Source organism: Microcaecilia unicolor, chromosome 2, assembly GCF_901765095.1.
Source record: "Microcaecilia unicolor chromosome 2, aMicUni1.1, whole genome shotgun sequence".
In the NCBI taxonomy this organism is placed as follows: domain Eukaryota; kingdom Metazoa; phylum Chordata; class Amphibia; order Gymnophiona; family Siphonopidae; genus Microcaecilia; species Microcaecilia unicolor.
Window position 1 is genome coordinate 268,940,381 of NC_044032.1, and position 1,153,433 is coordinate 270,093,813.

Consider the following 1,153,433-nt stretch of genomic DNA (forward strand, 5'->3'; position numbering starts at 1 on the left):
CACCCCCCCCCCCCCATATCTCCACAGCACCACCCATGTGCAAGCACCATATATAGGCAGGGTCATATACAGTGAGGGACCTTTGTTGTTGCAATATATGTTACTGATTTTTCCTAAGAAAGAATAAGAAAACATTGTTGAAATCTGAATGTACAGAATATCCAATGACAAGTAATTATGGGGTCTCCCCTGCACTACTCACTCAATACTAAAGAGGAGGTCCCATATATCTGGACCCCTTCCCCTGCCCAGCATCCTGCCCCATGCCTGCATGCTAACGGGGACCGACTCCATCCTGTTTATATCTTTTTGAAGGTCTGGAGTCCAAAATTGTAAACAGTAGACTAAATGAGGTCTCACCAGAGCCTTATACAGGGGCATCATTGCCTCTTTTTTCCTACTGGCCATTCCTCTCCCTATGAATCAAAGCATCTTGCTGATTTTTGCCCTCAGCTTTTCTACTTGTTTAGCTACCTTAAAATTATTAGATACAATCATTCACAATTCTGGCTCTTCTTTCAAACACAGAAGTACTTCACCCCCTATGTACTGCTCTCTCAATTTTTGCAGTCTAAATGAATGACCCTGCATTTTTTTAGCATTAAATCTTAGCTGTCAAAATTTTAGGCCATGCTTCACTAGATCTTTGCCTCATACAGCTCATTACACCACATGGACCCCAACTGGTGCTCAAATGATTCATTCCCTAAACAATTATCTAGTACATATAACTAACTGGTTACCAGAGAATAAACTTATTCTTACTCCTAAGAAATCAAAATGTATCCTCTTCACAAAATCTCAAAACGTTACTTTCCTACATTCCCTTCTCCCCAATTCCACACTTGTCTCTTAAGTACAAAGTACTAAAATCCTGGGCGTTCATCTAGATGAAACCCTTTCATTTCACAACCAGATTTCCACTGTGACCAATAGATGTTTTTATAGGCTTTGACAGATCCGCTCAATTCGTCCATTTGTACGCTCATCGGCAATTAATATTCTTGTACTCTCTTTTGTGATCAGTAGACTAGACTACTGTAACTCACTATACTTAGGTCTAAAGTATCATCGACATTAGATGCTTACAGATAATTCAGAATACTGCCAAAAAATGAATAACCAGAAAAAAGAAATTTGACCATGTCACCCCTCTTCTAAAAGCTGCCCACTGGCTTCCATTTCCCCATTGTATCATTTATAAAATTATGCAGCTGGTATACAAGACTCAATAATCTGGGGAACCACTCTACCTTTCATGACTCCTGATTCCATATACCAACCAAAGATGTTTTCGCTCATCATCTGAAAACCTTTTGGCAGGTGGATCCATCCTTCCATGACATTATACATGAACATACTCGGAAAGCAATTTTCTCTGTACAAGGCCCAGAACACTGGAATAAATTACCCACTTTGCCACCAAACCTCCCTTGAACAATTTGAAACTGAACTTAAAGCTTCTAACCCAGTCAGTCACTTTAGGGTCTATACTGAGGACACTCAGTTTTGTTAACTATATGGAACTGTGTCAAAGACTTTGCTAAAATCTAAACACGCCACATCTAGCACTTTGATCCAACTCTCTGGTCACCCAGTCAAATAATTTAATCAGATTTGTCTAGCAAGATCTAACTCTAGCAAATTCATGTCGCCTCAGGTCCTGCAGTCCACTGGATTCCAGAAACCTCATAATCCTCTGTTTTAAAAGTATTTCCATTTTCTCAACTCTAAGAACCCTTGAAAAGGTCAGAAAGCGGAGTTGCTAGAAATTCCTAAGTTTCTTCAGTACCCCCATATGTATGTCACCCAGCCCCATCACTATTGTCGATCTTTAGCTAGCTTCTCACAAACACAATCTTTTGAAAATCATTCAAAGTTTATCACACTTCCATTCCTATGTGTGTGTCTTCTGTGGTCCTACTCCCAGCCCTTCATCTGTGAATGCAGAACAAAAATATTTGTTAAGTAATTCCACTTTATCCTTATCAGCTTCTGCATATTCTCCCATTCACCCTTCAACCTCACAATGACATTTTTGTAGTTTCTCCTATTAACACAGAAACAGAGACAAATATAGGCAAATAAAAACTATATTGTCTATCCAGTCTGCCCATCCATGCCATTTACTCTCCCTATCACTCCCTTAGAGATCCTAGCAGGCTTATTTTCAAAAGAGAAGGGCGCCCATCTTCTGACAACAAATCGGGAGATGGGCATCCTTCTCTCAGGGGCACCCAAATCGGCATAATCGAAAGCTGATTTGGGCGCCCTTAACTGCTTTCCATCGCAGGGACAACCGAACTTCAAGTTTTTGCAGCACAAATGCATGACCCTGCATTTTTGAATCATCACTCTTAGCTGCTAAATTAGATACTATAATCTAAAAAATGTATTGTTCCTCCATTTTAATGATATATGACCATCTCTGGGAAAAGGTGACTAACATGTGCAGATCCAGATTGTTGAGAATGGCTGATTTTTCATGTCACGGGTATATAAGCAGTCTGAAAAAGTTATTTATTTAATTTATTAGTTGTTACTTGATATATACCACTGATTGCTACAGAAATGCTCCAGTCTCCATAAGTGGTGTAGAATCAATTATTAAAAAGAGAGTGGAAAGGAACAGCCAGATTAAAAATGATTCAAATAGAATAAAATTGGAAAAAGGTTAGAGCGGTAAAGATTTGAGTATTTTTGAAATCAAAGATAGACGTCTTATGTCTGAGTTCACAGGAGATCGAATTCCATAAATAAGGGCCTACATAATGAAGGCAGTGTCAAAAGTTGACATCCAGATGAAGAACTGAGGGAGGTGGAAGGAGAAAAGAGCATGCAGAGAGGAATGAAGGGAGCAAAGAAGGGACATAAGGAACCAGGAGTTGGAAATAAAGGAGTCCTTTTACCAAGCTGTGTAAAAGGGGGCCTGCACTGCCATCAGTGCAATTTTTGATGTGCACTGAGGCCCCCATTTACCGCAGCGGGTGAAAGGCTGTTTTTTTTTTTTTTTAAAGACATGGCCATGCAGCAAGTGAACTACTTGCTGCACAGCCATTTCGAGGGGGAGCATTTAACACCACCCATTGAGGGCAGTGATTACCGCCAGGGTAAACACTAGCACTACAAAATAAAAATATTTTTGTAGCACTGTAGGTGGCACACGCTGAGGGTGGGGAACTACCGCTAGGCTGCTGCGGTAGCTCAGCGGTACTTCTGGATTAGCGAGCGGTAAGCCCACGTTGGGCATACCGCCGCTTCAAAAGACCTCCATAATCAGGTGCGATCTGTAATCTTCCTTTGAAAACAAGGGTAAGTAACTTGAATTTAATATGGGCTGATACTGGGGGCCAGTGTTCTTTCATCAAAAGAGGAGTGACATGATCGAAATGGGAGGAGTTGTGAAGGCGTTTGACTTCTGTAAGTTGGATTAGTTGCAAACATTTTAAAGAGGAGAGAATAAAGAGAGTTACAGTAATTCAAACAAGTGATTACTGAAGAAAGAAGACCAGGAGCCAAGTTAGCAGAAAGAATAGGGTGACCTGATCTTAATCTGTGCAAGGCACTGAAAAGATTTCACAACAGCATTGATTTGGGAACTAAAGATCAATTTCTGATCAAAGAGGATGCCTAAGATTTTAGTTTGTTCACTATACTCCTGGAATCACTTTTCACTCAACGAATAGTTAAGCTCTGGAACTCTTTGCTGGAGGATGTGGTAACAGCAGTTAGTGTATCTGGGTTTTAAAAAGGTTTGGACAAATTCCTGGAGGAAAAGTCTATAGTCAGCTATTGAGACAGTCATGGGAAGCAACTGCTTGCCCTGGGATTTGTAGTATAGAGTGTTTCCACGATCTGAGTTTCTGCCAGGTACTTGTGGCCTGGTTTGGCCACTGTTTGGAAAACATGATACTGAGCTAGATGGATCATTGGTCGGACCCAGTAAGGCTACTCTTATGTTCTTATGATGGAAGGTGTTAGCACATAAGCATTAGGAAAGTGAATGGCTTCACATTTAAAGGTGTTCAAAAAAGGCTGGTTTTCTTTAAGATATGAGGAGACTGAAGATAAACAGTCATTGAGAGGCTGAATATTGAAAGCAAGGGTAGACAAGGTAAAGAGGATCTGAAAGTCATCTGCTTAGCAGTAGAGAACTACAGTCTTTTGATTGAATTATTGTTATTAGAGGAGAAATGAATACATTGAAAAGTGTAAGGAGCAAGAATGGAGCCCTAAGAGACACCACAGGCGACCATGAAAACTGAGGAAAGGGTATTTTTGTGGGAGATTTGAAAGGTGTGTGTAGAAATGTAAGATTCTGAACCAGGTGAGAACATGAGCAGAGATTTTTAAAGATTCAAGACAATGCAACAGAATTGAGTGATTGATCAGATCAAAACGCAGTTGACATATCAGAGAAACAATGACGACCTGAGTGACACTGATTTAAGAATGTCCTGATTTCACTGTGAAGAGCAGTCAGTAAAGTTTCAGTGCTATGACCCATTCTGAAACCTGCTTGCCAAGGATGTAAAGCTAAGGTTGTTATCTAGGAACTGTGGCAGTTACAGACAGTTGGCGATCCTAGGTCAGCTGCCACCCGGGGCGGATCGCCGCTGCGCACACCCCCCCCCCCGGGTGCAGTGGCGTCCGTCCCCCCAGGGTGCAGCACAACCCCCCCCCCCCCGGCACAATGACACCTCCTCCCCAGCGCATCAAGTCCCTCCCCGGTGCATTCTGGCTGCTTGAGGGTGCAGAGAGCAGCCGCGCACCTGTCGGCTCCACTGGCTCCCTCTGGCCCGGAAGAGGAAACAACCTGTTCTGGGGTAGAGGGAGCAGGGAACCAGTGGAGCCGACAGGCGTGCGGCTGCTCTCTGCACCCTCCAGCAGCGTGCACCCGGGGCGGACCGCCCCCACCGCCCCGTCCTTCCTATGCCACTGGTTGCAGATGAATCGTTTTCTCTAAATTTTTGGCAAAAAGGGAATTTGAACTTCTGTAACTTTCTTATTTTTTCACATAAAAGAATGGGGTTTGGACCGTTGTGTTACAAATTGTTTGCTCTAACAGAATACATTAAAACCTCATTTTTTGTTTCTGGGGGCTTTAGATACCTTTTCCCAGAGATGATAACATATTAGGTATTATTTCTTCCATTTGTATTGTTGCTTTCCTAGTGACTTTACCAGCTGCTTTAATCTTTTCCAGATATTGTTGCCTGTCTTCCTTGGTCTGTGATTTTTTTTGTACTTTATGAAGGCTACCTTCTTTTTCCTTAACCTATTCAGCTACTACTTTTGAGAACCAAAGCAGCCTTCTTTTCCTCTTACTACTATTATTTACTTTCTTAACAAAATTGTTTGTTGCCCTCAAAATAACTCAGTTTTGCCAACTTCTTTTCTACTTCCCCCTGGTGTTCCATGAAAGAGTATTTTCTTAGATTACTGCTGAGCCTATTTCTCTTAACCATCCTATACCCTTTCATTCCAGAGTTTTCCTTCATTTGAAAAGGTTTCACCTACTTTACATTACATAGTACATGACGGCAGATAAAGACCTGCATGGTCCCTTCAGTCTGCCCATGACAAACTCATATGTGTATACCTTACCTTGAATTTGTACCTGTCCTTTTCAGGTCACAGACCATATAAGTCTGCCCAGCAGTATTTCCCGCCTCCCAACCACCAGTCCCGCCTCCCATCACCGGCTCTGGTACAGACCGTATAAGTCTGCCCTCCCCTATCCTCGCCTTCCAACCACCACCCCCTCTTCCCCCCAACTGCTCCGCCACCCAATTTCAGCTAAGCTTCTGAGGATCCATTCCTTCTGCACAGGATTCCTCTATGCATATCCCACGCATGTTTGAACTCCGTTACCGTTTTCATCTCCACCACCTCCCGCGGGAGGGCATTCCAAGCGTCCACCACCCCCTCTCTGTGAAGAAATACTTCCTGACATCTTTCCTGAGTCTGCCCCCCCTTCAATCTCATTTCATGTCCTCTCGTTCTACCGCCTTCCCATCTCCGGAAAAGATTCGTTTGCGGATTAATACCTTTCAAATATTGAACGTCTGTATCATATCACCCCTGTTCCTCCTTTCCTCCAGGTGTACATGTTCAGGTCAGCAAGCCTCTCTTCATACGTCTTGGAACGTAAATCCCATACCATCCTCGTAGCTTTTCTTTGCACCGCTTCCATTTTTTTACATTTTTTTACATTAATGCCATTGAGTTATTTAAACATCTCTATCGTATCCCCTCTCTCCCACCTTTCTTCCAAAGTATACGTGTTGAGGTCTATAAGCCTGTCCCTATATGCTTTGTGACAGACCATTGACCAATTTTGTACCTGCTCTCTGGACTAACTCCATTCTGTAGATATGTTTTTGTAGGTGTGGTCTTCAGAAATGCACACAGTATTCTAAATAGAGCCTCACCAGAGACTTATACAAGGACACTTTTTCCTCCTGGTCATCCCTCTCCCTATGCACCCAAGCATCCTTCTGGTTCCTATGTGTGATAGGGGATATCATTATGATTATACCACCCTCTATCAGGGGGTTTGAGGTTTCAGTTATTTAAAATTTCACATTTTCAGGAAAAACTAACGTTGTGGCTCTGTTTGAATTTTTAACAAATGATGGTGTTCTTGTAATACCGAAAAGACAACATATTCTGTATTCTTTGTTATGTAGATGAAGAAACATACCCTTACAGGTTGGATCTGAAGCGGCCAACGTGACTGAACCTGGTCACGCATCTGGTGTGCTCCAAAACATTCTTGCCCTGGCCAGATCCAAAGGTCTCTTCTATCCTCATCCTTCTCGGTCTATCTGCTGCTTTTGACACTGTTGATCACAGCCTACTCCTTGATACGCTGTCCTCACTTGGATTTCAGGGCTCTGTCGTTCCTGGTTTCTTCTTATCTTTCCCAGTGTACCTTAGTGTATACTCTAGTGGATCCTCCTCTACTTCTATCCCACTGTCAGTTCAAGTACCTTAGGGATCTGTCCTGGGACCTCTTCTTTTCTCCATCTATACTTCTTCCTTTGGTACTCTGACCCTCACCCCATGGCTTTCAGTATCATCTTTACGCTGACTCCCCCCAGATCTACCTCTCCACACTAGAATCTCAGCTGAAATCCAGGCCAAAGTATCTGCCTGCCTGTCTGACATTGCTGCCTGGATGTCTCAGCGCCATCTGAAACTAAACATGACCAAGACTGAGCTTCTTATCTTTCCCCCTAAACCAACCTCTCCTCCTCCCCCATTTTCTATTTCTGTGGATAACACTCTCATCCTTCCTGTCTCATCAGCTCATAACCTTGGGGTCATCTTCAACTCCTCCCTCTCCTTCTCTGCACATATTCAGCAGACTGCTAAAACCTGTCGTTTCTCTATAATATCACCAAAATTCACCCTTTTCTTTGAGCACACTACCAGAACCCTCATCCACACTCACATCACCTCTCGCTTAGACTATTGCAACTTGCTTCTCACAGGTCTCCCACTTAGCCATCTATCTCCTCTTCAATCTGTTCAAAATTCTGCTGCATGACTAATATTCTGCCAGTGTCGTTAGGCTCATATTAGCCCTCTCCTCAAGCCACTTCACTGGCTTCCTATCTGTTTCCGCATACAGTTCAAACTCCTGTTATTGACCTATAAGTGCATTCACTCTGCAGCTCCTCAGTATCTCTCCACTCTCATCTCTCCCTACATTCCTCCCCGGGAACTCCGTTCACTGGGTAAATTTCTTTTAACTGCACCCTTTTCCTCCACTGCTAACTCCAGTCCTTTTATCTTGCTGCACCATATGCCTGGAATAGACTTCCTGAGCCGGTACGTCAAGCTTCATCTCTGGCCGTCTTCAAATCTAAGCTAAAAGCCCACCTTTTTGATGCTGCTTTTAACTCCTAACCCTTATTCACTTGTTCAGAACCCTTATTTTACCATCCTCACTTTAATATTCCCTTATCTCTTGTTTGTCCTGTTTGTCTGTCCTAATTAGATTGTAAGCTCTGTTGAGCAGGGACTGTCTTTTCCTGTTCAAGTGTACAGCGCTGTGTACGTCTAGTAGTGCTATAGAAATAAGTAGTAGTAGTATTTAAGTGACTATTATATGGTTGCAGGTTTTTACATTTGTGTCTTGTTATCCTCAATGCTCTTATGGATATTTCTTTCAGTTTCTTGTTAATCTCAAATTTGCCCATATAGCTCCAACATTCAGCTTATTAACAAATATTCCATGAAAAGTACATGATATGTATACCCCAGTTCACAGCCATTCTAACTCCTGATTTATCAGCTTTACTACACAACCAGAAGGGGGACAGTATTTTGCTTCCTGCTGAAAATTAGTTACAAGATGCATGCATACTAATGTGCATATCAACAATGCAACCTATTCAAAATTTCTCCTTATGTATATTTAGTTAATAAATTGCCATTTTATACTGTAGCCTCCATAGATTATATGAATAAGAATGACAGGAAAATAAAAGATCTTGAAAAAATTGCAATGATATCCTGCATTCAAATCCACAAAAACATACATTATGTTCATTCGTGGAAACTGCAATTTTTCTTGGATTGGAAGCTGTGGGATGTTATGATGTCTAACCTGGTTAAATGTAGTTTCAAGGATTCGGGAAATTGGCTATATTGTGGTTAGCATTCATGAGTTTTGTGCATGCATTTATGCTTTCCTTTTATTAATGGCTTACTCACTCCATTTACCTACAAATTTCATTGTGAGTGAAACACAAAAGTCCCCAGATATAGCAAAAGACAGGTCTGTTTACAAATCTGGAACCACCCACAGCTATCTATTGCTCAGCGCTGTATGGGCTAAAACCTGCACTTCAAGGCGCATTTACTTTGAATGTTATTATCTTGAATATTATATATATATATATATATATATATATATATATATATATATATATATAATGCATATCAGTAAAGTACCCAATTGTGAATTTAGGATAGGAATATTAGGGACTCTTTTATCAAGCCATATATTTAAATTAAATAACAAACAAATTAAGGGCCTCTTTATCAAGCCATGTTACAGGTTCCCACGCAGCAATGCTGACGAAACCCATTCAAAGTGAATGGGCTTTGTCGGCATTACCGCACCGGGACCACTAGCATGGTTTAATAAAAGAGGCCCTTAATTTGTTTGTTATTTAATTTAAATATATGGCCATTAGAATAAAGGATTAGCTTGTATGTGTATAATGGAGATGAACATAAATATTTTTTGTACAAATTCTCATTTAATGGTACAAATATAGGCCCCCTTTAATCAAGCTGTGCGGCAATGCCAACGAAGTTCATTCATAGTAACATAGTAGATGACGGCAGAGAAAGACCTGCACGGTCCATCCAGTCTGCCCAACAAGATAAACTCATATGTGCTACTTTTTGTGTATACCTTACCTTGATTTGTATCTGCCATTTTCAGGGCACAGACCGTAGAAGTCTGCCCAGCACTAGCCCCACCTCCCAACCACCAGCCCCGCCTCCCACCACCGGCTCCCACCACCTAATCTTGGCTAAGCTTCTGAGGATCGATTCCTTCTGAACAGGATTCCTTTATGTTTATCCCACGCATTTTTGAATTCAGTTTCCGTTTTCATCTCCACCACCTCCCGCAGGAGGGCATTCCAAGCATCCACCACTCTCTCCATGAAAAAATACTTCCTGACATTTTTCTTGAGTCTGCCCCCCTTCAATCTCATATAAATTACCATTAAGTCAAAAATTCCCTTTACCATCAAAAACTTCTTCAGTTGCTGCCTCTTATCCTATATAATAAAACGCACCTCCAACATTCTGAAGCTGGTTGCATGGCTGATGCATTCCTGCTCTCTGTATCCATCTCCTGAAATGACCAACCACACGAGGTTTCTCGGCTTCAGAATGTTGGAGGTGCATTCTATTAAATAGGATTGGCCAGCTCCTTGAAGCACAGCCAGAGCTCAGCATCCTGCACAGTAACGCTCAGCTGCCTCTCCGTGGGGTCTCCTTTTTCACTGGCCACCTGCAACTTGGGGGGGGGGGGCCCAAACTGGGAGGGGGCCAAACTGGGAGGGCCACCCTGGAACTGGGAGGTAGGGGGGAGGGCCACCCTGGAACTGGGAGGTAGGGAGGGGGGCCACTCTGGGACTGGGAGGCAGGGAGGGAGGGGGCCACCCTGAAACTGGGGGACACGGGGGGGGCGGCCACCCTGGAACTGGGAGGGGGGCACGGCCAACCTGGAACTGGGAGGGATGGGGGGCGGAATAACCCTGTAACAAGGAGGGAGGGAGGAAGGAGGGAGGGAGGAAGAAGGGATGAGGCCCCGTGGGGGCCCACCCTGGAACTGGAAGGGAGGGGGGCCCCTGGCACACACACTCATTCTTACACACACACTCTCTCTCACACAGACACACTCCCACCCAGTCTCACTCTCTCTGTCACACACACACACTCACACAGTCACTCTCACACACACTCTGTAAAACATACACACTCCGAGGAAAACCTTGCTTGCGCCCGTTTCATTTGTGACAGAAACAGGCCTTTTTTCCTAGTGGCTTGATAAAAGGGGGCTATAGATTTTAACCTTAGCAATATCAGCATGCCTTGTTTACTTGGGTTATGCAGATTTAATCCTGCTTTCAGTTCAATAAAAGTAAATGGGGATTCCCCCAGCAGTTCTTAAAAAAAATAAAAGCCTGTCAAGTCTTTCCCTTTGGATCTTGAGTAAAACTGGAAAAGAATTTGAAGACTCTAAGGAAATGTCTTCCTGTTTTGCTGCCTAAGAGGGAAGTGTTATCAAAATTTGGAAAGAGCTGTGTTTGGCATCTGATGTCATCTACTGGCATCATGAGAGGCAGATAAAAGTGAACTGCTGTTGCTGTCTTATTGACACTCTGAGGAGGAGCCTTCCTCTTTTGCCTCCTAAGAAGGAAGTGTAAGTGCTACCCGCAGTGTCTGATGTCATCTACTGATACCAAGAGGGGTGAGAAGGCTAAAAGTGAGCCACTACTGCACTGCATGCCCAAAGTAACACACCAGGGCCACTTGGAACCCATGAAGAGTCTGCAGGGATATTTTGCTTCTGGACGCATGAGTCATCTGAAGTGTTCAGAAGTACTGTTTCTTTGTATTTGTATTGGTATTTTTGGTGCTTCCATGATAGGCAAGCATAAAGACCTAAGTGCACTTTAAGTAGCACTCCTCAAGCTGTTGGCCAAATGGACAAACATCTGGTTCCTACTATTTCAGCTTCTCCTTGATGCCTATCGGATTGGAATGCTTCCCATAATTCTGGAAGTTGACCCACTCTACCCATAAAACCTGTTTATGAAGAGCTTTCTCCAGAATGTTTGCCCATAGAGGCAGATCTTTCTCAAATACATAAGGATGTTCAGTCTGCATTTCTTCAAGCCTTGGCTCCACTTCCTAAAAGTGTTTCTTGCCCTGTTTATTCTCAAATGGAGAAATTAACACCTTTGAAGGTTTCTCTCCTTAAGGTTTGGAAAGTCATATCCAACTCTGAGAGTAGACTGAAAAGTTCTATTTCTTACCTTTGTGATTTTTCTCATTCATTGATGGCAAACGTTTTCTGAAATGGATACAAGACTGACTGCTTAGTTGATTTACATTTGGGTTCCATTGATCCTCTACAAGGTGTAAGATCCTCCACCATCAAAGACACCTTGGTTATACACATGTATTTAGAATCTTTGGAAAATTGTTCATAGACAAAATTTTGCATTCTTGAATTTTCCTATTATTTATTATCTCTAGAAATTCTTTTGAGAAGGTGTCTTAGGAAGGTGCTACAAATAGAAGATTCTGATTAGATTATGATTTCTAATTGCTAATACTAGGTCCTTTTACTAAGGTGCACTAACAGATTTAGCACGTGCTAACAATTAGTGTGAGCTAAATGATAAGATGCCCAAAGAAATATAATGAGCATCTTATCATTTAGCAAGTGCTAAATCCATTAGTACAACTTAGTAAAAGGACCCCTGTGTGAATCAATCCGAAGTTGTGGAGAAGGCAGAGACTAAAGGAGTGGCAGATACAAATTCTATACATCTTACCTTCCTTTTAGAAGCATCTCAGAATGTAATTACCTCTCTCGCCTCCCTCTTAGTCTGTTTTGCTTCAAAGAGTGATAAGATGCTTAAATTGTATTTCAGTAAAAAGATTATTCCTTAGAGAGGAATACCACTCAATAGCTACCAGAACATTTTTTTTATTTAAGTGAGTTGGGGTGGGTTGGGGGGAGGGAGGGAGGAAGGAAAAAGGGGTGCCATTATTTGGTTCATGGCTCGAGATGGGAGGGAAGCTGGTCATGTCATGGGGTGCCAATAGACACCAAGGATTATTCGGAAGTCAAGAGGGAGAGGGGAAGGGGCAGTCATATTGGGGGGTACCACTAGACACCAGGGATTGTTCGAGGATCAGGACATGATAGGAGGGGCATAATGCTATGTATGCTTGCCTGCAGTTTTATTTTTAAATGTCAATCTTGTCAGTTCCTGAGGCAATCACCACTCAGGCACTGACAGGAAAGGTGACATTTATCAATGAGCTGCAGATTACTGCCATGATTGTAATGAGGCATTAACATTAACAATGTAACTTGTATTCCACTAATACCTCACGGTTCAAAGTGGATTCCAATATACAAGAAGCTGGACATTTCCAGGAATTACAAACTATAATCAGCAAAGTTTGCATACATATTTCTGTAAAAAAGCAAAAAATATTGAAAAGCTAATCCATACTAGTTATCAGATTTCAAAGCAAATTCCTGGAATAAGTAGGTTTTTATATATTTGCAAAATTGAAAATAACTTGAAGTAAGTAAGTAAAAGAGTCTGAACATCTTTACTAAGGTGGGCTGCTTGGAAGTAAAAAAAGACTATCTAGTAATCTAACCCTTCTGTCAGCATGGCATTGCTGACACAGCCCATTCAAAGTGAATGGGCTATGTCAGCAGTACTTCACCGCCAGCTGCTAGCGAAGCTTTGTAAATTTTTAGGGGTGGAAAAGTAAACAGAGTTGTTGATCTAGTAGCCCTAGATTTTTGAGAAAGAACAAAATAACCTAAAAATACAATGGGGTTAATCCATAAATTGTTTTATAAATAAGGCAATAGAATTTAAACTGAACTCTTGCATAGACCAGTAACCAATGACTCTTTATAAAATACTGAGACACATTATCAAACTTTTTCAAGGAATATATCAAGTGGAGTGCAATGTTCTGGATGGTCTGTAACTGCTTTTGTAGTTGTTTTAAGGATCCCAGGTAAATGACATTACAATAATCTAACATACTCAAGATCAGGGCTTGCACTATCAAGCGAAAGTGATCGTGATCAAAGTGCTTGGGTGCATGCCGAAGGCAGTAATTTGCATGCTCATTTGATTATAGCATGCCACGGTATTTGTTTGTGGTATTTTGCGGCAGAGCCTACCGTGATGCTTGCTGCATCTGCCCCTTGATGTTGTACTCAGTCTCATGGTCTTTTATGCACTTCTCTGCACCCAACTTTTTGAGGTTGCTTTTGTTTTTATACTATTAAATATAACTTCTATTTTGAAGATATTTTTGCCCCATCTTGATCATATGACTCTTTGTAAAGGTCAGTAAAGGATACAGCTTTTTGTCTGCCTTTTCTTAAAGCTGATTTTTCTTAGATTGGTTTCAAAACGTAACATTCACTTTTGGATTTTGATTTACAAGGATAATGTAATTAACTGAGATTTACTGTAAGGTTCCTGCCTGTATCTTTCTGTTATTTCTACATGCTTTATTGTTCTCATATGTTTACATTCTTATATCCCTGAGCAACCGGCTGTACTTTGCAAGTGAGATTCATCAACACAGGATTTACAACAGTCCTGTTGAAACTTTTTGTTTTGCTAACAATGCAAGGTAAGATTTGTTTTACTTAATGTGTTTTAGTTCATTAATATCTGTGTTACTTTACCTCAGGTAGCTGAGATTCTAGAGAAACTGCCTCACAGGAAAAGTAAATCTAGATGAATGTTTAGATTAAGAAGAAGTTAAGATGTTTTTTGTGCCTTAAAAGAAAATGTTTTGTACTGCCCCAGAAAATTGGTTTAAATTATTTTCTCTTTCACCATATTATTTCAGAAACAGAGGGATGCTTTAAAATAACATATATACAATTTTTGATGGTAATTGTAAATTTTTATTTTCCCTAATTTGTGTTTCTATTAATGACATATGCTTGTCTAATGATTTTAAAGCAGAGGCTTGTTTGTAGCAGACCTGATTACCCAGAAAACCACAATGGTAAAGATTTAAAATTATGTTTTGAATTGAATGGAGAAACCTTGTGAAGAAGTTGGAAGCAATTTCCCAATCAGCTTTGGAAACTTTTATGTACAAAGTTACAGAAATGTTTAAACAAATGAGAAGGTCTATTTGTAACATAGTAACATAGTAGATGACGGCAGAAAACAGACCTACACGGTCTTAAAATAGGCAAGTTGTGTGAAATGTTTAACACATACTGTGAATAGTCACATGGAAGGAGTGCATGCTAGAATAACAGCATATATAGAAAAGATATTGCAAGTTAGCTAGAAAGAATGAGTAACATGAATGAGCAGGGATATGTATATGAATTATGATATGCTCTTTTGGTTAAGACCAGAATAGCAATTGATTTTATTCTGAATTAACTATAACTAGAATTGCATAAAGTATAAAACCTGAAAACAGCATTGAGCTAATGGTATTTTGTTAAGGAACTGGGCAGACATTAAGTGCATTGCTCTGTTTAATTGTTTTCATTCAAAGCCCCCTTATTTACTCTAAAGTTGGCACCTTTCAGAAGCATCATGTTATCTTGTTTACAAATATCAGCCTGACCAGCTGGTATAAAAGAAGAATTTCACCCATAAAATGTGACAAGACCCAATCTATACGGGCTCGTATAGTATCCAAACAGTGACACCTACAGCTGTATTGCTGGAAGGAGACTTTTAGTTGGACTCATTTGTGTGATTTAAAGATGTACTCCATTTATTGGGTGAATTGTTAAACTTCAGCATTTAAACTGTTGGTTTGACTTGACGGAATATTACTCTTCTTTTGTACAATCTTTAATTAATTAAGTTACATTTTGTGTTATGATGATTTCTTTCTTTGGTTCTCTTCTTCTGATCCTAAGTCCTTTCTGCTTACTAGGTGTAAACTCGTATGTTAATTCCTTTATTCAGTTAACACAATTAGCTTTAATATTACTAAAGCAACTGATTGTTTCATGTTTGATAATGCTTCTGTTCACATAAGATTTTAATTATATTCTACATATACCTTGAACTGTGCAAAGAATGAAATCTGAGAACACCCTTAAGTTAATGACATGTTACTAATGAACTGAACAATTATTATATGGACTATTTAACTTGCTGGAAATCATGAGATGCTCTAAGTGGAAGTCTTCTGGATGCAACATGATGCCTGTCCGTGTGAGCCTTCCAACAGTATACAGACTGCTGTTTCACAATACCAGAACTTACACTGACTTATAAATTTCTCTGATGCCAAGATTATATACTTATCAGATCAACAAAATTTTAAATGACTTTGAATTACCTGATTTCTAAATCTTTTAACTCTTAATCTTTTATTCGCCTGTTCAATACACAAGAAACACTCTAATCCCTTATTTATCTTGTTTGTCTGTCTTGAATATAATTTGTAAACTCTGTCAAGCAGGGACTATTTCTTACATGTTTGTATACAGTGCTGTATGGAAACCTTTTACTAAAGGGTTGCCATGTGGCAATCTGGAACTACCGCCAGCCCAATGCAGCCACTGGCGGTAATTCTGCCTCCAGCATGCACTACTTCCGGCACTGCTGGATTTTAAGAAAATATATACCACTGGGGGTAACTCATTGGTAATCAGGCACTGCCTGGTTACTGCTGGGGTAGTGTGGGAACCCTTACCGCCAGCTCAATGGGTGGCAGTAACTGCTCCCCCCCCTAGGCATGGTCATACAGTAAGTGCAAGCTTAACACATAGCTATCTGTTTTTTTTTTCAGGCTTTTTACCTGTTTCACTAAAAAGGATCCTGGTGCATGACAAAAATTGCTGCTGCTACTGCAGGGCCCCTTTTACCACTATAGAAATGATAAGTAGTAGTACTGCTGAATAGCTAATAGCTTCATTAGAGTGGACTTAAATGTGCTGTGCACTGGTGTCTATGCAAGGCTCTGTACATAGTTTGTGTGCAACAACCAAACCCAATTTTTGTAGAGGGCACTAAAGCCTAGCACATTTAATTGCATGGACTCCTGAATCTATCAGAAAGTCTACATAACTGTTAATCTCTCTAGACCTCCAACAGATTTCACATTCCAGTGGCTAAACAGACCTTAGCCAATTGGCTAGCATCTTACATTCATTTCAGTTAAACCTTATCAGAACAGAACCACTGCAGCCACCATAGCTCTGGAAGTCTGCATTTCTGGAGAGTTTATGCAAAGTAGGTAGGTGGTCTTCGCTTCCTACTTTAACTTCTCACTACTGTTTGCATCAGTCTTCAATCAGGAAGGGTGGTTTTGATAGAGCTGTACTGCCCAATTTGTCTATATAACTTTAGCGACTCTCACATCATTATCTATGAATGGACCACTCCTGGACAATGGACAAACTGCCTATAACAATGAGTTGCCCTGAGCTTAGGAGACACTCACTTGTATGTCTAACTTATTTCTACTTGTCAACACAAAAAGCAATATTTCTCACCTGTAGCAGGCTATATCAGGTACATCATCCCTCACACCTTCCTAAGAATTGCCTTTCCTTCTTGAGTTATGGAACTAACTGAGGAAACTACCATTCAAGAGAAGGGTTACGCATGCTCAGAACTTTTCATCTTGGTCTGATCTCTAGGACAGATGTCTGCCCTGGTGCTGTGAAATGATGTTACTGTCTTGTGTATCTGACCAATCTTGCTGTCTATGGAAAAGATACGTTACAGAAACATTGCTTCCTCTGACCTTGTCTGGAACTAAATTTCCCTATTTTGGTTATCTGAGTCAGAAAGTTGATATTATACAATATGTTCATATTTGTCAGGTTCTCAATAGCTTCTGACAGAATAGGGACTTTTTCAAAGAAACTCTGTTCAAAAATTCCCCATTGAATTTATCCCCCCCCCCCCCCCCCCCCCCCAGAGACCACATTCAAATAAACTTTTCTTTAAAAAACAAAACAAAAAAATAAACTTTTCAATAGTCTCATCCACCCCCAACCCGCCCCTAACCTTTCTAGTTAGGAATTCACCGATTGGCGGTGGTTTTCAGTGGCATTAACCAGTTAAGTACCGATGAATTTTGTGTGCCAGCATCGCTCATCGGGGTTTAACCAGGCTTGAGTCTCTCCTGTCTGGTTAAACCCTTTTGAATATCGAGTGGATTATAAATAACAGCAGAAAAAGACCATCCAGTCCACCCAGATATCCTGTACACACTACTAAGACGTAATTCCCAGCTACCAGCCACAGAGTTCAGCTACCTGCAAGAGGTACGAGGATGGTATGGGATTTACGTTCCAAGACGTATGAAGAGAGGCTTGCTGACCTAAACATGTACACCCTGGAGGAAAGGAGGAACAAGGGTGATATGATACAGACGTTCAAATATTTGAAAGGTATTAATCCGCAAACAAATCTTTTCCGGAGATGGGAAGGCAGTAGAACGAGATGACATGAAATGAGATTGAAGGGGGGCAGACTCAGGAAAGATGTCAGGAAGTATTTCTTCACGGAGAGGGTGGTGGACACTTGGAATGCCCTCCCGCGGGAGGTGGTGGAAATGAAAACGGTAACGGAGTTCAAACATGCGTGGGATATGCATAGAGGAATCCTGTGCAGAAGGAATGGATCCTCAGAAGCTTAGCTGAAATTGGGTGGCGGAGCAGTTTGGGGGGAAGAGGGGGTGGTGGTTGGGAGGCAAGGATAGGGGAGGGCAGACTTATACGGTCTGTACCATAGCCGGTGATGGGAGGCGGGACTGGTGGTTGGGAGGCGGGAAATACTGCTGGGCAGACTTATATGGTCTGTGCCCTGAAAAGGACAGGTACAAATTCAAGGTAAGGTATACACTTATAGGTTTTTCGTTGGGCAGACTGGATGGACCATGCAGATCTTTTTATGCCGTCATCTACTATGTTACTATGTTACTATATTTCTCCTTAAACAGGACAATCTCCCTGTCTTCCTCCTTTCGACCTGTACCATCTTGGGTAGAGAAACATACCATGCCTATACATTTTTAAATAGGTTCAGCGCTTCATATTTGATTTCCAGTTGAAACTTTATACAGTTCTACTCCTCATTGTCATTCACATAGGTCTATCTTTGCTTCTGAGCAAACATTATTTCAAAAGGCAGGAAATAGATGGCACATCATGTTAAATATATAGCACCTTTGTGACAGTTTTTTGCACAAACTCCGTGAGATGGGGTTTGGTTTGTTTTTCTCCTTTGAAATTTCCACAAGTCAAAGGTAGCAATACTTTATCCTGTTCACTGAAGTTCAGGACACAAACAATTGCTTCTTCATCAAACAGTTAAAAGGAAAGGTTACAATTCTTACTTTAGGATTAAAACAACTTGCCTCCACAGCAGTTAGGGAGCACCAACCACAGCTGTCTCTATGATGCCTGAAGCTGCCTCTGTCAAAAGTAATTATTTGTTCCCTCCACAGATTGAATTCGGTACAACATAAGCTAAAATCAATGAGCTTGCAGCTATAATTATGAAATAAAATAGATGTGTGAGGTAGTGTGTGATAACACATTCTAGGGTATATATGAGGTATGGGGGTGCAGCTAAGTGCCAATAACAACCTTAAGAGGTGTTATCTTATATTAACACATGTCTCAAAGCATCTTCTTGCACTTCTATAATGTCTTCAATATCTGCAGAAATGTATGGAAAAAAAAAAAAGAAAATAGCTGTCAATAAGGTTTTGTAATATGACTTTCAGTCATCAGGACTTTGACCATCATATCTTAAAAAAGGTTGTGTTTAGTAATATTGTAAGTTCTGTTTTTTTCCTGTCCTTGAAAACAAATAATTAAAACTAGGCAATATACCATAATCCACATTTTCTTTTGTCAATATTTATGGGACAGAAGTCTCTGGGAGACTGAGGGAAAGAAAATCAAGAAAAGTATATATTTTTTTTAATGCTGCTGTGTATGTATGGTATGTAGGAGAACAATTTGAAAGCTGCTGTTGGAAATAGAACTAGACAACCCCGAAACCTGAATTAAATCAGAGAATAAAAGAATCTTTGTGGAACACTTATTTGCTTGCCTCCTTGATTTCTGTCATTCATTTCCAGAAGACCTGCACTGCAAACTTGTTGATGCACTCCATAATGTTACAGTTTAATTAGAGACTATGGGGACCTTTTATTAAAGCTTAGTGCGACCGCACCTTGAATATTGTGTGGAATTCTGGTCACTGCATCTCAAAAAAGATATAGTAGAATTAGAAAAAGTACAGAGAAGGGTGACAAAAATGATAAAGGGGATAGGACGACTTCCCGAAAAAGTACAGAGAAGGGTGACAAAAATGATAAAGGGGATAGGACGACTTCCCTATGAGGAAAGGCTAAAACGATTAGGGCTCTTCAGCTTGGAGAAAAGATGGCTGAGGGAAGATATAATAGAGGTGTATAAAATAATGAGTGGAGTAAGTGGCGTTCCTAGCCAGGATGGCACCCGGGGCGGATCGCCGATGCGCCCCCCCCCCCAGGTGCAGCACCCCCCCCCCCCGGTGAAATGACCCCCCCCCGGGTGCACGACGCTGGGGGGGTGCCGCGGCGCGTGCCTGTCAGCTCCGAAAACTTTGCTAACTTCGCTCGTTCGCTGCAGCTCCCTCTGCCCCAGAACAGGAAGTAACCTGTTCCGGGGCAGAGGGAGCTGCAGTGAACGAGTGAAGATAGCAAACTCGGAGCCAGGCACGTGCCGCGGCACCCCCCAGCGGCATACACCTGGGGCGGACCGCCCCCACTGCCCCCCCCTTGGTACGCCACTGAGTGGAGTGGAACGGGTAGATGTGAATCAATTGTTTACTCTTTCCAAAAATACTAGGACCAGGGAGCACGTAATGAAGCTGCAAAGTAGTAAATTTAAAATGAATTGGAGAAAATATTTCTTCACTCAATGTGTAATTAAACTCTGGAATCATTACCAGAGAATGTAGTAAACTCAGTTAGCTTAGCAGGGTTTAAAATGTTTGGATAGCTTACATAAGAACATAAGTTTTGCCATACTGGGACAGACCGAATATCCGTTTGGGAAGCTTGCCAGGTGCCCTTGGCCTGGATTGGCCGCTGTCGTGGACAGGATGCTGGGCTCGATGGACCCTTGGTCTTTTCCCAGTATGGCATTACTTATGTACTTATGTACTAAGCCCAGCATTCTGTTTCCAACAGTGGACAATCAAAGTCACAAGTACCTGGCAAGGTCCCAAAACAGTACAATACATTTTAATAATGGCTTACATACTTTTCTTTTAGGAAGATATCCAAACTTTTTTTTTTTTTTTTATTTATTATTTATTATTTTTCATTTAAACATCCATCTATTAAAACAATAAATGTTGGATACAGAAATATAGTAAAATAACAAACTTATTGGAAAATATTAGTTTCATTTAGACCACAACAACTTTGAGACATGATACAAGGTAAAAATAATAAAAAGAAAAAAGAACAAAAACTAATTAGAGCAGGATCAAAGAGGCAATCCGCAGCCAGACTTCAGCGAGTCCTTCTACCCTATTAGGTTACCTGGGTCGAACATGGTACACTTTCTTTTGAAATCAAAAATTCCTTCAATTTCTTGGGATCCATAAACATATATGTAACAGATTGTAATGTTATTATACAACGACAAGGAAAAACTAATTTAAACAATCCTCCCAAAGCCAAAATTTTGGATTTTAAACCGAGGAACTCTCGCCGACGGGCTTGAGTCTCTCTGTTTAAATCTGGAAAAATTCGAACGGTATGCCCAAGAAATTTGCTGTTCAAAAATTTAAAATAAAGCTTAAAGACATTTGTTTTATCCATTTCCAGTGCAAATGAAACAATAAGAGTAGTTCTTTCCGTAATTAGTTCCAATGAGTTTTCAAGAAACTCTGTAATATTAAGTTCTGGTTGCTGTGGCTGAGGATTCAGCGGATTCACTGTTCTCCCAGTTATGTACTGTGTTCGGGTAATAGGCGGAAAACCCTCTGCTGGTATGCCCAAAATTTCTCTAAAGTATTTTCTTAACATGTCCATAGCTGAGATTAATGGCGATTTGGGAAAATTAATAAACCTCAGATTGTTTTTTTTCCCCTGATTCTCAAGAAATTCTAGCTTACGTGCCAGAATCTCTCTGTCCTTCGCCACATTTCCCGCAAAATTTTTTAAAGTGGAAAGTTCAGTTCTCAAAGACTCAATTTGCACTGCTTGAGTTTGAAAATTGTCCACAAGTTGATTTTGCTGGTGCTTTAATGTATCAATATTTTGTGAAAAGTTACTCGTTACTTGAGAAAGCATAGCGTTCATTCCCTGGATAACATCCCATAGGGCATCTAAAGTTACTACTTTAGGTTTTTTTACCTCCAGTAAAACCAGGGTATTGCTCATCGGAGAAGGGGTAGAAGTCATCAAACCCTTTTGGTGTTCCGCTCCGATTGGGGAAAGACCACCGTCGAGGCCTCCTGAGGGCAGGGGAAAATCAGCCACTTCGGACGTCCCTTCCGCTCTCACCGTCGGGGTCTCTCTACTTCCTGGTTGTGGAGGATTGATGTTCCCAGGCGGACTAAGCGATAGCGCCTCCTCGCTGGTCTCCGGCGATGTTATTGCGGAGCATTCTGTGGCGGGTTGCCGCATGATCAGTGGCTGAACCCCGAATTGTTCCAGAACTGTTTGTCGCGAGGAGGGAACACTCCCAGGGAGTAAGGAGGCCGACTCCCTGGGTTTTCCTTTCCGCTTCCCCATGTCCTGCACAAGGAAACGAACCTCCTAACGTTCAACGGCCTGGTAAGTCAGGAGCTCAGACACATGCGTCTGCTCTGATCGGCCATCTTGCCTCCGATATCCAAACTTTTTTAAACCCCACTAAGCTAACTGCTTATACCACATTCTCTGGCAATAAATTCCAGAGTTTAATTACACATTGAGTTGAAGAAATATTTTGTCTAATTCATTTTAAATTTACTACTTTGTAGCTTCATTGCGTGCCTCCTAGTCCAAGCTTCCTAAAAGAAAAGTCCATAAGCCATTATCATAATGGACTTGGGGAAAATCCACTGCTTATTTCTAGGATAAGCAGCATAAAATATTTTGTACTGTTTTGGGATCTTAAGAAAAACAAAAAAGGCAACAGTCTACTTGCTACATAAAAGTCTATTATAAAAAGTAGACCGATACACATATATAAAAACAAAGAAATAATTTATTCAAACCAAGATAAAAGCAGTACCCGACGTGGCCACGTTTCGCTCTCAGGCTGCGTCAGGGGTAAAACTACAAATAAAAAATTTTGTTTTAGGCTTTTTTTGAAGGGGTATGTTGATCACTCCTGATTTTTAGGTATGTATTGATACATTATTGGATTTGATTAAATCCATTCAATGTTTTATACACTTTTATATGTTTGGAAAGTGGCTTGTCTTATCTCCTCCTCCATTTTACTTTTGAATGTGTAATGCATTTATTGTACTTTATTTTATCATTTGCTGTTATGACTTTTTATATATTTGAGAAGATTTATATATATATATATATATATATATATATATATATATCTACTATAATAAAACTCACCCTCAACGTTCTGAAGACAACGTTCTGAAGTCACTCAGTCACTCACTGAAGGGTTCATGGATTCATGGTGGTGAAGCCACAACACTGACCATGTCTCTCTGCCCCGCCCTCGCATGACGGACCAATCAGAAAAAACACCCTCAACATTCTGAAACACAAAGGACCATCACAACACCGTTCCCAGGCAACACTAGGCAACGTAAGACGGACCAATCAGAGGAAACTACGTGACAATAAGGGAGGAGCATTCCCCAGCAGAATGGCTCATTATCTGTGCAGCACAGAGAGCACAGAACCACTGCTGGAACGAGAGAAGAATATTCCTGCTGTGGGTATGTGCAAAAATAGACCGGGGGGGGGGGGGGGGGGGAATTATTAAATGCCTAATGCCAGTACTGAAGAGTGCCAGAGGGCCTATAGCACAGACTATATTTGGGATCGCTTGACATGGAGTCAGAGGAGCCGGAAAACAATGTGCCCGTCACCATCTGGGACGTGGGCGAACAGGACAAGCTGCGGCCCAGCTGGAAGGATTACCCGCGACCCAGCCAGCAGCAAACAGTGACCAAGGAAGGGGGAGGAGTACTCCTTCCCTGCCTAGGAATCGCTGGAGACTGGCTGCCAAACTAACGAAACAACCGCACACCGACGCACCACCTCCATCATTCGAAAGGCATCCACTCTTTCTTCAACAGAAATGCAAACTAATAATACAAAACAAAGAAAGAATACATGGTTTCTCAGGCGGCTGCAGGTAACTCCCCACCCCCTTCCTCTTCCCCTTTTGCCGAAGCGGCCAAGGACGTGCCCAACCATCCCCAGCCTCAGGCAAGCTGTCTCCCACCTCGGAGATTCCCCGAGCACCCAGAAAAAGACGGCGCTGATTCCTGCAGCGCATAAATGTTCCAGCATTCCCCTGCAGCCGGCCTGAAATGGACCAAACATACCGGATCACCCCCCGACGGCCCGAGACCGTGCTCTTCTCCCTTCCGCCAACTTAAAACAACCATCCCCATCCTCAGGCAAGCTGTCACCCACCTCCAGGATGCCCAGAACCCCAGCCCAATGGAAAAAGATGGCGCTGCTTCCAACAGCACATTTCTCTTCCAGCATTCCCCTACAGCAGCCCTGAAACGGCCAAAAAATACCGACAGACAAAGAACGTGCTCTTCTACCTTCCGCCCATCTAAAACAACACTGCTGCCTCAGCACAACACAAAAAAAAAAAAACATGGAAAAAAAAAAACAACACTCAACAAAGGCTGACCCCCCTACAACCACATTTACATTTCACCAACAGAAAGACCCCCCTCCACAAACCTCCTTGACAGACAAAACCACACACACACAATACAACAGAAACACACCCTCAAAGCCACACACCAATCCAACCCACTTTGCCAGCACAGCACAGCACATCCCCCAACCCCCAAGCAAAAAACAAAACAAAACAAAAAAAGACACACATCAACAACCTGCACACACACACACACAAAATAACTCTGTGACACATAAACACACACACAAAAAAAACCACATGCTAGCGCCCGTTTCATTGGTTTCGGAAACGGGCCTTTTTTACTAGTATATATATATATATTCTTCTTTTTTCAGTTTTTCTTTCTTATTTTTTCTTGTCTCGTTTTCTTATGTGTAGACTTTTTGCACATATCAGGTTGTCAGTTTATTTGAAGCTGGCAATATTTTTGGATACACTGCAACAGCCCATTCAGAATTCTTTCTTGGTCTAGTATGAAAAAAATAAATGTTCAGGGAACAAGAAAAAACCTTAACCTTGTTAAAACTAAATTTACACCTGCTGAAAAAAAAACCAAAACATATCTAACTAAAATGTGAGAATTATTTAGAAGACTTGACATTTTTCTTTTATATTTATTTTTTGGAAATACTTGCAAAACAGATGCTGTACCCCCACCAACTAGAACAAACAATTACATTTTATTTTTATCTGCTTCGTGTATCATTTTCTGAATGTTTTGCTCCCATATTAAATAGAAAAAAATACAATAATTATGCATCCAGCTGTAGTTAGAAATGATGCATCTATTTAATGTTAAATAAGAACAAAATAATACTTTTCAGCCCTCTAATTGAAACAACCATTCCTGAAGCACCCACTTCAGGCCTCCCCCACTGGCATTTGAAGGTAATTTCATAACAGACCACCTATCACAGCTAATAAGTGGATAAGTTACACCACTTTTCTAAGGAAAACAATATATATACTTTGCTTTCAAAATTACCTCATGGAAGCATGCATACATATTTATACCTTTTATTCAATATGCACAAATTTCTTGACTGCTTATATATGCACTAGCTGTTAAGCCCGTAACAGCGGGCAAGTTTTTTGTTTTCCTATGGCCTCCCCCCGTCCACCAACCCTGCTCTCTCCCCTGCCCTCCCCCATGTCCAGCAACCCTCCTCTCCCCCCTCCCATCCGCTCCATCCACCGGTGTCCATCAACTGTTCTCTCCCCTACCCTTCATCCTCAGGCTCCCATCCATGTCCACCCATCTCCTAAGTGTACCGCGATTGTGACCTCCTCTACCCTGTCGCCCCCCCCCCCTCTTTCCGCCGTCGTCATGTCCTCCTTCAACTGCTTTCGTTACCTCCCGTGAATCCTCCTGTCGTGTCGTCAGTTCTCATCCATCGCTGCGTCCGTTTCCCTCAGTTCCTTCCCTCCCTGCTCCCTCCTGCTCCGATTTCCACGCCCATGTCCAAGCCCTCCTCCCTATTGGGCTGTACTGCTGGTGGAGGCGGGGCTTGGACTTCTGCACTCTCAACGTTCGGTCTCTACTGCGCATTTGTGGGTGAGTCGGTCACTTGTCATTTATATGTTTGATAGCCACATTATATGAAGCATGCATACCCCTTCTCAAATCTACTTCTGGGTGCACCTCTGTCTAGATGAAGTTGTATGCATACATGCTGTATGTGGATACTTTTTCCTGCAATTTTAAGTCACTTATGTGCATAAACATCTCTTTTTTGTACATGTAAATGATCTTTAAAATTCCCCTGTGAGATCAGAATTGAGATGTCCATGTCAAGATGTGTCTAATTCCCTCTATAAAAGGCTCTGCTGAACATGGATCTTTCTGAAAAATATGTATAAAAATATGCAGGAGTACATGTGTAATTGTAGTGGGAGCAGCCATTTTGCAAATATACACAGGCAAACAAGAGCATCATCAACGTGGCAAATTTCAAATATAAGCACTATGTGCAGTGGGGCCCTTTACAAACTGATCTCTATAAGTGCCACCAATTAACTAATCACATGAAATAAAAACAGAGGAATATGGATAATTCCTTCTCCTACCCCTCATGTAAAGCTTTGGCAAAAATGAGCATGTTCTAAAACTCTGTACATGCCTCTTAGCAGGTATAAATTCAAATGGTGAAATTTGTTTGACTATAGTTGTATTCTGGAGGGAGAGGTTTGGAGGCTATGCTATGCTTTGGGAGGACTATTTGAAGTATCAACAACTGGTTTTGATATTATCCCCCAGCCCATTTCATCTGTTAACCAGAAGTGACATCATCAACCCCTCTTGAGCTTTTAAAAACTTGTACCTGTCATGGGGCATGACCAAAGGGGCATGACTTACCCCTTTGGAGCCCAAGGGTTATTGTGCATTGGCATTTAGAAGGCTGCAGCCAGGTTCAGTTTGAGCTGTAGGTTCTTGGTATGGGGAAAAGGCAAGCTAAAGATAAAGTAAATAACACTTCCATGTCCTTGGTAGAGCAGGGCTCTATGGGTAATTTTGTTAGTTCTGTTACAGTTAAAGTACATGAGTCTCCTACTGGTTCTTTTGAGGGGGCAAGCTGGTTTGTCTCCAGAAGAAGTCTCATTAAATGTCCAGCCCTCTGCTTATAACCTCTAATTTCAATTGTGCTAGGGGAATTACCTCCAGGATCCTGGGCTTCTCAGGTAGTTTCACCTGTACCTGGTGTCAAAAGTGATGGCTCTTTTATTCAGGGTATTTTGGTTCCAACTTATAAAAGTCAAATAATCCCACTCAACTCTAAGAATTGGAAGAAGGGCGTTAAATTCTTCTAGTGTTGATGTACTGCACCACTTGAGGTATCTTTAACGATTGGGGATATTAAACCTGTGCTATATTTGGTTGGCCCTTAATCTGAGGAGCTACATCTACAGGATCCTCCAGGGAGATTTCAAATTTAAAGATGGCATACAAGCTCTCAGGTGGAGGACAATTTGTATTATTGTTTATCACAGCTTTGTTCTTTCTCTAGGGAGGTAGCTAGGTTCAAAAAAGTGCATAATGAGTTAAATATAATATTTGACACAGTTAAGTCCCATGATCAGTCTTTGAAATGTTTCCAGTCACTTAATGGAGATTTTAAGTAATGCACTAACAGAAAACAAGCAGGATTATATGGAAAATGTTATGAGTTATAATAATGTTGCATTTTCTTAATTTTCCATATTCTAGATTGATTCCTTCCTCCCTGCCCCTGGAAATGTTGTTGCAGTATTTTTGTAAAGTCCTTGATTAGGATCCTCATCTCTTCCAGCTATCTTGAGGGCCCACTGGGACTGGGTGAGATTGTGGGTTCTCTGGATCAGGATTTTCTGAATTTAACTATATGTCTCACAGAGACAAACAATGGGGCCTCTGTTGTCATCCTGTTTGTTACTGTCTCTGCCAGAGATTGAGTCCTCAGACTTCTTTTTCCCTGTTAGGTTATCTTTGTTTCATGGTCATAGAATAGAGGTCTTTCCAGATGTGTCTGTTCAGACTCAGAAAATCAGAAAAGATTTTCTTCCAATATGTCCCAGAGGCACTGGAGATGAATTTCTTTTTGAAATTTCGTAGTAAATGTTTCATTAAGTTTTAGGATCATGAAGATGTCTACTGATCCTGTACAGTTGCAAGAGTTGGTTAATAGTGTTGAGCAGGGCCATGACAGGGCCTGTGGTGAGAGAGTGGTAGCGTTCCATTTTTTGAGATTTAAGAGAGGTATTATATATATATTTCATGCCTGAATATGCATATTTTATTCTTTCTCTGTTATTAATTTATGAGTATGTCCCTTTTTATTTCTTCTAGTTTGACTATATAGCAGTTTTTATTTAGTGTATAATGTTTTCCTTCTGTTTCATCTGTAAGCCAATTCTCTTATGAAATACCCAGGTTAGTCACTCCCATGGGAAATTAAACTGCGGTAAAGGCCTGACTTTTATCACACCTTAATAATTACCCCCTTACAAGTGTAAATGTTGCTATTTCCATGTGTAACATGTTTTAAGGAGTGTTGTGTTTTGGGAAAGATTTACTTATTTTGTAAAAGCTCACTGATCACTACTACCTCAGAATAATTTGGTGAGCTGAAACATGCATTGTGCTCAATCAGTGCAATGCTTTTCAACCCAGTCCTTGTTGCACACCCAGCCAGTCAGGTTTTCAGGATATGCACAATAAAGCATATTCATTGTGGATATCCTGAAAACCCAACTGGCTGGGTGTGCCCAAAGAACTGGGTTGAGAACCACTAAATTAGCAAACAATACTGATGAGCACAAAACTCAAAAAGAGGCCACAGGGTAGCTATTTTGAATGATTTCAAGGTAGTGAAATCATCCATGCCATTGTGTATGTTTGTTTGCCTCTGGCTTGGATTTGGAAAAGGCAAGTAATTTTTTTCCAACATCCAAATCCAAATAGGTTATTGATAAGACTCAAATGCAAAGAATTGTGCCCAGTTCTGGATGTCTTACCTCTGGAAAGACAGACTGAGATGTTTTAGAGAAGGCTAACAAATTTTAATCTAATTTTAATTTATTTTTTGCATTTATAGTCTGCTTAACCTTGTAATTTTAGGCAGATGCCAAATCCGAATAAGGAGAACAATTGTATCTTGAAACTCAATTAACCAAAATTTGTTACAATAAAAACAAAGGTAAATATTGTTACATAAAACATAGGGTAATAACATTACAATTAAGAAAAAGTGTATGTGTTTTCAATCAGGTAGCTAAACAGAGTTTTGAGGTTAATGCGGAGATTCATGTCATTACTTTGAGATGTTTGAGTTCTTTTATTGAGTCCCTTGGGAGGTCTTTGAGTGTGATTTCTACATCCATGTGGTTTCTAGGTTGTGATCATTTGTGGCCCATGGTGTTTGTGAAAGAGCCAGGTTTTCAATTCTCTATGGAAGGCCAGATAGTTTGGTATCTGTCTAAGTTTTATTGGAAGTGTATTCCATAATTCTGCTCCCTAGTCTATCAGAGTCGAATTGGATGTTCTTTTGAAGTGGCAAATTTATTTGTTTGGCGGTACCAGTCTAACGTCAGTTAAAGATCTGAGCATTCTTTTAGGTTGATAAGCTTGTATGAACTTTGGTAAGAAATTTGGGGTTATTCTATACAAGCATTTAAAGATTATAGTGAGTAATTTGAACTCTATCCTTGCTTTGCATGCAAGCCAGTGTAGTTTGTATGGAAACAGAGTGGCATGGTCTCTCCATTTTCCTCTTCTAGTTAGTTTGGCTGCTGAGTTTTGGATTATTTGTAACTTCCTCAATAGCTTGTCCGAAAGACCTCAGTACATTACATTGCAGTAGTCTAGGACCGTTATGACTAAAACTTGGATGATGATCCGAAAGTGCTTTGCATCCAGTAGGTATTTGAAATGGTGGAAAAGTTTGAGTTTATAGAAGCATTTTCGTATGACATTGTTTATTTGCACTGACATAGTTAGGTGTTAATCTATCCAGATCCCTAGTAGCTTTATTTTTGTTTTTATAGCAATCGTGGATCCTGATAACTTGGGAAGGAGGGTTGTGTTCCTTTTTTCCTAACCGTAGTATGTTGGTCTTGTCTGGGTTTATCTTTAGACTTCATTCGTAAAACCATGCAAACAATGCACTGAAGATCTCATTCACCAGTGAGTAAACTAATTGCAGGTCCAACCATGGGAAAACAAGAATGATGTCTTCGGCATAGGAGAAGTATTTGACCCTGAATGGTTCCAGCACTGCCCCTATGTCTCTCAGGTAGAAGCTGAAGAGAATCGGTGACAGAGGAGATCCTTGTGGGACTCCACACCTTGAAGTCCAGGGGCGAAATAATAAATGATGCCATTTTACTTGGACTGTTCTGTGTCGGAGGAATCCTGTGAACCACCTAAGGACTACGTCAGTGATTCCTATATCAGTTAACATCTCTAGTAGATAAGTGTGGTTCACCAAACTGAATACAGCCAATAAATCCAGCTGCATTATGAAGATTTGTTGATTTTTACCCAGTAATAGATGGGAATTTGATATAAGGCCAGCTATTACTGTATCTGTACTGTAGTTTGGGTGAAAGCCTGATTGTGAATGGTCTAAAAGGTTGCGCTGGTCTAGGAAGTCCTGGAATTGTGAGGCCACTGCTACCTCCATTATTTTCATTAGTGTGGGGATATTAGTTACAGGGTAAGAGTGGTTTAGTAGTAATATATCAAGGGACTCAGCCTTTAGGAGTGGAAATAGGACAATGCTTCCTATCTCTCAGGGGAATGAATCTGTAGTCATCATGTTATCTATCATCAATTTGATGTGCTCTGCTATTGATGGAGGGGCTTTCTTGAGCAGTTCTGCTTGACAAGGGTCTAGTGTACAGGAACCCTTGGGGAATTTGTGCAGTGCTGATCTAAATTCCTGGGGGTCTAAGGTGTCAAAGCAGAACCAGTAGCAGTGTGCTGGAACTTCATTCTCGGTGATTGGGAATTTCTTCTGTGTGGGAGTTGCCATCGGTGTGGAATTAAGCAGATTGTTTACTTTGGCCTGGAAGTAGTTTGTGAAAGCATCTGTGGAGGGAATTGTATTTTCTTCAGGCCTTGTAGGGTTTATAAGTGAGTTTGCTACTTGGAAATGTGCTCGGGAGGAGTTACTACTGTTGGAAATTCATTGGGAGAAGTGTCTTTGGAGTGGTGGTGTAGCTTAGTGGTTAGTGCAGTAGACTCTGATCCTGGGGAACTGGGTTCAATTCCCACTGCAGCTCCTTGTGACCTTGGGCAAGTCACTTAACCCTCCATTGTCCCAGGTACCAAAGCTTAGATTGTGTGCCCTGTAGGGACAGAGAAAGTACCTGTATATAATGTGTATAACACTGCATATGTTTAGTAGCATTATAGAAATGATTAGTATTCGTTTATTTATTTATTGCATTTGTATCCCACATTTCCCCACCTCTTTGCAGGCTCAATGTGGCTTACAATACATTATGAGTGGTGGAAATATAATAGAGAATAGAAAAGGATCATGGGTGACATGATAATGATAAAACATGATATTATTATAACAAGCAGATATTATAAGATAGTTCTGAATTTATGTGGAGGAGTTGTGTATATTCATATTGGTTGGTCTTTGTGGTATGCCTTGTTAAAGAGATGGGTCTTTAGTAGTTTGCGAAAGTTCGTTAGTTCGTAGATCGCTTTTAAGTTACGCGGCAGTGCGTTCCATAACTGTGTGCTCAAGTAGGTAAAGTTTGACGTGTGCATTAATTTGTATTAATTAATTAGTAGTAGTTAGATCTCCATTCAGATCATGTTTTTGCATTTCCTGATTTGCATTTTCCAGAGATCCCTATCCTGTGGCACTTAGGTGTTCATCCAGGACCATTCCAATTGCCTACAGGATTTTTTCATTGTTTTTAATTCTTGAGTGTACCATGGGTTTATAGCTAGTCTTGTTATCATTCTTTCTTTCCATGGTGCTATGTCTGGTGTTGATTGGATGGTCAGGTTCCAGTTTGCTACTTGTTCCTCTGTAGTAGGGCCTGGTTGTTGTTTCTATAGTTTTTCAGTTACATCTGTCGATAGTAACAATGCATCAATCTTAGCTCTGGATGTTATTATCCCTCTCAGATTCTTTCTTTGTTTGCTGTATGCGAGGTGGAGAAAGAATTATTATAGTTTTGTCATGTACCTGGAACATCAGACGTGGAGGCAGAAGCTAGCATACACTTCTCTCTTCAGTTCCGGTTTGACGCGCCTACACTTTGGGCACGCCTACTCTGACATCAGACGCCTTCACTTGAAAACTAGGAGTTTCCCTCCTCTCTTTGCCTCAGTTACTTTTTCCTGGTATCTGGTGCATTCCTGCTGTGATTATTCCTGTTTAGCTGGTTTTGACTGTGTGCTTATACCTGACCTTTGCTGGATTGCTGCCTGCCCTGACCCTGTGCCTGGACCTGACCTCTGCTAATTATTGTCTGCCTCTGTCATCTCCTGAGTCCTGCTGTTGTCCCAATTCCAAGTCCTGCTGGCCATCTGAACCCAGGGGTTCAACCGCTGGGGAACAGTGGTCGCCGCGGGTGAAGCATGGGGATTTCTGACTGCTGGTCTTCAGATCAGCACAAGGGCTCACTCCATTCCTGGACACTGTGACAAGTTTGTGATCTGACCAGATGATTGCCATGATTTATACGTTAGGTCATGTATAGGGGAGGGGACAAAGAATGTATCAATCAATGGCCATCTTTGTGTGGATCCATCACTAATTAGTTTTAAGTCAAGGTCGTGCATGAAGTTTGGAAGTGATTGAGCTTCAGTGTAAATTTAGGTCTCTTAAGATGGTGGTCTCCGGGTTAGATGATAGACATTGGATTATAAAGGTTTAGAGGTCATCTGTTACCTCGCTCCATGGCCCTGGAGGGTGGTAGAGTAGTATGATTCCATGAGCGGTTGTTGTACAGGTTGTGTGAATGTTTAGGAACATGCCTTCTAGACATTTTAGGATATGTACAAGAAATCCTATGAGATAAGACTTATGGATCAAAATATGTCTACACTAGAGGATAAGGGAAAAAAGAAATAAGATGCAGAATTAAACAAGCATAAAAAAGCATTCGTGATGCACAAAAGGAATACTTTTTCAATAGAATACAAAGGGACTGATGTAGGTGCCTAACTGTTAAAGGTGGTGATGTAATAAGAGGGTGCTGCTAATCTGCATGACACTTTCAGTGAAGATTGTTTTTACTTCCAAAAAGCAAGGAGAAAAACAATAATCTCACAGAAAAGTGCAAGCAAACGTCAGCAGCGGAAGGGGCAAAGCACCAAGATGATCCAAGGTGGTGAAAAACAATTTCTTTATTAATAGCTGTATACTCAGTCTTGATCAAAATTGAATTGCAGAGACACAGTCTCAGCCAGACTTGTGCTATGCTTTAGCCTTCCAGCCTTCACGAGGAGTAAACTCTATTTTTTAATTTTATGTATTTTTTAATATTTGCAGCTAGCTTGATTTCATAAGATTGTATTTGCTGTTACAAATTGTATTTTATGCACATTTATATGTTTTTACATGTTTGTAAATGATGTATCCTATATGTTTTACTATATCATAATATGTATTGCTGCATTGTGAGTTTTTGGCATGTTTTATTTTTCATATATGAGCCCATTTGGTGATTTGGGATGCATGTGTATATGTTATTTTCATGTTGTCTTTTTGTCATTCGCATAGAACGCACCTTTAAGTCATCTTAAAAAGGCATACCCTATCAACCCAACATAAAAACCTGACTGATACAACACAACAGAACCATAATACAGTTTGTACACAACAAAACCAAAACACAGTATGGACACAATAATAACAAAATGCATCATGGACACAACACAATTCTCCCGAGTACGATGCCCCTATGTGGCCATGCCACATGAACCTTATCCTATCTCATGTGGCTATACCACATGAACCTATCTTATATCTACATCACTCTGTATTTGTTTACACCAGAGTCTGCAATCGCATCTCCGGCACTATGTAAGCCACATTGAGCCTGCAAATAGGTGGGGAAATGTGGGATACAAATGTAACAAATAATAAAAATAAATAATTGGCTTCACGTCACTTAAATGGGGGGGAAATAAATGCCCAAAGCATAGAGTTGGAAGCAGCCACGTGGGTATCAAACTCTGTCAAACTCCAAAATAAAAATCTATGTTGCAGGAGATAAGTAAAACTAAGCAATAGAGTCACTGCTGGCTTTCTTCTCCTGTTGAAGGCTGGAAAGCTAAAACATGGCCTGTGTTGAGCGAGTCTATCTCGGACTATGTCTCTGATTCAATTTTGATCAGCTGTTAATAAATAAATTATTTTTCACTACCTTGGTGCTTTTTTCTTCCACTCCTGGAGTTTGATTGTTTTTACTTCTATATTATTTTGTTTTGTTTTTTTTAGTTTACTTGGATGTAATCCAGAAATGAGATATATAGAGCACAATAGTTAAACTTGTGTGCTAAATTTGAAGTAATATAAAAATTGTGCTAATTTGCAAGTATAGCAACACTTACTGTAACCTATTTTAACTTCTAGAAGATGGGGGAAGCTTCTCCCAGTGATGATTCATGTGACCTTGGGCAAGTCACTTCACCCTCCATTGCCTCAGGTACAACTTGGATTGTAAACCATCTTGGTTAGAATAATATCTTGTATGCCTGATTGTAACTCACCTTGAGCTTGGATCTCTAAAATACAGATAATACACGTGACCACTAAACTGGAGCCTGTCTAGTCCAATCCCAAATGACCTGGAACTCCTGAAGTAGGGAGAATCTTCCTTAGAACCAGAGAACCACACACTTACATCCCCCCCCCCCCCCCCCCACACAAACTAATATTCCTACTCAATAAGCCTCCATTCTCTGTCTACAATATTCCCTATCCATCTATCTTCAAACACATCTACTCCTCTCTCCTCTGCTCTTTCACTAACCTGCCTCCCACCCATCTGCAAACATCCATAGGTAGGTAGGTAGGTGGTGGGGGGGGGGGGGTTGGGTAGATGATTGGGGAATGGGTTAGTGAATGTATGGGTTTAGGAAGGTGAAAGGGTCGAATAGTGGCAGGGTAGGGGTGGATTAGCTGAGCTGGTGATATACTGTAGATAAAACAAAATATATATTTAAGTGTTCTTAAGAATGTTAGTGCAATTCAGCATCAACATGCCTAGATTTGGCACATCCATTTATGCCAGGTTTATATACTGACACAAATGGGTACATATAAATATGGGACTTAAGCATATAACTTAGAGTATTCTGCAAGTTATGCGTGGGTCTTGAAATGCCTAGCCACCCACCTGAGGTTACCCTGCAGCCACTTAGAGGCTCAGCTCAGGTCAGCACTCTCCTCCCACCAACTTCCACTCTCCAATTATCACCAGTGATTTCTAGGTTACTGGAGCCACAATCCCAGTGGCCCCTCAGTTTCCAGAAAGCACTCACAGACTCAATACACAAACCACCAGGATTCTTTATCAGTCCAGACAGAAAGGCAATAAACTAAATATTGTTTATTGTCTTTCAAAAAATTGAACAGTGGAACAAAATAGTGCAATTAGCAAACAATAACAGTTAAGTAAAATATGAATCAATTATAACACTAACTAAACATTTGCTTTCTTCCTAGAAAGTACCTGGGGAGGTCAGGACATATAGTTAACCGAGCCTCAGCAAAGAAATCTGTTTCTCTTTTCTCCCAGGCTAAGACTGAAGCAATAGCCAGTACTACTGGGTAATTTTTCAAACTCCAGGCCAATACCTAGTCAACAAGTTTTAAAAGTATACTGCTGCTTGCTTCCTGCTTGTGTTAAAGAAAAAGAACATTCAGTTCCCTATAACAGCTTTACACCTCCTGCTGGTCAAATAGGAGAAATACACTTCAGGACATAATTATAACAGGAAAATATCTTATATATTTTACAGGCTTAAAACACACTGTTTCTTCACTGCATGTAAATGTCAGTGTCACCCCTGCCTATGCCTAACCCATGCTCCTCTCTAGTGAATGTTTCCTTGCATTTATGCACTAAGGTATTTGTGCACATACAATATAGAGTATGACTGAGTGCTCCGCTGGCTTTTATGCGTGTAAATATACATTCATCCGCATAAGTGCTAGTATTCTACATATTTAAGCATGCAAATGGTGCTTAAATTTAGCCACCTTTTTATAGCGTGATGGGGGAAAATCTTTACCACATTTACTACTAAAACAAAAATAAGCTAGAAGTTATTATGTCAGCTAGAGCATTAGTTGCCTAACCTTTTGAAAACTGACCCCAAGAAATCATAGAAGAAATGCAGGCAATGGCATAGCCGTCAAGCTTCAATGACAAAATTAGCAAGCAGGTGAATCTTATATATTAATAACTATAAAGTACAATAATAACTAGAAACCTTAGTAACACAAACACTTACATAGCTGGGTCTGACTGGCAGGCTATGATGTGGACTAAGGAGAGCAGAATTTCAAGGCAGATATGCTAGCATCTGTAGCTATTTATATCAGGACGGGATCAAGGCAGTGGCATAGCCACGGGTGGGCCAGGGCCTACCCATTTATGGCTCAGGCCCACCCAACAATAGCACATGTTCAGTGGTAACTGGTGGGAATCCCAAGCTCCGCTAGCTAAAAATTTCCCCCTGATGGTAATGAAAATACTACTCTCCACAACACTGGCACCTGTGCATACTCAGTTTTCAGTGCATGCCTGCTGCCAAGGTGGAAAGAAGCGTTTTCCCACCAGCTGAGATAAAAAAAAAATTGGGGGAAGGGGGAGAACACTTGGTGCCCACCCAATTCTTGCCTAGGCCTACCCAAAATCTGTTGTCTGGCTATGCCCCTGGATCAAGGGCAGGGTTGTCTATGGCTAGTGGTAAGGTCTCAGACTCAAAATGGACGCACGGCAATTTTGATTTTGCGGCACGTCCATTTTTGGCAAAAAAGAGGCATTGTAACATGCCAGCACTGTCTCCTTTAGCATCTGCATCAAAATGGGCCATTTTGATGCAGATGCTAAAGGACACAGTGCAGGCGTGTTAATCTCTTGGAGCTGGTCACTTTGAATGAATTACCCTGACGCAGCCAGATATTGGTGAAACAGGGCTTCCCTGTCGGGTATCCGAAGGAAGGTGCAGACGAAAGTCAGGTACTGCACAGGTTTGTGGAAGAAGACCATGTTGATTCACCGTCCAAGATAAGTACTGGATGTTATGTTACATTGCATTGTACAGCAGTGTCTTACCCAGAAGTGTTTGAAAGGAAGTGATGCATGTGGAGTTTTTTTCAAAGACTAATGATTAAGGAGGTCCCCTCTCTATTTAAAAGGTGTGTCCTTTACAAAGAGGAGTGATCGGTATTCACTGAGGTCTTTTTTTTCTCCACAATCTTTCACCACAAAGTGTTTACCTTCACCCTTGAACACATGTGGTTGATTATTGTAGAATAGGTTTGAATATTCAGGAGATTATATTCTACACATTCCAAGTATTTACAGTGATTTCAATTACCCCAATATTGACTGGATAAATGTTACATCTCGGAGTGCCAGGGAGATAAAAATTTCTAGATGTAATAAACAACTGCTTGTTGGAGCAACAATCCTCCTGCAGGAGTTTCTTGACACCTCCAGCTCCCCCAACAGAGGCATCCCTAACCCAACTCCCCCGACAAAGGCAAACCCAACCCTCTAGACAGAGAGGGCTGGAGGTCTGGTGGACCTCCAGACCCCCCCCCCCCCAGTGGTCTAGCGCCCCTGTGTACCTCTAAATGAGAAGGAGGGTGTAGCACTCCCTCCTCCTTCCAGTGCTGCCTCCAAAATGGTGGCACCGTGACCTGTTCCAGTGCATCCTAGGATGTGCTAGGTGGGGTTTCCCTACCATACAAGAGAGACAGAGACACCCCCCTGATGGTCTAGTACCCCCCCAAACCCTCTACTTCCTCGACAGGGGCAAACCCAACCCCCCCCCCCCCGGACTCAACATGTAATTAAACTCTGGAAATCCTTGCCAGAGAATGTGGTAAAAGCAGTTAGCTTAGCAATGTTTAAGAAAGGGTTGGATAATTTCTTAAAAGAAAAGTCCATAAGCCATTATTAAGATGGACCTGGGGAAAATTTACTGCATATTCTAGGATAAGCAGCATAAAATCTGTCTTGCTGTTCTGGGATCTTGCCAAGCATTTGTGACCTGAATTGGCCACTGTTAGAAACAGGATACTGGGTTTGATGGACCTTTGGTCTATCCCAGTATAGCAATGCTTATGTTTTTATGTTGGGTTTGCCGTGGTAGCAGTACCCTTGTTTGGCGTGTTGCACTCTGAGTATTGGGGAGGAATAGTTAGTGCCCTGTTTAGTAAACATTTGCACGCTACTTGTGGTCAGAGCCCGCAAGCATGTTGTTTCACGCACCCGCCGGCTCTGATCATGGGGCAGGAGCATGCACGGGTGTTAGTATGGCGCTAATAGGCTCTAGCACCTGTGTTTGCTTCTAATTATCGGCCTATAAGTATTGGAGAGGAGAATGAGGGATAAAATCTAACTAGGTCTAAGGACCAGCAGTAGGTGTACTGGTACTCTATGGCCTCTATGGTATAATATTTATAGTGCTGTCTTTTGATAGGTAAGATTGTTTCAGTTTTAATGCTGGGAATTAGTGCTACAATAGTAAATTTTGCAGGGTTTTGTGTTCATTTGCAAAATATCTGGCAGCAGAAGGAGAGTTTTACTGTTCCTAAGTAGACAACACAATTTAATGGTTTTTTTTTTGTTTGTTTAGTGAATTGTTAGGGGAAATATCCTACTGCCATAGTTGGAGGAATATGGAGTGTGTTACAGACCTGGAGCTGCAGGCTTTGTAGAGATTCCTTCTAATTTGTTATAGAATTCAGACATTTATTCCCATATAGAATTATTAACTGAATCACTCCCAGTTATAATGGTAGTTTTACTGGGTGACTTTTACTGACTGGGGGTTTCTTTATGCATTAAAGGCCCTTAGGACTTTTTTTTGTCTTGTGTTATAATTAATTTAAAGGTGGGGATAGTGTATAATCTGGTGGTGAGTGTAAATCCATATTTTGCTAATATATTCTACCTCTGAGATGATGCACTGTCAGTAAGGATGGGCAGTCAATAACAAGAGAGGAAATGTCAATGACCTTTCTTCTGTCATTGGCAAATGAAAATGGGTATGGGTTTTGTTTGCAAGTGACAGGTTTGGCAAATGACAGAGCCCCCCTTTTGGCCCCAAACCCCACGATTTCTCCTACTTTTGGTAGGCCCTCCAGTGCCTACCTGCATCCCTGGTGGTCTAGCAAGGGTCTGTTGGGGCAGGAGTAATGCTGGTTCACTGTTGCCCATGGCTGCAGTCACATCCAAAATGGTGGCTGCAGCTCTTCATCCGAGGATGCAAGATGTAGTTGCTGCCGTGGGCAGGAACGAATCTGCATTGCTCCTGTTTTACCAAATCCCCACTAGACCACCAGGGATGTAAGTAGCCAGCAGGGGAGTATACCAAGAGTGGGGAGAGCTGTGGGGAGGGAGGCTATGGTGGGGAGGGGGGCTACAGGAAAGGGGCCCAGAACATTCTCATTTTGTGTTATCTCATATCAACAAAAGGGGGGTGGCTAAAAAATAAAACTCCTGTAAATGGCATGGGAACTGCTTACAATCCCCAAAATTAATTGAAAACTTTCCTTATTTTTTACTCCTGTTAAACATTTTTCTCTTATGTATTCCAGCTACCTAAATATTTATATTCTTTGATTTGTTCCAGTTTCATTCGTTCAGCAAATATTTCTGTTGCTATAGAATTCTTTTTGCTGATTATCACAGTTTTTGTCTTCCTAGTGCACAGAATCATTACATCAATCTTACATATTCCATATAATCTATTTATTGTATCCTGCAGATCTTCATTTCTAGCAGTCATTATTGCTGAATCAGCATATTTAATGTTCATCAGGTTTATGCCACTGATACATATGCCTTTTCCTGGCTCTCTGGAGCCTCTAACATTAGAGAGTCAATATATAAATTAGAGATGTGCTGTCACTTTAGTTCAAACATTTTATTGTGTTATTGTCAACAACACAAAACAGTAACATAGATCAATTGTATCCCAAAGGATATTCAACAGATACTGCTGGCTCTTACAGGTCTCTTTCACAATACCAGAGCAATAGTTATGCATCCAGTGACCCTTAATGCCATTGGGTCAATAGGATTCCAAATAAGAGTCATATTTTTAAAGCTGGCCAGTTTTTTTCTGCTGCTTTAAGCTCATATTTATAAGTTAGATAAGAAATATGCCATCAGTATTTAAATCCAAAAGGTCAGCCTATTTCCAATGAGTTAAAACCATTTGTATCACTTGTTTATCCAGGTCTGTTGTAATACTACTACTACTATAAATCATTTCTATAGCGCTACCAGTCGTACGCAGCACTTCACAATTGAACATGAAGAAAAGACAGTCCCTGCTCAAAAAAGCTTACAATCTAAATCAGGACAGACAGACAGGACAAATAAGGGATAAGAGTAGGACAGACAGATAGGACACATAGGGAAAAGGGACTATACAACAGGAAGGGAATATTCTACTGGTTAGTGCAGTGGCTTAAGAATCAGGTGACCCAGGTTTGATTCCCACTGCAGCTGCTTGTGACTCTGGGCAAGTCACTTAATTCTCCATAGCCCCAGGTATAAAAATAAGTACCTGTATATGATATGTAAACCACTTTGATGGTAACTTCAGAAAGGCAGTATATCAAATGTCGTCCCCTTTCCCTAATATCACAATCACTGGGGGTTAGTTCTGATTGGAAATACAGAATTTCTTGAATAAAGTTGGAAACATTTTTCCAAAATCCCCTTAATGCCTGACACTCACATACCTGGAGCTCCAGAACGCTACCAGCACACACATTACTATCTAAGAGGTCCTTTTACTGAGGCACTCTAGCATTTGTAGTGTGTACTAATGATTAGCGCGAGCTAAACGCTAGAGATACCCATGGAAATATATGGGTGTCTCTAATTCAGCGTCTTTGGATCACTAATTTTTCCAGAGACTCGATCCTGTTCATTTCTCATTTGCATATTTTCACAGTCCTCCTTCCAGTCACTATTATATACAGACTCCGAAACATGGTGCCGTGTCGAGTCCAACTCTAGGACTGAATAAAGACCATACTTCCATCATTACGCCATCTTGGATTTTTGGAAGAGTTTTGTTGATAACGCTACTTTTTGTTTTTTACACGTCTCTAAAATTTAGCATGTGCTTATTTTTAGTGTGTGTTAAAAATGCTATCGTGCCTTTGTTGAAGGACCCCTAACAATCCAACTCTCCATAATTTCCTGGGGTTCAGGCGACTTGATACATAAAGAAATCAAGGGAGTGGGTGAGGGCAGTAAATACTGTTAGAATTAACATCTCTACAAAAAGTTCCCCAGGTCACTAGATGATCTTCTATATTAGTGTCTTTTTCCCAATTTTTTCCAAATTACCCTTACCTGGATATAATTTATTGTATAGCATCTTGTAGAACTTAGAAACAGGTGGCCTATTAATGCAGCTATATATAATTGTTCCAAAACTGCCATTCACATTACTACTGTGCCATTATAAAAAAAGGCACCCAGAACCAGCCTCAACGGTGTGCAAATGCCCACACACAAATATACATCTGCTCCACAACTTGTGTAAACATTTGTATGCACTCTAAGCATGTACTTGTATATTTTATTACAGCTCTGATTCTGATCTGCCCACACTTTGCTCCCAGGAACACATCCACATAGATGGGAGGAGTGTCCTAATGGTTAGTGCACATCTGGGTAACAGGGTTCAATTCCCTCTGCAGCTCCGGGTGACCCTGGGCAAGTCACTTAGCCCTCCATTGTCCTCAGTACAATATATGCTACTTAGATTGTGAGCCTATTAGGGACAGTATGTTTCGGTTGGTGAGATCTTGTGCCGTGCTACGCACCGGCGGGGGAAGCCCGTGCTCAACTGGCGGCTGAACAATTCCCAAAAGCTTCACCTGTGGCAACTGCCGTTCCCCAAGGGTTGAGCCCCCAGGTGCAGGCGGCCGTCAGGACTTGCAGACGCAGCTGAAATCGGAGTTGGGCAGTGAGCAAGGAGTGGGCAGGAGACTGGCAGTGGATGAGGCAGGCAGCAAGCAGAGAAGGGTACAAAGTCAGGCAGCGGTCAAGGCAGGCGGCAAGCAGAGAAGAGTCTGAAGTCAGGCAGTGGTCTCACAGATAGGCTGCAGAGAATACCTTCTCCTGCTTTAGACTTAGCCTGGCCTCAGAATGACATCCTATAGTATATCTCCTATCAAACTGAGCTCTCTTTTTCATCAAGCACTGCCATTTCCTCCCCTCACCCTCCCCACTGACAGTTTGAACTTCGTGGGTGTGGCTTGGATCTCTTTCAGGGAGAGAAAACTAACAACTTATAGCAGCAGCTTCAGAGAGCATTTTCCATCTCACAGATAGGCTGCAGAGAATACCTTCTCCTGCTTTAGACTTAGCCTGGCCTCAGAATGACATCCTATAGTATATCTCCTATCAAACTGAGCTCTCTTTTTCATCAAGCACTGCCATTTCCTCCCCTCACCCTCCCCACTGACAGTTTGAACTTCGTGGGTGTGGCTTGGATCTCTTTCAGGGAGAGAAAACTAACAACTTATAGCAGCAGCAGTGTTGCCAGGTGGGCGGTTTTACCGCCCAATTGGGCGGTTTTCCGCGACCCGCCGCGGGAAATTTTTGCCCGCGGCGGGTTGCGGTTTTTTGGGCTGGTTTTTGTGCTTCGGGCGGTTTTTTCGGCCGCGGGGGGGCGGGGTTAGTGACGTTTTTGGGTGGGGTTAATGACGTTTTGGGCGGGGTTAGTGACGTGGGAGGCGGGGCCGATGACGTGGGAGGCGGGGCCGATGACGGGGAGGCGGGGCCGATGACGGGGAGGCGGGGCCGATGACGTAAGAGGCGGGGCCGATGACGGGGAGGCGGGGCCGGTGACGTGGGAGGCGGGGCCGGTGACGGCGGGGGCGGGGTTTATGACGGCGGGGGCGGGGGTGATGACGCGGGGGGGGGGGTGTCAGGGGCGGGGTTTGTGTTTGGGCGGTTTTTGGGCTGTTTTTTGGGCTCCAGTGGGCTGGAAAAAAATTTTCCACCTGGCAACCCTGAGCAGCAGCTTCAGAGAGCATTTTCCATCTCACAGATAGGCTGCAGAGAATACCTTCTCCTGCTTTAGACTTAGCCTGGCCTCAGAATGACATCCTATAGTATATCTCCTATCAAACTGAGCTCTCTTTTCATCAAGCACTGCCATTTCCTCCCCTCACCCTCCCCACTGACAGTTTGAACTTCGTGGGTGTGGCTTGGATCTCTTTCAGGGAGAGAAAACTAACAACTTATAGCAGCAGCTTCAGAGAGCATTTTCCATCTCACAGATAGGCTGCAGAGAATACCTTCTCCTGCTTTAGACTTAGCCTGGCCTCAGAATGACATCCTATAGTATATCTCCTATCAAACTGAGCTCTCTTTTTCATCAAGCACTGCCATTTCCTCCCCTCACCCTCCCCACTGACAGTTTGAACTTCGTGGGTGTGGCTTGGATCTCTTTCAGGGAGAGAAAACTAACAACTTATAGCAGCAGCTTCAGAGAGCATTTTCCATCTCACAGATAGGCTGCAGAGAATACCTTCTCCTGCTTTAGACTTAGCCTGGCCTCAGAATGACATCCTATAGTATATCTCCTATCAAACTGAGCTCTCTTTTTCATCAAGCACTGCCATTTCCTCCCCTCACCCTCCCCACTGACAGTTTGAACTTCGTGGGTGTGGCTTGGATCTCTTTCAGGGAGAGAAAACTAACAACTTATAGCAGCAGCAGTGTTGCCAGGTGGGCGGTTTTACCGCCCAATTGGGCGGTTTTCCGCGACCCGCCGCGGGAAATTTTTGCCCGCGGCGGGTTGCGGTTTTTTGGGCTGGTTTTTGTGCTTCGGGCGGTTTTTTCGGCCGCGGGGGGGGCGGGGTTAGTGACGTTTTTGGGTGGGGTTAATGACGTTTTGGGCGGGGTTAGTGACGTGGGAGGCGGGGCCGATGACGTGGGAGGCGGGGCCGATGACGTGGGAGGCGGGGCCGATGACGGGGAGGCGGGGCCGATGACGTAAGAGGCGGGGCCGATGACGGGGAGGCGGGGCCGGTGACGTGGGAGGCGGGGCCGGTGACGGCGGGGGCGGGGTTTATGACGGCGGGGGCGGGGGTGATGACGCGGGGGTGGGGGTGTCAGGGGCGGGGTTTGTGTTTGGGCGGTTTTTGGGCTGTTTTTTGGGCTCCAGTGGGCTGGAAAAAAATTTTCCACCTGGCAACCCTGCTTATAGCAGCAGCTTCAGAGAGCATTTTCCATCTCACAGATAGGCTGCAGAGAATACCTTCTCCTGCTTCCACCCACCCTACCCCTCTACCCACCCACCCCTAGAGTGACATGTCTTATATAACCTCCCTATCAACCCACTCATTACTTTACCTCACCCATTTCTATTCTTCTATCACCTTCTCCCACTACTCCAACCAGAGTTACACCTAATCACACTGACCACCCTTCAACATCTTCTGTCCTTCTGTGACTGTTCTCTTGTGCTTGACTGCTTAAATATTTTAAATTTAAATGCTTTACTTTTTGTCTATTAGATTGTAAGCTCTTTGAGCAGGGACTGTCTTTCTTCTGTGTTTGTACAGCGCTGCGTACACTTTGTAGCGCTCTAGAAATGTTAAATAGTAGTAGTAGTAGTAGTAAGGCAGGCGGCAAGCATAGAAGAGTCCGAAGTCAGGCAGTGGTCAAGGCAGGCGGCAAGCAGAGAAGAGTCAGGTTTCAGCAGAGGTCAGATCAGGTCGGGCCAGAGGATAAGCAGTAGTAGTTAACCACGCAGGAGCTGAAGTTGCTGTACCAAAGTAGAAGTCGAAGCAACTCATCTGGGGTTGACACATTCAACCCCAGATGACACATTCCTGCTCCTTAAATATCCCTCCAATTAGGGAAACGAAAGTCAGCTGGCAGAGGGCAGGGAAACATGGAGGCCCGGGGTCCAGAGTCATTGGCCAGGCTCACTAGGATTGGTCTGCTGGCGGACAGAGGCGGAGTTTGGCCAATCCGGGGGCCCCTAGACGTGGCAAGGATTCCCGGGCTCCACCCCCGGGAGTGAAGGTAATACTGAGACACCAGTGCGGCTCCAACATGGCCGATGCTCCCATTGCCAGAGGGGGGCAAGAGCACGCGCTGGTGTCACCGGCGAGACCAACCGGGAGAGGAGCGAGGCAGCGGAGCGTCGGTCCGGCCAGCATGGCCGATGCTTCCACACAGAAAAGCAGGACCGATGAGTGGCTCACCCGCGAACAACGCGCCACAGGTAAGGGGCATGAGGGATGCGACACAGTACTATTATCTATATAGGAAATAGTACTTGTTAACTGCTGTATGCCTATGTGAAGGCCACATCAGCATATAAATATATGTGGTCATACAATTGTATTAAGTATTTTCTGCATGTAAAACAGGCTTTGCAAATGGAAAATCTTTTATGAAACTGCTCCCCACATGAGATATTTGGCATTTCATTGTGAATTATTTTATTTATTTTGACATTTATACCCCACATTATCCTGAACATACTTGAGTTCAATGTGGCTAACAGTAAATAAACAACAGACAAGCCATAAACAAAATATCAGATATAGAACATTGATGGCCATTTGCAATCTAAGGTACTCAATCCATGGATAGAAACATCTCAAGGAGGAGAGTTTTCAGTCTTTTACGAAATATCAAGTAATCAGGCTGACCCTTGATTGTCATTGGCAGTAAATTCCACCACTTAGCACCCTGGTATCTAAAGTCAGCAGAGTGAACTGACTAATAACACACAGTCTTGCAATCTGGAAGATGACGTCTAAGGTAGTCCCTAGAACCCTAGAATGTAGGGGAATAGTTATTAAGGGCTGCATATAATCCAGTGTCATGACATACAATATTTGAAAGACAAAAACACATAATTTAAAAATAGTCCTGGCTTTAATGGGCAATCAGTGCAGCTTCCATAATAATGGAGTGGCTCTATCAAATGTGATACCTTGAGGACAAGTCTAGCTGAGGTATTTTGGGCTGTCTGTGGCCTTTTTAGGACACCCTCCTTACATCCAGCATAGATGGAATTGAAGTAACCAAACTGAGTTAAAACCAAAGATTAACGGCTGGCGAGAAATATGAACTGATTCTCCTCAGCTTCCAAAGAGACCTGAAGGATTTTTTTTACTACTGAGGAAACCTGAGGCTCAAACGTGAGGTTTATAAGCTAGCAGATCCAGCAGGTGACCCCTAATGTGGGAGGATTGGAATTGTAGCAGAAGAAATCACCAGGAGGCAAGAAAATCAAGTAAGCTCTTTGTCTTGACATCCCTAGGGTTATCAAGATGCAAGTTAATATCACCTTTTAAGAAAACATTAGCATATTTCACACAAATATTTGAGAGGAATTCAGCAAAATAGCTTTCCAATCCAGACCAGCTTCCTGGAGGGTGATACAATAGAATAAGGCATATGGGCTCCAGCAATGCAGGATCACTTAAACTGCAGGCAAAAATCTCGAGAGAAGAGTTCAGTTGGGACAATAGTTCTACTTTGAAGAAACCCCTCTCTGGTTAGCTCTAGTTTGATGAAAGACCTTGTAACCCGAGGGACATAAATCATTGAATTAAGGATCTTCTGTTGAATGAAACCACATTTCAGAAACCAGCAACAACCTGAATTATATCAATTTTATTAACCACTGATCTAGCATTTACATATCCAATTGGAATAGGGAGGTAGGAGGGAGGTAGGTAGGTAAGGTGATTAAATGGCATCTGGAGATGGAAATGCCTTGCCTTGTATAAGCACGAGAGAAGCTTGACCAGAACAAGGTTGTACAGGCAGGTACTGAGCAACTAATCTTACAAGAGATTACAGGGATCGAACATGGAACCTCCAGCGCAGCAGCATGGGGACAGAGCCACAGTGCACAGATCAACAAGCAGCAGAGCCAAGGAACAAAGGTCACTTGATATCTGTAAACTCACATTTACAGATTGTCTAGGGCAGATGAAGGACCAGGGAGCAGCCCCACTCTGAGAAGCCATGCCCGAAGCCACCCGAAGGGATGCACAAAGGGATGTGCCCCTTTGGTATGCCACTTTGGCGGGATGCCTCAGAGCAAGGTCTTCCTATGTTGTTAGAAAGTGCTGATGTCACGGCTAGCAGTTTGATTCAAATGACAACAATCTGTATGTTGGAAGGAGAGAAGCTTGTCCAGGCAGTGAGGACTCACAGTTGATAAGTGTCCTGTGGCTCAGAGCTGAACTAGACGCTGCAGAGTAAGGTCTTCCTATGTTAGAAAGTGCTGATGTCACTATCAAGCTTCTCTTCTGCCAGCATACAGACTGTTGTCATTTGAATCACACTGCTAGCGCTGATATCAGTACTTTCTAACATAGGGAGACTTTGCTCTGAGGTGTCTAATTCAACCTCTGAGTCACAAGTTCTGTTGCTACCACGGACCAACTCCCTGAGGAAGGATTGGAAACATAGGCCATGTTGGTGGCTGGTCTGAGCATTGTGGAATGAAATACGGAAAGGGTAAATCTAAGTAGTTAAACAAGCTTATGAGACAATCATTGAAACATTTAAGATTGAAAATAAATGCACAAACTTTGTTACACTGAACAGTTTTGAAGCACTTTGCACTTGGGGAAGACCGACAAGTTTGGTTGTGAATGGTAGTAAGTTACGTAATTGCTCACTTTGAATTTACCACCTCAGAGGGCTCCCCTATCATTATTATTATTTAAACACATGATGCTGCCTGTTTAAGACTATAGTTCCACATCTCAGGATGAGTGAGCCCTTGGACCACGGTGAAACAGTACTGCCTCCCTGCCCAGGGGACAGACAGACTGTAGCAAGCGGTGGGTGAGTCCCTGCAGAAGGAATTGCTCCACTAGAGGCATCAAAGGAAGCAGGAAGCGGTACCCAGAACTGGAAGCTGAAGCTGTGGCAGAAGTGGAAGCTGGAACCAGGACTGGAAGCAATTATATTTCGACTAGCCGTTAAGCCCATAACAGCGGACTAGTTTTTTGTTTTCCTATGGCCTTCCCCCGTCCACCAACCCTGCTCTCTCCCCTGCCCTCCCCCCATGTCCAGCAACCCTCCTCTCCCCCCTCCCATCCGCTCCATCCACCCGTGTCCATCAAATGTTCTTTCCCCTACCCTCCATCCTCGGGCTCCCATCCACTGTGATTGTGACCTCCTGTGCCCTGCTGTCCCCGCCGCCGCCATTTTGCCGTCCCCACTGCCACCGCCATTTCGCCGTCCCCACTGCCGCCACCACCTTTGACCCCCCCTGGCGGCGTCCCCCTCTTTCCGCCATCGTCGTGTTGTCAGTTCTCTATCGCTGCGTCTGTTTCCCTCAGTTCCGCCCCCTCCTCCCCTCCCTGCTCCCTCCTCCTCCGATTTCCACGCCCATGTCCAAGCCCTCCTCCCTATTGGGCTGTACTGCTGGTGGAGGCGGGGCTTGGACTTCTACACTCTCAGCGTTCCGACTCTACTGCGCATTTTCGGGTGAGTCGGTCACTTGCCAATTATATGTTTGATGATCAGATTAGAAAGGCTTGGAACAGCTCTTGTGAGAGCTTCCTACTATAAAATGTAGGAAAGGGAATGAGTCTCTCTCATGGGGGGGGGGGGGGGGTAAAGGAGTTTATGTGCCAAGTTGAATGAGATTATCTTTAAACACGGCGAAGGTACAGGCTTTTTAGTGTGACCATCCAACAATTTTTGCACATTCAAAAATGTTTGCACAGTAAAACTGAGAAGAAAGATCCAGTAGAAATCCACCGAAGTGGAGCACTCTGAAATCCCACAGGAAATAACAACAGCCAGATGCCTAGAAGACTTGGAAGATTTTGTCATCTATTTGTCAACAAGTCTCCTGAGGCAGGCCATTGGCCAAAACACGGAGCCATGTCAGTTTCCCTCTCGTTTCTGGAGTCCACGGTCAATTTCCCATTTGTTTTCTGCTGTTGTTGTTTCCCTGGGATTTTAGAGTTCTCCATTTTGGTGGATTTCTACTGCACTGGAAAACAACCATTAATAAAACAAAACAAAACAAAAAAACCAACAACAGGGTACCAGCTTACTGTTAATGTCACAGTGCTGTAGACCTTTGTAAACAATAATTTCAATAATTTTTATTTGATAATATGATAATTTACAGATTTCTTTAAAAGCTTTTCAGATCAGAATGGCAATCATGGGCAAGGTGTCGGTAGTGGACAAAGGGCCCTTTTACCAAATGGCAGTAAAAGGTGACCTGTGGTGGTAGCGGCATGCAGGATTGCCGTGCGCTGAGTCTACCTTATAACTCCATCGGTAAAAGGGCTTTTTTAAAAAAAATGGCCAGTAAATGGCACTGCAGTAATAAAAAAATTGCCGCATGGCCAATTACTCCTGGAGCTCTTACTGCCTCTTATCTAATAGGAGGCACTGAGTGCTCTAGCATTGCCCGATTACTGCCAGGCACTCTCCCAGGCAATAGAAAATTCAAAAGTATTTTCAGGCACTGGAAATGGAATGCAAGAAAGATGGAACTAGCACCAGGCTCCTGGGCGAGCCCAGGGGTAGGGCCGATTTACCGTGCACCAAGCGCTAGCCCTCCTGCCCTTTAGTAAAAGGGCCCCAAAATGAGAATCACAACACTGTGTGAACAAGGTTTCAAAGCAAAGGCGATAGTGGCTGTGTATCATCTCAAGAACTGGAAGCTCAGCACTGTGAAGAAAATTTGTCAGTGTGCCTGCAAAATTCTGACACATTGTTAATTGTACCGTTTGAATGATGTTATTTTACTGTGTTTTAGTTCAAACACTAGGCAGTAATGCTAAATATCAGTAACATCAACATAGCTTAAGAGAATTAAATGTTAAATATGTAGGTATGATGACTAAATAAGTAAGTTAAATTTCTCATTGAAATTCAAAGTGGTTGCTGAGCAAACTGCAAAAAACTGTAGGTGCTTACTTTTTTTTTTTGCCTCAACCTATATAGATTTGCCAAATCCAGAGCCAATCACCTATCGCTGTTCCATGAGTCTGTAAGGAGACTCTCCTTTCAAACCAGAAATAGTTTTTAGATAAAACTTAACATGCCAAAATCAACAATCAATAATTCTAATGATATTTTACAGTAACATGGCTTAGTGTAATGATCTAAAACTGAAAAAAAAAATTATCTCCAGAATGGTTTCTTGAGGGTTGCTGGCATTCAGGGAATTAGTATCCATAGAAACAACTGTGAAGACAAGCAAGTGATCTCATGCAGGGTAGCCTGTGGGTGATGGGATATAAGACCATGTGCAGAAACTGATTGTGGGGCCTCACTTGCATAAATCAATAGGACTTTATAAGTGGAGCCCATATGCAAAAAACAGTTGCTCAATGGTAGGGCAAGCCCTGATCTCATTGACTGATTGTATCGCATGAGAGACATCTAAGATGTGATTTAGCCAAAATAAGAAACAGAAGTTAAAAAAAATGGACAGGGGCTCGAATAAATATACCAGGTAAATTGAAAGTGATGAATGTATGTTTTTTAACATATAAATTACCATTAAGTCAAAAATTCTCCTTACCATCAAAAACTTCTTCAGTTGCTGCCTCTTCTATTCTATACAATGTGCACATACATTGCAACTTTGCTCCTTCTTTGCCCAAATTATGCCCCCAGTAATGCCTATGCACAGCACCCCATATATATGTCTGCACAATTTTATAAAAGCCCGATTCCATGTATAAAACAGCCTTTACATGTGGAAAAAGCATGACAAAATTTCTCATAACTACATAAGTACATAAATATTGCCACACTAGGACAGACCAAAGGTCCATCATGCCCAGTATCCTGTTTCCAACAGTGGCCAATCCAGGTAACAAATACCTGGCAAGATCCCAGAAAAGCTCAATACATTTTATGATGCTTGTCCCAGAAATAAGTAGTGGATTTTCTCAAATCAATTTAATAATGGTCAATGAACTTTTCCTTTATGATGCCGTCAGACCCTTTTTAAATCCCGCTAAGCTAACCACCTTTACCACATTCTCTGGCAACAAATTCCAGAGTTTAATTACGATTCATTTTAAATTTGCTACTTTGTAGATTCATTGCGTGCCCCCTAGTCCTAGTATTTTTGGAAAGAGTAAACAAACGGTTCACGTCTATCCGTTCCACTCCACTCATTATTTTATAGACCTCTATCATATTTCCCCTCAGTCGTCTCTTCTCCAAGCTGAATAGCCCTAGATGCTTCAGCCTTTCCTCATAAGGAAGTCATCCCATCCCCTTTATCATTTTTGTCGCCCTTCTCTATACCTTTTCTAAATCCACTATATCTTTTTTGAGATGCGGTGACCACAATTGAACACAATATTCGAGGTGCGGTCGCACCATGGACCGATACAAAGGCATTATAACATCCTCACTTTTGTTTTCTATTCCTTTCCTAATAATACCTAACATTCTATTTGATTTCTTAGCCGCCGCAGCACACTGAACAGAACATTTCAACGTATCATCAGCAACGACAGCGAGATCTCTTTCTTGGTCGGTGACTCCTAACATGGAAACTTGCATTATGTAGCTATAGTTCGGGTTCCTCTTTCCCACATGCATCAATCACTTTGCAATTACACACATTAAACATCATCTGCCAATTAGACACCCAGTCTCGTAAGGTCCTCTTGTAATTTTTTACAACAACTTTGTGTCGTCAGCAAATTTAATTACCTCACTAGTTACTTCCATCTCTAAATCATTTATAAATATGTTAAAAAGCAGCGGTCCTAGCACAGACCCCTGAGGAACCCCACTATCTACCCTTCTCCATTGAGAATACTGACCATTTAACCCTACTCTTGTTTTCTATCTTTTAAACAGTTTTTAATCCACAATAGAACACTACCTCCTATCCCATGACTCTCCAATTTCTTCTGGAGTCTTTCATGAGGTAGTTTGTCAAACGCCTTCTGAAAATCCAGCTACTCAGTATCAACCAGTTCACCTTTATCCACGTGTTTGTTCACCCCTTCAAAGAAATGTAATAGATTGGTGAGGCAAAATTTCCCTTCACTAAATCCATGTTGGCTTTGTCTCATTAATCCATGCTTTTGAGTATGCTCTGTAATTTTGTTTTTTATAATAGTATCTACCATTTTGCCTGGCTCCGATGTCAGGCTCACCAATCTATAATTTCCCCTCTAGAACCTTTTTTAAATATTGGCATTACATGGGCTACCCTCCAATCTTCCGGTACCACACACAATTTTAAAGATAATTTACATATTTCTAACAATAGTTCCGCCAGTTCATTTTTCAATTCTTTCAGTACTCTGGGTTGAATACCATCCAGTCCAGGAGATTTGCTACTCTTCGATTTGTCAAATTGCCCCATTACATCCTCTAGGTTTATAGAGATTTCATTCAGTTTCTCTCGTCAGCTTCTAATACCATTTCTGGCACCGGTATCACTCCCAAATCTTCCTCGGTGAAGACTGAAGCAAAGAATTCATTTAATCTCTTCACTATGGCTTTGACTTCCCTGATCTCCCCTTTTACCCCTCGGTCATCTAGCGGTCCAACCAATTCTTTTTCCAGCTTCTTGCTTTCAATATAGCTACAAAACTTCTTACTATGTGTTTTTGTTTCCAACGCAATCTTTTTTTTCAATGTCCCTCTTTGCCTTCCTTATCAGAGCTTTGCATTTGACTTGACATTCCTTATGCTGTTTCTTATTATTTTCAGTCAGTTCCTTCTTCCATTTTCTGAAGGATTTTCTTTTAGCTCTAATAGCTTCCTTCACCTCACTTTTTAACCATGCCGGCTGTCGTTTGGTCTTCGTCCCTTCTTTTTTAAAATATGGAATATGGAATATTTTATTTCCAAGAATTTTATTGGTTTTTGAAAAAGACAAACAATTTATCAAGCAATAACATCAACTGTAACACAGAATTCAAACAAGAAAAAATACCCACCTGCAAATCAAAATAATAAATCTTAAACTAGTTACCTAAAATTATAAGAATGGTATTTTTGAACAGCATCCACGCCTGATGTAAATTTTTGACCCTCGCAGCTGCTCCTCTAAGTTTTTTTTTCACCATTCTTCTCATTTTCTCATAGTCTCCCTTTTGAAAGTTAAATGCTAATATATTGGCTATCCTGTGTATACTTACTCCAAAGCTAATATCAAATCTGATGATATTATGATCACTATTATCAAGCGGACCCAGCACCATTACCTCCCGCACCAGATCATGCGATCCACTAAGGACTAGGTATAGAATTTTTCCTTCTCTTGTCAGCTCCTGTGCCAGCTGCTCCATAAAGCAATCCTTGATTTTGTCAAGGAATTTTACCTCCCTAGCATGCCCTGATGTTACATTTACCCAGTCAATATCAGGGTACTTGAAATCGCCCATTATTTTTGTGTTGCCCAGTTTGTTAGCCTCCTTAATTTCCGATAACATTTCTATATCCGTCTGTTCATCCTGGCCAGGTGGACGGTAGTACACTCCTATCACTATCATTTTCTCTTTTACACATGGAATTTCAATCCACAGGGATTCCAAGATGTATTTTGTTTCCTGTAGAATGTTCAATCTATTTGATTCAAGGCCCTCCTTAACATACAATGCTACCCCTTCACCAATTCGATCCACCCTATCACTATGATATAATTTGTACCCCGGTATGTCAGTGTCCCACTGGTTATCCTCCTTCCACCAGGTCTCAGAGATTCCTATTATATCTAGTTTTTCATTTAGTGCAATATATTCTAACTCTCCCATCTTATTTCTTAGTTTTCTGGCATTTGCATATAGACATTTCAAACTATGTTTGATGTTCCTATTTACATCATGCTTAGTACTTGTCTATTAAATTGCAATCTTTTGTCTGATTTTTATTTTTATTTAAGGACACCTGATCTACTGCAGTCTCTTCTGCAACCTATCGTGATACCCTATTTTCTCTGTTTTGGTGATATCTTTAAAAGATACCTTATTCCGAACCATGCACTTTTGAGCGACTGTCAGCCTTCCCCCAGTCTCTTGTTTAAAAGCTGCTCTATCTCCTTTTTAAACACCGATGCCAGCAGCCTGGTCCCACCCTGGTTAAGGTGGAGCCCATCCTTTCGGAATAGGCTCCCCCTTCCCCAGAATGTTTCCCAGTTCCTAACAAATCTAAAACCCTCCTCCCTGCACCATCGTCAGATCCACGGATTGAGACTCCAGAGCTCTGCCTGTCTCTTGGGCCCTGCGCGTGGAATGGGTAGCACTTCAGAAAATGCTACCCTAGAGGTTTTGGATTTGAGCTTTCTACCTAAGAGCCTAAATTTGGCTTCCAGAACCTCTCTCCCACATTTTCCTATGTCATTGGTACCCACATGTACCAAGACAGCTGACTCCTCCCCAGAATTATCTAAAATTCTATCTAGGAGGCGTGTGAGGTCCGCCACCTTCACACCACGCAGGCAAGTCACTAGGCGATCCTCTCACCCACCAGCCACCCAGCTATCTACATGCCTAATAATCAAACCACCCACTAAAACACCTGTCCTAACCCTTCCCACCTGGGCACTAGTTCCTAGAGACACATCCTTGGTGCAAGAGGATATTGCATCCCTTGGTATGCTGGTCCTGTCTACAGGATTACTTCCAGCCTCACCAGGGTGATGCTGTTCTTTTAGGAGGCCTCCCTCCTCCAAGGCAGCACAAGGGCTGCCAGATTGGCGATGGGAGTTCTCTACAATGTCCCTGTAGGCATCCTCTATGTACCTCTCTGTCTCCCTCAGCTCCTCCAAGTCTGCTACTCTAGCCTCAAGAGAACGGGCATGTTCTCTGAGAGCTAGGAGCTCTTTGCATCGAGCACACACATATGACATCTCACCAAATGGAAGATAATCATACATGTGGCACTCAATGCAAAAGACTGGATAGCACTCTTCTTGCTGCTGGACTACTATCTGCATCTTTTTTTTTTTTATTATTATTTATTTATACTTTTCAAACTTTACAATACAAGAGAAACTTGCTAAGTAAATCAGACATAATATTATAATGTTATCACATTCATCTTACGAAGATACATTAATGTCCTTTTTATATCACAAAATGAAAGCAAGGCGTTACTAAGAATAAATGGGGAAAAATTATAAGTAAATATAACAAAGAACAGACTTTGCACGTAACATTCTTCCTTAATTTCTTACAGCTTTAAACATTAGTTAGATTGTAGAAAAATCATAACTTCCTAGAGTCAATGAATACTCTTAACTGCTCTGGCTGGAAAAATATGTATTTTAAACCTTGATGTTTCACCACACATTTGCTTGGGTAGTTCAAGAAGAAAGAGGCTCCCAATTCCTGGGTCTCTTTCCTCATACTCAAAAAAGATTTCCTAATATCCTGCGTTTGTTTCGTTACATCCTGAAATATACGAACTGTTTTGCCATATAACAAGTCATTTATTTGACGAAAGTATAGTCTTTTTATAGCTTCAACATCTTGCAAGAAAACAAATTGAACCATTAAAGTCATTCTTTCTGATTGATCCGATATAGTAGCTTCCAACAGTTCAGATACATTTAAATTTGTTTGTTCCATTAAATTTACAGGCTTATCAATTAAGGATCCTGCTTCCAAGGAGAACTTATTCATTATATAATAAATTTTGTTAACTGGAGGTAAAGTTTCTGGGGTATATTTCAAAATTTCAGTTAAATATTTTTTAAAGGCATCCAACGGTGTTACTCCTTTCTCTCATAGAAAATTCAGAATCCTCAGATTGAATCTTCGATTATAGTTTTCAATTTGATCAATCTTTCTTGCTATTATAGTTTTGTCTTTTATCATTTCTGAAGATAGGTCTTGAAGTTTTTTAACATCTTGATTGAGCTTTAGAGTTTGAGCTGTAAACTCCTTTTTTATGCCAGTCAGAGATTCAGAAAAGACATTCATTGTACTTATAAGATAGTTCTTTCGTAGATTTATCCACATTCACCGCTAATTGTTGGAGAACGCTCCAAATGTTCTCCAACGACACCGACCCAGGTGCAGATTTCAAAAGCTTCCCTTCTAGGCTCAGGCCCTCAGGCCTTTGCGACCCGTCTGGTATCACCGCTCCAGCCCCTTCGATTAGGGGTTCACCATCGATACCCTCTTTGGATTCGAGGGAACCTCTCTGGTTCTGGCGTCCTTCTGGGTGGGGCGGTGGTCTAAGCGCTGGAGGAGAAAGAGTGACATCGAATCCCAAGTCCTCCATAGCTCCCCCGCTATGGGGAACAGCGGGAACACTCACGGCGTCTTGGGAAGAAGTTCGCGAGATGAACTGCTCGATCGAAAGCTGTTGCGGGGATGAGGTCCGGGGTATCGAAGCTTTACCCCGGACCGTACCCTTCCGTTTAGTATGAGGCATAAACAAAGGAATTTAATTTTCAAGACGCGATCAAATCGAGGAGATCAGAGCTCACTCAACTACGTGCCGCCATCTTGGAACGCCCCCTACTATCTGCATCTTAATATTATAGACTTGTTTAATTAAAACTCCTTAAGGCACTAGGGATATCAGATGAATATAATGATCTTTTGACTGTTGTAATTTGCAATTTATTTAGGGTTTGCTTTTTAGAAACTGATTAAATGTAATTCAGACTAATGAAAATTGAAAATTCTCCTCTTGTTGTCTTAATTAGAATAATTGACTATAAATGAAGAGTTGAGGTAGGGGTGAGTGGGAGTTGGAGAGGTTTGGCGGGAATGAGGATTGAACTGGGCCCTTCTGTGCCTTCTGTTAATGCTGTGGCAGAAACTTCAAGTTTTAAACCTATGGAGACTAGCTAATAAAGTTTGCTTGTTATTTTATTTTATTTTAAAATTCTAACTGCGTGTATCAGTATCTCACAATTCCTCTTTTAAACCCTTATCTTTAAGCTGTGGCAGAAACTTTAAGCTTTAAAACTAGGGAAAAGGTTATGGAGACTAGCTAATAAAGTTTGCTTGCTTTTTTTTAATGTTAAAACTCTGTGTTTATTAATATCCTACAATTCCTCTTTTAAACCCTAATCTTTACGTTACCAACCTCAGAATAGAATAATATCACTTACCCACAGAGATGTCTTCTTTTCTCAGAACATCTCCTCATAAGAACATGGTAAAAATATATATCTATATTGTGAGGAGCAAAGAAACTACAAAGCCCAGAAGGCAGTGAAGCACCAGAGAAATAAGGAACTAAGAAACTACAAAGCCCAGAAGGCAGTACAGCAACAGCCAGGGGATCAGGTGAAGGGAGAGGATTCTATACAAGAAAGGGAGGAGCTGGGGGTTGATTGGGAAATGGAATCAGATGTGGGAGGGGAGGAGAGAATCGAACTGGGGGAGGTAGAAGAAAGAGAATGAGGAGGAAGTGGAAGTACTGGTGGAGGGCTCGTAAAGTGAGTTATGAACTGATCATGGGAGAGTGAATGAAGACTTGGTGGGCTGACCCAGTGGGTGGATGTCAGGAGGATTTGTGCTAACAAATGAGGGAGGTGGGTCATTAGGTCTAAGAGTGAGAAAGGGATTTAGACCATATTGCTGTTGAATTGAACTGTGTTGAAAAGCAGTGCCAAGCTGAACTGTGTTGAAAAGCAGTGCTAAATTGAACTGTGTTGAAAAGTAGTGCTAATTGAACTGAGTTTGTGGAAGCAGTGTTCCTAAGGTGTGCTACATATGAAAACCTAATTGAACCAAGCTGGGTGGAGAGCTTGGTTGAATGTGAGCTATACTGAGCAGCTTAATTGGAGCGGGGCTGAAGGAGCTGCAGTTGGAATCCCACTTTCTCTGAACTGTGCAGGGAGATTTGGAAAAGGGAACTGCTGTGAAAAGGTGACTACTCTGAATGAGGTAAGAGCAGTGGTGTGCTGGAGCAGGCTCTCACAGGCTCGCAAGAGCCGATTGTTAAGTTTTTAAGAATTTTGGGAGCCGGTTGTTAAAGTAGAGCCCTCCATGGCTACTTTAACAACCGGCTCCCAAAATGTGGGCTTGGGCCCCCCGCTGAATTATCTTTTACTTTGCTGGTGGGGATGCTGAGCCCTGCCAGCCAAGTAAATAGACTAGTGCTGCTCCCCGCTCCTTGTTTCCAGCTCTGGGCAGCAGGCTGAGACTTCTCGAGCATGTGAGAGAAGTTCCAGCATGCTGCTCAGAGCAAGACGTTGGGAGTGGTGGCAGTCCATTTATTGGCTGCCAGCAAAGGTATGCCTAGCGTGTCTGCACGAAGGGAGGGAGGAGAGAGAGGCAAGTGTTGCTCCCCCCTGGCCACCCCTGGCCCTTCCAACTGCAGAGCTGGCTACGTCCGGAGAAAGAGCCTGTTGTTAAAATTTTACCAGCACACCCCTGGGTAAGAGAGTCTTATCAAAATTGAACTGTGTTTTAAAAGTTGGACTATATCGGGTAGAGGGGAAGGTCTGGGAAGATTTGAAAAAGAATAGATGTATTAAGGAGGTAATAAAGCACTTTTAGTGAATCTCCTGTTTTCCTGAGACACTGATTGCAGACCTTTAACCCTGAGAGTGGATGGTGTGCGGTGCGGAGAAGGAAGAGAGAGGATACAGCGAGTGATCCTGACATAATATATCTATTATTTATTTATTTATTACCAATCTTATTTCTTCTACGTTATTGTCATAGGGGACCTTTTTCTAAGCAGAGGTAAGTCTTACCGTGTGCCGATCTGGAGCTGCCGCCGGCCCAACACAGGTGCCAGCGGTAGTTCCACCCTAGCATGCAGCATTTCTGGTGCTAGAGGAAATATTCAACAAGGAGCTAACTGCCAGTAATCAGGCAGCGCTGCGTGTTATCCAGTTACTGTTGGGTTAGTGTGGGATCCCATACCGCCACCTCAATCGGTGGTGGGAAGTGCTCCCCTCACATGGGTATGTAGTAAGAGCAATCTTACCGCATGGTTATGTATTTTTTTTTTTTTTTTGCTTTTTTACCCGCTGCGGTATAAAGGGCCTCAGTGCGTGGCAGAAACGGCCCCTGCCGCTAGCACAGTTCCCTTGTTACCACATCTTAATAAAAGGGCCCCATAATGAATGACAACTTCATTGTGATTTTAGTATCAACTTTAGTTAATCAGCCCCTTAATGTACAATTTTACTGTGGTTAGTGCAATAACACGTAATGTTGTCCCCAAGAGGCCAATGTGTTAACCTATATAACATTTGTGGGTTTGTTGCTATTTTTTTTTTTTTACAAAGTTTATACACGGATGGAAATGACCTCCTTGTTAATCAGCATCTTCAGCTAAATTTCACAAGAAATTGCATGTTCCTGGCTCTGGGAACACATGAATAGCCCCTTTCACATGGGGACAGTCTTTACTAAAAAGATTAAATGGTCCCTAACAAGGCTTTCCATGGGAGCAAAAAATCTCTGGTGGGCTAGTGTACCCCTCACCCCCAAAGCCCTGTGCTATGCCTAATGTTGTAAAAATAGTGGCCGCCTCATGAAGCCCTGCTCCCTAAAATAAGCTCTGTCCCTCCCTAAATAATTGAAGTGACTATGACTTCAAAATGCTCTATACCATAGTATGCATACTCCTGAAGGGGGCAGAAATGATCCCCTGTCATTCCAAGCTTATTAATTATGGGGACCTTTTACTAAGCCCCATAGGTGCCTATGTGCGCCCAACGCGTATCGATTTGGAACTACCACCTGGCTACTATGTGGCCTGGGCGGTAATTTCATTTTTTACACACGTCCACTACGTGCGCCAGAAAATAATTATTTTCTGACGTGTGGCGCTAACTGGGCGATAAAAGGCATTGCACGTGCGTAGACCATTACTGCCTGGTTAATGCATGAGACCTTACCGTGCACATCCATTTTTGTCCAAAAAAGAGGCCTTTTTTGCAGGTGCGCCAAAACAAATGGACCTGCATGCGTCCAATACATGCGTATACACCAGTGCAGGGCACTTTTCGGCTCACCTTACTAAAAGGACTCCTATGTCTAAGTTTATTAACTATTTAATATACTGCTGGAGGCAGTTTTGAAAATGGTGCCAGCTGACCATTAGCAGAATGTGCAGCTGGTTATAGTTTGAGTAGATGGCAGAGGTCCTTGAATAGTCACCGATGTTTGACTATGTAGATGAAATGCTGACTTCCATAAACACTGCTTCACTGAAAAGAACAAAATTGAAATGCTCATAACTCTGTCACAATGCCCAGCACTCCAGGTGTCACCTGCAAATCGAAAAAAAAATGTAACATCTACAGTACTGTATTTCTTTCAAGTTTCCCTCACATATATATTCCTCAAATAGGATGCTTTTTCTTTCTCTCATTTTATTAATTTGTCACCTTGTCTTGTGTCATTAACAATGTTAGCAGAAGTATAAAGTTGATTGCCGTGTAATGCTTGGCAAAAAAGTTTCTGACTTCTGCCAGATTTCATATTATCAGTTACATGCATTCATTTTACTTGCCAAAGGCATGTACATGACTTATTTTGTTGGCCGTCACAGTTTTACTGATTTCTGAATTAGGCTAGCTGAAAATTGCTTTCACCTGTCTGGCTCAAATTGTGAGTGGTATCCATCCTGTTCTTAATTTGAGCTGGGCTAAGAGGCATTGCTGGAGGGTGTTTAGGTCAGGGAAGGCATACTACATAGATGCATTCCATTTTCAAATGCATTCCAGCTCTTTTACCCCCGACCGACTGCCCATACAAATAGCAGGTGCAAAATTTCAGCACATGCATTTTTACTAGAAAATCTGTGCATATACTTTGCATCTATTTAGACTTCGTTCCAGGACTACTGTTTCAAGATTTGAAAACATGTAGAACACTGAAGCCAACTCAGACATTCTATGTATCAGGATCCTCAGTAGGCGCCATTTTGTCAACAAAAGTTAGTCCTGCTACAGACTGTTCCTATTTTGTATTAAATAATAGAACTATAAGCAAAAAGAATAAACCATACCTTCTACAAATTAATCTCAAAATGGCTCTGCTCTTTGCCTGAGCACCTCTTATCAATTCCCCTGGCTGTTTGTGTATGACTTAAACCATCCCAGGCATAGGGCCTCTTTTACAAAGCCCCACTACCAATTCTCGGTGTGGCAAAATGAAAGGAAGCCCATTCATTTCCTATGGGCTTCCTCTCATTTGCCAGATGGGAATCACTAGCGTGGCTTTGTAAGACAAGCCCATACTGCGTTATTTATGATGCCTGCTTCTGGAATATACTGCCATGTTCACTTTGATTGGTGACCACATACATACAAAAAAGTAAAAAAAAAAAAATCAAGAGCTGGCCTTACGGCTTTCCTTTTTATGTTGACATTTGGTGGGTTCTAGATGGGGATTGGGGGATCCATGTAACAGGTCTGTATCAGTCTTCACTCTTTTTGTTTTTAGACTGTCCTGTAAGACACTGGAGTTCTGGTTTCTCTTGCTTTCTATTTTACTTTTGATTATGAACAGCTTTGTTGTTTAACTATGAAAAACAGTATAGCAAAGTCTCTAATAAACATCAATGTGTTCTAAGCATTCAACAGAGGTAGACAGCTGAGTGAGTGGTGGGTGAGGGGTGGTCCATGAGTGGGAGCTGAATGAATGGATGTAGGTGTTCAAAGTGGCAATGTAGGTAAGTGGTGGGAAGGTTATGATTAGAGGGACAGTCTGAGTAAGGGGTTGGGAGTTTCTGAGTTGCAGGAGGAGACCAAAGCTGATCTATTTCTAAAAAAAAAAACCAAAATGTGATCACTTTTGCAGAAAGTCACTATCTCCCATAACCTGCAGACTGAAGTTTCAAGATGCTTAATTCAGCTTTCATAATTTTGGGTGCTGGTCAATTCATTTATTTATTACAAAAAAATTAAAACTGCTCTATCATACAATTCTAGGTGGTTTCCAAGTCACATACATAATAAAATCATTACAAAAACCACACAGTTCTTCAAACATAATACAAAATTAGAACATACAGTATAATCCAGTTAAAAATACAGATATAACATCAGACCTTAATTATTGACAAAAGCTATTGTAAACATCTGAGCCTTCAAACATTTTTGGAATTGTAGTCCCAAAGAAATTTATTTATTTATTTATTGCATTTGTATCCCACATTATCCCACCTCTTTGCAGGCTCAATGTGGCTTACAACTCATCATGGATACTGGAAATAGAAGTGAATATATTTGGTTTACAGAGGATTTTGTGTTACATGGTGGTGAAATACATGATGGTGTTAAAGCAGAAAGACATTATAAGACAGTTCTGGAAGTTTTAAAGATTATACAGTTACACATGTTGATCTTTGTGATATATCTTGTCGAAGAGATAGGTTTTCAATAGTTTGCGGAAATTGGTCAATTCATAGACCGTTTTCAGGTTACGTGGCAGCGCATGCCAGAGCTGCGTGCTCGTATAGGAAAAGGTAGATGCATGCATTGATTTGTATTTCAGACCCTTGCACTTGGGAGGATGAAGATTAAGGAATGTGCGAGAGGATCTTTTTGCTTTCCTGGGTGGTAGTTCTATCAGGTCTGACATGTAGGCTGGAGCGTTACCATGAATGATTTTATGGACTAGGGTGCAAAGTTTGAACGTGATGCGTTCCTTTAGTGGGAGCCAGTGTAGTTTTTCCCGCACTGCCCCCCCCCCCCCCCCACTGCCATGTGCATAGCTAGACTGCACATGAAAGTCAATCTTTTCTATGCTAGCCCCTCTCCTATGGGACCCCCATTCCACAAAATCTTCACTTAGGGGCCCTTTTACTAAAACGCAGTAGGATTAATGTGTGGGTATCATGTGCTAAATTGACACTACTGCTGGGGAAGCGCAGGCGCCCTTTGGTAGTTTTGAAGTTATAGCGTGCTGTTTCCCATGCTAGAAAATAATTTTCCATGTCAGCCCTCTTCTGAAGTCACTTCACTGGCTCCCTATCCGTTTTCGTATACAGTTCAAGCTCCTCCTATTAACCTATAAGTGCATTCACTCTGCTGCCCCTCACTACCTCTCCACCCTTATCTCTCCCTACACTCCTTCCCAAGAACTCCGTTCACTAGGCAAATCTCTCCTAATTGCACCCTTCTCCTCCATCGCCAACTCCAGGCTCCGTTCCTTTTATCTTGCCGCACCTTATGCCTGGAATAGACTTCCTGAGCCATTACGTCAAGTTCCATCCCTGGCCGCATTCAAATCCGGGCTAAAGGCCTACCTGTTTGATGCTGCTTTTAATTCCTAACTTGTCACCTTATCTTGCTCATAACCTTATCTTGTCTTCCTCTCCATTAGTCCATTTTTCCCTATGTGTCCTATCTGTCTGTCCTACCCTTATCCTTTATTTATCCTGTCTGTCTGTCCTGATTTAGCTTGTAAGCTCTTTTGAGCAGGGACTGTCTTCTCTTCATGTTCAATTATGAAGCGCTGCGTACGACTGGTAGCGCTATAGTAAGGATTTGTAATAGTAGTAGTATTTTCTACCATGGAGGGTGATCCCGGTGTTAATCAGCAGTGCGGCCACATTAACGCACGCTGTCAATTCCCGCAGGAGTAGCGCGTTTAGCCTTACTGCCAAGTAAAGAGGTGGAGTTAAGGGCTCAGGCAGTAAATTGCTATGCACTACTTTTAATATTAGTGCAGAGCCATTTATCGCCCATTAAAAAAACTCTTTTTACCTGCTGTGGTAAAAGAATGACCCAGCATGCGCTAATTTTACCCAGCCAAACTCATGCAGGCCACTTTTTATCACAGTTTACTTAAAGGGCCCCTTAGAAAGGTCCCATGACTAGGTCATAAGCCTGCCTTTAGTCTGCCTTCTTTTAGGCTTATTGTCAACTGATTTGCAATATAGCAAGAATTGAAAGAAACATGGTAAAATTAAAAAGGGTTGTTTTTTTTTACATAATCCCTTTCATTCTTACCTAAGCATCATCATTACATGGGAGATGGAGCCTAAACTTCCTAGTGTCCACACCTCCATTATACTGCTGCCTATGTGTCCCACCATTAAATATGGGTGCTCCACACAAATTGAATGTAACAATGCATATTTCCCCTTTGGCCTCCTTTTTTTCCTCTTTCCTCTTTGAGGGCCCCTTTTATGAAGTGGCGGTAATCTGAACGCGGGCTTACTGCTCGCTACAAGGGAAGTACCACCGGGCTACCACAGCAGCCCAATGGTAGTTCCCTCACCCAGCATGCACCATTTCCAGTGCTGCAAAAATATTTTTATTTTTGTATCTCTGGTGTGTACCCGGCAGTAATCGGGCAGTGCCATATACTGCACGGTTACCGCTGGGTTAGTGTGGGAGTCATTACCGCTACCTCAATGGACGATGGTAAGTGCTCCCCCCCCCCTCCGAAATGGCCATGCGGCAAGTGCTAGAAAACATTTTCTATTTTCTACTGCAGGGGGCATTCCCGGCGGTAATTGGCATCATGGCCACATTAACGTGTGCTGTCTGATTACTGCAGGAGTAGCGCGTGACTCTACCACCAAGTAAAATAGATGGCATTAAGGGCTCAGATGGTAAATTGCCGCAAGTTACTTTTAATATTAGCAAATGACCATTTATCACCCCATTAAAAAAGGCTGTTTTCCTGCCATGGTAAAAATAAATGGCCCAGCATGCGCTAATTTCACATGTCCAAACTAGCGCAGGCCACTTTTGAACAGGGCTTAGTAAAAAAAAAAAGCCTCTATATGAATCAAAATTTAAAAAATCTTTGAAGTGGAAAATAAATAAAATAGGAGATTTTTAGCGGACGATTGATGGATGTCAGTAAGATTGGAAAGAAAATTGCTTGCAGCCAATGAGCATCTTGGGCAAAAACTGAGGCTTTTCCTCTTTGAAGATTAAAAAAAAGAAGAAAATAATAAAAAATATAAATAAAAAATACAAATCAAAAAATATATACTAGTTTGAGATACAAGATATACATTACACGGCGAAACTGGAGTTTCCATTATTGGATATTGGTATTGGTTGAGTAAAATTCTACAGAATAATTGAGAATATCTTTATTAGTTAGAATCTTTACAAATAGCTACGATGTGGGTGCTATTTTGGTTTTCTTTCAGCTACCGTTCTCCTTATTTAAACTGTATTTGATTTTTTTTTGTCTCACTACACCAAACACATATGTCCCACAACACAATATACATTCCATATTATGCACTTACTGTTTTTGTATTAAAGCACACTGCACTGTTCTTTTTAAATAGTTACACTTCTTGAGTGCATGTCCTATTTTAGTGGAGGAGTGGCCTAGTGGCTAGGGTGGTGGACTTAGGTCCTGGGGAACTGAGGAACTGACTTCAATTCCCACTTCAGGCACAGGCAGCTCCTTGTGACTCTGGGCAAGTCACTTAACCCTCCATTGCCCCAGGTACAAATCAGTACCTGTATACAATATATAAGCTGCATTGAGCCTGCCATGAGTGGGAAAGCGCAGGGTACAAATGTAACAAAAAAAATAATAAAATGTAATCACACCTGTACTTTCTACATTTGATAAGTAAGAGATGGCTTTGTTCTTGTTTTAAACTTTTGTACCTGAGGCAATGGAGGGTTAAGTGACTTGCCCAAGATCACAAGGAGCAGCAGTGGGATTTGAACTGGCCACTTCTGGATTGCAAGACCGGTGCTCTAACCACTAGGCCACTCCTCCACTCATAGAAGCTGAGTCTTTGTTTTAGCAGCAGAAAGAATATCCATAGCTTCTGGATAAGGGATACTTTTTCCAGATGATAGGCTGCAGGAATTTCTGCATGGTAGCAGCACTTACTGGGCACCCTGTGAGCCTGCTCTAACTGAAATGTACATTTGAAATGCAAAGATAAAAGGGATGGAATAAAAAAGTTTCCAGAAAGCTCACCATATTGTCCTGCTCCGATCCCTCTAGAACCCCCAATATTCTTAAGTTATTACAATGAGCATGATTACTTGCATCTTCCATTGCTTGTTGTAAGTCCAGCACAGATTTTTGAAGCTTGTGGCCTCGTGTCATGTCATCCTCCAAATGCTTGATTCTCATTTCTGCATCAGAAATGCAATTTTCCAAAGAGGTAAATCTCAAATCAAATTGGTTCATTTCACTTCGAAGATCTTTGATGGATGAGGTATTTTCAGGAAGTAGGGTGATTATTTCTTGTAGTCTCACAGTAACTTCTGATGCGGACCCAGCACCATCTTTCCTCTCCTCCATCTTGCATGGTTAAGAAAGTGGGTCCGGTTTTGCTCACTTGGCCGAACTCGCCACAAAAGCCAATTCCAACTTGCTCTGGCAATGAGAAGCCATTGTGGTGGTAGAAGATTTTAATTTTGTTGAACCTGGATTAATTTATTAAGTGGGTTTCTGTTGTCCAGCAGCATGTAGTGCTCGAGCACCCCCCCCCCCCCCTTTAAAATGAAAAAATATTTATTGCATGGCTTTTATTCTGCAATTGTTATTTCTGAATGAAGGTGCATTAACTTTGCCTTTTTTGTTGATTGAATGTGAATCAATTTACGTAAACTAAAGTTTAAAAATAATGTATCCATATAACTTGTGTAGAGTTCATGAGTATTCCAGGGCTGGGTCTTCAATTTATTCATATAGCAACCATATTCAACCTCTATGGGGGTTATTCTAGAAAGTGCACCAAACGTTCAACATAAAAATGCTCGGCGTTAAGTGCAAATTCTATTATGGGTTCTGGGTGCCCAGATTCTGTTATACAATACTAGCTTAAGTCAACATTTTATACATCAACAATTAGGTGCACACACACAATGTCTGTAGCTACCATAAATGTACGCCCTGAAATTTGACACTTTAACATGTAAATGACACTATTCTCTAATATATGAGCATAATTATGGAAGATGTCCATGTCCTGCCCATGCCTTACCCATATGAATAACCCTTTGCATTTGTGCGCTATACAAGTTTTGCACTGATTATAGAATATCGCTTAGGGCCAGATTCTATATCCATGTGGAAATAAAATACACCTAGGTGTATTCTCTAAAGTATGCCAAAATTTTATAGAGTAGAACTAAATTTCTGCACGGTATATAGAATACGCTGAGTGGCTCACCACATGACCAAATTTGGTCGCATCCATTTAGGCCACGTTTTACTTGGTGTAAATCCTGATAGAAACATAGAACATGAAAGCTGATAAGCGCCAAATGGCCCATCCAGTCTGTCCATCCTCAGTATCCACTAACTGTTCCTTTCCTAAGGGATCCCATATGCATGTCTCATGCTTTATTAAATTCTGACACAGTCCTCCAGTGGTGTACCAAGGGGGGGGGGGGGCTGGGGGCGGTCCACCCCGGGTGCACGCCGCTGGGGGGGGGAGTGCCGCGCGCCTGTCGGCTCCGCTCGTTCTGTGCTCCCTCTGCCCCAGAACAGGTTACTTCCTGCTCCGGGGCAGAGGGAGTATGGAACAAGTGAAGCCGACAGGCGCACGGCACCCCCACAGCAGGTAAAAATGCACCCGGGGGGTGTCCTTTCGCCAGGGGGGAGGGGGTGTCCTTTCGCCGGGGGTGGGGGGGTCGTGCTACACCCGGGGGGGGGGCACAATTGCAATCCGCCCCAGGTGTCAGCCACCCTAGGAACGTCACTGCAGTCCTCATCTCCACAACCTCCACCAGGCCATTTCATGCATCCACCACCCTTTTAGTGACATAGTATTTTCTTAGATTCCTCCTAAGTCTGTCTCCTCTTACCTTCATTGTATGCCCCCTCATTCCGGAGTTTTCCTTCATTTGAAAAAGGCCTGCCTCCTGTATATTGATGCCACTGAGGTATTTAAACGTCTCTATCATATCCCCTCTCTCCTGCCTCTCTTCCAGCGTATACATATTGAGGCTCCCAAGCCTGTTTCTATATGTTTTATGACAGAGACCACTTACTAATTTTGTAGGCACCATCTGGACCAACTCCATCCTGTTTACACCTCTCCATAGGTGTGGTCTCCAGAATTGCACATAGTACTCTAAATGGGGCCTCACCAGAGACTTATACAAGGGCACTATCACCCCTTTTTTCCTGCTGGTCATCCCTCTCCTTATGCACCCTAGCATCTTTCTGGCTTAGACCATCACCTTTTCTACCTGTTTGGCCACATTAAGGTCATTGGACACAAGTCTTGCTCTTCTTTCGTACACAGAGGCACTTCACCCCCTATACTGTACCATTCCCTTGGATTATTTTATCCCAAGTGCATGACTCTGTATTTCTTAGCATTAAGTCTTAGTTGCCAATTATCGGACCAAGCTTCGCTAGATCCTTCTTTATACCATCCACACTCACCGGGGTGTCCACCCTATTACAGAGTTTGGTATCATCTGCAAAGAGACAAACTTTACTAGATAGACCTTTTGCAATATCACTCACGAGGATTTTAAAGGGTACACCACTGATAACAGCCCTTTCCTCAGAGCAAGCTCCATTTACCACTACCCTCTGTCTTCTTCCATTTAACCAGTTTTTAACCCAGTCAGTCACATAATAAGACCACCAGCAGGCTACCACACGCTCCTGATGGTAATTTCAGATTTGCCGCGTGCCCATAACACCTGGATGATTTCTTTATTTATTTTCTCCCACACGTGACATTTCTGGCAGTAATCAGCACTTGGCATGCGCCGACCGGTCATCATGCATGTGGCATGTGAGCCCTTACCGCTAGATCAATGGGTGGCATTAAGGGCTCAGGATAGTTTTAGGCGCGTGGTGGTTTCAGTTTTACCACATGCCCTTTTCCCATCCCATTAAAAAAAAGCCCTTTTTTGCAAATGCGGTAAAAACTGGGCCGGCGTACGCCCAAAAAACATACCTACACTACTGCAGGCCACGTTTTACTGTGGCTTAGTAAAAGGACCCCTCGGTTATTTAAGAGATATTTGCTTCATTGAATGATACATTATACTGAAATATTTTAAAGATCTTGTATATAATGGAAAGGTCATCGCCAGGATTCTATATATTGTGTTGAGATTTCCACGTGGAAATTGAAGTATATTTCATAACAATGCGCATAACTTAATTAGTTAACAAGCTAATCAGTGCTGATAATTGGATGTTATCAAGTATCAGCACTAATTGGCATTAATGAGAATTTATGCGCACTACTTTCTAAGCATATACTGTAACATGGTGCGAGTAAATATAAGTGATTGAAAAGTGGGTGTGGTTATGGGCGTGGAATGGGTGGTTCATGGGTGTTTCTAAAATTTATGTGACAGAATGCATCCGTTCTACACCAGCACAGGCCATTTTTTGGCGCATTTTAGTAAAAGGACTCCAGTGTGATTAAAAAATACCTTCAGAGGAGGGAGGAAACTGCATAACATAGCGGCATATAAACTGTAATGAATCTTATACTCACGGATACCCTTTTCCATTAAGTTAGAAAATGATTACCTTCAGTGCCCAAAAATTGCCCCTGAGTAATGCTAAATATTTTGTAAATAAACCCAACCATCTATTATCAGATGACTGTGACTGGGGGAAAGCAGCATTCTGTTAATGCTTTATTTGCAATGACTTTATCCAGCATATAATGTTTAATTCAAGCATGATTTTGTCTGCAACCTGGAGCCATACTCTCAATCCACTCACCTTCAAAGCTCTCAGCTGCCTACTGTTAGCTGTTTTCAGAGAAGAATATTTACCAATCTTGTTTCTAACACAAGCTGTGATCGTAAGTCACAAAAAGGAAACCTGTGTAAGAAAAGATGGCACAGAGGAATTTTCTATTTTGATTACAGTTTGATAACACCCATAAAGGAAAATATCTTTATTTAAAATGCATGTGTCTAGAATGGAAAGCTGCAGTGCACAAAAAAACATGTTATTCCAAGACATTCTCTGCTACTACAGAGATACATTTTTCATATATATATCCATTGGTCATTTTAAATCCGCAAGAGTAAACTCAAAGCAAATTTTTGGAATGGATTTATGTAAAACTGAGAAGTCACTTTTTTGGTTCAGGTTCAGATTTGTCCAAACCTGCCCAATTTGGGTTTGTTGTGGTTTACACCTAGTTTTGCTGTTTCTCCTATTTCAGTAAAATGCAATTCCATATGAGGAGTGTATGGAAAGAGGCAAGCCTGCTGGGGGGGGGGGGGCAAGATTCCCCGGGCCTGACCTCGAAGAGGGACCTAACTGACCTGGTGGCATGGGGCCCCTCCACTTTGGGCTTGGGCCCGCCCATCTGTAGTACCTTGAATGGCTGGTGGTGATACTCAATCCTAGGCATCCAAAGAGCTTTGAAACCAAACCTCCCCTGGTGTAAGGAAGTCAGCAGCATGCTTTCTAGCAGCCAACATCAGCATTCTGCACATGCTCAGTTTGCACGTATGAACTGAGCATGCACGAGGAATGCCAGCATCAGTGGTTAGAAAGCATGCTGCCGACGTCCTTACACCGGGGGGAGGTTTAGGCCGCGGAGCTATTTGGCTGGTGGGGGTTGGGTATCCCTACCAGCAAAGATAAAATTTTTAATGGGGGGGGGGAGGGAGGGAATGGAGTTGGGGAGAGAGCAAGAAGGAATGGGTGGCCCCAGAGTCCCCCACCCCATGGGCTGCTGGCTATGCCTCTTTGTTTGTTGTGGCGGGGTGGGGGCCCCCCTAAGACTGTTTGTCCCGGGCCTGCTTTTATCTCTCAGCAGCCCTGGAAAGAGGTATTAGTCAGTTCTTTTCTGTTTCTGTAAAAGATATCACTTGATGCCTTATAGTAAACGCATATATTTCAGTTGCTTTTCTTTTATTCTTCATTGCCTTTTTGCTGCATTCATCATTGTCCTGGCTGTATTTGTGCCTTTGGTAAAGATAGCCCCCAATATGTATAGCTTAAACTTTAAATTATAGTCGACAAGTTTTTTAAAAAATCTGTTTGATTGTAACCTAGGCCTCCTATTGTGTGCTCTACTTTTATTGACTCCCCCTGTTCAGTTTACTTTATATGTGGTACACCACTTAGATAAACAATTCTATAGACGATGTTTGAAATAAAGGTGAACTATGACTGGGACAAACCTTCTACGTAAATCATTATTAAGGGCCCTATAACTAAGCTGCATTAGGGCAAGAATACATATTATTTGCCAATAACACAGCTTAATGCGTAATGTTTTGGGCTATGAAGCATGCAAAACAGTTCATTATTATGCAAAACAAATAATGCAGCTTGTGTTAAATCTCACAAGAACTATTATTTGTGGAAAGTTAACATCTCGAGAGGTGTTATTAACTTTCATCTTTGGAAACATCAGGATGCCAATGAACAGCTTGATCCTCAGAGAAAATAACTTAAAAGAGGCTAGTGACTGGAAAATTAAAATATCTTCCAATCCATTTTTAAAAGAAAGCCCCCTTCTGGAACCTACCACCAATACATTTTTAAAGAAAAGCTCCACCCAGAATCTACCTCCTGATCCATTGTCAGTGAACAGCCCCTCTGGAACTCATCTCTACCCACAGTTTATTTAGAAAGGTATCTCTTCACCCACTGCAACCATTCCAGGTACTGGGTGTAGGAGTGAACACCCCCCCCCCCCCCCCCCCCACCAGGATTATCATACATCTAAATGTCCTCAGGCATGTTCTCTTTTCGGGGGACTGTGTGGGGTCTAGGTGTTTTTTTTTCCCAGTCAGCCTGTTTGGGTTTCTGGGCAGGCAGGCAGATTTGCAGGTGGGCCTTAGGATGCCCTCCCCTCACATAGCTTAATGTGCCCTGGTGGTCTAGTGGCCTCTTTGGGGCAGGAAGGAATTCCTCTCTTTCCTGCCCAGCACTGCCTCTGACCTGCTCGCTGCCGACGCCACTTCAAAACAGGGACGTAGCCAGACTTTGCCGGGAGGGGGGGCCAGAGCCCGAGGTGGGGGGCACTGTTTAGCCACCCCCGAGCCGCCATCGCTGCCGCCGCCACCACATTGGACCCCCCTGCTGGCCTGCCGATGACCCCCTTGAACCCCCCTCCCACCACCAACCCTCCCCCTCGAGGAGAGGGGAAGGCAGGGCAGAGGAGAATCAATGGACATGGATGGGATGGGAGGAGAGGAGAGAATCATGGGACAAGGATGGGAGGGCAGGGCAAAGGAGAATTGATGGACATGGAGGGGATGGGAGGTGAGGGGAGAATCGCGGGACATGGATGGGAGGCCAGAATCGCAGGACACCGAGGGGAGGGTAGGGCAGAGGAGAATTGCTGGACACGGAGGGGAGGCCAGAATCATGGGATACAGAGGGGAGGGCAGGGCAGAGGAGAATCGCTGGACATGGAGGGAAGGCCAGAATCGCGGGATACAGAGGGGATGGCAGGGCAGAGGAGAATTAATGCACATGGAAGGGAGGTCAGAATCATGGGACATGGAGGGGAGGGAAGAATCGTTGGATATGGAGGGGAGGGCAAGGGAGAGAGGAGAAATCGCTTCGACGAGAGCCTTAAAAACAATCGCCATTACATGATAGCTTTGCTAGCGCCCGTTTCATTTTTGTAAGAAACGGGCCTTTTTAAATAGTTGTTAATAAGTCATTGATTGTCACATGCACCAGATTTCTAGAACTTATACTAGTGAGTGACCCTGACCAGTGCATTTAATTGGAACCTCACTGTTGACTGGTCTGACAGTCATATGACAGGATGTAATCACTATACTGGAATCAAAATTGATAAGGTACATCCCACTACTAAAATAGTTAAGCTCTGGAACTCTTTGCCGGAGGATATGGTAACAGCGGTTAGCGTATCTGGGTTTAAAAAAAGGTTTGGACAAATTCCTGGAAGAAAAGTCCATAGTCTGTTATTGAGACAGACATGGGAAGCAACTGCTTGCCCTGGGATTTGTAGTATGGAGTGTTGTCATAACTTGGGTTTCTGCCAGGTACTTGTGACCTGGCTTGGCCACTGTTTAGAAAACAGGATACTGGTCTAGATGGACCATTGGTCTGACCCAGTATGGCTACTCATGTTGTTGAGAGATGCTTAAGACATAGGGTGTGGCACAGAGGCTAACCCACTAACTGTGGGTTAGTGTTTCCTGTAACAGATCACAAGCTTTAAGCTTAAGAACAAAAGAATCATAAAGGCACTGGCTTGAACAGGCTTTGAGGAAACAGTTTGTACAGGATTCACCTATGCAGTAATAGGGATTGAGCATTGCTCCCAGATTCCTTGCTTTGTGAGTGCTTGTAATGCTCCCTTAAGAATGAAACTATTCCACCTTCTTAAGACCTGTTTAACCCTTTCATTCTCTTATGTAACACTTTATAAAGCCAGTTTAATTTGATGTACTACTACTTTGTAGATTCAATTTATTTCAGGTTATGAGGCCTCGGGTCCCCGAAGGCTTTACTTGCCTTGGACCCCGAACATTATGTTCTAATAGTAGATGACACACAACACAACTTGATTCTCTTTCAACCTATTTGCACTTGTATCTCTACAAGCAGTTGCTCATATACCATGCATTGTTTTGATGTATTTCAACTCAGTACACTGCAGTGAGTATAGCAAGAGAGATCTGTGGGTATTCCCCTAGGGCAGGAAAGCAACTTTGACAGAATGTCTTATCTATGGAAGGACAATTGGTGAAACCTCCCACTGTCTTTCTAATGGCATTTTAAGTAGCTGTTCAAATTAGCAGCTTTAGAGCATCCTCCATCTGTTTTGCCTGCACTGCTGCCTACAAAAGATAAAGGGAAATGGAAATGATATACTGCCTTTCTGAGGTTTTTGCAACTACATTCAAAGTAGGTTTACATATATCCAGGTACTTATTTTGTACCAGGGGCAATGGAGGGTTAAGTGACTTGCCCAGAGTCACAAGGAGCTGCAGGAGGAATTGAACTCAGTTCCCCAGGCTCAAAAGTCCACTGCACTAACCACTAGGCTACTCCTCAAACTGTGGATTAAAGAAGGCACACTGAGCAAATAGACATCTTTCAAAGAATCCAACATGAACAGAATACCTATCCAGTTGATTTAAAGAAAAGGGCATTGGCACCACAACCAGCTGTTAAAGAAACCTGTTCACCCAAGAGTTCTCTATTTTCCACAATGTGGCTAGATAGACAAAGGTAAAGACAGATATGAATGAGAAGTGACATATATTTATCTCAAAATTATTGCAGCTGTATTAGGGCATTTTGGTTATACGTATTAAAGGTAGCAACACAAGTCTAGGATGTGGAATGAAATTGGAAGAGAATTATGGTATGTAAAACTCTAGCTGGAGATTACACTGTACACCCAATATAACTGTCATTGATGTAGGCTGGTTCCAGAGACTGTGAAATTGCCCAATGGGATACTTTTACATTCCTCAGCCAGGGTTCTTCTGCTTGGAGAAAAGATTGCAGGGGAGATATGATAGAGATCTATAAAATAATGAGTGGAATGGGTAGACATGAATCGCTTCTTTACTCTTTCCGAAAATACTAGGACTAGAAGGCATGCAATGAAGCTACAAAGTAGAACATTTAAAACAAATCGGAGAGAAAATACTCCTTCATTCAACATGTAATAAAATTCTGGAATTTGTTATCAGAGAAAGTGGTAAAAAGCAGTTAGCTTGGTGGGGTTTAAAGAAAGGTTTGGATAACTTTCTAAAAGAAATGTCTATAAGCCACTATTAAGATGGACTCGGGGAAAATCCACTGCTTATTTCTAGGATAAGCAGCATAAAATGTATTGTACTGTTTTGGGATCTTGCCAGGTACTTGCAACCTGGATTGGTCACTGTTGGAAACAGGATAAGCACAATTGTACCCTCACTCACTCTTCATAACCTCAAGTCCAACTATTGACAGGAAGACCCTAAAGCACAAAGTGAAGCAGCACCAACATTGGTATTAATATCCTGAAGTACTAAGAGAGGGCTACATAGCATTGGCAAAAAACCCTAAAATCATGATTCGGAGAAGGTTTACATGTCAAGAAGAATAGTTTTTGAAATACACTTGTATTCCTTTTCTAAAATGGAAAGTACACATTAAAGGTCTGCCCCCGCCATGCCTACACAATATCCCTTTGGAATTTGTAAATGCAGCAAACCTACACATCTACATATTGGCTTTTCTAAAGAAATTGTATTAAAAAAAACTAATTTACATGAATAAGCACATGTAAATGCCTTCTAACCCCTCCAAAATTGCTTGCTATTTCCAAAGGATATTGCTCAGTCCCCTTTCCTTCCCTCTCTATTATCCCCATACATTCTTGTTCTGCCCCCATATTCATGGAGGCAGGGTATATTGTGGTGTATATTTAATATTAGTATTATTTATATTTAATTGCATTGTTTGTGTAATAGATAGCACTATGTATTAGGACTGCTTTTCCTATAATTTGCAGTTCCTGTGATTGACTCCTTGTGAGGTTTCCCTATTGGCTGTTAGCTCTGAGCTAGGGCCAGCATTGGGCTCTCTAACTGGGCTGTGTTAGAGAGCCCAGTTTTCTTAGCTTGCCTTTGTAATTCCATCAAGATTTTTCACCATCTCCCAAAGTCATTCCCTGAGACATCTTAGCCTAAGTCATTCCCCATTTATTTTCTCTGAATTCTCCCCCTTATTTTCCTTGAGTGTTACAGCTTTTCCTCTCAAACTGTGCTGAGGTTCTGGCCATCTACTTGCTTCTGAGGTGGCTAGATACAGACTCTATGAGCAGAAGGCCACAATTCTTTTATAAGCAACCGAACTGTAAGTTGGATTTTCTTTGTTTATTCTGAGTACTACAATGAAAAAAGATTTGTTTAAGAATTGAGAGTCTACTGGTAAAGCTTCTGCTTGGGGATGGTTTATGCTGGCTATTTAAACTGCACTATACTTTGCCTAAAACAGTACAATCCTCCTTTCCCCTTTTTCTTTCTCTTTCATTTCACTTTCCTACCATGCTTTCTCTGCCACCGTACTTCATCTTCAGCTGATGAGGCCTGGGAATCTTGCCATCCATGCCACTTTATCTGTGGCAGCAGTTCTTGCTCTTGAGCTGGTAGGATCTGGGATCCTTGCCAGTCTTTATGAAAAGCATGCCACCATACATCTCTGACTGCCTTACTCTTTTACCTACTGCCATTCGTCAACCTTGCTTGCTTGCAGGGCCTGGGAACTCTGCCAGCTATGTTCATTTATCCACCACTGTGTTTAAAAGTAAAAGAAATTAAATCTTATTTCATTGTTTCAGCTCCAACCTTCTCATTTGTGATAGTTCTTACCAATAAGGGGGAGGGGACCAGGAATAATTAGAAAGCAAGGTCTATTTTTCCATGGGATGTTGCAACCTGGATCAAGGGAAAGATAGAGCAGGGTCTTCCGCATGAAGTGGCCACTTTCCCTTTGATTGAACCCTCTGGTGCTGGCAGAGACAGGTCTTTGTTGTCTAAACCCAGTGCTTTTTTTGTGCCGGTACGCAACGGTACGGCGTACCGGCACCTTTTTCTCCTCCTCCCCTCCCCTCCCATTACTTCCAGCGATTCTCTGCCTCTCTCATGCCCTCCCATCGACGTGCAGCGATTTTTCCGTCCCTCCCCTACCCTCACCTCTCTCATATCCAGCGATTCTTCGTCCCTCAGCGTCCTCCTTCACTGCCTGCCAGCCAGTCGGACTCAGAAGCGAACGGTGCAGGCAGCGATTGGCTGGCAGCGTCGTAGCTTCCCTCTGCAAGTCCCGCCTATGCGTAAACAGGAAGTTGTAGGCGGGACTTGCAGAGGGAAGCTACGACGCTGCCAGCCAATCGCTGCCTGCACCGTTCGCTTCTGAGTCCGACTGGCTGGCAGGCAGTGAAGGAGGACGCTGGGGGACGAAGATAAGAATCGCTGGATATGAGAGAGGTGAGGGCAGGGGAGGGACGGAAAAATCGCTGCACGTCGATGGGAGGGCATGAGAGAGGCGGAGAATCGCTGGAAGTAATGGGAGGGGAGGGGAGGGGAGGGAGAATCGCTGGAAATCAATGGGAGGGAAGGGCAGGGGAGAGAGAATTGCTGGAAATCAATGGGATGGGAGGGAAGGGCAGGGGAGAGAGAATTGCTGGACATGGGAAGGGCAGGGGAGAGAGAATTGCTGGACATGGGATGGGAGGGAAGGGCAGGGGAGAGAGAATTGCTGGAAATCAATGGGATGGGAGGGAAGGGCAGGGGAGAGAATTGCTGGACATGGGAAGGGCAGGGGAGAGAGAATTGCTGGACATGGGAAGGGCAGGGGAGAGAGAATTGCTGGACGGGATGGGAGAGAAGGGCAGGGGAAAGAGAATTGCTGGAAATCAATGAGATGGGAGGGAAGGGCAGGGGAGAGAGAATTGCTGGACATGGGATGGGAGGGAAGGGCAAGGGAGAGAGAATTGCTGGACATGGGAAGGGCAGGGGAGAGAGAATTGCTGGACATGGGATGGGAGGGAAGGGCAGGGGAGAGAGAATTGCTGGAAATCAATGGGATGGGAGGGAAGGGCAGGGGAGAGAATTGCTGGACATGGGAAGGGCAGGGGAGAGAGAATTGCTGGACATGGGAAGGGCAGGGGAGAGAGAATTGCTGGACGGGATGGGAGAGAAGGGCAGGGGAAAGAGAATTGCTGGAAATCAATGGGATGGGAGGGAAGGGCAGGGGAGAGAGAATTGCTGGACATGGGATGGGAGGGAAGGGCAAGGGAGAGAGAATTGCTGGACATGGGAAGGGCAGGGGAGAGAGAATTGCTGGAAATCAATGGGATGGGAGGGAAGGGCAGGGGAGAGAATTGCTGGACATGGGAAGGGCAGGGGAGAGAGAATTGCTGGACATGGGAAGGGCAGGGGAGAGAGAATTGCTGGACGGGATGGGAGAGAAGGGCAGGGGAAAGAGAATTGCTGGAAATCAATGGGATGGGAGGGAAGGGCAGGGGAGAGAGAATTGCTGGACATGGGATGGGAGGGAAGGGCAAGGGAGAGAGAATTGCTGGACATGGGAAGGGCAGGGGAGAGAGAATTGCTGGACATGGGATGGGAGGGAAGGGCAGGGGAGAGAGAATTGCTGGAAATCAATGGGATGGGAGGGAAGGGTAGGGGAGAGAGAATTGCTGGACATGGGAAGGGCAGGGGAGAGAGAATTGCTGGAAATCAATGGGATGGGAGGGAAGGGCAGGAGAGAGAGAATTGCTGGAAATCAATGGGATGGGAGGGAAGGGCAGGGGAGAGAGAATTGCTGGAAATCAATGGGATGGGAGGGAAGGGCAGGGGAGAGAGAATTGCTGGACATGGGATGGGAGGGAAGGGCAGGGGAGAGAGAATTGCTAGAAATCAATGGGATGGGAGGGAAGGGCAGGGGAGAGAGAATTGCTGGACATGGGATGGGCTGGGAGGGAAGGGCAAGGGAGAGAGAATTGCTGGACATGGGAAGGGCAGGGGAGAGAGAATTGCTGGACGGGATGGGAGAGAAGGGCAGGGGAAAGAGTATTGCTGGAAATCAATGGGATGGGAGGGAAGGGCAGGGGAGAGAGAATTGCTGGACATGGGATGGGAGGGAAGGGCAAGGGAGAGAGAATTGCTGGACATGGGATGGGAGGGAAGGGCAGGGGAGAGAGAATTGCTGGAAATCAATGGGATGGGAGGGAAGGGCAGGGGAGAGAGAATTGCTGGACATGGGAAGGGCAGGGGAGAGAGAATTGCTGGAAATCAATGGGATGGGAGGGAAGGGCAGGAGAGAGAGAATTGCTGGAAATCAATGGGATGGGAGGGAAGGGCAGGGGAGAGAGAATTGCTGGAAATCAATGGGAGGGAAGGGCAGGGGAGAGAGAATTGCTGGACATGGGATGGGAGGGAAGGGCAGGGGAGAGAGAATTGCTGGACATGGGAAGGGCAGGGGAGAGAGAATTGCTAGAAATCAATGGGATGGGAGGGAAGGGCAGGGAAGAGAGAATTGCTGGACATGGGATGGGAGGGAAGGGCAGGGGAGAGAGAATTGCTGGACATGGGATGGGAGGGAAGGGCAGAGGTGAGAGAATTGCTGGACATGGGAAGGGCAGGGGAGAGAGAATTGCTGGACATGTGATGGGCTGGGAGGGAAGGGCAAGGGAGAGAGAATTGCTGGACATGGGAAGGGCAGGGGAGAGAGAATTGCTGGACGGGATGGGAGAGAAGGGCAGGGGAAAGAGAATTGCTGGAAATCAATGGGATGGGGGGGAAGGGCAGGGGAGAGAGAATTGCTGGACATGGGATGGGAGGGAAGGGCAAGGGAGAGAGAATTGCTGGACATAGGAAGGGCAGGGGAGAGAGAATTGCTGGACATGGGATGGGAGGGAAGGGCAGGGGAGAGAGAATTGCTGGACATGGGAAGGGCAGGGGAGAGAGAATTGCTGGACATGGGATGGGAGGGAAGGGCAGGGGAGAGAGAATTGCTGGACATGGGATGGGAGGGAAGGGCAGGGGAGAGAGAATTGCTGGACATTGATGGGAGGGCAGGGATGAGATAATTGCTGGACATGGAGGGGAGGGCAGGGAAGATAGAATTTCTGGACATGGAGGGGAGAGAGGAGTATCGCTGGACGGGGAGGGGAGGACAGGGAAGAGAGAATTTCTGGACATGGAGGGGAGAGAGGAGAATCGCTGGACGGGGAGGGGAGGACAGGGAAGAAAGAATTGCTGGACATGGATGAGAGGGGAGAGAGGAGAAATGCTAGAAATGGATGGAGAGGAGAGCAGGAGATAGAGGAGAATTGCTGGACATGGATGGATGGAGGAGTTGGCTAGGAGAGAGGAGAAATGCTGACTTGGATGGAGGAGAGGGGAGAGAGAATTATTGCTTTATATGGATACAGATGAGGGAAGAGAGATGAGAAATGCTGGACATGGATGGAGGGAAAGAGAGAGGAGAAGTGCTGGACATGAATGGAGGGGAGGAAAGAAAAAAGAAGATGCGCATGGATGGAGATGAGGGAAAGGGAAGAGAGGAGAAAAACTGCACATGGATGGAGAAAATAGGCAAAAGCTGGAACCATGTTATACCTCCTCCAGTCAATTCCATGGAGGAGGACCCAGCTTTTACTTATGGATGCAGGGCAACAAAAGAAGAAGAAAGGAGGAAAGTAAAGAAATAAATGGAAAGGAAGCCCTGGAAACGGAGTTAAGAGAACAGATAGAGAGCAGCAGAATCAGAGACTGGGACCAATATGGATAGAAAAACAAAGTCACCAGACAACAAAGGTAGAAAAAAATCATTTTATTTTCATTTTAGTATTTGGAATTTGTCTTATTTTGCACTGGATATACTGGAGCTGTAACAGCTTACAGAAATTATTTATAATGAAAAAAAATCACATTATTTTTTCTCCTATACTAGTATAATATTTTCAATGATGTCTGTTTATATGCGCTATGGCTGGTATAAGGGGTGTGGCTATAATAGGGGCGGTGCCATGTGTGGTGACCCCGCCCACAATGAGTACCGGCACCTTTTTTTCTACAAAAAAAGCACTGTCTAAACCTAGAACTCAAAGTGAGTACAGAAGCCAGGGGAATAAAGAAAGGAGACTGGAGACATGAGCGCAGGGCACTCACCATGAAGCTACAAAGGCCAAACAAGGTTGAGGCCCAGCAGGAACTGATACAAGATCAAGGAACTTCTAGTAAGAAGAATCAGGACTGAGGCATAGCAGGCAACCAAAGCACAAGCAGACACCAAAAAGGAAAGACCAACCTCAGTCAAAGAGGCTTGAGGGAAGGGTTTATATATCTATTCAGGCAGGAAGAAGATGGCCACCAAGGGGATAAGACAAGTGCAAAACAGACTAAGGTGGCCAGTCAGCCAAGCGAAGTACAGGTATACTGTCACCTGGTGACCCTTCTGGAAACTAAGCCACCTGCAGACTGGTGGTTTAACTTCACACTTATGACTGATTAGATCTTTCATAAGTTAAATCCTGTTTTCCTGAATATCTTTACACCAGTTAACAAGAGAGCTCAATATTCAAAAGTTTAATCTAGCTGACTTTGGGGCTCATTTTCGAAAGAGAAAAATGTCTAAAAATTGGCATAAAGCAGCATTTGGACGTTTTTCCTTCACAAAATCATCCAAATCAGTATTTTCAAAAACCTAGTTTTCAGACGTATTTCTATGTTGTTCTTCTGCAGTGCATCCAAATCTCATGGGGGCATGTCAGGGCGGGTTAAGGGTGGGAATTTGGGTGTTCCTTAGATGTTTTTCAGTCATAATGGAATAAAGCAAAACCATCCAGGACTAAAACTAAGACATTTTGAGATAGACCTGTTTTTATAATGAATAAGGCACAAAAAGGTGCCCTAAATTACCAGATGACCACTGGAGGGAACCAGGGATGAGCTTCCAATACCCCCCAGTAGTCACTGACCCCTACCACTCCCAAAAATGTGACTAAAAATATGACTTACCAGCCTCTGTGACAGCCTCAGTTGTTAAAGTCAGGTCTATTAGAGCAACATGCAGGTCTCTGGAATACTGTAGTAGTCTGTGCAGTGCATTATGGAATGGGGGACTTAGGTCCCTATCTCCCTCTACCTGTCACACTTGTGGTGGAAACTGTGACCCCTCCCACAGTCACCAAAACCCTACTGTAACTGTGGTCCCCCATCATCCATAAGGGCTATTGTAGTGGTGTGGGACAATGGGTTTTGGGTGGGTTTTGGAGGGCTCAGGGGATAAGATAAGGGAGCATAGGTGAGATGTGTACCTGGGAGCATTTTTATCACATGCGCAGAAGTGCCCTCTAGGGTGCCCCACTGCTTTCCTGGGATGTCTGGGGGACCAGTGTACTAAAAATGCTGACTTCTACATCTCAGTGGCATGAATCTCTACATTTTGCACTTATTTTTTTTTTTTTTTTAAATAGACTAAAAAACAAAACATCCTAAGTATAAAACCTTGTTCAAAACAGTATTTAAAAAAAAAAAAAGAGAGATTTTTTTTTTTTCTTTTTCGAAAATAACCTTCTTTCCTTTTTGGAATTTGGACGGTTTGTGCAAAACGTCCAAAGTCGGACTTAGATGTCATATCGAAAATGCCCCTCTTTGTGAGTTACTCAGAGAATGTTTGCACTGCTTATACTCCTCTTTTCTGCTCCTTCCCCAGAAATTGCTTTTATTGTGTCCAGTCCATTTGTTATAAAAGGAGAAAAAAGCATGCTAGAGGCACAGCTAAAAATCTTACCTGGACAGTGCTCATATTCAGCATTGTCAGTTATCTGGCTAGAAAAATCAGTATTCAGAACTTAACCAGACAAAGTTAAACGGTTAACTTTAGGGAAGTAAGTTCAGTTGCTTAACCAGAAAGTTAACTGAATATCTGATTAAAATTAATCAGTAAACATATCTGGTTACCTTTAATAGAATATCTTCTTAGCAAAAGTCAGCCTAAATGTTTTTAAAGGGAATGGTCCAGTTATAAAAGGATAGTAGACCGAATAGATGGGCATACTGAATAGGTCGTTTACAGGGGCATTTTCGAAAGAGAAGGGCGCCCATCTTCCGACACAAATCGGGAGATGGTCACCCAAATCGGCATAATCGAAAGCCAATTTTCGGCGTCCTCAACTGCTTTCCTTCGCGGGGATGACCAAAGTTCCCGGGGGCGTGTCGGCAGTGTACTAAAAGCGGGACGGGGGCATGTTTAACACATGGGCATCCTCGGCCGATAATGGAAAAAAGAAGGGCGTCCCTGACGAGCATTTGGCCGACTACTTGGTCCCTTTTTTTTCAGGACCAAGTCTCAAAAAGGTGCCCGAACTGACCAGATGACCACTAGAGGAAATCGGGGATAACCTCCCTTTACTTCCCCAGTGGTCACCAACCCCCTCCCACCCACCCCCAAAAAAATTAAACAACATTTTTTTCCAGCCTCTATGCCAGCCTCAAATGTCATACCCAGCTCCATCACAGCAGTATGCAGGTTCCTGGAGCAGATTTTAGTGGGTGCAGTGCACTTCAGGCAGGCGGACCCAGGCCCACCCTCCAACCTGTTACACTTGTGGTGGTAAATGTGAGCCCTCCAAAACCCATCCGAAACCCACTGTACCCCCATGTAGGTGCCCCCTTCATCCCTAAGGGCTATGGTAGTGGTGTGCAGTTGTGGGGAGTGGGGTTTTGGGGGTCTCAGCACCGAAGGTAAGGGAGCTATGCACCTGGGAGCAATTTCTGAAGTCCACTGCAGTGCCCCCTAGGGTGCCCGGTTGGTGTCCTGGCATGTCAGGGGACCAGTGCAATATGAGTGCTGGCTCCTCCCATGACCAAATGCCTTGGATTTGGTCATTTTTGAGATGGGCATCCTCTGTTTCCATTATCGCCGAAAACCGAGGTCGCCCATCTCTAAGGTCCACCATCTCTTACGTCGACCTGAATGTTGAGATTTGGGCATCCCCGACTGTATTATCGAAATGAAAGATGGACGTCCATCTTGTTTCGATAATATGGGATGCCCCGCCCCTTCGCGATGTCCTCAGAGATGGGTGCCCTTAGAGATGGTCGTCCCCGTTCGAAAATGCCCCTCATAGTCTTTATTTGTCATCATTTTCTATGTTGCTATGTAAAGGCCTCCCTTTTTTTTATTTTTACTGTTGCTTAATACCTTTCTTGCAATCCAAAGTCTTTTAGTTCTCCAAATAAAGTGGGATAGTACACAACTAAGTTACTGATAAAAAAAATATCTTTGGTAAACGTACAAATGTCATGTCATGCATTGCATTTTTACCATAACCAATATTTCAAACAATGATATGTGATAGGGGATCAGATTAAGTCTTGTTTTGATCTGCTTAATAATGGAGGGGGAATCCAGCGAGTATAGGCAATTTAACCTCAGAAGTGCATTCATACCTATATACTTTAGATAAGCAGAACACTATCAGAAATAGAATTCACCCTCAAACATCCACTTGCTTTCTATATTTATGTTTATTAATTAGGCTTGATATACCACCAAATCCTGAAAACAGTCAAGGCAGATTATATAATCAAAAGATAGAAAGGAATTTTTTAAGTTAAATTTGTATCCCGTGCTTTCCCACTCATGGCAGGCTCAATGCGGCTTACATATACAGGTACTTATTTGTACCTGGGGCAATGGAGGGTTAAGTGACTTGCCCAGAGTCACAAGGGGCAGTGCCTGAAGTGGGAATTGAATTCAGTTCCTCAGGACCAGAGTCTACCACCCTAACCACTAGGCCACTCCTGGAATGCCAATAAAACTAGACAGAAGCCACACTCAAAAGTTAAATGCAATGAAATCAAAAAGAATAACTGAATGGATTGAACTGGAATTCTTTATTGATGAGTTACATTAAAAGCTAACTCGAAATAATGTGTCTTTAGCAGCATTTTAAACCGGGGGAAAGAAGTTTCAGAACACAGAACAGGAGGAAGAACATTCCATAATTTGAGTGCTAGAAAGAAGAAAGCAGAATTGCGAGTGGATTCCTAGTGAGCCAACTTTGGGGAAGGAAGAACAAGACGATTAGCATATAAGAAACGAAGAGGCTGGTGAGCGGTGTAGAGAATAATAGGTGAAGATAGATAAGGTGGAGTCCCCCAGTGATAAGCTTTAAAAGTACTACTACTACTACTACTATTTAGCATTTCTATAGCGCTACAAAGCATACGCAGCGCTGCACAAACATAGAAGAAAGACAGTCCCTGCTCAAAGAGCTTACAATCTAATAGACAAAAAATAAATAAAGTAAGCAAATCAAATCAATTAATGTGAATGGGAAGGAAGAGAGGAGGGTAGGTGGAGGCGAGTGGTTACAAGTGGTTACGAGTCAAAAGCAATGTTAAAGAGGTGGGCTTTCAGTCTAGATTTAAAGGTGGCCAAGGATGGGGCAAGACGTAGGGGCTCAGGAAGTTTATTCCAGGCGTAGGGTGCAGCAAGACAAAAGGCGAAGTCTGGAGTTGGCAGTAGTGGAGAAGGGAACAGATAAGAAGGATTTATCCATGGAGCGGAGTGCACGGGAAAGGGTGTAGGGATGGACGAGTGTGGAGAGATACTGGGGAGCAGCAGAGTGAGTACATTTATAGGTTAGTAGAAGAAGTTTGAACAGGATGCGAAAACGGATAGGGAGCCAGTGAAGGGTCTTGAGGAGAGGGGCCTCCCACTTAGCCATCTATCCCCCCTTCAGTCTGTTCAGAACTCTGCTGCACGTCTCATATTCCGCCAGAACCGATATACTCATATCACCCCTCTCCTCAGGTCACTTCACTGGCTTCCGATCGGATACCGCATTCAATTCAAGCTTCTCCTTCTTACCTACAAATGCACTCAGTCTGCTGCCCCTCACTACCTCTCTACCCTCATCTCCCCTTACGTTCCCACCCGTAACCTCCGTTCACAGGATAAATCCCTCCTCTCAGTGCCCTTCTCCACCACCGCCAACTCCAGGCTCCGCTCATTCTGCCTTGCCTCACCCTATGCTTGGAACAACCTTCCTGAACCCTTACGCCAAGCCCCCTCCCTGCCCGTCTTCAAGTCTTTGCTTAAAGCCCACCTCTTCAATGCTGTGTTCGGCACCTAACCCTTACCGTTCAGTGAATCCAGACTGCCCCAATTTGACTGCCCCTATCGGACCGACCGTTCACTTGTCTATTAGATTGTAAGCTCTTTGAGCAGGGACTGTCTCTCTTTGTTAAATTGTACAGCGCTGCGTAACCCTAGTAGCGCTCTAGAAATGTTAAGTAGTAGTAGTAGTAGTAGTAGAATGAGTAAAGCGACCCTGGCGGAAGATGAGACGGGCAGCAGAGTTTTGAACCGACTGGAGAGGGGAGAGGTGACTAAGTGGGAGGCCAGCAAGAAGCAGATTGCAGTAGTCTAAACGAGAGGTGACAAGGGTGTGGATGAGGGTTTTGGTAGAGTGCTCGGAAAGAAAGGGGCGGATTTTACGGATGTTGTAAAGAAAGAAACGACAGGTCTTGGCAATCTGCTGGATATGAGCAGAGAAGGAGAGAGAAGAGTCAAAGATGTTTAAAGTGGGATGAATGAGAAACTGGTAGCCAATGTAAAGTACAGAGAAGTGGGGTTACATGATCTGTCTTACAAACGCTCTGCTCTAGAGCGTCTGTAGTCTCCTTACTTGATGTGTTGTGATACATGCATAGTCAGACTTGGCATCATTAGGCCTATGTTCAGAAGTTTCTCCAAACTTTCTAATGATTGCAGGACCGCACTGATGTACTCACATTTTGTTCACAACTATCTGCTCCATATGACCAAATTTTAGTGTATACGGGTGTAAATTACTACTCGCCCACACTTAGCAGTCTAAAATTTCAGTATGGCTAAAAGTGTGCATGTTTTGAGAGTATGGTCATACTTTGAGGGGAGGCATCTGGGTGTGATTGTTATGTCTTCATTGTATTCTCAAGTCAATGCATATAGATTTTCTTTGCAAAACAATTTACATAGGTTTAGACTGAAGAATCCAGCTACATTTTCCTAATATTGTAACCAATTGTCTCTATATTCTATTTGAGTATAAGACCTCTCACAAACAAAAAGAAAAAGGAGAGGTCAATTAGAGATGAGATGGAGGCAGCAGTAGGTCAGACAGAAAAGAGAAGGAAGGAGGGTTATTATGACTGCTGTTGATATGGGCCTGATTAGCAATCTACACTAGATTGAAACTTAAAGTTTTGGTACATCTACATACTCGCATGAATACTAAATCAAAATCCTGAATTTTCTATAATCCTTACTGAAAGTTGTATTATTACACTACTTTTCAAAGACTTATGAAAACAAAATGCATTCCTGCACTCAAGCTCTCCGCACTTTAGTGGGAATCACATGGAGCATCAGAGCCAAGATTAGAGAAACCTAATTATAAAATGTACATTAAATCGTATGCCACCTTAACAAAACATTTACCTAAGAATGCTTGGGTGCATAAAGAGAGGCATGATCAGCAGGAAAAAGGAGGTGACAGTGAAATTGTATAAGTCTCTAGTGAGGCCCCATTTGGAGTACTGCGTGCAGTTCTGGAGACCGCACATACAGAAAGATATAAACAGGATGGAGTTGGTCCAGAGGGCGGCTACAAAATTAGTAAGTGGTCTTGATCGCAAAAATTATAGGGACAGGCTTATGAACCTCAACATGTATACGCTGGGAGAGAGGAGACATGATAGAGATGTTTAAATATCTCAAGGGCATTTATGTACAGGAAGAGAGCCTTTTTCAACTGAAGGAGAGCTCTGGAATGAGGGGGCATATGATGAAGCTAAGAGGGAATAGGCTTAGGAATAATCTAAGGAAGTACTATTTCACAGAAAGTGTGGTGGAGGCGTGGAACGACCTCCTAGCAGTAGCGTAGCCAGCGATTAATTTTTGGGTGGACCTGGAGGTGGACTGGGTGGGCACAGACCTCTTTCCTCTCCACCATCCACCCCCCGCCCTCCGCTGCCCACCACCACCACATTTTGTGTCCACCCGCGACAGCCCCCTGCACTGACCTGAAGTGCGTTCTCCCTCCAATCCAGCACCGGCGATCATAGCCAGCCTTCTACCATGTCCAGCGCGCGTCGTCGGAGCTTCTTCTCAGGCGCATCCCAACTACTCTGCAACTTCCTGCTGGACGTGGTAGAAGGCTGGCTATGATCGCCGGTGCTGGATTGGAGGGAGAACGCGCTTCAGGTCAGTGCAGGGGGCTGTCGCGGGCGGGGCGGGCCTGTAGCAAAAGTGGGTGGGCCTGGGCCCATCCAGGCCCAGCCGTGGCTACGCCCCTGCCTCCTAGAGGAGGTTGTGGAGTTGAGGACTATTCCAGAATTTAAAAAGGCATGGGATAAGCATGTGGGATCGCTTAGTAAAAGGAAGAGTTAGGAATTACAGAGGATGGGCAGACTGGATGGGCCATATGGCCTTTATCTGCCATCATATTTCTATGTTTCTAACAATTTTTTGGCAAAGTGACCGGATTGTTTTATGCTAATATTTTTGTTACTACTAATATTAAATGATAGCACATACTGTGATTATAATTGTGTCTTATTTCCACAGCATATTCATGCATGCTAGAAAGGCAGATAGCTTGCCTATTGGTTGCATTGATCTCTTCTTTTGGAAAGAGAGAGAATCTGGATCTGAAACTCAAACTGGGCATAACTGCCTAACCTGCTTTCCTAAAATAAGCAGCTGGAGTGAAGCCCATAGTAAAATTCTTAAGTTTACACTTCTGGAACTGGCTTGATCATGATTAGTACTGAAAATGTTGGAAAGGGAGACAGGACTGGAAAGTCTATAGAACACAAGTTCATCATATGTGCACACACAAGCTGCAGATATCACTATATAATATTGTAATCATGGCACATGCACTATTTGCTGAAGCCCACCTCCTCAAAGCCAGAGCAAGTGGTTGCTAAATGCACCCAGGGCATTTGTTTCACTCAATTACTTTGTTATTACTGGTAAAAATATGTTCCAAGTCTCCTTGATTTGTTATGAATATTATAGCTCTTAATGTGTTGACACTAATTAGTATGAAGATTAAGGAGGTAGGCCCAGTAATTCAAGGGAATAATATCACGCTGGGTCATGCTATTCTTTATTTCTCCAAACTTTTGAAAAATAGAAGGTACGAAGCAAGGCCCAGGCTATTTTTTTTTTTTTTAAATGGACAGTTAGTAGGTAGTTGCAGACAGTAATTTTATATTAGCATTTGATTACAGGTTTGTTTATTTAGATTTAGCTTTTGCCTTTTCAGTAGTTGTTCAAGGTGAGTTCCATTGAGGTACAGTAGGTGTTGTTGACGTGGTGCTTGTACCATGCAATTAGAGAGATGGGCAACCATGGTTCTTGAGGGCCACAACCCAGTCGGGCGTTCAAGGTTTTCACAATGAATATACATAAGATCAATTTCCATGTACTTCTTCCATTAGATGTAAATAGATCTCATACATATTCATTGTGGGAATCCTGAAAACCCTACTGAGGTGTGGACCTTGAAGACCGTGGTTCCCACTCTGAATTAGGGGATACTTTTATAAAGGGTGGGGAGGGGCAAATGTCAATATGCATATGTAAAATGCTGCATATAAAGTTAACCCCCCCCCCCCCCCCCCCCCCCCCCCCCCCCCGTGCACATACAGTAACAAGAATGCATACTTGTACAGGTGTGGGTGGGTTTTAGGCAGAACATGGGTGAATTCTGATTTACGAAAACTTTATGAAATATGCAGGTCATCACATGCTTTGCGTACGTACATATTGTCATGTCTATGACATATGTTGAAGCAATAGTTTCTGGCTTTATTCTTTGGTCAGCAACAGCCTATGTCCCTCCCCAGCCTCAGCAGAAGGGCTATCCATATACACTTTTTCGGGGACTCCAAATAGGTATCCTTAGTCCATTAGTACCAGAACTATAGCACTGCTCTTCTAGTCATGGGCTCACAACAAAATAAAGTTCAAGTTAGTCGTTTAGAAAATACAAAATCTTATTTACAATGGCCCTCTAAAGTTCAATTATTCTCAACTTCAACACCAAAGTCCTTTTCCTTAGTCCAAATCTCTGTCTGTCTGTCTGTCTCTCTCTCTGTACTAGCCAATGTTTCTTTACCGCCCTGAAAGAAGTTCGTTCTTCCATTAAACTGCTAATGCTTTAGCAGTTCTTGAGTTTTCACTCATTCCATTCCTTTGCCACTTGCAATATTCTGCGACAAAGAAAAACAGATTTTTAAGTGCTTACAAGCTCAGCCAAAAGCAAAACATTCAAAGAAAGTTTGAAACAAACTTTTGTCCCTTAAAGGCAGTCTGTACCTTGCTCTAAGAATTCCATTGAGTCAGATTCCTGATACACAAGGCTGGAGAATTTCTGTTCTATTGCCATCTGTTCAGGGGCTGCTTTTTGGTTCAAACTGCTGCCACAGAGTCTCTTCAGCAGAAGACCACACCCTTCTTTTCTCTGGAACTCTAGACAGCAAATTATATCTCTCCAAGGGAATTGCTTTGCCTTTTCTTCCCAGCTGAATCAGCAGAACATATTTATTTATTTTTGTTAGATTTGTAACACACACTTTCCCACTCATGGCAGGCTCAATGCGGCTTACCTGGGGGCAATGGAGGGTTAAGTGACTTGCCCAGAGTCACAAGGAGCTGCCTGTGCCTGAAGTGAGAATCAAACTCAGTTCCTCAGGACCAAAGTCCACCACCCTAACCACTAGGCCACTCCTCCTTTTTCAGTAGTAGCTCAAGGTGCATTACATTCAGGCACACTGAATATTTCTCTGTCCCAGGAGGGCTCACAATCTAAGTTTGTACCTGAGGTAATGGAGGGTTAAGTGACTTGCCCAAGATCACAAGGAGCAGCAGCGGGATTTGAACCGGCCACCTCTGGATTGCAAGACCAGTGCTCTAACCACTAGGCCACTCCTCTACTGGTTAATGCCTTTGCCTAGTGCATCCCTGTGGAGTGGGAAACTGGGTATACATCCAAATTTACAGATTCTGGGACCAAGGGCTGAGGCTGGCTTATGCCAGAAGGCCAAACAAGCAGTTCAGACTTTTAATTCTCCACACTTAATAACTCAATCGACTCAGCAAGCTTATTTTGAACCAGAATTTTACAAAGATCTTTAGAGTTAATTACAGCTTCAACATGTAACAATTAGAACAGTAACTGGGGCACATCCTTTAACTCTTATTTCCTACCACAATTATCGGTGCTGCTATCAGTTAGTTATTACTTACAGTTGGCTGGCTCTCTTGATGGAAACACTGAGGCCTCCATGTTCAAAACCTAATGCCAGTGCTAAAGACGATTAGCACTGGACTAGAGCTGTCATTAGTATGTCCCAAATTCTCTAATGGTTTCAGTTCGGATGCTGAAACCATTAGTCTTTAACTACCCTGCTACAATATTTTTAAAAAGTTAGATATCTAAATCCCCTTTCCCCCCCCCCCTCTTCTCATTTTTTATTTAATTACTAATCATATAACTACTATTAAAGTGTATATAAGCTTAATTTATCTGTATACTCGTGTATTCACTCAGTTCAAGCTTTTGAACTACTACAACATTATTCAATTTTTTAATCTAGTTACATGTCTTATTGTTCTATATTGATATATTTATAAGTACTGTCTGTTACCATATAGTTTCTCTTATGGAATGGAAGTTATAAAACATTGCTATTTTGTATTGAATTTGGATGTTTGTTACCCTTAAAAATCGAATAAAATTTACTTAAAAAAAAAAAAAACAAGTTTCCCAAGTGTGTTTAGTGCAGAAAATTTTGCATCAGGTCTCAGGCAGCGTAGAAGGGTTGGTAGAGGAGCCCGACTACCCTGCCCCAGATTGCTCCTCCCACAAGCCGCGAGCCTGATTTGGCCCAACTTGATCCGGTCAAGACCCCCCATATTTAAAAAAATTCCAGGGTGGTCTAATAGCCCCTTGCATCCCTCCCTCCCACACAATAGTGGTCTCAACCCCTCCCCCCCCCCCCCGTCCCATAAACAAAAACCTCCCTGGTAGTCCCCCTTCACAATCCCAGTCCTGGTCCCATAAATAGATACCTCCCATGAAGTCTAGTGCTCCCCACCCACCCATGAGCCCAACCCAAGATCCCCCGTACCTGGAATAAGAGAGACAGGAGCCATGCCCACTCATTCCTATTTCTGGGCGACATCATCTTCAAAATGGCAGTGCCCAGCACCCAGAGACAAGAGTGAGCGGGCATCGCTCCTGTCTCAGTTCTTCCAGGTACAGGGGGGGGACTGGACTACTAGGGAAGTCTCTTTGTATGGGATAGGGAAGAGGGGAATTAGACTACAAGGATGGTTTTGGGTTATGGGATGGGGGGAAGGGTTAAGACTGGGATTGTGTGGGTGGAAGAGAGGAGGCAGGGGGCCATTATACCACCCAGAAATATATATTTTTTAATATGGGGGGGGGGGGGGGGGTGAGCCGACTGTTTTTTGGCACGTGTTTTTCTTTAAAAAAATTTTAATATCAAGTTTAATGCACTGACAGGAAACTTGACTTTTCGCGCTAAGCTGCAGATTTTTTTTTTTGTTCAATAATTTGCATGCCCATTAATTTGAGCATGCTGTGGCTATTTTCTTGTGCTAAGATCTGTGAGGACCCTACCGTCGACCTTTGCAGGGCCGCTGAGAAAGTGAGCTGGGCCCGGGGCAGGGCCGCCGCCCCCTCCCCCCAGAATCGTCATCACCACTGCCACCGCCCATCCTCCTGCCCTAAAGTACCTTGGCTGGGCAGCGCAGCTCCTTCCTCTGCCCAGCATTGCCTGCCCCTGCAGCTGCTTTCCTCAGGTCGCACATGCTTGGTTTCAAAACTGAGCAAGTGCGGCCTGAGGGCCCAGCAGCTGCTAGGCAGGCAATGCAAGAGGGGCCCGGCAACGAAGTTTTCTCTCTCCTGCTCCTGTTGGGTCATGATCACCCAGGTCCCATCAGGAGCAGGAGAGAGAGAGACCCCAGCGCCAGGCCCCCCTTGGAGGCCTGAGCCCGGGAAATTTTGCCTCTCCCCTCTTGGCAGCCCTGAACCTTTGAGCATCGACTCCTGAGAGACTGAACTCCAAATGCTGACTTTCTGATTATGACTCTTTTAGCTCTGCTTGAACACCCAGACTCTCCTGCAGAGGTGATAAACTCTTTAGACCTTCTGCCTTAAGATGTTTTATCTCTGAACCACAAGATTTGTGGTCCAGGGGGCCAATGCTAAGAATCTAATGTCGGCATTAGAGCTGATTAGTGCTGGACTAGTTCAGGTGTTAATCTGTGCAGAATTTTTAGAGGGCTTTAACGGAAACAACATGCATGCGAAAGATGACCACAAATTGTATTTCAAAATAGTCAAAAGGATTTTTAGGTAATTTGCTATACCCTCTCAATCAGGGGCGTAGCTACGGGGGCCTGGGCCCCCGCAAATTTCATCTGGGTCCCTGGTTTGGCTGGTGGGGATCCGCAACCCCCGCCAGCCGAAGCTTTCTTCAGCGCCGGTCTCCGGCGCAGCTGCGTTTGCTGCCCTGCTCTTCTTTCTTCTTGCTCCTCCTGTGCACGCTGACGCTCCTTTATGTGAGACTGAGACGGAGCGTCAGCATGCACAGGAGGAGCAAGAAGAAAGAAGATCAGGGCAGCAAACGCAGCTGCGCCGGAGACCGGCGCTGAAGAAGGCTTCGCCTGGCGGGGGTTGGGGACCCTCGACAGCAAAGGTATTTGCTTTTGCAGGGGAGGCGAGGAGGCAAGGCAAGGCGGGGGGGGGGGGGGGCGAGACGAGGCGGGGAGAGGCGAGGAGGCGAGGCGGTACTCAAAATGTGCCCCAACCTCGGGCTCTGGCCCCCTCCCACCGTGAGGTCTGACTACGCTCCTGCTCCCAATGCTCAGAGAATAACATACAAACAAACCCTGTTCTTACTGCTGGAAACCAACCACCAGCTCGAAACTGGCATTGAGGTGTTTAAAGAGATTCCTTTTGATTTTCTATTTAAAATCAGCCAGTTTTGATTTCTTTCAGAAGTGGATGGAAGCACATGCAAGCCTCTAAGCGCTGATACTGAGAAACAAATGTGTGTGAGTCCAAGCAAACCTGAAAGTGTTTCTGCGCTTAAATATAAGTCAAGTAAAATAAAAAATTGAGAAACTTATATTTAAAGGCACAAAAAAAATGGTGTTGTTATATGTGTTTCACTTCAGGGTTTGCCTGGCCATTTGCACAAGAGCTGCACATTCCTCCCCCTTACTTTCAGTCTCACAGTGCAGATGTAATTTGAATGTCATTAGCTTTGAGCATTGGAAGGCTATTTTTCTACGCTGTAGCTGTGATATGGGGCAGGCACTGTTCACTTTAGTGCCAGAGCTTTGAGCATCAGGGCCTAGGTGCCTTGTTGGAAATCACTGCAATAGGCCAGTCTCCTCTTCCTCTAGGGCAGGGGTAGGCAACTCCGGTCCTCGAGAGCCGCAGGCATGTCAGGTTTTCAGGATATCCACAATGAATATGCAGGAGATAGATTTGCATTCCAAGGAGGCAGTGCTTGCAAATCTATCTCCTGCATATTCATTGTGGATATCCTGAAAACCTGACCTGCCTGCGGCTCTTGAGGACTGGAATTGCCTACCTCTGCTCTAGGGTTACTATATGTCCGGTTTTACCTGGACATGTCCTCTTTTTGAGGACTTGGCTGGGCAACAGGGCGGGTTTTGCCAGCCTGCCAGCGGACAAATGGGCTGGCAGGTGGGCCTAATGGTGTCCTATCCCCTCCCCTTACCTTACTCTAGTGACCTATTTGGGGCAGGAAAGAGCCCCCTCTTTCCTGCCCAGAGCATTGCCATGCTTTCTCTCTCTTCCCCTTGCAATGCTGATGGTACTGGACTCCTGGCGCCGATTCAAAATGACCGCCGACAGTCAGCATTGCAAGGGGATGAGAGAGAATGCAGGGCAACGCTCTGGGCAGGAAAGAGGGGGCTCTTTTCTGCTCCAAAGAGGTCAGTAGACCGCCAGGGCAGTAGAGTAAGGTAAGGGGATAGGACACTCTTAGGGGGGTGTGGGGGTGCAAGGGGTGGGGCAATACGTGACGGGGTGGGGTGTGGCAGGGGCAGGACAGGGGTGGGGTGTGGCAGGGGGACGGGGCATGTGTCCTCTTTTTAGGGGGACCAAATATAGTAACCCTATCTTCCTCTTACGTTGGGAGTAGAATAACAGGGATGTATAGGGGTCCCCAATCCCTCAAGGGATCAAGACAGGGCAGTGAATCTGACACCTGCACACTTCAATCTATCTCCTTACATTTAACCTTTTACTGGTCTGAATGACACAGCTAACAGGCTTTCTAGCCCAGGCACTATGTTAGTAAGGTAGGCTGGAAGTTTCTTCCTAGTTGTGGTATGGTAAGAGGTGGAAGATTCAAACCTAAGACTCCCTTACAAGGAGGAGTCCCAGTTCTATAGTTAGGAGGAGTTGGCTGCCACCAGAGCCTCCCACTGATTATACTTGACAGTCTGGTGTGGAGGAGTGGCCTAGTGGCTAGTGCAGTGGACATTGATCCAGGAGACCTGCGTTTGATTCCCACTGCAGCTCCTTGTGACATTGGCCAAGTCAATACCCTCTATTGCCCCACATACAAAATAAATACCTGCATATAATATGTAACCTGCTTTGGTTGTAACCACTGAAAGGTGGTTATATCAAGTCCCAACACCTTTCTCCGCTACTTACATCGCTTGCTAGAAAATTCACCTAAAGGACACCAGTCTGCCTACCTAAGTGTCGTGTGAGGTCAGCCAGAGGGTTTTATTTTATTGCTGGAATACAGTAGCAGCACTGAGGATCCATTCAACACTCCTTACTGCTGAATTCCTCAGGCGCCTGTACATAGTAGGGGCAGTCCTAGTTCTGCTGCACTACATCTGTCCTCTCCCCTCTCTCAGTTTGTTAAAGGAGGAACTCTGGATCTCCCTTTAAAGCTGCAGTGAGCTCTCTTTTTTCTTTTTGTGACTGCTGTTCTATTATGTCCAATTCCATCCACAATATACACCAGCTCTTACAAATGTACATGACTTCAGAACTGATGCCAGGGTAGAGAGCAACTCAGTAAATTTTCAGCCTTATACCCTCACCTCAATTAACTTTCAGGTCCTAGACTTCTGCCCTGTCTCCCCCAAGTCTTGATTCCAACAGTGACCCATCCAGGTCTATTATAAAAAGTAGGCTGATACACATATATAAAAACAAAGAAATAATTTATTCAAACCAAGATAAAAGCAATACCCGAAGTGGCCACGTTTCGCCCTCAGGCTGTGTCAGGGGTAAAACTACAAATAAAAACATAAAAATAGTGATAACGTCATCTCAAGTTATGTATGTATGTGTATATATATACATACATATATATATACTAGTAAAAAAGGCCCGTTTCCGAAACCAATCAAACTAAATCCTTAAAAAACTACCGGTATATTGATGACATTTTAATGATTTGGACTGAGGGAGAAGAAACTCTCAAACAATTTTACAGTTCCTTTAATACATACTGTCCTACAATCAAATTGAAAGTTGACTATTTCCCAGAAAAAAGTCAGCTTTCTAGACACCACAGTTTCCATCAGCAATGGCTATATACAAACATTGATATACAGGAAATCTAGAGACAGATGCAGCTATTTCCACAACTCCAGCTTCCACCCTTCGCATGCAAAATAATCCATTATACGTGGAGGGGCATAATTGAACGAAAACGTCTATCTCCATGGGCGTTTATCTCCGAGAACAGGTCCGTGAAGGGGCGGACCGAACCGTATTTTCGAAAAAAATAGACGTCCATGTTTTATTCGACAATTTATGAGCTGGGTGTTTTTGTTTTTCAGTGATAATGGAAAATGAAAGCGCCCAGCTCAAAAACGAATAAATCCAAGGCATTTGTTTGTGGGAGGGGCCAGGATTCGTAGTGCACTGGTCCCCCTCTCATGCCAGGACACCAACCGGGCACCCTAGGGGGCACTTTTACAAAAACAAAAAAAAAGGTAAAAGAGCTCCCAGGTGCATAGCACCCTTCCCTTGTGTTTTGAGCCCTCCAAATCCCCCTCAAAACCCACTGCCCACAAGTCTACACCATTACTATAGCCCTAAGGGGTGAAGGGAGGCACCTACATGTGGGTACAGTGGGTTTGGGGGGGGTTGGACGACTAAGCATTAAGCAGCACAATTGTAACAGGTGGGGGGGTGGGCCTGGGTCCACCTGCCTGAAGTCCACTGCACCCCCTAACAACTGCTCCAGTGACCTGCATACTGCTGCCAGGGAGGTGGGTATGACATTTGAGGGTGAAAATAAAAAGTTGTGAAACATCATTTTTTGTGGTGGGAGGGGGTTAGTGACCACTGAGGGAGTCAGGGGAGGTCATCCCCGATTCCCTCTGGTGGTAATCTGGTCATTTAGGGCACTTTTTGGGGCCTTATTCGTGAAAAAACAGGGTCCAGGAAAAGTGCCCTAAATTCTAGCTACAAACGCATACTTTTTTTCCATTATCGGTGAAAGGCGCCAATGAGGCATATTTTCAAAGCACTTAGCCTCCCAAAGTTCCATAGAAACCTATGGAACTTAGCCTCTCAAAGTGCTTTGAAAATATGCCTCATCATCTCTCCTCAGCTGATAACCACGCCCCAGTTCCACCTCCGACACGCCCCCGACACGCCCCCGTCAACTTTGTACGCTTCCGCGATGGAGTGCAGTTGAAAACGTCCAAAATCGGCTTTCCATTATACCGATTTATTTGTTTTTGTGAGATAAACGTCTATCTCCAGATTTGGGTCGAAATCTAGGCGTTTTTCTCTTTCAATTATAAGGTGGTTGGAGTACTGTAACAGTCTATTTTTTGGCATTAAGTGTCAATATCAGAAAAAACTGCAAATCATACAGAATACAGCTGCTAGACTAATATACAGATTAAATAGATAAGCCAGTGTTTCAACTCATCTCAACAAATTGCACTGCCTTCCCATAGCAGAAAGCCTCAGGTTCAAAGCTGCTTGTTTAGTTTTTCGAATCTTACAGGGTTTCACCTCTGAACTGTTGACTAAGACCACTTTGCTATGCCTGGTCCAGTCTATGAGACAACTCGATATCAGAAGAGAACAGAAGACAGCTATCTTAGCTTCTTGAAGAGGCTAAAAACCGTTCTCTTCCCAAAGACTGCTTCATAATAACCCTAGTACCACCCATTATCCTTTCTTATAATATTTTTGATCTCATACATTGCATCAATGATGTCTAGTTTTCTCATATCTCACACTAACACTACCTGCTTTTATCTCACCTAGATGTAAACCACACTGAACCCTGGAAAGGGGATATTAGCAGTATATAAGAATTGATTTGAATGTGAATATTGGGATGCCATCCGGGTGCCCATAGCAATAGCCATGATTTGCAGGTAGATATCAATGTTAAAATGGAAATAGTTGTGAGTTAGAATGAATTTGATTAATTTTATAATAGTTTCCAGTGAGTACTGTTGGTTCAGGGTGGCGTTTTTAGGAATTTATCACATGCAGCTATGCCATCTGCATGGGGAATGTTGCTGTATATTGCTTCTACATCCTTTGTGACCAGAAGAGTATCCGCTGGTAGCTGCTTGATATTTTTTGGTTTGTTCAAAAAGTCTGTGTTGTCTTGAATGAAGCTGTTTGTCTTGTGCACAAAGTGTTTAAGAATCCTCTCTATAAGTCCAGATATTTCCTCTGTAAATGTGCCAATTCCAGAAATGATTGGTCTGCAGAGTTTCCAGATTTATGGATTTTAGGTAGCATATAGAACATGCCCATAGAAGGATGGTTTGGAATGAGTTTTTTTTTTTTTTTAGATGTAGGTGTACTTGTTTTGTAAGTCTTTTGATAAGTTTTTTCCAGCTGTTTTATATAATCCTGCATGGGTTCCTCGGTTAGTTTCCTGTAGTATGTGTTGTCTAACAGCTGCCTGTGTCCTTCTTCAAAGTATCTTTGTGTATCCATAATCACTACAGAGCCTCTTTTGTCTGCAGGTTTAATGTCAATGTTTTGGTTATTTTGTAGTTTTTTATGGCAACTCTTTCTGGCGGAGACAGGATTTTCCCCTCCCTCTTCCTGTGAGACTGTCATTGGAATGCTTTTTTGTTTCACTGATATATTCTGATATTTATCAACATTTGCTTATTTCTGACCTGAAGAAGGGTTACCTTCAAAAACTATATTTAGTCCAATAAAAAAGATATCATCTTATTTTCTTTTCTCTGTTTTGATTTATTTCTATTTATTACCTTTAAAAGTGGACTAACACAGCTACCACACCACTTTACTCTCATATGTAGAAAGGCTTAAGAGGTTAGGACTCCTCAACTTGGAAAAGAGATGGCTGAGGAGGGATATGATAGAGGTCTATAAAATACTAAGTGGCAAAGAATGGGTAAACCTAAAGCAATTTTTTACTCTTTCAAAACGTACAAAGACTAGGGGGGCACTCAAGGAAATTACATGGTACTACTTTGAAAACAAGGCAACAAGGAGAGGGTCCGAAGTACAGCACAAAGTCCAAGTAGCAAAAAGAAGAACCAGGAGCCTTCAAAATTGGGACATAATTTCTTCATACACCTTGAACATCAATTCTTTGCCTAAATGACCTGACATGAGCCATGTTTCGGCGTGCAGCACCTGTGTCAGGGGTTGTTTGGGTAGTGATTAATAAAGATCAGCTAGGGCTTTCTTCATTGGCGGTGACAAGTAAGATGGTTGTCCTGCTTCTCACAAATAAAATACGTTCTGGCTGTTTGAAAACGAACAGGAGGAAATATTTTTTCACTCAACGAATAGTGAAGCTCTAGAACTCATTGCCAGAGGATGTGGTATCAGTGATTAGTATATCTGGGTTTAAAAAAGGTTTGGGCAAGTTCCTAAAGAAAAAGTCCAAAGTCTGCTATTGAGATAGACATGGGAAAAGCCACTGCTTGTCCCTGGGATCAGTAGCATCAATCTTGCTACTATTTGGGATTCTGTCAGGTACTTGAGACCTGAATTGGCCACTGTGAGAAGCAGGATACTGGGCTAGACCAGTGGCGTACCAAGGGGGGGGCGGTCCGCCCCGGGTGCCAGTGGGTGGGGGGTGCTCCGCTCCCGCCGCCTCCCGTGGCCGTTTCCACGGTGCCGCACATTAAAAAAGCCGGCAAAGCAGCGTCGCAGGCAGCGCCTCGTGCCCTGCTTGTAAAAAAAAAATCAAATCTCCTTCCTTCTCCTCCTCGTCTTGACATCTTGACGTCGACTCGGGCCTTCCAATCAATTTGATTGGAAGGCCCGAGTCGACGTCAAGACGAGGAGAAGAAGGAAGGAGATTTGATTTTTTTTTTTACAAGCAGGGCACGAGGCGCTGCCTGCGACGCTGCTTCGCCGGTTTTAACGGGAATGAGGTGGGGAAGGAGAGGGGCGAAAGGGACTCGGGTGGGGGTGTTCAGAGGGGAGAAGGGGACTGGGATGGGGATCTCAGAGGGGAGAAGGGAAGGGGAGGGGAGAAGGGGACTGGGGTGGGGGTGTTCAGAGGGGAAAAGGGGAGGGGAGAAGGGGACTGGGGTGGGGGTGTTCAGAGGGGAGAAGGGGACTGGGGTAGGGATCTCAGACAGGGGAGGGGGAGGGGAGAAGGGGACTGGGGTGGGGGATCTCAGAGGGGAGAAGGGGACTGGGGTGGGGGTGTTCAGAGGGGAAAAGGGGAGGGGAGAAGGGGACTGGGGTGGGGATCTCAGACAGGGGAGGGGAGAAGGGGACTGGGGTGGGGATCTCAGAGGGGAGAAGGGGAGGGGAGAAGGGGACTGGGGTGGGGGTGTTCAGAGGAGAGAAGGGGACTGGGGTGGGGGTCTCAGACAGGGTAGGGGAGAAGGGGACTGTGGTGGGGGTCTCAGACAGGAGAAGGGGAGGGGAGAAGGGGACTGGGGTGGGGGTGTTCAGAGGGGAGAAGGGGGCTGGAACTGGGGGCTGAAAAAAGGCAGAGAGAGAGAGAGGGGACAGATCCTAGATGGAAGGGGGAGCGAGAGGGAGGGCTGACCCTGGATGGATGGGAGAGGGAGGGCAAATGGTGGATTGAAGGGGCAGAGAGAAAGGGCAGGCAGTGGATGGAAGGGACGGCAGAGAGGGCAGACACTGGATGGCAGAGAGAGAGAGTGAAGACAGATGCTGGATGGAAGGAAGACGGTGAAAAGAAGATGAGGAAAGCAGAAACCAGAGACAACAAACTGTAAATAAAATATATTTTTTTATTTTTTTTTGCTTTAGGATAAAGTATTGTATTTGTGTTAAATGTTTATAATAGAACATGTAAATAAGGTAATCTTTTTATTGGACTAATTTTAATACATTTTGACTAACTTTCGGAGAACAAAACCCCCTTCCTCAGGTCAGGATAGGATACTGTAACAGCACTATACTGTACTGACCCGAGGACGGAGGTTTTGGCCTCTGAAAGCTAAATGTATTAGTCCAATAAAATGGTATTATTTTACTTTCTATATTTGTTTTATTTCTATTTGTTAATTTGTAAAGTGGTGATTGGTACTTGTTAGTTTTTTTCAAATTTGCATCTGCTGTCTTTATATTTTGCACAGTACTAGGGGACAGTTTCTGTTTCTGTGGTGTTGCATTGTATGCAGAGTCTGGCATTGGGGGTTCAGTTTAATTTTTGTCTAAATAGAAAGTTTATGATTACTTATTCTATAGTGGATTAGGGTGTATCTGTGTTTGTGAAAAAGACATGGCTTTCAGTTGGCATTGACTGTGCAGGATCTACGATCTGTACTATTCTGTCTGGTTTCGTTTTACAATAGGTGAATTGATGTTCTAGTGCTCACTGTAGTGTTTAAGATGCTTTCCTTTTCCTTGTGTGACTCGTAGAAATGACTGCTTATGGTATGGTAGAATTGCTCTATAGGTCCTGAGTGTTTTGTATTCTCGGCATGCCTAGTACTGGATTTGGGGGGGGGGGTGTTAAAAAATGACCGGCCCCGGGTGTCAACTACCCTAGGTACGCCACTGGGCTAGACTGACCATTGGTCTGACCCAGTATGGCTGTTCTTATGTTTTTATGAGGTCCAAAGTGAAGGAATCCTCCCAAAGTGTTGGCTGGACTGAACTACCTGTGGGGCAGTCCCAGGGGAGCAGAGTGGCCCTAGCTCAGAGGTTTGCACCCAGGGTTACGAAGTAGATTCCCAGGGATTTCATGAGAAATGAAAGAATAAGAGAAAGAATAAATTCATCAGAGAAAGAATAAATTGTAAAGTTCACACTATGTTTCATAAGATTATGCATGGAGAATCCCCCAACTACATGAACAAACTTATCAACCTCCCAGCCAGAAATAGACCATCGTCATCGCGTACCTACCTCAATTTACACCTCCCCAATTGGAAAGGCATTAAATACAAGACCTTCTATGCATCCAGTTTCTCCTTCCTGGGCAGCCAGCTTTGGAACGTTTTGCCAAGATCCATCCGAACAATCAACAACCATCTACCATTCAGGAAAATGCTGAAGACCCACCTTTTCAAGACGGCTTACCCGAATAACCCTACTTAACTTTTAAACCCTTCCTCTTAACCCCGGTCCTGACGTTTATTATACCTCGGTCTATATATCCCAATCTCCTTATACCCTTATCTTTCCCTCTCTATCCTTTACCCTTTATCTTCTCCTCTCCATCCCTCCTCTCCTCACCTCTCCCAATCTCTTTTCCTTTTGATTATCCTTTCCTTTGTTTGCCTCTACATGTTTAACTTTTTTATCCTCAAAACCTCACTTACTGCTTATAATATTCTCCTTCAAGACTTTGTAATTGTAATTATATTTACTAGGTAAGCCGCATTGAGCCTGCAATGTGTGGGAAAGTGCGGGGTACAAATGTAATAAATAAGAAGAAACAGAAGATGCAAAAGTATTTATCTGTGAAGACCCAGATCCTGAGTGTCCCAGCTGAAGCCAGGCCTGGATTTTTGTGTGAGTAATTTGAACTGTGCTAGGCAAGCCTGACAAGATAGAACTGTTAAGAGATGAGGAAATAATTGTCTATCCAACTTATTTTCGGAGATCGCCGGCCATCTTCTGACACAAATCGGGAGATGGCCGGCCATCTCCTGAAGCCGGCGAAATCCGTATAATGGAAAGCCAATTTTGGCCAGCTCCAACTGCTTTCTGTCGCAGAGATGGCCAAAGTTAAAGGGGGTGTTTCGGAAGGGTAAGGGAGGCGGAGGGAGGCGGGACGGGGGCGTTGTTAAGACATGGCCGGCTTCAGCTGATAATGGAAAAAAGAAGGCTGGCTCTGAGGAGCATTTCGCCGGCTTCACTTGGTCCATTTGTTTTTAGTGTCCCAATTGACCAGATGACCAATGGACGGAATCAGGGATCACCTCCCCTTACTCCTCCAGTGGTCACCAACCCCCTCCCACCCCCCAAAAAACAAAACTTTTTTGCCAGCCTCTATGCCAGCCTGAAATGTCATACCCAGCTCCCAGACAGCAGTATGCAGGTCCCTGGAGCAGTTTTTAGTGGGTGCAGTGCACTTCAGGCAGGTGGACCCAGGCCCTTCTCCCCCTACCTGTTACACTTGTGGTGGTAAATGGGAGCCCTCCAACCCCCCCCAAACCCACTGTACCAACATGTAGGTGCCCCCCTTAACCCACAAGGGCTATGGTAATGGTGTAGAGTTGTGGAGAGTGGGTTTTGGGGGGGATTTGGGGGGCTCAGCACCCAAGGTAAGGGAGCTATGCACCTCGGAGCTATTTTTATTTTATTTTTTTAATTTTTAGAAGTGCCCCCTGGGGTGCCCGATTGGTGTCCTGGCATGTGAGTGGGACCAGTGCACTACAAATGCTGGCCCCTTCCACAACCAAATGCCTTGGATTTGTCCGGGTTTGAGATGGCCGGCCTCGGTTTCCATTATCGGCGAAAACCAAGGCCGGCCATCTCTGACATTTGGCTGGCCTCAACCGTATTATTGAAACGAAAGATGGCCGGCCATCTTTTTCGATAATACGGTTCGGGACCTCCTTTTGCAGCACCGGCCATATAGATGGCTGGTGCCGTTCGATTATGTCCCTCCACGTGGTTTTTGCCCATGTTTGAGCCTGAGTCTGTGACAGGAACAGTCTGTTCTACTTTGATTGTTGGTTCAGTAATAAAGTTTTTTGTTTTTGACTTACACTACACTCTGCCTGTGTCTGTGAGGGTTCCATTCCTGTTCATTAGCCACAATGCCACACTCCGATATGCTGATTTTTTGTTGTTGTTGTGACCTCAAATGATTCCTAATTAGATGGAAAATAAACACCTACATTTACAATTTATAAAGACCTAAGAAGAGAAACCCTAAATAAATTATCTTTTATTTTTTTTCAAAAATATTCCCATATAGATTAGTTTTAGATTTCTTCAGTCTGAATGTACACAGTAAAGAAGGCAAATATTTATAATAAAGACATTTCTGATCATGTCCAACAATATTGTTGGAGACTGGGCAGTCTGGACATTTTTCAGGTTAAGCAGTGTGGAGCTTAAATTCAGGACCAGGGGGAGGTCTAGAATTCATTGATATAATAAAATCAACAGTGTAGAAATTTAACAAATGTAGTTCTTCCCCAGTGATTTCTCATAATAGGATGCTATCAAAGCTACCTTAAGGGAGATTTTTATCAATTACAGTGAGATAAAACTAGGCTAGAAAAAAGCATTACAATCTTTATGTAAGGAAATTGGTGTTTTGGATCTATGACCCCAAGAAATGATATGCCAACTCTTTTAAAATTACAATAATTGAAGTATACCTATAATTCTATCTTAAGTCAATAGTCTGGCAGGATTGTTTTACAGCAAAATGCTAGATATTATACAGAACATAATAAAATGGTCCACTCCTTAACACAGTATCTTGAAGCTTGATCTTACAGGCAGAAAGTGCAAACTTTTTGTTGCAGTTGATGGGGATGTGTGTGTGTATATATATATGTATAGATAGATAGATAGATAGATAATTTATTTATATATATATAAGAATTCTTAAAATTCTGTCTCAATATAAAAACTTTACATCAAACTATAAACCTTCTGAGATATCTAGTAATCTAAATGCTACTCACTTTCTTCAGTTACTGAGGAAAATAGGACTTCAGAAAGGGAAATTACCGAGGGTGAAATTTAATCAACTATAAATTTGATCAAGTCACATAAATCACCTGACATGGACGGGCTACCAATTGAGTTTTAGCAAACATTTAATAAATAGCTTTGCCCTAGACTTAAAACAGCTCATAAGCACCTAGCAGCAGATAGCATCAAAAGGCAATTTCAAAGTCATCTCCTCACACACTTTCAATGTCACAGCCCACCCCTCACACTATCTCCCTGCATCTCATAAATATGCATACACTCATACAGCCTACAATACATACTACACAAGTACCTAAATCTACAAACTTCTATACCCCCACACTTGAGCCCTCATGGATGTTCATATACTCTAACCCAACATACATACCTATTCACCAAATATCCTCAGTCACTACTTCAGATATATCAAACACATAGACCACTGCATGCATGCATGCATGCATATCTCTCTCTCTCTCTCTCTCTCTCTCACACACACACACACACACACACACACACACACACACATTAGCGCACAACCATTAAGAACTCCAATTGGAAAAAAAAGGCTTTTTATGGCCACGGTAAAAAGTGGCCTTGATGCATGGCAATCTCATGTGACAACTATACCGCAGGCCACTTTTTAACATGGTTCTCTGAAAAGACCCCTTAATTTGTTTTATACCGCTTGCAAGCCCAAAAGATGTCGAAGTGATATGCATTCAGGTACAGTATATTTTTCTGTCCCTGGAGATCTCACAATCTAAGGTGTCTTTTTACAAAGTTGGTTCTTTCTATTAATGGCTGTGTGCTAATGTTGCCATTAGTGCGTAGCCACTTTTAAAAATTACAGCAGCAGCGCATACCGCCACCTATTTTGTAGGTGGTAAGAGTTCCTATTGTAACCCAAGGGGTTACTTACTGCCCAGCCTGGTCACCACACTTTCATCATATTACCAATGTGACAGACTGCTGAAACACTGTAGTTACCAGCAATCACCTCTTTCCTAAATCAGTCACCTTAAACACAGAACATATTTTCTTTAAAAATAAACTTTCTGTAACACACAGCTGTACTCAGTTAACAATCCTACTAGCTTCAACCTTACCTCCCAACTGCCCAGCAAGCCGTTTCCCAGACAACCAATTGCTCAGCTGAGTGATGTCTGAGAATGATGTCACTGAATAGAACCTTTATTCAGCCCAGTTGAGATTATTTAACCCCTTGGGTTACATTATGTTACCTGTGCACTATACTGTAAAAAGGGGGGGGGGGGCCATGTATCCACATATAATATTGACAGATGCTGTGTCAGTAGTACCCTAAGGTAAATGAAGCTGCGGCAACCGTGGAAATCGGCAGACCGTCTAATAGAAGCTAAGTTTTAACTTTTGTTAGAATCATGCAGATGAAGATGTTGTCTGGCATTTAAGCAGCAAATTTTCAGGAGTAATAGAATCAATGAGGAAGTTTTCCAATGACAATATCTCCTGTGCTGTTAATTAGTTACTCTGGGGAGGTTTTTGCCCGTGATGAAGAGTGGGTCCCTTTAATGATCGAGCGATTGGTCAAAAGGATCAGTATGTTGCCAATGGGAGCATTTTTGACCCTGGCATTTTGAGGCTTTTTTCCTTCCTTAGGGTACTACTGATACAGCATCTGCGAATATTATAAGTGGATACATCGCCCCCCCCCCTTTTTTTTTTTACAGTACAGTGGGAGCTCTGTGTTTGAGTATCAGCGTTTGAAGAGTTACTCCCACCACCACCATATACTGTGCACTCACCAGTTCATGCATCTACATTACCGTCCACTAACTGGTTAGAGCAGGAGCTCCCAACATTGACTCCCCCCCCCCCCCCCAAAAAAAAAAAAAAAAATTCCAAAAAACTATTTACCACACAGATAGCATGCTGCAATGTGAAAACTAAAGCTTGACAGTTAAATTCTAATGTGCACTGCTAAAAAGAATGTCATGGCTATGTGTGTGGAATGGGCAGGTCATGGGCATTCCAGAAAAATATGCACAGGGTTATAGAATATAACTGTTCTGTGTCTAACTTAGGTGTCAGTATTTACACCAAGTTTTACATGGTGTAAATGGCTACGCCTAGAGTTAGGCGCTGTCATGGCTGCTCGGTGTATTCTATATACTGCATGGAAATTTAGGCTTATTCTATAATGTCCACCTAAATTAAGGCACACATTATAGAATGTGTTTAGGCAAATTTCATTTCAGTGTCAAATTTTTAGGCGTGATATATAGAATCTAGTTCTAAATCAGCAGGCACTTTGTGATTTTTCATAATAAGGGTCATTATTATTTCTCCCAGCTCAGATGGAAAAGGCCCTTGTGGAAACAGGAAATGAGGGCAGGACCAGAGGCAAAGCTGAGAGCAACGAGAAGGGAAGGCAGGCTGAACTTAGCACCAACTCGCCGAGCCTGCTCGTGCTCGCCTTTCACTACTGTTGCCGCCGGGACCCAAGACTTTTAAGGTATGGGCGGCATGTAGGAAGGTGAGGGGCAGGCGAAGCAAGGGTGTAGCCAGGCACCCAATTTTGGGTGGGCCTGGGCCCAAGATGGGTGGGCAGAAGAATCCCGCCCCATCCCACAGGTGATTTGGTCTCTCACCTGCATGCTATATGGTCTCTCAAAACATCCCCCCCCCCCCCCTCTCCCGCATATCTTTTAAATAGCAGATCTTCACCGGCAGTGAACAGCAACTAATACATTCATGTTGGCCCCACAACCTTCCCACTGATACAACTTCCTGTTTCCGCATAGGCAGGAATACGTCAGAGGGAAGGCTATGGGGCTGGTGTGAGTAGTATGTATCAGCTGCTGCTCGCTGCAGGCGAAGATCTGCTATTTACAAGGTATGCAGGAGGGACAGTTGTTGGGAGTTTTCAACTGGTGAGACGGAAATCCCTGCAAGCCACATCATAGGTGTGCTGCTACTGGGTGGGCCTGGGCCCACCCAAGCCCACCCTTGACTCTGAGGAGAGGGAGGGGGGCCTGGAACTCTGAGGGGGGACCTGGAACTCTGAGGAGAGGGGGGCTGGAACTCTAAGGAGAGGGAGGGGGCCTGGAACTTTGAGGAGAGGGGGGGCTGGAACTCTGAGGAGAGGGAGGGGGCCTAGAACTCTGAGGAGAGGGAGGGGGTCCAGAACTTTGAGGAGGGGGGCTAGGGGAGAAGGGGGCAAGTTATCTAGCTAACTTCCCTAGAAAGAAATGTATAATTCTTAAGCCCTATATTTTTTCCCACCCACTGTTTATCAATTCAAAGAAATATTTGAAAAACTTTATTCCCAAAAATAGAACAAATTTAATACTAAGCTCAGCTGTTAATATAACTTTCAGCTATCTCCTATATACTCTGTAGCTTTATTTACTTCTCTTAAAGCAGAGTAAATATTTTTTTCCCCTAAATGAGCCTTTATTTAAAAGTTCTGCAAAGGATCTTTACTTTATAACTCCTTTCCAATGTTACTTAGTGGAAGGAATTTAGTGAACACCTCAGTCAGTGCTTTTGTTACCTAGTACTGAGAGGTGTCAATGGAGGACTTAACAAACTCCTCAGCTCACCAAACTAACAGTTATTTAGTTTGATTTATTAAGCTTTTAAGTTTCTAACATCCCAGCTTAACTAAGCAGCTGGAATTCAGTCACCATGACAGTCACTACTCTAAAGCCACTAAAATTGTGGATGGCTTTTGAAATTAGGTAATTAATTTTAGTTCACACTCCTCACACACAACAACAACATTAAAAGATACCCAAAATCCGTTCTTTAAACAGATTTTATACTATAGCTCAGTGATGGCGAACCTTTCAGAGACCGAGTGCCCAAACAGCAACCCAAAATCTAATTATTTATCGCGAAGTGCCGGTACTCATTATGGGCAGGGTCACCACATATGACTCCACCCCTATGATAGCCACACCCCCTTACACCAGCCATGGTGCATTTAAACAGACATCATTGAAAATATTATACTAGTATAGGAGAAAAAAATAACATGATTTTCTTTCATTATAAATCATTTCTGTAAGTTGTTACAGCTCCAGTATTCCCAGTGCAAAATAAGACAGCAGATGTAAATTCTCAAATTGGACATATTCCAAACACTAAAATGAAAATAAAATGATTTTTTTCCACCTTTGTTGTCTGGCGATTTTGTTTTTCTATCCATATTGGTCCTAGTCGCTGATTCTGCTGCTCTCTATCTGTTCTCTTAACTCCGTTTCCAGGGCTTCCTTTCCATTTATTTATTTACTTTCCTCCTTTCTTCTTCATTTCTTGCCCTCCATCCATGTCCAGCAACCCTCCTCCCCCCTCCAGCCACCCTCCTCTCCCCTCCAGCCGCACATGTCCAGCCACCCTCCTCTCCCCCTGCCCTCCCCTCCAGCCACCCATGTCCAGCCACCCTCCTCTCCCCCCTGCCCTCCCAGCGGCAGGCCTCCCTTCCATCCAGCACCAGGCAGGCAGGCCTCCCTCCCTCCCTCCCAGCACCAGCCCACCCAGCACTCCCACCCACCCATAGGTTCGCCATCACCGCTATAGCTGTTCACAGACCACTTACATACATCTGTACAGCTTCTCTCTTACCTCCCAACTGACAAATTACAACGTTTAGAATCTTAAGCATGTCATTCATGGCACAAGCCCAGCACGAGCCTCTGCACTAACATAGCACTCTGCAATCACCTATAAACATACATTTTACATTAATTTCTGACAGTTTCAGCAATATACAGCACTTCCAACTAACTTAAATAAACTTTCCATACCTCATTAAGCATCTGAAGGTGTTTATTTTTAAGTTTTCACTCTGCACATGACTGCTGCACTGCCCCAGCACAGGTACGTTTTTATTTTAGTTTTAAAACCCCTTCAGGGTTACATTTGCCTCAACTAAAAAATTAGACTGCACTCAACAGGGAAATGCCTGGTGTACTTTCAATGTAGCTACTACTGAAAAAAAGATTTGAGCAAAATCCAATTGAATAGATAAGCATGGGGTGGTGCACAATGAATGTGACAGTGCAAAACATATTCCACCCCAGAGCAGTGCTAAATATTTTGTATGCACTATGGGGTCCTTTTACTAAGCCACATAAGCATCTACGTGCGCCCAACATGTACCAAAATGGAATTACCAGTCGAGTACCATGTGGCTCTTGCGGTAATTTCATTTTTGGCATGCATCTGATACGCGCATGTAAAAAACATTTTTTATTTTCTGACACGTGTAATGAATGCGCGCCAAGTGGCATTTGGTACGCAAAGGTCATTTCTGCCCAGTTACCACGTGAGTCTTTACTGCTAGGTCAATGGCTGGTGGTAAGGTCTCAGACCCAAAATGGATGTGCAACAATTTTCATTTTGCCACACGTCCATTTTTGGCAAAAATTTTAAAAGGCCTTTTTCACAGGCATGCTAATATGGATCGTCATGTGCCCAAAACCCACAATCCATTTTTCAGCATGCCTTTATAAAAGGACCCCTATATGTTTTGTACTGCCACCATAAGTGGTATTAGATGTTTTTCCCTGCAGGCACTGAATGGACACCAGGAACACGGTAGGGACCTCACAGATGCTAAGTACTTGTTCTAAAGGGGCAGGGCGTGATGATTTGAGTTTGTGTGGGCTGTTTTCAGTTTCATAGACACCGCTGGGTACAGTTTTCTGGACATTTTACATTACCACAATTTGAGACTGCAATTGATGTACTATACATTTTTGAATGTATGTAGGGCACCTTGGTCAGGAGAAGCAGATATGTCAATTTTACATTAGGCTTCTATATTTAGCCCTGCATTTATAAAATACATCAGAGGTTCTAGACATTATGCCGACATCTAGGTTTTTTTCTAAAATGGCACTTTAAACGAACTTTGGAATGAAGTTACTTAGTTCTGAGAATTAAGTGTCTGTACTTCTGCAAGGATCAATTCTATTCCCAGTTCTTTTTAACCTTTATGTGCAACCATTTTTGAAAGAGCTCATATAAAATATACAATGTATATAGATGATATCCAGATTTATTGTGAGCTTGGAAAGAATTGAGGCAAATGTTTCTAATCTGAATCAATGTATGCATGAAATTTGCTACTGAAAGCAGATATAAATTGAATCAGTCTAAAACCTAGGTACTATGAATGTGTAGCCCCCATATGTGTTTTCAGTGGCCCAAGATTCATCTTGGCGATTTTACCTTAGTTCCTGCTGAGAGGAGTCTGGCTAAATTTGGGGATTCTGGTTAGAGTCTTTTATAACTATGAAAAAAATAGATTAGTTCCATTGTTAAGCCACATCTTTTCATTTATGGAACATCAAGAACCTACACTCTTATTTAGAGAAGAAAGAATTACTATTACTCATGCATTAATTACATCATGTCTAGACACTTGTAATTCCTTGCCTATTTGTACGCCTAAATCTCAACTTCAGAAGCCACACATGTACAGAACACAGCAGCCCAGGTAATTTTCAGTACTAAGGCAATCATTTTAAAAACCAGTACTTCATATCTTACATTGGCTACTGATTACCCAGTGAAGAACATTCAAGTTTATTTTCCTGAAGTTCAAGAATATTCTTTAAAAAAGCTCCTCCATACTTGTGTTTGCAAGCAGCCTGGTATGTACCCTTGCAACATTTAAGATCTGCTAGTATGGCATGGTCAAATCCTAGGAGATATTCAATTGCAGACTACTTTTCACAAAGCATTCTCTTGTAAAAGTCCAATCTTGTGGAATAAAATTCCATACAATTTTTATATGATGAATGATTCAGCTATGTTTTTTTCAAATATTATAAGGCCTTGTTGCTTGAATTGTCTTCTGTGATATGAATCTGTTATGTGTTTTATCTATTAAGCTGTTATAAATCAGCTTGTAATTCTAAGACATGTGTAATGCAAAATAATGTATAAGTAATTGGTGAGCATTGAGGGACTCCAGAATAACTATTTCTTCTACAGAAAGCATCTGTATGTTATCTTGCTTGAAGTTATATTTTCTATAGCTAGACTAAATCATGTTTTCAAGGATTCGTAAAAGTTAATTTTTATATAGCCTGTCACAGACTGGTCTCTTTAGGTTAGCTTTCTGGAAACTGGCATACTATTTATATGCTTTATTTACAAGTGTAGATGAATGCTAAATGATATGCTTCTAATAAGTCACTTTTACAAAAAGCATTCAGCTGTCTTGCACAACTTTATTGAAAGTTCAGTTTCAAAGACAAAGTTCCTCTTTCTCAGATGTTCTGATCTTTCATTGTGCAAACTACAGCCTACGGGCTTTAATATGCTCTCAACTTCTCAACTGCTGACTGCAGTTCCTAAATTCTTTGTCTCCACATAGATTAAAATCAAGAGGCTAAGATCTTTGCTATCAGGCAGACACTCCACTATCAGCTTCTGGTCAGAAACTTCCCAACTAACTTACAACTTTTTTTTAATACGTTTTCAAACAGTATACAATTAAAATGAAAAACTGTAAAGAGAAAATCACTGTTGATATAGGGAAGTACAATTAAGTGACAATATAGTACAATGAATCATAAGTCTATATATAGAAATCTGTAAATTGCAAGTATAAAAGGAGAGTGGGCATACATTCTGTGAAAGGGAAAAGGTACAGAGAGAAATCAAGGGAAAGAGGAAGGAGAACAATAAGAATCTAGAGGTGACCATGTTTTCTGAAAGGCAGATAGTGCTAGTATTTCTTCATACTTTCTAAATAAACAAATGTGGCCCCACAATTCATGAAAGGAGACGTTAAAATTATTTTTTCCAGTGAAGAACAATAATATGAATGGCAAGAGCAATCATCATATTAAACAGCTTAGCATTTTCAGAGGTGATAGAAATGCCAGGTGAGGAGGAACGTAAGATAATGATTTTATAGGTGAGAATGACATATATGGAAAAAATGGATTTAATTCTATCCCACACTTGTGACCAGTATGAGCCCAAATGTGTACAGTAAAAGAGCATGTGGGAAAGTGAACCAGTATCATTGTGGCATGACCAGTGTGATTTTGAGTCTTTTGACATTTTAGCAAGCCTAACTGGACTCCAGTATGAATTATGCATGATGAAGTATGAAGATTGGAGAAGTGCTGCAGAGAGAGAGGGTCTCATGGTTTTAGTCCAGAAAAATTTCCATTCTGATGGTGATAAGGAGATATTCAGTTCTTTTTCCCAGTCTGAGATAAGATGAGCACAATGTTGTTGTTTTATGGATTGCATAATTTTGTAAACCTTAGAGGAAGATTTAGGAGACACGAGTAAGATTTGACAAAAGGATGAGAACTTGGACAAGGTGCATTATCTCTCTTCTGGAAATGGGTAGAGTAGATCAATTGTTTTAGAAACTTGGTTCCAATAAACCTGGTGATGTGGAGGGATATCAAACTATTGATGTAATTCCTGAAAAGAAACTAGGTTAGTACTGATCATTAGTTGAGAAGGAGACCATATACCAGTTGAACATCAAATTTTACGAATTTTAGGATAGATGGAACATTTGATTGATGAGTTACACCATAGAAAGGTATCACAGGAATCAGACCAATAGAATTTAAACATATTCATAACTTGATGGATTGTGTGAGTTGCCCTTTAGAATATATAAATCAACAAATAATCGATATTTGTTCATAGATGGGAGAATATGGAGAGCCATGGGACAGACTTTTTGTCTTTCAAAATTAACCCAATTGGGAATATTATTAGTATGCTCAGAATGAAACCAGAATTTTCCTGTGAGACTTGATAGGCCAGGTGATAGTTTTTAAAGTCAGGAAGACTGACACCACCAAGTGAAAGGGGAAGTTTCAATTTTCTTACAAGGAGTGGAGGAATGCCAAATAAATTTTGTAATCACGATATCTAATTTTTTTTATAAAGTGATTTATTTATTTGCTGCATTTGTACCCCACATTTCCCACCTATTTGCAGGCTCAATGTGGCTTACACTATGTTGCAAAAGGTATAATCATAAACAGAGTAAGAGGTATGGTCTAATTTAACATATTACTGTGTAAGAAATTAGGTAGATAGGTCAGTAGAATTATTTACATAACACAAATAAAACAGGTAAGATATAATGACCAATAGTGATAATGTGATTAACATAATCAAATTAGAAGGGATCAGTATTATTTGGTTTAGATGTAGAATGGAATCAAGTCATTAAGGAGGATTTTTATTGTAAGTCTCTTCGAACAGGTGCGTCTTCAATAACTTCCGGAAGCTTGTCAAGTCATGCGTTGTTTTTATAGCATTCGGTAGTTTATTCCATGATTTTGTGCAGAGGTATGTGAAGGTAGATGCGTGTAGTGATTTGTATTTGAGTCCTCTACAGTTGGGGTAGTGGAGGTTTAAGAAGGTACGTGATGAACTTTTGATGTTTCGTGCAGGTAAGTCAATTAGGTCTGACGTGTATGATGGAGCTTCTCCATGGATAAATTTATGGGTTAAGGTGCAAACCTTGAATGCAATTCGATCTTTTAGTGGAAGCCAATGTAATTTTTCTCTGAGGGGTTTGGCGCTCTCATACTTCGCCTTTCCGAATATGAGTCTAGCTGTGGTATTTTGGGCAGTCTGGAGTTTCTTAATGTTTTTTTCTTTGCATCCTGTGAAAATGGAGTTACAGTAATCCAGGTGGCTCAGTACTAACGATTGCACTAGTTTGTGGAATACTTCCCTTGGGAAAAAAAGGTTTCACTCTTTTTAGCTTCCACATAGCAAAAAACATTTTCTTTGTCACATTCTTCGCATGGCAATCAAGCGTGAGATTTCGATCAATAGTAACACCCAGGAGTTTTAAGTTATTCACAATAGGGAGAGTGTGGCATGGTGTGTTAATATTGGCGTAATTAGTCTTGTTAAACTGCGATGATAAGATAAGACATTGAGTCTTTTCTGCATTGAGTTTAAGTAGGAAAGCATCAGCCCATGAGTTAATGATTTGGAAGCTGGTATTAATTTTATCTGTAACGAGTAAAAAAAGGCCCGTTTCCGAAACCAAAGAAACGGGCGCTAGCATGTGGCTTTTTTTTGTGTGTGTGTATGTGTCACAGAGTTTTTGTGCGTGTGTGTGTGTGAAGGTTGGGTGTGTGTGCAGGTTGTTGATGTGTGTTTTTTTTTAATTTGTTTTTTGGGTGGGGGGTTGGGGGATGTGCTGTGCTGTGCTGGCAAAGTGGGATGGATTGGTGTGTGGCTTTGAGGGTGTGTTTCTGTTGTATTGTGTGTGTGTGTGTGGTTTTGTCTGTCAAGGAGGTTTGTGGAGGGGGGTCTTTCTGTTGGTGAAATGTAAATGTGGTTGTAGGGGGGTCAGCCTTTGCTGAGTGGTGGATTGTTTTTTCCGGGTTTTTTTTTTTTGTGTTGTGCTGAGGCAGCAGGGTTGTTTTAGATGGGCGGAAGGTAGAGGAGCAGGTTCTTGGTCTGTCGGTATTTTTTGGCCGTTTCAGGGCTGCTATAGGGGAACGCTGGAAGTGAAATGTGCTGTTGGAAGCAGCGCCATCTTTTTCCGTTGGGCTGGGGTTCTGGGCATCCTGGAGGTGGGAGACGGCTTGCCTGAGGACGCGGATGGTTGTTTTAGGTTGGTGGAAGGGAGAGGAGCACGGTCTCGGGCCGTCGGGGGGTGATCCGGTATGTTCGGTCCATTTCAGGCCAGCTGCTGGGGAATGCTGGAACATTTATGCACTGCGGGAAGCAGCGCTGTCTTTTTCCGGGTGCTTGGGGAATCCCCGAGGTGGGAGATGGCTTGCCTGAGGCTGGGGATGGTTGGGCACGTTCTTGGCCGCTTCAGCAAAAGGGGAAGAGGAAGGGGGTAGGGAGTTACCTACAGCCGCGTGAGAAACCGGGTATTCTTTGTTTGTTTTGTATTATTAGTTTGCATTTCTGTTGTAGAAAGAGTGGATGCCTTTCGAATGATGGAGGTGGTGTGTCGGTGTGCGGTTGTTTCGTTAGTTTTGCAGCCAGTCTCCAGCGATTCCTAGGCAGGGAAGGAGTAGGGAAATTTGCTGCTGGCTGGGTCGCGGGTAATCCTTCCAGCTGGGCCACAGCTTGTCCTGTTCGCCCACGTCCCAGATGGTGAGGGGCACACTGTTCTCCGGCTCCACCGACTCCACGTCTAGCGAACCCAGTACCGGCATTAGGCATTTAAAAATTTCTTCCCCCCCCCCCCCCCCCTTCCGGTCTATTTTTGCACATACCCACAGCAGGAATATTCTTCTCTCGTTCAAGCGGTGGTTCTGTGCTCTCGGTTCTGCACAGATAATGAGCCATTCTGCTGTTGAATGCTCCTCCCTTATTGCCACGTAGTTTCCTCTGATAGGTCCGTCTTACGTTGCCTAGCATTCCCTGGGAACGGTTTTGTGATGGCCCTTTGTTTCAGAACATTGAGTGTGTTTTTTCTGATTGGTCCATCATGCAAGGGCGGGGCTGAGAGACATGGTCAGTGTTGTGGCTTCACCACCATGAATCCATGAACCCTTCAGGGAGTGACTGAGTGACTTCAGAACGTTGTCTTCAGAACGTTGAGGGTGAGTTTTATTATAGTAGATTTCTGATAAGTTGCTCTTGAATGGAATGTCTATTGTGATGTCGTCAGTGTAAATATATGGGTTTAGGCCTTGATTGGATAGTGATTTGGCTAGTGGCAACATCATTAAATTAAAGAGAATTGGTGAAAGTGGCGAGCCCTGAAGCACTCCACATCCAGGTCTCCATGGTGAGGAAATGGTCGACTTAGATATCACTTGATAAGATCTTTTGTAGAACCAGTTCAATACGTTTCCACCTAGTCCAAAGTATTCAAGGATGTTTAATAGAACTCCATGGTTAACCATGTCAAACGCACTAGACATGTCGAATTGGAGGAGTAGAACATTATTGCCAGCTGTGATAATTTGTTTGAATTTAGTTAGGAGAGTTATAAAAACTGTTTCAGTGCTGTGATTAGCACGAAATCCGGATTGGGACGCATGTAATACTGAGAATTAAGTCAAGTAATCATTAAGTTGTTTAGTTACTAAGCTTTCCATTAATTTGACTACAAGAGGGATGGATGCAACTGGGTGATAGTTATGTCATTTAACTTTTTCTTCTGGTCTTTGGGGATTGGAGTAAGTAATATATTACCTTTATCAGCAGGAAAGGATCCATGTTGGAACATATGGTTTAAATCGGAGGTGAGATCAATTAAAAACCGTCGAGAAGCAGATAAAAATGACTAGGGCAAGCATCTAGTTTACAATGGGATTTGGTAAATCTATTGATCATTTGGGTGACTGTATCCTCAGTTAGGGAGTTGAAATTTGTCCATATTCGGTCAGCTGGATATTCGTCAGTAATTGGGTCTAAGTAATCAATAAATGTTTCATAATTAGAAGAGTTAGTTGATAAGGTGGATCTTAATTTGATGATTTTTTGATTGAAATAAGTGGCTAGATCATTTGCTGATGGAGTATCAGAATTAGTTGAGGTGACCGGTGTAACATCTAGTAGGTTATGAACAGATTGGAATAACTTGTGTAAATATTTGTAATGTGGTCCAATTTTGGATTTATAGAATGACCTTTTAGTCTGTCTGATGGTGTATTTGTATTTCCTTAACATTAGTTTCCATGCGGTGAACACTTGTTCATTTTTCATTTTATTCCATGCATGTTCGAGTCTTGTTTGAGTTTTTTATTTTTTCAGCTCATTGTTGAACCAAGGAAGTGAGTTATGTCTTCGTGATGTTTTTATTTGTAATGGTGCGATTGCTTCATATATGTATTTGTATCTGTTATCCCAATTTAGAAGGTATTGGTTGGAATCAGTTTGAGTAGTCCAGTCATTCGCATAGAACTTCTGCCAAAAAAGTATCGGATCGATTTGACCCCTTGTGGTGAAAGTTTGTCGCTCCTTCTTCTGAATCAGATTTTTTACCCGTCAATGCATAGATACATTTAATTTAAAGTGATCTGACCATGGTACTTCAGACCAATTTGTATCTGTTATTGTAAAGGTATGGTCAGAAGAGAATTTGTATGTGAATAGGTCTAATGTGTGGCCTTTAACATGTGTTGCTTGAGTATTAGTCCAATTGAATTCCCATAGTTTGAAGAATTCCCTGCAATCTTGTGTGTGTTTTTGCATTGAGGTCTTCAAGATGCAAATTTATGTCTCCCAATATGAGGAGATTAGAATTAGACACGCAGACATTCAAGATGAAATCCGTGAGATAAGGCTGGCATTCTTGCCAGTTTCCTGGTGGTCTATAAAATAAGATGATGTTTAGATGATCGAACAAGGAAAGATGTTTAATAATAATTGAGGTAATTTCTAGCTGTGGTGTCATGGAATCAGATATAGTTGTTATAGTGAGTTGTGACTTGTAAATTATTGCAAATTATTATTGTAAATTATTGTTGAAAGAAATAGGTATCATACTGAAAATGTAATTTATTTTTGGTTCTAGAACCATTTTTAATACTTCAATTCTTCCCCACCAGGATAGGAAAAGAGGGGACCATGAATTTAGGAGATCTGTAGTTATTTGAATAATTTTGTCTGCGTTTATTTTAAGAGCATCTTCTGGAGAGGTACTGTATAGAATACCCAGATATTTAAGCATAGATGGTTCCCAAATAAAGAGGTATTGAGAAACTTGTGACTTGAATACATATTTAGATAAAGGCATTAATGCTGACTTTGTCCAATTTATTTTGTAACCAGATAGCTCAGAGTATGAGTTAATACAGGATAATAAGTGAGGTATAGAGTCTATGGATAAATAAAGCATTATGTCATCTGCATATATAGATACTTTATATTGATCTTTATGCTAAAATATCTTGATTAACACGAATTGAGATTGCTAAGGGTTTAAGAGCTAAGTTAAATAAGAGGGGAGAGGGGGCAGCCTTGTTTTGTTCCTCTATGCAGTGTGAATTTAGAAGAGGTGACATTATTAGTAAAGATAAAGGCTTGAGGGGAGTCATAGAGCAGTTTAATGATATTCAGAAAATTCTCACCAAAACCAAGCTAGTGAAGGGTTTTAAAAAGGAAAGGCCATTCAATTCTATTAAAAGTCTTTTCGGCGTCTAGAGAGAGAACTAGTAAAGGGGTATCAATGTCAGATTACTATGGAATATTCTATCTCACACCCATGACATTGATAGAGATAGAATATTCCATAGTAATCTGGAGTTATTGCTAGGCATTCTACCTGGAATAAACCCATTTTGATCACGATGGATGAGTGAATATATCACAGCTCTTAAAGTTGATGTTATGGAGAACTTGACTACTTTCTTAGAAACTACTGAGGATGATATTGCTCTACTCAGCTGGCCACCTTCTCTTCAGATGTAAAGTTGCAGTTTTGAAGAGTTAAGAAAAAGATTTCCTACTCAAGCCCAGATGTATACAATTTCTTCTTTTTAAGTCAAGAGTTTTGGCATTGGGTGCTACTTTTTTCTTGAAGTTTGCCTCCAAATGTTTGGTTTCTTTTTTGCTATGTCTTCTTTAAACCAGATCATTTATAAAGATTCTTGTTAGACAAGGAGGTGAAATTGTAAAGATTTGTTAGGTGGTGAATTGTTAGAACACCTCTTTTGATCAGGCAGGATTTTCTTCTTTAACTATTAGTAAGTTTTCTTTTTTTTTTCCCTTTGTCTCCTTTCTCCTCTTTCCTGTGTGCTATTATGTACTTATGTGATTAAAAATCTTAATAATAAAAAAAAAGACTAATCCACTGTGATACAGAAGACAGTACACAGAGGAAAGGTACAAAGAACCAGGGACCACCTAGAGGAGACGCCAAAGAAGAGAAAGGTTTTTAGAGTGTGCTTGGACCAAGGGGATCTAGGAATAGAACTGGAGAGAGGAACTTTTTTTCCCCCCGATAAATTTCTATTCCCAGATTTTGATGAGGAGCCCAGAGGAATGAAACTGGAGAACAGCGGGATGATGAGACCCATGTAAGCTGACTTGGCAGTGGGTGGGGAAAAGTAGCATCTTCCCAAAGGCTAAGCAGAGATCTATGAATAGAAATTGAGTGAACAAGTGTAAAAGATGGAGTGGAAATACTCTAGAGAGAAAGGAAGAGACTTATGGCCGGGAAAACATTTAACTTTTGTGGTGTCTGACATGCTGCAGCTGCACTTAGGACATTTTTATAACCTGGTGCTTCTAATTAGACATGCCAATGCCACATTCTGAAAGCCAAGTCTTTAACAGCATCTGTGCACCAAGAGACCATTATAGAATATTAGCATAGACTCGAATTGGTGTGCCTAAATTCAGGTATGACCATTTATGCGAGGTCAATGGCACACATATCTAGGCATGCCTAAGTGCACCATGTAAACTGTGTAGCTTACACGTGCAACTTATAGACTACTATAAGTTGGAGACATGCCCATCGCTGCCATTGTTTGCTCACATATACATCACTTTGCAGTTACATAATTTCCCTCCGATATTCAAGCGGTCAGGATCGGCGCCTGGCTTGTTAAATACCCCAAAACCAGCTATCCGTGAATTTTCAGCAGAACATGGCTGGCCATGACCTGCTGAAAATTCGCAGTTAGCAGCTAGCCGGTTATATCATGTGATATAACTGGCTATCTGCTGATTTTCAGCATGAGTTTAGCAGCCATATTTGGCCGCATGACTACCAGGCCTATCTTTGGCCGTTTCAAAGTTAACCAGCCAGCATTGAATATCGGCTTAGCAGGTTAAGTTTGAACCAGCCAAAAATAAACTGGGCTAACTCCTGTGGTCTGAATACCGGGCCCTGTAACATTTAGGCATGACTTGATAGCACAGGGCCTATTGTACTTACATGTATTAACTGACAATTTTGGCAACTCTGCTGTGTGTAAGTGGTGTGTCAGGGTAGATGTAAAGTTATAGAATTATCCTTTTAGTGACAGCAGTTACACCAGTGGCGTTCCTAGTGTGGATGGCACCCGGGGCGGATCGCCGATGCGCCCCCCCCCCCCCGGGTATAGTGTGCCCCCCTGCCTGCGAAATGACACCTTCCCCCCTCCCCGGCGAAATGACCCCCCCCCCGGGTGCACGCCGCTGGGGGGGGTGCCACGGCGCGCGCCTGTGGGCTCCGACTTAGCGAACTTCGCTCGTTCGCTGCAGCTCCCTCTGCCCCGGAACAGGAAGTAACCTGTTCCAGGGCAGAGGGAGCTGCAGCGAACGAGCGAAGTTTGCGAAGTCGGAGCCCACAGGCACGCACCGCGGCACCCCCCAGCGGTGTGCACCCGGGGCGGACCGCCCCCACCCCCCGGTACGCCACTGAGTTACACACTCATTTTTGCCCAATTCACCTCTATTTGGTCTCCCATAAAGGCTGTGCTTAAGGTTTGAATCCCATTTTCATCAGAGCTTTCTAAAGGATATTGGCCTTAGATGATTCTCATCTCTGTGTGATTTTCTGTCTCCCCATTAGCATGCCTTCTACAAATAACTTTTGAACCAATCTTCCAATTTCATTCACATGTCTGTCACAGATAATAGAGCACCCCTTGACTCACACTTCACACTTTTCATATGTCTTTGATACACATGGCGCATCAAATCCTTTCTTTTATTTTCTGTAAGAAAAGAGGCCAGTTCAGTTCAAATCTAGTGGAAATCAGAGCATGTTGTGATGTCACTGATCATTTTGAAAGCTACCTTGTCATTCTGGTGCCAAAAAAAAAAACAACAAATGAAAGATAAAGACAGAAATTATGTTCACACATCTACTTGTTTGTTTTTTTTTCTTTTCTTTTTCTTTTAGGCAGCCTGGTTTCTGACCTCAGATTGGGTGAAAAGCCTTAAAAGTTTATTTCCTTTTTTTTCCTACAGAAAGATAATAAATAGAAATAAAACAGAGAAAAAAATAATATGATACCGATTTTTACTGAACTAAATACATTTTTATTAGCTTTCCTTCAGATCAGAAATAAGCACCTGTTGACAAGTATCAGAATATATAAGTGAAACACAAAAGCATTTCAATGACAGTCTCACAGGAAGAGGGTAAGCTGCTAAATTGCAGACCTCAGCAAACACACACAAAAAGATTTTTTAAAAATGCTACAATCCAAATCCTTCTTCAGTACAGGATTTTTGTCTTGCTCCTCAGAGGAATTCTCTTGGTAGGAAAACAAAAGAAAAGCCAAACTAAAACTTTAAACAAGGTTGTGGTAAATCCATTTCCTTTTACCTGTCTGTAATGTTCTGAGAGTTGAAAACCCTTCTCCCGCATTAACTCTTTAGGAGGAATAATCTTTTGTAATCCACAGTGCTTGTATGCTGCACCATTTACAAGCACTGAAAGAAACAGGAAGGAGGGCACTTTACCCCTCCTCCATCAAGTAAAGGTCTCTTGTTAATCAGGGCCAGATGCACTAAACCTAACGAGCCAGCAACATGGTTCTAGCCGTTTTAGCGAGCAAGTAGTAAAACGAGACATGCACAAAAAGGTTTCCCGAGCCATTTTCCTGTCACAGTAGCAGCTAATGAAAATGGAATGCAAAGCTATTATAATGAGCTAATTACTATTATAATGTGCATGCAAGGTGATGCACAGCCATTTCCTACCCCATACACAAAAGCAATTCCTACCTTTACCATGGAAATTTTAACGGGAGGTCTGGAGCTGTCGGTTCTTCATTGTCGCAAGTAGGAGAAGGGGAGAAGCAAGGCAGGGAAGATGGAGCACAACAAAAAAGTAAATGTATAGTGAGATATTTGGGAGTTAAATATGTTTTTTTGTACCGAATCAGCTTAGAGCTTTCACAGACCTGAAGAGGGTAGCAGGGTAATAACATCTGTTTATCAGGCTGTATATGGAATAGATGTGAGCGGGCTTGGGCCATACTACTACTGTGATTTCCTTGATTTAAGCCACTCTCCCAATATTTGTGGTCTAAGGTAGGGATAAATACGAAGTTACAGTGTTTCAAAAAAAATCTTTTCTTCTTGTTTTGCGCTGTATAGGAGAATATATTTGTTTTGTATTTTTCCCTGAGTTACATGTAATAAGTTTATTACTTGTGTAATATAAATAAAAGAATAAAGTAAAAAAAAAAGTACACTGGCTTACATGCAGCTTCTTTGCATGTATAAAAGCCATGCCATGCTTCTTTTTGAAATGAGATTTTACTGGCAAGAAATGGGGGGGAGGCAGTACCGAAATGTAAAGCATAAAAGTAATGGTGATACCAAAAATGCAAGGAAGACAAGGGTCCATCAAACAGCATCTGCTGGGAAACAACATCCCCCATGCTAGAAGCACAACAGAGAGGGGCTTAACCAATCAGACAGTGTCAGCTTGGGATATCCTGCCCACTCACTACTGGAGGGGGACACCAGGAAGTTCAGATTCAATCAGCTCAGAGCTCTAGAGTGATGCCATCAGGGAAGCCCTGCAGGGAGGAGGAGTTGGGACAGCAGTCAGCCAATGAGAGTCCATCTTCAGGGAGATGGGCATTCTAGGATGTCAGTCAACCAATAGAAGGAAGCAGCAGGAACAGCTGGGGGCAGAACCAAGACCTGATGCTGATTCCTCACAGAGAATGAGAGCCGAGAGCAGCAGAGAGCATATTTAGGCTTTTCACACTTTTTCCCAGCAGCAGGGAGGCAGGGAGCCCCAACAGAGGTCTGCCTATCCAAAAGAAAAGGGCTACATCTACTGCTTTCATACACGCAGCTTGTCTGCATGTATGAGAGCTGTCTGTAGCATGCGCAGAGCAGCCACGCATAGCGATTGACTGTTCTGCGCATCCTCAGCTCACCGACTGGCTTCCCCCATATCACATGCAAATGAGCTAGGTAGCAAAAGCAACAAGCAGCTCATTTGCATGTGATTCTCTTTGTGAATCCCTCTGTGTTTCTGCATCGGTAAATTTTTACCGATTTGGAAATACAGACGGATTCTTAATGGGACCTTTGTGCATCTGATCCTTTTTTTCCTTTGTTTAGAAACGAAAAGGGGAGGTTTTAAACCTTCCCCACCCTTCACAGCTCAGGTTTGGGCTGCTCAAAAAAAAGTAAAACAAAAACTACCAATTTCAAGTTCACTGGAAAGTTCAAACTTTCCACAGTTTTTCACACTTTGTCTGACAGGCTTGGCAAGTCTTCTCAGAGGAACCTTGTCCCTCCCCCTCTCACTGGCAATTAACAACACCCAGTACCTCCCACAGGGACAGTGTGACAAGAAAAGGATTTTTCAGGTCATTAAAGCACTGACCTGCTAGTTCCATTCATTCCAGAGCAACCTCCATTTATTCCTGTTCTTCTAGCACAGGTATCTCAGAGGCAGTGTGCTATGTTCCCTGATCCTCCCAGTCCATCTCTCTCTCCAAGTTCTTATTAGCACCATGGGGGCCCCCCTCCCCTTCCCAGCTCCGGCAGCTGTCCTTATTATATTGCTTAGTAAGCCAGGAAGCTTGTGCTAAGAATGGATCTTGGTCTGCCTCTGCGGACCTGTTCTGCAGTTGCCAGGGACTGTCTAACAATGTGGATCCCCTCCCTTTCTCCAGCCAGACCAGGTTTTTAACCTCCCATTTTGATTCTGTGCTGGGGCAGTGGGGAGCAGAGATTTCTCCCTGATCTGCTGTCATTTCCTGGCTGAGGCACTGAATCATTACAATAGCCTTTGCTGATGGAAACTGTGGTGTACAAAAAATTGACTTTTTCAGGGGAGTAGTCAATTTTGAATTTGATTGTTGGATGGTATTTTATTTTATTTATTTATTTAGATTCTGCTTACACCTTTTCCAGTAGTAGCTCAAGGTGAGTTACATTCAGGTACTCTGGATATTTCTCTGTCCCAGGAGGGCTCACAATCTAAGTTTGTACCTGAGGCAATGGAGGGTTAAGTGACTTGCCCAAGATCACAAGGAGCAGCAGTGGGATTTGAACCGGTATGTATTGAAAGAACTGTGAAATTGATTGAGATTCTCTTCTCCCTCAGTATAAAAATGTCATCAATATACCGATAGTATTTTAGGGGTTTAGTCTGATATGTATTCAAAAATGACTCTTCCAGTTCTGCCATGAAGAGATTAGCATATTGGGATGCCATCCTGGTGCCCATCACAGTGCCCATGATTTGCAGATAGATATCATTGTTAAAGCGGAAATAGTTGTGAGTTAGAATACATTTAATTAATTTTGTAATAGCTTCCAATAAGTATTAGCGGTCCAGGGTGATTTTTTTTTTTTAGGAATTTATCACAGGCATCTGTGTACACATTTAGGAGGCAGTAAGGGCTCCCCTGGGAAATGGCTGTGCAGCATGTGGTTCACATACCACAGAGCCATTTCCCTTTTTAAAAATAAAGCGTTTTACCTGCTGCGGTAGAAGGGGTCCTCAGCGTGCGGTGAATTCACATGCTGATGCTACCGCAAGGCCCTTTTTACCACATATTCCAGGATGGTAATGCCCTATGGCATCGAGCAAAAGCAGTTGTTCATAGACAGAAATCCAAGAAGATCTCTATCTTTGACTGGCCAACCCAGTCAGCAGACTTGAATTAAATCAAGAATTTGTGTCATGAAATATCCAAGCAGCATCCTTCATTGGAAAGAGGTCTGACTCACTGCCAGTGGCGTACCAAGGGGGGGCGGTGGGGGCGGTCCGCCCTGGGTGCACGCTGATGGGGGGTGCCGCGGCGCGCGCCTGCTCCGAGTTTGCTAAACTTCTTTGCTCGTTCGCTGCAGCTCCCTGTGCCCCGGAACAGGTTACTTCCTGTTCCGGGGTAGAGGGAGCTGTAGCGAACGAGCAAAGAAGTTTAGTGAACTCGGAGCAGGCGCACGCCGCGGCACCCCCCCCCCCCCAGCGGCGTGCACCCGGGTGGGGTGTCATTTCGCCGGAGGGGAGAAGGTGTAATTTAGTGGGGGGGGGGGCGCATCGGTGCTCCGCCCCGGGTGCCATCCAGGCAAGGAACGCCACTGCTCACTGCATCCTGGAATCAAATGGTCACCAACCAGCATTTTCTAAAACTGATCCATTCAGTGCCAGGATGGTGCAAGGCCATTTGTGAGAGTAAGGGCTCTAGATTGACCAACCAAATACTAACATTAACACACCCCAAAATTGCCATTTGTCATATTTTTTAATATATACAACTAAACTTTATTTTAATTATACATCATGGAAACAATATCTGAATAGCAGCTGATCCACACTGAAATTGCAAAGGATGTGTTTATCATGTCCAGGTTCCAAAAAGGTGCTCTGATTGAGCAGCTGACCACTGGAGGGATTGAGCAGCTGACCACTGGTTGTTGTCCCCCTCTCTCTCCCCTGAAAGTGAAACCAGAAAGGAAAACCAGGCTCTGTGTCAGTTGCAGGTAATAAGGTCATTCTGATCAAAGCAGCAAGCAGGTCAGAGGAGTAGCCCACTGCTTAGTGCAGTAGACTGTAAATCAAGGAGTTAAACCAAGGATACAGGTTCAAATCTCACTATAACTCTATTAAACTTGCTCACATTAAACGTCATCTGCCATTTAGATGCCCAGTCTTATAAGGTCCTCTTGTAATTTTTCACAATCCTCCCGCGATTTAACGACTTTGAATAACTTTGTGTCATCAGCAAATTTAATTACCTCACTAGTTACTCCCATCTCTAGATCATTTATAAATATGTTAAAAAGCAGCGGTCCCAGCACAGACCCCTGAGGAACCCCACTATCTACCCTTCTCCATTAAGAATACTGACCATTTAACCCTACTCTCTAATTTCTATCCTTTAACCAGTTTTTAATCCACAATAGAACACTACCTCCTATCCCATGACTCTCCAATTTCCTCTGGAGTCTTTCATGAGGTAGTTTGTCAAACGCTTTCTGAAAATCCAGCTACACAGTATCAACCAGCTCATCTTTAGCCACATGTTTGTTCACCCCTTCAAAGAAATGTAGAAGATTGGTGAGGCATGATTTCCCTTCACTAAATCCATGTTGGTTTTGTCTCATTAATCCATGCTTTTGAATATGCTCTGTAATTTTGTTCTTTATAATAGTCTCTACCATTTTGCCCGGCACTGACATCATACTCACCAGTCTACAATTTCCCAGATCTCCCCTACTACTACTACTATTTAGCATTTCTATAGCGCTACAAGGCATACGCAGCGCTGTACAAACATAGAAGAAAGACAGTCCCTGCTCAAAGAGCTTACAATCTAATAGACAAAAAATAAATAAAGTAAGCAAACAATCTCCCCTGGAACCTTTTAAAAAAATTAGCATTACATTGGCCACCCTCCGATCTTCCGGTACCACGCTTGATTTGAAAGATAAATTACATATTACTAGCAATAGTTCCGCAAGTTCATTTTTCAATTCTATCAGTACTCTGGGATGAATACCATCTGGTTCAGGAGATTTGCTACTCTTCAATTTGGCAAACTGCCCCATTACATCCTCCAGGTATATAGAGATTTCATTAAGTTTCTCCAACTCATGAGCTTTGAATACCATTTCTGGAACCGGTATTTCTCCCAAATATTCCTCGGTGAAGACCGAAGCAAAGAATTAATTTAATCTCTCTGCTATGGCTTTGACTTCCCTGATCGCCCCTTTTGCCCCTCGGTCATCAAGTGGTCTAATCAATTCTTTTGCCGGCTTCTTGCTTTCAATATACCTAAAAAAAATTTTTACTATGTGTTTTTGCCTCCAATGTAATCTTTTTTTCGAAGTCCCACTTTGCCTTCCTTATCAGAGCTTTGCATTTGACTTGACATTCCTTATGCTGTTTCTTATTATTTTCAGTTGGTTCCTTCTTCCATTTTCTGAAGGATTTTCTTTTTTTGTTTTGTGTTGTATAAACGTGTGTGTCTCACATATGATTGTGTTTGTGTTTGTACATGTGTGTGTATCTGTAAGCAGGAGAGTAGAGAAGAGGACAGGCAGTTAAAATGGAACAACTGTTATGCTTCAATAAAGTTTCTATGCCGCAGAAGCTGGAGCTGCTTCTCCTATAGAAATGCACTGGGCTATTTTGTTGGGTGAGGTGGAGCTTATTTATGGCCAAGACAGCAATTGTGGCTAGAGCAAAGACTACATATTCCAACAGTTTCCTAAGTCCACATTGCTGTGTTCATGCTGCTGCCTATAAACTCCTTTCATGATGTTGGTTTGTTTTACTACTGTGATATATAAAATGAGAAAACTGCAAGCTTGATAGACAAACATATAAAATTAATGACATATGCAATGCAGAGCAATAAATTACTATTTTGATCTGCTAAAATGATGAGTGCAATAATTCAGGGGGAAAGAACCTTTATTAGCACATGAACTGGTTATCAGAAATTTAATTTTCAGTTTACAGGGCAGAATATATTCAGAGTATAAAGGTAAATTTGTCATAGTAAAACTGGTCATCCACAAACCTGCAAGATATGCTGAATATTTCAAATCAATTAGGAAACATCATTGAACCAGCAGTAAGGTATATTACTAGGTCAAGCAGCTAATATGTTGTTAAACTTTATGATTAATTCTAGATTAGCATACACGTCTATAAATATTCATGATTAAACTGTGCCACTTAATTGTCATTCATAGTCATGGTTACATACAAACAAGAATGATTTATAATTTCAGTGAACAAGTGCCCATACTATTACAGCAAAAATTCATGAATAATTATGAATAGCAAACGACTTACTGATTTTAAAGGGAGTAAGCTGAAAGGGTAATTAAATCATATCCCCTTGTCATTTAACCATTTCACTGGCTGCAATTGCTTCTCAGCCTTTTGGCTGAGATCAAATATAATGCCAAACATGAGGCTTTTGATCTACAAGCTGAGATTGATCCATTATGGTTAAGGTTGAATGCAAGTATGTAACACCCTGCTACCCTAAAGTGTTGCCAAAGCAATATCAGAGCTGACAAGGATTGAACCCGTGAACCTCAGGAGCTGAGGTTGCACATATAGAGCAGAACCACAGGAGCTAGCCAATCACAATGCTGGAAAAAAAGGGCAGCAAAAATGCAGATAGGCCTCTGGACAATCCCATTGGTCCTGCATTGAATGTGTTCTGATTAAGAACTGAATTTAAGTAAGACCTGGAAGACACACCTTTGCAGGTCTGACTGTCCATTTGGAGTTCACCCTGTGGATACGCTGTTATTCATCTGGCACTTCATCACTGCCTGGTTCCTGTTCAGTTGCTAGTGCTACCCAGTGGCTTCCTGGTTCTTTACCCATGTCTGTTTCTATGCCACTACCTTCTGGGTCTTAGCAACTGCAGGTATGCTGCCATTTTAGGGCATAAGTATCCCTTTGTTGGGGTGACCCTGATAGATAGGACCTACCCAAAGCAGATGCTAAGATGACATGGAGTGCATGACCAGGAGTTCTAATATACTGAATGTTTTAATGAATGTGGTTCAAGCAATTCAGGTCAAGCTCCATGCCCGTCAACATAAATTGGATTCCTTTCAAGTATCTAACCCTAATCAAGGCAAGTGCCATCCCATAATGGAGCTTTCTGTTCTCTAGATCCAGTCTGATTCCCTGAAGGGCTAAGCGAGGCATCTATAAATTGATTTGTTATTGAGGATTGGATTAATCTGCTCCAGCAGTGGAGTAAACCAGGACAGAGCTTTCTTAGGGGCCCTCTAGAGTACCTTACTACAGCATAAAAGGGCTTATCATGGGACATACTAATATGTCCTGCTGTAAAATTCCAATGGATGCATGCAAATGACACACTAAAAAATTCAGAATTTTTCTTGGGGCATGTCTGGGGGCAAAGATGGGGCATGGCATCACAATTCAGTTAACACAGTCACTTTACTGCACAAATGTGTTATGGTAAGGGCTCATGCGTAAATATTTGTTAATGGCTATGCGCTAATAGCAACATTAGTGCATGGCCATTAAACCAGAACTTGTACTGGTTTAGAAGCCCACTCAGTTCACCTCTAGCCCCATCAAACTTCCTTCTGGAGCAACAAATGCAGCCCATGGTAAGGTCAAAACATGGCCATGTCGAGCACTGGCTTTAAATCCTCCATCTTTATCTGGGCTGCTATTTTCACCTTCATCTTGGTGTTTGCAAAATGTTTGCCTTCTTGCTTTCTTGGACCTTCACTGCTAGGCATCATGTCCTTCTCCCTGTGGAAGGACATTTTAAGTTTTCATGAACCCTTAATTTTTAAGAACCCTTCTTTAAAGAATTACTTGGTCTACAGTACCTGGGTGTTGCAGACATCAAAAAAGAAAGTAGAAAAAGTCAGAGAACCAGATAGGGAGCTTCAATTTCTTAAATGTAGAAAAATGAAGACAGATAAAGACCACGTGACCTATACAGTCTGCCCATCCATGATATTTACAATCCCTTCCTCTCCCTTAGATTTCCTATGTACTCATCCCATGCTTTCTTGAATTATTTCCGTGAATAAGTACTTCTTCAGGTTACTTCAGAGTCTGTCCCATTTCACCTTCATTCTGTACCCCCTCATTCCAGACTTTCCTTTAAATTGAAAGAGACTCACTTCCTGTGCATTTATGCCATGTATTGTATTGTATTGTAACATTTATACCCCGCGCTTTCCCACCCATTAGCAGATTCAATGCGGCTTACAAATATAACAGGTTTACAAGAACACAAAATGGATAAAACAGTAGAATATAGTATATAAAAAGGTGGACAATAAAAAGTGGGTAAGTAAGATGGGTAAGGGAGGAAGGTGGTAGAGGTATGAAGTGGTTCCATTCGTACCTCTCAAATAGACTTGTAGGAATGATACATCACGACCTTATTTGACACAATCAGGAGTCCCACAGGGACCTGTTTTATCCCCCATGTTATTCAATATCTTTATGTAGGTATTTAAACATCTCTATCATATCTCCCTCTCCTACTTTTCTTCCAAAGTATACATACTGAGATCATTAAGTCTGTCCTTATACACTTTATGACAAAGACCCTTTTAGTATCTGCCCTCTGAACCAACGCCATCCTGTTTATATCTTTTTGAAGATGTAGTCTCCAGAATTGCAAATAATATTCTAAATGTGGTCTCACCAGAGTCTTATAGACAGGCATCAACAACTGCTTTTTCCTACTGGCCATTCCCTGTCGGGTTACCAAAAGTGAAGTGTCACCCAGAGAAGGACAACGAATGAAATATAAAGCTAAGTGATTCAATATAAAGCTAAGTGATTCGGGTTGACGCTTCTGGATTTTTCTGTTATGTTTGCATTCAGAGCAGTGGATTGGAACTTGTGTAGCTTTATTAGTTCCACCATTTTGGTACAGTACATTTATAGAAGAATTAGTGGACACATATAGTGATAATGAAAATTGAGATTGAGTTATCGAGGTAGATGTGGAGGTCTTTTGAAGCTAAATGATGGCACGCCGAACTCATGCCTTATAATTTCACTGAGAGGTGACAGGCTGGGCGGCGACTCTGAAGCTTTTTTTCTCCACTTATACATTTTTTTGCAGTTTATGCAGCTATCTCTATGTGATATCTATGACTTATATACCCAGGTAATGTGAACCTGGATTTGATTTGCTAATACTTATTACAAGAGCTCATGTGTATTTTTTCTCTACTTAGTCAGGGAGAAAAGAGAGAAGGATCTCTTTGCAGAGACCTTGTGAACAGTTATATTTGATAACATGTGAGCAGCTATATGTCCTGATCTCCCCAGGTAATATTTAGATAGTAAACAAATGTGTAGATAATGTTATAATTGATCCATAGTTCAGTTACTTGTTACTGTTTGCGGATTGCACCTTTTCTGTTCATTGTTCTAATTTTTCATGACAATAAACATTTGTAGTTTATTGCCTATGCTTGTCTGACTAAGAATCCTGGTGGTTTGTGTGTTGGGTCTGTAGGTGCTTACCACATGATAAGCACAAAGGATCTGATTCAGTACATGGTGCCCAGTGCTTTTCTATACAGGGCACTCCCGGTTGAGTGCCCTTTAGAGAATAACATGCAACGCCGATTCCCGCACCCACATTTGGGCACCAGGAATTACGCATGTTGAAACTAAGGCACACATCTGTGGCATTCTATAACACTGCGTGCAAATTTCTGGAACACCCCTGACCCACCCATATCTCCTTCTGGGTTGCATACTATGGGTTTTGAGTGTGTCATTTTATAGAATAGTACATAGCAAGATGCACATATGCAAATCCAAATTAGTGCCTAATTATTGATGTTAATTGGCTCATTACCCCATTTAATTGTGCAGGCATCTCAGGATGGCACCCAAATTTGAGTGCTCTTTATAGAATCCAGAGGAACGTTTCTGTGGTAACTTTTGGACATCCCCAGCATTTTCCCATACTTGCAAACAGAAGCATAATTTACTGCATGCTAAATGTACTTACAGATAGTGTAAATGTACAAATATTCTTTTGTAAATTATTAGTTTATTAGAAATATAAGATTATTATATTAGAAATATAAGTTTATTAGAAATATAAGATTAAAATACGTTTTCGCTATAGTCAAGCAAGCGTTTCCAATTCAACTGCATGATCAGTGGAGTTTTTTTGTTTGTTTGTTTGTTTGTTTTATACAATTTTAATTTAGGGATCCTTTTACTAATGCTACTATTTAGGAGGTAGTAAGTACATCCACGCTATACCCATTCCCTGATAACAACAGGGTATACAGATAAAGCATGATAATATGTGCTGTTATTCCAGTGAGGTAATGGTTATCTTGCCCATGCACTAACAATTATTGCTCACTAACAGACTAACTGCTTAATTATAAAAAAGGGACCTTAGTTTGAAATAGACAGCACTTTTACTAAAGGCTGCTAAGCCCTTAGGGGCTCTTTTACTAAGCGGCAGTAGTTCCACCCCCAGTGCGTGGCATTTCTGGCGCTAGCAGAAATATTCAAAAAATATTTCCACAGGGGGTTACCCGGTGGTAATTGGGCAGTGCCATGCGCTACTCTGTTACTGTCGGGTTAGCATGGAAGCCCTTACTGCCATCTCAATGGGGGAAAGTTTCCCCCCCCCCCCCCCCCAAGCATGGCCACATGGTAAGAGCAATCTTACCACATGGATATGTCTTTTTTTGGCCTTTTAACTCGCTGTGGTAAAAAGGGCTTCAGCATGTGGCAAAAAGGGCCCCCGCCATTAGCGCAGGGCCCTTTTTACCACAGCTTAGTAAAAGGGCCACTTAATGCATTAAAGTGCCTGTTAGCATGCTGTATCCTGCACATTATTTATTTTTCAAAACTATTTTTGTAATGGGCATTCCTACATTATCCAGCTAGTGTATTATGATTATGTGCTCACAGGTCTCCCACTTAGCCATCTCTCTCCTCTTCAATCTGTTCAAATTCTGCCGCACGACTTATATTCTGCCAGTGTAGCTATGCTCATATTAGCCCTCTCCTCAAGTCACTTCACTGGCTCCCTATCCGTTTCCACATACAGTTCAAACTCCGCTTATTGACTTATAAGTGCATTCACTCTGCAGCTCCTCAGTACCTCTCCACTCTTATCTCTCCCTAGTCTTCTCACCGGGAACTCCGTTCACTGGGTAAATCTCTCTTATCTGCACCCTTCTCCTCCACCGCTACGTCCAGACTCCGTTCCTTTTATCTTGCTGCACCATATGCCTGGAATAAATTTCCTGAGCCGGTCCATCAAGCTCCATCTCTGGCCATCTTCAAATCTAGGTTAAAAGCCCACCTTTTTGATGCTGCTTGTAACTCCTAACCCTTACTCACTTGTTCAGTACCCTTATTTTATCATCCCCACTTTAGTAATTCCCTTATCTCTTATTTGTCCTGTTTATCTGTCCTAATTAGATTGTAAGCTCTGTCGAGCAGGGACTGTCTCTTCATATTCAAGTGTACAGTGCTGCGTACATCTAGTAGCGCTATAGAAATGATAAGTAGTAGTAGTAGTACTAAGGCCCAGATTCTATGAATGCCACCTGAAGTTGTATGTGCCCATTTGGCAGTGCAGCCAAATTGAACATGCAACTTAATTGATTAACAAGCCAATCAGCACCGATAATTGGCCAATAGCAAGCAATTATTGGCACTAATTGGCACTATTTAGAATTTACCTGCACAACTTTCCACAAATATTCTGTAAAGTGGTACACATAAATTCTAATGCGTGGATCTGAAAGGGGGCATGGCTATGGGGGATATGGGTGGGTCATGGGCATTCCTAAAAATTCTGTGCACTGTTATAGAATATGCCTGATCCATGCCTAAGCTAGGTGCGGGCACTTACACGTTTTAGTTGGCATAAATAGTTGCACCATAGTCATGGGGACAAGTGCTATGCATATTCTGTAAACCATGTCTAACTTTAGTTGAGGTTTATAGAATAGTGCTAAGTGCATTTTTTCAATGCCATATATAGAACTGAATAATACAGAGTTAACATGGAGCACCTAAGGCCTCCTAAATAGGAGGCTGTGAGGGGTCCTTTTACTAAGGTGTGCTGAAAAGTGGCCTGCACTAGTGTAGGCGCGTGTTTCGGATGCACACAGATCCATTTTTCAGCGCACCTGCAAAAAAGGCCATTTTATTTTTTGCCGAGCATGGACGTGCGGCAAAATAAAAATTGGCGCGCATCCATTTTGGGTCTGAGACATTACCACCACCCATTGACTTAGTGGTAACTTCTCATGCATTAACCAAGCAGTAATGGTCAATGCGCATAAAATGTCTATTACCGCCAGTTAGCGCCGCACACCTGAAAATAAAAAATATTTTCCAGCGCACGTAGCACATGCGCATAAAAACTGAAATTACCATCTGGGCCACGTGGCAGCCAGGCGGTAACTTCAAATTGATGCATGTTGGGCAAACGTAGGCACTTACGCAGCTTAGTAAAAGGAGCCCTAAGTGTTCCTGCACTCTTGGGAACATTAGTACATGACCTGCAAATATTTCTTTTTAAACCCTAAAAAAAAGTGCTGTGTTAAATTTGGGCTCAGCAGGTGAGAAAGTTCCATGTTAAAATGTGTCAAATCCAGGTTTCACTATAAGTTAGTAAAAGACCCCTTAAAAACTTGTATAAAATATAGAACTGTTGACCATGCAATTGAATTGGCCATTTCTCTGAAAATGGTTGCTTGACGATTGCCAAGACTTACTGTGTTTTTAATCTTATACTTCTAATAATTTTTTGTACATTATTATTATTAGCATTTGTATAGCGCTACCAGATGCACGCAGCGCTGAACACCTGACACAGAGAGACAGTCCCTGCTCAATAGAGCTTACAATCTAAAAATACAGACAGACAAGACAATTAAGGATGAGGGAAGTACTGGGTGAGAAGGAACAAGGGGAGGGTAAATAAGTAGCGGTGGCTAGGAGCCAAAAGCAGTGGTGAAAAGGTGGGTTTTCAGCATAGATTTGATTAAGTGTGTACACATGCAATCAGTTAATAATGCAAAGACCTACAGCAGTAAAGCATGATGATTTATGACAAACATCTATTATTGTCCCTTTAATAAATAAGTTAAAGCATGGTGTGTCCCTTTATTATGTAATAGTCTTTCAAAAAAATTATGATAAACATAATAATATACCATCCCCAACTCCCACTAACTCACATATCCTCAATATGAAGAAAATAGAGGAAGAAGGGGGAGGGGGGAATGATCAATGAAACACTGACCAAAAGCATAAAATACATTATGGAAAACACCAGCAATTGAAGATAAATTGCTGCACTTATAAATCAATCTCATTCCACTTAAGAGCTACATTAGTAGCCATTCACACACAAAAAAATTGAAAAGAAGTTATTACTTTTAAAGGCTTAATTTTAATCTAGATCCTTCAACAACTAGTTCAATGGTCTCTGTCAATGATTGAGTTCAAGCTTTTTCTTACAATTTCAAATGCCCAGAAGCTCCTATAGTGTTTGCGCAATCATGACTTCAAAAGAACAGAAGTCAAGAAAAGATGTAATTTTTTTTTAAACACACTTTCAGAGATGATATCTTGCCTGTTTATAAAGGATAAGCTTACATAGATTTTTTTTTTGATGATATGATATACAACTGGCCTTAAATTTCAAGAGAACAAAATAAGTCGTGAGGAAGTCCTGATAAAGGTATGCTGACTGCCATATTGGGACTGTGCTTATCAGACACAGTTCTAGATAGGATTTAAGATACTGCTGGGGAGGAGCCAGCTGTCTTGATACATGTGGGTATCAATGACATAGGAAAATGTGGGAGGGAGGTTCTGGAAGCCAAACTTAGGCTCTTAAGTAGCAAGCTCAAATTCAGAACCTCTAGGGTAGCATTTTCAGAAGTGTTCCCCGTTCCATGTGTAGGGCCTAAAAGACAGGCAGAGCTCCAGTCTCAATGTGTGGATGAGGCGATGGTGCAGGGAGGAAGGTTTTAGATTTGTTAGAAACTGGGTAAAATTCTGGGGAAGGGGGAGCCTTTTCCAGAATGATGGGCTCCACCTTGTCACGCCCCTCACCTGCGCATCCTGCCCGCTCCTCGGCTTCGCCCCTGGGATAGAGAGCGTCGGTCGTGTTGCTTCAGCCGGCGCTCCAATGCCGCGCTCCTTCCGTTAGCGGCGTAGATGGTCGGGGCAGCGAGGCGCTCTTGCCCTCCTGCAGCTGCCATGGATTTGGGAGCGTCGGCCATCTTAGCGGCCCGGCGCTCCAAATTGAGGCGTTCTCTTCCGGGCGCAGGACCCAGGAACTCTGGCCATGCCCTCTGCGCCTGGATTGGCCAGTGCCTTTGTGGTTCTGCCTCCTCCTGTCAGCAGGCCAATCTGTCTCCCTCTAGCCAGCTGATTCCACTTCCCTGCCAGCTGATTCTTGGCGTTCAGGATGGGAGGGGTATTTAAGGAGCAACTCTTTCCCCTCAACTTTGCTTCAGCTTCTACTTCTGTAGACTTGCCTGTGCGTCTGAGTGACTTGCCTGTCGCTACCTTCTGCTTGACCTGATTGCTTTGAGACCTGACTACTGCTTTTGCTTGCCGCCAGCCTAGAGACTTTGCTTTGAACCTGAGTACTGCTTTTGCTTGCTGCCAGCCTAGAGACATTGCTTTGAACCTGACTACTGCTTTTGCTTGCCGCCTGCCTAGAGACTTTGCTTTGGGCCTGACTACTGCCTTTGCTTGCCGCCAGCCTAGAGACTTTGCTTTGAACCTGACTACTGCTTTTGCTTGCAGCCTGCTCAGACTTTTGCTGGTTTCCTGACTCTGCTCTGTGTGCTGCCTGCCCAGTCCTCTGAACCTCCGCACCACCTGTGGTCCACAGTTTTATTTTAGGGTGGGAGGGGGTTGGTGACCACTGGGGAGTAAGGGGAGGTCATCTCCGATTCCCTCTGGTGGTCATCTGGTCAGTTCGGGCACCTTTTTGAGGCTTGGTCGCAAGAAAAAATGGACCAAGTAAAGTCGGCCAAGTGCTCATCAGGGACGCGCTTCTTTTTTCCATTATCAGCCGAGGACGCCCATGTGTTAGGCACGCCCCCAGTCCCGCCTTCGCTACGCTGCTGACACGCCCCCATGAACTTTGGTCGTCCCCACGATGGAAAGCAGTTGAGGGCACCCAAAATCAGCTTTCGATTATGCCAATTTGGGCGCCCCTGAGAGAAGGACGCCCATCTCTCAATTTGTGTCAGACGATGGGCGCCCTTCTCTTTCGAAAATAAGCCTGATGACCTCAGGAAAAGAGAACCTTCTTCCACTCCCTTATCTAAAACCAACAAAAATTACTTCACAGCTTAAGCTAAACAGCTTTTGGTGGGAAGAAGAAAACTGTCACATCTGATACAGTTTTAACAAAAAAATGGCAATTGCCATCTGCTGGCCAATTAGGAGAAATACATGTCATCAGTAAAATAATACAGTTCATAGGCTTAGAAACCCACTGTTTCGTCACAACCGGCATTTAAGCCTGCTCAAAGCATGCCTAATTGCAGGTACCTACACTTAGGAGGCAGTTTATGCCTAAGCATGATTCTATAAAGGACGCATACTCTTTATAGAATTGCGCTAAGGGGGAGGTTCTACGTATGGTGCCTAAAAAGTCAGTGCAGAAATTAGTGCCAACTAAGTGTATTCTATAAGCAGCACCTAGAGCAGTGATGGGCAACCTTTTGAGCTTGGTGTGTCAAAATTCGCCAAAAAACCGAGCATAACTTGGGTGGTGTGTCACTTCGAGAAAAAAACCATAATTTCGCGATATTTATAGTTTAAATAACAAAAATGTATAATTGTAATATATAACTGTATTTAATAAACCAAAACCTATTTATTTAACTTACCTGCTTAGTGACTTCTTTGTTCATCTGTCAGTCGGTTTCTTTTGTTGGTCTTGATATTATTTAACTTGTGTGGGGTGCCGTGAACTAAGATAAGTGAGGGGGAGGGGGAATTCTTTAACTAATCTGCCTATTAGTGACTTTTTTGTTGCTGAATTTCATTGGCTAAATCTTCAATTGAAGGTTGGTATTTTGTACACTTCAAGCCCAAGCAAGCACTACTAACTTCATCTTTCAATCTGTTTCTTTTGTTGGTTTTGATATTATTTAACGCTGAGAATAAGGTTTCACAAAACTACGTAGAGGGAAAAATTGTGAGTAAAGCCATTGCTATATTTTTCAGGGTGCTAAAAGTGTCTGGTAATCGGATCCAGGCACTCCAAATTTCCTGGTAACTCAGATATTCTCTTAATAATTGCATCTTTATTCTGCATATCGTGAAATAGAACTGGTGCACATCTTAGGAGAGTTTCTTTAATAAATTCTCCCTCACTGAGTGCTTTTCCATGCTGAGCTATGGAGTGAGCAATGCTCAAACTTGCAGATGTTAAATTTGTAGAACCTTTTACAAATTTAAGGATGGACTTAGATTGGCTCTTATAAAAGTGTAGCTGCCTGGAAATGTATTCCTTCCTTTCATCCTCACTTTTTTTCAAGAGCTGGGAATGATTAGTTTCAAAATGTCTATTTATATTCCACGTTCTGCTTACTACCGTTTCAGTACATAGAACGCAAAATGATCTGCCATTTTTTTCTATAATGCCATACATCTCGGTCCATGTCTCTTGAAAGGGTCGGCTACTGCTACTACCACTTCCTTTACTTAACCTTGGTTTTTTATTTTTTGGGTTCTCCATCAGGGGGGCAGTGACAGAAGATAGAATTATAGATAGCCTGTTAGCCCTGCAGGCAATTAGGGGTTAACTAGCCTAACTGACCACCTTATGTAAATTAAGATGGCTGCCGCTATTTCTAATGGCGGGAAACGGCACCCATAGCACATGCCCTCGCCTCTCCCAGCCTCTCCCTCACCTATCTCAGCAATGATGGTCAATTAGAAATCCACGACACCCCAGAACAGTAGATTGGATGATGGTTGCTGTGGTTATGTGGTAATGGCGATCACAGGGCCCCCAGAGATGCGTCCCCCACGGCATTCCGCTGCTCTCTGCTCCGCCGGCCGGAAGTGAGGTCAAAGATCCCCAAACGGCCGTGCAGGAGCCGGGGCAGAGGGAGCAGCAGGGAGGGAACAAGCGGAGGACTCGGAGGGAGCCAATAGGAGCGCACACGGCACCCCCCCAGCGGGTAAACATGCACCGGGGGGGGGGTGATTTCGCCGGGGGGGGAGGTCGCGCTGCACCTGGGGGGGGGGGACGCATCGGCGATCCGCCCCGGGGAACGCCGCTGCTTCTCTGTATGCGGCCACATGCGGCCGCGTGTCACCGAAAATGGCTAAGCGTGTCAGTACTGACACGCGTGTCATAGGTTCGCCATCATGGACCTAGAGTTAAGCGCGGTATATAGAATATGTTCAGTTGGCATCCTAGCACCTAAAACGACGCACATCCATTTACAGCAACAAAAATGTGGCATAAATCCTGTTGCATAGATCCAGGCACTGAGCTTCATATTCTATAACTATGCACATACATTTTGGAATGCCCACAAAACACCCATTTCCCTGCCTATAACCATGTTCCTTTCTGCCTGCGCGCATTAGAAATTAAGCATTACAGAACGCACTTAGCAAGTTGTGCACATAAATTCTAATTGGTGCCAATTAGTGCTTATTATTGCTTGTTAAGAGATGTTATCAAGACAGATTAGCTTGCTAAGCCAATTAAATTATGAGCGCTTGGATTTCGGCACGGATCTCTGGGCACACTATATAGAATCCGGGGGGGGGGGTTAAATTTTCGATGCTGATTTTTAGGTACTACTTAAAGAATATACCCCTTAGCACATACATATAAGGTGACCTTTCACAAGGGAGGAGAATGGGCAGGGCCCAGGCTGAAACAACTTTCCAAGCATAATTTTACATAATATTTTCAGCTGCATGCTAAATTGCTGCATTTACACATAGAAAAGAACACAGCAAAGGTGACAAGATGGATGACGCCAAACAAACTTCTACTGGACTCAGAAAAAAGTTCACAGCAAGAGTTTATTCTTTAAAAACTGGACTCGACACGAGTCGTGTTTCGACCATTCAGGCCTGCCTCAGGAGTCCCTGTAAGGCAAAGTGCTATTGGTTCTCATAAGGAGAATCTTGTGCAAACACTGGATTTCTCTATCAACACCTTAAGAGAATGGAGAAAGAAAACTTCTGAGCTTCTTGATGAGAGTGTGAGCGTCACTGTTCTCGAAGCATGAAACTTTGACACACCCCCCCCAGCAGCGTGCACCCGGGGCGGACCGCCCCCACCGCCCTGCCCTTGCTATGCCACTGTTGCTGCCAATTAAGGTCATACTTTTAATATTATTAATTTGGATTTTGTCACACCCTTTTCAGTAGTAGCTGAAGGTGATTTACACTGAGGTACACTGGGTATTTCTCTGTCCTTGGAGGACTCACAATCTAATTTTGTACCCGAGGCAATGGAGGGTTAAGTGACTTGCCCAAGATCACAAGGAGCAACAGTGGGATTTGAACCAGCTGCCTCTGGATGTCAGGACTGGTGCTCTAACCACTAGACTACTCCTCCACTCCTATGACTTTATTTTGGAGGTGTGTATAAACACCATGGGATTAAGGAGAATGATTCCCTTAATTCCTTGTGTAAATGTGACTTGAAATTTTTTCCCCATACATGTGTATTTCCTTTGTGAAATAGCGAATACACATGTAGATTTTAGACACACCCAGACCACATACCCCTGAAATCTTTACATAGAATGGATCTCCACATGTAAATAACGGCTTTCTGAAATCAGCTTTTGTATATGTAATTATGTACAGTGGTGGAAATAAGTATTTGATCCCTTGCTGATTTTGTAAGTTTGCCCACTGACAAAGACATGAGCAGCCCATAATTGAAGGGTAGGTTATTGGTAACAGTGAGAGATAGCACATCACAAATTAAATCCGGAAAATCACATTGTGGAAAGTATATGAATTTATTTGCATTCTGCAGAGGGAAATAAGTATTTGATCCCCCACCAACCAGTAAGAGATCTGGCCCCTACAGACCAGGTAGATGCTCCAAATCAACTCGTTACCTGCATGACAGACAGCTGTCGGCAATGGTCACCTGTATGAAAGACACCTGTCCACAGACTCAGTGAATCAGTCAGACTCTAACCTCTACAAAATGGCCAAGAGCAAGGAGCTGTCTAAGGATGTCAGGGACAAGATCATACACCTGCACAAGGCTGGAATGGGCTACAAAACCATCAGTAAGACGCTGGGCGAGAAGGAGACAACTGTTGGTGCCATAGTAAGAAAATGGAAGAAGTACAAAATGACTGTCAATCGACAAAGATCTGGGGCTCCACGCAAAATCTCACCTCGTGGGGTATCCTTGATCATGAGGAAGGTTAGAAATCAGCCTACAACTACAAGGGGGGAACTTGTCAATGATCTCAAGGCAGCTGGGACCACTGTCACCACGAAAACCATTGGTAACACATTACGACATAACGGATTGCAATCCTGCAGTGCCCGCAAGGTCCCCCTGCTCCGGAAGGCACATGTGACGGCCCGTCTGAAGTTTGCCAGTGAACACCTGGATGATGCCGAGAGTGATTGGGAGAAGGTGCTGTGGTCAGATGAGACAAAAATTGAGCTCTTTGGCATGAACTCAACTCGCCGTGTTTGGAGGAAGAGAAATGCTGCCTATGACCCAAAGAACACCGTCCCCACTGTCAAGCATGGAGGTGGAAATGTTATGTTTTGGGGGTGTTTCTCTGCTAAGGGCACAGGACTACTTCACCGCATCAATGGGAGAATGGATGGGGCCATGTACCGTACAATTCTGAGTGACAACCTCCTTCCCTCCGCCAGGGCCTTAAAATGGGTCGTGGCTGGGTCTTCCAGCACGACAATGACCCAAAACATACAGCCAAGGCAACAAAGGAGTGGCTCAGGAAGAAGCACATTAGGGTCATGGAGTGGCCTAGCCAGTCACCAGACCTTAATCCCATTGAAAACTTATGGAGGGAGCTGAAGCTGCGAGTTGCCAAGCGACAGCCCAGAACTCTTAATGATTTAGAGATGATCTGCAAAGAGGAGTGGACCAAAATTCCTCCTGACATGTGTGCAAACCTCATCATCAACTACAGAAGACGTCTGACCGCTGTGCTTGCCAACAAGGGTTTTGCCACCAAGTATTAGGTCTTGTTTGCCAGAGGGATTAAATACTTATTTCCCTCTGCAGAATGCAAATAAATTCATATACTTTCCACAATGTGATTTTCCGGATTTAATTTGTGATGTGCTATCTCTCACTGTTACCAATAACCTACCCTTCAATTATGGGCTGCTCATGTCTTTGTCAGTGGGCAAACTTACAAAATCAGCAAGGGATCAAATACTTATTTCCACCACTGTATGTGCAAATGCTATTATTTCCACATGGAATTTGCAAACAAGACTTCTAAAATAACCCCCTTTGAAAAGGAATTATCAATGTGGCTTACCATTAAGATGTCTAGCTTTTCTTTTAACCCCCATTAGTAACGAGATCTCATTGCATAAAATAGGACCTGTACTAAAATAGCATGAGTTAGTGGTAAAATAACATGTCTTAATAGTAGTACACTCTAGTAACTATGCCCCTTAATATAGACCTACTGATTTACAGGCCTAAACAAAACAGACAGTGCCAACATGTTCACCACCCCTGGATTCTATATATGGCGCCTAGATTTGAATGGTCAAATTTGGGCATGTTTCTGAGATATGTGCACAAATTAATTGAATAATGAGGTCAGAACCATCAATAATTAGATGCTTACGACCAATTATTGAAGTTAATTGACATCCATCAGAATTCGCACAGGTATCTGGATGCACGCTATTCTATAAGGCAGTGCGCCTAACTCCCATAGGGCATATCTCAAAAGGGGTATGGTCACAGGAGGGGCAACAGCATATCAGAGGTGTTCTAAAAAGTAAATCTATGCACATTGTTATAGAATGCACCTGATCTGCGTCTAATTTAGACATCGTGATTTACACCAAGTAAAACATGGAGGCTTATTTTCAAAGCACTTAGGCTTACAAAGTTACATAGAGGGGCATTTTCGATATGACATCTAAGTCTGATTTTGGATGTTTTGCAAAAAAAAAAAAAAAAAACGTCCAAAATCTAAATAGGAAAGAAGGTCATTTTCGAAAAAGAAAAATGTCATCTTTTTTTTCGAAAATCCAGTTTTGTGATTAGGACGTTTTCTTTTTTTTGGATGTTTTGGGGGTTTTTGGTCCATTTTTGAAATAAAACGTCCAAGTGCAAAACATACAAAATCAAGTCATTGGGATGTAGGAGGAGCCAGCATTTTTAATATACTGGTCCCCCTGACATCCCAAGACAGCAATAGGGCACCCTAAGGGGCACTGCAGTGGAGTTCATAAAAAGCTCCCAGGTACACATCTCACCATTGCTCCCTTACCTTTTCTGCTGAGCCCCCCCCCCCCCCCCCCAAAGCCACTACCCCCAACTGTACACCACTACCATAGCCCTTATGGGTGAAGGGGGCACCTATATGTGGGTACAGTGCATTTCTGGTGAGTTTTGGAGGGCACACAGTTTTCTCCACAAGTGTAACAGGTAGGGGGAGGTAGGAGCCTGGGTCCACCTGTCTGCACTGCACTACACCACTACTAGATTACTCCAGGGACCTGCATGCCATTCTAATGGACCTGAGTATAACATCTGAGGTTGGCATAGAGGCTGGGAAGTAATGTTTTCATCACATTTTTTGGGGGTGGGAGGGGGTTAGTGACCACTGGGGGAATAAGGGGAGGTCGCCCCTGATTCCCTCCAGTGATCATCTGGTTATTTAGGGCACCTTTTTATTCATTATAAAAACAGGTCTAGCTCAAAATGTCTTAGTTTTAGTCCTGGACATTTTTGTTTTGTTCCATTATGGCTGAAAAACATCTAACTTTTAGGAACGCCCAAGTCCCGCCCTGAACATGCCCCTGATATACCCCCTTGAGATTTGGACGTACTTCTGACGGACGACATAGAAAAACATCTAAAAATATGTTTTGAAAATGCTGATTTGGAGGTTTTTGTGAGAAAAATGTCCAAATGCTGCTTTATGCCACTTTTTAGATGTTTTTTCTGTTTTGAAAATGAGCCCAATAGAAACCTATGGAACTTTGTAAGTCTAAGTGTTTTGAAAAAGAGCCCCATGGTATAATTGGCCACAACTACATTTGGTTGCATAGAGAGGCATTTGGTGTTATTCTATATTCCACATGACATTTTAAGCCTATTCTATAAAATTTAGGTGTACTTTATAGAATACGCCTAGTTGTCTTTTTTTTCCACACAGAATTTTCAGGCACCATATATAGAATCTAGCCCTTAGTGCCAATCTTTTCTGGTGCCTATTTTTGAGTGCAATTTATAGAATCCAGCCCTATCTTTATATTCAATGCTGCTACGATAGATAGATAGATAGATAGATAGATAGATAGATAGATAGATAGATAGATAGATAGATAGATAGATAGATAGATAGATAGATAGATAGATAGATAGAAAATTCACCAGTACTGACAACTTGATGATTGCACCAGCTGAATTTTGAGCTCAAAATTTATTATGAGTGATATATGTGAGAATGTTTTAAAAGGAAGGTCTACTTCTTTAACTTTGATTATGACAAAGTTCTCGATGCAATACAGCAGTCCATCAATAGACAGTACAGAGACATTTCTATTTCTGTTTATTGATTTTTAAACTGCTTCTCAAACAATTCTAAGCCATTTACAATGGTTCATACATAAGGTAAAACATTAAGTGTCCTGTTTACTAAGCTGTGCTGTAGGCGAGCAAATGTTTTAGTGCACACTAATGCTAGAGACACCCATTATATTCCTATGGGTGTCTCTATCATTAGCACCCGCTAAAAAGTTTGCACGTCTACAGAGCAGCTTAGTAAACTGGGCTGGGGCGGATCTGGGGCAGAGAGTGAGCGTATTCTACACTAATCGATTAGCATAGCTACATTGTCCTGTGCAAACCAATTAGTACATGCTTAGTACGTGAGCCCTTATTGCTTACATAATGGGTAGCAGTATGGGCTCACTTGCTAGTGGGAAAATTAGCACTTGGCCATTTTCAGCCATTTTACCCTGACAGGAAAAATGGCCTTAGCATATGGGAATGACCTGAGTGAGGACATGCTAAAGCCACTTTTTAACACAGTTTGATAAAAGGGCCTCTAAACATTTAAAGACAAAAATAATATACAGATAACTACATTGCAATAATATTAACAAAAACTTCTACAAATAAAAAAAAAATGTAAATGTTTGCAAAAGGTAAGGTACTCAGACTCAATGTAGAATGAGTGGCTATGACTCCACATTTTTGGAGCCATACTTCAGCTGAACAACTAAAACAACATGTAAAATTTTAAAAAACAATACATAAAATTTCAAAATATGTTTGCTTTTTCATAAAGAACTAGTGTAATTCCTTGAATACATTGGTAACAGGATCTATTCTTTGAGTCCAGTGACAATATATGCTACCAAATCCCCCCCCCCCCCCCCCCCCCAGGAATGCCAAAACAGCCCATTCACTTTGAATGAGCTGTGTCAGCAATACCGTGCGGTTTTGTAAAAGGGGGGTTTGCATTTACTGCAGAGTGTAAAGAACAATCCGAAAAAACAACATAAATTAAGTTAAAATAATCAAAATGCAGAATTGTAAGTTGAACTAAAACACTAAAGTGGGGAAAGCAGTAATTCCATGGTAATCACAGTAATTCCACTAGGACAGGGACGATCTGCATGGTGTTACCACGGTAATGTTAATAATGATCACAGTTTTACTGCACAGATAGGGAGTGTTAAATTGGTAATTTTTCCAAAGCATCAGCATACTGATTTGGCAGAACAGCTACTTAAACTTGGGGCCCTGTTTACTAAGCCACGCTGTAGGCACGCTAATGTTTTTAGCACGCGCTAATACTAGAGACACCATAGGAATATATGGGTGTCTCTAGTATTAGCTAGTGTGCGCTAATTTATAGCATGACCTAAAAACGCTAGTGTGCCTTAGTAAATAGGGCCTTTAGGAACTTGTGAGGAAGTTTTGTCATTTTGGCAGCATAAGGAAATGGTTTGGCCTAAACTAAGTCTCTTGCAAAGTACCTTCTAACTGTTCCAGCAACCAGTACTGCAAATAAACCACAGAGGTGGAAAGAAAACCAGAATCCCAAGGGAAAGAGTGGAGCAGGGAACAGGAGTGGGAAACGGATCCAGGAACTTCAAGCAGAAACCAAGGAACAGTGAATATAAAATTCAAACTTTAAATGATGACTCATCATCTAAAGTCATCAATTAACGTTTGAATTCTATATTCATTGTGCCTGGATCCATTTCCCATTCCTGTTCCCTGCTTCCAGCAAACAGTACCTCATCTGAAAGGACATTTTTACTCTCTGGACTAATCACAGACAACCAAAAAACACAGCTGAAGCCTGAAGTGGTTGATGGTAACATAGGAGCCAACTTTTCAAAATGATTGGGGGTGCTGAAACATTTTTTTTTTTTTTACAGGTGGTGCATTCCCCCACCCCCTTGTCCCCTCCCCCATCCCCCCCATTCCTTATTCCTGAGACATTACTACAGCTACACCATCAAAGTACTGTCACCTTGCTAAGACATCTTAAACAGTATACACCAAACCTGGGCAAAGATACACTCAGAACATCACCGTACCATAATAGCACTAACTGCCTGAGATCAATTATAAAGGCAAAAGAACTGAACTAGGAAATAAATGAATTAAAACAAAGTTTTTAAAGTAAATGCCCTGCCTGCCTTAATATGTAATACTTGGCAGTGGCACACTTAGACTGCCTCTGGACAGAAATTCTACAGGAAGATCCTACCTCATTATTCAATATCTCTCTGTGAAACAGCAGTAATAAAAAAAGGCAAGTGCATTTTTTATAATAACCATTGCATTCCATAAAACAACAAGGAGCAAGTTCCCATATGCAGCAGAGCACTGCATCAATAACGTTTTGGTCGGGATGTGATCTGATATGATACGGGTAACAAAGCAAATTAAAACAACTTAAAAGATTAAGACAAATCTTTAGATTCTTATGGAGAACTAACTGAAAGAACTGTGAAGTTCATAGGGAGAGATAGCCAAAAGTGAGGCAAGCCCAGGACTGGATGGATCAACCCTGTCGGACGAATCTGGATCCAGTTAACAGCCCTTCCCTACCTACCCCCACCACTCCCTGTAGCGCAGCGCAGCATCAGCTCTGTCCTACCCACCCCCCATAGTCTGGCATCAGCCCTCCCTTCCCAATCCCCCACCCAGAAACACATCAGCAGCATGAAACTTAAAACTTTTTTTTTTTTTAACCTGGGCACTGCTGCAGAGCCTACCCCCCCCCCCCCCCCCCCCATCCAGAAGCCCAACATGAAATTATAAAACTTTTTTTTTAAATCTGGGCTGTGCAGAGCCCATCAGCATTATACATAAACCTAACCAGTGCTAAGCCCTCCACCCCCCCCCCCTCAAACACTGCCCCCCTCCCTCAGAGTAATCCAATACCATACCAATTAACAATTATTGCACAAAATGTTTTTGTGGGTTGTTTTTTTTTTTTTTTTTTTACCTGGGCAGTTGGCTCCTATGATGAGGCCCTGAATCTGTGTGCCAGGTACAGCACTTCACTTTGGCGCTCCCGAGCTCTCCCCGATTCCCACCTACGCGGGACAGGAAAAACTGCTGCACACTGCTGCTGGTGGGCCCGCCCGGAAGTTGAAAAAATGAAGCTGTGTTTGTGTGCAGGGTGGGCCATGGGAGCATGCAGGAACTGGTCTGGAGCAGCTGCGCGGGACTGGATAGGAGGACGGACTGAGGGCATGCACTCACTGGCCCACCACTCAGGCTTCGGCGACAGCGGCTCTGGAAGCTCCTCTGTGCTCTGCTCTGCCTCTGTTTCAGGCTTTTGGTGATCATCCCCCGCCTATGCGGGAGCGGGAGCGGAAACAGAGCAGAGCCAGAGCAGGGAAAGCTTCCGATGGCATCGGCGAACTAGGCACGTCCGGACTCCGGATTCCGGAACATTTGAAGGAGGTAGGAGGCGAGGTAGGCCGGCGGACAGCACAGTGAGTGGTGCACTGACTGCAGCAGGGCAGGGAATCGCGTCGGGACGGTGCAGGGAGTGGGACCGGGCGGGACTTTATGCCCACGACGACATCACGTGACACTGCCAGATTATTGGGGGTGCTTGAGCATCCACAGCACCCACGGAGTCGGCGCCTATGGATGGTAATTTATTATTACATAGACTTTAGGAAATGGTGAGCTATATAATCAGTGTTTTTCTTGATGGTTAAACAGATTTTTTTCTTCAAGCTATGTGTGACTTCTTTCTATGTTTAAATTAGTGGGGTTGGGTGGAGTTGGGAACAAAATGGATAGGGAAAATATTTTAGGGATGGGTTACCATGTCACTCTCTACCTTCTAACTATAATGATGCCCAATTATTGAACCTCCTACTGAATAGGAAAGTCATGACCAGCAAGAACTTCAAAAAGAAGCAGCTGGATTAGTCTGGTCTAACAAAATTGATGGAGGCAGGTGGTGTCTTAAAGATTAACCAATTTATTGAGGCATGAGCATTCGAGGACTAGAATCTACTTTGTCAGATGAGTAGCAAGTTGTATCTGTTCAGAAGGGTCCTATGACTTATCCAAAGATATAACCAAGGCCGCTTTTTTTTCCATAACTAAACCATTTTCGGAACACCGGTTTATAATCTGACTACAATTGATAACTAAATTAAGAGCCTGGACATCATCATCATCATGCAGTTTTCCTCAAAGGGAGACCACGTAAATATTAACCAACGTGACAGAGAGTGCCAAATCTTATGGCACACCTGTCTATAGTAATGCTAACTAGTTGATATCCATAAATTAAATAGAATGCAAACTAACCCCCCTGTTTACTAAGCTGCGCGATAATGCCGACACAGTTCATACACTTTGAATGGGCTGTGTCAGCATTGCCATGCAGCTTAGAAACAGGGGGTCCGAGTGGGTGCCCAGCTGGGCAGCAGTGACCATCAAACAGTTTGGTTTGATATAACAGCTGAAGTTGAGGTTAGCCACTCAAAACTCAAAGTCCTGGATTTCAAACATGCTGACTTTTGTAAAATGAGGGAATGCCTGAAGAAAGAGCTGATGGGCTGGGAGGACATACAAGAAGTGGAAAGAAGCTAAAAATATGGCTACAAACATTTATGTAAGGAGTGTAAATAAAAGCAAGAGAAAAAGGAAATCGATATGGTTCTCCAAGCAAGTGACTGAGAAAATAAAGGCTCAAGAGTTGGCATTCATGAAATACAGAAAAACTCAAGAAGAGGAACACAGAGAGGAATACCAGATGAAACTGAAAGAAGCCAAGAGAGATATGCATCTGGTGAAAGCGCAAGCGGAAGAACAAATGGCTAGAAATGTAAGGAGGGGCGACAAACATTTTTTCAGGTATATTAGTGAAAGGAGGAAGAATAAAAATGGAATTGTGAGACTGAAAGATGCTGCGAACTGCTATATTGAAAATGAAGAAGAAAAAGCAAATGTGCTTTGTTCTAACTGCAGAAAATCCTGGAGAAGGACCATGATTGACTGGCAAAAGTACATACAAGAATGAAGCAGATAAAGCACCATTCACGGAAGAGATTGTTTATGAACAACTTGAAAATCTAAATGTGGACAAAGCCATGAGACCGGACAGGATCCATCCCAGGATAATGAGGGAGCTCAGTGAGGTTCTGGTGGGTCCTCAAAGATTTGTTTAATAAATCCTTGGAGATGGGGGGGAGTTTCCATGGGGTTGGAGAAGAGCGGATGTGGTCCCTCTTCACAAAAATGGTGACAGAGAAGAAGCTGGAAACTACAGGCTGGTAAGCCTCACGTCGGTTATTGGAAAAGTAATGGAAGTGATGCAGAAGGAAAGGATAGTGAATTTCCTGGAACCCAATAAGTTGCAAGATCCGAGACAACATGGTTTTACCAAAGGTAAATCGTGACGAATGAATCTGATTGAATTCTTTGACTGGGTGACCAGAGAATTGGATCAAGGACATACGCTAGATGTAATCTACTTAGATTTCAGTAAAGCCTATGACACGGTTCCTCATAGGAGGTTCTTGAATAAACTTGACAGGCTGAAGATAGGACCCAAAATGGTGAACTGGATTAGGAACTGGTTGACGGATAGATGCCAGGGTATGGTGGTTAATGGAATTCACTAGGAGGAGGGAAAGGTCAGTAGTGGAGTGCCTCAAGGATTGGTGCTGGGGCTGATTCTGTTCAATGTATTTGTGAGTGACATTGACGAAGGGTTAGAAGGTAAAGTTTGCCTTTTTGCGGATGATACCAAGATTTGTAACAGAGTAGAAATTCACGGGAGATGTATGTGTTAGGCAGTGAGAGTCTGATATGCACAGACAGGGAGAGGGATCTGAAGGCGACGAAACAGTGTGACAAGGTGGTGGCTGTAGCCAGAAGGATGCTAGGCTATATAGAGAGAGGTGTAACTAGCAGAAGAAGGGAGTTGTTGATGCCCCTGTACAAGTCGTTGGTGAGGCCCCACCTGGAGTACTGTGTTCAGTTTTGGAGGCTGTACTGTGTTCAGTTTTGGAAGCCGTATCTTGCTAAGGATGTAAAAGCGGTGTAAAGAAAAGCTACAAAAATGGTATGGGATTTTTGTTACAAGATGTACGAGGAGAGACGTGAGGGGCATAATCGAACGCCCATCTCCATGGGTGTCTATGTCCAAGAACAAGTACGTGAAGGGGCGGGTCAGACCGTATTTTCGAAAAAAATGGGCGTCCATCTTTTTTTCGATAATGCGGTTTGTGCCGGGCAAATGCATCGGATTTGTGCAGATTTGAGCTGGGCGGTTTCGTTTTTCAGTGATAATGGAAACCGAAGGCGCCGAGCTCAAAAACGAACAAATCCAAGGAATTTGGTCATGGGAGGGGCCAGGATTCGTAGTGCACTGGTCCCCCTCACATGCCAGGACACCAACCGGACCCCTAGGGGGCACTTGTAAAAAGTAAAAAAAAAAAAAAAATACCTCCCAAGTTCATAGCTCCCACCCCTTGGGTGCTGAGCCTCTCAAATCCCCCCCCAAAACCCACTGCCCACAACTCTACACCATTACCATAGCCCTTATGCCTGAAGGGGGGCACCTACATGTGGGTACAGTGGGTTTTGGGGGGCGGTTTAGAGGGCTCCCATTTACCAGCACAAGTGTAACAGGTAGGGGGGGATGGGCCTGGGTCCACCTGCCTGAAGTGCACTGCACCCACTAACAACTGCTCCAGGGACCTGCATACTGCTGTGATGGAGCTGGGTATGGCATTTGAGAGTGGCATACAGGCTGGAAAAAAAAGGTCTTAAAGTTTGTTATTTTATGGTGGGAGGGAGTTAGTGACCACTGGGGGAGTCAGGGGTGATCATCCCCGATTCCCTCCGGTGGTCATGTGGTCATTTAGGATACTTGTTCATGAAAAAAAAAGGATCAAAAAAATGACCCAAATTCGCGGTAAAAACGCCTTTCTTTTTTCGATTATCGGCTGAGGGCGCCCATCTCTCCTTGGCCGATAACCATGCCCCAGTCCCGCCTTCACCACGCCTCTGACATGCCCCCGTCAACTTTGCCCGTTTCCGTGACAGATTGCAGTTGAAGACGCCCAAAATCAGCTTTCGATTATACCGATTTGGGTGCCCACGGGAGAAAGGCGCCCATCTCCCGATTTGGATTGAAATCTGGGCGCCCATCACTTTCGAAAATAAGGCGGTTACTGACCTGAACATGTATACCCTGGAGGAAAAGAGAAATAGGCTGATATGCTACAGACGTTCAAATATTTGAAAGGTATTAGTCCTCAAACAAACCTTTTTCCGGAGATGGTAAGGCAGTAGAACATTTGGACATGAATTGAGGTTGAAGGGGGCAGACTCAGGAAAAATGTCAGGAAGTATTTTTTCACAGACAGGGTGGTGGATACTTGGAATGTCTTCCCGTGGGAGATGGTGGAGATGAAAATGATAACTGAATTCAAAAATGCATGGAATAAACGCAAAGGAATCCTGTTCAGAAGGAATGGATCCACAGAAGCTTTGTGGAGATTGAGTAGCAACACTGGTAATTGGAAAGCAAAGCTAGTACTGGGTAGACTTCTACAATCTGTGCCCTGAAAATGGCAAGGACAAATCAAGGTCAGGTATATATATAAAGTAGCACATACAATGAGTTTATCTTGTTGGGTAGACAGGATGGACCGTAGAGGTCTTTATCTGCCAGTTCTTTCAATACATACCATCCTATAATCAGATTCAAAATGGACTACTCCCCAGAAAGTCAATTTTTTGGACACCACAGTTTCAATCAGCAATGGCTATATACAACAAGAAACCCACAGACAAATTGAGCTACACATACAAAAAAATCCATTATTCACAGCCAAGCCACAAGATACCACCATATCTGCTCTGACCCAGAAGACAGAGATAGACACCTCAAAATCCTGACTGCATCCTTCAAACAAAAAGGCTACCACCCCAAAATAATCTCCAAGAATATTGCTTCCTCCCTCAAAACACCTAGAGAAAATCTGCTACAGTACAAGGAAAAGAAAGCCACAGACAGAATCCTCCTTGTAGTGACATACAACCCAGAGCTGGAAAAACTGAGGAAAATCATAAAAGATCTACAACCACTACTCCAGGAGAATGAATTACTGAAAGAGACATTCCCATCCCCACCAGTGCTGGCCTTCTGACAGCCACCCAACTTAAAACACAAGCTAGTGAGAAGTAAACTCCCAACAGAGACCCAAAAAGAAGAGAGTGGCACACATCCTTGCAATATATCCAGCTGCAAACTATGCCAAAACATTTCACAGGACCCCACAGTCATTCACAAAGGAAAAATATTCAACATAAAGGAATCCCTCACATGCTCATCTTCCAATGTGATATACATCATTCAGTGTAAAAAATGTGACGATGGGTGCTATATTAGAGAAACAAGCCAGATGCTAAAGAAGAGATTTAATTTACACAGACATCATATGAAAAATGCCAATACCAACCAGGATGTCACCTCTGTGGGGCAGCACTTTATAAAACCAGAAAATTGTACCAATGATTTTATGGTGAGAATTCTAAAAAGTAAAACAATACAGGAACGTAAGACCTTTGAAGTCAGAATGATTAAATATTTTGACACCCACCAGATAGGACTTAACAAAGATCTGGGTTTTCTAGCCCAATATAAACCATAAAATTATACTGCTTTGTCACCCTCTTATCACCGTGCATATCTCTCTGTCCCTCATCCACCCAGCTCTCATCTAACCCACCCCACCCTCATCCTGCTAGACTGTCACTGAAATGCTTGATGTTTCACTTATACAGTGGGGGAAATAAGTATTTGATCCCTTGCTGATTTTGTAAGTTTGCCCACTGACAAAGACATGAGCAGCCCATAATTGAAGGGTAGGTTATTGGTAACAGTGAGAGATAGCACATCACAAATTAAATCCGGAAAATCACATTGTGGAAAGTATATGAATTTATTTGCATTCTGCAGAGGGAAATAAGTATTTGATCCCCCACCAACCAGTAAGAGATCTGGCCCCTACAGACCAGGTAGATGCTCCAAATCAACTCGTTACCTGCATGACAGACAGCTGTCGGCAATGGTCACCTGTATGAAAGACACCTGTCCACAGACTCAGTGAATCAGTCAGACTCTAACCTCTACAAAATGGCCAAGAGCAAGGAGCTGTCTAAGGATGTCAGGGACAAGATCATACACCTGCACAAGGCTGGAATGGGCTACAAAACCATCAGTAAGACGCTGGGCGAGAAGGAGACAACTGTTGGTGCCATAGTAAGAAAATGGAAGAAGTACAAAATGACTGTCAATCGACAAAGATCTGGGGCTCCACGCAAAATCTCACCTCGTGGGGTATCCTTGATCATGAGGAAGGTTAGAAATCAGCCTACAACTACAAGGGGGGAACTTGTCAATGATCTCAAGGCAGCTGGGACCACTGTCACCACGAAAACCATTGGTAACACATTACGACATAACGGATTGCAATCCTGCAGTGCCCGCAAGGTCCCCCTGCTCCGGAAGGCACATGTGACGGCCCGTCTGAAGTTTGCCAGTGAACACCTGGATGATGCCGAGAGTGATTGGGAGAAGGTGCTGTGGTCAGATGAGACAAAAATTGAGCTCTTTGGCATGAACTCAACTCGCCGTGTTTGGAGGAAGAGAAATGCTGCCTATGACCCAAAGAACACCGTCCCCACTGTCAAGCATGGAGGTGGAAATGTTATGTTTTGGGGGTGTTTCTCTGCTAAGGGCACAGGACTACTTCACCGCATCAATGGGAGAATGGATGGGGCCATGTACCGTACAATTCTGAGTGACAACCTCCTTCCCTCCGCCAGGGCCTTAAAAATGGGTCGTGGCTGGGTCTTCCAGCACGACAATGACCCAAACATACAGCCAAGGCAACAAAGGAGTGGCTCAGGAAGAAGCACATTAGGGTCATGGAGTGGCCTAGCCAGTCACCAGACCTTAATCCCATTGAAAACTTATGGAGGGAGCTGAAGCTGCGAGTTGCCAAGCGACAGCCCAGAACTCTTAATGATTTAGAGATGATCTGCAAAGAGGAGTGGACCAAAATTCCTCCTGACATGTGTGCAAACCTCATCATCAACTACAGAAGACGTCTGACCGCTGTGCTTGCCAACAAGGGTTTTGCCACCAAGTATTAGGTCTTGTTTGCCAGAGGGATTAAATACTTATTTCCCTCTGCAGAATGCAAATAAATTCATATACTTTCCACAATGTGATTTTCCGGATTTAATTTGTGATGTGCTATCTCTCACTGTTACCAATAACCTACCCTTCAATTATGGGCTGCTCATGTCTTTGTCAGTGGGCAAACTTACAAAATCAGCAAGGGATCAAATACTTATTTCCCCCACTGTACATACTGTTAATTATCAACATTTGCTTATTTCTGATCTGACGAAGACGGGCTACCTTCAAAAGCTAATCAAAAATGTATTTAGTCCAATAAAAAAGGTATCTGATTTTCTTTCCTCTGTTTTCTTTTATTCTATTTCTATTGATTACCTTTAGCACCAGAGAAATTATGTGGCAAAATACAACCATATTAGACTCCCCTAGTACAACGATGTTAAAACAAGAAAAATATACGTTGGAATAATGCTGGTTAAAGTCAATTAGAAGGTGGTAAACTCTATTTTTTGGTATTAGGAACTATAATGAAAATATACTAAGAATGAAACTTCAGTATCAGGCTAAAACTGAGTAGGCTATAAGAAGTTCTAAAGCTCTTTTTTGTAGTGAAATATTTAATTGGTTCATCAGTCCTCCATTTCTATTTTCTTTTCTAATGTTTTGGCTCAGTATTTTTTTTAATAACAAAATGTATTTAATTTATGAAATGTTTTATGCTTTCCCTACTGTAGATGTTATGGAACTGTCTTAGCTCTTTAAGTTATTGGTCTACTTCTCCATCCTCTAGAGTCTGAAGGAAAAGCTGACTTAAGAAATTTCACCCTACAGCATGTTTTTAGACCCATGTCTATCAAATTTTATTAAATCTTCTAGAGATGTGTTATGTAAGTCTCTGAGAAATATTATTAATCTATCTTTAGCCAAGGCTGAATTTCCTGATATATTTAGGCATGTGATTATAAGATCTCTTTAGATCCCAGACTGGCAGAGAATTTCCATCCAGTAGCCAATCTCCTATTTCTCTCAAATTTGATTGATTGGGCTGTCCAGGCTCAGTCTAAGACTTTCCAGAGTATGATGTTTAGTTCTATTTTGGTTGGGATCATCACTGTAAAGAGGCTGTATTAGTCTCATTTGTCAATGATCTCCGAATAACTACGGACAGGAAAGATTCTGCTGTGTTGGTTTTGTTTGATTTAAGATCAGCCTTTGATACTGTGGACTGTACAGTCTTACTGTTGAAGTTTGTTTGATCTCAGTGACAGTAATGAAGTACTTAAGAGGTTTAGTTCACAAATGGTTTTGTGGAAACATAATTGATCAATGCCCACATATCCTAATTGTAGAGTTCCCCAATGAGTCATCGTATTTTTGAAACTGTTTATTTGTGCTCTCTCTAAAATTCTTAGATCTTTTGACATTAACATAGTTTTATGCCAATACTATGCCGATAATCTTTAAGCTTAGAGTTCACAATCCAGTGACCCTTCTTCTTCTTGTAGACATGTAAATGACAGTCTTAAGCAAATTTCATCTCAAATGGGGGACAATAAGTTAATATTACTGGTAACTGGATGCAGATCTACCAAGTGTAATGGATTATAGATGTTCAAAGTCTCATGAAAGTGGTTTGGACCCATATACCATAGAGCCTTAAAAGTGCATCTGGAAGTCAAAGGAATGTGGGCAGGGTGAAGAGAAAGAGTGGTTTGGATGGGCCTAAAATACAGAAATAGATTCCTTATTTCATATAAGGAATCCATGTCTGTATTGCAAAAGAATAGCCATTGGTATTTAGAGTTGCCCTGAGACAGGTGGAGTGGGTCTGTGGATCACTATTGTTGGTTGGGGGGGGGGGGGCCCAAGAGAGGGCACTATTGATGTTTGGAAGGCCCAAGAGGGGACATTGTTAGTGATCAAGGGGAGGGGGAGCCCAGGAGGGAGCACTGCTGGTGATTAGGGGGGCCATGAGGGAGCACTGTTGGTAATCAGGAGGAGGGGTTCTGAGGGGGGACATTGTCATTGGTTCAAGGGGCCAGGAGGGTACTGTTGTTAGTTGGAGGAGACAGAGGGAGCCCTGTTGTTGGTTGGGGGCATGAGAGGGCACTGTTGGTGATCAGGGGGCCAGGAGAAGGCACTTGATCGAGAGGGGAATCCATGAGAAAGGTAAACATATGTTATGGGGATAGGGAGGGAGGGGAGACCAGAAACATCTTCAGGCCACTACCCAGAGTTATGTGGTTACCAGTCAATATTCAGCACTGGGACCCACAAAGCTAGGCAACCAAAGATAAGATAGCCTTTTGTGCAGTCCTATCTAGTCACTTAGCTACACAGGCACTAAATATCGCCAGTACCCACATACCTCCCGACTCTTCACTGACTGCCCTCAAAACACCCCTCCTTTGTCTGATTGTAGTGTATGCAGTTAGAGTCAATATTCAGTGGCACTGCCAAGTTAAGAGCTCTTGAATATCAATGGTCAGCCTACTGAATATTGGCAGCCAGCCCCTCCTGTCCATTTAAATTGCTTTGAATATTGTCCCTACAGTTATTGAACTTGGCTTCCTAACTGATTCATCCTGGATGTGCAGTTTCTAAACATAAGAACATAAAAATAGTCATACTGGGTCAGACCATTTTCCTACTTCCAACAATGGCCAATCCAGGTCATAAGTATCTGGCAGAAACCCAATCAGTAGCAACATTCCATGCTACCAATCCCAGGGCAAGCAGTTGCTTCCCCCATATCCATCTCAATAACACACTATGGGCTTTTCCTCCAGGAGCTTGTCCAAACCATTTTTAAACCTTGATATACTTAACCATTGTTACCACATCCTCGAGCAGCAAGTTCCAGAGCTTAACTATTCTATGAGTGAAAAAATATTTCCATTTAATTTCATTGAGTAAACCCGTGTCGACGGTGCTACTCCTAAACCCTTAAGAGTTATCAGCTTGGAGTTTCTGGCTCCCGTGGAGGTTGCATTGAATGTCATCTGGAGGGTGCTCCAGGACCTGACTGTGGTAGAGAATGACTTTGCTTCAGATATAGTCTTGTTAATGAGCCACATGGATAATCTAATCGAATCCTTTGAGAATATACAGCAAATGAAGTTCTACTGAAGTAGGAAATGGTTAAGATTTGAAAATGATAAAAGACCAAAAAAAATTTGAACAAAATGAATATTGTTGTAGATGATTAATATCGAGATTGTTGTTTTCCCAGAGTTCCTGGTATGACTCCTAATGTGTTTTTTCCTCTGAAATGATTCCTCTTAATATATTAATTCAAAAGGAGTGAAGCCTGTGAAACTGGGATTACTTTAATCAGCGGGAATTGGATTAGAGATTCAAGGGTTTGTATTGTTAAACAATTTCTGGTTTTAAAAGGGAAAAAAAATGAAATCAGGTGTATTACTTTCACTAATATTGGACAATAAGTATGTTTCCAATGAAATCGATGGACTATGCACCATTATGGTCTTGAAGAAACCAACCAGATGATCAATGTGGAATAATGATTTAGATAAATAATAACTGGGGGTAATCGGGTTAATACCACGTTTTCTTTGTTTGTTGTTGCTTAAATTGATCTCCTTGTCTTGTTTCACTCTCCCTATTTATTTTGTGGTCTAAGAAAGAGAAAGATTGTATAAAATCCATTTATCTTGTTGAGATTGTTTTCTTCTAATATTGTTTTAATGTACAATCATCTCTGTTTTACTGTTTTGCAAGTGATCCTTGTAAAATGAAAAAAATTATAAATAAATGATTAATAATTTCATTGATCTCCTGGTCTTTGTGCTTTTTGAAAAAGTGAACAATTGATTCACTTTTACCCATTCTACACCACTCAGGATTTCATAGACCTCAATCATATCCCCCCTCAGCTATCTCTTTTCCAAGCTGAAGAGCCCTAACCTCTTTAGCCTTTCCTCATATGGGAGGAGTTCCAACCCCTTTATTATTCTGATCACTTGTCTTTGAACCTTTCCTAATTCCGCTATATCTTTTTCTGAGATACGATGACCAGAATTGAATGCAACACTCAAGGTGAGGTCACACCATGGAGCGATATAGAGGCAGCATAATAGTGTGGGTCTTATTTTGCATCTCTTTCCTAATAATTCCTAGCATCCTGTTTGCTTTTCTCACTGCCACCGCCACACACTGTGCAGAAGATTTCAGTGTATTGTCTACAAAGACATCTAGATCTTTTACTTGAGTGCTGACTCCTAAGATGGACCCTAGCATCAGGTGACTATCCAGCTTATAATCGAAAGACAAAAACGCCTATATTGCGACCTAAATCGGGAGATAGGCGTTTATCTCCCAAAAACGAATAACGCGGTATAATCGAAAGCCGAACTTGGACGTTTTCAACTGCACTCCATCGCGGAAGCGTACAAAGTTGACAGGGGCGTGTCGAAGGCGTGGTGAAGGTGGAACTGGGCACCTTTCGCCGATAATGGAAAAAAAATATGCGTTTTTAGCGAGAATTTAGGGCACTTTTCCTGGACCCTGTTTTTCCACGAATAAGGCCCCAAAAAGTGCCCTAAATGACCAGATAACCACTGGAGGGAACCGGGGATGACCTCCCCTGACTCCCCCAGTGGTCACAAACCCCCTCCCACCACAAAATATGCCGTTTCACAACTGTTTATTTTCACCCTCAAATGTCATACCCACCTCCCTGGCAGCAGTATGCAGGTCACTGGAGCAGTTATTAGGGGGTGCAGTGGACTTCAGGCAGGTGGACCCAGGCCCATCCCTCCCCTACCTGTTACAATTGTGCTGCTTAATGCTTATTAGTCGTCCAACCCCCCCCCCCCCAAACCCACTGTACCCACATGTAGGTGCCCCCCTTCACCCCTTAGGGCTATAGTAATTGTGTAGACTTGTGGGCAGTGGGTTTTGAGGGGGATTTGGGGGGCTCAACACACAAGGGAAGGGTGCTATGCACCTGGGAGCTGTTTTACCTTTTTTTTGTTTTTGTAAAAGTGCCCCCTAGGGTGCCCAGTTGATGTCCTGGCATGTGAGGGGGGACAGTGCACTATGAATCCTGGCCCCTCCCACGAACAAATGCCTTGGATTTATTCGTTTTTGAGCTGGGCGCTTTCATTTTCCATTATCGCTGAAAAACAAAAACGCCCAGCTCACAAATTGTCAAATAAAACATGGACGTCTATTTTTTTCGAAAATACGGTTCGGTCCGCCCCTTCACGGACCCCTTCTCGGAGATAAATGCCCATGGAGATAGACATTTTCATTCAATTATGCCCCTCTATGATTCAGAGTATTCTTCCTAATGTGCATCACTTTGCATTTGTCCACATTAAATTTCATCTGCTATTTGAATGTCCAGTCTTCTAATTTCCTAAGGTCTTCCTGCAATTTTTCACAATCCGCATGCATTTTGACAACTTTGAATAGTTTTGTGTCATCTGCAAATTTAATCACCTCATTCATTGTTCTGATTTCTATATCATTAATAAACATGTTAAACAGCACCAGTCCCAGTACAGATTCCTGCGGCACTCCACTATTCACCTTCCTCCATTGAAAAAAATGGCCATTTAACCCTGCTCTCTGTTTTCTGTCAAATAAACAATTCCTAATCCACAGAAGGACATTGCCTTCGATCCCATGACTGTTTAAGTTTCTCAGGAGTCTCTTATGAACAACTTTGTCCAAAGCTTTCTGAAAACCTAGATACACTACATCAACCGGCTCACCTTTATCCACATGTTTTATCATGCCTTCAATGAAATTTTCATGGCTGTCATCATATCCCAGCCCCTTAAACTGTGCATCAGCAGGGACTGCTGTCGAACTGCATGGCCATTCCAGAGCTGGGTTCGCTTGATCGCAAGCCTCATGGCAGCTCTAGTGTGCCAGGTCCTCTATGTTACTACTACTATTTATCATTTCTACAGTGCCATGTTGTGGGATGCCTTCTTTCCAGACAGTTCCCTAGACATATGTGCCTCTCCCCCCACATATGCCTTTTCTAGGGCAGGCTGCACCCGGTGTCCGATGGTGACATCAGTACTTTTGAATACTTAAGGCGGCCTTCCCTTCCCTCGTAGCCTTCAGAACATTTGCCCACCTTGCCTACCTGTGTGTTGCCTAGCCCCCATGAGTCCTGCTGTTCCTGCTCCTGTTCCATTCATGCCTGTCTTGGTTCCAGTACCAGCTCCTGCTGTTCCTGCTCTGTTTCCAGCGAAGGCCATCTTGGTCCCAGTACTAGTTCTTGCTGTTCCTGCTCCAGTCCCAGTCAAGTCTATCTAGGTTCCATAACCAGCTCCTGTTCGTCCTGCTGTAGTTCCAGCCAAGGCCACCTTCTCTCTAGTTCCCGCTGAGTTTGCCTTGTCTCCTTTGCCATCTCCAGTTCTGGCCTTCCACCTGATTCCCTGTGGTTACCTTTCATCCAGCCTTCCATCTGCCATGTCAGTGATTCATCTGCCATTGGCCTGGCCCTCCTGGTCTTCAGGTCAGGGACCCAACAAAAGGTTCAAGAGCATACCCTCCAGTCTTGTAACAGAAATGTAACAAATTGGTTAGGCAAGACTTCCCTTGGCTGAACCCATGCTGACTCTGTCCCATTAAACCATGTTTGTCAATGTGTTCAGTAATTTTCTTCTTTATAATTGTTTCCACAATTTTGCCAGGAACTGAAGTCAGGCTTACCTATCTGTAATTTCCTGGATCACTTACATATATAAGAGCCAACATCTACACATGTGGAGAGCAACCCTGTGCTATTGCATGCATCACTGCTATGAGTTCCTAACATATGCATCCTAACAGTACAACAATGTAACTACACAATGGCGATGTAAACTGTACCAAAATTCAAAATGTCAGGCATGAATAACAATGGATGGAGATAAAAATCGTTGGCAACACTGATCGAGAGCATACCCACAGTAGTAATAAGGATTGGTGTGAAAAGCTGTAGATTAAATGAAGTCAAAGATGAGTGAAGTCTCTGCAACAACAGCTGTAGTCGGGACTTTAAGCACACAACTTACTGATAAGGTTCTAATGGCCTTACGCAATGCAACTCTGAAGCGGACGTTGCAAACAACACCAAGGAGCTTTAGCGTCATGAAATTCCACAATAGTTTTTTTTTTTTTTTAACTTTCATCTTTCATATCTATTGAATTCCTTTAAAAAAAAAAAAACAATTCAGCAATGCCCAGCATTAAAAAAACAACTGTTATACAGCCATCATACCCTAAAATATAACAGAACATCAATGGCTGTATTCCTGCCCCTCCCCCCCACCTAGGAACAGAAAAGCAAATCAATCAATGGTGTTTATACCATCGTCTTTCAAATTTCTCCATCTGATCCCTTTTTAGAGCTGTGAGTTATTCTCAGTTATTGTCTCCATCGCTATGTGGTGTGGGATGTGATTTCCGTTGTTGCAATATTTCCCCTTTAGCCACAGTCAGACAACTAATGAGCGTATAATGTAGCTAGCTCCCCATGATCCCCAATCAAGCCAACAGACAAACAAATTTCGGGAAGAAGTTGCATCTCACTTCCAAAGATAGATCTTAGTTTCTTTTCAATCGAGACCCAAAATTCCGTTACCAAGAGACAGTTCCACCACATATGGATATAGGTACCTAATGTATCACAGCCTCTATAACAGTTAGGTGAGAGGGAGGGTAAGGATTGATTGTTTATAAATTTGCAATAAATTGGTATATGGATTCACACAAGAAGAGCTGTGATTAGTGGATAGTACATTTAAGGTCATGCAGTCCATCCTATTTAACTGTACACCATACATTTTGAACTTGTTCAGGGCATAACCACCACAACCTTGTACTACCTAACAAAAAACAAGCAATGTTTCTATGTATGACCGAATCTTTGCCAAAGTTAAAAGATCGATTCCAGGTGCTAATCCAGACTGGATTTTAAAAGCACTGCAATGAATGCTTTCCGCAGTATTTTCCCTGACACTACAGTAATGGGCTACTTTTTTCACCTGATTCAAAGTTTAATTCTTAAGACACATGAGCTTGGAATGAAAAACGATTACAAAACAAATGATGAGATGTGTTCGGCAGTCCCTTGTTTAACAGCCCTAGCAATAGTGCCTGAAAATGACATACAAGAAGCATTTGAAATATTAGCCAACAGCATGCTCCATCATGAGAAGATGGCTGAACTTTTATCATACTTAGAACACACATACATGAAGGACAGATAGTGACCAGGATGGTGTGTTGTTTACGATCTTGGTTTTTTTTTTCCCATCTCAACATGAAACCATTATCAATCTACAGCTGATGGGACTGTTCAAACAACAAACACTGTAAAGGGCTGGCACATTCATGAAAGGGGTGGAGAAGGAATACAGAAATCTCACTTCCAACAATTTAATAGAATAATTAGCCAAAAAATGCCAATAATTGTCTTAACAAGCAATTATTGGCACTAATTAGATTTAATTGGGACTTGCCTATGTAAAGTTATGCGTGGGATCCAGGCCTACAATTTTTGCATAGAAATGGGAGGGTCATGGGCATTTCCGGGTGGATCAGGGATGTGGTTTTGAGTTACATGCATAATTGCAGAATAACAGTGCACTGCACATAAATTTACATATGGACATTTGCGACATGTTTTCATTGGTGTAAATGGCTGCATCAAATTTACATGCGACCTCTCCATTTAAGCATTAATTCTATAAACCCTGCTGAATTTTAGGCACAGCTTAATGAATATCGCTTATGTGGGGTTCTTTCAGCGCCAGTTTTTTTCAGGCACCATATATTGAATCTAGCCCTATATGTCTTGCATAAGATATTCTAAATTGCATAAAATTATCTTGAAAACATGAAAAAGTTGGATTGTATTCTAAACAAAAATCCTGCATGCAAGGAAAAATGGGGGAAACAGCACATAAGAGAATGTGAGAAAAAACTTTATCTGGCTTGGAAAAACAGTGCATAACAATGGCATGAGAAAAAAATACCACATTCGTGATGATGAAGTGTCACAGTGATGAACTGTTGTGTGTTGAAGTGTCATGTGATGAAATGTCTGTACACCTCTTTTCTGTCCTAGACATTCTATACAAAATCTGCCTTCATGCACACATTAGTATGCTAAATTAATATCTCCAAATATATGGTAAATACAGTAGTAACAATTTTCCCTAGCAAGGCTTTGTTTTCCATAGCCCATTTTGTACTAAAATAATCTCAAAACATGAGATTAATCAGCTAATGCTGAATTTCCCATTTTTTTTAAATCTATGTTGCAAGTAGAAATATGCATGATCGGTTTCTATTGTTTTATTTTCATCAATCACATCTGTCATTTAGATATGCTTCTCTTTCTGTATCATTTGCTTTTTCTCTCTTCTTTACTGCCCTCTCACTGCCCTTTTTTGACATTGCTTTTTTCACTTCTTCTTTAGTCCTGGTTTATTTTTTTAAAGTGTTATTTGTATTTTAGACATGCATAAACCAGCATTTTATTTGGGGGGGGGGGGGTTGATAATAAGGTGTGTTACAACCATAACACATGTTTTTTGTCCCTCAATACATGCTAAATGACAGAAAAGCAAAATTACCGACCTTTAGCAGGTATTCTCGAGGACAGCAGTCTCAGGGGCCCTTTTACTAAGCAACGTAGGCGCCTACGTGCACCTAATGCACGTCAGTTTTGAGTTATTGCCCAGCTACCACGTGGCCATTGTGGTAATTTCATTTTTGAAACACGTCCGCTATTAACACTGGAAAATATTTTTATTTTCTTGCGTTTAGTCGGTAATCGGGTAGTAATTGGCATTTTACATGCATAGATCATTACTGCCCGGTTACCACATGAGACCTTACCACTAGGTCAATGGCTGGCGGTAAGGTCTCAGACCCAAAATGGACGCGCAACAATTTTCATTTTGCCGCAAGTCCATTTTTGGCAAAAATTTTAAAAAGGCATTTTTTACAGGTGCGCTGAAAAATGATTCTGTGCATGCCCAAAACACACATCTACACTACCACAGGCCATTTTTCAGCATGTCTTTGTAAAAAAGCCCCCACAGTATTCCTACAAGTGGCTAACATCATCCAACAGAGCCCTGTGCAGATGCTGACTAGTGAGTTCAAGAATATTCTAGTAGCATCCTACCTCACATGGGTTGGTATTTTCCCATCTGACGCACAAGCTCAGTTCCCTCAGTCATTGTAAAAAAACTAAAGAATGCAACTCCAAGAGGAGGTGGGAGAGTATGTGAGAATTCATGGCCTGCTGTCCTCGGAGAGCACCTGCTACAGGTGAGCAACTTTGCTTTCTCTGAGGACAAGCAGGCTGTCATATTCTCACATGTGGGAATCCCTAGCTACCAAGCTCACTGAAAACAACAATGCTAGGGACTTGAAACATTGAGGGCTCTACTCAACCAACCTGAAACAATTTTTGTACTAGTTGTGGAGGTGCAGCCTGGAACAGAACAAAACTGAGTCTAGGGGGGTGGAATTGGATTCTAGACACCAAACAAATTCTGCAGGATTGTCTGACTAAATTGCTCTCATGTCAGGTATCTTACTCAAGGCAGTAATGAGATGTGAATGTGTAGACAGATGACCATGTTACAGCTTTGCAAATCTCCTTTATGGAGGCTAAACTCAAGTGGGCTACCCATGTTACCATGGCTCTGACATTGTGAGCCTTGACATGAACCTCTAGAATTAGACTAATGGCTAACCCCAACTGTTTAGGTCCAACTAAATAAAAAGCTCGGTGGACTGTCTATGGGCTTTAGTTCACTCCAGATAGAAGGCTAAGGCTTGCTTGCATCCTAAGGTATGTAGTACACTTTCACTAAGATGAGCACATGATTTGGCGAAAAAGTTTTGTTGAATAAATCGAACAAATTTTGGTTGATAAAGATGGAACTCTGACACTACCTTAGGAAAGAACAGAGAATGCGTGAAGAGAACTACTCTATTATGGTGACATTTAGTGTAAGGTGGGTCAGCTTCTAGGGCTTGAAGCTCACTGACTCTATGAGCTGAAGTGATCACCATCAGAAATACAACTTTCTAGGCCCGATGACAGGAATCAAGTTGCTCAAAAGGAACTTTCATCAGCTAGGTGAGGACAACGTTGAGATCCCATGACACAGTTGGAGGTTTGACTGGGGGCTTTATCAATAGCAAACCTCTCATGAAGCGAACAACTAGAGGCTGTACAGAGCTGGGTTTACCTCCCACATGGTGATGGTAAGCACTACTCACATTGAGATGAACCCTTACAGAGTTGGTTTTCAAACCAGACTCAGAGAAGTGGAGGAGGAATTCAAGCAGTTTTTGTGTAGGACAAGTGAGGGGATCTAAGGCCTCGCCCTCACACCAGACAGCAAACCTCCTCCCTAACACCTCCAAGTGGAATCTTTTCTGAAAGCTAGCAAGACGTGAGAGACACTCTCCAGGAAGCCCAAGGTTTCAAGTTCTATGCTCTCAACATCTAAGCCATGAGAGCCAGGGATTAGAGATTAGGATACAGAAGAGACCCCTGATTCTGTGTGATGTGGGTCAGAAAACAGTCCAGTATACATGGATCTTCGGAGGATAACTTCAGAAGAAGAGGGAACCAGATCTGTCTTAGCCAGTGGATCATAGTTCCCTGGTCCTCGAGTTTCAGCAATGGCTCTATAAGTTTCAAGTTCAATAAAGACTTTCAATCTCACCCAACACAACAAGTCATCTGGGCAGTGTACAATCTGAAAAAAAAAGAGAGAGAAAAGAGGACATACACTATAACACAGAAACAAAAAGGAACTGGAGTAGAACTACAATATTGACAGGAAAGAGGGGAAAGGGAGAAAAACAGTATGGTGTGGGGAAACTATCTATCAGACAAGAATTGTTTCATCACATGGAACCTAAGTATAGGCATCTTGAAAGAGAAATGTCTTGAGCTCAGTTTTGAAGAGAGATAGTGAAGAGGTTTGTCTGAAGTAAGAAGGTAAGGAATTCCATAGTTTTGGACCTTGAAAAGAAAGCATGGAGAGTCTGCTGTGTTCATGATAAATTTCTCAGTGGGTAGGAATTGATAAGAGATTGTGTCATGACAACCACAGGGCTCGAGTTTGAGAATATGGGATAAGATATCTTAAAAGGTAAAAAGGTTCAGAAACAGCAAGGGTTTTAAAAATTAACAGAAGAATTTTATAAATTACCCGAAGGGAAATTAAGAGCCAATGAGAGGATTTAAGATAAGGAGTAATATGATCAAATTTCTTAAGATGGAAGAGAATTTTTATGATGGTGTTTTGGACTAATTGTAGGCAGTATTAGAAAATTCACAAACAGGAGACCTTTTTTGTAGCCAAAACATATAAGATAGTACTTTACAAAAGAGAAGGGCAAAATGTTTAAACCACTAAAATGTATAGACCTGGGGCTAAGCAGTGATTGAAAAGGAGGGCCTAGCTGTCAAGTGGGCTTGGAGACATTCTAGTATTATCTGTTGGGACATCACTTCTTGCTAGTCACAGGCCATAAACTCCTCAAATGGATGGTTCACCACAAGGAGACAAATGCCCACATCATGCAGTGGTGTCTCAACCTCCAGCCTTTTAGTTTTGAGGTTCAACCTTGGCCAGGCCGAGATCATGTCGAAGCTGATTTTTTTTGTCATGAGAGGTAGCGCCTGGCATGGTTGAGCTGAGGGGGAGGGTATGTGAGGGAGTCTATAGGACACTGCCCCTTCCCTTCAAAAGATATTCCCTCACAGTGTCAGAGCCACCTTAAAACCCATAGTCCTGCCCAAAGGAGAAGTGACATGGGAAGGATGGAGCCAGGAGGGCATGGTGCAGGAAATATAAAAGCCTGGGGCACAGTTAGGTTAAGGAGGCCCAGAGGGAAGCAGCGATGCTCAATTGCATTTTCCTCCACCACCTACATGTGAACTGCAACTGCTGCAGTCAAGTAGTCCAATTTCAACTTGGAGCCTTCAACTTTGCATTTTGACCCAAGTAACTGCTAGACACTACATTGGTAACTCTGAAGATCCAGGCCAGAGACAAGTAAAGGGTGCTGCCATGCTGAGAAACAGTAATGTATACCGTGGCCATGCTGGAGCAGGCCAATGGAGAACCTTGTTACATCTAAAGAACATTTTTATGTTTATTTTCTTTCTCTTACCTGTAAATGTAACAGGATGCCTAATAGCATTTTATTTTGCCTGCACCTATTGTGTGACTCCAGCTTGTCCTGGCTCCAGGCCCACCCTCACTCACGTTACCACAAGGGGCTACCATTAGACATGTTATTTTACTACTAGTGGAACCATGCCCGTTTCCTCAACAATGAAACGGGCCCTAAGAAGGCTGTCATGTAAGTTTTTTTTTCACTTTCCCCTGCCCTCCTCCATGTCCAGAAATTCTTCCCTCCCCTCCATGTCCTCTTCCCTGCCTTCCCATCCATGTCCCGCAATTCTCTCCTCTACTGTCCTCCCATCCCATCCCATCCATGTCCATGAATTCTCTTCTGCCCTGCCCTCCCCTTCCTCCCTCCCTCCCCTCGATGTCCCATGATTCTCTCCTCCCCTCGATTTGAACCTGAACGTTCTCTAGCTGGCTAGCGCTGGCTTCCGTTCCATTTGTAACATCCCTCCTGACGTCAGCTTGCCTCCAGCGTTCCCTTCCCTCTCATTGTTCCGTCTTCTGACATCGTTACATCTTGACGTGAGGGGAAATGGAATGTTGGAGGCTGCCTGGCATCAGAAGATGTTACGAACCCAGGCAGCCAGGAGATGTTACAAACCCAGGCAGCCAGACATGGAACATTGACGGTGCAAATTATTATATAGGATGTCTCACTGAACAAAATGGGATGAGTGCAAAAATGAGTTAGTGGTAAAATAACACATCTTAAAAGTAACCGACATTAATAACTATACTCCTACGTTTGTACCTGAGGCAATGGAGAGTTAAGTGGCATGTCTTCGGTCACAAAGTCAGTAAAAGAAACAGGATTTGAACCTAGACATGCCTAACCTGACATGCCGGGCAAAATGGTAGAGACTATTATTAAGAACAAAATTACAGAGCATATTCAAAAGCATGGATTAATGAGACAAAGTCAACATGGATTTAGTGAAGGGAAATCTTGCCTCACCAATCTACTACATTTCTTTGAAGGAGTGAAGAAACATGTGGATAAAGGTGAGCCAGTTGATATTGAGATGTATTTTCAAAGCACTTAGACTTATAAAGTTGTATAGAAACCTATGGAACTTTGTAAGCCTAAGTGCTTTGAAAATTATCCCCATTGTGTATCTGGATTTTCAGAAGACATTTGACAAAGTACCTCATGAAAGACTCCAGAGGAAATTGGAGAGTCATGGGATAGGAGGTAGTGTTCTATTGTGGATTAAAAACTGGTTAAAAGATAGAAAACAGAGAGTAGGGTTAAATGGTCAGTATTCTCAATGGAGAAGGGTAGTTAGTGGGGTTCCTCAGGGGTCTATGCTGGGACCACTGCTTTTTAACATATTTATAAATGACCTAGAGATGGGAGTAACTAGCGAGGTAATTAAATTTGCTGATGACACAAAGTTATTCAAAGTCGTTAAATTGCGGGAGGATTGTGAAAAATTACTAGAGGACCTTACGAGACTGGGCGTCTACATGGCAGATGACATTTAATGTGAGCAAGTGCAAAGTGATGCATATGGGAAAGAGGAACCCGAATTATAGCTACATCATGCAAGGTTCCACGTTAGGAGTCACCGACCAAGAAAGGGATCTAGGTGTCGTCGTTGATGATACCTTGAAACCTTTTGCTCAGTGTGCTGCTGTGGCTAAGAAAGCAAATAGAATGTTAAGTATTAATAGGAAAGGAATGGACAACAAAAATGAGGATGTTATAATTCCTTTGTATCGCTCCATGGTTCGACCGCACCTCGAATATTGTGTTCAATTCTGGTCGCCATATCTCAAAAAAGATATAGTGGAATTAGAAAAGGTGCAGAGAAGGGTGGCGAAAATGATAAAGGAGATGGGACGACTTCCCAATGAGGAAAGGCTAAAGCGGCTAGGGCTCTTCAGCTTGGAGAAAAGGTGGCTGAGGGGAGATATGATAGAGGTCTATAAAATAATGAGTGGAGTTGAACGGGTAGATGTGAAGTGTCTGTTTACGCTTTTCAAAAATATTAGGGCTAGGGTGCATGCGATGAAGCTACAATGTAGTAAATTTAAAATTAATCAGATAAAATTTTTCTTCACTCAATGTGTAATTAAACTCTGGAATTTGTTGCCAGAGAAGATGGTAAAGGCGGTTAGCTTAGCGGAGTTTAAAAAAGGTTTGGATGGCTTCCTAAAGGAAAAGTCCATAGACCATTATTAAATGGACTTGGAGAAAATCCACTATTTTGGAGATAAGCAGTATAAAATGTTTTGTACTTTTTTGGGATCTTGCCAGGTATTTGTGACCTGGATTGGCCACTGTTGGAAACAGGATGCTGGGCTTGATGGACCTTTGGTCTTTCCCAGTACGGCAATACTTATGTACTTACTTATGTAACCTTCAGCCAACTGCTGTAAAGACTAGTTTATTCTAAACTGATCAATCTGTAAAAATGATTTCTCCATGAGCAAAAAGTGTTTTTCTACCCCGGAAAATAGGTATTTTGGGAACAAAAAAATAAGGATGCTCCATTGGCTAACTCCAAGGCTAGTGACATAGTAAAGGACTAAAATGCTAAATGATAGTAGAAAAAGACCATTTGGATAGAAGGTCAATCCAGACAGTGAAATGGTCTTTTTCTGTTATCATGTACTGTCTTCCTTTTTCACTATGTTATCAACCTCAGAGTTAGCCCTAGTGTGTCAAGGTATCAAAAGCTCCATCTGTAAGAACCTTCTAAGGATCCAAGACTTTTGCAGAAAGATAGCTTATGGCCACATCTGTCTAGTTCTGCCTACATTTGTTGATAAAGTAGAACAGGTTATTTGGAGCAATACCTTCCAAATGATTGGGTGTAAATGTCATGGGCATCCTCAACGAATCCAAACAGACTGCTACCACATCACAACAGGGGTAAACTGGTGAGTTATCGTCAAAGATAAAACCACCAACTATGAGCACAAAGCCAGAGTGCTCTACCATTTCTCTTAGCTGACTTACGGATCACAACTTGTCTATCTAGGCTGTAGCAGGCTACAGTCCTACCTTAGGTTATGAGCCCATTAGGGACAGAAAAGCCCCTGCAAAAACAGTATATGTAAACCGCTTTGACGTTATCTACAGAAAGACAGTATATCAGAATAAACAGAAACATAGGCTGTAGAGGAATCATGGGCTTATTTGAAGTACGAGTCCAGTTGGGAGATCTAGCTGCAAATTTGGATCTCGATATCTGGGGAAGGGTAGGTACATTTAGGGGCACTCATCTATTTCAGTGCTCCAAAGCTGGAGAATACGAGTCATGCTGTAGACGAGCCAAACTTTTATTATAGAATCTGGAGTACCCGTTGTGGTGGCAAAGAGGTTGTTTTTGAGTCACAATGCTTGATAATGTGTCACTTTATAAAATTAAATGCAGGTCTGGAAAGCTACTGCTGTTTTTCTCATTCACTGGAAACTGTAATTGACAGCATTGTGCTTTCCCCACTTGCAAAATCGCAGGTGTAACTAACAGTTTAGATGGCTGCTGTTTATTAGACAATAGCTTTATATAAAAAAAATTTAAATGGCATACCTATTTTGCATATATATTACCATGTACATCAGAGCATCTGTGATTATGTTGGTTTAAAAGGAACATTGATGCAATAACAAATCTTTTGTTCCCTACAGACTTTTTTTTCCAGGGCAGAAATATTGCTTTGGCAGATATAAAAGCCATTCTTCTAGGGACTAAGCAGCGTGGAATGATATATGTGTGTGTGAGAGTATATATATATGCATTCAGAGCACAGGTTGAAACTTTGCTTAAATGAAAAAGGTAAATACCAATATATATTTGCAGAGATGTTTAATATAGTCTGATGTTGGCACAGTCATTCCTTTCTGACATAATTCTAACTATTCCCATTACTTCAGAGATTTCCTGTCATCTCCCCAGAATTGATATTAATAAAAACAAAAAAAGTTCCCTTCCTGTCCTAGTTATGCCCACTTTTAGAAAATCAAAACTGAAAACTTAGGGATTCTTTTGCTAAGCTATGGTAGGAAGTGGCCTATGGTAGCGTGGGCACATGGAATTGCTGTGTGCCACGGACACTTACTATCGCAGCAGTAAATATACTATTTTTTATATGGAGGTCGTAAATGGCCGTGTGCTAATAAAAAAAGAATTGGTTTGCAGCCATAGACTGCCTGAGCCCTTATCGCCTCCTATTTAGTAGACGATAAGGGCTCACGCACTAACCTAGTGCTAATCAGGCCTATTTACAATTCACATCTTTTATGTTATAATTTAAATACTACGATATATTTTTTTATATACAATTTGTTTTATTTGTCTTAAGTGTATATTGCCATATCCCTCATATACTTTGTGTTCTCATGGTTTTCACCACATTGTTTTACTGTATATTTATTATGGGTCTATATGTTTGGCACTAATTTATTATTTATTGCACATATATAACGTTTGACTATATACATTTATACATACATACAAATAATTTGCATTATGCAAACATTTTGGCAAATACTTCATATTCCTTGAGTTTTTATTATATTGCTCTTATGTTTTCTACCACATTATTTTACGTTTACTATGGGTCCATATGATTGGTGTTACCTTTGTTGAGACTTTATTTTATATATATATATATATATATATATATATATATATATATATATAATACTGCCTTATTATATGTACATCTTAATATTTTTATATACATAAATACTTTGCTTTATGCAAACATGCTGTTACATTCTTCATACACATTTATGTTTTTTCATCACATTGTTTTAATGTATATTTACAATTGGTACTTAAGATAGGTGCCCTCAACGATGTTACTTTGACATTTAACTATATATGCATATTAGTTTAAAATGTATCTAAACAATGTCATTATGAACAATGTCTTTTTTATGTATGTTTTATATTTCTTTATACATCAATACATTTTACTGTTAATTTTTTATATATGTACATTTCCTTGTAGACTCCTGATGCAGGCCTAGCAACCAAAACACAACGTTTGTGTTGAGTCTTTTTATCAATAAATGTTTTTACTTCAGGATTCATCTTTCCAGTCTTTGGTATCCATGGTCAACCTCCCACCTTTTCTCTTTACACTTTTGTGTTTTTTCGTGGGGCGTTTGAGTTCTCCGCTTAGGCGGATTCTCCTGGACACGTGCACTTTTTTCAGCCACCATCACTTCATTTAATTAACCAAGGAAGTTTTCTCTTCTATGTCCACGAAGGATTCCAAGTGGTTTTAAGTGCTGTACCCGGTGCAATCGGACAATCTCTGAGAAGGACACCCATTCTTGGTGTCTTCAGTGTCTTGGGCCCGACCATAGCCCCACTAACTGTGTTCTCTGTCTTTGCATGAAGAAGAGAACCCAGGTTTTCAGAGAGGCTCAACAAGAGAGGATTTTTGGATCCAAGTCTGTTTCCTCGGCATCAGCATTGGCATTGAGGTCGGAGACATCAGCATCAACGTTGAACATCGCACCGGCATCAGGAGCATTGGTAAGTATGGCTGCTGCTAGATCCTTAGACACTAGGAGCAATGAAGCATTGAGTGGGTCTCCACCTGCCTCGAGGCTTCCTGCTGTGCAGGGCCCTGGGACCATCCATTGTCGGACCTAACCCGAGGTGACGTGTGGATTCCACGTCATCCTTGTTGGCACTGAGGAGCCTCAGTGACACACTTTGTGCGAAGGTCAAGAAGCATCATCATCGATTGCCCTTGGCGCATGTTGCCAGGAGCTCTGGGGCATCGAAGGATTCGGCACCCTAGAAGCATAGATCCTGGGAGGACTGCTCCCCCTCCATACAGGAGGTGTCGATGTATCGGTCTCCTAGCAGACAAGAGCCAGCTCTTGCATCAACTCCGGTGGCTCTGTAAACTGAGCCTGAACCAGCACCCCAGCTATTCCTGGTGTCGGCCCTCAATGAGCACGCATCCGGGCCTTGCTCCCTGAGCTGCAGGATGGCCTAATGCAATGCTGTACATTGGCATCAGGGGTCCTTGCACATATCCTGCCTACCGTTGCGGCCTCACTTGGCCCTCAGCCTACGGTGTGACCTCCAACACCAATGCCGCATGTGGCTCCAGTGTCAACTGCCATCCAAGCTGGTACTCCCTCTACATCGGTGGAGGAAGCTTCACCAGAGGGGAGGCGGGAACCGACTTCTCAACATCGTTCATGAGGACATAGTTCCCCCACATCAATGCAGGTTCGGTCTAGACACTCCCATCAAGAGGTATTGTCTGACAATGAACAGGAGCACTCATGGGATTCAGAGGAGGATCCACAGTACTTTTCCTCGGATGAGTCCTATGGAATGCCCTCTGAACTCTCCCCTCCACTTGAAAGGAGAAAGTCTTCTCCAGAGAGCCTTTCATTCCCTTCTTTTGTCAAGGAAATGGTTGATACCATTCCATCTCCTTTGGAAGTGGAGGACGAGACCAGGGCTAAGATCCTCGAGGTCCTGGACTATAGGCTCCTGCTAGGGAGACTGTGACTGTCCCTCTCCATGAGGTACTCCAGAAAGTCCTCATTAGGAACTGGGAGTCCCCTCTGTCAGTCCCAGTCATGCCCAAGATCGACAACCAGTACTGGATCCACAGTGCACCTGGTTTTGATAAGTCTCAGTTGCCTCACAATTCCATAGTGGTGGAATCCGCTCTCAATACAGCCAGGAGTTCCAGGGACTATGCCTTGGCACCCCAGGTAGAGAAGCTAGAACCCTGGATTCTTTTGGGAGGAAGATGTACCAGGCTTCAATGCTCATCTCCTGAATACAGTCATACTAGCTCTTCACGAGCATCCACTTGCGAAACTCGGTGTGCAAGTTGTCAGACCTGACTGACATGCTTCCTTGGGAGCAGACCGAGTCAGTTCACAAGCTGGTCAAGCAGCAGAAGGCGTGTCAAAAGTTCTTGGCTAGGGGTACTTATGACACTTTTGATGTAGCATCCAGGATCTCTACTCAAGCTATAGCAATGCGCAGACTCTCATGGATGCGTGTTTCTGACTTGGAACATTCTGTTAAGCAGAGGTTGGCAGATGCCCCATACCGGGGGGACCAAATTAAAAAAAACACATGGATACCATCTCTTCTTTCTCCTTCCGGGCACCTTCTGCATCAGCCTCCTCAAATAGGAGGACTTTTGTAAAGCCGAGAAGTTCCTATTAGTACCCTAGGTGTAGGTACAACCCTTCGGCTAGCCAACCTACTCAGGATCAACCCCAGCATGCTTGTCCACATCAACAGTGTGCACCTAAGGCCCCTGCTGCTCCCCAGGTAAAGCAAGGGATGATCTAACAGCCACTGCAGGATCTAATTTAGTATTACCCCCACCCTCCCCAACACCCACCCACCCCTTGGACAACTCCTCATTTATAGTCAGTTATTGTAATTAGGGTAACAAGCAAGGAGTGCTCTTATAGAGTTTTAAATATATTTCATCACCATCTAAGAAGGAAATACTAAATAAATCATACAATATACTATATAAAGTAAAAGACACTTTTATATTAGGCTAATATCCTTAATACTGTAGCAAGTTTTAAATTATTGAAAAACTCAAAAACACTAAGATGGAGTCAGCAGTCCAGCAGCGAGAGGGGTGCTATCCAGTCTTTTGCATTGAGTGTCACATGTATGATTATCTCCCAGTTGGTGAGATGTCATATGTTTGTGCCCGATGCAAAGAGCTCCTAGCTCTTAGAGAACGTGTCCGTTCTCTTGAGGCTAGAGTAGCAGACTTGGTGGAGCTGAGGGAGACAGAGAGGTACATAGAGGAGACCTACAGGGATGTTATAGAGAAGTCCCACCTCCAGTCTAGTAGCCCTTGTGCCACCTTGGAGGAGGGAGGTCTCCTAGAAGGAGAGCATCACCCTGGTGAAGTAGGAAGTACTCCTGTAGCCAGGACCTGCCCACCAGGGGATGTACTATCCTCTCACACCGAGGATATGTCTCCAAGTGCTGTCCGGGAGGGAAAGGTTAGGACAGCTGTTGTAGTTGGTGATTCGATCATTAGGCATATAGATAGCTGGGTGGCTGGTGGACGTGAGGATCACCTGGTGACTTGCCTGCCTGGTGAGAAGGTGGCAGACCTCACGCGTCACCTAGATAGGATTTTAGATAGTGCTGGGGAGGAGTCCGCTGTCTTGGTACATGTGGGTACCAATGACATAGGAAAATGTGGGAGAGAGGTTCTGGAAGCCAAATTTAGGCTCTTAGGTAGAAAGCTCAAATCCAGATAGTCTAGGATAGCATTTTCTGAAATGCTACCTGTTCCACGTGCAGGGCCCAAGAGACAGGCAGAGCTCCAGAGTCTCAATGCGTGGATGAGACGATGGTGCAGGGAGCAGGGTTTTAGATTTGTTAGGAACTGGGCAACATTCTGTGGAAGGGGGAGCCTATTCCGAAAGGATGGGCTCCACCTTAACCAGGGTGGGACCAGGCTGCTGGCGTCGGCATTTAAAAAGGAGATAGAGCAGCTTTTAAACTAGAAATGGGGGGAAGGCCGACAGTCGCTCAAAAGCGCATGGTTCGGGAAAAGGTCTGTGCTAGGACCGCTGCTTTTTAATATATTTATAAATGATTTAGGGATGGGAGTAACTAGCGAGGTAATTAAATTTGCTGATGACACAAAGTTATTCAAAGTCGTTAACTCGCGACAGGATTGTGAAAAATTACAAGAGGACCTTACGAGACTGGGAGGCTAAATGGCAGATGACGTTTAATGTGAGCAAGTGCAAGGTGATGCATGTGAGAAAAAAGAACCCGAATTATAGCTACGTTATGCAAGGTTTCACGTTAGGAGTTACAGACCAAGAAAGGGATCTGGGTGTCGTCGTCGATAACACACTGAAACCTTCTGCTCAGTGTGCTGCTGCGGCTAGGAAAGCGAATAGAATGTTGGGTATTATAAGGAAAGGTATGGAAAACAGGTGTGAGGATGTTATAATGCCATTGTATCGCTCCATGGTGCGACCACACCTTGAGTATTGTGTTCAATTCTGGTCGCCGCATCTCAAGAAAGATATTGTAGAATTGGAAAAGGTGCAGCGAAGGGCGACTAAAATGATAGCGGGGATGGTACGACTTCCCTATGAAGAAAGACTAAGGAGGCTAGGGCTATTCAGCTTGGAGAAGAGACGGCTGAGGGGAGACATGATAGAGGTATATAAAATAATGAGTGGAGTGGAACAGGTGGATGTGAAGCGTCTGTTCACGCTTTCCAAAAATACTAGGACTAGGGGGCATGCGATGAAACTACAGTGTAGTAAATTTAAAACGAAGAAAATTTTTCTTCACCCAACGTGTAATTAAATTCTGGAATTCATTGCCGGAAAATATGGTGAAGGCGGTTAGCTTAGCAGAGTTTAAAAAGGGGTTGGACGGTTTCCTAAAGGACAAGTCCATAAACCGCTACTAAATGGACTTGGAAAAATCCAAAATTCCAGGAATAACATGTATAGAATGTTTGTACGTTTGGGAAGCTTGCCAGGTGCCCTTGGCCTGGATTGGCCGCTGTCGTGGACAAGATGCTGGGCTCGATGGACCCTTGGTCTTTTCCCAGTATGGCATTACTTATGTACTTATCTTTTGACTGGCTCCAGCACAGCATAGCCGCAGTAATAGTGTCTGTCTCGATGACTTGCTGGTCGAGGGGAGACTGAAATTTTTTCACCAAAGGTGGCCTCTTATAACCTCTGTCTAGGATACATCCTCAATTGCCATTTCAAACCTCCAAATTGCCCACCGAGAGCTCATTCCTTCAGCTCTCAGCACAGGCAGGTACTTGAAGAGGAACTCTGTCCTTCTGAAGGCCCATGTGGTTGAACCCGTACCACCAAGGGAGGAAGAGCAGGTATTCTATTCCAGACACTTCCTTGTGCAAAAGAAAACAGGGGGGATGCATCCCATTTTAGACTTAAGGACCCTGAACAAATTCCTAGTCCGAGAAAAGTTCAGGATGTTTTCCCTGGGCACCCTTCTCCCAATGATTCAGAAAAACGATTGGCTATGTTCTCTTTACTTAAAGGATGCATATACTCACATCCGGATACTTCCATCCCACCAGAAGTATCTTCGATTTCGGCTGAGAACACATCACTTTCAGTACTTCGTGTTGCCTTTTGGCCCAGCGTCAGGTCTCAGGGTCTTCACCAAATGTCTAGCAGTAGTTGCAGCATCGCTATACAGACTGGGAATCCATGTGTTCCCGTATCTTGATGATTGGATGATGAAGATAACCTCAGAGGAGGGTGTTCAGGAGTCCATGCGGATGACTATTTGGCTGTTCGAGCTACTAGGGTTAACTTTAAACTGCCTCAAGTCCCATCTCCCTCCTGTACAGTGATTGAAATTCATAGAAGCCCTGCTCGATACTCAAACAGTTCGAGCTTGCATCCCGGAGCCGAGAGCGGATAATCTTATCTCACTCACATCCAAGGTTCGTGCCTCTCAGCAGGTCACAGCTCGGTAGATGTTGAGATTGTTGGGCCACATTGAACACCCATGGTACAGGCTACAAAAGAGGTTCTCTGATTGAGCAGCTGACCACTGGAGGGATTAAGGTAAGACCCCCCTCCCTCTCCCCTGAAAGTGAAACCTGAAGGCTATTGAGATGATGTACATTCAGGTACAGTAGGTATTTCCCTGTTCCTGGAAGGCTCAGCATTTAAAATAAAAGAGTAATAGTGGGCTATGAACCTGGGTGTCCTGGTTTAAAGTCCTCTGCACTGACCAATAGGCTGCCCCTCTGCCCTGCAAGGACATCTGTGTGGCCCTTTCTGTAAAAATGCTGCCACACGGACATCTATGTCCCTGCATATTTGGAGATCATAATTTGGATGTTTCAGTTTGTAAAATGGCTGTTCATTTTGGACTTTCTCAAGTATTTTCAAACAGGAAACACCAATGTATTTCCTATTTGAAATTGGCTGTGAGATGGACTTTTTGTTCTGGACATTATTGGGCTCATTTTCAAAACAGAAAAACATCTAAAAAGTGGTATAAATCTGCAATTGGACGTTTTTCAAAACCTATTTTTAGATGTTTTTCTATGAAGTCCATCAGAAGTGCGTCCAAATCTCAAGGGGTCGTGTCAGGGGCATGTTCAGGCCAGGACTTGGGCATTCCTAAGACTTAGACGTTTTTTAGCCACAACGGAACAAAACAAAATTGTCCTGGACTAAAACTTAGTTTTGAACTAGAACTGTTTTTATTATGAATAAGACACAAAAAGGTACCCTAAATACCCAGATGACCACTGGAGGGAATCAGGGATGACCTCCTCTTATTCCCTCAGTGGTCACTAATCCCTTCCCACCCCCCAAATATGTGATGAAAAACATTACTTGCCAGTTTCTAATCCAGCCTCAGATATTATACTCATGTCCATTAGAATAGCATGCAGGTCCCTGGAGTAGTCTAGTGTTGGGTGCAGTGAACTGCAGACAGGTGGACCCAGGCTTCTACCTTCCCCTACCTGTTACACTTGTGGATGAAACTGTAATCCCTCCAAAACTCACCAGAAACCCACTGTACCCACATATAGGTACCCCCTTCACCCGTAAGGGCTATGGTAGTCTTGTACAGTTGGGGATAGTGGGTTTTGAGGAGTTCAGCAGACAAGGTAAGGGAGCAATGGTGAGATGTGTACCTGGGAACATTTTATTAAGTCCACTGCCATGCCCCCTAGGATGCTCTACTGCTTTCCTCAGGTGTCAGGGGGACCTGCCTACTAAAAATGCTGACTCCTCCTACATCCTAATGGCTTGATTTTGTGCATTTTGCACTTTGACTTTTTTTTTTTTAATGGGCCAAAAAAAACAAAATGTCCAATTCACAAAACCTTGTTCAAAACGGTATTTAAAAAAAAAACAGCAGCCGTTTTTCTTTTTTGAAAATGGCCTTCTTTCCTATTCAGATTTTGGACATTTTTTGTAAAACGTCCAAAGTTGGACTTAGATGTCATATCGAAAATGTCCCTCCACGTGTTGGACATCCCAAGTCTGACTTGGACTTCCTTTGAAAAATGCCCCTCTATGTGTTAAATGTACACATTCATCAAAAACAAAAATCTCCTTTCCACACAATCCTGTAATGGATTATTTATGATTTTATATCTTGTCTTTAAAACTGTTTTCCTATTCCTTCTAAGGAGGACAGATGGATGAGGCATAAATAATTTGACAGAAACACGTAGGTATCTCTTTACAAAGATAGTCAAAATATGTACATAAATTTGTATAAAGTATATACACTTCACACATGTGAAAGAAACATGCATACTGTATTATTTGAAAGGTTTTTCCTTTGCAAAATGGTTCCTAGAAGCTTTTTATCATCCAGAATTAAATCATTTCCACACTTACAAAACAGTGCAGATGTACTGTTTAGTCTCATTGTTTTTCAGAGAAATCAGTTCTACAAATGTGTAATGTTATGAATCAAGTAGAATTTATTTATTTATTTATGTAGTAAGAATTTACACCACCTTATCTATCAAACAAGGCAAGGTGGTTTACAGGCTAAAAAACATACAACGAAACGGAACTACAATAAGTATAGGAAAGAGAAAAAAATACACATAGACAATAAACCAAGAGACAGAACACAAAAGCTATTCTAAAATGGGTAGGGTATACATCATATAAATCCAAAGAGTTTGCACACTTAGTTTGCGGGTGTCTCCACACAATAGATTCAAACTAAGTAAAGGGTAAACAAATGGAACCTCAAATCCCCAGATAGGGAGAATTTCAATGTAGAGCTGCCACTACCATTATAGGGGTCCATTTTTATCATAGGTTCCGTAAGGGACCAAAGAAGAGGAAAACCAATCACATGCAAAAAACTCACTCTGAGTGAGAAAAACGAGTGATTTAAAAACCTCCTCCTGTCCCTTACCCAAAAGTAATGTGGAGCTCACCAATCACCAAACTAAAGAGAACTAGGTCCGGAGACAAAGAAAACTGCCTGTTACCACCACCCCTGAACCTTAAAGCTCCCAAGCTGCCCTTATTGAACTAAATCCTGCCATACCAATCAAGTCACTGCGTAGGACTCTTTTAAAAGCCAAGTCTTAACTGCTTTTTAAAAATTCTTAACAACCTGCTGCGAATGGTAAGTGGTAAGGAATTCCACAAGGCTGGTGCTGCAAAATAAAAGCCTTCTTCTCACCCGGCTGTGGTAGTGATTTCCACGTTCACATTTGTCATACACTGCATTCCATTCCCAGCTTTTCTAGCTCACATATTTCCAAAAGAAGCCAATGCGGGTTACAAAATGAATCAAAACAATTTGAATCTCATATTTCAAAATATTTTTCAAATAGAAAGGTTTTTAATGCCTTCCTAAACAATAGATAACCCGAAATACCACAAAGTTTTATTGGAAGCCAATTCCACAATTGAACTGCAGAACAGCCAAAGGAAATATCATAATAGCACTTATAATGAATCTTGTTTAGTGATGGAAGAGTTCAATTCAGTGAATAATTGTGCCAGGAGGGCCGATTTGATAATGGATAAGACACCAAAAAATGTGATCTACAGGACAGCAACCACAGTAAATCTTATAAGCCAGACATGCCATCTTGAAATCCACTCTGGCTCTAACCAACAACCAATGTAATTCCTTAAATAAGGGCGTAACATGATCATATTTCTTCCTACAAAATAATCAATCTAGCTGAACAATTCTATATTACAGTAACTGAAGCCTTTTCTGAAGATTTTGATTAATACCATCATAAAGAGAACTATGGTAGTCTAATATTTATTTTATTTATTGCATTTGTATCCCACATTTTCCCACCTCTTTGCAGGCTCAATATAGCTTACAATACATCATGAATGCTGATCATATAATAGAGAGTAGACTTTTAGTATTACAGGAGGATTTTGGGCAACGTGATAAAACATGATAATAGTATAACAAGCAGAAATTGTAACACAGTTCTGAATAGATTTGGAGGAATTGCACATATTCACATTGGTAGATCTTTGCGGTATGCCTTGTTGAAGAGATAGGTCTTCAGTAGTTTGTGGAAGTTCGTTAGTTCATAGATCTTTTTTAAGTTGCACGGCAATGTGTTCCATAACTGTGTGCTCATGTAGGTAAAGGTTGATGCGTACATTAGTTTGTATTTTAGACCTTTGAGGTTAGGGAAGTGCAGATTAAGGAATGTGCGGATGATTTTTTGGCATTTCTGGGTGGTAAGTCTATCAGGTCTGACATGTAGGCTGGTGCATCTCCGTGAATGATTTTGTGGACTAGGGAGCATATTTTGAACGTGATGCGTTCTTTAAGTGGAAGCCAGTGTATTTTTTCTCGTAGGGGTTTAGCACTTTCATATTTTGTTTTCCCAAATATGAGTCTAGCTGCAGTGTTCTGGGCTGTCTGAAGTTTTTTAATTATTTGCTCTTTGCAGCCAGCGTAAAGTGCGTTGAAGTAGTCTGGATGACTGAGCACCATTGATTGTACCAGGTTACGGAAAACAGTCCTTGGGAAGAAAGGTCTTACTCTTTTTAATTTCCACATTGAGTGGAACATCTTCTTGGTTATGTTTTTCACGTGGCTCTCGAGTGTTAGGTGTCGGTCAATGGTAACTCCAAGAATTTTTAGGGTGTCCGAGATTGGAAGGTTCAGATTTGGTGTGTTAATGGCAGTGAATTTGTTCTTGTTATGTTGAGAGGTGAGTATTAGGCATTGGGGTTTTTCCTGCGTTAAGTTTCAGTCGAAATGCATCCGCCCATGAATGCATGATCTGGAGACTTTGGTTGATGTCATTGGAAATTTCTTATAGGCCTTGTTTAAATGGGATGTAGATCGTTACGTTGTCTGCGTATATGTATGGGTTGAGGTTTTGGTTTGATAATAGTTTGGCCAAGGGGGTCATCATTAGGTTGAATAGAGTCAGCGAGAAGGGGGATCCTTGTGGGACTCCACATTCTGGTATCCATTTGGCTGAAGTAATCGAGTTAGATGTCACTTGGTATGATCGTGTGGTTAGGAATCCCTTGAACCAATTGAGTACGTTACCTCCAATTCCGAAGTACTCAAGGATATGTAGTAGTATTCCATGATCAACCATGTCGAAAGCGCTTGACATGTCAAATTGTAGAAGTAATATGTTATTTCCAGTTGAAATCAATTGTTTGAATTTGGTCATGAGAGTGACTAGTACTGTTTCAGTACTGTGATTGGACCGAAATCCTGACTGGGAGTCGTGAAGTATTGAGAATTTATTTAAGTAGTTTGTGAGTTGTTTGGTCACTAATCCTTCCGTTAGTTTGGTTATTAAGGGAATGGATGCTACTGGCCTGTAGTTGGTTAGTTCACTGGCACTTTTCTTTGCGTCTTTGGGTATGGGGTGAGTAGAATGTTACCTTTCTCCTTCGGGAAGAGTCCATTTTGTAATCTATAATTCAAGTGTTTCGTTATTTCTGTTATGAATTGTTGTGCAATAGTGTGCAAGATCATAGCCTTGACCAGTAGTCTAAGTTGATCAGGAAAAAACGTTGATCTAATTGCTCTTAACTGCCTCAACTTAAAGAACAACAGTCTACTTAAATTGTTAACCTGGTGTTCCAAAGTCAATTGGGAATCGAGTATACTATAAAGCCCCAGAACTTGGGAAGATATATCGAAAGTCAAACTCTCTTCAGTCCTCAGTACTATCTTCTGTGGAACATTGGATAAAGAAGTACTAAAATAAAGCAGCTTGGTCTTTGTTGTATTAAATTTTAACAAATTTTGCGATGCTCAGAGGTGGGTCCTATCAATACATCCTAAGATCGACTTCGCTATATTAGAAACTGTTTGTAATGATAAAAAAATAAAAATGGCAACATAACAGAGATGAATTCAGAAAGCTTCTCAGAGAACTCATAAAAATATTAAACAATACAGGTGATAACGGCGAGCCCTGAGGGACACCAAAGACCAGGCTCCAACTTTTTGAAAATGTCTTGTTCTTTTTAACACTATATTGTCTCTTGGTACGAAAACCTTTAAACCACTTCAAAACAGTTCCAGTAGATCCCAACCCACCTAACCGATCTAGCAATAAACCATGATCTACGGTGACAAAAGTACCAGATACATCAAACTAACTAAACAGAAAGAATATTTTGGCTCAACAACATCTTAACTTTAGTGACAATTGTTATTAACAAACTTTCCATACTGTGTATAGGTCTAAAACCATACTGAGAATAATGAAGACTACTATGTAGCCCGCTCTTGTGGGATAATGCGGGGTATAAATGTACCAAAATAAATAAATAGGACATTGAGATGCTACTTTAGATTCTGCTAACTTAGCAAGCTGGGGTATGCTCAATACTGGGCGAAAACTAGCCACCTCCAGCAGGTCAGCATCATTCGATTTTGGTATTGGGATCAGTATTTTTTTTCCCGATTTCTAGGGGAAGTTACTGTCTTCAAGCATTTTACTTACTAGTGATTTCAACCACTCAACTCAGCTGGTACATTAATTAATAGATGAGAATGGAAGTGGTAGTGAACAAAGTTTACCAGCTAGCTTTTTTCAATATAGAACTAACATCGCTTGCTGAAACTTGATCAAAATTAGACTATATTCAGTCTACCGCAATATCATTATCAATTTTAGTTAGTGCATTTTGAAACCCTTCTGTATGATTAAATCCTGCTTTCATTAATATAGGCCTTATTTTCTCAACCTTATCTTTAAAGTAATTTGTCAACTCCTCCACTGACAATTGCAATTCCTAAGGGGCCCTTTTACTAAGCCGCATAGGAACCTACACACGCCCAACGTATGCCAATTCGGAACTATTGGCGGGCTACTACATGGCCCGGGTGGTAATTACATTTTTTATGCACACCCACTACATGCGCTGGAAAATTTCTGGCAAGTGGCGCTAACCAGGCGGTAATTGGCATTCTACACACGCTGACAATTACCGCCCGGTTAACGCATGAAACCTTACCGCTAAGTCAATGGGTGGTGGTAAGGTCTCAGGCCCAAAATGAATGCACGACAATTTTCAGCCAAAAATAAGACCTTTTTTGCAGGTGCTCTGAAAAATGAACCTGCGCACATCCAATACACGCGTCTACACCAGCGCAGGCCACTTTTGGAGCACCTTAGTAAAAGGACACCCCTCAGTTTGTGAACAGTGCTGCCACCCTTGTTGTGGCGTAATTAGCTATTGCACCAGATATTATATATAGGGGCTCATTTTCAAAAGAAAAAATGGCATAAATCTGCATTTGGACATTTTTCTCACAAAAACAATTTGAAACCAAATTTTAGATGTTTTTCTACAAAGTTCGTCAGAAGTGCATTCAAATCACAAGGGGGCATTCCAGGGGCATGATAAGGGTGGGATCTGGGCATTCCTAACACTTGAACATTTTCTGCCATAATAAAACAAAACAAAGACATCCAGCACTATAAGTTGGACGATTTGGTCTATACCTGTTTTATCAACAAATAAGCCACAAAAAAGTGCCCTAAATGGCCAGATGACCACTGCAGGAATAAAGGAATGACACCCCTTTACTCCTTCAGTGGTCACTGACCCCTTCCCACCCCGCAAAGATGTAAATGAAACAGTACATACCAGCCTCTATGATGGCAACAGTCACTCAAAAGTGAATGGTTCGGAACAAGGTATCTTTAAAAGATATCAACAAAATAGGGGAGGTAGGGCATCCCGATACTGAGGTTTTAATAGAAAATATAGTAGATCGTATGTCTTTAAATAAAGAGTAAACAGATTTTCAAGATTGCAAATTTACAGTCAACTGCTGAGCAAAAGTTGTGAATAGGAACAACAAACATTGTTTGAAATGTTTATATGCAAATGCAAGAAGCCTTTGAAATAAGATCGAAGAGTTTGAATATATTACACTAAATGAAAAGATAGATAGGCATCTCTGAGACCTGGTGGAAGGATGATAAACAGTGGGACACTGTCATACCAAGGTATAAATTATATCGCAGTGATAAGGTGGATCGAATTGATGGAGGGGTAGCATTATATGTTAAAGAGGGCCTTCAATCAATTAGACTAAAAATTCTGCAGGACACAAAACACATCTTAAAATCCTTATGGATAGAAATTTCATGTGTAAAGCGGAAAAGGATAGTGATAGGAGTGTACTATCGTTCATCTGGCCAGAATGAACAGACTAATGTAGAAATATTATCAGAAATTAGGGAGGCTAACAAACTGGGCAACACAATAATAATGGGTGATTTCAATTACCTTGATAATGACTGGGTAAATGTAACATCAGTGCATACTAGGAAGGTAAAATTCATTGATGAAATCAACAACTGTTTTATAGAGTAGCTGGTCCAGGAACCAACAAGAGGGGGAACAATTCTAGACCTAGTTCTTAGTGGAGTGCATGATCTGGTACAGGAAGTAATGGAGTAAAAGATCAGGGGAGCCATCCCACAGTAAAAAAATATCATCAATGTATCGGGCCCAAAGACGAACTCTACTATACAGATGTATCTTTTCTAACATGTACACTTTTAATTCATATCTGGTCCGTGATTAGCTGGCATATCTTTTGGCATCTGACGTCATTTCCCCTTTAAATGACAGCCAATTTTGTGCATTTTTTATGCTTGTATGCTTTGGACGGCCCATTGTATGTGCCTACATTAAGTGTTTGCAAGAGGACCCTGTTTTTTCTTTTTACTATGAAATGCTAACTATATACCCTTCTGTTTATTTTTTAGATATACTTGCCATCTGGACCCTGTCGCAGTTTTAACGAAACGCTGGCCATCGTTGGCCCGGGGACAAGTCACTACTTCTGACATTTACTAAAAGTTGTCTTCATGCTACAAAGATGAGCCGTTTTACAAAATTTATTAAAATTGATAACATTCACAGAAAGCTTTTTTGAGCACTGTTTAGCACTGGATATTTCACTGATGAAAGGTTTTTGCTAATGATGAAGTTATGATCTGCTGAGATCATTACCGTTCTTTAAAACCCAGCAGAGTCTAAGTGTCTTTGAGGCTTTTCCTTCCTTTTTTTCACTATTTGTTGGAATTTCATAGTAATATTTGTGGATTGCTTTCGTGTCGTAAATTACATAAAAGACATTACAATATTTTGGATATCGGACAGATGAAACGGGGAATACGGAAAGAGGAAAGGAATTTCTTCATTCCCTCCAGCCACTTGAGTAATTACTAATGCATATATTAGACAGAGCATATAACATATCACATTACAACATTGATTCCCAAACCTGGATCCCCAGCAAGTCAGGTTTTTAGGATATCCACAATAGACATTCATGAAATTGATTTGCATACACTGCCTCCTTGGTATGCAAATCTATCTCATGCATATTCATTGTGGATATTCTCAAAATCTGACTGGCTAGGGTTCCCCCATGACAGGTCTGGGAATCATTGTCTTATACAATGGCAAACCTCAGTGTCAGTTGCACCAGCTCTGGCTAGTACAAAACAGAACTCTTATGTTAATTACTGGTTTCGGGAGTAGCATTGTACACTATTACTCCTTTTTGTTAAAGAGAATAATAGGGTCATATAATCAGGTGCCAGGCCATAAATGACCCAGAATATGAATGTACAGAGTTTGAATAGCAACCAAGGTTAAATTGGTAACCAGTGTAATAACATTACTCTTTCAAATCTCTGTTTTCTTTAAATCAAGCATGCAGCAATATTCTGAATGGTGTGCAAACTTATCAAAAGCATTTTTGAAAATCCTACATACACAATGTAATAGCAGTCAAGCTGCAATATAACTATCCCTTGTACTAACACCCTAATCTGATCGAATAGGAAGACTTTTCGTATTCATTGAAGAATCTTCATTTTAAAAAATGCTTTCTTAATCAATGAATTAATCTGAGGTTTCATTGTCAACTCTGAGTCCAGTATAATTCCTAGAATTTTCATCTTAGATCCCAGTTTAAAGCTCTCACTACCTAGTGTTAATGAGCCGGGTTCTATCTTACCAGGGACCCTGAGACCTGCCCAAAATGTGTCATGAAAGCACCTGGATATAATAAGATGCCCGTTCATTGTCCTAGTGTAGTCCAGCTTTATCAAAATTTCTCATCCAGGTGTTATACTCCTGACCAAATGCAACTATCCATTTGGAAAGAGCTATTTGGAGTGGAGGAGTGGCCTAGTGGTTAGAGCACCAGTCTTGCAATCCAGAGGTGGCCAGTTCAAATCCCACTGCTGCTCCTTGTGATCTTGGGCAAGTCACTTAACCCTCCATTGCCTCAGGTACAAACTTAGATTGTGAGCCCTCCTGGGCCAGAGAAATATCCAGTGTACCTGAATATAACTCACCTTGAGCTACTACTGAAAAAGGTGTGAGCAAAATCCAAATAAATATATAGTTTCTAAAAGTGAAATAGTTCTCTTCTATAGATGTTTGGAAGACTATTTCACAAGCTGGGTACCTCTACTGAAAAATCTCTTGCTTATTCTTGGGCATATTGAGCCTCTTTGATCATTGGTACCTCTAGCAAGAATGTCTGAGTGGAGTTTAGGTCCCAGCAAAGGATATACAAATTCAGTTTGGTCTGTAAATGAAGAGGATATTTCAGTTTACTCCATCCTCTGCATAATGGACTACTTTGATGCTTCCTTTCCTGAGCTTGTCACTGTCAGTGCCATCTATCTCCCATCAATATTATTTCATTCAGGACTTAACAACTCATTCTTCTTAAAGCCTATTCTCTGTTCTTTTCCATCCCCTCCGCCTTACTCCACTTTGGCTGACCTTATCCTTAAATCCTTTGATTTTATCTGCTCTCTTTTTTTCTCCCAACTCTACCATCCCAACCCTGAGCCTTGGATGAACACCATTCACAGGCCTCAGCAACCCTTTCCTCCTTTTATCATAAAATCTGTAGAAAATAAGAAAATCCACGCTATGAACCTCTCTTGTCTCAACTGTAGTCCTGGTAAAATAAACATAACATTAATAATTAATTTGTCCATCTAAAATGTCCTTTTCCCCCAGTCCAAATCTATCATCTCTATTTCTCTCCATCTTTTTCAAACACTTCCTTGAAAAGTTTTCAGCCATTCATTTAGTTATCCCTTCTTCCTATGATCTCTACCTTACGCCCCAAATTTTTTACCCTACTCTTACCCCCTCAGGTCACCATTGCGCACTTAAGTTCCAGAACTGTAACAAATCGGTCACAACAAGGGCGACGAAAAAAAAGGGAACAGCAGACGATGTACAAACTTGCACCTTTATTGAACATCCAGGACTCAACACAAGTCGTGTTTCGGCCTGTGAGGGTCTTCCTTTGGATTCTCTTGGATTGAATGTATGCTGATAATGAGATGAAACTCAAAATGATGTAGGTATGTTCAATATCTGAAACAAGGGATAGTCCTTGCTGTATGTCTTACAAAACACCACGTAAACTGCTTGTGCTCACTGGGGTACCAGCTGGATGTTCAATAAAGATGCAAGTTTGTACATCGAGTGCTGTTCCCTTTTTTTCATTGCCCTTGTTGTGACTGATTTGTCCATGTGGCTACAAGGGTTCTTGTTCTTCTGTTTTGCAGTTGTTCCTAGAACTGTAACAGTCACATGTGTAAGTGCTAGGCACACACACAGCAGTATTCTATAACTTTAACAAATAATTGACTCAGCAAAAATGTGGGGTCATTCACAGAGGGAGAAGCATGGGTAGGCTATGGGTATCTCTCCCACTCATGCATGTAAATTATAGAATACTGTAAGTTACATGCATTAAGAGCCACACTTAGGCATGCACATTTATGCCTGTAACATGGGGTAAATAGGCTCGCCTAAACGTAGGCACATAACTGTCAACTTATGTTAGCATTCTGTAACAGAAATTATGTGCCCAATTGCCATTATAGAATAGGCTCACAGCCTGCATAAACTGACCAGCTAAATATGGCACCCATTTATAGAATTGCCCCCCCCCCCCCCCTAGTGTTTTTGGTTAAAGCTGTTCAAAAGGTTTTAGAGATCATAATCTTGCCCAAGCCTTATACTTCTACTTTACATCTGATTCCCCTCTCAGTTCTCCTCGCAAATGTTATCACTGTTTTCCTTCATGCTCCATCTTTTCAACTTGTCTGTCTTCTAGCATTTGCTGTAACTTGTCAATTATTATTGTAAATGCAGTCTATCAAACGTAATAAATGAAATGAAATGGAAATCTCTCTGTCTAAATAAAGCTTCCCTTGATCATTCATTTCTTTCCAACTATCATTATATTTCTTTCTTTTCCTTCCCTTTCAAGGTTTTTGAACAGTTCACTTATCACTTCCTTTTGTCCACTAACGTGAATCTCTTTCAGTCTGATTTCTGACTGGCTTATGCCATTGATTTCCTGTCACCTTCATACAGCCATTCTGACCTTCTCTTTTTTTTTTTTTAATCCTTGTTTTATAGCCCCTACACTCCTTTCTACCCTAGATGCTTCAGGATTATCTGTCCTTTAAATGTCTTGCTAAAAATTCTCAGGTATTATTCTGTATAGTTCACTTCTGGGTTCTTTGCTCATCTCTGTCTTACTCACACAGTCTGAGTGCTCATTTTTTTTCTTTAGGGCGTTGTGATCATTCATTTATTTTCCCACTGCACCTATCAACATTTCTTCATGTCTTTTAGCAATCTTCTTCAGTTTGTATTCTCAGTTTCTTACATGGAACCCATGTAAGCGTATTGCTGTCCCTCTTCATACATTCTCTGCCCATCATCCTGTTTGCATTTTCTGGCTCTGCTAAGAATCTAAGTATTGCTCTTGACCCTTCATTTTCTCTACGTAGTCCTGATTGTGGAGTTCCTCAGGGTTTTAATATCTGTTTAATATCTTTATGAGCTCTTTGAATGAAGCTGGACAGGGGCAAGTACCTGCTTTTGTACACAGACAACATTTTTGTTTTACAAGAATTATATGATACTAGTAAAACATGCCCGTTTCTTGCGGCAATGAAACGGGCGCTAGCACGGTTTCCTTCCGGACCTCCCCCCCACCTCCCTCCCTACTCACCCCGTCTGTGTTCCTCCGCCATTGTTGGTGACCTCAGCTCATCACCTTTATTTTGCTGACGTTGCTCCGCCCTCGACGTCATCACGTTTGACGCGAGGGCGGGGCCCTAACACTGTGTTTTCGGTGGCTTCACCACCACGAAGGCTTCAAACTGGCAGGAAGTGCCCTGAGGACCTGACAGTGACGTCAGTGTCCTCAGAACGTTGAGGGTGAGTTTTATTATATAGGATAAATGATTCACACCTGAGATTACCCACCTGTATTGGTAAAATTGAGAACTGGTACAGTTGTAAATTGCTTAAAGTAAATCCTGCTAAAACAAAAGTTTTATGGTTGTCAGCTCAACAATAAAGTTAAATAACAATGATACACTTACAGTTTATACTACCTCCAAAGATTTAAAAGTCAGACTCCTTATTAACCTTTGAACCTCAAGTGAATAATGTTCTCAAGAAGTGAAACAATTAAGATCTATCCACTCCTTTTTCTATGAAAAGCATTTTGCGCTTCTGGCCCAGGCCATGATTCTGGTGCAACTTGATTACTGTAATTCCCTTTATGATGAAATTATTTATGCCATGTGAAAAAAAATTACACTTAGTACAGAACACAGCAGTTACACTAACATTTTAAAAAGAAGAAGTTTGAACACATATCACCTCTTTTTTTTCTGAACTTCATTGGCTTCAACTGCAGGTACAAACTGATTTTAAATTTAAAAAATTTAAATGGTATGGTTCCAGCTGGATTTTTGTCATTGGTTAAGTTTCCCACTGATATTAAAACTGAGAGGTTGAAGCAACTGCTCAATTTAGTTGTTCCATCTTTCAAGTTCACTTTAAGGGGTTTTTAGAAAAATCATTTTCCTATAATGCGGAGAGCTCTTCCTGTCTCTTTGAAGAAAAGCCCTTCAAATCATTGCTTCTGCAAACATCTGAAGACAGTTCTATTTTTTTTTATTTATCTTTAATAAATTCTAATTACACAAGTACATCACTTGTAGAAAGAAAAGTTCAGCTATTACAATTAAATCCTGCAAAAAATATTCAATACAAGAAATAAAACATTTCTATAGCTTCATACAGGTCCATAAATGGAGTCCAATATTCCTAATTACTGGAGAGTAAACAAAAAAAGGCAATGATCTATTTAATATAAATTTTAGATATAGACATGTTTCGATTCGATTATCTTTAAACAGAAGCTCTTTTAGCTGTTATAAAAGAGGACAGTTGAAGTGGATTGAAATACACATACTTCACAGATTGATAGGAAATCAAACATTTACACAGATACTTAAGGTAGAATGTTGCCCCCAAATGAAGTACCTCTTGCTTCATTTGCAAAAACGTTTGTCTTCGTTTTTGCGTTTCCCTCACTAGGTCTGGAAAAACACGAGTTTGTAAACCTCGAAAGGCTTTTGAAGACAGTTCTATTTTAAACGTTCTTTATCTAATGTTTGACTTAGGGCCCCTTTTACAAAGATGTGCTAGCATATTTAGGGTGCACTAAAAATTAGTGTGCGCTAACTCTGTAGATGCTCATGGGAATATTATTTATTTATTTTATTTTATTTATGCATTCTTGTATCCCACTGTTACCCAAAAACAAGTTTTGGTACAAAGTGGCTTACAGTTTACGTTTTAAATGAGAATTGCAGTAGTATTTTTCCTCTTCCATAGATAGGACATCGACAGTCTGTGTGTTTATCTGTCGGATCTTTGAATGTAGTCTGTGTGCTTATCTGTAGAGTTTTCGGAGAGGTAGTTTTGAAGCAGTAGGACCTTAATTTTGTTGTTGTCTGTAGGGTTTTGGTGGGGTAGATTAGGTGAGTTAGGACGTTGATAGTAGTGGGGCAATTATTTGTGTGGTTTTCTGAGGAGTTTTGGTGAGGTAGATTTGTAGAGGCGGTGTGTTGATATTTTGTGTTATAAATTTTTTTGAAAAGGTAGATTTTCATTTCTTTCCTGAATTGGAGATAGGTAGTGATGCTTCTTATGGCCTTTGGTATAGAATTCCACCATTTGGAGCCCAGATAGTTAAATCTTGCTGTATCGATGGTTTTATAGGTTATGTTGCTGCAGCTCGGTAGGTGCAGGAGTAGGTAGCCTCTGTATTCTGGACTTGCATTTCTCAGGGATAGGTCAAACATGTCTAACATATATTCAAGTGCCATTCCAAATAGTATTTTGAAAATAAGTTTCATTTGGAAATGTAGTCTTGCCTTGATTGGTAGCCATTGCAGTATTTTGAGTAGTGGAATTATTCTTTAGTATTTGATTTCCTGAATATTAGTGTTGCTGCCATGTTTTGGATGGTTTGCAATGATTTTAGTGTGGTTTCCTTGCACCCTATGTATTCTGCATTGCAGTAGTCTAGTTGTAATAGTATTGTTGATTGTACCATCATCCGAAATGATTGTCTGAGAAAATAATCTCTTATCCTCCTTAGTTTCCGTGGAGGGGCATAATCGAACGTGAATGCCCATCTCCATGGGCGTCTATCTCTGAGAACGGGTACGTGAAGGGGTGGGACAAACCGTATTTTTGAAAAAAAATGGGCGTCCATCTTTTTTCCGATAATATGGTTTGTGCCAGCCAAATGCATCGGATTTGTGTGGATTTGAGCTGGGCGGTTTCATTTTTCAGCGATAATGGAAACCAAAGGCACCCAGCTCAAAAATGACCAAATCCAAGGCATTGGGTTGTGGGAGGGGCCAGGATTCATAGTGCACTGGTCCCCCTGACATGCCAGGACACCAACCGGGCAACCTAGGGGGCACTTGTAACAATTAAAAAAACAAAGCAAACTATCTCTGAAGTCCATAGCTCCCTTCCCTTGGGTGCTAAGCCCCCCAAATCCCCCCCCCAAAACCCATGCCCCACAACTCTACACCATTACCATAGCACTTATGGCTGAAGGGTGGCACCTAGATATGGGTACAGTGGGTTTTGGGGGTGGTTTGGAGTGCTCCCATTTACCACCACAAGTGTAACAGGTAGGGGGGATGGGCCTGGGTCCACCTGGCTGAAGTCCACTGCACCCACTAACAACACTAACTAACAGCTCCAGGGACCTGCATACTGCTGTGATGGAGCTGGGTATGACATTTGAGTCTGGCATACAGGCTGGAAAAAAAAGGTTTTAAAGTTGTTTTTCTTGGGCGGGAGGAGGTTAGTGACCACTGAGGGAGTCAGGGGTGGTCATCCCTGATTCCCTCCGGTGGTCATCTGGTCATTTAGGGCACTTTTTTGGGACTTGTTCGTGAAAAAAAAAGGGTCCAAAAAAAGTGACCCAAATTCACGCTAAAAACGCCTTTCTTTTTTCGATCGGCCGAGAACGCTCAACTCTCCTCGGCCTATAAACACGGCCCAGTCCCACCTTCACCACACCTCCGACACGCCCCCGTCAACTTTGGCTGTTTCCACGACAGATTGCAGTTAAAGACGCCCACAATCGGCTTTCGATTATACCGATTTGGACGCCCATGGGAGAAAGACGCCCATCTCCCGATTTGGGTCGAAATATGGGCATCTTTCTCTTTCGAAAATAAGCTGGATATTGTTTTGAAGCATGGTGATGTTACTGCTGATACTTGACTGTCCAGTGATAGATGTTTATTGAGAATAATTCCTAATATATTTAACTGTGTTTCAATTTGGTATGTTTGATAATTTATTGTGAAGTTTTGATAAGATGTGGGGTTGTATGGGCTGGTTAGAACCAGGAATTTTGTTTTGTCTCTCTTTAGTTTTAGTTTGAAAGTTGTTACCCAGTTTTCAATAAGGTCCATGCCTCTTTTGATTTTCTCCATTATTTCTGTGATACTGTTGTGAAATGTAGAGGTGACATCATCTGCATATATGAATGGGTGCAAGCCCATTGATTTCAATTTTTTCCAAGTGCCGCCATCATTATATTGAACAGTATCGATGAAATTGGAGATCCCTGTGGCACCCCACACTCCAAAATCCATGCAGTTGATATCTGATTGGACATTTTTACTATGTAGGATCTGGTCCTTAGGAAACCATTGAACCATGCTGTAATAATAATATTTTTTGTCCTTTGCATATTAAGCTTCTGAATTTCGTTATCAGGGTGGTTATGACCATCTCGGTGCTGTGTTGTGGTCTGAAGCCTGATTGGGATCTGTGAAGGACTGAAAATTGTATCATGTATTCCATTAGTTTCTGTGTACAAGGCTTTCCGTCGTTTTGTCAGTGATGGTATTGAGGCCACTGGTCTGTAGTTTGTGATGTCGCTGATTTTCCTTTTTCTGTTTTTGGGGATTGGTGTTAGTGCTATGTCACCTTTGCCTGTTGGTAATTGTACTTTTGGAAACATATGATGGTGAAGCTTGGTGAAGCGTTCAATGAACCATTCTGGTGGATCTTTCATCATGTAGTTAGGGCGTGCAGTATGTTGTGCGTATTTTGTCAGTAGTTTCTTTGTGTGGTTTGTTCAGGGGATTTAAATGTGGACCAGGTTTTGCCTGATACGGTGTTGGATGTCATTTGTTTTGCAATCTTGTAGGAAGTCAGAGATGGATGTTTATGAATTTGCTAGGTTTGTCCTTGTTTTTGCTATTTTGTTTTTAAAGTGCTGTGCAAGCTCATCTGCAGTTTGTGGTGCTTCAGTTGATGCCAATATATCTTGGGTTTTCAGTAGTTTGAATATTTTTTCATATTTGTCTGTTCAAGGTTCGCATATGCTCTGTAGTGTTCTGCTTTCCCCTTTTTTATGTTATCCGTATACTTTCTTATAGCTTTTCTCCATGTGGTTTTGTTTGTGTCTCTTTTGTTTTTGATCCATGTTCTTTCAAGTTTCCAGCACAGTTTTTTCATGAGTAGTAGCTCGTCATTAAACCACAGGCGTGGTTGTTTTTTTATTTCTTATTTTCGTTGTGAGTGTTGCTATTTTGTTTAGTATGTTTTCACTGGCTTCATCTCAGTTTCTCATGAAGTATATATCCTTGGGTGTTAGATTGCTGTGTTCATTTATCGTTGGTGTCCAGAAAGTATGTGTGTCTACTTTTCCTCTGGTTGTGAATGTGTGTGGTGTTCTTGATTCTCTTTTCTTGCCGTTTTCTTTCCATTTTAGTGTGAAAGTTAATTTACTGTGGTCTGACCATATTACCTCTTCTCATTTGTGATTTTTTTTTAGTATGTAGTTGTTGTTTGCTGAAAATCTATGGGCTAGTATGTCTAGTAGGTGTCCTTTTGTGTGAACTGAGGCACCTTGTACTGTTTTAAAGTTCCACTGGTTTATGAAATTCATTAGGGTTCTTATGTTGGTGTCGTTTTGATTTTCGAGGTGTAGATTGATATCTCTTAGTAGTAGGACATTTTGCTGATTGGTGCAAATGTCTGATACTAAGTCCATGAAATCATCTTGAACATTTGATCAGCTTCCTGGGGGGCAGCAGTAGAACAGTGTGATACATAATTGGTCAAGCTAGTGTTGGGTCAGTGATTTTGCATGCCAAGATTTAAATTGCTGAGGATGTGTGTTTGGCGACAAGTTCTACTGTGAAGGAGGATTTATATATTATTGCGACTCCTCCTCCCTTTTTCTTTTGTTCTATTGATGTGAATTGTTTTATATCCTGATGAGCATAGGTCTAGTAGTGCAGGGTTGTCTGAGGCTAGCCATATTTCCGTTATGAGCAGTAATCTGAGTTGTTTGATTTCTATCCAGTCTCTTAGTAGTGCTGACTTATTAACTACCAATATCGTGTTTATATATCCTATGGGTATCTGGGGATATGTTTGATGTTGGTAAATTTTATAGTTTGTAGTTGCCTATGTGGCTTGTTCATTTTCAGATTGTGGACTTAGTTGTTTTTCAGGTTTGGTTTTATGTTAATGGTTGTTGGTTTGGTCTCTGTTTTGTTGTTGAAGTTGTGATAGGTCTCATCCAGTTGTTGGTGTGGGCGTCATCTCCCCATGATACGTATTGGAATTTTGTTCCAATCTTTGGGTATTGCGGCTGGTATTCCCATTTTCCCTATTATCCATATTGTTACTATATAGTAGCGGACCCATGTTCTTAGGTTGGCCATTTTGGGGGATGCTTATGGTTCAGGAAAGAGACTCTCTGTTCTTGTTCTCCATCTCTATTTCTCTTTATTGTGTATGTATGTATGTGTATGTGTATGTGTATGTATGTATGTGTATGTGTATGTGTATGTATGTATGTGTATGTGTATGTATGTATGTGTATGTGTATGTGTATGTGTATGTGTATGTATGTATGTGTGTGTGTGTGTGTGTGTATGTGTGTGTGTGTGTGTATGTGTGTGTGTGTGTGTGTGTGTGTGTGTGTGTGTGTGTGTGTGTGTTCTGGAGTGTTTATGTTTGTATATGGATTTACAGTTTTTCTGTCTTCTCAGCTACCCACACTGTAGGAATTAGTTGGGTGTTGTGGTTAAGTGCAAATTCAGTTTTCGTTCTGTGGCTCTGGCCTCAGAGGCTCTCCTGCCTGCTGTTGTCATCCTATCTACACCAGTCTTGTCGCGCCATGGGTTTTCTCCAGCTGAGGTTAACTTTTATCTGCTTCACCGCTGGTGGGGAGCTGGTCCTCTTGCCTGCTTCCTTTTTGCCTCTAGGGGTCATCTTCCTTGGCTGTGCCTCAGCTCCAGCTCTTTCCCAGGTAGTGATTCCTCTTCAGGGGAGTAGGTGATTGAATGTGAGCTGTGCTCTGCTGGAGACCTGGTCCTCTATTTTAAATCCTAATGGTATGGTCCTGATTCTGGTTTTAGGGCCATGGGGTGCAGTGAGGTGGTGTCTTGCAGCCACGGGGTACAGCGAGGTGGAGTCATGCATCCATGTGGGAACTCTCCCCTGGTGGGGCTCCACTCCCTCTTCAAGGTCTCTCCTGTGTATCAATGCTCCAATGCGGAAAGTGCCATAGAGCCTGCAGGATGTATTTGAGGGGGCCCCACTGTTGTTTTGGGTGCTGCCTTTTGCACACATGGTTCTCCCTCAGCCTGGAGTGGTCTTGGCGCTCACTCTCACTGGGCTGCCAAGGCATCTCGTCCTGGGAACTTTGGTGCTAGCTATGACCCGGCATCACTGTCCTCTGGTTTCTTCCCCACCTGTACAGCTAGCACTCTGGGCCAGTGAACGAGCTGGATGGGGTAATGGAGCATCGCTGGGCTGGGAACGTCCCTGCTCAATTGGCCATTTTCTGAGATAAGGCTCCAACAGTAGCCCCTCTGCAATGGTATATCTGATTCTCACTTCCATTTTTAGGTTCAGGTCCTCCAGCCTCCCTTAAGGGCTTGGGTATCCACTCGTTGCCCGTGAGTGGTAGTCCCGCTTGCACCCACCAGTGAATGGTGGTCCTGTGTCCTCCAGCATCCCTTACAGGCTTGGATATCTGGTCTCGGCTCATTAGTGGCAGTCCCATGTATGTTATCGGCTTCTCCACTTACCTTCTTGGGCCTATGGTTCACACGGGCCTGCCACAGCTCATATTGAAGGGCGCCTTCTCCTCTAACACTTTTTCTCCAGATCAGCTGCCCTCGTCTCCTCGTGGGTGATGGCTCAGAATCCGCTCATGGTCATGGTCTTGTGGCTTTCTTTTCTGGAGCTGCCGGTTCCACATGGGTGTTTGGGGTGGAAGGGTGCCATCTCCTCCAGTGCTATCCTCTCAGAGTTGGTATCCCTATGTTTTATTTCTTGTGCTCTGTCTCCAATTTTAGCTTTTTTGCTGGTCTCACTTCCTCCAGACTCGGCATCCGACCCTGGGAACAGGTTGGGACTGGGAGCTCTCTGTGGATCTGCCTCTCTAATCGACCATCGTGTTCAGGTTAGTGCGTGCTAATTTTTAGCATGTGTTAAAAACGCTAGTGCACCTTTATAAAAGACCCCCTTAGTTACTTATGTTCTTGATCTTACTGCTTTAGGACCACATTTTGAGGAAAAGGCAGTATATATATTTATTTGTTGCATTTGTATCCCACATTTTCCCACCTATTTGCAGGCTCAATGTGGCTTACATTATTCCGTAATGACGATCGCCATTTCCGGCATGAAGAAATACAAATTGGTATTGCATTAAAGTTCATAAGTGACAGAGTAGATTAAGTAGTCAAGTATAGAGAATTCATTTTCAGGATAAGAAATAAAGTGGTGTTGCATTAACGTTCATTCGTGACAAGTAGATGAGGCAGTCAGGTATAGAGAGTTCGGTTAGGTCCAGTTCTGGTATAAGTTTCTTTGTCTGGTATTTAGGATGGATCGTTGTGGTATGCCTTGTTGAACAGGTTGGTTTTTAGTGATTTTCGGAAATTTGTTAAGTCGTGCATTGTTTTTATGGCATATGGTAGCGCATTCCATAGTTGCGTACTTATGTAGGATAAGCTGGATGCATATGTTGATTTATATTTTAGTCCTTTGCAGCTGGGGTAATGGAGATTCAGGAATGTGCGTGTTGAACTTTTTGTATTCCTGTATAAATGTGAAGATTAGATTAGATTAGATTTTCTACTGCTCAATCATAAAATCCATTCATCATTGACATCTGATATCTGTTATTTTCTCTTTCACATCATTTTCCTCTTTTGATCTATTGTAATTGTTTACATAAAATATATTATACTTAACAATGTACCTGGTGCTTGCCACTGTTAGTAAAATATCTAAAGTCCACCATAGGCAAGTGAAACTCTCTGCTAAATCCTATTGTAGATTAAGAGGAAAAGACTTCAGACACTCGGTTCCAGCTGATATTAATCTCGTTAGTACAGTCTACCATCTTGCTCTGCGTATGCTTTGAACCAACGTTCATAAGGTAAGTACACTAGGAAGTATCGTCATCAGTCAGAAAAACCTCAAATTCTATTAACTGTGTTAGAATCTTAAACAAACTTTATGCTATTTTGTAAAGTTTTAAGAAACTAGTACTTAGCTGTGATCTGTGCTGAGACTACTGAGTATGCCCATGCCCAACAGTGAGCTCCTGTTTCACTCAATGCTTCATAAGGAGCTGGACCCCACGTCTTCTCACAGCAAACTGTAAAAATAAATACATAGTTTCATGCGAGAGTAGAAAATTCTGGGAACAATGAATCATGCTATTGTAATGCCTACCTTCAAGTACGTATGTTTTCCTGTTAGAAAGACTTTTCAAAATGGCGTTAGGAATTTAAAGATCTCTCTAGCTTTCCTTAGCCAATCAGGGAACACTTACTGTTAAAGGGACCTCCTCTAATAAAATGGACAAGCAAGGCCATTTAATGGAACAATTGAAACAAGAACCTAGACATAGGAGTGAGCTTTAGAAATGCAGCGGCATGAAGAACAGCACTGGAGGGAGGTTTCTTCTGTTGGAACCCCGCCAGCCAAAGAATGTAGAATTGCTGTGGGGGAGTGGTGGCGGCCCTGTCCCAGGCCTGACTCAGTCTCTCGGCGGCCCTGGGTGAGGGTCGAACTGTGTACTGTATGTAACCCATTTATAAATTGGGTTTTGAAAGAATACAGATGTGTATTAATGAAACTGGCATTTTGATCTGTGTGATTTTTCTGTCAGTTAATGATGATGTCATGTTTGAGAGACCAGAGTCGGTTGCCAGCAAATGTATCAATTTGACTTCTACATGGCAACTGAGGCTGTGAAGAAAGGGGAGACGTTTCTTAGGAGGGAGGTATCAGTGCGTGTTTCTTTTGTTCTAGGAGGTAGCTGTTGGAAACTGTCAGAGTGGACAGAGCTTAGTGATAAGGGAGAGCAGTGAGAGATTTGAGAAATTTGAATTCACTAAGGTTTTTGTAGTAACTCCTGAGAGAATGGGAGGGGAATCCACCCTTTAATACCCTTTATCCATGGGTGGAGGCATCTGGGGAACTGCAAAACTGATCCAAAATCTGAATTCAGGTTTTGGCCAAAAATGCAAGTGCATTTTTGGCTGAAACTGAACCCCTCCCCTCGCCCCACGATCACTCTCCGCCATCACTCAAAAGCCTTTCCTAAGCCTACCTTTAAACTTTCTGGTGCTCTAGTGGGTTTTCAGAGCAAGAGCGATCCCCAGTCTCTCTTGCCCCCACAGGTTCCGCAGCCATAATGGCCGTTGGGACGTCCCACGGCAGCCATACTGGAAATAGAAGCAGCATAAGCAATAGCAATCTCCAATCGCTCCTGATTAAGTTGTTTCCAATCTCAAAAAGGGCGTCGTAACCTCCAGTGGTAGTCTCGAGAGGCTGCCAAGGGAAGTCTCAGCAGCATTTTGGCTGCTGAACTGGTGAGTGTAAGAGTGACTGGGGATCGCTCTTGCCCTGAAGACACACTAGACCATCATGAGGTTTAAAGGTAGGCCCGGGTAGGGCCTTTCGGTATTGGGAAGGAGGGGGTGCTGAGAATGATGGCAGTAGTGAGAGTGGTCATGAGGGGGGTGGAGCCCACAAGAGTGATTGCGGGGGAGGGGGTTTGGTTTCAGTTTCACCAAAACCAAACTGCAATTCCAAACTGCTGGTTCGGTATTGGTTGAAACTAAGAATCCAGATTTTGGTTGCCCTGTATGACAGAGTTGGCCCTGTTAGGCAAGCTCCCCCCCCCCCCCCACCCCGAATCCATGGAACACTCCAAGGGGGTGTTAATTTTTTTTTTTTACCTATGTGAACAAGTAGTGACTAAACACTAGAGTCCTATGATGAGAACAAAAAAGTAGAAGAACAAAGTGGGAATTAGAAGAAGGCTCATAAGTACATAAGTAATGCCACACTGGGAAAAGACCAAGGGTCCATCGAGCCCAGCATCCTGTCCACGACAGCGGCCAATCCAGACCAAGGGCACCTGGCAAGCTTCCCAAACGTACAAACATTCTATACATGTTATTCTGGGAATTGTGGATTTTTCCCAAGTCCATTTAGTAGCGGTTTATGGACTTGTCCTTTAGGAAACCGTCTAACCCCTTTTTAAACTCTGCCAAGCTAACCGCCTTCACAACGTTCTCTGGCAACGAATTCCAGAGTTTAATTATGCGTTGGGTGAAGAAAAATTTACTACAGCAAGCAATGGGGCTTGTTAGGAGAAATCCTAAACTAAACACTGGATGGACTGCTACAGGTAAAAACATCTCAGGGTCTTGAAAAAGAATTGCATGGATAAGCTGTTATTTTCTTTGTGTATACCAAGATTGTCACAATACAGTTTGGACTTTCAGTTTGGCCTTTCTGTTGGTCTTTTTCAAGAGCCTGAGATGTTTTTACCTGTAGCAGTCCAATATTTGGTTTAGGATTTCTCCTAACAAGCCCCATTGTTTGCTGAACCTTCTTCCGCTTCCCAGTTTGTTCTTCTGCTTCAAAAAACAAAACAAAACTATACAAAGCTTGTTTTCTGCATATCATCCTGAATAAATTTGCACCTAAAAGATGTCACTTCACTACCTGGTTCTTCAACTGTTGCAATATTTTCTTTAGTGCAAACTGACGGGCCCTGCTGCTTCCTGACTGGTGATCAGATGAGCCCATTTCTCGCACTTTCTTCAAAACATATTCTACACTTACCCTCTTCCACCTTTTTCCTGGAAACACTTTTACCCGTCTATGAGAACTATAACTTTTCTCCAGACACAAATTTTTAATAAGAATCAGATCCTCCTGACGGAAAATCATGGTAACTGTTTACCTTTAATGCAAAATAGCATTTGCGTGTATCACGGTGATAATCACTAGGTGGTGGTGACGTCATTTGGGTGAGGTGTCCGGCACGAGTGTAGACATTGCAATTTTATTCAGGATGATATATCCCAAATTTTATTGAAATTTGTCAAGTTTTGACAGTTATGCAGAGAACAAGCTTTGTATAGTTTTTATTTTGTAACACAATTGTATATAAATAATATGAATTCTGAGGATGTAGTGTTGTTGAAGCTGGTGCAAAGGGGAAGGAATTGATCCACTTTGAGCATTACTATTTAGCAGTATGCTTGAATATATGGAATCTATTGATATTGAACAGGCTTTAGAAAAATTGAAGATATTGGGGAGAATAAAAGTCAGAACTAAATTTTATGATGAGGTTCAAGGTAATTTAAAAGTTCTGAGGAAATCATTCCTGAGAAGCTGCCCCTTACTGTATCTTTAAAGAAAGGAATTTCTGCTCCCACAATTGCTGTTGGGAGGGGGGGGGGGGGGGGGACACTGCCTCATATTTCTGTCAGTTGGCAGGATAACTTGCTGAATTGGTTGAATAGTGAGTAAAACAAACTTTGCAGGATTTAGCAATTTTTTTTACCCCAGGAGACCCGGCAGTTTATTCTTCTGACACATTGGTAGATGCAATGTGAAGGGTAATAGAAAAGTGTTTACAGCCACACTATGAAGAAACTTTTGAATTTTAGGGAACAATTTAATATCTTTATGCTTCAAACAGTCGCACCGAAGGGTTTGAATGCTGAGATTGAATGGACATCTCTTGTTTGAATAGGTTTCCCTCCCACCACCAGCAGCGATGTTGGATAGGTCATCTGCTGTCGGTGGAACGCCCTGAGGGGCGGGTTTACAAAACGTCATCCTAGAGTAGATATTTAAAGTGAACTAAAAAACACCAGCGCCATCTTGGCTCATTGCTTTTGCTGAGCTGAAGCTGTAAAGTCACGCAGGGTGAGATAGATTATTATTAAAGTATAACATCTTCTGGATACAGGTTTAATTCCGAAGCTCTGGGAGATTATTAATTTTATGATTTGTTTGGTTGCAGGGGAATGTCCTTGAGACAGCCCATGTGGGGTGAAACGTGCATGTCAGACAGATGATCCCCTGGGTCCAGGGCCGTGCCGACACGGTAAGCGAGGTAAGCATGGCAGGAGGGCGCCATCCTCTGGGGGGCGCCCCACCGCACCATGCTTACCTCGCCCTCTTCTCCCCAGATCCTTGTCCTTTTTTTTTTGTTTAAATTTACCTCTCCGGCGCGTGGCAGCGTAGCGTTAGTGAGGAGGTGGCGCTCCCCCGCCCCGACGTGTCAGTCTCTTCCCTTCGCTCGGTTCTGCCTTCTTCTGACGTCAGAAATGACGTCAGAAGAAGGCGGGACACTGAGCGAAGGGAAGAAGACACATTGGGGCGGGGGAGCGCCGCCTCCTTCTCACTAATGCTACGCTGCTGTGCGCCGGAGAGGTAAATTTAAACAAAAAGGAAAAGGATCTGGGGAGAAGAGGGCGGGTAGTGTAGTGATCGTTTTCGGGGGGGGGGGCGCGCCAGCGGGGCCAACTGCAGGGGGTGCCGGAGACCCTACGCACGGCCCTGCCTGGGTCCAACAAGTGCAACAAATTTAAAAGATTAAAAAGATAAGTTGAGCTAATTTATAATCTCTAAAAATATGAGAGGAGTCTTTATATAAAGAACCAGTGAAGAGTTTGATGTTATACAAATCGCTTTAATCTTTAAGAGATAGCGATTAACATCACTGAGGTTCCTGGGTAATGCCTAACTTGATTTAAATTTAAGCTATGTATGATGTGAGCTATATGGTCTGGAAAAGAATTACTGAAGGAAATTAAATCTGGACTGGATAACTGATATTTCTAATTGGTACAGCCACACTATGACATCAGTTCATATAAAAGACTAAGAATCTTCTCAAGGATGGAACCCATTTCTCTTGGTGAGGAAAAATTTGAACACTGGATAATTTTAGCTTTAGAGATTGTACAAGAATGGCAGTGCCAGGAGGGTGAAAAGAAAAAAAATGAGTAATAGAAAGTCTGAGGACTCCTGTCCTTGATGTGGTACCGTCACTAACTGCGTTAATTATTGGTCTAATCTGGATGCATCTGTGAAACAAATGTAGAAGTATATGTTTTAGACTTCACACCTCTGATGCCAGTTTGTCTGTGAAGGTGGTGGTAAATTTTAGAAAGATATTAATATAGAGATTGGAACAAAAAAAAATCACAACTGTCGTCCAAAACACTCTTTTGAATAATGTGAAAAAATACATTGTTTCACCTCCCCTTGGCAAAATTCCACCCTATGCCCATGGACATGAATTGTGAAGGGAGAAGGGAACTAAGAAAAAGGAACATAATCTTGGAGAGAGGGAGAAGAACAGACAGAGGGGCTGGGAGAGGGAACACAAGCTGCAGAGAGGAAAGGTGCTGTGGAAGTGGGAAAGGAGGGGGATGGAAAAAAAAGGTGAGAGAAACAAGAAGAGGCAAGAGAAGGAAGGAAGAGGCAGGAAGGGTGAGACTAGAAGGAACTGAGGTCCCGATGAGAAATTTCCCCATGTTGTTCCATACAGCTCTATAAAATTAGCACTGGAACAGCACAGGGAAATAATGCCCCTATGATAGAAGCTAATATCATGTAAAATTATACACGCTATTAGCTTCGATCATGGGGGTACATCTGTGGTAGGATTGTGCCTGGGTATGCGCCCAAGGCATAATCCTCCTGCAAAAGTTGTTTGACAGATCCAGGCTGTCAAAAAAAAAGACTAGACCTGTCAAACATTACCAAAGCAAGGGGCTGGAGGTCCAGTGGACCTCCAGATCCCCCAAACCCCCTCCCCCGGTTAGAGCATTAGAGGTCCAGTGGACCTCCAGCCCCCGAACCTTGAACTGATCTAAACTGACCCCAACAGAAGATCCCCCACCCCATCTCATTTCAAGGTATGGGGGTTCAGGGGCACTAGACCACCAGGGGGCTGGAGGTCCACTGGACCTCTAGCCCGCTCTTCTGTCAGGGTTGGGGGTTTTCTCTCAAGGGTGTTGGGTGTCTTCCATCGGAGGGGTCTGGTCTTCCCTGGGGGGGTGGTCAGGTTGGGTCTCTCCATCTGGGGTGAGATGGGGAGGCCTCCTTGCAAGCAGATGCATGTTGGACAGGGCTCCCCATTCTTCCCCAATGTTTTGAAAACCCTAATGCTAGCTCCGAGTTGGTGTAGGGTTTGCCACAGTAGCAGCACCCTTGTTTGGCACACTGCCCACTGAGCATTGGGGAGGAATAGTTCATGCTCTGTTTAGCATGCCTACACACAGGAGCAAATGCGGGTGCTAGTATGGCGCTAATAGCATCTAGCACCCACGTTTGCTTCTGATCATCGGCTCCTGAGAGAAAATGTTATTGAGACACAGGATACAGAGAAAGATACACACATGGAAGAAAGTGAAATTCTAAAAAATTTTAAAAAAATGAGAGTAAGATAGGAAAAGAATTCTTAAAAGAGATGGAATGTGAAGGCAGAGAGGAAACTTAAGATCAAGAACGAGCAGAGACAAAGGATTGATGTCAAACTACAGACCCAAAAGTTGTAAAATTGTTTACATTTAGTAAACATTTCTGTGCTAGCTGGTATTCTGCCCCTATCCTCCAGCCCTGTCATCACCAGGATGATTAAGTTATTGTACTGGGAGGACATGAGGGAGTTAGATGCCATTATCTGAAAAGCTCTTAAATATTGCTCTTCTTAGGCAGCTCTGTAACGGAGAGGACTTTCAAGTTTCAAATTGAGAGGAAAATGGGGATGAACACCATCTCCTTTTTTTCACAAAGATAAAACAATGTAACAATGTAAGAGAATATTTTGCAGAAAGAGGAAATCAAAAAAGGGTACTGTGTCAAACCTGCCACCACCAAAGGAGATGCCTTAGACCCAGCTCCAACTTAGCTCCCCATGCCAGTCAATCACTCTCTGAGTGAGTTCCACAAGTGCTGCATAAGATGAAAAAACAGGAAACGTCTCAGGGAACGGAAATGTGCTGGGGTTCTGGGAGAGGGAACAGGAAGTGATCCATGCCTGTGGGGAAGGAAGAATAATAAATTGAGATGTGAGCTGAATCTACTGAGGAGGGGTAAGGGATGGGTGAGCCTAATGTGCAGGGACAGGGCCACTGGCTGGAGAGTAGTGAGTGGAAACCTTATGAAGAGTGGAACTGGAAGGAGAGAGCAACGCAGGTCAGCAGGAACTAAGGAGCAACTGAGAGTTAAGTGACTTGCCCAGGGTCATAAGGAGCCACAGTGGGAACTGAACCTGGTTCTACCTGGTTCTCTGCCCACCGCACTAACCATTAGGCTACTCCCCATTAAAAGAAAGGCGGGGCTGGGAAAGAAATGGAAATGATCCGGGAGAAGAGAAAGTGTTTAGTGCGGACAGGTAGGGTAAGGAAGAGAAACTGTTGAGAACTAGCTGGGACGGGGAGAATGTGAGTTGTGTGGTCACGCCAGGTTAGACTGGAATACTCAATATCTTCAGCACCAAAATTTTTCTTTAAAGGAGGGGGTAAAGTATATATCAGTAGAGACACCCAGCTCCCATCACCATTTCTTCTTTTCAAAAACCTCTACTAGAATATTACTATTGGATCTGTCAGATGCGCATGCTACCACCACATTGGCAATTCACTTAAGCTAAACATTGATCAGGGTGGGCATGTAATCATCATCGATCTGGTATTACATTTTATATTTTTTGTGTGCTTTTTCTCATTACAGTTCATTTATATTATTGTGACCAATTTCCTAAATAGATATGTATAAAAAGTACTTAGCTTAATATAATTTTCATTAGGAGTTTTCCAATGATACACTCCATGATCATTAAGGAGACATATCATGCCGACATGAATCCATTTTCCCCATAGGCTGTGTCAAGGTCCGTCTCCAAACAAATTCTCTTCGTAGCAATTCTAGTAGAGGTTTTTGAAAAGAAGAAATAATGATGGGAGCTGGGTTTCTCTACTGATAGGTTAGACTGGAAGGTATAGAGAGAGTGAAGTGTAGATGGGATGAGGTTGAAAAGGAGTATGGTGAGGGGAAACTAGCGGGGAAGAGTTGAGGTTGGGATGGGAAAAGAGACCGCCTCCCTAGCTCTTCTTTTGGCCACATCATTCCTCTCTGTATGTACCATCCGTAGTGCTCTGTATTTAAATATGACCCATCATGCTTTGTTTTTCTTTTTCCAGCCATGGTAATGTGTGCTGATTTGAGCACCCCAAATCGTTATGAAAAGTTGTTTCTTATGCATGCAATCCAAACTCAAAGATGCACTTATGCTCATTTTATCACCATTAATTGATGTCTACTTCACATGAAAACTGCAGACCATTGCATTCTACTGTATAGTGTGAATTACCACATTGCATATCAGAATGAGATCACATCTGGATTTATCCCCTGGAGAATAAGCTGCAAAAACAACAGCTGGCAGTCATCCTCACTCTGCTGATTATGTTTGTGCTTCAGATCTCCTTAACACTCTGTTCTAGGTTGAAGGCAAGGGTGATGAATGAGAGCAAACACCACAGATAGAACTAGTGATGTCCTGTTTCAATGCATCTCCCTGTTACCATAAGGGTTCCTTTGTTCATTTGTCCCGGAGACAATCTAGCCTCTCCCCCACCCCTACAGTAACAGGGAGTATCGCATTTTGATAAAGTGCCTGTGGTGCCAGTTTAACCTAAGCTGACTGATGCACTAATGAAAGACTCATCAACCCAAAATTAGATATACTGCTGCTTGCAGAGAGCTGTGAGATCACCCTCTTCATGGGAGCTTACACCTGAGCCTGTAGTGTTTCCAAAGCAAAGCGGTACAGTCCAATGCAGCAGAGAAAAGTCCTGCAAGGTAGAGTCGATGGGGGAGAGGGAGGAAAAGAGTGCAAAACTGTGCTGTTAGCTTTTTTCCTCCTCCTATCCCTGCATATGGGGAGAGAGAGCTGTAAGCATGAATGACATACTTGTAGGCCTAAATTTAAACGTGGCTGCCACATCTGTTAGCACAGCATTTGGTAAGCCTACCCTTGTCAGTGCTCTGAAATGCTGACAAAGAAAGGCAGATCCTTTGGGCAAATGAAAAGAAGGTGCAAATTAGAATCACACCTTCGCTTCTCATTTGCTATCACTTCTACACTGGATAAACAACACTTAAGCCGTCTCTTTCTTCAGCGCTCATGGCAAGTAGCCCACCAACGCTTGCATTTCAAATTAGTCTGGAAAGTATAATGAGAGTTTCCTGTCACAAAATCTGAAGCAGCAGCTATATCCCAGGCAAAGGGGATCGGGAAAAAAGCAGGGTGGCAGAAGAGGAGGACCCTCGGTTGTGATTTATAGATTTGGGGTTAAAACATTCAATCGACATATTCGGCTTCCCTCTCTTCACCTCCAACAAACACTGCAACAAGGCAAATCCTTTAAAGCACACAGTTTCTGTTATTTTATTTTATGATTGCTATTCATCTTTCGTTTTGATGATCTGCGGTTTAAGAAAGGAACAAATACTTCAGAGCAAGAGTATTCAGAAGCCAAGAATTGGGTTGTCATTTTAACCAAAACTATGGCTATGTTTATAAAAATACATTTTGTCAAACAAAAGCATAGAATAAATACGTATGAGCTTTTGGATGTGGTCTCTTTTGCTTAAATATATAATGGGTTGAGCAAAGATATACCACATCCGCTCACTGTTATAGATTCATTCATATATTCCAGGCTAAGGGAATTTGTTCCTTATGTCAGGCATTAATAGGTCATTAGTTAACTAAAAAAAATCACTGTTATTATATTTGATCTGTCTTTCAAACACACTTTCAGAGCAATTTGAATAACTCATGGGGGGGGGGGGGGGTTCCCCCTGTTTTCAAGGGGAAACCATCCACATCATTTGTCTTTGAAAATTTAGCAGTCACTCAGTTCCGGGAGATAAAAGAGTGCATGCTATTTGTTTTAGTAATCTAAGGGGTAGGGCAACATGCACCATATATATTTCAAAATTGAACATGCATGGGCTGTTGCAGTCTTTGACCTAAAATCTCCTTCAAGGAATGCATCTTTATAAACTGAATAAAAGCATACACTTATAAAAACATATACATTTGTAGCTTAGGTGAGTTTTCAGTGGTGCAGCATATATAGCATATGCTACTGAAAATATGTACATACTGTATACATATAGGTACAGATAATGGGTACATGCATCTGGCATATACATTTGGGCCGTACACTCCAGGTTCTCACTCACAAAATCCACCACTGAGCACAACCGTTATACCTTTCCCATCTTTTGACCCCCTACACTCCCTCTCGGTCCCATAGGTCCTCACAACAAAATCGATTCACGATCCCCTCATTCCATGTCACAGCTTGAGAAACTATTGGAGCTCGACTTTTTAGTATAATAGCTCCCACTTTGTGGAATTCCTTGCCATCATCCTTAAGATGACAAACGTCTCATTTCTGTCCCTATCCTATCAAATTTGCAGTTCCTTTCTACATTTTAATATTACATTTATAGATAGTGCACTCATAGGCAGTATATCAAGAAATAAACTTGATACTTCTATCTCGTTTTGGCTCACCCAGCCCAAATAAATGTACTAGACATGAAGATGCACATTTTAGATAGAATGTCCAAATTGGAATTGAGGTACAAACTAAACCAACAAACAAGGGGGAGAACCCAATAAAAATAGTATGGATTTACACAAATATATAACGGGGGTTCTCCTAAGGAGCTCAACTTATAAACAGTGTGGAATTACAAGGAGGAAAATGCCTCAAGAAGCTCGCGGCTAAAATAAGCATCAGGAACAGGGCTGCTTCATCATTTGCACAAAAAAACCTCCTTGTAGAATTACAGCTCTTACAAAATGTCTTCAATAATATCACATCAATGCTATATCATAGGTTTATAAACATTATTGCTATTGTTCAAATAGTACTTAGCTTGTGTGGTTCTTCCTCTTCTTTCCTTTCTCAAAAAACAGACTCTGACCAACGGTGGCCAGCGTTTCGTTTGCCTGCATCACGGTCTAATGGTCAAAAATCTGTAAAAAAAAAATAAAGAAGGGAAATCAGCACAAAATGAAGTCTACACTGTATCAAAACAAACTCACACTCAATTGTCAATCTTCAAACCGCACATTTTGAAAACTCCGTTCCTCTCTTTTTTGTGCCAATGATGAAACAGCCCTGTTCCCGATGCTTATTTTAGCCAGGAGCTTCTTGAGGCATTTTCCTCCTTGTAATTCCACACTGCTTATAAGTTGAGCTCCATAGGAGAATAACCATGATATATTTGTGTAAATGCATACAAATTGGAATTGAGACATCGAGGTTGACATGTGTCAAGTTCCACTAGTATTTTGATTTGGCAGTGGAGTGGAGGATTAGCCTAGTAATCAGAGCATTGGGTTCAGGTACAAACCTAGGGGTCCTTTTACTAAGGCAGATTTAGGGGTATATTTACTAAGGTACATTAGCATTTTTAACACACCTGTAAATTTAAGGCGCATCAAACACTAACATGCCTATACATTTCTATGGGTGCATTAGCTTTTAATGCGTGTAAATGGTTTACGAGCGTTAAAAACAGTAACTCACCCATAGCGCCACTTAGTAAACATAGAGGGTCATAATCGAATGGGGGCACCCATCTCTAATGACGACCCCGTAAAGCGGCGCACTCGACCGTATTATCAAAACAAGATGGCCGGCCATCTTTCGTTTCGATAATATGGTCGGGGCCGGCCAAATCTCAACATTTGGACCACCCTTAGAGATGGCCAACATTGGTTTTCGCTGATAATGGAAACTAATGATGTCCATCTCAAAACTGGCCAAATCCAAGGCATTTGGTAGTGGGAGGAGCCAGTATTTGTAGTGCATTGGTCCCCCTCACATGCCAGGACACCAACCAGGCACCCTAGGGGGCACTGCAGTGGACTTCATAAATTGATCCCAGGTGCATAGCTACATTACCTTGGGTGCTAAGGCCCCAACCCTCTTCCCAAAACCCACTCCCCACAACTGTACACCACTACCATAGCCCTTAAAGGGTAACAGGGGGCACCTAGATGTGGGTACAATAGGTTTCGGGTGGGTTTTAGAGGGCTCCCATTTACCACCACAAGTGTAACAGGTAGGGGGGATGGGCCTGGGTCCTCCTGCCTGAAGTGCACTGCAATACCCACTAAAAACTGCTCCAGGGACCTGCATAGTGCTGTGATGGAGCTGGGTATGACATTTGAGGCTGGCATAGAGGCTGGCAAAAAAATGTTTTTTAATTTTTTCTTTGGGTGGGATGGTGTTGGTGACCACTGGGGGTGTAAGGGGAGGTGATCCCCGATTCCCTCCGGTGGTCATCTGGTCAGTTGGGCACCTTTTCAAGGCTTGGTCATGAAGAAAAAGGGACCAAGTAAAGTCGGCGAAATGCTCATCCTGGCTGGCCTTCTTTTTTCCATTATTGGCCGAGGATGGCCATCTCTTAACCACGCCCCCACCCCGCCTTCAGCACACTGCCGACACGCCCCCTTGAACTTTGGCCGGCCCTGCGACGGAAACAGTTGAAGCCGGCCAAAATCGGCTTTTGATTATACCGATTTGGCCGGCCTTAGGAGAAGGCCGGCCATCTCCTGATTAGTGTCGGAAGATAGCCGCCCTTCTCCTTTGAAAATAAGCAGGATAGGTGTTAGTGCTCGCTAATGAATACCATACGCTAAATGATGTCTCCCATAGGAATATAATGGGCATCTTAGCATTTAGCACACACTAAATCCATTAGCATGCTTTAGTAAAAAAAATCCCTTTTAGATGTAAGTCCTCTGGGGACAGGAAATTGTACCTGAATGTAACTTAGCTTGAGCTACTACTAAAAAGATATGAGCTAAATACAAATAAATACATTTCAGAAGAAGATGTGCCAACAAAGATATTGTGTGTCTGCATTTTCAAAAGGCCTTTGGCGAAATACCTCATGAAAGATTCCAGAAGAAATTGCAGAGTCATAGGATAGGATTAAAAACTGTGAATTAAAAACTGGTTAAAAGATAGAAAATGGAGAGTAGGGTTAAATGGTCAGTATTGTCAATAGAGAAGGGTAGATAGTTGGGTTCCCCAGGGGTCTGTGCTGGGACCGCTGCTTTCATAAATGATCTAGAGATGGGAGTAACTAGTGAGGTAATTAAATTTGCTGATGGCACAAAGTTATTCAAATTTTTTAAATCGCAAGAGGATTGTAAAAAATTACAAGAGGACCTTACGAGACTGGGCGTCTAAACAGCAGATGACGTTTAATGTGAGCAAGTGCAAAGTGATGCATGTGGGAAAGAGGAACCTGAATTATAGTTATGTAAAGCAAGGTTCCACATTAGGTGGCACTGACCAGGAAAGGGATCTAGGCGTCGTCATTGATGATAGCTTGAAACCCTCTGCTCAATGTGCAGCGGAAGCTAAGAAAGCAAATAGAATGTTAGGTATTATTAGGAAAGGAATGGAAAACAAAAATGAGGATGTTATAATGCCTTTGTATCACTCCATGGTGCGACCACACCTTGAATATTGTATTCAATTCTGGTCACTGAAAAGGTACAGAGAAGGGAACAAAAATGATAAAGGAGATGGGACGACTTCCCTTTGAGGAAAGGCTAAAGTGGCTAGGGCTCTTCAGCTTGGAGAAAAGACCGCTGAGGGAGAATATGATAGAGGTCTATAAAATAATGAGTAGAGTGGAACGGGTAGAAGTGAATCACTTGTTTACTCTTTCCAAAAATACTAGGACTAGGGGGCATGCAATGAAGCTACAAAGTAGTAAATTTAAAATGAATCAGATAAAATTTTTCTTTACTCAACATGTAATTAAACTCTGGAATTTGTTGCCAGAGAATGTGGTAAAGGCGGTTAGCTTAGCGGAGTTTAAAAAAGGTTTGGATGGCTTCCTAAAGGAAAAGGCCATAAACCATTATTAAAATGGCAGGGAATGGAAAACAATAAGCTGTATGTTTAAATATGCATTAACAAGATGTCTAGATAGGAGGACTCAAGATGTTAAGAACTGGCCATCGAGGTTTCTGAAATTAGTAGCAGCTGAAAACGTTAAGGGTGCAAAACAACCATGTCTGCCATTTTAGAATCAGCTGCTAAAAAACTTGATGTAATGCACCTTTCTAAACCAAATTTAACCTTTTTTTTTCCATTTTGAGGAGCCTAGCACATCTTTTTTCACTCAACACATGCTGAACCCCAATTTATTGGCCAATGAAGCTTTACTAAAACAATTGTGCACATCTGTGGAATGTGTTACGTGAAGGGGCATTTTCAAAAGAAACGTCTAAGTTGGAATTTGGACGTCTCTCTAAAACATCCAGATTTGGAGGCAGGGAAAAGGTCATTTTCAAAAAAAGATGGACATCCATCTTTCTGTTTGAAAATACCATGGACATCCTTGGATTTGGATGTCTTTGACTTTTGGCCATTTTCGAAACCAAAAACATTCAAGTCTAAAATGTCCAAATTCAAGCCATTTGGACATGGGAGGAGCCAGCATTTTTGTAGACTAGTCCCCCTGACATGCCAGGACAGCAATCCAGCACCCTAGGGGGCACTGCAGTGGACTTCATAAAATGCTACCAGGTACACAGCTCCCTTACCTTGTGTGTTGAGACCCCCAAACCCCCTACCCCCAACTGTATTCCACTACTGTAACCCTTACAGGTGAAGGGGGGCATCTATATGTGGGTACAGAGGGTTTCTGTTGGGTTTTGGATGGATTGCTGTTTCCTCCACAAATGTAACAGATAGGGGGGTATGGGCCTGGGTCCACCTGTCTGAAGTGCACTGCACCTACTACTAAACTACTCCAGAGACCTGCATGCACTGTCATGGACCTGAGTTTGACATCTGAGGTTGGCAAGTAATATTTTTAATCATGTTTTTGAGGGTGGGAGGGGGTTAGTGACCACTGGGGGAGTAACAGGAGGTCATCCCCATTCCCTCCGGTGGTCATCTGGTCATTTCAGGCACCTTTTTGTGTCTTATTCGTAATAAAAACAGGTCCAGGTGAAAATATTCAAGTTTTAGTCCTGGACGTCTTTGCTTTGTTCCATTATGGCTCAAAGACATCCAAGTCTTAGAAATGCCCAAGTCCCACTTTGGCCACGCCTCTGATACACCCCCTTGAGATTTGGACATCCTTGCGACGGACTTCTGAGAAAGACGTCCAAAATCGGGTTTGATTATACCGATTTAGACGTCTCTGTGAGAAGGGCGTCCAAGTGCTGATTTATGTCACTTTTTAGACATCCATCTCTTTCGAAATTGAGCCTGATAGTAACATAGTAGATGACAGCAGATAAAGACCTCCATGGTGTTGCCACCCAAACTCTGCTAAGCTTCTGTGAATCCATTACTTCTAAACAAGATTCCTTTGTGTTTTTCCCACGCATTTTTGAATTCTGTTACTGTTTTCATCTCCGAAAAGAAACAAGTGGAAAAACAACTTCAAGGGATCAATCCAAGACAAGAGATAAGATGCTCCAAAAAAACTTTATTGAGGACCCAATATGGTCCGTGTTTCGGTTTTTGAAAAAACCTTCATCAGGGGTCAATCAGTAGTTGCACAGAAGATATACTGACAGACAATGGAGCTCATAAAATGTGGTCTCTTGAATATATAGAAGAGTGTAGCCTAGTACCAACGTATTCAGTGTGAAATAATATCCCGTTAGGTGCAGAGCAGTGTATTCCATAACCCTGCAGGCCCACCCATTCCATGCCCATAGCCATGCTGCCTTTTTGGCAGAGTGCATTAGAATTTACGCATACCACTTTATAGAATAGGCCTAGCATGTTGTGCACAAAAATTCTAATTAATGCCAATTAGTGTCAATAATTGCTTAAGTAGCAATTATCAGCGCTGATTAGCCTGTTAAGTAATTAAATTGCACATGCAAATCTAGTATGTCCAGATTTGAGCGCATAATTTCGGTCACACTATATAGAATCTAGAGGAACGTGCATGAAGTTTATCTTTCACAGAGATATTAATATACTCATTCATTAATATCATTAATATCACAATCCACATTAAATGCATTTTTAAAATATAACATCTTCAATAAAATTTTAAACATTAAAATTTTCCTCTTGACAAACATACTTTGGAAGATGATTCCACAGCCAAGGAGCAAAATTTTAAAAAGCTCGGGACCTGGTTGAATTTAGCCTAGCCTAGCTCTTCATAAAGATGGGACTACTAATCTATGCTCGTAAAGATCTCAGAGCCCATGAAGGAGTATACCCTATTTAGGTATGAGCTTTATATCAGACCAATGTTGTCTTTTGTCTTTTTTATTGCTTATATTCTTTTGTTTTATTACTCATATTTCTGTGCACATATGTTGATTTTGATTATTTTAATCTTATAATATGTTCTACATATGTATGTTGATTTAATTATTTATTTTAAATCTTTTTATTTTTTATATACATTTTTTTATATATGTTATTACTGTTGATGAAAATATATGTGATTAACTCAGTTTCAGTTGCCCATTTTTGATCTTGCAATTTAATATTTATATGCTTTTTACTTATTTGCATTTTTTTTACTAGTTGTTTACCTTTACCCCTGATGCAGCCCTATTGGCGAAACGTAGCAACATCTTCTTTGAATAAAGACATTTTGGACTTCACAGTGTCTGCTTTGGTGTTGCTCTACAAAATAGTTAATAAATTTAAATACCCTGGCTGTAACATGTAAAAGGCCTGATGAGTTAATGTTAGTTCTTTAAATTTTATTCTACACATAACTGGAAACCAGTATTATTTCAAAGAAAGAGGCGTTATGTAACATAGTAGATGACGGCAGAAAAAGACCTGCACGGTCCATCCAGTCTGCCCAACAAGATAACTCATATTTGCTGCTTTTTGTGTATACCCTACTTTGATTTGTACCTGTGCTCTTCAGGGCACAGACCGTATAAGTCTGCCCCGCACTATCCCCGCCTCCCAACCACCAGCCCCACCTCCCAACCACCGGCTCTGGCACAGGCACAGACCGTATAAGTCTGCCCAGCACTATCCTCACCTCCCCACCACCAGCCCTGCCTCCCAACCACCGGCTCTGGCACAGACCGTACAAGTCTGCCCAGCCCTATCCCCGCCTCCCAACCACCAGCCCCGCCTCCCGATCTTGACTAAGCTCCTGAGGATCCATTCCTTCAGCACAGGATTCCTTTATGCTTATCCCACGCATGTTTGAATTCCGTTACCGTTTTCATTTCCACCACCTCCCGCAGGAGGGCATTCCAAGCATCCACTACTCTCTCCGTGAAAAAATACTTCCTGGCATTTTTCTTGAGTCTGCCCCCCTTCAATCTCATTTCATGTCCTCTCGTTCTACCACCTTCCCATCTCCGGAAAAGGTTCTTTTGTGGATTAATACCTTTCAAATATTTGAACGTCTGTTATGCGTTATGTGATCAAATTTCCTACTATTGCTCAAGAAGTCTAAGGGCCCTGTTTACTAAGCCATGCTATAGGTGTGCTAGCATTTTTATCGTTCACTAATGCTGAAGGCACCCATAGGAATCTATTGGTGTCTCTAGCATTTAGTGTGTGCTAGTTATAGTGCATCTACAAATGCTAGCGCACCTTTTTTTTTTTTGTTACATTTGTACCCCGTGCTTTCCCACTCATGACAGGCTCAATGTGGCTTACATGGGGCAATGGAGGGTTAAGTGACTTGCCCAGAGTCACAAGGAGCTGCCTGTGCCTGAAGTGGGAATCGAACTCAGTTCCTCAGGACCAAAGTCCACCACCCTAACCACTAGGCCACTCCTCCACTCCACTCCTTAATAAACAGGATCCTAAATGCAGTATTCTGAAGACACCTAATATTAGCACTGGAAATCCCTGCATATATTACATCCTAAGCAATATCAATTCTTATTTCCCTCTATACTATTAACATTCATACACTCATTCATACTATACCTATACACAATTCCACACTATATTTATTCATTCCATCTACAAGACCATAGCATAAATATGGCCTAGGAATGGTCTAGTGGGTGGAGAAGTGGCCTAGTGGTTAGGGTGGTGGACTCTGGTCCTGGGGAACTGAGTTCAATTCCCACTTCAGGCACAGGCAGCTCCTTGTGACTCTGGGCAAGTCACTTAACCCTCCATTGCTCCAGGTACAAATAAGTACCTGTATATGTAAGCTGCATTGAGCCTGCCATGAGTGGGAAAGCACAGGATACAAATGTAACAAACAAACAAAAAGAAATAACATTCTATTCATGTTATAACCAGATGATATGTAGTCTCTTTATCAAAGATGAACGTTCTTCCCTTCAGACAGTTATATCTTCAAGCTTTCACATTAAATCTTTGTTGCTTAATATGTAAGGCTTTACACCTTTACTGCTTTAAAGTCCTTCAGCAGATAAAATGTGTTAATAGCATATGAAAAATTAATAAAATAACAGAATGTTTTGATTATAAGGTTGAAATAGTGGTTACTTGAAGGGGTATTTAGTAAATATTTGGTAGCCTCTAAAATTTAGTCGATCTCATTTAGAAGGATATTATGCATATATTACATTAAATAATCCAATACTCTCCTCTGTATAAATTTTTATTTTGTATAATTTTTGTACAACTTCTGTACTGTTCACCGTATTATATTTAAAAAATCAATACAATTTCTGGGGAAAAAAAAACAATGCATGAAGTAAAGTATGCAATGTCTCCCCCATAAAATTAGGGTAACATTAGGTACCTCACTCTTACTAGTGACCCAACAGGTAAAAGTTTTATTAATATTCAAAACTAATCAAAGTTCTTGTAACCACATGGATACTACTAGTAAACAATTTTGGATGAATGTTAAATCAGGTTTCAATGGATCAATTTTTGCAGCTATTAATATATCATCAGTATAACAATATATTTTAACACCAAATTCATGTATTATGGTAAGTAATGGAGCAATGAAAACATAAAAAAAAGTATTGGTAATAGTGAGGAACCCTGTGGGACTCCATTATTCAGATGAAATAATTTAGAACATGATTGTGCTATCAAAACAGAATATGTTCTGTACTTTAAAAATGAAGCAAACCAAGCAAATGCTGTTGAACAAATTCCAGTTGACTGTAATCTTCGTAATAATAAATCATGGTCAACAAGATTGAATGCTGAAGCTAAATCTAAAAAAAAGTATCAATGCCATAGATCCCTGGTCCAAAATTTCATGAGTTTCACTCGATGGTGTTAGCATTTGAAAAGATAGTTTTACAAGAACTTGAGCAAATTGATATCATAAGAGACAAAACAACAGTACAGTTTAATGGAAGAACAACAGCAAGCATTAAGTACTTTACAACAAGATTCATCTTTGATAAACAAGAGGGCAGATAAGGGAGGGGAATGGTCATTCAAGATCAGGTATCATATGAAGACGAGGCTAATAGTCAACATTTTTATATAGAATTATCAGGGGATCCTACATCACAATTCCAAAAGGAAATAAGAAAGGTATTATATAAAGCATCGCAGGATGGAGCACTTCGGCCAAAGAATTGAAATATTTAGATAATCATTTTCCAAAAATTCCAAACATCTATTTTGTACCCAAGAGTCACAAATCTTTGAATAATCCTCCTGGTCAACATATAGTGGCATGAGTTCATTCTTTATTAGAACCTTTATCAAGATATATGGATTCATTTGTATAGCCATTGATACATAAAATTAGGTCTTATGTTCATGACTCTTCACAACTAATAACCATATTACAAGATTTTGAGTTAGCTGAAGGTACACCAGTAATTTTAGTCACTATGGATGTTTCGGCATTATATACTAATACATCTCATGTAGAAGCTTTGGAAGTGGTAGAAGAACATCTTAATCAGTTAAATATATCAGCAGATAAGATTAGTTCCTTGATGGCTTTAATGACATTTGTGTTGCAGAAGAACTATTTTCAGTTTAAGGAACAGTATTTTTACAAGAAAAAGGAACCGTGATGGGATCCATTGTAGCTCCATCACTAGCCTATCTATTTCCGGATCATTTTGAATGCAATTTTGTATATGAGACTGAATATTATCATGTTATGTTAGTCTGGAAACAGTTTATAGATAGTGAATCCAGCATTTTTCCACTTTTGTGAATTTTTACCCTGACAATGGTTTATAGATGACATCTTTTTTTGTCTGGACTGGAGACATGGGAAGATTGCAAGCCTTCTTAAAATGGATCAACAGTTGTGACCCTCATGTATAGTTTACAGTTAATTATCATTCACATGCTACTGCTTTTTTAGATATCATGATCGATTATCAGTTTGGAAGATCTGAAACTACCATCTTGAGAAAGAAGACAAATTGCAATGCTCTCCTTCATTATGGGAGTTATCATCCAAACATTTACGGGATAATATCCCAGCAGGGCAATTTTTACGTTTAAGAAGATTATGTACTTCTAGAGAAGAGTATGAAAACCAGGCTATTTCAATGATTCAGTGGTTTTAGATAGGGATTATCCCAAAGCAGTAGTTTAAAAAAGCATATAAAAGAGCTTTTTATGCACAGAGACAATGGTTACTTGTTTCTAAGGAACGGACTCCTGTAATTAATTTGACATGTGTATTACCATATTCACCTTTACCTTTTGATGTTAAATGAATAATACTGAAACATTGGCAAATGTTGCATTTTCATCCTCAATTAAGAAAACCTGGACAGTTTGCTTACCGGCGAAGTAAAAATTTGTCTGATTTACTAACCAGTTCCAGTTTACAAACTTTTTCATATGAAATGAATGATCAAGAACATGGAAATTCAGCTTGTGGTCATTGTGTGTACTACCTTATACATTGGAAGCAACTCAAGTACCTATATCTCATTCTAGGAGTGGCCTAGTGGTTAGGGTGGTGGACTTTGGTTCTGGGGAACTGAGGAACTGAGTTCGATTCCCACTTCAGGCACAGGCAGCTCCTTGTGACTCTGGGCAAGTCACTTAACCCTCCATTGCCCCATGTAAGCTGCATTGAGCCTGCCATGAGTGGGAAAGCGCGGGTTACAAATGTAACAAAAAAAAATAAAATATGATTTGAGACAACACCCTGATTGTGAAACAGCACGAGCAGTATATTGATCAACTGAAGAGAAAGATCAAGCATCAAGTAACTCAGCATTTGAGCAATATAAGATTGGGATGTTTTGAAACTCTGTTGGTTCAGCACTAACAGGAAAATAATCATACATTAAGGGGTCCTTTTATTAAGGTGCACTGAAAAATTACCTGTGGTAGTGTAGATGCATGTTTTGAGTGCGCACAGAATTATTTTTCAGCGCACCAACAAAAACTACCTTTTTTAATTTTTGCTGAAAATGGATGTACGGCAAAATGAAAATTGCCGTGCATCCATTTTGGGTCTGAGGCCTTACCGCAAGCCATTGACCTAGTGGTAAGGTCTCACACGGTAACCGGGTGGTAATGATCTACACGCATCAAATGCCACTTGACACACGTAGCTGCCACATGTCAGAAAATAAAAGATATTTTTCAGATGTACGTAGCAGATGTGCGCCAAAATTGAAATTACCACAAGGGCCATGCAGTAACCGGGAAGTAACTCCAATTCGGCATGCATTGGGCACACGTGGGCGCCTACACGACTTAGTAAAAGGGCCCCTAGAGGATTTAAAATTTGTGGTTTTACAGCAAATACAACTTTATAGAGGAAGGAATGTTTCACAATTGTTACTTTATAGGGAAGAGAATGATATTTCAATGGGAAACTGTTTTTCCACAAGGTTTAAATAAAGAAGTAGATTGGACTGCAATGGTATGAACTGCACAGGTATGAGTTCAATAGGAGGCTCGGCGTCTCCAGCAGATTATGCACAATTTTGTAGAAACAAGCATATTCCTGCCTCGTCAATGAGTCTGTTATATAATTTTCAATTTTGGATTTGATTTTTCAGTTAATTCTTGTTTAAGATATATATTTTGTGTTGTAGGAAACCCCTTGAAGAAACCATCATAGGTGAAACTAGGATCCAAGTTGTGGAATGTTTATTCTGGCACTGTATCTATCATCTAGTATTCTTTGTGGCACTGGAAGCACTTCAGCAGTGGATATAAGGAATGACCAACCAGGTTGTCTATTTTCTGCTCATACTCCTTGGCCAGCTTGTGTAACTTTTGCAGCACCCCGCAAGTATTGTTCATCGAGACTTCCATTTCTCCAGCTCTCTGCTCCAGCTCAGATATTCACCCTGTAAAATTAGCTACTGATTGCGATAATGTTTGGAGATTGTCATTAATTATGATAAGTTTCTGATCCAGAGCAAACACAGCCTCTGTGGGTTTCTTGATGGGTTCCTCTTTTACCACAAGTACCTTAGCTGCTGGTTTACCATCTTGGACTCTGTACCAGAGTCTTCAGCTTATCCTTAACCTTTTTTGCCATTTTAGATGCCATATCCACAGAGAAATTTGTCCATATACACTTCCCCACTAGCAAGGGTTCCCCCGGGGGTCTGAAAGAGCAGAAATTAGACCAGCAGGACTGTGTTGACAGCACTTCAGAGCTCAGGATAAATGCTGCCTCCTGGCTCACTATGACCTCCTGGGATGTATTGTTTATCAGGAAAGGAGCATGCATATGGGCATGTATAAGTGAAAATTATATGGCAGTGGTCTATCCAAAGAAGAAGATAGTATTGGGAAGAATTTACTGAAGTTAAAGACTGGGATTGAGTGAATGTAGCATTTAAGGTATGTCCTGCTACATGTGTTAAGTTAAAGACAGCAAACTGTTTATTCAGCTTGCCGATAGAGCTGAGAAAGTCTTCTGAAAGGGGTGTAGATTTATTCTCCAAATGAATATTGAAATCAATAGCCTATATACAAATGTTTCTGTCCCCATAGTTTTGTGTAAATAGGTTATACCTTGCATGTGACCCCTATTCCTCCAGTGACTGTGAGTCCTGCCTGGTCCAAGCTTCAGCCCAAGTATATGCATTGACCCTATTTCTTCTGCCCTCAAATCTTATGGGTATTCTCTGCACTTTTTCCGGCAAAGCAGAATTCTTCATCATGGGATCAAGAGTAAGCCATCCAGCCTCTCTTCCTGCTGGAAATAGTGTCCTCTTTTTCACCAATACCCAGCATCCTTCTTTCAACAAACCCTGTATCTATCCATTCGACAGACAAATATTCTTTCCTATGAGATGACTAAGTGCTTGCTTGAAGAATGAATTTAAGATAATATAATTGGAATATGTCTATATTTTATGAAAATGTGTAATTATCATTGTCTAGCATTGTCTTATTTGGTTCATTGTGTTATGTCTTATTGTTACCCACACAGAAAGCTGGATAGTGCAGGCTATAAATATTTTAAATAAATAAATAAAGTAAATTTAAGATCCACATCTTCAATAAGTTAGAATCTATTAGTTTAGACATTCAATGTCCACCCCTTCAATTTGGCAGCCAATGGATCAGTATCCAGTTTTAAGGACGCAATCTACCTGAGCAGAACTCTTATTTCAACTACTTGCCTGCAGTATATTATCTATTTCACTTATTTGCAATAAGTAGTTGGAAATTAAGAAATTGAGTCTTCCTTTCATGTTGGGCTCATTTAGGTCAGCAGAAAACAAGGAAGACACACTCCCCCAAACACTGAGGCTTACACAAAGAACAGCGAAGTGGGCGATGGGTGGCAGAAGATCCTTTATTCAAAGCTTTGAGAGTTTTGACGGGAGAATTTCTTTGCGGTTCTTCAGTTTTGGATCTTTCATGATTGAACCCAGCTTTCATTTTTGATTAGTTATTTCTTTTCACAGAGGTTTTGCTACATGTGAGTTGCAATACTGTCTTGTGCTGTATGAGCTACACTTTGTATTGTTGTATATTCAGATACTTCTAGATCACTGACACATGCCTTACAGATGAAACACGGTCCGTGTGGGGTCATTTGTATTTTGAATAAAGGATCTTCTGCCACCCATCGTTTACTTCGCTGCTCTTTGTGTTGGCCCATTTAGTTAGCTGTTTAGTAATGCATGAATACGTATTAGAAGATCAGCATATAGGCACATAAAAATATTCATGCATCATTGTGGAGCAATAGATGAAAACTTCCATCATTTATGTTTAGACTAGAGCTATAGAATGAATTCAGAAGGCTTATATTATTATGGAGGAAACATCATTGTATCTGGGAAGAGGAGACTGGGTACAGTAAACAAGTTTCAGAATAAATTTATGTCAAAATGCTTCAAAGATATGGATGATATCTGTTCATCATAGACACATACACAAAAAGAAAATCATCTATCCATAATGTAAATCTGAGCTCTGTCTTGTTTTTAAAGTATGCAGGAAGAACTATTTAAAAACTTATGAGGTTCACAGGAGGACATGTCTGGGTCTATTTTGCTATCTGCATTCTCGGAGATCTCCTGGGGGAAGCATTAAAAACCACTTGTGCTGTCATATTTAGAATAATTTTCATTTTTCTATATTCTATTTTTACTTTATCCCCAGTGGACATATATATCTATGGTTTGCAAAATAAAAATGGAAATTGGGCTGTGATGCTTAAGATAGAAATAATGCATTATAGGCCTGATTTCATAACAGGCTGCCTATATAAGAAGTCCAGAACGTTGCTCATTTTAAGTCTATTTGATAAAGGCAACACAGGCAGAAATGTTTTCAGAAATTAGGGAAGCTAAGAAACTGGGTCACATAATAATAATGGTGATTTCAATTACCCCAATATTGATTGCATAATAGGGAAGTCAATTCCTTGATGAAATTAAGGATTGCTTTATGGAGCAGCAGGTTCAGGAACCAAAAAAGGGGGGAAATTCTAGACCTAGTTCTTAGAGGAGCACATGATCTGGTGCAGGAGGTAATGATGCTGGGACTACTTGATAACACTGATCATAACATGATCTGATCTGATATTATCTCTGGAGTAAGTACATATAGGAAATCCATATGTTAGCATCTAACTTTCAAAAAGGAGACTATGATAAAATGCAGAGAATGGTTTAAAAAAACAAAACAAAACAGTGGAGTAGCTTCAAAGGTCAAAAATTTCTATCAGGCATGGATGCTATTCAAAAAAAACTATCCTGGAAGCCCAGACCAGATATATTCCATGTATTAAAAAAGGAGGAAGGAAGACCAAACAACAGCTGGTTAAAAAGTGAGGTGGAGGAAGCTATTCGAGCTAAATAAAAATCCTTCAGAAAATGGAAGAAGGATCTGACTGGAAATAATAGGAAACAGCATAAGGAATGGCAAGTCAAATTCAAAACACTGATAAGGAAGGCAAAGAGAGACTTTGAAAAGAAGATTGAGTTGGAGGCAAAAACACATAGTCAAAACTTTCTTAGGTATATTAGAAGCACGAAGCTGGCAGAAGAATGAGTTGGACTATTAGATTATCAAGGGGTAAAAGGGGCACTCAGGGAAGACAAGGCCATAGCAGAGAGATTAAATGAATTCTTTGCTTCAATGTTCACCAAGGAAGATGTGGGAGAGATACCAGTGCCGGAAATGGTATTCAATGCTGATGAGTCAGAGAAGCTGAAACAAATCTCTGTAAACCTGGAAGATGTAATAGGGCAATTTGCCAAACTGAAGAGTAGCAAATCACCTGGACCAGATAGTATACATCCCAGAATACTGATAGAATTGAAAAATGAACTTGCAGAGCTATTGTTAGTAATATGTATTTTATCTTTAAAATCAAGCATGGTACTGAAAGATTAGAGGGTGCTCAATGCAGTGCCAATTTTTAAAAAGGGTTCCAGGGGTGATCCAGGAAATTATAGACCAATGAGCCTGATGTTGGAGCAGGGCAAAATGGTAGAGAATATTATAAAGAACAAAATTACAGCACATATACATAAACATGGATTAAGTCAAGGGAAATCTTGCCTCATTGATCTAATACATTTATTTGAAGGAGTGAATAAACATATGAATAAAGGTGAGATGGTCAATACTGAGCATCTGAATTTTCAAAGGGCATTTGACAAGGTGCCTCATGCAAGGCCCATGAGGAAATTCGAAAGTCAAGGGATAGGAGGTAATGTCCTATTGTGGATTAAAAACTGGTTAAAACAGAGAAAACAGAGTAGGGTTAAATGGTCAGTATTCTCAATGGAGAAGGGTAGATAGTGGGGTTACCTAGGGGTCTGTGCTGAGACCGCTGCTTTTTAACATATCTATAAATGATCTAGAGATGGGAATAACTAGTGAAGTAATTAAAGTTGCTGATGATACAAAGCTATTCAAAGTTGTTAAATCACAAGAGGATTGTGAGAAATTGCAAGAGGACCTTACAAGACTGGGAGACTGGGCATCTAAATGGTAGATGGTATCTAATTTGAGCAAGTGCAAAGTGATGCATGTTGGAAAGAGGAACCCAAACTATAGCTACGTGATGCAAGGTTCCACATTAGGAGTCACCACCTAGGAAAAGGATCTTGGTGTCATCATTGATACGTTTAAACTCTTTGCTCAGTGTGCTGCAGCAGCAGCAGCTAAGAAAGCAAATAGAATATTAGGAATTATTAGGAAAGGAATGGAAAACAAAAATGAGAATGCTATAATGCCTTTGTATTGCTCCATGATGTGACTGCTCCTCAAATACTGTGTGCAATTCTGGTCACCACATCTCAAAAGAGATATAGTGGTATTAGAAAAGGTACAGAAAATGGCGACAAAAATGATAAATAGGATGGGACAACTTCCCTATGAGGAAAGGCTAAAGCAGCTAGTGCTCTTCAGGTTGGAGAAGAGACAGCTGAGGGGAGATATTATAGAGGTCTCTAAAATACTGCATGGAGTGGAATGGATAAATATGAATTGTTTACTATTTCCAAAAATACAAGGACCAGGGAGCATGCAATAAAGCTACTAAGTAGTAAATTTAAAACAAACCATAGAAAACATTTCTTCACTCAATGTGTAATTAAACTCTGGAATTCGTTGCCAGAGAATATGGTAAAAACAGTTAGCTTAGCAGGGTTTAAAAAAGGTTTGGATAATTTCCTAAAAGAAAAGCCCATAAAGCCATTATTAAAATGAACTTGGGAAAATCCACTACTTGTTTCTAGGATAAGCTACATAAAATCTGTTTTACTCTTTTGACATCTTGCCAAGTACTTGTGACCTGGATTGGCCACTATGGGAAACAGGATACTGGGCTTGATGGACCTTCAGTCTGTCCCAGTATGGCAATACTTATGTTCTTATGGACACCTATTTGCTTTTATAAAATAGACTTCCAGATCCAGCTGCAATAGCACAGAGATTCCAACACACAAATTTATACCTGCTCCAATGAAGGTATAAATGTGTGTATATATTCTAGGTGTGCATACATATTTTAGAAAATATGCATGTACATTGCTACTCTACCTCTGCCCCACCCACTGTCCCTGGGATTGCCTATACACCAGTCACACAAAATTTGGTGCATACTTTTCATGAGTCTACTTTTTATGCATGTATGTGGCCATACAGTTTTATAAATACCTTTTCTCCATGCAAAGCAGGTTTTAAGCATAGAAAATGCATTATAAACCTACCCCCTAAAAATAATTTTAATCCCAGTTTGAACAAAAATTTCATATAGAGAATTCAGAAAAAAAAGTTTTAAATAGAACCATAAAAATAATCCTTTATCTTGTGTTAAATAATCTTACAAATCTAAATACTATGTTTTGTCCTTTTAGGTCGCCGTCATCTACTATGTTACTATGATACTATGTTACCTGTCAGTTTCTCCCTGCTACTTTGGACTTTCAACTCAGTCAGAGCCAGGGCTGGGATCGGCACCATGGTCCTACATTCGCAACTTCCCAAGGATATTACCTCTATTCTATTATATATACTCTCCCATCTTATTTTATACCACAGCAACAGCTTTGCCTGAGAGCCATATCAGAACTCCCTCCCGACCACTGTCATTGGAGGTCCAAAGTCCAGCCACTAGATGTCACCATTGCACAAAGACTGTGACTCCCTCTCCCCGGAGGAGCATAGATTCCATTTGAATAGTAATGTGGATTCCTCATTCTTAAACTGGTAAGAGATGACACGAACAGCCATTGTCTCATGCCCCAGCATCTGCAGGCATGGTTTAACTGAGTGATGACTGAATGGTGCAAACAAGTATCATTATAGCCTGAAATTTATTTTCTGGAAGAAAGGCTTTGGATTTAAATTGTTTAAGCCTACTATTAGAAAGGAAATAAAATTAGTTGGATGTAGGATTGGGTTTTGAAAATTGACAAGAAACCATAGAGACTGAATAAAAGCAATGGTTTCCTTCAGGAAAGATAACACCTGTTACTGACTGTATAGCTAGAAGCTAGTCATCCAGGCACAGTAATTGGAAAAGACCTTGTTTGTGGGGTTGTGAATCTACCACCACAAGGCATGTTAAAAAAATACCCTAGGAATCAACAACAAACTGAAGGGGAGGATTTTAACCTGGAAATAGCTGGATTAAAGGGAAATTCTGAGGTATATTTGCAATGAGAATATAGTGGAATATCTGTATATTCATCCTTGAGATCCAGAGTACATATTTAGAGGAGAATTCTAAATAGGGCACCATAAGTTAGGTGCAGAAACAGGGGGAAATGGCAGGTGACCACCAAAATGGGGGTACAATGGCAATTCTGTGCAGAAGTGTAGAAGGCCATATTCTATAAATGGGTGTGTTCTTGAGTGTAACTGCAAAAGGGGCATTCCCATGGGAGGAGCATGGGTAGATTGCGGGCAGGACCAGACATTGAGCACATGTTATAAAATACTATAAATTGTGCACCCAACTGCCTATATATAGGAGTGTCACATAGACTGGCCAAATTCAATTTATAACTATGCAGGGACCATCAAACATTAATAAATCACAAACCTTCCCAAGCAGGAAGCCCAGACCAGATGTATTCCATATATTAATAAAGGTGGAAAGAAGAGCAAACGACAGCCAGCACAGTTAAAGAGAGAAGTGAAAGAGGCTATTAGAGCCAAAAGAACATCTTTCAGAATATGGAAAAAAGATCCAAACGCAGAAAACAAGAAGCAACATAAGCACTGCCAAGTTAGATGCAAAGCATTGATAAAGAAGGTTAAAAGAGAATACAAAGAGAAACTTGCCTCAGAGGCAAAAACTCATATTAATAACTTTTTCAGGTATATCAGAAGCAGAAAGCCTGTGAGGGAATCTGTAGGACCATTAGATCATCAAGGAGTAAAAGGGGCACTTACAGAGGACAGGGCCATAGCAGAGAAGCTAAATGAACTCTTTGTCTCAGTCTTTGCTGAAGAAGATGTAAGAGATTTACCTGTACCAGAGATGGTTTTCAAGGGTGATGATGTGGAGGAACTGAAAGAAATGTTAGTGAACCTAGAAGAATGTACTGAGCCAAATTGACAAATTAAAAAGTAGTAAATCACCTGAACCAGATGGTATACACCCTAGGGTACTGAAAGAACTCAAATATGACATTGCAGATCTGCTGTTAGTGATCTGTAACCAGCCATTAAAATCATCCAAAGTACCTGAAGATTGGAGGGTGGCCAATGTAACCCTATTTTTAAAAAGGGATGCAGGGGTGATGTTTTTTTTTGTTACATTTGTACCCCTCGCTTTCCCACTCATGGCAGGCTCAATGCAGCTTACATGGGGCAATGGAGGGTTAAGTGACTTGCCCAAAGTCACAAGGAACTGCCTGTGCCTGAGGTGGGAATCGAACTCAGTTCCTCAGTTCCCCAGGACCAAAGTCCACCACCCTAACCACTACTGACCGGTAGGCATCATATCAGTGCTGGACAAAATAGTGAAAACTATTATAAAGAATAAAATCACTGAACTTATAGACAAACACGGTTTAATGGGACAGAGCCAACATGGATTCAGCCAAGGGGTCTGTCAGCGCCTGTTCTGTATTGATCGGACAATAAACTTTTTCTTGATCCATTGGAGATTGTGTTTGACATCTTCCAGTCTTCTGGTATTGTTGTGCTTCTTTGTGGATGACTTTTCTTGCCTCTTCTTGGTTCATTCAGCCAAGGGAAGTCTTGTCCCACCAATTTGCTTCATTTCATTGAATGCATGAATACACATGTGAGAAAAGGTGAGCCGGTCAATGTAGTGTATCTAGATTTTCAGAAAGCATTTGACAAAGTCCCTCAAGAGAGATTCCTGAGAAAATTAAAGAGTCATGGGATAAGAGGCAATGCTCTTTGTGGATTGGAATTGGTTGATGGAAAGAAGACAAAGGGTAGGGTTAAGTGGCCAATTCTCTCAGTGGAGGAAGGTCAGTAATGGAGTGCCCCATGGATCTGTACTGGCACCGGTGCTATTTAAAATATTTATTAATGATCTGGAAATGGGAATAACATAAAACTATTCAAAGTTGTTAGAACGCATGCAGATTGTGAAAAATTGCAGGAAGATCTTAGGAAACTGGAAGGCTGGGCATCCAAATGGCAGATGAAATTTAATGTGGACAAATACAAAGTAATGCACATTGGGAAGAATAATCCAAATCATAGTTACTTGATGTTAAGGTCCACCTTAGGAGTCAGCTCAGCACCCAAGAAACAGGTGTCATTGTAGACAATACACTGCTCTGTCCTATCTGGCACTGGGGGTTTCCAGCACATTGTTGAGGTTAGCACAGGCATCACACAGTCTGACACCTGCCATTGTATAGACTCCAACCTATGTGGCTATGGGGCTCATTTTCAAAGCACTTAGGGGCAGATGCATCAACAAAAACGTTAAAGCCCTTCCCTCACCGATTCCTTAGCGAATCAGTAAGAAATGGGCATACATCAAGGAAATGCCAGATCGGTGGTTAACAAAACAACTATTATCTCTGACTGGATTACAGTGGAACACCTAGATATGCTTTTTATCAGTGAAACATGGATTCCTATTCAACAAGATCCTCTTCTTCTTGATTTATGCCCTCCTGGATACAAAATAATGCATTGGTCCCGCAAGAAAAGACGAGGAGGTGGCATTGCCTTGATCTACAGCTCTTATTTCACTATTGATGTTTCTGCGGAGTCCCTAACTCCTCACCTTGAAATTGCCTCCCTTAAAATCACCACTAAATCGCTACATGGCTATTTAACCTGCATTCTATTTTATAGACCTCCTGGTAATTGGAATCAATCGCGAACTATCTTTACTGACTTTATCTCCAATGTATGTTTAGCCAATTCCAGCATTATTATTGTAGGTGATATCAACCTCCTCCTTGAAGATACCGCATCGACCAGTGTGCGGGATTGCATTGATTTCCTCCTCTCATGGGACTTTTCTTTCACACCCTTAGAGGTGACCCATACCAAAGGGCATTCCCTCGATCTTTTTTCCTACCGGCTGGCCTTTGATAAAAATTTTTGCCTTAAGAAATCCAAGTGGTCAGAAATCCCATGGTCCGATCATTACAAGCTAAACATAACCTTCTTTGGGCGAAAAAAGGGTCCCCGATGCTCATCAGGACGTATACCTTGCAGCTTTAGAGACAAGATTGACCCTAGAGACTAGGAGACTGATTTATGACACCCACTGGACAGCTACTATGGATACTACCTCCTTCCACTTCGACTGGAACACTAGGTGCAGTACCATCCTAGACGCTTTAGCCCCAGTCCGCGCTCATACTACACACCAGCAGAACTTGACACCTTGGTATAATGAAGATCTCCGAACTCTCAAAATACTTACTCGACGTGCGGAGCAGGCCTGGAGAGGAAACAAAACTGAGCATACTCTTCACACGTGGAAATTATAAATATTCCATCCGCCAATCCAAATGACAGTATTACAAAACAAAACTAGGTCCAGCCTTCAGAGACTTATGGAAACTATTTTACTTTGTCAATAAATTAACAGATTGTAACTCATTAACCACCACTTGTTCAACTATACCACCTGTTGATGATCTTGCAACCTACTTCCAAGAAAAAATTGCAAACCTACACAAAACGATCCCACAGACAAATGTTGATATTGATTCCTTTCTGCAGTCTCTCACGCCTATCCCCAGAGAGCATGCAGCGGACCATTTCTTGTCTACCTTTGCCCCACTCACCTTGGAGGATGTCACCAAGGGGTTTCACCAATTTTCGAAGAAATATTGTCGGCTTGACCCCTGTCCTAACTACCTGCTCAAGTCTGCACCTCCATGCTTTCTTGTGGACCTTACAACCTATCTCAACTTTATGCTGGAGCGTGGTCTATTCCCTGCAGCGCATGGCAATATATTACTCACTCCAGTCCCAAAGGACCCCAAGAAAAAGAATAGTGATCTTACTAATTATCGCCCTATTGCCTCAATACCTCTTTTTGTAAAAAATAATGGAAAGCATGGTGAAACAACTTACAGACTTCCTTGACCAGTTTTCCGTATTCCATGAATCTCAGTCTGGGTTTCGTTCGTGCCACAGCACCGAAACCGTGCTCATTACTTTACTCAACAGCTTTCGGCAAGAGATAGCGCGCGGGGAAAGTCTTCTGTTATTACAGTTCGATATGTCAAGTGCTTTTGACATGGTTGATCATGACATACTGCTGAACCTCCTCAATAGCTTAGGAATTTATGGACATGTTCATAACTGGATCAAGGGCTTCCTTTCTGCCAGAACCTACCAGGTAATCGCCAACTCAGTTCTCTCAAAATCGTGGATAGCTACCTGTGGTGTCCCTCAAGGCTCTCCACTGTCACCTACTCTCTTCAATATAATGATGATTCCACTGGCCAAGACCTTAAGTAACCTAGGATTTAACCCGCATATTTATGCTGATGACATTACTATCTACATTCCCTTCAAAACTGACTTGTCAGAGATCTCAAGAGAAGTGGACCGTTGTTTAACTACAATGTACTTTTGGGCATCTTCTTTCAAGCTCAAACTGAATACTGACAAAACCCACTGCCTACTATTAACCTCTCAGCACAACAAGTATAGGCCTCCCACACTAGTTACCGCCACCTTAAGCTTCCCCATATTAGATAGCCTCAAAATTTTGGGAGTCACCCTTGACCGCTCACTGTCTCTCGAGCAACATGTTCACGCCACCACAAAGAAGATGTTCTTCTCACTGTGGAAACTAAAAAGAATAAAACCATTTTTCCCTCGAGAGGTCTTCAGGAGCCTTATACAATCCATCGTACTATGCCACCTAGACTACTGTAACGGAGTGTATGCCGGATGCAAATGGTAACTGCTTAAGACGCTGCAGATTGCCCAAAACACAGCGGCAAGATTGGTTTGTGGTACTTCCAAGTTCAAGCCTGCCACGCCCCTTCGACAAAAGTTACATTGGCTCCCTGTCACAGAACGTATCACCTTCAAACTTTGCTCTCTAGTACACCAAATCCTTTACGGCATAGTATCTGGCTATATGATGGCTCTCATCTCCCTACCGCTCCGGAATGCGTCCCGTCTCACCCGCTTGTATCTTACCCTCCACTATCCAAACTGCACTGGAGTCAAGTACAAAACTGCATACGCCACCTCCTTCTCTTTCCTTGGGACTCAGTTTTGGAACTCTTTACCAAGGTCCATCAAAACCATTGCAGATCATCCGACATTCCGGAAATCACTGAAGACCATGTTATTCCGAAAAGCCTACTCTGCTGGCTCTCCCAGTGACTCCACTGCTGGAAGCCAACCAATCTGAAGACATTTGGACATATTCCCTTCCCTAACAGCTTGCCCTCTATCACCCTGCCTACCTATTTATTTGGTTTAAGATTGTATTTATATTCCCTTCCTTTATCTCTCTGTTCCTTCTACCCTCTCAGTTCTCATTGCATTTATTTTAATGGTTCATTGTAAGCCGCTTTGAGGCTGCAAAACTGCGGCAAAAAGCGGGGTATAAATGATCAAAATAAATAAATAAATTGCATGCAAATGAGCTGGTTGCTGCTAGCTCATTTGAATGGGATTTCCTTCCAAGCTAGTTGGCCAGCTGAGCATGCGCAGAGCAGCCAAGCGTTATGCTGGCTGCTCTGCGCATGCCAAGGACGTCCTTTATGGACGTCCTTCCCCCTTCACAACAAGAAGTGCCGAGCGGAAACTGTGGTTTCTGCCAAGAATGGCTGCTGCAAAGTCAGCAAAGCTTCCCGGAGAAGCCACGCTCCCTTCCTCCCTCCCTCCCTCCACACCTGGCTGCTCCCTACCTTCCATGTGGCAGCTGGAAGCAGTGAGCCACATACGATTAATCTTTTTTTTAAATCATTTTACTTAATTACATTCACATTTATCACATAAATGTAAGGAAAAACAGAAATTAATATAAAGGAAAAAGAAAGAAAACATTTTCTCTCATCAATATATATTATATAATTGTCCACAATTGGGAGATCCAATATCAGGAAAACAATCTCAAAGAAAATAAGAAAAACTCAAAATGGTTAATCTTACAATTCACATTTTCTGAGGGAGGAAGGTTAATCAGTAATTGCAGCCGGTACAGTAGTAACTAAAAAGAAAGTTGCTGCAGAGGGTTCTTCATCTGTTCTTTCAACTCCACAAATTCTTGTAATTTCTTAGGTTCAAGAAATAAGTAATAAGGAAATAAAACACTTACAAGGGAATCGCACTAGGAAGGTCCCACCTAGGAACATACGATTAATCTGACTTCTCGAAACTGACTGCAACTTCGAGGATATGCACCCCGTTTAAAGCATGTAGCCCTTCCCTCGGAGAAAGCTGCAAACGTCCAAGTGCTCGTCAGTGACGTCCTTTTTTGTTTTAGTGAAGGACGTCCCTGACGAGCAGGACGGGCTTTTCTTCAAACACAAGGGTGCTCGATTATGCCCCTCCTCTAGGTCTCTCTCAACCAATCACAGCGCGTTTAGCTGTCACTGGTGTCAGCTAAATGCGCTGTAATTGGCTGAGAGGCCATGGGGGGGGGGGGCCCTTACAATCGTCTAGTAGCAAAACATCCAGCGAAGGTAGAGGAAGTAAGAAGGACATTTAACGAAACCACTTCCTAATTTCTGGCGCTGATCCACATTCTGCGAGGTCAGAATCTGGTTCTGATTTTCCTCTCTCCATATACGATCCCCATCCTCTCCTCTCCCCCCCCCCCCCCTTTTCAGCCTTTGCCTTAACACAAGGGGAGCCTTTAGGCAATGGGGTAGCAGTGCTCTGCTTATAGTGAGCAGGCAAGAGGTGCTAGTACGACATCAACCTCATTATCAACCCTTTGCCAGGGGGGTCACAAAGGCAGAAATCGCATTATTAACACTTTTCCAAGCAGGATCTCAGCATTAGCAAAAGTTAGAGACGCACAAGTGACTCACCCGAGTTGGAACCCGAGGAAATGAATTGCACAACATCCAGGTATTATTGAGACTACTGCAAATGTCCAAGTGCTCGTCAGGGACGTCCTTTTTTGGTTTTGTGAATGAAGGACATCCATGTTAGGCACTTTAGAAGGACGTCCCTGATGAGCACTTGGACATTTTTTTTTCCAGATTGTCGTCCGTTTTTGGAGCTTCTTGTTCAGCTCTGCAAGAATTTTTTTTCCTTCCGATTCTCACACAGCAGCCCCAACGAGAGGTGCAGACCTCCCGTTAGGTTTTCCACGGTAAGGGGATCGGAAAATGGTAGTGCATCTCATTACAATACGAATTTTACTCATTATAATACTAATTTGCTCATCTGCATTCTGTGTTCGTTAGCTGCTACCATGACAGGACAATGCCCTTTTGTGCATGTCCTGGTTTACTACTTGCACGTTAAACTGGCAAGAACCAGTTTAAAACCCAAGTTGCTGGCTCGTTAACTTTAGTGCATCTGGCCCTCAGACTTACAAAGTTCCATACCGTACTATGAAACTTTGTAAGTCTAAGTGCTTTGAAAATACACCTCCACATCACTTTTCCACGCACACCTGAGCAAAGGAAGCAGACTATGATGGAGTTTTATGCCATCAATGAGTTTCTCTCAGTGTTTGGGGTGATAGACTGCACGCATGTCACCCTAAAACCACCTGGGCAGCATGAGCGAGTCTACTGGAACAGAAAGATATTCCTCATAACAGATATATGTGCTAGATTCCCTGGTTCATACCGCAGTGCCTTCATTCTGGACCAGTCCAGGCTAGGGCAGGACTATGCCAATGGTCACTCTGCACTTCTTTGCATTGAATTTTAATTACCAAACATTAGGCCATTCTTCTAACTTTTGCATATCCTTTTTCATGTTTTCCACTCCCTCCGGGGTATCCACTCTGTTACAAATCTTGGTATCATCTGCAAAAAGACAAACCTTACCTTCTCACCCTTCGGCAATGTCCCTCACAAATATATTGAACAGAATTTGCCCCAGCACTAATCCTTGAGGCACTCCACTACTCACCTTTTCTTCCTCCTATGAGGAACTGTGCAAAGGCTTTGCTGAAATCTAAGTAGATTGCATCTAGTGTGTGTCCTTGATCCAATTCTTTGGTCACCCAGTCAAAGAATTCAATCAGATTTGTTTGGCATGATTTATCTTTGGTAAAACCATGTTGTCTTGGATCTTGTATCCTATTGGATTCTAGGAATTTCACATGCAAAGTGAGAATCATCTAGAATAAGGGGATATAAAATTTACAGTGAAAATGGAGAGCATCCCCTTGCAGGGCTGGCCCAACTCTTAGGCAGGACCAGGCAGTTGCCTAGGGCAGTAGCTTCAGAGTGGTACCAAAGAGCAGCTGCAGTCAGTATTATATGAATGTTCTTCCATGCTGCCTATTATGGTATCATTCTTACTCTGATGAACATCTACTATAATAAAACTCACCCTCAACGTTCTGAAGACAACGTTCTGAAGACAACGTTCTGAAGTCACTCAGTCACTCCCTGAAGGGTTCATGGATTCCTGGTGGTGAAGCCACAACACTGACCATGTCTCTCTGCCCCGCCCTCGCATGACGGACCAATCAGAAAAAACACCCTCAACATTCTGAAACACAAAGGACCATCACAACACCATTCCCAGGCAACACTAGGCAACATACGACGGACCAATCAGAGGAAACTACGTGACAATAAGGGAGGAGCATTCCCCAGCAGAATGACTCATTATCTGTGCAGCACGGAGAGCACAGAACCACCGCTGGAATGAGAGAAGAATATTCCTGCTGTGGGTATGTGCAAAAATAGACCCGGGGGAGGGGGGAAATTTTAAATGCCTAATGCCAGTACTGAAGAGTGCCAGAGGGCCCATAGCAAAGACTATATTTGGGATCGCTTGACATGGAGTCAGAGGAGCCATCTGGGACGTGGGCGAACAGGACAAGCTGCGGCCCAGCTGGAAGGATTACCCGCGACCCAGCCAGCAGCAAACAGCGACCAAGGAATGGGGAGGAGTAGGGAAACACGCGGAGCATGTTTCCCTACTCCTTCTCTGCCTAGGAATCGCTGGAGACTGGCTGCCAAACTAACGAAACAACCGCACACCGACGCACCACCTCCATCATTCAAAAGGCATCCACTCTTTCAACAGAAATGCAAACTAATAATACAAAACAAAGAATACCCGTTTTCTCATGCAGCTACAGGTAACTCCCCACCCCCTTCCTCTTCCCCTTTTGCCAAAGCGGCCGTGCCCAACCATCCCCAGCCTCAGGCAAGCCGTCTCCCACCTTGGGGATTCCCCGAGCACCCGGAAAAAGACGGTGCAGCTTCCTGCAGCGCATGTTCCAGCATTCCCCTGCAGCCGGCCTGAAATGGACCGAACATACCGAATCACCACCTGATGGCCCGAGACCGTGCTCCTCTCCCTTCCGCCAACTTAAAACAACCATCCCCGTCCTCAGGCAAGCCGTCTCCCACCTCCAGGATGCCCAGAACCCCAGCCCAACGGAAAAAGACGGCGCTGCTTCCCACAGCACATTTCTCTTCAAGTGTTCCCCTGAAACGGCCAAAAAAACTGACAGACCAAGAACGTGCTCCTCTACCTTCCGCCCATTTAAAACAACACTTCTGCCTCAGCACAACCCAAAAAAAAAACGGAAAAAACAATCCACCACTCAGAAAAGGCTGACCCCCCTCCAACCACATTTACATTTCACCAACAGAAAGACCCCCCTCCACAAACCTCCTTGACAGACAAAACCACACACACACAATACAACAGACACACACCCTCAAAGCCAAACACCAATCCATCCCACTTTGCCAGCATAGCACAGCACATCCCCCAAACCCCCAAGCAAAAAAAACAAAACAAAAAAAAAAGACACACATCAACAACCTGCACACACACCCCACCCTCATACACACACAAAATAACTCTGTGGCACATACACACACAAAAGAAAAACCACATGCTAGCGCCCGTTTCTTTGGTTTCGGAAACGGGCCTTTTTTACTAGTCCTATATAATAATTCTCAACTCCAATGTTCTAAAGTAGCTGCCTGTGTTCATGGCTCCTGGAGTTGCTGAGCTAGGCTCCATAGCCAGGCTGACATCACTCACAGCTGATTCCCAGGAAGGGGGAGGAGTAGGGAAGGAATAGAATCTGCCGGTCATCGTGCCTCCCTTCCCCCCTCCTTACGAATTTTTGAAGCCTCAGTTACCCAGTCGGGGTTACGGCGGACGACGGCGGCAGCATCGGTAAACGGCATACAGGCTCGGCCCGTCTGTCTCTGAGCTCTGGTCCCGCCCTTACGGAAACAGGAAATGAGAGCGGGGACTAGAACTGAGAGACAGAGACGGGCCGAGCTTGTACGCCGTTTAACAATGCTGCTGCTGCCGCCACTGTCGTCATCGTCCACCGTAACCCCCGACTAGGTGAGACTTCAAATATTCATAAGCAGGGGGGCTGGCAGTGGACGGGAGGGAGGGAGGAAGGGAGGCACGATGACTGGCAGATTCTATTCCTTCTCAGAATTAACAGCACAGGCTTTCTTTAACCCAGAAAAATTATTTTGCTTATTTGCAGTTGTTTCACTATCGTGCCAGATTAGATCAGGCAGCCTTGAAAACAGTATTGGATCAAAAGCTAAGGGAATTTTACAAGGGGATGCTTTTGGACAGGTCTTTATTTCTGGGCTACATAAGACTTTGATTTCTCTTCTTCCTCCACGGGAGTATGGTCCTCTCAAGGCAGCATGGAGTAGAAACCTTGGATATGACTTGGAGGGGCTGGACTTTCCCAAATTCATTAGGGCTATCCCACAGCAGGTTTTCAACACACAACACACACACTCTGTCACAGTCTATCTCTCTCTCACTCACACACATACACTCTGTCACACACACACTCGCACATTCATTCTCTCTCTCTCTCTCTCTCACACACAGTCACTGTCAAACACACTCAAAGGAAAACCTTGCTAGCGCCCGTTTCATTTCTTACAGAAACGGGCCTTTTTTACTAGTTTATAATATTTCTATTATATGATTGTTTTACAGCACTGTTAAATGTTTTTCTTTCTGATACTGCATCATGTTAGTCCTATTACCAGGATGTCCTCATTGATTATATTTATGCTTATATTTGGTCATTTTGCTGTTGTTTATTACTGTTAACAAAATTGTAAGTGTTATGTCAAAGTGTACAGCACCTTAAGTGAATAAAAACAGTTAATAAATAAATAATATAAAATGCAAAATAATAAGTCCTGACAATCACACAACCCCAAAGAAACAACAGGAGGTTCTTCCACTAGTAAGGAGGGTGGGTAGTTTTCAAACAGCCTATTTACCCAGATTATTCTGGGAGGGATGGTCATGATTGTTGGGGGGTGGGGGCATGAGGTCTAAAAGGTTAATGGGGGCGTAAGGATGAAGGTTTGCCTAGAGTGTCTAATATCCTTGCACTAGCCCTCTCTGCTTGAGAGTTATTTGTTAAGTGATGCCTTTCAGTCCATGGTGGCCTAGCAATTGCAGTGATTTTATTCTACAAGCTGCTGAATAATGCTTTGAAATCATGGTTTTCTAACAAACTCTGAATTCCGAGGTTTTCTATGAACTGTTGAAGGTGTAGGCACTCCAAGTGGCGTTTTCTTTTTCATACAGCTGCTTTGTGTGTGTGTATACATGTGTGATAATTTAAAAAGAAATAAAAAAAAACCCGATTGTGCTGCCAATTTCTTATTAAGGGATTGTTGTCAGTCGTGCTCCACTCAGTGAGTCATTCTCTGTGTTCCATTAAACAAAAACAAGGGGCTTTCAAGAACACCCAAAAGACCTTTCTAGCACATCAGTGATAATAAGAGTTCAGTGTTTCTTGTATGATTCACACACACCATTCCTGCAAGAGCAAAATGTAAACTGGCTCCCCTTTCCTGAAACATGGTCAGCCATTTTTGGCTTCATGCCCAGTGATTTGGGGGATGGATGCCCATTCAAAGAAGAAGAATAAGGGGAAGAGAAAGAAACAGGTAAGATAACGCATTCCTTGGCTACGAGTGGAACAGTCCCTACAAATCAAGCAAACTCCAGTTATACAAAGTGCTGAGCTCCACAGTAGCCTCCAAACCTTCATATAAACATCAGCACCCGAATATACCTCTGTCTTATTTCATACGCAGTTCTTAAATGCCAAAAACTGAGCTCATCTTGCATATGCAGCGGAAGTAAACACATTAGCATTTGCTTGTATCATTACAAATGTGTGCAAGCCTCTGCTTGGAATAAGGGCTTTGAAGAAGGTGAAGGCATGATCATGATTTATAATTGGTACATCCAGAAACAGTTCCTATTGTAGCAGCCATTTATCAAAATTGTCCCGTTGCCAACAGCATCTTAACACATTACGTATTCAAACAATCACCAGCTCTGGTCAGAAATCACCATAGAAATAGCAGCCCACAAGCAACGTTAGAGTAAAATGACACTTCTGCAAGCCTAAAGGAAGAGAAAGTGTGGGGCACTGAGCACTGTTCCTAGGAATATGTCAGCTAAAGGGAGCTACCCATGCTAACTTTCACCTTAATCTATCTGATTTGAGGACAGCTCTAAGGATGAGGTTCTCTACTCACTGAGATTCATTAGCATTTATTAAAGCAGTTAATAAGCATGTCACACACTGACATATTTATTGTAGGGAATAACACATCTTAGGTGCAAAGAGGTAGTGTTAAGGGTTCCAATCTGTGAAATACAGAGAGGCCTGCACAACAAGGCCAAGAGATAACCAGACGGTCGTAAAAAAATATCTTGAATAAAGAGTTTAATCAGGGCAACATAGATCTCAGCAGCTCTTTGTAACTGGGGTTTATATGATTTGTAAGCCCTGCCGTTGCTCTCGGCTCTGAAATGCATTTTGTTCCTTCATTTTAATAGTTTTCTATGCTGGTTAACCATTTTGGAGAGGTCTCCTGAAGTGGCACTGTGCACCTCTGACAAAAAAGGATAGCGGGATGGGCTGAGCAGACCCCCAACTGCTAATGTGACATTTGACAGTGGATGTTAAGGGGTCCTTTTACCAATTATTTTATTGCATTTGTATCCCACATTTTCCCACCTATTTGCAGGCTCAATGTGGCTTACAATGTATCGTTATGGCATTTGCTTTACCAGATTAGAGAACATGTCTTGCATAGTAAGATTAAGCAAACAAATATGAAAGAAAAACAATTTCAAGTATACATAAAGTGATAAGTGTTACATTTACAGTTGTGCGTTCTTTGAGTGGGAGCCAGTGTAGGTTTTATCTTAGGGGTTTTGCACTTTCATATTTTGTTTTTCCGAATACGAGTCTGGTAAAATATTAGTGGTAAAAGGTGGCCTGCAGTGACATCAGCGCATGGGAATGCCGTGCGCCGAGACCACCTTTTACGCCACCGGTAAAAGTGGCTTTTTCTAAAGGAGGAAGTAAATGGCCGTGCGGTAATAAAAAAAATTGCCACACAGCCATTTCCTGCTGGGGCCCTTACCGCCTCCTATTTAAGAGGCAGTGAGGGCTCCGGCGGTGCGCTGCCAGATTACCGCTGGGCATGCCCCTCCGGTGCTAGACTCCTGACTTGTCACTTTTATCTTATCCTTGTGTTCTTCTGTCTGTCCTTCCCTTATCCTTATTGATCCTGTCTGTTTGTCCTGATTTAGATTGTAAGCTCTTTTGAGCAGGGACTGTCTTTCTTCATGTTCAATTGTAAAGCGCTGCGTACGACTGGTAGCGCTATAGAAGTGATTTATAGTAGTAGTAGTAGAAAATAAAAAGGTATTTTCTAGTGCTGGAAATGGTGAATGGGAGACCTGGAACTACAGTCAGGCTCCTGGGCGAGCCCGGCAGTAACCCTACCACCCTTTATTAAAAGGGACCATAAGTGAAAAAAATAATTGTCTGTGTGTTAAAGGGGGAAAATATTTTTTCTTCCAACTGACTGACAAAAAGACAAGTGCATAAATCACAGAACTGAGAAATTCAAGACATTTCATCTTATTATGTAAATCTATCTCACAGGAAATCCTACTTGAGTCCTGCATAGCCCTCATTTCTTTAAAACATAATAATGTACGGTTTGGATGTGTTGAAATATGAAATGACAATAAATGTTGTTTGCTTTCCAGGCACACTCAAAACATCCACTCATGATGAAGATTCTTGGGTTCAATGCATATTTAAATACACTTGGGCGTTACCAAAGAGCATTGTGTTATTAGTCCTGCCCTCCAAGAGAAGACAGCATTAGTTCTGGGCTGGATGAAAGGACCAGAAGCAGGATTTTAAATTTGTTACTTGCCCTTTCCAATTCTGCCTTGAGATCGGATCTGAAAAAGGCAAGTAAGAAATTTGAATTTCAGACCCAGATATGGCTTCCTGTGAACTTCCATGGTGGTGATACTATATAATTGTGGAGAACAAAAAAGCATGAGCCACTGTAAATGTTGAAAGAATTTAGAGATTGTGAAAAGTATACACAAATGACAAATCTGTGGGGTAGATGTGGAAATGAAAATAAACTGTATTCAAAATTTTAACATGGAAATTATAAAAATTAAAATAAAATTTAATTTTTCAGTATTGCTCTTATATCTTTGAATAAAAATAATGTTTAGATTTCTTTTTTAATTTATTACTACATTTGTAAAAAATTACAGGAAAACACAGATTAAACAAAAAAGGAAACCAATACAGTAAAGCACTGTACTACAAGGAAAACAGAACAATATAGACCACATCATGGAGAATTTGCTATTGTGCCTGGGGTCAAAACATAGTTGACTAAGAGGGGCATTTTCGATATGACGTCTAAATCTGATTTTGGATGTTTTGCGCAAAATGTTCAAAAATCCAATAGTGAGTATGGCCATTTTCAAACCAGAAAAACATCTAACTTTTTGTTTCGAATATGGTCATTTGCTAGATGTTTTTGTGCTCAGTGTGTCTATCTTTTCTAACCATTTCAAAAAAAAAAAAAACGTCCAAGGGAAAAACATACAAAAACAAGCCATTGGGATATATGGGGGGGCTAGCATTCTTAGTAGACTGGCCACAAAGACATCCCCCAGCAGAGCAGTGGGGCACCCTAGGGGTGAGATAGATGTACTGAATATATAAAAGATCCTAGGTACACATCTCATTGTTACCCCCTTATATTACATAAGTACATAAGTATTGCCATACTGGGAAAGACCAAAGGTCCATCAAGCCCAGCATCCTGTTTCCAACAGTGGCTAATCCAGGACACAAATACCTAGCAAGATCCCCAAAAAAGTACAGAAAAAATCCCAGAAATAGTTGATTTTCCCCAAGTCCATTTAATAATAGTCTATGGACTTTTCCTTTAGGAAGCCATCCAAACCTTTTTTAAACTCCGCTAAGCTAACCGTCTTTACTACATTATCTGGCAACAAATTCCAGAGTTTAATTACATGTTGAGTGAAGAAATATTTTCTCTAATTTGTTTTAAATTTACTACATTGTAGCTTCATCGCATGTCCCCTAGTCCTAGTATTTTTGGAAAGCGTAAACAGACGCTTCACATCTACCCACTCCACTCCACTCATTATTTTATAGACTTCTATCATATCTCCCCTCAGCCGCCTTTTCTCCAAGCTGGTGAACCCTCCAAAATCCACCAAAAACCTACTGTATCTAACTGTACACCACTACAATAGCTGTTATGTCTGCAGGTGTCACTTATATGTGGGTACAGTAGATTTTTGGGTGAGTTTGAAGGGCTCACACTTTCCACCACAAGGGTAGCAGAGTGGGATATGGGCACTGCACTGACCATTAGGCTACTCCAGGGACCTGCTTTCTGCCCTAATAGGACTGACCATAACATCTGAAGCTGTCATAGAGGCTGGTATGTACTGTTTCTTTCACATCTTTGGGGGGTGGGAGGGGATAATGCCTTAATCCCTCCAGTGGACATCTGGTCATTTAGGGCACCTTTTTGTGACTTAGGTGTGATTGAAACCATCTAACTTTTAGCCCTGGACGTTTTTGCTTTGTTCCATTATAGCAGAAAAACATCCAAGTTTTGGGAATGCCCAAATCCCACCCCAACATGCCCCCTTGTGATTTGGACACACTGCATACGAACTGCATAAAAAACTGTCTTAAAAATGGGTTTCAAAAATATCGATTTGGAGTTTTTGACAAACAAATATCCATCTGCCACTTTTTGGATATTTTTCCGTTTCAAAAATGAGCCCCTAAATATGAGAACTTTAGTTCCACCTAAGAAAAATAAAATACTAAGCAAATAAAGAAATGGCAACTGAGAAAATCCTACAGGCACTATTTATTAAGGATAAAGGCTCCTTACTGTGAAGATTCAAGAAACACATAGGGGTCCCTTTTACTAAAGCTTAGTGCACACTTTTACTAAACTGTGGTAGCGATTTCTGGCATGCAAATGGAGAATAGCTAATACATCGTTTAGTTTTTTTAACAGTGAAGATCACAGTATAGCCCCTGACGCAGCCCCTTTGGGCGAAACATGGCCTGTGTCAGGAATTGTACTAGTTTACAACTTTACAATAAACGTTTTCTGTGTATCTATCAGTAATCTGCTCTGTTTGTTTCCAGAAATGAGAGGAAGCCCTTTAAATTCCTATGGGCTTTCTCTAATTTGCCATGCAGGAATCGCTATTGCGGCTTTGTAAAAGAAGCCCTAAGTCCTAAGAAGCCCCATTAGCACACACTAGGATTTAGTAAAAGGGCCCGTAATTGGCTCCTTTGTATGAAATTAAGCACTTACAAGGAAAATGCAAGGAAGATCCCACCTAGAGCCAAAACACGATTTTTAAGTTGTAAAAATTGTTTCCTCCTAAGTTGTGTAGCCCTGGAAACGTCAGGAAAAATATTATCTTTTGACCATAATAAGGAACTTCTCTTTTAGGGAAAAAAAAAAAACTAAGGTGACCTTTTACTGAAGCTTAGTGTGTGTTAACAGACATTAGCGTGTGCTAAATGCTTCATGTCCTATTTTATACCTATGTGTCACGTGGCACTTAGCACTTGCTAATATCTGTTAGCACTTACTAAGCTGCAGTAAAAAGGCCTCCGAAGCACTGAACTTTTATCCACATCGATTCCAAAAGTAGCTACCAGGGTAGATCTAGTAGATATGAGATTTTACTAAGCTACGGTAAGCACTAATGCATGCTTACCACAGATTAAAAAGCACTATTTCAGGGTGTGCTCAGGCTTTCTGCGGTAGCTTTGGGATCTACGCACGCTACCCAAGTGCTAAAAAAAATGGAATTTATTTTTTAGAACTGGGGGTGGGCCTGGGGGCAGAAAGTAGGCATGTTCTATGCTAATTGGTTAGCACAGCTACATCGCTGTGCACTAACCAATTAGCGCATGAGCCCTTACCACCTACAAAATAGGTGGCAGTAAGGGCTCGCGTGCTAATGGGGAAATTAGCGCATGGCCATTAATAGGGAAAATGGAGCCATTTTACCCCCACGATAAAAGTGGTCTAAGCGCTCGGGAAAGACCCAAGCTGGGGATAGCAGATGCCACTTTTTGGCACTGCTTGATAAAAGGTTCCCCGTGAAATCTGTTAAGTTAGCAACAGAAGGATTCTCACCCTGCCTGGCCTCACCTGGTTGGCCAATATGTAAATTAGTAACAGAGAATGCATAATTGGCTAAATGCTATAAATGGCACCTAAAAAATTAGCACCAAAAAATAGCACTTAGTACTAATTTATAAACAGTGCTTAAAGTAAAGGGGGGCAGACTCAAGAAAAATGTCAGGAAGTATTTTTCACGAAGAGTGTGGTGGATGCTTGGAATGCCCTCCCGCGGGAGGTGGTTGAAACGGAAATGGTAACGGAATTCAAACATGCGTGGGATAAACATAAAGGAATTCTGCTCAGAAAGAATGGATCCTAAGGAGCTTAGACGAGATTGGGTGGCAAAGCTGGTGGCGGGAGACGGAGATGGTGCTGGGCAGACTTATACGGTCTGTGCCAGAGCCGATGGTGGGAGGCAGGACTGGTGGTTTGGAGGCGGGGATAGTGCTGGGCAGACTTATACGGTCTGTGCCAGAACCGGTGGTGGGAGGCGGGGCTGGTGGTTGGGAGGTGGGGATAGTGCTTGGCAGACTTATACGGTCTGTGCCCGGAAAAGGACAGGTACAAATCAAGGTAAGGTATACACAAAAAGTAGTACATGTGAGTTTATCTTGTTGGGCAGACTGGATGGACCGCGCAGGTCTTTTTCTGCCGTCATCTACTATGTTACTATTTATAGAATAGTGCTTAACAACTACATTTAGGTGCGACCATTTACACTAAGAAAACCTTGGTGCAAATCTGGTGCAGATCCTTTTTGTTCTAAATAAAGGTCCTAAATTAGGCGCAGATCTCCTTTATTCTATAACAATGCACATAAATTAAAGGAATGCCCCTGATCCACCCATGACCCGCCCTTGGCCATGCCCCCCTTTTGAACCCACACATAATACATGCAAAAGTTTTAATTAATGCCAATTAGACTGATAATTGATTGTTAGGACCCAATTATCAGTACTAATTGTCTTATTTGGGCAGTGTCACGAAATGCCTAGCCACCCACCTGGGGTTACCCCTGCACCTGATGCTTGTGTTCTACACTAGCACTTTCCTCCCACCGACTAGGTCACAACCGCCTCTGGGTGAGTGTCCCGCTCTCCAATTATCCCCAGTGATTTCTAGGTTACTGGAGCCACACTCCCAATGGTCCCACAGTTCCCAGAAAGCACTCACAGACCCAACATACAAACCACCAGGATTCTTTATCAGTCCAGACAGAGAGGCAATAAACTAAATATTCCTTATTGTCTTTTAAAAATCAAACAGTGGAACAAAATAGTGCAAGCAGCAAACAATAACAGGTAACTGAAATATGGACCAATTATAACACTAACTAAACATTTGCATACTATCTCAACAGTATCTGGGACGATCAGGTCATATAATTCACCTAGCCTCAACAAAGAAATCTGTCTCTCTTTTCTCCCAGGGTAAGACTGAAGCAACAGCCAGCAACAACTGCTGGGTAATTTCAAACTCCAGGCCAATCAGAGCCCAGTCAACAAGTTTGAAAAGTATACTGCTCATAGTACTGTAGATTCACTTCTTCACTAAGTGAAACTAAAAGAGGGCATGCATTTTTCTATTACAGCTTTAACATAAAACATGCACAACCTGCTGGCCAAACTAGAGAAATGAACTTCAAGAGTTAAGAAAGGCATTTTTACAGATTTAAAACACATTGTTCTGTCACAGGCATGTACCGAAATTTGCACACAACGTATAGCGCCATATATAGAATTTGGGGGAATACATTTAGATATAACCACAGTATCAGAATTAACTAAGATCAACACATACCTCAAATAAGACCTCAACAAACTCATAGGTGACAGAAGATAAGTCTTTGGAAAAATCAAAAATCTCAAATTTTGTAGCCTATATAGATTTTGCAAGTTTTCCACCTGCTTATGTATAAAGTTTCTTTAATAAGGGCCATTCACACAGATTGCACTGCTTGCACTTGGGCATCTAATTTCTGAATTTTCCACATCTGGCTTGGCCACTGTGTGGAAAACAGGATACTGGGCTAGATGGACCATTGGTCTGACCTAGTATGGCTACTCTTATTATCTTCTAACCTAGAGTCCCGTTCCTGCAGTTTAACACATCTTGTGAAAAGTTCGCTCTGTTTTACATTACCAATCAAAATCAAATTGGACTTTTGAAGCAAAATCCACAATAAAGTAAAACCATTCACATGTCCTAAGTATGGTAAAAGCTTTAGTTATAATATAAATTTCAAAGTGCATCAGAAAGTCCACACAGGAGAGAAACCATTTGCATGTATAGAGTATGGTAAAAGCTTTGGTCAGAAGGTAAACCTCACAATGCACCAGAGAATCCAAACAGGAGTGAAACCATTTACATGTCCTGAGTGTGGTAAAAGCTTTGGTTGGAAAGAAAGCCTCACATGGCATCAGAGAATCCACACAGGGATGAAACCATTTACATGCACTGAGAAGGTAAAAGCTTCAGTTGCATTGGGACAGGTAATTAAGGAATGTACACTCATGCTATGAGGTATGGAAAAATAGCACTCTGGTATATATATATATATATATATATGTATCGAGACCTCCTTTTCATCTATAGATCTGAATTCAAAGCCCAAATCTAATGATAAACAATAGACACAAGGCTCAGATGCTATAAAAAAAAATAGAAAGCTTGGTGGAGGGGCTTCCGTGTTTCAATAGAGGGCTATGCTGAAGGGTTACCCATATCAGACAGGCCTCTGAGGAGAAACCAGACAAAGAGTGTCCCAAACTAGGGAGAGTGGAAAGATGGTGACCTGAAGCTCGTACGCTCAACAGCCCAGCTGTCCTCTGAAGTTCTGTCTTTGTTTACTTGAAATTTCCTCTTTGCATCTGCAGTTACCTTAACTGAGAGGAAGGGACAATGGGGGGTCAGCCACCGATGGCCAGCGTTTTGTCCCCTGTGCAAGTGTGGGACCGCTGTGCGACGAGCTGCCCACAGATGACTGGGTTGATGAGTCCTTTGATTAGCATTGGTGAAGGAGCGTCGATGCTCTTGGACCTAGAAACAACTTCATCGCTGTCAAATCGTTTAACCACCATGTCCAAAGGAGTGGAGGAGTGAGTTAGGAGTGTATGCTGAAACGGAAGTCGTTTACAGCTGAACCCATGTCAGCGGTGCCACTCCTAAACCCAAAAGAGCTATCAGCTTGGAGTTTTTGGTTCCCTTGGAGGTTACATTGAATATCATCTGGAAGGCGCGCCAGGACCTAACGATGTTAGCTTCAGATATAATCTTATTTATGAGCCAAATGGATAATCTAATCGATTCCTTTGAGAATGAAAAATTGATACAGCAAATGAAGTTCTACAGGAATAGGAAACAGTTAAGATTTTGAAAAAGTTAATAGACCAGAAAGATTTGAACAAAATGAATATTATTACAGATGATTAATATCGAGATTGTTGTTTTCCCAGAGTTCCGGGTATGACTCCTAAAGTTTTTTTTCCTCTGAAATGATTCCTCTTAGTATATTAATTCAAAAGGAATGAAGCCTGTGAAACTGGGATTACTTTAATCAGCGGGAATTAGATCAGAGATTCAAGTGTTTGTATTGTTAAATAATTTCTGGTTTTAAAAGGGGGAGAAATGAAATCAGGTGTATTATTTCCACTAATATTGGACAATAAGTATGTTTCCAACGAAATTAATTGACTATACACCATCTTGGGTTTGAAGAAGCCAACCAGATGATCAACGTGGAATAATGATTCAGATAAATAATAACTGGGGATAATCAGGTTAATATCACGTTTTCTTGGTTTAGTGTTGTTTAATTGATCTCCTTGTCTTGTTTCACTCTCCCTATTTATTTTGTGGTCTAAGAAAGAGAAAGATTGTATATAATCTATTTATTTAGTTGAGATTGTTTTCTTCTAATATTGTATTAATGTACAGTCATCTCTGTATTACTGTTTGCAAGTGATCCTTGTAAAATGAAAAATCATAAATAAATTATTTAAAAAAAAAATAGAAAGCTTGACATCAGGTAGAATAGTGGCAAAGTGACATCCTGGGAAAGCAAACGATACCCTATTGCTTTACTGGGGGCACTGCAGTGAACTTTATAAAATGCCCCCAGGTATACGACTCACCATTGCTCCCTTACCTTGTCTGCTGAGTCCCCCCCCCCCCCTAAAACCCACCACCTCCAACTATACACCACTCCCATAGCCCTTACAGGTGAGCGGAGCACCAATATGTGGTTACAGTGGGTTCTGGTGGGTTTTGGAGGGCACACAGTTTCCTCCACAAGTGTAACAAGTAGGGGGAAGTAGAAGCCTGGGTCCACCTGTCTGCAGTGCACTGCACCACTACTAGATTACTCCATGGACCTGCATGCTATTCTAATTGACCTGAGTATAAAATCTGAGGCTGGCAAGTAATATTTTTAATCACATTTTTTGGAGTGGGAGGGGAATAGTGACCACTGGGAGTAAGGGGAAGTGATCCCCGAGTCCCTCCAGTGGTCATCCGGTCATTTGGGGCATCTCTTGTGTGGAGTAGAGGAGTAGTCTAGTGGTTTGTGCAGCAGACTTTGATCCTGGGGAAGTGGGTTCATCTCCCACTGCAGCTATTCGCTATAAAAACAGGCCTAGCTCAAAACGTCCAAGTTTTAGTCTTGGATGTCTTTGTTTTGTTACATTATTGCTGAAAGACGTCCATGTCTTAGGAATGCCCAAGTCCCGCCTTGAATACGCCCTTGGCATGCCCCCCTTGAGATTTGGACATCCTTCTGATGGACTTCAGAGAAAGACATCCAAAAAGAGATTTTGATAATACTGATTTAGATGTTTCTGTGAGATAAACGCCCAAATTCTGACTTATGTCACTTTTTGGATGTCTGTCTCTTTTGAAAATGAGCCTGATTGTGACATTGCGTACTTGGATAGAAAAAATGTTACCTGATCCAATATGGGAGGGAAAAATTCAGACTATGTCCTGTCTGCTGGGTGGTATACAGCAGAATTGACAGAAGAATATATTTGTCGATATTGGTGATGGAGCCTTTCATTTCTTGTCTAATTTTATTAATTTTCTCCTCAAAGTAATTTGCTAGTTGGTCTGTGGAGGGAATAGATCCATTGGTTATGGTCAGGGATTACATGTTAAGTAGATTATTAACCAAAGCATAGAGCTTTCTGGTATTTAGCTTAATAGTTAGTTTTGGCATTTTTAATTTTATATTTGTATTCCATTGATTATTTAAATTTTTTTGTGATTATATACGCACCAGATGGAGGGAAGGTGACGTGAATGTGCTCTGTCAGCATTGACGCATGGAAACTGCTAGAATGGCTTGATAAAAGGCCATTAATTAGTTATTTTATTTATATTATTTATGTTAACATGTTTAAGATTGTTTTTTAGCTTGTTACTTTTTATATATGTTAGTTATCAATTCTTGTTGTAGAGTCCTGATAGGCCAAAACACAGCCCATGTTGAGTCGTGCCTTTTTATTAAACGTTTTTTACACCATTACACAGTGTCATTTGTGACTTTGGTGTTTTCACTGTTCTTCTGAGTTACCATCACATTGGTTGCAAAGATCTGTTTTTCTGTTGCTGTGTCTGTCCACAATTCAGCACAAATCCATACCCCGACAAGGGCCAGTTGTTTCACTGATAGCTGCATCAGGAGGGGAAACTCAATCCACATTGCTAATTGGACAAGATGGCGACTAGCATGAAAAAGACGCCAACAGGGAAATGCACCAATCAGAACCTATTCATCATTTAAAGGGAAACAGTACCTACTTAACATTTAAAGGGAAACTGCACCGAAGAAACTAGTGCAATATTTCAACAAAAAATAAAAATAGAAAAAAAGCAAGAAAAAAGAAATAAAAAATGCAAACAAAATATCAGAAAAATGCTTCCCATTCTAGGGGCCATTAAGGCCATCTAGTTCCATTCTGTAAATCCACCATTGCTCACATTGATGTAATACCTTCTGCATATCACCTGTTCTAACAGTAGCTGGTATTTGGTCGATCACCATACACGAAAATGTTGAAACTGATGTTGTATTGCACTGCAATGTTTTACAATCAAAGCTTCTGTTTTACCTGTAGTTACACAAGATTTTTGTTCTGACATTCTAGTTTTAAACTTTCATGAAGTCTGACAATGCATAACTGAAGTGCATGTAATCGAAAAATGCAACTTACTCATTTGTAGGCCTTTAGCCCACCAAAACTCGGTCCCTGTCTTAGAAACCTCACTGATGAAAAATTACCACATTTATATTATGTCCCGTAATGGTTTATGTGACAGATGACCAAACATTTGAACACCACAGCTGATCTGCTAGGTTCCAGTTCCTAGAACAGAAAATCATGCATTGAATATTGTCAAATAAATGATGAACTTATCATCCAGTGTGTCTTGATAATAGCCACAATTTGAAGAGATCAATGTACTTCAAAAAGCAGACTACAACAGATTCAGATGCAGTCACAGTATTCAGTTGTAACAATAAGTCTTGGTTATGAAAGAAAGCTCATTTATAAGCATTCTAGGATAATCCCTTGCCAGAAAGATTTTCTCCAGCTCAGTAGCTGAAAGTTTATACTGAGCTGAAAGGTCATAAGAATATAAGAACATAAGAGTAGCCATACTGGGTCAGACCAATGGTCCATCTAGCCTAGTATCCTGTTTCCAACAGTGGCCAAGCCAGGTCACAAGTACCTGGCAGAAACCCAAATCGTGGCAACATTCCATGCTACAAATCCCAGGGCAAGCAGTTGCTTCCCCATGTCTGTCTCAATAGCAGACTATGGACTTGTCCTCCAAGAACTTGTCAAAAACGTTTTAAAACACAGATACGCTAACCACTGTTACCACATCGTCCGGCAAAGAGTTCCAGTGCTTAACTATTCATTGAGTGAAAAAAATATTTTCTCCTATTTGTTTTTAAAGTATTTCCATGTAACTTCGTTGAGTGTCCCCTAGTCTTTGTACTTTTGGAACGAGTAAAAAATCGATTTACTTCCACTCGTTCTACACCACTCAGGATTTTGTAGACCTCAATCATATCTCTCCTAAGCCATCTCTTTTCCAAGCTGAAGAGCCCTAACCTCTTTAGCCTTTACTCATACGAGAGGAGTTCCATCCCCTTTATCATTTTTGTCGCTCTTCTTTAAACATTTTCTAATTCTGCTATACCTTTTTTGAGATATGATGACCAGAATTGAGCACAATGCTCAAGGTGAGGTCACACCATGGAGGGATACAGAAGCATTATAATATTCATGATCTTATTTACCATTCCTTTCCTAATAATTCCTAGCATCCTGTTTGCTTTTACTGCCACCACCAAACACTGGGCAGATTTCAGCATATCTACAATCATACTTAGATTTTTTTTCTTGAATGCTGACTTCCAAGGTGGACCCTAGCATCAGGTAACTATGATTTGGTTTATTCTTCCCAATGTGCATCGCTTTGCATTTGTCTATTTTAAATTTCATCTGACATTTGGATGCTCAGTCTTCTAGTTTCCTAAGGGCTTCCTGCAATTTTTCACAATCCGCATTTGTTTTGACAACTTTGAATAGTTTTGTGTCATCTGCAAATTTAATCATCTCACTCGTTGTTCAGATTTCAATATGTTAAATAGCACAGGTCCCAGTACAGGACCCCGTGGCACTCCACTATTCACCCTCCTCCAGTGAGAAAACTGGCCATTTAACTCTACCTTCTGTTTTCTGTACAATAACCCATTCCTAATCCACAGAAGGATATTACCTCCTATTCCAAGACTTCTAGATTTTCTCAGGAGTCTTTCATGAGGAACTTTGTCAACCGACTCTTCTTTATCCACATATTTATTCATGCCTGCAAAGAAATGTAGCAAAATGGTGAAGCAGGATACTGAGCTAGATGGACCATTGGTCTGACCTAGTATGGCTATTCTTACGTTCTTATCCTGTTAAGTGCTCTGGTACAAACCTGCTAATTGGTGAGTGGATCTATTTAGCAAGATTAGAAGATGGAGCAGGTGGAAGTTGGGGGAGAGGGGGAACTAACACCTCAGAAATGCTGAGAGTTCAGAGCAGCAAGAAAAAAATAACCCAATACATATCCCAAGAATAAAAAAATATAAAAAAAAACCTTCTTAAAAGATAACATGCAGAGCTCCTGCCTGGTTAAATTGTATATGTGTGTGGGTGGGGGGGGGGGGGGGCTATCTGCTGATATTCAGTGGCATATAAATTAACCACCTTAGTGAAAACCAGCTGTTCAGTGGGCAGTCAAGAGGTAGATTGGGAAGACTGAGCACTTTACTGGTTAAGTACCATTTATTCAGCCCTTAACCAGTTAAGTTAGCCAGCCAAATAAGATCAAATAAATAGCAGTACTATCTTTGGCCTGTTGAACTTACCCGGTTAAGGCTAAATGTTGGCACTTAATCAATTAAGTCCCAATCAGCCACAGATACCTAGATAGTCAATGCTGGTACCTGGGCACAGCCTGGCATTGAACATCCAGGCATAAAGTCAGTAGCAGCAAAAAAAAAAATCATTGACCACTGCTAGCTGAATATTTACCCCATAGAAAATAATGGTAGATAAAGGTTATATGGCCTATCCAGTCTGCCCATCCATCCCTTCCTCTCCCTTAGAGATCCAAAGTGCATGTACCTTGCTTTTTTGAATTCAGATTCAGTCTTTGCCTTCACCAGTTCCACTAGGGGGCTGTTCCATGCATCTGCACCCTTAACATAAAGATATATTTTCTTAGATTACTCTTGAATCTATCCCCTTTCACCTTCATCCTATGCCTCCTCATTACAGAGTTTCCTTTCAGTTGAAAGACTACTACTACTACTTATTTCTAAAGCGCTACTAGACGTATGCAGTGCTGTACACTTGAACATGAAGAGACAGTCCCTGCTCGACAGAGCTTACAATCTAATTAGGACAGACAGACAGAACAAACAAGAGAAGAGAATATTTAAAGTGAGGATGATAAAATAAGGGTTCTGAACAAGAGAATAAGAGTTAGGAGTTAAAAGCAGCATCAAAAAGGTGGGCTTTTAGCTTAGATTTGAAAACGGCCAGCGATGGAGCTTACCTTCTGTGTATCTATGCCTTAGAAGTATTTAAATGTCTCTATTATATGCCCCCTCTCACACCTTTCTTCCAATGTATACATTTTGAGATCTTTAAGTCTGTCCCTATACATTTTATGATGAAGACCTACTCCATCCTATTTATATCTTTTTGAAGGTACGGTTACGGTATCCAGAATTATACACAATATACTTAATGGCATCTCACCAGACACTTACACAGAGGATCTATGACCTAAGCCATCCTGTTTATATCTTTTTGAAGGTGCAGTCTGCAGAATCGTACACAATATTCTAAACTGCATCTCACCAGACACTTATACAAAGAATCTATGACCTTGTTTTCCTGTTGGCTATTCTTTTCCATATACACCCAAGCATCCTTCTAGCTTTTGATGTCACCTTAAGATCATCAGATATGATCACCCAGTCACCTACTGCAGATGAAGTAATACTTTACCAGTACATTGGGTAGATCTTGCTACTGAGTAGAAAAGGAAATCTCCTTATGTTTAAAGAACATAGTCCTAGCACCAAGGATAGGACTCCTGGCTGAAGAAGGCAACTAGAGTATCCTGCATAGCAAGTCCATACTGAGAGCTCTCCCAACAGGCTGATATAGCCAGTCTAATTTTACAGTGTCCAAGCCTTCCTACACTGAATTGATATCTCGTTTACCAGATGGCACATAAAACAAATTTGCTATCCCGAGCATATGTTCTTTTGAAATCTTTAACACCTCCTTCAAGTATTTCTTGAGCAGTTCCTGGGGAGCTAGCAGCTTGATTTTGGGAACAATTAATCAAACATACGTTTCTAGTCCTTGACTTCTCTGAATTTTCCATTTTCTTATTCATAGCCAAGTTATATACATTGGAAGCCTGTAGGCCAGAAATATGACCTCCAATGTTATTCACTTTCACCTCTCTCACTCTGCCAATGGTCCTGATCACTTAAATGGCATCTGTGTTTTTAGTAAATATATACATATTTGTAAAGGATTTTAAAAAGAACTTGAATTTTTTTTTATTTGAATAAATATATATTGATTAGGTCTTACATGTTAAATGATTATTTGATTTTTATTTTCATTATACTGTATGCTTTCATTTTTAATGTTTCTATATCATATTGTAAACTGCAGAGAATTTTAAGATCTATGGTATATAAGAATTTTTAAACATTAATCAGATTTAGAAAAGGTACCTTGTATTCTTACACCAGTTCGGGCATCCTTCAATGTAATATACTCTCCTTGTCCAGTCTCAGGAGAAGACAATTACACCAGTGCTGAAAATACTGTTAGTGCTCTTATCCCACATTGGAGAAAAATTAAAGATTCCTTTCTCTGGTCCTCCAAGCTAGGGAAACAGTTGCCAACTGTGGCAAGTTCCTATTGGGAAAATAATCCTCCCCCACCCCTCCCAGATATAAATAATGATGGTATAGGTCCAGAGAGTGGCTACTAAAATAATCAGTGGTCTTCGTCATAAAGTGTATGTGAATAGTCTTAAAGATCTCAATATGTATACTTTGGAAGAAAGGTATGAGAGGGAAGATGTGATAAAGACAACAGTTGCCTCCCAAAGCACCAGAAACTTGCTTCAATCCTATTGAAGCAGATAGCTGAAACTCATACATCCATGGATGTGGAATAGCAGCCTTGTCACTGGAGCTAAGTGTTATACCCAGTTCAACTGGCAAGTTTGCTCCAATCCTGAATGGTGGGATTTGCAAAGCGCTAAGGCTCCAGAATGATAAAAGTATCTATTGGCCCACAAACCAATTTATGAAGTTCAATCAGATAGATCTTTTGTTTAGCCTTCTTCTTTCCCATCACAAATGTTGCTCTTATTTCAGCATTCTACATCACGGACCATCTTGTACCCTTCCCTCCCAAGAATATTTTGGATGGTATTCAGTCCACGGTGGTCAGCAGTATTTAACTCGTTGACAGCCATAGGCTAAATTAAACCCAAATATTCAAAGCCAGGCTATGACCAGGCTCTGAAACTGACCATCTGATATTCAGCGTTATTTAACCAGCCAGGAATGGCTCCTGGGTGGTCAAAGAGCACTTTACTGGTGATCCACAAATATTCACTGGGAGATAACCAGTTATCTCCTACTGAATATTTGCAGTCAGCGCTTAGTGAATAACCAGCTATATCACTCGATATAGCCAGCTATCCATGAATATTTGCCGCATCACCAGCTAAGTTTGACAGCCAAGTTGGGCCAACAAAATAGCTGGCCTATCTTTGGGTGGTTTCAACTTGGCCGGTTAAGTTTAAACCAGCCAAAAATAAACTGGATAAAATGGCCCTGCATTGAATATCCGGACTCAGTGCCAACTGTGGGAGGTAACCCGGATAACTCCCGCACTCTGAATATCAGCCCCTGAATGTCTGGGTCAGTGCCGTCACCCAGAAGTTAACCAGGCACCGGCTGATATTCAGACTGGTTTCCAGTTAGCTTGGTGGAAAAAGTTTTGCTGTCTTAACTTTATGTGCTTACTTAATCAATCAGCAGGATGAATATTGCTGCAATCAGTTAAATACCAACTCCACTCAAGCTCTGCCCTGCACAAACTGACAGTGCTGTGGTGGTCAGAGGTGATATTAAGCAGCGATGTCTAGGTAAGTGCAGTTGAATATTGGTGGCCAGACTGCTTAGCATGGTTTAAGCTGGAGTAATTGCGCAGAAGGAGTAATTGTCTGCCAGACAGAACAGCCCACCCACCCCAAGGGTGGCAATTCCTATATAGTCTCATTAATCCACTACCTATTTCCTTCAGTTGTCTACCTGTATTGCAGCCTATCTTGAGAGGAAATCATTGCTAATTGAGGGGTCCTTTTACTAAGGTGCACTGAAAAACGGTCTGCGGTAGTGTAGGTGCGGGTTTTGGGTGGGCACAGGTCCATTTTTCAGCATGCCTGTAAAAAAATACCTTTTTTAATTTTTGCCGAAAATGGACATGCAGTAATATCAAAATTGGTGCACGTCTATTTTGGGTCTGAGACCTTACCGCCAGCCATTGGCCTAGTGTTAAAGTCTCATGCGGTAATGACCTACGTGCGTCAAATGCCATTTAGTGCGTGTCCGATAAACACATCCAAAAATAAAAATTATTTTTCAGATACATCTATCAGACATGCACCAAAATTGAAATTATCACAAGAGCCACAAGGTAGCCGGGCAGTAACTCCATTTTGGCGCATAATGGGCATACGAGATGCTTATGCAGCTTAGTAAAAGGGCCCCTGGGGTTACGTTTGAGCAGCTGTGCAATCTGACAGTACTGGAACAACTCTGGTGGGACAACTCGGGGGGGGGGGGGGCAAAAATATCAGTCAGCGTTAGGACTGGAGGCTCCTGAAGAAGGTGAGCGCTCAATGGTTGGATATGAGAGGAGGCAACTCAACAATGGAAGCTTCAGCTACCAACATGGAGAGTGTAACTCAAGAGATCCTTGCTATCCCAGATATGTCACCACCTTTGCTAGGTGCAGAGATCTCTTTGCAGACAATATGGCATATGTTGGCTAAGATGGATTCTTTGCTTTCTAAGTGCTCTTTGGATTTATCTTCAATAGTAAACAAGGTGGGACAATTGGCTCAGAAACAAGAGACTACTACCCAAACGTTCAGCAGGAAATCCAGGTAGTTGAGAAGAAGATTGAAGAGATCAAGTCTGCTATTAGTGCATTGGTTAAGGATAAAATGTTAATACATTGGAAGATGGAGCAAGTTGAAAATCATTTCAGACATTTGAATTTAAGGGTACTGAATTTCCCAAAAGTGTATGAACAAACTCCAGTAACCACTTGGAAGAGCTTTCTGATACAAGCTTTTTGGATAGGAGAAACAGCTTTTCCTCCTATCAATAAGAATTATAATATCCCTCAAAGAGACAGAAATGTTGTTAATAACAAGTTCTGGATATTTTAGCAATTCTAGAGTCTTCTACCTAGGAAATATAAGTGCGAGCCACTTTGTTAGTGAGCTTTGTCTTTGAACAGGATTTGAATGCTATTCTAAGACTTTACTTTAGAAATCCAAATAATGAGTTCTTGGGTCAAAGTATATGGGTATATCTTGATGTGGCGAGAGTCACTCAGGAAAGATGTAAGTTATCCTTAGCCATGCATCTAGAAACTATTTCCTTAGCTGCCTATTTCTTCCTTCGATATCTGTGTAAATGCTTGCTGAAATATATGAATGTTCAATATATGTTCTTTCTCCCAGAACAATTTTGTTCTTTTTTGAATATTAAGAAGGTATCTGGACAAACCACTCTGCCTATTGTTGATAGTTAGTGAGATTATAATGTTAAGGAAGTAGAGATACCATTAAACCAAATTCATTAATAGTTTTGTTACTTTTTCTATTGATCTCCAACAACCAGGGGACACTCAATGTAATTACATGGAAATATTTTTAAAACAAATAGGAGGAAATATTTTTTCACTCAATGAATAATTAAGCTCTGGAACTCTTTGCCAGAAGATATAGTAACAGTGGTTAGCATATCTGGGTTTAAAAAAGGTTTAGATAAGTTCCTGGAGGAAAAGTCCATAGTCTGCTATTGAGACAGACATGGGGAGGCCACTGCTTGCCCCAGGATTGGTAGCATGGAATGCTGTTATTATTTGGGTTTCTGCCAGGTACTTGTGCCCTAGATTGGCCACAGTTGGCAGTAGGATACTGGGCTAGATGGATCATTGGTCTGACCCAGTATGGCTAATCTTATGTTCTTATGGGTGGGTCAGGGCGTTCACTAGAGATGCATGTAATATTATTTCCTGAATAATTGAGAGATTTGATCTCTTAAGGAAGTCCACCTATGGTGATCCTACACAAATCAAAACCAAAATAAGCAGAGTAATACTGTCTATATATCAAAAAAATGAAGCGTGTTATTAGTTCCCCTTTGTTCCGCGTTTTGGCTCCCTGAAGAAGAATCTCGAAATGGGACCGTCGGATTCCAAACGCGAGCAGGAACAGATTGGGACATATACCACATAAAGAAGATAAGTGGTTTTTTGTTGTTTTTACACGCAAGTTGGCTGATTAGTTTTGCACTAGAATGTTTTGGGTTATTAAAGCAGCATTTGAAAAAAAATTTTTTTTAATGATTTTTGCTGATTGGGGTTTTTTTTCAGTCTTTGATGACTTGTTGTGCGTGCAATAGGTTTCACGCTTAAACAATTGCTGCACTTATTGAGACTTTTTCCCCCTATCATTTTTTTTTATATATAGACAGTATTACTCTGCTTATTTTGGTTTTGATTTTTCAATAGTATTAGCAGTAGTGTGGATCAGATCCTACACAAATCAAAATGGTTTGAACTGGATGAAACTACAGAAGAGGTATATTAGCATTATTACATAAATATACCTGTAATAGATTAGTTGCATATTAAGCATGATGTTTGAATACTTTTATTTGTACTCACCATCTGTCTAGCAGTTGATAGGTTAAATTGGAATCATTTATATCTGTCAACTCCTTTTTTAAAATGCACCTTGGCAACTTCAGCCTATATGATAGCTTTGATATTATGATACTCTAACTTCCCAATTTTACCAGCATCCTTTGAAGCTATCTCAGTCCAAAACATGCACTTTTAAGCAGCAATTGTTTTTTGTCCATGTTCAAGTTCAAAAGCTGCTATCTCTCTCTCTTTAAATATTAGCACCCACAGCCTACCTGTATTCAATAGCATAAGGCTGCTCGTGAACTTGAAATATGCAATCACATTGTTACAGAGGGTAGAGTATCTTTCTGAGTAATTACTGTACAAAATTATTTTTTGTGACTGCCCAGAATATGTTTTAAAAGACATTATTTATGTGAAATTTAGAGTTACAAAAACAGGGCTGAACTAACTGAAGAAAGCTTAGGCCTTAAGGGAATAACAGCCAAATGATATTAACCTAACATTAAAAATAGATCTAGCTTTAAATATAATTTCCCATCAGGCTCCTTAGAGGAATGTAATGAGTACCTTTCCTGATGGCATTAAATGCACCAATAATCACAATGCTCCTTGGCAGCCACATGGGCATTCTGTAGTATGTGTTTATAACGTACCCTACAAATGAACTGCAGGTCACTGACTGAGCAACTTGAGACTGCAGGAGTAAGGTTTTGAAGCAGAGCCGTCTCAGCTTATCAAGAGCCCAAGAGATATCAAAAGACTAATAATGTAGTTTTAGGGTACTCAAAGGCACATTATAAAACAATGCAAACTTTATGGATAAAAATGTCCTTACAGTTAGCAATGGCCTGGCTACTAGTAGCCATTCCATTAAATGTATGCTTTGTAGAATTAATGTAAGGCAGTGTATATTATAGCACTCTCCCTTCGCCCTTTGATTACCTAAGAAATATTCCATGCATTATGAAACAAACCAACTGTTCTTTAAACTATCTACTATTAACTATAGTGAGTCGTGGCATATGTTTGTCAAGGGAATGGAAAGGCCACAGAGAGGGCTTATTAACATAAGTATATTAGCATTTTCTAGTTTAAAGATACAAGGGTTATTTGAGAAGGCTTATTTATGACTTACATATGTAAATATGGGGATTTACATATAATTACACACATATATCACATGCCCACATAAAACCCAATTGCAGAAAAATGATATTTACACGTGCAAATCTACACTAGAGATGTCAAGGGGTATGGTTTGGGAATAATGTGAACAGAGATTGCGTGAGATTATAATCTCTGCGTGTATCACTGTTTTAGAAAGGAAATACATATGCATGTGGGAAAATTCACCCACCAGGATTTACACCTGATCAAAAGCACATAATGCTGGATTCTATATAGCGTGCCTAGAGATCCACGCCGAAATCCAAGTGTATTCTATAACAATGCGCATAACTTAATTGGCTTAACAAGCTAATCAGCATTGATCATAGCACCTAACCAGCAATAATGAGCACTAATTGGCAATAATTAGAATTTACTCACACAACTCGCTAAGCGTATGCTGTAATGAACTGTGTCTACATTCTCATGTGCACAGTTCAAAAGGGGCATGGCTATGGGCATTCCCAAATTTATATGCATAGTTATAGAATACAGCCCAGTGCACATACATCTACATGCAGGGATTTATGCCATGTTTTCGTTGGTGTAAATGGAGGCATGTAGTTTTAGGCGCTGGGATATCAACTAAGCATATTCTAGGCACCACTTATAGAATATGCTTAGGTGGAAATCATTTCCGCATGGATTCTTCAGGTGGCCCATAATGGGCAGCCCTTTGATTCTTTCCCTTCCAATAAAAATTTGTTTTTTAAATTACAGATTTCACAGTTAATTAGCTGCAATCACCTTCTGCAAAATGGCTGACATATACCTATAAGTGCTGATATTTATATATGTAGATCAGTAATTCACAGCTTACATGTGTACATTAGCATGTTTCCACACTACAGTTGTAAAATGGATTTTCACGCAGCATGTATCAGCATGCACACCTGAAGGTACTATAGAAAAGGCTTTACATTAGCAGATCCTTTTCTAAATACTATCAGAACTGAGCACATCTCGAGCAGGGCATCTCAATTCTGATCTCCACGTTCTATTTAAAATGGGTCTCAAAGCATTTTCTAAACCTATTGGAGAAAGGTGAAAATAAAACACAAGTCAATCATGCATAGAAAGCTTATAACTTCCTGACACTTTCATCAAAATTTCCAAGAAAATTGCACAAATTATCATTTCTTTATACTTAACTAGTTTTACAGCCTGAGAAATGTGTTTTCATTTAAGGAGAATAGGCTGCACGTGAAAATATTGTAGTTTAACTTAATAGTAGTTTAATTGCCATGGTAATGTGTGCTGTCACTTATATTGTATTCTCTCTGGAATTTTTTTTTTTTTTTTTTTATTACATCTACATAATTTCTGGCAAAGAAATTCTCCTGATGATCCAGTCACTCTGTATGTATAATTGTTAATGTCTTTTCTCCAGTCTTCCCACACTAACACTAGCTTTAAACGTGCTTCTATTTCAAAGGCAAATCGCTTCTTGCTGTGAGCTTCGTCTTTCTGCATATTAATGCAACCCTGGTTTAGTGAAGTTTAGTTTCATTGAATTAAAAAGAAACAATGCATAAATTCCTGAACAATAAAGCCCCAAATGTAAAGGGTTTTGTACGATGACAAGTTGAAGCATTTGGGGGGTTTTACCCAGCACTCTTTGAGCTCAGAGACTCAAGTTTAAGAGGTCCATTTACTAAGGCACACTAAAAGGTGGCCTGCGCTAACCTTTGATGCATGGGTTTACCACATGCTGCAGCCACCTTTAGCATGCCAGTAAAATGGCTGCATCTTTTTTTTATTTTTTGTAATGGTAATGTGCTAATTTCCCCATTAGTGCGTGAGCCCTTCCTGCCACCTATTTAGGATCCGGTAATGGCTCCTGCGCTACACCTCTGCACTAATTGGGTAGTGCAGGCACACCTACTATTTCGCCTATGGGTATTTTTCCCACACTGGAAAATAAAAAATATTTTCCAGCATGGGATTAGCGTGCGCTGAGCAGGAAACTACCATGAGATGCCTCAGCGCATCCTGCATTAGGCCTACCATGCCTTAGTAAAGGGGCCCCTAAATGAATTAATGGGGAGTCCTATTTCACATAGAAGATAGAGATTGGAAATGAGATGCCCAGTTTGGGACGTGTTCAGCTCCAGTGGTATTTTACAAAAGGATCTGCCAATGCAGAGCCTTTCTAAAATACAAGTGCAACTCTGAACGTATTTGGTAGCGTATACTGCTGAAGCAGCTATTTTACAAATGTACACCTTAAAATATAAATAGCATGGACCCAGCAGCTTCCACATGTAGCTGCCCCATTTTACAAACCTAGGGCCCTGTTTACTACATCGCGCTGGTTAATTCCTAGCATGCACTAAAAATTAGAGCACGCTAATGCTAGAGACACCCATAGGAATGAGTGTCCCTAGCATTAGTGCACCTTAGTACACAGGGCCCCTACACATGTAAGTGCTGCCAATTAACTAGTTAGGCCACAATTTAATTTAGTTTTATTCTGGAGGTGCGCCAAATAAACAATAAGGGGCCCATTTACTAAATCGCGTAAGCATCTACGCGCATCCAATGTGCGCCAAAATGGACTTACTGCCCAGCTACCACGTGGCTCTTGCAGTAATTTCATTTTTGACGCATGTCTTATACGCGCGGCAGAAAAATCATTTTTACTTTTGGGCACGCGCCAAGTGGCACTTGACACGTGTAGGTCATTACCGCCCAGTTACCACGTGAGGCTTTACCATTAGGTCAATTGCTGACGGTAAGGTCGCAGACACAAAATGGACGCGCAGCAATTTTGATTTTGCCACACGTCCATTTTTGGCCAAAATTTTAAAAAGGCCTTTTTTTATAGGCGCACTGAAAAATGGACCGGCGAGCACCCAAAACCCGTGCCTACACTACCACAAGCCATTTTTCAGCACACCTTAGTAAAGGGACACCTAAGAGATTAAGGAAAATGACATCCTTAATCCCTCATATATAAGCCTGGCAGAAACAAGCACTTTTATAAAGCCTCTGCATGCCTTTGAGCTGATGTAAAACCCCATGTAGACATTTTTTTCTCATATACGTGTTCTGCTTTTATAAAATATGGAATAGACGTATATTTTAGTAATGGCCAAACCACACACCCATCAAATTTCTGTATGATGTAGATCTTCACCTGTATATAGTAGCATTCTAGATTTAAAAAAAGGTTTGGACAAGTTGCTAAAATAAAAGTTCATAAGCCCTTTTTAAGATTGACTTGGGAAAATCCACTGCTTAATCCTGGGATAAGCAGCACAGAATCTGTTTTACTCTTTTGGGATCTTGCCAGATACTTGTGACCTGGATTGGCTACTGAAAGAAACAGAACACTGGGCTTGATGGACCTTCGGTCTGTCCCAGTATAGCAATGCTTGCGTTCATGTATATGATATACAGTACATGTGAAAATGTGATTATTTACATGTGGCTATGTTTCTAAAATAACGATCATATTGACCACTTCCTTTGAGATCTACTTGCATTTTTCTCAAGGAAGAGAAGAATAGATTCTGTTTTAATTGTACTTCAACAGACAGCCCTTTAATTTGTGTGTCCAGAAGTAATAATATTTATACCAAAAACACCAACCTCATCCCCCAAACAAGTGAGGTGGACCACCATATTTGAAAAGAATTAGCCAAAAACGTAAGCTTTCACAAAGTTTCAGCTATGTGGTATTTCATTCCAAATGAATTCATAATGTGTTTGATTGAACTGGTATATTATTCATAGTCACCCTGGAGAAAATAATTGAACACGCTCATTTAAAATTCAGCTTTTTCCTCATCACTCTCCACATATCGGTTCTCAACAGCTTTCAGCCTCACAATTCCTTTCTTCTTTCTCCAATATACCTGAAAAGGTCTTGTCACCTCTCTTTATAGCTCTAGCCATTTTTCATTCAACCTGCACTTATGACAACCATATTTCTCTCCACTTCTTTGAGTTTTATGTGGTATTCTTTTCTGTGTTCTTCTTTTTGCATTCATCTGTACTTCATAAACTCCCTGTTTTGCCTTTATTCCTTCAGAGACCCATGTTTGGTGAACCACATCGGGTTCCTTTTCCTCTTGCATTTTACTTTCCTTGCATAAAGATCCAATGCCATTTTTATAGCTTCTTTCAGCATGGACCACTGTTTTCCACTTCTCTTATATCCTCCAAACCTGCTTGTTTTTTTTTCATTACTATTTTATTTTGCTAAAGTCATCGTCTTTGATATCCAGGACTTGAGTTTTGTGTGTCTACATTTTGCTTTATATCGAACCAGGAGGGCACCCACCCGGACATTAGACACATTTTCCCCATTTGCCTGCACAAGATCCGGCGTCACCCCTTTTCTTGTGGGTTCTGTCACCATTTACCTGAGCAGAGAACTTTGAAAGGCATCACTATCTATCTACTTTTTTCTGATTCTGCAGATGAAACACTCCAATCCACATTTGGGAGGTTGAAATCTCCCAGCAACAGCACCTTGCTTTTCATTGTGTTGGAGGTATGTAAACGACACCCGTACTGTAAAAGACAATCCATATTGCTTCCTCCTTTCCCCAACTGCCTTAATTTTCAACTGCATTCATATTGTTTTTTCCCTACAGCTCTACACCTCCACCTTTTCAGCCATCTCTATCCTTCCTAAAAAGAGTACAGCCTGAATAAAGTACAATAGAGGGAAAATATTATTTCTCACATATGCAGGATTTAGCATAATGCACACCATAACTAGAGGTCTTGGTCTTTATCGAGGAAAGGTTGGAGCAGCTAATACTGGCTGTAACATTGACAGCAGTTTCACAAGGTCACAGAGATAGACATGGTTTAATGGGATGTCAATATGGATTAGGTAGGGGAAGTCTTGCCTCACCAATCTGCTACATTTTTTTAAAGACATGAATAAGCATGTTCATATAGGCAAGCCAGTAGATGTGTATATCTAGATTGTCAGAAAACTTTTGAAAAGGTTCCCCATGAGAGATTCTCAAAGAAACTAAAAAGCCATGGGAAAGAAGGCAATATCCAGTTATGGGCTGGGAATTGGTTGAAAGAAAACAGAAAGTAGGATTAAGTGATCAATTTTCTCAGTATGGGATGGTAAATGGTGGAGTATAACAAAGTTCTATACTGGGACCAATGTCTTTTTAAAATAGATATAAATGATCTGGAAATGGGAACAAAAAGTGATCAAATTTGTTGGATGGGATGAGGGGCACCTCTGAAGCATTTACATAATCAGTTTGTAGGGTCTGTGGCCAAAACTTCTCTCCCCTCTAAACATTTAAACCTAGAAACACAGACTGTAAAGGGTTTCCTGCTAGTTAGTGAGCTTCCTGTAACAACTGTAAAGGGTTAAGTTCAAAAATATTAAAAACAAAAGAGCACTAGAGACCTGAGTGGCTTTAAGCTTTTTTTTTTTTAAAGGTCCCTTTTTGGGTTCTCCAGTATTCAACAATTATGTACAAGATACAAGAAATAAAAATCGTAAGACAAATAGTTTAGAATATCAAAGTAAATTGATGACAACATTGGTTATAACACTTCATCTAAGAAACATTATAAGGTCTTCTTGAAGGAACTTCATCTACTTCCAATTCCAACATCTCTCATATAGGAGTCCTTTTACTAGGCTACAGGGGAAAAGGGCCCTGCGGTAGCAGCAGGGGCCATTTTTCCTGTGTTCCAGGGCCCTTTTTCCATAGCCGGTAAAATGACCATGCAGTGGGAAGCACTTATCACCACCCATTAAGGTGGCAATAAGGGCTCCTGCGGTAACCAGGCAGTGCATGGTGGTGGCTTACTGCCAGGTTAGCGCCACGCTAGGGAAAAACATTCCTGAGGCAACGGAAATGGTGCACGCTCCAGTCAGAATTACCACCGGTGGCTGCATTGGGCTGGTGGCAGCTCTGTTTTAGCGGGAGAGAGACCACACCAAGTGTGGAGGTGCACTTGATCCCCACAAGAAAAGTACAGTGCAAAGTAGAGAAGGAGTGGAGAAGGTAGGCTCTTTCCAAACAGAGAGAAAGATTTTTTGTTACTTTATTATTGTGTGTCTTATTTTTCTCTCTCTTGTTTATGCTTACCTTTATATTTAATTTTGTAGACTCCTGAAGAAGGCGCTCCAGCGCCAAAACACGGCTGTGTTGAGTCATACTTTTTTTGATGTTACCAATAAACTTTTTTTTAATCATACGTCTTTCTCTCTGTTTGGAAAGAACCTACCTTCCCCACTCCTTCTCTAAGCACTTTGAGCAGGGACTGTCCTTCTATGTTAAATTGTACAGCACTGCGTAAGCCTAGTAGCGCTCTAGAAATGTTAAATAGTAGTAGTAGTAGTAGTACTTTGCACAGTTCTGTTTTACCGTATAGTAGGCCTGCATTGGGCTTACTGCCACTATGTAAATGACCCCCATACTATGTAGGTGGTAAATATACTTTTTTTTTTAAATTTCTTTATTTACGATTTAAGCACTTTTCAACAAGCATTAACACTTGGTAAAGAAATATGGAACAATTATTGCAAGAAAACCAAGGGCCCTGTTTACAAAGGCACGCTAGTGTTTTTAGCGTGTGCTAAAAATTAGCATGCGCTAACCATGTAGGTGCCCATATTTATTAATTTAGATTTTGCTCACACCTTTTTCAGTAGTAGCTCAAGGTGAGTTACATTCAGGTACACTGGATATTTCTTTGTCCCAGGAGGGCTCACAATCTAAGTTTGTACCTAAGGCAATGGAGGGTTAAGTGACTTGCCCAAGATCACAAGGAGCAGTAGTGGGATTTGAACTGGCCACCTCTGGATTTCAAGCCCGGTGCTCTGGCCACTCCTCATCTCAGCAGAATGTAACAGAAGTGTCACTAATTGGGGCATAGAAAGTAATATTGCTTTTGCCTTCAGAGTGTAAATGTCAGAACACCCACGAAATGCCCATTTCTCCATCCATAACCATGCATCTTTTTATCTGCACATTAGAAGTTCAGTGTACTTTGCTACAGAATACGCTTAGCAAGTTGTGCGTGTAAATTATAATCAGTGCCAATTAGTGCTCATTATTGCTTAAGAGCTGTTATCAACACTGATTAACATGTTAAGCCAATTAAGTTGCGCACCTTGTTCTAGAATCGGTGCTGATTTCAGCGTGGATCTCTAAGGGTGCTCTGTATAATCCAGGGGAATATTCCTATGGGTGTCTACGTGGTTAGTTCGCACTAATTTTTAGTATACAATAAAAATGTTAGCGCGCTTTTGCAAGCAGGGCTAAGAAATAAAAAGGAAAAAAAACAGTCTAACATCCTTCTTGAACCACAAAAATTGGAAGGGAAAGAATGAAAATGGGAGGAAAATTAAAAGAAACTAACAACTTAGGCTTGACAACGTGAAACCAGTGCATTATTAAATTACACACACAAAGACTCAAGATTCTCTAGCTGAGATCTTCTTTAAGTCAATGAAAGTCTTCAATTGTTCAGGAAGAAAGAAAGTGTACTTTACCCCAAGATATTTAACTAAACATTTACAGGGACATGCCAATAAAAAGGAAGCACCTTAAGATACTACATCTTGTCGCGAAGCCAAAAATAATTTTCTACGATCTGATGTAGACTTAGGGCCCTGTTTTCCTATGGCTGACTCTAGCATTAGCACGTGCTAAAAACGCTAGGCGCACCTGTAGTGCAGCTTAGTAAACAGGGTCCTTAGTCACATCTAGATATGAAGAATGGCTAAAGAGGCTAAGTGCTGTTCAGCTTGGAGAAGAAACGGCTGAGTGGAGATATGATAGAGGTCTACAAAATTATGAGTGGCGTGTTTATACAGATTTCTGGAGGAAAGGTTTATAGACCATTATTAAGACAGAGCTGGAGAATCCACTACTAATCTCTAGGGGTAAGTAGCATTGAATCTTGCTACTTTTTGGGATCCTGCAAGGTACTTGTGGCCTGGATTGACTATTGTTGGTACTTATCCACACACCCCCAATCTGTACCATCCTTTAAGTGACAAACCCTGCCTCTGATTCATTTTCCCCTTGACTTCCACCCACCCTCCCCAACCCCTCTTTGGACCTACTAGGGGTCAGCAGTGGTCGTCCAATGGTCCTGGGCAGAAGCAATGCCCCTCCACACCTGCCTGATACTATGCCAGGATCCAAAATCACACCAATGACCTCTAGCAGTGCTGTCAAAATCAGAATACAAGTACTTCTTGTATTATAGAGAAATTATATACTCTCTGATATTAACTCCTGCTGGTGCCAGCAGCCAGTGCCACTACAGGACAAGCAAAGTAGCAGAAATGAAGATGAAAACTCCTGCAGCTTAGTTAAAGGTGCTGAAACAGTGTAGAAGGGAACTGATGCTGTGAGTAGGGCAGGGAGAAGAGACTGATGCTGATGCTGGGACTTGGAGCTCACATGGGGGCTAAGGGTGGGAGATGAGAGAAGGGTTCTGGGGTGGATTCATGGTTGGGGATGACAGAAGAGGTCTCATATTGGCAGATGATGGGGATAACAGAAAGGGGTACATACTAGGGCTGAGAAAAGTGCAGATCCTGGGGCTGGAGCAAGAGACTTTCAGCTAACACAGGGGCTAGGGATGGGATAAAGAGCAGATGCCAAAAGATGAATCTATCAGAAGGGTTCTATACTGGGCCCTGAGGGAAGGAGGTTGAGGGCAGAAGGCTGACTGAGGTAGGGGCTGACAGGGAGGTGGGTGAGAGAAGGGGGTTAGGGCTAACAGATGAGCCTGATGCTAGGGCTGGGAAGAGGGGGCTAGGGGCTGATGAAGGGAATGGAAAGGGGGATGTGGCGGGCAAAGGGTAAGAAGGGGCTCAGGATGCAGGTTGGGAAGGAGAGGAGAGTGCAGTGGACCAGAGGGAAGGGATCAGAATGGAAAGGAAGGAGGGAAAGTGTGAAAAGAGGGAGAGGTGTGAAGGGGAAATACTGAAGGGAGGGAGAGGGTGAGAAAGGGAATGGGGTGAAGGGATATGAAGGGGTGGGAAAGGTTTGATAGGTTCTGGAAAGGAGCAGACAAAAGGGACAGATTTGAGAAGGGAATGAGGAAACTGGGTAGCAGGTAAGAGGAAGTAAAAAGGGGCTAGATTTCAGAAGGGCTTGAATGATAGGTAAACAGCTGGGGCTGGTGGGGAAATAAGAATTGGAGGAAGATAAATGAGAGCTAGGAAATGGAAATGGGACTTGATATACCGCCTTTCTGAGGTTTTTGCAACTACAGTCAAAGAGGTTTACATATATTCAGGTACTTATTTTGTACCAGAGGTGAAAGTGGAAGGTGGAAAGCTCATAGGTAGTCAGGATGTGAAAAGAGGGAAACTGAGGACTATAGAAGGAAAAGAAAGGGAGAGTGAGGGGTATAATCCAGCTACTGAGTAGAGATGAACAGAAGCGAGAAACAGAGAAAAATGGATGGATGGAAAATCAATATCAGAGACAGAGGTAGAGAGGAAAAGAAAAAAGGAGAAGGAAGAAATAAAAATGAGACCCTGGTGTTCAACAGTAGTTGTCAGTTCAAATTTGATAGATTGTTCCAGATCTATGCAACAGGAGATAATCTCTAACATTGGAAGGAGAAAGGAAAAGGGGACTAAGACTTTAAATTGTAAAAGGAACAGTTCTAATTTGAAGAGAGTGCCTTTACAAACTTATGATTCTGATTCATTCACTCCCATTCCATGTTTTTATATAAAAATAAGATCAGTATTTAATAAAATAGAAATAGTTAAAGATTTGCTGGATGAACATCAAGTAGGACTTTTATTTATAACAGAATCCTGGCTGACTGTAAAGGACAATCCTAGGTTAAATGAGTTATGTCCTTTGGGTTATAAAATAGTTAATGCACCAAGACCACATAAACATGGAGGGGGATTACTCATTATTTACAAGATGTTTTTTGACTTAATGATTAGAGAGATAATTAGTCTCCCTGAATTGGAAATTTTGGTTTGTGAAGTTAAGGTTGAAGTTTTAAAGATAAAATCTGCTGTATATTAACCTATTGTCTGCCAGGAAAATGGTCAGCAGTGAGAGATATTTCTAGGAATATGGTAAATTAAAGCTCAGTTTTAATATTAGGAGATATTAATTTACATTTGGATCAGACAGATGATGCAAAGACATTAGATTTTTTTTTAATATTCTGGATTGGTTGGGATTAACATTTTCTTCTTTGGGGAAATCACACAAGGAAGGGCATCTATTGGATTTTTTTAGTTTACCTTAATTCTCCTGATTGTAATTTTTCTGTTACATCCTGTAAGTCAGTACCTTGGTCAGATCATTATTTGGTAGAATTTGTAATCAGATGGAGGGAGATTGAGAAAAGGAGAGCAAATGAGTCAATTATATGGGTGAAAATAACTAGGAGTGAGACTGAACAAATTAAATTTTGGAACAAAATCGATGATCTGATTTTCTCAGGATATTTGAAGCAAGATCATTTTTTTTTCTGAATGAAATGTGAATAGTAAGTTAGTGTTGAATGATATTGCCCCATTGATAACTAGGAGAGTTAGGAGGAGAGAATCAGATAAGTGGTTTGATGAGAGTTGAAGTTACTGAAATGGGATGTTAGAAACCGGAATGGAGCTGGACGAAAAACCTTATGAAAAACAAGGCAATTTGGAGGCAAGAGATTCATAAATATAAAAAGACTATCCTGCTTATAATCGAACGAGAATAACGCCCAAGTTCCGACCTAAATCGGGAGATGGGCGTTCTTCTCACAAAAACAAATAAAGCGGCATAATCGAAAGCCGAACTTTGGACGCTTTCAACTGCACTCCGTCGCGGATGCGGACAAAGTTGACGGGGGAGTGTCGGAGGCGTGGTGAAGGCGGAACTGGGGCGTGGTTATCACCCGAACAGAGATGGGCGCCCTTCGCCGATAATGGATGCGTTTGTAGCTAGAATTTAGGGCACTTTTCCTGGACCCTGTTTTTTGACGAATAAGGCCCCAAAAAGTGCCCTAAATGACCAGATGACCCCCAGAGGGAGTCGGGGATGACCTCCCCTGACTCCCCCAGTGGTCACTAACCCCCTCCCACCACAACAAATGATGTTTCACAACTTTTTACTTTCACCCTCAAATGTCATACCCTCCTCCCAAGCAGCAGTATGCAGGTCCCTGGAACAGTTGTTAGGGGGTGCAGTGGACGTCAGGCAGGTGGACCCAGGCCCATCCCCCCCCTACCTGTTACAATTGTGCTGCTTAATGCTACTAGTCGTCCAACCCCCCCCCAAACCCCCTGTACCCACATGTAGGTGCCCCCCTTCACCGCTTAGGGCTATAGTACTGGTGTAGACTTGTGGGCAGTGGGTTTTGAGGGGGATTTGGGGGGCTCAACACCCAAGGGAAGGGTGCTATGCACCTGGGAGCTCTTTTACCTTTTTTTTTGTTTTTGTAAAAGTGCCCCCTAGGGTGCCCGGTTGGTGTCCTGGCATGTGAGGGGGACCAGTGCACTATGAATCCTGGCCCCTCCCACGAACAAATGCCTTGCATTTATTCGTTTTTGAGCTGGGCGATTTCATTTTCCATTATCGGTGAAAAGCAAAAACGCCCAGCTCACACCTTGGCGAATAAAGCATGGGCGTCTATTTTTTTTAAAAAATACGGTTCACTCCGCCCCTTCACGGACCCGTTCTCGGAGATTAACGCCCATGGAGATAGGCGTTTCTGGTCGATTATGCCCCTCTATTTCATCTAAGAGGAAGAATTTTATTCAAAGATCATAGGAAGAGAAAAACTAGATACCAAAAGGATTTTTGGCATAGTTAGCTAATTGTTAGAAGTAGATCAGCTAACTAGATCTGACAATTTTTCTTATCTATCGCCTAATTCATTGGCTAATTTCTTCAAAGGGAAAGTTTTATCTTTAAGAACACAAGTAAATGCTCGGGATTATTTCTGAACTAGCTATAGACTATGAAGAAGGTGCAGTGGACAGAAGTTGAAGTAGTTTTGAAAATATAGATTGCTGTATAACTAAACGGTTGATGAAACAATATTTAAAATCTTTTTGTTGCTTGGATGTTTGCCCTCAGTTTAATGAATAGTGCCTCCCTTGTTTTTTATCTACTTTTAGCAGAGTGGCTAAATTACTATCTCAGTAAGGTCTTGTTTCCAGAAACAGGTGGTAGTATAGTTCTAACACCCCTCCTTAAAAACTCTAGGGGAGATTTGATCACAAATAAAGCATCTTTTTTTAAGTATGATTTTGATATGCTCAACTTATCCATTTCCTCTGCAAATGAAACTAAGAGGGTTTCTGTTTCAGGAAAATTATCTTGTAATAACTCAAGGAAGTCTGTTAAACCTGGGTTATCAGGAGTTGCTACAAAATCAAATTCACACTCATATGCATCAGCCAAATTCACATTCTTGTAAACATAATAGCATATTGATAAAGCAATAAATTCAGCATTTATAATATTCAAGACCTTCCTAAAATATCTCATCACTAAGAATTTGGCAGACAAAATCTAATTATAGGAAAGTAAAAAAAAAAATCAAGATTCCCCATTCTCAATAAATTTTCAATGGCCTCTATCTTATGATAAATCAGAAGGCTGTCCTTAATTTCTGAAACCCCAGTAGCCTGAATGACCTGCAGCTGGGATTCTACAACTTTAAGACTAGCATCAGCTGAGGTCAGTTTGTTGTCAAGATTTTCAAATTTAGTCACAGAATCTTGTGAGTTACACCGTTGGGTAATAGTCCCTTGAAGCAATTGTTCAGTTCTGGAAACCACTTGCCTGATATCAATAAGAAAAATATCTTGACTGGACTCCTACGAATCCAATACCAGGGAGGCCAATAGGAGGGGAAGCCACCATACACAGCAATAATGAACCAGAAACTGAACTTATATTAGAGATAGTAGACAAAGCAGCTGTATTTACTGCCCCACAGAGAGCTATTTGAGAGTCATTCACTTAAATCCTAGGTGGCAGGGGCAGGGTAAGCTCACCAGTGCTTAAAAACACTACCAATACCAAAGTTGACATAGAGATATTACCAGCAACCTCACTCTAGCCAAAAGTAATATTAGCCATGCTGGTCCACTGGGACCAACATCTTGGGGCTGAACCACTTCTTTTTGCACTGGGATGAAAACTGCAAGGGTGTGTTGGACGCAATGGCACCAATTCAAACACACACGTCTAGGCGGCAAAAGGTGTCACCGTGGTTTTCTGAGGACCTCAAAGAGCTCAAAGTCATCTCTAGGCGGCGTGAAAGAGTTTGGAGAAAGCAGAAGGATGACCTTAACCTCATTGCCTGGAAAAACTCTCAGCGAGTATACAAATATGCAATCAGAAAAGCTAAAACTTTGTACTACAAAACGAAAATAGGGCCTGATTACAAGGACATCAGAAAACCTTACTTCTATGTCAACAAATTACTAGATTTCACAGTGCTCACCTCCTCATCCACCGTCATCCCATCTGCTGATCAGCTTGCCACATTCTTTAAAGATAAAATACTTCGTCTCCGGAGATCACTGCCACAGCTCTGTTCTGGAATACTACTACTACTATTTAACATTTCTAGAGCGCTACAAAGTGTACGCAGCGCTGTACAAACACAGAAGAAAGACAGTCCCTGCTCAAAGAGCTTACAATCTAATAGACAAAAAGTAAAGCATTTAAATTTAAAATATTTAAGCAGTCAAGCACAAGAGAACAGTCACAGAAGGACAGAAGATGTTGAAGGGTGGTCAGTGTGATTAGGTGTAACTCTGGTTGGAGTAGTGGGAGAAGGTGATAGAAGAATAGAAATGGGTGAGGTAAAGTAATGAGTGGGTTGATAGGGAGGTTATATAAGACATGTCACTCTAGGGGTGGGTGGGTAGAGGGGTAAGTCTAAAGCAGGAGAAGGTATTCTCTGCAGCCTATCTGTGAGATGGAAAATGCTCTCTGAAGCTGCTGCTATAAGTTGTTAGTTTTCTCTCCCTGAAAGAGATCCAAGCCACACCCACGAAGTTCAAACTGTCAGTGGGGAGGGTGAGGGGAGGAAATGGCAGTGCTTGATGAAAAAGAGAGCTCAGTTTGATAGGAGATATACTATAGGATGTCATTCTGAGGCCAGGCTAAGTCTAAAGCAGGAGAAGGTATTCTCTGCAGCCTATCTGTGAGATGGAAAATGCTCTCTGAAGCTGCTGCTATAAGTTGTTAGTTTTCTCTCCCTGAAAGAGATCCAAGCCACACCCACGAAGTTCAAACTGTCAGTGGGGAGGGTGAGGGGAGGAAATGGCAGTGCTTGATGAAAAAGAGAGCTCAGTTTGATAGGAGATATACTATAGGATGTCATTCTGAGGCCAGGCTAAGTCTAAAGCAGGAGAAGGTATTCTCTGCAGCCTATCTGTGAGATGGAAAATGCTCTCTGAAGCTGCTGCTATAAGTTGTTAGTTTTCTCTCCCTGAAAGAGATCCAAGCCACACCCACGAAGTTCAAACTGTCAGTGGGGAGGGTGAGGGGAGGAAATGGCAGTGCTTGATGAAAAAGAGAGCTCAGTTTGATAGGAGATATACTATAGGATGTCATTCTGAGGCCAGGCTAAGTCTAAAGCAGGAGAAGGTATTCTCTGCAGCCTATCTGTGAGATGGAAAATGCTCTCTGAAGCTGCTGCTATAAGTTGTTAGTTTTCTCTCCCTGAAAGAGATCCAAGCCACACCCACGAAGTTCAAACTGTCAGTGGGGAGGGTGAGGGGAGGAAATGGCAGTGCTTGATGAAAAAGAGAGCTCAGTTTGATAGGAGATATACTATAGGATGTCATTCTGAGGCCAGGCTAAGTCTAAAGCAGGAGAAGGTATTCTCTGCAGCCTATCTGTGAGATGGAAAATGCTCTCTGAAGCTGCTGCTATAAGTTGTTAGTTTTCTCTCCCTGAAAGAGATCCAAGCCACACCCACGAAGTTCAAACTGTCAGTGGGGAGGGTGAGGGGAGGAAATGGCAGTGCTTGATGAAAAAGAGAGCTCAGTTTGATAGGAGATATACTATAGGATGTCATTCTGAGGCCAGGCTAAGTCTAAAGCAGGAGAAGGTATTCTCTGCAGCCTATCTGTGAGATGGAAAATGCTCTCTGAAGCTGCTGCTATAAGAATAGATCAGTTCATCGATGATCTAGCTCCGGATCCAGAAGGGTGCCCAGTAGATAGAACATTTTTGCGCTTTTCTACACTTACTGTCGATTCCATTATGCAAGAGATCCACAGATTTTCCAGTAAGTTTTGCTACTTGGACGCCTGCCCAAACTATTTACTTAAAAGTGCACCTACTTGCTTCGTTGCAGATCTAACACAGCACCTGAACTTCATGCTAGGCAACGGATTCTTCCCTGACACTCGTGGAAACATACTACTCACCCCAGTTCCAAAAGATGCCAAAAAAGATAGTACTGATCTAACTAACTTGCTTGTTACTCTACTATCATGTCTCATCATTATCATAGTACCCAAGATCCTTATGTTATACTAAATGTATATTCTCCTATACATTTCCATCATTCATGATGTATTGTAAGCCACATTGAACCTGCAAAGAGGTGGGAAAATGTGGGATACAAATGCAATAAATAATAATAATAAAAACTATTGCCCCATTGCATCAATACCGTTATTTGTAAAGCTAATGGAGAGCATGGTGAACAAACAGCTCACTGGACAGGTTCTCCATATTCAATGAATCGCAGTCTGGATTTCATACCCTTCACAGCACTAAAACTGTGCTTGTCACACTTCTATCAAGCTTCAAGCAAGAAATAGCATTAGGGAGAAGCATCCTTTTACTGCAATTTGACTTGTCAAGTGCTTTTGACATGGTGGACCACGCCATCCTAAGACTACTCGACTACTTTGGTGTCAGTGGGCATGTCCGAGCCTGGCTAGCCAGTTTCTTAACCACCAGGACCTACCAAGTGAAGTCCAACTCAAGGTTATCCTCTCCGTGGCACCAGGTCTGTGGAGTGCCCCAAGGCTCACCGCTCTCCCCTACTCTCGCCAACGTAATGCTGATTTCCCTGGCTGCAGCCCTTTCAAACTTGGTCTTCACCCATTTATCTATGCAGGCGATGTCACTATTTACATCCCATTTCGGACAAGCTTTGTCGAAATCACTAATGACATCAGCCTTGGAATAAACACCCAACTCCTTCAAATTAAAGCTTAACACCAAGAAAACACATTGCCTTATTCTTACCTCACCCTTTAATAAATTCAGACCCTCTACCTTAACCGTACCAGGCTTTACTTTACCCATCTCTGAAAGCCTACGTATACTAGGTGTCATTGTGGACCGGAACTTAATGCTGCTGGATCATACCATCTCCACCACCAAGAAAGCATTCTCCTCTCTCTGGAAGCTAAAACGACTGAAACCTTATTTCCCAAGAGGAGTATTTAGCAATTTAGTCAGATCATTAGTCTTAAGTCGACTTGATTACTGCAATGGCATATACGCAGGGTGCACAGGTGTACTCCTAAAAAAAGCTACAAACCGTCCAAAACACAGCAGCCCGACTTATCTATGGAGCGTCGAAGTTCACCAGTTCCAGGCCACTTCGTGAGAAGCTACACTGGCTTCCCGTACAGGAGCGTATTACTTTTAAACTCTGTACCCTAATCCACAAGATTCTCTATGGAGCAGCCCCAGCGTACATGGATGCCCTTGTCAACCTACCACCAAGAAACTCACTCAGAACTGCCCGTTCTTACTTAAACCTCCATTACCCTGCGTGTTCTAGACTCAAGTATAAAACTGCATATGCTTCCACCTTTTCCTATGTCAGCACTCACTTGTGGAATGTACTGCCTAAATCAGTGAAAACGGTCCAGGATCATCTGACTTTCAGGAAGTCACTCAAGACCTGCTTATTTGGGCAAGCGTACCCTAAACATCCTGTCCTGCCTTACTGACCTCAGGACGCTGCCCAATGGACTGACCCATTTTTATCTTAACCTCTCCACCCCGCTTATCCCTTCCATTTATTGTACTCGCCTATTTGTTATTTAAATGTTGTAAGCCACACTGAGCCTGCCAGCGGTGGGAAATTGAGGGGTATAAGTGCTGTAAAGTAAATAATAATAAATAAAAGTTAAACTTTTGTTCTCCCTCTTACCCATTATGCTGTCATTCCAGCAAGCCAGCTCTGTAGTTCCTCTACCGATACTCCGAAGGAGCTCTAAAGGTGTAGCCCTTTGGGCACATGCCTGAAACCACAAGCTGCAGAAGTGGTGTGTTTTTAAAGATTCCAGCAAGGATAGAAGACTACTAGAGTCAACATGCCCCTTTCTCAGGGTAACATCAGTTTCTTGTTCTTAGGTCACATAGATAGCTCTCTTCCCTCTCTCTTACTTCACCACAGAAGTGGTGCATTTTCAAAGATCCTTGGCAGTGGCAGAAGGTAAAAGGACATATCTGCCCCTTCCCTGGGGCTGCCTCAGTTCAAATATTATCCTCCACGTCTCCATTATGCATCTATTTCTTTCTAATAGCTTTCCTATGAGTGTTAACCTGGCCATTTTCTCCCATCCTTTGCAGAACACAGACACATTTTCTATTGACACATATGCTCAAATGAACACTTCGTCAAGGTCCCAATTTCTCTCTGACAGCCTAAAGGGAGGACTCTTCAAAAGGGAAAATAGAATTCTTTAGTTTGACTTCCCTGAACTTTAATTTGTTATAATTATGTCTTTCTCTCTAGGCCACCTATACTCCAGTTTCAGCATTTTTTATATACTTTTATTAATTACGCTGCATATTTATGCACTGTGCTGCAATTTAGTATTAGTACTGTTTATTTATTTGTATTGTATTCTATACCCCTCATGAATACCAGAATTGATTATCTGTTTATTAAAGCTATTGATTGTTAAAAGGGTTTTAGATAAGCTCCTTTGAGCAGGGACTGTCCTTCTTTGTTAATTGTACAGTGCTGCGCAACCCTGGTAGTGCTTTAGAAATGTTAAATAGTAGTAGTAGTAGATTTATTTTTGTATTTTTAAAATGTCTTTGAAATGTCTTTTTCGGAGACGGGAAGGAGGTAGAACTAGAGGACAATAATTGAGGTTGTAGGGGGGCAGACTAAGGAGTAATGTCAGGAAGTATTTTTTCACAGTCAGGGTGGTGGATATGTGGAATGCCCTCCTGCGGGAGGTGGTGGAGATGAAAACGGTAATGGAATTTAAATTTGCATGGGATAAACACAAAGGAATCCTGTTTAGAAGTAATAGATCCACGGAATCTTAGCGGATATTAGGTGGCAACGCCAGTAATTGGGAAGCGAAACCAGTGCTGGGCAGACTTCTACAATCTATGCCCTGATCGTGACTGAATAGATATGGATGGGCTAGAGTGTAAATTTTAAGGGGTTTTGACGTTAGCTTCAGAACTTAGTATAAGAACAGTGCTGGGCAGACTTCTACGGTCTGTGCCCTGAGAATGTCAAGGACAAATCAAGCTCGGGTATAAAGTATCACATACCATGTAAAATGAGTTTATCTTGTTGGGCAGACTGGATGGACCTTACAGATCTTTATCTGCTGTCATATACTATGTCACTATGAAAGTGGCCATGTATTTATTTGTTGATAACCTCCTTTATTCCTTCTGCTCTTGTTCTGCTGGCTCTTTTCTGCAGAGGCTTCACCTCTGTCTTTTTCTACAGTTGTTTTTAATAACATCACAGAACAGAATGATTCTGTAAATACGCTTTAATGCTAGAAATAGAGCATGACTCAGCTCATTAGTGAGAGTGGATTTGCAAATGACAAATGTTAAGTGCCTCTGACCTTCAGTATGCATTTCAGATGTGCTGAAAACAAAAGAAACCCAAGGGAAACATTTCTGTCACATCAAAAATAAGGTCAAATGCTAAAATGAAAATTCATATGAATAAATAAAATCACTGTGATATAAAACTCTGCATGCTCTTCACCCCTCCCCCAGTGCTTCCTCAGCAGTAGCCTTTCTAATAAGCTTCCATAGCTTGCAGTAGAATCTTGTAGGCCATAAGCATTTTGAGTGCCTAAGCTTGAACAGATCTATATCTTTCCCTACTGTGCAACCTTCAAGAAACAAATTTGTGTCCATGAGTCTAATCCATGTTAAGTCACTACAAAATAGACAAACTAAGCTTTTACAAGTCATGCCGAATAAAAGGAGTTTGAACATGGAGGTTAATTTTAGGATTTGAAGGGCCTGTCTAGTGATATTTTTTAAAGTTGTATTCATAGATAGATTGATCCACTCAAAAAAAGGAAGAGGAGCTTGATGAGTAAAAATGGCAAAGCTGTTTATGATTGCTATTTAAAAATAAATTAAGCTCTCTGTAATTTAAAGTGGTATATAAGTGGATGTGGATGGTCTCCTATACTTTCAGCATTTTTCTCAATATGATATGAAATCAGATATCATGCTTCAGTAATTGGTACATGAATGCCTTCTGGCAAAAGCAAACCATTCAGCATTAGGCATTCTGGTTATTTAAAAAAGATTATTAAACACTCTGTCACTGTGTTGACTCCATGTAGAAAATGTATGAAGGCAGGTTTAAGATAGAACTTACAAATCGGAATTGAGGCATCCAGGTCAGGATGTTTCAAATTCTAGTGGTATTTTAGAAAAGGATCTGCCGACATAGAGCCTTTTGTAAAATACATGGAGAGATGGACACGTATATGCCAAATGTGTGACAGGAGCAGCCATTTTGCAGCTATCAATGTCTGAAACATCAATGAGGGCTACGTGACAACATACATATCTACGTGTCAGCCCTTACACAGCGGCAAATGTTGGATGCCTTCAATGGCATAGTTCTGTATTTTGGGGGGGGGGGGGCATTAGTGAATAGATCAGCTTTCTTCATATGCAAACAGCAATTCATGTTAAAACTCACAATACATTAGAACAGGGGTGTCCATCCTCAGCCCTCGCCATATCTGGTTTTCAGGATTTCCCCAATCAATATGTATGAGATCTGTTTGCATACGATGGAGACAGTGCTTGTAAATAGATCTCATGCATATTCATTGGGGAAATCCTGAAAACCTGACTGGATTGTGGCCCTCGAGGACCGAGGTTGGACAACCCTGCATTAGAACATTGGACTCCTGATGCCGAAACACAGCCGTGTCAAGAGCTTCTTCATTTGTGAGTTTGGTTTGATAGATAAACCATGTACTTCTCGTGTTTTCAATAAATAAGTGATTTTTATACATTTTGGGGCGCTTTGGCTCTCCTTTTTTGACCTCACTGTAGTCTTATTGATGGTATTTCACAACATAGACATGTGTCAACAAACACAAATGTATATCTGCAGTTTTGGAAACCTACACATCCAGCAGTTCTCCCAATTAGGTACAGAGCTAGCAATCATTTGGCATAGTTGATTTTGGGGGCGTGGGAAAGCCACTGGGTTATTAAGCTGGTAACTTCTCCAATCCTTCCAGTATAGCACTGTCCAAAATGAGCATTTTCCCAAAACCTAGACGTGCCTAGGGCAGCTGTAAATCCCAATGTTGATCTCAACATGCATTGACATGTATTCCCCTTCTGAAATAGGGAATACATGTGTATTAGTTCTGACCTTATCGCACTTCCTTGCCATATGCATGTATTGCAAATTTACACAAGTACATCCCAGATTTCAAAATTTGGCTTTTCTACATGTAATCCTGGTCCCACTCACATCGTTCAGAGGTACTGGCTAAGTTCCTCAGCTCAGGCACCCCAGGACCAAGATATACAAACACAGAGTTCAAGGGGTTGAGCTGGACTCAAGCCACAGCCAGGCTAAATCCCAAGAGGCCAAAATATACTTTTTCTGGGCACTCTATTTTATTCACACAAAAATCAGGCAGCAGTCTCCGTATTTCAACTTTAACTTGCTTTACTATCAGTAACTTGAAAAACAGTTCATAAACTTGTCAACTTGGTCTGTACATTTCAGAGGTTTTCAGATAGTCAGAACAGCATCAAACTTAATCTGGACATTCAAAATCACAATTCAGTTCTATCTCAAATCCCCTCTATTTGCAAATCAGAACTAAGTATTTGGTAATCTCCCTGTAGACTTCTTAAAGTTTCTCAGTCATCTCCACATAATTACCTCAGTTCACTTTCTCCCATCCCATGTTGCCTCGGAATCCTGCAACCTGTTGGATTCTAGAAAGCTAACTACCTTTTCCTTCATTATTTTTCTTATTACCAACTTGAGGTTTACTGGCCTGTAGTTTCCCACTTCTTCCCTTCCCCCACTTTTGTGGAATCCTGTGGAATCTCTCCCATCTCTAAAAATCTATTAAATAAATCCTTAAGCGGTTGCGCCAGGATTTCTCCGAGCTCCTTGAGTATCCTGGGATGTATCCCCATCTGGCACCATAACTTTGTCCACTTTCAGATTCTTAAGTTGTTTATAGAGGTGTGGTAGCCGTGTTAGTCCACTTTTAAAGGTAATCAATAGAAATAAAACAAAATAAAACATGGAAAAGAAAATAAGATGATACCTTTTTTATTGGACATAACTTAATACATTTCTTGATTAGCTTGTTTATAAATGTTTTCTTCTGTGAACAGTGAAATATCCACTCCATTCTCAGGTATATCATCTCCAGCCAACGGCAGTCCTTCTCCAGGATTTTCATCTGTGAACACCAAAGAGAAGTATTTGTTTAGCACATTCGCTTTATCCTCATCACTCTCCACATAGGTGTTCTCAGCATCTTTCAGTCTTACAAGTTCATTCCTAGTTTTTCTCCATTCTGACTGTGAAAATGGGTGTGTACTGGGATCTCTCAGCTCTTCATTATATTCATCAGTGGTTTATAGAGAAAGGTGAAAAGTATAGACGACACTAAACTTAATTATGTAACAAATAATTCAGCAAATGCTAAAAAGCTGTAAGTGAGCTATAATACGCTAGGGGAATGGAAAAATAAGTGAAAATGTAATTCTCTATGGCTAAGTGAAAGCTTGTGTACTTGGAAAACAAAGATAGCCATGTTATTTATACATTAGGATGGAATTCTTTTAGGTACAATTTAGTGGAAAAAAAGAACACAGAAACTGAGAATATGATTGATGAAAGCCCCTGAGGCTTATATAATCAGCTCAATTTGCTTCATGTTGGAAAAATATATATTCACTACTACTCCTCATCTCTCTCTCTCTCACACACACACACATATATATATATATATATATATATATATATATATATATATATATATATATATATATATATATATATATATATATATATATTATTTGTAACTGCTTTATTTGGGGAAAAGCAAAGAAAAATAAGAAGCCTAGATGTGGCAGCCAATCGGTCAGAGGCAAGATGGGGTCACAGTAAGATGTTCTGAAAGTCGCTCCATCTGATCTTTTTATTTGCTATGCTAATTTCTTAGCACTATTATATTCCTCATGCCAAAAAGAGGGGTCATGACTCAGTCTGTTGCCCGCTGGGTTGTTCCTCCTACCTTGATTCAGGTGAAGGTTTCCAGCTACATGCAGGCCCTTGTAAAGGTTGAACAGGATGCACCGGACTTGAGGAGAAGTCCGGTACTTAGGGGTGAAATTTCACTTAGCCCTTCTGGGCTTGGAGCCTCTTGCATACCAGCAGGTAATGTCGGAGTGTGCAATGCGTTCAGCTATGGAAGCAGCATTCCTGGGTCCGGTTGGAGGCAGTCTTCCCTCTGCATCTTCCCAAAAAGTTGGATTGCCAACTCTGGCATCTTCTGTGATAATGACAGATTTTGGAAGAATACAGAGTGTTCAGGAGCTGAGATTTATAGCCCCTCTTGTAAAGCTGTCTGTGATTACCTTGGAAGTCATTTGGTCTGCCTTGGAGGCCCCCTGTTCTGGGACATTTCCTCTTGTTCAATAGAACTCTGCTAAATTGCAGAAGTTAGAGGCAGAGCACTCTGTCTCCAAATTTAAATTTTAGAACTTGGGGACTCAAATGCAGCAATTGAGACAACAAACTGCTTTATTGTATAACATTAGGAGATATTCAGCAGGGTAAATCTGCTTAAATTCAAACTGCTGTTCCCTAAAAGTCGATTTGGTGGCAGTGTTCTCACTGCTGGAGGTGGTAGTAAGGAGAGATCAGTCAGCCAATAGGAAAGAGGTGCCTGCAAGTTATTCCAGCACTGTTCCTGAGGCCCCTTCTGACTGTGGCCTTGTACATCTTACACCTGCTAGAAATGGCTCTAGCTAGTCTAAGGAAGGTTCCAGTATAGGAAATCTCTGGAACTGACAGTTCAGAAGGTGCTGGAAATTGGTAGAAGCACAGAAGGACCTTGCCATATTCAGAGAGAAAGTCTAATGGTAGTGAGCACTCCCTCTAAGAATTTAAACCCACTCCCTGCCATCCCACTTTGTCTCAGGTCCATCTCCCCACCTTTTTGACCTTGCAACTACAGGGATGCCCCCTTCACATATGCCTGAAGCAGCAGCCTAACTAAACGAATCAGCCGGTTCATTCCTTCACAGGTTGGCCATTAAAGGCACTTGCTAGAGATTCAAGGATTCAAGAAGGATCAGGGACAAGAAACAGAACTAAGACAGTTGCTGCCTTGTTTTAGTCTACAGGAATGGAGAACCTGTCTACCTCTAATAAATCCTAAAGGAAAGGAGCAGGAGGTAAGTTTGTGTTTTCTGCTACAACAACCAGGGTACCCTTTTCCATCTGTACAGGGCTGAACGAGATAATCTATCATTTATTACCATCTTGTCTACTGGAGCTACCTGCCAACAACTGAAGATTAGGAAACCTATAAGTGAATAATTACTGAGCACTGATATGCGTTTAACATCTGTCAATATGAACAGCAGATAATCTAAACTGTATGCTTGAAACAGTGGCGTAGGAAGGGGGGCGGTTGGGCGGTCCGCCCCGGGTGCACGCCGCTGGGGGGGGGGGGGTGTCGGCTCCGCTGGTTCCCTGCTCTCTCTGCCCCGGAACAGGTTACTTCCTGTTCCAGGGCAGAGAGAGCAGGGAACCAGCGGAGCTGACGCAGCTCCCAGCGAAGACGTGCACTTGGGGCGGAGCGCCACTGGTAAGAATGCGCTCTGAGAGGGGGGGGCACCGTGCTGCACCCGGGGGGGATGTGCAGCTGCGACCCGCCCTGGGTGTCAGCCGCCCTCGCTACGCCACTGGCTTGAAAGACCCTCACCAATCTGGTGAGTAGGTTAAACCATCTAAGGGAAATAAAGTAACCATTAATTGTATTTTTATCTATATCTGGAGAAAGGAGGAAAGAACTGTGAATAGCTACTACTTCATCAGTGAAGATTAAATGATTTAGGCACAGTACACTTTAAGGACAGTAAAGTTTGGTTCAGACAGAAAGACTGTGTGTAGAGTGAATTAAGGAGTAAAAGTCTAGTACAGCTTGCAGTGGCCTCCCCAGATATACCTGGGTCCTGCCCCTCGTCCCAAACCAACAAATTTGTTGTGTGCCCTTTCCACCTAGCTTTCCAGGCTTACACCAGGCAGCTGCCTAGGTGTGCAGACAAGAGAGTTACAATTGCAAGAAAAATTGGTATTACATTGGAAGGTGGAGAAATTTGATAACTTTACCAGGCATTTGAATTTGCACATATTGAATTTTCCCCAAAATGATGACTGTTACAACTAAGGATCAGTTTTACAGGTTCTTATTAGAGGTGTTTCAGCATTGTGATGCTGCTCTTCCCTCTTTACATAAACTTTGTTATGTGCCTGGAGTAGTGCAGAAACAACCGCCTGGCGCCTACTAAAGATGAACCCTAGGTGTCTTCTAACAGTTTAAAATTTAACTGATTTTTTAGAGAGTTCAGTAGATGACGTATCATTTTATTTATTTATTTATTTGCATTTGTATCCCACATTTTCCCACCTATTTGCGGGCTCAGTGTGGTTTACAATACATTATGAGTGATGGTAATACAATTAGTTGCAGTAAGATTATGGGTTACATTGTGAAGAGTTATGGGAAGACAGAGTAGATTCAGGATGTCATATGGGGATAGAACAGTGGAAAGTAACGGTAGGGGAATTGAGAGGGGGAAAGACAATATCAAAGGAATATAAAGGTCTACCCTGACAGATACACTTGTATTTCAGCAGGATAAGGATACTTTGTTGAATATATTCTTTTGTAAGTCTGAATGTGTATTTTCTGGAAGAAAAATATCTCTTTTCCCTGATGTTTCGTGTTGAATGCAAATTAGAAGGAAGATATTCCTCCTGTTGTGTCCACAAGTTCTGTCACTAGGTGCCAAATTATACCCTTTCAAGTGTATGATTTGCTTGGATAATACCTCATATGTCTTTTATGAACCAGCACAGTTACAAGTTTTCTTGGAGTGTAAGGGGAGGGGTGGATCATTCAAAAGCTTTTTCTGTAATTTTTCTGGCCTTTAAAGGAAGAGCTTGTGCTGATTGCATTCCTTATCGTATTTCCTGATTATGATCTGTTTTTCTATATTTACCTTGCCTCTCTCACTATGTGGACTAATAGGTGAAATAACCTTTTTTTCTTGACATTTCTTTTTGTAAAAATTTAATGTTTTTCCTTTGTGATACTTTCCTTTGGTATTTCATTGTACTTTCCTGTTCAAGGTATTTTCTTTGATTGTAAATTGAAAACATTAAAATTAAAAAAGCCTAGATTTGAAAGCCACCTCCCCAAAACTTCCAAATCATCAAACTACACACTACCCTCACACACACAAACCCACAGCCCACACACAGGGCTGCAACAAGAGATTTACAAGTGGGAGGGTTGGGCATCAAACCACTTTTTGAGTCCATGAGTCAACGAGCAGAAAAGGAAAAAGGGGCATTTGGTAGCATGAGAAAAATGTTTTGAGTCTGGGGCCTCTATGTAAGCAACCAATCCAAGGCTCAAAAGCAAAGGAAGTCTTTTTTGGTAAAGTGTAGATTCACACACATACATACCCGGTCTTTCTTCTCAAGCTGTCAAATTCAAGTTCAACATAAAGACTATACAGGGCAGAAAACACAAGAGGCATTGTTTCTCAATGGGCCAATGTCAGTCTCAAAAAGGTTCTCTAAGCCAATGGTTCTCAACCCTGCCCTGGAGGACCACCAACCAGTCAGGTTTTCAAGATATCCCTAATGAACATGCATGAGGCAGATTACCATGCCTGTCTCTTTCATTATATGCAAATCTCTCATGCATATTCAGTAGGTACATCCTGAAAACCCAACTGGCTTGTGGCCCACAGAACCACTGCTCTAAGCAGTCTCTGGCACCACATAAAAAAGCCTGGTCTACCTTCTTGTAAAACTGTAACGTTTTCAACTTCTCCTTAGCAGTCCCAGGCTATTTCCTCTTCCTTCTAGTCCTTCATGATTTTTCCTAACCCAAAGCTTCTTATACTTCCTAGTTTGAATGTCACCCTCCTGGCTAGGCCATCTTATACAGTTCCTCATATGCCCTCCCCATCAGCTCAACTTTATCTAGTTGACTGCTTAATAGGGAATGACGTGGGGACAAAGTTTGTCCCTGTTCCCACCCCATCCCCAAGAGCTCTGCCCCCATCCCCATGAACTCTGTTAGATCTCATAGCCTCAAACGGTTGCTGGAGGATGTGAAAGACTGAAAAGGAACAGAAGGGCACACGTCCCTGTAATTTATCCAGTTGCAAACTATGCCAAAATATTTCACAGGACCCCACAGTTACCCACAAAGGAAAGATATTCAACATAAAGGGATCTTTCACTTGCTCATCTTCCAATGTGGTATATATCACTCAGTGTAAAAAATGTAACGAAGGATGCTATATTGGAGAAACAGGCCAGATGCTTAAGACAAGATTCAATTTACATAGACATCACATGAACAATACAGCCAGTAGGGCCCCCACCCCGGTGGGACAGCACTTCACAGAACCAGGACACTGTACCAGTGATTTCACAGTGAGAATACTGAAAGGTAACTTTAAAACCATACAAGAACGTAAGACCTTTGAAGTCAGAATGATTGAATATTTTAACACCCAACAGAAAGGACTTAACAAGGACCTGGGGTTCCTAGCCCATTATAAATCATAAAGCTGTATGTCTCTGTTGATCACCCCACCCCTCACCTATCCACACCCATCCTGTTAGAATATCAATGATATGCTTTGATGTCCCCATGCATACCTCCGACCCACCCCCATCCTCCCACCCTGTCAGACTGTCATAGTAATGCTTGAATGTTTTCACTTATATACACTGTCAGCTAGCACATTTACTTATTTCCGATCTGAGGAAGAAGGGCAACCTTCGAAAGCTAATCAAGAAATGTATTAAGTTATGTCCAATAAAAAAGGTATCATCTTATTTTCTTTTCCATGTTTTATTTTGTTTGATTTCTATTGATAACCGGAGGATGTGGTAACAGCTGTTAGAGTATCTGGGTTTAAAAATTGTTTGGACAAGTTCCTGGAGGAAACGTCCATAGTCTGCTATTGAGACAGACATGGGGAACCAACTGCTTGCCCTGCGATTTGTACCATGGAATGTTGCCACGATTTGGGTTTCTGTCAAGTACATGTGACCTGGCTTGGCCACTGTTGGAAACAGGATATTGGGGTAGATGGACCATTTGTCGGATCCAGTATAGTTACTCTTATGTTTTTATGAAATATGTTTAAGGAAGACTGGGGTTCTCTTATACAATCATCAGAGGGATTTATGAAAGACTAAATAATCTTGAAACTTGGAGTGAGGTATTTTGTCTAACGACTGTACTTGCCGCAGAGCATACACCTATCCCACAGAAAGTTGGCACTTATACATATATTCAATGGCAGTATTAAACTAGATAATACCACTGAATAATGATACGGTTAAGTGTTAGTACTAATGCTTAACATTATCTGCTGGTCAGCCCCAGTGAAAATCATCCCTGTATATATAGATAGATAGATAGATAGATAGATAGATAGATAGATAGATAGGTAGGTATATGACTAGATCTTGCAGCATAAATTGAAATTGATTTAATATATTTGCTTCAATATCTTTTGCCTTCGAATTTAATGAAGACATATGTTTGTACAGATTCTTTAGCATAAGCAGCATGTATCTTAACTGCTGAAGTATCAAACCGAACAGGGATTTTTAAACAGCAAAGAGTCAAAGTCACATAGAAGGCAGCCAAATATAATGAAGAAATATTTTATTGGGTGTAAGCATTTTACTTTAAGAAGAAGAGATTCATGATGGGGTTGATGTAGTGTCAATATGCAAGGAACCACACAGATAAAGCTAGGCAGTGTTTTCATCACAGCTTATTGTTCTGATGCTCATACTGTCATCTTAGGGTTAGCTATGGATTTCTTTTCAGCTCCAACTTAATGCAGAATATGCCTGGAAATTCACCCATTTGAACAAGCCAGAGTTTATGTCTAAATGAACACAAGACCTCTTGTGAGCGCTGTTGGAGCTTATTGTGCCTAACAGCTGTGACTGTTCTAGCTAATTGCTCTCAACAACAAAATGGATAAACACAATCACGACAGGAAGAAAACTCTTTGGCAGCTGTAGATTGGCAGCTGTAGAAGAGTGGATTTTTTTCTTAACAGCCAGCTTGCATCAGAGCGCTAGTTTGTTAAATATAGTTAATGTTGTATTGGTTTTGTTTTCTTCATGACAATTGGGGTATTTGAAAAGTTGCAATAATTTAATGCTAAATGCTTAAATCTTCCATATCCTGACAAGCCAGCTGAAAGTTATAATTTAAAAAGAACTTGAATGTCTTTTATGTTGTTCCATATATTTTTTCTTTCAGTTGTGAATTTTGTAATTTAAAGCAGTACTCTTTATACATTTTTGTGGACAGTTAGGAACATGTGAAATAGCACAGGATGTGAGCAAGTGCAAGGTGATGCATGTGGGAAAAAAGAACCCGAATTATAGCTACGTCATGCAAGGTTCCACGTTAGGAGTTACGGACCAAGAAAGGGATCTGGGTGTCGTCGTCGATAATATACTGAAACTTTCTGCTCAGTGTGCTGCTGCGGCTAGGAAAGCGAATAGAATGCTGGGTATTATTAGGAAAGGTATGGAAAACAGGTGTGAGGATGTTATAATGCCGTTGTATCACTCCATGGTGCGACCGCACCTTGAGTATTGTGTTCAATTCTGGTCGCCGCATCTCAAGAAAGATATAATAGAATTGGAAAAGGTGCAGCGAAGGACGACTAAAATGATAGCGGAGATGGGACGATTTCCCTATGAAGAAAGACTAAAGAGGCTAGGGCTTTTCAGCTTAGAGAAGAGACGGCTGAGGGGAGATATGATAGAGGTATATAAAATAATGAGTGGAGTGAAACAGGTGGATGTGAAGCATCTGTTCACGCTTTCCAAAAATACTAGGACTAGGGGTCATGCGATGAAACTACAGTGTAGTAAATTTAAAACAAATCGGAGAAACTTTTTCTTCACCCAACGCATAATTAAACTCTGGAATTCGTTGCTGGAGAACGTGGTGAAGGTGGTTAGCTTGGCAGAGTTTAAAAAGGGGTTAGACGGTTTCCTAAAGGACAAGTCCATAAACCACTGCTAAATGGACTTGGGAAAAATCCACAATTCCATGAATAACATGTATAGAATGTTTGTACGTTTGGGAAGCTTGCCAGGTGCTCTTGGCCTGGATTGGCTGCTGTCGTGGACAGGATGCTGGGCTCGATGGACCCTTGGTCTGTTCCCAGTGTGGCATTACTTATGCACTTATGTACAGATCTCTGGGGACCTCCACTACTGAGCAGGGCCAGGCAAAACTTCAGCTATGCCCCCACCCCCATCAAGGGGTAGCTCAAGGCCCTAACCACCCATATCTATTATCCCCCCTTCCCTTCCTTACCATTCCATAATCCAGCATCTCTTTCCTTCCCCATCTCTTCTCATCCCTCACCCCTCCCCACCATGGTGTCTCTCTCCTTCCCTACTTTTACCTCCCTCCCCCCACTATGGTGTTCAGTATCTTTCCATTTCCCATTCTGCCCTCACAAGGTATTTAGCGACATCCCTTTCTTCCTTGCCCCTCTGAAATGGCACAGATATGGATGTTAGCATGTCTACAGAAGACTCATCACATCTGGCATGGGGGCTTGAGCATCCACATATGCTTAAAACTTCCTGTTTTGGAGGGGATGCAACCTACCCAGCTTTGAGCAAGTGCAGATGCTCAAGGCCTCAAGACGGCCAAGGCAAGTTTTCAGTAGACACCATGACTGCCATGTCCATGATGCTCACAGTAAATGCCTGGTCCATCTAGTGGTCAGGCTGACTCTGTTACTAACAAATTTCTGTCCCCCTAATATTCAGCCAGCAGTAGGCAGCAACCCAGAATATTCAATGCTGAGCCATTCCAGCGGCCAGCATTGAATATCTGGTTTCAGTTTTGTCCACGGCAACTTAACCAGTTAAGCCAATATTCAGTGCTAATTGTTAAGTGCTTAGCAGTAAAGATAGACCTGCTGTTTACGTAGCTGATCTTAAATGTTAAACTTAGCCGGTTAGCACTGAATATTAGCACGTAACCAGCTAAGTCAGCACTAATATTCAGCAGAGATAACCTGCACTTCTGAGGGTTAATCTTTACACAAAAGATGACAGTTGCTTACAGTTTATTCACACTTTCAAAGAAATGAAGCAAATTGGTGAGGCAAGACTTCCCTTGGCTGAACCCATGCTGACTCTGTCCCTAAAATCGAGTGTAGTACCGGAAGACTGGAGGGTAGCCAATGTTACTCCGATTTTTAAGAAGGGTTCCAGAGGAGATCCGGGAAATTATAGACCGGTGAGTCTGACGTCGGTGCCGGGCAAGATGGTGGAGGCTATTATTAAGAATAAAATTGCAGAGCATATACAAAAACATGGACTGATGAGACAAAGTCAGCACGGATTTAGTGAAGGGAAGTCTTGCCTCACCAATCTAATGCATTTTTTTGAGGGGGTAAGCAAACATGTGGACAATGGGGAGCCGGTTGATATTGTATATCTGGATTTTCAGAAGGCGTTTGACAAAGTGCCGCACGAAAGACTCCTGAAGAAATTGCAGAGTCATGGAATCGGAGGTAGGGTATTATTATGGATTAAGAACTGGTTGAAAGATAGGAAGCAGAGAGTAGGATTGCGTGGCCAGTATTCTCAGTGGAGGAGGGTAGTTAGTGGGGTCCCGCAGGGGTCTGTGCTGGGTCCGTTGCTTTTTAATGTATTTATAAATGACCTAGAGATGGGAATAACTAGTGAGGTAATTAAATTCGCCGATGACACAAAATTATTCAGGGTCGTCAAGTCGCAGGAGGAATGTGAACGATTACAGGAGGACCTTGCGAGACTGGGAGAATGGGCGTGCAAGTGGCAGATGAAGTTCAATGTTGACAAGTGCAAAGTGATGCATGTGGGTAAGAGGAACCCGAATTATAGCTACGTCTTGCAAGGTTCCGCGTTAGGAGTTACGGATCAAGAAAGGGATCTGGGTGTCGTCGTCGATGATACGCTGAAACCTTCTGCTCAGTGTGCTGCTGCGGCTAGGAAAGCGAATAGAATGTTGGGTGTTATTAGGAAGGGTATGGAGTCCAGGTGTGCGGATGTTATAATGCCGTTGTATCGCTCCATGGTGCGACCGCACCTGGAGTATTGTGTTCAGTACTGGTCTCCGTATCTCAAAAAAGATATAGTAGAATTGGAAAAGGTACAGCGAAGGGCGACGAAAATGATAGTGGGGATGGGACGACTTTCCTATGAAGAGAGGCTGAGAAGGCTAGGGCTTTTCAGCTTGGAGAAGAGACGGCTGAGGGGAGATATGATAGAAGTGTATAAAATAATGAGTGGAATGGATCGGGTGGATGTGAAGCGACTGTTCACGCTATCCAAAAATACTAGGACTAGAGGGCATGAGTTGAAGCTACAGTGTGGTAAATTTAAAACGAATCGGAGAAAAGTTTTCTTCACCCAACGTGTAATTAGACTCTGGAATTCGTTGCCGGAGAACGTGGTACAGGCGGTTAGCTTGACGGAGTTTAAAAAGGGGTTAGATAGATTCCTAAAGGACAAGTCCATAGACCGCTATTAAATGGACTTGGAAAAATTCCGCATTTTTAGGTATAACTTGTCTGGAATGTTTTTACGTTTGGGGAGCGTGCCAGGTGCCCTTGACCTGGATTGGCCACTGTCGGTGACAGGATGCTGGGCTAGATGGACCTTTGGTCTTTCCCAGTATGGCACTACTTATGTACTTATGTACTTATGTACTTATGTACTTATGACTCTGTCCCAGTAATCCATGTTTGTCTATGTGTTCTGTAATTTTATTCTTTATAATAGTTTCTATTATTTTGCCCAGCGCTGGTGTCAGGCTTACTGGTCTGTAATTTCCCGGATCACCCCTGGAACCCTTTTTAAAAATCAGCGTTAGACTGGCCACCCTCCAATCTTCAGGTACTATGGACGATTTTAATGACAGGTTACATATTACTAACAGCAGAAAAACAATTCCATGCTTGAGTTCTTGGATGTTTGCTGTCCTGTTCAGGTGATTTACTACTCTTTAATTTGTTAATTTGGCTCAGTACTTTTAGCCTACAGGGCAGCTGAGGAATAGTTAGGGTCTTTGGTAGGGCTTTTTCTATTTTCTTTCTACAGGTGAAAATACTAGTGCAACTACAGTATGACTGGGAAACATTGTGCCACCAAAGCTGTTGCTCCAGTTACAGCTTCTGCCCAGTGTTGTTTAAAGTACTAGGTCAAAATACTTAAGTAAAAGTCAAGATAAATGCTTATTTTGATACTTAAGTAAAAGATAAAAGTACAATGAAAATCACATTAAAAATTTACTCAAGTAAAAGTTAAAAAGTGCCTAATAGAATTCTTTTTGAGTAAAAGTAAAAAATACTGTGATTACAAAATGTGTGTTTATTAAATTTGATATACTGCTAATGGCAGTTGTATCACAGCAGTAAACACAGTAAATTAGGATCAATTAAAAATTAAAATCAAGGATGATCAAGATGGCGTCCGTGTGAGGGAGCGTAGCTTGCAGTCTCCCGAACACCAGACTCTGCTCCAGTAGCATTAGCTTTCCTTCACCTATAATATGGTGAAAAGAAAGGGGAAAGTCGGGGCAAAAGCCGCTGCTGGCCCTGGCGGTTCTTTAACGCTCCGGCAGCCGACCCTGGAAAGTTTTGGCCTCCAAGCTTCAGGAGCCCAGGTCCCTGCCCTGGTTGGATCCCCGGACCAGCTAGGGGATCTTAGCACGGAGGCGGTGTCTTTAAGTCCGCCACACCAGACTGCCCCGCCGAGACCAAGTGGAGAATCGGGAGCGATGGGAGAACCCCAAGCGGAGGCTTTGGAGGTTAGCCGTGGCCCTGTCGAGCACTCGACCCCGGAAGGAATGGCATCAGGTCGTAGGACAGGACGTACTGATCCTTCGCCCTCCCCTATCCAGGAGGCTCCACAGATTGGACTCGACGGGAGGCCTAGACCGGCAGTCGTTACTCTTGAGACCCTCTGGGATGCAATCCAGACCCTTAATTCGTCGCTACTTCAGACAACCAATTCCTTCAAATCTGAACTAAAGGATTTAAAAACATCTTATCAAACCTTGGAAGCGAAAGTTGAGCAGCAGGAGGAAAAATGTGAGTTGAACTTGCTTGAAATTAAAAAGCTACAGACAGTTGTAAGTAATATAGTAACAGAAAAAGAACTGACTCAAAGGAAACTTGAATTTATGGACAATCAACTCAGGCGTAATAACCTGAGATTTTTGAATTTTCCGAAGTCTCCTTTGATATCACCTTTGGAGATGTTGAGAAAATATTTCCTCGAAATACTTCAAATTCCTAAAGAAGCTTTACCTCCAATTATAAAGGCTTACTATATTACAGGAATTAAAACTACTCAAGCCACAGCTTCTGATTTAAACTTGACACAATTTTTGGAATCTTCCTTAGAAACAATTACGGAACGCACAACTCTTCTTGCTTCCTTTGCTTTTGAATCCGATAGAAACCATGTTTTCAGACTATATTTTAAATTTATCTTAGCCCAATTTCTGGGTTCGAAGATACAAATTTTTCCAGATTTTAGTAAATCTACTCAAAGAAGGAGCAGAGAATTTCTGGGACTTCGGTCCCGGGTTCTCTCTCTGGGTGGTACATACAAGTTGAAATTTGCCTGTAGATGTATTATTTCCTTGGAAAATGTATATTTTGTATTCTTTGAACCAGAAAAATTGAGACAATTTATAATTGCTAGAGAAAGTGGTGGTGAATTGGTTATGGATGCCCCGGTAGGAAGCTGAAACCGCTGACAGGGAATGGACTCTACCCTCACAATTGTTTGTTTAAAGATTTTCTGCAAAAGATTGCCTTGTGTCTTGATCAATATAATGTGGACTAAGTAACAATATCATTACATATTTGTTTTTTCTTTTAATGGACAAGGATTTGTCATATATAATTTCCTGTATTTCCTACATTTATTATATGTAAATGTATATTTTGAAAATTGATAAATAAAATAATAAAAAAAAAAAAATTAAAATCAAACACTTAAAATAAAAGGAACGCTGATCAAGAATCTGTGGCACAAGTTGCCAGTGAAAATATCCAAATCACTGCCAATGATAAAGCTCAGAGTCAATGGAACATCACTGTATGTTAGGCTGGTTCAGTAAGAAAATGTCAAGCTCATGTGATTGTGTATGCTGAAGCGGAACTGTTGTATTTTGTCACATTCCACTCTTAGCTGAACGTTACTGCCAGTCTAAGGACACCTGTTCTTTAGGCCCTTATATGAGGCTTTTGAGGTCATATGCTATTTGTGGATCAATCTTCTAGACTCCTGATTCAGACTATTTAGGCTGAATCATGAGCTGTGTCTTGACAACAGCTGAAACTTGTTTTGAAAAAGACAACTGATTGTTTATCTGGACACCCAGATACTTATTAAAGGTGTCTACCAAAACAATTGGAACCCCTTTAACTGAAGGAGAAAGAGAACATCTACACCAGACTAATCCCACCTTTTTCAACTGGGGGCCACATTTAATCTTTCGTAACATTTAGAGGGCCAAAATACGCACCATTATATTTTGCCACATTATGTCAAATAGTGGCAAAATATAACAGTACATCATCCCCTCTCCAGCTTTCACCAAGTCTCACTCTCATTTATGTAACCCCCACAGCCTTCACCCAGTCTCACTCTCGCTTATGTAAACCACCCCCTCCGTCTTCACCCAGTCTTACTCTCACTCGTGGAAGTCCTCCAGCCTTCACCCAGTCTCACTCTCTCTTGTGTTACCCTCCCAGCCTTTATCCAGTCTCACACTTGCTCATATAACCCCTACAGCCTTTACCCAGTCTCTTTCACTCATGTAACCCCCTCAGCCTTTACCCAGTCTCACTCTTGCTCATGTAACTGCCCAGCCTTTACCCAGTCTCTCTCACTCATGTAACCCCCCTCCCCCCAGCCTTTCCCCAGTCTTTCTCACTCATGTAACCCTGAGGAATCATATTATACTTCCAATTAATAAATTCAAAACAAAACATTTTGTATTTTTGCTATCTGAACACTTTTTTCCCATTCGCTTTGGTCCCAGTATCTCTTTCCTACTTTGCAATGGTTTTTCCTAATACTGCCCTTCCCTATCCCCTATTCCTCCTTGTAGCCCAGCATCAACCCTGTCCTTCCCTACCCCCCACCCCCAGCATCAGCCTTGCCCTGCCCTTTCCCTCCCCCATAGTCTGGCATCTCCCCACTCTTCTCAGTCCAGCAATTCCCCACCCAGAAGCCCACCAGTATTTTTTTTTTACTTTGGCTGAACCCACTCCCATGGTGGATTCTGGGTGGGAATCCCACCAGCATTATACAGAAAACTTTTTTGTTTTTTTACATGGGCTTTCCTGCCTCCGATGAGGCCCTGTTTGTTTGGGGTGGAGGAATCAATTCTAAGGAATCTGCAGCGTTAGTGGAGAAGGGTGGTAGCTGGGGAAAGGTACAGTGTAGTTGTAGAATTTTTTTATAGACACAGTCGGCTAATGATTATGCTTATAGGGATGGTTGTGTCAAGCTTGGTTGAGAATAGTAGTTAAGGATTTTAGAATTTTATATAGAACAGGGGAATTGGAAGCGTGTGTAATCTTATTTGAGTAATAAGTGTTTAGCTTGAAGGATTTGTAGTTTGTATGAGAAGGCAGTGGCCTTACTATTATGCATTGTGAAAGAAGAGGGGTATTTATGCCAGTGGCGTTCAGCTTGGCATAGTTCACATTTATAATTAAGCAAGTCTTCTATAAACCATGGTTCAGATTGTAAATGAGCTGAGGACACAGTGTGCGTAATCAGGGCGGCAAGAGAATCAAAGGCAGCTCTAAGGGAAGTATCCCAGATGTTGATTTGTACCTCAAGTGGGTGATTTTGGAAAGAGTCTAAAGTGAGATTGGAAGTCTCAATCAGATTTGAAGCAGTCAGGTTTGTAAGATCACGAGAAGAGTAGGAATGGTTAAGACTCTTAGTTTGAATTTTTGGGCTGTGATAAGAGATCTGGAAAGCAGTATATACTAATGCCCGAAGTATGGGAAATAAGGTTTTAGATCTTGAGGCTGTGATGGAAGAGGCTGATTTGGATTCAGTGGCGATCACAGAGACATGATTCACAAAGAACCATAACTGAGATATATTTATACCAGACTATAATTTGTTCAGTAAAGACAGGTTAGTAAGAAAGGGAGGGGTGGCATTATATGTTAAAGATAATATTAAAGCCACACAATTGCAGAACCTACAGGGTAAGAAAGAGGCACTGTGAGTCAATATGGAAAGAGGGAATGGCAACTATATTTACAATGGTGTGATATAAAGGTCTCCTTCACAGACAGAATTAGTGGACAGAGATTTAATTGAAGACATTCAAACTATAGCTGTGAAAAGGAAGTACTACTAATAGGTGATTTTAATAAGCCAGATGTTGATTGGGGTAGCCCTACTGTGGCGTCTTTTAGAAGCATGGAAATCCTGGACTCTCTACAGGGGTGAAGTATTCTAGCAGTTGGTAATAATAAATATAATCCTAATACTTTAAATACCCCCAATCTATCCCTACCCATCTTGGACAGTTTAAAACTTCTAGGGGTCACAATTGATCGGCACATAACCCTGGAAACCCAAATAAATCACACCACTAAGAAAATGTTTTACTCTATGTGGCGACTCAAACGAATAAAACCTTACTTTCCCCATGATGTTTTCCGTAATCTGATACAATCAATGGTATTAAGCCAGTTAAATTATTGTAACGGTATCTATGCAGGCTGCAAAGAACATCTACTCAAAAATCTTCAGATTGCTCAGAACATTGCTGCAAGACTGATTTTCAGAAAATCTAAATTCGAATCTGCAAAGCCCCTTCGTGAAAAACTACATTGGCTTCCCATTAGAGAACGAGTTGCCTTCAAGATTTGCACCATAATTCACAGGATCAATTATGGAGAAGTTCCAGAATATATGCTTGAATTGGTTGACCTACCACCCAGAAATAGATCCAGTCTCTCACGTTCCTATCTAAATTTACACTATCCAGATTGTAGTGGCCTTAAGTACAAATCCACCTATGCCTCCAATTTCACCTACATAGGCACACAACTGTGGAATGCTTTACCCAAATCAGTAAAATCTACTCAGAACTACCTAAATTTCAGAAAATTGTTGAAGTCCGTCCTGTTCAAGAAGGCTTATTCTCCTGGTTCAACATAATCTGATTAATTCCTGGTTTAACAAGGTTCATGGACACTAATTATCTCTATTATTATCTACGTATAGTTGTTTAAATGATGTCTATTTGCTCAATATCTTACTTTTACACTGTTTAATTGTACTTTTATGTACTGTAGCCTTTTCTACAGTTTTCTGTAAGCCACATTGAGCCTGCAACTAGCAGGAAATGTGGGGTATAAATGTATTAAATAAATAAACAAACAAACAAACCTACATGGGATGGGGCTATACTGGGCTTAGTACTTACTAATGGACAGAGTGTTTCCGATGTTATAGTAGGTGATCTCTCAGGTGCTCCAGGAACTTACCTAGAAACATTGGGCACAAAACCATATGCCAATTCAAAATAGTATGTTTTAAGTTGAGATTTAGGGGACCAATGCAGGAGCAGCCTGGGAGAAAACTTTCAAAGATTCTTTGGCGTTCCATGGAAGGTTTGTCCTGCTTCCTTTTTTCACTAGAGTTGAGATTTAAATAGAGAATGACTGTTCTTACCTAATATAAGGAGGTAGGTCATTCCAAAGATGCGGGGCCAAGAAGGAGGAGGCTGAAGTCCTAGTTGACTCATAATATGCTTTCTTCAAGGCGATGGGTTTCAAGGGAACGTAAAGTCCAAGTGAGTATATATGGTATGGTAAGTGTCAACAGGAAGGAGGGAGTGTCTAAATGATAGGCTTTAAAAGTAAGACATAGAATCTTAAATTGTATCTGATATTAGATAGCGAGCCAATGTAGAGAATGCAACAGTGGGGTCACATGATTGTTTCTACAAGTGTGGTACAGCATCCAAGCAGCAGTGTTTCGTAATGATTGCAAGTGATGTAGTTGATATTTAGGGATCCATGCATAAACTGAATTACAGTAGACAAGTTGTGAAATAATAAATGCTTGCATGAGTTGGCTTTTTAGTAGAACTTACTACTCTGTCAAAATATTGGTTTTGAGCCAATTTTATTTGATGGTTATAGTTTTTAGCTCCAGCTCTGTTGTAATCTTGGAACATAATACCACAGATACTATTGCTTTCAACCCTAAGAATGTCTTCCCTTCCCCCACTATTAACTAGAATCAATTATTTGCTAATATCAACTTTTTTATTCTACACCCCTCCCCCCAGTATAGATATGCAGCAACTACAATCATAGCACATACTTTGAATGTGATAGAATATATTTATATTTTGGGGGCACAGATCGTAGGCCTGGCACTGATCCTACTTCCCAACTGCTGAAGTTGCTGTCAAAGCCCACTTCAGTCTTGATCCTGATCTGTCTTTGCAATTTAGGAGACCCAGACTATAGAAGTCTGTTCAGCAGTGGTCTTACTTCACAATCTCTGGAGCAGACCAGCATTAGGGGTGGGCAAACTGGGCAATTTCTCTTGGCCGCTAAATTACAGGGGGTCTCAAATCTGCCTGAAGTTGAAAGAGGAATGGACTTGCAATCAAGCTTTGGGACCCCCTCCCTAGCATCAGCCCTGGGCCCCATCATGTCTAGCACCAGCCCTGCTCTGGAGTTGCCATCAAAGCTCACTCCAGCTATGAGGTCATTTAAATTTGTTTTGATTCCATCCTTTTTCTATATGTTTATCCCATGCATTCTTGAATTCCATTACCATTTTTGTCTTCACAACCTGCACCACCCTATTTGTTGAAAGATATTTCCTGATGTTGCTCCTAAGTCCACCACCCTGCAAACTCAGCTTATGACTTCTACTTCTACCCATTTCTGAAAAATATTAGTTTGCATAAGAACAGCCATACTGGGTCAGACCAATGGTCCATCTAACCCAGTATCCTGCTTTCAATAGTGGTCAATCCAGGTCACAAGTACCTGGCAGAAACCCAATTAGTAGCACTATTCCATGTTATTAATCCCAGGGCAAGTAGTGGCTTCCCCCATGTATTAATACTTTTTAAGTATTTAAACATCTGTATCATGTCCTCTCTATCCCTCCTTTCCTCTAGGGGCCAAAAAAGTGTTGGAATTCAGGACAGCATGGAAGATCATCTGTTGTAGGAAAAATATAAAGATGGAGACCAAGTACGATCTATATTATTGAAACAAGAAGAGGAAATAACAAATTTAATGGGCTGAATTTAGAATCCAAAGTGAGGAACTGGACTAGAAACTGGTTGATTGAGAGTGGTAGTGAATGAAATTCACTTGGACGAAAGAAAGGTGAATAGTGGAGTGCCTCAAGGATCGGATCGGTATTTAAGGCTGATTCTATTCAAAATTATTGTGAGCCAAGTAGTTCTCATGTCTGCCCTGGGGAACTACAAGCCAATCGTGTTTTCAGGACATTCTTTAATGAATATGCTTGAGAGAGATTTGTATATAAAGGAGGTGACCGGCATGCAAATATCTTCATGCATATTCATTAGGACAGGTTTGAGAAACACTGCTCTAAGGTATACATTTTCAGGTCGTCTTCTCATATGTCTTTTAATGCAAACCCCATATAATTTTTGTCGCCTTTCTCTGAACAGCTTCAAGTCTTTTGAGGTCCTTAGTGATATGGGCCTCATCAATGACTTGTGCAAGGGCATTAACACCTTCCTTCTTCTATTGGATATGCCTCTATCTATGCAGCCTAGCATCTTTCTGGCTATGGCCAGTGGCGTAGCTAGAGTAGTTGACACCTGGGGCCGGTCATTTTTTAACCCCCCCCCCCCCAAATCCAGTACTAGGCATACCGAGAATACAAAACATTCAGGACCTATAGAGCAATTATACCATACCATAAGCAGTCATTTCTATGAGTCACACAAGGAAAAGGAAAGCATCTTAAACACTACAGTGAGCACTAGAACATCAATTCACCTATTGTAAAATGAAACCAGACAGAATAGTACAGATCGTCAATCCTGCACAGTCAATGCCAATTGAAAGCCATGTCTTTTTCACAAACACAGATACACCCTAATCCACTATAGAATAAGTAATCATAAACTTTCTATTTAGACAAAAATTAAACTGAACCCCCGATGCCAGACTCTGCATACAATGCAACACCACAGAAACAGAAAATGTCCCCTAGTACTGTGCAAAATATAAAGACAGCAGATGTAAATTTGAAAAAACTAACAAATACCAATCATCACTTTACAAATTAATAAATAGAAATAAAACAAATACAGAAAATAAAATAATACCATTTTATTGGACTAATACATTTAGCTTCCAGAGGCCAAAATCTCCTTCCTCAGGTCAATACAGTATAGTGCTGTTACAGTATCCTATCCTGACCTGAGGAAGGGGGTTTTGTTCTCTGAAAGTTAAGTCAAAATGTATTAAAATTAGTCCAATAAAAAGATTACCTTATTTACATGTTCTATTTATATACATTTATTAACACATAAACACAGATACAATACTATACCCTAAAACAAAAAAATAAAAAAAATATATTTTATTTACAGTTTGTTGTCTCTGGTTTCTGCTTTCCTCATCTTCTTTTCACTGTCTTCCTTCCATCCAGCATCTGTCTTCGGTCTCTCTCTGCCATCCAGTGTCTGCCCTCTCTAATGTCCCTTCCACCCACTGTCTGCCCTCTCTCTGTGCCCCTTCCATCCACTGTATGCCCTCTCTCTCCCTTCCATCCACATCTGCCCTCTACTTCTGCCCCTTCCATCCACCACCTGCCCCAGTCTGCCATTTCTCTCTCCCCCTTCCATCAACATCTGCCCTCTCTCTCTCTCTCCCTCCCACATCTGCCCTCTATCTCTGCCCCTTCCATCCACCATTTGCCCCAGTCTGCCCTCTTTCTCTCTCCCCCTTCCACCCACCATCTGCCCTTTCTCTCTGCCCCTTCAATCCGTCTGCCCTCCCTCTCCCATCTATCTAGGGTCTGCCCTCCCTCACGCTCCCCCCTTCCCATCCAGGGTCTGTCCCTACCCTCCCCAATCCCCTTCTCCCCTCTGGGCAGCTCTCTGGGCTCCCCCACCCTCCCCAATCCCCTTCTCCCCTCTGGGCACCCACCTGGGCTCCCCCACCCTCCCCAATCCCTTCTCCCCTCTAGGCGCCCCCACCCTCCCCAATCCCCTTCTCCCCTCTGAGCATCCCTCTGGGCTCCCCCACCCTCCCCAATCCCCTTCTCCCCTCTGGGCACCTATCTGGGCTCCCCCACCCTCCCCAATCCCCCTCTCCCCTCTGAACACCCATCTGGGCTCCCCCACCCTCCCCAACTCCCTTCTCCCCTCTGGGCACTCATCTGGGCTCCCCCACCCTCCCCAATCCCCTTATTCCCTCTGGGCACCCATCTGGGCTCCCTCCCCCACCCTCCCCAATCCCCTACTCCCCTTTGAGCACCCCCTCCCACCCGACCCAACCCACCTACCAGCTCCGTTCTCCTGCTCCCACTCTGTCCTGCCTTTAAAACTTTTTTGAAGCGCCGGAGTGGCAGGCAGCGCCTCGCGTCTGCCCTGCTAGTAAAAGTCTCCTCGATGTTGTCATCGGGCCTTCCCACATTGAGTCCTGCCCACCCTTGCGGTAATAGGAAATTACCTCAGAGGAGGGCGGGATTCAATGTGGGAAGACCCGACGACGACGTCGAAGAGATTTTTACTAGCAGGACAGACGCGAGGCGCTGCCTGCCACTCCGGCGCTTCGAAAAAATTTTTTTAAGGCAGGACAGGGTGGGAGCAGCAGGAAGGAGCATCGCCCCACCCGCTGACACCCGGGGTGGACCGCCCCCACCGCCCCGCCCTTACTACGCCACTGCCTATGGCCACTGCCTTTTCACATTGTTTTGATCCTTAAACACTATTATCCCAAGATCTCTCCCCTGGTCTAGGCTTATCAGGCTCTCACTCCCTAGCAAATATAGCTCCTTTGGGTTTCTGTAACCCATGTGCATTGCTCTTCATGTCATCTGCAGAAAGACAAACATTTTCTTCCAACAGTTCAGTAATGTGGCTCACAAAAATATTGAATAATAAGCCTTAAATATTGGTCCTTGAGGCACTCTACTGTTCACCTTTCTTTCATCCAACTTGAGTAGAGAGGTGTGGTAGCTGTGTTAGTCCACTTTTAAAGGTAATCAATAGAAATAAAACAAAATAAAACATGGAAAAGAAAATAAGATGATATCTTTTTTATTGGACATAACTTAATACATTTCTTGATTAGCTTTGAAGATTGCCCTTCTTCGTCAGATCGGAAATAAGCAAATGTGGTAGATGACAGTATATATAAGTGAAACATCAAAGCATAACAGTGACAGTCTAACAGGGTGGGGGTGGATAGGAGATATGCATGGGAACATCAAAGCATTTCAGTGATAGTCTAACAGGATGGGGTGGATAGGTGAGAGGAGGGTGACAAACAGAGCAATACAACTTTATGGTTTATAATGGGCTAGAAAACCCAGATCCTTGTTAAGTCCTGTCTGTTGGGTGTCAAAATATTCAATCATTCTGACTTCAAAGGTCTTACGTTCCTATATTGTTTTAAAGTTTCCTTTCAGGATTCTTACTATGAAATCACTGGTACAGTGTTCTGGTTTTGTAAAGTGCTGCCCCACAGGGGTGGAATCCTGGCTGGCACTGGCATTCTTCATGTGATGTCTATGTAAATTACATCTTGTCTTTAGCATCTAGCTTGTTTCTCCAATATAGCATCCTTTGTTACATTTTTTACACTTAATGATGTATACCACATTGGAAGATGAGCATGTAAAAGATTCCTTTATATTGAATATTTTTCCTTTGTGAATGACTGTGGGGTCCTGTGAAATGTTTTGGCATAGCTTGCAGCTGGATATATTACAGGGAAGTGTGCCCTTCTGTTCCTTTTCAGTCTGTGTTGGGAGTTTACTTCTGATTAGCTTGTGTTTTAAGTTGGGTGGCTATTGGAAAGCAAGCACTGGTGGGGATGGGAATATCTCTTTCAGTAATTCATCCTCCTGGAGTAGAGGCTGAAGATCTTTTATGATTTTTCTTAATTTTTCCAGCTCTGGGTTGTATGTCACTATAAGGGGGATTCTGTCTGTGGCTTTTTTTTCTTTGTACTGTAGCAGATTTTCCCTGGGTGTTTTGAGGGAGGAGGCAATATTTTTGGAGATTATTTTGGGGTTGTAGCCTTTTCGTTCTAAGGATGCAGTCAGGATTTCAAGGTGTTTGTCTCTGTTCCCTGGGTCAGAGCAGATATGGTGGTATCTTGTGGCTTGGCTGTAAATAATGAATCTCTTTGTATGTGATGGGTGGAAGCTGGAGTTGTGGTGGTAGCTGCATCTGTCTGTGGGTTTCTTGTATATAGATGTTTGTATATAGCCATCACTGATTGAAACCGTGGTGTCCAAAAATTGACTTTTTCTGGGGAGTAGTCAATTTTGAATCTGATTATAGGATGGTATGTATTGAAGGAACAGTAACATTGTTTCAGAGTTTCTTCCCCCTCCGTCCAAATCATAAAAATGTCATCGATGTACCGGTGCGGCCATAAGAACTCTACAAACTAACGTTTTTATTACTTTCCTTATTACTATATCGACATTGTTCTTAAGTGCTTCAATGGCCATTCCAGGGGCGTAGCCACGGGTGGGTCTGGATGGGCCCAGGCCCACCCCACATCCCTCGCATGTCCCTCGCTGCCTTTTCTTCTGCCACAACGGAAATTCTTGTCCTCCCCGCCGCGCTGCCTCAGTCTCTGCATGCTACCCAGTACCTTCGGTCCCTGCATTCTTTTCTTCGATCGTCGCCAGCAGCCATTCACACAGGCAGCTCTGCTCCCCTCTGTCACGTCCATCTGGCCCTACATAAACAGGAATTGCATCAGAGAGGGCTGGATGGACGTGGCAGAGGGGAGCGGAGCTGCCTGTGTGAATGGCAGCGCTGCCGGCGATGATCGAAGAAAAGAATGCAGGGACCGAAGGTACTGAGTAGCATGCAGGAACTGAGGCAGCGCCGGCGGGGAGGACAAGAATTTCCGTTGCAGCCGCGGTGGGACGCAGGGGTGGAGTGAGAGGCAGGGAAGGGCATGAAAGTTTGCAGCGATTCCTCAAGGCCACCACACTATAATGTCCTTGCCCTGGGCCTGCTCCGTGAGAGGGGGTGGGGTGGAGAGAGTGAGTGAGTGAGAAAGTCAGGTAATGCTAGGTGGGGTGGAGAAATAATTGTTTGACATGGGGGAGGGAGAGATGTAGGAGGAAAAGAGAGAGAATTGTTTGATATGGGTGTGGTGGGGAGAGGAAGGGAAAGGCTGCAGAGGAGTGGCAAAGGACAATAGAGGAAAAAAGTGTTGGACATGGCAGTGGAGGGAAGGGAGTGAGAGATGAGAGGGGGAAATATTGAACATGGCTGGAGGGGAGAGAAAAAGATGTTAGACCAGGGGCTCAAGGCAGGGAGAGAGAGGGAGAGAAAGAGATAGTGGACAATATGGGAGAGATGTTGGACATAGATGTGGAGCAAAGGGAAGGAGAGATGCTGAACAAGAGAGGGGGAAGAGGGAGATATTGGATCCAGGGGCAGAAGGGAGATATGCTGGACAATGGGTAAGAGAGAAAAATGCAGGACAATGGAGGGAGGGGACAGGCATATGCTGGTGGGGGGAAGGGGTAAAAGGGAGATGTCAGCCTATGAGAGTGAAGAGAGGACAAAGAGAGAGGGGAGATGGTAATGAAATGAATGAGAGGATAGTGATTACAGGTGGTAGAAATATGGTAATGGTGCGTAGATTGAAGATGGAAGGGAATGGAAGGCTGGGAAGGAGTGAGTTTGGATATGGGTGAGCTAGTGGGTGAAAGGAGATGGAAATTTGATAAATATCTGAAAGGTAAAAAGAAGGAAAAAGTTTAGAAAGAGGGTTAAATTTGAGTGGACAGAGGCAGAAAAGAACAAAAAACAGAAAGGAAAGAGCTAAAATGGAAAGATGAATATTTCAGAAGCAGTTGTAGTGAGGAAATGGAACGAGAAGAGAGAAAAGACAAATGGACAACAGTTGCTTGAAGAATTAGCAGAAGATGATAGGAAAGTGGGAAGGAGAAACTGAAACCAACATGATAGAAAAATAAAATGTCCAGACAACAAAAGGTAGAAAAATAATTTTATTTTGAACGTTTTAAATGGAATATGTTAGCTTTGGGAAATGTTCATAATAGTGGATGTCTTTTTATTGTGTTCAGTAGAAAAGGAAATGCATTTTTGTTTTTATTTCTCCAGTGTTGCAGTAAATGTTGAGGTTCTCAGTTCAATTTTTGTCTACATATTTTTATTTTTAATTTGTAATCCCTTGTTCTGTATTTGGTGATGGTCTGTCAGTGTGAGACTGTAATGGCAGATGTGGAGATTAAAGAGGAGAGGGCTTCTTTATTTTCTGCCCTGGGCCCCAGCATGGCTAACAGCAGCCCTGACCCTTGCTGTAGCTGGTGGGGATCCCCAAGCCCTGCTAGCTGAGGACCTCCACTGAAGGTGGCCAGAACTCCCTTCTGCTGAGCTTGGCAGATGGGGGCAGCATCCTTGAGCCACTGACAACTAAGCATGCATGGGGTGCCGCTATCAGTGGCTCAAGGAGTTGCTGCTTCTGACCAAGCTTGGTAAAAGTGAATTCTGGCCATCTTTGGTGGAAGTTTTCAGGTGACAGAGCTTGGGGATCTTCATCAGCTAAAGTATTTATCTTTTGAGTTGGGAAATGCTGGGGAAGGGGGTTAGAGAGAAAATTTTGTGCCCACCCACTGTGGGTTCAGGCCCACCCAAAATTGGCTGTCTGGCTACGCCACTGGGCCATTCTTTCATCTCTCGTACAGTTCAAATATTTACTTTGCATGTTAACTTCCATATGTTCCAACTCCTTAATCATTAACTGTCTAAAAATCGCTATTGCAGGTTCTGTGGTGTAGGAGGTACCCATTTTGATTTCAATTTAACTCTAGATATATCATCTCTAATCTCCTTATTGTCAGAAAAATAAGATTCGATGTGAATTGTTCTGAGAAATCTCTCTAAGTAAATCCTGCTCTGAAATGAATCGTGTGTTACTGTGGGCACAAATGTTAATCCTTTTGCTAATACCTCATGTTCCAATGTTAAAAGGGGGTGTCTAGATAAGTTAATGACCACCGATTCTCTTACTGTTGTGACCATGTAAGCGGCCGCTCGAGCCTCTCTTGTCCGTAATTCCGGTCTTACCTGCCCCCCCCCCCCCCCCCCCCCCGTCTCGGGGCTCTGCCTCTCCCTCTGCATCTTCCTCTCTTGCCTCAGCCTGATTTTAAAAAAAGGTTGGTCAGTCCCTGAACCCATTGAATCTGTGTCTCCAGAATCACTTCCTTCCTCAAAAGCTGGTCTGTGTATCTCACTGTCTCTATTAAGCCAAGCATATACTGCCTTATTGGCATAGTCCTTCTCATCGCGGGGGAATTTTTTAATCTTCATACGTTGCAGATCGAATCTCACCTGGTCCATCTTTCTCCTTAATTCTTGTTGCTTAGTAAATGTGTCTATTGTTTCTTTTTGTTTCAGTAGTGTTTCTGTTGTCTCTATATCATTCTTTATCTGGACAACAGTTTCCTTGGTTTTGTCTATGATCAACACCATGAGGTCCAGGGAACACTTGTTCAATACCCCTGCCCATCTTTCTAGAAATACCTTATCCTCTAGAAATAACTTCGGTTCTTTCACAATACGTAGCCCTCTCGGGATGAGCTCTTTCTTGCAATATTCTATCATTGTGGCCCCGTGTAGTTCAGCTTTTATTAATTGGCATAACAAATTCTGAAGAAGGTTCCATGATGCCGAGGGAGATGTGCCATCTTCCAATTGTAGTAGAGAAAAGCCCTGCAAGGAGTCCTCCACATGTTCTGAGGAGAAGCTGTGTTCTGATTTCCACTTTTAGGGTTGTGAGGTCATGTTATTGCTCTAAATGTAATAGGAATTAATCTAAATATGTAACTAGAGCTTGTAGAATATCACTCTGTTCACCAAACTAATCACATTGCATAGATATCTACTTTTGAATAAGTCATCATTTTGGGTCTGAAACCTTACCGCCAGTCACTGACCTAGCGGTAAGGTCTTACGTGGTAACTGGGCAGTAATGGTCTATGCATGTAGAATGACAATTACCGCCCGCGCACCAGAAAATGAAAATATTTTCTGGCACGCCTAGCGGACGCACGTCAAAGATGAAATTACCTCAAGGGCCACATGGTAGCTGGGCGGTAACTCAAAATTGATGCGCATTGAGCACGCATAGGTGCCTACTCGGTTTAGTAAAAGGGCTTGTGCTCCAACAAACACAAGTGTGCATTTCAGGTTCTCCCAACTCTCCAGGAAGCAGCCCTTCCCTTAAAGACACAAACACTGCTAGGCACCAGGTACAATGAGAGCCAAATTAATTAAATTAAACTTCATTAAACTCTCCAGTAGGAAGATTCTTATCACAACAAACATCTCTACTGATCACTCATGAAGAATTTGGGGTAAATCAACGGATTGCTGTATGCACGCTTCAAGAGAGAGCTTAATTACAGATCCCTAATCAATTGTTCTCTGAAGAGAACATCAGTCAAGAAGTCCATGTGTGTGATACTATTTCTGGAGAAAAATTATCGCAGGAAATTATCCCATGCTCTCTTAATTCACAAAGAAAAGAGAAATCAGAGCTCAGGATGCTTCTTTCTTTTTTTCCCCCTCTCTCCAGTGTCTGACATAAGCAAATAGGAGATCTGTTTAATGACGTCAACAAAGGGAGAACACAGCTGGAGCTTCATATTCAATTTTCTCTGTGCAATTATTGGGTATGTAAAAAAGCAACAAAAAGCGAGCAAACTGAGCAGATGTAAGCTGAAAGTGACAGAGCAGCTGCACACAGGCATCCCATAGCTCTCATTTTTACATTGCACAGTCTTTTATTGCCAGAGAAACACTTTTGAGAAATCTTATTTTCCTTACTAAGCCTACCCAGAGTCTTTTTCACAGAATTTTTGCATACATAGGTACCGCAGCAAAAAGCCAGTTAAAACAGTTTTCATTAGTCACAGATTCATTGTGCTGGAGACTAAAGACTGCCTGAATTACATAATTTGGTAAACAGTTGAAGCCCCCTTGACTACTTTTTCCAAAGGCTCAGTATCTACCCAGGAATTTCACGCCTATAGGATTTGCAGCTAATACAATAATACTTTATGGAAATAAGGAAGTTGGTATAGATGACATTCTTTAACAATAATCTAAAACCAGTTATTGATGGTAGAGTGGAAATTCTATGTCTGTTTACCGGACTTCTTAGAACGGTGGTCACGTTGATGCTGTAATGGGCTGTGCTCGAGTTAAAACAGTTTATGGGATAGGAAATTAGTAAACCTTTCCTTCTGTTGTTATTGTGGTCACATTTTTTAGATGGATGATATTTGGGAAAATAATCCATAGGTGTACATACCTCCTTTTAATCCAAACCTTGGACAAAGAGTTAAGTCCAACACAAATATATTGGTGGTTTCAAATGAACAAAGCTACACTACAATGTAGTCTGCAGCACCTACCCAGTCTTTTTAGGAAAACCTATAACACAACCTTCAGGAAGCAAAGGCAAGGAGGAAGAGCTTTTCCAGCAACTGGTAACAGAACCCACATGAGAAGGAGAATACTGGACCTTGTGCTTACAAGTATGTGTTTATGATGTCATGGTGGGTGATCACCTGGTATCCAGTGATAGTGTGACTCAGTATTAGAGTAAGACAGTGTCTCAGGCTTCAGGAACTGTAAAATGGAGGAATATTTCAATGGATTGTTAGCTGGGTGGGAAAATCTTGGGCCTTGGTCTTTACCCCAGTCTTTGAGAGCTACCATTGGACTAACTTTTTACTTCCATTGATTGCAAAACTCTCATGCATATTCATTAGGTTTATCCTGAAAACCTGACCTGTTGCTATCCTTGAAGACTGGACATGAAGACCAATGATCAAGGGAAAGTAGAAGAATAGTGAACAAAACTGAAAGGCGATATTGAAGGCAAACAAAACTTTTTTCTAGGAAAGTAAATAAAGATAAGAGTCAAAAGAGGCCACTGCTTTTCTAAAGTAGCAGCTGAAATGACAACAAAAATAAAGTTTGCTTTTATAAACCAAGAGAGAATGCAAAAAGCAGAAGTCAGGCAACAATATCTGGAAAAACTGAGAGTATGAGAGTGAAGAGGCACATGGAATAACAATAGCCATTACGGTAAAACAGGAGGATACTTGTAATGATATATTAGTGACAAGGAAGTACAAAAGTGGTACTGTAAGACTCGGGATGGAAAGGAGGAATTTGTAGAAGTTTGAGAAAAAAGCAGAACTGCTTAACAACTATTTTTCTGTTTGCTGTTCAGTGAGGAAGAGCCTGGAGTAGGACCACAGAAAACTGCTACAGCTAGGAATGGGATTAAGCTAGACCTCAAATGATTTTCAGAAGACTATGTTCATGAGACGTTAGGGAAACAAAAATAAATAAAGCACTGGATTCAGATGGAGTATATCTGAGGACTACCAAGGATATGATTTTCAGAAGACTGTGTTCATAAGTACCTGTATATGTAAGCCGCATTGAGCCTGCCATGAGTGGGAAAGCACGGGGGTACACATGTAACTAAAAAAAAAATATATATATATATATATATATATATATATATATATATATATATATATATATATATATATATATATATTAAAGCAAGCTAGGAAAGTTCTGGCAGCTTCAGTGGCTAAACATTTCAATGCTTTTTTTAGTCAGGAAAGATTTCATAGAACTAGAGATTAGCAGATGTGGTTCCTCTTCATTGCAGTAGAAGTAAGCAGGAAGCTGGGAGCTATACTAGCTAGTATGATCTCAATGCTGAAAGTTAATCACTGCTAAAACAGAAGATAATGTGGTTTCTAAATTCTGACAGATGACAGGATCCAAGGAGATATGATTTTACCAGAGTTGGATCTTTTCAGATCAATCTTAACACCTTCTTTGGGTTAGATTGGAGAGAACAGTGGATGTGGTGTACTTGGATTTCAGCAAGGCCTTTTGACACACTTCCATGTAAGCAAAGTATAAATTGAATGCCCTAGGTATGGTATGCTTCTATTATAAATGTATAGAAGGCAAGCTTCTTTCAATAATAAGGACACTCTGGAAAGTGAAAGGAGGCAGACTCAGAAGTGATATTTTTCTTTATAGAAAGGGTGGTGAATTGGAAAGGGAAATGGGACTTGATACACCACCTTTCCATGGTTTTTGCAACTACATTCAAAGCAGTTTACATAGTATATACAGGTACTTATTTGTACCTGGGGCAATGGAGGGTTAAGCGACATTCAAAAAAAACCTTTGTCTGAACAGGTTCAAGAAAAATATACTTATTAGATAGATCAGGGTCTCAAACTCAGGTGCTTAGGCCAGATATCATTTTTTTTCAGGATATCCATAATGAATACAGTCATGGACAAACGTTTATGACCATCACTATTTTAATTTTTTATGACTGCTATTTAAAAACATACACATGAAATAAATCAGATTTTAAAGCTTCAAATTGTCTATGTTCTTTTTAGCACCTAAGGTCATTGACTGCAGAAATATGTCTTTTGTTCTTAATAACGGACTGTATGTATTCCAGCAATGATCTGGCCAGTTTTTTTTGTAGAATTCTGGAGTTATCTCCTGAGTCCACACAGCTTTGATCCAGTGTATAAAGTCTGCTTCAGATGTTGGATTGTGTATGGCCACTTTCTGCTTCATCATGGTCCACACATTTTCAATCATCTTCAAATCTGGGCTGTTGCTCAGCCAAGGTTCTATCAATTGTATCTGTTCACGAGCCAGTCATGCCATAACAGCTTTTGTTCCATAGCACAGTGCACTAACCTGTTAGAAATGGGTTATGTTGTGAATTAGCATAAAGTTTGGCAGTTTCTCCTTCAAAACACTCGAACAGTTCTGTTGATTGTGGTATCCTTTGACATAATCCACAGCCCTTCTCGACCAGATCCTGATACTGCATCCTAAACCATATCCTTTGGCGCTTGTTTCACTGTAGGTATACTGTACCTCAAGCTATGTCTCTGATTTAAAGGTCTCCTTATGTGTGTACAGAAGCTGTAGAACTAAGTGAAAGTGTTTTCATCTGTAAACATAATTCACTCCCATTGATCAGCTGTCCACTGCTTGTATTTGTGAAAAAAAGCAAGCCAATCTTTCATATTTTTGGCAGACAATTTCAGTTTTCGGCAGGCTGAGAAGATTTAAGTCTAACTTCAAATAATCTCCTACATATTGTCCTGTTGCTTGGTTTCTTCAGTGGACTACCTGCAGTTCTGGCTCTGATAACATTTGATGATGCTCTTGGGGAATGTTTAGTTGCTTTTATGATTTCATTTTCCACTTGTGCATCCGTAGCTTTTGGGTCGACCTGAGCGTGCCCGAGTCTGAAAACTGTTCAGCTCTTCATTTCATCAGACTGTTACTATGACAGTTGAATGAGCAACTTTCAGCTTTTTTGTAATTGCTCATATTGGCGTGTTTTCTTTGTACATAATTACCAGGGCCAGATTCTATACATGGCACTGAAAAATCATCATGGAAAAATACAAGCGCTCTTCCGTAGAGGCCAAGCACCTTTAACAGAATTGTGCTCAGCATCGAATTCCACAGAATCTACTTAAATTTCTGCAGGGTTTTACAGAATACGCCTAACTAGTTTGTACGCCATTTAGAGACTCCACCTAAGTATCTGCAACCTTTATAAAATCCTACCAGATTGGCACTGATTTATCGGCGCAAAACAGATGTGGCATCAGCCTGTATGCGCAGGGACACAGGAAAACATGGTGTCCAGATGATGACAGCCCAATTTTTCTGACCAGGTCACCTGGATCCTGGCAAGGCTTTTTCTCTGAAAACAAGAAAAAGATATTTTATCCTCCAGACCACAGATGATCATACCTGCATTATAGGAGGGACTGGGAGAGGTTGATTGTAGCTTACAGTTCCTAAGCGTCTTTCCCTAGAGATGTAAATACAAAACCTATGCAAAGTACTGTGCACAAGTTATGTCCTGATTGTACTGGTCAGCTGCCCCTAGGACAGTACAGGGAGAGGTAAACAGCTTAGGAATCAGTGCAGGGGTCTGAACTAACCCCTGAACAGTGGCGTACCAAGGGGGGGCGGTGGGGGCGGTCCGCCCCGGGTGCACACCACTGGGGGGTGCCGCGGTGCGTGCCTGTGGGCTCCGACTTCGTTAACTTCGCTCGTTTGCTGCAGCTCCCTCTGCCCCGGAACAGGTTACTTCCTGTTCTGGGGCAGAGGGAGCTGCAGCGAACGAGCGAAGTTAGCAAAGTCGGAGCCCACAGGCGTGAGCCGCGGCACCCCCCCCCCCCCCCAGTGGCGTGCACCCGGGGGGGGTCATTTCGCCAGGGGGGGTGCATCGGCGATCCGGCCTGGGTGCCATCCAGGCTAGGAATGCCACTGCCCCTGAATAATAAGTCAGCTGTTCTAACAACTAGGCAACCTGCTCCCCAGCAAAGCTATGCCTCTTACAAGAAGGAAGCCTTTCTCACTGGGGAGGCAAGTGCAACATGCAGGCACTTCATGTCAAACAGCTGTATGAAACCTCCGTCACATGTACCCATCACTCAATATCCCTCTCCCTTCCCACCCCTTGTCTCCCATACAGATGAAGGACCAGCGGAAATGCAGCAGGTACCTGCAGCACTGCAGCAGGGACTACCTCCAGGGGGTGCATGAGGAACTGTTTTCCAAGGCAGGTGAGTAATACTTTAGTATCACATGACCCTCTCCACTTCTCATCTCTATGGCAGCCACTAGATGCCAATGCATAACCAATAGGCAACGGTTGGTCCCTAACCCTCATGGTCAACTCCCACCTTTGAACCTGCTCGAGCAACTTCCATTATGCACCACTTCTAAAAAGATAAGTGCAATAGTGTATAGTGGATATCGCATAGAAGTGATTTACACCTGCATGATAAATACATAAGTATGCAAGTCGCTTCGTATATTTTTTGACCACTGATATTGTAAGAAGTTTGTATCTGTGTCATTAGAAGGTTTTTTTGGCCTATGATGAAGAGAAGACCTTAAAGGTCTATTTAAGCTCCATAAGATTACATCTGGTCTTGGAGCTCTTTGAGGCCTTTTTCCTTCAAACTAAGTCATTTGTGAATAAGTGGATCTTTGAGTATTTGGTTGATGTTTCTGTAACTCCACTCCACGATCATAGTCTTTTTTTATAAAAACCATCCTATACCACAAGTACATGAGGTGCAGTCAGGGGAATAACTGTTAGGGGGCCTCAGCCCCTCCACTTTGAGCGTAAGCCCACTCCAAAATTATGCCAATGGTTGATGCCCAAGCCACGCTAGCTGAGGAGGTCCACTGCATGATCCCCCAACATACACCTTGCTGTTTGAGCAGTGCAATAGTCAGCAGTGTGCTTCAGTCACCAATTCTGGCCCTCCCACATCTGCTGAGTTCAGGCACTTGAAAATGGAAAATATGATGATGCCTTTTTGTTGGACTAGCCTAATACCTTTTTCATTTGGCTTTCAGAGGCCAAAACCTCCTGCCTCAGGTCAGGACAGTATACTGCTGTTATGGTATCGTCTCCTGACCTGAGGAAGGAAGTGTTGGTCTCTGTAGGCTAGTCAAAAATGTATTAAAATTAGTCCAATATAAAGGTATCACCATTCAGGGGACATTCTGATTACCCCTTCCAGCTTATTAAGAACACCCTGCCAAAACTCTTGTAGTATGGGATACTCCAAAAGTAATGCACCAAGGAACCAGGGGCACTTCGGCAGCACAAGCATCAACTTGCCCCTGCAACTAATAATGTAAGCCTTATACACAAGTTTCAGCTGAATTTCATGCAAGCCCACTTTAGGGGATCACATGAACCAGTATAGTGAGTGAAACTGCACAAAAGCTCTTCATCTAACACTCCCTCTCCCCCAGCTGCTCTCCCCAAGAGGTCACCAACTGGGAAAAAAAAGGCACTGATCTATGATCTCTCCCCTAATTGATACCACGTGGCAAGCCTATTACCATTGGGGGGTATAGCCAAAAAGATGCAGTCAAGTTTGGAAAAAGGAGAAGGGCCTGCTCCTCTCTACAGGGAACAACAGTAACTCTGAAATTGAAGGCATGCAAAGAAACTAGCATTGGCCCAATCCCACTTCTTCCTACAAGCTGCAAAAGAGGGGACCTCCCCATCCCCCCAAACCAAAGACCTGATCCACATATCTATAACTCTGTTTGCTCCAATAAAGAAAAGGTGTGTTGCCCGGAAATCAGGATTATTCACAAATTTCAGAAAGGGCGAGGGACCACCCGAGCCTCCCAACTGAGCCTGCTACCAGAGCCACACGAGTCATAAAGGGCATTACAAAGCAGGCACAGGCATCCCTCCGCCCCCAGCATGCAAGACATTGAAAACAGAGTATGGCAAAGTCACATCTGCCCAAAGATAATCAGGGGCAAACTTATAGGAACCAATGTGGATCTCACATGATTGCCTATGACCCCACCGGAACATACGCCACTAATTTTATATTTATATATTTATATAAATATATATCAAAGGCCTTTGGGAGAGAGTTTGGGTCCGACGCAATGACAGTGAGCTTACCCAGAACTGTCTCAACTCCCTTAGGTCTTCTGTTCTGTTTTATTGGGAAAAAGTACGTCAACAGGTTTACATCATAAATCGCAAGATACAAACAATAAATACTTATTGGGTAAGATTATATTCAGTTTCTATAAGCATTCTAAAGGGATTCAAGAGTGGAAGTCAGACCACTGCTATACTATTCCAGTAAACATCCTCACCATATTAGGAATAAGGAACTCTTAAGCAATAAGCATGCTTATTTTCAGCCTTCATCTGCGTTCTAAAATATGCAAGCTACAAGGGTATGTAATTTTCGGTTCCCGTTCTTGCTAAAACATGCGTGTTCTTAGTGACACTAGTCAGCATCTGAACAGGATATTCATTACTTAAGCAAGCTTAAATTGTCAGCTCAGCAATGTCAAGTATTCTGTAAATAGTTTAAATGTATCTGTCCTGCTCTGTCTTCAAATTATTTTGATTTTTTACATTTTAAGTGCTTAACTCTTGATATCCCCCTCTGAGCTGGGGGGGGGGGGGGTCGTATTATTTTGATAATGCATCCTTAATTTCACTAGTTCCCCACTTTGATCATATACATGATCACAAATTTATGCCAAGTGACCCAATTCTTTTCAGCTCTTTCATATATATTTCCATATTCAAATTTATTTCAAGATTTCATCTTGTCAAGAGCTTACTGCTCCTAAGAGATGAGGAGCCCAGCTTAGGCAAAACTACAATGAGTCAGCCTTCCTGTTACACTTCCGGAGAATACAGAAATTGGTAGAAAGCCTGAAAAGGTCCCACTGCCTGAGCCCCCAGCATTTTGTAGTACTCTGAGCCAAGCACATCTGGTCCAGGTGCCTTCCCTAACTGTAAATGCTGTTTCACCCGCTAGATTTTTCCTGTCCTGATATGGGCAAATTAAGCCCTTTCCTCTGTACCTGAGTAAGACTGGGGAGCTCCAGATCACTGAAAAATTCTTCTTGCTTTTGCACATCACTGAGCTCCTTGCAATATAAAGATTGATAAATGCGCACAAAACCCTCCTGGACTTTTGTGGCCCTGGTGACAAGCCTACCATTGGCGGTCTTAATGTGTGTTATAGTTTGCCTGGCATCCCTCTGTCCGACTAAAGTAGCCAGCAGTTTGATGGTCTTATTGCCCTAGTGATGCAAATTATATTTATTCATTTGTATAGCCCTTACTGTCCTATGTCAGAGCAAATCATTTATTTGCTTCCTAAGGGCAGTGTACTCTTATCGGGAGCTTTCATCAGCCCTACGTATCAGGGCATATATAGCAGACTTCAATTGCTGCACCAAATCTAAAAGCAACTTGTTCCTCTCCCTCCTCGTTCGAGCCTTATATTTCATGCACTTGCTTCACCTGTACCTGTATATAAATCTAAACACAATAAAGAGCAATCTTTTGTGCAGTATTTGAGCGTATCAGTCATACCACTGTCAAAATTAAGAGGTTTTTTGCCTATGATGATTTAGAGAACCTCCTTTATGTTGATGTTATCAACAATAGAGTTCTTCTCTGGACTTTGAGGCTTTTCCTCTTTCTAAACAAATATATACATCACAGATTCACGGATATTCATTATAGCTAGATTTTCACCTGTACCTGTGCCAAGCTTTGGGAAAGGTGGATCCATTGCTCCACTACCTCCAACAAATCCACATCTTTCAGGGAGGCCCACTATCATAATGTTCTTCCACCTCCCCCTATTTCCCTGGTCCTCCACTCTATCCAGTGATACTTTCACTTGTATTTGACTGACTGTACATTTGTCCTTTAGATTGTAAGCTCCTTTGAGCAGGGACTGTCCTTCTATGTTAAATTGTACAGCGCTGCGTAACCCTAGTAGCGCTTTAGAAATGTGAAGTAGTAGTAGTAGTAGTAGTAGTATTACTCAGCTTTGTCTCCAGAGCCGCCATACGATCTTCTTGATCAGATACATGAGTCTCCACCTGCTGCAAGTGAACCATATGCCCCGCCACACAATCTTTAACTTAATCCATCGCAGTGTGCAATTTTGCATGTTTATCATCGAGCAGTTGAGACAGGTGACCCATGGAGACCTGCAATTTGTCCTCCTGTGCTGCCAGCAAGGGCTCTTCAGTCTGGGATGCTGCCATCATTTTTAGAATTTTTGCCACTTTATCTTTTCTCAGCTGTGAGGCTTTAAGCAGCATAACTTTGTCAATTGTGCAGAGAGAGCACCAGAAATATCCAAGATGATGCTGCAAGGCAAGTATTCCGTACTATTGTAAGTTTGAGGTTATTGCATCCCTGTTATACACAGAATTTCAGGGTTTAAGAGGGAGTAGAAGTGAAGCTGAGGCACAAGATATCTGACAGGCAGTGACCATCCTGTGAACCCCCCCCCCAAGGTCAGGTGTTCTAAAAAAAATTATGCCATTGGTGCTGATGCTGTCTACATAATTCATTTTTTTATTTGCCCTGTTCTGTTCATATTTTTATATGCAGACCCCACCATGTCTGTAATTTAGCTCTGATATCTTTCATTTTTTCATTCTCTCACTGCTCACGACCCGGTTAGACTATTGCAAGATAGTTTACTTCAGCTGTACCCAGGCTAACATTAAATGTCTGCAAGCCTTACAGAATATGGCCATCCAGTGATTATGCCATGCTCAATGAAATGACCATGTCACTCCATTACTTAAGAAATATTATATATATATATATATATATATATATATATATATATATATATATATATATATATATATACATACACACACACACACACACACACACACACACATAAATATATACACACAATGTGATATATTGGCCAAATGTGATGTATTGGTCAAGAACTCTGTTGGGATACCATATGAACATTCTCTATTTTCAAGTACTTCTTGAATCACCCCAATAGCCTCATCCTGTGGTATTGAGGTGTACAGTGAATTCACATCATATGTTGCTATAATGTATTGTGAATCAACAATCTCAATCTCAGACAAAATACTGACAAAATGAGAAGTATCTCTTATATCAGACTTTTCTTTAACCACCTGTGTTTTTAAAAACTTATCTACAAAGCAAGATAATGGTTCAAGAAGTGAACCCACAGATGGGGTGATTCAAGAAGTACTTGAAAATAGAGAACATCCACATGGTATCTCTACAGAGTTCTTGACCAATATATCATGTTTGGCTATAAAAGAAAAATGTTTTGTATATAATGGTCATTTCGTTTTACAATGTAAAGGGGTAGCGATGGGAGCAACCTTTGCTCCATCCATCGCCAACTTGTACATGGTTAAGTTTGAAGAAAAATGGATATACTGTTCACCACTTGTTGAGAAGATTGTTAAATGGGTACGTTATATAGACAATATTTTTGTCTTTTAGAGTGGTACACAAGATAAACTGGCCATGTTTACTGAATGGTTGGATACTTGTGATAATAATCTTAAATTTACAATAACTGGCCATTGATAAAATTGATTTTCTTGATGTTGAAATCACACAACGTAGGACAAGTTTTTTTAAACTAAGATCTTTAACAAACCCACTGATAAAAATACATTTTTATCATATGAAAGTTGTCATCCAAGATGTCTTAGAAATAGTTTACCTTTGTCACCATTTCTAAGGATTAAGAGGAATTGTTCAGAATTCAATGATTTTAAACAACAAAGTTCAGCATTAATGGTGAAGCTGAAACAGAGAGGTTATCCTAAGAAGATTCTAAAAACATGCTATAAGAGAGCAAGATTTTATAATAGAGAGTTTTTGCTGCAACCTAAGAATAGAGGTACAGTGATATTCAGACTTGTGTGTTGACATTGTTTTCTAACTGTGCAGGGGCAGTGAATAATGTGAGAAAGAACTGGAACATTGCAAAACTTCATCCTGCTTTTGCAGATGTTGATTTATTTAAGAGTGGCTTTTACACGTAATAAAAATCTTAAGATCTTAAGCCCAGCAGAGTATAAGAAAAACAACATTTCTCAAAATGGCATTTTTGGGCATTTTAAATGTATGCAATGTTCAGTTTGTGACATGTTGCAAATTAGAGAATTTTGTAACCCCTTTGATGGTAAGGTCTATTGTTTACAAAAATGTTCTACTTGTATAAGTGAATTTGTTGTTTATGTTATCATATGCTCTTGTCAAAAACTATGTGTGGGTATGACCAGTCGATGTTTAAGACTACGTCTCTGTGAACATAAATCCAATTTGAAAATGGGTCGCATAAGTGCCCCTCTTGTAGAACAGTGTATGGATATGATGCACCAGTTTAAAGATTTAAGATCGGGAACCCCCATGGCATCATGGTGGCAACAGAGGTTATGAAGATGTGAAGCACAATGGATTTTTAGACTTAACTCTTTACAACCAGTAGGTTTGAATGAAGTAACTGATTGGGCAGCGTTTCTTTGAAGGATATTTTCATGTTTCTTTGTTGAACACTGGAGAGCAGCATTACTGGCTGCAATATATCATGCTATATAGACACATTTTTATATGATTTTGTAAGATATTTAAAATTTTATAGTTTGCACTTTTGTAAGTTTGTATTGGGAATAAGTTTGTAAAAATATTTTTTTTGTAACGGTGGGTCACATTTCAAGTATCCGTTATTAAAGCACAAGTCTTTGGCGTCTGATGTCAGCAGCACCAGGCCTAGATTTAAGTTTGTCTTCGCCACATACACAGCAACTACAAAGTAAGTGGTGCAAATTTTTTAATTATTCTTTAAATATGGTTTATTTATGTAGATTTTTTTTTAGATTGTTTGCCTGTATAGTTTAAGAGCCTGATGAAGCCATATATTTTGCAGTGAAACAGGTCTCATTGGTCCTTCACACAGCAGATGTTTTCTGTTTGTGCTGATAATTTTACTACACCACAGGTGCTTTAAAAATTGGTGTTGGATTGAATATGGAAGAAGTACTGTTTACCACTGCATTTTTTCTTCTCTTGTGTGGATGAGTACTGAATAAATCTGGACACTTTCTTTGTATTTGACTGGGAGATATTTTTGTCTGTCAGAAGTTGCAGTGATCTCCTACTTCTCCTGTGCTTGCTGGTAAGGTTGTCCAAGATTAACCCAACTAGAATTGACAAGACATCATGCATTCTTTTTCGCTGCCCCTTCATTTTGAAACTCCCACCCCCTTTACCTCCATGTAGAACTTTCATTTAAAAACTTTAAAGCAGGGCTTAAGGCTTGGCTTTTTACCCAAACATTTGGTACTACCGGGGAATAGCCACTGAGCTATCCACCACTGTCCTGTATGCTTTTATCCATTTTCTCCAGTCCTTCCCCCTCCTCCCCAGCCTATATACTGTTTCCCCTCTTTCTACTCTACCCTATCTTTACTTTTTGAGTATGTTGTGTGTGTGAATTCCTTTCCTATCAATATATTGTAGTTCTTTTCCTTTTCTATGCTTTTTTCAAATTTTGTTCACCTCTGCGATCTGCGAGTTAGTCTTAGTGGTATATAATGACCTATAAACTAAACTATAAGAGAATATGTAGAGGGGGAGATGGGATTTGGGATGTGCTGGAAAGCAGAGAGTAAAATTATACATGTGAAATTGTGCCACTCTGCATATAACGTCTACGCACAATTTGAGCCAACTAAAAAACAGGCTTATGTATAGATGTCACTGCTTACATACATATTCAGCGATTCTGTTTAAATGGCCAGGGACATAGAATATAGAAATAAAGTGTTGGCACTTTATCTGGTGGTCACTGAAAATCAGAACCTTAGTTTATAAAGTAATACCATTAAAATACAATTATAAAAAATAGCTTATGCCACCATCATAAACAGGAACTTAAAATACACAAGTCATGAATAGGGAGCCTTTTTTCTTATATGAAGTTAGATAAACTGCTAAACTTATTAAAATTTCCATGGGAAGTGTTAAATTTAGGAAACAATATACTAAGCTGCATTAAATTTGGCAGTTTTGATTCCTAATGAAGATACAAAAAATTTTGTTAAATGTTATTTGCCTAAGAAATTTCTGAGGCAGGGTCAGGATGAATTGGCATCTGATATATTGTCTTCAAAAAATAATCTTATGGAGAATTTAACTGCCTTTTTAGAGTCTTCTCAAGATGATATCTCAGAGGGCCACTCTCCTGATTTCCCAGACTTCAGAGCTGGATATGGGTATAATTATGAATGGGATTGCTAACTAGATTTAGATTCGCCCAACAAGGTTGATCCAATCCTGGGCTTACCCCATTGCATGCAGGGACTTGTGGTTCTGATTTCCCCATTGGATTCCCTAAGAAAAGCAAGGCTACAAGTCCCTGCCTGCATTGAGGTAATCCCAGGGCTGGATCAACCCTGTCGGGTGAATCTGGATCCAGTTGGCAACCCTAATTATGAAGAATTACTTCAGAAAAAAAAAGATTTTCTGTACTTTGGAAGGAAAATACAGATATTCCCCGATGTTTCTAAGTCCACCCAGTTAAGGCGAAAACAATTCCTTCAGTTAAAATCTAGAACTTTGGCCTTAGGGGCTACTTTTTTCTTGAAATTTCCCTCTATGTGTTTGATTACTTTAACTGGTGTTGATTACGTCTTCTTTGAACCAGATCACCTAAAAAGACTGCTGTTAGATAGGGAAGCTAGGCAAATATTATGAGTGGCTTATTTTTTTATCATCGCCATAGGTATATCTCCAGATAGGTAGGGATGCATTTGTTATTGCTCTCTTGATTTCTTTTAGTTTAATTATATGATGTAACTGTTCTCTTCTTTCTCCTGTGATGTGGGCTATTGGTTACTTGTAAATAATGCTATGCATGTATTTTGTGCAAATTTCAAATTAAAAAAAAAATTTGGCAGTTAATGTATGTTAATGACCACATGTAACACTGGCGTTAACTCCTGCAAATACCCACATTAAGAACCCAGTACACTAAAGAACATTAAATGGAGCTTTGTAGTTTCTGGTAACGCACTGTTGGTGTTCTCTGAAGGCCTAATTTAGTCTACTTGGATCACCCTTCATACCCCCCCCTTCCAAATAAGTCAAAGACCCCCTTCAACTCCCAGTCTCCATCAGTGCCCTTCCAGCCCATCATCTATTCCATGCAACATTGCTAAGAAAAGGCAGCAACAGGAGACAGTAGTAGTTGCCATGCGCAATGTCATCAGATGACCTGGCACAGGGATCTGAATACACAATTCAGAAGCATTCCATCATCAATATTTTAAAAAATCCTTAATAATTCTGCAATTGGCCACTGTCAGTACAGGCAAACTGGCCCAGCCTGCCACTAGGATATATAGAGGGGCATAATTGAACGAAAACGCCTATCTCCATGGGCGTTTATCTCCGAGAACGGGTCAGTGAAGGGGCGGACCGAACCGTATTTTCGAAAAAAATAGACGCCCATGTTTTATTCAACAATGTGTGAGCTGGGCGTTTTTGTTTTTCAGCGATAATAGAAAATGAAAGCGCCCAGCTCAAAAACGAATAAATCCAAGACATTTATTCGTGGGAGGGGCCAGGATTCGTAGTGCACTGGTCCCCCTCACATGCCAGGACATCAACCGGGCACCCTAGGGGGCACTTTTACAAAAACAAAAAAAAAGGTCAAAGAGCTCCCAGGTGCATAGCAACCCTTCCCTTGTGTGTTGAGCCCCCCAAATCCCCCTCAAAACCCACTGCCCACAAGTCTACACCATTACTATAGCCCTAAGGGGTGAAGGGGGGCACCTACATGTGGGTACAGTGGGTTTGGGGGGGTTGGACGACTAATAAGCATTAAGCAGCACAATTGTAACAGGTAGGGGGGGATGGGCCTGGGTCCACCTGCCTGAAGTCCACTGCACCCCCTAACAACTCCTCCAGTGACCTGCATACTGCTGCCAGGGAGCTGGGTATGACATTTGAGGGTGAAAATAAAAATGTGTGAAACATCATTTTTTTGTGGTGGGAGGGGGTTAGGTACCACTGGGGGAGTCAGGGGAGGTCATCCCCGATTCCCTCCAGTGGTCATCTGGTCATTTAGGGCACTTTTTGGGGCCTTATTTGTGAAAAAACAGGGTCCAGGAAAAGTGTCCTAAATTCTAGCTAAAAACGCATACTTTCTTCTCATTATCGCTGAAATGCGCCCATCTTTGTTCGGCAGATAACCACGCCCCAGTTCCGCCTTCGCCACACCTCTGGCACGCCCCCATCAACTTTGTCCGCATCCGCGACGGAGTGCAGTTGAAAACGCCCAAAAATCGGCGTTCGATTATACCGCTTTATTCGTTTTTGTGAGATAAACGTCCATCTCCCGATTTAGGTCGGAACTTGGGCGTTTTTCTCGTTCGATTATAAGCTGGATAGTCTGTATTTGCACAAGTGTTGACTTAGGGTCACAAGGGCAGCTCTAGCTCAGCAGCCCTTTAACTGAGACTATAAATGGCATGCATGAAGCTAATTCCCAAGTCTAAGAGCAAATAATAGGGTTAGATTTATGCTTTAACAGGATCTTGGTGCTCTTTGCATTAGGACACTCCAGGAACAAAAAATGTAACTATCTCCGAGTTGAATAATCTGGCAGTGCATTTTTTATGCTTGGCTGAACAAAAAGCTTTGAACTAGAAAAAGAAAAACAGGACCTTTTTAAAAAAGAAAAACAATCTATAATCCTAGTTTGGCAAACTCTAAGGTACAAGCAAATTACTTCCTATAGAAAAACCACTTAAGGGCAGCTGACCTCCACCTTTTTGCACTTTTACTACCAAGTTATGCACCATGACATGTATCATAGAGCTCTGGAACAAACTGTGCCTTAAGCCAGTTGTATTCTACCAATGAAATATGCATATCAGAGCTTTTTAATGCTATAGAAGAGTTCTCTGTCAAAGCCAGAAGGATGCTTGGGTGCATAAAAGGAGGAATGACCAGCAGGAAAAAGGAGGTGATAGTGCCATTGTATAAGTCTCTGGTGAGGCCCCATTTAGAGTACTGTGTGCAGTTCTGGAGACTGCACCTACGAAAAGATATAAACAGGATGGAGTCGGTCCAGATGGCAGCTACAAAATTAGTAAGCGGTCTTGAACACAAAAAATATAGGGACGGATTTATGAACCTCAACATGTGTACGCTGGAAGAGAGAAGGGAGAGAGGAGATATGATAGAGACGTTTAAATATCTCAAGGGCATTAATGTACAGGAAGTGAGCTTTTTCAAATGAAGGGAAGCTCTGGATCGAGGGGGCATACAATGAAGTTAAGAGGGAATAGGCTTAGGAGTAATCTATGAAACTATTATTTCACAGAAAGGGTGGTGGAGGCATTGAATGGCCTCCCGGTGGAGGTTGTGGAGTTGAGGACTATGCCAGAATTTTAAAAAGCATGGGATAAGCAAGTGGGATCGTTTAGGAAAAGGAAGAGTTAGGGGTTACAGAGGATGGGCAGACTGGATGGGGCCATCATGTTTCTATGAGACAAGGATATAATTCCTCTGCATATCTCTTCAGTAAATTCTGACAAGCAAAACACTGTCTTCAATTACATACAGTGCTAGCCTTTACAAGGTTGGGAGTCTATGGCATCCCTAGCTATACTGGAAATTACAACCTGGATCCATTTTTGTACTTCCCTCAAACAAAAATTAATGCACACAGAAAAATTAAAGTACAGAATTACAATTTTGTATCTAAGAAATCACTATTTTATCCTGAAATTTTCCTAAGGCACGCCCTCTTCCATCCAGAACACACAGTGCCTCTGACAGTTTCACAACATAATTTTAAAGGTAATGAAGCACTGTGTTGTAGGAATATTAGTTGTAAAACCAATCCCTTGTAATATTCTCAGATGGGCATGGTTGCCAAAGCTAAATACCCCACCATTGCCCTACAATACAATTATTATTGCCAAATCCTCTCCAGATGATGATCTGTTCAGGTTAAAAATTTGGAAAGTAGCAGACTCCTTGAGGCAACGTAATAGCAGAAGGTCATCATGCATGTTTATCTGTCTTATGTTTGCAAATACAAATAGTCAATCTTTTGCTAAGGTGTATGTCTCAGAATCAAGTGATGAATCATGTGTGTCATGCCAGGTCAGATCAGTGGTCCATTGAGGCCAAACATCCTGTCTTTAATGACTTGTAAATACCCCAGCATATCCTAATGGGGTAATCCATTTCCTGTAGTTCCTTTTGTCAGAAATGGTGACCTCCAAGTCTGCTGCCTATGGTCATGTCTTCTAGAAGGATGTCCAACCCTTTTCTCAAACCCAATTATACCACCAGTCTTTTTTTTTCCTATGCAATCAAATGATATATTATTGGTCTTGACTGCATCTTCTGGCAATGTGTTCCACAGCTTATCTATGGGTTGACTGAAAGTATATATATATATATATTCTTAAATTTGTTTCAAATCTACTACTAGTTAGTTTTACAGAGTTTCTCTTCTAGTACTGTTTGAACTGGTTAAAAAAATTCTATATTTACTTGTTTCAGACCATATTGAAGCAAGGACTAGCTCATTTAGTCTAAGCATGATAAATAATGCAAACGAAAAATACAATAGAGACATTGAATCAAATGTATATGTTCAAACATATATTGCACTATTTTGTCAGATAATTTAACCTTAATAACCAAAAATTAATCAATAACAATCAATTTTTATGTTTAAGTTCTGTTTATTAAATGTCAAAACTGTCAAACAGTACAAGGTAATAAACACATCAATTCCAAATGTAAATACTCACCCACCAAGGTTCCCCTCTCTCCCCCCACCCCCCCACACAAAACCCACAACAGAAGACCACCCTTATAGAAAGGTCCAAAGTTAAATACTACTAAAAGCTTTAAATGTTTAACAGGCGACTACGAGCTTGAGAAAATGTTAAGCAGAAGGGCTCCCATGTAACTTAGAACAAGTATCCCTGGGAGCTAGAAAAATCATCCACTTGTAATCACTCCATGCGCAAATGCTCTAGTAGATAACAAGGCTGCCGAGAGGGGGGTGGGGAGGCAAAATTTCCCGGGCCCGGGCCTCCAAGAAGGGCCTAGAGCCAGATCATATCCTGACAAGAGCAGGAGTAAGAAAACTCCGGCGCTGGGCCCCCCTTGGAGGCTGGGGAGGACCCAGAGAAGACACAGCAGGCTGGTGGGGGTCCCCACCAAGGCCCTGCTGGCAGGAGAGATCTTCTTCCAGCGCTACTCTTCCTCACTCTGCCGCTTTGCCTAGGCTGCTTTTCCCCTCAGGCCGTGTGTCACTCGTACCCAGCTCGTGAGCCCTTGAGCCCAGGCCCCAGACAGAAAGGAAATCTAGGAGAGGCCTGAGGTAGACCGAACCACAACTAATAAAAGAAATAGCCCACAGGGTACTCACCCAGGACTCCAGCTCCTGAGAAGTGCAGAACTCCTCAAAGGTAGAGAACTTTAGGACACGTACGGCCTGCACCAACAGGCTAGGTTGCACCCAGATAGCGGAAGCGGGGCCAAAGGAACTGACTGGCAACAACAGGTACTCCCCGGGGAAAAGCAGGAAGAAAGATACCGGAACAGCTTCACCAGACTTCACCTGCACTTGGCCACCATTCCCCAGGAGTTGAGCCCCTGGGTGCAAGCGGCCGGCAGGACTTAGGGCCAACAGGAAGCAGCAGTAGTATCAGGTAAAGCTGAATCAAACTGACAGGCAGGACAGAGCAGCCAGAACCCAGCACTATGAGCAAAAGAAGTACTGGCCAGAGCCAAGACTTCTGGGCACAAAACTCACACAGCCAGACACAGAGACCAAAGAGTTAACACAGCACACTAACCCCAGAGAAAGAGGTGGAACCACAACAGACAGAACTTAAAAATAAACAAGTTGACACTTCACAGAAGACACACACTGACCCATCAACCAGAGCACACAGCCCAGCTGCAGGGGGAAGCCAATTAACCACATGCTGAGAAAACAAACACAAACCTGGACACAGAACAAATGCTGACAACTAGCATTAGAGAACACAAAGAGAGAGAGGCAACAGAGTCCTCCCCCCCACAGAGCAACAGCTCTCCAAGCAGAGATAAGATTAGAGGCTTACAGCAGGAAACACCTATAACACTAAAGCAACGCTTACCAGAAGCTGCAGGTAAAAATAGAACCTGGCTACTGACGTCTGAGCTGCAGGCGTCAGCTACTACTCAGCTGACCAATAGCAAGGAAGTCCCACCCAGCTACCCTAGCAGAGAGGTTTCCAGCCCCTCCCCAGCCCATAGCAGAGTGGGTTCCAGCCTCTCCTCAACCTGCTAGCAGAAACATAACACCGTGCATGCTCGGTTTTGAAACAGAGCAAGCGTGACATGAGAGAAAAAGCAGCTGCAGGGGCAGGCCCTGCCATAGAGTGAAGAACAGCAGCACTGGAGGAAGACTCACCTGCTGGTGGGAGCTTGGGATGCCCGCCAGCCAAGGTATTTACAGTTGCGGCGGGGGGGGGGGACAGCGGCAACGATCCTGGGAGGTGGTGGCAGCAGCGGTGGTGACAATCCTGGGGTGGGGGGGGCCTGGCTCAGTCTCTCGGCGGCCCTGGTAGATAAGTCCACAATCTTTGGAGAGGGCTTTCAGCATGCATCCAGGTCAACAAAATCATTTTAAATCCAAACAAGATTGCTTTCTGAAGAAAGTGTTTAAAGCTTACATCATGCATACGTCTCACCATGTGAAACCTTCAAAATAGTCTAAGGCACATTCTGTACCAATTGTGGACGTCCTTATATTAAAAAAACATGCGCTAATATGAAAAAATAATTAAGCAACCTAAAGGTGCCAATGGTCCAAAATCGCATACCTTATTTAGGGGTCTTTTTACCAAACTGCGGTAAAAAGGACACTGTGGTAGCGGCAGGGACCGCTTACCAGGGCCCTTTTTATCACAGCGGATAAAAAGACCCTAAAAGAGACAATAAAGTGGTGGGTAAGGGCTCCCGTGATTACTGCCAGGTTAGTGCTGTATTAGAAAATACAGAATTATGTTCCGTAGCTCCGGAAATGGCATGTGCTCGAGGCAGAACTACCACCAGCGGCTGCGTTGGGTCAGCAGTAGTTCTGGGTTGCCACACAACAACCCTTTAGTAAAAGGGCTCCTTAAAAAGAGTTTTAGATTGAAAATTATCAATATTTTCTATAATTGCTGCCATAAAATGCCCTTTTAAACTCATATAAAAAAAAAGCACATGCATGCATAAATAGCAAATATAATAGTTTTACACACATCACCATACTAGTAATAAAAATGTTTTTCAAAAAGATTGATGATTCTACAGAAAAACTGTCAAATCCAACTCTTGATTTAAGTCAGTAGAGAAAACTGTATTCACTTCATAGATTACGTCGTTCCTTTTGAAGAAGGATATTATCCACAGCCTTCCTTTTTGCTATTTTAACAACACAATATTTTAACTGCTCATATGATTATGCTATACTAGGATCCCTTGTTTTCTTGACATCTTTGAGTAATTCTTTATCTGATCATTTGGATTTAATATAGCCTTCATGATACTCATGTTCCTCCATCTGCAGAGGTATATATGCACATTTTGCATGTGGATGGAACATCCTGACGTTGCCATGGACATTTTCTTGACTCCAGGAACCAGTACCACCTTTGCACGTTTTCCGTAGTGTATTTTAGATTGGCAGAAACGTTTATCTCCAAATGTCTATGATATTTTTGGTACGTCTTCTTCCAAACCTTTTTTTTTCAGTGTATCCATACTGACCCTCTGCATACATACCTTACTTAGATAAATCTAGAGCCAGAACTACACAACCAGCCACATACCCATGTCTCCAACTTCTACGCCTACATCCTCACACTTCCCAGTCATATAAAATTGGTGTGTAGACTTTAAAAACATTTATGCTTAGAGAATTTTTGGATGGTAAACCTTCTTTGATACCACCTTATATTAACTATTGTAACAGTATTTATCTTGGGCTTCCTAACACTTCGCTTCAACTTTTGCAAATATGGCAAAATGCAGCTGCTCATGTGATTTTTAGTTTTAAAATAATGGAGCTAATTTCTATGAAACTGAGAGAAATTCACTGATTACCAATTAAGTGACACTCACAGAACTGTGTACTTTCAGTGTTACGAGCCAGTATGCTCATTATGCTCTACCCAAATAACATTATTAAATCTTCCTTCAGTAAATGCACATAAGGCCATAACACAAGCCCATGATCTATCTATTGCAGGTGTTTTATTATGAAATGTGCCTCCCTTGGTGGTGTGCTTAAAAAAGATATTTTACATTTTTGAAAGGAGTTTGACATTTCAAGCTATTTGTATAATTATACAAATAATTTAACATGTCAAAGTTATTTAATGTTTTGATTTATAGTCATATACTTCTGTGTATGTTATTTTGTAATCCACCTAGTAGTCTTCCAATAGATGGACTATAAATCTGAAATGAAAATGAAATACATTGACTCTCCCCATATGTCCGTATTCATATGCACATATCTTCTGAAAAGCATACTCCTTTGCCCAACCTCCCAAAATCCTCATTTAAGATCTGAATCCCTTCCTACACCCATGTCATACTTTCACTCACACATCAGCCATATCCATACCCTCACAAGCTGCCCAACCTCCACCCTGCATACCCCCTCTACACATACAAACCTTAGTTTCCACATTTAACATATCCCATTTACATATCCTTCCACCCTCACATGGACACAAATCTACACCTCATGTACCCCCCCCCCCCCCAACACACCATTTACCCATACTCCCATGGATCCTATATAGTGCAATTTGAGTTGTGCATGCAAATCTGAGCGCATTCTGATTTGTGCATGGTTAACAAGCCAATCAGCGCTAATAATTGGATGTTAACAAGCAATTATTGGCACTAATTGGCACTAACTAGAATTTACATACACTACTCACTAAGTGCATTCTACAAAGTAACCCATGTAAATTCTACTGCATGGATTTCAAAAGTTGGTGTGGCCATGGGAGGAGCATGGGCGTTCCTAAAATGTACATGCAGTGTTATAACCCATTCCGCGCCTAAAGTCAGGCATGGGTCTTTACACCAGGTTTTCATTGGTATGAATGACTGTGCCGAAATTTTAGTCATGTGGACAGCATTACACGTATTCTATAAACCACACCTAACTTTGGTCATGTTTTATAAAATATGCGCAGTTGTGTTTTCCATCTGCATCAATTTTTTTGCGCCAAATATAGAATCTGACCCATTTTATATATTCACACCCCACACAGACATAAACCTCATGTTCTCACACACCATTTACCCATATTCTCACACCACACTTACTACATCCACACACTCTAACAATGTCCATACTGCCCCACACATATACTTCTACCCATACATCCACCCCTATGTATACATTACCCCACCCCATATTTTTCTGCAAATCCATGTTAGAAAGCATGCCTGAAAACATTCCTCTGCAAGCTTTCCTTTCCTTTTATTCAAGAAATTACCACTAAGAATGTTATGAAATGCTGTTCATAAAATTCCAAGGCTGCACATCAAATCACAGTTATATTGTTTCGACTCAACTGGTTGTAATCATCGTTTCTTAAAAGACACTTACTCACATTACAGTTGCCTGATCAGGTCTTGATGTTTTTATTTAAACTGAGCAGTTTGAGTTAACTGAACAAATGAAACAGAAGTTACAACTGAGATACAGTTTATTAAAATTGTTTTTGCTCCAATGCAATTGCCCAAAATACGGTTCATCTAAGGCTTTGGATCTGTGGTGTACATTGCTAATTTGTCTGTCTACATAAATGAAGGAACCTGACTGAGAAATGTGTTTGCACAAATAAACAGACACAATGGATCTCCTGTAGGATTTGGTGGTAGCATAAATAACAATTCAGCAATTCCATGATAGCATAGAACTACCAAATTAAACAAAGTAACAAGAGGCATAACCTCAATTAACTAAACCCCATATAAAATAAAAAGAAAAAAACAATAAGTAAACCCTAAGATAGAATTACAGAAAATATATAGTCTATCAAATAAATAATTAGAGCAATGTAGAAAACCAAACTAGAAAGCCAGAAAGAAAAACAAGTTTCCTTAAAAATAAAAAAACCCACACATTTGTAAATTAAAGGCCATGTCTTCAATTGGCTCCTGAGGGGTCCTTTTACTAAAGGGTTGGTGGCTACCGCAGCAGCCCAGCGGTACTTCTCACCCAAGCGTGCGCCATTATCATCACTACAAAAATATTTTCTATTATTGTAGTGCCAGTGCTTACTCAGTGATAACTGGGCAGCGTTTACTGCCAGGATAACACAGGAGCCCTTACTGCCACTCCCTTCCCCCCCACAATGGCCACATGGTAAGTGGTTCACTTACCGCACGGATGAGAGAAATGCCAGCACTGAAGACGACAGTCGCCGGGCACCACAGACCATGAGGCAGACATCGAAACTCGGGCCGAAGCCGGGTCGTGGACGGTGAAACGTGACTGAACTGCTGGAGAGATAAGTGAACCTTAGAACCTTAAAGCACAACAGAGTATGGTTCGGGGATTGTATGCTTAATATTAAGGAGGTTTTTGAGCCTATGATGAATGGATGGGACTCCCTAAAGTTGAACGAAAAATCATTAGCATTTGAGGCTTTTCCTCCCTTAAATAAAAAAGAACAGCACATCATGGTTAAGATAATTGGATGGATATCTTTTGATAGTTGATCTTATACTGATATATTATGATATTCCACAAGCTCTGATTTTGTGTTTAGATTCACTTACCGCACAGCCATTTCTTGTTAAGAGAAAAAAAAAACAGCCTTTTACCCGCTGCGGTAAAAAGGGGCCTCAGTGCACGTCAAGAACACGCACTGATGCTAGCGCAGGCCCCTTTTTACTGCAGCTTAGTAAAAGGACCCGTAAAATTTGTAAATAAATTAAGAGACAGAGAATAACTTTGTATAGGTCATGTAGGTGGAGATATTGGCAACAGAAATCCAAGTCTGGCCGATTAAAACTATGCTTGTATTTTACAAAACACAGTGTGTGTTGAGCCTTTTACAAAATACATAGAGCACTACAGAAGATGCATCCATACTTGGTGCTATGTACAAGAAAGAGAACTTCTTTATAAACATACATTCCATGAGAATGGTATCGCAGTGGGATCTAGGAGGCCTTATGTAAATGTATTTGCTGCCTACCATCATGCAACAATGGGAATTGAACCCAGTTTCCTAGGTCTGTAACCCTCTGCACTAACCCATTAGGCCACTCTTCCAAAGACAAGTTAGTCAGGGATTTCTGTAGGACCTCGAACAAGTGTAAATGCTGACTGGTGTGCCATGGCAGAGGTATACTGCAGTTACAAAATACAGAATATATACAGAAAAAGCATTAAGTACTTGATAAAAGCAAATAAATTGCCAATTTCGTAAATAAAAGAGGACCAAACACATCAGATGAGTAATTAATGTTTTACAAAAATAAACCATTACCATATCAAGGGAGTTGTAATAAAACAATCTTACCAGAAAGTTCTTATAGGTATAGTCATGGAAATTTGGAAAAAAAACAATCAGGCCATTTTGCCTCAGTTTCATGTTCCATGACTATACCTATAAGAACTTTCTGGTAAGATTGTTTTATTTATGAAACTGGCAATTTATTTGCTTTTATCAAGTACTACACTACCACAAGCCATTTTTCAGCGCACCTTAGTAAAAGAACCCCTAAGACAGAGGTGTGCTGGAACAAAGAAAGTGCTGGACTGTGGGAAAGTGCTTTGCATGCACAAGTCTGAGCAAACAAAACTGTATTGGTGTGTGGAGCTGCAGGCGGGCTGGAATGTTATTCTGCGTGTAAATATGAGTCTTACAAGGAACAAACCCGATGTAATCCACGCAATATCAACATATGTAACTCTATTATGACAAACTTGTAGTGAAAAAGGAAGGAAAAGCCTCAAAGTAGCTCAAAATCAAAAATAAGATTGTTAGAGCTAAATCGATCTAAATAGATTCTCATCGGCAGAAACCTTCCCAAATGTTGTGTGACTTCATTTGATGATTTAAAGTAAAAATAATAAAGTCTTTGTGTTATATCAATGCTAAAAAAAATAGTGAAAACCACTTATCTCATGGCTCACATGAAGCGCAGGAAAGGCATCTGGTGAGTATTTCCAATTTCTAACTTGCCCCAAGGCCTACAATGGCCAGCGTTTTGCTAAGCTGCTTCAGGGTCCAAGATGACAAAATAATTCTGAAAAGAAACAAAAAAAAAAGTGCTGAAAAAATTCCATAGTACAAAAAACAAGGAAGATCCACACACAATCACATACTTCAAAGAGCAGCACTCAAAAGCCATGAAAACCTTCGCATCCACATTGATGTTTACAAAATGGCTCCTATTTGAAGAAATGAAGTCAGATGCCAACAATGCTGCAGACAATCACAAAAGTGCAATATGCAAAATGGCATAACATTAGAAAAAAATGACACCAATCCAAGCGCGAGTTAAGTCTTACAAACAACGACACCAATCCAAGCGCGAGTTAAGTCTTACACACATTTTATCTAATGAATAGAATTTTCCAGCACATGCATAGATGTGCGAGTGTACAAGTCCAAGCATCAATTTGTACACAAGATATAGCTTCCGCTGGTGCAGACCAAAGTGTACCTGCGCCCGGTGGATTCTCCCATGTTACTACAGGTTGTTTGCACAGGGCCAGTTTGTATATAATTAGGTTACTGCATTGAGAAAAACTTTGGTGTCACTCTTGCATTAGTAGCCTTGCACTAAGTATTGGCATCTGCTCTAATGCAAGGTTTCTGCATCGGCCTCAGAGGGACTGGATTGCTGCTTATTTTTAATGCATTCTGGGGCCCTTTTATTAAAGGCTTGATGTGCGCCAATCTGGAACTACAGCCAGGCTGCCGCAGGAGCCCGGCAGTAGTTCCCAATATAGGCGCTGACTCCGTGGGTGCTCGAGCACCCCCAATATTTCACCCGCCGGAACCAGAAGTTCCCTTCACCAGCCCAACCTGCCCAGTGCCCGTCCTCTTCTCTCTCAGTCCTCCGCTGGTCCGCCTTCGCCTTCCTGCGTACCACCCAGAATTTTAAAAGTCATCTTACCTCGGGGTCCCGGCGGCAGCAGTGAAAGGCGTGCAGGCTTGGCGCTTCAGCCTTCTCTTCTCTCTCTCAGCTCTGGTCCCGCCCTCATTTCCTGTTTCCGCAAGGGCGGGACCAGAGCTGAGAGAGAGTGAAGGGAAGGCTGAAGCGCCAAGCCTGCACGCCTTTCACTGCTGCCGCCGGGACCCCGAGGTAAGATGACTTTTAAAATTCTGGGTGGTACGCAGGAAGGCGAAGGCGGACCAGCGGAGGACTGAGAGAGAAGAGGACGGGCACTGGGCAGGTTGGGCTGGTGAAGGGAACTTCTGGTTCCGGCGGGTGAAATATTGGGGGTGCTCGAGCACCCACGGAGTCAGCGCCTATATTGGTAAGATGACTTTTAAAATTCTGAACTCGGAGGGAGGGAGGGGGCCTGGAACTCGGAGGAGGGGAGGGGGAGGGGGGATGGGGAAGGAGCACCCCCAATCATTTTGAAAAGTTGACTCCTATGGTTCCCACCCCCAGCATTCGCCATTTATGGTGCTACAAAAATATTTTCAATTTTTATAGCACCGGTGCTTACCCAGTGGTAATCAGTTACCACTAGGTTAGCACAGGGTGGTGGTTAAGTTCATTTATCACACAGCCGTTTCTGAGATAGCCTTTTACCCGCTGCAGTAAAAGGGGGCATCAGCGTGCGTCAAAAACACGCACTGACACTTGCGCAGGCCCCCTTTTACCACAGCTTAGTAAAAATGACCCCTCTATGTAGTCAGGCTTTAAAACACAGGTAAAGAGAAAACTTGTTTTCTTTTACAGTCAAAGTTTTAAAAGTGTTTGTAAAACAAAAATTAGAATTACATTTATACAGAAACAACCCCCTGGGAATAGGTGGTATTTGCTGATGGCATCCAGATGGTATGTAAAAACAGGTCCATTTACTTGCTTATAGCTGGTTTAACAATTTGTTTGATTTAGTTTAGTCAATTGTTTAAATTGGCAATTAAACATTTTATACTTCATTGGTGCTTTATTTTACTTCCTTGATAATTGTGGCCACAGCCCATATGTTGTGGGTTTGATTATCTTCCAATAAATAGTATTGCAGGGATCATAAAATCTCTCTCTCTCTGTCTTCTGATAGTTGGCATAATCATACATATATTTTTTTATTTTAATAAAGTTTGTACGATTTTTTAATATCATTTTGATAGGATGAAAATTAACTTTGCACACAAATTGCCCAGGGAATGGTAACAGCAAAGAAAAACAGTTTAATTTATAAGGGGGGGGGAGTGCTTTTATTAAGCTGTGTTAAGCAGCTAGCATGGATTTCACCATACAGTAGAAGTCAGTGTGGACCGCACTAACCTTACCACACATTAAAACCAGCAGTGTGGTAGAAAAACCCACATTAGCTGCTTAACGCAGGTAGGGGTGGTAACTGAGCACATGACTTTGGGCAAGTTGGAGAAGTGGCCACGTGGGTCAGTACTGTATACTAGCTATGACGATGGCCAATAGCATGGCTGCACTTAGCACCACACTGAAAGGAGACACTAACTGCAGCCACGCTGCCAACAGTCCAGTAGGGCAGCAGATGTCAAAACTAGTGCCATGGCACGACTCCCCACATCTCTGATGCCCCCTCCCAACACTCACTTGCGCCAATCCCTCCCCCACCCATAGTCAAAACCCCATCCCTTGATCATATCCATTCAAGTCCCACACTTCATTCCTGAGGTAAAAACTGCAACCCCTGTGGATCAGCTCCTTACCTGAGATGGGGGGGGGGGAGTGCCAATGCTCCTTCTAATAGGCCAGGGCAGGGGCTGTGCCCTTTTGCTCCTGCCTGTGACTGCACCTAAATCCAAAATGGTGCCAGTGACCCCTAGTAATATATGAAATACTACCATTAGGGGCATCTTTTTATACAAAGTTCTCCTTATATGCAAAGATACCCCCTAGCAGTAGTACCACAAAACCACCACTAGGAGGTCATTGCCACCATTTTAGATCCAGGCACAGTCTCAGGTGGAAGTGGAGAGGCACTGCCCCTGCCCTGGCCGAAATAGAACTACTACTGTTGAGAGGTTAAGGAAGGGGGAGAGGAGATGATTCTCAGAGGGCAGGGTTTGTTTGTTTTTTAATCTCAGAAGTGGGGCTTGGGACTTTGGGGGGAGATTGGAATGAGGGGGTATCAGGGGTATGGGGTTTTAACTGTGGAGTGAGGGTGTGTTGGGGATCAGAGCGAGGGGATGAGATGTCAGACAGGGATGCATCATCTCAGCATTGCTTGCTTGTGGGCCAGCATGATTATATGCAGCGTGGGAACACCGGTGCTATCTAGAACTGTATGTAATGCCGTGCCATGCTTGTACATGCTTGCTTTGTGCAGTAAATGCAGAGCAGATGTGGATATGTTCCCTGCATTTACTGCACAGACTTTGCACTTACCATGTGCTAATGCATAGTAAGTGCAAACACTTACTGTGCTTTAGTGAAAGCCCCCTCCCCCCCCCCCCCCAAATCTTCTTGAAATTTATGGAATTTTTTTTTTCTAAACATACACATTTTAGAAATGTAAAGAACATTGTTATTACATGAAATGATAGATGTGGTAGAGATTTATTAAAAAAAAATAATAATGAAATTCAAAAGCCTGAAGGGAAGAGGGCAGTAATGAGGCACCGAGCTAATCTATACAAAGTGGCCATTCAGCCCGTAACAGCAATGGTGTGATCCCTTTGTGCTTTCCAAAATGCATTGAAGTAACCAGCACATAATGGTGGTTACAGTCCTAAATAGTAGTGGTAGGGGTGAACTGGACATCTGAGAAAGACATACAAACATGATGGCAGAGAAGGGCCAAATGGTCCATACAGTCTGCCCATCCTCAGTAACCACTATCTCCTCCTTTCTCTGAGAGATCCCACGTGCCTATCCCACATTTTCTTAAGTTCAGAAACAGCCCTCGTCTCCACACCTCCACTGGGAGGCTACTCCATGCATCCACCAACCTTTCCGTGAAAAAGCATTTCTTAGATTACTCCCGAGTGGTATAACCTCTTAACTTCAGCCTATGCCCTCTCATTCCAGAGTTTTCCTTCATTTGAAAAAGGCTCACCTCCTGTACATTAATGCCATGGAGGTATTTATATGTCTCTATCATATCTCCTTCTCTCTTGCCTTTCTTCCAGAGTATACATATTGAGGTCTATAAGTCTGTCCCCATATGCTTTATGACCGAGACCACTGACCAATTTTGGAGTCACCCTTTGGACAGACTCCATCCTGTTTTATATCTTTTCATAGGTGCGGTCTCCAGAATTGCACTCAGTATTCTAAATGGGGCTTCACCATATACAAGGGCACTATCACCTCTTTTTTCTTGCTGTCATCCCTCTCCCTATGCACCCAAGCATCCTTCTGGCTTTGCCCATCACCTTTTCTACCTCTTTGGCCACCTTAAGATCATCAGGTACAATCACCCCCCAAGTCCCGCTCTACTTTTGTACACAAAAGTACTTCATACCCCCTATACTATACCGTTCCCTTGGATTTTTGTAACCCAAATGCATGACCCTGCATTTTTTTAGCATTAAATCTTAATTGCAATTTCTAGACTATTCTTCAAGCTTCGCTAGATCTCTCCTCATGACATCCACACCCTCTGGGGTGTCCACTCTGTTACTGAGTTTGGCATCATCTGCAAAGAAACAACCCTTACCAGACAGTCCTTCTGCAACATCATTCATTAAGATGTTAAAAAGAGCTGGCCCTTTTTTTGTTTAGAAAGTGGTACTCAACAAGGGTGCCCCTTATCTCCCTTACTATTTCTTCTCTTTGAAACCCTTACTGATTCAACTTAGGTAAGATGCAGGGCTACGAGGGGTGTTGCTTGGGTGGGAACAGGTTTGTTGTTTAGCCTTTGCTGATGATATTTTGTTGATGCTCACCCAGCCATGGCTTTCCTTTCCTAGGATTTTACATATTACACATTCTGCAGATTCTGGTTTTGTTCTTTACAAAAATCTGGTTAAACCTGAAGCTATTTTAACTTGCTGAAATGGCCAAATGTAATCTGGCTATGGTTGTCAACGTTATTGGAGGAAAAAGCCTCTGTATTCCCGATTCAGAGTATGTTTTAAATCTGATAAAACGGGATGGAATCTTCATTGGCTAAAAAACCTCCATTAACATTATGCACAGATGATTTCAATGACTATGTCAAAACAACACTTATCTGGGTGCTGTCGCTGCAGTGTGGTTTCACTTTTGCGTGCCCGATGGGGTCCCGTTCCGCCATCTCAGGCTTTTTCAAGGAAACAACCTCATACTGCAATGTGAAATCTATGAATGAAAATATCCAAAACAGCCCTTATAACATGCCACTCTCACTTATGCTGTTTCTGGTTTACACCCATTGGTTCTTCTCACTTACTTGTCGTACTCTTCGGTTGTACTTTGTAAACCATTAGTGACTACAAAATGGCGTCTTAAATACTTGCGTCTTATGATGTCATTATGTTCTTATAGGTTGACACATTTAAAGGAAAAACCTCAATATATTTTAAAGGGCCCGCCTTACAAAAAGGTGGCCCATTGTATGGTAGTATTTAAGCCATTGGGTTCCAGAGATTTTAATCTGAAAATCCACCGTTGTTCGGCTTGGAGGAGGTATTTAGCTCTATCCCCTCCTCTCACATTGGCTTTAATGTGATCAATTACAAAACATCGAAATTGAGCAAAATCGTGGTTAACAGTGTTGCAATGGGCCATTAAGGGTGATCCCAGTTGTTTCCGTTTTACACATGATTTGTATTCTAACAGACATGTGTGGAGCTATCGTGTAGTTTTTACAAAATAAATTTTGCAGCATGGGCACTGTAATGCATAAATAACATGATCGGGCTTGCAGTTGGTGTAGGAATTGATGTAGTATTTCTTCGAATATACAGGATTGAAAAATTCATTGCATTTGATCATAATATTACAAGAACTGCATCCACTGCATTTGTAATGGCCCCTTGGACCTGTTAATTTTGGTTTGTCTGGCAATCTCGCTGGGCTAAGACATTCTTTTAAATTCCTTCCCCTTGAGTATGCAATGCGTAAATTGCAGTTAGTAAACAACGGGTGGGATTGTACTATTTCCCAATTTACGTGGTTGCCTAATGCTGTCCCCATGGAGTGGGAATTAGGTACACAACCAAAATTTATAGATTTCAGGTGCAAGGCTGGGGTTGGCTTATGGCAGAAGGCCAAATAAGCACGTCAGACTTTTGTAACTCTCCACACTCAGTAACTCGGTCAACTCAGCAAGCTTGTACTGAAACAGAATTTTAGAGTCAATTATAATGTCAACTTAGCTCTAAGGATAGTAACTGAATATTGCCCCTATCCACTTAGCTGGGCAAAACTCACTTTCCCCAGCTTTGCGCTATACAGATAGTGTCACTGAAAATTTCCTCTATCTGTATAGTACAGCTGAGATTATACAGATAAGGGACTTATCCATATAGCAGCAGCCACTATATTTGATACGTGCTTTTTGAATATTGAATCCAGTATTTTTAAATCTCTAAACAATTCAACAAAAATTGCTGAGAGTCAAAATTCCATTTTTAAATATCTCATTTTGGGCCCACGCGCTAAAAACACTAGTGCATCTATGTAAACGGAGTCCTTTAACAACAAGAGCAAAATAGAGCTGAAGAAGCAGAATAAAATGAGTTCAGAATGAGCTGAATTTCCAGTTGACCATTGTTCCAGACTTTTACTTAAGCTGGCTCAGAGTGCTGTATTTTATTTGAGAACAGATGTCTGTTTCCAGCAGTACATTTTAACTTTTCTACATGCCTCCCGACTGCTATTTTCCTTGCCTGTTTAGCCCTTTGTCAATGTATATTTCTCAGCTTCATTATCAATATTTTCTCGTACTTTACATTTATTAAACCATAAATGAAGCTTTTCAGAGCTTCAGCATTTTGATGCTGTTCTCAGTCACCCCAGCACCAGAGATTATAAAACCAGGCAATTAAAACTCAGTCCACCTGTGCAAAGTGTTTTGCTGTTTGAGGTTTGCTTTAAAGCCATTTGTAAGTGTCTGATTGCCAAACAATAACCACACACACCATAATTATCAGGTGAAAATGACCTCTCAAAGAACTGGCATGCCACATACTCATATCCCTGTCCAGATGCAGATGGAAATAGTTGCATATTTCCAGCTGGAAGACCAGCTCATTGCATCCACCCAAAATTCCAATTAATCGAACGATTGTTAACAGTCTGGCCAATTTAGATTTTGTAAAATTATTATTGGGGTTTTTTTTTTTGTTTTGTTTTAGTCTACCTATTTTCTTCCTCCAGGCTTCCATCTGAGCTACAATGCCCTGAGTTTTCAGTTGCAGCTGCGTGGGGATGTTTCCCCTATTTTGTATTTCATAGTAGCATGGTAAACTAGTAAACGACAGCAGATAAAGACCTTACATGGTCCATCCAGTCTGCCCATCAAGGTGGCTAGATCTGCACCCCCAACTCTGTGCAGGTAACATTCCTTCATGATTAAACACTGGCATCACAAACAGGGCAATTGGTAATTCACCACCGTGACAACCGCATACTTTCAGTCATATGTAATGCAATCTATGAAGCATGGTTTTGTAATATCCTTGCATTGCCCCTCCAGGGCATTGGGCCCTGGGTCCTGCCCCCCCCCCCCCCCCCAAAAAAAAAAGATTTTAACAATAAAATTCAACAATCATGATCACACCAATATCATCCTTCTCAAAATAATTCTGTAAAAGTGTATAACCAAACATCATGCTTTTCTCAATATTAAACTTTTTGTGTATATAGGTAAATAATGAGGGCAAAATCCATAATCTGCCTACCCTTCCTGCAGGTCAGAGTGCACACTGATAGTTCATCAAAGTCTGAAAAGCTATAAGAGACCAAGGGGTCCTTTTACTAAGGTGCGCCGATAAATGGCCTACACTGGTGTAGACACGTGTATTGGACGCGTGCAGTTCTAATTTTCAGTGCACCTGTAAAAGGCCTTTATTTTGGGATGAAAATGGATGAGTGGCAAAATAAAAATTGGTGCACGTCCATTTTGGGCACGAGACCTTACCACCACCCATTGAGTTAGCAGTAAAGTCTCAAGCGTTAACTGGGCAGTAATAGGTAACGCGCGTACACTGCCAATTACATAGTAACATAGTAAATGACAGCAGATAAAGACCTGTACAGTCCATCCAGTCTGCCCAACAAGATAAACTCATTTTACATGGTATGTGATACTTTATATATATACCCGAGTTTGATTTGTCCTTGCCTTTCTCAGGGCACAGACTGTAGAAGTCTGCCCAGTACTGATCTTGTACTAAGTTCTGAAGCTAACATCAAAGCCCCTTAAAATTTACACTCCAGCCCATCCCTATCTATTCAGTCACGATCGGGGCGTAGACCGTAGAAGTCTGCCCAGCTCCCATTTTGTTTCCAATTACCAGCGTCACCACCCAATCTCCGCTAAGATTCCACGGAACCATTCCTTCTAAACAGGATTCCTTTGTGTTTATCCCACGCATGTTTGAATTCCATTACCATTTTCATCTCCACCATCTCCCGCGGGAGGGCATTCCACATATTCACCACCCTCTCCATGAAAAACTACTTCCTGACATTAGTCCTGAATCTGCCCCCCTTCAACCTCAATTCATGTCGTCTAGTTCTACCACCTTCCCGTCTCCGGAAAAGGTTTGTTTGCGGATTAATACCTTTCAAATATTTGAACATCTGTATCATATCACCACTGTTTCTCCTTTCCTCCAAGGTATACATGTTCAGGTCAGCAAGTCTCTCCTCGTACGGTTTGCAACGCAAATCCCACATCATTTTTGTAGCTTTTCTTTGCACCACTTCCAGTCTTTTTACATCTTTAGCAAAGGGCCTCACCAACGACTTGTAGAGGGGCATCAACACCTCCTTTCTTCTGCTGGTTATGCCCCTCTCTACACAGCCTAGCATCCTTCTGGCCACGGCTATCGCCTTGTTTCTTCACCATCAGATCCTCCAACACCAACACCCCAAGGTCTCTCTCCTGAGTCGAGCTTACTAATCTCTCCCCTCCAATCCAGTATCTCTCTTTTGGGTTTCTGCACCCCAAGTGTATCACTCTACACTTCTTGGCATTAAATTTTAACTCAAATACTATAACTCGGACCGTACCCAATTACAAAATTACTAAAATTTGCCACACAAAGTGATAATAATAATGTGCTCAGTCCGTACCCATTCCAACCATTATATCCCCAAAAGGAATATGTGGCAGTGTCACAGATGGAACCATCATAGCACATTAAATGTTCCGCCTCCTTAAATTGTGTATGTACATACAACAATACCTACCACGGCTGTGCTGTCGGTTATTGGTTGTTATTAGTTTTATCCCAAACCCTGTGTGCCAACATATATACTTAAATATGCATAGAAAATTACTTTTCATGTACTCATTTATGACAATACCTCCTCGGTATACATAGCACACTGCATACTACAATGCTAAAGAATCAGGAGATACAGCTGTACTGTTTTGAAACCATAAGGAGATTTACTAAACCATGTGCTCAAATAACTGCAAAGCAGGTAAGTAACAGCCCTACCTAAATATGTCATTTCACATATATAATACCATTAATATCTGAATAGCAGTATTTTGAAATAATTCAGAAAACATATATAAGGTTTACTTCCCTTGAGGATAACTTGTGCTCGTGTTCAAACTCTACATACTATCCATTCATCCTGAACAATTCTCACAGCTTCAAATCTATTTTTACTATGTGTTTTTGCCTCCAACGCAATCTTTTTTTCAAAGTTCCTCTTAGCTTTCCTTATCAGTGCTTTGCATTTGACTTGACATTCCTTATGCTGTTTCTTATTATTTTCAGTCGGTTCCTTCTTCCATTTTCTGAAGGATTTTCTTTCACCTCCTTCACCTCACTTTTTAACCATGCTGGCTGTCATTTGGTCTTCCATCCTTAATATGCAGAATATATTTGGCCTGGGCTTCCAGGATGGTGTTTTTGAACAGCACCCACGCCTGATGTAAATTTTTTACCCTCGCAGTCGCTCCTCTAATTTTTTTTTCTCACCTTTCTTCTCATTTTATCATAGTCTCCTTTTTTAAAGTTAAATGCTAACGTATTTGATTTCCTATGTATACTTACTTCAAAGCTAATATCAAATCCGATCATATTATGATCACTGTTATCAAGCAGCCCCAGCACCATTACCTCCCGCACCAGATCATGCGCTCCACTAAGAACTAGGTCTAGAAGTTTTCCTTCTCTCATTGGCTCCTATACCAGCTGCTCCATAAAGCTGTCCTTGATTTCATCAAGGAATTTTACCTCCCTAGCGTGCCCCGATGTTACATTTACCCAGTCAATATTGGGGTAATTGAAATCACCCATTATTATCGTGTTGCCCAATTTGTTTGTGTCCCTAATTTCCTTCAAGATTTCTGCATTAGTCTGTTCATCCTGGCCAGGCAGACGGTAGTACATTCCTATCCTTTTCCACTTTACACATGGAATTTCAATCCAAGAAGTGTTTTGTTTCGTGCAGAATTTTCAATCTATTTGATTCAAGGCTCTCCTTAATATACAATGCTACCCCTCCACCAATTCGATCCACCCTATCACTATGATATAATTTGTACCCCAGTATGACAGTGTCCCACTGGTTATCCTCCTTCCACCAGGTCTCAGAGATGCCTGTTACATCTAATTTTTCATTTAGTGCAATATATTCTAACCATCTTATTTCTTAGGCTCCTGGTATTCGCATATAGACATTTCAAACTATATTTGTTCTTCCTATTTACATGATGCTTAGTACATAATACTTAGTACAGTATTAATTTGCAATCTTTTGATTTTTATTTTTATTTAAGAACACCTGATCTACAACGATCTCTTTTGCAATCTCACTATCAGGATACCCTATCTTCCCTGTTTTGGTGATATCTTTGAAAGATACCTTATCCCGAACCATGCACTTTTGAGCGACTGTTGGCCTTCCCCCTGTTTCTAGTTTAAAAGCTGCTCTATCTCCTTTTTAAATGCTGACACCAGCAGCCTGGTCCCACCCTGGTTAAGGTGGAGCCCATCCTTTCAGAATAGGCTCCCCCTTCCCCAGAATGTTGCCTAGTTCCTAACAAATCTAAAACCCTCCTCCATGCACCATCGTCTCATCCACGCATTGAGACTCCGGAGCTCTGCCTGTCTCTTGGGCCCTGCGCATGGAATGGGTAGCATTTCAGAAAATGCTACCCTAGAGGATCTGGATTTGAGCTTTCTACCTAAGAGCCTAAATTTGGCCTCTCTCCCACGTTTTCCTGTGTCATTGGTACCCATATGTACCAAGACAACCGGCTCCTCCCCAGCACTATCTAAAATCCTATCTAGGTGACGCGTGAGGTCCGCCACCTTCGCACCAGGCAGGCAAGTCACCAGGCGATCCTCACATCCACCAGCCACCCAGCTATCTATATGCCTAATGATCGAATCACCAACTACAACAGCTGTCCTAACCTTTCCCTCCCGGGCAGCACTTGGACACATATCCTCAGTGCGAGAGGATAGTACATCCCCTGGTGGGCAGGTCCTGGCTACAGGAGTACTTCCTACTTCACCAGGGTGATGCTCTCCTTCCAGGAGACCTCCCTCCTCCAAGGTAGCACAGGGGCTACCAGACTGGAGGTGGGACTTCTCTACAACATCCCTGTAGGTCTCCTCTATGTACCTCTCTGTCTCCCCTCAGCTCCACCAAGTCTGCTACTCTAACCTCAAGAGAACGGACATGCTCTCTGAGAGCTAGGAGCTCTTTGCATCGGGCACACACATGACATCTCACCAACTGGGAGATAATCATACATGTGACACTCAATGCAAAAGACTGGATAGCACCCCTCTCGCTGCTGGACTGCTGACTCCATCTTAGTGTTCTTCAATAATTTAAAACTTGCTACAGTATTAAGGATATTAGCCTAATATAAAAGTGTCTTTTAGTTCACGTGGAGGGGCATAATCGAATGGAAACGCCTATCTCCATGGGTGTTTATCTCCGAGAACGGGTCCGTGAAGGGGCGGGCCGAACCGTATTTTCGAAAAAATGGACGTTTTTGAGCTGGGCATTTGGTTTTTTTAGCGATAATGGAAACTAAAAATGCCCACCTCAAAAACGTCCTAATCCGAGCCATTTGGTCGTGGGAGGGGCTACGATTCATAGTACACTCGCCCCCTTGATATGCCAGGACACCAACTGGGCACCCTAGATCAGTGCGGTGGACTTCAGAAAAAGCTCCCACATGCATAGCTCCCTTACCATGGGTGCAGAGCTCCCAACCCCCCTCCCCAAAACCCACTACCCACAAATGTACAACACTACCATAGCTCTTAGGGGTGAAGGGGGCACCTACATGTGGGTACAGTGGGTCTTGGAGGCCTCCCATTTACCAGCACAAGTGTTACAGGTGGGGGGGGGGTGGGCCTGGGTCCACCGCTGAAGTGCACGGCGGTACCCACTAAAAGTGCTCCAGGGACCTGCATACACGCAGGCCTCTAGGACTTGTTACTGCTGTATAACATTGGCACACCAGTTTACACCTGAAGACTAATCTCTCCAAAAACGTCCTTTATTGGAATAAGCACGCTTACTCACAAGTTAACTGCAGATCAGAGGTTGTACCCCACCACTGGCAATGAGTCTCCCTGGTAGTGAGATTAGCAGTAGGTCAGAGCTGGCAGACTGTTGTACAATGCCCTCTTTCAGCCACATTCAAGGTAAGAACTAAGTTCTCTAACGTGGCTAACACATGGAAGGGATCTAAAACTGGCTTACAAAAATGGCCACTACCTCATGGACTACCGGAAACACAACAGGGCAAACTCTGACCCAGTACGCAGGGGGAAAAGCACCATGGGAGAAGAGCCTACCAACTACCAACATCGTGAGACTGTAACAGAAGCTAATGAAATCACAGAGCCCAATACCCTACACCCACCACAATGCAATGCTGATGTGACCCTGTAGTGCACCCGAGAGCCACATCTGACCCAGGGAAAGGCTGTGACAGGATCGAACATATTCTGCTGTCATGGAGGTGGGTACGGCATTTGAGGCTGGCATAGAGGCTGGAAAAAAAGTTTTTAAAGTGGGTTTCTTTTTGGTGGGAGGGGGTTAGTGACCACTGGGGGAGTCTAGGGAGGTCATCCTCGATTCCCTCCAGTGGTCATCTGGGCAGTTGGGGCACTTTTTTGGGACTTGTTCGTGAAAAAAAAGGGTCCAAAAAAGTGACCCAAAATCGCGGTAAAAACACCTTTTTTTTCGATTATCAGCTAAAGACGCCCATCTCTCCTCAGCTGATAACCACGCCCCAGTCCCGCCTCCACCACACCTCTGACATGCCCCCGTCAACTTTATTCATTTCTGCAACGGATTGCAGTTGGAAACGCCCAAAATCGGCTTTTGATTATACCGATTTGGGCGCCTTTGCGAGAAAAACGCCCATCTCCCGATTTGGGTCGAAATATAGGCGTTTTTCTCTTTCGATTATAAGCTGGATTGTATATTGTATGATTTATTTAGTGTTTCCTTCTTAGATGGTAATGAAATGTATTTTAAACTCTGTAAGAGCACTCCTTGCTTATTACCCTAATTACAGAGACAGAGACAAGACTAACACAGAAACAAACAGAAGCCAGCACAGATGCTGACCCCCAGAAACAAGGTAAGTCTGAGGGTGGTCACGACCACAGACGTGACACTGGACTTGTCGTCTGCATAAGTCTTTTATCATCGAAATCTCCAGGCTGGTTTGGAGGCACACCTGTCTTTTGTGTTAGGAGCGTAGCTGGAGTCAGGATCAAAGGCAACTCTGAATCAGAGGAAACTGGGATCAGAGGTCTTGCGCTGATGATGGTAGACACTTCTGCCAGGAGTGTGGTTAGAACTTCATGGGTGAGGCGATTAACCAGTCTCTGATAACATGGAATCAAGGATGCGGTGAGCAAACCCAATCATGCAAACTCCCCCCATATGTGAAGCATGGGGAGGGTTGAATATCCACGTGCAGTGGTGGTCGTTCAAGTATCTGTTAATGGCAGGTGTGCCATTCTTCCCTGAGTTTATTTTCAGTTCTTTGAATGCACTCATGAAGTTGGACCCACAATCAGAGCGGATCTACTTGGCTGGACCATGGATTTAGAAAAACCTTCTAAGAGCGTTTATGAAGCTTGACGTGTCCATCAACTCTACATCTTCGATGGAGACTGCTCGTATGCTCATACATGTGAACATAACGGCCCATCGTTTGCTGTTCGCACTTCCTCCTCTGGTCCGTCTCGAGATAACTGACCATGGCCCAAAGATGTCTAGCCCCACATAAGTGAATGGTGGGTGAATACTCAGTCTTTCAGGTGGTAAATCTGCCATTGTTTGGTCTTGATATTTGCCACGCAGTTTACGGCACTTGACACATCTATGGATGGTTGCAGTAATACAACGCTTTGCTCCGACGATCCACACCCCTGCAGCCCTGATTGCTCCTTTGGTAAAGTGTCGACTTGGTGCTTAACTTGCTCATGGGTAATGGCGCACGAGTAGGGAGGATACCAGATGTCGACCTTGGCATGGGTGAGACAGCCGCCTACTCTCAACATACCATCCTCATCCTTAAAGGGGTTTAGCTTCCAAAGGGGGCTTGTTTTCAGAATGTTCTTCCCTTTGTTGATGCACTGAAACTCTGTAACATACAGTGGGGGAAATAAGTATTTGATCCCTTGCTGATTTTGTAAGTTTGCCCACTGACAAAGACATGAGCAGCCCATAATTGAAGGGTAGGTTATTGGTAACAGTGAGAGATAGCACATCACAAATTAAATCCGGAAAATCACATTGTGGAAAGTATATGAATTTATTTGCATTCTGCAGAGGGAAATAAGTATTTGATCCCCCACCAACCAGTAAGAGATCTGGCCCCTACAGACCAGGTAGATGCTCCAAATCAACTCGTTACCTGCATGACAGACAGCTGTCGGCAATGGTCACCTGTATGAAAGACACCTGTCCACAGACTCAGTGAATCAGTCAGACTCTAACCTCTACAAAATGGCCAAGAGCAAGGAGCTGTCTAAGGATGTCAGGGACAAGATCATACACCTGCACAAGGCTGGAATGGGCTACAAAACCATCAGTAAGACGCTGGGCGAGAAGGAGACAACTGTTGGTGCCATAGTAAGAAAATGGAAGAAGTACAAAATGACTGTCAATCGACAAAGATCTGGGGCTCCACGCAAAATCTCACCTCGTGGGGTATCCTTGATCATGAGGAAGGTTAGAAATCAGCCTACAACTACAAGGGGGGAACTTGTCAATGATTTCAAGGCAGCTGGGACCACTGTCACCACGAAAACCATTGGTAACACATTACGACATAACGGATTGCAATCCTGCAGTGCCCGCAAGGTCCCCCTGCTCCGGAAGGCACATGTGACGGCCCGTCTGAAGTTTGCCAGTGAACACCTGGATGATGCCGAGAGTGATTGGGAGAAGGTGCTGTGGTCAGATGAGACAAAAATTGAGCTCTTTGGCATGAACTCAACTCGCCGTGTTTGGAGGAAGAGAAATGCTGCCTATGACCCAAAGAACACCGTCCCCACTGTCAAGCATGGAGGTGGAAATGTTATGTTTTGGGGGTGTTTCTCTGCTAAGGGCACAGGACTACTTCACCGCATCAATGGGAGAATGGATGGGGCCATGTACCGTACAATTCTGAGTGACAACCTCCTTCCCTCCGCCAGGGCCTTAAAAATGGGTCGTGGCTGGGTCTTCCAGCACGACAATGACCCAAAACATACAGCCAAGGCAACAAAGGAGTGGCTCAGGAAGAAGCACATTAGGGTCATGGAGTGGCCTAGCCAGTCACCAGACCTTAATCCCATTGAAAACTTATGGAGGGAGCTGAAGCTGCGAGTTGCCAAGCGACAGCCCAGAACTCTTAATGATTTAGAGATGATCTGCAAAGAGGAGTGGACCAAAATTCCTCCTGACATGTGTGCAAACCTCATCATCAACTACAGAAGACGTCTGACCGCTGTGCTTGCCAACAAGGGTTTTGCCACCAAGTATTAGGTCTTGTTTGCCAGAGGGATTAAATACTTATTTCCCTCTGCAGAATGCAAATAAATTCATATACTTTCCACAATGTGATTTTCCGGATTTAATTTGTGATGTGCTATCTCTCACTGTTACCAATAACCTACCCTTCAATTATGGGCTGCTCATGTCTTTGTCAGTGGGCAAACTTACAAAATCAGCAAGGGATCAAATACTTATTTCCCCCACTGTATGTTTCTCGTTGCACACAAAGCAGGACTACCTTCTCTGCACATAACTCCTCCTCCACTGCTATTAGATTTTTGCTGGAAAGAACGTATGAGGTGGATAAGGTGGGCTATGGCTCTTCTAAGTGTCACCCACCTTGAAAATCGATTAAAACGGTGTGTCCCCAGATTAACATTAGCTGAGACAATTGTGGTGAGGGCCTTCACTACTGCACGAACTTCGACATCGACTTCTGGATTCACCAGTTCAAAGGATCTTGCAGTAGTTAAAGGATTGCTTACTGGTTGTGTGAGAAACTTCGATCCTGTTAGCCAAGTCATTTGCACTAGGTGCATTGCAGAGACTACTCTGGTGGCATGATATGCTGGGTTCTGATCAGTTGACACGTAGTGCCACTGCTCAGGTTTGGTAGACTTCCAGATGCGTTCTACTCGATTATTGACATATACATAGAATCTTCTACTCTGGTTGTATATGTAACCTAGCACGACCCTGCTGTCTGTATAGAACTTAACTGAGTCTAAGCAGGTGTCCATCTCGCTTACAATCAGTTCAGCTATTTCTACTGCCAGAACTGCTCCACATAGGTCCAAGCGTGGTACTGTCTGACTAGGCCGCGGGGCTAACTTTGCTTTGCCAAAGATGAATCCCACATGGACACTGCTGATGGCATCTGTGGTTTTCAGGTATGCCACTGCAGCTATAGCTTTCTCTGAAGCATCCTAGAAGACACAAACCTCCTTCGTGAGGGACATGGAGACGTATGTCCGTGGGACATGTATTTCTTCTAGTGATTTTAGGGAGTTTCTCCATGTATTCCACACTTGTTTTTCCTTTTGTGGCAATGGGGCATCCCATTCTTTTGAATTTAAAGAGCTCACGAAGCAACAATCTCCCTTGGATAGTGACTGGCGCCACAATTCCTAGTGGGTCATACAGGCTGTTCACTGTAGACAAGACGCCTCTTTCTTTTCTGATATTTTCTTTATTGAATAACACAACAAAGTACTCACAGTCAGTAGTTCAGAAGTGCTGCCCCAGGGCAGAGAGACTTCGTGATTCTGACAGTTGCTTCAGTGGATGGAGACAGAAATCTGAGAAACCCAGCTTTGCTGAACAGGTGAAAAAACACAGCTGGGTTACTTGGTCCCCTGAGGAAGCTAATTGTAATAGTGAAACGGTGAGCCCCGTTGAGCAAAATTGTTAAAGCTAAGTAACTTTACTATTCAAGCAATTGATTATCTTAATGGGTTACATATAATTCCCATTTAGAGCCCTTACCTGCACACAAGTGGAGTTTTCAGACCAATGATAAGAAGGGAATCAAGTTATTTCTGGCATTTGAATATAAGAATTATATGGTTGCTATGCTCTGATTACTGAGGTTGTTCTCGCCACTTTTAATAAGATTAAAAAGTGCAGTTTATTTTCTTGATATCGCTTTTGAATAAGACTGCGATAGTTAAGCATTCTTTTCAGCTTATTACTAGTATTTTGCCTATTACATTGCTGAAAATTGGATCTAGTACTTTCTGAAGTAAAATGGAGCCAGAATCATAGAGAGAGAAAGAGAGAGGGCCAGAAAGTAGGGCACACACAAACCCAGAGGAGAAAAAGAAGGTAAAGACCAATAGAAACAGAGCCCGTCAATGAGGTGGCAAGATAGGTTGCATTAACGTAAACTACACTACACACAATACCTAGCTCATATGACCTAGCAGTGAAATAATAACAAACATTAACCCATTCCAGGGTTCCACTGTAACTTAGGCAAGGCTGTCAAAAAACAGAACAGGATCAGAGTTGAGACCTGGTTGATGGCTGCAGAATTTTACCAAGAGCAAACAGAAGAGCAAGGATTCAGCAATTAAACAGGAGGAACACCAGGGAGCCAAACCAAGAAACACACAAGTTTGTAAGACTATCATGTCTCTTCTCCCTCCAATTTGGCTATGGTCTCCTGCTACCAATTCCTGCTGTTGCTGTGCTACTTCTTTAGGCGCACATAGCCCAGTGCCTCCATCATTTCTACCTCCTGTGGGATATAATTGGGGAATAATATTTTTAATTTTTGTTAGGAATTGGAACAGTGCTACTCTCCATTCCCCCTCAGTTTAATCCTTGACCATAACCCCTTTCAATATCAGAGCTGCCAAAAGAAAGTAAGTTTTAAAAGAGAGGTTTAAAATTCATGGTATTCCATGCTTCCATAACCCCCTTCTCCATTTTCCCATCATTCTAATGAAATACCTTATTTACCCCCAGGACTGCAAGGTTAGAACAAAAGAGCAGATACCAGCAGATACCCAAAACTGACCCAGTTCAATTAGCAATATTATACATTCCCACCCTGTGATTCTTGGGCTCGCTCAGCTGCCTGCTATGTGAATATTCCATCACCGTTTCATTATTTGCTACCAAGCATTGCATATTATGGGTATTTGCTTTTAAATGTTGTTTGTTTTAATTTATTTATCCAGACCTTACATTCACATGGCATTGCTTTTTAATCTCAAAGACAAATCCTAAGGGTGGTTGAACAATTAGTTATAAACTGTGTTGTTTCTGACTTTACTTGTTTTGGACTGCTTTGGGTCCTACTGATTTGTACATCTGTTGTCTAGAATTTTGGAAGATGGAAATGAGGAAATAAAAATTACAGTTTTGGATCTACCCTGTAGAAATTGTTGTTTACTTTTGCAATGTGTGTATGAATTGCTTGTGTGCACGTGAAAAAGTTTGAACTGTCTATACTGTGGAAGATTTCAGGGTCCCCTGAGTCAGCAGAGGTTGTCCCTAATCTCACCCACACTCACTTTAGTGGAGGATAACCTCCCCCACACTCACCCTTGTGGGGGGATAACCTTGCAATATACTTACACACTCTGGAGGTTTCCTCATAATTCTTCTCAAGTTTATTTAGCAAGCAGAGAAACACAAGACAGCTTCTGTAATTACAAAGGACAGGGTTAGGAGATGGAGAGGATGAAACTGGCTAAACTCCTCAGACAGATGCATCTACTCCTCACGCACTTGGCAAGTGTGTGTGTGTGTGTGTGTTTGTATATCACACACCCCCCTTGCTAGAATGTTCTTGGACACAGACTAGAAAGTCCAAGTCTCTGAAATTCCACCCTCTGAGCTACCACCCTCTAAGCAGTGATCAGGTGGTTTTTAGAAGAAATGGCCAAGCAAAAAGGGGGAACTGAAGCAGGCTGTGCATTCAGCCATTGCCCCATACCCAACTGTCAGAAACTGTATCTGATAAAAATGTGCAGTCCTCTAGCCAAGAAAAAAAAAATAAAAAACTCCTATGCCTTTAGGCTCTGGTGCTTCATTATATATATATATATATATAATATTTTATTAATGCTGTTGCCCTCCATAACAATACTTTTGTCTATGATTTCTGAACATGTGGGATCATTACGGGACAGACTTTTAAATGCCCAGCTGGTATATATGCATATTCATTGTGGGTATCCTGTAGACTTGGGTGTCTTGCTGTATCCTGAGGACTGGATTGAAAACCTCTATTTTAGAAGCATGCATGGTATTTACATATGCAAATAGCAGCATCTGCATGTGTAAATGATGACATAGCAACAGGCACTATATATCTTGTGCCAGATGTCTGCAGGATAAATGTGCAGTACATATCTCACAAAGCTCATGGACACAGAGGGTGACATTTTTGATTGTTGGCATTTGCATCAGCCATAAATCGCAAACAAGCTCCAACTTCATTGTCTTTTGGGACCTGGTGCATGCTGTGCTGATGGCTGGAAGAGAATTGCTTAAGATTCATTTGCCTGATTCTGTCTTTTACAATGCTGCTTTATTTTTCTCTCCCTTTAACTATTCCTGCTCTTTACAGCCCTTCCTACCTTCCTCTTGTTTCTTTCTCTCTCTTCCCCCGCAGCACTAGGCTCTCTCTGTTTTTCCTTTGCAGTCCTTCATCCCTACTCTCTTTCCCAATCTTTATCAGGGTCTTTTTTTCTGGGTGTTTTTTTGTTTTGTTCTGAAAAGAATTTTGTGGAGCATGCACTCAGTGCAAAGAAGTGTGCACTATTTATTTATTACATTTGTACTGTGTGTAAAGATGGTGCATTTTTTTTAAAGAACTCACACTTTGAGAAAGAGGGCTACCTCTTTGCACATAGTGCACATGCAAAGAAAAATGTGCCTTGTTTCTTTATACATAGAGTGACTCTTTAAGAACAGTGAGCACTGTTATTAGCAAACAACATTTTGTCACAAATGACAGCCCATCCCTAATATGTGGCTGTCTATTTTGTGGCCTCTGTGTGTGGGTCTCACACAGGTGAAGGGCTTGAGGGATCAGCATGAATGAACCTGAACAATTGTTTTTTTTTTAATGCATTTGTGCTACAGAGCCACATTCCAGATGAGGGGCAGGAGGCTGCCGTCTTATCAAAGATACATAACCCAGGTCTCAGTACCTCATTTATGAAAATTATCAGAATGACATCCTATAGCATATCTCCTAGCAAACTGAGCTCTCTCTTTTATCAAGCACTGCCATTTCCTCCCTTCCCCCTCCCCACAGACAGTTTGAACTTCGTGGGTTTGGCTTGTATCTCTTTCAGGGAGAGAAAACTAACAGTTTATAGCAGCAGCTTCAGAGACATAGGCGTAGACTGGGGGGGGCGAGGGGGGGCAATGCCCCCCCAAACGACGCGAGGCGCCGCCGCGCCATTAGTTTAAAAAAAAAAAAACCACATGCAGGCAGGCCAGGCAGGCACGCGCTCCTCTCGGTCCGCTTGGCTTTCCTGCCCTCTCTATCTGCGTCCCGCCTTCCTCTGACGTCATTTCCTTTCGGGCGGGACGCAGACAGAGAGGGCAGGAAAGCCAAGCGGACCGAGAGGAGCGTGTCCGTCTACCCCTCTCTCTTCCTCCCTCCCTCCGGCGCAGGCAGCAGTCTTCCAGCGTTCCTGGCAGCGGTAGCGTTGTACACGCTGCCTTTGGCTCTGCCCCGAAGCCTTCTCTTCAAGTTCCTGTTCCCGCATAGGTGGGAACAGGAACTTGAAAAGAAGGCTTCCGGGGCAGACCGAAGGCAGCGTGTACAACGCTACCGCTGCCAGGAACGCTGAAAAAGCTGAAGACTGTTGCCTGCGCCGGAGGGAGGGAGGGAGGAAGAGAGGGGGTAAACGGAGTCACGATCTTGGACCTCGCGGGGGGGGGGGGCAGCAGTAGAAGATGGATGGGACTGGGAGGGGTGGGAAGCAGAGGGAAGGAGCAAGAGATGGATGGGACTGGGTGGGGTGGGAAGCAGAGGGAAGGAGCAAGAGATGAATGGGACTGGGAGGGGTGGGAAGCAGAGGGAAGGAGCAGGAGATGAATGGGACTGGGAGGGGTGGGAAGCAGAGGGAAGGAGCAAGAGATGGATGGGACTGGGAGGGGTGGGAAGCAGAGGGAAGGAGCAGGAGATGAATGGGACTGGGAGGGGTGGGAAGCAGAGGGAAGGAGCAAGAAATGAATGGGACTGGGAGGGGTGGGAAGCAGAGGGAAGGAGCAAGAGATGGATGGGACTGGGAGGGGTGGGAAGCAGAGGGAAGGAGCAAGAGATGGATGGGACTGGGAGGGGTGGGAAGCAGAGGGAAGGAGCAGGAGATGAATGGGTGGGGTGGGAAGCAGAGGGAAGGAGCAAGAGATGGATGGGACTGGGAGGGGTGGGAAGCAGAGGGAAGGAGCAGGAGATGAATGGGCCTGGGAGGGGTGGGAAGCAGAGGGAAGGAGCAAGAGATGGATGGGACTGCGAGGGGTGGGGAGCAGAGGGATGAACCAGGAGATGGATGGGATTGGGAGGGTGGGGAGCAGAGGGAAGCCTACTGGAAGGAAGACACTGCATAAAACAGAAGACACTGGGATCAAAGTGAATAGAAAAACTAAATGATCAGACAACAAAGGTAAATAAAAGTATTTTATTCATAATTTATTAATTGAAATGTCAGCTTTTTGAAATATGCATCTGTGATATTTTGCCTGTAAATTTCATTTCCTTCCTCCATATTAGCATATTCATTTGCATATTTATATATGCAAATGATATGCTAATATGCTCCGCCCATTCTTTGCCCCCCCAAATGAAACAGTCAAACTACGCCTATGTTCAGAGAGCATTTTCCATCTCACAGATAGGCTGCAGAGAATACCTTCTCCTGCTTTAGACTTAGTCCCGCCCACCCTAACCCTCTACCCACCCACCCACCCCTAGAGTGGCATGTCTTATATAACCTCCCTATCAACCCAATCATTACTTTTACCTCACCCAAGTACACCTATTTCTATTCTTCTATCACCTTCTCCCACTACGCCAACCAGAGTTACACCTGATCACACTGACCACCCTTCAACATCTTCGGTCCTTCTGTGACTGTTCTCTTGTGCTTGACTGCTTAAATACTTTAAATTTAAATGCTTTACTTTTTGTCTATTAGATTGAGCAGGGACTGTCTTTCTTCTGTGTTTGTACAGCGCTGCGTACACTTTGTAGCACTCTAGAAATGTTAAATAGTAGTAGTAGTAGTAGTAGTACCACCTTTGCCAGCTAGAGTCTCAGCTCCCATCATATAGCAGGGAAAACTCACACTAGCATACCTGAAGATTACCACAGGCCATAGCCATTTTATGCACTGGCACCATCCAGTACACTCAGGTTCTCACTACTGACCTCAGCCAATTCACCACCCCTATCTGTAACATTATTTTCTATGGACCTTTCTCACTCACACCGCCGACTGTATACTTGTCTTTCTTCTGGAGGTAGTGCAGAAACAATTCTATGAAATGGCTCATTTCCTGTTAGTGCTAGAGGCAATTTGTCACACACATCTGCCCCTCAGGCAATTTGTCACACACATCTGCCCCTCAGAAGATGAGAGTAAGGTTAGCTACTACAACAAAAAAAACTTTCAATCCCTTGTCATGCAGGTGGATCCGTAATTGCTATAACAGATGAAAGGCCAAGGCACGCTTCATGTTCTAGCTGAAGTACCTGTGGAATGCTCTTGGCCTTGCCAGTATCACTTCTTACTTTTTCTAATTTAACATGCCAACTACTAGATTATCCAGATTTTAAAACCTACCAACTACTAGATTATCCTGATTTTTCACCTACCAACTACTAGATTATCCAGAGTTATCACCTACAACACTACCAATACCTGATGCAAGCACTAAAATCACTCCTGTGATGATTCAAAGATTATTTCTCTGTCAAAATCTGCTCAATACACTTCTCAGTAGAGAACAGGGTACACTTTTGCTCTGTTAGCTTTACCTGCTTTTAGTCTCCTCTTCCCCCACCTTGCATTGCTGCTGCCATTTTTTCCCCACTGTGGAGATGGAAGCACAAAAATAGTCTTTCACAACTGCACTGGAAGCTGCAGCTGTTTGGTACTTTCATCTTAATAGTCATTTAGCTAGACTACTAGTGGCTGAAGACCATCCCCTATCTGTTCCTCCCTGCTAGTGCTGCTGCTGCTGGCCTTAGATGTCTCAAGAGCATCATCTGGATTCATACCTGTGCTCCTACTACCATTTCCATACCTAACCCTCACAAGCAATACGATTCAATCAAAATGGATTGTAACCTCTATGCAGCCAAGTCCATCTCTCTTTTGTGTGTCTATATGGTACTCTGGTAGCTCTATAGAAATGATAAGCAGTGGTAATAGTAGTAAATGGAGGAGTAGCCTAATGGTTAGTGCAGCGGGCTTTGATCCTGGCAACCTGGGTTCAATTCCCACTGCAGCTCCTTGTGACTTTGGGCAAGTTACTTAACCCTCCATTGCCCCAGGTACAAAAACTTAGATTGTGAGCCCTCTAGGGACAGAAAAAGTACCTGCATATAACATGTACAGAACTGCGTATATCTAGTAGCGCTATTGAAATGATTAGTAGTAAATGACTGCTTACCTGTCTGTGTCCTGTCTGTACACTCTTTGGGTTCCTTTTGTCAATGTAGAGCCCTGGAACCAGACATGCAGAGAGATTGCCACCTGTCTGTGTCTGAATTCTCTCTCTACTTAATGTCTATAGGATTAATTCTATACAAGATAGGTGCCAAGTGACTTTAGACAGTTTTGTCCATTTTTGAGTATCAGATCCAGTGTCGACATTCCCCTAGTGGGTTCCACCACTATGTGCCTGAGCAAAGCCCTTTGTAAAACATCAATGATATCTCTACTTTTTTCTCCAAATTTCAGATGGAATACTCCAAATCCACTTCTGGAAGATTCAAGTTGCCCAGTATTACCACCTCACCCTTAATTCCCACTTTGATGAGATCCTTGTCTTGTTCTTCTGTTTTAGTTAGAGGTCTGCAGACTACACTTCTAAGGATTGAAGTGCCTTTCTCTTTTTCAAAGATGATCCACAGTGCCTTCTCTTTTCCCCACACCCAATTCATTCAAATGCTTTACTATTGTTTTTATGTAGAGAGCCACTCATAAGCACGTGGTATAAATACAGATGACCTCTAGCAAGAGGATGGGATCAACATAAAACATATGACTTTCACAGTTCAAAAAAGACTACTTGGAGTAGCAGGTACAATCCTAAACAAAGGCATGGAGGAGGTAACCTCACATTTGAACAGAACAGCAAGTATGACTCTAGCCACTTTGCTGGGCAGACAAGATGGACCATACTGGCCTCTATCTGCCACCTGTAACTGTAATACTATGTAAATGTATGCTGAGATTGTGCAGACAGGCTTCTATACAGACAGCAGGGATCATGCTAAGTATGATTCTATAAAGGAAGAAAATAGATGCGCATATACACCATGGTAGCACCCACAAGTATGCAACAAAAGCAAAAGAAAGGGGTAGACCAATGTGGTTCCAAAGCAAAGACGCTGACACAATATTTCACTCTGTCTATCAGCATTTTGGATGCTGTATTAGTTGGATGTTTTCAGTCTTTTATCATCTGCAATCCATTATTTGTGGCTGAAGTTATTGACTCTTAAGGCAGGCACATGTGGCACCAAAACGCAGGGCTACATCGAGTCATTTTAGCCATTAAATAAACCACGTGCTTTGGAACCACACTGGTCTATCCCCTTCTTTTGTTTTTGCTGTGGTGTTGTTTGCTATGAGGGGGATACTTCTGCTCTTCTTTTGTTGTACCCACAAGTATGCACCATGAAAAGGGTGTGTTTGGGCCACAGAGCATGTGCTGGGTGGAACCAGAAAGTATAAGAACATGATATATGCCATAAGTGTCAATGGATAGGCATGGAAACCTCACAGGCAGAGTTCAGTATAAAGTCAAAATAAAACTTTATTGGTGGAAAATAATTAAAGCAAGACAGTTTATTCTTCTCAAAGGCTCACTTTCTCTTTGGTAACAGTCACCTTTACTCCCTCCTCTAACATTTCTAGCTTCTTCAATACAGTTCAGTTACTCATAAATCCAGGCTGCCTCCAACTAGGACATGGGTTTTCACAGATAAATAAAGGCTCTCTTTTACCTTTGCCATCTTCTGTTCCTTCTCATGCAGTCCCTGGGCATCTACAGGGTTCAAACCTCTGCGCTAGGGTCACGCCTCACTTCCCTGGGACACTCCCCCCAATAGGTACTACAGCCCAGCCACACTTTAGGTAGGGGTTCCTTCTCTTGGAACATCCCTCCAAGAAATCTCTGCTCTCGGGATCTCTCTCTCCTGAAGATCTCTTGCCTTGGGGCCTCTCTGATCCACTCTGCTCTAGGACCAAGCACCACCCTCTGACATAGCAGGCTTAGCATCACCTTCCTTAATGTAGCTAACCTGCAACCTCTGGGAGTGTTCTTAGTAACATCTGCTGCTATACCATTCACTCCTTCATATACCCTTACCTCAGCTCAACCATACAAGGTGCAGCACTTGCCACTACCTGGGCTATGCTGCATAGGGGTCAAGAACTATCTCTCACTAGGGCACCTAGGGCCCCCACAACCATCCCCATCATGCCATGCTTTCCACACCAATGGTCACAAACTGTCCAAATCCCCATCATAGGAACATTCAAGTCCAGTAGAAAACAGCTGGACTAGAACGCCATCCATATGCTGCACTGCAATCCTCCTATCCAGCAGGCACCAACAATCTTCATCTCGGAACTAAATATCTCCAAAAGACAGCATTTCCTCCAACAAAGGTGCCAGCCATCTCCATTCCAACACTGGATCAGTCTTTATCACTTGAGCTTTTCTCCTCTGCAATAGGCTGATACTCTTTCCTCTGGGGTCTCTGAGAATCCCCACAACCAGGTCCTCACAAGCAACCAGGCTTAACTCCAGAAACCCCTGATCCCTTGACACATCTACAACTGGGAATAGGAAGAATGTAAACCTCCAGGATCTTCTTGGACAGCCCCACTTCCCTTTGAGGCATCCCTGCCTTTTGACATCTTCCACATCCACCTGACTCTACTCCTGGCTTTAGGCTTCCTCCTTCGATTGACCTTTCTACATGCCGGGCCTCCCTAACTTAAGGTACTATCCAAGTTCACAAGGGAAAGAACTTGGTGGGTCAGCTGACTTTTGCCTCTGACGTTACCATCTCCCTGACACAGGGACCAAGCTCGATAGCTCTTCCAAAGGCTGGCAGATGAGTTACCATTTCCTCATCCTTGTACCCCATTCCATCTCCAGTTTCTTCTTTCAAGCTACTTGCTTCTCCATTCCTCCGGCCAGGAATTATTTGTTTTCCCTAGACATAGACTCCTCACCTTTGTCCAGTGTACATGCACCCTGGTTCCTAGGTGCAGGGCAAAACTGAACCACAAAACACAGTGGGCAGCCATTCCTTTAGAATTCCACTGTGGTGCTCTTCACCACTCTCTCAGTGGCAGCATTGTATTATTGTATCAAATCCTACCACAACTCTGGGGTGTCACCCTCTTTGGTATTGGCCAGGCTTTTCCCCTCACAGCCTGCCTCCTTCAGCCACACCAGGGCATCCTTAAACTGCTTCTCTAAAGCTGAGATTTGTTCCTACGTGGAACTGCTGAGCCAGCTAGCAAATTCCTCCCTCCTAGCATCTTTCAATTAGTCCTCCAGTGTGTGCCTATAGTTCACCAGGGTAGTTTCTGCTGGAGACTCTTTCCTGAGGTGGGCAGCCAGATTCTTCAACTCCTCCTGGATACTTCTGAGTCAGTGGTGTATCTCCCCCCGCCAGCTGGCCTTGCCATGCACATCTGTGTCCAGCTCTGACAATTTCTCCTAGTGTTCCTGAACTACAGCAAACTTAGTGTTGAGCTGATACTGTGTATCTGCAATATTCTGTGTTCAACACTTGGGAAGAACAATCAAATCACAGCTACCTGATGCTAGGGTCCACATTGGGGGTCAGCGCCAAAGAAAAAGATCTAGGTGTTGTAGATGATACACTGAAATCTTTTGCCCAGTGTGTGCTAGGAATTATTAGGAAATAGATGATAAATAACACCGAGAATACTATAATGCCTCTGTAACACTCTATAATGCAACCTCACCTTGAATATTATGTTCAATTCTGGACACCCTATCTGAATAAAAAATATAGCAGAATTAGAAAAGATTCGAAGAAGAGCAACCAAATAATAAAGGGGATGGAACTCTTCTCATATGAGGAAAGGCTAAAGAGGTAAGGGCTCTTCAGCTTGGAAAACAGATAGCTAAGGGGAGATATGATTGAGGTCTACAAAATCTCGAGTGGTGTTAACAAGTAAAAGTGAATCAAATTTTTACTCTTTCAAAAAGTACAAAGACTAGGGGACACTCAAAGAAGTTACATGGAAATACTTTTAAAACAAATAGGAGGAAATATTTTTTTCACTTAACAAATAGTTAATCTCTGGAACTCTGCTGGAAGATGTAGTAACAGCAGTTAGTGTTTCTGGGTTTAAAAAAAAAATGTTTGGGCAAGTTCCTGGAGGAAAAGTTCATAGTCTGCTATTGAGATAGACACGGGGAAACCACTGCTTTCCCTGGGATTGGTAGCATGTAATGTTGCTACTATTTGGGTTTCTGCCAGGTACTTGTGACCAGAGGCACATTTCTTGGGCTTGCTGCTGAAATTCAGCGTTCTTGCCCTCTGACCATCGCTTGCTCCTCCTGACTCCTGCAGGAGTTTAGACAGCTGTTCCTGCAGCTTGCAATACTTTTCCTCTGGTACTGCTCTGGCCAGTTCTTGTTGCAGTCTCATTCTATGTTTGCTTGAGTATCTTCCACTTGGGTCCGATAGATCTGGTTCTGATCTGTCAGTTGGCAGATCTGATACACCTCAAACCCACGGCAATTTCAGAAAATATTTTATTTAATAGCCTAATATCCTTTTCAATTAGCTTTCAGAGGTCAAAACCTCCTGCCTCAGGTAAGTATAATGCATCAAAAATGTTTTAAAATCAGTGAATGTATTGCCTTATTTTCTATTTTGTGTTTGATTTGCATTTATTAAACTTTATTAACACAGCTAACACATTACTTTATCCTAAATTAAAAATAAAATTATTTTCTTTACCTTTGTTGTCTGGCCATTAACATTTTCTAATTGTGTTGCTCCCAGTCTCTTGATCCTGCTTTCCTTCGTCTTTCTCTTGCCAGGGTTTCCTGTCCATTCATCATTTTTCTCTCCTTTTTCTTTGTTTTCTTCAATATTTTTCTGCCTCTCTCTGTCCAGATTTAATTCATCCTTACTATCCATTCTTTAATTTCCTTCTTTTTACTTCTTCTACCTATGGTTTTTCATTTTTTCCTCACCCTTGTTCTCCACATGCCCCGTCCTCTTATTCTCCAGTCTTTCACTACTCTGTCCTCCCCTCCTTTCCATCCAGCAGCTCCCCTCTTTCTCTCCCCATCCTTCCAGTGTCTCCCCTCTTTCTTTCTGCATCCTTCCATCCAGCGTCTCCTTTTTCTCCCTAAACTTCTACCCAGCATCTTTCCTTTCTCTCCCCATCCTTCCACCCATCTACCCTCTCTCCTGATCCTTCCATCTAGTGTCTCTCTCTCTCTCCCCCTCCTTCTATCCAATGTCTCTATCTCTCTACCCTTTTCTGTTCAGTGTCCCCTCTCTCTCTCTCTCTCTCTCTCTCCACATCCTTCGTCTCTCCCCTTTTTCGCTGCATCCTTTCATCCATCTCCCCTTTCTCCCCCTATCCTTCCATCCAGCATATTTCTCTCTCCATCCTTCCATCCATTTTCACTCTCTCTCCCGATCCTTCCATCCAGTGTCTCTCTCTCCCCTTCTTTCCATCCAGTGTCTCTATCTCTACCCTTTTCCATTCATGTCCCCCCCTCTGTTCCCATCCTTCAATGTCTCTCATTTCTCTCCCTACCCTTCCTTCCTACTACTACTACTAAACATTTCTAGAGCGCTACTAGGGTTGCGCAGCGCTGTACAAATTAACACTAAGGACGGTCCCTGCTCAGAAGAGCTTCCAGCGTCTTCCCTCTTTCTGCTCTCAGCCAGGATCCCCCCTTTCTCCCCATCTTCAGCAGCTTCTCTTTCTCCAGCCCTTCTCTCCATGTCCTCTCCTTCTCTCCCTATCTTCCCACTCTCTCCATTCTAACTGCCTCCCGCTCCCCCTTCCACCCGATAATCATTTCCTGGCCACTGATGCTTCTCCTCTTCAGCAGCAGCGGCCGTGACAAAAAAAAAGAGCTAACAAAAAATTTTTAAAAAGCAAGCATGGGCTGTCGGCACTGCAGCCGCTCCTCTGTCCCCGGAGCAGAGCAGGAAGTCGATGTCAACTTCCTGCTCCTCCAGGGGCAGAGAAGAGAAAGGAGCGGCTGCAGAGTCGACAGCCCATGCTTGAAGGCTGCTACGGCCCCGCGCTTATTTTTATTTTTGGTCACGGCCGCTGCTGCTGAAAAGGAGAAGCAGCAGTGGCCAGGAAATTATTACCAGGTGGAAGGAGGAACTGCCGACGCCGTGTCTCAGTGGGAGACTTTCCTGCTTTGGTGGGAGATGACCCGACAAAGCGGGAGTCTCCCGCTGAATGCGGGAGACTTGGCAGGTCTGCTCCTGGCCTGAGCCCCACTCTTCTGACTCAGCAGGTACAGCGCCACCTGCCATGTGGGTAACCTGCAACCCCATGCCCTGATTATCAGAAACAAACATGGGCGCTAGAAGCTATTAGCACCATTCTAGCACCCATATTTTCTCCCGCCCCATGATCAGGGCCAGCTTTGACTGCAAGTAGCATGCAAATGCATGCTAAAGAGGGCATTAACTATTCCTCCCCAATGCTCAGTGGGCAGCATGCCAAACCAAGGCACTACTGCCACTGCAAACCCTATGCCAGCTTGGAGCTTTCATTAGAGTTTGCATATCATTGGGGAGGAATGGAGAACCCTGTCCAGCATGCATCTGCATGCTGGCAAGTCCCCCACCCCACCCTGGACAGATAGGGCTAGAGGGCTGAACCTCCAAACTCCCCCCCCAAATGGTCTAGTGCCATCCCCAATACCCATGGACAGAAGCCCCCCCCCCAACCTACCCAGTGGTATAGAGGTCTGGTGGATCTCCAGCCCCTGCCCCCAGTCTAGCTCCCCCAAACCCCTCCCATACTTTGAAGACAGAGTAGCAGCACTCCCTCCTCCTTCCAGCGCTGCCTCCAAAACAGCAGTGCCCTGGGATGCACTGGGTGGAGCTTCCCAGGAGATGGTTTGGGGGGGGGGGGGTGCTAGAGGGCCACTGGACCTCCAGCCATCTGTCTGGGTGGGAGGTTGGGGGGTCCACTGGACCTCCAAGCCCCTTGCATTCATATGTTTGACAGGTCCGGGCTTTTTTTTGTTGACAACCCAAACCTGTCAAACAACTTCTGTTGGAAGGATTGTGTCTTGGGCGCATGTACAGGTACAATCCTCCTGCAGAAGTACCCCCATGATCAATGCTAATAGCATGCATAAATTTGCTTGATATTAGCTTTGATCATAGTGGCGTTATTTCCCTGTGCTGTTCCGGAACTAATTTTACAGTGCTGTTTGGAACAGCGAGGGGAAATTGATCATCGGGGCCTCAGTTAGGGAGGGACACCTGCCGCTATACCACTCCCTCTCCTCGGTCACCAAAAGTACATGCCTAGAATTACACCTGCTATACAAACCAAGCAGAATGGAAAGATGTCTCTCTTGTCCTGGAGCATTGGTTGGTGCTTGTTGATGCTGTTTGGCATTTCAGTGGGTGGTCAGTCTTCCTTATCTTCATACTATCCACTCCTCTGACCTCCCTAAATCTCTCTGAAGCCTCTACTGCCTATTCTCACCCACTCTGCTTCATTCTTGCATTATTCTTTCAGCCCGCATCTCTGCTGCCCCTTCTCATCTCAGAGGAATCCTCAAGCTCAGATAAGGGGGTTACATGGGAAAAATTGCACATGTTTAGGAGAAGAGCAAAAAGCCTTGGCAGATTGCCATCACCATCCAGCAAGAAAATGGCAGCCTGACATGGAACTGGCCAATCATAGGATCTGTCACCCCACAATTGCCCATTATAAATGTGTGAAAATAAAAACTACTAAAGATTTCTCTTGTGTCTACAGGGATTCATGAGTAAGATTTACACTATATTCTTGGACTGTGGGTGAAGTATTTTTATACATTTGATCGGCAGAGTGATATTTGTAGCATGCCCTAAATCTGCCATGTCCTGATGACTCACATCTAGCCACTTGTAAAGACTGTGTTCAAGATATTCACAAGAATGGAAAAACATCTTTAACCTTCAGAGATAAATCTATAGTTTCAAGCCAATGTGGCAAAGCTGCAGCTACCTTTTGGTACAGAGGTTTATTTCCAATTTTGCCATTGTAATTGTACTTCTGATTTGGGAGCAGTAAAACTATCATGCTAAAGGGTAGCAAGTTAAGATATGTAAAACCCTGAATTTCAATGGCTCCTGATGTTTAAAAAAAAACCCTCTCTTTTACTGTAGCTCAAGGCTCTAATAAAGATGCAGTGTAGGAGCTAAAGGGTCACTCACATCACCCAAGATCCCTGCTGGCACAGTTGGACTCCCAGACCCCCCTTACCATACAACAATATCACTTGGAACTCCCACCCTGGTGACCACCTTGTACCTCCAACCCTCTCCCTCCAACCCAACAAAATAAACACCTAGAGGCCAGGAATGGACATGATGACCCTCCCACCCCACTACTTTAGGAGGTAGGAGTGATGTCCTTTTGCCCCTGGCACACAGCACTGCATCAGGATGCATCGCTAGGTGTTGGTCTGCCAAAAAAGGCAATTTTCTGATGCATCACTAGGGCTCAGACACTATCATTGTTAAAGATAGTAGTGTTAAGAGGGACACTGCTGAATGTCTCCTTGGACTAAGTATTATTGGGGGTTTTTTTTTGGGGGGGGGGGGGAGTTGCTTTGAAGGAAAGCCCTTGACCAGAGTGCCTGTGCCACCTGCCTAGGTCATGGAGTCTACGACGAATGCTGTGGACAAAGAACCCTGAGAGGGTCGGGGGGGGGGGGCAGGGGTATGAGGAAGGTGGGGTCTCTTGCAACACCAGGGAATTTTTGTGCTGGGAGTCTGACCAGCTTTTTAAAAAAATGTCTGCCTTCCTGTCAGTGCCTGAGCCAATTCCTGCTCTCACACTGACAAGGCCTACCTAAGCAGTAAACCATTGTAAATTACCATGGCGGAATGTGATGTACTTTGTCAGCACACATTATAATGCCGCTGTAATATACATCTTTTTATTTTAGTATATGTTAGAATGATTTGTGCTGAAGCTTAGTGCACTGTGCTCATACACACCTTACCAGCATTGAGCTTTGAGTTTGTAGTTAAGCCAGCTATTAAGGGGAGAGAGCAGTGGTGGTCCAGCATCCTAACCATGACATGAACTCCTCCTAAAATCACAAGTCAGGAACCTTGGAATACAGCTAGATTCAACACTTACTCTGATTCCCCAAATCAAAGCAACCTTTAAGAGCTGCTTCTATTATTTGCGACAGCTACGCTGCCTCTCTCCTTACATTGAGAAGATGAATCCTATCCCAATTGTGCATGCCATGGTAACATCAAGACTGGATTACTGCAATGCACTATACAATGGTCTGACTACAAAGGCCCTGCACCAGCTCTAGTTGATTCAGAATGCAGCCGCAAGACTCGTAGAAGGTTGCAAGTAATGTGACCACATCACACCATTTTTGCAAAAACTTCATTGGCTACCAGTACAATACAGGGCTAAATTTAAAACTCTATGTCTGATCTTCAAGGCCCTGAAAGGAAATGACCCTGAGTATCTAAAGAATAGAATGATCCTCCACACACCGCCTCCCAAGGACTTTCACTAACTACACCTTTTCCAAAAGACATTACACGATGTGATACCCGCAAGCGAGTCTTCTCCGGAGTAGCCCCCACACTCTGGAATGCATTGCCTGAAAGGCTCCCCTTAACATAAGACTCTCTCTACTTCAGGAAGCAGGTGAAAGCTTGGCTTTTCAACCAAGCCTTTAATGGAAGAAGTAACTAACTTGTTAGTGTCACTCACACACACAAGGAGTGACTCGGGCTGCACATACTGCAGTGGGACATGTTTATCCACTCCATATGCAACTTTCTTCAAATCAGTCACCTTACTTTCTAATTCTTCCTATTTTCTTACCCATCTATGTGTTACAACTTTGCCTTACCCTTCACTACCAATTATAATGTTCTATTACGTATTGTGTTGACATTGCTAGTATACTATGCTATACTTTGTATTGTTTTTGAATATTTTTACTGCTGTAATTGCCTATTGCTCATGTTTGATCTATTCTTACTGTACACTGCCTTGAGTGAACTCCTTCAAAAAGGCGCTAAATAAATCCTAATAAATAAATAAAATACTGAAATACAGCACCAGCTGAACAATTCACAATCTCGCTCAGCGTTGTCACAAGACCCTACTTCATCTCCAAAGACAGACTCAGAACAAAACTGTAGAGGGTACCTAAAAATAGCTGCCTTTTTGACGGTCACATATCCTAAAGTTCCTGTTATTTATGGGGACTTTAGCTGCATAAAACTATTGAAAATCTACCAGGAAAACTATAACTTTGAATCAAGGTTCTTTATTTAAACTTGTATATTTATGGATCAATTTGTTAAGCAGTTCATAGGATCAAGCTGTTCATACATGCAAGATTCTGCACAAGTACATGTATTGAGAGAAATGGGAATGTTTTATGTTAATGTTTGCAAATTCCAGCATAAGAGGGTCTAGGCAGTTTGCAATAGATTAAAAATAAAAAACAGAAAATCAGAAAAGTGCAGAGGACAATAATTCATTCAAGAGCAACCAAAACAAACAGAACTATACAAGTATACAGAACTATACATCCAAGTGGAGGAGTGGCCTAGTGGTTAGAGCACTGGTCTTGCAATCCAGAGGTGGCTGGTTCAATTCCTACTGCTTCTCCTTGTGATCTTGGCAAATCACTTCTCGCCATTTCCTCAGGTACAAACTTAGATTGTGAGCCCTCCTGGGACAGAGAAATATCCAGTGTACCTGAATGCAACACCTTCAGGCAGATGATCAAAAGCCCCGCGCTGTTCCAAACAGCGCTCTAAAATAGTGCTGGAACAGCACGGGGCTTTACTGCACCGATGATCAGAGATAATGCATGCAAATTTAAGCAGCGCAGTTATCTCTGATCATGGGGTAGAAGTGCGGGTGAATTGTGGTTGAGCATGCGCTCAGCACAATCCTCCCGCACTTGTTTGACAGGTCTGGGCTGTCAAAAGCCCAAATCTGTCAACCAAACCTGTCAAACACAGGGCTGCAGGTCCATGGGACCACCAGGCCCTGACTACCCCTGCCCCGAGCAACGGGGGCTGGAGGTCCGGCGGACCTCCTGTCCCTCCCCCCAGGTTGTGAGGGCTGGAGATCCAGTGGGTCTCCAGCCCCCCCAACCCCCAGAAAATGGTCCCTGGTGGTCTAGTGGCCACCGGCCAAACACCCCTCCCACCCAGCGAGCGACGGGGGGGGGGGGGGGGGGGGGGGGGCTGGAGGTACGGTGGACCTCCAGCCCCTCCCCCCCCCAGCGAGTGTAGCTACCTTAAAATGTTGATGGTATTTTATAGGAGATGCGCTGCAAGGAGATGTACATACATGTGTCTCATTTTACAGCACAGGAAGATCATGATTATGCATAACAAAATTTATACAACAATTAAAATAACGATAAGGTGAATAAGAACATTAAAGACAGGTTAAAAGTCTCTTCTCCCATGCCAAGAGGTAAAAGATGTACAGCACATGGGATAAAGTCTGGAATGTCAATAGAGTTATGATGTCAGCATTACCTTATGTTGTGCAAAGCCTAAAGACCTCTGGGAGAGCAGCTGACATCCTTCCTCCCCTCCACCCTCCCCCCCCACCTAGTCTGATCCCTGGGAATGTCAGACAGGATGTTTCCTGCTTCTGGATGTTTCAACACCTGTGCTTCAGAGCAATAAAACAGACCACTGTCTCCATAAACAGAAATTCACACCTCCTTGGTAAAACTAACCAAATTATATCACAGGCTAGTGCTGGGAAAAGAATTCAGTTATTTAAACCCAGAGGGGGACAAAGAAAAGGACACACACACCCCTTTAGACCCACATCCCCCCCTCCTAGCTGCAGCCGTTATACATCTCCCTGCTCAGCACAAACATTCACTAACATACATCAGGCCCCTAAGACACACAGAAGCAATGCTGTATTATCTTTCTGCTCTAAGTGCTATAAGTGTATTTCTAGATAAAATACCTTTTGCCAAGCCACCCTTGTATATTGAATTATTGTGCTACAAAATCCACTGCCCCCCCCCCCCCCCCCCCCCAAGAAGTGGACCCGGGACCAAAAGAAGGGAACTCATAATCAGAAAAGTCAAAGCTGACTTTTGACCTCTGGGGCCACAACAGACATGTGGGACATATTAGCATTCTTTGATTCAATTGATAGATCATATTTTATTATACACACAGTTACAGTGCCTATAGTACACAATTGTTTACAAGCAACTCATGCTGTCACTGATCTTAAATGGTACATTACTGAGCAAATAACTGTACCCTAGAGGGTTGGTGATGTCAAATCTAAGCTAAACAGATGTGAATAACATTGGATTTTTGAACTGAGGGGATAAATGACATTGACTGGAGCTGTTTAAGCCTAAACTGCTTCTGCTTTAATTTTACTTGTGAATTTTCTATTCCACAGAGAGGAGTGAATGATAATATTGGTTTGTATAGCTTAATATAATGACAAATAGTTGCTATTTTTGGTTTTCCCAAGACATGTAATTTTGGTATTCTATTTCTGATTTTCCATGTCATACAGACAAATACAAACTACATATGCAAGTGAGCTCAGCAAAGCTGCTGTTACAGAAAGGATGGACATTGCAAAGACATGAATAGTGATATACATGCAAAACATATAAGCATGAGAAGTAAATGAATATAATTTGCTTTTCAACTTTACAGCGTGTTTTAATTTACTGATACATTACGGAGTGAACAGGTGCTCAATCAAGTTGTTGGATTGATATTGGAAGCTCTTGATAAAAGGCTTTTTTTCACCACAGTGGTGCGGTGACCTGTAATGGTAACAAGGTATACAGTGCCCACTCATTCATGAGCAGCAGAAATTCCCCTGAAGCATAAGTTTTCAAAACTTAAGACTGAGTTGGAAAATAAGTAGCTGCAATTTAAATATGTCATGTCCCAAAAACTTCTACAGTTTATGAATTGGACCAATTATAAAAAGACTAGTAAAACAGGCCCGTTTCTCACACAAATGAAATGGGCGCTAGCAAGGTTTTCCTCTGAGTGTGTATGTTTGAGAGAGTATGTGTGAGATTGACTGTGTCTGAGAGAGAGTGAATGTGCGAGTGTGTGTGTGTGTGACAGAGAGTGAGACTGCTGGGTGCGAGGGTGTCTCCTCTGTCCCCCCCCTTCAGCCACTCAGCGATTCTCCTCTCTCCTCTGCCCCCCCCTCCAGCCACCCAGCAAGTCTCCTCTGTCCCCTGCTCCCCCTCCAGCCACCCAGTGAGTCTCCTCTGTTCCCTGCCCCCATCCAGCCACCCAGCAATTGTCCTCTCTCCCCTGCCCCCCCTCCAGCCACCCAGCAATTCGCCTGTGTCCCCTGCCCCCCCTCCAGCCACCCAGCAATTATCCTTTTTCCCTTGCCCCCCTCCAGCCACCCAGCGAATCTCCTCTCTCCCCTGCCCCACCTCCAGCCACCCAGCGAGTCTCCTCTGTCCCTTGACCCCTCCAGCCACCCAGCGAGTCTCCTCTGTCTTCTGCTCCCCCTCCAGCCACCCAGCGAGTCTCCTCTGTCCCCTGCTCCCCCTCCAGCCACCCAGTGAGTCTCCTCTGTTCCCTGCCCCCCCTCCAGCCAAGGCCGTGCCTAGGGTCTCTGGCGCCCCCCTGCAGACTATCAGTTAGCACCCCCCCCCTGCAGACTATCAGTTGGCGGCGGCGGTGGCCCTCCCCCCCCGTGAAAATGATCGCTCACCACTTGCCACACTGACAGGAATTGTCAGCAATATTCTTAGAAACAAATTGCTATACATTGCAAAATAAGATAGCAGATGTAAATTCTCAAAGTGGACATATTCCAAACACTAAAATGAAAATAAAATGATTTTTTTTCTACCTTTGTTGTCTGGTGACTTTCTTTTCTGATCATGCTGGCCCAGTATCTGATTCTGCTGCTATCTGTCCTCTTAACTCCGTTTCCAGGGCTTCCTTTCCATTTATTTCTTTCCTTTCTTCTTCATTTCTGGTCCTCAGCTTCTGCCTATTTTCTTCATCCATGTGCAGTTTTTCTCCTCTCTTCCTTTTCCCTCATTTCATCTCCTTCATCTCTCTTCCCTCCCCTCTATGTCCAGCAATTTCTCCTCTCTCCCTGAGCCCTGCCCTCCCCATCCATGCTCCTCTGTCCCCTGCCCCCTCCATTCATCCTTTTCCAGCAATTCCCCTCTCTCCCTGAGCCCTGCCCTCCCAATCCATGCCCATCCATGCTCCTCTGTCCCCTGCCCCCTCCATTCATCCTTTTCCAGCAATTCCCCTCTCTCCCTGAGCCCTGCCCTCCCAATCCATGCCCATCCATGCTCCTCTGTCCCCTGCCCCTCCATTCATCCTTTTCCAGCAATTCCCCTCTCTCCCTGAGCCCTGCCCTCCCATCCATGCTCCTCTGTCCCCTGCCCCCTCCATTCATCCTTTTCCAGCAATTCCCCTCTCTCCCTGAGCCCTGCCCTCCCAAGCTCCTCTGTCCCCTGCCCCCTCCATTCATCCTTTTCCAGCAATTCCCCTCTCTCCCTGAGCCCTGCCCTCCCAGTCCATGCCCATCCATGCTCCTCTGTCCCCTGCCCCTCCATTCATCCTTTTCCAGCAATTCCCCTCTCTCCCTGAGCCCTGCCCTCCCAATCCATGCCCATCCATGCTCCTCTGTCCCCTGCCCCCTCCATTCATCCTTTTCCAGCAATTCCCCTCTCTCCCTGAGCCCTGCCCCTCCCATCCATGCTCTGTCACCCTCCATTAATCCCTATCCAGCAATTCCCCTCTCTCCCTTCCATGACCCCCCCACCTCGCATCCATGCTTCTCTCTCCTCCCGCTCCCATCATGTCCCAGTTGGCCTGGCCCGCCCTCTTCTCCCCTCCCCCTTCGCATCCATGCTCGTCTCTCCCCTGCCCTCCCGCTCCCATTGTTCAACTACTGCCCTCTTCTTTCCCCACAACATCCCTTTTCTTTTCTTTTTAAATTTACCTCCGTGGCGGTTCCGGCAGCGCAGCGTCAGTGAAGGAGGCGGCGCTCCCGACGTCTCTAGCCTTCCCTTCGCTGTGTTCCGCCTTCTTCTGACGTCAAGGAAATGACGTCAGAAGAAGGCGGAACACATTGAAGGGAAGGCTAGAGACGTCGGGAGCGCCGCCTCCTTCACTGACGCTGCGCTGCCGGAACCGCCACGGAGGTAAATTTAAAAAGGAAAAAAGAAAAGGGATGTTGTGGGGGGGGGGGGGAGAAGAGGGCGGGCAGTTGAACAATGGGAGCGGGAGGGCGAGCGAGGTGAGCATGGTGCGGTGGCGCCCCCCAGAGGGAAGTGCCCCCCCTGCCATGCTTACCTCGCTTACCGTGTTGGCACGGCCCTGCCTCCAGCCACCCAGCAATTATCCTTTTTCCCTTGCCCCCCTCCAGCCACCCAGCGAGTCTCCTCTGTCCCTTGCCCCCCTCCAGCCACCCAGCGAGTCTCCTGTCTTCTGCTCCCCCTCCAGCCACCCAGTGAATCTCCTTTGTCCCCTGCTCTCCCTCCAGCCACCCAGTGAGTCTCCTCTGTTCCCTGCCCCCATCCAGCCACCCAGCAATTGTCCTCTCTCCCCTGCCCCCCCTCCAGCCACCCAACAATTCTCCTGTGTCCCCTGCCCCCCCTCCAGCCACCCAACAATTATCCTTTTTCCCTTGCCCCCCTCCAGCCACCCAGCGAATCTCCTCTCTCCCCTGCCCCCCTCCAGCCACCCAGCAATTCTCCTGTGTCCCTGCCCCCCCTCCAGCCACCCTGCGATTGTCCTATCTCCCCTGCCCCCTCCAGCTACTCCTCCACTTTAATCAACATATATTAAATTCCCCCCATGTGCTACAGAAAAGCACTGAGCACATCCTATATAATGAAACGCACCTCCAACGTTCTGAAGCCGAGAAAGTGAAGCCTTCAAGCCTTGAAGAATTTGTGCGCTCTGTAAGGCTCCATCTCCTCAATTGACGACACGTAGTTCTGGAACGTTGCAGGAATGCTTCAAGGCTTGAAGGCTTCACTTTCTCGGCTTCAGAATGTTGGAGGTGCGTTTTATTATATAGGATGTGTTGATGACAATTACTTGCATATTTCAACCGGGGGCTCAGGCAACCCTACAATTTTGAGGGGTGCCTGGGGTGGACTGGGGGGGAGGGGCAATATATTCATCCCTCCTCCTCTTCCCCACCCATGCATTAAACATACCTTTGATGGCAGGGATGCCGAGGTCCCGCCAGCCAAATAAATATAGTACTTGAACCACTCCCCTCCTCCTCACATTGCTTCCTTAATGCAGAAGTTAGTGATGTGTCTTCAGCCACCAATGCTGGGACTTCTTGTGCAGGCTCATGCTGCTTGGTATAAAGACTGTTTGGTTCCACAAGGTGACTCCATCTCCTCACTGATCACTCTGTTTAGTGTTTATAGCCATGCTGATGGGAATCCCTAGCTATCAGGCTGTCTGAAACAAAGGGGATAAAAGACCTGCAACAAAGCCTAATGAATAACCAGAAAACAAATTAATCCCTTTTTTAAATTTGTTTGTGGGGGGGGGGGGGCACTGAAAAACAAACAGAAGGGGCTAGGGGGATGGATTCTAGACCCCAAATAAATTCTGAAGGACTGTCTGACCAAACTAGCTGCTGCCTTGGGAGCTTGTCTTAGACAATAGTGAGATGTGAATGTATGGACTGATGACCAGATTGCAGCTCTACAAATTTCACTCTATGGAGGCTGACCTCACAAGCGCTACCAATGCAGCCATGAAATGACTTTCCAAAGACAATCCAGTGATGGAAATGCTGTCTGCTAGCTAACTGGATAGCAGTGGCGTTCCTAGGGGCGCTGACACCTGGGGCGGATCGCCAATGCACCCCCCGCTGGAACAGCGAGACGCCCCCCAGGTGCACGCCGCTGGGGGGGGGGGGGGGCCGCGCGCCTGTCGGCTCTTTGTTTCCATGCTCCCTCTGCCCCGGAACAGGAAGTAACCTGTTCCGGGGCAGAGGGAGCATGAAAACGAAGAGCCGATACACTGCCTTTATGGTAAGCAAATCTCTCTCATGCATGTTCAATGTGAATATTCTGAAAACCTGACTGGCTGGGGTTCCCCCAGGACAGTTTGGGAATCACTGTATTGCAGGATAAGTGAACAGAAGGCTCCCTCCCCCAATCGAGAAGCATCATCTGAGGCTAGTCTGCTATGTGATTCCAGTCTGAAGCAGTACTGGGGGGGACTTTGTTATTCAGGTGAGTACAAAGAGGTCTACCAAGGTGGTGCCCTACTCTTGGAAGATCTTGTGGGTTATGCCCATGTTAGGTGGCCACTCGTGAGGTTGCATGACCCGACAGTCTGCCAGACAGTTCTTTCCTGCTAGAAAAGTGAATCTGAGAATAATCCAGTGGGAAAAGGCCCGTCACCACATTCATCTTTTTAATGTATTTTATAATGAACATTACCCCCCCCCCCCCCACAAAAAAAAAAAAAAGAAGAAGAAGAAAAAAGCATGAATTACTATACATTCCAATTCTAAAGGAAATTAAACTACCTAACTCAGGATCCACAACGCCCTCCACCCAAACCAGCGAGCTCACCTCTGGGCATTACCGAAGCACCAGGGAAGTACTCAACAATTGTAGTCTGATGAGTAATGCTGATTAAGGGGATGGGAAAAACACCTCTAGTTTTCAAAGATAACTCTTGTTTACAGAAAACCAAGAAAAATTAGTCAGAGAGGCTCAGTACGAGACACATATACACTCCTTTCATTAAGATGCCATCTTGCCCTCTCATTACCACATTCTGATTCCTTCATGACACAGGAGGTAGAAACCTGTGCCTCCCTGCTGTTAACATAATATATTGCAACCTGATTACATGTTTAAATGAGGGCAATTTGATGTAGCAGCTGATCTCTGAGTATTCCATATGGCCCTTAACTTGAGGAGATTGATATGGAGGTATCACTAATCCTGGGTGTGAAGTCCACCTACATGAACCCCCCCCCCCCCCCCAATCCAGACTGCATGCATTGTGGGGTCCATTTGTGGTCCGGTAGCCCAATTTGTGTATCCTCAGCTCTTGCATCTTAGAGCCTGAGGTCTATGCAAGAGGAAAGAATAAACCAGACACCAAAAAATACATGGCTAAAGCTTTATGGAAACCTTAAAATTATTTTTACTGGTAATATCAAAATATTCATAATTACAAAAGGAGTAGCGATAGGGGCCACAGTGGCCCCTTCAAATTGCTTGTCTCTATATGACAGAATTTGAGAAGAAATTTGTTTGTCATCTTATGCTAAGTTGTTTGGAACAGATTCAAAGAGGATGCTGTCTTGGAGGGTCATGGAAGGGGATTATTTGAATGAAGTGGATTTGAATATCAAATTCACATATCAATGGAATAAAGGAAATATACATTTATTGGATATTAATATTAGTTTATCACAGTTTAATTAATTTTACGCAAAAGTCTCTACGAAAGAAACAGAAATAACCTACTAAAATACTCTAGCCATCAGAGCCTTAAAAGATGGCATCCCTATGGGCCAGTTCCTCCGCTTAAGAAGTTTATGTTGCTCTACGGAGGATTTTAAGGAACATGCCATTTTATTAACGGAGATTTACCCAGAGAGATTACCTTGGTTGAGTAGTAAAAAATGCATATGAACGTGCTTTGCAGCACAGAAATTGTTGTTGCTTTTGCCCATGACTCAGGAATTGGATAATACATTGGTGTGTGTTCTCTCATGTTTTCAAAACTCCTATTTAGTTGGGAAATTAATTTTGAAATATTGGCATGTATTGAATGTTCATCTGGTTCTCAGTTGTATATTGTGTTATTTGGCCATGTGGTCTCTCCTACATTGGTCAAATCTGCAGAGCCATTAAATATAGGATTGCTGAACATATTAGTATTATCATATTGCAGAAAAAAGAAGCACCTTTAGTTGATCATTAGGTGACTTGCAATTTGATGTATTGATTCAGGTATTGTTAAAAAGAGGAGGTGATGTATCTAAAAGTTTGTTACAAAAGGGAATGGAGGTTTATTTATTCTTGGAATACTGCAGAGTAGCTGATTTGAGTACACTTAACTTTAGGTGACAGTTTTTGGATAAGCCTATTGGGGAGTTTGTTGTTCTGGGGGTGGGGGTTTAAGAATAGCACCACTGGTGTGTTAGTAGCGGTTGGAACGAATAGTAGGGGATAATCGAATGGCGCCGGCCATCTCTGAGGACGTCGCCACGAAGAGGCAGAGCCAACTGTATTTTCGAAAAAGATGGACGGCCATCTTTTTTTCAATAATACGGTTGGAGCGCCCAAATGTCAGAGATGGCCAAGTTTGAGATGGTCGGCCTCGGTTTTTGCCCATAATGGAAACCGAAGCCGGCGATCTCAAACCCGACCAAATCCAAGGCATTTGGTCGTGGGAGGGGCCAGGATTGGTAGTGCACTGGTCCCCCTCACATGCCAGGACACCAACCGGGCACCCTAGGGGGCACTTCTAAAAAGTAAAAAAATAAATAAAAATAGCTCCCAGGTGCATAGCTCCCTTATCTTGGGTGCTTATCCCCCCAAACCCACTCCCCAGAACTATACACCACTACCATAGCCCTAAGGGGTGAAGGGGGGGCACCTACATGTGGGTACAGTGGGTTTGGAGGGCTCCCATTTACCACCACAAGTGTAAAAGGTAGGGGGGGATGGGCCTGGGTCCGCCTGCCTGAAGTCCACTGCACCCACTAAAATTGCTCCAGGGACCTGTATACTGCTGCGATGGACCCGAGTATGACATTTAAGGCTAGCATAGAGGCTGGCAAAAAATGTTTTGAAAGTTGTTTTTTTGAGGGTGGGAGGGGGTTAGTGACCACTGGGGGAGTCAGGGGAGGTGATCCCCAATTCCCTCCAATGGTCATCTGGTCAGTTCGGGCACTTTTTTGGGACTTGGACCTGAAAAATTCTCGTGAAGGCCAGCTTTCTTTATTCCATTATTGGGCGAAGCCGGCCATCTCAATGCACGCCCACCCATCCCGCCTTCGCTACCATGCCGACATGCCCCCTTGAACTTTCGCCAGCCCCGCGATGGAACGCAGTTGAAGCTGGCTAAAATCGGCTTTCGATTATACCGATTTGGCCGACTTCAGGAGATCACCTGCCATCTCCCGATTTGTGTCGGAAGATGGCCAGCGATCTCTTTCGAAAATCAGGCGGTTAGCATCTGAGGTGAAGGGTTGTGCCACTGAACAGAAAGGTGGCCAAAGAAGTTTTCTTCGGCAAGTCTGATTTGGGCACTGTGTAAACCGAGCGCAAAGTTTCTATAGTTATCTGTCTACAATGTGCTATATGTTATTAATAATAGTGGTGTCTATGTTATTTAATGCCTTGGGGGTATTATGGGATACCTTGGTATTTATATATGTTTGCAGGGGTTCAGGCCTCCTGAAGATGCTTCAACAAAATATAGTCTGTATGGGAACTGCTGGAAGAGAATACAAGGGGTTGAGATGTGTACCTCTGAGGTGATCAGTAGGGCCTTGCTCATCCCATCAGTAGAAGAATAATTAGATGGAAGTAATAGATAATCACAAGTATGCTCAGTGACGTGAATGGTCATTGTATGACCACCATAGGAAATTACATGTGGTGCCTTTCAAATGGAGGAAATATCTTGAGGTCATAAGGACTTTCTATTTATGAACTGCCTGACATTTGGACTGAAAGCCAGTGTTCAGAAGGGTGTCACCTATAAAGGCATTTTGTCACTATAAGCTGGAGATAGGTTGCTTTTATTTGGTGATGTTTTGGTTAAAGGCTGAATGGGTGACTAAGACTTTGCTGTTTTAATATTGTGTGCTTTATTAATAATAAAATTGTTTTGTAATTATATTTTGATATCAGTAAAAATAAGGTTTATATAATTTGGTATATATTTTGATATAAGAAATAGGAACCTGGTATATACTGCTTAGCTTTTTTAAAGTTTTATGGAAGCAGTCTCACAGTTGCAAAGTCCAGTAGCCTTGGCTTTTATTAGCAATAATCAAGCATGACTGCACATTCCATACATGATTACAAATTTGGTGAATATACGTCTCTGTTTCTCACATATTGCTTGCAACATTTATAGCCCACCTTATCTTCTTTGACTAGACTACATGCACATTTCCTCCCTTATTCTTTGTTTCTCAAAGTCCTGTATAGTATATTCTGGTTCAGCAATTACAGATAACAGATAAATATTCACAGCTTGTTCCCTCCAAGGTTACAGCTCTCATCAAAAGAAGAATTTAATAATTCTTCTTTATATCACTGACACACATTCTCTATTTCTCCTTGGTCTCCTACTAGAGCTTCTGACATAAATTCTCCACTTTTCCTAGGTTTCCCTACTGGACCTATTACACAGTCTTCCCTTTGATTCTGCTGTAGAGTGCTAAATGCTAGAAGATAAATTTATAAGATCTAAGTTTCTGTTCGATAAGGATACTATTATCAGTCAGATTAAAACACATTCCCTTAAATTTCTTGCACACATGATTGGCCCTAAGGAGCAAATAATCAATGATCAGGGAGGGTTTGGATAATCTAAAAGGGTTTCCTGGGTCAAGGCTATAATGAGTGGAGTAAGGTTAATAGTCTTAGCTAAGGAACAAGCGAGATTGGTTAATTCTATATGTGCATGAAGTACTAACCCAGGTACACTGACCAAAGATGTGGCCAAGGCAAGAGCTTAAACTTCAGAAAACAAATATACTTCAAAGTGAGGAAAATTAGGTGGTGAGTGATCTAGGGGGGCGGTTATGAGCATGACTGGAAGGAGGCCACTTCAAAAGGTCCCGTGTTAAGTCTTCCATGGTGCAAGGACCTCCTGAAGCATTAGCAGGAACGTACAAGAAAGTCATTCTTCTACACAAAAGGAACCAACCAGTGGGTAAGTACATAGGAGAATAAGCAAAAGACACTAAAGAAATTGTATTGCACAGGAGACCAGGATAGGTTACTTTAGTAATATACTTAGATGCATTTATAAAAAGAAAGCAATCAACTGCAGTGGTAACACTAATGAGAGATATGGAATAGCTGATCATTAGTATAAACAGAGGGCGTATTAATAGGCCCTAGATTAGAGAGTACTCTAGAGAATATTAAATCCTCACAATTTAAACAACCCATTAAGACTGGTAACTTTATGAATAGTACAGAAGATTATATCCCAATGAAACCAGTTGCCAGGATTCCACTTGAAGCGTGCTCCAAATACAAAAGCAGAGGTATTTTGGGAGGATGCGGACCCTTTGACATCCGATATCTCAATTTACAATTCAGCATTGTTCTAGTTAATAACAGATATATATTACCTAATTCAGTAGTTTCTTGCAGTTCAAGAACAGAAATAAGTAGTTATTTTCTTTAAGCTTGGGGCACAATGCACAAAATATATTTATAACACTCAGATAAGCCTTTTTCTTAATACAATTTTTTGTTAACCTTTGATATTCATACTAGACCTCCAGTGCCAGGCTTTCAATTTCATATAGTCTTTCTCTTTCATCAGTTCCCTCCTTTGATCCCAGGAGGGATCACTTCATTCATCCCAAACATGCCAATTCCACCTGAGAGGGAGTGAGGATGACAGCCCTGCAATGAAGGACTGCATTAGAAAGGTGAAAATTTCTTATTCAAACATATTAACCTCATAAAATACTGCTTTCTTTATTTAAAAATACTTTATTTCAGACAAATGTACCTTTTCTGTTTCAAGTGTAATACTTGTTTAAAAGTTGAAATTAATAAATATAAAATGAAAAAAAAAATACTGCTTTCTGAAGTGTACATTCAAATATATTTAAGGTTTCATCCTGTCAAGAACATACCGCACCTAAGGGAACATGTCAAACTCTTCATTTACAAGAAAGAATTGCTATCCACATGCTCTCCTAAAAAGGCTTTGACCAGTGCAGACTGGGTTATTCTCGACATCTGCAGATTATGCTTACAAGTAGTAGTGTTAAATTCTGGGTGACCATGCTAGAATCTCTTATGCTGTCATGTTCAGCATGCCACTCCCTAATCCAGAAATTTCCACCTCTGGATGAGGAACGTGGTTAAGATTCAGTCATGGGGCAGCATCTGTTGCAGTAATCATGGCCCCCATCTCTTATCAGCAGGTGTACCTTCTCTTCACTGCACTCATGCCAGGTCTCACTTTGGATGGGCAGCTAGAAGAACATGGAAAGAAACTCTGAGTGAGTAAAAATAAGGAACACACATAAGAGTCAAGACAAGATAAATAGACATAGAACATTTTAGATTTTAAAACTAATCACTTTTTTCACAAATTTTGTAATAATCTTATTACACATAGGACATTTAATAGGTGCTAAACAAAAATAAACTTCTAAAACAATGAAAATAAGTCCTTTAGTTGCAAGAAAAACAAAAATAAGCTATGAAGCTTTACTGTTCAGTCTGATAAAATTTTGTTATAATTGCAGATAGTGAGCCTGATAGTAAGATGAACCCGCCACAGTCATTCAGTTCCTTGTGGTAGCTGATGAGGAGAAGGTCCTGATGCTGCAAATTATGTGGATCCTTGTTGGGCCATGATATTTGGCTATTGGCCATCTTTCACACAGCCTGGTCTTTCGGGGGTAATTCTCCATGACAAGAATGAACCTCACTCCTTGGTCATCTAAGTGGGGGAGGTCATCCTTTCTCTGGAAAGGCTGTGAATGGAAGGCTTCATCAAATGGTAGGAAGTTGTCCAAACCTTTTTAAAACTCTGCTAAGCTAACTGCCTTTACCACATTCTCTGGCAACGAATTCCAGAGTTTAATTACATGCTGAGTGAAGAATTTTCTCCGATTTCATTTTAAATTTACTACTTTGTAACTTTAACACATGCCCCCTAGTCCTAGTATTTTTGGAAAAAGTAAACAGACGCTTCACATCTACCCGTTCAACTCCACTCATTACTTTATAGACCTCTATCATATCTCCCCCCCCTCAGTCGCCTTTTCTCCAAGCTGAAGAGCCCTAGCTGCTTTAGCCTTTCCTCATAGGGAAGTCGTCCCATCCCCACTATCATTTTCGTTGCCCTTCTCTGCACCTTTCTAATTCCACTATCTTTTTTGAGATGCGGCAACCAGAATTGAACACAATATTTGAGGTGTGGTCGCACCCTGGAGCGATACAAAGGCATTATAACATCCTCATTTTTGTTTTCCATTCCTTTCCTAATAATACCTAACATTCTATTTGCTATCTTAGCTGCAGCAGCACACTGAGCAGAAGGTTTCAATGTATCATCAACGATGACGCCTAGATCCCTTTCTTGGTCTGTGACTCCTAACGTGAAACCTTGCATGACATAGCTATAATTCGGGTTCCTCTTCCCACATGTATCATTTCGCACTTGCTCACATTAAATGTCATCTGCCATTTAGATGCCCAGTTTCCCAGTCTCATAAGGTCCTCTTGTAATTTTTCACAATCCTCCTGTGATTTAACGACTTTGAATAACTTTGTGTCATCAGCAAATTTAATTACCTCACTAGTTACTCCCATCTCTAGGTCATTTATAAATATGTGGTCCAAGCACAGACCCCTGGGGAACCCCACTAACTACCCTTCTCCATTCAGAATACTGACCATTGAACCCTACTCTCTGTTTTCTATCTTTTAACCAGTTTTAAATCCACAATAGAACACTACACCTCCTATCCCATGACTCTCCAATTTCCTCTGGAGTCTTTCATGAGGTACTTTGTCAAACGCCTTCTGAAAATCCAGATACACAATATCAACTGGCTCACCTTTAACCCGTTTACCCCTTCAAAGAAATGTAGTAGATTGGTGAGGCAAGATTTCCCTTCACAAAATCCATGTTGACTGTCTCATTAATTCATGCTTTTGAATATGCTCTGTAATTTTGTTCTTTATAATAGTCTCTTACCATTTTGCCCGGCACCAATGTCAGACTCACCGGTCTATAATTTCCTGGATCTCCTCTGGAATCTTTTTAAAAAATCAGCATTACATTGGCCACCCTCCAATCTCCCAGTACCACGCTCGATTTTAAGGATAAATTACATATTACTAACAATAGCTCTGCAAGTTCATTTCTTAGTTCTATCAGACATCACCCATCTTCATTATTATTTGCAATGTGGGCCTCATACTTGTTCAGGCCACAGGTCAGTCAACCTCCACATAACTTCTAGCAAGCTTTTTTATTAGCATCCTTCATCTTTCCCAATCTGTGTAGCGTCCATCTTATGCTTGTCATGGGACTGTTCATAGTGTTCACATTTTTAATACAATAATAAATGTGTTTCTCATGTGTATATTTTCTCATTTACTTGAACATCTATTTAACCCTTAAATTTTAACATGCAATAAGATGTTGCGCCATCATAGCAAACAGACACTGAAGCTGCTTGCCAGCTGGCACTCTATGACTACTGTAAGACTGCTTTGCAGTTTCCGTTAGGGGGTCACTTTTGTCCCAGATAAGTTTATGCCACATGGCATTCTCCGATTTAGGATAGCCACACACTAGTCACAATAGGATCATATTGTCTTGGTGGAACATTATGGCCCTTGAAGAGAATGTGAAAACAGAGTGGAATAATATGCAAGAGTTAAGAGATATTGTTCCTAAGCTTGAAAAACAAATGTATCAAGGCTGCACAGCTGCAGAGTCTATTCAGAGACGCTCTCAGTACCCACTGCTTCGCCTGCTTATGAGGATGAGGTGTGTATTTTGGCAATGGGACTCTGTCAGCCCAACCTGTGCTGCCTCCTCCTTTATACTCAGGTAGGACCATGGGTTCTTGTTATTCAAAAGAACATAATAAGGAATTGTTACAGGATAATAGGGTAAAGGTGGCCACCCGACTGGTGCAAGGGAGCACTCTTTTCCATCCCTCGATGGTGTTGAATTGCAGAGAGTAACGGATCGGAAAATTCATGACTAGCAGATCTTGTGCTGGTGGCAAGAGACCATATAGGAAAGGTATAGGATGATGTCTAAGTTCAAGTCTGAGGAAGGAACTAAAAAGTTAGAATGTTGGAAGATAAAAGCTAATAGCTTACTATGTCATTGAGTGAAAAGAGAAAGTCAGTCCTGGGGCAAACTTTCCTCCCACCCTTTTTGGCACAGACTGCTCCTCCCACTAATGAGGAGGAAGTCCAGCTATTTAGTCAGTGCTGTTGTTCTGTCTGATGCTACAATAGTGGGACTAAAACAAAAAGAAGACTGTGAATTTGAATAAACACACAATCCCAAACAGGTAGATATGAATCAGTTGTTGAATGATTTGCTTTGCAGATAAATTCAGTTATAGTGAGAGATAGAAAGAGAAAAATTGTTTATTTCTATGAATGCTTATGCCAATTTGTATAGAAAAGAACTCATATTGCATTAAAAAAGTTTACAAATTTAAGCTGGTTCTAATGAACTGCTGAGTGGGAGACCATCTGGTTTATGGATGATGTAAAATTCTTCTGTCTAATAAAACCCCTGTTTCTACTGTAGTAACATAGGATACATCTTAGAACCTCATAATTTAGAATATTTTATTTGCGTGTGAGTGGTAACTTGAGTTGCAAATATTGTGTATAGTTCATTGAATATGCTTGTCTCTGACAAATAGGGGCGTTTTGTTTTGTTTCCCGGGTTGATAAGAGCCAAAGAGATATTTGTAAAATTGCAGATTGATCTAACAGGGAATTGCTTGAAAAGAAAAAAATTTGTTAGCCACATTGAACCAACTCATTTTGGATAATTGTGAGATAAATATATTGTCAAATAAAAATTTTTAAAAAAATCTATTGTCATTTAAAGCTTCAATAATTGGGATTATGCAACCTGTAATTGTTTTTTTCATTTATTTACTGAGTGAAAGTACTAACCTGATGACATTTTAATTGTTATAGAATTGCCTAATTTGTGACCTTTCCCCCTAGTTTTAAATCTGCTAATGGAGTGTATGCTACTATGATGTGAAAAAAAAAAAAAAAAAAGATAAAAACAAGAAGAAAAAGGGACTGGTGGCATCTGATATTAACCAGTGGCCAGGCTATTAGGTCTCCTATAGTGCTCAGCTATTTCAAACCCTTGAGCCTACTGCGTGACATCGATCACTTGCCAAACCAGAACCAAAACCACTAAGGGCATACCAACTTTATTAATTTCTTTAAGTAATTTTATTAAGGCAGTTTTATCGCTCTATTAAAATCCCATATATTGACATGTACTCTGAACAATTGAAAAACAAAAGAATAACTATGGCATTTGCTAGGTATGGCATACTACCAAACTCTTAAACAAACAACCCATAATGGGGAAAATGTATGGTGACTACTTATCTGCATTAGCAGTTTTAGCACTGAACGAAAAACTTATTACTGCCTGTTGCTGGTACCCCTATTGAAGACAGTGTTTCAGTCAAAAGACCTGCTTCCAGGGACTGTAGAACGTTGTAACAAACTGTGAAACAAAAAAATGCATTAAAAAAAAAGCAAAATATCTTCACATCACTGCAAAACAAAGACAACACAAAAACTACTATACTAATGTGTAGTTTCTCATACTTACAGCTGGTTCTCTGGCTCAACTCAAATGAAATGAACAGGCTCAGGAGGGCAGGACTGTCAAACCAAATTTAAAGAGTTCTACATGCTGACATAAGGCATCTATCTGATTATGTATATACATATGCAAATATATGACTATGAATGTATCCACTGGACAGATGTAGAACCAAAGAGTCTTCTTCAATCCTGAAAAATTCTCCCCAAGACTGAAAGCTTTAAATATCTGTAGTGCGATTCAAGCCTTGTGGAGTAATGGTGTTCAAAAAATAGATCCATTGTCGTTCTTCCATCCGTAATCTAGCATTAGTGTCACCTCCACAAGGTGATTGATGTACTCGCTCCAAACCCACAAAGCATAAGTCTGTGAACTCATGTCCTGCTGCTATCCAATGTTCCACCAAAGGGGCGGCAGGATCTTTGCATTTCAACAGACTCTTGTGTTCCAAAATGCTCGTTTTAAGGACCCTCATAGTTTTGCCTATATAAACAAGGGAACAGGGGCACCAAATAGCATATATTACTTGTGTAGTGACACAAGTGGTGAACGACTTCAGTGTTATATGATGGCCGTTCAGATCTAAAACAGTGCCAGAAAAGAACTATTGCAAATACTACACTGTTCTCATGGAAAATGTCCCTGTTCCTCTGCAATTGAGTATTTTGAAGTGGCAAATAAGAGGGTACCAACATATCCTGGAGGTTACTGCCTCTTTTACTTGCAAACAGAGGAGTGGTCCATAGTACTGGATGCAGAGACAATACATGCCAATGTTTTAGAACAATGGACCATACTCTATTAGCCCCCGGGGAATATGGGAGAACAGGTTACACGCTCAATGTTTTCATGTCTCGACAGTAACAATAAATGTTCCTTAGCAGCCCATCTTGCCTGTTTATAGGCTCTTCTTATCACCTTCGATGGATATCCAATTTGAAGAACTCTTAGAGACATATCTTTTGCTTGTCTCAAATTCAGATGTAGTACAGCAAATTCACTTTAAACATAAAAATTGTCCTACTGGAATGCTTTCATGGAGTTTCCGTGGATAGGAACTCTGAAAATGCAGCAGGGTATTACGATCAGTAGGCTTGCGGAACACTGTATAAGAAAATCTGGTAGAGGTTCTAGAAATCCATAGATCTAAAAAAGAAATTTGATCTGTGTGGACCTGGTAAGAGAACTTTAAATGTAGATCACATCCATTTAACCAATCAAAAAACTGTGTTAAACTGTGTCACCATGTGTCACCAGCCCACAACAGAAAGACATCAATGAAAGGCTTCCAAAACCGGATCTGTTGAAAAACCGTGTTTGATAAATATTTACGTTCAAACACAGATTGGGTACATCAGGTGCAACTATTGCACCCATAGCTGTGTCCTTAAATTGGAAAAAGTATTTTTCTTGAAACATGAAATTATTTTTTGTAAGCACCAATTCCAATAATGTAATAAGAAAATCTGTAGAAGGGTGCATCTGTTGTCTCTGAGTATTCAAAACATGTTCTACCACAAGTAAACTCTCTCCTTGAGGGATGTTTGTGTATAAAGCCTCAATATCAGCTGTCACTAGAAGGAGGTCTTCATTATGTTCAATGGGACAAGCATCCAACTGTAACATGAAATCTGTAGAATTGCGAAGGTATGAAGGAATCAAACCAGCCGGAGGTCTCAAAAAAGTATCAATTAGATTGAAAAAGGTTCTAGTAAAGAGCCCTTACTAGAAATAATCGGTTGTCCAGGGGGATGTAGATTCTTGTGAATTTTTGGAAGTGTATAAAGAACCAGCATCACTGGAAACGGAACACTAAGGAACTTTCACGTAATGTAATATATATTGATGTTCCAATCCTCCTTGTACAAGGGTATCAACTAAAGCTTTTACTTGATTTGTTGGGTCATGATCGACTCTTAAATAAAAGTAGTGTGGGCTAGTTGAGTTTCAATTCCATCTATATATAGTTGACGATCCATCACCATAATGGAGCCCCCTTTATCGGCTGGTTTGATAATCAAAGAAGAATGATTCCTTAGTTCATGTATGGCTAAAACTTCAGATCGGGTCAAATTATGATGAGGAAACTGAAAAGGAAATTCTTTGCCCAAATCCTGAATGACCAGTCATTGAAAAATTTCAATGACCAGGCCTACCGGTCCTGGAGGTAGCCAAGTGGATGGAGGTTTAACCCGTGATTTGTCACTGTTACCGATGTTTGATTAGCAAAAAAGACTTTAAGTCTTAAAACTCGAAAAAAGGTTTTTAATTGCTCTTGTATTGCAAATAAATCAAACCTGGGTGTCGGGATGAAAGAAAGTCTTTTGCCCAATAAGGTTAATAGAGATTCCGTTAATTTCACTGATGAAATATTAATCACTGCTTGTGCTTCTGTGTTTGCTGAAGAGTGATTGGTCTGAGATCCTTGTATACGTTGTGATATCCTGTTGCCTCTGAGCCGGGAGGATTTTGTCCTCTGTATTGTTCCCTGGGACAACCTTGGTGTTCCAAAAAAGAAAAGGAAGAACACGGGTAAAGAAGCACTATGTGCAGGAAAGTCTCGAACAGGTGATTCTTCACCTGAGCTGCTAGAACTGCTGTCAAAAGTGACTTTGATTTAGACTGTAAAGGCAGCTGACGATTCCAAGTATAAATTCTGTCCTGTTTGTCTCAGAAATGTAGTTAATTTCATTTTAACTGATTCCCTAAATTCCTGCAACTGGTTATTAAGAACTTCTATCTTGGATGGAACATCGGGGGCAGGAAGCGATTCAGATACCGTGACCAATAATTGGTCAATCTCTGTTTTTAACTGAGTTGACATCTTCTGAGCTTGTTCAATAATAAGAATCATCAGATCAAACATTTGTTCAATATTTTATGCTATTTTTGTACAAAACAAGAATCTTCTTGATAAAGACATGGTTCTTTAAGAATCCTTAGTCCTCTATGGATATGTTTGACCCGCAAATATTCAATGAGAGTCACAGCATGTAATTCAGTACGCATTGCCCATTTTTGTAATCTCTCTAAATTTGTCCTGAAATCTGTTGTTTCTTTGGTCATGTTATCTACAAAAAAAGGAGGTGCTTCTAAAAATTTAAATGAGCATAAGTAAAACTGAGCATAAAGTCATCCTCGCCCTGCTGAGCCATACTATACACGTTCTCAAAACTATATAAAAAATAACACACAAATCCCTCAATCAATAATCAATTAGAGAAGGGTGAACAATCATGAAGCATGAACTAATGTTCCTCAATAAATCATCTAACCCTTAGAGGTTTTGGTTCCGGTTTAGCAAGTGACTGTCACGCAGTAGGCTCAAGGGTTTGAAATAGTTGAGCACTATAGGAGACCTAATAGCCTGGCCACTAGTTAATATCAACTGCCACCAGTCCCTTTTTCCTCTTGTTCCTTTTTTACTAGATTTAAATGCTTGGCTCTAGAAAGGATGCCATCTTTATATTCTGATTCTAGATTCAGTGCTTTGTTTTATTTTTGCTAAAAAAAAAGTTATTTACTGTATTGCATGCTTGTTACACTTCCTGTGTACAGTTGCTTAGTTCAGGAAGCCACAATGTCAGAGGATTAAAGTTATGTTTTGAGTTTTATGCAGTAAAGCTATTAAGGGGCTGAAGGATTTGGAAGTAAAATTCATGCATGTTAAATGTTAAGGGTTAGAGATGTTTGAGTAAACGAGAAAACATACACAAAGAGAAATATTTATTGTGTTAAAAATGCTAACACTGAACAGTCCCGTGACAAGCATAAGATGGACACTACACAGATTGGGAAAGATGAGGGATACTAATAACATTACTAATAAAAAGCTTGCTAGAAGTTATGAGGAGGTTGACTGACCTGTGGCCTGAACAAGTATGAGGCCCACATTTGATTTATTGGCAATATAATCTATTTTCTTTTGCCACTCTTCATATTGCATCTGACACTCTCTGCTAACACATTTTCTCATGAAATTCCCCAAAGTCTTTACTTACCCCAATGGTGGTTCTTTCGGACAGACACTGGGCTCCAAAATCCTCATCGTGGCACCAATTTCTGTGGTTCAGTTCTGGCCTGGGTACCCAATATGTGTATCCTTGGCTTTTGTGTCTCGGAGTCTGAGGTCTGTGTGAGAGGAAAGAATAAACCAGACACCAAAAAATATATATGGCTAAAGCTGCAAAGTTCAGTAGCCTTGCTCAACTGACTTCTGACTTCCTTTCTAAGCTCTGGCTTTTTATTAGCAATTATCAAGCATGACTGTACATTCCATACATGATTACAAATTTGGTAAATATACTTCTTTGTTTTTCACATAATGCTTTTACATGTACAGCTCACCTTATATTCTTTGGCTAGACTACACACACATTTCCTCCCTTATGTCTTGTTTCTCAAGGTTCTTTATCGTACACTAGTAAAAAAGCCCCATTTCTGATGCAAATGAAACAGGGGCTAGCAAGGTTTTCTTCTGTGTGCATGTGGGAGTGTGTGTGTCCCTGCCCTCTGCCCTCTCTCCCCTCCCCCCTCTGAGTCCTTCACTGTTACAGAGAGAGCGATTTGATTTCGTGCTTTGCTGTGTTTTCCTTCACTGTTTGTGTTACAGAGAGAGCGAGGACGGGGCAGACACTCATGGGGAAACCGGATATCTCTGTCCCTGCCCTCTGCCCTCTCTCCCCTCCCCCCTCTGAGTCCTTCACTGTTACAGAGAGAGCGATTTGATTTCGTGCTTTGCTGTGTTTTCCTTCACTGTTTGTGTTACAGAGAGAGCGAGGGCGGGGCAGACACTCATGGGGAAACCGGATATCTCTCCCCCTTCACACTTCCAGCTGGAGGCTTCATAGAACGTTGGTGGTGCCTTTTATATAGAGAGATACCAATTACAGATCTCATCAAAAGAAGAATTTAATAATTCTTTATATGAATGACACTATTTCTCCTTGGTCTCCTACAGGTCTTCTGACATAAATTCTCCACTTTTCCTTGGTCCCCTACTGGACCTCTTCCAAAGAATCTGTGGCATACGTCTTGTGGGGTGGGGAAATTTGGAATGGTAGTCCCCTGGACAAATTGTGAACAATCCATCAAGACAAAGACCTCTTGAGGGAGGAAATGACAGTGATGACATCCGCTAGGTTCCTCGTGCATTGGGACCACTGGGAAGCTAGATTCCATGGGTCTTCATCAAATTGAAGCATGCCATGAGTGTTACATGCACTATTGAAGCCATGTGCGCTAGTCATCTCAATATTTGTCGGGCTGATACCTGCTGGCAGACTTGGAGCACTACAGAAGTCAGGGTTTCTATATGTCAAACTTTGAGAAAAGCCTTGGCCTGGAGCGGTGTCTGGCAGGGCTTCTTTAAATTCCAATTGTTGGACTGGTTCTAGGTGGGGCTTGGGGTAATTCATGACAAATCTTAGTTAACTCCAGCACCCAAATAGTCCTGCATCTGGTGTCTTGTGCTTCTTTCCTTTGATGTGCTCCTGACCAGCCAAAGTTTCTAGATAGATAAATATGTACACTCCCAGTCTGCATTACAATGCTGCAACTTTGGCCAAACATTTTGTGAAAACCCTGGGAGTGGATATGAGAATAAAGGGTAAAACGTGGTACTGACAGTGTGTTTCCATATGCAAAATTTCCTGCGACTGGAATGTATCTGTATCCTTTAATTCCAGAGAACACAGTCAACCTTGTTCCTCAATCATAGGAGTAGGGTGTCAAGGGAGACCATCCTGAACTTCTGCTTTGCTAGATATTTGATCAGACCTGATGGGATGGAATCCTCCTGTTTTCTTTGTGACAGAAGTACTTGGAATAAAATCTCCTCCCTTTTTCCACTGGTGGCAGAGGTTCAACTGTTTGGCCTGCAAAAGGGAGGAGAGTTCCTTTGTAAGCAATTCCTGGTTCCGAGAGCTTAACCTTGAAGCTCTCAGTGGACAATTTGGTGGTACTGATTCTAATTGTAGGGTGTAATCTATCTAGAGTATGTTGAGAACTCACAGGTCTGAGGTTACAATGTACCACCATTTAAAAAAAAAAAAAAAAAATCAGCATCCCTCCTGACATTGGGTTATCCAGAATGGATACTCTTATGTCTGTAATGTTGTCTTGGAGCTAGTCAAAGCTCATCCCCTGCTTTAAATGGGGAGTCAGGGACTTGTAAGGCCTCTGCTGCTATAGATGGAAGCAGGAGCTCTGGGCATTCTGGGGTGGAGGGAATCTACACCTTTGAGAGAAACAGAACCTTTATTGCCCTCCACCAGAGTACCTTCTGGAAGAGGAGGCTGAGCCAGGAGTGGGCTAGGACAGAGACTTGATGGTGTCTGTAGGTTTCTTGATGAGGTCAGCTACCTCTTCTACCTTGTCACCAAAAAGGTTATCTTCCTGGCATAGAACATCCGTCAGGTTCTCCTGAATTGCTGGTTCTAGGTCTGAGGCATGCATTCAGGCAAGTCTGTGCATCCCAGTACCCATTATAGAGGCCCTGGATGCCAGATTGAAAGCATCATAGGTTGCCTGAGTCATGTGCTTTCTACACTCCTGATGCTTGGCAACTGATGGAGTTCTGCAGCCTTCTTTGGGCACACTGCTCACCAAGTTCTGCAAGTCCATGCTCATTAACAGCTGGTAAGAATATATGCAGGAGACGAGCATAGCAATCTGAAAAAGAATTTTCCCATAGGAATCAAAAGTCTGAGCCACCCTCCCAGGGGAAAAGTAAGTCTTGGAGATTTTGGATTGATTTGCATATAATGCTACCATTATAAGCAAATCTCTGTCATGCATATTCATTGTGGATAGCCTAAAAACCTGACTGACAAGGGAGTACTCCAGGGCCAACTTGGGAAACACAGGCGTACATTACTCTATTATGAATGTTTTGATGTGAACCACCTAGAATTGGAGATAGTGCAGGACAAAATAATTTAAATAAACAACATGTCCAACATCTTGGCCCTGGGCTCATCCTCTGTTACCACATCAAATGGAATGGACTTATTCATGAATCAGTAGAGGAGAGAGCTCCTCAGGTGGAAATTATCTCTTTTCATGTGGTGGGGAGGGGTCTGAAGGAAGACCAAGTGGACTGCTCTTCTGAGAAGACCTCTGGTTCTTCTTCAGACTCTCAGAATTGGTCTGAATTAGATTTATAAAAATACTCCTCCTTGGATGCTTGAATCTGTACCTATCTCAGACTGTTAACAGGTTGGTCAAGCCCTGGGTATGGGTGCGAGGAATGGGTGATCTCCAGTGCCCCAAGGAAACTTCCATCTCTGAGGGACTAGACAGTGACAGTCTCAATGGGCATCACACCTCTGATGCTCTGTAGGGCACCAGCATTGATGAGCATGTGACAGGCAGGGCATGAGCTTCCAGGATGGTTTGAAGCTCTGTCAGGCCCAATGTTGAAGCTCTCAACACCTCAGCTTTACATCTAGTAAGGAAGCACTTCATCTCCTCCTGGAAAATTGCTTGGATCCACTCCTCAAGGGGGTAAAGGCCGGGGTTCGACCGGTGTAATCACTTCCCTTGAAGTCACTGGGACCAATTGATGGCCTAGTCCTGCTTGATAAAAGTTGTTGCACCTGATCTGGGTCTTTACAGGGTGAGTGGCCCTCACAATATCATGCCGACGCACAGCATTGGAGTCCCTCAATATTGACAAGGATCAAGTTGAATCCTTCCTTGTCCTTGGGATGGGATTGGACAATGCTCAATCCTGATGCTCAGTGTTTCAGCAGGTGGAGGCCACCTTGATGTCGATGAATCCCCAGTGACTGATGCACATTTGGGAGCCATAGGGATCGATGCCTCAGAAGCCAAACTTCTAGGCACCAATAGTATATTTGCATTGCTTCTCACGAACTGTACTTCTACTTGACATTTGCAGATAGAGTTTACAAGGAGGAGGATTATGGGCAGGCCCCAGAAACTGCAGGCATCAGTTATGGGTGTCCGTAACGAACTGGCCTGTAGTACTGAAAACTCTTTTTAAAATCACTGGGAGTTTTAAGGAACATCTCTGGAAAAATAGACAAGGCGAAATCAACAACTCAATGTTTATGAAAATCTACCCCACCTGAGATACTAAAGGTCTAAGGGGGCCTAGTGAGCCATGGTAACAGAAAGGAAAGGGAAAGGGGATGGGATATGACATACTGCCTTTCTCTGGTTACAGTGAAAGTAGTTTACTTATTATATAAAGGTATATATGCTGTACTTGGGGCAAACTTTAAAAGTGCCAAAAACATAACTAGGATAACAAGAAGGAGTAGAAGGTACTGAACAAAAAAACAGAAACAAGACATGGCAAAAACTCAACAAAATGCTGAGATGACAAAGTAGCTTACTTATTATATACAGGTACTTATTTTGTACACTGGGAAAACTTTAAAAGTGCTGAAAACCTAACTAGGACAATAAGGAGTAGAAGGTACTGACCCTGCATGAATACTTAGATAAGTGAATAAAAAACAGAAAGAAGAAATGGCAAAAACTTGACAAAATATTAATATGTGAGCTGAAGTGAGAGCTTGTTAAAAGTGACCTCTCTGCTTCACAGAAAGGATAAGGACTGGCTTGGTTCTGCACGGCTCCAGAGGGTGAGAATGCATGCGCATGCGTAGCATTCCACACTCAAATACTTCCAGAAAGATATTGGGGAGAAGTTCCCTTACAGAAGTTCCATCAGATGACATCACCCACCATTATGGTGATTTTATCATTCTTCTCCTCTGAGAACAAACCTCACTTCTAAGCCAGTTGATACATCAAAGAGATCTTCTTTCTGAAAGTCAAAGGATGTAATAAGCATACACAACATGTCAATGTGTGTTTGGAAATTGTAGCATGCAACCTGATGGGAGAATATGATGGGCAAAATTTTCTTGGTACCTGACTGCATTGCTTGGTACTTGAAGATTTTATCTTTCTCCACATGATGTACAGAATAATCACTTGGCACCAACACCTCTTATCAATGCCATGCCTGTGGTTTACTCATTTACCACGGTGTCCAGTTTTCATGCATCAAGCTCTTTATTGGTCAGAATGGGAATATCCCAGGCAATCACCACCTCTTAATGCTATACTGACATTTCTACTTCTCTTATGATTGGCCATGATGGCTTTATTCACCATCAACTGGTGTTTGGTTCTATATACTGTGCTCTTATTGCTGTTACTGCTCTTTAAAAAAAACAAAAACGGGATTTAACAACTGTTTTTTAAGAAGAGATTCACCAAAATGGTGTACAGCAAGATTGCCATGATGCAAGTGAAAACAGTATGATTGTGTATACTGTAAGCATCTATTGCAGCAAACAGCGTATATAGATAAACAAGTTATTGGTCTGTAAATTTTGTAAACATTACTTTAGAAGTAGGCTTTTTTCTGTTCTTATTTGTTGTGGTGTTAACACTGGCTATCTGATGAATTCATTTTTACAGTTTGTCAGGTCTTGGTTGAAGGATGTTACTATCTGAGCCAGGGTTCCTCCATTTTGGGTCCCTTTTTATCTTATCTTCCAACTGTTATAAGTCTAAGTGGCATTTGATTCATGATTTATTTTTTTATGGACAGGGTGACTTGGTTTTGAATTTTTTCTTTTTTATGGTCATGTTTTATGAATAAAAAGATATTTTGTGCGCTTCTTGAAAAGAAGTTTCCAAGAACAGAACAATCAAGTTTTCCAGTTAGGTTACAGTCTTCCTCCTACAATCAAATTGCTTCTCTTTATCCAGTTAGAAATATATGACTATACATCTTCCCTATTCTGAAAACTTTATCCTCCCATGTCTCTCATTTCTCTATGGGCTTTTATCACCACCACCCACTGAATCTTGTTTAAAGCTTCCTTCAAAAGGCTAGTAAGCAAAAATATCTTACAGGGAAAGGTAAGGACAGGGACCACAACCTCCAATGATTCTGCGGCCACAAGATAATTGAGGTCTACAAAATCCTGAGTGGTGTAGAAAGAGTAGAAGTGAATCAATGTTTTACTCTTTCAAAAAGTACAAAGACTAGGGGACACTCAATGAAGTTACATGGAAACACTTAAAACATATAGGAGGAAATATTTTTTCACTCAACGAATAGTTAAGCTCTGGAACTCTTTGCCAAAAGATGTAGTAACAGCAATTAACATATCTGGGTTTTAAAAAGGTTTGGACAAGTTCCTGGAGGAAAAGTTCATAGTCTGCTATTAAGACAGACATGGGGAAGCCACTCCATGCCCTGGGATTTGTTGAATGTTGCTACTATTTGGGCTTCTACCTGGTACTTGTGACCTGGATTGTTGGAAACGGGATACTGGGCTAGATGGACCATTGGTCTGACCCAGTATGGCTAGTCAAGAAAACAGCCACTACTTTTGTAACCCCTCATGCCCTTAGAAATTACACAAGAGACTAAGGGACACTCAAAACATCCACCTTATAAGTCTACTTTTTGGCTACAGAGGGAGGACTTCCCTATGAGGAAAGGCTAAAGCAGCTAGGGCCAGGGCCGTGCGGACACGGTAAGCGAGGTAAGCAACACAGGGGGGCACCGACCTCTAGAGGGCGCCACTCACTTGCAAAATCTTTTACCTGAAGTTGTGATTCTCCTCTCTCCCCTGCCCTTCCCGCATCAGGAAGTGAAGATAGCCCAGCAGTGCTGAGACAGACACGCTGCTCTGCTAAAGCTGCTTCAAAGAGTACAACCAGCAGCTATTTATGGCTTTGGTGTGTGAACAACTTTCATTCAGGGTGAGCTGGAACAACATTCAAATTAAAGAGAACAGGTTTGGAGGCAGGTGTGCAAGTGAGACTGGGGAGAAATAAAAAATATATAGTGTAATTGTTATCTGTAAGTGGTTCAAAGTTTTTGTTTTTTGAGCATGTACACTGAGAGGAGGGCATGACTGCAATGATGTGTACATAATTATCATAGCTACAGCTAAAATCCATTTAATTGGCTGAGGTTCAAAGTGGAAGTTTAGCTGACGTATAGTGTAGAATAGCTGGTAAGTAAAAATCTGATTGCTTTTTTGTGTGTTTGTTTTTATATAAAACATTCTGCTTGGATAGGGAGAGTTTGTGATATTTGAAAATACATTTTGCTTTAATGAAATTGCTAAACTTTAGAGTCAGAGACTTATCAATGAGGGATACATACAGTGGAAAGGAAGCCCTGGAAACAGAGTTAAGAGGACAGATACCAGCAACAGAATCAGATACTGGGCCAGCATGTTCAGAAAAAGAAAGTCACCAGCCAACAAAGGTAGAAAAAAATCATTTTATTTTCATTTTAGTGTTTGGAAAAAGGCCACTTTGAGAATTTACATCTGCTATCTTATTTTGCAATGTATAGCAGTCTCCAAGAGACTGGGCTCCCAGTGAGCCAGGGAGGTCAGACTGTGTAAATGAGATGAAGAGACCCCCCCCTCCCCCACTGTAACAAAGACAGGAACATGCATTATCAAAGCTTAGGTCTCCTGCAGTTACAAGGGCTGGCCATTCCTAATTATGCTAATAGTTTTTAATAGGCTAAGTCCCACTGAAAAGCCTCTTTATAAAGGCAGTGCTTTCTCTGGAGAGCAGTGTTAAGAAACAGCAGGAATTGTGTTTATTTTTTTAAACTGCTTTCCTGTGTAAGCTAATTTACAGTTTTCTAGTATATGCTTGACATTGAAGGGTGTGGTAGACCCTTTTGTCAGGTCTGGCTGGGCCTGTAGTTTTCAGTCTAAAGGAAAGACAGGTAGCAAGGGAGAAACATCTAATGAAGAAGCGAGACGGGGGGGGGGGGGGGGGGGGGGGCACCAACTGATAGTCTGCAGGGGGCACCAGAGACCCTTAGCACAGCCCTGGCTAGGGCTCTTCAGCTTGGAGAAGAGATGGGTGGGGGGAGATGATAGATGTCTATAAAATGAGTGTAATGGAATGGGTGGACATGAATTGCTTATTGTTTACTCTTTCCAAAATTACTAGGACCAGGGGACACGCAATGAAGCTATTAAGTAGTAAATTTAAAACAAATCAGAGAAAATGTTTCTTCACTCAGCAAGTAATTAAACTTTGAAATTAGTTGCCAGAGAATGTGGTAAAAGCAGTTAGCTTAGGCAGCTTTAAAAAAGGTTTGGATATCTTAAAAAGAAAAGTCCATAAGCCATTATTAAGATGGAGCTGGGGAAAATCCACTGCTTATTTCTAGTATAAGTAGCATAAAATCTATTTTACTGTTTGGGGATCTTGCCAGGTACTTGTAACCTGGATAGGCCACTGTTGGAAACAGGATACTGGGCATGATGGACCTTCAGTCTGTCCCAGTATGGCAACACTTATATTCTTATGACTGATGTTTCTAAAAGCAACGTTTGTAATAAAATCTTTAGGGTTCATTTTCAGTAGCAGTAATAAAATAATATGCAACTATCTGTCTTAGAACTCCATGATATACACACAAAAAAACCTGAGGTGTTCTTTCGCAGAAGGAAAAACCTTCTGCGTTTCCATTAGAAATATTTTTGTACTTCTGAGGTTTGGCTTTATTTTCCAGTCTGATGATGGGTACTTTCAATGTATCTACCAAGGATAAGTATTTCTCTATAGAATATTTTCAATCTCAAACCAAATAAGGGCAGATGTGAAACTGCAACTTGTATTGTATTATAATATTTATAACCCACGCTTTCCCACTTATCAGCAGGCTCAATGCGGCTTACATAATATAGCAAATTTACAAGATAAAGCAAAATGAATAAAACATCTAAACATAGTATATAAAGAGGTGGACAATAAAAAGGATAAGGGAGGAAGGTGGTAGAGGTAGGGAACAGGGAGATGGTGTAAGTTGGGGTAATGTATTGTGAGTAAGGAAGAATGTATAATAATGGAAGTCCTCCCTCTGTAGCCAAAAAGTAGACTTATAAGGTGGATGTTTTGAGTGTCCCTTAGTCTCGTGTGTAATTTTTAAGGACATGAGGGGTTACAAAAGTAGTGGCTGTTTTCTTGACTGGTCACTGACACAGAACTTGTATGACTTAGAGATCCAGGGAAATCGGAAAGAGGATAAAATTCTCCTTCATCTTCTGCCGCAATATTAAAAACAGGGCCCTGTTTACAAAGGCATACTATGTAGGCATTCATAGGAATACTGTGGGCATCTACACAATTAGCGCATGGTAATTTTTAGCAGGCGCTAAACAATGCTAGCATGCCTTTGTAAACAGGGCCCCTAATTCTGACATTTCAACCAGATCTTGGTTTCAGGGAAGCCTAAAATAGGTCATATAGGGTCATACAGGCAATATAATTTCAAAAGCTGAACTGAGACTTGTTGCATAAAATAAGTTATGCATGTAGCTCAGCCATGTATCCTTAAAGTGATTCTGCGCCACCTGAAATCCTTTATCTATAGCAAAGGACATTCGGAAAGGGAGAAGGGTAATGGCAGCTTATTCAAGATTTACACGGCTAGCCTGAATTAAAAAAAAAGTTGTATGTATTAAGTCTGCAGTTAGGGACACACCTGAAAATTTGTTATGTATGAAAACTGCTGTTAACGTTAACTTGAGCTTTGTTGAAAGAACATCAGACCTGTAGGGACTTCATGTCTTCTAGTCCCACCCTCTGAGTGTCCACAAAAGCTGACTTGTGACAGGGTCGAGCAAGATTAGTGTTCACTAGTTTTGTGTTATTTAAAGGATTTATTTAACCAATGGACCGCTCAAAACAGTGTAAAAATTGTAAACAGTAATCTCTCCTATACTTGAAAGACATATGACCTATTATGTAGGGAGGAAATACATCACATTATTTAAAGATAAGAACATATGTAAAGAAAATCTTTGTTCGAAGAATTTTGACTAGGAGACAAATTTAAGGGATTCAGTTTAAGAGGTCCTTCGTTTCATTTATTAAAATGTATGTACTGCCAGTTTGGCTAAAAGTCAGTCAAAATGGTTTACAATATATAAAATTTAAAAACTCACCCAGTAACAGAATTCCTAACACATCCATAAACTCAAGCACAGAGTTAAACCAGGCCTATCCAGAACAGTTTTAACAACTATAAACTATCTTAGTTAGTAAATATAAATATCACCCTCCAAGCTCGCTTGGAGAAAAGCATTTCTAAGCAGTTTCAGAAAATGCTAGAAGATTTTCCTCCAGGCACAATTAATCTGGCAGTTTACTTCAGACATTAAGTTTTGTCACTGAAAAAGCTCTATCCCTCCAAAACCAACAAGGAGACAAACAGGAATGTAATGCTGCAAGCACCGAGAATTTAGGTTGCTGACAATTCAAGGCTTAAAAAAAAAAAAATCAAGATTAACACTTAAACCTTATTCTCTCCTGGATTGACAACCAATGCAAATTTACTGAGGCAGGATGTATACTTTCTCTATTCCTAGTACCCATAATACAGGGTGCAGTGCCCAGGTTTCATTATAGAACAGGCTGGATAGAATAGAATAGGATGTAACCCCTAATAGGAATAACTCAAATCACCAGTCATAGTTTGTGAATAATCTCAATCTAATCTCTCCCACAAAACAGTCTGGGCCAAATTTTAAAAAACAAGCTGCACGCCTAATTTTGGGGCCCTTTTTACTAATCTGTGTTAGGTGCCAACATGCACCTAATATAAAATGATGTGCTGCAGGGCACGCTCGGGAGCTCTGCGATGGGTGCCAGTTTGAGCACTAATCCACGTGCTGAACATTTTTACTATTTTTTTTTTTTAAGGAGTGTGTCGGGGAGGGGGGGGGGGGGGGTGTTCTCTGTGTTAATCAGTTACATTACCGCACACTAATTCATGTGTAAATGATATATACTGGATGCCAACTCTCATAATACACCCCAACAAATGTTTTTGGAATTGACAGTTATAGAAATGGAAATGGTACTGAAAATGCATACAATCACTGCCCTAGGTAACTGACCCAATAAACTCAAACATTTTCGTATTGCTTGATGATTGTCAAAGAAAAGTATATCACTTAGACCAGTAGAACTTACTTTGAGCATGTTTATCGTTTATTTATTTACTATACTGTTTCTAATTGTATTCACAAAACAGAACGGTTTACATCTTAAAATAAAATATCACTTTTTAAAAACATATAAGAAATCCATTGATTTGATAGAAAAGCACAGCAAAAACTAAAGCAACCATTCTAAAAGATACTAACACCAGTAGACAATGGACAACCATTCATAAAGCGAATGCTACATACCTGTAGAAGGTATTCTCCGAGGACAGCAGGCTGATTGTTCTCACTGATGGGTGACGTCCACGGCAGCCCCTCCAATCGGAATCTTCACTAGCAAAGTCCTTTGCTAGTCCTCGCGCGCACCGCGCATGCGCGGCCGTCTTCCCGCCCGAAACCGGCTCGAGCCGGCCAGTCTCGTATGTAGCAAAAGAGAAACAAGGGAAGACTCAACTCCAAAGGGGAGGCGGGCGGGTTTGTGAGAACAATCAGCCTGCTGTCCTCGGAGAATACCTTCTACAGGTATGTAGCATTCGCTTTCTCAGAGGACAAGCAGGCTGCTTGTTCTCACTGATGGGGTATCCCTAGCCCCCAGGCTCACTCAAAACAACAACCATGGTCAATTGGGCCTCGCAACGGCGAGGACATAACTGAGATTGACCTAAAAAATTTACCAACTAACTGAGAGTGCAGCCTGGAACAGAACAAACAGGGCCCTCGGGGGGTGGAGTTGGATCCTAAAGCCCAAACAGGTTCTGAAGAACTGACTGCCCGAACCGACTGTCGCGTCGGGTATCCTGCTGCAGGCAGTAATGAGATGTGAATGTGTGGACAGATGACCACGTCGCAGCTTTGCAAATTTCTTCAATGGAGGCTGACTTCAAGTGGGCTACCGACGCAGCCATGGCTCTAACATTATGAGCCGTGACATGACCCTCAAGAGCCAGCCCCGCCTGGGCGTAAGTGAAGGAAATGCAATCTGCTAGCCAACTGGATATGGTGCGTTTCCCTACAGCCACTCCCCTCCTATTGGGATCAAAAGAAACAATTGGGCGGACTGTCTGTGGGGCTGTGTCCGCTCCAGATAGAAGGCCAATGCTCTCTTGCAGTCCAATGTGTGCAGCTGACGTTCAGCAGGGCAGGAATGAGGACGGGGAAAGAATGTTGGCAAGACAATTGACTGGTTCAGATGGAACTCCGACACGACCTTTGGCAAGAACTTAGGGTGAGTGCGGAGGACTACTCTGTTATGATGAAATTTGGTGTAAGGGGCCTGAGCTACCAGGGCCTGAAGCTCACTGACTCTACGAGCTGAAGTAACTGCCACCAAGAAAATGACCTTCCAGGTCAAGTACTTCAGATGGCAGGAATTCAGTGGCTCAAAAGGAGGTTTCATCAGCTGGGTGAGAACGACATTGAGATCCCATGACACTGTAGGAGGCTTGACAGGGGGCTTTGACAAAAGCAAACCTCTCATGAAGCGAACAACTAAAGGCTGTCCTGAGATCGGCTTACCTTCCACATGGTAATGGTATGCACTGATTGCACTAAGGTGAACTCTTACAGAGTTGGTCTTAAGACCAGACTCAGACAAGTGCAGAAGGTATTCAAGCAGGGTCTGTGTAGGACAAGAGCTAGGAGCTAGGGCCTTGCTGTCACACCAGACGGCAAACCTCCTCCATAGAAAGAAGTAACTCCTCTTAGTGGAATCTTTCCTGGAAGCAAGCAAGATACGGGAGACACCCTCTGACAGGCCCAAAGAGGCAAAGTCTATGCTCTCAACATCCAGGCCGTGAGAGCCAGGGACCGGAGGCCGGGATGCAGAAGAGCCCTTTCGTCCTGAGTGATGAGGGTCGGAAAACACTCCAATCTCCACGGTTCTTCGGAGGATAACTCCAGAAGAAGAGGGAACCAGATCTGACGCGGCCAAAAGGAGCAATCAGAATCATGGTGCCTCGGTCTTGCTTGAGTTTCAACAAAGTCTTCCCCACCAGAGGAATGGGAGGATAAGCATACAGCAGGCCCTCCCCCCAATCCAGGAGGAAGGCATCCGATGCCAGTCTGCCGTGGGCCTGAAGCCTGGAACAGAACTGAGGGACTTTGTGGTTCGCTCGAGATGCGAAGAGATCCACCAAGGGGGTGCCCCACGCTTGGAAGATCTGGCGCACCACTCGGGAGTTTAGCGACCACTCGTGAGGTTGCATAATCCTGCTCAGTCTGTCGGCCAGACTGTTGTTTACGCCTGCCAGATAAGTGGCTTGGAGCCCCATGCCGTGACGGCGAGCCCAGAGCCACATGCTGACGGCTTCCTGACACAGGGGGCGAGATCCGGTGCCCCCCTGCTTGTTGACATAGTACATGGCAACCTGGTTGTCTGTCTGAATTTGGATAATTTGGTGGGACAGCCGATCTCTGAAAGCCTTCAGAGCGTTCCAGATCGCTCGCAACTCCAGGAGATTGATCTGTAGACCGCGTTCCTGGAGGGACCAGCTTCCTTGGGTGTGAAGCCCATCGACATGAGCTCCCCATCCCAGGAGAGACGCATCCGTGGTCAGCACTTTTTGTGGCTGAGGAATTTGGAAAGGACATCCCAGAGTCAAATTGGACCAAATCGTCCACCAATACAGGGATTCGAGAAAACTCGTGGACAGGTGGATCACGTCTTCTAGATCCCCAGCAGCCTGAAACCACTGAGAAGCTAGGGTCCATTGAGCAGATCTCATGTGAAGGCGGGCCATGGGAGTCACATGAACTGTGGAGGCCATGTGGCCCAGCAATCTCAACATCTGCCGAGCTGTGATCTGCTGGGACGTTCGCACCCGCGAGACGAGGGACAACAAGTTGTTGGCTCTCGTCTCTGGGAGATAGGCGCGAGCCGTCCGAGAATCCAGCAAAGCTCCTATGAATTCGAGTCTCTGTGCTGGGAGAAGATGGGACTTTGGGTAATTTATCACAAACCCCAGTAGCTCCAGGAGGCGAATAGTCATCTGCATGGACTGCAGGGCTCCTGCCTCGGACGTGTTCTTCACCAGCCAATCGTCGAGATATGGGAACACGTGCACCCCCAGCCTGCGAAGTGCCGCTGCTACTACAGCCAGGCACTTTGTGAACACCCTGGGCGCAGAGGCGAGCCCAAAGAGTAGCACACAGTACTGGAAGTGACGTGTGCCCAGCTGAAATCGCAGATACTGTCTGTGAGCTGGCAGTATCGGGATGTGTGTGTAGGCATCCTTCAAGTCCAGAGAGCATAGCCAATCGTTTTCCTGAATCATGGGAAGTAGGGTGCCCAGGGAAAGCATCCTGAACTTTTCTTTGACCAGATATTTGTTCAGGGCCCTTAGGTCTAGGATGGGACGCATCCCCCCTGTTTTCTTTTCCACAAGGAAGTACCTGGAATAGAATCCCAGCCCTTCTTGCCCGGATGGCACGGGCTCGACCGCATTGGCGCTGAGAAGGGCGGAGAGTTCCTCTGCAAGTACCTGCTTGTGCTGGAAGCTGTAAGACTGAGCTCCCGGTGGACAATTTGGAGGTTTTGAGGCCAAATTGAGGGTGTATCCTTGCCGGACTATTTGGAGAACCCACTGATTGGAGGTTATGAGAGGCCACCTTTGGTGAAAAGCTTTCAACCTCCCCCCGACCGGCAGGTCGCCCGGCACTGACACTTGTATGTCGGCTATGCTCTGCTGGAGCCAGTCAAAAGCTCGCCCCTTGCTTTTGCTGGGGAGCCGCGGGGCCTTGCTGAGGCGCACGTTGCTGACGAGAGCGAGCGCGCTGGGGCTTAGCCTGGGCCGCCGGCTGTCGAGAAGGAGGATTGTACCTACGCTTGCCAGAAGAGTAGGGAACAGTCCTCCTTCCCCCAAAAAATCTTCTACCTGTAGAGGTAGATGCTGAAGGCGGCCGGCAGGAGAACTTGTCGAATGCGGTATCCCGCTGGTGGAGATTCTCTACCACCTGTTCGACCTTCTCTCCAAAAATATTGTCCGCACGGCAAGGCGAGTCCGCAATCCGCTGCTGGAGTCTATTCTCCAGGTCGGAGGCACGCAGCCATGAGAGCCTGCGCATCACCACACCTTGAGCAGCGGCCGTGGACGCAACATCAAAGGTGTCATACACCCCTCTGGCCAGGAATTTTCTGCACGCCTTCAGCTGCCTGACCACCTCCTGAAAAGGCTTGGCTTGCTCAGGGGGGAGCGCATCAACCAAGCCCGCCAACTGCCGCACATTGTTCCGCATGTGTATGCTCGTGTAGAGCTGGTAAGACTGGATTTTGGCCACGAGCATAGAGGAATGGTAGGCCTTCCTCCCAAAGGAGTCTAAGGTTCTAGAGTCTTTGCCCGGGGGCGCCGAAGCATGCTCCCTAGAACTCAGCCTTCTTTAGGGCCAGATCCACAACTCCAGAGTCGTGAGGCAACTGGGTGCGCATCAGCTCTGGGTCCCCATGGATCCGGTACTGGGACTCGATCTTCTTGGGGATGTGGGGATTACTTAATGGCTTGGTCCAGTTTGCAAGCAATGTCTTTTTCAGGACATGGTGCAAGGGAACAGTGGACGCTTCCTTAGGTGGAGAAGGATAGTCCAGGAGCTCAAACATTTCAGCCCTGGGCTCGTCCTCCACAACCACCGGGAAGGGGATGGCCGTAGACATCTCCCGGACAAAGGAAGCGAAAGACAGACTCTCAGGAGGAGAAAGCTGTCTTTCAGGGGAGGGAGTGGGATCAGAAGGAAGACCCTCAGACTCCTTGTCAGAGAAATATCTGGGGTCTTCCTCTTCTTCCCACGAGGCCTCACCTTCGGTGTCAGACACAAGCTCACGAACCTGTGTCTGCAACCTCGCCCGGCTCGACTCAGTGGAGCCACGTCCACGATGGGGGCGTCGAGAGGTAGACTCCCTCGCCCGCATCGGCGAAGCTCCCTCCGCCGACGTAGTCAGGGAGCCTTCCTGGGAGGTGGCCGCAGCCGGCACCGCATATTATTTTTACTGCATATTCATTCTGCCTATTTGTCCCCTTTTTTATCCCAGATTATCATCAAAAGTATTTTGAAACAGATACGTTTTCAAAAGGTTACAAAACTGGACGTAGGACTCTTCTAATCTAATAATTTTAGGAAGACAACTCCAATGAGAGGGAGCTAGAAAGAAAAAAGCTGAGTTCCTAGTAGATTCCCATCTAGCCTTTTGTGGTGGTGGAATTACTAATCTATTATCTGTAAGCAATTGAAGTGTTTGTGTAGGTGAGTATGGCATGTCTATGTGCTTCCTTTAATACTTGGCTAGGATAGCTTGGGAGTAGACAGACATCCCCTCATTTTCTGGCCAAGTATTCCTTTTCCGACATCATATTTTTAGCAGAACTACTGGTTGTAACTTTCAGTTTCACACCTCTTAGTGAATGACAAACTTGAAAACTAACCTCATAGGAAGGTCTACAAAAAAGCTAACCTTTTTATTGGACTAAATATACTTTTCACTAGTTTTCAAGAGCTACACTTCCTTCATTAGGCCAAAAACAAACTCAGAAGTTTTACATAAAAGGTTGATGTTGTCTGAATATACCAAGATGTTGTAGGTACCATTGCTCTTGATAGAGTGCCAAACCATTACCGCTCTCTAGTGCTGAAGAATTTGGACTTGAATATTGGCTTGCTGGACAATTTTGTCTTAAAATTTGGAAAAAAGAGAGGTTATAGGTTTAATGACCTTATCAATAGATTAATGTAGATGTTTTGCAGGTCATAGAAACCTAACAAACATCATACACAATTTCATCAGCCCTACTTGCTTAGCAACTTTACATAATACTAGCATGCAGAGCTGTGAAATGGGGGCTATCAAGTCTTTTTCACTGAATGATTATCTCCCAGTTCAAGAAAGATTATATGTGCAATTGATACAAGGATCCCCTGGTGAGAATGAGTCCAATTTCTGCAGCTGAGAATGGCACATAGAGGAGAGCTTGATGAACACAATACAGCAGCTCCTCCTCCATTCTTGGCAGCTTCTGTATTGCCTTGGAGGAGAAAAGCTTACCTAGAAAGAAAGGATCACCTTGGTGTGGTGAAAGTGATCCTATATATAGCTGGATCCTGGCCTCTACATGATGCAGTTTCCTTTCACATGCCCAGGAGGATAGGGATTAGGATGGCTGTTGTAGCTAGAAATTTGATCATCAGGAACGTAGACATCTGGATGACTGGTGGGTGTGAAGATTGCTTGATAACTTTCCTGGTACATCGTGGTGAAGCTTGTAGAATACCGGTTTTGTTCTAATAACCAATCAAATACGAGATATCTATATATGCAAAGATAAGTGTTAAACGGAGGGAAAAGCCTCAAATGAACCGCTATGGCACTCCTTTGTTAATAAAGCAACTTTAGGGAGGCCTGCGGACTCATCACTGGCAAAAAACCTCCTGGCTAATTAATTATAGCTCTTCAAATCACTTTTTAAGTACTTTTGAAAAACTTAGCTTTCCAGCTGTTCGTTGAGACTATCAACTATCCACGGCCCGACTTTGGCAAAGGTTTCGGTTACTGCTTCAGGGTTACCGTGGACTCTAACTGGTATATTTTGCTGGATCTGTGCTCTTGCATCTTTGCAATCACCCAGACAGGATTTTAGAAAGGGCTGGGAAGGGTACCAATGGCATAGAAAAGTGCACCAGCAAACCAAACTTAGACTTAATAGAAATACTTATTAGAATTCTACCCCTTCAAGGTTGTATTCTCATTTAAATCTTTGTTTTTACTCTTGGTTTTTCTTTTTGGGTACAAAACACACCAGTGGAAATGAATGGCAGGGTAGCAGCAGCCATAGTGGCTCTAGCAGCAATACAGTAGACACTGAACCAAGAAAGCAGGCTGGCCAGAGACAGAGGAGGAAGATAAGATAATACATATTAAGAAACAAAATCAGGCATATACCCATACTGGGATCAAGGAAAACTTGATTATACATTGGGAGCTGAAAAACAATGGAGAATGTAGTTGTTATCCAAGAATTTGAAAAGCAATTGGTATTTTATGTTATTTTGCCTTTTCATTTTGCTACCTAGGTGTCTTATTAAAAGAATCCCTGGGCATGGACTGAGATTTGTTTTAGAGCTTTTGAGATATAGAATCTTACTTTTAAGGTGTATTTATTATTAATTTTATTATATTTGATATACTGCCAAGCACCATAAGGCAGCTAGGTGGTTAATAATTAAAAGCTCAGAGGAGCAAAGAGCAATGAGACTGGGACTAAGAAAGGGAAAGACACAGGAACTGAGGCAGAGAAGGGGAGAGAGAAAACTAAACAGAGCAGCAGAGTTAGCATAGAAAAGCCTGGTTAAAGTGCCATATCCATTTAAACTTGTGTTTTGTTAACTATTTTTTTATGTATCTTCTGTACTGAATCCTAAACTCCACCAAGAGAGCAATATATGTTTCTGATCTGGAGTCCTAAATTAAATACTTGTGCAAGAGCCCAAGTGATTATTGCTTTCTCAATAAATGCTACTGAAGTTATGCTGGACCTATTGCTTAAGCAGTTTGGGGGTACTCCCCACTGACTTGTGGGAATCATGAGACCATTTTATGGCCCAAAACCATCCCAAGAAGGAAAATTGTTTTTTCAGAACCTTTTTCTATAGTTGGTTCATGTCTTGCCAGTAATCTGTAGCCCCTCTACATTCCTAAGGTTCTTATAGCCCAAGTCCTGATTGAGATACTAACTGCTGGATGCTACAAGTCACTCTTGAGACTGCAAACTCTTGCTAGAAGTGGGTCTTCACTATCAACAGCTATATCACCTGTTTGCAGACATTTCACAGTAGGTGTGAGGTAAGTGCAGTATCTTTCATATTTAGCCAGCATCTGCTGAGTCAATAAAATTCCGGGTGACGTCTAAATGAGGCCTGTGAGGATGTGCTCGTGCACTGCATGCTATTTTATATTTCTTTTGTAGTGCTGTTCCTTGATTAGTCTTTCACAGATGCTTGAATGGTTTCCATCTATAGTTCTATATAGAGACGTTAAAGATATTCCTTTCCAGTTGCTTTTCTCTCTTTCATTTCCAATTAGGTTTTGATTTTTTTTTTCAAGTTCACATTTAACAAACTAAATTGTAGGCCTGGTAACGTGTTTGTAGGGTTTTACAATAGTGACTCAAAAATGCCAGGCTTTCCTTTTACTATGGATTGGGGCCATAAAAGCATAGAAAAAGCCATAACACGAGTGTCATTTTCCCCTTCCTTCCTCTACCCATATACCCAGAGGGCCTTCCCAATATACTCCTTAGACCATCTGCTGCAAGCAAGCATGCAGCCAGAGCACAGCAAAAGAACCTAGAGACCAGAGTTGAACAAATTCCTTATTTATTTATTATTTTTTTAGAAGACCAATTCTCTTAATTGGTACCACCTCTCAAAAGTCTAACACTTCAAGCTCACTGTAAAAAAAAAAAAAAATCGGCCTTAAAACTTAAGCCCTGGTGATGTGGACAAGCCACAGATCCCATTCCATGGCCAATGAAAGGCCAGGTTCAGTGTTCACAACCCAACCAACCCCAAGGACTGAATATGGGCCCTTCATAAGCCAGGATGACCCAAGTCTACCAACCCCTTCTATTCCCAGGCAACTGCCTCTCTTGCTTAGCTTCTGAGATCTGATGCAGTCCAAGCAGTGAGGCTGTAAGACTGCATCTCCCAAGGCCCCAAGAGATCCATGCTATACTATTGGAGCCACTCACATTACTAAAGAAATTCAGGAATCTGACATCTACAACACAAGACTGACAGCCAGACAACCCTAAGTGCCTAAGACCTCCCCCAGGAGTGACAAAAATCTAAGTACAAAAGAATGGACTCCCAATTTTGACAGACATTCAACCCCCTTGCCTCATTGTATATCACAAGCAGAATGGTGACCAAGGGTTCTCAAATGTTGACCGACAGTGGTCAAAGTGGCCAATCTTGACATACAGTAAACCTCCCATATTGTTTGAAGGGATGATCTTCCACCAGAAGCTTATCTCATTTTTATTTCTGACAGATAAACCAAAATCCGGTTGTGCACCAAATCCCAGAAGTAACATGAAACAACAGTTCCACCACATATATAGAAAATAACCAAGCTCTTCACACTATCTCCAATACCAATTGGACAGGGTGGGTAAGGCATGGTCTAACTTTACTAGGGTGCAATTCCACTGGAAGAAGGGCTTATAACCATTCTCCACCAGACTGGTTCTTATAAGTTTATAAATCTGCAACCACTAGGCCATATCTAAACCTTTTCCAAGATCCTCCTCCCATGCTCTCATGTACCAAAGCTTGATCTGTTCCTTGGAGATCAGCATTAAAGAACTGCAATGCTACCCTTGTTTGTATGCAACTATAGCAGCTTTCACACACAGAAAATTTCTGCTTCATTATCTGTTTAAATCCCTGCTCGCTGACACAGTACTTTAATTGTATTTACATATAAACAGTGTTTTTTTCATGTAGTATTGTTCTTCCAAATCTTGAAATGAGAGAAAAGCACTCTGATGAAAGAACTGCCTCAGACAATATAGGCCTTTAGGTTCCCAATTACTACCAATACACTGAAGAGCCCAGCTGTTCGACAAAGGAGCTACTCTGGAGAATACCTTCCCTCCCAGGAGCTGAGTTCTAAAATTCTTCCAAAGTTAACTAATCACTCATAAAGGGGGTGTTCCCCATCCTTGTGCTTTACCTATATTCATATCCCACATACCCTTTCCATTGTGTCTAATTTGGACCCACGGTTTGGAGCCTGGTCAATGCAACTCTAATGCTCTTAGAGGGGCAGCTTCCATAAAAGCCTTTAAAATTTGGCATCACCATACCTCCTTCCTCTAGAACACAGCTGCTATTCTATTCTTGTGATTTGAAATGAAGACCTATCTCAGACTACCTCACCTTTCCACTTCAAATCAACCCTTCAAAAACAAAACTCCAAAACATAAATGACAAAAACCACAGAGGCCTTCTCCTCATAAAGTCTTGAATAAGCACATAACTAAACATGTCATCCCACAATACAAAGCAAGATTGTAACTCCACCAAAATGTAAGTTGCAAGCCACTTTGAACCAATATTTGTTTTTGGATATTAGTGGGATACAAGAATGCATAAATAAATAAATTTATAGTCCGCACTAACCTCATCAATAGATTCTAGGAGGATAACAAACCATAGTCCTCTATTTATTTTTATTAGGATTTATTAACTGCCTTTATGAAGAGGTTCACACAAGGCTCTGTACAAAGGTACAGTTTAACATAAAACCTACAATTTAGTAAACAGCATATCAATAGTACAAGAAAAAACAACCCCCCCCCTTGAAAACAGTAAATTGAAACCTAATAGAACTACTGTGAAACAGTATCAGAAATATACACATTTAACAGAACTGGAATTAAAATACCAGAGATATAATACAATGTTAGCATAATACTAATGATACTATTAAAATAGTAAAAACAATGTATGACCACCTAAATTTCCGGAAAGAACTGAAAACAAACCTGTTCAGAAAGGCATATTCCACCAACCCAATATAAAAACATGAGCACCTGCAACACAACAAAACCAAAAATCGTAATGGACATACCCCAACTCCCCTCTTCCTCCCTAAGTTCCCTAATTTACCTACCTTACATGAACCTATTCTACTACACTAACACCTTTATTGGTTATTATGGAACTGGTGAATGCCACTACGGTCCTATGTAAGCCACATTGAGCCTGCAAATAGGTGGGAAAATGTGGGATACAAATGTAACAAATAAATAAATATACCTAATAAGCATGCATTAGAACATTCAACAGATATAATGCTAAAGATTTTCTACAATACAGCTTACCATACAGTTGAGGGACCAAGAGCAGATATATGATGGAAACAAGATATGTGGTACAGAGTCAGTTGGGGTAATTTGATGTTAGTTAAACTCAAGGCAAGTTTTGTATAGTTACGCAAGAGATAAGGAACTGATCTAAGTTACAGTGTGTGTAGCACGGTAGTCCAGGTGCAGAATGAGTGTACAGTCAGTCATCCTATATACTAAAGGGTTGGGAGAAAACCCAGGCTTTCACTTGGTTCCTGAAGTAGAGATAGTCAAGTAGCCCCTCTAGGAGTAAATTCCAGAGCGTGAGGGCTACTCCAGAGAAGGCTCGCTAGTGGGTATCACATCGTACAATTTATATTGACAAGGGTACAGATTGTGATGATCCTTGAGAGGACCTTAGCAGTCTCAAAGGTGTGTGAAGGGCTAACGTATTCTTTAATTACTAAAGTTTGAGGATGTGGCTTCCTTGATAGAAAGACAAGTAAGAGGGTTTATTCTTCACCTTGTTTCAATGATGAATTATTGACTCTTAAGAGAGCTTGCAGAAGGTCAGAGAGGAAGTGGAGGACATTAAAAAATTATCAGTCTTTCTTGGATTGGAAGAAACAAATTATACAAGTTAGTAACTAATAAGGCAAACAGATTGTTTTTGAGCACAGAAAACTAAACAGATAATTCAGTGAAATCAATTTTTAAGTTTTTTTTCCAACTAAATTCTCTATAACCTTCAGCTGATAATTTGGCTGGCTTCAATCCAAGGTAGATAAGATACAACAAACCTTCAGTACACATGTACCAAAGATGTTGTCAAGGCATAATGTGGATGGAGTTCAAGGTAATAGGTACTGGGAGGTATTTTCACCAGTCTCTAATAAATGGGTTTCCAGAATGTTACAAAGACTTTCCCATAAATCTTGTCAGTCCATCTTGTCTGATAAAACAATTACCAAGTGACTTTTTCCATTGGCTAACTAATTTCATTAATACAACATTGCAAGAAAGTTCATATCCTAGTAATATTCCAATTTCCAAAGCAATAGGATTAGGTCTTACCAATGCAGAAAATTATCATCTAGAATCCAGCATTCCCTGGTAAGCTAAACTCTTAGAATTTGCAGTTTTTCAGCAGCTCTAATATATATTCACTAAGGGTTGTTTGCATTTTACACAACATGATTTCTGCCCATTGCATAGCACACAGACATTACTGCTGGTATTAACGTCTGATATCAGAAAAATCATATGCCATGGTAAACAAACAATGTTGCTTCAGTTTGATGCCATTGATTCATATCAATTGTTAAGTAAACTTAGTGCTTTGGGCATGGGAGGTCATGTGCTGGGTTTGCAGAATTTTTTGAAGGAAAGGAAATATTGTGTTAAGGGTCAAAATTCCATTTCAGCAACATGGGAGGCTCATTGTGGAGTTCTGCAGGGTTCCCCCTCTTTTGCCTTTGCTGTTTAGTGTCTATTTGAGTTCTCTGGGGAAATGCTGTCTAATCTGTGAATTTTTATGTTATCTCATGCTGATGATATTTTTAAGTCCTGTATATGTACATTTTAAAGTAATGAATGGGTTTGCCCAGCATGCTATTCAATTGATTGGACATGGACATAACGTTTTGAAGTTAAATAAGCAAAAAAACCCAAATTGGTTTATTTTGGGAATTCAAATGGGGTTATCGGAAGAAGACTCTGATGCACTCTGGGGAAGTGCTCGATATAGAAGCCCAAAGTTTTGGGCGTATTTCTTGATTTTAAATTGTCTTTTGAGGTACTGCTAAGTGAACTAGTAATGAAAACTTTCTTTGTGCAATATGTTCATATTTAACTTCCGAAAGTTTTTGGGTAATAGTTCAGGCAATCATTGTACCTCAATTAGATTATTGCAATTCTTTGTACGGTGGGATTACAGCAAAAACTATGGGGCTAGACTGCAGCCGCTCCAAAGTGCGGCAGCTTGTCTAATTTTTGGAGCTAAAAAATATGATTGAGTTATTCTACTTTTGCGAAATTTACATTGGCTCCCTATTAAGGAGAGCATTGATTTTAAATTGGTAACATTAGTATATAAGGTTTGGTTCATTATCTCTTATTTCCAATAAACCATACAAATTCCCAGTACCAATCTTTGCTGAAACTTGGTTTTTCTTTAGTAAAATCTGTTCATTTAAAATTGCTAACTGATAATTCATTTGGATATCAGGGAACTAAGCAGCGGAATAATCTTTTGGTGGATTTAAGATGAATTTCATCTTATTTTAATTATTATGATGCAATTGCCAAAACTGTAATCTATGATTGTTGTAAATGTCTGTACCTGACCTGCCTAACTGCAACTCCGGAATGGGTGAACAAACTTTGCCTGAACCCAAATAAAACAGAGTTTCTTTGAATACCAAACACAAGTGGACAAATATCCGACTTCAAAATACCTTTTGGGAAGTATGAACTCCCCCTAAAATCACAGGTCAGGAATCTTGGGATACTGCTAGACTCATCACTCACTCTGATACCACAAATTCAAACAACCTCCAAAAATTGTCTATCACATACAGCAGCTACAAAATCTCTCTCCAAATGTTGAAAGGACAAGTCTGACCACAGTGGTCCATGCCATAACATTATGACTAGACTACTGTAATGCCTTGTACACTGGCCAACTAAAAATAGTTTGTACCAGCTCCAATTCAGAATACTGCAGCACAACTAATAGAAGGCTGCAAGTGGCATGACCACATCATACCCTTCCTGTGAAAGCTACACTGGCTACCAATATCTTACAGGGCTAAATTTCAAACTCTATATTTGAAGGTTACTGAAACAGGATCTTTAGGGTCATTAGTGGAATTCAGGGCATAGTTCAAGAGGTAACAGTGTTGGGTACGCTGGGAAACTAATAACATGATCAAATTTCAGCTGATATCTGGAAGTCATTATGGAAATCTACTGTAGCCATATTTTCAAATAAAATGAGGGAAATGGTTAAAAAGAAGCTAAACAAAATCAGCCACAAACATTAGGACTTTAAATCAAGAATGGAAATTGTATAAAAATGCCATCAAGGAAGCCCAGACCAGATGTATTCCACATATTAAAGGTGGAAAGAAGAACACACGATAGCCAGCATGGTTAAAAGTGACGCAAAAGAGGTCAGAGTCAAAAGAACATTCTTTGAAGTATGGAAAAAAGATCCAAATGAAGGAAATAAGAAGCAACATAAGCCCTGGCAAGCTAGGATAATGAAGGCAAGAGAATATGAAGAGAAAACTTGCCAAAGAGAAAATAACTTTCAGGTACATCAGCAGCAGAAAGCCTGTGCTGAAATCAGTGGGACCGTTAAATCATGAAAGAGCAAAAGGGGCACTGAAGGAGGATAAGGACATAGCAGACAGATTGAATTAACTATTTGCTTAGGTCTTTACAAAATTAGATGCAAGAGATCTATCTGTACCAGAAATGATTTTCAAGGGTGTCAATGTAGAGGAACTGAAAGAAATTTCAGTGAACCTGGAAGATGTACTGTGCTAAATCAATGTTAAAGGTTCATAAATCACATGGACCAGATGGTATACACCCCAGGGGTAGTGAAAAAACTCAAACATGGAATTGCTGATTAACTATTAGTGATCTGTAACCTGTTAAAACCAAAGTACCTGAAGATTGGAGGTTGGCCAATTAACACTTTTTTAAAAGGTGTTCTGGGGTGATCCAGGAAATTATAGACTAGTAAGCCTGACTTCAGTGCCAGACAAAATAGCGGAAACTATTTTAAAACATAAAATTGCAGAACACAGACAAACATGCTTTAATGGGACAAAGTCAGCACAGGTTCAGCCGAGGGAAGTCTTGCCTCAGCAATTTGCGTCATTTCTTTGAAGGCGTAAATAAAAATGTGGCTAAAGATGATCCAGTTGATGTAGTGCATCTAGATTTTCAGAAAGCTTTTGACAAAGTTCCTCATAGAGACTCCTGAGAAAATTAAATAGATATGGGATAGGAGACAATTATTATTATTATTAAAACTTATATTCTGCATTATCCTTCATTCTAAGCAGAATACGGGGGGAACATTCATAGTAAGACAGAGGTCGTGATACAGTATAAGTAATTTAGTGTCTAGTCATCGTAGGAGAGTCACTGGGATGTATTAGTGCAAAATGTTGATCCATGTATTGTATACTGAACATCTGGTGATAGATGTTCCGGTTCAACCCCCTGCAGACATGTAGAAAAAGGAGCGTTTTAAGTTCTCTTTTGAATTCTTTTTATTTATTGCATTTGTATCCCACATTTTTCCCACCTATTTGCAGGCTCAAAGTGGCTTATGTTTCTGATTCTCAACGGTAGCTTGTTCCATAATGTAGGACTGGCAATATGAAAGATCCAGAGTCTAAATTCCTCTTGCCTGATAAGAAGATAAGATAGAGTTGTTATGAGACCACTGGTTTCAGATCAAAGTGGTCTTTTTGGCTGGTAGACTTGTAGTTTGATGTTGTAGAATACTGCCAGACAACAAAAAACTTATAGTGGGACAGGAGCTGTTTCCCACACGTCCATACTAGGCGCCATCTTGGATCTCGTCAGATTTGTTCATTTCTGTTTTGAGTTATTTGTTTTCTGTGTTTGATTTTGATTGTGAGCTCAGTTTCCTAATATTCTTTTGAGGGTATGTATCAGGAGGCAGTCAGGAAGTGGACCCAGGTCACCAGTTATGGCATGGTGCTCCAGGCAACATATCTTGCAAGAAAACAGAACAGTCTGGCAGACAGGCTGAGCAGGGTCATGCAACCTCACAAGCTGTCACAACATGGGCGTTGCCAGCAGGATCTTCTGAGTGGGGCACCTCTCGGTGGAACATTTTCCCACTCATCTCAACAACAAAGTCCCTCAGTACTGCTCCAGACTCAGATTGCATAGCAGTATAGCGGCAGATGCCTTCTCCTCCATTGGGGAACATGTCTTCTGTATGAGTATCCTCCCATTCCTCTAATAGGGAGAATTCTCCTGAAACTCAAAACAAGGGCTACATGATTCTCATGACCCCATTCTGGCCAAGGCAGGTATGGTTCCCTTTTCTTCTGGAGTTACTCTCCGAAGAACTGTTGAGATTGGAGTGTTTTCTGACCCTCATCACTCAGAACGGGTTTCTCTTTCATCCCAAACTCCAGTCCCTGGCTCTCACAGCCTGGATGTTGAGAACCTAGAATTTGCTTCCTCAAACCTGCCAGAGGGTGTCTCCAGAGTTTTGCTGGATTCCAGGAAAGATTCCACCAAAAGGAGTTACTCCTTTAAATGGCACAGATTTGCTGTATGGTGCAAGAGCAAGGCCTTAGATCCTATTGCTCTACACACAAAAACTGCTTGAGTACCTCCTGCACCTCTCAGAGTCTGGTTTGAAAACTAACTCTGTAAGGGTTCACCTCAGTGCAATTGGTGTTTTTCATCACTGTGTGGGAGGTAAGCCCATCTCTGGACAGTCTCTAGTTGTTCACTTCATGCAAGGTTTGCTGTTGAGAAAGCCCGTCAAACCTACGACTGTGTGTCTTGGGAGGTCAACATCATCCTCACCTGATGAAAGCTCCTATTGAGCCACTTGATTCCTGTTATCTGAAGTACCTAACCTGGAAGGTCATATTTTTGGTGGTGGTCACTTCAGCTCACAGAGTCAGTGAGCTCCAGGCCCCAATAGCAGATCCACTTTACGTAAAGTTTAATCATAACAGAGTAGTTCTCTGAACTCACCTTAAGGTAGCATCAGAGTTCCATCTTAACCAATCATTCTGCCAACATTCTTCCCCAAGCCGCATGCTCATCCTGGTAAAAGTGCACCTCATACTTCTGACTGCAAGCTAGCCTTAATCTTCAATCTGGAATGGACTAAAGCCCACAGTCCAACCAGCTTTTTACTTTCTTTTGATCCCAACAGGAGGATGGGGGTAGCCTTTGGCAAATGCACTTTATCCAGCTGGCTGGCAGACTGCATCTCTTTCGCTTAAGCCCAAGCTTGGATGACACTAGAGTGTTATGTTATGGCTCATCCTGTCAGAGCCATGGTTGTGGCAGTAGCCCATCGGAGGTCAGCTTCTTTCAAAGACATATGTAAGGCTGCAACGTGGTCTTCAGTCCACACATTTACATCCCACTACTGCCTCGAGTAGGGTTCCCATATGGCTCCAGAAAAAGGAGAACACTGATCCAGTCCAGGTTTTCCTTCCATTAAAAGCAATGACAGTAAAACCCAGACTGGCTCAATCTGTCCTCCATTTTCTGGAGCCATATGGTAACCCTAGCCTCGAGCAGAATACCCAACATGACAACTGATTTGGTCAGACAGTATTGCAGATTCTGTTTGGTGTCTGGAAATAACTCCACCCTCCTAGGCGCATTATTTGTTTCAGGTTACACCTTTACAACCTGTGTATTTTGGTTTTAGGTTGTTTAGACCTTGCCATTGTAAGTCCCTGTTGTCCTAACATTGTTGTTTGATGGGTCTGGTAGCTAACAATTCCCAATTGCTAGAAGGCATGGCTGCCTGTCCTTGGGAGAAAGCAAAGTTGCTTACTTGTAGCAGGTGTTCTCCAAGGACAGCAGGCCAATCATGCTCACAAACTCTCCCTCCTCCCTTTGGAGTTGTCTTTTTCAGCTATGTTACTAGATTGCTGGTCCCGCACTTGCACGCCAGGCGGGAAAGCGCATATGCAGTGAGACACTGCCGAAGGCCTCTTCAAGAAAGAACACTTGGCAGCATCTGCACTGCGCTCCATCTGATGACATCAACTCAGTTGAGAGAATGATTGTCCTGCTGTCCTTGGAGAACACCTGCTATAGGTAAGTGTGAAACAAGGGATTTTCAAGAATCAGCCAGGTTATGGGTAATCAGTATAGTCTTATTTTGTATTTCTTTGGGTAATTGCCTTTTTGGTTCTTTCTTCCAGTTTTTCCCTTAGTCTTTGGCATGATTAATTAAATTACCTTAATGATATTTTCTGACAGTTTGATATACTGCCACTTGGTAACATAGCAATTTAGCCTCTCTTGCCTTTGCCAAACTACTAACTTATGCTATGTTTCCTCAGACAAGTTTATGGACCTCAACATGCAAACGTTGGAATGGTGGAAAGAGATCAGTTTTTTTTTTCTTTGTTCAGAAGTCCTAGGATCACCCCATCCATGTATGAATACCAAATTCTATCTAGGAAATGGGAGGTATGCTCAAGAACTGAGGAGATCCAATACCCATACTGGATCTTTATACACAATTCTCTCACTGCTTAAGGTGGAAGACTGCTTATGTTCTCAGACACTTAAACTTCATTCTCACCCATTTCATGGGAGGTGTCTGTGATCCATGTTGAATGGTGCCCACTATTGGTATCGTACTGCTACTCAAATCAGATGGTACCCCAAGAGTGATTACAAAATGCTTGGTGGCAGTGTCATCCCATCTCTGGGTAGTTGGGAATATTTGTGTTTCCATACCTAGACAACTGGCTATACGTCAGAGGAAGCAAAACATTTACATGGACGATTTTGTCTACTGGGAGCACACCAGTGTTTGTTACAAGTGACCAGAAGCCAAGCTTAGTTGTTGTCAGAGCCCTAATTGCCAAGCAGGGAGGGAAGGTTATGTTCCTAGAGGAGAGAGTGGACAGTCTGAAGACCATTAGGAGCCTTCAAGAGAAAGGAAAACCCTACAGCTAACTCTGCCATGTTACTAGGTGATATAGCAGCCTCGATGCAGGTCACTGGCATGTGTGTCTCTCCATATGCACCATCTTCAATGGCTTTAACGTTCCATTGGGACTAATGAAGTCAGCCCCTACTGTACACTAACGATGTGCAACTGGATTTTATGCGCCTTGTATTGGAACAATCATAGTGACATAATGTCAGGGCCTCAGTTTCAGCAACCACATCAGAAAGTGCAAACTACAGATTCTACAAGATTTTTCTTTAGATAGTACAGCCCATGACCACGTAAGGCACAGAAAACCAATGACAGGATCTTACATTGAGAACGTACCTTAATAAGGAGCTAATAATGCAGGAACCACAACAAAGGAAAATAGGAAGCTGAACGTATAGTTTCAACAACTCCTGCAGACATTCAGCATTTTTATGTGAACACAGGCCACAAGGCCAAAACACGAAGAGAAAGCAAGTTGAAGAAAAATGCAGGAGCCAGAGTGTGTGTTGTATCCAGAGAAAAAGAATGGGCAGAGGCCTTTGGAGTTATGGAGGTTCTGTGGTGAAGTTAGACGAGTTGGTATTCACACAGAAAGCACATGAAGAGTGCATTGAAGACCCATGTGAAGACTTCTCTAACCACATAGCTAAGCAAAAACTTAAGGCCCCTGTTTACAAAGTCAGGCTAGCGGCTGGCGGTATGCTACTGCTGACAGTCGGCAATGCCGCATGGCTTTGTAAACAGGAGTAAATGTTTTGGAGCAGTGGTTTAAGCCTACTGGAGGGTGTGCAGTGTCTAGGGAATTATTTATGCTGGTCCCTGGTTCACTAGCAATAAGGACTGACAAAAAAAAACCCCATTCCTATGCAAGTAAAAATGTATTATGTAATTGGCAAACAGGAAATAAGCCAAGTTAGTAATGTTTCTCTTGGCAGTAATTTATTCATAACTTTTCCTACAACTATTAAGTAAATTATTCCTAATGAAACAAAAGATCCAAGTATCAGTTGGCTCTTGCTTGCAAAAACACAGGAAAAAAATTTCTAGCTGACCCTTGCCCTAAGAAAATGAAATAGCCATACACCCTTTTGTAGCAGATAAAACTATATGTTGCTGAATTGATTCTCCCAGTGCTGTATGCAATCAATTTTCAGATGGCGAAAAGCCACATGTGGCATACAGAAGGATAAGGGTAATGCATTTGACATGCTGCCTTTCTGTGGCACAACCAAAATGGTTTACAAGGAAGTCAAATGTCAGTTGGTAAATCTTATTGGTCTTGCCTGGGACAGCAGTACAGGGACTTGGGCAAACCTGTAGAATACAAGTGTCAGAGAAAATGGCAAAAGACAAGTAAAAACAATGGCAAAAGCGCAAAATAGTTGTCTCTGCAGGCAATTAGATTTTCCAGTATCAGTATGCAGACCATGCCTGAACTCTGAATGCAGTTTCTATGATTGGTTGAACTGAACCTCCCCCAGTGTTGGCAGAACAAATGAAATATTTGCTATTCCATAGAAATCAAGTCTGTACAGTACTGTGTTAGTGAGGAGACAGAATGCAACCCCCCCCTCCCCCCCCCCAAAAAAAAAGCTGGTTGAAAATGTCACTGTTTCAAGGTTTTCTTAGATAAATCCAGGCTGGAAGCCTTAGGGTATCGGTTTCAGCAAGTATCAGGAACACAACCCCCCCCCCCCCCCCCCCCAATATTCAGAACAATTTAAGCAGGCAAGAGAAGTTTCAGGCTGCTTAAACTGCTCTGAGCTGCCTAACCAATGATATTCAGCTAAACTGGGCACCCATGTCAAAAGTGGGTAGGTCAGGGGCGGAACTGGGATGGCCAGTAATAAAAAGGAGGCTGTGATGCCACAGTATAAGACTCTGGTGAGACCTCATTTAGAATATTGTGCTCAATTCTGGAGACTGCACCTTCAAAAAGATATAAACAGGATGGAGTCACTCCAGAGGGCGACTACTAAAATGGTGAGTGGTTTTCGTCATAAAGTGTATGGGGGCAGACAAAGATCTCAACATGGAATAAAGGTGGGAGAGGAAAGATATGATGCAGACATTTAAATACCTATGTGGCATAAATGAACAGGAGATGAGTCTCTTTCAAACTATGTATTTTAAGTTGAGAATGTTGAGTTAAATGGAGACCTATCTTGCAATGGGCTGATTTTAAGAAAGTGATGCAAACGATGGTATTCAGCGGTATGGATTACTGCAACATTGTTTCTTGGATTGCCAGATTTTTGTTTTCAGGCACTTCAGGTGGCTATGAATTCAGCTGTGCAGATCTTATTGGGACTTTCAAGGTCCGAACACATACACCCCCTCCACAGATATGAAGTGTTTGAAATGGCTACTTGAAGGCCAGCATGCCTAGAGAATACCTTAAAGGCAGATGACGTTTAATGTGAGCAAGTGCAAAGTGATGCATAAGGGGAACAGGAACCTAAACTACAGCCATGTAATGCAAGGTTCCATATTAGGGGTCACCGACCAGGAAAGGGATCTAGGCATCATCGCTCATGATACAATGAAACCCTCTGCTCAGTGTGTGGCAGCGGCTAAGAAAGCAAATTGAATGTTAGGTATTAGGAAAGGAATGGAAAACAAAAATGAGGATGTTATATAATGCCTTTGTACGGCTCCATAGTGCGACTGCACCTCGAATAGTGTGTTCAATTCTGGTCACTGCATCTCAAAACAGAAATAGTGGAATTAGAAAAGGTACAGAGAACAGCGATGAAAATGATAAAGGGGATGGGACAACTTCCCTCTGAGGAAAGGCTAAAGCGGCTAGAGCTTTTCAGCTTGGAGAAAAGACAGCTGAGGGGAGATACGATAGAGGTCTATAAAATAATGAGTGGATCGAGTAGATGTGAATCGCTTGTTTACTCTTTCCAGAAATACTAGGACTAGGGGTCATGCAATGAAGCTACAATGTAGTAAATTTAATACTAATCGGAGAAAAAGTTTCTTCACTCAACGTGTAATTAAACTCTGGAATTCACTGCCAGAGAATGTAGTAAAAGCAGTTAGCTTAGCAGGGGGTTTAAAAAAGGTTTGGATGACTTCATGAAGAAAAAGTCTATAGATCATTATTAAAATGACTTGGGAAAAACCCACTGCTTATTTCTAGGATAAGCAGCATAAAATATATTGTACCGTTTTGGGATCTTGCCAGGTACTTGTAACCTGGTTTAGCCACAGTTGGAAACAGGATGATGGGTTTCATGTATCTTCGGTCTGTCCCAGTATGGCAATACTTATGTACTAGAGGGAGGTGGGAATTGGTCCTTGAGGACCTTCAAAACTGGTGGAAATGTCTTACAGGGACAGAGGTGTGGCACATCTTGAAAGTACTTTAGAAATTACTAGGAACATTCACGGTCTGGTAAGGCGTTAGCTGGTTCCAGGGTGGGCATCTGGCTTCAAATGTTCACTCTGTTTATATCAATTTCCATGTAGAAGCTGATAAGGATACAGACGAACTACTTAAATACTTCTGCTCTGTATTCATGGATGAAAGGCTAGAAGGAGGACCACAGAAAAACTAATGGGAATGAATGTGTGGTAGACCTGGGCTGATTCTCATAAGAGTGGACTCCTGAGGAACTAGCTAAACTAAAAGTAGACAAAGTGAAAGAGCCTGATGGCATACATCTGAGGGTACTCAAGCAGCTCAGGTTCTGGTGGCTCCACTGTCTGACCTTTTCAATGTTTCTTAAAGAAATATTTTGAGATTCTGGAGTGGTCCTGGAGAAGAGCGGATGTGGCTCCTCCTCACAAAAATGGAAGTAAAGAGGAGGTCGGGAATTACAGACCTGGTAGTCTGTAGTAAGTAAATTAATGAAAATGCTCCAAAAGGCAGAGGACTGAGGTTTCTAGAACTGAGTGGATTGCAGGACCCATGGCAGATTTTGTCAGACAAATCTAATTCCTTTGACTGGGTGACCGAACTGCTGGATTTAGGGGGAGCGCTAGACGTGTTGTACATAAATTTTAGGAGAACCTTTTGACATTTCTGTATAGGCGACTGATGCAGGCCCTAAAGTAACTGACTGGATTAGCAACTAGTTAAGTGGAAGGAAACAGAAGGCAGTGGTAAATAACGTCCTTTTCCTTGGAGCGAATTGTATCAGTGGTGTGCTGCAGAAGCTCTGAGAGAAGAGAACATTTCTCTGGTAAGTGAATGCTATTTTGCTTTGTGCTATGGGAACTTAAGATTGTGGTTTAAAGGAGGAATTGCAGGTTAGTGTTAGGCAAAATAAAAATATAAAAAGCAAATTTTATCAACTAAATTCCATAGTCTTTTCCACTTAGTTTTAAAAACTTTGTACCACAGCATTAACAGAATCTAGCAGGCACTGCAGGATCTAGTTTAGTCTCCCAAGTGCTGACCAGGAAGGAAAGGTTAGGACAGCTGTTGTAGTTGGTGATTCGATCATTAGGCATATAGATAGCTGGGTGATTGGTGGATGTGAGGATTTCCTGGTGAATTGCCTGCCTGGTGCGAAGGTGGCGGACCTCACGCGTCACCTAGATAAGATTTTAGATAGTGCTGGGGAGGAGATGGCTGTCTTGGTACATGTGGGTACCAATGACATAGGAAAATGTTGGAGAGAAGTTCTGGAAGCCAAATTTAGGATCTTAGGTAGAAAGCTCAAATCCAGATCCTCTAGGGTAGCATCTTCTGAAATGCTACCCGTTCCACACGCAGGGCCCAAGAGACAGGCAGAGCTCTGGAGTCTCAATGCGTGGATGAGACCATCGTGCAGGGAGGAGGGTTTTAGATTTGTTAGGAACTGGGCAACATTCTGGGGAAGAGGGAGCCTATTCCGAAAGGATGGGACCAGGCTGCTGGCATCGGCATTTAAAAAGGAGATAGAGCAGCTTTTAAACTAGAAACCTGGGGGGGGGGGGGGGGGGGGGGGAAGCCCGACAGTTGCTCAAAAGCGCATGGTTCGGGATAAGGTATCTTTCAAAGATATCACCAAAACAGGGAAGATAGGGTATCCTGATAGTGAGGTTGCAAAAGAGACCGTAGTACATCAGGGGCTTATTTTCAAAGCACTTAGCCTCCCAAAGTTCCATAGAAACGTATGGAACTTTGGGAAGCTAAGTGCTTTGAAAATATGCCTCCAGGTGTCCTTAAATAAAAAAATCAGACAAAAGATTGCAAATTAATACGGTCAAGTACTAAGCATCAAGTAAATAGGAACAAACATACTTTGAAATGTCTATATGCAAATGCCAGGAGCCTAAGAAATAAGTTGGGACAGTTAGAATATATTGCACTAAATGAAAAATTAGATATAATAGGCATCTCTGAGACCTGGTGGAAGGAGGATAACCAGTGGGACACTGTCACACTGGGGTACAAATATCGTAGTGATAGGGTGGATCGAATTGGTGGAGGGATAGCATTGTATATTAACGAGAGCCTTGAATCAAATAGATTGAAAATTCTGCAGGAAACAAAACACTTCTTGGAATCACTGTGGATTGAAATTCCATGTGTAAAGGGGAAAGGGATAGTGATAGGAGTGTACTACCGTCCGCCTGGCCAGGATGAACAGATGCATTTAGAAATGTTAAAGGAAATTAGGGACACAAACAAACTGGGCAACACAATAATAATGGGTGATTTCAACTACCCCGATATTCATAGGAGCCAACTTTTCAAAATTATTGGGGGTGCTAAGCCCAATGAAAATAACCCCTCCCTGGACACATACAAGGAAGTTTCTCAATATTGGGGGTGCTCAAGCACCCACAGAGTCGGCTCCAATGCCGATATTGACTGGATAAATGTAACATTGGGGCATGCTAGGGAGGTAAAATTCCTTGATGAAATGAAGGACAGCTTTATGGAGCAGCTGGTACAGGAGCCGACGAGAGAAGGAAAAATTCTAGACCTAGTTCTTAGAGGAGCGCATGATCTGGTGCAGGAAGTAATGGTGCTGGGGCCGCTTGATAACAGTGATCATAATATGATCGGAATTGATATTAGCTTTGAAGTATACCTAGGAAATCCAATACGTTAGCGTTTAACTTTAAAAAAGGAGACTATGATAAAATGAGAAGAACAGTGAAAAAAAGAAAAAAAAAAACAAAAAACAAAGGAGCGACTGCAAGGGTCAAAAATTTACATCAGGTGTGGATGCTGTTCAAAAACACCATCCTGGAAGCCCAGGCCAAATATATTCCACGTATTAAAAAAGGAAGACGTTAGACCAAACGACCAAAAAGTGAGGTGAAGGAAGCTATTAGAAAATGGAAGAAGGAACAGACTGAAAATAATACGAAACGGCATAAGGAATGTCAAGTCAAATGCAAAGCGCTGATAAGGAAAGCTAAGAGGGACTTCGAAAAAAAGATTGCGTTGTAGGCAAAAACGTAATGTGTTTATGTATATTAAATGCAGGAAGCCGGCAAAAGAATTGGTTGGACCGCTAGATGACTGAGGAGTAAAAGGGGCGATCAGGGAAGACAAACCCACAGCGGAGAGATTAAATGAATTCTTTGCTTCGGTCTTCACCGAGGAAGATTTGGGTGGATACCGGTGCCAGAAATGATATTTGAAGCTGACGAGTCAGAGAAACTTAATGAATTCTCTGTAAACCTTGAGGACGTAATGGGGCAGTTCTACAAACTGATGAGTAGCAAATCTCCTGGTCCGGATAGAACTGAAAAATGAGTTTGCGGAGCTATTGTTAGTATTATGTTAATTTATCCTTAAAATCGAGCGTGGTACCGGAAGATTGGAGGGTGGCCAATGTAACGCCGATTTTTAAAAAAGGTTCCAGAGGACATCTGGGAAATTATAGACTGGTGAGTCTGATGTCAGTGCCGGGCAAAATGGTACAGACTATTATTAAGAACAAAATTACAGAGCATATTTAAAAGCATGGATTAATGAGACAATGAGGGGAATAATCGAACAGCGCTGGCGAAATAGATTGCTGGCGATCTATTTTGGCAGCGCCGCAAACAGCTGGCCAAACCGTATTAGCGAAAAAGATGGCCGGCCATCTTTTCTTTCAATAATACGGTTTGGCCCAAACGCCAGAGTTCGCCGGGTTTGAGATGGCCGTTTTTCTTTTTCAGTGATAATGGAAAAAAAATGCCAGCAATCTCAAACCCGGCGAAATCCAATGCATTTGGTCCTGGGAGGAGCCAGCATTTGTAGTGCACTGGTCCCCCTGACATGCCAGGACACCAACCGGGCACTTTTACAAATTAAAAAAAATATATACAAATATCTCCCAGGTGCATAGCCCCCCAAATCAACCCCCAAAACCCACTTCCTCACAACTGTACACCACTACCATAGTCCTTATGGGTGAAGGGGGGCACAACACTTACCACCACAAGTGTAACAGGTAGGGGAGGGATGGGCCTGGGTCCACCTGCCTGAAGTCCACTGCAACCAACAAAAACTGTTCCAGGAACCTGCATACAGCTGTCAGGGAGCTGGGTATGACATTTGAGGCTGGCATACAGGCTGGCAAAAAAGGTTTTTATTTTTTTTTAGTGTGGGAGGGGGTTGGTGACCACTGGGGGAGTATGGGGAGGTCATCCAGTGAGTTGGGGCACCTTTTTGAAGCTTGGTCGTGAAAATAAAAAGGACCAAGTAAACCCGGCAAAATACTGATTAACGCCGCTTTTTTTTTTCTATTATCCGTGAAAGCTGGCCATCTGGTAGCCACGCCCATGTCCCGCCTTCACTATGCCACCGACACGCCCCCTTGAACTTTCGCTGGCTCGGCGACGGGAAAGCGGCGATGGTGTCAAAAAAGCAGCTTTCAATTATACCGATTTCACCGCCTTTGAGAGATCACCGGCCATCTCCCGATTTATGTCGGAAGATGGCCGGCGATCACTTTCGAAAATAAGCCCGAAAGTCAACATTGCCTCACCAATCTACTACATTTCTTTGAAGGGGTGAACAAACATGTGGATAAAGGTGAGCCGGTTGATAGTGTCTGGATTTTCAGAAGGCGTTTGACAAAGTACCTCATGAAAGACTCCAGAGGAAATTGGAGAGTCATGGGATAGGAGGTAGTGCTCTATTGTGGATTAAAAACTGGTTAAAAAATAGAAAACAGAGTAGGGTTAAATGGTCAGTATTCTCAATGGAGAAGGGTAGTTAGTGGGGTTCCCCAGGGCTCTATGCTGGGACCGCTGCTTTTTAACATTTATAAATGACCTAGAGAAGGAAGTAACTAGTGAGGTAATTAAATTTGCTGATGACACAGTTATTCGCGGGAGGATTGTGAAAAATTACAAGAGGAGATTGGGAGACTGGGCATCTAAATGGCAGATGACGTTTAATGTGAGCAAGCGCAAAGTGATGCATGTGGGAAAGAGGAACCCGAATGATAGCTACGTCATGCAAGGTTCCACGGACCAAGAAAGGGATCTAGGTGTCGTTGTTGATACGTTGAAACCTTCTGCTCAGTGTGCTGCTGCGGCTAAGAAAGCAAATAGAATGTTAGGTATTATTAGGAAAGGAATAGAAAACAAAAATGAGGATGTTATAATGCCTTTGTATTGCTCCATGGTGCAACCGCACCTTGAATATTGTGTTCAATTCTGGTCGCCGCATCTTAAAAAATATATAGTGGAATTAGAAAAGGTGCAGAGAAGGGCGACGAAAATGGTAAAGGGGATGGGACGATTTCCCTACAAGGAAAGGCTAAAGCGGCTAGGGTTCTTCAGCTTGGAGAAAAGGCGGCTGAGGGGAGATATATGATAGAGTAAATAATGAGTGGTGTTGAACGGGTAGATGTGAAGCGTCTGTTTATGCTTTCCAAAAATACTAGGACTAGGGGGCATGCGATGAAGCTCTGGAATTCGTTGCCAGAGAATGTGGTAAAGGCAGATTGCTTAGCGGAGTTTTAAAAAAAGGTTTGGACTTGGGGAAAATCCACTATTCCTGGGATAAGCAGTATAAAATGTTTGTACTTTTTTGGGATATTGCCAGGTGTTTGTGACCTGGATTGGCCACTGTTGGAAACAGGATGCTGGGCTTGATGGACCTTTGGTTTTTCCCAGTATGGCAATACTTACGTACTTATGATTGGTCCTTGGGCCAGCTTTTTGACATTTTTGTGAGTGACATTATGGAAAGGCTGTATGGTTGGTAAGGTTTTCCTCTTTGCAGTTGATACCAAACTATGTCATAGGGTAGACACCCCAGAGGGTGGCTAGCATGAGGAGGGCTCTATTGAAGATTGAAGGAAGGCCCAAAAACTGGCAGCTAAGATTCGGTGCTAAAAAATGCTGAGTCATGCATTTGGCCTGCAAAAATCCAAGGAGCAGTATAGTATAGAAGGTGAAGTACTTAAGAGCAGGACTTGGGGGTGATATCTGATGATCTTAAGGTGGCCAAACAGGTAGAAAAGGCTATGACCAAAGACAGAAGGATGTTAGTAGGATGCATAGGGGAGAGAATGACCAGCAAAGGCGGGTGGGGGGGGGGGGGGGGGGGGAGAGAGAAGAGAACAGGTGATAGTGCTTTTGTATAAGTCTCTGGTGATTTTTTTTCCCCAATTGATATTTTCACATTACTTGTCCAATCTCGTCTTGACCCAATTTGATTATTGTAATTCTATGCAGGATGTAAAGAATGTGTCTTAAGCAAACTGCTGAGAATACTGCGGCTAGACTTGTAATGCTTGTACTATGTTTTGAGAGGGCTACTCATTTGCAGATAGAACTGCATTGGCTTCTCATTAGGGCCAGGATTGTTTTCAAACTCTGTGTTCTCATATTTTGCATGATATTGCCCCCTGACTATATGTTGCCCTTTGTTACTTTGCCTTCTCAAAACTCAGTCTTTGATGTAAGACTACCTGGGTCTTCTTTTTTCTACCTGTAAGAAAGTAATTAACTTTTTCATAACAAGGAGCTAAGTGGTGGAATTCCTTGCTGAAAAATATAAGATCACAACATGATTACTTGGTTTTTCATAAGTTTTTGAAATCTTTCCTTTTCAAAAACTTGTCAGTTGATCCTAGTGCCTACTCCCCTCCTTCCATTCTCTCCAGTATGCTTTATTATTGATATTCTGTATTTATGGTTCTTTTCTTATTGACAAGTTTATGAATTTTATTTCATATTTTGTAATGACTTTTTAGCTTGTTAGCCACATTGAACTCAAAATTGTGTGGAAAAATGAGGGGTATAAATGTCATAAATTAATGATTTTGAGTACTGTGTGCAAAAAGATGTAATCAGGGTGGAGACAGTCCAGAAGACAGATACAAAATTGATCAGTGGTCTCTGTGAACAGACTTATAAACCTCACTCAAAGACAGGAGATGGGGGATATTATATAGACAGTTAAATCTCTATGGCACTAATGAACATCTCTATGGCACTAATGTACAAGAGGCAAGACTATTTCAATTGAAAGAAAACTCCAGAATGAGAGGGCAAAAGATGAAGGTAAAATACTGTAGTCTCAGGTGCAATTAAGATTTTTTTTTTACATTTAGGGTGGTGGTTATGTAGAACGGCCTTCCAGAGGAGGCCCAGACTATCTGAATCCAAGAAAGCTTGGGACAAGCATGTGGGATCTCTTAGGGAGAGGAGGAGACAGTGGCTGGTGTGGATGGACAGACTGGATGAATTATTTGGTCTTCCTGTTTTTATGTTACCAAGTGCATTGAAGACATTTATACCTTTTTCCTGGACACCAATCCTGACACCTCAGCACAGTCTGTTATGGCACTGGATAACACTGTGCTACAGTATAGTCTTTGGCACCAATCTACATTTAGGCTGTGGTTCAGAAGAATCCCACATCTCTAGGAGGGCTTCTCCTTGTGGAAGTGCTTCTTGAGGCACCCCCAGCTCCATCATCCCACTGAAGGATTCATTTAGAGCTAGGGGTAGCCTGTGGTGCCCCTAACTGATGTGGCCTACTCTAAGGTTCTTAACTTACCTGTCCTGCATTTGGATGCTGATGCACTTCCAAAGAGGACCATAGCTCCAACTTGAAGGCTTTGAATCACCAATTCCTTGGGGGCATCTCAGTACGAGACCTGTTCTACACAACATAAAGTCTTGGGTACCTGTGAAATCAAATATGTTGGTGACCGATCCCCTCCTCTGCACGGCCAATTCTGGAACCATTCACAGCATTCATCTTGGTTAAAAAAAAAAAAAAAGCCTATAGGCTGAAATAAATGGCAGACTTGAGGAAGATCAAATGACTGGCAGATTTAAAAACTTCTAACAGGCAGAAGCACAGCACAATTGCAGAGTAAGACAACACAAAAGCATCTGTGCAGTAAACTGAAGAGAAAAACTGTGGGCGGTCACAGGAGAACAGATGTGGAATCCCCATGCATGCTTTAAAAACCTATTTGGTTTTCGAAGCATGCTTCCAATAGTGTGGCTGATTCATTCAGCATGTCAAGGAGAAAAATTATTATATCATCAGCAGTTTTAACTATGTTGTGTGTTCAAATACAAAGCAGAACACATTATAAATGATGTATTTACTTGATTTCCAGTGGCCTGACATTTACTCCTGGTGGGACACTTATTGCATTGCTTTGTTTACTATTACAACGATAAAGTGATATAGTATTAATATGTAACAAAAAGACATTTAATTTATATCATTGTACTTGTGCCCATTAATCTTACCAAATTGTTTTCCTGTGCTTGACTGCATATGCTATAGGGGATTTGCTTACCTGACATACTTTATGTAGTAGTGCCATGTATGATGTTTTTAGCACTGCTTCTAGAATGAACACCTACCACTTCAATTTGGCTTTGGGTCTACAGGTACAACTCATCACACTAAAAAATGATAGCATAGGGCTGAATCATTCTGGGGTCCTCATTTAATTCACTAGAGACAACAAATTATAAAATTACTATACTAAAGATAGTTAAGTTACTTACCCATAACAGGAGTGCTCCATGGACAGCAGGATAAATCAGCCACAAACATACAGACACTTCCTAGAGCCCAGAAGCCTGTGATATTTGAGAATGTTCCCTCAAGTGTGATCATCATTCTTCCCCCTCAAGTCTATTACAAAGCTTAGTCCAGTGTTTCTCAACTTCAAGCCCAAGTACCTCCTAAGTTTAACACATTTCTGAGTAATCCTCCTCCACCCCTCAGAGCTGCAATCAGCTCTGGCTGAAATTACTTTTTCTACCTTTGCTGTCTGGTAATTTTATTTTTCTAATCAAGTTGTCCCCAGTATCTGATTTCTGCTTTCCTCTGTTTTAACTCTTGACAGGGTCCCATATCCATTTGACATTTCTCCTCTCACACCTACATCAGCTCATCTTTTTCTGTCTCTTTCCCCCATTCAGCACTGCCTCCTTTCACTGTTGATCACCTTTTTGCAGCTTTCTTAGATCAGTTCTAGGCTAGCAGAAGTAGCAGCAGTAAAATTACCTTGTAGATGTACAAGACCATTTTTCTGCATGTACCACTGCCAGCTCTGCCAGTCATGTGTCTCCAATGTAGGAAGTTAGGTCGGGGTGGGGGGCTGACTAGCACAGCTTGCAGTAGAGCATGCAGAAAAGTGGTGTGTCTTCATATTTCTGCCACTGAAGTTGACCTGGGAAGGTAGTGGGAGAGGGATAGGTCACAGTTCACCCTCTTATGAAACTGCAGGAACAGGGAGTGACAAGCATTAGCAGAAAACTAGCACTTACACTGGCCAGTTTTCTGTATTGCTGGGTGCAGTGCACATCTTAGAGTACACATACCCTGTGTATTAAGAACCTATGGCTTAGTCATCTTCAGCTGAAAGGGGAAGTGAGAGGGGTTGTGTGGCTTATTTATCCTGCTGTCTACAGAGACTTTCTGTTACAGGTAAGCAACCTAACTTTCTCCATTGCCAAAGAGAAGATAATTAGTCACAAACTTGTATGGTGCTGAATAAAGTTGATTTTATTGACCTCTGGCTGTGAAATTTTCTTGGTCCACCCCTACTTCTTGGATTTCTGATAGTCACATACATATGGGTGACTCAATCCAAGGATGCAATAGCATTGGATTTTGAGTGTGAACAGGAGACCCTTGCAACTGGGATATAGTGGCTACAGTGGTAGACGGCAGTTGATAAGGAAAACAATGGGACAGTTAAAGAGATAGCTAAAGCTAATTGGAGAAATCCAAGAGGGTATGCCAAGATGTAAAGACCTTTTTTCAGTACAAGAAGCAGCTTAAGACATTTTTTTCACCGAGGTTTTGATGAAAGAAGTATTTTTTTTTTTGCTTACACTTGTTTTGGGTGGAATCTTTGTATTTTTCTCTGTTTTTATGTTTATTATACATTGCCTAAGTTAGAAAAGTTTAAATAAATGCCACGCTTTCCTAATGAATAGGATTATGAATTAGGATGTACAAGCCTCTAATATGAAGCTTAAAGAGTTGTCTAGGACAAAAGGCTAACTCACCTAAGTGTTGCCTGGGAACAGACAGATTGATTGATATCTTAAAGATAGGCCCCTGCCACCCCAGCTCATGGGTACAGAGATTCCAGTATAAAATTGTGACTGAAGCTCAAGTGAGGCTTCCAATGACAGACACAATAGGGGGGGGGGGGCACAAAATATGGCTGGGAAGGATTTGAATTTTGTGTATTTGACATGAGGGAGATAAGGTAGCACAATCTGTTGAGAAGACATTGTGATGAGGCCTGAGAGCAGAACTAATAGAAAGAATTCATTAGGGGGTAGGAGGGCTACCATGAAAGGAGGAAAAGAAGGGTGGGAACATTGGGAGCTAGATTTCTTTGTGGGAGAGGAGGGGAAAGGGAAGGGGTAGGAACTGAGCTTCAGTTGTATATTAAATCAGGAGAGATCATGTCAGGTCTCCAATGGATACTTACTGGAAAAGGAGTTCATTAGAATAGTTTGAGGTTGCCATGGACAGGAGTCACATAGCACTGAAAATTCATTGTACAGTTGTATCTGAAAGATTTAAAACAAAGAGGGGATATATACATTGGTCTAAATACAAGAATGAATATATTAAATATTGTCTATTTACTTTTGTGGTTTTGGTAGCTTCCTTGGTGTATGAAGCTCTGAGCTTTTTCTCAGTTGACAATTTTTGAGGGGGGAGGCGGGGGGGCAAGAGAACCAGTATGTACATTGATGGTACAGTGCTTCAGATATCTATGCCATTTTGGGGCACACTGGGTTGAGGACTTGCAGTCTGACCATTGTAGTTAACATAAGAATAGTTATATACTGGGTCAGGCTGATAATCCATCAGTATCCTGCTTCCTACAGTGGCTGAATCCATGGTTGCTCTGTCCCATTAACCCATTATTTGTCTGTGTTCAATAATTTTATTCTTTATAATAAATAAATGTCATGCTGTCCCCCAATGAATAGGATCATGAATTAGGATGTGCAGGCCTCTAATATGAAGTGAAAAAAGTTCTCAGACAAAAGGATAACTTACTTGAGATGGATCAGTCCCTAGAGGGTTGGCCCAGACACCCCCGTGTTCAGTAATTTTATTCTTTATAACAGTTTTACTATTTTGCCCAGTACTGAAGTTAGGCTTACCTGTTAAATTTTCTGATCACTTCTAGAAACCTTTTTAAAAAGTAGAATTAAATTGGCCACCCTCCAATCTTCAGATACTATAGACAATTTTAACGATAGGTTACAGATCACTAACAGCAGATCAACAAATTTCATGTCTGAGTTCTTTCCTCTGTGGCAAGTTTCTCTTCTTATCATCTTTTAGCCTTATTAATGCTTTACATCTAACTTGCGTGTTTATGTTTATTTTTTTCACTTGTATCCGATTTTTTTTTTTTGCTCCAATACCCTTTCACTTCACCTTTTAACCATGCTGGCTATTATTCTTTCCTCATTTTTTAATACATGGAATACATCTGCTCTGGGATTCCAAGATTGCATTTTTTAAAATACGTCCATGTCTGATTTAAAGTCCTAACCTTTGCGGCTGATCCTTTTAGCATATTTTACTATTCTATCAAATATGAATAATGAAAAAATAAAAAATGAAAATGAATGAAAATGGACAAATAATGAAAAAATTAATAATGGACTCAGAAATGGGTTCCCACTTCCATGTTAGGAAACAATAAAAAAGGCTGTTTAGTATTCACAGGGCTGAGAAATGAATCCAGATCTCTCAGTCAATGCAGTTAGCTACCGAGACTTTTTTATTATTCTAAGAGGTGTGAGAAATATTGGCCAACAAACAAGAGAATGGAGACCTCAACTTAAATGTCAGGGCTACGAATATAAGAAAACACCACCCATGATACTGACACAGGGTGGCTTGAGTAAAGAACGGTGGATCCCTTTTATCTGGACTACCTGAGTGGAAAGGAGAAAAAGACCTCTATGGTAAATGTTATTTTGTTGTTTTAGATATTATTTTGGGGGTGCGGTGAATAATGTTCAACATTCCAGGCCTTCAGAGGCTACACTTCTTGTTGAAATACCTTAGATGGGGATAGATACAAGCCTTTGTGATGCACACTAGTGCTTACTCTGAGAGTTGGTATTCAAGATGGGAACCACCTACGATCCATGAGCTTAGAATAAAGTAGCAGGTTCTATGGGCATTAGCCCAGTTCAGCATGGGGCAAGAGCTGTAGTACTTTTATTTAAGCACTAATTAATTTCGTGTAACTATCATTAATATGAGTAACTACTGTAGTGGGTGTTCCCCTGTTATAACAATGGGGGCTGGGCAATGAAGCTCTGCTGCCTGAGCAGTGCAGAAACATTTATGCCTTGGAGTAGTGCATCAGAAGTAAACCAGGAGGAGATTAGTTTCAAGGTGGCAGTACACCAGAATATACAGAGTCTCAGGGTAGCACATTGGGAAGACCTCTTAGCCACCAGGTAGCCTACACTTAAGGTGTGGAACCAGCCTTGAGGAAACCTGAATTTCTTCTACCTTTGTCTGCTGGGAGTGGTCCTCTTTACAGGGTGTAGGCAGTTTCCATGCATGGTGCACTTTTTTATGGGTTACCCATGTGGGGAACTTGCACTGAAACAGCAGGTGCATTACTGGAGTAGTACCTGACTGCATCAGAAGACAAATGGTTATTCTTATCAAATAGCTATTCCTATCTTTCCTCTGTCTGCATTACCAGCGCTGTCAACAACAGTGTAAGGATCTAAGACACGGATTACAAAGGACCAATTAAGTAGTGCAGGAATCGCATTCTGGCACAGCAGGCTCACTAGTATAATACTGCATGCATGCAAAACAGGTGAAGCATCACAGTAGGGGTTCTTGTCAATGTTCCATTACTTTATCATGAAGCTACAGTTGGTGGAAGGATACCGGAACATCAAAAAGGAATATTAGAAGTTCTTGTGTTTTTTTCCTCCCTGTAAAACACGTTGTCCATTCATACCTTAGGTAAACTGCAATTTTAAGATACAGAAAGGATAAAGGCAAAGGCCCAATGAGAGCTCTCTGGGTGTGCCGGAACATCAAAAAGGAATATTAGAAGTTCTTGTGTTTTTTCCTCCCTGTAAGACACATTGTCCATTCATGCCTTAGGTAAACTGCAATTTTAAGATACAGAAAGGATAAAGGCAGTGGCCCAATGAAAGCTCTCTGGGTGTGTGTGTATGGGGTTAAGAAGCTATTACATAAGAGAGGAGAGAGGTGCATACTAGCAAGAAATGCCTTACCAGTTTGTAGGTGAGGGACTAACCTCGTCCAAAAGCCCCTGGATACTACTCAGAGCTATAGGGATTCTCCTTTAGGTGACTACTGCTGGCACCAAGTGTAGGAAATCGGGGTTCTGAAACAAGTTAATCTCACAAGAGGGGAAAAACACTGTGCTCACATTTGAGGCAGGAACCAGTTCCACAAGCTGTAACTGTCATTTGGATGTGACAACTAATATGGAAGCACATGGGACTTCAAAGTTTTAAGACCCACAGACCCCTGGAAGCAGTTGCAATACACTTTCACCCACTTAGGCAGAGAAAAAGTGTTTTTATCGAGCCTCTTGGGCATAAAATAGTGTTATTTGAAGTACATTCTAGCTTCCTGAAATCAAATTCATCCTCCAGGCACAAACTCACAGTTGCTGTGTAAGGGTCCTTTGGGTCTACTAGCTGCATGGGCATACTTGAAATTCTCTGCAGGTACTAGTATCTGGCCCTTTGGAGAGTGCCTTCCATTTCATCTTTAAAGATGACTACTTCCCGTTTCTTGGTTCTTCAGTTCCTCTAGATCTCTTTTTCCTCCCCAAAAGAGAAAGAAATTTTGGGATGCTTTGCTGGGCATATGAAGACAGAGGGAGGGGCACTTATATGCTGAAAGAGTTTTAGACTTTGGGACTCTAGGAGAGTGGATCCAACCTGGAGCCATCAGGGATGACATCCCTGTGTAGCTGATATATTATCTTGCTTGTAGAAAACATCCCTCAACAGAAGTGGGATCAATACCAAGCAGATTTTAGAGTGTGGCCCCTTAGTGCAAACATTATATAAAAAATACTGAATATACAATTGTCCCCATTCAATGCCCATTTTCCAAGACATCACACACCTGTATATCTGCTGTAGCCTTTCACAACTCTATATGTATTTCATCACCCAGTCAAAAACAAAAGTTCAGACTAGAGCTGTATCAAATAGCATATTTTACTATTTGGTCAAATATGAATAATTATTTGGCCAAATACAAATAATGGGCATTGAGCTTTAACATAATAAAAGCAATGTGAAATCTGAGATCAAGTGTATTTCAGTAGGACTTAGCACAGTCCAGCCCCAGATTATTCATATTCAAATTTAAAATCACTATTCGACCAAATACAAATAATGCATTTGGGGCACTATTTGGGGCCCAACTGAACTGAATACAAATATTGGGTACAGCCCTAGTTCAGAGATCAATATCATACAGTATAAGTCTGGTTCAGAAATTTGTGTGCCTTTATACATAAACCCCGACACCTATTCAGGTGGAAAAGAAGAAACTGACTTGCTTGCAGACATTACTAGACAGTCTTCAAATTGGATCTTCATGTATCACTTTGAAAGTCATACTATCCTAGCAATTGAGCTCTGCTTCCTAGTAGAAAAGGAAAGGGAAGGAGAGAGAAGGAGTACCAACCCCCCACCCAATCTATAGAAGCACTGGTCGAAGAAAACCTGTTTTATACTGTGCTCTTAGCAGGTGAGCTCCTGATTTTTTTTCTTCAGCTGTCATAAGACTGACTAGACACTTCAGTGCTGCTTCTTGAGAAAAAGCTCTGAGAAAAAAAAAAAGATTACTTTTATAATTTACAAGAGGAGCCGTGACCCTCTGCTCTTTAGATCCCCTTTTTCATACAAATGGAAGTAGAATAGTCATGTTTAGAGCACTAACCTAGAAACTGATTGCCAAAGTAAATGTCATGCTTGCTCTGCTCAGCAGAACAAGGCATAAATGAAGACAACATACCCTACCACACTGTCAAATATATGTTGCATGAAAAACAAAGCAGATTCAGGCACATCAGCTTTCACTATTTTCTCTTGCTTGTAAATGTATTTTAGCTACACTTAAGTGCATTAGATAAGGGAATTTAATAAGAATATACATATATTTATAAACATAACCGGGTAAATATGGCTTGACAAATAAACACACACACACTTAAAGACCCAAGTACACCACTGCTCTTTCCCTTCAACTTTTGTTTATTGATGTACTGAACATGAAAATGTACAAAGGATCCAAACACAAAAGAAAACAATGTACAGCTTCTTAAATATTCAACAGAAGATCTACTCTATTTCAACAGATGCGAATAAAGTCATACTGTACAACTTCAAATAAATACCAGCCGTATATTTTATTAAGTGCTCAGATAGTCACTGTAAAGTGACGCTCAGTTTACATGCCTTCTCAATGCATTTGCAACAGTAATAATCATGGTGTAATAAAGCCATGTGAATATTGAAGCTATTGTTCATATTGTAAAAGTCATTTAGAATTATGTCTGTGAAGCAAGATGGTTAGCTTTAAAATAATCTACAGATGCACCCAAGAATTAAGATAGGTGCCTGATTGAGGAAGTCAATTGATCTTTAATTTTTTTTTCCGTTAATTGCACTGAGTGGGGTTCAGCATGAAAATTTGCTTGTTCACTTCAGCACACGCTTTTTCACAGTATATGTACTGTACAGGAAAAAAAAATGTATAAGCTACCATTTTACAAAGTAAAACAAAACCAAAAGCAACGGCAGAGATCATATACAACTATGTTATGCATAGCACATTGCTCGTTTAAGGGGAAGCATATGAGCATTGTCGTTTAATACAAAAAAGCAGGACGTAATTAAATAGTTGCCAGTGCATCCTGGTGAAGGCATGAAGCCTCCGGCCATTTTTTTTTCTTTTAAGTTTATAATAAGCAAGATGCTAACCAGAAAATATTTTTTAATTTCCTCCATATATGGTAAAGACTTATTTTATTATCTCCCAATAGTTATTTAAGCATCATACAAAGTTAAATTTCAATAGCATACAGTTTTTTTTTAAATATTTTTCTATTTTAAACCAGAAAAAAAAAAACCTAAGGAAATTTGTTCAAAAACCTATGGATATACTCATTTTGTACCACAAACATATTCATAAACAAAAATGCTGCATCACTGTAAAGAGCTGAAGCTACACTATCTACAGACAAAAAAAAAAAAGAAAAGAAAAAATAAATCAGCAACAAATCTGATGCACTAAATTCAAGTCCTCAGGACAACAAATAAGCAGACCTCAAGTAACAATGTTAATGCCATTTACAAAGAAAAAAACTCATACAAAAACACTCAAGGTTTGAACATCACTTGGCATGTTAAATCAAACAAATCAAAGCAAAAAAACAAACTATAGCTGAAAGGTTCATAAACACAAGGTCTTATTTACACTACACAAAGCTCAGGTGTTAGCCTTGAACGTAACTTTCAAAATACCTCCTTAAAATATCCAACTCTGATACTGCTTGGCAGATCCACAGTGCAAACTGACGTGCAACTTCTTGTCTGGCAAAAAATTCTTCAAACAATATTGCAAGTACATCACTAAACACCATGAGCTCTATCTGAAGGGAATTCTTTAGGAAGAACAGATTTTTCCCCCATCTCTTGGTAATTTAATTTTTTTTCCTCGTCTGCTCTTACTATAGTATTTTATATATATATATATATATATATATATATATATATATATATATATATATATATATATATATATATATAGTTTCAAAACCATAAACCAAAGTGAGCTGCTCATCACATCATAACCAGGATGATCAGACATTCCACACTGATTGCACAGATGAGACCAGTTATCCCCCTCCCCTACCACTCCCCCACCCACTGATTCAACTTTGTAATACAAAGATCTCGAAAGTATTTCTATGTCTCAAAACTTTCTGAAATTTCCTTCAGCCATTTGTGAACCTCCTGGTAAGATTTAAAAGCCCACTAGTTGTCATATGAAGAGTTCTCAAAGTATTTCAAGTCAAAATATTTGTTCCAGGACCAGTAAAAAGTTTCTCCAAATTTTTTTTCTTTTTTTTCTACTTTTTTATAAAAATAGAGGCTTTTTTAAACCCACATCAAAGAGGCTCTTATCTCTTTGGCAAGGTACTGCTTTATGAAAAGTTATCCAGTACACTTACAATTTTGTTTTGTTACAGATATACAGATGGAATAAAGCATACCCAACGAATTCAAATTACAAAATAAATACGATTCATAAGCATAAATAAAAGTGTAACTTAAATACTATCACTTCTCAAACAATGTATCATGTAAAGTTAACAATGTATCATGTAAAGTTAACAATAAATCAAGAGGAAATATACATTAACTTAAATTTTAACAAAGCCTCAAATATTTACTCACAGGTTTCAAGGCAGTCAATAACAAAAAAGAAAAATAAAAAAAAAACCCACAAAACAAAAACCCTTCCCTCCCAAAAAACCTTCCCTTATCTGAAACATTTTTAAAAGGTCCACCTTCTCCAAAGAAGGTATTAGAATGCAACATGACAGGTAAAAATCCTGTATCTCTTGTCCATATATTCAAACATAAAAGGTATTTAAGAAGTTTAATTCAAAGCTAGCAATAAAAAACTCATGTATATCTTAGGATGTCAAGTTTTTTTTATCCTCATCTCACTCGACTTACAAAGACTTTTACCAATGTATAAAGTTATTGTTTTTTTTTCCCTTTAACTTGCCTTTATTATTATTTTTAATATATAAATGAACCCAGAATGGCTCTTTATGCTTTGTGAGTTTTGTTTGTTTTAAAGGAAACTTGCAAGACTCTGTCCCCCAAGCGGTATCCATTTAGGCTGGCAATCGCCATGGCAGCCTCATCGTAGTTCGTCATAGTCACAAATCCAAAACCTTTGCACTTGTTTGTATTGAAGTCACGGATGACCTTCACATTTGTCACTGCTCCAAAGGGTCCAAACATTTGCCAAAGGATGCTTTCATCTGCATCAGGGGCCAGGTTGTACACAAATATGCACCACCCAGTGCCTGCATGTCCAGGGATATTGATTCCAGCCAAACTGGTCATCCCGTCAATGGTCATCGGGGAGAACCTACTAAGCAAAGATGAAAATAAGAAGATGGTGTCAGTTGCCTCCTCCTCCCTACCAATCCTAAACAACAGTGAAGAACATTCTTAAATGAAAAGAAAATGTTGAGATATTAGGGCTTGTGCATGTTCCAAAAGGAAGGAAGCAAGCTCTACATTATGGGAGCTGTATACGATGACAGATGTTTTAACACCAGAAAACTACAGAACATGCCCGCATACAACCGCTCCCCTCCCTGCCCCTTCTCCCAAAATACATAATCAAATGCATTTTGAGACTTCTCATAGCCTGGTGATAACGTTCCGTTATCTGCATATCAGATGAGGTGGTAGCATTAAAGGTCTGCTTGGGGGAGGATCTTTAAAGAAAAGAGGTTCAAGTAGAATCTTCCACAGAGTGGGACAACTATGATGGAGAAACCAGCCTCTGCATGCAGTCAAGCAACATACCCACAGTGCAAGCCATTCCAGAATGCATAAATGAGAAAACACAATGATGTGTGCTAGTGAAATACATCAAAATCAGTTAACAGGCATGCTGTAAATATCCGACATGACAACATGTGGCAAAAGCAACTCTGAAGAGCAATAAACTGATTTTATACCAGTTTTACTACTCAATCCTACTTAGGATTCCATTGTTTCTTGGATAAAATGTCAAAGGATTTTAGTTTTTAAATATCTGAAAGGCTGCCTTTTTTTAACAGCTACTTTAAGGTGAGAAAATCTAACTGTGGCAAAAGTGGAACTAAAATCCAACTGTTGGCTCTAAGCAACACCTCCCCCCCCCCCCTTTATCAAAAATAGCTGAAAATTAGTAAGCACTAAACAATTTGTTTTTGAAGTGCAGAACGTAAAAAACTGCAACCAACTCAAATTCATGAGCACAATGAAGGGCCTTCAACGTGCCAGGAAGCACTCCATAAAGCTCCTCATTAACTCTACAACTAAAATTACATTTCTATACTGTGGAAAAAGAGGAGGGAAGTCATGTCTGATTACATATCCTGTGTGCTAGTGGATTAAAAAAAAAAAACACTACATGTACTGTCTTGCTAGAAAAGGCATGATAACTCCAAAACAGTTACCTCTTTACTCCATAAGCCATATTGAGCAGATTGTCCAACCTGCAAAACATACATTTAAACAAACTGTTCAGTCTTGATGTTTATTCTTTTTAGTTTCCACTAACAAGCTTGATGTACTTTTACTATCTTTCATAAGCATATTTAATTTGCTCTGTTCTCAAACTAATTCTGACTACAGAATATTCCTTTGTCAATCAACAACAAAAAAAGTATGTAGAATAAAATTATTTTCTTGTCAAAATCTCTGGCACTGAGATTAACCGTATTATGACCCACCGCCCTCTTTCTGTAGTATTGGAATTTTCATTCAAGGGAAGGGCACATCCTGCCCAAGCTTGACAGTATCGATATGGCCATTTCCACAACATAAAATGGCTAAAAATGATTTTCTAATTCTCCCACACAAAAAGGTTCTATTATTTTAAGCAGTGGAAGCATCAAGGCTTCAAAATAAGCAGAGATATTTAATGCTGAAATAATGCACATTTATGAAAATTTAAGATCAGACATTCACTTACCCTTATGCACATTATAGCATGTCATTTTTGAAGGCATCGCTTGAAGTGCAGGAAAAATTCAGGACGTTCTAGTTTAACATTAAGGGCTACAGAAGCATTGCTATTGTCACACAAGTCATTTAACCAATTTTCTTTGCTATATGTTAAGTGAGTGGGCATGGATGTGTGTAACTCTTTCCTTCATGAAATCTGGAACAAGGCTATCCACAGTTCTGCCTCTAGATTTCCTCTAGGACAGCATACACTGGGTGCATCACCAAAAAGCTGGTTCCCCATCAAAAATAAGTCAGGAAGCCCATGTCTTCCTTAATCACATGTGCACGCAAGCTGGGGAAGGCGCAAAATTGGAATCAGGTACTTGAAATTTCCATTAACTGCTTTCAGTTTCTGCTTCACACTATTCAATAATCACTATTGCTGTGAGCCCAAGCTGGATATGTTTCAAGATCTGATTTCCTGACCAGCAATTACCTGTACTGCTACCAGTTTGGGCTGGAAATGCTGCTCTCTCCTCTGAGCACAATCACTGCTGCCAGCCTGGCCCAGAAATAGGGGTGTAGTATTACCTCTCCTGTGGCTATGAGCGCTGATGGCTATACAGGAGAAGCAACTCCAAGAAAGCTCCCCTGCTCTCCTTCTGCCAACTGCTATTGGGAAAAGTGGGTGAGGGATGCTGAAAGGGGAAAGAGGGTGTAAGTGAGAAAGAGTTTGGTGCAGTAATATTGCTAAAGGAAGGGGAACCCAGTAGCAGCAAGTGCCACAAAAAATGGCTCTCAGTTTGAGATTAAGTAGGGATTTGGAAAGCCGGAATAACGGGGACACAAGGATTAGGTAAGGCAACTGGTGGGGAATATGTATACATGTATGTTAAATGGGCTGAGGTATTTGAAACAGGATATAGAAAGGTGGGTGGGGAAGAAATAGAGATAGTGTGAAATGTAGTAAGTGTTGGGGAATTTCTCAGACTGAAGATAGTGTTTGAAGGTATGAGAAGATAAATGTTAAAAGAGATGAAAAGGCTGGAGGATAGGGACTGGAAGAGTGACAGGGAAGGAACTGAGATACAGATGGAAGAGATAAGGTGGGATGGAGGATATTCTAGAGATTGAAAAACATGGCACAGAAGGCTGAGAGGAAGACAAGAGGGAATACCTTGACTGTGCATTACTGATTGTAAGATGGAACTCTAGTATGTTGGTAAGAGAAGGGGAGGACTGAGGACTGGAGGGTGGCAAGTAGTGAAGAGGAACGGTGAAATCTAGAGTGAAATGTTAAAGGGAACAAAAAAGGAAATATATCTAGGCCTTTTATATTCAGCCAAATGTTGTAGTGTTGAGTGTACCACACATGGATGTGTCAAGTTTTTCTCAACAGACTGAGAACCACTGCTCTTAAGATTTATAAAACAACTTAATGGGCATTTCTTCAGGTCCCCTCTACTTTTAACCAAAGGCCCTTGTCATGGCAGCTACCCATCTCGACAAACGAGATCTACTCCCCGCCCTTCTTTGATTACAGTTCCAGGCAATTTGCTTATAAAGCCTAGGTCTAGCCTTCAAGGATGAAACCATTCACTTCCTTTGGAATTCAGACTATCACCAATTTCCAGAAACCAGCATTGCATCCTGCACACAGCGTTTCAGTCACCGAGGTGGTCGTGGACACTGCAAACCAAAGTTTTTTTTTGCCAATGGACAGACTGCCATTGTTATGCTTCATATCTGCAATATTCAAACTTCCATGACAGTCATGGTAGCTTATGTAAGACAACTCAGCCTCACTTCATACCTTCACCTCATACTAGGACGAGTAAACAAGGACAGTGTATTTGGTCAAGCCATACTGGTAAATCTGTCTCTAATGTTGCATCTCCTGCACTGTTTTGTGTGTGGAATGCTCCTGAAAAATGGACAATACAGAAAAAGAAGAGCAATCCTTAGTTTCAGAGAGCCCCACTTCTGTGCTCGACTCAGTCCTGCTTGCCGACAGGAAAAGCATGACTGCTACTTTAACAGGAGTTTCCATACTAATAGGAATGATCAAGCACACAGTCCCTCCCACCTTGAGAGTTAACATTACTTCTTAAGCTGAGAAGCCTGCTGCACACAGAATGGGCCACGTGTACTCAGAACTTTACAAAAGTTCCAAATTCTGAGAGCTGTTCTCTCCAATGATGACATGATGCACTTGCATGACTGATCAATCCTGTTTATAGAAAATACTTGCTAGGGGTGAGCAACTGTACTTTCTGGTATGCAAAGAGGCTGAATAAAATTTCAACAAAAAAAATCAAATCAGGGACTATTTTGGACATGTTACAGCCATGAAAAATTAATTTCAAAATTTTAGTTCAGAAAATTTAAAGCTTGACGCATGTATTTGTAAATCTGTCCCTTATAGGTATCATTTGGGTCTATTATTCTAATATGGTAAAGGACGATCTGATTGCAAGCCAAGGAAATGGTGAAAACATTATTTAGCAGAAGTTTGGACGATTAATGATGCAGAGCTGCATATCTCACCAGCAGGTTGATCATTAGAATCACGGCCAAAAATCAGTTGCATGTAACAGATATGCTGCTTGTTGAATCAAAGATAGCTCCCCCATTTCATAGTTGCTGCAGCTTCAAAACAAGCAAGCTCTCACATTAAGCTTTGCCCCACTCTTATGAAAGTTTTAGTGCACTGAATTTGCTTCCTAGTGAACTAGAATAGTGATTTTGAAATTATCCTGATTAAATTTTCAGGGCTGCTTACATTGATTTAAATACATATTATAAGTAGGGTGGGAGTTCATGAGTTATATATATATATATATATATATATATATATATAAAGAGGATGAGAAAACTAAGAACTTCCAATAATGAACAAGCATGGCTACTTTAAAAAGTCTCATATCTGGTGAGGTCATACATATTCCTTGGGGAAAAGAATCTCAACCATACCATGGCTATAAAACCCAATGGTTAGACTTCTCTGTAATGCTTATATGTTATGCCTTCATTTATATTACAGCAGCACCTGCAAGAGTCTTGCTGGCCAGTTGCAGCTTTAGCAATAACACTTATGAGACACCTAAACTGGATTCCATTTATCAAACATTTTAAAAGCTTTATATTTAACTTGAGGCCTTTAGTAGACTAGGCCCAGTTTATCATCATGACAGATTGGCATATTCTAGATCCCCTCTGTAAAGCAGGTGACATTATCCTTGGACCCCTAACAGCACTTTATCCTGCTTCATTTCATTTTTATGGAATAAGCTGCCACAGAAAATTCTTGTTGGAAAGGATTTGCTTGGTTACTCTAGCATTTGAGCCCTAGCCATGATATTTACAAATACCAAGGGTTTGTATGAGAAAATAAGTTATTGAAACAAATAAATCCTAAGAGCCATTCTATTAATTTATGATAAGTCATGAGGATTTTGGTTTATGTCTGGATAAAGTGAAGTTTCTTATCTGTAGCAGGCATTTTCCTGAGGACATTTGTTCTAATATGTGATTTCATCCACAAAGCCCCAGTACAGACACTGTCAGCATCTATCCTCTAGAAGCTTTTGGCAAGCCCGACCACACAAGTGTGTGTGCCTTCCCGTCCACCCACATCACGCAGGACTTGCAGCTGGATAAAATGCAGAGAGAATTCAACTCCTAAGGGAGGTTATGCTATTAACAATCAGTTTAAGGCAGGATACAAAACTAAGAAAACCAGATCCATTTTGGGGGAATTACAATATCAAATACAAACTCACCACATCTCAAAAAAGATATAGTGGAATTAGAAAACGTACAGAGAAGGGCGCTGAAAATGATAAGAAGGATGGGGCGACTTCCCTATGAGGAAAGGCTGAAGAGGCTAGGGCTCTTCAGCTTGGAGAAAAGACAGCTGAAGGGAGGTATGATAGAGATATATATATATATATATAAAACAACGAGCAGAGTGGAACGGGTAAAATTGAATCGCTCGTTTCTCTTTCCAAAAATACTAGGACTAGGGGACATGCAATGAAGCTACAAAGTAGTAAATTTAATACTACATCGGAGAAAACTTTTCTTCACTCAACGTATAAACAAACTCTGGAATTCACTGCAAGAGAATGTAGTAAAACAGTTTGCTTAGTAGGGTTTAAAAAAGGGTTGGACAGCTTCCTAAAAGAAAAGTCCATAAGACATTATTAACATGGACTTGGAGAAAATCCACTGCTTAATTTTAGAATAAGCAGTATAGCGACTGATACATACCTGTAGCAGGTGTTCTCCGAGGACAGCAGGCTGATTGTTCTCACGACTGGGTTGACGTCCACGGCAGCCCCCACCAACCGGAAGAAAAACTTCGCGGGCGGTCCCATACGCAGGGCACACCCACCGCGCATGCACGGCCGTCTTCCCACCCGTGCGCGACCGTTCCCGCTCAGTTGAATGACAAGCAAAGGAATGAGTAAAACGCAACTCCAAAGGGGAGGAGAGAGAGTAGGTGAGAACAATCAGCCTGCTGTCCTCGGAGAACACCTGCTACAGGTATGTATCATTCGCTTTCTCCGAGGACAAGCAGGCTGCTTGTTCTCACAACTGGGGTATCCCTAGCTCTCTGGCTCACTCAAAACAAGAACCCAGGTCAATTGAACCTCGCAACGGCGAGGGCATAACAGAAATTGACCTACGAAGAACAACAGAGTGCAGCCTGAACAGAATAAATCGGGTCCTGGAGGGTGGAGTTGAATTCAAACCCCAAACAGATTCTGCAGCACCGACTGCCCGAACCGACTGTCGCGTCAGGTATCCTGCTGGAGGCAGTAATATGATGTGAATGTGTGGACTGATGACCACGTCGCAGCCTTGCAAATCTCTTCAATAGTGGCTGACTTCAAGAGGGCCACCGACGCTGCCATGGCTCTAACACTATGAGCTGTGGCATGACCCTCAAGAGCCAGCCCAGCCTGGGCGTAAGTGAAGGAAATGCAATCTGCTAGCCAATTGGAGATGGTGCGTTTCCCGACAGCGACCCCCTTCCTATTGGGGTCGAAAGAAAAACACAACTGGACGGACTGTCTGTGGGGCTGTGTCCGCTCCAGATAGAAGGCCAACGCTCGCTTGCAGTCCAATGTGTGCAACTGATGTTCAGCAGGGCGGGTATGCGGTCTGGGAAAGAATGTTGGCAAGACAAGTGACTGGTTAAGATGGCACTCCGACATCACCTTTGGCAAGAACTTAGGGTGAGTGCGGAGTACTACTCTGTTATGATGAAATTCGGTATAAGGAGCATGAGCAACCAGGGCTTGAAGCTCACTGACTCTTCGAGCTGAAGTAACTGCCACCAAGAAAATGACCTTCCAGGTCAAGTACTTCAGATGGCAAGAATTCAGTGGCTCAAAAGGAGGCTTCATCACCTGGGTGAGGACGACGTTGAGATCCCATGACACTCCAGGAGGCTTGACAGGGGGCCTTGATAAAAGCAAGCCTCTCATGAATTGAACGACTAAAGGCTCTCCAGAGATGGCTTTACCCTCTACACGATAATGGTAAGCACTAATCGCACTAAGGTGATTCCTTATTGAATTGGTCTTGAGACCAGACTCTGATAAGTGCAGAAGGTATTCAAGCAGGTTCTGTGCAGGACAAGAACGATGTTCTAGGGCCTTGCTCTCACACCAAACGACAAACCTCCTCCACTTGAAAAAGTAACTCTTCTTAGTGGAATCCTTTCTAGAGGCAAGCAAGACATGGGAGACACCCTCAGACAGACCCAACGAAGCAAAATCTACACGCCCTCAACATCCAGGCCGTGAGAGCCAGAGACTGAAGGTTGGGGTGCAGAAGCGCTCCGTTGTTCTGCGAAATGAGAGTCGGAAAACACTCCAATCTCCACGGTTCTTCGGAGGACAACTCCAGAAGTAGAGGGAACCAGATCTGACGGGGCTAAAAAGGCGCTATCAGAATCATGGTGCCGTGATCTTGCTTGAGCTTCAGCAAGGTCTTCTCCACCAAAGGTATGGGAGGATAAGTATACAGGAGGCCACTCCCCCAATGGAGGAGAAAGGCATCCAACGCCAGTCTGCCGTGTGCCTGTAGTCTGGAACAGAACAGGCAGCTTGTGGTTGGTCTGAGAGGCGAAAAGGTCCACCGAGGGGGTGCCCCACTCTCGGAAGATCTTGCGTACCACTCTGGAATGGAACGACCACTCGTGCGGTTGCATGATTCTACTCAACCTGTCGGCCAGACTTTTTTACGCCTGCCAGGTATGTGGCTTGGAGACGCATGCCAAACTGGCAGGCCCAACGCCACATCCTGATGGCTTCCTGACACAGGGGGCGAGATCAGGTGCCCCCTTGCTTGTTGATGTAATACATTGCAACCTGATTGTCTGTCCGAATTTGGATGATTTGGTAGGACAGCCGATCCCTGAAGGCCTTCAGTGCGTTCCAGACCGCTCGGAGCTCCATGAGGTTGATCTGAAGATCTTGTTCATGAGCTCCCCACCCCAGGTGAGATGCATCCGTCAGCACCTTCGTGGGCTGCGGAATTTGGAATGGACGTCCCAGGATCAAATTGGTCCGAATTGTCCACCAGTGCAGCGAATTGCGGCAACTGACGGACAGGCGGATGACATCTTCTAGAATCCCAGTGGCTTGGCACCACTGGGAAGCTAGAGTCCATTGAGCAGATTTCATGTGAAGACGAGCCATGGGAGTCACATGGACCGTGGAGGCCCTATGGCCCAGGAGTCTCAACATCTGCCGAGCTGTGATCTGCTGAGACGCTCTGGTCTGGGAAGCGAGGGACAGGAGGTTCTGAGCCCTCGCCTCGGGAAGAAAGGCCTGAGCCGTCAGAATTCAGTAGAGCTCCTATGAATTCCAGAGATTGGACTGGCTGGAGATGGGACTTCTGGAGCTGCTAGGGTTTGTGATAAATTACCCGAAGTTTAATAGTACACTGCATGGACCGAAGAGCTCCTGCCTCTGAGGTGCTCTTCACCAGCCAATCGTCGAGATATGGGAACACGTGGACCCCCAGCTTGCGTAGGTACGCCGCAACCACCACAAGACACTTCGTGAACACCTGTGGTGCAGAGGCGAGCCCAAAGGGCAGCACACAATACTGAAAGTGACGTGTCCCCAGGCGGAATCGGAGATACTGTCTGTGAGCTGGCAGTATCGGGATGTGAGTGTAAGCGTCCTTTAAATCCAGGGAACATAGCCAATCGTCCTTCTGAATCATGGGTAGAAGGGTGCCCAAGGAAAGCATCCTGAACTTTTCTCGGACCAGATATTTGTTCAGGCCTCTCAGGTCTAGGATGGGGCGCATCCCCCCTGTTTTCTTTTCCACAAGGAAGTACCTGGAATAGAATCCCTGCCCTTCCTGCCCGGGCTCGACCGCATTGGCGCTGAGAAGGGTGGAGAGTTCCTCTGCAAGTACCTGCTTGTGATGGGAGCTGAAGGACTGGGCTCCTGGTGGGCAATTTGGTGGAGTGGAGACCAAATTCAGGGTGTATCCGCACCGCACTATTTGGAGAACCCACTGGTCGGAGGTTATGAGGGGCCACCTTTGGTGAAAAACTTTCAACCTCCCCCCGACCGGCAGGTCGTCCGGCACGGATACTTTGATGGCGGCTATGTTCCCATGGATCCAGTCAAAAGCCCGTCCCCTGCTTTTGCTGTGGAGGCGCAGGGGGCTGCTTAGGCGCACGCTGTTGACGGGAACGAGCGCGCTGGGACTGTCCCTGAGGAGGCCGTTGGGCTGGCTGGGTGTACCTACGCTTGCTGTAGGCGTAGGGTGCAGCCTGCTGGGCCGGAAAAACGTCCACCTGCAGAGGTGGATGCTGAAGGCGCCCGGTGGGAGAGCTTGTCGAGAGCGGTTATTTATTTATTGCATTTGTATCCCACATTTTCCCACCTTTTTGCGGGTTCAGTGTGGCTTACAATACGTTATGAAAGCTGGAAGTACAGTTTGTTACAACTCAGTTATGGATTACATTATGAGGTGTTATGCGAGACAAAGTCTAGTATCATTAAGGAATATAACAATGGAAAAGATCATTGAGACATTGGAAAGGAAAGAACGGGAAATTAAAAGGGGCGATACATTGGAAGGAACCAGCGGGAAACTAAAAGGGGCAGTATATAATAACAGAAAAGCATTTGGTATACATTTTCTGTGAGTAAGGTATGAGTGTGGTGAGATTACGGGAGATGAGAAGGTGAGGTTAGGGGGATGGGGATTCAGAGTGGCTGTAATGGTGCATTATTGAACAGTGAGTGCGGCTTTATGTGTTTTGGTTCTTTCCATAAATTTTCTCAAAAAGATGGGTCTTCAGTAGTTTGCGGAAGGTGGTTTGCTCGTAGATCGTTTTCAGGTTGCGCGGCAGTGAATTCCAGAACTGCGTGCTCATGTAGGAAAAGGTTGACGCGTGCAGTGTCTTGTATTTCAAGCCCTTGCAATTAGGGAAGTGGAGGTTGAGGAAAGTTCGGGATGATCTTTTGGCGTTTCTTGGTGGTAAGTCTATTAAATCAGACATGTAGGCTGGGGCTTCACCGTGAATGATTTTGTGGACTAATGTGCATACTTTAAAAGTAATGCGTTCCTTGAGTGGGAGCCAGTGTAGCTTCTCCCGTAAGGGTTTTGCACTTTCATATTTTGGTTTTCCGAAGATGAGTCTGGCTGCTGTACTCTGGGCTGTTTGGAGTTCTCAGTATTTGTTCTTTGCAACCTGCGTATAGTGAGTTGCAGTAATCCAGATGGCTGAGAACGAGGGATTGCACTAGGCTGCGAAAGATGGATCTTGGGAAGAATTGTCTTATTCTTTTCAGTTTCCACATGCAGTAGAACATCTTTTTGGTTGTGTTGTTTGCATGAGTTTCGAATGCTAGGTGGCGGTCGATAGTGACTCCAAGGATTTTTAACGTTTCTGAGATTGGAAGGTTTAGTTTTGGTGTGTTTAAAGCGGTGAATTCATTCGTATTGTACTGGGAAGTGAGTATCAGGCATTGAGTTTTTTCTGCATTTAGTTTCAAGCGAAAAGCATCTGCCCAGGTGTTCATGATGTTTCCCGCTGGTGTAGTTGGTCCACCAACTGTTCGACCTTCTCGCCGAAAATGTTATCCCCCCGGCAAGGGACACCAGCCAGCCGCTGCTGGGTGCAGTTATCCAGGTCAGAGGCACGCAGCCAGGACAGTCTGTGCATCACTATACCTTGGGCCACAGCACGAGATGCCACATCACAGGTGGACAGGAACTTTCTGCACACCTTCAGCTGCCTGACCACCTCCTGAAAAGGCCTGGACTGCTCCGGAGGGAGCTTGTTGACCAGGTCCGCCAGTTGCCGCACATTGTTCCGCATGTGGATGCTCGTGTAGAGCTGGTATGATTGGATGCGGGACACGAGCATGGAAGATTGGTAGGCCTTCCTCCCAAACGAGTCCAGAGTGCGAGACTCCCGCCCGGGGGCGCCGAGGCGGTATCTCTCGAACTCTGTGCCCTCTTGAGAGCTGAGTCCACAAGCACCGAGTCATGAGGCAATTGAGGCCGCATTAACTCTGGGTCTGAGTGGATCCTGTATTGGGACTCCGCTTTCTTGGGGATGGTGGGATTAGACAGTGGCTTCAAGCAGTTCCAAAGCAGTGTCTCCTTAAGGACATTGTGCAACGGCACCGTGGAAGACACACTAGGTGGTGATGGATAGTCGAGGACTTCGAGCATCTCCGCCCTCGGCTCATCCACAGTAACCACGGGAAAGGTGGACATATCCCTGACAAAAGAGGCAAAGGAGAGGCTCTCAGGAGGCGAGAGCTTCCTCTCCGGTAAAGGAGTGGGGTCGGAGGGAAGGCCCACAGACTCCTCTAAGGAAAAATATCTGGAGTCCTCCTCCTCCCCCCACGAGGCCTCCTCCTCGGTGTCGGACATGAGCTCTCTCAGCTCAGACCTCAACCGGGCCTGTCTCGACTGCGAGAAACCACGTCCTCGATGATAGCATCGAGTGGTGGACTCCCGCGCCGGCGGGGACGAAGCTCCCTCCATCGATGGGGACTCCACCTGCGTGGCGGTCGACACCGGTGCCACAAGCGGCGTCGGAGGCCTCAGCATCAGGCCAGAGCCCACTGGTGCCTCCGTCAACGGCGCCAGGGCGCAAGCACCCCCGGTGCCGGCAGAGCCTGGCGCATCAGCCCTTCCAGGATCCCGGGAAGGATGGCTTGGAGGCACTCGTCAAGGCCCGCTGTCGGGAAAGGCAGAGGGGCCTGTGTGGGTGCTGGTGCCGGAAGCTGCTCGGGTCCAGGAGACGGTACCAAGATACCTGCGAACTCACGCGACACCTCTTCGACCGAGGGGGAACGCTCCTCCCGGCACTGCCGCTTCCTGGGTGTCGAGTCGTCCCTCGATGTCCCGGAGCTGCCAGTCCTGTGCGCCGTGGGCGACCGATGACTGTGCTTCTTGGCTTTCTTGTGATGTCCGTTATCGGCGCTCCGCGGAAGAGACGAGGAGGAGGTGGGGTCCCCCCGGCCTCGAGGTATCAGATCCGACAGGGTTCAGTCCCGATGGCCCTGAGCAGCAGGATTGGCCGGGGCAGACTGCCCGTGCGGCCGCAGGCCGGTGGGCCAAAGGTACCTGTACTCCTGGGGTCGATGCCATAGTCGGCGCCGACGCCGTCGACATCGGTACCGGCACCGAAGACCCGGCCGTTGACACCGATGCCGTCAAGGTCAACGTCGAAGGGCCGGCGCAAGTTCCAAAAAGACAGTCCCGTAGAACTTGCCTCGCCACCTGCGTCCGCTTCCTTAAGCCGAGACACAAGGTGCACCTCTTGGAATTATGCTCTGGGCAGAGGCACTGGAGGCACCAAGCGTGAGTATCGGTCTGCGAGACCTGCTGGCCACACCGACCACACTTCTTGACTCCGCTCGGGACCTTCGAGGACATCGACGGAAAAATTGCGTCGGCGAAGTCAAAATCATCGATGGTGGCGGTGAAAAGCACACCCGAAAAAAGAAACGACCGCGCGGCCACAAGGCCGCGACGACGTGCCCTCGCGACTAAGAACAATGAGGAAAACTTTTTCGGTTTTTTTTGAAAGAAAATAAATGCGAACGCATACCGAACAAGAAAAAAAACCGTGGGCTAGGCCGCAATCCGGTTTCTGGGGCTGACTAAGAGAGAGACGGGAACACATCTCTCTCCAGCGCAGAATGGAAAAAAACTGAGCGGGAATGGTTGCGCACGGGAAGACGGTCGCACATGCGCGGTGGGCGTGCCCTGCGTGCGGGACCGCCCGCGAAGTTTCTTCCGGTTGGTGAGGGCTGCCGTGGACGTCAACCCAGTCGTGAGAACAAGCAGCCTGCTTGTCCTCAGAGAAAAAATGTAATTGTACTGTTTTGTGATTTTGACAGGTACATGTGACAGATTGGTCACTGTTGAAAACAGGATGCTTGGCTTGATGGACCTTTGGTCTGTCCCAGTACAACAACGCTTATGTTTTAAGTTAACATAAATCCAGAGAATACAACCATTAAGGCATGATTTGTGGAAACCAAACATTTTCAAATTCTTTCTAAACAATGTATAATGTAAAAAGCATCGTAAGTGAATTCCAAAAAGAGAGGCCATCTGGTAAGAAAGCGATGTGGAGAAATGTCTAATCAATTTCAAAGCAGTAACACTAGGAGATTGTAAAAGGTATTGATTTGGCGTCTGAGATCTAGGAAAGTTACTAAGCCCATCATATACCAAGGAGTTGCTCCTGACAAGATCTTAAATATTGTGCAAACTTTAAAATTTAGTGTGTTCTTTGACTGATAACCAATGCAGTTTCAGATAGTATTCTTTTACTGAATCATGTTAGACCATAAATTAATGTATGCCATATTTTGCATAACTACAAGTAAATAAAACTTTGCTTTCTTCGAGGACAAACAGGGCATACATACCAACATATAGGAATCCCTAGGTACCAGGCTCACCAAAAAAACAAATGTTCAATAGGGACTTGCAACAGCAAGGCCAACCAGAACCATAAAAATAGCTGTTGTGAAAGTGCAGCCTGGAACAGAAATGAATGGGCCTAGGAGGATGGAGCTGGATTCTAAACTACAAGTTCTGCAGAAGTGATGTGATCACATCACTATTTATTAGCATTTATTTATGACCTTTTAAAAGGAATTCACTCAAGTGATGTACAGCAAGAATACATAAGCAGTAGACAATTACAGCAGTAAAAATACCCAAATACAAAGTAAATGTCAACACAATATGCAAAAAATTTTTTAACAGGGCAGTGGTTCTCAACCTAGTCCTCAGGACACACCCAGCCAGCCAGGTTTTCAGGCTATCCATAATGAATATGCATGAGATAATCTGCAAAGAACGGAAGCAGCATCTCTCTCTCTCTCATGCACTGCCTTACAGAAGGAATTTAGGATGTTTGTGGAGAACTAGTCTGTTATAATGAAACTTTCTGTCAGTCGGAGCCACTACCAGGGCCTGAAGCTCACTAATCCTGCAAACTAAAGTAACCGCCATCAAAAAAGACTTTCCAAGGTTAAGTAGTTCAGATGACAGGAATCAAGCAGCTCAAAAAGAGCTTCCATCAGCTGGGTGAGGATGACTGAGGACTATGACAGTCAAGACATTTGATTTTTTTTTGTGGGAGGGGGGAGAGGGGGTGGTGGTGTCTGAAGCAAACCTCGCATGAAAGATGGGATCACTAATTGATTGAGCTGGAAAGACCTCAAGGCTGTAAGAGGAAAAGGGAATCAGGATCCTAGCAAGATAAGAGATGGCCCCCAGAATAATAAACGAGACACTGAAGAAAAGAACATTACATGTACAAAGAGAGGTGGCATGGTTAAACCTTTCTGAACCTGTCACCAGTCGCGCAGCCATATTGTGAACCAACTGGAGTCTGTGAATATCTTTACCCCTAATACCACAGAGAAGGCAGTTACAGTAATCTAGAGTAGAAATCATAAAGAGTGGACCAGAATATGTAGCGCTGAACCAAATAGATCAGCCTCAGTTTATAGAAACATTATTGAACTACCTGAGAAACAAGGTTGGAAGCAGTGTTGTATAGTAAGTAAATGTAACTAGTTACTATACTAAGTTACTTTTACTTAAGTACAGGATAACATTTGTTACTTTTATTGTAGTAATTTTGCCAATTTTTACTACTTTTGATCAGTTACATCTGATGCTTACAGTTAAAAGGAAAAAGTAAAAACCAGGAATGATGTAAACAACAGCAAATCAAATGGAACAACAAAGCCAGGAATAAGATTTTGCTATTGCAAACCTCATCACGCAAACAGAGGATCAACTCATCTCAAAATGTTGTTCGGTGAATATAGCCTATAAGAACAGTTGAATTGCCTATGGCTTTTGAACTGGTTACTGGTCTCCAGCCAAACTGAACAGTGATGAGTTGGGTCACCTTGAAGCAGAGATCAAGCTGGTAGCAATTCTTGGTGAACATATGCCTCTATCACAACAGACTACAGGTCATCTCATGGAAAATTTTACATTGGGGTGCCCATCCACTGGATTGACAGAGTCTTTAGAGAAGAAGTCTGCTTGTCTGGCATTAAAACTAAAGGGTTCCCACACATTTGACATTCTTGCATCTGTTCTCAAAGATGTTCAGTTTGCATTCAAATGAAAAATTGTTAGGACTATTATTCCAATTTGTAAAAGCTTTCTTTGTAATTGGATAGCATGACAATAATAACGAAGATAAAGATGACGATGCAAGTGATGAATTAGACAGTACTACTTCTAATACAGATAATGACAATGATGATATTCTTTGTATTACGGAAGTCAAATGTTTCAGATAGAGATTTCCTTGATTAATAAATGCAGACCAAGTCAGAAGACATCAGTAATGTTGCAGTCTGGCCTGATCTGAAGGAATTTCTTTTTTATCAGACAGAACAATCCACTTTTGCTAGTGCAGTTGTTGATCATCTTTTTAGCTGTGCTGGATTAATGATTCACAAACACACGAGTGGCAGTCATTTTCAACAATTTAAGTAACATGCATTAATTGTATAGCAGTAAAGTTATTGGGATAAAAACGTTAATAGTTTAATTCACTGTAGTTGTGGTACTTTTACTTTTTACTCAAAAAGTATATTAGGTAACATTTTTACTTTCACATAAGTAAATATTTTAATGTGTTTTTCATTGTACTTTTACTTTAGTATTAAAATCAGGGTTTTTTTGTGCTGGTACAGTGTACAGGCACCTTGTTTTAAAGGCTCCCCATGAGAAAGCCTCTGTCCTGACCTGGTTTCATCTCTCTTCCCCCCCCACCCCCCCCCCCCTTGTACCTTTCAAAGCGCTTTTCCTCTTTGGAGCACTAACAGTGGCAGCATTTCACATTCAGCTGCGAGCTTCGACCCAGAGTCCTCTCTGCCGTGCCCTGTCACCTTTGATGTTAACTTCCAGTTTCCACAGGAGGACTCTGGGGACGACGCTTACAGCTGAATGTGAAATGCTGCCACTGTTAGCGGTCCAAAGAGGAAAACTGTGTTGAAAGGTACACGGGGAGGAAGGGGGGGGGGGGATGTGCAGGGGGAACTGTTTACTTGATCCAGGCGGAGGACAGCAAGAGACAGACATGCTAGACAGTGGGGGGGGGGGGGGGGGGGGGGGGGGAGGGGGAAAGAATAGGGAGAGATACTGGACCTAGGGTACAGGTGGAGGAGAAGGTGAGATACTGGAAAAGGGGAGGGACGAAAGAGAGGGAAACATGCTGGATCATGGGGTGAAGGTGAGGGATAAACCAAACTAGCAAAATTTAGACACTGAACCTGAACCAACTCATGGTATTACCCAGATTTGGAGCTTCTTGTGAAACTTATAGGCATCGCTACAGGAAGAGGGGGAGGCAAGGGGCAAATACCTCCCCAAAAATCTTAGTTGCTCCCCCTTTGCACCCTCAATGAAAGTTAGTGCCAAAGCTGTACATCTTTCTTCCCTCCCTCCGGGCCCTACAAACAGAGTCTGCCGGCCGGGCAGTGATTACCACAGGCACTCTCCGGTCAGCCCAGGGGTCCTCTGTCACAACTTCCTGTTGCCACATGGGAAACATGCAGCAGAAGGAAAACCTTGGAGCCTCTGGAGTCTGTTGTAATTACTGCTGGCAATGCCTGTGAACTCTAAGTCTATAGAGCCCATAGGAAGGGAGGAGAGGGTTGCCAGACCCACAGGGGGAGGGGAGAAGCTGCACTTGCGTGAAAGGAATTGAAAGGAGAGGGGAAAAGCTGCACATGGAAGGGAAGGGAGACATGCTGCACATAGAAGGGTGAAGACAGGAAACATGCTGCACCTGGATGGAAGGGAAGTAAGGAAGGGGAACATGTTCTTCATGCATCCTTTTTTGCTCTTCGTAGTCTCTGGTCTGTCCGCTCCGTACTTTCTGCCTCAATTTTATATCCACTTATTCATGAACTAGTTATATCCCATTTGGTCTATTGTTACTCTTTTTGCAGGTCTACCTTTACAGAGTATAAAGTGTCTACAACTCATTCAAGGTAAAATTATGTATAATCATACCTGATAATTTTCTTTCCATTAATCATAGCTGATCAATCCATAGACTGGTGGGTTGTGTGGTCATGTGGTCATGTGCTGCCGGAAACTCCTCAGTATGTCGATATCAAAGCTCCATCCGCAGGACTCAGCACTTAGAGAATTACACCCACAAAGGGACACTCTGCCCAGCTCACCACCGCCGAAACGGGGGAGGGGAATTAACCCAGCTCATCCCCACACAAGTGGGGGAGGGGAATCCGTCCAGCTCATCCCCGCGGAGCGGGGGAGGGACACCACACCCGCCGATGCGGGGGGATCTGGCTTATCCTGCAACCGCAACCGCGGGAGGAGCTGACTGACCCTAACACCGCCGAAGCGGGAGGGGTACAAAGCTGCCCTACAGCCGCACGAAGCGGGAGGGAGTGCCGGCAGAATTTAAATCTCAATCCAGCCCCGTAAAACGGAGGGGAGAGGAATGCAGCAGCTCACTGTAACACAAACTCGTCTCAACTCTTGAAGAATCCAAGTGAAGGAAGAACTTGAACACGAAGTCTTTCTGAAGTAACTGAAGACTAAACTTGAACCTGAAATGCAACCAGAATAAAAACAGTACAGATATCTGGGAGGGGCTATGGATTGATCAGCTATGATTAATGGAAAGAAAATTATCAGGTATGATTATACATAATTTTACCTTCCATATCATCAAGCTGATCAATCCATAGACTGGTGGGATGTACCGAAGCAGTACTCACCCAGGGCGGGACATAGAAATCCCTGACCTCAACACTGAAGCTCCAAACCAGGCCTCCGCCCGTGCAGCCACAGTCAACCGGTAATGCTTGGAGAATGTATGAGCCGAAGCCCAAGTTGCCGCCTTGCATATCTCTTCCAAGGAGACGGATCCGGCCTCCGCCATCGAGGCCGCCTGAGCTCTCGTGGAATGTGCATTCAGCTGGATAGGCGGCACCTTCCCCGCGGCCACATAAGCCGCTGCAATGGCTTCCTTGACCCATCTTGCCACTGTAGGCTTAGCAGCCTGCAGACCCTTACGAGGACCTGCAAACAGGACAAACAGATGATCCGATTTCCGGAAATCATTGGTCACTTCCAAGTATCTGATGATGACTCGTCTCACATCCAGATATTTAAGAGCAGAGTACTCCTCTGGGTAGTCCTCCCTACGAAAGGAAGGGAGACAGAGCTGCTGATTCACATGGAAGCGAGAAACAATCTTGGGCAGGAAGGAAGGCACTGTGCGAATAGTCACTCCTGCCTCAGTGAACTGCAGAAAAGGCTCTCGACATGAGAGCGCCTGGAGCTTGGAAACTCTTCTGGCTGAAGTGATAGCCACCAAAAAGACTGCTTTCAATGTCAGGTCTTTCAGAGATGCCCTCGACAAGGGTTCAAAAGGCGGCTTCTGCAATGCTCTTAGCACCAGGTTGAGATTCCACGCAGGCACCACTGAGCGCAGAGGAGGGCGCAGGTGATTAACTCCCTTGAGAAAGCGCACCACATCTGGCTGTGAAGCCAGGGAAGCACCCATCAGGCGGCCCCTGAAGCAAGCCAGAGCCGCTACCTGGACTTTAAGGGAACTGAGCGACAGGCCTTTCTCCAGACCTTCTTGCAGGAACGCCAACACTGAAGAAATTGGAGCAGTGAAGGGAGAAAGAGAGCCTGCTTCACACCACGCTGCAAAGATACGCCAAACCCTGGCGTAAGCAGTAGAAGTAGAGCGCTTCCTCGCTCTCAGCATAGTGGCGATGACCTTGTCTGAGAAGCCCTTCTTCCTCAGACGCTGCCGCTCAATAGCCAGGCCGTAAGACCAAAGGGGGAGGGATCCTCCATCACCACGGGACCCTGATGTAACAGGCCCTGTTCCACTGGCAGTCGCAGAGGATCGTCCACTGAGAGCCTGATCAAGTCCGCATACCAGGGACGCCTGGGCCAATCCGGACCCACCAGGATTACCCTGCCGGGATGCTTTGCCACCCGGTCTAGCACCCTGCCCAACATGGGCCAGGGCGGGAACACATAGAGGAGCTCTTGTGTCGGCCACTGTTGGAGAACAGCATCTACTCCCAGGGATCGAGGGTCCCGTCCTCTGCTGAAGAAGCGCGGCACTTGGCAATTGGCCGATGACGCCATCAGATCTAGGCTCGGCTGGCCCCAGCGCTTCGTGATGTCCAAGAACGCCTGAGCAGATAGCTGCCACTCTCCGGGCTCCAAGGTATGGCGACTGAGAAAGTCCGCCTTGACATTCATGACTCCGGCAATGTGGGCCTTGGCTAGAGGGGCGCTCTTGGTACCTCCCTGGCGGTTGACATAGGCCACAGCCGTGGCATTGTCCGACAGGACCCGTACAGGCTTCCACACCAGTACCGGGATGAACTCCAAAAGCGCCAACCAAATGGCTCTGAGTTCCAGGAGGTTGATAGACCACTTTGCCTCTGCAGGAGACCAGAGCCCCTGCGCTGTCCTTCCCAAGCAGTGGGCTCCCCAGCCCGACAAAGAGGCGTCCGTCGTGACGACAATCCACTCTGGGGTCACCAGAGGCATTCCCGCAGACAATTTGTCTGTCTGCATCCACCAGCTCAGCGCCTTGCGCACTGCTGGGTCCAAGGGAAGTCGCACAGCATAATCCTCCGACATCGGAGTCCAGCGCTGCAGCAAGGAGTGTTGAAGTGGTCTCATATGAGCCCTGGCCCAGGGCACTACTTCCATCGTGGCCGTCATAGAGCCCAACAGCTGCACATAGTCCCAAGCCCGAAGAGGAGAGGCTCCCAGGAACTGGTCCACCTGAGCCGGAAGTTTGACAATCCGATTGTCTGGCAGGAACACTCTGCCCACTTGGGTGTCGAATCGAACTCCCAGGTACTCCAGGGACTGAGTCGGGCGCAGCTGGCTCTTCTCCCAGTTGATGATCCATCCCAGGGAGCTCAAAAGAGCAACTACCCGGTCCACAGCTTTGCCGCACTCTGCATAAGAGGGGGCTCGGATCAACCAGTCGTCCAGATAAGGATGGACTTGTATCCCTTCCTTTCGTAGGAAGGCCGCGATGACCACCATTACTTTGGAAAAGGTCCGCGGAGCAGTAGCCAACCCGAATGGGAGGGCTCTGAACTGGAAGTGTCGTCCCAGGAGGCCAGATGGGAATATGCAGGTACGCTTCCTTGATGTCCAAGGAAGCCAAGAACTCTCCTGCCTTCACTGCCGCTATAACAGAGCGGAGAGTCTCCATACGAAAGTGCCGCTCTTTCAAGGCCCGATTGACCCCTTTGAGGTCGAGGATAGGCCGGACAGAACCTCCTTTCTTTGGTACCACAAAGTAAATGGAGTAATGTCCCTTGCCAAGCTGACTTTCTGGCACAGGAACGACCGCGCCCAGGCGGATCAGATTGTCCAAGGTCTGCTGCACTGCCACAGCTTTGACCGGAGACTTGCAGGGAGAGAGTACAAACCCGTCTTTTAAGGGTCGGCAGAACTCTAGCTTGTAGCCGTCTCTGATGACTTCCAGCACCCACGCGTCTGAAGTTATTGTGGTCCACTCGCCCAGAAACGAGGACAGCCGTCCTCCAATCTGCACTGGGGCGTGGACCAAGGCCCCGTCATTGGGTACGAGACCCTGGGGGAGGACCGGAGGAAGCACCTCCGGGACGGCGGTCTCTGCGAAAGGAATGCTGCTTGGGGGAGAAATTCCTCTTGAAGGAAGAGGGGGCAGAGGAACCCGACTTGCCCGGGCGGTACCGACGGGCTTCCTGCAACCGTCCTCTGGAGGTACCGGGACGAGTACTAGCCCGAGCCCTGACCTCTGGTAATTTCTTGCCCTTAGACGTGCCGAGATCGGTCACGATTTTGTCCAGCTCGACCCCAAAGAGCAGCTTGCCTTTAAAAGGCAATCTAGCCAGGCGGGATTTAGAGGCGTGGTCAGCAGACCAATGTTTCAGCCAAAGCCACCGCCGCGCAGAGATTGTCTGAGCCATGCCTTTAGCTGAGGCCCTCAAGACATCATACAGCAAGTCTGCCAAATAGGCTAAGCCCGATTCCAGGGCCGGCCAATCAGCCCTCAAGGAATGATCCGAGGGGGAAGCCCGCTGCACCATAGTCAGGCACGCCCTGGCCACATAGGAGCCGCAAACTGAGGCCTGCAAACTTAAAGCAGCCGCCTCAAAGGACGACCTTAAGGCCGCCTCCAATCTTCTGTCTTGGGCGTCCTTTAGGGCCGTGCCACCTTCCACCGGCAACGCCGTTTTCTTAGTCACCGCAGTGATTAAAGAATCCACGGTAGGCCACAGATAGGCCTCACGTTCACTCACAGCCAAAGGATAGAGGCGGGACATAGCCCTAGCCACTTTAAGGCTCGCTTCCGGGACATCCCATTGAGCCGAAATTAAGGTGTGCATGGCATCATGCACGTGGAAGGTTCTAGGCGGGCGCTTCGTCCCCAGCATAATGGCAGAGCCAACAGGGGCTGAGGGAGAGACGTCCTCCGGAGAGGAAATCTTCAAAGTGTCCATGGCCTGTAACAACAGGTTGGGCAAATCCTCTGGGCTAAAAAGCCGCGCTGCAGAGGGGTCATCCGCTCCATCCGAGCGGGGATCCGTCTCCTCCAAGGAATCCGCAAAGGACCGTTGGGAGACCTCAGACACGCTGCCCTCATCTACATCGGAGGAGACAAAGTCCTCCAAGGCCTGGGAATCAACCCGAGGGCGTTTACCTCTGGGAACCTCAACCTCTTTACCAGACGAGGGAGCAGGGGCAGCGTTTTGCATGAGGAAAGCCTGATGCAGCAGCAAAACAAACTCGGGGGAGAAACCCCCCAGACTGTGCACTTCCGCAGCCTGGGCAACAGCCCTAGACGCACCCTCAACTGGCGCTCGCAAGAGCGGGGGAGAGACATGCTGCGCATCCAAAATGGCGTCCGGCGCGACACTCTGCGAAGGAGCCGCGCGGGAAGAACGGCGCTTAACTTTAGCCGCTTTTGTGCCGTCGCCCAAATTAAGGGCGTTCATGGCATTAATGTCTCCAACCTCAAGGGCGGCCCACGAAGAAGCCGTCCGAGCCGCGTGGCCGGCCAAGATGGCGGAGGCGAGGAGCGGGGGATGGGCGTTTATGGTGGGAAAAACCGCCACGCCGGAGGAAGGACCGGGACATTCATCGGTCACGAAACTGTCACCCAACAAGGGCGAATCAGGCTGTAAGACCCCCGCATCCCCTCTAGAAGCGCTCAAGCGATCCGGGGAGCGACCCTTTGCGCCCTCGCCCTCCGACGCCATATGCCACGAGGAGAAGAATCGGGGAACCCCCTGCCCGCTATAAAAAGGTAAAAATTACCTGCTGTCCGCTCCGAGCTGTAACGAACTGGTGTCCCAGTGAGTAGCTGCAATGAACGTTTAAATAAACGTCGAAATAAACGCCTTTAAGGACGTTTAAATTTTTTTTTTTTTTTTTTAACGGAGCCAGCGGGAGGGGGGAGAAAAGGAGGGACCTGGCACCACCAGGTTTGCACTTGCTCAAAAGAGCCCTCAACCCCAGGCACTCAACAAAACCTAAAAATTAGGCTTGGAGGCCTAGCCAGAGCTGCTGCTGTGTGTGACCACCACCTGCTGAGATTGAGAACATACTGAGGAGTTTCCGGCAGCACATGACCACATATAGGGAGGCAAAAGTTTGCTCTCTATTCTCCACCTGCTGGTAGATGGACACAACCCACCAGTCTATGGATTGATCAGCTTGATGATATGGAATAGACAGTTAACTCCACAACGATTTGATGTCACTCCTCTTCTGATATCTGAACACTGGCTTCCTATTTCAACCTGTATAAAGATTTTCTACTGTTGGTCTATAAATTTAGGTTCCCTTCTACCTCCCTATCTTAATGTCCTTATTCTCCTTTGCATTGTCTTAGATCAGTTGATAATCTTCATTACCACTTTCTCTCATCCATTTTACTAGTATTTATTCATTTATGACATTTATATGTGTTAGGCGGCGAGAGTCTGATAGGTACGGATGGGGAGAGGGATCTTGGGGTGATAGTATCTGAGGATTTGAAGGTGACTAAACAGTGTGACAAGGCGGTGGCCGTAGCTAGAAGGTTGTTAGGCTGTATAGAGAGAGGTGTGACCAGCAGAAGAAAGGGGGTGTTGATGCCCCTGTATAAGTCGTTGGTGAGGCCCCACCTGGAGTATTGTGTTCAGTTTTGGAGGCTGCATCTTGTGAAGGATAAAAAGAATTGAAGCAGTGCAAAGAAAAGCTACGAGAATGGTATGGGATTTGCGTTACAAGACGTATGAGGAGAGACTTGTAGAACTAAACATGTATACTCTGGAGGAAAGGAGAAACAGGGGTGATATGATACAGACGTTCAAATATTTGAAAGGTATTAATCCGCAAACGAACCTTTTTCCGGAGATGTGAAGGCGGTAAAACAAGAGGACATGAAATGAGATTGAAGGGGGGCAGACAAGAAAAATGTCAGGAAGTATTTTTTCACGGAGAGAATAGTGGATGCTTGGAATGCCCTCCCACGAGAGGTGGTGGAAATGAAAAAGGTTACAGAATTCAAACATTTGTGGGATAAGCATAAAGGAATCCTGTGCAGAAGGAATGGATCCTCAGGAGCTTAGTTGAGATCGGGTGGCAGAGCCGGTGGTGGGAGGCGGGGATAGTGCTGGGCAGACTTATACGGTCTGTGCCAGAGCCGGTGGTGGGAGGCAGGGATAGTGCTGGGCAGACTTATACGGTCTGTGCCAGAGCCAGTGGCGGAAGGCGGGGACAGTGCTGGGCAGACTTCTACGGTCTGTGCCAGAGCCGGTGGTTGGGAGGCGTGGCTGGGAGGTGGGGATAGTGCTGGGCAGACTTATACGGTCTGTGCCCTGAAGAGCACAGGTACAAATCAAAGTAGGGTATACACAAAAAGTAGCACATATGAGTTATCTTGTTGGGCAGACTGGATGGACCGTGCAGGTCTTTTTCTGCCGTCATCTACTATGTTACTATGTTATATACCACATTATCTCAAATAGGAGTCAAGTTCAAAAGGTGTTATGAATCGCCTGTGTGTGTAAGCGGAACACCTTTTAACTTGACTCCTATTTGAGATAATGTGGTATATAAATGTCAAATAAAATGGATGAAAGTGGTAATGAAAGAAGATTATCGACTAATCTAAGACAATACAAAGGAGAATAATGAATAAGAACCTTGTTAAGAGGGGGGCAGAAGGGAACTTAGATTTATAGACCAACAGTAGAAAATCTTGAACTTTATACGGGTTGAAAGAGGAAGCCAATTTTCAGATATCAGAAGAGGAGTAACATCAAATCATTGTGGAGTAGTTTAACTATCGACAATGCGTTGTAGACACTTTATACTCTGTAAAGGTAGACCTGCAAAGAGTAACAGACCAAACGGGACATAACTGGTGCATACACACAGAATTACTAACATCGGCATAACATGAAATCCTGATCATATAACATGTCTAATACATATGATAGAATGTGAATATAGACAGTTGTTATTGCAAGTTTAGTTAGAGGGCTAGTTATTTCTATTGTTATAGGTCAATCAAGGGAGTTTAATAGTTTCCAAAATATGAGATCGTCAATTGACGGAGTTGTTTGGGCAAAAAAGCTCCATCTGGTTGTACTTTGGTATGAAAATCCAGCATTGTGGATAGTTTTATATTTTATTACATCGAGGAAAGTGAAATACAAGGAAGTCTCCAGATGATTTTTTAGCATTGCATAGTGATAGCTCTATAAGATTCTGCATGTAAGATGGGGATGAACTATAAATTATTTGGTGGGTGAATGCACATAATTTGAAAGTAATGCATGAACTAATTTGAAAGTAATGCATGAATAGGTAGCCAGTATAGTTTGAGTAGAAGCGGGTCACTTTAGAATATTGAATAGCTTTAAGTACAAAAACTGCTGTTTTAAGCAGTTTGTGAGGACTTAAGTCCTACATAAACAGCATTGCAGTAATCAAATTTTGATAGTACCAAGGATTCAGTTAATGATCTGAAAATTGTGTTGAAAATAAAGTCTTAATCTTTTTAGTTTCCATAATGAATGGAATATATTAGACACTAATTTGAATATTTGTGGTTCAAATGAGATGTTTATCAATTATTATTATAAAAACCATCAGTTTGAATAAATACACAAGCACGCCTTCATGGTTTCCAAGAACAACAAAAATGACACCTCAAAATCTCCCAGTGAGGAAAGTCAATTAGATAAATAGCATCACACAGCAATACTCACTCAGTTGATAATGGTGTAAGTTATATTTTTCAGTTTGTTTCCTATTTTGTATTTCTGAGGATCAATTATTATTCCAATGATTTTCAAATTATGCTCCAGTGGATAAATTTAGTTATTAATAGTAGAAGTAGTAAACAGTTGGAGGGTTTGCTAGTATTAAGAATTTGGTTTTTTTCTCTGTTAAGGTTCAGTTTGAAATTGTTTTGCCCATAATTCCATTAGGCCTGATTTTATATTGGTTAACATTTCTTCGATATCTTTGTCAAAAGTGACAATGTAACATTGGCATACGTGAAACAGTTGAAACCATTTGATTCAAGTAGATAACCTAGAGGTGCCATCATTATAGTAAACAGCATGGGGAAGAGAGAACAACCTTGTGGAACTCCATAATTAGGGGGCCAGGGAGCTGAGATGAGGCCAGATTGTTTTACTTGGTAGAATCTAGAGGTGAGAAAGCCCTTAAACCATTGAAAAACATTGCCGGATATACTAATACAATCTAACAGATTGAGTAGAATGTCATGGCCCACTGTATGAAAAGCACTGGACATATCAAATTGTAACATGATCTTTCTGCCTTTACCTAGCTCTTTTCTGAAGTTTGCAATAAGCATTGTTAGGACTGTTTCAGTGCTAAGAGGACCAGAAACCTGATTGGAAGACATAATATCGAGGAAGTTAAGATAGTCCATGAGTTGTTGGGTAACTGTCCTCTTCTCTGTTAAATATTCTTCAGAACAACCTAGACAGTCCAGGAACAGAACAAACCATAGACCTGCGCGACGGAAAAAGAAATGAGGGATCCTGGATTCATCTGCTGCGGCTGAAGGAAAGAAAGTTATCAGGTAAGACCTAATTTTAGCTTCCTTAGCGCATGCAGCAGATGAATCCAGTAACTGGTAGGATGTACCACAGCAATCCCTAACTAGGGAGGGAAACGGTGCCCCCCCCCCTCCACGCTAACACAGCTGCTCCAAAAATCACATCTGATCTAGCAGCCACATCCACTCTATAATGCCGTGAAAAGAGTGCAATCATGCCCAAGTAGCTGCCCGACAGATTTCATCCAGGGATAACACCGACATCTCGGCCCAAGAAGCGGACTGAGTCCTAGTAGAGTGGGCTCGCAACGCCACCAGAGGCACCCAACCAGCCAACACACAGAGGAAATTGCGTCCTTAATCCACCAGGCGATAGCCTTAGAAGCGGCATCACCTCACCGAGAACCAGAGAGGAGAACAAGTGATCCGACCGTCAAAACTCATTAGACATCTGAAGGTATCGGAGCAGAACGCACGGACATCCAAGAGTCGGAGCATCTTAAACTCTGCAGGATAGTCCTCTTTCTGAAAATAAAAAACAAGGGCTGATTGATATGAAATACTGAGAATCTTTGGCAAAAAGGAAGGCACCATCCGCAGAGTGATGCCACACAGAAAATTGCAAGAACGATAGTAGAAAAGGACTGACTCCGGCCGCAGTAGCGCGTCCAGGCCGGCGGACCCAGCAAACCTGACACCTTGGCATTGGTCCGGGTCACCATCAGGACCATTTCCGTAACGCCCCATCTTTGACAAATCATGTAAAACGCCTCTTTGAATTCCCATGCCTCTGGATCCAGCAGGTGGCAGCTAAGAAAATCCGCCTGCACGTTGAACTGCCCCACCACGTGAGCTGCCGAGAGGCACTGCAGATGGGCTTCCGCCCACTCCAGGTGGTCTGCCTCGGAAGACAAAGCCCTGCTTTGTGTGCCACCCTGATTGATGTAGCCACCGCCATTGTGTTGTCCTAAACAAAATCAGACCACCTTGTCTGACAGCAGATTATGAAACTCCCATAAAGGATACCTCACCGCCCGCAGTTCCAGCTGATTGAGTCTGCCATGTTACCTCCAGCGTGGTGCAAGAACCCTGTGCGCACCGATGGAGACAGAGCACCTCAGCTGGAAAGGCTGGCATCTGTCACCATGACTACCCACTGTGGAGACACCCGCGGCATCCCCCCTTCATTAAACTGGTTGTGGAGCCACCAGGACTGTGGCAGGCCTGAGGAAGCCACAGAAACTGGAACTGAGAGTTGAGAAACCGGCAACCACCAGCTCAGCAGCAACAGCTGTAAAGGCCACACGTGGGCTGCCATGGAGCCCAACTGCACATAGTCCCAGGCTTGAGGGCTTGACAAGCAGAGGATATTGTGAATCTGAGCATGCAGCTTGATCCTCCTGTCCTCTGGCAAAAATACCCAGACCTGTGCAGTGACGAAGTGAGCCCTGAGAAAAAACAAGGTATGAGACGGAACCAGATGACTCTTGGAAAGGTTGATAACTAAAGACTGTAACCGAGCTATGACTTGATCAGTTGCCTGCCAACTCAGAGCATCTGCTGGAATCAACCAGTCGTCCAAGTAGGGATGAACTCTGATTCCCTCCCGTCTGAGGGCCGCCACAATCACCATGACCTTTCAAAAGGTACATGGAGTCGTTGCTAGGCCAAAGGGGAGGGCCCGAAACTGAAAATGGTGTCCCGAACAACAAAAAGCATGAAACGCTGAAGCGGAGCCCAAATGGGAATATGCAGGTAGGCCTCCTTGAGGTCCAATGCCTTTAGAAATTCTCCCAGCTGCACCGCTGCTACCACTGAGTGAAGCTTTTCCATTTGAAAATGTTGAACTCGTAAGGACTGATTGACCTTGTGGAGGTTGAAAATAGGATGAAAGTCTCCCTCTTTCCGGGGAACCAAAAAAGTAAATGGAATAACGCCTCGTGCGTACCTCTGAAGGAACCAGAACCCCACAGCCCCTAGATACAAAAGGGAACGCAGAGTAGCTTCGACCACCACCTGTTTGGTGACAGTTGCACAAAGAAACTCCAAAAATGCCTTGCTGACAGGTGCATCAAGTTCAAGCCTGTAACCATCTCTGACAATATCCAAGAACCATTGATCTGAAGTAAGTTTGGCCCACTTTGTAGAAAAGGGTCAGCTGAGCCCCTATGCTCTGAAACAAAGAGTGAACTGGCGCCCCATCATTGGGAAGAACATCCAGGGGTTCCTGGATGAGCTGCTGCCACAGCTGGCTTCAGGTCCAACAGGAAACGCAGAGTGGCTTCGACCGCTGCCTGTTTGATGATACTTGCGCACAAACTCCAAAAATGCATTACCGACAGGTGCAACAATTCAAGCCTGTAACCATCTCTGACAATATCCAAGACCCATTGGTTTGACATTTGGCCCACTCTTCGAAGAAAAGGGTCAGCCGACCCTTATGCTCCAGAACGAAGAGTGAACTGGCACCCCATCATTGGGAAGAACACATGAGCCCGGTCGCAGCCAGATTTAGGTACCCTCAAAACCGTTAAAATCTAGGGCGCTGAAAAGGTGCCACGGGAGGACCCGGGTACTACCGACGAGCCTCCCGAAGACGAGGCCAGGAGGTCCCGGCCCAAGGGGTGGACTTGAATCTATCCTCCAAAATCCACTGTCCCTTGGAGTCCCCCAGATCCTTCACGATCTTTTCCAGGTCATCATCAAATAGGAGGTTGCCCTGAAAGTAAGCTAGTGAGGCGCTGCTTCAAGGCCAAATTCACTGCCCAATAGTGGAGGATGCCGAGAGGATGCCTTCAGACCAGATCACAATCAGCCAAATAGGCCAACCCCCAATTTCAAATGGGATCTCACAGAGCTCAAGGCCAAGCAGGATTCACATCCTACTCCAAAGCCTGCTGGACCAGCTAAGGTACAACCTTGCCGCGTATGAACTATAGGAAGCCTCAAGATGCCCGTCCTGCATATCCTTGAGAGCTACACCCCCCCCCCCCCCAAGGGGCAGAGTAGTCTTCTTGGTAACCTGTGTCACCAGCACGTCCATGATAGGAAGACCACACTTTTCGGTCTGATCAGCAATGACAGGGTAAAGATGGGCTATAGCATTTGCACCAAGGAGACCCCCCCCATCAGGATCTGACCACTGAGCTTTAATGAGTTCCTGAATGCCTTTATGCACAGGGAATGCCTTTATGCACAGGGAATGCCTTTGCATTCCTGGTGCTGGCAATCCTAGGATTGACCGCAAGTCGTAGTTGCATCAGGGTCAAGCTATATTCAAGGTCACCAAGGCATTGGAAATCAGAGAAGGCAACTGATCTCTATAGAAAATGCAAACAGCCATGTGATCATCCAGTTCCTCCTGGATCAATTTGCCTCCTCCAGTTCAAGACACAAGGAGCAGAGAGAATCCCCAGATAGGGAAGCAATAGAAGGCAGGTGGGTAAATGGGGCCACCGACCCTGCTTCAGACTCCACATCCACCCGGTCTTCTCTTCTGAGCAGGATGGTCAAGGAGTTTCTGGGAAGGAGATCCCAAATCCTATAAAGAGCACCCCAGGTTGGAGGAGTCAGTCAGGAGCTACGACTGAGGGAGGGCCCTCTTAATAAGTAGGCCTGATGAAGCAGCAGGATAAATTCGGGCGAAAATCCCTCCCCCACCCCACCAGTTCCACTAGAGGGGCCGGGGCAGGCACAAAGAAGGAAGGGAAGCCCCAGAAGAGGAGGCCAAATTTGCAGGACTCCACAAAGGATCTGACACCACCGCCAGCTGATTGGCGGGAACCACAGTAGCATCTGAAGGATCAGCAAGGGAAATCAATGATCCTGAAGTCGCAGTCCCATCCTTTGCGACGAGCTCTGAGCAACCACTAAGCAGATGTATACTGCAGATCTCTTTTTCCTGCAGTTGGAACATCGCTTTACCACGTCTGCTGCCATGCTGTTAATGTGATTGGAACAACCTGTCACCAAAAGAGAAAAAAAAATCAGGTACTCGCTGAAAACGTGGCTTAGGAGCACGGCAGCACCACCCAGTGCAGGCCCACTGCCAAAGAGGCTCCGCGGGCCAAGGGAAACACCGTTCCGGTCAGCAGCTGTTCGTCTGTGCCTTTTATTTATTTTTTTACGTTGGCGAGGAACAATCGGACCCAAGGCTGGGATGCAAAGTAAGACAGGGTGAAACAGGGACCCAACTGAACAGGTATGCTTCCCAATAGGACCAACAGTGGCCAAACTCTCAACTGGCCAGCAGCCCAGAAGAAAACTCCAGAACAGAATACAGGAACTGATGAAAGTTGTCTACCACCTGCTCGAGACAGATAACGGCTACTGAAGGGACTGGTCATCCATTATCACTCCAGTTTAAGTTATCTCTATCTCCACCTGATGGTAGACGGAGACAACCCACCAGTTACTGCTGCATGAGATAAGGAATGCAGCACTGCTCTTGGACCAAGCAGGTCATCCTGGTAGATGCGGGGGACTTTGTGGCCTGGCTCGGTGGGCAGCTTCGGTAGATGACATACCGACTCACTGAGTACCTAGCCATGCTAAATCCCTAATTGAAAGTCAGTGATTTCCATCTCCACCTGCTGGTAGACAGACACAACCCACTTATTCCTGGATTCAACTGCTGCTACTTTCATATAATAAACCTAGACCATAACTTCTCTTACTCCAACTTTGATATACTAACAATTGCATCCACAAAATTACAGATAGTAGTAATGCCAAGACAGAAAGGAAAATACAGCTCATCAAGCCTGCCACCCTGACAGTGGCTAGCCTAAGTCACTTAAAAAGTACCAAGCAATCCAAAAAAGGACAAAGGTATACAGAATAATACAGATTTGGAGAAGTTTCTAAACAAAACTTAATTACAGCCTATATCAAATTCGCTGGCAGTCAACACAGTATTTTCTAACAACTTTCTAGATTTGTTTTATAATCTGCTACTAGTTAGCATACTGGTCTCCTAGTCCTAGTACAAATTGTTCCACAATCCTCTTGATTTTGAACCTGTCTCCTTTTTTCTAGACAATGACCTAACCCTTCCATCCCCTTCATCATTTGTTGCCACTCTGCAACATTTCTAGTTCTGCTATATCTGAGATATGATGACCAGTGCAATAAAACTCCAGGCACCGTTGCATCATGGACCATTATGGTGCATTATGATGTTCTATATTCCTTTCTGAGTAATTCTATTTTCTTTTATAGACAGTTGTACACTGAACTAAGAATTTAATTAATTTGACCACAAATAAGTCCAAGATCTGTTTGCTGAGTGGTGACTCTCAGTATGGAATACAATATGTGCTTACAGTTAGTGTTTTAAACCTTTGCACTCATCTATGTTAACCTTCACCTGACATTCAGACACCCAGCTCTCTAAGGCTCTCCAGTAATTCCTCAGTTCACTTGCATTTTGACCATTTTGAGAAATTAGCTGTAAATTTCACTACTTTGCACATTGCTGCTGTTCCTGGTCAGAATATATTTAACTGGTCCCAGTATGGATCCTTGGGGTACTTCACTAACTATATCCATTGAGAATTGCTGTTTCATAACATTTAACCAGTTTCCAAGCAACAAAGTGCTGCCGCCCTCCAATTCATTTTTTCATCATCAAACATCTTATAGAAATCCAGATACTATATCAATATCATCCCCTCCATCTAAATGGTAGTTTACACCTTCAAAAAAATCTAATATTTTAAAGCACAACTTCCCAAGGCTAAAATTATGCTAAATGGTTATCTTTTCCATGACTTCAACATCTTCTTAAAGATGGAAAGCACCATCTTCATGATTTGCAGACTCTTACTTCATGTGAAAGAATTAACTTTATAAACTAAGTTTAAAACAACCCTAGCACATCTAGAAAATAAAAAACTTGGCACTGGATAATTCTCATGGCAGAGCATACTTCAAGCAAATTACAAGCTCAATGGCCAGAAAATGAAGGTGAACACAGGTTCAGATACAGTTCCCAAAAGATTATGTGGCATAACAAAATTTGAAGTACTACTCTTAGCATTCTAAGCACCTAAAAATTCAAACTTTAGGTCAACCTCCAAATGAGGAAAACACCCCAATACCACCAAAAAGTCACACCATTCAGTGCATAAAATAAGTCATCTCAAAACAGACCAAGGTTAATCAAGCCCAGCATTCTCTCCCAACAGTTACTATGTCTGGTCACAAGTATCCTGCAGCTCCCAAAAATGAATCAAGATCTCATTCAAGGGATAAGTAAAAGCTTCATCAGTCTATCAGGCTAATAATTTAACTCTTCCTCCAGAAATGTATCCAATTCTCTTTTGAACCCTATTTTATCACTTTGGCCATATTCTTCAATAACAGATTAATAGTTTAACTATGAGCTGCAAAATTACATTTTTAATCTTGTGTTAGTTTCATGGTGCTTCCTCTATTTTTGTTTTATTTACTTTTATGGTGTTTAAAAAAAAAAAAAAAAGAACAGAACCAAAATACAAAAAAACAAAACATATTCCTCAGCGTTTTTCAAGCTAAGGAACCTTAACCTGTTTGTACTTTCATAAGGGATTTTACCACCACCCTTCTGAGCCTTTTCTGCTATTTTGTTTTGAGATGGGGCAACCAGAACCACCCACAACCAAAGTGTGGAGACAACAAAGACCTATATAAAGTAATGGCAATATTGTCAAGTTTGTTCTCTGTCCCTTTTCCTTCACATAATTTCTGTTAGCTCCCCCCCCCCCCCCCCAATGCTTTTTTTTTTTTTTTTAAATTGTCTGGTAACTTCAAACTTAGAACCCAATATTTTGTACACGTAGCTGGAATTATTCTGCCTTTTGTGCACCACAGAACTAATTTTTAAGACTATTCATTTAATGCATCATAACGCAATTAATCTAATAATTTTAACTTGAATAATCGCATAACGCTGCTCTCTCTCTCCTACCGCTGCCCCCTCCCTCCCCGGTGCTCCTGGGGGGTTATTCTCTCCTACCCACCACCATACACTGGCAGCCTTTTCTCTTCTGCCACCCCGCTCTCTGGCATCTCATCCCGCCTGCCACCCTCCAAACTTGCCTTGTACACAGCAGCATTAAGCACACGCTGCTCCACTCCTCTCTGTAACCGGAGTCCTCCCTCTCTAGCGTCCCACCTTCTCTGATAAACTTCCTGTTTCCTGCTGCAGGTGTCGGACGCTAGAGAGAAGAGAGGAGATTGTGCCCACGAGGTGGGAGGTGAGACCGGAGATTGTGTCCATGGAGGGGAGGAGAGACAGAAGAAGAGAGGATGTGGTGCCCATGGGTGAGGGTGAAGGGGAAGGTAAGGGAAAGAAACAAGACAGATATAAGGAGGAAGAAAAATGGCAGAAAGTTAAACCTGAAAGATGTTATAGGGGGAAGAAGTGAAGGAGGAGGAGAGAAAAAATAGTGAGGAGAGAGGAGGCCCTGAAAATAGAGTTCAGAGCACAGAGGAACAGAACCAGAGACAGGGAATAAAATGATTAGAAAAATAAAATCACCTGACAAAGTTAAGAAAAATTATTTTATTTTCAGTTTAGTAACTGACGTACAATATGTCAGTTTTGAGAATTGGCATCTGCAGTCTATATTTTGCACTATACAGGTGAAAATGTGAGGGGGACACTTTATGCAATTAATGATAAAATTAAAAATTTCAATTTCAATTAATCATGTGATTAACCCTTTTAATCAGTGTACAGCCATACTAATTTTACATGGACAAGTATGGAGTCTTGCATATGGAACAGAAAACATTTCTGAAAATGCTACCTAAAGCTAGAATTGGCTTCTAGAACCTCCCTTCCACAGCTTTCTAAGTTGCTGGTACCCATATCAACCAGGACAGCCAGTTCAACACATTTTAAAAGTATCTAGGTCATGTGAAGCAGTTACTAGGCAATCCTTAGGCCCAATAGCCACACTAGCTCCAATACTAATGGGTGGATTGCGAACTCCAAATACTACATAACCCTTCCTTCCTAGGCATGTACCCCTGCAGACATCCATGGTGTGCGACAACAGTGCATTACCTGGAGGGCAGGTCCTTGCTATGGCTCATTTTCTGCTACATCAAATTAGTGCTTTCCTTTCAGATGCCTTTTTTCCTCCAAGGCAACACAGAGGTTGACTGAAGATAATACCTTACCCATGTCTCTAGCATAGCTCATTTAAATCTGCCATGTTAGTCTCCAGAGATCAGCTGGTTTCAAAAGCTAAAAGCTCTTAGCACCAAGTGCACATATGCAACATCTTACCAACTAGAAGCAAGCTAAGCAACTGGTACTCATTGCCCAAAAGACTGAACAACCTCCATCTCACTAATGGACTGAGGGCCATGTTTAATTATTGTTAGGTAGCTATTTAAAAATACTTAAAAGTATTTTTTTTTAATTTATGGTGCTTTATATTTGCCATCAATGATCAACAAGGAAGGGAAAATTAGGTTCTTACCTTGGTAATTTTCTTTCCTTTAGTCATAGCAGATGAATCCATTATGAATGGGTTGTGTCCATCAACCAGCAGGGGGAGATAGAGAGCACTGAAAAACCATAGTGCCTCATGGCCAGCTAGCTCCATCTGCCTCTTCAGTACTTGAAGCTTCCAAAGCTGTGTTACACCACAAAGTAGCATAACATGAACTTTCCTCACAGCAGATGAATGCCCCAGAACAGGTGCAGTAACACAAAGGAGGGACGAACTCAACCTCCTGTAACAGAACAGAAATCCTGAAGACTGTTTTCCCACTTCTCCAAATAAGGGTACATATCTACAGGAAGAACTGAACATAAAACAACATCACACAATGAATCACTGAGGGAGGGCTCATGGATTCACCTGCTATGACTAAAGGAAAGAAAATTACCAAGGTAAGAACCTAATTTTCCCTTCCTTGTCATCAAGCAGATGAATCCATTACGAATGGGATGTATTCAAAGCAATCCCTAGATAGGGTGGGAACAAGCCACACCACGCGCCAGCACTTGTGTTCCAAAATGCGCGTCTCTCCTGGCAGCCACATCCAGCCTGTAATGTCAGGCAAAAGAGCCCATGTCGTTGCACTGCACATCTCTTGCAGAGAGAGTGCTCCAGTTTCAGCCCAAGAAGAGGAAATCGCTCTTGTGGAATGTGCCTTGAAGGCTTCAGGCGGAGGCTGGCCGGCAGCAGATAGGCTAAAATAGCTTCCTTGAGCCAACGGCCTATAGTGGCTTTAGACGCTGGAGACCCTCTGCGTGGACCAGATAACAGGACAAAAAGATGATCAGAGGTCCTAAAAGCATTTGACATGCGCAGATACTGCAACAGAGCCCTTTGCACATCTAGAAGGTGCAATTGCCCAAAGGCTTCTGGAAACTCTTCTCTGGAAAAGGAAGGCAGGAAAATAGGCTGGTTTAGGTGAAATGCTGAAACCACCTTAGGCAGGAAGGAAGGCACCATATGTACCATTCTAGACTCAGAATTGCAGAAAAGGGTCTCGACAGAACAGCGTCTGGAGCTCAGACACCCGCCTCGCCGAAGTAATGGCCACCAAAAAGACCGTCTTTAGGGTCACATCCTTCTCTGAAGCTCGCCTTAGCGGCTCGAAGGGCGAACACTGGAAAACCCTCACCGCGGAAGGATAATCTGGATCCGGTGGCAATCCAGCTCCTTCCTCTGGCTCTTCAAAACGCGAGACTGCCAGACCCCTCAGAATCCTCACATCCCGACCATGGGGGGGGGGGGGGGGGGGGGGAGAAGGTGGGTGCACCACTCTCTGAAGGGGAATTAACCCTTCCGCGCTTGTCTTGCGGCCAGCTGTCAGGGGAAAACGCGACTGACGGCAATCCGACCCCGCGCTCCACTGGAGGTAGAACAGTTAGCAGGGCAGAATGAGACCCCTGTGGGAGAGCTTTTTTTAACATGAACGCTTTATGCAGCAGCAACACAATCTCAGGGGAGAAGGGCTCACCCTGGCCTCCCGGTTCCAGTCCGGGGATAGAAGCTCCCCTGTTAGCCTCCACACGAGGCTCCCCTCCAGTTTCAAACCCCTCCGTTTCTGCGGGGGTCGCGCCATGCGGCGCGTCCAAAATGGCACCCGCTGCTAGCTCCACTGAGCGGGAAGAAACATCGCTCGCCATGCTCGTGCCAGCCCTGACGTCTGAAGAGCAAGACTTACAGGGCCCCGCTGCTGATCTGCACTTGCCACAACGGGAACAGCGCTTAACTTTTTTTTTGTTACATTTGTACCCCGCGCTTTTTCCCACTCATGGCAGGCTCAATGCGGCAGGCAATGGAGGGTTAAGTGACTTGCCCAGAGTCACAAGGAGTTGCCTGTGCTGGGAATTGAACTCAGTTCCTCAGTTCCCCAGGACCAAAGTCCACCACCCTAACCACTAGGCCACTCCTCCACAAAGCCATCGCCAAAAACGGCGGATTCGCGCCAAAACCATCCCGATTGCGGGCCCTCCCCGGAGGAGCTACAAAACGCATTTACCTCACCAGACCGAGTCCCTGAGCTCCGGTCACGCTGCACAATCAGAAGAAAACCTCTTTTCTGGAATCTCAGCACCAAAGCGGAACGCGACTTTTTTTTTTTTTTTTTAAACACTGTGAGGAAAGTTAGAGGCAACTGCAATACAGGCAAATTTCCAACTCCGGAGAATCAGTAGAGTGGGAAAGGCAGGGAAAGGACGAACCAATGTGCCTGCATCCACAAAGGAGAGTGTGGGAAAAGACAGGGACAGGGCAAACCTATGTGTCTACATCCACATTGGAGGCCGGGTAAGGCAGGGAAAGGGCGAACCTATGTGCCTTTAAAGTGTAGCTGCAATAGAACCCAACACCCCTGCTACCTACTGGCCAAAGCACAGGAGCCACCCCAGGCAGATTTTTTGAAGGAGCTGAATAAGCTGCGACCACCCTGCTGGGGAGACCGAGAATACAGAAAAGGCAGATGGAGCTAGCTGGCCATGAGGCACTATGGTTTTTCAGTGCTCTCTATCTCCCCCTGCTGGTTGATGGACACAACCCATTTGTAATGGATTCATCTGCTTGATAAAGAAATTACAATTTATCTCTTGCTAAGGTCAGGATTCCTCAGGCAATTAAAAGCATTGTTGCTTACATGAACAGGTAATTTCACAGAGACAAGATTAATCAGGCACAGAAGTAGGCAATGTCACATAGCACCAGGACAGTTCTAAGAGCTCAGATTTTTAAAGTCTACTACTACTACTAAACATTTCTAGAGCGCTACTAGGGTTACGCAGCGCTGTACAGTTTAACAAAAGGACGGTCCCTGCTCAAAAGAGCTTACAATTTAATAGGCAAAATGTCAGGTTTCAAGTGGGAGAGTCTAGATTTCCTGAATAGAGGTATGGTGCCGAAGGCGACATTGAAGAGGTGGGCTTTGAGCAAGGCTTTGAAGATGGGCAGGGAGGGGGCCTGGCGTATGGGCTCAGGGGGTTTATTCCAAGCATGGGGTGAGGCGAAGCAGAAAGGGCGGAGCCTGGAGTTGGCAGAGAAGGGTACTGAAAGGAGGGCTTTGACTTGAGAGTGGAGGTTATGGGTAGGAACGTAAGGGGAGATGATGGTAGAGAGGTAAGGAGGGGCTGCAGATCAAGTGCATTTGTAGGTTAATAGAAGCTTGAACTGTATGCGGTACCTGATCGGAAGCCAGTGAAGTGACTTGAGGAGAGGGGTGATATGAGTATATCGGTCCAGGCGGAAGATAAGACGTGCAGCAGAGTTCTGAATGGACTGAAGGGGGGATATATGGCAAAGTGGAAGGCCAGTGAGGAGTAGGTTGCAGTAGTCAAGGCGAGAGGTAATGACAGAGTGGATGAGAGTTCGGGTGATGTGCTCAGAAAGAAAAGGGTGAATTTTGCTAATGTTATAGAGGAAGAAGCGACAGGTCTTGGCAATCTGCTGGATATGCGCAGAGGAGGAGAGGGAGGTGTCGAAAATGACTCCAAGATTGCGGGCAGATGAGACGGGAATGATGAGGGTGTTGTCAACTGAGATAGAGAGTGGAGGGAGAGGAGAAGTGGGTTTGGGAGGGAAGACAATAAGCTCAGTTTCAAGTGGCGGTAGGACATCCAGGCATCAATGTCGGATAAGCAGGCCGATATTTTGGTCTGGGTTTCTGCAGTGATGTCTGGTGTGGAGAGATAAAGCTGGGTGTCATCGGCATAAAGATGATATTGGAAACCATGAGAGGAGATTAGGGAGCCTCTGTAAAGCATCTCTTACAGGTAAGCAACAATGTTTTTTTCATTAACAAGCCTGACAATCAAAACACCCAGCTCAGGGCTGTTTGATTTAGTAGAAGTTGTCCATTGTTGAGGATTAGCCCGATTATAACATTAGCAACTTGCTAATGTTATAATCGGGCTACTTTACAAACAGAATTTCAGAAAAGCAGATTTCAGTAGCTGCAATAGCTCTCATCTAATGAAATTTATTTTACTGATAAACACAACACTAACTTGCTCCTAACAGATTTATGGTAAGAGGATGGCATAAAAGTACAAAGTATTTCCACACATGGAGTAACAGGTACTACCCTGGCCACCTTTCAGTACAGTCTGGTTGGTCTTATCTGTCACTACCTCAATGAAATTGAGTATATGGCTCAGATAACTACGGTTGAAGCTGACTTGTTCTTCAAGCTTAAGTTACCACAGAGTACCTTCCAGGTAACATGCTTGGAGGAAGCAGATTCTACTGGATCCTAACAGTGGCTTTTGTCATATTACAGCAATACTGAGGTTGCACGATACAGGAGGTATTTGTAATGGTAATTTGACATGAAGAATACCTCTAAACTGGGACATTAGAGCACAGCTATCAACTGTAAGCCTATCACTCAGGGCACGATCAGCTGCACTCTTATGAAAACGTGAGACCTAGATAATGCAATATGTGTCAGAACATCAGAGTCATGCCTATTTGTAAAACATATGTAAGACCTCTTCCATTCGAACGGGTAGGTACAACTGATAGATGGTTTCCAATAACTACTATGATGTCTTGGATAGACATTGAAGTCCCAGACTAGAGACTTAACTGCTGCTCAATTTTCATGTTGTAAGGGTTGGCAATTAGAGATTAGAATAAAAAGCTCACATTCTGAGTGACCAACAATGGAAAACATTTGGAACCTGCACAAAGGTAGAACTCTGAACCCGTTGAGCAAGGGAAACTAGTTCTGAGGAGGTCAGCAGTGTGCCTTAAGTATCTTGGATGTCCAACTGCTTCTGGAATTTGTGCAGGTTGGGAGGAAGATGTTCTTATACCGTTCATAGCAAAGATTGGTAAGTAAAGAGGTACCAAGTCTAAGTAGCCAGAGCATCTGTTGCCAGTCCATGCAAGACACAAGTATTGCCATACTGGGAAAGGCCAAAGGTCCATCAAGCCCAGCATCCTGTTTCCAAAAGTGGCCAATCCAGGTCACAAATACCTGGCAAGATCCTAAAAATGTACAAAACATTTTATACTGCTTATCCCAGAAATAGTGGATTTTCCCCAAGTCCATTTAATACCGGTCTATGGACTTTTCCTTTAGGAAGCCATCCAAACCTTTTTTAAACTCTGCTAAGCTAACCGCCTTTACCACATTCTCTGGCAACGAATTCCAGAGTTTAATTACACATTGAGTGAAGAAAAATGTTCTCCGATTTGTTTTAAATTTACTACATTGTAGCTTCATTGCATGTCCCCTAGTCCTAGTATTTTTGGAAAGGTAAACAGACGCTTCACATCTACCCATTCAACTCCACTCATTTTATAGACCTCTATCATATCTCCCATCAGCCGCCTTTTCTCCAAGCTGAACAGCCCTAGCCGCTTTAGCCTTTCCTCATAGGGAAGTCAAGTCGTCCCACCCCCTTTTTCATTTTCGTCGCCCTTCTCTGCACCTTTTCTAATTCCACTATATCTTTTTTTAGATGCGGCAACCAGAATTGAACACACTATTCGAGGTGCAGTCGCACCATGGAGCGATACAAAGGCATTATAACATCCTCATTTTTGTTTTTCATTCCTTTCCTAATAATACCTAACATTCTATTTGCTTTCATAGCTGCAGCAGCAGCACACTGAGCAGAAGGTTTCAACGTATCAATGACGACACCTAGATCCCTTTCTTGGTCCGTGACTCCTAACGTGGAACCTTGCATGACGTAGCTATCATTCGGGTTCCTCTTTCCCACATGCACTTTGCGTTTGCTCACATTAAATATCATCTGCCATTTAGACGCCCAGTCTCCCAAGTCTCGTAAGGTCCGCTTGCAATTTTTCACAATCCTCCCATGACTTAACGACTTTGAATAGCTTTGTCTCATCAGCAAATATAACTACCTTACTAGTTACTCCCATCTCTAGGTCATTTATAAATATGTTAAAAAGCAGCAGTCCCAGCACAGACCCCTGGAGAACCCCACTAACTACCCTTCTCCATTGAGAATACTGTCCATTTAACCCTACGCTCTGTTTTCTATCTTTTAACCAGTTTTTAATCCACAATAAAACACTACCTCCTATCCCATGACTCCCCAATTTCCTCTGGAGTCTTTCATGAGGTACTTTGTCAAACGCCTTCTGAAAATCCAGATACACAATATCAACCAGCTCCCCTTTATCCACATGTTTGCTCACCCCTTCAAAGAAATGTAGTAGATTGGTGAGGCAAGATTTCCCTTCACTAAATCCATGCTGTCTCATTAATCCATGCTTTTGAATATGCTCTGTAATTTTGTTCTTTATAATAGTCTCTACCATTTTGCCCGGCACGGACGTCAGACTCACCGGTCTATAATTTCCCGGATCTCCTCTGGAACCTTTCTTAAAAATCGGCATTACATTGGCCACCATCCAATCTTCCGGTACCACGCTCGATTTTAAGGATAAATGACATATTTCTAATAGCTCCGCAAGCTCATTTTTCAGTTCTATCAGTACTCTGGGATGAATATCATCCGGTCCAGGAGATTTGCTACTTTTCAGTTTGTAGAACTGCCCCATTACATCCTCCAGGTTTACAGAAAATTCATTAAGTTTCTCCGACTCGTCAGCTTCTAATACCAATTTCTAGCACCGGTATCCCACCCAAATCTTCCTCGTTGAAGACCGAAGCAAAGAATTCATTTAATCTCTCCGCTACGGCTTTGTCTTCCCTGATCGCCCCTTTTACTCCTCTGTCATCTAGTGGTCCAACTGATTCTTTTGCCAGCTTCCTGCTTTTAATATACCTAAAAAAAAATTTTTACTGTGTGTTTTTGCCTCCAATGCAATCTTTTTTTTCAAAGTCGCCCTTAGCTTTCCTTATTATTTTCAGTCTGTTCCTTCTTCCATTTTCTGAAGGATTTTCTTTTAGCTCTAATAGCTTCCTTCACCTAATTTTTTAACCATGCCGGCTGTGTCTTCCGTCCTCCTTTTTTTAATAAGCGGAATATATTTGGCCTCGGCTTCCAGGATGGTGTTTTTGAACAGCATCCATGCCTGATGCAAATTTTAGACCCTTCCAGTCGCTCCTCTAAGTTTTCTTTCCACCGTTCTCCTCATTTTATCATAGTCTCCTTTTTTAAAGTTAAACGCTAACGTATTTGATTTCCTATGTATACTTACTTCAAAGCTAATATCAAATCCGATCATATGATGATCACTGTTATCAAGTGGCCCTAGCACCATTACCTCCCGCACTAGATCATCAGACTAGGTGTACTAAGCAGAACAAGGGGTAGCTTTGCATTTTCACTGCTGGCAGATGTCTACTTAAGGGGTTCCATAAGGCTGCAAGATACTGTGCAACATTTTGTTATTGCAAGTCATTCATGAGCCCTGCTGAACCTGTCTGGTACAATTCTGAGTGTGGGAGAGGAAATTGGCTTGATTTGGATGCAATTAAAAATTGTGAAGTCCCAAATCTTCCCAGAGGGATCGTCTTGTTCTTGATACAAAACAGAGCAACTTGGTTGACAGTTTGAACTAATTCTTGAGAAAACACTCAGTAAAATATTGCATGAAGCTGAATATGGGGCAGTTTTATCATTCAGTGGCACATACAGAACACCTATGGTCAGGTTGTGTTTAGCCATGTTTCAGTGCCACTACTTTAAAAAAAAAAAAAAAAAAGTATGAAGTAAAGAAAAGTGTACACACTGGTTCCACAACATGAAACCCATTCAGGTCCTCACGTTTAGGCAGACAAAACAGGTCCATATGTACCTCAGCAGCCCTACATCCTGACAACAGAAAACTCAAGCGGTGTATTTTGGTCTGCAATGCTACAGCTGTGACAGCTATAGAATGCAGTGCTACTTCATTTAGAAAAACTCACTTACAGTGAGTCTTGAACAGCCCCCTAGGAAGGGAATCTTGTTTGTGGGTACTAGGACGTTTCAGCTCTGAAATTTAGATATAAATGGAGGTGGCTGCCATAAGCCAGTCTGCAAAGTATGGAAGAAAAAAAAAAGATAATGCCACTTGCATCGATTTGCTGAGATTACTTGATTAATGTTAGAAATGATAGCCTGAAAGGGAGGACCTTGTATCAATAACGGTTCATACAGGACAATAAGTCAGATATCTTTTCCAATGCAAGCACCTCTGACTACCGTCTTTGGTTCTCATAAGTCGCTCAGGGATTGTAACTTGGGCTGATTCTATTCAATAAATGAAGGAAAAGTTTGTCATTTTATAGATGACATCAAGATTTGCAAGAGAGTGGGCACCTTGAAGAGAACACATGCGAAGTGATCTACAACTGGAATTGTTTAATGTTTGGCTATTACAATTTCATAAGAAGTGCAGACTGATGCACCTGGGGTGTAAAAGCTAAAGCAGCTGTATGTAATAAGGGGTGATAGGCTGATATACATGGGAGAGGTGATGTCTGAAGATCTTGAGGTGGCAAAACAATACTACTACTAACTTCCATAGTGCTACTAGATGTATGCCGCGCTGTACGCTGAACATGTTAAGAGACAGTCTATGCTCTACAAACAGGACAAATATGGGATAAGGGAATTACGTAAAGTGGGAATTATAACATATGGGTAGGAGGGGTTAGGAGTTTCAAGCAGCCTTAAAAAGGTGGGCTTTTAGCTTAGATTTGAAGATGGCCAGAGTTGGAGCTTGACATACTGATTCAGCAAGATAAAAGAAAGTCTGGAGAACGCAGTGGAGGAGAAGGTCACAGATAAGAGATTTACCTGATGAACGGAGTTCCCAGGGAGGAGTGTAGGGGGAGAAAGAGTGGAAACGTACCCAGGAGCTGCAGAGTGAATGCATATGTAAGTCAATAAAATGAGTTTGAATTGTATGCAGAAACAGATAGGGAGCCAATGAAGTAACTTGAGGAGAGGGCTAATATGAACACAGCAACACTGGCGGAACATAAGTCGTGCAACAGAGTTTTGAACAGATTGAAGGGGAGAGGGATGGTTTAGTGGGAGACCAGTGAGAAGCAAGTGCAGTAGTATAAGTGAGAGGCGGTAAGTGTGGTTAAGGGTTTTAGTAGGGTGCTCAGAACAGAAGGGATGAATTGTGGTGATGTTATATAGAAAGAAATGACAGGGACAAGGCATTGGCCAAAGCCCATATGATTCTAGGCTGCATAGAGGCATAACCAGCAGGACAAAGGAAATGTTAATGCCCCTTTATAAGTTGTTTGTGAGGCCTTACTTGCATTTCTTCATCTGGCAGGGCTTCATCCACATCAGTAAAAGTATGATATCTAATGTGGGGGCGGGGGAGGGGAACATGTGCCCTCCCCTCCCCCCTCTCCAAAATAGACTGCTGGCTTTATTCATGTGATTAAAAATGTAAATTTAAATGCAGCCCTAACAAGAATTAAAATTTTAAACATAATGCAATAAAACAAAATGCGATAAACTGGAAGCTAGTGTTCTTTAATCAGGTCGGATACTATGACTTATTTCTTGACTCTGTATAATAATTTAACCACAGTATTTTGAATAGCTTGTAACTTGTGCAGTTGACATTGCGGTAGGCCTTGCAGTAAGGAATTGCAATAATCAAGCCTCGAAATAACTATAGCATGAGTAAGAAGGGGAACAGAATGGTAATCAAGGAGAGTATAGTATGTATTTGACGAACTGCATAGAATGGTTTCTGTGACAAATACATACCAAATATACCATGTAAACCAAAAATCTCTCATTAACAGTGAGAAAAGGCTGAAACAGTGATATGCAGTACAAACCTGTCTCCTGTAATAATTTCCTGAAGGTTTGCAAATGACTGCATTCAGGCTGCCCAGACAAAGCAAGGATGGCATGTACTAAAAACTGGGTGATTTAAAATCTAAAATCAGTACCAATCATTACAGGAAAAAGACTGCTTCTGGTTCAATAATATGACAGTTTATTTAATGATCTCACATTTCCAGCTTAGCATAGTTTGGGGGGGGGGGGGGGGGGCAGAAGCAACAAGGGACAAATATAAAAATACTCCCTTACCCCTAAATCCTTGACAGTGAGATTTTAAAAATGATAAAACTTCAAATGCCAGAGGAACCGCAAGGAGACTGATGAGGAAAGGAAAATACATTTGCAACATATTTTGTACCCTACACATACCTAAAACGCTGGGCTTGCTGTGCCAGAGGTCCTGGATACCTCCTATTTGGAGACTGGTACAGCTGGGACAAGATAGCCTGGTTTGTTTTTTGGCTTGGATTATTTGCAAACTTAACGGTGATTGGTTCTGTGGCAGCTGGTGGTTTCTGCCCATTCAGGCCCTTAATAGCTTCTTCTGCTTCAATCCTCTTATCAAACCTGATGAACCCGACACCCCTGGATACTCCTGGGACACAAGGATGAGAGAGAATACAAAAGCACATATTGTAATCAAGGGAAGAAAAGAAAAAGTGATGAGTCCTGATTCCCACAAACATTTGTGTACTAAGAATCATTCTTTAGATGCAAGACAAACCAGAAGTTGTCATCAAGAACATCTGCCAGTACAGATTGAAACCTTATCGCTCTGCCAGATAATATCACATTCTGAACCAGGCTGCAAATGTCAATTCAAGATCTGTAGCATTCTAACCATTAGAATAGTGTTTTTTTTTTGTTTTGTTTTTTTTTTTTTTGGGGGGGGGGGGGGGGGGGAGAATGCTGCAGGTCATTTTCATATGTTAGCTCTGCTTTTGGTGCCACAGTAATTTAAGAGCCATAGTGTCACCATAACAGGACAGCGAGGCAACCAAATTTCTAACCAGCTAGAGCAGCAGAACCCCTCTCTCTATCATTTCGCCTCAGCCAATGACTTTTCAGCAGCTGGAACTTCCTCCTTCACTCCCCACCACTGTCTCAAATGAGCACATTTCAAATGCAAGAAAATATGCTTGCTCAAGACAACCTGGCTAAAACAGAAGTACAGAGGTGGTCAGAAATTTGCAATGAAATGGGTCATGAGAAAAATGGGTAAACAACCATTACACCCCTTCTCATATTTCTCTACTTGACTTACAAAGTGTTCTGTATTTTTCATCAATTCAGATTATGTTTAAACATACAACTTGAAAATTCCACTAATTTGTGTTGGAGGATACTAAACTTTCTTATACAGTGTTACATATATATTGTTAAAAAATATATAGAAAAACCAACACACACCAACCCCCTCATTCTATAACTAGGGGGTGCTCAATGTTGGTCCCCGAGGTCCGAAACCCAGTCAGGGTTTCATGGTTTTCCCAATATGCCTGAGATCCATTTGCATACAATGGTGGTAGTACATGCAAATAGATCTCATGCATATTCCAAATTTGCTATAGTTTTGCTATCTTGCCCTATGGGAGGCAGTTTACAATCTAAAAATAAAGGAGACAGAAAATCAAAGTAGAAGACATGACCCACTAGGGTATAGGGTAGAACTACAATATTAGAAAGGACTGGGGGGGGGGGGGGGGGGGGGTGAAAGAACAAAAAAGGGTGTTACAAATATCTCCAGGACTGTACCTGGAGGGTAGACATCTTTGAACAGGTGGGTGTTAAAGGTCAGTCTTAAATTTGTCAAGAGATGTTTGCAGGCAGAGGGGGCGGCGCTCCAAAGTTGGAAGACCCTGAACACAAAAGGTAGTGCTTCTGGTGTGCTTGTGGATTATTTCTCGGTGACCAGGCAAGTGGACCTAAGTGTACATGCTGGGCTATAAGGGATGAGGTGACAGAGAGCTTAGTGTCTTGAATACAAGCAGCACTATTTTAAAGATGATCCGATAATAGGAAGCCAGTGAGCGTCTTTAAGATGGGGTTGGGGGTGATGATGTGAATTAGAAATCAGATAGTGGTATTTTGGATAGTCTGTAAACGGCGCACATCCTTGATATGAAGGCATTTGTAGAAGTTGCTGTAGTCCCTGTGAAATGACCAAAGAGTGAATCAATACATTAAGAGCTACCAGATTCAACACCGAACAAATGAGTCGAAGTTTATAAAGAGCATCCTGGATAATCTGAGAAATTAGGGGAGGAACGCGAGGCTAGAATCCAAAAGTACTCCAAGAATGCATACAGTTTCAACCTGAGGCACGGGGGTGTCAGAGAGGAAGATAGGTGAAGGTAAAGGACTCCTTTTGTTCTGAAATAAGGGTTTTGACTTATCTGGATTCATTAGGGAAATCCTGAAACCCAACTGGGTTGTGAACCTCGAGGACCAACACTTAGCATCCTGTTCTATAATTTGGTACTGTGGAGAAACAGTTTTGTGTTTTAAGCCTGTAAAATGTATTGGATATTTCCCTGCCTTAATCAATTCATGAAGTGTATTTCTTCAAATGGCAGGCAGGTGGTGCATGTTTTATGTTAAAGTTGTTATAGAAAGTGAATGCTCCCTCTTAAGTTTCACTCAGTGAAGAAGTGATCTACATTACTGTGAGCAGTGTACTTTAAAAACTTGACTGGGCTCTGGTCCAGGAGCACATTTTCATTAGGATTTAATGGGTTTTTCCCCTGCAGTCTTAGGCAGGAAGAGCAGGATCAGTGAACAGTTATTTGTCCTGATCCTCCCAGGTACTTTTCAGAAAGTAAACAAATGTTTAAGTAGTGTTATAATTGATCCATATTTCAGTTACCTGTTATTGTGTGCTGATTGCACATTTTTTGTTCACTGTTCAATTTTTAAGACAGTAAACAATTTTCAGTTTATTGCTTCTGTCTGGACTGAAAGAATCCTGGTGGTTTGTGTGTTGAGTCTGAGTGCTTTCTGGGACCTGTGGGACCACTGGGAGTGTGGCTCCAGGAATCTAGAAATCACTGGGGATAATTTGAGAGTGGGAGACTCACCCAGTTGTGACTCAGTCGGTGAAAGGAGGGTGCTAGTGTAGAGCACAAGCAGCAGGTGCAGGTGAACCCGAGCTGTGCTGGGGATAGACCCTCTAAGTGGTCGCAAGAGTAACCCCAGGTGGGTCGCTGGGCATTTCATGAGGCACTAATATTTTAGCACATTTACACACTTATATTATACAATGTACATTTGCATGTTAAGTGCTAGACGCAAACAACTCACTTAGCAAATAAATACAAGGGGACATTCACATGGGAGAAGCATGGACAAGACCAACATTTACATGTGCAACTTATAGAATACTGTAAGTTATGCACTAAAGTGCCATATTTAGGTGCACTAATTTATGCCTGGTATAAGTGGCATACCTAAATGTAGAATGCAGATGCTGAGTATTCTATAACTGTGCCCAGATGCCACTACAAAACTAGCACTTAGCCACTGCATCTAGGCATCTAACTTGTGCTGCCCAGTTATTGAACTGCCCCCCTACATGTATGTAGGTTCTGTAGCTGGATCCTCCCAGAACTGTGAAATAAATTCTGGTCCCATGACTGTGCCAAAGCACATTTAAAACACAATATATGTAAGAGATCAGCTCAGCCTCTCTTTCTCAAACCTTGCTTTATTTTAAGCCTTTCAGAATGTTTCATTGGTCTGTTTTCATTTCCAAACACTAGATCTTTAAGGGCTAATGAATCTCGTACTATTCATTTTCCCTCAACAACGAGTATGTTACAAAAGGTTACTGGAAGGTTCTGTCCCTTATCGAGCAGTTCAGGTCTGGAGTTCCTTGCAGCATTCCTTGAACACATTTTACAATTATTCTCTCTAATATTTATTTTTTTTTAAAGAAAATTTTCATTGTTAGTTTTTATTAACACAATGTTCAGAACTATTTTCAGTGCTCCAAGGAAATTATCCTGGTCATTTCTTTGTTACAACTTGTAATCTACTTTGTGCCTATCTGGGAGTTGTTGGAATATAAATGATGGATTATCGTAGACTTCCCATATAGGGCATTATTTCCTCTCAATAGCTGTAATACACTATATACTGAAAATCATTCTGAAAAGCACCTCCTCTACTCACTCTCCAGACTCACTTATTCTAGGAATACGTCTGCATTTTTACTTTCATCCCTTTGAGCATTTATCCTTCCCATTTAATCCCATGCATCCATTTTAACAAATTCAACATAAAACCACTTCCTATACCCATATTCATAAACTGACCACCACTCTTCAGAATGCCAGCCTTCTCAAAAACCAGCATTTCCACACATCTAAACATTAAGATCAGAACATTTTTGAAATTCATGTATAAACCACTTTAAAAAAAAAAAAATCACTTAATCTACAGCAGTATACAGAGTTCCTCCAAGGCTAAACTTGCGGAGTCCCAATGACACCCCCCAACATACACTGGTGTGCTCATAAGACCCAAACAAACATATTTACAGTTTCTAATGCTGAGCGTATGTATGATCCCTAGTGCACAGTTATTTTAAGCCTTCACCTCCACAGCCAATGACATCAATAAAGCTCAACGCATCACACGTAAAGTCAGGAGACCTGGTGATTAGTGTCTCATGAAGTGTTCACACTCCACATTTGCAGCAATTTCTAGTAGACCAGATGGGTCTTTTCTTTGTTTACTCATTTTAACTCACATTGATAGCATTTATCTGCTGGGCTGATTCATGTATTGAGTGGCACACAGGACTAACCATGTACTGTTTGTCCAGTGACTGCACAGGTCTCTTTGCCACTCTGGAATTCTTTTCATTTTCCGTGTGTATAAATAGTTTCTATAAAGAGTGCCATTCAGAAGGGACAGGCGATGGCCTCCATCGCCCTCAGAGAACTGGAGGAACATTGAATCTATTAAGATTTTGTATTTGTGAAGACAATAGCCTGGTGCATGTTATGGATATCTTGGGTGACTGTGGTTAGGAGTTTGTTTCTAATTGACTGTTACAATTTTATTGTATACCAAGTTGTTTTAACAAACAAACCCTTCTCCCCCCATGCACAGAGACTTAAGTATTGACTGAGCACATTAAAGAGTAGTAGATTATGGACACAGACTATCTCCATGTTTTTATTAAGCCTTACTCTACTACTACTACTTATTTCTAAGGCGTTACTAGACGTATGCAGCGCTGTACACTGAACATGAAGAGACAGTCCCTGGTCAGAGCTTACAATCTAATTAGGACAAACAGGACAAACAAGAGAAGGGAATATTGAAGGATGATAGAATAAGGGTTCTGAACAAGTGAATAAGGGTTAAGACATTAAAAGCAGCATAAAAAAGGTGGGCTTTTAGCATAGATTTGAAGACGGCCAGAGATGGAGCTTGACGTACCGGCTCAGGAAGTCTATTCCAGGCATATGGTGCAGCAGGATAAAAGGAACGGAGTCTGGAGTTAGCAGTGGAGGAGAAGGGTGCAGATAAGAGAGATTTACCCAGTGAACAGAGTTCCTGGGGAGGAATGTAGGGAGAGATGAGAGTGGAGAGGTACTGAGGAGCTACAGAGTAAATGCACTTACAGGTCAATAAGAAGAGATTTACCCAGTGAACAGAGTTCCCGGGGATGAATGTAGGGAGAGATGAGAGTGGAGAGGTACTGAGGAGCTGCAGAGTAAATGCACTTACAGGTCAATAAGAAGAGTTTGAACTGTATGCGGAAACGGATAGGAAGCCAGTGAAGTGACTTGAGGGCTAATATGAGCATAATGACACTGGCGGAATATTAGTCGTGCAGCAGAATTTTGAACAGATTGAAGAGGAGAGAGATGGCTAAGTGGGAGACCTGTGAGAACCAAGTTGCAATAGTCTAAACGAGAGGTGATAAGAGTGTGGATGAGGGTTCTAGTAGTGTGCTCAGAAAGGAAAGGGCGAATTTTGGTGATATTATAGAGAAAGAAACGACATTTTAGCAGTCTGCTGAATATGTGCAGAGAAAAAGAGGGAGGAGTCGAAGATGACCCCAAGGTTACGAGCTGATGAGACAGGAAGGATGAGAGTGTTATCTACAGAAATAGAGAATGGGGGAGGAGGAGGGGTTGGTTTAGGGGGAAAGATCAGCTCAGTCTTGATCATGTTTAGTTTCAGACGGCGCTGAGACATCCAGGCAGCAATGTCAGACAGGCAGGCTGATACTTTGGCCTGGATTTCGGCTGAGATTTCTGGTGTGGAGAGGTAGATCTGGGAGTCATCAGCGTAAAGATACTGAAAACCATGGGATGAGATCAGAGAACCAAGGGAAGACGTATAGATGGAGAAAAGAAGAGGTCCCATGAGAGATCCCCGAGGTACACCAACTGACAGTGGGATAGAAGTAGAGGAGGATCCACTAGAGTATACACTAAAGGTACGCTGGGAGAGAAGAAAATCAAGAAAGAACAGAGCCCTAAAATCCAAGTGAGGACAGCGTATCAAGGAGTAGGCTGTGATCAACAGTGTCAAAAGCAGCAGACAGATCAAAAAGATGAGGATAGAATAGAGACCACTGGATCTGGCCAGGAACAGATCATTGGAGACTTTAGCAAGCGTTGTTTCAGTTGAATGAAGGGGGTGAAAGCCAGATTGAAGTGGATCAAGAACAACGTGAGATGAAAAAGTCAAGGCAACGGTGGTGAACAGCACATTCAAGTATCTTGGATAGGAGGGAGCTGGGGTGATAGTTGGAAGGACAGGTAGGGTCCAATGAAGGTTTGTTAAGGAGTGGTTTGACTACGGCATGTTTGAAGGCATCAGGAACAGTCGCAGTGGACAGTGAAAGATTGAGGATATGATAGATAGAAGGGATGACAGCAGGAGAGATAGTGTTAAGTAGACGGGTAGGAATAGGATCTGAGGAACAGGTAGTTAGTTTCGAGGAGGAAATAAGATGTGTAGTTTCCTCTTCAGTGATTTCAGAAAAGGGAGAAAAGGAGGCAGGGGTTGGAGGGTTGAGAGAATGGACTAAGGGAAGGAGAGGTGGAAGTGACCTGGTTGAGAATTCAAGTTTAATCTTGTGAACCTTATCAAGAAAGAACTCAGCCAGAGTCTGGGGGGAAAGTGAAGGGGGAGAGGGGTTGAAGGTGAAGGCACTTTGAGGAGAGTTCAGTGTGGTCTCTTCAACAGTCCTTTTTCCCCATGTGTCCTGTCTGTCCTTCCCTTATCCCTTATTTGTCCTGTCTGTCCTGATTTAGATTGTAAGCTCTTTTGAGCAGGGACTGTCTTTTCTTCATGTTCAATTGTGAAGCGCTGTGTACGACTGGTAGCGCTATAGAAATGATCTGTAGTAGTAGTAATAGTAGTAGAAAGAGACGTCGAGGGTTTGAGCCAAGAGAATTTGTCAACTGGATGTAATGATAGTCCTGTTTGGCAAGTAAAAGAGCAAACTGAAAGGAGGTCAGCAAGAATTTGAAATGTATGAAGTCAGCATGGGCACGGGATTTCAGCCAAAGGCGTTTGGCAGAGTGGGCACAGGAACATAGGTAGCGGATTCTAGAGGTCAGCCAAGGCTGGGGTTTGGTATGTTTTACAGAACGGGGAATGGGAGGAGCAAGAGTATCCAGAGCAAAGGAGAGAATAGTATTATAGGACGAGACAGCCTCATTGACAGACTTGGATAACAGTGGTAGAGAAGAGATTTGAAACACTGGAGGACAGAGTAGAAGGCCATAGCCAGAAGATTCCTAAATGTATTGGTCAAGATTAGACAGGACTGGGGAGGAGGGTGTTTAAGTATGAAAGTTATCAGATGATGGTCAGAGAGGGGAAGAGTTGAGGCACAGAAACTGGAGTGAGCAGGTTGAGAAGAGGATAAGATCAAGACAGTGGCCTTCTGGTGAGTGGGGGCAGTGAAGCACAGTTGAAGATTGAAAGAAGATGTTAAAGCAAGAAAATAAGAAGCATAAGAGTCAGAGGGATCATTAGCATGAATGTTAAAATCCCCAAGAATGAGGAAAGGAGATGAAGGCTCAAGAAAGAAGGAAAGCCAGGCATCAAAGTCAGTGAGAAAGGAAGAAGGACTTATCAAGGGGTCGATAAATGACTGCTACTCGGAGAGGCAGAGAAGCAAATAGACGGATGGCATGGACTTCGAAGGAAGAAAAACAGTGAGACTGAGGTGGAAGAAGAGGTTGAAATCTACAAGAGGGTGAAAGTAATAGCCCGACACCACCTCCGCAGCCAACCGGGCGAGGAGTATGGGAGAAAAGATAACCTCCATGGCATAGGGCCGCGACTGAAGCAGAGTCTTCAGGGTAAAGCCAAGTTTCAGTTAGGGCAAGCAGATGGAGAGTATGAGAGATAAAGAGGTCATGGATGTAGGAAAGTTTGTTACAGAGAGTGGGCATTCCACAGAGCGCAAGAGAAAGACAGGGAAGAAGGGGGGAGGAGAGGAACAGAAATTAGATTGGAGATATCATGGTGTGACCTGCACAGATAGGATGAGAGCTGATGTGGAGGACCAGGATTGGGATTAATGTCCCCAGCGGAGAGCAGGAGAGGGAGCAAGAGAGTACGGAGAAGAGTAGGAGAGGTATGACGACAGCGACAAATGCGAGATGTACTCAGAAAGGAGATGGATGAATGGAAGGAAGGAAATGTTGAAGGTTGAGAGCTGAGAAAAAGGAAGATGGTGAGATGATGAATACAGAGGGTGGACAATGTGTTCCTGTAGTGTACAGTGGTTTCATATGTAGAAAGATTCGGAAGGGACAGTACCAAGAAGAAAAGTGTACTGGAGCCATAAGTATTAACTAGGAGAAAAATAAATGTAAAGAGAAAAATGCCCCTAGAGCGGAGGCCCTAAGTGGATCGGAGTGGACCTGGGAGTCACCCCGGAGAAGGCTGTAAAGGATATGCAGATGAGCTGCAAGTCCTCCACAGCACCTGAAAGGCAGCTGGTGGTAGAGCTGGGCACCTCTCAGCCGAGGAAAGGCTTACCAGGGGTTTGGCCGAAGCCAGCATTCCTCCCCCTGAGGGTCGCCTGATCCTAGTCAAAAAGCACCTGGAAACCCTGGGCACCTGGAGCGAGGGCCCTGGGAAGATCGGGGTGGACCTGGGAGTCACCTCGGATACAACTGTGGGAATATGAAGGGCTGCAAGTCCTCCACAGCACCTGGTAGGAGCGCTGGGCACCTAGAGTGGAGGCCCTGAGTGGATCGGAGTGGAACTGGGAGTCACCCCGGAGAAGACTATAAAGAATATGCAGATGAGCTGCAAGTCTTCCACAGCACCTGAAAGGCAGCCGGTGGTAGAGCTGGGCACCTCTGAGCCGAGGAAAGGCTTACCAGGGATTAGGCCGAAGCCAGCATTCCTCCCCTGTGCTCCACTGCCCCCACTCACCAGAATGGCCACTGTCTTGATCTTATCCTCTTCTCAAACTGCTCACTCTCCAGTTTCTGTGCCTCAACTCTTCCCCTCTCTAACCATCATCTGATAACTTTCACCCTTAAACACCCTCCTCCCCAGTCCCTTAACCAATACATTTAGGAATCTTCAGGCTATTGACCCTTCTACTCTGTCCTCCAATGTTTCAAATCTCTTCTCTACCACTATGTTATCAAAGTCTGTCAATGAGGCTGTCTCTTCCTATACTACTATTCTCTCCTCTGCTCTGGATACTCTCGCTTCTCCCATTCCCCGTTCTGAACTAAACAAGGGACTTGCCTTTCCTGTCATATCGAGCACAACTTGCTTTGAATCTATACGGATTGTTATCCAACTTGATAGGAAAGACGTTTCAGTCTTGAAAAACACCAGACTCCTGACGCAGGCGCTAGGCGCCGAAACACAGCCCATGTCGGGTCTATCTTGGAATATCAACAGTTGCTAATAAAGAATAGTGTCCCATTTTCCTAAGACTCTTGGTGCTTCTGTGGTTTTCTCTCACTTCTGTATACAAAACATGTTGGCCAGGTGAGGGTTAAATAGATTTCAAAATCCTCAGTCAAAAAAAATAAAAAGTTGCCTGCAAACCTGAAAATCTCAAATACCACAGTCTATCTCAGAATTTCCACAGTTCAAGTGTAATCCATAATCCTTTTTCAGGCCAAGTCATCTTGCCTCTTTTGAGCTTCTAGCTTCAGACGAGTAGACTATTGAGCTATGGTATCATAAGCCTTCACATGAATATTTCACGTATTTCATATCCTCTCCTCTAGCCCAAACCCAGCCCTCTTATTGTGACAGTCTTCCTTACAAAACCTGGCTAAGCAGTCCTAGGTTTGGCCTACTGGTCATTTGAGCATTGGAGACTTCTGCAGTTACAAGGGTAATTCTATAAAGAGGCACCTATTTTTAGGTACCAACATTGTGCCCATTTGAAGTCTATTTCTAGAAAAGATACTAATGTATAAACAGGTTACACACTTATATTTCAAGCATAAGCACTTATTCCAGCTATAGAGCTGGTATAAATGCGTGTACATATAATTATAAAATATGCTCTAAAACCTATGTAAATGTATACTCCAAATTCTGCCCATATGAATGCCCACCTACAAAGTACGTGCCATCAGCTATTAGATTACACTTACAGAATTGCATGTAGCTAGAAAATGGTGTATTCACATATTCACTCACATATGCATGTAAATGACTAATATTAGCATTTGAGTGTTCTTGTCAACTAACTCTAGGCAGCTCTTTATAATTACCCTCCATGTGCATATCCTGAAAACCAGACTGACTGGGTGTATTGAGAACTCCAGATCCAATGGGCCCAATGAGAAAACTGACTTAAGAAACAACTCAGGCCCTAGACATAACTCAGCACTGCCACTGAATGGGCCTCTACTTAGGAATCTAGAACTTGAACACCCACAGACATGTTTGTAATAGTATAAATTGTATACACAGGTACTTAGTAGACACTTGGGCAGGATTATAGTGCCTTTGGGATTGCGGGGATCCTGCAGAACCTATAGAATTCCCACAAGTATGCAAGACGTTGCCATGGTATTCCTGCGGGAGTGTAATCAAGATCTTTGTTAACTCCAGAATGAGGCTTGGAAAGCACCGAGAGGCACCTGGAGTGCCATAAAGAGGCTTGAAATGTACTGTGAGGCAACTGGAACACTAGACTGAGGCTTGAACACATTGGTTGAATAGTGAATGCCATCCAAATAGCCATGGAAGGCTGTTGGGGGTTGGAGGAAGGAGGGCTGTGAGCAAGTAAATAGTGTTGACTCCTGTGGGTACGGGTGGGGACGGGATCTTAGCAAGGTACATGTTAGATTTCATTGGGGATGGGTGAAATTTCTGTTCCCAAGCAACTTTACTGTAATCACATCCTTGCACATGTTTTCAAATACTGCAATTTACAAAATAAATTAAAAGCAAGATTTTGCTTCACTGATCTGTAGACACTACATATGCAACACTTAAAATAAAAATTAGATCAAAAAGCTTAAGTCTTCACACGCTATCAGCAAGCCAAAATTAGCTCCATTTTCAAGTGCCTTAACAAGATCCATATTCAGTTAAACAGGAAGTGAGCCGTTTCTGTTCTATGCCAAACAGAGCTGGCAAGAGAACTCCAGTTAACATTATTCAAAAATATGGAGGGGAAGGGTATGAAAAAAAATCAAAACCTTTGCTAAAACGTTCAGTCTCTGATGAACTATCAGGTCCATCAGTGTGAAGTAGAAAGTATGGCACCATAACTAGACAGGATTACTACAAGGCACTGTATAATGGGCAGTCACCATCAATGCTCAAACAACTATAAACACCCCAAACTACTACTACAAATCATTGCCGCAATAAGTCTTATTTTTCCCCAAATGTCTGACTGTATAACCTCCACCTCACCCCCTGGAGAACCAGGCTCCAACTAGCATCAAGAACATTTAAGATTTTTTACATTGGGTTTCAAAATCTTTTCTTCCGAATAACCTTTATGACACTCTAAAACCATATGTTCCTGCCTGTATGCTACACTCCCAAGAAAATACTCACTATGCTTCCTTTCTTGTGCACATGACTAGATCATATATGCAACTCGGCTTGTCTTTGCTCTATGCTGAATTACCTCCACTTAGAAACATTTTCAGAAATTTTAAGCTGGTCTCACTGCTTTAGCCTGGACTAGACTAGGAAATGGAGGAGACATGACTGGCCTGTAACTGTTTGCTCTTTTCCTTCTATAAAATATTGTGTGTGACTGTCTCTGGGAAAACAGCTGATTTTTCATATCATGGGTCCATAAAGTCTGCAAAAATTGCATGGTTGAACTTCGTACATTAAAAAAAAAAAACAACTTAAAAGGCTGGGGTTTGGACTGTGGTATTACAAATTATTTGCTCTAACAGAATTCACTAGAATTGTTTCTAGAGACTTTAGTCACCTTTTCCCAGAGTTGGTTATGTATGCCAAGATATTATAAACCACTCTGCTGTGACAACAAAGGACGGTAAAGCAAGTGTTGAAATATAAATATAATAAAAACCTTGCCAAGTCAGACCAAGTTGCATCAAATCAGTCTGGGTTACAAGTACCCAGCAGATGCTAAAACGTAGATCTAGGTCTCATAGGGTTCCTTTTACAAAGCGGTGCTAGCGATTTTGGTACGGCAAAAGCGGAATTCCTATGGGCTTCGTCAAATCAGCCATGCCAGAATCACTAGTGAAGCTTTGTAAAAGGAGCCCACAGTTCACTTCCAGAGATCAGCAAGTCTACTTGTTTAATAATTTTCTATGAACATTTTCTCTAGGAACATGTTCAAACCTATCTTGAACCCTACTATACAGGTTGCCTTGAACATGTACTTTGCAACAAATTCCACAGCTTATGTGCTTTGTGAAAAACTCTACAATTTGACCATCCTCTATTTTGTTTGTTTGATTGGTTGAATAAACTTTCACCCTACTCTATTTTATAAACTTCTGTCCTCTCTCCTAATGGGAAGTATTCTATCCCCTTTATCACCCGTCACCCATCTATTGAACCTTTTCTAGGCACTGCCATGACAGCCTTACCATCAGTCACTATATGTGGAGGAACTGCCAAGGAAAGTCCTTTGAGCCTTAAAATCACTCTTTTAAAATATCTTCATTGGAAGATCAACAGAGTAACCAAAGAGCAGTTTACATGACACCAACCCACAATATCCACCACCCCCCTTCCCTGCACATCAACTACAATCCCAAACCAGACCTAGTGTACTCTTATCCAGGCCTGGAGTACCTGTAAAACAAAAACGGGTGTTAGAAAATAGTCAATTCAACTAAGCATTCTGTGAAGTATAACAGTCCAAAATGATTCCCATATATTCCGAAATTGTCTCCAATGACCAGTTTGATCCCAACCGGGATAAGATATCTTTCAAAAATATCACCAAAACAGGGAAGATAGGGTATCCTGATTGAGGTTGCAAAAGAAACCATAGAAGATCAACTGTCCTTAAATAATTTTAAAAAAATCAGACAAAAGATTGCAAATTAATACTCTCAAGTACTGAGCATGATGTAAATGCTATGAATGCCAGGAGCTTAAGAAATAAGATGGGAGAATATATTGCACTAAATGAAAAATTAGATATAATAGGCATCTCTGAGACCTGGTGGAAGGAGGATAACCAGTGGAGACTGTCATACGGGAGTACAAATTGTATCGTAATGATAGGGTGGACGAATTGGTGGAGGGGTAGCATTGTATATTAAGGAGAGCCTTGAATCAAATAGATTGAAAATTCTGCAGGAAACAAAACACTTCTTGCAATCACTGTGTATTGAAATCCCATGTGTAAAGGGGAAAAGGATAGTGATAAGAGTGTACTACCGTCCGCCTGGCCAGGATGAATAGACGGATATAGAAATGTTAGCGGAAATTAGGGCAGCAAATAAACTTGGCAACACAATAATAATGGGTGATTTCAATTACCCAAAAATACAGGAATAGTAGAAACTATATCAAAAATTATTCCCAATTTTCTACTATGAAAAATACTTTGTATTGCAGGTGCCAATGCACATGTATATATGAAAAAATACGTGGAGAAAAAAAAGACTTCAGAACCCTCAGGACCATTCTCTTTAAAATGATATTTTTCAAACCAAGAGAACTCCTTACTTCAATCATTAGTCTTCACAAAAAAAACTCCACACTTCTTATTCACAAAATACTGGTGCTTGCACTTTAAACAATACAAAAGGGTAGAGGCTATTTCAATTACCCCAATATTGACTGGGTAAATGTAACAGGGCACGCTAGGGAGGCAAAATTCTTTGATGAAATCAAAGACTGCGTTATGGAGCAGCTGGTACAGGAGCCGACGATCAGGGAAGACAAACCCACAGCGGAGAGATTAAATGAATTCTTTTGCTTCGGTCTTAACCGAAGAAGATTTGGGTGGGAAACCAGTGCCAACGAGAAAGAAAAATTCTAGACCTAGTCCTTAGTGGAGAGCATGATCTGGTGCAGGGGGTAATGGTGCTGGGGCCACCTTTTAACAGTGATCATAATATGATCAGATTTGATATTAGCTTTGAAGTATACATAGGAAATCAAATACATTAGCGTTTAACTTTAAAAACGGAGACTATGATAAAATGAGAAGAACTGTAAAAAAACAAAACAAAAACACCTTAGAGGAGTGGCTGCGAGGGTCAAAAATTTACATCAGATGAGGATGCTGTTCAAAAACACCATCCTGGAAGCCCAGGCCAAATATATTCCGCGTATTAAAAAGGAGGACGGAAGACTGAACGACAGCCGGCATGGTTTAAAATTGAGGTGAAGGAAGCTATTAGAGCTAAAAGAAAATCCTTCAGAAAATGGAAGAAGGAACAGACTGAAAATAATAAGAAACAGCATAAGGAATGTCAAGTCAAATGCAAAGCGCTGACAAGGAAGGCTAAGAGGGACTTCGAAAAAAAAAGATTACGTTGGAGGCAAAAACACAGTAAAAATTTTTTTTTAGGTATATTAAAAGCAGGAAGCCGGCAAAAGAATTGGTTGGACCGCTAGATGACCGAGGAGTAAAAGGGGCGGTCAGGGAAAACAAAGCCGTAGCAGAGAGATTAAATGAATTCATTGCTTCGGTTTTCACCGAGGAAGATTTGGGTGGGAAACCGGTGCCAGAAATGGTATTTGAAACTGAGTCAGCGAAACTTAATGAGTTCTCTGCAAACCTTGAGGATGTAATGGAGCAGTTCTACAAACTGAAAAGTAGCAAATCTCCTGGACCGGATGGTATTCATCCCAGAGTACTGTTAGAACTGAAAAATGAACTTGCGGAGCTATTGTTAGTAATATATAATTTATCCTTAAAATCAAGCGTGGTACCGGAAGATTGGAGGGTGACCAATATAGCACCGATTTAAAAAAAAAAAAAAGGTTCCAGAGGAGATCCGGGAAATTATAGACCGGCGAGTGACGTCGGTGCCGGGCAAAATGGTAGAGACTATCATAAAGAACAAAATTACAGAACATATTCAAAAAGCATGGATTAATGAGACAAAGTCAACATGGATTTAGTGAAGGGAAATCTTGCCTCACCAATCTACATTTCTTTGAAGGGGTGAACAAACGCGGATAAAAGTGAGCCAGTTGATACTGTGTATCTGGATTTTCAGAAGATGTTTGACAAAGTACCTCAAAGACTCCAGAGGAAATTGGAGAGTCATGGGATAGGAGGAAGTGTTCTATTGTGGATTAAAAACTGGGGTCTCTGCTGGGACTGCTGCTTTTTAACATATTTATAAAATGACAGAGTAACTAGTGCGGTAATTACATTTGCTGATGACACAAAGTTATTCAAAGTCGTTAAATCGCTGGAGGATTGTGAAAAATTACAGAAGGACCTTACGAGACTGGGAGTCTAAATGGGAGATGTTTAATGTGAGCAAGTGCAAAGTGATGCACGTGGGAAAGAGGAACCCGAATTATAGCTACGCCACGTAAGGTTCCATGTTAGGAGTCACCGACCAAGAAAGGGATCTAGGTGTCGTCAAAGATATGTTGAAACCTTCTTCTCAATGTGCTGCTGCAGCTAAGAAAGCAAATAGAATGTTAGGTATATTAGGAAAGGAATGGAAAGCAAAAATGAGAATGTTATAATGCCTTTGTATTGCTCCATGATGCGACCACACCTCGAATATTGTGTTCAATTCTGGTCACCGTATCTAAAAAAAAAGATATAATGGAATTAGAAAAGGTACAGAGAAGGGTGACAAAAATGATAAAGGGGATGGGACGACTTTCCTATGAGGAAAGGCTAAAGTGGCTAGGGCTCTTCAGCTTGGAGAAAAGGCGGCTGAGGGGAGATATGATAAAGGTCTATAAAATAATGAGTGGTGTTGAACCGATAGATGTGAAGCGTCTGTTTACGCTTTCCAAAAATACTAGGACTAGGGGGCATGCGATGAAGCTACAATGTAGCAAATTTAAAACGAATCAGAGAAAATGTTTCTTCACTCAACGTGTAATTAAACTCTGGAATTCATTGCCAGAGAATGTGGTAAAGACGGTTAGCTTAGCAGAGTTTAAAACAGGTTCGGACGGCTTCCTAAAGGAAAAGTCCACAGACCATTATTAAATGGACTTGGGGGAAATTCACTATTTCTGGGATAAGCAGTATAGAATGTTCTGTGCTTTTTTGAGATCCTGCCAGGTATTTGTGATCTGGAGTTGGCCACTGTTGGAAACAGGATGCAGGGTTTGGTGGGCCTTTGGTCTTTTCCAGTATGGCAATACTTATGTACTTATGCTTTATGGCACTCCAAGATCATAAAAGCATATAAAATTCAGGTATTGTGTCGCACTGGGTGGCACTTCTGTCAACCACTATGGAAGAATGACACGCTGGACTAGCAAAAACAAATAATTTAAAGGAGTCCACTTTTTTTTGTTGGGTTTAATAGCGAGTCCAGCAAAAATCAAATAAACTTGGGGGTTAGTGGCAAACAAAATTGAAAGATATGCTGTACCTGTGACTGTACAGCAGTCTAAAACTGTGCAATATGCCTGCAAGCCTAAAACATGGGTCCAATAGTGGCCTCCAACTGCGAGCATTTTGGGCATCTGCTACGTTGTGCAATGCCCATGCGATAAGCTCACTTGGGCAAAATATATACCCTCTACTAACATTTATATTGCTGTTCTTGATGCACCATAGCGGTAAGTTTAAACAAAGGCTTACAGACCAGATTTTAAGATCCCCCCCCCCTCGATTTCCACATCCAGATCTGAAACCCATGCTGTTGCCCCTTTTAGAAAGTTCAGTGGAGGCAACTCTGCTCTCAACATCTTACAAAGATGAGTAGTGTCTCCACTCAACAAGACAGTTTGAGAGCAAGAGCCTGGTCCTGTATACAAAGTATGAATAGCTTGTAGGGAAAAAAAAAAAACCACCCCAAGCACCACATTTTACTAAAACAGGAGAAAGAAAATGGCAACAGATTATGCCAAAGACTTTTTCAGCATGTCAACTTCAGTCTTTTGCAAGATACAATACTCCCATGCTGATATCTTACGCATATTAAATATGGAATGTCTGTGGCGCAGAAAGTCTACTTGATCCGGATGCACCAAGCGGGTCAAATTATTACTAAGTCGCAATGCCAAAATCTGCTAAATATTACATTCTACATTTAATATCAAACCATTTAAATAGCAAGTATTTATTCCTGTGTCATTTATTTAATTTTCTGACATCATAATTAGAGGAAAAGACTTCAGGTGCTCAGCTTTCACTTATTCAGCATGAATGCCGGGTAAGCTTCCTCAGTCAGAAAAACCTCTGAATATCCGATAATTTTTATTATGTTATTTATTACATTTTTTTTGTCTATATCTGCCTTTTTTAAAAAAATAGTGTTCATTAAATTTTGATGGGCACTTATCTTGAATGTGGCTCATATATCGCGGTTTGCTCTGCAGACAGCTTCTATTTCACATCTAGCTTCTTCAGGAGACAAACCAGTTGTCCTTTTGATATCTTGCCCTGAAACAAATCATAACTTAGAGGAACATATTCAAAGCTACATGGAACGCATTTAAAAAAAAAAATCACAGGAATTTCAGCTTTACTCCAATCTTATTAACGCTGTGCTTTCATCTTTGAAATAAGGATTCAATATGATGCCCGAAACGTAAAGGGATGCTTACTAAATACTTCAATTAGAAGTTACCGGAACCTCCCTACGTTTGAACTTCAAAGGATTTAAAGGGGGCATTGCTCCGGATAAGAACCAAAGTGGTTTATAAAAGAAAAAAAAAAACCCTTTCCATTCAATTCTATTATTTAATCCATTAGAAATGATCGACTAATTTGTAGAGCCATCTTTGTTTTAATTGGACTAGTTTACGGTCATGGTTCCCCCCTCTTTCGGACTATGGGACACTGATCTATGACAACACTGATATTCCTCGAATTTATGCTGAGCTGCTACATTGTGTGCTACTATAGAAGTCTCTAGTTTCTCATATGTTAAATTGTGTTTACTGAGGCATTTCTTTCAATGCCTGGGTAGTTTGACCTATAAAAAAATTTGTTACATTTGCAAATCAGTATATACACATGTGTACTGTTCCAATCTGTTGTATATTTCAGTCTATACTGTTATCTAACTACTACTAACTAACTAACATTTCTAAAGCGCTACTAGGGTTATGCAGCGCTGTACAATTTAAACATAGGACAGTCCCTGCTCAAAGAGCTTACAATCTAAAAGACAAGAGAACAATTTAAAGACAAGTGAAGAATCTAGAGGACAAGTGAACAGTTAATCTGATAGGGTGGATAGATTGGGCCATTTCATATTTCTAGAGCGGTTAGGCGCCGAAGGCAGCATTGAAAAGGTGAGTTTTAAGCAGAGATTTGAAGATGGGTAGGGAGGGGGCATGGCGTATGGGTAAAGGAAGATTGTTCCAGGCATAGGGTGAGGCAAGGCAGAATGAGTGGAGCCTGGAGTTGGCAGTAGTGGAGAAGGGTACTGAGAGAAGGGCTTTGTCCTGTGAGCGGAGGTTGCGGGCGGGAACATAGGGGGAGATGAGGGTGGAGAGGTAGTGAGGAGCCGCAGACTGAGTGCATTTGTAGGTAAGGAGGAGGAGCTTGAATTGTATGCGATATCTGATCGGAAGCCAATGAAGTGATTTGAGGAGAGGGGTGATATGAGTGTATCGGTTTTGGCGGAATATAAGATGTGCAGCAGCGTTCTGAACGGATTGAAGGGGGGATAGGTGGCCGAGTGGGATGCCGGTGAGGAGTAAGTTGCAGTAATCAAGGCGAGAGGTAATGAGAGCGTGGACGAGAGTTCTGGTGGTATGCTCAGAGAGGAAAGGGCGAATTTTGCTGATGTTGAAGAGGAAGAAGCGACAGGTCTTGGCAGTCTGTTGGATATGCGCAGAGGAGAGGGAGGAGTCGAAGATGACTCCGAGGTTGCGGGCAGATGGGACGGGGAGGATGAGGGTGTTAATAGAGATAGAGAGTGGAGGAAGAGGAGAGGTGGGTTTAGGAGGAAAGACAAGGAGCTCGGTCTTGGACATGATCAGCTTCAGGTGGCGGTTGGACATCCATGCCGCAATGTCGGATAAACAGGCCGATACCTTGGCCTGGGTCTCCGCGGTGATGTCAGGTGTGGAGAGGTATAGCTGGGTGTCATCAGCATAAAGATTATACTGAAAACCATGAGACGAGGTCAGCGAGCCCAGGGAAGAGGTGTAGATTGAGAAGAGAAGGGGTCCAAGGACAGATCCCTGGGGAACTCCAACGGATAGTGGGATGGGAGTGGAGGAAGATCCATGGGAGTGTACCCTGAAGGTGCGGTGGGAGAGAAGAGGAGAACCAGGAGAGGACAGGGCCTTGGAACCCAAAAGAGGACAGCGTGGCAAGAAGTAAATCATGATTGACAGTGTCAAACGCGGCGGAAAGATCGAGGATGAGGATGGAGTAGTGACCTCTGGATTTGGCCAGGAGCAGGTCATTGCAAACTTTAGAGAGTGCCGTTTCAGTCGAGTGCAGGGGGCGAAAACCGGATTGAAGTGGATCGAGGATGGCATGAGAGGAGAGAAAATCAAGGCAGCGGCTATGAACGGCACGCTCAAGTAATTTGGAAAGGAAGGGTAAAAGAGAGATGGGGCGGTAGTTGGAGGGGCAGGTAGGGTCAAGTGAAGGTTTTTTGAGGAGAGGTGTGAAAACGGCGTGCTTGAAGGTGTCAGGGACAGTTGCAATGGAGAGAGAGAGGTTGAGGATGCGACAGATGGCGGGGGTGACAGTATGGGAGATGGTGTTGAGTAGGTTGGTGGGGATGGGATCAGAGGAGCATGTGGTGCATTTCGAGGAGGAAAGAAGGCGGGAAGTTTCATCCTCGGTAATCTCAGGAAAAGAGGAGAAAGAGACCTGGGTAGGTTGGTTGAGGGAGAGGGTTAAAGGGTGAGGAGGTGGTGGTGGCTTGGTCGTGAACTCAAGGTTGATCTTATGCACTTTGTCGCGGAAATAGTCGGCCAGTGATTGAGGAGAGAGAGAAGGGGGAGTAGGAGCGGGGGGCACTTTTAAGAGGGAGTTAAGGGTGGTGAAGAGACGACGAGGGTTGGAGCTGAGAGAATTGGTCAATTGGGTGTAATAGTCCTGTTTTGCACGGAATAGGGAGGAGTGGAGGGAGGATAGCATGAATTTGTAGTGGAGGAAGTCTGAAAGGGTACGAGATTTCCTCCAGAGGCGCTCAGCGGATCGGGTGCAGGAGCGAAGGTAACGGATGCAAGGAGTCAGCCAGGGCTGGGGATTGGTGCGTTTTGTGGGACGGGAGATGGATGGCGCGAGGGTGTCCAAAGCAGAGGAGAGAGTGGTATTGTAAGCGGAGACCGCTTTGTCGACAGTTGCGGAGGACGTGATGGAGGGGAGGAGATTAGAGATAGTAGATAAGGTGGAGGGGTCAATAGCCTGGAGGTTCCTGGAGGTGGTGGTTAAAGTTGGACGGGGTGGGGGAGGGGGGGGTGAAGAAGTGTGAATGTGATCAGGTGATGGTCGGAGAGAGGAAGAGCTCAGATGTGGAAATTGGAGGGTGAGCCGGAGGAGGAGAGGACGAGGTCAAGACAATGGCCGTCACGGTGAGTAGGGGTGGTGGAGCACAGCTGGAGGTTGAAGGAGGATGTTAGGGTGAGGAACTTAGAAGCATGGGGGTCGGATAGGTCATCAGCATGTACGTTAAAGTCTCCGAGAATGAGGGGTCAAGAAAGACAGAGAGCCAAGCATCAAAGTCGGTAAGGAAGGAAGGGAAGGATTTATCAGGGGGGCGGTAAATGACTGCCACTCTGAGTGGTAGCGGGTAGAATAGCCGGATGGAATGGGCTTCAAAGGATGAGAAGCAGTGAGACTGCGGAAGGTGGAGGGGTTGGAAACTACAGGAGGGTGAGAGTAGTAGCCCAACGCCTCCGCCGCGGCCAACTGGGCGGAGCGTGTGGGAGAAGAGATAGCCTCCATGGCAGAGGGCTGCAACTGAGGCAGAGTCTTCCGGGGAGATCCAGGTTTCGGTTAGGGCGAGCAGATGAAGGGAGCGAGAGATAAAGAGATCGTGGGTGAGAGGCAGTTTGTTGCAGACTGAGTGGGCATTCCACAAGGCGCATGAGAAGGGGAGGGAGGAGGGGGGAAGGAGGGGAATAGAGACGAGATTGGAGACATCCCGGGATCGTTCGCAGGGATAGGATGGGGACAAGTGAGGGGGATCTGGATTAGGGTTAATGTCTCCCGCGGATAGCAGGAGGAGGAGCAGGAGAGTGCGGAGGAGGGTGGGGGAGGTCGGGCGACGAAGACGGGGTGTACTTAGGAGGAAAGGGGATGGGTTAATGGCAGGAAGGAAGTGCCGAAGGTTGAGAGCTAGGAAGGAGGAGGGGGACAAGAGGGATGGTGAGGTGAGGGATGGAAGTGAATAGGGTATTGCGGTGGCAGGCAGGGTGGGAGGGCAGCGGGTAGTTCTAATGGTAGACAGTGGGAGTGGGGGGGGGGGAAGAAGATTAGGAAGGGACAGGGCAAGGAAGAGAACATGGACAGGGGCCATAGGTGGTGACTGTGGTGTAACAGGTGACTGTATAGTGACTGAGGTGTTAAGCAGTTAACAGGTGTTAATGGGTGACTATGTAATGACTGAGGTGTTAAGCAGATAGATAGGGCTTGAAGCTAGGTTTTGGTTTGGCGATTAGGTAAGTCAATGGCTGATAAGCTAGCAGGCAGGTAGGTAAGTCAATGGCTGAGAGGCTCGCAAGCAAGCAGGCAGGTTACTCGATTTGTTAACAGGCAGATGGATTGGAGCAAGCCGGAACAAGCTGAAGCAAGCAGGAACAAGCCGGAACAGGCAGGAACAGATGGACAAGCTGGAACAAGCAGGAACAGATGAACTGTGTCAGGATGAGCAGACGGACAAGCTGGGATCAGGAAGACTGGAACGAGCTGCGATCAGGAAGACTGGAACGAGCTGGAACACGCTGGAGCAGAAGAATCAGAGTAAGCAAGGAGAGGCTAGGTCAGGCAGGCTGGAACACACTGGAGCCGATGGACAGCAGGGGGAAGGCTGGATCGGTGGCTGGAACTAGCTGGACACGCTGGATCCGGTGGACTGGGGCAAGTCGGAAGAAGCTGAATCAGGCGGACTGGAACACACTGGAGCCGATAGACTGGAAGGATCAGGCGGGCTGGAACAAGCTGGGCTCAGGAGAACTGGAAGAGCTAGAATACGCTGGCTGGGTCAGGCGGGCTGGAACACGCTGGAGCCAATGGACTGGAACAAGCGGGCTGGAACACGCTGAAGCCGATGGACTGGAACAAGCGGGGGAAGCTGGGTCAGGCGAACTGGAACAAACTGGGATCAGGAGGACTGGAACAAGCTTGAACACGCTGGAGCGGATTGACTGGAGCAAGCAGGGAGAAGCTGGATCAGGCGGTCCGGGACACACTGGAGCCGATGGACTGGAACAGGCAGGGGGAAGGCTGGAACACTGGAGCCGATGGACGAACAGGCAGGGGGAAGGCTGGAACGGCGGACTGGAACAAGGTGGATCAGGAGCACTGGAACGAGCTGGATCATGCTGGAGCCAGTAGACTGGAGCAAACACGGAGAAGCTGGATCAGGCGGACTGGAACGAGTTGGAACATGCTGGAGCCAGTGGACTGGAGCAAACAGTGAGAAGCTGGATCAGGCGGACTGGAACACAGTGGAGCCAATAGACTGGAACAAGCAGGGGGAAAACTGGATCAGGCGGACTGGAACAAGCTGGAACACGTTGGAGCCGATGGATTGGAGCAAGCAGGGAGACGCTGGATCAGCGGTCTGGAGCAAGCAGGGAGAAGCTGGATCGGCGGACTGGGGCAAGCAGGGAGAAGCTGGATCAGCGGTCTGGAGCAAGCAGGGAGAAGCTGGATCGGCGGACTGGGGCAAGCAGGGAGAAGCTGGATCAGCGGTCTGGAGCAAGCAGGGAGAAGCTGGATCGGCGGACTGGGGCAAGCAGGGAGAAGCTGGATCAGCGGACTGCTTGCCTGGGATCAGGAGGACTGGAACACACAGGAGCCGATAGACTGGAACAGGCAGGTGGGAAGCTGGATAAGGCGGACTGGAACAAGCTGGGATCTGGAGATCTGGAACGAGCTGGAACAGGCTGGAGCAGGCAAGCAGGGAGAAGCTGGAGCAGGCAAGCAGGGAGAAGCTGGAGCAAGGGAGAGGCTGGAGAGAGTGGACCGAATAGTTGGGCAGCTACACACTGCCTTCAGAGCAGCGAAGCACCGCAGAAGTCTGCCCCGCTGGGATCCACAATGCCCCACTACGACTGCCCTGGTCCCGAGGACTCAGGATGGGGAGGGGGGGGGGGGGGAGGCCGCAGCAGGATGAGCAGCGTGGGCGCCACGATCTGTGGCCAGCGAGGCCGTGCCCGGGCCGTTCCGGCGGGGAATGCGGCGGCAGTGCTGAACACGCTGGAGGTCTGCCCGGCCGGCCCTTCTCGTATCGGGCCGCTAGGAGGGCTCGGGCTGCGGCAGAGAGGTAGTTGGGACGGGCTGCGACCACGAGGCAGGCCACCACGAGGCAGAGAGGCAGTCGGGACACGCCGCGTCAGCCCTGCAGAGCAGAGATCCACAGCCTCTCCAGCCGGCTGCCCCTGCCTGGCGCCGGGGACTGCTCCACGAGGCGGCAGACCACCAGTCTCGGACTCGCTCGCCTGTACTATGCCTCGGCGAGGCCGTCGCAGCTCTGCAGACCTCTTTTCAGCTCTGGGTCTGCTCCGGTCCCTTTCGGTCCAGCAGGGAATGGCGCATGATGGTCTAGGTAAGTCCAACTCTTATTGGTCTCGGGAGCTCACTTCGGAGCTCCTTACCTGTCGGCCATCTTTTTCCATACGTTTTTCTTTCCCAGTCCTTCCCTGCTCTCTCCAGTGGGTTTATAAATTTATCTGTAATGAACATCGATGAACACCACACACAGGAATAAACTAGAGCTCCTCCTTTATCGGCTCAACAAATCACTATAGATTCATCTGCTTTTAATTTAAAGCTTGCATCTCTTCTGCATCTAGCATTAAGAGCACCATATAAGAATAGCATATACTTGTGGGAAAAATCTTAAAATCCTACAGGACCAATTTCTGTCTATACCTCAAGAGGAAACAAAAGGTCATAAAAGATGTGGTTCCTGTGTATATTGTTCATAGATGTTAATTACAGATAAATTTATAAGCCCACTGGATGACAGTATAGACAAATATACAACTGATTGCAACTGTATACATGTAGTGTATATACTGATTTGCAAATGTAGCAAATTATATGTAGGTAAAATTATCTGGGCATTGACACGCCACCTCAGTTAACACAAACACAATTTAACATATGAGAAATTAGAAGCTCCCATAGTAGCACACAATATGACAGCTCAGCATAAATTCTAGGAATATCAATATGTGTCATGGATCACATCCCATAGGCCATTAAATGGGGGAACCATGACTGTAAACTAGTCCAATTAGAACAAAGATGGATCTACAAATGATCATTCCTAATGGATTAAATAATAGAATTGAATGGAAAGCTTTTTTTTTGTGAACTATTTCGGTTCTCAACCGGAGCAATGGCCCCTTTAAATCCTCTGAAGTTCAACTGTAGGGAGGTTCTGGTAACTTCTAATTAGACCATTTAGTAAGCGTCCTTTTACATTTCGGGCGCTATATTGACTATTTCAAAGATGAAAGTACAGCATTAACAACAAGGTAAAGCTGGAATTCCTGTGATTTTTAAATGCATTCCATGTAGCTTTGAATATATTCCTCTAAGTTGATTTGTTTCAGGGCAAGATATCAAAGGCCAACTGGTTTGTCTCCTGAAGACAGATGTGAAATGGAGGCCCTCTGTAGAGCAAACCACGTTATACGAGCCACATTCAAGATTAAATGCCCAACAAAATTTAATGAACATTATTAAAAAAGAAAATGTCACAGAAAAAAATTTCAAAAAATTTCATAAATAAAAATTATCAGATATTCAGAGGTTTTTCTGACTAATGAGGAAGCTCACCCGGAATTCATATTGAATAAATGAAAGCCGGGTACCTAGTCTTTTCCTCTGATTAATATATGTCAGAAAATTAAATAAATTAAATGACAGAAAAATATTTGCTATTTAAGTGATTTGAAACTATATTCGTCAGCAAGTAATATAGTTAGTTATTGATTCCACATTTAATAGAAATATTGGCCTGTAGGAAGTGACTTGATTCAAATCTTTACCAGGTTTTGGAATAAGGGTAACCAATGGCCGATTCGTTCCCAAGGGAAAGGTGCCCAAAGCTAGAACATGAGTAAAATAAGATTCTAAAACAGACAATACCTATAAAATCTAGCAACCTAAAAAATTTGCTCGAGTGTATCAGGGCTTGCGGACTTTTGAAAGACCAATGTATGTATAAACAATTTAATTTTGTCAGCCAAGATGCATTTAAAGCTTCTAATTTTGCATCTGTTAAGAAAGGGCAAGCTCACGGCCTCCAAAGAAAACCCAGCAGGAGCAGCCCCTGACAGAGCAGACTATAGTTGCTGGAAAAGATCATAAGAACATTGAGCAACTTCATTTGGCACAGTGTGGAGACCCCCCATTCATCACAGATACAATACACTATTCTAGTACCCAATCAGGGTTTAATGAGTCTAGAGAGTAATGGTCCCATCTTATTTAACTGAACATGTAATTTATAAAGCGAAGATACTTACCTGTAGAAGGTATTCTCCGAGGTCAGCAGGCTGATTGTTCTCACATGTAAGTCGGTGTCCACGGCGGCCCCAGGAATGGAGATTTTCCCAGTAAAATCCAGAAAACTTTGCGACAGCCAGCAGAGTGCGGGACGGACGCACTGCGCATGAACTGTAATCTTCCCGCCCACGTGTGTCCGCTCCCGCCTCAGTTATATCAAATGCAAATAAAGAATAAAAACAACAACTCCAAAGGGGAGGTGGGCGGATTGGTGAGAACAATCAGCCTGCTGTCCTCAGAGAATACCTGCTACAGGCAGTGCTGTTTTTGTGCCGGTACAGCGTACACCTTTTTTTTTTTAAGGTCTGGCAGCTCCCCGACGTTCCGTTCTGTCCCCTACAAGTATTTACCAAAATCGCAGCGGTGAACTGGCGGGTGGCGGTAGTAAAAGCAGCAAGCAGGCAGGCTCGACTCTGTCCTTCACTTCCCTACCCTTGCTGCCTCCCACCTTCCTCTGTCATCATTTCCTTTCCGTGAGGCGGGCGGAACGCTTAGAGGGCAGGGAAGCGAAGGACGGAGTAGAGCCTGCCTGCTTGCTGCTTTTATTAGCGCCACCCGCCAGTTCACCGCTGCGACTTCGGTAGAGAGGCGAAACGCTGGAAAGCGGAGAGGGGCAAATCGCTGGACATGGAGGGGAGCGGAGGGCAGGGAAGAGAGGAAGAAGATGCACATGGATGGGAGGGCAGGGAAGAGAAAAATTGCTGGACATGGATGGATGGAGGGGTTGGTGGAGAGAGAGGAGAAATGCTGGACATGGATGGAGGAGAGGGAAGAGAGGAGAAATGTTGGACATGGATGGAGGGAAGGAAAGAAAGAAAGAAGATACACATGGATGGAGATGAGGGAAAGGGAAGAGAGAAGAAAAACTGCACATGGATGGAGAAAATAGGCAAAAGCTGGATCCACATTATACCTCCTCCAGTCAATTCCATAGAGGAGGACACAGCTTTTACTTATGGATGTATGGCAAGAAATGAAGAAGAAAGAAGGAAAGCAAAGAAATAAATGGAAAGGAAGCTCTGGAAACGGAGTTAAGGGAACAGATAGAGAGCAGCACAATCAGAGACTGGGACTAATATGGATAGAAAAACAAAGTCACCAGACAACGAAGGTAGAAAAAAAATCATTTTATTTTCATTTTAGCGTTTGAGATATGTCTAATTTGAGAATTTACATCTGCTGTCTTATTTTGCACTGGGTATACTGGAGCAGTAACAGCTTACAGAAATTATTTATGAGGAAAAAAAAAATCACATTATTTTTTTCTCCTATACTAGTATATTTTCAATGATGTCTGTTTATATGCGCCATGGCTGGTATAAGGGGTGTGGCTAATGTAGGTGTGGCTATCATAGGGGTGGAGCCATATGTGGTGACCCCATCCATGAGTACCGGCACCTTTTTTTCTACAAAAAAAAGCACTGGCTACAGGTAAGTATCTTCGCTTTCTCTGAGGACAAGCAGACTGCTTGTTCTCACATGTGGGGTATCCCTAGCCCCTAGGCTCACTCAAAACAATGAACAATGGTGAATTGGGCCTTACAACGGTGAGGACATAAAGACTGACCTACGAAGAAACAGCTGAGAGTGCAGCCTGGAACAGAACAAAAAAATGGGCCTAGAGGGGTGGAGTTGGATTCTAGACCCCGAACAGATTCTGCAGCACCGACTGCCCAAACTGACTGTCGCGTCGGGAATCCTGCTGAAGGCAGTAATGACAGGTGAATGTGTGGACTGATGACCACGGCGCAGCCTTGCAAATCTCTTCTATAGTGGCTGACTTCAAGTGGGCCACTGACGCTGCCATGGCTCGAACACTATGAGCAGTGACATGACCCTCAAGAGTCAGCCCAGCCTGGGCATAAGTGAAGGAAATGCAATCTGCTAGCCAATTGGAAATGGTACGTTTCCCGACAGCAACTCCCCTTCTGTTAGGATCAAGAGAAACAAACATTTGGGCGGACTGTCTGAAGGGGCTTGTCCGTTCCACATAGAAGGCCAATGCTCTCTTGCAGTTCAATGTATGCAACTGTCGTTCAGCAGGGTGGGTATGACGACGGCAAGAACTTAGGGATCGTACGGAGGACTACTCTGTTATGATGAAATTTAGTATAGGGAGCATGGGCTACTAAGGCTTGAATCTCACTGACTGTACGAGCTGAAGTAACAGCCACCAAGAAAATGACCTTCCAAGTCAAATACTTCAGATGGCAGGAATCTAGTGGCTCAAAAGGAGGTTTCATCAGCTGGGTGAGGATGACGTTGAAATCCCATGACACTGGTGGAGGTCTGACATGGGGCTTTGACAAAAGCAAACCTCTCATGAATTGAACTAAAGACTGTCCAGAGATAGGCTTACCCTCTACACGATAATGAAAAGCACTAATTGCACTAAGATGAACTCTTACAGACTTAGTCTTGAGACCAGACTCTGACGTGTAGAAGGTTACTCAAGCAGGGTCTGTGTAGGACAAGAAAGAGGATCTAGGGCCTTGCTGTCACACCAGACAGCAAACCTCCTCCATTTAAAAGAGTAACACCTCTTCGTGGAATCTTTTCTGGAAGCAAGACTCAGGAGACACCCTCAGAAAGATCCAAAAAGGAAAAGTCTACGCTCTCAACATCCAGGCTGTGAGAGCCAGAGACTGGAGGTTGGGATGCAGAAGCGCCCCTTTGTTCTGAGTTGAGTGATGAGGGTTGGAAAACACTCCAATCTCCACGGTTCTTGGGAGGACAACTCCAGAAGAGGAGGGAACCAAATCTGACATGGCCAAAAGGGCGCAAACAGAATCATAGTTCCGCGGTCTTGCTTGAGTTTCAGCAAAGTCTTCCCCACCAGAGGTACGAGAGGATACGCATACAGAAGGCCTGTTCTCCAATGTAGGAGAAAGACATCTGACGCTAGTCTGTCATGGGCCTGAAGCCTGGAACAGAACTGAGGGACCTTGTGATTGATCTGAGTGGCAAAAAGATCCACCGAGGGGGTGCCCCATTCCCGGAAGATCTTGTGTACCACGCCCGAGTTGAGCGACCACTCGTGAGGTTGCATTATCCTGCTCAACCTGTCGGCCAGACTGTTTACGCCTGCCAGATACGTGGCTTGGAGAAACATGCTGTGACAGCGAGCCCAAAGCCCATACAGACGTTCAAATACTTGAAAGGTATTAATCCGCAAAAAAATCTTTTCCGGAGATGGGAAGGCGGTAGAACGAGAGGACATGAAATGAGATTGAAGGGGGGCAGACTCAAAAAAGATGTCAGGAAGTATTTTTTCACGGAGAGGGTGGTGGAAGCTTGGAATGCCCTCCCGCGGGAGGTGGTGGAGATGAAAATGGTAACGGAATTCAAACATGCGTGGGATATGCATAAAGGAATCCTGTGCAGCAGGAATGGATCCTCAGAAGCTTAGCCGAAATTGGGTGGCAGAGCAGGTGGGGGAAGAGAGGTTGGTGGTTGGGAGGCGAGGATAGTGGAGGGCAGACTTATACGGTCCGTGCCAGAGCCAGTAATGGGAGGCGGGACTGGTGGTTGGGAGGCGGGAAATACTGCTGGGCAGACTTGTACGGTCTGTGCCCTGAAAAAGGCAAGTACAAATCAAGGTAAGGTATACACATGAGTTTATCTTGTTGGGCAGACTGGATGGACCATGCAGGTCTTTTTCTGCGGTCATCTACTATGTTACTATGAATGACTTCCCGCCACAGGGGGCGAGATCCGGTGCCCCCTTGCATGTTGATATAGTACATGGCAATCTGGTTGTCTGTCTGAATTTGAATAATTTGAATGGACAGCCGATCTCTGAAAGCCTTTAGAGAGTTCCAGGTCGCTCGCATCTCCAGACTGATTGATCTAAAGACCTGATTCTTGGAGGGACCAAGTTCCCTGAGTGTGGAGCCCATCTACATGCGCTCCCCACCCCAGGAGAGATGCATCCGTGGTCAGCACTTTTTGAGGCTGAGGAATTTGGAAAGGACGTCCCAAGGTCAAATTGGATTGAATTGTCCACCACTGAAGGGAACTGTGAAAAGCGGTGGGCAGCTGGATCACATCCTCTAGATTCCCCGCAGCTTGATAACACTGGGAAGCTAGAGTCCATTGAGCACATCTCATGTGAAGGCGTGCCATGGGCGTCACATGAACTGTGGAGGCCATATGGCCTAGCAGTCTCAACATCTGCTGAGACGCTCTGGCCATGGAAACAAGAGACAGAAGGTTGTCTGCCCTCATCTCGGGAAGATAGGCCCAAGCTGTCAGAGTCCAGCAGAGCTCCTATGAATTCTAGTTGTTGAACTGGAAGAAGGTGGGACTTTGGGTAATTTATGACAAACCCTAGGTTATCAAAAGAAATCAAACAAAAAACATGGAAAAGAAAATAAGATGATACCTTTTTTATTGGACATAACTTAATACATTTCTTGATTAGCTTTCGAAGGTTGCCCTTCTTCGTCAGATCTGATGAAGAAGGGCAACCTTCGAAAGCTAATCAAGAAATGTATTAAGTTATGTCCAATAAAAAAGGTATATTTTCTTTTCCATGTTTTATTTTGTTTGATTTCTTTTGATAACCTTAAGAGTGGACTAACATGGCTACCACACTCCTCTACTGACAAACCCTAGTAACTCCAAGAGTCGAATAGTCATCTGAATGGACTGTAGAGCTCCTGCCTCTGAGGTGTTCTTCACCAGCCAATCGTCGAGATAAGGGAACACGTCTGCGTAGCGACGCTAAAACTACTGCTAGGCATTTTATAAAAACCCTGGGCGCAGACTCGAGACCAAACAGTAGCACACAATACTGGAAGTGCTGTGTTCCCAGACTGAATCGAAGATACTTCCTGTGAGCTGGAAGTATCGGAATGAGAGTGTAAGTATCCTTTAAGTCCAGAGAGCATAGCCAATCGTTTTTCTGAATCATGGGAAGAAGGGTGCCCAGGGAAAGGGTATGATACATACCTGTAGCAGTTCTCCGAGGACAGCAGGCTGATTGTTCTCACGACTGGGTTGACGTCCGCGGCAGCCCCCACCAACCGGAAGAAGCTTCGCGGGACGGTCGGCACGCAGGCCACGCCCACCGCGCATGCGCGGCCGCCTTCCTGCCCGTGCGCGACCGCTCCCGCCAGTTGAATGACAAGCAATAAAATATGAAACACACAACTCCAAAGGGGAGGAGGGAGGGTAGGTGAGAACAATCAGCCTGCTGTCCTCGGAGAACAACTGCTACAAGTATGTATCATACCCTTTCTCCGAGGACAAGCAGGCTGCTTGTTCTCACGACTGGGGTATCCCTAGCTCTCAGGCTCACTCAAAACAATAACCCAGGTCAATTAAACCTCGCAACGGCGAGGGTACAACAGAAATTGACCTACGAAGAACAACTAACTGAGAGTGCAGCCTGACCAGAATAAATTCGGGTCCTGGAGGGTGGAGTTGGATTTACACCCCAAACAGATTCTGCAACACCGACTGCCCGAACCGACTGTCGCGTCTGGTATCCTGCTGGAGGCAGTAATGTGATGTGAATGTGTGGACAGATGACCACGTCGCAGCCTTGCAGATCTCTTCAATAGTGGCTGACTTCAAGTGGGCCACCGACGCTGCCATGGCTCTGACACTATGAGCCGTGACATGACCCTCAAGAGCCAGCCCAGCCTGGGCGTAAGTGAAGGAAATGCAATCTGCTAGCCAATTGGAGATGGTGCGTTTCCCGACAGCGACCCCTAGCCTGTTAGGGTCGAAAGAAATAAACAATTGGGCGGACTGTCTGTTGGGCTGTGTCCGCTCCAAGTAGAAGGCCAATGCTCTCTTGCAGTCCAATGTGTGCAACTGACGTTCAGCAGGGCGGGTATGCGGCCTGGGGAAGAATGTTGGCAAGACAATTGACTGGTTAAGATGGAACTCCGACACCACCTTCGGCAGAAACTTTGGGTGAGTGCGGAGCACTACTCTGTTGTGATGAAATTTAGTATATGGAGCATGAGCTACTAGGGCTTGAAGCTCACTGACCCTACGAGCTGAAGTAACTGCCACCAAGAAAATGACCTTCCAGGTCAAGTACTTCAGATGGCAGGTATTCAGTGGCTCAAAAGGAGGTTTCATCTGCTGGGTGAGGACGACGTTGAGATCCCATGACACAGTAGGAGGCTTGATAGGGGGCTTTGACAAAAGCAAGCCTCTCATGAATCGAACGACTAAAGGCTCTCCAGAGATGGCTTTACCTTCCACACGATAATGGTAAGCACTAATCGCACTAAGGTGATTCCTTACTGAGTTGGTCTTGAGGCCAGACTCTGATAAGTGCAGAAGGTATTCAAGCAGGTTCTGTGCAGGGCAAGAACGAGGTTCTAGGGCCTTGCTCTCACACCAAACGACAAACCTCCTCCACTTGAAAAAGTAACTCTTTTTAGTGGAATCCTTCCTAGAGGCAAGCAAGACCCGGGAGACACCCTCAGACAGACCCAACGCAGCGAAGTCTACGCCCTCAACATCCAGGCCGTGAGAGCCAGGGATTGAAGGTTGGGGTGCAGCAACGCTCCGTCGTTCTGCGAAATGAGAGTCGGAAAACACTCCAATCTCCACGGTTCTTCGGAGGACAACTCCAGAAGAAGAGGGAACCAGATCTGACGGGGCCAAAACGGCGCTATCAGAATCATGGTGCCGCGGTCTTGCTTGAGCTTCAGTAAGGTCTTCCCCACCAAAGGTATGGGAGGATAAGCATACAGGAGGCCGGTCCCCCAATGAAGGAGAAAGGCATCTGACGCTAGCCTGCCGTGTGTCTGAAGTCTGGAACAGAACAGAGGCAGCTTGTGGTTGGTCTGAGAGGCGAAAAGATCCATCGAGGGGGTGCCCCACTCTCGGAAGATCTTGCGTACCACTCTGGAATGGAGCGACCACTCGTGCGGTTGCATGACTCTGCTCAGTCTGTCGGCCAGACTGTTGTTTACGCCTGCCAGGTACGTGGCTTGGAGAAGCATGCCGAACCGACACGCCCAACGCCACATACCGACGGCTTCCTGACACAGGGGGCGAGATCCGGTGCCCCCCTGCTTGTTGACGTAATACATTGCAACCTGATTGTCTGTCCGAATTTGGATAATTTGGCAGGACAGCCGATCTCTGAAAGCCTTCAGTGCGTTCCAGATCGCTCGGAGCTCCAGGAGGTTGATCTGCAGATCCTTTTCCTGGAGGGACCACAGACCCTGGGTGTGAAGCCCATCGACATGGGCTCCCCACCCCAGGCGAGATGCATCCGTCGTCAGCACTTTCGTGGGCTGCGGAATTTGGAATGGACGTCCCAGGGTCAAATTGGTCCGTATGGTCCACCAGAGCAGTGAAGTGCGGCAACTGGTGGAGAGGCGGATGACATCCTCTAGATTCCCGGTGGCTTGGAACCACTGGGAAGCTAGGGTCCATTGAGCAGATCTCATGTGAAGACGAGCCATGGGAGTCACATGAACTGTGGAGGCCATATGACCCAGAAGTCTCAACATCTGCCGAGCTGTGATCTGCTGAGACGCTCTGGTCTGCGAAGCCAGGGCCAAGAGATTGGTGGCCCTCGCTTCGGGAAGGTAGGCCTGAGCCGTCTGGGAATTCAGCAGCGCTCCTATGAATTCCAGAGACTGAGTTGGCTGGAGATGGGACTTTGGGTAATTTATCACAAACCCCAGCAGCTCCAGAAGTTGAATAGTGCACTGCATGGACCGGAGGGCTCCGGCCTCCGAGGTGTTCTTGACCAGCCAATCGTCGAGATATGGGAACACGTGCACTCCCAGCTTGCGTAGGTAGGCCGCTACCACCACGAGGCACTTTGTAAACACTCGTGGGGCAGAGGCGAGCCCAAAGGGCAGCACACAATCCTGAAAGTGCCGTGCGCCCAGGCGGAATCTGAGATACTGTCTGTGAGCTGGCAGTATCGGGATGTGAGTGTATGCGTCCTTTAAATCCAGGGAACATAGCCAATCGTTTTTCTGAATCATTGGCAGAAGGGTGCCCAAGGAAAGCATCCTGAACTTTTCTTTGACCAGGAATTTGTTCAGGCCTCTCAGGTCTAGGATGGGACGCATCCCCCCTGTTTTCTTTTCCACAAGGAAGTACCTGGAATAGAATCCCTGCCCTTCCTGCCCGGGTGCTACGGGCTCGACCGCATTGGCGCTGAGAAGGGCGGAGAGTTCCTCTGCAAGTACCTGCTTGTGATGGGAGCTGAAAGACTGAGCTCCCGGAGGACAATTTGGAGGCAGGGAGGCCAAATTCAGGGCGTATCCGTACCGCACTATTTGGAGAACCCACTGGTCGGAGGTTATGAGAGGCCACCTTTTGTAGGGCGGCTATGTTCCCATGGATCCAGTCAAAAGCCCGTCCCCGGCTTTTGCTGTGGAGGCGCAGGGGGCTGCTTAGGCGCACGCTGTTGACGGGAACGAGCGCGCTGGGGCTGTCCCTGTGCCTGACGAGGCCTTCGGGCCGGCTGGTTGTACCTACGCTTCGCAAAAGAATAGGGTGCAGCCTGCCGAGCCCGGGAAAAAAACGCCCGCCCGCGGGGGCGGGTGCTGAAGGCGCCCGGTGGGAGAGCTTGTCGAGAGCGGTTTCCCGCTGATGCAGTTGGTCAACCATCTGCTCGACCTTCTCGCCAAAAATATTATCCCCCCGGCAAGGGACGTCAGCCAGTCTCTGCTGGGTGCGGTTGTCCAGGTCAGAGGCACGCAGCCATGAGAGCCTGCGCATCACTATACCTTGGGCCGCAGCACGAGATGCCACGTCACAGGTGTCAAAAATCCCCCTGGACAGGAACTTTCTGCACGCCTTCAGCTGCCTGACCACCTCCTGATAAGGCCTGGACTGCTCCGGCGGGAGCTTATCGACCAGGTCCGCCAGCTGTTGCACATTGGTCCGCATGTGGATGCTCATATAGAGCAGGTAAGATTGGATGCGGGTCACGAGCATGGAGGATTGGTAGGCCTTCCTCCCAAATGAGTCCAGAGTGCGAGACTCCCGCCCCGGGGGCGCCGAGGCGGTATCCCTCGAACTCCGTGCCCTCTTGAGAGCAGAATCCACGACCGCTGAGTCATGGGGCAACTGGGGCCGCATGAGCTCTGGGTCAGAGTGGATCCTGTACTGGGACTCTGCTTTCTTGGGAATGGTGGGGTTAGTTAGTGGTCGCACCCAGTTCCGAAGCAGCGTCTCCTTCAGGACATTGTGCAGCGGTACCGTGGAGGACTCTCTAGGTGGTGATGGATAGTCGAGGACCTCGAGCATCTCGGCCCTCGCTCTTCCACAGAGACCACGGGAAAGGGAATGCTTATAGACATATCCCGCACAAAGGAGGCAAAGGAGAGACTCTCAGGAGGTGAGAGCTTCCTCTCCGGTGACGGCGTGGGGTCCGAGGGAAGGCCCGTAGACTCCTCTGAGGAGAAATATCTCGGGTCCTCCTCTTCCCCCCACGAGTCCTCATCCTCGGTATCGGACATTAGCTCATGTAGCTGAGTCCGGTACCGGGCCCGGCTCGACGTCGAGGCACCAAGGTCTCGGTGTCGTCGAGCGGTGGACTCCCGCGCCGGCGGGGACGGAGCTCCCTCCATCGACGTCGACTCCACCTGCGTGGCGGTCGAGACCGGCACCGCAAGCGGCGGCGGTGTCGACAGCCCCGGCGCCGGGCTAGAGCTTGCCGGCGCCACAGTCATCGGCGCCGGCCGGCACAGCCTGGCGCATCAGCCCTTCCAGGATCCCCGGAAGGATGGCTCTGAGGCACTCGTCCAGGCCCGCTGCCGGGAAAGGCGGTGGGGCCGGTAAGGGTGTCGGTGCCAGAAGCTGCTGGGGGCCAGGAGACGGCACCGAGGTGCCGGAACCCCGACGCGTCGGTACCTCCACCACCGACGGAGATCTCTCCTCTCTGCGATGACGCTTCGGCGTCGACTCCTCTTCAGGGTGCACCGAGGGCTCCCGGTGACGGCGCTTCTTATCTTTTTTCCGGTGCACGTCACCGGTGCCGGAGGGCATGGAGGAGGAGGAGGTCGATCCCCCTCGGTCTCGAGGTACCGGGTCCGACAGGGTTCGGTCCCGTGGCTCACGAGTTGAGGGAGTGACCGGGGCCGACTGCCCACGCGGCCTCTCAACCCCACTCTCACCGGCGGACCGGCGGGCCAACGGGACCTGTTCTCCTGGGGTCGCTGCCATCGGTGCCGATGTCTCGGGCATCGATACCGGTACCGAAGAACCGGCCTTCGATACCGATGCCGTCGAGGTCCACGTCGAGGGGCCGGCGCAAGTTCCAAAAGGACGGTCCCGCAGAACTTTCCTCGCAACCTGAGTCCGTTTCCGGAGACCGAGACACAAAGCGCACGACTTGAGATTGTGCTCCGGCCCGAGGCACTGGAGGCACCAAGCGTGGGTGTCGGTCTGCGAGATCGGCCGGCCGCAGCGACCACACTTCTTAAATCCACTCGGGACCTTCGAGGACATCGACGGAAAAATCGCGTCGGCGAAGTCAAAGTCGGCAATGGTGGCTAAAATCACACCACGAAAAATCAACCGACCGAGCGGCCACTAGGCCGCAACGTGGCGTCCCCGCTAGAAAGCGAGGGAAAAAGGGGAGCGTGTGCTCCACACGCGCAAAAAAAATTTTTTTTTTTTTTTTTTAAACAATACAAACAAAAAACAGAGGGAACCGAACGGTCCAAGCGACGATCCGCGTAAACGCGGTCGAAAATCCGGCGGCTGAACAGAGAGAGAGGCAAACGCACCACTCTCTCAGTCGCGGGAAAAAAGTAACTGGCGGGAGCGGTCGCGCACGGGCGGGAAGGCGGCCGCGCATGCGCGGTGGGCGTGGCCTGCGTGCCGACCGTCCCGCGAAGCTTCTTCCGGTTGGTGGGGGCTGCCGCGGACGTCAACCCAGTCGTGAGAACAAGCAGCCTGCTTGTCCTCGGAGAAACCATCCTGAACTTTTCTCGGACCAGATATTTGTTCAGGGCCCTTAGGTCTAGGATGGGACGCATCCCCCCCTCCCCATTTTCTTTTGCACAAAAGTACCTGGAATAGAATCCCAGCCCTTCTTGTCCTGGTGGAACGGACTCAACTGCACTGGCACTGAGAAGGGCGGAGAGTTCCTCTGCAAGTACCTGCTTGTGCTGGAAGCTGAAGGACTGAGCTCCCGGTGGACAATTTGGAGGTATGGAGATCAAATTGAGGGAGTACCCTAACCGGACTATTTGAAGAACCCAACGGTCGGAGATTATGAGAAGCCACCTTTGGTGAAAACATTTTAACCTCCCCCGACAGGCAGATCGTCCGGCACAGGTACTTTTATGGCGGCTATGTTCAACTGGAGCCAGTCAAAACTACTACTACTATTTAGCATTTCTATAGTGCTACAAGGTGTACGCAGCGCTGCACAAACATAGAAGCAAGACAGTCCCTGCTCAAAGAGCTTACAATCTAATAGACAAAAAATAAAGTAAGCAAATCAAATCAATTAATGTGTACAGGAAGGAGGAGAGGAGGGTAGGTGGAGGAAAAGTGGTTACAAGTGGTTATGAGTCAAAAGCAATGCTAACAGGTGGGCTTTCAGTCTAGATTTAAAGGTGGCCAAGGATGGGGCAAGACGTAGGGGCTCAGGAAGTTTATTCCAGGCGTAGGGTGCAGTGAGACAGAAGGCGTCCCTTGCTTTTGCTGGGGAGCTGCAGGGGCCTGTCTGGGCGCACGCTGTTGGTGAATCAGTGCACTTGGGCTGCGCCTGGGAAGGCTGTCGGGAAGAAGGATTGTACCTACACTTATTGTAAGCATAGGAAGCATTCCTCCTTCCCCTGAAAAAATGTCTACCTGTTGAGGTAGATGCTCTGAAGGCGCCCGGTGAGAGAGTTTGTCGAAGGCGGTTTCCCGCTGGTGGAGCTGCTCTACCACCTGCTCGACCTTCTCGACAAAAATATTATCCCCCCCGCAAGGAACATCCGCAAGCCACTGCTGGGTCCAATTGTCCAGGTCAGAGGCACACAGTCACGAGAGTCTGCACATCACTATACCTTGAGCAGCAGATCTGGATGCAACATCTAAAGTGTCTTAAGCACCCCTGGACAGGAATTTACGACACCTTCAGCTGCCTGACCTCCTCCTGGAAAGGCCTGGCGTGCTCCGGAGGGAGCTTGTCCACCAAGTCCGCTAGTTGCTTTACATTGTTCCACATGTGGATGCTCGTGTAGAGCTGGTAAGATTGAATTTTGGACACGAGCATAGAGGGCTGATAGGCCTTCCTCCCAAAAGAGTAAAGTTCTAGCTTCTTGTACCAGGGGCGCCGAGGCAAAATCTCGAACTCCTGGTTTTCTTGAGAGCGGAATCCACAACCATAGAGTCGTGAGGTAACTGCGACTTCATCAACTCAGGTTCTCCGTGGATTCGATACTGGGACTCTGCTTTCTTGGGAATGGTGGGATTAGTTAATGGCTTCATCCAGTTCCTCAGCAATGTCTCCTTAAGGACATTAAGCAGAGGGACAGTGGATGACTCCTTAGGGGGTGAAGGATAATCAAGGACCTCGAGCATCTCAGTCCTGGGCTTATCCTCAGTTACCACAGGGAAGGGAATGCCCACAGACATTTCCCGGACAAATGACGAGAAGGAGAGACTCTCCGGCGGAGAAAGCTTCCTGTGAGGTGAAGGAGTGGGATCAGAAGGAAGACCACAAGACTCCTCGGAAGAGAAATATCTGGGATCCTCCCCTTCATCCCAGGAGGCATCCTCCTCGGTATCGGAAAGAGTTCTCGAACTACAGTCTGAAACCGGGCCCGTCTCGACGCCGAGGAACCATGCCCTCGATGGCGATGCCGAAAAGTAGACTCCCATGCCGGCGGCGATGAAGCTCCCTCTAACAATGTCGACCTGGGTGGCAGCCGAGGCCGATGCCGCAAGCGGTACTGGCGTAGGGGACCTCACCACAGGCACGGAGCCAGCAGCCTCTTCCATCGACGGTACCGAGGGCGCAAGCACCCCCGGTACCGAGGCAGGCTGACGCAGCAGTCCTTCCAGAAGGCCTCGAAGAATGGCTCTGATGCTCTCCTCCAGAGTCGATGTCAGAATCTGTGGAGGCCTGGGAGGCGGTACCAGGCTGTCCGAAGATCAACGCACCAACACCTCTTGTGTATGGAGGGTGAGCGGTCCTCCCGGCGTTGACACTTTCCGGGTGCCGAATCCTTTGACGCCCCAGAGCTCCCGGTACCGTGCCTCTGAGGAGACTGGTGCCGATGCTTCTTCGCCTTCGCTCGAAGCACGTCACCGGTACTCCTCGGTACCGAGAACGTGGAATCCACACGCCTCCTCGGGGTCGGGTCCGACAGAGGTCGGTCCCGGTGGGCCTGCACAGCAGGAGCCTTCGAGACAGGTGGAGACCCACTCGACGGCTCGCTACTCCCAGCTAGTGGTGATGTCCGCACAGCCATTACTTGCGCTCCCGATGTGTATCGACGCCGCCGACCTCGGTACCGATGTCAACGCCGAGGAATCAGTCGGAGCTCCGAAAAGACGGTCCCGAAGAGCTCTTTTCGGCGCCTGTGTCCGTTTTTTCAAACTCAGACACAACTTCCAAGCGTCTGGGTGATGGTCGGGCCCCAAGGCACTGGATGCACCAGGAGTGCGGGTCAGTGCCCGAGATCGACCGCTGGTACCAAGCATACTTCTTGAAGCCGCTGGGAGGCTTCGATGGCATCAGCGGAAAAATTGCGGCGGCGAAATCAAAAGGCTCAATTGTGCCGACCGAGGGCACAAAAAGGGAGCACCGTGGACGTGCGGACCAAGAAAGCCGCGACAGAAGTGAAAGAAAACTTAACAGGGGAAAAAGCTAAGAGAAAAGAGGGTTTCCTCTTTTTTGTATACTGGAAAAAAAGAAAACAAAAAAGGCAACGTAAAACAAAAAAAAAAGCGCTAAATAAGAACGCTTAAGTCTTTCCTAGGGCCTGAGGAAGAGACACCGACATGCAGCCACTCTCCACTATGGAAAAAGAAAAACTGAGGCGGGCATGGACGCGTGGGCGGGAGGATGTCTGCGCATGCGCAGTGCGTCCGTCCCGCGCTCTGCTGGCTGTCGCAAAGGTTTCTGGATTTTACTGGGAAAATCTCTGTTCCTGGGGCCGCCGTGGACGCTGACCCACATGTGAGAACAAGCAGCCTGCTTGCCCTCGGAGAATAGGTATTCATTTTTGCTCGCTCATGCAATTTGGCATTAAGCAAAGAGTGAATAACTAATATACTCTCCTTGTTAAGCCCAGTGGGTAGCATGTGCTGGCCTGCCAGACTGGCCTAACTTGGCCCAGGGCACCAGCATCTCTGCTGTCCCTAGCTCTCTGGGTGCGCCAAGAGAAACTCCTTACTTAGAACTTTACAATAGCATTAGCCCCTGACAAAAGGGCATGAAGCTAGCCAAGTCAACTGAAATTTTTTTGGGGGGATGGTATACAGTGGGGGAAATAAGTATTTGATCCCTTGCTGATTTTGTAAGTTTGCCCACTGACAAAGACATGAGCAGCCCATAATTGAAGGGTAGGTTATTGGTAACAGTGAGAGATAGCACATCACAAATTAAATCCGGAAAATCACATTGTGGAAAGTATATGAATTATTTGCATTCTGCAGAGGGAAATAAGTATTTGATCCCTCTGGCAAACAAGACCTAATACTTGGTGGCAAAACCCTTGTTGGCAAGCACAGCGGTCAGACGTCTTCTGTAGTTGATGATGAGGTTTGCACACATGTCAGGAGGAATTTTGGTCCACTCCTCTTTGCAGATCATCTCTAAATCATTAAGAGTTCTGGGCTGTCGCTTGGCAACTCGCAGCTTCAGCTCCCTCCATAAGTTTTCAATGGGATTAAGGTCTGGTGACTGGCTTGGCCACTCCATGACCCTAATGTGCTTCTTCCTGAGCCACTCCTTTGTTGCCTTGGCTGTATGTTTTGGGTCATTGTCGTGCTGGAAGACCCAGCCACGACCCATTTTTAAGGCCCTGGCGGAGGGAAGGAGGTTGTCACTCAGAATTGTACGGTACATGGCCCCATCCATTCTCCCATTGATGCGGTGAAGTAGTCCTGTGCCCTTAGCAGAGAAACACCCCCAAAACATAACATTTCCACCTCCATGCTTGACAGTGGGGACGGTGTTCTTTGGGTCATAGGCAGCATTTCTCTTCCTCCAAACACGGCGAGTTGAGTTCATGCCAAAGAGCTCAATTTTTGTCTCATCTGACCACAGCACCTTCTCCCAATCACTCTCGGCATCATCCAGGTGTTCACTGGCAAACTTCAGACGGGCCGTCACATGTGCCTTCCGGAGCAGGGGGACCTTGCGGGCACTGCAGGATTGCAATCCGTTATGTCGTAATGTGTTACCAATGGTTTTCGTGGTGACAGTGGTCCCAGCTGCCTTGAGATCATTGACAAGTTCCCCCCTTGTAGTTGTAGGCTGATTTCTAACCTTCCTCATGATCAAGGATACCCCACGAGGTGAGATTTTGCGTGGAGCCCCAGATCTTTGTCGATTGACAGTCATTTTGTACTTCTTCCATTTTCTTACTATGGCACCAACAGTTGTCTCCTTCTCGCCCAGCGTCTTACTGATGGTTTTGTAGCCCATTCCAGCCTTGTGCAGGTGTATGATCTTGTCCCTGACATCCTTAGACAGCTCCTTGCTCTTGGCCATTTTGTAGAGGTTAGAGTCTGACTGATTCACTGAGTCTGTGGACAGGTGTCTTTCATACAGGTGACCATTGCCGACAGCTGTCTGTCATGCAGGTAACGAGTTGATTTGGAGCATCTACCTGGTCTGTAGGGGCCAGATCTCTTACTGGTTGGTGGGGGATCAAATACTTATTTCCCTCTGCAGAATGCAAATAAATTCATATACTTTCCACAATGTGATTTTCCGGATTTAATTTGTGATGTGCTATCTCTCACTGTTACCAATAACCTACCCTTCAATTATGGGCTGCTCATGTCTTTGTCAGTGGGCAAACTTACAAAATCAGCAAGGGATCAAATACTTATTTCCCCCACTGTATGTGATGCCAAAATGAGCACTTTGGTAAAGCCTGGGAGCAGCAGGGGGAGCATGTGGGGAATACACCTAAACAGGGTGAAAAGACAAGAGGGGTGAGGGATGGGGACCGAGCCAAAGCCTCACACAGTGACAATAAGTGCAACTGAGGGCTGCAAGGCCAAGCTTCGAGCTCAATCAGATGTGGCTGTGAAACTAAAATGGGAGCACCCATTAGGCTTGAACATGCTGTGCGGCAAAGGACCGCAGAGCAGGGAGGTAAGCCAGGGACAGGAGCACTGTCACTGCAACCTACCACCTGCTAAGTTACTTATTAAAACTGATATATAGTCAAAATTCTAAAGCCAATTACAATTATAATAAAAATAGATACATATGCATAAAACCACTAGGCATGATCTTAAGTAATTCTTGGCTGTTACTGCAGTAAAAGGCTTCCACCAAGTACTGACACGTCATTAAGACTAAGAATGCAGTCTTTCTGGATTATTATTATTTTTATAATTTTAGAATACTTCTGTAAGTTTTACATTAAAAGCATCAAATATGTTCCATAAATTACTAAAGCGAAGATACATACATGTAGCAGGTATTCTCCGAGGACAGCAAGCTCATTGTTCTCACTGATGGGTGACGTCCACGGCAGCCCTAAGATCTGGAAATCTACCTATCAACAAAAGTTTGCTAGAGCCTTCGGGCACGCGCACCGCGTATGTGTGGCCATCTTCCCGCCCATTGCGCGGGGACATCAGTTAGATCAAAAAGCAAAGATGAAAAGAAGGAACAACTCCAAAGGGGAGGAGGGCGGGTTTGTGAGAACAATCAGCCTCCTGTCCTCGGAGAATACCTTCTACAGGTATGTATCTTCGCTTTCTCCAAGGACAAGCAGGCTGCTTGTTCTCACTGATGGGGTATCCATAGCCCCCAGGCTCACTCAAAATAAAGAAAGGTCAATAGGGCCTTGCAACGGCGAGGACATAAGGATTGACGTACGAAGAAAACAACTAACAGAGTTGGTACCAATCTTCCTGAGATGCTTTGTTTGGTTGTAGCTATGTGTAGGTTTTGTGAGGTTTTAAATTGCCAGTGAAATTGCCAGCTTAATCCAAGCAAAATATACTTAACAGAAAAAAAAAAATCAATACTACATTTGAGAAAACAGAAAACAAAACATATTAAGAAATTTCAATCATCCAATCTAGACCACTACTAAGGGTGGACAAGAGAATCGAAAAAGGAAACCGAATTCAAAGAAATATTCCCTACAGAAAATACAATTGCTTTCCAAGAATAGATAACCTATCACTGTTGGGGTTCTTCTATCCCAGTAGAAACATCTTGGCCTGTAGCCACAATCTTATCACTCAGAAATGTTAACTGTGAAGGATAAAAATAAAATAAAAAATAAAATAAATATATATATATATATATATATATATATATATATATATATAACTGATATTTCACTACACATTTACAAGGAGACTAACAAAAACAGCCCTCCTAGGGGCAAATCCTAGGGCGCATCAAAAGAAACTGTCATCTTCATTTTTGTGTAACTTTAGCATCAGGGAAAATGTGGACTTTCATAGTACAAAAAGTAGACAAAATATAGCTTCAATTACCGTAGTCTAAATTCATTATGACCAGCAGTGTAGAGGGTATTGCTATGCCTTCTTTAGAAGATTCAAGGGAAGCTGTTAAGTCCAAGCTATCCTGTGATATTGGAGAAAAAGCATCTACTCCTCCTTCTCCAGTCTCCTTTTTCTTAACAGAAGGCAAAGAAAAGAAAAACTGTATAGCAAAGGCCATGAAAAGGTGCAAACCATACATATTTCTAGTTTTTATTATAAGCTGTTTTGCTCTCCCTTGAGCTGAGAGACATGAGAGAATTATAAATGTGCTTTTTCTGGTAAATACCTTTCTGAGGCTGTAGAAATTTGTGGTTTGACATTTTGGCCTGTGCTAACTTGTGATAAGTTGCTGGTCAGAAGCTAAGAGCCAGAGACTCCTATGACTAAGGATGCCTGCTGTATCCAGATAATCAGAGGAGAAGTAAGGGTGTGGGTAACACTGTAGGTTAAACTAAAGGGTGGAGGGGGCTGGCATGATGACTGGGCATACCAAGGACATTAGGTCAACAAATCAAATAAAAACTTATGCTTATATGAATGATAGGCCCTAACTGCCAAATATAAGGGAATAAATGATATCATCTGATACATGTTGGAACATGATACGTCACAACAAGAAACAGACTATTCTGTAAAGATGCATATTCATTAGGTAGGAAGGGAAGCAAGGAAGAAAAAAGTATTTAACAGGAAACAGAACGAAGGATGACGAGCCTCAATGTGCCTACACTAGCAGGTGGACATATTGACAGCTCTCAGAGAAAACTCTTGTTTTTATTTGCTACATATTATACTGTTTTGGGAGTTTATTTGTTACTATTTCAATAATTACTGATCGGCTTGACAATTTGAATAAATATTTATGTCTAATATTTAGCAGCCAGAGATTTTCTTGCCTGGATTTCTGCCTGGGGGAGTAATGATTTACTCGAGAATCCAACCCCCCCCAGGAGACCTTCAGAAGGTTGCTTCTGTCCCAGAGGCAAGTCAAAAGTATACAAAACCCACACAATTCTTGATACTGGAGGTACTGATTGTAGTGGCACTTTCAATACTTCTAACATATGTCTCAAACATCCCTTCAGCTGCAACCCAAGGGATCTTAGGAAAATTAAATGCAAGTTCCTCCTACGAACTATATTCTCCAAAGTTTTCTAATTTTAAATCTACAGACGTCAAACCTTTGACCAAGCAGGCTGTAAGTGCAGAGGTAGATTTTATCTCAGTATCTATAGTTTGAAGAATATTCTGTACGACATATTTGTGATTGTGAATCCTTTGTTTCAAAATAGTTAATTTAGTATGGTCAAAAGACTTGAGCTGTGAGTGATTTACCTATTCCCACTATGGTATTCCAAATTCCCTCATGTGAACACAGCTATTTTTAGCACTGAAAACAGCACTCCTACGCTGGTACTAAGCCCTGGGAACACTAGAAAGAGATTCAACCCATCTGGAATTGGAGTAGTTTGTAGTTGTAATCCAATGCCAACAGAAAGGCTTCCTGCTTTCCTCGCACCCTTGCATTCCTGCAAGGTAACTCATGCAGGAGCCTCAGCTGCTGGTTGGCAGATCAATGAACAAGGATTCCTCAGCGGCCTCCCTCAGACCAGTTGGATCCATTGGTAGTTCTCAATCATCGGCGAAATCAAACGTTGCTATTCAGGAGTGTGTTGGGGAGGGGGCAGACGCTCCTGCCTCCTGAATTCGCAGATCTCCAGTAGGTGTCAATGCTGCAAAACCCTCGTGTAATTTGAACTAATCTTGGAATTGATGCAGAAGCCTCTGAAGCCGCAGGGAAAACTCTCCCGCAATGCTTCTTGGGTATTGAAGCAATACAAGAGGAACGGACAAAGGATCTTCTCTCTATAGGGTGCCATCTTGTCCCACCATGTCCTTTACTATTTTTATTGTAGTTCTTTTCCCTTTTATGATCTTTCAGATTGTAAACCACTTAAGCCCTGCCTCTGAAAGTTCAAGCAGTATAGAAATTCTGAAATAAATAAAATGAATAAAAAGCGGGGTAACACTCAAAATACTTCCAGTAAACTTCAAGGTGCCAAAAGATTTCATAAAGTTGATCTTAATTGAACCTAAGACAAACCTGGACATAGGCTTACTCAAAAGCCAACTGGTGTGTGTGTGGGTGTGTGGGGGGGAGGGGGAGGGGAGGGAGAAGGCATTACAATGAGGAGAGAACAGCAACAGATGTGGAAAGTTATTGAGGAGGTTGTTTGTTTTGTTACATTTGTACCCCGCGCTTTCCCACTCATGGCAGGCTCAATGCGGCTTACATGGGGCAATGGAGGGTTAAGTGACTTGCCCAGAGTCACAAGGAGCTGCCTGTGCCTGAAGTGGGAATTGAACTCAGTTCCTCAGTGACAGACGTGCACTGCTTTTTAGAATGTATTTATATTATGCCTATTGAGTCCTATACTATTTGACTGTGTGATTGGTTAGGAACTTGCTGCTTCCACCAGTCTCACTCAAGTCAACTGTCCAAACTTGGGCTTTCTGCATTTAATCTCTTAGATAAAGCGAAGATACATACCTGTAGCAGGTATTCTCCGAGGACAGCAGGCTGATTGTTCTCACATGTGGGTCGCCGTCCGCATTGGTCCGGGAACCAGCGTTTTGCAAGCAAAATATTAAAAAAAGTCTTGCCAGTCTTCTGGTGTGTGTGTAGCGCACATGTGCGGACCAATTTCCCGCCTGTCACGTGAACACGTTCCTCAGTTAAATCAAAAGCATAAAAAGAAACAACTCCTCCAAAGGGTAGGTGGGCAGGTTTGTGAGATCAGCCTGCAATCCTCAGAGAATACCTGCTTGTACTCACATGTGGGGTATCCCTAGCAACCAGGCTCACTCAAAACAATGAACATTGATCAATTGGGCCTCGCAACGGCGAGGACATAACAGAGATTGACCTGAAACCATAAACAACTAACAGATTGCAGCCTGGGACAGAACAAAAATGGGTCTGGGGGGTGGAGTTGGATTCTAAACCCCGAACAGATTCTGCAGCACCGACTGCCCAAACCGACTACGTTGGGTATCCTGCTGAAGGCAGTAGTGAGATGTGAATATGTGGACTGATGACCACGTTGCAGCCTTGCAAATCTCCTCAATGGAGGCTAAGTGAGCCACTGACACAGCCATGTCTCTAACATTATGAGCCGTGACATGGCCCTCTAAAGACAACCCAGCTTGGGCAAAAGTGAAGGAAACGCAATCTGCTAGCCAATTGGAGATTGTGCGTTCTCCGTTTTCTGATGGAGACGCCTGCTAGGATCAAAATAAACAAACAACTGGGCGGACTGTCTAAAGGGCTTTGTCCGTTCCACGTAAAAGGCCAATGCTCTCTTGCAGTCCAAGGTTTACAAACTGCTTTCGCCAGGGTGGGTATGAGGATGGGGAAAGAGGGCTGGCAAGACAATTGACTGGTTCAGATGAAACTCCAAAACCACCTTTGGCAGGAACTTAGGGTGCGTGCGGAGGACTACTCTATTGTGATGGAACTTGATATAAGGTGCATGCACTACTGTATAATTATGGTACAGCCAGAGACCCCCCCACTGGAATGGTGGCGGGCCCAGTCATAGAGCTCAGGCCATTACAGACCTTGGCTGAGTCAGAAATCTGATGGCTGACATAACTGGGAGCTTACTGGAAAAGTATGGCCTAGTTTGTAGCCCGGATTGAGGCCTAAATAAGCTAAATTAGGAAAAGTTAGGTCAATAGATATGGAAACAAAATGGAGGATTTCAGCACAAAATAGAAGCCGTATCTGTTGCAAAGTGGAATTTTCTCTAATGTAAGTTAGAAAAACAAGTTGAGAAATGAGACTTTCCTGTGAGCAGGATTGTGGTCAGCCATGGTGTGAGAAAGGAAAGGTGTAGCTGGATGCAGGGTCTTGCTTAATATTTGTGGTCAAGCGAGCTAAAGACAAAACCATGTTAGCAAGATAGAAGCTACTCATTAGCATGAGCCAATCAGTGGTAACCATGACATTAGCATAGATCCAATCAGGTATATCTACTGTCATATTATCCATATCCTGAGGGCACCTATAAAAATCAGGGTATTTCCTGGTTTAAGTTAGAGAGAGAAAAGGGTTGCCACTCTCTCTCTCCAAGGGAAACCAATGTGTCCAGCAGAATTGACAAATTACCTAATTGCTTTCCCTTGTAAAACCTTTAATTGGTAAAAGAAATTATAAAAGATTAGGAACTAATTAACACTTGTTTGCAGCTGGATTATTATATTCCTATAACTAATTGATTGTACGTGCCTGTTGTCAATCACTGATTTGACTTGTATCTTGGCAAATAAACTCCTCATCCCAAATGATGTTCTGTGGACTTCACTTTATGATCAGAGGCTGTAAGTATAAATGCTTTTGCTATATCAGGCTATCTTTCGCTGCATTGTATAACTTGTAATCTAAATCCAGTTTGTCATAAGGCTGGTATCTTTTCCTTAGACCTAACATCTCTCTTAGTGGCAATTCCTTTTAGAACTTCACAACTCCTTGATTACCCCAGTACTAGTGCTATTTAGAGATGGAGTCAGATTTAAGGTTACTCCAGACTTCTTGGGGGGCTCTGGACCCCTAAATTTAGAACACTACCAAGGCCTGAAGCTCACCGACTCTACGAGCTGAAGTAACAGCCACCAAGGAAACGACCTTCCAGGTCAAGTACTTCAGATGGCAGGAATTCAGAGGCTCAAAAGGAGCTTTCATGTCCCAGAGGCATGGGTGAGAACGACGTTGAGATCCTATGACACTGGTGGAGGTTTGACAGGGGGCTTTGACAAAAGCAAACCTACTACTAATCATTTCTAAAGCGCTAATCATTTCTAGACGTACGCAGCGCTGTACACTTGAACATGAAGAGACAGTCCCTGCTCGACAGAGCTTACAATCTAAATTAGGACAGAAACAGGACAAACAAGAGATAAGGGAATATTAAAGTGAGGATGATAAAATAAGGGTTCTGAACAAGAGAATAAGGGTTAGGCGTTAAAAGTAGCATCAAAAAGGTGGGCTTTTAGCTTAGATTTGAAGACGGCCAGAGATGGAGCCTGATGTACCGGCTCAGGAAGTCTATTCCAGGCATATGGTGCAGCAAGCTAAAAGGAATGGAGTCTGGAGTTAGAAGTGGAGAAGGGTGCAGATAAGAGATTTACCCAGTGAACGGAGTTCTCGGGGAGGAATGTAGGGAGAGATGAGAGTGGAGAGGTACTGAGGAGCTGCAGAGTGAATGCACTTATAGGTCAATAAGAGGAATTTGAACTGTATGCGGAAACGGATAGGAAGCCAGTGAAGTGACTTGAGGTGAGGGCTAATAGGAGCATAACGACACTGGTGGAATATTAGTTGTGCAGCAGAAACCTCTCATGAAGCGAACCACCAAAGGTTGTCCAGAGATAGGCTTACTATCTACACGGCGATAAGCACTAATCACACTAAGGTGAACTCTTATAGAGTTGGTCTTGAGACCAGACTGACAAGTGTAGAAGGTATTCAAGCAGGATCCGTTTAAGACAAGAAAGAGGATCTAGGGCCTTGCTGTCACACCAGACGGCAAACCTCCTCCATTTGAAAAAGTAACACCTCTTCGTGGAATCTTTCCTGGAAGCAAGACTTGGGAGGCCACATCTGGACGGCTTCCTGACACAGAAGGCGAGATCTGGTGCCCCCTGCTTGTTGGTGTAATACATGGCAACCTGATTGTCTGAATTAAAATGATTTGGTTGGACAGCCGATATCTGAAAGCCTTTAGAGTGTTCCAGATCAATCTTAATTCCAGGAGATTGATCTGCAGACTCTTTCTTGAAAGGACCAGGCTCCCTAAGTGTGGAGCCCATCTACATGAGCTCCCCACCCCAGGAGAGATGCATCCGTCAGCACTTTTTGTGGCCGAGGAACTTGGAATGGTCATCCCATGGTCAAATTGGATCGAATCGTCCACCAGTGGAGAGAATTTTGAAAGCTGGTGGACAGTTGGATGACATCCTCTAGATCCCCCGCAGCTTGAAACCACTGGGAAGCTAGGGTCCATTGAGCTGATCTCATATGTACACGTGCCATGGGTGTGACATGAACTGTGGAGGCCATTTGCCCCAGAAGTCTCAACATCTGCCGAGCCGTGACCTGGTGAGATGCTCGAACCATGGACACCAGGGACAGAAGATTGTCCGCCCTTGTCTTGGAAAGATAAGCTCGAGCTGTTGAGTGTTCTACAGGGCTCCTATGAATTCCAATGCTTGGACTGGGGTGAGATGGGACTTGGGATAACTTATGACAAACCCCAGTAGCTCCAGCAACCAAATAGTCATTCGTATGGAATCCAGAGCACCCTCCTTCAAGGTGCTCTTCACCAGCTAATCGTCGAAATAAGGAAACACATGCACTCCCAGTCTGCGTAGCGATGCTGCGACTACAGCTAGGCATTTGGTAAACACCCTGGGCGCAGAAGCCAGGCCAAAAGGCAGTACACGGTACTGAAAGTGCTGTGTTCCCAGCCGAAATCGAAGATACTTCCTGTGAGCTGGAAGTATCAAGGTATGTGTAAGCATCCTTTAAGGCCAGAGAGCATAGCCAATCGTTTTCCTGAATCATGGGAAGAAGGGTGCCTAGGGAAACCACCCTTAACTTTTCTCAGACTATAAATCTGTTCAGGACCTTTAGGTCTAGGATGGGACGCATCCCCCGTTCTCTTTTGCACAGGGAAGTACCAGGAATAGAATCCCAGCCCTTCTTCCCCTGGTGGAATGGGTTCGACCGCTTGGGCCTTCAGAAGGGCGGAGTGTTCCTCTGCAAGTACTAGTTTGTGCTGGGAACTGTAAGAATGATCTCCCTGAGGACAATTTGGAGTTTTGGATTCCAGATAGAGGAGGGAGTATCCTGACCGGACTATTTGAAGAACCCACCGATCAGAGGTTATGAGAGGCCACCTCTGGTGAAAAAATATCAGCCTCCCCCCGACTGGCAAGTCGTCCGGCACGGACACTTTTACTGAGGCTATGCTGAACTGGAGCCAGTCAAAAGCCCGTCCCTTGCTTTTGCTGGGGAGCCGCAGAGGCCTTAGGCGCACGCTGTTGATGAGAACGAGCGCACTGGGACTGAGCCTGGACAGGCTGCCAAGAAGCAGGAGTGTACCTACGCCTAGCATAGGAATAGGGAGCACTCTCTTCCTTCCAAAAAACCTCCTATATGAGAAGCAAGTAGCAGAAGGCGCCCGGTGGGAGAGAGAATCCATAGCATCATTGTGCTACTTGAGCTGGTCAACCAGATCCTCTACTTTCTCACCAAAAAGGTTATCCCCCTGGCAAGGAACATCCGCCATCCGCTGCTGGACCGAATGTTCCAGGTCAGAGATGCGCAGCCATGAGAGTATGCGCATCACTACACCTTGGGCAGTGATCCTGGATGCTACATCAAAAGTGTCGAACGTACCCCTGGCCAAGAATTTTCAACACGCCTTTAGCTGCCTGACCACCTGGTGAAAAGGCTCGGCTTGCTCCGGAGGGAGTGCAACAACCAAGCTAGACAATTGCCTCACCAAGTTCTGCAAGTGGATGCTCGTGAAGAGCTGGTATGTTTGTATCTTGGCAGCGAGCATAGTGGCCTGATACGCCTTCCTCCCGAGAGTCCAAGGTTCTAGATTCTCTGTCTAGGGGTGCTGAGGCATAGTCCCTAGTACTCTTGGCTCTTTTGAGAGCGGAGTCCACCACCATGGAATTGTGAGGTAGCTGAGACTTCATCAATCCAGGCTCCCTGTGGATCAGATATTGGGATTCAGTCCTTTCCGGGGTCACGGGATTAGACAGAGGGAACGACCAATTTCGCATAAAGACTTCCTTCAGTACATTATGCAAAGGAGCCGCTGCAGCCTCTCCAGGTGGAGAAGGATAATTCAGGACCTCGAGCATCTCAGCCCTGGGGCTCATCCTCAACCTCCATAGGGAAGGGAATAGCCTCAGCCATTTCCCGGACAAAGGAGGTAAAGGATAGACTCTCTCCGGTGGAGAAAGTCTCCTTTCTGATGGAGGGGCAGGTTCAGAAGGAATCCCATAGGACTCATCAGAAGAAAAGTACCTGGGATCCTTCTCATCCTCCCAAGAACGCTCATCTTCAGTATTGGACAAGACATCTCAGAGCAGTCGGAAACTGAGCCTGCCTCGACGCCGAGGAAGGACGTCCTTGATGGTGGTGCCGAGAAGTCGATACCCGCCTGGACTCTGGTGAAGCTTCCTCCACCGACGTCAAAGAGCAGTCGACCTGGGTGGCAGGTGGCACCGAGGTCGGGACCTCACCACAGGCGAAGGGCCAGATACCGCTGATGTAGACAGTACGGAAGGCGTAAGCACCTCTGACACCGAAGCAGACTGGCACAGCAACCCTTCCAGAAGCTCTGGAAGCAGGGCCCTGATGCGCTCGAGAGCCGCAGTCAGACAAGGCTGCGGGGTCGGTAAAGGAGGCGGTGGCAGTATCTGTTGAGGCTCGGGATCAGGTACCGGGCTGCTAGACCGATGCATTGGCACCGCCTCAATAGAGGCGAGAGCGATCCTCTCGGTGCCGACGCTTCTCGGGTGCCAAATTCCTCAACACCCTGGAGCTCCCAGCACTGTGTGTCGAAGGAGAACGATGACGGTGCTTCTTTGCCGTCGCTCAACGCCCATCGAGACTCCTCAGTACCGATGAGGAAGACGTGGAATCCTCACGTCTCCTCGGGGCAGAGTCCGACAAAGGTTGGTCCCGGGGGGCCTGCATAACGGGAGGCCTCGAAACAGGTGGAGACCCACTCGATGCCTCACTGCACCCAGAATGAGTTGGTCATTCCACAGCCATTACCTTCGCTCCCGACATTGATGTGTCCCTTGATGTCGACGCCGCCGACCTCAGTACCGATGTCGAAGGACTGAACCGAGTCCCAAAAAGCTTCTCTCGTTGGGCTTCTCGAGACGCTTGAGTCCATTTCTTCATGCGAAGACACAGACTACAAGCAGCTGGGCTATGGTCGGGCCCAAGGCACTGGATACACCAGGTGTGGGTATCTGTACCTGAGATGGTCCGGTTGCATCGAGTACATTTGAAGCTGCTGGGTGTCTTCGATGACATGGAAGAAAAAACTGCTTCGGCGAAATTAAGAGACATGATTGTGCCTGTTAAAAGAAAAAAGGGCACGAAAAGAAGGGAACAATCAGACCGTGCGGCCTAAGCTGGCCGCATCGAAAAACAAAGGAAACTTTAAAAGGGCAAAAAATAAAGAAAACTATGGGAAGTTTTTTTTTTTTTTAAATGTCAATTTCTATTTAAAAAAGAAAAGAAAGAAGGGAAAAGCCACAAAATGGATGAGACTCTTTCCCAGGCCTGAAAGGAGCAGAGAAAAAACGACCGCACCTCAACATGGAGAAAAAAAAAACTGAGGAACGCTTTTTATATTTTGCTTGCAAAATGCCGGTTCCTTGACTGACACGGACGTCGACCCACATGTGAGAATAAGCAGCCTGCTTGTCCTTGGAGAAGTACATGTTTTGACAAAAGATAATTATATAAATTTTTTTTTTTTTTAATTCAGAGGTGGTGGTGAATGGGAAGGGGGTGATTTCTTCACATGTAGAAACACTAACAAACCTATCATTCCAATTTGTTTTCAAATTCACATTTCAGGAACTCAGTTCTGCTATTAATACACTAAGTATCAGTCACCTCCAAATAAAGGTGACAACATAACATCTGGACAACAGCAAAGACATGAGCTTATTTAATATGCAACCTTGAAAAACCATCTTAGCAGTAATTATCAGACGCAGCCACGTGCACAATCAGAGCCAAAGAGAACCAGATGTGCAATTATGCATGAAATTTCACTTTTCATAAAGACTGTTTATTAGCATTTTATCAGTAGCACGGGAACTATTTTCACACAGCAGCTCGGAAATAAAGATTATAGATTTTTTTGTTTTGTTTTTTTTTTTAAATACAAGCCACAAAACAGGCTTCAGAACTTGCACCTTCAGGGTGGAAATGACTCAGGCTGGCTCACCACACACTATTTTTGCACATGTATATTTATGAGTAATTTCAGTAAAAAAACGAAATTGCATTTTCTGGCCCACATATCACCATCTTCGATATATTCAAGAGCAAGACTACTTCCCTTTTCAAATGTAGCAAATCTACCAAAGAAGTAACACTACATACTTACCAGTAACTTGGTCTACTAGAATACGTGAGGTAATGATGCGTCCATACTGGGAGAAGAGCTGCTCCAGTTCCTTCTGGGTCATTGTCTTTGGAAGACCGCTGACATATAAATTTGCATCTCTTATGGAAGCTGAGCTTGGGCGCGCATAGGAAACCTTAGTAAGGAAACACACAATGGTGGTTATCCTAATAAACTTGTTCAATAATATATGAAAAACAAAACCAAATGAATAGATATAGTCAGTGTGTTATTGATTTAAAAATTAAAAAAAAAAATCAATATGTAACCTGAGCATGGAAGCCTGTTCTAATACAACCCTTTTATTAAAAAAACAAAATTGAACTGCATAGTTCCAAAACCCTGTGTGTAAAAAGCTATTCTAGTATAAACATTTTCAAGAATTCTAGTAAACAAAATTTTTTGTCGTCATTATTATACAACTTATGAATGCCTTTTAGTGCCAATTTCACACATCCTATAGCTATTTATGAAAGCAGTCTGTTTCTGGTATAACTACATTTTTTGTTTGCCCTAAAAATGAGTTTAACAGCTTTTGGAACCAAGTTCTTCAACTGGTACTTAAAATGCAGATATTAAAAGCAAGCATTACACTACAGCATAGCTCTTTCATGGCTTGGCTTGTTGGTACCACAGTTCACTAGGTGACAGGTTGTCATGCACTGCATTAAAATAGCTTGCCCCACAAAAGCTCTTTTGAGAGGAATGTGAATATTGATATCCAAAAAGGGTACATTCAAATTATTTCTAAACTCTTATGCTACCTTTCAAAAGTTCTATTTTTAATCAAGCCAAACTGTCCCCTACAAACTACATCTAAATGAGCAGACTGCAACATGTAGTCTTGTAATATGGGGACATACTACAAGACTGATGAAAACCCAGATCCACTGACATTGAAGCCCCAATTAAAAATTTCTATTGATGGCTCACTGTATGACTTGACAACTCAAATCATCCTATGGTCAGAATGTATTTTAAGGCTTTCAGTGAAGGGACACAAGGAATTTCTACAGTGCAATGCATGATAGTGGTATTACTACACATTTGTGAAAGGCAGATCTCTCCTTCTGATTCACTCCATGTACATAATATAGTGAAGCAGTGGCCTAATGGTTAGTGTAGTGGGTTGTGGACCTAGGGAACCGGGTTCAATTCCCACCGAGGCCTAATGGTCGGAAGTGGGTTGAGACCCGGGGGAACCAGTTTCAATTTTCTCTGCTGCTCCGTGTAACCCTGGATAAGTCACTTTGCCCTCTAGAACCTGTAATGAAATTATAAACCGCTTAGGTCTAGGCGGAATATAAACAAATAAAACCCAAACTACACATTTATGGACAATTATGAAATTGCCATGCTTTCAGTTCCAGGACACAGTTTCACCAAAAAGCTCATATCAAACTTGTCTAAAAATTAAACATTCTGTTGGATAAAGTGAATATTTTGTAGAAACTAATTCATATGCCATTTGTAAAGACTACTAGAGAGGTGTTGCGCATTAGATACATGGAAGTCCTTACACTGCAGAGCTATATCAGATATAGACATGTACACAAAAGCAGCTCCAGGAAGCTTATTACAGTAAAACATGGTTAAAATTAACATACAAACCAGGAAGAGTTACAGTTTTAGGTTAGAAGTTTCTTAGAGAAAACTTGGTTGTGACTACAGGCAGTATGAAAACTGGTCTAGGCAGAAAGCTGGGAAGCAGCTGTGAGACAGGCACAGTTAGAATGGATTGCCAGATGAACAGGGATCATATGGGGAGGGGAAGGATAAGAGGGGCATATTGAGAAACTGCCATTATCAGGCAGTTACTGCCTAAGTTAGCAATCAAATGCACAACAAGTAACCAAACAGCTATCTCCACGTTATCAAAATAGATGCGGTGCTCATCTCCACAGAAAACTACCTGACCTCCACACTCTCTCAACTTCCTCGTAAGCTAAGAGTGTGCCATAAGCATGGCACTTTTACAAAATCAAGGCAGAATTATGAATATAGCAATATACCAGGGATGAGGTCATGGTGGAAGATGGAATCTGGACAATGTTGCAGCAACTCAGTTTCATAATGCATCCTTATTCTAAAACTTGCAACCCACCCACATATCTAGACAGGTTCCAAATAAACATTCACAATCATAAAATCACTCTTAGTCACAAGAATCTCAGTATTAATTGTGGATCTCAAACCCAACTGGCTGGGTGTGCCCCGAGGACTGGGTTTGAGAGCCACACTGAACTAGGTTGACAGGAGCACCTCACAAACAAAATCACAAACACCTTTCTTAGAATTCAGAAGGGCACAGTACTATACAAGGATACCGATGCTGACTTAAGGGTGCAAGGCATATGGTGAAATTTGTTCTTACCTGTTAACTTCCTTTCCTTGAGACCTGCTAGGCCAGTGCAAACTGGTGGATTGTGCCCCCACCCCTCACCTCAACCAGCATGGAGCAGGAAAACAGCCAGCCATTTTACTATTTGTTAGGAGATTTACAAGGGTGTTTTGATTGCTTTTGTTACAAATGATTACTCTTGTATGCTAAATTAAAATTTTCCACTTTAGTACTCTGTTTGGAGTTGACATTTTGTCTGTTGGATTACTAAAAAAAAAAAAAAAACTACCACCACTGACCATCAAAATAAGAATTGATACAGTCCTGGAGCTTGCCAATATATCTTCACCAAAACTGAACTTATCAAGCATATTCTGAACTACTCCAAACAAGTCAACAAGTAACTGACAGACTTAGGCCTTCAACCTCTATCAGCGTAACTCAAGAATAGTAAATGCCCACTAAAGCCCTAAAACTGTTGGGTCTTCCAGGGCAACCATCATACTTCTATTCCCAGGATGTCATATGAACCCTTTGCAGATGCTCTGGAGTGAAGTCTAGAGGTCATCAGAGCTTTGGTAGTAGAAGTAGCTCAAACTTCAAAAGACTTGATTGTACTGGTTAGGGCAATACCAGTCTGATCATAAAAGAAGTGAATAGAGGATGCCAAACAATTAGATAATATGTGCTATGTTACTGGAATATTGATCGGTTGAGGTTGAAGCACAGTTGTATGGATCTGCTGATGGGACTCTCTCAGGTTATAAAGCAAGAGCTTGCATATAGTCCAGAATTATGGCACTGTCTTCTACCAGTATTAATGACATTTAGGAGAGAAGATAGGAAGTACTATTTCTTCAATGTGGAAAAAAGGGAAACCCGAGGGCAGTGCAGCCATAAAAGACACAAGGGAGATGAGGATGCAAAAATCATTCCCTGTCCATCATCTTTCCTGCAGTGTTTGTGGCGGGGGTGTGCCCAGGGTGTGATTCAAGCTTGGGATGCTCCTGGATGAAACTACCTTTGGCAGAAATTTCAGATGCATTTGTAGGACTACATTAAGATGAACAGTGTGTACAGCTCAAATGTAACTAATGCCTGAAGTTCACCAATTTGTAGCCAAAGTGGCTGCCACCATAAAGTACTTTCCATGCTGGAATCTTCGTCTTTCACGAACCAGTGCAAATGCCAGCTTAATGAGAGAAACCAGTATTACATTCAGATTCTACATGGATTTGGTTACAACAGAACACCAGGAAACTGGCACTAGATCTAACAGGACCTGATGAAATGATAGAACACCAACATGAACTTTCATACAAAACATCTCAATTTCTAGCTAGCAAAAATAGTACTGACTTTGGAGTACATTACCTGCAAACACTGAAAGGGGCCCTGGCCATTAGCATTACCAGCTAAACACCTTTAATTTCAAAGCATATGAGCATCTTGTGGAAGGCTTTCTTCTTGCCACTAAATATCTTGCATTGGAGTCCCAAGGAGGGAACTAGGCATTGCTCAATGTTTGCACATTTAGAGCTAGGGATTTGACACTGGAATGCAAGAAGATGTTCCAGTCCTGCAAAATATTTTGAGCCTGCACAGATTGCTGAGAGAAAATTAGTTCTGTTGAGATCAGTATGATGCTATGAGATTCACTGAACACTGCTTCCTTTGGACTCCTTCCTAACGGCATTTTTGTCTATGAACTCAAAATCACTCCATTTTCAATATGAGGCTTGAATTGCGTGCCAATCATGTGTGTCCTCCATTTATTTGAGCACTCTCACGCATGCTCGTAATGCTTGTCTGAATAGACATGCTTTTTAGCTGGTTGGCACAATTGTTAGCTGATTCTTTCGGTAAGTCACCATCTCTCTTTATTTATGCTTCTCGGTGATTTTGTCTTATACAGACATTGTTGTACTGGATTGCTCAGCTCCAGTGTATGTGCTTTCCCATTGTTTGTATGTACTATATACACATACACACACATATATAAATGTTAAATATCCCTTGTTAGATGTGAAAACTTACTGTTTGTTCATTATACATTTAACCTATATTCTGCCTTAGTAGCAAGTATATTTATATCACTCTATATTTATATATGGGAATAATTTATTTTCTATTTATATTTGTATATTAATTATTGTATATATTATCAAACATATAAACGGCGAGTGACCGACTCACTCGCAAATGCGCAGTAGAGACTTCCCTCTCTGTCCTGCCCCCGCGTCAATACGTGATGACGGGGGGGGGGGGGTGCGGGACAGAGAGGGAAACTGCGCCGGCGAGGTTGCTACCGCTCCCCCCCCCCACCCGGCCCGTGCCCTTTCTTGCCTTCTGAACTTACACATCCATTTGCCGAACGCAGCAACGCACATCAGCTGAGCTGCCCCTTCCTTCTCTGCCTGTGTCCCGCCCTCGCTGACGTTACGTCACAGGAGGGCGGGGCCACAGGCAGAGAAGGAAGGGCCCATGGCAGCTCAGCTGATGTGCCTTGCTGTGTTTGGCAAATGGATGTGTAAGTTCAGAAGGGAAGAGAGGGCCCGGGCCGGGTGGAGGGGTGGCGGAAGGAAAACCCCAACACCAGCCTGTTTTTACGGGCTCAACGGCTAGTATTTATATATTGGAATAATTTCTTTATTATTTTCTAGTTATACTTGTATGTTTTTAACTTCCTAGTCAGTGTAATTTCTCATTTTTGTTATTCATTTATATATTAACTGTTAATGTTTTATACATAATCTATATCATTTTTAATTACTACATTTTTGATTTGCATGTTTATATATATATTTTTTATTATAATTGACTCCTGAGGCAAGCACATTGTGCGCCAAAACATGAATTGCACAGAGACCTTTTTTTTGACCGCTTTTAATAAACCAATGGTTTGGAATTTCATTGGTCTACTCTACCCCATTTTGATTTTATTTCTCTGTTGTGACTGGGGTTTCTCCTCTTTTTCTTGCAATGTCTTGGTCCTGAGCAGAAAAAAATAGTATACTTCTGAGTTCAGTTCAGCGTTGTAAAGAGATTTATTTCCTTCGACATTCCCTACTATGTACAATTGTTATCTAAGTTAAAAAATTTATCATAAAGTTGAAAATATTCTTAAATTGAATGAGAATATTTTGAAGAACATGCAGTGAGAGAAGAGGCTCGACATCCAGCGGCCGATGAAGGCCTAACTTCCCCAAGACAGTGTCAGACTCTATGTCTATAGTCAGGGTAAGGGTCTATGTCCAGAGAAGTCATAGGGCTGGTAGAGTCAAGTGCAAAGGGGAGGAGCCCGAGACAAAGTTTGGCACCCAGTGACGAAGCAAGGCCTGACGCCCGGAGATTTTCTTCAGGAACCAGATACTTAAAAAAAAAAAAAAAAAAAAAAGCAGCTTGCCAAATGAGACATGGAAGCCAACTCAGCTGTCTGTTGCCCAAGCCAGATCTAACTGCTTTGCAGGGAGTGTCAAGAATTGGCTGGTGTGGCAGTACCCTAGAACTGGCTGAGCACAGGAGCTAAAAACTGTGGATGAGAACCAGAGCTAAATGGTGTAGCAGAATATGGATGGTGTGGCTGTACCCTATAACTGGCTGAGCACTGGAGCTAAAAAGTGTGGATGAGAACCAGAGCCAAATGTAGTAGAATATGGCTGTTTGCAGGATTGTGCACTACAGATAGCAAGCTGCAGAGTGGGGTGACCCAGTGACCTCTACATCTCTGCGGTCACTTTCAGCTGGTTGCTTAAACCAAAATCTGTTCGCCCCAAGCGCCTGGCAAAGGGGCGACATTAGATGTGTACAATATTTCTTCAAAATCTTTAACTGCTGCTCAAGTGTCAGTACTAAGGTTGGGTTTGTCGTTTGTACCACATGCAAATTACGATGCATTTGAGGCTCGTAGGGGTCTCTATAGATTTTTTCGCCTTCTTAGATTGAGGCTCTTTTTCCAGGATCAATCTACTACTGTTCCTGATGGGGAATTCCCTCTTCAGGGGAAGTTGCAGTCCTCATGGGTTCCTGGGGGTGTCCCAGATGCCTCGATTGTGGCCTTTGAACGGGTCGTGCTACGGGAACTTCAGCACCAGGAACGCATGATGCACCAGAGGATGGAGGGGTCCAATTTGAATAAGGCACAGAGAAAGGCACTGGCTGATTTGCGGGCAGACACCACCCTTGTCATCAAGCGTGCTGACAAGGGTGGTGCTGTTGTTGTGCAGGATAGATGTCTATACCTTCAGGAGGCATTTGAGCAGTTATCTAACACATCTCATTATCAACTACTGCCCAGTGATCCTACTCTACAAATAAAATCTAAAATTGCGAGACTGTTAGTTGAAGCTAATACAACTGGGACCATTTCTCATAAGGAATATAGGTATTTGTATAGGGAGCACTCTCGTGTTCCCTATATTTATTTCCTCCCGAAGATACATAAGTCCCTGACACGACCGCCTGGCCGTCCAATTGTTTCTGGGTATGGATCCTTGTTGGAGCCGCTGTCTGAATATGTGGATCACTATATAAAACCATGGGTGGAGGAAACTAGCTCATATGTTAAAGATACTACCCATTTGTTGAAGATTTTAGAGGATGTTAGCATTCCATCGGATAGACCAATACTTCTCGCCACCCTAGATGTGGTGGCGTTATATACTAATATCCCTCAGGATGAAGCATTGAAGATCATTGCTGAGTATTTGTCTCCACTATGTATCTCAGGAGAAAAAATACAGTTGCTTAACCACATGAGTGAGTTGGTCATCAAGAACAATTATTTCATGTTCGAAGGTCGGTATTTTCATCAGATTAAAGGGGTAGCGATGGGGGAAACTGTTGCCCCCTCTGTGGCGTGTCTTTACATGACCAGATTTGAAAATAGGTTCATCTATCCTTCCCCTTGGATGAGTAAAACTCTTATGTGGAAGAGATACATTGACGACATTCTCCTTATCTGGGATGGTACAGTTGAGGAGTTACAACAATTTGTAGCATATATTAATAATGCAGCTGGACATATGAGCTTTACTGTATCCTGGAATTATAACATCATAAATTTTTTGGATGTCTCCATCAAGATAGGAGGAGGAAGGATTGGCACTTCGATCTATAGAAAAGAAACAGATTGTAACATGATGCTCCATTATTCTAGTTTCCACCCTAGACATTTGCGCAATAATATTCCGGCAGGTCAAATGTTGCGGTTGAAGCGGATATGCTCTGAGAAAGTGGATTTCAGAAGGCAAGCGGCGGATATGTGTCAGCGGTTTAATCGACGTGGGTATCCTGACCGAGTTGTCCGCACAGCATATAACAGAGCATCTAATGCCGTCAGTGGCTTCTTCGTCCTAGTGTTCAGGAGAAAAAATCCTTAGTATGTGTTTTACCTTTTTCTAGGATGTCTAATAACATTAGGAAATTGATTTATAGACACTGGCACATTCTACAAGTGCATGCACCCTTTCAAGAATTTCCCTGTTTTGCATACAGCAGGGCACAAAATTTGGGGGAAATCCTCTCCAGACCTAGGGAGGAATCTCTGGAACATCCAGGACATTATAAATGTGGGGGGTGTTTGTACTGTAGATATGTGCAGGAGGGGGATACAATTAAGCCCCCCCACAATAAACAGGTATTTCACATGCATAAGAGAACAGATTGTAATTCTCAGGGAGTTGTATACTGCATATGGTGTCCGTGTGGGTTTTTTTATATTGGTCATACAACTAGAAAAATCAAGATTCGGATTGGGGAACATGTCAGTAACATTCATACATGTAAGCCTGAGGCTCCTTTATCTGGACACTGGCAGGAGTATAATCATCACATTCAGGATTTACGTTATACAGTGCTGCTTCATATTGAATTGACCAGAGGGGACAATTTAAGTGAAATTCTAGCCCAAAAGGAGCAGCGTCTGATATTTTCCTGGAACACTGTTCACCCTTCGGGATTGAACAGGGAGGTGGAGTGGCTTTGACTGGTGTTAAATTGACCCCCTGTGGTTTTACAATTGTCTCTGAGCTTTGATACTTATGTTTAAGGGCTGTAGGCTCGGGAGGGTTTAAGAAAGTTCTAAGAAAGTTGCTGTCACTTTAAGGGACGTTTTCAGCTGGTAAATGCTAAGGTCAGAGCTGCACTAATTCAGGTACTTAAGGAGCACGGGAGCGTGACGTCAGACACTCTCCGTGGAGTGAGGAAGGGTTCCAGAGGCGATCCTACCCGGGGGATTTATGATGCCTGTAAATTGGTTTAAAAGATTAGTATTGTGAGTTATTTTGTTCTAATACAGTGAGTTTGTTTGAAGCTTTGTGAGTGTATACTTCACCCTGTAAGTGTGGTATGTTTGTAAAAGAGTGTTTTCCTATTTTTAGTTTCCCTTTCTGATGAAGACTTTTGAAACTCGGCCAGAGTTAAAGGGAGCAGTTATTTTGATGGCAAGATTGGAATGGATGAATGATATGTGATTTTAATGAAGCACAAGCACGAGCACAATATACCCCAAGGGAAGTGAAATAATTATGTGAATATGGGTGTATATCGCATTGTGGGTTGGTTTTTGTAAGATATGTGGGGGAAGTGAGATCAGGGTGTCATGAATTAACATTTACCTCCTTTAGGTTCAAACAAATGTTGAATGGTATGTTTTATTATCCATGTATTAGATGGTAATAAGGAAAGCACCATAATCTATGGGTGGAGGTTTGAGCTCAAGTCTAGCAATATTTAATGTGAATAGTTTATGACCTATACATATGTATTATAAATATACGCATACACCGGTGATTAAGATCTACTTGGGCTCAGCTGTATGTACATACACAAATATCAGGAGGTGGAACATCATATGTGCAATGATGGTTCCATTGTGACACCACCACATATTCCTCTTGGGGATATAATGGGTGTAAACGGTATGGTCTGAGCACATTTAAAATAAATTAAAATAAAATAATTTAAAACACTTTATAGTATTTTTTTTAAAGTGCATACATAAAAATAAAAAAAGATAAATTATTTTGAACCCAAGTTTAATATAGTGAGTTTAAGGTTTAACTTGGTTTGTAGATTTGTTCTTCCTGATTTTTTGTGTGCTTAAACCATTAGCCTACCTCTACACTGAAGGAGCTCCATGAACAAAACTAGCTGCCCCATACAATGAAAAGGTACAAAAAAGCAATAGAAGCAAACTGACCCACAGATGCCACTGCAGATACCGTGGAGACTGGAGCTAGCAAGCACAAAGAGAGAGGAAAGCTAGCCCTTAGTACTGCAGTATAGGGATAACTTAGAAGATTAAATAGGAATGCCACTGTTGGGCAGACTTCTACAGTCTGTGCCCTGATCAAGGCTGAATATATTTGGATGGGCTAGAGTGGAGCTATTTTCTTAAATGACTTCAGAAATTTTAGAACATGGCTAGTGCCAGGCAGACTTCTATGGTCTATGCCGTAAAAATGGCAAGGATAAATCAAGATCAGGTATACACATCACTTCATACCATATGCAATGAGTTTATCTTATTGGGCAGAATGGGTAGACCATACAGGTATTTACCTGCCATCATCTACTATGCATGCTAAACAGAATCCTCCCATCTTTCTGGCTGAGTTCTTATATTTCCTCTCTAGTAATTGCTGCTCTGGATCTCAGAGGTGTGGCCAATCTCCTTTTCTTTCTCCAACCCTCCTTGTTATATCCATTGCCTGGCTAAGGCTTTAACAGCCCCACTGATGAGCTCTTCCTCACCTGTAGGCTAAGGGCCCTGAGACTACATGCTCCATGAGTCTCGGGCTCCTCCCCTTTGCACTTGACTCTACCAGCCCTATGACTTCTCATGCTGCCCATCTCCCCCCCACCCCCCAAAAAAAGAAACAGGCCTATGACACCTAGAAAAAGATCTAGGTGTCAGACAATACACTGAAATCTTTTGCCCCCTTTGCAGCGGCAGCCAAAAAAGCAAACAGGGTGCCAGGAATTATTAGGAAAGGGATGGTGAATAAGACCAAGAATACTATAAGCCTCTATAGTATGACCTCACCTTGAGTACTGCATTCAATTCTGGTCACCATATCGCAAAAAAATATATAGTGGAATTAAAAAAGGTACAAAGAGCGATCAAAATGATAAATGGAATGCCTCTCATATGAGGAAAGGCTCTTAGGCTTGGAAAAGACGGCTGAGGGGAGATATGATTGAGATCTACAAAATCCTGAATGGTGTAAGTGAATCGATTTTTTACTATTTCAGAAAGTACAAAGACTAGGAGACAATGAAGTTACATGGAAATTTTTAAAACAAATAGGAGGAAATATTTTTTCATTCAACGAATAAAGATGTGGTAACAGTAGTTAGGACATCTGGGTTTAACTTAGGTTTGGACAAGTACATGGAGGATTGATAGCATAGAATCTTGCTATTTGGATTTCTGCCTGGATTGTGACCTGGATTGGCCACTGTTGGAAACAGGATATTGGGCTGGATGGACCACTGGTTTGACCCAGTATGGCAATTATGTTCTCTCTCTTTATGTCAGTCGGGACTTTCCCCAGACAGCACTGCCAGTATTCTAGATGAGCATGTGTTTTCACATTTTCTTCTGTCTTTCCTTTAATTCTGGGTTCCTTGTACCCCTCTTCAGCAACCCTGACCAGCTGTGGCAGTCACAATTCAGTTAATTTTCTCGCCTGTTTAACAAAACATAGGATATTGAAAGTGCTGTGGAAGCTATGAACAGGTGCTGCTGTCTCTTAGCACATATTTCACCCCCCCCCCCCACCACCCTTATGTTTCTGTTTTGTAAAAGGAAGCCACCAGTATTGAGAGAAGAGGGCTGGGGGAATCGGCAGCATTGTGTGCATGGAGTTAAAGTGCCCACTATAGCTTCTTGTGTGCAAGTCACTTAACCCCTCAATCGTCCCTCAACTGCCCCAAGTACAGAAACTTTGAGAAAGTACCTGCATATAATAAAAATGTAACCTGCTTTGGTTGTACTACAGAAAGGAAGTATATTAAAATCCGTGACTGAGTCACTGCAGCCAATGCTGCTGGCTGGAAGATCCAGAAATGATTAGCGTGGAGCATTACCACTCCTGCCTGATCACCTACAGTAAAACAGCTTCTTTTTCTTGCTACTTTGTTATGTCTTAGGGCTTATGCTGCTCCTTCTTCTTGTAGGTGGGTGATGGGAGAAAGAGGAAGAGGGGGAGAGAAATGGGGATAAGTGAGAAATAGAAAATAAGCAAAGGAGAGGAAGATATTTGTAGACAAGAGCAATGAAAAAAATGGGGAACAACGATAAAGAGGTTATAGAAAGGAGAGAAAAAGGATAGAAGTGCCATCATTGACATCTTGACCACTCCCCTCAAGCACACAAGGCTCACGATATACTACTTGCTTCATTGATGTCAGTGGAAGACAATAAGAGGAAGGAGACTTATCAAGCTGTCTATACCTGCTGAGAAAGGGAAATTTGGGGAAGAAGGAGATATAGTGAATGGGAGTGTGTTGGTTTTGGGAAGGGTGAATGGGATGAGTTTCAGAAACAAAAAGGAAAAGTAGGGGGTGGCTGAGGCAAGTGCAACAGATGAGTGCTGCGGTAAGAAAAACAGGGTGTGGAGGCAAGAGGAGAGAGAACTAGGGCAAAGATATGGGGATTTGAGGACAAGGGGAGCATGGCAGAGGAGTGAGAGCCAATAGGTGGGGCAGGAGAAACAGGAAGTCATAAGAGGATGACTGGCAGGGGTAAGAGGATAGCATCAATTCTCAGGGGCGAGAACTGCCTACTTGGGGGACAGTGTAGTGATGAGAGAAGAGAATAAGATATTGCTGTGTTAGAATGGTCCAAGATCCTGTTTTATGAAAAGGATCTTACGTTGGAGGGAGACAGAAGGTACGAATCTCCCTGAACAATGTACAGAATGAAAAAAAAGTGTGTAGTATGGGGGAAAATAGTGGCAGTATGTATATATATATATATATATATATATACACACACACACATACTACCACTAGTTTCCCCATAGTACACATTTTTTTTCATTCTTGATATATATATATATACTTTTTTTGGGGGGGGGGGGGGGCGGGCGGAATTATATGTTGTGGCCATTGAGCCTTTGTTTTTTATGAGGGAGGGAGGATGATGTTAGGTTCATCGTTCCTACAAAAAGAGGGGGACGTATAAAATTTTAGTTCAGGGATACTACCTAAAAAGTTGAAACACTGATTTGGTGGAAATATCCAAGATGTGTCTAACACACTGCACACTGATAGTGAATGATACATACCTGTAGCAGGTGTTCTCCGAGGACAGCAGGCTGATTGTTCTCACGACTGGGTGACGTCCGCGGCAGCCCCCACCAACCGGAAGAAGCTTCGTGGGCGGTCCGCACGCAGGGCACGCCCACCGCGCATGCGCGGCAGTCTTCCCGCCCGTGCGCGACCGTTCCCGCCAGTTGAATGACAAGCAAAAATGATGAAAACGCAACTCCAAAGGGGAGGAGGGAGGGTAGGTGAGAACAATCAGCCTGCTGTCCTCGGAGAACACCTGCTACAGATATGTATCATTCACTTTCTCCGAGGACAAGCAGGCTGCTTGTTCTCACGACTGGGGTATCCCTAGCTCTCAGGCTCACTCAAAACAAGAACCCAGGTCAATTGAACCTCGCAACGGCGAGGATACAACAGAAAATTGACCTACGAAGAACAACTGAGAGTGCAGCCTGACCAGAATAAATGCGGGTCCTGGAGGGTGGAGTTGGATTTACACCCCAAACAGATTCTGCAGCACCGACTGCCCGAACCGACTGTCGCGTCGGGTATCCTGCTGGAGGCAGTAATGTGATGTGAATGTGTGGACAGATGACCACGTCGCAGCCTTGCAAATCTCTTCAATAGTGGCTGACTTCAAGTGGGCCACTGACGCTGCCATGGCTCTAACACTATGAGCCGTGACATGACCCTCAAGAGCCAGCCCAGCCTGGGCGTAAGTGAACGAAATGCAATCTGCTAGCCAATTGGAGATGGTGCGTTTCCCGACAGCGACCCCTAGCCTGTTAGGGTCGAAAGAAACAAACAATTGGGCGGACTGTCTGTGGGGCTGTGTCCGCTCCAAGTAGAAGGCCAATGCTCTCTTGCAGTCCAATGTGTGCAACTGACGTTCAGCAGGGCGGGTATGAGGCCTGGGGAAGAATGTTGGCAAGACAATTGACTGGTTAAGATGGAACTCCGACACCACCTTCGGCAGGAACTTTGGGTGGGTGCGGAGCACTACTCTGTTGTGATGAAATTTGGTATACGGAGCATGAGCTACCAGGGCTTGAAGCTCACTGACCCTACGAGCTGAAGTAACTGCCACCAAGAAAATGACCTTCCAGGTCAAGTACTTCAGATGGCAGGTATTCAGTGGCTCAAAAGGAGGTTTCATCAGCTGGGTGAGGACGACGTTGAGATCCCATGACACTGTAGGAGGCTTGACAGGGGGCTTTGACAAAAGCAAGCCTCTCATGAATCGAACGACTAAAGGCTCTCCAGAGATGGCTTTACCTTCCACACGATAATGGTAAGCACTAATCGCACTAAGGTGATTCCTTACTGAGTTGGTCTTGAGGCCAGACTCTGATAAGTGCAGAAGGTATTCAAGCAGGTTCTGTGCAGGGCAAGAACGAGGTTCTAGGGCCTTGCTCTCACACCAAACGACAAACCTCCTCCACTTGAAAAAGTAACTCTTTTTAGTGGAATCCTTTCTAGAGGCAAGCAAGACACGGGAGACACCCTCAGACAGACCCAATGCAGTGAAGTCTACGCCCTCAACATCCAGGCCGTGAGAGCCAGGGACTGAAGGTTGGGGTGCAGCAACGCTCCGTCGTTCTGCGAAATGAGAGTCGGAAAACACTCCAATCTTCACGGTTCTTCGGAGGACAACTCCAGAAGAAGAGGGAACCAGATCTGACGGGGCCAAAAGGGCGCTATCAGAATCATGGTGCCATGGTCTTGCTTGAGCTTCAGTAAGGTCTTCCCCACCAAAGGTATGGGAGGATAAGCATACAGGAGGCCGGTCCCCCAATGAAGGAGAAAGGCGTCCGACGCTAGCCTGCCATGTGCCTGAAGTCTGGAACAGAACAGAGGCAGCTTGTGGTTGGTCTGAGAAGCGAAAAGGTCCACCGAGGGGGTGCCCCACTCTCGGAAGATCTTGCGTACCACTCTGGAATGAAGCGACTACTCGTGCGGTTGCATGACTCTGCTCAGCCTGTCGGCCAGACTGTTGTTTACACCTGCCAGGTATGTGGCTTGGAGGAGCATGCCGAACTGGCAAGCCCAACGCCACATCCCGACGGCTTCCTGACACAAGGGGCGAGATCTGGTGCCCCCCTGGTTGTTGGTGTAATACATTGCAACCTAATTGTCTGTCCGAATTTGGATAATTTGGCAGGACAGCCGATCTCTGAAAGCCTTCAGTGCGTTCCAGATCGCTCGGAGCTCCAGGAGGTTGATCTGCAGATCCTTTTCCTGGAGGGACCACAGACCCTGGGTGTGGAGCCCATCGACATGAGCTCCCCCACCCCAGGCGAGATGCATCAGTCAGCACTTTCGTGGGCTGTGGAATTTGGAATGGACGTCCCAGGGTCAAATTGGTCCGAATGGCCCACCAGAGCAGTGAAGTGTGGCAACTGGTGGAGAGGCGGATGACATCCTCTAGATTCCCGGTGGCTTGGAACCACTGGGAAGCTAGGGTCCATTAAGCAGATCTCATGTGAAGACGAGCCATGGGAGTCACATGGACTGTGGAGGCCATATGACCCAGAAGTCTCAACATCTGCCGAGCTGTGATCTGCTGAGACGCTCTGGTCCGTGAAGCCAGGGACAGGAGGTTGGTGGCCCTCGCTTCGGGAAGGAAGGCCTGAGCCGTCTGGGTATTCAGCAGAGCTCCTATGAATTCCAGAGACTGGGTTGGCTGGAGATGGGACTTTGGGTAATTTATCACAAACCCCAGCAGCTCCAGGAGTTGAATAGTGCACTGCATGGACCGGAGGGCTCCTGCCTCCGAGGTGTTCTTGACCAGCCAATCGTCGAGATATGGGAACACGTGCACTCCCAGCTTGCGTAGATACGCCGCCACCACCACGAGGCACTTTGTAAACACCCGTGGGGCAGAGGCGAGCCCAAAGGGCAGCACACAATCCTGAAAGTGCCGTGCGCCCAGGCGGAATCTGAGATACTGTCTGTGAGCTGGCAGTATCGGGATGTGAGTGTATGCGTCCTTTAAATCCAGGGAACATAGCCAATCGTTTTTCTGAATCATTGGCAGAAGGGTGCCCAAGGAAAGCATCCTGAACTTTTCTTTGACCAGGAATTTGTTCAGGCCTCTCAGGTCTAGGATGGGGCGCATCCCCCCTGTTTTCTTTTCCACAAGGAAGTACCTGGAATAGAATCCCTGCCCTTCCTGCCCGGGTGATACGGGCTCGACCGCATTGGCGCTGAGAAGGGCGGAGAGTTCCTCTGCAAGTACCTGCTTGTGATGGGAGCTGAAGGATTGAGGTCCCGGAGGACAATTTGGTGGAAGGGAGGCCAAATTTAGGGCGTATCCGCACCACACTATTTGGAGAACCCACTGGTCGGAGGTTATGAGAGGCCACCTTTGGTGAAAAAATTTTAACCTCCCTCCGACCGGCAGATCGTCCGGCACGGACACTTTGAGGGCGGCTATGTTCCCGTGGATCCAGTCAAAAGCCCGTCCCCGGCTTTTGCTGTGGAGGCGCAGGGGGCTGCTTAAGCGCACGCTGTTGACGAGAACGAGCGCGCTGGGGCTGTCCCTGTGCCTGTCGAGGCCTTCGGGCCGGCTGGGTGTACCTACGCTTTGCAAAAGCATAGGGCGCAGCCTGCCGGGCCCGGGAAAAACGTCCACCTGCTGAGGTGGATGCTGAAGGCGCCCGGTGGGAGAGCTTCTCGAGGGCGGTTTCCCGCTGATGCAGTTGGTCCACCAGCTGCTCGACCTTCTCGCCAAAAATATTATCCCCCCGGCAAGAGACGTCGGCCAGTCTCTGCTGGGTGCGGTTGTCCAGGTCAGAGGCACGCAGCCATGAGAGCCTGCGCATCACTATACCTTGGGCCGCAGCACAGGTGTCAGATACCTCTGGACAGGAACTTTCTGCACGCCTTCAGCTGCCTGACCACCTCCTGATAAGGCCTGGACTGCTCCGGCGGGAGCTTATCAACCAGGTCCGCCAGTTGCTTCACAGTGTTCCGCATGTGGATGCTCATGTACAGCTGGTAAGATTGGATGCGGGTCACGAGCATGGAAGATTAGTAGGCCTTCCTCCCAAACGAGTCCAGAGTGCGAGACTCCCACCCCGGGGGCGCCGAGGCGGTATCCCTCGAACTCTGTGCCCTCTTGAGAGCAGAATCCACGACCGCCGAGTCATGGGGCAATTGGGGCCGCATTAACTGGGTCCGAGTGGATTCTGTACTGGGACTCTGCTTTCTTGGGAATGGTGGGATTAGATAATGGTCTCATCCAGTTCCGAAGCACTGTCTCTTTGAGGACATTGTGCAACGGCACCGTGGAGGACTCTCTAGGTGGTGATGGATAGTCGAGGACCTCGAGCATCTCACCTCTCGGCTCATCCACAGAGATCACGGGGAAGGGAATGCAAATGGACATGTCCCTTACAAAGGAGGCAAAGGAGAGGCTCTCAGGAGGCGAGAGCTTCCTCTCTGGTGAAGGCGTGGGGTCAGAGGGAAGGCCCACAGACTCCTCTGAGGAGAAATATCTGGGATCCTCGTCTTCCCCCCACGAGGTCTCTTCCTCGGTATCGGACATAAGCTCATGTAGCTGAGTCCTTAACCGGGCCCGGCGGGGACGAAGCTCCCTCCATCGACGTCGACGGGGACTCCACCTGCGTGGCGGTCGAGACTGGTGCAGCAAGCGGCGGCGGTGTAGAAGGCCTCGGCACCGGGCTAGAGCTTGCCGGCGCCACAGTCAACGGCGCTGAGGGCGCAAACACCCCCGGCGCCGGCACAGCCTGGCGCATCAGCCCTTCCAGGATCCCCGGAAGGATGGCTCGGAGGCACTCGTCCAGGCCCGCTCTCGGGAAAGACGGGGGGGGGGGGGGGGGGGGGGGGCAGTAGAGGTGTCGGTGCCGGAAGCTGCTCGGGTCCAGGAGACTGCACCGAAGTGCCGGGACCCTGACGCGTCGGTACCTCCACTACCGAAGGGGACCTCTCCTCTCGACGCTGACGCTTCGGCGTCGACTCCTCGCCGGCACCGAGAGCCAGATGCATCGAAGGCGACCGATGACGGTGCTTCTTTGATTTTTTGCGGTGCCCGTCATCGGCGCCAGGTGGAATGGAGAAGGTCGATCCCCCTCGGTCCCGGGTCAGACAGGGTTCGGTCCCGAGGGCCATGGGCAGAGGGAGTGACCGGGGCCGATTACCCACGCGGCCTCTCACCCCTACCCTCACCGGAGGACCAGCGGGCCGACGGGACCTGTGCTCCTGGGGTCGATGCCATCGGTGCCGATTTCGCGGACATCGATACCGAAGAACCGGCCGTCGATACCGATGCCGTCGTCGAGGGGCCGGCGCAAGTTCCAAAAAGACGGTCCCGTAGAACTTGCCTCGCAACCTGAGTCCGTTTCCGGAGACCAAGACACAAAGAACACGACTTGATATTGTGCTCCGGCCCGAGGCACTGGAGGCACCAAGCGTGGGTGTCGGTCTACGAGATAGGCCGGCCGCACAGACCACACTTCTTAAATCCACTCGGGACCTTCGAGGACATCGACGGAAAAATCGCGTCGGTGAAATTAAAGTCGTCGATGGTGGCGGTAAATCACACCTCGAAAAATAAATCGACCGCACTGCCACAAGGCCGCAACGCGACGCCCCCGCTAGAAAACGAGGGAAAAACAAGCGCGTTCACCTTTTTTTTTTTTACACAAGAAAAAGAAAAGGGTCCGGAACGCGCGGGAACCAGAAACAAAAAAATAAGAAATTCGCGAAAACGCAACGGTTTTCCAGGGCTGACAAGAGAGAGCGGCGACGCACGACTCTCTCCAGCGCGGAAAAAACAAGACTGGCGGGAACGGTCGCGCACGGGCGGGAACGGTCGCGCACGGGCGGGAAGACGGCCGCGCATGCGCGGTGGGCGTGCCCTGCGTGCGGACCGCCCGCGAAGCTTCTTCCGGTTGGTGGGGGCTGATGTGGACGTCACCCAGTCATGAGAACAAGCAGCCTGCTTGTCCTCGGAGAATGACCTCTATACTGCAGAAGAACTATTCTGCAAGAACCATTCCCTTCCAAATGAAAACAATCTCAGGCATTCACCATTACAGCAAGTACTACAAGCTGCACAGCAAACTGAAGAGCACTATTACATAATCAAGAAACCATGCCATTTATGTTGACCGACAGAGAATTTCCAGTTCATACGGCACTGTAGAAATGACTTAATGAAAGTTCATTTGAGCCTTCAGTATTTTCTGTATACTATTACAGAAATACTCAATATACTGTAGCAATATAAATAATCAGGCAGTCAACAAAGCTTTGATCATCCTGAACACAGGCTGGCTGGCTGCTGTCACCTGTGTTTTGTAAACCTTTCAAAAGGACTTAAAAACACCTCTCATGCCAGTCAGTTCAAGATTAGACAAAAAAAAAAAAAGTCACTTACTAAAGGCTTTGGCTCCCTCCGTGAGCAGATCACCAGTTCACTAGTCAAATTGGCACCCCAGGTATCCAGTATGGAAGTTGGGTACATAGTCCATCTTGGTCAAGATGGCCTTGTCATAAGTGCCAAGATCTTGAGGATACCAGGGGATGCTGAGAGCCGAGGCTGGCCCTTGTTCTCTTTTGATGCACCAGTGTCTGGACCATGCGAAAGATACCTCAACTTTAATCAACCAGTCCTGGCCTCTAGTGTGCTGATGGACTAGGAATCGCCATGCTAAAAAGCACTGCTTAACTGCAGTCCACTCAGACCATGGAAGCATTAAACTGTATTCCCAGAAGAGGCTTCTGCAGACCTGGAGCGAGGGAAGCACCTCCAGGAATGCTTTTTAGAAAATGAAGAAACCTAACTCTTTGGGGCTTGACAAAACCCAGGCCCCAAAGCTGCAAGAGCTGCAAGTTCAACCCATCTCATTCTACAGAAAAACAGTCCATTCCTATTGTGATGGGAACACAAGTCTGGGTTTAAAGGCAGGGGAAAAGAGTCCTCTCTTTCTCCAAAACTCTGGGACCCAGGTGAAAGCTGGGGCTCAATAGTAGAAGCACGAGAAATAGCTACCCTTATTAGAGGATAAGGTCAATAATTTCCTAGGAAGCTGAGAAGATTTGTCTATACCTTGGGAGAAAAGTTCCTGCTGAACTCAGTGTACCTGTCACAAACAGGGAGTTCCCAAGGAACCAAGAAACGTTAAGTCCCTGGCCCTTTCACTCAAAGATAAGAGGAAGCTAGGCAGTGGGGCAGGGCTTTTAACCATCCCTTCCCCAGAGTGAAGCAGGAGAGTAAGGAGCTTCCAGAAGACTCACATGCTTTCATAGTCAGAAGAAATGGAAGCCAAAAGGAGATTGAAACAGAGAAGCAAGCAGCTGGATGATGAGCCAATGTCAACATACTTGATAACTTGAAAGGTTTTCGGGGGGGGGGGGGGGGGGACATAGCTTGTAGCTATAGGGCTCAGAGAAGCATCAGATGCTGAGGAAGGCAGAAATATCAAGAGGCAAGGATGTAAACATTTAACAAATACAAAATAATGTAGCTGTTCCATATTTGAGCCTGCCGTTCCTCTTCCCATACTGGTTGTGGCTTCAACTGGAAATTCTAGGCAAAAGGCTTATATTCCTTTGCCTACTTCACTGCAAGTTTCTGTAGTTAGGGCATTTCAGAATATTCTAAGCAAATGAACACCAACTGACATTTCTTTGAAATATCTGTGGGCTTTATTATTTAGACCAAATCTATGATATAGTGTTTTCCTCCTCAAATTGAGCTGTAAGAGCACAGGGATAGTATTTTGGCTTGGCCCTTTAATATGAAAATGTAGGACCTGAAATAGTTTTACCGTGTTGAAAGCCCAAGTAATAAAATCTTAGAGTACTAGGCTTTTTTGCTTCCCATACTACTTCCTTATGTAGTCAGCGCATGTTTGCAGGACAGATCATGAGAGGGATGCGCTTTCCACTTCCTCTCTCCAGGTCACAGCTGGTTACCTGGTATTGGAGACGGGCTTTGTTAGAAGCACAGGTGTGGTTATTCAGACTATTAGACTTAGCTTCCAACACTTGCTTTCAGAACAGCTGGAATCTCTGTCTCATCTAAAGATAAGACGAACAACTGCATTCTATCATCTTATTTATCTATCTACAACTTCTCCTGCCCCCTCCCCATTTTCTCTAAAAGCAGTCAACCTGGCCCTGGAGGCAAGCTTTTGTTGCAAAACAGCAGTGTAGTAAGGTACAGTAGTTTAATACAGAAGTGGAGATAGGTTTCACAGGTAACACATTCTACAGTTCCTTGGTTGTTTAGGCCCCTCATACCCCGTCCCTCAGCCCCACACCCCAAGGGGTACCACTTCCTTTATCGCTCGCCTAATCCACTATCTTCAAAATTAACTATATTTTTTATTTATTTTTATTACATTTGTACCCCGTGCTTTCCCACTCATGGCAGGCTCAATGCGGCGGGCAACGGAGGGTTAAAGTGACTTGCCCAGAGTCATACAAGGAGCTGCCTGTGCCGGGAATCAAACTCAGTTCCTCAGTTCCCCAGGAGGAAAGTCCACCACCCTAACCACTAGGCCACTCCTCCACTCCAAATTGAAGGTATTTTTTGAAAAGCCAATCATCTCCCACTGCAGTAGCTCTCCAGCTATCTGTTTTGTACCAGGTGCTCTTCCTATTTTAGATTTTAAAAAAAAATCTCACACACACACAGGTTACTCTTTATATACCTTTAATAGAAGGATATAAATTTACATTCTTACCCTTAAACTTACTACAGGCTTTTACTTTTGACAAATTTAAAAGGGAGTAACAAATCATCCTCTTTTCTATACTCTAGAGTTTACAATTAAACTACCTGCTTCCAATAGCTTACAGAACAGGTGAGGGAAAGAAATAGGGTGGGGACTTTGGTAGGCCTCTTCACTTTTTATCCAGAGGTACAAATAGCTCCTACAATTGTAGTATGGCAAAGAAACACCAAGCCCTTAAAGCTGCAGCTGTCATTACAGTCCCCTGCCTCTGTCCAGACTGAATGATTGGCCCAAGACAAGATTCTGGTTTCATGTGATAGATCCCTCATGAATGAAGTATATGAACTAAGAGAGGATGTGACAAGCAGAAAACCATCCTGGAGACACATGATGGAACACTGAGGATCACTAGTAACAGATTTTGTACAGAAAGGACAGCTGGACACAGGCCAGCAAATCCTGCAAAAATCAACCCCCCCCCCCCCCACCCCCGAGGTAGTGAGGCGTCCATCTGCCTGGTGCCAAGATTCAAGATGTAGCTGAAATATTGCCTGGACTCATCAAGACTACAGACTACTATCCTATGCTGCTAATCCATGTGGGCACAAATGATAGTGCTAGATATCCTACTGAACATATTTAACGTGACATCATGGCTCTGGGTCAGGAGGTAAAGCATCTAAGTGCACAAATGTACAGGCAGTGCTCATCAATTCTTCCTGCTGAAGGGAAATGCCAAATGAGGGAAGCTCGCATCCTAGAGCTAAATGTGTGGCTGCATGGATGATGCAGATGCGAGCTGGGTGAAGTACTAAAGACAGCTTTAAACTAAATCTGCTGGGGATGGGTGAGAAAAGCCCCAAAGTCATTACCAATAATCCTCAAGAAGGTAAGACATCAAATGCCCCTACAGAAAGAGAAAAAAAAAAGGGTATGGGCAACAAATGACTAGATCTAGAGGCTGAAATGATGTAAGTCAACTTATAGTGGCTGTCACGGAGATGTGGTTCACAAAGAACCATGACTGGAATATATTATACCTGGCTATAGTCTATTCAGGAAGGACAGGGTAGGAAAAAAAAAAAGAGTGGAGTGGCATTATATGTTAAGAATAATATCAAAGTGACAGAACTGCAGGACATATGGGGTAAAGAAGCAGCGCTGTAGGTTAAACTGGTAAGAGGGAAAGGAAAATGTATTTATACTGGTGTAATATACAGGTCCCTTCACAGTAAGAAGTGGACAGACTTAATTGAAGATATCCACAATATAGCTAGGAAAGGGAGAAGTACTATCGATAGGTGATTTTATTTATTTGCTGCACTTGAATCCCACATTTTCCCACCTATTTGTAGGCGCAATGTGGCTTACAAAATGTTATAGCAACATGTACACATTATAGGATAAAAATGTCAAAATATAGATACAGATGGGTACATAGAATATCAATCATATTAACGGAATAATAATTTTACAATTGTTACAAATAAGAGTGCATAAGTAAATCATATTGGATTGGAAGTGGATTGAAAGATCAACATATGTTGGATGTCTATTGGGGTGTCCCTGCTGCGGGGTCGACCAGAAGTAAAGGTATCTTGGACTCTACAGTTAGAATTGTTTCAGCAGTGGGTGAGTGAACAGACGTGGGATGGAGCTATTCTAGACCTCGTACTTACAAACGAGGACATTGTTTCTGATGTTACGATGGGAGATCATCTGGCATCTAGTGATCACTGAATGGTATGGTTCAACATTAAGACAAAGGGGAAGTGCTTATTCGAGATGGAAGGTCCTAGATTTCAAAAGAACTAACTTTGCGAGATGGGGGAATTTTTCAAGGAAGAGTTGGTTGGATGGGAACAGCTGAAGGAAGTAGAACGGCAATGGAAAACTGAAAGGAGGTATTTTAAAGGTGACTATCTTAATGTTAATTAGCCTTCAAAAGTTTCAAGAGGACTCAAAGAGGAAGACAGGCAAAAGTATCTGGAAAAGCTGTCAGGAAAGAAGAGAGACAAATGGAAGAAAAGAGCTGATATAGTAAAACTGGGGGACAAGGTGTTTTTCAGATATATAAGTAAAAGGCGGGAGTGGGGCTCAAAGCTGAGGGGGGACATATGTAGAAGCCGATAAGGATAAAGCTGAACTGCTTAATTATTTCTGTTTTGTGTTCATGATGAAAGGCCAGGGGTAGGACTGCAGAAAACAAATGCTAAGGTGGATGGATGGTAGATCAGGACCGATTCTCAAAAGACTGTGCTCATGAGGAGCTAGCTAAACTAAAAGTAGACAAAGCGATGGGGCCTGATGGGATACACCTAAGGGGGCTCAAGGAACTTGGAGATGTACTGGTGGCTCCAGTCTGACCTCTTCAATGCTTCCTTAGAGTCTGGAGTGGTTCCGGAGGACTGGAGAAGGGCATATATGGTCCCTCTGAAGAGCGGAAGGAGGAGGTTGGGAATTACAGACCTGTTTGACCTCTGCAGTGAGTAAACTAATGGAAATGCTTCTAAAGTGGAGGACTGAGTTCTCAAACCAAATGGACTGCAGGACACGAGGCAGCATGGCTTCACTAGAGGCAGGTAGTGTCAGATGAATCCGATTGACTTCTTTGACTGGGTGACCAAACAGTTGGATGTAGAAGGGCGCTAGATGTGGTGTACTTGGGTGTTAGCAAAGCCTCTGACATGGTTCCACACAGGTGACAAATAAATTACTTTTGGTATAGGACTTAAAGTCACTGACTGGGTTAAAAACTGGTTAAATGGGAGGAGACCGAGGGTAGTGGTAAATGAAGCTTGCGCCGAGGAAAGGGATGTCATCAGTGGTGTGCTTCAGGATCGGTCCTCAGGCCGGCACTTGTTAACATCTTTGTGAGTGATATTGCAGAAGAGCTGTTTGGTAAGGTTTGTCTCTTTGCAGATGATACAAAACTCAGTAACAGGGTGGACAACTCGGAGGGTGTGAATGGCACGAGGAAGGATCTAGTGACGGTTTAAGAATGGTCTGAAAATTGGTTACTAAGATTTAATGCTAAGAAATGTAGGATTCTGCACTTGGGTTACAATAATCCAAGGGAATGGTACAGTAAAGGGTGTGAAGTGCTTCTGTGTATGAAAAAAAAAAGCAGGACTTGGGGGTGACTGTTTCCGAAGACCTTAAGGTGGCCAAGCAGGTAGAAAAGGCGATGGTGAAAGCCAGAAGGATACTTGGGTGCATAAGGAAAGGGATGACCAGGAGAAAAAAAAAAAAAAGGAGGCAATAGTACTCCAAATGGGGCCTCACCAGAGACTGTGCACTGTGAGCAATCCTGAAGACCGCACCTATGGAAAGATATAAACAAGATGGATTTGGTCCAGAGGGCAGCTACAAACTGGTAAAGGGTCTCTGTCATAAAACATATAGAGATAGGCTTACGGACCCTAATATGTATGTGCTGGAAGAGAGGCGGGAGAGAGGAGATATGACAAAGATGTTTAAATACCTCAGTGGCATTAATGTACAATGGTGAGCTTTTTCCACATGAAGGATGAGTCTGGAATAGGAAAGGCTTAGGAGGAATCTAAGAAAATACTATTTCATGGAAAGGGTGGAGGGTGTGTGGAATGGCCTCCTGATGGAGGTCATGGACTGTGGCTGAATTTAAGAGTTCAATAATATAGGTTGTTATACTAGGGTTCTCTTTTCTTGAATGTACACCGCATAATGCAAACAGGTGATACCTTATCAATGACTGAAATCAAAGCTTTATTCCAGTGTGGAAGAGAAGTCTAGTGGAAGAGAAGTCATCAAGGTTGATGGTCAGATTTTCCAAAAGAATAGTGATTAATGAATGTGTCTCATATGATGCGTGGTCCAAAGATGACTGATGTAGGACTAAGGGTAAAAGTAATAAGGGCATGATCAATACAAGGAAAATTAGTAGTACAAAAGTCAATAGTAGGGGGTTGTGTTACATCTGAGACTACAAGATCCGCAGTTCTGACATTGTTTTACAGACACTAATACTGAGTTTTAACTGCTTTGAAAGTCAACTAGCCCAGTGGTGGGCTAACTTTTCCTCATATTTGAAGGTATTGTGTCTCATGACCCCTGACGTAGGCACTGTGTGCTGAAACACGACCCATGTCAGTCACTGATACACATCATTTCTACTTCTATGAATTAAAGGACGTTCCAGTCTTGAAGGCTCCTGGTGCTATTTCTTTTGCAATGTGCAGTTATCCATTTCTTCAAGAAGAGGCATAGCCTTTAGTGAGAGAGCAAAGATTTTTCCTTATGTCTTTAGGTCAGTGAAGACTAGGAGGAGACAACTTTTGTCACTAAAGACTAAAGTTGTGCACCTTGAAGCAATGTTTTTCTATTACCTTGTAAATTTTTGTTATGTACGGGTATATATGTTTTCTTAGATTCTACTCAAATTTTTTACTTGGAAAATGAAGTATTAGGGATTATGATTAATTTACCTTAATTTTTTTAAAAGCTTTTGGATATAACCTACTAGTCTTATTTTTTTAGACTATATAATTTGAATCCTCCCTTTACTTTATGGACTATTTTCTATTCATTAATTTTTCTTATGAAATTTTTAACATTTTCTCTTATTCTGGTTCACTATTTAACAAAAGTAAAAAAAAAAAAAAAAAAAAAACTAGAGTGACACAAATATTCTTTATTTGGGATTTATGGCAACACAAAAAGGGCTGGCTTCAATTCATCCAAGGGTTATCAAAGTGGTAGACCCAGACTATGGTGCCCTCAAGCTGCCAAAGACAACCACCAATTACTCCTATTACAGAAGCAGAAAGCACAGTTGCTCACCTGTACTGGGTGTTCTCCATAGTACTTAGGATAATGCAGACAACACATGACTGCAGTCTCCGAGCTGCTTGTTTGGACGTGCTCCTCTAGCTTGATAGTACAAAAATTCAGCCAATTAGGTGCCTTCTTGCCTCACCGACATCAGCAGCCTATCAGTTTAGTAAATAGCTCCCAACGTAAAGGTAGGAACCAGGGAGTTCAACTGGATCCTTCTAATGATGAAGTTGTACAGACTTGAAACTGTCTGTGATGAAACTTAATATAGGGGTTGGAGGGCAGGGAGTGTCTGCATTATCTTGAGTACTACGGAGAACACCTGCAACAGGTGAGCAGCTATGCTTTCTCTGACTCAGGACAATGCAGACAAAACGTGGCAACTTCCAAGCTGAGGGCTGCAGTAGTATAAAAAGAGTTGGGGTAACCCAGAAAAAAAAAGGGTGGTAGAGACACTGTTTAGGAGAGTAAGGACTAGAATAGCTTGTTCAAAACTTGCATCATTATCAGTGTCAATGCAATAATGTTGAGTAAAAGTATGAAGTGTGAACCATGTTGCAGCTTTGCAAATATACAGAGGTATACCATGAAAGTTTGCAGTAGAAGTAGCAACCGCACATACGGAGTGAGGTCCAAGATGACTTGAGGATCAAGACGAACTTGTTTATAACAAAAGGTAAACCAGTCAGCTACCCACCCACGAGGATAAGGTTGTTTTGAATGCAGGTAAACAGAAAACGAGTGATTGGAAAGGAAAAACTGCAATGATTTTCTTAAAGTTTTTGTTCTGTCCAGATAAATAAATAATGCTCTTTTGCAATCTAAGTTATGTAGCTGTTCTGCTGGCTGAGAGTGAGGATTTGGAAAGAATACACAAGTACAATGTCTAGATTAAGATAAAATACAGTCACTACTTTAGGGAAAAATTTGGGATTCGTACGGAGTACAGCCTTATAAGGGAAGAAGTGAAGATAAGGAGGGTAATGGACTAAGGCCTGAAATCCACTAATTCTTTGAACAGAAGTGATGGCCGCTAGAAAAAGTGTCTTCCATGAAAGAAATTGTAGGGAAGCAGATAACAGTTTATTTTCTGCATTTATATCCCCCATTTTCTCACCTCTTTGCAGGCTCAATGTGGCTTACATTATACCGTAGTGGCGACTGCCATTTCCGGAATGAGAAGTACGGAGTATTATTACAAGTATAGAAAATATAAAGTAAATTAGAAGAAAATAGATATACAATTCATTTCAGGTACTTGAAATCATGGATAATGTATAACATTCTGTAATGACAATGTGATTAAAGTAACCAAATAAAAAATAGTTCAATGTTAACTTATTCTGGTACAGTTTTGATGTCAAGTCTTTTATGAAGGATCCTTCTGATAAGTCTCTTTGAACAGGTTAGTCTTTAGTAATTTCCGGAAGGCTGCCAGATCGTGTGTTTTTATGGCATTCGGTAGTGCGTTCCAAAGTTGCGTGCAGATGTAGGAGAAGCTAGATGCAGATACTGATTTATATTTAAGTCCTTTACAATTGGGGTAGTGGAGGTTCAAGAATGTGCGTGATGAACTTTTTGTGTTCCTTGCTGGTAGATCTATGAGGTCTAACATATATTCAAAATCTGTACCCTGGTTCATAAAATTATTCATGGTGAGGCCCCGATGTATAATTCTTTTAGTGGGAGCCAGTGTAATTTTTTTCTGAGCGTTTTGACGCTTTCGTATTTCGCTTTTCCAAATATAAGTTTGGCTGCAGTATTTTGGGCTGTTTGAAGTTTCTTAATAATTTGTGCTTTACATCCGGCATCGATGGAATTGCAATAGTCCAAATGGCTTAACACCATAGATTGCACCAGGTTGCAGAATACCTCCCTTGCGAAGAAAGGTTTTATTCTTTTAAGTTTCCACATTGCATGGAACATTTTGTTACATTTTTCGCGTGACTTTCTAGAGTAAGATTTCGATCAAGGTATCCGAAACAGGAAGAATGTGGTTTGGGGTATTTATATTAGTATTATTGATCTTGTTATATTGCGATGAAAGGGTAAGGCATTGTGTCTTTTCTGCATTAAGCTTTAGCTGGAAAGCATCCGCCTATAAGTTCATTATTTGGAAGCTATGATTGATTTTATTTGTGATTTCTGTTAAATCATTTTTAAACGGAATATATATCGTGACATCAGTGTAGATGTATGGATAGTGATTTGGCCAGTGGTGTCATCAAGTTGAAAAGTTGGTGAAAGCGGTGATCCCTGAGGCACTCCACATTCAGGTTTCCATGGAGATGATGTAATCGAATTTGATAACACTTGGTAAGTTCTTGTGGTTAGGAAGCCCTTAATCCAATTCAGTACATTTCCTCCAATCCCGAAATATTCTAGGATGTTCAATAGAATCTTATGGCTAACCATGTCAAACGCAATGGACATGTCAAATTGTAAGAGGAGAACATTGTTTCCAGCTGCAATAATTTGTTTAAATTTAGTTAAGAGTGCTATTAGCACTGTTTCGGTGCTATGATTAGCTCGAAATCCTGATTGAGATACATGTAATACTGAAAAATTGTTTAGCAATCAGTAAGTTATTAACTAGACTTTCCATAACAAGAGGGATGGATGCAACCAGGCGGTAATTAGTTATATCATTTAATTGTTTCTTTTAAGTCTTTAGGAATTGTGGTAATACGTTACCTTTGTCCATAGGGAAGATTCCATGTTGGAGCATGTAATTTAAGTAGGTGAGATCTGTTATGAAACGTTGAGGGACAGATTTTATTAGGTAACTGGGGCACGAGTCCAATTTGCAGTGGGATTTGGCGAATTTGTTGATTGCTTGGGTGACTGTTTCCTCGATCAGTAAATCAAAATTTGTCCAGATTCGGTCTGCTGGATATTCATCGATGGCTGGGTCCAAAATTATTTTTCATAGTCTGTGGCGTTAAGTGGTAGGGTGGATTGTAGTTTTATAATTTTCTCATTAGCCAGATCATCTGCTGATGGGGTATCTGTATTAGTTGTGGTAACCGGTGAGGTGTCAAGAAGTTTGTATACGAGTTGGAATAGTTTGTGTGTGTCCTTGTAATCTAGGCCTATTTTGGATTTGTAACATGACCTTTTGGTTTGTCTGATTGTATATTTATATTTTCTTTGCATTTGCTTCCATGCATTGAATGTGCGTTCATCTTTCATTTTATTCCATGCTCATTCAAGTCTCCTTGCTTGAGATTTTTGATTTTTCAATTCTTCATTAAACCATGGTAATGAACTATGTCTTCGCGAGGTTATTGTATATTCTTGCATCTATTGTCCCAATTTAGGAGGTATTGTTTGGAATCTATTTGCATTGATCATTAGTTCATGTAGAACTGTTGCAAGAATAGTGCTGGATCAATTTGGTCTCTTGTGGTATAAGTTGTACGTTCTGGTTTCTGGACAGTCTTTTTTCCGCCATTGAAGGGATATATTTAGATTATAGGGGTCTGACCATGGAATATCTGTCCATTTTGTATCTGTTAGTATAAGGGTTTGATCTGAAGAGAATTTGTGTGTGATGAGGTCAAGTGTGTATCCTTTGGCATGAGTTGCTTGAGTATTAGTCCAGGTAAATTCCCATAGTTGAAGAAAATCCTTGCATTCTCATGCATTAGGGTCTTCTAGATGCAAGTTTATGTCCCCTAATATGAGAAGATTGGAATTAGATACGCAGGTATTCGAAATGAAGTCCATGAAGTGTGGTTGGCATTCTTGACAGTTACCTGGTGGTCTATAAAACAAAATAATGCTCAGATGGTCAAACAAGGTAGTGTGGTTAATTCTGAGGCAACTTCCAGTTGTGGTGTTATGGATTCAGCTGTAATTACTGTGAGATAGGATTTATAGATCAACGCAATGCCTCCTCCTCTTTCCCTTTCTTGTCTAGTGAATAATTTTGTAGCCTGGAGGGCAAAGATCCAGTACGACTGGGTCATCATCATCATGAATCCAGGTTTCATGTTCAAATGAAGGTTGCAAATAGCGAGATAAGACCAAATTAAGATCCCATAAAGGAGGAGAAGTCTGTAGGGAGGTCTGAGGTGAAGCATTCCTTTGGGGAAATGAACTATAGGATGGGATGAAAAAGACGTCCTTTGCTGGTTTTCATGTTAGAAGGAAATTCCTGCAGGGTGAACCCTGAAAGATGTGGATTTACTGCCTAAGTCTGATAGATTTAATAAATAGTCGAGTACCGCTTGTATTGAGATAAAGGACAGAAATGATTTAAGTACACTAAATGGTAAACCATTTGTGTAATGGAAATCAAGATGGTTGTGCTTACTTTGTTATAGAGTTTACATGCTGTAGAATAATAGAATTGTATCGGACCTTACTGCAGAATAAAAATAATCACTGAAAAGAAAGGTCAAATATGTCATGCTTATAATTAACTAGCTTGTTAAGAAGTAGGCCGGAATCATCTTAGGAGTTTGGAATGTTTTCATTAACAGAGAATGAAGGAGGTGTATGTGCCTTATCTAAAAAAGGTAGCTGGAAGGGCAAGGAAGGGGAATCATTTTCTCTCTTATTACTTGTTAACCAGAACTATAGCACCTGGTGATTGTGAGAACAGTATTCCTGGCTATTTAAGGTTACATTGAATCAGGACTGACAGACTGCTGCCTGAGTTTCCTTATGTTTGGTAGTCTCCCTGCATGCATGTTTGATTTACAAATAAAGATCTTTATATGATTGAACCCAAAGTTCTGCGAGTTTCTTCGGTAAAGGGAAATTTTGCATAACATTTTGGTCCTTCGAGCCAGAAACCAATACCCTTCCCTGGCTACAGGGTCAAGACAAACCGCACATGGACACAGATCGTCCCTACAGAAAGTCCTCCGGTGGTAATACCAAAAGAGGCCGATCTTTCTGTGGCCTGGGAAGGTGACAGTTCCAATCCAAATTTAGATCGGAGACAACTCACAGGATTCTGGGTAAGTCTGTGGGTTTTTGTTGGTTTTTTTTTCTTGTCGGTTTTGATTTGTGTGAGATGAATCAGGGATTCATCTAAGACCACAGCCTGTGCGAGACAGCTACTGGAATAAATAACTCAGTGTACACTTTAAAGCTGTAATAGGAGTCCAGACTGGAGTTCAGGGAGCCCGAGGTTCTGGGAATCTTCCTTCATAGGAGTCTGGACCTGGCTCAGGGAGCCCGAGGTCCTGGGAATTTTCCTTACAGTAGTCTAGACAGAGTTCTGGGAACTCACCGGTGTAATTTTTAATTAAAAAAAAAAAAGGGGGGGGGGGGGGGAATTAACAGAATTTTGTTGATTGTCCGGACAAATGGGAAATTTGTGTTGTAAATTAAGGTTTCGTAATTGTTTGTGCTGTTGTTCTGACTGATTACATAAGTACTGCCATACTGGGAAAGACCAAAGGTCCATCAAGCCCAGGATCCTGTTTCCAACAGTGGCCAATCCAGGTCACAAATACCTGGCAAGATCCTAAAAAAGTACAACACATTTTATACTACTTACCCTAGAAATAGTGGATTTTCCCCCAAGTCCATTTAATAACGGTCTATGGACTTTTCCTTTAGGAAGCCGGCCAAACCTTTTTAAAACTCCGCTAAGCTAACCGCCTTTACCACATTCTCTGGCAATGAATTCCAGAGTTTAATTATACGTTGAGTGAAGAAAAAACTGTCTACGATTCGTTTTAAATTTACTACTTTGTAGCTTCATCGCATGCCCCCTAGTCCTAGTATTTTTGGAAAGCGTAAACAGATGCTTCACATCTACCCGTTCAACTCCACTCATTATTTTATAGACCTCTATCTCCCCTCAGCCGCCTTTTCTCCAAGCTGAAGAGCCCTAGCCACTTTAGCCTTTCCTTATAGGGAAGTCGTCCCACCCCCTTAATTATTTTCGTCGCCTTTTTCTGCACCTTTTCTAATTCCACTATATCTTTTTTGAGATGCGGTGACCAGAATTGAACACAATATTCGGGGTGCGGTGGCACCATGGAGTGATACAAAGGCATTATAACATCCTCATTTTTGTTTTCCATTCCTTTCCTAATACCACCTAACATTTTATTTGCTTTCATAGCCGCACCAGCACACTGAGCAGAAGGTTTCAACGTATCGACGACGACACTTAGATCCCTTTCTTGGTCCGTGACTCCTAATGTGGAACCTTGCATGATGCAGCTATCATTCGGGTTCCTCTTTCCCACATGCATCACTTTGCACTTGCTCACATTAAACGTCATCTGCCATTTAGATGCCCAGTCTCCCAGTCTCGTAAGGTCCGCTTGTAATTTTTCACAATCCTCCACCTATTTAATGACTGAATAACTGTCATCAGCAAATTTAATTACCTCACTAGTTACTCCCATCTCTAGGTCATTTATAAATATGTTAAAAAGCAGTGGTCTGAGCACAGACCCCTGGGGAACCCCACTAACTACCCTTCTCCATTGAGAATACTGACCATTTAACCCTACTCTCTGTTTTCTATCTTTTAACCAGTTTTTAATCCACAATAGAACACTACCTCCTATCCCATGACTCTTCAATTTCCTCTGGAGTCTTTCATGAGGTACTCTGTCAAACGCCTTCTGAAAATCCAGATACACAATATCACCTGGCTCACCTTTATCCACATGATTATAGCAGAACATTAACCGGTGATGCTAAATTCATGCATAAGTTGCATTCAGAAAATGTAAAATTTGAGGAAATGGGAAAAGATTTGGATTTGATGGAAAATTAACGGTGAATTCTTCTGATGAATTGCTTAGGAACCTTGAAGCATATGAAAATAGTCACAATGCAGAGTCAAGAATGCAGCCTTTGTCTGCCTCATTAGGATTTTTCTTTTTATAGCTGATTTTGTTGCATTACATTTGAATTTTAATTGTGCGATTTACTGAAAGGTGCATGACAGCATTTTGTGAGGTTTATATGAAAACAAAAACTGGCACTATTTAGCGGAGCTTTTGGATTGTGTAGTTGTTGCGATTTTCATATACCCTTGTATGTCAGGATTTTGTGCTGTTCCAGTGCCTTTCTAGGCAACTGCCTGGTTTGCCTCACTTTGTTTAAATTGCTTTCTCTTTCATCACATCAGATTCGAATTTGTACTTTTTACAGCTCACTTTTCTGAGCTTGGGTTCAAAGCATGTTGCATGTGCTGTAACTTGACTGAGGTTTATAACAAAACAGGATTTCACGGTCCTGCTGGACTGTTGCCCTAATAAGATTGTGTGCAACTGATTCTACCTTTAAATTTAGTTACAAGAAAAGTTTGTCTACTGAAATATTAGATATGTTTAATTCTTAGGTCTCATGATATATATATATATATATTCTGTACCCCAAATAACAGATTTTGTAGAAGAACTCTCAGGAACAGTGTATCTAGATAAGCTTTTAGATTATGTGCCTTGCCTGAAACTGTTGTGTGCAGCTCTAGAAAAAAAGTGCCTTTTTAGGAAACTGCCCTAATCTTCTTTGTTAATTAGTTTTCTTAGGACAAGTACTTAGGATTTTATTTTCCTTACTCTGCATTGTCCACCCTAGGCTGCTTTTGTCGTTTTCATTTTTTTTCCTAATATGTTTTTTTTATAACTGAAATGTGCTTCTCATGATTTTAAGTAGACACACACACCTGGTTATTCAGAAAAGAAAAATCTACCATGATGAAGGTTTACATTTATGTTTTGAATTGTAGGGAGTCAAATTGAGAAGCAGTTGGATGAAATCTCCTAGTCATTCTTGGGTAATTCTATGTGAAAGGTTACAGAGATGTTCAACTAAATGATTTGTAATGAGACATTGTAAAAGTTGTTAGCTGTTGGTGTGTAAGTTGGGTGCACTGTTTGACAGTACATCTTGTGAAAAGTCACATGACAGGACTGCATGCTACTTTACTAATCAGCCTATCTAGAAAGTACACTGTACGTCGGTCAGATGGTATGTGTAAGTCAATATATGTGGAAGTGTTTGACAGGAAAATGGATATGAATTATGATATACTCTTGTGATAGGCTAGAATAGAAATTGTTTTTGTTCTAAATTAACTAACTAGAATTGCATAAAGTATAAACCTGAGAACAGTATTGAGCTGATGAACTGGCCAGATTGTTTCACTTGTTAGAAACTGTGACCTAATGACCGCAGGCCTATAAACAACTATGAAGTCTTCATTGCTCTGCTCACTTGATTTATTGTTTTCATTCAAAGCACCCTTATTTACTCTAGTTGGCACCTTTCAGAAGCATGATATCTCCTATGTGACACCCTAACTACAAATTTACAAATAGCCTGACCAGCTGGTATACAAGCAGAATTTCACCCATAAAAAGTGACAAGACCCAATCTATACGGGACCATATAGGATCCAAACAGTGATATCTCCAGCTGCATCACTGGAAGGAGACAGTTGGACTTGTGTGATTTCCATTTACTAGATGAACTGTTAAATTCTACTCCAGCATTTAAACTGTTGGTCTGATTGCAGGAATATTGCTTTTTTTGTATAATCTTAAATTATGTTACATTTTGAATTATGATCTCTTTCTGCTTGTTAGGGGTAAACTCATATGTTAATTCCTTTAATCAGTTCATCAACCTTACTAAAGCAACTGATTGTTTCCTGTTTCATAATGTTTCTGTTCACATAATAAGCTATGTGCTGTTTTATTTTAACTGTTAATGGTCTGTTTATAGAAAAGAAATTATAAGACCTGTATAAATTAGCACAGAATTTAAAAAAATGTTATCAATGCTTTTGTTTCTAATCTTCTGAATGTGTCCTCTTATCCTTCAATTACTGGACGCTGTCTTCCTTCCTAGGCAGATAGCTATTTGTAAGTATGCAGCCCATACTAGATGTACAGATCCCATTTCTTTAGGAAATGCCTTTGCAGACAAAACAGCAAGAGAAGCTGCACTTTCTGCTCCTTTACATGATGATATTATGCTGCAATAGTGAGCCATGGGCTAAGCCATGTCTCAACAGGAGGGATGGTAACAAGAATATTCACAGCATACGGGTTTTCACAATATTCTAAAATTTTCTGTTCACAATGTATGCTCTGTGCTAAGCACAATTTTCAGGGAAAACTCAGACCCCGAGTGGGCACCTTCCCTCACCCAAAGTACCCATTTCAGTACTTATGTATGGATTTTATTAAATTGAATACATGGAAGGAGTCACGTGACGCTATGGTGAAGAGAGGTCGCAGGTGAATCTCTCTCCGGAGCCTGCCTGATAATCCCCATATTTGAAGGAGAATCAAACCCTTCTAACTTGCAATACTCGCTAGAAAAGGACCCAGGGCAACAATCTGGTCAAGCAGAACGAGAGAAAAACTAGACATGGCGACGAAAGCAGCCCAAAAAGAAAGACAGAGGGGAAGGACGGCCGAAGACAAAATGGCGACGGCCTTCCCCGAGACAAACCCATCGGTGTCTTCGGCGTGGGTGGCTGAGATCACCTCCGAATTAACGGGGGTGATGGAAGATCTATTAGATCGTCGGCTGATTCCACTTGACCAAAAGTTGGATACTAAACTGGAACAGTTGAACACGAAAATAGAGGATTTGACCAAGGAATGCATAGCGTTCCAAACTACAGTCAGTGAAGTGGAAAACAGACTGACGGGAGTGGAAGACTCTCAAAAAACTTTGCAGAAAACGATATCTGACCTGGAATTTAAAATTGAAGATCTGGAAAACCGTTCCAGACGGAATAACATTCGCTTGGTTGGCTTACCTGAAGCGCTCGGGGGAAAACAGTTGGAGAGGATTCTAGAACAATGGCTGACCAAAAGTATTGAATTTCCAGCAGAGCTTGGTCCCTTAAGAATTGAACGTGCGCATCGGCTGGGAGTTCGCCAGATGAACGCTGTTAAGCCACGAGTAATTATCTGCAAAGTTCTCAATTTTATGCACAAGCAATATATATTACAGGCAGCAAGATCGAATAACTCTCTGACTTATGAAAAAGCAAAAATACTCTGCTTTCAAGACTACTCAGCAGGTATTGCAGCCAAGAGAAAAGCGTTTTCTCCCATATGTTCAAAATTATTTGATTTGAAGATTCGTTTTAGCCTACAATATCCGGCTACATTGAAAATAACACATAAGGGCAAACTACGTTCATTCACATCTGAAAGGGAGGCAAAAGATTTTGTTGCGCAGATAGAACACTCCGATAAGGCTGCTTCTGAGGACACAGAACCTGCGTGAGCCCAAAAAGAACGGCAGCTATGAGGCTGGGCAAAATCTAGCTCTGGATGAGATTAATTATATCAATAAACTTGAAGCAGGAGAACTCTTAAGGGGAAGATACCAGTGAGAGACTCTGGAACAGATGGTGGTAGAACTGCTACTCGTTTTTGTTGGTATTTCATTCTCTATGTTAATACTGTTATGATGGTTATGCTCAACATAAAGGGGGGGAGGTTCAGAAGGGGATTATACTTAGAAGTTGAAAGGTTGGGAAAAGTTAAAATGTAAAAAACGAAATAAGAAGGTTCTAGAAGAACTGAGAACTTACAGTAATAAGGGGAGAAGGTGGGTTAGCGTTAAAAAGTGACGGCTTCATATAAGGAAGCACATGGTAAAGGGAGACGGGGAAAGAGAGGGAGGGATCTGGGAGGGGGGGATGGGTTGGCGGGGAATTGGCAGCGGAGAGAATTGATGCGGAGGGTTAAACATGTCAAGGAAGTGGAAGAAAAGACACGGTGTACCATAAAATACATTAACATCAGGCCAAGAGAACAGCTAACGTGTGAAGTGATGGGGAGCCATAGGCTGGGATGGCTTCTCATGAATTTAAATATGAATTTGTCAATTAAGGATAATGTGAACTTATACTATGCAAGATGATTAAAATTGTCACTTGGAATATAGGTGGTATACACTCCCCTATTAAAAGATCTAAAATCTTACAGCATCTGCAAAGACTAAGGGTAGACATAGCGATACTGCAAGAAACCCATTTATCTGATGAAGAACACGCAAAGTTGGTTAAATGGTGGGTGGGAGACTGCATTGCTTCCCCAGCGGTGGGCAATAAGGGGGGTGTGGCCATCCTTATTAGGAAAGGGGTGGCGACCCAAATTCATAATCAGCATAAAGATACAACGGGTCGCTTTGTGTTTTGTAAGGTTACTATCGCCAGAAAACAAATAATATTAGGTAGTGTGTACGCCCCAAATACATTGGACCTTAAATTCTATAAAAAAGTAACTACAACCATTGCCAACATGGAGGCCCTACCGGTGATAATGGGTGGGGACTTTAATATGCCATGGAATCCACAAATTGATAAATCCCATCCATCAGTGGCGCGAAGGGAAAGGAACACTAGAGGTTTACCTGACATGTGCAATACACTAGACCTTTTAGATGTGTGGCGCACGTTACATCCAACAGAGAGAGAATATACACACCAATCAAGGGCTCATCAAACCCATTCTAGAATTGATTACCTGTTAGTGTCACGCAAGATTTTTAACAATATAAATGAAGTGGAAATAGGTCCTTGTGTGATTTCAGACCATGCCACAGTTTGGATGACTTGGCAATTGGGGGACAATAATTCCCAAGGAGGGGGAAATTGGTCATTTCCTAGTTACCTTTATAAAAGCGGGAAATTTAGAGAATATTTAATAGCTAAATGGGAGGAGTACAAACATTTCAATGAAGGATCAGTACTAGAGGCGCCCACTTATTGGGAGGCAGCAACGGCAGTCATCCGAGGGGAGATTATCAGCTATGTTAGCAATTACAAAAAACAACGTGATAGAGAATTATTGAGATTGGAAAAACAACTTTTACGTTTGAATACTCAATATGGACATAACCCGGCTCCAAGGGTACATAAAGAAATAATCTCAGTCCAAACAGAGATAAATGCACTGCTGCATGAGAGGGCAATAAAGTCCCAAAGTTATTATCGTTTCCAACTTTACAAGCATGGGAACAAAAGTGGTAAATTCCTGGCTAAACTGATTGCACCACAATCAACATCAAGACACATAGGTGCTATTAAAGGCAAAGACGGAAAGCTATTAAACAAGGATAAAGAAATCAATAAAATTTTTCAGGATTATTACCAACAGCTATATAGTGCTGGGGAGAATCAGGGTTTACAGAATGATCTTTATTTGCAAAATATTGAAACCCCTTTACTGAGACAGACAGAACTCCAACAATTGAACGAACCCATAAGTTGTGATGAAATTGTTTGGGCAATTGCCCAAAGTAAATTGGGAAAGGCACCCGGACCTGATGGATTAAAATCTGAATTTTACAAATTGCTGGGAGACAACATAGTTCCCATATTAGCTGAGGTATTCAATGAATGGGTGGTGAAGGGGAAACTACCGGAAAATCTTAATTTGGCTCAAATTAGTGCTGCCAAAGCCTAAGCGCGATGTGCAACAAGTATCCTCTTACAGACCTATTTCCCTACTGAACTGTGAAGTCAAATTATTTGCAAAAATATTAGCTAAGAGATTAGGGACGGTACTACCAAGCTTGATACATGAAGCACAGGTGGGGTTTGTGCAGGGTCGCTCTGTCACTAAGAACCTGCAAAGTATTTTACTATCCTTAGAACATCTTAAAGGGACCGCAGAAAGCGCTTTATTGGTCAGTTTTGATGCCGAAAAGGCATTTGATCGTGTGGAATGGCCTTTTTTATTTTCAGTTTTAAGTAGATATGGGTTTTCGGGATGGTTTGTACAAGCAATTAAAGCACTATATACCACACCTAGAGCAAGGGTCATGGTAAATGGAATAATATCGGCAAATTTTGAGATCACGAGAGGGACACGCCAGGGATGTCCACTCTCCCCGTTACTGTTTGCATTATATTTAGACCCGTTGATACGAGACATAATTTCAGTAAGATCCATTAGAGGAGTGGAGATTGGACTGATGAAATTTAAAATTGCAGCATTTGCGGATGATTTGCTGGTAGCACTTACTAGCCCAAAGACATCACTTGCAGACCTTTTAGAAATAATTAAGGAATTTGGAGATTATTCAGGATTCAAATTAAATTTGGATAAGTCAGAAGCCCTGGCGATACCAGTTAATACCAAATCTCTTTGGAGAGAAGAATTCCCGCTGAGATGGGTAGAGGGTTCTTTTAGGTACCTGGGAGTTTTGCTTGCTTCTCAGACAGAAGATATATACAGCCTAAATGTCAATAGATTGTTCAAGTCAAACAGAACAGCAGCTGGCAATCTGGAGGATGTTGCCGGTGCCACTAATAGGCCGAGTTTGTCTCATACGAATGGTAATATTACCCAGATGGCTATACGTATTACAAGTTCTGCCATTGAGATTATTACAGAAAGACATCAAGCGATTCTATCGAATGGTAGGACAGTTCTGTTGGGCAAAGAGAAAGGCTAAACTGAAGTTGCAGTTGATGCTGGGGACCTGGCAGCAGAGTGGATTGGGATTGCCTAATCTACAATACTATAATCTGGCAAGTCTGCTGCGGTTAGTGAGAGATTGGATTTTTTTCTGCAAACACACACACGCCGCTAGAATTAGAAAAAATATACTTTAGTCCCTATAATATAGTGACCTTGCTGCATCTCAATAATACCTCAGTGCCAAAGAAATTTAAGGGTAGTATACTACTGACTCCTTTACAAGAGGCATGGAAATACCTGGGGGCAAAACTGGGGGGGACAATCGAATATGACAGAACTGCTGACTATAAGGGGGAACCCGATGTTTACACCAGGATTGGAAAATCAGGTTTTTCGGAGGTGGGCAAGGAGAGGGCTCACATGTCTAAAAACGATAATATATTTAGAAGGGAAAATTAAACCTCTAAGTCAACTAATACCCGCTGATGCTGCAAACTGGGAGGATGTATTTGGGTATGGTCAGATAAAACACTATATACAAACACTTGATGCAGAAGGGCTTAAGTTTCAATTGGGGGAAAAAATTAAACAGTTTTATGATGAAATATCAGAGGAAGCCCCCACAATTTCGCAGCTCCAAAAACAACTGTGGACTTTGAGGTCAGATAGAGATTGGTCATTGCTTCGCCGCAGGTGGGAAGCAGATACAAAAGTAGATTTATCTAATTGGGACATAGCAGCCTACATTCAGAGCATCCCTAAACTGATTAATGGAGCAAATTATAGAGAATGTGCATTTAGAATACACAGAGCATACTTCACACAACGCCAGTTCTATAGAGTAGGAGGGATTGACACACCAACCTGTATGAAATGCACACTGGAGGAAAACTCGTTCTATCACGCATTTTGGGAATGCATAAAAATACAGTTTTTTTGGAAAAAGATAATGGCATTTATGAATACAATCATTTCGCGTACTATAGTGGGCACCCCGGTGCAATTACTATTGGACTGCCCAGGGGCATTCCGTGGCCTTACGGCAGATGAAATATTGCTAAGTCGCAAGTTATGTTTGGTAGCAAAAAAGTGTATTTTGCAATGCTAGACTTCGGATAAACCCCCAGAATACTGGCATTGGCGAAACCAGGTGCATCTTTTAATGACATGGGAAGCAAGAAATGCAAAAGGATCATGTCGTGGGAAAAAATGCTTCCTTAAAGTTTGGGGGCCTATGTTGGATACCTTATCGCAGAGAGGCCGGAGTCTTATACTCAATACGCTTTGATAATACTATAGAATAATGGTACACATACATGAACCCATAAATACAACGTAACTATTAGTGAATATCAGGAGGGGAGAGGGTGGGGGGGTGGATAGGAAGGGGAGAAAGGAGGGGGGAATGTATAAGATGACTGTGATGTATACTTAACAAAACACCCCCCTTAAATGTATGTTTGGCTGTTAATGAGCATGTTTGGGAGGGTAGGTAAGGGGACAAGGGGAAGATGCATAAAAATATTGATGATGGAATTTATTGATGTATGCAAGTTCATATGCTGTATTACTTACAATACCCAATGATAGATATACTGGCAATGTTAAAATGTTTATAATGTTGAATCATCAATAAAAACAGTTGAAACAAATTGAATACATGCGAAAACAAGAAATATTGCTTAATAATCATTGATATGTTTTCCAAATGGGTAGAAACACTCCCAAGTAAAACAGCTGACGCCCTGACAGTAGCTAAGGCCTTGGTAAAAGAAGTCATACCACGTTATGGCATTCCAGAGAGAATTTATAGTGACAATGGCCCCCATTTTGTAAACTCCATCATTAACAATTGGCCATTGACCTGAGGAACCATTGTGCCTACCACCCCCAAGTTGGCAGGACTGGTAGAAAGACACAATGGAATCTTCAAAAGCAGATTGAGAAAGATAATGGCAGAAACCGGAAAGAATTGGATATACTGCCTATGCACACCACCAGCAGGGAGGACAGGATTGACTCCCTTTGAAATTTTGTTTGGAAGGCAGTATATGATCCCTCAGTTTGCCTCATTGGAAAAAAGAGATGAGGAGGCTGAGGAATCACTGGCAACATATATGAAGAAAATGTTAATAAAAAAGTGTTTCTATCTAATGTTATTCCTGATCAGTCTGAAGATCCTGCACACACAAAACTTGGAAGGATCCTATTTACTTTGGACCTTTCCGAATTGAGGCCTTATCAGCTGCTGCTGTAAAGCTGCAAAACTATACTACCTGCTTCAGATATCTGAAGTCTGCTACCTGTAAGTCATTTAACAAAACTTGAAGCAGCCATACTTCATACGGAATGTTGTGATATTGAACATGCCCCCTTCATATTGATCGTTGTAACATTGACGATTGGGGACTTACGGTTCTAGAGTTTTCATTTATTTCACTTTTCTCATTATTCTCACTGCCTTGCTAGCAACAGTTTTGTTAAAAAGAGGATTTAACATTTTGTGATACTCCAACATTTGTGAAAGAACTGCTGTAACATTTTAACCCCTTCATGTCTGTTTTGAGTTGGGATCCTGGTCCTGATGATAACACTGCCTGGAGTCCTTACATCAGGTTTCGTACATTGTGTGAACCTTTACTTGACAGTTGGACCACAGGCCCCGGGACTCTTACTTTAGAAACAACTGACTTCTATGGAATTGATCTACTTAAACTTGAACAGGGAAGCATACCATTACCTAGACCTAACACTGGAGAATTGGTACACTTTTGGCTGATCTCATAAGATACTAGATAGAGATTGGAACCCTCGGTTCTTCTATAGGCAAAGGGGAGATCGTTTTGAGCTGTTTGAAATTGTTTACACACGAACCCACTGGGGGGCCATCCCTTTACAGCTTCCAATCTGACTTTTTCATTTTCTGTTGGTCAGTAATGCTTTTCGGTCCACAGACTACAGTGAGTATGATGACCAAGATAGCACCTATGCCAACACTCCCTACCCAGCTGTTACTGCAATAAGACAATTTGACTAAGGACAATTTGACATTTGTAGTACCCCAAGCTCCTGAAAAAGTAAAAATTCCTTCAAGGTTCTTAATGTGACTGATCTCAAAGACACCTTTTTTTTATTAGACAGGCTAAATACATGGCTAAATTGGGTTAAAACATATCACAAATAGCTTGTATGTGCCCAATTGTTATGTGTGTGCCACTGCTCGTCTGTGCCCTTCCCATTAACTTTTGCAATTACTCCAAGGCACCAAAAATGGTTAATCCAACTTGCCACACTCTGGGCTTGCTCTTCCCAGTTTTGCCAAAAGGAATCAGGACCCCTCATGTTCAAAACTCCACCTCCTGGGTCCTAATTAAGGTCATCAACAGAAAAACTGAAATTAGGCAACCAGAGTAGACCAACTTCTCGCAAGGGTAAGTCCGGCTGCAAAGGGGAGGTGCTTCAATAGGAACCCTTGTCTCAAACCTGGTGAAGAAAACAACCCTCCAAGCAAGAATTTAGGGTCGAAACGGAGGCCTTAACATCTGACCCAAACAACCCACATGAACAACTGACGGAGACAACAGTTTGGAGTCCCTTTGGATGACTGGAAAGGAGGAGAGCAATCAGGATCTTGACTGACAAGACAGAACAATCAGGTGAATCCTTGAAGCCAGGAGATTGGGTACTAGTGAAAGTGATCAAGAAGAAGCACTGGTACAGCAATAGGTGGGCAGGCCCCTTCCAGGACCTCCTGACTACACCGACAGCAATCAAAATTTCAGAAAGGAACTCCTGGATTCATCAAACTCACTGTAAACTGATTCCTAACCCGACAGAGAACTCAGGTCTGCCCTAAACTACATTCTCTCGAGGCCAGAGTCTGGTTACAAAAGGGAACCCATCCAATAGGGAGGGTTTGTCTCAACCCCGGTGAAGAAACCAACAGGCCAAAAGAGATATAGGGTACTTTGGCAGGCCTGAACTCTGAAAAAGAGATTGAAATGAAGCATACTATATTTGGGCTGGTAAAAAGGGAGATACCCCGAGAAAAAGTCCAGAGATATTTCAGACCGGAATGGAACTGTCGATTAATTCTTGGAGGCATAGTGGGAGTCCTAATCATTGTATTAATCTTCTTCCTGACAGATGGAATTAAGTACAGTAGAGCCTTTCAGGTTCTGAGAGGAAAAAGACATTATGGCTCAGCGAGAAATACACAAGACTAAACAGATTGGCAAAATACTGGGCTACAGGTTAAACCTTTCAACCTCACCTTTTTTCTAGGAGAGACCTCCACAATAGAGGTAGATTTCTGCACCCTGATAGAAAATAAATGTGACAACCAAGAATCTGCCTCCAAGCTAACAAAGGCAGATAAATATATCTGTTATATCCCTGTAAATACGGCTAGAGGCAATCAATGCATAGCCTGGAAGTTTGTAGTATTTAATACTGGACCCTCATGGGGAAACAATTTGCCTAAATACCTGGACTCCACGGATCTACAAAAGAGACTTAAAATGATTAAGAAAGCAGCCTCCAAGTGCACCTCTAGAGAAACATGTAACAAGCTGCTAATCACCCTTGAGGAGTCAAAGATAACGGATCAGCGGCTTTTTGCTATAGGAGCATATGTATCCGGAACACACCCTGTGGGATATTTTTTCATCCAGGTAAAATCACGGATGGCAAATGAAACCAGAAAGAGGTGTCTCCTGAGGTATGATATTTTTTTTTACATTACTTATGAAGAGAAACTGGCTATGGAAACTGGTTATGCAGATAAGAATGAGTGGCTTGAATGGATTAAATATACTGCCCTCAAAACTAACAAATCAAATTGCATCGCTTGTGCAAAAGCAAGACCCTCACTGGGGACCACACCTTTTCGCCTAACCCACAACAATGAACCAGAAGGCCTCCAATGTATCATCCAATTGTTCTATGGAAACTATGACCCAAAAGGCAGAAATGCACTATGCTGGCCTTGTTTCCACCAGTGAAAGGAACAGAGGTACCACCTTCATTTAGTGCATATCAGGGAAACTATACCTGTTTTTTTTCAGGAAAGGACCAGCAGGAAGAAATTTAAAGGAAATGGACAAGGACTATTGTCAGACTACTATTAGCGTTGAAAAAGACAACTTAAACTACTCCACCCACTGGTTACTGAATCAAAACCAAAGAAGAACAGATATATGGTGCATGTGTGGGAATAAGAAAATTCGAGCCATGTTACCCATCTTGTGGCACAGGACTTGTACCCTGATTCAATTACTTATGCCATTCCATCTGTGTCAAAAAAAGAAAGAGGATCTTGAAATAGGCCATGAATTTAGAAAGCGATCAACACCACCAAAAGGATCCTTTGTCACCAAAATATACATTGATGAAATAGGAGTTCCTCGTGGAATTCCTAATGAATTCAAAGCCAGAAACCAGATTGCAGCAGGATTTGAACCAGTATTTTACTGGTGGGCCACACTCAACAAAATATTGTTTGGATCAACTACATCTATTACAATCAGAGGTTTGTGAAATATACTTGAGATGCTATAAAAGGCATTGCAGAACAGTTGGGCCCCACACCACTTATGGCCTGGCAAAACAGAATGCCACTGGATATGATGTTGGCAGAGAAAGATGGAGTCTACAAAATGTTTGGAGACTTCTGTTGCACGTACATACCCAACACCACCTCACCAGATGGCAGCATCACCAAGGCCCTTGATGGATTGACTGCGTTATCCGAAGAACCACATGGATGGAGAACTGGTTTGGAAAATGAAGTGGACTCATGTCTTCAACATTAGTATCAATCGCTGTAGCTGCAGCCATCTTGGTTACTTGTGGATGTTGCTGCATTCCCTGCCTCCGAGGATTGGTTCAAAGATGGATTGATGCATCAATGACAAAGCCCATGTATCAACAGATCGAAGATATTCCTGAACCTCTCAATGATAAATATCAAGTGATAAATAAAATTCACACTAGATTAAAGCTTGAGAAGATACAGGAGTCTCCATGAATCTGTTGAACTGAAACCAAAGGGTTTAACAGAAGATAAATGACTCCAGGACATAGTGTGTCATGACTATATGCAGTAACATCACACTTTTGATTGCAAACCAATATTAGAAAGAAAGTTAGCCTTTGGAAAAGGTGGAGAATTTTCCTTGGAAAGTCAGATACTGGGAATAATGTGCTGACTAGATTATTCCATCCCATTGTGGTGGTATTGATTGGTCAGTTGCTCACTGTGATACTAATGATTTGGCTAGTATGCTGGGCTAAGAGAAAATTTCACCAAGATCTAGAAGAGGCTATAGTGTTTTATTCTAAATATACCATATGGCATTAATTTGGGAACAACCTATGTTCCTGAGTAGTTGGAGATGGAGCTGGTCTCTAGGGGTGGTGCATATCATGCTTGCATGATTGAAGGCATGCGAGTGTGATTGCAAGCCTAACTAGAGCAAGCCAGACAATGCCCAAAGCCACCAGAAGCCTAATGGAACACATGCCCAATGACCACATAAACTTGATGAAAGAGTGAATACCTAGCAACTATATGCAAGATATGAGTAGGAGCAAACAAATTAAAAGAGATGAGTTCTCTGTTTATAAGAGTCAATTCCTATTTATCAAGCATCTGTGTATCCAATCCTAACATCCTAATACTAGGTGACAAATCTTCACCTAGAAGACATCAATTCTACCAATACACGAGATTGCATGGATTTCCTCTACACTTGGGATCTCTTACTCCCACAATTGTATGCTACCCATATTAAAGGGTACACACTGGACCTCTTCTCTCACAAATTATCCAATGTAATCACAACAAATTTTGTGTGGTCAGAAATTCCTTGGTCTGGACATCATAAATTAAACCTCTCATTAAATTGGCGGAAGAAGGGATTATGTCTTACACCAGTACAAAGTACTTACAGCACAAGAGGCCAAACTGACCAGATAGAATTTTGGCAACAGATTTATGACAATGAATGGAAAACTCGAACAGATTCCATACATTACCTCTCTGACTGGGATGATTGATGTAGTAGGGTATTAGACGAAATTGCTCCCCTTAGTACAAGAATTTCACCAAGACATAAATCCATTGGTTCAATGATGGACAAAAAAAAACCTCAAAACACTAAACAAAAAACTCGAACAAGCATGGAAAAAATCTAAGGACAAGCATACACAATGCATGGAAACAAACACAAAGAAAATACAAATATACAAGACGACAAACTAAAAGATCCTATTACAAATCTAAAATAGGACCAGACTACAAAGATATGAAGAAATTTCATTCAGTAAACAAGTTACTAGATACCACCCAAATCACAAAAAATAACAGACATCCCATGTGCAGATGAAATTGCCAACTATTTCAGGGATAAAATAATAAATTTACGTAATATACTTCAACACACCATTGATTTTGTTAACTCATCAATGTTCTGAATCCAAACTATGAAGAACACCCAGCTGACCGTTACTGGACTAAATTTGCTCTGATCACTGTTGAATCTGTTACCCAAGTGATTCGGAAATTCTCCAATAATCATTGTAAATTGGATGCTTGCCCCAGCTACCTACTTAAATCTGCCACCAATTGCTTCATTGAAGACCTTACATCTTATCTAAATTACATGCTCCAACAGGGTCTCTTCCCCGAAGAACATGGCAACATCCTACTTACCCTAGTACCTAAAGACACAAAGAAAAAATTGAACCTTACCAATTATCACCCAGTTGCATCCATTCCACTAGTAGTAAAATTGATGGAGAGCATGGTGTCCAAACAACTAATGGAATATATGGATAAGTTCTCATTATTACATGAATCACAATCGGGAGCCCACCCCTAGTACGGAAACTGTACTAGTCACTCTTGTAGCTAAATTCAAACATGAAATTGCCATAGGTAAAAGTTTATTCCTCCTCCAATTCGACATGTCGAGTGCATTCGACATGATAAACCACAGTATACTTTTGGGTTTACTTGATCAGCTCGGGATTGGAGGTAATATACTTAATTGGATCAAGTGTTTCATAACCACCAGAACATACTACTAATCACTTCTATAGCGCTACAAGGCATACGCAGCGCTGTACAACATACATGAAAAGAGAGTCCCTGCTCTAAGAGATCATAATCTAAATAGGACAAACAGAACAACTAAGAGGTAAGGGAATTAAAGAGGTGGGGATAAAAGAGGTAGAGGGCAAGTGAGCAGTGGTTAGTAGTACATAAGTAATGCCACACTGGGAAAAGACCAAGGGTTCATAGAGCCCAGCATCCTGTCCACGAAAGCGGCCAATCCAGGCCAAGGGCACCTGGCAAGCTTCCCAAACGTACAAACATTCTATACATGTTATTCCTGGAATTGTGGATTTTTCCCCAAGTCCATTTAGTAGCGGTTTATGGACTTATCCTTTAGGAAACCATCTAACCCCTTTTTAAACTCTGCCAAGCTAACCGGCTTCACCACATTCTCCGGCAACGAATTCCAGAGTTTAATTACATGTTGGGTGAAGAAAAATTTTCTCCGATTTGTTTTAAATTTACTACACTGTAGTTTCATCACATGCCCCCTAGTCCTAGTATTTTTGCAAAGCGTGAACAGACGCTTCACATCCACCTGTTCCACTCCACTCATTATTTTATATACCTCTATCTCATCTCCCCTCAGCCGTCTTCTCCAAGCTGAAAAGCACTAGCCTCCTTAGTCTTTCATAGGGAAGTCGTCCCATCCCCGCTATCATTTTAGTTGCCCTTCGCTGCACCTTTTCCAATTCCACTATATCTTTCTTGAGATGCGGCGACCAGAATTGGACACAATACTCAATGTGCGGTCGCACCATGGAGCGATATAACGGCATTATAACATCCTCATACCTGTTTTCCATACTTTTCCTAATAATATCCAACATTCTATTTGCTTTCCGAGCCGCAGCAGCACACTGAGCAGGTTTCAGTGTATTATCGACGACGACACCCAGATCCCTTTCTTGGTCCATAACTCCTAACGTAGAACCTTGCATGACGTAGCTATAATTCGGGTTCTTTTTTCCCACATGCATCACTTTGCACTTGCTCACATTAAAGGTCATCTGCCATTTAGCCGCCCAGTCTCCCAGTCTCGTAAGGTCCTTTTGTAATTTTTCACAATCCTGTCGCGAGCTAACGACATTGAATAACTACCATCAGCAAATTTAAATTACCTCGCTAGTTACTGCCATCTCTAAATCATTTATAAATATATTAAAAAGCAGCGGTCCTAGCACAGACCCCTGAGGAACCCCACTAACTACCCTTCTCCATTGTGAATACTGCCCATTTAACCCCACTCTAGTCAAAGGCAGCGTTAAAGAGGTGGGCTTTTAGCCTGGATTTGAAAACGGCCAAAGACGGGGCTAGACGTACAAACTCGGGAAGTCTATTCCAGGCGTTAAGGTGCAGCGAGATAAAAGGAACGGAGTCTAGAATTAGCAGTAGATGGGGACAGACGAGAGATTTATCAACAGAACGGAGTATCCGAGGGGGGGGGGGGGGGGTAGGGAGAGACAAGAGTGGAGAGGTACAGGGGAGTGGTAGTGAATGCATTTATAGGTTAGTAAGAGAAGTTTGAATTGAATGCAGAAACGGATAGGGAGCCAGTAAAGTGACTAGAGGAGAGGGCTAATGTGAGTACAGCGACTGGCGGAAAATGAGTCGCACAGCAGAGTTTTGGACTGATTGAAGAGGAGAGAGATGGCTAATAGGGAGGCCAGTGAGAAGCAGGTTGCAGTAATCTAAGCGAGAGGTGGTAAGAGTGTGGATAAGGGTTCTGGTAGAGTGCTCAGAGACGAAGGGACGGATTTTGCTGATGTTATAGAGAACGAAACGACAAGTTCTGGCAATCTTCTGAATGTAAGCAGAGAAGGAGAGAGAGGAGTCGATGACCCCAAGGTTACGAACTGATGAGACAGGAAGAATGCGAGTGCCATCCACAGAAATAGAGAAAGGGGGGAGAGGAGAGGTGGGTTTAGGGGGAAAGATGAGAAGCTCGGTTTTGGCCATGTTAAGTTTCTGATGATGTTGAGACATCCAGGCAGCGATATCAGATAGACAGGCTGATACACTGGTCTGGATGCTGGTTGAGATTTCGGGGGCAGAGAGGTAGATCTGGGAGTCATCAGCGTAGAGATGGTATTGAAAGCCATGGGATGATATCAGAGAGCCAAGGGAAGAAGTGTAGATGGAGAACAGGAGAGGACCGAGAACAGAACCCTGGGGCACACCAATTGGTAGTGGGACAGAAGTGGAAGAGGATCCACCAGTGTACACTAAAGGTGCGAAGCAAGAGGTAGGAGGAGAACCAGGAAAGAACAGAGCCCTGGAATCCAAGTGAAGACAACGTATCAAGGAGTAAACTGTGCTCAACAGTGTCAAAAGCGGCAGCTAGATCGCGAAGGATGGGGATAGAATAGAGACCTTTGGATTTGGCCAGTAACAGGTCGTTGGAAACATTTGTAAGTGCAGTTTCAGTTGAATGAAGAGGGCAAAAGCCAGATTGGAGTGGGTCAAGAATAGATTGAGATGAAAAAGTCAAGACAGCGGCGGTGAACGGCACATTCAATTATCTTGGAGAGAAAGGGGAGGAGGGAAATGTGTAGATAGTTGGAAGGACAGGTAGGGTCAAGTGAAGGCTTCTTAAGGAGTGGTGTGACCACGGCATGTTTGAAGGCATCAGGAACAGTCACAGTGGAAAGTGAAAGATTGAGGATATGACAGATAAAAGGGGTGAGAGTAGGAGAGATGGTTAAGAAGGTAGGTAGAAATGGGATCAGAGGAACAGGTAGTTCATTTTGAGGAGGAGAGAAGATGTGTAGTTTCTTCATCAGTGATTTCGGGAAAGGAGGAAAAGAACAGAGGGGTTGGGGAGTTAGGGGAATGGACAATGGGAGGGAGAGGTGGGGGTGGTTTGGTTGAGAATTCGAGGTTTATCTTCTGAACCTTGTCGTGGAAGAACTCAGCTAGGGTCTGAGGAGATAGTGAGGGGGGGGGGGGGGAGTTGGAGGTGGAGGCACCTTGAGGAGAGAGTTCAGTGTGGCGAAGAGAAGTCGAGGGTTAGAGCCGAGAGAATTAGTCAGCTGGATGTAATAGTCCTGTTTGGCAAGCAAAAGAGCAGTTAAATCAAAGTAAACTAAGTTAAATCAAAAACAAACATTTCATCCCCATGGAATGCACATTGTGGAGTACCTCCAGGTTCCCCATTATCACCAATACTCTTCAATATAATGTCCCCTTTGGTCAACTTCTTATCCAAAGACTTCACTCGTTCATTTATGCAATGTCACAATTTATATCCCCTTCAGACATGACCTTTCTGAAATCTCCAATGAAATTACGTGCTGAATATCAAGGATTCATGGGCTAACTCATTTCAACTGAAACTGAACACCAAAAAAAACACTGTCTTATCCTTTCATCCCCATACAATAATTATAAACCCACAACCCTAAGCACTCCTGTTTATTCTATTCCTATTTCTGATAGCCTCAAAATCTTAGATATTATTGATAGCCATCTTACACTTGCGAGCCAAGTTAACTCCAAGTTCTGAGCCACGCAGATTATTGCAATGGATTATATGCGGGATGTAAAGTACAGCTTATGAAGAAACTCCAGACAGCCCAAAACATAGCTGCCAGGCTGATATTCGATAAAACACGATTAGATAGTGCTAAACCTCTCCAATTAAAACTGCACTGGCTCCCAATCAAGGAACGCATTACCTTCAAAATCTGCTCTTTGGTCCACAAGATTGTCTACGGTGATGCCCCAGGATATATTGACTTGATAGATCTTCCGACCAGAAATAGAACCAGAGCGTCACATACTTATTTGAACCTCCACTATCCAAGCTGCATTGGACTCGCACACAAATCAACCTATGCATCCAATTTTTGTCACTTAAGTACACAAATGTGGAATGCACTACCAAAGAGTGTGAAAGCGATTCACAACCATCAAAACTTCAGGTGATCATTAAAGACCTGTTTTGCAAGGCCTACCCTACCGGCCCTACTTAAATGCCTCAACTCTGCAATGCATCTATACCTTACATTGCATTGGACATTATATATTCCTTTATTTCCTTGTCCCTTTTTGTACCCGCTTAACCTTATTTTAAATTGTATTTAACATCTACCGGACTTGGCGATCACCTTTACGGTATTATGTAAGCCACATTGAGCCTAATGGGTGGGAAAATGTGGGATATAAATGTTACATGCTTGTTTGAATTCCACTTCATATCAATGTTCAGATTGTATGTTTTACTTCTAACATACAAGATCATATAGAATGAAAAGGGAGGAAATGTAATGGAAATCAAGATTAGATAGATAGATATAGATATAAAATGGTTATGCTTACTTTGTTATAGAGTTTACATGCTGTAGAATAATAGAATTGTATCAGACCTTACTGCAGAATATAATCATCACTGGAAAGAAAGGTCAAATATATGTCATGCTTATAATTAACTAACTTGTTAGTAAGACGTAGGCCGGAATCATCTCAGGAGTTTGGAATGTTTTAATTAGCTGAGAGAACGAAGGAGGTGTATGTGCCTTATCTTAAAAAGGTAGCTGGAAGGGCAAGGAAGGGAATCATTTTCTTTCTTATTACTTGTTAACCAGAACTATAGCACCTGGTGATTGTGAGATAACAGTATTCCTGGATATTTAAGGTTACATTGAATCAGTACTGACTGCTGAGTTTCCTTATGTTTGGTAGTCTCCCTGCATGCAGGTTTGATTTACAAATAAAGATCTTTATATGGGTTCAAAGGGAAAATTTCTGTAACAACTTCCACTTTGAAGAATAGGGTTTTTGAGATGCTGAGAGAATGTTCTGTATATGGGAAGGAAAGGCTACAGATGACTACCTTGGAGCCTCCATGCTGTGACAGCTTCTGCTGACTTTGGGATATAAACTGTCTTGTTCTGAAAGGCGGTGAGGATAAGAACCTATAATGTAGAAAAATGTAGAGGGTTTTATATCACCGGTTTGTGGAGCCAGAGTGCCTGACAGGGCCAATTCGGAGCAGCTAAGATTTGTTATATCTTGTATTGGTTTTTTTTTTTTTAATGACTGAGATTAGTGGAGTTGGAAGGAATGTGTAGAAAAGATGAGCAGTCCATGGTATTGTGAATGCATCACTGGACAGAATGTGGTGTGTTGGAATTCTGGAGCAGAACAGGAGACACTTCTTGTTGCTGTCCGTCTCAAAAATATCTATAACAGGAGCACCCCAGGTATGAAACATTTGCCATATTGCTGAGAGTCAGAAACCATTCAAGAGGATGAAGGACACTGCTGAGTTTTTCAGCTAAGGTGTTCTGAATGCCTGGAATGCATGATGCTATAAGCCATGAGTTAACTGAGAGGAGAGCACTGAAGAGGCACAAGTCTCAAAACAAAGAATGAGGGACCCATGCCTCCTGGTATGTTGAGGTAAAACATCGCTACCTGGCTGTTTGTATGTATGAAGGATGGTTTTCCCTGGAGAAGCTGTTGGAAGGGTTTGACTGCACAGAAGACTGCAGTAAATTCCAGGACACTGATGAAGCATTTGTTCTGTAATAGACCAAGTTCCTTCAGTGGAATGGTTTTGTAGATGAGCTCAACCAATGTATGGGAGAGGCATCTGTTGCAAATATATCAGGAGGAAAAGGATTGAATTGAGTTCCATGAAAGAGATTGGTGGGTGAATCCACTAAAGAGGAGAGGATGATGTGTCATAGGTCCTGTCTAAACTGATACCACTGTTTTAGGCACCACTGAATGGGTCTCATCTTCAAACATGCAACCATAATAACCGCTGTTGCTGACATGTGGCCTATAAGATGAAGTGTTCTCGCTGTACATCTGTGCTGGCAGGAGTTGTGAAGCTAGCTGATGAATTGCTTCAGCACGGGCAGAAGATAGAAATGCTTGAGCTTGTGTTAAGACCAATTTTTCTTCATTGATTATCAATAGAGTAAAAATGGTTAGACAGATGTAACAGATACACTTTGGAGCTTCAGCAATAAGCCAGTCATCTAAGTAAGGAAAGAAATGCTTTGTTCTTTCTGAAGAAAGCTGTTACCACTGCCATGCATTTGGTGAACACTCTGGGTGGGGATGAGAGTATGAATGGAAGCACCTTGTACTGGAAGGGTAAATTAGACCTTACCTGCTAATTTGCTTTCCTTTAGTCCCTCCGGACCGGCCCAGAATGTGACTGATGGGTTGTGCACGCCTTCCAGCAGGTGGAGACTGAGAAAAAAAACTGTGACTCTAGCCAGCCAATAAGAGCCCTTGCCAGTTAGAGAAAGATCCAGTAATAAAGTACCAAAGCAGAAGGAAAGTCATAGAAGAAATACAGAAACTGTGCATCCAAAAACCTGAGCAGCCACCGGCACATTGCCAACAACGGGTGCGTGCCTTCAAACATATCATGGTCCTTCATACCGGACCTTTCAGAAAATTCTTTTTTTTTTTTTTTAAACTATATAGATCAAGAAACTAACAACACAGCTCCGAACAAACACAGATATCTGAAGGGAGGGATCTGGGCCGGTCCGGAGGGACTAAAGGAAAGCAAATTAGCAGGTAAGGTCTAATTTACCCTTCCTTAGCGTCCCTCCGGACCGGCCCAGAATGTGACTGATGGGAAGTAACAAAGCAGTGAAAATATGGGATGGGACCCTAGAAGCCCCGCCGATAAAACGCGTTCTCTAAACAACTTGATGACGACTGAGAACGTCTAAACTGTAGTGGTTAGAAAAAAGAAACAATCAGATCACCGGATGTCATCAGTAGACCTAATATTGTGCTACAACACCGCTTGACATCCAAATACTTCAAAAACTACTGCTCTTCTGAACCAGAAAGCGAACCGAAGACAGGCAATAGCACCGGCTCAGAAATATAACACCGAGACACTACCTTAGGAAGAAAGAAAGGGACGGTTCATAACACTAGCCAATCGGGCCAGAACTCTGAAAACGGAGAACTACACGACAGCGCCTGCAACTGCGAAACTCGTCTAGCCGAAACAACAGCCACCAAAAATACTGTCTTCAGAGACAAGTCCGCCAAAGTAGAGGATAACAAAAGCTCCAAGGGAGTCTTCGTAAGAACCTTAAACACAAAAAGTCAGATCCCAACGAGGAAAAGAAATTTGTGAGGAAGGGCAAAGGACAATAACCGTCCTCATAAAACGGACCCCATCCGGAAGACTAACTAGAGACCTCCTTCGGATACGACCACGGAACTGTAACAAAACCGGAAACTGCACCTTAAGAGAAACCAAAAGAAGGCCTATATCACAGCCCTGCTGCGAAAAAAACAAAAGATGCGAAACCAAAGCACAGAAAAGCGATAGGCCCAAAGCCTTTACCTCTGTACTCCAATATCCTCCAAGTGCGCATCTCCATCAATGACGTAGAACGTTGACAAGAGCAAAGCATAAACGCAAGGACCTGAGCAGAATAACCTTACTTAACCAGGATAGCACTAACAAGATGCAGGTCATAAGACAGAATCGATCCGACTCCAGATGCAAGACAGGACTCTGCGACCAGAGAACTCGCTGGACCGGAAGTCTAAAGAAAAAGCCATCCCAACAACGTCGAAGATCGGCGCACCACGTCCTCTGAGGCCAATCCGGTACCACGAAAACCAGACTTCCCCTGTGCGTCTCTACCTTCTGAAGAAAGCGACATATCAGAAGCATACCTTAGACCGGCTGAGCAGGATTGTAGAAGATTGTCCATTCCTTGCGCTAAGGGAGCCTTTTGACGACTGAAGAACAGAGGAAGTTTTGCATTGCTGGCAGAAGCAAACCGAAGCATTCCGGGCACCCCCAACAAACGAGTAACGGCCGAAAGGCAACTTCGCTTAGCGACCACTCTCTCGAATGGAGCAGAAGACAACTGAGAAAGTTTGCGTGAACATTTAGGACCCCTGCTACTTAAGCCGCTGAAAGAACCATCAGATGGACCTCCGCCCAATGAAGCAGGAGTGCCGTCAGCAACGGCAGACTCCCCGTACCTTATGATCTATTGAAAATTGCGACCACTGTGGCATTGCCTGACCATAGTGGAACTGCTCGGCTTCTCAGAAGAAAAACACATCTGGAGCCCCAGAAGAAATTGCTCTGGTCCCTAATGCCTTCTGAAGAGACCAGAGACCCTGAGGAAACTGCCCCTGACAGCGATCTCCCCAGCCGAGGAAACTAACATCTGTCGTCACTACAGACCATCTGGCCTGATCTAGAAGCATACCTTCGAACAAATTGGACTCCCAAAACCACCAATATAAACATGTCTGCACTTAGAGTGAGAGAGGCAAAGTTTGATGAAGCGAAACTTTCTGAAATGACCATCTCGACAACCACTAGGTCTGAAGAGATCTCTTGTGAGTCCTGGCCGGGCCACCACCTTGATAACTGCCGGACTGGTTCCCAAGGCTGTAGAGAACATCCCACCGAAGGAGTAAAATCTGCCCGAAGCGACGAAATCTGAGTCTGCAACTTGAGGACCCGAGTCGATGGAAGAACACGCGACCGTGGCTTGTGTCGAACCTGACCCGCAGATACATAATTAACAGAGAAGGCAGAAGACTGCTCTGCTGCACATTAACTACCCAATCTAGGACCTGCAAGAATGGTACCACCCAAGCTGCCAACTGAAGATACTTGTGGGAAGACCTTGCCCGGATCAACAAATCATCCAAAGCAGGATGCACTAAAATGCCCTCCATTGTGAGAGCCTCTACCACAACTACCCTGACTGTGGTAAACTTACGAAAAGTAGATGCCAACCCGAAGGGAAGAGGCTGAAACTGAAAATGGTGGACTAGCACTGCAAAAGAAAACAAAGGAAACGTTGATGTGCAGAACGAATAGGAATGTGAAAATAGGCTTCTGTAAAATCGAGAGAAGTCAGAAAACTCCCCTGACCGCACAGCCATAAAGGAGAGCACTTAAAGGACTTGACTGAGCGCCTTGAAATCTAAAATTGGATGGAAAAAACTCTCTCTTTCTTGAAACCAGAAAGTAAATGGAGTAACGATCAATTGCCACTGATCCACCCGAGGGACAGGAGAAAATTGCTCAAAGGAGCAGAAATCTGCAGAGTAGCTCTGACGGCCCCGGCAAGTGATGCGGAAACGGCAACGAGATTCTAGGAAAACATCTGACAAAGGATGAACAAACCTGAATGCATATCCTTCTCATCTGGGCCCACCTCTCTTGAAATGTTACAAATTGAGCGCTACGAGCAAGGAGAGCCTGAACCCGCACCACTTCATTACTGAGAGCGGGAGAACTAACCGTTATGTTTGAGACAGCAGAAAGACACATAACAGCAGACTTATGCCAAAATTGTAAACTAGGTATAACTCCTGTAACTGCAACATTACAGTACCTAGGTGACCTGTTGAGGATAACCCCAAAGGAAACAGTATACAAAGAGATTAAAACTGGATAGTGGTGATGAACATCTGCACTAAACTGGGCAACCCAAGACCATTCAGTGGAGAATCAGTGGAGAGCCTGGAAACAGAGGTGGCTACTGTTAGAGATGGGACGCTGAGCGTGACAAACCTTCGGCCTGTCCCAGAATGACAACACTGATGTTCTTATAGTCTCATTCAGCCTTGATCGGATGAGTGTGCCCCGACAAATGAGACAACAAGCTCTACCCATGGCTGAATTGAACAGTCTAGTTTGGACGGAGAGGAGAAACGAATACCGGTAGAAAACAGCAGTCCACTCATACCTAAGCAATGCTGCTGCTGCCTTCTGGACATGGTCCAGCATTGGAGTAAAATCATAAGAAAAATTGTAAACAAATTTGAAAACTACATTAAGAGCTTCTTATTCCAGACCTTCGCACCCTCAGGCAAGGTGGCAAAGGGAGGGTGGGAGAGGATAGGAAAGATGTGCTTGAGACAAGCTGATTATATACTGCTCTCCACCAGGTAATCCCTGCCAGTCTACAACCTAACTGGCCCAATCTGTAAAGCTGCATGACCTCGCGTACCTCAGCACCATAAAAGTAACCTAGACACAGCATTGAGAAGAAAATAGAAGAAAACATGGCTGAAAACAGTGAGAAACCATTTTGTTTATTTATTTATTCTATTTATGTATTTATTATTATTCTTATTTTTATTTTTTTTTATTAACTGAGGATGCCATGCAAAACATGCTTCAGAGCAAATGTTGGCTGACATAGCATAAAACAAATGGGCATCAGAAATATTTTGGTTAGGAAGCTAGAAACATTACCTTAGCCTACCCTGCTGAGATGTTATCTCGCCATAGTTCCCAGAGAGGGCAAAAATAGAAGCTGAATCACCTAATGCCGAGAGTGCTATGCCCAGAGCTGAACCTGTAAGGTCCTGAGCACTGCTGCCCACTTGATTATATGCCTCATAAGTGTCCCACATAAGAGGCTTAGGAAGGGTAAAACTGCCCCAGCTAGCAGCTCCCTTATTAAACAACAAGCATGAGGCTTTCTGCCACAGACAGCTCTCTCTCACTAGGTTCAGCTCTTAGCCTTTCCAACATAAACAGATTAAAAATGGCGGCGTTTCCCGCCGAAATCGGCACCGAAGAAAAGACGCGACCGGCGGTAAAACGAAATCGGCACCGAAGAAAAGACGTGACCGGCGGTAAAACAACGAACTCGCGACCGGCGGTAAAACAACGAACTCAGACACCCCTCCGATGGCGCTGCCGAAACATCGATACCAGCAGCCTGGTACTGGTTGTAGAGGTGAAGGAACATCAGCCCATACAGCTGCCCCTAAATCCCGTAGCTGAGACCTAAAAGACACGGAGCTCCCCGACATTGCGAAAAACAATTAAAATAGAAAACAGCTGATCAGCCAACAGCTGATCGCTACGGAGCTGCCCTGCTCGTTTTTACAGCCCAGAAACGGCTCTGCCAAGACAGCAGACCGGAAGGCTTTTTTTTTTTTTTTTTTTTTTAACTGAGTAGCTGCCTCTCCCTGCCTCCACAGTTCTTACAACTAAGATCTGGAGGAAAACTCACATCAGTCAGACTGTTCCTGACAACAGTCTGCTATGGAAAGCATCAGAAGTTACCAAAGAATGCTTTTACTTCAGTCAGACTGTTCCTGACAACAATCTGCTATGGAAAGCATCAGAATTTAGCAAAGAATGCTTTTACTTCAGGGAGGAACAGGGGGGAGGGACTCGACTACCCGAGTGTGGCACCCCCGGGGCAAACAGAGGCCCCCACGGACCTCAGCCCCTACCAAGCAGGTTTTTTTTTTTTTTTTTTTTAAGATGCACAGAAATAACCTGAACCTTTCAGCAGAAAATAACTAATAAGAATTAACAAGAAAGAATAGACAAAAAGGAATGAGACTGAAGGACTCACCACCTTCCACCTGCTGGAGACAGATTACTGGATCTTTCTCTAACTGGCAAGGGCTCTTATTGGCTGGCTAGAGTCACAGTTTTTTTTCTCAGTCTCCACCTGCTGGAAGGCGTGCACAACCCATCAGTCACATTCTGGGCCGGTCCGGAGGGACGCTAAGGAAATGTTAGCTGTCAAAAATAAAGTGAAGGTACTTCCAGTGGCTGCAATTTATTGGGATATGAGCATAAGTATCCTTGAGATCCAAAGTCACCAGCCAAGCATTTGGAGGAAGAAGCTATAGTATTGACTAACAAGTGCATTTGAAATTTCTCTTTTTTGAGAAAGTTTCAAGTCTCTGAGACTGAGAATGGGATGGAAGCCACCTGATTTTCTGGGTTTTAGAAAATATGGGAGTAAAAAAAAAAACCTTGTGAAACATCAGGGGATGAAAGCAGCTCTTTTGCTTGAATTGCAGAGTGAGGATGACAGATTGGTGAGAGGAGTGATGGGTGATGGTCTGAAGAGGAGGAGAAGGAGAAATGAAATTCAGATGGTAGCCCTGAGAATTTGTAATACCCAGTTGTCTGTGGTGATGTTGTGAAACCTTTTGGAATAATTGCGGGAGACTGAAGGAGACTGGCGAGGCGGAGGATGTTGTGAAACCTTTTGGAATAATTGCGGGAGACTGAAGGGGACTGGCGAGGCGGAGGATGTTGTAAAACATTTTGGAATAATTATAGAAGAAAAGCTGCAACTTGTATAGCCTGCAGAACTGGCACTGAAGTATGAAGAGATATCTGCAGGTCAACAGAAGGAGACAAATGTTTAGACTTCGGGTTGTAATTTTTTTTCCACTGCCAGCTGAGTGGGGTCAAGTGATATAGCGATGGAGTGATTTCTTTGTTGACTGATTTGTTTGTTGTGGTGAATGAGCAGTACCCAGTGAAATTACTTGGGGGTAGCTGACAGATGTATTGGCACCAGAACAACACTTCTCAGAAAGAGGTAGTTTCGGCACAGTTGCAGCATCCGATGAAGTCAGCTTTGAAGACGACCTCTGAGGGGCTATAACGGAGGTGTCGGAACCCTTTGGGTACTTGCAATGAGCCCACAGGGTTTATAATTAAAAGTGAGCTGGCACTACCCGCCAGTACCTCTATTAGGCCCTCTGGGATGGCACTGAATATTTTCACATATATCTCAGCTGTATTTCTTCTGGCTCTATAGCCCTGAACTACCTGGAAACCATACTGCATCCATCAGACCTATTACTGTAAAAGTATCACTTATTCCTGGGTTACAGGATCTTGGCATGTAATGAAATTATTAAGATACAGTAGATTTGCTTCTATGTTTATGATCTAATGATTTTTAAATTTTAAGTTTTGTTGACATTTAATTGTATATGTAAATTGCCGTTCTATTTTTGAGTGGTTTTAGTTTTTGATTTTATTCCCAAGTAGCCTAACGGTGAAATGTGGCACCATTTAAAGTTATTTTCTTGAATGTCAGAGGTTTTCATTACTGGTGCAGCTTGCTATTGGTTTCTCTCACCAAAACTGAATTCATATTTGCTTGATTTGATCTTAAAAAGTTATCGATTCAAGATAGATATTTTCACTATGTAGCCAGATTAGCCTTCTAGAAGATTGACTTTCTGCAAGGACTAACAAAGCTGTCTCCATCTTTTGATACTTCTACTCCTAGTGATCAGACCCCACCCAAAGGGTATTTTGTCCAGATTTATTCTTAAGTGACCTAACCAAGGATTCCTTGACATTAGGATCATCGGGTCATAAAGCCATCTTAATCACCAAGGTTATGAGCCACAGGATGCAAAAATCTGTACAGTACTAAACTACCAAATCTAGCACAAGCAAGGTAAAATTTGTTCTTACCTGCTAATGTCCTTTCTTTGAGTCTTGCTAGACCAATCTTGATGAGTGGTTGTATCCTTGATCAGCAAATGGAGACAAGAGTACTGACATTTCAGTGGCATCATAACCTGTACAAAGAGTGGTGCAGCCCTGGAACCAGGCAGTATACTATTAGCAAAGCAGATCTGAAACACTCAAAGAACAGATTAACCCTGCAAGCTGCAGACCATAGATTATTCAAGCTCATGGAATCATAACAGAACCATAACTCACTTAACACAAGGAAAACAAGGGGCACAAATACTCATAGCCTATGTAAAAAGGTTCAAGATCTGCAAGCCCCGATATCTGAGGAAGACTTGGATATTGTTGCCATTACAGAGACATGGTTCAATGAGTCCCAAAAATGGGATGCAACCATACCGAGCTATAATCTTTTAAGAAAGGATAGAGGGGGCCAAAAAATGTGGAGTGGCGGCACTGTATATGAAAAAAATAGAGCGGCAGAAATTTAGGGAACCTGGGGAAAGGAAGCAGCTATATGGATCATCTTGGAAAGAAGATGGATCGTGTATCTATACAGGTGTTATCTACAGACCATCACAAATGGAGAAGTTGGACAAGGATCTGATCGAAGATACATAAGCTTGGAATGAAAAGTGGTGCTGTTGCTGGGAGATTTCAACTTGCCTGATGTGCACTGGAACGTCCCATCAGTAGCATCAGAAAGTGGAGAGATCATGGATGCCTGTCAAAGTGCTTTGCTTAGACAAATGGTGATGGAACCCATGAGGGAAGGGGCAACTCTGGATCCAGCACTCACAAATGGAAGTATTTCCAATATCTGGGTGGATGCCCACCTAGGCAATAGTGATCTCACAATATGGTCCGATATAGGAGCAAAAGAGGAGTACAGATGCACAAAACTCAAAGTACTGGATTTCAGACATGTTGATTAGGCACAGGACAATTGGAAGGGCAGTGGTCCAAGCTGAACGTTGATATAAATATGGCAACAGACCTTTATAGAAGAAAAGTGAACAAAACAGGAAGCCCATATAGTTCTCCAAACAAGTGACTAAAAAAATAAAGAGAAAGAGGTTGCATTCAAGAAATACAGAGGGAAATAAAAGAATCAAGGAAAAGATTACTGGATTTAAAAGAAACAAAGAGAGAAAAAAAGGCTAGTGAAAGCACAGTCAGAAGATAAAATGAAGATACATACCTGTAGCAGGTATTCTCCGAGGACAGCAGGCTGGACATCATCACGCATGGGTCGTCGTCCGCGACGGCCCAGGAGCTCCGGAAGTTAAAATAGAAAACTTAAAAAATTCTAGAAGCGACGAGGCGAGCGCGAAGACAACGCACTGCGCATGCGCGACTGACTTCCTGTCCGCGACACCCGCACGCTTCCCTCAGTTATATAAAAAGCAAACGAGAAGAACAACTCCAAAGGGGAGGAGGGAGGGTTATGATGATGTCCAGCCTGCTGTCCTCGGAGAATACCTGCTACAGGTATGCATCTTCATTTCCTCCGAGGACAAGCAGGCTGGACATCATCACGCATGGGGTATTCCTAGCAACCAGGCTCACTCAAAACAATGAACAATGGTCAACTGGGGCCTCGCAACGGCGAGGACATAGTTGTTTATTTTTAGGTCAATTTCATTTAAGTGAAAGTGCAGCCTGGAACAGAACAGAAAATAGGCATAGGAGGGTGGAGTTGGATTCTAAACCCCAAACAGATTCTGTAACACCGACTGCCCAAACCGACTGTCGTGTCGGGTATCCTGCTGAAGGCAGTAGTGAGATGTGAATGTGTGAACAGATGACCACGTTGCAGCCTTGCAAATCTCTTCAACGGAAGCTGACTTTAAGTGAGCCACTGACGCAGCCGTGGCCCAAACATTATGAGCCCTGACATGGCCCTCCAAAGTCAACCCAGCTTGGGCATAAGTGAAGGCAATGAAATCTGCTAACCAATTGGAAATGGTGTGTTTTCCAATGGCAACCCCCATCCTGTTGGGGTCAAAAGAAACAAACAACTGGACAGACTGTCTATAGGGCTTTGTCTGCTCCTCGTAAAAGGCCAATGCTTTCTTACAGTCCAAGGTGTGCAACCTGTCCTCACCAGGGCGGGTATGTGGAAAAAACGTTGGCAAGACAATTGACTGGTTCAGATGGAACTCTGACACCACCTTCGGCAAGAACTTAGGATGAGTGCGGAGGACTACTCTGTTATAAAATTTAATATAAGGAGCATGAACTACCAGGGCTTGGAGATCACTGACCCTACGAGCTGAAGTTAACAGCCACCAAGACAATGACCTTCTAGGTCAAGTACTTCAGATGGCAGGAATTCAGTGGCTCAAAAGGAAGCTTCATCAGCTGGGTGAGAACGACGTTGAGATCCCATGACACTGGCGGAAGTTTGACCAGGGACTTTGACAAAAGCAAACCTCTCATAAAACGAACAACTAAATTGCTGTCCAGAGACAGGCTGACCTCTACACGCTGATGGTAAGCACTGATTGCACTAAGATGAACTCTTACTGAGTTAGTGTTGAATACCTTCTACACTTAGAGTCTGGTCTTAAGCAGGGTCCGTATAGGGCAAGAGAAAGGATCTAGGGCCTTGCTGTCACACCAGACAGCAAACCTCCTCCATTTAAAAGAATAACTATTTTCTGTGAAATCTTTCCTGGAAGTAAGCAAGACTGGGGAGACACCCTCTGAGAGGCCTAAAGAGGCAACTTCTAAGCTCTCAACATCCAGGCCATGAGAGCCAGAGACTGGAGGTTGGGATGTAGAAGCACCCCCTCGTTCTGAGTGATGAGGGTCGGAACACAGTCCAATCTCCATGGTTCTTCGGAGGACAAGTCCAGAAGAAGAGGGAACCAGATCTGATGGGGCCAGAAAGGTGCAATCAGAATCATGGTTCCACGGTCTTGCCTGAGTTTCAGCAGAGTTTTCCCTACTAAAGGTATAGGAAAATACGCATACAGGAGACCTGTCCCCCAATGAAGAAGAAAGGCATCTGATGCCTGAAGTCTGGAACAGAATCGAGGGACCTTGTGATTGTCCTGAGTGGCAAAAAGATCCACCGAGGGGGTGCCCCACGCTCAGAAGATCTTGCGGACAACGTCCATGTTGAGTGACCACTCGTGAAGTTGCATTATCCTGCTCAACCTGTCGGCCAGACTGTTTACGCCTGCCAGATACGTAGCCTGGAGAAGCATGCCGTGCTGGCGTGCCCAAAGCCACATCCTGACACAGAGGACAAGATCCGGTGCCCCCCCCCCCGCTTGTTTGTGTAATACATCGCAACCTGATTGTCTGTCTGAATTAGGGTAATTTGGTTGGACAGCCAATCTCCGAAAGCCTTTAGCGCATTCCAGATTGCTCGTAATTCCAAGAGGTTGATCTGAAGACACGTTTCCTGAAAAGACCAAACTCCTTGAGTGTGGAGCCCATCCACATGAGCTCCCACCCCAGGAGCATCCGTCAGCATTTTTTGTGATTGAGGAATTTGGAATGGATGTCCCAAAGTCAAGATTGTAGCGAATGGTCCACCACTGAAGGGAATGGCAAAAATCGGTGGAGAGATAGATGACATCCTCTAAATCCCCCGTAGCCTGACACCACTGGGAAGCCAGGGACCATTGAGCCATGTGTAGACGTGCCACGGGAGTCACATGAACTGTGGAGGCCATGTGGCCCAGAAGCCTCAACATCTGCCAAGCTGTGATCTGTTGGGATGCTCGAGCTGAGGACACTAGGGCTAGAAGGTTGTCTGCCCTTGCCTGGGGAAGATAAGCTCGCGATGTCCGTGTGTTCAACACAGCTCCTATGAATTCCAACTTTTGTACAGGAATCATATGGGACTTGGGTTAATTTATTACAAACCCCAGCAGTTCGAGAAGTTGAATGGTAATCTGCTTGGATCGTAGAACTGCCTCTGAGGTGTTCTTCACCAGCCAATCGTCGAGATAAGGGAACACATGCACTCCCAGTCTGCGTAGCAATGCTGCGACTACCACCAAGCACTTTGTGAAAACCCTGGGCGCAGATGCGAGACCAAAGGGTAGTACGCAGTACCGAAAGTGCTGAGTTCCCAGTTGAAATTGGAGGTACTTCCTGTGATTTGGAAGCACCGAGATGTGAGTGTAGGCATCCTTTAAGTCCAGAGAGCATAGCCAGTCGTTTTCCTGAATCATGGGAAGAAGGGTGCCCAGGGAAAGCATCCTGAACTTTTCTCTGACTAGGAATTTGTTCAGGGCCCTTTGGTCTAGGATGGGACGCATCCCCCGTTTTCTTTCGCACAAGGAAGTACCTGGAATAGAATACTAGCCCTTCTTCCCCTGGTGGAACGGGTTCGACCGCATTGGCCTTTAGAAGGGTGGAGAGTTCCTCTGCAAGTACCTGCTTGTGCTGGGAACTGAAGGATTGAGCTCCCTGTGGGCAATTTGGAGGTTTTGATTCCAGATTAAGAGCGTACCTGGACTGGACTATTTGAAGAACCCACCTGTCGGAGGTTATAAGAAGCCACCTTTGGTGAAAAAACACCAACCTCCCCCCAACAGGCAGATCGTCCGGTACGGACACTTTGATCTCGGCTATGCTGCTCTGGAGCCAGTCAAAAACCTGTCCCTTGCTTTTGCTGGGAAGCCAGAGGGGCCTTCGGCGCACGCCGCTGACGACAGCGAGCCTGTTGGGAGCGAGCTTGGACAGGCTGTTGAGAGGCAGGAGTGTACCTATGCCTATTATAGGAATAGGGAGCACTCCTCCTCCCTCCAAAAAACCTCCTAGAAGAGGAAGTAGTAGCAGAAGACGTCCGGGCGGGAGAGAGAATCCATAGCATCATGATGATGCTTGAGGGTATCAACCATATCCTCAACCTTCTCTCCAAAAAGATTATCCCCCCCAGCAAGGAACATCCGCCATTCGCTGCTGGGTCTTCTGATCCAGGTCCGAGACACGCAGCCATGAGAGTCTGCGCATCATGATACCCTAAGCAGCTACTCAGGATGCGGCATCAAAAGTGTTGTAAGCCCCCTGGCCAGGAATTTGCGACATGCCTTCTGCTGCCTGACCACCTGGTGAAAAGGTTCAGCAAGCTCCGGAGGGAGAGCTTCAACTAAACTGGACAGTTGCTTGACAGAGTTCCGTAACAGAATGCTGGTGTACAGCTGGTATGTTTGAATCTTGGCAGCGAGCATTCCAGCCTGATATGTATGCCTCCCAAAAGAATCCAAGGTCCTAGACTCTCTGCCCGGGGGCGCCGAGGTATAGCCTCTAGTACTCTTGGCTCTTCTGAGAGCAGAGTCCACCACCATGGAATCGTGAGGAAGTTGGGCCTTCACCATCACAGGCTCAGCATGGACTCTGTACTAGGACTCAAACTTCTTGTTGACAACTGAATTAGAGAGAGGGCAAGACCAATTCCGCAGCATCACTTCCCTGAGTGTATTGTGCAAGGGGGCCGTTGCAACCTCTGCAGGCAGAGAAGGATAATCCAGGACCTCGAACATCTCAGCCCTGGGCTCATCCACAGCCTCCATGGGAAATGGAATGTCCCTAGACATTTTCCGCACAAGACTCTCAGGTGGAGATTGTCTAACTGGCTGAACTGGAGGAGCTATCATTGCACATGCAAGACGCAGCGCTGAATGAAATGCACGCTTGACTCGATTTTCCTTCAAAAGTGTGTTAGTTTGATGTAGTATTTCCTTCTAATGAAGCGATATAGCGAAACTCAGCCAGTGTCTAGAAGATGTGAGAAGTTTAAAAGTCACTTTTCACATAGGGGAACTGCAACAACAGAAGCACATTGGCTTGGACAGGAGTGGATTGGATATGACTGGTGTATTGCTGGTCCCTTACAACAACTTTCTGCAAGGGTGGCCACTCATCTGGACATTGCAGACATTGTTAACAGGTAAGTACTGAGCTTTACGTATAATTCTATGTGATGATTCTATCATCATGTTCAATTAGTCTAATACCCAGTGTGATGTCCTGCTCTGCTAATACTGGAACACTGCATGTGCAGTGATGGTTCCACCAGTTCAACCAATGATCACGTGATTAACTGTACAAACTGAGAACATTTGCATCACATTTGTACATATTAACATTTTATGTTATAATAAGATGTACTGGTTAGTATCTGGCACATTAGGATCACAGGGGTTGAATTTGTGTTTCCCAGTTATTACTGAATAGTTAAAATTTAAAGCCAAAAAGTGCAGAGTAATGCATTTGGGCTACAGAAATCCAAAGGAAATATATGAGATAGGAAAGAGATTAAGTACAGCTCAGGAGAGGGACCCTTTGAGTGATGGTGTCTGAGGACCTCAAGGTGACAAAATAATGTGACAAGGTGGTGGCCACAGCTAGAAAGATACTAGGCTGCATTGAGAGGGGTATAACCAGCAGAAGAAAGGAGGTGTTAATGCCCCTGTACAAGTCATTGGTGAGGCCCCACTTGGAGTACTGTGTTCAGTTTTGGAGACTACATGATGCTACAGACTTAAAAAGTTTAAGCAGTTCAGAGAAAAGCGACAAAAATGGTATGGGGGTTTGCACCACATGGCATACGAGGAAACACTTGACCTGAAGGTGTACACCCTGGAAGAAAGGAGAGAGGGGTGATGTGATACAAACATTCAAATATTTGAAAGGTATTAATATATAAACCTTTTCCAGAGGAAGGAAGGTGGTAAGAACTAGAGGACAGAAATTTAGATTGCAGGGGGGGCCGACTCAGGAACATCAGGAAGTACTTTTTCACGGAGAGGGTGATAGATGCCTGGAATGCCTTCCCGCAGAAGCTGAAGGCAGTAAGAATTCAAAAATGTATAGGATAAACACAAAGGAATCCTGTATAGAAGGCATGGAACCAATCAAGTTTAGAGGTGATTAGATAGCAACACCAGTAATTGAGAAGCAAAGCCAGTGTGGGACAGATTTCTAGTCTGTCTTGATCGTGGCTGGACAGAGCTTCAACAACAGCTTCAGCAGTTAGAGAGCAAGGCCAGTGCCAGACAGACTTCTACGGTCTGTGCCTCAATCGTGGCTGGAGAGGGCTTCGATGACTGCTTCAGTAGTTGGAGTATAAGGCTAGTGCCGGGCAGACTTCTACTGTCTGTGCCCTGAAAATGGCAGAGACATTAAGCTCAAGTACGCATATATAGTATCACATCATACTTTATGTAACAGGTTCATCTTGTTGAGCAAACTGGATGGACTGGACTATACAGGTCTGACATCTACTGTATGGATTCCTAGCACTCAAAATCCTGCACCAGCATAGTACAACCATGCCAGGTAATATGCAGCCCGATTACTCAAATTAATTGAAGCCAGTAAATATCTTCACGGAGCCACTGAATGCATCTACCATCATGTATCAACAGCACAGAAGTACACTGTGCATCCCATATTATGGATTACTAACATGGAGGAAACAAGTACCAGACTCAATAACCTGGGTCAAGCCAAAGAACCAGTTCCCAGGATCCCCCATGGTACTAGAGTACAAATCCAGCTTCTAGTCCCAGCCCACTACCTCAATTCTAGCTCCTGAAACTGGGAGATCCTAACTACAAAGCAACCACCAGACGCCACATGATGGCAACACTTCCTTTGAAGAAGCCCCACCAAAGAAATCTGAAAGAGCCTCACAGCCCCTCAACACCAAGAAAAAAACTCCAGCTGCTGTCATTCTAAATGGATGCAGATCTGGTCTAACAGGACTTAAGGAAAGGAATTTAGCAGGTAAGAACAAATTTTACCATCTTTATCATCCTGATAGACCTATCCAGGCAAGCAAGACATACAAAAGCATTAAGGACCTTGGGATGGAAGAAGACCTTAGTTTCATCACACACACACACACACAAAAAAAAAACCTCAAGGGGGTAAAATTGTGCTATCATTTATAAAACACAATAAAAATATTGGAACTAAAATTGTGTTCCTAAACCACCACCAGCTAAGAAATCTAAAATTGCGAGGCTCTTGCATCCTTGTACTTATGAACTCTGGAGGGGGAAGCCCTTAAGACCCCTGGGGGGGGGGGGGGGGGGGGGGGCGCCTTGGGGCATAAAATCATAACAAAACCTATGCATAGACTGCTCCAGGGCTGTCCTAGTCTAGCATGCCCAATGAAATTGGCACAGAAATGATTTGACAGATACTAAGCTACAAACCTAAGAAATTCCACGGAAAGAATGAAAGGAAATTACTTTAAGGTGGCCATTTACTGCTGAGTACTATGGAAGTACAAGAACAAAGAATACAACCCTGATACTACAGGCCAAGAAACCACATCATAAAATGCTCTCCATGAAGAGAGCCCATTACAGATGTAGAATCCCAGCTGAAGTCGGGGATTCCATTAGGAACCACTCAGGGGGAGCTAAACAGAATGAAGATGTGACCTTGCCTATTTTTCTAGTGCCTCACCTTTGACCATTGCAAAAGGGACAAGAATATAAAACAAATTATGACAGCTAACCCAGTTCTCCCTCTTAAAACTTCTGCTACCGAAGGGGAGAACCCAAAGACACCTACTGCAATCCCCATTTGACACTGGGAGAGCCACCACCAGGGTAAAAGCCCCAGGACTAAGATCTGACCAAGAACTCGATTATTACCAAGGAATTTTTGAAGAGAGGAACCCCTACCAAGCAGGAGGGAGACAGAGCATGAGTGAGCTTGCAGCCACCAGGACATAAGGGGAATGGTCTCAACCTCAAGGACATACTCTACAAGCCCAGGCTCTAGGCTATGAATGAACCAGGGACTCTAATAAATCCCTGATCAATGCGTACCATCTTAATGCAAAGGATTAGATACCAGACCCTCCACAGATGGTACCACAGGTAGCACCCAGATCTCCTAATACTTTTAACCCTGAAAGGACTGAATTGTAAGATGCCAAAGAAACCTACAAACTACCATATACCATTACGGCAACTTGCTCCACTTGCTCCTAAGAGAGAGAGAGGAGACCCAGGAGGCCCCAACCAAGGGTGAAAATATGACTAACACTAGAGGTCCATTGAAAATTTTTTTTTTTTTTTTTTTTGGGGGGGGGGGGGGGGGGGAGATTAGAGGAGAACTCCTCCATCTGAAACAAGGCTACTGCTGAGAGACTTCCTAAGCAGTCTAGACCTGACAAGGGATTGGGAAGGTTTTTTTTGTTTGCTTTTTTAGTTCATACATTTTTGGTATTGGCACAATGCCAGGTATCCATCAAGTAGTGCAAGAATTTTCATGTTCCTGGAAGACTTACAAACCAAGCTTGTACCTGAGGAAAGGACCTGTTATATGACTGCCAAGATGCAGAGGGGTTTGAACTTGGCCTTCCTGATTAGGCTCTCTCTGATTCTAAGCCTGTCAACCCAGCTAAGAGGCCTTTCCTCCACTCCCAGGAAGTGCGCATAAAACCAGCAGGCCAGTACTACCAAAGGATGGAAAATGTCTTGACAGTGCTCCAAGCTCGGAACAATACATAGCCCACCTTGGAGTGCAAACTTTGAAAATTAAAATCCACCCAACCCAGTCTCCTGGGCCTAAGAAAGGAAAAGGAGTCTCTCTTAGCACTCCAGCCTACAAGAATGCCAAGATGTGGCCAATGGAAGAAGCAAAAAGATCCAAACCCTTCTCGTCACACCAGCACTCAAAAGTATGCCACAGCCAGGCATATATCAAGGAAGTAGAACGCTTCCTGGCCTGAAGCAGAATCATAATAACTGAGCTAGAGTAACCCTTTTTTCTCAGCCTAGCCCACTCAAGGGCCAAGCCGTAAGACCAAAGGGGAAGGCATCCTCCACGACCACCAGAAGACCTCAAAAACCTGAAGAAACCACAACGGCTCCCATTCCAGCAGCCGCACAAGGTCCAGATACCACGGGTGGTGCAGCCAGTCCAGGGCTACCAGAACCACCCAGACCCGATGGCTCACCACTTTTCAACAGGCGGCCGGTCATTGGTCATGAAGGAAAAAAAGCATACAGGAGCCCTTCACTTGGCCAAGGCTGCACCAGGGGCTCCAGACCCAGAGAATCCCTATCCCCTCTATGGCTGAAAAACTGTAGAACCTTGACATTAGCCTTCATAACCATGAGGTCCACGAGTGGAATACCCAAATGCCTCACCAGGAACAAATGCTTCATCCAAAAACTCCCATTCACCGGGATCCAGAGTGTGCCGACTGAGGAAGTCAGCATCTACGTTGAGGGACCCCGCAATGTGAGCCACCGAGAGGCCTCTCCACCCAGGCCATCAACTGCCAGCTAACTGCTGCGATTTGCCCCTTGTTTACTGATATAGGCTACCGTTGTCGCATTGTCAGAGAACACCCACACTGAGTCCTCTCCAATAGTGGGGCAAAAGCCTCCAGCATCCACTGTACCACTGAAGCTCAAGCGGTTGACAGGCCACTTCACCTCCACTGGAGACCAAGAGCCCTGAGCAGGTGATACCGGCAATGGGTCTCCCGACCCAACAAATTGGCATCCGTGGTGACCTGGAGAACAGCCACCACCTCACGCTCTGTCTGGCTGGCAGAGTCCAATGAAACCGGACACTTATCCTCCGACACTGGAAACCAGCGACTGAGCAGAGCGCGCTGAAGCAGCCGAATGCGTGCCCTCTCTCCTGCACATAGTCCCATGGCTGGGAGTGAAGCAGGAGCAAGCGAACCTGATGCACCAACTTCATGCGCCGCCTGTCCATCACGAACACCTGAGCACACTGGGTATCAAATAAGACACCCAAATACTCCAGCTGTTGTGACAGAATCAGCCTGCTCTTCTCAATATTGACCACCCAACCAAAGACTGAAGGTGACGAACCATCATGGCAGTCGCCTCCACACTAGATAAGGATGTGGAGGTAACGCCTCTTTGAGGTTGAGTGTGGTGAGAAATTCCCCATCCCAAACCAATGTGATCACCGACCTTAGGGTTTCAATGCGAAAACAGGTAACATGTAGGCACTTGTCAACTCCTTTGAGGTCCAGAATCGGTCTCACGGTTCCCTCTTTCTTGGAAACCAGGAAATAGATTAGCTACAGACCTAGACCATGTTCAGAAGAACAGGAACAATGGCCTGAAGACCCAGCAAGACATCTACTGTGCCCCTGAGCAGGAGACCATAAGAAAAGAGGAGTGACCCTAGGAGATCAGCACCCACTGTTCTGTGGTGATAGTGGCCCACACATCCAGAAACATCCGAAGATGTTCCCCAATCGGCCTGGACTGGTGGACCGGCCTGGCATCATTGTGATGGACAAGAGGCAGCAACAGCTCACCCCAACTGGCCAGGTTTCCTGTCCCTCCAAAAGGAAAAATGGTAGGGTTGGAACTGTGTCTTCTGGTTCTTCACTTTTTACTGTCCCTAAAACCAGGCACACATCAAGTACGACAAGCGAACAGAGAAACGAGGTTTGTCCTCTGGAAGCCGCTGTGGCTTAGACTCACCCAGCATCCTAACCAGATTGCAGAGATCCTCTCCAAATAAGCTTGCCTCAAAAAAGGCAATTTGACCAGCCTTGGAGGCAGCATTCACCACCCAAGCCTGCAGCCAAAGCCGGCACCTTGTGGTGACCGCAAACATACCCTTGGCTGAGTACTGAAGCATGTCATACACAGTATCCTGCCACAGACTCAACCTGCTTCCAGATGGACCGCCTAAGAACCACCCAAAGAGGCAGATTGCTGGTGCCACTGAAAACAGGCATCAGCAACAAAGGAGCTGCAAATGAATGCCTGGAGTCCCAAGGCAGTCTCCTCAAAGGCCTGCTTAAGAGCCTGTTCCAATTTCCTATTCTACAAGTCATTCAGGGCAATACCACACCTTCAACTGGTAATCTTCTTGGTGACCGCTATCACAACAGAGTCCACCTAAGGCAAACCAAATCGATCTGTCTCCTCCAGAACCCAAAGGATGGGACATGGCCCTCCCTACCTTAAGGCCCGAATCTGGTACCGCCCACTCCATGGTAATCAGGTCCTGAATATCCGGATACATGGGGAAGGCCTTAGACATACCCCGAAATTCCTTCATGAGGCTTGTATATCAGCCTCTGAAATGAGAGACCATGTCTGCACCGGATCCTCTGGCAACTCTGGCCAAGATCTCTAATGAGCCGGAGGGGCCGCTCCAGCATCTGTAGGCACAGGAGCCGCAGATGCCGCCTGCAGGGGAGAACCCTGCCTCAAGGATAAGCTTGGTGGGAAAGGAGAACAAACTCCAGGAAGAAAGGCAGTCCTCTGCCCCAGAGCACCCCTCCCCCTCCCCACTGCAGCATCCAAAATGGCCGCTGTTCCTGTCTCTGGCTGAGGTGAGGCACCAAGATGCTGCACTGGGGATCTAGAGCCTTAAGACTCCATTTCCTACTACAAGCGCCCTAATGTGCTCCCCTAATTACCCCCTCCACCCAGCGCCATCAGCCTGCACACTGTGCACATTGGCCCCAACATGACACGAAGAGTTTCATGCCCTCTGTGAGACTGCCATGAATATGTGTTGCTCGGGAAGCTCTCGGTGTGGTGAAGTCGCGGCTTATTCTATTTTTTGTTTTTGACTTGGGAGCGCTGGAGTTCTTTTTACACCACCACTGCCCGGCATCAACGACATCCCAAGTCTAGACACCCAGAAACCACCACTGACCTTCTCCACCCCCCCCCCCCCCAGGCAGAGCACAATAAGACAACCGGACCGCAAAAAGCTCTCTGTGGTCTGTCTTTTTTTTTTTTTTTTTTTAAATCGGCTGCTGAGCAAGCTCCCACAGCAAAGCACCACAGAAGAGACCCGGGGGAGGAGGGAAGCACAGGACACCCCAGGGACCCAGCACCACCAGGTATGTACTACTGCCCCCCCCCCCCCCCCCCACTTGACTGGAGACAAGCTGACCAACTGGACCAGGAGCCTAGGTCTCGGGACCAGAGAGACTGTCCATCCACCTGCTGGAGATAGAAGATATTGAGGAACTGGGCTGGTAGCAGAGGGCTATCTAGTGCTCAGTTGTGTGTTTTATATCTCCACCTGCTGGACAATGGACATGACTACTCACACATTTTGGAATAGTGGGAAGTACAGAATGTCCTCTTTTTCATGGTATTGGTGAGGAGAGCACATGCATTGGATTCTACAGAAGAAAAAAAAAGTAGGAGAGATGTTTGGATTATTGCATAGGCATCCCCACACCCCCCCATAAAACTCCAGAGAGCTTTCCCCTTAGCTAGGGGATAACTGGTCTGGAAGTGAGCTGTCAGAAGACATCATTTAGGGTGTTTGCATTCCTCCTACTTGACTTGAAGATAAAGAAAATTTATCCTCCAACAAGACTGAACAATATACACTGCATAAAAAAGGTTTTAATATAGGTAGTCAAATCTTTTAGTACAACCTCATTCCCATAAGCCATTCCTTACTGCATTTCCAATACTAGACTATGGGTGAATGCACTGATTTATAGGTCACAGCATTAATTATCAAAATAACTGGCAATGCAATTTATATAAATCTCTATTTTGATAGCTGCCCTTTTAGTATAATTTGCAAGACAGATTTCATATTCTGCTGCAATCTGTTTATAATGTGCTCTTTTTCTTCGTGACAGCAGTCCAGTGCTTGCTATTACACACCACATTAAGTTTCTCGACTGATACAAAAAGGGTTTTGTATCAAGAATTTGAAGTGGATAGGTTTTTCTGAGCCACACTAGAAAACATGTAAATTCTGATTTAGGTGTGCAATCGTATTATTAGTCAGGCTGGTGTTTGCTGATCGGTTGGCTGTTCCTTTGTTCTCTCTGTGGATTAACTTGCACACATAAAGGAATTCAAGCCTATCAGCTTCTCCTCAGAGAAAGTTGATTGTGACCCCTGAGGCAGGCGCTTTGGCGCCGAAACACAGACCGTGTCGGGTCCTTGATATTGATATGAATATTCTGAATAAACTGTTTTTTTGAGATTATCTCCCTATTGGTTTGCGTATTTGTCAGCCTCTACATTTGATGTTTTGCTTTGACTTTCCGTGGAGGCTCCTCATGTCTTCTTGGGTTTGAACCTGTAGCCATGTCTTCTAAGTATGGCTGCATAGCATACCTTTCTTCACCAATTCTGCTGTCAGAACAGCTTCTACTCCATATTGCTTCGATCCCCAGACCCACTCCTGCCGGGTTTGGAGTCTGGCGCAAGGGACAGAACAGAGCCCAGTATATGTGGTGCCCATTGAACTGGGCATGCACACAAGAGCTGTGCCTACTGCACAGCTCTTGAAGGCATAGACCAGAACTTTCCTCCCATTTTAACATCCAATGCTCAACAATAAGTGCAAATAATGAACCCAAGCACTTATCCGTCAGTACCAAGACCCTTTCTTATTTTGAGAGCCAGCAGTGTCAGAAGTGCATACAGCACTAGACATTTGTAAGCCCACTGGTACTCAAGAGACCCTCTGGTTTGGCATGAGTATGCTCCGACATTTTAAAAGTTTTTAGGTAATTTTGAGGAAGTGGTCAGCTTTTCCTGATTGCTAAGAGGGCAAAGGTCTGCTATGTAGAATGGGAAAAAAATGCTGATATCAAAAGTAGGAGACCCAAGCAACTTGCTAGCTGAAGACTATCAAGTTAGAGTGTGGTTTCAAGTCAGGCAGCCTACGGAGGTTTACCTAAGTGCGTTTGCATTATTTTGCTACATATCCAGGCTCCGCTCATTCTGCCTTGCCTCACCCTATGCCTGGAATAATCTTCCTCAACCCCTACGCCAAGCCCCCTCCCTACCCATCTTCAAATCTCTGCTTAAAACTTACCTCTTCAATGCTGCTTTCGGCACCTAACCTTTCGAGAAATATAGTATTTCTCTACACTTGTCTTTTGATTGTAAGCTCCTTGAGCAGGGACTGTCCTTCCATGTTAAATTGTACAGCGCTGCGTAACCCTAGTAGCGCTTTATTAATGTTAAGTAGTAGTAGTAATATCTGCTTTCATAAAACCGTAGGAAGAGCCATGAGAGAACAAAGGCTATACGAGATCATGAAAGGGGCTAGGACTAACTTGGGATTAGTGTGGCATGTTGCAGATTACTGAACAGATACCAGCAGCAACTTCTAAAACATAGCTACCAAAGTAAATGTCGGTATGGAATGAGGTAAGGAGAAGGGGAACCCTTTTTAAATTTAGGTAGCAACAAGAGGTAAAAATAAAACCCGTGAAGAGGAAAACAGCTGCAGAGAATCAGCCTGTCTTAATCACCTCAGAGGTGGCGGCAAAGCATTTGACAATTTATCCTCCAAAATTGCCATGACAAACTACTTTCCAATGTTAGATAAAACAATGAACACATTTGTGGTACACAAAACAAGAGCACACACAATGCATTCTGTTGGAAGAAATGACTGACAGCATGGCATCCTAAACAGAACAGCTGCAAAAGAAAAAGTATGCTCATATAAAACAGCTGGGCCAAACAAAAGTTCCTGAAAATTTGGTAATTATGCATATACTAGAGGAATATAAAAGATATTTGTTTGCTTATGTGAACATATTTTAACAGAGAAGCTGGAGATTCAAACTAAGCAGGTCCCTTTCAAATGCGGCATTCTCCACTGCCTCCGATTCCATGTGGATAACAAACCTTGGCCACGTAGAGTCACACAAAGCAGTACTCTTGTGGCTTTTTGCCAAGACTTCAAGGTCAGTTTACAATGCCCAATTAAGTATTTTAAGACGTAATATTAAAATTTTTCAAGTACGGGAAACAATTAAGTGTTGATGCAGTGCTGAAGTCATTGAGTGTAGGATTCTGGGAGAACAAACCCATGGGAAAGATGATGTACTAACTCAGCCTATACTGTTTATAGAAAAGTAGTTCACTAGAAACAACTAGTACGAGTACAATACATCTGAAGAACCCAATTATGCTTTCAAAAGGAAATGGACTAGTAGCTAGAATGTGTATCCAGCAAACATGGTCTTGGGCACCATATTCTTATTCTAAGGATGCCAGAGCGAGACTCACTTTACTATGCTATCACTGCTCTGCTACAGAATACTAGGGAATTTAACTTGGTTCTACGTCAGAGCTTCCTAAACTGTGGGTTGAGATCTGAAATGGGATCACAAAACCAATCTCTGGGTCATGACCTGGGTGGACTCTCCTTAGATCCATTTTCTACCTCAGGGAGGGGGGGGGGAGGGGGAGAGTTATCATGGAGTCACTCAAAAAAGATTAACAAGCACTGATCTAGGTTCTTACTGCACAGATGTGCACTTGATCAGCATGAGGATGGCAATTAAGCAGTGGACATCAGCTTTACAAGCTGCAGCCGACAGCAATTTTTTTTTAATCATTGATTACTTTTCTGAACAGGCATATTATTGAAATTTATGTGCACCAGAATAGCCCGTGACATTGTATTTCTCACCACCTAAGCACTGGGTCCCAGACTGAACATGTACTACTTGATAAATGGTGTAGAAGGTAAAACTAAATCACTCAAAGTTTAAGAAGAAGAAATGTGTTTTAATACAATGGTAACTAGACAAGATGGGGGAAGAGAGGAGGGAGGGAATATGCAGTTCATTCCTATCTTAACAGCAGATGAGGATGCCTCTAAGTGAGCATTACTTTCCTGGGAGATTACTTGAAGCTTGGGATATAAGAAGGAGTTTATTGATAAAAAATTAAACTTTCATTTAAAAAAACAGTTATTAGCTTGTTTAAAGAATCTAAGACAAAAGAACATTAAGCTTAGTTGTTACAGCTCTAGAAAATTAAAACAGGTATTACAAGCTGTCTTAAATTACATAGTAAATGACAGCAGGTACCTGTACGGTCCATCCAGTCTGCCCAACAAGTACATATAAGTACATAAGTAGTGCCATACTGGGAAAGACCAAAGGTCCATCTAGCCCAGCATCCTGTCACCGACAGTGGCCAATCCAGGTCAAGGGCACCTGGCACGCTCCCCAAACGTAAAAACATTCCAGACAAGTTATACCTAAAAATGAGGAATTTTTCCAGTCCATTTAATAGCGGTCTATGGACTTGTCCTTTAGGAATCTATCTAACCCCTTTTTAAACTCCGTCAAGCTAACCGCCCGTACCACGTTCTCCGGCAATGAATTCCAGAGTCTAATTACACGTTGGGTGAAGAAAAATTTTCTCCGATTCGTTTTAAATTTACCACACTGTAGCTTCAACTCATGCCCTCTAGTCCTAGTATTTTTGGATAGCGTGAACAGTCGCTTCACATCCACCCGATCCATTCCACTCATTATTTTATACACTTCTATCATATCTCCCCTCAGCCGTCTCTTCTCCAAGCTGAAAAGCCCTAGCCTTCTCAGCCTCTCTTCATAGGAAAGTCGTCCCATCCCCACTATCATTTTCGTCGCCCTTCGCTGTACCTTTTCCAATTCTACTATATCTTTTTTGAGATACGGAGACCAGTACTGAACACAATACTCCAGGTGCGGTCGCACCATGGAGCGATACAACGGCATTATAACATCCGCACACCTGGACTCCATACCCTTCTTAATAACACCCAACATTCTATTCGCTTTCCTAGCCGCAGCAGCACACTGAGCAGAAGGTTTCAGCGTATCATCGACGACGACACCCAGATCCCTTTCTTGATCCGTAACTCCTAACGCGGAACCTTGCAAGATGTAGCTATAATTCGGGTTCCTCTTACCCACATGCATCACTTTGCACTTGTCAACATTGAACTTCATCTGCCACTTGCACGCCCATTCTCCCAGTCTCGCAAGGTCCTCCTGTAATCGTTCACATTCCTCCTGCGACTTGACGACCCTGAATAATTTTGTGTCATCGGCGAATTTAATTACCTCACTAGTTATTCCCATCTCTAGGTCATTTATAAATACATTAAAAAGCAACGGACCCAGCACAGACCCCTGCGGGACCCCACTAACTACCCTCCTCCACTGAGAATACTGGCCACGCAATCCTACTCTCTGCTTCCTATCTTTCAACCAGTTCTTAATCCATAATAATACCCTACCTCCGATTCCATGACTCTGCAATTTCTTCAGGAGTCTTTCGTGCGGCACTTTGTCAAACGCCTTCTGAAAATCCAGATATACAATATCAACCGGCTCCCCATTGTCCACATGTTTGCTTACCCCCTCAAAAAAATGCATTAGATTGGTGAGGCAAGACTTCCCTTCACTAAATCCGTGCTGACTTTGTCTCATCAGTCCATGTTTTTGTATATGCTCTGCAATTTTATTCTTAATAATAGCCTCCACCATCTTGCCGGCACCGATGTCAGACTCACCGGTCTATAATTTCCCGGATCTCCTCTGGAACCTTTCTTAAAAAATCGGAGTAACATTGGCTACCCTCCAGTCTTCCGGTATTACACTCGATTTTAGGGACAGATTGCATATTTCTAACAGTAGCTCCGCAAGTTCATTTTTTAGTTCTATTAATACTCTGGGATGAATACCATCAGGTCCCGGTGATTTACTACTCTTCAGCTTGCTGAACTGACCCATTACATCCTCCAAGGTTACAGAGAATTTGTTTAGTTTCTCCGACTCCCCCGCTTCAAATATTCTTTCCGGCACCGGTGTCCCCCCAAATCCTCCTCGGTGAAGACCGAAGCAAAGAATTCATTTAATTTCTCCGCTACGGCTTTGTCCTCCTTGATCGCCCCTTTAACACCATTTTCGTCCAGCGGCCCCAACCGACTCTTTGGCCGGTTTCCTGCTTTTAATGTATCTAAAAAAGTTTTTACTATGTATTTTTGCTTCCAACGCTAATTTCTTCTCAAAGTCCTTTTTTGCCCTCCTTATCTCCGCTTTGCATTTGGCTTGGCATTCCTTATGATCTATCCTGTTACTTTCAGTTGGTTCTCTTCTCCACTTTCTGAAGGATTGTTTTTTGGCTCTAATGATTTCCTTTATCTTACTGTTTAGCCACGCCGGCTGACGTTTAGTCTTTTTTCCCTTTTTTCTAATACGTGGAATATATTTGTCCTGAACCTCCAGGATGGTGTTTTTAAACAGCATCCACGCCTGATGCAAGTTTTTTACTCTGCGAGCTGCTCCTTTCAGTCTTTTTTTCACCATTTTTCTCATTTTGTCGTAATCACCTTTTCTATAGTTAAACGCTAGCGTACTTGATTTCCTAGTTTCACTTCCTTCAATGCCAATATCAAAACCGATCATATTATGATCACTGTTATCAAGCGGCCCTCGTATCGTTACCCCCTGCACTAGATCATGAGCACCACTAAGGACTAAGTCTAGTATTTTTCCTTCTCTTGTCGGCTCCTGAACTAGCTGTTCCATGAAGCTGTCCTTGATTTCATCAAGAAATCTTATGTCCCTTGCGTGTACAGATGTTACATTACCCCAGTCTATATGCGGGTAATTGAAATCCCCCATTATTATTGTGTTGCCCAGTTTGTTTGCGTCCCTGATTTCCTTTAACATTTCCGCATCCGTCTGTTCGTCCTGGCCAGGCGGACGGTAGTACACTCCTATCACTATCCTTTTCCCCTTTGCACATGGAATTTCAATCCACAGTGATTCCAAGGAGTGTTTTGCTTCCTGCAGAATTTTCAATCTATTTGATTCAAGGCTCTCGTTAATATACAATGCTACCCCTCCACCAATCCGATTCACCCTATCACTACGATATAATTTGTACCCCGGTATGACAGTGTCCCACTGGTTATCCTCCTTCCACCAGGTCTCAGAGATGCCTATTATATCTAATTTTTCATTTAGTGCAATATATTCTAACTCCCCCATCTTATTTCTTAGGCTCCTGGCATTCGCATATAGACATTTCAAACTATGTTTGTTGTTCCTAAGTACATCATGCTTAGTACTTGACAGTATTAATTGGCAATCTTTTGTCTGATTTTTATTGTTATTTAAAGATACCCGATCTACTACAATCTCTTTTGCAACCTCACTATCAGGATACTCTATCTTCCCTGTTATGGTGATATCTTTGAAAGATACCTTATCCCGAACCATGCTCTTTTGAGCGACTGTCGGCCTTCCCCCCATTTCTAGTTTAAAAGCTGCTCTATCTCCTTCTTAAACGCCGATGCCAGCAGCCTGGTCCCACTCTGGTTAAGATGGAGCCCATCCTTTCGGAATAGGCTCCCCCTTCCCCAGAATGTTGCCCAGTTCCTAACAAATCTAAAGCCCTCCTCCCTGCACCATCGTCTCATCCACGCATTGAGACTCTGGAGCTCTGCCTGTCTCTTGGGCCCTGCGCGTGGCACAGGTAGCATTTTAGAAAATGCTACCCTGGAGGATCTGGATTTCAGCTTTCTACCTAAGAGCCTAAATTTTGCTTCCAGAACCTCTCTCCCACATTTTCCTATGTCATTGGTACCCACATGTACCAAGACAGCGGACTCCTCCCCAGCACTATCTAGAATCCTATCTAGGTGACACGTGAGGTCCGCCACCTTCGCACCAGGCAGGCAAGTCACCAGGCGATCCTCACGTCCACCAGCACCCAGCTATCTATATGCCTAATGATCGAATCACCAAGTACAACAGCTGTCCTAACCTTTCCCTCCCGGGCAACATTTGGAGATATATCCTCGGTGCGAAAGGATAATACATCCCCTGGTGGGCAGGTCCTGGCTACAGGAGTACTTCCTACTTCACCAGGGTGATGCTCTCCTTCTAGGAGACCTCCCTCCTCCAAGGTAGCACAGGGGCTACCTGACTGGAGGTGGGACTTCTCTACAACATCCCTGTAGGTCTCCTCTATGTACCTCTCTGTCTCCCTCAGCTCCATCAAGTCTGCTACTCTAGCCTCAAGGGAACGGACACGTTCTCTGAGAGCTAGGAGCTCTTTGCATCGGGCACACACATATGACACCTCACCAATTGGGAGATAATCATACATGTGACACTCAATGCAAAAGACTGGATAGCACCCAGAGTTTGATTTGTCCTTGCCTTTCTCAGGGCACAGACTAGAAGTCTGCCCAGCAATTATTTTGACTTACATTAAGTTTTGTTGTTACAGCCCTTGAACATTAAGTTTATTCAGCCTGACCTTTTAAGATGGTATCCATGCCTAGTTTACAATCCACACATTAAAGTGATGGAAGGAAAGCCAAACAGCACCCGGCATAATTAAAATGGTTTTATTGAGAGGCTACTAGAACCAAACCACCATCTTAAAAAAAAAAAAAATACAAAAAAGGATCCAAATGAAAACGGGAAGCAGCATAAGCATTAGCCGGATAGATGCAAAGGACTTAAGTAAAAACAAAAGCAGCTTTTTTTGCAAAGATTTGTTGTAGAGGTAAAACCTCAAAAACTTTCAGGTACATTAGAAACAGGAAGCCATGAAGGAGTCAATTAGACCATTAGAACACTGGAGCAAAAGGGGGCACTTGGAAGCAAGTGCATAGCAAGAAGCTAAATTGATTCTTTGCTTTAGTGTTTACTGTGGAAAATTTAAGGGAGCTACTTATTTTAAAGTGATAATTTGGAGGAACTGAAACATCAGTGATCCTGAAAGACGTAGACAAGCTCAAAATTAAAAAACGAAGTTGAAGATCTATTACCAATAAAATTGTCCAGTGAGCCTGACCCTTTCAGGAAAAATGGTAGACACAAATAAAATTATTCAGACAGCTTAAAGGGACAGAGTTAACATGGATTTATTAGCTCAGAAATTCTTGTCATCTGCTACTATTTTTTTTTTTTTTGAAGGTGTGGATAAAAGATGGGCCAGTTGATATGGTATATCTAGATTTTCAGAAAGATTCTGACAAAGCCTCCGTGAAAGACTTCTTTGAAAAATCATGGGATAGGAGGCAATGTCGTCTTGTGTATTGGAAGCTGGTTAAAAGCTTGAAAACAGTAGGTTATATGGACAATTTCCTCAAATGAGGAAAGTGAATAGTAGAATACTACAGGTATCTGTACTGGGCCTTTTTTTTAAACATTTATAAATGATCTGGAAATGGGAACATTGTGTCTGCAAATTTGATCAACCCACTCAATCATTCAAAGTTATTAAATCACAAGAACAGTGAAAAATTGGAGGAGCACCTTGGGACACTGGAAACAAGTACGAAGTGATGCACATAGGGCAGAATAACCCAAGTTATAAGCTACAGAATGCTAGTTCCACAATAGAAGTTACCAGCCATGAAAAGGATCTAGGAGTCATCATGGGCAATATGTCAAAATCTACTCAGTGTGCCAGTGTCCAAAAAAAGCAAAGCAGTAGGAGAATTAGAAAAGGAAGAAAATAAAATGCCTTTAACATTCCATGGTGCAAGCTAACTCTGGTTGCTACATCTTGAGATATACCAGAATCATTAGGGTGACCAAAATGATTAAAGAGAAGGAATAACTCACAGGAGAAAAAGCTAAAGAAGTTAGAGGCTGGAGAAGAGAAGATAGAGGGAGAGAGCTCTATAAAGTCTGTGGAATGGGTAAGGAAAACTTAGTTATTAACTGATCATTTTCTTTCCATTAGTCCCAACAGATCAATCCAGAGATGAGTGGGTTATGTCCCCCTACCAGCAGGTGGAGATATACGAAGACTCTGAAGTTCTCTCTATGTAGACTACTACTATTACTACAATGCTACAAGGCATACGCAGCGCTGTACACCATACACAAAAGACAGTCCCTGCTCAAAGAGCTTACAATCTAGATAAGACAGGTAGACAGATTAAGGGTAAGGGAACACAGACAGAACAATTAAGGGTAAGGGAATAAAGAGGTGAGGATAAAGGACAGGGCAAGTGAGTTAGGAGTCAAAAGCAGTGGTAAAGAGGTGGGTTTTGAGTTTGGACTTGAAAACGGCTAAAGACGGGGCTAGACGTACAGGCTCAGGAAGTCTATTCCAGGCGTGAGGTACAGCGAGATAAAAGGAACGGAGTCTTGAATTAGCAGAGAAGGAGAAAGGGACAGATAGAGGTTTATCTACAGAACAAAGTACTCGAGGGGGGACGTAGGGAGAGAAGAGTGGAGAGGTACTGGGGAGTGGCAGAGTGAATGCACTTATAGGTTAATAGAAGTCTGAATTGAATATGGAAACGGATAGGGAAGCCAGTGAAGTGACTTAAGGAGAGGGCTAATGTGGGCATAGCGACTTTGGCGGAAGATGAGTCACGTAGCAGAGTTTTGGACTGATTGAAGAGGAGAGAGATGGCTAAGAGGGAGGTCGGTGAAAAGTAGGTTACAATAATCAAGACGAGAGGTGAAAGTGTGGATAAGGGTTCTGGTAGAGTGCTCAGAGATGAAGGGACGGATTTTGCTAATGTTGTAGAGAAAAACGACAGGTTTTGGCAATCTGCTGAACGTGATCAGAGAAGGAGAGAGGAGTCAGAGATGACCCCAAGGTTACGAGCAGATGAGACAGGGAGAATAAGAGTGCCATCGACCGAAATAGAGAAAGGGGGGAGAGGGGAGGTAGGTTTAGGGAGAAAGGAAAAGCTCGGTTTTGGCCATGTTGAGCTTCAGATGACGTCGAGACATCCATGCAGCGATGTCAGAAAGGCAGGCTGAAACTTTGGTCTGGATGCCGGTTGAGACAACAGGGGTAGAGAGGTAGATCTGGGAGTCGTCAGCGTAGAGATGGTATTGAAAGCCATGGGATGATAGAGAGCCAAGGGAAGAAGTGTAGATGGAAAACAGGAGAGGACCGAGAACAGAACCTTGAGGTACACCGACTGGTAGTGGAAGAGGATCCACCAGAGTGTACAGTAAAGGTGTGAAGCAAGAGGCAGGAGGAGAACCAGGAAAGAACAGAGCCCTGGAATCCAAATGAAGACAGCGTATCAAGGAGTAGGCTGTGATTAACAGTGTCAAAAACGGCGGATAAGTCGAGAAGGATGAGGACAGAATAGAGACCTTTGGATTTGGTCAGAAACAGGTCGTTGGAAACTTTTGTAAGTGCAGTTTCAGTTGAATGAAGAGGGCAAAAGCCAGATTGGAGTGGGTCAAGAACAGCATGAGATGAGAGGAAGTCAAGGCAGCGGCGGTGAATGGCGTGTTCAAGTAACTTGGAAAGGAAGGGGAGGAGGGAGATGGGTCGATAGTTGGAAGGACAGGTAGGGTCAAGTGAAGGCTTCTTAAGGAGTGGTGTGACCACAGCATGTTTGAAGGCATCAGGAACAGTCGCAGTGGAAACAGAGAGGATATGACAGATAAAAGGAGTGAGAGTAGGAGAGATGGTGTTAAGAAGGTGGGTAGGAATAGGATCAGAGGAACAGGTAGTTCGTTTTCAGGAGGAGAGAAGACGTGTTGTTTCTTCATCAGTGACCTCAGGAAAGGAGGAAAAGGACGGAGGAGTTGAGGAAATAGAGGAACGGACAAGGGAAGCGACAAGGGGAGGAAGAGGTGGGAGTGGCTTGGATGAGAATGAGGTTTATTTTCTGAACCTTTTCGTGGAAGAACTAGGCTAGGATGTGAGGAGATAGTGAGGGGGGAGTTGGAGATGGAGGCACCTTGAGGAGAGAATTCAACGTGGCAAAGAGAAGTTGAGGGTTAGAGCCTAGAGAATTAGTGAGTTGGATGTAATAGGCCTGCTTGGAAAGCAGAAGAGCAGATTGAAAGGAGGTCAGCATGAACTTGAAGTGTATGAAGTCAGCAAGGGCACAAGATTTCAGCCAGAAGCGTTCGGCGGAGTGGGCACAGGAACGTAGATAGCGTATTTTAGAGGTCAGCCATGGCTGGGGTTTGGTAAGCCTTATAGGATGGGGCATGAGAGGTGCAAGAGTGTCTAAAGCAGAGGATAGGATAGTATTGTAGGAAGAGACGGCTTCATTGACAGATTTGGATGGTGTAGTGGTAGAGAAGAGGTTCGAGACATTGGAGGACAGGGTAGTAAGGTCAATGGCCTGGAGATTCCTAGATAAATTGGTTAAGATTGGACGGGAATGGGCAGGAGGAAGTTTAAGTGTGAAGGTTATTAGATGATGGTCAGAGAGGGGAAGATCTGAGGCAAAGTAATTGGAGGGAGAGCAGTTATATGAGGAGAAGATCAAGACAGTGACCATTTTGGTGAGTAGGGGAAGTAGAACATAGTTGGAGATTGAAGGAGGATGTTAAGGCGAGGAACTGGGAGACATAAGAGTTGGAGGGATCATTAGCATGAATGTTGAAGTCGCCAAGGATGAGGGAGGGGGAAGAAGGATCATGAAAGAAGGAAAGCCAAGCGTCACTGAGGAAGGATAAGAGGGACAATAAATAACTGCTATTTGAAGAGGCAAAGGAGTGAATAGGCGGACAGAGTGGACTTCAAAGGAAGAAAAGCAGAGAGTCTGAGGTGGCAGAAGAGATTGAAATTTGGAAGAGGGTGAGAGTAATAGTCCAATACCATCACCGTGGCCAGTAGGGTGAGGAGTATGGGAGAAGAGATAACCACCGTGACAGCGGGCTGCAACTGAAGCAGAGTCATCAGGACAGAGCCGTTATGGCAAGCAGATGGAGGCTGCGAGAGATAAGGTCATGGATATAAGAAATTTTGTTGCAGATGGAGTGTGCATTCCACAGGGCACATGAGAAGGGCAGAGAGGAGGGGGGGAGGAGAGGAAAAGATGAGATTGGAAAGGTCACCGTGCGACCTGCACAAATAAGATGAGGGTTGGTGAGGAGGACCAGGATTGGGATTGATGTCACCAGCGGAAAGGAGAAGGCGTAAGAGTGCGGAGGAGAGTAGGAGAGGAGTGGCAACGAAGGCGAGAGGGACACAGATAGAAAGGGGAAGGTATAATGGAAGGGATGAAATGTTGAAGGCAGAAAGCAAGGAGGGAGGAAGAAAACAAGAGAGATGGTGAGGTAATGAAATCAACAAAAGGGAATTGTATAACTGTAGTGCACAGTGGCTTCGGGTGGAGGAGTAGATTGGGAAGGGACAATACTAGGAGGAGAATGTGAAATGGAGCCATAGGTAGTAGTGACTCAAGCAGTCCCAAGCAATAGGCAACAGTCACGAATAAAGGTGAGCCAGTGGGCAGGAGCTGAGGCTGAAGGCTGGAACAGAGAAGCAGAGGTTGCAGGACTGGAGTTCAAATTGCAGGCTGGAGCGGAGTGTGCAGGCTGGAAAGGATGGATAGCCTACATTGATTTTGGTGTTCTTTTCCTTTTTATCAGTGTAGTCTGTAAGCCATTTTGGCCTGTTCTTCAGAGATAGCAGTATAGTAACATCCCTGGTGGTCCAGCAGAGTGTCCTGGGTATGAGCGATCCCTACGTGCACCTACTGTTAGCGACTCCATATGTTAAAAAGACCAGTGCAGCCAGCTTACTCTCAGTATTGTCAATACCAAAGCAGCTGAAGAAAAACAATCCAATATTAAATTCCACTCCTGCCTCCAGAGAACCCTTGCAGGCTCTTGCTCTACCGCAACAGCGGGAGAGAAATCACTTAAGTGAGAATTGCAATCATGCAAGTACTCCATCCTCTGTAGATTATTGTTAGCTCCCAGTGATCCCTAAGAAAAGCGCAGACCCCCAAGAGCCATGCCACCTGATTAGAAGGGAAATTATGTGAACAAACAGTAAAGGGTGGGCCTCTGGATTGATCTGTTGGGACTAATGGAAATAAAATCAGGTAATAACTAATTTTTCCTTCCATAGCGTCCCACAGATCAATCCAGAGACGAATGGGATATACAAAAGCAGTCCCCAGAATAGGGAAGGATCCCCAAATAGTCGAAGACCCGAAAACATACTCGCCCAAACTCCCAAGACGGAGATCGGATCAGACACAAACTCCAAGAGAATTCACCAGCCCCAGATGAAATGAAAGATATGCCCCAGAACTTGAAAAAAAGAACCGAAACGTTTGTCCTGTGCAAGAACCTAGGCTTCTACAACAGACAAACTTGAACATAAGAAGCCTGAGGCGAAATTCGGCAAGAAAGGGAAGAAAGCCCCCCAACGCTGGAAAGAATAGAGCTAAAGTGAACCTGGAACCAAGGAACTACGCCCATAATGCAGTGATGGAACTGTGCCCAACGTGGACCGGCAGAACCGCATGGAACAACAAAGCTGTGCCCAAGATGCAGCGCAGGGGCAGCATAACACATGCAGCAGAGGTGTGCTCAACATACAAAGATGGAGCTGAGCCCAACCCACAAAGGCCCTGCACCCAACATGCGAAGGAGCTGCGCCCAACACGCAGTGAGGGAGTTGCGTTAACCTGCGGTGACGGACCTGCGGTCAACACGCAGGCGTGGAGTGCTCAACCAGCCAAACGCAAAGAGAGCAAGAAATAGCCACAGAAGCAGGAGTTGCCAGGAGGCCAACAGGAAAGGAGCCCAACTTGTGGAAATGCAATCCTGGTGCTGCCCTCCACTGGCCCAAAGGGACTAAAAACTACAAAAAGAGAAAGCTCCATGCCCCAAGAGACAGTCTTGGCTCTCAGAAGGACCCTGAGCCACAAAAACCGCCCTCCTAGGCAACCGAAACGGAGCAACAGTCAACATAGAAAAAGAACCCCCGCCAAGAGGGAGGTAAGCATAATGGAGCTGCAATCCTCAAATCATAGAGAGCAAAATACAACCGAACGGCAGTGAGGGAGACACCACTCTCGGCAGACCAGGAACAAAGCGAAAGCTGACCCCTAACATCAAAGCTCCAGACCTAGATCCGATCCACTGCTCTGCAAAAAGTAGAGCAAAACCCACAGCCAAGAGGCGATACTCCAAATGCACAGCAGATGATGTGCCAACCCGGAAAGAACTGTATCCCTTACAGAGGAAGGAACAATTGCGGAATGTGCCAGGATAGAAGCGCCTGAAACTAAAAAAAGCAAAATCCGCCTGAGCCAGGCTGAAAACTCCCGCCCAAAAGCAAGGGAAGAAAGGAAGAGCTGAGGCAAACTAACCCTCCAAAGGCACATTCCCGAAAAGTGAAAAATGAAAGTGCAAAACCCCTAAGAGAGAAACTTCACTGGCTCCCACTCAAGGAACGCATCGCGTTCAAGATATGCACGATTGTACACAAAATCATCCACGCAGACGCCCCAACTTACATGCTAAATCCTCGTGGACCTGCCTCCCAGAAACGCCAAAAAATCAGCCCGCAAATTCCTCAATCTGCACTTCCCCAGCTGTAAAGGACTAAAATACAAGCTGCTACATGCCACTACCTTCTCCTACATGAGTACGCAACTGTGGAATGCACTACCTAATGATTTGAAAACAATCGACGAAATAACCAATTTTTGCAAATCTCTGAAGACTTATCTCTTCAACAAGGCCTAATAAGAAAACACATAGCCTCAATAAACCACTTCAGCAACCCAACCCAGTTAAGAATGTCTACCTTCTATACTCACCCACCTAACTTTTCTTTTCCCTACTTAATCTTGATACATCACTAAGTGCATCTGATATCCTGGAATGACAATGTCATTACAAGTCTCTGTAAGCCACATTGAGCCTGCAAATAGGTGGAAAAATGTGGGATACAAATGCAATAAATAAGCAATAGACTGGCAATAATGAGCTCCCGAGGGTACTCAGAAAAGGGATTGAGCTAACAGATGCCTACCAAGGGCAACTCAGATCCCTACCAGAAGAAAAGTACCCTGCAGACAATCCAGAGCAAACAGGAGAGATACACGGGGTCGAGAGAACTAGAACCTCCCTAGGCATCCAAAATCTGCGATCAGCAGCTACGTTACTCCGTAGAAGCATACAAGCTGCAGATACAAACTCCAGCGAAAGAGAACTGAAATATCAGCACAAATCACACCAGGATACCAAGTGGGAAGAAGGACCCCTTGCAGCAATCTGATAGGGGCTAATAACCAAGACGGAACGTCCATGAAACAGCTCCTTGCTCCCATAACTGACCGTATTCCCAAGCCATAGACCTGGCAGGAAAAATAATACGTGACCTGAGCTGGCATCCAATGCTGCGTAACAAAAGAAAGGATTTCCCAAGCCTACATGGAACCGCAGCCCTGAAAAGACAAGATTAGTGAGGGAAACCACTGACTCTTGAAAAAGTTTGCAGAGGAGAGAGGAGAGAGAGAGACAAAGGTTGAAAGCACCTGCCCGTCATATCACGAAGGAAAGCTGCCATTGCCACCATGACTTGTAAAAATGTCCTCAGCAACATGGAAAAGCTGAATGACATGGTCATAAATCACTAAGATCCCTCCACAATAAGCTCTGGAACCAAGAAGGCATGACCAAAAACCTCCTAGAGGACCAGAGAGGCTATAACTCGCTCCACCAGACAGAACTATTCCAATAGGAAGGAAGTTCCCTGAATGCAACTACCAAGCCAAGGAAATAACTTCACACTCCCCAATCCAACTGGAGACAGACTGGCTGGCAAGGTGGCAAGAACTGCCTGACCGTGTTACAGCTAGCATGCGAACTCCAAGAAAAATGTGAACTGAAGTCCAGGTTGCAACCGCACCATAGAAAAATTAAACCACATTGACCTGCTAGCAGAGGGCTCTGAACCGACATCTGGATTGCAAGACCAGTGTTCGAACCACTAGGCCCAACCGCCACTCCAGCAGGCATGGAATGACCTGAAGTAGAGAAAGAGCTCAACCAGCAGCCAGGTGGGTTGTCGAAAGAAAAGAAACCCCCGAAGAGAATTTCCTGTCCACCCAAACCTAAAGCAAAACCAAACAAGAACAATCATCCCCTGGCAATCTCAGAGACTCGGAGAACCCTCTTCTTTACTAGTGCCAAGATTACTACAAAAGGAAGGATAACAAATGCCCAAGCCAATGCCAACTACTACCAGAGAGAGAGAAGAATTGGCTGGAGTGACTGAACACTAAAACACCCTGAAGCCGTAAAGACCTAGTAGGGCTTGGTGCTTGTAGAAGAAGCAGACTTCCAGAAACATCCATACTAGGATACCAGTAGTGATCGCTGAGAAAATAGATATGCTCATGGCAGCCATGAACACCATAGCCAGCAGGAGAACTGTGAACGAAAAGGCTAGCTGGTGCTGCCATCCCCCATGGGAAAAGACTTGATTATCCACCAGGCCAGCTAAAAACAGCAGTCTGGACAAACAACCATGTGCTGTCCCAGAAAGATACTAATTAAGCACAAAGCAGCTAAACATGTCAGAAACGCTAGCAAGCTACCCAGAGAGGAAGGCTGAGGGAAATCATACCTCACCCCCTCCAACAGGCATGCAGCTGAAAGGAAACAACTGTCCTATACCCAGCCAGTAACTTGCCTAATACCGAAGAGCCCGGAGCAGACAAGCCAGACAGCCGCAAAAAATCTCCCAACAGCAGAGGAGGACCATGAATTACGTGCACTTGCGGCTACTCATGCTGTCCAAACCATGTAAGTCACCAGAGCCACAAGCATCTCTCACCGCAAGTGACACACAGCAGCAGAAAGCACTCAAAGTCCCCCTCTTAGCCAGGAACAGCGATGAGAAAATTTGGACCGGTAAAGATACTACCGCCACGAACCCACACATATCCTAAGTGCACTACCTAAATAAGGACCATAAGCCCCCGCACAACATGGCGCCCATGACGGCGAGATCCCGCCAAAACGACAGCCCAGTATGGCCATCCATCATGCTCCCCTGCCAGTGCCAAACAGAAAAATAACACACCCGTGCGGAGCACCACGCGAAGGCAAGTTTCCCTTCCATAAAACTGACGAATCGCTCTCAACGGCAAAAAAAATAACCTAACACTCACCTCAATAGGAAGAAGAAAGCAGAGCCCCAAAGGAATGAAATTACCAATCAGCGTGGTGTTAGAGCTGAAACCCCTTATCCCCTCCAGCTCTGGTTTTTTTCTTTTTCTTCTCTCCGTTTTTTTTTTTAAGGCAGGTGTTGCAGAAACAATCAGAAGCTGAGTGTGCCAAGCCTGGCGACAGAAGGGGGGTACGGGGGGACCTGGCACCACCAGGTGCACCCCTTTACCAGCTCAACAAGGGAACGAACCCCTAGCTCAACTAATCCTGAGGGAACAGGCTAGGAGCAAATTTCAATCCAGAGAGCTGCACAGGATATGTCCATCCACCTGCTGAGATAGAGAGACTGTTATGGTATAAGCTAATTGTCAGAATTAAATGTGTAAGCAGAGTTATTGATTTTACTGAATCAGTTATACCAATATAAAAATACAGCTTTAAAAGACATTGAAAATGCAGCAGAAACTGGCTTTCATTTCAAGCCCATCCTCTTTCCCCATCCCTTTTTCTGGGAACTTCTGATAGCAGGGCTAGGCAATTACAAACACTTAACAGAGACAAAAGGTACTGGGATATAGCTTTCTTCTCCTCCCATCTGAAACAAAGCGTGACTAGGTGGATACCTGAAGGCTCATCAGGACGTCTCCGAAAACCAAAGACCCAAGAGACAGAAAGTCTGGAGAACCCATTGAAGACAAAGACTTCAGAGGAAAAGCATAAACAAGGCATTTGCTTGTTGCCTCAGATATGTATATCTGCCCCCTCCCATCAGCTATTAGGGAGGACATGTGCAGTAAGGAAAGACTTGTAATGTGATCATATGAACAGAATGAAACCTGTGCAAAAGCCCTCAAGCTATAGAAAAGCCATTTGCCAGCAGATATCCAGGAAACATGTGACCATGCTTTCCTGCAAACTACAATACCCAAGATCCCCTGCAAACTACAATATCCAGGACTCAGGGAACATTATAAAAGCCTGGGAGCAGCCCAGCTAGCCAGTTTTTTTTTTCCTCTTCTATCCTGCATCTTCCTGGGACCTGCAGCTCACCTGCCTGCCTGCTATGAGGACCTCTTCTGCAACCATGTGCTTATCTCATGCTGTTCATACTATGTAACAAGGACTTGTAAGTAACATAACTTTTGATCTAGACCTGCTACCTTACTTTACTTAAGTACAGATTCTCTGTAAAGATCTGCAAGACCTACCTCTCGTTTGGTTTGCAATATTATTTACATGATTTGTACCTTAAATAAACCTTTTCTGAAGCTAAATAGATGGCCTTTGTGTCCTGGGTGCATGACTTTAAATCTGGAAACGCAGGACACTGCATTTCAACAGAGATAATATTTAATTCATTGCAATTGTGATTATTGTTGCTTTAATCGGCAACTGGTGGAGATATATATATATATATATATATATATATATATAAAATTATAAACATTAGTGAGTGCTCTAGAGCTCTTCCCCCAAGATAAATCATTTCTTGTAACAAGACTACTGAGAGTAAGCTGGCTGCACAGGTCTACATATACGAATACTCTGAAGTTCTATCTCCACCTGCTGGTAGGGGGACATAACCCACTCGTCTCTGGATTGATCTGTGGGACACTATGAAAATGTGAATTGACTGTTCTTTTAAAAACTACAGGGACTAGAGGAATACAGAATAGTGTGAATTTGAGCAGGATGAAAAATGTTCACTACTGAAAAGTGAACTGGAACCAGAGACAAAAAAGGTTGAACTACCTAAAGGAAATATTAACATTCTCCATTATAAATAAGCCCCTCAAAAACACAGGAAAGAGATCATACCTGAGGAAGAGTTCACTGTGCATGTGTGGTGTTCAGTTTCAATAAGTATGGGTAATGTAACCGGTATCACCAAATGTAGGCGTATCTACTCAAATGCTAGCTTATCTTTTAAAAAAATGAAAGCATTTGCAAGACATTTAAATTTAGAACAGATGAAAGACTTGGGTAGGCCAGTGTTTCTCAAGCTATTCTTGAATACCCCTAGCCAGTTTTGTCGTTCATTTATGCCGATGTCATCACCATTTATATCCCATTCTCTAAAAAATTATGAAATAACGAACTGAAATTAATAGAATCTTGGGCATTAATTTCAAATTAAAACGCAATACTGAAAAAATAGTAACTAACCCTCACCCCCCTATAAATCTTAATTTTCTCACCACCCTATAAATCTTAACTTTACATTACAGATCACGTATCCCCTTGACTCATCAATGCAAATATTAGGAATCACGATTGATCAATTCCTTACCCTTGAAACTCAAGTTTCTAAAGTCATCTCAAGCATCTAATTCACTTCAGAAACTAAAGAGATTAAGACCTTTTTTCACTAAATCAGTCTTTCATACTTTGGTTCAATCCTGAGTACTAACAAAATTCGACTACTGCAGCTCCATTTACACAGGAATTAAAGGCAGCCTTATCAAAAAATTACAACCTACTCAAAATACCGCTGCACACCTCGTTATGTAGATCACCTCACTTTGCCAAAGCAACTCCTCTTCTACATAACCTACACTGGTTATGAATAGAAGACAGAATATCTTTCAAGTTGTTTTCATTCACCAAATTCTATATGGTTATACTCCATCGTATATGAACATCTCACTGAATTACCCCCACATAATGCCGTATCATCATCCAAAGAATATCTCATTCTGCATTTCCCTATTTGTAAGAATGTAATCTGTAAAACAATTCACGACAGTTTCTCAAGGTATTAAATTTGGAATTCTCTACCCAAAAACAATTAAATGCACAGATGATTACCTGCCCTTCAGAAACCTACTGAAAACTCATTTTTTCAATTTAACCTTTCAGAAAATTATCCATTCATACAATTTCACTTCTTTCCTCCCTAATCCTATCTAGCCCTAATTGTACCCATATTTATTCATCTTCACTTCGTTCACAAACTTATGATTTAATCATCTCTACCCATCTACCCTTAACAGTTGCATCCAGGTTAATTCACCACGTTATATTTGTTTTACAAAGCCAATGTTATAGCATTATTTTACTTTATAATCTGTTTATGTATCATTTGTTTGTTTGTTAAGTAAGCTAAATTGAACCCAAGTCATTCTCGGGCTAATGTGGGGTAAAAATGATAAACTGACCTTCTCTATAGCCAGGAAAGTAGTACTACCATTATTAATACAATATATATATATGGAATTAGCTGAGGGCCCTCTTTTCTAGACTGGATGACCATACAGTGGTGGCGTAGCTACATGGGGCCTGGGCCCCCGTAGATTTGGCCCTGGACCCCCCCCCCCCCCCCCCCGCCGACAACCCTCTCGACCCCCCGCCCCCACCAACCCGCCGTCGCCTACCTTTGCTGGCGGGGAACCCCAAACCCCCCCCCCCCCCCCCGAAGTCCTCTTCTATAAAAAAGGCTTCCTTCTGTTTCTGACATCCTGCACGTACAATGTGCAGCACGTCAGAAACAGAAGGAAGCCTTTTGCGAACCTTGGCTGGTGGGGGGGGGGGAGTCTGCTGCCAGCAAAGGTAGGCGGGGGGGGGGGGGGGGATGTCGAGAGGGTCGTCAGCAGGGGAGGAAGGCAAAGTTGGTGGTGGTGGGGTCGGCTGGGGGAGGGCTACATTGTGCCCCCTCACCTCGTGCTCTGGACCCCCTTCCTGCTGAAGTCTGGCTACGCCCCTGCCGTACAGGTCGTTATTCATTCATTCTCTCTCTCTCTCATGCGTGCCCTCACCTATTTCCACACCCACGTAGTAGTATAATACAACCACTGATGGGTGGTATAGCACTTCGTTCATCGGGCCACTCTTCAAATGTGCAACTGGTGCAAAATGTGCTATTTCTGTGCTCTTTGTGTTTGTCGAATACAGATCAACACTCAAACATAGACTGGCTGGTAATGAGAAGTATAAGACAAGCAATAATGGATGCAAATTAAAAAAAAAAATTATAAGCCCTGCATCCTAACGATTAGACACCCAGGGCTCCTTGCATATTCTTACAGGAAGTCCTTCAAGAAGACTGCTCTCCCCTGTACACGCCCTCCACCGCAGGTTTCATTCAACTTTCATCAGGGATTTTTGTTTTGTTTAGTTTTGGTGTACCACATTTTATCACTCATAGGGATTTGTTTTGTTTAGTTTTGATAAATAAATGGCATTTAATTGTATAATCCCAAGTAGAGGTGAAAGTCTAAGATTCTATTTGCCAATACAAGCAACAACACTACTAGTTAGGATATAGTATAAGTTGTAAGGTGTGATAGCATAAGTGTACACGCTAGAACATTGTGCCAACACTACAAAAAGTTAAGAACCGTTTGGGTATTCAAAACTTCACATTTGCTTGGCTTTTGATAGCGTTAAGTCATATGATATCCTTATCTGATAATGCTTTTAAATAAAACCCTATTCTTTGATAACCTTGATGATCAGAACATAAGTGTTGCTATACTGTGACAGATCTAAAGTCCATCAAGCCCAGTATCCTGTTTCCAACAGTGGCCAATCCAGATCACAAGTACCTGGCAAGATCCCAGAACAGTAAAACAGATTTTTTTGCTGCTTATCCTAGAAATAAGCAGTGGATTTTCCGAAGTCCATCTTAATAATGGCTTATGGACTTTTCTTTTAGGAAATTATCCAAACCGGTTTAAAACCCTTCTGTGCTCTTCTATGCTACCTGCTTTTACCACATTCTCTGGCAACGAATTCCAGAGTTTAAGGCTTACACTCTATTCAGCGATTTAAGCCTTTCCTAAGCGTATTTGTACAGAGCTGTGTGATAAAAATATTCTTATTCCAAATACTATAGAACATGTACGAGAGCATCCTAAAATAAGCGGATGAAGCAACTGCAGAAAATATGACACTGAAGACAGACGTTAATTTGTTAGAAGGTTTTCACTCTGTCACTAACACCTACAATCTAATACCCAATACACTTAAACTGGAAGTAGAACTGCACAGCTTAAATAGTTCAAATACATCAATCTCCTTTAGTTTTAGCAACTTCTCACAGGGGAGAAATCAAAGTAGTGTCATCAAACTCTGATGAAGTGTAAACTGGTGGGACTATACAATCTCATATCAATCCCTGAAAACAAACATAGGAGGGTGTCAATCTGGCCTCTATAGCTGAACTTCAGCCTGTAGATTGAACATATTTTCAAAGAAAAAGTAAAACAGGGTGAGGCAAAACAAAAACAACACCCTAGTTTGCCATTTTCTCAGCTACAACTTTCAATAAGAATTTTTATATAGTCATGCTTAGATGTTACTATTAAACATTTAATTTTTAACACTAGGTTGATGTTACTGACAATTTAGCATTACTACCTAGCAATTTCTGCACATTAAAAGTGTTTGAATACTAAAATAACGTCATTCAAATGATACAATTAAGAATGTGTCAGAATTTTGGAGTCACTGAATGCTCAAAGTGTCCACCCCCAGCTTTAATACAGGCTTTCAGTCGCTTTGAAAAGTTCTTAACACCTTTGTCCATCAGTCCCTGTGGCAGGCTGTCCCAGATCATCTGCAGCAATTCCTTGAGTTTGGCGATTGTTTGTGGATTTGGGTAGAGCTTGAGACAGGCTGCCAACTTTGCTCCCCAAACAAAAGTCTACATCACTGAGACATTAACAGTAAGCTGGCACTCTCCCCCCCCCCCCCCAAAAAAAAATAATGGTAATTTTACAATGCAAACATTTTTGAAAGCATGAAAATTGCTGGGTGGGCATACTTAAGAGTCTAACTTCACCATGTTTAAAGAATCTCATTCTACTTGGCACATAAATGTATATAGTAACAAAGCTGTAAAATTTCATGTTGCAATTCCAAGCAGTCGCTGAGAAAATAGCAAAAAAAACCCCCAAAAACAAACAAAAAAAAAAACCTCTAGGGGTTACTTTTTTGTTTTTTTGCCTCACTTTGTATTTTGTACACCAGGGCCGGCATTAGGGGGTAGTGAACAGGTCAACTGCCCTAGGCCCCCATGCCACAGGAGACGCCAACCTGCCTCAAGCAGGAGGTAACTTGCAGGAAGTATTGGGAGGCCCATTCCTAGTTTCTGCCCTGGGCCCCTACATGTCTAAAACCGGCCCTGTTGTACACAGATTCATAGTGCCTCCGGCAGGGCACTACTAACAATGTCCATTTAATGAAACCAATCTTTTCCTGGTTTTGCATAATAGTGCATTGTTTTCCACAGAATTTTTGCTAGCTGGGCGGTATGAAGGAATAGACAGATGGGGTCAGGGGAATACTGTAAAGTACTGATGTTAGCTCAGTGGTCAGTAATATCAGCAATGTGACTTGCACATTCAATAGGTCCGGGGAGAACACAGTGTGCAATACCCGAATGTCAAGAGTCCCATAACTATCCTCAATAGCTCATTTCAGTTTAAGGAAGCTTCCATACCTGAAACCTCACCATGGTTGCCAGATAATAGTAACTATTTTAGGTTTCTTTTATTTTATTCTCTAATTAGAAGGTTCCTCACTGGGTTTTCAGCTGGCCATTATTTGATATCCTTTAGTTTTCAGATACTGTACAAAATGCTCTTGTAAGCTAAGATTACCAGCTCCAGTAACATTTCCTGTTTAATATTCATCATAGAAAATCTAGCCACTCAATACACAACCAAAATCCTGACGAAAAAGCTCAATTGTGCACTGAAAACTCTGCATAAAATTTACTTTTCTGTAATTTTTGTCCAGTACTAATTAAAGCAATATGAAAATGTTAATACAAAGTACAGAAATTTTTCACCTGGAATGTCTTACACCTCTATTGGGAACTGTTGTTCTCTGGACTTAACCTAGTTGTGCCATAAAAGAATCATATTTGTAAATCATGCAACTTAAGATATATGTAGAGATTCAGTAGTGGGCAATGTCTATCTACATTTCCCCAAATTCCTTTCACCCTACTTTTTTTTTTTTTTTTTTTTTTTTTTTTTTTTAATTCAAAGATTTTCATATGGTTCCTCTTAGACTAAAGAAACATTGGGAGGAAGTGCTTGTGAAAGATACACAAGTATTCATAGTGGCATACAGAAAACTTGATGAATTTTGGAACTCAGAGTCAACACTTAAAAGTGACTCATCAGTGTGTGAAAGAAGTACAGTCAGCCTTTACTAAAATTTAATCAGCAACAAGTACAAGCTTGATTTGAACTCAATTATGTACTATCTCCCATATGTACCAACATCCCCCTTCACATACAAAATGAAGGGTACCACTAGCATATCTACAATCTCTAGCAGCAATATAAATAAGTAGCATTCTACTAGGACAACGTTAGGTAAAAACGCTTTCTTACCAAGCCTCACTTTCCCTGAATTGATCAGTAAAAAGAACAAAACACATACTTTTATTGTTTTGGTTTGCAGTCTCAATCCATTCAGTGTGTTGATGGCTTTTTCAGCATCCTTGGGGTCTATGTAGTTCACAAAGCCATAACCCAAGCTCTGTCCTAGTCAGAAAGAAAGAGGTATTAGGAGAAGATAACTTCTCGATGTATGTATAAAACCAAGTATAGTACTGAACTGGAAACAAAGCATACACATTTAATGTGCTTGAACACTTTCCTATTAATGGCTCTGTTTCCACATCACCATTAACTACAAGTTTCCCCGATTAGTACTGGACACTCTAGGAACAAATATGCAATAGTTACAGAAAATGGGCCTAATCAAAGTAACAGCTGTAGTTTAATAAGCCATCAACATTTTTATTTTATCTAACAATTTACAGTTAAAGAAACTTGTCTGCTCCTAAAAATCAGTTAACCTAGGTCTCATCTGCAAGACCGATATCTAACTTCCACAATAAAAGGAAAAAAAATCTCCTGCCAGATTGCCCAACTCAGATTTTTGGTGTATTCCATTAAAGCACAGGTAAGTTTATTTGCTTTCTAATTCCTCAGCAGTCATCATGGCAAAAGAAACAGTCCAGTATGGAGAAATTGGGTCTTACCTGCTAATTTGCTTTCCTTTAGTCCCTCTGGACCGACTCAGCAAAGGACTAATGGGTTATGCAAGCCTACCAGCAGGTGGAGACTGAGAACAGACTCTTGAGATAGCCAATAAGATCCATATTCAGCGCCAGTGAATTCAGTATCATAAAGCCAAAGTAGGAGAAAAAACAAAAAAACAAAAAACATGTGCATCTGTGCAGCCGAACCTCCAACAGCCAAGAACAAAATATACCAAACGAGTCCTGCCCTTTATGGACCCTTGTTATGTTTTGTTGTTTTAATAAAGGAAACAAAAACCAAACCATGAACGAGCGAAGCACGTCTCCAAGTAATCTACACAGAGTAAAAAGGAGGGTTCTGGGCCTGTCCAGAGGGACTAAAGGAAGGCAAATTAACAGGTAAGACCTAATTTCTCCTTCCTTAGCGTCCCTCTGAACTGGCCCAGCAAAGGACTGATGGGAAGTAACAGAGCAGTACATTCAAGGGATCCAAGCAACCCTGCTGTAAAAACCCTGTCACCAAAAACATCATCATGATAAGCATGTAATGACGGGAAAAGAAATGCAAAGACAACCAAGTTGCCACCTTACAAATCTCCAATGGAGGAACCGGAGAAGGCTGAGTCCAAGAAAAGGCCTGACCTCTCGTAGAATGCACTCTCACCCCCTGCGAACTTTACCTGAAAGAAGGTAAGCAGACCCAATTGCTTTAATCCATTGCACAATGGTAGCTTTTGAAGCTGCCAATCCCTTGAGACAGCTGTTAAGAATGAAAAGGCGGGCCAAGCGCTGAAACTCTTCTGTCCTGAGCGAATACTGCTTAAGAACTCTTAATGTCCAGCTTCCATAGACAACGCTGCTCCTCTGAGCCAGAGAACGACCACAAAACCAGCAAATTCACTGACTGGTTTAAGTGAAAGACCAACAGGACTTTAGGCAAGAAGGGAGGCACAGGATGAAGCACATGCTCTCACAAAAACTCCAAAAAGGGAGGCCTGCAAGACAGAGCCTGCAAATGACATCTTGCCAACGCAATGGCCACAACAGTCTTCAGCGTCAGATCATTCAGGGGACAAGACGCCAAAGACTCAAAGGGAGGGCGAATAAGCGCAGAGAACCAAATTGAGATCCCAAGCAGAAAATGGGGCACATTATGGGGGCTGAAGACCTACTCCGCTGAGAAAGTGCATGACATCTGAATGACTCACCAAAGACTTGCCTTTGATCCGACACCAAAAGCAAGCTAATGCCACAATCTGAACCTTGAGGGACACAAGGGCCAGTCCCTTTTCAAAATCATCTTGCAAAAACTCTGAAACCTGTGCTACTGAAGCATGCAAGGGCGCCACCCCATGATTCAAGCACAAGGCCTAGAAAATCCTCCACCATAAGCCAGTGAGGTAAACTGACAAGAGTGAATCATCGTGCCAATCACTTTCTCCAAGTAACCTCTGTCTCAGCTGAGCCCTCTCAAGAGCCAAACTAAGAAAATACAGCTGGATCTGGAAGCGATACAGGGCCCCAAGTCAGAAGGCATTCTGAATTTAGCAGCCTCAACACCAATCCCACCACCAAGATCACCAGGCCCCTGTGAGCTTCTACTCTCTGGATTGATGCAACCCAGAAGTGGCCATGGCTGAAGTAGAGCATTGATGCCCTCTGAGGTGAGATCCTTCTTGAGGCTGAAGAACTGCGGTGTCTTGGAATTGAAATACGTTGTCACAATAATGTAAATTGCCCCCCAAAAGCGACTGAGAATGCTGTTGTATACCTTGGGATAGAGTCCATTCTACAAGGTCTATCATCCGATGACAGAAAATCTGCCTGAGCTTTCCATGTCCTTGCTACATGCGCCACTGATAGGTTCAAGAGGTGACTCCGCCCAGCTCATGAGAAAAGCCGCCTTCTCATTCCTCCCTGCCAATTGACGTAGGCCACCACTGTCACATTGTTGGACAGAACTCAACCTGGCTTTTCTTCGAGGCGCAGAACGGTGAGCGAGCGCTAAACAAATCGCTCTGGTCTCTAGAAGGTTGATGGACAAGCATGCTTTTTCCTGAGATCAAAGACCCTGCACTAGCTGACCCTGACAGAGCACTCCCCAGCCTCAGAGACTGGACTAGCATCGGTGATCACCACCATCCAATGAGAAAAGGATCCAAGCGAACTCTCTTGGAAAAGCTGGACCTCTAAAACAATCACCGGAGATTCTTGCATACCATCACCCTGGGCAACAACTGGACCCCCAAGGAGTCTGACTAAGGAGACCAACGGGACAACAGAGTGCTGAAGAGGACACACATGTACTCTGGCCCAATGCACTACTTCTGTGGATGCTGCCATGGTTTCAAAGACTTGGAGGTACTCTCACACACACTTTGAAGAAGTCCTCATATCTGCATCTTGTGAATCCAGCACTCAGAAACTCCCGACACTGAAGAGTGTCGAACACTCCCAGATAGCCGAGAGTCTGGGATGGCACCAAGTGGCTCTTGAGGGGGTTTATCACCCACTCCAGGGACTCCAGAAAATGAACCACCCAACTTGTGACCAGGGTACTCTCCCAGTACGACTTCACTCTGATGAGCCAGTTGTTCAAATATGGATGGACAAAGATTGTGTGTTTGTGGATAGCAGCCGCTGCCACCACAAATTGGGTGAATGTCCGAGCAGTCCCAGACCAAAAGGCAGTGCACAAAAGTGATAATGCTTCCTCAAAACAGCGAAGTGAAGGAATGTTTGAGGCATCTGATGGATGGGGATGTGAAGATATACCTCCATCAAGTCCAGGGCTTTCAAAAAATTGCCAGAGTGAACTGCAATCATGACCGAGTAAAGAGTTTCCATGCGAAAAATTGACACCTTGAGTGACCGATTTACACCTCTGAGATACAAAATAGAGTGGAAGGAAACCTCTTTTGGCACGAATAGTGACCCATACCGATCCATGACGAAGGTACTGGACAAACTGACTGAAGACAGAAGCCCATTTAGAGTGTTCCTGACTGCAACTGCCTTGACTCAAGACCGACAGGGAGACTCTACGAGCAAGGTTGCAAAACATCGGGCACCCATTGATCCGAGGTAATCTGGTCCCACCTCCAATAACTGCTCAACTGAGCCCAAATACCTTAATTGAGAACTGTGACCTTGAGACTAGGAAAAGAATCCCCCAACCCTGCTGCCTCACAGGGAACCTCAAAGGGCTAAGGCTGGGACCATGAAAAATAGAGATCTCTGCGCAGTAGCTAATCTCCCTGATTGGAAACACTGATCACGTCTGCAGCCTCTACTGGATGAAAAAAAAAACACGTTACCTGCAGAGGACAACCCTCCAGATGCTGGAGCACTTTGGACTCCCTCCCCCCTACCAAGACTTCACCAAATTATCCAGCTCTTCTCCAACGAGCCACGAAAGGGAAATTTACTTAGCTTGGTTTTTAGAGGCGGCATCCGCTGGCCAGCTTCGAACCTAAAGACAGTGTACGGGAAGCCACAGATTCTGCGGAAGCACAAAGCAAATCGTACAAAGTATCTGACAGGAAAGCAGACCCCATCTCTATCTTGGCGTCCTCTCAGTCCACCAGGGCCAAGTCATTAGAGAACAACAACAATAATAATAAAACAAAAGATTCAGATGACTTCAGATGGATAAAGTTCTCTATTTGGTGCTCTGTATAAGCCAGGATTCCTTTGTAACCTCCAAGTGCCATACTCAAAATATCTTGAATTGGGAGGTGGCAGTCCTAAGTGGCAACAAGGCACTTCTACTTCCATGTCATCAGAGCTACAGAATTATTAGAAAGATTTTGAGTCTGCACATTGGGGATAACAGACAATCTTGAGAATGGTGAAGTAGTTTTGATAAGGTCAGTAAGGATCTGAGAATAACTGTCTCAAAATTTGGGCAGGGTTTTTAATTATGGCATGGGTGGATAAGCACTGAAGGACTAAGTCAAAGCATGGCTAGAGCATCCTATGGACAGACCACTCTCAAAATGAAGCACAGAATCCAGCTCTGTGGGCACTACATACCCCCAATATTGAGCAAGATCCTTCACTGTCTGGGGAGGAGTACTTTGTATTGAAATTTGAAATGCTGGAACCTATACAATGAGAAGTTAGTACAGAACTTTGTTGCTAGAAAATAAGTATTTGAGAAGCCATTCCTGGATCTTACAACTGTGGCTCTCTGCATAACAGTAATTCATGTGAATTCCAAGGCTTGTGGCACAATAAGATCCAGAGCTCCACTCCTGGAATACCTTGTAGTAGCCCAGTCATTGAACATTTTCTTAAAACGTGAATGGGGTTCTTCTGGTAGAGACAAGGAAACTGGCACAACATACTCATCTACCATGGTAACTAGGATATGGGGTTGAGGTTCACAAGTACGACACCAAGAAGAAAGCAAAGTTGTGCAGATAGGTAAAGAGGTCATCTACACACGTTTCATACTTGGAGACTCCAGTGAACATCTGAGCAGGGAAGGGCCTACATAGGAGAAGCACAAACAATGGCACTAGAATATTTAAACAACCTGTGCTCTGGTGTGGCACCCTTATGGTCTTCCATGTCAAAAGTTTGCTTTGTAATTGCTTAAAGCCATGCCATTCAGAAGACTGATCCTTTGGTTTCAGTCATGAAGTCTCAGTTGAGATTGATGCCACCTCCAAAGAGATTCAGTGTTCCCCTTTTTTCATGCCAAAATTTTGAAAGCCACTTGTGAGAAAATGGATGTATCATCATGGAGAGAACAGTGACAAGTTGGACTACAAGAAGGCAGGTGATTTCTGTGCCCCGGTTTTCTAAATTCCCAGGAGCCACTCTTCTACTTCAGTGCTTGCGGAACCAGTGGAGATCATTCTCTGGAGACATCTTTCTACACTCAGTCCTCCTGGTTATGTGTTGAACTGGAACAAATTACACTGGCTAGAGATGACATTGTTGTCTCTCAAGCCAGGCTTTATCTGTGCCATTGTCTCCACAGCATAACTGGAAATAATTTAACAAAACAGCAACAAGAGACTTCAATAAAAATGGTCAGGGAACTTTGTCTCAATATCCATTTGGCAAAGTGGGAGGAAAAAAAAAATGCCACATGGTAGGATAACTTCCCATGCTCAAACCTTTACACTTGTCTAAGCTCTAGGACTACTTGGCATCCCAGTGCTGCTATCACCCACTTGCTGTGCCCAATTCAATCCTACTTACTACTTGTGAGGAATTTGAATTTTACACATCAACCTCTCAGCTAGCAAAATCCAAAGTTAACAAAAAAAAGTAAATAAAAAAGGTACTTCATTAACCATCTAAGTTATATATAGATTTTCAGGTGCCTAATATCTGGGCAAACCGGTCCTCTTTCAACCCAAACCAGATAAAGGGTATGATACATACCTGTAGCAGTTGTTCTCCGAGGACAGCAGGCTGATTGTTCTCACGACTGGGTTGACGTCCGCGGCAGCCCCCACCAACCGGAAAAAGCTTCGCGGGACGGTCGGCACGCAGGGCACGCCCACCGCGCATGCGCGGCCGTCTTCCCGCCCGTGCGCGACCGCTCCCGCCAGTTGAATGACAAGCAATAAAGTATAAAACACAACTCCAAAGGGGAGGAGGGAGGGTAGGTGAGAACAATCAGCCTGCTGTCCTCGGAGAACAACTGCTACAGGTATGTATCATACCCTTTCTCCGAGGACAAGCAGGCTGCTTGTTCTCACGACTGGGGTATCCCTAGCTCTCAGGCTCACTCAAAACAAGAACCCAGGTCAATGGAACCTCGCAACGGCGAGGAAACAACAGAAATTGACCTACGAAGAACAACTAACTGAGAGTGCAGCCTGACCAGAATAAATTCGGGTCCTGGAGGGTGGAGTTGGATTACACCCCAAACAGATTCTGCAGCACCGACTGCCCGAACCGACTATCGCGTCGGGTATCCTGCTGGAGGCAGTAATGAGATGTGAATGTGTGGACAGATGACCACGTCGCAGCCTTGCAGATCTCTTCAATAGTGGCTGACTTCAAGTGGGCCACCGACGCTGCCATGGCTCTGACACTATGAGCCGTGACATGACCCTCAAGAGTCAGCCCAGCCTGGGCGTAAGTGAAGGAAATGCAATCTGCTAGCCAATTAGAGATGGTGCGTTTCCCGACAGCGACCCCTAGCCTGTTAGGGTCGAAAGAAATAAACAATTGGGCGGACTGTCTGTTGGGCTGTGTCCGCTCCAAGTAGAAGGCCAATGCTCTCTTGCAGTCCAATGTGTGCAACTGACGTTCAGCAGGGCGGGTATGCGGCCTGGGGAAGAATGTTGGCAAGACAATTGACTGGTTAAGATGGAACTCCGACACCACCTTCGGCAGGAACTTTGGGTGAGTGCGGAGCACTACTCTGTTGTGATGAAATTTAGTATATGGAGCATGAGCTACTAGGGCTTGAAGCTCACTGACCCTACGAGCTGAAGTAACTGCCACCAAGAAAATGACCTTCCAGGTCAAGTACTTCAGATGACAGGTATTCAGTGGCTCAAAAGGAGGTTTCATCAGCTGGGTGAGGACGACGTTGAGATCCCATGACACAGTAGGAGGCTTGATAGGGGGCTTTGACAAAAGCAAGCCTCTCATGAATCGAACGACTAAAGGCTCTCCAGAGATGGCTTTACCTTCCACACGATAATGGTAAGCACTAATCGCACTAAGGTGATTCCTTACTGAGTTGGTCTTGAGGCCAGACTCTGATAAGTGCAGAAGGTATTCAAGCAGGTTCTGTGCAGGGCAAGAACGAGGTTCTAGGGCCATGCTCTCACACCACACGACAAACCTCCTCCACTTGAAAAAGTAACTCTTTTTAGTGGAATCCTTCCTAGAGGCAAGCAAGACCCGGGAGACACCCTCAGACAGACCCAACGCAGTGAAGTCTACGCCCTCAACATCCAGGCCGTGAGAGCCAGAGACTGAAGGTTGGGGTGCAGCAACGCTCCGTCGTTCTGCGAAATGAGAGTCGGAAAACACTCCAATCTCCACGGTTCTTCGGAGGACAACTCCAGAAGAAGAGGGAACCAGATCTGACGGGGCCAAAAGGGCGCTATCAGAATCATGGTGCCGCGGTCTTGCTTGAGCTTCAGTAAGGTCTTCCCCACCAAAGGTATGGGAGGATAAGCATACAGGAGGCCGGTCCCCCAATGGAGGAGAAAGGCATCCGACGCTAGCCTGCCGTGTGCCTGAAGTCTGGAACAGAACAGAGGCAGCTTGTGGTTGGTCTGAGAGGCGAAAAGGTCCACCGAGGGGGTGCCCCACGCTCGGAAGATCTTGCGTACCACACTGGCATGGAGCGACCACTCGTGCGGTTGCATGACTCTGCTCAGTCTGTCGGCCAGACTGTTGTTTACGCCTGCCAGGTATGTGGCTTGGAGGAGCATGCCGAACCGACACGCCCAACGCCACATCCCGACGGCCTCCTGGCACAGGGGGCGAGATCCGGTGCCCCCCTGCTTGTTGACGTAATACATTGCAACCTGATTGTCTGTCCGAATTTGGATAATTTGACAGGACAGCCGATCTCTGAAAGCCTTCAGTGCGTTCCAGATCGCTCGGAGCTCCAGGAGGTTGATCTGCAGATCCTTTCCCTGGAGGGACCACAGACCCTGAGTGTGGAGCCCATCGACATGGGCTCCCCACCCCAGGCGAGATGCATCCGTCGTCAGCACTTTCGTGGGCTGCGGAATTTGGAATGGACGTCCCAGGGTCAAATTGGTCCGGATGGTCCACCAGAGCAGTGAAGTGCGACAACTGGTGGAGAGGCGGATGACATCTTCTAGATTCCCGGTGGCTTGGAACCACTGGGAAGCTAGGGTCCATTGAGCAGATCTCATGTGAAGACGAGCCATGGGAGTCACATGAACTGTGGAGGCCATATGACCCAGAAGTCTCAACATCTGCCGAGCTGTGATCTGCTGAGACGCTCTGGTCTGCGAAGCCAGGGCCAAGAGATTGGTGGCCCTCGCTTCGGGAAGGTAGGCCTGAGCTGTCTGGGAATTCAGCAGCGCTCCTATGAATTCCAGAGATTGAGTTGGCTGGAGATGGGACTTTGGGTAATTTATCACAAACCCCAGCAGCTCCAGAAGTTGAATAGTGCACTGCATGGACCGGAGGGCTCCTGCCTCCGAGGTGTTCTTGACCAGCCAATCGTCGAGATATGGGAACACGTGCACTCCCAGCTTGCGTAGGTAGGCCGCTACCACCACGAGGCACTTTGTAAACACTCGTGGGGCAGAGGCGAGCCCAAAGGGCAGCACACAATACTGAGAGTGCCGTGCGCCCAGGCGGAATCTGAGATACTGTCTGTGAGCTGGCAGTATCGGGATGTGAGTGTATGCGTCCTTTAAATCCAGGGAACATAGCCAATCGTTTTTCTGAATCATTGGCAGAATGGTGCCCAAGGAAAGCATCCTGAACTTTTCTTTGACCAGGAATTTGTTCAGGCCTCTCAGGTCTAGGATGGGACGCATCCCCCCTGTTTTCTTTTCCACAAGGAAGTACCTGGAATAGAATCCCTGCCCTTCCTGCCCGGGTGGTACGGGCTCGACCGCATTGGCGCTGAGAAGGGCGGAGAGTTCCTCTGCAAGTACCTGCTTGTGATGGGAGCTGAAAGACTGAGCTCCTGGAGGACAATTTGGAGGCAGGGAGGCCAAATTCAGGGCGTATCCGCACCGCACTATTTGGAGAACCCACTGGTCGGAGGTTATGAGAGGCCACCTTTGGTGAAAAAATTTTAACCTCCCTCCGACCGGCAGATCGTCCGGTACGGACACTTGTAGGGCGGCTATGTTCCCGTGGATCCAGTCAAAAGCCCGTCCCCGGCTTTTGCTGTGGAGGCGCAGGGGGCTGCTTAGGCGCACGCTGTTGACGAGAACGAGCGCGCTGGGGCTGTCCCTGTGCCTGACGAGGCCTTCGGGCCGGCTGGTTGTACCTACGCTTTGCAAAAGAATAGGGTGCAGCCTGCCGTGCCCGGGAAAAACGCCCACCCGTGGGGGCGGGTGCTGAAGGCGCCCGGTGGGAGAGCTTGTCGAGAGCGGTTTCCCGCTGATGCAGTTGGTCCACCATCTGCTCGACCTTCTCACCGAAAATGTTATCCCCCCGGCAAGGGACGTCAGCCAGTCTCTGCTGGGTGCGGTTGTCCAGGTCAGAGGCACGCAGCCATGAGAGCCTGCGCATCACTATACCTTGGGCCGCAGCACGAGATGCCACGTCACAGGTGTCAAAAATCCCCCTGGACAGGAACTTTCTGCACGCCTTCAGCTGCCTGACCACCTCCTGATAAGGCCTGGACTGCTCCGGCGGGAGCTTATCGACCAGGTCCGCCAGCTGTTGCACATTGGTCCGCATGTGGATGCTCATATAGAGCAGGTAAGATTGGATGCGGGTCACGAGCATGGAGGACTGGTAGGCCTTCCTCCCAAATGAGTCCAGAGTGCGAGACTCCCGCCCCGGGGGCGCCGAGGCGGTATCCCTCGAACTCCGTGCCCTCTTGAGAGCAGAATCCACGACCGCTGAGTCATGGGGCAACTGGGGCCGCATGAGCTCTGGGTCAGAGTGGATCCTGTACTGGGACTCTGCTTTCTTGGGAATGGTGGGATTAGTTAATGGTCGCACCCAGTTCCGGAGCAGCGTCTCCTTCAGGACATTGTGCAGCGGTACCGTGGAGGACTCTCTAGGTGGTGATGGATAGTCGAGGACCTCGAGCATCTCGGCCCTCGGCTCTTCCACAGAGACCACGGGAAAGGGAATGCTTATAGACATATCCCGCACAAAGGAGGCAAAGGAGAGACTCTCAGGAGGTGAGAGCTTCCTCTCCGGTGACGGCGTGGGGTCCGAGGGAAGGCCCGTAGACTCCTCTGAGGAGAAATATCTCGGGTCCTCCTCTTCCCCCCACGAGTCCTCATCCTCGGTATCGGACATTAGCTCATGTAGCTGAGTCCGGTACCGGGCCCGGCTCGACGTCGAGGCACCGAGGCCTCGGTGTCGTCGAGCGGTGGACTCCCGCGCCGGCGGGGACGGAGCTCCCTCCATCGACGTCGACGGGGACTCCACCTGCGTGGCTGTCGAGACCGGCACCGCAAGCGGCGGCGGTGTCGACTGCCCCGGCGCCGGGCTAGAGCTCGCCGGCGCCACAGTCATCGGCGCCGAGGGCGCAAGCACCCCCGGCGCCGGCACAGCCTGGCGCATCAGCCCTTCCAGGAGCCCCGGAAGGATGGCTCTGAGGCACTCGTCCAGGCCCGCTGCCGAGAAAGGCGGTGGGGCCGGTAAGGGTGTCGGTGCCAGAAGCTGCTGGGGGCCAGGAGACGGCACCGAGGTGCCGGAACCCCGACGCGTCGGTACCTCCACCACCGACGGAGATCTCTCCTCTCTGTGATGACGCTTCGGCGTCGACTCCTCTTCAGGCACCGAGGGCTCCCGGTGACGGCGCTTCTTGTCCTTCTTCCGGTGCACGTCACCGGTGCCGGAGGGCATGGAGGAGGAGGAGGTCGATCCCCCTCGGTCTCGAGGTACCGGGTCCGACAGGGTTCGGTCCCGTGGCTCACGAGTTGAGGGAGTGACCGGGGCCGACTGCCCACGCGGTCTCTCTACCCCACTCTCGCCGGCGGACCGGCGGGCCGACGGGACCTGTTCTCCTGGGGTCGCTGCCATCGGTGCCGATGTCTCGGGCATCGATACCGGTACCGAAGAACCGGCCTTCGATACCGATGCCGTCGAGGTCGACGTCGAGGGGCCGGCGCAAGTTCCAAAAAGACGGTCCCGCAGAACTTGCCTCGCAACCTGAGTCCGTTTCCGGAGACCGAGACACAAAGCACACGACTTGAGATTGTGCTCCGGCCCGAGGCACTGGAGGCACCAAGCGTGGGTGTCGGTCTGCGAGATCGGCCGGCCGCAGCGACCACACTTTTTAAATCCACTCGGGACCTTCGAGGACATCGACGGAAAAATCGCGTCGGCGAAGTCAAAGTCGGCAATGGTGGCTAAAATCACACCACGAAAATTGAAACCGACCGAGCGGCCACTAGGCCGCAACGAGGCGTCCCCGCTAGAAAGCGAGGGAAAAGGGAGGAGCGCGTGCTCCACACGCGCAAAATTCTTTTTTTTTTTTTTTTTTTTTTTTTGGATAACAAAACGAAACGAAAGAAGAAGAGGCCGAAAAGGCCAAGAGCGACGACCCGCGTAAACGCGGTCGAAAATTCCGGCGGCTGAAACGAGAGAGTTGCAAAAACACGACTCTCTCAGTCGCGGAAAAAAAGTAACTGGCGGGAGCGGTCGCGCACGGGCGGGAAGACGGCCGCGCATGCGCGGTGGGCGTGCCCTGCGTGCCGACCGTCCCGCGAAGCTTTTTCCGGTTGGTGGGGGCTGCCGCGGACGTCAACCCAGTCGTGAGAACAAGCAGCCTGCTTGTCCTCGGAGAACAGTGCAACACACACACGTTACAAGTTTATTGCTATGTTCAATTTGATTTTGTTCTCTAACAGACCATCAATTACATGTCAAAAAAAAAGTTAAGTTAGAATATATGCAATTTACTGCACTACTCATTTAAGTGCAAGGAAAAAAATGAGGAATGACACAATGGTTATTTACACATCTAAGTAAAGCATTTGTGATTAGAGCCAAGCCATGCAAACCTAGCATATTTATTCACAAATGTCTTTACTTAATTTCCATACTGCTAAACCACTGAAAATATATCACAAGGATAAATGTATAGAATACTGCTCCAGATATTGACATGAATGGCTAAAAAGGAAAACAGAACAGTCATTTGTCCTATTTTAATATACAAAGCTACTGAAGACACAATAGGCTGGTACCACTGTAGCTCTCCTGCTTATGATTACCACCAGTGTTCCTATAATTTCATGGACATGCAGATGTATCTTGTTGAGCACAAGTTTTCAAATGAGCGGTAAAGAGGGGGATGGGTCCCTACTCCCCAAGCATCTCATCCCTGGACTCTTACCCCTCAATCCCAAACATGTGCTCAAGACCAAATACCAAGATATATACTCCATCCCATCTACTACTTACTCACATACCACTTCTACCAGTTTACTCAGTAATATTTTTAAATATTCACTAACCTTTTTCTCTTCTTTTCCTGATTGCGCCTCAATTTTTATGTGCTCACTTTTCTTTAATTCTTTTCTAGCCTTCCTCGTTTTCCATTTTCCTGCATGCATCCCCACTGATTTCTACATTTTCTTTACCTGTTTTCTCACTTTCTTCCAGAGATTTCCATGCTGCTGCCACTCGTCTTCCAATACCTTCTCCTATACATACCTGCCCAACTCTACACAGAAATTAAACTATTTCACACAGCTCCCCTCACACATATCCCTCTTCCATTTCTCATCTCCACCACCCCATCTCATCCACCCTTCCATCATGTTTATTCTCTGTCCTTCCCTCTTTCAATTCTCATTTCTACCTATTCAGTTAACCCCCTTCCCCAGCATCTCTCCCATCTCTTACCTTACTCCTTTATCATGTGCCCTACTCACCTCATCTCCCCTGCCCCTTTCCCCACCTCCAGTCTGTGGCTGCTCCTTTCACTCCTTTCTAGTATCCTCTCCTCTGCCTCCTACTTCTGCCTTCCATTGCCTGCCATCCTATAACCAACTCAATGCTGCTGTCCCCACAGCTCCTCTTATGTCAGCACTGCAAAATTGTAGGTAGCACTTCCTGTATGTTGATATTATACATAGTCTACAGAAGTTCTGCCTACAAGTTTTCAGCTTGTCGACATCAACATAAAGTGGAATGGTCAGCAAGGACAACAGTGCAGACTGGCTCTTCCTCATTAAGGTTGTGTTTTTGTACTGCCAGAGATGCATGTGCAACCTCCACATGGAACTGTGTGGCCACATACATAACTGGGAATCTAGGATTTTACATCTTCACAAAAGATATTACATGCAGGCCATACTAGCCAGAAAAAGTACAACTAGTGCTTTGTACTAATGAAGCAAAAATGTGCACGAAACATTTTGAAAATAGTGCAGGTTTTAACAGAAAATGACTTGAAAATGTTGAGATCTTTACTACAGGAAAAATGTACAAATTAAAGCATTAGAGCAATAAATACCTAGCAACACTTCATGACATGCTCAACAATTTTCAGCTCAAGCAACCGTATACTACACTTCTCAGAAGTCAGGGCTCCCTTTGTGTAGCTGTTCAGGATCTATCCAAACTGCAATCTGCCATTAATCTGTTATGTTAGTATTCATGCAACATGGTTAGATATGTAATAGGTGGCATGGTTTTATTACCACACCCCTCTAGTCAGTCGTCATTCTGAAGTGAGACCTTCCGGCTGACTACGTAAGACGCCTCTCTTACACATCAGAAATGTCCTGTTAATTGGTTAGTCACTTGACAAATTACTCAGAGCACTGCACTACAGAGAGCTACTTTAAAAGCTCTAAGATGCTGATAGAAATCAATTCTAGCATCCTATTTTCTGGCTGTTAACACTAAATTCTCAAAGAGCTGCCATCTCTGTTCCCTTCTCTTTAGGTTTCATGAATAGGTCTCTAATACATAGCTACCTTAAACAACAACTCCAAGACTACGCCACCAAACATACAAGATCAACTTTCGCTCTCGTTTGTTTTCTATGGATACTTTCCATTGAATTAATGCCTATTAGAAATGCACAGCCCAAATTAAAAAACAAACTTTGTTTTGGTTTCCCATCTTATTTACAGGACTTCTCATTTTGTTATGATTTAGTCTTTAATGTGTTCTTCTAGGCATAAGGTTGTGACAATCTAATGTTCTTAACAGCAAGAAAAAATAGGAAGGGGAGGAAGTGACGTCATCAACCGAGATGGCTGCTTGAGCTGTGAGCTCTGACCAGTCCCAAGTAAATCAGTGAAACCAGAGCTGTCATTTTAGGCAATCAGAATTATCTGCTGGAAGCAATCTACGCAGCACTGGTAGTAGAGCTGATTCTAAATGGAGTTCCCAAGCCTCCGTGATTATCTAGCAGAATTTGCCTACTTGGGCCCAGCCGCGTGCATGTGCACAGATGTCCCTGAGGCCCAGCTGCCCGACCCTCAAATTGACACGTCCGTCAATGCTCGCCGCCCTTGTTTGCGTCAGGGGATGTTTTGGCACAATAAGAAACGCCATTACAAGAGATCTGACTATGGATGATGGAAATAAAGTCAGACAAAGCAGTGCACACAGAAATTGCTACGCTGGGCGCGGACCTGAGGGGAGAAATTGGCATACTGGGCAATTGCGTAGTGGAGGCAGAGGAGCGCCTGGATGATCAGGCTGCAACTTTACTAAATTTATCCACGCAGACTGATGCACAACAGGAAACTCTGCAGCTATGGGACAAGCTGGAAGATTTGGAGAATCGGAGTCGACAGTGCAATGTATGGTTTCGCGGTCTCCCGGATTCGCCTTTATATGCAGACTGCGAGACGGCTGTGCAAAAAAATAGCATGCGCCTTACTTGCTGAAATACAGAGCCTTCTGAGATCCAGTTGGTGCAAGTTCATCGGGGCTGCCCAGTATTGGTAACATACAAACTCACCCTAGAACATGGTCTGACCATGCCCCAGTCATGCTGGAAACGGAACTTTGACATGCTGTCTCTGCCAGCTCCTCAGTGGCTTTTTTTTAATGATGGTTGTTTCTCGATTAGAGACTGATATTAAAGAATATATAAATACAAATGACAACGGGAGAAGTTTCCTCAGGAATATTGTAGGAGGGCTTTAAGGCAGTCATTACAGGGAAGGTAATAGCGCTACAGGTATACACTCTGCGACAAGTGAGAGCTCAGACTCCGAAAATACATGCTGAACTTTCAGCTCTTAACACACAGGCCAATCAGCTACCTGGCTCACCCCACATCCGGCATCGCATGCATACACTTCAACTGGAGCTACGGGAGCTACAATTGGCAGAGATAGCCAAGCATTTACAATGGGTTAGGCAAACGTATTTTGAATTTGGGAATAAAGCCTCAAGGCTTTTAGCACATAAATTAAAAAAGCGATCCATTAGTACTTGCATCCATTTAATCCAGGATGCTGAGGGGAAGTGATGTACAAAACTGGAAGATATTAAGTTAGCTTTACTCAACTTTTATAAAACATCAGGTAGACGAATTATCGCAGATATATGAGATCCAGTATTATCTCACACAAACTGCATTACCTAGGCTATCCCAAGCAGAGGGGAACGCGTTGTCAGCCCCAATTACTTTAGATGAGGTGGCATAGGCTATAAAAGACTTGCTAATGGGAAAGCTCCAGGGACGGATGGGTTCACTAAAATTTTACAAATGTTATAGCAAGTTAATAGAGCCACTCTTGGTCCGAGTCTTCAACGACAGAGTTTCAAACAGAGTTGTCTTACTCCTGGCGTTTGGCAAATATTGTAGTGTAATTGAAACCAGGAAAGGATCCCCAACACTGTGGATCTTACCGTCCGATATTACTGTGAACAGATAAAATATTTACAAAAATTCTAGCTAGGTGACTACAGAAGGTGATGCCAAAATTAGTACACATAGACCAAGCGGGTTTCATAGTGAGGTGACAACCATTTAATATACGTACAGCGCTTCACTTGATCCATGAGGCGGGGACCATATGAGAACCTACATTATATTGCTTTCTCTTGATGAAGAGAAAGCATTTGATCGAGTTCATTGGTCTTATGTTCTCGGTTTTAGCTCATATGGGCTTTTCAGGGCGCTTTGTCTCATGGCTCAAACTTCTCTATGCATTCCTGCTAGCCTCTTTGCATATCAATGGTGCCAGCTCAGACTTGTTCCCTTTGGGGTGAGGGACCCGGCAGGGATGTGTGCTATCCCCACTGTTCACGTTAACCATTGAACCGCTGGCTCAAACTATATGAGCTCACCCAAATATACATGGCCTCTACATGGGGACGGATGTCCATAAGATAATGCTATTTGCAGAGCTTCTTACACTGACAGATCCCCAGGACTCTCTGCCACTGGTGATACAGGGCCTACACTAGTATGGACAGGTTTCCGGTTTTCAGGTGAACATGGATAAGTCAGATTATGGGCCTTGCGTTATCGAGTGAAGCTGTGGCCTCACTTAGACAGCAATATCCCTTTCGATGGAACGCTCATCACTCCCTCCGATACCTGGGCATCAATCTTACACCGAAGTTATCAGATCTATATAAGGCTAATTTTCCTCCTAAAATTTGGGAATTATTCCATGAATTAGACCAGTGGGAAGAACTAGAACTTTAATGATTGGGAAGAGTGTCTGACATAAAAATCATGATTTTGCCAAAGATATATTTGTTTCTGGCGCTGCCACTGCTCAAACAATTTTTTCACCGCCTCAACCAAAAAGGGGTAGGATCACCGTGCGATTCTGCTCCAAACGACAGACACATTTGAAGGTGACAAGGTATCTGAATATTAATTTTTAACAACATTTTTTAAAACTTTTTTTGCCCTATTTCCTACAAACGTTTCACAATTGATCAAGTTTCATATCCGTTGGATCTAACATAAAATATTAGAATTATAGATCAACATTTAGCATTTGAATTACAAGTATCTGTAGTTATAACTAAGCTTTTATTAATGGGTAGCCAGCAGCCATGATCCTGTTTCCAATAGATATATTTGACTTTTTATTTTCTTTTCTACTTGCGTGGATTTTACTTTAAAATTTATTGTATTTTTCTCCCTCATTAAACTGATATTGCATCAGATAACGTAGGATATAAGTGCTAATAAATGAAATTAAACATGGGAGACCATTGTAAAAGGCCGTGTGAAAACAATTAGTACTTTAATTTTGGAATAGTTCAGAAGTTAATAAGCATTAAGGAGAGAAGTAACATGACCAAACTTGCAAGTGTTAGTGATAAAATTAAGTGCTATATTTGGTGATACAAAAACAGGGAATTACACAACAAATTACAATAACTCAGTCTTCTGATTATCAAAGTGAAAACCAGCACAAAAATGGCAGCGATTTCAAATCATTCAGAACTAACATCAGAAAACAAATTTTATGTCATTGATTCAATTTGTGGCTTGAAAGTTTGGGGGGAGGGTCATAAAAAGCACGGGTTAATGTTGACATGTATACTAAGTGCCAGTATATGTTGCGAGGTATGAGACACTATTGGGAATTGTGTGGCAATATCTCATGTTATCAATAAAGACAAAATTAAAAAAAAAATCTGAAGAGATAGTTCTAGAGACCGTGAATTGCCATAAGAACATAAGGAACCCCAGTATCCTGCTTCCAGCAGAGGCCAATCCACGTCACAAGTACCATCCAGCCCAGTATCCTGCTTCCACCAGAGGCCAATCCACATCACAAGTACCTGGCAGAAACAACCAGCAGCACCATTCCATGCTACAAATACAAGGGAAAGCAGTGGCTTCTCCCATGTCCATCTCAACAGGCCATTTCCTCCAGAACTTGTCCAAACCTTTTCCAAACATCCTTCAGCAACAAGCTCCAAAGCTTAACCACTCTGTATGAAATATTTCTTCCTATTTGTTTTAAAAGTATTTCCATGCAATTTCACCGGGTGTCCCTCTGTTTTTGTACTCTCTGAGAGAAAAACGGATTCACTTCCATCCATTGCACTCAGGATTTGGTAGATCAAGCATATTCCCCACCCCAGCTCTTTTCCAAGTTGAACAGCCCCAACCTCCTTTTGTCATACAGAAGCAGTTCCAGATCCTCTTTTCCTTGAACCTTTTCCAATTCCATCATTATCTCCTTTGAGATACGACCAGAACTGAACACAACACTCAAAGCGAGGTTGCACCATGGAGCGATACAGCAGCAGTACAACATTCTTAGTCTTATTTTGCACCCCTCTCCCAACAATCCCCAGGATCCTGTTTGCTTCCCTGAGCGGAAAACCTCAGTGCAATGTCCACAATGACACCTAGGTCTCCCTTCTGAATGCAAACTCCTATAGTGGACCGGAACATTAAATAACTATGATTTGGACCATTCCTCCCAACATGCATTACTTTGCATCTGTCCACATTAAATTTCATCTGTCATTTGGACACTCAGTCTTCTAGTTCCCTAAGGTCCTCCTGCAATTCTTCATAATCCACATGTGTTTTTACAACTTTGAATAGTTTTGTGTCATCCGCAAAATTAATCTCCTCACTTGTTCTGATTTCCAGATCATTTATAAAAGTTAAATAGCACCGGTCCCAGTACAGATCCCTGCAGCACTCCACCATTCATCCTCCTCTACTGAGAAAAATGGCCTTCAACCCTACCCTCTGCCTTCTGTAAAACACCACTTGGAAAGAACATGCTATATCGGGGGTTGGGGGGGGGGGGGGGGGGAGGGAGGACTGGCTCAAGCTACCGCCTCAAATTTCAATGGATACCAACTCTATCTCTACTGTTCTCTTGAAAAAGTACTGGTAGGCTGTATTTAAAGTCCATTTCCACTTCATTAATTTCAACTTATCTTTCAGTGCTGCTCATGGGAAAATTAGGTTCTTACCTTGGTAATTTTCTTTCCTTTAGTCACAGCAGATGCCTCCATTAACTGATGGGTTGTATCCGCCTACCAGCAGGTGGAGATAGAGGAGCACTGAAAAACCATAGTGCCTCTTGGACGGTTAGCCCCAACTGCCTTCAGTATTTGAGATTTCCAAAGCAGAGTGAACCATAAAGGTATAACAAACTTTCCTCACAGCGAACAAACGCCCCAGAACAGGAGCAATAACCATACAAAAGAGGGATGAACTCAACCTCCTATAGTAGAACATCATGTAGAAATTTTGAGAACTGGTATCCAACTTCTCAAAATGAGATCTATATCTGCATGAAAGATCTGAACAAAAAACAAGTCAGACAGTGAGGGATCATGGATTCATCTGCTGTGACTAAAGGAAAGAAAATTACCAAGGTAAGAACCTAATTTTCCCTTTCTTGTCATCAGCAGCAGATGAATCCATTAACTGACGGGATGTACAAAAGCAATCTCTACTTAGGGTGGGAACAGGCCACACCGCGAGCAAGCACTTGTGCTCCAAAAATAGCGTCCTGCTTCGCTGCAACATCCAGCCTATAATGCTGGACAAATGAGAGCTGAGAAGCCGAAGTAGCAGCACTACAGATCTCTTGAAGAGAGTGCACCCGTTTCAGCCCACGAGGAAGAAATTGCTCTCGTGGAATGCGCCTTAAACGCTTCAGGCGGAGACCGACCCTGAAAGCAGATATGCAGAAAAAAATGACTTCCTTGAGCCAACGGGCTATAGTGGCCTTAGACGCCGGGCCTCCACGCCAAGGACCTGACAACAAGACAAAAAGGTGATCAGAAGTCCTGAAGTCATTTGACATCTGTAGATACTGCAACAGCGCCCTGTGGACATCCAGAAGATGTAACTGCCCAAAGGAGTCCAGGAACTCTTCCCTAGAAAAGGAAGGAAGAAAAATGGGCTGATTCAGGTGAAACGCTGAAACCACCTTAGGCAGGAAGGAAGGCACCATACGTACCGTTACTCCGGACTCAGAGAATTGCAGAAAAGGGTCCCGACAGGACAACGCCTGCAGCTGAGACACGCGTCTAGCCAATGTAATAAGACACCAAAAAGACTGTCTTGAGAGTCACATCTTTCTCCGAAGCTCACTTAAGCGGCTCGAAGGGCGAACACTGAAGAGCCTTCAACACCAGCCCCAGGTTCCAGGCCAGAGAGGGCAACCGGACGGGACGGAGCCTAAGCACCCCTCTGAGAAATCAGGCAATGTCTGGATGAGCAAGGGACCAGCCAGCGACTTTCCCTCAATAGCATGATAATGCTACCACTTGCACCCACAGGGAATTGTAAGCCAGGCCTTTTTGTAAGCCCTCCTGCAAAAAGTTCAGCACTGTCAAGGCCGTAGCTCGTGTGGGTGTAATCGCCTTTGAAACACCCCACGCCTCAAATTTGTGCCAGATCCGAGCATAAGCTGCGGAGGTGGACCGCTTGCGGGCCTGCAAGAGAGTGGAGATGACCTTGTTAGAGTAGCCCTTGTCTCAATTGTGCCCTCTCAATAGCCAGGCCGTAAGACCAAATCGGCAAGGATCCTTCATAGACACCGGACCCTGAACCAACAGGTTCGGCACCAAGGGCAAAAGCACCGGAGCATCCACCAACATCCGGCAGAGATCCGCATACCACGGGCGCCTTGACCAATCTGGAGCGAAGGGAACCAGATCTCGGTGCTGTCGAATCCGCAGTAGGACTCGCCCTATCAAGGGCCAAGGAGGGAACACATACAGGAGCTCCGAGGGCCAGGATTGAGCCAGAGCATCCAACCCTGCCAAGGATCTCTTCTTCGGCTGAAAAAGCGAGGTACTTTGGCCTTTGCACCTGACGCCATTAGATCCATTCCAGGAGTCCCCCATTTGGCACAAATCTAAGAAAAACTTGTTCTGCCAGTTCCCATTCCGCCGAGTCGATTTGATGCCTGCTGAGAAAATCGGCTTGCACATTGCTCTGACCTGCTATGTGAGCTGCCGACAGAAGCTGCAGGTGTAGCTCGGACCACTGCCAAATCTGAGCAGCGTCCGCGGCCAGGGCCCTGCACTGAGTGCCTCCCTGACGATTTATGTATGCCACCGCTGTCGTGTTGTCTGACAGAACCCGGACAGCAAGCCCCTTCAGAGTCTTTTGAAAGGCCATAAGAGCCTGGAATATCGCTCTCAGTTCCAAGCGATTGGACCACCCCTCATCCACAGACCCTGAGCATAGCTTCCCTGGCAATGCGCTCCCCAACCTAAAAGGCTGGCATCGGTTATCACCAGGCACCAAGAAGGAAACGCAAGAGGCATTCCTTGGTGCAGCATCCTGTCGGAGAGCCACCACTCCATACTGAGCCGGGTCGCAGGGAGCAACGTTAGACTGCGTTGATATTCCTGGGACATCAGAGACCATTGTTGAAGCAGGGAAATTTGCAGAGACCTCATATGCGCTCTCGCCCAAGGCACCACCTCCAAGGTGGCCGTCATCGACCCCAGCAGCTGGACAAAGTCCCAAGCTCGCAGGCGAGACATCCGCAGGAGCAGACGGACCTGATTCTGAAGCTTGCACCGCCTTTAGTCGGGGGAAAGACAAACCCCGATGCCGTGTCGAACCGGACCCCCCAAATACTTGAGACAGAGGGGGTCAGGTGACTTGGGTATATTGACCACCCAGCCTAGCGCCTGCAAGACAGCCACCACTCTGGCTGTGGCAAGACGACTCTCGGTTGCCAAATCCGCTCTGATGCGCCAGTCGTCGACATAAGGGTGAACTCTGATACCCTCTTGCCTGAGACAGGCAGCTACGACCACCATTACCTTGGAAAAGGTACGGGAGCTGTGGCTAGGCCGAAAGGCAAGGCCTGAAACTGGAAATGCTTTCCCAACACCGCAAAGCGGAGGAACCGCTGGTGTGGAGGCCAGATAGGAATGTGCAAATAAGCTTCTTTTAGGTCCAGAGACGTGAGAAACTCTCCTGGCTGAACCGCCGCAATGACAGAGCGCAGGGTTTCCATGCGAAAATGTCGTACTCAGAGCCTCGTTGACTTAAGTTGAGGATCGGTCTGAAAGACCCGCCTTTTCGAGGCACGACAAAATAAATGGAATAGCGGCCGCAGCCACGTTCGGCGGGAGGCACCGGGATCACTGCTCCTAAGTGCAGCAAGACTTGTAAGGTCTCCTCTACCGCCGCCCGTTTTACGGCAGTGCCGCATTGGGATTCCACAAACACGTCTCTCACCGGGGCACCGAATTCCAGTCGGTAACCTTCTCTGATCAGGTCCAGGACCCACTGATCTGAGGTAATCTTGGTCCACTCCTCTAGAAAGAGGGAAAGACATCCTCCTATTACAGGCAAGAAGGAGTGGACCCGTGTCCCATCATTGTGGAGGACGCCCCTGAACTCCTGGCCTTGAACCGGCCCTGTGGAATGTTTGTCCAAGCGAAAGGAGTTCCACTGCTGAAAACGGGCACGTTGAGAAAACTCAGCAGAGCGCCCCGGTCGATACCTGCGAGCTTCACGAAAGCGAGGTCTGGAAGAGGAGGGAAACAGAACCCTTGGAAGGCCTCGGCCTATCCTCAGGTAACCGCTGGGATTTAGATTCCCCCAGGTCTTTCACAATCTTCTCCAATTCCTCTCCGAATAACAGGAGGCCCCGAAAGGGAAGCCTCACCAGCCTTTGCTTAGAAGCCATGTCAGCCGCCCAATGCCGCAGCCAAAGAAGGCGGCGGGTGGACACCGCCACAGACATCTGTTTAGCCGAAGTTCTGAACAGATCATAAAGGGCGTTAGCCAAAAATGACAGGGCCGACTCCATCCGCGGGCCAACCTCAGAAAGGAGGCCCACACCATCGACGGGCTGTTCCACCGCCTGCTGTAGCCAAGACAGACATGCCCGGGCTGCATAGGAACTGCAAATAGACGCCTTCAAAGGCAAGGCCCACAATTTCAAAGGACCGCTTCAGCACGAACTCAAGCCACCAGTCCTGCATGTCTTTCAAAGCGACCCCTCCTTCTACTGGGAGAGTAGTCTTTTTTTGTCACTGCCGTGACCAATGCATTCACTTTAGGCATCCCCAAAGGGGCCAAGTGCTCCTCACTCAGAGGGTAAAGCTGACCCATAGCCCTGGCCCACCGGGGTCAGACCGAGTTGAAATAAGCTCTTGGATGGAGTCATGCACCGGAAAGGCCTGAGTAGGCTTCTTAGTACTCGCCATCCTAAGATTAACAGAGGAGGCCTCGCCTTCAGCAGGATCAATCGAGAGGGCCTGCAAGGCGTCAGTAATGAGAACTGGCAGCTCATCGCGGTGGAAAATCCAGACAGCACTGGTATCATCCAAATCCAGTGGCAAACAGGCACCCTCCTCGGAATCATCTGTCCTTGAGGGCCTGCCAGATCCCTCAGACTCTCCACAGCCCGACCACGGGGACGGGGGGGGGGGGGGGGGGGGGGGGGGGGGGGGGGGGGGGGGTGGGAGGGGGGGGGGGGGTAAGGGGATATGCGCCACTTTCAGACGGGGAATTTACCCGTCTATGTTTAGCGTGTTTCCAACGCTCGGGGGAGGAAAAAACCTCTGAAGCCATCCCCGGGGCATCAACACCTGGAGGGAAGCCAGGATGCAACGCAGTGTCAGACACCCGCGGCAGAGCTCTTTTCAGCATGAAAGCCTTATGCATTAAAAGTACAAACTCAGGGGAGAAAAACTTACCCTGACCCTCTGCCTCTGAATTAGGATAAACAGATGTAGGAGCTCCTCTGGCAGCCTCTAAACGAGGCGTCTCCCTGCACTCAGACTCCTCCGCAGCCGCGAGGGTCGAGACATGCGGCGCTTCCAAACTGGCGCCCGCTGCCAGCTCCATCGAACGGGAAGAAACATTGCTCATCATGCTCATACTAGCATGCGCATCTAAGGAGCACGTTTTACACAGCCCCGCTGCGGATCTGCATTTACCACAACAGGAGCAGCGCTAAACTCCTTCAGCAGCCATCACCTGCAAGGATGGGAAAGCGAATGATACATATCTGTAGCAAGTGTTCTCCGAGGACAGTAGGCTGATTGTTCTCACGACTGGGTTGACGTCCACGGCAGCCCCCACCAACCGGAAGAAAAACTTTGCGGGCGGTCCCGCACGCACGGTACGCCCACCGCGCGACCGTTCCCGCTCAGTTGAATGACAAGCAAAAGCATGAGTAAAACGCAACTCCAAAGAGGAGGAGGGAGGGTTGGTGAGAACAATCAGCCTGCTGTCCTCGGAGAACACCTGCTACAGGTATGTATCATTCGCTTTCTCCGAGGACAAGCAGGCTGCTTGTTCTCACGACTGGGGTCTCTCTAGCTCTCAGGCTCACTCAAACAAGAACCCAGGTCAATTTAACCTCGCAACGGCGAGGGCATAACAGAAATTGACCTACGAAGAACAACTAACTGAGAGTGCAGCCTGAACAGAATAAAATCGGGTCCTGGAGGGTGGAGTTGGATTCAAACCCCAAACAGATTCTGCAGCACCGACTGCCCGAACCGACTGTCGCGTCGGGTATCCTGCTGGAGGCAGTAATGTGATGTGAATGTGTGGACCGATGACCACGTCGCAGCCTTGCAAATCTCTTCAATAGTGGCTGACTTCAAGTGGGCCACTGACGCTGCCATGGCTCTAACACTATGAGCCGTGACATGACCCTCAAGAGCCAGCCCAGCCTGGGCGTAAGTGAAGGAAATGCAGTCTGCTAGCCAATTTGATAAGGTGCGTTTCCCCACAGCGATCCCTTTCCTATTGGAGTCGAAAGAAACAAACAATTGGGCGGACTGTCTGTAGGGCTGTATCTGCTCCAGATAGAAGGCCAACGCTCGCTTGCAGTCCAATGTGTGCAACTGACGTTCAGCAGGGCGGGTATGTGGTCTAGAAAAGAATGTTGGGAAGACAATTAACTGGTTAAGATGGAACTCCGACACCACCTTTGGCAGAAACTTAGGGTGAGTGCGGAGGACTACTCTGTTATGATGAAATTTGGTATATGGAGCATGAGCTACCAGGGCCTGCAGCTCACTGACTCTACGAGCTGAAGTAACTGCCACCAAGAAAATGATCTTCCAGGTCAAGTACTTCAGATGGCATGAATTCAGTGGCTCAAAAGGAGGTTTCATCAGCTGGGTGAGGACAACGTTGAGATCCCATGACACTGAAGGAGGCTTGACAGGGGGCCTTGACAAAAGCAAGCCTCTCATGAATCGAGGCTCTCCAGAGATGGCTTTACCCTCTACATGATGATGGTAAGCACTAATCGCACTAAGGTGATTCCTTACTGAGTTGGTCTTGAGGCCAGAGTCTGATAAGTGCAGAAGGTATTCAAGCAGGTTCTTTGCAGGGCAAGAACGAGGTTCTAGGGCCTTGCTCTCACACCAGACGACAAACCTCCACTTGAAAAAGTAACTCTTTTTAGTGGAATCCTTTCTAGAGGCAAGCAAGACCCGGGAGACACCCTCAGACAAACCCAAAGAAGCAAAATCTACGCCCTCAACATCCAGGCCGTGAGAGCCAGAGACTGAAGGTTGGGGTGCCGTCGTTCTGCGAAATGAAAGTTGGAAAACAATCCAATCTCCACAGTTCTTCGGAGGACAACTCCAGAAGTAGAGGGAACCAGATCTGATGGGGCCAAAAAGGCGCTATCAGAATCATGGTGCCGTGGTCTTGCTTGCGCTTCAGTAAGGTCTTCCCCACCAAAGGTATGGGAGGATAAACATACAGGAGGCCGGTCCCCCAATGGAGGAGAAAGGCATCCGACGCCAGTCTGCCGTGTGCCTGTAGTCTGGAACAGAACAGAGGCAGCTTGTGGTTGGTCTGAGAGGCAAAAAGGTCCACCGAGGGAGTGCCCCACTCTCGGAAGATCTTGCGTACCACTCTGGAATGGAGCGACCACTCGTGCGGTTGCATGACTCTGCTCAGTCTGTCGGCCGGACTGTTTATGCCTGCCAGGTATGTGGCTTGGAGAAGCATGCCGAACTGGCAGGCCCAACGCCACATCCCGACGGCTTCCTTACACAGGGGGCGAGATCCGGTGCCCCCCTGCTTGTTGATATAATACATTGCAACCTGATTGTCTGTCCGAATTTGGATAATTTGGTAGGACAGCCGATCTCTGAAGGCCTTCAGTGCGTTCCAGACCGCTCGGAGCTCCAGGAGGTTGATCTGAAGATCCTGTTCCTGGAGGGACCACAGACCCTGGGTGTGAAGCCCATCGACATGAGCTCCCCACCCCAGGCGAGATGCATCCGTCGTCAGCACCTTCGTGGGCTGCGGAATTTGGAATGGACGTCCCAGGGTCAAATTGGTCCGAAGTGTCCACCAGTGCAGCGAATTGCGGCAACTGAGGGACAGACGGATGACATCTTCTAGATTCCCGGTGGCTTGGCACCACTGGGAAGCTAGGGTCCATTGAGCAGATCTCATGTGAAGACGAGCCATGAGAGTCACATGAACTGTAGAGGCCATATGACCCAGGAGTCTTAACATCTGCCGAGCTGTGACCTGCTGAGACGCTCTGGTCTGGGAAGCGAGGGACAGGAGGTTGTGGGCCTTCGCTTCGGGAAGAAAGGCCTGAGTCGTCTGTGAATTCAGCAGAGCTCCTATGAATTCCACAGATTGGACTGGCTGGAGATGGGACTTTGGGTAATTTATCACAAACCCCAGCAGCTCCAGGAGGTGAATAGTGCACTGCATGGACCGGAGAGCCCCTGCCTCTGAGGTGTTCTTGACCAGCCAATCGTCAAGATACGGGAACACGAGCACTCCCAGCTTGCGTAGATACGCTGCAACCACCACGAGGCACTTAGTGAACACCTGTGGGGCAGAGGCAAGCCCAAAGGGCAGCACACAATACTGAAAGTGCCGTGTCCCCAGGCAGAATCTGAGATACTGCCTGTGGGCTGGCAGTATCGGGATGCGAGTGTAAGCATTCTTTAAATCCAGGGAACATAGCCAATCGTCTTTCTGAATCATTGGTAGAAGGGTGCCCAAGGAAAGCATCCTGAACTTTTCTTTGACCAGGTATTTGTTCAGGCCTCTCAGGTCTAGGATGGGACGCATCCCCTCCCCCCCCCCCCCCCCCCCCCCGTTTTCTTTTCCACAAGGAAGTACCTGGAATAGAATCCCTGCCCTTCCTGCCCGGCTGGTACGGGCTCGACCGCATTGGCGCTGAGAAGGGCGGAGAGTTCCTCTGCAAGTACCTGCTTGTGATGGGAACTGAAGGATTGGGCTCCCGGCGGGCAATTTGGTGGAGTGGAGGCCAAATTCAGGGTGTATCCGCACCGCACTATTTGGAGAACCCACTGGTCGGAGGTTATCAGAGGCCACCTTTGGTGAAAAACTTTCAACCTCCCCCCGACCGGCAGGTTGTCCAGTACGGACACTTTGATGGCGGCTATGTTCCCATGGATCCAGTCAAAAACCCGTCCCCGGCTTTTGCTGTGGAGGCGCTGGGGGCTGCTTAGGCGCACGCTGTTGACTGGAATGAGCGCGCTGGGACTGTCCCTGTGCCTGAGGAGGCTTTCGGGCCAGCTGGGTGTACCTACGCTTGTTGTATGCGTAGGGCGCAGCCTGCCTGGCCCGGGAAAAACGTCCATCTGCTGAGGTGGATGCTGAAGGCGCCCGGTGGGAGAGCTTGTCGAGGGCGGTTTCCCGCTGGTGTAGTTGGTCCACCAACTGCTCGACCTCGCCGAAAATATCATCCCCCCCCCCCCGGCAAGGGACATCCGCCAGCCGTTGCTGGGTGCGGTTGTCCAGATCAGAGGCACGCAGCCATGAGAGTCTGAACATCGCTATACCTTGGGCTGCAGCTCGAGATGCCACATCACAGGTGTCAGATACCCCTGGACAGGAACTTTCTGCACGTCTTCAGCTGCCTGACCACCTCCTGAAAGGGCCTGGACTGCTCCGGAGGGAGCTTGTCAACCAGGTCCGCCAGTTGCCTCACATTGTGCCGCATGTGAATGCTCGTGTAGAGCTGGTATGACTGAATGCGGGTCACGAGCATGGAAAATTGGTAGGCCTTCCTCCCAAACGAGTCCAGAGTGCGAGACTCCCGCCCCGGGGGCGCAGAGGCGGTATCCCTTGAACTCCGTGCTCTCTTGAGAGCAGAGTCCACGACCACCGAGTCATGAGGCAATTCAGGCCGCATCAACTCTGGGTCAGAGTGGATCCTGTATTGGGACTCCGCTTTCTTGGGTATGGTGGGGTTAGATAATGGCTTCAGCCAGTTCCGAAGCAGTGTCTTTGAGGACATTGTGCAACGGCACCGTGGAAGACTCTCTAGGTGGTGATGGATAGTCGAGGACCTCGAGCATCTCAGCCCTCGGCTCATCCACAGAGACCACAGGAAAGGGAATGCATATAGACATACCCCTGATGAAGGAGGCAAAAGAGAGGCTCTCAGGGGGCGAGAGCTTCATCTCCGGTGAAGGAGTGGGGTCGGAGGGAAGGCCCACAGACTCCTCTGAGGAGAAATATCTGGGGTCCTCCTCCTCCCCCCACGAGGCCTCTTCCTCGGTGTCGGACATGAGCTCTTCCAGCTCAGACCTCAACCGGGCCCATCTCAACTGCGAGGAACCAAGTCCCCGGTGATGGCGTCGAGCGGTGGACTCCCACGCCAGCGGGGATGAAGCTCCCTCCATCGACGTCGACTCCACCTGCGTGGCGGTCGACACCAGTGCCGCAAGCGGCGTCGGGGGCCGTGGCATCGGGCTAGAGCACACCGGCGCCTCCATCAACGGCGCCGGGGGCGCAAGCACCCCCGGTGCCGGCAGAGCCTGGCGCATCAGCCCTTCCAGAATCCCCGGAAGGATGGCTCGGAGGCACTGGTCAAGGCCCGCTGTCGGGAAAGGCAAGGGGGCCAGTGTGAGTGTCGGAAGCTGCTCGGGTCCAGGAGACGGTACCAAAGCACCCACGGACTGACGCAGTGACACCTCTTCAACCAAGGGGGAACGCTCCCTCTCAGCACTGCCGCTTCCTCGGCGTTGAATCCTCTCTCAAGGCGCCGGAGCTGGTAGTCCCGTGCGCCGTGGGCGACCGATGACTGTGCTTTTTGGTTTTCTTTCGGTGCCCATCATCGGCGCTCGGCGGCAGAGATGACGAGGAGGTAGAACCCCCCCCCCCCGGTCTCGAGGGATCGGGTCTGACAGGGTTCGGTCCCGATGGCCCTGGGTAGAGGGAGTGGCCGGGGCCGATTGCCCGCACGGCCGCTCACCCCCGTCGGTACCTGTACTCCTGGGGTCGGTGCCATCGTCGGTGCCGATTTCGTCGACATCAGTACCGGTACCGAAGATCCGGCCGTCAACACCGATGCCGTCAACGTCGAGGGGCCGGCGCAAGTTCCAAAAAGACGGTCCCGAAGAACTTGCCTCGCCACCTGTGTCCGCTTCCGCAAGCCGAGACACAAGGTGCACGTCTTGGTATTATGCTCCGGCCCAAGGCACTGGAGGCACCAAGCGTGGGTATCGGTTTGCGAGATCTGCCGGCCGCACCGACCACACTTCTTGAATCCGCTCGGGACCTTCGAGGACATCGACGGAAAAATCGCATCGGAGAAGTCAAAGTCGTCGATGGTGGTGGTGAAAAGCACACCCGAAAAAAGAAAACGACCGTGCGGCCACAAGGCCGCAACGAGGCGCCCCCGCGGCTAAAGACGACGAGGGGACAAACTTCTCTCTTTTTTTTTTAACAGAAGGAAAGAAGTGCGAACGTGTACGAAAAAATCCGGTTTCCGGGGCTGACAGACGATAACACGTCTCTCTCCAGCGTGGAATCAAAAAAACTGAGCGGGAACGGTCGCGCACGGGCGGGAAGACGGCCGCGCATGCGCGGTGGGCGTACCCTGCGTGCGGGACCGCCCGCGACGTTTTTGTTCCGGTTGGTGGGGGCTGCCGTGGACGTCAACCCAGTCGTGAGAACAAGCAGCCTGCTTGTCCTCTGAGAATATAGCAATACAATGGCAGCTTCGCACCAAAACTTACCCCGATTGGAATGGCGTCCGCGGGACCTCCCTGGAGGAGCTGGGCACCACTCATGTCACAGGACCAACAAGCTCCAGTCAAGCTGCACAGAACCAGAATCACTGGAAAAAGCCTCAGAACAGCCAAGCAGTAAAAGCAAGCTTTTTTTTTTTTAATGCTGGGAGGAAAGTTGGAGGCAGGCAGCAACAGAGGGACTTCGGGAGGCGGGGGGAATGGGTAAGGCAGGGGAAGGGCGAACCTATTTGCCTTCAAAGTGGGCACCACCAGCCACAACACCCCTGCTCAACTAGCAAAGAACAGGAACTACCCCAGGCAGTCTGAAATCCAGGAGCTGATCAAGCTACGTCCACACCTGCTGGGAGATAGAGTAATACTGAAGGCAGTTGGGGCTAGCCGTCCAAGAGGCACTATGTTTTTTCAGTGTTCTCTATCTCCACCTGCTGGTGGGCGGATACAACTCAACTGTTAATGGATTCATCTGCTGCTGATGACAAGGAAAAAAGTAATTGTTTTATCAATTCCAATGCCAGTGTGCTACAACTGCCTTATTTCCTCTGACCTGCACTCCAAGTCAAACTCATGACAACTTCTACATAATGTTTTTACTCCTACCCCAAACCAGCATTCATTTCCAGGTAATGTGGACCATTTCCCTCAAGAGATTCATTTCAATTTTCATTCTTCTGAACTCTTCCCATTCTTAACTGTGCTGATCTTATTGTATTCTTTATTGAAAATTGCCCTATTTTGATCTCTACTTTCCTTGTGTCATGAACTAATGGTTCACTGCCAGTTCCTAAATACAACGACTAATTGGCTCTGGCACTAAAGTCTCATCCAATTCATTCTATCGGATCTGCTAATTCTATCTTCAACCATATTCCCACATTCCAGCTTACGTTATTCACTGCTTTTCTGAGCATTTCTATTCCACTCCTAATTCTCTGTTTCTCTATCTGCTCTATGCCTGCCTTCTCAGAATATCCCCTCCCTACTATTATGTTTTCCACAACTGTCTTGGGTTCTCTCCTTTTTCAGCATCACTGCTCTGGTTCATTAGTCTCTTCCTATTGTTACCAGTTTCACTGATGTTATCTACATTTCTTAATCTCTTCCTGCCTCTCCAGCACTGCTGTTCAGTACCTCCAAGTAGTGAACCTCCCCCTCCCAATAACCATTTAACCTCTCAGATTTTCATTGATCAATTCTTTCCTTCTCAAGCAGCCAGAAATCTTTGAAGACCCTTCCCTCTGCCCCCATTTCTATCCTGTTTTCTACGTTTCCTGCAGTATTCAAAATCTATTCCTCTTGACTGGTTACATCAAAGCTTTGTCTACTTCAGAAAATAGAAATAGGCTAGCAGTATCCCAGAAACTTGCATATCTTATGCAATTTCTCAAAACCAGGTACTCGAAGAACTGCCATTATTCATTTATAGAAAAACTATAACTGGTTTAAAAAGTTTTTTTTATTAAACTGTCCACAGCTTTGTTTGGTATATGACAAGTAGATTAAATGTAAGACTTCCTCTAAAGCTACAACATATGAATGTACTGCCCCCATGGCCTATGTCCAACAACTGAAATATATTAGAACTTTACAAAGAATGCACAGTAAAACTCAGAACACGCATTCGTTGCACATCTTAAATTTTGTATGCACAAAATCATTTCACACACATTAACTTATGAATTCATGCATTAAGGGGCTCATGTTTGAAACAGAAAAATGCTTAAAAGTGGCAAAGCAGCATTTGGATGTTTTGTTTCCCAAAACTTTCAAATCACTATTTTCGAAACCTATTCTTTCAGATAGGTATCTATACAGTTCATCTGCAGTGCGTCCAAATCACAAGGGGGCGTGTCGGGGCAAGTTTAGGTCATGCCTAACACTTGGATGTTTTTCTGCCATAATGGAACAAATCCAAAATGTCCAGGGCTACAATTTAAATGTTTTGGTCTAGACTTATTTTTAATCACAACTAAGTCAGAAATAGGTGTCCTAAATGACCACTGGAGGCATTAAAGCTTAACCCCCCTTTACTCCCCCAGCTGTCACTGATCCCTCCCACCCCCCAAAGATGTAAAAAAAAAAAAACCCAGTACATAAAAAGCCTCTATGACAGCCTCAAATGTTATAGTCATATAGCCAGTCCTACTGGAGCATCAAAGCTACTCCCTGGAGTAGCCTAGTGGTCCATACAGTGCACGGTAGAAAAGGAGACCCAGGCCCATATCCCAACTCTGTTACACTTGTGGTGGAAAATATGAACCTTTCAAATCTCACCAAAAACCTACTGAACCCACAATACAGGCGACACCTGCAGCCATAAGGGCTATTATAGTGGTGTACAGTTGGATATAGTGTGTTTTAAGGAACTCACCATACAATATAAGGGGGTAACAGCAAGATGTGTACCTGAGAATGTGTACCTTTTCTGTGAAGCCCACTGCAGTGCCCCCCCTAGGGTGCCCCAATGCCCTGCAGGGTCGTTTTGTGTAGCCAGTTTATTAAGAATTCTGGCTCCTCCTACATCCCAATGGCTTGATTTTATCCATTTTTCAGTTGATTTTTATTTTTAAATGAACCAAACACACACACAACACAAACATCTAGCTAGCGGCCATTTTGGGAGGGGGGGGGGGAGGAGAGAGCAAAAAAAGATTTGCCGTTTCAAAAATCACTATATTTGCCACTTTTGGATTCTGGATGTTTGAAGCAAAACGTCCAAGTCAGACTTGCGTCATATTAAAAATGCCCTGCCACATCAATTAGTGCACATGAAAAAGTTCTAAGGCGAGTAGAAAACAAAATCAGATAAAGTTCCCAAATGACCCCCCCCCCCCCCAAAAAAAAAAAAAAAAGCTCTGTGCATTGGTGTGTTGGAATTCATTCAGGAGGGCGTTCCATTCTTGCATTAAGACTGGAAAAATTTGGAGTCTACAGAAGAGAGCAGAGATCCTTTCAAGAAGGGAAAAGTCAACTATTACAAGGTCAGTAGGGTGCTTAGAGTGTTCACTATACTCTGGGCCAGATGCACCAACCAAACGTTAAAAAATAAGAAACGTAAAAGTGCTTAACGATTTTTTAAAAACGAGGAATGCACTACAAAAACACTCCAGAAATGTTCGGAGCGGTATTGCAAAGTAGGATGTATCACAGCATCGTTAAACCCGTCGTTAATCAGCGCCTAAAGCATGCGCAGAGCAGCCAAGCGTTATGCTGGCTGCCCTGCGCATGCCACAAAGGCCCAGCTGTCAAAACAAAAAAACCCCCACAAACACGTGTGTTTCGGGAGGGGGCAAAGGCGCTCGTCATGAGCGTCCTGTATGGACGCCTTGCCCCCCCCCCCCCCCGCACGAAAAAACTCCAATTTTAGCAGCCCCAGCCCGGCCCTCCTCCTTTCCTGTGTATTTTCCCACACTAGCTCCACCTCCTGCCATGCTCCGGTCCCGTGCCCCGCCCCTGGTCATGGCTGCCGCTCCCCCCCTCCAACGACCCCCCCCCCCTCTGCCTTACCGGCCCGTGCAGCACCTCTCACCTCTGCTGCACGGGCAAGAACAGCTGATCGGCGATTCAGAAGACCTCCTCAGACGTCACTTCTTTCTTCCTGGGCCCGCCCTCCTCTGACGTACCTACGACCAAAGGGGGGGGGCGGCGGGGCACGGGACCGGAGCATGGCAGGAGGCGGAGCCACTGTGGGAGAATACACAGGAAGGGAGGCGGGCCGGTCCGGGGCTGCTAAAATTGGGGATTTTTCGTGCTGGGGGGGGGGGGGGGGGGGCAAGGCTTCCATACAGGACGCTCATGACAAGCGCCCTTGCCCCCTCCCAATCCTTTTTTTTTTTTTTCCTTTTTTGGTGCTGAGGGAGAGGGGAGCAGCGGTAACCTGGGGCGTCAATAAAGGACGCCCCTGACGCGTTTTCACCCCCCAGTTATTTTTTTTTAATGGATTTTATAAACTTCTAGCAGACAGCCCTAACGAGAGGTACAGACTCTCGTTAGATTTCACGGTGTTTTCCTGCGTTAAACGAATCGGAAAAGGTTAGTGCATGTAATTTCAATGGGATTTGTAGAAGAATTGCTCATCTGCATTCAGTTTTCGTTAGCTGCTGTCGTCGGAAAATAGGCTTTAGTGCATGTAAAGGATAGGAAATTCTTCCTTAAGGGCTCATTTAAGGATCAAAAACATTCAGTGCATCTGGGCCTCTGTCTCTTGAAATATCAGCAGTGTTTTGGCTACAAGGATGAAGATACACTACTTATCAGCACCCCAAAAGAAATACAATTTCACACTTTCATTATCTTGCAGTTTGCAAGCCATTGTTGTCCTCTACTGCTGCTCTTTGTAGATAAAAGAGCAGCAATTAGAGGGCAATGGCTCACAAAATAAGATTTAAGCAGACATCTAGCAAAATGTGGAGCTATGATCTATGTCACCTCAAGTAATCTTGCAATACGCTCGTTTGTAATGCAGAAAGGCTTGCTGATAGGAGTATTGCATTGCTACTGTTGTCATTCTCACCTTACCAGACAAGCAACCTTTCATTTTGCAGAAAGGAACTCTCCATTCAAATGAGAAACAATGGCTGGCCCTGTTCAATAATCTACCTCCAATGTGGTCACCTCCAGAACCTGTTATACCCCACTCCCATATGTTACCCTGGTAAAAAGTTGTGCAACTCAAAAATCACATTGCTAAATCCACAATTAATTTTAGAAATCTTTTTAAAAAATGCTAGAGATGCCAGAAACAAATGACTGTTGTAACCAAGGGCAAGAATCACTGTTGTGTGGCTCTCAAAATTAGTGTATTAGGAAAAAGTTAAAATTCTAACCTTCACCCTTCACTACCGGTCAGCATCTCAACAGGACATGTATACAGAGGTACAAGAACTGCAATTCATTTTTCTATTTGAATCTTTTCTTGACACTTAAGTGCAAGGGAAGACAATAGCCCCCCCACCCCTGGGGGCAGTGGCAAACTTCCAGAAGCTTTGTGTTCCCTCCCCAGTGGGCATTTCTGCCTCTGGAGCTAAGGGCTCTAAGCTGGAGAGAAAGGTGTTGGCATTATCTGGACAAACTGGGCTTCCAGGATCCGATGTAAGCAGTAGTGCCAACATTAGTGTTGACACCATACCTGGATGGGAACAGTGTACTGTGGGAACCAGAATCAGCATTTGTCAAAGAAGGCATCTTGGTGCAGAGGTGATATCTGCGGAATATCGATCTGCATTCCCAGCAAATGGATCTTTGTTCGTACAGCCCCTTGTTTGGACGATACCACCTTTGAGTCAATATGGTCCATGGCAGAATCACTGTACAAAGTTTAATCCACATCGAGAGTTTACTCGATAGGATTCTAGATAGTGCTGGGGAGGAGTCCGCTGTCTTGGTACATGTGGGTACCAATGACATAGGAAAATGTGGGAGAGAGGTTCTGGAAGCAAAATTTAGGCTCTTAGGTAGAAAGCTGAAATCCAGATCCTCCAGGGTAGCATTTTCTGAAATGCTACCTGTGCCACGCGCAGGGCCCAAGAGACAGGCAGAGCTCCAGAGTCTCAATGCGTGGATGAGACGATGGTGCAGGGAGGAGGGCTTTAGATTTGTTAGGAACTGGGCAACATTCTGGGGAAGGGGGAGCCTATTCCGAAAGGATGGGCTCCATCTTAACCAGAGTGGGACCAGGCTGCTGGCATCGGCGTTTAAGAAGGAGATAGAGCAGCTTTTAAACTAGAAATGGGGGGAAGGCCGACAGTCGCTCAAAAGAGCATGGTTCGGGATAAGGTATCTTTCAAAGATATCACCATAACAGGGAAGATAGAGTATCCTGATAGTGAGGTTGCAAAAGAGATTGTAGTAGATCGGGTATCTTTAAATAACAATAAAAATCAGACAAAAGATTGCCAATTAATACTGTCAAGTACTAAGCATGATGTACTTAGGAACAACAAACATAGTTTGAAATGTCTATATGCGAATGCCAGGAGCCTAAGAAATAAGATGGGGGAGTTAGAATATATTGCACTAAATGAAAAATTAGATATAATAGGCATCTCTGAGACCTGGTGGAAGGAGGATAACCAGTGGGACACTGTCATACCGGGGTACAAATTATATCGTAGTGATAGGGTGAATCGGATTGGTGGAGGGGTAGCATTGTATATTAACGAGAGCCTTGAATCAAATAGATTGAAAATTCTGCAGGAAGCAAAACACTCCTTGGAATCACTGTGGATTGAAATTCCATGTGCAAAGGGGAAAAGGATAGTGATAGGAGTGTACTACCGTCCGCCTGGCCAGGACGAACAGACGGATGCGGAAATGTTAAAGGAAATCAGGGACGCAAACAAACTGGGCAACACAATAATAATGGGGGATTTCAATTACCCGCATATAGACTGGGTTAATGTAACATCTGTACACGCAAGGGACATAAGATTTCTTGATGAAATCAAGGACAGCTTCATGGAACAGCTAGTTCAGGAGCCGACAAGAGAAGGAAAAATACTAGACTTAGTCCTTAGTGGTGCTCATGATCTAGTGCAGGGGGTAACGATACGAGGGCCGCTTGATAACAGTGATCATAATATGATCGGTTTTGATATTGGCATTGAAGGAAGTGAAACTAGGAAATCAAGTACGCTAGCGTTTAACTATAGAAAAGGTGATTACGACAAAATGAGAAAAATGGTGAAAAAAAGACTGAAAGGAGCAGCTCGCAGAGTAAAAAACTTGCATCAGGCGTGGATGCTGTTTAAAAACACCATCCTGGAGGTTCAGGACAAATATATTCCACGTATTAGAAAAAAGGGAAAAAAGACTAAACGTCAGCCGGCGTGGCTAAACAGTAAGATAAAGGAAATCATTAGAGCCAAAAAACAATCCTTCAGAAAGTGGAGAAGAGAACCAACTGAAAGTAACAGGATAGATCATAAGGAATGCCAAGCCAAATGCAAAGCGGAGATAAGGAGGGCAAAAAAGGACTTTGAGAAGAAATTAGCGTTGGAAGCAAAAATACATAGTAAAAACTTTTTAGATACATTAAAAGCAGGAAACCGGCCAAAGAGTCGGTTGGGCCGCTGGACGAAAATGGTGTTAAAGGGGCGATCAAGGAGGACAAAGCCGTAGCGGAGAAATTAAATGAATTCTTTGCTTCGGTCTTCACCGAGGAGGATTTGGGGGGGGGACACCGGTGCCGGAAAGAATATTTGAAGCGGGGGAGTCAGAGAAACTAAACAAATTCTCTGTAACCTTGGAGGATGTAATGGGTCAGTTCAGCAAGCTGAAGAGTAGTAAATCACCGGGACCTGATGGTATTCATCCCAGAGTATTAATAGAACTAAAAAATGAACTTGCGGAGCTACTGTTAGAAATATGCAATCTGTCCCTAAAATCGAGTGTAATACCGGAAGACTGGAGGGTAGCCAATGTTACTCCGATTTTTAAGAAAGGTTCCAGAGGAGATCCGGGAAATTATAGACCGGTGAGTCTGACGTCGGTGCCGGGCAAGATGGTGGAGGCTATTATTAAGAATAAATTTGCAGAGCATATACAAAAACATGGACTGATGAGACAAAGTCAGCACGGATTTAGTGAAGGGAAGTCTTGCCTCACCAATCTAATGCATTTTTTTGAGGGGGTAAGCAAACATGTGGACAATGGGGAGCCGGTTGATATTGTATATCTGGATTTTCAGAAGGAGTTTGACAAAGTGCCGCACGAAAGACTCCTGAAGAAATTGCAGAGTCATGGAATCGGAGGTAGGGTATTATTATGGATTAAGAACTGGTTGAAAGATAGGAAGCAGAGAGTAGGATTGCGTGGCCAGTATTCTCAGTGGAGGAGGGTAGTTAGTGGGGTCCCGCAGGGGTCTGTGCTGGGTCCGTTGCTTTTTAATGTATTTATAAATGACCTAGAGATGGGAATAACTAGTGAGGTAATTAAATTCGCCGATGACACAAAATTATTCAGGGTCGTCAAGTCGCAGGAGGAATGTGAACGATTACAGGAGGACCTTGCGAGACTGGGAGAATGGGCGTGCAAGTGGCAGATGAAGTTCAATGTTGACAAGTGCAAAGTGATGCATGTGGGTAAGAGGAACCCGAATTATAGCTACGTCTTGCAAGGTTCCGCGTTAGGAGTTACGGATCAAGAAAGGGATCTGGGTGTCGTCGTCGATGATACGCTGAAACCTTCTGCTCAGTGTGCTGCTGCGGCTAGGAAAGCGAATAGAATGTTGGGTGTTATTAGGAAGGGTATGGAGTCCAGGTGTGCGGATGTTATAATGCCGTTGTATCGCTCCATGGTGCGACCGCACCTGGAGTATTGTGTTCAGTACTGGTCTCCGTATCTCAAAAAAGATATAGTAGAATTGGAAAAGGTACAGCGAAGGGCGACGAAAATGATAGTGGGGATGGGACGACTTTCCTATGAAGAGAGGCTGAGAAGGCTAGGGCTTTTCAGCTTGGAGAAGAGACGGCTGAGGGGAGATATGATAGAAGTGTATAAAATAATGAGTGGAATGGATCGGGTGGATGTGAAGCGACTGTTCACGCTATCCAAAAATACTAGGACTAGAGGGCATGAGTTGAAGCTACAGTGTGGTAAATTTAAAACGAATCGGAGAAAATTTTTCTTCACCCAACGTGTAATTAGACTCTGGAATTCATTGCCGGAGAACGTGGTACGGGCGGTTAGCTTGACGGAGTTTAAAAAGGGGTTAGATAGATTCCTAAAGGACAAGTCCATAGACCGCTATTAAATGGACTGGAAAAATTCCTCATTTTTAGGTATAACTTGTCTGGAATGTTTTTACGTTTGGGGAGCGTGCCAGGTGCCCTTGACCTGGATTGGCCACTGTCGGTGACAGGATGCTGGGCTAGATGGACCTTTGGTCTTTCCCAGTATGGCACTACTTATGTACTTATGTACTTAAATACCCCGATTGTGATTCAAATAAAAACTCAGGCAATTAATCTGGCAATCTCCGTTGCTGAAATAAAGTCCGTTCAAGCTATGTCTCAAGATAAAATGTTATAGAAAGATTGATAAACTTAAAGGTTGCTCACTTTTCCACAAGTAAATTGGTTGTTTGACTTCTCGGATTTGAGAGACATTAATACTACCCCAAGACTGGCTTTCTGCTTCTGCAAAAATGTGCCATTAAGGGAGTGGCTAAGACAGGGGACAAGGAGAATCAACTACATACAGTTTCCTCTTGATCTGACAAATGTCTTGGGGAAAAAAAAGTCAGTGAGGTCAAGGAGGCAATCAGACTATTTAGAGTGACGGAATAGTCTAACCATTTCATGACAGGTGATGATCTCCAGTGGAGCAAGTTTTCATAACACAATTGTAGTGAAATTGCAATTCACTTTGAAAATACAACATTTTGAACCCTCCAAAACTAATAAAAAAAAATAATATATATATATATATATATATATATATATATATATATACATATACATACAGTGGGGGAAATAAGTATTTGATCCCTTGCTGATTTTGTAAGTTTGCCCACTGACAAAGACATGAGCAGCCCATAATTGAAGGGTAGGTTATTGGTAACAGTGAGAGATAGCACATCACAAATTAAATCCGGAAAATCACATTGTGGAAAGTATATGAATTTATTTGCATTCTGCAGAGGGAAATAAGTATTTGATCCCTCTGGCAAACAAGACCTAATACTTGGTGGCAAAACCCTTGTTGGCAAGCACAGCGGTCAGACGTCTTCTGTAGTTGATGATGAGGTTTGCACACATGTCAGGAGGAATTTTGGTCCACTCCTCTTTGCAGATCATCTCTAAATCATTAAGAGTTCTGGGCTGTCGCTTGGCAACTCGCAGCTTCAGCTCCCTCCATAAGTTTTCAATGGGATTAAGGTCTGGTGACTGGCTAGGCCACTCCATGACCCTAATGTGCTTCTTCCTGAGCCACTCCTTTGTTGCCTTGGCTGTATGTTTTGGGTCATTGTCATGCTGGAAGACCCAGCCACGACCCATTTTTAAGGCCCTGGCGGAGGGAAGGAGGTTGTCACTCAGAATTGTACGGTACATGGCCCCATCCATTCTCCCATTGATGCGGTGAAGTAGTCCTGTGCCCTTAGCAGAGAAACACCCCCAAACATAACATTTCCGCCTCCATGCTTGACAGTGGGGACGGTGTTCTTTGGGTCATAGGCAGCATTTCTCTTCCTCCAAACACGGCGAGTTGAGTTCATGCCAAAGAGCTCAATTTTTGTCTAATCTGACCACAGCACCTTCTCCCAATCACTCTCGGCATCATCCAGGTGTTCACTGGCAAACTTCAGACGGGCCGTCACATGTGCCTTCCGGAGCAGGGGGACCTTGCGGGCACTGCAGGATTGCAATCCGTTATGTCGTAATGTGTTACCAATGGTTTTCGTGGTGACAGTGGTCCCAGCTGCCTTGAGATCATTGACAAGTTTCCCCCTTGTAGTTGTAGGCTGATTTCTAACCTTCCTCATGATCAAGGATACCCCACGAGGTGAGATTTTGCGTGGAGCCCCAGATCTTTGTCGATTGACAGTCATTTTGTACTTCTTCCATTTTCTTACTATGGCACCAACAGTTGTCTCCTTCTCGCCCAGCGTCTTACTGATGGTTTTGTAGCCCATTCCAGCCTTGTGCAGGTGTATGATCTTGTCCCTGACATCCTTAGACAGCTCCTTGCTCTTGGCCATTTTGTAGAGGTTAGAGTCTGACTGATTCACTGAGTCTGTGGACAGGTGTCTTTCATACAGGTGACCATTGCCGACAGCTGTCTGTCATGCAGGTAACGAGTTGATTTGGAGCATCTACCTGGTTTGTAGGGGCCAGATCTCTTACTGGTTGGTGGGGGATCAAATACTTATTTCCCTCTGCAGAATGCAAATAAATTCATATACTTTCCACAATGTGATTTTCCGGATTTAATTTGTGATGTGCTATCTCTCACTGTTACCAATAACCTACCCTTCAATTATGGGCTGCTCATGTCTTTGTCAGTGGGCAAACTTACAAAATCAGCAAGGGATCAAATACTTATTTCCCCCACTGTATACACACACACAGGCAATTTCAGACTATTTTAAACACTTCTTCCTTTGGTTGTGGCTTCTTAGCCTCTGTGGACTATGAATTTTTTTTTTTTTTAAATCAAGACCAACATGCTTACTGGTGGCTTTTGCTGTTTTCCCCCAGAAAAATATTGTTTTTTTGTTTTTCTTTTAAAATCCAAATTCTGTGCTTTTACAGAAGCAGCAAAAGCATGGAAGACGGTATATCAAATCATGTTTCACCACATACAATGCTTAAAATACCTATACACAAAGGTCAAAATAAAGTTTACATGTTACAGAAATGTTTGGCAAGGAAACAAGACCACCATAAACTTTCTACCGTTTCTGGAGGAAGGTAACCAGAATAACTAATTCAATTTCTGCCTTTGGTTCTTTTTCCCAGGGACTTCTACCATGCTGTACAAACATATGTGAAAACTGGTGTTCTTCTAAAAGGAGAGAGAAACTTTTGAAGAAATCTCTAAACTTACTCTAGAAATGGGGCCAACTGTTCCAAAGTAGTTGGACAGCAATATGGTTCCTCAACAGATTAATAGGTTTAACTTAAAGCTGTATGCCCCTTCAATATGTTAGGTAGAAGTATATAGCACAAGTTAAATACATATTTGTTCATACTTTTCTATAAACATCCCCCAAAATGGAGTCTTGTGTATTTTGGAGAGCTAACCACTCCTAAAATGAAGAAAACTGGTTTTCCTGCACATGACATGCTAACCATGAACAGGCAAACATCTCCAGCCAGGGAATATTAAGCATAATTTCCATAAAGCAAAATAAAATAAAAAAACATATCAATACTACCTGAAAGAAAATGAAATTAGAGTATTGAGTGTTTGGGGGAAGTGTTAATTGTGTAACACAATTTAATACATTATAAATTTGACAGGAAAACTATACTATAGAGGTGGTATAATTGCATGGGAGTGGCCTAGTGGTTAGAGCAATGAGACCCAGGAAAGCTAGGGTTCAAAGCCAACTTTGCCACTGATACTGACTGGTTAAGTATCTCCCACTGTCTCAGGTACCCATTCAGATTGCAAGCTCCTTGGAGCAGAGATACTGCACTTAAATACTTCACATTAAACAACACTGAATGCATCCAATACTACTATAAAAATAACAGTTACCACACAAGCAGGGAGCAACACTCACAATCATGTCTTCATACTGGGAATTTTGTCAATTTGTAATCAGCCTAACACTAATGAAAAATTAAGGGGACAAATGCTATGAAATAAGGTGTTTCTTGGTGAATTCCAACATCCCTGGGCACACTTCCAAATACAGCTACTCCTTGCAGCAATAAACCTGTGTGCCTAGTTTGAAGACAGAAGGGAAATGAGAAAAGAGGGAGTAGATAGGGCAGGAAGGATACGTAGAATATGCATAATCAATCTCCACATACCTTCTATTTTATCTTTTGCCAGAATTGGTAGTCCGCAAAGCATGGTAGAAAAGAAAAAGTGCAGGTGAATCAGCAGAAGTGGACAAATGGAAAAAAAAATACTGTTCTCAAGCAAGACACGTGCATGTTAGATTTCTCTCATGAGAAACCAGCTGTATTTCAATGCACAGACCCCCTATTTCCACCCCTTCAGATTTTCAGTTTCACATGTCTACATTTTTAGAATGTCTTTTCAAAGCAGCGGTGCTTGCAACTGAAAATGAGAAAGTAATAGAAGGAATCTGACATGACCAATCAGACTTGGCATGATGATTATGGAGATTCCCTTCTGATACAGAAACTGGGTCTTGGATCAAAAATATCAGATACTGGGTTGAAGCATCTTAGATTGACTACTGCTGAGAGATCACAGGCAGGACTAAAATCAATTCTGCTTCAAAACCACGGCTTAGTTTGTATGGCCTCTAAGGCTAATAAGTTACATGATAGACATCACTAGAGGATAAAAATTTTCAATTTCATTTTACATTGTGTCTTCCATGACAATGCACATCTTTTTGTTTCCAGGTCAAATCACTAGGACCAATACCAGAGGACTTTAATTCACACATCAGATGTTTGAGCTTAAAATGAAGGGTCTCTCCTTTATATGGTACCCCTTGACTGGCTGGGAGGCAAGTATCACTCAAATTCAAAGCAGTACATTATCGAATGAACAGATTCTTCTTTTGTAGCATGTCTCAATTCCCCCTCCCCCTAGCCTTCCCTTTACCATGGATGTCCACATCAACATCCCCAGCCCTTACCAAAGAGAATGGTAACAGGGTTCATAAATCAGACTAGGTTTCCCACAGAGCTGCACACACTGAAAAGCTTCAAGCCAGCACATCTTTTGGTCACTTAAGCCTCCTATACACTATGAAATTTCACTATTACCTAGAGGCCCAAATCCTTTACACTAGGCTACAAGCATGACATTGAGACATGCCAACTGCAACCCACAGATATTAAACAAAATATAATAGCTCTGCAATGTGGAGGTTAATGCTAGGAGTGCAAATCACTTCAATTAAAAAGGGTAAACAGATTATTTCAAGAACCTTTATCTACAAATCTCTTCATATCCATCCACATGACATTCCCTGAGTTCCAGCAACCAATTCTATTGTAAGGCATATAAACTGTGTATGGGGATTTCAATCTTCTTTTCACTTTTCAATCATATGCCTGCAGGGGCTGCTACAGCAGTAGCCCTGGTCTTCAAAATGTAACCAACATTTTCATTACAACACATGTAGGAATGCAAGAATGGCTTTAATACATTCTGCAAGGAAAAATTGAAGACAGCACTGTAACCCTAACTTTCATAGTAGCATACTAAAAAGTTGGTCACTCAAAGCGATTTAGAACACATGCAGCTGATCCCCTTCTTGCAGTAAAATCATGTAAATATTTACTTTAGAGGATATCTAGAACAGAAAAACCACCATCTCTCAATAAAATATCACTTTAAAAAGATGTCAAAATCACACTCCAAACACGCTTCAATAATGGAGGTGGGGGGATGTTTCTATATGGTTTCAAATAGGAAAACCTGCAAACCATGCTCTCCATGTCCAGTTTAAGGCTTTATACAGTACAGTGAAATTAAACCCTTTAAGCCTGCCAGTTGTGCTATGTTTTTTTTTTTTTTTTAGCCTGTGTTAATATTTGTTTTGTACTCCCCACCTTCCTTATGAGGACCCATCTTATCTGGCCAGTTTTTGGATGGGCTGTCATGTTATTATGACTTCTGAAACTACTTGAATTCTCATGTTAGTACAAGAAAAACTTTATGTTCAATCCTTTTTAATACAGTTTAAAGATGTGGTAACATGAATACCTGTCCATGAGTATCCTCATAACTAGTGATTTAAATGGATTTAAATACCTGCATGTGTGTGGATGTGTCGAGAGATGCTTAGATGGCGACTCCGGCAGATCTGTACTAGGGCCAGTGCTGTATATGGCAATCTGGTTAGGATAGGCTGGAGTGGGCTTCGACAGCAACTTCAGTAGTTGGAACACAAGAACACAACCAGGTGGATTTCTATGGTCTATGTCCCAGAAATGCCAAAGAAAAATCATGATCAATTATTTTACATCACCTTCATTGACCATGAATTGATAGAATGTGACAGGAAGACTGGACGGACCGTTCAAGTCTTTATCTGCCATCACTTACTATGTACTTCACCTAACAGGAGATTCATACTGGAGTTCAAGTGCCACAGAGCACGGATCAACAAATACAGCTAGCCCTAAATTTTAAGCCTCCTGAAGTAAAAGTTATATAGAAAAGGGAGAAACACAAGAGTTATGTTCCCTACTTTAAGAAGCCATTTCCAAAGAAATTCACTTATTTTTTCAACTAAACAAGATGTTTGGGGGGTTTTTTGGGGGGTGGGGTGGGAATGGGTGTTCCACATAAGATTTAGAAGTTTCACACCATACATTTTTGCCCCTTAATGTGTTAAAACAGCTCTAACGCAGGTTTTGTTGCCATAACGTTTTTTTTCAGGTCATTACATCCTATATAATAAAACTCACCTCCAACGTTCTGTGTTTGGGACCGTGGCTCCCTCAGCACGGAGGTGGTCTGCTAGGCAGCATCGAACCCAATGACGTCACCAAACCCAGCTGATCACAGGAACTGGCTTCTGGCACGCGCAAAAAAAAAAAAAAAAAGAAGAAAAAAAGAAAAAGGCTCGAGAAGCACTCCTGAACCTGCCGTGCTCTAACGAGATCAACAACTGCCATCAGAACGCTCACACCGCACGAGACCGCCGCCCAGCTGAGAATACCGCCGCCCCGACACTGCTATCCTCCCGAACCTGCCGCACACCATACTGCCGCCCCGAACCGCCCTCCGGACCCGCAATAACAAAAAAGACAAGGTGAACACACTGCCTCCAGCCGCCTCAACAGGGGACGTCAAACAACGCAAAAAGACTTCAGCAGGCTGCGCAAGAAGATACAACGAACTGCAGCCTTCTCTGGACGAGGTTCAACCCGTCCTGAACCGCCCTCCCAATACTGCAGCACTAACAACAGGGCAAGGTTCACAGACACCGATCCTGCAGACAGCAGTGCAACGTCTAAACGAGCAGGTACAATTAAGGGGGCAGAAACTTGAAGGGGAGACAAACACATGGAGAGGGGGGTGAGAGAACAGAACGGGAGGGAAGGGGAGAGGACAAATGTTGCAGATGGATGGATGGAGGGCATGGGAAAGAGCACAATCACTGGAAAAAAGAAGGAAAAGGAATTCAAAAACGAAACACGGGGGGGGGGGGCACCCATACATTGCCACTCACAGGAGGGGGGGGGGGCAAACTTCTAACAGAAAGGGGGGGACTGCACTTCACACAGGAGCGGGACATGCACACACACACACAGACTTTCACTCTCTGTGTGTCACTGTGACACACTCTTTCGAACACACACACACACTCTGTCTCACTGTCACACCCACACTCTCACACAGGCATACACTCTGTTTCAATGCCCGCCCCTGGGGTCCTGCAACAGCTTAACGGAAGGATATGGAGACACACACACGCGCTCTCTCTCACACAGAATCAGTCTACAAATCTCTGTTTCTCACTGTCACACACACTCTCACACACACACAGTCACACACACATACACGCTCTCTCTCACACGCAGGGAGGGAGGAGGCAGGAACTTGAGGGGGGGAGAAAGGGGCCTGGAACTTCAAGGGGAGACAAACACACATGGAGAGGGGGGAGAGAACAGAACGGGAGGGAAGGGGAGAGGACAAATGTTGCACATGGATGGATGGAGGGCATGGGAAAAAGAGCACAATCGCTGGATTAGGAAAAAGAACTGGAAATCCAAACACAGGGGGGGGGGGGGGACCCTGCACCTCGGACAGAAGGAAGGGGTCATGCACACACACAGTCTTTCACTCTGTGTGACACTGACACACACTCTGTCAGACACACACTCACACACACATACCCGCTCTCTCACATGCAACCAGTCTTTCACTCTCTGTGTCTCACTGTCACACACACTCACACATACACTCAGATTCACTGCTCGCTGCTATGGTCCCAGAACTTAAAACACTTTTCTAACAACTCTATAGTTACCAAAAACAAACAAAAAAAAAAACATTGCTAGCGCCCGTTTCCTTTCAAACAGAAACGGGCCTTTTTTACTAGTAGTACATAATATTGATATACAAATGCATACCAATACTTCATTACTGTGTAAAATCTATTATAGTTTCCAGTGAACATGGCAAGCTGCATTAAAGATGAAAACTATCCCTGCAAAAAGCTAGGTCATTTTACCATCCAGGTACATTGGGGCTGCAAAGTCACAGCCCGATGCTCCCAGGTCACAGTTTAAAGGAGCCCGCCTGAGTTACAGTCCCAATATCATGCCCTCCATGCAATCAAACCCCTTCTCCCGACACACCACCCAATGTAAGGGTCCCTTCTGAAGGCCCTCCCCAAGTCAATGTCCCCTGACAGGTGCCCGCCTCCCATCGAAACTACTCTGAGGTCCAGCCTCCTCCAGAATCTTCTCTTTCCATAGCGCCCCCCCCCCCCCCCAAAAAAAAAAAAAGTCACCCTATAAAGCCCTCCCCTGTGCCTACCTTCCATATTCCCTATGTCTCGTGGGGACTGGGCAGGAGCAACCTCGAATCCTTGCTGGGTTCAAAATAGCAGCAACTTCTATTTATTTATTTAGATTTTGCTCACACCTTTTTCAGTAGTAGCTCAAGGTGAGTTACATTCAGGCACTCTGGATATTTCTCTGTCCCAGGAGGCCTCAAAATCTAAGTTTGTACCTGAGGCAATGGAGGGTTAAGTGACTTGCCCAAGGTCACAAGGAGCAGTAGTGGGATTTGAACCGGCCACCTCTGGATTACAAGACCAGTGCTCTAACCACTAGGCCACTCCTATTCTAGGCAGTAGTCTCGTAGTACTACTACTAGGGATTCACTGATGCCATTGAGGCATATTTTCAAAGCACTTAGCCTCCCAAAGTTCCATAGAAACCTATGGAACTTAGCCTCCCAAAGTGCTTTGAAAATATGCCTCATTGTGAACTAAACGCTGGCAAGGAGAAACTCAGGATTGCTCCTGCCCAGATCCCCCAATAAACTCTAGTAACATAGAAAGTAGGTGGGAGGAGGAAGTGATGTCACCAAGAGCACCGGCTAAGTCACAGTGGTTTCCCCTTCCCCCGTGTTTTCAATAGCTCTATAGTAGAGGGTAGTTACCTGTTGGGGACACAGAAGCATGTGGATTTCAGATGGCACCCAAACCTCATAGCAGAGAGGTACAACAGTGAAAGCGGGAAGCTAGCAGTCCATGGGATGAATGGCTCCGGTGCTCAAAATGATCAGAAGGCAGAGGGAGATACGGTCCCTCATGAGGTCATGGAGGTGGCCCTCTACACTTGGTTTGGGGACTAGAAAATTGAAATTGCTTCCGTAAAAAACAGATTAAGGAGGCACTGTAGGAGATTAAATCATGACGCCAACACTGCCTCCTCCTCTCCCACGTTGCTGACCATGCACTCAAGTCCCCAACGTTAACACTGCCGCCTCCTCTCCGGCGCTGCTGGCCATGAGTTCAAATCCCCAAAGCTCATGCCGTCTCCTCCCTATGTGCTGCCCTCGCTACATGACACCTCAGTCAGTGACATCACCTCAAACCTTCTCCTATTGGAGCCCCTGAGGCCTGAAAGTTGTAAGAGATGCTATTGGAGCACCAGAAAGAGGCTTGAAATGCAGAGAAACTGCCAGTACTGCTGCCAAGACTGAAGATGAGATAAAACGTGGGAGGGAGAGGAGAGAGGAAGGGCAACATTAAAAATGCTGGCCAGTGTTAAACAATATTTGTTAAAATTGTAATGTGTTGCATCGTGTTAACGCATTGCTTACCATATATAACTACAATATATCCTGAGAACACAAACTTAGCAGCTAAAGTAGGCTAATGACCATGTACCTGAGCAAGCCTGTCTTTTACATGCAAAACCATAAACTAGCTAAACCATGAACCATAACAGGAAAAACTGATTCGTAGCTTCAGAGTCCAGATGTGGTGATGAACTGGCTCCTCTTCAGGCTCTAGCAGAATTCCCTTGCGAGCCCCTCCTTATCAGGATTCAAATAAGAGGTCCCTGCTCTGTGGAATTGGTTAATCTTGTATGTAGAAAGCCACAGAACTAATTTGGAACTCAGCTTTAGGCTGCACTTAGCACAAGGAATTACATTTCACAGGTGTCTGGGCAAAGCATTCTCTTTCCTCAGAGATGCATACACCATGAGATCATCTCTTCTCTTGTTCTTCTCTCTCTCATACCCAGCATCAGCACTGCCCTCCAGGTCCATGGACAACAATCCCGGACCATTCACGGTCTTGTCCATCTGTACAGATCATCACAATGAGGGGACCTTGTAGGCATCCAGGAAGAAGAGCTTTTACCAAATTCCCCTCAATGGTTCACAGATGTTCCTGAGACAGTGTCTCTGTGAAGCATGCTCCTACACACCCATCCCAGAAGATAAACTGGAAGGCTAGTACAAGTAAACAGAATGTCCTTGAAGTTACTAGCACAGATGTGCCAAAAAGTAGTTTTGCAAAACAGCTGGTTCACGTTGTATTCAGGCCTCAGGCTGCAAAATCCATATTGGTTCGGCAAAGATGGTTCAGGCCTAACCAGGCCTCAGACCAGCAAAGGTGAGATAGAAGGAAAACCCCCTACAGTGTATCTGCTGAGGGTAGAAGATGTACTCATCACTATAAATAGTGAGGCAACAAAAAAAGTAATCCCCTCAATTATTTTTGCTGTTTTCTCAGCAACCACTTAAACTTGTAAAATTTCAGGTTGAAATTCCATTAGTATCTACGTTTAGCATAGTAAATGATGGCAGATAAAGAAAGACCTGTACAGTCCATCCAGTCTGTCCACCAAGTGCCAAGCGGAATGAGAGTGTACTGGAGACCTATCAAAAACTCTACCCAACGCCACAATCGTTGAACTCAAGTGCTGCAGATGATCTGGAACAGCTTGCCACAGAGACCCATCGACAAAGTAAAAAACTTCCTTACGACTGAAGGCCTATGTTAAAGCTGAGGGTGGACACTGAGTATTCACAGTGATTGCAAAATTCCGACATTGTTAATTGTATCCTTGAATGAAGTTATTTTACTGTGTTTTAGCGCAAACATTTATAACTCCCACAAATTACTAAGCTGTAATGTTACAATGTAACATAGCTTAAGATAATTGTTGTTTAACAGTAAAATGTTAAGTATGATTAAATAGGTATGTATAATTTCCCATTGAAATTCAAATTGCTAAGAAATCAGCAAAAACACACGGGGGGGGGTTACTTTTTTTTTTGCCTAATCCTGTAGTTTTATCAAACCTTTTTAGATGGCACAGGTAGCAGAAGAGATATGAACCTATTTGCACTTCGAAGCTACATCTCAAGATAGTCTTTGTTGAGTTGCTAATTCTTCTCTAGTGCTTTAGTGGGTAACGGGTAGGTTAAATAGTACCTTAAATTCAGGTGTGCATGTGAGAACAACCATGCTTTTAAAGTATCAGGTAAAGATTTGCGCCATTCTGAAAATCCCAGGAGCTGTTCATTTGCAGTTGGACTCATAGCGACAGCACATGGAGAATATCAGCAATATTCAGAGAAGGGGATCTACCAGTTAGCCTTTTCCCATATAGAATGCTTTCTTTTTCTGTACAATCAAGCAGCTCTACATCAGTGACTGTGGAACTGAAGCAGTACTTTTTCAGCTCAGACATCTCTAGGCGGGATGTAAGCACTGTAGAAACACAGAATGTGTCCCAAGGTTCTGGGATCTTGTACTGCACTAAGAACAGGACTGGAACCCCAACTTCATCTGCAGTACATTAGATAAAGATAAATATTTTATTTTTATCTGTATCTATATATCTAGTGTTGTTCACAGTACTAGATCAAAGTACAGTGAAAAACATTAAAAAATGTACCTCTTCCCACCTGCATCTCATTCCTTTCTCAGCCTCCTAGTTCCTTAACATCTTACCCCCTTACCCAGGTTCCCATTCCTCACCCATTTTCCCATGTCTATCTTCTCTGCCTTCAAATACAGTGGGGGAAATAAGTATTTGATCCCTTGCTGATTTTGTAAGTTTGCCCACTGACAAAGACATGAGCAGCCCATAATTGAAGGGTAGGTTATTGGTAACAGTGAGAGATAGCACATCACAAATTAAATCCGGAAAATCACATTGTGGAAAGTATATGAATTTATTTGCATTCTGCAGAGGGAAATAAGTATTTAATCCCTCTGGCAAACAAGACCTAATACTTGGTGGCAAAACCCTTGTTGGCAAGCACAGCGGTCAGACGTCTTCTGTAGTTGATGATGAGGTTTGCACACATGTCAGGAGGAATTTTGGTCCACTCCTCTTTGCAGATCATCTCTAAGTCATTAAGAGTTCTGGGCTGTCGCTTGGCAACTCGCAGCTTCTGCTCCCTCCATAAGTTTTCAATGGGATTAAGGTCTGGTGACTGGCTAGGCCACTCCATGACCCTAATGTGCTTCTTCCTGAGCCACTCCTTTGTTGCCTTGGCTGTATGTTTTGGGTCATTGTCGTGCTGGAAGACCCAGCCACGACCCATTTTTAAGGCCCTGGCGGAGGGAAGGAGGTTGTCACTCAGAATTGTACGGTACATGGCCCCATCCATTCTCCCATTGATGCGGTAAAGTAGTCCTGTGCCCTTAGCAGAGAAACACCCCCCAAACATAACATTTCCACCTCCATGCTTGACAGTGGGGACGGTGTTCTTTGGGTCATAGGCAGCATTTCTCTTCCTCCAAACACGGCGAGTTGAGTTCATGCCAAAGAGCTCAATTTTTGTCTCATCTGACCACAGCACCTTCTCCCAATCACTCTCGGCATCATCCAGGTGTTCAATGGCAAACTTCAGACGGGCCGTCACATGTGCCTTCCGGAGCAGGGGGACCTTGCGGGCACTGCAGGATTGCAATCCGTTATGTCGTAATGTGTTACCAATGGTTTTCGTGGTGACAGTGGTCCCAGCTGCCTTGAGATCATTGACAAGTTCCCCCCTTGTAGTTGTAGGCTGATTTCTAACCTTCCTCATGATCAAGGATACCCCACGAGATGAGATTTTGCGTGGAGCCCCAGATCTTTGTCGATTGACAGTCATTTTGTACTTCTTCCATTTTCTTACTATGGCACCAACAGTTGTCTCCTTCTCGCCCAGCGTCTTACTGATGGTTTTGTAGCCCATTCCAGCCTTGTGCAGGTGTATGATCTTGTCCCTGACATCCTTAGACAGCTCCTTGCTCTTGGCCATTTTGTAGAGGTTAGAGTCTGACTGATTCACTGAGTCTGTGGACAGGTGTCTTTCATACAGGTGACCATTGCCGACAGCTGTCTGTCATGCAGGTAACGAGTTGATTTGGAGCATCTACCTGGTCTGTAGGGGCCAGATCTCTTACTGGTTGGTGGGGGATCAAATACTTATTTCCCTCTGCAGAATGCAAATAAATTCATATACTTTCCACAATGTGATTTTCCGGATTTAATTTGTGATGTGCTATCTCTCACTGTTACCAATAACCTACCCTTCAATTATGGGCTGCTCATGTCTTTGTCAGTGGGCAAACTTACAAAATCAGCAAGGGATCAAATACTTATTTCCCCCACTGTATCTCTCTTCATAGCACTCAACTCCTTTCCCCGTTTCTCCCATATCCCTAGCACCCATTCTCTGCCTGTTCCTCATACCCCCATCCTCAGCATCCGTCTACCCCTTTCTCTCATATTAACCCTATCCTCCTTCCTTCCTGCAGCATTCAATCATATTCCTGCATGTCCGACCATCTGTATATGCCTTTGCTTCTCCCTCCACAGTCTTCCTTTTCACTCCTCGACACCTATCAGCATCTACACCCTTCTTCCAGCCAGTGTCAGCTCCTGGCCTCCTTTCATTTTCTTGCCCTCCATTCACCCATCCTACCATATTCTAACATCAACCTCCTAGCCCCCCTCACCAATCCAGCATCTGTCACCTTTTCTCTTCCTTTCTATGTCCAGCATCTCCTCTTCCCAGACCTCCCCCCCCCCCCACAGTCCAGCATCTCCTCTTCCCAGTCCCCCCCCCCCCCCAACACAGTCCAGCATCTCTCCTCTTCATCCTCAACTATCAGCAGTGAAAAGCAGAGAACAGGCCATGGAGCTTTGCACACAAGTGCTCTGAAGGGCTCTACCATTCCCACCCCTACAGCAGCAGAAGTGTGAGTTAGAGGGAGCAAGACTAGCAGAGCTTTGCAAAGCACTTACATGTGAAGCTCAGTGGCCCAGTCTCTTCTGCTCACAGTTGGAACAGCAATGTAAAACAAAGGTCCAGGTGGAAGGGTTTTTTTTTTTGGGGGGGGGGGGGGGAGAGGGGGGAAGAGACTGGAGGCAGGAAGGTGGTGAAGAGATAAAATGAAAATCTGAACCCAATTTGGGGGGGGGGCACATGCCCCTCTGTGCCTAAGGTCCTGCAGCATTGGGGGGGGGGGGGGCGTAATGCTCCCCCCTCACCTCCCCATCCTATACCTATAATGATAATCACCTTGTTACAGATCTGTGTTCTCATATCTAGTCAGCGCAACATACAACACAAGACTAAGGTGATTTATCACATAGTAAGGGCCACAGCTGCTAAGATTTTTATACTTAGTTCCAAGCTCTAGGAGAGTTCTATTCTGGTCACCTTGTACCACCACCCATTTTATTGGAAAATTAAACAAAACAAGCCAGACAGCTACAGATCCCTTCTCAAAACTTTAGTAGATTCTCCCAGTCATAAGTGCAGTAACAGATAACTCTTGCCTATTACAAATAAAGCCTGCAAATTAGATACAAACATGCAGATGAAAACTGAACAGGAAACCCTAAGAAATCAGGCTTAGCATGCAACCCAACACCAGAGAAAAGTGAAATACATTTCCTCCTATACTGATAACACACAGATAAGAAAAGCACTTTCGCAAAAGCTAATGCTGAACTGAAAACAGAATTCTTTCTATATTTTAATCAAGGTGGGTTTTTTTTTAAACTTTCCTCTTGTTCTCATTCTTTTCCAGGGTTGGTTTTTTTTTTTTCTTTCCCTATTTCTCCTCTCGTTCTCTGTAATTGCCTCTGCCATTACCTCCCCCTTTCAACTTTGGTCTTATTTCTCTCTGCTTTTCTTCCATTCACATCTAGAGTACACCTGTCACCCTCAAGGTTTCTATTTCTCCTTTCTACTTCCTTCATCCTTCCACTTACCCTTTCCCCTCTACAGCCTAGTCTATTTCTACCCTCTATACCTACCCCTCTCTTTCTAGACCTTTATCTTCCTCTGTGCTCAACCATTCATCAGACCCAGCTCCTACCTTCTCTAGTTTAATATTTATTTGAAGCCTTTGGCAAAGTACCACAAAATGCAATGTTTCAGATATTTAGAGATATGCAACTATGTCCCACTGATTTTGTGATGACGCCCCAGAGTGCTCTTACAGAGTTTTAAATACATTTCATTACCATCTAAGAAGGAAACACTAAATAAATCATACAATATACTACATAAACTAAAAGACACTTTTATATTAGGCTAATATCCTTAATACTATATCAAGTGTTATATTATTGAAAAACTCAAAAACACTAAGATGGAGTCAGCAGTTCAGCAGCGAGAGGGGTGCTATCTAGTCTTTTGCGTTGAGTGTTGCATGTATGATTATCTCCCAGTTGGTGAGATGTCATGTGTGTGTGCCCGATGCAAAGAGCTCCTAGCTCTTAGAGAACGTGTCCGTTCTCTCGAGGCTAGAGTAGCAGACTTGGTGGAGCTGAGGGAGACAGAGAGGTACATAGAGGAGACCTACAGGGATGTTGTAGAGAAGTCTCACCTCCAGTCTGGTAGCCCCTGTGCTACCTTGGAGGAGGGATGTCTCCTAGAAGGAGAGCATCACCCTGAAGTAGGAAGTACTCCTGTAGCCAGGACCTGCCCACCATGGGATGTACTATCCTCTCACACCGAGGATATGTCTCCAAGTGCTGCCCAGGAGGAAAAGGTTAGGACAGCCATTGTAGTTGGTGATTCGATCATTAGGCATATAGATAGCTGGGTGGCTGGTGGACGTGAGGATCACCTGGTGACTTGCCTGTCTGGTGCAAAGGTGGCAGACCTCATGCGTCACCTAGATAGGATTTTAGATAGTGCTGGGGAGGAGTCGGCTGTCTTGGTACATGTGGGTACCAATGACGTAGGAAAACGTGGGAGAGAGGTTCTGGAAACCAAATTTAGGCTCTTAGGTAGAAAGCTCAAATCCAGATCCTCTAGGGTAGCATTTCCTGAAATGCTACCTGTTCCACGCGAAGGGCCCAAGAGACAGGCAGAGCTCAAGAGTCTCAATGCGTGGATGAGACAATGGTGCAGGGAGGAGGGTTTTAGATTTGTTAGGAACTGGGCAACATTCTGGGGAAGGGGGAGCCTATTCCGAAAGGATGGGCTCCACCTTAACCAGGGTGCGACCAGGCTGCTGGCGTTGGCATTTAAAAAGGAGATAGAGCAGCTTTTAAACTAGAAATGGGGGGGAAGGCCGACAGTCGCTCAAAAGCGCATGGTTCGGGATAAGGTATCTTCCAAGGATACCTCACAAACAGAGAAGATAGGGTTTCTGGATAGTGAGGTTGCACAACAGACCGTGGTAGGCCAGGTGCCCTTAAACATAACCAAAAATCAGACAACAGATGGCAAATCAGTGTCAAGTACTAAGCAACATGCAAATAGGAACAAACACACACTCTGAAATGTCGAAATGTCTATATGCAAATGCTAGGAGTCTAAGAAATAAGATGGGAGAGTTGGAATATATTGCACTAAATGAAAAATTGGATATAATAGGCATTACTGAGACCTGGTGGAAGGAGGATAACCAGTGGGTCACTGTCATACCGGGGTACAAAGTATATCGTAGTGATAGGGTGGACCGGACTGGTGGAGGAGTAGCATTGTATATTAACGAGAGCCTTGACTCAGATTACAAATTTAGCAGAACACAAATCACACCTTTGAATCATTGTGGGTTGAAATTCCATGTAGAAAAGGGAAAAGGACGGTGATAGGCGTGCACTACCATCCGCCTCGCCAGGATGAGCAGGTAGATGCAGAAATGATAAAAGAAATCAGACGCAAACAAAATGGGCAATGTGATAAAGACAAGTCAGAAGACTTGAACGTGCATGGAACAAGAAAAAAAAGTCTCTACACAACGCATGGAAGCAACTACAGAGAAAATAATACAAAAACTATCAGACTAAAAGATCATATTATAAAACTAAAATCAGTCCAGGCTACAAGGATACACAAACTCTTCCAACTCGTAAACAATCTACTAAATACCACACCGGTTACCCCATCAGCAAACAACCTGGCCAACTACTTCAAAGAGAAATTCATAAAGCTGCGAACCACTATACCCAGCAACACAATTGATTATGCAAACCTCCTAGAATGCCTAGACACAATACATGGAGAATATCCAGCAGACCGATCATGGACCAACTTTGAAGCGCTATCGATCGAAAATGTCTCTCAATTACTCAAAAGATACGCCAAATCGCACTGCAGTTTAGACATTTGTCCCAGTAACCTGATAAGAAACGCCCCCCCCCCCCCCCCCCAACAATTTATAGCAGACCTCACGAGACACTTGAACTACATGCTACAAAATGGTCTTTTCGCAAAGGATAAAGGAAATATTCTACTCACTCCACTACCTAAAGATGCAAAGAAAAGTACAAATGACCTAACCAACTACCGCCCAGTAGCATCTATCCCTCTAATAACCAAACTGATCGAAGGTGCAGTGACGAAACTCAATAACCACCTAAACAAACACTCAATCTTGCACGAATCTCAATCAGGATTTCGATCGAACCATAGCACAGAAACAGTACTAGTAACCCTAATGAATTTAAACAAACAACTGCAATTGGCAATAATATACTTCTACAATTCGACATGTCTAGTGCCTTTGACATGGTCAACCAAGGAATATTACTACATATCCTAGAATACTTTGGAGTTGGAGGTAATGTTCTCAATTGGTTTAGAGGATTCCTGACAGCTAGATCATACCAAGTAACAACTAAAACAGCGATATCAGACCCATGGATACCTGAATGCGGAGTTCCCCAAGGATCCCCCCCTCTCACCAACCCTCTTTAACCTAATGATGATACCACTACCCAAGCTATTAGACAACCAAAACCTTAACCCATACATATATGCAGATGATGTCATGATCTATATCCCATTCAAACAGGACCTAAAGGAAATTACCAACGAAATCAACCAAAGCTTCCAAATCATGCACTCCTGGGCGGATGCATTCCAGCTAAAACTCAATGCAGAAAAAACACAATGTCTTATACTAACCTCACAACATAACACAAATAAATTCACCACCATAACCACCCCAAACATTTCCCTCCCCATCTCAAACAGCATGAAAATTCTGGGAGTCACCATTGACCGAAATCTCACACTTGAAAACCACGTGAAGAATACAACGAAGAAAATGTTCCACTCCATATGGAAACTCAAAATGAGTAAAACCTTTCTTCCCTAGGGCCATCTTTCGAAACCTGGTACAATCCCTGGTACTAAGTCACCTGGACTATTGCAACTCACTCTACGCTGGCTGTAAAGAACAGACCATCAAGAAACTCCAGACGGCCCAGAATACCGCAGCCAGACATATTTGGAAAAACAAAATATGAAAGTGCAAAACCCCTAAGAAAGAACTGGCTCCCACTGAAAGAACGTACCATGTTCAAGATATGCACGATTGTTCATAAAATCATTCATGGAGAAGCCCCGAAATACATGCTAGACCTAGTGGACCATCCACCCAGAAATGCTAAATGATCTTCCCGCACCTTTCTCAACCTACACTTCCCCAGCTGTAAAGGGGTCAAATACAAACTAACACATGCGTCCAGCTTTTCCTACACAAGTACAAAGATGTGGAATGCACTACCAACTCACTTGAAAATGATCAACGAATTAAACAGCTTCCGCAAAACTCTGAAAACCTCTCTAACAAAGCCTACCACGATAACCCGTAACTACTCGAACACAACCCTTACACTCCTTTATTTAAAATGTCTCACTGTACAGCTGCATAACCAGATCCTCTTTTCTTCTATCTCTTTGCTACACCAATTATATTTCTTCCCTGTTATGGCGCTGCCATAACAGATCTTTGTAAGCCACACTGAGCCTGCAAATAGGTGGGAAAATGTGGGATACCAGTGCAATAAATAAAATAAATAAATAATGGGTGACTTCAATTATCCAAATATAGACTGGGTAAATGTAACTTCGGGACACGCTAGAGGTACAATTCCTTGATGAAATCAAGGACAGCTTTATGGAGCAGCTGGTGCAGGAGCCGAGAGAAGGAAAAATTCTAGACTTGGTCCTTAGTGGAGCGCATAATCTGGTGAGGGACGTTATGGTACTGAGGCCACTTGATAACAGTGATCATAATATGATCAGTTTTGATATCAACCTTGAAGTAACTATACATAGGAAGTCAAATACTTAGCGTTTAACTTTAAAAAAAGGATACTATGATACAATGAGAACGGTTTTAAAAAAAAAACTTGGGGGGGGGGGCAACTTAGAGGGTTAAAAACTGTACAACAGGCATGGACGCTGTTCAAAAATACCATCCTGGAGGCCCAGGCCAAACATATTCCGCGAATTAGAAAAGAAAGACGGAAGTCCAAAAGACAGCCAGCGTGGTTGAAAAGTGAGGTGAAGGAAGCTATTAGGGCTAAAAGAAACGCCTTCAGAAAATGGAAGAAGGAACCGTCTGAAAATAAGCAGCAGCATAAGGAGTGTCAAAGCAAATGCAAGGTGCAGATAAAGAAGGCCAAGAGGATTACGAAAAAAGATAGCAAAAAATTTTTTCGGTATATTAAAAGCAGGAAGCCTGCAAAAGAATCGGTTGGCCCGCTGGATGACAGAGGGGTAAAAGGGGCGATCAAGGAAGATAAAGATGTAATGGGCAGATTGAATTCTTTGCTTCGGTCTTCACCGAGGAAGATTTGGGTGGGATATCGGTGCCGGAAATGATATTTCAAGCGGACGAGTCGGAGAAACTTACTAACTTCACGGTAAACCTGGAGGACGTAATGGGGCAGTTCAGCAAACTAAGAGTAGTAAATATCCTGGACCGGATGGTATCAATCATAGAGTACTGATAGAACTGAAAAATGAGCTTGCAGAGCTACTGTTAGTGATATGCAATTTATCCTTAAAATAGAGTGTGGTACCAGAAGATTGGAGGGTGGCCAACATAACGCCGATTTTTAAAAAAAGGTTCCAGGGGAGATCCAGGAAATTATAGACTTGCGAGTCTGACGTCGGTGCCAGAGAAAATGGTTGAAGCTATCAAAAACAAAATTACAGAGCACATCCGAGGACATGGATTACTGAGACCAAGGGGCAGATGCACTAAAGCTAAATGAGCCTTTAATGACTCTCCAACGAGGAAATTTGATCCGTTGCATGCATCAAAGGGCTTTTACCGAGGAAGCCAGCAGCTAACGAAAACGGAATGGAGATGAGCAATTAGTGTGAAAACCCCATTGAAACGACATGCACTAACCTTTTCCGATTGCCTTTACGCAGGAAAAAGGCAGGAAAACTAACGACAGGTCTGGACCACTCGTTAGGACAGCTCTGTGCCAGGAAAAATCATTAAGAGAAAAAATAAACAAACTGAGCCAATCCCAGCGCATTAGCAGAGCTAAAAGCGCTGTGATTGGTCCAAAGGACGTCAGAAAAACATAAATAAATAAAAATAAAAAAAAAGGGTCGGGAGGGGGCAAGGGCGCTCATCAGGAGCCTCCTGTACGGAAGGCCTTGCCCCCCCCCCCCGCTCCCCACTTTCCGCCGCTCCCCCCACCCCGAAAAAGCAAAATTCGAGCAGCCCCTGCCCCCCGCCCTTCCTCACTACTCTCTCACCTCAGCTCCGCCTCCCCACATCCTCCGTCCTGTGCCCCGCCCCCTTTTGGGGTCGTCGCCGCCATTCCCCTCCTCCATCAGGCCCCCTCCCTCTTACCGGGCCCGTGCAGCGCCTCTCTCCTCTGTCCGAAGGCGCTGCACGGGCAAGAAGAAAGCCTGATGCCTGCCTTCGCCCAGCTTCGATGGCGCGTCTTTCTCCTGCTGGGCCCGCCCGTCTGACGTCAGTAACCTACGTAGGTTACTGACGTCAGACAGGGGCGGGCCCAGCAGGAGAAAGACGCGCCATCGAAGGTGGGCGAAGGCAGGCATCAGCTGTCTTCTTGCCCGTGCAGCGCCTTCGGACAGAGGAGAGAGGCGCTGCACGGGCCCGGTAAGAGGGAGGGGGGCCCGATGGAGGAGGGGAATGGCGGCGACGACCCCAAAAGGGGGCGGGGCACAGGACGGAGGATGTCGGGAGGCGGAGCTGAGCTGAGAGAGTAGTGAGGAAGGGAGGGGGCAGGGGCTGCTCGAATTTTGCTTTTTCGGGGTGGGGGAGCGGCGGAAAGTGGGGAGCAGCGGGGGGGGGGGGCAAGGCCGTCCGTACAGGACGCTCCTGATGAGCGCCCTTGCCCCCTCCCGACCCTTTTTTTTTCTTTTTGTTTTGATTTGGGAGCCATGTGCTTTTGATTTGACTGTGTTTTGACTGTTTGTGGCATGCGCAGAGCAGCTAACAACGCTTGGCTGCTCTGCGCATGATTTGGGGGCCGATTAACGATGTGTATTGTGATTCTTTGATACATTGTACGTTTCTATACCGATCTGAGCATGTGTGACTTTTTTTTGGTGCATTCTTCGTTTTTTAAAAATTGTTAGGGCCTTTAACGATTTTGATTTTTTTACGTTTGCTTGATGCATCTACCCCCAAGTCAGCACAGCTTTTGTGTGGGGAAATCTTGCCTGACCAATTTACTTCAATTCTTTGAAGGAGTAAACAAACATGTGGACAAAGGGGAGCCGGTTGATATCTTGTTATCTGGATTTTCAAAAGGCGTTTTGACAAGGTACCTCATGAAAGGCTACAGAGGAAATTGGAGGGTCATGGGATAGGAGGAAAAGTCCTATTGTGGATTAAAAACTGGTTGAAGGATAAGAAACAGAGAGCAGGGTTAAATGGCCAGTATTCACAATGGAGAAGGGTAGCTAGTGGGGTTCCTCTCAGGGGTCTGTGCTAGGACCGCTGCTTTTTAATATATTTATAAATGAGTTAGAGATGGGAGTAACTAGCAAGGTAATTGAATAACTTTGTGTCATCAGCAAATTTAAAGTCTTTAACTCGCAACAGGATTGTCAAAAATTACAGAAGGACTACGAGACTGGGAGACTGGGCGGCTAAATGGCAGATGACGTTTAATGTGAGCAAGTGCAAGGTGATGCATGTGGGAAAAAAGAACCCGAATTATAGCTACGTCATGCAACGTTCCACGTTAGGAGTTACAGACCAAGAAAGGGATCTGGGTGTTGTCGTCGATAATACACTGAAACCTTCTGCTCAGTGTGCTGCTGCGGCTAAGAAAGCGAGTAGAATGTTGATTATCAGGAAAGGTATGGAAAACAGGTGTGAGGATGTTATGCTGTTGTATTGCTCCATGGTGCGACCGCACCTTGAGTAGTGTGTTCAATTCTGGTCGCCACATCTCAAAAAATATGTAGTAGAATTGGAAAAGGTGCAGCGAAGGGCAACAAATGATAGCGGGGATGGGACGACTTCCCTATGAAAAAAGACTAAGGAGGCTAGGGCTTTTCAGCTTGGAGAAGAGATGGCTGAGGGGAGACATGATAGAGGTATATAAAATGAGTGGAGTGGAACAGGTGGATGTGAAGCGTCTGTTCACGTTTTCCAAAAATACTAGGACTAGGTAGGGGGCATGCGAAGAAACTACAGTGTAGTAAATTTAAAACAAATCAGAGAAAATGTTTCTTCACCCAACGCATAATTAAATTCTGGAATTCGTTGCCGGAGAATGTGGTGAAAGCAGTTAGCTTAGCAGAGTTTAAAAAGGAGTTAGACAGTTTCCTAAAGGACAAGTCCATAAACCACTACTAAATGGACTTGGGAAAAATCCACAATTCCAGGAACAACATGTATAGAATGTTTGTACGTTTGGGAAGCTTGCCAGGTGTCCTTGGCCTGGATTGGTCGCTGTCGTGGACAGGATGCTGGGCTCGATGGACCCTTGGTCTTTTCCCAGTGTGGCATTATGTACAGAGCATGAGTGGGCAACCTTTATATAGAGGGCCACAAAGTTCTTACTCTACACCATCTTGAGTGAATTCCTTCAAAAAGGCGGTAAATAAAGCCTAATAAATATCAGTACTATCCCTACCAGATCACATTATATAATGTCAGAACCAGAAATGCACGGAATTCCAGAGACCACCTATGAAAGTAAAAACAATTAAAAATAAAGGAAATAACAGTGATTATTCTGCAAATAGCTGTGAACACTGTGTGTTTATAATTGCCAACACACTGGTTAATGATGCTCTCTGTGTACTTCCGATTGTCTCGCAGGCTACAAAATTCAATGACAGGTTGCAGCCTGAGGGCTGAAGGTAGCCCACCCCTGCACTATAAGATAAGTTAGTGTTACAAGATAAAGTTGTGGATGGATATAAATACTAAAAAGTCATCTCTGGGAGGCAGAAGTGCTGGGGGGGGGGGGGGGGGGGGGGGGGGGGGGGGAATGCAGTAACATTTCTCTGTGAGCTGGGATGCCATCGAAAGCCTACATGAGGTTAAAAGGTTTTAAATCTAATCCAGCCTTTGCTACTCAAACCAATCTCCTCAGAGATACTTAGTTACCCAGCTCCAGGCTGGAGATTTAGGGACAGTCCTGATTTCTGCCAACCCTACCTTGGTGCACACTACTTTGAAATATTAAGTTCAAAATCTGCTGGAGACATTTCTCAAGCTCATATCAGGAGCGTAAACCTTCATGGAACTTTGGGGGGGGGGGGGGGGGGGGGGGGGAGGAGCTTCTTGTACTGCTCCATTATAAAAATACTTGCAGGCTAAGCAAGCCAACGCCGAAGGGATTCACAGACTTTGTAAAAAGAGCTACAGTAGTGGCGAAAAAAGCAATCCTGCAGGAGTGGCTGGGGAACAAACCACCATCACTGCAATATTGGCAAACTCAAATGCTTATACTTTTACGTACAGAACATCTGGCAATCCGGAACCAGCCACGGATAAGACGACAACAATTTGAATGCAGATGGGCACCCTTTTGGGAAACCTTGACCCCAATGGTCCGGAGCCAGATATTGAACCTATAATCCCAGTTGCTGCTGCTCCTGTAACCTCTGCTTGTTATATAAGGGAAAAAACGGGGGGAGGCTTTGGGGAGGGAAGGCGGGTAGGGAACAGGGAGGGGAGGGGGAGTAGTTTGGGGGGGGGGGGGGGGGGGGGGGGGAGAAATACTAAATATCAATAAAAATACAAAATGTGAAGATATGCCAATTGCTGTTATGGAACTTGCTTAAGTAATGTGAAATGTTACAGCTGATTATGTTCACTTAATAAAAATGATTGAAATATAAAAATACTTGCTTTAAAAAAATCCCCTGGGTTTGCAATGCTTGTTAGAGCAGAAATGAAGCAGCAAAGGGTCCGTTTGCTCTTTCAAGGCCTCAGACTACAATCTAACCTGTGTTTTAGGCTCCTTTTAGTGACAGCACTTTGGATCAGAGGAGCAATGAGACAGCAACCATGCTGCAGTAACCTCTGTCCCGTGCTCATCTTATCACCTGTTCCCGACAAGTTCTGGACCAAAAAAAATATTACATACGCCACACGTTTAAAATTCTGCATACAATGGAGGTCATTTTAGAAAGGCTTTGTCCAGATGTGGTCTGAATACACAAAAGAGGCTTTTCTAAAGCCATGCCACAAAGGTGCTCCTGGCAGTGGTGTTGGATGGAGTTTATTTTTTAAAGTACATAAGTACTCTGCATATATAGGGCATTATCAACCATTGCCCTGCGGCTTCATTCCTCCAACCAGAAGCCAGTCCACAGTCCGTTGTACTAATCCAGCAAAAAGTCATTCCACAAAGTCAGTACTCTCCAACTCTTTAGGATCACCAGCAGTAGGGTCTTTATTTGGGTCTCCATTTACAATGAGAGTCTAACTATAAGCAATCAACCCTCTTTTAGCTCTTTCAGTTCTGAGGAAAACAGGCATTCTATCTCCTGCCCACCCACCCCAGGGGATAGCAAGGTCCCTTTTTCTCCCTTCCCAGGTTTTATCAGCCCACACTGTCCACAGCTCCTATGCAAATTATGCACTAATATACCTTCAGTTCCAGAGCAGGGAATTATGTCGCTCGCTCGCAGCACACAGGGAATTGTATAAATAAAATCCAGAAGGGTTCCTTCCCCCCCCCCCGTCTTGCCCGACAGGCTACAGCCTCCCACACAGGGTCCCAATCCCTTCAACTCTAACTGTATGAGTGGGCCACAAGACTAACCTCATACTCAAGATGTCATTCTGTAAGTCCAAATCTCCCCCCCCCCCCCCCCCCCCCACAACAAATCAGCTATTTTGAATTGTAGTTTTTAAATGGCGTTTTTTAGTTTCATTTTTGTTTAACTGACATGTGCTAGACAAGATGTCCCCCCTCAGACTATGAGGCTTTGGGGTTTTTTTTTTTACAATTTTTTTTGAACAGTTTTAATGGGTTTTATTCACTTTAAGTCACCATTTTGTATTAGCAGACAGTGCTAATAAAGTATTTTGTTATGTGACCCAGTCAAGGTTTAAAGCCAACTCTTCCAAAGCCAAGCATAGCATAAGCATGTGAATGAGTGGAGATTTTGAAGCTCTGGTAAGTTCTGTTTTCCCACTTTTTTTTTGCTGCACATACACCTCTCAACTTTACTAATACTGATGATTTTTTTGTGGCTATTTCACTATTAACTAGCAGGTGGTTATACCACACTCGTTCTCGTACCTTGGGGAATTGTAACTACTTGAAGGTATGCAAGACCACCATAACAGATCCCCTTATGCACTTTTTCTTTGCATTATGTTTCTATTTACATGTTAGTAAGTACATACAAGCTTTTTTGTTTTGATGTTTTCAGTCTGTTTTTACATAGTAACATAGTAGATGACGGCAGAAAAAGACCTGCACAGTCCATCCAGTCTGCCCAACAAGATAAACTCATATGTGCTACTTTGTGTGTATACCTTACCTTGATTTGTATCTGCCATTTTCCGGGCACAGACCATTATACAGTTTTATGTATGATCATAACTTGTTTCCAGACTTTTACATGTATTTATATTTATGTTAGTACGTACTTATTGACCAGTTTAAGTATTCATTTTATTTAGATTTTATGTTATGATTTTGTTTATAATTGATTTCTTTGGTTTGCAATTTGGTTTAACTTATGTTTTTATATCGCACCTGAAGTAGCCCTGCTGGGCAAAACAGCCGTGTCAGGCATCCTTTTACCTGCACTCTACAATGAAGACAAGTTCATCTTCTACCTTGTCTGCTTCTTCATCTTACGTTTTACAGGTATGTACATACATCTATGCCTGCTTTGAAGTATAAATTTGTGAATCTGAAATACTACTGAGCCATCTTTCAGGGTCTTATTTTAGGAGGCAAATGCTTAGGTTGCATTTATACAAAATACATTGTTTAAACATTCAAAAACTTGCAGCATTCCTCTCCTTCACATTTATCAATATGTAACTACTGGGTAGTATTTCAAACACTGGTTTACTCAAATATGTAAGAATTTAAGCTGTTGATCCAGATTTTCCCCATGAATACCTAACAGTGTACCACAGCCTGAGCCTCTGGAATTCTGAAATTTTAGCAATCCATTTTAGTCCAAAGTAAGCTCTGAGCTGCACAGTGCTAACATCTTGAAGCTGCTAATACTTATGGCCAAAACAGCAGTATTCTTGGTCGTTGCTAGAAGTGTTAGCAGCTGAAAATAGTTCTATCTGCAACACTACTTGGGCTCTACAAAAGCAAATGAAAATTTCCAAAATACAGAAGCACTAACAGATCATTCCCTCCTTACACAGTTCACTCAAAACTCTTCCCTTCAATTCAATACCACCGACACTGCTCATCTCCATCAGTAGTATGCTGCTACCTCACATATGTCCCCCCCCCCCCCCCCCCCCAGGTCATCTTTACCAACTCCACATATACATTCCCTTATCTACCATATTCAACTCATCTTCAGACATCACATAACTCATCTCCTGTCCTCTTACCCCCTTCCCTTCTGGTTCCCCGACTCATTTCTCAAAGAGACTCTCTCCAAATTCTGCTTCTCTGGCCTGCTCCTCTTTACCACATCCTGAACCCTGTCACTGTCTTCCATATACCAGGAGGCTCTCAAAGTACGAGCTGTGAAGTGCCCGAAATCCTGTGTTCTTAAAGCCTGGAAAAAACAGCATGTTTTGGCACCCTACAGAACACACACTGCCAGGCTTGCACTGTGCAGGAAAATGGCAACAGATGCATGTCAACCATTGGTCCAAATCCTACTAGCCAGAGAAAAATTTCTCTTAGCTTCTGTACCTTGTATGAGTTCTGCATAAAATTTTGCACTATACAGAATTTCCCCATGCCACCCTTGCTAGGGAGGTACAGCTGCTTGATGAATTAAAGGACTGCTTTATAGAACAGCTGGTTCAGGAACCGGGGGGGGGGGGGGGGGGCAATTCTAGACCTAGTCCTTAGTGAGCACATAATCTGGTGCAGGTAATGGTGCTGGGATCACTTGATAAGCAAACATATGATCTGATTTGATATAATCTCTAAAGTACACAGGAAATTTAATACATTAGCATTTAATTTTCAAAAAGAAGACTATGGTAAAATGAGGAGAATGGTCAAAAGAGAGGAGCTACAAAAGTCAAAAATTTATATCATGTGTGGATTTTATTCAAATATACCATCCTGGATGCTCTGACCAAATATATTCAATGTATTAAAAAAAGGAGGAAGGCAGGCCAAACAACAGCCAGTATGGTTAAAAATGAGGTGAAGGAAACTATTAGAGCTAAAAGCAAATCCCTCTGAAAATGGAAGACCCTGACTGAAAATTGTAAACAGTATAATGAATAGCAAGTCAAATACAGAGCACTGAAAAGGAAGGCAAAGAGACTGTTGTAAGCAAAAGCACAAAAACATTTTTAAGTATATCAGAAGCAAGAACAAAGTAAAAGAATCAGACTGTTAGATGACCAAGGGGTAAAAGGGGCACTCAGAAGGACAAGGCCATAGTGGAGAAATTAAATGAATTCTTTGCTTCTGTCTTCACTGAGATAGATATGGGAGATACTGGTGCCAGAAATAGTATTCATTGCTGAGTCAGAGAAATACAAAATCCCTGTAAATCTGGGTGATGTAATTGGGCAATTTAACAAAACTGAAGAGTAGCGGAGGAAGTGACGTCACCGTCAGAGATGGCTGCTTGATGTTTGAGCTCCGTCGGGGCAGCAGTGAAAACAGCGATTTTCCCCCAGCGAAACCGCGATCGCGAATTTAGGCGGTCAGAGTCCGGAGATCGATGGCGACCCGAAAGCGCCTGGAGAAATTTAAATATAGCGCTGATCAGCGGGACGGAGCGGCAGCATCGAGTCGCACCCCGCGCAAGGCGCGAGACAAAATGGCGGACGCGGACTCGGGCTCTGATACGGAGGGGCTGATGGAGCAGCAAGAAAGCGATACTGAACTCACGAAGCAGGAGGTAACGCGCTGGTTTAAAGCGCTTAAAGCGGAAATGGCAGCAGTGAGGAAAACAATCAAGGATGCAGTGGTGGACATCCAGAAAGAGGTGAGGGAAATTGGCAGCAGGGTGGAACAAGCTGAGGAAGCACTGGAGCACGTGGAGGGAGACATCTTGGAGTTGAAAAATGAGATTGGCTCTCTGCGTGCAAAGATAAAATGCAGCTGGATCTTGAGGACTTAGAAAATAGATCCAGAAGAAATAATTTAAGATTCAAGGGGGTCCCAGAAATGGATCAAAATATGGACTGCACTAAGGTGGTAAAAGCAATTTGTGCCTTTATCCTGGCATCTGAAGGAGACGAGCACATGCTTGGAGACAGGACAGATACAATTTGATAGGATACACAGAAGCCTGGGACCCCAAAGAGATAAGCAACCCAGAGATATAGTGGCATGCTTTAAGGATTATAAGATTAAAGATCTGGTCTGGCGTAAGGCACAATTGATGGGTGAAATTCCCTGGGACAACCAAACAGTGCTAGTATTTCAAGACCTGGCCCTGGGCACGCTGCAACGAAGACGAGAGTTTCGGGACTTGACCAAGTTTCTTCAACAGGCTAATTACAGGTACAGATGGGTTTTCCCGTTTGGCTTGCAGCTTACAGTAGAGGGCCAAACGAGGCGGGTGACCTCGCTGGTTGAAGCGTGGAAAGTGCTGAAGGAGCTAGGCTGTAAAAATTTGCCTCCTGAAGGAGATACAGGAAAACCAGGAAAAGCAGCAACCGAGAGGAGAGGATCGTCGTGGCAAAAGGCGGGTTCTCGCAAGGGGCCGGGCTCCCACAGGCCAGAAGTGGACAGAGTGCCCTGATGGAAAGTATGAGAGACTGCTGGTTTCAGTTCACCACAGTTATGGGTTGTTGAGTGGCCCTGGAGGGTTGCCAGACAGGGTTTGCAATAGTTTTCTTCTGTTATGAGTTCAGAAAATGGATGTCTATTACACTGTTATAATGTAATGAGTTTGGGAAAGGTGGAGCGGAGGGAGAGGGAATACGAATTTGGGGGGAGGGGGGAAAACAGAGGGGGAGAAGGGGGAGCCAGCTCTGGCAAGGGGTTATTTCCTTACAGTATTAGGCTGGCGGCAAATGGTACCGCTCAGCAACAGGGGGGCAGGAGGGGGGTACAGGGAGGGAAAGGGTTGAGGGTGGGAACTTGGAATGTGAATGGGTTAAATTCGCAGAGGAAGAGAAATTTGGTATATCGGGAGTTACAGAGGAGTAGATGGGATATAGTCTTGCTGCAGGAGACACACAGACGCCGAGAGGCACATTTATTACATCAGAGGGCTTACAGTGAATGTATTGCACACTGATAAAAGAGGGGGAAAGGTGGGCGGTTTAGTCATTTATATTCGGAAAGGGATTCCATTTGTAACTGATGACATTTATAGAGATGAATTGGGGCGCTGTTTAGCAGTCAGAGGGCTCTTATATGGGAAATCTGTGACAATTGTGAATATCTATGCACCTAATTCAGGTCAGGGAGAGTTTTTTGAGCATATAAGGGAGGAGCTTCTTCAATTTCAAAGAGGTGGGATGATTATGGGGGGAGATTTTAATTTATGGAATACATCTATGGATCACTCTAAGGGACACATTACAGTACACAAGCCTTATACTCGGAGTTTGAGGGCACTGGCCTCAAGATTAGATCTCCTAGAGGTTTGGAGACTTAAACATCCGACCCAGAAGGCATATACATTTTTTTCTCACTCTCAGAACTCATATACACGTATTGATATGATTTGGTGTAGCCGGGTCTTATGGGAACACGTTGTGGATGCAGATGTGGGGTCTATCTCAGTCTCTGACCATGCCCCAGTAGAACTTGACTTGAAGGGGTTGGGAGAAGAGGATAAACAGAGATTTTGGAGGCTTAATGAGGGAATTTTGGGCGATAAACAGGTATGTGAGGACTTGCACAAGGTAATTCAAGATTACTGTAGTATGAATGACATGGGGGTGGTGTCGGAGGGCACACTCTGGGATGCTTTAAAGGCGGTGGTACGGGGTCACCTAATTAAATGGGGCGCCAGGAAAAAACGAGAACGGGAGGCGAAAGAACTGGAAGCCAGGGAGAGGTTGGCCTACTGGGAGCGTAAGCATCAGGAAGGGGGGTTAGGAGAGGAGTTGCGGGAGGTACGTAAATGGAGGGCGGCCTTGGATCAAATACAAGTTGAACGAGTGGAGTTCCTGAGGAAACGTCTCCAGCATAAGTTTTTTGAATTTGGCAATAAGTCAGGGAGGATGCTGGCTAACTGTTTGAGACACCATCAACGGGACACACTGATTACCAAAATTAAAGGGCAGGGGGATCAGATCCTTTATAAGGATAGAGATATTAGGGATCAATTTTTGAGATTTTATAGTACACTATATACTAGCACTATTGGGGTGGAGGGAGGTGAAATTAGAAAGGAATTGTGCTCTCTTAGGTTGCCCAAATTATCTCGTGAGGATTGTGAAAAGCTAGAGGCCCCCTTTCATTTGGAGGAAATTAGGCAGGTTATAAAAGGACTTAAAGGTGGGAAGGCCCCAGGAGTAGATGGATACTCTGCAAAGTTTTATAAACTCTTTGCTGGGTAGGTAGGGCCGTTGTTGGTAAGGGTGGGCAATGCTTGTTTTCAGGGCAGCTCCCTCCCACCTAGTATGCATGAAGCTGGTATATCGCTCATACTGAAACCAGGCAAATTCCCTTCCGCATGTGGGTCCTATAGACCAATTTCACTAATTAATTTGGATGTTAAGATTCTCTCCAAGGTCCTTGCGAACAGATTAGGGGGGATATTGCCCAAATTAATCCACCCAGATCAATCAGGGTTTGTGGCGGGGAGACAAGTAGCCGATAATATACGTCGTACACTGCATATTATTTGGGAGGCTCAACAGAAGGGTCGACCTATGGCTTTGCTAAGCACAGATGCTGAAAAAGCCTTTGACAGGATGGAGTGGCCCTATCTATGGGAGGTATTGAGGCATCTAGGTTTTGGAGAGGGGTTGATAGGATGGTTGCAAAGGTTATATGAAGGACCCTCGGCGAGGATCAAGGTAAACGGGGGGTATTCTAATGCATTTAAGATAGGGAGAGGTACGAGGCAAGGCTGCCCACTATCTCCCTTGTTATTTGCGATATCGATTGAACCGCTGGAGCAGAGGATAAGGGAGATGGGTGACATAAAAGGGATGGTAGTAGCGGGCAGGGAACATAAGCTGGCATTATTTGCTGACGATATTCTGTTTTTTGTCACGAGTCCCCTGACGACTTTGCCAAACTTGGTGAAAGAGCTCAATCAATTTGGTAGAATTTCAGGTTTTAAGATAAACTATGACAAGTCTGAAGTTCTGGGGGTGTCTATCCCACAGGGTCAACTGGTAGAAATGCTCCAGGGGTTCTCATTTCGACTAAAGAAGGGCAATATCAAATACTTAGGGGTCCAGATACCCTCTGAGTTGAATCAGCTATATTCACTAAATTATGGACCGTTGTTTCAACAAGTACATAGAGATATGGCGGGATGGCAGGGTAAATGGCTATCCTGGTGGGGGAGAATAGCTACAGTACGAATGAATATCTTACCCCGGATTTTGTTCCTGTTCCAGACTGCCTGTGCAGGTACCTAAAAAGGGAAATAAATAAGCTTCAGGGGGAGATTATGAAATTTATATGGGGGGGGGGGGGGGGGGGGGGGGGTAAAGCTCCGAGAATACATAGGAAATTGATGTGGAAGTCGGTAGACTTGGGGGAAGGGGGGTGCCCAATTTGGAATGGTACTTTTGGGCTGCACAGGTAAAGTTTGTAGTGGCATGGAGTCAGGAGGCACCATCGGTGGTGGCTAGTTTAGACCAAGAGATGGTGCAGGGTTATAAGTTGAAGTCGGTTATATGGGCTTCAATAGAACCGAGGGTATATGGTCAAATGACAACAAACCCATTTGTGAACCATCTGTTGACCTTGTGGGCCTCTTTCAGAACCAGGTTCTGGCTAAAGAGGAAAACTTCCACAATGGCAGGTATAGGTTGGGAACCGGCTTTTCAAGTGGGAATGGGTCACCAGTTTGCAGGGTGGTGGGAAGAGGAGGGGTTGACTTGTTTCAGGGATCTCCTGGATGATGGGGAGTTAAGACCCTTAGAGGAGATCCGGGAACAGTGTGGGGGAGGTGCGGGAGATACTTATTTTTATATACAAGTCAAGCATTATATCAGCCAACAAGGGTGGTTGAGGAGGGACCCGGAAGAATATGAGGAACTTGAAAATTTGTGGGGATCATTGGGGAAAATGAGAAGAGTTATATCTATGTTGTACAAATTGATTAGAGGTAGATCTTTTGAGAAATGTGCTTATATGATAAAATGGGAACAGGATCTGCAACGGGAGTTTACAGTAAATGAGTGGAAGGCTATAGTAGTAGAAGTCAAAAAAGCTTCGAATTGTGTGTTAAAAGAAAATGCCTTTAAGATATTGTCGCGGTGGTATTATACCCCGCATCGATTACATGCTATGTTCTCCTCGGCATCCTTACTGTGTTGGAGGTGTGGAGATGAGGAGGGGACTTTCTTGCATATTTGGTGGTCGTGCCGGACTTTACAACCATTTTGGAAGACAGTAACGACAAAAATTTCAGAAAGCACGAATAAGCCATTTCAATGCACGCCGCACTGGTGTCTTTTGGGTCTCGGTAACAGAAGAGGAACTAAATGGCAAAGACGCCTTAAGAGGATTTGTTTAACAGCGGCTAAGAGTGTCATTGCAATGCACTGGAAGAAACAGATGGCTCCCTCAGAGCTGGACTGGACTCTGAAACTTTCCCTGGTCGGGGAATTGGAGCAACTAACGGACAAAAGAATGGGAAGGTACAACCCATCTTCTGAACTGTGGTCTCGATTTCAGCGATTAACCCAATAAGGACAGTTGAAATAGAGCTGGGAGGGGGAGGAAGGAGGGGGGGGGGGGAAACGTGGGGGAAAAATGAATATGTTTACATTGTTGTATGGTAATGATGCTTAATAAAAATATTCAAACATTAAAAAAAAAAACTGAAGAGTAGCAAATAGCCTGGACCAGATGGTATGCATCCCAGAGTACTGACAGAATTGAAAAATGAACTTGCAGAGGCCAATGCAACACCAATTTGTTCCAGAGATAATCTGGAAAATTATAGCCCAGTGAACCTGACATAGGTGCCAAGCAAAATGGTAGTGATTAAGAACAAAATTACAGAACGTATACAAATGTATGGATTAATAAAACAAAGCCAACATGGATTTAGTCAAGTGAAACCTTGCCTCACCAATCTACCAAATTTCTTTGAAGGGATGAATAAAACATGTGGATAAAAGTGAGTATGTAGCTATTGTGTATATGGATTTTCAAAAGGCATTTGACAAAGTGCTTCATGACTCCTGAGGAAGTTAAAAGATATGGTATAGGAGGTAATATCTATTGTGGATTAAGAACTGGTTAAAAGAAAAAGAGTAGGGATAAATGGTCAGTATTCTCAATGTAGAAGGGTAGATAGTGGTGTTCCCCAGGGGTCTGTGCTAGGACCGCTGCTTTTTAACATTTATAATAAATGATCTAGATATAGCAATAAACTAGTGAGGTAATTCAATTTGCAGAAGACAATGTTTTTTTTAAAGTTGTTAAATTGCAATAGGAATGTGAAAAATTACAAGGGGACCTTGAGACAGAGATTAGACATTCCAATGGCAGATGTTTAATGTGAGCAAGTGCAAGCGATGTGAGAAAGGGGAACCCAAATCACCACTATGTGTTGCAAGGTTCCATATTAGGAGTCACTACCTAGGAAAAGGATTTAGGTGTCATTCTTAATTACGTTGAAACCGTCTGCTCAGTGTGCAGCGGCACCTAAGAAAGCAAATAGAATGTTAGAAATTATTAGGAAAGGAATGTAAAACAAAAATGAGAATGTTATAATGCCTTTGTATCATCTATCCATGGTGCGACTGTACCTTGAAATACTTTGTGCAATTCTGGTCACTGCATCTCAAAAAAAGATATAGCGGAATTAGAAAAGGTACAGAGAAGGGTGACGTCCCTATGCGGAAAAGCTAAAGCGGCTAGGGCTCTTCTGCTTGGAGATGAAATGGCTGTTTACCTTTTCCAAAAATACTAGGACCAGGGGCACGCAATGAAGCTACTAAGTAGTACATTTAAAACAAACCAGAGAAAACATTTCTTCACTTAAAGTGTAATTGAACTCGAATTCATTGCCAGATAATGTGGTAAAAGCAGTTAGTTTTGCAGGGTTTAAAATGGGTTGGATAGGTTCCTAAAAGAAAAGTCCACAAACCATTAAGATGAACTTGGAAAAAGCCACTGCTTATTTCTAGGATAAGTAGCACAAAATCTGTTTTACTCTGCTGGGCCCTTGCCAAGTTCTTGTGACCTAGATAGGCCACTGTTGGAAACAGGATATTGGGCTTGGTCCTTCAGTCTGTCCCAGTATGGCAAATGCTTGTGTTCTTATAGGGATGTTATTAAAGGGAGAGGAGTGAGCGCTTATCACGGTCCCAATGCGAGACTGGAAAAATCACGGAAGGTTCAGCAAATTCTTTTCCCTGTACCATGAAGGGCAGTATCTTGTCCTAAAGATAAATGCCAATAAGGGCCTGAGGAAAAGTTAACCATGGGCCATAGTTTGCATAACCCTGGATTAAAGAGCATGATAATTCTAACAATGGTTTTTCAAATGACTAGTCAACCAACTGATGTCAGATGGATGGACTAATATACAAGGAAACCATTCACTGATCATTTGCGACACCTGAACTAGTATTTCTGAAGACAACCATTAACAAGGCAGATTCAAAAAGCTTTTGTAAGCCCTCTAGGATGTAGACCACTGATCAACATTTCTCTTGCCACAAATTGTCATGCAGAGGGAGAGAGAAAAAAAAAGGAAAAAAAAAGGGGTATCAGCTTCTGAGCAAACAAGACAAATTACCAAATATTCAGCTCCCTCAGAGAGAAATGCTTCCTGTCCTCTGGGGAAGTTTTCTAGAAGGGAGGCCACTTTGCTCTTCCTCCTCAGGTAATTCTCACTTCTCTTTTGATGAAAAGGTTGGTTGGGGCTGCCCAAGTCCCTTCCTCCAGGGCTGGGAAGCTGACCTACTAACACCAGGCCCTCAATGCATACTGACTGTCCAAGCTGAGGTCACAAACACAAAATTGCCTGTACTTATCAAGGCACACAGAGGACAGCTTAAAATGCCTGCTCCCACTGGTAGAGCACAGCTCCATTCAGTGAGATCTCCCTGGTCCAGCTACAGTTTTGCCCCACACAACAGGAAGCCCTGAAGCTTCACCATCACATGCAGAGCAGAAGCCCTCTGTGCCATCCTTTTCTGAGCCCAGCCCAAGGCTGACGACAGAAGCCCTTTGCTCCCTGCAAGAAACTAGGGAAAATACTAGTGCTTTCTAGGAAACTCAAGCTTTTTTCCCCTCTTCAAGTAGTGAAGAGCAATGACCCAGTAGAGAACACACACTAGAGGGGAGGCAGGAAAGGGTGGGGAAGGAGGGAGGGAGGAAAGTATACCCCAGGTCTCCTTAGGGGTTGCTACTTACCACCTCATCCTAGGTGGAAGCCACGCAGGACCACTACCTATAAGGACACAAAGCAAATCAGGAGTGGGACCCACAGGTCAGAGTCCTATGCAAAAAACACAATCAGGTTCAATAAGGGCAAAGATGGCTGAGGAGGGATATGACAGGTCTACAAAATTCTGAGTGGTGTAGGACAGGAAACAAATCTATTTTTTTTTACTTTCAGAAAAGTGCAAAGACTTGGGGACACACAAGGAAGTAACATGGTACTAGCTTTAAAACTAATAGGAGGAAATATTTTTTCACTCAATAGTTAAGCTTTGGAGCTCGTTGCCAGAGGATGTGGTATCAGCAGTTAGTGCATCCGGATTTAAAAAAAAAAAAAAAAGGTCTGCACAAAGTCCTGGAGGAAAAGTCCAGTCTGCTATTCAGACACACATAGGGAAAGCCGCTGCTTGTCCCTAGCATCAGTAGCATGAGTCTTGCTAGTATTTGGAATACTTGTGACCTGAACTGGCCACTGTTGGAAGCAGGATACTGGGCCAGATAGACCATTGGTCTGACCCTGTATGACTATTTTTTACTGTTCTAAAGATCCACAGACTAATCTCAAAGAGCACACACCATGCACTGGATCATCAGGGGCAACAGGCCTGCAAAGCATATGGAAATCCCACTGCACTAGTCCAACTGCAACTATCTGCTGGAAGCACAGAATACTGGCAAGTTCCTGGGCTACAGTGGTGAGGTCACTGGAAATCAATGTTCTCTGCTTCCATCTGCTGGTTGGGAAGCACAACCCAGTCTGGATTGGTCTAGAAGAGTAAGGAATAATTCCTTATTTATGAACCTGAGGTCTCCTTTGCATGAAAAGGACCAAGAAAACACTTGTGGGCTCTGTACTGATCTTTAGCAAAAAGTAACCATGGGTTATTCTGCATAAGCCACTGGTAGCAAGCAGCATCAGTGTCAGCAAGGATCATATTCAACTTTTTTGAGCAGCGAGGTTTGCTTTGTTATGGTCCCTCCTTGTCGAGATGATGAAATCCTGGTTGTGGGGGATAGGACAAGGAGGATGATGGATGGAAAAAAAGTCACTACTGTATTCCCCAAGTCCATGATTTTCTAGTGTTGACATGTACTTCCCTAGACATAGTACACATCGATACTGACGGCATACTGAACAGTATACAGTAAGCTGAAGTTCATTAAAGCAGCAAGACACTAAAGCCTAGAGATGTACATTTTATAGCTACAGAAACGCTAAGTATTAATTCTCTTCAGTTTTATTCAAATACTTTTTGGCAAGTTTGTTCTAAGCAGAAGAAAAGTTTGTTCTAAGCAGTTTTGGCAAATAATGAATTTATAAATGGCATCAAAATTTGAAAAACCTAGGATGTAAACATGCATAAAAAATTATAATACTTTCATTTCAATGAAGCTACTGCCAAATGAAGTTTTGCGCCTCATATTTTAAGTAAATGAGCTTTACAAGCTCTTTTGTAAAAGACTAGCAATTGTTCTATTTCTGGCAGCTGAATCTTTACTGAAAAAGGCACCAGTAATTTGTGCCATTTGTTTTGTTACCTATGATTGCTGATCTTGTCAATCTCAAAAGATAAGCTCTCTAGGCTTGTTTGCTACACAAACATCATTTAAATGCTCTCATCTTCCCAGAGACACAAATTACTTTTGATTGCGAGAACATCCTTGACAAGGGCCAGTTTAAAATGGCTTGGAATGTTCTGGGACAGAAATAGGGGTCCCCAAAATTTCAATCAGCCCCCTTGGATATAAACAAAAAGTGAACAGTAATCTACAGAGAAAGCTTTTACTTTGCTATTAAGATGACATTCCAAGATGGGAAATAAGAATTTTCTCTATTGTCAACTGCCTATATTGTGCGATTAATCTAAACAGCTGTTAAAACACAAAGGTTTTATTTATTCTACGATATATCAATAAGGAATTTGTGGCATCAGAACCAGATCCCAAATCTGTGAAGACAAATGCTTAAATGCCTGTTGTCCATTTTATTAATTTAGTCATACACTCTTGGTGGCTCCGTAAACCCAAAAAGGCAAGATGTATTTTACTACTACAAAGGAATAAAATGTCATACAATACTGTAGTAAAAAAAAAAATATATATATATATATTCACACTGATTATAGGAATGGGGAAGGATAGCTTGAAGTCCAATTAGGACTTTCTGGTACTTATACTAGTGACATACTACCATGAAGGTAGTAGTTCTGCCTTCCTAAGAGATAGGAAGTTAGGCACCACAATTCTAAGAGGAAGAAAACTACAGGCAACCTAGCTTCTTGATGTTACTTGCATGTTAAGAACTTCCAGTCAGCTCATTTCATAGAAAAACCAGGGTACTGGCTTATTGCCTCTATCCAAGCTACTTCTTCCCCTCTTCATACTTTCTACCACCATTGCCCTCCCATCCTTATATCAGGAGTTACATGTTGCTTCCCCACATGAAGCAAGTCATTTGTTCTACGTTTTTAGAACTCTTCCTCCCAGCCTCACTTTCCTCTCCTCTAGCCTATCCCCCTACCCATTCCCCTAGTTCTGTCAGTCTTTTAGCTTCCGTTCAGTTTTCTCTCCTCTTTCATACCCTCCTGCTTCTTTTTCTTTTGTCACAATAGTGACACCCGGACCTGTCCCAAGCTGAAGCTGCAGTGCTGCCAACCTGTCCAAGTCACAAATCCATCGAAAGCATGGAGTAGCTGTCTAGTGGTTAAAGCACTGGGCTGACAATAGAAGACAGGTTCAAATCCTGCTGCTTCTCCTTGTGACCTTGGGCAACTCCCTTAACCCTCCACTGTCTCAGGTGGATGCCCTCTACGGACAGGGCAATATCTAGTATAGTTAACTCCCCTAGGCTACCCCTCTGAGCAGAGAAGCGTTGAGTAGACCGAAAATGGCTTGGCAACCTCGCTAGTGTGCTCCTTAGGAGCAGAGGAGCACTGCACTCTCTTCTACTTCAGATCCGGTAGCCTCAGAGGCTGTGCCTCCCCCATGTCTTTCACTTGCTGCTTCAGGTTCTCTCCAAAAAGCACATGCCTCTAAAGGGCAGCTGACTTAAAAGCTTCTTGGAAGCTGAATCAACCACCCAGTGTCAGAGACTATTGGCAACCAACCACAGAAGCAGTCACTGAGCAGGAAGCCAGGCAATCTAGATCATAAGAGACATCTGCCAAAATGTCTGTCCCAGATTCCAGGCAAGCCACCTCTGGAGAGACTGGCAACTAGCATAGCTCTCACCACATAACGACTATAGATAGTAGCCTGACTGCTGGAAACCCCCTACAGAGAAGGCAAGGCACAGCAGCTGCTCCATCATGGAGCTCTTTATAGGCTGAATACCCCTGGACAAGCAGTCGCCACTTTGGCTTTATAGAATCATTTTAATTCCTCTGCTATTGCACTCACATTTCATTACCACATATGGCTGTCTTTGTTCTCCATTTTTTGTGTTATTTTCAATGTCATTTTTTTTATTTTTATTTGAAAAAATGATGTTCAGATGTTGACAGACAGTATTCTCAATGAAGAAGGGTAGACAGTGGGATTTCCCAGGGGTCTGTGCTGGGACTTCTGCTTTTTAACATTTAAAAATGATCTAGAAATGGGAATAACTAGTGAGATAATTAAATTTGCTGACAAAATAAAGTTTTTAAAGTTGTTAAATCAAAAGGACCTTATGAGACTGGGCAACCAAATGGCAGACATTTAATGTGAGTAAGTGCAAAATGATGCATGTCAGAAAGAAGAACCCGAACTATAGTTACATGGTGCACGGTTCCACAGGCCAGGAAAGGGATCTAGGTGTCATTTATATGCCGAAAACCTTTGTTCAGTGTGCGGCGGCAACAGCTAAGAAAGCAAACAGAATGTTAGGTATCAGAAAAGGAATGGAAAACAAAAATGAGGATGTTATAATCGCTCCATGATGCGACTGCACCTATAATACTGTGTGCAATTCTGGTCACACACAAAAAAAAGATATAGTGGAATTAGAAAAAGTACAGAGGAGGATGAAAGTGATAAAGGGGATGGGATGACTTCCTTATGAGGAAAGGCTAAAGTGGTTAGAACTCTTCAGCTTAGAGAAAAGACGGCTGAGGAAAGATATGGTAGAGGTCTATAAAATGAGTGGAGTGGAATGGGTAGATGTGAATTGTTTGTTTAAAACAGCATAAAATGTATTGTACTGTTTTGGGATCTTGCCAGGTATTTGTAACCTGGATTGGCCACTGTTGGAAACAGGATACTGGGCTTGATGGACCTTCGGTTTCTCCCAGTATGGCAACACTTATTATGTACTTAAGACCCCTGAAGGCGGCTTTCTGCCAAAACACAGCCTGTGTAGGGTCATGCCTGTACATACATTTGGCTTATTGTTGAATTTTTTTTTTTTTTACGCTATAGACATTTTTGGGGGGCTCACATCCTGGAACACTGTTGTGCTCACATCCTGGAACACTGTTGGGTCAGTTCATCCACCCTTTTCTGCTTTTATTTGATCACTGTGGAAGTACTGTGTTCCTCCTGTTTGTTGCCGCTTTCATGACCACCATAATTAGGGTGTCCACCTTAGGTAACATCCAGTACCTTTCAAACTTCCCTAGAGTAAAAGTATAAAGGCACCCCAACTGCCAGGGTTCTTCCACTCTGCCTATGGACGAGAGCCTTGTGTAGGGGAAGTGGGGGGGGGGGGGGGGGGTCCTGCAAGGTCCTCCAGCAGCGGATCCCCAAAGTATTAAGTATGAAAAGGGTCCTAGTAATATTGTCAAGCTCTTCTCTCTGGAAGAGACAAGACCAGATAGGACCGTTGTTCAAATTCCTGAGGTGGGATGTCCTCCAAATTAGAATCCGAGAGGACCTCTATATCCTCCCCTGTGGGAAGCAGTACCTCCTGTGTCCTCATCTCGGTCCTACACCTTTTCAAATCTCCCAGGGCCTTAAGTAGCCCCGAGACCCCCACCTACAAACCGACCCGAGAGGGTAGAAGAGACCCCCCTCCACCCCCTGAACACCCAAAGAGGGAGAAAAAAATCCCTTACTGCTCAACAGCAAACATGACGACAAAATGGTCACTGTTCAACAGCACTGGAAACGCAGATCTAGATGCTGCAGCGGGGGGGGGGGGGGGGGGGGGGGGGGGGGGGAGGAAGTCACATCAAAATGGCCCCAAGTGGGGGGATTGCCACAGTTTAAGTCAGAAATGGCCCACCTGCTCAATCCTGGGCTCTCTCATAGTGCTTAGAGAAATCTCAACCACAAGAAAGTGATTTCCCTGCTCTAGGCTGCTCTTCTATTTAAACACAGCCTTATAGCTACAGTAGCGAATAAGGCTTACCAAGGAAATTTGGGCCAAATTTAGCAACTGGGAGCTGAAGATGGAGCTCATGGAGACACACCGGAGCAAGATGAACAAGGCAAGAAGAGTGGGGAATGGGGACCCCGCACTCAGGTGATATCCAGCGACACTAAGCCAGAGCTTCACCCAGTGTCAGGGCTGCAGAGCCAAACTCCACACTCGACCAGGTACAGACCCATTCTACAAGCTTCGCTAGATCTTTCTTTATGCCATCCACACCCTCCGGGGTGTCCACCCTATTGTTTAGCATCATCTGCATGGACAAACCTTACCAAACAGCCCTTCCACAATATCAGTCACAAAGGTGTTAAAAAGAGCTAGCCTTTCAAACTCTCCCAGTGGGGATCCCCAAGAGTGAATTAAACAGATTGCAATCGGACATAATAAATTTTACCTGGTGTGGGAAGCGGGCAAGGATAGCCAAAAAGATTTTGTGGGGAGCGATCGAACAGGGAGGGAGAGGAATGCCAAATTTAATATGGTACTATCAAGCAGCTCAATTAAAACAAATAGCGGAGTGGGCTAAGGGTGACAAGTCACCAGTGACGAGGCTGGAACAGGAATTTACACCAGGGCGAACCCTAGGAGGGAGCTTATGGGTGTCCAGATTAAAGGGCAACTCCAAGCAAAAAGAGGATAATCCATTTGTGGCCCATTTAATAAATATATGGGATACAATGAAGAAAAAACTCAGGAGAGGTAGGGCGATATCAACTCTTGCTCAGATTACACAAGAACCGGAGTTTGCAGCAGGGGAGGAAGGGGGGAGTATTTAAGGGATGGAAACAAAAAAGACTGCAGAAGTTTCGGGACCTATTGGATGAAGGGAAAATAAGGGAGTTTGGGGAACTTCAGAGGACATTTGGGCTACCAGAAACAGATCAGTTTGCATATTTACAGATTAGAACATTCATAAGAGGGCAAGGATGGCTTAAGGCCGACCCTCTTGAAAAAGAAACGATGGAAAATCTATGGGAAACTCTTGAAACAGGGAGAAAAGGCACTTCAAGGTTATACCAGCATATAAGAGGGAAATTCACAAATAAACTAGCATTTATGAGGGCGTGGGAAAGGGATTTACATCAAGAAATAAGTATGAAAGAATGGGAAAAGTTATGTATGAAAGTGAAAAAGGCGTCATTGTGCGCTTATCAAAGAAAATGCCTAAAAGGTGTTAAGTAGGTGGTATTATACCCCTAACAAGGTGAAAAAAATGTTTCCTACTGCTTCTGATAATTGGAGATGTGGATCCGAACAAGGTAGTTACTTCCATATATGGTGATCATGTGGATCTCACGGCCTTCTGGGAATAAATATCCAGCAAATTAATGTCAATGTTGGGTAAGAAATTCCCCAAAGACCCAAAATGGTTTTTATTGGGCTGGGGAAATAAAAGCGGTCAGAAGTGGCAATGTAGACTTAAAAGACTGGGTCTGGCAGCAGCAAAAACTGTAATTGCTGCACATTGGAAACAAAGAGTAGGTCCATCGGTGCAGATTTGGATAATGAAGCTTAAAACACTGGCAGAACTTGAAAAGCTAACAGAAAAAATGGACGTTATAGCCCAAGTGCGAAAGAATGGACAGCTGTGGACAAATTATTGCATACAGGGAATGAAGGAACACTGGGGGAAAAGTCATAAAAGGAAAGGATGGGGGGGGGGGGGACAGAAGGGGAGGGGGGAAATAGGGGTTAATGATGTAACGGTATGATACACGAGGGTAAACACACAGAGCTTGTAAAATTGTAGTTCTTCAGGTTATTTTCGAAAATAGTAGTGTTATTGTTGATTCTGTTGAGTAACATGTACTGTTATTGAAAAACTGAATAAAAACATTTAGATATAAAAAAAATGGCTGGCTTGAGGATGATCCTGCAGACCACCACTAACATCCCTTTCCACAGAGCATGCTCCATTTACCACTACACTGACACCTCCCATTTAACCAGCTTTTAACCCAGTCACTTTAGGTCTCACATCAAAGGCACTCAGTTTATCAGTTGCCTGTGCGGAACAGTGTCAAAGGCTTTGCTAAATTCCAAGTCCAACTGTTTGGTCACCCAGTAAAAAAAAAAAATCAGCTTCACCTGACACGGCCTGCTCTATACAAAGAGCTCCTAGTTTTCAGAGAACGAATCCATTCTCTTGATGCTAGAGTAGCAGACTTGGAGGAGCTGGGGGAGACACAGATACATACAAGAGGTCTACAAGGACATTGTAGAGAAGTCCCACCTTCAGTCTGGCAGCACCTGTGCTGCTATGGAGGAGGGAGGTCTTCTAAAAGGAAAGCATCACCCTGGTGCAGCTGGAAGTAATCCTGTAGACAGGACCAGCACACCAGGGAATGCAATATCCTCTCGCACCGAGGATGTATCTCCAGGAGTTTCTGCCCAGGAGAGAAGAGTTAGGATGGCTGTTGTAGTTAGCGAATTGATTAGGCATGTAGATAACTTGGTGGCTGGTAGACGTGAGGATTGCCTGGTCACTTGCATGCCTGGTGCAAAGGTGGCAGGCCTCACACATCACCAAAGTAGGATTTTAGATAGTGGTGGGGGAGGAGTTGGCCGTCTTGGTAGATGTGGGTACCAATGACAAAGAAAAATGTAGGACAGAGGTTCTGGAAGCCAAATTTAGGCTCTTAGGTAGAAAGCTCAAATCCAGAACCTCAAGGGTAGCAGTGCTACCCGTTCCACACGCAGGGCAGCCAGAGCTCCGGAGTCTCTATGGGTGGATGAGGCAATGGTGCAGGGAGGAGGGCTTCTAGATTTGTAAAGAACTAGGCAACATTCTGGGGAAGGGGTAGCCTATTCCAGAAGGATGGGCTCCACCTTAACCAGGGTGGGACCAGACTGCTGGCATCGGCACTTAAAAATAAAAGATACAGCAGCTTTTAAATTAGAACCTGGGGGAAGGCTGACAGTCATTCCAAAACACATGGTATTTAGAACAATGTATCTTTCAAAGGTATCACCAAAACAGGTAAGAGGGGTGGTCCCAAAATAAAAATCAGACAAAAGATTGGAAATTAACAATTTTAACCGAACAGCAAGATGTATAAAGGAACAAACAGTCTGAAGTGTCCATATGGGAATGCCAGAAGCCTAAGAAATAAGATGGAAGTGTTAGAATACATTGCACTAAATGAAAACTTAAATAGGCATCGGAGACCTGGTGAAGGCAGATAAATAGTAGCACACTGTCATAACAGGGTACAAATTATATCATAGTGATACAGTGGATCAAATTGGTGGAGGGTAGCATTGTATATTAAGGAGGGCCTTGGATCAAACAGACTGAAAATTCCACAGGATACAAAACACATCTTGGAATCCCTGTGGATTGAAATGCCAAGTGTAAAGGGGAAAAGGATAGTGATAGGAGTGTACTACCGTCCGCCTGGCCAGGATGAACAGATGTAGAAATGTTAAAAGGACTTAGGGAGACTAACAAATTGGGCAACACAATAATGGATGATTTCAATTACACTGATATTGACTGGGTAAATGTAACATCAGGGCATGCTAGGGAAGTGAAATTCCTTGACGAAGCCAAGGACTGCTTTACTGAGCAGCTGGTACAGGAGCCAACAGAAGAAGAAATTCTAGATCTGGTCCTCAGTGGAGCGCATGATCTAGTGCGGGAGGTAATGGTGCTGGGGCCGCTTGATAACAGTGATCATAATATGATCAGATTTGATATCGGCTTTGGAGTAAATACACACAGGAACTCAAATAGGTTAGCATTTAACTTTCAAAAAGGAGACTGATCAAATGAGAACGGGGAAAAAAAGTAGAGCAGCTGCAAAGGTCAAAAATTTACATCAGGCAATAATGCAGTTCAAAAATACCATCTTGGAAGCCCAGGACAAATATATTCTGTGGAGGAAAGGAGGAACAGGGGTGATATGATACAGACGTTCAAATATTTGAAAGGTATTAATCCGCAAACGAACCTTTTCCGGAGATGGGAAGGCGGTAGAACGAGAGGGCATGAAATGAGATTGAAGGGGGGCAGACTCAAGAAGAATGTCAGGAAGTATTTTTTCACGGAGAGGGTGGTGGATGCTTGGAATGCCCTCCCGCGGGAGGTGGTGGAGATGAAAACGGTAACGGAATTCAAACATGCGTGGGATAAACAAAGGAATCCTGTGCAGAAGAAAGGGATCCTCAGGAGCTTGGCCTAGAATGGGTGGCAGAGCTGGTGGTTGGGAGGCGGGGCTAGTGTGGGCAGACATATACGGTCTGTGCCGGGGCTGGTGGTTGGGCGGCGGGGATAGTGCTGGGCAGACTTATACGGTCTGTGCCAGAGCCGGTGGTGGGTGGCAGGGATAGTGCTGGGCAGACTTATACGGTCTGTGCCAGAGCTGGTGGTTGGGAGGCGGGGTTGGTGGTTGGGAGGCGGGGATAGTGCTGGGCAGACTTATACGGTCTGTGCCAGAGCCGGTGGTGGGTGGCAGGTATAGTGCTGGGCAGACTTATACGGTCTGTGCCAGAGCTGGTGGTTGGGAGGCAGGGATAGGGCTGGCCAGACTTGTACGGTCTATGCACTGAAGAGGACAGTACAAATAAAAAAAGTAGCACATATGAATTTATCTTCTTGGGCAATCTGGATGGACCGTGCAGGTCTTTTTCTGCCGTCATCTACTATGTTACTATGTATTAAAAAAGGAGGAAGGAAGACCAAATAGCCAGCATGGTTAAAAAGTGAGATGAAGGAAGCTATTAGAGCTAAAAGAAAAATCCTTCAGAAAAATGGAAGAAACAACCGACTGAAAATAAGAGCCAGGCAGCAAAAAAAAAAAAAAAAGAGGGTCCAAAAGTACACAGAGTAAAGCAGCACAAAAACGCACAAATGTATTTTAAATATATTTTATTAATACATTATTCTATATATCACATCACTTTTGTACAATGTTGTACAAATTTTATACTTTTATTTTGTTAGACCCGAGGCAGGTGCAGTTGAGCACCGAAACACAGCCCATGTCAGGTCTTCTCTATTAAAGATTGTACCATTGTTCCAGCTCTGGAGGACCTATATTAAAAAGCAGAAGCCAACAAAAGAATTGATTGGACCGCTAGATGACAGAGGTAAGGGGGCACACTCAGGGAAGATGAAGCCATTGTTGAAAGATTAAACAAATTCTTTGCTTCGGTCTTCAGAGGAAGATTTGGGAGAGATACTGGTGCCAGAAATGGTATTCAAAGCTGAGTCAGAGGAACTGAAATGAAATCTCTATAAACCTGGAGGATGTAATGGAGCATTTGACAAAAATGAAAAGCAAAATCTCCTAGACTGGATGGGTATTCATCCCAGAGTACTCATAGAATTGAAAAATGAACTTGGAGCTATTGTTAGTAATAGGTAATTTATCTTTTCAAACACGGTACTGGAGATTGGAGGGTGGCCAATGTAACACCGATTTTTAAAAAAGGTTCCAGAGCAGATCCAAAGAATTATAGACTGGTGAGCCTGACGTCTATGCCGGGAAAAATCGTAGAGACTATTATAAAGAACAAAATTACAGAGCATATTCAAAAGCAATGAGAAAGCAAACATGGATTTAGTGAAGGGAAATCTTGCCTCACCAATCTATTACATTTCTTTGAAGGGGTGAACAAACGTGGATAAAGGCGAGCATGTTGATATTGTGTATCTGGATTTTCAAAAGGCATTTGACAAAGTACCTCATGAAAGACTCCAGAGGAAATTGAAGAGTCATGGGATAGGAGGTAGTGTCCTATTGTCGATTAAAAACCGGTTAAAAGATAGAAAACAGAATAGGGTTAAATGGTCAGTATTCTCAATGGAGAAGGGTAGATAGTGGGGTTCCCCAGGGGTCTGTGCTGGGACTACTGCGTTTTAACATATTTATAAATGATCTAGAGATGAGAGTAACTAGCGAGGTAATTAAACTTTTTTGACGACACAAAGTTATTCAAAGTTGTTAAATCGCAGGAAGATTGTGAAAAATTGCAAGAGGACCTTACGAGACTGGAAGGCTGGGCATCTAAATGGCAGATGACCTTTAATATGAGCAAGTGCAAAGTGATGCATGTAGGAAAGAGGAATCCAAATTACAGCTACGTAATCCAAAGTTCCATGTTAGGAGTCACCAACCAGGAAAGGAATTTAGGTGTCATCAATGATAGGTTGAAACCCACTGCTTAGCGTGAGGCTAAGCAAGCAAATAGAATGTTAGGGTATTATTAGGAAAGGAATGGAAAACAAAAATGAGGACATTATAATGCCTTTGTATCGCTGCATGGTGCGACCGCACCTCGAATAGCGTGTTCAATTCTGGTCACCGCATCTCAAAAAATATACAGTGGAATTAGAAAAGGTACAGAGAAAGGTGACAAAAATGGTAAAGGGGATGGGACGACTTCCCTATGAGGAAAGGCTAAAGTGGCAAGGGCTATTCAGCTTTGAGAAAAGACGGCTGAGGGGAGGTATGATGGTCTATAAAATGAGTGGAGTAGAATGGGTAGATGTGAATTGCTTGTTTACTCTTTCAAAAAAATACTAGGACTAGAGGGCATGCAATGAAGCTACAAGGTAGTAAATTTAATATGAATCAAAGAAAGTTTTTCTTCACTCAATGTGTAATTAGACTCTGGAATTCATTGTCAGAGTGTATTAAAAGCAGGTAGCTTAGCAGGGTTTAAAAAAAGTTTGGATGGCTTCCTAAAGGAAACGTCCATAGACCATTATTAAAATGACTTGGGGAAAGTCCACTGCTTATTTCTAGGATAAGCAGTATAAAATTTATTGTACTTTTTGGGGATCTTGAAAGGTACTTGTGACCTGGATTGGCCACTATTGGAAATAGGATGCTGGGCTTGATGGAACTTCGGTCTGTCCCAGTATGGCTATACTTAAAGTACTCTAGTGAAGCCATGCTGCCTCAGGTACTGCAGTCCATTTGATTTGGGAGACAGTTTACTTAACATAGAGGTCAGACTGACAGGTCTAATTCCCAACCTACTCCTTACTTCCACTCTTGTGCAGAGGGACCACATACGCCTTTCTCCAGGCCAGGCCCACTCCAGACTCTAAAGGAGGCATTAAAGAGAGCTGACAGCAGAAACATCTCCAAGTTCCTTGAGTACCCTTGGATGTATCCCATTTGTCTAATTTTAGTTCAGCTAGACAAGACCAAGAGAAAATATTAAGCCAAGGTCCTTTTTTCAACAGGACAGTGGGTGGGGGGTTGGAAGGGGGAGAGACAGACAGATATACTGGCTTTCTGGGGAGCTGTCCGTCCTATATCGCACTGTTTCAAATCCGTGATCTCTATCTCCACCTGCTGGTAGACGGACACAACCCACTAGTTGCTCGATTCATTTGCAGCTGATGCTATGAAAGTATAAGTTCAATGCCTAGTACAGCAAAAGCTCGTTTCTCTCCAGGAAAATAGCATTAAAAGTGACACTGGGTGGAAAATGAAGACATGGCATCAGCAAAATGCTTCTCTAAAATGGTCTCAACCGATGTTACAGCCCCTGGGGTCCAGTCTAGGGTAACACTCAAACACTGTCACTCTTTTTAATACTTCAGAATTACATTTGTGATCCAGTGTGACAGCAATGTTTTACCTTGACTGTGACAGAAAGTTGCCTTGATTTTCTGATGTGCCTTTTATCTAGCTCTTTAAAACTTGAAAATTTCTTATAGTGCATTGGGGGGGGGGGGGGGGGGGGGGGGGGAGAAGAGATCATACAGTCAACAGGCTACAGATCACCATAATTGATCCTGAAATTCCTCTGACAGTAACATTTTGCCAGCATTTTTCCTCGCAAAGAAACTAGGCTGCATGACATTTTGCTGGAGTTAACAGAACTTCACATTATTGCAGGAAATTAAGCATGTGAGCTCCAAGGTTACAGCAAACTATATGCAATAAAGTTGGTCACTCGTTCATGAAATTGGACTAATTTAAACACTCTGCAATGGGATACATTTTTAGATTGTGCTTTCACTGGATAAGCAACAGTTGTACAGCTTAGTTTCCTATGCAACAATGATGCATCAAGCCACATCACATACAAAATAGTGAGATTAATTTATAACCATCTTTTCTATGATGGTTCCAAAAATCTCTCTTGAACACGCTAACTCAATATTTATAAAAATATAAATATAGAGTGTGGTATCAATTCTTTTTTCAATTTAAAGTGGAGAAAAATAGATCTCAGCAGTCATTGCATGGCGATACTGTGCTCAATGCGCTCAAACGCCAGCATTCCTTGGACTCCGTTTTTATCACTGGTCTCAAAAAAACTCCACTTGTATATAATAAAAATATGTATGAAATACTAAATCGTGATACTCAATTCTTCTAACAGTACTGCTAATGTTACTTAGCTTTCAATCATGCCCAACGGGGCTCTCCGTTTCACTATGTAATATAAGCTTCTTCAGGGGGCCAACTGTTGGCAAATCACGATACCTACAATCAAAATAATAGCACACAACTTATTTTTAAACTTCTTATAAGTAATAACTACATAAACTATATAGAAATACTGAAAGCAAAACTACTAATCTTACAAAATGGCGTCTCATACTCCTGTGACACCGGCAGTGAAAGCAACAACCGGGAGTAGTACGATATTTATAGCCTCAATTGGGTTAATGATGCTTAATTAAACACAGATTGAAACAATCATAAGTGTATTCAAAAAACTATTTAAAAAAATGCAGACCATTCAATTTGTGAATTTAAACCTCATGGTTCTAAAGACTGTAAGGTATAAATCCACTTCTGTTCCTTTCTAATCAAGATTTTATTTCTATTCCCTCCACGAACGTTATATGGAACATGATCAATAGCAAAACATCTCAAGGAATCAAAAGTATGTCCTTTTTCCTGGCAATGCGCTACTACCGGAGCACCTTTCTTATTCAATTTAATACATGAACGGTGTTCTGTAATGCGATGATGTAGCCGGCGTTTAGTCTTGCCCACATAGAATTTTTGACAAGGACAGTTTTGGAAGCAGTTTCTTCATTTATCAATATAATTTTGAAACCTTTTGTTAGCAGCTGTCCCTCATGTGAAAGACAGTACCCATTTTTTTGAATGTACTAGATGAACACAATCATTTGATTAAGGAGGACGTGCTTCTAGCAACGTTAGATATAACAGCATTATACACGTCAATCCCTCAAACTGAAGCATTGGACACTATTTTTGAGATCTTAGAAATGAGAACCAGACCACATAGAATCCCAACAGAATTTTTGTTACAATTAGCAGAACTTGCACTTACTAACAACTATTTCCTATTTAATGTGGAATTGTATTTACAAATTTCAGGCATTGCTATGGGGGCAACTTTTGCCCCCCTCAATTGCCAATTTGTTTATGGCACGATATGAAAAGACATGGCTTAATAATTCTCCTTTCGACCAACATATAGCCATATGGAAACACTATATTGATGACGTTTTCTTACTCTGGTATGGGGACCAGACTGTTAACTCAATTTATGCCGTGGCTTAATTCCCGTCATCTGAACATCAAATTTACACATGAATGTTCTACTAGGAATGTGCATTTTTTAGATATTGATGTTACTATAGTAAATCAAATTCAATACCAAGATTTATAAGTCCACCGAAACACCTTTCTTCAATAACAAAGTTGCCATCCTATAAAACTGAATAGCCTGCCTTTTTCGCAGTTTTTAAGATTCAAAAAGAGTCTGTGAAAATCAGGAGGATTTTAAGACATGTGCCAGGAATTTTCAGAAAGATCTAAATAGACGGGGTTATCCTGACAGAGTGATTAAAACAACATACAAAAGAGCAAAACATAAGAGAATTGTTGCTGCAAGGATCCTCTAGACCACAGGCAGATTGCAGTAATACTAACACCTTTGTAATACAATTCTTTAAAGGTGGAGATGAGATGAGGAACATCATTAAACGAAACTGGTCTATTATGCAATCCCACCCGATTTTGCATGATCAACAAGTTAGGATTGCCTTTTGTAGGACACGAAATTTAAAGGAGATTGTTAGTCCTGCTAATTTGCCTTCTTCAATTCAATATAGCAAAGTGGGAGGACATAAATGTCAACACTGCAAAACATATAGTATTACAGATGAAGTGACTGAATTTAGAAATCCTGTAGATGGCAAAGTGTATAAATTGCGTTTCCATACGGACTGCCAATCAACATGTTATATATATTCTTACCTGTCCTTGTCAAAAATTCTATGTGGACAAGACTAAACGCCGGCTACATCATCGCATTACAGAACACCGTTCATGTATTAAATTGAATAAGAAAGGTGCTCCGGTAGTAGGCGCATTGCCAGGAAAAAGGACATACTTTTGATTCCTTGAGATGTTTTGCTATTGATCATGTTCCATGTAATGTTCGTGGAGGGGATAGAAATAAAATCTTGATTAGAAAGGAACAGAAGTGGATTTATACCTTAGTCTTTAGAAACACGAGGTTTAAATTCACAAATTGAATGGTCTGCATTTTTTAAAATATTTTTTTGAATACACTTATGATTGTTTCAATCTGTTTAATTAAGCATCATTAACCCAATTGGGGCTATAAATATAGTAATACTCCTTCCGGTTGTTGCTTTCACTGCTGGTGTCACAGGAATATGAGATGCCATTTTGTAAGGTTAGTAGTCTTGCATTCAGTATTTCTATATAGTTTATGTAGTTATTACTTATAAGTTTAAAAATAAGTTCAGTGTGGTATTTTGCTCGTAGGTATCGTGATTTGCCAACAGCTACTTGGCCCCCTGAAGAAGCTTATATTACATAGTGAAACGGAGAGCCCCGTTGGGCATGATTGAAAGCCAAGTAACATTAGTAGTACTGTTAGAAGAATTGAGTATCACGATTTAGTATTTCATACATATTTTTATTATATACAAGTGGAGTTTTTTTGAGACCAGTGATAAAAATGGAGTCCAAGGAATGCTGGCGTTTGAGCGCATTGAGCACAGTATCGCCATGCAATGACTGCTGAGGTCTATTTTTCTCCACTTTAAATTGAAAAAAAGAATTGATACCACACACTATATATTTTTATAAATATTGAGTCATCGTGTTTAATCCCGTTCAGCTCATCATTAATGTTCTAGTTCAATTTTCTTGCTGAAATATTGTCCAGCATTATCTGTGTTTACATTCAAAAATCTCTGACCAGCAAGATCAGGCACACACAAGTGGGGAGAGGAACTATATGATATAGCTCTCCCAGAGCCCAGAAACTAGTGCACAAGTCTTGAAAATGCATGCAGCAATCACAATCCCCTACCCTAACTCTGGAGGAGGCAGGAGGGCATGTATGGCTGGCTAATCCGGTTATGTTTTGTTAAACCCATTACTGGCTAGCTTGTTTTTCTTCTTTTCATCAAAAATCAGGTGGGCAATTCCCAAGCTGAGGTTGGCTCAACTTTTATAGGCAACTTGTTCGTTCTTAAGTAGCAGCCTGATCCAATTTTGAAGCACAAGTTGTATAGATCACAAAACAGGTTGGTCAATAATTCTCAACCAAATCCAACATGTACCTGATGGTAACGAGACAGAGGTATAAAATGAGGACCAAGCAGCTATTTTACAAATGCCACCCAGCAAAGCATATTTTAAAAGCTACGGTAGTTGAAGTGGCTCTTGTTTAATTAGGAATGAGAGATCCTGGTTAGAGAGATTAGTCTCCTTGAAACAGAACCAAATACAGGAATCTGGTCAATTCGCCAGGGTCTGCTTAGCCACTGGAATGCCAAGTCTGTGGGGTCTGAGAAGATGAACCGCTGCAGAGACTGATTCTGGCTAACTGTGGAGGGTCTCACATTACTGCTTGTGCAAGATAAATAAAATCACCTTTGGTAGGAGGTTGGGGTGTTCCTATGTAATTATCTTAATATGATGGAAAGTGAATAAGGTTCATACACTTCCACAGATAAGGAAGGTTGTAGAACTAGAGGACTTGAATTGAAGTTGCATTGGGATTGACCCACAAATGTCAGAAGTACTTTTTCAAGGAGAGGGTGACAGATACCTGAAATGCCCTCCCTCGGGACGTGGAGTTGATAAAAACGGTAATGGAATTTAAAAATGCGTGGTAGAAACACAAAGGATGCCTGTATAGAAGGCATGGAACCAAAGAAGCTTAGCGGTGATTCGATGGCAATACCAGTAATCGGGAAGCAAAGCCAGTGCTGGGTAGACTTCTAGAATCTGGGCTCTGAAAATGGCAAGGACAAATCAAGATCAAGTATACACACATACCTTATGAGTTTATCTTGTTCAGCAGACTGGATGGACCGTACAGGTCTTTTATCTGCCGTCTACTATGCTACTAAGAATTGAAGCTCACTGATTGTAGTGGCAATTATCTTCAGTAGGAAGAAAGCACTTTTTCAGTCCTGACTCAGGCACAGGCCACATGTCAATAGTTCGCAGAGTTGGATTCACTGAAATTTAAAGTTCAGACTTTGGAAAATTTTGAGGCAGCTTCTGTTAAAGACACGAACTTCACACAGACATTTGGAGTACCTAGAAAATCAATCTAGGAGACAATTTGAGACGTCATAATTTTTCCAAGTCTCCTCTTCTTTCTCTGCCTGAAATGTTTGAGAGATATGGTGGACATTCCTTAAGTTATCTTCAGAATCTTTGCCCCCAATTACCAGAGCCTATTACATCACGGGAGCCAAGGGTGTTAAGGCTCCCTGTGAAAGGCCTCAGGATGAGGGTGCTATGAATTTAACATATTTTTTGGAGTCATCTTTGGATGTTATTACCCAGAGAACCAGTTAGTGACCTTTGCTCTGGAAATGGAGCAAAATAATATACTAAGGCTTTCCTTTAGAAAATTTGAAACATTGTTTATGGGATCAAAAATTTGTGTTTTTCCTGATTTAGCTAGAGACAGTAAAATTTTGCCTTACCTGATAATTTTTATTTCATTCTCTCTTATTGCTTACCTGACCAAGTAGTTCTTGCATGACTGGAACAGTTATCACAACTCTACAGTATTAAAGATTGCCCTTCTCTCTCTCTCTCTCTGCACACTGATACTTGCCACACCTTTGCATACTAGTCTCGGCTACCCAGTATCTGCAGCTTACCCGGTACCTCTAATTGCTTCTATGGTATTTTTGGCATCTTTTCATGGTATGGGGTACCTAAATTTCATGAGCTACTTCAGTGTAGCAGTAGCTTAATAGCTGTTGCAATCAGCTGAGAGTAAGCACAGAGTTCTAGGGGTGCTGCTTCACAACCCACTGCAGCTCGCTATCTGTAGTGCGCAATGGTGCAGCCGCCATATTCTGCTACACCATCTGTCTCTGGTTCTCAGCCACACTTGTTAGCTCCAATGCGCAGCAGTTATAGTGCACAGTCACACCAGCCAATTCTTGTCCCTATATGCAAGAAGGTCTGGCTGTTGATCCAAAATGTCAGGAGACAAAAGCTCAGAAAGGAGGGTTAAAACTCCAGAGAGCAGAGGACTAGCAAGAAGACTGCATGGTAATCTGAGCTTGGAGAAGCTGCAAGAGAAAAAAAAAATCCTTTGAAGTGCTCTGGAGCTCTACCTACCTTCCTCTCCTCTGCAGCTTCCGCTTCCTTGCCAGCAATGAGCATCCACTCTGGGGCAGTGCAGCAGCAGCAGCACAAGTACTCCTCCTTGCAAACCACAACACTGCGAGAGCTGAAACCTTCCCTTTATAAGGAAACAAAATTTTCCTCTAGAACTTTACGCTGCTCTTCGCTCTACACACAACTTGTGTTTATGAAAGCCATGTGTAGCATACGCTGTTCTGAGCATGCACAGGGCAACCACGCTTAGCGGGTGGATGCTCTGCATATGCCGTGGTGTTTTCCCTACCGAGCTGCATGGTAAAAGTCCATGCAGCTCATTTGCATGCGATTTGTTTTGAGAATTGCTGGCCATATCCACCATGGTAATTTTTACCATGGTGGAAATAACATATGGTTCTTTCCAGGGGCTTTAGTGCGTCTGGCCCTAAGGGGAAGACTGCTCTCCATGATTGTGCCTGTTATACAGAACCTTTTACCTGACATTGAGACGTACTGAGCATTTTAGTTTCAGGGAATTAGTTAAGGCTTGGCTTTTTGGGCAAGTGTTTAGACAGATTATGCATACTGATTAAGCTACCAGTGTTGAGTTGGGCAGGGGGAAAGAGTGGGAACGAAAGGGCTTGTGATTTTTTTTTTTTTAATACACAGGCAACAAGCAATGGAAAATTGTACATGTGTATGAGATATGGTTAAGTTGGATTCTGAACTATAAATTGCCCCTAAGCAACCTGAAGCTTTGTATACATCAAATTGGGTAACCATATGGTGACAGTACCTTCCATACATGACTTACCGAAGAGGATGCCACTGGCTCAGAACTGTTTATGGGAAGGCAACACAAGGTTCAGGTTCCACCGAGCCAATGGCTTTTGGAGGTCCAGTGTAAAGAACTTTCATGAATTTAGATACGGTCGTCTAAGACAGGGGTAGGCAACTCCGGTCCTCGAGATCCACAGGGTCAGGTTTTCAGGATATCCACAATGACTATGCAGGAGATAGATTTGCAAGCACTGCCTCCTTGGTATACAAATCTCCTGCATATTCATTGTGGATATCCTGAAAACCTGACCTGCCTGCGGCTCTAGAGGACTGGAATTGCCTACCTCTGGTCTAAGACATTGAGCACTGCAGATATGTAAGCCAGGAATCAAGGTAATCTCTGGTCTGAGTTTCACCTTTAAATCTACCCTAGCCATTTCTAAAGCTGCCCAGCTCTGTGGCTATATAACATGTTAATGGCTGTTCCAAAAAAGCTCCTGCTATGTTGTGCTCCAAAAGTCTGGCTCCATCTTCTTGCTGACCACACCGGTCAATAGTGGCTTAAAAAGGTTAAGTCCCCAAATTGCTGAATCCTGCTTTAAAACTTGCCCCATGCACCCGAAGACCCCAAGCAAAGAACTGTGCACTGCCTGGTGAATTTATTACAGAGGTGCTCATCTTTTTGAGGCAGCTATTGCCGTTTTTTTGTTCATCATAACCTGGCACTTAGAAATTTATTTTTGAGGGAGCCTATAAAGCTGGGTTTGTCCTCTGACAACTTAAGTTATCAAATTTAAAAGAAAATTATTATTTTTTTTTTTTTCAAATAGTGGAAAAGCTGTGTTTTCACATCCATTTGACTGAGTAAAAAACCAAAACTGGAAAAAAAATTAAAAGCAACACCGGAAAGACTGTGCATGCACAGAGTTCTCAGTTCTGAGCTGTTCAGCCCAGTTCTTGATAATAACAGCCATAATGGGTCAGACCAATGGTCCATCTAGCCCAGTATTCTGTTTACAACAGTGGCCAATCCAGGTCTAATTTAAGAGAGCACATAATGTAGACAAGATGGTTGACGATAGGAAGGGAATAGAACCATGTCCACCTGAATAACGATTATGGTCTTTTCCTCCAGAAACTTGTCCAAGCCTTTTTTTAAATCCAGATATGCTAACCGCTGTTACCACATCCTCCAGCAACAGTTCCAGAGCTTAACTTTTGAGTGAAAAAAATAGCGCCTCCCATTTGTTTTAAAAGCATTTCCATGTAATTTCATCAAGTGTTCCCTGGTCTTTGTACTTTTTGAAGAAGTGTAAAACAATTTTCACTTTCAACCCATTCTACACCACTCAGGACTTTATAGACCTCAATCATATCCCGCCCTCCCCCCCCCCCCCCCAAACACCTTTTCCAAGCTGAAGAGCCCTAACTCTTTAGTCTTGCCTCATATGGGAGGAGTTCCATCCCCTTTATCATTTTGGTCGCTCGTTGAACCTTTACTGCTATATCTGAGATACAGCAACCAAAATATGCAATACTCATCGTGAGGTTGCACCATGGAGCAATAGAGGCATAATATCTTATTTTCCATCCCTTTCAAATAACTGCTAGCATCCTGTTTGCTTTTTGGCCACTGCAGCACACTGGGCAGATTTTAGAGTACTATCTACAATAATACCTAAATCTTTTTCTTGAGTGCTGACTCCTAAGTTGGACCCCAACATCATGTAACTATGATTTGGATTCTTCTTCCCAACGTGCATGACACTATTTGCCACATTAAATTTCATCTGCCATTTGGATGCCCAGTCTTTCACTTTAAGGTCTTTCTGCAATTTTTCATAATCCGCATGCTTTTGACAACTTTGAATAGTTTTGTCTCATCTGCAAATTTCATCACCGCATTCATTGTTCCATTTTCCAGATCATTTGTTAATGTTAAATAGCACAGGTCCCAGTATAGATCCCCTGTGGTACTCCACTATTCACCCTCCTCCACTGAGAAAAATCACCACTAACAGCAGATCTGCAATTTCATGTTTGAATTCTTTCAACCCTGGGGTGTATACCATCTGGTCCTGGTGATTTCTCACTCTAACATATCGATTTGGCTCAGTACATCTTCCAGATTCACTGAGCTTTTTTAGTTCCTCCACATTGTTTGTCCTTGAAAACCATTTTCTAAATCGGTAGATCTTACATCTTCCGTATAAACCAAAGCAAAAAAATTAATTTAATCTCTCCACTATGGCATTGTCCTTCCTGAGTGCCCCTTTTGCTCCTTCATGATCTAATGGTCCTACGGATTCTCTCACAGGCTTTCTGCTTCTGATGTACCCGAATAAGGTGTTACTATAAGTTTTTGTCTACACAGCAAGATTTTCTTCATATTCCTCTTGCCTTCTATCAATGTTTTGCATCTAGCATTACAGTGCTTATGTTGCTTATTTTCTTCATGCAGATCCTTTTTCCATTCTTTGAAGGGTGCTCTTTTGGGTCTAATAGCTTCTTAGACCATCATTTAACCATGCTGGCTGTCATTTGCTCTTTTTTCCATCTTTGTTAATATGTGGAATACATCTGGTCTGGGCTACCACAATAGTATTTTTAAACAAATGTTCATGGCTGATTTTAAAGTCCTAAACTTTTGTGGCAAATCCTTGTAGCTTTAGCCATTTCGTCCTTTCAAAAATTAAGTGCTGCTACGGTTGATCTCCTTCGTGACTTTACTCCAGATATTAGCTCAAATTTGTTCATATTATGATCACTGTTTCACAAAGGATCCAACACATCTCTCGCACCATGCCCTGCAATGCCTTAAGAATTAGATCTAAAATAGATTACCCTCTTGTCAATTCTTACACCAGTTGCTCCAAGATTTTTTCAAGAAAACACAGAGGTGAACCTGTTCTACATTGAACTTTGACACTAGTTTTTGTGATGTTTATATAGAGTGGGCAGTTTGACTGCTAATTTTCTGTACCTGTATTTGTGATGCAGCAGTGTGTTTTTTTCTGTTCGTCTGACAAAGATATTTAAAAAAAAAAAAAAAAAAAAAAAAAAAAAGAACACTATCCCATTGATTGTCCTTCCACCAGGTCTCAGATGCCTATTATATCTACCTCTGTATAGTGCTATATACTCCAACTCTCCCATTTTTTTAAGCTCCTTGCCTCTACAAGCCGCTTAAAGTTGACGGGGATAATTTGGATCCTCTCCAGCACTATCTAAAATCCTATCTAGGAGACGCATCAGGTCCGTCATCTTCGCACCAAGCAGGCAAGTGACCAGGCGATACTTAAATGCCTGATTCAATTCTGCTTGTTAACAGAAAATCCTCTGCTTGTCTACTTACATTTGTTTTCTTCCAGCTTCTACGTGGCCCCTAATAGAAAATCTGCTACAAAATCATATTCTCAAACCTCTTATCGCTGAGGCGTTAAGAGCTACAACTTGAACCCATATTTTAAATGTTTTAAAATTTCAGATTAGCTAGTGTAGTAACTCTCCAACCTGAAACATTCATCTTGAAGTTAGGACTTCCTCTGACAGACTTACACTATGCACTTTTGCTAAATATTGGGGCTACTGCAGCATCTTATGCAGATCTAGTGTAATAGTTGTGGCAAGGCAAGGATCTGTTTAGCTACATAAACTGCTCAGATGTCATATTTCCCTTTTGTACATCATTTTGGGTTGAACTGTGCCCTCTAAAGACGTACAGAAAACACTGCATTACTTCTACAAAGTTTGCATTGAGATGTAGAGAAGTAATGAACTATTTCTCATTCAGTTTTAAGTGCAACTTTCAGAACAGTATTCCAATTTAATTTTATGAGCAAAATGACATCCAAGCAATTGCTCTATGTATGCAAATAGAAGCCAAATTTAGAAAGGTGGGTCTTACAAATCATTGTTGATTTCTCATACAAAGTTATTTACTTTTTCACTTAACCTTACCCCATTTTGTTTCAGCTACAAGGCAAAAGCCACTGACCCTACTGCACCTGTGTTTAATCTGCTGCCAGACCTAGAATGTACCAACGCTGGCCCACACTATGCTGTACTATAGCCCTGTATAAACTACCTCATCACATAACGCAGCCTGTTTCACATACCCTACTTCAAAACTCAGGATGGGTCAAAGCTTTCCAACAGGACAAAGTAAAGGCAGTGGGTTCCTGAAGGCACCTTTCCTTTTACATTTTAAGGTTTTTCTGGAGCAGCAGCATATTGGTATAACATTTAAGTAGTTTGGGGGGGTGGGGTAGGCATTCTAACCTCCCACCTCCTGAACACTTTTAAATGTATGTTACATATTGTGAAATAGAGCCTCTACTGGATGGGAAAAAGCACCCATACAAAATACCCCAACTCCAACTGGACTGATGCACTATTCAGACCAACTTCAAGGCCATCTCTGTTAACAAGCTGTTTCACCAGGAAACGTACCTGTTATTTTGTCTCTCACTAGCTTACAGGATTCTATTTCACCGATGCTCCCAAACAAACTCTTCAGCTCCTCCTGGGTCATGTTCTGGGGAAGGTAGTTGACTATCAAGTTTGTCTTGCTGTCCTCTGTATTCCCAGAATCAACGGGTGATGAGCAGTTTATGGTGCTCGGACCATTGGCTGTGTTATTGCATGTTGGCCCATTAGACAGCTGTGTTTCCATGGCAGCAATTACCTGCTAAAATACAAAACAAAAATGAAAAAAGCAAAGCTGTCAGAATTCATCTCTCACACAGCTTACTAGCTGCCCTGCTAGGATTTTATGCTTTCATTTATATGCACTGCGAGTACTGTAAACTTGTTACAGGTCTCTAAAATTAGTTTAGAAAATTTGCTAAGCCACAACAGTATATTTTAATTCATTTCAATTTGCACCTATCTGAAACCTAAAATTTTCTGAAATATTTACATCTGAACAGTATGATTTAGTCATATATTTTAACTAACCTTAATTTTAACTTTGGCCCTGACCATTCTGCCACGAAAAAAATCCAGGCTTATTACAGACAGATTCTTCAACATTTCAATGAATAGTTATTAGGATACAAACCTATGGTTATGAAAGATGACAAAATGAAGATACATACCTGTAGCAGGTATTCTCAGAGGACAGCAGGCTGATTGTTCTCACGACTGGGTGATGTCCACGGCAGCCCCGAGGAACGGAAATCTTCCTAGCAACAAACGTTTGCTAGAGCCTTCGAGCGCGCTCAGGCGTGCGCACCACGCATGCGTAGCCATCTTCCCACCCGTCGCACGAGAGTCCCGATCAGTTCGATAACAAGCAAAGAGGAAAAGGACAACTCCAAAGGGGAGGTGGGCGGGTATGTGAAAACAATCAGCCTGCTATCCTTGGAGAATACCTGCTACAGGTATGTATCTATTTTCTCCAAGGACAAGCAGGCTGCTTGTTCTCACGACTGGGATATCCCTAGCCCCCAGGCTCACTCAAAACAACAAAGGAAGGTCAATTGGACCTCGTAACGGCGAGGACATAACAAGGATTGACCTACAAACAAACATCTGAGTGCAGCCTGGAACAGAACAGAAATGTGCCTGGGGGGGGGGGGGGGGGGGGGGGGGGGTGGAGTTGGATTCTAAACCCCAAACAGATTCTGCAGCACCGACTGCCCAGACTGTCGCGTCGGGTATCCTGCTGAAGGCAGTAGTGAGATGTGAATGTGTGGATTGATGACCACGTCGCAGCCTTACAAATCTCTTCTATAGTGGCTGACTTCAAGTGGGCCACTGACGCTGCCATGGCTCTACACTATGAGCCGTGACATGACCCTCAAGAGTCAGCCCAGCTTGGGCATGTGAAGGAAATGCAATCTGCTAGTCAATTGGAAATGATGCGTTTCCCGACAGGAACGCCCCTTCTGTTGAGATCGAAAGAAAAACATTTGGGCAGACTGACGGGGCTTGTCCGCTCTACATAGGCCAATGCTCTCTTGTAGTCCAATGTGTGCAACTGACGTTCAGCAGGGTGGGTATGAGGACGGGGAAAAAAATTACGGCAAGACAATTAACTGGTTAAGATGGAATTCCGAAACCACCTTCGGCAAGAACTTCGGGTGCGTGCAGAGGACTACTCTATTATGATGAAACTTAAGCAAACCTCTCATGAATTGAATAACTAAAGGCTGTCCAGAGATAGGCTTACCCTCTACACGATAATGAAAAGCACTAATTGCACTAAGATGAACTCTTACGGAGTTGGTCTTGAGACCAGACTTAAGTGTAGAAATTATTCAAGCAGGGCCTGTGTAAGACAAGAGCGAGGATCTAGGGCCTTGCTATCACACCAGACGGCAAACCTTCTCCATTTGAAAGAATAACACCTCTTTGTGGAATCTTTCCTGGAAGCAACACTCGGGAGACACCCTCAGAAAGACCCAAGGAAGTGAAATCTATGCTCTCAACATCCAGGCCGTGACAGCCAGAGACTGGAGGATGGTATGTAGAAACGTCCCCTGGTTGAGTGATGAGGGTTGGAAAACACTCCAATCTACACGGTTCTTCGGAGGAGAACTCCAGAAGAGGGAACCAAATCTGGCGCGGCCAAAAAGGCGCAACCAGAATTATGGATCCGCGGTCTTGCTTGAGTTTCAGCAAAGTCTTCCCCACCAGAGGTATGGGAGGATACGCATACAGAAGGCCCTTCTGCCAATGCAGGAGAAAGGCATCCGACGCTAGTCTGTCGTGGGCCTGAAGTCTGGAACAGAACTGAGACACCTTGTGATTAAGCTGAGTGGCAAAAAGATCCACCGAGGGGGTGCCCCATGCTCGGAAGATCTTGCGTACTACACCAGAGTTGAGCAACCACTCGTGAGGTTGCATTATCCTGCTCAATCTGTCGGCCAGACTGTTTACACCTGCCAGATACGTGGCTTGGAGAAGCATGCCGTGCTCGCGCGCCCAAAGCCACATCTGGACAGCTTCCTGACACAGAGAGCGAGATCCGATGCCCCCCTGCTTGTTGATGTAGTACATGGCAACCTGATTGTCCGAATTTGAAAAATTTGATTGGACAGCCGATCTCTGAAAGCCTTTAGAGCATTCCAGACCGCTCGCAACTCCAGGAGATTGATCTGAAGACCTATTTCCTGGAGGGACCAAAGTCCTTGTGTGGAGCCCATCGACATGCGCTCCACACCCCAGGAGGGATGCATCCGTTGTCAGCAGTTTTTGTGGCTGAGGAATTTGAAAAGAACGTCCCAAGGTCAAACTGGATCGACTCGTCCACCACTGAAGGGAATTGTGAAAGTCGGTGGACAGCTGGATCACATCCTCTAGATTCCCTGTAGCTTGACACCACTGGGAAGCTAGGGTCCATTCAGCCAATCTCATATGAAGGTGAGCCATGGGAGTTACATGAACTGTGGAGACCATATGGCCTAGAAGCCTCAACATCTACCGAGCTGTGACCTGCTGAGACGCTCTGGCCATGGAAACAAGGTTGTCTGCCCTCGCCTCGGGGAGATAGGCATGAGCCACCTGTCAGTCCAGCAGAGCTCCTATGAATTCTAGTTTTTGAACTGGAAGAAGATGGGACTTTGGATAATTTAGAACAAACCCTAGTAGCTCCAGGAGTTGAATAGTCATCCGCATGGACTGTAGAGCTCCTGCCTCTGAGGTGTTCTTCACCAGCCAATCTTCGAGATAAGGGAACACATGCACCCCCAGTCTGCGTAGCGACGCTGCAACCACCGCCAGGCATTTTGTAAACACCCTGGGCGCAGACGCGAGACCAAAGGGCAGCAGACAATACAGGAAGTGCTGTGTCCCCAGATGGAATCGAAGATACTTCCTGTGAGTTGGAAGTATTGGAATGTGTGTATAAGCATCCTTCAAGTCCAGAGAGCATAGCCAATCGTTTTCCTGAATCATAGGAAGAAGGGTGCCCAGGGAAAGCATCCTGAACTTCTCTAGAACCAGGAATTTGTTTAGGGCCCTTAGGTCTATGATGGGACGCTTTCCCCCCCCCCCCGTTTTCTTTTGCACAAGTACCTGGAATAGAATAGCAGCCCTTCTTGCCCTGGTGAAACGGGCTCGACCGCACTGGTGCTGAGAAGGGCGGAGAGTTCCTCTGCAAGTATCTGCCTGTGCTGGAAGCTGAAGGACTGAGCTCCCTGTGGGCAATTTGGAGGTCTGGAGATCAAATTGAGGGAGTATCCGAGCCAGACTATTTGGAGAACCCACTGATTGGAGGTTATAAGAGGCCACCTTTGGTGAAAAAATCTAAGTCTCCCCCTGACCGGTAGATCATCCAGCACAGGTACTTTTAGAACGGCTATGCTCATCTGGAGCCAGTCAAAAGCCCATCCCTTGCTTTTGCTGGGGAGCTGCAGGGGCCTGTCTGGGCACATGCTGTTGATGCGAACGAGCGCGCTGGGGCTGAGCCTAAGAAGGCTGTCTGGAAGGTGGATTGTACCTACGCTTATTGTAAGCATAGGGAGCAGTCCTCCTTCCCCGGAAAAATTGTCTACCTGTTGAGGTAGATGCTGAAGGTGCCTGGTGGGAGAGCTTGTCGAGGGCATTTTCCCGCTGGTGGAGCTGCTCTACCACCTACTCGACTCTCACCAAAAATATTATCCCCCCGGCAAGGAACATCCGCAAGCCGCTGCTGGGTTCGATTATCCAGGTCAGTGGCACGCAGTCATGAGAGTCTGCGCACCACTATACCCTGGGCAGCGGATCAGGATGCAACATCAAAAGTGTCGTAAGCACCACTGGACAGGAATTTACGACACGTCTTCAGCTGCCTGACCACCTCCTGAAAAGGCCTGGCGTGCTCCACAGGGAGGTTGTCCACCAAGTCCGCCAGTTGCTTCACATTGTTCCACATGTGGATGCTCGTGTAGAGCTGGTAAGACTGAATTTTTGACACGAGCATAGAGGGCTGATAGGCCTTCCTCCCAAAAGAGTCTAGGGTTCTAGATTCTCGTCCCGGGGGTGCCGAGGCAAAATCTCTAGAACTCCTTGCTCTTTTGAGAGCGGAATCCACAACCATAGAATCGTGAGGTAACTGTCATCATCAACTCCGGTTCTCCCTGAATCCGATATTGGGACTCTTTTGGGAATGGTGGGATTAGATAGTGGTTTCATCCAGTTCCTAAACAATGTCTCCTTAAGGACATTATGCAAAGGGACAGTGGATGAGTCCTTAGGTGGCGAAGGATAGTCAAGGACCACATCTCAGTCCTGGGCTCATCCACAGACACCGCAGGGAAGGGAATGCCCACAGACATTTCCGGACAAATGAAGAGAAAGCTTTCTTTCTAGTGAAGGAGTAGGATCAGAGACCACAAGACTCCTCAAAAGAGAAATACCTGGGATCATCTTCATCCCACGAGGCATCCTCCTCGGTGTCGGACAAGAGTTCTCTGACTGCAGTCCGAAACCTGGCCCGTCTCAACGCCGAGGAAGCCCGTCCTCGATGGTGATGCCGAGAAGTCGACTCCCGTGCCGGTGGCAATGAAGCTCCCTCCAGCGATGTTGGAGAGTTGACCTGGGTGGCAGCCGAGGCTGATACCGCAAGCGGTACCGGCGTCGGGGACCGCACTACAGGCACAGAGCCAGCTGCTGCTTCCATCAATGGTACCGAGGGCAAGCAACCCAGGTACCGGAACAGACTGACGCAGCAGCCCTTCCAGAATACCTGAGAGAATGGCTCAGAGGCGCTCGTCCTGAGTGTCTGTTGGGGAAAGGCTGTGGGGCCGGTGCAGAAGAATCTTCAAAGGGCGAGGAGGCGGTACCGGGCTGTCCAAAGACAGACACCTCTTGAATGGAGGGGGAGCGGTCTTCCCAGCATCGACACTTCACGGGTGCGAATCCTTTGACGCCCCGGAGCTCCCTGTACTGTGTCTAGAAGGAGACCAATGGTGATGCTTCTTAGCCTTCGCTCGAGGTACGTCATCAGTACCCCCTCGGTACCGACGTGGAATCCACACACCTCCTCGGGGTCAGGTCTGAAAATGGTCGGTCCCGGTGGCCTGCACAGCAGGAGCCTTCAAGGCAGGTGGGAGACCCACTCGATGGCTCACTGCTCCCAGAGTGTGGTGGTCTCCAGACAGCCATTACCTGCGCTCCCGATGTCGATGCCATCTCCGGTGCAGACCGACATCGACCTCGGTACTGATGTCGACGTCGAAGTCCCAGGCAAAGCTCCAAACAGATGGTCCCGCTGAGCTTGTCTCGATGCTTATGTCCACTTTTTAAGCCTGAGACACAACAAACTCGTCTGGGCGATGGTTGGGCCCAAGGCACTGAATACACCACGAGTGGGGGTCGGTACCCGAGATTGCCCGGTTGCATCGAGCGCACTTCTTGAAGCTGCTGGGAATCCTCAATGTCATGGATGGAAAAATAGCGGCGGCGAAGTCGAAGTTCTCAATGGTGCCAAAAAGAAGGGCACAAAAACGAGAAAATGCATACACGCGGGCTAAAGAGAACCGCGACGGAAACAAAAAGAAACTTAAGAGGGGACAAAACCTAAGACAAAGGATTTGTTTTTTTTTGTATGAAGAAAACAGCTCGACCGAGTGAAAACGAAAGAAAAAAAAGCGGAAGAGACCGCGAAAATGAAGGCTCTTTTCAGGGGCACACAGAGAGGGACCACAAGCAGTCTCTCCCTTACCGTGGAAAGAAAAGAACTGATTAGGACTCTCACGCGACAGGCGGGAAGATGGCCGCGCGCGCTTGAAGGCTCTAGCAAACTTTTGTTGCTAGGAAGATTTCCGTTCCTCGGGGCTGCCGTGGATGTCACCAAGTCGTGAGAACAAGCAGCCTGCTTGTCCTCGGAGAATATCATTAAGATGAAAAGTCTTGTCGACGCTGGCTTGAAGCCAGTTTCTAAGGTCTGTATCAGGGGAGTCCAACCTTAGCCTTTGTCTGGTTTTCAGGATTTCCCCCAATATGCATGAGATCTATTTGCAAACTATGGAGACAATGCATGCAAATATATGTCATGCATATTCACTGGGGAAATCCTGAAAACCCTACTGGATTGCAGCCCTCAAGGACCAATGTTGGACAACTCTGATCTATATAGTCATTTGAAAGCAAAGAAGTGCTTTGTGTGTGGAAAAAATATTAGATATATTAACAGCAACATAGTAAAAGTATCAGATTGGCATTCAATATCTTACAGCAGTGTACTACAATATAGGTCTATCATTTCATGCAAACATTGCTTATATGACACTTGCTTTCAGGCTAATAGTCTTTAATGAGTTAAGTTCCTGCTGCACCCACTGACATAAGAGCAAGTCCCACCAAAACTAAAAAGCTGTGTACGATATTGGGTAAAGGAAGGCTATAATCAAAAGTTAACACTGGGCCTTAACACTAAGTGCATGAATCCATAGACAGATGTGTGAAGCCGAGAAATTGGTATCACAAATCATTAAAAAAGTTCCTTCATATTAAGCACTAGCAGAAAATTAAATGAATTCAAAGATTATGAACATCTACATAGGCTTTAGAGACAATCCATACTTTGAGCCTTGCAGTTGCATCTAAGGTTCTATGGTGGAAATGCCCATAAGTCCCTAGACAGCTACAGCACCTCCTGTGGAGTTTATCCCACAACATACTCCCAAGTTTACATGTTTGCGTGCCCCCTTCAGTATTACCGTTTCATCTAATAAAGTGAACTGGATATTCTCAAACCCTTGTGTTAAGTAACTATGTGGCTGGCTCAACAACAATTCAATATAATTAGATCAGATAGTGTGACGAGTGAAACATTAGCTGTGGAATCAAAAGCTTCATGTCACTAGCCATGAAAATTACAGAAAATAAAAGCCTACTGTTTTGTTTTTGGGTTTTTTTTCACAACACCAGGGAGTGTTGACTGGAAAAGGAATTTAAGTATTTCAGGAGCTGCTTCAAGTGATATCTTGTATTTTCTTTTGTTCCGATATTGTCTTCCACTGAAGGAAGAGGATCATGGTCGACAAGGTGGCATTTGTCATTGTTAGGGGAACAGTAAGACTGGCCAATTCTGCCCTTTATTGCAAAACCACAAACAACTTAAGAGGTTTTTTTTTTTTTTTTTTTTTTTTGGGGGGGGGGGGGGGGAGTGGGAGTGGAAATTTGTGCATCACTCTGAAATGCTTTTCATTCACATTTCTATGGTTATGTTTTGATCAAAGATTTCAGCATCCTGCCTAAACTTTCATCTGTGGTGTACAACTGCCTCTGGATGCACTAGGACAGTGTTATGAGCTAATTGGGGGGGGGGGGGGGGGGCTTCAGAACTAGAGTTTGTGCTGCTACCCCAGAGATGTGATCCAATAAATGCACATATTTAAACAATCTTAATTTTAACTTTGGCCCTGACCATTCTCTTGAGAGAGAAAAGGAAAAGAAAAAAAAAAAAAGCAAAGCTTATTACAGAAAGCCAGATTCTTCAATTTGCAATGAACAGTAGTAATTAGTATATAAACCTGTGAAAGACAAGATACTGGAAGATACTGGGATGGTAGGAAATTCTCTTACAGTCCAGTATACAATTGGGGAAAATCCACTATTTCTGGGATAAGCAGTATAGATAGAATGTTTTGTACTTTTTTGGGATCTTGCCAGGTATTTGTAACCTGGACTGGCCACTGTTGGAAACAGGATGCTGGGCTCGATGGACCTTTGGTCTTTCCCAGTATGGCAATAACTTATGTACTTATGATTGTTCTTGATATGGGTTTCCTACTGGATATTGGCGTTATTTTCTTATTATTGATTATATTTGTATTGTACAATTTTAATGTTAAAAAAGCAATTCAGAAAATCTTTTTACATAAATTGGGCAGTGCTTTCAACCACATGGCTGGGTCAGTTGCTTTCACAGTGGTTGAATCACAGACCTACGTCAACAGCATGAAAGCTACATTAGGAATCCAGTTTGAACAAATTGTCATCTGTATCAGAAAATACATCACCTCAAGGTTTTTTTTTTCACTGTTCATTAGGAATTAGACTTCCCTATTCCACTGTCAGATTGCTGTATAAATTTCATGATTAATAAAAAAAATCTTCACTAATCAATAACCCAAGTTGTACATTCATATATGCATTTAAAGTGGAGACCATTAAGACAACAGTCACCCCGAACTGCTCTTGAAGAATAATTTTGCTCAGAACTAATGACCCATCTTTGACACCTCAGGGATTTAAAGCAAACTGTCTTTAGCTTTCCCCTATGTCAGTTAGCTCTGCAGTTATATAATACCCAATTTAGCAATCACTGGTAGCTGCCATAACAGAACAGGAACCTAAGAACCCCTACTATGGTTCTGCCAAGCCCTCTCGCCTTTATCTGGATATTGACACCTTATTTATGGCTCCGTCACTGCTTGCATTTTTGGCAGCTACATTTGATATATGTAGAGCGGACAGAATGATCCCACCCTACAGAAATAATTCCATCTCCCCAGCCCCTTTGCTACCAATAACTACCAACATTCTCTGTCAGGTCACATTTTGGTCTCACAAGGCAGAGACAAGGGGAAAAGCAGACTTCTTCCTAGAGGAAATCTGATGAACACCTTTAGAGAAAGGTGCTACAAGATCCTATCCAGGTTACCTGGAGGCAAAGGACTGTCCCCCTCATATCTTATATTCTTTGGTTTAATGTTTATTTCTTACCTGCAAGCTAAGCCTCAGCCCTTACATTTTCAGACATGCACCATTTCCACATCAACTCAGCTTTGATGGGACCTCTGCCTACAGCAATAAATGCAGCAGGAGTTTAACACTCAGAGACACATTTAATCTGCCATTTTTCTCCCCAATTTAGGTTTCTAAAAGTAGCTTGCAAACGGGGCTACTACTGAAATCACAAGATAATTATGCCACACTTCGATTGTCTTGCAGCCATAATGTAACTAGACAAAAGGCTTAAAGACTGATGCAGCTACACAGTGCTTTTAGCTTACAAACTTTTACCACACTGGGGCTATCAAACTTAGGTTTTCCCCCATGGCTAAATTCGAACACCATGCTCCTTGGGTCTCTGAACATTTCAGAGACTCAATAGTTCTATAACGAGTCCCTAAAAGCAAAGTTGCAATAAAGCTATAATTGCATGAACAATTCACATTTACAATGCACCTGTCATTCAAAAAGCACGATAAAGAGCTTTAAAATTTGGGATATCGAAGACTGTATAACTTGGATGTTTGGCTCAGCTCATTAGTGGGAAAATCAACTGCATTTTGCCTTTAAGGTATCCACACTTCTATTCTGAAAACTAGAAACAAAACAAACTCCAAACCAATGCTGCTTGTAGCAAAAGATTTCCAGCCAATTTGTCTTGTGAAAAAGTGGGGAGTTACACAATTTGAATCTGACCAGAAAGTTAAACTAACAAAGCTACCTGAGCAGGACACTGGGTCACTAGCCTGTTTTATAAAATTAGAAAGATACTTACAGCTTACCATAGGTAGAACAAAAAAGCAGCCATTTATACTAAGGTTTCAGTGTACACTATACTTGGAAGGGGAGCATAACGTGCTACATTTTAGTGAAAAGGCAAGCCATCTGTCAGCAGTATGTATCAAATGGGGATCTGTGTATGGATACTTAAATATGCATCATGGCTAGATGTGCTATTCTCATAGGGACACCGATTTAAGCCCATCACCATCTATAGGATTTCAACTCCAGTGCACATGCTTGGGGAGGGGAATCAGACAAGGAAAAGCACATAGCGGTTCCAAATACCTAAAACTGAGCAAACCAATTCACCCAGACAGCATTACGAGTCAAATATTGAAATTTCTTTTAAAGAATACACAGTTTCTTAACCAAAATAGGGGTTACAGGGACTGTACCATCACCACTAGTGGAGATCCACCAATACCACAGGAACCAAAAAAGGCTGCAGTATCTCCATCCCATCTGTACTAGCAGTCAGGTCATATTCAAAACAGATTTTACCATACCTGATAAAACAAAAACAATCAGTAATTCAGTAACCCTTGAAAGTCTGAATCCTTAAACCATTTCAAGCACCCACTGGTAACTTAAGGCACTAGCTACCATAAGCATGTTCAAAGGCTCTATGTTACTGGAATGTCACAAGTGATACATTCTGGTCAATAATTGATCATGTTTAAAAAAAAAAAAAAAACTTATGAAAATGTTTCTATCCTCACCTAGGTTTAGTCACAGCAAATGCAAATTCTCATTTAATTGCATATTTTCATCTTTCAGGTGGCAAGAATGAGATCCTAAGCCAACATTCAAGTGAACAGCTGCAGTACCCTACGTGCGTTATGAAGAAATAAAGGGATTCCCCAGCTATAAAGACCATCTGCTCTGAATAAAAATTATACCATATGTGTCAGTTGTACACAATACATTCATATATAGCTTATATATGTAAGCTGGAACGAATCTACCATGACCTTTTCTCCCTCCAATTGTATTTTCCAACCCGCCACCATCCACCACCACCTTTTCCTTTAAATAAATCTCTGTTTTGAAGTAACTTGTTTCAACACATTTTTAGGTTGTGTTTCTAAATAACGTCTATAAAGATTTTAATTGACTTAAGGAAAAAACAAGTTTTAAAATACTTATGTAGACCATACCAAAACTTGAATAATCTTTGCCTACTAGATACTTAAAATTAAACTAAAAGTCAGTTTAATCTACAAAATGATCGTGTTTCACATGAGCCATTAGAAATTACTGTAATGAAGGCCTGCCATAAGGGCAACACTGTACAGCCCAGAAAGAGGGTCTCCTACACAATAAACGGGTATTCAATTTGAAGGTTTATAAACACTATTACCAATTAGTCAGGGTTTTTATTTTTTTAAAGCAACACTTTTGGTATGGTCCTGGCACAGTTTTAACAGGTTCAAGTAGCCTACAGAATTTAAGAGAAATCCCACAGACCCCAGTCCAAGGCTCTGCTGCCCACGAACCACTTCTAAGCAGAGAAGCCACATCACACAGTCTGACTGCCATGTTAGTTTGGAGTTGCCGTCTGCAATATGGACACAAAAAAGGTACTGTATGTTAGATCAGCAAGGTTATGCAACAAGTCACTTTGTACAGATTTTTTTTTTTACATCAACTATTTATATTCCCAGCATGTCCATGCAGTGTGCCTTCATTAAACGCAAGGCAATTCCAACCTAAACTTCTCAGAATTCTACTTTTATAAAATGATAGGGTTGCCCACACCCCATGAATTTTACCAAGAGCTCAAACAAGGTTGCATTAAGCAGCGAAATCAAAACAGCAGATATAGCACACCCCTCCCTCCCAAACAAAAAGCTATCTTGCGTAAGAAATCAGCCACTAATGCAAGCTCTTGCATGCTATGTGCCTCCATGCAAGACCCTGCTGAATGCAACAGTATGAAAGGTCTTCAAATCTGGCCTGGTTTTCAAGAATCCCTTTCTGAATATGCAGAAATTTATCTGCATATAAGTAAAGGCAACCTTTTATGCATAGGTGCTGTGGAAATCTTGAAAAAGATCATTTTGCCACCCTGGAGGACTGATTGAGGACCCATTCATTGCCATTAAACTCAGCAGGATTTCACGGTGTTACAATGCAGCCTGGGCTCTTGAAATCTTCTAAAACCTAATGTAGGAAGAAATGTGCTCACATAATATGTCACACCACTATCAAAGCACAAAATTGAATCTAAGTAGGGGCTTGGGGCATCCAAATGCATTGTTCCTGGGATCCTGGTCTTTCCATAAATCTGATGGCTAACACTTGTCAATAAATTAAGACAGTTAGGCAGTGTGTTGCTAAACAATGATATACATTTCGCTAATGGAGGGGGGATAGTGAACCAATTAAAAAGGTTCCTACCATCCACCTCAACAGTTTGGGAGTGAAATTTCAAATCAGATGACAAAACTACTACAGGACTTTGTGATAGGCACAGAACTCATGCACTGCTAACCGTAGCACAAGACTGCCTTCCAGCCCTTAAAAAGGGCATTTCAGAAAGGGGCCGATGTCTTCATTCAATTCCATATGTTCCCCCCCCCCCCCCCCCCCCCCCCCTTTTGTTGATGGTAACCAGGTGCACAGCTTAGAGCAGTGCTTCTCAACTCAGTCCTCAGGGCACACCAAGCCATTCAGGTTTTCAGGATATCTGAAATGAACATGGAGGAAGTGCACACAATTTTCATATGCATATTTATTGTGAATATTCAAAAACCTGACAGACTGGGTGTGTCCCAAGGACTGGGTTTAAAAATGCAGCAGCTTTGAGGCAGGTGGATTTGAAATTTCCAGTACATGAAGCTGTGAGCAGAGTACAGAATGCAGGGCTGGGATTTTTGTGCTTTAACAGTCAAAACTATCTTCTCACAGACAGCAGGTCTATTACCTGTGTTCTCCGTCTCCAAATAATACCACAGGATCCTCAAATTAGAGGCTCAGCTGTACATTCCAATGAAGAACCTCCAAACTCTGGAGGCATGAGGTTCTAATTACTGAGGTACTTAAGATCCATTACTAGCTCTGGCATTCCTACACACTTCTTCCTATGCATTTTACATGAAACAGCAGCCAATAAAAGAAATTTTAAAAGGGTACAAAAATATTCTATTCTTCTGTTACAAGCACATTGATTCTTATGTCTCAGCAGTGAAGCTCACTCAAGATCAGAGACTTGTGTAAAGAGGTTACTATGCACACTGTACTGTATAATATCAGAAGGATAAAAGCAGTTCCCATATGTGACTTCCAACCATGACCTGAGATTATAGAAGGAATAGACTGGAAAAGGGTTCTCAACCCAGATCTCAGGACACAACTTAGCCAGTCAGGTTTTTCAGATTGCCTACAATGAATAATACTTGAGATAACTTTGTATGCACTGCCTCCATTGTATTCAACTCTCTCATGCATATTACTTCCTTAAAACCTGTGTGTCAGACTGGGTTCTGAAACCCTGGATTGGCAGGACATGGGGAAAAATTGCCTCCCCCACTTCAGTCTCACACCCGTGTTCAACTCTTTAAGACCTTTACTCCAGCCTGCAACTGACAGACCTACATATGTATGCTCAAGGCCAGAACCAGTGAGCACCTGGCATCTCAACCTCCAGTTGCTACAACATTCTCCACCCCTGCTCTAATCATGCCCTCCTACTGCTGCTACTACTACCCCATTTGAGGAAGCTTGTGTGGAGATATTCGTGGTTGAGTAGGGAACAGAAGTATGTTAATCAGTCCAGTTAAATGGGGAGGAAAGCATTAGGATCATGTGACCTGAAGTGTTTGGAAACATTTGTTTAAACTGATTTTTTTCCCCTAAATTCAGTCTTGCTAATCCATGTATTGTCTTTACATAAAACAGAAACCTTGTACAAGATAAATCCCACTACCCAACTGCCCCCCTGTGCATCAAAAAATACTTAACTGAAGTCCAGGATCTAGTCAAAATCCTGTAATACACCGATATCAACTGTCATACCACTAGCAAAAATAAAAGTAACCCATACAAAATAATGAACAGCAGCATCCACCCCATCAAAAGCCGATGCCATAAGAATGAATTCTCTAAACAGTTGCAAAAAGGTTCATGTATTCTGACTTTGTATAAATTGAACTACAACACATGGTCAAGTTCCCACATCCCATAAGTAATCCTTAGGCCCATGTTTAAATTAGCCTGATAGCAAATAGGTCAAGATTGCTAAGGTCCGATTACCCTTCTCCCAGCACTATTTACGACATGAGATACAGTCTCAGACCTTGTTCATTTCCAATCATAAAGACTGAAGGGTAAAGCACAGAGACTAAATGATTCACAAGCATGACAGTATCAGAGGGTTGGGAGCCACATATAATCCGCTCGTGGCACCAAAAGGGTGAAAATATAGGCACAACACTGAGGCACCAACGGTTGCGTATATATTCATAACCAATTTGAGGGACTACACTTGTCATGAAGGCCAAAAGTTGTGTCATCATTTATCAAGACAGCAATTTAGAAAAATCAAGTATATTGTGAGGTACTCATTTACTCAACCTAGTATTTTATCCCTCATGCTTGAATAGCAAGTACAGATGGGAACAATGCATACAGCTTGATCATTAGACGACTTGCTTCCTACTAAAAGCTTTCATTTAGTCCAATGTCCCCGCCACTCCCTCAACCGTGAGCAAAGCTGAAATCTCAACAGACTAGATACTCCACAAGATATCACCAGGAACACAAGCATATGAAAATCAAAGAGACTTGAATCTAACCATTTAGAGGAATTGTTAAGTACAGGGTTAGCTTCAACTTCTTATCTGTAAGTTAATGGCTAGTGTGCAACCATCCAGACACTTCTAAAACAGCTGCATTTAAAGACAACTGTTTCAACATTGAACATCTTTATGACAAATGTATTACAATAAAAAAAAGTGAAAAAACTAAAAAAATGGAATGGAGGAAAAAGACCTCGGTTGACCATGGTGTCAAATAACCCCATGTCAAGGTATCAATGTTGAAACCACAGGCCGCAGCTTCTATCATTGGTCTAAGAAACCTCCAACAAAACCATTTATTGTGAATTTTTTTTATAGAAACAAAATTTTTAAGTTAAATTCGTAGCATGATTTAATTTTCTTCAAACACCACTTCCACATAAAACATGAAAATGTGCAGCTAAACAGCTGAACTTAGCTTGAGGCAATCTGAGACAATTGGATGATCCTGAACAATCCCAACAGAGACCCATTTCACCACTTGGATTCCTCAGTGGATTTGGTTTACTGCAGAACAAATGGATCCCCGTTGAGATTATTCGGGATCATCCGATTGCCTTACATTAACTGAAGCTAAGTTCAGCTATTTAGCAACACATTTTCATGTTTTATGTGGAAGTGGTGCATGTCTGAAAAAAAAAATCATGCTATGAATTTAACTTACAAATTCACAACAAACGGTTTCGTTGGAGGTTTTTTTTTAGACCAATGGCAGCTTCTAATATTATGATACCTTGACATGGGGTTATTCAATTGACAACACCAAGGTCTTTTTCCTCCATTCTGTTTTTTTTGTTTTTAGTTAGTTTTTCACTCTGATTGATTGTAGGTAGATTATGTAAGGAAAAAAAAATTACTCATTGTTACAAAAGTGTGTATTAGCAATAAATTTGACCTTGTGAGCTGGGAATGCGCTGGGCATTTTCAGACTTAGTTTGATTGGTAACTGAGGTTACTCGGTGTCCTGCTCTTAATATCTTCCTTATTAATTATTGACTCCTTTATTCTATTTCAGCCCCTTTTTTTATTCTATCCTATTAACAAAACAAACAAAAAAAAAAAAACCTGTCCTTTCACCTGCAGAGGGTCTGACCTCTATAAGTTCCTTATCTGTCTCTATCCTATTGCCTATATTGCACTGTGATTTTATATTTGTATGCTGGTATTGTCTTAAAGGGATTTTAGAGACTTGTGTTTTGAATATCTGTGCTATTGATTTCATCTTTTTATGCTGGAATTTCTTAAAGGTGTTTTCATTGGAACTGTTTTAGCCTGTGCAGTGCTTTAAACCTGTGACTTAATCTGGTTACATTGAATCTGGTGTCTGTTTTCATTAGAATTGTGTGTTGAATCTACACTGCCAGAGACTTAATTCAATGGATTTTGGTTACATAGCATCTGATGACTCATAGCTCTGGAGGAGGGGCAATTTAGTTTTGAGTGTGTGGAAGAACCTAAATTTACCTTGTGAGCTGGGAGCTGCGCTGGGCATTTTCAGACTTGGTTTGATTGGTAACTCACTAAGCACATGGAAAGCTATGTGCACAAATGCTCGCAGTCTAAGTAAAAAGGTTCAAGACTTGCAAGCCCTGATGTATGAAGAAAACTGGGATACTGTTGCTATTACAGAGATGGGTTAACGATTCTCATGAATGGGATGTGACCGTACCAGGCTATAATCTTTTTAGGAAGGATAGAGAGGGCCGAAGAGGTGGAGGAGTGGCTCTGTGAGAAAATAGAGCGGCTGAAATGCGGGGAACCTGGGGAAAAGAAGCAGCTTTATGGATCGTCCTGTATCCACACGGGGGTTATCTACAGACCTCCTGTGCAAATGGAGAAGTTAGACAAGGATCTGACAGAAGATATTCAAACGATTGGAATGAAAGGGGAGGTGCTACTGTTGGGAGATTTCAATTTGTCTGACGTGGATTGGAACGTTCCATCTGCTGAATCAGAAAGTAGAGAGATTGTGGATGCCTGTCAAAGTGCCTTGCTCAGACAAATGGTGACGGAACATACAAGGGAAGAGTCGATGCTGGATCTAGTGCTCACGAATGGCGGTAGTGTTTCCGATATCCGGGTGGGTGCCCACCTTTGCAATAGTGATCACCACACCATATGGTTTGATAAGGGTGAAGGCGGAGTGCAGACGCACAAAACTCAAAGTACTAGATTTCAGACGTACTGATTGATAAAATGGGGGAATACCTGAAGGAGCTGTTGGCATGGGAAGGCATAGAAGTGAAAAAACAGTGGTCCAAGCTAAAGGCTGCTATAAATATGGCTTCTGATCTTTTTGTGAGGAAAGTAAACAAAAACAAGAGAAGCAGGAAGACTATATGGTTCTCCAAACAAGTAGCTGAAAAAATAAGAGCAAAAGAGGCTTTGCGCAAGAAATACAAAAGAATGTAACGAGAGGATCACAGAAAAGATTATCGGATTAAACTCAAACTGAAGAGGGAAATACGGCTAGCAAAAGATGGCGCGGAAGAAAAAAATGGCTAAAGATGTAAAGAGAGGTGACAAAACTTTTCAGAAATATTGGAGAAAAGAGAAGAGATAGACTGAAAAATGAGAATGGCTATGTGGAGAGTGATGAAGATAAAGCGAACGTGCTAAACAATTCTCTTCAGTGTTCATGGAGGAAAAACCTGGAGAAGGACCACAGATGGCTGCCAAAGGAACATCTGGGAATGGAGTGGATACTGCGCCGTTTACGGAAGTTTATAAACAGCTGGAGAATCTGAAGGTGGACAAAGCTATGGGGCCGGATGGGATACATCACAGGATAATGAAGGAGCTCAGAGAGGTCCTGGCAGGACGTCAAAGATTTATTTAATAGATCTCTAGAGACGGGAGAGGTTCCGTGAGATTGGAGACAAGCAGATGTGGTCCTTCTTCAAAAAAGTGGAGACAGGGAAGAAGTGGGAAACTACAGACCGGTAAATCTCACATCAGTGGTAGGAAGAATAATTGAGTCGCTGCTGAAAGGATAGTTAACTTTCTAGAAGCTGACGGGTTACAGGACCCGAGGTAACATAGCTTTACCAAAGGAAAATCCTTGCCAAACGAATCTTATTGACTTTTTTGACTGGGTGACCAAAGAACTGGATGAGAGACGTGCACTAGATGTAATCTACTTGGACTTCAGAAAAGCCTTTGATACGGTCACCCACAGAAGACTCGTGAATAAGCTGAAAGGGTTGAACTTAGCAATGTATAGCGGACTCAGGAGCCGTTGGCTCCTGATGCCATCGCCACAGCGGACCGTTGCCTGGCTGTGGTCTGGCCCGATCTTACCGGTAGTTGCTTCGTTGGATGCCGTGGAGCACCGATAGTCACCTGTTCCCCATCTTTCGGTCAGCGTCCGGCTGTGGTTTGGCGCAACTGCGTCGAGGGGGGGTTGCAGGTGAGCACAGTTCGGCTCTGGTCCACCCAGTGGAGTCCACACCGTTACAGGGGGCTCGTTTGGCCCACCAACTGCAGGCATCAATCTGTTCCTCCAGGCCGATGGCTTCTTCTGCGCTGCAGGTCTCCCCCTGACGTCAGCCTGCAACTCGATCGCTTGCTGGCCGTTGGACTTTGCGACGGCGCCGTTGGGACCTTCTAGAGAGTGTGTCTTATGGCAGGGTGCCTCGTCTCCTGCCGTCTTGCCGTTTACAACTGCGACCATGACCTGATTTGACTGTCAACTTCCACCTTTTAATCAGCTGTTCTTTGTTGAAGATTTCAGTGAGTGTGCGGGTCATAGTGCCAGATGTCTTGGTAGTTGAGTGGACGGTTAAAGGAGTGGCTTTCAACTCCATTTCCACCCTGCAGGGTCAACTTGGTCTGTCCGGTCAATTTCCATCTTTTCCAGCCTAAACAGGTTCAAGCTACTTCAAGGATTCAACTTATAACCTGAAGTCCTTAACATTTCATGGACCATTTTAGTCTTTTACCCTTTCCCTATTTTCTTTTTACTCTTTCTTCTATTTTCTTTTTACTCTGTTTCTTTTATCTTCTCTAATTTAATTGAAATTGTATAACCACTGGTCTGGCGATAGCCTAATCAGTACATTGTAAACCACTTTGAGTCTGCACAATGTGGGAAAAAGTGGGGTATAAATGTGCTACATAAACTGGATAAGAAACTGGTTGACCGACAGGTGGCAGAGGGTGGTGGTAAATGGAATCCGCTCGGAGGAAAGGAAGGTGAGCAGTGGAGTTCCTCAGGGGTTGGTGCTGGGGCCTATTCTGTTTAATGTATTTGTGGGAGATATTGCTGAAGGGTTGGAAGGAAATGTGTGCCTTTTTGTGGATGACACAAAAATAGCCAATAGAGTGGATACCCTGGAGGGAATAGAAACGAAGAGAAGGGATCTCTGAACATTAGAAGAATGGTTGAGGGTCTGGCAGTTAAAATGTAATTGCTTACATAAAGTACACTTTACACCATAAGTATCTTCAACTTATTTATTGCATTACATATACCTATTTCTTGCCCTAATCCTCAGAACTCACAATTACACGTCGCATTCACACACACCGCTCAATTCTCTGTCATAATCACCTTATCACATCGTATCGTTTGATAAAAGAACCTACATTTACATTGTATATAGAACATAAGATCCAAGACATGTTTCAATCATTACTTCATAGTGTCTTCATAGTCATATGTTCTAGCTGTTCAGTTCAATGCATCACGTTCAAACACACTAAGCACAAATTGCAGTGCTATGAAACAATTTGAGAACTGTGTTCCATGCGGAATCCCACGGCGTGGGAAAAGCTAACGAGGAGCGTAATCCACAAACATTCACTCCGGTTGAAAGACCTTTTAAAGCCAGCAGGTTTTCTATATCTTGTCCAGGCTCTCTATGCGAGACCGCATTTCGGAAGTTTCCTTCATCAGGAGAAACCAATGCCCGAGATCTATAATATATATACACATAAACATACAAGTACAGGCACAAGTAATGACTTGTTTGTATATGTATATATATATATATATATATATATATGTGTATATATATATATATATATATATGTATATATATATATATATATATATATATATATATATATGTATATATATATATATATTATAGATCTCAGGCATTGGTTTCTCCTGATTAAGGAAACTTCCGAAATGCGGTCTCGCATAGAGCCTGGACAAGATATAGAAAACCTGCTGGCTTTAAAAGGTCTTTCAACTGGAGTGAATGTTTGTGGATTACGCTCCTCGTTAGCCTTTCTCACGCCGCAGGGTTCCGCATGGAACAGTTCTCAAACTGTTTCACAGCACTGCAATTTGTGCTTCTGAGTTCTGAGGATTAGGGCAATAGGTATATGTAATGCAATAAATAAGTTGAAGATACTTATGGTGTAAGGAATACTTTATGTAAGCAATTTCTGATTTTGTACTCTGTAATAAATTGAAAACTTCAGTTGATAGAAAAGTTAAAATTTAATGCCAAGAAGTGTAGAGTGATGCACTTGGTGTGCGGAAACCCAAGAGAGATACCGGATAGGAGGGGAGAGATTAGTAAGCTTGTCTCAGGAGAAAGATCTTGGGGTGTTGGCGTCTGAGGATCTGAAGGTGAAGAAAATACGACAAGGCGAAGGCCGTGGCCAGAAGGATGCTAGGCTGCGTAGAGAGGAGCATAACCAGCAGAAGAAAGGAGGTGTTGATGCCCCTCTGCAAGTCATTGGTGAGGCCCCACAGAGTATTGTGTTCAGTTTTGGAGGTAGTATCTTGCTAAAGATGTAAACAAACTGGAAGCAGTGCAAAGAAAAGCTAAAACAAAATGGTATGGGATTTGCGTTGCAAACTGTACGAGGAGAGACTTGCTGACCTGAACAAGTATACCCTGAAGGAAAGGAGAAAGAAGATGATAGAGACGTTCAAATATTTGAAAGGTATTAATCCGCAAATGAACCTTTTCCGGAGACAGGAAAAAAGTAGAACTAGAGGACATAAATTGAGGTTGAATGGGGACAGACTCAGGACTAATGTCAGGAAGTATTTTTTCACGGAGAGGGTGGTGGATATGTAGAATGCCCTCCCACGGGAGGTGGTGGAGATGAAAACTAATGAATGCAAACACGCGTGGGATAAACACAAAGGAATCCTGTTTAGAAGTAATGGTTCTGTGGAATCTTAGCGGAGATTGGGTGGCGACACCGGTAACTGGGAAAGAAAACGTGAGCTGGGCAGACTTCTACGGTCTACGCCCTGATCGTGACTGGATAGGGATGGGCTGGAGTGTAAATTTTAAGGGGCTTCGATGTTAGCTTCAGAACTTAATACAAGAATACTGGGCAGACTTCTACGGTCTGTGCCCTGAGAAAGGCAAGGAAAATCAAACTCTGGTATACATATAAAGTATCACATGCCATGTAAAATGAGTTTCTTATTGGGCAGACTGGATGGACCATACAGGTCTTTATCTGCCATCATTTACTATGAGAATAGTTTTACAGCACAACATTGCATATACTGATTCAGGCAAGGTAACCAGAAAGTGGGTTTTTTAAAATTATTTTTTTATTCACTCATTCGTAGTTTGTTACAATAAAAATGAGATCTCCATTAGATTGTAAGCTCTCAGAGCAGGGACTGTCCTATGTTATATTGTACAGCGCTGCGTAACCCTACTAGCGCTTTAGAAATGTCAAATAGTAGTAGTAGTAATCCCCAAAACAGGAAACAATTTAAGATTCATAAACATCTAACAGCTTAAAAATTATATTGTTGAGATTGTCAGATTGTTATACCTGTAGATTACAATCCTCTTAAACTTAGAGAAATGCACCATTTCCAACTGGCGCTAACATTTAAAAAGGAAAGAGCAGCTTTTAAACTAGGAAAGCCACTCAAGAATGCATAGTTCAGAATGAGGTGTCCTTTGAAGGATACTATCAAAATAGGACATTCAGAGAATCCCGCCAGAAGTTTCAAAGGTGAAAAAAGCCAGAAGTGCTTAAGAGGAGAGCACAGTAAAGGTTGTAAATTATCTGGGTGTCAGGCTAGAAGCCTGAAAAATAAGATGGAAGAGAGGTAGATAAGAGGTATCTATTGCTGGTGGAAGGAAGACAACCAATGGAACACTTAACAGGGGACAATTTATACTGCAATTATAGGGTGCACCAAATTGAAAGGGGGGGGGGGTTGAATTATGAGCCTTACTCTATGAAGGTTATACTCCTAAATTTGTGCTTGTAAATTACAAGCATAATCTATGTTCCTACATACTTTTAGGAGCATCAATTACACTCCTAAATTTATAAGCGTAAATTTAGGAGCATAAATTATGCTCAAATTTAGGAGTTAAAATTTTAGGAGCATAACCTTTATAAAAGACCAGATATGTTAGAGAGGGAATTGGGTCAAACAAAAGTTTCAAGTTTATTTTATACTGCTTTATAAGAATTTACCATCTGAGCAGTTTACAATCAATTAAAGGAGGAAAGGAACTACAATAGGACAGAATAGAAGTGAAAACAGCAAGACAAGGAGATGTAATGCAGCATCAATGAGTTGTCACATCCAGACTATGGCATGGAATTAGGAGGGCTCAGACCCAAAGGCATCCTTGAACAAGAATATCTTTAGACTGATTTTAAATCTATCAAGATTGGTTTCTAAACGAAGATGAAGCAGAAGTGAATTCTAAAGTTGCAGTCCATTGACATTTAAAACCTTAAAATGAATGATATTAAAGCAGATGTGGCTCAATGAAGGAAGGAGAATCTCAAGCTTGTAGATTGCATATAAAGGTACTAAACAGAGGTAAGGAGGCTGTCCAAGTAGAGTACCTTAAATGTCAGAAAAGAATCAGCTTGTAAGTGATACAGTGGGAAACTGGTAACCAATGCTTGTTATGAAGAGGTGTCACATGGTCTTTATGTCAGCTGTACAGCCGAATTCCAGACAGGTTACAGACAATACCTATCTTGAGCTGATCCATTGCAAAATTGCATTGCAGTAATCTTGTCGGGATATGACCAAGGAGTGGATAATAATGCAAGTGCAGCAATGTTAAAAAGGTGCCAGATAGAGTAAATCATGAAAAGCTTGAAATAACTAGTTTGGACTACATTGGAAATGTGCATTGTGAATGTAAAGGAGCCATCAAGGGTAACTTTGGCCCCCAATATCAAAATTGAAACGGAAAGAGTTCGCACACATGAGGCCAGAGACAAGCAGTTGACTAGTTTTAATCTTCTGGAATGTAACCAGTCTGCTATTCAAGTTAAGTAAAGATTGATATTACCTATTTTACGGGTACTACCACTGGCATGCTATCAGGGCCCTTCAGGGGATTCACTGAATCCCCAGCCCTACGAAAATGCTTTTTTGTTTACCTCTGATCTGGTTGGTCCCTTCTCTTGTGAGCAACAGGGCACGACAACACGGTTGATGCAAAAGGATAATGGTACCTCAACTATTCGTGCTGAGCGGCTGTACAGTATAGTGTATTCCTTGACAAGCACTGCCAAATCTTTTAGCAACCATGCCTTTCCCCACCCAGGAGCTATAGCAGCGTGGCAGCCACGTCAGAAAAAGCTGCACCTTTCCCGGTGCAGCAGCTACATCCTCCCCTGCTCTATGGACCATTTGGAGTACTCTGTGCAAGTGGAGCCCCACTGCTGCAGCCCCTTGTGTCTTGGCCTGCCAACTGTCTCTAGATGGAGAGCAAGGTCCTTGCAGCAGCATAACGGTTCCTCCAGAACTGAGCACTGACTACAGTACCACTGATTTGACTCTGCCTCTGGGCAGATTTGGTAAGGAAAAATAGTTTTTTTGGGGGCAGGGGGGAGATCTTTGGAATGATGGAGAAAATAAGTGGGGAGGATAGGAAGGCTAGAGAAAGAGGAGAAACCTGTTGAGATCCACTGGAACGAGAGGGAGTGGGTGGGGGTGATGAGAAGGGATGGAAGGAAGGACAGAATGGGCTGAGTGGGGGAAGGGGGGGATCAGAGAGCAGACAGAAAAAATTACCTTTTATTGTTTGGGGACAGAGGGTGGGGGGAACAAGGGAGAAAAAAATTAACTGGTGGGATCATTGGGAAAAGGAGTGGATGGGGCAACCATGCCATCAGGGCCTTCAGGGGGTCTACGAATCCCTCACAGCCATGATTTTTCTTTGGGGGGGGGGGGGCTGGAGCAGGCACAGAAAAGAACAGCACATACAGGTAAGTGAAAAGGAACAATCTCCATCTCCTTACCTTCCAGTGCTGAGCAGCTGCAGCTTACCAGGTCATGCACACATTACCTGCAGAGCTAGTAGAAGCCAGTGGCATGAGTACAGAAAAGAAAAAAAATGTATATTGTTGATGATGCAGATGGAGAGGGTAAGGGCAATGAAAAGTGTTGGTAATGAGGGAGATGTAGGAATAGTAGGACAAGAAGGGCTGGGGGCACAGGGAGAGAAAACAATTTTAACTGCTGGAGTTGAGATGGTACAGTGGAAGTACCCTTGAACCAAAAGATTCAAAGAAGCAGAAAGAAATGTCCACCAAGAGATGAACCAGATCTGCACACCAAGGTCTCCAGGGCCAGTCTAGTGCAACGGAAAGTACATGGCATGCATGAAGAGGATTCTGTGAAGGACTCTCCCTTCATAACCCAAGGAGGAAACACAGAAGATCACTCATTTGCCACGGCTAAAGAGCGTCGATCCCCTCTGAACCCTACTCTTTTGCTGAAGAATCTGGGAATCTTGGCATTGTGTTGAAATGCCATGCGATCTAGAACAAGTGCTCCACTTCCTTGTTATCAATTTGAAAACCTCTGTAGACAGCTTCCATTCCTCCAGATCCTGGGAGTTCCTGCTCAGATCTGCCAGACATTGGATATCCCATGATGTGTGCTGCAGAAATCTCAAGCAAGTGTGTTTCTGCCCAGGACAGCAGGAGGTTGGGACTCCATTGCCAGCTGAGCACTGTGAGTGCCTCTCTACTTGTTGATGTAAGCTATTGTAGAATCCTGGATTCTCCCTCAAAGCACAGGAACAGAAGCGCCATGCAGTCTTCCCAGAGTTCCAGAAGAATGATAGGTCAAGTTGACTCCATTTTGTTCCAGAGGCCCAAGGCATTGTGATTGAAACTGTGGGCTCCCTAGCCTGAAAGACCAGCACTGGTTGCTACCACCACCCAAGAAGGGGGAAGAGAGAGACCTCTGACAAATTGGCTGGATGCAGCCACAACAATATGCTTGTTCTCATTTGTTGAGTACAGGGAAGACTAGTTAATAGCCATGAGACAGGGAAGACCAATGGGTCAGCAAGGACTGCTGACAAGGATGCATGTGATCCCTGGCCCATGAAATACAGCAATTACTGCCATGGATCCCAGAACTTGAACATAATCCCATGTTTTCAGATTTTGAGTCCCCAACAGACGAATCTGACTTGGAATCTCGTTCAGAGATCTGTCAAAAACAAACCCTGCGACGGGTAAAAGTGAAGTTCCAAAACTCCAGATATGGCATGGAAATCAAATCTCTTGGAGAAATTGGTTACCCAACCAAGTGACTGAAAGGGGGAGGGGGGTCACTCTGGAGGTGGCGTGATTACTCTAAATGGAAGAGGCCCTGATCATTTGCCCAGAAAGGGATGGATTGTAATACAGAAATGCCACTACCAACATCATGACCTTGGAGAACGTTTGGAGAGTATTATAAGTCTGAGCAGCATTGCTCAGAACTAAAGATGCTTCCCTAGAATCACAACAGAGGAAGCACTGACGGATGCCAAATGGGACTATGAAAGTACATCTCCTTGAGATCCAGGGAGGTCAGCAATTCTCCCCTCACAGCTGCCAACAACTGAGGGTTTCCATGTGGAAATGCTTGAGCCACAGAAATCTGAAGACATGCTTGAGATTGAGCACCTAGAAATAAGAGCCTGCTTCCTTTGGAACAAAAAAGTAAATAGAATAGCAGCCCTGACCCGGCTCGTGGGAGGAAACAGGAAGAACTACTAGCTCCTGCACAGACTGAAGAGGACTGCCACTAACTTGCGCAAAATGTTGCCCAGTGGGAGAGAATAACTAATTTATAACATTCTCTTATAATGTCCAAGACCCACTGGTCTGAAGTAATCTTGGTCTAATCTTCATAAATTAGGACAAACCACCCTCCTATGATCTCTGATGAATACTGAACTGGAACCCCATCATTGTGGATGACGAGAGGCAGGGGAGAATCTCGCAGACAACCTTCGTTTTCTTGTCCAAACAAAAGGGCTGTTTGGACTGGTATCTGGGTCTTTGGAAGGAACCTGAGAAACTGAGCTGTTTAGAGTCAAGATGAGAGTGTGCCTGATTTGACTAATGGAGCTTTGAGACTTGTCCTCAAGCAAACAGTGAGACTTAAATCCCCCAAATCCTCCCCAAAAAGAAGAGGCTTGCCCCAAAGGGAAGCTTCTTAAAGACACTACTTGAAAGCAGCATATTCCTCCCTGTGGCATAGACATAACAAGCATCTAGCAGCAACTACCAAGGGCATTTGCTTGGCTGAAGCTCTAATGATCATACAAACTCAGCCAAATAGGTCAACCCCGTCTCCATAACAGGAAATGCCAAAGGAGGCTGAGGATCAGAGTTTGCATCTACCGCTTGCTGAACCCAGCTAAAAGGCAGGATCTAGCCACATAAAAGACTACCTGGAAAGAGTGAGCTGAAACTTCAAAAGGAAAATTCCAGTTTCCTATCTTGGACATCCTTAGAGCTATGCTACCTTCCACTGGAAGGGTAGTCTTTAGTCACTGCAGCCACCAGGGCAATCATAGTCCAGTGTTTTCCAAACCTGGTCCTGGAGGCACACCAGCTTATCAGGTTTTCAGGATATCCACAATGAATATTCATGAGAGATTTGTATGTACTGCTTCTACTGCTTGCAAATCTCATGAATTTTCATTGTGGATATGCTGAAAACCTGACTGGGGTGCTTTCATTGCCTTAGACAACTTAAACGTCTCCAATACCTCCTGAGAAGCATGACAAGAGGTGAGACATTGAGACCCAAATCCGGAGTGATCCACTGAGCAGAGATTAACTCCTTTATAGCCCTGTGGACCAGAAAGGATTTTGGAAGCTTCTTTGTATTGACCATTTTAGGACTAGAAGATTGCGTTGAGTCGGATGAAATATTCAGTATCTGCAAGGCATTAGTGCTGAAAGAGGACAGTTCCTCTCTATGAAATGCATGGACAGCCATGGGATCACCTGCCTCATCCTGCAAAATTTCACCTTCCTCCAGCTCATCAGGCAAGACAGAAGGAACAGAAGCCGCAGAAACACCCTCTTCAGAGAGCAGGAGTTGGAGAGTAATTCTGGCTCTGAAACTGCATCCACGTGTCTTCTTGGAACAAGGGTCTGATGGCAGAGGCTGAGAAGCATGAACAGACCCTACACAGGAGTGAGACCTTTCCATAAGATATGCCCTTGTGCATAAGCCAGATAACTGGGGAGAAAGGCTCTTGTGAACCTGGAGGTCCAGAAAAAAAAAAAAAAAAGACAGAACTGGACTCTGAAGGAGGAACAAGAGCCTGCCCATATTTTAAACAGCACTCACCCAGATTAAAAGCATTGATGGAGTCCAAGATAGCCACGGTTGTTGGCATAGAGCCAGGTGAAGGGAGAGCGCTGTTCAGAGCACAGCAGACTCTCCCACGTGTGAAAACTACATCCTGCTGCTGCTTTACACCAAATCTGACATCTTGCTCCTTGTACACGGCTTCAATGCTGTTCTCCACTTTCCACATCAGGAGCAGCGGTTAACAGCCTCTGCCACCATGGGAATACTGAAAATACAGTCGTGAAGTGAAACCAGACACCCAATTAAAAAGCGAAGATACATATCTGTAGCAGGTGTTCTCCGAGGACAGCAGGCTGATTGTTCTCACGACTGGGTCGGTGTCCACGGTGGCCCCCACCTTCGGGGCGTGGGGCGCGCGCACCACGCAAGGGCATGCACAGTCATCTTCCCGCCTGTCGCACGAGAGTCCCACTTCAGTTATGTCAAAAAGCAATAAGGAGAAGTACAACTCCAAAGAGGAGGTGGGAGGGTTTGTGAGAACAATCAGCCTGCTGTCCTCGGAGAACATCTGCTACAGGTATGTATCTTCGCTTTCTCCGAGGACAAGCAGACTGCTTGTTCTCACGACTGGTTATTCCTTGCACCCAGGCTCACTCAAAACAAAGAAAGGTCAACTGGGCCTGGCAACAGCAAGGACATAACTGAGATTGACCTAAAACCAGAACATCTAAGAGTGCAGCCTGGAACAGAATAAAAATGGGCCTAGGGGGGTGGAGTTGGATTCTAAACCCTGAACAGATTCTACAGCACCGACTGCCCGAACACACTGTCGCATCGGGTATCCTGCTGAAGACAGTAGTGAGATGTGAATGTATGACCACGTCGCAGCCTTGCAAATCTCTTCTATAGTAGCTGACTTCAAGTGGGCCACCGACGCCGCCATGGCTTTAATACTGTGAGCCGTGACATGACCCTCAAGAGTCAGCCCTGCTTGGGCATAAGTAAAGGAAATGCAATCTGCTAGCCAATTGGAAATGGTGCGTTTCCCGACTGCGACTCCCCTTCTGTTGGGATCAAAAGAAACAAACATTTGGGAGGACTGTCTGAAGGGACTTGTCCGCTCCACATAGAAGGCCAATGCTCTCTTGCAGTGCAAGGTGAGCAACTGACGTTCAGCAGGGCGGGTATGAGGATGGGGAAAAAATGTTGACAAGATAATTATCTGGTTCAGATGGAACTCAGACACCACCTTTGGCAAAAACTTAGGGTGAGTGCGGAGGACTACTCTGTTGTAATGAAACTTTAGATAAGGAGCATGCACTACCAAGGCTGGAAGCTCACTGACTCTACGAGCTGAACAGCCACCAAGAAAATGACTGTCCAGGTCAAATACTTGATGGCAGGAATTCAGTGGCTCAAAAGGAGGCTTCATCAGCTGAGTGAGAACGACATTGAGATCCCATGACACTGGTGGAGGTTTGACAGGGGGCTTTGATAAAACCAAACCTCTCATGAATCAAACTAAAGGCTGTCCAGAGATCAACTTACCTTCCACATGACAATGAAAAGCACTAATTGCGCTAAGGTGAACCCTAACAGAGTTAGTCTTAAGACCAGACTCTGATAAGTGTAGAAGGTATTCAAGCAGGGTTTGTGTAGGACAAGAGCGAGGATTTGGGCCTTGCTATCACACCAGACGGCAAACCTCAATTTGAAAAAGTAACTTCGTCGTGGAATCTTTCCTGGAAGCAAGCAAAACCCGGGAGATACCTTCAGAGAGACACAAGGAAGCGAATTCTACGCCCTCAACACCCAGGCCATGAGAGCCAGAGATTGGAGGTTGGGATGCAGAAGCGCCCCCTCGTTCTGAGTTATGAGAGATGGAAAACATTCCAATCTCCACAGTTCTTAGGAGGACAACTCCAGAAGAGGGAACCAGATCTGACGCAGCCAAAAAGGAGCAATCAGAATCATGATTCCGCGGTCTTGCTTGAGTTTCAGCAAAGTGCTCCCCACCAGAGGTATGGGAGGATACGCATACAGAAGGCCTGCTCCCCAATGTAGGAGAAAGGCATCCGACGCTAGTCTGTCGTGGGCCTGAAGCCTGGAACAAAACTGAGGGACTTTGTGATTGACCTGAGTGGCAAAAAGATCCACCGAGAGGGTGCCCCACTCTCGGAAGATCTTGCGAACCACGCCCGAGTTGAGCAACCACTCGTGAGGTTACATAATCCTGCTCAGTCGGCCAGATACGTGGCTTGGAGAAACATGTCATGATGGCGAGCCCAAAGCCACATCTGGACGGCTTCCCGACACAGGGGGCAAGATCTGGTGCCCCCTGCTTGTTGATGTAGTACATCACAAGATGACTATCTGAATTTGGATAATTTGACTGGACAGCCGACCTCTGAAAGCCTTTAGAGCATTCCAGACCGCTCGCAACTCCAGGAGATTGATCTGAAGACCTGTTTCCTGGAGGGGCCAAAGTCCTTGAGTGTGAAGCTCATTGATATGGGCTCCCCACCCCAGGAGGGATGCCTCCATTGTTAGCACTTTTTGTGGCTGAGGAATTTGAAAGGGACGTCCCAAAGTCAGATTGGATCGAACTGTCCACCATTGAAGGGAATTGTGAAAAATCGGTGGAAAGCTGGATCACATGCTCTAGATTCCCCGCAGGTTGATACCACTGGGAAGCAAGGGTCCATTGAGCTGATCTCATATGAAGACAGGCCATGGGTGTCACATGGACTGTGAAGGCCATATGGCCTAAAAGTCTCAACATCTGCCGAGCTGTGATCTGCTGAGACGCTCTGGCCATGGAAACTAAAGACAGAAGATGTCTGCTCTCATCTCAGGGAGATAGGCATGAGCGTCTGTGAGCGCAGCAGAGCTCCTATAAATTCCAGGTTTTGAACTGGGAGAAGATAGGACTTTGGGTAATTTATAACAAACCCGAGTAGCTCCAGGAGTTGAATAGTCATCTGCACGGACTGTAGAGCTCCTGCCTCTGAGGTGTGCTTCACCATCCAATCATCGAGATAAGGGAACACATGCACTCCCAGTCTGCGTAGCGACGCTGCAACTACTGCCAGGCATTTTGTAAACACCCTGGGTGCAGAAACCAAACCAAAGGGCAGCACACAATACTGGAAGTGTTGCGCTTCCAGACGCAATCGAAGATACTTCCTGTGAGCGGGAAGTATCGGGATGAGAGTATAAGCATCCTTTAAGTCCAGAGAGCATAGCCAATCATTTTCCTGAATCATGGGAAGAAGGGTGCCTAGGAAAACCATCCTGAACCTTTCTCGGACAAGAAATTTGTTCAGGGCCCTTAGGTCTAGGATGGGACGCATCCCCCCGTTTTCTTTTGCACAAGGAAGTACCTGGAATAGAACCCCAGCCCTTCTTGCCCTGGTAGAACGAGCTCGACCGCATTGGTGCTGAGAAGGGCGGAGAGTTCCTCTGCAAGTACCTGCTTGTGCTGGAAGCTGAAAGACTGAGCTCCCGGTGGGCAATTTGGAGGCATAGAGGCCAAATTGAGGGCGTATCCTTGCCGGACTATTTGAAGAACCCAACGATCGGAGGTTATAAGAGGCCACCTTTGGTGAAAAACTTTCAACCTCCCCCCGACCGGCAGATCGTCCGGCACGGACACTGACCTCGGCTATGCTCTGCTGGAGCCAGTCAAAAGCTCGCCCCCTGCTTTTGCTGGGGAGCTGTGGGGCCTTGCTGAGGCACACGCTGCTGACGAGAGCGAGCGAGCTGGGGCTTAGCCTGGGCCGCAGGCTGTCGAGAGGGAGGATTGCACCTACGCTTACCAGAAGAGTAGGGAACAGCCCTCCTTCCCCCATAAAAACGTCTACCTGATGAGGTAGATGCTGAAGGCTGCCGGCGGGAGAATTTGTCAAAAGCGTTATCCCGCTGGTGGAGCTGTTCTACCACCTGTTCGACTTTTTCCCCAAAAATGTTATCCGCTCGGCAAGGGGAGTCCGCAATCCGCTGCTGGATCCTATTCTCCAGGTTGGAGGCACGCAGCCATGAGAGTCTGCGCATCACCACACCTTGAGCAGCGGCCCTGGACGCAACATCAAAGGTATCAAATACCCCTCTGGCCAGGAATTTCCTACATGCCTTCAGCTGCCTGACCACCTCCTGAAACGGCTTGGCTTGCTCAGAAGGGAGCTGGTCCACCAAGTCCGCCAGCTTCCGCACATTGTTCCGCATATGGATGCTCGTGTAGAGCTGGTAAGATTGAATCTTGGCCACGAGCATGGAAGAATGATAGGTCTTCCTCCCAAAGGAGTCTAAGGTTCTGGGGTCTTTGCCCGGGGGCGCCGAAGCATGCTCCCTAGAACTCTTAGCCTTCTTCAGGGCCAGATCCACCACACCAGAGTCGTGAAGCAACTGAGTGCGCATCAGCTCTGGGTCCCCATGGATCCGATACTGGGATTCTGTCTGTTTGGGAATGTGGGGATTAGTTAGTGGCTTGGTCCAGTTCGCCAGCAATGTCTTTTTCAGGACATGATGCATGGGTACTGTGGACGCTTCCTTAGGTGGAGAAGGATAGTCCAAGAGCTTGAACATCTCAGCCCTTGGCTCATCCTCCACAACCACCGGGAAGGAGATGGCCGTAGACATCTCCCTGACAAAGGCCGAGAAAGACACTCTCGGGAGGAGAAAGCTGCCTTTCAGGGGAGGGAGTGGGGTCAGAAGGAAGGCCATCAGACTCCTCGTCAGAGAAATATCTGATGTCCTCCTCTGCCTCCCACGAGGCCTCATCATCGGTATCACACAAGTTCACGGACCTGTGTCTGAAGCCGCGCCCGTCCCGACTCCGTGGAAACACGGCCACGGTGGGAGCGTCGAGAGATGGACTCCCTGGCCGGCACCGACGAAGCTCCCTCCCCCGACGTCGTCGGGGAGTCCACCTGGGAGGCAGCCGAAACCGGTGCCGCAAGCGGTACCGGTACCGGGGACCTCACCCCGGGCAAAGGGCCAGCTGTCGCCTCACTCAACGGCACCGGTGGCGCAGGCACCCCCAGTACCGGAGAAGGGCGCAACAGCTCTTCCAGGATGCCAGGAAGAATGGCCCGGAGACTCTCGTGCAGAGCGGCTGTGGAGAATGACTGAGAAGCCGGTGCAGGCGTCGAGGTCAGAATCTGTTCCAGGCACGGAGGCGGTACCGGGCTGTCCAGGGTAGAGCGCACCGACACCTCCTGGATGGAGGGCGAGCGGTCCTCCCGGTGCCACTGCCTGCTGGGTGCCGACTCCCTCGGCGACCCAGAGCTCCCGGTACCAAGTCGGGGAGGTGACCGGTGACGATGCTTCTTCGACTTCGAGTGAAGCATGTCACCGGAGCTCCCCGGTACCGAGGACATTGAATCCAGACGTCGCTTCATCGGGGCCGGGGCCGAAGATGGTCAATCCCGGGGGGGGGGGGGGGGGGGCTGTACCGCAGGAGCCCTCAGGCTCACCGCCACCAGCAGGGGAATGGACAGCCCTCACCTGCACTCCAGACGAAGCACCACCGTCCGACGAAATCAGCACCAGCGGGGGTCCCGGTACCACCGACGCACTCCTTCGAAGTCTCGGTACTGACAACGCAGGAGGAAGATGCCTCGATGCCGTCGACGCCAATGTGATCTCCTAAGACTTCGGTGCTGCTGACGCCGATGCACCCGACGAATCTCGAGATGCTGTTGCCGTCAAAGCGTCTGAGAACAGAACGTTCCACTGGGCTAATCTCGCTACCCGATCCTCTTTTGCAAAAGAGCACAAAGACTACAGGCCTGCGGGCGGTGCCCAGCCCCCAGACACTGAAGACACAAAGCGTGCCTATCAGTGAGCAAGATTATCCGGGCGCACTAGGTGCACTTCTTGAAGCCGCTGGAAGGCTTCGATGACATGGGCGGAAAAATCGTGCTGGCAAAATCAAAATTCGCGATGACAATAGGCACCGAGAAAAAAAAGGGAGAAAAACCCGTACGGGCGGCCAACAAGGCCGCTCCCGAAAGCGAAAGGATACTTACGCTGGGAAAAAGCTAGAAATACAGGAAAAAAGGGAACCTACTCTTTTTTTTTTTTTAAACACAGAAAAGTAGAAACACGAAAGACGCGCGAGGTCTTCTGAGGGGCACGAAACGGCAGCAAAACACGACCGTCCCGAGCGTGGACAAAAGAAGACTGACGAACATGAGCCGGTTCGGGCGGGAAGACGGTCGCGCATGCGCGGTGCGCATGGGCGCACGAGGGCTAGCAAACGTCTTTGCTAGTGAAGATTCCAATTGGAGGGGGTGTCGTGGACGTCACTAATCAATGAGAACAAGCAGCCTGCTTGTCCTCGGAGAATATTTGTTACGCTGCAAAAAAGAAAAAAAAACAAACAGGTCAGAGAAGGTGTTAGGCTGTTGAAGAGGATTTCTCATGATTCTCTCTGTAAAATCCGCCACTTTTGATTGCTTCTGGAAGCAGAAGGAAGCCTGTGCATGCCCTTAAGCGTTGGTCATGAGAAACAGCAGCCCCAAGTGAAAGCACACATTGGCGTCCATTTCCTGCATCTAAACTTAAAGCATTCATGCTAAAAAAAAAAAAAAAATTAAAAATGCCCAAAGTGAACACACACGTTAGCATCTGTTCCTTCTGTCTAAATATCAAATATCAAAGTGTCCAAGCTAACATATTTAGGCCATACAAAACAGACGCCAATGTGTACTTCATGTTTGGCTTTTACCTGGTGCATGCGCACTGGAGCACAGCTTTTCGCAGAACTCTTGTGCATGTGCCAAAGCACAATCTTCTGACCAAAGACCCTAATGCTCAAGGCTATTAGCATGCCTATACGTGCATCTTATTAGCAAGCATTAGGGTGTCGTTCTCCACTGTTCCAATAGTATTTTTAAGGCGCTATTTGGAACAGCGCCAGAGTATTGGAGCCTGAAAGCTGCAAAATAAGCAAAAAAAATGTTTTCAGCAAAGCTCTATTCCCTATACAGGGAAAGCTGACAGGCTGCACAAAAAGAGGGCCCTGGGGTTTCAGAAGAGCCAGGGGGAAATCCACCCACAGGGGTGCCAGGAAAGGTTGCCTTTGTGACCGCCGTAACAAATTGTCCAATTTTGGAAAGTACAGTTCTCAACCTCCTCAGTGAAGGCATAGAAATTAATCCAGAGGCCTAGCCACACCAACATGCAGATGAGGGCCTTATGGAGCGAAAAATTCTTCAGAGCCCCAAGGGGCCCGCTGCAGAAGGCATAAGTATAGCAAAGGCCCTCAAGACCTTGTCTAAGAGAAGAAAGCTCCTCATGACAAAAGCTTGAATCCATGCTCTTCCACCGTCTCGTCATGGATGTCCTCGGAACTGGACATGAACTCTTATCTACTCCTTCAGAACATGGACCCTCCGGAACAACCAGATCTGTTTTACAGTGATGCTCCACTTGGGGGGCCCCCACCAATAGGATGAGGGTTAGGGCTAGGACTAGGATTGAGTCCCAAAAGTGCTTAACCATGTCAAGCTATGGAGCCGCCCCCCCCCCCCAAAAAAAAAAAAAACCCACTAGGATCCCACCCCCCAGATGGACACAGGGGTGGGCAGGACTCTCCCAGTGAGTGAACTGAGAAGGGAGAATTCCAACTGCTAATGTACCTTAGCAGGAAAAGGAGAAGTATCCATTTCAGGTTTTTTTTTTGGGGGGGGGGGGGGGGGGGGGGGGGGAAGGCCATCACACATAAAACGTTCACCGAAAGACTGAATGAGCCACATTTACACAGTAAAATTTATTATCTCTGCAGACCACACAGCTAGCATCAGTATGCCCTAACCATGTGGCAGACACGTGCAGCCTTGCCAGACTACCTCGGCTCAGGTCTCCAGCATAATGTTCCTGACTCTCTTGGTGAACCTAGAGCGAAAATTCCCTTAGGTTCTTTAAAAGAGCATTAGCCCCCAACAAAGGGCATGAGGCTAGACAGGCCAGTTGAATTCAATTTTTTGTATATGTGCTGCGAGCAAGAGGTTGAGTGTGTGAGGCCCCATGTCCCTTGGGTAAGGTCCCACAGGACCAAGCCAAAGCCTCATACAGTGACACTAAGAAGTAGGACTGGGGGTTGCGAAGCCAAGCTTTGAGCTCAACCGAGTCCTCAGAATGACCTTTACTTATGCTGGTGATGTCACTGGCAGAATTCAGTTCTCTACCTCCACCTGCTCACCGGAATGGATCACACTTATTTGTGTAGAATAGTGGAACCAATACTAAGAAACTAGATTTTCAAAAACCTATTGACAAAGTCCCTCACGAGACACTCCTGAGTTAACAGTAACAATAGATGGTAGATAAAGACCTGAACTGCCCGTTCAGTTTGCCCAACATTGACTCATCAATTCATGGGTAAACCCAGCAATGTGGTGTAAAATACTTGATCCTGGCCTCTACCATTTCTGGGCAGTACTGTCCTTACGCTCCAACTAATGGAGTTGCCATCAAAGCCCACTCCAGCCGATCCTAAACTGTTCTGCCATATAAGAAGCGTGCCTAGCACTGGCCTTAGTTCTTCACAGGCAGAGTAGACATCTAAGAACCACTCATCACCACACATGCAGCCATGGAATAGGAGGCAATGTTGTAGACTGGGAACTGGTTAATGGATAGAAAAGAGGGTAGGGTTAAATGGTTATTTTTCTCAATGGAGAGTGAATAGTGGAGTGCCCCAAGGATCTGTACTGTACATATTTATAAATGATCTAGAAACGGGAACGACATGTGAGGTGGTTAAATTTGCAGATGGCATAAAATTATTCAAAGTGCATGCAAACTGAAAAAGTGCAGGAAGACCTTAGGAAACTGGAAGACTGGGCATCCAAATGGCAGCAGAATTTAATGTGGACAAATGCAAAGTGATCCACATTGGGAAAAATAATCTAAGTCATAATTAGTTTCCACCTTAGGAGTCAGCAATCAAGATTTAGGTGCCTTTGTGGACAACACACTGAAATAGTCTTATCTAATGTGCGGCAACAGCCAAAAAAAAAGACAATGCTAGGCATTAGGAAAGGGATGGAAAATAAAGAACACTAATGCCTCCATCACTCCACGGTGCAACCTCACCTTGAGTATCGTGCGTAATTCCGATTGCTCAATTTCAAAAGATGTATCAGCATTAGAAAGTTCAAAGAAGGGCAATCAAAGCGATCAAGAGGATAGAATCCTTCTCATGAGGAAAGGCTTAAAAGATTAGAGCTCTTCAGCTTCAACAAGAGATGGCTGAGGGTGGATGTGTCTACAAAATCCTGAGTGGTGATTACAGGTAAACGTTACTCGATTAACATTCTTTCAAGAAGTACTAAGGCTTGAGGACACACATTGAAGTCATATTGTAATACTTTTAAAACAAATAGGAGAAAATACTTTTTCACTGAAAGAATAGTTAAGCTCTGGAACTCGTTACCAAAGGATGTGGTAATAGCAGGTAGCGTACCCGGGTTTAAAAAGGTTTGGATAAGTTCCTGGAGGAAATGTCTATAGTATGCTATTGAGCTAGAAATAGGGAAACCCACAGCTGTACCCTAGCATAGGTACTATTTGGGATTCTTGGGATATAGTAGGTTGCTACTATTTGGGATTCTTGGATTGGCCACTGTGGAAGCAGAATACTGGGCTAGATGGACCATTGGTCTGCCCCCATATGGTTATGTTCTTATATTCTTCTCCCCACATATACAGTCTAAGACACGATCAGAAATACTCTAAATTACTTTTGATCAGAAATGCTCTAGTTAATAGTTCACATTTGTTATACCACCTTTACCAACTTGCAGATCTTTTATTTCTTATTAGGTGCCAGTATTCCCGTAAAGAGCTGTTTTACTTTACATCAAGAAATGAAGTACATCAGAAATACATAGTAAAATTGAGACAAAAAAGTGCCAACACTAATTCCCTAAAACATTTTTTAAATTAAGATTTTAAAGTTTGTGGAACACCCCCATAATAAGTAGGGGCCTTTATCTGAATCAGTAAATCATTTCAACATTTTGCAGATAAATATGGTAGTCAGTGCATGCAATGACCTGAATCTGATTATCTTTGGGGGAAGGGAATGACAGATCCAAAAAATTGCCAGCTAGACTCTTATTCCTAATTTTAATAACCATTGATTTAAATATTCAGGCAAATTTTTATATAAAATCAGATAAATCATTGTACAAAGTTTAAAAATCCTTCTTGCTTCCTCCGGTAGCCAATGCAATGTGACATACAATGGGGTAATTCATATTTTTGCATCACCTGTAATTTTTTTTTTTTTTAAACAGTGCAGCCTACACATTGCAATAGTTCATTTCTGATAAAATGAGACAACCAGCAGTCTGAAATTATCAGCACTAAATGACATATTTGCCTTATTCTAAGAACACTAAACTCCTTTTTAACTACCATTTGACTGTTTTTCCAAACCAGATGCCTATCCACCAGAATCCCTAATATTCAGTTATGCTTACTTTTAAGTCACTCAGGATAGACCTTCCTGTTCTCTCATGATTCCATATTCTCCTACCCGTTTGCTCTGCTCTAATAAAGGATTGCCATCTAGTATTACCTGGTCCTAGACAGGTCCACTTAAACAACCAGATGTCATGCTTTCTTTGCCCCTTTCCGAGTTGCTGTTCCTTAAATTTAAATCTGCTTTGAAAGCCTGGCTTTTCCACTGTGCATTTGACTCCACCTAGGCTGATAGCAATCTTCTCACTGTTCTCTTTTTTTCCCTTGCTGTCCTCTTCCTATCCTTTGCCTTTCTTCCCTAGCTCTACATCTACTCCTTTCCGTACAATCATTCCACTTTTGCTTTCCCTGTTTTCTTTTACCCTTAATTGTGTGTGACTAGAATTGCTCTTTCCTAACAGTGTTTTGTAGTTCTTTCCCACTATTGTAATTTTAGACACTAAACTGCCTTGTTTGTCTACATCCAGAATGCATTCAATATTGAAGTTTCCTGGACAAACTGATACAAGTTGACATCCTCTTGATTTGCATCATGAGTCCTGACATCTTGGGCCAGATGCACTAAACCTAACAAGCCATTAACGAGCAAGTAGTAAACCCTGGCATGCACTAAAAACCATTTTACGACGACGGTAGCAGCTAACAAAAACAGAATGCAGATAATGAGCTGCACAACCGTTGCAGGCTATTATGAGATGCACTACCGTTTTCCCCGATTCCCCTTACCGTGGACAACCTAACGGAAGGTCTGCACCTCTCGTTAGGCTAGGGCTGCTGTGAACGGGACCCTAGAGACCAGTGGGAAAGCGCCTAACATCTTAAAAAAAAAAAAACAACAAACAAGCTGGGTGTCGTGAGGGACGTTAATTTGTTTTTTTAAGTTATAGCACCTTCGCTGAGGACGTACTTGCTCATACCGTACTTGCCAGCAGTCTATTTGTGCTCCAGCTACAATCCTGAGCTTCAGAACTTCACACGTACACAAGCAGACATAAGCCAGGAATATATGCAGCATCAACAAGGCTCTGCTCAGGAAGAGCGTGGACGATGGCTGGCCTCAACTGCAAGAAAAGTGAAGGAGAGCGCAGTTGAGGCCGGCCATCGTCCACGTTTTCGATACCTGCCCATCTTCCACCCCAGGTCTCTCTCAGCCAATCATAGCGTGTTTAGCTCCCCTAAACGCCCTGTGATTGGCTGAGAGACCTCCAGGTCTCTCAGCTGACCTAAACGCCCTGTGATTGGCTCAGAAAGACCTAGGGGCGGAAGATGGGACGGGTATCGAAGACGTGGACGATGGCCAGCCTCAACTGCGCTCTCCTGCACTTTTCTTGACTTGAGGATGTCCATCGTCCACGCTCTTCCTGAGCAGAGCCTTGTTGATGCTGCATATATTCCTAGCTTATGTCTGCTCGTGTAAGTGTGAAGTTCTGAAGCTCAACCTGATTCTCTCTTCTCTGGAGGATTGTAGCTGGAGCGCAAATAGACTGTTGGCAAGTATGATATGAGCAAGTACGTCCTCAGCGAAGGTGACAACTTTTTAAAAAATTGTAAAGATTTTGGCGGTTTCCACACCAGTCATTCCGATTTGACACTTTTTATTATTGCGGCACGGGGGGGGGGGGGGGGGGGGGGGGGGGCGAGCGGCACGGCATCTTCGCGTGTTTGGCATGCGCAGAGCAGCCAGCATACCGCTTTGCTGTTCTGTTTTACAATGGAATAGGAGTGGCCTAGTGGTTAGGGTGGTGGACTTTGGTCCTGGGGAACTGAGGAACTGAGTTTGATCCCCGGCACAGGCAGCTCCTTGTGACTCTGGGCAAGTCACTTAACCCTCCATTGCCTGCCACATTGAGCCTGCCATGAGTGGGAAAGCGCGGGGTACAAATGTAACAAAAAAAATGCAAGTGAGTTACGAGTAGCTCATTTGCATTCCCTTTCCTTGATACAGAGCCGTTCATAGCTTCGGTAGGGAACTGCTCTAACGACGACTTTAGTGCATCTGGTCCCTTGTTAGAACATATCTTACAATATAAAAAATTGCATTTTCAAAATACGCGTAGAAATTCAAATTCTAGCCATGATTTTGGAAATTTGACACGTATATTATAAAAACAAGCAACTGAAGTGACAGAAGGTAGAGAAGCAATGAAGTGCAACTAGACAGAAGGCTTCACTAAACATGCAGCATAGTACAAACTAATGACACTAATCCCCTCAAACAAAAAAAGTGAAGTGCAGCTAATCAGCCAGTACTTTTAAAGTCATTTGCCAAAAATCTCATTTCAATTATCCACATTCCTTTTAATTTTAAGCGCAATCAGAATACACAGGAATGTCATGATTTGACATGGCAAAACATGTAAGCAAGCTTAAAGTGATGCAATACAGTTTTGGTAATAGTATGAATCCTATTGGCCATGTATATCTTCTATATACTTCTGAGCCATTATAACTGTCGAGGACATAACACGGTTTACAGCTCTCCAGGAAGAAACTACTGAGGAAAAAAAGAAAAAAAAAAGACTAAATGGTAGTTTCTCAAAGTTTCTCAGTTTCACACATTACTTGGGAGGTGGGGGAAATTACTCAAATTATTTGCAATATCAAAGTACAGTAATCATGATTAAAGCATATTAAGCAATTATGATTAAATTATGAATTGTGCCATGTAACTTAATACGTTAGCATGACAGAACACTAATTCACACATTAACTGCATACCATTAGGCGAAGCTGAGTGGGTTATGAGACAGAAAATGGGTGTGGACTGCATACTGTAGTTAGTACAGAGTACTTTGCCTACTTCAAGAGGCAGTATCAACTGCTAACTGCATATAGTCAATGAGTGATGAACCTGTGTAGTTAACTGCTGCTGGTAAGTGCGAAAGCTGTGTGTTAACAGTGTGCTGGTCATGTACTCTGCAAAATTACAGCACTTCAGGAAAAAGGACCCCAATAAGGGTTAATGCCTGGCTGCTGCTCTCCTCTCTCGAAATGCTACCTTAACTGTCAGGTCTAGGGGCCTCAGCACTACATGAACAGTATGAAGAAAAAAAAATTCAGCACATTTTACTTCCATCCCCATGAAAATGAGCAAACAGCAAACTGTTTTCGTCACCAAGAGTTGCAATAAACCTAGTTTCCAGTCATTCAATTATCTTTTTATGAACTTCAAAACCAGAACTATTAGGAATGTGTTTGGGAAGCATACAACAGCCTCCACTAGTACCTGCCAGAAGCTAAACAGACCCCCCACTCTACCATGCAATTCTATGCACAACTCCCTTAGTTTCAGCAATTACTCGGCTGAACAGATGGCCTGTACTGCAAGAGTCACTATTCCCCTTCCATATCTGCCTGTTCTAAGGCTCAGCTATACTAAACAAGAAAATTAGTTTACCTTTGGTGTACACTTGAGAATAGCTCCTAAGGCAAGGCTTGAATAACCCTAGGTGCCAAGTAGTCATGGCAACTTAAAATTTCTGGTGCCTAGGTTTTGCAGCCTGAACACATGGGCAGCTGTGTCAGGACTGTGGAAAGCAGGCAGCATCAGCTTCCAGCCTCCTTCCTCCCCACCACAGCACTTCTGACTTGCATGCATCTACCCTCCCCCAAAGCCCCCATCTCCTCTTCTGCAAACCACATGCTAAAAAGTTAATTGTGGGGCTCAAATTTTGATAGTCAGCACCAAAGTGATAAAGGAAGATGTAGTATCTTCTTCCACTTGTAAAGCATCAGGCTGGGGATGTAGAGAGCTGGGTGTGTACACATGGAGGGGAGGGAAGGGGAAGGGAAAAATACAGCCAGGTAGAAGAGGACAGATTAAGGGGCTATTGCTTCTAGGGTGGGTGATGTAGACTTTAGGTTGTGGTTGCTTGGAGCAGGTGGGGGTGAGCAGTGGAAAGGTCAAAACTGTGGTTGTTGGGGTCAGGTAGACAATGGAGAGGCGAAAGCTGCAAGTTCTGGAGGAGGCAAGTGGATGGGTGCACCTCCACCCACCCCTAGCAGCTGTAGCTTTAGCTACTGCCCCTAGCAGCTGTGCCCCAAGTCTCTATTACCATATAGGCTACAGGTGGACAGACCCACATTACTGTACCAAGAACATTGAAGGTTATCAACTATGGCGAACTGATAAAGAAAGTTTTCCTTCTGGTTTATAAAGTCCCTTCACTCAGATTTTCTTGAATCTCTGTCATGCCTTCTGGTCCCTTATCTTCCTACTAGAACCCTGCATTCCATTCAACGCAACATGATATTTCTCTCTTTTCGCATTATTTCGGACACTATTAGAGCCATAATTTTTAGTGTCTCAGAACCATCCCTTTGGAATGCTCTTCCAACTTCTCTTAAATTAGAGAAGTCCTTGGAAGTCTCTCAAAAGAATTTAAAAATGTTTTTAAGAATGCCTTTGAACAATCCCATGGTATTTTCCCCTGGCTTCCCATCTTGAAACGTGCAGATAGTGAAGTTGTCTTGCAGTTTTTGTTATTGGTTTGATCTCTTTAATCCTGTTTTTCTGCTTTCCTATCATTTATTACATTTTTTTTTCTTGCTTTGATATTTTATAACATTGTAAACCATTCAGAATGGCCACTGACTGAACAGTATATCAAGAACTGAACAAATCATAGGAAGGACAGATGCGTCTCATCCACTCCTTCCCTGCTAATAACTTTGCTATACATCACCTTGAGCACATCATGACTAGGCAATTTATATAATGTACATAAATTCCAATTGCTCCACACTTGGATCTTCAATTTTGGGCTGGCTCCTAGATTGTAAGAAAATTTGTGAAAGCTTGTTCTAGGGAACCATCTCCAGATTATACAAAACTACAGGGGAGAACAAATCTCAACTGTTAGCAATGAGAATACCTCAGCAGGTTGGGTTCATTGTGGTTAACACCTCTTCCAAAGGCTATCTACCAAGCTCCACTTCTCTGCTTCCTAGCACTCAAAAACATGACCACAACTCTGTAAAAAGCACTGCATATCCTGACAATTTAGGTAAAAGCATCCCCTGCATAAAATGTAATCTTTGGACTACCAATCTGTACCACCTTAAAGATCCCTTGTGCTTCAGAAACATCTTTGCTTTTTCCTTTCCAACCAGTGTACTTGTGTGTACTTGTTACGCTCAACTGCAAACCAGTTGGTTATCCCTTCCTTTTATAAACTGACCCTTGCTTCCATACGGATTCAACATTTAGTTGTGTAGCCCCCACTTCGTGGGATCAGTTGCCACCTATTATTCACACAACTTTAAATTTAAGATTTTTCTTAAAACTTGGCTTTTTCACTGTGCTTTCCCAAATTACACCTAATTAGGTTTTTTTTTTCATCTCCCCTTCTGGAGGATATAGCCTTTTGAGTTTTGACAGTTCTCCCCCCCCCCCCCCTTTTACCTCTTGTGTCCATTGTTGTGTGTACCATGTTCTCATATTTCACCCCCTGCCTGGCCTATTAAGGCCTCAAATTGTCTAGATTGATTTCTTAATGTCAGTTTACACTATTCGGAACCAATGTGTGTTATCACTTCCACCAGCAGATGGAGGTAGAGAAAAATGAACTTAACCAGTGACATACCAGCTATAATCTGTGGTGCTCACTGGAACAATCCAGTATTCTGTACCTTCCAGCAGGTGGTAAGTTATGCTGTGGTGCTCGGTCCCTGGCTTACCTCCGCACTTCTACTGGTCACAGCCACTACTACTACTTATTTCTATAGCGCTACTAGACGTACGCAGCGCTGTACACTTGAACATGAAGGCAGTCCCTGCTCAGAGCTTACAATCTAATTAGAACAGGACAAACAAGAGAAGGGAATATTAAAGTGAGGATGATAAAATACGGGTTCTGAACAAGTGACTAAGGGTTAGGAGTTAAAAGCAGCATCAAAAAGGTGGGCTTTTAGGTTAGACAAAGCGTGATCGAGCCTAATGGGGGGGGGGGGGGGGGGGGGGGGGGGGCAAAATTTCCAGGTCTCCAAGGGGGGCCCGGCACTGAAGTGTCTCTTTTGTGCCTGACAGAACCCGGGTGATCGTGTCCCAAAAGGAGAAAGATCCAGTGCCGGGCCCCCCTTGGAGGCTGGGGAGGACCTGGGGAATAGACAGCAGGCTGCTCTTCAGTCTGCCGCATTGCCTTCTCCTGTGGCTGCTTTTCTCCTCATAAAAAAAGCAGCTGCAGTGGAAGGCCACGCGGCAGAAGAGCAGTGCTAGAGGACGAACTCTTCTGCTGGCAGGGCCTTGAGACCACCAGCCAATATGCCCAACGGTTACGATGGGTGGACAGCAGCAGCGATCAGGGTGGGCAGCAGCAATGGATCCTTGGGGGGGGGGGGGGGGGGCCAGTGGCAGCGATCCTGGGGAGGTAGGTGGTGGTGGCGGCGATAATCCCGGCTGCTCCCAGACACTGGACAGTACCTGGTTAAGCTCGGAACTTGGCTCCAAAGCCCCCAGTCGCACTCCTTAGTGCCTCTGGGAGAGACTGGCTTGGCACTGAGGATCTCAAGTGAGGGGTGCAGGTCCCAATCCCCAACTTCTTGCCCATTCACCCTGTTTGGATGTATCCCTCGTGGGCTCCCTCTGCAGCTCCCAGGTGCTTTAATTCCCCTGAGCAGCCTATTCCCTGTTTTAGTTAAGGCTTTTTTTTTTGGCTACTCCTGTGTAAGGAAAAAAAAAAGCAGCAGTCCTAAACAGGAAAATCCCATACCTCCCAGTTAAGGAAATTCCCATAATTGGCACCCCCCCCCCCCCCGGGATGGAGCAGCATCCAGTTCCCTGGGTTGAGGCATTATTGGACAATGTGTCAGGCTCTGCCTGCGGGACATGTGGCTGATGATGCTCTCTAGTGCTGAGCTGCCGGTTCTGTCCGTACACAGTGCAATGGGTCATTTCCAACATTGGAAACAGCCGGGGGGGGGGGGGGGGGCCTCCAAAGTTGGGGGGCCCTCCAGAAAGCTGTTAGGGAGAGGTTGATCTTTGGAGAGGACCTGAAGAAGCTGATGAAGGATATGGGGAAAGCACAGCCTCTCCAGATCCCTGAGCTGCAGCAGAAATCCTCTCGGCAATCCTCCACTTCCAAGGGGCACGCTAGAGGGAGAGTGGTTTTGCTCTATTTCTCAGGGGGGTGACCAGGGTAGGTCCTTCATGCAAGATTCCTTTTAAGGACACAAGAGTCAGCCCTGCTGGTGCCTCCAGTGGAGCCAGGGCCCCTATCTTGCCCAGTAAGGGTGTGCCTGGTCCCTCATCAATACTGGTGGAAAGCAGGCTTTCATCTGGGATGACTGGGCCCATATCACTTTGGATCAGTGTCCTGGTGGTCGGCAGGCGTTATTCTCTACATCGCTGTGTATGCCTTGTAACGCTACAGAAGTGATAAGTAGTAGTAGTATTCTCTGGAGTTAGCACATCTGGTGTCCAGCACCTTCATGGCCTCGCCCTGTGGTTCAGTCTGAAGCACCAAGCTGACGGGTCCACTCTGTAGCACCTATACACTCTTGAGGTAGTGGAGTCTGTGCCTCCACTAGAGAATGGCCAGGGACAGTACTCCATTTCTCTGCTGCAAAAAAAAAAAAAGTGGATACCTCCATCCCATCTTGGACCTCAAAGGAGTAGACACTTGCCTCAGGGCCCAACACTATTGCACTCAGTTATAGCATATGTGCGGCCGGGGGAGTTCCAGATTTCCTTGGACATCACAGGAGGTTGTAGATTACAGGAGATTTCTCTTCTGTGTGCTGGCTAAGCATTTGCAGTTTCTGGCCTTGCCTTTTGGCCTAGTAAAATGGTGGTGGTGGCAGCACATCTTCAATGACATGGGTTTGAACGGGACAAAACGATGGAAGTCCTGAAAGGACAGCACCCATTGGCACAACAGGGCTTGCTGTAGCGGACAAAGTACATAAGTGTTGCCATACTGGGTTAGACCGAAGGTCCATCAAGGCAGTATCCTGTTTCCAACAGTGGCCAATCCAGGTCACAAGTACCTAGCAAGATTCCAAAACAGTACAATACATTTTAGGCTGCTTATCTCAGAAATAAGCAATGGATTTTCCCCAAGCCCAGTTTAATGGCGACTTATGGACTTTTTTTTTAGGAATCTATCCAAACCTTCTCTGGGAAACTAATTCCAGAGTTTAATTACACATTGAGTGAATAAATATTTTCTCCAATGGAAATTACTTTGAAGCTTCATTGCATGCCCCCTAGCCCTATTATTTTTGGAAAGAGGAAAAAAGCGATTCACATTTACCCGTTCCACTCCACTCATTTTATAGCCCTCTACCATAGCTGCCTTGACCCATCTCATAATGAAGACCTAGAGGCCATCTGGCCCTTCCCAAGGCCATGGAAAGCACAAAGAGGTGGACAGAGAAAATTCATTCATCTTCCTCAGGTACCAGAGCAGCGTCCTTCAGACATCTAGCTCCTGGAGCTTCTAATCCCCATGAACCTTCAGCTAAAAAGGAGGACAAGTAGACCTCCCGATTAACATGAAATGAAAATAGCAGCTTGAATGCTGGATCCCCCAGGTTGAGCTGCTGCTCCACATTTTCATAGAGCTCCTTGGGTTTTAAAACGGTTTGGATAGCTTTCTTAAAGAAAAGCCCATAAGCCATTATTAAAATGACTTGGGAAAATCCACTGCTTATTTCTACAATAAGCAGCATAAGGTAAAATTATGTATCATACCTGATAATTTTCTTTCCATTAATCATAGCTGATCAATCCATAGACTGGTGGGTTGTGTCCATCTACCAGCAGGTGGAGATAGAGAGCAAACTTTTGCCTCCCTATATGTGGTCATGTGCTGCCGGAAACTCCTCAGTATGTCGATATCAAAGCTCCATCCGCAGGACTCAGCACTTAGAGAATTACACCCACAAAGGGACACTCTGCCCAGCTCACCACCGCCGAAACAGGGGACGGGAATTAACCCAGCTCATCCCCACACAAGTGGGGGAGGGGAATCCGTCCAGCTCATCCCCGCGGAGCGGGGGAGGGACACCACCCCGCCGATGCGGGGGGATCTGGCTTATCCTGCAACCGCAACCGCGGGAGGAGCTGACTGACCCTAACACCGCCGAAGCGGGAGGGGTACAAAGCTGCCCTACAGCCGCACGAAGCGGGAGGGAGTGCCGGCAGAATTTAAGTCTCAATCCAGCCCCGTAAAACGGAGGGGAGAGGAATGCAGCAGCTCACTAACACAAACTCGTCAACTCTTGAAAAATCCAAGTGAAAAAACTTGAACACGAAGTCCTCCTGAAGTAACTGAAGACTAAACTTGAACCTAAAATTCAACCAGAATATAAACAGTACAGATATCTGGGAGGGGCTATGGATTGATCAGCTATGATTAATGGAAAGAAAATTATCAGGTATGATACATAATTTTACCTTCCATATCATCATGCTGATCAATCCATAGACTGGTGGGATGTACCGAAGCAGTACTCACCCAGGGCGGGACATTGAAATCCCTGACCTCAACACTGAAGCTCCAAACCGGGCCTCCGCCCGAGCAGCCACAGTCAAGCGGTAATGCTTGGAGAATGTATGGGCCGATGCCCAAGTTGCCGCCTGCATATCTCTGCCAAGGAGACGGACCCGGCCTCTGCCATCGAGGCCGCCTGAGCTCTAGTGGAGTGAGCCTTCAGCTGGATAGGCGGCACCTTCCCCGCAGCCACATAAGCCGCTGCAATGGCTTCCTTGACCCATCTTGCCACTGTAGGCTTAGCAGCCTGCAGACCCTTACAAGGACCTGCAAACAGGACAAACAGATGATCCGATTTCCGGAAATCATTGGTCACTTCCAAGTATCTGATGATGACACGTCTCACATCCAGATATTTGAGAGCAGAGTATTCCTCTGGGTAGTCCTCCCTACGAAAGGAAGGGAGACAGAGCTGCTGATTCACATGGAAGCGAGAAACAATCTTGGGCAGGAAGGAAGGCACTGTGCGAATAGTCACTCCTGCCTTAGTGAACTGCAGAAAAGGCTCTCGACATGAGAGTGCCTGGAGCTCGGAAACTCTTATGGCAAAGTGATAGCCACCAAAAAGACTGCTTTCAACGTCAGGTCTTTCAGAGATGCCCTCGACAAGAGTTCAAAAGGCGGCTTCTGCAAGGCTCAGTACCAGGTTGAGATTCCACGCAGGCACCACAGAGTGCAGAGGAGGGCGCAGGTAATTAACTCCCTTGAGAAAGCGCACCACATCTGGCTGCGAAGCCAGGGAAGCACCCTTCAGGCGGCCCCTGAAGCAAGCCAGAGCCGCTACCTGGACTTTAAGGGAACTGAGCGACAGGCCTTTCTCCAGACCTTCTTGCAGGAACGCCAACACTGAAGAAATTGGAGCAGTGAAGGGAGAAAGTGCGCCCGCTTCACACCACGCTGCAAAGGTACGCCAAACCCTGGCGTAAGCAGTAGAAGTAGAGCGCTTCCTCGCTCTCAGCATAGTGGCGATGACCTTGTCTGAGAAGCCCTTCTTTCTCAGACGCTGCCGCTCAATAGCCAGGCCGTAAGACCAAAGGGGGAGGGATCCTCCATCACCACGGGACCCTGATGTAACACGCCCTACTCCACTGGCAGCCGCAGAGGATCGTCGACTGAGAGCCTGATCAAGTCCGCATACCAGGGACGTCTGGGCCAATCCGGACCCACCAGGATTATCCGGCCTGGATGCTTTGCCACCCGGTCTAGCACCCTGCCCAACATGGGCCAGGGCGGGAACACATAGAGAAGCTCTTGTGTCGGCCACTGTTGGAGAAGAGCATCTACTCCCAGGGATCGAGGGTCCCGTCCTCTGCTGAAAAAACGCGGCACTTGGCAATTGGCCGATGACGCCATCAGATCTAGGCTCGGCTGGCCCCAGCGCTTCGTGATGTCCAAGAACACCTGAGCAGATAGCTGCCACTCTCCGGGCTCCAAGGTATGGCGACTGAGAAAGTCCGCCTTGACATTCATGACTCCGGCAATGTGGGCCGCTGACAGCTGTTCCAGGTTCGCTTCCGCTCACTGGCATAGATTCATGGCCTCCTTGGCTAGAGGGGCGCTCTTGGTACCTCCCCTGGCGGTTGACATAGGCCACAGCCGTGGCATTGTCCGACAGGAACCGTACTGGCTTCAACGCCAGTACCGGGATGAACTCCAAAAGCGCCAACCGAATGGCTCTGAGTTCCAGGAGGTTGATAGACCACTTTGCCTCTGCAGGAGACCAGAGCCCCTGCGCTGTCCTTCCCAAGCAGTGGGCTCCCCAGCCCGACAAAGAGGCATCCGGCGTGACGACAATCCACTCCGGGGTCACCAGAGGCATTCCTGCAGACAACTTGTCTGTCTGCGTTCACCAGCTCAGCGCCTTGCGCACTGCTGGGTCCAAGGGAAGGCGCACAGCATAATCCTCCGACATCGGAGTCCAGCGCTGCAGCAGAGAGTGTTGTAGTGGTCTCATATGAGCCCTGGCCCAGGGCACTACTTCCATCGTGGCCGTCATAGAGCCCAACAGCTGCACATAGTCCCAAGCCCGAAGAGGAGAGGCTAGTAGGAACTGGTCCACCTGAGCCTGAAGCTTGACAATCCGATTGTCTGGCAGGAACACTCTGCCCACTTGGGTGTCGAATCGAACTCCCAGATACTCCAGGGACTGAGTCGGGCGCAGCTGGCTCTTCTCCCAGTTGATGATCCACCCCAGGGAGCTCAAAAGAGCAACCACCCGGTTCACAGCTTTGCCGCACTCTGCATAAGAGGGGGCTCGGATCAACCAGTCGTCCAGATAAGGATGGACTTGTACTCCTTCCTTCCTCAGGAAGGCCGCGATGACCACCATTACTTTGGAGAAGGTCCACGGAGCAGTAGCCAACCCGAACGGGAGGGCTCTGAACTGGAAGTGTCGGCCCAGGACTGCAAAACACAGAAAGCGTTGATGAGGAGGCCAGATGGGAATATGCAAGTACGCTTCCTTGATGTCCAAGGATGCCAGGTACTCCCCTGCCTTCACTGCCGCTATAACAGAGCGGAGAGTCTCCATGCGAAAGTGCCGAACTTTCAAGGCCCGATTGACCCCTTTGAGGTCGAGGATAGGCCGTACAGAACCTCCTTTCTTTGGTACCATAAAGTAAATGGAGTAACGCCCCTTGCCAAGCTGATTTTCTGGCACCGGAACGACCGCACCCAGGCGGATCAGATTGTCCAAGGTCTGCTGCACTGCCACAGCTTTGACCGGAGACTTGCAGGGAGAGAGTACAAACCCGTCTCTTAAGGGTCGGCAGAACTCTAGCTTGTAGCCGTCTCTGATGACTTCCAGCACCCAAGCGTCTGAAGTTATTGTGGTCCACTCGCCCAGAAACGAGGACAGCCGTCCTCCAATCTGCACTGGGGCGTGGACCAAGGCCCCGTCATTGGGTACGAGACCCTGGGGGAGGACCGGAGGGAGCACCTCCGGGACGGCGGTCTCTGCGAAAGGAATGCTGCTTGGGGGAGAAGTTCCTCTTGAAGGAAGAGGGGGCAGAGGAGCCCGACCTGCCCGGGCGGTACCGACGGGCTTCCTGAAACCGTCCTCTGGAGGTACCGGGGCGAGTACTAGCCCGAGCCCTGACCTCTGGTAACTTCTTGCCCTTAGACGTGCCGAGATCGGTCACGATTTTGTCCAGCTCGACCCCAAAGAGCAGCTTGCCTTTAAAAGGCAATCTAGCCAGGCGGGATTTAGAGGCGTGGTCAGCAGACCAATGCTTCAGCCAAAGCCACCGCCGCGCAGAGATTGTCTGAGCCATGCCTTTAGCTGAGGCCCTCAAGACATCATACAGCAAGTCTGCCAAATAGGCTAAGCCCGATTCCAGGGCCGGCCAATCAGCCCTCAAGGAATGATCCGAGGGGGAAGCCCGCTGCACCATAGTCAGGCACGCCCTGGCCACATAGGAGCCGCAAACTGAGGCCTGCAAACTTAAAGCAGCCGCCTCAAAGGACGACCTTAAGGCCGCCTCCAATCTTCTGTCTTGGGCGTCCTTTAGGGCCGTGCCACCTTCCACCGGCAACGCCATTTTCTTAGTCACCGCAGTGATTAAAGAATCCACGGTAGGCCACAGATAGGCCTCACGTTCACTTTCAGGCAAAGGATAGAGGCGGGACATAGCCCTAGCCACTTTAAGGCTCGCTTCCGGGACATCCCATTGAGCCGAAATTAAGGTGTGCATGACATCATGCACGTGGAAGGTTCTAGGAGGGCGCTTCGTCCCCAGCATAATGGCAGAGCCAACAGGGGCTGAGGGAGAGACGTCCTCCGGAGAGGAAATCTTCAAAATGCCCATGGCCTGCACTAACAGGTTGGGCAAATCCTCTGAGCTAAATAGCCGCGCTGCAGAGGGGTCATCCGCTCCATCCGAGCGGGAATCCGTCTCCTCCAAGGAATCCGCAAAGGACCGTTGGGAGAACTCAGATACGCTGCCCTCATCTACATCGGAGGAGACAAAGTCCTCCAAGGCCTGGGGATCAACCCGAGGGCGTTTACCTCCGGGGGCCTCAACCTCTTTACCAGACGAGGGAGCAGGGGCAGCGTTTTGCATAAGGAAGGCCTGATGCAGCAGCAAAACAAACTCGGGGGAGAAACCCTCCAGACTGTGCACTTCCGCAGCCTGGGCTACAGCCCTAGACGCACCCTCAACCGGCGCTCGCAAGAGCGGGGGAGAGACATGCTGCGCATCCAAGATGGCGTCCGGCGCGACACTCCACAAAGGAGCCGCGCGGGAAGAACGGCGCTTAACTTTAGCCGCTTTTGTGCCGTCGCCCAAATTAAGGGCGTTCATGGCATTAATGTCTCCTACCTCAAGGGCGGCCCAAGAAGAAGTCGTCCGAGCCGCGTGGTCGGCCAAGATGGCGGAGGCGAGCAGCGGGGGATGGGCGTTTATGGCGGGAAAAACCGCCACACCGGAGGAAGGACCGGGACACTCATCGGTCACGAAACTGTCACCCAACAAGGGCGAATCAGACTTTAAGACCCCCACATCCCCTCTAGAAGCGCCCAAGCAATCCGGGGAGCGACTCTTTGCGCCCTCGCCCTCCGACGACATAGGCCACGTGGAGATCAATCGGGGAACCCCCTGCCCGCTATAAAAAGGTAAAAATTACCTGCTTTCCGCTCCGAGCTGTAACGACCTGGTGTCCCAGTGAGTAGCTGCAATAAACGTTTAAATAAACGTCGAAATAAACGCCTTTAAGGACGTTCAAAATTTTTTTTTAACGGAGCCAGCGGGAGGGGGGAGTAAAGGAGGGACCTGGCGCCACCAGGTTTGCACTTGCTCAAGAAGAGCCCTCAACCCCAGGCACTCAACAAAACCTAAAAATTAGGCTTGGAGGCCTAGCCAGAGCTGCTGCTGTGTGTGACCACCACCTGCTGAGATAGAGAACATACTGGGGAGTTTCCGGCAGCACATGACCACATATAGGGAGGCAAAAGTTTGCTCTCTATCTCCACCTGCTAGTAGATGGACACAACCCACCAGTCTATGGATTGATCAGCATGATGATATGGAAAATGCATTGTACTGTTTTGGGATCTTGCCAGGTACTTGTGACCTGAATTGACCACTGTTGGGAACAGGATGCTGGCCTTGATGGACCTTCGGTCTGTCCCAGTATGGCAATACTTATGTATTTATGTCTAAGACAGGCTCCTCATGATAAAGGGAGCCAGAACAGCCTCCCCACAGGGACAGTCCTCTGGAGTCCACTGTGGACTGGGAATCCAAGAGGACCTCAGAGTCCTCCTCCACTCCCTCCAAAGAACCCAGACCCTCTGGAACAACGAAACCAATTCCACAGTACTGAGACCCCAAAAAGGGGCCCTCACAAATCCCGTGGGCCCTCCACCAAGAGGATCAGGGTTAGAGCTAAGCTTAGGTCACAAGAGGGCCTGCTTAACAGAGTCAAGCTCTAGAGCCAAAAAAAAAAAAAAAACTGCTGAGGCCCCACCAGTAGAATATGTTGAGAGACAGGGGTTGACAGGAATGAAGCAGCCCATCACATGACCAGAGAATTTCTCAGAATCCTCTCTTAACCAACTGCCAAATTGCCAAGTCAAGCAGTGTGAGAGACCAATGCATCCATTTTAGCTGAAGGGGGGACGTTACAGCACATGTGAAACGTTCACTGACAAAGATGAATAGACTGAATGAGCCACATTTATATACTATATAAATAATCCATTACCTCTGCTCATCTGCTGGCTCTGAAGGCCAAGTAGTGTGTGCCAACATGCACTACCCCATGGCAGATGCGTGCTGACCTACCTTGGCTTGGGACTCCAGCATCTATGCTGTCCTAGGCTCTCTAGGTATGCCTAGAGAGAAATTCCTTACTTAGTACATTACAATAACATTAGCCAACAATTTTTTTTGTGTATGTGCTGCTGAAGTCAGCAGTTCTGGAATCCTTAAAGGGAAATTTACTAAGCTTGGACTTAGAGGTCGAAACTACAGACCAGCCACAAAGCCAAAGGCAGCGATGGGCCCACACAAAGCATAGACTTTGAAGAGGCTCGAAGCAAATCAAAGAGCATACGCTAAGAAGGCCGAACCCATCTCTAATTTCGCTACGTCAGCATCTATTGCTGACAGATCATTAAATGTACAATCCAAGACCTTTTCAGACCAACGAAAACAGGCTCTTACTACTAAGGAACCACAAATAGCAGCCTGCACTGCCACAGCAGAGACATAAAAACTACTCTTCAACAAGGATTCTATACGGCGATCTTGAACATCCTTTAGAGCGGTACCTCCATCTACAGGAACCGTATTATGCTTGGTCACCACGGAGACCACTGCATCTACAATCTGAGAGCGTAAAAAGCTCTGATTCCGGGACAGCATAAAGCCGCACCATAGATCTAGCAAGACGAAAAGCTAAATCAGGCACCTCCCACTGCGCCTGAATAACGTCCCTAATATCTTGATGCAATGTAAAGGTTTTACCTGGCCGCAGAATACCATTTGCCAGCAAATCAACTCTTCTGGGCTCTGCTGCCAGAGCCTCCTGCTCCTCAAAATGCAAGGTAGCAGAAACCTGAGCAATAAGTTCCTGCAGGTCATCTTTATATTAAAAAAAAAAAAAAAAGAGCCACACACACAACACTGATGGGTCCTCCCCCACAGGGAGAGACTCCACTCCATTGTCAGTCTAAATAAGGGCCTCAGGAAAGGGACCATCGGGGGGGGGGGGGACAACAAAAAAAACTCTAGCTCTTCCAAAGATGGCATTCTTGGTCAGGTTCAGAAAAGAAATCCTCTTCTACATCCTATAACTGCCTGAGCCTCTTTGCAAACCCTAATTGCCCTTCCTGAGACCTCTTTACAGGAGCTTCCAGCGGACTGGATTTGTGCAAGAGAAAAGCTCGATACATTTGTACCACAAACTCAGGAGGAAAACCTTCACACAACAGAAGCCGGAATATGAACCAGCAGAGAGACCAGTACTGCAGACAGACGCAGCATTCAGAGAGGAAGATGTAAGCCGCATTGAGCCTGCCATGAGTGGGAAAGCGCGGGGTACAAATGTAACAAAAAAAAAAAAAAAAGATAAAATGGAGGCGCTTCCCAACAAAATCGGAGCTGTCAGCGGAGCACATCCGAAATCTTTAGGATAAAGTAGTATTGTAGCTGTGTTAATAAATGCTTATAAATACAACATGGAAATAAGGTAAGCTTTATTGGACTAATTTTAATACATTTTGACTAACTTTCGGAGAACAAAACCCCCTTCCTCAGGTCAGGATAGGACACTAACAGCACTAATACTGTATTGATCTGAGAAAGGAAGTTTTGGCCTCTGAAAGCTAAATGTATTAGTCCAATAAAATGGTATTTTATTTTCTATTTTTGTTTTATTTCTATTTGTTAATTTGTAAAGTGATTGGTATTTGTTAGTTTTTTCAAATTTACATGCTGTCTTTATATTTCACACAGTACTAAGGGCCATTTTCTGTTTCTGTGGTATTGCATTGTATGTTCAGTCTGGCCTCTTGGGGGTTCAGTTTAATTTTTGTCTAAATAGAAAGTTTATGATTACTTACTCTATAGTGGTTTAGGGTGTATCTGTGTTTGTGAAAAAGACATGGCTTTCAGTTGGCATTGACTGTGCAGGATCGACAATCTGTACTATTCTGTCTGGTTTCGTTTTACAATGGGTGAATTGATGTTGTAGTGCTTACTGTAGTGTTTAAAATGCTTTCCTTTTCCTTATGTGACTCGTAGAAATTACTGCTTATAGTAGAATTGCTCTAGAGATCCTGAGTGTTTTGTATTCTCGGTATGCCTACTACTGGATTTTGGAGGGGGTGTTAAAAAAATGACCGGCCCCGGGTGTCAACTGCCCTAGCTACGCCACAGATATATTCAGTCTGCAGCTCCTTTTCACAACCTGCCTCTTCCAACTCCATTAATCTAGAAAAGACACTCACCCATTTCATTCTCTTACCTTCTATGTGTCTTACACCATATTATGCCTGGTTGCTGTGTCACGCTTCCCCCTCTGGCCATACTCAAGTCCAGTCTAAACAGGTTTATCTTAAGGTAGTTTTATGGACTTTTCCAGTAATTTGTCCAAACCTTTTTTTAAACCCAGAGCTACTCTGCTTCTACCACATAGTCGTTCCAGGGCTTAACTACGAGATGAGTTGGAAAGTGATATGCTGTAACACTTAGGGGGATCTAGCATGCATTTTGGAAAAGGTTTTGTGGTTTGATTAATCCAAATTGGAACATTTAGGTCTCAATGTTCAGCTGTGTGACTTAACACAATCCCTGCAGTAGATCATTAAATTGTCTGAATGCTATGCAGCAGAGAACAAGAGGCATGTGAAGTAACAGAGAAAGATGGTATAAAGCACAGGGAAATTTCAGTCCCTTTAGATTCAGACAGGGGATAAGACACCTTTCAGCAGGACAATGACCCTGAGAAATATTAGAGAAGCTAAGGAAGAAGTGAATGCCCTCAAGTAACCTAGTCAAAGCCACACCTGAATCCAACATCTGCAGCAAGACTCTGATTGTGGTCCCATAGGCTATCACCACCCAAGAAGATCTTTTGCTATTCTGCTTAGGATGGGGGAAAATGTACACAAACTGTGCAAAGATGGGCGACAACCTAAATTATTCCTGGCTTCCAAACACAAATATGAAGACAGGAAATAAGGGTATTTCAGTTTTTCTCCATTGTGACCTCTTGGACAAGTCATTACATCCTTCATTGCCTCAGTTACAAGTATCATAAGCCCTCTGAGAACAGTCAAGTATGTACTGTACCCAAGTACAACTGGCCATTTACTACTGAAAAAGGGTACGAGTGGAATCTACATCTGAAAATATAAGAGTTACTCATTTTTTTAGCTTATTTCCTTTTCATATTTCATAACTCCCAGCTCTGCCTCCAAAGTAACCCAGTGTTAACAAGAGTGCCATGGCAGTCAGAGCCAATTCATCAGCACTGTCCAGTTCAACACAGATTACCTGCTCCTGGACTGGCCAGCATGATTTAACCAGGCAGGAGCCATATATGTTGATCCTTACCTTCTTCAGGCAAATCATTCCCACAACCCTCATGCAGTCAATTCTAGGCATCCAAGGAACACATTAAAAAAAGTATGTCAGGTATGTCCACTAGATGGTTCCAAAACAAATGATAGATCCTTGATAGTACAGGGTAAGGCAAAAAAAAAAAAAGCTAATCCCAGAGGGTTGCTTTTTTTCCTGTTCTAAGCGACCACTTGGAATTACAATATGAAACTTTATAGCTTTGTTACTACTTTTGTGCCAAGTAGAATGGTAGAATAATGAGTGTTTCAACACAGCAAAGTTAGACTTTTTAGCACAATCATCCAGCTATTTTCACACATTCAAAAAATATTTGCACTTTAAAACTACTATTTGAAGGAAAAAAAATCACGGGGTACCAGCTTTACTGTTAACGTTGATACGTGACGAAGACTTTTGTTTTTGAGTATTTTTCTGGAAAAGTCCTCTCCTTGTAAAATTCAAAGTGCTGCCTTATCAAATTAGCCTTCCTAAGCCTTCCATGTTTGTTTTTAATCCTAAGGATCTAAATTGTAACCTGAATGTCGAGCTTCCTATTACCTTACTTGCCTTGCTACTTTGCTCATTTCACTATAAGCATGTCATAGCATCTAACTACAGATCTTAAGAGCATGCGCTGCTTCAAATCCTTTAAAACTGTCATCCCTTTTATACTTTTCTAATCTTGTAATCTCATTTATATTTTCTTACCCCTAGTTCTACAAATTTACCCTTAACAGCTGCCTTGAGCTATTCTCAAATTACACTTTGGAGAAGGGGAAACATTCCCTGACAACCTGCAAGAATTTTTCCACATCTTTCAGGGGTCTGACATCCTCACTTATTCGAGTTTCCTTATGTCTCTCTCCTATGTACATCTTGGACAGGACCACACAATGTTATCAGTTCTGCTTTGAGCTATCTTTAACATACCTACTTCAAGGCACAATAAATCAGTTCTTAAGACTTATAGGCTCTCAAGGACAAATATCTACTCTCTAGGGTGTATGCAACATGAAAACGTTGGCCTGTTTCCTGGACTCCACCTTTTTGAATGAACCACCCTAGGTATGAGGACTAGAAGACTACAGTGGTGGGGAATGTTTCTGGGCTCTGTTCACTCTCCCTTTGAGCCTTATAGTGTAAAGAAATTCATTGGTAAGATCCAAGTTTTATCAGTCACACTGAAATGCTCCAAGTGCCCCTTCTCCTCTCCAACTCAGAGTGGCACACAACTTGCAAGTGCATACAAAGGGGATGGAAAGAATTCCATAAGCCATGCTCCATATGCTTTCCCTACTATTTTTAAGGGAATTGTTAACCAACTTCTAAATGTAAAACCTCCACTGTAAACTTTAGACAATTAGCTTTTAAATTTGTTGTTCTAGCACCAATTTTAACCTGTTTTACTGCATTTTATACACATTTAGCTACGGTGTACACTATATATTAATACATTTAACATGTTTATAGATGAACACTATATAAAACATCAGCCCTTCAGTGCTATACCCCTACAGCATAACCAGGAGAATGCTCGAGCCCATAATCTTGTATCTGGCTTAGCGTTTTTCCAGGGGGAGAGCAGTCTCTCCTATAGAACAAGGAACACAATAAAAAAAAAAAATCCTGCACTGGAACAAGACTGCAGCAGAACATAGGACTCAGCTGCCTAGGGACCTAACCCACAGAAGGTGGGGCTGTCAGGAAGCTCATGGAGTTTATCGGCGTTTATCACTAAACTTGACCTACGAAGAAACTAAATATAGAGACTGGTATTTGGACACTGACAAGGACTGAAGCACTTGAAAAAGGGAACTGCTTAACATTTTTTCACCTGCTGGCTGGAAGCGAGAGCGCACAAAAACCAGGCTCTGTTCCCTGAAACCTTGATCTGCTTATCTGACTGAATCTGTATTTTGGGGTATTGTGATTAAGAGTGAAGGGTCTCAGACTTCAAACAAAACCTTAATTCTGGATTTATCCCTGTTTCAAACTGATTTTTACTTCATCCTGAGAGAATTAGTAAGAGGTAATAATATGCAAGTGAAGAGCTACCTCCAATGGAGTCTTCTGGGTTTTTTTTGAGCGACATCTTTCTTGGCTGGTGGGCACAACAGGTAATACTGCAATCTAGCAGGTACCTGTTTAGAACAAAAAAATACAATATACACACTAGTGCTTTCAAAGTCCACACTAGATTTGAATTTTTATTCCATTCAATTTTATACATAGCAACATGATTGGAATCAGATTTCCCTGAGTATTACAGTATCGTTGCTGCTGGAATCCAACATTAATCTTAAAATTTGCTATATAAAATGTCCATTTGATTGTTTCAGTTTCTTTGAAATTTAACATGAAAGCACACCAAGTGAGAATAATTTGACCACCTTCCAACGTGTAAAACATTTTAAACGAGAAAAAAGAAGGCAAGAGTCTGGGCCAAAAACTGATCATTCATAGCAAGATGCTATTTCAAAATACAGAATCCCTTATTAAAATGGAAAGCTGTTTTACTAGATTTTTGTTTTTTTTGCTTTTTAAGATAGCCATACTGGTCCGAACACTGGTCCATCTAGCCCAGTATCCTACTTCCAACAGTGGCCAATCCATGTTACAAAGTACCTGACCAAAACCGAACAGCATCATTCCATGGCTTACCCATGTCTGTCAATAGCAGACTATGGACTTTTCCTTAAGGAACTTGTCCAAATCTTTTTAAAACCCAGATACGCCAACCGCTGTTACCACATCCCACTACTACTATATATGCAGAATACAGAGTATAGATCAGGAATACACCTATAGAACAGGTGAAAAAAGAAAGTCAAAACCAGAAGAGAGAGAATGGGATGTATAAAGTTTTTTTCTTAGCTTGTATTTTAATTTTATTTTAGACATTTATATATCTAGATCATTTTTCTGTCCTCTTTGGACATGTCATGTCATGTTGACTACAATACTTCTTTTGGTTTGTGTTCATTCACTTCTGTGGACTTTATGTACCTCCAGCAGCAGCAGGAGAAATAGAAGACAAGATGGACATCGTTCCTGCAAACATCAGGACTGCAAGTCCCAACGCCTCAGTGGAGGTGGGGGAAGGAAGTCACAAAGGTCCCTCATGAGCCATTTCTGATGTCAGAAACAGCCTATCAGCACACACTAGTTCACCTGCCTAGTCCTAGAGATCTGGCTCCTGCACCATCCAGGGCTCTCTGGGGGTGTTTAGGGACTTTTTTTATTTTGCAGTAGCAACTAAAAAGCCTCATTTCCTATAATAGATAAGGCTGACCAGAACAATCTGGGAAGAAATTTAGCACCTGGGAGATTCAGAGGGAGCTCTTGGGGACACAAATAGGATGAATGAGTAAGAGGTGGGGAGACAGGAACCCACATCCCTGGGCGAGATCCCGTGGAACCAAGCCTCACCCAGTGGTACTAAGTGCTACTGGGGGGGGGGGGGGGAAGAGACTGTGGAACCAATGTGAACTGCTGAAAGGCAAAGCAGATGTGTCTCTGCTCAATGATAGACACTTGCCACATCACCTGATTGTTGTACACCACAGTAGTAGCGTTCTCTGACCTTAATCAGTCTTCTCTTCCAGGAGTGGCCTAAACTTCAGTAACACAAGGCAGACCGCCCCCAAGTCGCCAGACGGTTGATAGACCAGGGTGCTTCCTGATTTGACCGGTTGCTATGTGCCCCCCAACCGAGGGCTGCATCTATGTTAACTACCCAGTGAGGGGGATGCAGAAGAACCCCCTTCAACAGATGAACCAGACTGTCCCACCAGTCCAGTCTCAGGCATTGGAGAAAAAGGACGCTGAAAGTCTTAACCGACCGGACCCCCCCCCCCCCCCCCCAAATAAGCCCATTTCAGAGGGCACATATGAGCCCTCAACCAAGGAACAACTTCTAGAGTTGCCACAATGAAGCCTAGGATATGCAGATAGTCCCAGACCCTGGGCACCTGAAGTTTTAACAGCTGTACACCTCTGCAGCTTCTCCATCTGCTCCTCTGGGATCTCCCAGACTGTGTTGAAGTGGACCCCTAGGTACTTCAGCACCTGAGAGGGAACTATTCACCCATTTCATTCACAACCCAGCCCAGAGACTCCAGAAGGGAAATTAACCTCCACAACCAGTAGCACCAAGTGCAAACTGGGGGTTGTGGAGTCAAGCTCCATGCTCAAAAAGGCACAGAACAAATCTGTAAGCCTAGGAGCAGCCCTTAGGCTCAGCCACACTGCAGAGCCATGTCCAGTAAAGTGGGGAGCTAGGCCAGGGATTCAGAATCACCCAGCGTACCTACCGCCTGCTAAAGTTAGAGAAAAATACTGGAATCTTCCAAGGGGCGCCACAGCAAATACTAGTGACATCAAAGTAAAATTAAGTTCTGATAATTTTCTTTCCTTTAGTAGCAGCAGATGAATCCAGGAACTGGTGGGTTATATCCACCTACTAGCAGGTGGAGATAGAGAACACTGAACCAAAAGCAGTGACACTGGACGCCCAGCTCCTTGTCCCCTCAGTATAGATCGTATTCCAAAGCAGATGAAAGGAGCCATAAAGAGAAAAAAATACTCTCCTTAACAAGTGAACAGCCAAGGAAATAACTTGAAACTCGAACAATTATTGACTCAACAAAACAAAGGAGTCAAACATCGGAATCCATCAAATTGAAGAAAAAAATTCCTCTTGGTTTCTTAAAGAATCCCCTGCAAAGATCAGGAAATAAGGCGAGAAATCCGGCTATCAAACGACTAAGGGAGGGGATCCTAGATTCATTTGTTGCTACTAAAGGAAAGAAAATTATCAGGTAGGACATAATTTTACCTTCCTTAGCATAAGCAGCAGATGAATCCAGGAACTGGTGGGATGTATAAAAGCAATCCCTTAAATAAGGTGGGAAGCCGCCACTCCCAAGAGAGTACCGTAGCCCCAAAACGCGCATCCTGTCTCGCATCCTCATCAAACCTGTAGTGTTTAACAAACGAATGGCGAGAAGCCCAGGTAGCCGCTCGACAAATGTCATCCAAGGAAACCACTCCTGTCTTCGCCCAAGAAGCAGCCTGAGCCCAAGTCGAATGAGCTCGCAACCCCTCCGGAGGAACTGAACCCTTCACCAGGTACGCAGAGGAAATGGCTTCCTTAATCCAATGAGAAATGGTCGCTTTGGACACTGCGCAACCCCTTCAGGGTCCAGCAACAGAACAAATGAGCAGATGCGTGGAAGAACTCAATCACGTGAAGATACTGGAGTAGAGAACAGCGAACATCTAAAAGATGCAAAGCAAAGTTTTCAGGAAAATCCACTCTCCGAAAGGAGAGAAGAAAAAGGCTGACTTAAATGAAAAGCAGACACCACCTTGGGCAAAAAAAGATGGAACCATTCTCAGACACCAGATTCAGAGAACTGAAGAAACTGAAGAAAAGGCTCTCGACACAACAGAGCTTGCAATTCCGAAACTCTGCGAGTAGAGGAAATAGCCACCAGGAACAGTCTTCAATGCGAGATCTTCAACCAAAGCAGAATGCAACGGTTCGAAAGGAGGGATTTGCAATGCACTAAGGACCAAATTCAACTTCCAAGATGGAAAAGGATGCCGAAGGGAAGGACAAAGATGCAGGGAGCCTCTCAAAAAACACACCACATCCGAATGGGCAGCAAGAGAAGCACCAGCCAAATGCCCCCGAAAACAGAGTTAAAACACAACCCCCTTTGAAGATCCTCCTGCAGAAAGGCCAAAATTTGCGAAACAGAAGCCTTAAAGGGAGACCAGGCACGCTCAGCGCACCACACCTCAAAGGTATGCCAAACCCTGGCGTAAGCAAGGTGGCAATCACAGAATCTTCATAACCCTTCTTCCTCAACCTTGCCCTCTCAAGAGCCAAGATGTAAGACCATTTCAGGAGGCCTTCTCAATCTGAACCGGGCCCTGATGAAGCAGCCCGGGAAAGACCTGAAGTCGAAGAGGGGGCCCCTCGAGAAGTTGTACTAGATCCACATACCATGGTCGACGTGGCCAGTCTGGGTCAACTGAAGAGGGGGCTCCTCGATAAGTTGTACTAGATCCGCATACCATGGTCGACGTGGCCAGTCTGGGTCAACCATTACCACAAGACCTCGATGAAGCCTGATCCGACGCAGCAGACGTTCGATGAGGGGCCAAGGCGGGAACACAAAGAAGACCGACCATTGGCCAAGGCTGTAACAAAGCGTCTAAGACCTGCAGACTGCCTCCTGCTGAAGAAATTTCATACTTTCGCATTTTGTCTGGTCGCCATCAGATCCATAACTAGAGTGCCCCACTACAGACAACTTTGATTGAAGGCCTCAGTCGCTAATTCCCACTCCGCGAAATCTAAGTGATACGGTCGAGAAAGTCAGCTTGCACGTTGCTCTGTCCTGCAATGTGAGCCGCTGAGAGAAAGCAGATGAGTCTCCACCTGCTGCAGATCGGTCGCTTCCGAAGCAAAGGCCACAATGAGTACCGCCCTGGTGATTGATATACGCTACCGCTGTGGTGTTGTCCGAAAGAACTCAAACTGCTTGCCCCTCTAGCAGATCCTGAAACTTTGAGAGCCAGATTTAGTGCCCTCAACGCCGAACTGATGGACCATTTCGACTCCATCAGAGACCACTGGCCCTGCGCCACCCATTTAAGACAATGGGCTCCCCATCCCGAGAGACTGGCAACCTGTCACTACAATTATCCAGAGGGGATGCCAAAGCCATCCCCTGCCAAAGGTTGTCAGCACACAGCCACCAGCGCATGCTGTCTCTTGCCAACAGAAGCCACGCCAGACGGCAATAATCCTGGGACACTGGAGACCAGCAGCTCAGCAAGGCGCGTTGAAGGGGACGCATGCGAGCTCTCGCCCAAGGAACAACTTCTAGAGTGGCTGTCATCGATCCCAGGACCTGAACGCAATCCCAGGCCAGAGGACGAGGGGAATGCAACAGGCTGTGAATCTGAGAGCAAAGTTTGAGCCTTCTGCTTTCCGGTAAGAAAACGTGTCCCTGAGCTCTATCGAACAGAACTCCCAGATATTCCAAGGTCTGGGAGGGGAGTAAAAAGCTTTTGGAAAAGTTGATCACCCAACCGAGGGACTGCAGAAACTCCAGGACCAGAGAGGTGGCCGAAAGGCTTTCCTGAGCAGAATCCGCCCGAATCAACCAATCGTCAAGATACGGATGAACTTTGATTCCCTCTTTCCTGAGGGAGGCCGCCGCCACCACTACCATCACCTTGGAAAAGGTACAAAGCGCGCAGAACTGAAAGTGGCGCCCCAAGATGGCAAAACGGAGATACTTTTGATGAGGAGGCCAAATGGGAATATGCAAGTACACCTCCATCAAGTTCAAAGCCATGAGAAACTCCCCTGGCTGAACAGAGGCGATGACCGACCTCACCATCTCCATGCGGAAGTGACTAACTCGAAGATACTCCACCTTCCTGAGGTCAAGAATGGGCCTGAAAGAAAATCCTTTTCGAGGAACGACAAAGTAGATTGAACGGCCTGAGCGCTATTTGGCTTGAGGAACGGGCACCATCGCCCCAAGATTAAACAAGGTTTGCAACGTAGCCAGAATGGCCTGGACACCGTGGCACAATGAGATTCCAAAAATCAGTCTCTAATGGCAACGGCAAACTAACCTGTAACCATCTTATAATATCCAAGACCCACTTGTCTGAAGTTATGGTGGTCCACACCCCGAGAAAGATAATTGCCCTCCTATGTAAAGGCCCGAGTTATGGACCTGCGCCCCATCATTGAGCTTGAGACCTATTTGAGGCTCGAGCAGCACTTGTCATTCTGAAAGGAAGACTTGCTGGAATCTGGAACACTGAAAGGAAGCATTACGCCTAGGATGGTACCACCGAACCTCCTGAAAATGAGGTCTAGCCGAACCAGATTTAGGGCCAGCTCGAGACCTGTCCTCAGGAAGACGCTGGGAATCCCACAAATCCTTAACTATCTTTTCCAGATCCTCACCAAAAAGCGACTTCCCCCAAAAGGGAAGCCTAGAGACGCTGTTTAGAAGCCATATCAGTGGCGCAGTGACGTAACCAAAGTAAACGACGAGCAGAAACAGGCAAAGCCATCTGCTTGGCCAAAGCTCTGACCGTCAGAGGGCATCCACCAAATAGGCAAGAGCCGACTCCAACGGAGTACCAACGAAGACTCCCGAAGCTGAATCCTGTTCCTGCTCCAAAGACTGCTGAAACCAGGAAAGGGAAGCTCTGGCAGCATAAGAACTACAAATAGAAGCCTGTAAAGCCAACACGGCCACTTCAAAAGAACGCTTAAGCGAGGCTTCAAAACGCCTGTCTTGCATATCCTTAAGGGCGACACTACCTTCTATAGGGAGAGTGGTCTTCTTAGTGACCGCCGTCACCAAAGCATCTACCTTAGGCAAGGAAAAGATCTCTAAGGTAGCCAGGGACACCGGATAGAGCCAAGTCATGGCTCCAGACACTTTTAAAGTACCTTCAGGGTCTGTCCACTGAGCAGAAATGAGCTCCTGAATGGACTCATGCATAGGGAAAGCCTTCAACAGCTTCCTAGTACTAGCCATTTTAGGATTTACAGAAGCAGCTGCAAGTTCCTCAGGATCTGAAATATTTACTGCAGCTAAAGCTTCAGAAATAAGAGCTCTAGATGAAAAATCCTCACTGCAGCAGGATCAACCTGCTCTCCAAACAAGGGCTCCCCCTCCTCCAAATCTTCTAACTTGGAAGGTCTAGAAGATTCCCCAGATCCCAGCACTACATAAGGGAGAGAATAACCCCCCCCCCCCCTCCATGGAAAGAGGATAAGCTCATCACAAAGCAAAGGTAGGTCCATGCAAATAGGAAACCTTCCTCACCATAAGGGGAGAAACCACAACAGAACAAGAGTATAACCAATTACAGATAAAAATTTCCAAATTTTGAAACTTGTGTTTGAAACTAAACAAAAGAACTGGAGCAAACAGGAACAGAGTGAATAGAGAAAAGCGACAGAAAGCTAGGGAGGGATGCTGGATTCATCTGTTGCAGCTAAAGGAAAAAATTATCAGGCAAGACAATTTTACCTTCCTTAGCGCAGGCAGCAGATGAATCCATCAACTGGTGGGATGTACCAAAGCAGTCTCTAGAGGGAGGGACACTGTCGCCCCCCTTAAAAGACCGCCGCTCCAAAAGAAGCATCAGATCTGGCTGCTACGTCCTCTCTATAATGCTTGGTCAAGGAATGAACCGAGGCCCAAGTAGCCGCCTGACAAATTTCTTGTAAGGACAAGACCGAAGACGCCGCCCATGAAGTCGACTGCGCTGTAGTAGAATGAGCATGTAAAGGTTCCAGCGAGATCAGACCAACCAACAAGTACGCCGAAGAAATAGTTTCCTTAAGCCATCTTGCAATAGTCTGTTTTGAAGCCACTTGACCACTCGAATCCACAAGAAGCACAATCTGTCTTTGGAAGTTGTTAGACATCACCAAGTAGCGAAGAAGGACTAGACACTCATCCAAAAGATGAAGACTCCAGAAAGTCACGGGAAAATCCTCTTCCCTAAAGGAAGGAAGAAAAATAGACCGATTGAGATGAAAAGCCGAGATGACCTTCAGCAAAAAAGGCGGCACAGTTCACAACGTGACTCCAGTCTCTGAGAACTGCAAAAAGGGATCCTGACATGTAAGGACTTGAATCTCGGAGATTCTACACACAAGCTATAGCCACCAAAAACACAGCCTTCAGAGTGAGGTCTTTATCAGAAGCCCTACATAATGGTTCAAAAGGAGGGCCTTGCAACGCCCTACGAATCAAAATTACGGTTCCAAGACGGACAAGGTTGACGTAAAAGGGGGGGTGCAGATGAAGAGCCCCACGCAAAAAATGTACCACATCTGGATGCGCCGCCAAGGGGGACCCTGACACTCTTCCCCGAACACACGCTAGGGCTGCCACTTGAACCCATAGCGAGTTATAGGCCAAACCTTTCTGTAAACAAGTCTTGCAAAAAAGCCAAGAGCTGAGCCACAGAAGCTTGAAAAGTAGACCATGCGTGGGCCTCACACCATGCCACGAAAGTGCGCCAAACACGGGCATACGCTGTCGAAGTGGACCGTTTACGAGCCTGCAATAGAGTAGCTATGACAACTCAGACTAGCCCTTTTTCCTCAAACGTGACCATTCAATAGCCAGGCCGTAAGGCCAAAGTGGTAGGGATCCTCCATGTTTACTGGCCCCTGATGAAGGTCGGGCAGTACTGGTAGTCGAAAAGGCGACTCCACTAGAAGCCGTACCAGATCTGCATACCACAGACGTCGAGGCCAATCTGGAGCCACCAGAATGACTAGGCCTGGGTGTAGAGCAATCCTCAAAAGACCAAGGAGAGAACACATACAGAAGCGCATTTTCCCGGCCACGATTGTAGAAGAGCGTCTAAGCCTGCAGACTTTGGTTCCTTTCTTCCGCTGAAAAGGGATACCTTGGTGTTCCTCTGTGTTGCCATGAGGTCCATGGTCGGAGTTCCCCACCTCCAACAGATCACCTGAAAACACCTCCGCCAACAACTCCCACTTCGCTGGAACCAGGGTGTGTCGACTGAGGAAATCCGCTTGTGCATTGCTGATACCCGCAATGTGAGCTGCCGACAGGCACTTCAGATGAGCCTCCGCCCACAAGAGGCGATCTGCCTCTGTCGCCAGGGCTGAGCTCAGAGTGCCGCCCTGATTGATATAAGCCACCGCGGTCATGTTGTCCAAAAATACACAGACCTCCTTCCCCTCCAACAAGGTCTGAAACTGTAGGAGGGCGTTGAACACTGCTCTGAGCTCTAGTTGATTATCAGTCAACTGGCCTCGGTCGCTGACCAGGTTCCCTGGGCATAACATTGAAGACAAAGAGCCCCCCAACCAGAGAGGCTGGCATCTGTGACTACTACTGCCCACTGTGGAACTACCAGAGATACTCCCTTCTACAGGTGGGGACTTTGAAGCCATCATGTCAAACTGCGTTGCGCCTGGGAAGCCAAGGGAGATGGCACTGATAATCCTGAGAGACCGGAGACCACCTGCACAGAAATAACGACTGCAGTGGCCTCATGTGAGCTCTGGCCCAAGGAACGACCCTCCAAGGTCGCTGCCATTGAACCCAGGACCTGAACGTAATCCCAAGCCCGGGGACAGGCCAACTGGAGGAGGTCGGAAATCTGAGAATGGAGCTTGACCACATGCTCCTCTGGGAGGAAGGCACGGCCCAGCGCTGTATTGAAGCGAACTCCCAAGTAGTCTTAACTGTTGAGACGGAATCAGATGACTCTTGGGTAAATTGTTGACCCAGCGCAACAACTGCAACAGACAAATGACTCGGTCGGTAGCCTTGCGGCTCTCTAGAGCAGAGTCCATTCGAATCAGCCAGTTGTCGAGGTAGGGATGAATTTGATCCCTTACTTCCTCAGGAACGCTGCTACTACAACCATGACTTTGGAGAATGTCCGAGAAGTGGCAAGGCCAAAGGGGAGTGCTCGGTAATTGGAAATGACATCCTAAAATGGCAAAATGGAGAAAACAATGTTGCTGCCAAATGGGGATATGAAGATATGCCTCCTTGAGGTCCAGAGCTATGAGGAACTCTCCTGGCTGAACTGCTGCTACCATGGACCGCAAGGTTTCCATGCCAAAATGCCGAACCCTCAAGAACTGATTTATTTTGCGGAGATCGAGAATGGGCCGAAAAGAACCTCCTTTCAGGCACCACAAAATAAAGGAATAACCCATCTGAATTTAGGAAAGCGGACAGAAACCACTGCCCCGAGATCCAGGAGAGAACAGATAGTAGCTTTGATTGCTACCCGTTTGGAGGTGGAGGCACAATGGGATTCCACAAAAGCGTCACCTACGGGAGAAGAAAACTGTAGCTTGTAACATTCTCTGATAATATCCAAGACCCGTTGGTCTTAGGTAAAGTTAGCCCACTCTTCGTAAAATAGGATCAGCCGACCGCCAACCTCTGGAACTGAAGAGTGGACCCTCGCCCCATCATTGCGAAGGACGCCCTGAAACACCTGGGTGTGAGGCGGCGGCTGCGGAACGTTTATCATTCCGAAAGGAAGAACGCTGCTGGAAACTTTCGCTGGAAGTTAGCAGCAGGCCGACCCAGCCGAAAACGCCGAACCTCTCTGAAACAAGGTTGAGAAGAAGATGCAGAAGTCCTCTGAGTCGACCGAGCCCTGTCCTCTGGCAGACGTTGACCCTTAGAGTGACCTAAATCCTTGACAATCTTTTCTGAATCTTCCCCAAAGAGAAGCTTGCCTCGGAAAGGAAGCCAAGTGAGTCTCTGCTTAAAGGACAAATCCACCACACAATGGCGTTAGCCACAACAAACGGCGAGAAGAAACAAAGGGTTATTAAGCTTAGCTGATGAGCGAACGAGGTCATAAAGGGAATCAGCTAAATAAAATAAGCCTGATTCCAAACACAGACCCTCACCCAGGTCATGAAGCCAACTAAGACATGCCCTGGCTGAATACGAGCTACAAAATGACAATTGAAGAGCCAAGGCCAAAACTTCAAAGGAACATTTCAGAGAGGCCTCAAGGCAACAGTTCTGCATGTCCCTGGGCGCTACCCCACCTTCTACCGGAAGGGTCGTATTTGGTGACTGCAGTTACCAAAGCATCCACAGTAGGGTGAACGTACTTGTCCGCCTGATCCGAAATCACCGGATAAAGGCAGGACATTGCCTTGGCAACTAAGTCCCTTCAGGGTCAGACCACTGAGCTGAGATCAGCTCTTGAATAGCCTCATGAACTGGGAATGCCTTAGAAAGCTTCTGCATACTGGTCATCTTAAGATTGATCGAGGAAGACTGAGGTTCCGGATCTGCAATATCCAAAGCTGCCAACGCATTAGCAATGAGAGGTAAGCTCATCCTAATGGAAAACCCGAACTGCAGTAGGGTCATCAGGCTCTTCCTGCTTCAAATCACCCTCCTCAAAATCATCTGCTCTAGAAGGGCGGAGAGAGTCCCCTGACAAAGTAGCAGGTGAAGATAAAGGGGAACCGGGACCCAAAGATGCCCCCTCAGAAGTAGAGGCTGTTCTCTTAGGAGGGAGAGAATCTGCTCAAACCCTGCCACAGAGGAATTCATAGGCAGCAAAGGTCCCTGGGAAGAAGGCTGAAGGAGACTTCTTTAAAAGATAAGCCTGGTGCAATAATAGAATAAATTCTGGGAATTCTGGCACCAAAAGAGTTTCCCCAGACAGCCGCACTGAAGAGGGAGAAAAGCGCTCCGGATCCGCCGTAGGCAATGGCTCCGAAACTGCCATCCGCTGACTGGCAGGAGCCGCATCGAGGGAAGACAAAATGGTGCGCGGTGCAGCGCTATCAGCGTGGGAAACCAATGGCTCCGCGACTGGTGCCACCTCAGCCGACAGTTTTAGAGCAGCCTGCCAAAGACCCGCTGCGGATCTCTTTACCGCAGCGGGAGCAGCGCTTAACTGCTTCAGCTGGCATCCTGACGCGCTCCTCGAGAGAAATACAGGTCACTCACCCAGTGCAGCTGAAAATAGGACAAGCCTCCCAAATCGCAGACAGATCAGCTGATAAAAGCACACTGTTCCTACTCCCTCCAGCAAAACGCTAAATCTGTCTTGCTTTTCTTTTTTTTTTTTTTTTTTTTTTTTTTTTTAACAGCCAACGCTGCAGCAAGCTCTGAAGCTGTGTTTTTTTTGTTTGTTTGTTTTAATGGTAAGGATACAGCAATCAGGCAAGGCAGGGAGGCACAAGGGGACACAGGGTGAAGCAGGGACCCCCAAAAGAAGTATGCCCCCAAGGATGGCACAAGAGCCAATCGCCCCCACTCTCAACTGGCTAGCCAAAACTAGCCCAAGAGTCCCAAAGCAGAAGAATCCAGGAGCTGGAAAGGAGATGTCCACCACCTGCTTGAGATAGAGATATACTAGCTTACAGAGGGGCTGGTCATCCAATACCACTCACTTAAGTCAGTGATCTCTATCTCCACCTGCTGGTAGATGGATACATCTGCTGCCTGCACTAAGGTAGGTAAAATTAGTTCTTACCTGATAATTTTCTTTCCATTAGTCCCAACAGATCAATCCAGAGACTTGTGGGTCATGTTCCTCAACCCAAATGGAGATAGAGAGAACTCCGAGGTTTGCTATATGTGGTCATGTGCAACCCTCCAAACCTCAGTATGACGATACCAAAGCAGTAATCAATTCCCATACAATACGAATTGCACTCTCCTGCCTCTACCACAGTCCCGAAGGCTACGGAACGGCAAACCACACAATTGCTATCACAGTGTTCTACAGCTGACCTGCTGAAACTGATGAGCTGAGCTGCTAACAGCTGTTCTTTACCTCTTTATACATATTTAAATTCCAACAGACCAAACAGAGGAAACAACCGAACTACTCGAAAAGCTAAACAAACCAAAACATAGAACCCGCAGAATACCAGTATCAGTGAGGGCCTCTGGATTGATCTGTTGTAACTAATGGAAAGAAAATTATCAGGCAAGAACTAATTTTACCTTCCATTGTGTCCCACAGATCAATCCAGAGACTTGTGGGATGTACCAAAGCAGTCCTCAAGTAAGGTGGGACACGTCGGCCCCAGAGGCCAAAACAGATGCCCCAAACGCTGCATCTTGCCGCGTAGCTACATCCAAACGATAATGCTTCGTAAACGTATGCCCCAAAGCCCAAGTTGACGCTTTGTAAATCTCTTCCAATGGCACCAAACGACACTCCGCCAAAGATGTAGCCTGCACCCTCGTAGAATGAGCATACACGCGAATAGGAGGCACTTACCCAGACCTACTTAGGCTGAAACAATCACCTCCCGTAACCAACAAGCCACCGTGGCCTTCGACGCCATGTTTCCTTTATTATCTCCTGCAAACAGCACGAACAAGTGTCCGAACGGAAGGAGTTAGTGGCCTCCAAATATCGTACGAGTACGTGCCTCACATCCAAACAGCGTAGAACCCGGAAATTGTTCGAGTAATCTGCCTCACGAAAGGGTAGCAACATCAGCGATTGGTTCAAATGAAAGCGAGACACCACCTTGGGCAGAGAGGATGAAACTGTCCTGACGCATACCCCAGCCTCCGGGAAACAGAGAAAGGGGTCCCTGCAGGACAAAGCTTGAAGCGCCGACACCCGCCTCGCCAAGGCCATGGCCACCAGAAACAGCCTTCAATGTAAGACCTTGCAAAGATGCCTTAATCAGAAGCTTGAATGGAGAATGCTGCATTGCACGCAGCACCAAATTAAGACTCCACTCCGGTAAAACCGGAACCCTGAGGTCGGACATGGCTAACGTCATGAAGAAAACGTACCACATCTGGATGCAAAGCCAAAGGGCAACCGTGCAAATGGCCTCTAAAGCAAGCCAAAGCTGCCACTTGTACTCAAGGAGCTCAAGGACAGGGTCCTATCCAGCCATTCCTGCAAAAAAAAGCTAGAATGTAATGAGCTGAAGCCGACTCCGCCACAATCCCTGCAGAAGCACACCATGAGACAAAAGTGTGCCAGACCGTGCATATGACGATGACAGAGCGCTTCCGGGCTTACAGCATTGTACTTATGACTTCCTCGGAATATCCCTTCCGTCTGAGGCGCGCCCTCTGAAGAGCCATGCCGTAAGCCCAAAGCGAGCAGGATTCTCCATGCATACCGGACCCTGGCACAGAAGATCGGGTCGTACCATCAGGCGTAACAGTTTGTCGATCAGCAGACGGACCAGGTCCACGCACCAGGGCCATCTGGGCCAATCCGGTGCTACCAGAATCACCAGCCCTGAAATCCGAGCAATGCGCCCTAGCACCCGGCCTATCAGGGGCCATGGCAAAAACACATACAGAAGGATCTCCGGCCATGGCTGAATGAGCGCATCTATGCCCACGGCCCCGAACTCTCTGCCCCTGTGAAGAAGCGGGAGGCCTTGGCATTGGACCATCTGGCCATCAGATAGACCACTGGAACCCTCCAGCACTCATAATCTGGCAGAACGCTTGCTGGGAAAGCTCCCACTCACCCGTGTCTAGCTGATTCCGGCTGAGGAAGTCTGCCTGAACATTTAGTACCCCTGCAATGTGTGCTGCCGAAAGGAGAAACAGATGATGCTCTGCCCATCCGCAGAGAAGCGAGCTTCCTTGGCGAGCCGGGCACTCTTGGTACCCCCCTGCCCGTTGACGTAAGCTACCGCTGTCTCGGTGTCCGACAGAACTCGAACCGCCCGCATCTGCAGAAACGCCAGAAACTCCTGCAGAGCCAGACGAATCGCCCACAATTCCAAGAGATTTAATCGGCCATGTTGCCTCCGTCTGAGACCAGATCCTCTGTGCCGTCCTGCCGAGACAATGTGCCCCCCCCCCCCCCCCCGCCCCGACAGGCAGGCATCTGTGGTCACAACCACCTAATCCGGAGTCGCAAGAGGCATACCCCTCTACAGATTCTGAGCTAACAGCCACCATCGCATGGCAAAGAACGCCCACGGAGTTCAAGCAATCCATATCGTATAATCCTCAGATAGGGGTGACCACTGACTGAGAAGCGACCACTGCAGAGGAAAACCCTGCCCAGCTGAGTATCAAACAGGACCCCTAGATACTCCAGGGACTGATGGAGAGAGGTGACACTTCTACGTGTTGACTACCCACCCCAGAGAACGCAGCAGCTGAAGCACCTTGGACGTGGCCCGGGAACTTTCCTCATGAGAGGGTGCACGGATGAGCCAATCGTCTAGATATGGGTGTACCTGAATGCCCTGAGATCGCAAGTGGGCGGCGACTACCATAACCTTGGAAAAGTTACCAGGAGCCGTTGCCAACCCAAATGGCATGGCCTGAAACTGGAAGTGCTGACCCAGCACCACGAAGCGGAGGAAGCGCTGATGCGGCGGCCAAATGGGAATATGTAGATATGACTCCTTGAGGTCGAGAGCAGTCAGAAACTTCCCCAGCTGCACCGCTGCCATCACCAAGCATAAGGTCTCCATCCGAAAATGACGGACCTTCAGGGCCCTGTTCACCGCCTTGAGATCGAGAACCGGACGGAACACGCCGCCCTTCTTGGGAACTACGAAGTAAATGCAGTAACGACCCTGGCCCCGCTCGGCGAAAGGAACCAGACGCTTCGCGCCCAGCCGCAACAGCTCTGTTAGCATCCCCCAGACAGCCGCTCGCTTGGCCATCAACTTGCTTGGGGACTCCAAGAAAAAAATCTGGTAAGGGATGGACGAATTCGAGCCTGTAACCGTCTCGCACAATTTCCAGTACCCATTCGTCTGAAGTTACCCTGGCCCACTCTTCCCAAAAGAGGGATGGAGGCCCCCCATCATTGTGCGCCTCTGGTGCCCTGCTTAGCTCACGGCCCAGAGGTAGAGGGACGGTGGTCTCCCCGAAAGGGCTGCTGCCTCTGCTGGAATCAAGGTCTCTGAAAGGAACCAGAACGTCCTGGTCTATACCGCTTGGCCTCCCAAAACCGGGGATGAACAGAGCAAAAACTCACCTTCTTATCCTCTGGCAGCCGTTGACCCTTAGAGTCTACAAGCTCTTTCACGATTGCTGCGAGGTCCTCAAAGAGGAGCTTCCCTCAAAGGTAGGCGAGCCAAGTGAGACTTAGAATCTGCCACCCAGTGTCTCAACCAGACCCAGCAACAGGCGGTAACAGCCAAAGACATGCCCTTGGCTGACGCCCGAAGCACATTGTATAACAAATCTGCCAGTATGCCAGCCCCGACTCCAAGGCCGGCAGGAAGTGAATCAGCTCTTCTGCCGAACCAGCTTTATTAAACCAAAAAAAGGCGAGCCCTTGCGGCATAAGACCCACACACGGAGGCCTGAAGGCATAAAGACACCACCTCAAACACCGACTTAAACGAGGATTCCAGTTTTCGGTCCTGTGGGTCCCTAAGGGCAGTACCGCCTTCCACCGGTAGCGTGGTCTTTTTTGTGACCGCCGTAATCAAGGAGTCCACAGCTGGCATCTTAAAGGAGGCCACATCCTCTGGGCGCATCGGGTAAAGTCTCATCAGCGCCCGCGCCACCCTAAGGCCGGCGTCAGGCGTGTCCCATTGTGCTGCAATCAGCATCTTCATAGCCTCATGAACATGAAAGGCTCTAGAAGGACCTTTGGTCCCTGTCATAATGGAGTGAGCCGCGCTAGTTGAAGGAACTGCGTCTGGAGGGGAAATATTTAACATCTCCATAGCCTGTATAAACGAGGGGAGTTCGTCCCTACAGAACCATACCGCCGTGGGGTCACTGCCTTCCCCCGATGGCAACTCCCCCTCCTCAAGGTCCTCTGAGGGTGCTTGCAGGGAATCCCCTGAACAATGACCCTCCTCGGAGTCAGAAGGACCCAATAATTCCTCCCCATGCTCATGGCTTCCAGGCACGGCTTCTTAGGCAGATTAGAGGAAGAAACCTGATGGTTCCCCTGAATCCAAGGCTGCATGTCTGCCGCAGTGAATCCTCCCATGATCTTCATCTGAAAAGCCCTGTGAATTAAAAGCACAAACGCCAGCAAAAACAGCAGCGCTGCCTCGTCCACCCCCGAGGAAGGAGGACAGAGCACAGGTCTCACCCACTACATCTGCCTGCAGGGCGCCCATCACACTGCCAGTGTCTGCCCTCACCATGTGGGGCAACTAAAAAAATGGCGCCAGCCCCGTCTCTCGCCAATGGAACGGCCAAGGGATCCGCCACCTGCCTGCACCACAAGCCAGGAACTCCCTCTTTGGCTGCCTGCTCCTTCAGGCATGCCTCGCAGACTCCCTATGCTGCTCTGCTGTTCCCACACCGCAAGCAGCGCTTAGACTCAGACAGAGCCGACATCCCTGCCACTCCGTCCAACAAAGCCCTCCGCCCGCGCTGCCGACTGACTTCGGCCCAGCGCCCAATTTTGGTCTGAGGGAAATATCCCTACACAGCCCAAGGTTTTTTGTTTTTTTTTTTTAATTTACCTTATGAAGAGGCAGGATAGAAACGGAGCCGGACCCTACACAGAAGGTATCTTGGGAAGCTGGAAGAGACCTGGCACCGCTAGGTATACCCAGAGCTGACAACAGCCCCCTCAACCCAACAACAGGCTCTACAAAAACCCAAGGGAACAGGAAAGGAGCCAGATCACCACAGAGCTGCACTGGTATGACCCCCCACCTGCTAGAGAGAGAGAATACTGAGGTTTGGAGGACTGCATATGACCACATATAGCAAACCTCGGCGATCTCTCTCTCTCCATCTGCTGGTTCAGGGTCATAACCCACAAGTCTCTGGATAGATCCGTGGTATGCAATGGAATCTGTTTCTCCTTGGCTGTCTTAAAAAGCTGTGAGGAGAGTAAAAAAAAAAAAATTTTTTTTTTTTTTTTACAGACAGCTAGTAAAGAAAGACTAGAGAGATGGAGGAGGAACAGGGTAGGACAGGGACCTGCAGCACAAGTATGTCCTCAAGTTTGGCACCCATAGCCTAACACCCCTACACTCAAATGGCCAAACAGCCCAGGAGCTGGGAGAAATCAGTCCACCACCTGCTGGAGAGAGATATACTGAGGGGACAAGGAGCTGGACGTCCAGTGTCACTGCTTTTGGTTGTCTTCTCTATCTCCACCTGCTGGTAGGCGGATACAACCCACCAGTTCCTGGATTCATCTACTGCTTATGCTAAGGAATGCTTATGCTCCAGATGCTGGTAGGAAGGGATAAAACTCGTTTTTACAGAGCAGTGGAGCGGATGCCAAGAAAATGATATTTTAAATGCCAATGCTTACATCCTGCTCAACCATCAAGTTCAGAGAGGGTCAAAGCATTTATAAAACAAAAGATAAAAACATAAAAACCTAAATCACATATCAAATATTTAAATCAAATATTTTTGAAAGTCAAATCTTTAAAGCTTGTAAAATTACATACAGTTGGTTATTTCCCTTATATTAGACAGTACATTATTCCAAAGGGGCTGTAACCAAGTAAGGTCCTGTTTATGTTAGCCAAGCAGAGATAGGGAGATGGCCTCGTCAATAAAAGTTCCCTTGATCAAGAAGCATGTTGTATAATAAATACCAAAACAGTTAACTAGAGCACATGATGCATAGAATCTTAAAAACAAGCGTTAAGCACCTTAAATCCTAGCTTAAACAGGAAGAGTTAATTTACCTAGTGGTGTAGTATGATCAAATTTCACTCCACCTAAATCAACTCAGCAGACATTTTGAAGCTCCTATAATCTTTGTACTCAATTGGTAAACCTACTTGTCAAATATTAAAATAACCAAATAATGATTAGGGATATACATTCCGCTGGAGGGAAGGGAGAAAAGTGTGAAAAAGACAATGAAGAATTGATCAATGAGTTTTACCTAATCAGTAAAGGACAACACTAGCTAAGTAAAGTTTCTAGACACTGTACACGAGTTTCACATAACAGCTAATCCTGAAACTGACCAGAGGGAAAAATCAAATGTTACTCACTTGTAAGAGAAAATTAGGTTCCTACCATGATAATTTTCTTTCCTTTAGTCATAGCAGATGCAGCCATTACAGATGGGTTGTGTCCATCAGCCAGCAGAGGGAGATAGAGAGCACACTTTTCAGTGCCTCATACCAGCTTGCTCCACTGCCTCTCTTCAGTATTTGAAGCTTCCAAAGCAGTATGGCAAACCGCAATGGGAATAACATAAGCTTTCCTCACAGCGAACAATGGCCCTACAACAAAGGGCATTAACTCAGAATGGAGGGAATGAAATATCCTCCCGGAGGGCATAAACTCATCCTCCACTGAGACATAACTGGAGGAAATAAACTCATCCTCCCGGAGGGAAAAAAAAACATCCTCCAAAACATGAAACTGGAGGGAATTAAGTCATCCTCCTCTAATTGAACAAGAATCCTGAAGACTTTTTTCTGACTTTCTCCCAAGGACGGAATCTCCAGGAAACACGAACAGAACCTGAAATAGATTTACAGCAGATAGCATCAGACAGGGAGGGATCATGGCTGCATCTGCTATGATTAAAGGAAAGAAAATCATCACGGTAAGAACCTAATTTTCCCTTCCTTGTCATCAAGCAGATGCAGCCATTACATATGGGATGTATCAAAGCAATCCCTAGATAGGGTGGAAACAAGCCACACCACGCGCCAGCACTTGCGCTCCAAAATGTGCGTCCCTCCTGGCAGCCACATCCAGCCTGTAATGTCGGGCAAAAGAGAGCTTAGAAGCCCATGTTGCTGCACTACAAATCTCTTGAAGAGAGAGTGCTCCAGTTTCAGCCCAAGAAGAGGAAATTCCTCTAGTGGAATGCGCCTTAAAGGCATCAGGCGGGAGGCCGGCCGGCAAGCAAATAAGCTGAAAAGATAGATTCTTTAAGCCACCGGGCAATAGTGGCTTTAGACGCTGGAGACCCTCTGCGAGGACCTGATAGCAAAACAAACAGATGATCAGAGGTCCTGAAAGTTAGTAACGCGCAGATACTGCAGCAGAGTCCTGCGCACGTCCAACAGGTGCAATTGACCAAAAGATTCTGGAAACTCCTCCTCGACAAAGGAGGGCAAGAAAATAGGTTGGTTTAGGTGAAACGCTGAAACCACCTTAGGCAAGAAGGAAGGCACGGTCCGAACCGTGACCCCGGCCTCTGAAAACTGCAGAAAACGGTCTCTGCAGGACAGCGCCTGGAGCTCTGACACCCGTCTCGCCGAAGTAATGGCCACTAACAAGACGGCCTTCAGTGTCAAATCTTTCTCTGAAGCATGCTGAAGCAGTTCAAAGGGAGCACCCTGAAGGGCCTTCAGCACTAGCCCCAGGTTCCAAGCTGGACAAGGTGCACGCACAGGACGACGGAGCCTAAGCACCCCTCTAAGAAACCTTGCCACATCCGGATGAGCAGCTAAAGACACGCCTCCAACCTTGCCACGCAGGGAGGCCTACGCTGCCACTTGCACCCGCAGGGAATTATAGGCCAAGCCTTTTTGTACACCATCCTGCAAAAAGTCCAGAATCGGCGAGACAGGAGCCCGCAGGGGTGTGATCTCTCTGGAAGCACACCAGACTTCAAACTGACACCAAATCCTGGCATAAGCCATGGAAGTGGAACGCTTGCGGGCTTGCAGGAGAGTGGTAATTACTTTATTGGAATAGCCTCTGCCTCTCAATTGCGCTCTCTCAATCACCAGGCCATAAGACCAAATCGGCCGGCGTCCTCCATGGTCACCGGACCCTGTGACAACAGGTTGGGAACCAGAAGTAACTGAAGGGGATCCTCTACGAGCATCTGTCAGAGGTCCGCATACCAAGGCCTCCTGGGCCAATCTGGGGCGATGAGAACCACTTCTGGATGCAGCCGAATCCGCAGGAGCACTCGCCCTATCAAGGGCCACGGAGAGACCACATACGGAAGGCCCGGAGGCCAGGGTTGAGCCAACCCCGCCGCGCGAGGATCTCTCCATCTGCTGAAGCAGCACGGGGCTTTGGCATTGGAGCTTGTCGCCATTAGATCCATCACGGGCTTGCCCCACTTGGCACATATCTGCAGGAACACTTCGTCTGCAAGTTCCCACTCCGCTGGATCAATCTGATGCCTGCTTAGATAATCGGCTTGCACGTTGCTCTGACCTGCAATGTGAGCTGCCGACAGAAACTGTAGATGCAGCTCGGCCCAATGGCAAATTTGTTCGGCCTGCGCGGCTAGAGCTCTGCACTGAGTACCGCCTTGTCGATTTATGTAGGCCACTGCTGTCGTGTTGTCCGACATCACTCTGACAGCCAATCCTTCCAGGGTCACTTGAAAGGCCAGAAGCGCCTGAAACACCGCTTTCAACTCTAGGCGGTTGATGGACTACTCCGACTCCTCGGGTGTCCATAGACCCTGGGCATGCTTCCCCTTGCAATGTGCGCCCCAGCCTGTCAGACTGGCATCTGTCACCACTAGGACCCAATCGGGGAGTGCCAGCGGCATTCCTCGCCGCAGCATGCTGTCTGAGAGCCACCACTCCATGCTGAGTCGGGCCACAGGGAGCCAAGAGAGTCTGCATTGGTAATCCTGAGATACTGGAGACCATCTTTGGAGTACAGCATACTGTAGAGGTCTCAGGTGCGCTCTCGCCCAGGGCACCAGTTCCATGGTGGCCGTCATCGATCCAAGCAGCTGGACAATGTCCCAAGCTCGCAGGCGGGACATCCTCAGGAGCAGACGGACCCGATTCTGAAGCCTGCACCGCCTTTGCTCGGGAAGGTACACATACCCCGAGGCTGTGTCGAATCTGGTCCCCAAATATTCTAGAGACTGCGAGGGGGTCAGGTAACTTTTGGCCAAATTGACGACAGCCCAGAGATTGAAGGACTGAGACCACTCTGGCTGTTACATGCTGACTCTCTGCAGCAGAGTTTGCTCGAATGAGCCAGTCGTCCAGGTACGGGTGAACCCGAATACCCTCTCGCCTTAGAAAGGCAGCTACTATCACCATAACCTTTGAAAGGGTGCGGGGAGCTGTGGCGAGGCCAAAAGGCAAGGCTCAGAACTGGCAATGCTTTCCCATCACCGCAAACGTCAGAAACTTCTGGTGCGGGGGCCAAATTGGAATGTGCAAGTAAGCTTCTTTCAGGTCCAGAGATGTGAGAAACTCTCCTGGCTGTACCGCCGCAATGACGGAGCGCAGGGTTTCCATGTGAAAATGCCGCACTCTCAGGGACTTGTTTAATTCTTTTAAGTCCAGAATAGGGCGAAAAGACCCTCCTTTTCGCAGCACCACAAAGTAGATGGAGTAGCGGCTGCAGCCGTGTTCGGCGGGAGGTACCGGGGACACGGCCCCTATCTGAATCAGACCTTGTAACATCTACTCTACCGCCGCCCGTTTGGCGGCAGAACCGCATCGGGACTCCACAAACACGTCTCTTACAGGGGTGTCGAATTATATTCTGTAACCGTCTCTGATCAGGTCCAAGACCCACTGATCTGAGGAAATGTTGGCCCACTCCTCGGCAAAGAGGGAAAGACGTCCTCCGATGACAGGACTCGAAGAGAGGGCCGGCCCACCATCATTGAGATGGTCGCCCCTGAACTCCAGGCCTTGAGCCAGCGGCTGTGGAACGTTTGTCCGAGCGAAAGGAGTTCCTCTGCTGAAAACGGCACGAGAAGTGAACCCAGAATGCCCCGGTCGGTACCTTCGAGCTTCACGGAAGAGAGGTCTGTAAGAGGAGTGGACCGCCGCACCCTTAGAGGAAGGCCGAGGCCTATCTTCGGGCAAGCGCTGGGGTTTAGCCTCACCCAGGCTCTTCACAATTTTCTCCAACTCCTCACCAAAAAGGAGAAGGCCTTGAAAGGGCAACTTCACCAACCTTTGCTTAGAGGCCATGTCCGCCGCCCAATGCCGTAGCCAAAGAAGACGGCGAGCTGCCACTGCTACTGCCATGTGTTTAGCCGAAGCTCTGACAATATCATAAAGGGCGTCAGCAAGAAAGGACAAGGCCGACTCCATCCGCGGAGCCACATCTGAAAAGGGCTCCGCTCCATCACTGGGCTGTTCCACTGCCTGTTGCAACCAAGCCAGGCAGGCTCTAGCAGCATAACAACTGCATGCAGACGCCCGAATAGTGAGACTTGCAATTTCAAATGACTGTTGAAGTGCTGATTCCAGTCTACTGTCTTGAATATCCTTCAGGGTAACACCTCCTTCAACAGGAAGGGTAGTTCTCTTTGTCACAGCTGTGACTAGGGCATCCACTTTAGGCATAGCAAAGCGAGCCACATGCTCCTCACTCAGAGGGTATAATTGCCCCATAGCCCTGGAAACTTTCAAAGGTCCCTCGGGGTCAGCCCATTGAGCCGAAATAAGCTCTTGGATGGAGTCATGCAAAGGAAAGGCTCGAGCAGGCTTTTTGGTATTAGCCATCCTAGGCTTCACAGAGGAGGCTGTGCCACTGGCAGGGTCCTCAATAGAGAGCCTGCAGGGCATCAGAAATAAGCGCTGGCAGCTCATCACGGTGGAAAATCCTCACCGCGGAGGGATCGTCCAGATCCTGAGTCACTTCTGCAACAGACTCTGGCTCCTCAGACCATGAAGGCCTGCCAGAGTCCTCCGAATCTTCGCAGCCCAATCACGGAGGGGGGGGGGGGAGGGGGAAGGAGGTGCAGCACTCTCTGAAGGGGAATGAGCCCTTCTGCGCGTCATATTCTGCCAATCAGGGAATAACGCCTCAGCGGGCATACCCAGGCTAGAATCCACCGGGGGGGGGGGGCATTAGAAGAGGCCCATGCCGGGCTTTGTGGGAGAGCTCTTTTAAGCATGTATGCTTTATGCATTAATAAGACAAAATCAGGGGAGAAAAACTCACCCTGGGCACCCGGATTCTCTGCCGGGGCTAGTAGCTCCCATATCAGATTAACTCCGAGGCCTCCCTCCGGGCTCAGGACTCAGTCTCAGCGGAGGTCGCGCCATGTGGTAAATTCAAAATGGCGCCTGCTGCCAGCTCAGAGCACGAAGAATCGTCGCTCGCAATGCTCGGGCCGGCTCTAACGTCTGAACAGCACGATTTACAGAGCCCCACTGCTGATCTGCGCTTGTCACACTTGGAACAGCGCTTTACTGTCTCCGCAGCCATCGCCGAAAACCGCGGAAAAATTCAAAATGGCAGTTCGCACCAAAATCGCCCCGATCGCGGGCCCACGCCGGAGGAGTCAGAAAACGCTCATACCTCACTGGACCGAGTATCACAGCTCCGGTCCCACAGAAAAAGGCAAGGAAAAACCTCTGTTCCAGCGTCTAAGCGCCAAAGCGCAACGCAACTTTTTTTTTTTTTTTAACGCTGTGAGGAAAGCAGAGGTAAATAGAACTCCGGAGGCTCAGGTGAGTGGGAAAGGCAGGGAAAGGGCGAACCTATGTGCCTGCATCCACTGTTGGTGGGGAAGGACAGGGAAAGCTAATCACTGTGTCCACATCCACGGAGGTATGGGTAAGGCAGGGAAAGGGCGAACCTATGTGCCTTTAAAGTGAAGCTGCTATAGCCTCCAACACCCCTGCTAACAACTGGCAAAAGCACAGGAGCAACCTCAAGGCAGATTTTAGATGGAGCTCGAAGAAGCTGCAGCCACTCTGCTAGGGGAGATAGAGAATACTGAAGAGAGGCAGTGGAGCAAGCTGGTATAAGGCACTGAAAAAAGTGTGCTCTATCTCCCTCTACTGGTTGATGGACACAACCCATCTGTAATGGCTGCATCTGCTTGATGACAAGGAAATTTATGGTTATATATATATTTTTCAGTTGTCATCTCGACTTTTAAAGAACATTGTGTAGGTGGGTGTCTTTTATTCAATATTATTTAAGTTTTTATTTTGTCTATAATCTTTCATGTCTATAAATGATATTTATGCTTAAATATTTTGATTAAAAATTGACAAAAAGTTTATTATCTTTATAGTTAATTTATCAATGTTGGATATCTACATTTGCATTATGTAGTCTCTATGTACAATAATGCCATTTCTGTTATTGAGTATGTATATCTATTTTCATATTTTTATATACATGGGTATCAACGTACTGTTTTTTAGTTACATAATATATGTCTTTAAATAGTTTTTATTTTGTCAGTCTTCATATATAATTTCAATTGTGGTTTTTAAATGTTATTTGTTTTATAGCCCCTGCCGCAGCACTGTTGGGCGAAACACGGCCAGTGTCGGGCTGATTTGTTTATTTGGTTGTCATTTAAAAAACATTTTTTGCTTGATCTGTTTTTTTTGTCCTTCCATCTTGGAGTCTGCAGATCGTTTGCCTTGCTGTTTTCTCAGAGCCAAAGGTAGGCTAAACCCCAATGGCAGGTATGTGGCCAGCCCCCAGACCAGATGCTGAGCCAGAGCAGGCAGAATGACCCGATCTGAAGCTAGGCCAGGTGTGACTGGCAGCACTGGAGACAGGCACAAAAAACAACACTGGAGGAAGCCCAAGGGATAGGACCAAAGTTGAGATGAGGCTCGGTGTGGTAGCCAGAGAACTAAGACCTCCAGCCAACCAGAACCAAGGTCGACAGCCAAAGGTGTACACCATCTTCCTTAAAAAAAAAAACAAAAAGAAACAGTCCAATCTGAAAAAAGGCTGCAGAGAAACAGCACACATTTGAAAAACCACAAGGGCAGATGCTGCAGACAACCCCCACCAGGAGGGATCCAGGGGAGACTCTGCTGCAGCTGCAGCTCCAGCGGAAGAGAGTCAGTTACGGGAATCACCTGAACAGCCGACAATAGCCAGACAACACAGGCGTGGATGGCCGCTGAAGAGTAACCTCCAAAAGTAATAGAAAACTAGAAACCTCTTAAGCCAAAGAGAATTGCTTAATGAACGGAGCAGACACGCTCAGGAGACAGGTCCAGCCAAAAAAAGCACCAAGGGAGAAAAGGCCAGACAGTAGAGAAGGATCCAAAAACACTGAAGAAAAGAACTGGAAAAACCCCTAGACAGGCCACCAAGTATCCCCTAGGCCTCAGATGGATAGGGCCAATGGAGAGAACAGAGGCACACCAAGAATGCCAGCTAGGAGTCAAGGCAGCAAGCCAACCAAGTTCACAGGCTGCATCATGACTCTGCACCCCAATGGCATAGGAATCAGCCAGAAGGAATAAAAATGGAGCAGCCAACTCCCAGCACAGAGAAGACTGCCCACACCTGTACATGGAGGGGGGGTAGGTACATAGACAACCACATACAGACAAAAAAGGTCCTGAGGAACTTCCATAAAGGCCCAAGATCCTCCCAAACTATGGACAAATAATTTATGCGCCAAGCAGTGACTCCAAAAACCATCCCACGCATCTACACCAACACACCCCCACCCCATCCCCTCCAGATGAAACCCTGCCAAGAGCTGCCAAAAAATGCCCACCTCAAACGAGGCTACCCATGGTGAGGGGGGATAGCACCCAAAATATAGCCCCAAAAGGGGCAGTGAAATCCCCCTCCCCCCCCCCCCCCCCCCCCGAGTGCACATCCTAAAATCGACAAGAACCCCATTAGGAGCCCGGCTCTCTTCCCTCCAGCATTGTCTGGCACTTTTTTTTTTAAACAAGTGCAAAGGAGGGCAAGAGTAGGGAGGGGGAGAAAAAAAAAAAAGGTTTCCCAACTGTTCTTCCTCCCAACGCTAATATATACATATATTTTTTTTTGACCAATGTAAAAATGTCCAAAAGAGAGCCTGGAAGCAAGGCACCCCCCCCCCCCCTCTCAGAAAGCAGGGATTGAAAGACGAGATAGGAAAGGGGCAGCCAGCCCCCACCTCAATGAAGTGCCATGCAACAAACATGTGGAGAAGCGGGGCAGAGCCTGAATGCCAGAGATGGCGACAGCAGCAGTTATGAGCACCGCTTAAGCCAAAGCTGGGTCCCAACTTTTTTTTTTTTTTTTTAATATAAATACACCGCCAAACAACCGTCAATCCTGCCCAAAACGGTACCGAAAATCCAAACTGGCCACTGGGAGCCAACAGAAGCGGAGCCCACCAAAACCCTGCCGCATCCTCAACTGGTCCTAGTTACAAAACCGGAGCTGATACTGCAGGAGGTAAGCCAGGTGCAGCAATCAGGCATCATATGCCCTGACACTGTACACCGGGAGTCCCAACAGGAACAGGATCTAAACGCTCCACCAGCCAAAGAGGACAGAAAGGGGGGGGGGGGGGGGGGGGAAGAGAACTTACAGACCAGGAGCAGTTAAAGGCAGAGTCAGAGCAACTGAGAAATGCAAAGGTCCTCATTGCCTCCAGAACGGTACCTGGTCAAAATAGCCCCGACAAAATGGACCCAGACCAAAAAGCTCCCAGCATTAATAGTCCCTGACATAACAGCCACTGTCAAAACGGCCTGCCCACAATATAACCCATGTCAAGTTAGCCCCCCCGACAAAAGAGCCGGATCAGGCTGCCCAGAATATGGGACTGCTTTTTTTTCCCTAATAATCTTACCTTGCCAAACAGGATAAGGTTGGTAAGACTATGAAAATTACAATTTTTTTTCTTTTTAATTAGCATGTTGATGGAAGAATAGTTTCTTTAAATAGCAGAACAGATCATGAATACCAGTTTGTAGCTACAGAATTTTATTTATACATGCTTTATGCAATTGAATGCTGGTAGGAGCCTTTCAGTGAAGATTTTAGTTGTAGTTTATTACATTTTTTGTGATGTGTTATTTTTTAGCGGGCTGTTTTGTGTAGAGGCTATTTTGTCAAGGGTTGTTTTGTGGGAAGGGCCATTTTGTCAAGGGCTATTTTGTTAGGGTGTGAAATGTCAAGTGTTATTTTGTTACAAGGCTGTTTTGTCAGGGCTTTGTCAGGGCTATTTTGACTGGGTGCCCTCCAGAACATCCAGGGTTCCACTGTGCTGTGACGCTCAGTAAACACCTAAGTTTCTGCTTAAAAAAAAATTTTTTTTTTTTTTTTTTTAAGAGGCAGGAGAGCAACATTTCACAGCCAAACTAGACCAGAGGGGAGGAAAAGTGGTGAGGTGGGGAGGGACCAGGTGTACCCCCCCCCCCCCCCCAAACAGGTCAGCACCTGTAGGTAGAGAGATATAACCCACCTGTCTCAGGACTGATCTATGGGACACAATGGAAAACATTTTATTCTGAATTAAAATATTAAGTTTTGGGAAAAGCAAATTTCTGCTCTCATTAGAATCCCTGTGTCTAGTATTGTTGTGTATGCAGTCTAACTTGAGGCCTTCATTTTTTTATTTTTTGCCTTTACATCTCTACAGTGCCCTTTGCTACCTTGTTTTGTATTTGCAGGTCTGCTAGTAATTATTAGTAATGTGTAAGTGTTACTTATCAATAAGTGTAGCCAGCAGCCTGTCCTCAGGCCTCAGACCCTCCATCATGCCACATTTACCCCTCAAATGCCCTCTGCCCTTTCTATGAGAAAAAAAAAAAAAGATCACTTGGCTACTCATTGTGGTGGAAAATCTCTTTGGGATACCTGGCTTATTTTGGATGTGGTGGAGGTAATATGCATTTGGTCTACATTAATTTATGTTATGTAGGCCTGCTTTACATTTCTGCATATCATCACATCTTCTGTTGCCTGTTGTGCTATTCTACATATATTAATCGGAGGAATTTGCAAAAAAATTGAAAATTGCAAGAAATGCACCCTGCCTCCACCACCATAGCAGTTTCCCATTCACTTTCCTACAGACCTCCATCCCATTCCCATGGCACATCCCCTCCACACCCCATCCATGATACTTGCATTCACATCCCCTCCACATTTGTTTCTAGCCCCTCCCAGATGCCCATCTACCTTTGTTTTCAGCCTCACTCCCTGTGCATTTCTTCCCAGACCCCCTAATCCCTCCCTCCCACTCACACACACCCTTGCTCTATCTGCTGTCCCGGGCTTGACTATTCCTTTGAGCCATGCAGGCCTACGTACAGCTATGTGACTGTCTGCCAAGGATCAAGGAAGCAGAGGAGAAAAGCAACCTGCTGCTGTGCATGCCATGCTGGAGCAATACATGTGCTGCAAAGGAGGGTGGCAGCCAAAAAGTGAATCTGTGCTGCTCTGCACAGTAAAAGCAGATTGCACAGAATTCCGCACAGTCTGTGGAGATGGGGAATTAAGCACAATTTGTGCATTGCACAGTAGAGCAGAATTCCCCCCAGGAGTAACCTATACAACCCTCAAGTCCCTGCATTAGTCCTCTATCACTTCCACATACAAATGTAACACAGAAGTGCAGTGAGGATTTGCAAAATGAATGCACTTGTATATTACCCTCCCTTGTGAATGAACACATTAGGTAAATTGCTCCTGTGTCCTTGTCCACAGTAAATACTTGGCTCAGTGCTTCCCATCTTGCTGTGCCCTGTGTTTGGAGTAGACTACTTTGGGTCAATGCTGAGCTGAATAGTCTGCGTTTTAAAATACAAGCTGTGGTAGTTTTTAAAAAATCCAGATATCCAGCACTAGTATCTAGACAGTGGCTGGTGCTGATTATCTGGATAGCTCGGCAAGTTGCTACTATTCAGATAGCAGTCTAAGGATTTTCATCACCAAGAATATCTTGGTCAGGCACTCATCTGGATAGCAGGTGCTGCAATATGGAGATGTGCTGATCAATATTCACTTGCTAAATTTTGTGCATCCTGCTCTCTCTCTCATTCAATTCCAGTCTGAAGCGTCTAGCTTTCACATCTTAACTTCGGTTCTCCTGATCACAGCTGTAGTTTGACCATTTTCTAATGTTTCCAAAGTCTCTCTGCCCTATACGTTTGCCTTGACTAGGTGCATAAAAGGGACAGGTGTGGATTTGTAGATTAATCTATAATATTTCTGAAGTACTAAAGAAATAGCAAGAGGCTGAGTTCAGAGGCTGTCAATGCTGCTTGCAATGGTACTCAGAGGTAGCTGGAAGTTAAAACAGAAAAATGTAGGCAGAAAGGCCATATGGACTGGGTTTTCCCACCTTACTTCCTGGAAACCTTATGTTGAAAGGATGCAAATCAGATGGAGTTGATCCAAACACTAAAATGGTTAACCAACTTCTAAGGTCTAAAGTTGAGCGGAAGGTTATAGAAGGGCCATATGTTCAGGTTATCTGCTGCAGGAGAACAAGCTGTAAATAAGCACTTCAAATATCCAGTTGATATAAATATTTTACTATATTTTAGTGATCATAAAAATGAAGAATGCAGCAACAGCTGAGACAGGCACAAAACAATTTGCAATTGACCAACTTCTTTGGTGTTCCACTGGAAACAACAGAAGCAATGTGTGCTGGGAGATGTCAACATGGCTAAAGGGAAGGAGATATTGGAAAGCAGAAGTGAAGCACAGTCAACTCAAGTGATGGTAGCCAGGGTCAAACAGTAAAGGAGAAAACTCAAAATAGTGGTGCAAGGAACTTAACAGCTTAAATTTGATCAGAGGAAAGGTATAGCTAGTTGTGAGATTCGCATTTCCTTTTCTAGCATGGCAGAGATTCCAAAATAGTGAAAGGCTTTGCAGGCCCTTTTAAACTGGAGGCATTTAAAAACATAAGAAACCAATTCAGCATCAGAAATGGGTAACAGCTAATGTACATGCACCAGAAGCTACACCCATTGCTGTATGCATGAAAAGAATGGATCAAAAAATATATTTGAAATGTGTTTTCATATGACCAATGTCACTTGCTATATTGCAAAGAATAAGCCATATATATATTGCAAAGAATAAGCCATTTTCTGACTGGAAAATTGTTGGAACTGACTAGTAAGGAAAAATTAGTTTACCTGAATTTTCTTACAGCAGGTGGAGATAGAAATACATCAAGAGCTCAGCCAAATAGGACCCCGATCCAGTGCAGTAGCTTTTTTTTTTTTTTTTTTTTTTTTTTAATATATAAGCCTGAATTTTCAGGCGCAGCAAGAAGATTCTTCATAAGCTGTATCCACAAAGACACATCTAGAAAAAAACAGATTAGGACGGGCCTCGATTGACCTGTGGGGATAATGGAAAGAAAATCAGGTAAGAAATTTTTCCTTCCATAGCATCCCCCAGATCAATCTAGAGACTAATGGAACGTAGAAAAAGCAATCCTCAAGAAGGGCGGGACTCAACAATCCCTGTTGACAACACCGCTGCCCCATAGGGAGAAACAACTCGTGCTAGTATGTCCAACCGGTAGTGCTGGGCAAAGCTATAAACCGAGGACCACATAGCCAAGCGACAAATCTCATCCACTGAGTCAGCCCGTGCCTCTGCAAAAGTAGCCATGGTCCTGGTAGAATGGGCCTTTAACTGAAGAGGTAGAGATTTCCCAACCAAAACACAAGTTACAGTGATGGGCTCACAAAGCCAGCGGGCAATTGTAGCCTTGGACGCGAGATCCCCCTTCTTGCATCCAGAAAATAAGAAACAGATGGTACAATCACCGAAAACCATTGGTGACCTCCAGGTACTGTAGAAGCACTCTACGAACATCAACACAGTGAAGAACACAAAAATCCTCAGGGTAGTCCTCCCTACAGAAGGGAAAGAAATTGGCCAATTCAAATGGAAACTAGAGACCACCACTGAAAGAAAACGAGGGCACTGTCTGCAGCGTGACCCCCACCTCCATAAAACAGAGAAGGTCCCAAAACGAAAGCGCCTGCTAATTCTAACACCATCACCAAAAACACAGATTTCAAGAAAGATCCTTCAAGGAAGCCTGATCCAATGGCTCATAGGGTGCTCTCTGAAGTGCCCAAGGCACAACATTGAGCTGCCACTCAGGACAAACCAAGCATTTAGGAGGGCAAAAATGATTCACCCTGTGGAGAAAAACATACCAAGACAAGATAGGACACCAGAGAACAACTCTGAATCAGACCATATAAACAGGCCAACGCCATCACCCACACCTTCAGCAACCCTAGTACCAAGCCGTTCACCAGGCCATCCTGCAGAAACGACAGCACCTGACCCAAGGAGGTGGCAGATGCCACACCCTGCACAGCACCAGGTGTCAAAGGTTCTCCATAGGAAGCATATGCCATGGACGTGGACTTCAACACATGCAGTAATGTGGTAGTCAGTGAGTCTGAATAACTCTTCCTCCACAAGGCTGCCCTCTCAAGATCCAAACCAAAAGACCAAAGAGGGAGGGATCCCCCATCAGAATGGGCCCATGAAACAGGAAACCTATCTCCCCAGGCAGACAAAGAGGGTCAGAGACTAAGCCCATGGATGGTGAAACCAGTCCAGAGCTACCAGAAACACCGCACCCTAATGAGAAATTCAACCCAGGAGCCTGATCATCCGTGGTCGCATTACTTCTGTGGCCGTTGAAGGAGAGCATCCAGTGCCACCATCCCTTTGTCTTGTCTGAAGAAGCAGAGCAACTTAGTTGAACCTGAACTCCAACACTTAGTCACCAGACACCACCCAAGAGAGCTCCCATTCCCCCAGATCCAACATTGATGTCGCCTGCAAAGAGCACCGCCAACAGGCAAGCCAAGTGAATCTTCACCCACTGCAGGAAAGTCGCTTCCACCCCGAGAGGAGCACTCTTGGGGCCGTCCTGTCTGTTGATATATGCCACAGCCGACATTGTCAGACAGGACGTGAACCTCCCAGCATGAGGTTGAGGAAGGCCTTCCACAGTGCCCTCAATTCCAATCAGATTATCAACTACTGCGCCTCCAGGGAGACCACAGGCCTTGCGCTGTCCAACCCAAGCAGTGAGCCTCCCCAAACAGGGAGACTGGTGTCTGGAACCACCACCACCACGTCCAGGGCTGCCAGGAGCCCTAATCCAGGTTGGTTCAACAGAGCAAATGGACACTGGCATTGGCCTGTGCCATCCATGGCAGGAGAATATTAGTCTACCAGAGATCAACAATGAAGCAATGAAAGGTGAAGCTGCCTCATGTGAGCCCGAGTCCCCGGCAGAACCTCCAGCGTGGCCAACATGGAGCCTAAGACCTGCAAGTAGTCCCAGGCAAGATGGGACAGCATGTACAGCAGACTGGATAACTGAGCCCTCATCTTCTGCTTAAGGGCCTCCAAAAAGAGTACATGCTTCCGATGACTGTACAGAACCACACCAAGGTACTTGATGGACTAAGATAGCATCAACCGACTCTTACCAAGTTGACCACCCAGCTCAAGAATTGAAGACGACTCAGGCTGTAGCTCAGGCAGGACTTTTGGTCTGGTGTGCTTGATTCATTACAGCAAATGACTAATTTATCCACTGAATGGTCTTACCGAGTGTTACTTTTGGGGGATGAATCTGCTATGTGCAGACACGGGATATCTGCCTCTCAGGGTCGTTTTATTAGCGTGGCGTTAATGTTGGCCAGGAAGACCATAATAGTATACTGGGTTGCTGAGAACCTGCCATCCATGCAACACTGGAATGCAAAGATGCTTCAGATGGCTCTCTGGGAACAGGAACAGCTTAAGTCCACCCATATAGTTCTCTCTGGCAGCTTTATATTGGGTTATTTCTAGGAGCCGGAGGGAGGGGGGGGGGGGGGGGAGTGTCTGCTGGGTAATTTAAAAAATGGCCAGGGTGTTCATATAATGTTCAGCTGGGGGTACTGTTTTTGATGTACCTGTTTATATTCCATTCTATTCATTTGCTGAGAATTGTGGTTTACTCTCGCTTTGTTCTTTGAATATGAATGTCCTGTACCTCAATAAAGATATTCTCAAACCAAAAAATTTTTTTTGCAGCCAACCCTGAAATCTGTCTTTCATGCTTTACTTCCCTGTCAGGAAGGAAGCCAAGGGAAAAGCTGACCAGGAGCAAAGAAATTGCTGCTTTTCAACACCTTACTTTTCAGCTGCTAAGACTGCAATTACCTGATCAAAACTGGCAAGCACTACATAAGCCTGTGATTTATCAACCTATAGAGAACAAGATCTGGGTCAAGACCAGCATTTTGTAAGGTGGGTGGAGGGCGAGATCAGTGGCAAGGTCCAGACATTTAAAATTTCTTTATAAAAACTGCTGCATAAATCATTGAGAACCTAGTCATTTGTGTAACACCATATTTCTAGCACACAGAATTTCCATGGCTTTAAAGCCCATTGTTCCCTACCAAAAACCACCACCCTTAGAACACAGTTAACTACAAATTCTCATGATAATTCCCAGTTTATTTGGTTCAAGGAGAAATGCGAGTTTATTCAAACACCTCCTGCAGCTGTGAATTTAAGTCCCTGCAGATCACACATATCGACTTCACTGTTGGTAGGGCAAAATACTGCCACAGTATGGGAAAATTAGGTTCTTACCGTGATAATTTTCTTTCCTTTAGTCATAGCAGATGCAGCCATTACAGATGGGTTGTGTCCATCAACCAGCAGAGGGAGATAGAGAGCACACTTTCAGTGCCTCATACCAGCTTGCTCCACTGCCTCTCTTCAGTATTTGAAGCTTCCAAAGCAGTATGGCAAACCGCAATGGGAATAACATAAGCTTTCCTCAAAGCAAACGATGGCCCTACAACAAAGGGCATTAACTCAGAATGGAGGGAATGAAACATCCTCCCGGAGGGCATAAACTCATCCTCCGAGACATAACTGGAGGGAAACATCCTCCCGGAGGGCATAAACTCATCCTCCACTGAGACATAACTGGAGGGAATAAACTCATCCTCCAAAACATGAAACTGGAGGGAATTAAGTCATCCTCCTTTAACTGAACAAGAATCCTGAAGACTGTTTTCCGACTTTCTCCCAAGGACGGAATCTCCAGGAAACACGAACAGAACCTGAAATAGATTTACAGCAGATAGCATCAGGCAGGGAGGGATCATGGCTGCATCTGCTATGACTAAAGGAAAGAAAATTATCACGGTAAGAACCTAATTTTCCCGTTCTGGTCATCAAGCAGATGCAGCCATTACATATGGGATGTATCAAAGCAATCCCTAGATAGGGTGGGAACAAGCCACACCACGCACCAGCACTTGCGCTCCAAAATGTGCGTCCCTCCTGGCAGCCACATCCAGCCTGTAATGTCGAGCAAAAAAAAGAGAGCTTAGAAGCCCATGTTGCTGCACTACAAATCTCTTGGAGTGCTCCAGTTTCAGCCCAAGAAGAGGAAATTCCTCTAGTGGAATGCGCCTTAAAGGCATCAGGCGGGAGGCCGGCCGGCAAGCAAATAAGCTGAAAAGATAGATTCTTTAAGCCACCGGGCAATAGTGGCTTTAGACGCTGGAGACCCTCTGCGAGGACCTGATAGCAAAACAGATGATCAGAGGTCCTGAAAGAGTTAGTAACTCGCAGATACTGCAGCAGAGTCCTGCGCACGTCCAACAGGTGCAATTGACCAAAAGATTCTGGAAACTCCTCCTCGACAAAGGAGGGCAAGAAAATAGGTTGGTTTAGGTGAAACGCTGAAACCACCTTAGGCAAGAAGGAAGGCACGGTCCAAACTGTGACCCCAGCCTGCAGAAAAGGGTCTCCACAGGACAGCGCCTGGAGCTCTGACACCCGTCTCGCCGAAGTAATGGCCACTAACAAGACGGCCTTCAGTGTCAAATCTTTCTCTGAAGCACGCTGAAGCAGTTCAAAGGGAGCACCCTGAAGGCCCTTCAGCACTAGCCCCAGGTTCCAAGCTGGACAAGGTGCACGCACGGGAGGACGGAGCCTAAGCACCCCTCTAAGAAACCTTGCCACATCCGGATGAGCAGCTAAAGACACACCTTCAACCTTGCCACGCAGGGAGGCCTACGCTGCCACTTGCACCCGCAGGGAATTATAGGCCAAGCCTTTTTGTACACCATCCTGCAAAAAGTCCAGAATCGGCGAGACAGGAGCATGCAGGGGTGTGATCTCTCTGGAAGCACACCAGACTTCAAACTGGCACCAAACCCTGGCATAAGCCACGGAAGTGGAACGCTTGCAGGCGAATGGTAATTACTTTATTGGAATAGCCTCTGCCTCAATTGCACCCTCTCAATCGCCAGGCCATAAGACCAAATCGGCCAGCATCCTCCATGGTCACCGGACCCTGTGACAACAGGTAGGAAACCAGAGGTAACTGAAGGGGATCTTACATGAGCATCTGTCAGAGGTCCGCATACCAAGGCCTCCTGGGCCAATCCGGGGCGACGAGAACCACTTCTCCTGGATGCAGCCGAATCCGCAGGAGCACTCGCCCTATCAAACGCCATGGGGGGGAAGACATACAGCAAGCCCAGGGGCCATGTTTGAGCCAAGGTATCCAACCCGGCAGAGCAAGGATCCCTCCGTCTGCTGAAGAAGCACGGGACTTTGGCATTGAAGCTTGTCGCCATTACATCCATCACAGGCTTGCCCCACTTGGCACATATCTGCAGGAACACTTCGTCTGCAAGTTCCCACTCCGCTGGATAGATTCTGATGCCTGCTTAATCGGCTTGCACGTTGCTCTGACCTGCAATGTGAGCTGCCGACAGAAACTGTAGATGCAGCTCGGCCCAATGGCAAATTTGTTCGGCCTGCGCGGCTAGAGCTCTGCACTGAGTACCGCCTTGTCGATTTATGTAGGCCACTGCTGTCGTGTTGTCCGACATCACTCTGACAGCCAATCCTTCCAGGGTCACTTGAAAGGCCAGAAGCGCCTGAAACACCGCTTTCAACTCTAGGCGGTTGATGGACCACTCCGACTCCTCGGGTGTCCATAGACCCTGGGCATGCTTCCCCTTGCAATGTGCGCCCCAGCCTTTCAGACTGGCATCTGTCACCACTAGGCACCAATCGGGGAGCGCCAGCAGCATTCCTCGCCGCAGCATGCTGTTTGAGAGCCACCACTCCATGCTGAGTCAGGCCGCAGGGAGCCAAGAGAATCTGCATTGGTAATCCTGAGATACTAGAGACCATCTTTGGAGTACAGCATACTGTAGAGTTCTCAGGTGCGCTCTCGCCCAGGGCACCAGTTCCATGGTGGCCGTCATCGATCCAAGCAGCTGGACAATGTCCCAAGCTCGTGGGCGGGGCATCCTCAGGAGCAGACGGACCTGATTCTGAAGCTTGCACCGCCTTTGCTCGGGTAGGTACACATACCCCGAGGCTGTGTCGAACCTGGCCCCCAAATATTCTAGAGACTGCGAGAGGGTCAGGTGACTTTTGGCCAAATTGACGACAGCCCAGAGATTGAAGTACTGAGACCACTCTGGCTGTTACATGCTGACTCTCTGCAGCAGAGTTTGCTCGAATGAGCCAGTCGTCCAGGTACAGGGGAACCTGAATACCCTCTTCGCCTTAGAAAGGCAGCTACCACCAAAACCTTCGAAAAGGTGCGGGGAGCTGTGGCGAGGCCCGGAACTGGAAATGCTTTCCCATCACCGCAAACGTCAGAAACTTCTGGTGCAGGGGCCAAATTGGAATCTGCAAGTAAGCTTCTTTAAAGTCCAGAGACGTGAGAAACTCTCCTGGCTGTACCGCCGCAATGACGGAGCGCAGGGTTTCAATGTGAAAATGCCGCACTCTCAGGGACTTGTTTAATTCTTTTAAGTCCAGAATAGGGCGAAAAGACCCTCCTTTTCACGGCACCACAAAGTAGATGGAGTAGCAGCCGCAGCCGTGTTTGGCGGGAGGTACCGGGGACAAGGCCCCTATCTGAATCAGACCTTGTAAAGTCTCCTCTACCGCCGCCCGTTTGGCGGCAGAACCGAATCGGGACTCCACAAACACGTCTCTTACAGGGGCGTCGAATTCTATTCTGTAACCGTCTCTGATCAGGTCCAAGACCCACTGATCTGAGGAAATGTTGGCCCACTCGGCAAAGAGGGAAAGACGTCCTCCGATGACAGGACTCGAGGAGAGGGCCGGCCCACCATCATTGAGAGGGTCGCCCCTGAACTCCAGGCCTTGAGCCAGTGGCTGTGGAACGTTTGTCCGAGCGAAAGGAGTTCCTCTGCTGAAAACGGGCACGAGAAGTGAACCCAGCAGAACGCCCTGGGCGGTACCTTCGAGCTTCACGGAAGCGAGGTCTGTAAGAGGAGTGGGATCGCCGCACCCTTAGAGGAAGGCCGAGGCCTATCTTCGGGCAAGCACTGGGGTTTAGCCTTACCCAGGCCCTTCACAATTTTCTCCAACTCCTCACCAAAAAGGAGAAGGCCTTGAAAGGGCAACTTCACCAACCTTTGCTTAGAGGCCATGTCCGCCGCCCAATGCCGTAGCCAAAGAAGACGGCGAGCTGCCACTGCTACTGCCATGTGTTTAGCCGAAGCTCTGACAATATCATAAAGGGCGTCAGCAAGAAAGGACAAGGCCGACTCCATCCGCAGAGCCAAATCTGAAAAGGGCTCCGCTCCATCACTGGGCTGTTCCACTGCCTGTTGCAACCAAGCCAGGCAGGCTCTAGCAGCATAACAACTGCATGCAGATGCCCGAATAGTGAGACCTGCAATTTCAAATGACCGTTGAAGTGCTGATTCCAGTCTACTGTCTTGAATATCCTTCAGGGCAACACCTCCTTCAACAGGGAGGGTAGTTCTCTTTGTCACAGCTGTGACTAGGGCATCCACTTTAGGCATAGCAAAGCGAGCCATATGCTCCTCACTCAGAGGGTATAATTGCCCCATAGCCCTGGAAACTTTCAAAGGTCCCTCGGGGTCAGCCCATTGAGCCGAAATAAGCTCTTGGATGGAGTCATGCAAAGGAAAGGCTTGAGCAGGCTGTTTGGTACTAGCCATCCTAGGATTCACAGAGGAGGCTGTGCCACAGGAAGGGTCCTCAATAGAGAGCCTGTAGGGCATCAGAAATAAGCGCTGGCAGCTCATCACGGTGGAAAATCCTCACCGCGGAGGGATCGTCCAGATCCTGAGTCACTTCTGCACCAGACTCTGGCTCCTCAGACCATGAAGGCCTGTCAAGAGTCCTCCGAATCCTCACAGCCCGACCACGGGGGGGAAAATGGAGGTGCAGCACTCTCTGAAGGGGAATGAGCCCTTCTGCGCTTCATATTCTGCCAATTATCAGGGAATAACGCCTCAGAGGGCATACCCAGGCTAGAATCCACCGGGGGGGCATTAGAAGAGGCCCGTGCTGAGCTTTGTGGGAGAGCTCTTTTAAGCATGTATGCTTTATGCATTAATACGACAAAATCAGGGGAGAAAAAAAACTCACCCTGGGCACCCGGATCTCTGCCGGGGCTAGTAGCTCCCATATCAGCCTCACTCTGAGGCCTCCCCCCGGGCTCAGGACTCTCAGTCTCAGCGGAGGTCGCGCCATGTGGTAAATTCAAAATGGCACCCGCTGCCAGCTCAGAGCGCAAAGAATCGTCGCTCGCCATGCTCGGGCCGGCTCTAACATCTGTACAGCACGATTTAGAGCCCTGCTGCTGATCTGCGCTTGCCACACTTGGAACAGCACTTTACTGTCTCCGCAGCCTTCGCTGAAAACGGCGGTAAAATTCAAAATGGCGGTTCGCGCCAAAATCGCCCCGATCGCGGGCCCACCCCGGAGGAGTCAGAAAACACTCTTACCTCACTGGACCGAGTATCACAGCTCCTGTCCCACAGAAAAAGGCAAGGAAAAACCTCTGTTCCAGCGTCTAAGCGCCAAAGCGCAACGCAACTTTTTTTTTTTTTTTTTTAAACGCTGTGAGGAAAGCAGGGGTAAATAGAACTCCGGAGGCTCAGGTGAGTGGGAAAGGCAGGGAAAGGGCGAACCTATGTGCCTGCATCCACTCTTGGTAGGGAAGGACAGGGAAAGCTAAGCAATGTGTCCACATCCACGAAGGTATGGGTAAGGCAGGGAAAGGGCGAACCTATGTGCCTTTAAAGTGAAGCTGCTATAGCCTCCAACACCCCTGCTAACAACTGGCAAAAGCACAGGAGCAACCTCAAGGCAGATTTTAGATGGAGCTCGAAGAAGCTGCAGCCACTCTGCTACGGGAGATAGAGAATACTGAAGAGAGGCAGTGGAGCAAGCTGGTATGAGGCACTGAAAAAAGTGTGCTCTCTATTTCCCTCTGCTGGTTGATGGACACAACCCATCTGTAATGGCTGCATCTGCTTGATGACAAGGAATAGACATTTTAAGTCAATGAACTTATTCAAAAGTCACTGGAAAATAGTAAATATGAAAATTTCAGTTCAACAGTACCTACAAATTTCTAGAACAAAATGTATGCTTATATGCACCACACAGGTCTATCACACTGCTTCTCCATACCAAGGGCAGTGCTCACTGAAGACCAGCTAGAATCCTTAAGAGTTTTATAGCAGACACCAGGTGTGTCACAAAGCAAAGCATCAGCAGAATCTCTACATCACAAAGACTGGCATCAGCACTACTGTTTCCGAGCAACTGAATAGCTCTAGCAACAAACACTGCTAAACAGGAAGTCTGTGAGTGCCATCAGCCACTAGCATAGAGGTTTACACATCCACCTGCCTGAACTATCAGAGGTAAGCAAACATATAGACACCGATGTATCATTTGTATAATAAGACCATTAAAAATAATCAGCCCTAGACAAGTTACCTGGTTTTCAGTTAGGACTACTACAGGTAAGGGGTTAGAGATTGATGGAGAACTTAATCTGTTCAATTAAGATGTATGCACAGCAATGTTTGGATAATGTTCTGTACCTGCCAACAGATTCAAAAGCTAAGTGTCAGTTTTAGCTTGAAACCTATATTTTAACTGAATATATATTCCAACCAATAGTGAGCAACCAAAGCCAAACTGGACCATCACAGCTAATATTAGCACAGGGTACACAGGGATATAAGTATTGCCACACTGGGACAGACCAAAGGTACATCAAGTCCAGCATCCTGTTTCCAACAGTGGCCAATCCAAGTCACAAATACCTAGCAAGATCCCCAAAAAGTACAAAACATTTTATACTGCTTATCCCAGAAATAGTGGATTTTCCCCAAGTCCAATTTAATAATGGTCTATGGACTTTTCCTTTAGGAAGCCGTCCAAACCCTTTTTAAATCCTAATTGCAATAACCCAACTGGTAAAATAATATACAAAAGTGTCAGATGAATATCGGTAAGTTAAATTCTTGCAGCAGCTCACAAAGTTACAGCTTATTGTTGTAGTAAAAATAATCCCCAACATTGGAGACTCCAGTCTGGCTGGCTGTAACTCTGGACTGTGTGATTTTACAACAGAAGGTGCTGAAATGTAGTTTTACCTGTTCACCTCCCACTCCCTTAGGCTGTACTATCCTGAACATGCAGGTGTTATTCTTTCCTGCCAATAGATGAAGGTAAAGCAACTGATCTTTTCCAGATATCACCACAAGTAATAAGTAGCGTTGATGCTGACAAAATCCAGTATGCCTCTGCGAAAGCAGCAGAAGGTCCCATAAAGCACACTCTTGCCCCAACCACTGCAACAATGCCAAACACATGTTTCAAATTTTTTTTTATTTTTAAAGAGACCACCACAGGAGAGAAAGATCCCCAAGAGTCCTGACAACCGGTCTTCTGAGGATCTTAGAATGGTACACAGCCCAACCAAACACAAGGCTAATTTTTGCTTTCCTTAGCTTACCATCCTCAACAAGCTGGATGTACCAAAGTACTGGGTCTGGGACATTACTCCAAAGCCTCCAAAAGACAGCGCTATGACTAAACAGGCTCTGGCTAACACATCTGTAATGCTTTACAAAGGAATGGAACAGTGACCATGTCACCACCTGGCAGATGTCCACTGGGGAAACAGCCCAGACCTCTGCGAGCCATCAATCCAGGGGCACTCTTGTTCCTACAAATGTAGGTTGTTTGGACACCACCTGGCCCTGCCTAGTGCCATCAAAAAAAAAATAGATCCATGAGGCAAAACTCTTGTCTTCTGCAAATACCTGAGCAGAACTCTGCAGATGTCCAACTTGTGAAGCTTCCTGGAAGTAGAGTTCAGACCCCCATCCACAAAAAATTAAGCATGCCTCCAGATCACCTTGGGAAGGAACAGTACGGATAGACACCGAATCCTCCAAGGAGAGATGCTGGGTCCCGTCGAGGAAGAGACGGAAGTTGACACCATCTTAGCCAACAAAACCGCCACTAGGAAAACCCATCTTCAGAGTGAGGTCCTTAAGCAAAGCCAACCTCCGAGTGGACATTCAGCACTATATTCAAATCAAGAGGAAAAACAGGAACAGGATGATACCAGTGAGTGATCCTCTAAAGACCAAGCAAAACCCCATGAGTGGCTGGGAAGTCCCGGGATTTTACTCCAGCAGGTTAAGTTCAGCATCAATCCCTATTGCAGACACCCAAGGATCTCAGGAATCTGCACCTTCCATAGAGAAAGGGAACGCCAACAGCACCAGCTCTCAAAGACCTTCCAAATTGGGAACTAATAAAACTAAGTCAAACTGTTTGCAAGATCCAATGTTGGTAGCAAAGAGCAGACTGGATAAATGTAGACTTTATTCACTACTCAAGCTCCCAGGTTTATATACACAAATGCACAACATGGACATGTTTTACCCAAGGGGCTACTACAGGGGTGGTAAATAAGCAGGGGCAGTAAATCAAACTTCATGAAACTGGAAAAAATGGTACCTTTGACCCATGTTTCCAAATTCACCACTGCTTGCTCTTTGCTACAAATCAGGAGCTAAGCCAGGGAAGTGGAAGATTTGAGGGCCATGAATAAGGTGGAAATCATTGCAGACAAAAAACTACCTTTCCTTACTAATCACTGCCCCTCAAGGGCCAAACCATAATCCAGAAAGGATCCAGATAATTTCTACTGGATCCTGCTAAAGCAAGCTGCAACCTCTGGTAAGGGGAGGCAGATTTTCCAATAAACTAGATCTTTACAACGGTTTCTATGGCCAATCTAGGACCACCAGATGGATTAAAAAGGGATGCCACGCAGCATTGGTTTATGAGATTGATGACTAATAAAAGGCCGTAGCCACAGGGCCCACTCAACAGATTAAGCAGAGATCAACTGAGGAAGTCCACCTGGACATTTCTTAGACTGCTATGCAAACTGCTGGCAAAGCTAGCAGATTTGCTTGTGCCCAGTGACATAGGTTTGTGGTTTCCAGGACCTGACTTCTATTGCATTGTCTGCCATCACAGAACTGTTCTTCCCGTATCAGGGGGAGGAAGTTCACCAGTGTCAACCTCACATACCGGGACTCCTTGCGATTGATTGACCAAGAGGCCACCAGGAGGAACACCCCTGTGCTACTCTACCCAAGCAGCAAGCTTCCCAAGGAAACTTGCAACCATGGTTTAAATCACCCAGTTAGGCAGCTCCAGCGGAACCTCCCACAAGAGACATCTGGACTGTCCAGCCAATCTACTATAATAAAACTCACCCTCAACGTTCTGAAGACAACGTTCTGAAGTCACTCAGTCACTCACTGAAGGGTTCATGGATTCATGGTGGTGAAGCCACAACACTTACCATGTCTCTCTGCCCCGCCCTCGCATGACGGACCAATCAGAAAAAACACCCTCAACATTCTGAAACACAAAGGACCATCATAACACCGTTCCCAGGCAACACTAGGCAACGTAAGACGGACCAATCAGAGGAAACTACGTGACAATAAGGGAGGAGCATTCCCCAGCAGAATGGCTCATTATCTGTGCAGCACGGAGAGCACAGAACCACCGCTGGAACGAGAGAAAAATATTCCTGCTGTGGGTATGTGCAAAAATAGACCGGGGAGGGGGGGAGAAATTTTTAAATGCCTAATGCCAGTACTGAAGAGTGCCAGAGGGCCTATAGCATAGACTATATTTGGGAACGCTTGACATGGAGTCAGAGGAGCCGGAAAACAACGTGCCCATCACCATCTGGGACGTGGGCGAACAGGATAAGCTGCGGCCCAGCTGGAAGGATTACCCGCGACCCAGTCAGCAGCAAACAGCGACCAAGGAAGGGGGAGGAGTACTCCTTCCCTGCCTAGGAATCGCTGGAGACTGTCTGCCAAACTAACGAAACAACCGCACACCGACGCACCACCTCCATCATCAACAACCTGCACACACATCGCACCCTCACACACACAAAATAACTGACACACACACACAAAAAACCACATGCTAGCGCCCGTTTCATTGGTTTCAGAAACGGGCCTTTTTTACTAGTCCAGAGATAAATCCCAGCAGATTACAGTCCACTGAGATAAAAGGTCCATCTGAAGAGGGCACATATGAGCCCAAGGCACTTCTATGGGTAGCCGAAAGGGAGCTCAAAAGCTGGACTGCAGCCTGGAGGCCTCCTGGGCCTATGATTGACCAATTGTGGGCCTGCAGCTTGTCCATGCCTTCGCTCCCAGTACTGTATTTAACTTAACACCCTAGGTAATCCAAAATTTACAGTTTATTAAAAAACTAGTAAAAAAGGCCCGTTTTGTAAACAAATGAAACGGGCGCTAGCAAGGGTATAGAGAGAGAGTGAGAGTGTGTATATGTATGTATGTCTGACTGACAGAGAAAGTGTGTGTGTGTGTGTCTGTGTGAAAGAGTGTGCAGGTAGGGTGAAAATGAAGAGACAGTAGTGAAATTTTACACAGGACAGCTGAACCATATAAGGCCTATTTGTGTGTCTGTGTGGGAGAGTGTGTGTATGTGTGTGGGTGAGATAGAGACAGTGTAAGTGTGTGTGTGTGCGCGTCTGTGTGAAAGAGTGTGTGAAAGGGTAGGGTCAAAATGGAGACAGCATTATAATTGTACATAGCACTATAATTGTACATAGCACATCACAAACATTTGAGGCAGTTCTTGCCTTATCTCCCCCTGCCGCCCCCTCCATACCCAATGATTCGTTCCTTGTCTTCCATCCCCTCTGTGTCCCATGTGTATGTGTGTGAGAGAGAGAGGTGCTAGCAGTCCCTGTGATAGTGGCAGGTCAGTTGCTCATTATAGCCAGTTAAGAGTGAGAGTGTGTGTGTATGTGTATGTGCTGTTTTTTTTCCTTCCCTCCTATGCCCTCCGTGTCCGTTTGTGTGGAGAGCAGAGATCTATATGGTCCTTTTAGTGTTGCTGTTGACGTCGCGTAGCAACTGTGTGCTACTGGTTTTCATTGTTCCGCGATGTGTCTTATGTCACTTTCCATCGCTTAGTAACGGGTTCGTGATGCGATTGGTTGAGTGTCATTGGTCCGCCCTCGACGTCATGACATTCGATGCGGGGGCAGGGCCAACACTCATGGGTGAATTCCTGGTTTCACCACCATGCATTTAGAACGTTGGGACTTGTGGAGGCTTCAGAACGTTGGAGGTGCGTTTTATGTAGAGAGATAACATACCGCTCAGTCTTTGTGGATTAACACGGTTTGCAAACAAAATCAGAACTCTATGAAAAGGATAGGCCTCTCATGCATTCCAAAGGGGGAAAAAAACAAAATATAGCAAAAACAATTACTGTAATGTGTTTCCCAAAGGTACTAATAGATTTTCAATTTCTCATCAGCCTGAGTCACAAACGCCAGAGTAAAAAAAAAAAAAAAAATGAGTTAATAAAATTTAAACTTTTTTTTTTTTTTAAAGACATTTCAGCCCAGATAGATTTGGGTAAATTATTCCACAGTGTGGGGGCTTATCCATGCAAATATAACAGTACATGTGGATTCCCAACATTCACATGATGCATGAGGAAGGACCATTCTAAAATCCTGGAGAAACCTCATTCTCATAAGAGTATAGGAATTGCAAGATTACTTAAGTGGGGATTCTCATAAAAAGCCCTATGGGCAATTCTAAGAATTTAAAAAAAAATTCTATAGTTCTGGGATTGAGACAATCAGTGCCTGGTTCACCGCCCTACCTAGATATTCCAAGAGCAGGATGAACAAACGAGCCCATATAGAATCTTTTACTGAGTTGGCTTGGCTCAGCCAATCATCCAAGCATATATAAATCTGAACGTCTGTTGCAGCACAGGTGGGCCACCACTACTATATCCTTGAATGTGTAAGGAAAAAAAAATTAGACCAAAGGGAAGGGTCTGAAACTGAAGGTGATGCCCCAGCATAGAAAAATGGAGAAAGTGCTCATTACGTCCTCCCCGATTAGAATATGGAGAGACCTCCCCTGTACCTTTCAGAGGCCCAAGAACTTGCCCAGCTGAACCGAGAGGATTACTGAGCAGAATACCTCAAATCAAAAAAAGGTGAAACCTGAGGCTGGCATTTACCCCTCTGAGGCCTGGGACAGGCCAAAAGGATCTTTGGGGCCATGACACATGGGAGTAACATCCCAGCCACAGCTCCACCACCCACAGGTCTAAGAGGTGCTGAAGCACGAGTGTGACTGTCCTGAAAACATGCGGTACTGGGCGTGTCAACTCCGGGGCACAGCCCCACTTGACCACCTTGAGAATGTGCACTCACTTGTGAGACAAAAGAATGTCCCCTTTCTGATCAGAGAGCCCAGCACATCCTCACTGGAAAGATCTTTCCCCATTCCCTATTTTCTTTCCCATTATTTCACTGTTCTAAACGGCAGTATATCAAATCTAGAAACTTGATCTGGAAACTCCAGCCAAGCCAGAGGGCCCATCACCACCGGATCTTTTGGAGCCACGAAAGGTTCATGGTTTGAAGGACCTGATAGGTCCCAGAGCAAAGCCAGAGTGATGCTTCTCAAAACAGAACATACTGCCAACCCTGCAGGAGTTCTTAACCACATGGGGCCTGCTGGAAGCACTTCTGGCACAGCTCAGAAAGCCTAACATGATGGGCATCTCCCAAGTCCTTAAACAGCTTCTCCAGGTCCTCTCCATACAGCAAGCACCCCTAAAAGGTGGCTGACTGAGCAGCTTCTTGAAAGCCACATCTGCAGCCCAATGGCACAGCCAGAGCCATCTCCTGCTGACCATGGCAAAGGCCACTAAGAGGAGAAATGCACCAGGTCTTACAAAATAATCAGCTATTAAGTCCATCCATAACTCCACAAAGGTTACCTCTAGAGATTCTGGCAACTGCAACCAGAACATGGCTCTCATATACCTATGTTCGCAATACAGAAACCTATAGTCAATCTTCCTCTTCTTTTAGTTTTGAACTAGTAAAAAGGCCCGTTTCCGAAACAGATGAAACAGGCGCTAGCAAGGTAATCCCCTCCCACACACACACCACCCTCCCGATCTAGACCCCCCCCCCCCTCGGCGCATCACCCAAGCCCCTTACCCCCCCCCCCCCCCCCGAGCACATAAACCCCCTCGCCACCCGCAGCCGCCAATACTAACACTCAATACTAACGCTGTCCGGCTGCTGCTGCTGCTTCTCCTGTTGAGCAGCAGCGGCCTGGACAAAGAAAAAAGCAAAAAAACATTTCAAACCTCAAACAGTGCTCCGTAGACAGCCAGCTGGCATTGGCTGTCGTCTCTGCAGCCGCTCCTCCTCTCCCCTGTGACGTCGCTGCGCTCCTCCAGGGGCAGTGACGTGCAGGGGAGAGGAGGAGCGGCTGTAGAGACAGCCAATGCCAGCTGGCTGTCTACAGAGCACTGTTTGAGGTTTGAAATGTTTTTTTGCTTTTTTCTTTTTGTCCAGCCTGCTGCTGCTGCTCAACAGAAGCAGCAGCGGTGGACAGTGTTAGTATTGGCGGCTACAGGTGGCGAGGGGGTTGGTGTGGCCCAGGGGGGGCAGCACTGAGAGCTGTTTCGTAGGCAGGGAGAGGAGTAGGGAACTCCTCCCCCTGCCTGGCCGGGGTGTTGATGTTGTCGGGTGGGGGGGGGGTGGTTTGGTGATGCGGCGAGGGGGGGTGTCTGTGTTGCCCCGCTCCCTGCCACTTGCTCCGAAGTGGCAGGGAGCAGCGCACTGACAGCTGATTCCCAGGCAGGGGGAGGAGTACCTACTCCTCCCCTTCCCTTGGAATCAGCTGTCACTGACGACAGTGCGTTCTACCCTGCCTAGCAGACCACCTCTGAGGGAGCCATGGTCCCAGGCAGGTTAGAACGTTGGAGGTGTGTATTATATAGGATATGCCTAGTAGTGCTGAGAAACTGGGTGTACATTATTGAGCTTTTTAACAGCTCTTCAGGAGTCACCCAGAGCCACCATAATAGCACTTGGACCCTCCTCCCTGCCTTCATAAATTTCACACTGTTGTATCTATATGGTTTTTTCGTAGTGGCTGATTAAAACTTTATAATTACAGATATTAGAGCGTATGCAGTACGAGGTCATTTCCTTGAGAAAGTCGAAGATGGCGAAACGGGACCCCGTCGGACGCAATACTGCTTGACCAAAATTAAGATAAGTGCAAAACACTTTTCATTAAAAAATGCAATAGAAACATTTGGAGTGTAGTTGCACCTAAGGAGGTTTTATGAGTCAATGAAGATTCTATCCCGAAACAACCAGAAGTAAAAGTTTCCTGGATCAGGGATACAGAGGCTTTTCCTCCATCAGAAATAAGATAATAGCCACACTATTTACAGCCACGTTTTATATTGAAGTTACACATTTCTAATTTAGTGGTTGAGTCCAACTTGATATTTTTAGGTATCTATATGGTATACAGTATCTTGATCACTTATCTGCAGGGTAGGTTAAGATGATTACTGGTTCCAGGCTGCCGTTCTTAACTCATTCGATGACCCAGTTTCATCTGTGATTCAATATGCAATAGTGAAAATTGTGCAAGTTACTCCCTTCTAATATCGTTACCTACATGCTTGCATGTTTCGCATTCTGGCATCCTCAGGGGAACGGTAAGCTGTAGCAGGAACTGCCCGTCTCGCCTCCAAACCGACAAACGCTGGTGCATGCGCATATTACCTGAAACAAATGAACTGTATGCCTTAAGCAACTGAGGAAAAAATTACCTTAAACTGCTGCTCCAAGTTCCCCTACACATGCATGGCAGTTTCCTTAGTAACTGCAGTGACAGACATCCACGTTCCAGTCCCTATCCAACTCCTTTGGTGAAAAAGGTTATAACTTGTCCAAAGCTATGGATCCCCTAAGAGCCCCAACCAGCATCTCCCACTCTGCCAACATGCAGTAGAGCACCTTATAGAACTGGAACATGTTTTGGAGGCCCCCCCCCCCAACAGACTATTCAGAATAGGATGGTATCATGAGCAAGGGCATGGAATCCTCAGAGGGAGAGAGAGGGCCTGCAATTCAGAAACCCTCCTAGCAGAGGTGATGAGGGTCAGATCCTTGCTGGAAGCCAACCACAGGGGCAAAAACGGAACCTCGAACACCCAGTGGACCAGACTGAGGTCCCAAGAAGGAAAGGAAGGACAAATGGGTGCAGATGGGCCACCTCCCCCCCCTTTGGAAACTAAGTTACCTCTCTAAAGCCAGAGATGCCTTTCTTCTTTTCCTGAAAGCTGAACACAGCCACCTAGGCCCTCAAGACCCTGCTGCAAAAAAATTCAAAACATTGGGAACCTGAGCCTTCCAGCAAGATAGGGGTTGTACCTTGCACCAGGATTCAAATATATGTCATACCCCGACATAAGTCAGGGATGTGGAGGACTTCCTGAAGTGAACTAGGATAGAAAGCACCTCTCAATGTCCATAACGTCAGCCAAAATGGGTCCCAATACTCAGCCCTTGCTGGTGTAGACCCCGACACCTGGGTAGCAGAGGCTGATCCTCTACCAGAGGACACCAGAGATCCACATACCAAGGTCTACGAGGCCAGTCTGACATCAGCAAGACCAAATAAGAATGACATGCAACATGGAGGAAGACTGGAGGTGTGGGGGGCTCCACTACCGGCCAAGGCTTTACCAGAGCATCTATACTGAGAGAGATCAGGTCACTCCAGTGACTGAAAAGTGCTCTGCCTTCACATTGGCTCTAGATGCATCAAGTTGAATTGAGGAAACCCCTAGCAGTCCACAAGGAACTGGACGGCCCAAAGCCCCAGCTACCATTTTCACGATCCAGGAGAGGGTGACTGAGAATGTCTGATTGCATACTGCCTGCAATACTGGCTGCTGAAAGAGCCTGCAAATGTGTGTCTACCTACTGACAACTCACCAGACTCGCCCTGCTCATTTATGTACGCCACTGCCATAGCACTGTCCAACAGCACTGACTGCTTTCCCTTCCAAGAGTGTCAAACTCGTGCAGAGCCAGACTGCCCAGTTCTCCAGGCAGTTCTTGGACCAGGACGCCTCCTGGCTTGACCAGGTGCCTTATGCCACACCCCCAAAGCAGTGACCTCCAACAGAGTCTGCATCCACAGTGACCAGCTGAGAAGGTTCACTGTCCTTCACCTTGGGCTTGAGCAGGAGAGAATAAGCAAAGTCCTAAGAGGGTAGTGCCTATCAGGACAACAGGGCATGTGGTACCAGACATGTGAGCGCTCTCCCATGGAACCACCTCCAGAGTCAGAGCGCTGCTAAACAAGTACTCCCAACCCATGAACTCCAGGAGTTCTCAACACAACTGTGCCCACAGCATCTCTGCCTGCTCCTCCAGAAGAAAAACCATACCTCTGACCATGTTGAAGTGGACCCTGAGATATTCCAGGGACCAAGAAGGGTCAGAAGGCTCTTGGGCTGGTTCATTACCCAGCCCAGGGACTCCAGGAGAGAAGTGACCTGCAAGGAAGCCAAATCTGACTTCTGAAGCAGAGTCTGCCCAGTCATCTAGGAAGGTATGAAGCCAAATACCCTGATGCAGGAGGTTTGCAGCCACCACCATTATCTTGGAAAACATATGGGGCGCCTTAGCTCGACCAAAGGGCAAGGCCCAAAACAAAGTGATCCCCCAACACAGAAGCACAGATACTTCTTGGGATGAGCCACAATGAAGTGGAAGTAAGCCTCCGGGAGCTAGGGAAGTTAAGAACACCCCCAGCAGAGGCAATGACAAAAGCATTTCTATCCGGAAGCGCTCGAGTCACAGACAGGCATCCACGCTAAGGTCCAGGATGGCGGGGGGAGGAGCCACCCCTCTTTGGGACCATGAAGTAGATGGAGTACCTGTCCAGGCCAAGTTTCGCTGGCAGAACTGATTCCACCATTCCTATATCACAGAGATAAAGAGTAATAGCCTGGCACTTTAAAGCCATGCCACTGGGGGGGGGGGGGGGGGGGGGGGGGGAGAAGGCCTCATGAAGACATCCGAACAGGCTGCATAGAGTACTCCTTCACAACCACCTCCACAACCTCCTGATCTGCGGTGACATGGACTCGCTCACTGCAGAAAGACACCCTGCACCAGAAATGAGCACCCTCATTGCACAGACTGCAGCTGTGGTCCTGCTTGAAGACCCGAGGGCCCAGCTCGCTTGGGGCCTCTAAAGGACCTCTACTTGAGATAACTACTCTGCCCCCCACTTGGGCCAATGGGCACCAAGACGACCTGAAGTAGTGCAACCCCCTTAAGGCCAAGATTCACTGCACACTCTTGTGCAGCTCAGGGCGGTAGAGCGATGCTTCCCCCACATCCCTCTCCAAGTCATCATCAAAGAGCAAGCACCCCCATAAGGACAGCTGAATCAAAAGCTTCTGGAAACTGCACCCACACCCAGTGGCAAACCCACAACCAATGGTGACTCCCCGACGCAGACACTGAATATATATAGAACCTCCACCAAAAAAGGTCTTCCCAGACTCCAGGTGAGAAATCTCCAGGGACTCGTAAGTACTGGAACCACCACAAACAGCAGTCTGAATACTGATCCCCCACTGAAAAGGCAAGGTGGAGCTGCTGCTCCACATTCGTTTCAAGGAGCACCAGGAGAACTGAGCCCTCTTGGACAGGTACAGCGGTCACCTGCAGAACTACTGTAACCAAGGCATCCACTCTCAGAAGACCAGCACTTCAACCTCCCGAGCAAAGGTAGAGATGAGCAAGAGCCCCAGCGATCCCAAGAGGGCAATCCAGGAAGTCCCAATCCACCCTCAAGCAGTGGATGAGAGCCCTAAGGGAGTGAAAGATGCTTCAGGGTCCTGATGCAGGAGGGTTTAAGCATAGCCCAGGCCCCCATGACCTCATCTAAGAGATGAGACAGCTCCTCATTACAGCAGCTGGAACCCATGGGGCTGCTCCTCCCCAGCCTAACAGGGAGGGTCCTCAGAACTTGAGTCTACAGTGGACTGGGAGCCCAAGAGGACTTTCAAGTCCTCGTCCACTCCCTCCAAAGAACCCAGACCCTCCAGAACAATCAGATCCATTCCACAGTGCAGAAGGCTCCCCACCAAGAGGATGTAGGTTTGGGCTAGGATTAGGTCCCAAGAGCGGACCTGTGCAGAGCCCGCTTAACCAACTAGGTCAAGCTCTGGGGCCAAAACCCACCAGGGTCCCCCCTGCTGAGGGACCCAGGGTGGACAGGAATTAAAAGCACGTCAATTCCAGGGAATCAGTGAATTGAGAAGACAATCCTATTTGCCCTGACAGAACAGTGACAGCAATTTTATTTTACTTATTCATACTTTCATCCCACAACAATCCAAAAATGAGTTTTGGTTCGATGTGGCTTACATTTAACAGTTTTTAGAGATTACATTTACAAAGTTGTATGATGCTGTTTTACACAATGGTTGACAAGAGAAGGGAACAACACACCTCGAGTTACTGTAGACTTTCAGTTTAAGAAAGCTCAATACTATTTGATAAGCATCTTGATAAATCTTAAGTTGTACTGAATTTTTTTTTTTTTAATTCTTAGTATTTTTATTGTTTTAAAACAGTACAACAGTATACAAATTTCAAAAAGCGTGAAGGAGGGGAAGGGTAAAAAAAAAAAGGGGGGGGGGAGGACAGAATGAAAACCTTCTCAACATGCATCTCTAAAGTAGGTCAGTAACAAAGACCACTTCTCCGTATAATGGATATATCGACATGCTCAGCGGGGCACTCTCAAACACCTTATTTTTCACCGTGTGTGTCTTGCACCATTTTGGACTGATGTATGGCTTACTTTAACAGATATCTTCCACTTCACTGGTCCTATGTTCTACAAGTATGTGTTGCTCAGAGACCAGTGTTTTTGTTCTCTGTTAAGTTACAATGACTGCTTGCTTGTGAATACATTGCTTGGTTTAGCTTTGAAAGTTGTCTTTGGGCACTGGAAATCTCTGAATCAAGCCACACATCAGGACTGGTGGAATTTAGTATTTGACTTATAAATATGAAACGTTCCTAGCTAAAAAGTCAAGTTGTACTGAATTTTTATTGTAACCCGCTATGAATCCTATTGGGAAATTTGCAGGATACAAAAGCTGGGAATGGAATTGCCTAGCACATATAAAATGTTCACTGAGAAAAAGGCAGACTGAACGAGTCACATTTACACACTATAAAAATAATCCATTACCCTTGTTCAGCTGCTGGTTCTGAAGGCCACGCCGCGCATGCAGTCAGCATGCTGTACCCTATGGCAGACACAGACTGGCCTCACTACCCTAGCCAAACTTGGTCCAGGGCTCTAGGATATTTGCTGCCCCTCCCACCCCCCCAGCTCTCTGGATGTGCCTAGAACAAAATTCCCTATTTAGTACTTTACAATAGCATTAGCCCCTGACAAAGGACGTGAAACTAGCAGGGAAGCTTTTTTTTTTTTTTTAAATGTGGAAATTAGATCTTACCTGCTAATTTGCTTTCCAGACAGGCCCAGGAAATTACTTGCCTACCAGCAAGTGGAGACTGAATTCTGACTCATGAAAGCCAAGAGCCCTGCCCAAGGTAGAACCAGTATTGTCTTACAGCATGTGAAAATGGAAAAGAAAGAAATTGGCATCTCAAAAGTTTTTTTTTTTTTTTGCTGAAAAAGATTAAATATGAAAGCAGAACCCATCTCAGCAACTTCCCCCATCTATCAAAGGCAAGTCATCAGAAGCTCTACCCAAAAAACTCAATACACACGAAAACATGAACTGGCAACCAAGGAACCAGACAGCTGCCTGCACCTCCAGAGCCAAAACATTTTTTTTTTAAAGAGTCTCTAGCATCCATATGGCAGTCCTGAGGATTTCTAAGAGTCAAGCTTCCAGCTACCGGTATTGTAGTTTTCTAAGCACCAGCCAAGACTACAGCATTAAGAGCCAGCGGCCTGGGAAATGGCCTCTTATCCAGTACTGGATACAGTCAGATCATGGATCTAGAGAACCTAAAATGGAGCATCAGGAATATTCCAAGCCTGAAGAATCTCCGATTGTCCTGATGCATAGGAAAAGATTTTCCAGACTTCCCAATTCCCTTCATTAAAGGATTTACTTTAAGTCCCTCACTGGCCGCCAGTTCCCCATCAAATTCAAAGTTGAAGAAATCAGATAAGTTCTTACAACCCCACATTGTAAAACACACTGAAGGAACCTCATGAGGGGGCAACTCATCCTCAAGCTGACAACCACCTACAGTATCCTGAAGAATCAGTATCCTGATTTCCTCCTCACCTTCTTGCAAATTAGGGTCCGATTTCAACCATTCCTCTAATTCCAGATTACAGGAGAACCTAGGCTGCTTGACACCAAATAAATTCTCCCAGAGATACCCAAAGAGTGCCCAGAGGACAGATTAAACTATTTTAAAAGAAATGCTTTATACATTGCCAGCACACATTCTGGAGGAAGGAAAAATTAGTTATTACCTGATAATTTTCTTTCCAGCGGCTCAACAGGGATCGCTGAAGATGCCTCATGTGACTCCTGGCCCACAGAACCACCTCCAACGTAGCCGCCATGGAACCCAACACCTGAACATAGTCCCAGGCCTTGAGCGCCGAAGTGCTCAGAAGACTCTGTACCTGCATCTGCAACTTCTATCGCCGGCTTTCTGGGAAGACGACTCTGCCCACCCGGGTGTCGAAGAGAACTCCCAGGTATTCCAAGGACTGAGATGGCACCAAATGACTTTTCCAAGTTGACGATCCATCCCAGCGACCACAGGAGAGTGACTACTTTGTCGCCTATACGCTGTCCTGAAAGGACGGAGCTCGAATCAACCAGTCGTCGAGATACGGATGCACTTGCACCCCTTCCTGACGCAGAAATGCTGCCACCACTACCATAACCTTGGAAAATGTCTGGAGCTGTAGCCAGCCCGAAGGGAAGCGCCTGGAACTGATAGTGTTGACCCTGGAAGATGGACCAAGGCCCCATCATTGGGTACGAGAGCCCGAGGTGCGTCTTGAGGCCGCGCCACCAGAGAAAAACGAAGCTTAGAGAAAGCCACCGACCTGCCCGGACGATAACACCTAGCCTCCCGAAACCAGGCCCGAGAAGGACCCGCTTGAGACGAAGACCTAGGCCTGTCCTCCGGCAACCGACGACCCTTAGAATCACCATGGTCCTTTACAATCTGGTCCAAATCGTTGCCAAACAGCAGCTTGCCCTTAAAGGGCAAACGAGAAAGCAGAGACTTTGAATCCGTATCTGCCGCACACCGAGAGCAGCGTTTCACGGACTCAGACGGGGCTGCCATGTGCTTCCAGCACTAAAAAAATTCCTCAACCCGCTTAGCACAACGGCCCTCCCAGGCCACTTCCCTGAAGTAGATCCCTGCTTACTGTGAGCTAACAGTTCTGATTCCTTCAGATCTCCTTGGCTCCTTTTCTTTTTCAGAAGAATAAACTCACATGCCCAGAAGAGGAACCAGTGTGCGGGGGGGGGGGGGGGGGGGAAAGGGAGGGACCTGGGAGCACCAGGTATCCCTCAGTGGAAGCAAGCCCTCAACCCCTTGGGGTAACAACTCATCCCAAGGGAACGGGCAAGGAGTCCTAATGCAGAGCTGCAGAAATATGACCATCCACCTGCTAGATAGAATACAGAGGTTGAGCTGGTGGCACATGTCCACATATAGAGCCTCAAGAAGTTATCTCCACCTGCTGGCAGAGGGACATAACCCACCAGTCTCTGGATTGATCTGTGGGACGCTATGGAAATCCTCTCTGCTCAGGTCACCAGCAGTGCAGAACACTCAGACTGCTGAAGCTGGAAAACATGAAGGCTGCTCATACAGAAGAGCGTATACAAAATGGTGGAAGATCCCACCAAAATGGGAACCACCATCTTGCAAGAAACCATCTGGCACCCCCCCCCCCCCCCCCCCCCCCCGAACTCGAAGGCACAAGCAGATGCTGTACGTAAGTATATAAAGTGTTGCCATACTGGGACAGACCAAAGGTCCATCAAGCCAAGCATCCTGTTTCCAACAGTGACCAATCCAGGACACAAGTACCTGGCAAGATCCCAAAACAGTAACACACGTTATGCTACTTATCCCAGAAATAAGCAGTGGATTTTCCCAGGTCCATTTTAATAATGGCTTATGGACATTTTTTAGGAAGCTATACAAACCCCACTAAGCTGCTTTTACCACATTTAATGGCAACGAATTCCAGAGTTTAGTTACACGCTGAGTGAAGAAATATTTTCTCCGATTTGTTTTAAATTTACTACTTTGTAGCTTCATAGCATGCCCCCTACTAATATTTCTAGAACGAGTGAAGTGATACACGTCTACCCTTTCCACTCCACTGTTTTATAGACCTCTATCATAAATCCCCTCAGCCTTCTTTTCTCCAAGCTGAAGAGCCCAAGTCGTTTCAGCCTCTCATAGGGAAGTTGTCCCATCCCCTTTACCATTTTTGTCATCCTTCTCTGTACCATTTCTAATTTCACTATCTTTTTTTGAGATGCAGCAACCAGAACTACACACAGTATTCAAGGTATGGTTGCACCATGGAGCATACAAAGGCATTATAACATCCTCATTTTTATTTTCCATTCCTTTCCTAAATCATACCTAACATTCTATTTGCTGTCTTTGTTGATGCAGCACACTTGAGTAGGTTTCAAAGTATCAAACGACTCCTGGTCAGCGACTCCTAACGCAAAATCTTGCATCATGTATCTATAGTTTGGGTTCCTCTTTCCCAAATGCATCACTTTCCACTTGCTCACATTAAACGTCATCTGCCATTTGAATTCCCAGTCTCCCCAGTCTCGTAAGTTTGTATTGCAATTTTTCACAATCCTCTAGTGATTTAACTTTGAATAACTGTCAGCAAATTTAATTACCTCACTAGTTATTCCCCTATCTAGATCATTTATAAATATATTAAAAAGCAGCGGTTCCAACACAGACCCCTGTGGAACCCCACTATCTACTGTATATTCCTTCCTATGTTAAGCCTATTACTAAGGCCTAAGGCCTGTACTTTGCTCAGTTTGGTTCTCACAGCTTGGCCTAATTAGTATCTTTGTAACTTACAGTGCTTTTCTTAGGAGCTGTGGACACTTCAGGGATACACATTTTGCTGACTTTGCTGTAGCTGAGACTAGGCCTTTCATATAAACTGGATATAATGATTAACCTTGGGACTTGCTGAATAACAGACTGAGGACACAGACTAGAATGTTTCAGTTTTTGGGTGAGGGGACAAGAGTATTGTTCTATGTATTTTTTTGCTCTCTAACTGCACGCAGAAGTGATAAGTAGTTAGCCAATAGCTACCGACTTTGCACGTGAACCCCCATCAGGAGAGACTGATAGAATGCATGACCAATCTATATATGGCATAAGCTACCTAATGGTTCTAGTTTATGGGAAATCACATGATTTAGGCAAAATGAAACTTACAAATGATATATATGTAGTTGGATGGGACAGTGTGAGCTGAGCACTTTATTCAGGATTTCTGTCTTGCTTTGCTGTGTGCTCCAGAGGGAACAATTACCTTGTATAGTTTTGGCTTAGTGATTATACCAATAAACCTTTGTTTGTGGGGCGCCTACAGCTAAGTCTGATTGTACCTCTTATTTTCAGCTTACAAGGCTGAAGTGTTTTCCCCTCCCTGGGGAGGGCAAGGTGATTGGGAACACACACTACCCTTCTCCACTGAGAATACTTACCATTTAGCCCTACTGTTTTCTATCCTTTAACCAATTTTTAATACACAACATTACCTCCTATCCCATGACTTCCCAATTTCCTCTAGAGTCCTTCACGATGTACTTTGTCAAATGCCTTTTCACAATCCAGATACACAAAACGTTCGCCTTTATCCACATGTTCATTCACCTCTTCAAAGAAATGTAATGGACTGGTAAGGCAAGATTTCCCTTCACTAAATCCATGCTTTTGAATATTCTCTAACTTAGTTCTTTACAATAGTCTCTACCATTTTGCCCAGCACCTACGTCAGGCTCACTGATCTAATTTCCCAGATCTCCTCTGGAACCCTTTTTAAAAATCAGCGTTACATTGGCCACCCTCCAATCTTCCAGTACCATGCTTGATTTTAAAGATAAATTACATATTACTAATAGTTATGCAAGTTCAATTTTCAATTCTATCAATACTCTGGGATGTATGCCATCTGGTCCTGGCGATTTGGTACTCTTCAATTTGTCAAATTACCCCATTACATCTTCCAAGTTTACAGAGATTTAATTCAGTTTCTCTGACTCGTCAGCATTGAATACCATTTCTGGCAATGGTATCTCTCCCAAATCTTCCTCGAAGACAGAAGCAAAGAATTCATTTAATCTGCTATGGCCTTGTCTTCCCTGAGTGCCCCTTTTACCCTTCAGTCATCAAGTGGTCCAACCTATTCTTTTGTTGGCTTCTTGCTTTTAATATACCTAAAAGGTTTTTTTTTGCCTCCAACGCAATCTTCTCAAATTCTCTTTGCCTTCCTCATCAGCACTTTGCATTTGATTTGCCATTCTTTATGTAGCTTCCTATTTTCATTTGAATCCTTCCATGTTCTGAAGAATTTTATATTAGCTTCAATAGCTTCCTTCACATCACTTTTTAACCATGCTGGCTGTCGTTTGGTCTTCGTTCCTCCTCCGGGACGGTATTTTTGAACAGCATCCACACCTGATGTAATATTTGACCTTAGCAGCTGCTCCTTTTTTTCACCGTTCTCATTTTATAGTAGTCTTTTTGAAAGTTAAATGCCAAATGGTAAAAAAGGTGCGGCTGTTGGATCAACTGAAGAAAAAAAAAAGTTGTGGTCCCTGCAGCCATACAAATCTTAAACATTGTTCCATGCCTTTACAAACTCTCGCTGTATTAAGGGAAGACATCCTCCAGCTGCACAAAGAACAAATAACCCTAGTGCAGAAGGGAAGGTAAAATTAGAACCTGATAATTTTCTTTCCATTAGTTCCAACAGATCAATCCAGAGACTTGTGGGTTATGTCCCTCTACCAGCAGGTGGAGATAGAGAGAACTTCAGAGGTTTACTATATGTGGTCATTTGCAGTCACCTTAACTTCAGTATTGTCTATACCAAGGCAGTGTTAGACGAAATAGGAAGTCCTCTCCTGCCTGCATGATGCCCATGTAAGCTCGTCAACCACTCCTGCGGGAGGGTAACAAAGTTTCCTTTGTTTTGTCTTGCCTTTTTTTTTTTGCCAAAAATCAAATGAAGGAATCTGATGAAATAGGCAACTAAAACACAACCCAGAACAACAAAGGGCGGACCTCTGGATTGATCTGTTGGGACTAATGGATAGAAAAACATCAGATAAAAACAATGTTACCTTCCACAGCATCCCACAGATCAATCCAGAGACTTGTGGGATCTACCAAAGCAGTCCTCAAGTGGGGCGGGGTACCGCAACCTTAGCAGACTGGAGCAATGATCCACAGGCCGCAGTTAAATGTGCTGCCACGTCAAATCTGGAATGCCTAGTGCTGCCATGCCAAGCCTGCAAAGCCTGGCAAGGAAAGGACAGATCAAGTGGGCGATCTGCAAAAGCCATCCACGGAAGGAGAGGACCAAGTGGCCAAACTGCAAAGGGCAGCCACGAAAGCCAGACGGGACACAGAAAAGGAAGTCAACTGCACTCTGGAAGAAAACGCTGCCACCCGCAACGGGAGAGACTGTCCTGTACAAAGGCCAGCTGAAGAAATTGCATCTCTCAGCCAACAGCCACTGCAGCACTTTAAGCCAGATTCCTTTTCTTGAGACCAGCCAGACAACATGAGGGTATGCCGGGAAGCATTTCTGCTCAGGTCAGGAATCTGATGATCCTATCGCAGATTAGGTGTTTTGTAAGGAGTCGCCACCTTCCTATATACCCAAGGCTCTCCAGGTTCTGAATATATCTGCTTCTGATCCTGCCACCGCTACATCTGCTAATCTTAAAATGGTGAGCACTAGAAGACAGCTACAGTCTTTAGCAGTGCATAAGGCTATGTTGGAAGTCACTTCTGCTCAGTGGGTCATCCCAGGGACTGCCACACTATGCAGAGACGTAGCTAGGTGGGGTGCAAGGGGAGCAGCTGCTCCCCTAAAAGGATTTTGAATACAATGGCACTTTTGCGGAACAGTCTTTCAGCTTCACACCAACGCCTTTTCTACAAAAGGTCTGCTCCTCCTGACATCAAAACCGCTATGCCCCACATCTGCCATTCTAAAAATGGTGAGCCTTCTTATGATACTTTCCTATGGTCCCGAGCAAAGCAAGAAGCAAAGAGTTTACCAACAGAACTAGCTGGTCATTTCCAAATAGTATAGGAGTATATGGTGAACATACATGAAGCGGGAAGAGAAAAAGGTGGAAAGGGATGGAAGGCAGAAACCACAGTATGCAGGAAAGACAGTACTGTGCGCCTGTCACCAGTAGAAATCCAGAGGATCTCAAACAGATGAAGTCAGGAGTTCTGAGAACCCGCCTGGACTGGATTGCTAAAGAAAACTAGGCTTCCCAGGACAATAGCCCTGGTGTCGTAAAAATAAGGGCAAGCCTGGCCCGTCCGAAAATAACTTGTAGACATGTCCTCAGGAAGATGCCGAGTCTATCAATCACCTAGGTCTTCCACCAACTTCATGGAGTCCTCAAACAATAGTTGCCCTGAAAAGTGAGCTGAACCAGCTATCGTTAGAAGCTGCATTCACCACCCAGCAGTGCAACCACATCAAATGGCAGGCTGTGACTGTCAAAAAAGTCTGTTTGACGCCCAAAAAATCATAGAAGAAAATTGGCAAATAAGCCGGCCTCGACTCTACATCTGGCAAGCGAGGAGGCAGTTGACTGTCTGCTTTCTGGAAGGGATTCAAAATCTGTTGCCGCCAGCTACATCACACCCTAGCAGCCTACAAGCTGCAGATAGCCACCTTCAGGGAGAAAGAACTGAAATATCAGCAAAAAGCTGTGTTGAAATCAACCATTGAGACTGTTGGCTTGAAGGGAACCACAGAAATGGGGACCAAAGCAGAGAAGGAACCCCTGAAGTGGTCTGATACGGACTCAGGCCTATGAAGGAATGTCCAAGAAAAAGAACTTTGTGCCCATAACTTGAACCTATTCCCATATCCTGGACCTGGTAGGAAAAGTAAAACCTGACTTGGGGTTGGCATCTGTTGCTGAGCAGCAAAAGAAAGGACTTCCCAAGCCTATATTGAACAGCACTCCCCAAAAAACCAAGATCTGTGAGGGAAACTGACTCTTGGTGACACTGATTACCAATACTAAGAACTGAAGACAAGTAGGTATCTTGGATGAAGTTTGCAGAGTCTCTTGATAGAGAGCTGCAAATCAGCCAGTCACGAGGTATGGATGAACCTGCAATCCATCCTCACGAAGGAAAGCTGCCACTACCACCATGACCTTGCAAAAATGTCCTCGGCAACATGGAAAGACTGACATGGTCATAAATCGCTACGATCCCTCTGCAGTAAGGAGCACCGGGAATATGAAGGTAAGTTTCCTTGAGGTCCAAGGAGGCTAGAAACGCTCCCCACCAGACAGAACTATTACACACTGCAAGGTTCCCATTGTGAAAAGCTGAACTGTAAACACCCTAGACTCTTATGATGTCCAACCTCAGCTGAAAGGAAGCTCCCTGGTTGGAACTACAAAGCAAAGGGAACTTCCCATTCCCCAATTGCAACTGGGGACAGACTCAACTGTAACTAAAGGAAGGAACGTTGGCAAGGTGGAAAGAACTGCCTGACATTGTTTGAGCTTGCATGTAGACCAAGAAAAATCTGTAGTGAAGTCCAGGTTGTAACTGTGCGATAGAAAATGGTAAAATTAGTTATTACCTGATAATTTTCTTTCCATTAGTCCCAACAGATCAATCCTGAGACAAGTGGGGTATGTCCCCCTTCCAGCAGGTGGAGATAGAGAGAACTTCAGAGTCTTACTATATGTAGACATGTGCAGCCAGCTTAATCTCAGTATTGTCGCTACCAAAGCAGCTGAAGAAAAGCAATCCAAAAAAGTCCACTCCTGCCTCCAGAGAACCTTTCCAGTAGCAGGAGGGCAACCACCTAAGTGGGAATTGCAATCATGCTAGCACTCCATCTTCTGTAGTCTTCTGTTAATTCCCAGTGGTCCCTTAGAAAAGGACAGAACTTAGTGAACCATCCCCCCTGATAACAAGGGAAATTAAATGCAAACAAACGACAGTAAAGGGCGGGCCTCTGGATTGATCTGTTCGGACTAAAGGAAAGAAAATTATCAGGTAATAACCAATTTTACCTTCCACAGCGTCCCACAGATCAATCCAGAGACGAGTGGGATGTACAACAGCAGTCCCCAACGTAGGGTGGGCTCCCCAAATCGCCAAAAACTCGAAGACAGACTCGAACCAACTCCCAAGACGGAGGTCAGAGCAGACAAACTCCAAGAAGACTCACCAACACCAGATGAAATGAAAGACATGCCCCAGAACGTGGGGGGGAAAAAAAAAAAAAAAAAAAAAAGAGAACACCCGTCATAAGCATGGAATCAGGCTCCTTAAACAGAAACAAATCAAAAGCCTGAGGAAAGGCGAAATTCAGCAAGAAGAACCCCCCCCACCCCCCCCCCCCCCCCCCCAAATGCCAGACAACATATATAATTGCAAGCCTCAACCCACAGCAATGGATAAAGCCAACGTGGAACTGTGGAGCAGTGCCCAACAAGCAAAAATGCTTAGATGGAGTCCCAGAGAACAGCCAGAGAAGAAGGCGCTGCCAGGAGGCCAACAGGAAAAGAGCACAACTGGAGGAAATATAGATCTGGCGCTGCACTACCCTGGCCCAGAGAAAAACTACAAGAAGAAACAGCCCTATGCCTCTAGAGACACTCTTGGCCCTGAAGCGGTCTCTGAGCCACAATTACCGCCCTGCTAAGCCACCGATATAGGAGCAGCAGACAACAAAGAGAAGGAACGCCCGCCAAGAGGGAGGTAAGCATCACAGATCCGGAATCCTCATACCATAGGGAGCAAAATGCAGCCGCAAGACAGAGGATGAAACTAGTCGGGCCAGTAACCCAAGAGGAAGCTGGCCACTAACACCAAACTGTGGAAAAACCAGCTCAGAGAAATTCCAGAATCTAGAAGCAAACCACTCCCCTGCAGATAAATCCAGATGCACAGCAACAGATCTGCCAAGCAGGAAAGAATTGCGTCCCTCACAGAAAAAGGAAGGAGTGCCAAATGTGCAAGGAGAGAGGTGCCTCAAACGATAAAAGGCAAAATCCACCTGTGCTAGGCTAAATCTCCCACCCGAAGGCAAGGGAAGAAAGGAAGAGCTGTGGCAAACTAGCCTTAAAAAGGCACATCCCGAAAAGAGAGACAGTGAACCAAGTCCAAGCAAAATACTGGCCAGAATGGCACTCCCAAGGGTACCCAGAAGAGGGACCCCTACCAGAAAGTACCCTGCAGACAAACCAGGACAGGAGGGATCCATGGGCCCGAGAGAACCAGAACCTCCCTAAGGAAGGGAGGAAAAAACTGCTGCCAAAACAAGAATCAAATAGCAGGAGCTTGTCAACCAAGCTGCCAGAAGCAGCAGAGACCAGACAGACTGAAAATAACTTACCAACAGCCACATAAGGCTGACAGGAATGAAAAAATAGCCCTGACTAAAAAGACTGATACTGCAGCAAAATGTAGTCAGCGAGAGACTTCATCCAGTTTGTAACTGCCAGACTAAGATCTCCGAACCGCGAAGGTACAAGTTCCAGCAACTGAGTTTGTGATCCAGTCACAAGCCGTGCCCCACAAAAAAAAAATTGATCTACTGGTACCAGCTCAGAAGGGTCCATGATCACAATAAGACACCAGCCAGCGAAATTCAAAGAAACTTCGCAGACTGCCTCAGCCGGAGCAAGGCTCGACTGCCTCAGCCTGAGCAAGGCTCGACTGCAACTGAGTTTGTGATCCAATCACAAGCCGTGCCCCACAAAAAAAAAAAAAATCAATCTACTGGTACCAGTTCAGAAGGGTCCATGATCCAGAACAGACGCCGGCCAGCGAAATTTAAAGAAACTTCGCAAGCTGCCTCAGCCGTGGAAAAGTACGTCGGCCTCAGCCGGAGAAGGTTCACTGACCTCAGCCGAAGAAAAACCCGACTGTCAGCCAGAGCAAGGATCTTCAGCTGGATGAAAATCTCCTTACCCACTACCGCATCATTGCTCCCCGCTGCCTCAGCCAGCAAAATCGCAACTGCGGGACCTGCCTCAGCGGAGCGGTCGATGGCTGTGCAATACTTGCAGCAGCTGCTGGCTCCTAAACTGCAGCGCTGGCAGACAGAACACTGAAGGAGCTTTTCACAACAAAAAACGGTGGCATGGTGCCTTTTGTTTTCCCCTCAGGACGCCGGAGGGAAGAGGGAGGGAGTAGGCAGCTGACAAACCACAGCAGGAGAGCCAGTATGCCCTCTTACTCTGTGACCCAGTCAACTAAAGGACTCACTTTCCTGTCTATTTTATTTTACACATAAAAAGGCTTCCTCTCCCTACCTAGACACTTCCCTCGAAGAGGCTAAGGCAACACACAGAGCAGAAGAAATGCTGTCTCAGGGGGGACTGGGGGGGAGGGACCCAGCCACCCTGGTGTGACACCCCCAAGGCTGTAAGAGACCCCCATGGACCTCAGCCTCCACAGAACAGGTTAGAGAAAAACCCAGGCACACAGATGGGAAAGAAATCCAGAAAACATTAAAGGAATAGAATAGAATAAAAAAAAAAAAAAAAAAAAAAAAAAAAAAAGAGACTAAAGCACTCCACCTTCCACCTGCTGGACACAGATTACTGAATCTTTTTCTACCTAGCAAGGGCATTTATTGGCTCACTCTAGAGTCAGAATTCTCATTCTCCACCTAATGGAAGGCGTGCACAACCCATCAGTCACGATCTGGGCCGGTCTGGAGGGACGCTAAGGAATGGTCCAATACATTTGTACAGAAGGTGCAGTTCTAGCTACAGCAGAATATGCATACTAGGGACATGCACACTGCCAAAAATGTCAGCTCATTTTCAGAATTTAGGATATGCAATTTTAAAGCAGAGGTTTGTTTGGTTCATGCCACACATTCAATTTAGTTCTTAATGTTCTTTAGAACTAATGCACTGGATCTACTGCACTGACCCAAATAGACAAATTATAAATCGCCTGGACCTGAAGAATATACACCTTTAAGTACAGAAAGCACTCAAACAAAATTGCTGATCTGTTAAATTGTTAAAAATCAATCATCCATAGTACCTGAAGATTAGAAGGTGGCCAATCTGATTTTTTAAAAGTGATCCAGGAAACTAGACCAATAAGCCTGACTTCAATGCTGGGCAAAATAGTGGAAGATATTATAAAGAATAAAATTACTGAACACAGTTTTAATGGGACAGAATCAACATGGATTCAGCCAAGAGAAGTGTTGCTTCAACAATTTGCTTGTTTTGTATATTCCTTCCTATGTTAGGCCTATTACTAAGGGCTGCCTGTACTTTGCTCAGTTTGGTTCTTACATCTAACATACAGTACTTTTCTCAGGACTGAGGAAGGACACTTCAGTGATAAAACATTGCTGAGAAGATGTTTTTCATATAGGGTGGATGTAACCTTTGCTAGGAGACAGACTGGGGGACACAGTGTGAGCCTAACATGTCCAGAATGTTTCATTTGGGGAGATAGAGAGGACACAAGGGTATTGTTCTGGCTGTGCACGCAGAACTCATAAGCTAATTAGCCAATGGCCACCGACTGTTCAAGTGCAAACACATCAGGAGAGAGTGATATAGCACAGGAATATCCATATATGGTATAGGCTACTTTCTGATTCTAGTTTGGGAAAAGTCACATGATTTCTGGGAAAGCAGAACTTGTAACAGTATATATGTAATGTCTTGAGAGGTGTGAGCTGAGCAGTCCTTGTCTTTCAGGATGTGCATTGCTGACAACCTGCTCCAAAGAAAAAACTATTTGTACTTGGCTCTGATAGATTCCAATAAAGGTATTGCTGGTTGCGCCTGAGTCTAAGTTCTTTCTTATTATTTTTCATGTTTTCCCCTCCCTATGAGGGCTAAGGAAGGGAGAAAATAAATCACACTTTGAAGGTGTGAACAAACATGTGGATAAAGGTGACCTAGTTGGAGTACTGTATCTAGACTTTTAGAAAGCTTTTGACCGAGTCCCTTATGAGAGACTCCTGAGAAAATAAAGAGTCATGCGATAGAAGGCAATATTCTGTTGATTAGGAACTGGTTAATGGCTAGAAGAGAGGGTAGGGTAAATGATCATTTCTCTGTGGAGTGAAGAATAGTGGCATGCAGCAGGGATCTGTACTGAGACCAGTGCTACTTAACATTTCTGTAAGATGTAGAAGTGGGAATGAGTGAGGCAATCAAATTTTCAGAAGACTAAACTATTCAAATTAAAATGCGTGAAAAGACTAAAAGATTGTAGGCTAGACATCCAAACGGCAGATGAAATTCAATCTGGACAAATGCAAAGTGATGCCCATTGAGAAAAATTAATCCAAATCAGATACCTCATATGTTGGGTGTTGACTTCTAAGGTGGACCCTAAGACATATGGACAATACACAGAAGTTTTCCACAGTCTGTGTGGCAGCAGCCAAAAAAAAAGCAAAACACTAAGAATTATTAGGAAAGGGATAGAACAAATACTATGCTGCCTCATCACTTCATGTGCACTTACCTTGTATACTGCATGCAATTCTAGTTGTCATCTCATAAAAAGACAAGCAGGTTCAAAGAAGAGCCACCAAAATGATTAAAGGGAGAGAATGCCTCATATGAGGAAGGCTTAAGAGGTAAGAGTTCTTCAGCTTGGAAAAAAGATGGCTGAGTGGGAATATGAAAAGTCTACAAAAGAGTGGCACAGAATGGGTATAAACATGAATGGTTTAATAAAAAAAAAAAAAAAGTACCAAGACTAGGGGGCACTCAATGAAGTTACATGGTAAATACTTTTAAAACGAATAGGAGGAAGCTTTCACTCAGTCGAGTTTTTGGAACTTGTTACCAGAGGATGTGATTACAGCAGTTAGCATACCAGAGATTAATAAAAAGGTTTGGACAAGTTCTTGGAGAGAAGTCCATAGTCACCTACTGAGAGAGAAATGGGCAAAGCCACTGCTGTCCCTGGGACTGGTAGCATAAAATCTTGCTTTTGGCATTCTGCCAGGTGCTTATGACTGATTGACCACTGCTAGGAGGATACTGGGCTAGACAGACCAAGAGTCTGATCCAGAATGGCTGTTATGTAATGCACAAAATCAACTCCATGCAAATGTATAAGATTAATGAGCACTAGACCGTGTGCACTAAATTTAAAGGTATACTAAAATGTGCAGCTCTAATATAGTGGGTTAATTGCTCCTTTCAAACTTCCCCTCTCACCATTAGCTAGATACACAAAGGAAGACTTCATGAGTGCACACACACAGTGGTTGAAAAATTCCATGAGGAATGCTCCATATAAAAAGAACTTTCCCACTGTGCATTCTTTCCCCTCCCTCCAACTGCCAGACCAACTAACGCAGCATTTTCCAAACTGTGTGCTGCAGCACCCTGGTGCACCACGGCACACTCACAGGGGTGCCACGCAAGGCAATAGGATATAAGGGCATGTGTCATGTGCACACTGCCACCATGCAGCTGGCCTGAAACTTGGGAGAAGGCACGAGACTGCAAGAGCAGCGAATCCTTGCTTTCCGCTGCCGCCTGACACACAGGTCACCCAAAGCTGCAGCTGAGAAACAATGAAGCAGTGATTCATAATCATTGCCTGCACCAGCCCCGCAGGTTTCCCTCTGCCATATCCCGCCCTGACATCACTTCCTGTTTCCTCAATGGTGGGATGCGAAGAGGGAAGCCTGCGGGGCTGACACAGGCAGCAAATATGAATTGCTGCTGTGGCCTGTGACACCTCAGAGTGGGACGGGGTTCAGAGACCAAGGCAGATGCCATGAAAATGACTCCAGCAAGCCCAGGTATTTTTCTCACATTAGAAAGCTGCCAAAGCCACTCAGACCTGTTACAACTTCACACCCATCCTCTCCCTCATTGCCCCACAAAACTTCCTCCTGTTTTCTCCATACTCACTACCCTTCACCCTCCTCCACTCTTGAAAGCCCCTATCCCTCAAATGAGCAGGCTTGGGGCTCAGCCTTTTTACTGTCCTTTTGCCTACTACTCATGTAACCACATAGGGGCTCTTATATGATTTTAAGACTGATATTTATGAGCATCACATTTTTAATATCAAAATATTGAAAGGTAGTATGTATATTGCTCGCCTCTAATGTAGTAGCAATAAGCAACTGGCAACGGGGGGTGGGGAGGCTGGGGGCGACAGATATTTCTTTTGACTTTGAGGTGCCACAAAAAAAAAAAAAAAGGGTGCCTTGAACAGTGAAAGTTTGGGAACAACTGAGCTATGTCTCATTTTTAAGTTCTACCTTGAAACCTAAAAAGCTTACAGTTCTTAGTGTTATATGAACTGCTGGCTAGTGGCAGAAACAGCATTATTGATGGTAAAATTATGTTCTTACCTGATAATTTTCTTTCCTTTAGCTGCAGCAGATGAATCCATCAACTGGTGGGTTGTGTCCATTTAACCAGCAGGTGGAGATAGAGAATGGTATTGGACGGCCAGCCCCTCTGTAAGCTAGTATATGTCTCATCAAAAAGCAAAGGTAAACCCAAAAGTAGCAAAAACTCTTCCTCACCATTAGAAGAGAAACTACAGAACCAGAATATATTCAAGTAAAGATGAAACTTTTTTTCCCTGAACTGGTGTCTGCAACTGCCCAAAAACAAAAACCAAATAACTAGAACACACAGGAAATCGAGAGCGTCGGTAAACCAGGAAGGGATGCTGGATTCATCTGCTGCAGCTAAAGGAAAAAAAATTATCAGGTAAGAACAATTTTACCTTCCTTAGCGCAGGCAGATGAATCCATCAACTGGTGGGATGTACCAAAGCCGTCTCTAGATAGGGCAAGACACAGTCGCCCCACTTGACAAAACAGCCGTTCCAAAAGCAGTATCAGATCTAGCAGCTACATCCACTCTATAATGCTTGGTAAAAGAATGAGTAGAAGCCCAAGTAGCCGTCCTACAAATTTCTTGTAATGACAAAACCGAAGACTCCGCCCACAAAGTCGCCCGCAGTCTAGTAGAATGAGCACGTAAAGTATCTGGCAAACTGCGACCAGCCAACAAGTACGCTGAAGAAATAGTTTCCTTAATCCATCTCTCAATAGTCGGCTTAGAAGCCGCTTGACCACGATAAGAACCCTGAAGAAGCACAAATGATCTGTCTTCCGGAAGTCATTAGACATCGCCAGATAAAGTACTCGACACACATCCAACAGATGACTCCGAAAAACCACCGGAAAATCGTCTTCCCTAAAGGAAGGAAGAAAAAGAGGCTGATTGAGATGAAAAGCCGATATAACCTTCGGCAAAAAAGAAGGCACAGTACACGTGACCCCCGCCTCTGAAAACCATAAAAAAGGATCCCTACAAGAAAGGACCTGAAGCTCGGAAATTCTACAAGCTGAAGCTATAGCCACCAAAAACAGTCTTCGGGGTGAGATCTTTGTTGGAGGCTCTACGTTAATGGCTCAAAAGAAGCACCTTGCAACGCCCTAAAGACCAAATTAAGGCTCCAGGCTGGACAAGGTTGACGCAAAGGGGGGTGGAGATGAGCCCCACGCAAAAAACGTACCAGATCTGGATGCGCTGCCAAGGGGGAACCTGACATCCTTCCCCGAAAACACGCTAAAGCTGCAACCTGAACCCAAAGGGAGTTATAAGCCAAGCCTTTCTGTAAACCGTCTTACAAAAATGCAAAGAGCTGAGCCAGGGAAGCCTTAAAAGGAGACCAAGCACAGGCCTCACCATGCTACAAAAGTGCGCCAAACACGAGCATACACTGTAGAAGTGGATCACGTACGAGCCTGCAGTAGCGTAGCTATGACATCAGAATAGCCCTTCTCCCTCAACCGTGACCATTCAATAGCCGTAAGACCAAAGTGGTACGGATCCTCCATGTTTACTGGTCCCTGATGAAGATTGGGCAGGACCAGAAGACAAAAAGGCTCCTCTACTCGGAGCCGCACTAGATCTGCATACCAGGGACGCCGAGGCCAATCTGGAGCCACCATAATGACTCGACCTGGATGTAGCGCAATCGTGAGAAGAACTCTTCTGATCAAGGGCCACGGAGGAAACAGAGAAGCTCGTTGTCTGACCATGGTTGAAGAGTGTCGAGACCTGCAGACTTGGGTTCCTTTCTTCTACTGAAGAAAAGGGGCACCTTGGTGTTCTTGTGTGTCGCCATGAGGTCCATGGTCAGAGTTCCCCACCTCAGACAGATTGACCGAAACACCTCCGTCGACAACTTCCATGCCGCTGGATCCAGGGTGTGTCGACTGAGGAAATCCGCTTGTACATTGGGGATTCCCGCGATGTGGGCTGCCGAGAGGCACAGCAGATGAGCCTCCGCGCCTCCAACAAAAAAGCTGAACTCTGAGTGCCGCCCTGGCTAACATGTAAGCCACCGCTGCAATGTTGTCCAAAAACACACGAACCTCCTTCCCTTCCAACAGGGACTGAAAGCGTAGAAGTGCGTTGAACACTGCTGAGTTCCAGGCTATTGATCGGCCAATTGGCCTCAGTCGCTGACCAAGTCCCCTGGGCATATTGTTGAAGACAAATAGCCCACCAACCGGAAAGAATGGCAACTGAAAACTATTATCCACTTCGGAACAGTGAGAGACACTCCCTTGCTCAAGTTGAGACTGTGAAGCCACAAAACCAAACTGCATCGTGTCCTGGGAAGCCAAGGGAGACGGCGCTGAAAATCTTGAGAGACCGGGGATCACCTGCACAGGAGAGAAGACTGAAATGGCCTCATGTGAGCTCTGGCCCAAGGAACAACCTCCAAAGTCGCTGCCATGGAACCAAGAACCTGAACGTAATCCCAAGCCCAAGGACAGGACAGCCGAAGTATGCTGGATATTTGAGTCCGGAGTTTGAACACCCGATCGTCTGGGAAGAAGACACGCCCCAGCTCTGTATCGAAGCGCACTCCCAGGTAATCCAACTGCTGAGAAGGGCTCAGATGACTTTAGAAAATTGATGACCCATCCCAACAATTGCAACAGATCCAAGACCCGGTCGGTAGCCTTGCGACTCTCTAGAATCGAATCCGCTCGAATCAACCAGTCGTCTAAATAGGGATGAACTCTGATCCCCTCCCTTCCTGAGGAACGCCGCTACCACAACCATAACTTTGGAGAATGTCCGAGGAGCAGTGGCAAGGCCGAAGGGAAGAGCCCGAAACTGGAGATGATGGCCTAAAATGGCAAACCGAAGAAAACATTGATGAGGCTGCCAAATGGGATTATAAAGATATGCCTTCTTGAGATCCAGAGCCGTAAGGAACTCTCCTGGCTGAACTGCCGCCACCATGGACCACAGTTTCCATGCAAAAATGCCGAACCCTCAGGAACTGATTTATCTTGCAGAGATCGAGAATGGGTCAAAAGGAACCCCCATTTTGAGGCACAAAATAAATGGAATAACGACCTGTCCGAATTTCAGAACGTTGAACAGGCACCACCGCCCCTAGCTCTAGGAGAGAGCAGATAGTGGTCTCGACTGCTACCCTTTTGGAGGCGGAGACACAAGGTAAAATTATGTATCATACCTGATAATTTTCTTTCCATTAATCATAGCTGATCAATCCATAGACTGGTGGGTTGTGTCCATCTACCAGCAGGTGGAGATAGAGAGCAAACTTTTGCCTCCCTATATGTGGTCATGTGCTGCCGGAAACTCCTCAGTATGTCGATATCAAAGCTCCATCCGCAGGACTCAGCACTTAGAGAATTACACCCACAAAGGGACACTCTGCCCAGCTCACCACCGCCGAAACGGGGGAGGGGAAGTAACCCAGCTCATCCCCACACAAGTGGGGGAGGGGAATCCGTCCAGCTCATCCCCGCAGAGCGGGGGAGGGACACCACCCCGCCGATGCGGGGGGATCTGGCTTATCCTGCAACCGCAACCGCGGGAGGAGCTGACTGACCCTAACACCGCCGAAGCGGGAGGGGTACAAAGCTGCCCTACAGCCGCACGAAGCGGGAGGGAGTGCCGGCAGAATTTAAGTCTCAATCCAGCCCCGTAAAACGGAGGGGAGAGGAATGCAGCAGCTCACTGTAACACAAACTCGTCTCAACTCTAGAAAAATCCAAGTGAAAAAACTTGAACACGAAGTCCTCCTGAAGTAACTGAAGACTAAACTTGAACCTAAAATTCAACCAGAATATAAACAGTACAGATATCTGGGAGGGGCTATGGATTGATCAGCTATGATTAATGGAAAGAAAATTATCAGGTATGATACATAATTTTACCTTCCATATCATCATGCTGATCAATCCATAGACTGGTGGGATGTACCGAAGCAGTACTCACCCAGGGCGGGACATTGACATCCCTGACCTCAACACTGAAGCACCAAACCGGGCCTCCGCCCGTGCCGCCACAGTCAAGCGGTAATGCTTGGAGAATGTATGGGCCGATGCCCAAGTTGCCGCCTTGCATATCTCTTCCAAGGAGACGGACCCGGCCTCTGCCATCGAGGCCGCCTGAGCTCTAGTGGAGTGAGCCTTCAGCTGGATAGGCGGCACCTTCCCTGCGGCCACATAAGCCGCTGCAATGGCTTCCTTGACCCATCTTGCCACTGTAGGCTTAGCAGCCTGCAGACCCTTACGAGGACCTGCAAACAGGACAAACAGATGATCCGATTTCCGGAAATCATTGGTCACTTCCAAGTATCTGATGATGACTCGTCTCACATCCAGATATTTAAGAGCAGAGTATTCCTCTGGGTAGTCCTCCCTACGAAAGGAAGGGAGACAGAGCTGCTGATTCACATGGAAGCGAGAAACAATCTTGGGCAGGAAGGAAGGCACTGTGCGAATAGTCACTCCTGCCTCAGTGAACTGCAGAAAAGGCTCTCGACATGAGAGCGCCTGGAGCTCGGAAACTCTTCTGGCTGAAGTGATAGCCACCAAAAAGACTGCTTTCAACGTCAGATCTTTCAAGAGATGCCCTCGACAAGGGTTCAAAAGGCAGCTTCTGTAATGCTCTTAGCACCAGATTGAGATTCCACGCAGGCACCACCGAGTGCAGAGGCGAGCGCAGGTGATTAACTCCCTTGAGAAAACGCACCACATCTGGCTGCGAAGCCAGGGAAGCACCCTTCAGGCGGCCCCTGAAGCAAGCCAGGGCCGCTACCTGGACTTTAAGGGAACTGAGCGACAGGCCTTTCTCCAGACCTTCTTGCAGGAATGCCAACACTGAAGAAATTGGAGCAGTGAATGGAGAAAATGAGCCCGCTTCACACCACGCTGCAAAGGTACGCCAAACCCTGGCGTAAGCAGTAGAAGTAGAGCGCTTCCTCGCTCTCAGCATAGTGGTGATGACCTTGTCTGAGAAGCCCTTCTTCCTCAGACGCTGCCGCTCAATAGCCAGGCCGTAAGACCAAAGGGGGAGGGGTCCTCCATCACCACGGGACCCTGATGTAACACGCCCTGCTCCACTGGCAGCCGCAGAGGATCGTCAACTGAGAGCCTGATCAAGTCCGCATACCAGGGACGTCTGGGCCAATCCGGACCCACCAGGATTATCCGGCCTGGATGCTTTGCCACCCGGTCTAGCACCCTGCCCAGCATGGGCCAGGGCGGGAACACAGAGAAGCTCTTGTGTCGGCCACTGTTGGAGAAGAGCATCTACTCCCAGGGATCGAGGGTCCCGTCCTCTGCTGAAAAAGCGCGGCACTTGGCAATTGGCCGATGACGCCATCAGATCTAGGCTCGGCTGGCCCCAGCGCTTCGTGATGTCCAAGAACGCCTGAGCAGATAGCTGCCTCTCTCCGGGCTCCAAGGTATGGCGACTGAGAAAGTCCGCCTTGACATTCATGACTCCGGCAATGTGGGCCGCTGACAGCTGTTCCAGGTTCGCTTCCGCCCACTGGCATAGACTCATAGCCTCCTTGGCTAGAGGGGCGCTCTTGGTACCTCCCTGGCAGTTGACATAGGCCACAGCCGTGGCATTGTCCGACAGGACCCGTACTGGCTTCAACGCCAGTACCGGGATGAACTCCAAAAGTGCCAACCGAATGGCTCTGAGTTCCAGGAGGTTGATAGACCACTTTGCCTCTGCAGGAGACCAGAGCCCCTCCGCTGTCCTTCCCAAGCAGTGGGCTCCCCAGCCCGACAAAGAGGCGTCCGTCGTGACAACAATCCACTCCGGGGTCACCAGAGGCATTCCCGCAGACAACTTGTCTGTCTGCATCCACCAGCTCAGCGCCTTGCGCACTGCTGGGTCCAAGGGAAGGCGCACAGCATAATCCTCCGACATCGGAGTCCAGCGCTGCAGCAGAGAGTGTTGTAGTGGTCTCATATGAGCCCTGGCCCAGGGCACTACTTCCATCGTGGCCGTCAGAGCCCAACAGCTGCACATAGTCCCAAGCCCGAAGAGGAGAGGCTACTAGGAACTGGTCCACCTGAGCCTGAAGTTTGACAATCCGATTGTCTGGCAGGAACACTCTGCCCACTTGGGTGTCGAATCGAACTCCCAGATACTCCAGGGACTGAGTCGGGCGCAGCTGGCTTTTCTCCCAGTTGATGATCCACCCCAGGGAGCTCAAAAGAGCAACCACCCGGTTCACAGCTTTGCCGCACTCTGCATAAGAGGGGGCTCGGATCAACCAGTCGTCCAGATAAGGATGGACTTGTACTCCTTCCTTCCTCAGGAAGGCCGTGATGACCACCATTACTTTGGAGAAGGTCCGCGGAGCAGTAGCCAACCCGAACGGGAGGGCTCTGAACTGGAAGTGTCGGCCCAGGACTGCAAAACGCAGAAAGCGTTGATGGGGAGGCCAGATGGGAATATGCAAGTACGCTTCCTTGATGTCCAAGGATGCTAGGTACTCCCCTGCCTTCACTGCCGCTATAACAGAGCGGAGAGTCTCCATGCGAAAGTGCCGAACTTTCAAGGCCCGATTGACCCCTTTGAGGTCGAGGATAGGCCGTACAGAACCTCCTTTCTTTGGTACCACAAAGTAAATGGAGTAACGTCCCTTGCCAAGCTGATTTTCTGGCACCGGAACGACCGCACCCAGGCGGATCAGATTGTCCAAGGTCTGCTGCACTGCCACAGCTTTGACCGGAGACTTGCAGGGAGAGAGTACAAACCCGTCTCTTAAGGGTCGGCAGAACTCTAGCTTGTAGCCGTCTTTAATGACTTCCAGCACCCAAGCGTCTGAAGTTATTGTGGTCCACTCGCCCAGAAACGAGGACAGCCGTCCTCCAATCTGCACTGGGGTGTGGACCAAGGCCCCGTCATTGGGTACGAGACCCTGGGGGAGGACCGGAGGGAGCACCTCCGGGACGGCGGTCTCTGCGAAAGGAATGCTGCTTGGGGGAGAAGTTCCTCTTGAAGGAAGAGGAGGCAGAAGAGCCCGACCTGCCCGGGCGGTACCGACGGGCTTCCTGAAACCGTCCTCTGGAGGTACCGGGACGAGTACTAGCCCGAGCCCTGACCTCTGGTAACTTCTTGCCCTTAGACTTGCCGAGATCGGACACGATTTTGTCCAGCTCGACCCCAAAGAGCAGCTTGCCTTTAAAAGGCAATTTCGCTAGGCGGGATTTAGAGGCGTGGTCAGCAGACCAATGCTTCAGCCAAAGCCACCACCGCGCAGAGATTGTCTGAGCCATGCCTTTAGCTGAGGCCCTCAAGACATCATACAGCAAGTCTGCCAAATAGGCCAAGCCCGATTCCAGGGCCGGCCAATCAGCCCTCAAGGAATGATCCGAGGGGGAAGCCCGCTGCACCAAAGTCAGGCACGCCCTGGCCACATAGGAGCCGCAAACTGAGGCCTGCAAACTTAAAGCAGCCGCCTCAAAGGACGACCTTAAGACCGCCTCCAATCTTCTGTCTTGGGCGTCCTTTAGGGCCGTGCCACCTTCCACCGGCAACGCCGTTTTCTTAGTCACCGCAGTGATTAAAGAATCCACGGTAGGCCACAGATAGGCCTCACGTTCACTTTCAGGCAAAGGATAGAGGCGGGACATAGCCCTAGCCACTTTAAGGCTCGCTTCCGGGACATCCCATTGAGCCGAAATTAAGGTGTGCATGGCATCATGCACGAGGAAGGTTCTAGGCGGGCGCTTCGTCCCCAGCATAATGGCGGAGCCAACAGGGGCTGAGGGAGAGACGTCCTCCGTAGAGGAAATCTTCAAAATGCCCATGGCCTGCACTAACAGGTTGGGCAAATCCTCTGAGCTAAATAGCCGCGCTGCAGAGGGGTCATCCGCTCCATCCGAGCGGGGATCCGTCTCCTCCAAGGAATCCGCAAAGGACCGTTGGGAGAACTCAGATACGCTGCCCTCATCTAAATCGGAGGAGACAAAGTCCTCCAAGGCCTGGGAATCAACCCGAGGGCGTTTACCTCCGGGGGCCTCAACCTCTTTAACAGACGAGGGAGCGGGGGCAGCGTTTTGCATAAGGAAGGCCTGATGCAGCAGCAAAACAAACTCGGGGGAGAAACCCCCCAGACTGTGCACTTCCGCAGCCTGGGCTACAGCCCTAGACGCACCCTCAACCGGCGCTCGCAAGAGCGGGGGAGAGACATGCTGCGCATCCAAGATGGTGTCCGGCGCGACACTCCGCGAAGGAGCCGCGCGGGAAGAACGGCGCTTAACTTTAGCCGCTTCTGTGCCGTCGCCCAAATTAAGGGCGTTCATGGCATCAATGTCTCCCACCTCAAGGGCGGCCCAAGAAGAAGCCGTCCGAGCCGCGTGGCCGACCAATATGGCGGAGGCGAGCCGCAGGGGATGTGCGTTTATGGTGGGAAAAACCGCCACACCGGAGGAAGGACCGGGACACTCATCGGTCACGAAACTGTCACCCAACAAGGGCGAATCAGACTTTAAGACCCCCGCATCCCCTCTGGAAGCGCACACGCGATCCGGGGAGCGACTCTTTGCGCCCTCGCCCTCCGACGCCATGGGCCACGTGGAGACCAATCGGGGAACCCCCTGCCCGCTATAAAAGGTAAAAATTACCTGCTGTCCGCTCCGAGCTGTAACGACCTGGTGTCCCAGTGAGTAGCTGCAATAAACGTTTAAATAAACGTCGAAATAAACGCCTTTAAGGACGTTCAAAATTTTTTTTTTTTTTTTAAACGGAGCCAGCGGGAGGGGGGAGAAAAGGAGGGACCTGGCGCCACCAGGTTTGCACTTGCTCAAGAAGAGCCCTCAACCCCAGGCACTCAACAAAACCTAAAAATTAGGCTTGGAGGCCTAGCCAGAGCTGCTGCTGTGTGTGACCACCACCTGCTGAGATAGAGAACATACTGAGGAGTTTCCGGCAGCACATGACCACATATAGGGAGGCAAAAGTTTGCTCTCTATCTCCACCTGCTGGTAGATGGACACAACCCACCAGTCTATGGATTGATCAGCTTGATGATATGGAACGGGAGTTCACAAAGGCGTCGCCTACGAGAGAAGAAAACTCTAGCTTGTAACCCTCTCTGATAATATCCAAGACCGACTGGTCTGAAGTAATGACGGCCCACTTTGTAAAAAAAAAAAAAAAAAAATGGTCAGCCGACCGCCAATTTCCGGAATAGAAAAGTGGACCTTCGCCCCATCATTGCGAAAGACGACCTAAACCAACTGGTCGTGAGGAGGAAGAGGCTGTGGAACATTTATCATTCTGAAAGGAAGAAGGCTGCTGGAACCGGTTCCGCTGGAAGCTAGCCTGAGGCCGAGAAGCAGACAACATAGAAGTCCTCAGAGCCGAGCAAACTTTGTCCTCTGGCAAACGTTGACCCTTTGAGTCACCTAAATCCTTCACAATCTTTTCCAAATCTTCCCCAAAGAGAAGCTTGCCGCGGAAAGGAAGCCGAGAAAGTCTCTCCGAGGCCAGCCACAAGCGGTGAGAAGAAACCAGACAGCCATAAGTTTAGCTGAGGAGCACACCAGGTCATAAAGCAAATCAGCCAAATAGGCTAGGCCTGATTCCAACAGAGCGGCGACCGAATCTAAACTCAGACCATCGTCTGAGTCATGCTGCTGTGCCTGATGAAGCCAACTAAGACATGCCCTGACTGAATAGGAATTACAGATTGAAGCTTGCAGAGCCAAAGCAGACACCTCAAAAGAACGTTTCAAGGAGGCCTCCAGGTGCCGATCCTGCATGTCCCAGAGGGCTATTCCACCTTCCACCGAAAGGGGCGTCTTTTTTGTGACTGCTGTAACCAATGCATCCACAGTAGGGAGAACATACTTATCTGCCTGCTCAGAAACCACCGGATAAAGGCGAGACATTGCCTTGGCCACTTTAAAAGAACCTTCAGGATCGGACCACTGAGCCATAATCAGCTCCTGTACTGTCTCATGAACCGGAAAACCCTTAGAAGGCTTCCGCGTTCTGGTCATCTTAACACTGACCGAAGTAGAGGTTCCGGATCTGAAATATCTAAAGCTGCGAGCGCATTAGAAATCAAAGAAGCAAGCCCATCCTTATGGAAAACACGGACAGCAGACAGATAATCAGACTCATTCTGCTTGAAAACCCCTTTATCCAAATCATCTACCCGGGAAGGACAAAGAGTCCCCCAGACAAGGCAGCAATCGAAGACAGCAGGGAACCGGTACCCAAAGAGGCCCCTTCCGACAGAGGCTGTTCTCTTAGGATGTAGAAATTCAGAAGCCGAGGGGAGAAGTTGATCAAACTCTGCCCCTGTAAGAGAAAACGTGATGAAAGGCCCCTGGGAAGCAGGCAGAAAAGGAGTCTAACAAGTATGCCTGATGTAATAGTACAAACTAAGTCCCAGGAGCTACAGTAGACTCCACCGACATACGTGCCAACGTGGATGAAAAATGCTCTGAATCCGACGGCAATAAATGCTCCTGAATCGCCATCAGCTGAATGGTGGGAGCCACATCGTGTGGAGACAAAATGGCGCGCGTAGCCACAGTTTCAGCGCGGGAACCCGAAGCCTCCGCTACAGGAGCCGGCTCGGCTGAGCCCGACTTCGAGCAGCCTGCCACAACCCCGATACGGATCTCTTTTCGCCACATCAGGAGCAGCGCTTAGCTGCTTCAGCCATCAGGGCACGATCTCTTTAAAAGGAAAAAAAATTCACTCACCCAGCGTCTGCTGGACCAGAAAAAACAGCTGATCAACAGTCAGCGTCTGAGTTCCCGCTCTCTGCAGCTAGGACAAATCACTCCACTTTGCTCCTTTTTTTTTTTTTTTTTTTTTTTTTAAACAGGAAAAGCTGCAGTACAGCACTGAAGCTGTTTCTCTCTGGCTTTTTTTTTAAAGGGTGAGGAAGGAAACAGCACTCAGAGCCAGGCAATTAGGGGTAGGGACACAGGGTGAGGCAGGGACCCCAAAAGAAGTATGCCCCCAAGGATGGCACAAGAGCCAATCGCCCCTATACTCAACTGGCTAGCCCAAAACTAGCCCAGGAGTCCCAAACAGAAGAATCCAGGAGCTGGCCAGGAGATGTCCACCACCTGCTGGAGATAGAGATATACTAGCTTACAGAGGGGCTGGCCATCCAATACCATTCACTGAAGTCAGTACTCCTATCTCCACCTGCTGGTAGATGGACACAACCCACAAGTTGATGGATTCATCTGCTGCCTGTACTAAGGAATTCCCTGATAGTAGCACCCTATGGTTTAAATATAAAATCCATCCTTTGAAACTAGCTAGTTGGTACTGAATGGTTAAGGGTAAATTAGGCCTTACCTGCTAATTTGCTTTCCTTTAGTCCCTCCAGACCGGCCCAGAATGTGACTGATGGGTTGTGCAAGCCTTCCAGCAGGTGGAGACTGAGGGAAAAAAAAACACCCTAGCAAGACAATAAAAGCCCTTGCCAGCTAGAGAAGATCCAATAATAAAGTACAAATGCAGCCACTGGCACATTGCCAACATAGGGTGAGTGCCTACAAACATATGGCTCAGCATAACAAGATATCTAGATAACCAGAAAAACAGTTTTTGTTGTTTTTTTTTAATACAGAAATAAGCTACAAAACTAGCAACAAAGCTCCGAATAAAGAAATCTCAACTCCTGAAAACACAGATACCTGAAGGGAGGGATCTGGGCCGGTCCGGGGGGACTAAAGGAAAGCAAATTAGCAGGCAAGACCTCCTTTACCTTTCCTTAGCGTCCCTCCGGACCGGCCCAGAATGTGACTGATGGGAAGTAAAGCAGTGAAATTATGGAAGGAACCCTAGTAGCCCCGCCATCAAGACGTGTGCTCCGAAAGCAACCTGAATACGACTCAGGACACCCAAAGCGATAGTGCTTAGAAAAAGAATGCAAAGACGACCAAGTCGCCACCCTACAAATGTCCTCCGGAGAAGTTTTTATTTTACGGAAGTCAGTCTCGCAAATGTTGGTTGTGAAAGGAGAAAAGATTCCTTGGCCTTAACCCTTATCCCTAAGGAAAGTGACTGAAACCCGCGGAGTTGGGCGGTTTCAGGGGAAGGCGTATCAGGAACAATGAGAATTCAGCAGTGTTCAGCGAGGCGAGATAAGTGCACAGTTCTTCACTATATATATATATATTTTTTTTTTTTTTTTTTTAATTGGTGTGAGTTTTATAGCACTATGGTGTTGGAAAGCAAAAGAAAAGATTTTTAAAAAAATAGTCTCTTTACAATTGTAGAGTAACCCAATGAAAGACATGCTATACCACTATACAGCAGCTTCATTGTCTGCAGTAATAGTGGAAGAATATCTGAGGGTACTCTACTTCAAAAAAATATATTTGAAATTATATTGGCGAGTCCTGTGGCAATCTTGTACAATACTTGGTGGCTTTTTAGTCCTGGTTTGTGCGTTATATACTCTGGATGCACCAGACAACGCTCTGTAAAAGAGGCTGCCTGACCTCTTCTAGAGTGAGCCCTAACATGCTCTGGAACAGGCTTCTCAGAAAGGTAAGCTGAGGCAATCATGTCTAAGCCACTGAGAAATAGTGGGCTTAGAGGCCATAAACCCTTTGCGTGAACCTCCGATCAGAACAAACGATCGGATCGCAAAATGTCATCAGTAGACTTGATATACTGTTTCAACACCCATTTGACATCCAAACGCTTCAAACGCCGCTGCTCCTCCGACCCAGAGAAAGAACCTAACACAGGCAATACCACCGGATGAGATACATGAAAACGAGTCACAACCTTGGGAAGAAAGGAACTGGCCGAAAAGCTACCTGATCGGAACAGAAATCCAAAAACGGTGATGTACACAACAGCGCCTGTGGGTAAGAGGAATTCGAATTACAGCTATGTCATGCAAGGTTCCACGTTGGGAGTCGTAGACGTAGAAAGGGATCTGGGAGTCATTGTTGAAAACTTCTGCAGCCAAGAAAGCACACAGAATGTTGAGTATAATTAGGAAAGGGATGGAAAACAAACACGAGGATGTTATAATGTCATCGCTCCATGGTGCGACCGCACCTCAAATATTGTGTCCAAGTCTGGTCGCCGCATCACAAAAAAAGATATAAAAGAATTGGAGAAGGTGCAGAGAAGGGCAACGAAAATTATAAAATGGATGGAACGACTTCCCTATGAGGAAAGGCTGAGAAGGTTAGAGCTCTTCAGCTTGGAGAAAAAGCGGCTGAAGGGTGATATGATAGTCTACAAAATAATGAGCAGAGTAGACAGATGTGAAGCGTTTGTTTACACTTTCAAACAATAATAGAACCAGGGGACACAAAATGAAGCTAGAAGAGGGTAGATTTAAAACAAATAGGAGAAAGTTTTTCTTTACTCAGCGTGTAGTTGGACTCGAACTCATTGCCAAAGAATGTGGTGGCAGCAGCTGGCCTTACGGAGTTTAAGGGGGGTTTGGACAGATTTCCTGAAGGAAAAGTCTATTGAACATTTTTTTTTTTTTTTGGGGGGGGGGGGGGGGGGGGGGTTGCCAGGTTCTTGAAGCCTGGATTGGCCGCTGTCGGAGACAGGATGCTGGGCTTGATGGACCCTTGGGGTCTTTTCCCAGTATGGTGGTGCTTGTGTGTGCTTATGTGCCTGCAACTCCAAAACTCCAAGCCGAAGCAACAGCCACCAAAAATACTGTCTTCAGAGTCAAGTCTTTCAGAGAACAGGACGACAAAGGCTCGAAGGGAGGTTTAGTAAGAACCGATAGCACTAAATTCGGATCCCAACGAGGAAAAGAACATAGAGATGGGGGAACAAGGATTAACCCCCTCAAAAAAACACAGTACATTCGGTTGACTAGAGACCTCCCTTGGACACGACCATGAAAACACGTCAAAGCTTCAATCTGCACTTTAAGAGAAGCCAAAGCAAGACCTTTGTCATAACCCCGCTGCAAAAATCCAAAATTTGCAGAACAGAGGCACGCAAAAGATAGACTAAACTCCTTACACCACAACTCAAAAATCATCCAGGTGCGCACACAACTAAGAGGTAGAACGGCGACAAGAGCAAAGCATAGTAGCAATGACCTTAGCGGAATAACCTCTCAGTCAGCTTAACCCTCTCAAGAGCCATCCGGATAAACCACCAGGCCCTGCGTCAACAGATCTTGTGTGACCGGAAGCCTGAAGGGAACATCTAGCAGAAGACGCCGCAGGTCGGCGTACTACAGTCTGAAAGGCCAATCCAGTGCTACTAAGAACAGACACCACCTGTGAGTCTCGACCTTCTGAACAAGACGCCCTATCAGAAGCCACGGAGGAAAGGCATACAGTAGACCGATTGGCCAGGATTGAAGAAGAGCGTCTACTCCCTGCGCTTTGAGATCGTTGCGACGACTGAACAGAGGAAGTTTTGCACTGCAGGCGGAAGCAAACAAATCCATCCTGGGACACCAACAATTGACCAGTTGCCGAAACGCCACTTTGCTTAGAGACCACTCTCTGGGATCAAGCAAGTGACAACAAAATCTGCTTGAACATTTAGGACCCCTGCCACGTGAGCCGCTGATAGTACTACCAGATGGGCCTCCGCCCACTGAAACAGCAGTGACACCTCTCACTCCAATGGTAGGCTCCTCGTCCCTCCTTGCCGATTGATATACGCTACCACGATGGCAGTCTGACATCACCCAGACTGCTCCGCCTCTCAGAAGATGAAGAAAACCCTGGAGCGCCAGACAAATTGCTCTGGTCTCTAACAGGTTGATTGAGAGATTTATCCTGATGAGACCAGAGACCATGAGCATACTGTCCCTGACAGTGAGCTCCCCAGCCCTGGAGACTGGCATCTGTCATCACAACTATCCAGCTAGGCTGATCTAGAGGCATATCTTTGGTCAGATTGGCCTCTCGAACCCACCACCAAAGATTACCACTCACTCCAGGTGAAGACCAATCTCTGAATAGAATCCGTCTGCGATGACCATCTCGACAGACGAGACCTCTGGAGAGTCCTCATATGACCCATGAACCAGGGGAACACCTCAATCATTGCCGCCATGGAACCCAGAACCTGTAGATCCAACCTAAGGACTAAGAATTCTACCACACAAGCTGTCACCTGAACACTCTCGTGGTAAGACTTTGCCCGGATCAACCAATCATCTAAGGATGGACTAAAATTCCTTCTGTTCTGAGAGCCGCAGCTACCACGACCATGACCTTGGTGAATGTACGAGGAGCGGTCGCAAGTCCGAAGGGTGCTGAAGTGCTCAGAGAGCTGGCAGAAGGTGGAGGGAATCTACTCTGTAAATAAGGAGACTGGCACCTACAAGACGTCATGAACAAGATTATTGTGGTTAAGTAGAGAAAATATTGTGTCAGCTGCACCCCGGGTGAGAACATCCAAAGGAGGGGGCTAAGGGAAAGTTTGGGGAAAATGCAAAGTCATCTAACAAGATGCGCTCTGAGCATATCTTGTTTATACTTAGAGCTTGATAACACGTGAAGTCATTTTGATCAAACTGATAAGGGCCAAGAACCCTGGTGACAAAGCTGGGGTCCATTGAAATGAATAGGGTTAAAACAGTATATAAGGAACAGTCTGAGGGGTATTAAATCAGAAGAGCAGAAGTCTTCAGAATGCTGGAGAGAGAGACGTGTTGTGAACTGCAGCTCAAACCATACAAATACCTGATTTGTCTGTACTACTGTTGGAGAGAGTGAAATAAACTATCTTCTTATATCCCAGCGAGTCCGTCTGATTATGGAGTTCATTAATTCCTGGACTGTGTAAGAGCAGTCTGGGGGTGTATGAGATCAGAATAGGTGGTGGGAACACGCAAATTAATTTACATTTTGGTGAACCCCGAACGTGTGCCTTAAGCAGCCCACCTTTGCTGATCCACGCCCGAAACGGCGTGCAGGACGAGTAGGAATATGGAAATAAGCTTCTGTAAAATCGAGAGAAGTCAAACTCCCCGGACCGGACCGCAGCAATGACGGACCGTAAAGTCTCCATACGAAACGAGGGCACCTTGTGAGTTCGATTGACCGCCTTGAGATCTAAAATCGGCCGGAAGAAACCCTCTTTCTTGGGTACTAGAAAATAAATGGTGTAACAGCCTTGACGCTGTGCGGCCAAAAATTGCTCTGAGGTCCAGAAGTCTGCGAAGTTCTGACAGCTCCAACCTTGATGCGAGAACGGCAAGGAGATTGTAGAAAAGAGTCTGGCAAAGGATGAGCAAACTCTAAGGCATACCCATCTCAAATAACCTCTAGAACCCACTGGTCCGAAGTAATCTGGGTCCACCTCCCCTGAAATTGTGCCAATTGAGCACCTACTTGGACTAGACGCTAAGCCCACAAACCTTCATTGTTGAGGACGGGAGGAGGAAAGGGAATTCCCTGCCTCCCAACCTCCTCAACAACCTCCCCGAAAGGACCGAGTTCTTTGGAAAAACCTGGAGCGTTGAACCGGAAAAACTCTGCCAGGCCGATGACAAAAATCACAGCCTCTACCACGAACGGCAAATTTGCTACGGCCAGAACTTCTGGGACGATCCTCAGGCAACCTTGGAACCTTAGCCTCACCCAGGCTATGCACCAGCTTGTCTAATTCTTCATCAAACAGAAAAGAACCCTTAAAGGGAAATTTACAAAGCTTGGATTTAGAAGCCACATCCGCCGGCCAGCCACCCAGGCAAAGAGTGCGACGGGCCGCAACAGAGAGCCATAGACTTAGAAGCCCGAAGCAAATCAAAGAGCATTTGCCAAAAAGGCCGAACCCATTTCCAACTTTTCCACTTCAGCATCAACAACTGAAAGATCTGAAGAACGGTCCAAAACTGTTTCTGACCAGTGGAAACAAGCTGTTGCTACCAAGGACGCACAAATTGCAGCCTGCACTGCCAGAGCAGAAAAAGAAATTCTTCAATAAGGATTTAATACGGCAATCCTGGGTATCTCGCAGAGCCGTACCACCGTCCACGGGAACCGCGTTCCGCTTGGTAACAACAAAAACTACCGCATCTACTACTGGAGGGCACAAAAGGTCTTTATCCGAGTCAGGAAACGGATAAAGCCTGACATAGATCTAGCAAGCCGAAAAGCAGAATCAGGAACCTCCCACTGAGCCAGAATAATATCCTTAATATCTTGATGCATAGGGAAAGACCTACCTGCTCTGCGAAAACCAGCAAATCCACCTTTCTAGGCTCTGCCACTTGGACATCCTGGTCACCAAAACAAAGTAGAAAAAACCTGAGAAATAAGCTCCTGAAGGTCATCTTTATGAAAAATCCTTACCACCAAAGGATCCTACCCCACAGGAATAGATTCTGCTCCATCTTCTGGCTGTTCAAGGTCCTCAGAAAATTGCTCCTCAGGTAACCATGCTTCCTCTTCTAAGGATGGCATTTCCTGATCAGGGGCAAAAGAGAAATTCTGTGTTGCCTCCACAGAGGGTCTGATCCGTTTTAGAGCCAAAGAGGAGCCCCTCCAGAGATTTTTCCTGGAGGGTCCACAGGAGCAGCTTTGTGCAGCAGAAAGGCTTGGTACATCTGTACCACAAAGTCAGAAGAAAACCCTCCTTCACCCGACAAAACGGGAGTTTGAGCAGTAGGCAGAGGCACAGCAGTCAGAGGCCTGGGGCGCAGCACTCAGCGAGGCATCTAAAATGGCGGCATTTCCCGCCGAAAGACAACAGGAGCGAGAGAGACGCGACCGCCACTCACACCCCCCAAATCGGACCCCCCTGCCGCCGATCTCACGGCCCCTGCACCCTGCTCCACTAAAGCTTCTGCAGCTGTGCAGAATTTACATTCCAAGCTCGCTTCAAGTCCCCTTCGCTGTCAGACGGAACACCGGCAAAGTTTTTCTGGCATCGCTGTCACCTGTTCAACATCCGACAAAGAAGCAAAGGCACCAAACAGGAAACCCAAACACAGCTCTGTTTCCATACAGTAGACCAGCTGGCTTTTTTTTTTTTTTTTAAGCTGCCTCTCCATGCCTCCAAAGCTCTTCCCCTGAAGAGCTTGAGTAAGGGAAAATTAGGTTCTTACCTTGGTAATTTTCTTTCCTTTAGTCATAGCAGATGAATCCATTACGAGTGGGTTGTGTCCATCAACCAGCAGGGGGAGATAGAGAGAACTGAAAAACCATAGTGCCTCATGGCCAGCTAGCTCCATCTGCCTCTTCAGTATTAGAAGCTTCCAAAGCAGTGTAACACCGCAAAGCATAACATGAACGCCTCAAAACTGGAGCTATAATTCAAAGGAGGGAATGAACTCAGAAATCCTGAAGACTGTTTTCCAACTTCTGCCAATGAGGGAACATATCTACAGGAAAAACTGAACATAAAAGTAACATGAATCACACAATGAACCACTGAGGGAGGGCTCATGGATTCCTCTGCTATGACTAAAGGAAAGAAAATTAGCAAGTTAAGAACCTAATTTTCCCTTCCTTGTCATCAAGCAGATGAATCCATTACGAGTGGGATGTATCAAAGCAATCCCTAGATAGGGTGGGAACAAGCCACACCGCGCACCAGCACTTGTGCTCCAAAATGCGCGTCTGTCCTAGCAGCCACAACCAACCTGTAATGTCAGGAAAAAGAGCTTTGAAGCCGAAGTAGCTGCACTACATATCTCTTGAAGAGTGCTCCAGTTTCAGCCCAATAAGAGGAAATCACTCTTGTGGAATGTGCCTTTAAGGCATCAGGCGGAGGCCGGCCAGATAGCAGATATGCTGAAAAGATAGCTTCTTTGAGCCAACGGGCTATAGTGGCCTTAGACGCTGGAGACCCTCTGCGCGGACCTGACAAAAGAACAAAAAGATGGTCAGAGGTCCAGAAGGCATTTTACATGCGCAGATATTGCAACACAGCCCTTCGTACATCCAGAAGGTGCAACTACCCATAGGCTTCTGGAAACTCCTCTTTAGAAAAGGAGGGCAAGAAAATAGGCTGGTTTAGGTGAAACGCTGAAACCACCTTAGGCATGAAGGAAGGCACCGTACGTACCATTACTCCGGACTCTGAAATGGGTCTCGACAGGACAGCGCCTAGAGCTCAGATACCCGTCTCGCCAATGTCACGGCCACCACCCTGCTGGGAAGATAGAGAACACTGAAGAGGCAGATGGAGCTAGCTGGAGATGAGGCACTATGGTTTTTCAGTGCTATCTCCCCCTGCTGGTTGATGGACATCCCACTCGTAATGGATTCATCTGCTTGATAAGAAAATGTTTTTTTGTTTTAAGAATACAAGCTTTCCAATTAACTAAAGAAGTCCAGCACCAAAAAATATCAGGGAGGATATGGGGATGGGGGGGAAGGACTCCCCCCCCACCCACCCACCCACGAGTGCAACACCCCAAGGCGCTAAGAGACCCCCATGGGCCTCTGACTGTGAAACAGGTTTTGTTTTGGGGTTTTTTTAAAGATGCACAGAACTAATTCAGCTACACAAAGAATCTTTTACAACAAAGAATAGTACAGAATAGAAAAAGAGACTGAAGGGCTCACCATCTTCTACCTGCTGGAGACAGATTACTGGATCGTTCTCTAGCTGGCAAGGGCTCTTATTGGCTCGCTAGAGTCAGTTTTTTTTCTCAGTCTCCACCTGCTGGAAGGTGTGCACAACCAGTCACATTCTGGGCCGGTCCGGAGGGACGCTAAGGAAAATTATTTTATTTATAAAATTTTCATCCTCCTGGAGTTCAGCAAAGCCCTTTTATATTTTATACAAATACAAAATCCATAACAAAAATTAGCATAAGACCATATTTGCCTCCTGGGCCCCAGCCACCCTACCTCCCAGTCTAAATCTACTCATCCCCATCAAAAATCTTCCAGCCTGCAATATCTGAACCCCCTCAGAGTTGAAGCCGGAAGGCTCTCACATACAGAAAATTACTATAACCTAGAACAGTCAAAATCAGGACTGTATCAAAATGCACAGCACTCACCCAAGTATCTTATAGTAAAGGCTGAGTTCACCTAGCAAATGTGTCTCAGAAAGGTTCCCATATTGTCCAACCTTCCCAGTGCAATACCTTCATGGAAACATGACAAGTCCAGTGTCCCAAAACAAAATTCAGTTTTGCAGATCAAGGATAGACCCATTATTCTGTAACCAGATTATTCAATATTTTGATCCAGAGCAGTCCTAGCCAGCATCAAAAGTTCCAGGGTGCTCTTGAGCTTCAGTAGTCTAGTAGTTAGTGCAGCAGACTTTGATCCTGGGGAACTGGGTTTAACTTCCATTGCAGCTCCTTGGGACTCTCGGCAAGTCATAAGTACATAAGTAGTGCCATACTGGGAAAGACCAAAGGTCCATCTAGCCCAGCATCCTGTCACCGACAGTGGCCAATCCAGGTCAAGGGCACCTGGCACGCTCCCCAAACGTAAAAACATTCCAGACAAGTTGTACCTAAAAATGAGGAATTTTTCCAGTCCATTTAATAGCGGTCTATGGACTTGTCCTTTAGGAATCTATCTAACCCCTTTTTAAACTCCGTCAAGCTAACCGCCCGTACCACGTTCTCCGGCAATGAATTCCAGAGTCTAATTACACGTTGGGTGAAGAAAAATTTTCTCCGATTCGTTTTAAATTTACCACACTGTAGCTTCAACTCATGCCCTCTAGTCCTAGTATTTTTGGATAGCGTGAACAGTCGCTTCACATCCACCCGATCCATTCCACTCATTATTTTATACACTTCTATCATATCTCCCCTCAGCCGTCTCTTCTCCAAGCTGAAAAGCCCTAGCCTTCTCAGCCTCTCTTCATAGGAAAGTCGTCCCATCCCCACTATCATTTTCGTCGCCCTTCGCTGTACCTTTTCCAATTCTACTATATCTTTTTTGAGATACGGAGACCAGTACTGAACACAATACTCCAGGTGCGGTCGCACCATGGAGCGATACAACGGCATTATAACATCCGCACACCTGGACTCCATACCCTTCTTAATAACACCCAACATTCTATTCGCTTTCCTAGCCGCAGCAGCACACTGAGCAGAAGGTTTCAGCGTATCATCGACGACGACACCCAGATCCCTTTCTTGATCCGTAACTCCTAACGCGGAACCTTGCAAGACGTAGCTATAATTCGGGTTCCTCTTACCCACATGCATCACTTTGCACTTGTCAACATTGAACTTCATCTGCCACTTGCACGCCCATTCTCCCAGTCTCGCAAGGTCCTCCTGTAATCGTTCACATTCCTCCTGCGACTTGACGACCCTGAATAATTTTGTGTCATCGGCGAATTTAATTACCTCACTAGTTATTCCCATCTCTAGGTCATTTATAAATACATTAAAAAGCAACGGACCCAGCACAGACCCCTGCGGGACCCCACTAACTACCCTCCTCCACTGAGAATACTGGCCACGCAATCCTACTCTCTGCTTCCTATCTTTCAACCAGTTCTTAATCCATAATAATACCCTACCTCCGATTCCATGACTCTGCAATTTCTTCAGGAGTCTTTCGTGCGGCACTTTGTCAAACGCCTTCTGAAAATCCAGATATACAATATCAACCGGCTCCCCATTGTCCACATGTTTGCTTACCCCCTCAAAAAAATGCATTAGATTGGTGAGGCAAGACTTCCCTTCACTAAATCCGTGCTGACTTTGTCTCATCAGTCCATGTTTTTGTATATGCTCTGCAATTTTATTCTTAATAATAGCCTCCACCATCTTGCCCGGCACCGACGTCAGACTCACCGGTCTATAATTTCCCGGATCTCCTCTGGAACCCTTCTTAAAAATCGGAGTAACATTGGCTACCCTCCAGTCTTCCGGTATTACACTCGATTTTAGGGACAGATTGCATATTTCTAACAGTAGCTCCGCAAGTTCATTTTTTAGTTCTATTAATACTCTGGGATGAATACCATCAGGTCCCGGTGATTTACTACTCTTCAGCTTGCTGAACTGACCCATTACATCCTCCAAGGTTACAGAGAATTTGTTTAGTTTCTCCGATTCCCCCGCTTCAAATATTCTTTCCGGCACCGGTGTCCCCCCCAAATCCTCCTCGGTGAAGACCGAAGCAAAGAATTCGTTTAATTTCTCCGCTACGGCTTTGTCCTCCTTGATCGCCCCTTTAACACCATTTTCGTCCAGCGGCCCAACCGACTCTTTGGCCGGTTTCCTGCTTTTAATGTATCTAAAAAAGTTTTTACTATGTATTTTTGCTTCCAACGCTAATTTCTTCTCAAAGTCCTTTTTTGCCCTCCTTATCTCCGCTTTGCATTTGGCTTGGCATTCCTTATGATCTATCCTGTTACTTTCAGTTGGTTCTCTTCTCCACTTTCTGAAGGATTGTTTTTTGGCTCTAATGATTTCCTTTATCTTACTGTTTAGCCACGCCGGCTGACGTTTAGTCTTTTTTCCCTTTTTTCTAATACGTGGAATATATTTGTCCTGAACCTCCAGGATGGCGTTTTTAAACAGCATCCACGCCTGATGCAAGTTTTTTACTCTGCGAGCTGCTCCTTTCAGTCTTTTTTTCACCATTTTTCTCATTTTGTCGTAATCACCTTTTCTATAGTTAAACGCTAGCGTACTTGATTTCCTAGTTTCACTTCCTTCAATGCCAATATCAAAACCGATCATATTATGATCACTGTTATCAAGCGGCCCTCGTATCGTTACCCCCTGCACTAGATCATGAGCACCACTAAGGACTAAGTCTAGTATTTTTCCTTCTCTTGTCGGCTCCTGAACTAGCTGTTCCATGAAGCTGTCCTTGATTTCATCAAGAAATCTTATGTCCCTTGCGTGTACAGATGTTACATTACCCCAGTCTATATGCGGGTAATTGAAATCCCCCATTATTATTGTGTTGCCCAGTTTGTTTGCGTCCCTGATTTCCTTTAACATTTCCGCATCCGTCTGTTCGTCCTGGCCAGGCGGACGGTAGTACACTCCTATCACTATCCTTTTCCCCTTTGCACATGGAATTTCAATCCACAGTGATTCCAAGGAGTGTTTTGCTTCCTGCAGAATTTTCAATCTATTTGATTCAAGGCTCTCGTTAATATACAATGCTACCCCTCCACCAATCCGATTCACCCTATCACTACGATATAATTTGTACCCCGGTATGACAGTGTCCCACTGGTTATCCTCCTTCCACCAGGTCTCAGAGATGCCTATTATATCTAATTTTTCATTTAGTGCAATATATTCTAACTCCCCCATCTTATTTCTTAGGCTCCTGGCATTCGCATATAGACATTTCAAACTATGTTTGTTGTTCCTAAGTACATCATGCTTAGTACTTGACAGTATTAATTGGCAATCTTTTGTCTGATTTTTATTGTTATTTAAAGATACCCGATCTACTACAATCTCTTTTGCAACCTCACTATCAGGATACTCTATCTTCCCTGTTATGGTGATATCTTTGAAAGATACCTTATCCCGAACCATGCTCTTTTGAGCGACTGTCGGCCTTCCCCCCATTTCTAGTTTAAAAGCTGCTCTATCTCCTTCTTAAACGCCGATGCCAGCAGCCTGGTCCCACTCTGGTTAAGATGGAGCCCATCCTTTCGGAATAGGCTCCCCCTTCCCCAGAATGTTGCCCAGTTCCTAACAAATCTAAAGCCCTCCTCCCTGCACCATCGTCTCATCCACGCATTGAGACTCTGGAGCTCTGCCTGTCTCTTGGGCCCTGCGCGTGGCACAGGTAGCATTTCAGAAAATGCTACCCTGGAGGATCTGGATTTCAGCTTTCTACCTAAGAGCCTAAATTTTGCTTCCAGAACCTCTCTCCCACATTTTCCTATGTCATTGGTACCCACATGTACCAAGACAGCGGACTCCTCCCCAGCACTATCTAGAATCCTATCTAGGTGACACGTGAGGTCCGCCACCTTCGCACCAGGCAGGCAAGTCACCAGGCGATCCTCACGTCCACCAGCCACCCAGCTATCTATATGCCTAATGATCGAATCACCAAGTACAACAGCTGTCCTAACCTTTCCCTCCCGGGCAACATTTGGAGATATATCCTCGGTGCGAAAGGATAATACATCCCCTGGTGGGCAGGTCCTGGCTACAGGAGTACTTCCTACTTCACCAGGGTGATGCTCTCCTTCTAGGAGACCTCCCTCCTCCAAGGTAGCACTTAACCCTCCATTGGCTCAGGTACAAAGTAAGTACCTGTATGTGTGTAAAGTGCTTTGAACGTAGTTGCAAAAACCACAGAAAGGTGGTATATCAAGTCCCATTTCCCTTCATTCTCCCCCCCCCCCCCCAAAAAAAAAGATAGATGCAAAGAGATTGAGCTCCGTTTCCTGCGCTATTACCTTCATTCTTTCTGCATCTTCACTTTCAGATAGAACTAATGGCTTCCGCAAAACATAAGCATGATCCTCAAGCTCTAAATCAAGGTGTTTAAGCGCGGTCTAAACAAGAACCGCCAGCCCCCTGCAAATCCAGGTCAGATCTGCAGGACAAAGTATCACTGACCACATTGCTGCAGGAATTTCTACAAGTTAAAAGACAACAGAGAAGCTCTATCTGAACTTAAAAAGAGAAACTCCTCTCCGTTCACAAGCTGCCTCAAAAGCAGGCAGAAAATAGTCTCACATCAACTACAGTCAATTCCCAAAAGGGAAAATTAGGTTCTTACCTTAGTAATTTTCTTTCCTTTAGTCACAGCAGATGAATCCATTACGAATGGGTTGTGTCCACCTACCAGAAGGGGGAGATAGAGAACACTGAACACCATAGTGCCTCTAGGACAGCTAGCTCCATCTGCCTCAGTATTTTGAAACTTCCAAAGCAGTGTTAAACCGCAAAGTAGCATAACATGAACTTTCCTCACAGCGAACGAACACCCCAGAACAGGAGCAACAACACAAAGGAGAGGCGAACTCAGCCTCCTGTAACCGAACAGAAATCCTGAAGACTGTTTTCCAACGTCTCCCAATGAGGGAACATGTCTGCAGAAAAAACTGAACCCAAAACAGTCAATCAGGGAGGGATCATGGATTCGTCTCCTATTGACTAAAGGAAAGAAAATTACCAAGGTAAGAACCTAATTTTCCCTTCCTTGTCATCAGCAGCAGATTAATCCATTATGAATGGGATGTATCAAAGCAATCCCTAGATAGGGCGGGAACAAGCCACACTATGTGCAAGCACTTGTGCTCCAACAAGCGCGTCCCTCCTGGCAGCCACATTCAGCCTGTAATGGCGGGCAAAAGAGAGCTTAGAAGCCAAGTAGCTGCACTACATATCTCTTGAAGAGTGTGCTCCCGTCTCAGCCTAAGAGGAGGAAATCGCTCTTGTGGAATGTGCCTTAAAGGCGTCAGGCGGAGGCCGGCCACATAGCAAGATAAGCAGAAAAAATGGCTTCCTTAAGCCAACGGGCTATAGTGGCTTTAGACGCTGGAGACCCTCTGCGAGAACCTGACAACAATACAAAAAAGGTGATCAGAGGTCCTGAAAGCATTTGACATCTGCAGATACTGCAACAGAGCTCAGAGCACATCCAGAAGGTGCAACTGCACAAAAGATTCCGGAAACTCCTCTATTAAAGGAGGGCAGAAAAATAGGCTGGTTTAGGTGAAAGGCTGAAACCACCTTACGCATGAAGGCACAGTATGTACCATAACTCCGACTCTGAGAATTGCAGAAATGGGTCTTGATGGGACAGTGCCTGGAGCTCAGACACCCGTCTCGCCAATGTAATGGCCACCAAAAAGACTGTTTTTAAAGTCACATCCTTCTCCGAAGCTCGTCTCAGTGGCTCGAAGGGCGAACACTAAAGAGCCTTTAATACTAGCCCCAGGTTCCAAGCCGGACAAGGGGCCCGCACGGGAGGCCGGAGCCAAAGCACCCCTCTAAGAAACCGTGCAATGTCCTGAAGCGCTGACCAGATCATAGAGGGCGTCAGCTAAAAATGACAAGGCTGACTCCATTTGCGATGCAACCTCAGCGAGGGACTCCGCACCATCCACGGGCTGTTCCACTGCCTGTTGTAACCAAGAGAGGCAGGCTCGAGCAGCATAAGAACTGCAAACAGACGCCCTTAAGGCTAGGCCCGAAATCTCAAAGGACCATTTCAGAATTGATTCCAGCCACCGGTCCTGAATGTCCTTCAGGGCGACCCCTCCCTCTACTGGGACGGTGGTCTTTTTTTGTCACTGCCGTGACTAAGGCACCCACTTTAGGCATCCCAAAACGGGCCAAGTGTTCCTCACTCAGAGTATAAAGATGCCCCATCGCTCTGGCCACTTTCAAGGGCCCCTCAGGGTCAGCCCATTGAGCAGAAATAAGCTCTTGGATGGAGTCATGCAAAGGAAAGGCTCGAGCAGGCTTCTTTGTACAGCCATCCTCAGATTACCAAAGGAGGCCTCGCCTTTAACAGAATCAATATAGAGGGCCTGTAAGGCATCAGAAATAAGTGCTGGCAGCTCATCGCGGTGGAAAATCTGAACCGCAGTGGGATCATCCAGATCCAGTGGCAAATCGGCACCTTCCTCTGGCTCCTCAGACCACAAAGGCCTGCCAGACCCCTCAGAATCCCCACAACCCGACCACAGGGGGGGGGGGGGGGGTGCGCGCCACTCTCCGACGGGGAATTTGCCCGTCTATTCTTAGTGTGCATCCAACGCTCAAGGGAATCCACATCTGACATCAGCCCCGAGCTATCATCAGTCGGAGGAGGACCAGGTAGCAACGCAGTGTCAGACACATGCGGCAGGGCTCTTTTCAGCATGAAGACTATGTAAAATAAGCACAAACTCGGGGGAGAAAAACACTCACCCTGACCTCCCGTCTACTAATTAGGAGCCACGGGGAACGGAGCTCCTCTGGTAGCCTCGGCCCGAGGCGCCCCTCTGCTCTCAGACTTCTCCTCAACCTCAGGGGTCGGAGCCATGCAGTGCTTCCAAGATAGCGCCCGCTGCCAGCTCCATTGAGCGGGAAGAATCATCGCTCGCCATGCTCGTACTGGCTCTACTGTCTAAACAGCACGTTTTATAGAGCTCCGCTGCTGATCTGCGCTTGCCACAACAGGAATAGCACTTAACTCCCTAAGCAGCCATTGCCAAAAAACGGCGGAATAAAATTCAAAATGGCGGCTTCGGGCCAAAATCACCCCGATCGGAACGCCGTCCACGGGCCCTCCCCAGAGGAGCTGAGTACTGCTCTTACCTGAAAGGACCGAGTCCACGAGCTCCGGTCACGCTGCACAGTCAGGAAAAGCCTCAGAAATAGCAGCGCTATCAAAGCGTGATTTTTTTTTTTAATGCTGTGAGGAAAGTTGGAGGCAAACAGCTACAGAGGTACTCCGGAGGCAGAAGAGGGTGGGAAAGGCAGGGAAAGGGGAACCTATATACCTGCATCCACACAGGGGGACGGGTAAGGCAGGGAAAGAGCAAACTTATGTGCCCTTAAAGTGGGCTCCACTTAGCCACAACACCCTGCTACAACTGGCAAAAAGCACACGAGCCACCCCAGTCAGAATCTTCAAGGTGCTGAACAAGCTGCGTCCAACCCTGCTGGAAGAAATACTGAGAGGCAGATGGAGCTAGCTGTCCTAGAGGCACTATGGTTTTCAGTATTCTCTATCTCCCCCTGCTGGTAGGTGGACACAACCCATTCATAATGGATTCATCTGCTACTGATAAGGAATATATTAATACCCTAAATCGAGAAGAAAAGCAAAGGAACGGACTCGTTTCGATTCCTCACCACTAGAGTTTGAACAAGCACACAGGTTTCCACGTTTCATAGTCCCAAGGCACCACAAGGCCTAATCTAGTAATAGAAAAGCTGTTAAAGCTATCAGTAAGCTCTCCAAATCCTCCAATCTGCCAACGCTAAGGCACCGTTGAACTATGGGAAAATTAGGTTCTTACCATGATAATTTTCTTTCCTTTAGTCATGGCAGATGAAGCCAGTACATATGGGTTGTGTCCATCAACCAGCAGGGGGAGCTAGAGAGCACAACTTTTCTCAGTGCCTCATGGCCAGCTAGCTCCACTGCCTCTTCAGCATTTGAAGCTTCCAAAGCAGTATGGCAAACCGCAATGGGAATAACGAACTTTCCTCACAGTGAACGATGGCCCCTTAACAAGGGCATGGAACTCAAAAAAGGAGGGAATGAACTCATCCTCCTGGAGGGAATAAACTTGTCCTCCACTTTGTATAAACGGCGGGAATACTTGCATCCTCCTGGAGGGAATAAACTCATCCTCCCAAAACGAACTGGAGGGAATGAACTCATCCTCCTATAACTGTAACAAGAATCCTGAAGACTGTTTTCCGACTCCCCAAGGAAGGAATACAACTTCAGGAAACATGAACAGCACCTAAAATCAGAATCACTGCAATACAGAATCATACAGGGAGGGCTCATGGCTTCATCTGCTATGACTAAAGGAAAGAAAATCATCATGGTAAGAACCTAATTTTCCCTTCCTTGTCATCAAGCAGATGAAGCCATTACGTATGGGATGTAACAAAGCAATCCCTAAATAGGGTGGGAATAAGCCACACCACGCATTAGCACCTGTGCTCCAAAACGCGCATCCCTCCTGGCAGCCACATCCAGCCTGTAATGTCGGGCAAAAGAGAGCTTAGAAAGCCATGTTGCAGCACTGCAAATCTCATGAAGAGATAGTGCTCCAGTTTCCGCCCAGAAAGAGGAAATCGCTCTTGTGGAATGTGCCTTAAAGGCATCAGGCGGAGCCCGGCCAGACAGCAGATATGCTGAAAAGATAGCTTCTTTGAGCCAACGGGCAATAGTGGCTTTAGACACTGAAGACCCTCTGCTAGGACCTGCAAACAGCACAAAAAGATGATCAGAGGTCCTGAAAGAATTTGTAATTCACAGATACTGCAACAGAGTCCTGCGCACATCCAAAAGGTGCAACTGCCCAAGTGAACCTGGAAACTCCTCCTCAACAAAAGAGGGAAGAAAAACAGGCTGGTTTAGGTGAAACGCTGAAACCACCTTAGGCAAGGACGGCATGGTCCGAACCGTGACCCCTGACTCAGAATTGCAGAAAAGAGTCTCTACAGGACAGCGCCTGAAGCTCTGACACCCGTCTCGCCGAGGTAATGGCCACTAAAAAGACGGCCTTCAGTGTCATATCTTTCTCTGAAGCACGCCGAAGCGGTTCAAAGGGAGCCCCCTGAAGGGCCTTCAATACTAACCCCAGGTTCCAAGCTGGACAAGGTGCCCGCACGGGAGGACGAAGCCAAAGCACCCCTCTAAGAAACCATGCCACATCTGGATGAGCAGCTAAGGACACCGCCTTCAACCTTGCCACGCAGGGAGGCCAATGCTGCCACTTGCACCCGCAGGGAATTATAGGCCAAGCCTTTGTGTACACCATCCTGCAAAAAGTCCAGAATCGGCGAAACAGGAGCCCGCAACAGAGAAAGCGCTCTTGAAACACACCAGACTTCAAACTGGCGCCAAATTCTGGCATAAGCCACGGAAGTGGAGCGCTTACAGGCCTGCAGGAGAGTGGAAATTACCTTGAGTAGCCTTTATCTCTCAATTGCGCCCTCTCAATCGCCATGCCATAAGACCAAAGCGACAGGCGTCCTCCATGGCCACCGGACCCTGTGACAACAGATGCGGAACCAGAGGTAACAAAGGGAGCCTCCAACAGCATCTGTCGTAGGTCCGCATACCAAGGCCTCCTGGGCCAATCCGGGGCGATGAGCACCACTTCTCCTGGATGCAGCTGAATCCGTAGGAGCGCTTGCCCTATCAAGGGCCATGGGGGGAAGACATACAGCAAGCCCAGGGGCCATGTTTGAGCCAAGGCATCCAACCCGGCAGAGCGAGGATCCCTCCGTCTGCTGAAGAAGCACGGGACTTTGGTATTGGAACTGGTCGCCATAAGATCCATCACTGGCTTGCCCCATTTGGCACATATCTGCAGGAATACATCGTCTGCTAGTTCCCACTCCGTTGGATCAATCTGATGCCTGCTTAGATAGTAGGCTTGCACGTTGCTCTGACCTGCAATGTGAGCTGCTGACAGGGACTGTAGATGCAGCTCGGCCCAGTGGCAAATTTGTTCGGCCTGCGCGGCTAGAGCTCTGCACTGAGTGCCACCTTGTCGATTTATGTAGGCCAATGCTGTCGTGTTGTCCGACATCACTTGGACAGCCAATCCTTCCAGGGTCACTTGAAAGGCCAGAAGAGCCAGAAACACCGCTTTCAACTCCAGGCGGTTGATAGACCACTCTGATTCGTCGGGCGTCCACAGACCCTGGGCATGCTTCCCCTGGCAATGTGCGCCCCAGCCCTTCAGGCTGGCATCTGTCACCACTAGGCACCAATCGGGGAGCGCCAGCGGCATTCCTCGCCGCAACATGCTGTCCGAGAGCCGCCACTCCATACTGAGGCGGGCCGCAGGGAGCCAAGAAAGTCTGCACTGATAATCCTGAGATACTGGAGACCATCGTTGAAGTAGAGAATACTGTAGAGGTCTCAGGTGCGCTCTCGCCCATGGCACCACTTCCAAGGTGGCCGTCATCGATCCTAACAGCTGGACAATGTCCCAAGCTCTCAGGCGGGGCATCCTCAGGAGCAGACGGACCTGATTCTGAAGCTTGCACCGCCTTTGTTCGGGAAGAAACACATAGCCCGAGGCTGTGTCGAACCTGGCCCCCAAATATTCTAGAGATCGCAAGGGGGTCAGGTAACTTTTGTCCATATTAACGACCCAGCCCAGAGATTGAAGGACAAACTACTCTGGCTGTAGCTAGATGACTTTTTCTGAGTCTGCTCTGATGAGCCAGTCTAGGTACGGGTGAACCCGGATACCCTCTCGCCTTAGAAAGGCAGCTACTACCACCATTACCTTGGAGAAGGTTCGGGGAGCTGTGGCGAGGCCAAAAGGCAAGGCCCGAAACTGGAAATGTTTTCCCAACACCGCAAACCGCAGAAACTTCTGGTGCGGGGGCCAAATTGGTATGTGCAAGTAAGCTTCTTTCAGGTCCAGAGACGTGAGAAACTCTCCTGGCTGTACCGCCGCAATGACGGAGCGCAGGGTTTCCATGTGAAAATGCCGCACTCTTAAGGACTTGTTTAGCTCTTTTAAGTCCAGGATCGGGCAAAAAGACCCGCCTTTTCGTGGCACCACAAAGTAAATGGCGTAGCAGCCTAGACCTTGTTCGGCGGGAGGCACCGGGGTCACAGCCCCTATCTGGCACAGGCCGTGCAGAGTCTCCTCTACCGCCGCCCGTTTGGCAGCAGAACCGCATCAGGACTCCACAAACACGTCTCTCACCGGGGCATCGAATTCTATTCGGTATCCGTCTCTGATCAGGTCCAAGAACCACTGATCTGCGGAGATTTTGGCCCACTCCTCGAAAGACGGAAAGTCTTCCTCCGACGACAGGAAACGAGGAGGGCCGGCGCACCATCATTGAGAAGTTCGCCCCTGAACTCCAGGCCTTGAACCGGCAGCTGCGGAACATTTGTCCGAGCGAAAGGAGTTTCTCTGCTGAAAGCGGGCACGCGAAATGAACCCAGCAGCACGCCCTGGGCGGTAACTTCTAGCTTCACGGAAGCGAGGTCTGTAAGAGAAGCGGACCGCCTGACCCTTAGAGGAAGGCTAAGGCCTATCTTCGGGCAAGCGCTGAGGTTTGGAATCCCCCAGGCCTTTAACAATGTTTTCCAGCTCCTCACCAAACAGAAGGCCTTGAAAGGGCAACTTCACCAACCTTTGCTTAGAGGCCATGTCTGCCTCCCAATGTCGTAGCCAAAGAGTGCAGCGAGCCGCCACTGCTACAGCCATTTGCTTAGCCGAAGCTCTGACCATATCATAAAGGGTGTCAGCCAAAAAGGACAAGGCCGACTCCATCCGCAGAGCCACTTCAGATAAGATCTCCGCTCCATCACCGGGCTGTTCCAAGCCAGGCAGGCTCTAGCAGCATAACTGCATGCAGACGCCCGAACAGTGAGACCTGCCAAATCAAAGGACCGCTTCAGAGCTGAATCAAGCCTGCGGTCTTGAATATCCTTCAGGGCAACACCTCCTTCAACAGGGAGGGTAGTTCTCTTTGTCACAGCCGTGACCAGGGCATCCACTTTAGGCATTGCAAAGCGAGCCAAATGTTCCTCACTCAGAGGGTATAATTTCTCCATAGTCCTGGCAACCTTCAAAGGTCCCTCGGGGTCAGCCCACTGAGCCGAAATAAGCTCTTGGATGGAGTCATGCAAAGAAAAGGCTTGAGCAGGCTTTCTGGTACTAGCCATCCTTGGATTAACCGAGGAGGCTGTGCCACTCCCAGGATCTTCAATCGAGAGGGCTTGTAAGGTATCTGAAATAAGCGCTGGCAGCTCCTCGCGGTGGAAAATCCTCACCGCAGACGGATCAAGCTCCTGTGGCAATTCTGCACCCGACTCTGGTTCCTCAGCCCAAGAAGTTCCGGCAGACCCCTCAGAATCCTCAGCCAGACCACCGGGGAGGGGGAGGGGGGGGGAAGGGGGTGCGCCATACTCAGAAGGGGAATTAGCCCTTCTGCGTTTATCAGGAGGATAAGAAACAGGCAAAGCCAACTCCAAAAGGCCAGGATCCACCGGGGGGGGGGGGCACTGATCCCACTGGAGATCAAGGGCATCAAAGATAGCCCAAAATGGGCAAAAATGCTTTTTATACCAACTTTGAACGCTTATAAGTTTTCAACCACTTGAAGGAAAGTACTGCAAATTGGAATGCCTCATTACAGCCATGCATTTAGTACACCTACCAAAAATCAACCTGAAAGGCCAGCTAGTTTAGAAACTACAGCAGCCTCAACATCGCTGTAAATTGATTTTTGGCAAAGTTTGAGCCTAAACCATTCAAAAAGAAAGAGGACTAGGAACATGGGGTTTTGCCAGTTCATTAAGCCCTAAAAGTAGTGCAGGTTCTCCAAATATCCCCCTTGTACTACTAAAACTTCCAGTTTTACAGCTTCTGGAAGTTGGCCCAAAATGTCATTTTTGCTCAGGCGACATTTTGCAACCCTTTACTTGAGGTCCCCTAGAACCTCCAATTTTTAGTCTTTTGAACTAAAATTTTGCACAGCTTAGTTTTTTTTTTTATCATAAAGAAACTATGTACCAAATTTCATCAAAATCTGAGATGGTGAGGTGGGGGACCCCTGGTCCACTTGACACGGAATGACAATATGTTTTGTTTTTTTACTCTGCAAGAATATAACATACATTCAGATATTTTCTATATACTGATAATACATATTTGGCAAATACTTTGTCCCTAAGAATAGGGGAAAACTGTCACTCAATAAGAAATTAGTAAAGATAAAAAGGAGTAGCAAAACTGAAGTGGTGAGAAACATAAGGCTATTTGAACAAAATAGCCCAGCAAAGCTTAATGAGGAAAAACAAGATAGGAGGCATCAGAGCAAATCACAACAGCTATGTGATCTCCTATAGCACAAAGTTATTCCCGAATGATCTGCAGCACTTCATACACGTTAATCACTTGTCTCCTATACTGGACAACCTCTGAATTCCTACTTTTAATTTCTAATATTTAATTACTTTTATATAAATTTTCAGTGGAATAAAAAAACAGCAACCCCAATCACCACAATGGCACAGCGCTGAGGATAAGGCAAAGCTCCTGACTCCAACTATGAGGAGAGCATAGCGTTTTGGTTCTACAGAACCTACTTCTGGGGTAATTTTGAACAGGTTGCTAAGCAAATCACAAGCCGCAACACTGAAGCGGCAACTGGCAAAAAAAAAAAAAAAAAAAAAAAAAAAAAAGACACGAACACCTGAAAGTGTTTCACCAATCTTGTTCAGTTTTGCTACTCTTTTTTTCTGTCCCTGGCAGAATTTGCATCTGTTTTTTCTAAGTCAGGTGGTTTTTAATAATGTCTAAGTCTTTAAACATTAGATCTCTAAACATTAAATGTTTCAATAATCCTTTTAAGAGAAACTTGTCATTGTGAAACTTTCCTGATTTTATTCTTTTACAAGAACACATTTAAATGCTACATTTTGAAAACACCCCAAATACACCCTTGGAACAGTCTCTACAGATCTTGGGGGAACTGTACTGATTTGGGTTGGGGTTTTTTTTTTTTTTCAAAACTTCCCTAACTTTACCCATACTGCTTTCAGCTTCCTCAGATAGTGAGGGAAGATGGTCCTATATGGAGACCAAAATGGGTGATCTACATCTACTTTTATGGTAAACGTAGTTCTTACCTGAATTTTCTTTCCATTAGTCCCAACAGATGAATCCAGAGACTTGTGGGTTATGTCCCTCAACCAGCAGATGAAGATAGAGAAAACTCAGAGGTTTGCTATATGTGGTCATGTGCAGCCCTCCAAACCTCAGTATGACGATACCAAAGCAGTAATTGCAGTTATCTGTGGCCTCCCTCGTCAGTGTTGCCCCAAGCTGCGGTGTCCATGTTCTCTTTTCTGCGGGGAGCCTGTGAACATCTGAGCCACTTCCTCACCGTTGCTACCGCTTCTTCCGGTGTGCTTAAACGGGTGGGCACAGCTGAGCTGATCCATACGCTCCTCTTCTCGCAACATCTCCGTGGCAGTTCGGCCGAGGACTGCCAGCATCGCCCTCAAATCAGCTGTTCAGCAGAGCACCTCAGAGGCGGGGATTCCTGTCAGCTGTTCACTGCTGAGGTTTCGGCGCCTGTGAGAGGATTCCGGCGTTGCCTCTTCAGCGTTACTGTTTGGATGGAGGTGCCCCGTCTTCGACACAAGTCAGCTGTTGTGCACCGGCATCCAACTTCCGATCAGCTGCTGCTCTCTGCTGCAGTTTTAGAGCCTGTAAACAGTGCCAGCTCTCCTGCCCTGCTGTTTGAAAGGATAGTGCACAAAACTGATTCCAGAGGAAGAGAGCATCAGTCCACCCTTTAATTCAGCCTTGATTGTACTTCCCATCTTTAACCCACCTGAAATATGAATCTATTTAACCTTTTTTTCAGGTCCCTCTTCCCACTGTCCTACCCTGTTCATCATCTCCTGCCCACTGAAAATTACTTTATTCCCATCATTCACAGTTTCCACAGCCAGTCTAGCTGATTTACCTCCAATCGCATAAAAAGCAGGGAGTCCAGCAGAACTCTGCCATCACTCTATGGTCAGACTTATCCAAAACTTACATCATCCCCCAACAGACTTTTACAGATTTCTCCCTCACCAAATCAGACGACCCTCTTTCAACATATCCTCGTGGGCTACATTAATGCCAGATCGGTGGTTAACAAAACAACTATTGTATCTGACTGGATCTCAGCAGAACACCTTGACTTGCTTTTTATAAGTGAAACATGGATTCCTATCCAACAAGATCCCATTCTTCTCGATCTATGTCCCCCAGGAAACAAACTTACACATTGGTCTAGAACGGGAAAAAAAGGAGGTGGCATTGCTTTGATCTATCGCTCCCATTTTACTATTGATATTACAACGGATTCAATAACTCCTCATCTTGAAATTGCCTCCATGAGAATCACCAACAAATCATTGCATGGCCATTTGAATTGAATTCCATTTTATAGACCTCCTGGTAATTGGAATCATTCACATACAATTTTTACTGACCATCTCCAACGCATGTTTAACTAGTCCTAACATTATTATTGTAGGTGACATCAACCTCCACCTTGAAGATACATCGGCTAGTGTACGGGACTGCACTGAATTTCTCGAACTCATGGGATTTTTCTTTACCAACCCTGCAAATTACCCACACCAAAGGGCATTCTCTCGATCTTCTTTCATACAAATTAGCCTTTGATAATTTCTGCTTAAAAAACTTTAAATGGTCAGAAACTCCATGGTCCAATCACTGTAAGTTAAACTTAACCCTTTTATGGCGGAAAAAATGGTCCCCAACGCTCACTGGGCCATATACCTTACAGTTTTAGAGGTTAAATTGACCCTAGGGACTTTTGGAAAATGGTATATGACATACACTGGACAGCAAGTACAGATTCTAACTCCTTCCACTTCGACTGGGATGCTAGGTGCAGAGCCGTCTTAGATGTTTTGGCTCCTGAACGCATTCGCACAACCCACCGACAGAACTTGACGCCTTGGTATAATGATGAGCTTCGAACTCCTAAACGGCACTACAAGACCAAAATGGGTCCAAACTTTAGAGACTTAAAGACATTTTTTAACTGTCAATAAATTAACAGATTCTAATTCACTGACCACCACTTGCATAGATATTCCAGCTGCTGACGATCTTGCAAGATGCTTTCAGGAAAAAATTACTAATTTGCAAAAAACAATCCCACAGTACACTACTGACACTGATTACTTTCTCAGCTGCCTCTCACCTATCCCTAGTGAACATCCTGCATACCGTTTTTTTGTCTACCTTTGCCCCACTCTCCTTGGAGGTAGTCACCCAGGGGTTTCACAAATTTTCCAAAAAGTACTGTCAGATAGACCCTTGCCCTAATTACTTGCTCAATTCAGCACCTTCATGCTTTCTTGCAGACCTCACTACCTACCTCAACTTTATGCTCGAATGTGGTCAATTCCCTGTATCACATGGCAACATACTGCTTACGCCAATTCCAAAGGACTCCAAGAAAAAGAATGGCGACCTTACCAATTATCGCCCTATTGCATCAATTCCACTTTTTGTAAAAATGGAGAGCATGGTGACGAAACATCACCGACTGGTTCAAATGAAAACGAGATACCACCTTGGGCAGAAAGGACAGAACAGTCCTGACGCATACCCCGGCCTCCGTGAAACTGAGAAATGGGTCCCTACAGGACAAAGCTTGAAGCTCTGACACCCGCCTCGCCAAGGCCATGGCCACCAGAAAAACAGCCTTCAACGTAAGATTCTTCAAAGTTACTTTACCCAGAGGCTCGAATGGAGGACATTGCATAGCCCGCAGTACCAAATTAAGGCGCCACTCTGGCAAAACCAGAACTCTGAGGAAGGACATGGTTAACGCCCTGAAGAAAACGTACATCAGGATCTGAAGCCAAGGCGCAACCGTGCAGATGGCCTCAAGCACACCAAAGCTGCCACTTGTACTTTCAAGGAGCTCAAGGACAATGCCTTATCCAGCCCAAGCTGCAAAAAAGCTAGAATATAATGAACGGAAGCAGACTCCGCCGCAATCCCTGTGGAAGCACACCATGAGACAAAAGTGTGCACGATGACGTAGAGCACTTCCGGGCCTCAGCATCGTATCTATGACTTTCTCTGAATATCCCTTCCGTCTGTGGCGTGCCCTTTCAAGAGCCATGCTGTAATCCCAAAGCGAGCGCAGTTCTCCATGTAAATCGGACCGACAGAGAAGATCGGGTCGTACTATGAGACGTAGCGGTTTGTCGATCAGCAGACAGACAAGGTCCGGGTACCATGGCCACCTAGGCCAATACGGAGCCACCAGTATCACCAGCCCTGAATGCCAAGCAATGCGCCCTAGGACCCGGCCTATCACCGGCCACGGCAGAAACACATACAGAAGAACCTCCGGCCACGGCTGAATGAGCGCGTCTATGCCCTCAACCCCGAAGAAGCGGGGCCTGAAGAAGTGGGAGGCCTTGGCATTGGAGTGCCTGGCTGTCAGATCGAACATTGGAATCCACCAGCACTCCGTAATCTGGAGGAATGCCTGCTGGAAGTTCCCACTCCCCCGGATCTAGATGATTCCGGCTGAGGACGTCTGCTTGAGCATTTAGCACCCCTACGTGTGCCGCTGATAGAAGAAAGATGCTGCTCTGCCCATCCGCAGAGTAGTGCCGCTTTTTTGGCGAGCTGGGCAGTCTTTGTACCCCTCCCCCTCCTATTGACAAACTACCGCTGTTGCATTTTCTGATAGGACTCGAACCGTCTACTCCTACAGAAGCGCCAGAAACTCCTGCAGATCCAGGCGAATTACTCGCAACTCCAAGAGGTTTATCAGCCACACTGCCTGCAACTGTCTCCTCTACCACTGCCCGTTTGACGGTAGTGCCGCATTGGGACTCCAAAAAAACGTCTCAACGGGGCACCGAATTCCAATCGGTAACCTTCTCTGATGAGGTCTAGGACCCACTGATCCGAAGTAACCTCAGTCCACTCCCCAAGAGGGAAAGGCGTCCTCCTACTGCAGGAATCGAGTGAACAGTCGCCCCATCATTGTGGACGCTCCTGGCCGTGACCCGGCCACTGCGGAACGTTTGTCCGAGCGAAAGGAGTTCCTCTGCTAAAAACGGGCACATTGAGAAAACCCAGCAGAGCGCCCCAGCGATACCTGCGAGCTTGACGGAAGTGAGGTCTGGAAAAGGAGGAAAACACAGGACCTTTGGAAGAAGGCCTCGGCCTATCCTCAGGGAACTGTTAGGACCTACGAGTCCCATAGGTCTTTAAAAAATCTTCTCCAACTCCTCTCCAAATAAGAGGAGGCCCCGAAAGGGTAACTTCACCAGCCTTTGCTTAGAGGCCATGTCAGCCGCCCAATGCCGCAGCTAAAGAAGACGGCGGGCAGAAACCGCCACAGACATTGGCTTAGCCAAAGCTCTGACCAGATCATAAAGGGCATCAGCCAATAATAGAGCAGACTCCATCTGCAGGGCAACCTCAAGAGAGGGAACCCGCACCACCCGCGGGCTGATCCACCACCTGTTGTAACCAGGAAAAACAGGCCCGGGCTGCATAGGAACTGCAAATAGTCGCCCTTAAGGCAAGACCCGATATTTCAAAGGACTGCTTCAGCACGGATTCTAGCCACCGCTCCTGCATGTCTTTCAAAGCGACCCCTCCCTCTACTGGGAGAGTGATCTTTTTACTCACAGCCGTGACCAACGCATCCACTTTAGGCATTCCAAAAAGGGCCAAGTGCTCCTCACTCAGAGGGTAAAGCTGACCCATAGCACTGGCCACTTTCAAAGGCCCATTGGGGGCAGTCATTGAGCTGAAATAAGCTCTTGGATGGAGTCATGCACAGAAAAAGCCCAAGCAGGCTTATTAGTACTCACCATCCTAGGATTAACAGAGGAGGCATCGCCCTCGGCGGGATCGAGATGGCCTGCAAGGCGTCAGCAATGAGAGCTGGCAGCTCATCGCGGTGGAAAACCTGAACCACATTGAGATCATCCAAGTCCAGTGGCAAACAGGAACCCTCCTCTGGATCATCCGTCCATGAGGGCCTTCCAGCTCCCTCAGACTCCCCACAGCCTGACCACGGGGGGGAAAAGGGAGATGCGCCACTCAGACGGGGAATTTACCCATCTATGTCTAGCGCCCTTCCAACGCTTGGGGGAAAAATTAACATCTGCAGCCATCCCTGGGCCATCAAAACCTAGAGGGAATCCAGAATGTTAACGCAGTGTCAGACACCTGCAGCAGAGCTCTTTTTAACATGAAAGCCTTATGCATTAGTAGCACAAACTCAGGGGAGAAAAACTCACCCTGGCCCTCCGCCCCCGAATTAGGAGAAGCGGAGGCTGGAGCTCCTCTAGCAGCCTCGAAATGAGGCGCCCCCTGCACTCAGACTCCTCCACAATCACGAGGGTTGAGTCATGCGGCGCTTCCAAAATGACGCCTGCTGCCAGCTCCATTGAGCGGGAAGAATTACTGCTCGCCATGCTCGTATTAGCACGAGCATCTAAAGAGCACGTACTGCAAAGCCCCGCTGCTGAACTGCGTTTACCACAGCGGGAGCAGCGCTTAACTCCTTCAGCAGCCATCGCCCGACTGGACGGAAATATAGAAATAAAATGGCAGCCTCGCACCAAAACTTACCCCACACAGAACGCTGTCCGCGGGAACCTCCCCAGAGGAGCTGGGCACCACTTACCTCAGAAGACCGCGTCAACAAGCTCCGGTCAAGCTGCATTGAACCAGAATCTCTGGAGAAAGCCTGAGAAATAGCAATGCTATATAAGCGCGCTCTTTTTTTTTTTTTTTTTTTTAACGCTGTGAGAAAAGTTGGAGGCAGAACACTGTGAGGAAAGTTGGAGGCAGGCAGCAACAGAAAGACTCCAGGAGGAGGGGGAATGGGTAAGGAAGGAATAGGGCGAACCTATATGCCTTTAAAGTGGGCACCACCAGCCACAACACACCTGCTCTACTGGCAAAGCACAGCAGCCACCCCAGGCAGAAATCCAGGAGCTGATCAAGCGACGTCCACACCTGCTGGGAGATGAGAAATACTGAAGACAGAAGGGGATAACCGTCCAAGTTCAGTGTTCTCTATCTCCACTTGCTGGTAGGCGGATACAACCCATCAGTTAATGGATTCATCTATTGCTGATAAGGAAACTGAGGTTTGGAAGGCTGCACATGACCACATATAGCAAACCTCGGAGTTCTCTATCTCCGTATACTGGTTGAGGGACAAAACCCACAAGTCTCTGGATTGATCTGTGGGACAAAATGGAAAGTGTGTTTATACCCCTGTGATAATCCTCGTTTCTTTACAACTCTTGCAGAAGTCCTCACCTCTTTAGCTAAAATCCCTCTCATAGTTGAAGATTTTAACCTGGTATTAAATCCTACCCTAGACAAACATTCTACATGCCTTGCCTCTTCATATAAAAGTAGAACTACCCTTGCTCTCAATGATATTTGGAGATACTGCACCCCACTACAAAAGATTTCACTTGTTACTCTACAACACAAATCCCACCCATGGATAGATTTTCTTCTATCCAATGATGTAGCTCCCACTGTAGACTCCGCTAATCTTACCCAGTACAATTTCCGATCATGCTCTGATTTGTATACAATTTACCCCTTCCAATTACAAATCCTACAAACCAAGTTGGAGATTTAACCAAAAATTGGCTAATAAACCTGGTTTTCCTGACAATCAGGGAACGGCAGAATACTGCAAGTTTAATAATCCATCTGACACCTCTAATAGTTTGATGGGATGCCTAAATCAGAGGTGTTATAAGCTTCACTGTAAAATGGCATAAAAAGAATAAATCCCACGTGATTGAACTAGAGGCTAAAATCAGACTACTAAAATTACAATAGGCCTCAACTATAGAACATTCAAAGAATTATGTAAAATCTGCTTACAATATGCCATATTTGGCTGACAATGCTTTTGCTGAGCTGACGCTGGAGAAAGCACAGGGAGTAATGTCCTTGAGACAGCCCATGTTGGGCGAAACGTGCATGTCGGGCAGATGATCCCCTGGGTCCGACAAGTTAAAGACAAACTAAGCTAAGTTGAAGTCTTGCTGCAAATTATTTGGAGATGCTATACATATATTTATAAAAAATGAACCGGTGAAGATTTTGATGTGGCATACATCGCGTGAGCCTAAAATCGGCAGCGATTCACATCACTGAGGTTCTAGCGAAAGTGGTATGAAATCAAGTGAAATATGTGATTTGATTTGAAGACAAAAGTGTTTGAATACATAATACTGATTGTTCTGGAAGAACTGTGACTAAGCCTCTCGTTTTGGAATTTGCTACTGGATATATTAAAGCTGTGTTGGGATAGATATAGGAATCCAGTATTTGAAGATTATAAATTAGCCTGAATATCAAATATTTAGAAAGTTAACATCCCTGCAGAGAACAAGATTGGATGTTTACTGAACTGTCTTAAGAACAGGGCCCAAAAGACAAGCGTCTTTTTAAAAAACAAATAGTTTAGATACCGAAATTTTGCAACAATTTCAAGAATTCTACTCAAATCTATAAATCGCAGTTGCAGACCCCAGATTCCAACAATGAGACCTCTCTCAATACACTTCATATCCCTCATTTGTCTCCAACTCAGGTCAATACGCTGGAAACTCCTATTTCAAAACCCAAAATAGAAGCCATCAAAATATCCCTGTTAAGGCTCCTGGATCTGACAGTTTATCTGCTGAATATTACAAGATCTGTTCTCATCTGATATCTCCTCTACTACTGCAATTCTATTTGGGTATCACAGAGAATGATCTGGCTGATAGAACTTCGCTAGTATCCAACTACAGACCAAGACTATCACTGATCTACCTGGATAGCGAAATCTATGCCAAAATCATTGCCAACAGGCTAACCACCGTCACATCAGATATCTACCTAGATCAATGTGGATTTATGGCCAAATAGAGCCACTAGTGATAAATGCTAGCTTTTTTTTTTTTTTTTTTTTTTTTTTTTTAAATACCCTCCCTTTGGCAAATCAAAATAAAAAAGTAATTGCACTTTCCCTAGATGCGGAGAAAGCTTTTGATAAGGTTGAATGGAGATCTATTTTTACACACTCCAATATTACAGTTTCGGCCCTAGAGTAAAACAAATGTTAATCAATTTTTGTACTAACACCCCAAAAGCAAGCATTTAACAAAATATCTCCATATTTCCCCGTATCCAAGGGAACAAGGCTAGACTGTCCCATATCCACGTTACCGTTTAATCTGGCTACTGACCCATTACTCTACGCTGACCCCAAAATTGGCATATTGCTGATACCTGCTCTGCAAAACTATCCCTTTACGTGGATGACCGGTTGATATAAACCACAATCCCATCTATCCTGCATAAACTCACAGATTTTTCTTCCATACCTGGTTACAAGATAAATTAGGAAAAGAACAAATGTCTCCACCTCCATGACACTGATCTACAAGATTTCAATTTAAAACCCAGCTCTCACACATTACTTAGGTATTCGCTTATCTCCAAAAATACAGATATGCTATTCCAATCTTAAACTAATCCAACTTCTAAATGGTCTCTCCTCCACCTAAGTTGGTGAGGTAGAGTGCAGTCTATAAAAATGACCTTAACCCCTAGAATGTACTACCTACTATATATACTACCCATTCCTGATTTTTTTTTTAAGTCCATAGAATTTTTTCAATTTCTTTGGAACTCCAACACGTTTCACTGCACCCCCCCCCCCCCCCCCCCCCCCAGAATATCTGCCAAAGTTAGAAACTTCCCAAAGAAAGAAGAAACTTCCCCATTTTTTTTCATTTTACCACAGTTTTCATCTAAAGGGCGCTATTGGCTTACTCAATATTCCCAACTCCCCTACATGGCTCCAAAGCCTTTCAAAAATTGTCAGCTGCATTACCTACATCTACTGTTTTTGGATGATGTAGTTATATTGCACAACAGTAAGAATAAGGAACCAATTCACAGGTCTATTTGGCAAAAATGTAATATCTAGTATATTAGTCAAGTGATTACTATTACTACTTATTTCTATAACACTACTAGAGACGCAGCCCTGTAAGAGTCCCTGCTTGACAGAGCTTACAATCTAATCAAGACAAACAGGACAAATAAGGGATAAGGGAAAAGAAAAGATGGAAAGCTGAAATCCTTTGCACAATTAAAGCTTCAGTTTAAATTACCAGACAATTCCTCCACTGGACTGTATTACAATATGCCATCAAATCATCTCTATGGGACATTGCTGCAGTAACCTATACTAGTCACAAGTACCTAAGTATGGCTATACTGGGACAGACCAAAGGTTCATCAAGCCCAGCATCCTGTTTCGCCAATCCAGGTCACAAATACCTGGCAAGATCCCAAAAAAGTAATCTCAACACATTTATAGTCATTGTTCACTCATCGAGATACCATTTTCTACAAGACATTCCAACCTCATTACCTACACAGCACTCAAGTATGGGGTAAAAAAAAAAAAAAAAGACACTGGAGAATCCATATCCGACACTACAGAATGGTTATGTGCTCCTCGAGCATCACTATCATCCTCTGACTCAGTCTATGTATTCTTTACCATAAAGCTCTACAGACACCAAGTTGGAAAGATCTAGAACTTCTGACCTTCGCTGGTGCCACTGTTCTATCACAGATATTCACACCACTGTTCTTTATCTTTGAATGCTCCAATCTGAAAGTCTTCTGGGAGGACATCTGGGCAAAAATTCAAGTTGCTTAAATTTCAAGCTCCTCTTCATGCTAAATATATTCTGTGGATATCCATCTCAACTTCCTTTGACATCTCAGATGAAAATCCTTTTGACATCTCAATCACAGTGGCACTGAAGTGAATAATCACATTGGAAGACAACTCAAACATCAATATCTACATGTGGTGGAATTGGACTTTACTATTCAAGAAATATGAACAGAACAAATTGTTAATCTTTCACTCTGATACAATTAGGTTGATATGGCTTAAGTAAACATACCCTTGCTGTTATAGGGTAAAATTAGTTCTTACCTGATAATTTTCTTTCCATTAGTCCCAACACATCAATCCAGAGAATTGTGGGTTATGGCCCTCAACCAGCAGATGGAGATAGAGAAAACTCAGTTTGCTATATGTGGTCATGTGCAGCCCTCCAAACCTCAGTACGATACCAAAGCAGAAATCATCCTCACACAATACAAATCGCACTCTCCTGCCTGTCCCACCGTTCTTAAGGTTAAAGAACGGAAATCACGCAACTGCAATCGCAGAGCTCCACAGCTGACTCGCTGAAACTGACGAACTTTATTTCTTACTTAAATCTATTTAAATTCCAACAGACCAAAACAGAGGCAACCAAACTGCCCAAAAACTAAAACCAAACCATAGAACCCACAGAATACAAGTATCAGGGAGGGCCTCCGGATTGATCTGTTGGGACTAATGGAAAAAATTATCAGGTAAGAACTAGTTTTACCTTCCATTTCGTCCCACAGATCAATCCAGAGACTTGTGGGATGTACCAAAGCAGTCCTCAAGTAGGACACATCAGACCCATAGGCCAATACAGATGCCACAAACGCCACATCCTGCCACGCCACTACATGCAACTGATGTTTCGCAAACGTATGAACCGAAGCCCAAGTAGGCGTCTTGCAAATCTCTTCCAATGGCACCAAACGACATTCCGCCCAGGATGTAGACTGAGCCCTCGTAGAATGAGCACGCACGCGAATAGAAGGCACTTTACCCAAACCGACATAGGCTGAAACAATCGCCTGCCATAACCATCTAGCCACCATAGCCTTTGACGCCATGTTTCCTTTATTAGCTCCTGCAAATAACACAAATGATCCGACCGGTGGAAGGAGTTCGTGGCCTCCAAATATTGCACAAGCACTCGCCTCACATCCAAACAGCGTAGAGCCTGGAAATTGTTCGGGTAATCCGACTCATGAAACGCTGGCAACATCACAGACTGGTCCAAATGAAAACGCGACACCACCTTAGGCAAAAAAGACGAAACGGTCCTGACACAGACCCCGGCCTCTGTGAACTGGAGACTAGGGTCCCTGAAAGACAAAGCTTGCAGCTTCGACACCCGCCTCGCCGAGGCCATGGCCACCAGAAAAACAGCCAACACCAGATCCTTCAAGGACACCTTACTCAAAGGCTTGAACGGAGGATGCTGCATGGCCCGCAGCACTAAATTAAGACCCCACTCCGGAAGAACCGGAACCCTCGGAGGGCGGACATGGTTAACGCCTTGAAGAAAACGCACATCAGGATGCGAAGCCAATGGACGACCCTGCAGAAGGCCTCTAAAACATGCCAAAGCTGCCACTTGTACCCTCAAGGAACCCAAGGACAGGGCCTTATCCAACTCGTCCTGCAAAAAGGCAAGAATATAATGAACAGAAGCCGGAAGCACACAATGAGACAAAGGTGCGCCAGACCCGCGCATAAGACAATGACGTAGAGCGCTTCCGGGCCTGCAGCATCCTAACTATGACTTTCTCTGAATATCTCTTCTGTCTGAGGCGTGCCCTCTCAAGAGCCATGCCGTAAGCCCAAAGCGATTGGGATTCTCCATGCAAACAGGACCCTGACACAGAAGATCGTGCCGTACCATCAGGCGTAGAGGATTGTCGATTAGAAGACGGACAAGATCTGCATACCATGGCCACCTGGGCCAATCCGGAGCCACCAGTATCACCTGCCCCGAATGCCGAGCAATGCGGCCTAACACCCGGCCTATCATGGGCCACAGCGGAAAAACATACAGAAGAACCTCCGGCAACGGCTGAACGAGCACGTCTATGCCTTCGGCCCCGAACTCTCTGCCCCTGCTGAAGAATCAGAAGGCCTTGGCATCGGAGTGTGAGGCCATCAGATTGAATGCTGGAACCCCTCCCCCCCCAGCGCTCCGTAATCTGGCCAAACGCCAGCTGGGAAAGCTCCCACTCCCCCGGATCTAGCTGATTCCAGCTGAGGAAGTCTGCCTGAACATTTAGCACCCCTGCAAAGTGTGTCGCCAATAGAAGATGCCGCTTTGCCCATTAGCAGAGCAGCGTTGCCTCCTTGGCGAGCTGGGCACTCTTGGTACCCCCCACCCATCTGTTGACATAAGCCACCGCTGTCGCGTTGTGACAGGACTTGAACCGCCTGCGCCCGCAAAAGCATCAAACTTGCAGAACTAGACTAATCGCCCGCAGTTCCAAAAGGTTTATCGGACACACTGCCTCCGACCGAGACAAGATGCCCTGAGCCAATCTGCCGAGACAATGTGCTCCCCCCAGACTGACAGGCTAGCATCCGTGACCACCACCACCCAGGCTGGAGTTGCGAGGGGCATACCCCTCTGTGGATTCTGAGCTACGAGCCACCAGTGCATGGTGAAGCGCGCCTGCAGAGTCCAAGCAATGCGTATCGAATAATCCTCAGAAAGGGGTGACTACCGACTTAGAAGCGACCACTGTAGAGGGCGCAAATGCCCCCTGGCCCATGGAATTACATCCAAAGTCGCCAACATGGACCCCAGCACTTGAACATAACTCAAAGCCATGGGTGCCAGTTCCCTCAATAGGGACGACAGTCGTTCCTGGAGTCGAAGCCTGCGCTTCTCCGGCAGAAATGCCCTGCCCAGCCGAGTGTCAAACAGGACTCCCAAGATACTCCAGGGACTGTGACGGAGTGAGGACACTTCAGTGTGTTGATTACCCACCCCAGAGCGCAGAACCTGAAGCACCCTGGCAGTGGCATGAACACTTTCCTCGCGCGAGGGAGCACGAATGAGCCAATCGTCTAGATTTGGGTGTACCTGAATGCCCTGAGATCGCAAGTGGATGGCAACGACTATCATCACCTTGGAAAAAGTCCATAGGGCCGTTACCAATCCGAAAGGCATTGCCTGAAACGAAGTGCTGTCCCAACACCGCAAAGCGTAGGAAATGCTGATGCGGCGGCCAAATGGGAATATGCAGATATGCCTCCTTGAGGTCAATAGCCATCAGCAACTCCCCTGACTGCACCGCCACCACCGAGCATAAGGTCTCCATCCGAAAATGATGGACCTTCAGGGCCTTGTTCACCGCTTTGAGATAGAGAACCGGACTGAACGTTCCGCCCTTCTTGGGAACTATGAAGTAAATGGAGTAACGACCCTGGCACCACTCGGTGACCGGATGCACCGCTTCCATATGCAACAGCTAGCTCTGCCAGCGTTCCCCGGAGAGCCGTCCGCTTGGCCAAAGCCTTGCAAGAGGACTCCATGAAAAAATCTGGTACGGGACATGCAAATTCGCGCCTGTAACCGTCCCGCACAATATGTAGTACCCTTTCTTCTGAAGTTACGCCGGCCCACTCTTCCCAAAAAAGGGACAGGCGCCCCCCGATAGGAGGAAGGAGATGGGCCAGGGCCCCATCATTGTGGGCCTCTGGCGCCCTGCTGGGCTTGCGGCCCAGAAAATGAGGGCCGGCGGTCGCCCCGAAAGGACTGCTGCCTCTGCTGGAAGCGAGGCCACTGAAAGGTGCCAGAACACCCTGCCATGTACTGCTTGGCCTCCCGAAAACTCGCCTTCCTATCCCGTCAGCCGTTGACCCTTAAAACCACCAAGTTCCTTCACAATAGCTGCGAGTTCCTCACCACAGAGGAGCTTCCCCCTAAAAGGAAGGCGAGCCAGATGAGACTTGGAGGCGATATCTGCCGCCCAGTGCCTGAACCAGACCCAGAGGCAGGCGGTCACCGCCAAAGACATCCCCTTGGCTAACGCCCGAAGCACATCATACAGCAAATCCACCAGATGTGCCAGCCCTGACTACAAAACGGGCAGGAAGTCAATCAGTTCTTCTGCCGAAGCAGCTTTCTAGATCCAAGACAGACAAGCCCTTGCCGCATAAGAGCCACACACAGAGGCCTGTAGGCATAAAGCCGTCACCCCAAACACTGACTTAAGCAAGGATTCTAGCTTTCGGTCCTGAGTGTCCCTAAGGGCAGTACTGCCCTCCACTGGTAAAGTGGTCTTTTTTGTGGCCGCTGTAATCAAGGAATCCACAGCTGGCAACTTAAAGGAGACCACATCTTCTGGGCGCAACAGGTAAGGTCTCATTGCCCGCGCGACCCTAAGGCCAGTGTCAGGCGTGCCCCACCGTGCTGCAATCAGCACCTTCATAACATCATGAACATGAAAGGCTCTAGAGGGACCTTTAGTCTCTGTCATAATAGAGGGAGCCGTGCTAGTTGCAGGAACTGCATCTGGAGGGGAAATATTTAACACCTCAAAGGCCTACATAATAAATTAATTTGGTCTGAGGGAAAGCCCCAGCAATATTAACAAAGAAAGTCCTTGCTCTGGCCATGAGCTCTATGGAGTCTTATATAGAAAGGGCTGCTAGATGTATCAGGAAAGGAGGGTCTTAACTGAATTTGCTTTCCATAAATTCTTCACACTATTCAGGACATGTGGGATTAGTCATGTCCATCAACCAGCAGGCAGAGATAGAAACTCAGAACTAAGCTGTAACCTATATACCCAGACCCCAACTGAAACTTCCTAGAAACACCCCTTAGGCAGACCAAACACCAGCTAAAACACAGCCGGTAAAAACCATGCCCTCCGGAAAGGAGTCCAGAAACGAGTACATCACAACTCAAGCTGTCCAGTAGTCATCCCTCACAGCATACCAGCTTCACAGTGGGGCTGCTCTACCTAAATAGTGGTGAGCTCCAGGAATAGTATGAAGAACTAATGGAAAGAAAATATATCAGGCAAGACTTTTTTTTTTCCTTTACGTTATCACACCACTATTCCAAGACGTGGAAGATGTTCCAAAGCAATCCCTAACCAGTGTGGGATTCTGGACCTGTCACTCACAGAACCGCTGCACCAAAGTATGCAACGTAGCCCACATCACCACTTTGCAAATATCCAACAGCACAACAAATGAAGCCTCGGCCCACAAAGCTGCCGTCTGGTATGTAGAAATGAGCCGGTAACACGTGGAGGCTGCTTGCTCACCAGCAAATATGCAGTTTCCTTAATCCAACGGGCAATCAAGTCCTTAGAAGCCATAAGCCCCAGCTTCTGCTTGCCAACCATAACCAACCTGTCCAACATTCTGAATTCATATGTCACCTCCAGATAATGCATGAGAACCCTGCGGACATCCAAAAGCCACAAGGCAGTGAACTGCGCTCCCTCCTCCTCCTTTCAGAAGGATGGAAGCTCCACTGACCGATTCACATGAAAAACTTACACCACCTTCAGCAAGAAAAACCATCCTGACACTCCATGAATTCCATGAAAAAAGGCCACAAGGCAGTGAACTGCGCTCCCTCCTCCTCCTTTCAGAAGGATGGAAGCTCCACTGACCGATTCACATGAAAAACTTACACCACCTTCAGCAAGAAAAACCATCCTGACACTCCATGAATTCCATGAAACAAAGAAAGATCCCAGCATCTGAAGTAGAGAGTTGCACGGGGACAGAAATCTTACCCATCCCCACCCGTCCCTGCTAGACTCTCACCCATCCCCACTGGAATATTACCCATCCCCGCAAAAATTTAACCCATTTTTTTTTTTGTTACATTTGTACCCCGCGCTTTCCCACTCATGGCAGGCTCAATGCGATGGGCAGTGGAGGGTTAGGTGACTTGCCCAGAGTCACAAGGAGCTGCCTGTGCCGGGAATCGAACTCAGTTCCTCAGGACCAAAGTCCACCACCCTAACCACTAGGCCACTCCTCCACTCCATCACAACCCGTCCCCGCAAGAATTTAACGGCACATAAAAGAAAATTCTAGTCAGCTCCCTCAGTCTCTCTCTGGATTGGAGCCACATCACTGTAGGCAAGGAAGGAATGGAAGCTGAAACTTCGAACACTCTGGTGTGCACATGTACACCATGTCTCTGATTTCTGGCACTATGTGCTGAGAGGTCACCACATGCATGCGCCAGTAGGTCAGGTGTCAGACGAGGTCTGCGCATCAGCCCGGGAGCAAAGAGGATTAATTGTAATATAGTGACAGCAAATAAAGACCTGAACGGTTTATCCAGTCTGCCCAATAGTCACACATTATCAATTCATGATTAAATCAACGAGTGTGATATTATATAATTTCTTTCGTGTTTCTGGAACATAGACCATAGAAGTCTATCTGGCCCTATACTTATGTTCCAACTGCTGGAGTTCTCGTTGAAGCCCACTCCAGTCTATTCATCTTCTCATTTGTGGGATACAAACTGTAAAAATCTGACGGGCACTGCCCTTATGTTCCAGCCACTGAAGTTGCTGTTTAAGCCCTTTCTAGCCCATCCTAAACCAGACTGCCATATATTAGACACAGACCATAAAAGTCTGCCCGGTATCGGCCCTAGTTAATCACAGCCCCAGTCGCCATCTAAGCGTCACTTGACACATCCACACACATGCAGCCATTTAAGGTTAGGATTTCTATAACTTCCATTTTCTAATTAGAGATCCTCTGTGTTCATCCTAAGTCTTTTTGAATTCCATCATCATTTGTGTCTCTACCACCTCCTTAACGGAAGACTTTCCACATTTGTGCTGTTAAAGCAAGGAGGGAGGAGGAAACAGCACTCAAGGTACTCGGTAGATGAGAGGCTGATGCAGTGCAGCTTACACTTCTACAGGAACCCCGCAGAACTGCTTCCATCCCTGCTGGAACCCCGCAGGACCTGCTTCCGTCCCCACAGGAACCCTGCAGAAGTGCTTCCGTCCCTGCGTGAATCCAGCGGGTTCCGTGGGATTCCCGCAAACCCCGTTCCCGTGCAGCTCTCTAATCTGAAGTTCAGAAACTCCCCACACCGAAGCAATCACCACTAGAAACAGTCTTCAAAGGGAGATCTTTCAATGATGCCTTACAAGAGAGGTTCCAATTCAGAGAGATGGCCCTAACAGGAAGAATGAAGCCGCACAACTTCAGAAGAACACCAGGCTCCATCGTTTGATTTTTGTTATACAAAAAAATATATATATCACACTTCACTTGTTCCCCTCCCACAGAAGTTGAGCCTGCATGGGATTTTTGAGACAGGAGAGGGCTGAACTGTTGGGATTTTCTTTTTCTTCCACTGCTTTGGCATCGACAACACCAAGCTTAAGTTGGCTGCACATGACTATATATAGTAAGCTTCTGTCCACCTGCTGGCAGGGGGACGTAGCTCGCAAGTCTCTGGATTATCTGTGGGACACTATGGAAGGTGGTTTTTCACAGTATATAATCCAACCAAGGCCCTCCAGCGGGCAAATCAAGTTGGATATGGAATATGGCAGACCACAAATCCTAGGTTTATCCAAATACGTGAAGACTGACCACCATCACATCTTGGAGAAGGTTCTGGGAGTTATCCCAAGGCCAAAAAGGAGCATCCTGAAAAGTATCCTGTGCACTGTTAAGTATGCTTCAGTACTAGAAAGTTAACGTCCCCAATCCGACCAATAGAAGTCAAAACACAAAGAGCAACCAGGAGGCACATAGTCCCTTCAGGCCCAAAATGACATAGAAGGTTCCCCTTTTTGGGGGAACTGCAAACAGATATAGTACATCTGATCCTGTTGCTCCACGGAAAGCAACTTGAAGACTAACTAGGAAAGCTGCTGCGATATTTCAGTAGCTTCTTTTCAGAGTCAACTTGCAAGGCCATATCACAAGGGCTCCAGCGAATACCACTACTGAACTACCAATAGTCTGAGGCAGGGGTTCTCAACACAGCCCTCAGGACATACCCAGTCAAGTTTTCAGTATAATGAATATGCATGCAAGATTTGTATACAAGGCAGGCAGTGCATGCAAATTTCTCAAGTGTATTATGAATATCTTGAAAACCACAGAACTAGAATACAAAGTCCATATAGCTTATCCAGTCTGCCTATCCATGGCATCTACTATCCCTTCCTCTCCCTTAGACGCTCAAAATGCCCCAAGGACATGAAAACTTCTGATCTGAGATAATGTTGTGGGCCACTCCTAATGAACAGTTGAATCCAACACTCCCCACCCCCAAACCTCCCCACTAGGATCCTTTAGAGTCAGGGGAAGACCGTCCAACTGTCCCTGGAACTTTGAGCCCCACAAAAGGGATGAATCTTCTGGCACCAATGAGTCCAAGTGCCTCAATTAACCAAAACTAGCTTACACTCCTTTATATGGATCAGCCTCTGGCCCCTCACAAAGACTACACACCCTGTCCTTTGTCTCTCTGGCTTTGGCTTCCATCAAGTCCTCGACCATTTCTCCAAGTCCTCTACAAACAGCAACTGGCCACAGAAGGGGAGCTTGCTTAGGCTGACCTTGGAGGAAGCCAGCCATCTGTATAGCCACCTGTGGGTCACCAACCTAAAACTGACCTAGACCAAGTCAGAGGACATATACCAAAGCAGTCACAACCTCAGCTATACCACCTTCAGGACTCCCATCAACTGCTAGGTCCAGAGCCACAGACTGCTGCTTGGACCTCTAGTGCCTTAACTTTTTTAGGAGAACCTCCATCTTCCAGTCCTGAGAACCTTTCTTTCAGGTCATACCACCTTCCACCAGAATGATTAACAGTCACAGCATTCACCTTGGACACATGGAGGAAGTGGTCCAGGTCATCACAAAGGACAAGATATGTCTTCCCCTTCATGCCACTAACACCAACTCAAGAGCCTCACACTCTGCCAAGGCAACCAAGCACACCTTGAGAAGCAGGAAAACGAAATGGTCTATGAAGACCATAAAGATTGGATCACTGTCCAACACCTCCTTCAGCACTGCCTCAGTAATCCACCTCCTTCAGGAACAATCTAATTACATAGACTCCTCTCCTTCCTCAAGTTCTGATAAAAATACCCGAGGGCTTGCATCCTCAGAGGTGGTGACCAGGAATGGAGTTTGATCTGCATCCAAGGGCATGTTGGGTGCTATGCAATGTTTAACTGGTTGGCTGCTCACCTGAGAGGGACCTTAACCCCCCCAGACTCCACTACATACCTTTTGCCTGCTGCTGGCTGAGCTGGTATCCCCAAGCCAGCCAAAATCTGAAAATCCTGAGGCCCTAACCCCACAGAGACCCCTAAAACACCAACAGGACCCCCTGAAAGCCAGTGCCCCATGCCAATCACATTAGTACTGACTAATCTGCATCAGATAGGAGCCATACAGCCTGGCTCCAAATGGCTGCTGCTCTCAACAAAGGAACCTCCGTGGGAACCACGGCTGCTAAAAATGGCCTCTAACGCCTTTCCTTGCAGGAGGTAAAAATGAGTTCTTATGCGATAATTTTCTTTCCTTTAGCCCAACAGATCAAACCAGAGATGGTGTTATGTTATCTACCTGCACGTGGAGATAAAGAGCTCTGCCATAAAGGATACTGTGCAGCAGCCTCACTAGTAGTTCCAACAAAGCAGTATGGAGACCGCAAAATAGAGAAATCTGCTCTGTAACCAAAAGGGAAGAAGCAGCGGAAACTGTGGCAAACCAAGAGGACAGCCACCAGTTCTCTTGATCCTGCTTGTTTCTCATGAAACAGCTTCTGCAATCAAAGATCTAAAAAAAAACTCAAAGCAATATACATACACAACATGCCTCCACGAAACCCAAGGGTGGGCCTCAAGGAAAGAAAATTTATCACACGAACTCATTTTTCTATTACATCCCATAGATAGATCCAGAGATGAGTGGAACAAATCAAAGCAGTCCTCAAATAGGGTGCGACATGACAATCCCTAAAGAAAGGTTTGCTGCTCCAAAGGCCGTAGCCCCCTGGCCAGCATCCAAACGATGCTGCAGGGATGTGACAGCAATAAGCCAAACGTAGAATGGCACACCCAGCAAAGGAAGAAGCATGAGCCCTCAGCGGCTACAGGCCTAAAGGAGGCCTCTTACCACCCAAGAGGTATGCTGAAGAAAAGGCATCTGCACGCCACCAGCAACAAAAGGTAGGAAGCCCGTCTGACACTTCTGGGACCAGCAACTCAGAGCAAGATGCCCAAACTCGCTGGTCCTTCAAGTAGTATACCAGAAACCCATGGACATCTGAAAGTGAAGCAAATGACCCGACTCAAAAGTCCTCCCTGCGAAAGAAGGAAGAGACCAACCAAGAAAGGCAGACCTACCCGAGAAAGGATGGACAGAGCTATTCTGTCAAATGCCCACCACCAAAAATAGTAGGAAACATCCTGGCAAGCCAGGGCCTGCAAATGCACTACTCATCTTGCAGAGTATTGGCAGCTAAAAAGATGACTTCAGAACAAGACTCACCCATGGCTCTGTATGCAAGCCCAAGGACACAGTGAAACCAAATAGGCCATGAAATAGAGCCACCAAAAAAAAGAGAAAGTGATTCTCATAGCTTGCCAGAAAGCCAAGGACCAAGGACAAAGAACTGCCTAGGTAACAGAACTGATAAGCTCTGTGGGAGACCGGCCTAGCCGATAACTGTCATAAGTGTAAAAGTGAAGTATTCAGCAGAGATGTTCTCTCGGGGACAGAAGGAACAGCAGCCTCCAAAGGCAAGAAGGAACCAAAACCTGCAGTAGAAGGAGTGAACATAGAGCCCCTGTAGGACATATACATAGTAACATAGTAGATGACGGCAGAAAAAAAGACCTGCACGGTCCATCCAGCCTGCCCAACAAGATAACTCATATTTGCTACTTTTTGTGTATACCCTACTTTGATTTGTACCTGTGCTTTTCAGAGCACAGACCGTATAAGTCTGCCCAGCACTATCCCCACCTCCCAACCACCAGCCCCGCCTCCTGATCTTGACTAAGCTCCTGAGGATCCATTCCTTCAGCACAGGATTCCTTTATGCTTATCCCACGCATGTTTGAATTCCGTTACCGTTTTCATTTCCACCACCTCCCGCAGGAGGGCATTCCAAGCATCCACCACTCTCTCCATGAAAAAATACTTCCTGACATTTTTCTTGAGTCTGCCCCCTTCAATCTCATTTCATGTCCTCTCGTTCTACCATCTTCCCATCTCCGGAAAAGGTTAGTTTGCAGATTAATACCTTTCAAATATTTGAATGTCTATCATGTCACCCCTGTTTCTCCTTTCCTCCAGAGTACACGTTTAGTTCAGCAATTCTCTCCTCATACATCTTGTAACGCAAATCCCATACCATTCTCGTAGCTTTTCTTTGCACCGCTTTGATTCTTTTTACATCCTTAAGATACGGCCTCCAAAACTGAACACAATACTCCAGGTGGGGCCTCACCAACGACTTATACAGGGGCATCAACACTTCCTTTCTTCTGCTGATCACACCTCTCTCTATACAGCCTATCAACCTTCTCGCTACGGCCACCACCTTGTCACACTGTTTCGTCGCCTTCAAATCCTCAGATACTATCACCCCAAGATCCCTCTCTCCGCCCGTACCTATCAGACTCTCCCTGCCTAACACATACGTCTCGCGTGGATTTCTATTCCCTAAGTGCATCACTTTGCATTTCTTCGCATTGAATTTTAATTGCCAAACCTTAGACCATTCTTCTAGCTTCCTCAGATCCTTTTTCATGTTTTCCACTCCCTCCCGGGTGTCCACTCTGTTACAGATCTTAGTATCATCCGCAAATAGGCAAACTTTACCTTCTAACCCTTCGGCAATGTCACTCACAAATATATTGAACAGAATCGGCCCCAGCACCGATCCCTGAGGCACTCCACTACTCACCTTTCCCTCCTCCGAGCGAATTCCATTCACTACCACCCTCTGGCGTCTGCCCGTCAACCAGTTCCTAATCCAGTTCACCACTTCAGGTCCTATCTTCAGCCCCTCCAGTTTATTTAAGAGCCTCCTGTGGGGAACTGTGTCAAAAGCTTTGCTGAAATCTAAGTAGATTACGTCCATAGCGCGTCCCTGATTCAATTCTCCTGTCACCCAATCAAAGAACTCAATGAGATTAGTTTGGCACGATTTCCCTTTCGTAAAACCATGTTGTCTCGGATCTTGCAACTTATTGGCTTCCAGGAAATTCACTATCCTTTCCTTCAGCATCACTTCCATTACTTTCCCAATAACCGAAGTGAGGCTTACCGGCCTGTAGTTTCCAGCTTCTTCCCTATCACCACTTTTGTGAAGAGGGACCACCTCCGCCATTCTCCAATCCCTCGGAACCTTTCCCGTCTGCAAGGATATATTAAACAAATCTTTAAGAGGACCCGCCAAAACCTCTCTGAGCTCCCTCAATATCCTGGGGTGGATCCCATCCGGTCCCATGGCTTTGTTCATCTTTAGCTTTTCAAGTTGTTGATACACACTTTCTTCCGTGAACGGTACTCTATCCACTTCATTCTCATTTGTACTATTTCCAGTCCATCGCGGTCCTTCTCCAGGATTTTCTTTTGTGAAAACCGAACAAAAGTATCTATTTAGCAAATTTGCTTTTTCTTCATCATTTTCCATATAGCGGTTCGCAGTATCTTTTAGTCTCACAATTCCCTTTTTAGTCATTCTCCTTTCACTAATATACCTGAAGAAATTTTTGTCACCCCTCCTTACATTTCTAGCCATTTGTTCTTCCGCTTGTGCTTTTGCCAGTCATATCTCTCTCTTGGCTTCTTTCAGTTTCATCCAGTATTCCTCCTCGTGTTCCTTTTCTTGAGTTTTTCTGTATTTCTGGAATGCCAACTCTTTAGCCTTTATTTTCTCAACTACTTGCTTGGAGAACCATATCGGTTTCCTTTTTCTCTTGCTTTTATTTACTTTCCTTACATAAAGGTTCATGGCCCTATTTATAGCTTCTTTCAGCCTGGACCACTGTCCTTCCAATTCTTGTACTTCCTCCCAGCCCATCATCTCCTTCCTCAGGTATTCCCCCATTTTACTAAAGTCAGCACGCTTGAAATCCAGGACTGAGTTTTGAGTGGCCGCTCTCCACTTTAGTTGTTTTATCAAACCAAACCGTTTGATGGTCACTGTTGCCCAGGTGGGCACCCACTCGGATATTTGACACGCTATCCCCATTTGCGAGCACCAGATCCAGTGTCGCTCCCTCTCTCGTGGGTTCCATCACCATTTGTCTGAGCAAAACACTTTGGAAAGCATCCACGATCCCTCTACTTCTTTCCGATTCCGCTGACGGAACCTTCCAATCTACATCCGGCAGATTGAAATCTCCCAGCAACAGCACCTCTCTCGCTTCCCAACTTTTGAATATCTGCGATCAGGTCTTTATCTAATTCCTCCAATTGTGTCGGAGGTCTGTAGACAACACCCACGTGGACAGAGGTTCTATCCTCTCTTTTTAAGGTGATCCATATCGCTTCTTCCTTTCCCCAGGTCCCTGTCATTTCAGTCGCCGTGATATCATTCCTCACATACAGAGCTACTCCTCCACCTTTACGACCCTCTCTATCCTTCCTAAATAGATTATAGCCTGGTATGTTTGCATCCCATTCATGGGAACCATTGAGCCACGTCTCCGTGATTGCAACAACATCCAAGTCTGCCTCCAACATCAGGGCTTGAAGGTCATGAACTTTATTGCTTAGACTGCGAGCATTTGTGGTCATCGCTTTCCATCTACATTTCCTGGTATGCGTTTCAACATTAGTGATTTGGGGGTTTCTTTTCTCTTTGGGTACCTTCATATCTTTTTGTTCCACTTTTATTATTTTTTCTTTGGCTTCCGTTCTGTTTTCAAGATCACCACAGTGCTGTAATGGAGTAAAAGAATTTTGTAGGGGCAACACTTGTGAGGTCGGATGTTTTCTTGTCACATAACGAAGTCTGCCTGAGCCTACAGTGATCCATCTATTTTTAGGTGGTTTAATCCTTTGTGGTAGTGGTGATAATTTGGTATGATTCTGTACAGTATGATATTGTGCGGTCCTAGATGCTGCTTTAAGTGCATCTAGTTCCTGTTTTAGTTTGCTGAGCTCGTGTTTTAGTCTAGTGAGTTGCAGACAGATAGGACAAGCCTTAAGTCTCCAGATAATTGGTCTTGAAACTAAAGCACCACAGTTATTACAGAGAATAAAAGTCATCCTGACTGGTTGAAATGGGTATGAACAGGTATGATATAGTGAGAAGCCTATGGATCTGTTGCCTGAGATTATTATTAGATCAGTAATCCTTAGCTGGTGAGTAGAAGACTGGGGATTCCTGTGATAATGAGGGATTTTCTTTTCAGAGACAGTTGTAATATGGGTGGAGTTAATTTGTGATAAGTACTGTTTTTGGGGAAGTTATTTATGAAGTTTCCGTCTTGGGGTGGGTGGGCTTAAGCTTAAGACTTTAGGAATGTCTCCCCTGTAACCTATCTGTAACACATGCAGCCAAGAACCTTACAGGTGACAGACCTATAGATGACGGAACCGAGAGCCTCTACAAGAGCGTCAGCTAAGAGCTACAAATTAATCAGTGTAAGAAAGGTGAAACTGATCTGTGAATCTGCACACCCAACAGCTGACTGAATCAGTGTAACAAAGAAAAATAAAGAGTGGAAAACTCCCGTCAAGAGATGACAGGCAAGAACACTGCTGCAGCTGCACCAAGGAGGGCCAACCCACCTCCTCAAAGTCCGCTCAAGGTCCCCGCATCCTAGAAAGCGAGATGAGGCACAAAATCAAATCCAGCCAAAAGCTGACTACTCCCAGAAAAGGTCAAAGGTGCCCCATACAACAAACATCTGAGAAAGCTCAGAGCACAACCAAGACCACCATGCCTCTGCAGGAAGATGTGCGCTATCCTGAAATATCCATTATTGATGTATTTCAACTTACATTTGCACCAAGTGTCTGACCCAAAAATCACACCAGAAGGCAACAACCTTCACAGAATTGGGGAAAAAAACTGTCATGAAGAAACTCCAATAGCTGTCAGAATATATACAAATTACAAACTGAAATAGCAAGAGCAGAGAGGAACCCTAAAGGTGCTCCAAAAGCAGGTCAAAGCAGCCACCTGAACTTTTAAAGAGCTCAGGGAGACAGAGACCATCGTGCAAAAAAGCCAGAACAGATGTCAGAGGCAAAAAGGCCCACCGCTGAGCACCAGGACTCAAAAGGGTTGTCGGACTCATGCTTAGGCATGAAAGCACTCAACTTCAGCCTATAGCATTGTAGTAACCACCCTGACCAGGTAAACCTTCCTCTTCAACCGTGCCCTCTCACCAGCCAAGCCATAAGACAAAGGGGGAGGGACCCTCCATGGCAATGATCCCCTGCACCAGAAGTCTTTTTTACAGGGCACAAGACTGTAGGAGTATGCCTTGCATGGGCCTTAAGATAACAGCCATACTGGGACAGACCAATGCTACATCTATCCCACTATCCTGTTTCCAGCTGTAGTCAATCCAGGTTACAAGTACCTGGCAAAAACCCAAACAGTAGCAACATTGCATGTTACCAATCCCAGGGCAAGCAGTGGCTTCCCCATGTCTCAACAGCAGACTATGGACTTTTCCTCTGGGAACTTGTCCAAACCTTTTTTTTTAACCCAGATATGCTAATTAATGTTACTATATCTTCCAAAGTTCCAGAGCTTAACTTAGTTGAGTGAAACAAATATTTCCTCCTTTTGTTTTAAAAGTATTTCCTTGTAATTTCATTGAATGTCCCCTACTCTGTACTTTTTGAAAGTGAAAAATCAATTCATCTCTACTCATTCTACACCACTCAGGATTTTGTAGACCTCAATTATATTTCCCCTCAACTGTTTGTTTTCCAAGGTGAAGAGCGCTATCTTCTTTAGCCTTTCCATCTCCTTTATCATTTTGGTCACTTCTTTGAACCTTTTCTAATTACACTATCGCACCATAGAGCAATAGAGGCTTTATAGTATTCAGATTTACATAGTGACATAGTAGATGGCAGAGAAAGACCTGTACGGTCCATCCAGTCTGCCCAACTAAACTCAAAGGTGCTACTTTATCTGTATACCTAACCTTGATTTGTATCTGCCATTTTCAAGGCAGAGGCCACAGAAGTCTGCCCCCAACACTAGTCCTGCCTCCCAACCACCAGCGCCGCCACCCAATCTCTGCTAAGCTTCTGGAGGATCCATTCCTTCTGAACAGGATTCCTTTATGTTTATCCCTTGCTTGAATTCCATTACCATTTTCATCTCTACCACCTCCCGCAGGAGGGCATTCCAAGTATCCGCCACTCTCTCCGTGAAAAAAATACTTCCTGACATTTTTCTTGAGTCTGCCCCCCTTCAACTTCATTTCATGTCCTCTAGTTCTACCACCTTCCCATCTCCGGAAAAGGGTTGTTTGCGAAATATCATCTTTCAAATATTTGAACGTCTATATCACCCCTGTTTCTCCTTTCCTCCAGGGTATACATGTTCAGGTCAGCAAGTCTCCTCATAGGTCTTGTAACTCAAATCCCATACCACTTTTGTAGCTTTTCTTAGCACAACTTCAATTCTTTTTACATCCTTAGCAAAACATGGCCTCCAAAACTGAACACAATACTTCAAGTGGGGCCTCACCAATGACTTGTACAGAGGCATCAACACCTCCTTTCTTCTGCTGGTCACACCTCTCTATACAGCCTAGCAGTAGCGTTCCTAGGGGGGCTGACACCCGGGGTAGATCGCCAATGCAGCCCCCCCTCCCCGCTGGGGGGGGGGGGGGGGTGCCGCTCGCACCTGTCCGTTCGTTCGTTCCATGCTCCCTCTGCCCCGGAACAGGAAGTAACCTGTTCCAGGGCAGAGGGAGCATGGAACGAATGAAGGACAGCACGCTATTTCATTGGAACAGTAGTCTCCCAGCTTTGGAGTTGTACACCTTCTCTTCAGTTATAGCAGTCTGGTCTCTTCTGGTTGCAAACATCACCTGTCTCAGCTGCAGCAGTCTCCTGTATTTTCTGAGTGCAGTGGGCTCCTTTTATAAGGTGCACAGACACCACCTGCATTTCCCAACGACAGGCACCGCTGTTTTGGGTGGTGGCTCATTACCTTTAAAGTGAGTCTTATGTGCTCATCAGCAGCTGTCCTCTGGAGGTACGGTCTGCAGACATCAGCTATGGATCACCTCTCTACGTTGAACCATAAGCGTTGACATACTGGGTCAGTCCAGTGGTCCATCCAGCCCAGTACCTTGCTTCCAGCAGTGGCCAATCCGGGTCACAAGTACATGGTAGTAACCCTATTAGTAGCAACTTTCCAGCTTCGGTAGCAGATGGTTACTCTGTGGCCTACCTCAAGGGCCTGTTTGAGTTCTGGGTACCATTTGCTCTTCCTTGCTCGGGTGGCTCCTGTCTTTGGAGTGGTCTGTCGGCATACTTCTAGATCTTGGCTGTCATCCGTCACCACAACTACCCACTACAATATTGCAAGAGACATGCCCTTCAGCAAAGTCTGCTTGCTGTGTCCCACAATGTGAGCTGCCAACAAGCACTGAAGATGGGCTTCTGCCCAATTGAGGTGACTTCGGTGGCTAGTGTCCGACAGTGCCACCTTGGCGATTGATATAAGCCACAGCCATCATGTTGTCCGAAAACTTGGACCTCTGTGTCAATAGATCCTGGAACACCCAAAGGGCGTTCAGCACCGCACACAGCTCCAGGTGTTTGATCGGCCAAGCTGTCTCCCATGCATTCCAATTCCCCTTAGCATATCGGTGTAGGCAATGAGCTCTCCAACCTGTCAGGCTGGCATCCATCACCATGACCACTCATTTAAGCAAATGGCGGTCCTGAAGCCACCAGTCCAAATTGTGCTGGGCCTGAGGTAACCAAGGAAGATGACGTTAATAATCCTGAGATACTGATGATCATCTGCACAGCAGCGAGGACTGAAGGTCTCGTGTGCCCTCAACCATGGAACTACTTCCAAGGTCGCAGCCATGGACCCCAGCATCTGAATGTAGTCCCAGGCTCAGGGATGACCACAGCAGGAGTTTGTTCCCCCGCTCCTGCTGTAAGAAGACACAGGTCAGGGTCATGTCAAATCTAGCCCTCAGGTATTCCAACGTCCGAGACAGCTCTAGATGACTCTTGGGAAAGTTGATTACCCAGCCCAAAGACTGCAGCAGAGCAATAACTCTCCTGCAACGAGTCCGCTGAAATCAACCAGTCATCCAGGTAGGGATGAACTGATTTCTTCCTTCTGCAGAACCACCACCACTACCACCATAACAGACCAAAGGGCAGGGCCTGAAACTAGAAATGGCGTCCTAGAATAGCAAAGCTGAGGAAACGCTGGTGCGGGGGCCAAATGAGAATATAGAGGTAAGCCTTGAGGTCCATTGCCATCAAACTCTCCTGGCTGAACCGCTGCCATGGCAGACTGCAGACTTTACATGCGAAAATGCCCAATTCACTTTGCGGAGATAGAGGATAAGATGAGGACCCTCTGAGGCACCACAAAATAGAATACCACCCTGCATGAGTTTTAGAGCGTGGCACTGGTACCAAAGCCCCGATCCCCAAAAGAGTGCAGTGTGGCTTCGACCGCCAAATTCTTGGAGACAGTGGCACAGCGGGACACCAAAAATGTGTCACCTACGGGTAAAGTAAATTCTAGCCTGTAGCCTTCGTTGATAACACCCAGAACCCACTGATCTGAGGCGAGCTTGGTCCACACCTAAGAGTCAGCTGACCCCCTATTATGAAAATCAGAGTGAACCAGCACCCCATCATTGGGAAGAGCAGCCTGCAGCTTCTGAACATGTGGAGGCAGAAGCTGGGCATTTATCCTTCCGAAAGGAAGAGCACTGTTGAAAATGTGGGCGCTGGAAATTTGCTGTAGATGGCCAGGTCGGTAATGAGTCTCTCTAAAACAAGATTTTGCAGATGCAGTCCACGGAACCAATCTGAGCTTATCCTCTGGGAGACGACCTTTGGAGTCCCCCAAAACTGACCATTTGCTCTAAAGGAGCTTACCATGAAAGTGCAACCTAGCGAGTCACTGCTTGGAAGCCAAAATCTGCCACCCAATAGTGTAGCCACAACCTGTGAGAAGACACCACCAATACCATATGCTTGGCTAAGGTGCGGACTGGATCATACAGGAAGTTTGTGAGGTAAGCCAATCCAGATTCCATGTGGGGCACCTGAGATCCCAATGTTGAGGCCGCTTCCTGATCCTGTTCCAGAGCCCGTTTAAGCCAACAGGCAGGTCCTGCCCACGTAGAATTACAAATTGAAGCAGAGAGCCAACGCAGAAACAAAGGCACATTTGAGAAGCCTCTAGATGGCGGTCTTGCATGTCTAAGCGCAACACCCCCTTCCAATGGAAAGGTAAGTCTTTTTGGTAACTGTTACCAAAGTGTCCACAGAAGGGAGAACAAACTTCTCCGCCTAGTCCGTGACCACTAGATAAAAGTGAGACAGTTCTAGATACCTTGAGGGCCCCGTCAGGGTTTGACCATTGAGCTGAGAAGCCCCTGGATGGCCTCATGCACTGGAAACACCTTAGAAGGCTCTCTTATGCTGATCATCTTAGGACTGATAGAGGCCAGGTCATAAATATTCAAAGCTGCTAAGGCAGCAGCTCATCCCTATGGAAGACATGGATGGCCATAGGGTCATCAGATTCCTCCTTGCCCAACTTGCCCTTCTCTAGCTCATCTACCTGGTATGGACGGAGAGAATGCGACAAGCGAAGGGGAGGGGGGTACCTGGATCCAACGATGCCATCTCTGAAAAGAGGTGATTAGCCTCCTGTTTAGAGTAGGGTCCTGAGAAGGGGTGTGAGAAACAGGGCATAACTCCTCTGCCGCACTAAGACATAGGAGAAGGCTGAAGCTGGGCTGAGGAAAAGCCCTCTAACATACAGGCCTAATGCAGGAGAAGAACAAATTCTGAGGAGAAAGCCTCCCCAGTGCACCCCCCCCCCCCACAGAGGACCCCAAAGCAGTCGCTGAAGACAGAAGGCATGCCCACAGGAAGAGCTGCAACCTGTTGAACCATGCACTGGCTCTGAAACCGCCGTCAGCTGACAGGTGGAAGCCACATCGAAGGAAAGAAAACCCCATCAGAACAGGAAAGGGACACCAAAGCGTCTCCCTGCAAAGGCTCTGAACAGCCCCTTCTTAGAACGTCAGCTACCACAGCAGGAACACCGTTTCACTGCTTCCATTACAGCAAGTCCCACCATGAAAAGAGAAACAGGAAAGCTCACCAAAAAAGGCGGCTCGGGCACTAACACCTCCCAGGGCTGCCAAACAGTTTAATTGGAGAGGAAGGGAACAGCAAGAAAAAAACCTGCAGGGAGGCAACGGGACATGGGGTGAGGCAGGGAGCTAGATGTATGTCCCTAAGGATGGCTCAAAGTTGCCAAACACCCCCAGACTCAACTGGCCCAAATTCACACAGGGGTAGTTCCCAGCGTCAAAGAATCCATCACCTGCTGGAAATAGAGATATACTGGCTGATGGAGAGGCAAGTCATCCAGCATTACTCATTTCAGCTTATAATCTATCTCCACCTGCTGGTAGATGGACAACCCACCAGTTCCTGGATTCATCTGCTGCCTGCACCAAGCAAAATTCAACACCTTACTATGTCACTGAGTGAAAAGGGAAAGTCAGCCTCGGGTCAAACTGCTCCCACCCTTGACAGCACCAAGTGCTCCTCCCACTTATGACGAGGAAATCCAGCTAGTCAGTGCTGTTCTGTCTAGTGCTACAATGGTGGGACAAACAAAGACAGTGAATTTGAACATAATCCCACAGGTACACGTGACTCAGTTGAATGCTTTGCCTTGCAGATAAATTCAGTTATGGTGAGGGGGAAAAAAAAAAAAAAATTGGTTTATGACTGCTGTAAATTTTTTCTAACAAAAACCCCCATGTTTCTACCATAGTAACATAGGACTGCATCCCAGAACCTCATTTATTTGCGTGTAAGTGGGTGTGTATGGTACACTGCAAATAGATTAATCTGCTTGTCTGACACATGGGGGTTTTGTTTTGTTTCTAGGACTTAAGACAGATTTGTAAAATTGCAGATTGCTTTAACAGGGAATTGCTTGAAAGGAAAAAGGTCTTGTCATTTAAGCTTCAATAATTGGGATTATGCAACCTGTAATTGTATTTCTCTTTTGCATGTATTAGCCAAGTGAAAGTACTAATTTGATGCAGGTTTTGTCTCATATCTAACTTTTCCCCTAGTTTTAAATCTACTTTCCTGTGCTGCAAGTAAATGGAGTGTATGCTGCCATTTGTTCCAGCTTGACTAAAATCTAACTTGGAGCAGATTTGAGGAAGTCCTTTTTCCTCTTGACTGCAGAAAGGGAATGGGAAAGAAGGGGGCTCGCACTGAACTGTTTTTAAATGTTCAATGTTCTTGAAATGTGTAAGTGATGAGCACTACATCTGCACCAAACTTTATATTCTGATTCTAGATTCAGTACCTTGTTCAAAATTTGTACTGCTTGCTCTTGACACTTCCTGTGTATAATTCAAGAAGCCACAATGTGAGTGGGTTAGTTACGTTTTGAGTTGTACGCAGTAAAGCTATGAAGGTGAAGAAGGATTTGGAAATAAAATTCATGCGTAATGGTTGGGTTAAAGAGATGTTTGAGTAAATGGGAAAACGTAATAACTGTCCCATGACAAGGATATGGACACTACACAGAGGAATACTATTACTAATAAAAAGCTTGATAGAAGTTATATGGAGGCTGACCTGTGGCCTTAACAAGTATGAGGCCAACATTGCAAATGATGATTTGTGTTTTAACTGACTATTTTTTCACTTTTGCAAACCTCACTAACATTTGTTGAACCTTACCACTCACAGCCTTTCCAAAGGATGACTCCCTCCCACCTAAATGACCAAGTTGTGAGGTTCATTCTTGTCATGAGAAATTACCCCTGAAAGACCAGGCTGTATGAAACGTGCCTCAAGCTTCCACTGAAAACTTGCAAAGGCGGCCCACCGCAAAATATCACTGCCCAACATGGATCCACATCATTTGCAAAATCAGGACCGTATCAGCTACCAAGGGGAACCACAGTGACTGTTGCAAGCATCTGCCACCAGGCTAACCATCTATAATCACAACATTTTATGAGATCAACAGTAAAGCTTCATAGCTTGTTTTTTTGTTTCTTGCAACTAGACTTGTTTTCCTTTAGCACCCATTAAGTACTGTCCCAAGCATATTATTGGAATTACATCTGTGACAAGAAAGCAATAGCAAAAAAAAAAACCCACTATATATTCACCCTGTCTTGAATGTTGTCAGTTCCTTATATCTACTCATTTCAGCAGAGTAGCAAGGAGAACAGAAGAGTCTTGAAGGTAAACCTGGCACAAGTTCAGTGAACATGATACCACCTGCTGAAAAGAGATGGGGGCCATGGCTACTGCAGATGTTGCTTCATGACTGAATCTTAACCACTTTCGTTATCGAGGTGGAAGTTTCTGGAATAGGAAATGGAATACTGAACGTGAGAGCACAAGATTCTAGCATGGTCACAGCCTGCAATGGTCAAAGCCTTGTTAGGAGCACACAGATAGTTCTTTCTTGCAAGTGAAAATTGACTTGTTCCCTTAAGCGTAGTAAGCTCTTAACAGGATGAAACCTTACAAATATTTGAATGTACACTTTGGAAAGATGCAGTCCATCATCACAGGGCTGTCTCTCTCACTTCCTCTCATGTGGAACTGGCAGGTTTGGGACAAATGAGTGATTCCTCCTGGGATCTAAGGGGGAAACTGATGAAGATTATATGAAACCCAAGCCTGGAATCGGAGGTTAACTAGAGAAATGTATTAAAATGCATATCTGTCAGATTGTTTAACTGGGTGTTGTCAAAGGGAATCCCCACCAGCACCACCAACCAAATACCTCTGCTTTTTGTATTTGGAGCATGCTTCAAGTGCAACCCTGTCCGACTAGTGTGTTTTGCTTTTCTCTATGTACTTACCCACTAACTAGTTCATTTTGTGTGGAAGAATGGCTCATGTTCTTGCTAATGCCTCATGAGGTCCTTGCACCATTGGAAGACCACCGGAGCCTGAGGTGTGCCTTTTCCAGACATGCTCATAACTGCCCCACCCCCCCATCACTCAAAACCCAAACTTTCATCCAACTCTGAAGAACATAGGTTTTCAGAAGCTAAAGCTCTTCTTGCTTTGGTCATCTACTTGGTCAGTGTGCCTGGGCTGGCACTTCATTGTACATACAAAATTAGCCAATCTTGCTTGTGCATAAGACTATTAACCTCACTACTTCTCTCATTACAGCCTTGACCTAGGAAACCCATAGTTGTGGAAAGAAGTTATCTAAAACCACCTGGTCATTTTGTTCCTTGGGGGCCAATCATGGGTTGTGATGAATTTGAGGGAATAGGTTTTTAGCCTTAAGGAACAGAAACACATTAGAAATGTATCTTCTAGCATTCTGCACTATAGCAGGGAAATAGTTTGTCAAGTATCCAATTGGTTTGCTAGTTGGATGTCTAATATTGCCTAGCTGAGTGCCTCCTTGTTTACAGTAATGAGTTTCTTTACAACACTTATTGCCCTGTGCTGTTTTCTGCAGTGTTGTTGCTCCACTTGATAGCTCAGCCTTCCTCAGAATTGCTGCTGTTAATAGCACTATTAAGTTACAAATTGTGTGATTCTGGACAGAATCAAAGAGGAAAGTTGGAAAAGGTCCAGTAAGTGACCAAGGAGAAATGGAGTATGTCGGTCATGAATTACATTTTGATGATAAATTTTGGAGGAACAAGCTGTGAATACCTGTAATTGCTAAACCAGTATGTACTACACAGGACCTTAAGAAACTAGGCATAAGGGAGTAATTGTGTGTAGTCTGCCCAAAGATAAGGTGTGCTATAAATGCTACAAGGAAAGGCATGGAAATGTGCAATCATGCTTGATTAATAAAGCAGAGCTGAGAAGGGAATTCTTAAGACAGTTGAGCAAGGCTACTAGGCTTTGCAGCTTTGACACGGACTTACCTAAAGCTTTACCAACTTGCAAGTACATTTAGTATTGTGTCCTATTCCCCTGTACAGTCCCAGGGCTCTGAGACAAGAGCCGAGAATACAAATTTGTTACCCAGATAAGAACTAGACCACAAGGAAAAAGTCTTACTTTAATCCAGACAGTCCAGACCAATTGGTTATGTCCATCTACCAGCTGAAGGAGACAGAAAATAGTTCTAAGTAATTCACCCCCCTAAGGGTATCATGCAGCCTAAAATGCTCAATAGCCAAGCAATGGTGCTCTATAAAGGCCAAATGAGGTAGACATGAAAGCTATGCATGCCCAAGGTCTACCCAGAGACTCCATCCAGGAGACCTGCGAGATGATTCGCCACATGGCCTGCACCCTGCATACCCAGTCCCAACTAAGGAAGTGGGCTGAGGTACCACCTGAAGCAGGAGCCCCTGTAGGTATCATAGCAAGAGTGCTGAGAAAAGGGGGCTGAAGAAACTCGGTGCTGCAGTGAGAACACCAACACCTAAAACAACTGAAAGAAACCATAAAAAGGAAGACATCTGGACTGGTTGGATTAAAAGGAAAGAAAATCATCAGGTAAGAAAAATTGTCCTTCTTTGTCCATCACTAATCAAGACCAATGGGATGTAGCAAAATAGTGTCTCTCAAAGGATGGAAGAACCCCAAGAATGTAGACCTCTGAAGATCAACATCAGAATAATGATGCCCTCACTAAAAGGACTTGGAAAAGGCAAGACCTCAGGTAAGTGCCCAGAACGCACTATCTGCTACACCAATTCCAACGGAGATAGCAAAGTGAACCAAGGATTTTCACGGCCCAGGAGACCAGATCACCCAAGTGACACAGCCCAGAGAGCCCCAGAATTTACACATGGAAGACCAGAATGCTATTCCCAATAGTGTCCGTGAAGGGCCTAGAAGAGAAATGAAACAGCACCTCTGCAACAAAGAAGACAAGCCACCATGCAAGAGTAGGAAGGAAGACTCCCTGAAAAGGCAAGGAGAAGGAACTGTGGAGAATAAGAAGCCGAGCTAGGGAGAGAGGACCTAGAGTTACACCCAACATGGCTGCTGCCAGAAAAGCAGGCCCACTCTGTCCCAAACCCAAAACAGGCCCCAGACACCACATCTACAGGGTAGCAGAGCCCACCAGGGCAACACTCTGCAGAAACCACTAACAGTAGGCATCTACAGGTCTGCCAATATAATGGAATACTTGCTACTGGAAGTCCCTCCCATAAGGAAACCAGTTACAGGGGCAAAAGCCAGCCACTTGATATCCCCTACACCAATACACCGGGCAGGAAGAGAGTTGATGGAGGAGAACGTGCCGGCACCACTGGGTCATAGCAGTTACCATCCCCTTCAGGAAAAGTCCACAATCAGCAGGTATAATAGCACCCCCCTCCACTGAGAACGGGACAAACCAGGCCAGGAGCCACCAGCCAAGCACCAGACAGGAGCTGCACATTCCATCCACGATCCACTAGGAGACAGAAAAATACTGAGCATTCCAGGCTGCACAATACCCTCAAGGAGCGAATTACCTGGAATTTCTCGTCTCCTTCCACTGGTGGATGGACATAACCCATTAGTCTGGTCTGTTAGATGACAAGGATTAGCTGTTGGATTGCTAGTTTAATCATGTATTGATAAAAAATGACTATGCCACAGCCATAATAATGAACCATTCTTCATATTGGCTTGGAATGTGGTACTGTGTTCATACTGCACCATTATGAACTTCCAAGTAGATGGCATGGTGGCAAATTGTTGCTTGTCCTCTGATACCAATGTTTAATAAAGTAGAATTTGTTTGCCTGTAGTGACAGGTACAGTTCTGGCCACCTTGTTGGGCAGACTGACCATGCATGTTTTATGTGCTGTCATTTACTCTGCCATAACACTTATAGAGGCTTCAGAAGGGAAGCCTGAGCTGAGCCTTCAAAGTTCAGGTTCAAATATTGGTCTTACATGCTCAACTATCTCAGTCTCTGCCCTCTGAGTTGTGAATTTGTTTTCACCCTAGTCTCTTCTGGAAGATGATATAAGGGAAACAGTCTCCCCAAAAACTTAAGAGGCAGAAGTGTTGAATAGACAAGTCCATTATGGGAAAATTAGGTTCTTACCTTGGTAATTTTCTTTCCTTTAGTCACAGCAGATGAATCCATTAACTGATGGGTTGTATCCGCCTACCAGCAGGTGGAGATAGAGAACACTGAAGAACCACAGTGACCACTGGACAGCTAGCCCCAACTGCCTTCAGTATTTGACATTTCCAAAGCAGAGTGAATAAGGTAAACTTTCCTCACAGCGAACAAATGACCCAGAACCGGAGCAATAACTATACAAAGAAGGGACGATCTCAACCTCCTGTAATAGAACAGCATGTAGAAATTCTGAGAAATGGTTTCCAACTTCTCCCAATGAGATATAGCTGCATGAAAGATCTGGACAAAAAAAAGTCAGACAGGGAGGGATCATGGATTCATCTGCTGTGACTAAAGGAAAAAATTACCAAGGTAAGAACCTAATTTTCCCTTCCTTGTCACCAGCAGCAAATGAATCCATTAACTGATGGGATGTACCAAAGCACTCCCTATTTAGGGTGGGAACAGGCCACTCCGCAAGCACTTGTGCTCCAAAAATCGCATCCTGCTTCGCTGCAACATCCAGCCTGTAATGCCGGACAAATGACAGCTGAGAAGCCCAAGTAGCCGCACTACAGATCTCTTGGAGAGAGTGCACCCGTTTCAGCCCACGAGGAGGAAATAGCTCTCGTGGAATGCGCCTTAAATGCTTCAGGTGGAGACCGGCCTGAAAGCAGATACGCTGAAAAGATTACTTCCTTGAGCCAAAGGGCTATAGTGGCCTTAGACACCAGGCACCCGCATCGAGGACCTGTCAACAATACAAAAAGGTGATCAGAAGTCCTGAAGTCATTTGACATCTGTAGATACTGCAACAGAGCCCTGCGGACATCCAAAAGATGTAATTGCCTAAAGGAGTCCGGGAAATCTTCCCTAGAAAAAGGAAGAAAAATGGGCTGGTTCAGGTGAAACGTTGAAACCACTTTAGGCAGAAATGAAGGCACCGTACGTACCGTTACTCCAGACTCCAATAATTGTAGAAAAGGGTCCCGACAGAACACCGCCTACAGCTCAGACACGCATCCAGCTGATCATGGCCACCAAAAAGACTGTCTTGAGAGTCGCATCCTTCTCAGAAGCTCGCATAAGCGGCTTGAAAGGCGAACGCTGGAGAGCCTTCAACACCAGCCCCAGGTTCCAGGCCGGACAAGGCGACCGCACTGGAGGGCAGAGCCGCAGCACCCCTCTGAGAAATCGGGCAATATCTGGATGAGCAGCAAGGGACAAGCCAGAGACTTTCCCTCGGTAGCATGCCAATGCTGCCACTTGAACCCGCAAGGAATTGTAGCCAGGCCTTTTTGTAAGTCCTCCTGCAAAAAGTCCAGCACCGGCGAGACAGTAGCCCGCGTGGGAGTGATCACCTTTGAAACACCACACCTCAAACTTGCGCCAGATCCGAGCATAAGCTGCGGAGGTGGACCGCTTGCGGGCCTGCAAGAGAGTGGAAATGACCTTGTTAGAGTAGCCCTTGTCTCAATTGCGCTCTCTCAAGAGCCAGGCCGCAAGACCAAATCAGCAGGGATCCTCCATAGATACTGGACATTGAACCAACAGGTTCAGCACCAGAGGCAAATGAAATGGCGCCTCCACCATCATCAGACGGAGATCCGCATACCAGGACGCCTTAGCCAGTCCGGAGCGATAAAAATCACCAATCCCTGGTGTAGTCGAATCCGAAGGAGGAGTCGCCCTATCAAAGGCCAAGGAGGGAACACATACAGGAGGCCCGAGGGCCAGGGTTGAGCCAGTGCATCCAACCCCGCCGAGTGAAGATCTCTCCTTCTGCTGAAAAAGCGAGGGACTTTGGCATTTGTACTTGATGCCATTAGATTCATTGCAGGTGTCCCCCATTTGGCACAAATCTGAAGAAACTTCTGCCAGTTCCCATTCCGCCGGGTCTATTTGCACGTTGCTGTGAGCTGCTGACAGAAGCTGCAGGTGGAGCTCGGCCCAGTGGCAAATCTGAGCGGCCTCCGCAGCTAGTGCCCTGCAAAGTGCCGCCCTGACGATTTATGTAGGCCACCGCTGTCGTATTGTCTGACAGGACCTGGACCGCAAGCCCCTTCAGAGTCTTTTGGAAGGCCATAAGAGCCTGAAATATCGCTCTCAGTTCCAAGCAATTGATGGACCACCCCGCTTCCACAGTTGTCCACTGACCCTGAGCATAGCTTCCCTGGCAATGCGCTCCCCAGCCGACAAGGCTGGCATCTTATCACCAGGCACCAAGAAGGAAGCGCAAGCGGCATTCCTTGGCGCAGCATCCTGTCGAAGAGCCACCACTCCATAACCGAGCCGGGCCGCAGGGAGCCACATTAGTCTACGTTGATATTCCTGGGAAACTGGAGACCATTGTTGAAGCAGGGCAATCTGCAGAGGCCTCATATGCGCTCTCGCCCATAGAACCACCTCCAAGGTGGCAGTCATCGACCGCAGAAGCTGGACCACGTCCCAAGCTTGCGGGCGAGGCATCCGCAGAAGCAGACGGACCTGATTTTGAAGATTACACTGTCTTTGGTCGGGGAGAAAGACAAACCCTGAGGCCGTGTCAAACCGGACCCCCAAATACTCGAGAGGGTCAGATGACTTTTGGGTATATTGACCACTCAGCCTAGAGTCTGCAGGATTGTAACCACTCTGGCTGTGACAAGACTACTTTCGGCTGCCGAATCCGCTCTGAGCCAGTCGTCGAGATAAGGGTGAACTCTTACCTCTCGCCTGAGACAGGCAGCTACGACCACCATTACCTTGGAAAAGGTATGGGAAGCTGTGGCTAGGCCGAAAGGCAAGGCCTGAAACTGGAAATGTTGTCCCAACACCGCAAACTGGCGAAACCGCTGATGCGGGGGCCAAATATGAAATGTGCAAATACGCTTTTTAGGTCCAGAGAAGAAACTCTCCTGGCTGTACCGCCTCAATGACAGAGCGCAGGGTTTCCATGTGAAAGTGTTGTACTCTTAGAGCCTCGTTGACTCTTCGCAAGTCGAGGATCGGTCTGAATAATCCGCCTTTTCGAGGCACGACAAAATTAATGGAATAGCGACTGCAAGGTCTCCTCTACCGCCGCCCGTTTGACAGCAGTGCCGCATCGGGACTCCACAAGCACGTCTCTCACCGGGGCACCGAATTCCAATCGGTAACCTCCTCTGATCAGGTCCAGGACCCACTGATCCGAGGTAACCTTGGTCCACTCCTCTAGAAAGAAGGAAAGCTGTCCTCCTACTGCAGGAATCAAGGAGTGGACCGGCGTCCCATCATTGTGGAGGATGCCCCTGAACTCCAGGCCGCTGCGGAGCGTTTGTCCGAGCGAAAGGAGTTCCTCTGCTGAAAACGGGCACGTTGAGAAAACCCAGCAGAGCGCCCCAGGCGATACCTATGAGCTTCACGGAAGCGAGGTGTAGAGGAGGATGAAAACACAGAACCCTTGGAAAAAGGCCTCGGCCTATCCTCAGATAACCGCTGGGACTTAGAGTCCCCTAGGTCTAACAATCTTCTTCAAATCCTCTCCAAACTGGAGGCCCCGAAAGGGTAACCTCACCAGCCTTTGCTTAGAGGCCATGTTAGCCGCCCAATGCCGTAGCCAAAGGTGGCGGCGGGCAGAAACCGTCACAGACATGTTTAGCCGAAGCTCTGACCAGATCATAAAGGGTGTCATTGCGGGGCAATCTCAGAGAGGGACCCCCCCACACCATCCGTGGGTTGTTCCACCGCCTGTAACCAGGAAATATATGCCTGGGCTGCATAGGAACTGCAAATAGACGCCCTTAAGGCAAGGCCCGCAATTTCAAAGGACCGCTTCAGCACAGATTCCAGCCACTGGTCCTGCATGTCTTTCAAAGCGACCCCTCCATCTACTGGGAGAGTGGTCTTTTTAGTCACCGCCGTGACCAATGCATCCACTTTAGGCATCCCTAAAGGGGCCAAGTGCTCCTCAGAGTAAAGCTGACCCATAGCCCTGCCCACTTTCAAAGGCCCATCGGGGTCAGACCATTGAGCTGAAATAAGCTCTTGGATGGAGTCATGCACAGGAAAAGCCCGAGTAGGCTTCTTAGTACTCACCATCCTAAGATTAACAGAGGAGGGATCGCCCTCGGCAGGATCAATCGAGAGGGCCTGCAAGGCGTCAGTAATGAGAGCGGGCAGCTCGTCACGGTGGAAAATCCAAACCACACTGGGATCATCCGAGTCCAGTGGCTAACAGGCACCCTCATCTGGATCATCTGTCCATGAGGGCCTGCCAGATCCCTCAGACTCCCCACAGCCTGACCATGGGGGGGGGGGGGGGGGCGCATCACTTTTAGACGGGGAATTTACCCATCTACGTTTACCATCCTTCCAACGCTCGGGGGAAGAAATAACCTCTGTAGCCAGCCCCGGCCATCAACCCCCGGAGAGGATCCAGAATGCAACGCAGTGTCAGACATCTGCGGCAGAGCTCTTTTCAGCATGAAGGTTTTATGCATTAAAAGCACAAACTCAGGGAAGAAAAACTCACCCTGACCCTCCGCCTACGAATTAAGCGAAATGGATGTTGGAGCTCCTCTGGCAGCCTCCAAACAAGGCGTCCCCCTACACTCAGACACCTCCGCAATCGCGAGGGTTGAGACACGCGGCGCTTACAAAATGGCGCCCGCTGCCAGCTCCATCGAGCAGGAAGAATCATCGCTCAGCATGCTTGTACTAGCGTGTCTAAGGAGCACGTTTTGCACAGCCCTGCTGCTGATCTGCGCTTAACACAACAGGAGCAGCGCTTAACTCCCTCAGCAGCCATCGCCCGACTGGACGGAAATATGGCAATAAAATGGCGGCTTCACGCCAAAACTTACCCCGTTCAGAACAGCATCCGCGGGACCTCCCCGGAGGAGCTGGGCACCACTCTCACCTCAGAAGACCGAGTCAACGAGCTCCAGTCAAGCTGCACAGAACCAGAATCTCTGGAAAAAGCCTCAGAAATAGCAACGCTGTACAAGCGCGCATTTTTTTTTTTAACGCTGTGAGGGAAGTTGGAGGCAGGCAGCAACAAAGGGACTCCGGGAGGAGGGGGGAATGTGTAAGGCAGGGAAAGGGCGAACCTATATGCCTAAAGTGGGCACCACCAGCCACAACATCCCTGCTCAACTGGCAAAGCACAGCAGCCACCCCATAAAGAAATCCAGGAGCTTATCAAGCTACGTCCACACCTGCTGGGAGACAGAGAAATACTGAAAGCAGCTGGGGCTAGCTGTCCAAGGGTAACTGTGGTTCTTCAGTGTTCTCTATCTCCACCTGCTGGTAGGCGGGTAGAACCCAATTAATGGATTCAACTGCTGCTAAGGACGTGGTTCAACTGCTGCTAATAAGTGGTTCTTTTTCACGCCAAAGGTGGTCATCACCTGACACTATTGTTAGTATGTTGCCTTTTTCTCTCAATAGTCAAGGCAAGGGGGGGAAGAAACCACCTGACAAAAAAAAAAGTACCAACTCATGATTGGCTGCTTTAGAAATCAGGGAATTTATGTGCAGGAACTCAGTGTCAATCCTAGTCCTATCAGATCATCCCAGCCTTGTGGTTCCTGCTTTTTCACCACAGCCACTTCAGGGTCCCAAATGAGTTGGAGCTGGCTCAAAATATATTTTCACATTTGCTGCTGCCAGGTCCTGCAGAGAAACTCCCATCCCGCACCAATTCCTCAACTTGTTCCCATAAGTGTTATATTGTCTGCCACCACCTGAAATGTCTTACCCCACGCCAGAGGCAAGGGCTGCTGTCACCAGTTCTAGAATCAGGTGTCTTACAGCCTTACGAGATTTCATTTACAGCAAGAAACTTTGGCAGGTAGAGTTTTTTTGTTTGGGGGGGGGGGACCTACAGCCACCCACACAGGATACCCCTACACATCATAGAGCCCTAAGAACTACCAGATGGTAAAGCCCTAGAACAATGGTTTTCAACCCGTCCTCAGGGCATACCCCAGCCAGTCAGGGTTTTCAGGATATCCCTACTGAATTCACAGCTCCTCTCCCAACCAGGTACACATGCTGTCCCATGCCAGAGGATGGATTTAGATTTAGGATTTAAATCGCACAGGTACACTAGGTATTCACTGTCCCTAAAGTATTTTTTTTCTTCAGTGTCCTCAACTGTAAGGACTTTTTTTCTAGCATTAACTGCTATCATGCAAAAGCCAGCCTTGAACCTGTAACCTTCAGAATGGAGGGTAGCCACCTTCCAGGAAACAACACTGCCTCCTGGTGAGAAGATATATAGCCATTATAAAATTCTCAACTTCTCCATCCCAGGGAAACAGAGCACCCAGCACTTAAGTATTCTTGGCATGAAACAGCAATAAAATGCCAGTTGATTCTACCAATACAGGAGTGATCAGGTCTTATTCCATGCACACGCCACAGCTTAATCTGGAGAACCCCCTCCAGCTTTGCCTTTGGCCAGGTGCTAAGCCTTCACAGACTGCAACTGCCCACCAGGCGCCTAAATGCTTACCTCTCAAGCCAGGCCAGATGCACTGGCTGACACCCTTAACTACTACAACTTAACTGCAGCATACTCTACACCCCTCCCCCTTTAAAAGAAACATACTAGAAGCAAATGAAGGGAGACCAGATTGCCCCTAATGCCTGCCTGCTCCTAGGCTGACTATATGCACTGGCTGACACTTCCATTTTCCAAACATACCGGAAAACATGTGATCACTTCAGATCCTGCGACAATCCAAATCAACAGCACTACAGAACAGTGGGAGGCAGTATGGAAAGAGGCTGTGCTGTCAGTTCCTCTTGCTGTGGACCCAGTTGTGAAAAGAAACAAAATTATATATCTTACCTGATAATTTTCTTTCCTTTGGTCACAGCAGATGAATCCAGACTTGTGGGGTATGACCATCTACCAGCAGGTGGAGATAGGGAGTGTTGAACTGAACTCTGATATAAGACAGTATGCTCCTTAGCCAGTCTATTTCTCAAAGCAAAAAAACGAAACACGATTCCCTCCTCACAAACCACATATGAATCAGAACTTGAAACAGCAGCCAGCAAAACAGAGAAACAGGCACAGAGGAGCGACCAGGTGGGAGAACTTATCTGTCCCACAGAATATCCAGTACCTGCTGGTCTGAAGTTATATTGGCCCACTCCTCCCAAAGACCTAAAGATGCCCTCCAATTGAACAGGAAGAGGACCAGCCTAGCATTATTGTGACTGGAGGTGGCAGGTACTCAGGCCACCCGTCAGGAAGGCTTCCCATCTCCCCGATGGGCTTGAAAGCGGGACCTCTGGCCATATGTCTTCCAACCCCTTTGTTATTTCTTACTGTCGCAAAACTGCACCTGTGTAGACAGATGAGCAAGCCAAGGGCTTTTTAGGCTATCCTCAAACGCTGAGGCTTTGATTCACCCAGCTCCTTAACCAAATTGCTAAGGTGCTCCCTAAGCAGCCACTTGCCCCTGAGAGGCAACTTCTCCAGGCAGGTCTTAGAAGACATCTGCTGCCCAGTTACACAAACATAGCTGGTGCCGTGATGTGACAGCCAAAGACATGCTCTTGGCAAGCACCCAACACGTTATACATGGTGTCCAAATATGCCAGACCAGCCTCCTGCAAGCTAGCCTGCTGATGCTACTGCAGACTGACCCTCACCACAAAGGATGAGCAGACACCTGGAGCCCCGGGGCCACAACCTTAAACATCTGCTTCAAGGTATGTTTTGAGTTTCCTGGCCTACAAGGGCTCCAAAATTGCGCCAAGTTCAATTCCTCCAGATTAAATAATAGAAAACCATCAGGTCATCCCCCTCTTTGGGAGGAAGCTTGCCCTTCAAAAGCTCTCAATGAAGTCCCCCCTCTGAACACAGCAAGGCAATCAATAGAGAAGAAGCTTGGGACATCTTAATCCCCTCCAAAAAATCCAAATGAGACCTCTTAGGGCTGAAGGAGCTGCCCTCACCAGTAGCAGGCTGCTGTGTCCCCTGCTTGAGTAAAGAAATCCTGGTGTAGCTGTAAAACTCCAGGAACCCCTGAAACTGCGCTGAGTCCAGAGGCCCAGCCAGAGAGACTACAGTCTGCATGGAAAAATCCTGTCCCAGCGCTGCCCCATCTGCAGTGTATGTGATAACATGGTCACCAGTCCCACCTCAACCTGAGGGGAACCATACTGCCCTGACACTGACGATACCGCCCACTGCCAACACTCTCCTGCAGCAGCTTCTGCCTCCAACTCTCCTGCTCCCCTTGGGATCGCTGGCCTGGACCTCCAAAGCCAGACATGAGAGGACACCTCGGGGAAAGGAGGAAATTGTGGATATTATGAGGACAGTAGTGCTGGTCATTGGGTGGGGAACTAATATAAACCAAGACCCCCATTTTTTGGGCCTTTTTGGCCCACAAAAATATCAGTTTATATTCAAGTATATACAGTAACCTAACTTCATCTTTTCGTGTGTAGTACATGAGAACTGGATGACAGCCAATTTGACACAGATTTTTAAAAAGGGTTCCAGGAGTGATCCAAGCAATTACAAACCAGTAAGCCTGACTTCTGTGCTGGGCAAAATAGTGGAAATTATTATAAAGAATAAAATTAAAGAACACGTAGACAAACATGATTTAATGGAACAGAGTTGGCATGGATTCAGCCATGGGAGGTCTTGCCTCAATTTGCTTCATTTCTTTGAAGGCGTGAATAAATAAAGGCAAGCCACTGATGTAGTGTACCTAGATTTTCAGAAAGCTTTTGACAAAGATCCTCATGAGGGACTCTTGCAATGTTCTGTTGTGAATTAGGAATTGGTTATTGGATGGAAGACAGAGGGTAGGATTAAATGGTCATCTTTCTCAATGGAGGGTGAATAGTGGAGTGCTGCAGGGATCTGTACTGGGAACGGTGCTATTTAACATTAATAAATGATCAGGAAATTGGAATGAGGTGATTAAATTTGCAGATGACAAAACTATTCAAAGTTGTCAAAACATGCGGATTGTGAAGAATTGCAGGAAGACCTTAGGAAATTGGAAGACCGGTCATCCAAATAGAAGATGAAATTTAATATAGACAAATGCAAAGGGATGCACATTAGGAATAACAACCCAAATCAGTTATCTAATGCTAGGGCCCACTTTAGGAATCAGCACAAAGACCTAGGTGTCACATTGAAATCTTCTGACCAAAGTGTGGCAGTGGCCAAAAAAAGCCAACAGGATGCTAGGAATTATTAGGAGAGGGATGCAAAGTAAGACCAAAAATATTACAATGCCTCTGCATTCCTCCATGGTATAACCTCACCTTGAGTATTGTGTTTAATTCTGGTCAACATCTCAAAAAATATATAAAGCAGAATTAGAAAAGGTTCAAGGAGGAGTGACCAAAATGATAGAAGGGATGAACTGCTCCCGTATGAGGAAAGGCTAAAGAGGTTAGGGCTCTTCAGCTTGGAAAAAAATGGCTGAGAGGGCATATGATTGAGCTCTACAGAATCCTGAATGGAGTAGGTGAATTTGTCATTCAAAAATACAAAGACATGGGGACATTCAATGAAATTGCACGGAAATACTTTTAAAACAAATATGAGGAAATATTTTTTTCACTCCAATAGCTAAGCTCTGGAACTTGTTGCCAGAGGCCGTGGTAATGGAGGTAAATGTAGTTCCTGGAGGAAATGTCCATAGCCTGGGAAGTCACTGCTTGTCCTGAGATTGGTAGCATAGGGGAATGTTGTTACTAATTTTTCTGCCAGGTACTTGTGAACTGGATTGACCAGGGCTGTAAGCAGGATACTGGGCTGGATGGAACATTGGTCTGACCCAGTATGTCTGTTATGGGAAAATTAGGTTCTTACCTTGGTAATTTTCTTTCCTTTAGTCATAGCAGATGAAGCCATTACGTATGGGTTGTGCCCATCAACCAGCAGGGGGAGATAGAGAGCACTCAAATTTCACAGTGCCACATGGTCAGCTAGCTCCACTGCCTCTTCAGTATTTGAAGCTTCCAAAGCAGTATAACAAACCACAATGGGAATAAAACTTTCCTCACAGCGAACGATGGCCCCATAACAAGGGCATGAACTCAAAAGGAGGGATTGAACATCCTCCTGGAGGGAATAAACTCGTCCTCCTCTTTGTATTTATGGAGGTAATGCACACATCCTCCTGGAGGGAATGAACTCAACCTCCTATAAGTGAACAAGAATCCTGAAGACTGTTTTCCAACTTTCTCCCAAGGAAGGATTAGAACTTCAGGAAACAACAGAACCTGAAACAGATTCACATCATACAGAATCATACAGGGAGGGCTCATGGCTTCATCTGCTATGACTAAAGGAAAGAAAATTACCTAATTTTCCCTTCTTTATCAAGCAGATGAAGCCATTACGAATGGGATGTATCAAAGCAATCCCTATATAGGGTGGGAACAAGTCACAACACGCGCTAGCACTTGTGCTCCAAAATGTGCATCCCTCCTAGCAGCCACATCCAGCCTGTAATGTCGGGCAAATGAGAGCTTAGAAGCCCATGTTGCTGCACTGCAAATCTCATGAAGAGAGAGTGCTCCAGTTTCAGCCCAAGAGGAAGAAATCGCTCTTGTAGAATGTGCCTTAAAGGCTACAGGCGGAGGCCGGCCGGCAAGCAGATAAGCTGAAAAGATTCTTTGAGCCAGCGGGCAATAGTGGCTTTAGACGCTGGAGACCCTCTGCAAGAACCTGATAGTAAAACAAATGATCAGAGGTCCTGAAAGAATTAGTAACTCGCAGATACTGCAACAGAGTCCTGCGCATATCCAACAGGTGCAACTGCCCAAAGGATTCTGGAAACTCCTCCTTAACAAAAGAGGGTAGAAAAATAGGCTGGTTTAGGTGAAACGCTGAAACCACCTTAGGCATGAAGAGAATAGCTAATTAAGGAGGATTGGTGTATTCACCTTGTTCTGCTAAAAAGTGGCAAGAGTTCCAACAGGTAGCATAGAGGGGTCAAAAGTAGGGGGCTCTGAGGTCAGGGGGGATAGGGACCTAATGATAATAAATAGTTATATAGCCCGCTGCTTTCAGTTTAATAATCCAAAATATGGGCAAACCAACTTAGAAATAAGAGGAAAAAGTGCATAAAAGAGGTTTGTGGAGGAAACACTAATATTCCCAGTCCAGGATTAATAGCACTAGACTATTGCAACCTGCTGTTCACAGCTCTCCTACTGAACCATCTCTCTCTACTTCCATCTATTCAAAATTCAGTTGTGCAACTCATCTTCCACGTCTCCCTATATTAACATAATTCTCCTTCTCAAGTCACTTCAGTGGCTTGTTCACATTTCTGGATAGACTTCAAACTTTTCTTACTCACCTACAACATCTTTAAGTCTGTGACTCATTACCTCTCCTCTCTCCCTATATCCCTCTTTGGGACAGGGCTGGTGTTAGACATTCAGGGACCCAGGTCACCTACCTTGCTAATTCAGGCAAATTTGGGGTCCCCTGTGGCACGAGGAGTCCATTAGTTTTTTTTTGTACAAGTTTAGCTTCATTTGTCTTTATTTGAAGTTTCATAAATAAAAAATTTTCTAAAAATGGAATAATCTTTTCAATGGGGTGGAGCTAGAGTGGGGGAGGAGCTAGGACGGGGCCCCACCAAATTGGTCTGCATAGGGCCCCGCACTTGCTAAGACCGGCTCTGAGAGCAGGGAAAGTGAAACTAGTGTGTTCACATCCACTGGGGGGATGGATAAGGCAGGGAAAGGGCTAACCTATGTGCCTTTAAAGTGAAGCTGCTATAGCCTCTAACACCCCGGCTAACAACTGGCAAGCCAGGAGCCACCCCCAGGCATATTTTTTAAGGAGCTTGATCAAGCTGCAACCACCCTGCTTGGGGAGAGAGAGAATACTGAAGAGGCAGTGGAGCTAGCTGACCATGCGGCACTGTGAAATTTGAGTGCTCTATCTCCCCCTGCTGGTTGATGGACACAACCCATACGTAATGGCTTCATCTGCTTGATGACAAGGAAGTACCCATTGCTTTAAACAAAAAAAAAAAATTGTTAACCACTTGATATATATTTTTTTTTTTTTACTATTTGCAGTATATTACATAAAGCTCATCTGTGAATGCTAAGAGATATAGGCAAATGGTGAAGATGACATGAAGCATCCCTTGCTCCAGTACCAAACTTGAGCCTATTCAAGCCCTCAAATATATATACATTTAAAGAGTATCAATATGCAGACTTCTAAAGATGCCTAGATCCTTGGTCTTCAGGATCAATTCAAGGACCACTAACAGGTCAGGTTTTCAGGATACCTCTAATGGGCATGTAAATTTCTCTAATGCATGTTCAATACCTCCACACAGTACACAAATTTGCCATTCATGTTCATTAGGGGTATTCCAAAAATCTGACCTGGTTGTGGCCCTTGGACTGTAAGTGAAGACCAAGGCCCTATGCCATCAGGACTACATAAGGGGGTAGTCCTATCCCAGCAAGAAACATCTTTATACTGTCACCTGCCAGTGAACCATTGGAGCCTTTTCTTCTATGCTCAGTCTGAGGCATTGAAATCACAATTACAAGCAGCACAGCACCATCAAAGGAAAAAAAACACATTGGGTGTAATTTAAATACTGCTTTGTTTCACATTGTGCTTCACAATTTTCTTTATTTTTAAGGAACACCTTTTGGAGCTTTAAGTAAAATCATTTAAGTTGAAAAAAAAAAAAAGCTAACTATCCCTGAAATGGTGAGAAAAGTCAACCTTGTCACTCATTAAATTTTCCAAAACAAAAAAACAGCCCTTCTAGCAGGGACACATCCAATTAATGCTGCCATTCTGTTTTTAATAACTTTCATAAAATGTTCAAAATATACACCACGAAGCCAAGAGAAAATAAAAGGCATAAAGTATAAGCCACGATACTCCACATCAGAAAACTCTAGTGAAATAGCCAAGGTCATGGGCCTCAACTACCTTAATCTCTAACAGGAGAATGCAAGACTGCCTCTTGGGTTGATCTTAGAAGCCTAGCCTATAAAGGGGCTCATTTTCAAAGCACTTAGCCTTACAAAGTTCCATAGATGACAATGTAACTTTGTAAGTCTAAGTGCTTTGAAAATACGCCTCAAAGTCATCCAGTCTCCAAAATAGTCCAGTTGTAGTTATTTTTGGCCTTAAAAAGCCAGGATTAGTGTTTTGAATTGGGCAGACATCAAATTGGTAGCCAAGTTATTTTAATATGGATCTAATGGCAAGTTACAGCTTTATAACACTACAGTCACACAGAATTTTCTGGTAAAAAAATTAAAAAGAAATTCTGTATACCTGTTAATAGTCCAATCTTGACAATTAGAGCCTGAATTACAAAAGACCACTTCCTCAAAATGCTGAAAGCTTTCAACCAAGCTTTTCCATGATGGTTCAGATCAGGAATTTTACTGCTGAGAGCATTAGCCTTTTTTTTCAGGGGGGGGCTTGTGTTCTGTTTAAGCATTATTGGATACTTTTATATTACATTTGTTTAGAGAAGTCAAAAATAGATCACCTTATGAAATGCATTTAGTCATCCTATGCAGCGACCTCCAGGTAGGAAACAGCACATAATTGAATGATTAATTACCTCATGAAATGCAGCTTCCCATATGTAGCCTGGACACTCCCACATTCTGGGGCACCAGACTGGAATTTAACGAGACATCAAGCCTTCTAAATGGTAAAGCAATATCAGGCATGACTTGCACAATCAGCCATAAGAGCTTAGTTCTTTTTTTTTTCTAGTGGAAAGGAGAACATTCAATTCCTTATATTGCTACCTTCAAATGCCACTTAAATCTGTACTTTAGATCACTCCAGTGCCAATTGTTCTCAACCCAGTCCTCAGGACATACCTAGCCAGTCAGGTTTTCAGGATACCCACAATGAATATGCATGATACAAGTTTGCTTACAGTGCAGGTTAAGGCACACCAATCTTATGCAAATTCGTATTCTGGGTATCCTGAAACCCAAATGGCTAAGTGTGTCCCGAGGACTGGGCTGAGAAGCACTGCTCTAGTGGTAGACAAAGCCAACCATCCATATGTAGCTGGTAATGGATCCCAACTGCCTTATCACCAAGTTTTTAAATACTACAACAAGGCAAATAAAATTGGCAGGACTATACATACAGAGGAGCAGAACATAAATTTCCTAGTGCCATTCAAGTTCTCTCCAAGAAAGAAGCAAGCCATGTTAAATAATTCCCTCCCCCACCCCTCCCCAAGTACCTCAATCCAACAATTCTTATGATTTAATTCCGGCATAATCCATTTAACCATCAAGTTCAAGGCAGAGATCACATAAGAAGGTACTTTCTCCCTAGAGGGCTCAATCTTGTTTTTTGTTCCAGAGGCAAAAGAAGGTTAAGTGACTTGCCTGTCACAAGGAGCTGCAGTGGGAATCAAATCCAGGACACTAGGATCAAAGCCTGCCACACTAACCACTCCTCCACTCATTTCCCTTTTGTCTCCTCAAATGTGCCATGGAGTAAATAAATGTCACCATTACCGGTTGGGTAGCATATGGGCTCTACTCAGCACCTCACAGCAACAGGACACAGTAATGGCTCAGATGTGCAAGAACCCCACATGCCTTCCTCTCCCTAGCATGAGCCATGGAAATTAACTGGCAGTATTTAGGGTATGAACAGCTGTGCCCTGCTCTATGAAGCCTCCAATGGTACTATTTTCCCTAGCTTTTCTTTTCACCAGATCAGCCCTCTGCCTACACTGCTGGATCTGCAGAAATAGATGTTCTGCAGGTTGCCTTGGGCTTGAAAAATTTGAGAAATATTACCCATAAAAAACCTAAAGATAACTACTAGGTGTGAGAATCAAAGAAGCCACAGAGCCCAGAATGCAGGGGGGAAGAGAGAAAAGCCAGAGTGGAAAAAGTACAGATCCCCAGAATGCATTGCGGGAGGGGAGGAGGCAGGAGCGTAGAGAACACAGATTTCAGACTGCCTGGAAGAATAGGAGAGAGGAGGACAAACGAGTACCTGAGCTGCAGGACAGGAAAGGAGAGGGGGCTGATTGGGAGATGGAATCAGCTGAGGAGAGGGTGGAACACCTGAGGGAGGGGGTGGAGAATGAGGGGATGGAATGGGAGGAGTTGGAGCAGGTAGGAGAAGGGGTGGAAGAGGAAATGGAGGTGGGAGAGGAAGTGGCTGGAGAAGAAGAGTGACTTCTAGAGGAGCCCAAAAGTATCAAGAAAAGGATAATAGTCAGGAGAGATCCGGCGGGTGGATGTCAAGAGGTAAAGTGTTGACAAATTGACAAATGAGGGTGGTGGATCTTTAAAGCCTGGCTAAGCCGTGCTGTGTAAAAAGCCTAGCTAAGCTGAACTGTTTGAGGCCTTGCTGAAGAGGGCGGTGTTTGAAAGCTGGGCTAGCTGAACTTTGGAGAGAAAGCCTGGCTAAGCTGGGCTGTGTTTAAAGCCTAGCTAATTTGAACTGTTTTGAGGCCTTGCTGAAGAAGGCGGTGGGGGAAGGCCTTGGCTAGCCGAACTGTGTTTAAAGCCCGGCTAGCTGAACTTTGTTGGAAAGCCTGGCTAGTCGAACTGAGTTTGAAGCCCGGCTAGCAGAACTGTGTTTGAAAGCTGGGCTAGCTGAACTTTGGAGAAAAAGCCTGGCTAAGCTGGGCTGTGTTTAAAGCCTAACTAGCTGAACTTTGTTTAAAGACTAACAAGCTGAACTGTGTTGCCCCGCCTTGCTAGTGGAACTGTGTGGCAGTGACAGCGAACTGCACGGACGAGTGTGGAGTCGGAAGCAGACAGCACGGATAAAGGAGAGAGACAATTACGCGGCCGGAAGGAGAAGCTGACATAGGGTACAACCTTAAGCACTGCCTTCCAAACTATACACTCAACCTCCATTTCAATACAAACAAGCACATCCCTCCAGCCCTATCTGCTTCCCCATGCCACTTCTCCAAGGTACTAGCTCCCAAAAAAACATGCACGGGCTTGAGTTGCAGAATCCTCAGCTTAAGCCTGTTGCCACCATGGTCATGAGCCCAAAAGCACATTGTCATGACCAGAGTCTAGGAAGCAGTGATTCAGGTACCCTCACAACTCATCTATAAGGGCTACTAGAACCATTGATGTGTCAGAGCCAAAAACCGATTGAAAAATACCTGTAAAACTACATGCACCAGGTTCTGGAGAGATCATGCTAGTTTCAATACCAAGGGCATTTTGAAAAATAAGAACAAAGGAACGTGATTTCAGTAAGGCTACCATGCATTTTAAGACTAGCGATGCCTACTGGCTCAATATGCTCAACAGGGTTGATCCAGGTTTCACGCCATTGAATGAAGGGGCTTGTGATTTACAAACTACAAGTCCCTACATGCAATGGGCTGAATGATCAACCCTGTCAGGTGAACCTGGAGCCAGTTGACAACTCAGACAATGTGGGAAGGCTCTTCTGTTTTTGATTTGATAACCTAGCTTATCAGAAATTTAAGGTGGAGTATAATATATTAACATACACAATCCCAAAATAAGGGCATCGCCTAGTTCCATGTCAGAACACACAGATTCAGCCCTGGGCCCACTATGCATACAGACTTCCCCCAATTGTCCAAAGAAATCAGGAATACAAATTCACACACACAATAGGGCAAAGCCAGGATCAGACCAAAGCCTGCATCTTAAAAAGACTCCACCAGGACCAGAGCACCGGGCAAAAGGACAGCAGAAATCCAGGACTGGTCCAAAGTCTCCCTGCAGAAGCCATGTGCCTTAGATACTGTCTATACCACTTACCCTGACCACTTTCTCCATCTGTCGGTATCTGAAGAGGACAGTCTTTAAAGAGAAGATTCAAGAGAATCTGAGGAAGCTACTGCAGCCACCAGTCAGTAAATAAATGTACAGACTTAAGACTCCAGATTAAAAAATAAAAAAAAACATTATACAGTAAATCATTTTATATATAAACATATCTAAAGTACTGGTAAATATAAGCTTAGTATCAGTAAAGTCAGAGCCAGACAGTACAAAATAGTCAAAGGTTTCATATACCTGGCAGCCACGTAAGCATTTCAAACTCAAGTACACTTTACTCTTATTTCTGTGCTACTCCGAAACATGTGTTAACTAGTAAAAAAGGCCCGTTTCTGACACAAATGAAACGGGCGCTAGCAAGGTTTTCCTCAGAGTGTGTATGTGAGAGTGAATGTGCGAGTGTGTGAGTGAGTCTGGGTGCAAGTGTGCCTGTGAGAGAGTGTGTGAGAGAATGAGTGTGTGCAAGTATGTGAGACAGTGTGAGAGTGTGTGTTTCACATAGATACAGTGTGTGCGAGACACAGACTGTCTGCGAGACTGAGTGTATGAGACCAAGAGTGTGTTAGTGACTGTGTGACACATACAGAGTGAATGTGATACAGTGTGAAAGAGTGTGTGAGAGTGAGTGAGAGAAAGACATTGACAGAGAGAGGGTGTGTGTGTGTGTGTGTGTGTGACAGATAACCCCCCCCCCCCCCCTCTCTCTGGTGTCTGAGCGTTACTGTGCAGGACGCTGAGCTCTGGCTGTGCTTCAAGGAACTAACCAATCCTATTTAATAGAATGCACCTCCAACATTCTGAAGCTGAGAAACCTCGTGTGGTTGGTCACTTCTGCTTGTGATGAACCCGGAAGTACGTGATGTCAATTCAGGAGATGGATACAGAGAGCAGGAATGCCTCAGCCATGCAGTCAGCTTCAGAATGTTGGAGATGTGTTTTATTATATAGGATGGGATACTTGTACAGGCTAAAATGGTGCTGCACTAGCTCCTACTTCCACCTAAGCAAGCACAGGCTCACAGTACCCAGAGGACTACAAGTCCAAGCAAGGACTGGGAAAAAATAGGACTGGATCAGTCTGACCAGCTGAAAGGGAGCCAGGAAGCTAATAGTAACAAGTGACTGTGCAGACTAAAGTGTTCAGCAGGCTACCCTTGGATTTTTATCCCAGTAAAAAAAACCTCCACCTCCATCACGTATCAGCTTAAACATAAGGTACACAAATTTAATTAAAAAAATTAACATGGTGAGAGGCATTCCCAGGGCTGGCTCCTCATTTATTCTCTCAATGACATGAAACAAGCCACAGTGACAGGGCAGATCCAGGCCAGTTTAAGTATCAAGTACTGTACTAACACTGCAGGTCCTCATTCAATCCCCAAATTGGCAATTCTGTTCCCTGGGTAAGCATGAAAGGATAATGCCACGGAGGAAAGAGGGAGCATGCCCTTGCTCAAAGACCATGATCACAGAGTTCTAGAAAGAACCTGGAACCATTAATGCAATACTACTACTACTTAACATTTCTAAAGCGCTACTAGGGTTACGCAGCGCTGTACAATTTAACATGTTAACATGGAAGGACAGTCCCTGCTCAAGGAGCTTACAATCTAAAAAGACAGGTGTACAATCTAAAGACAAGTGTAGAGTCCGTCTTGTAGGTAATACTATATTTCATGAGAGGTTAGGTGCCGAACGCGGCATTGGAGAGGTGAGTTTTAAGCAGAGATTTGAAAATGGGTAGGGAGGGAGCTTGGCGTAGGGGTTGAGGAAGATTGTTCCAGGCAAAGGGTGAGGCAAGGCAGAATGAGCGGAGCCTGGAGTTGGCAGTGGTGGAGAAGGGAACTGACAGGAGGGATTTGTAACCAAGCTAGGTTACATGAGGAGGCAGGAAGAGAAGTTGCAAATGAAGGTTCGTGTCACCAGATCCCAGATATGGTTGCAATTCAGCTGCAAGAAAAGGGCAGTGCTATATCAAATGTATCAAGCTATATCAGTGGTCCTCAACCCAATCCATGGGACAGACTAGGCAGTCAGGTTTTCAGGATACACATGATAAATGGGAATGAGAAATTTGCATGCACTACCTCCACTGTATGCAAATATCATGCACATTCACTGTGGGTATCATGAAAACCTGACTGCCTAGGACTGGGCTGAGAACTACAGAGCTAGACTATTTAAAAATCAGTGCAATTTTCCAATGTGATCCTGTCTCTTCCCCAATATCTAATTTCCAGTATTACAGCTGTGTGTCTTACTGCCATATTTATTTAAAGCTATATACATCCTGAGGTCACTGTTCCATACCTGTTTCTCAAACAGGCAACTGCTTAGGTTCAAATTAAAATCAATGCAGCTGCGTCAGAAAAGATCTGTGAGGAAGAGGGAAGCATTTGGGAAATTTCAAAATGAGAAATGGGAAAATAAAGCAAGACCTGGGGGTTGATTCAAAGGGTAAGTTTGTTCACTGGGGCAGGGGAGAATGCAGAAACCCTCTCAGCCACTACCTCACACCCCACTTCAGTTAGGACCTGAGACTTCTGGGTCTTGGCAAAGGGCCATCACAGAGATGGGCCAAGCTGGGAGGGAAATACAAGAGGGAAAGAAGAGTGGGAAGATAGAGGAGAACTGCCCAGATAGGAATAAATGCTTATGAACAGTTTTTTTGGTAGAGGCTGGCAAAGTTTGTTAGTCCTGCTTCAGAATGAAATGGCCACTAACAGCTGTTCCCATCCAATGCTGTTTTCTGGCAAAGCTGTCTATGGCACATCTCAAAGCATCAGACTTACTCCCAGTACACTGCCCTATCAACAGCTTCAAGATCGGTGCTCCCTTTCGGCAGCTTTCCCCATATGGCTCTGCTTTTTAGCCCCTGAATTAAATCTGAGGCCCTGCATCCTTCTCAAGCTTCCCCTGAGCTATGCAGTTTTCCTTTATTGTAAGGGCGGCAACTGCTAGTCAAGCAAGCCAGGAAAAAAAAGGATGGTATCACTCATATCCAGAAGCTGTCAGAAAATCTATTTAAGACAATGCTTGTTTTAGCAGACTCTTTACCCTTAACAGTGATTTATAACACACCTTAATTACCACAGAATTGAAGTCTCACATAGCCTGTGAAAGTGTACCATGGCAAACATCTTAAAAAAAACAAATTTAGCGTCTCCTGGCCTATTACACAGAACAAATTACAGTAAAACTTATTTCTCTGCAAACTGGCTGCTTCAAAAGGTGGTAGGAGATAGTTACAAAAGCACACTAACATCTGATTACTTACTGCCTGTTCTGTTCAGCTACTGTTCTATGGAAAGCGAGCCCAGGAAGGTCCCAGCAAGCCCACTTACCAACAGATCCACGACATCCGAATAGTCAGCCATTACCAAGGGCTGTCTCCTCCCAACAGGTTCACTGCATTTACACATTTAAGTCAGACTTTTTAGTTCTCAACTTATTTTTGGCAAAGGGGCACTTATTAGTTAAAGAAAACTGCATATTGAGGGGTAAGTGTTTGAGTGGTTATTAAACATCTGGGAAATTTTGACTACAGTGAGATTTATTTTATCATTTTTGCTCAAAGAGATCACCTATTTGCTTTGCACTTCATCTCCTTCAAGTAACCAAATTGTCAGAACAGATGTTACCAATACACAAAAATTACAGAAGCTTTTCTCAGATTCAAAATACAGAAACTATTTCCTCACAGATTCAGGTCAAGATGGGAAAGAATTTTGCAAAAAGAACTGTTATCAAATCTGATAACCAATCTACATCTTATCTGTAGTTCCAATATCTAGATTGTTATGATATAGCTATAGTAATTAAATACAAACCCTTACTAACATTAAGGCCCTAAAATAAAATCCAATAAAAATATATCAGAAGTATTTCTAATCCCAGATGGAACGCTTACAAAAATACACACATTTCACCATAAAGCCATTTAAACGTTTTTTTAAAAACATGCCCTTAATTCCTAAATTTTAGATTGTCAAATCTAGAAAATAAACTGCTTGGGTAGACAATTGGAGAGCACAAACCTCAACTGCTTTGTAATTTATACTGGTCCAGTCTCCCACACACCAGGATAAGAACCTGATTTACTAACACTTTTCTCTCACCCCATGTACAGAAAAAAAAACAGCAAAGCCTTAAATGAAATAAGAGCATCTGATAATTTATCCAATACTAAGCTGTATGTGGCAGAAAGGGTTTATGAATGGAAGAGGGAAGGTGGCAAATTACTCTGGATAGAGTCACATGGGCTATTCAAGCCTGAACACAACTCATTAAAACACATGCTAGGGGGTCTCCTCGACAGTTTCATGTCTTCACATAGATAAAAATAAAACTTGGCAGCTACAAGCAAATTTTGTCAGAAATCAAAATGTTATAACCTGGTTAGCCCTACAAGAGCTAGCTACAAAAAAAAACCATTACATTTAGTAAAATAAAATCAACTGGTGCCTGGAAATGCAATATTTATATCCTCTCATTTGCCACCAAATGCCATTATCTCCCAGACCTTAATTAACTTCATATAACTGAATTACCTCAATTTCAACACAATCTCTCTCACCATGGCACATTTTTAGAAATTTAATTTGGCTTTTTGTCTGTTTTTTAACCAAAGATGCACAGAAACAAATAGAAGAAAAAAGTACAGAATAGAGAAAAGAATAAGACTGACAGGCTCACCACCTTCCACCTGCTGGAGACAGATTACTGGATCTTTCTCTAGCTGGCAAGGGCTCTTATTGGCTCGCTAGAGTCACAGTTTTTTTTTTCTCAGTCTCCACCTGCTGGAAGGAGTACACAACCCATCAGTCACATTCTGGGCCGGTCCTGAGGGATGCTAAGGAATGCCATTATCTCCCAGACCTTAATTAAACTTCATGTAACTGAATTACCTCAATTTCAACACAATCTCTCTCTCCAAGGCACATTTTTAGAAATTTAATTTGAAGCACACAACCAAATGACTCGGATGTTTTCATGGGAGAACTGCTACAGCAGTGGAGCACCAGTAGAGCAGCATGCACAGGCCAATAATGGGAAGACCCTGTTGTGAATTTAACATGCACAAGCTTCAAAAAGGTCTTCAGCAATTCAAATTTTGCACCTTAGGTGAAGAAACTGATCACTGCCTAGTAAAGAGCATGCTGAAACCATTATTCCATCAGAGTCCTTTTTGGCAAATGAGAATCTGAGCAATTCATTGCATACAAAAATTCACCCCACCCCCAAAACATTCAGAATGTCACACACAAAAGACCCACACCATAAAGAGAAAATTCCTGCTCTTACCTGCTGTACTGAAATTTTTTTTACCAGTGAGTTACTGCCAGCCAACCACAAGCAGGTACAGACTGGGCAGCTTCCCAATTCCTTAGCACCCAGGGCTAAGACATCTGTACACTAACCATGAAAGCAGCCATGAAACAAATGGAGTAGTCAGGAGTGTAACATCCTTAATGTGCTGAACACCATGCATAGGAAGAAAACCCAAACCACCACTAAAATGGATTAGCAGGACTGTACCATTACAGGGAAAGAAATCATTTTAGTTCGAGATTTTTAAAGCAAAAGTCACACTAGGGGCCTTTACAGGTTCCCATGCAGCTCCAAATCTCAACTTACAGCAAGTTTAAAGCATTGTTTTCCACCTAGCCCTAGGCAGAAGATAATCATAAAACTAGAGCTTATCAGTTTACTATTTAGCCAAATACAAACGAAAAAATACTCAGCTGAATACAAATGCCGAATATGAATGGGCACTGAGTTAACAAAAGAAACATGAAATCAGAGATCATGTTTATTTCAGTACGATTTAGCACAGTAGAGCCCAGATTATTCGCATTTGAATTTAAATATCACTATCTGGATGAATACAAGTAGCATTTGTGCACCATTTGGGGCAAAATCAAATATGAATATTCAGTACAGCCCTAAAAACAAAAATATAATTTTTTTAAATGTACATATACATCATGGTCTGCCCCACAGCCTACTAGCAACCTATATGAAGCAAGCCACCCAGCCACAGCACAGAATATACAAGAAGATCCAACCACACAGCCACAGGTCCCCCCACACAAGACCCTTCTGTTATGTCACTACCCCAATAAATCTCAACCCAGATTCCACTTCAAAGAAACTCACAGACCTTACTGAGAACATGCTCATGGGGCCAGGCTATCTCCACCAAGAATACTTCAGAAACACGTGACAAAAAAACAAAATTACATATCAACAGGCAATCAGTATGTCAACTCCTCACAGGCCAGAGGCCTAACATTATTCCAAGCAACAGTAATCAGAGCTAGTTTAGTACAGAACACAATTAGCATTTTGAGTATCCCCACATACCCTGTATCTTCTGAGCCAGGGATGCAGGACAATATAAGACAAGTATCTCAGAACTGTATTATTCCTCCAGAGATTCGTTTTGCAGAAACTGAAAATTAACTGCATTCCACAGCTCACCTGTCTCCTAGGATCTCATTCTATAGACAAAGAAGACAAGATCTGCTTTGAAAATCTCAGGTCATCTTAGCTGCCAGCAGGCTAAACTCCCATGATACATACTCCAATTACTAGGAGAATCAGATCACATGTTCCACTCCAATGTGCCAGAATCTGACCTCTAAAAGACTAGCTAAGAATGTCATGCTCCACCAATCAGCCTTGCAGTTTCCATAGGATACAATATTCCAGCTGCTGGGCTACTTCCCCAACAGCCACTCCCAAATGAAAGCGCCATGCATTGACATACACACATCTTAGCAAGAGCACCTTAAAACATTTCTACTGTGCAAGTTATTAAAGGTCACAGTTAAGACTATAAAGGACTAACTACACTTCAACACCAGGTGCAGCTCTAAAGACTCATTAAACTTGCAAAAACACATTAACATTGCCATCCTCCTAAACCTAAATCACCTGCAGTATCTTCACATACTACTGTGAAGGCACCAAGAAACCTTTACTAAGAGTATTTACAACTTAAAAAGATTATAAAACTTTGTAATTACTTCAAAATTATGGAGGTGGCGGCTTTGGAAGCACAAGGGGAAAAACACAAAAGCAGCCCATCATCCATGAAAGCACAGTCAAGGACAGATGAACAGCCACTGAAGTACAAACGTACAGATGTGGCTCCCTATTGGTAGCATATTAACCGTCTAGAACCACTAGTTTTTTGTTTTTTTCCAAATTCAACAGATCATACTCACACAGTAAACTCTATTAGAAAGCTGGGGCCTCAAAAATAGACCACCTTTTGTGCCTTTAGCTTAGGGCTCACAATACAAGTGTACCATTCCAGATGATGCAAGATCACTGAAGGGAGGAAGAGACATTGATAGATCCAGAGAAACAGAATGTGGTGGAAAATAAACTTCATGTCCCCCAGAAAGGTACCTCATCAGTGACAAACCACACAAGTACACGATGGGGCAGTATGCGTGTCCTATATATACCAAAAATTAACTTTACCCTGTCCTCCACCCAGAGCTGGATCCCCAAGGAAGTTTAATGAAGCGTTAATGAGGGACTGCAAACCAACAGCATCAACAGCTTTGCTACACCCCCATTGGATTAGGAAATGTCAATTCATAGGGGTTTTTTTCACCACCTTCTGGCCCACATAATTGCAGCTTCATGTCACAAATGTTAAGGCCTAAAAATCTCACCACATTAGCTTGCCTTGCGCTCTGGAAAATAATTTAGAGACGGGAAGGGCGAGAGCTTCAACCTCTACACCTATTACACAGACGAGGGAGGGTGTGTACACTGCGAGGGATCCAACAGCACATGCCTGCCGAGGGGGGGGGGGGGTATAGAAAAGGGCAAAGTGATGATAAACTGTGTAAAAAGGCCAAAAGCACTGCATGTTTACTCAACTTTTTCTTCCCTGAACTCCGGCATTTCCCGGAAATGTCCCCCCTATCTCCTCCGGCTCAGAACCAGCACCGGAACTGTTTGAAATAAGATAAGAAGCCATAGCCGACCTTCCCGCCAGCAAAGGAGAAGGTACCTCCCCCACAAGATACGGGATATTGGGGGGGGGGGGGGAAGAGGGAGGAGGATGTTACAAACCCTCGAGCCCCACCCTCCTTCAGGCGCGCGCTGCAGAGGGGGAGCACGTGGCACAGCCCCGGGAAACGAGCAATGGGCGGCTCACGCGCCAGTAGGGCGCGGCGGAAACAGTGCAAGAAAAAGGTGGGGGAGGGAAGAAAGGGTTTCCCCCACCATTAAATAACCTGCCGGTCCCTTAAAATGTGTTTTATCAACCGAAGCCAGACATTAAAAAAAAAAACAGGTGCCTCACTTTTATTAAGCAAAAAAACAAGCCCTCAAAAAAAAAAAAACACTCCGCGCGGTTTTTTCCCCTGCGGAGCTTACGGGTACGAAGCGGAGCTTAAGTGTTATAGGTTTATCGCTTCCCCCCCCCCCCCCCCCCCCCCGCCCTAGCTTTTCTTTTATTATTTGTTAGCTAATAGAGCATGAACAGCCCTCTAAAGCAATTAACTGTCACCAAATCTAACTCACCGTTTAACTACGGAAAACCAAACTTGTATTACTCTGCAACCATTGTAACAGCCTCCCCCCCCCCCCCCCGTCTCTAATCAACACCGGATTTAATTTTAGATTTAGTCTCCCCACCCAGAAAATTTACGAGCATAACTTTACGGCGTCAAACCACCGTTTCCGTCCGTTCTCAAGGTTAAGCATCCAAGTTTCGCGTTCTAAACCTCCCTGGACACACCCAAGCCCGATTCAGAAGATGGAGGGAAAAACGGTTTCTTTCTCCTGCCTCGTTGCACACACGTGCTTCATAAAATCTGCTCTGCATCCATTTTGGTTCGCTCAACATTATTCCTAAAATAAAACGGGCAGAGGGAGAGAAAAAAAAAACCCTACATGTTAGAATAACCTTGGGCAACCGTAGAAATTAGAAAGGAAGTTAAATTGTTTTAAGCGACAGACCACTGCTGCCTAATTCGTGGGGCGCGCAAAAACTATGTATTTTTTTTTTCTCATCTCTACTCCAGACACCCTTTCGTTATACACGATCTACACTCACGCTCATCATTGGCTTTCTTACTTCTGAGCCCACTCACTTTTAGGATCGCCGAAAAACACGCTCGTCGTTGCAGCAAGAACACTCAACTTTGCATCCAAGCCTACACGACAGATGGCGGGAGATCCGCACTCTCGAGGGCCGGCAAAGGCCACTAGAGAACGCAAACCTCAGCGGACACCAACCCAAACCAGAGGGTAGTGTCAAGAGGTGTATTTATAAGATCCCTTCGGTGACGAAAGGGGCGGGCTTTGCCGAGCGTCCCGGGGAAGGGGGGTGGGGCTTTACAAGACGGACATATTAAGGGGAGGAGCCTACAGTGCCGCCCTTTCTGCGTGTGTGTAGACTGCAAAGATCCTTCGGTAGTAAATATTATTAAAAATATTAGTTTAGTAATGGTTGTAATGCTTTTCTTTTCTTTTTAGAATATAGCATTTGGGGTTTTTTTTTAACGTCAGTGTCTTAATTTCCCCTTTATTTAAATATCAATTGTTATCTCTAACACCCTTCTGGTTTGGTGGTGTAGTGTTTAAATACGCTATAATTGTTCCTTTTACTGGCCTAGCTGTAAAAAGTCGCAAGGTCTCACACAATGGTTGAAAACAAAGAGAGAGCCGACGTGCGTGGGATGATTAATCAGTAGTGTGCTGCAGTGTGGCTGGACTAGGGTTTGCCTGAGATGCTGGCCCTTGTTAAAATCCAGGGCATGTCTCAGAGACCAATAGGCCGTACGCTGGAACACCTGCCCAATTGGGGTTATTCCATTAACTGAGATCCCCTGAGGCAATTGCGAAAAATCTTTAATCAGCAGGACAGAAAAACAGTTCTCTCAATTACAAGATTTCCCACTCCTCTCCCCCGTCTTTTTTTCTTTAAGGAAACGGTGCTAATGTGAATAAATCAGGAGAGCGGCCTCATTCGGGGTTTTTGATGGAAATATGTGCTTAATATATAGTTACCATATTAAAAGCCAATACAGCTGGTGCAAAATTATGAAGTGTACCACGCGACTCTATTCAAATGTATCTTTACCATTATTATGTATTTTTCCGCTTACATATATTTTTCTAAAGGCGTGTGATTAGTCTGACTCTGAAACTGTTTCTAAATACTGCAGACTTTTCCCATAAGAATCATAATAATGCTGCCAACCATTTTCTTTTACCATTTGTGCTTATCAGAAATTTAGACCCCCCCCCCTAAAAAAAACCTTTTATAAGTAAGACCTTAAAGTTAGAGGAGATAGAGACATCGTCCCTATGTCTCCCACGCAGAAATACGTTCTTGGGTCCCCTAGCCATTTTGGCCAAACTTCCATGGTCTTTTCACCAGAGAAGCCTCCGTATCAATTAAGATCCATTGGGATTACCTATTACACTTCTTCCTCACACTTATTTAATAACCGAAAACTCACGTGTCGGAGTCTTTCAGGGTTGTTTTCAAAATGTTGTGTCAAAATTATACTAGTTGTAGAAGGTGCGCTTGTAAATTTGGACGTCGCTTTTCAGCTGACACCTGAAAAACTAGTGCCAGTCTTGTTTCCGCCTTCCTTATTCCGGACACCAGAATGCTCGTTTCCTCTCTGTGCCCAGATGCTAGGCAAAAATCCAATCATGCAGAGAGAAAATTGCATCGCATTCTGAAACATATATAATCGGAAACTTAAGACTATTAGTGGTAGTAATAATAATAATAGTCACGTTTATATCTGTAATGAAAAGCGGGTCTGCTACAAGGCATATTCCTAAATTGCATGCCTCCAGCTTGCACTAGTAGGCGATGTTTGTTTAGAGTACCAGTTTTTCTATTTAACCAATGATTGCAACAAGAAAAAAAAATAGTTTAACGCTTTGTTTATTGTTGCTTCAATGTATAATAAAATCAGCTCCCAGTCGAGAAAGAACAAAACGTATTTTAGGATTGAAGCCTCATTGCTTACATTCTATGGGAAGCGAGGAAACCCGTTCCAGCGAACTGCCCAGTTGTTGTTATTTCACACGTGAACTGAGTGCCGTTGACCGGGGGGAGGGGGTGGAGCACCTGCCAGATCCCGTGGCGCCAACAGCAGTCCCCACTCAGCACGTCCGAGCGCAGCCCCTACCCCTTGCACAGAGCACCCACGAGGTAGTGCCAAGCCTGGCACGCCTCTCCAAACAAAGAGACCGGCTAGCTGCACGCAAATGGATCCTGTCAAATAAAAGACACGCCTGCTTGCGCGAAAGGGTTAAATATTTCGATCCTTGCATTTACTTGTCTCGCATGGTCTGTCATCCCTTTGATTCATCCATCCGAGGCTCTGGACTTTTTTTTTTTTGGTGAAGGTGGGGGAGGTGCTGGATGGTCTGCGTAGGTTTTCGGATCTATTATAAACCATACCTCATGTTGTGGTGCATCATGTATATACCAGGAATTCTTTTTCAGCCTTATCACATCCCCCGCCCCTTCCAAAAAGGATCTTTGATTGGTACAGTTACACTCAGAACCTGATCCTGTACAAACTGCAAAGGTATGCCTAATTTTTTTAAACGGCTATCAATAATTCTTTATCAGAGCCTTGAGTCGTTGAAAATGAGACACCACTATGCAAAGGAAACAATTTTTTTCTCTGTGCAAACTTTAAAGAATAAACATTCCTGCTACTCATTTTTCTTTTATATACATTTTAAATTGTGGAATTGAACACATAACCTAGAAAGCTAGATATCAGAAAATACCCAGTGCCCCCATCGACAGTGCATTGCTGAATAGTTTCACGTTTGGACGTGACGGTATAAAAAGCATCGTACAATGGACAGCAACTGCTTTGATCCCAAATGCATGCCGAGCCAGGAAGGACTTGCTCAAGTTCTCCACTGTCTGTCTTCAAGGCTGTATAGTGAACTCGGAATCTTCCCAGCTATACCATGCAGAAGGTATTAAACAAAAACTTACCTTTCGCTCTTAGGGTATAGGTATATATGTATACAGAGAGAGAGAGAGATAAAGTAACGGTGTAAATCCTCGCGAAAAAAGATGGTTAAAGCAGCGACCGTGTAATGCAATTTCTCTTTAAAACAGCAGGAAACTTAAAACTGCAGCAAAATACAAGGAAACCGTTCACCCAGAAATCTCAATCTTATAGGAAAAAAACCCCAACGGATTCGCAAAACTAAAATAGAAAAGGAGGGGAAAAATGCAAAAACGATAATCAAACAAAGCTACCCTCCTATTATTTAAATGTAAACGAACACACCCCCACCACTTAAAAAAAAAAAAGAATAGCAATCAAAAAAGAACAAAGAAAAAGAAAAGATGAAAGCACGGCAACAAAAAAAGCGTCTGTGCGTGCGCCCTTGTCTCTCCTTGTTGCTTTTTTAGTAGCTCCCTACAGGAGTAAGCAGCTGCATCTCTTTTAAGAGAACAGAAATAAAGTGTGTGCGTGGGGAGTGAGATCGTCTTTAAAGGGAGGAGGACCGCATCGCTGATTTATAGTGACCGTATCACCTAATGCCGCTTTGCCTGCTCGCGCGCGCCCCCGCTACACTGTCCTCGCACGCGCTCTCGCACGCACCCGTCCATCCGCACCTGCCCCTCTTTCTTCAGCTCGCAGCACCCTCGAGCGCGCAGAAAACCGAGAGCGGAGCGGCGCGAGCAGTCTATTCCCCGCCCTTTGTACCGCCTCTTTTTTTAAATACTCTCATCATTGGTCCGAGCTCGCCCAACCCATTGAAATTTGGACATCTTATTGGTTGGTGTTTCGCGTCAATCACAGGGGCAGTGCCCGTGGAATCCGTCGTCAGGGACGGATGCGCGCTGCTGGTGGTAGCGGGGTTGGCTTATTGGAGGCTGTGTATAGTCTCGGTACGGCTGAGGCTTGAAGCGTCTTTCCGCTGCCGAGGAGCGGAAAATAGCTACCCGTCAACGTTTGCTGGCCGAGGCCCGCCCGATCGAGCTGCTCTGTCTTTGCTGTGTAGGGAATGCTCGGGCTTTAGCTCTCTGCCTGAGTGCCGTACGGTATTGTATTGTGCCGCAGTGTTCTTTGGCGCTGCCTATTCTGCTATCGAAGTACCAAAGCATATAGGTATGGACACATGTCGCACGTAGGAGGCAGCTTTGAGGGTGCTGAGCCCCCTAATAATGTTAAGTTCCTTCATTGTGTCCAGGGAGGGATCATCTGTATTGTGTTTGGCACTTCTATTCATTTTGGAAATATTGGCGCCTATAATGACATATACAGACAAATTACTTTTACAACTTACAAGGAGGTGTGTGTTATATATGTCCTGATTCGTATGTTTTCCTTTTAATGACACCATTTTATAGACTAACCCTAGCAGGGTAAAAGCAGTTCATATAGAAAGCCCAGTCACCCAATTTACCCACCTTGTGTTTATTATTATCTGAAACAGTGCAATATCAGTATATGTAAAGGTTAACAATAAACAAACTCTTGTATTCAACATCTTTCTTGAAAAGGGCTCTTTGTTCTTTTACCATTTGCACTTTTGAAGTTTAGCACACTTTTTCTGAACAACAGTAAGTTGGATCAGGTACAATTTTTAAACTCTTAAACTGAAAAGTTACAGACATTAACGAACAACAACGTTAGTAGCAAAGACTCAGACAGCACATTTGTGGTCTTCATGCAACAACGGGTGTTGCAGTCGTGTTGTGTCTTGTAGTCTACAAATGAAATCAAAGATGATTTCTTTACATGGCACAGCACCAACTCGTTATGCTGTCTGTTTCATAGACTAGAGTGGGAATAATGCATCTTATAAGGCACACCCGCCCTCTAGACAGAAAAGTCTTTCCATACTTATTTGCTGCCATCCATTGCCTGCATTAACCAAGCCAACAAAAAACCCACCATAGGCAATAATGATTTGTAAGAGACGTGCTAAAGCAAATTGGTGTTCCTTGAAAGTGTCCTTGACTGTTTATAAATCATTAATAGAATGGAAACAAACTTGTTTGTTTATCAGCTATTTAGTCACCAAATCCCGTCCGCTGTGACAATAGCTGCAAGCGGTACTGAAGGCCTGGATTTTCAACATCTGAGTTTAGGCTCTCATTTCCTTTCATCTTACAGACACTCACACTTTAAATTTTTTGAGTCTGTAACGCGTGTGATCTGGAGAATACACGGAATAACCACGGTTCATGGAACGACAGGTTTTGGGAAAGGACAGACTGGATTGGAGCTTGTGGGCTGATGGGTTAATTTTCTTTGAGAGAGAGAGCGAAAAACCAGTTCCTAAAACAGAAAGTTGGTGATTGAAATAGCACACTGAAACAGAAAAGCCATAAGACCCCCCTCCCCATTTATACTATTTAAATAAGCGTTACAGATTTTAAATCATATCTGAAGAAAGCATATAAGCTGTGGGATTTCTAAGTTTAGCGTTTTCGGATTCTAAAGTCTACTAGAGGCTTTGAACTGTTTTCAGACTTCACAGCTATTGTGTCATACTATTACTGCCAACTCCGACTCTCTCTTCCTCTAATCCTCACTGGCACATTCAGGCAGGGTGTCCTACATTTTAGCTGTGTGTGAGGTAGTTGTTCTTATGATGATTTTATTTTTAAAGGTCATAGTATAAACCGATGTTAAAACAGGGAGCTAAAAAAAAAAACCCCACAATAAATGCAGCAAGAGCCGTTTCGTTCAAGTACAGTAACAGACGTTCAATAAGCACCCGCTAGTTTAAACTTGGGTTTTTTTTTTTTGTTTCAGGCAACGCAACTCTAGGCAGACGGATCTTTCAGCAATTATGGTTGTTTCTGAAATAGAAGGGGACGGGAAAGAAAGTCGGGTCACCCGACAGTTCTTTATAAATAAAACATTCTCGGAGCTAAATGTGGAGCTGTTAAAAAGTTCTGAAATCGGGTTAACAGGAAGCCACTGCTTGTGTCGCTCGTTTAGAAATTAGGAACCTATTTAGCTGTTGTTGCGTTTTACTGGAACGTATTTCCATAAAAAAAAAAACTCCACCAGAAATATTGTAACACAAAGGCCGAATTCATTATATCACAAGGTAACATGGGTGATGTGGTTTTTTTTTTTTTTTTTCTTTCTTTCTTCACATCTGTCCTGTGAAAAAGGCATTGTTTTAGTAAGCAAAAAATACTGACAGACTTCAGTAGTCGATGCATTGGGCATGCAGGACTATTTATGCCTAATCCGTGTAGGATATTTGCACCGTCTAAGGTCAGATCAGACTAGAACAACCAGGAGCACGGAGAGTGCGCAGGTGACTGACATTTTATTCTCCTTTTCAAGTACAAGAAAGAAGGTAAGGAGAAAAATAAGTTTACATGCATAATTTTCTCGGTATTATAAATTAGCCCATTAAAAAGAAGATTTAATTTACATGTTTCTAATAGGAAAATATGTCTAACTTTAGGAATCCAAGCATGTTTTCTATATTAGAGAGAGAGAGAGAGAGAGAGAGAGAGAATGTATTTGGTGAGAGAGATTTTACAGACCGACAGGGAGTTTAGCTATGATTTAAGTCACAAGTATCATGTATTTGGTTAAAAGGCCTTCATTCGCCACGGAAAGTGAGAAAAGCTTTCTTGCACTGTTCTGTGAAAAGTGATGCTGTAAAAGTGCAGGCCTGATTTTGGTGTTCAAACTTTTTCTTACCGAAGTTACACACAACATGTACATTCGAAGCCTGCAACAAGAGACAGCTGACGCTGCAAAGAAAAATGGGAAGTGGTTCGCTGGGAAGAAGCAATAAAGTGCTTGACTCGTTCGCAGCGAGCATTCCAAAGTTCAGCACCAGGGACAGAGCACTTTAGCCGCTCCAAAGAGCATTTCACAGTTTGAAGCGGGGCTCGTGACCAAAGCGACCTTGCAGCATGAAAATAAATAGTTAGAAATGGCAGGGACAACTCACTTCAGCCATCTAAGCAAACGCTCTCCATTTTTTATCCGCTGAAAATCCCGAAGGAACCCTCATATTTCACGACTTTGCTTGGCTTTGCCGTCGGTCTTGTATGAAAAGTTAGGTCTCTGTGTGCTCAAAAGGAGTGAGCTGAAAGACTTGATTTCCAATCTGACCAAACACTTCCATTTTACAGTGACAGGCAATAACCTTCTACAGGCTTCTGCAAGCAAATGTTTAAAAATGAAATCACATGCAATTATCTCGTTTGGAATAAGTTTTAGTAATTAACTACAATATATCTCCAGTGGTGCACTTAAGTGGTCGAAGTATAGCAATTGCTGAAAGTGAAAGGATGTAAAGACCTGAAAGCAGATGTTCTAACGTTAAAAAGGTACTTAAGTATTGCATGCAAGTAGAGAATATTGCCTTTAAAAATAGTGCAATGTAACTGTGCTGGTCTTTGTACCCAGGATTCTAAGCCAGCAATTCATGGGTTGTCTTTTTACGATTTTGGTTATGGATACGCAAAAAATTCCACTGTCGCATGCACCACAGGTAAAATCTATGCAATCTGTGTAATAAAGATATTCCAGAGGAAGGGCAACAAACAAACTTGTAAGGAAAACCTTTGACCTGATTTCTGGGATCAGACCGTAATGAGAGATGAAGAATTAATGCAGACAGCGCTCTGGCGCTCTTTCCCTGCTGTGTAACGCCCTTCCTTCTTTCGCATCAAGATCGACTGCTGACACCACATGTTCCAAGAAAGATTTCCACCTCCCCTCCCCCTCCGGCTGATGGTATAAGAGAGAAGTGAATCAGGAAAAAAGACCATTTCCCTGTTTACTAAAGCTACCAACCCATCCATGCTTGCATTTTGTATTTATAAAGTTACTATCTCTTATAACGTTTCCCAACATCTAAAAAATGAGACAGTCACATAAAATCACAGCATGTAACTGTTGATGCATCTTTTTTTCAGGTAGGTGAGAATAACCGAGGGAACAATTTAGTCTTTTCTATTTGATATTCTTCATTGACCAATATTTCTCCTACTATTTTATAATGCCGAGGAGGGGAGGGTAGTCCTTTTTTTTTCTTTTGACAAGCAATCTGAGTTTTACTGGACTATCATATCACTTTTTTCTCTAATTCCAAAAATAACAAAGTGTGTGTGGTGTCTGTGCGTATGCCAACCAGTCAATAAGACCCATCGATCCTTTTGTGTTTAGATCAAACGTTTGCACAGCAGAGAGTGACAGCACTAGGGCACAATGACAAAAGGCAGAGTTTGTACCAAAGAAGGACTAGGGGTCTAGAGAGACAGAGCAGCTAGAGAAACAGCTGTCTTATCAGCCCACTGCAGAGATGGAGATGGCTCAAGAGGTCCTCAACAGATAATCACTTGAATAGGCTTGCAATGCACCAAACTTCACGCTTGATAACACCAGCCCAATGTAGAAAGCAGCACAGATCCAGCTCCATTTTGCTTTTATCTGTGTTGTAAATTAAGAAATTGAAATTCAGGTGGCACAGGCAGCATGTTACTGAGAGACCACTAAAGTCAACTGTCATTAGAAGTGCTTTTTCAAGAGAGAGAGAGGAATAGCTTTTTATAATTGGATGCTGTTTAAAAAGCAGAGCAAATGAAAAGAATAGGAAACACACCTGTCTTGAAACTACTTCTGGAACAAAACAACACAAAGTGAAAATAAGAGATTTCTATCATAGCTGTCATGCAACAGTATAATCAGGCCAGTCACTGAATAAACTGTGGGAGATAGATCTCATGAAGCCTATTGTAATAGATAAAAGTCAAAAATCCCCAGAGCTTGATGTTAAGTGTTAATTTTCCAGTCTGTTTCTTTTTCTGGAAAAATAGATGCACAATAAGTCAATGATTCCTGACTCTAAAAAGTGGAATAATTTAACACCATTGGAGCACATAAAGGTGAAAATAAATAAAGAAGAAGAAAGAAAAGGTCACATATATTAACAGGTTACTCTAAATGTCTAAGATGTACACTTCTCTGCTTTTGCCTGGTGAATATAGAAAATAAAAACTGCATGCAGATGAGTCATGAAATTTGAAATAATTACTGTACATGCTTTGTACAAGTAGAATAGAATAAGAGGATGTTGACTATAATTTACTGAAAGGAGTAAATCCTATTACAGGTTATGCGGTGGAGTGGTGTGGCTATATTAGTAGTCATCACAGTTATAAAATTGATCCCAGTATTAAAAATTCTTCCTGTAGTATATAATATTGGATCTAGAAGCACATTTTCACCTGGAAGTTATCCCCCTCTTATAAAAACATCTTCTGCTTGGAAGATTCCCTTTTTTTTCGTTTGTTTACGATGACACTTAAGGGCTTGGTTTACTAAGGGGTCCTTTTACCAAGTGGCAGCAGTGTTGGTGCATGGAATTGCTGCACATTGAAGCCACTTTTTACTGTGGCGGGAAAAAGGCATTATTTTTATTTTGACGTCATTAATGGCAATGTGCTAACACCAAAATTAGCATGTGGCAGTTTACTGCCTGAACCCTTACCACCACCTATTTTGTAGACAGTAAGGGAAGGGAAATGGGACTTGACATACCACCTTTCTGAGGTTTTTGCAACTACATTCAAAGCAGTTTACATATATTCAGGTACTTATTTTGAACCAGGGGCAATGGAGGGTTAAGTGACTTGCCCAGAGGCACAAAGAGCTCTAGTGGGAATTGAACCCAGTTCCCCAGAATCAGAGTCTGCTGCATTAACCACAAGGCTACTTCTCCACTAGAAACATGCCATGTAGAATCTCAAATAGTAGCAACAGAATCTCAATAGTAGCAACAATCCATGTAGAATCTCCAATAGTAGCAACATTCCATGTAGAATCTCAAATAGGGAAAGGGAAATGGGACTTGATTATACTGCCTTTCTGAGGTTTTTGCAACTACATTCAAAGCGGTTTACATATATTCAGGTACTTATTTTGAACCAGGGGCAATGGAGGGTTAAGTGACTTGCCCACAGTCAAAAGGAGCTGCTGTGGGAATTGAACCCAGTTCCCCAGGATCAAAGTCCACTGCACTAACCACTAGGCTACTCCTCCACATGCTAATCTTGTGGTAATTGGGCAGTGTGCGGCAACGTGCCCATGCTGCCTGATTACCGCCGGGAACGTTTACTCTCCACCAGTGGTGTAGCTAGGTGGGGTGCCAGGGGAGCAGCCGCTCCCCCAAATGGAGTTCTGCCAGCGCCTATTTTTTTCTGGTCGTGTTGCACTGAAAATGTGCGCCGGTGGAAGTCCGCTCTCACTTCCCCCGCCCCATCAACCTGACTCCGCTTCTGCTCTCCACCCCCTGCGCTAGAAAATAAAAATGATTTTCTAGCATGGGAAACAGCCCGCAGCAAACTCTGAATTACCGCTGGGTGCCTGACCGTGCCTGGTGGTAGTGTTGTTTTGCCATGCACAGCCCGCGTGGTAGCCCTACTACCACTTAAGTACATAAGCATCGCCATGCTGGGACAGACCGAGGGTCCATGGAGCCCAGCATCCTGTCACCCACAGTGGCCAAAAGAACAAGCAATTTGTCCCGCCCCTCCTAGAAATAGTGTATTATTCCCTTGTCCATTCATTAACATTCTATGGCTTTTTCCTCCAGGAAGCCGTCCAACCCTTTTTTGAAGTCCGCTAAGTTAACCGCCTTAACCACCTTTTCCGGCAGTGAATTCCAGAGTTTAACTATGCGTTGAGTGAAGAAACATTTCCTCTGATTCGTTTTAAATTTACCACACTACAGCTTCATCGCATGCCCCCTTGTCCTAGTATTTTTGGAAAGCGTAAACAGACGCTCCATATCGACCTGTTCCATTCCACTCATTATCTTATAGCCCTCTATCATATCTCCCCTCAGCCACCTTTTCTCCAAGCTGAAGAGCCCCAGCCTCTTCAGCCTATCCTGATAGGTAAAAGGGCCCCTAAATATTTTTTTCCCATTGACATAGAATGGACAAATAGCCATAGCAAATTAGCCAACCTAAGCTGCATTGTGTGCTGACATGTGGCTAATGCAGATTAAAATGAGATACAGCGGGACATACCAAATGATATACAGTGGGTAACTGCCAAATGTGCATGTGCTGAAACGTATATTTTTGTGAAGGGCATCTCAGAGGGTTGAAAGTAGGAGTTTCTGCCCTAACCAGTTAACACACAGCCACATTACTGTGTACTAACTGGTTAATGCACAGCATGTGATCCCTTACTACCGTGTCAATAAACGCACACACATGATAATTTTGCAAAATGGCTGCACACTAATGGTAACATTAGTGCATGACCAATAATACAAAAAAAAAAAGCCATTTTTATGGCTGGGGTAAAAGACCCTCATAAGGGCATGCTAAAGCCACTTTTTACCACAGCTTAGTAAAAGGATTCCATAGATAAGATATTCTTAATGCCATATTTTAAATCCAATTTCTCCTACTTAAGTACACAAATGTGGAATGCACTACCAAAGAGTGTGAAAATGATCCAAGACCATCTAAAAGACCTATCTGTTTTGCAAGGTCTACCCTACTGACCCAACTTCAATGCCTCAACTGTGCAATGCATCAAAGCCTTGCATCGTATTGGACATTATATATTCCTTATTTCCTTGACCCTTATTGTACTTGTATACCCTTACCCGATCCTTATTTTATATTGTATTTGTTTAACATGTACTGGACCTGGCAATTGCCTTTACTGTATTATGTAAGCCACATTGAGCTAATGGGTGGGAAAAGGTGGGATACAAATGTTACAAATAAATAAATAAATACATATGAGTAACTTTCTTCTTTCTCCAAGCCCTGTCTCCAAATCATTTTTTCACTTTTGCATTTCCCTTTGATCATTTCAGATTTATTGCTCCCCCCATTTACTAAACTGCGCTATTGACTCTCATGCGCTAATGCCGACACAGCCCATTCACTTTGAATGGGCTGTGTTGGCATTACTGCACAGTAGCCGCTAGCGTAGCTTAGTAAACGGGGGGAGGGGGGTAGTTTTTCTACTGAATTTATGTAGTTTGAAGAAAAACTTAGGGGTAATTCTATAAATCAGAACTTCATGTCTGGCACAGGCACCACAATACAGCACTGGGAGCTCCAGTTCTACAATGGGTTTAAATTTCTGAGAACAATATACAATTTTATAAGATAGTTTGTTTTGGAAAATAAAAATAGGGCTGGTTTCAAATAATTAGGGATGCTTTTAAAAAGCTGAGGCAAAAGAGGGCCTGAGATGGCATTGCAGGTCTTTGGGGTTTTTTTCAGGAAATGGCCATGCAGCCATTTCAGGGGGGGGGGGGGGGGAGCACTTACCACCCACCCATTCAGGTGGTGTTAAGGGCTCCCACACTAACCTGGTGGTGACCGGGCAGCGTGAGGCATTCCCCAATTACCGCTGGGTACACACCAGCACTACAAAAATATTTTTGTAGCATCAGATATGATGTGTGCTGGGGGTGGGAGGTGTGCCAGCGGTACTTCCCTTTTAGCGAGCGGTAAACCCGTGTTGGGCTTACTACCGCTTTGTAAAAGGACCCCTTAGTGTTATACAAATACCAGATCTCATTGAGATATTGTACTCCCTGATAGTATTACAATACCGGATACAGCCAGGCATTGAACATCCGGGGGCAGCACCGGTGGCTCAGCAAACCGCATTGCCTACTGCTAGCTAAATATCGAGGGGGGGGGGGCAGTTAGTGCCTAATTTCTGTGGCACGGAACTCCAAGGATGGGCATGGGCGAGTCAGGGGCATTTGAAGGAAGTAGGCACTAAGTTATAGAACACTGTCAGTTACACGCGTAACTGCTGGCATTCGAACACAAACATTGAAATGGCGTAAGTGCTTGAGCTTAGAGTTAGGCACCAAAATGCGGACTTATGCTAGTATTCTAGCATGGCAACCATGTATGATGTTGCTGTCAAAGAATTGGCGCTTAGGGCCAGATTCTATATATGTCGTAAAAAAAAGCAACACATGGTAAAGATTTCCACTTAAGTATAAACTATCAGCAGCGCCTATATTTAGGCGTGGTATATAGAATACGCTTAGGCAGAAATTCTAGCACCTACAACTACGTGCGTCTATTTAGGCCAATGAAAATGTGGCCTAAATCCCTGCATGTAGATTTATGCACTCTGGGCCACAATTGTAAAACGGCACACGTGAATTTTGGAATGCCCACAAAATGCCCATTTACACACTCAGCCACGCCCATTTTGAACTGCACACATTTGGAAGTTAGGCACAGTTCATTATAGAATACTAGTAAAAAAGGCCCATTTCTTAAAAAAAAAAAATGAAACGGGCGCTAGCAAGGCAATCATGTAAAGGCGATTACGTTTTTAAGGCTCTCGTCGAAGTGATTTCTCCTCTCTTCTCTGCTCTCCCCTCCATGTCCAGTGATTCTGATCTCCCCTCCATGTGCAGCGATTCTCCTCTGCCCTGCTGTCCCCTCCATGTCCCACAATTCTGGCCTCCCCTCCATTTCCAGCGATCCTCCTCTGCCCTGCTGTCCCCTCCATGTCCCGCGATTCTGGCCTCCCCTCCATGTCCAGCGATTCTCCTCTGTCCTCCCCTCCATGTCCAGTGATTCTCCTCTGCCCTCCCCTCCATGTCCAGCGATTCTCCTCTGCCCTGCCCTCCCATCCATGTCCCACGATTCTCCCCTCACTTCCCATCCCCTTCATGTCCAGCGATTCTCCTCTGCCCTGCCCTCCCCTCCCCTTGATGTCCCTCGATTCTGCCCTCCCCAGCGATTCTCCTCTGTCCTGCCCTCCCATCCATGTCCCACGATTCTCCCCTCACTTCCCATCCCCTTCATGTCCAGCGATTCTCCTCTGCCCTGCCCTCCCATCCGTGTCCCATGATTCTCTCCTCTCCTCCCATCCCATCCATGTCCATCGATTCTCCTCTGCCCTGCCCTCCCCTTCCCTTGATGTCCCTCGATTCTGCCCTCCCCAGCGATTCTCCTCTGTCCTGCCCTCCCATCCATGTCCCGCGATTCTCTCCTCTCCTCCCATCCCATCCATGTCTATCGATTCATCTTTGCCATGCCCTCCCCTCACCTCGATGTCCCGCGATTCTGTCCTCCCCTCCATGTCCTGTGCCCTGCCCTCCCCTCCGGGTCCCGCGATTCTGGCCTCCCCTCCATTTCTAGTGATCCTCCTCTGCCCTGCCCTCCCATCCAGTGTTCCCTACAGGCAGGTTGGGCTCGTGTCCCCTCTCCTCCAGCATTCTGTTGCCTTCACTTCCTTGCATTCGTAGCATCCTGACGTCAGTTCACCTCCAGCGTTCCCTTCCCTCTCACTGTCCCGCCCTCCTCTGACGTCATTTTGTCTTTACAGGAGGGTGGGACAGTGAGAGGGAAGGGAACACTGGAGGCTTGCTGACATCAGAATGTTACGAACCCAGCCAGCCAGCCATAGAACGTTGAGGTACAAATTTGCTTAGCGAGTTGTGCTTGTAAATTCTAATACTTATAAATTATAATACTTCTGTATTATGTACTAGACTTCTACAAATCAAAATTTTGTAACCGCCTTTTTATCAATATGTAAGCCACATTGAACCTGCCATATGGTGGGAAAATGTGGGATACAAATATAATAAATAAATAAATAATTATTGCCAATTAGTGCTCACTATTGCTTGTTAAGAGCTGTTATCAATGATGATTAGCTTGTTAAGCCAATTAAGTTACGCACGTTGTTACAGAATATGTCTGGATTTCAGCATGGATCTCTAGGCACGCTATATAGGGTGCCTAGAGGGGGTTAGCATCCAAATATTTGGTGCCTAAGCCTTCTTTTACTAAAGCTTAACTCAAGTTATCTGCAGCAGATCCCATAAGAATAAAATGGGCCCTGCTGCAGATTACTCAAGCTAAGCTTTAGTAAAAGACCCCTGAATTGGACCCTTACTGTGTAATTTTTTACCACTTAGTAGCCGTTAGTGCAGGCCTATGCTACCAGCTATTGTGTGTTAAATCTCTGGTACAAGCTTAACACAGTTTAGTAAACATGCCCCCTTAATAAATCTAGCTCATAATCAGTTGGCAAGTTGTTGCACGCATACATGTCTTACACCCACCCATCATTCCAGACTCTCAATGACGTCACTGACAGACAGCAATCATTCGTTTTACCATTGACAACAACACACAAAATTGCTCTTGTGGAACCTGACATCACGCACTAGATATATCAGTAAAATAAAACATTTCAGAGCCTGTATACTAAAGAGGGTTAGGTTCTTGCACGTAATGTGTGTTAACAGCCAACAGCGACATGCCTCAAGTGCAAAGGCCCTGCGGTAAGTCCCTGCAGTTTCCACGGAGACATGTTCCCTAATGAGGCACTATGAATGCGGATGCACCTAATGCCATCTATTGAGGCTTAAAACCCACACAAACTGTTTACCACACCTTATTTAGGAAAGGAACATGTACATCCACAGCTTTTTGTATGTAAAATCAGAGAAAAGAAATAAGGATCTTCCCAGGTCCCAAGTCTTTTGCTAATTAGTGGTCTGGGAAGTCTTTGCTCCTCAAATTCATGGCTGATATGTAAAAGGAGGCCTTTGGGCTCATTTTCAAAAGAGAAAAACTTCCAAAAATTGGCATAAGTCTGCATTTGGACGTTTTTCTCACAAAACGTCCAACATCGAACTTAGACGTCATATTGAAAATGCCCCTCTATATGTTCAAAAAGGCTGACAAGTTAGTACCTAGTCCAACTAAAAAAAACAACCTGACTGCTCAAAATTCATTGTACAACACAGGCCTTCCTACTGGGTCAGACCAAGGATCCATCTAGCCCGTATCCTGTTTCTAACAGTGACCAGTTCAGCTCACAAGTATCTGACAGAGTCCCGAAAAGTAGGAGGATTCCATTCTACTTAACCCAGGTATAAGCTGTGGCTTTACCCATATAGGGCTAGATTCTATATATGGTGCTGTAAAAATCAGTGCCAAAAAATACACTTATTCTATAAACCATGCCTAAAGTTAGACATGGTTTATAGAATATGCCTAGGGCCCATCTGTGCGACTAAATCTAGTTACAGGAATTTATGGCAAGTGTAAATACCGGTGACTAAGGGGTCCTTTTACAAAGGCGCGTTGAAAAATGGCTTGCGGTAGTGTAGGTAAGGGTTTTGAGTGCACGCCGATCCTTAGCGCACCTGTAAAAAAGGCCTTTTTTTGCCGAAAATGGATGTGCGGCAAAATGAAAATTGCTGCGCATCCATTTTGGGTCTGAGACATTACCGCCAGCCATTGACCTAGTGGTAAAGACTCGCACGGTAACTAGGCAGTAATGACCTATGCGCGCCAAATGCCACTTGGTGTCCATCCATTTCACACGCCCAAAAATAAAAAATATTTTTCAGACACGTGTATTGGACTCATGCCAAAAAAGAAATTACCGCAAGGGCCATGTGGTAACCGGGTGGTAACTCCATTTTGGTGCACGTTGGGCACACATGGCTGTATTCTATAATGGAGCGCATAATTTTTAGAAATGCCCCTCAAACCTCCCATTCCACACCCAGGGCCACGCCCCCTTTTTAGCAGCACACATTAGAATTTACGTGCATCACTTTATAGAATATGCTTAGCAAATTGTGTGTGTAAATTCTAATTAAAACCCATTATTATCAATAATTGCTTGTTAAGTGGCAATTATCGGCGCTGATTGGCTTGTTGATAATTAAGTTGCATGTGCAATACAGAATATGACCAGAATTGTGTGTGCAACTCAACTTGCATTATATAGAATCTGAGGGATAATGATTTATAGACTTTTCCTTCAGGAATTTGTCCAAATCTTTCTTATACCCAACTGTATTAACTGTCTTTATAATTTTCTCATGCAATGAGTTCCAGAGCTTAACTATACATTGAGTGAAAAAAATATTTTATCCAATTTGTTTTAAATGTGCTACTAATGTGAGTGATGCCACAATTATATTGAAATTGGAATCTACTATTTAAGCGCTGAATATTGGCACTTAACCAGCCAAGTGCTGACTCTGACTCCGGAATACCCCCCAAATAGCTGGTTTTGCGCTGGGTGCCAACCGGACATTTTCAGTGGCACTATCCAGTGAAGTGCTACCGAATATGACCAGTAAGCCCCAAACAAGCGATTTAACTAGCCAGGAACCTTTCTGGCCCATTAAATTGCTTTGAATATAGACCTCTCAGAGAATTGTAAATGTCTAAATCTGGACATCCCATTTCTTTGACTGGCTTGGAATCACTTGGGGTAAAAGGAAACAAAAATGATGCAAGGTTCCACATTAGGAGTCACCACCCAGGAAAAGGATCTAGGTGTCATCGTTGATGATACATTTGAAACCCTTTGCTCAATGTGTAGCGGTGGCTAAGAAAGCAATACAATATTAGGAATTATTAGGAAAGGAATGGAAAACAAAACTGAGAATGTTATAATGCCTTTGTATTGCTCCATGGTGCGACCACATCTCGAATACTGTGTGCAATTCTGGTCACCGCATCTGAAAAAAGATATAGCAGAATTAAAAAAAAAAAGGTACAGAGAAGGGCAACAAAAATGATAAAGGGGATGGGGACTTCCCTATGAGGACTAAAAGAGCTGGGGCTCTTTAGCTGAGGGGAGATATGATAGAGGTTTATAAAATACAGAGTGGAGTGGAACATGTAGAGGTGAATCACTTGCTTACTCTTTCCAAAATTACTAGGACGAGGGGGCACCAAAAGAAGCTACTAAGTAGTAAATTTAAAACAAATCAGAGAAGATATTTCTTCACTCAATGAGTATTTAAACTCTGGAATTCATTGCCAGTGAATGTGGTAATGTGGTAAAAACAGCTTAGCAGGGTTTAAAAAAAGGTTTGGATAATTTCCCAAAAGAAAAGTCCATAAGCCATTATTAAGATGGACTTTGGAAAATCCACTGCATGTTCTAGAATAAGCAGCGTAAAATCTGCTTTGCTGTTCTGGGATCTTGCCAGGTACTTGTGACCTGGATTGGCCACTGTTGGAAAGAGGATAATGGGCTTGATGGACCTTCAGTCTGTCCCAATATGGCAATTTTTATGTTCTTATCAGTGGAGAACATGTATATTCATAGCAGTTTCTGGTATTTATGTTCAACAGTCTCCTCAATGGTAAGATAGAGAAAATGTACAGATAGTGATTGAAACCTACCAAAATAGCCATACAGTACTGATGGTAGTATTCATACTATATTGTATTCTCTATTCTCCCTCCTTATTCCTCTTCCTAAAATAAAGACACTATTAGGAATATTTACTAAGCTGAGGTAAAATATACCTTTTTATCACAGCAAAATTTATCGTGTGAATCATTAACTTGTGGTACCTCAGGATTACTGGTTAGTGAATTGCACAGTATATTTAATATTGTTTTGCTGAAGCCAAGCATATTCAGAGCAATATAAAGATATTAGGCCCCAAGTAGGCCTATTAGCTCTTAAAGCACTTGGCCAATGCATTACGACTTCCTTCCCCATCCCACTTGGCACAAATTACCCCCCACTTCTGATTCCAACCCCCCCCCCCCCCCCGCACCAAATACTTTTCTTCCCAATTTTCCCCAGCACCATTTGCCCCACCTGATCCTTTTGACACTAAGTACCAACCCCTTGGCTTGATCACACCTCTTGTAGTTCATCCCCTACCTTCTGATCCTTTCCCAGCACCTATCAATAGTCTCCCCGGTGGGTAGTGGAGGGAGATCAGGAATGATCCTTGGATGCACCTGCACTGGAAGCTTTCAGCCTCAAATTAGTTGCCTTGGCCCCCAAGCCACAGTCTTGCTGTGCTACCACTTGGGAATTAGGCTGGCCAAATAAGGGAGTGATTGAAATGGTGCTGTTTTCCCTTGAACAATGTGCTTGCAAGGTTTTACACAAGCTGGAGGAAAGGAGAAACAGGGGTGATATGATACAGACGTTCAAATATTTGAAAGGTATTAATCCGCAAACGAACCTTTTCCGGAGATGGGAAGATGGTAGAACGAGAGGACATGAAATGAGATTGAAGGGGGGCAGACTCAAGAAAAATGTCAGGAAGTATTTTTTCACGGAGAGAGTAGTGGATGCTTGGAATGCCCTCCCGCGGGAGGTGGTGGAAATGAAAATGGTAATGGAATTCAAACATGCGTGGGATAAGCATAAAGGAATCCTGTGCCGAAGGAATGGATCCTCAGGAGCTTAGTCAAGATCGGGAGGCGGGGCTGGAAGTTGGGAGGCGGGGATAGTGCTGGGCAGACTTATACGGTCTGTGCCAGAGCCGGTGGTGGGAAGCGGGACTGGTGGTTGGGAGGCAGGGATAGTGCTGGACAGACTTGTACGGTCTGTGCCAGAGCCGGTGGTTGGGAGGCAGGGCTGGTGGTTGGGAGGTGAGGATAGTGCTGGGCAGACTTATACGGTCTGTGCCAGAGCCAGTGGTTGGGAGGAGGGGCTGGTGGTTGGGAGGCGGGGATAGTGCTGGGCAGACTTATACGGTCTGTGCCCTGAAGAGCACAGGTACAAATCAAAGTAGGGTATACACAAAAAACAGCAAATATGAGTTATCTTGTTGGGCAGACTGGATGGACCGTGCAGGCCTTTTTCTGCCGTCATCTACTATATTACTATGTTACTATTTATTTTGCACAGCAATAAGACATGTGGAGGGGCATTTTCAAACGGGGCCGGCCATCTCTAAGGGTGCCCATCTCTGAGGACAGCGCCGCGAAGAGCCGGGGGCCAACCGTATTTTCAAAACGAGATGGACGTCCATCTTTCATTTTGAAAATACGGTTGGGGGTGCCCAAATCTCAACATTTGGTTCAAATGCTGAGATCGCCGGCTGTGGAGATGGGCGCCCTTGGTTTTCAGCCATAATGGAAACTGAGGGCGCCCATCTCAAAAACGAACTCCAAGGCATTTGGTTGTGGGAGGGGCCAGGATTCAAAGTGCACTGGTCCCCCTCACATGCCAGGACACCAACCGGGCACCCTAGGGGGCACTTCTACAAATTAAAAAAAATAATAAAAATTGCTCCCAGGTGCATAGCTCCCTTACCTTGGGTGCTGAGCCCCCCCAAAAACCCACTCCCCACAACTATACACCACTACCATAGCCCTAAGAGGTGAAGGGGGCACCCACATGTGGGTACAGTGGGTTTCTGGTGGGTTTTGAAGGGCTCCCATTTTCCACCACAAGTGTAACAGATAGGGGGGGATGGGCCTGAGGTGTACTTCACCCACTAAAACTGCTCCAGGGACCTGCATACTGCTGCGATGGACCGGAGTATGACATTTGAGGGTAGCATAGAGGCTGGCAAAAAAAATTTTTTGTTTTTTTTAGGGTGGGAGGGGATTAGTGACCACTGGGGGAGACAGGGGAGGTCATCCTCGATTCCCTCCAGTGGTCATCTGGGCAGTTTGTTCACTTTTTTGTGACTTGGACCTAAAAAAAAAAGGGACCAAATAAAGCGGACCAAATTCTCGCTAGGGATGCCCTTCTTTTTTCCATTATCGGCCGAAGCTGGCCATCTCTTAACCACGCCCCTTCCAACACGCCCCCAGGAACTTTGGCTGTCCCGGCAACGGAAAGCAGTTGGGGACACCCAAAATCGGCTTTCAATTATGCCGATTCTGGCGCCCCTGAGAGAAGGACGCCCATCTCCCGAGTTGTGTCGAAAGATGGGCGCCCTTCTCTTTCGAAAATGAGCTGGTTTGTATCTCATTATTAAGGAATATGCTTTGCACAAAAAAAAAATATTAAGAACAATTAATGCACTTTTTCTCCAATTAGTGCGTATTTGGCAAATAACGTGCATTATTCGCTTAATGCACATTACTTTGCACTATATGTTGCCTTTACCAAATTGTATTTATTATATACCACACTGCCAATTGTATCTCAAGTAATACAAGAGCATAAGAAAAACTATGCTGAGTATATTGGGGCCATCATTCTGCCTCCAACAGTGGCCAGTCCAGGTCACATGTACATGGCAAATTCCAAAGATTAGATCAAGGGTTAAGCAATGGCTTTCCTAGATCTACCTGGCTGCTAATTTTTCTGTGGACTTTTTCTCCAGGAATTTGTCCAAATGGATGTATAAACTACAGTTACAGTGGCAGAAAACAGCACCGAGGTTGCTTATACTACTACTACTTAACATTTCTAGAGTGCTTATGAGGTAAGATGGTATGATCATGTTTCGCTGGCCATTCAGCACCTGCTAACAGAAGAGTATAGGATAAAATCAAAACTGTTCTGCTTGGTTTTCAAGTATTTCCATCAGAGACTGCCAGTTTAGCTGTCACATAAAACACCAAGGACTAGATTATATATATATATATATATATATATATATATATATATATATATATATATATATATATATATATATATATCACGCCTAAAAAATTGGTGCCAAAATAAAATTCGCCTAAGCGTTTTCTATAAAGAATGCCTTCATTTAGGCATATTTTATAGACTAAGCCAAAATTTCTTTGTGGTATATAGAATACAACGAGCGCTGCTCTGCACAACTAAATTTAGCAACGGGCAATTACGCCAAGAAAAACTTGGTGTAAATCCCAATGCCTAAATTATGTGTGGGGTGGGTGTGTTCTATGACAGTGCACATAGATATTAGAAACGCCCACTTTTCAACTATGTGACTTTGAATTTACACACACCACGTTACAGAATATGCTTCGTTCTGCACATAAACTCTAATTAATGTCAGTTAGTGCTGATAATTGGTTCTTAACATCCAATTATCAACACTGATTAGCTTGTTAACCAATTAGCTTATGTATATTGTTATGGCATACGCTTTGCTTTCCACATGCAAAATCTCGGTGCAATATATAGAATCCCTGGGCAAATATGCAATGCAATATAAACTCAAATAGAGGCCCACTGAATTTTGGTTTTGGTTTTAGATTCGGAATCATAACTTGTTGATTTTCAGATGAAACTAAAATTCTTCACCTCTTCGTATGATCACTCTTCGCTGCCGCTACTCCCTCTTTTCAGAGGAGAGCGGGTCCTCCCGGACCGGCCGGCTATCCAACCCCAACCACTCTGCCCTCCCACCACCCAAAGGCTCTCCCCGAGCCTAATTTTAAACAGTCTGGTAGTCTAATGGCATCTTTTATCCCCACAGGTTCCTCAGCCAAATTGGCTGCTGGAAATTCTGCGGCAGCCTTGCAAGACTGCTATGAGAAGTCCTGGCAGCTATCTTGGGATTGGAAGCAGCATAGGCAGGAGTGACTGGAGTCCCAGAAGCCATTTTGGCTGAAGAACCCATGGAGGCAAAAATGACTGGGGATTGCTCTTACTCAGAAGAAGCCACAAGACCACCAGGCTGTTTGGTGGCTGGCTTTCTTCAAGGGGGCTGTGTTGCGGCAGCGGCTGTCCCAAGAAGACAGTTGAGGTGCCATTTTTGGTTTCAGTTCCAGTTCTGGCTGAAACTGAAAAGCAAATTTTGGCCGCAGATTAGGTTTTGGCCAGAACATAAATCATTGGTTTCGGTCAGCCTCTAAACTCAAAACTAAGTCTATATGAGGTATAAATGTCAGTCACTGAGTTGATAGCCCATTTATTGTGTAATATTTACAGCTTGGTAAAAATTCAAAAATATAAGGGGGTAATGCTCTATAGCTTACTTAAAGTTAGGCTATGGAATGCTGTGTGCTAAACTGGCCTAGTGGTTAGAGTACTGTTCTTGATATCCAGAGGTGGCCAGTTCAAATCCCACTGTTGCTGCTTGTGATCTTGGGCAAGTCACTTAACCCTCCATTGCCTCAGATACACAATTAGATTGTGTGCCCTCTAGGGACAGAGAAATACCCAGTGTACCTGAATATACCTTGAGCTACTACTGAAAAAGGAGTGAGTAAAATCCAAATAAATAAATAAGTGCAAATCCCATGGTGGCAATGGTGTGCACAGTTGCTGTTATCGAATACTAAGGTAAATCTGCAGCCATATGCCTAACTAGCCATGAGCACTTATGCTAGCCAAAATCCTGAGTGGTGTAGAAGTGAATCGATTTTTTACTCATTCCAAAATTGCAAAGATTAGGGGACACTCAAGGAAGTTATTTGGAAATACTTGTAAGACAAATAGGAGGACATATTTTGTCACTCAATGAATAGTGTAAGGAGTTGGGGAGAAGTCAAACTGGCTGAGACAGGGGCTCGAGGAAGAAGTATTCCTAAAGAAGAGAAAGTTTTACTCTCGGGTTCCTAGTACACGGGGAATTCGCCCCCTAGTGGCCAAGAGACCAGTTAGGAAATTGAATAGGGGAAGGAACTACCATCCCCAGGATCCATCACTCTCTTGGCAAGACTCACAGGAATTGGAGGGCAGGGAAGATGATTGGGAAATGGTCTCTGATCAGGGTGATGAGGAACAACTGGGGGAACCTTGTGGGGAGGAATTTATGGAGTATGATAAAAGGGAGGCAGCTGAGGAGCTAGAGGAAGAGTGTATGGATTGGAGATCTCAGCTCTGGCCCGGACTCCAGGGGGTAAAGTAAAAGGATTTCTATCTGCTGTGATACCAAAATTGTTGAAGACTGGTTCTCCTCCTACCTCTCGCTTCGCACCTTTAGTGTGCACTCTGGTGGATCCTCTTCCACTTCTATCCCTCTACCAATTGGTGTACCTCAAGGTTCTGTTCTCGGTCCTCTCCTGTTCTCCATCTATACTTCTTCCCTTGGCTCTCTGATATCTTCCCATGGATTTCAATACCATCTCTTTGCTGATGACTTCCAAATCTACCTCTCTACCCCCGAAATCTCAACCAGCATCCAGACCAATGTTTCAGCCTGCCTATCTGACATCGCTGCCTGGATGTCTCAACGACACCTAAACATGGCCAAAACCGAGCTCCTCATCTTTCCCCCTAAACCTACCTCTCCTCTCCCCCCTTTTTCTATTTCGGTGGATGGCACTCTCATTCTCCCAGTCTCATCAGCCCATAACCTTGGGGTCATCTTCGACTCCTTTCTCTCCTTCTCTGCTCACATTCAGCAGACTGCCAAAACCTGTCGTTTCTTTCTCTATAACATCAGCAAAATCCGTCCCTTCATCTCTGAGCACTCTACCAAAACCCTTATCCACACTCTTATCACCTCCCGTCTTGATTATTGTAACCTACTACTCACCGGCCTCCCTCTTAGCCATCGCTCTCCTCTTCAATCAATCCAAAACTCTGCTGCGCGACTCATTTTCCGCCAAAGTCGCTATGCCCACATTAGCCCTCTCCTTAAGTCACTTCACTGGCTCCCTATCCGTTTCCATATTCTATTCAAACTTCTCCTATTGACCTATAAGTGCATTCACTCTGCTGCTCCCCAGTACCTCTCCACTCTTGTCTCCTCCTACGTTCCCCCTCGAGTACTCCGTTCTGTTGATAAATCTCTCTTATCCGTCCCTTCTTCCTCTACTGCTAATTTGAGACTCCATTCCTTTTATCTCGCTGTACCTCACGCCTGGAATAGACTTCCTGAGCCTGTACGTCTAGCCCCGTCTTTAGCCGTTTTCAAGTCCAAACTCAAAACCCACCTCTTTACCACTGCTTTTGACTCCTAACTCACTTACCCTGTCCTTTATCCTCATCTCTCTTTATTCCCTTTACCCTTAATTGTTCTGTCTGTGTTCCCTTACCCTTAATCTGTCTACCTGTCTTATCTAGATTGTAAGCTCTTTGAGCAGGGACTGTCTTCTGTGTATGGTGTACAGCGCTGCGTATGCCTTGTAGCGCTATAGAAATGTTAAGTACATAGGTAGGTAGGTAGGTTTTTCCTCACCACTCTCCACATGATTGTCAGCTGCTTTCAGTCTTATAGTTCTATTTTTATCCTTCATCTTTTCCTCCAACATACCTGAAAAAAAGTCTTATCACCTATCTGTGCATCTCTAGCCATTTTTTTTCTTCCACCTGTGCTTTTGCCAGCCATATTTCTCTCTGCATTTTGAGGTTTATCCAATATTCTTTTCTGTTCCTCTTCTTGCGTTCTTCAGTATTTCATGAATGCTGCCTCTTTTGCCTTTTATTTCTTCAGCCACTTGTTTGGAGAACCATATCAGTTTCTTTTATCTCTTGCTTTTATTTACTTTCTTAACATAAATATCCATTGTATTTTTTATAGTATCTTTCAGCTTAGACCACTGTCTTTCTACTTCTCTTATGTTCTCCTATTCTGTCAGCTTTTCTTCAGATACTCCCCCATTTTACTAAAGTCAGCATGTTTGAAATTTCCATTGATTACTTTATATACCACAAATCAGTACCAAAAAAATATGTCTAAGCGGATTACAAAGATAAGTTTAAATTAGGGCTAGGTGAAAAATATAGACAAAGACTTATTAAGGCAGAGACAGAAAGCACCCAAAAGCACATTAAGGCAAAGTTACAATATTATCCAGTAAGGTAGTTGGGGAAGGGGAAATACACAAGGTATTTAACTAGGGGGGATAAGGGATAAGAAGGTTTAAAAGAAATGAAGGAAGACCTGAATGGAAAAAAAGTTTTGACAGAATTAATAGGGTAAACATGGTCTTGTTTTAAATTCTAAATAGTAATTTAATTGCCATGTTCTGTACAAGTTATGGTTTCCTAACCTGTTTAAGTGGAAGGCTAGAGTACAATGAATTAGAATAACCTGGTTTAGTAATTACAAGAGCCAGAACAAGGATCCTCAGGGAAGGGAGATCCAGCACTGGGTGAAGAGCTGATTTGCCATAAAGAAACATCTATTAATCACAGTGGAAATCTGTTTACAAAAAGTGAAATCCAATAAGGGAAAGGGGTGGGATTTGATATATTGCCTTTCTTTGGCTATCATCAAAGTGTTTTACATATTATATACAGGTACTTATTTTGTACCTGGGGCAATGGAGGGTTAAATGACTTGCCTAGAGTTAGATGGAGCTGCAGTAGGAATTGAACTCGAATCCCTGTTCTCAGGCCACTGTACTAACCTGTGTATCTGCACTCTGCTTTGGATTTTATCTCAAACCATACCATATGATGATCACTGCTAACTAGGTGGTCAACCACCCCAATATTAGGCACACATTCTCCATTTGTTGGTACTAGATCCAGTGCTTTTTTTTGTAGGAAAAAAGGTACCAGTACTCATTATGGACGGGGTCACCATTAGTATCCACTAAGAGAGGCACGGAAGAAGCAACTGGAGCCAGTTTCAAAAACAGCCCCACCACTTAGACCCTGAATCAGTGGCACGAAACGCTGGCCATCTAAGGCTAGTGGCGAGGGGGAGAAGGAACTAGCTCCTGCAAAAGAAGCCATAATTTCTGGTAGCAAGCCTTTCAGTTTTGAATTACCCATTTTTTTGTAGTCATAGTTGTTGAAATATCTGATGCAGCAGCATTGAAATTAGAATTGTGTAGCAACAGAGGTTATAGTAGCAACTAGCGACTAGACATTATGATCAAAGATTTTTTTGGCCAACGATGAACAGAGGATTATTTAAAATCCGTTTTAGCTCTATTAGATTGTGTTGATCTAGGAGCTCTGTGAGGCCTTTTTTCCTTTGTTAGATGCACTAATTTATAATAGAGTGTATTTAGTTGCATTTTCATCACATGGAAGCAATTTTTAGTTTAGATCTGCCCCTATGGTAGCCACACCCCTTATACCAGCCATGGCGCTTATAAACAGGTATCATTGAAAATACTATACCAGTATAGGAGAAAAAAAATAATGTGATTTTTTTTCATTGTAAATAATTTCTGTAAGCTGTTACAGCTCTAGTATACCCAGTGCAAAATAAGACAGCAGATATAAATTCTCAAATTGGACATATTCCAAACACTAAAATGAAAATAAAATGATTTTTTTCTACCTTTGTTGTCTGGTGACTTTGTTTTTCTGATCATGTTGGTCCCAGTCTCTGATTCTGCTGCTCTCTATCTGTTCCCTTAACTCCGTTTCCAGGGCTTTCTTTCCATTTATTTCTTTATTTTCCTCCTTCATTTCTTGCCTTACATCCATAGGTAAAAGCTGAGTCCTCCGCGGAATTGACTGGAAGGAGGTATAGAGTGGATCCAGCTTTTGCCTATTTTCTCCATCCATGTGCAGTTTTTCTCCTCGTTTCCCTTTCCCTCATCTCTGTCAGTATGCATCTCCTTCCTCTTTCTTCCCTCCCCTCCCTCCATATGCATTTCCTTCCTCTCTCTTCCCTCTCATCCATCCATGTGTAGCTTTTTTCCTCTCCTCCCTCCATCCATATTCATTTCACTTCCTCTCTCTTCCCTCCCCTCCATCCATATCCAGCATTTAAACTCTCTCCCCTCCCCTCCATCTGTGTCCAGAATTTCTCCTCTCACCCCTAAATTCATGTGCATCTCCTCCACTGTCTTCCCTCCCCTTCATCCATGTCCAGCATTTCTCCTCTCCTCCTCCCCTCCATCCATGCTCATCTCACTTCCTCTCTCTCCCCTCCCCTCCATCCATGTGCATCTCCTTCTTCTGTCTTCCCTCCTCTCCATCCATGTCCAGAATTTCTCCTCTCTCCCCTAAATCCATGTGCATTTCCTACCCTGTCTTCCCTCCCCTCCATCCATGTCCAGCATTTCTCCTCTCTCCCTTCTCCTCCATCCATGTGCATTTCCTTCCTCTGTCTTTCCTTCCCTCCAAAGTTTCTCCTCTCTTCCCTTCCCTCGCCTCCATCCATGTCCAGCATTTCAACTCTCTCCCCTCCCCTCCATCCATGTGCATCTCCTTCTGTCTTCCCTCCCCTCCATCCTTGTCCAGAATTTCTCCTCTCTCTCCTAAATCCATGTGCATCTCCTCCTCTGTCTTCCCTCCCCTTCATCTATGTCCAGCATTTCTCCTCTCCCCCTCCCCTCCATCCATGCTCATCTCATTTCCTCTCTCTCCCCTCCCCTCCATCCATGTGCATCTCCTTCTTCTGTCTTCCCTCCTCTCCATCCATGTCCAGAATTTCTCCTCTCTCCCCTAAATCCATGTGCATCTCCTACCCTGTCTTCCCTCCCCTCCATCCATGTCCAGCATTTCTCCTCTCTCCCTTCTCCTCCATCCATGTGCATTTCCTTCCTCTGTCTTTCCTTCCCTCCAAAGTTTCTCCTCTCTTCCCTTCCCTCGCCTCCATCCATGTCCAGCATTTCAACTCTCTCCCCTCCCCTCCATCCATGTGCATCTCCTTCTGTCTTCCCTCCCCTCCATCCTTGTCCAGAATTTCTCCTCTCTCTCCTAAATCCATGTGCATCTCCTCCTCTGTCTTCCCTCCCCTTCATCTATGTCCAGCATTTCTCCTCTCCCCCTCCCCTCCATCCATGCTCATCTCATTTCCTCTCTCTCCCCTCCCCTCCATCCATGTGCATCTCCTTCTTCTGTCTTCCCTCCTCTCCATTCATGTCCAGAATTTCTCCTCTCTCTCCTAAATCCATGTGCATCTCCTACCCTGTGTTCCCTCCCCTCCATCCATGTCCAGCATTTCTCCTCTCTCCCTTCTCCTCCATCCATGTGCATTTCCTTCCTCTGTCTTTCCTTCCCTCCAAAGTTTCTCCTCTCTTCCCTTCCCTCTCCTCCATCCATGTCCAGCATTTCTCCTCCCCTCCATCCATCCATGTCCAGCAACTCTCCTCTCTCCCCTGCCCTCTTTTCCCATCCAGGTCCAGTTATTCTCCTTTGCCCTCCCTCCATGTCCAGTGATTCTCCTTTGCTCCATATCATCCCCTCCCATCCATGTCCAGTGACTTGCCCTAACCTCCACCTGCCCCCCCCCCCTTTTCAGCCCCAGTCCCAGTTCCAACCCCAGCCCCACCTGCCCACCCTCAGTTCCCCACAGTCCTCTTTTCTGTTCCTGCCGCCGCCCTGCCTTTAAATGTTTTATTTTACCTCAATTCGTGGTGTCGGCAGCGGCAGTGAAAGCAGCAGGCTTGCCTCTAACCTTCCCTTCCCTCTCAGTGTCCCACCTTCTTCTGATGTATTTCCTGTTTCCACAAGGGCAGGACACTGAGAGGGAAGGGAAGGTTGGAGGCGAGTCTGCTGCTTTCACTGTCGCTGCAACTTGAGGTAAAATAAAAGATTTAAATGCAGGGTGGCGGCAGGAACAGAAAGGAGGGCTATTGAGAAGCTGAGGATGGGCAGGTCAGCTGGCCCTTGGAAAAAAAGGTACCAGTATGCTATACAGGCACGTATCGGCACAAAAAAAGCACTGACTAGATCTAGCGTTGCCCCTTCCCTCCTGGATTCCATCACCATTTCTTTGAGCAGAACACTTTGAAAGGCATCCACAATCTATTTCTGTCTAATTCTGCAGATGGGACATTTCAATCCACATCTGGGAGCATGAAATCTCCAGCAACATTTCCTCCTCATTCCAGCATTTGGATATCTATGACCAGATCTTTCTCCAACTTCTCTGATTGTGTTGGAGTTCTGTAGATGACACCTGTGTGGAAAGAGGTTCCATCTTCTCTTTTCAAAAGAACAATCCATCTCGCTTCTTCCTTTTCCCAGGCCTCCTACATTTCAACCACTTTAATATTTTTTTCACATACAGTGCTACCCCTTCACCTAGTTTATCCATCTCTTTCCTTCCAAAAAAGATTTTGGCCCAGTATTGTTGTGTTCCATTCATGGAAGCCATTGAACCATGTTTCTGTGATAGCAACAATATCTAAGTCTGCCTCTAAGATAAGGGCTTGCAGATCCTGAACTTTGTCGCATAGACTGTCACCATTTGTGCTCATTGCTTTCCAGCTATATTTTATTGGGTATTTCATCTTCTTTAAAGATTTTTGCCTCATCTCCTCTTTTATTCTGTTGCTGATAAGTGAGCTGCTAAGATGGTTTATTTTATATTGTGACCCTCTCTGGGAAAACATGACTAAAGTCACTTCCCCTGATATTCAAAACCATTTAACTGGCCAGGAACGGCACCTGGCCAGTCAAATAGTATTTAGTTGGCTAAGCACGAGATAGCCGGCTATCTTGGCTGAATATTAGCACTTACCCCTGGATATTACATAGCACGCCTAACGTTCCATGCCAAAATCCAAGCATATTCTGTAACAACGTGCGTAACTTAATTGGCTTAACAAGACAATCAGTGTTGTTAACAGCACTTAACAAGCAATAATGAGCACTAATTGGCAATAATTAGAATTTATGTGCATAACGTGCTAAGCATATTCTGTAACATACTGCACCTAAATTCTAATGTATGCAGGCAAAAAGGGAAAGGAAATGGGCATTTTTTGGGTGTTCCAAAATTTATGCACATATTTATAGACTATGGCCCAATGCACCTAAATCTACACATTGGGATTTATGCCATGTTTTCGTTGGTGTAAATGGAGGTGCATAGTTTTAAGCATTAGGATATCAATTATGTGTATTCTATATACCGTGCCTAAATGGAGTGCACAGCCTGAAGGGCTCTGCTTAACACAAGACTACCTCTACTTCAGGAAGCAGGTGAAAGCTTGGCTCTTCAACTAGGCCTTTAATGGAAGAAGTAACTAACTTGCTAGTCTCACACATGCAAGGAGTGATTTGGGCTGCACACTGCAGCAAGACATGTTTATCCACTCCTGTCCTAGCTGATATAATATTTAACCATCTGTCTGACCTCATGTGCACCTTTCTTTAAATTAGTCGCCTTACTTACTCTTCTTACTCTCTTACCTATCTATATGTTCCATCTTTGCTTATACCCTACACTGTCAATTAAAATGTTTCTATTACATATTGTGTTGACATTGTAAGTAGTGTACTATGCCATACTTTGTATTGTTATTTGAATATTTTAACTGCTGTAATTGCCTATTGCTCATGTTTGATTTACTCTTACTGTACACCACCTTGAGTGAATTCCTTCAGAAAGGCGGAAAATAAATCCTAACACACAAACAAACAAACAAACAAACAAACAAACAAATAAATAAATAAATATAAGCACCCCTTATAGAATACGCTTAGCCAGAAATGTTTTCCACACAGATTTTCTAGGCGCCATACATAGAATCTGAACTTTAGTGGTTAGTTAGATATTCAGCTTCTGGTTGGCTATGTTTGGAGGTCAAATATATGGCTGCGTCAATAGATGGAATATCTTTGGTTGGTTTGAACTTAACCAGCCAGTGCTGAATATCAGCCTGGTTGGTCAAGTTCAAACTGGCCAAAAATAAACTGGTTATTCAATGCCAGTCACCAGAAACAGCCCGGCATTGAATTTCTGGGCTCAGCGCCAACTGCAGGAGCTAGCCGGGTTAACTCCTGTGGTCTGAATATCAGGCTCACTAGATTTTAGTCATATTTTCCCAGAGATGGTCACATTTGCCCTACTGCTATCATGTTTTTGCTGTTGCTGGGGGTGACTTCCTGAAGTCACCTGCTTCGATGTGTCACCTTCAACCTCTAATTGAAACACCTAGAAATATATCCCTGAATTCTATAAATGGTGCTAAAAATAATGTGCACAAATTTGGCCACGCACCCAGGGGGTCTTTTACTAAGACACACATGATTTTAGCGTACGCTAAACGTTAGAGGCGCCAATGCATTTCTATGGGTGTCTCTAACATTTAGCAGGAGTTCAATTTTAGCGCACCCTAAAAACATGAGCGCACCTTAGTAAAAGACCCCCCCTCAATTTGCACATGCAATTTAATTGAATAATGAGACAATTAGTGCTGATAATTGGCCTCTAACAATCATTGGTGCTAATTGGAATCAATTAAAAGTTACATGTGCATATTTACGCTCCTAGATCCACACATAAATTTTATGCGCAGCTCCAAAAAGGGGGCGTGGCCATGGGTGGGTCATGGGTGGATCAGGGGCGTTCCTATAGTTTATGCATGTTGTTTTAGAATAAGGGGGATCTGTGTCTAATCTAGGTGTGAGGATTTATACCAGGGCTTAGTTGGTGTAAATGGTCACACCTAAAGTTAGACACAGTTCCTAGTGCTAAGAACTGTTCTAGAAACAGTGCCTAACTGTGAGTGCTATTTATAGAATAGTGTTTAGTGCATTTTAATCCGTGCCATTTATGGAATTCAGTCCATATTGTCTGAATTTCTTACTAAGGATCCTCTTTCCTGCCACAGAAAGATGTAGCCCATCATTACAGTATAGCCTTTTGTTTTTCCATATATTGCTCCTCTTCCTATGTTTTTAAAACTTTCATGTTGACACCAGAATTTAAGCCACCAATTGAACTTTTATGAGAAACCCAGTTCTTATTCCTCTGAGAAATTCACAATTTATTTCTGCATAACAAATTTAGTGCATTTTCATTCTTTTATTATGCCTACAAACAGACAAATGAACAGATGGATGTTGGTTTCTTTCAAAATTCTTTCCAGCATCCCATTAGTCAGAAAGCATAAAATGGTCTAGTATCTATATTAACCTATACAACAATAACATTTTTCTTGTCCCAATTTAATTCTCTGTTTCCCTGAATTCAGAACTTTGTCTTTATGTTCATATTCATTCTATCAAACTTCAGAAATCCACACTTGTAAAACTTATCCACACTTGTAAAACTTTTCCAACATGTTTAAGTTCTTTAATGCACAAGACATATTCTTTCAGCTCTGGATCCCAGATCAGAAGGGAGAGGAGAAGATGCACACAGTATTAGCATACTTCATTGCTACACAAGCAAGAATTTACCCACACTACTAATGGTACATGTGGAGTGACAATTTAGAAAGGCCATCCAAGTCAGGATGTTACAAATAGATGTCCATCTCACACAGTAGCGTGCGGTCAGGGCCTTCAAGAGACTCAATGAATTCCAAGCCCTACTAGGAACATGCTATTTGTTTTGTTTGTTTATTGTTGATCCGATTGGCCCTTTCTCTTGTCAGCCACAGAGTAGACACCACAGTTGGTGCAAAGGAGTAATCCCATCTCCGTGGAATGCAGTGAGGGCCTTATGGAGATATACTGAATCCAAAAGTTTATGGAGATGACCCTATCAGATGTGCTGAAGACTCAGGAGCCTTGGATTACCAACTGTTTGGATTTTTTAGGATTCTACAAATCTGTAAATTATTGGGCTCAAAGTCAGAATGATGGCTAAAGTGTCTGGATATTTTTCACAGAAAAGCCCTCTATGGCTCTCCAGTTTTCCCCCTTTGAGTGCAGAGTCAGTGGTAGGATCTAGTCAGTGGGGAGGCTTCTAGTCACAAGATGGAGGAACTGAGCTGTAATAGCTGGAGTAGATGGAGGCTGAGCCCTGCATGGGGTTTTGGAGAGAGCTATGGAACCAGTGAGTATTGTGGGGAAATGGGATTGTTGAAAGGGAGCAATAATTTAAGAAGAATGGGAGAAAGTGTGAAGGGTCTGCTGCAGGCTGAGGAAAAGAACTGGTAACAAATGCAAGAACTTTGCATGATGGTGTGGAGGTGGGGACACTGCCAGAGACAGTTCATGCACTTGTGTATGTTTTTGTGTCATATAAATAGAGCCTCCCTTTGAAAATCTTCCCTTTGAAAGTTCACTGCTACAAATGTACCTATACACATACTAAATGAAAGCAAGTTTTCAGCCCAGGGAATTTACCCAGCTAGCTACAGTGGAACCCTGTTATAACTTATCCCTCAATAATGCAACTCTGCTTATAACGCGATCATGTCTTGGCTCCTTTTTTTTTTTTTCACTTAATTTCCTCTCCAGCCAATATCTAGCTACACCAGGGTAGAGCCCACCCCCTTCCCTGCATGAAACCCATTCCAGCCAATGTCTAGCTATGCTAGGATGGAGCCCTCTCCCTTCCCTACCCCAAAAAACATTCCCGCTAATGCTTAGTTACACTGGGGTGGGCTGTATTGGTGCCATTCTGAAAACAGCCTCAGGTGGACTCTTTTTCAACACGGCTTTGGCTAAACAACCCAGGTGGACTCTTTCAATGTGGCTTTGGCAGTGCTGGTGTGAAAACAACCTTGTGTGAGCTACTCCCAGTGCTGATGTGAAAAGAAGTTCAGATGGACTCTGTGTACAACTTGGGGTGAGCTCTGTCCATGAAAACAACCTCTTGTGGACTCTGTGTATGTGGGTTGGGCTGCTCTCAGTGCTGGTGTGAAAAGAAGTTCAGGTGGATTCTGTCTACAACTTGGGTTGATCTCTGTCCATGGAAGTCATACATGTACATCAGGTATACGTATGTAGTATCACGTCATACCTTATACTAAGTTTATCTTGTTGGGCAGATTGGATGGACTGTGCAGGTCTTTATCTGCCACCATCTATTATGTTACCATGTTACGCAAAAAAAGTTATCTGCACTTGTCAACTGAAGTCTGGTACGCAACAAACTTAGCTGGCCAAAGAGCTAGGCATCAATAAATCTACTCTGAGTGGAGGGAAAAGGAAGAAAAGTTGAGAGGTTTGCTCTGTATTTTGGAAGAGGAAGCAGGATTACATAGGAAAAATATTAAAGTGGCTAGTGATGAAAACTTGGATTCAGCGCTATATCAATGGTTCATCCAAGCTCGGTCACAGGGAGACCCTATTTCTGGCCCCATTGTAAAAGCAAATATGAATTTTTTTTTTGTCTTTTCTCCAGAGGGCGTGCAGTTAGCTGAAGAGGTATTTAAAAAATTCAACACGTGCATAAAAATATCCTCGACTGGGTTGAAATTCATAATGAGTGCCCCACATATGAGCATGTGACTGATGAAGAAATTGTGGCAAAAGTCACAGCCACGCCATCAGACAATGCTGACGATGAGGAAAATGATGAAGATGTTCTTATTTCTCCTCCACAAAAAATGTCAGAGGCTATGGAACAGCTTGAGGCAAGTTTGAGAGGACTAGAAACTCAGGATGTGGATAGCATCAAAATTTTACAGCTACAAAACATTCTTGATTTTGCAACAAGCAAACAGTTTGTTGTAAGAAAACAGACCACTCTAGATAAGTTCCTGCACTAGTAGAGTACAGTATTGTATGTTTGAATAATGTTGTATATACAGAATACAGTAGTTCAGCCATAATTTATTTTTTTAACTTATTTTAGATATTTGCTCACACATTTTCAGTAGGAAGTCAAGGTGAGTTACATTCAGGTACACCAGGTATTTCCCTGTCCTGGAGGGTTCAAAATCTAAGGGCCCTCTTTACTAAGCCGCGTTGTAGGTGCGTTAACATTTTTAATGTGCGTTAACATTTCTAACACGCGTTAACCATGTACACGCGTTAACTGTGTACGTGCCTACAATATTCGTATATGCGCATTAAAAACGCTAACGCACCTTAGTAAACAGGGCCCTAAGTTTGAACCCGAGGCAATGGAGGGTTAAGTGACTTTCCCAAGATCACAATGTTCTGTGCTGTGTGAATGCCTTGGTTGGTAGCAAATAAATCTTTTGCAACTGATCAATTTTTGCTTCATTTGTGTTCATTTTCCACTGACTCCAAAATAACGTGACCCCACATTTAACCCAATGATATTTTATGGATCCCAAACACTGTTTTTTAATTGGGTTCCACTGTATTAAGTTTCCTGGGCAAATTCCTTGGAACACTGTCCTAGTACTGCCTTCTCTCGGTACTTGTGACCTGGATTGGCCAATGTTGGAAACAGGATACTGGGCTTGATGGACCTTCGGTCTGTCCAGTGTGGCAACACTTACGTACTTATGTATATCCTTTCATAAACACCAAAGAAAGTGCAATTTTTTTATTTTACTGTTTCCATTTGTGAAACTTTTCTCACATGTAAAATTTTGTAAATATATATCTCAGACACATTGTCCCTTGGTACCTCTGGTTTGTACCAAAGGTAAAGGAGGGTGAAAATGACTTGCACAACTTCTTTGGTTCATGGCTTACTGCTGCAGAGCTGCCAAATTACCCAGCTCCAGGAGGAAAACCTTTTGGCCAATCCAGTGGTTGAACTTACATGCCAATTCAGTTTGTTATTGTTATGATTCTGTTAGAATTCTGCTAGTCAGACAGGGGAATGCTTGGAACTGTTCCTGATTGGTCCGTCAGGGGCTGAGCTGATGTCAGTCTGATCTACTTAAGCTCACCTGTCCCTACAACCCCTGCTTTGGCGTTACTTCAATTCTGCTGAAGCCTTACCTTTGCTCTGTCTGAGCTATTAGCTCTGTGCTTGCGTGGAGTTATTACTCCTTTCCTTGCTTGCAGTTTCTGTTGCTCTGTCTCTGTCTGCCGGCTGCTGCCTGCGTGTGTCTAATTACCTCTCTCACTACACCTGGGTTTCTCTGTTTGGCTGTGGTGCTGTGTGGTGAGTTCCTACCTCATTCTTTTCCAGTTTGTTTGTTTTGCTTCCCCTTCCTTCGGAGTTCCCTTTGTGCCGTGTTTGTTTTCTGCTTGGCAGGTCCTGCCCTTGTAGCAGACTCGGGGACCCTTTTGTTTCTCTCCATTGGGGGGTGTTTGTTTGCTCTTTCATTGTACTCCTGATTAACCCATTGTCTGCAGTGTTCCCTGCCTCTGGTTGTTGTGTGTGTGCTGAGCTTGATTTAACCCTTTGTTTGCAGAGCTTCTCTGCTTTTGGTGTTTGTTTGCTCTTTCATTGTACTCCTGATTAACCCATTGTCTGCAGTGTTCCCTGCCTCTGGTTGCTGTGTGTGTGCTGAGCTTGATTTAACCCTTTGTTTGCAGAGCTTCTCTGCTTTTGGCAGTTGTCTGTTTACTGCAGTCTTCCCTTTGTGACTGTTTTAGTCCTTTCTTTGCTGTACTACCTCCTGTATTACAGAGCACTGTCCCTTTCTGTGCTGGGTGTGTGTGTTAGGCTCCACACTCCGTTTTGCGGACTTTTCCCTTCCCTATCTGCTGAGGGTCTCTGCCTACAGTATCTTATATTACAGTCCCTCACCTTCTTTGTGTGTGGTAGGCTAAGGCTTGATGTGTTTCTGCATATGCTTCCCTTTCTCCTTGATTACCAGCACTGAGGGTGTTGCTGGTGCTCCGGTCCCCATGGGGGACCCCTCGTTTAGTCTCTTTCTCCCCTCCCTAAGTATGAGTCGGTTCCAGTTAGGCTGTAAGGCCCGAATGCTTGAATTCTGAGTGAATCGGTTCCCATTAGGCCGTGAGGCCCGCCTGATTGCCCTATCTTCCCTTTTCTGGAGGTGCAAGTTGGTTGCTGCGTGTGTGTACAGGGCTTGGTAGCTAGGGTAGTGTGTAGTACCTGCTCAGCCCACCCTCGGCCTTGGCCTAATCCCCATACTAGGCCGCGGCCAGGGCCCAAGGGCTTACAACCAGACTAACAGTTATTTGTAGTCCCAGATACTACCAAATTAAATCAGTGCTTCATGTCACATAATGTACCAGGATAGGGTTCCAGAAATCCAGGACTAGTTTAGAATGGTCTTCCTGAAACTAGGTAAAGTGTAGTTTCTCCAGTTCTAACCATTAAGCCTCTCCATTTGAGGCATGAGCTTGCAGGGTCCTCCTGCTCACTCACAAAGTATTACTGCCACCACGCCGATAGATAAGCTCTGCGCTTTCCCTGCTACTTCTGGAGAAGTGAAATGTTGTGGGGAAGGGGCATGGGTGAATAAAGAGGTAAATCTGGGGGAGGAGAAATCCCAGTAGGAGGCCCACAAATGTGTTTGCCTAGGGCTCAATATAGTGTTAATCTGGCCCTACTAGGAACATGCTATTTTTTTTGTTTACCTTTGATCCGATAGGTCCCTTCCCTTATCAGCACAGCATGATTGGTGCAAAGGTGTAATCCCACTTCCTTAGCTCCTCATGTGGAGCTGATGAAGGTGTAGTCAGTGCATGTGTGTTCCTCCATGAGTGCTGCTGAATCTTTTAGCAGCTGTGCCATTCCCCGTGCAAGAGCTATAGCAACACGGCAGCCACATGTCAGGAAAAGCGCTTTGGAGTGCTCTGAGGGAATGGAGACCTGATGCTGCAGCCATGTTTCTTGGTCTGCCAACAAACTGCCTTCAGCTGCTGAGAGTGACTGCTGTGCCACTGATTTGGCTCTGCCTCTGAGCAAATTTGGTAAGAGAAAATAGCTTTGTTTTTATAGCTACGTCATGCAAGGTTCCATGTTAGGAGTCACAGACCAAGAAAGGGGTCTAGGTGTGGTCGTTGATGATACATTGAAACTTTCTGCTCAGTGTGCTGCTGCGGCTAAGAAAGCAAATAGAATGTTAGGTATTATTAGGAAAGGAATGGAAAACAAAAATGAGGATGTTATAATGCCTTTGTATCGCTCCATGGTGTGACCACACCTCGAATACTGTGTTCAATTCTGGTCGCCACATCTCAAAAAAGATATCGTGGAATTAGAAAAGGTGCAGAGAAGGGTGATAAAAATGATAAAGGGGATGGGACGAAGGCTAAAGTGGCTAGGGCTCTTCAGCTTGGAGAAAAGGCGGCTGGGGGGAGATATGAAAGAGGTCCAAAAATAATGAGTGGAGTTGAAAGGGTAGACGTGAAGTGTCTATTTACGTTTTCCAAAAATACTAGGACTAGGGGGCATGTGATGAAGCTGCAAAGTAGTCAATTTAAAACAAATTGGAGAAAGATTTCTTCACTCAACGTAGAGAGGTGTGGTAGCCATGTTAGTCCACTCTTAAGGTTATCAATAGAAATCAAACAAAATAAAACATGGAAAAGAAAATAAGATGATACCTTTTTTATTGGACATAACTTAATACATTTCTTGATTAGCTTTCAAAGGTTGCCCTTCTTCGTCACTCAACGTGTAATTACTCTGGAATTCATTGCCAGAGAATGTGGTAAAGGCGGTTAGCTTAGCAGAGTTTAAAAAAGGTTTGGATGGCTTCCTAAAGGAAAAGTCCATAGACCATTATTAAATTGGACTTGGGGAAAATCCACTATTTCTGGGATAAGCAGTATAAAATGTTTTGTACTTTTTGGGGATCTTGTTAGGTATTTGCGACCTGGATTGGCCACTGTTGGAAACAGGATGCTGGGCTTGATGGACCTTTGGTCTGTCCCAGTATGGCAATACTTATGTACTAAAAATAATCACAAAGTCTGTACTGATCAGAATATCTGCAGTTATACAGAGACTGACATTAGGTGGTGTAGAACTCTGAAGGATAGATTTTGGAAAGGTGGTGGTGACACAGAACTTAAGTTTTTTCAAATCAACACAGAAGTCAAAATGAGAAGTGAAATATGTTATAGGTGACTCTCGGAAAGAGACCAAGACATGACATCATTCAGCACAAAAAGTGAGTACATTGACCTTGGTTAATGTCCAACCTTGGTACTCGAGGGCCACAATCTAGTCAGGTTTTCAGGATTTCCTCAATGAATATGCATGAGATTATTGCAGGTACTGCTTCCATTTTATACAAATAGATGCCATGCATATTCATTGTGAAAATCCTGAAAACCCAGCCTGGTGAGGACCAAGGTTGGTCACATTTGGTTTAGCACATCTACTCATTCCCCTGCTATAAATGTCACTGCACGCCACTGATCTCACATTTATTTTAGAGCAGGATATAGCCTGTTGTAAAATACATATGAGAAGGACATCTATGTGCTGGAAAGGTCCAGCACTAACACCCATTTTACAAACTGAAATGCCCAAATTATGAATGGGAAAAACAATGGACATGGACATATGTGTTTCCGTAGAGGATCATCCAATATCCTTCTTATCAAAAGGCCACGCAGATGTCCATGCAGAGCACAGGGGTAGCCTAGTGGTTAGAGTAATGGGCTGGATCTCAGGAGACCTAGGCTTAAATCCCACATCAGCTGTTTGTGATTTTTAATTGTGAACCCTCCATGAACATCCCCTTTATCATTTTCATCACCCTTGTGTATAGTGAAGTAAGCTTGATGTAAATTTTGTTTTCTTTTTTACTATGTGTGTGTGTGAGTTTTATAATAAGCATATTACATCCATTTCGGAAGTTATTAAGCACACATTCCATTCCTTGAAAATTATTCTTTGCTCTTTGGACCATACTGGAGACTCCTCCTGATGACAACCAAAGTGTGTTAAATGTTAAAAGTGTACTCTATACTCTCTAGCATGAAGGAAGAAGTAATGGAAATACAGAATCACAGGAGATAGACGAGGATATAGAAATGTTAGAAATAGCAGCTGAATCTCAAAGAAATCAGACTCTGAGTCAATTATTCAACTGAATCCTAGGACGTAGGTGTGAAGTTGTTTAGATTGGAAGTATTGTCCTTTGATAGCTGATTCATATGTAAAATAGCTTGTGTATCTGTTGCAGTTGTGATTAATGTGTTTCTTCTGCATTGTGCTTTTAAGTTGATGGAATATTGAAAGCTAAGAATGGCTTTTTTCTATGAAGCAGGCAACTACCTCTTTTTCCATTCTTTACCATGTCGGCTTTCTCTTTATATTGCAGGTCTGAGCTGTTACAGCATCGTATCCTAGAAAAGGAAGAGTGGGATCTTCATGTCTACATTAGTAAAAACCATGCATTTCTTATGAATCACAGCTGCAATAGATACACATATGAATTCTGTAGTGCTAACTTTTATTAAGTTTAATTTTTATTCTACATACATGTGATTCTTTAATTCTGGCATAATATTCTCTTTAATTTCCTTAGTATGGCAGTGATTTCTTTTTCTAGGATGAATGATAGATTTCCATTTCTTTTTGTTTTATTGCATTTTTTCATTGAGTCCAGTAGATTATGGGCATATGAGTGCATGTGAGCATATTTGCATGAGGCATTGTGACAACTGTAGTTGAAATAGATTGAGTGGCTTTTCCCAGGTCTACCTTGGTAACAGTTTATGGACTTTTCCTCCAATAATTTGTTCAAACCTTTTTTTAAACCCAGCTATATTAATTGCAGTTACAACTTGCTCAAGTAACGAGTTCCAGAACTTAACTATATATTATGTGAAAAAATATTTTCTAATACTGTAAAGACCGAAAAACAGCCAAACACAATCTTAAAGGGTTGTGTAGAGTGAACATACGACAATAACTAAAAAGTGGGAAATACCCTCAGAAACCAAGGTCTCCACCAAGGTCTGACCACTAAGACACTGATTTCTATATAAGATTTTTGTGTCCGTGATCTAGTCTCTTTCATGGGGTAAATTTTCCCACCTGCTCGCAATCCAGACTGTTCATAATAGAACCAATACTCCAAAACATTATAGACTATAAAATCTTTCCAAGCTACAGCATAGCATAAATAAACTTAGCTTTCAGCTGGCTTGATAACCCCACAGTCCAACTGTTGACTTTCATTCAACGAGGCCCAGATCGTTTCACCCACTTCAGGGCTTCATCAGGAACCACTCAGTTTAAACATAATTACAGGGGTATAGATCTAAGTTGAAAACAGATATTAAATTCAGATGGTTCAAAACAGTCACAGACTCACAAACACACTGACAAACCACTTCAAAATCCCAAATGTACATAATACAAATATAAAATACCAAATACAAAAAACCCACCCAACCCTATAGCACTTACTTACAGCTAGCTAGACATCTCCAGGAGCCAGCAACAATCATTACTAACGTCCACACCACTTCTCAATATAAGGACGCTTGAAAATGAGGACAACCATACAAATTTGCTGGCGTGGTCAAAACCTCAGCTGCATCATATATAAACTTAACTAACTATTAGCCAATAGGAAATGGACTACCACCACAAACATCGCTGCTTGTACCAAAAAAAAGAAGAAGAATTCATATTAAGTACTCCTGGTTGGGGGGAGGGGAAGAGGAAACAGAAAAAGAAGGAACAGCGGGGGCTGGAACAACAGACCATGGACAAGATCACAGTCCGAGAATCAGTGGTGATCAATTTATCCACGAGAACGCTATCTACGATTGAGGAAAGTGTCCTGGCAAAGGGTTTCTCTTTTGTTCCATCAGTACAATTTGATGAATTTCAATTTAATGTGGACTTGGAAAAGTTTATGAGGACTCTACATTTGAGAACTTTTTTTGGAGATACTCACATAATTGATGAACGTACCATCATTAATCCTAAATCCACATGGAGACTACAGAATCAGATGGATCCTGCACTAGTAATGTTTAAGCAGATGGTCCTTGCAGACTTTGATAGATGGAGAGTTAAGGGTGGCTTTAAGTTTTCTAAGAAATACAACCACAGTAAAGAAGAACTGGCTGCTATTCAAGATCTACAAAAAGATGAGCCTATCATCATTAAGAAGGTGGACAAGGGTGGTGCAATTGTAATCCTTGATAAACAACAGTACATAGAAGAGGGTTTGAGGCAGTTAACAAATATTTCAAACTATGTGAAATTGCCTTTGAATCCCACCAAACGCCTACAGTCAGTCATTAATAGAAAAACTGATGAGGCTTTACAGCAGGGTTTTATAACCACAAGGGACACAAAAATTCCTTTGTTCTCCTCACCCAGTGACACCCGTATTGTATTTCCTTCCAAAGGTACATAAACATCCTACCAAGCCACAAGGTAGACCTATTCTTTTGGCTCGGCAGTCTGTCTTAGAGCCTTTATCCCAGTTTCTGGATGAATTTCTAAAGACTGAAGTGCAGCAAATAAGATCTTACATCAGGGACAGTACTCATTTCCTACAAAAATTGGCATCTATTGAAACTGTAGAGGGCTCACCTTTGTTGATGGCAACTTTAGATGTGGCATCACTGTACACCTCTATTCCTCAAGGAGAAGCTTTGTCCGTTACAAAAGAGCGTGCTAGACAAGAGAATAAGACCACATTTGATTCCCACTGAATTCCTTATGAAGTTGGCACGGCTAGCATTGAAGGAGAATTATTTCCTGTTCAATGGAACGTTATATTTACAGAAGAGTGGGGTGGCGATGGGTGCCACCTTTGCGCCATCAGTCGCCATTCTTTATATGGAGTAGTTTGAAGAAGAGTGGGTAGAATCTTATCCTTTTTATTCTTTGATATATTGTTGGTGGAGGTATATCGATGATATTTTTGTCCTGTGGAGGGGTACATCTGAAGACTTTTCTTCTTTCGTAGGTTGGCTAAACAGCTGCAATACCAACATTCAATTTACCAGCAATTTATCAAGCACTTACATCAGTTGATTTAATGATAACCCCACAGGGATTTTCCACGAAAGTACATCATAAAACGACAGAAAGAAATACTTTTTTTTACATCAGAGCAGTTGTCATCCTCAGCATATGCATGGCAATTTACCTTTCTCCCAATTTCTAAGGATTAGGAGGATTTGCAGTGAAGATTCAACATTTAAATGTCAGGCCAAAGAGCTCATGGGTAGATTGAAAGAACATGGTTACTCCAACAAGGTACTTAAAAGAGCTTACCGCAGAGCAAACATTTCTCTAATTGCTCTACTGATTTTGTTGTGTATACCATCACTTGCCCCTGTAATAAAACGTATGTGGGCATGACAACCAGGATGTTAAAGATCAGGCTATCAGAACATAAGTCTAACTTACATAGATCAGTTTTGAAGGAGCCTTTAGTGGAACATTGCCTGACTTTCAAACATAAGTTTGAAGATTTGAGATGCTGTGTCATTGATAGAGTAGAACCTCTTGCAAGGGGTGGTAATCGTAAGTTACTGCTTCAAAGAAAAGAAACCAGATGGATTTTCATTTTAAACACCATGGAGCCACATGGTCTTAACAGCTCCATAGAATGGAATGCTTTTTACTGACACAGTCTTTATTTTTGTAGTATCTGTTAGTATTCTCTCTTCTCTTTAAAACTACATGTCTCTATTGTGTTCAGTGAGCTATCAAGTTAAAGTGTATTTATTTGCTTTACAATGCACCTGATGAAGATGTCTGATATATTATTTAGATGTTCCATCTATTAGGATATGAGATCTGGCTGTGTGTAGAGTATTTTGCGATATGGTCACGTTGACCAGCTGTCAAAATAGTGACATCATTGCGCGATCTCGCACGTATGTGTATTACTGATGCAGAGATACTTTTTAGTTATCTGTTCTCCGAATATTCTGTGTGGATTTGTTTTGTGAATGACAAACAGTGCTGTTTCAGCTTATTATAAACTGTGAATGTTCATCGCCATATGAGCATGTTGATTACTTGGCAACGTAATGACGTCAGTGACGTTTTGACGTAATACGTCTAGAGGTTGTGTAGCGGTCTTTCACTCTGTAGATTTTGAAGTCCCCGTAACTTTGTAAGTGTTTTTAGCTCTTTGTAGCGTAATTGAGATCAACGAGGAGTATTTAATATGAATTCTTCTTTTTTTTTTGGTACAAGCAGCGATGTTTGTGATGGTAGTCCATTTCCTATTGGCTATTGGTTAGTTAAGTTTATATATGATGCAGCTGAGGTTTTGACCACGCCAGCAAGTTTGTATGGTTGTCCTCATTTTCAAGCGTCCTTATATTGAGAAGTGGTGTGGACGTTAGTAATGATTGTTGCTGGCTCCTGGAGATGTCTAGCTAGCTATAAGTGCTATAGGGTTGGGTGGGTTTTTTGTATTTGGTATTTTATATTTGTATTGTGTACATTTGGGATTTTGAAGTGGTTTGTCAGCATGTTTGTGAATGTGTGACTGTTTTGAACCATCTGAATTTAATATCTGTTTTCATCTTAGATCTATACCCCTGTAATTATGTTTTAACTGAGTGGTTCCTGATGAAGCCCTGAAGTGGGTGAAACGATCTGGGCCCCGTTGAATGAAAGTCAACAGTTGGACTGTGGGGTTATCAAGCCAGCTGAAAGCTAAGTTTATTTATGCTATGCTGTAGCTTGGAAAGATTTTATAGTCTATAATGTTTTGGAGTATTGGTTCTATTATGAACAGTCTGGATTGCGAGCAGGTGGGAAAATTTACCCCATGAAAGAGACTAGATCACGGACACAAAAATCTTATATAGATATTAGTGTCTCAGTGGTCAAACCTTGGTGGAGACCTTGGTTTCTGAGGGTATTTCACCCTTGTTAGTTATTGTCGTATGTTCACTCTACACAACTCTTTAAGATTGTGTTTGGCTGTTTTTCGGTCTTTACAGTATTAGATTACAGAAGTAGGATTAACAGCTCATACTGTTGTTCGTATAACTACTAAAAAATATTTTCTCCCATTTGTTTTAAATGTGCTATTATGTAACTTAATGGAGTGTCCACTAGTCTTTATACTTTTTGAAAGATTAAACAATCGATTTACTTTTACCGATTGTATATACCTAAATCATATCTCTCCTGGGCTGTATCTTCTCTAAGCTGAAGAGCCCTAACCTCTTTAGGGCCGCTTACTAAGTCACACTATAGGTGCACTAGTGTTTTTAGCGTGTTCTAATGCTAGAGACACCCATATATTCTTTGGGTGTCTCTAGTGTTAGCATACACTAATTTTTAGCTCGTACTAAAAATGCTAGTGCACCTTAGTAAACAGGGTCCTTAATCTTTCCTCCTTAGTCATTCCATGCCATTAATCATTTTTGTTGCCCTTCTCTGTACCTTTTCCAGTTCCACTATCGGGCTTATTTCGAAAATGATCGCCGGCCATCTTCAGACATAAATCGGGAGATGGCCGGTGAGCTCTCAAAAGCGGCAAAATCGGTATAATCGAAAGCTGCTTTTTTGACACCATCACCGCTTTCCCGTCACCGAACCGGCGAAAGTTCAAGGGGGCGTGTTGGCAGCGTAGCGAAGGCGGGACATGGGCGGGCATGGGCGTGGCTACCAGATGGCCGGCTTCAGTGCATAATGGAAAAAAAAATTGGTGTTAATCAGTATTTCGCCGGGTTTACTTGGTCCTTTTATTTTCACGACCAAGCCTCAAAAAGGTGCCCCAACTTACCAGATGACCACTGGAGGAAATGGGGGATGACCTCCCCGTACTCCCCCAGTGGTCACCAACCCCCTCCCACACTCAAAAAATAAAAATAAAAACCTTTTTTGCCAGCCTGTATGCCAGCCTCAAATGTCAAACCCAGCTCCCTGACAGAAGTATGCAGGTCCCTGGAACAGTTTTTGTTGGTTGCAGTGGACTTCAGGCAGGCGGATCCAGGCCCACCCCCCCCACTACCTGTTACACTTGTGGTGGTAAGTGTTGAGCCCTCCAACCCCCCCCCAAAACCCACTGTACCCATATGTAGGTGCCCCCTTCACCCATAAGGGCTATGGTAGTGGTGTAGAGTTGTGGGGAGTGGGATTTGGGGGGCTCAGCACCCAAGGTAAGGGAGCTATGCACCTGGGAGCTATTTGTATATTTTTAAAAAAAATTTTAGAAGTGCCCCCTAGGGTGCCCGGTTGGTTTTCTGCCATGTCAGGGAAACCAGTGCACTACAAATGCTGGCTCCTCCCACGACCAAATGCCTTGGATTTCGCCGGGTTTGAGATGGCCGGCATTTTTTCCATTATCGCTGAAAAACAAAACTGGCCATCTCAAACCCGGGAACTCTGGCATTTGGCTGGGCCAAACTGTATTATTGAAAGAAAAGATAGCCGGCCATCTTTTTCGATAATACGGTTTGGCCAGCTGTTTGTGGTGCCGCCAAAATAGATCGCCGGCAATCTATTTCGCCAGCGCCGTTCGATTATTCCCCTCTATATCTCTTTGAGATGGAGTGACCAGAATTGCACACAATGCTCAAGGTGCAGTCTCACCATGGAGCATTACATAGGTATTATGACATTCTTTCATTTATTCTCTAGTTTTTCTCTAATAATTCCTAACATTGTTTGCTTTTTTGGCTGCTGTACACTGAGCATAAGATTTTAGTGTATTGTCCACGATGACCCCTAATTCCTTTCCCTTGATGGTGACGTCTAATGTGGGACCTAATATCTTGAAGCTATAATTTGGATTATTCTTCCCAATGTGCATCACTTTGCACTTGTCCACATTAAATTTCATTTGTCATTTTGATACCCAATTTTCCAGCCTTGCAAGGTCCTCCTGCAATTTCACAGTCTGCATGCAATTTCATAACTTTGAATAGTTTCATGTCATCTGCAAATTTATTTTATTTATTTATAATGACATTTGTATCCCGCATTATCCCAAACAGAATTCCGGTTCAATTGTGGATAAGCTGAAAACCGCACTGGCAAGGCGGTACTCCAGGTCTGACTTGACAGTCTGCACTAGACTACCGGGAAATGTTTGGGTTTGTCAGAAAGGGATTGGAGGTCATCTCTAGGGGATGATGGGTCACGGTATCAGGAGGTCCTCTCAGGGATCAAAGGGTGAGGGATTGACCAGTCACTGCACACACACTGACAGGAAGGGATACAGTTTGCTTTCTAGTACAAACAGCTGCGTATTTCAGTGTCAGTGTGTGCTGTTTTTTTCTGACAATGTACATTTTTTTTAATGTGGCAGTAATTTTCATGGTATTTGCTTACTGTATTGAAGAGCAAAATTTGTTCAGCTTGCATAAGAAGTTGCATGCAAAGCCATCAGCACACTTACTCTAACACAAGCTTTTTGCATTGGCCCCTTAGATCTTCCAGAATGTGAAATACCTTGCATCCTATTCAATAATATTAGTGAAACACTTGGCAAATGGCACAATAAGGAGGTAATTCCATAACCGACTACCTATCTTTTATTTTATTTTTGTTTTGGGTTTAGTCCACACCTTTTTCAGTAGAAGCTGAAGCTGAGTTACATTCAGGTATACCAAGTATTTCCCTAGACCTGCAGGCCACACATGTGAAATATTCAAAAAGGCATCTGTTTGATAAAAGCAACACCGATGTCTATGTGCCTTGATACGATAAACTTGTACATGACCCCTAGTAATGAGTCATGAGGCTGTTTGGCTCCTCACATGGAAGCTCCTTGGCTGTTTATGCTCAGCCAGTTCCTGTGGTGGGTGTTGATTCATTCCGACATTTTGCTTCTTGTTCAGCCATATTCTTGAATAATATTTAGCTTTGTTCCTCCTTCTGAGTCCCAGCCTGGTTCTTGTGTGTTTTGTTCTTGACTCCTATGTTGCCTTGTTCATATTCATGGGTCCTAGCCTTTTTCTTGAGTGTATGTTGCTCTTGAATCCTGATTTCTGTCAAGTCTTGTCCCTGTGTATCCTGAATTCTGGCTCTAGGGTTTTTTCCTGATAGCTAGCCATGGATTACCGAAATCCTGGTGGCCACCTGGAACCAAGAGTTCATCTAATGGAGGATGACAGCTGTTAAATGCAGAAGAAGCCCTGTCTGTGTTTGGCTCCTCTGTATTTCCTGTATTCTTGTCCGTCCCTGTAAAGAGGCTCCTGTATAACCCACTAGCAAGCTGTCAGAGTACTGGCATCAGTGAAGTAAGTACTGGACGTCATTATTCACTATGGAGGTCACTTTAAAAAGGTTACACACCATCTGCACATAGAAAAGGCCAATGTACACATGTAAACAGCCAAACACATTTTAGAAAGGCCACTACTTGCACCGTATTCCCATGACATGCACAGTTTTTAAGGATGTGTGTTTACAAATTCATATTTGTGAATTTCCTATTTTTTCCAACAGAAATAAGTATATACATGTACAGATTTCCCTGTCAGCATTTCTACCTGCTCCCATACACACCACAGCATTAGCTAACTACCTGTTTGGTTCTGATGTTTGGTGGAGTGATTCAGTTGTATTTCTTTCTGGCATTTGAAATGACCTAAAAAAATCCAAAAATTTGAGTTTTGCAGCTTGGCTCCTCTTGGACACACAGTTTTGTAAAATCTTCCACTTAATACATATAAATGCCAGCGCATACACATGTGGGTTGCCAAATCCGCCACATACATATATAAATGCTGACATATTTACACATACAGAGCCCTAAGCGATGCTGGTCTGTTTTCCAGTGCATAGTGTTGTGAAATGCCTGTTTTCACTGTACATGCACTCCTGCACATCCACATATGTATTTTGCAAAAAGCTCCGTGTTTAGTGAGCCTTTTGAAAAAATACATTGGAAACTGTGAACGTCCTCACTTAGATGTTCCTTCTCCTACCTAGACAACCCATGGAACGTCAGGCTTCACCTCTGTGGACTGATATGTAGAGGCAGAAATGCTTGGAGATGGTCATTTCATAAGAGTCCTAGATATTTTTCACATGTTGTCTTTCTGCACGTATAAAGTGGGTCACCTGTGTACTTTACTGGACAAAATTGATCATGAAAATATTTTGAGGTATGTTTGTAGCAACCAACCAAAATAATACTATTATTCATCCAACATATCTGAGATATTCTTATAACTTTTGCTTTGTCCTATTGGGCTGCGGTTGACAATACTCTTTTCTGTGTTATGGATGGCTAAGATCTCAAACAAAATGATGCTACATTTGCAGAAATAGATATATTTTTATTACTCTGACTTTCAACCTTATGAGCAGCTCTTGGCAGGAGACTGAATCTCAGGTTTCTCCCTTTCTCTCAGCCTCATTAGAGCCATAGCATGACCACATCCTTTTTCTGCTATGCAATCTTACAAGATAGACAGAAACCAGATATCCATTAGTGGAAGGAAGCATAGCTTAGTAAATTCTATACCCCTACCAAATGAAAGTATATTAATTGAAGCTGAAATGGAAAAATATGTCCTTTTCTGTATGGTTTCATTCAATTTGATTTCTTCTGAATTTGATTTTGTTTCAGTTGCAATTTAGGGTTTTATTCAATAAAGATTTATTTTCATACACATAGCATGGGCAAAGTCCATGTTGAATAAAACTTAGATAGGCCAATATTCAAAATCATGTATTCAGTCAGCAGCAGTAGTGTTGATCGCATAAGTGCTTTTCTTTAAAAAAAAATAAGGTGGTTTATATATAACTTTGGTCATGCAAAAGTTATACATCTAGAAAATGGGAGTGGCTTTGGGTAGAGCAAGGGCTGGAAAAACACATCCCCCCCTGGATTCTATATAAGGCGCCTAGAATTGCGCACTGAAATTTGGGCGAGCTCCTAAGATATGTGCACAACTTAATTGCAGGGCCAGCATTAGGGGGTGACAAACCCAAACCTGCCTCAAGCTGAAGGAGGCCTAGGCTAAACACCAGCTTTTGGGCCCCCTCCCCGGTTTCTGCTCTGGGCTGCTGAATGTCTAACACCAGCCCTGCTTGGAACACAAGAACATAAGAATAGGAATACTGGGCCAGCAATGGTCCATATAGCCCAGCATCCTGTTTCCAACAGTGGCCAAGCTAGGCCACAAGTACCTGGCAGAAACCCAAATAGTAGCACAATTCCATGCTACCAATCCCAGGGCAAGCAATGGTTTCTCCATGTCTGTCTCAATAGCAGATTATGGACATTTCCTCTAGGAACTTGCCCAAAGGTTTTTAAAGCCCAGATACGCTAGCTGCTGTCACCACATCCTCCGGCAAAGAGTTCCAGAGCTTAACTATTCATTGAGTGAAAAAATATTTCCTCCTATTTGTTTTAAAAGTATTTCTATGTAGCTTCCTCAAGTGTATCCTACTTTTTGAACTTTTGGAACAAGTAAAAAATGGATTCACTTCTACCCATTCTACACCACTCAGGATTTTGCAGACCTCAATCATATCTCACCTCATCTGTCTCTTTTCCAAGCTGAAGAGCCCTAACCTCTTTAGCCTTTCCTTGTTTTTGGATAATTGAGGGATAAAAGAATGAATGAATAAATAAAACTAAGTGGGTAACATAAAAACATACATAAAATCAATAAAAACAATGCAATTAATACAAAGCAGTCATCAGCACAATAAAGCATCAATTCTCTCCATCATCAGTCATCAAACTCAGCATATATGTGCTAAAGCGAATAAGCAGGTTTTCAGCATCTTATTAAATACATCAAAAGATGTTAGCAGCACCCCTCCGAAGGGACACCACCTTGTAGTGGTGGAGGGGCTTCCATGTTTCAATGACTCAAAGGGCTATGCTGAAGGGTTACCCATATCAGACAGGCCTCTGAGGAGAAACCAGACAGAGTGTCCCAAACTAGGGACCAGCGTTTGTCCCCTGTGCAGCAAGTGTGAGACCGCTGCGCGACGAGCTGCCCACAGATGACTGGGTTGATGAGTCCATTGATTGGTGCCAGCGAAGGAGCGTCGATGCTCTTGGACCTGGAAACAACTTCATCGCTCTCAAATCATTTAACCACCATGTCCAAAGGAGTGGAGGCGTGAGTTAGGAGTGTATGCTGAAACGGGAGTCGTTTACAGCTGAACCCGTGTCGGCGGTGCCACTCCTAAACCCGTAAGAGCTATCAGCTTGGAGTTTTTGGCTCCCATGGAGGTTACATTGAATATCATCTGGAAGGCGCTCCAGGACCTAAGGGTGATAGTAAATAATTTTGCTTCAGATATAATCTTATTAGTGAGCCACATGGATAATCTAATCGAATCCTTTGAGAATGAAAAATTGATACAGCAAATGAAGTTCTACAGGAATAGGAAACGGTTAAGATTTTGAAAATGTTAATGGACCAGAAAAATTTGAATAAAATGAATATTGTTACAGATGATTAATATCGAGATTGTTGTTTTCCCAGAGTTCCGGGTATGACTCCTAAAGTTTTTTTTCCTCTGAAATGATTCCTCTTAGTATATTAATTCAAAAGGAGTGAAGCCTGTGAAACTGGGATTACTTTAATCAGTGGGAATTGGATCAGAGAAACAAGTGTTTGTATTGTTAAATAATTTCTGGTTTTAAAAGGGGAAAAATGAAATCAGGTGTATTGTTTCCACTAATATTGGACAATAAGTATGTTTCCAACAAAATTAATCGACTATACACCGTTTTGGGTTTGAGGAGGCCAACCAGATGATCAACGTGGAATAATGATTCAGATAAATAATAACTGGGGATAATCAGGTTAATACCACGTTTTCTTGGTTTACTGTTGTTTAATTGATCTCCTTGTCTTGTTTCACTCTCCCTATTTATTTTGTGGTCTAAGAAAGAGAAAGATTGTATATAATTCATTTATCTAGTTGAGATTGTTTTCTTCTAATATTGTATTAATGTACAGTCATCTCTGTATTACTGTTTGCAAGTGACCCTTGTAAAATGAACAATTATAAATAAATGATAAAAAAAGATGTTAGCAGCAGTAAAGCACCTGGAAGTTTATTCCAGCCTGAAGGTTCAGCATTGGAAATTGCGCTGTGGCTAGTAATTACGTAGCCCATGTACTTTCAGCCAGTGAGAAATAACACTCAGGCAATGCACCAATTTCACACACACAGTAATAAAAGCATCATCAACAGAAAACAAGAATTGCACATCCTCTGCATATATTCTAAAATCAGCCTCCAAATTTCTCAGTATAGTACAAGCGGGTTGCAGATACAAATTAAATAGCATTGCTGACAATGATGACCCTTGCCCTTACATCAAAGATGACAGAAACCATAGTCTCCCATTTAACAATTATCTGTCTGTTCTTCTAATAAGATGCAAACCAATCATGTACAATATCTCGCACACCCATAGCCCAAAGAAATTGCAGCAAAACCTCATGTTGCACAATGTCAAAACCTGAAGATATATCAGGGGACAACAAACAAAATTGAAAATTCCTATCTATCCCCCTTAGTACATCAACCACAGATAATAATAACACTTCTGTATTATGGCCTTCCCAAAAACCAAACTGATTAACATCTAACAAATATGCCTCTTCAATAAAGTCCATAAATTGTTTCAACATCAATTTCTCAACGATTTTCGCCAAAGCAGGTAGGACTGAAATGGGCCTATAATTGGGACTGACTGAAGGATCTAGATGGCTTTTCTTCAACAGAGGTTCAACTGAAGCAATCTTAAGGTGATCTGGAACCACTACTGCCAACAAAAAAGGAACAATATTATTACCCAGATGTCTATACACAGCAGTAAAACAACAATCAGATAAAGACTTAGAGAGGCATAATCGAAATGGATGCCCAAGTTTTGCTGAGGATGTCCTTGCAAAATGTCCTGGTGGAGGGGCGGGGAAACCCGTATTATCGAAACAAGATGGACGTCCATCTTTCGTTTCAATAATACGGTCAGGGACGCCCAAATCTTGACATTTAGGTCATCCTTAGAGATGGTCGTCCATAGACTTGGTCGTTTCTGATTTTCGGCGATAATGGAAACTAAGGATGCCCATCTCAGAAATGACCAAATGCAAGCCCTTTGGTCATGAGAGGAGCCAGCACTCGTAGTGCACTGGTCCCCCTCACATGCCAGGACACCAACCAGGTACCCTAGGGGGGCACTGCAGTGGACTTCATAAATTGCTCCCAGGTACATAGCTCCCTTACCTTGTGTGCTGATCCCCCCCAAACACCACTACCCACCACTGTACACCACTACCATAGCCCTTACGGGTGAAGGGGGTCACCTAGATGTGGGTACAGTGGGTTTCTGGTGGGTTTTGGAGGGCTCACATTTACCACCACAAGTGTATCAGGTAGGGGGGGGGATGGGCTTGGTTCCACCTGCCTGAAGTGCACTGCACCCACTAAAACTGCTCCAGGGACCTGCATATTGCTGTGATGGACCTGAGTATGACATTTGAGGCTGGTATAGAGGCTGGCACAAAATATTTTTAAAGATTTTTTTGAGGGTGAGAGGGGGTTATTGACCACTGGGGGAGTAAGGGGAGGTGATCCCCAATTCTCTCTGGTGGTCATCTCGTCAGTTCGGGCACCTTTTTGTGGCTTGGTCGTAAGAAAAACAGGACCAGGTAAAGTCGTCCAAGTGCTTGTCAGGGATGCCCTTTTTTTTCCATTATGGGTCGAGGACGCCCATGTGTTAGGGACGCCTAAGTCTCACCTTCACTAAGTCTCCGACACACTCCCGTGAACTTTGGTCGTCCCCATGACGGAAAGCAGTTGGGGACAACAAAATCGGCTTTCGATTATGCCAATTTGGGCGACCCTGTGAGAAGGACGCCCATCTTCCGATTTCTGTCGAAAGATGGGCGTCCTTCTCTTTCGAAAATAAGCCTGTTAGTCATCTTCAATGTGTGCAAAACATGAGAAAGTTCTCATGCAGTCACTACATTAAAAGCTTCCCAGATAAATAAGTCTAGGGAGCACCTATTTTGAATTACATCCCTATCTTCCATCCTCCATTCCTGACAAGAAAACCTCCTTGAGCTAAACAGCTCACCAAACATATCAGCAGTCAAAACATTACTTTCAGGTGTCTGTGGTACCTCCTCACTTGCTAAGAACCGTACTGTAGCAAATAACTCCTTGGGCCTATTAATAGCTTCAGAAATTCTATTCCTAAAATATGTATTCCTCAACAACTCATATGCCCCACGGTACTCCTGCAAATGAATCTTATAAGAATCAAAATCATCAACCTCAAGTCCTTTATTCCATTCCCTCTTAGATCATTTCATCAGTACACATAACTCCTTTAGAACCTTATTCTTCCAAGGAGCATTCATCACTGCATTACAAACCACAGCAATCCTCTCTGGTGCAATCAAATGCAAAGACTCTTTGAGAGAGAAATTCTAAAAAGCAGTCATCTCCACTACACCACAAGAAGGGAAGGTTGCTAACTTAGATGACCAAACTTCCCACAACTTAGCCTCATCATCACAACCTCTCGACCATGCACTGAAACCTGCCTCCTTTTTGATATCACATTAAAGGAAGAAGTAATTAATGAAGGATCTGTACAAATAACTTTATCAATTGTTGGGGTAGCAATCACACGACCATACAGTACACGATGAACCAACACTAAATCCAAAACATGCCCAGCTATATGAGTTGAATATGGAACTATTTGTTTAAAATCAAAAGCAGTACAAACATAAAAAAAATGACTCTGCTGTGCAAACTCAATAGATTGAGGATCGAACGGTATATTAAAATCCCCTAAATCACATAAATTTTCTAACTGAACAGGGAAAGCAATAATAAGATCAAACAATAAAGAGGTATCATATGTCAGCATTCCCAGTGGACAATATACCAAACAAAAACAAAGTCCTGCAGATGAAACAACCAAAACATCAGCTTCTAACTTACGTTCCACTTAAATCTTCTTAAAGCCCAAATATTGAGCATAAATAAATAGTACTCCCCCCCCCAAAAAAAGACCACGTGATGTAGTGAGCTACTCAGATGTGGGTTAGAACAGCTCTGGACCCTTGGTTCTTTTGCCCTAAATTTACAGTCTTCAACACTGACCAGATGGTGATTTTGCTTATAATATCTGTGTAAAGTATACGGACAAATATATTACACACCCATGGAACTATGATGGTGAAAAGAGGACATGAGTTAAGTCGAAACGAGAGAGGACAAGATGGTGACCATGCTGTCACCGGAAGCTGCCTTCACAAAAGCGCGACTCTCTCAACCCAATGAAGGTAGGGGGGTGAGGAAGGGTCTAACATCTCTCTGTCTCCTCTTCTTCCTTCCACTTGCAGTTCAGCAGCTCTCCTTGATCTCTTCTTTTTCCTATAGTGAAGCATCTCCCTGTTACTGTTCCTTCCTGTCTACTCTCCCTCTTCCTCTACCAAATTCCAACATCTTCTCTTTCTTACTTCCCCTTCCTTTCACTACAGCCCAGCATCTCCCTCCCTTCCCTTTCATTTTACTGTAATCCAGCATTCTCCCATCCTCTGTTTCCCTCCTCCTCAATGACCCAGCATTTCTCTGCCCCCCTTCCTTCTTCTCCCTCTTTTGCAGCCAAGCATCTCCCCTTCCTATCACTCCCTTGTAGACCAACATATTCACATCCCCTCTGCCTTCCCCTCTACCCCTATGGTCCAGCATCTCTCTGTGTTCTCTCTTTCCCTCCCCTCCACCTCAATGGTCCAGTATTTCTTCCTGATTCCTCGCTCTTCCTGTCTGCCCCCTACAGTGTAGCATATCTTTTCTCTCTCTTGTCCCCCAGGAATCCAGCATCTCTCCCTGTCCTTCCTTTCCCCCTTGCTGCTCTGTGACCACATTGCACCACCAATCCTAATAAATAAAGATGCACAGGAGTCTTTGAGAGTATACATGGTCTGAAGGTCTGACAAAGCTCTGCTCCTTGGCAACAGGAAATAGAGTCAGAGAGAGCAGAGTCACATCAGATCTTCAATGCACGCATGCCCTCAAAGATCCCTGCAGTTCTATGAAGTTTCAGCTGTAATGGCATTTTTTCTGCCTGCCACCTACTACTGCACCCTTGAACATGGTTCTGGTCGACTCAGTGTGCTGTGCCAACCTCATGGAACTGCCACACTGTTTGAGTGCACAATTTGCATAGTGGGTCATGCCAGTCTTGCAGTTAACATTGGTAGGCGCAGGATCTGCAGACCCAGCAGTAAAGTGAGGAGGGGGAGGAAGCGCAAGACCCTGGTGGGTGGGAAGAAAGAAAGAAAGAGGGAGAACATAGCACACATTAGTAAATCTAGTAACCAGTGCACTGGTCCACTTGGGTTGACAACCAAACCTTGTTCTAATGCCAAATCATTAAAAATAAAAACTCTCAGGAAGGAACAGTATGAATTTTGTAAGGTTAAGATAAAGATACATTGACAAAATGAGTATACAAGTTTAGATTCTTTTTTCTAGCTTTAATTTTTCATTTAAAGGTGCTCTTAAAAGTTTGAATTCTGATCAGTCCTTTCATTTTGTTATCTTTGAGAACCTAGCATTTTTATAAAACTTTAGGGCTGTGAAACAAAACAAAAGAAAACAAGGAAACAAAAAGAAAGCTGTGAACAGAAAAATATGTTGAGATTACTAATGGGCAAATGTAAGATTAACCCCAACCCCTCCTGCTTGTTCTTCACATGAATACTAGGGGGCCCTTTCACTAAAGTGCAGTGAAGTTTTGTATGTTCTGTGAGTAGATGCTAAGCTTGTGTGCTAACTGTTGGGAGCATTCCCAGCATGTTCCCATTTAGTAGCCACATATAATAATATTTTATGGTGAATATATTTGCACATAGCGTGGGTGCATCCATGCTGTCTGTAACAGTGACAGCTGCCACATGGAAGAGTACCATGTGCTAATTGCAGTGTGCTGTCCATACCATTTCCCAACCATAACCTGCCCATTTCTCGCCCCATAATGGTGTATGTACATATAAGATAATTCACTAGAAGGTGCACAATGGAGTGCCACGAAATTTTCACCAACAATCATGGTGCCAAGTGGAATTATTTAGCGTAAGTGCTGTTATAGAATACGGGAATAAGGTGTTACTTACGTGCAAATATGTAGCCGTCATCTTGTATGCCATGTCAATGCGTAAGTGTTTGTTTGTAGGTATGTGGCATGGGGAAAACCACTAGAGTGGAGGAATAGATGACCCTTATGGGATTGTCATGAAGCAGTGGAAGAGAGTAGGGTAAAGAGATGGGTCTTCCAAGGTTGGATACTAAATGCAAGCACTGGTTGGTTATGAAAACACATCTTTATTTTCATAAACAGCTGGGAACCAACACAGGACCATGTTTCGGGTTAAAAGCTTGCCTCAGGGGTCTGCTGCAATTCAAGAAGTGGTGAAACTCTTCTAAAGAGATGCAATATAAAAATACATAAATGAGGATATCGCTAAGTATGAGGTAGGCTTTTAATCCAAAACATGGTCCCATGTTGGGTCCCAGCTGTTTTGCAAAATAAATACATGTTTTCAGAACCAATTAGTGTACGTGTGTTTAGTGTCCAATGTTGGAAGACCCATCTCTTTACCCTACTCTCTTTTGTTGCTTTGTGGCAAAGTGCATGGCCGGCTCAAGGGACCATGGCGCCCTGAGACAACTTTTGGTTTGGCGCCATCCCATTGGCATGCCCCCCTCAGGTCATCCCCCCCAGCCTACCTTTAAAGGCAATTTCTCTATCCTGAATACCAACAGTGTTTCACCTAATGCTACCTGCATCATGCCCTGCATCCTCCCTCTGCCGCGCCCCTGTGGAAACAGGAAGTTATGTCAAAGGAGGGAACAGGACATGGCAGGGCAGAAGGAAGATGCTGGGGCTGATGCGGGCAGTGTTAGCTGAAACATTGTCTGTGTTTAGGAGGGGAAAATTGCCTTTAAAGGTAGACAGGGAAAGGTGGCCCGAGCCAGAAAGAGATAGAGGGTTGCCGGCTCTTCTTTTTACCCTGCACACGCAATGCTGCCAGGTAAGCTCTGGATCAGCTTAACCTATAGGGCCAGTGACATCAGAGGTTCATGCATTTGGCGCCCTTTATCTCTGGCACCCTGGGCCAGAACCTCACCTGGTCCATAGATTAAGCAGGCCATGGTTATGTGGCACCACACTTATGTGTAATTTACAGTAAGTTACACACATATGCAATATAGCAGCTCATTATCTGCCCATGCTCCGTCCACATGAATGCCCCCTTTCACATTCATACTAAAGAGAATATGCGCATATTTAATAGAATTGCAGCTAGCACATAAGTGAGTAAGTGCTAATTAGTGGTGCCTCTTACCCATGTATATGCTAGTATTCTGTAACATACATAGGTATTCAAATGTATAGAATTGCATTTAATGTGCATGAATTGGCAAGCACTCAGTGGCGTAGCTAGGTGGGTCACCAGGAGAATGAGAGCTTCCCCAAATGGACTTCTAATGGTACCAGAGCCTATTGTTTACACAGTCCCACCAGTCCGTCATGTCTACGCATGCCTGTGCAGTCCACTCTCCATTCCCCCAATGTCACAACCTGGCTATGTTTTTGCTTGCACTGTCATGCCAGTGCTGTAATAGTTAGGGATAGGGAATGGGCTCCATTGGCATAGCCACACGGGAACTGCTAGTTCGACTTGATAACAGAGACACTATGGACCCTGTTTACTAAGGTGCACTAGCGTTTTTAGCGCGTGCTAAAAATTAGCTTGCGCTAACCATGTAGACACCCATAGGAATACTATGGGCATCTACATGGTTAGCGCACACTAATGCTTAGCATGCACTAAAAACGCTAATGCACCTCTAGTGCGGCTTAGTAAATAGAGTCCTGTGTTTTAAAATCCTGAATAGTTTTTTTGGATACATTTTTGTATGGCATAGTAAGTCCTTAGGAAAGGAGTAGGGTATTAATAGAAACAGAAATGGAAGCAGGGTAAGTTGTAAAACCTTTGCAAAGGTCACATCATAGATTTGTTGTTGTTGTTTTTAAATATGGCTGCTCAATGATTCTTAAGTACATTAAGGATCTAAATCTGTCTCTGAATTTAAAAATGTTCAATGAAAATGTCTGTGATAGAGTCAATAAATACAATAAACTGTCAGCATTCTTGGTCTATCTCTGTTATTAAGCACTATGTAGTATGCACATCTTCTTGCTCTGTCACGCTTTTAAAACCAACTGTAGACGGGTCAATTTTTTAAAAGTTGAAACAAGCATTGTTTTTTATAGTTGTATATTTGTTCGTATTAAAATCCACACCCATTATTACTGCCATGCTCAGTTTATAAAAGTCTTTAGGTTTTGCAGGGGTAGGTTTTCATTTTGTTTTTCCTTTGGTTTTTTTTTTTGGTTACTTTTTTTTTTATTTTGCTTCATTACATTACTTTACATTGAGCAAATATATTTTTATGCAGGGAAAATTGTATTTACACACATTGATTTTTTTGTGGACAGGAAATATATAAGAGATCCTTTACTTCCTATCTCTCTCATTTGCTGCTGTGAATCAAGCTGGAAGTGAGTCTGCTGGTTGCTTGGGTAAGTGATTTTAGATTTTAAGTTCTTCTTTTTACTATCTGGTGAGATTTTCCCAATTATCTTCTGATCATACTTACTGTTTCCCATACTTATTATGTTTTTAGAGGACCAGTGCTTGACCTTATTAGAGGGACCTTGTTGCTATTCATTCCTCTATTGGTATGTAACCCTGTATGCTGACTTATACTCAATTCATGATGTACACCTCACACTAATTACTATAATAGTTAATGTGCACATTGATTATATGTTTGAGTACACTTTAAGCTGGTCCCCATAAATTATACATGTTTGTCCTAATGATTTTGGTTTATGAAGGATATGATAGAGTAACAGGAGTAAGGAACTAGTTTAAAGAAAGTTGCAAATGAGGTCAGAACACACACACACACACACACTCTCTCTCTCTCTGTGGGTGTGTATTTTTTTTTTAACCTCATGTGCAACTTTAATCTAGTCCCTTATTTTCTTACTCCTGTTACTCTATTTTATATATCTATATGTTCCGTCTTTGCTTACACCCTATGCTGTCTATTAAATTTTTTATTGTGTATTGTGTTGAAATTATGATGTAGTATACGCCATACATTGTATTGTTGTTTGAATATTTTTACTGCTGTAATTGTCTATTGCTTATGTCTGACTTATTCTTGCTGTACACTGCCTTCAGTTAATTCCTTCAAAAAGGCAGTAAAGAAATCCTAATAAATAGTAAAAAATAAATTGATTATATGTGTGCAAAAAAATTCACATGTACAGTGACATAAAATGAATGTGTGCCCTTAAATGAATCTCCTCCCCTGAAATTATGCTTTGGTTGTTAGCTCTATATAGGAGGTCTGATGCTGTAGTATATTTCTTTTCAAATTGCAAGGCAAGCCACACCTGATTAAATGAAATTAGATATGACATATTCCTAGGAAATATTTTTTTCTTCAGAAGGAAATGCAGGTACCCAAACACTAATGATATGCTTGTTTATGATGGTGTATATGTGGATAAGAGATTGCCATATCTCAGAATTATTGAGTTGCAGTCACCCTGAAATTCAGTATGAATTAATTGGGGGGTGGGGGGTGGGAAGGGATTCATCTTCCAATCCCCCTCCCCCAACACTCTAACATACATTTTTTCTCTCTCCCTATCTTCTCCCTTTCCCTTCTACCTTAAGCTTCATTCCAGCACTCTCTCTCTCATTAGACAATTTCACTCAGCAGAGATCATCTCTCTGTTTCCTGCTTCAGTCATTCCTCTCCACTCCTATGTAGCATAGCAGAATGCAAAGAAGAGGGGCTGAGGCTACAGAAACCAAAATGGCGAACGAAGACCACTTTAGTCCCTGATCCAGCTCTTCCCTCTTGTTATTTCTCACCCACTCCCATACCTGCAGGGAATAAATAGGGAGGGACAGGCATCTGGAAATTTCTTAGGTGTCTCTGAGGACTCAGACATTTCATAGAAATATCTGAAACTTGGGGTCAAAGTCAGAGTTCCCAAGTATAGAGATTGCAAACCTTGCCACTCTCAGGCTAGTGAATTACGTTTTAACAGTAATGCATATAATGGCCCCTCAGGAGGGGGGGACTGGCAGGAGCTTCAGGGACCAGCTCCATTGATCCCCCTATATATATGGTACCTGATGCCTCCACCTAAGGTGAAATAATATTAATAGGTAGGATTTCTCTCCCTTTCCCTCAGGAACTACCACAAAACCTAAGGGGGTCTTTTACAAAGCTGCACTTGCATTTTTAGCTCACGGTAAAAATCAGCTGGTGGTAAATGCTGAGACGCCCGTTATATTCCTATGGGCGTCTCAGCATTTACCGTCAGCTGATTTTTACCGCAAGCTAAAAACGCTAGCGTGGTTTTGTAAAAGGTCCCCTAAGTGAATTCAACTCTCTTAAAATTTCTTACACCTCTCTCATCTGTGTTCTGTCCTCACTGACAGTTTTCCACAGAACTCCCCTATCAACAAAGAGATACACGCTATTATTTTCCTTCCTTAGAATGCTCCTTCCCCTTCTCCATAGCATCAGTTGAAACAGAGAAGAAAAATTGATACATGCCAGCTTATTTTCAAAAGAGAAAGACACCCATATTTCGACCCAAATCGGGAGATGGGCGTCTTTTTCCCATGGGCGACCAAATCGGTATAATCGAAAGCCGATTTTGGTCGTCTTCAACTGCACTCCGTCGCAGGAATGAACAAAGTTGACGGGGGCATGTCATAGGCGTGGTGGGACTGGGGCGTGGTTATCGGCCGAGGAGAGATGGGCGTCTTTAGCTGATAATCAAAACAAGTAGGGCGTTTTGGACGAGAATTTGGTCCGCTTTCTTTGGACCCTTTTTTTTCAGGTCCAAGTCCCAAAAAAGTGCCCCAACTGACCAGATGACCACCGAAGGGAATCGGGGATCACCTCCCCTGACTCCCCCAGTGGTCACTTACCCCCTCCTACGAAAAAAATACCCACTTTAAAAACTTTTTTTTCCAGCCTCTATGCCAGCCTCAAATGCCGTACCCACCTCCATGACAGCAGAATGTGTTCTATCCTGTGACAGCCTTTCCCTGGTTCTGATGTGGGTCTCGGGTGAGTGTGACACCTTTTCTGTTATGCGCACTGCAGAGTCACATCAACAATGCATTGTGGTGGGTGTAGGGTATTGGGCTCCTTGATTCCAGTAGCTTGCGTTAAATGCTCACAATGTTGGTAGTTGGTAGGCTCTACTCCCATGGTGCTTTCCCCCCTGCTTACTGGGTCAGAGTGTGCCCTGTTTTGTTTCCGGTAGTCCATGAGGTAGTGGCCATTTTTGTCAGCCAGTTTTAGATCCCTTTCATGTGTTAGCCATGTTACAGAACTTAGTTCTTCCCTTGAATGTTGCTGAAAGAGGGCATTGTACAGCATTCTGCCAGCTCTGACCTACTGCTAATCTCAGTACCAGGAAGACTCTTTGCCAGTGGGGCACAACCTCTGATCTGCAGTTAACTGTGAGTAAATTTGCTTATTCAAATAAAGGACTTTTTCAAAGAGATTAGTCTTCAGGTGTCAACTGGTGTGCCAAGGTTATACAGCAGCAACAAGTCCTATAGGCCTGCGTGTATGCAGGTCCCTGGAGCACTTTTAGTGGGTACCGCAGTACACTTCAGGCAGGCGGACCCAGGCTCATCCCCCCTACCTGTAACACTTGTGCTGGTAAATGGGAGGCCTCCAAAACCCACTGTACCCACATGTAGGTGCCCCATTCACCCCTAAGAGCTATGGTAGTGTTGTACATTTGTGGTTAGTGGGTTTTGGGGGAGGGGGTTAGGGGCTCAGCACCTGTGGTAAGGGAGCTATGCATGTGGGAGCGTTTTCTGAAGTCCACCGCACTGACCTCTAGGGTGTCCAGTTGGTGTCCTGGCATGTCAGGGGGGCGAGTTTACTACAAATCCTGGCCCCTCCCACGACCAAATGGCTTGGATTAGGACGTTTCTGAGCTGGGCATTTTTATTTTCCATTATCGCTAAAAAAAAACAGCTCACCCAGCTCACAAACGACTAAATCCATGGCATTTTGGTCCGTACAAACCGTATTTTCGAAACGAAAGATGGACGCCCATTTTTTTCGAAAATACGGTCTGTCCACCCCTTCACGTACCTGTTCTCGGACATAGATGCCCATGGAGATGGGCGTTCGCGTTCGATTATGCCCCTCATAGTCTGATAGCCTGCTGTAGTTACACAATCTGTTATCATCAAAAAGCTGACTGAAAACGCATAGATCGAACATCTGATCAACACACGCATTATATTCCATCAAAACCCAATTTATAGATGGGTTTCATTCTCCCTTCCTAAATCTCTTGTTTTCCCACAACAAGAAAAGTCTTTTTTTACATTACTTTATTTCCCCAAGATTTTAATACAAACTTTCCCATTATGACTTATTCCTTACTTTACACTCCAGTTCTAAATCTTTGTCCTTAATTAAAAAGAGAAGTATAAACCTAACATATTTGACCAGATTTATAGGGGAGTACCTACTGTAAAAAAATTAAATAATCAAGGAAAAAGAATATCGATCAGTAACAGAAACAGATTCCCGAGAAAAACCAACAGCTGGCTTTACTGTGATTATACCTGCTAGACTATAGTTACTGGCCAATATTCATCATGAGTTAACTATCCAGGAGCAGCTGCCGACTAGTTAACTCACATCTCAGAGGATAACTGGTCATTTTCAGCAGCATTTAACTGGTTATAGCTGCTGAAAATTCTCGGTTAGAACTGAAAATAAAGCCGGTGATGTTGGGTGCGTTCTGGGGGTGTGACTAGTTAAGTCCTGATATTTGGAACTTAACCAGCCAGGCTTAGCGGCCAAATAAAGGCCGCATAAAAAGGAGGCCTAATTTTGCCTGCTAAGTCATGGCCTGTTAAGTTAAGTTTCAACACAAGGCAAAGCTGGAAAAATGGTGGGATAGGAACAAAGCAGGGTGTTGTTGATCACAGGGGGGGAAGGATAAGCATAGAAACACAGAGAGAAGATAGATGGCAAGACATGAAGAGAGAAATGTCAAATAGACAGAACCTGGAAAGAAAAGAAAAACAGAGAAAAGCAGACGAGACAGACCAAATCAAATGGAAAAAATAAAATGCTCAGACTACAAAGGTGGAAAAATATTTATTTTGAATTTTTTTTTGAATGTGGAGAGCAATGAGGAAAAAGCAAACATGCTAAACAAATACTTCTGTGTTCAAAGAAGGAAGTCTTGGAGAAGGACCACGATCAGCTGGCAAAGATACATACGAGAATGGAGTGGATATCATACTGTTCATGGAATAAAGTGTTTATGAAGGTGGACAAAGCCATGAAACTGGGCAGGATCCATCCCAGGACATTGAGGGAACTTAGAGAGGTTCTGACAGATCCTCTTAAAGATTTGTTTAATAAATCTTTGGAGCTGGGAAAGGTTCTGTGGGATTGGAGTAGAGAGGATGTGGTCCCTGGTCCCTCTTCACAAAAGTGGCGACAGAGAAGAAGCGGGAAACTATGGGCTGGTAAACCTCACTTCAATTATAGGAAAAGTAATGGAAGCATTGCTGAAGGAAAGGATAGTGAATTTCCTGGAATCCAATGGGTTACAAGATGCGAGACAACATGGTTTTTTCAAAGTTAAATTGTACCAAACAAATTTGATTGAAATCTTTGCCTGGGTGACCGGAGAATTGGATCGAGGATGTGAGTTAGATGTAATCTACTTGGATTTCAGCAAAGCCTTTGACATAGTTCCTCATAGAAGGCTCTTGAATAAACTTGATGGGCTGAAGTTAGGACCCAAAGTGGTGAACTGGATTAGGAACTGGTTGACAGACAGATGCCAGAGACTGGTGATCAATGGAATTCATCAGAGGAAGGAAAGGTGAGTAGTGGAGTGCCTCGAAGGTCGGTGTTGGGGCCAATTCAGTTCCATATATTTGTGAATGACATTGCCTCAAAGGTTTTAGCTTTAAAGCTTCACATATGCCAACCTATGTGGTCATTGAGATTGGCTGACCAATTTATTTTGGATAAACATTCTTTTCATTTGATAAACTCGAAAGTGTTTAGAAATTTAATTTTTAATATAGCAGGTCCCTTGCTCTGAAATAAACTGTCTTTAAGTATGAGAAAGATCAGGGACATGAATAAGTTTAAAAGAGAATTGAAAACTCTTGTTTATACAGTCATATGTGAGGGTAGGTGGCTGAAGCAGGATGATGGAGATTATGCTTTTCGGTAAGATATTTTTAATGCATTATTTTGTTTTATTTGTAATGTTTTGTGACTTGCATATTATGTATGTATAATTGTGATCTGCCAAGGACTCTTGTGCAGAATATAAGTTTTTAAATAAGTAAATAAATAAAAAAAAAAAGGTAAAGTTTGTCTTCTTGCTGATGATACCAAGATTTGTAATAGAGTGGACACCCAGGAGGGAGTAGAAAATATGAAAAAGCATCTGCAAAAGTTAGAAGAATGGTCCAATCTTTGGCAGTTAAATTTAATGCAATGAAGCACAGAGTGATACATTTGGGGAGTAGAAATCCAAGTGAGTCATATGTCCTAGGAAATGAGAGGCTGATATGCATAGACAGAGAGAGGGCCTTGGGGTGGTTTTGAGTGTGTTTTTGCATGAGTTTGCGCTTAGTGTTTTGCTGTGGAGGGAATGTGTATTGGCTTTACTGAGGTAACTTTAAAACTTAAATTTAATTTTAGTTTGTCATAACATCAGACAGAGTTTGAAATAGTCGTAGAATGTACATACATGTGTCATTTTTTCTTCTAAGTTGACAACCCTAGTGTGGACAGTTAGGTGTAGAGGGTAAGGTTGAGGGAAGGGTGCAACAGTAGGTATGGCAAGGGACTTGGGGTGAAGCATGGAGGAGGGGCATGGAGAAGGTCAGATGTCTGTTTTTTCTCTGTCAAAGTTGGCAACCCTACCCACCGCAATTACCTGGAGGGCACCAAATAGAAGCAGAAGGAAAGCAGAGTGGCTGCATGCAGTGCCGTAGTGAGGGTGGCTGACACCCGGGGCGGTTTGCCGCTGCGCACCCCCCCCGGATGCAGCATGGCACACCCCCCTCAGTGCACGCACGCCCCCTTGGCGCACACACGCACCCCCCCTCGGCGCACGCGCACGCCCCCCCGGAGTGCATTCTTACCAAAGAGGGCAGGCGGGAGGGCTGCTCCACCCCGAGTGCACGTCGCTGGGAGCTGCGTCGGCTCCGCTGGTTCCCTGCTCTCTCTGCCCCGGAACAGGAAGTAACCTGTTCCGGGGCAGAGAAAGCAGTGAATCAACGGAGCCGACACCCCCCAGCAGCGTGCACCCGGGGCAGACCGCCCCACCGCCCCCCCTTCCTACGCCACTGGCTGCATGTCAGGGTACAGCCTCCTCTTCTGCCACTCAATAAAGAATGTAATATTTGAACCACATGGTACAAATTTTGATTTAGTACGCAGAGAAGGAGGATGTGGCTGGATGCACAGCCACTCTTCTTTCCTTCTTCTGATTCTTATGAGGCTGGAGTTGAGAGGTGGGGTCGAGGAAGTAAGAGGTTTGGGGCCTCAGATGGTGAAGCTGAGCCACCCAGATACATGATTACTGATTAGGGGGTGGGATCATTTATTTGTGCAAAAAACAGGTATTGTACAGAGATAGGAGTGATACCCGCTTAGGCCAGCCTGAACAGCTATGTTTGCCACGATCATATGTCATCACTGACAATAAGAATGACTCTGTGGATGCAAACACAACAAGAAAAAAAATGAAAAAAGAAAAAAAATAGTTGGGCAGGTGGAGAAGATAAAAAGCTGAAGAGCAATCTTGAGAGTTCAGTTTTTTATTTTTTTATGGGGGGGCGGAGTCAGTGTGGGGAGTGTATGCTACAGAAAGGTATATGGGGTGGTGATTGACAGAGATCTAGGGAGGGGGGTGGTTTGGGGGAGGCAGAGAGAGGGAGAGCTGTTGGTGTGGGTGTTCGGGTGTGCTGGGGGGAGGGAGAGAGAGAGAGAGAGAGAGAGAGAGAGAGAGAGAGAGAGAGAGGAGAGAGAGAGAGAGAGAGCTGTGTGTGTGTGTGTGTGTGTGTGTGGGGGGGGGGGGGTGTACACATAAGTGTCAGCTCTGTGAATGCCCCTAATATTGAGCATATGTCTTCACTTTGTGCAAAGAGGGATAATTTGTGATGGCTGTATGTGGGTGGGTAAAGGAGAGAGCAGTTGCCTCTTATCTGCTCCTTCCCTGCTGCTGTGCATCAAGTGAGCACATTATAAATGTGCAACTTATAAATATGCATAAAATGAAAAAAATTCCATTCGTTCCAAGTCTGGCACCTAGATTTTCGAGCTAGCTCCTAGTTCTAAAAAACTTTGTCAAGCCATGCACTAAAACCTCTAATAAATTCGTATTCCCCACAGTCTTCTTCATTAGCAGTTTTCTCTTTGTCTGCCTCCTTCGTGTGGATTTGGTAATACTCACTATGCAGATCTAACATAGAGAACCATTTACTTCCACTTAGAGAATCAAGGGCATCCTCAGTTTAGGGGATAGTGCAGTGATCGGGAGTGGTTCTGGAGTTCAGAGTGCAATAATCAACACAAATTCTCACTAACCCATCCTTTTTCCTTACTAGTACAATAGGGGAAGCAAGAGAGAGGTGCTGTTGCTGGGAGATTTCAATCTGCCGGATGTAGATTGGAAAGTTTCGTCTGCGGAATCGGAAAGAAGTAGAGAGATCTTGGACGCTTTTCAAAGTGCTCTGCTCAGACAAATGGTGACGGAACCCACGAGGGAGGGAGCGACGCTGGATCTGGTGCTCACAAATGGGGATAGTGTGTCAAATGTCCGAGTGGGTGCCCACCTGGGCGGCAGTGACCATCAAACGGTTTGATTTGATATGATGGCTGAAGTGGAGGGCGGCCACTCAAAACTCAAAGTCCTGGATTTCAAGCATGCTGACTTTAGTAAAATGGGGGAATACCTGAGGAAGGAGCTGATGAGATGGGAGGATGAACGAGAAGTGGAAGGACAGCGTTCCAAGCTGAAAGAAGCTATAAATAGGGCCACAAACCTTTATGTAAAGAGAGTAAATAAAAGCAAGAGAAAAAGGAAACCAATATGGTTCTCCAAACAAGTGGCTGAGAAAATAAAGGCTAAAGAGTTGGCGTTCCTGAAATACAGAAAGACTCAAGAAGAGGAACACGTGGAGGAATACCGGATGAAACTGAAAGAAGCCAAGAGAGAGATACGTCTGGTGAAAGTGCAAGTGGAAGAACAAATGGCTAGAAATGTAAGGAGGGGTGACAAAATTTTCTTCAGGTATATTAGTGAAAGGAGGAAGACTAAAAAGGGAATTGTGAGACTGAAAGATGCTGAGAACCACTATATAGATAATGATGAAGAAAAATTTGCTAAATAGATACTTTTGTTCTGTTTTCACAGAAGAAAATCCTGGAGCAGGACCGCAATTGACTGGCAAAAGTACATGTGAGAATGGAGTGGATATAGAACAACTTCAAAATCTAAAGGTGGACAAAGCAGTGGGACCGGATGGGATCCACCCCAGGATATTGAGGGAGCTCAGAGAGGTTCTGGCGGGTCCTCTTAAAGATTTGTTTAATAAATCCTTGCAGATGGGAGAGGTTCCATGGGATTGGAGAACGGCGGAGGTGGTCCCTCTTCAGAAAAGTGGTGATAGGGAAGAAGCTGGAAACTACAGGCCGGTAAGCTCACTTCAATTATTGGAAAAGTAATGGAAGCCATGCTGAAGGAAAGGATAGTGAATTTCCTGGAAGCAAATAAGTTGCAAGATCCGAGACAACATGGTTTTATCAAAGGGAAATCGTGCCAAATGAATCTCATTGAATTCTTTGACTGGGTGACCGGAGAATTAAATCAAGGACGTGCTATGGACGTAATCTACTTAGATTTCAGCAAAGCTTTTGACACGGTTCCCCACAGGAGGCTCTTGAATAAACTAGACGGGCTGAAGATAGGACCCGAAGTGGTGAACTGGATTAGGAACTGGTTGACGGGCAGATGCCAGAGGGTGGTAGTGAATGGAGTTCGCTCAGAGGAGGGAAAGGTAAGTACTGGAGTGCCTCAGGGATCGGTGCTGGGGCCGATTCTATTCAATATATTTGTGAGTGACATTGTCGAAGGCTTACAAGGTAAAGTTTGCCTTTTTGCGAATGACACCAAGATTTGCAACAGAGTGGACACCCCGGAGGGAGTGGAAAGCATGAAAAAAGATCTGCGGAAGCTAGAAGAATGGTTTAAGGTTTGGCAATTAAAATTCAATGCGAAGAAATGCAAAGTGATGCACTTAGGGAGCAGAAATCCACGGGAGACGTATGTGTTAGGCGGTGAGAGTCTGATAGGTACGGACGGAGAGAGGGATCTTGGGGTGATAGTATCTGAGGACCTGAAGGCGACGAACAGTGTGACAAGGTGGTGGCCGTAGTTAGAAGGATGCTAGGCTGTATAGAGAGAGGTGTGACCAGCAGAAGAAAAGAGGTTTTAATATCCCTGTATAAGACGTTGGTGAGGCTCCACCTGGAGTATTGTGTTCAATTTTGGAGGCCGTATCTTGCGAAGGATGTTAAAATAATGGAAGCGGTGCAAGAAAAGCTACGAGAATGGTATGGGATTTGCGTTGCAAGACGTATGAGTAGACACTTGTTGACCTGAACATGTATACCCTGGAGGAAAGGAGAAACGGGTGATATGATACAGACGTTCAAATATTTGAACGGTATTAATCCGCATATGAACCTTTTCGGAGACGGAAGGCAGTAGAACTAGAGGACATGAAATGAGATTGAAGGGGGCAGACTCAAGAAAATGTCAGGAAGTACTTTTTCACGGAGAGAGTGGTGGATGCTTGGAATGCCCTCCTGCGGGAGTGGTGGAGAGGAAACGGTAACGGAATTCAAACATGCGTGGGATAAAATAAAGGAATCCTTCTCAGAAGGAAGGGACTCCCCAGAAGCTTAGCCGGTGGTGGAGGCAGGGCTGGTGGTTGGGAGGTGGGGATAGTGCTGGGCAGGGCTTATACGGTCTGTGCAGAGCCGGTGAGTGGGAGGCAGGGCTGGTGGTTGGGAGGCGGGGATAGTGCTGGCAGACTTATACGGTCTGTGCCAGAGCTGGTGGTGGGAGGCGGGGCGGGTGGTTGGGGGGCGGGGATAGTGCTGGGCAGACTTATATGGTCTGTGCCCTGAAAAAGACAGGTACAAATCAAGGTAAGGTATACACAAAAAATGGCACATGTGAGTTTATCTTGTTGGGCAGACTGGATGGACCGTGCAGGTCTTTTTCTGCCGTTGTCTACTATGTTACTATGTTATATGTGCTATGGGACTCAGAGATAATCCCTGGCTGCATAAGTTCCTGCAAATGGCTGGTTATATCAGCCAGGTCACCAGGGGCTATCCTCCATGATCTTTCTCTAAAGGAGTATTTACGTCTTTAGCACACTCTACATCCCATTCAGACAATGAGAACACACTGGCTCACTGTGTCAGATTTAGCTGTAAATGGGCCTTCCACTCTAGGGGAGTCACCTAATTGAAAGACATTGGGGTCAATTCTCTGTACAACTCTCTTTGGCTCAACTTTCTGTATTAAGAACATAAGAATAGCCATACTGGATCCATCTTGCTCAGTATCCTGCTTCCAATAGTGGCCAATTCAGGTCTCAGTACCTGACAGAATCCCAAATAGTAGCAAGATTCATGCTACTGATCCCAGGGACAATCAGTGGCTTTCCCCATATCTATCTCAATAGCAGATTATGGACTTTTCTTCCAGCCAATGTAGCTATTTTAACCCCTGAGGGTATTCAAATACCAAATGATCCAGATTAATTCCCTCAAACCCATCTGTTCACCACATATCCAGGAGACAATGACAACGACCTAGACTATTTATTTATTTATTGCATTTGTATCCCACATTTTCCCACCTCTTTGCAGGCTCAATGTGGCTTACAATACATCATGAATGGTGGAAATGTATTAGCAAATAGACATTTAGTATTACAGAAGGGTCTTAGGCATCTCCCGTCTCATTTTCCCCTGCTTATCCCCTGTTCTATCCCCTTTTGCCTCATTGACCCCTCCCCCGATGCTCACCTACCCTTGCTCACACCTCTCCTACTCCCTTCACTCTTGCCCATTCCCCTCCACCTCATCTACCCTCCAATTGCTCACTTACCCTTGCTCATACTTCTACTCCCCTCATCCCTGCATTTCTACATTCTTATTTCTTTTATTACTCCGATAATACTCAACTTATTTCTCTCCACCAATACTTTGTAATCCCAATTACTATGTAAGCCGCAGTGAACCTGCTTTGAGTGGGAAAGAGCGGGGTACAAATGTAATAAATAAATAAAATAGGGCGAGCAGACTAATTTTTCACCCTCACAAACACTCTTTGGGCTTTCCCCCCTTCCAGTGAAAACACACCATTCTGCACTGGAAGTCTGGTGGGCAACTAGATCTCTGTAGGAACCTCAATAATTACTGGTTTATTGGTGAGAATAGCATCATCGTTGAAACAGCCATTTAACTGCTTAATACCTCTAGGGCAGGGGTTCTCAACCCAGTTCTTGGGACACACGTAGCCAGTCAGGTTTTCAAGATACCCACAATGAATATGCATGAGATAAATTTGCATGCCCTACCTCCATTGTAAGTAAATCAATCTCATGCAAATTCATTGTGGGTATCCTGACTGGCTAGGTGTGTCACGAGGACTGGGTTGAGAACCCCTGCTCTAGGGGGTAACTTACTTGCTTTATTTCTCCCCACCTGGTCTAGTTCTGTGTCTCTCCCCTTTAAATAAACCTGTAACAGCATAACTTCTGGAAATGAATACCAGCTTTGGCTACCTATAATCCTCTAGTATGCCTGCACTCCCCTATCAAAAAAGGAGTAGAGGGCAGGTAATGGACTCTCCACCACAGGAACTAATTCTTGAAAGATACTTTATTCAATGCTTGTACAATAAAGTATCTTTCAAGAACCAGTTCCTGTGGTGGAGTGTCCATTACCCGTCCTCTACTCCTGTTTTGATTGGGACTCTCTAAGTGGAGATTGTTTCCTGGTTTTCTGTGGTTCCTGCACTCCCCTATCAAACATATGTGAGTTTGTGCCTAACAGTACCTGTGTCAGGGATCCAGGCTGAGGATCTAGACACACTAATATCAGGGTCTCTAGTTTCTGGGCTTCTTCCTATAAAATACTGGGGAAACTCCATTGTCACCACTATATAGCCTTCATGGGGCAACTATGATGATTTAAACCTCTCAAATCCAGTCCCTGCAAAGGTTGTAGGGGTATGTGTGACAATCTGGCATCACAGATATATAAGGGAAACTTGTGACCCACTGTCTAATAGAGCTTGGGTAGTCACACCATCCAAATAGATGGGGACAATTATCTTAGGCCCCACCAGCCCCTCTGGCACAGGGGCTTCTGTCTAGTCTGATTGGGTCAGCTGTGGCTGATAACTATAAACATTCATGGCTCTGGGGTGCTCCTGCTCACAAGAGTCCTCACTGTTTCTTGTATTTGGGGAGGTCTGAACCTTCCCTAGTATATCAGGTAGAAATCCACATTCTCGCTTGTAGTGCCCTAACTTCTCACACCTGTTACATTTATCAAATAATTTACTCTGCCTCCCTGATGGTCCCATATTACTCCTGGTTTGGCTATATTGGGTCTGTTCAGTCTACTTTGTGGGGAAATTCCTCCTTTTAATAAATCAGTCCTGCTCTGTGAAGCAGCCAATTTAACTTCCAATTCATGTATTTTAGCCTGGTATTCTTTCTCACTTGTCAGAGCTGAACCATGTTGCCCTCCCCCCTCATTCCTTCTGGAGTAGAGATGTCCAGACTTGGGGTTTTTAATATCCAGTATGTCTTTCCTTTCCTGATTATAGGACTGGGTGACTCCAAGAATTTAAATTTATCTTTGTCCTCTTCCTCCCTAACCTTTCTCATCAGTGCAGCAAATGAAGGGGGGGGGGGGGGGGGGGGGGGGGGAGGGGGCTCTTTTGTCTAGCAATCCAGCCCTGAGTACAATCAGCCATGTGAGCACCTTTTCTTACAGCTCTAAGTATAACATATTCCAATTGTGCCACATACTGGGAAAGTTTCTCCTTACCCTCCTGCACAGTAGTCTTGAACTGAATAAAACAATCATCTTGATCAGTTGTACTACCATACACATTTTCCTGCATGTCTAAAATGTCTCTGGCAGTAGCTTCAGGGTTATAAAGAGTCAGGGACATTACCACATCAAAGGCAGGGGTCTGCAGACTTATATCACCTGTCTTTTTTTTTATTTTTGCCCTCTGTGCACTGCCATTCTTGTACCATCTGGAGTGCTAAAATTAAATGCACCCTCACCAAAAGGAGTTGGACTCCATCCATGAGAATAATCTTAGCCTTTTATATGGACTGGTGTCCTAGTGGAACTGTAAACATTTTTCTATTACCCTCCCCATTGCATCAATCAATGCATCAGGGGACATAACAATCTGTAGCCACCCTGGGGTAGGAAATCTGCAAAGTTCCCCCTCATTGTCAACAGGAATCTGGGGCAGTGTATCTCTCCTGTCAACCACAATTATGGTGACCTGGGTTTGAGTCCCCACTGCAGCTCCTTGTGATCGTTGGGCAGTCATGTAACCCTCCCTTGCCCTAGGTATAAAACCTTAGATTGTGAGCCCTCTAGGGACAGAGAAAGTACCTGCATATCCTGTATACAGCGCAGTGTACATCTAGTAGCACTATAGAAATGATTAGTAATAGTAGTAGTAGTAATAATTCCTTTCTCTAAAGACAGAGTAAGAGGCAGCTTATCAGGAATTATTCCTCAAGAGCAGGTACAGAGAACTTTTAATTCCCTTGTACCCTCAACATAAAGTTTAGCTTTGACTTTTATTTGCCCCAATATCCTCAATTCCTCTACAGCCTGTTCAATTGATTCCATATATTCAGGCACACCCCTGACTAATAATGCTTGCTGGATCAGTTTCCTCCCCTTTACACCAACTTCTCAACATCAACACATCCTCAGTATCCATTAAAAAAAAAATGTCAATCCTATTTTAAATTCGAGAAGTTTTTTATGATCCCAGAGGTAAGCCTCCACAAATCTATGTAATGTCCCTCAGTTTGGGGGGGCGTGGCCTGACAGCCACCATATATATATGGTGCCTGGTGCCTCCACCCAAGGTGAAAGCGTTTTAATGGGTAGGATTTCCCTCCCTTTGCCTTAGGAACTACTACAAAACTTAAGTGAATTTAATTCCCTTAAAATCTCTCACACCTCTCTCATCTGTGTTCTGTCCTCATGACAGTTTCCACAGAAGTCCCCTGTCAACAGAGAGACACACATTAATGTTTTCCTTCCTTAGAAAACTCCTCCCCCTTCTCCATAGCACTGGCTGTCTTGGAGAAGGAAAATTGATGCATTGTCTGATAGCCTTCTCGAGTCACACACATGTCATCATCAAAAAGTTGACAGGAAACATAGATCAAAATGCTAGTCTGATCAACACACAAATTATATTCTTTTAAAACTCAGTTTATAAATGGATTTCATACATCTGTTGGTTTTCCTCAGAAGGCCTCGCTCTCTGACTTCAGTTTTGATTGAAAATATACAATTTAGGAATCATTTTTTTAGTGTACTATTTTTATTTTCTACACTTGCGCATTTTTGGTATTTTTTTAGAAAAACATATTATTATGTTTATTTCTTTTTGACTCTACAGCAGCCCCCAGTACCATCAGACTTTGTAGCTTGGAGACGATGCAGATATATTTTTATGAAAAATGCTGGCACTACATCTGTTATCAAAAGGGACAATTTGAGAAATAGACTACACCCTCTGCACACAATAAATTTTACATTTAAATATTCATTTACACACACTAGGAGAGTATCATAGATATTAATATAGATCTACAGATAGGTTATGGGGCCTCTTATGGGCCATGCCATTTCAAGCCCTCAACCTTCAGGCCTACATAGACTTAATCATTTACTCTCCACAAGGTCTGTTACAAGTACCCTTAAAAAATGTATAATAATTTTAATAGTTTTTAAAAAAGTTACTTTTACTTCTTTACAATCAAAAATCACAAACTATGCCACCACAAAAAAATCAAATGCCACCTAGACAAGAAAAGCACTTAGCTTAAATTTGCCTGTAGAAAAAGACACCACTGGATTCTCACATAAGTAGAAATTAGGGCTGTTCATTTAAAGCAAATTCTTTTGAACTTGCACTAATAATTTTAACTTGATTAATCACATCATGCTGCTCTCTCCTATAAGGAGGAAGAAAAATGGCTGAAAGTTGAATGTGAAAGATGTTATAGGGGAAGAAATGAAGAAGAGAGGAGGAGAGAAAAGAAATAGTGAGGAGAGAGGAGGCCCTGAAAATAGAGTTCAGAGCACAGACAGAGGAACAGAATCAGAGACAGGAAATAAGATGATTAGAAAAATAAAATCACCAGACAACAAAGGTAAGAAAAATTATTTTATTTTCAGTTAGTAACTGAAGTACAATATCCAGCTTATAATCGAAAGACAAAAACGCCTATATTGCGACCTAAATCGGGAGATAGGCGTTTATCTCCCAAAAATGAATAACATGGTATAATCGAAAGCTGAACTTGGACGTTTTCAACTGCACTCCATCGCGGAAGCGTACAAAGTTGACAGGGGCGTGTCGGAGGCGTGGTGAAGGTGGGACTGGGGCGTGGTTATCACCCGAACAGAGATGGGCGCCTTTCGCCGATAATGGAAAAAAAAGTATGCATTTGTAGCTAGAATTTAGGGCACTTTTCCTGGACCCTGTTTTTTCACGAATAAGGCCCCAAAAAGTGCCCTAAATGACCAGATTACCCACAGAGGGAATCGGGGATGACCTCCCCTGACTCCCCCAGTGGTCACTAACCCCCTCCCACCACAAAAAATGATGTTTCACAACTTTTTATTTTCACCCTCAAATGTCATACCCATCTCCTTGGCAGCAGTATTAAGGTCCCTGGAGCAGTTGTTAGGGGGTGCAGTGGACTTCAGGCAGGTGGACCCAGGCCCATCCCCCCCCTACCTGTTACAATTGTGCTGCTTAATGCTTAGTCGTCCAACCCCCCCAAACCCACTGTTCCCACATGTAGGTGCCCCCCTTCACCCCTTAGGGCTATAGAAATGGTGTAGATTTGTGGGTGGTGGGTTTTGAGGGGGTTTGGGGGGCTCAACACACAAGGGAAGGGTGCTATGCACCTGGGAGCTCTTTTACCTTTTTTTTGTTTTTGTAAAAGTGCCCCCTAGGGTGCCCGGTTGGTGTCCTGGCATGTGAGGGGGACCAGTGCACTACGACTCCTGGCCCCTCCCACGAACAAATGCCTTGGATTTATTCGTTTTTTGAGCTGGGCGCTTTCATTTTCCATTATCACTGAAAAACAAAAACGCCCAGCTCACAAATTGTCGAATAAAACATGGACGTCTATTTTTTTCGAAAATACGGTTCGGTCCGCCCCTTCACGGACCCGTTCTCGGAGATAAATGCTCATGGAGATAGACGTTTTCGTTCAATTATGCCCCTCCACGTCAGTTTTGAGACTTGACATCTGTAGCCTATATTTTGCACTATACAGGTGAAAATGTGAGTGAGACACTTTATGTGATCAACCATGCAATTAAAAAGTTTAATCGCTGGCAATCGTGCGATTAGAAATTTTAATCGATAAACAGCCCTAGTGGAAATAAAAAGAGCTTAGCAGCTTCAGTGGTGTTTCGGCACCCCAATGTGGCTGTGTCCGGAGTCACTTTTTTTGATACTTTTGAGGTGTTTATTGCTCTTTGAATAAAGGTTTCTCAGCGGTGGTTTGGAAAATGACTCTGGAAGCAGGCACATTAGGGTGCCAAAACACCTTTGAAGCTGCTAAGCTTTTTTTTTCTATTTTTGTAGCACCGGTGTTTACCCGGTGGTAATCACTGCCTGGTTACCGCTGGGATAGCGCTGGAGCCCTTACCAACATCTCAGTGGGTGGCGGTAAGTGCTCCCTCCTGAAATGGCTGCATGGTAAGTGGTTCACTTACTGCATGACCATTTCTTTTTTTTAAAAAGAGACAGCCTTTTACCCGCTGTGGAAAAGGGGGCCTCAGCACGCATCAAAAACACGCACTGATGCTAGTGCAGACTTCCTTCTACTGTAGTTTAATAAAAGGACCCCTTAGTTTGTGATTTTTGATTGTGAAGAAGTAGAAGTAACTATTTTGAAAATTATTAAAATTTGTAACACACCTTGTGGAGAGTAAATGATTAAGGGGCTCGTTTTTGAAAGAGAAAAACATCCAAAAAGTGTCATAAAACACCATTTAGACAGAGTTCTTCTCAAAACATCCAAATCGATATTTTCAAAAGTTGTTTTGCAGACATTTATGCATTTTGTCTGCAATGTATCAAAACCATAAGAGAGCGTGTTTGGGTATTTTGAAGGGCAGGCTTAGGGCATTCCTAACACTTGGACATTTTACAGCCATAATGGAACAAAACCACAATATCTAGGGTGAAAATTTCAATGTTTTGGTCTAGACTTGTTTTCAGAATTAATAAGGCACAAAAAGGAGCTCTAAATGACCAGATGACCACTGGAGAAAATCAGGGATGACCACTGGAGAAAATCAGGGATGACCCCCTCCCACCCCCCAAAAATGTAAATATAAATAGTACTTACCAGTGTCTATGACAGCCTCAGATGTTATAGTCAGGTTCATTAGAGTAGCATAGAGGTCCCCGGAGTAGTTGGTGGTGAGTGCAGTGCACTGTAGACAGGTAGACCCAGGCTCATATCTCCCCCTTCCCTTTTACACTTGTGGTGGAAACTGTGAGCCCTCCAAAACTCACCAAAAGCCCACTGTACCTACATATAGGTGCCCCCTTCACCCATAAGGGTTATTGTAGTGGTTTACAGTTGGGGTAGTAGGTTTTGGGTGGGTTTTGGAGGGCTCAGCAGATAAGGTAAGGTAGCAATGGTGAGATGTATACCTGGGAGCACTTAAATGAAGTCCACAGTAGTGCACCCTAGGGTGCCAAATTGCCCTCCTAGGATATCTGGGGAACCAGTCTACTAAAAACGTTGGCCACTCCTACATTCCAATGACTCGATTTCTATGTTTTGCACTTGTACCTTTTATTAAATGATCTAAAAAGATAAACACACAGAGCACAAAGCCTTGTTACAAACGGTATTTTCGAAAAAAAGGACATGTTGCGCTTTCGAAATGGTTACATTTACTATTTGGATAACACAAAATGTCCAAAGTCCGACTTGGACATCATATCAAAAATGCCCCTCCTTGTCTATGAAGACCTGAAAGTTGAGGGCTTGAAATGGGATGGCCCATAAGAGGCCTCATAACTTATTTGTAGGTCTATATCTATGATACTCTCCTAGTGTGTGTAAAAGCATATTTTAGTATAGAATGTATTGTATGGAGAAGCTGTTGTCTATTACCCCAATTTTTTGTTTTGATAATTTATGTTGTGGGTATTGTTTCTGTTCCCCTATTCTTTGTATTTAGCTTTGTGTCATGTACTTTTCCAGGTAGGGATGGTCCAAATTCCTCATCAGGGATTGTATGCAGTTTTGGGCTTTTACTAGTCTTGAAAGCAAAAGATTGGGCCTACTGGGTCATGGCCTTCTAACTTTGGACTCAGGCCCACCTAACTTTGGGCTTCTTGTGAACCCAATGACAGCATAGGGCGGTGTCCATCCTGGTGTGAACACTGAGGCTATGGGGACCAAAGACAAGAGGAAAAGGATGAGGTGGGAGCTTGGTTGAAGAAAAAGTGGTAATATTAGTGTCAGTACTATGCAGGCCTCAGCACTGCAAAAGTGGCTAGGCGCAGGTTGTGGGATTTGGGGTGAAACTCAATTTGTAGCCAAATCGTCTGATAGCTTTTGGTTGAAATCAGAACTACAGCTGAAACTTACTGCTTTGTTTTGGCTGAAGCCAAACCTGAATTCAAAACTTCTGCTATGTGAGTATGGACCAATGAAACTTAATCTGGGCTCTGCCCCTTCTCCAAACAGGAGTAGCCTCCCTTTGGACCCTCCCTGCAATGTGCTTCCTAACAATCCACCCACCAATAGGCTCCCTTGTGCCTTCCTTAAAATTCCTGGTGGTCTAGGGGTCTAGTTGGGGCAGTAATGATCCCCAATGACTTCAGCCCATGCTGACTCTGTTCTAAAAATGGTTGTCATGACTTCTTACAAGACTGCCTCTAGAGGTTGTGGCAGTCATTTGGAGAGCTGGCATGGGCAGGAGCGACTGGGGATCGCTTCTGCCTGACTACACCTCTGGACTACCAAAGATTTTAAGGGAAGTCTGGGGGTGAGCCCATAGGTGGGTGGGTGGTTAGGAGGCATGTTGGGGGGGGGGGGGGGTCTGGGAGGGTCTACTTCTGTTCAGAAGGGAGGGTACTCCTCCTTGGAGGTGGAAGGGAGAGAGCACAAACATTTGGTTACTGCTGAAAACATGCAGCAAGTTTTAGCAGAAACTTAAAAAAAAAACATTTTACACTGAAACTGAAACCACACTGAAAATAGAATTTGAGCCCGTTTTGGTGCTGAACCAAAAACTGAACCCAAAATTTGGCCGCCCTGTATTTGTCTGGGACTCTGCTTTGCAAACTGTCTGGGAGTAGGAGGGACTCTTGTAGAAGGTAGCTAGTTCTTCAGTACTGCTATAAATAAGAGTGTGACTGAGAGATACAGGATTTGGGATGTGACACTGAGAGTGTGTGTGTGTATGAGAGAGAGTGAGAGCTTGTGTGCACTGCTGACAGGATTGGGTCATGGAGTGGAAGGGTTGAGAAAGAGATTGCTGGTGACGAAGGATGTTGAGAGTGCAGGGAGGAGGGTGGGGTATAAGGGATGAGATTCTGATCCCTTACCCTCCATCCTGTTCCCAGCAGTTATTTTCTTCTCAACCCCCCTCATCCCCTGCAATCTCTCTTTCTCAAGTCGTCTCAGAACTTCACTTACCTGCATCCCAAATCAGCAGTCCCCACCCCCATCTCTCCCCACCCCCTCAATATCATGCCTCAGACCTCTATGGCCAGTGCACATCAAGGTAAACCTTAGGACCCATCAAAAAATCATTTCTGCCTATGCTACTGCTGGGAAGCATTTGTGAGATCAGCCAAATATCCTAACCTACCATTTGACTGCAGGCCAACCAACCACATTAACCCCCCCCCCCCCCCCAACTATTTTCTTTTACCATCTCTTGCTAGCTCAGTAAAGTGATGTTTAAATAACTGAACTGGCTTCAATGAACTGTGCATGCCATTTTCCTGCTTCTTAGCTGGATAAAATGGAGATAATTGTGAAGTGGATGTGCACGTTTAATCAAAGTGGGTTTCTTCTGGTATATTCATGAAGCTACAATCATCATCTGTTTGGCTTTTGAAGAGCAACAATTACAATCACTTAAAACCCCAAAGGGGAACAAAAATAGAATTTATATTAGCATATAAAGTGTGCAGCTGGATTGGGCAAGCCAGTAAAATTCGGGAAAAAAAAATCATTCCAATCTGAATGATATTCAAAAGCACAAATGGAGTGAGTTTGACAGAATTTTTGACATACTTCCTTCTCATAAAGCAGCAAAAATAATGGCAACCACAGATATGCCAGTTTACCCAGTTCCAGACTGGAGATTCTGGGACAGTACTGGATTTCTGACCACCCCATTCTGGTGCATTATGGGACATGCAACACTGATTTATTTCAATAGCAGATCAGGCACTACAAATCCCACACTGCTTTGGGATGTTACCGTCAAAAGCAGGACTGGCTAAAATGTCTTCAGCTTGGAACTTGGTAATTTGGAATCTCTGCAAGTAGGGTTCAGACAGGATTTTCCTGAAGTGGAAAGTTCAAGGAAAGGGAAAATTAAGAACAGGGCAGCAGACACTGAGTCAGGATAGGCAAGTCACACTGATGTCATAGCAGATTCTTTGTAAGTTTACAAGGAGAGGAGTAGCCCAGTGGTTAGAACAACAGATTGTGACCCAGAGAGACCAGTATTCAAATGCCTCTGACACTCCTTGTGGTCTTGGGCAAGTCACTAGGGGGTCCTTTTACTAAGGTGCGCTGAAAAATGGCCTGCGGTAGTGTAGACGTGTATTTTGGGTGCATGCAGAATTATTTTTCCGCGCAGCTACAAAAAAAATGCCTTTTTAAAATTTTTGCCGAAAATGGTCGTGCAGCAAAATGAAAATTGCTGTGCGTCCATTTTGGGTCTGAGACCTTACCACATGCCACTGGCCTAGCGGTAAGGCCTCATGTGGTAACCAGGCGGTAATGGTCTATGCACGACAAATGCCACTTGACGCTTGTACCTGATGTGCACCAGAAAATAAAAAATATTTTTTGGACAAGCGTAGCGGGCGCGGGCCAAAAATGAAATTACCATAAGGGCCTCGCGGTAACTTGGAATTGGCGAGCGTAAGTGCTTACGCGGCTTAGTAAAAGGGCCCCTTGATCTTCTATATTCTCTGATATAAGCTTACATTTTGAGCCCTCTCTGGGGACAGGGACATACTGTACCACACTAAGGGGTCCTTTCACTCAGGCACGCTAACAGATTTAGCATGTGCTAAATGATAAGAGGGCTACCGGTGCCGGAAGCCCGGCACCGGTAGCCCGGCACCGGTGGGACACCGGTGCCGGAAAGAATATTTGAAGCGGGGGAGTCGGAGAAACTAAACAAATTCTCTGTAACCTTGGAGGATGTAATGGGTCAGTTCAGCAAGCTGAAGAGTAGTAAATCACCGGGACCTGATGGTATTCATCCCAGAGTATTAATAGAACTAAAAAATGAACTTGCGGAGCTACTGTTAGAAATATGCAATCTGTCCCTAAAATCGAGTGTAGTACCGGAAGACTGGAGGGTAGCCAATGTTACTCCGATTTTTAAGAAGGGTTCCAGAGGAGATCCGGGAAATTATAGACCGGTGAGTCTGACGTCGGTGCCGGGCAAGATGGTGGAGGCTATTATTAAGAATAAAATTGCAGAGCATATACAAAAACATGGACTGATGAGACAAAGTCAGCACGGATTTAGTGAAGGGAAGTCTTGCCTCACCATCTAATGCATTTTTTTGAGGGGGTAAGCAAACATGTGGACAATGGGAGCCGGTTGATATTGTATATCTGGATTTTCAGAAGGCGTTTGACAAAGTGCCGCACGAAAGACTCCTGAAGAAATTGCAGAGTCATGGAATCGGAGGTAGGGTATTATTATGGATTAAGAAACTGGTTGAAAGATAGGAAGCAGAGAGTAGGATTGCGTGGCCAGTATTCTCAGTGGAGGAGGGTAGTTAGTGGGGTCCCGCAGGGGTCTGTGCTGGGTCCGTTGCTTTTTAATGTATTTATAAATGACCTAGAGATGGGAATAACTAGTGAGGTAATTAAATTCGCCGATGACACAAAATTATTCAGGGTCGTCAAGTCGCAGGAGGAATGTGAACGATTACAGGAGGACCTTGCGAGACTGGGAGAATGGGCGTGCAAGTGGCAGATGAAGTTCAATGTTGACAAGTGCAAAGTGATGCATGTGGGTAAGAGGAACCCGAATTATAGCTACGTCTTGCAAGGTTCCGCGTTAGGAGTTACGGATCAAGAAAGGGATCTGGGTGTCGTCGTCGATGATACGCTGAAACCTTCTGCTCAGTGTGCTGCTGCGGCTAGGAAAGCGAATAGAATGTTGGGTGTTATTAGGAAGGGTATGGAGTCCAGGTGTGCGGATGTTATAATGCCGTTGTATCGCTCCATGGTGCGACCGCACCTGGAGTATTGTGTTCAGTACTGGTCTCCGTATCTCAAAAAAGATATAGTAGAGTTGGAAAAGGTACAGCGAAGGGCGACGAAAATGATAGTGGGGATGGGACGACTTTCCTATGAAGAGAGGCTGAGAAGGCTAGGGCTTTTCAGCTTGGAGAAGAGACGGCTGAGGGGAGATATGATAGAAGTGTATAAAATAATGAGTGGAATGGATCGGGTGGATGTGAAGCAACTGTTCACGCTATCCAAAAATACTAGGACTAGAGGGCATGAGTTGAAGCTACAGTGTGGTAAATTTAAAACGAATCGGAGAAAATTTTTCTTCACCCAACGTGTAATTAGACTCTGGAATTCGTTGCCGGAGAACGTGGTACGGGCGGTTAGCTTGACGGAGTTTAAAAAGGGGTTAGATAGATTCCTAAAGGACAAGTCCATAGACCGCTATTAAATGGACTTGGAAAAATTCCGCATTTTTAGGTATAACTTGTCTGGAATGTTTTTACGTTTGGGGAGCGTGCCAGGTGCCCTTGACCTGGATTGGCCACTGTCGGTGACAGGATGCTGGGCTAGATGGACCTTTGGTCTTTCCCAGTATGGCACTACTTATGTACTTATGTACTTATAGGAATATAATGGGCATTTTATCATTTAGCGCAGCTTAGTAAACGGACCCCTAAATACTGAATAAATAAATAGAACTATAACTGATACTCTGGTTACTGAATTAAGCCAAGCGGGCCTTCTGACAGGAGAGCTGAAGTACTGCTTGTCTCTGAAAGAGCTAGTGGGTGGAGGGCTTCCAAATCAGAAGTCCTTGTTCAGATAGGTATTTTCAATCTTTTACATTATTAGGTCACCTACTAATACAATGGATTTCTTAAAATGCACAAAAGGGAAAGATATCCGATGACATCCCGTAAACTCTTAGGCAGCAGTACTGGGAAAACTGTTCTTAATAATTCAGTGGGCAGATAAAGCATAAAAAAAAAGCAAGCTCTAATATTGCTTGTGTTTCTTCTGCATTTTTATTTTAAGTCACTGTTATGCATCTAGGTAAACCTGGCATGCCACTGCTTTCTGTTTCCTTTTTTTTGTTGTTGTTGAGGGGGAGGAGGTTGTCATCACAGTGATGTGAAGAAAGCATGAATACAGCATGGATGGCCGAAGAAGAAAGGAGAGTTTAAAAAACAAAGCGATGGAGGGAGGGGGGTGGCTCAGTTTTTATGTCTATCTATACATCCTATTCATCAATCTCCTTTTCTTTTTTGTTGTGATATTTTTCTATAATGTTTTTTTTTTCAAATATCTATATTTTTCAGGTACTTAAATCAAGATAGATATAGAAATGTAAAAAAAATATGGGGAAGTATCTGAGGACAAAAAAGAAAGGAGACTTAGGAGGAAGATCAAATGAGGGGGTAATCAAATCATGGAAGATAATTATTGATATTTTCAGCAGGCCAAGTAATACTACTGCTCTCTCCTTAAAAGCTCTTGCATGGTCTTTGCAGATTAATCGATCCCAGCGTCTGGCGCAGCTTCATGTTTCTGTCTTTCACTTAGGTCCCAGAGGTTTATATCTTGGCCAAATGCATGCACATAGTGTAATGGGATGCACATCTACTTTCTTCTGATGCATTAACATGAGATTGAAAATTATGTTAATAAATACTGCAACAGCCGAGCGTTCAGCAAGGAGGTTTGCTATGGACAAAAATGGGCTATTCTCTATAAGGGATAGAATTCCTTTGGATTCTATTTGTTTGTTTTTTTTTGTAGCTGCTGAATGGATTTCAAGGCACAATATAGTTTGTGACAATTTACTTTCAAACTTCGGGACTTTTTGATGCTATTAAATATGCCTGGAGATTTATGATAATGGTTCTAAGTGTGTTATGGTATAAAGAATATAATCTATTTCTAAAAAGACACACACCACTTTCAACTTTCGGGGTACACAATCTCAGTACACATTGGTTCTTTATCCCATTATCTATTGGGTCTGGAGAAGTTTCTTGTTTTTTGTTTTTTTTAAATCCAACTGGCTCAAAATTTTATGTCAGTCTCTATCTTACCTTATGCAATAAGTTTATCTTGTTGGGCAGATTGGATGGATCGTACAGGTCTTTATCTGCCGTCACCTACTATGTTACTATCAGGTGCATTTTCGAAAGAGAAGGACGCCCGTCTTTCGACACAAATCGGGAGATGGGCGTCCTTCTCTCAGGGTCGCCCAAATCGGCATAATCGAAAGCTGATTTTGGGCATCCCCAACTGCATCCCATCGCGGGGATGACCAAAGTTCCTGGGGGCGTTTCAGAGGCGTAGCAAAGGCAGGACTTGGGCGTGCCTAACAGATGGGCGTCCTCAAGTGATAATGGAAAAAAGAAGGACGTCCCTGACGAACACTTGGCCGACTTTACTTAGTCCTTTTTTTTTAAATGACCAAACCACAAAAATGTGCCCTAAATGACCAGATGACCACTGGAGGGAATTGAGGATGACCTCCCCTGACTCCCCCAGTGGTCACTAACCACCTCCCACCCTGAAAAAAACAACTTTAAAAACTTTTGTCTTTTTTTTATTTTAGAGTATAGGTGAAGGATGTCCTTTGCTATGCCTCTGTCCCTGTGACTTTCCTATGTGTCCCTGTGACCTTCCTATGTGTGGATGTTTCTGTGAGAAGGATGTCCATGCCTTTGCTGTGTTTCTAAGTACATAAGTAATGCCACACTGGGAAAAGACCAAGGGTCCATCGAGCCCAGCATCCTGTCCACGACAGTGGCCAAACCAGGCCAAGGGCACCTGGCAAGCTTCCCAAACGTACAAATATTCTATACATGTTATTTCTGGAATTGTGGATTTTTCCCAAGTCCATTTAGTAGCAGTTTATGGACTTGACCTTTAGGAAACTGTCTAACCCCCTTTTAAACTCTGCCAAGCTAACCACCTTCACCGGCAACGAATTCCAGAATTTAATTACGGGTTGGGTGAAGAAACATTTTCTCCGATTTGTTTTAAATTTACTACACTGTAGTTTCATCGCATGCCCCCTAGTCCTAGTATTTTTGGAAAGCGTGAACAGACGCTTCACATCCACCTGTTCCACTCCACTCATTATTTTATATACCTCTATCATGTCTCCCCTCAGCTGTTTCTTCTCCAAGCTGACACCCCCCTTTATTTATTTGGATTTTGGATCACAAGTAGCAGCAGTGGGATTTGAACTGGCCACCTCTGGATTGCAAGACTAGTGCTCTAACCACTCCTCCATTCCACTCCCTTGAAATTTGGCCATCCCTGTGGGTGGGGGGGGGGGCAGTATGCAGGTCCCGGGGGGGGGGGGGGGGTATGTGTGTGTCAGCAGAGGCATAACGAAGGCATGGATGTCCTTCTTTCAAACATTTTGGATGTCCTGAACTGCCCCCCCCCCCCACACACACAGGGACGGCCAAATTTCAAGGGAGTGGAGTGTAGGAATGGAGGAGTGGCCTAGTGGTTAGAGCACTGGTCTTGCAATCCAGAGGTGGCCGGTTCAAATCCCACTGCTGCTACTTGTGATCCAAAATCCAAATAAATAAAGGGGGTTTCAAAGGCATGGACATTCTTCTCACAGAAACATCCACATTTTGGACATCCTCAACTGCCATCACAGGGACAGAGGCATAGCGAAGGATGTCCTTCACCCATACTCTTAAAAAAAAAAAAGACATCCCTGAAGAGCACTTGGACGTTTTTACCTGGACTTGTGTTTTTCTAAGGTTGTAGATGGCTATTATACACAGGTCATCCCAACATAACCAACTTATAGTCCCAACTTTACGTGAAATCAGATATGACACTACACGACAGCCCATCTTTTCAATTCAAGGCCTTGAGCTCTGGAACTACCAGCTCATCTCCATCTCTCATGCTTCCTACAAAAAATTCAAGACTGACTTAAAAACCTTCTTATATGCTGATGCTTATGGTTAGGGCTTAATATTATACTTGTGGGCACAGTTGGTGACCTGGATGTCACAATCCCTCTCCTCTTGTGCTTTCTGCCCAGCTTTCCTGTCAAATATTGCATTTCATTCCCTTCCTCCCTCACTGTCTGTTGTTCAGTTCTCTCAACCATTTCTTAATTACCTCTATATTGTAGGCTGCTCAGATATCACTTGATGGGCGGGATATAAGCCTTTAATAAACTTGGAAATTTAGATGGAAAGAGAGAAAAACAGATGCCAAGTTACCCAGTTCCAGGCTGGATATTTAGGGACAGTCCTACTTTTGAACTTACATCCCAAAGCTGTGTGGAAGTTGTGGTGCCCGATCCTGCCCATTGATATCAGTGCTGCAGGTATCTTAATGCAACGGAATAGGGTTGTCAGAAATCCAGGACTGTCCCAAAATCTCCAGCCTGGAGAGAGAGAGAGAGGAGAGAGAGAGAGAGAAAGAGAGAGAGAGAGAGAGAGAGAGAGAGAGAGAGAGAGAGAGAGAGAGAGATGCTCAGAAGTTGCAAGCTGAGTGGGTCATTTGTTCCTGCTGCACTGTGAGATACGCGCACCCCTCAATTGAGTAACGAGCAGTGGTGTGCTGGAGCCGGCTTGTACCGGCTCGCAAGAGCCGGTTGTTAAATTTTTTACCCTCTTGCGAGCCGGTTGTTCTTCAGGGTGAGCTGGCTCTCCTCCCTCCCTTCCCCAAGCTACAGGGTCCCAGTGAAGAAGGCAACTACCCTGCATGGGAGTCACACGAGGAGAGAGAGAGAAAAAAAAGCGATAGAAGCCTCAGAATGAATGGGAAGGAAGAAAATTAGATGGAGAAAACAAAATGAGAGAGATAAAGAAAAAAAAATCTATAGGTCAGAAATGCCCCTCGTGCCTCCTCCACCACCGCCCGGCGGCTGCTTCGATCGTTGGTCACAGCCCGCTATCTACCGTCACCATGGGCATGACACTTCCAGTCCAGTGGATTCTTTGGGGCAGGCAGGAAAGATCCCCAGTCTTTCCTGCCCGCTGCCAGCGCTGACTCTCCCACGGCACTATGCTCTTTAAAAATGGCTGCCGAGACTTCCAGCAGCAGCCTCGTGAGACTTCTGCTGAAGTTTTGGAGGCCGCCCTTGTAAGTCTCAGCAGCCATTTTGAAGAGCATAGCATCGTGGGAGAGTCAGCGCCGGCAGCGGGCAGGAAAGATGGGGATCTTTCCTGCCTGCCCCGAAGCCACCGGACAACCTTGGGGGCTGAAGGTGGGGCAGGGGGGAGAGAGGAGAATCACTGGGTATGGGTGGCTGGAGAGGGGGGGCAGTGGAGAGAAGAGCTGCTGGACATGGGTGGCTGGAGAGGGGGGCAGGGCAGAGAAGAGTTGCTGGACATGGGTGGCTGAAGGGGGGTAGGGGAGAGAAGAGAATCGCTGGGTATGGATGGCTGGATGGGGGCAGGGGAGAGAAGAGCTGCTGGACATGGGTGGCTGGAGAGGGGGGCAGGGGAGAGAAGAGTTGCTGGACATGAATGGCTGGAGGGGGGCAGGAGAGAGAAGAGAATCGCTAGGTATGGATGGCTGGAGGGGGGCAGGGGAGAGAAGAGCTGCTGGACAAGGGTGGATGGAGAGGGGGCAGGGGAGAAAAGAGTTGCTGGACATGGGTGGCTGGAGGGGGGGCAGGAGGGAGAAGAGAATCGCTAGGTATGGATGGCTAGAGGGGGGCAGGGGAGAGAAGAGCTGCTGGACATGGGTGGATAGAGGGGAGGGCAGGGGGGTGAGGAGGGTTGCTGGACATGGGTGGCTGGATGGAGGGAGGGGAGGGGAGAGTTGCTGGATATGGGTGGATGGAGGGGAGGGTAAGGGACAGAAGAGAATCGCTGGGTATGGATGGCTGGAGTGGGGGAGAGGAGAGTTGCTGGACATGGGTGAATGGAGGGCAGGGGGAGAGGAGGGTTGCTGGACATGGTTGAAGGAAAGGAAAGAGTGTGGAAGGAGATGAGATGAGGGAAAAGGAAGAGAGGAGAAAAACTGCACATGAAGAAAATAGGCAGAAGCTGGATCCACTGGACAGTCAAGTCTGCGGAGGACCCAGCTTTTACTTACGGATCATGTAGGGCAAGAAATGAAGAAGAAAGGCAGAAAGTATAGAAATAAATGGAAAGGAAGCCCTGGAAATGGAGTTAAGAGGACAGATAGCAGCAGAATTGGATACTGGGCCAGCATGATCAGAAAAACAAAGTCACCAGACAAGAAAGGTAGAAAAAAATAATTTTATTTTCATTATAGTGTTTGGAGTATGTCCACTTTGAGAATCAGGTGCTCAACATTAAAAGTTTGTATTTATTTACTTATTTATGGTATTTTATCCCACATTAAACATGAATTAGATTGGAACCTGGGATCATTTAATTTTTTTTTTCCTGGAGTAATACATTGCCCCCCCCCTGGCTCTCTCCCCGGCTATAGGCAGCTCTGTAATTGAGGGGGGGGGGGGGGGGGGGGGGGGGGGGGGGGGGGGGGGGGGGGGGGTGCAGAGGTGGACCAGGGAGAGAGCCTCTTGTTAAACATTTACCAGCACACCACTGGTAATGAGTCAATCAGTGATGATGATTGGCTGACAACAAACAATTACTAATTGGCAATAATTGGAATTTATTCACGCTTCATTCTAGCCATATTCTCAAAAGAAGTCTACGTAAATGCCAACATGCATAGCTGAAAAGGGGGCCCGACCATGGGAGGAGTGTGGGCGTGTTGGGGGCGTTACTTGAATTTACACGCATTGTTATAGAATTCAGGGGAATACACTTTCGTTTAGGCACAGGTATTTAAGTGGTGTAAATGGCCACACTGAAATGTAGGTGCATTTCCCAGTTCTATGTGCTATTCTGTACACCACGCCTAACTTTAGTTGTGTTATATAGAATAGCACTAGACACGTTAATTGACACATCTAGATTTTAGACACCATTTATAGAATCTGGCCCAGTGTGGATAAATTATAGCATTCTATACTTTATGCATGTCTATGTGTTTTGTCCATGTTCTGCTCAAACTCTGTCTGTGTGCACGCCCGCTGGCAAAATACACACTATCGGAACAAGGCACCTAATTTTCTGCAAGTTGGCATTCTATAAGATGCCATTTACATGCATAAGTGGCCACTTGAGTGTGTAAATGACTACATTCCCATCATTTATGCGTGTTTGTGCCACCTAAAACCAGGTGACTCCTTATATTATCACTCCCTGGATAATTCTAGAAAGGGGCTCCTAATTTAGACACCAACAGGATCCCTATTTGGAGCCTATTCTACAAAAGAAAGTAGGCGTCTATTTTTCTTTATAGAACACTATTGTAGCAGGACCAATATACACATATAGGGGGTGAATTCTATGTATGATGTGCAAAACATCAGAGAAGAAAAAAACCTTAAAATTACACGCAGTTTATAGAATAGCGCTTATGCCTGGGAATAGCGCCTAACTTTAGGTGCAGCCATTTGCACCAACTGAAATGTGGTGGAATCTTCATGCCTAAATTAGGCACATATCCCTGTTATTCTACCTGTGTAAATTTAATGCCCCTGTTCCGCCCATGACCCTTTCATTTCCATGCTCCCTTTTTGAACTCATGTGTAAAATTTAGGTGCGGATCCTGCACCTAAATATACATATGCGTATTTTAATTAAATCTAATTAGTGCTAATAATTGCTTGTTAATATACTAATTAGCAGCATTAATTAGCTTGTTATTCAAATTATGTGCGCAAATTGGGTGCACATCCAAATTTGTGCGTGAAATTTTTAGTGACTTTTATAGAATTCAGGGGATAGGAAGGCACTCAATAAATGGTGCTGAAATTTTAGCACTCGAGAAAATCGGCATAGAGCTCTATTCTATACACTGTACTCCAGGTTGAGCACCATTAGTAGAACAGTGCTTAGAGTCCATTTCAATGTCAAAAGTTAGACGCGGGCATTTATGCCAGCTGAAACCTGGTGTAAATGCAAGCGCCTAACTGCAGTTTCTGGGACAATTACCATTGTAGTTTATATGTTCTTGCAGAGTTAATAAATTTGTCCTATTTATTGGATTCAGCGCCTAACTCTAGTCATTTTGGCACAGAAATGGGGCTATGCTATAACCCCACACCCATCTTTGAGGAACGCCCCTGCCAGTCCCCTGGCCACACTTTCGTTAGCGGATTTAAGCATGTGGGGTTATAGAATAGGGCGCAAGAATATGTGCATGCAAATTTCAATTATTACCAATGAACTGCAATAATTGTTAACATCAATTAATTGCAATTAATTGGCTTGTAAGCGAGGCACCATATATAGAATCGTGGGGTTCTTGTATGTATGACTTCTTACACCAGTCGTAGAGCTGGTGTAAATGTTTGCAACTTGTTTGCTAAAAGTTGTGTAAATGATATATTCTTTACTTTATGTGCATAACTGTGTGTCTGTCCATGCTCTGACCAGATTCCGCTCATGTGTACACCCACCTTCATACTTTGTGCCAGTTTTTTTAGAACAGTGTGTAGCTGGAATGTTAGTATGTATGTGCATATACACACACATAATTGAAGCCCAATACATGGTCCTAAAGCAATCTATATGGTAACCCACCTCACACAGGGGCCCTTTTACTAATGCGCGTAGGTGCCTACGTGCGTCCAACATGTGCCAAATTGGAACTACTGCCCGGTACCGCATGCTCTGGGCAGTAATTCTATTTTGACATGCGTCCAAAACACTTACCTAGTGGTAATTGGCAGTTTACGTGCACTGACGATTACTGCCCAGTTAGTGCATGAGACCTTACCTCTAACTCAATGGGTGGCAGTAAGGTCTCAGGCCGAAAATGAACGCAAGCTGATTTTAATTTTGCTGCACGTCCATTTTTGGCCACAAAAAAAGGTCTTTTTCCAGGCGTGCTGAAAAATGGAGCTGCGCACATCCAAAATGCGCGCCTATACCAGCACAGGTCATTTTTTTGCGTGCCATAGTAAAAGGGCCCCACAATGAGTTCCAAAACAAGGTTCCTTTTAATTATATTTAAATATTTTTGTGGACCATCAGAATGGTGGGTGAAAGGCAGAACACTTGTACATCACACTTAAAAAATGCTCATTGGTCCATTTTGTTGCATACATAAAATTCAAATTTATAAACACTTCAAACTCAATATCCATAAGGTTGGTCTGGTGTTTCGTACTCTTATATATAACAGAACACTTGAATGAACATAGGTCTATTGCCGTTTTCCAAAATTCAATCGCTGCCTCTCACAGTCAGAACTCAGAGAAAACTGCAGTCATATCCACAAGTCTGACATAGCGCTATGTTTTGCTATCACAGCTGCTTCAGGAAATTTATTCAAAGATTCGGCACATCTGTCTTATGTTAAATAGCCCGCACACACACATACACACAAATACACTGGTATTCTGGTCATTTACACACGCTCTTGATGCTTAAACATTGGCACCTTCATTACAGAATTACTCCCTAAGGGGTTCTTTTACTAAGGTGTGCTAATGGATTTAGCACGCGCTAATGATTAGCTAGCGCTAAATGATAAGATGCTCATTATATTCCTATGGGCATCTTATCATTTAGCTTGCACTAATTATTAGTACATGCTAAATCTGTTAGCATACCTTTGTAAAAGGATCATTAAATATGTAGAACAAATTTAAAATTAATGCATAGGTATTATTGTTTAGGAAATCTGGATGTTGTAACCAAAGAGAATTAACACTGGAGGGGAGCTACTTTATTCATCCTACATATATTTTTAGCTAGGAACTAATTGATTAAAGTGTAGTAAGGGATGTGCATTTGGTTCATTAGCATACCTAGAAAATTTAGTACTAACTTACAAATTAATGCACATTATGGGGAAAAGTTATCAACATAGGCAACCATCAAGCTGTACTATTTTACTGTTAACCCCAGTTATTAGTAACTTAGGGCCCTGTTTACTAAGGTGTGTTTGTGTTTTTAGTGCGAATACACTTAGTGCGCGTGCTAACCATGTAGATGCCTATAGGAATATTGTAGGCACGTACATGGTTAATGTGCCTATAACGCTTCTTAGTAAACAGGGTGTCCTGTACGTGAGTTCTTGTACCAAGTAGAGCGCTGCCAAGTCCAATGTAGCGAACCTGGGTTCTGCTTGGTGGCCATGCAACCCCAAGGTTCACCTGCGGTGACCGCCGTTCCCAGGAGGTTGAGCCCCCAGGTGCAGGCGGCCGGCAGGACTTACGTGGAGAGACAAGAAAAGGGCGCCAAGGGATTCGGCCAAGAAGTCAGCAGAAAGGAGAATAATCCTGAAGCAGGCAGTGTCACTAGGTAGGCAGCAGGCAAGAGAGTAATCCAGGTACAGGCAATGTCAATAGGCAGGCAGCAGGCAAAACAGTAATCCGGGTACAGGCAAAGTCAATAGGCAGGCAGCAGGCAAGACAGTAATCCAGGTACAGGCAATGTCAATAGGCAGGCAGCAGGCAGGGGAGTAATCCAGGTACAGGCAATGTTAATAGGCAGGCAGCAGGCAAGGGATTAATCCAGGTACAGGCAATGTCAATAGGCAGGCAGCAGGCAAAACAGTAATCCGGGTACAGGCAAAGTCAATAGGCAGGCAGCAGGCAAGAGAGTAATCCAGGTACAGGCAAAGTCAGCAACTAGGGACAAGTAGATAAGAAGCAAACTACACAGCAAGTAACACCTACCAAAGAAGAAGCCAAAGCATGGAGTCCAGGAAGAGCTCAGCTAATAAAGTGCTGGCATCTGACATCAGCAGGAACCAGCAGGGAGAAGGAGCACAGCCATAGGATAAGAGCAGGAGGAGGAGGAAACCGAGAGACCAATAGGAGAGAAGCAAGGGAAGACAAAGAATATTCCTACCAGAACTCAGTCAGTACACATAGCTGATAGGGAAGGGGAAGCCAGGCAGAGAGAGAGCAGACACAGGTGCACGGAAGCAAAGCAATCAAGGAGCCTGCAACCACCGTCTATCTGAACCAACTCAGAGAAGAACTACACACACATAGCTCAGGGCAGTGACAGTCAAGTGTGCGTGTCAATGGAACCCCGTGCAGCCCGAGGACGCCGCTTGCGTTGAGATAGGGGACATGACACAGGGCCCTAGGTCTCATTGCATGAAATGGAACTTGTGCTATAATAGCACAAGCTAGAGGTAAAATAACACATCTTAATGGTAGCCCACATTGATAACTACACCCCTATATTAATTAGCACGTGTTAAAAATTTCTAACACATGTTAAAATTGTTTATTAAAACTAATGTACAAATGAACTGAAAAAAATATCCAAAAATCTGGAAAAAAAGCCAATATGAATCAAAAATATTTGCCAACTAATGCACATCCCTTACTACACTTAATTGGCTTCTAAGTGTTCTTACTAAAAATACATGTAGAATAGAATAAATTAGCCCTGTCCAGTATTGATTCTCATTAGTTTTAGCATCTACTTTTAGATTGTAAGGCCTCTGGGGACAGAAAAATACCTACTATATGTAAATGTGACATGCCATGAGGTAAGTCCAAAACTGCTCTCCCCTCCTTTGTCAACCATTTTTCATATCCTAAGTGGTTTTGCAAAAGGTAGCATAACCTTCTTTTTAACTGTTTTGACAGGTGATGTGATTTTGGAAGCTGTGCCAATTCAAATTGCCTTTTTTTCTCATCTGTGCCTTTACTTTGGTCCATTCTGGCTCTGTTATAAACGATTTATCCCATTCTGTGCTTATGGAAACAAATCTTTATCCACTAAGGCCTTAAATGTCATGATATTATCAAAAGCTATTCTGCAAAGATCAGAGGTAGGCAAAAACTCATGCATGGGAGTAAATCCTGAATATCCACCTTAGCTGGCTCAAATATCTTGTCTGTAGTATTAGAAAAATAAATTGCTTGCTGGTAATAATGGGGGGAATGCTATGAAGGCTTTTCTGCTCATAAAGCTGGCTATATGCATGAAAAAGGCTTTTTAGAACATTTCCTTCCTAGTTGTTTAAAGTTGGGCACCCAATTTATAGAATAAAGTCAGTTGCATGTGCAACCTAATTTAATAATTTACTGTTAATTGGAGTTAACAGCCAATTATTGGCTTAGATTAGTGTTAATTGGTACTAATTGGCAATTGTGCATGCAATTCTCTTTGCTGTGGGAGGGGCGTGGGTGGGTCAGGGGTGTGGCTATGAGTTATGTGCGATTCTATATATCGCGCATTAATTTCCCTGCGGAAATTGAAGCGTAGTTCATGACAGTGCACATTATTTAATTAGTTAACTAGCTAATCAGCACTGTCAATTGGATGTTGACAAGCAATTATAGCACTAATTGGCATTAATTAAAATTTATGCACACAACTCGCTAAGTGCATTCTGTAATGTGGTGTGGTTAAATTCTAAGTTGTAAAATTGAAAAGGGGCATGGCCATGGGCACGAGGTACAGAAATTTCTAAAATCTATATGTATTGTTATAGAATACATCTGCTCTGCACCTAATATAGGCGTCAGGATTTACAGCGCAAACCATGGCGTAAATAGCCACAATAAATTTGGTCACATGGAGAAGTGCTCAGCGTATTCTATATACTACACAGAAATTTAAGCCTATTCTATAAAATATAGGTGTACTTTACAGAATACGCCTAGGTGTATTTTTTTCCATGCGGAATTTTCAGGCGCCATATATAGAATCTAATCCCGTGCGGCTAACTGACAACAGCTAGGGTTGAGCAATTATACCAGCCTTTGACATGACGTAAGTGCTCGCACTTAACAGTTAAATGCGAAATTGTGAGCTTATGATTGTATTCTAAAATGGCAGTTCCGCACAGAACTGCTGTTATAGAATTCATGCTCAGTGCACATCATCTCATCGCCTAAATTTCAGTGCCATTTATTGACTTTACCCCTGTATGACTGTTTACAGATGTACAAGTATGCATGCCAACAAGATCACACCTACTTATATGAATGCCATTTGTAGGTATTCCTGGGGACTACTTTGGATGGAACAGGCAGTGTTGCAATATACGTGCATATTTTATAAAACATGCGGTTACATTTATAGAATACATACATATTTACACCAACTTTGGAGCAGATGTAAATGTGTGCATTACATTTGTATTCTGCCTAAGTGGGAATATTCAGTGGCATTACTGGAGAGTGTTGTTGAATATCCCCACAGACTGCCCTAACCAAAAAGTGGGTAGGTCAGGGGTGGTGCTGGGGAGGAGCCCGGAGTTATACGGGTGCTGACAATATTCAGTACTAGCACCTGCATAGCTAAACGGCCTAATTTAGGACAGCTCAAAATGAACCCCCTGCCCCCATCCCCTGATGTCTAGGAAGGCCACCTGGGTCTATCTGTCTCTCTGGTGGTCCAGTAAGGATCCTTTGGGGCAGGAGCACATGGCTTCCATGACCAGCCTGCCCACATTTAGCCTCCAATATTTAGTGCTGGTGCCCAGGCATGGCCCAGCACTAAATACTGGGGGCTAATTTAGCTGGCAAATGTAAACATTTAAAAAAACACTGCCTGTCACCAGCTGAATATCAGGGGGTTATGCTCCATAGCCAACATATCTAATATATAAATAATGGCATTTACACCTGTATAAATACCGATTTCAGAAGGCTTCTATATAATGGGTTGTACACCTGCTCAAAGGCACTCATAGGTTTTTAAAAAGTGCTCATTGCAGTCAGGGTTTATGTGATGGATAATTTATTTATGTATTTTTGACATTTTTATCCCACATTTCCCCAACGTGATTGGATTCAATGTGACTTACAGAAAAATCAGATGAAACAATTCTTACAAGTAAAAAGCCTAGGACGTGAGGAACTGATTGGCGATAGAAGCAGTGGGTTGGATAGGTGCAGAGTGAGAATACATTTAGAATTTTGGGATGAAGGGGTTAACATTTATGATGAAGTGGTACAAGACTGGATTCATTAGGTGAAATAGGTATTAAGTGTTATCGGTGTGATAGGATTTCCTGAAAAAGAAGGCTTTCAAGTATATGTGAAAGAGGATGAAGTTGCTCGTAGATCTTGTTTCATTAGGTAGGGAGTTCCATGTTTTTGTGCTTAAATAGGAGAAACTGGATGTGTACACTGATTTGTATCTTAAGCCTTGGCATATGGAGAACAAGAGGGCAAGGTGTTTGTGTGCTCCTTTGATAGCATTGTACAGTGGTAGATTGATTAGATTGGTCATGTAGTATCGAGCTAGACCAAAGATGATCTTATGGGTCAGTGGGGTTCAAGATATGGGTACATACCTTGAACAAAATTTTGGCTCTGATTGGGAGCCAGTGAAGTTTTTGAAGTAGTGAGTTTGTGTTTTCACAATGCGATTTTCTGTCGATCAGTCTGGTGGCCATATTTTGTGCAATGTGTAACCTGGTTAGTAGGTATTCCTTGCATCCTGCATAGACTCCGTTACAGTAGTCGATGTGTGCTGGGACCATCGATTGAACTAACATGCAGAAGATGTCTCTGGGGAAGTAGTCCCTTATTCTTCTTAGCTTCCACTTTGTATGGAACATTTTTGATGTGGTGGTCGAGGTTTGTTGTTCAAATGAAAGTTTGCGGTCCAGAGTGACTCCTAGTAGTTTTAGGTTTTCTGCTATTGGGTGTGTAATACCATGTATATTGATGTTTTTGAATGTGTCATTGCAGTGGGGTGAAGTTAGCAGCAGGAATTTTTTTTTCTGTGTTGAGTTTAAGTTTGAATGTGTTAGCCCATGATTCTAGGATGTTTATTCCAAATTTAATTCTGTTCATGATGCCTTCTGGTTTGTTGTCAAATGGGATGTAGATGGACACATTGTCAGCGTATAGGAAAGGGTTAAAGCGTTTTTATTCCAGGGTTCACTCTAGTGGTAGAGATGGGTGAACCTTGGGGACTCCTCATTCTGCTTTCCATATAGAAGAAAGTGTTGTACCCATTTTAACTTGATAGGTTCTGGATGTCAGAAAGCCATAAAATCATTTAAAATTGCACCCTCACAGCTTAATTGATGGCACTTACATGTATAGATTTGTCAAATGGGACAGTTATAGGTGGAAGTGGTGGTTGCAAAATCACCACTTCCATATAGAAGTACCTATATATTCACGAGGTAGCAGCCAGGCTTGTGCCATTCATGTTTTCAATATGCATATTTGTAAAATGGCTACTCCCACTGCATGTGTCAGCAATAATAGGCCCGATATTCAAAACTATTTAACTGGCCAGAAACAGAGCCTAACTATGGATATTCTGCAGGAGATAACCGGTTATCTCCCACTGAATATCTGTGGTTAGCTGCTAGCCACTAACCGACTATATCGCGCAACATAGTGAGTTAACCGTGGATATTCAGCATCAAACCTGCTATTAGTGGTTAAAATAGGCTGTATAAATAGCAAGCCTATCTTTAACTGCTAAGCACTTTATTGGTTAGCGTTGAATATTGGCTTAACTGGTTAAATTGTTGTGGTCAAAAATGAAACAAGATATTCAATGCCAGTCCCTGGAAACAGCATGGCATTAAATATCCAGGTTTAAAGTCGGTGGCAGACCGGCTGAATATTGGGGGGGGGGGGGGGGGGGGGGGAGGGGAGGAGGTATGTCTAAAATATTACAAGAACTGAGCACATTCCGACTTGAACAACTCAATTCTGACCTCTACACTCTATCTAAAATGGTGTTCTATGTTGCTTTTATAAACTAGGGATAAAATGGGCACCTCCTTGGATTTTCGACATAGGTGTCCTGTTACAAAATTACCCTAAACACCTTCAAAATGGAGACTGTAGCAGAATAGGGTCTTAAGGGTAAGAATAGGCATATAAAGGGTAAAATAGATGGTACCCTTCTTTCATTTTGTTAAGAGCTCGATGGACTAAACATTCTTCCCATAACACATATAGGACAGAGGGCCTCAAGTAAGGTGTTCCCTTAACTTGGGAGCAATGCCACTTTTATAAAAGTGTGTAGATTCAGTACTTGCAGGGTATTAAAATACCACAGCTGAGTATTACTGATTGTAAACTATTAAATGCTGAGATTAACGCAGATGAAATAACATGGGCTATAGGACACAGTAAATCGGGTAAAGCACCAGGCCTGGATGGATATAAAGCGGAATTTTATAAAATGATGGGGGATTCTGCAGTTCCCATATTGACCAAGGTATTTAATGAATGGATTGAGGGTGGTAGATTGCCTGAACACCTGAATTTAGCAAGGATTATTGTGTTCCCAAAACCTAAGCGAGATGAACAGCTTTTAACTTCATATAGACCTATTTTGCTTCTCAATCAGGAAGCGAAGTTATTTGCAAAAATCTTAGCAAATAGGTTGGGACGCGTGTTACCTCATATTGTCCATGAAGCACAGGTGGGATTCGTGCAGGGGAGATCGATTGCGAAAAATATGCGACGCATTTTGACATCTTTAGAACACTTGGAGTATACTAAGGAACAGGCCATCATGATAAGCTTTGACACTGAAAAAGCATTTGATAGAATAGAGTGGCCATTTTTATACTTGGTGATGGAGGCATATGGTTTGCAGGGAAGATTTATGCAGGCGGTTAGGGCGCTGTATTGTTCTCCACGGGCACAAGTGTTGGTTAATGGGAACGTGTCAGAAGAAATTCAAATTAATAGGGGAACCAGGCAGGGGTGCCCCTTATCACCTTTGCTTTTTGCACTCCACTTAGACCCTTTATTTAGAGACATTCATGAATGCCTAGCAGTGCCAGGGGTGCAAATACAGAATCAGGAGTTTAAAATGGCTGCATTTGCTGATGATCTTTTGGTAATCCTCACGAAACCAAAGGATGCCTTGGAAAATCTACTAGAGATAATCAGTGAATTTGGAGATTACTCCGGATTTTAATTGAATTTAGACAAATCAGAGGTGTTGGCCATTAACTCCGATGTCCGACGCAATTGGAATGGAACATTTCCATTGAAGTGGGCAACTGTTCATTTTAAATACCTTGGTATTTTGTTACCAACTAAAACATCAGAGCTTTATAGGCTGAATGTTAATAAATTATTAGAACAGACGGCCCAACAACTGGATAGATGGAAAACTCTGACGTTGTCATTGTCGGGAAGGATTAGTCTTATCAGAATGGTGATTTTGCCGAGATGGCTATATACTTTACAGACATTGCCATTAATGATATTACAGAAAGATATAAAATACTTTTATCGTCTTATAATGAAGTTTTGTTGGGTTGGGAAAAAGGCCAAAGTCCAATATCGATTTATGCTAGGAGGATGGAGACATGGAGGAATGGGGATACCTTACATTGCCTATTACAATAAGGCTTGCCTTCTCAGACAGGTGAGAGATTGGATATTTTTATCCCACGCACACACACCGCTTGAGTTAGAAGAAGCGTTCTTTAGACCATACAACATTGTAATATTAATGCATATGCATAAAAATATGATCCCATCAAGATTTAGACGTAGTGTTTTATTAATGCCCATTAGAGACTCGTGGAAATTCTTGGGAAAATTGTTGGGGGGAGATTCGAAGGTGACGGAGCTCCTGGCAATTCATGGTAATCCGATGTTTGTGCCAGGAATAGAGAATATGATCTTTGCCAGGTGGAAGCAAATGGGAATAGTATGCTTAGCGGACATATTGGGGGTAGAAGGGAAGCTCAAGGAGCTCTCACAAATCCTAGGGGGGGCGACCGAGAGTTGGGGAGACAAGTATGCGTACTGCCAGCTTAAACATTACATGCAAACTTTAAGTACAGATGCACTAAATATGAAGATGGGGAGCAAGGTTAGGAAGTTTTTTGAAGAGATTGCTGAAGATGCCTCCTCCATATCTAATATACACCAGAAGGTATGGGAACTGCTGCCCGGGAAAGAGCTGGCCCAGCTTCGGCATCGTTGGGAGAGAGATGTGGGCAGAACTTTAGGTCCTGGGATATTCTAGCACAGATCAGAAGTATTCCACGTACAGTAGGGAGAGCAGATCTTAGGGAATGTGCATTTAGGATACTTCATAGAGCGTATTTCACTCAGGTTCAACTTTATAAGTCAGGGGGGATTAACTCAGCTATTTGTTTGAAATGCAATAGGGTAGAAAATACATTGTATCATGCGTTGTGGGACTGCGTGGCAATACAGAGATACTGGAGGCAAGTAATTTCCTATATGTCACGTACATAGGAGCCAACTTTTTAAAATTATTGCGGGTGCTAAGCCCAATGGAAATAACCCCTCCCTGGACATATACAAGGAATTTTCTCAATATTGGGGGTGCTCAAGCACCCACAGCACCCACAGAGTCGGCTCCAATGGTCACGTATAATGCAGACCCACATTATCTTGAATCCAATACATCAACTCTTAGAGGTACAAAGTGGACAATTACGCTTAAGTGCTGAACGAGGTTTGCTTCATTGGAAATTGTGTTTGGTTGCGAAGAAATGTATTATGCAGCACTGGACCTCGACTCATCCGCCAACATATTAGCACTGGCGTAATCAAGTACACCAACTGATGACTTGGGAGGCGAAAGAAGCTAAAGGCTCCTGCAAACAGAGAATTCATTTTTTAAAAGTATGGGGATGTTATTTAGATGGACTGACCCAGAGGGGAAGAAGCCTTATTCTCAACACATTGTGAACATCATTGCTTGTTGTAGATGCATACAACTTACGCTAATGCTTGTATGGGGGAGGGGGGTGGGGGACGGGGGAAGGAATGGGGAACTAAGCTAGATTTAAGCATGAAGAGGGGAATTAGGGGAACTAAACATGATGACAAATGATATACCACATATAATTAGAGTTCACTATATTGAGATATTTGTGTGTTCAGCTATGATGAATATGTTGATTGTTCAAATTTGTTGATAATAAAAAAGTTGAAACATAGAAGTGTGTAGATTCAAATCTGGATGTGCCCAGCCTGGAAAATAAGGTTTGGCACTATGGAGTGCTTCCATGACTGTTGAACCTTTACAATGGCATGCATAGTGCTGAAAGACGTGAGTGAAATGCTACAATTCGTATCTTCTGACTGATACAAAACATTTTGGTAAGACAAATGATATAAGATTTGTCCCATAAAACTACATCTGCGCCAAAAAGAGGGAATGTGAGCAGAGGCAGATTTAGCCTCTCAAGATCCTTTAGCTAACAGGACATTGTGCACCTCTGATTTATGCTTTGAAATATCCTGCCACTATAAAATTAATAGAAACAAATCAGTACAATTAAGTGAAATAAATGAGCTCCATTCATTCTTGAGTGGTTGTTTACTTGGACTTTCCCCACATTGTGCATATTATTTTCTCAGCTGGCATTAATGTCCCCTCAATAAATTATGTTAATCATTACTGCTATGTCTATATAAATCTGCTATATTTTTTATTCTAAAAAAATAGAATGGATGAATGAACAGTCTTACAGGGGCAGCCAAATGATGTAGGGGTTAATTCTCATCCATTTAGGACTTTAGAAGAACTCTTACTAAAAATAAATACAATATAATGCCATTAGAAAATAAAATGAATCAAGCCCTAAGTTCAAAAAAGGCTGCTGAGAGGCCCAGTACATTTTGACCATCTTGATTAAACCCTCTTTACATCACTTGCTCTCATTCTCTGGTGCATGCTACATTACTGACTTCATTACGGTGGGGTGAATGATCAAAGGCTGACCATGGAGAGGTTCCAAGGGACTGGAGAACGGCGGAGGTGGTACCTCTTCACAAAAGTGGTGATAGGGAAGAAGCTGGAAACTACAGGCCGGTAAGCCTCACTTCGGTTATTGGAAAAGTAATGGAAGCCATGCTGAAGGAAAGGATAGTGAATTTCCTAGAAGCCAACAAGTTGCAAGATCTGAGACAACATGGTTTTACCAGAGAGAAATCATGCTAAACGAATCTGATTGAATTCTTTGATTGGGTAACTGGAGAATTGAATCATCGACGTGCTATAGCGTAATCTACTTAGATTTTAGCAAAGCTTTTGACACGGTTCCCCACAGGAGACTCTTAAATAAACTAGATGGGCTGAAGATAGGTCCCGAAGTAGGAACTGGTTGACGGACAGACGCCAGAGGGTGGTGGTAAATGGAGTTCGCTCGGAGGAGGGAAAGGTGAGTAGTGGAGTGCCTCAGGGATCAGTGCTGGGGCCGATTCTGTTCAATATATTTGTGAGTGACATTGCCGAAGGGTTAGAAGGTAAAGTTTGCCTATTTGTGGATGATACTAAGATTTGCAACAGAGTGGACACCTGGGAGGGAGTGGAAAGCATGAAAAGGGATCTGAGGAAGCTAGAAGAATGGTCTAAGGTTTGGCAATTAAAATTCAATGCGAAGAAATGCAAAGTGATGTATTTAGGGAGTAGAAACCCACGAGAGACTTATGTGTTAGGCGGTGAGAGGTACTGAGGGGGAGAGGGATCTTGGGGTGATAGTATCTGAGGATCTGAAGGCGACGAAACAGTGTGACAAGGCGGTGGCCGTAGTGAGAAGGTTGCTAGGCTGTATAGAGAGAGGTGTGATCAGCAGAAGAAAGGAAGTGTTGATGCCCCTGTACAAGTCGTTGGTGAGGCCCCACCTGGAGTATTGTGTTCAGTTTTGGAGGCCGTACCTTGCGAAGGATGTTAAAAAAATGGAAGCGGTGCAAAGAAAAGCTACGAGAATGGTATGGGATTTGCGTTCCAAGACGTATGAGCAGAGACTTGCTGACCTGAATATGTATACCCTGGAGGAAAGGAGGAATGGGGTGATATGATACAGACGTTCAAATACTTGAAAGGTATTAATCCGCAAAAAAATCTTTTCCGGAGATGGGAAGGCGGTAGAACGAGAGGACATAAAATGAGATTAAAGGGGGGCAGACTCAAAAAAGATGTCAGGAAGTATTTTTTCACGGAGAGGGTGGTGGATGCTTGGAATGCCCTCCCGCGGGAGGTGGTGGAGATGAAAACGGTAATGGAATTCAAACATGCATGGGATATGCATAAAGGAATCCTGTGCAGTAGGAATGGATCCTCAGAAGCTTAGCTGAAATTGGGTGGCGGAGCAGGTGGGGAAAGAGAGGTTGGTGGTTGGGAGGCGAGGATAGTGGAGGGCAGACTTATACGGTCTGTGCCAGAGCCGGTGATGGGAGGCGGGACTGGTGGTTGGGAGGCAGGAAATACTGCTGGGCAGACTTGTACGGTCTGTGCCCTGAAAAGGCAGGTACAAATCAAGGTAAGGTATACACATATGAGTTTATCTTGTTGGGCAGAGTGGATGGACCATGCAGGTCTTTTTCTGCCGTCATCTACTATGTTACTATGTTCATGCGTCTTTCTATAGAATCTTTGCTATTACAGATTTTCAAACTGTATAGAGAGCTCACCCATTTCTGGTTGCTAGCTATGGCTGGGGTGGCTCAAGGCAATCTGATGTCTGAGGCAGAGGATGAGATGGCACCCCTGGCCCTCAAGCATGGCGCCCCTGGCGCCTCCAACCACCCCAGCTTACCACTCCCCCTGAGTCCAGCATCTCTCCCTTCACATTCTCTCTCTCTCTCTCAACCTCTCAACTTCCTCCCCCTTGGCCATGGTCTGGCATCTCCCCCCTTTCCTTCCTCAACCCCCTTCCCTGAATCTACCTTCCTTTTTTGTTTTCCTAAAAGTTGTTGTCAGCAGTAATTCCCATATGCTGCCCTGCTGCTGACACTGGCTTCTTCTCTCTACTGTGGCCCACCTCTGAGGAAACAGGAAGTTGCATCAGAGAGGCAGGCCACAATACAGAGAAGAAGCTGGTGCTGGCAGCAGGGCAGGGAATGGGAATCGCTGCCGCCACCGACTTTTGGAAAACAAAAAAAGAAGGTAAACTCGGGGAAGGAGGTTGAGAAAGGAAGGGGGCAGAGAGAATGCCGGCCTGAAAGGAAGGAGAGATGCAGCCAGTTAGGCCGGCTGGCAGTGATGGCAAGATGCCGCTCCATGAAGAATGATGCCTGAGTCCCCAGTCTCAGTTAACCTATGGTAGGGGCATTTCAGGAGTATATTTGAAAAACACAGGGACATGTTGCATTTTCATAATATTGCAGATACATACATGAGGCGATTCTATAACTTTGGTGCTCACGTTTACACACATGTTATATGCATAAATGGTTAGAGTACTAGCATTTGCATGCATGTGTGTGCACCAATGGGTGTAAATTCCAGAATGCTGCCTGAGTATTAGTCTGTAACAATGCGTATGTGAGGGAGTGGTTGATATAAGTCCAGGTTTCCTGAATGGCACTCTCTCATGAAGAGCTAGCCTGCTGAGTCAGGAGGGTGCAACTTCTATGGCAGAACAGGATAGGAAGGCCCAGAACTAAGGGAATGGATGCTCCAGGAGAGATTCCAAGCCTGGGCAGGAGATAAGGGTCCCTCAGGACAGTCCTAGCTTATGACTGCAGTGTTGCAAGATGGGTCAAGGTGGAAGTGAATTTTAAAGATTGTTTTTCAACTCTGCCTCGACCGACCATGCACTCAGGGTCTGTATTTGTGATTAGAAGTAATTCTATTTAAAAATGATTGTTTAACTTTGATTGTGTGAAAATAAGTTGGAATGTGGAAGATAAGACACAGCTCTAATTAATTTGTTATGTGAAGGGAAAGATGGGGCCTGTTTTCAAGTTCAGGCTGGCCACCTGGGCTAGGAAATATGTGACCACATTCCCACAGTATGGCTTGTTTACCTAAACAGAGAAGCATCCTGTAATTTTCCTTAGCTCTGAACATGAGTTCTAAGCCTAATAAAAGGGGAGTTTCTTTCAGTGAAATTGGGAGCTCATCTGTGAGTAACGTGCGCAGAGAACCATGTTTCCTGGTCAAAAAAACTCCTGGCTTTCGCTGTGAATAGGGCCCCCTCAGCTGATGATAAGAGCCTGGATGATGTAAGGACCACTGATTATTGTTTTATTGCTTCTTTTCCTGGTCTAGGAATTCTTAGCATTGCTTAGATGTAGAGACCAGTGATGTAATGATTGTTTATAGATAGGTATTGTTTCTTTTTAGTTATGTAGCTAATCATTGTATATGTCTTAATCATTGTATACATTTTAATCATTGTAGATTTTAGAACCTTTAATAACAGTCTCATTTACCTAATACGAATCCAAAAGAATCCATGGTAATTATTGAGTAGTCTGTGTCAGTGAAGCAGGCTGTAAATCCATAGTAGTACAGAAGCTTACAGAGTATAAGTGAAGCACTGGAGTGAGTCTACTAGGAGCAGTCACTCTCTGGCCGATATTCAGCCCGATCAGCACTGAGCTTGGATATTCTATGCCGGGCCATTTCCGGTGACCGGCATTGAATATTCAATTTGTTTGTGGCTGGCTTAAACTTAACCGGCTAAGTTAATATTCAGAGCTGGTCAGTTAAGTTTATAGCGGCCAAAGATAGGACTGTTTGATTTGGCCGCTAAACTTTGCTAGCAAAACGCTGAATATTCACAGTTAGTCAGTTATATCACATGATATAGCCAGTTAGTTGCTACATTTCTTGATTAGCTTTCGAAGGTTGCCCTTCTTCGTCCGATCTGACGAAGAAGGGCAACCTTCGAAAGCTAATCAAGAAATGTATTAAGTTATGTCCAATAAAAAAGGTATCATCTTATTTTCTTTTCCATGTTTTATTTTGTTTGATTTCTATTGATAACCTTAAGAGTGGACTAACACGGCTACCACACTCCTCTACTTAAGATGGTTCATAATAACAATGTTTCTTTTGGTTTATATTGTCTGCTGCTGGTATCTGTGAAGGGTCCATGCCTGGGTGCTAGCCCATGCTACCATTTGTGCAAGGGGGTTTTATACAGGGGCAGAGCATACACATGACGTAGATGGGGTCTCACTTACATATGTAATTTACAGAATATTTAAGTTACACGCATTCCTGTGGCACTTGGGCACTTTTACATACCGCAACCAAGTGATCAAGCTAAATTTTTGGCACATAGGGCCCGATATTCAGACCACGGAAGTTAGCCGGGTTGACTCCTCCGTTCGGCGCTGAGCGTGGATATTCAATGGGGGAAAGAGTATTGAGAGGGTGGGTTGAGAAGGGGGAAAGAACATTGAGTGGGTGAAAGGGAGTGAGAATGGGTAAAAGAGTACTGAGTGGGAGAGTGGGTAGTGGTGGGGGGAAGAATTTAGGAAAGAGAATTCAGTGAGTAAGTGGGGATGAGAATAGGGGAAAGATTATCAGGTTAGTGGATAGCATCCAGTGGAGGGGGGGGGGGGGAAGGGGAGGAAGTATCTAGTGAGAAGAGCTTTGTGAGACTGCCACGGGAAGTCCTGGTAGCCATATTGGGATTGGAACCAGCATAAGCAGGAGCAAGCTCCAGTCACTTCTGTTTCTGCTGGTTCCAATCCCAAAATGGTCGTTAAGACCTGGAAGTCCTGGCAGCCATATTGGCTGAGGAACTGGAGGGGGCAAGAGCAACTGGGGATCATTCTTGAATGGAAGAGGCCAATAGACCCCCAGGAGTTTTAAAGCAAAGGCCTGGGCGGCCCGATATGGAGAGTGGGAGCACCACCACTAGACCACCAAGACATAACCTGGTAAAGGCAGTGCATGCAAATCTCTCTCATGAATATTCATTGTGGATATCCTGAAAACCTGACTGGCTGGGGTACCTCCAGGACCAGGTTTGGGAACCGCTACCATAGGTATAAAATGGTCTTCTTACCATTTAGCGCATGCTAAGCTTTAGCAAAAGGGCCCCTTAGATGTTGAAACTTGTGAAACCTTATCTCTCCTTGAATACCTTCCGCAATTTGGTACAATCCACAGTACTCACCCACGCTGATTACTGTAATAGTATCTTCATTGGATGTAAGGCCCAAATCATGAAGAAACTTCAGACTGCCCAGAACACGACAGCTAGACTTATTTATGGGAAGCCTAGATTTGAAAGTGCAACACCCCTCCGTATGAGACTTCATTGGCTCCCTATTAGAGAACGAGTCAACTTTAAGGCCATCACACTAATACACAAGATCATCCATGGAGTATCACCAAGTTACATGGTCAATCTATTAGAACTTCCATCCAGAAACAGGTCAGCATCTTCACGAACATACCTTAACCTGCACCTTCCCAATTGCAAAGGACTAAAGTATAAAACATATCATCCCCTACCTGGGATCCCAACTCTGGAATGCTCTACCCAGATACAATCGATCAACTAGTGAATACCTTCCCTTTAGGAAACTATTGAAAACCCATCTATTCAAACAGATTTACCCAAATGACTTGACCTACCATAAGCAAACATAAGCAGCCCATCCATTTACCGGTTCACCTAATCATTATCAACAATGGTTGAGAAATTACCTCCTACCAATCTTCTTACCCTCCATGCTCTTCCCCTACCTCTTCTTCATCGCTCCACTTCCTTACCTATCCCTATCCTTTCTGTAACATGGGGTGAGGGAAAGAAGAAAAAACAAAGTTGTAAAATGGGGATTTACTTGTGCTGGTGAACATTCCGCCGGTCAGCAATGTAGCTTGGAATTTTGAGAAGGGTTTGGAATGGGAAGCTAAGGAGGGGTTTCCTAGGAAACGGGGGTTTGTGGCAGTTGTGTTGAGCCTGCTGCTTTGTAGGAGAAGGATGATGTGTGAGTGAGCTCTGAGTGGGAATTAAGAATTGTACTAAAATTGTAAGAGAAATAGGATTGTCAGGATTGAAATGTTGGAATGAGTATGAAAGAAAGTAGGGTAATAGGGGAAGAGTGAAAAGGGAGTCTGTTTGATGTAGAGTGAAACTGTTTGATGATTGAGAAAGGTTAAAGCCTAAAGTTGAGGGGGATTGAATGAGAAAAAGGAGAGAATTACTTTAGGTTAGAGGTGAAAAAGGGGAAAAACCATTTCTTTTAGGATTCAAAAGAGAAAAAAGGGAGTCTTTTGGAGTTTCTCCTATCCTAAGCATTAAAAGAGATATGGATAGAATGTTCACTGTCTGAGAGGAGAGAAAGAATCTTGAGCAGAGTGAGTGACAGCAAAGCACTGCAGTGCTTAGAATAGGGAACTGCAGTACAGAATAGGTGAGTAGAAGGGAATATTCAATTAATTTTATTTTAATTAGAAAAATTGGCCACAGTGTTGATACCCTGATTAATGTTCCACGAAGGTTGCTGAAAATTTACAGGAAGGAAGGGTTTTGCTTCTAATTATTTTAATAAAGAGTGAGGTGTAGGAAGAAGAACGGGAGAGAAGAGGAAAATCGATCTGGGCCCCCACGCAAGAAAGTCTACGCTGCACACCAACAAAAGGAAACCTGTAACAGCTAAGTGACTTTGGGAAAACAGAGAAAACCTAAAAGGGTTGAATCCTGTGAAAAGAAAATTTATGGGGTTAAAAGAGTTTGATTACATGTTAAATCTACTGCATTTTACCATCAGGCTTGCCGGAATCCAGTTTCATCTTACATCACACCCAGGCGTGGGGTGGGACTAACATTTCTCTCATACCTCTTTTATCCCATTTACTCTTGTTCATTTGTCCTACCACATACCTCCTTTGTTGATTCAGATATTACAGATTATATTCTCTTGTTACTATGTAAGCCGCATTGAGCCTGCGATGAGCGGGAAAGCGCGGGATACAAATGTAATAAATAAATAAATAAAAAATAAATAGATTGTAAGCCCTCCAGGGACAAAAAAATTCCTATGGTACTTAAATGTAACTCACCTTGAACTGCTGAGAAAGGTGTAATCTAAATTCAATTAAAAGAAAATCCATTCTAAATTGTGTGTAACAGTTAGAGAGTTCCAGAAAAGAAACAGGTGACAAGTGATATGTTGCTTTTGTTAAAATTTTTCTGGCACAATTTCTTGCAGTATCTTTTTCTAGGAAGAGACAGAGCTGCCATGAGACCTATTTCCAGACAGATGAATTGAGACCTGTATTGATTAATTTCACAGTGCTTTCTGGTACCAGGAGTTTTAGCTTCAGTGACTGGAGGTACACACTACAGCTTCCTGCTTGTTCATCTGAGGGTGATAATACATCTGAGAACAACTGACTGGGACCCTGCAGAAATGTCTGTACTTTCAAACCTTTGCTATGCTAATGATGTGTAGTGGTAATTTCAACTTGTGTTTGCAAGGATCCTTTTTATGGCATGGGGAGTGGTGATAATTTTGTGGGTATCCTGGGCCCTGTGAAGACTTTGGGCTTCTGTCTCCTTCCTTCCCTTTTCCTCCACTACATTTTCTTCTCCCCTTTGCCTTCCTGCTCTTCCAGCTCCTTCTACTTCCAACCAACTCCTCTCCATTCCTGGCTGTTGCATCGGTTGCAGAAAAGATATGACTGCAAGAAAGCCTATGTTCATTTATTTTTATTTATTCATTTGAGATTCTGCCCATTGATTGATCATACAGCAGTGTACAAAATCCTTATACACAAAATCAGGAAGTAGCTACCATTGAGTGAACTCGGCAAAATGCCCAGAGCCGCCCAATGGTAGGACTGCCTGAAGCTGCTCCCGCCCACAGGTCTGGCATCCCTACCTTCCTCTTTCCTTCTCCTCCTACTCTTCCCCCCCACCCACAACCGGCCCCGCCTGGCTCAGCTTCGCTCCATCCTCCCCCCAATAATCAGCCAAGTTTTACATCAGCCTCCATGCATTGCACCAGCCTTCGTCTCTCTGGCAAGTGGCTGGCAGTTTCAGAGGCATCCCTAAAAACTGGCTGTCTATGGCCAGCAGGGCCTTTCATCTGCCACATCCTGCCCACAGGAAGCTGCATTAAAGTGGCGGGATGTGGCAGAAAAAAAGCCCCTCCAGCCGGAGACAGTCAGCTTTTAGGGGAGAAGACAGACAGCATGGGGAAGGGAATGGAGGGCAGGAGAGATGCTCAGGGAGCAGGGTAGGGGGGAGAGAGAGAGGGAGTATAGGGGAATGAGAAGGGGGGGGGTAATGTTGCACCTTGGGGAGGGGGGTAGATGGAAGAGTAAGAGAGAGACCTGGACTAAAGTAGACAGAGAAGAGAGGGAGCAGATGCTCGACTGGGTGTGTAGTATGTGTGTGATGGATCAGAAATGGAAAAGAGAGAGAGACACACAGAGAGAGACCAAGACCTGGACTGGGGATGGAGGAGAAAGGAGGCAGTCAGGCATTTGCTGGACTTCAGGGGGGGGGGATGAACAGATGGATGAGAGAGAGAGATCTGGATGAAAGGGGAGGGAGAAGAGAGTGGGCAGATGCTGGACTGGTGGGGGGAGGGAGAAAGAGATAGACTGGACCAAGGGAGAGAGGGGTAAAGATGCTGGACCAACAGAGGGAGGTAGAGAGAGATGACTCATCACAGAGAACAGGGGTGAAGGAGGAAGGGAAGGAAAGAAGCAGGGACACAGAGGCGGTGCTGGCTATGGAGGAAGCATAGGGATAGGGACAAAGAGGGGCAATACTGGACACAAGAGGAGGGATAGAGATGCTGAACATGGGAGGATAGGGACAGAGACACAGATGGGAGATGCTGGATGTGATGGATAGGAACACACAGGAAAGATGGATGGTGGACTTAGAGAGAGACCCTGGAGAGAGTTAAGAAAACAAAACCAGGAAAAGAAGAGAGACAGTAGGACCAAAGCGTTGCTCAGACAACAAAGGTAGAAAAAAGTATTTTCTTCTTAATTTATTAACTGTGATATGCCAGCTTTGGGAAATGTGCATCCTGCCCCCCCATCCCCACCACTTAGGGAGTGATGGTATTATAGGGGGGGCCACCTCAATTTTTCTGCCAGGATCCATTCAGTCCTAGCTACGCCACTGCACAAAATACTATGAAAAACAAAATAACATATTAATCAATCCATGCATAATACAATAAAATAAGAATAAAAATTAAAAGTAGCATATGAAGCTGCTAATCTTCCCAATGAGCCCAGTGGAATAAATCAATCGTAAGCCTGTACATCCTCACTACTGACTGTTAAAATACTGACAGAACAATCATGCTATCAAATGCTTCCTAAATTGCAGATAGTTATTTATATCTTTTAGCTCCTGAGGCACAGAGTTCCATGAGCATGGTCCAAAATAAGAAAAGGCATTAGAGCGTGTTGAAGCTAAATGAATTTCAGTCAGAGGAGAGAATCACAGCAGCTACTTTTGAGATGGCCGCAATGAGTGAGCTGGAACATATTCCAGCAAATGATGAGCTAAATATCATAGTCCTCCTTTGTTAAGGATTAAAAAAAAAAACCCCCAATATAATGAACTTTAAATATAGATCTGACTTCACCTGGAAGCCAATGCAATTAAAAAGAACAAGCATAATATGAAACTGCTTTTTTGCCAATTAATAATTGCAGGGCCATATCTGTAGACTTTCAAAATTTGCTCTTGACAGCCCCCAATACAAAGAGTTGCAGTAGTCAAACTCACTAGTGGTATATCACATTTAGGGGGCAATTCTGTAAAAGTTAGGTGCCCGAAATGTAGGTGCTACACCATCATTCTATAACAGCAAAGTTGTGCGCCTATGGGTCCTTTTACTAAACTGTGGTAGGGCTGATGCATGGTTAGCGTGCATCAAATCGACACTACCGCCAGGCTAGTGCAGGTGCCCAGTGGTACTTTCAAAGTTGGCACATGCTATTTCCCGCAGTAGAAAATATTTTTCTATTTACTACCGTGGGGGCGTTCCCAAGGTAATCGGCAGCGCTGCCATGTTAGTGAGCACTAACTGATTACCGCACTGCTAGGTCAATGGGTGGTGGTAAGTGCTCAGGCAATGAACAGCCGCACGCTACTTTTAATTTTAGGGCACGGCCATTTACTGCCCCAGTAAAAAAAAAAAAAAACTTTTTCCCAGCTGCAGTACAAAATAGCCCAGCATGTGCTAAAATCACGTGTCCAGACTGTCGCAGGCCACTTTTTACCACAGCTTAGCAAAAGGGCTCCCTAATCTGTTATAAAATACTAGGATACATCAGGAATTAGGCACTGCCACTTACACTTGCTCTGTTACAGGTATAAATGTGCCCCCGAATAGAGAATGACACGGGGACAAAGTTTGTCCCCGTCCCCGCCCCATCTCCGTGGTTCTGTCCTTGTCTCCATCCCTGCCCCGTCCCTGCAACCCACCAACCCCCGCCAGCTGAAGCCTTCTTCAGCGCCGGTCTCTGGCACAGCTGCGTTCGCTGCCCTGCTCTTCCTTCTTCTTGCTCCTCCTGTGCACGCTGACGCTCCTTCTCAGTTTCACGTAAAGGAGCGTCAGCGTGCACAGGAGGAGCAAGAAGAAGAAAGAAGAGCAAGCAGGGCCGTGAACGCAGCTGCGCTGGAGACCGGCACCAAAGGCTTTGGCTGGCAGCAGGGGTGTAGCCAGACCTCGCTGGGAGGGGGGGGGGGCAGAGCCCGAGGTGGGGGGGCACCAGCTACTGCCGCCAGTTTTGGACCCCCCCCTGATGACGACAATGATGATGATGACAACGATGATGACGACAACCCTCTTGAACCCCCCCTCCCACCACCAACCCTCCCTCGCCGTCGCTGCCCGCCCCGCCGCCACATGAGGTACCTTGTTTGCTGGTGGGGGTCCCCAAACCCCGCCAGCCGAAGAGTCTGCTTCAGCGCCAGAGTTAGTAGACTCTGGCGCCTTCATTCAACGAAGTTTGTGTGAAGAAGATCAGCTGGTTTTGATGCCCTGTAAGGCGTCAAAACCAGCTGATCTTCTTCACACGAACTTCGTTGAATGAAGGCGCCAAAGTTTACTAACTCTAGCGCTGAAGCAGACTCTTCGGCTGGCGGGGTTTGGGGACCCCCGCCAGCAAACAAGGTACGTCATGCAGCGGCAGGGCGGGCGGCGACAGTGGGGGAGGGTTGGTGGCGGGAGAGGGGTTCAAGAGGATCACAGCAGGGGGCCAGGGCTGAATCTACAGGGGCCCAGGCCCCACAGGCCCCACGTAGCTATGTCACTGGCTGGCAGGGGTTGGGGACCCCTGCCAGCAAAGGTATTTGTGAGGTGAGGCAGGCGGGCGGGCGGGCGAGGCGAGGTATGCAGGCGGTTACCGCTGGGTTAGCACAGGAGCCCTTACCGCCACCTCAATGGGTAGCAGTAAATGCTCCCCCTGAAATGGCCATGTGGCAAGTGCTTCACTTGCCGCATGGCCATTTCCTGAAAAAACCCCCCAAAGACCTGCAATTTACCCACTGCTATAAAAGAGGGCCTTGGCACACATCAAAAACATGCACCGACGCCAGCACAGGCCCCCTTTTGCCGCAGCTTCGTAAAAGGGTCCCCAAGTGAATAAATTCACAGTTAATAAAAACAAAAACATAGTATCTTCTTAACCAGAAACACAACAGGATCAACACGAACATACCTAAATCTCCACTACCCAAGCTGCAAAGGACTCAAATACAAATCAACCTATGCATCCAGCTTTTCCTACATAAGCACACAACTATGGAACGCATTACCAAAAGCTGTGAAAACAACTTATGATCCCCTAAAATTCCGGATATCATTAAAAACTAACCTGTTCAAAAAGGCATACCCTACTGACCCAACTTAAATGCCTGTACCCTGCAACACAACGAAACCAATGCTCGTAATGGACATATAATAACTCTTCCTCTCTACGATTCTCTTCCTCTCTACGATTCCCTAATGTGTCTGTACACACGAACCTTATTCTACCACTCAGGGGCATATCTGCGTGGGGCCACAGGGGCCTGGGCCCCACAGATTTCGCCCTGGACCCCCCTACCACCGACCCTCCCGCCTGCCACCAACCCATCGCCGATTTTTTGCTGGCGGGGGACCACAAGCCCCCGCCAGCCGAAGTCCTCTCTTCCGTGCAGGATGCAAGTTGCAACGCTTCCTGTTCTTCTGAGTCTGACGTCCTGCACGTACAATGTGCAGGACGTCAGACTCAGAATTTGGAACTCAGTCTGACATCCTGCGCATTGTACGTGCAAGACGTCAGACTCAGAAGAACAGGAAGCATTGCAACTTGCAGCCTGCATGGAAGAGAGGACCTCGGCTGGCGGGGGGTTGGGGTCCCCCGCCAGCAAAAGTAAGTGACAGCAGCGGGGGAGGGTTGGCGGCGGCGGGAGGGGGTGGAGAGTGTCATTGGTGGCGAGGGGGGTGTCTGGCAGTGGCGGGGGGGGGGGTCCGGAAATGGCGGGGGGATCGGTGGCGCCGGGGGGGGGGGGCTAAAATGTGCCCCCTTCCTCTGGATCTGGCCCCCCCTATCGCCAGAGTCCAGATACGCCCCTGCTACCACTACATTATATACCAGAATTGGCAAACACCTTTACTGTACTATGTAAGCCACATTGAGCCAGCAAATAGGTGGGAAATGTAGGATACAAATGTAACAAATAAATAAATAAATAAACAAACCAACAAACCAACCTGTAAACCGATATTTAGAGGTCCTTATATTAAGCAGTGGTAGGGATAATGCGTGGGTATCATGTGCCAAATCACTACTGCAGGGATAGCGCAAGTGCCCTGCGATAGTTTTGAAGTTAGTGCATGCTGTTTCCCACGGTAGAAAATATTTTTCTATTTCCCGGTGGTAATTGGCAGCCTGGCCACATTGGTGTGCATTGCCTGATTACCACACCAGTAGCACGTGAGCCCTTGCTGGAAGGTCAATAGTTGGCGGTAAGAGCTCAGGCGGTAAAAAGCTGTGCACTACCTTTGATTTTATGGCATGGCCATTTACTGCTGCCATTAAAAAAAGCCCTTTTTCCCCAGCTGCGGTAAAAAAAAAATGGCCCAGTGTGTGCCAATTTCACACGTCCACACTACCGCAGGCCACTTTTTACCATAGCTTAGTAAAAGGACCCCTTAATTTGTTTTGAAGTAATACTTCAAGACTGCTCAGAAACATCAGATATTAGCATAGGATGACCAGCAAGCACTGGCAACATTAAAAATTGATGATTGCCCTTCAAAAATCAATAGCTGCAGATCTGGTGTGATCTTTAATGAACCTATATTGAAACAGCTACTCTGCAATATCTACAATACATGTATTTTATTAATCTATCATATTTTTATGATTCTCTGAGCCATAAATTGCCAGATGGATATTGCTAGTAAAAAATAAAAAAGTGATCTCAGATTTTTCAATCCCAACAGGCAGTGGCTATACTGTATATAGGTTAAATAATGTGGGGTAGAGGCAGGGTTTTGCTTTAGGGGGTACTGAGTGCTGGCACCTTTTCCATTGTCTACTAAAATTGACCCATGGAGACTAGATGGACGCTCTGTCACGTCGCTGAGATCTTCCCTGGTGGATAAGATTTTCTTTATTGAGAAGTATTTTCTCTTTTTCTTAAGTTTTAAATATGCCTCACACCAAGAGGAAGGGGGTAGTTAAGGGTTTACCGACGATGAACCCTAAAAATGCCCTTACCCAGTCGATAATGGACAGATTCGCCACTAGCACTCCTCGTCAGACCGGCTCGAGTTTGATTCCCGCGGGGGGGAGAAAATGGTGGAGTTTCTCCCTCACAGGAAATAATAACATCTTTGTCCTCGCCGGATGTTAACCCGCCGCCATGCCCTGCAGGACTCAGAAGCGGGCTAGAATCCCTTGAGACGTCCGAAAGTGGCGCAACGGGATTTCCCATCGTCGGAGCTTGGTCTGAAACCCTCGGAGATACCAGCAAAGTTGAGCTTGAGGCTCCCATGGCAGCAACATTAGACTCTATTTGGGAGGCTTTGCAGTCATTGACTACTTCAGTTGCTCAAATGGTGAGTAAATTGGATTTCCTGACAAATGCATTTGAAACTTTCAAAAAAGAATCAGTTGAAAACAATAATGCTGTACAACAAGATCTTTCCACTCTAAAGCAGAAGACAGAAGCTCTTGTTAAAGACAAATTAATGATCCATCGAAAGATTGAGCAGTTTGAAAACCATAATAGACGTTTAAATCTGCGTTTGCTGAATTTTCCAAGATCCATAGAAATGGATGCTATGACATTGTTTAAGAAGTACCTGGTTGAAATTCTTCAATACTCTCCAGAGTCTTTTCCTCCAGTTAATAAAATGTATTATTTGCCTGTTACAAAAAACTCTGGGAGACTGAAGGAAACACAGGCACTACAGAATTTAACTGCTCTTCTAGAACGATCTGAAATTGAAATACTTGAAAGAAGAACATTACTTGTATCGTTGGTTTTTGAACAGGATTTAAATTCAATAATGAAACTTTACTTTAAAAACTTAACAAAAGTCTTCTTGGGTGATAGAATATGGATATACCCTGATGTGGTAAAAACCACACAGGATAGAAGAAAAGCTTTTCTTTCATTTAGAGAGGATATTCGAAATTTGGGCGCACGATTCACCTTGTCTTATCCGTGTAAATGCATGATAACCTATTTGGATAAAAAATATGTGTTTTTCGAACCTGAGCAGCTGAAGGTTTTTTTAGAAATGAAGAAAATAACCAGATAGACTCTGATGTTAAGAGAACTTGGTTTAACGAATGTATAAAGAGGAGCAAATCAGGCCTTTTGTTTGTTTATTATAAGTTGCCTTAGATTGAAATCCACCAGATTTTTCCTAACACCCCCCACAACTTGCATATTGGTGGTCTAAGAAAGAGTATTGAATTTTCCTTTCTTCTCTTAACTTAAAGGAGATGATATTGTATATTCTTTGAAATTATATGATCTGTTTTTCTTTAGCAAGAATTTATCTTGTATTATATTGAAATTATAAATAAATAAATTAAAAAATTGACCCATGGACCCCAAGGTTTAATGAAAGAGCTCAGGCTCTACACACCAATTCTGCCTTGCCATGATTCTGTGACTGGTTACAGGATCCTGGCTATTGTGGGGTGGGTCCCTCAGTGATCACCCCATCCCTGAAGGGTGGCCTAGCATTTGAGTATCGGCACCATTTTTGCTAGAAAAAACACACTGGCTAGAGGATTGAACCCTGTGCCACTGCACACCTTTAAAGGGCTAAAATCACATAATGAATCGTTCCAATGATCAGTTTGAGACAGACCTGACTAATAGGAAGCAGACCATTGAAACACCTTGGCTGCAACCATAAATCTCTTAAATGTAAAAGCAACATGCCATGGTGAATAGTATCAAAGCAGATGATAAATCCAATTGAATTAATAAAGCATTAAGACCTTTGTCAGCTTTAACTCTTATCCTGTTGACCATGCCCGAAAGCACTGTCTCAGTGCTACGATCAGATTGATAGCACGACAGGGATCTAAGGTGCAGCAAAAGTTGGCCTTTTAACACACCTTAGTTATTGAGGGAGTCACTAACCTGTGGTATCTCAGTACTTTAAGTTACACAGGTATCTGCCATAGACACTCACACCAGCTCTATGACTGGCATAAGTGCTCACACCTAAAAATTAAGCACATATGTACCCGGGTATTCCATAAAGGAAAGTAGACATCTACTTTCCTTTTTAGAATAGGCTTCTACCAAATGCCCTTTGGGCGCAAAATTCTAGGCACCTTGTAACAGAAAAGCCCTCTAAAGATCAGATTTTATATATGGTGTTATAAAAATCAGTGCAGAAAAAAATGCGCCTAGGTGTAGTCTATAAACTATGCCTTAAGTTAGGCATGATTTGTAGAATATGCCTAATGTCCGTCCATGTGACTAAATGTAGTCGCAGGTATTTATGCCAAGTAAATTTGATGTAAATGCTGGCGACTAAATTAAGCATGGAACGGGTGTATTCTGTATCAGCACGTGTATATGTTTGAAATGCCCATGACCTGCCCATGGCCACGCCCCTTTTAAGTTCTGCATCTTAGAACTTATGTGCAGAACTTTACAGAAGTATGTATATTCTAATTAATGCCAATTAGTGTCAATAATTGCCTGATTGCCATATTAAGATAATTAAGTTGCATGTGCAAATCAGAATATGATCTGATTTGTGCGCACAACTTTGGTCACATTATATAGAATCCGGGGGTAAATGTCTAAGTTGCTGGCTTGTTACATGAAGCCCAGAATGATACAAGCCTTGATCTCGTATCGAGAAGATTATAGTTGGCCAATGAACTGCAATTTCTTCTGATGGCATATGTAATGATAAGAACTCCATTGTCTCATACCTTTCTGTTTGAATGAAGGAGCTAGAGTGTCAGTCTTCATACTGAGATCATCCTGGAAGCAATTTTTAAAACAATTTCTCCTATCCTTGCCTTGAGATCTATTCATAGCCTCCTTTTCTACGTTAAAATAAGAATATGTGGAGGGGCATAATCGAACGCGAACACCCATCTCCATGGACATCTATGTCCGAGAACGGGCATGTGAAGGGGCGGGACAGACCATATTTTCGAAAAAGATGGGCGTCCATCTTTTTTTTCAATAATACGGTTTGTGCCGGGCAAATGCATTGGATTTGTGTGGATTTGAGCTGGGTGGTAATGTTTTTCAGTGATAATGGAAACCGAAGGTGCCCAGCTCAAAAACGAACAAATCCAAGGCATTTGGTTGTGGGAGAGGCCAGGATTCGTAGTGCACTGGTCCCCCTCACATGCCAGGACACCAACTGGGCACCCTAGGGGGCACTTGTAAATTTTAAAAAAATTAAAATACCTCCCAATTCCATAGCTCCCTTCCCTTGGGTGCTGAGCCCCCCAAATGCCCCCCAAAACCCACTCCCCACAACTCTACACCATTACCATAGCACTTATGGCTAAAGAGGGGCACCTAGATGTGGGTACAGTGGGTTTTGGGGGCGGTTTGGAGCGCATCCATTTACCAGCACAAGTGTAACAGGTAGGGGGGGGATGGGCCTGAGTCCACCTGGCTGAAGTCCACTGCACTCACTAACAACTGCTCCAGGGACCTGCATACTGCTGTGATGTGTATGACATTTGAGGCTGGCATACAGGCTGGAAAAAAAAGTTTTTAAAGTTCTTTTTTTTTGGTGGGAGGGGGTTAGTGACCACTGGGGGAGTCAGGGGAGGTCATTCCCGATTCCCTCCGGTGGTCATCTGGTCATTTAGGGCACTTTTTTGGGACTTGTTCGTGAAAAAAAGGGTCCAAAAAAAGTGACCTAAATTTGCACTAAAACGCCTTTCTTTTTTCCATTATCGGACGAGTGCGCCCATCTGTCCTCGGCTGATAAACACGCCCCAGTCCTGCTTTCACCACGCCTCCGACACACCCCATCAACTTTGTCCATTTCCACGACAGATTGCAGTTGGAGACGTCCAAAATCGGCTTTCGATTATACTGATTTGGGTGCTCACGGGAGAAAGACGCCCATCTCCTGATTTGGGTTGAAATATGGATGTCTTTCACTTTCGAAAATAAGCTGGATAAGCTCCTAAATTATATAAAGGTCGCCCACATTTGTGTGCCAAACTTTGAGCACAGTCCTGAGATATGCATGTAACTTAATTGGTTAACGAGCCAATTAATGGCAATAATTGGGCACTAGCAGTCATTTATTGATTTTAATTGGCACCAATTAGGATTTGCATATGCATCTGGCTGTTGTGCTACTCTATAATAGTGGGCGCCTAAATTCCACAGCATGTAACTCTAAAGGGGGTGTGGCCATGGGGGGCATGGGCAGGTCAGAGGCATTCCAAACATTTGCCCACAGTGTTATAGAATAGTGGAGATGGGTGCCCAAATTGGATGCCTGGAATTACACCTGGTTTAGGAATTGGTGCTATGTGCTATTCTACAAAGGACACTGAGAATAGTACCGAGTGCAGATTTTTTCCAGCATCTATTTTTGAGTGCCATGTATTGAATCTGGCCCCAAATGGAGAGATCCAATATGGTACGGCTGAGTAGGATGCTGAAATGTGAGCTCCTGCTGACTTTACCTATTTTCTACCTTAGCTCTTCATTTGGAGCTGTGGAATGGTAAAAAGGAAGGGAAAAACTAAGGTCCTACCTGGAAGTCCCCATCTGAAGATACAGCCTACAATTCCACAGTTGGCAGGAGCCCCAAAATCAGCGCCACAATCAGTAGTGGTCTTTTCTATTGGTGCCAGTGAGACTGCTGGCCCAACTTTTTTTTTTTTAATTATTTCTTTATTCATATATTTCCATATATCATCACAATACGTGAATATGCAATCGGCATTTATACAAAAGGCAAAAATAAAAAATAAAGAGAAATATCATTAACAGCCTTTCTGTCCACAAGTTTAGGAAATTTTAGAATCCAAGAATTTAGAATTTAAAGTAAAACATATAGCAATAATTAAGAACTAATGGTTGCAACCTCTGGTTCAGACCCCAGCCTGCATTTAGGGAGAGCACACAACATTCAATTCCACTCTAGCATCTAGAAATTGTTTTAACTGTTTTGGGTCTACAAATTGAAACTGTTTACCCTCAAGCATTACATTACAATAACAAGGAAAACGTAATATAAAAGTTGCTCCCAGTGCTACCACCCTAGGGCGGAGTTCCAAAAAGGCCCTCCGTCTCATCTGTGTAGGCCTTGAGAGATCAGGAAAAATACGAATTTTTGAGCCCAAAAACAGTATCTCAAGGAAAGCCTTAATACGACATTCCTATCAGGCTCCAGCACAAAACTAACAAGCAGAGTCAACCTCTGAGTAATGATCTCCAATGAACTTTCAAGGAAAGAAGTAAGATCCATTCCTTCCCCTGCTATCGGGGGATTTTCTTCCACCACTCCACCACTCCTGATGTAATAAGCCCGAGTAAGGGGAGGCAGTGAGTCCTTATCCATTCCAAGAATATCAATCATATATTTTTTAACCATGTCCAAAGGGGAAATTAAAGGCAATTTGGGAAAATTAAGAAACCTGAGGTTTAATCTTCTAGTCTGGTTTTCTAGGTACTCCAATCTTTTATGTAGGAAATTATTATCCTTAACCAAAGCCGTTTCTACAGATCCCATTTCTTGAATTTTAATATTCACAGTCTCCAAATCTAAGGTTTGCTGTGCAGTCTTTTGCGCCTGAAGCAGGGCAGCCTCAGAAAGAGTCTTTATGTCAGAAGTATTCACTTTTAAAGTAGTTTGCATAGAAGTGTGAATGCTGTAAACCATATTCCATAGTGACTCTAATGTCACAGTTGCTGGTCTATTCACACCACTAATGGCTGGAGAAGGGTGAGATTGATCTTCAACACAAGCAAGTTTAGAAACTATATCCTGAGGCAATACCTTTGAATCTGATTGTAGCAATAGTTCTCGGAGTTGAGATTCAGCCTCCCTTACTGCAGACACTCCCTCGAACAGGTCGGGCTGAGCCCCTTCGGCTTCCTTCCCTGTCAGAGCTGCCAACAACTCCCCTCCAGGCTGGGGTGGGGCAACTCGTTCCACGGGGCTCATGGAAGCCCCGTTTCCATTCTCAATCGACACCGAAGTGCCAAGAGTTGCAGAGGGGGTCGAAAAGCCTTGAGGACCTGGTTGCTGTCTGAAAAATTGCAAAGTTGTCTGCCTCGTCACTGAAGAAGTCACAGGAGCTGAGGGATGTTCCTTCACTTTTCCCCTCCGTTTCCCCCTGCTTAATGAGGCGACAGAGGTGCCGTAGAGGACCTACAAACAGAGCAACTTCCAGGAGCTAACACAGGTGCATCCATTCACAACGCCATCTTGGAATCCTGCTGGCCCAACTTGAAGCTTCTTTGAGCCCCGATGACCGAGTCCCCTTCCTCCTCTGGGACTCTGTGTTCTGTCATCAGAGGATTGACCTGCAGCTCTGGTAGAGGAAGGACTTAATGTTCTGTCTGCAGAGATAGCACTGGCAGTCATGTCATTCGACCCCAGAAATGCTGCCAATTCCCGATGAGGTCAGTCGCAGCATGAGGAAGAAGCTGGCTCTGTGGGTGGGAGGTAGTGGGAGGAAGTGAGTATGTTAGCATTTTTTCACTTTAGCCCCATGCAATCCTCTGGGAAGCTTGAAATTGTTAGAAAGACCTAGACCCGCCACAATAACTTTGGAAACTATCCTCCTGATTCTATATATGGCACCCAGATTTAGGTGCCCAAGTTTAGGCGCACAACTTAATTAGCTAATGAGCTGTTAACCATCAATAATTGGATACTAACAACCTTTTATTGATGTTAATTAGCACTAATTAGGATTTACACACACATGTGGATGTGTGCTATACTATAATGCTAGGCACCTAAATCTCATAGTGCACATCGCAAAAGGGGGCATGGCCATGGGAGGGCATGGACAGGTCATGGACTTTCCAAAAAGTTGCACGCAGTGTTATAGAATATTGGGCTTCTGCTCCCACCTAGGGCGCCGGTATTTATACCAGGTCTCAGGAGGTGTTGGGTACGGGAAACAGTGCTAAGCGCTATTCTATAAAGGGTGTTTGCCCTTTATAGAATACCAAAATGCTGATTTTTTTCTGGCGCCCATTTTTGAGCACAATTGAATCCCCCCGTATATGGTCGGCCATGGTAACTTTAGGAAGACTGTTACTGGCAAAGTTGTTGGGATGGAAGGAACCTTGAGGAACTAGAAGATTGACAAAATGCCCTAGAGGGGAATGTTTCAGCACAAATTGGACAGCTGAGAGATGGGTCATTCCAAGCCAAGTGGTCTGATTTCAGAGAAGTGCCCTGCTTGACCATCACGGATAATGATAAAAGTTTCTGTGAACATTCATACATGTCCCCAACGAACATTGGTAAAGTTTTATGTTCGCCAATGCAATACATGCTGAGATATAGTAATCTGTTTGACCCCATACCGCAGCCTTCTGTGGTATGACTCCGAGATTTCGGCAACTTTGAGACACTGTATCCCTGGCAATAAAAAAATCTTCATGAGTGATTTCCACATTTTTCAGACCAAGTTTGCCCCAAGTTTTCTTCATGGAAATCGCTCATGAAGATTTTTTTTATTATTTTGTTTAATAGAACGCAAAACGTTGTACAAGATGGCCAAGTTTTGTTTCTCTCAACAAAATATTGCCGGAGATACAGTGTCTCAAAGTTGCCGAAATCTCAGAGTCATACCATAGAAGGCTGCAGTATGGGGTCAAACAGATTACTATATCTCGGCAAGTATTGCATCGGCGAACTTAAAACTTTACCAATGTTCATTGGGGACATGTATGAATGTTCACAGAAAATTTCATCAAAATCCGTGATGGTCACGCAGGGACCACCAGACCACTTGACATGGAATGACCCAGATTTGAGTTTCCAAGTCATTTCATATAGGGGCCCTTTTACAAAGGTGCGTAAGGGCCTACGAGTGTTCAGCATGCGCCAAATCGGCATTACCGCCCGGCTATCATTCAAGCCATGGCTACTAATCAGAACTATATTTTTGATTGGCAATTCCAGTAATATGATAAAAGTTTTCTGAAAATACAGGAACCTGTCCATAGTTATGCATTCCAGGATCTGTAACTGTTGTCTGTTACGTTGTACAGTATGGTTGTTGTATCTTCCTAGAGAAGTTAATATTATGTCCATCAAAAAGGGAATTCTCAAAAGCATTTCTGCAGGTCAAACAGAAATAGCTTTCTATACAATTTTGTGCATGTACAGCAGAAGATTACTTGGACTCACTGTTCCCTCTAAGCTAAGTGGGAGTCCTCCAATGGCATTGCTGCCAGTAGAGGGCGGTGCTTCAATATTGTGTTTTCTATTGGTAGAAACAAGCAGGTTCCCTGGAGTCCTGCAGGGCTTGCCTGCTCCTCACTATTGAAAATGTGATTGTGGAACACCACCCCCCCACTGGCAGGAGTGGAGGTGGAGGACTCCAGCTCAGTTTAGAGGGAACAGTGTTTGGACTGAGCAGTATGCACATAAAATAACCCAGAATCTGTGCAAGCTAAAGAGCACATTACTTCTAGGGGAAGACTGAGCATCTGCGCAGGGAGTAGAAGCAGCTTACAATGTTCACCCCCTTCCCTACCCCCATGCTTAACAAAGCAAGAGATGGAGGAGAGTGGCTGCGTGTCAAGTTGCTTCTTCCTCTTCTACCTCTCTGCGCTTCATTGCTAATTTGAGCCACAGTAAACACCATACAGTCATATTGTTCAAATCAGCAGGTAGACTCAGGGTTGCAAAGGAGGAAGATCTGGCCTGATGTGCACATTCTTCTTGCCAAATAATTGGCACAGGGAGGAAAGAAAGAGATCCTGGGATCTGTGCCTGCTCAGAGGAAGGGAAGTAAATTTAGAGGGAATCAGAGAGAGGGAGTGAGAGCTTGAAGTCAGAAAGAGAAGTGGAGGTCTTGCTGGAGGAAGAAGGGGAAGAACTGGAGAGGGCAGAGAGTGAGTTCTGCAGGGGAGGTGGGGAGAGTGAGAGAACAGAGAGATAAAAGAAAGCTAGGGGAATGGGAGAAGAAGAACTAGGGGGCAAAGAGAGAAAACTGGAGGGAAGTACCAAGGAGAGGGGCAGAGAAAGCTGAAGGGGAATGATGGAGATCAATCTTAGAAAGGGGTTCAAGCTTAAATGGAAGGAGAGAGAGATAGAGAGCTGGGGAAGGTGGGACCTGGGGAGTGAGATTGCTGGAGAAGGTTAAGCCTAAGGAGGGAGAAAGTTTGTGGATGGGGGTGGGGAGGGTTGAGGGGGTGTCAGGCTTGGAGGGAGGAAGAACAAGGTTTTACACTAGGGGAATTCTGAACAAAATAGTACATATATGCAGAATTTTCAAAACTTTTGAACATAAATTTCAAACTCTTGGCACAGAATTTCCCCAGGAGTAGCATGTATAAATGCAATGCATCAGTTCTATGCTGCAAAATTTTCATAGTAGCAGTACATGCACACTTTTGCTTTGAAATGTTGCTGAAATATGTGCAGGGGAAGCATGTGTGTACCTTTTATGTGTACAGTTTTAAAATTATCCTCTGAACAGTTGTGAATTTCATTGAAATACAGGAAAACATGCACACACAAAGATGCACACTGTGATCTGTTGCAGATGAAGCTGTACTGTCGCTTTAAAGTGAGCTTTGCTCTTAGAAAATAGAGTCAGTGGGTTTCAGTCAAAAGCAGCTTTCATCATCTTTCCTTCTCCTGGCATGCAGCATTGTAAAATGCAGGGCACATTTCAGCAAGATTTGTCACTTTAGACATGTGAAGCAAAGAAAATGAAAGTGTCAGAATGGCTCCCGTAGACCATGATGAGAACTTCTGGAGATATTCCTACTCTAAGCAGACGTGAATACACCCAGGCTTTGGTTAGGGTGGCGAATAAAATCTGATGTAAATGTGAAGATGAATAACCCTTTCTGGACTGATCTGTGTGTGGGTTAATGGAGTGTTTGTAGTGGTTCCCTTCCTGGATCCCGAATTCCATATTTTGAGTTGTGTCATAATTGTTTCTGAACACCTCACTTATCTTTTGAATAGATCATTTTGCTCAGCAAAGGCCAAAGCACTAGAGATATTAACCCTTTGAAGCCCAAAAGACTAAGAGATAGCTTTACTAAAAGATGCCGCTGTATTATCATGTGCTAACACACGTTAATGTGCACTATTTACTGCAGGTCCCATTTTGTATACGGACACTGACTAATAATGTACATTAATGGTGTTAATGTGAGCTAATGCGATGGCACACTTTAAAACTAGCTGTAGGAGAACAAGCCCCTGACACCTGTCACCAGGGAGAGCGCTCCCGGTACAATCAAGAAACAAATGTCCACCAGTAACTTCAATCTTAAGGCTTTTATTCCATGCAGGTTTCTAGTAGACCTGATACACGGTTCCAACAGCAGCATTCACCTTCAATCTTAAACACATGTAAGCCACCTGAAAGTGTGTGGCAAATAGTCCCCTTTAGGCAGTAGGCTATCAGCACATACCAGGATTCAATACAGGCTCACAGTCAGCTTCAGTCTGGGCTCTTTATCCAGTGCACAGTAAACAGTAGTTCAATTCCCAAGACAAACAGTTCATTCAGTTCATCCTCCCAGTTAAATCACAAAGCAGCCTTTACCTTCAGGAGGTTTCAATACTTTAGGGACTTCTCACACCCAAGGGATTTTCCCTGCAACCGCTTCTCTCTCACTTCCTCTCTCCTCCTGAACTGAACTCCTCTGGCTTCTGCTCTAACAACCAATCATTCTCCTTCCACCAGCTTCCCTCACACCCATACCAGCTGAGTTAAGCATTAGACTAATGAGGAGCTCCTGCACACAGGGTTTCCTATCTCTCTTTCCCCCTAGTGGCCACCACTCTACACATCCTGCCAGCTTACACCCATGTCTTCCCTGATTGCAGCTAGGAGTCCAGTCCGGGTTCTTCATCTCACCCCCTGGCTCCTTGCCTGCAATGCCTTCTGGGACTTGTATTTCAAACTGAAACTGCCTTAACCCAACTATCCTGGATGTGACTATCACACACCATATCACAGAGTCTGACTAAGAATACCCGTGGGATACCTGAAGAAAGTCGGCCTTACAATTCTAATACTTGTGTGTAGTTAAGGATGTGTTCACACATGTCTGTCTGCGAATGACCTGTGCCCTGGTATCAGCAGTACAAAGTAATTCCAGGTCACCATGACCCTTCAAGACTGAGCCAGATGCACTGGAGCCTGGGTTTGGGGGAAATTCCCAGAACTGATGTCACAAGATGAGTCAGAGCCCTGAATTCTAAGAAATGCAGCTAGAATGACATCAAAAGTCTGTTCAGAGCCAGAATTCTGAGAAATGCATCTGAATGATGTCAAAGACATACCTGTGGTTTCAACAGCCAGTTACCTTCTGAATTGTCAACAGAAGGTAATTGTCAACATTACTGATACAAAAAAAATGAATATCTCTTGTTTGGATGTTACCTTACCTTTTCTGCTCTTAGCTTCTCTAGACACATCAGACTTTCATCTGATCTTCCAGCAATACACTGAGTATCCAAACCTTTCAGAGGAAAGGGAAAGGGAAATGGAACTTGATATACCGCATTTCTGAGGTTTTTGCAACTACATTCAAAGCGGTTTACATATATTCATTATTTGTACCAGGGGCAATGGAGGGTTAAGTGACTTGCCCAGAGTCACAAGGAGCTGCAGTGGGAATCGAACTCAGTTCCCCAGGATCATAGTCCACTGCACTAGGCTACTCCTCCTGCCTTCAAGAAGACCAACCCTGCTTCTTCAGACGTCCCCAAGTAACATTGGTAAAACATGCAGGTTGTATGGTAAAACTTTGGCATTACTAAGGGGTGACAGACTAGGCATTAACCTATAGGGTAAAGTGTGTGTTTGTATGGATTAATTTCTGATGTGTGAGCTGTCTTTTCAATGAACCTGGTTCTGAATATTTCTTCTATGTCATTTTCCCATTTTTGTCACTAGCATTTTATTCTATATAAATAAATGGATTATTCCTTTTTATAGATATGTGTTTTCATGATTCATCAATACATAGATAAAGCAGTGAGAACTCCGGATTGCTTTCACGTAAAGATAATAATTCCAGAGAGCTAACAAAAATGTTCTTTGCATGTCTCTACCTAATTATTGTACCACTCCTACATAGCCTCAAGGATGAAAAGAGTTCATTTAGCTAAACTAGGTGTGGCAATTCTGTAAAGAAGAGCCATGAAGAGGCACACATAGCACCAGTTCTATAATGGTGTTAGGGCACACCTAATCAGGGCCTCCAAGAGAGGGGGCAGGGGGGGCAAAATTCCCAGGCCCGGCCTCCAAGGGGGGGCCTGGCACTAGCAAGCTTCTTTCAGTTCCTGCCTGCCTGCTTCTGGGTCTGTCTCTCTCCTGCATGCTGGGACCCGGATGATTGCATTAACACAATATCGTGATAATACAATCATCTGGGGCCCAGCACACAAGAGCAGGAGATGAGTCAGATGACAGACTGAGGCCAGTGGAGCAGTCAAACACAGGCAATGAGGTACCTCCTTGGACACAGTGACAGGAAGGTGCGGGGGGGGGGGGGGGAAGCCCGAGTAGCAGGGGTGCAGCGCAACAGCAGCAGTCCAGGAGGGGGGGCCGTCCAAGTGTGTGTATGGGTGTGGGTCCTGCCCCGGGCCCATGTGTCTTTTGGTGGCCCTGCACCTAATCTGCTTTTATAAACAATCAAAGTGGTTTACAATATAAAATATTTAAAATATAACAACCCCCCCCCCCAAAAAAAAAAACAAAAAAAAAAACAAACCAAAGCATAAAGAGCAGATAAACATAATCATTTAACAAATACCCTGAACAGCTGAGTTCAATCTACTTCACATATTACCTACACCCTGAAAGAAAACTATATAAAAGCTTTTTGGGGAAAAAAAAAAGCTTTAAGCTATTTTTTTTGAAAAAACTGAATAGATGCCTCTTCTCCATGTGTCAAAAGGCAGGCAATTCCATACCAAAGGTGCCTGCCAAAAATAGACTCTGTCTATGGAATACTAGTGCAAAATGCGCTTGGCATACCAATATCTAGACATGACTGCTTATGCCATTTCAATAGAAGGCATAAGTTGCTTAAGTGCGCCTTGCATCTGCCAGGCACATGAGTTTGATCCTATTTCCCCCCTGCTACAAACTCTTGCAGGGGCTTCCCATTGCACAGTGCATTACCTTTAAGTTACTCACTCTTCCCTTCAAAGCACATGCAGTAAGACTTCCAGATTTCCTTGCCACACTGACTATTCCTTACTCTCCTGCTCATCTGCGTCACTCTATTAACGATTACAGATTGGTTCTCCCTAATCCTAAATCAGCTCAGTTAGAATTCACTCGCCACCATGCTTTCTTTTTTGTTGCTCCTTTCTTTTGGAATTCCCTCCCGCTTCCCCTTTGGGCTGAACTGTCTTTTAAGAACTTCATGATAGCTTTGAAAACTTGGCTTTTTGAAGAGGCCTTTTCATTAGGATAATTTATAGGGCCTTTTATTAAGCCATGGTAGCGTTTTTTGGCGCACACCAATGATTAGCACATGCTAAGTGCTAGAGATGCCCATATATTATTATGGGTGTCTCTAGCGTTTAGCGCATACTAATCATTACCGCGCATTAAAAACGCTACTGCAGCTTAGCAAAAGACCCCCTTAGTCATTTAGGAGTTTGCGTAATTTGTCACTGTTTCCTACCTTCCTTCCCTCCCTTTCCCTGAGCTGCTGACTTCTGGTTCTCTTCCCTTCCATCTTCCTCTGGGCCCCTCTTTTCCCCTTTGACTATCTCTGTCCTGCTGCGAGTGACCCGATATGTTTGCTCTACTCTATTTCCAATTGAATTTTGTAGTTCCTTTCTACACTGCTATTTGAATGCTTTTTTATTGGATTGTAAAGTGCCGAGTTCTGCGAGTCAGCAAATTTTAATAAACTATAAACTACTCTAGAAATTGCACACATCACTAGTCGCAACACCCATGACATACCCATGCTCTGCCAACAGGTACAGGCTCCTTGTATTTGAGTGCTAATTTGTGCAGTGTTTACAGAACAGCACCTAGCACTCACACAGATGTTTGCCAATTAAGGGTACCAATCCTATGCATATGTGCTAGTATTCTGTAAATGTTGGTGTGCATTGGCACCTTAATTTAGGCACACTTTATAGAACTGCCTTAATTAAGGCATCAATTGTGTTTTCTTCTCTTCTTCTCTTCCTTCTTAGGGTCCTGGCTGGGCACCTCATCCTCTGCTGCTTTAATGTTTGCTCTGAAATAAAGTTGCAAAATCCCACAACGCCAAAGAACCTGGTAGGTAAAAACAAGACTTTCCCAATGCAACTAAACAAAACCTAACTCCCTACACTGGACTATCCCACTTACTTGGACACGTGGAATGTACTATGCACCACCACCTGTTGTCCATACCCAGTGGCGTAGCAAGGGCGGGGCGGTGGGGGCAGTCCGCCCCGGGTGTCATCGGGTGGGGGGGGGGGGGTGCTCCGCTCCCGCTGCTTCACCTTAAAAAATTTTTTTTCGAAGCGCCGGAGAGTGGCAGGCAGCACGCCTCGCGTCTGCCCTGCTAGTAAAGAAGATCTCGTCGACGTCATCATCGTCCTTCCCACACTGAGTCCCGCCCGCCCTTGCGGTAATAGGAAGTTGCCTCAGAGGGGGGCGGGACTCAATGTGGGAAGGGCGATGATGTCAGCGAGATCTTCTTTACTAGCAGGGCAGACGCGAGGCGCGCTGCCTGCCACTCTCTGGCGCTTCGAAAAAAAAATGTTAAAGGCAGGACAGGGTAGGAGCAGCAGGAGAACGGATCTCGGGGGGACTCAGAGGGGAGAAGGGGAGGGGGGCGCTCAGAGGGGTGCTTAAAGGGGATTAGGGAGGGTGGGAGAGCATCAAGGAGGGGAGAAGGGGATTGGGGAGGGGTGGGGGCACTCAGAGGGTTCTTAAAGGGGATTAGGGAGGGTGGGGGAGCTCAGAGAGGGGAGAAGGGGATTGGGGAAGGGTGGGGGAGCTCAGAAGGGTGCTTAAAGGGGATTAGAGAGGGTGGGGAGCTCAGAGAGGGGAGAAGGGGATTGGGGAAGGGTGGGGGAGCTCAGAGGGGTGCTTAAAGGGGATTAGGGAGGGTGGGGGAGCTCAGAGAGGGGAGAAGGGGATTGGGGAAGGATGGGGGAGCTCAGAGGGGTGCTTAAAGGGGGTTAGGGAGGGTGGGGGAACTCAGAGAGGGGAGAAGGGGATTGGGGAAGGGTGGGGGCGCTCAGAGGGGTGCTTAAAGGGGATTAGGGAGGGTGTGGGAGCTCAGAGAGGGGAGAAGGGGATTGGGGAAGGGTGGGGGAGCTCACAGGGGTGCTTAAAGGGGATTAGGGAGGGTGGGGAGCTCAGAGAGGGGAGAAGGGGATTGGGGAGGGGTGAGGGAGGGGTGGGGGAGCTCAGAGGGGTGCTTAAAGGGGATTAGGGAGGGTGGGGGTGCTCAGAGAGGGGAGAAGGGGATTGGGGAGGGTAGGGGTGCTCAGAGGGGGGGGAGGGGAGTGCTCAGATGGGAGAAGGGGTCTGAAGCTGGAACTGGGGTCTGACATGGGGGCAGGAGGGAAAATGGGTCCATGCCTGGGGCAGGTGGGAGAATGGGTCTGGGGCTGAAAGGGGGGGGATGCAAGGCATGTGGTGGATGAAGGGGACTGGAACTGGGGGCTGAAAAGAGGGGGCAGAGAGAGAGGGGACAGATCCTGGATGGAAGGGGGGCACGTGAGGGAGGGCAGACCCTGGATGGACGGGAGAGGGAGGGCAGACGGATTGAAGGGGCAGAGAGAAAGGACAGATGGTGGGTGGAAGGGGAGAGAGAAAGAGGGCAGACTGGGGCAAATGGTGGATGGAAAGGGCAGAGATAGAGGGCAGATGTTGATGGAAGGGGGAGAGAGAGATGGCAGACTGGGGCAGATGGTGCATGGAAGGGGCAGAAGTGGATGGAAGGGAGAGAGGGCAGACAGTGGATGGAAGGGGCAGAGAGAGAGGGCAGACACTGGATGGCAGAGAGAGAGTGAAGACAGATGCTGGATAGAAGGAAGACAGTGAAAAGATGAGGAAAGCAGAAACCAGAGACAACGAATTGTAAATATATATTTTTATTTTTTTGCTTTAGGATAAAGTAGTATTGTAGCTGTGTTAATAAATGTTTATAATAGAACATGCAAATAAGGTAATTTTTTATTGGACTAATTTTAATACATTTTACTTTCGGAGAAAAAAACCCCTTCCTCAGGTCAGGATAGGACACTGTAACAGTACTATACTGAATTGACCTGAGGAAGGAGGTTTTGGCCTCTGAAAGCTAAATGTATTAGTCCAATAAAATGATATTATTTGTTTTATTTCTATTTGTTAATTTGTAAAGTGGTGATTGGTATTTGTTAGTTTTTTCAAATTTACATCTGCTGTCTTTATATTTTGCACAGTACTAGAGGACATTTTCTGTTTCTGTGGTGTTGCATTGTATGCAGAGTCTGGCATCTTGGGGGTTCAGTTTAATTTTTGTCGAAATAGAAAGTTTATGATTACTTATTCTATAGTGGATTAGGGTGTATCTATTTGTGAAAAAGACATGGCTTTCAGTTGGCATTGACTGTGCAGGATCGACGATCTGTACTAATCTGTCTGTTTTTGTTTTACAATAGGTGAATTGATGTTCTAGTGCTCACTGTAGTGTTTAAGATGCTTTCCTTTTCCTTGTGTGACTCGTACAAATTACTGCTTATGGTATGGTAGAATTGCTCTATAGGTCCTGAGTGCTTTGTATTTTCGGTATGCCTAGTACTGGATTTTTGGGGGGGGGGGGGGTGTTAAAAAATGACTGGCCCCGGGTGTAAACTACCCTAGCTACGCCACTGTCCATACCGCAAACAAACTTTCTATTTTTGACTAATCTAACTACCCTTTACTTTACTCTATCATTTATGAACTTTAATGCAATACTACCTTGCAATTTGTGCTATCATCAATGAATAACAATGCTATACCACTTTGTAACTCTTGATCCGGAAATGCTGACCACCATTACGGCAGAATGTAATCACTCTTTCATCTATGAACATTCAGGCAATATCACTTTGTAATATACCCTATAATATGCAGGCTATACCAATCTGTATTTCTCAGATCTGGAAGTGGCGACTGTTACTCCGTCATTATGTAAGCCACATTGAGCCTGCAAATAGGTGGGAAAATGTGGGATACAAATGCAACAAACAAACAAACAAACAAATAAATAAATAGTGTGCTTGAGGTTTAGACAAAGTCCAAACTCTGCTGGACCTTGAAAATATACATTTGGTGTAGACATAAGCTAAGGAATATTTGCTCTCCTAAGCAAGAGGGCACATAGTAATTTAGAAAAAAAAATAATGCCAATGAGTTGGGAAGGAGAGGGATACATCTGGGAGACAGGTCCCTTCTGTCACTGCTCTTGGTTTTCTTAGATGGGTTATAGGCTATGCCCAAAGTTTACTCACTCTTCATTTCTCTCTCCAGGCAGCTGGAATCCTGGGCTCATCTGATATGGATTCTATGGTTGATCTTTATAGACTCGATCTCTATGGATCATATGCTTCTCTTTCTCCTTAAGCTTCTAGTTGGGTAACCTTGACCTGGCTAACAAGGTGTCTTAACTGGCCATTAAGGAGGCAGCACCTCAGGTTATAACTGAGCCCACTTTGGATTCCCTGAATGTCTCCTGCTTTCCTAGACTACTTTTGAGGTATGAAGACACCCAGTCCCTGCTTATGGGGCTATTTATTCTTCCCTTCAAAATCATAAGTCCCAAATTCCTTCCCAAGACTGGCAGGCTGCTCCATTTTCTGTGACTTTGTGAAAATTTAGGAGCAGGGAATCCAGAATGTTCTCCTACATGTAGTTAGGGGTATGTTAAGATGATCCTGCTATCTTAATATCATCACAAAAACTTAATAAAAGAGTGGCACTATGGGGTAAATGCCAGTATCTGGATGAGGGCTGGCACTGAATATCCAGGTATAACTTGCCCACCAGCACTTATCTGGGGACCGGTGCTATTCAGACTGGTATCTGGATAAGTAACTGAATAAAGTTAGAGAGACCTTTGGCTGTTCTAACTTTTAAGTGGACAGTTTTATCCCTGTAGTCGACAGGGAGGGAGCAGAGAGGTACTATTCCTGTACTATCCAACTAGACTACCAGGTAAGTCCCAGGGGTGGAAGGGGGTCCATGGTGGTGGAGGGAGGAACAGTAGTATCTTTTTCAATGCAAACAACATTAAAGAAGGGTTTTTGGTTCATCGGCCAGTGATCAGAGGAAGCACTGATCTTTTATTTATTTGTTTCCATGGTCTTTATCAAGACCCTTCTTTAATGTTTTTTGCATTGAAACAGATACTACATTGGAGATTTTGCCATCTAGTTGTCATCAACAGACTCTTGAGGCTGTGTTGAGTCTTTTCATCAATATATCTTCTTTAAAGTATCAAGGTTGTCCCTCTTGTTTCTGGAGTCCACGGTTGATTTCCCACTTGTTTTCTGCTGTTGATATATCCCATGGGATTTCAGAGTTCTCTACTTTCGTGGCTTTCTACTGCTGGGGGGGGGGGGGGGGGGGAATACATGGCTGCCCCTTGGTTGTGGGAGGGGGCTTAGAAGGGGGACCAGGGAGGATGGGAATTGGAGGCAGCTGAAGTGATGGGGGAGTTGGATGATGGGGATTGAATTGTGTGGGGGATTGGAGAAGGAGACCTAGAGGGGGGATCATAGGCATCAGACCCAGGGGGGTTGGGAGATCAGAGTGGTGGTGGGATTGGCAGTGGTGGCAACCAGAAATTATGTGGGTGCCTGCCAATATTCAGTATTGGCACCTGCATAGCTAAGTGGGCCAAGTTAGGACTGATTTTTGTGCAGTCCTTTCTGGTAGCTTATCTATATGGGCACTGGCATTGACTATGGCCCATGCCCACATAACTGCCAGCTCCTCCCCAACTCTGCTGCTGGACTGCCTTGGCATTGCCAGGATTGTGCCTGGACAGATAGAGCCATTATTTAGCATCACTGCCCAGTTATCTGCAGTGGAATATCGGTGGCTGGCTGGCTTAGAGTGATTTAAGAGGACAGGCACCTCTTCTGCCTGCATAAATCAAGCTGAATATAGACCCTTTTATTTATTTAGCAGGCTTTATTGATCTCCCTTATAAAGAGATTTATCCAAGATGGCATAGAACAGGTGTAGCTTGATAAAACAACTTTCGTGTTAACAACATAATAGCAGTAAAATGACCAAATATCAGTGTAAAACACAGTTAAAACAATGAAGTAAACATGTAGACAGTAAAATTAAATCCTAGTAATAGTAGTAATATGATACAGTATTAGAGATTTGCACATCGGAGGCAATTCTATAAGCAGCACCTGGTTTTAGACAGCAGAAAGGCATATAAATGGTGCTATTCTAGTCATTTACCTGCATAAACGGCCACTGACACATGTAAAAGATCTCTTGTAGAACTGACTAGTGGAAAAGAACGAACCATAATCTGTGGGTGTGTACTTTGTTGATGGACATGCACATGGGTGGAGTTTGGGCGGAGCATAGAAGGCATCTGGAATCCACACAGGCACCTGCTGCTATTTCTTCAAGGGAGGAGTTCAAATAGTAAGGCATGGTACTGAAAAAGGTGTTATATCCCTTGGGAGAAGGAGTCTCTACTCAAACTAAAGGAAAAGGAGGTGAAGCAGAGCCGCTGGGTTTCAAATAGAAGCTCCCCAAACCCTATCTTGTAGGATATATGAAGGAAAGAAATATACTTGTCCGCTAGTAAATATAATCTTTGTCAGATTGTCACAATCAAAGATGTTTTATTTCAGTAAAGTTTAGAGTTGGAACACCATGCAGTGTGTGGAGACTCTTTTGTCTGAGTCCATGTGTAGAAATCTCAGGAGTCTAGAAGGCAGTCTTCTTCCCTGCTCAGGAATGGATCTACACCTGCCCCCCCCCCCTTACCAGTGAAGGCATGGAAAAGGGGTTACACGTATGTCCACACAGATTAGGCACACTGGTTTTCTTTTACTTCAAGTCACAATGGAATATGGATTGGGAATAGGGTTACTTGAAAGGGACCATCATCTAACTGGAATTAGAAGAGTCATGGTTTATGCCATGTGCTGCTGTGATTCTACCTGAGCCAACTAGTCTAAGCTTGCCACATCCGCAGATAGCCTTTGCCCCTGCTTACAAATGGGAGACAAGGGAGATACCTGGTATGAGCATGCTCTTTATTTGTTCTTTTTATTCAGTTGCAACTGTAACCCTTGTTGCCTGGTGAACATTAGGTAGGTTACTTTGAGTAATTTTAGGGTTTGTTTGTGGGTTGGGACCAGCAGGAGCTGGTAGGCCAAAGGCACTGTAAATCCACTCACTCAGCAAACTTCTTTCATTCAATATGTCAGTCCAGGACAGAAGTGGCAGTGCTGAGCCAAAGGGTTTACTTGAACTTGGGTGATACAGGAAAAAAAAACATGGGACAAAGCTTAGTAGCATCTATATAAAGCAGCAGTAAAATAAAGCAATTTTATAAAGTAGTTTTAGTCACTTGCAGTCTTTAGTAGGTTTCCTTATGGGGACATACCTGCTATCAAAATCTCTTTTGGGAAACATGAACTCCCCCTCAAATCACAAGACAGGAACCTTGGAATACAGCTCGATTCAACACTTACTCTGATCCCTTCAAGAGCAGCTTCTATCACTTGTGACAACTACGCTACTTGTCTCCTTATATTGAGAAGACAAGCCTTGTCTCAGTTGTGCATGCCATGATAGCATCTAAGACTAGATTACTGTAATGCACTCTACACTGGTCTGACTACAAAGGGTCTGCACCAGCTCCAATTGATTCAGAATGCTGCAGCATGACTAATAGAGGGTTGTAAGCGACATGACCACATCACACCACACAATTTTTGCATAAACTTCACTGACTACCGGTATAATACAGAGCCAAATTTAAAAGTTTCTGTTTGACCTTCAAGGCCCTTAAAGGAAATGATCCAGAGTACATGAAGAACAGGATCTTCCTCTATATACCTTCAAGGTCACTAAGATCCTCCCAAGGAGTTTCTCTAACCATACCCTCTCCAAAAGGACATTACACGATGTGATACCCGCAAGTAATCCTTCTCCGGAGTAGCCCCCACACTCTGGAATGCACTCCTTAAAAGGCTTAGCTTAAAACAAGACTATCTCTATTTCAGGAAGCAGGTGAAAGCTTAGGTCTTCAACCAGGCCTTTAATGGAAGAAGTACATATTATAGCAGGACATGTTTATCCACTCCTACTCTAGCCAAGATAATGTTCAAGCACCTTTTTGATCTCATTTGCAACTGTCTTAAACTAGTCCCTTATTTTCTTTCTCCTGTTACTCTATCTTATCTATCTATATGTTTCATCTTTGTTTGCACCCTATGCTGTCTATTAAAATGTTTTACTGTGTATTGTGTTGACATTGTAAGTAGTATATTATGCCATACTTTGTATTGTTGTTTGAATATTTTTACTACTGTAATTGTCTATTGCTTATGTTTGACTTATTCTTACTGTACACCGCCTTGAGTGAATTCCTTCAAAAACGCGGCAAATATATCCTAATAAATAAATAAATAATGAGCATTCACCCTTGGTAGAGGTTCCTGGTAAATGTCCTTTACAATTGTACTCTTCCTGGACCCCTTTTCCAGAGGAGTACTGTTCTGCATGTTTCTATGTGGTAGTAGGGCTCTATGATCCTTCAGGCACAAAGACTCTCTGCCACCGAGGTTCTGTTGTTTTCCCCAGGACCTTCCTCTGGTCCTCTCTTCTTTCTCCAGGTTTGATCATATAATTTTTTCTCCCACTCCTGTCAGAAATGTGATGGAGGGGGGCTGGTTCTTCATTCCAGGATCCTCCTGGTGCAGATTCAGCAGCTTTTTCTAGGCTGTTAGGTGCACCCTATTCCCTGTTGCTCTAGGTGCAGTGGCTGTGCCAGAGACCTTCCCTTTTAACAGATGTATTTCAGTGTGGGAGGCAAGCTTTCTCTTGCAACAGTAGTTGTACAGTGGCCAGAGAGCACGAGGCAGAGACAAGGCTACCCTCACTGGGCTTGATATTTATAGCAATACAGATTCCCTCCAAGGGGTATCTGCTCCTATCACTGTCAAGCATAGATAGGGGAAACTGAAAACATTCTAAAGTCAAAGGTTTATACACATATTCCTAGTGGAGGAGTAGCCTAGTGGTTAGAGCAGTAGTCTTGATAGCCAATGGTAGCTGGTTTAAATCCCACTGTTGTTCCTTATGATCCTTGGCAAATCACTTAATCCTCCATTCCCACAACTACAATCTTAGATCACGAGCCCTCCAGGGACAAGGAAATACCCCATGTACCAGAATGTAACTCACCTTGAGCTACTACTGAAAAGGTGTGAGCAAAATCTAAATAAATAAAGAGTACAGTCACTAGAGGTCTCTGCAGAATTGTTTTTAGCAAGCCTAACCTGAATCCACACAGCAAAAAGTCAGATGAGGTAGAAGAGTTCTTGAAATGTAGGCACTTCTTCTTTCTCCACCTCTCTCTCCCTGATGAGTTATTTATGAAAAATTCAGCATATTGCTCACTCAGAACAAATCCACTTTCAGTGATTCACAACAAAACATCCATAAAATAGAACAAGAACCACATAAAACAGACACCCATCCCCAAATAACCCAGCACTGTATCCATCGCCACTATCCTCATTCAGCTTCTCCCTCAAAACTCAACCCTTACACATATTTATTTACTTATGAGTTGGGGAAATCCAAGTCAGATGCAGACAGTTAGGTTTAATTGTAAACTGGGTTATACATCAGGCAAAAATCTACAGCAACCAAGCTGTTTCTAACATAACACTGACCCTGGAAGTGGACACTTTGTCAATCTTTAGTCTACACATTGTATAGCTTGGTGCATGCCACATAATAAATGCACATATCCAAAGCTCATTCAATGCACAGGAGGTGGAAGGGAGCTGCTCTGCATACTTTATATTGTTATTGATTCACTATTTTCCAATTCGCCTGTTTTAAATGCAAAGAAATTAAAATGCAGGATTAAATCATTGCAACTAATCAGTAAATAGAAATGTTGGCCAATATTTCCACTGAGGCTTTCTAGAATACAGATAAATAAAAGCAGCAGTTCTAAAATATAGTGGTATTAATTTCTCAAGTCATTAGCATACTGAATACATAATTAAAGAAAGCTACCAGAAGACTTTTCAAACTGAACCAGATAGAGCAACTTTCCAAAGTAGTATGCACAATATGATTCAATTTCAGTAATGCAGCTGTACTAGGAATCCACAACCCTGAGAGACCTTTATAAAGCATAGGATGGATTTTGCATTAGGCACGTAAAAAGAGAGAGAGTGATTTATTCAGTCAGAAAATATGTTAAATAAAGAGACAAAAATTATGTGGTATGTCTTTATTAAAGTATAGTGCATTTAAAACTTTATAGATTTTTCTTATTTGAAAGTTTGAAATGTGATATTAGTACTTTACAGAATAGGTAAGACAAAGATAGCCTTATCAACAAAACAACAATTATGATCCAAGACCTATATAACCACAGGGCTCATGTTTGTTGTGAGACATAAGTCACATTCTAAGGGCCTGAATTTTCAAAGGATTTATGCTTCTAACTTTGGACCATTTACTAAAGTGCAGTAAAGTATGGTAAGTGCAATAGTATGCAGTAAATGCAGGGGCTGTGGCCAGCATCTGCCCTGGATTTACCAGACAGGGTAGATGCTCACTGCACAGACACTGTGGTATATTACCTTTACCCCCAACACCAAGGTCCCTCTTACTTGATTCCCCAAATCAATATTGTTTCCCTCAGCTGATCTTCCCAAAACAATATTGTCCCCCTCACTCAATTCCCCCAAAGCAATATTGATTCTCTTACTCGATCCCCTAAAACAATATTGCTTTTCTCACCTGATCCCCCAAAGCAATATTGTTCCCCTCATCTGATCCCTCCAGTGCTCAAGACTCCCCTCCTGCCCTCTCCAGCAGCAATCAGACACCCCTATCCAGAGAATTCCCCTCTCCTGATGAGGAATCCTTCACCCAATCCTTACCCAACCCTACAGAGAACCCCCGGGACATACTCAGGGGCCATCCATGAGAGGGGGGTTAGAGGGTTTGGGTGGTCATACCAGTAAATCCCAGGGGTTCTCTGAGGGGTTGGAGGTGTGAGGAGGCTCACCTAGGAATTGGGTGGAGATTCCTCATGGGGGAACTGCCTAGATAGGAGAGTCATAATTGCTGTTGGGGTGTTCTTTGTTGTTGGGTGGGAAGGGGGGTCATGGGTATAGGGTGAGGGGAACAATATTGTTTTGGGGGAATTGAATATGAGGATCTTGATGTTGGGAGGGATTGGAGTGTGGAAGCATGATGTTTGGGGTGATCAGATAGTAGCATCATACTTGCCAGGAAGCCAGATTGGATGGGGGGATGCTGAATTAAGGAGCGTCCACAGGCGGTAGCACTATTGGACTGCCGATTTCAGTACAGCACTTACTGTCTCTTCTTTAGGTGACGATATTTGCAGCAGTGCTATGGGCAGTCATGATAGTTAGCGTTTGGTGATAACCCATGTTTTAGCAGTCACTGATGGCTATTCCTTCATCCCATCCCATTACACCTACTCTCTGTCCCTTTCAGCATTGAGCAGCTAGTGCAGGATATTACCATGCTGGCTGTTTTAATGTGTGTTAGCAATTAGTGTGAGGTTGCACTAATATTTGATGTTCGGTAAACCTGCACTAGCCTCTTATGGTCCTACAGGAAGATTAAAGCATTTTGGGTGGCTCTTCTCACATACCTTCAACGCATTTTGGGGCATTCCCTGATACTATCTATAGAAGGTATCTTATTCCATAGAGTTTCACTTATGGGCTCTCGGGGGAAGGGGAGAGTCTATTTTTAGGGAAAGCCTATATTTTGGGGAAGAAATGTATACTGAACCATTGGCTGCAAGACTTGCCTCCCATGTTTTGGCACTGGCAAAATACATTACATGCTCTGATGATTTGGGAGTCCTGCTCTTCTGGGCAGCTAGCCATCACCTTAACAGACAAAGAAATGTTCTCCTTACCTGGGACCCTTATCAAGCCTCAATTTCCCCGACTGCTGGTGGCCAAGTTCTTAATAAATGTTGGAATAGTACCTGTATTTCTTCATAGCTACACGGGTAGGGGAGGGGTGGGTATATGATTGACCAGTGGTTTGAGGTCATAAGAATCCAGGCCTCAGACACAAGTTTGATTGTCCTGTACATGGTTCCTGTCTCTTTGGACCAGAGGGGAGGGAAGATTTGCTGGGGAATGAGATGGTTGTTGCATATGTTGATTTTCCTATTTTTGCATTCTGTATTGTGGTTCTGTTGATTTCTGAATATCAGTAAAAAAAAATCTTTAATAAACATACCTATTTGAGAGTTATGTTTCTAAATTGGCCTCATTGATACTAGAGCTGAGAGCCTACATTTATACTCAAAAATTCCCTAAATTCACTAAGGGGACAGTTCTATAAAGGGTGCTAAAAATAAGCCGCCGATATTTAAAACCATTTAACTGGCCAGGAAAATCAGGCCGTCTGTGACTTTGGCCACCTCAAAAATGAAGTTCTACAAAAGAGGTATGGGATTTACGTTACAAGACGTACGAGGAGAGACTTGCTGACCTGAACATGTATACCCTGGAGGAAAGGAGAAACAGGGGTGATATGATACAGACGCTCAAATATTTGAAAGGTATTAATCCGCAAACAAACCTTTTCTGGAGACGGGAAGGTGGTAGAAATAGAGGACATGAAATGAGGTTGAAGGGGGGCAGACTCAAGAAAAAAATGTCAGGAAGTATTTTTTCACGGAGAGAGTGGTGGATACTTGGAATGCCCTCCCGAGGGAGGTGGTGGAGATGAAAACAGTAACGGAATTCAAAAAAGCATGGGATAAACATAAATGAATCCTGTTCAGAAGAAATGGATCCTCAGAAGCTTAGCAGAGATTGGGTGGAAGCACCGGTGGTTGGGAGGCGGGGCTAGTGGTTGGGAGGCGGGGCTGGTGCTGGGCAGACTTCTATGGTCTGAGCCCTGAAAATGGCAGATACAATTCAAGGTCAGGTATACATATAAAGTAACACCTATGAGTTTATCTTGTTGGGCAGACTGGATGGACCGTACAGGTCGATTTCTGCCATCGCTTACTATGCAACTACAAATTGAATGGGAGTGAATTCCCCCAGATTTGTAGTTAGAAAAATTTACAGTCAAACATTATTCAATAACTTCAGAAAATGAATCACACACACACACACACACACATATATATATATATATATATATATATATATATATATATATATATATATACAGTGGTGGAAATAAGTATTTGATCCCTTGCTGATTTTGTAAGTTTGCCCACTGACAAAGACATGAGCAGCCCATAATTGAAGGGTAGGTTATTGGTAACAGTGAGAGATAGCACATCACAAATTAAATCCGGAAAATCACATTGTGGAAAGTATATGAATTTATTTGCATTCTGCAGAGGGAAATAAATATTTGATCCCCCACCAACCAGTAAGAGATCTGGCCCCTACAGACCAGGTAGATGCTCCAAATCAACTCGTTACCTGCATGACAGACAGCTGTCGGCAATGGTCACCTGTATGAAAGACACCTGTCCACAGACTCAGTGAATCAGTCAGACTCTAACCTCTACAAAATGGCCAAGAGCAAGGAGCTGTCTAAGGATGTCAGGGACAAGATCATACACCTGCACAAGGCTGGAATGGGCTACAAAACCATCAGTAAGACGCTGGGCGAGAAGGAGACAACTGTTGGTGCCATAGTAAGAAAATGGAAGAAGTACAAAATGACTGTCAATCGACAAAGATCTGGGGCTCCACGCAAAATCTCACCTCGTGGGGTATCCTTGATCATGAGGAAGGTTAGAAATCAGCCTACAACTACAAGGGGGGAACTTGTCAATGATCTCAAGGCAGCTGGGACCACTGTCACCACGAAAACCATTGGTAACACATTACGACATAACGGATTGCAATCCTGCAGTGCCCGCAAGGTCCCCCTGCTCCGGAAGGCACATGTGACGGCCCGTCTGAAGTTTGCCAGTGAACACCTGGATGATGCCGAGAGTGATTGGGAGAAGGTGCTGTGGTCAGATGAGACAAAAATTGAGCTCTTTGGCATGAACTCAACTCGCCGTGTTTGGAGGAAGAGAAATGCTGCCTATGACCCAAAGAACACCGTCCCCACTGTCAAGCATGGAGGTGGAAATGTTATGTTTTGGGGGTGTTTCTCTGCTAAGGGCACAGGACTACTTCACCGCATCAATGGGAGAATGGATGGGGCCATGTACCGTACAATTCTGAGTGACAACCTCCTTCCCTCCGCCAGGGCCTTAAAAATGGGTCGTGGCTGGGTCTTCCAGCATGACAATGACCCAAAACATACAGCCAAGGCAACAAAGGAGTGGCTCAGGAAGAAGCACATTAGGGTCATGGAGTGGCCTAGCCAGTCACCAGACCTTAATCCCATTGAAAACTTATGGAGGGAGCTGAAGCTGCGAGTTGCCAAGCGACAGCCCAGAACTCTTAATGATTTAGAGATGATCTGCAAAGAGGAGTGGACCAAAATTCCTCCTGACATGTGTGCAAACCTCATCATCAACTACAGAAGACGTCTGACCGCTGTGCTTGCCAACAAGGGTTTTGCCACCAAGTATTAGGTCTTGTTTGCCAGAGGGATTAAATACTTATTTCCCTCTGCAGAATGCAAATAAATTCATATACTTTCCACAATGTGATTTTCCGGATTTAATTTGTGATGTGCTATCTCTCACTGTTACCAATAACCTACCCTTCAATTATGGGCTGCTCATGTCTTTGTCAGTGGGCAAACTTACAAAATCAGCAAGGGATCAAATACTTATTTCCACCACTGTATATGAATCACACACACACACACACACACACACACATATATATATATATATATATATATATATATATATATATATATATATATATATATATATATATATATATATATATATATATATATATGTTATAACCTACAGAGCTTTGTTTAAAGAAGTTTTGAGATTCTGTAGAACAGTTTTTTTGAGTGGAAGAGTAGGTATACACATATATATACATATAGGGGCCCTTTTATAAAGCAGCAGGAAGTTCACTGTGGGTTTACCACACGGCAATCTGGAACTACGTCCAGCCCAATGTAGACGCTGGGGGTATTTGTATCCCCTGTGGAAATATTTTTCAAATATTTCTGCTAGTGCCGGAAATACTGTGTGCTGGGGCGTAGCACACAGTATTTCTGGCGCTAGCAGAAATATTTGAAAAATATTTACACAGGGGATCACCCGGCAGTAATTGAGCAGCTCCTTCTACAAACTTCATCTACCCAGCCTCTACTAAATCCCCTTGCTATCAATATCCTAATTCAGTCACTGGTTATTTCACAATTCGACTACTGTAACTCCCTCTACTTAGCAAAAAAACAAAAAGGCACACAACTGCTTACAAAACAGTAGATAAAAAACAACAAAGCAGTGAAATCAAATGCATTTATTTGGAATAATACCCGACGTGGCCACGCTTCGCCCTCAGGCTGCGTCAGGGGTACAAACTATAAAAACTAAACACAAATATAAAAACATATATAACCATTTAACAATGTCATAAGCATGATTCAACTTTTTATTAGTTGAATCATGCTTATGACATTGTTAAATGGTTATATATGTCTTTATATTTGTGTTTTGTTTTTATAGTATGTACCCCTGACGCAGCCTGAGGGAGAAACGTGGCCACATCGGGTATTATTCCAAATAAATGCATTTGATTCCACTGCTTTGTTGTTTTTTATCTACTCCCTCTACTTAGGCCTTCAGATTAAGGATCTGCACTGGTTAGAATTAATTTAAGATACTGCTATTAAGGGTCCTTTACAAAGCTGTGGTAAAAAGTGGCCTGAGGTAGTGTGGGTGTGAATTTTGGGCGCACGCTGAGAAAAGGCCATTTTTTAATGGACTGGGAAATTGGCGTGTGAAAAATTAAAACTAGCATGTGCCTATTTACAACCTGATCTTTTACTGCCAGCCATTGACTTAGTGGTAAGGGCTCACGAGTTACCCAAGCGGTAACCATACAGTGTGCACCAACGTGGCCGTGCTGCTGATTACCGCAGGGAACGCCCGCGTGGTAGAAAATAGAAAAATGTTCTACCGCGGGATTCGGCATGCACCAAACTCAGAATTACCACTAAGTACATGCACTATCCAAGCGGTAGTGATTTGGCTCACACTACCTGCATATTAGCCCTCCTGCAGCTTTGTAAAAGGGCCCTTTAGAGTCCTCTATCACCTTACGAAATTTGACCACATTACTTCTTAACTTAAATATTCACACTTGTTAATTTATAACTCTTGCAGCCTCTGAACCTCTTTATCTTCTCAGATACCTTACTCCTTATTTATTTATTTGTAGCATTATTTACAGACATGAGCACTAAGATCGTCACAACTCAATCTTCTCTCCATTCCATCACATAGAGAATTTATTTATGAACACAGTATAAACTCCATGTTTGTGTTTCAAGGACCTAAGTTATGGACCTCCTTGCCATCCCATTTCTGACAAATAACTTCACTATCTCTCTTTAAAACAGAACTTAAAAATATCCTGTTCCACGATGCTTATACTTACCGTATTTTTCGGACTATAAGACGCACTTTTTTTCTCCAAAATTTGGGAGGAAAATGGGGGGTGCGTCTTATAGTCCGAAGGTAGCGAGTTCGGGATCGCCCTCCCGTACTTACATCACGCGATGTTCCCTGGTGGTCTAGTGACGTCGGGGCAGGAAAGAGCCCCCTCTTTCCTGCCCAGTGCGCTGCTCTCCGTCCTCCTGACTGCTTCCTGACGGTCTCGGCGAGATTCAAAATGGCCGCCGAGATTCTCGGACAAGACGCACCGGAGCACCTAGGTTTTAGAGGAGGGAAAAAGGAAAATTTTTTCCTATTTCCCTCCTCTAAAACCTAGGTGCGTCTTATGGTCCGGTGCGTCTTATAGTCCGAAAAATACCGTAATTCAGTCCCAGATAAGGCTACTCTGTCTGTTCCACAGTTTTTCCCCCTCCATGTTATCCTTCCCCTTTCCCCCCTCTATCCTATTTACATTGTAGTTCTACCCTGATTTCTTTTGTTTCATGTTAGTCATGTGAGTTGGTTTTCCTTTCGTCTCTTCTCTTTCATTTTGGATTGTATGCCGCTTATATGGCTTGCTCTGTTCAGCGAGATAGAAAGTTTTAAATAAACTTGAAACTACCGCCACCTCAATGGGTGACAGTAACTACTTCACCCATATGGCCACACCGTAAGTGCAATCTTACTGCACGGTCATTTGTTTCGGCCTTTTTACCTGTTGTGGTAAAAATGACCTCAGTGAGCGGCAAAAATGGCCGCTGCTAGTGCAGGACCCCATTTACAGCAGCTTAGTAAAACGGCCCCATAGGCAAAAGCATGTGCTCCAGCTATAGAACAGGCGTAAGTGCTCTAGCCTAAATGCTGAAGATACATGCAGAATGTGTTGTATTCTATAAGTTATGGGCAAATTCTATATATGACGCCGAACAGTAGGCGCTATTTTCTCGCTGAATTTTTGGCATGAAAAAGCTTTCTAACGGATGCCAGATGCTATAATGGGGTAGAAATGAACATTCTACACAAAAACACACTTAAGCACCCATTTGTAGAATAGAGCCTAAGTGTTTCATGTGGATCTACAAAGGGGTGTGGCCATGGGAGGGGCATGGGCAGGCTGGGGTGTTCCCTTAAAATGCATGCAGTATTATAGAATTCGGGGATCCATGCCCAACTTGTGCACCGGGATTTACACCTGGTTTCAGTTGGTGTAACTCCTCGTGCCCAAAGTTGAGTGCAAATCTTGGTGCTATGCACTATTCTTTAAAGGGCTCCGATCCCGGAATGCCTGTTATAGAATACCATTTGGCACCTGTTTTTTTAGCATCACATTTTGAGCAGTCCACACAAAAGGAGGATCCACATGAGTTCCACAGAAGTAACAAAAGCTTTTAGACTGGGCGGCACACTCCATGACGCCATGCAAAAGGACGTTTTAAATCTGAAGTGTTCAGATATTTTCATTTACTCTATAGTGTATAAATATTGCCATACTGGGACAGACCAAAGGTCCATCATGCCCAGCATCCTCTTTCCAACAGTGGCCAATCCAAGTCACAAATACCTGGCAAGATCCCAAAAAAGTACAATACATTTTATACTGCTTATCCTAGAAATAAGCAGTGGATTTTCTCCAAGTCCATTTTAATATTGGTCTATGGACTTTTCCTTTAGGAAACCATCCAAACCTTTTTAAAACCCCGCTAAGCTAACTGTTGTGAAGCTTATTTCTTTAGCCCAGGTGATCCATGAGGAAGGCTTAGTGCCGAAACATGGCCCATGTAGGGTCACTTGGGTTACCTCTTCACCACTTTGTGGACGTTTGTGGGATGTTTCTGAGCTGGGCGTTTTTAGTTTCCATTATCGCAAAAAAAAAACAACAAACCGCCTATCTCAGAAGGGACCAAATCCATGGCATTTGGTCCGTCCAAACCATATTTTCAAAACGAAAGATGGACGCCCACCTTTTTCGATAATACGGTCTGTCCCGCCTCTTCACATACCCGTTTTCGGACATAGAAGTCCATGGATATGGCCGTTCGCGTTCGATTATGCCCCTCCATGCTGCTTAGTAAAAGGGCCCCAAACTTAATTAAGAAAATTAACAATCTTCCTTAGGCCATAATAAATGGGAGAGTGACAGCTAAAAAGATAATGAGATAAAAATTAGGCAAAAAAAAAAAGAAATAGGATAGAATTTAACAAGAAAATATCTGCGACCCAATAATCCAATTATAATTTGAAAACATTCTGGCAACAGATATACAACAATGAATGGACAGCACATACAGACTGCATATATTACCTCATGAAATGGGATAAAAGATGCAAATGCATACTAGATGAAATAGCACCCTTACGAACAAGAACTTCATGTAAGCATAACTCGATACCATTGTTCAATGATGAACTGAAAAAGCTAAAAACACAATCCAGGAAACTCGAACGAGCATGTAGAAAAACAAAAGATGAACACACACTCAACACATGGAAACAATCACAAAGAAAATACAAATACGCAATAAGACAGACCAAAAGATCATACTATAAAACTAAAATAGGGACAGATTACAAAGACATGAAGAAATTATACCAACTCGTGAACAAACTCCTAGACACCAACTTGGTCACTACATCGAATACAGACATCCCATCTGCAGATAAACTTGCTAAGTATTTCAATGAAAAAATTGCAAACCTAAGCAACATGCTACCTCAGGACAACACTGACATCGAAATCTTCCTTAATGAGTTGGACCCAACCATGGGAGAATACCCGGCTGACCGAACCTGGTTAAAATTCGCCCTCCTTACCGTCCATGCAGTTGCACAGGCGATCAGCAGGTTCTCCAGCACTCACTGTAAACTAGATACCTGTCCCAACTACCTAATGAAATCCGACCCTGACTGCTTCATAGCAGACCTCACATCTCACCTAAACTACATGCTTCAGCAAGGTCTCTTCCCTAAGGAAAATGGCAATATCCTACTCACTCTGATACCAAAAAACACCAAGAAATAAACAAATGAAATCACTAACTACTGTCCAGTAGCATTCATTCTGTTTTCAGTCAAGCTGATGGAAAGCATGGCAGCCAAACAACCTACAGGTTATATAAACAAATTCTCAATATTACACAAATCACAGTCAGGTTTTTGCCCCCTCCACAGCATAGAAACAATACTACTCACTCTCCTAGCCAAATTCAAGCAGGAAATAGCAATAGGCAAAAACATCCTCCTCCTCCAATTCGACATGTCTAGTGCATTCGACATGGTAAACCATAATGTATTAATAAGATTACTAGATAAGTTCAGGATTGGTGGAAACATACTTAGGTAGATCAAGGGTTTCCTAACCACAAGAACATATCAAGTAAAATCAAACTCAAACATATCATCACCATGGAAAGCAGACTGCGGAGTACCACAAGGATCACCGCTATCACCAATCCTCTTCAACCTAATGATGACCCCACTAGCCAAGTCCTTATCCAACCAAGGCCTTAACCCTTTCATCTATGCAGACAATGTCACAATATTCATTCCTTACAAATCTAAACTGACTGAAATCACCAACGAAATCAAGATCAGCTTGGACATCATGAACTCTTGGGCAAATGCATTTCAACTAAAACTAAACAAAGAAAAAACACACTGTCTCATCCTGTCATCCCTACACAGCGCGGACAACCCCACTATTATCAACACCCCAGATCACACCCTCCCTGTCTCAGACAGCCTGAAAGTCCTCGGCGTTACAATGGACCACAACTTAACACTAGAGAGCCAAGTCACATCCACAACAAAGAAAATGTTCCACTCAATGTGGAAACTCAAATGCGTGAAACAATTCTTCCCGAGGGAAACATTTCACAACCTGATACAATCAATGGTACTAAGCCATGTAGACTACTGCAATGGAATTTATGCGGGATGCAAAGAACAAACCTTAAAGAAACTTCAGACTGCTCAAAACACGGCAGCTAGGCTTATCTTCGGAAAAACGTGATTTGAAAGTGCAAAACCCCTTCGCGAAAAACTACACTGGTTCCCAATCAAAGAACGCATTGCTTTCAAAATCTGCACTCTGGTTCACAAAATTATCTACAGTGAAGCTCTAGGATACATGACAGACTTGATCGACCTACCAACTAGAAACACATCCGAATCAACGTGAATGTACCTAAATCTGCACTACCTAAGCTGCAAAGGACTCAAATACAAATCAACTTACGTGACCAGTTTTTCCTACATAAGCACACAACTGTGGAATGCATTACCAAAAGCCTTGAAAAATATGAACGACCACCTAAACTTCCGGAAAACACTAAAAACTAACCTGTTTAAAAAGGCATACCCTACCGATCCAACATAAATGCCTGATCTTTGCAACACAACAAAACTAAAGAACGTAATGGACATAACACAACTCTTCCGCTGTACGATTCCTTAGTGTAGCTGTGCCACATGAACTTTATCTTACCACAACATCACTTTGTATTTGTTTACACCAGAGTCTGTAACGCCTCTCAGGTACTATGTAGGCCACATTGAGCCTACAAATAGGTGGGAAAATGTGGGATATAAATGTAATAAATAAATAAAATAAATAATTTATTCTAATCATTTATGTGTGTAATTGGCGTGTAACTCCGTAAGCATTCTTGCCAGTCTTTCTATATACAGTGAAAATTTATTTGCAATTTTTTACTTGTTAAAACCCTTACTCATAGTTATTCTTTTTACCGCAGGAAAATAATTAGTATTAGGTATGTTAATGTCTGAAGAAAAAGTTCATAGTGTTCAATGATTTATCTCAGATATCTTATAAAGGGACCCAAAGAGAAGAACATTCACAGCTATTCACATCTTTATAACAAATTCCACCTTAGAAAGCTCTGAATATTTCCAAATAAAAACAAGTTTGAAGTCTTTTATTATATCTATTGCTGAACCTAGATCATGAGAAATACCAATTTTATGCCACATCTGCCATAATAAGGAATGACATGCTCTTTCTTTTTACACACTTCTTTATTTCTTAAGTTCTCTTTCTGTAGATAAAATGGTCATCTTGTAAGATGTCACTCTCACATCTGTCCACAAGAGAGATTTGTGGCATACACATGAGGAGTAATCTAGTGAGAGTAGCAGGCTAAGAACCAGAGAAGCCAGTATTCAAATCCACTGACACGCCTTGAGATCTTGAGAAGGTCACTTTGGAGTCGCTTTACTAAGCTCTGGCAAAAAGGAGCCATAGTGCACTCTTATATGGGTCTTTCCCATGTGATAAGGCCATTTTTACCATAGCTGTAAAATGACTGACTTTCTATTTTTGTACTGATGGCTGTACACTAGTCTTGCCATTAGCATGAGGCCATTTAAAAAAATTACCGTGGGGCCCTTTTGCTAAACTGCAGTAAAAGGGGCCCTGATTAGTGGATAAAAAGGCCAAAAAAGAAATGGCCATGCAGTAAGATTGCATTTACCATGTGGCCATGCGAGGGAAGCACTAACCGCCACCCACTGAGGTGAGGGTAAGGGCTCCCACGCTAACCTGGCGGTAACCGGCCAGCGTGTGATGCTGCCCGATTACCACCGGGTAACCCCTTGTGAAAATATTTTTCAAATATTTCTGCTAGCGCTAGAAATGCCGCGTGCTAGGGGTGGAACTCTCATCGGCACCTGCGTTGGGCCGCTGGTAGTTCCGGATTGCCGTGTGGTAAGCCTGCTGTGGGCTTACCAATGCTTTGTAAAAGGCCCCATGTGTGAGCACTTACTGCCACCTATTTTGTAGATGATGTGGGCTCACAAGGTATTCCTGTACTAATCAGATGGTGTGTGGTAATGTAGATGTGCTAACTGGTTAGCGTAGGAATGGCACTCTCCACCAGTGGCGTATCAAGGGGGGGCCGTGGGGGCGGTCTGCCCCGGGTGCATGCCGCTGGGGGGGTGCCACGAGCCAATCAGCATCGTTCGTTTCCATGCTCCCTCTGCCCCGGAACAGGTTACTTCCTGTTCCGGGGCAGAGGGAGCATGGAAATGAACGACGCTGACCGGGGCGCGGCACCCCCCCAGCGGCGTGCACCTGGGGGAAGGGTTTTTTTTTAGCCGGGGTGGGGGGGTCGTGCTGCACGGGGGGGCGCTGCACCAGGGGGGGCGGGGCACATCGGCGATCCGCCCCGGGTGTCAGCGCCCCTAGGAACGCCACTGCTCTCCACCCATGACACACCCCATCAAAAAATATTAGAAAACGGTTTTAGCACACAGTTAGCATGTGCGGATTTGGAAGTTACTGCAGGATACCTCAGCGCATCCCTTGGTACTCCATTTTTAGCTGCGCTAGTCAAGTGTTAGTGTCTAATGTATTTTAGTAAAGGGGCCTCTTAACTCTGTATTACCAGGTAGAAAGTTAGGGGTCCTTTTACTAAGTCACAGTAAAAAATGGCCTACGGTAGAATAGGCGCGTGTATTGGGTACACGGCCGGCCAGTTTTTACCAAATGTTTTTTTTTTTAATGGGATGGAAATATGGCCTGTGGTAAAAATGAAACCAGTGTACGGCCAAAAGCGGCCTGAGCCCTTAACGCCACCCATTGATCTAGTGGTAAAGGCTCACACGCTACACGCACGGTGATCGGCACCAAGTGCCGATTACTACCGTAACCAGCGCGTGAAGGAGGAAATAAATAAATAATTCATCCATGTGTTATAGGTGCGTTCCAAATCTGAAATTACCACCAGGAGGGCATGTTGGCCTGGCAATAGTCTCATTTGCTTGCTTGCTGCACATGCGTAGAGTTTACCGCAGCTTAGTGAAAGGGCTTCTTTGTAAGCCCTACAGGGAGAGGGAAATATCTAGTGTACCTGACTGTAACTTCCCTTGAGTTACTACACAAAAGGTGTGAGCTAAATATGCCTCTTATAAATTAGGAGTCCTTCTTTGTCTCTGAATACAAACCTTGTTGTAGAATTAATGAGTTTTAGGTCACGTCAACTTTTACTTCTTTTTGTCTTTCAAAACAAACATAAAAAACACATTTCTCTAACTGCAGCTGCCACTGTGATATTTACTGGATGCTCTGATTGATCAGGATAAAGTTGAGAGAAATAAATAGCCAGAAAGGCAAAGCGAATAATGGACAGACAGAGATAGGAAAACAAGTATTATCATCATTATTATTATTATTGTTATCTGTCGGGTGTATGCAGCACTTTACGGACACATATAATAGACAGTCTCTGCTTCTTGAAGCTTACAATCTAATAAGACAGACCAGAAATATAGACAAGGCACAGGACAATTGCATGAAGTGAGGCCTAATGACAGTCTCTCTGGGGGAGCAGATTGTGAGCAGAGAAGGAGGTCATAAGTAGATTGCTAAGGTTTAAGTTTTAAGATCAACCTTGAAGATGTAGGTTTCAGGTTGGATTTGATTCTGACATGGTGTATATGCTCTGCTCTCACAGTCGTATGTACATGGCCTCATATCTATTCTTTATATTACGGCCCTAAAATGTGTTTAATGCTGCTCTTATGTCATAGGATGTTCAGATCTGCAGTTACTTCCTGCTGTAGTTTGTGAGCCATGCATCCTATGTAATTTAGTCACTGCATCCCCACTTTCCTCGTATATAATCTTTATTTCTATTGGTCATCCTTTTGCATGGGACCCCTCCTCTCTCTCTCTCTCTCTCTCTCTCTCAGAGAAGATTGACTCTTTCATCTTCCCACTGTCATTTCCTGATTGTTTTACAGTCTATGCTCTGATGGGTCAGGACTTCAGGACAACTGACACAGAAGAAACAGAATCCTAGGCTTCCACATCAGCTGCAGCAACGCACCAGCCCGGAGACCAGCTAAGGAGGACTTCGGCTGGCGGGGGTTGGGGACCCCTGCCAGCACAGGTACCTGACAGCGGTGGCGGGGGACTTGGGGGAGGGTTGGTGGCAGTGGAAAGGGGGGATCAAAAGGGGAGGGGCGCCTGGGGGGGGTCAAAGGTGGCAGAGGGGTCCGCGGCACCGGGGGGGGGGCTAAAATGTGCCCCCTCACCTTGGGCTCTGCCCCCCCTCCCGCCGAAGTGTGGCTACGCCCCTGGTGCATATATGCTAGTTTCTGAACATTTCCATATGTAACTAGCACATAAATGTTAGCATCTGCTTTATAGAGTTTTCCTCAAAGGGTCCACTGAAGATTGGAGTGACCATGGCATGCTTGAAGGCAGTGGGGTGGAGGGCTGCAGTAGAAAGTGATACGTTTCCGAGAAACATTTTGCTATTCTAGTTCAATCTATTATTCTGCTGTGTCTAGATTATTATAACATAATCTTGATGACATAAGAGTGGATGTCAGCATGTATGCCTGGAATAAACACTGGGGGTAGTTCTTGAAAAAGCTGCTTTCAGATGAATCATGTGACATGTCAGATACCAGAACCCCCACAGCCGACTTTTGCTTATCTAAAGCTAAGTATTGTAGTTATTTTGAGATGTTTGAAAATCTTCATTGATTTTCTAATTAATGTAGACTACAGAAAAAAATCAACAAAATTAATCAAAACATTTGGGGACCGGTGATGATTTTGGGAAAGTCTTTAGCGGCATTGAAATTTACTGTCCACTAGACTCCCATACTGAGGTCCTTTCAAAATCTGATTTATAAGAACATTGAACAGTAGAGAAGTGATTTGTATATACAAGCAGTGATTGTTTAAGAACGTTTAGATTATTATAATGGCATGTATTGTTTATTATCAGCTCAGTCAATTCTACAAAACACTACAGATAAGATAATGTTTAAGGAGAAAAGATTTGATCATGCTACTCCAAGTCTGATTAGTTTACACTGCCTCCCAATTGATGCCTGGATTTCCTTTAAATGAGCTTGTTGGTTATATAAAATGTTTGATGGTCAGTGTCCAGGGTACCGGGTAAAATTATTTGCTTTCTCTATATCTCCTAATCATTCCAGAGCTGGTGATCATCATTTGCTTTTTTATTCCCATCGTTTTCTGGTGTAAAATATAACAGGTCACTACAATTATCTATCTCTTATCTCTATTTTATGGTGTTCTTTACACTAAGGACAATGCCTACTTATTTCTCTTTTTGCAAAAAAAGGCTTATCTTTTTCAAACATCTTATCTTTAATTTGATACAACTGTCTTTTTGTATATTTGAACCTAATTGTTGGGATCTGATAGAATAGAAGTACTGTATTATATCATAAGTTTAGAGATAGGGAAAGGGAAATGGGACTTGATATACTGCCTTTCTGAGGTTTTTTTTTTTTTTTTTTGCAACTACATTCAAAGTGGTTTACATATATTCAGGTATTTATTTTGTACCAGGGGAAATAGAGGGTTAAGTGATTTGCCCAGAGTCACAAGGAGCTGCAGTGGGAATTGAACTCAGTTCCCCAGGATCAAGGTCCACTGTACTAACCAATAGGCTACTCCTCCACCCAGTAAGGGGCTGGTTGGGGAAAGGGTCAGAGGGGGTGTTGTTAGTTCAGTGAATGAGAGAAGGTAGACAGTTCTGTAATGAGAGGCGAGAGTGACAGGGTTTAAGACTGGAGTAGAAAAATGAGATGAGTGTGGTAACAGAGGGTTGCTTGAGAATTCAAGACTGTTATCGTTTTTTTAAAAGTTGATATACCACATTTCTCTGACAGCAGGTTGAAGCAGTTTACAATCTTAAAAAATAATATTAAAATACTCAAGAAACATAATTCCAATTTCAAAGGAGAGAGACAGTCAGCTACATCTGGAGATGTGGAGGGGCATAATCAAACGCGAACGCCTATCTCCATGGGCGTCTATGTCCGAAAACGGGTATGTGAAGAGGCGGGACAGACCATATTTTTGAAAAAATGGACGTTTTTGAGCTGGGCGTTTGTTTTCTTTAGCGATAATGGAAACTAAAAACGCCCAGCTCAAAAACGTCCTAATCCGAGCCATTTGGTCGTGGGAGGGGCCACGATTCGTAGTACACTCGCCCCCCTGACATGCCAGGACACCAACTGGGCACTCTAGAGGTCAGTGCGGTGGACTTCAGACAACGCTCCCACATGCATAGCTCCCTTACCACGGGTGCTGAGCCCCCAACCCCCCTCCCCCAAAACCCACTACCCACAAATGTACAACACTACCATAGCTCTTAGGGGTGAAGGGAGCACCTACATGTGGGCACAATGGGTTTTGGAGACCTCCCATTTACCAGCACAAGTGTTACAGGTAGGGGGGGTGGGCCTGGGTCCGCCTGCCTTAAGTGCACTGCGGTACCCTCTAGGACTTGTTGCTGCTATATAACATTGGCACACCAGTTGACACCTGAAGACTAATCTCTCCGAAAACGTCCTTTATTGGAATAAGTACGCTTACTCACAGTTAACTGCAGATCAGAGGTTGTGCCCCACTGTCAAGGAGTCTCCCTGGTACTGAGATTAGCAGTAGGTCAGATCTAGCAGAATGGTGTACAATGCCCTCTTTCAGCAACATTCAAGGTAAGAACTAAGTGCTGTAACGTGGCTAACACGTGAAAGGGATCTAAAACTGGCTTACAAAAATGGCCACTAGCTCATGGACTACCGGAAACAAAACTGGACACACTTTGACCCAGTTAGCAGGGGGAAAAGCACCATGGGAATAGAGCCTACCAACTTCCAACATCGTGAGCATTTGCCAAAGCTACTGGATTCACGGAGCCCAATACCCTACACCCACCACAATGCAATGCTGATGTGACCCTGCAGTGCACCTGAGAGCCACATCTGACCCAGGGAAAGGCTGTGAGAGGATCGAACACATTCTGCTGTCATTGAGGTGGATATGGCATTTGAGGCTGGAAAAAAAGCTTTTAAAGTGGGGTTTTTTTGGTGGGAGGGGGTTAGTGACCACTGGGGGAGTCCAGAGAGGTCATCCCCGATTCCCTCCAGTGGTCATCTGGTCAGTTGGAGCACTTTTTTGGTACTTGTTCGTGAAAAAAAAGGGTCCACAAAAAGTGACCCAAAATCGCGGTAAAAACGCCTTTTTTTTCGATTATCAGCTAAAGACGCCCATCTCTCCTTGGCTGATAACCACGCCCCAGTTCCACCTTCACCACGCCCCAACATGTCCCGTCAACTTTACCCGTTTCCGCGACGGATTGCAGTTGGAAACGCCCAAAATTGGCTTTCGATTATACCGATTTGGGCGCCCACGGGAGAAAGACGCCCATCTCCCGATTTGGGTCGCAATATAGGCGTTTTTCTCTTTCGATTATAAGCAGGATAGCGTACCACATTAAGGGCTAGATTCTATATATGGCATCTGAAAAATCTGTGCAGAAAAAACCTGCTTAGGCTTATTCTCTAAAGTATTCCTAAATTTTATAGAATAGGCTTAAAGTTCCATGTGGTTTATAGAGCATGCTGAGCGGCTCTCCACGTGACCTAATTTGGTCACGTCCATTTAGGCCACGTTTTACTTGGTATAAATCACAATGCCTAAATTAGGTGCAGATTGGGTGTATTGTATAATAATGCACATAGATTGTAGAAACGCCCATGCCCCGCCCATGGCCATGCTCCCTTTTCACCTATGTGACTTAGAATTTAGGTGCACCAGGGTACAGAATACACTTAGTGAGTTATGCACGTAAATTTCATTTAATGCCAATTAGTGCTGATAATTGCTTGTTACCATCCAATTAACAGCGCTGATTAGCTAGCTAACCAATTAAATTATGTGCATTGTTATAGAATACGCTTCAATTTCCATGCAGAAATTAAGGCGCGATATATAGAATCCGGGGGTAAACCTCTCATAAAATTACCCCTGTGGAGGGGTAACATTGTTCCTATATTTAGGCTTGTAGAATGTGCCTATATGGCAACTGTTCTACAAAGGAAAGTATGCGGTTACTTCTCTTGATAGAATACTAGCCTAAGAGGTCAAATATGCACCTAAAATTTAGACAGGAGCACTTACGCCAGCTGGTGCCAAAATCGCAAAAACATGCATGTATTTTATGCACACAACTGTGTTTTCTAACCATGCTCTGCTCAGACTCCGCTCATCTGTATGCCATTTTCACACTAGACCGCATTACATTTAGGTACCTGTTTATAAATTAGCAGGGCAGGGGAGTGAAGCCTAATGCATTGTTCAAGCAGCAAGCTGGGAACCAACGGCTCAAGTTCAAATCCCATAGTAGTTCCTTGTGGTCTTGGGCAAGTCGCTTACCCCTGGATTCTATATAGCATGCCTAGCGTTCTGCGCCAAAATCCAAGCGTAATCTATAACACGTGTAACTGAATTGGCTTAAAAAGCCAATCAGTATAGTGTGAAAGATCCGGCCCTCCTTCCAGGGTCCGCAGGATCTTGCCCCTGCCTTGGACACTCCGGCTACAAAACAGGATTTATGTCCCAACCTCCTAGCCCACTGTAGTCCACCAGGCAGGTCTTGCAGAAATCAAACTTAAAAGAAAAATCAGCAAGTTTCTTTATTTTCCTTCTTGGATTCACAGTCCAGCAGTTTCCAAAACAACAATAAAGCAGGCATCCAAAACACAATCCCACTGTTCTCCTTTCAGGATCACAGCACAGCAGGAAAGAAAAACAACTCCAGTCCCCTGCTGCCAGAACTCAGTTTGTTCCACCTTAAGCAGTCTACAGCCCCATACTCTCCTTCTCTCACTCCCCTTTGAAAAGGAGGAGAATGTCCGGGAAGGAAAAAAAAAAACAACACAAGAAAAAGAGAGAAACCGCTCCCAGTTTCTTCCTGGTGCTTTGGCAAACAGTCCCCATAAACAGTTCCCAATAAACCACTTCTTCAGGCTTGAGCAAACACTTTCTCACAACCAGCTTCCTCCCGCTGTGAACAGTTCACACAGGGAGAGGCAATACTCCCTCTTCAAACAGCACCTTTAACACACAGTTCATAACAGCCTGAACTTGCTTTGGGAAGAAAAAAGATCCCACCCTTTCTTGGGTCACTCTCAATACACTGACCCTCCTCCCTCATGACCTTTTTCCTTTCCCCTTTTCAACCCAGCTGCCATACCACGAGTTCACCTGCTTTTTCAGCTTTCTTCCTAAGGAATGCGCCCAGGCTGTGAGGTCCATCGGCTCCTCTGGGTTCTCCTCTCTCCCACTCTCCTCAGCCTCTTGCCATTCCATGGGTTCCTTGTCCCACCCACTTTTCAGCTGTTCCTCATTCACCTGATTACCCTCCAGGGGCCCCTCCCTTGCCTTGTCAGTGTTCTCCCCGGTGACCTGCTGGGGAAGGTAATCTCTATACCAGGGCTTGCGCCGGGGCTGCTGGGTAGTGTAGTTTTTTTCTCTCCTCCATTTTTCAGGGGGCACTAACCTTTCTCTTCTCTCTCTCTGGGGAAGTAGTAAAGGCAAGGCTTTATTCTGTCTCCTTTTGTTCTTGAGCCTCCTGACTCTTTCCCCTTCCACTTCCATCTGCTCCACCCCTTCACAATAGTTAACGGCACTTAACAAGCAATAATGAGCACTAATTGACAATAGTTAAAATTTACACATGCAAATCACTAAGTGTATTCTGTAATGCACAGCGCCTAAATTTTAATGCATGCTGGCAAAAAGGGACATGGTTATGGGTGGGGAAATGGGCGTTTTGTGAGCGTTCCAAAATTTACATACACTGTTATAGAATATGGACCTCTGCGCCTAAATCTATACACAGGGATTTATGCCATACTTTGGTTGTTGTAAATTGAGGTCCACAGATTTAGGTGCTAGGGTATCAACTAATCATATTCTATATACCGCACCTAAATCTAGGCACTGCTTATAGATTATGCTTAGGCGGAAATGTTTTAGGCGCAGATTTTTTAGGCGTCATATCTAGACCGCCCCAACTTGACATTTTGTCCTTTAGATTGTAAGCTCCTTTGAGCAGGGACTGTCCGTTGTTAAACTGTACAGCACTGCGTAACCCTAGTAGCGCTTTAGAAATGTTAAGTAGTAGTAGTAGTAGTAGGACAACACTAGCAATGCACCCTACCCATGAAAACCATTACACTTTATTGTTTATTTATTTCATCATTTGTATTTCACATTTTCCAATATTACTTTGGTTCAATGTGGCTCAAAATAAATGCCATAAGAGCAAATGCATACAATTAATTTCTACTCATCAAGATAACTATGATGATAGTAAATAAGGTCCATGCCACTTTTAGGTAGGACTTGCTTCTACTATCATCATAGAAATATTTTCTGGAAAAGAAAAGCTTTCAGATGTTTGCAGAAGCTTAAATAGTGAATCATACATCTTAATTCTTTAGATAGAAAGTTCTACTACTTTGTACTTTAATAGGTAAAGCTCGCAGAGTATATTGACTTATACAACAGATTTTGGCAGCTGGGGTAATGGAGAATAAGATAATTCCTAGTTCCCATCACCGCATTTCGTAATGGTAAATTTATCAATCCCATAATATATCCCGGAGCTGAGCCAAAAAGTATTGGATATATCAAAGTACATAACTTAAAAGCATAAGAACATAAGAACAGCCATTCTGGGTCAGACCAATGGTCCATCAAGCCCAGTATCCTGCTTCCAACAGTGGCCAGTATATAACTTAAAAGCATAAGAACATAAGAACAGCCATTCTGGGTCAGACCAATGGTCCATTAAGCCCAGTATCCTGCTTCCAACAGTGGCCAGTCCAGGTCACAAGTACCTGATAGAAATCAAAATAGTAGCAACATTCCATATTACCAATCCCATAGCAAGCAGTGGCTTCCCCCATGTCCATCTCAATAATAGACTATAGACGTTTCTTCCAGGAATAACCACTAGAGGGAAAATTGACAAACCCAGTGTCTGGAATGAGCTAAAAAACACCCTTGCCCCTGTAAACCCCACTCAAGAATCTGTCAAATCACACTGGGACACTAAAGTCAAAACAGTGCTGGATAAAATAGCTCTACTTACTACCAAAAAGGTCAAAACAACTTGAAAATCACCATGGTTCTCAGAAGAACTGTCACAGCTGAAACAAAAATGCAGGAACCTCGAAAAGAAATGGAGAAAAAGCAAAGCTACTGATGATAGATCCAAATGGAAAATCTCTTTTTGTCACTACAAGCAAAAAGTAACTCACTCCAAGTGAAAATACTACAGTAACATAGTGGGCCTGGATACCTTTGACAATAAAAAACTATCCACCCTAGTTAGGAGCCTAACCTCAATCCACTATCTTGATAAAGAGCATCAGACTGGCCCCTCTCCGCAAGAGCTAGCAGACTACTTCGCAAGCAAGGTCAATCAAATCAAAACTGGTTTAGGCAAACATAACCCAAAAGAAAATAACGTAAACGACTATGCCTCAGACACCAACTCCACCCTAAACTCGTCAAGAAATCAAGGCAAACCAACTATGGGAAACTTCCAAAAACTATCAACTGAAGATGTAAAATCACTACTACTAAAATGTTCATACTCGCATTGTTTCCTAGACCACTGTCCAGAATTCCTGGTCCAAACCACCCCAACACAAGTGGTCATATGGCTAACAGATGGCCTTAACAAACTACTTGATTCTGACTCTCTCCCCTCAGATATGGATAAAATCATTCTTACACCACTACTAAAGGCTTCAGGACTAGATGCAACCTCTGTAGTAAACTATCATCCAGTGGTAAGTATACCACTCTTTACAAACAATTCTCCAACTATCTGGACACATACTCCACATTACACCAAATCCAATTTGGATTCAGATCCGCACACAGCACTGAAACCCTACTCATAATGCTAACATCATTTGTCAAACAATACCTATGCAAGGGAGAGCAGGTTCTACTACTACAGCACATCTCAGCACATCTCAGCAGCATTCAATGTGGTGGATCACACACTCTAATGGAGCAATTGAACCAGATTGGAATAACTTGACCAGTTCTTGAATGGTTCAACAAATTCCTCTTAAACTGACGCTACTCTGTGAAACAAAACAAAAACCTTTCTAAATACTGGATTCCGCAATGTGGGGTCTCCCAAGGATCCCCACTCTCTCCTATCCTGTTCAACTTCTTCATGGCCTCCCTTAGCTCAATACATTTGGGATCAGGAGAACTACAGCTATCATACATGGATGACATCATGACCCTCCTACCTCTTACTTCCTCACACTAAGATCAAATCTGATTGGCAAGGATCAGGATGAATGCTATTTGGACCTGGGCCCTAACAAACAAACTGAAATTGAACACCCAAAAAACTAAGATCCTCTGGTTCCGGAATCAAGGAATTGAGGTCCCAGTCTCATTAACAGTACCCAACAACATCACCTTCCCAGTTGAATCAGAAGCTAGAGTGCTTGGAGTCATCCTTGACTCCTCCCTATCATTCACATCCCATATCAACCAGCTATGGGAAAAAACTATGTTTAAAATGAGACAACTTTGTCTGATCAGGTCACTCTAGAACACAGCGGTAAAACTAATTTCAAACTGAATCAATACACTAGTGTCTCACCTTACCTTAAAAAACAACACTGGCTATCAACAACTGAAAGACCTAAGTTTAAAGTTGCCTACTTACTCTTTCAGATTCTTCATGGTACTACCTCTGCACTCCTAATTCGCATCTCATCTATTTGCATAGTGCACTCCAACAGACTAAAAGAACAGCGGATCTTAGCCACTCCTTCACAAGGGAATCCGATCTCAGAAGATCTTTAACTTGCTCTTCTCAGAAGCGGGGATCACATTATGGAACTCACTCCCCCTATCAGAGTAGAATGTAAATACTTCAGCTTCCAGAAGAAGCTAAAAAACTACTTCTTCCCAAAGACTGCTACATAACACTCACAGATCGCCAATTTCCTAACGGGCTATAGAAATACCAAATTTAACATAGACTACAAACATACCGTTTAATGTCTTATAATATTATACCTAACCAACAAGAATGTACTCACCTACAGTTGTATTTTTAAAACTGTAATTGTTAAGCCACTAATGTAAACTGCACTGAAACCTAAACAGGGGATATTAGTGGTATATAGGACTAAATGGATTTGGGAAAAATCCACAATTCCAGGAATAACATGTATAGAATGTTTGTACGTTTGGGAAGCTTCCAGGTGCCCTTGGCCTAGATTGGCCGCTATCGTGGACAGGATGCTGGGCTCGATAGACCCTTGGTCTTTACCAAATGTGGCATTACTTATGTACTTATGAATTGAATTGAAGTTGTCCAAACCTTTTTTAAACCCAGATATACGGGGGGTCACGTGATGCTCTGAACGGAGAGGACGTGATTCTGTGCTCTCTGAGGCCCCTGCTCGAATAAAACATCTACTTACCTGTAAACCTGCAAGAAGACGCTTTTAAAACATCTTGCCTGATAGAAGAGAGTACATGGAAAAATATCTGGGCACGCCAGCGACTAATATGGCAAGTAGAAACGCAAAAAAAGAAAAAGACAAAGCGAAAGCTGTGTGCACTGGAGGAGAGGGTCCGACGCAAAATGGCAGCGTGCAGTTCACAGAAGAACAACTGAGACAACTAACAGAGGCGGTCGGAGCAGCGTTGGCGCCGAAATTAGAAAAATTAAGTGAACGTAGTGCGGAATTCGAAGCGCTGCTTACAGACACAGTAAGAAGAACAACTGAACTAGAGACACGAGTATCTGCAGCGGAGGATGAGATAGGCCCCGCCACGAGGAAAGTACGCGTGCTTGAAGACACAGTACAGGCGCTAACAGCAAAACTTGATGATATTGAAAACAGATCGCGGCGTGGAAATTTAAGGCTGGTGGGACTGCCGGAATCTGTTAGTGATCGTGTGCTTGCCTCTGTATTGGAAACATGGCTGGCAGCAGAATTTGCATTATCGGATCACGCCGGGAAAATCTGTTTAGAAAGGGCACACAGAATTGGAAGATTCCAAGATGGACGACGGGCGCCCCGCACAGTAATCATCAAGGTACATAATTATGTGCACAAAACTGAAATCCTGAGAGGATACCGATTAAAGCGTAATGAAGTGTGCTATGATGGTCATCAAATTAGAATATTTCAGGACTACTCTGCTGCACTACAGGAGAAGAGGAAAAAATTCACACCTATTTGCCAGCAACTACATGAACAACATGTCCCATTTATGTTATTATATCCGGCATTGCTAAAGATTAAAATAGAGGGAACATGGAAGCAGTTTGGAAATCCTACTGACGCACAACAATGTGTACAAAGAATAATGGAGAACAGATCAAACATGGAGCAAGAGGAAGGGGGCGTCTGATACCTCTATAAAAGAATAGAACTGATGGTTAAAAAGTTATGGTAAGATGTTGTTAACATATATAATGTAAAACTGCAGGTGAAATTGTTAATTGTAAGAGCAGGGGCCCGGGGACACTGAAAACCCCCAGAGCCTATCCTTGTGTGATGGGCGGGGCACTAGGGAAGATACAGGGAAGGGCAGAAGAGAAGGGCAGAGGGAGGGGGGAAGGGAATAGCGGGGAGGGGGGGAAGACTGGAAGAAGAGAGAAGTTTGAGATCCAGGATCTAGAAGGAACATATAGGCAGCGGCATAGAACAAGAGAACATGCCGCTCAAATTCATATGAGAGAATGCTTGGAGGTGGTAGCAACCCGAAGGGGGAGGCTGGGCTCCCGGAGGGATGTTGGAATAGATTTAACTGTAAGGAAAGTTATAAAGCATGAATATGGGTAGGGGGACAAACCCCGGGATACGAATAGCCTCCTGGAATGTAGGAGGAATCACGTCCCCGATAAAAAGAACAAAGATATTAGATACTCTGAAGAGACAGAGAGTAGATATAGCCTGTATACAAGAGACCCGTTTGCCAACAGGGGAACAAGATAAGCTTAAGAGACACTGGGTAGGAGAAATTTTTGGATCCCCTTCTAGGGGTAGAAGAGGTGGAGTAGTAATTTTGCTACATAAAAATCTAGCGGCTAAAGCTAAAATGCTATTTGCAGACACAGAAGGCCACTATGTGGGGATAAGCCTGAATCTGCAGGGACAGACACGTACACTGGTGGCGGTTTATGCCCCACAAACAGGGGGGAAAAAATTTTATGGCCAAATAATGGCGGAGTGCCAGAGACACGGAAAAGACCCTATAATAATGGCGGGAGACATGAACCAAGTAATGGACATTCAGTTGGATAGGTCAAAAATCAGAGATGGGAGAGCAACAGATGAGATCACGTTGCTGGCAGGGTTTTGTGATTCGCTGGGTTTGGTGGACCCGTGGAGACTTTTGCATGAGGAGGAGCGTGATTACACGCACACATCGCGGGCCCACCGAACCCAATCGCGAATAGATTATATTTTGGTGACACAGGATGTGATCCCCCAGATTCGTGAAGCAGAAATAGGGGTAGAGGGAGTGTCAGATCATGCACTAATATGGGTGGATTTGGAGATGCAGCCATATTACCAAGAGCAGAGAGGGTGGCGCTTCCCGGCCTACCTGTTCACCGCGCCTGATTTCAAATCTTTTCTAATAGGCAAATGGGAGGACTTTGCAGCAAACAATATACAACATGAGGAAGACCCTGGCCTATTTTGGTCGACTGCAAAGGCGGTGATTAGGGGAGACGTGATAGCCTACACTAGTCTCAGAAACCGAAAAATAGCGCAAAAAATTATAGTATTAGAAAGGCGGGTTAGGTTCCTGAGAAGACAATATAGCAGGGATTCCCAACAGGGGTCTTTTGAAAATCTGATGAATGCAAGAACAGAATTAAATAGTTTACTCCATGAACGAACCATGAGATCCTCAATAATGCGGAAATATGCTCTTAAGAGATATGGGGATAGACCTGGGGGAATGCTGGCACGCATGGTAAAAGGAGCCCGTAAACCACATTATATAACACGAATTCGTGGGAGGGCGGGAATGATAGCCACCCACCCAGCAGACATTGCAGAAGTGTTTAGGAAACATTTTGAAGAGTTATATAAAGGAGAATCTGAAAGAGATTTGACAGAGAAAATTCGGGAGTACTTGCTAAAATCCAAAATGCCAAAGTTTACAGAGGCACAACTACAAGAAATAAATCTACCTTTAAAAGCAAAAGAGGTGGGGGTGGCGATACAGAAGTTAAAATTACACTCTGCGCCCGGCCCAGATGGATTCTCTAGCGAATTTTATAAGATCCTAAAAGATCAAATAGTGGGGCCCTTGATAAATCTCTATGAATAGGCTGTAGAAGACGGCAGATTCCCTAGATATACCAATGAGGCAATGATTAGCTTAATACCAAAACCAGGGAGAGACTTATTAGACCCAGCCTCGTATAGGCCCATATCGCTCATTAACATAGATGTTAAGATCCTATCACGGGTTCTTGGGGAGCGCTTGGCGCTGATATTGCCGTCTATAGTGGGAGCGGAGCAAGTGGGATTTGTCCGTGGAAGACAATCCGTGATGAATGTGCGACGATTAGTGGCGGCCTTAACAGAAGCTCCCACCAGAGCGCCTTTGAGTTTGGTGATAAGCTTGGATGCAGAGCGCGCCTTTGACAGGGTGCTATGGTCTTTCATGTGGGAGACACTAAACTGGATAGGCTTGAAGGGATGGTTTATACATGCAGTGCAGATACTTTATACAGACCCGATAGCATGCCTGTTGGTAAATGGGGTGAAAACACAAGGATTTAAGATAGAAAGAGGCACGAGGCAGGGATGCCCGCTGTCCCCCTTGCTGTTTGTGATAACACTAGAACCCTTGATAAATGCAATAAGAGAACATTCGGGTATCCTTGGAATAGAGGTGGGAAAAGAGATACTGAAAATATTAGCCTATGCAGATGATCTGTTGCTATTAGTAGATAAGCCACAAACATCGGTAAGACATTTGCTAATAGAAATAAAAAGATATGGCGAAATATCGGGATTTAAACTAAATTATAGCAAGTCTCTGGCACTCCCAATATCAGAAACCACAAGGGTGCAATGGAAGGGCTTGTTTCCATTTGAGTGGGCCGCAGAGAAAATAAAATATCTGGGAGTTACAATACCAATTCAGTTAAATAAGATATATGATGAAAATGTGTCTCCCCTGTTGGCGGATACGGCGCGGATGCTGGGTTTGTGGGAGTCTTGCCCGTTGTCTCTTACGGGGCGAATAGCACTTTATAACATGGTGGTGGTGCCCAAATGGCTTTATAAATTTCAAATGTTGCCTATATACTTGGGAAGACGGGAAGAGAGGAAATTACAGGCTGTGTTAAGGAAGTTTTTTTGGAACAATAGACGCCCCCGGCTGGCTTTAAACATTATGTATAAACCAAAGACACATGGAGGAATGGGACTGCTTAATTTAAGATATCTCACTGTGGCATGTGCCATGCGTCATGCGAGAGACTGGCTGGTAGGAAGCCAACAATTTACAAATGTACAGCTTGAGAACTCCATGTATCCTAATGTACACCCCAGCTGGCTATTACATACAACTGGAACAAAACCTGGCAGCCGTCCAAAGAAAAACCTGTTTGTTAACTCGCTTCGGGCAATGTGGCGATGGCTGTGCCGCAGACACGGATTCTCGGCGAGAGCCACTCCCTTTTTGTCTTTAAACTTGAACCCAGATTTCCCAGCAGGAACACTGCAGAAGACCTTTGTGCGGTGGAGACAGCAGGAGATACATTATCTTTATCAACTTTTAAATGAAGAAGGACAAATAAAGTCGTTTGTGGAATTACAACAAGAATTCAAGTGGACACAGGCAGACTTTTATGCCTACTTGCAGGTGCGGCACTATGCGACATCCCTAGGAGCAGTTAACTTATGTGAAGATGTACAGGAGGTTTTAGCCACGGCACTAACGCTAGGATCACAAAATATAGTGCCCCTACGGTATCATCACAGATACTTACTTGACTCCACGGAGGATATAGACTATGGTGGACTAGCCAGTAAATGGCAGGAAGATACTGGAGGAGAGATTTCAGCAGACACAATACAGGGTTATCTTCATTCAATCCTACACAGATCAAAATATGTTAGAGACTGGGAACAACAGTATAAGTTCGCGGTACGATTTTATATTGCGCCAGCCCGGGCAAGAAAAGCTGGATTTGGTACGGGAGAATGTATGAAATGTGGTGCTGCCCAAGCTACACTGGGTCACATGTTTTGGACCTGTCCTCACATTCGTCACTTTTGGACTTTAATTTTAAAAGAAATTACAAGATACTGGAGTATACAGATATTGGCGGATCCTTTAATTTTATTTGATACATTCAGCATACAACAACCTGCCCCAGCGGGACTATCAGGGTTTTTACAGAGAGCCTCCATGACTGGGAAGAAAGTAATATTACTACTATGGAGAGAGGAGAATCCCCCATCTAAAGATCTATGGAGATCTAAGATGATAGAACTCTTGCATATTGAACTATGTGGGTTGATGGAGGCTACAACACAAGATATCAGCCTTTTTAGAAAGATATGGAGAAGATTTTTGTATACTCTGCATCCAAGCACTCAAAAGAGGATTTACCAGCGGCTACGCATCAGACTAAGACAGCTGGAGAAATATGGATCTCAGACAAAATAGACTGTTCTGGACATTAACAAGATCATGATAGTTTTGAAGTAGGGGGGGGAGGGGGAGGGGGAAGGATAGAGAGAGGGGGAAAATGGAAAACAGACAATGTTTAATATTGTAAAAAGAACACGTGTTATTACTTTAATGAGACAAGAGACATGTTACAAGCAAAAACTCAACCTGTATTCTGATAATAAAAATGATTGAAACATAAACCCAGATATACTAACCGCTGTTACCACATCCTCCGGCAATGAGTTCCAGAGCTTAACTATACACTGAGTGAAAAAATACTTCCTCCTATTTGTTTTAAAAGTATTTCCATGTGCACTTTAATTGGGAGCCAGTGTCATGCTTGCAATAACGGACTAGCTCTATCAAAGTGAGACTTCCCATAGATTAGCCTCGCCACTGTGCCTTTTTTAATTTCTTCATAACTTGCTCCTTACTTGTAGTAATCAACCTGGGCTAATACCATAGCTTGCACCAACATATGAAAACTTTCTGTAGGGAAATAGCCTCAAATTCACATGAGCTTCCACAACATCCTAAACATTCTTCTTGTAAGGTCAATTTCCAGTCTAAAGTAACCCCTAAAATTTTTAAGTGCTCTGCCAAAGAATAGGTAACCCCCTCTATATTAATACTAGAAAAATTGTTACTACAATAAGGGGAAGCAACCATACTATTGTAGCATAACACTTAGGCAGAAGTTTGGAATTTACATGTGTATGTGCACATATTTGCATGAATATGCCATTATTTAGTAATTTAGACATTAGTTCTTTGGACTATTGCGATGTTATTTCTTTGAGTTGTGCTCTGTCATTGTTCAGAAAGTTGCAGACGACTCAAAACACAGCACTGAGACTGATTTTCTCCTGGAGACTTTCAGACCGGCTTTCTGCTTATTATGCCAAGGTTCATTGGTTGCCAGTGTTTGCTAGAATCCTTTTTAAATTCTCTTGTTTAATGTATAAGGTTTCTTATCGGTTGGCACCTTTCTATTTGATACACTGTTTTGTTTTATCTAGTTCAGTTAGGGCTTCTCGATTAACTAATCTGTTTACCTATCCATCTAGGAATGGTAAAAGAAGAAAGAGATGTATTGATTCTTTGTTCTCTTTTCTGGCAGTTAAATTGGGTAAAGAGGTTTCTTCTTTGATTTTATAGGCATCAGGGTATGTATATTTTAGATGTTTGCTTAAAACATCCTTGTTTCAAAAATTAGTTAGGAATTGAATGTATAAATTTTAACTGTTTATGTTTCTTTGATTGTCATTAAATTATGTGTTCCTGGCTTGTCCAGCTTCTTGTTTTGTAATCCGCATTGAACTGCGAGGTATTGTAGGCTATAAAAATAAATTATGTTATGTTACTTAGGGGGGAATTCTATATATGGTGCCTTAAAAATCAGTGCTGTAAAATCACATGGTTAGTGTGATCCTATAAAGTACACCTAAAGTTACGTGTAGTTTATAGAATATGATCATGCACTGTTTTTGCAACTAAAACTTAGGCACACCCATTTAGGCCACCTAAAACCAGGCTTAAATACCTGTGCCTAAGTTAGGTGCAGATCAGGTGTATTCTATAATAGTGCACATAGATTTTTGAAATGCCCACAACCTTCCCATTCCACGCCCATGCCCAATTTTCGACATGCCTGGAATAGACTTCCTGAGCAGGTACGTCAAGCTCCATCTCTGGCCGTCTTCAAATCTAAGCTAAAAGCCCACCTTTTTGATGCAGCTTTTAACTCCTAACCCTTATTCACTTGTTCAGAACCCTTATTGTATCATCCTCACTTTAATATTCCCTTATCCCTTGTTTGTCCTGTTTGTCTGTCCTAATTAGATTGTAAGCTCTGTCGAGCAGGGACTGTCTCTTCATGTTCAAGTGTACAGCGCTGCGTATGTCTAGTAGCGCTTTAGAAATGATAAGTAGTAGTAGTAGTATGCATTAGAATTTACACACACCGCATTATAAAATACGCCTAGAAAATTGTGCGTGTAAATTCTAATTAAAGCCAATTTGTGCCACTAATTGGTTGTTAGGTACCAATTATCAGTGCTGATTGACTTGTTAATCAATAAAGTTGTGCGTGCAATTTGGCCATGTGGCCAAATGAGCGTGCACGACTTAAGGCTCCATATATACAATCTGGGGGATAGTGCATAAATGTAGGCACCTTCATTATTGAATTACCCCCTTTGCGGTAGTATTTAAGGTCCTCAATTGTACGGTTCTGAAAAGAGGCCTGGTAACCAGCCCCCTGCAGAGGGCTGTCGCTGAAATGGTTGGAAAGAAGTATGGGGCTCTTTTATAAAGGTGTGCTGAAAAGTGACTTGTGCTGGTATAGGTGCGTGTTTTGGATGCTCGCTGGTGCATTTCTTGAGTGCGCCTGGAAAAAAGGAATTTTTTTTAGTGTGCCAGAAAATGGATGTGCGACAAAATGAAAACCAGCAGGCGACCATTTTCAGCCTGAGACCTTACTGCCGTCCACTGACTGCACCTTTGTAAAAGGGCCCCTAAGTTAGAAGGGGATATAAAAAAGAAAAAAAATTCCCACATAATTGCAAACGAAGGGTCACGGCACCAGGTCTCAGCCCTGGTTCCAACTGACTGGCATACCAGATGAGTAAGCGGAAATTGCCGGGTCAAAACAAAACAGAAAGAATACATTTCTGATCTGATACGCTTTTTCAGTTAAAATTGGGCTATGTAATGCAGTTGAGCTTGTCTCTGCTGATTTTAATTGCTCATCGCCTTGATGTTTTGTTTTGAAGGGTGGTCAATCAAGTCCATTAAACTTTAAACATAATGGATTGCACTGTGACCTGACTGTGTGGATCATGGTTGTCTTGCACTTTACCATCAATGGAACATTATGTTTTTCTTTCCGAAGGGACTGGATTTTTTTTTAGGCGTACTTGTATTAGTGTCTTCAAGATTAAAGTAAGATTTTGTAGTCCTTTGAGGTAGTACAGTCATATAAACATTTCTGTTCTGCGTGAATCTTGTACAAAGCGGATTACGCAGAAAAACAAAATACATAATACATTTCACAGTAAAATAAATACTCCTCGTATTATCTCAATAGATGCCAATAACATTCACAAATTCACAAAATAAAACAAATACTCTAAAAAAACAGCCCCTTGAAAATCTGCACAGCAGACATCGGAAATATATTATGGAATAAATTTTCAACAGGCATCTAGCAAATAATTTGAAATATCTCATCTACACGTTTCAAATGATATGTATATCTACAGTGCCATATGTTTAAACATTGCAGAATATATTAATCTGTATACTGAGGTGAATGTATATTCTACGAGAGTAGTTTCATCACAGGCTGCTTATAACTATCCTGCCCAACACCTTCCTTCTCTCTTCCCTTTCTTAATCTCTGTATATTACTAATTGTATCTGATATCCTGGAATGACTATGTCATAACAAAACTCTGTAAGCCACATTGAGCCTGCAAATAGGTGGGAAAATGTGGGATACAAATGCAATAAATAAGTAAATAAATAACAGTTAGGCACAGAGGCATCTACAGCACCCTGCAGTAGTTTTGGTTTTGCCGCATGTTGTTTCCCATGCTAGAAATTAATTTTTATGTTCTAGCACAGGGGGCAGGGAGTAGGCGTTCCCAGCAGTAATTGGGCTGTGCGGGCACATTACTGCATGCTGCCTGATTACCATACGAGTAGCACGTGAGCCCTTACCGTCTACTATATAAGAGTCGGTAGGGGATTGGGCGGTAATGACCGCATGCTAATTTGCAAAATAGTGCGTGGCCATTAATAGGAAAAAAATTGAAATTCAGCCATTTTTGAGCCACACTAGAGTATGCTCTTACTTTAGGAGCACAAATTTAGGAGCATAACCTTTATAGAATAAGGCCCTAAGTGTATCCTACAATGTTTTTATTTTACATTTACAGTGGTGGAAATAAGTATTTGATCCCTTGCTGATTTTGTAAGTTTGCCCACTGACAAAGACATGAGCAGCCCATAATTGAAGGGTAGGTTATTGGTAACAGTGAGATATAGCACATCACAAATTAAATCCGGAAAATCACATTGTGGAAAGTATATGAATTTATTTGCATTCTGCAGAGGGAAATAAGTATTTAATCCCTCTGGCAAACAAGACCTAATACTTGGTGGCAAAACCCTTGTTGGCAAGCACAGCGGTCAGACGTCTTCTGTAGTTGATGATGAGGTTTGCACACGTCAGGAGGAATTTTGGTCCACTCTTCTTTGCAGATCATCTCTAAATCATTAAGAGTTCTGGGCTGTCGCTTGGCAACTCGCAGCTTCAGCTCCCTCCATAAGTTTTCAATGGGATTAAGGTCTGGTGACTGGCTAGGCCACTCCATGACCCTAATGTGCTTCTTCCTGAGCCACTCCTTTGTTGCCTTGGCTGTATGTTTTGGGTCATTGTCGTGCTGGAAGACCCAGCCACGACCCATTTTTAAGGCCCTGGCGGAGGGAAGGAGGTTGTCACTCAGAATTGTACGGTACATGGCCCCATCCATTCTCCCATTGATGCGGTGAAGTAGTCCTGTGCCCTTAGCAGAGAAACACCCCCAAAACATAACATTTCCACCTCCATGCTTGACAGTGGGGACGGTGTTCTTTGGGTCATAGGCAGCATTTCTCTTCCTCCAAACACGGCGAGTTGAGTTCATGCCAAAGAGCTCAATTTTTGTCTCATCTGACCACAGCACCTTCTCCCAATCACTCTCGGCATCATCCAGGTGTTCACTGGCAAACTTCAGACGGGCCGTCACATGTGCCTTCCGGAGCAGGGGGACCTTGCGGGCACTGCAGGATTGCAATCCGTTATGTCGTAATGTGTTACCAATGGTTTTCGTGGTGACAGTGGTCCCAGCTGCCTTGAGATCATTGACAAGTTCCCCCCTTGTAGTTGTAGGCTGATTTCTAACCTTCCTCATGATCAAGGATACCCCACGAGGTGAGATTTTGCGTGGAGCCCCAGATCTTTGTCGATTGACAGTCATTTTGTACTTCTTCCATTTTCTTACTATGGCACCAACAGTTGTCTCCTTCTCGCCCAGCGTCTTACTGATGGTTTTGTAGCCCATTCCAGCCTTGTGCAGGTGTATGATCTTGTCCCTGACATCCTTAGACAGCTCCTTGCTCTTGGCCATTTTGTAGAGGTTAGAGTCTGACTGATTCACTGAGTCTGTGGACAGGTGTCTTTCATACAGGTGACCATTGCCGACAGCTGTCTGTCATGCAGGTAACGAGTTGATTTGGAGCATCTACCTGGTCTGTAGGGGCCAGATCTCTTACTGGTTGGTGGGGGATCAAATACTTATTTCCCTCTGCAGAATGCAAATAAATTCATATACTTTCCACAATGTGATTTTCCGGATTTAATTTGTGATGTGCTATCTCTCACTGTTACCAATAACCTACCCTTCAATTATGGGCTGCTCATGTCTTTGTCAGTGGGCAAACTTACAAAATCAGCAAGGGATCAAATACTTATTTCCACCACTGTATATACTTTACATAAATGTTTAAGCAATATCCTTACTTTTAACCAACAGGAAAAAATAAAATTTACTTTGGAAATAAAACTATTAACTTTGTCCACATTGTTTAGATCCAAGTACCAGGAAATAGAAAAAAAAGGAGAAAAGGAAAAAATAAATCATCAATAGAGCAGTAGAGAGCTTATAAACACTCGCAGCCGATATACAGCATAATCAATTATTAGATGCGACTAAGGTGTCCCTAGTACCTTCTTTGGAATTAACAAATTCTAACAGTTTCTTCAAGTAAAAAAAAACCATAATTAATTAAATTTAAAGACACTAAACACCTATAAGGGAATTTCAACACAAAGAGACCACCTAAATTAAGAATTCTAGGTTTTAAAGCCAAGAATTCTGTCCTTCTTTTTTGTGTCCGCTAAGTTATCCGCCTTTACCACCTTTTCCGGCAGCAAATTCCAGAGTTTTTCTTCACTCAATGTGTAGTTAAACTCTGGAATTCGTTGCCAGAAAAGGTGGTTAAGGCGGTTAACTTAGCGGACTTCAAAAGAGAGTTGGACGGCTTCCTGGAGGAAAAAGCCATAGAATGTTATTGAATGGACGAGGGAATACAGTATTTCTAGGATGGGCGGGACAAATTGCTTGTTCTTTTGGCCACTGTCGGTGACAGGGTGCTGGGCTCGATGGACCCTTGGTCTGTCCCAGCATGGCGATGCTTATGTACTTATGTGTTTCCCTTGCTAAATCAGGAAAAGTCTGAATTTTTGACTCCAAGAAAACTGCATTTATGTGACGAAAATAAATTTAAAAAATATTATTTCTGTCCAGCTCTAAAGCAAAAGTCACTAGAAGGGTTGTCCGTTTCGTTATTACGTCTAAGGAACTTTCCAGAAATTCAGTCAGATTTAAATCAGATTGAGGCAAGTGTTTATCGCCAAAACACAGTACATAACTTTTGAAGTGTCCTGTAGAGCACAAGGCTGACAGCCAGGAAGACTGGTTCAAATCCTGCTGCTCTTCCTTGTGATCTTGGGCAAGTTACTAAGCCCTTCATTGCTTCAGGTACAAACTTAGAAGCTCAACTTAATTCAGGACCTTCCTGTGTGCTAAGCCCAGATTCAAAGTGGAACAATTAAAAACATTTTTTGAATATTTTTTCAGGTCATGTGCTAATGTTTGCATTAGCACACGTTACCTGTAAAAAGTTAATATGGGAGCGCTTACAGACTCCTATTTATGAGGTAGTAAGTGGTCCCTTGTCAACTCCGCATTAGCTAGTTAGTGTGTGCTAATGCGAGCATGCTAGCTGGTTAATGCTTCCACGTCCATTCTCTGCCCATAACACACTCCCTCCAAAAAATAGCTAAAATGCAAGTTAGTGCATGCGAACAGGCATAAAACGCAAAACAGTTTAATGCATTTTGTGGTAGTCATTTTTCTCTCTAAGCTGAGCGGGAGTCCTCCACCTACACTCCTGCCAGTGGGGGGTACTGTTTCACTATCACATTTTTGAGAGTGAGGGACAGGCAAGCTCTGCAGGATTCCAGGGGACCTGCCTGGAAAACACAATATTGAAGCACCACCCCCTACTGGCAGCAATGCAGTGAAGGGACTCCCGCTCAGCTTAGTGAACTGTGGTGGTAGCCTGGTTTTCTTGTACAAAGCACGTTTGTGCTTAACGCCCTTTAGTAAGAGTCCGTAGATTGTAAGCCTTCTCGAAACAGGGAAATATCTGGTGTACCTGAATGTAACTCACCTTGAGCTACTACTGAAAAAGGTGTGAGGTAAATCCAAATATAAAAGAAGCACTGCCTTTGGAAAACCTTCAGAATACCCTCTTTACAGATTATCACAGATGTATAATACATTATCTGTCTGGAATTATATACATAATACCTCTCAATTTTTTAAGTCCCTAAGTTTAGCATGACATCAAGGTATAAGTGCAATTGAACATCAGTTCCTATAACATTTTAAATATAATACAATTTAAATAAAGATAACAAAGCTTAAATATAAACTAGGAGCCATTTTGAGTTAAACAACATTTATATCCCCAGATAAAATTTATTCAGGAAATTACATATTCTCTTCTAAAGCTGTGCCACGTGGCATGAGTTGTCAAATTAAGTGCTAATAACAGCCAATAATCTGTGATAATTGTAGTTAACTGGTGCTAATTTGAACCAATTTGAAGTTACATAATTGCACTTCAGGGCCGCTGAGAGGGGGGGGGGGGGGGGTCAGAGGGCGCAAAATTCTCCGGACCTTGCCTCCAAGGGGTGCCCGGTGCCAGCAAGCTTCTTCCTGCCTACCTGCTTCTGGGTTTGTCTCTCCTGTTCCTGTGTGCCAGGACCCGGATGATTGTATTACCACGATAACCCAGGTGACCTGGGTTTTCACGTTAATGTAAACATCCAGATCCTGGAACACAGGAACAGGAGACAACAGAGCAAGGGAGGAGCAGTCAGACTCAGGAAGGTAAGGGGTGGCCCAAATGTGGGGGGGTAGCACGTGGTGGCCCAGGTGGGAGGTGGTCGGCGGTCCTGCCCTGGGTCTGTCTGTGTATAGGGGGGAATTCTATATATGGTGCCTTAAAAACTGGCACTGAAAAACCGCACAGTTAGCGTGATTCTATAAACTAAGCCTAAAGTTAGGCACAGATTGGGTGTATTCTATAATAGTGCTCATACTTATTTGAAATGCTTACAACCTGCCCATTCAAAGCCCATGGCCACACCCCCTTTTGACTGCAATCATTAGAATTTATGTGCATTGCGTTATAGAATATGCCTAGAAAGTTGTGTGCATTAATTCTAGTAAAACCCACTGATTGGCTTGTCAATTGATTAATTTGTGCGTGCAATTTGTCCATGCAGTCAAATTGGCACACACAAGGCGCCATTTATAGAATTTGGGGGTTAGTCTGTATTCTATATAATTAGCACTGAAAATCTATTGCGCATAACTCTAAGGGAGCATGCACATAGGAGGGGCATGGGTGGCTCAGGCATATGCCATTAATGCACTAAAAAGGCAATTCTATAAGCTGGTGTCTAGATTATAGAGTACACTAAATCAAACAGAATTTGGGTGTGGAAATACGAAATCGCTAGACTAAACTCAAAACTAATTTCCACCATATGAAAATGACCTGGACAATGTTTCAAACACTGTTATTAAACAATTTCAGTGGAAGGAAAAAAGGCCTCAAAGAGCTCAAGAATCATATAGATTTAATAGAGCTAAACAGATCTTAGCAATCTTCTCTTCATCACTGGCCAAAAAACCATTCCATTTTCAAAATCCAATCCTACTTGTCTCGGTTAAATGTTTTTTCAATTTTTCGTAGTTTAATAGTATTTTAACTAAAGAACAAGAACACAAGTACACTGATTATGCCTAAGTAGTATCGGCTATAATGTAGCGTCAAAAATCCATCACGATATTCAATATCAATGGAAACACTTATCTTTTGAAGGTACTGATAGATCCTGTGTTGGACCGCATTGCTGCTTCAGAGTCCTGGTGGCGGGGCTACTTTTGGATCGATCACAGGTCTGCTTCTTCATGCCTCAGGACCCTGAAGCAGCAGTGTGACAATCTGGCCATCGTCGGCTTGGTGCGATGGGGTGAAGAGAGTACAGTCCAGCACAGGATCTATCAATGCCATCAAAAGATAAGTATTTTCATTGATATTGAATATCGTGATGGACTTTTGATGCTACATTATAGCCGATACTACTTAGACACAATCAGTGTACTTGTGTTCTGCTCGTTTAGTTAAAACGCTATTAAACTACGAAAGAGAAGATTGCTAAGATCTGTTTAGCTCTATTAAATCTATATGATTCATGAGCTCTTGAGTTACTACAGAAAAAGGTGTGAGCAAAATCTAAATAAATAAATAAATAAATAAATAAATGTGGGTGGAGCATGGGCATGTTACCAAGCAATGTGCTCAACTTATAGAATACTATCAGTTGTAAGAACATAAGAACAGTCATACTGGGTCAGATCAATGGTCCATCTAGCACAGTATCTTGCTTCCAACAATGGCCAATCAAAGTCACAAGTACTTTGGCCAAATAGTAGCAGCATTCCATGCTACCGATCCCAGGGCAAGCAGTGGCTTCCCCCATGTCCATCTCAATAGCTGACTATGGACTTTTCCTCCAGGATCTTATCCAAATCTTTTTAAAACCGAGGTACACCAACCGCTGTTACCACATCGCCTGGCAATGAGTTCCAGAGCTTAACTATTTCATCCTATTACTATTTAAATATTTTCTTCTATTTGTTTTAAAAGTATTTCCATGCAATTTCATTGGGTGTCTCCTGGTCTTTGTACTTTTTGAAAGTGTAAGAAAACAATTTACTTCTACTCATTCTACACCACTCAGGATTTTATAGACCTCTATCATTTTCCCCCTCAGCCGTCTCTTCTCCAAGATGAAGAGCCATAACCTCTTTAGCCTTTCCTCATATGAGAGGAGTTCTATCTCCTTTATCATTTTGGTTGCCCTTCTTTGAATCTTTTCTAACTAGCCTAGCCGTTGAGCCCGTGTAAACGGGCTAGTTTTGGAATGGGGGAGGGGGGTTCCGAGGCCCCCCCGAGGTCGCCGCTGCTCCGCCCCCCCGGCCCGTGCACTGTCTGTTATTGAACTTACATCGCACCACGCAGACGCAGCAGGCACATCAGCAAAGCTGCCATCGGGACGTGCTTCCTTCTCTGTCCCGCCCTCGTGTGACGTAATGCGGCGAGGGTGGGACATAGGCAGAGAAGGAAGCCCGTCCCGACGGCAGCTTTGCTGATGTGCCTGCTGCGTCTGCGTGGTGCGATGTAAGTTCAATAAGAAAGACAGTGCTCGGACCGGGTGGAGGGGCGGCGGTGGCGGCGACTCCGGGTGGGGGGAGCGGTAGCAGTGACCTCGGGGGGGGGAGGGCGGAGCGGTTGCGAGTACGTCTGCTGCATGCACAGTAGAGACTTCCCGCTCTGTCCCGCCCCCTTCATCACGTATTGATGCAGGGGCGGGGCAGAGAGGGAAGTCTCTACTGCGCATTTGCGAGTGAGTACGACATTCGCCTTTTATATGTTTGATTCCACTATATCTTTTTAGATACAGTGACCAGAATTGAATCCAATACTCAAGGTGAGGTCGCACCATGGAGCAATACAGAGGCATTATAATATTCTTGGTCTTATTTTGCATCCCTTTCCTAATAATTCCTAGCATCCTGTTGCTTTCTTGGCTGCTGTCGCCACACACTGGGCAGAAGATTTCAGCGTATTGGGCCAGATTCTATATATGGCACCTAAAATATCCACACGGAAAACATTTCTGACTAAGCATATTCTATAAGCAGCACCTAGGTTTAGGTGTGGTAGATAGAATACTCTTACTTGATATCCCAGCGTCTAAAACTATGCACCTCCATTTACACCAGTGAAAATGTGATGTACATCCCAGTGAGTAGATTTCACAGAGGGCCATATTCTATAACTACGCACATACATTTTGGAATGCCCATGAAATGCCCATTTCCCCACCCATAGCCATGCTCCTTTTTCCTGCATGCATGACAAGTTAGGCACAATGAGTTACAGAATACGCTTAGTGAGTTGTGCGTGTAAATTCTAATTATTGACAATTAGTGCTCATTATTGCTTGTTAAGTGCTGTTATCAAAACTAATTAGCTTGTTAAGCCAATTAAGCTATGTGCATTGTGATAGAATACGCCTGGGTTCGGCGCAGATCTCTAGGCATGCTATATAGAATCTGGGGGCTTGCCTACAATGACACCTTGATCTTTTTCTTGACTGCTGACTCCTAAGGTGGACCCCGGCATCAGGTAACTATGATTTGGATTATTCTTCCCAATGTGCATCACTTTGCATATGTCCACATTAAATTTCATCTGCCATTTGGATGCCCAGTCTTCCTGCAGTGTTTCAGAATCTGCAAGTGTCTTGACAACTTTGAATAGTTTTGTGTCATCTGCAAATTTAATTACTTCAGTCATCGTTCCGATTTCCAGATCATTTATAAATATGTTAAATAGCACCAGTCCCAGTACAAATCCCTGTGACACTCCACTATTCACCCTCTTCTCTTGAGAAAAAAATGGCCATTTAACCCTCCCCTCTGTTTTCTGTCCACTTTGGTGCCCACTTACACCAGCCATTGACCTGTCATAAGTAGATATGCCTAACTTTTGGTGCACCAATTTGGCTTTGCGCTAATATTCTATAACTAGTAAAAAAGGCCTGTTTCTGACACAAATGAAATGGGCACTAGCAAGGTTTTCCTCGGAGTGTGTATGTTTGAGAGAGTGTGTGTGAGAGTGACTGTGTGTGAGAGAGAGTGAATGTGCGAGTGTGTGTGTGACAGAGAGAGAGTGAGGCTGGGTGCGAGTGTGTCTGTGAGAGAGAGAGTGTGTGTGTGTGAGCATGAGAGTGTGTTCCAGGGCCCCCCTCCCTCCCAGTTCCAGGGTCCCCCTCCCTCCCGCCCTCTGAGTTCCAGGGTCGTCCCCCTCTCTCCCTCCTAGTTCCAGGGTTGATGTCCACCTCCCTCCCTCCCTCCGAGTTCCAGGGTCGTCCCCTCCCTCTCTCCCTGCCTCCGAGTTCCAGGGTCGTCCCCTCCCTGCCTCCCTCTAAGTTTCAGGGTCCCCTCCCTCCCCTGCAGTATGCTCTTTCCCCTGCATTCATCCATATGCAGGCAACATCCTCTGTGCCCTGCTCCCTCCATCCATCCATGTGCAGCATCTCTCCCCTGCCCCTCCACCTCCCTCCGAGTTCCAGGCCCCCTCCCTCCCTCCCATTTCCAGGGTCCCCCTCCCTCTGTCCCTCCATCCCTCCCTCCCAGTTCCAGGGTCCCATGGAACTGGGAGGGAGGGGGAACAGAGAATGTTGGAGGAGTGACATCAGCAGGTGGTTACAATCCCAGTGACACAGATTGGAACGTTGGAGGAAAACGTTGGAGGAGCGATGTCAGCAGGTGGTTATGATCCCAGTGAGACACACTGGAATGTTGGTGGAGCAAATTATTATATTAGATGGCTTAGACATGACCTTATGCTAGTGGTGCTCAACGTCAGTCCTCAAGGGCCTCAACCCAGTGGAGTTATCAGGATTTCTACAATGACTATGCATGAGATCTATTTGCATGCAATGGAGGCAGTGCATACAAATAGATCTCGTGCATATTCATTGTGGAAATCCTTAAAACATGACTAGGTTATGGCCCTCAAGGATTGACATTGAGCACTCCTAGCATAAGCCATTATAGAAGTAGCACTAAGTATGCCCCTTTGTGGCACGTAAAATGAGGTGCTAATTTATAGAATTGTTGCCTAAGCTTCTAGAATCATGTCAGTTATGCACGCAGATGTAACATTTTGTCACAGACATTTACACCAGCCATTGAAATGATATAAGTGGTTGTGCCTAGATGTTGTCGCCAAACAAAAAAAAAAGTAGAGTTGGACCAATTGTACTTCCATAGTGAAGGAAAAGAGGACACTAGAGGGGCAAACAAATATATAAATTAGTTTATTGAACAAATGAAGCATCCATATGAATACAGCCTTTACAGCTGGACTTCACAAGGAGCCGTTCTGGTGATGACCGCATGATTCAGAAGTCACAAATCTAAAAGAACTTGCCTAATTTGCCTCGGAATAGATTCAACATTCAGTGTCAACAAACTCATCTGCAACAGCAGAATACCGAATTGCAATTACAATGCCCAAAAATGTTGACATGTAACTGGGTACTTTAAGCTAATATTCTATACTTGCAATTGCATACATAATTGCTGATATAGGATTTGCACTTAGCACAGTGTAATAACACCTAAGTTTTGGTGACCTGTAGAGAATTTACCACTCAATGACTGACGAGGAGAGAAAGGACTTCAGAAATTAAAATAGTAGGCTAATTCTTTTACATTCATTTACCCAAAAAAAAACTTCTCTTATTTATACACATTATCAAAACTTCTCATATATATAAGCAGCCAAAAAAATTTCACTTAGCTTTATTCTTTACTCTTCTGTCAGCAAACCTACTGTAGTTGACTATATACTGCTTCAATAGCTTTCAGGCCTGCAGGCAGTGTATAAGAAATTAAATAAAAATAAAAATGATAAACACGGGACTTGTCTGTTGAATAGCAGCTTTGACAGTCCCTACCTACTGGCGAAACAACATCCCAACACGCTCATTAACTATATATTCATCACCCTCACATTCATCCTCACACACCTAAAGTACAGAAGATTGCTCCCAAAACACAGAACGGAAAAAAAAAATGCTTGAAGATACAGGCACGGCAGAAATTAATAGGAGGATCAAGTATGGTCTTTGTGAAAGTTTGACCACATGACACACACATAGGACAAGAGAACACAAGCGCCATGCCAGCATAGCAAAGAGAAATAGACACCACGTGAAAAGACAAAGTTCACAATGGTCAATGACGGATATGCCCATGGAAGTACTCTCGCTGAATGTTCTCTAACTCGCCTGTGGGTCTTCCAAAAGCAACTAGGGCATCTGGTTCAAAATCACTCCACTGGGTCCAGATCTGTCTGAAAAACATATAAAATAGTGAACTCAGTCTAACAAATGCAAAGTAATAATCTAGAGAAAAGAGTCATTCCGCCTCTAGCAGAATACACTGGAGACAAGAAATGTACGACTTACTTGATTTAGCAGGAAGAGCCATCAGCAGCAGACCTTTTTGTACCAGTAACAGTCCTAAAGGATTAACTGAAGGAAACTGTGGAAGCTGAAGGTGGGATGGAAGGGCTGACAGCTGAGGCTTTTGACATTGTGGCTCTTGATCAGGCAATGACCATGAGATATGTTCATATTTGTACTATGATCAGGTCCTGCAACCATGCTGCTTAGGAACAGCTGATAGGTATTTTGTGTCCTGTGGTAATTTAAAAGAGTAGGATTTAGAGAAAGAAGATAAGAATAGTGAGTTACAATGGCCAGTCCTTACTTCCAGAAACAAGGCTGCAAGTAGGGGTAGACGAGAGGGGCATCTGCCCAGGGCACAAAGCCCTTGAGAACAGAAAAATGACTGAGATGCAATTGTGGGCCAGAATAGAATGAAAATCCAGGTACAGTGCTATTCTCCTCTGCCATCAGAGCTATGACAGGTGAGAGGAAGAGGGGGAACAGTGGCGATCCTTGGTCGGCTGCCACCCGATGCGGATCGCCGCTGCGCACCCACCCCGGGTGCAGTGGAATCCATTCCCCCCCCCCCCCCGGGTGCATTCTTACCTGCTGGGAGCAGCCGCGCAACTGTCAGCTCCACTGGTTCCCTGCTCCCTCTGCTTTTGGGAGCAGGAAACCGGCAGAGCCGACAGCTGCGCGGCTGCTCCCTGCATCCCTCCAGCAGCATGCACTCGGGGCGGACTGCCCCCACCGCCCTGCTCTTGGTATGCCCCTGAGGGAGAAAGAGGGAATGAGGATCAGGGATCAAAGTGAAGGATGAGCAGAAAGAGAAGAAGGAAAGGGGGTGGGATTTGATATACTGCTTTTCTGTGGTTATAAATCAAAGCAGTTTACATATTATACACAGGTACTTAATTTGTGCCTGGGGCAATGGAGGGTTAAGTGACTTGTCCAGAGACACAAGAAGTTGCAGTGGGAATCAAATCTGGTTCCCTGGTCACTGCACTATTAGGCTACTCCTCCATGGTACAGTGGAGATGGGGTGAGGTAGGACATGCCTGCACCAGATCCTACCATGTCAAGATTTCTGACTGACAGCAATATATCTCTCACCCCACTGTTCTTTATATATCATACATATAAAATCAATTCTTAAATGCCTGTTTTGTCAGTAGACCCATCTAGCATCAGACTCATATATTTGAATCTTGTAGCTCACAGCTCAGTTGTTTTCTTATGACTTTTGGAATATGTGAAACAAACTCCTTCCACCTGTTTTCATTTTTATACTCATCTCCTTTCCTCAACCTTTAATTTGCCAGTCAGGTCCAACAATTTTTCAAAGTCAAAAAATGTCTTGTTGTTCTTTGCAATATAGTATGCAACATTAAAAGTGCTTTCATGTGGTTAAACAAATTTTGATCCATTTTTTTCATGTATATAGCCATGGATGCAGAACCAGTGCTGCATTCTTAGACATTATTGACTTCTCATCTTTTTAAGCATCTCCGGTTTGAAAGGGCCTGCAAAGCCTTTCGCTAGCTTAGAATTCTGATCTAAAATGCAAGGAAAGGAAAAAAACTACAACCTCATATCTACCTACACATTTCTTTTGATCAAATTAAAGCTGTTTAACTTTCTTGCACTGCTTCATCCCATTTATCCAGTTTCACATCTCTTTCCAACACAGATGGTTTCTCTTTTCTCTCAGTAAAATATTTTCTGACTTCTCATCCTTTTTACTTGGTTTGTGTCTCTTTCCAATGCAGATTGTTTCTCTTTTCTCTCCAGTAAAATACTTTCTGATACCTTCTTTCCTTTAGCCAGCTTGATGTCTCTCTCCAGTGCAAATTGATTTATTCACTTTTCTCTCCAGTAAAATACTTTCTGATGCTTCATTCCCTTCAGCCAGTTTTGATGTCTCTTTCCAATGCAGATTGATTTATTCTCTTTACTCTCCAGTAAAATACCTTCTGATGCCTCAATCCCTTTAGCCAGTTTTCTTTCCCATGTAGATTGTTTCTTTTCTCCAGAATAATACTTTCTGATGTGTCATTTTTTAAAATCCAGTTTGATGCCACTTTACAATCTCTTTTCTTTCCAGTGGAATACTTTTTGATGCTTCATTCATTTTGGCCACTTCAATTTCACCTTCCAGCAAAGACTGTTTCACTTTTCTCCCTGGTAAAATACTTTCCAATGCCTCAATCCCTTTAGCTAGTTTGAAATCTCTTTCTAAAGCAGATTGTTTCTCCTTTCTCTCCAGTAAAATACTTTCCAATGCCGGAATACGCAGAAGCAGTGTAGAGATTAAATTCCTCTCTCTTTCTTGTGGCGCTTTGTTGAGTAATTCATTTCTATCCATATTTCTAGCTTTCTTGTAACATTTGTTGATGCAGTGGAACGGATATCCCTTATCCCAGAAGCGGTCACGCATTTCCACTGATCTTTTCTCAAAAGTGGATACGTCCAAACAAAGTATTTTGGTGATTAGAAATTGACTGCATGGTAGGTTGTCTTTTGTTGATCTGCTATGAGAACTCTTAGGGTCCAAATATTTATTGGCATGTTGGTTTCCTAAATACATCTGTTAAAAATTTACCTTCATCACAAATCATACATATGTCTAGAAAGGATATACACTTACTATCAAATTCCAAATTGAAATGTAAGTTCTCATCCAAAGTATTAAGCCATGTATGCCAATGAATATGTAACCAAATTTGAGAAACAGTTTTTGACAGGACATGCCTTTAATATACAAGTACTACTGTGGAATCATTACATTGATATTTTGATGATTTGGCAAGGCACAGAGAAAGATCTAAAAAAATTCCATTCATGGCTTAATACTTTGGCCGAGAATTTACATTTCAAAATGGAATTTGATAGTAAGTGTATATCCTTTCTAGACATATGCATTATTTGCGATAAAGGTAAATTTTTAACAGATGTGTTTAGGAAGCCAACAGATGTAAATAAATATTTGAACTATAAGAGTTGTCATTGCAGATAAATGAGAGACAACCTATCATACAGTCAACTTCTAAGGATCAAGAAACTTTGTTCAGATGTATCCACTTTTGAAAAAATATCAGTGGAAACGTGCGACCGCTTCTGGGCTAAGAGATATCCATTCCACTGCATCAACAAATGTTACAAGAAAGCTTGAATTATGGATAGACATGAATTACTCAAAAAAGCACCACACAAAAGGGAGAGGAATGTAATCTGTACACGATCCTTTACTCAATTGTCCAAAGACATACGGTAACTAAGATTTTGAGATCTCACTGGCATGTGATACAACATTTGAAGGGTGGTTTTACTTTTGATTTTACAATAAAGTTTCTTTTATCATCCATCAACTGTGTCTGGTTCTAGGTATTCCATCCTCTTGGGACTAGTGTTTCATTTGCCAACTTGATACTTTCAAATGCCTTCCCTTTAGCAAGTTTGATATCTCTTTTCAGTGCAGATTTATTTTCTCTCCAGTAAAATACTTTCTGAGACCTGATTCACTTTCACCAGTTTGATGTCTTTTTCCAATGCAGATTGCTCCTTTTCTTCACAATAATACTTTCTGATGTCTCATTTTCTTTATCCAGTTCAATGTCTCTTTCCAACACAGATTGTGTTTTTTTTCTTTCTTCCCAGTGGAATATTTTCTGATGCTTCATTCATTTTGGCCAGTTCTATTTCACTTTCCAGCAAAGGCTGTTTCTCTTTTCTCTCCAGTGCCTTATTCACGTCAGCCATTTAACATCTCTTTCCAATGTAGATAGTTTATCTTTTCATTCCAGTGGAACACCAAAGAAATGTATCAGTCACAATTGTTTCATGTTGTTCTATTTTTCTGCAATTGCTGCAAGTTTCCCTGCCATGATATTCACTAAACTATATTAATGTTGCAATATAAACTGATATTTGAAGTACATACACACATTTACATCCTCTCCCTTTCTCTCTATCCCTCTACCCCCTGCAGCAGATTCAGAGCATATGGCTCTTCATTCTGCCTTTCCATTCCTTTTTCTCAGCTTTACAACCCCTTCCTTGCCTTCTGATTCTTTGTGCTTGCCCCATCCTTTCTTGAATTTGATTACTGTGCTTGCCTGTAGCACCTGCTCCATCTTTTCTGTAAAAACATTTCATTCAATTACTCCCAAGTCTATTCTCTTTCACCCTCATCTCATGATCTGCCTCCAATCCATTGAAACAGGCTTTCTTCCCATGAATTTATTTCTTGGAGGCATTCAAATATCATCTCTCTTCTTTCCTCATTACCTCCAGAGTATATATGCTTAGATCTTGAAAGATGGTCAACCATTTTAGTATTCACCTTCTGGATCAATTCTGTTGGATTTACATCCTTTTGAATGTTGTAACGGAGAGCAGAACCCAAATCCTTAAGGTTCCCAGTTCTAGGAATAGGAGGACCTTATAATGAGGAGGAACTTAATAGAAGGGAGTAAACGTGCTTCCCCTTAAGAGCTGGAGGATAGGAATGTAAAGTAGAATGTGGGTGAGTGTCCCTGCTAGGGCTCCCTTGCTTCACCCAGCAGACTTAAGGCTCCAATCCCAGGGAAGCAGGAGGAGAGAGATTAGTTTACCTTTGAGGCATATAAGTCTCCTTAGAGGTATCACTAAAAAAAAGGAGGGTTGAAAGGAAGCCCAACCCACAGACTGAATGGAGAAGGATGGTTAGAGAGTCCTGGGAGAAATGTCCGGCAAAGTCTGAGAGAAAGCTTAAAATGGAACAGAACCTTTACTGATAGCTGGGAAGAGCTGGATCTTCAAAAAGGTACTGAAGAATTATATAGTTTGTATGTAATGCCTAAAGGAGAATGCAACCAAGGCAGGCTGGCATGAACTCAGGGAAAATGCTGATGGCTGATGATTTTTTCTTCTTTGAAATGGGACCAGGAGGAAATTCCCTAATATTACTAATTTCTGTTAGAATTTTGTTTTACCAGTTGGAGGTGGTAAAAAGATTAATTGCTGAAGAAAAGTCTTGTAGATTGGTACTATCCAGGGTGTGGTGATTGGAGAAGGATGAGCTCAAGTGCGAGAGAAAGGAGCCAGTCTGGTTTTTGGACAGTGACATCAAAACTCCAATTAAGCTCAGCTGTCTGAAGAGAGAGGAATTCTGAGATGAATAGTTTCCAGGGTGGAACTGATTTGCATATTCACTAGTTCCAGCCAGAGGGAGAGTTGGAGCTAATTTGCATAATGCACTGCCTACTGGGAGCTTGTCAACATATCATTTTCTTTATCCAGGTCAATGTCTTTTCCAACGCAGATTGTTTTTTGTTCTTCCCAGAGGAATATGGGAAATGTTATATGCAAAGGAGCTGGTGTGACTGTTATAAGGTACTGTACCAGAATAAGAAAACATTTAGATCTGTTTTTTTCCTCAACCTGAGCTTACATGGGACTGAGAAGAGGGACCCAGACAGATTGTTACCTGGCGTAGCACACATTTCTACTCTGGTAAAAGGTGTGGTGGAGGTAATTCTTGATCCTTTTTGTTTTGCTAGAACTTTACTCTGACAAGTAGAGCCTGGATTTAACCTTCAAGACCCATGTTGGAAGATTTAGCATGACTATATATAGTTTCCAAAGAGGTTTCTTATCCAGAGATAATATCACCCCAACCTTGACCAGCAGCTTTTTTGAATTCCCCAGTATCTCTCTAGTACTGCTTTAAAATTTCTGAAGCACTCTTAAATGTACAGGAGTATACAAATATACAACAGAAGGTTCCTTTTATGCAGAGCTTACAACGAATCTAGTCAAGACAAACATGCATGACAAACAAGAATTTGGGAATTTCATTTATTAAGAAAATGGTAAAAACCCGACAAGGCTGTGATCAGGAGACCCTAGGTTTATGATCTAAAAGCTGCTAAAAAAGATTTGGTTTTAGGCAGGATGAAGAAACAGATCAATCAGAGGCAATATGAGAGAAGCACTTGCTTTCCAGATAAGTTGATATTCAATGGCACTATGAGGACAATTCTATAACAGTGCATCAGTAGATGCCTACTTTTATAGAATACTAGCATAGCAGATAAAATACATACTTATAATTTACCCCCAAGCAAATGTCCATTAGAACTGGTGTACATGCTTCTGCACCTATATTGCCAAAACATGTATGTAAATTTTAGTATTATACAATTTATGTGAAAGTGTCCTAATGATGCTCCATCCAACCTCCACCCATGTGTATCTACACACCATTGAATTTAGACATTTTTATACAGAATAGCGGGGAGCCGGAATCTTGGCATTTCTATGTGTATGAGCACACATATGTGCATATATGCTAGTATTCTAGTCATTTACATACATACCGTGAACGTAAATGTTGATGCCCACTTTATAGTGTTACCCTTTATCCCCCAGATTCTATATAGCGTGCCTAGAGATCTGAGCCAAAATCCAGGCATATTCTATATCAACATGTGTAGCTTAATTAGCTTAACAAGCTAATTAGCATTCATAACAGCACTTAACAAGCAATAATGAGTACTAATTGGCAATAATTAGAATTTACACGCACAACTCACTGAACGTATTCTTTAACGCAGTGTGCCAAACTTCTAATGTGCACAGGCAAAAAGGGGTGTGGCTATGGGCAGCGATATGGGTATTTCGTGGGCATTCTGAAATATACTTGCATTTATAGAATACTAGTAAAAAAAGGCCCGTTTCTGACACAAATGAAACGGGCGCTAGCAAGGTTTTCCTCGGAGTGTGTATGTTTGAGAGTGTGTGTGTGAGAGTGGATTTTGAGCGTGGCTTAGTTATTGTTTTGTTGGGGAGTGTGTGAGGTGCATGAGCAATCAGTGCTGCCATTTTGGTGTTGGGGGTTTGTCAGGGGGAGGGTACCGTTGTTCCACATAATTGTATGTGTTTCTGTTGTTTGTCGAGGGGTTGGGGGCTGAGAGGGTGTGTGTGTGTGATTGAGGTACATAGGTGTGTGTGTGAGTGAGAGAGATGCTGTCTGTGCATGGCACTGTTTTTTTTTTTTTGTGTTCACACGAAAAACAGAAACAACAGAAAAGATAACCCTAGACTTGACTAAGATCTTTAGCTCGTGTACTGGGGTTCTTAGGGGTGAAGTGGGGTGTGAGAGCAGAAGAGGGGGGCATGTGTTTTGGCGATGGATAGGTGCAGCATAATGCTAAGGGGATCAGAGGGAGTTAACATGTTATCCATGAAGCTTTAGTACCTGAGGCAGTATTAAGTACAACTGCAGTACCGGCTGACCTGACATAGAGTGAGTGGTAATGACCTACACGCTAGATATCAGGGCTGGCCATACCCCATCTCTGCACCCAGATCCTGCCCCTATCCAAACTAAACAGCAGAAGATTTTTGCCTTGCTTTCTGGCTTTAGTATGCGGTAGTCATTATCATGAACCTGTGGTAATTGCTATCCCATGCTAAAGCCATCAAGCAAGGTGAATATCGCCTGCTTTTTTGTTATTTCAAGGGTTGATTTGTCTCCAGATGGGCATACCTTGACAGTAATGAACCTGGATATGTTAGGAACAATCTCTCAATTTACTGCCACTGTCTGTTTTTGGAAAATACATTCCTGTTCCGCGATGTAGAAGTGGGTTACTGGAGTGAGCCAATCGTGTTGCGCGGTGGGTGTGGCAGAGAAGGATGCACGATGTCTTGCTGGGGATGTCTAGTTGCTCGCTTGTCCCTCTTGTACCGAGTCTGGTCTGCGGATTCTCTCCCCGATTGTCCCCCGAGTGTCTCCGGGTTGTAGAGCCCCATTATCTCCCGATCAGCGGTGGCTGCACTGTAGAGCGAAGGGGAACAAAGGAGGCTGCAGCCGCTCCCCACAAGCGCTTTAAATGGTTATGTGAGTGAAGCAGATCTCGTGTTCCCCCCTCCCTGGCTCACTGATCTTCGGACGCGTGTTAAAAGTGGTCGGCTACAACAGGGAATCCTTTGTAATCTGCACTTCCGCCTGAGCTCCCGGGAGGGTAACAGGGGGAGGAGTAGGGAAACACGCTCCGTGTGCTTCCCTACTCCTTCCCCTGCCTGTGTGGTGCGTCCATGCTGGAGACGGTTGGTGAATGTCATTGCTCCGCCCTCGACGTCATCACGTTTGACTTGTGGGCGGGGCAGACACTCATGGATAAAAAGCGATCTCTGCCGCCTCACTTTTAGAACGTTGGGAAAGTGAGGCTTCATTAGAACGTTGGAGGTGCGTTTTATATAGAGAGATTTATTTATTTATATCCCACATATTCCTACCTATTTGCAGGCTCAATGTGGCTTACATAGTACCGTAAGGCTTTTGCCAAGATCGGTATGTGTTTCCTCTTCCCAGTGCTCAGTCGTCATCTAGTACACTCAAAACAAAGCAAGGAAACCTATGAGCTGCTGCATCCTCATTCTTTGTCGGTAGCATTTTAATTTAATCTCACTTATATTTTCAAATATGCTAGCCTGTGCAGCATATGGAGGAAGTGCATCCAATTGACTTGGGGAAAATCCACTGTTTATTTCTGGGATAAGCAGCATAAAATGTATCGAGCTTTTTTGGGATCTTGCCAGGTATTTGTGACCTGGATTGGCCACTGTTGGAAACAGAATGCTGGGCTTGATGGACCTTTGGTCTGTCCCAGTATGGCAATACTTATGTACTTACGTACTGGTATAGAAACAATTACAAGGTGGAAATGTGGTCGAATAAAGTTGCGTTTGTTTCAGGCACAGTGGGGGTCGAAGAGAGGGAAGGTTTTATAGTGTCCAGTACGATTGTTGGATTTGCTGTGTTGCAGAGTGTAGGCATCTATGTTGGGTCAGTAGGGTTTGCCCTTTTGGACAGATAGGTTTTTAGTGGTTTCCTGAAGTTTAGATGGTCGTAGATTGTTTTCACTGCTTTTGGCAGTGCGTTCCATATTCATGTGCTTATGTAGGAGAAGCTGGATGCATAGGTTGCTTTGTATTTGAGTCCTTTGCAGTTTGGGTAGTGGAGGTTTAGGTATGTTTGTGATGATCCGGTTCTATTTCTGTCTGGTAGATCTATGAGGTCTATCATGTATCCTGGGACTACGCCGCAGTTAATTTGTGGATCAGGGTGCAGATTTTGAAGGTAACACATCTAAATCTATA

General features: G+C 44.0%; 1 protein-coding gene across 6 annotated transcripts; it reads right to left on the minus strand.

The window, feature by feature from the left end:
- Positions 1–441,513: 441,513 nt before the first annotated feature.
- Positions 441,514–961,576, minus strand: ELAVL2 (ELAV like RNA binding protein 2). Of its 6 annotated transcripts, XM_030194163.1 has the most exons (9): positions 961,444–961,576; positions 797,343–797,428; positions 750,374–750,464; positions 738,908–739,145; positions 639,551–639,654; positions 540,588–540,741; positions 486,783–487,008; positions 443,037–443,075; positions 441,514–441,955 (listed from the first exon to the last, which is right to left on the minus strand). In XM_030194163.1, the coding sequence occupies exons 3-9, from the start codon at positions 750,443–750,445 to the stop codon at positions 441,625–441,627; spliced, it is 1,164 nt and encodes a 387-aa protein (XP_030050023.1). In that variant the 5' UTR covers positions 750,446–750,464; positions 797,343–797,428; positions 961,444–961,576; the 3' UTR covers positions 441,514–441,624. The 6 variants fall into 6 exon arrangements, with proteins under 6 accessions (XP_030050023.1, XP_030050027.1, XP_030050026.1 ...); XM_030194167.1 differs by lacking the exon at positions 797,343–797,428 and having other exon boundaries at positions 441,514–441,952; positions 738,908–739,142; XM_030194166.1 differs by lacking the exon at positions 797,343–797,428 and having other exon boundaries at positions 738,908–739,142.
- Positions 961,577–1,153,433: the final 191,857 nt, after the last annotated feature.

Excerpts from the sequence above, each read along its gene's own strand:
- ELAVL2 (XM_030194162.1), bottom strand. The coding sequence starts at position 750,445 with ATGGCAGTCAGACTGTGTGATGTGGCTTCTCTGCTTAGAAGTGGTTCG. Across the intron at positions 487,009-540,587 it reads TCTAGTAGACCAAGTTACTG|GAGTATCCAGGGGTGTCGGG; the intron begins GTAAGTATGTAG and ends CTTGTGTCCCAG. Across the intron at positions 441,956-443,036 it reads ATGGCTTATGGAGTAAAGAG|TAGGTTCTCCCCGATGACCA; the intron begins GTAACTGTTTTG and ends ATCTTTGCTTAG.